Here is a 1,153,433-nt window from a genome sequence, read left to right as displayed (position 1 = left end):
GCTGGAGGCAGAAGGAGAGGAAGAGGGAGAGAAAGTAAGAGATAGATAGAGAGAGAGAGAGAGAGAGAGAGAGAGAGAGGTTGGAAAGAGTGATTGTATGAGAGTCAACTTTACATGGCAAGGGGTCTTACGATTACATGCTACATATATTAGCTGCCTAAAGATTGGGGTAATACATTGGTAATTGCTTTAAAATATGCAGATAGATATACAATTTCTGCCAGTAGTTGTACATATACACTCCTGGAAATTGAAATAAGAACACCGTGAATTCATTGTCCCAGGAAGGGGAAACTTTATTGACACATTCCTGGGGTCAGATACATCACATGATCACACTGACAGAACCACAGGCACATAGACACAGGCAACAGAGCATGCACAATGTCGGCACTAGTACAGTGTATATCCACCTTTCGCAGCAATTCAGGCTGCTATTCTCCCATGGAGACGATCGTACAGATGCTGGATGTAGTCCTGTGGAACGGCTTGCCATGCCATTTCCACCTGGCTCCTCAGTTGGACCAGCGTTCGTGCTGGACGTGCAGACCGCGTGAGACGACGCTTCATCCAGTCCCAAACATGCTCAATGGGGGACAGATCCGGAGATCTTGCTGGCCAGGGTAGTTGACTTACACCTTCTAGAGCACGTTGGGTGGCACGGGATACATGCGGACGTGCATTGTCCTGTTGGAACAGCAAGTTCCCTTGCCGGTCTAGGAATGGTAGAACGATGGGTTCGATGACGGTTTGGATGTACCGTGCACTATTCAGTGTCCCCTCGACGATCACCAGTGGTGTACGGCCAGTGTAGGAGATCGCTCCCCACACCATGATGCCGGGTGTTGGCCCTGTGTGCCTCGGTCATATGCAGTCCTGATTGTGGCGCTCACCTGCACGGCGCCAAACACGCATACGACCATCATTGGCACCAAGGCAGAAGCGACTCTCATCGCTGAAGACGACACGTCTCCATTCGTCCCTCCATTCACGCCTGTCGCGACACCACTGGAGGCGGGCTGCACGATGTTGGGGCGTGAGCGGAAGATGGCCTAACGGTGTGCGGGACCGTAGCCCAGCTTCATGGAGACGGTTGCGAATGGTCCTCGCCGATACCCCAGGAGCAACAGTGTCCCTAATTTGCTGGGAAGTGGCGGTGCGGTCCCCTACGGCACTGCGTAGGATCCTACGGTCTTGGCGTGCATCCGTGCGTCGCTGCGGTCCGGTCCCAGGTCGACGGGCACGTGCACCTTCCGCCGACCACTGGCGACAACATCGATGTACTGTGGAGACCTCACGCCCCACGTGTTGAGCAATTCGGCGGTACGTCCACCCGGCCTCCCACATGCCAACTATACGCCCTCACTCAAAGTCCGTCAACTGCACATACGGTTCACGTCCACGCTGTCGCGGCATGCTACCAGTGTTAAAGACTGCGATGGAGCTCCGTATGCCACGGCAAACTGGCTGACACTGACGGCGGCGGTGCACAAATGCTGCGCAGCTAGCGCCATTCGACGGCCAACACCGCGGTTCCTGGTGTGTCCGCTGTGCCGTGCGTGTGATCATTGCTTGTACAGCCCTCTCGCAGTGTCCGGAGCAAGTATGGTGGGTCTGACACACCGGTGTCAATGTGTTCTTTTTTCCATTTCCAGGAGTGTAGTTTCAAGCTGACAAGGGATACAAGCCGTTAGTGTGATGAATTATCTGCGAATGAGGTCAGTCTCTTGTACTCTTGGTGGCTGTCAATATCTATGGTAAATATTAAGGTAAAATATGGAGTTTCAGTCTTCGATCGCTATTCTTTATTTTCAATTACCGGTTTCGGGCTAGCTGCCCATCTTCAGATCTGTTAGACAATGTTAAAAATGTAATTAATAAGAGAGATACAGTTAGTGAAAAAATACCTTAGTTTACAAAAAGAAATTTTGGAATGTATAAAATGCCAACATACCATATGTTGTAGTTACAGGGTAACTTGTCCGTACAGAACACACAGTTCACTGTCATAAGTAAAGTAAATTTCAATCTGTTAAAACATTATATCGCAGTATTTAAGAGTAACCTGATTGGTAACAGTAAAAAGTGCCCTCTACCTATAACAATTGTGCATCTGTTATTATTTCGCCGTATATATTATTGGCGAATATTCTTTTTAATAAAACAATTTTTAAAGTAATAACAAATGAATAATCTTTTTGAGTGGACCATGAAACGAAAAATTTTTACATTAATTTAAAATTTCTTTATAAAGAAACATAAAATATAATTAAAATGTAGATATCCTTCCGAAAATGTGCGTTTACTCTTCTTTGATTTTGATTGGTGGTTGAGTGGATTTCCCTACGTCAGAACGTATACAACGCCACGCCGAGTTGTCTTGCGCCGCGCCCAATTCACCTCGCCGCCAGTACGCTGAGGGCCGTTCCGCTGTAGCTGTTTCTTACTGGGGCGTGCTGTTGCATTCAAGAGTAAGCCTAAAACAGGTCTTTAAAAATCTCATAATAATTCCTGTGCATAAAATCACTTTGCTCATTAAGTAGTAGGCCTGGGGTTTTTCTTTGATGTGCGTATATTTCAATCTCTTCGAGCACGTTGAGATAGAGACTTTTTGGAGCTTCATGTAGCACCTCCATTTGTTGATTTATATTACTAACTTCATGTCTACTCTCTTTTACATGTGTTCCAAATGCTGTTCGATTGCTATGACTGCAATGTCCCCTGTATCGAATTTCAAAATTCCGCCCTGTTTGTCCTATATAATAACTGTCACATTCAGCACATTTAATCTTATATACTCCGGAATTATTGTATTTCATTTGTTTCGTCGTTGCTGGTTTATGTCTTAATCTATGTGCCATTTGCCCTTCGTTCTGAAATGCCACTGCGATGTTTTTTGGAAAGCATTTAGCAATTCTTTCCGACACACGCCCTTTGTATGCCAGGGTGACAAACTTCTTCTTAACTTTAATTTTCCTAGAATCGCTACTGATGCCCGCAGATTTGTTTTTGATTTTGTTAAACATACGTGTAACATCTTGTGTCCTGTATCCGTTAGCTGCTGCTACTTGCTTAATAATTCCCAGTTCTTTCTGCAACTCATCTTCCTGTAGTGGCAATCTGAGGGCTCTGTTGCACATTGCATGAAAGTACGCTCTTTTATGCTGTGCCGGGTGGTGCGACGTCGCTACTATGATGTTGTCGGAGCACGTGTCTTTTCTATAGACGCCGAAAACGTGCCTGCCTCCCTCCTTTCTGACAGTCAAATCTAAATAGTTAATCGCCCCGTTGTTTTCCATTTCTAGTGTGAATTGAATTTTTGGATGCTGCTCATTTAAAACTTTAGTCATTTCCTCTACGTCTTCTTTTTCCACTTTGAATAATAAAATAGTGTCGTCAACATACCGTCTGTAATAAATTAACTTCTCCTTAATTTCTGGAAAAGAGCTAAAAACTTTGTTCTCAAAGTCATTCATAAAAATTTCAGCTAAAATGCCTGATAGACTGTTACCCATAACTAAACCTTCGTCTTGAATAAAAACTTTATCGTTAAAGATAAAACTATTAAAACTCAGTGTGAACTCTAGCATATCTACGAGTTCGACGATTTCACCCATGCTCATTGACTTATTTTTTATCAGGTTTTTCCTTATAATTTGCAAAGTTTCTGGTATTGGTATATTAGTGTAGAGGTTCACAACGTCTAATGAGGCTAGGACTGCACCCTCTGGGATTGCAATGTCCTTCACTTCGTTCGCGAAACACACACTATTTTTTACGTTGTAAACTTGCTCGTATTTATACGCATTTTAACTTACGGTACAAAGCCTTATTCAAGAGCTCATTAACGGCTTCCTTCCCATTGCAAATAACACGCATTGGTTTATTCTCCTTGTGCAATTTTATTTGCGCTCTTGCTTCTGGTGTTCTTGGATTCATCTTTACTAATCTAGCTTTTTCATTTGGAGTGAATAAAAATTGTATTGCTTCTATCCTTGCCTTTAAATCTGTCTGAAACTTCTTTGTTAAATCTTTTTTGACTTCTTTAATTCCATTTTCCTGAAAAAACCGCATTGTCTTATCTATATATTCCTTTTCGTAAATGACAACTGAGGTACTGCCCTTATCTGACTTAATCACGATTGCGTTGTTAGAATCCAGTTTTAAGTTAATTTCTTTCACTAACCTCATCTCGCTATATTTACCGTTATGTTAAGTTTTCTGGCATTCAATTGCCTCTTTGGCTTTGATGGCGATACATGTCTCCTGGTATTTAGTTAACTTAGCATCCCTACATGCTACCTTAACTTCTGCGATCATTCTCTTGATGTCTCGATCTTGCAAGTTCGTTCGCGGATTATGCTTAAGCCCCTTCTCCAAAAGCTTCTGCTCTTCTTTAGAAAAGACAATATCTGTTAGGTTAACGGTTCTGTCATAAAACTTATGTACATACTGTATTTTATCTGTTTCCCTCTCTGCCTTTGCTATTGCTCTACACAGATTAGTAATTTTGTTATTGTGTCTTTTTATGATTTCGTGCCTATGTACCTGGATTCTTGCTTCAATCTCATATTCAACTTGTCTAAACTGCAGTGGCGACAACAGTTAGACCTATGGCAGTTCCATCTAGCGGGCCAACCATAGCGCCATCTGATTTCCCCCTTAAAGCTAGACAAGTTTCGTTCTTTGTAGTTTTTTCGTTTGACGCTTATTTCGTGAGATATTTAGCCCGGTCACGTTCAATGGACCACCCTGTATACCCTCCGCCGCTAATGCTGCCACATGCCGTCTGTGAGTGAGTACTAGATGCTGACGTCGAATTAGGCGGTGGTCTCATTAACGTGACTGCATCGTGTAGTAAGTAAGGTCGGTATTACACTATCAAATTTCTTTGTCAAAAATCTTTGCCAAAGATATTTGATGGTGTAATAGGGAACTTTGTCAAATGTCGTCCAATATTTGATCAAATCTAGGGCCTCGCTGTAGATTTGATCAAATAAGTCGCTTGTCTTCTGTTGACTTCAATGTGACATGTTACCACATGGAGCGCTAGCATCGCTGCAGCGTTCTGTCGTCTGCAGTGTTTTTATAAACATTGCCGGTAAACACAATTGGTGTGTGCCGACCACTACAAAATTAATAGAGTTGATGAAGCTGATGAGGCGCTTTACAATGTGAGACACCTTCAATACAAAAATAGTTTAAAAAGATTGGAGACCAGAACCGACCTGACCTCACCTGACCTGATCTCACCTGGCCTAACCTAACCTAACCCTCTCCTGTAACAAGGAATCAGAGTTTTACAGTGAGCCTGTCTTCTGCAGATATAGCAGTTCTTAAGTGAATATTGTGCTTTGTGATATGAGGATACACTTCACTGAGCACATACAGAAATGTATGCTCATCCATTCTTAAGTAATTGATGTACGACTAGACGTCCTCCACTATAAGCTCACGTAACAAGTTTTGTTGAAAGCTTTTATCGTGCCGTCGTAAAACCCACGGCTTCACGCAGGTATGTTTCCTTTTTTCCCCCACTTCTCTTCCGCATGTGCACACAGTGCAATTGTGGTACATGCAACTGCTGCGATTAATAACAAGTTGTTGTTGTCAGCCATCTTGAACTTTGACGAAAAATATGATGACAGTGTAATACCCCTTCTAACGCTACGTCAAAGATCTTTGTCAAATATATTTGACGGAATATTTGATCACATCTTTGATCAAATCTTTGACAAAGAAATTTGATAGTGTAATACCGGCCTAACGGCAGTGGCGTGTGGTGCGCGCGCGCGCTTGTGTGTGTGTGTGTGTGTGTGTGTGTGTGTGTGTGTAAGATAGGTCGACGAGAAAAAATGACACGGCGGCGGAAACGAGCTATCATGTTTGAGTGTGCCCACGATCACACCGTGGCGTCGTTCAATTTGTTTGCGTAGAAACGGGCATTATTTAACATGTTTAACAGGAGATATATACCACACCTAGCCACATAGCACCGCATAAGAACAGTGACTTCAAACAGATGCTAACCGGCACGGTCTTGAGACGATTGCAATGCCTCGGCAATGAAATTCGGCTTTAACCTCTACAGGAATAGCTGCTGTTAAAGGGATGTACCTTCATCTCAACCATTTCATTGCAAAGTAAACAATATGCAACAGTCATTTGGAGACTGGTACGTGGCAGTAGGCCATTGCTCACGACGCCTCACCTACAGTGCGCCAAACAACACAAGTATTGTACAGTAGCTGATTGTAGCCGTGTAGTGCGGTCGGATCAGTAACGATTTCTCCTCTTTTCAAACGGTGTTAGATGTAGAACACCCTGCCAGCCCAGTGAGGCATGCACTCGTAGCCCGCAGAACGCAGTTCAGGCCAGTTCTGTGAAGTTTTGGGGATGTTTCTCATATCATGAGTTGGGTCACTCAGCCAGGTTACTGTGAACAGGTTAAATTCAATAAAATAGGCTCGACTGTCACATATGTTTATTTTGGCTGGCAACTGGTTTCGGTGTATAACTTAGACCAACTTCAGACCGTAAGCAATGCAGTACAATAGTAATACACGTTCAAAGGGATTTATATAAAAAGAGATGGTAACATGACTAAAGACTTCAAGAATAAAAGCCTCAATAATAACAAAATAAAACGTTTTCCCCTTGACAGCGGATGACAGAAGTGCACGGAGCAAGATCCCTATGAACACGGACGTCAACTGCTGAGAAATGCAGCGTAACTTGAGAATATACAGGCTGCGGTGCTTCGGACAAATTTCAATTTGAATTTTCTGCCATATCGTAGTTCCGTCGGGGGTCTCGACTGGCGCACTTGAAAGGCATAGGCATCTCGTAAACAGTCAGATCCTCAAAATGACCGAGATGTTACGGACAAGTGCGGAGTACAATCGAAGAGCTGCGATATCGAAAGTCTTCCCGCCGGGCGTTCGCCACTGAAGTAGTTCGATTCTTCGGGTAGCCAAAATCAACTAAAAAATGGTTCAAATGGCTCTAAGCACTATGGGACTTAACATCAGAGGTCATCAGTCCCCTAGACTTAGAACTACTTAAACCTAACTAACCTAAGGATCACACACATCCATGCCCGAGGCAGGATTCGAACCTGCGACCGTAGCAGCAGCGCGGTTCCGGACTGAAGCGCCTAGAACCGCTCGGCCACATAGGCTGGCCCAAAATCAACTGTTTACGATATTGTGGCCAAGTATAATGCTTCGGAGAAGTCTGGGGAAGGTTCCGCTAACCCAGCGAGGAAAACTCATTCGAGGAAATGCTTGTCACGAACTGCAGCAGCCATCGAAAAGGCATAGGCGCTGATTCCGGAGAAGCAGGGGCAATCGCTGTGGAAATTGGCGTCGGTATTGAACGTCAGCGAGCGAACAATGCGTCGGAGGGCAGAGGATGACCTCATACGAGCTATTTAGTCAAAACTGGCTCTCGGATAACGCTGACATATTCTGGTCAAAGGAGTTCTGGCCCCCAAATAGCCGGGATTTGAACCCCTCGACGACAATGTTTGTAGCGTAGTCGAAAGGTTTGCCAATGAGACGAAGCACCCTAATGTCGTATCTCTACACTCCGCTATAGAAGCAGCATTCGCGAATATGGACGGCGCTGATTCAAAGAGTGCGTGCGATTGCTTCAGGACAAGATTGCAGGAAGCTATAGTGGCCGAAGGGGTTACATCGAGTGATGTTTCTCTTGAAAGATACGACTAATTATATGTATTTTGCTTCAATGAATTTAGTTTTAAAAAAGTTACACCCTGCATGCTGTAAGTCCTGCCCATTGCATACGTCATTACATCATTGATAACTTATCATGTACTTATTACGTGAGCTATGTTACATTAAATGGTGTAGTGAAAATTTACAAGAAAAACAGACACAAAAATATATACAAAATTACGTACGTAATGGTTCACAACAAATCGTTTCATAATCTTTTTAAAATAAAGAAATGCAATGACAGACATGTTTTGATGGGTTTTTGTGTAGACTGGCCTCTATAGTCTTGTGAATGAACTCATTGACAGTAGTAGCAGAGATGGATGTATTGGTCAGCCTGGCAAGGGGTTGCCGATATCGATAATTGCGCTCCAGCGAGGCCCACAAAGACCTCGTGGAAGAGGACGGAACGCGTCAGCGGCGGCTATCCGACGGCTTTGAAGTGGTCAGAGGAAGCAGTTGAAGCGATCACTCGCAAGGACTGTACACTACTGTCAGAGAACCTGATGATAAAACTTTGCCAATTGCTGGTTTCAAAATCTCTACGTACCATTTAGCATTACACGAAATGTTTCCTATAATATATTAGTGCAGCGGCCCTATAAAAAAATCCTGTGTGAGATAACATGAAAGTAAAGTCCTCCAGGTGTTTAAGAAACAAACAAATGTGAAAAAGTCACCACTTTTACGGATGACAGAAGATGGAGAAGATGGTGTGACAAAGGAAGCTCATTGAGTATAATAAAATGTGCGTTACTTACAGCAGTAAAATATGAATCGCTATTATAGGGAAGACCTCGTCAACCATGTACAAAGAAGCCCATATAGTGTATGTAAATACACGCCGGCCGCGGTGGTCTAGCGGTTCTAGGCGCTCAGTCCGGAACCGCGGGACTGCTACGGTCGCAAGTTCGAATCCTGCCTCGGGCATGGATGTGTGTGATCTCCTTAGGTTAGTTAGGTTTAAGTAGTTCTAAGTTCTAGGGGACTGATGACCACAGATGTTAAGTCCCATAGTGCTCAGAGCCATTTGAACCATTTTTTGTAAATACACGTTAATTGCATTAGAAAAAAAATGAATCATAGTTGTGGAGAACAGTTTGTCAAGCATGTTCTATCTGTATTACAATTATTAAAGTCCTAAAATTTTTGATTAAGAGGTAGATACGTGAAGTGGACATCCACAGGTATAACTACGATATAATATTATCGTACTCCAGTTCTTACTGCCTAAGATTGTCTAATTTGTAGACCGAAACCGGTTGCCAGCCAAAACAAGCGTATGTTGTAGTCGAGATTGTTTTACTAAATTTTATTAAATTACACCAACCGCAGTTTACACTCCAACTGAAAGAATGTTTTCTAAGATATTTACTGTGAACATGAAGCATGACGCTTATTTCAACATTCTCGGTGGCCAACATTTTCCCTTTCTTTTACATTTATGTAAAGACTATCCTGTGTACACTCCCGTCTTCCAGTGTGACAACAGCCCTGTTCAAACCCTTGTTCGACTCGCATTCAGACAGCCTGTAGCATGAATTTTCACTCTGCAGTGGAGTGTGCGCTCGTCTGAAACTGTGCACCGGACCAAGACTCGAACCTGCGACCTCCGCCTTTCTCTTTCAAGTGAGCTGTCTCAGCACGACTCGCGGTCCACCTGCACAGTTTTATTTTTACAATGAACATCTTGAGAAGAGCAGTAATCAAACAAAACTGTCATTTTGCACAGATCAGCTGCGGTATTCAAATACGAATAGCAGTCGATGTTTCCAACGATGTGCCAACTGAAGATTTAAATATGTATCGCGCCAACTGAGTGTTGGAGAAAACCCGAAAGTCGTATTTCCATAAATAAAAATGCTTAAAAAATGTTACCGTATTTCGTAAAATAATAAGCCGCCTTTATTCTCCACAATAAATTGTGTAACAGCTGACGTCTCTAATTTACAGAACTGTTGCAGCAACAAAAAAAACTTTGATGTATTCTGTTGCCGTAGAGGTTAAGTAGAAAGTGTCGGCTACAGTAGAGCTTCCTCGCCTACAAAATATGGGATGTGAATGGATATACGATTGCAATCATTATATTGTTAAGTTGTCTCTTGTGGAGCTGATAGTTCTACCTGAACCAATTCGAGGCAGGACGAAAGATAATTAGAAGACTGAATCACGCAGACGCACGAAATCTCGGGGGAACTTTACCAGTACAGCTAAGTTCGAGAAAGCGAATTTTAGCGTGTGATGTTGACTGGCCTAGAGTTTCAGGCCAGTATCCGTCTGTTGCTGTTATCTGTAAAGGGCAGTCAAATGAAAACGAGACACGTGGGTAAAAGGTAATCGCCATAACTGTTAATACATTAATCCCACTGTGAGACAAGACGGTCAGTTCCTTCATGGGTAAACGTTTGTGGGTACCTATGGAACCATGATTGCACCAGGCATATAGCGCTTCGTCCGAAGCGGCACGAATTTCTTTCTTTGCGGCGCTAAGGAGTTCCTAGATAACAGGACGCAGCATGTCATTCTCAATGGAGAGAAGTCTTCCGAAGTAAGAGTGATTTCAGGTGTGCCGCAGGTGAGTGTCATAGGACCGTTGCTATTCACAATATACATAAATGACCTGGTGGATGACATCGGAAGTTCACTGAGGCTTTTTGCAGATGATGGTGTGGTGTATCGAGAGGTTGTAACAATGGAAAATTGTACTGAAATGCAGGAGGATCTGCAGCGAATTGACGCATGGTGCAGGGAATGGCAATTGAATCTCAATGTAGACAAGTGTAATGTGCTGCGAATACACAGAAAGATAGATCCTTTATCATTTAGCTACAAAACAGCGGTCAGCAACTGGAAGCAGTTAATACCATAAATTATCTGGGAGTACGCATTAGGAGTGATTTAAAATGGAATGATCATATAATGTTGATCGTCGGTAACGCAGATGCCAGACTGAGATTCATTGGAAGAATTCTAAGGAAATGCAATCCGAAAACAAAGGAAGTAGGTTACAGTACGCTTGTTCGCCCACTGCTTGAATACTGCTCACCAGTGTGGGATCCGTACCAGATAGGGTTGATAGAAGATATAGAGAAGACCCAACGGAGAGCAGCGCGCTTCGTTACAGGATCATTTAGTAATCGCGAAAGCGTTACGGAGATGATAGATAAACTCCAGTGGAAGACTCTGCAGGAGAGACACTCAGTAGCTCGGTACGGGCTTTTTTTGAAGTTTCGAGAACATACCTTCACCGAAGAGTCCCTCCTACGTATATCTCACGAAGAGACCATGAGGATAAAATCAGAGAGATTAGAGCCCACACAGAGGCATACCGACAATCCTTCTTTCCACGAACAATACGAGACTGGAATAGAAGGGAGAACCGATAGAGGTACTCAAGGTACCCTCCGCCACACACCGTCAGGTGGCTTGCGAAGTATGGATGTAGATGTAGATGCAGATGTAGAAAAAAGATATGGAATCGCACGGGGAGGGATCGGGTCTGTGAAGGACGTGCAAGGCCTTCCCAGCGAAACTTCTGCAGCGTAGTCGAGACAATCTTGGCAATATGTGGACCTATCCGCGGGGCCGTCGATTTCCTTCGGACGAAGACGTTCACTCCTGGGTACAATCTTGCTTCTGAAGGTAGTCACATACAGTCTTCCAGGAAAGCACTGACCATCTTATCCCACAGAGAGAGAAATGTATTAACAGTTATGTCGAGTTCTTCCGAAATAATAAAGAGTTTACTTACTTTTTTCCATCTGCCTCATTTCCATTTGACAGTCACTTTTACATTACTAATCGACTAACCCGGTTCGTGACTCATGGTTCATAGTTCACAGTCCCAGTTGCACATAGTCTATCTAATGGCTTCCAAAAATTTGATTTTAGATATTTCAGTAATTAAGGATCGAATTTAAAATGATGTCATGATCTACTCGTTAAGGGGTAGAATGTTACGTTAAAGGGTTAACACACAACTATGCATATCTACTGAGACATCGTAGCTCACTACGCTCAAATTACCATGACTGCATTCATCTAGAATTTGAGCGACTTGCAACAAATCTTAAACATAATTCAAATCTCTATAAAACTTTTACTCCCTTACATTTCTCCCCTTCTCAACCCGCCCCCCCCCCCCCTAAAAAAAAAAATACGTGAAACAACGAATCGCTCACCCTGTTAAAGCACTACTACTTCAAAATCAGGCACGACGTTTTAATTTTCTTTATTACTATTTTTATTCTCAACACACCTTGCAGACGGTATCCACATATAACACTGCACACTCTTGCAAACGTACACTTAAGAGCCAAAGAAACTGGTGCACCTGCCTAATATCGTGTATAAATCCTGCTAGCACGCCGAAGTGCCGCAACACGACGTGACATGGACTCGACTAATATTGGAAGTACTGCTGGAGGGAATTGACACCATGAATTCTGCATGACTGTCCATAAATCCGTAAGAGTACGAGGGGGTGGAGATCTCTTCTGAACAGCACGTTGCAGGACATCCCAGATATTCTCAATAATGTTCATGCCTGGGGAGTTTGGTGGCAGTGGAAGTGTTTAAACTCACAAGAGTGTCCCTGGAAGCACTCTGTAGCAATTCTGGACGTGTGGTGTGTCGCATTGTCCTGCTGGACTAGCCCAAGTCCGTCGGAATGCACAATCGACTTGAACGGATGCATGTGATCAGACAGGATGCTTACGTACATGTCACTTACCAGAGTCGTATCTAGATGTATCAGGAGTGCCATACTACTCCAACTGCGCACGCCCCATACAATTACAGAGCCTCCACCAGCCTGAACAGTCTCCTGCTGACATGCAGGGTCCATGCATTCATGAGGATGTCTCCATACCCGTACACGACCATCCGCTCGATACAATTTGAAACGAGCCTCGTCCGACCAAGCATCATGTTTCCAGTCATCAACAGTCCAACGTCGGTGTTAACGGGCCGAGGTGGGGTGTGAAGCTTCGTGCCGTGCAGTCATGAATGGTACATGAGTGGGCCTTTGGCTCCAAAAGCCCATATCGATGATGTTTCGTTGAATGGTTCACACGCTGACACTTGTTGATGCCCCAGCATCGAAATCAGCAGCAATCTGCGGTAGGGTTGCACTTCTGTCACGTTGAACGATTCTCTTCAGTCGTTGATGGTCTCGTTCTTACAGGATCTTTTTCCAGTCACAGCGGTGTTTTACCGGATTCCTGATACTCAAGGTACGCTCATAAAATGGAAAAATCCCCACTTCATCGCTACCTTGGAGATTCTGTGTCCCATCGCTCGTGCGCCGACTATAGCATTACTTTCAAACTCGCTTAAATCTTAAAAACCTGCCATTGTAGCAGCAGTAACCGATCTAACAACTGCACCAGACACTTGTTGCCGACAGCAGAGTCGTATTCTGCCTGTTTACATATCGGTGTATTTGAATACGCATGCCTATGCCAGTTTCTTTGGCGCTTCAGTTTTTATCATTCTACAACACAGAGTTTAGGAGACAAGACGTCATAACCATTTAGACGCGTGAAAAATTAGTTTTCGCTTCATAAAGTGCTCAAATTACCTACACTATAATCATCCACTGTTTGAAAATGAGAGCACCTAGAGAGCTACAACAAAGTACAAACATAATTTCAGACCTTTTCAAAACTTTTTCTCACTTGCATGCGTAATGTCAGATATTTAACAAGCTAACTTCTTTGTAATTTATTCATTTTACTGGTTGTTGAACTCAGTGGCTGTGGATCATATCATTTTAAGAAATAAGCAGCCAACCACTTTTTTATGTGTTTTCATTTATGCAATACTCGTTTCGGGCTTTCATCCATCTTCAACTGGCTAATCTTTAGTAAGTACATCGTTAAAACATCGAAAACAACTCGAATGCTGCAGCAGCCTTCTGCAAAATTAACGATTTTGTTTATTCACTACATTTCGCGTGTTGTATATCTACGATAAATTATTGATTAGGTGTACTTACTATCTATTCTGCTTGTTATTTCGATTTTGGCGTTTGTAGATGCGCCACAGACACTTTACCACCTGTATCTTACGCAAAACAGGGCATTTTCCACCGTGTTACCGTCTGAAACCTTTGTTTACATCGGAAAGTTACGTCTGTGTTCAAAGTTATATTTTACTTGCAGGTTCTGTAAATACTGTTTTTAGTTCAAGATTTTATATGATTAAGAAAACTATAATTTTTTAGCATAAATCTGCTGAATGTTCTATACAATTATTAAATAAGTCCAGTAGTTACTGTTTAATTAGACAAAACTGAATGTTATGAATATAATACACTGAACTTTATGTAAAAGAATTGATATTACATATTTTGTTGATGGAGTGACATTTACAAGCAATTAAGATACAGCAACAGATTTACAAGGTGTAGAACAACTGTGTATTTGGTTGTGCTCACAATGGATTACGTTTTTCATTGGCTGTTCTTAGTGTGTGGGTCTATGAGCAAATTACAGAAATTCCTTAAACAAATGTTGTTAGGTAGCTCTGTCACAAAGGATGTCATTTGTTGTTGTACGTTTGCCTGAATAAATTTTAGTTTCCTCAAACAAATTCATTCTATTTCCTTTGTTGCCCTGGTGGAATATTGTGAAGTTGTGAGCTATGTCTGTCACTCTGTCAGTTGATGCTGTACTTCAGCCACATGTAGGGCAACAGTGGATTTTAAAAAAAAAAAGTAAATAAAAAAAATATTAAGGTCATCTACGTGCTCCAGAAAACGTACCGTACATTGAAATTTCTTCCTGTTTAGCCAATGTACGAAAGCTATCCTGGATGTAAGAGAGTTTTGATCTATCGTGGTGGTGGGCGGCGCTACAGGCGCCGTAACGTTCCTACACTCAGCTCACGCCCAACGGTGGTAGCGTGAAGTCTGTGTCTCTGCTACTTGCTTTATGTGACGTGTTAAAATGCTCGCAACATTAGAAAACCCCATCAATTATGAGACGCATTATGTGATTAGGTTTTTTGGCAAGGAACTGCGAATCAGTTGACGTTTATCGCTCTCTTTGTGATGTGTACGGAAAAGAAATAACGAGTGAAAGCTGAGTGAGGCAATAGTGCATCGATTTAAAAAAATGACTGAATCAGCTTTCACCAAGAGGACCACCGTGGTTGTGACAGTCGAACTCATGATGAAAATCAAGGACAACATTCGTGAAAATCTTTTCACAATTACGAAACTTTAGCAATATTTTCCACAAATTTCGCGGAGTTCGGGCATGAAACTGTGGCAGAGAAGCTTAGTTGCCATAGATTTTTTGCTAGGTGGGATCCCAAAATCCTAACGGAAGACCACAAAACACAGAGACTGGCTGCGGCACATACCTTCCTTGAAGATTACCAACAAAATGGTAACAAAGTTATCGATCGTATTGTAACTGGGGACGAAACATGAAGCACGTAAGATATGAAACTAAAGGGCAGTGGATAGAATGGGGGACACACAAATTATCCCGAGAAACCAAAGTAGTGTTTGCAAACACTGTCAGCAAGAAAGATCGTGGTTGCTGTGTTTTAGGACTAAGGGAGTGATTCTCGTTGATTTCCTTACGACACTTACTCATAGTGGTATTGTTCAACACTGACAAAGTTTAGGCGGAATATATAGAACAGGCATGGAGAAAATGTAGCGGAAAATTTTTGTCTTTTCACGACAACTCATGTCCACACCTGGTCAATCATACCCGAGAGCACCCACGGGGTTTTGGATGGGAGTCCTTTGTAATCCGCCATGCAGCCCGCATTTGGCGTCGAACGACTGACACCTCCATCCAGCAATAAAGATATGGCTCGCTACTCAACTCTTTGATGCTGACGCCAAACTGCATGCTGGTATGAACCTGTGGTTGCAATCGCAAGGAGCAGGTGTCTACAGAGAGAGTATTGAAAGACTTTTGTCATAGTATGAAAAGTTGCTCAGTATGAACAGCGATTATGTAGAAAAATAGCTGAAGACTGCATCTTTAAAGTGTATATAACAACATTTTGTTTTTTCATATTGTTAATTTTTTTATTCCAAAACAGCTGTTATTTTCTGGATAACCCTTGTATATCTATACAACTGATCGATCATTTGGCTTTACTATGGATGCTTTTATCTTTTATTTTGTTATTTGTATAAAAGATAAGCCTGATATTTGTTCCTCAGACCAAAAAGAATTACAAAACAAATTTTTTTCAGAGTAATTGGCATAATTTGCTGATACAACCACACATTAACTTCAGACACGGAAAAAAAACCATAGTCCAATGTGAGCCCAATCATTGCACGTAAGTGGATCAACATCAATCAAGTCCACAGTTCTGCATTTATTGTTTGTAAACGTCACTCCAACTGCCAGTAAAATACGCAATTTTAATTCTTTTCTATAAATTCTACTATATTATTTTCATAATATTAGATACAGTTTCATTAAATGGTAGCTATTGCGCTTTTCCTGGTAAACAATTTCAGTTTTTCTTATTAGTCATACCGAAGGTTAAACTAAAAACAGTACTTTTACAAACTGTAGATAAAACCAAACTTTGACCATAGACGTAATTTTCCGGTGCAGACCAAGACACAAGTCGGCAACATGGCGGATACTGCGCTATTTTTGTGCGAGATACAGGTAGCAAAGTGTTGGTGCCACATCTATAAACGCGGAAATCGGCATAACAACAAACAGAGAAGAAAATGAGGACACCTGAACAATAATATATAGTAGATACACAACTTCGAAGTGCAGTACTTAAACAAAACTGTTAATTTTGCACAGGCCAGCTGTGGAACGCAAATTGCTGTCGATGTTTTAACGATATACTTAGTGAAGATTCAAATGTGTATTACGCCAACTGAAACGCTTATTGGCATAAACAAAAATACTTACCGAGCGAGGTGGCGCACTGGTTAGCGCACAGGACTTACATTCGGGAGGACGACGGTTCAAACCCGCGTCCAGTCATCCTGATTTAGATTCAAATGCTTCAAATGGCTCTGAGCACTATGGGACTTAACTTCTGAGATCATCAGTCCCCTAGAACTTAGAACTTCTTAAACATAACTAACCTAAGGACATGACACACATCCATGCCCGTGGCAGGATTCGAACCTGCGACCGTAGCGGTCGCGGGGTTCTCGATTGTAGCGCCTTGAGCTGCTCGGCCACTCCGGCCGGCCCTGATTTAGGTTTTCCGCGATTTCCCTACATCGCTTCAGGCAAATGCCGGGATGGTTCCTTTGAAATACTAATGTCAACGTTGGCTTCAATCGTCTCGTTCAAGCACAATGGCCGGGTTTTCTCTGTGTATATACCGATGGCTCCAAAATTCCGCAAGAAGAGTGTACAGGATGCGGTTTTTTCTGCCCTCACATCCAGATCCACAAAACCTTCAAACTGCCTACGAGCACTTCTATTTTTACGGCAGAGACAGTGGCAGTTTTGGAAGCACCTAAGTTTGTCTCTAGCACTTCCTTCCCCAAGATATTGATAGTATCTGACTCGCAAAGCGTTCTTAAAAACATTCAGTACAGTCGATGGAACAAAACAACCAACAGTTATATCTTGGATGTGATATCTGAATATATTCGCAGCACACGCATGGGCCGGACGATCCATTTGCCATGGGTACCTTCCCACTATGGTATCCTCTATAATGATGAAGTTGATGCATTAGCCAAACAAGCGGCAACCTTAGGCACCGTCCTGGATCTGCACCTTCCTTATACAGACTACTTACGTGAAGTCAAGGATCACGCAAGACAACAATGGCAGGAAATGTGGATCGTTTCTCAACAGACAAAAGGCGGTTATTACGCAGTGCTACAACCTCGGATTCCTTCACAGCCGTGGTTCATGAGGACACATCTGGACCGATCCACGATTTCTACCATCATAAGACTCCGCTTCAATCATGCCTCTTTCCCACAACATCTACATCGGATCAACGTTTACAGTTCACCTGCATGTGAGTGTGATCCTCAGTCGGAAGCTGATGTCAACCACATCTTATTTATGTGCCCCAAATTTGACCGTGACCGGTTGGTCTTTCTCAAGACATTGCTGAGTATAGGCTACCATCTTCCTCAATCAGCTTCTTCTCTTGTGTGTGCTAAAGACGTTCGTCTATATAAAGTGATAGTTAACTTCATCAAGAGTACTGGTTAACAATCTGTAGGTTTTAATGGTGGACGTAAATTATAAATATGTCTTGCTGATAAAGATATTTCAGAATTGGTGTGAATTGTAAGCCAAGACACTTTTAATTATTTTCCAATTCAATTCAATTTTTAAATCATTATGTACAAAACTGTAACAGTTAAGCTTTCTATTCTTGTAAATATGCATTTCTGTATTTGTTTATTCAATTATGTGTACATTGTCACTATGTGTTGCCGATGGCTAAATTGAGTACACACTCAAAGGCCAAATAAACAAAAAGAAAAAAAAAGGAACGGCCGACTTCCTTCCCCATCCTTCCCTAATCAGATGGGACCCATGACCTGGTTGTTGGATACCCTCCCCACAAATCAACCAACTAAACACACATAAAAAGTGGCTGGTTGCTGTGTTTCTTAAAATAACTTATTCGTAAATTAATCAGAAGTTTGAAGCTGTATTATGCCTCAAGAGTTAGATTCTTTAAAGAAATGGTGCTACCGGGAATGTTGCGGTCGTAGAGAGGACGGTTTCTCAGTGGGCGCCACTACACTAGCGCGATCAAGAGGCGCCAGCGCCGCCTAGGACAGGTGGCTACTCGCGCCCGGCCCTTCTTTCTGCTGCGGTCCAATTAGCCAGCTGGGTAATGGAACAGTCGCCGTGACGGCACTTTTCAATCGTCGCAGCCTACGTGGGAATGCCGGTGGCTCCGCTGCTTCTCGGAACCTTCCCTCGCCTTTCCGTCCCTTCCCTTCCCTTCCCAATCCTTTCCCTTCCTTCCCGCGGGACGTTTTTACCTGCACTACCGCCACTACCACCACCACCGCTGCCGGACACTTGCCCGCCACTGCGGCCGCGGCTTTTGTCCGAGAGTAATCGAAATTCGGCCCAGGGGGGCAGAGGGCGTCGTGCGTGTAGGCGCGTGACCACCAACGGCTACGCACCCGTCTGCCTTAATTGCGACCGCGTTGGAGCGGAAGTGCGAACAGTCCTAGCGACACGTGGCGAAGTGTGTCAAAGTATGAGTCTACGCTGCTAAGGCCAGTATTACACTATCAAATTTCTTTGTCAAATATCTTTATCAAAATCTTTGTCAAAGATATTTGATGGTGTAATAGGAACTTTGTCAAATGTCGTCCAATATTTGATCAAATCTAGGGCCTCGCTGTAGATTTGATCAAAGAAGTCGCTTGTCTTCTGTTCACTGCATTGTGACATGTTACCACATGGAGCGCTAGCATCGCTGCAGCGTTCTGTCGTCTGTAGTGTTTTTATAAACATTGCCGGTAAATACAAACGGTGTGTGCCGACAACTACAAAATTAATAGAGATGTATGAAGCTGATGAGGCGCTTTACAACGTGAGGCACCCTGAATACATAAATAGATTAAGAAGATTGGAGACCCGACCTGACCTGACCTAACCTAACCTAACCTAACATAACCCTCTCCTATAGCAAAGAATCGGGGTGTTACAGTGAGCCTGTCTTCTGAAGACGTAGCAGTTCTTAAGTGAATATTGTGCTTTGTGATATGAGGATACACTTCACTGAGCACATACAGAAATGTATGCTCATCCATTCTTAAGTAATTGATGTACGACTTGACGTCTTCCACTATAAGCTCACGTAACAAGTTTTGTTGAATGCTTTTATCGTGTCATCTTAAAACCCACGGCTTCACCCAGATTAGATTAGTTTTTCGTTCCATAGATCCGTGCTGAGGAGATCCTCGTGGATGTGGAAGACGTCAATTTTTTTTAAAGCTGAAATAACAATACTAATAGTGTGAATACACAGGGTGTTACAAAAAGGTACAGCCAAACTTTCAGGAAACATTCCTCACACACAAATAAAGAAAAGATCTTACGTGGACAGGTGTCCGGAAACGCTTAATTTCCATGTTAGAGCTCATTTTAGTTTCGTCAGTATGTGCTGTACTTCCTCGATTCACCGCCATGATTTCATACGGGATACTCATCCTGTGCTGCTAGAACATGTGCCTTTACAAGTACGACACAACATGTGGTTCATGCACGATGGAGCTCCTGCACATTTCAGTCGAAGTGTTCGTACGCTTCTCAACAACAGATTCGGTGACCGATGGATTGGTAGAGGCGGACCAATTCCATGGTCTCCACGCTCTCCTGACCTCAACCCTCTTGACTTTCATTTATGGGGGCATTTGAAAGCTCTTGTCTACGCAACCCCGGTACCAAATGTAGAGACTCTTCGTGCTCGTATTGTAGACGGCTGTGATACAATACGCCATTCTCCAGGGCTGCTTCAGCGCATCAGGGATTCCATGCGACGGGGGGTGGACATTTTGAACATTTCCTGTAACAAAGTGTTTGAAGTCACGCTGGTACGTTCTGTTGCTGTGTGTTTCCATTCCATGATTAATGTAATTTGAAGAGAAGTAATAAAATGAGCTCTAACACGGAAAGTAAGCGTTTCCGGACACATGTCCACATAACATATTTTCTTTCTTTGTGTGTGAGGAATGTATCCTGAAAGTTTGGCCGTACCTTTTTGTAACACCCTGTATATAATACATCATTTGTTTCTATTAAAAATTTCGTCAGTGGAGTAGAAGGAGTTGGCCACTAGTAAGTCTTTCAGGCTCCTTTTAAACTGATCTTTATTTGTAACTAAATTTTTTATATTTGCTGGCAAATTATTGAAGATGAGTGTTCCTGAATAGTGGACCCCATTCTGAACTACAGTAAGTGTTTTAAGTCCTTGTGCAGGTCATTTTTGTTCCTGGTAGTGTAGGCATGAACTGAGTTGTTTGTTGGAAAAAGAGATATATTATTTAGGACAAATGTCATTAAGGAATAAATATACTGAGAGGCAGTAGTAAGTATAACCAGTTCTTTGAAGAGGTTTCTGCAGGACGTCCGTGAATTTACTCCACAATTAGTACGTTTTACACGCTTTTGCACTCTGAAAACGTTTGACTTGAAGATTTACCCTCAAATATTATACCATATGACATTATGGAATGAAAGTAGGCAAAGTATGCAAGCTTTTTCATTTTTGTGTCACTTATGTCTGTTAACACTCGAATTGCAAATACAGATTTGTTAAGGCGTTTCCTCAGTTCTGTGGTGTGCTCCTCCCAACTGAATTTATTATCAAGTTGTAATCCCCGGAATTTAAGACTGTCAATCTCGTATGTATGGTTTTTTTTTTCCCCACTTCTCTTCTGCATGTGCACACAATGCAATTGCGGTACGTGCAACTGCTGCCGTTAATAACAAGTTGTTGTTGTCAGCCATCTCGAACTTTGACGAAAAATTTGATGACAGTGTAATACCCCTTCTAGCGCTAAGTGAAAGATCTTTGTCAAAAATATTTGACGGAATATTTGATCACATCTTTGATGAAATCTTTGACAAAGAAATTTGATAGTGTAATACCGGCCTAACCTCCACCAGAAGAGCGGTTACATCTCACAAGCCCTTCTAGGCCACACAGTGGAGGCAATAAAGCACAGCTTAAATAACAAAATATCTCTACATACAAACTTATTTACTGGATTTATTTATTTAACTTTATCTGATTAGGACTAGGGTTTCACTCATACAGTATACTTTTTTTACATCATAGCTACCTAAGAAATAATAATTTCAATATAAATGACCTGGGTGACAATCTGAGCAGTTCTCGTAGGTTGTTCGCAGATGATACTGTAATTTACCGTTTAGTAAGGTCATCGGAAGGCCAGTATCAGTTGCAAAACGATTTAGAAAAGATTGCTGTATGGTGTGGCAGGTGGCAGTTGACGCTAAATAACGAAAAGTGTGAGGTGATCTACATGAGTTCCAAAATAAAACCGTTGGAATTCGATTACTCGATAAATAGTACAATTCTCAAGGCAGCCAATTCAGCTAAGTACCTGGGTGTTAAAATTACGAACAACTTCAGTTGGAAAGACCACATAGATAATATTGTGGGGAAGGCGAGCCAAAGGTTGCGTTTCATTGGCAGGACACTTAGAAGATGCAACAAGTCCACTAAAGAGACAGCTTACACTACACTCGTTCGTCCTCTGTTAGAATATTGCTACGCGGTGTGGGATCCTCACCAGGTGGGACATCGAGGACATCGAAAGGGTGCAAAAAAGGGCAGCTCGTTTTGTATTATCACGTAATAGGGGAGAGAGTGTGGCAGATATGATACGCGAGTTGGTATGGAAGTCATTAAAGCAAAGACGTTTTTCGTCGCGGCGAGATCTATTTACGAAATTTCAGTCACCAAATTTCTCTTCCGAATGCGAAAATATTTTGTTGAGCCCAACCTACATAGGTAGGAATGATCATCAAAATAAAATAAGAGAAATCACAGCTCGAACAGAAAGGTTTAGGTGTTTGTTTTTCCCGCGCGCTGTTCAGGAGTGAAATGGTAGTGAGATCGTATGATTGTGGTTCGATGAACCCTCTGTCAAGCACTTAAATGTGAATTGCAGAGTAATCATGTAGATGTAGATGAAATAGTATTAAAATGATTTGAGTGTCTGAAGTGGCAATGTGAGTAAATAGTTAATTCTGACTGTCCACGTACTACTGCAGCTGCTATCACTAGCAATGATAATCATAATAGCAATGGTACTTATTATTCTCGTGTCAGAAACATACAGGGACATGTACATACATTTCACACAGTTATGATTAAATTACTTTTAACCAAAACTTGGCCACTTCCAGTGCATTTTCTTTTGCTTGTTGAAAGTCATCTTCTGTACAGGAGACTGGACAGAATCGACACCGAAGCATGTGCTGGACTGTCTGTTCTTCTCCACAGTCACACCGAATATAATTTGGATCAGTCTATCCCCATTTTGCCAGGTTAACTTTTGATCATCCAACAACGGATCTCAATCTATTCAGGGACTTCCAAGTTGTCCATTCCCTGTCATGGCCTGGAGGTAAAGCTTCAGCAACTCTTTTCCAGTTAGGGGTAAGGTAGGTCGTAGCCCTCCATAGTTGTAACCTAGCTGTTTAAGCAGTGGTTCGAAGTTGCTTTCATGTCCTAAGGAAACTCTTCCTTGACTTCAGTCGTTGTGGATGCGGTTCATGCCCACACAGAGTATGACTAATTTCCTGTTCCACTGCCTTTCTTTCCTTGTTCGCAGCTATCTCTCTTCTATCTCTCTTCGAACAGGTGGTGGTGCTATTCCTGCGAGGTGGTAAAGCCATTCGACTGTAGTGGGTTTCAAGCAACCTGTTGTAATTCTGCAGGTTTCGTTGAGAGCTACATCCACATGTTTGGTATGAGTTGAATTGTACAAAACAGGACAGGCATACTCTGCTGCAAAATAGCATAGTGCCATTGAAGATATTCGAGTTGTTACAGGTTGACTACGCCACTGTGATCAGCCAGTTTCCATAGGAAATTGTTCCTGGTGGAGACTTTCGACTTGAATTTCATGCAGTGCTTTTTGAAAGTGAGAGATCTGTCAAGTGTGACTCCTAGGAACTGATACTGGCAGATATAAATAGAATTTATAGAGTTACAAAACAAATGTTATCTGACAGACCGAGTTGTGGGGAAAGGAAATTTAAGGAGACTGTATCAGCTAAGAATACTGGGAAATGAGGAAGATGTGGTTGTAGAGAAGGATGTACAAGGGTAACGAGTGCGTACAGGGACAATCGTAATCCTTATTGTTGGTTTAGTAGATATGTCACTGTCTTCTGAACCTAGAGTTGTTCTTCAGTTCTCTAATATAATGCGGAAGATTATTCCAGAGTCGAGTTCCTGCTACTGAGAAGGACTTCGAGAAAGTGGTTGGTTCAAATGGGTCAAAGCACTATGGGACTTAACATGTGAGGTCATCAGTCCCCTAGACTTAGAACTACTTAAACCTAACTAACCTAAGGACATCACTCACATCCATGCCTGAGGCAGGATTCGAACCTGCGACCGTAGCAGCCGCGTGGTTCCAGACTGTAGCGCCTAGAACCACTCGGCCACACCGGCCGGCGGAACGAGTGTTTTTGCCATGTTGTTCAGACAAGAGCATTAAGGTCGAGGAGAGAGATGAGGGATCGTGTTCGTTGATAAGACAGTGGAGAAGACGGTATGGAAACCTCCGCGCTTCTGCGCTCAGCCTGGATGAGTACATATGACGGTGAAATACGGGGTGAAAATTAATCAAATACGACAGACTGCAAGGACGGATTACTGACAGGAAATGGAGGAAAAACGATCCTACGAACATGTGTCCGGAAATGCATCGTTGCCATTTTCTCTGACCATGTGCCGAGTGTTCATCGTTTGTTGCCGGCTGTGTGATTGACGTAGAGTACTGTAAGCATCAGAATGGTCCGGTAATCATGTCGGGAACAGGCCCATATGGTGTCTGTGTTCGGCCAAGCAGATGGGAACGGTCAAGAGGCAGCACGGCTGTACCAAAACAAGTAGCCTCACATACACAAATCACGTCACACAACATTTCAAGCCCTATTTGGGCGTTTTTGGGGTCCTTTTCGGACAGACAAGCGTGCAGGTAGGAGGTGGACCGTGTGTACACCAGATTTGGACGACTAGGTTGAACAGGATACTGAGATGAATCCTAGTAAACGTTCCAGGCAAGTGACCCGCCAACATGCTGTAACACGAAGTAGGATTACGTGCATCCTATATGACAACCGCTGCTATCCACCAGCAGTCCCACGGAGGCCAGTTTGAACATCCGTTGTGACGTGGATGCGATGCAGCCCTGTACAGTGTTCCAGGAGGATTTTTTTTCATTGCACGTACACCCCCCCCCCCCCCCCATTTCCGGACACATGTTCATAGGACCTTTCTTTCCTCCATTTGCAGTCAGGATCCGGCCCTGCACTTTGTCATTAATGTTCATCCTGTATGATCAAATAATCGACCATCACAGATATAGCGAACACAGGCATTTATAAGCAGTTCCAGGTGCCGCGAGCTTTCCTGAGAAAGGCCTTGCGGGATAACATCGCTTGTACAAATTTCTTTTTCAGGATATGGAGAAACGCTGATTCCCTCATACACATTACAGTTACGTACTTAGTCCAGTTCAAATTTTCATCTATTATTGTTCCTAGACTCTTTGCTGAAGGAGAGAAGATGATATCTGTCCCATTTAGGGTTAAAGATGGTAGGGATTCCCCGATATTTCAGTTTGATGAGCCGAGAACGACCAACCAGTGGCGCTTGGGTTTTGGATAGGTTGAGCTTTAACCCTACACGTCGCTCTAATTTTAACAGTGCACACAGGTCGGTATTGATATTCTTCAAGTTTATTCGTTTTTCACTTAGATACAACTGGAAGTCGTATCTTCGCTACACATTCCTAGACGTTAGAGCGCTGGCTTCCGATCGAAACCGTCTGGTGAGTTAGCGACGACGACTGGTGTGCCGGCCAGCATGGATGTAGTTTTTCGGCTGTTTCCCACATCCGACTATGTGAATACCGGACTGGCACCCGTGTCCCGATTTAGTTGCACGATTCGCTAACATTTAGTAAACATTCCCATACTTACACATCAGACAATACTAGTCGCAGCGAGATGGGGTACACAGTTCCTGTTCTGGGGGGAAATGGTGGCCTCAGGAAAGACATCCGACCACCAACTGCCGCTAACAATGCCAAAACCGAAAAGACAGCCGACCCATGGAGACAAGAGATAAGGTGAGTAAGAAAAAGGTCGTTTGCTTTCTTACAAATGAGGCCCTTTGTTTCACATCATTAAATTGGAATCCCATAGACAGAGTGATCTGTTCGAATCACGTGAACTAGTAAAGAGAGGTTTATAAAAGCACGACAGATGTTTACAGTTTATTACATGTGAACCTTGAGTTTCTCCCAGGCATAAAATATTCAAACACTTTACTGCAACATTCTGTAGGCGGCGCTACGCCAATCAACAACTATAACAGACCGTATATAGAAAGACAATACACACATCGTAAACAGCTACCGCCAGCAAACAACCAAGAAGAGAAGTTACCTACAGAGAATATTAAGTAGCCATTGACCTCTGTACACCAACAAGCCAGTTTGCAGTGGTGTCAGACACACTCGGCATGTAATCTCATTGACTGCACCGGCGGGGTCAGGGATTTTCACCTGCCTCGAGATGACTGGGTGTTTGTGTTGTCCTCATCATTTCATCATCATCCAGGAAAGTGGCGAAATTGGACTGAGCAAAGATTGGGTAATTGTACGGGCGCTGATAACCACGCAGTTGAGCGCCCCACAAACCAAACATCATCATCATCATTGACTGCAGTGGATCTTCAGTGATGAGCCCCAATGACCAGAGAAGACGTCCTGGACAGCGGCGAGGTAACACCAGGCTGTCTGTCGCCCGCCATGCGGCCCGACAACGAAGAGTGCTGGTATGGGGTGCAATTTCTTAGCAAGACGCTTTTGGGTGTCAACCGTAGCATCCTTGCAGAACAGCGGTACGTCGACAATATTCTACGCCCCGTTTTGTTGCCCTTCATGGCAAGCCATCCTGGACTTACATTTCAGCAAGATAATGCCCGCCCACACACGGCGAGAGCTGTGCTTGTCTCCGTGCTCACCAGACTCTACCTAGGACAGTAAGGTCACCGGATCTGTCCCCAGTCGAGAGCGTTTGGAGCATTATGGGCAGGGCCTTCCAACCATTTCGGAATTTTGACATCAGTCTCGCCATTGGACAGAATTTGGCACGATATCCGTCAGGAGAACATCCACAGCACTGTCAATCAACACCATGCCAAATAACTGCTTGCATAAAGGCCACAGGTGAAGCAACGACGGCCGAAGTGGCCGCGCGGTTCTGGCGCTGCAGTCTGGAACCGCGAGACCGCTACGGTCGCAGGTTCGAATCCTGCCTCGGGCATGGATATGTGTGATGTCCTTAGGTTAGTTAGGTTTAACTAGTTCTAAGTTCTAGGGTACTAATGACCTCAGCAGTTGAGTCCCATAGTGCTCAGAGCCATTTTGAAGCAACGAGTTACTGACTTGCTAATTTAGTGAAACTGTTTCTCTTGAATAAATCATGCAATTTTTCTGAAATTGGAATCATTTATTTGTCTAACATGTACTTCACATCTACCAGTTTCCATCGCGTGCGGATAATGCCCTCGTGGTATGTCTCTTTTTCCTTCTTTTCTGTTTTATTGTTTTTATTTGTTTCAGAGTGTACTTTGCTAGAGGCATTCGAAAGTTTGTGAAAAGACCAGTGCACTTGTAAGACGTTCGTTAATGTTGTCACGGAGATTTTCACAAAAGTACGTGAGAAATGTTGTAAAGATGACAAGAAAGGCTGCCGAAATCGGCTTTTGCGGCGTAAAAGCCGGTAAGTAGGGCTCTTATGTTAGGCTCTGACGTTACGTGCTGCAAGAAAATAGTCGTCCGCTACCTAGGCAAAATATGTTTTCTCTTGTCCCAACCTTATACGACATAGTTATAGGGTCAGAAACAGTTTTTGCAAATGGAACTATATGCCGGCCTCTAGCAGGTCAAAAGGCTTTTAGAAAAAGGACTTCCAGTGTGTGTAAATACTCCTGTTTAACTGAAGAGCTTTTCTGGAAACATGAGAACAGTCGAAAGCCTCGATACAGGGCGGACGGAGACTGTCATGAGAGCGCCCACCTGTCGACGTTTACACCTCGGCAGCCGATTCCGAATAATCTTGTGTAAAGTTTCAACACCAACATTAACGAGGGTCATGTCACTGTCCTCTTAGTTCCAATTTGAAGCCATCAAAAAGTATATCGTTTCATTTACAAAAACCGTATTTACATCCATCTGCTGAGAACTTTGTTTCAATAAATTAATCATTTACGATATAAAAGGGATTTCACATCCTACGCCACTCACGCTGTATATTAGCGGATCACGAAAACCAACAAAATGTTTGAGGTTGTTCAGGGATATTGTCTGAGTATTTTGATATACGACACCTCGATCTCCCTTGGCTCGTTACAGAGGAATACTGAAACTGAATTATTCTTGAATTTGAAGTCATTTTGACTATTTTTCGACCGTGACTGTCTCAAGAATCATGTAAAGGTTGTTTTAAATTCCGGCTACCAGTCACAAACTTAGTTAACTATAGTATTATTTATTTATGTTTCTACATTTTTCGAGGGAATACCTCATCTTCAGGATAAATGGCATTACAAAAACAATTTCGCGATAAGATTATATTGAGGTTACACAGTATTTTCATAAATGCTGTGAAAGAAAAGGAAACTTAGTGAGAGGCGATGTCACTTTGGAAGCTGGACTGATGTTTGCATGAAAATGTTTTGTAATGGTCACTCACTTTGTTCTTCTGGCGTGGCAGTCTCGTTGTGATAAGCTGAGGTGTTTCCAGAAATGGAAACATCACAACGAGGTATTCTTGGGACGCAGTGCAGACCACCTGTTCCGGCTTTGGCGTATTGTTTCATTGTTGCATTTGGTTTATTGGACGTCAGGTAGCCTCGGCAAGATTATCATTTCTCATTCGCTAGACTGCCACAAGTCTGAGTTACCATCTTGTGAAGTGAATGCAACTCTTGGCTGCCTATATCATCGCTCGCGAAAGTGTTTGTTGCCCGACCTTCTCAGAGGTCGATTCCTGGAGTTCCGTCTGTGGCCCCTTGGTTCTTGTAAGACATGAGTGTTTTAAAAGAAGATATGATGGCCAGCAGTTCAGTGTAAAGCTCCTTCAGTCAAAGCCTTCAGCGGGTATCATCTGCCTCAGTACCCTTTAAGGAACTTATGAACTGGTCCTTGTGTTTTATTATTGTTTTATTTATTACAATACCTTGTAATGCCTACATTAAAAGGTTATATATGTCTAGTTAATAGTTCTGGTCGCCTTCTGGAATAAATCTAGCTGTGTAGCGTTCAGTGGATGTTAAGGATTGTGTTACAAAGTTTACCATCATCTTATTTCTAGTCAAGCTCAGTTGTGCGACTGGATTCGTGATTTCCTGTCAGGAAGGTCGCAGTTCGTAGTAATAGACGGCAAATCATCGAGTAAAACTGAAGTGATATCAGGTGTTACCCAGGGAAGCGTCCTGGGACCTCTGCTGTTCCTGATCTATATAAATGACCTGGGTGACAATCTGAGCAGTTCTCTTAGGTTGTTCGCAGATGATGCTGCAATTTACCGTCTGGTAAGGTCATCCGAAGACCAGTATCAGTTGCAAAGCTATTTAGAAAAGATTGCTCTATGGTGTGGCAGATGGCAGTTGACGCTAAATAACGAAAAAAGTGAGGTGATCCACATGAGTTAAAAAAAAATCCGTTGGAATTCGATTACTCGATAAATAGTACAATTCTCAAGGCTGTCAATTCAACTAAGTACCTTGGTGTTAAAAATACGAACAACTTCAGTTGGAAAGACCACATAGATAATATTGTGGGGAAGGCGAGCCAAAGGTTGCGTTTCATTGGCAGGACACTTAGAAGATGCAACAAGTCCACTAAAGGAATACTGCTGCGCGGTGTGGGATCCTTACCAGGTGGGATTGACGGAGGACATCGAAAGGGTGCAAAAAATGGCAGCTCGTTTTGTATTATCACGTAATAGGGGAGAGAGTGTGGCAGATATGATACGCCAGTTGGGATGGAAGTCATTAAAGCAAAGACGTTTTTCGTCGCGGCGAGATCTATTTACGAAATTTCAGTCACCAACTTTCTCTTCCGAATGCGAAAATATTTTGTTGAGCCCAACCTACATAGGTAGGAATGATCATCAAAATAAAATAAGAGAAATCAGAGCTCGAACAGAAAAGGTTACGTGTTCGTTTTTCCCGCGCGCTGTTCGGGAGTGGAATGGTAGAAAGATAGTATGATTGTGGTTCGATGAACCCTCTGTCAAGCACTTAAATGTGAATTGCAGAGTAATCATGTAGATGTAGATGTAGATTTCACCTGTTTGGTGATCATTTGCTTGTTTTTCTTAATTAACCTTTGCTATTGTATTTGTTGTTTTACAGCAGGTTTCTAAATGTTTTATATTATTGCCGTTCTTGGCGAGTAAGGCCTTAAGCCGTGAGTGTGGTCATTTGCCTTAAAATTCTAATTTGTATTTTAGCATTAAGCCTTAAAACCTTGGCAACGGCCTTGCCGCGGTGGATACACCGGTTCCTGTGAGATCACCGAAGTTAAGCGCTGTCGGGCGTGGCTGTCACTTGGATGGGTGACCACCCAGCCGCAATGTGCTGTTGCCATTTTTCGGGGTGCACTCAGCCTCGTGATGCCAATTGAGGAGCTACTCGACAGAATAGTAGCAGCTGCGGTCAAAGAAAACCATCATATCGACCGGGAGAGTGGTGTGCTGACCACACGCCCCTCCTATCCGCATCCTCATCTGAGGATGACACGGCGGTCGGATGGTCCCGATGGGCCACTTGTGGCCTGAATACGGAGTGTTTAAAACCTTATTTACTGCCATTCGTAGCGACTAATGCTTTCTACTGTGTTTGTGGCGACTTACCTTTAATATTTCAATAAATGTAAGTTTTAAATTGCAGCGAGTTCTTAACAATTCTTAATTTATTGCCATTCTTGGCGTGTAAGGCCTTGCACATCACAGTGGCTTGCTTTTAAAACATTATCTGCTGTATCTGTATTTAATGGTGATTTGCTACATTGTAACTCACTGAAAACAATATTTTTTACACAGTTGTCTACTTCTTCATTAATAATGTGTGGTATTTTTTATTTATTGTTGAGTCTTGAATTACTGGTTTAAAATAAATTGTGTGTAAGTGTAAAAGGCCACCAGTAATAACTGATTTCGGCCCCGTCCACAATCGTAACCGAATCCTGCCTTCCCTTGACTACCAGGTTTCACTAACGGTTTGGCCGGCCGCGGTGCCCGAGCGGTTCTTGGCGTTTCAGTCCGGAACCACGCTGCTGCTACGGTCGCAGGTACGAATCCTGCCTGGGGCATGGATGTGTGTAATGTCCTTAGGTTAGTTAGGCTTAAGTAGTTCTAAGTCTAGGGTACTGATGACCTGATATGCTAAGTCCCATAGTGCTCAGAGCCATTTGAATCAACTAGCGGTTTGAGTGCCCTGCTATCGTAGATAAAATTGACTGAGAGAAAGAAAACGAAAATGCACATTTTCACAGCAAGAGTAACATTTTCCTTCTCGCAGTCAGCTTTAACAGGATACCTGTACATTGTTGTTTAAACAATGTTTCTGTCAGAATGGTTACTAGACCATTGTGGAAAAATTTGAAAAAAACAGCCAAAAAATTTTCGAGATTTTGCTAACAACATTTGCCATTATATATTATATTATATTACATATATTTTAAAAATTTAGCCTACGTCAGTCTGAGTGTTTATTGGAGTATTGTGTAAAAATTTGAAGTAAATCGATTATGAACTTTTCGAGGTTCCTGCGAACAACTTTACCCCTATATGTATGTATGAGGGACAACAACGCTTTTTCTGAAAAACAAGTTGGATTTATTTAGGATATCAATAAATCATATAGTTGCCGCCATTTTGCCTGCAAAACCCTATTACGCCAAAATTATTGGAAGCGTCTGTATGGTTGCATGGTGCCACACTACTGGTCGATGTCGGAGCCCACGCCTTGCTGCATCAATAACCTCCCTATCATCCACTTACTGATTCCTGCAGAGTGCATCCTTCATTGGGTCAAGCAGATGAAAAATCTGAAGTTTCGAGATCCGGGCTGTAGGATGAATGAGAAAGAACAGTCCAATGAAGTTTCATGGCGATGTTCGACAGGAAGTTCGTAACGCGTAAGCAGTTCCGCACAGATGAACCTTCGTTGCTCTTTATGATCTTCTATTACGCGATTAGGAAACCAGCGGTCACATGCCATTGAATACCCCAACTGGTGGACGAGGGTGTCAGCAATATCGACAGAGACGTCCAATTGTGCTGCGGGGTGTTTGACTTTGATCTATCGATCACCTTGAATGAGATCGTCGGCACGTTCCAACATTGCAGCAGTCACAGCTGTGTACAGCAGCCCGCCAAGCGGAAGATTGGGCAGGTTTACGCGACCTTGCTGCGATTATAACAGACGCCACGGCCAGCGACTCGCCGTGCTTTCGTTCACTGCCAGGTCTCTGTAGACATTGCGGGTACCTATGATATCGGCGACGCACTGGTAAAAAAAAAAAAAAAAAAAAAAAAAATCTACAGGGGCTACAGCGTGAATATTCCACGATATCCTAAAACAAATTTCGCATTTTTTCAACCGAAACTGACAGAGAAAGAAATGCGTTGTGATATTTATTGCACTCCCCTCGCTTTTACATAGTACATAATATTTCAAAATACGTTACCTTTGTCCATCCGAATATTTGACAGAGAATCACGTAAAAATTTCAAGTAAATAGGGCAAGAACTTTTCGAAATTTTTGGAATAACGTTTTATCCGTGTGTTTATTACAGAATCGTCTAAAATATGAACTTTTTGAGATTTTTGGTAACAACGTCTTGGCTCTATATGGCAGTGCAAATAAGCTCAGTTAAGTTACATAGCATCTACTTCAAGTCAGATTAGAGTCTAACTTTGAGTCATTCATTTAAATTCAGAAGTTCGTTCATAAAACACTCACTTCCTATGGAAGCAGAAACGTTTTCTCCAACTCACCATAGTACACTGACCATGTGAAACAAATAAGGACAGAACATACCGGCACACCACATGGAATTCTTTCTTCTGAAATATTCCAGATGCCGTTTCTGGGTCAAGTGGCACTCATTAGGTTCACCAGATTATGTGACTGGCGGATAGCAAGAGGTGGGCCAGTCCATGACCCCCACGTTCTCCCATCCAAAAGCGAGTGGACATTTATTTGTCCGGGCACTCGGAAGTTATTGTGAATCGAACCGCACCATACGATGCAGAGTATTTTCTTGGCTGTGTTGAGGAGCCTGCAACACCAAACGTAATAATGCCGAAAGACATCAGCGCATGTGCTATACAGTACAACGGCTGATGGAAGCGTGATCAGATGGCTGCGACCGTTGGGGTTGTATGGGAATGTGTATGAGGTGTGGATGACGAAATAAAATACAATCCTTCTCATTAACTCGCCGAAAATCAAAGTTATAACTGTTTACAAGTTCTACGGCAGATCGGAGCCCCCATGTGTTACTGCAGGAAAAGATTTACCCACACGTTACACAGCACAAACACTTCAATGGGCCCCTGTAGGCGCGGCTGCACTTACAAGTTTGGCTACGTTTCGCCTATGGGGTGCCAACTCACATTCGTCGCAATGTACCCAATGTTCCACAAAAATAATTGACATAAATGCAAGCAGGATTTGCTATGCAAAAATGACATTGCAACTGTACTCGGGCTCGTTCACTACCTATTTTTCACATAGCTCATCTGCAAAAGGGGTTGGTAGTAAACGGTTGCATTTGCGCCCCTATTATTAAGGCATATATTGGCTAGCTTTTGAACAGCAGTGAATTGAACTATACACGTTCAGATTGAAACTTATTTATTCAAAAGAAACACTTTAACTTTGTGGCCATGCATTTTTAAGTTCACAAATAAATCTGATCTGTACAAATAATAATCGGCGCAATTCGTACACTGTTTGTTTCAAACCCACACACTTTCAAGTTTTTCCTTCGCATACACTGGCGTCCATGCTTGCACTCGCGGCGCTTTACCGCTCCCAACTTGCCACCACAACGGACCACGTCCAAAGACGCGATTTTCCCGCTCATATCCACAGTCCTGAGTCGGGTCACGTGACACTACATTAGTCAAAATAATCCCTAAACATGGCCACAATTCATTTACAATTTTTTATAAGATTTAAATATTTAAATCTAAATACATTATATAATTTTACACATTTATCACAACACTTTTATAATTCGTTGCAATTAAAAGAAAACCAAAACACTATGCAACGGAACTACAACGCCCATCAGAACACAAAACAAGTATTTTCCGGTCTATTTTGCCCAGCATATTATCTCTGCTGCTGCGCTTTAAATTTAAATTATGAACTACTTGAAAGAGCTCCATATTATCCCCTGTTACGTTACAACATACGCACTCACATAATTATATTTTAAACTTTCACGTATTCGATTTATTTCCAATAAGAACATAGAAAATCCTAAAGTCACAGTTCACAATAAATTTGTTTCAGAACCTGGCCGAGTTCCTTAAGATCTTGGAGGCGGCTGGATAAAATGGCTCTGAGCACTATGGGACTTAACATCTATGGTCATCAGTCCCCTAGAACTTAGAACTACTTAAACCTAACTAACCTAAGGACAGCACACAACACCCAGCCATCACGAGGCAGAGAAAATCCCTGGCCCCGCCGGGAATCGAACCCGAGAACCCGGGCGTGGGAAGCGAGAACGCTACCGCACGACCACGAGATGCGGGCGCGGCTGGATAAACCGATTAATTGCGCAAGTTATCTTTAGAAAACCGTTAAAGTCGCACAGTGTCTCAAATTATAAACACCACAGTGGCTACGAACTGAAACTTTCTAAGAGTGCCTTGTATCACACGCGACCTGAAAAATAACAAGTCCATCAGATGCCGAAAAAATTACATGTCCAAAAGTAGGATTTCTGAATAATTCACACACGCGAGCAAGTGGTTATTTCACCACCCATCGGATGAAACTTTATCGAAACACAAACTAACATAGCGTGTAGCGCGAACGCCTCCAACGGTATCCGAATATAGACTCCTCTCGAAAATGCCGCTGTTCACCCAAGAAACCTCGGTCAAGCAGCACTGAAGTCAGATAACTAAAACTAAAAAATGTTCAAATGTGCGTGAAATCTTATGGGACTTAACTGCTAAGGTCATCAGTCCCTAAGCTTACACACTACTTAACCTAAATTATCCTAAGGGCAAACACACACGCACCCATGCCCGAGGGAGGACTCGAACCTCCGCCGGGACCAGCCGCACAGTCCATGATTGAAGCGCCTGAGACCGCTCAGCTAAAACCGCGCGGCAACTAAAATTAAAAACAGAACTCCTCCCGCACAGGCCATGAAGGCCGAAAGGTACCGACTGGCCGCCGTGTCATCCTCACCCCACAGGCGTCAGTGGATGCGGATATGGAGAGGTATGTGCTCAGCATACCGCTCTCCCGGCCGTTTGTCAGTTTCCGACACCAGAGCCGCTACTTCTCAGTCAAGTAGCTCCTCAGTTTGCCTCACAAGGGTTGAGTGCAACCCGCTTGCCAACGGCACTCGGCAGACCGGATGGTCACCCATCCAAGTGCTAGCCCAGTCCGACAGCACTTAACTTCGGTGATCTTACGGGAACCGGTGTCACCACTGCGGCAAGGCCGTTGGCAGTCAGATAAGTACTGAATCTGCAAATCGCTGCAATTCTTAATTTTAACCTTTTATACACATATGATACATCAAATTAATGGTAATTTTCCGTGAAATATTGTGCTGTTATCTGTTTTCTTTTATCCGCTATTGTTTATTTATAAACAATAATGTCTATGGTTTTTCTCTGTTTTTGCATTTGTAAGTGTAAATATTAACAAACATATTAAGCATTATGAAATTTACTATGTGTCTGAAGTTCACAATCCTGCCGGTACTTCTAATGTTTCTTTATTTATTTGGTAAGAAAAGCAATTTTTAACTGTGTGAAATCCACTTTTCGGCCTGTCGTTTAAATTTGTGAATAATTTCTGTAAACGTGTTATCACAGTCCGACGGAGTTTTACGGTATCTGTAGACACTTCGTTTGTTGCAATTGCCAAATTCATTGGCGAGATATTCACTTTGGCGCCTTCACGTGCGTTATCATCCATCTTTCCCATTTCAAATGAGCCTACTGGCTTTTTAGTGACACTTATGGTTCAGTACATATTACTTTTTGGGGTAGGGCAAGGCGAAACGCGAAAAGCAGCTGTGAGAAACGAGAAGCCATTGTGCTACCCAATGGACGGGTTTTCCCAGTCACGTGGTCGCCTTAGCCGTTTAGCGGTTGGTGGAAGGCCAGAGACAGTATCATTTTGTGGGGCACAATGTGAGGCTGGTTATCCACATCCTTCTGCCAAACTGATTTCAGCTGTCAACACTAACACGATCCGATCATAGCCGCCGCCTGTGCGTCCGCCGTCGCGTGTTTGTGACTGAATAAGCGTGTCTTTTCTTTACAATAGGAAGTCGCATCATATGGCGACGGTACGGTTCAAATGGCTCTGAGCACTATGGGACTTAACATCTGAGGTCATCAGTCCCCTAGCACTCAGAACTTCTTAAACCTAACTAACCTAAGGACATCACACACATCCGTGCCTGAGGTAGGATTCGAACCTGCAACCGTAGCAGTCGCGCTGTTCCGGACTGAAGCGCCTAGAACTGCTCGGTCACAGCGGCCGGTCGACGGTACGGAAAGCATAAGAAAGCGACTCCTGTGGTCGGTAGGTCCTAACCTTATGTCTCTTTTCTGCCCTCTAAACTCGTTTCTGTCGTAGTTGGTGTACATTGCTCGTTATATAACTGTTTGACGGAACTTAATTTTAATGGATTACTGCAAATGTGAATGGCTCAAAAATATTTGAGTAATAGGACCCAGTACGTCATAATGGACGACGAATGTTCCACAGAAACGACAATAACATCGACTGTGTCGCAAGGAGGCGTAATATACCTCTAACGTTTTCGATATACATAAAAAATTAATCAGAGAGGATCAGTACCACTACACAATTCTTCGCTTATCATACTGTTGTGAACAGCAGAGTATCGTAGCTTGACGGTCGTAAGGTATCGCAGAAAGATTTGGACAAAATTTCCAACTGGCGTAATGAATATCAGCTTTCTTTGAATGTGGAGAAATGTGAGTTAGCGTCTATTACACAACGACAGAACACGACATTATTTTTATTACAAGATTAGTTGTGAACACCGTACAGACATACACAAAGAAGCGATATGAAGGGAACGATCATGTAAAATCAGTGTTACGTCGCGCGAGTGAAAGATTTAGGTTTACTTGAAAGGTTCTTGGCAAGCCCAATTTATCTGTAAACGAAATCCCATACAACACCTCAGTGTGACCAACTGAAGAGTTTTGTTCCAGTGTTATTATTCCTTATCGAGTAGGCATGACAACAGACATCGAACAAGTCATTACAGCCCATGCGAAACTGTGACAGAAATGCGGGGGAGCTTAAATAGGAATCTTTAGATGAAACACAAAGCAGTTTTCGCGAAATCCTGTTGGTAAATTTAGAGATCCTGTACTCATAGAAAAATATGAGAACTATATCCTACCACTATCTTACGTCCTGTCTAAGCATCACTAGAATGCTATAAGAGAGGTTAGGGCGCTTACAGAGGCATACAGATAGTCATTATTCCGTCACTCAACACGCGCTTGGAATAGAAAAGAAATCGTTAATACTGGTACGACATAGCTTCTGCCATGCGTGGCACAATAACATGTGGAGCATATATACTGTAAGAAAAGAAAAAAAAGACGCATCACGAAGGAATTACCGAATGATACGCCAATCGTGGTAGATGTGATGTACACGTACAGTCAAACAACTGATTAACACTTCATCTACATCTACATGTCTACATCTGCATGAATACTCTGCAAATCACATTCAAGTTCCTGGCAGAGGCTTCATCGAACCATCTACACAGTTCTCTATTATTCCAATCTCGTATAGCGCGCGGAAATAATGAACACCTATATTTTTCAGTACGAGCTCTGATTTCCCTCATTTTATCGTGGTGATCGTTCCTCCCTATGTAGGTCGGTGTCAAAATATTTTCGATTTCGGAGGAGAAAGTTGGTGACTGGAATTTCGTGGGAAGATTCCGTCGCAACGAAAAACGCCCTTCTTTTAATGATTTCTAGCCCAAGTCCTGTAACATTTCTGTGACACTCTCTCTCATATTTCGCGATAATACTAAACGTGCTGTTTTTCCTTGAACTTTTTCGATGTACTCTGTCAGTCCTACCTGGTAAGGATCCCACACCGCGCAGCAGTATTCTAAAAGAGGACGGACAAGTGTAGTGTAGGCAGTCTCCTTAGTAGGTCTGTTACATTTTCTAAATGCCCTGCCAATAAAACGCAGTCTTTGGTTAGCCTTCTCCACAACATTTTCTATGTGTTCCTTCCAGTGTAAGTTGTTCGTAATTGTAATATCTAGGTATTTAGTTGAATTTACGGCTTTTAGATTAGACTGATTTAACGTGTAACCGAAGTTTAACGAGTTCCCTTTAGCACTCATGTGGATGACCTCACACTTTTCGTTATTTAGGGTCAACTGCCACTTTTCGCACCATTCAGATATCTTTTCTAGATCGTTTTGCAGTTTGTTTTGATTTTCTGATTTATTAGTCGATAAACGACAGCGTCATCTGCAAACAACCGAAGACGGCTGCTCAGGTTGTCTCCAGAATCGTTTATATAGATAAGGAACAGCAAAGGGACTATACCACTACCTTGGGGAACGCCAGAAATCACTTCTGTTTTACTCGACGACTTTCCGTCAATTACTATGAACTTTTGACCTCTCTGACAGGAAATCACAAATCCAGTCACATAACTGAGAAGATACTCCATAACCACGCAATTTCAGTACGAGCCGCTTGTGTGGTACAGTGTCAAAAGCCTTCCGGAAATCCAGAAATACGGAATCGATCTGAAATCCCTTGTCAATAGCACTGAACACTTTATGTGAATAAAGGGCTAGTTGTGTTTCACAGGACCGATGTTTTCTAAACCCATGCTGACGGTGTATGAATAGACCGTTTTCTTCGAGGTAATTCATAATGTTCGAACACAATATATATTCTAAAATCCTTCTGCATATCGACTTTTAACGATATGGGCCTGTAATTTAGTGGGTTACTCCTACTACCTTTCTTGAATATTGGTGTGACCTGTGCAACTTTCCAGTCTTTGGGTACGGATCTTTCGTCGAGCGTTCGTTTGTATATGACTGTTAAGTACGGAGATAAAGCATCGCCATACTCCGAAAGGAACCTAATTGGTATACAGTCTGGGCCAGAAGACTTGCTTTTATTGAGTGATTTAAGTTGCTTCACTACTCCGAGGATATTTACTTCTAAGTTACTCACGTTGTTCTCGATTCGAATTCTGGAATATTTACTTCGTCTTCTTTTGTGAAGGCATGTCGGAAGGCTCTTATCCATTATGGATGTGGAACACTGCCACTGGGAGGAACGAAGGATTCCAGAAACTACTGTAAACAGTTAAAGGCGGCTGATTGTAGTAATTTTGCGGAAAGCCATGAACAAATGATTACAGTTTCAGAAAAACTGGATGATTTATTCAAGACAAAGGGCTTCACAAGTTGAGGAAGTCAGTAACGCGTTGGCCCACCTCTAGCCCTTACAAAAGCATTTTTTCGGCTTCGCACTGGTTGGCAGAGTTGTTGGATGTCCTCCCGAGGGATATCGTGCCAAATTCTATCCAATGACGAGACTGATGTCAAAATTCCGAAATGGCTGGAGAGCCCTGTCCATAATGCTCCAAACGTTCTCAATTGGTTAGAAGTCGGGTGACCTTGTTGTCCGAAGAAGGGTCTGGCCCAGCATGAAGACAAACAGTAGGAACTTTCTCTGTGTGCGGGCGGGCATTATCTTGCTGAAATGTAAGTCGAGCATGGCTTGCCTAGAAGGGCAACAATACGGGTCCTAGAATATCGTCGACGTACTGCTGGGCTTTAAGGACACTGTGGACGACAAACCAAATGGGTGTTGCTATAAAAAGAAATGACACCCCAAACCATCACGTGTTGGGCCTTTGTCTTAGAATGTATGTAGATTTAGCGTTTTCTTTCCGACTCGTGTCGCAGACGCATTACATTTGAGTAAATCTGTTCATGTTAGGTCGATAGTAACAGAGGATGCCTTCTGATGCACATAAAGTGACACGTATATTTTTTTACAGAGCCGTTCTACCGAACACCTCTCTCTGATGTGCAAGGCTTGTCATCGTACCCACAGCGCGAACGAATTGCGCTCCCGAAAGCGCTGCTTGAGAAGGTGGCCCCTCGCGGCTGTTGACGGTGGGAAAATACGGCATTCCATTACAGTTCCACGTCTTCTTGTTGCTTCCGGATTAAACCTTTCACTCAAGCCAAGGCTGCTCAGGGTTTTCCATGAGCCTGCCGCTAGCTCCCATCGCTACTTTCACAGATTTTCCAAATAACGGAAGTAAAATTTAAACATTTTTTTCGCGATAAAGGACTATCCGTAATTATATTATGTTGTTGATGAAAATTCTGTTATCACTTTTTAATATGCATTCGTAGTATTATCGGCCCTTCCTGTCAATCAAGTAAGCAAAAACATTATCTAATTCCCTATAAACTGTTTTGTGAGAGATGCGACAGGTAAATGACACACAAATTTGGACTGTTTGTTCCGTCAGTCACAATTTATTTACATTTTTCGCCATCATCACAGGTCAACGTCTTCGAGTTTGCATTTGGAAGTGCATAGCAGAAAGGGATTTGACGGAAAGTTATTGTGTAAATGGTTAAAATGGTTCTGAGCACTATGGGACTTAACTTCTGAGATCCTCAGTCCCCTAGAACTTAGAACTACTTAAACGTAACTAACCTAAGGACATCACACACATCCAAGCCCTACGCAGGATTCGAACCTGCGACCGTAGCGGTCGTGAGGTTCCACACTGCAGTGCGTAGAACCTCTCAGCCGCCCCCGCCGGCTGTTAGCGTATAGTCCTGCGCTACTTGTAGAAGTCATGAGTATCGACATGCGTAGAACAAATAATAAAGTTTGCCTCGTCCAAAATGTAATTTTTATACGACGACAGAAGGCATGTATGCTATAAAATAAATTTTCTCTGCCACTATACTGGTTCTTCGGTTTTACACCCATCATTTTTACAGAACTTTTGATTTTTCAGTTTCATCATTTTGTGCTAAGTGTGAGGGCTCCAGTTTCTACGCGCCATCGGTGGTTACCAGCAACTACATGCGTAGAACAAATAATCAAGTTTGCCTCGCCCAAAACGTAATTGTTATATGACGACAGAAGGCATGTATGCTATAAAATAAATTTTCTCTGCCACTATACTGGTTCTTCGATTTTACACCCATCATTTTTACAGAACTTTTGATGTTTCAGTTTCATCATTTTGTGCTAAGTGTGAGGGCTCCAGTATCTATGCGCCATCGGTGGTTACCAGCAACTATATGCGTAGAACAAATAATAAAGTTTGCCTCGTCCAAAACGTAATTGTTATACGACGACAGAAGGCATGTATGCTATAAAATAAATTTACTTTGCCACTATACTGGTTCTTCGGTTTTACACCCATCATTTATACAGAACTTTTGATGTTTTAGTTTCATCATTTTGTGCTAAGTGTGAGGGCTCCAGTTTCTATGCGCCATCGGTGGTTACCAGCAACTACATGCGTAGAAAAAATAATAAAGTTTGCCTCGCCCAAAACGTAATTGTTATACGACGACAGAAGGCATGTATGCTATAAAATAGATTTTCTCTGCCACTATACTGGTTCTTCGGTTTCACACCCATCATTTTTACAGAACTTTTGATGTTTCAGTTTCATCATTTTGTGCTAAGTGTGAGGCCTCCAGTTTCTATGCGCCGTCGGTGGTTACCAGCAACTGTGACTACTCTGGCAACCAAAGATACTGGAGATAGTCGGTGTCCAAATCACGTATTAAACGTAGATATACACTGCCCCCCTCCTTCCCCTCCCCTCCCCCTCCCAAATGCCATACCAGCAGCTACAGTAAAAAGCAAAGTGTTCTAGATTAATCTAGTCTAAGACTGTTTAATTTTAAGTAACATTTCTCGATGTATGTATGTACAAACGCTTGAAGATGCACAAACCATGTTCGAAACGCGTTGCATTATGTGAGATTAAACATAAAATAAAAAGCGACTGGTAGCATAAACTTGAAATAAATAATAATCATTACTTTTTACACTAAAACACGAATGCAGTGATAACGATATAAGAGTGCTGTTAAGTGCCCTATACATTTTCCTTAAGCATACACCGCCCACGTTACCGCAGCATGGTTCAGAAAGAGTCGAAAAATAGCACACAAATTACGCAGCTCTGAGTATTAAAAGGAAGGAAAGCCTTCGAGGAGGAAGAAGAATTACAGAAATAATTAAACGTAATAGGGACTGACTTGCGCTCAATCCCTAGCCCTAACAACTTGCTTGATCAGTATCACAAATAAATGGATTGAGCACATCTCGCCGTAAACTAATACGAAATCCGTAAATATCTTTTATTTAATTACATGAGCGGGAAAGATTTTTATTCCCCCTCCCCACAAATGTGGTAATCACAGTAGGCAAATTATCCTTTTTCTCACTCGCACAACGGAGCAACTGTTGATGCTATCAGCGTTGGCAAAGCAATATTCTGCAGATGAAAACGGAAAACATTGCAGTTCACGCGAGGAGTATCATATGCGACTCGTGCGCATATTTGTCGACAGATAAGACAAAAGGCAAATGAAAGCCACCGCAAACCATTTCCAATTGCACCACGTGTAATCCACAAGTACAGTTTCCGATTAAAAGCATCCGGACAGCCCTGTGTAATACAGAAGTGGCCACTAAATGTCACGAGATGGTCAGTGTAAAAGCAGCTGGAGAGTATTGTGTTGTCAGTCGAGAAGCACTAACAGCAGAATCGGTCTGTCAGCAGAACTTAGTTACTTTTAACGTGGAGCAGTTGTTGGATGTCACCCGCGTAACAAATTCGTCAGGGACATTTCAGCCGCTATAAAGCTGCACTTGTCTACTGTTGGTGATGTGAAGTGGAGAGGCAAAGGAACAGCCACTGGTGAACCAATACCAAGCAGTCCTCATGTACTGGCGGACGGGGATCGTCGAGCACAGGGAAGGTTGCTTGTAAAAAATCCTATGAAATCACCGGATGGAATCATTCGTAACTTCAGAAGTGCTGCCAACAGCACAGCTAGCACAATGACAGTGCTTAGGGAGTTTAAAAGTACGAGGTACAATGGACGAGAGCTCATTTCTTTATTTCGCGTGACAGATGAATATCACCCAAGATGCCGTCTTTTTAACTTCTATAACCATCGGCGAACCTATTGACATCATTATGAGCAAGTACACCGTCTTACATGAAAATCAAGCACAAAATAAGACATGGACGATAGGTGAGATGTTACAATTGTCTCAGTTCAGTGTGACATTACGACCTTCACATCTTTCCATCGTTATCCCGAGCCAATTTTTTGCTGAAATTGTTAAGAACGTTGAAAGTAAACAATCGGATGTAGGCCATATCTCATCCGAATCTAATGGTTGGTTCTTGAAATTTATCTGAGTGCTACCGGAGGAGTACTACAAAAACGTAATTTGTTGCGTCATAGGTGTGACTTTAGACCTTGTCCCTCGGGTTAAAGAGAGGCTGGCAACCTTTATTAAAAAGTAATTCATCTACATAGCCACGGACAAATTAAAGGCACATAACTGAGTCAACTATCAACAATATGTGAACTCATTCCGTTAAGTTGCTGACAGCAGTACAAAGCGTTGACAGAAACAGTGTGAAAAGCTTGTAAGGGTGTTGCAGGGTAGGTTGTGCTGTGAAATAGTTCTTACGAAAAAAATTCAATACGTTACGCCATTTCCGATTTAACTAATATTGAAGTTATCCAATCACGCCGTCGTGCGAGATAATTCAAACGAGCTGACTGAGACGATGTCGCCAAATGTATGCTCCTTTTGGTTTTCTCATACCGAACAAAAGAGCGATATAAAAATTGGAAATGGGACTGTAATAAGAGTCGCACATGAGCCAAAGGCTGAGCGAACAATTGACACTAATGATACCTGGCGGACCGCTTGAATTTTCGCGTTCAACGGCGTGATTAGCTAACTTCAATGCTACTTAACTCGAAATGGCGGAACGAATCGATTTTTTTTCTTAAGAATTATTTGCCAGCGCAACCCACCCTGCAACACCTTTACAAGCTTTTCACGCTGTTTCTTACCATTTTGTACAGAAGAATAGCACATAAAATTGAGAATCTGTTATATGAAGATCAATTTGACTTTAGGACAGGTAAAGGTACGCAGGAGAAAGTTCTGACGTTTAGCTTCATAATGCATGTAAGACTTAACAAAAATAACATCTTCATAGGATCTGTCGACCACGAGAAAGCAATATGGTATTAGATATACAAAATTCACACAAAATTAGAGGAACTGTATAGTAACAGACAGGTGGTACATAATATGTATAAGAACCCAGAAGGAACAATAAGAATGTAATACGAAGAGAAAAGTACTAAGATCAAAAAGAGTGGAAGATTGGAACATTATTTATCCTGTTCATCGAAGAAGCAATGACGGAAATGAACATTATTTCTGTCCTGATAAATAGTTTGGTGTACCTAATTCCTTTTAAATTTTATCAAACGAAAACCGCTGCAGAATTCTGATGTTTGTCCTGAAGCTCTGCTTATCCCTCAAAAACGATGACGACCATTTTTCATCTTGAGGTTGGAGTTCATCTTTCTGTCTTTCTTCACTTATAAACAAATTTGTTTTTCGATAAGTTCGACTTCGAACAAACATATCTTTTTCTTCTTTTCAGCCAGACATGTTTCGCTGAAGTTATAAAATCAATAGTGAGTGTTTTATTTTCTGTTTATCACATAACAGGAAAACTGCTCCTCACTGTCTGAACATATAGAAATTTCAGTTCACAAGAAAACTTTTTACAGACTTGATACAGACAAGATTTCTTGTATATACCTTATTACCCCTATCCCCATGACCCACGGACCTAGCCGTTGGTGGGGAAGCTTGCGAGCCTGAGCGTTAGAGACAGCCGTACCATAGGCGCAGAGGGATATCTGTTGAGAGGCCAGACAAACGTGTGGTTCCTGAAGAGGGGCAGCAGCCTTTTCAGTAGTTGCAGGGGCAACAGTCTCACTCATTGACTGATCTGCCCATGTAACATCAACCAAACGGCCTTGCTGTGCTGGTACTGCGAACGGCTTAAAGCAAGGGGAAACTACAGCTGCAATTCTTCCCGAGGGCATGCAGCTCTACTGTATGGTTAAATGATGATGGCATCCCCTTGGGTAAAATATTCCGGAAGCAAAATAGTCCCCCATTAGGTTTTCCGGGCGGGGACTACTTAGGAGAATGCCGTTATCGGGGAACACAAAACTGGAGTTCTACGGATCGCAGTGTGGAATGTCAGATACCTTAATCGGGCAGGTAGGTTAGAAGATTTAAAAAGGGAAATGAATAGCTTAATCTTAGATATATTGGGTTTAGTGAAGCTCGGTGGCAGGAGGGAGAGGGCTTCTGGTCAGGTGAATATGGGGTTATAAATACAAAATAAAAGAGAAGTAATTCAGGTGTAGGTATAATAATGAAAAAGAAAATAGGAATGCCGATAAGCTACAATGAACAGCATAATGAACGCATTATTGTAACCAAGACAGACACGAAGCCCACAACCACCACAGTTGCACAAGTTTATATGCCAACTAGCTCCGCAGATGATGAAGAGATTGAAGAATTGTATGATGAGATAAAAGAAATTAGCCAGATAGTTAAGGGAGAAAATTTAATGGTGATAGAAGACGGTAATTCGACAGGATGAGGAAGGAGAAATAGTAGGTGAATATGGCCGGGGGGGGGGGCAATTGGGAGGGGGGAGGGGAAAGGGGGTTAATGAATGAAAGAGAAAGCTGCCGGAAAGAATTTTGCACAGAGCATAATTTAATCATAGCTAAGCGTCATGAAAGAAGGTTGTGTATATGTAAGAGACCTGGAGACACCAGAAGGTTTCAGATAAATTCTGTAATGGTAAGACAGAGATTTCAAATCCAGATTTTAAACTGTGAGACATTTCTAGGGGCGGGGTGGGCTCTGACCACAATTTATTGGTTATGAATTGTAGATTATAACTGAAGAAATTGCAATAAGATCGGATTTAGAAGCACCTTTGGAAGAAAAGAGAATCACCTGCATAAATATCAACAGCTCAGATGGAAAACCAGTCCTCAGCAAGGAAGGGAAAGCTGAAAGGTGGAAGGAGTACATAGAGAATCTATACAAGAGAGATGTACTTGATGGCAGTATTATAGAGATGGAAGAGAACGTAGACGAAGATGAGATGGGAGATATGCTACTGCGAGAAGAATTTGACAGAGCACTGAAATACTTAAGCCGAAACAAGCCCCCGGAATAGACGACATTCCGTTAGAAGTATCCATAGCCTTGGGAGAGCCAGCCATGACAAAAATCTTCCATCTGGTGAGCGAGAAGTGAGACAGGCGAAATACCCTAAGACTTCAAGAAGAATATAATAATTCCAATTCCAAGGAAAGCACGTGCTGGCAGGTGTGAGAATTACCGAACTATCAGTCTAACAAGTCACGGCTGAAAAATACTAACACGGATTCTTTAAAGACAAATGGAAAGACTGGTAGAAGCCGACCTAGAAGACTAGTTTTGATTCCGTAGAAATGTAGGAACACACGAGGCAATACTGACCCCTACAACTTATGTTAGAAGCTAGGTTAAGGAACGACAAACTTACGTTCATAGCATTTGTAGTGCAATGGCTGAGAAGGGATTGAGATAGGAATGTAAATTATCCCCAGTGTTATTCAATCTGTACTTTGAGCAAGCAGTAAAGGAAACCAAAATAATTTTTGGAGAAGAAATAATTACTCTGAGGTCTGCAGATGACGTAATTTTCTCAGAGACAGCAAAGGATGTGAAAGAGCAGTTGAACGAAATGGACAGAGTCTTGAAAGGAGGATATAAGATGCACCTCAGCTGAAATGAAATGGAATGGCTCTAAGTACTATGGGATTTTGCATCTGAGACCATCCGTCCCCTAGAATTAGAACTATTTAAACCTAACTAACCTAAGGACATCACACACATCCATGCTCGAGGCAGGATTCGAACCTGCGACCGTAGCAGCAGCGTGGTTCCGGACTGAAGCGTCTAGAACCGCTCGGCCACAGCGGCCGGCATGCACATAAGCAAAAGCAAAACAAAGATAACGGAATGTAGTCGAACTGTATAAGGTGATGTTGAGCGAATTAGATTAGGAAACGGTACACTTAAAATAGTAAATGAGTTTTGCAATTTGAGCAGAAAAATAACTGATGACGCCGATGTAAAGAGGATATAAAATACGGGCTGGCGATGGCAAGAAAAGCATTTCTGAAGAAGAGAAATTTATTAACATGAAGTGTAGATTTAAGTGGTCGGATGTATTTTCTGAAAGCACTTGTACAGAGTGTAGCCATGTACGGAAGCGAAACATGCACGATAATCAATTTAGACAAGAGGACAACAGGAACTTTTTGAAATGTGGTGCTACAGAAGAACGCTGAAAATTAGATGGATAGGTAATGTAACTAAAGAGGAGGTACTGAACAGAATTGGAGAGAAAAGAAATTTTTGGCACAACCTGACTAGAAGAAGGGATAGATTATTAGCACGTATTCTGAGACATCAAGGGATCATATCACGGATTTAGTACCGGGGGAAATTGAGTGTGTGCGAGTTGGGGGGGGGGGGGGGTGGTAAAATCCTAGCGGGAGACCAAAAGATAAACACAGCAAGTTGATTGAGAAAGATATAGGTTGTAATAGTTAAACGGAGATGAAGCGGCTTGCACAGGATGAAGTAGCAAATAGAGCTGCATCAAACCAATCTTCGGGCTGAAGACCACAACAACAATAAAAACAACAACCTTATTCCCACATGCTCTGCTTTTATTTCTTTGTTTTTGTTTCACAGTTTTTCATCTGCATCCATTGACAGGAAGATATTTACTTCGAAAACTTACGTCTGTGAAAGATGTAGTTAGAATTATTTTATTCTATGTGTAAGGTGGTGTGTTTGTGTCTGTGGATGCAGTATGTTTTCATTTGCTTTTTGAGCTTTCCACATTATCTGCACTGTGTAAAACCACATTTTTAAACTTGCCGCTGTTGTCAAAAGTAAGACGGTGGGCAGTTGAACATGTTCTGTAGGGAACTTTTGAATCTTTCTTTGATCCTACGCTTTGAGAGTTATATCTGATACTGTGTGTGTGTGTGTGTGTGTGTGTGTGTGCAGATGGGAGTATGGGTGAGAAGGTTTCATTCATCTGCAAGTTCGTTAACGGCATAAACAGAATTCCGTTGAAGAGGGCTCTGCATTCGATTCTTAGTACATGTTGCACAGACTTAATAAAACTCCACTTAGTGAAGACAACTACAAGAATGATCACATTCAATATAACAAATAAATGTGAAGAGCGGATACTCCACAAGCATTGTAGACAAATTGAATGACAAAATTAAAACAAAAATGAAGCAGACATCTATGTCACAAAAACAAACGGATCGTTACCAAAATACAAACACAGACACACACAACATAAACATACAGCAGACAAACCCATAGAACTCAGACACAAAAACAAATGAACAAGAAGCACCCGAAACAACTAGCAAATAGTTCCTCTCACTTACAATAACAAAGCAGCTCGCAGAATAGGCAACATAATCACAAAATAAGAATTAAAAATAGCCTACATGGCTGATAACTCGGTACGGAGAAAACTAAGGACAACCAATAGCAACACAGAAAAACACAGCACAACACATACGGTATTTATTAGCTGATACGTCATGACTACAGTTCAGTTTATACTGGATAGAAAAGCAGAAATTTCAGTATTAGTACACAGAATTCACAATATCACTAAAAGTAACAATTGTCATTCTACATTTGTAAAACACCTATGGATAAGGACAACAAGCAACACCCATTAGCACAGACTCAAAAATTCTCAAATGCAACGAGAACGCTCTATAGACGCTATTAATTAGAACACCTATGAAGTACCAAAAGATATAGCGGAAGCAAAAGAAATATCAAACAAATACAAAGCTCTCTGCAACGCAACTCTGTTCTCAGCCCTTAAAGCCGGTCCAAACACACACACACACACACACACACACACACACTTGAAAACAATGACACAGTCAAAGTTGAAATTCAGAAATTCACACTGCAGATAATGGTGAAACCAGAAAAAGTAAGTAGAAACATACAGCATGCATACACAGACACAAGCACACACAAGCACACAACCTTCGACATAGAATAAAACAATCTTAGCGACAACTTTCCCAGTCGTAAATTTTCGATGTAAATAACTTCCTACATTAACTTTTCCATGGTTGCCGATGACAAAGTGTGAAAGATAAATAACTGTAGTGAAAAGCACAGGAAGCCACAAAAACTACAGCATGTGGCAACAAGGTATATACAAAAGATATTGGATGTTATCAAATTTGAAAATATGTATTCTTAAAAATTGAAATTTCTATTTGTAGTAATAACGAAAAGTGATTTTCATGCATAACTCGAGCGTGCTGGGTATAGTGAGACAGCAAATCATTTTTAGATTGTGATGCAAAACGAGACAACCATAGTTACATCTAAATGGATGTTTATTTAGCCGGTGACCGATTTCGGCCTACACCCGTTCTCATGCCAAGTGAAATATCAGTCAAAATAGCAGTAAACTAAGTGCGTACATATGAATACGGCCCCAACTAAGGTTCCATTTTAGCTGCAACTCTGACTGTCCCTTTTCACATCAGAATAATTTTCCTGTTATTTAATAGAAGAACAATAACAAACCCAGTCGGCAGCGCCGGGTAGCCGAGTTGTTTGAGACGCCTTGTCACGGTGTAAGTAGGCTGTTTATGTTTTCTTATTGGCAACGTTACGTAGCGCTCTATATGAAAATCACTGGCTGTGCTGTGTGCAGGCTGTGGCTAGTTTGCATTGTTGTCTGCCATTGTAGTGTTGGGCAGCGGTAGCTGGATGTGAACAGCGCGTAGCGTTGCGCAGTTGGAGGTGAGCCGCCAGCAGTGGTGGATGTGGGGAGAGAGATGGCGGAGTTTTGAAATTTGTCATGAACTGCTATATATATTATGATTATTAAGGTAAATACATTGTTTGTTCTCTATTAAAATCTTTCATTTGCTAACTATGCCTATCAGTAGTTAGTGCCTTCCGTAGTTTGAATCTTTTATTTAGCTGGCAGTAGTGGCGCTCGCTGTATTGCAGTAGTTCGAGTAATGAAGATTTTTGTGAGGTAAGTGATTTCTGAAAGGTATAGTTTAATGTTACTCAGGGCCATTCTTTTGCAGGGATCTTTGATAGTCAGATTTCGTTGCGCTAAAAATATTGTGTGTCAGTTTAAGCACAGTCTTGTATAAATTTTTCAAAGGGGTCGTTTCAACGGTCCTCGCGGCTCCCCCCGTCAGAGGTTCGAGTCCTGACTCGGGCATTGGTGTGTGTGTTGTCCTTAGCGAAAGTTAGTTTAAGTTAGATTGAGTACTGTGTAAGCCTAGGGGCCGATGACCTCCGCAGTTTGGTCCCATAAGACCTTACCACAAATTTCCAATTTCCAAACCCAGTCTTGATGATGTAACTTTAGTGAAACACGTCTGGGTAAACAGAAGAAAAAATTCTGTTTACTCGGAACGGAACCGTCCAAAAACCGATGATTTGCGATTTAATATTTCTTACCATTTTCTGTTGCTGAGGGTTCGAGATGATCGGTTTAAATCTGCTTGCAACACAATCGGTTAGAGATCTCAACCGTAACGTGAACTACGAAATATATTTTTCTTTTCTTTGCTTTTTCTTTAAAAAAAGTATTTCGTTGTTCTTGAGGCAAAAATCGACCGGCTTCGCTGTTAACAAATGACAGCAACACGAACACTATTCTGTCGAGGAGTTCCTTGAAAATTAGGCTGATTCTTATTGCATTGTTGACTGCATTTACTTAAACTTATGGACAGACTTTTTCGGGTACGTAAACATTTATTTTTATTTGCTATTTCTTTTGCGTTGTAATTTCATGTACTGACACATTCCATGATCTTGGAGATCTGCTCCTCAATTTGGTCCTACGAAACTTGACGTGTAAATGAATAAAATAAAAATATGTCCTGGCAAAAGAGACTTTGCAAGACTTTTTACTTATTCACAAATGTCCGTCTTCGCCGCAAATTACACACAATTCACAGTCACCAGCTTCAGCTCACTGCCATCATCAGTGGTGTCACAATATAGAAAGAAACGCTACTGCACCGATAATAATTTCAATTAGTTGACGGCCAAGTCTACAGCAAAAATCTAAGAATAGATAAAAAACGATAAAAATCACCAACAGCCATAACTTACCGTAAGAGTATTCTGATACTAGTACCGACATCACATCATTTGTACATGCAGGTGAGGGGGTTGAGAAAACACCATAAGAAATGCATGCTGGAACATAAACGCTTGCCAAGCCTGTAGGTTGCGCTGTTGTATTTGATCACGAACTGCACCTGTGCAGTGTCCTCAATATGTTGCGAGTGTCAGTCGTCGTCAGCGCATTGTACTGTGTAGTCGTGAGTCCATAATGTCGGAGCTAAGTGAATTGGAACGTGGGTAAGTTATTGGTGCTCGTATGGTGGGCGCTTCCCCATAACCAAGGTAAACAAAGAGTTTGGTGTTTCAAGAGGCTCGGTCTCAGAGATCTATATACATGCAGGGAAAGCAGAGAAACATCATTAGCTGTTCCACAATGCGGACAGATGTGTTTGTTGAGTGATCGTCACGGACAGTCATTGACGAGTATTGTGACAAAAAAAAAAAAGAAAGAAGAGAAACGGGATGAGGGATGTAAAAGTCACTGAAGAACTGATTGCCGAACTCGCAAACTGTGTCAGCACTAAAACAACACTAATGGAGCTCTATAAGCAGAGAATTGCAGGGCGAGCCGGAATTTCAAAACCACACTTCAGTGACGCACAAATACCCATAACAAAAAACGTGGTGCTGAAGTCATAAAACCTGGTCTGTACAAGAATGGGAGGAAGTCAGTTGGTCGGGTGAATCACGTTGCACACTGTTTCCAGCGCCTGGCCGAGTTTTTGACCGAACAGTGAATCATGACGGGGGTTTGATGATGATTTAGGCAATCATGTCGTGGTATTGAATGGGACCCGTGGGTATTCCGCAAGGTCGTACTACTGGCACGTATTATGTGACAGTTTTGGCTGATCAGGTTCAAATCACGGGGCTATGTCTGTTCCGCAATGGCGATGCTGTGTTCCAAGATGGCATGGTCACTGTTCACGCATCTCGCATCGTCCGGGACTGGTTTGGCAAGCACGAGGGTGAATTGTCGCTTCTTCCCTGACTACCACCGTCGTCGGATCTCAAAGTTACTGAACCATTGGCCGTCAGATGTGGCCGAGCGGTTCTAGGCGCTTCAGTCCGGAACCGCGCGGCTGCTACGGTGGCAGGTTCGAATCCTGCTTCGGGCATGGATGTGTGTAATGTCCTTAGCTTGGTTAGGTTTAAGTAATTCAAAGTTGTAGTGGATTGATGACCTCAGAAGTTAAGTCCCATAGTGCTCCGAGCCATTTGAACCGTTGCGGTCTACATCAGAGAGAAAGTTTCGTGATCGCTATCCACCTCCACCACTGTTACCTGAACTTGCCAGAATTTTACAGGAAAAAAGGATTCCATTCAAAACTATACACCACTTCTCTTTATCGATGCAGAGAGGACTGAGAGCTGCTTCGAATGCCAACGGGTTTCCTACACTGCATTAGGTATCGTAATTTTTTTAATTTTTTTCAGTTGTTTCGACGTTTTTTCCTGTACAGAAGCGAGTGCAAGCGTTGGTCTAAGGGCATCCTACATTTATATCTATACGTGCACCTACATGAACTGCAGCCAGTAGTAGCCAGTATGCTAGTACTCAGATACATAAGAATGAGCATGACAGACTGAGAATATTGATTGTCATTAAAGAAAATACACTGACAGAAAAAGTCACAGCACCAAAAAGTAATTAATGTAGAGTAGTGAAATTACGAGAATACATTTGTCTTGGTAACATATTTAAATGACTAACATTTGCAAGATCATAGGCAAGTGCGCGATATGCCTTTGCGAGCATGAAATGCTGATGCACAGATAAGCGGTGTAACCGCAAGAAGCTTGCAAATGTCCATCAATTGCATTGTACAGGTGCCAGATGCCAGTTTGTGGGATGGAGTTCCGTACCTGTTGCCCTTGGTCGGGGACGGTCAATGCCTTTTGTGGATGACGCTGGAGTTGTCAGCTGGTGATGTCCCATATGTACTCCTTTGGAGACAGATCTGGTGATCGAGCAGGCCAAGGCAACATTTCGACGCACTGTAGAGCATGTTGAGTTGCAACAACGGTACGTGGGCGAGTGTTTTCGTGTTGGAAAATGCCACCTGGAATGCTGCTCCTGGCTGGCAGCACAACAGGTCGAATCACCAGACTGGCGAGCAGATTTGCAGTGAGGGTGCTTGGGATAACTAGGAGAGTGACCCTGCTGTCAGAAGAAATCGCACCCCAGACCATGAACGCATGTGTAGATCCAGCGTGTCTATGGTGCAGACGGGTTGGTTGCAGGCTCTCAAGTGGCCTGCTTCTAACCAACACGCGGCTATCTGCGGCACCGGGACAGAAAGAGCTTTCACCAGAAAACACAACAAACCTCCACCCTGCCCTCCGACTATCTCTCGCTTGACACAACTGAAGTCGAAAATGGCGATTGTTCGGGCTCAGTGGAATGCAAGCTACAGGGCGTATGATTCGGAGCTGTCTATAAGATAATCGATTGTAACAGTTCGTTGTGTCACAGTGGTGCCAACTGCTGCTCAAATTGCTGCTGCAGATGCAGTACGGTGCGCCAGAGCCGTACGCCGAACACGATGGTCTTCCCTCTTGGCAATGCCACGTGGCCATTGTGAGGCCAGTCTTCTTGTGACCGTACATCTCAGTGACCACCGCTGCCAGCAATCGTGTAGAGTGGCTACATTCCTGCCAAGTCTTTCTGTAGTACTGCAGGAGGAACATCGAGCTAAAGGTGAATAAATGAAACAATAATAAATTAATTAAATTTTTTAGTTGATAGCGAATCCGGAAGACTGCCCAGCTGGCGCGGCCTCTGTGGGTTGTTTGTTTCCCTTCCCTGTGGCGGAGCTTGCAGGAGGCGGCCCACACGTCGAACCACCGGGGGCCAGCGCTCGTGGCCCCGTGTCGAGCTGCTACGGCGGGCGACGCCGCTTCTGAAAACATCTTCATATCCTGCATTAGCTTCATTTATTGTCCTTTCAGTGCCCTTTGTAACACTTCTAATTATCCTGCATATCTCATGCCGCATATTTTTTCTTGTCCAAACGTGTAACAAATAAGCTTTTATTTTGGCTATACGTGTGTTCTCTGATGCGAATCGAAAAATTCCTCCCCGTCTGACCAGTATTGAAACGTTCACAGTTCTGGGAGTTGATCTTGTGGAGCCTGGCTTCCAAATATTTCTAGTTGTTGCCAACTTTGTGGCGCAGCCTAGAGTCAGTTGTACAGTGTGGCGCATGAAAAACTGGCCCCGAAGTACTAGACTGCTCATTGTCTCCCGCCAGTTGTCTTATGTTGTTTCGAAAACGTTGCGACTACATTTTGGATTGTCATTATGAAAGGCGTTGCGATTTCGTTAAGTATCAGTCTCACGAATTCATGAAAGTTTCACAGAAGAGAGAACTGTCAGCAAAGGATTGTGGCTGCGCCGTTCCCCGGGCATAATCCCTTGTGACTTTTATCAGTGCGGCAGTCGAAAAGGACAAGTTTGAGCAAATAACACAATAACGTTAGAAGACTTCTGAGAATTGATGCTAAGTGCACGAAGTATATATTAACATGTCAGGGGGCGCTCAAAAGTGCATTGAAGCACAAGGAGGTCATTTTCAGCAACTAATTTAATAAAGCGTAAAAGACAAGATCAGTTCAGTAAATACAGATCTTTGTATTAGCTTTTCGTTATTTCTTTATTATCTAACTTTCACACGTAGTAAATACAGATATTTGTTTTAGCTATTTGTTATTTCTATATTATCTGATTATTACACGTTTATCTATTTGTTGTTGTATCCGCTCGTGGCTGGCAACAACACTTGCGTAACTGGTGAGCAGTCCGTACGCGGGGCCGGTTTTGCTTGCACCATCCTGCAATTTTTGTCTGAAATCCATCTTTAATTTTAGTTTTTCCGACAGTTTGCGAGAATCTGTAGGAAAGTGCGCCATCGTATGACTTTGCAGCAAACACACGATGCAAGTTAGAGTCCGCGCAGCATACGGTGGCCGTTACGCAGAGTCCAATTTTCATTCGTTTGTGTGGAAGGGGAAACCGACAGTGGTTGCCGCCTTTCAGCCAGTCGGCGATGACGGAGTCCAGACACACGCCCTGCAATTTTTCTCAAACGATTTTACAGAAACTATTCTGTAAAAAATAAAAAATAAAAATTCCATTATTTGTAGCTTTATATGTGCCCATCATTTCGCTAATGGTCATAGATATTGTGAAATTTACATTTCAGTAATTCGAATAGTCTACAGTGAAAAATAGGGGACGCTATGTTTCTGCATTTGGTAAATATTACGTAATACTCTATGTTGTTACATATAAAACTTAGTTAACATCTTGAATTTCCTTCAAATTTGGGTATAGGTTTCTGTCACCAATCTCGAAAACACTGATCTGATGCCGCGCACTCATTTGCGTCCGCCCACCTGCAATAAGCCCAGAATTACATATCCGCGACATTCCTCATATTTCATAATCGGTTTGAGATATGGAAATGTAATTTTTGCAAATGACAGCACGCGAAAAAGGAGTATTTTGCCATAGATTTAAGACGCAAAACTTCATTATCTACCGTACTATTCCATTAACTACAGGTTTTCTCGATGAACGAATGTAATTTTTAAGGGCCGTCGATAGGTGATGAATTCATAAATGCTAAAACATTTCAAGAGAGACTTACAAGTTCATTTTGTACCGAGGATTTGCTTTTTCATAAGCTACTGATTTTACTTTTCCACAGTTCCTCACTTAGTAAATGTAATAAAGCACTCTTTCAGAGTTCTCTTGCAACTGCATCTACACAACATGTGAGTGACATGACACTGTGTAACCTTCTCTGTATTTTGGCAAAACAAGCAACATTTTAACATGGCAACGAGAGAAATATGTAGGTTTTACTCAGAATTCGCCGCTCATGACGCTTCTTTGAAAGTTACAAATGATTAACAAAACAGGCGAAAATAAATTGTTGGTTTTGTTGCATTTTCAGCGGAATTCTTTCTAACCGCTAACCAAAGCAGGAGTGACAAATTTTTTTAGTGATCACCATGTAAAAGTGGGCGTGGAGGGGCTCCACTTAATATCTAAGAGAATCTGAATGTAGGCTTCAATTTAGACGGCACATTTCCTCCAGTGCGCGGCATTTCTGCTACAGCGCCTGCCCCAACCTCTAACACTACTGCACTCTCAAACACCCAATGCGTGACCTGCCGACTGAGCATCTACCGGCCACGTTATTCTGCGTGGACTATATATATATATATATATATATATATATATATATATATATATATATATATATATATATATATATATGGTGGTCCATTGATCGTGACCGGGCCAAATATCTCACGATATAAGCGTCAAACGAAAATACTACAAAGATCGATACTCGTCTAGCTTGAAGGGGGAAACCAGATGGCGATATGGTTTGCCCGCTAGATGGCGCTGCCATAGGTCAAACGCATATCAACTGCGTTCTTTTAAAAATAGGAACCCCCATTTTCATTACATATTCGTGTCATACGTAAAGAAATACGAATGTTTTAGTTGGACCACTTTTTTCGGTTTGTGGTAGATGGTGTTTTAATAATCACAAACATAATTCTCACAATTTTAGACGAACAGTTGGTAACAGGTAGGTTTTTTAAATTAAAATACAGAACGTAGGTACGTTTGAACATTTTATTTTGATTGTTGCAATGTGATACATGTACCTTTGTGAACTTATCATTTCTGAGAACGCATGCTGTCAGAGCGTGATTACCTGTAAATACCACATTAATGCAATAAATGCTCAAAATGATGTCAGTCAACCTCAATGCATTTGGCAATACGTGTAACGACATTCCTCTCAACAGCGAGTAGTTCGCCTTCCGTAATGTTCGCACATGCGTTGACAATGTGCTGACGCATGTTGCCAGGCGTTGTCGGTGGATCACAATAGCAAATATCCTTCAACTTTCCCCGCAGAAAGAAATCCGGGGATTTCAGATCCGGTGAACGTGCGTGCCATGGTACGGTGCTCCGACGACCAATCCAACTATCATGATATATGCTATTCAATACCATTTCAACCGCACGCGAGCTATGTGCCGGACATCCATCATGTTGGAAGTACATCGCCATTCTGTCATGAAGTGAAACATCTTGTAGTAACATCGATAGAACATTACGTAGGAAACCAGCATACATTGCACAATTTAGATTGCCATCGAGAAAATGGGGGCCAATTATCCTTCCTCCCATAATGGCACACCATACATTAACCCGCCAAGGTCGCTGATGTTCCACTTGTCGCTGCCATCGTGGATTTTCCGTTGCCCAAGAGTGCATATTATGCCGGTTTACGTTACCGCTGTTGGTGAATACGCTGCGTCGCCAAATAGAACGCGTGCAAAAAATCTGTCATCGTCCCGTAATTTCTCTTGTGCCCAGTGGCAGAACTGTAGACGACGTTCAAAGTCGTCGTCATGCAATTCCCGGTGCACAGAAATATGGTACGGGTGCAATCGATGTTGATGTAGCATTCTCAACACCGAAGTTTTTGAGATTCCCGATTCTCGCGCAAGTTGTCTGCTACTGATGTGCGGATTAGCCGCGACAGCAGTTAAAACACCTATTTGGGCATCATCATTTATTGCAGGTCGTGGTTGACGTTTCACATGTGGTTGAACACTTCCCGTTTCCTTAAATAACGTAACTATCAGGCGAACGATCCGGACACTAGGATGACGTCATCCAGGATACCGAGCAGCATACATAACACACTCCAGTTGGGCATTTTGATCACAATAGCCATACATCAATACGATGTCAACCTTTTCCGCAATTGGTAAACGGTCCATTTTAACACGGGTGATGTATCACGAAACAAATACCGCCCGCACTGGCGGAATATTAAGTGATACCACGTACTTATACGTTTGTGACTATTACAGCGCCATCTATCACAAAGCGAAAAAAGTGGTCGAACTAAAACATTCATATTTCTTTACGTACTACACGAATATGTAATGAAAATGGGGGTTCCTATTTAAGAAAACGCTGTTAATATCCGTTTGACCTATGGCAGCGCCATCTAGCGGGCCAACCATAGCGCCATCTGGTTTCCCCCTTCAAGCTAGACGAGTTTCGTTCTTTGTATTATTTTCGTTTGACGCTTATTTCGTGAGATATTTGGCCCGGTCACTATCAATGGACCACCCTGTACATATACACTCCAGGAAATGGAGAAAAGAACACATTGACACCGGTGTGTCAGACCCGCCATACTTGCTCCGGACACTGCGAGAGGGCTGTACAAGCAATGATCACACGCACCGCACAGCGGACACACCAGGAACCGCGGTGTTGGCCGTCGAATGGCGCTAGCTGCGCAGCATTTGTGCACCGCCGCCGTCAGTGTCAGCCAGTTTGCCGTGGCATACGGAGCTCCATCGCAGTCTTTAACACTGGTAGCATGCCGCGACAGCGTGGACGTGAACCGTATGTGCAATTGACGGACTTTGAGCGAGGGCGTATAGTGGGCATGCGGGAGGCCGGGTGGACGTACCGCCGAATTGCTCAACATGTGGGGCGTGAGGTCTCCACAGTACATCGATGTTGTCGCCAGTGGTCGGCGGAAGGTGCACGTGCCCGTCGACCTGGGACCGGACCGCAGCGACACATGGATGCACGCCAAGACCGTAGGATCCTACGCAGTGCCGTAGGGGACCGCACCGCCACTTCCCAGCAAATTAGGGACACTGTTGCTCCTGGGGTATCGGCGAGGACCATTCGCAACCGTCTCCATGAAGCTGGGCTACGGTCCCGCACACCGTTAGGCCGTCTTCCGCTCACGCCCCAACATCGTGCAGCCCGCCTCCAGTGGTGTCGCGACAGGCGTGAATGGAGGGACGAATGGAGACGTGTCGTCTTCAGCGATGAGAGTCGCTTCTGCCTTGGTGCCAATGATGGTCGTATGCGTGTTTGGCGCCGTGCAGGTGAGCGCCACAATCAGGACTGCATACGACCGAGGCACACAGGGCCAACACCCGGCATCATGGTGTGGGGAGCGATCTCCTACACTGGCCGTACACCACTGGTGATCGTCGAGGGGACACTGAATAGTGCACGGTACACCCAAACTGTCATCGAACCCATCGTTCTACCAATCCTAGACCGGCAAGGGAACTTGCTGTTCCAACAGGACAATGCACGTCCGCATGTATCCCGTGCCACCCAACGTGCTCTAGAAGGTATAAGTCAACTACCCTGGCCAGCAAGATCTGCGGATCTGTCCCCCATTGAGCACGTTTGGGACTGGATGAAGCGTCGTCTCACGCGATCTGCACGTCCAGCACGAACGCTGGTCCAACTGAGGCGCCAGGTGGAAATGGCATGGCAAGCCGTTCCACAGGACTACATCCAGCATCTCTACGATCGTCTCCATGGGAGAATAGCAGCCTGCATTGCTGCGAAAGGTGGATATACACTGTACTAGTGCCGACATTGTGCATGCTCTGTTGCCTGTGTCTATGTGCCTGTGGTTCTGTCAGTGTGATCATGTGATGTATCTGACCCCAGGAATGTGTCAATAAAGTTTCCCCTTCCTGGGACAATGAATTCACGGTGTTCTTATTTCAATTTCCAGGAGTGTAGTCCACGCAGAATAACGTGGCCGGTAGTTGCGCAGTCGGCAGGTGACGCATGCGGAGTGCAGTAGTGTTAGAGGTTAGGGAAGGTGCTGTAGCGGAAATGCCGAGCGCTAGAGGAAAAGTACCGTCTAAATTGAAGCCTACATTCACATTTTTTAAATATTAAGTGGTGCCCCTCCAAGCCCACTTTTACATGGTGACCATTTAAAAAAATCTGTCACTTCTGCTTTGGTTAGTCGTTAGAAAGAAATCCGTTGAAAATGAAACAAAACCAGCAATTTATTATCGCCTGCCTTGTTAATCATTTGTAACTAAATAAAAATGGCTCTGAGCACTATGGGACTTAACATCTATGGTCATCAGTCCCCTAGAACTTAGAACTACTTAAACCTAACTAACCTAAGGACAGCACACAACACCCAGCCATCACGAGGCAGAGAAAATCCGTGACCCCGCCGGGAATCGAACCCGGGCGTGGGAAGCGAGAACGCTACCGCACGACCACGAGATGCGGGCTCATTTGTAACTCTCAAAAAATTACATAATACTGTATGTTGCTGCATACTGGGTTCGAGATGTTTAGTTTGAAGTTTGTAAGCTACCTCACCAGTATGTGAGATAGTTGAGCTTAATTCTATGGTAGAACCATGCTTTAATGGTAGATGCGCGAGCGGTAGCATTACGGACATCTGCGGGCAAGCTGCCCATACACTGAGGTGACAAAAGTCAAAAGTATTGAGCCACGCTGCCTCCATAGCTATGCGTAACTGCGAAAGTGTTGCTGGTGCAGGATTTTGTACACGAACTGATCTCTCGGTTATGTCTCATAAATGTTCGATAGGATTCATGTTGTGCGATCTGGGTAGTCAAATGATTACCCTCGAACTATCCAGCATGTTCTTCAGGCCAGTCGCACACAATATTGGCACGGTGAAATGGCGCATTGCCGTCTACAAAACAGCAGAGATTCATGAATGGGTGGAAATAGTCGCCAAGTAGCCGAACATAACCAGGACCCAGTTTATTCCATGCGAACACAGACCACCTCCGGCGGGGGTGGCCAATCGGTTCTATGCGCTACAGTATGGAACCACACGATCGCTACGGTCGCAGGTTCGAATCCTGCCTCAGTCATGGATGTGTGTGATGTCCTTAGGTTAGTTAGGTTTAAGTAGTTCTAAGTTCCAGGGGACTGATGACCTCAGAAGTTACGTCCCATAGTGCTCAGAGCCATTTGAACCATTTTAGCCACAAACTACCATTGTGGAGCCACCACCATCTTGCACAGTACTTTGTTGACAAATTGGATCCATGGCTGCGGGGTTCTCTGCGCCACCATCGAACAGTACCATCAGCTCTTACCAACTGAAATCGGAATTCATCTGATCAGGGCACTATTTTGCAGATACAGTCACGATTCCAAGGAGGCGCTGCACGTGATACGGTGCTGTTTTCTCTGTCAGCACTGACAATTCTTCGCAAACACCTCTGCTCTCGGTCGTTAAGTGAAGGCCGCCGGCCACTCCGTTGTCCGTGGTGAGAGAGAATGCCTGAAATGTGGTATTCTCCACACACTCTTGACACTGTGGATCTCGGAATATTGAATTCCCTAACGATTTCGGCAATCGAATGTACCATGCGTTTCGCTACAACTGCCATTCCGGGTTCAAAGTCTGTTAATTCCTATCATACGGCCTTATCACGTCGGACATCTTTTCATAAGAATCCGCTGAGTACAAATGACAGCTCCGCCAATGTACCGCCCTTTTATACCCTGTGTACGCGATACTACCGCCATCTGTATATGTGCGTATCACTGTCGATTATCTTTTTGTCACCTCAGTGTACTGCACCAACGCAGAGCCTCCGCGATTGCTTGCTGCTACAGAAATGAACAAGGAATTATGGTAGTGATGCCTGCGATACGATAAAGCGTGAAACGTAGGGCAATTATGTATTGTTCCCCTGTCTCCATCAGTTACGGAGATACTCGCCTTCACGCCCTAAAAGTTAGTAAAATAGGGGGGGGGGGAGGGAGAGTGGAGGTGGAGCGATGACGCAGTTAGCGCCGCGGAAGGTAGGCAGGGCGTGGTGCGGCCTCCGCGCCGGAAGCGTCGCATTGTCGCGCACACACAATGCGTCACGCGCCGCCGCTGCCGCTGTGTCCCCGCTGGTGCGAAACACTGCCCGACGTCAACACCTGCGGGACGAGCTCTGGTAAAATCGAAATATAGCAACATCTGTCTATAACGCTTCTGTCCTCAGAAGAAAAATTATTCTGCATACAGGGTGAAAAGTATTTAAACCGACAAACTCTGGGAGGTTTAGGGGACATCAAAACAAATATTTTCCCCTAATGTCATTTTTTCCTATGAGGATTATTTAAACCGGTGGAGCCCGTATTACGCTCTTCAGTTGTTAGAGGTCGTATTACGATCTTCAGTTGTTAGAGGGCGTATTACGCTCTTCAGTTGTAGGCAACTGCTGTCCACAGTGTAGTAGTGCATTGCCTCTGTTGACTAATCGAGCGATACACCTGGAGTGAGTACACCGATATGGTTGGTGCGTACTACGTAACCCACCACAACGGACGAGCTGCACAGCGGGTTTATCAACAATAATATCCTAATCGCCATATCCCGCATCATACGACCTTTGCTGCTGTGTACCAACGTCTGCGTGAGACCGGGTCATTTAGCAGATTACCTGGACAGGGACGCCGTCGCACGGTAAGGACGATGCAATTTGAGGAAGCTGTCTTGCAGCATGTGGAGCGGCATCCTTCAATCAGCACTCGTGCAATTGCACGTAACATGGCGACGAATCAGACGAATCTAAGAACAGTCCTTTGAGAGCAATTGTTACTTCCATTTCACTTAGAGCGTGTCCACAACCTGGAACCAGTTGATTATCCACCCAGAGCACAGTTTTCGCAGTGGTACCTGGAACAGTATGAAATGCATCCTACATTTCCATCCTCTGTGTTGTTTACCGATGAAGCAACGTTCGGGCGTGATGGAGTCTTCAACATGCACAATTCGCATGTTTGGAGTGAGAATAACCCCTATGCCACAGTTACTAGCGCTCACCAAGTGCGGTTCTTCGTTAATGTGTGGGTCGGTGTTGTTGGGCACTGTTTAATTGGGCCGTATCTGCTACCTAGGCCATTAAATGGCAGGCACTATTACAATTGTCTCGTCAAAGCATTGCCAGAATTGCTGGAAGACGTTCCGCTCTCTACAAGACAACGCATGTGGTTCCAACATGATGGGGTGCCGGCACATTTCAGTCGTCGTGTGCTTCGATTCCTGGACCGAGGGTTCCCAGAAACGTGGATTGGTAAAGGTGGTCCTATACCATGGCCTGCTCGATCCCCAGATATGTCCCCTCTGGACTTTTTTGTCTGGGGAGAGATGCGTAACCTTGTTTACGCAACTCCTGTTGCATCAGAAGAGGATCTAGTTGCCCGGATAGTAGCAGCAGCAGGAACGGGTTTTTGCCCGTGTCAGACAGAACATGATCCGACGGTATAACCTTTGTTTTCGTGTCAATGGAGGCATTTTTGAAAATCTACTGTGATTGAAATTGGGTTGTGTTAATGTGTTGTCTCTTGGTCATGAAAGAATTGAAAATTGTTTTTTGGTTTAATTAATTTGTCGCCAGAGAAATATTCCTCTACCGGTTTAAATACTCCTCATAGGAAATAATGACACTGGGGAAAAATATTTGTTTTGATATCCCCTACAACCTCCCAGAGTTTGTCGGTTTAAATAGTTTTCACCCTGTATATTGGGAACTCGAATAATTCAATTATTATTATTCTCGCTGTTGCAGCGTAACAGACAGCGACACGAGACCTATTTAATTGGGGACGTACGAGAAAATACAAGGGCACATATAAACTAATGTAACATTCTACTGTTTGAGACATAATTGAAGAAAATTTTGCACTTGGTGTCATTATGTTATTGGTTATAATCTGTATTTTGTTTTTCAATTTTTCTTGCCAAATAATTTAATCAGGGCGTTGCTGAATACTTTCAGAATACATTCTATCGCACGAGGGACATTTTCTCAAAAGTTATTGTACTTATCACTTCCAATATGTGGTAGGTTACTCTTACTAATTACATAAACGAAACTGTGTACCAGTTTTTTTTAACATCAGTCTTAGCACACTCGAAATTTTGAAATGTGTGTGTATGATACAAAGTAATTTTTATTTCACAAAATTTAAGTAAGTTCGACAGTAACGCACTCTGAAAAATTTTGTACCTCAGGAAGTTGTGTTATAGTATTTACAAAGTCTGTAGTAAATTCCACCTTGCTAACTGCAATTGTTCAGTACAAAATGTTCCGTACACACTAAAAAAGGAAAGGGGCAGTAGCCGGCCGCGGTGGTCGTGCGGTTCTAGGCGCTCCAGTCCGGAGCCGCGCTGCTGCTACGGTCGCAGGTTCGAATCCTGCCTTGGGCATGGATGTGTGTGATGTCCTTAGGTTAGTTAGGTTTAATTAGTTCTAAGTTCTAGGGGACTGATGACCACAGCAGTTGAGTCCCATAGTGCTCAGAGCCATTTGAACCATTTTTTGAAAGGGGCAGTAAATGCAGGAAAAGGAGTTTATTGGTATGGTTGCCCGCAACCATATATTTGGTCTTTTGGTCTTCCTATACTTCTTTTCTTCTAGTCTAATCTAGGGCTGTTGATGTAATAACGCTATCTTTTCCAAAATATCGATATATATCAGCAATATACTTTCCCGATATATCGGTATCGAAATGGCAATGTCGAGTGCCGATATTTTTATTTTATATTATTTTTTTTCGTAATTGTCGGTAAATATTTGAAAATATTCTTTTGAAATTGTAGTAGAACATAATTTTATTTGCACTGTGAGAAGAAGTCTTTCTATTTTTTAGCTTTCATTACGTTCTGTCTTTCTCTTTGAAGCAAGTGTAGGTGGCACAAACAAAAAGTCCTATTGCACTGGGCGGGGGAGGGGGGGGACTGTGTAAATGGAATAACAAGATTTCCAATGTGAAGAAACGGCGCACCAGTTGCGTTAAAAATCATTCGTTAAAAATTAATTTTTAATGCAAGTAGTGTGCTATTGTTTCATATCGGCATTCTACAAAAATAGTTGCTAAAAATTAATGACAAGACTAGGCTTTGCAGTGGGCGGAGACGTGTAAGGGGAAATGCTGACGTACTCGGCACTCGTCGCTACTAACAGTAACTGCAACGTTTAACTTCACCACGTAATTTTGACGCTACAACTGCCAGGTCGCTGGCGTTTGCAGAAATAAAAAAACAGGGATGTGGAAATGAAATGCTCCGAACAAATCCGCCACGCGACGAAACCGAACGTCGGACCAATCGGATGACTTTTATTGTGCCACTTACAAACGGATACCATTGTTAGCAAAGTGGTTATCGCCATGCGTGAACGTACATCGTTTTCCTTTCAATTCTTGCCCTAAGGTGGATAAGCAGGCTGACAGCTCTTGTATAAGCCGTTATGTCGATATTTTTTTCGTTTTATACCTTTCGCGACAATCCTGTGGCCGATCATGATATTTTTTTAAAAAATATCGGTATGCCGAGTACCATATACTTTTAAAAATATCGATATATCGGATTCCCGATATTTTTATAAATATCAATAGTCCTACTCTGATCCTTCTGGAGTGAACGTTTGGCAGTATCCTTCACTGACATTTCAGAATTAGCAACATTCTCATCATCAGTCTTCTTCAGTAGTTTTTCAGTGTAACAACCCGCATCAAATCCTAGTCTTATAGGAGTCCTGATTCCTCTAGTGAACACTAGACAAACACCACATGAAGAAATCTTGACAATAGTGGATGAGAAAAATGTTGTCTTTGGGCGATCCCTCTAAATGAAGATATTAAAACATTCATTCGGGTTTTATGTTCCACCATGTGTGCCTTTCTTTGATAAATCGAGATTAATCACATCGTAAGTGGACTCACAGCTTTCTACACTCCCCACGTCTTCTCTGATGGCAGGCAACAATAAAATACGACAAACAAGGGCAGAGTCGTGTATAAAAGGGAGCTTGGCACAGCGAAGTGGTTGAAATAAGATGGCTTTTAGATAATTTGTAGTACGAATTAAACTCTGAAAATTGCAGACAGTATTTCTAACTTGCTACAGAACAATGGTGGCAAAAGATCTCAACATTTTTGATCAGTTTTGTCTACACCCACTCTTAGCAGTAAAAACGTTAGGCTTTCAGATCTGTTTGAGATTTTCGAATGGAGTGAAAAAACGTGTCCATTTAGTGCCTTGAACGTTTCGCGTTTTGTACCTACAAAGCACTACTTGTTGCCAGTGTTATTCTTCTGCTTTCAGATCGCGAAATCTGCTGCGCTAAGTCATCGTTTGGTAGTGGAAGCCTGTGGAGAACACGCTCCGTCAGTATAGAGGTTGATTTCGACGATTCTAAGACAACGATTTTTAGGTGCGTAATAAAATGCGTCCATGTCGATGTGGTGTGCCATGAGCTTAGACGACGAATCCTGAACGTTCCGAATCACAGTTTCTCAGTTTAAATCGCGTAGCTAAAGACAAACTCTCGCTATATGCTCAGAAACATGAAAAAGTAATTTTACTTCATGACACCGCCAAATCACTTGTTGCAAACCGAATAAAGGAAATATAATTGCGTTGGCTTCGCGGCCAGAGTCAGTCGACATAAAAGTTTTCTGGGTGTCGTACAGCATCATAATGTATGGAACTACTGCTGCTGTACCACACCCAGAAAACTTTTATGTCGCGTAAAGAAAAGCTTGAAGGGACATCGATGGTATGTCTTACCCCACCCGAAATATTCCCCTTGCGATTACCATTTGTTTCGGTCCATACATTATGGCCGTTCTGAAAAACATATCTCTTGACGATCTCGAAAACCGAGTCCACGAGTGGATCACCTCAAAAGAACTTCAGTTCTTTTTATCGCGGAATCCATTTGTTACCAGAAAACTGTAAAAAGGTTGTAGCTGCCGAAGAACACTGATTTCAGTATCTCATCTTATACTATTCTAGTAATGTAAACTGGATTTTCTGTCCAACAAAGAAAGAGAATTAATTGAAGTACCCAAATAGATGTCTGCAAGGTGGGCAATAAGAGAGGGGGCACTTGACCCTCCTGTAGATTAGGTAGAGGCTTTGTATTTTTTCCACAATTCTCACGATTTTCTGCTAACGATTGTCTGCTACACTACTAAACTACTGACGTTACATTTCCGAGCGCAACGGGGAACTCTGTAGCTTCAGTAATCATTATTGAATTTTCTTGTTGTGCTGTTCACGAGAAATAATACAGTTTCCTTGGTACAGTGCGCTTGTGTCGCTTTCTTGCAGTCAAGGTGGGTGCGAAGTTTTGCAGGACCGTGCTGGAACAGCGTGTTCCGTCCTCTCCGTATCATTGCTTTGTTCAGCCCTAATCAACCTGAAAAAAGGAGCACGTCCAAAACACTGGCACGCGGATAACGTCTGCACAACAAAATCTCAGCAGTAGTCAATTTTACTCGACAGACATTTGTACTACACTGATAAGAACGCAGTCATGCTACTTTGTAAACGTCTGCCTCTATACTTAGTGTGCGGAGGCAAATATATGAGTCGAAAGAAGGAAGTACCGTATTCTACACTGGAGGAGACGTAGAAAAGAGTGAAATTTCAAGGTCGTAAAACCATCTTCTCCTGGAATGGGACCTACTCAATGTCTACACTAATTAACACAATTCAAGGATCTTTTTTTCGAAACGTCGTAATTGTCTCCCGTTACGACGCGTAAGTTTGAAAGATGGCCCAAGGGTGCCTACATCCTTCCTGCAACATGATACAAAAGCCTGGCACCCTACGACGTCACCCTCGGGTTCGGTGACGACTCAAAAGCAACGTCTCGACACCTGTGAGAAGGAAGGGCACAGCTCAGTAGTTCATGTGAGCTGTAAAATGGATTCATGATGTCACATTCGCACCTAATTTTACCAGAATTCTGCCTCACTGTACCGTGGACTTGTCATAGTACGGGAAGGTCATTGCACCCACTCTCTCCCACATTTCACCCACTACTTAGAGGCCTCTGCGATTGAGGTCAGAACCGCGACGCCCAGCGTTTAAATCACGCGGTTTTCTTCAGAATGGCCCAAGAAAAATTTTTTAGACACACCACTGCTCAAATCGATACAGAAAATCCTTAGGGGGTGGTACAAAATGCGTCTGTAATGGCCGAATTATGGAGAGATTGTCAACAAAAAGAATAATAAGTCATCTTGGTAAGAGTTTTAACAAGTAGAGCCTGAAAACCTAGATGGAGACGTACTGTGCTTGACGCTTTCGCCAGACCAATGTGAGGTCGCGAGCATTAAAAAACCGCTGATTTCAAGCTAGCTGATTGAGAATTTCAGGTAAAAATGCGACGCGGTCACGTTCCATTAATAAGCAAACAGCCCCAACACAGCATAAAGAGGCCACCGGTTGACAAGCAGGGCAAACAATTCGAGAGTTCCTGCGAGTAGAACGGCCTCGGGTGTCCATCAGACGACAGTAGATAATTATGTAAGTGAAAGAATCTGTTCAGTTAAGCTTGTACATAGGGACTTATTTTCTTGCCTGTACGTACCTCAGGACTGTGGGTAGTTAGTCCATCCTGACATAATTGCACCTACGACTGATTACAGTATGACGTGTAACGGAACCTGAGGGTTCGATTTGAGCAATAAGAAACTGGCTCTTATTCATGATTCGAGTCAAAGTGATAGGCCGGACAGGCTATTTGTTCTACTAACTTGATTATCTGGTAAGCCTCATATATGCTCTACGCTCATTTAAATTATGACACAGTGTCTGTTCTTATTTTTATTTATTTATATATTTATTGTTCCGTGGAACCAAATTAAGGAGAAATCTCTATGGTCATGGAACGACATGTTCATGTAAACTAGGGAAGAAGCGTTAAAATCAGAAAAAGATACCAATCTAGGAGCTCGTTTCTTCATTTCTACCTCCCGAGCCCGGTACCGAGTCTTTCTGTACTGCCCCCAACCACAGAGACCTGATAAACCTTAACTAGACCCTGTCGCCGACTTCTTCCCTCCCATGAAGCCGCTCGCGTGCCAAAGAGTGGGTAGAGCTCAAATAGCCCACATCGCTTCCTATTCGACTAACGAATTCACGTAAGTGTATTGCCAACCCCGTCATGTTGAGACACGTCAAAGAAACCACCCCTTTCTCATGGGCGTTGATTCCCACACACTTCGCGGTCGAAAACGACAGTTCGCAGTGCAATGAGCACATTCTTGGCAGAATTTCACACTGCTGACACACCCGGACGATTGAACCCTACTCTAAGGAGATTGTGAGCCAAAAACCTCATCGAACATGATCGCACCCCTTACGAGAGCAGTGCGACAGCAAGTTTGCTCTGGTGTACTGGATGAAGCCATTAGCGATCGTTCAAAACAGTTTGAACGCGATTCGAGACAGTAAGGAGTGCTTACGCATTTTCAGCCCTCCTGTTTCGCACTCTCCTGTTGTCTGAACCCAGGGACATTAACACATGCTGAATAAAACGGCCAACGGTCCTTTTAATACCACCCAGTTCGGTAACACCCACGGTGCCACCGGCTCCCATTTATTGAGCGACTTAAAAGTGTACCTGCGTCAGCACCTGTTGTTAATGACTGGGGTGTAACTGCTTCTCCACCAGTAAAGTACGCATTTAATCTTTCAATAAGTGCATTTCGTGGGAAAGCTGAGGGAGGATTATAGATAAATCTCGTCCCATGCCATCGACACTACCACGCCAAATTCTGTTTGGTGGACAATTCTTTGTAGAAAACATTCGTCAACTGGCTGTGGCTTGAATGACACAGTTTCTCGTAAGTTTTTACCCATGGCTATAAATTTAATTTTATTGAGAGACGCCTGCTGGGAATCTTTTTCCCTGTACACTCTATGTTCTCACCAGGCCCTAGATCCTGCTGCACCATAGATTACATTCATGTCTGGAGGTTCCTGCGGCGAGTACAGGACCGGCTTGCGAAAACAAGTCATGAAGTGTGAACAGTGGTGAACTACGACGTAACAGCCTACTAGATATTCTTTTTCAAGGCCGCGACACCGAAGTGTTACGCAGCAAAGTGAATGGTAAGTGAGGTCGTAGCGTCAACTGACTGGGTCACCTTCCTGGGTTATTCCACGGGCCAGCTCCGAGAAGTGCGCCTATTTACCTCGCAGTGCAAGCACGGGAACTGAACACCGAAAACACATTCGCGGGCGGGAGCGATGACGAGGGGAAACAGCGAATGCTGAAGAGAAAGGTGACGGAACGTACAAGAAAAATACGCTGAGGTGACAAAACTCATGGGGTACCTGCTGACACCGTGCCGGATCTCCGTTTCCCCAGTGTAGTGCAGGAGCTCGCTGTGGCTTGGACTAGGACAGAAATACTGCCTGTATAACCGTCCATACTTGCAAAAGCGTTCCCGGTGCAGGATTTTGCGCACGAGCCGACCTCTTGATTATCTCCCATAAATGTTGTATGGGATTCATGTTGGGCGATCTAAATGGCCAATCATCTAAACGCATTGTCCAGAATGTTCTTCAAACCAATCATGGACAATTGTGACGCCGTCACATGACGCATTGTCATCCATAAATATTCCATCTTTGTCTGGGAACATGAAGTCCATGAATGGCTGCAAATCGTCTCCAAGTAGCTGAACGTAACCATTTCCAGTTCATGATCTGTTCAGGTGGACCAGAGGACACTGTCTATTTCTTGTAAACATAGCTAGCACAGTTCTTCAGCCAACACCAGCTTGCACAATGTCTTGCTGACAGGTTGGGTCCACTGCTTCATGTGGTCTGCGCTCTTGTACTCGTCTGAACAGTCGTCTAGGGTCCAACGGATATGGCAATGAACGCAGGAGAGAAGATGCACGGGGTGTCGTGGTGCTAGCAAAGGCGCTCGCGACGGTCGTCTGCTGCCGTAGCCCATGAACTCCACATTTCACCGCACTGTCCTAACGGATACGTTCGTCGTATGTCTCAGATTGATTTTTGCTGTTATTTTACGCAGTGTAGCATGTCCGATAGCGCTCACAACTCTACGCAAACGCCGCTGCTGTCGGTCGTCATGTGAAGGCGATCGGCCATTGCGTTCATCGTGGTATTCTCGGCACACTATTGACAATGTGGATCTCGGAATATTGAATTTCCTAACGATTTCCGAAATGGAATGTCCCATTCATCTATCTGCAACAACCAATTCGCGTTCAAAGCCTGTTAATTGCCGTCGTGCGGCCATAATCACGTCGGGAACCTTTTCACAAGAATCAACTGAATACGGATGACAGCCCTGCCAAGGCGTTGCCCTTTTATACCTTGAGTATGCGATGTTACGGCCATCTATATACTTGTATGTGCATATCGCTCTCCCGTGGCTTTTGTCACCTCAGTGTATTTTAAGTTCAAGAAGTCAATGGTGTCCAAATCACAAGATGCTCAACGGAATGAAAGTCATATATCTTCTCCAAGGAAGAAGAAGAAGGAGTTAAATCCATATTACAAATATCCCACTGACGATGAGGATAAATACGGGATTAGACTGGGATTTATTCGATATTATGAACAATACAACGACCTACCATCTTTGTGAAAAAAATTGTTGTGTCTGTGAGATTTAATTTTAAATGTTGCCAGGAGAAACAAGTCGCTATGTCCCAATGACACAACCGTTTTAAAACAGGCATACTACATTAATTTTTTACAAAGACATGATCACTATGAAGACGGTTGACATGATTTGATACACATCGCATTGCGAATATACGTTGTCACAGTGACAGTATGCGAGAAGTGTTATGAGATAAAGTGGCGTCTCCGTTCACTTGCTGAATTATGCAGAGATTCGTACTTAGGCGTGTAGCGTGTGAGAACACTGGAGCGTACTGCGTTATTACCTCCCTCCTCCCCTCGCCCCCCAGACATGTCCAAATGTGTGTGAATTTCTAAAGGACCAAACTGCTGAGCTAACCGGTCCCTAGATTTATACACTATTTAATCTACATTAAACTTTTTTTACCCGTGGTCTAGGGGTAGCGTCTTAGATTCATAATCAAAACGTCTTCGGTCCTGGGTTCTATCCCCGCCACTGCCCAAATTTTGATAAACAATCAGCATTGGCGGCCGAAGACTTCCGGCATAAGAAGTCAGCCTCATTCTGCCAACGGCCTTGTCAAAGAGGGCGGAGGAGCGGATAGAGGTTCAGGGCACTCTCTTGTCCTAGGGGTGGGAAATTGCCCTTAAAGGCGGAAGAATCAGCAATGATCAACGACATGAGGATGAAGAAGGCAATGCAAACCACTGCATTAAAGACACGTAACGTGTATCCATAGCACATGTGGCCTGTAATTGAAGAAGTGTCATGATGATCTCTCCATTGGCAAAAGATTCCGGAATAGTCCCCCATTCGGATCTCCGGGAGGGGACTGCCAAGGGGGAGGTTACCATGACAAAAAAAATTGAATAATCAACGAAAGGATAACGTTCTACGAGTCGGGGCGTGGAATGTCAGAAGCTTGAACGTGGTAGGGAAACTAGAAAATCTGAAAAGGGAAATGCAAAGGCTCAATCTAGATATAGTAGGGGTCAGTGAAGTGAAGTGGAAGGAAGACAAGGATTTCTGGTCAGATGAGTATCGGGTAATATCAACAGCAGCAGAAAATGGTATAACAGGTGTAGGATTCGTTATGAATAGGAAGGTAGGGCACAGGGTGTGTTACTGTGAGCAGTTCAGTGACCGGGTGGTTCTAATCAGAATCGACAGCAGACCAACACCGACAACGATAGTTCAGGTATACATGCCGACGTCGCAAGCTGAAGATGAAAAGATAGAGAAAGTGTATGAGGGTATTGAAAGGGTAATTCAGTGTGTAAATGGGGACGAAAATCTAATAGTCATGGGCGACTGGAACGCAGTTGTAGGGGAAGGAGTAGAAGAAAAGGTTACAGGAGAATATGGGCTTGGGACAAGGAATGAAAGAGGAGAAAGAGTAAATGAGTTCTGTAACAAGTTTCAGCTAGTAACAGCGAATACCCTGTTCAAGAATCACAAGAGGAGGAGGTATACTTGGAAAAGGCCGGGAGATACGGGAAGATTTCAATTAGATTACATCATGGACAGACAGAGATTCCGAAATCAGATACTGGATTGTAAGGCGTACCCAGGAGCAGATATAGACTCAGATCACAATATAGTAGTGATGAAGTGTAGGCTGAAGTTCAAGACATTAGTCAGGAAGAATCAATACGCAAAGACGTGGGATACGGAAGTACTAAGGAATGACGAGATACGTTTGAAGTTCTCTAACGCTATAGATACAGCAGTAAGGAATAGCGCAGTAGGCAGTACAGTTGAAGAGGAATGGACATCTCTAAAAAGGGCCATCACAGAAGTTGGGAAGGAAAACATAGGTACAAAGACGGTAGCTGCGAAGAAACCATGGGTAACAGAAGAAATACTTCAGCTGATTGATGAAAGGAGGAAGTACAAACATGTTCCGGGAAAATCAGAAATACAGAAATACAAGTCGCTGAGGAATGAAATAAATAGGAAGTGCAGGGAAGCTAAGACGAAATGGCTGCAGGAAAAATGTGAAGACATCGAAAAAGATATGATTGTCGGAAGGACAGACTCAGCATACAGGAAAGTCAAAACAACCTTTGCTGACATTAAAAGCAACGGTGGTAACATTAAGAGTGCAACGGGAATTCCACTGTTAAATGCAGAGGAGAGAGCAGATAGGTGGAAAGAATACATTGAAAGCCTGTATGAGGGTGAAGATTTGTCTGATGTGATAGAAGAAGAAACAGGAGTCGATTTAGAAGAGATAGGGGATCCAGTATTAGAATCGGAATTTAAAAAAGCTTTGGAGGACTTACGGTCAAATAAGGCGGAAGGGATAGATAACACTCCATCAGAATTTCTAAAATCATTGGGGGAATTGGCAACAAAACGACTATTCACGTTGGTGTGTAGAATATATGAGTCTGGCGATATACCATCTGACTTTCGGAAAAGCATCATCCACACAATTCCGAAGACGGCAAGAGCTGACAAGTGCGAGAATTATCGCACAATCAGCTTAACAGCTCATGCATCGAAGCTGCTTACAAGAATAATATACAGAAGAATGGAAAAGAAAATTGAGAATACGCTAGGTGACGATCAGTTTGGCTTTAGGAAAAGTAAAGGGACGAGAGAGGCAATTCTGACGTAACGGCTAATAATGGAAGCAAGGCTAAAGAAAAATCAAGACACTTTCATAGGATTTGTCGACCTGGAAAAAGCGTTCGACAATATAAAATGGTCCAAGCTGTTCGAGATTCTGAAAAAAGTAGGGGTAAGCTATAGGGAGAGGCGGGTCATATACAATATGTACAACAACCAAAAGGGAATAATAGGAGTGGACGATCAAGAACGAAGTGCTCGTATTAAGAAGGGTGTAAGACAAGGCTGTAGCCTTTCGCCCCTACTCTTCAATCTATACATCGAGGAAGCAATGATGGAAATAAAAGAAAGGTTCAGGAGTGGAATTAAAATACAAGGTGAAAGGATATCAATGATACGATTCGCTGATGACATTGCTATCCTGAGTGAAAGTGAAGAAGAATTAAATGATCTGCTGAACTGAATGAACAGTCTAATGAGTACACAGTATGGTTTGAGAGTAAATCGGAGAAAGACGAAGGTAATGAGAAGTAATAGATATGAGAACAGCGAGAAACTTAACTTCAGGATCGATGGTCACGAAGTCAATGAAGTTAAGGAATTCTGCTACCTAGGCAGTAAAATAACCAATGACGGACGGAGCAAGTAGGACATCAAAAGCATACTCGCTATGGCAAAAAAAGGCATTTTTGGCCAAGAGAAGTCTACTAATATCAAATACCGGCCTTAATTTGAGGAAGAAATTTCTGAGGATGTACGTCTGGAGTACAGCATTGTATGGTAGTGAAACATGGACTGTGGGAAAACCGGAACAGAAGAGAATCGAAGCATTTGAGATGTGGTGCTATAGACGAATGTTGAAAATTAGGTGGACTGATAACGTAAGGAATGAGGAGGTTCTACGCAGAATCGGAGAGGAAAGGAATATGTGGAAAACACTGATAAGGAGAAGGGACAGGATGATAGGACATCTGCTAAGACATGAGGGAATGACTTCCATGGTACTAGAGGGAGCTGTAGAGGGCAAAAACTGTAGAGGAAGACAGAGATTGGAATACGTCAAGCAAATAATTGAGGACGTAGGTTGCAAGTGCTACTCTGAGATGAAGAGGTTAGCACACAGGAAAGGAATTCAGAGCGGGCCACAAAAAAAAAAAAAAAAAAAAAAAAAAAAAAAAAAAAAAAAAAAGAATCATTGATTATTTTGTGTATGGCAAGCCAATTCAAAAAATATTATAGCCCATAACATAGATTGCTTGTGGCATCAATAAGTGTATATGTCGCCTACATGACTGAAATCATGAAGCATTTCAAATGTAATTGGAACCATGGGGTACGCAAATGCTCGACATCCACACCTCATCACAGTATGTGAAGGTCAGAGGCTTGCCCACTCTGTAAAGTAGGAGTCGCAGCGATGTGCAGCAGATTGGTTGATTGGTTGGTTTGGGAACTAAATAGATCAAACTACAGAGTCATCAGTCCCTAGCAGATCTGACCACAGTGTGCAATGCTGGTTTAGGCATACGTAATTCCGAGCAGACAGCAATGTACTCAGATGTTGTCCCAACGACACAGTAAAATACTGTTGAAACGGGCACAGGATTGTCGAGACTGGTCCATGGGTCAATGGAAATGTGTCGTTTGGACGGATGAATCCTTCTGTTATGCCAGGTCTGTAGTCATGTCCTGATATGCTATCATGCAGGCAGATGGAAGTTCTAAACATGCACCACACCATGGACGCAGGCCGATAGGAACAGTATTGGGTTATGGAGGACACTCATCTGCATTTCTATGGTACCTGTGATAGTAAGAGAAGCACCATGACAGCGAGGACTATGTCAACATTAACTGTAGACCTCCTGTATCCATTCATGCTCGATGTTTACCACAATGGCGATGGCATATTCTGGCTGGATAATTGGATAATTGTCCATATCAAAAAGCCAGAGTCTAGCTACAACAGTTTGAGTTGTTTTAATAGTGAACCACCAACCACTTGTTTGTAACTGATAGGAATGGCATAACCAGTGTATAGATATCTGTTGCTACATGCCTCTGGAAAAAACTGTAGAGGAAGACAGAGATTGGAATACGTCAAGCAAATAATTGAGGACGTAGGTTGCAAGTGCTACTCTGAGATGAAGAGGTTAGCACAGGAAAGGAATTCGTGGCGGGCCGCATCAAACCAGTCAGTAGACTGATGAGCAAAGAAAAACTAACTTATACTAAGAACAACACACAAACCCATGCCCGAGGGAGGACTCGAACCTCCTGCGGGAGGGGCCGCGCAGTCAGTGACATGGCGCCTCAAACCGCGCGGCCACCCCGAGCAGCCCCCGCCCCCTCTTCTGCTTCTTGGGCGCAAATACGACGTCGCTTTGCTGGTTCGTGTGGCACGCAGTTGTTTGTTAAGAAGTACGTTGGTGTGCAAAACGTAAGGACGAAAGCAACTTTCGCCCCTATGTAGTCGCCGTGCCACTGCGGAGCGCGGGACTGGGTGCCTTGCAGACTTTCCAAATTTGATTCAACTGCACCCGCCGTTTGACGTGTGTTCCTCTTGCCTGTTGCGCAACGTAATGGTCATCTGCTACTATAGTTAACGGTAATCGACCGTCTCCTCTCCTTCGGGCAACAGTGCCGGTTCCCATGCACGTGAAACAATGCTGCGAACAGTCTACAGCTCCTCTACGCGCTTCGTTTCCAATTCCGGTTCCACAATGATTCTTCCTCGTAAGAAATCACACAAGTGTCGTCTACATAATGTTTTCCCGTTCCCCCTACGGCTTCGTGTTGCGAAGTCAGCCCCATTTGGCGCTATAGCCACTCTGGCCTCACGCGATATCACATCCAACTTTCTGAGCACGACTGGGAGACCTCTGCCAACATCCTCCCGCACTTTCATTAATTCCCACCGAGTAGTGTGTTACTTCATCTATCTCGTCTCTAAGTTCTGCAGTGAATTGTACACAAGTTTAGCAAAAAAGAAAAAATAATGGGTGCTGTTTCATAACTCTTCCTTTTCCTAGCTCCCTCGTGTCGCTACGGGGTGCGTGTTTTCCTTCCCCCCCCCCCCCCCCCCTCGTTGTGTGGCATCTGTACTTAGTACGAATGAAAATACTCGTCGGACACTTGGCCATTATCTAATACACGTTTTCCGAATCTGTCTTGCAGTTTCAGTTTCTATGACGAAATATCGCAATGTGCGATAAAATACGACGCGAACGTAAACATTAGGCCACGCTAAAAGTCTACTAACACTGCACAAATAGACAAAATACTCAAAATAGAGAGAAGAATCGTCAGAACGTGCATCCACAAATCGTACCAGAAAGATGGACACTGGAGAGTAGCTACAAATGAAACAGTCTACAAGCAAACAGAACCGGTAATGAGTACAATCAGGAAGAAACGCATTTCATTTTTCGGACATCTAATAAGAACACCAGAGAACAGGTTCATCAGCAGAATAATAGAAAAATTGAGGAATAGTAAGTACAACATTAAGTGGATGAGCCACAGATTACATTGGAAGATCTAAAAAACAAAACTGAAAAAACCAGGAAACTCACAGACAAACAAACCAGACTGCAAACGAGAATCACCGAACAGACAATAGGAAGGGTGATTTCCGATGAAGAAAGAAGGATAAGATCCGAGAGAATGAAGAAATACTGGGTTGACAGAAAACTGGAAAATTCTTTGTATAAAGTTGGCTAGAGTGGTCATAAAATGTAAAATGTAAATAAATAAACAAATAAAAAGTCGATATGTTACCACAACTGTTTTTGGTCTTCACATTCGTTTGCTTCGTCAGCTCATCACCAAACTAACACCTTTCAGCGTAATCCAGAATTTGTCAACAAAACCAAGATTTCGCAGCCGGACGAGTTGACGCGAGGAGTGGGTGAGAGGGGGCGGGGGGGGGGGGGGGGGCTGGAGCACAATACTGCACTATAGACCACCGCTTCCTCCCAGGACGAATTCGTGTACCCGTTTTGACCGCGTCTAGTGTTCACTAACGTTAAAGTGTGAGAACGTTTTGCCGGCCGCGGTGGCCGTGCATTTCTGGGGCTGCAGTCCGGAACCGAGGGTCTGCTACGGTCGCAGGTTCGAATCCTGCCTCGGGCATGGGTGTGTGTGATGTCCTTAGGTTAGTTAGGTTTAAGTAGTTCTGAGTTCTAGGGGACTTATGACCTAAGATGTTGAGTCCCATAGTGCTCAGAGCCATTTGATTTTTGAGAACGTTTTCTAGATATTTGCGTATTGTGTATACGAGGCGAGACGTGGGTACCAGCCAGGTATTCACCTAGGCGGATGTGGGAAACCGGCTAAAAACCACATCCAGGTTGTTCGGCACATCCAGTCCTCCTCATTAATCCGTCGGGCAAATTCGAATTCGATCCGCGGCCGGCGCGCCTCCCTGTGTTCCGGAAGCGAGCGCTTTAATGCTTCGTGATTAATCCGTTCTAAATATTTAACTCTGATCATTAATTTACAGTCTCAATAAACTGTTTAGATTTCTCTACCGTCTATATAATTTTGCTCTTAAAGGTGTAGGACAATCTATGGATTGCTTGTGATTCTTAAGTGTCTGTCGGCGATGTTTTTTTAAGGCTTATTGTCATTATATGTAGAATTAGTAGGTTGGTAAGTATGTCGCCACGTTAATTCCAGGAAGCGAAAGCGAAGTGTCTTCCCCGCAGAGTTAGACGCCTGTCATTCGTCATACAAAGCTCTATTGTCCCGATTTACAGTCCGTAAACGACGTCTCCGTTTCTGAGTCCATTCTTCCGAGTCTTTTTGGCAGCTGTTTTCCTAGAACTAGATTTCGAGTCCAGTGCTTTCCGGGACAAAGTTCTGTCCTCGAGCGTAAAGCAATTAGTCATCGTGGTAAAGGGCTGTTTTCTTTGACTCGGTGCGGCAGAAATGGCGGGAAAAACCGTTCGCAGCGGAGTTGGGCATACTTTCACTGCAGGCCGGCCCGCACTGTGCGACGCGGCGAGCAGGTGATCCTCTGTGGACAGACGTGTCGTCACAGGGCGCTTTTTTTTTTCTCCACCTGAGTCGCGAACGGTTCCTCTGTCGTCTCTTACCTTAGCTTGATTGTCCCCGTTTGTATAGAAATTTCCGTTCCACTCGTGTGACCCCCAGAGGTCAAAAAAATGGTTAAAATGGCTCTGAGCACTATGGGACTTAACAGCTGTGGTCATCAGTCCCCTAGAACTTAGAACTACTTAAACCTAAACAACCTAAGGACATCACACACATCCATGCCCGAGGCAGGATTCGAACCTGCGACCGTAGCAGTCGCGCGGTTCCGGACGGCGCGCCTAGAACCGCGAGACCACCGCGGCCGGCCCCAGAGGTCAGCTCAGTGCAAATTCATTTCGACCTAAAGATGAAACATATGTGTCATGTATGAGGAGTGTAAAATTCTACATTATTTTTACAGTGATATAGTAGGAAAAGAGCATTTCAACACATTTGTTGTGGAAACACATGTCGTAGTTGAGATAAGTTGTTACGTGGATGACTGGTTTCAATCTACTACGCAGATAATCATCATATCTATATTCCTTGGTGGTAGTAGGGATCCGTTGCGTGCAGCGGTCGCATCCGTGCTGGTGTTTGCTAAAAATTCGTAAATTTAGATCGATGTTTTCTGGAACATTGATCTAAAAAATTTTAGATTCCATCATAACTATTTACAGTGTTGTTGCTGTTGTAGTCTTCAGTCTGAAGACTGGTTTGATGCTGATCTATCCTGTACAAGCCTCTCCATCTCCGAATAACTACTACATTACACTATGTCATCAAAATGTGAAAATGACTTACAAGTTCGTGGCGCCCTCCATCGGTAATGCTGGAATTCGATATGATATTGGCCCATCATTAGCCTTGATGACAGCTTCCACAGACATAAGTTCAGTCTGGTGCTGGAAGGTTTCTTGGGGAATGGCAGCCCATTCTTCAAGCAGTGCTGCACTGAGCAGAGGTATCGATGTCGGTCGGAGAGGCCTGGCACGAAGTCGGCGTTCCGCAACATCCTGAAGGAGTCCTACAGGATTTAGAATAGGACTCTGTGCAGGCTAGTCCATTACACGAATGTTAAAGAGCTCCTGGTCTTTATACAGTAGTGTAGATACAAATGCATCTGCATATATTAGAAAAATTTACTTTCTATGTCCGTCCAAAAGTTTGTTAGGAAATTGTGTAAAAATCTAAAAATAACTTTTCGAGATTTTAACTAACAACATTTCCCCATATATATATATATATATATATATATATATATATATATATATATATATATATATATATATATATAGCCCTGCTGAAAAAGGAGGAGGGGGAGGAGTAACACCTCGTCAAAAAACCTTGGTTCACCTGGCCCTGGTGATAGTACTTTGTGAGGGCCCCTTGCCAGGGATACGGTGAAGACTTCAACGGCAGTGAGGGCGAAGATAAAGATCATCGGTACGGCGGAAGTGGCAGATGAGGCAGCCCAAATCCACTAGCGTCTCTTCTGGAATCCAGCGGGTAGTGGTCAGCGTCTGTTCACCTAGTTGGTGCGGCTGCTCGATGCTCTTCTTGATCTCAACAATCAAGTCGTAAAAAAAAAAAAAAAAAAAAAAAAAATGGTTCAAATGGCTCTGAGCACTATGCAACTTAACTTCTGAGGTCATCAGTCGCCTAGAACTTAGAACTAATTAAACCTAACTATCCTAAGGACGTCACACACATCCATGCCCGAGACAGGATTCGAACCTGCGACTGTAGCGGTCGCTCGGCTCCAGACTGTAGCGCAAAGAACCGCACGGCCACTCCGGCAGGCCAAGTCGTCAACATGTGACCTTCACAGAAGATCACCACAAAACAAGTTTCAACTCGAGTAAGCATGATGGAACAAAATGGAAGAAATCCACTACCCCAGGCATCAGATTCTCTAGATTGAATCTTCCTGGTCATCGGATTCTGGGGGACCAGGAACGTCACGCGCAGAAGAGTCGGAGCTTCTCAAAATCACTAAGACCAAAACAGAAAAACTTCATAGGAACTTTCATCACAAACACACTCTCCAAAGTAGATAAACTCAAACAACTCACAAATACTTTGGAAAAATTCCACATAAAAATCCTTGTGATTCAAGAAACACGATTTACTGATGAAAATCATTTTGATTCAGGGAACTTCAGAATCTCTAAAGGAAAACCTGCAGTCCAGCTGAACAATGGACCCAAACAATTTGGCATGGCTTTTGTTGTGCACAAATCAGTTATAGACTCCATAATAAACTTACATTCAACATCAGAAAGAATCTCGACAATCACAGAAAAATCTGGAAACAAGGCATAAACACTGATAAATGCACGTGCCCCCACAAATGACTGCAATAGAAAAGATCCCCAGGCAACAGGTGACTTCTGGAAACTACTGGAGGAAACCTCAAATAAAATCCCTACTCATCACGTGAAAATTATGTTAGGAGATTTCAATGGACAACTCGGCAAAGAGAAAAAAATCAGGAAAACAACAGGAATTCATACAGCTCACAAGAGAACAAATAAAAACGGCGAGAGACTGATAAACTTCTGCGAAAATTTTGATCTTAAAATCATGTCTACACAATTCCTTAAACCTGTAAACAAACTTACAAAATGGAAATCACCAAATTCAATTTTGGGTAAAATTCAGATAGACCATGTTGCCGTATCTAATAAGAATACCAAAGAAATACTCAACGTACGAACAAGAAAGGAATTTTTTGAGTCAGACCACCATCAGCTGCAAATAAAGATTAGATTTCAACCTAACAGAAAGAAACTACCAATGAACAACAGCTAGAATTGATCCAGAATACCTCAAACTTAACAAGAGGGAAATTCTCCAGGAAATTGGGCAATCAAACGCAACGAACTGGAATGGACTTGCAGAAGTACTGAAAAACACTATGAAATCTTGCAAACCCCTAAGAAAGAGAAAACACAGATTGTGGAACAGTGCATGTGATCAAGCAATAGAAGAAAGAATACAAGCTTGGAAAACTTTCAGTAGCAACAAAACTACAGAAAAATGGCAGGAATTTTTGAGAATCCAGAGGAATTCATCTAAGGCAATACGAAGAGAAAAACGTAGATATGATAAAAGCCGGTTTAAATGGTTTAAAGGGCTCTGAGCACTATGGGACTTAACATCTGTGGTCATCAGTCCTCTAGAACGTAGAACTACTTAAACCTAACCAACCTAAGGACATCACACACATCCATGCCCAAGGCAGGATTCGAACCTGCGACCTTAGCGGTCACTTGGTTCCAGACTGAAGCGCCTAGAACCGCACGGCCACACCGGCCGGCCGAATAAAGCCGGCTTACTGAAATTGAAGAATTTATCAAGAACAACACCAGAAAATTTTACAAAATTTTCAAAGAAAACCTAACAGGGTATCAACCACCTAATCTGTGCTTCCGCCGGTCCGATGGATCAATGGAAACCAACCCTAAAAAGAAGTATCAAATTTTAACTAAATGTTTTCACCCACTTCTCAACTGCGAGCCTCCAACAGAACAACTAGATTTTGAAAAACTCACATCCAATCCCGAGGTAAAGGAAATAATCAATTCTTTGAAGAACAACAAGTCTCCACGGGAAGACAGAATCATAGCAGAAGTATGGAAATTAAATGACAATCTCACACAAGCAACCCACAGAATTATACCAAATATTTGGGAAACTGGACTGCAGAGTGGAAATGTGCACTAATTCACCCTCTCCACAAAAAAGGTACAAAAACCGATCCAAATAATTACAGGGGAATTTCACTGCTCCCTGTAATATACAAAATTCTTTCAAAAGCCCTGTTGAACAGACTAGAGGAACAAGCGGACCAGTTATAGGGGAGTATCAGGCAGTGTTTCGCAAAGGTCGATCTTGCATCGAACAGATATTCGACTTAAAAATAATTTTTCAAATGAGAAGATGTAGAAATAATGTGGTAACTTTTGTCAATTTTAAAAAGGCTTACGATTCAATAGATACACAAACATTATTTCACACGTTACAGGAGTTCAGGATTGACTGGAAAACAAGGTCAGTTATTTAACAGGCATTAACAGATACAACCTCCAAAGTTAAATTCATGGGAGAAACATCAGAAGCATTTCATATCCATACTGGTGTTCGCCAGTGAGATGTAATGTCCCCCATTCTTTTTAACATGGTTCTGGGAAAAATTGTGAGGTCATGGGAAAATAAAATAAAAGGAATTCAGCTTGGGATTAAAGAAGAGCAGAGAATTAGGGTGAAGTGTCTGGCTTTTGCGGATGATCTTGCCATTCTAACCAATAATAGAGAGAAAGGCAAACTTGCATTGGAAAAAATACACGAAATCTCACAGAAAACGGGTCTAGAAATCTCGTAGGAGAAAACACAGTATATGGAAAACAAACCTGTAGACAATCTCCCCATTACTACTCAATACGGGAAAGTGGCACAAGTTGCCCACTTCAGATATCTGTGAGACATAATCCAACCATCAGGACTGAACTCAATAGCTAATAAAGACAGAATCTCCAGATTACAAAAAGCATATAAGCTCACTTGGAATCACTATAATAAGAAATCCGTTTCTGTCAATGCAAAACTAAGGCATTACAACATAGTAGTCCTACCAGAAGCACTTTATCTACAGAAATATAGTGATTCATTGTCATGATAAGATCAGAGAGATTGAAAAGCAGGATAGAAAAATTCTGAGGAAAATATATGGACCAGTGTTTCGGGAAGGAATTTGGATGAAGAGGCCAACGAGGGAGATTTACAAAGACATAGAAACAATAACAGACACCATTAGAAAGAGAAGGATGAAATTTCATGGACATATCAGCAGGATGAATAAAAGCAGGCTCACAAGACAAATCTTTGAGATAGTAAACAAGAGCAAAAACAAAACAGAGTGGATCAATGAAGCAGAAGAAGACATTAAAGAACTGGGGATCAGACAAGTCTACATAAACAATAGAGAACAGTTTAGAAACATCATACAGAAACCCACACTTAAACAAGAACATACGGAGATCAGAACGGGAAAAAGATGGTCGGGAAAACGCAAGAGAGAACACAGTGAACGTATGAAGAGAATTAGAAAAAAAATAAAAAACTGATAACCAGACGATGCGAGTATCGTGCGATTTATAGTACTTTTTTGTGTTTACTGAGAATACCGCCGTCAGAGTGCCGCCAGGGGCTTCCTGAGATGCACAAAACCGCGGGCTGCTCATTGATAGCGAGCTGAGAAAGTGGCGCATCTTTCCGGATTATCCGTAATGTCTCGCCGGGGGCGGCCGCGTCGCGAAAAGCAGACGAGCGCGTCCGGCGCGCGGTTTTTGTCTGTGGGGTCGGCCCTGCTGCGGGCCGTTCGGGCGACACACTCCGCTGGCGAGCTTAGAGCCACGCCGCCAAATTAAGCCCCGCCTGCGAAAAAGCTCATTACGTCTGCCGCTCGTTAACAGGGCACTGCTAGCCGAGCAGTCGTTTTAGCAGCGAAGCGTCTGTCAACAAATCCCTTGTAGCGCTATACACTACACCGAGATGACAAAAGTCATGGAATAGCATATGCACATACACAGACGGCCGTAGTATAGCCTACACACGGTATAAAGGGGCAGTGCATTGGCGGAGATGGCCCCAGCACCAGGTTGACTCCTTCATCCTTAATGAAACCTTCCTCCAACCCCACCATGTGGTCCGCATCTCCCCTTATCTCCTTCACCGCACTGACAATCCCCTTCCCCTAGCTCGAGGGGGGGTCGCTATAGGCCACCTCCAGGCATCTCCCTGTCCGGCCACAACCCCTCCTCAATGACCCAACCGAACACCTTCTCCTCAGCCTCTTTTTTCCCTCCCTCACCGTCACCTGTGCCACTATCTATATTCGCCCCGCAGCTCCTCTCCCCTTTGACTTCATTTCCCATGTTGACCGTACCTTCTCCACCTATGTGATCGCCGCTGACCTCAACATCCACCGCCGTGACCCTGCCACCCTTCGGCGGTGGCATCAGTTCCTTGCCACCCTCCATGGTGACCCTGTTCCTCTCCCACAGCACACCCGTCCTGAAAGTAACTCCACCCCCGATGTTATCCTCGCTTCCCCCAACCTCCTTGGTCGCATTGCCGTTGATGTCCTCGATCCCGTCGGTAGTGACCATCTCCCTGTCCTTCTCACCATCTCCTCTACCCGTCCCGCCACTGCAGCCACCTGCCCAACTGCCCCTCCAAAGTCTGACCATGACTACCACTGTGCCAATTGGGAGGCCTACCGGGAATCCATTGCCGTACAAGTCGAAAGCCACCCCCTCACTTTCCACCACCCTGGTGACATCACCCATGCCTCTTCCTTCCTTCAGAAGACCATCGCTGACGCTGTGGAGGCTCATGTCCCTACCAAACTCATCCACCCTCACTGCCCTACGCTTCCTCCACAGGCCGTCCTTCTTCTGCGTGAATCCCGCAGGCTCAACTGCTCCTTCCTCCGCACTCGTGACCAGGATACTCTCACCCGCCACCGGCAATTACAGCGACATATCCGGAACCTCCTTACAGCAAAGAAACGCCGGGACTGGCGTCAGACATGCACACGCCTCAACTCCACCCTCCCTGTCAACTCCTCCAAGTACTGGTCAGCCTTCCACCGCCTTACTGGTAGCCATCCCACCCCGCATTACCCCATCCTCCATGACGATCGACCCTTTCCTGACAACCTCAGTAAGGCTAACCATTTTGCTTCCCACCTATCCGAGGTCTTCTCCATTCCTGACGATCCCCATTTTGATTACTCCCTCTTCCCCACCGTCCTTGACTGCACTGACACCTCTGTACCCCCGCTCGCCCTTAGCTTCCAGTACTTGGATCGGTTACCCCCCTCCGACATCAACACTCCCATCACCACACAAGACATCACACTCGTCCTCCGCTCCAAACGCAACACTGCCCCTGGTCATGATGGCGTCACCTACCATCACCTCAAGGAATCCCCTCCATCCTTCCTGTCTATCCTTGCTACCCTGTACAATGTCCTCCTCTCCACTGGATTTTACCCTGACCTGTGGAAGACTTCCCATGTCCTGCTGTTCCCTAAGCCTAACAAACCCCCCTCTGCTACCTCTTCCTATCGTCCCATCTGCCTCACCTCCGTGTTCAGTAAGGTCTTTGAGGCTATCCTCTCTCGCCGTATCCACCGCCACCTTAACCAGCACTGCCTCCTTCCTCTTAACCAATGTGGCTTCCGGCCTTCCTTCTCTGCTGACGACCAGCTCCTTAACCTTACCCATCTTCTGTCCCTCCAACTTAACTCCCGTCGCTCTGCTATCTTTGTTTCCCTTGATCTCCAGAACGCTTATGACCATGTCTGGCATCCCGGGCTCCTTTTCAAACTCCAGACCTATGCTCTCCCCATCAACTTCGTCCGTCTCGTTGCTTCCTTCCTCTCCCATCGTCCCTCCTATGTGACTATCCACAATTCCAACTCCCGTACTTTCTACCCCTCTGCTGGCGTGCTCCAAGGTTCTGTCCTTTCCCCTCTCCTCTATCTCCTGTACACTGCTGATACGCCCAAACCTCCCCCTCCTGTTCATCTTCTCCAGTTTGCTGATGACACCGCCTTCCTAGCCCTTTATCCTACCCTTCAGCGGTCCCAACGTACCCTCCAAACCCACCTTGACCAATTCACCGCTTGGTGCAACCAGTGGTTCCTCTGTGTTAATCCCTCTAAGACCCAGGCGATCATCATAGGCCGCACCACCCGCTCCTTCCGCCTCAATAATTTCTACCTCACCATTTATGGCCGTCCTATCCATCTCACTCCTACCCTCAAATACCTTGGCCTCACACTCGACCGCCACCTCACCTAGACTCCCCATCTCCTTACCATCCAAAACAAAGCTCACAACCGCCTCCACCTCCTGAAACTCCTGTCCGGCCGGACGTGGGGTCTGCATCCTTCCACCATCCTTCACACCTACAAATCCATGATCCGCCCCATCCTTTGTTATGCCAGCATCGCTTGGATTTCCGCCCCTCCCCGGTTCTATAAAGCCCTCCAAATCCTCGAACGCCATGCACTCCGCCTCGCCTTCTGCATCCGACTTCTGTCCCCCACACGCATCCTCTATGACCTCACCCCTTCCCCCACCTTCTCCTGTTCCTTGAACACATCCGCACACTATATATTGTCCGCCACCTTGATCCCCCTCACGCCCTGGTGTCTCCCGTCCTCTCCACTCCCGACCAGTTGCTGCACCTTTACCGTTGTGTCCCTTCCTCTCTCCATCTCCACACCCTCCATCTCCTTTCCCAACACAACTTCCACCGTCTAACCCTCCCGGATGATGAGCTTCACCCTGACATCTACCCTTCCTACCAACTCTAACCCCCTCTTCCTGCCTCCTCCTCAGGGCTCCCTCTACTCCCCCTCCCTCCTTCTGAGTGGATTTCCCCTCCTACTCCCCCTCCATCTCTTGTGCCTTCTTTCAGTGTCTCTGCGCTCCCTCCTACCCTGTCTTCCCTTTTCCTCTCCCGCCCCATGTGTCTCCTGCCTCTTCGTGAATCCACGGTTGCCCCTCGTCTCTTCATCCCGCCGCTTCCCCAGCTGCCCCATGCTCTCCCCTCCTTTTCCATCCTCTCTGACATTTCCCTCGGCAGGTCCAAGTTTCATTCTTCGTCGTGTGTGCTCCAATTGGGTTTTAAGTGTGTTGTTTCGGAGTGTTTTTAATACTGTGGCCAACTTTTAACCTGTGCATGCGCATCCAGTGTCTTCTCTGTGTTTTAAGAATCGCCAACTGTGTTTTTTAACTTTCTGGTGACTTTTTTAACTGTCCCCAATGAACGTCTACATGTCAGTGTATTTTTACCTCCATTTTCTCCCCTTACTCTGTTTTATGTTAACCTTTTTTATCTCCTTATGTATGTATTATTTTATTTGTGTTTTAGTTGTCGTGTCACTCGGCTGAAGAGCGTCGGATTGTGCTGCTGACAGCCCTCCCCTGCCCATATGGGGCAGGGGAATGAAATCACAATAAAGAAAAAAAAAGCGGAGATGGCTTTTGTACTCACTTGATTCGTGCAAAAATGGTTTAGATGTGATTATGGCCGTACGATGGGAATTAACAGAGTTACAATGCAGTACTATGCTTGGAGATCGATCCATGGAACATACTACATCTACTCTACTTCTATATCTACATGGATACTCTGCAAATCACATTTAAGTGCCTGGCAGAGGGTTCACCGAACCACCTTCACAATTCTCTATTATTCCAATCTCGTGCAGTGCGCGGAAAGCATGAACACCTATATCTTTCCGTACGAGCTCTGATTTCCGTTATTTTATCGTGGTGATCATTCCTGCCTATGTACACTACTGGCCATTAAAACTGCTACACCACAAACATGACGTGCTACAGACGCGAAATTTAACCGACAGGAAGAAGATGCTGTGATATGCAAATCATTAGCTTTTCAGAGAATTCACACAAGGTTGGCGCCGGTGGCGACAACTACAACTTGCTGACATGAGGAAAGTTTCCAACCGATTTCTCATACACAAACAGCAGTTGACCGGGGTTGCCTGATGAAACATTGTTGTAATACCTCGTTTAAGGAGGAGAAATGCGTACCATCACGTTTCCGACTTTGATAAAGGTCGGATTGTAGCCTATCGCCATTGTGGTTTATCATATCGCGACATTGCTGTTCGCGTTGGTCGAGATCCAATGACTGTTAGCAGAATATGGGATCGGTAGTTTCAGGAGGGTAATACGGAACGCCGTGCTGGATCCCAAAGGCCTCGTATAACTAGCAGTCGAGATGACAGCCATCTTATCCGCATGGCTGTAACGGATCGTGCAGCCACGTCTCGATCCCTGAGTCAACAGATGGGGACGTCTGCATGACAACAACCATCTGCGCGAACAATTCGACGAAGTTTGCAGCAGCATGGACTATCAAGTCGGAGACTATGGCTGCGGTTACCCTTGACGCTGCATCACAGACAGGAGCGCCTGCGATGGTGTACTCAGCGACGAACCTGGGTGCACGAATGGCAAAACATCATTTTTCCGATCAATCCAGGTTCTGTTTACAGCATCATGATGGTCGCATCCGTGTTTGGCGGCATCGCGGTGAACGCACATTGGAAGCGTGTATTCGTCATTGCCATACTGGCGTATCGCCCTGCGCGATGGTATGGGGTGCCATTAGTTACACGTCTCGGTCACTACTTGTTCGCATTGACGGCACTTTGAACAGTGGAAGTTACATTTCAGATGTCTTACGATCCGTGGCTCTACCCGTCATTCGAACCCTGCGAAACCCTACATTTCAGCAGGATAATGTACGACCGCATGTTGCAGGTCCTGTACGGGCCTTTCCGGATACAGAAAATGTTCTACTGCTGCCCTGGCCAGCACATTCTCGAGATCTCTTACCAATTGAAAACGTCTGGTCAGTGGTTGCCGAGCAACTGGCTCGTCACAATACGCCAGTCACTACTCTTGATGAACTGTGGTATCGTGTTGAAGCTGCATTGGCAGCTGTACCTGTACACGCCCTCCAAGCTCTGTTTGACTCAATGACCAGGCGTATCAAGGCCGTTATTACGGCCAGAGATGGTTGTTATGGGTACTGATTTCTCAGGATCTATGCATCCAAATTGCGTGAAAATGTAATCACATATCAGTTGTAGAATAATAAATTTCTCCTATAAATACCCGTTTATCATCTGCACGTCTTCCTGGTGTAGCAATTTTAATGGCCAGTAGTGTAGGTCGGTGTCAACAAAATATTTTCGCATTCGGATGAGAATGTTGGTGATTGGAATTTCGTGAGAAGATTCCGTCGCAACCAAAAACGCCTTTCTTTCACGATTATAAAAAACGTGCTGCCTTTCTTTGAACTTTTTCGATGTACTCCGTCAGTCCTATCTAGTAAGGATCCCACACCGCGCAGCAGTATTCTAAAAGAGGACGGACAGCGTAGTGAAGACAGTCTCTTTTAGTAGGTCTGTTACGTTTTCTAAATGTCCTGCCAATAAAACGCTGTCTTTGGTTAAACTTCCTCACGACATTTTCTATGTGTTCCTCCCAATTTAAGTTGTTCGTAATTGTAATATCTAGGTATTTAGTTGAATTTACGGCTTTTAGATTAGACTGATTTAACGTGTAACCGATGTTTAACGAGTTCCCTTTAGCACTCATGTGGATGACCTCACACTTTTCGTTATTTAGGGTCAACCGCCACTTTTCGCACCATTCAGATATCTTTTCTAAATCGTTTTGCAGTTTGTTTTGATTTTCTGATTTATTAGTCGATAAACGACAGCGTCATCTGCAAACAACCGAAGACGTCTGCTCAGATTGTCTCCCAAATCGTCTATATAGATAAGGAGCAGCAAAGGGCATCTAACACTACCTAGTGGAACGCCAGAAATCACTTCTGTTTTACTCGATGACTTTCCGTCAGTTACTACGAACTGTGACCTCTCTGACAGGAAGTCAATAAATCCAGTCACATAACTGAGACGGTATTCCATAAGCACGCAATTTCACTACGAGCCTCTTGTGTGGTACCATGTCAAAAGCCTTCCGGAAATCCAGAAATACGGAATCAATCTGAAATCCCTTGTCAATATCACTCAACACTTCATGTGAATAAAGAGCTAGTTGTGTTTCACAGGATCGATGTTTTCTAAACCCATGTTGTCTGTGTGTCAATAGACCGTTTTCTTCGAGGTAATTCATAATGTTCGAACACAATATATGTTCCAGAATCCTGCTGCATATCGACGTTAACGATATGGGTCTGTAATTTAGTGGATTACTCCTACTACCTTTTTTGAATATTGGTGTGACCTGTGCAACTTTCCAATCTCTGGGTACGGATCTTTCGTCAAGCGGAACGGTTGTATATGATTGTTAAGTATGGAGCTAATGCATCAACACAGTGTCAAGACTGCGCCGATAATACCAAATTTCAGGCATCGCGTCCCATCACGGATAACGCGGTGACCGACGGCCTGCACTTAATGACCGATATTAACGTCGTTTTGTGTAAAGTCGTCAGTGCTAACAGACAAGCAACACTGCGTATAATAACCACACAAATCAATGTGGGACGTATGACGGACGTATCTGTTAGGACAGAGCGCTGAAATGTGGAGTTAATGGGATATGGAAGCAGACAACCGAGTGCCTTTGCTAACAGCCCGAAATCGCCTGCAGCGCCTCACCTGGGCTCGTGGCCATATCGGTTGGATCCCAGACTACTGGAAAATCGTGGCGTGGCCAGAAGCGTCCCGAAGGTGTTGAGGACACCCACGACAGCACTCTTCGAACACCTGGACAGTCTTGTAGTTTCAGAAATGCTAGTGTCGAGCCTCTGTGCTGTCATAATCTGCCCGCGGTCAAACTCAGATACATTGTGAGCCTTCCCCTTCCTTAAATGGGCAGAACGCTCACTGCCAGTACATGCACTGTTCATGTATGTGATTAGCAGTCATTCCTCGCCAGGTGACGTTGCTATCGCCTGGACGGGTTTATACGAGGGTTGTCCAGAAAGTAAGTTCCGATCGGTCGCTAAATGGAAACCACAGTGAAAATCAGCAACATTTTATTTGCAAGAGTTAGCTACACTTTCCAGATACTTCTCTACATAATCGCAGCTCTGACTTAGACATTTGACAGAGCGTTATACCAAATTTCCAACACCATCGTCATAGAAGGCAGCCACCTGTGCTTCCCGATAATTCTCTACCCTGGTCTATAGTGTGTAGCCTGCGACCAAGTGTTGTCTTCGTATCCAGCGTTTCATGTGAACAGAGATGATACTCAGGACGATCCAATTATGGCTGTGCTGCGAGTGATCGAACAGTTCCCATCGAAAAGGCTGCAGGAGCGTCTTCACTGCCCCTGCAGAGTGTGGCTGAGAATTGCCATGAAGAAGGAAGTGCATGGCAGTTGTGTTAGGTGGGCTGCATTCATTAAGGCGAAGCCAGCGTCTTGAATCTATCGACGGTCATACTAAAGACACTGCCCAACACATCTGTGCAAAGCTTCATCGGGTTTTCACTGTGGTGTCCATTTCGCGACCGATTGGAACTTACTTTCTGGACAACCCTCGTATTAATAGTAGGTCATGGTCATAATGTTTCGAAACTTGCCAGATTAGCTGAGAGCGCAAATGCGCTGCTTCCTGGACTCGGGTAGGCGCGCCAGCCCTGGATCGAATCCACCCGGCGCATTAACAACGTGGGCCGGTGTGTCGGCCAGCCAGGATGTGGTTTTTAGGCGGTTTTCCACATCCCGCTAGGTGAATAACGGACTGGTCCCCACACCCCGCCTCAGTTACACGACACACAGACATTTGTAATACTTCCGCACTATTTCATGGTTTACACTCGACGCAGACAGCTGGGGTACACTGATTCCATCCTGGGGGGTATGGGTGGCGGCAGGAAGGGCAGCCGGCCACCCCTTTAAATTAACTTTGCCAACTCCGTTGTAACCTCGCCGACCCTGCGAACACTGCGGGTCAAAGGCGCAAGTGAAAGAAAGAAAGTCAGTGTATAATACCTGCACCAGTTACTATAGTGCAGTACCACTTCCACCACTATCACAAGTATACCAACCGCGGCAGCACACTATACAGCACTAACACCAGCACCACCACCAGCTCCAGTGATAGTACCGCCGTCATTACCACGACAGCATCAACACTACCATCACCAGTTGAATGTTGGCTCTTTTGATGGTGTTTACAACAGGAAACGTTAATCACACTAACTTTCTAGTACTTCTTCAGCCTTCAGCAGACGAAATACTTGCTGAACCAAAGATACAATACTTCGATATTCCTGAAGTAGTAAACTCCTTAGCTACCAGAACACACACGTCCTTGTCAGGTAGGGCAGAGAGTGAAACGATAACTTATGGTGGCATGTAGACACAGGGATAAATAGACACGTCCTAAATAACTGCAGAGCGGACCTACTCCTGATGAACTGTTCTTCAAGCTTTAGATAACTAGTTTTTTATTACTCTTCTACATATTTTGTGAAAGTTTTTGGATAATTATCATTGCTTCCTTTATCTGTTGAAATTGAAGCCTCGCTCTGGACTTATTACAGTTGTACTACTTATTTTATTGGTTTTCGTAAATATTAGTGTGCTTAACGGCAAATCAGTAGTTCAACACTTGTTCTGGCAGACATAGGCGTTCTTGCATGCGCTCTTTGTTCTTTACATTCCCTTACACTCATACTCGATGTGCTTTTCAGTGTCTTTTTATAGTTGTAATCATTGTAAGAGTTCGTGAGGCTTGCAATTTCTGTAATACGTAGTCGCACACTGTGTGCGTTTAGTATTCGGCCACGTGTATGCTTACGTTGTCACTGGAGCCCCTATTGTGTTTATGTTCGTCTAAGTGCAGTATAACTTGTAGCTGTTGTTACAGATATCACACAGTCACAATTATTCCGTAATATTCAGTGTAAAATTTTCAATGACGACGATTTCGCCTTTTTGTAACAGAACATATATGTTTTCTCTTTCAGGGTATGGAGAAAGTTTAGCGCTGCATGAAATGTTAGACAGGCGCACATAGATTCCGTTGTGTAAAATATTACTGATTCGTGATTCATTTCAGGGCTGTGTTTTCAGAGCTATAAGAAGGGGAGTTAATGCATATAATAAATTATAGTCCTTATGCAGTGGTAAAAATAGTGTCCGTTCTCAATAAGCAAGTAAAAGTAAGACAGTTCCATTCAGCTACCAAGTGAAACAAAGTTTCACAGTATCATACGCCAATATCACTAGGACATAGCCATCACTGCAGGTTTCTGGTAACATATGTTCATGAACAAACTAATGATTTGTCACATACGACACTCCCATCCAGTCTGCAAAGCAAATGCAAGCCAACACATAGAGCAACCAATATATGGGCACAAGACCCAGTCTCCCCAGTTCAACCTAATCTATCTCATCCAACACACCTGCCCATTCTTCTCAGTCAACCTCCACCACCAAACACATTTACCTACTCTCTTAAACTGACCAAAGTTCTTAAATCCCAAAACCTTAATTCAAGAACGCCTAAAAATAAAGATATAACTTCCAAAGCCTTCAAATCATCCTGTGAAATGATTCACTCGGTATAAAATCCTCAGACCCCATCCTCCATATACAACTAATCCGCCAGCTCCTCACATTTGGAGCCCCTGATAATCTCATTCCCTTGCCTCCTCCTTATCCTAGACAACCACCCCTCCAGTGCCACTCACTAACACCTACTCCCCTTACTATTATGGTCGAGGGAGTTCATACAATACCTCTGCAGCCTCCAATAAAACGAGCACTAAAGACACACATGAAAAAACCCACCTGCCAGTCATTGCAAGTCACACCGTTTTGATAGAGAGTGCCTCAACTGCTACCCCCTCCCATACACGATACCTGTAATGAATCCCGTCTCACATATTTCCACAAGTGCAAACCCAAGCCCCCCCCCCCTCACCCCCAGACAAAACTGCACACGCTTTCTCTTTAGACCATTCGACAGTCCAGTCCACAAGAACACTTTCTACGAACACCTCCCACAGCTGAAGATATAGCCCACATCGTCACAATAGTCCTGCAAAGCACCCATCGCTACCAGTGTTCTCACAGTCTTCAGCAACTTCCTCCAAGTGCCCATCTATCTTCCATTTGTATGTAACAATCACATACTTCGTCTGCCAGGCACACTTCGTCTTCAACGACTTATTCTCCACAGCTTAAAATACCTCCCCCACATCCTACTCTTCCAGCCCCAACGTCGTGTGAACAGTCACCCCTCTCCGCAACCCATATGCCCTGTGGTTTTTCAACACTTTATAGAACATATAACGTCACTCACATCCTTCCCTCATACTTTCCATCCATTGAAGATTCCAGCTCTCGACTCTATTTAATCATAACTCCCATCCACAGGCTCAAACCAACATCTATTTTCAAAATTTTCCCAAACAAATACAAGTGCTTCACTCTACATCTCATTAATCGTATCCCAATCCTCATCAAAATTCATATCTCACAGTTGGCAAGAACCCTCACATTATCATCTGCATACGTTACAGAACAACCTACATCAGTTTATCTTACCAAACATTTGATTATCATCGTTTCCAATGTTTTTAAAGGAAAACTATAATCTGTGTCAGTCACTTTTATTTTCTCACTTGCGTTTCGAGGGCGTACGCTCCTCCTCTTGAGGTGAGTCAGCGGATTACTTTACACTTTTGTTTGGTCGCTATAGCGAGTTATTTGTTTTGAACGTCAGTTACTTTGCAACAATAATGTCTATAAGTCAGCTGTTTCGCTTTTGTCAGAGCGGTGAAGTAAGGTTACCGGGAGATAGTACCATCTCCTTATGGATGTCAGTGACATGGTAAGGAGGAGGAAACAATCTGAGAAAATTTGTTTAAAAATCTTATGCACGCCAACTAATGTGTGCCAGACTGTTTCATTGCAGGTACCAAGACCAAATGTTTTGTGGTAAAAGTGCAATGTGATCACCGTTGGAACATCATTGTGCTCCAACATTTTACTCGTTTGGAATGGATAAAATACTTCTGAAAGAGTAAAGACACTTTCGAATTTCTGTGGACAGATCTGACGAATGTTTTGTCACCGGCCAATGACTGTGTACGAGAGCCTTTCTCAAAGATAGAGACAGTTAAAAAATTATTTAGGTACGCAGTATCTTGCCAGGGTTTATAGTTTGCTAGTTCAGCAAACACATATACGCATTTGTGTATTTAAAATTCAGTAAAACAGTCTTGATCGCAACAGATATTTGTTGTACTTGATAGCCTGTGTCGGTCTATAACTTCGACCATCTTCAGGCCGTTAGCACCATGATGGCGTCAGGTGGCGGTGGACGCAGCAAAATACGCAAGAACACGGACGTGAGCTGCTGTATCCACCGTCACCAGACGTCATCATTGTGCTTACAACCTGAAGATAGTCTAAAATTACCGACCGCGGCCGACACCAATCGCTATTAAATCCCCAGTGAAAGAATGTTTTCTAAAATTTTAAATTTATGTATTTCCTTTTCAATTAAGATAAAACGGGCTTTCAGTTAAATGAAGCAAATGTATAACTTCCTAGTAAATCAAATACTTCTTATTTTCATTCACACCCTAATAAATCAGTTCGTCCCAATTGCCCTACGCCTTAAAAATGGAGAAGGGAATCTGTCAGCACAGTCACAAATAAATGAGATAGAGCGTTTATATGAAGCAAAATACGACTGTGTGAGCCTATGTCCGCCAAACAGACCCACACAGACAGACTCATTATTGCAGCCTGTATCAGGGGTAATCACTGACTTTAAATTATCACCACGAAAATGTCGAGCTGTGTCCATGAAATGTGCTTGTAGTCTTTCTCTAAAGACTCACACTTCGATGTCACACATTTTTCCCGACGACGTGTAACTCAGCGCAGACCTTGACTGTTGAAATTTGCTTTTTGTCTGTTCAAGAAACATACCAGATCCAAAATCACGTCATTGTCATTTTGGAAATGCGTGCCATACAGTGGTATCTTCAGATGGAGAAAGAATAATAAGAAGAAGTCACCGCACGTCGTGTCAGACAAATACGGGGTTAGGCAAAATCTGAATCCCAAAGAAGCAACGCGTGGTGTTGCAGAGGATAGCTTCATGTGGCACTTCGTCTTGGCACTCTTCTAGAAATTCATCAGGAGATTTCGCTAGTAATATGCTCCAGTTACGGTTTCCCTGCTACAAGCCTAATCTGTTAGCACCACACCAAGTTCTCGAAGTCATGATTAATATTCGTTGATTGCTTCTTACACATCAGCATTCAGGAAGGGGCTTAGGAAATCGACTTACAAGAAACGAAATTTGGAAGCCCAGATTAACCCAGTAACTCGAATGGTGGAGTCATGTGGAGCCCAAGGAATTTCGTTGTCTCTTTAGTTCGAATGTTTGTAAGATTGTGGTGCTGCAGGTCTCTGTACATTTTAGACAGTGCGCTCTGAGCTATTGAACTGAATGATTGCATTTACAGCAGGCAAGTTTGTGACCATAGAACAATTCTGCTTCCAGTTGAGGTCCAACTGACCCTATCATGCTCAGTATGGGATATTGTCTGTAAGTACAATATTTTCTGCTATCCGCGATTGAATGGCATTATTTTTTCGTAGTGAAATGAATGTAAGTGACCCTAAACTCGATGATGCCGCACTCAGTTCTTGTTCGAGGAGAGAGTGAGTTCAGCTGCAGCGATGGCTCAGATCTTGATTCAAGTTAGAAAAGTAAGCAAGGCAATTTGGTTTTGTTTACTTCCGGGTCAAGTAAATTAAAATTTAAATTTTTTGTTGTTGAGGTTCCTACTCTTTTAATCAGTTAATAATTTCTGAATTTCAATAACTTTGTGATGGTAAAACATACCAATTATTTGTACACAGTGTTTCCTTGAAACATTTATGTGACAAGAAAATGTATGTAGTTAATTGTAATACACTTTTTTATGGATGCTCGCCTTAAAACACTATTATCTGTTAAGATTAAATTATATATATATTCGGTATAGACCGAAGCAATAAATTAAAATTTGTACCAGCACCAGGACTCGAATTCATGTCTTTTACGCACTAGACAGATGCGCTCGCTGTTACGGCACACTGCCACAGCAGTTACCAGCACTGTACTGAATAAGCTACTACGTCTCTCTGCCCGAGACACTTCCCGTCTCATGCCTCAGTGCACTGCTATTCCCCTTCTAAACTCGCATCAGTATTTCTGAGGCTCTCTAATACTGGAACAGCACCTTAACAACGAGTGAGATGGGGTGAATCCTGTCTGCACCTCAAGCGTAGCTAATATATTAATAGTATGCAGTTGATGCTCCTAATAAGCAGGAAACCCGACTTCGAATCCCGGCTCTGGTAGAAATTTTAATCCGTTGCTACGGCCTACATCATCATCGTAGACAAAGATGTCTCAGGAACATCAGCTTCATATATTAAGATTAAATTAGTAATATGAGTTTGCGTTATTTTCATTCTCTTAATCTACATCTGTACTCCGCAAGCCACCTGACGGTGTAGGGCGGAGGGTACTTTGAATACCTTTATCGGTTCTCCCTTCTATTCCAGTCTCGTATTGTTCATGGAGAGAAAGATTGTCGGTATGCCTCTGTGTGGGCTCTAATCTCTCTGAGATTTTAACCTCATGGTCCCTTCGCGAGATATACGTAGGAGGGAGCAATATACTGCTTGACTCCTCGGTGAAGGTATGTTCTCTAAACTTCAAAAAAAGCCCGGACCACAGCTACTGAGCGTCTCTCCTGCAGAGTCTCCCACTGGAGTTTATCTATCATCTCCGTAACGCTTTCGCGATTACTAAATGATCCTGTAACGAAGCGCGCTGCTCTCCGTTGGATCTTCTCTATCTCTTCTATCAACCCTATCTGGTACGGATCCCACACGCGTGAGCAGTAATCAAGCAGTGGGAGAACAAGCGTACTGTAACCTACTTCCTTTGTTTTCGGACTGCATTTCCCTAGGATTCTTCCAATGAATCTCAGTCTGGCATCTGCTCTACCGACGATTAATTTTATATGGTCATTCCATTTTAAATCACTTCTAATGCCTACTCCCAGATAATTTATGGGATTAACTGCTTCCAGTTGCTGGCCTGCTACATTGTACCTAAGTGATAAAGGATCTTTCTTTCTATATATTCGCAGCACATTACACTTGTCTACATTGAGATTCAACTGCCATTTCCTGCACCATGCGTCAATTCGTTGCAGATCCTCCTACATTTCAGTACAATTTTCCATTGTTACAACCTCTCGATATACTACAGCATCATCCGCAAAAAGCCTCAGTGAACTTCCGATGTTATCCACAAGGTCATTTATGTATATCGTGAATAGCAACGGTCCTACGACACTCCCCTACGGCACACCTGAAATCACTCTTACTTCGGAAGACTTCTCTCCGTTGAGAATGACATGCTGCGTTCTGTTATCTAGGATATCTTCAATCCAGTCACACAGTTGGTCTGATAGTCATATGCTCTTACTTTGTTCATTAAACGACTGTGGGGAACTGTATCGAACTGTAATTTTGAAATAAAAAACGGGTCGTGATCACTTGATCATACTAGCAGTGAAACAAAAAGTTCATAACATTAAAAAAAGGTTGAGGTAGTGAGAGACCTGTTCCGAGTCTGTGTGTGTGGCCAGAGCGGCAGTGTGGCGACGAGAGTGCAGGTGGTTGCTTAGCTGTCGCAGCGGGTGGCTGAGCCCTGGACAACAGCCGCAGTGCAGCGACCCACTGGCCATTCGCATTCAAAGCTGGCCACCTACAGTACGACCCCGCGGCGTGCCCCCAAACTAGGCACGGCCGCAGCAGCCGCTTCCTCTCACTCATTTAACGGGCAGCTGTCCCAGTCATTTCTCGACGTCGTCGTTTATCTGTGTCTACGTGCATATGCTACGAGAGTTGGAACTTTAACAGTGGCAACTATTTATATACAGCTCCTACAAAACAGATACGTGTTTCAAAGTTTTACTGACCTTCAAAGTAGTCTCCAGCATTGTGTATAAATCGTTGCCAGCGATGTGGAAGTCGTAGGATACTCTTAGCAGCGCTAGTTGTGTTGACAGTTCGAGCGGTGCGGTCTATTGCCCGACGAATTTGTAGCAGTTCTGAAGCTAATTCCGTGAAGTGTTTCCATCAGTTCAGAAATCGATTTGAACATACGAGGGCTTAAGTCAGGGGAGTGCAGTACGTGGTATAGCACTCAGCAGCGCAATCAGTCAAACAAATCAGTAACAGCTTGCACCTCACGTACCTGAGCATTGTCCTGCAAAATGATGGTCAGGTCCTGCAGAAGGTGTCATCACTTCTGTCTCTATGGTGTTCATTTTTGGAACACAACCTACGACCAGCTTAGAGACAGAAATGTTGACACTTTCTGCAGGACATGACCATCATTATGCAGGACAATGCTCAAGCACATGCAGTGAAGGCTGTTACTCATTTGTTTGACTGATTGGGCTGCTAAGTGCTGTACCACCTACTGCACTCCCCTGACTTAAGCTCCCGTGAGTTCAATTCGATTTCTGAACTGAAGGAAACACTCCACTATACTTCAGGACTGCTAAAAATTCGTCGGGCAATAGACCGCGCCGCTCGAACCGTCAACACAACTGGCACTGCTAAGAGTATCCTACGACTTCCACATCGCTGGCAACGGGTTATACACAATGCTTCTGACTACTTTGAAGGTCAGTCAAACTTTGAAACTCGTATCTATTTTGTAGGAGCTGTAAATAAATGCCGGCCGCGGTGGCCGAGCGGTTCTAGGCACTCAGTCCGGAACCGGGCGAATGCTACGGTCGCAGGTTCGAATCCTGCCTCGGGCATGGATGTGTGTGATGTCCTTAGGTTAGTTAGGTTTAAGCAGCTCTAAGTTCTAGGGGACTGATGACCACAGAAGTTAAGTCCCATAGTGCTCAGAGCCATTTGACTTTTTTTGTAAATAAATAGTTGCTGCTATTAAAGTTCCAACCATCGCGTTTTATCAAAAGTATACGGAAACCCCCAAACAGTGCAGAATTAACCACTATACGCCACGAATGGCGGACTCGCCACTATTAAAGGAGGCAGGCCGCATTGTACTGTCAGTAGACAAACAGTAACAGTACAGTGGGTAGGAGAGGGCAGCACAGCGACTCGGAACGTGGTCTTGTCATTGGGTGTCACCTAATAGCAAATTAATCACGGGCATTTCAGTCCTTCTAATGCTGTCAGAGTCTAACGCTGGTCATGTGATTGTGAAGTGGAAACGCGTAGGGACTAAAACATGATCAGGCAGACCTCGAGTGCTGACGGACGAGGACCGATGACAGAAAACGCGTGATTTGAAGTGATGAATCACTCTGTACCCTGCGGCAATGCGAAGTAAATACACTCCTGGAAATGGAAAAAAGAACACATTGACACCGGTGTGTCAGACCAACCATACTTGCTCCGGACACTGCGAGAGGGCTGGACAAGCAATGATCACACGCACGGCACAGCGGACACACCAGGAACCGCGGTGTTGGCCGTCGAATGGCGCTAGCTGCGCAGCATTTGTGCACCTCCGCCGTCAGTGTCAGCCAGTTTGCCGTGGCATACGGAGCTCCATCGCAGTCTTTAACACTGGTAGCATGCCGCGACAGCGTGGACGTGAACCGTATGTGCAGTTGACGGACTTTGAGCGAGGGCGTATAGTGGGCATGCGGGAGGCCGGGTGGACGTACCGCCGACTTGCTCAACACGTGGGGCGTGAGGTTTCCACAGTACATCGATGTTGTCGCCAGTGGTCGGCGGAAGGTGCACGTGCCCGTCGACCTGGGACCGGACCGCAGCGACGCACGGATGCACGCCAAGACCGTAGGATCCTACGCAGTGCCGTAGGGGACCGCACCGCCACTTCCCAGCAAATCAGGGACACTGTTGCTCCTGGGGTATCGGCGAGGACCATTCGCAACCGTCTCCATGAAGCTGGGCTACGGTCCCGCACACCGTTAGGCCGTCTTCCGCTCACGCCCCAACATCGTGCAGCCCGCCTCCAGTGGTGTCGCGACAGGCGTGAATGGAGGGACGAATGGAGACATGTCGTCTTCAGCGATGAGAGTCGCTTCTGCCTTGGTGCCAATGATGGTCGTATGCGTGTTTGGCGCCGTGCAGGTGAGCGCTACAATCAGGACTGCATACGACCGAGGCACACAGGGCCAACACCCGGCATCATGGTATGGGGAGCGATCTCCTACACTGGCCGTACACTTCTGGTGATCGTCGAGGGGACACTGAATAGTGCACGGTACATCCAAACCGTCATCGAACCCATCGTTCTACCATTCCTAGACCGGCAAGGGAACTTGCTGTTCCAACAGGACAATGCACGTCCGCATGTATCCCGTGCCACCCAACGTGCTCTAGAAGGTGTAAGTCAACTACCCTGGCCAGCAAGATCTCCGGATCTGTCCCCCATTGAGCATGTTTGGGACTGGATGAAGCGTCGTCTCACGCGGTCTGCACGTCCAGCACGAACGCTGGTCCAACTGAGGCGCCAGGTGGAAATGGCATGGCAAGCCGTTCCACAGGACTACATCCAGCATCTCTAAGATCGTCTCCATGGGAGAATAGCAGCCTGCATTGCTGCGAAAGGTGGATATACACTGTACTAGTGCCGACATTGTACATGCTCTGTTGCCTGTGTCTATGTGCCTGTGGTTCTGTCAGTGTGATCATGTGATGTATCTGACCCCAGGAATGTGTCAATAAAGTTTCCCCTTCCTGGGACAATGAATTCACGGTGTTCTTATTTCAATTTCCAGGAGTGTATTTGGGTTTGGCGAATCCCTGGAGAGTTTTACCCGCCACCACGTGTAGCACAAACAATAAAGGACGAAAGAGGTGATGCCGTGTTAGGGTATTGTTGTCTTTTCTTCGTGACTGGAGTGTGAGCCTCTTATTGAGCTTAAGAAAATGCTGTAAGTGGAAGGATATTAACACATTTTCCAACACTGTATACTGCATATAGCAGAAGTACATTTCGAAGACGATGATAATTTGTATTACCGTTACAATGCCGCCTTTTGTAAAACAACGTTCACAAGGCAACGGCTTGTAAAGTGGCATACCCAGACTCCCGAGCTGAACTCAGTGCAGCATCTTTAAGGAGACACTGTATGTCCTACGCCGGCAATGTTAAATTATCGACTTTTGCGTCCCATTATCTTGGAACCTTTTTAAGACACCAACTTACAATTTTCTATAATTATTGAATGCACCTTTCTAGATACACTGAACTAGAATTATTACTAAAATAGTATTGTCAGGCAAGTTTTCTTTTTTTCCCAACACTCAGTTTTTTGACAGAATTCTGTAAATAAATGAACATAAAAACTAAACAACTCAGGATATTTTAATTAGTCGAGTTCCATATGTGTTGAATCTCACACTTGGCATACGCTGAAAATTTCATGTCTCATCCATCAATACTTCTTTAGAAAACGGGTCATTTATTGCAAAAAATGTAGTTCAGAGATACTGAGGTTTAAAACTTTTTTATTGCAAATTCTTATACAGACTTACATTTCTGCGTCTTTTATGCACTAGAATTGCGATAGTCTGTGTCTTCTTCAGTGTCACAACAGCGCAGTACTTGTCTCCTCCTTTTCTTTCTTTCTTCTTTTGTCATTTACTGAGCAGTTAACTCTGCTTCACGTACACGCAGCTCATCCAGTTCCCGCAGTCCTTTAGCTGTGTTCTGTCCAAATCTTACCCCTCACTTCTCCAGAACCTTAAGTCTTTCATAGTTCCCACCATTAAAATTTATTACAGCATCAGACACTGCTAGCTTTAGAGTCATAACGCCAACAAATACATTTTTAGTCACACGGCACCACACAACATTATTGAAGGACTTATTCGCATTCTGGGTCATCCCATGTAAATACTTCTTTAGTAGCTCAGGATTTGCCAAATCTCTGTAAATAGGTTTGATTGCCTCCATTATTGCCAAAAGAAGAGAATGTTTACGTGTCAATTCATGCAGAGTGCCAGGAAATTCAACTTGCCTATATTTACACATAGTGTCTGGTGGAGATGGACACAAAGCATGATATGGCTTTTCATTGGTTGTATTTTCTAGTACTTCAGAAGAAAATGCAGGTCTCACATATCTGTTACCCGTAAATTTGCATTTCTTGAAGTTACTTTTACGCTTAGTCATTTTATTTACGTATAAAAAGCAATAGAAGTTAGCTTACTACAAAATTAACCGATAATCACATTACTTTCAACGAAAACTAGTATCAGAAACAAAGGACTGATTTGTTCATTCGTAATGCCAACTTCAGAGACGTAGCAGCAGGCACAAAACAAAGCAATTCACAGCCATCAAGATTGTCTACTTCCCAAGATATGACTGTTCAACTGTGCCAGTATATGCGTAACCGCGAAATTTGACAGTCACACGTCAACATTCGAAATACTATTTGAAGGTCTCACAATTGTCTGATTTTACTGTATTATATACCAAAACGTTCAGGAAAGTCCAAAGGACATTATGGAGTAGAAAACAGAAAATGTGAAATTTCAACGAATTTCACGTACAATGTCCCCCGTAAGTTACAACATAGCCCTGGGCTCAAACATCACCGCTTCTTCTGATTTCGACTCCTAAGGAAGAATAGGATGCCATTCCTTTACAGTCATTCAGAGATCTCATTGAAAGTGTTCCCAGCAGAGTTCAAGCCGCCATAAGACGAAGAATGGACGCACACCATATTAATGTCTCGATACTTTCATTCAGATAGTGTCCTGTGAAATGCATGACCAAGGTACTTTCTATTGCGTCACGCATTAAGTGTTCTTCCCATTCCATTTAGAGTACGCACGCAGTAAGAATGACTGTTTAAGTGCCACTGCGCGTGCTGTAGTATGTATATTCTTGTCTTCACAGTCCCTATGGTAGCAATATGTAAGGAGGCTGTACTTTACTCCTAGATTCTACAATCAGTACCGTTCCTGAAAGTTTTGTAACCAGGCTTTTGTCAGATAACTGCCATCTATATTCAAATGTCTGCCAATTCAGGTTTCTCATCATTTCCGTGACCTTACGCCCCCTCCCCCCCCCCCCGCCCCCCCAGTTAGTCAAACAAACCTTTGAATATTAGTGCGGCCCTTCTTTCACTAGGCCTTTCTAGTGTAGTTCCTATACACTTGAACGTCAAATTCTCCCGTAACCCTTTCTTCTTATCATTCTCCTACAACTGCATTCCAATCCTCCATGACTATTAGAATTTAATCTCCATTTATGAACTGAAATACCCATTCAGTATCCTCATATTGTAGTGCAGTCGCTGCAATGAAAATCATCTATTCAATAATAAAGAAAATATTACTACAAGGAAGTTTCCCATGTTAGAAGAACAATGTGCACCCTTATGATGTCTTTCTTTACAAAATTAATTTTCAGTGGTAATTAAATTATGGAAGTTATGATAGTATTCATAATATGGAAGATGCAATTGTAGAATAATTATTGATGATATTTTATCGTAAATAAAATCAGCCATGTGGTATTCATTTATGACAGATGAGTCTACTGACATCACTGGAACAGAAACTCTAATTGAATATGTAAAAATAGTAGAGAAGAGGAAAATGTACATGCACTACTTAACACTGTGTCTGAGAGCAGTATGTACTTTGAGAGATATAGATTCACATGTTGTAGGAATTTTGGATAGGAATGGCATTGATAATAACAAATGCTCCTCATTTGCAGCTCATACAACTTCGATCTGGAGTAGCAACTCTTCTTAAAAACAGTTACCATTATACATTCGCTTTTCATTACGTGGGCCATTGGTTAGCTCTAGCACTCAGTCAAGAAGCTGAATACTGTTGAGAGCTTGCAAAGTTTCAAGACCTTCTAAACAAAATTTATAGCTACTTTGAGCAGTCATCCAGTAATTCCAAAGCATTAAAAGACATGCGAGATATACTTAATGAGCCAAGGAAAAAAACCTGTTAAAACTTTTGCCATTCACTGGTCCCACTGGGAGGGGCCATAAATTCACAATAAGTAAACTGCAGTTCTTTGATATCTGTGCTAGGAAAAGATAAAAGACCAGTAACTGCTGCCTCACTAAAAATGTAAAGTATCTAAAAATTTTGGCAGTGTTGTCTTTTATGACAGATGTCATGTTTCTTGTTACCAAATTGTGTCTGACTTTTCAAAAGTCAAATTTAGATTCCGAGTTTAGACAAATTTGCAAGAACTCATACTCACAAGTGCTCGAGGACAAGATGTTGAATAGTAGATGAAATGGGATGAATTTCAAAGAGCTTGTGGAGCATATTTATGTTGATAAAACAAGTGAAAATTCCATCAAATGGATTTAAGTATAGAGTATGCCACCAGTATTCTCCTGCACAAATTTGACTGTGAGTGAGAGTGTAGTTGCATGAACAATATAAAAACAGGAATCATCTTTCTCTGAAAACAGTTTGTAAACCTCTGATTATTAATACTGAAGGATATCCTGCAGGTGACTTTGATTTTGAAATGTTGTTCAGTGCATGGGGTATGCATAAAAACTGATGAATTGTAATACGATACAATATAATGTAACACAAAATATGCAAATTAAATCTGACAGTTTAGTGTAGTAAAGATATGATATGGAATGTGTGAATCTATATATGTAAAAGTTAATGTAAAAAAATAATGACATTTCATTTAGCAGATTATTTTTAGCTTCTATTGAATATACACATATTTGACTTGTAAACTCTCATTATATTATAATTTATAAAATTTCAGGTAGCAGAATTTTGCACAGAGTTTTCAAATTTTGTACTAATGTAAATTTTCATTTGTGCTCTTTTGCGAAATATTTTAATTTCCAGCTTAAACCAAGGTTTGAAGAGATGTTTGAAGTAAAGTTGTAGGGCCTTGTAATTGTATCGATCATTATTGCAATTATGTAGCTGATCCTCAGGCAGTTCCATTCCTATTGAGAGTGGTGACTCCTTTTCACTTCTGCTATTGTCAGTGTGTGTAATTTGAGTGCTAAAATAGAATTAATGGCATTTGTAGAGTGAAATGGATGTTGTAACAAATGGTTTCTGGAGAGTTTTAGATGTCATAGGACGGGTGAAACCCCACCGCTGACTTTTGCTTATTGGGGCCCTATTTGGAGGCATAAGTGTTTGGAACCGTAGGAAGCAAGGAACATCATCTTTAACTACTTGATAAATTTATTGCTTGATCTGAAGTGGGTGAATTTATACTGTGGCAATGATTGTGTGCATTGTTGACAAAAAATGAAAACAAATTTATATTATGGCATAAAAAAGCTCTTTACCCCAAAAATAGATTTTCTAGAAACCAACTGAAAAGACTAGAAAACCCATTCGTATTGTTAGTTTAAGTAACGAAAGAATTTGCAGGATTTAACTAAAAAAGAGTTCTAGGACGAATTGTTTCATTAAAGTACTATGAATAAATTTTAATGTGCAATCACATTTCTAGTAGAAATCATTACTTAAAAGAATTACATTTGCAACTGAAAGGAAATTATAAATTAACAAATGGGATTACTGAGCAGTATTTGATGTACAGAAAGTTATCCATGAAGTGACATCTGTAAGAAATTGCACCGCTGGTTTCTTCCCAAAATTTAAATGACAAAAGAATGATTATATGCAAGGAGAGGAATTTTCTCCTCTGTAACTGACAGAACAACAAAAATTTAAGTAGGCAGTTCATTAATTTGGTAATAACCAACAGAAGACATTTTCTATAGATTATGAACCTATGAATGGAAAAGTATTGCAGTTTTCACCTTTTTTAAAGTTATCAGTAAATACAAAACGCAATTAATAGCTTAAGTAATATATACATAAATTATATGTATATAGTCATCGATCTGAAACTTTTTACTTCATTAGATTATCTATAGGAATCATTGATTCTTTTGTGTATGGCAAGCCAATTAAAAAAATATTATAACCCATAACATAGCTTGCTTGTGGCATCAATAAGTGTATATGTCGCCTACATGACTGAACTCATGAAGCATTTCAAATGTAATTGAAAGATAGTGAAACCATGGGGTACGCAAATGCTGGACATCCACACCTCATCACAGAATGTGAAGGTCAGAGGCTTGCCCACTCTGTAAAGTAGGAGACGCAGCGATGTGCAGCAGATTGGTTGATTGGTTGGTTTGGGAAGTAAATAGATCAAACTACAGAGTCATCAGTCCCTAGCAGATCTGACCACAGTGTGCAATGCTGGTTTAGGCATACGTAATTCCAAGCAGACAGCAATGTACTCAGATGTTGTCCCAACGACACAGTAAAATACTATTGAAAGGGGCACAGGATTGTCGAGACTGGTCCATGGGTCAATGGAAATGTGTCGTTTGGACGGATGAATCCTTCTGTTATGCCAGGTCTGTAGTCATGTCCCGATATGCTATCTCGCAGGCAGATGGAAGTTCTAAACATGCACCACACCATGGACGCAGGCAGATAGGAACAGTATTAGGTTATGGAGGAGACTCATCTGCATTTCTATGGTACCTGTGATAGTAAGACCATGACAGCGAGGACTATGTCAACATTAACTGTAGACCTCCTGTATCCATTCATGCTCGATGTTTACCACAATGGCGATGGCATATTCTGGCTGGATAAGTGGATAATTGTCCATATCAAAAAGCCAGAGTCGAGCTACAACAGTTTGAGTTGTTTTAATAGTGAACCACGAACCACTTGTTTGTAACTGATAGGAATGGCATAACCAGTGTATAGATATCTGTAGCTACACGCCTCTGGAAAATTACCAAGGATTTCTGACATACAGGTGTTAGATGAAACGATCTGCCATACTTTTTATGTCGCAAGTTGAACCAGAGTGTTGCTTATAGCCGCACTAAGTATGAAATATAAGTGAATCTAAAACTGTCGTCAACTCTAACAGCAATTTGAAGACAATGGGGCGATATTTTTCATGCGACTTGTGGACATTAGGTATCCTTGCATTCCTTATAGATTAGGGCAACTACCATTTAACTAACGTCGAATTCATAACGTGAGGAGATAAAATTGTATCTGATACGTAACCACCGTTAAACTTATAGATCATAAATAGTTGTTTTACAAATAAAGCGGACGTGATTATGTTTTAAATGATTCAGTTTTTTGTTTTAAGCTTGTATATCAATATCTGCCATGCTCCCTCTCTACTGCCCCTGTACGCGCGTACTACCGTCTAGTTCATCAGCACTCTTACACATGCTTGTTCGTCGATTAAACTGGTGAAATTCATACTTGGCAGCTTTTCTATAATATGTTCGCACTTTAACGTACCGCTGTAGAAAGAATCAAACATTGAAACGCAGAAGCAAGCTAGACAGTTAAAACCGTAACCGAAAAGTTCGAGTTTGAGTCATTACTAAAAAAGGTAAATGGACATTTACTTGACAGCTGTGTGACAGGTGGCATCATCTTACTAAAACTATAAATCCTGGACACCCATTTTATTCCGCCACAAACTGATAAATCATGTCTCGTTAACGAGCTCCATTCCCGTACTTGTTCATGTACTGCTCCTACATCACAGTCTTCACGAAACTGTCACTCTCTGCCACGTCTTTCATTTTACGTGGATGACTCTACGTTTTTCTTATGCGTCACTCTGCAAACTCATCTACGTGGAAAGGTGCATCGTCATTGAATATTAGTTTGGTGCAGATGCCTAACTGCTCGTTACATCATAAACCGATCAACAAACTGCCTCTGCTTCCACTGTCACACTGAACGTTTACGTGTCCAAGTATATGTCATTATCATAATACGTCTCATGATGCCTAAGACGAACCAAACTGCTGAAAGGTTAAATTAATTGATATCCGTGCATCAAAGCTTCTAGCAACCAATTAATTCATTGTAATTCTACATACGTAGATACTCCAGAAGCCAGTGAAAATACCGAAGATTACTTTTCTGCGAATGGTCGGTTATAGCTAGTTTGTACCCAGCAAATGACAAATTGACCCTGTTCAGATGCATTAACATATGCCAAAATTTAATTTGCTAAGCATCTCAAGCATGTGGGAGCATTTGAGAAAAATAACGATAATGCATCTGCTAATACGTACGGTATTCTGTATTCTGAGCGCAAATGGGTGGTTACAAGAAGGAATAAAAAATACGAAGGAAAAGAGATTGAAATTGTTCCATTGGCTGTCTCTAAGCATCACAATCGTTCGAAAGTGTGAATCTGCTATTGCAGGAAGATGAAAACACGGATATTTATCACTTCTGTTACATAAGAAACCTATCGAGGCTAGCACGCAGTAGGATTACGCCTCATCAACGTTCAACCGAAATACGTGAACGCTGTTTGTGCTATTTGCTTTCTAGAGAGAAACTGGCTGGATATTTAATTGATTGTTCGCAGTTAAAACTGCTCAAAGCCCAACAGATGGAAACAGTAACAAAACCTGACAAGCCTAGAAATTAAAGCTACCATTTGTCACGTATGCAGATACCGAATGCTTGCTACAATCGAGTGTTACTGACGAAATTCATGTGCGTACGCCATTTGTATGTGCACGGTCGTTGCACTAAGAAATGTTTGGACTGTCAGCGGTACCAAAATGCTGAACGTATGGAATGCTTTAGCAAAGAGCTATATCTGATTGCTGGGCGCATAAAAAGTTACTCGTTGCAAAACAAGCAGATGAAATTAGGCTCAAAGACGAAGTAGTGTTTCGAGCAGCAGAAATTCGTCACTTCTGCGAGGAAGACAGAGATCATTGTCAATTTACTGACAGATTTCGAGGAACTCCACCTGCTAGCTGTAATTTCATTTATAGACCTAACTTCACAATGTCAGTTGTATTTCACAACTGAACTAATTACGATGGTTATTTTATAATTATGAATCTGTGAAAACAGACAGGAGATATTGAGCACAAACCGGTGAAAATAAATTCAGGTCACACTACCGTGATTGTGACGAACATAGAAAACTACAAGGCGTTTAATAAAACTCTTTGCAACATAAAACTTCGGTTTATACTAGATTACATGAAATTTTTGGATTTCTCTCATTAAAAATGTGCGTCGTATTTGAAAATGATGAGCTTAAAATAACAAGAAAGTGTTTCCCAGCATTGAACAGTTTAATTTGATTACTAAGACAGGTGCGTCTTCATATGAGTATGTAACTGACAAATCCATTTTGTATGATGAAAGTTGCTGTCAATTGAATCATTGAAAAACTTGCTGCCCAGAGAAACAACTATGAAAGAATCCGAAGATAGTGGAGCGTGTACGGTTTGTTGTTTATTTGAATACAAAATTACTGCCACTTGTATTTGGAAACCGATGACGTGCTATTGGCCAATGTCTGAAAATTAATGTGCACTCTGCCTCAAAATCGAGCCGAATATGTGACGTCACTTGCTTTAGCGTGAGAAGTTTTGCTGAAACTTCCTACTGTAAACTTGTAGCTTACAGTCGATATATTCTATTTAAAATTTGTTGAGCGTGGCTTCAGAGGTGGTATTGTTCACTTCTCACATAGACATACTGTTTCAAACAGTCGGTTCACTTGGAGCTTTCAAGAAAATTAACGATGAAAACATGGCTCTAAGCACTATGAAGCTTTCTGAGGTCATCGGTCCCCTAGACTTAGAACTACTTAAACCTAACTAACCTAAAGACATCACACACATTTATGCCCGCAGCAGAATTCGAACCTGCGATGGTAGCAGCAGCACGGTTCCGGACTAAAGCGCCTAGAACCGCTCGGCCAAAGCGGCCGGCATTGAAGTTAAAGGATATTGTCAGTATTACGATTCTCATATATGAGCATTACAAACTGTAGGTAATAAAATCTGTTAATGTTTTAAGTAGTCATTATTACCCGTTTGGGATGGAGTATCGCTGCATAGGCTTCAATGTACAGTGTCCTGCGAAGGGCAGATGCATTCCTGACGTCTACAAGTCCCCTCTTCGTGGTTTTTCGAACAGTTACACGTACTTCCTGTTTCTGTTGTACCAGCAGCTGCCTTACTTCTCACGGAAACCTGTGCTGTCACTTAGACAGTTACGACTACTAGAAGGCTCTCCCAAGTCGCGTTATACTTCGGAATTTTCGCTCTTGTTTGCTTATTTACAAGTCGAAAATAATGTTCAGTATCAAACCTGTAGCCGCGCGTATTGGCCGCGCGGTTTAAGGCGCCATGTCACGGATTGCGCGGCCCCTTGCGCCAGAGGTTCGAGTCCTCCCTCGGGCATGGGTCTGTGTTGTTCTTAGCGTTACTTAGTTTAAGTAGTGTGTACGTCTAGGGACAGATGACTTCTGCAGTTTGGTCTCTTACACACACACACACACACACACACACACACACACATCAAACCTATATAAGAGGGCTAATCGGAAAGTAAGGAACGGTAGGTCGCGAAATGGAAACCAAAGGAAAATCAAAACTCTTTTATTTGCAACAGTTAGCTACAACTTCAAGCTAATTATCTCCATAGTCGCCGATCCGACTTAGACGTTTCTCGTAGCGTTGTACCAACTTTCCAATACCCTCGTTATAGAAGGCAGCCGCCAGTGCTTTCCGCCAATTCTCTACGCTGGCCTACAGCTCGTTGTCTGTGCCAAAATGTTGTCTTCATAGCCAGCGGTTCATGTGAGCAGAGCTGAAACTCAGAGGGAGACAATTACGGGCTGTATTATGGGCAGTCTAACATTTCCAATTGAAAACGATGCAGGACCATCTTCATTGCCCATGCAGAATCCAGCTGAGAATTGTCTTGAAGAAGAAAACGCACGACTGTCATATAATGTTGGCTGCATACATCAGGCGAAATTTCTCATCCGGCCCTCGTACTTGGCAGGAGACACTATTGTCTTAGGTAACTTTATGTGCTCCCTGTGTGCTCAGAACTAAAATGAACGACGTAACGGGATCGACGAGCATACTAGAGACACTGCCCAACACACCTGTGCAAAACTTCATCGGATTTTCACTGTGGTTTCAATTTCGCCACCGATCGTTCCTTACTTTCCGAATAACCCTCGTTCTTCGCTGCTAAATATTTATTGCCTGACAAAAAAATAATAATAAAAAAAATGAAGCACCCAGAAATGAAACTTCTTGGATTGAGAGGCTATGTCATGATATTTCAGCGGTTACAAAGTCGAGTCACATTTCAAATACGGCTGGTCCTGGTGGAGGTTCGAGTCCTCCCTCGGGCATGGGTGTGTGTGTTTGTCCTTAGGATAATTTAGGTTAAGTAGTGTGTAAGCTTAGGGACTGATGACCTTAGCAGTTGAGTCCCATAAGATTTCACACACATTTTGAACACATTTCAAATAATTTAGTAATAGGAGCCCGTTCGTAAGTACGATGTTGTATCCCCTCTGGCCTAGGTGCATGCTCTAATTGGGCTGAGAAGGGTGCTTTAAAGCCGTTGTGTCCTCTCCTGACCCCAAAAATGTTCTTAACTGGTCACTGATGTACGGCACAATTGCACTGAGACGGAGTTGACGTCCCCGCTGGTCACACACATGTTCTGTTTGGGACAGATAAGGGGGATCTAGCTGACCACGGGACACTTCAGCATCACGCAGGCAGTTCATAGAGACACGTGATATGTGTTGACGAGCATTGTCATCTTGAGAAATACACCACGATACTGTCACATGAAAGGTAACACATGAGGACGCAGGATATCCGTGGCATGCCGTTGTGCCGTCAGATTTTCCCCAGTCGCTAACAGCCGTGACCTGAAGTCATACACAATGGCTCTAAACATCATGATACAAGAGTAACACCGCTGTACCTCTTCAAAACGTTGGAATAATGGGATATCACTCCAGGTCGCCTCCATATTCGCCGACGATGGCCATACTGTTCAAAATGTGTGTGAATTCCTAAGGGATAAAACTGCTGAGGTCGTTGGTCCCTAGTCTCACACACTACTTAAATTAACTTAAACTAACTTATGCTAAGAACAACACACACACCCATACCCGAGGGAGGACTCGAACCTCCGGCGGGAGTGGCCGAGCAATCCGTGACATAGCGCCTCAAACCGCGAGGCCATTCCGAGCGGCGATGGCCATCCGGGGTAGTGCATAAATGGTGTTCATTGCTGAACACAATGTGACGCCATTCAGCAGCAGGCCATTCTTCTCGGTGACGGGACCACTCCAAGCGCACCCGTTTCTTTTGTGGTATTACCGGCAGCCCACGCATAGGGCGGTAATTTCGCAGTCTAGCTGCTGCTTGTCTCCCACGAATGGTGCGGGATGACACAGGATGATCTAGAGAATACATTACGTGAGTGATACATGCAGATGCGAGGGGGTTACGATGTATCGGTGCACTATACGCCAACCCTCCCTCATCGCCGTCAGATGTGGTCAAGGTTCCCATGCAGTCCAACATGTGGCCCCTGTCACATCCAAATGGCCCACAAATCTTGATGTTGCAGGATTCGAACAGTCGGCCAAGTGGACCACCACGAGTATGAGTCAGATTCATGTGCTTCTCAATGATCACTCAATATTTGATACTTTTCACAGGCCTTATATACCTTACCACGCAACACTGAACACGAACACTAACGCACTCTGCTGACCTATCGAGCGATGTGGCGCTGTGGTTGGCACACTGGACTCGCATTCGGGATGACGGTGGTTCAAACCCGCGTCCTGATTTACAATTTCCGTGATTTCCCTAAATCACTCCAGGCAAATCCCGGATAGTTCCTTTGAAAAGGTACGGCCGACTTCCTTCCTGTAGTTGTTGTTGTGGTCTTCAGTCCAGAGACTGGTTTGATGTAGCTCTTCATGCTACTCTATCCTGTGTAAGCTTCTTCATCTCCCAGTTCCTACTGCAACCTATATCCTTCTCAATCTGTTTAGTGTATTCATCTTTTGGTCTCCCTCTACGATTTTTACACTCCACGCTACCCTCCAATACTAAATTGGTGATCCCTTGATGCCTCAGAATATGTCCTACCAGCTGATCCCTTCTTTTACTCAAGTTGTGTCACAAATTTCTCTTCTCTCAGTTCTATTCAATACCTCCTCATTAGTTATGTGATCTATCCATCTAACCTTCAGCATTCTTCTGTAGCACCACATTTCAAAAACTTCTATTCACTTTTTGTCCAAACCATTTATCGTCCACGTTTCACTTCCATACATGGCTACACTCCATACAAATACTTTCAGAAACGACTGCCTGACACTTAAATCTATACTCGATGTTACCAAATTTCTCTTCTTCAGAAACGCTTTCCTTGCCATTGCCAGTCTACCTTTTTTATCCTCTCTACTTCGACCATCATCAGTTATTTTGCTCCCCAAATAGCAAAACTCCTTTACTACTTTAAGTGTCTCATTTCCTAATCTAATACCCTCAACATCACCCGACCTAATTCGACTACATTCCATTATGCTTGTTTTGCTTTTGTTGATGTTCATCTTATATCCTCCTTTCAAGACACTGTCCATTCTGTTCAACTGCTCTTCCAGATCCTTTGCTGTCTCTGACAGAATTACAATGTCATCGGCAAACCTTAAAGTTTCTATTTCTTCTCCGTGGATTTTAATTCCTACTCCGAATTTTTCTTTTGTTTCCTTTACTGCTTGCTCAATACACAGACTGAATAACATCGGGTATAGGTTACAACCCTGTCTCACTCCCTTCCCAACCAATGCTTCCCTTTTAGGCCTCTCGACTCTTATAACTGCCATCTGGTTTCTGTACAAATTTTAAATAGCCTTTCGCTCCCTGTATTTCACCCCTGCCGCCTTCAGAATTTGAAAGAGAGTATTCCAGTCAACACTGTGAAAAGTTTTGTCTAAGTCTACAAATGCTATCCATCCCGATCGGACCATGGACCGCGCTGATCGGTCCCTTTCCCCAAATCAACCAACTCTGGTGACTCAGCCTGTCGCAGAGAATTGCAACTGTAATCATTTGCATACCCACCGATGGTGTGTGGGGTGTAAGAAGTTACATTTGACGTCCGACCATGTCTTCTGGTTGTTTCACTTGTGAGGCAGTGCATTTACAAGCTGACAGTTCCACTGTCAAGACACTGAGACGTGTACGAAGCTGACGTGATTAAACATTATGGTGAATTAACGTACAATTGGTGACCGAAAAACGTGACTAACTTTAATGTGCGAAGACAATGTTTAATATGACGTCATTTGAGTTTCCAATAATGCGCTAATGTATCGCAGAAAACTTCACAAAATCCGTTTCGTTGCTTGCACGAGATAGTTGCAATTTATGCAACATGTTAAAACTATGCCAAGTTGTGTGGTATCGACGTAAAGGCGTACCGAACGTGTTAATCTGATGTGACAGATGAAAGAGTCGCTGATGTGGATGCGGATATGGTACCTGCGGGTGCGGTGCGGATACGGATCACATTTCTCACAACCACGCGCGCCTCTACCGCCACTGAAGTAATCATATGAAACAATAGGTGCAATAATTACTGCTACATACTACACTGTAGCAGACTGTAAGTAATCTTACACGTAAGTAATCTTACACATGAAATTGCAACGAGAGAATTACAATGCATTTGGGTTTCCGTAATAAATTTGTACAGTCGTTTGAAATACTATAGCCACTTATTGCAAGAAGCATTTCAGAACTTGTAGTGAGTTATTCACTGTTCATCAAGTCTGTCAGCAGCACATCCGTTTTATCCCGGTACTCGCACAGTGCTGTCGGTGATAACTGTATGCTGTGCAGACGTTTCTTAAAACGTCCGCGGTAAAACCTCGGTCTATTTATTCAGATATAGAACATTTTGTCTTTATACCAGCGCCTTATTGAGATACTTGGGTGTATCTGGTCACAAAGCCCGCTCGTTTTTTGTGACGTTGATAGATTCTTCCTGTCAGTCGTTGGGTATGAGCTCTGATGCTGGTACCTTGTACTGGTTTGTTTCTTCCGTGTGTTTTGCCACCTCGGTGTTTACGTCCGTTAATCCATTTCCTCTCATTCTTTCGTCCATATAATGATGGCCTTACTGTTTTGTTGCCTTAAATCTTGTGTCACCTCCATCACTTGGTAAATAATGGGGTGATTATTTAATTACTGATGGTGATATATGGTGGCTGTTAGCACCAGACTATCGCATTCGATGATAATTTTATGCTCTTGTTTTCGTTATGCAGCATTTAATCTTCCCGTATGACTATGATTTCGGCTGTGATACTACGAGCCAGTTAACGCACTTTGAGCATTTTATAGACATTTGTAGCAGCGTCTAGGAATGCGTACCCTGCTCTCTCGGCTCTCTTTGACATTGCTGTCCACGAAAAGGTTCCTAGCACCATCATGATTCTGATGTATACAGAGAAGTTGCAACGCTAGGAAAATGTAGCAGAGAAATGACGCTTGATGCAGGGATCGGCAGTTGACCCTCCAGAAAAATCTGTTGACGCTTGATTACACCTTTGTCGAAATATCACTGTAGACAGACAATTCTACTAAACTTCTTGGAGTATGCGCACGGAGCGGTTTAAAGAGAAAAGACAGACGCCATAAGAACGGCACTGCCGACCAAGGCGTAATTTAATATTAAAATTACGTGAGCGTATCAGCATATAGCTTCCTTCTAAATTTTGTTGTAGTCTTCATTCGGAAGTCTGGTTTGGTGTATCTCTCCGCGCTTGTGTACCTGGTGCAACCTACGCCCAACTGCATCTGCTTACTACAGTCATGCTTTGGTCTCCCTCTATAATTTTTATTCTCCCCACTTCGTTGCGTTACCATGCTCTACGATTTCTTGTTGCTCATGACCTTTCATGCCTTCAGTTACTCAAGATTTGCAATGTCTTCCTTTTCTCCGGATATCGATTCAGCCCCTCTTCAATGATTATCCAATCTATCCACGTAGCCTTCAGTATCCTTCTGTAATGCCACAACGCAAAACCTTCTATTCACTAATCACCACTTTTCGTTTTTGTACAAGGCTGCACTACAAAAAAAATTATCCAGAAAAGACTTCCTAACTCTTAAATTTAATTAAGGCTGAACAACAAACAAACTACGAGTAAATTTATATTGATATTGCTAAATTTCTCTTTCTCGGAAATGCATTCCGTATTATTGTCAGTCCGCATTTCATGTCCTCTCTACTTAGGCCAGCGTCAGTTATTTTGCTGCCCAACTAGCAAAACTTAGCCATCGTTTAGTGTTTTGTTTCCTTAATTTATTCCCTCGGCTTCGCCTGATTCTAACAGAATAAATTCCATTACCCTTGTTTTAGCTCTGCTGATACTCTATAACTTCTTTTGAAGATACTATCCATTCTGTTCAAGTGATCTTCCAAGTCTTTTGCTATCTCTAACAGAATTATAATGTCACTGGTAAACCTCAAGGTTCTAATTTATGTTCCATGCTCTTTAATTTTCTTTTTCAAAATTTCTCCCTAGTTTCCTTTACTGATGGCTCAGTACTCAGACTGAATAGCGTTGGGGATGGGCATCAACATTTTCTAGCTTCTTTCTCGACTACTACTTTGGTTTCATGTCCTTCGACTCCATGCAGTCTGGTTCCTTAAAAGATGAGGATAAGCTTCTGCTCCTTGTATCTTATCATTTAGCTTACGAAAAGACTAGAAAGATAAAGTTAGAGAGATTCGTGCTTGGAAGCTTGCCAACAGTAATACTTCGCGAGAACCATTCGCGACTGGAACAGGAAAAGGGATGATAGTGGTACGAGAAGCTCTCACCACAACGCATAGTAAGATGACAGCGAGACATTCATGTCGGTATAGACGGTGGTTCGGTTTGTTACAAACGACATTTACTGCTGCCAGTTCTTTCCTTGCTTATTTGCCGCACAAGATGTTTCGGATGATAATCCCCGTTATCAACTGCGTCTTTCGTGTACTGTAATACAGAAAAGGAAATTGAGGATATGTTAGATGACGATTAATTTGGCTTTAGGAAAGGGAAAGGCAGCAGAGATGCAATTCTACGTTGCAGTTGATAGTGGCAGCAAGACTACAGAAAAATCAAGAACACGTTCATAGGATTTGTAGAACAGGAGAAAGCGTTCCCTATGTAAAGTGGTGCAAGATGTTCGAAATTCAGAGAAAAATTGGGGTAAGCTATAGGGACGTACGGCTAATATACAATATGTACATGAGCCAAGAGGGAATAATAAGAGTGGACGACCAAGAACGAAGTGCTCGGATTAAAAAGGAGGTACCATGGGGATTTAGTCGTTCGCCCCTACTATTCGGTCTGTACATCTAAGAAGCAATGATGGAATAAAAGAAGGGTTCAGGAATGGATTTAAAATTGAAGGTGAAAGGATATCAATGATACGATTCGCTGATGACATTGCTATCCACACTGAAAGTGAAGAAGATTTACATGATCTCCTGAATGAATCAACAGTCTAATGAGTAGAAAATATGGATGGAGAGTAAATTGAAGAAAGACGAAAATAATGAGAAGTAGCAGAAATTAGAACAGAGAGAAACTTACCATCGGGATGGATGGTAATGAAGTACATGAAGTTAAGGAATTGTACTACCTAGGCAGCAAAATAACCAATGACGGACGGAGCAAGGAGGACATCAAAAGCAGACTAGCACTGGCAAAAGGAGCATTCATGGATAATAGAAGTCTACTAATCAAACATAGGCCTCAACTTGAGGAAGACATTTCTGAAAATGTACATTGGAGGACAGCATTGTGTGTCAGTGAAATATGGACTGCGTGAAAACCGAAACAGAAGAGGATCGAAGGATTTGAGATGTGGTGTTTCAGACGAATGTTGAAAATTAAGTGGACTGATAAGGTAAGTAATGAGGAGGTTCTGCGTAGAATTGGAGTGGAAAGGAATGCGTGGAAAACACCGACTAGGAGGAAAGACAGGATGGTAGGACATGTGTTAAGACATCAGGGAATGACTTCCATCGTAGTAGAGGGAGCTGTAGACGGCAAAAACTGTAGAGGAATACAGAGATTGGAATACATCCAACTACTAAATGAGGACATAGGTTGCAAGTGCTGCTCTGAGATGAAGAGGTTGGCAAAGAATAGGAATTCGTAGCGGACCGCATCAAACCAGTCAGAAAACTGATGACTCAAAGAAAAATGATATTTTTAGTATTTTTAGTCATAATGTTTGCTATTTGTGAACTGTCGCATTATTTTGTTAACTTAACTATAATGTAAAAGCGTTCCATTTTAGAATTTCTTATGTATATTGCTCTATAGATAACGGAGAATTAATAATTAGCTTTTACTTACGGATTTTTTGTTGTCCTTTTACGTGGGAATTCGCACCAGTATAACGTACCAACTCACACGTCGCAAACATTAGGTCTACAACTAAAAATGTTTTAATACACGAAAAACAATTGCAAATGGAAATTATTTTACGAGACGCGTTGAACGCAAAATAAGTAAAAATATCTTGACGAGCAGCAGTGAATTTTATTTAAAATAAATAAGACCATTCTTTTTACAATCGCACGCTTTCAAAAGTCAAGACGAAATAAAATTAGACACAATCAATGAGCAGAGAAGAAATTCGTGTCCTCCCTTCATCAGTCCTTTCTGTTTTTGTATGACACGCCATGTATTGATCTACTGTGTCAACCTCTTCATCTCAGAGCATCACTTGCGCCCGACCTCCTCAGTTATTAGCTCGTTGTATTCCAATCTCTGCCTCCCCCTACAGTTTTTACTCTCTACAAATCCGTCAAGTACCATGGAGGTTATTCCCTCTCGTCTTTACACGCAAGTGGCATCATTCTGTTCCTTCTCCTTGTCAGTGTTCCCCGTATATTCCTTTCCTCGTCGATTCTTCGGAGAAATTTATCATCTCTTTTGTTATGAGTCCACCTCATTTTCAACACACTTCTTTGGCACCAGAACCTCAAATGCTTCGATTTTCGTTTCCACAGTCCATGAATCACTTTCAAACAACACTGTGGTCCAAACATGGATTCGTAAAAATTTCTTCCTCAACCGAATGTACGTGTTCGATTCTAGTACATTTCTTTCAGCTTGTAATTCCCTTTTTGGCTGTGAGAGTCAGCTCCTTATATCGTTCCCGTTTAGTCCGCCATTTATCTCTGCTTCCAATGCAGCAAAATTGCTTCACACCTTCTACTTCGTGGTCCCCAATTTTGACGTTGCTTTATCGCTAATCTTATTTCTGCTACTTCTCATTACTTTCATCGTTCTTTGGATTATGTGCTCATTAGACCATTCCATTCTGAAAGTTCTGTCATAATACAGATTGAAGTTGCTTGGCAAATCACTCGTGTATTGGATGTCGAAGCGAGGCATGCGATATCGCCTTTATGGGGTCGCACGCCTCGACATCCAATACGCGAGCGATTTGCCAAGCAATTTCAATCAGTATTATGAACGTGACAGCGTCGAGAAGTTCTGCTATGCAAAATAAACTGCTATATAAACTGCTATGTTTAGCAGCAGTTGTAGCTGATTTCCGTATCCCCACGATTACTTGGAAAATATAAATTTAAAATAAACGAGAAATATAACTTCTTAACCACGTTTTCAAGAGCTTAGCCTGGGAACTGTAGGTTACTTTACAGAACATATTACATTTTTTACTGACGCCAAATGGATTGTGCACATCTTTCCAGCAATTTGTTTCATGTTTATTAGTCCTCAATTCATTTTTATCCCTTAGTCTTATAATTTAACTGCAAGTATTTTCTCAGTTTACTCGGTGTGTCTATAGAGATGTTGTCAATAGCAGCACAACTGATTACCGTAACTCTTGCTATAAATTGTATGAAGGAGAATTAGATTATATGAAATGACAAGGGACTTGAGTATAACTGTATAATACATGGGTCCTGTAAACATCACAGTAAATACATTTACAAGTTAAAAACTTTAATAATGTGTATAATTATTTCATAAATAACTTAAAATCATAAGAGGGAGCCCATTGTCTCTCGATTACTACTATGAACTTCCATTAGTTTTACTGCTATAACACAAACTTCAAAACAATAGTCACTACAGTACTTAAAGATTAAAAACAGTCTTGATCGCAACGTATTTATTTTTATTGGAGTGACCGGTTTCGATTCTATTTAAGAACCATCTTCAGACTCCAGGACTGTGGGTGGACTCCGTGGGCAAGTTGCGCTGTTATTCCAGCGTCGAGGGTCGGCGCAACTTGCCCATGGAGTCTGAAGATGGTTCTTAAAAAAAATCAAAACCGGTCGCTCCAATAATAATAAATAAGTTGCGATCAAGACTGTTTTCAATCTTTAAATTTTAATTGTAAGATCGCTAATAATGTTTTCAGAAATTTTATTTCTACAGTATTTTGCAATACTTCTTTGTATAAATGGCATCTCCGGCTTTCACTTCGCTTCTCAGAGTAGTTCGAGGTCTCTAGGAAACAACAAATTCTAATGTAATTTTGTTACTCAACGTGGGCAATGCTAAACAAAACAAAATTGCGTAACCACGCTTAATAACGAAGAAACGAGTCGCAGCCACGAAGACACGCAGTACACACTGCTGCTAAGCGTGCGTACTGTGAACACGAGTCGCATGCGATCCATCAGATTCCCTGGGATTTCCACGCGACCAGTGATCAGCGAGAGAGCGATCGCTGCGATTTGCCCACACGCGTGCGATCTACAAAGCGATCGGTCGCCCTGAGATACATCGCTCGCGTTTGGGCCCCTTCTAATGAGCGGCAGTGGTATCCTTTCTGGTGCGAGCCGGCGAAACACTGACAAATGAAGAGCAGGCAGCGGCGGCGTTACGCCGCTACCCGGTATGCGCGCGCCCGCAGCGCCATTGTCCCGCGCCGCAGGCAAATGCCCCCGGGGGACTTGTCGGTCCGGTGGCTCCCACGCTCAGCAGCCGCCGCCCCCCGCCGCGCCCCCGTCCTCTGTCCTCTGTCCTCCCTGGCGACACGAGACACAGACAGGGATACAGCACCGTTACATAGCCAGACCCTCCCAGGCTGCCCCAAAAGCTCCTCTCCTCGCCGCTGCTGCTGCTGCTCATTTCGACAGCTTAAGACCTTACGGCACACTGCACGTTAATTAAACTTGACGTGTTCTCGTCCAGCATTTGGTGAAGCTCTTACAGGAGCCGCATTTGCAGACAAAATTGTTGGATTTCAGCTTCGCTCGTTATGCAAACATTTATAGTGAATACACGGTTTCCCACGATGAATGGTCAGTATTCAAAGATATGACAGGTACGATCATTCGAAGTAAAAAATCCAAGTAAACATGGGCTCTAAAATGTATACGTTAAGAGCTACGAGCACTTCGGTACTGTGATACAAGTCTCTTCTACTCTGCGTTCTTTACTCTCCGTATTTCGGGAGGGGATAGTGTAGATCAGGCCAACGGCCTGCCGCAGTGGTAACACCGGTTCCCGTTAGATCACCGAAGTTAAACGCTGTTGGGCTGGGCTAGCACTTGGATGGGTGAACATCCGGTCTGCCGAGCGGTGTTGGAAAGCGGGTGCACTCAGCCCTTGTGAAGCAAACGGATTGATTGAGAAGTAGCGACTCCAGTCTGGGAAAATGACATGCGGCAGGGAGGGCGGTGTGATGACCTCATGCCCCGCACATCCACATGCAGTGACGCCTGTGGGCTGAGGATGACACGGCGGCCGGTCTGTACCGTTGGGCCCTCCCAGGCCTTTTCGGACGGAGTTTAGTAAGGAAGGCGTTCGATACAGTTCCGCACTGTCGCCCGATAAACAAAGTAAGAGCCTACGGAATAGCAGACCAGCCGTGTGGCTGGATTGAAGAGTTTTTAGCAAACAGAACACAGCATGTTGTTATCAACGGAGAGACTTCTACAGACGTTAAAGTAACCTCTGGCGTGCCACAGGGGAGTGTTATGGGTCCATTGCTTTTCACAATATATATAAATGACCTAGTAGATAGTGTCGGAAGTTCCATGCGGCTTTTCGCGGATGATGCTGTAGTATACAGAGAAGTTGCAGCATTAGAAAATTGTAGCGAAATGCAGGAAGATCTGCAGCGGATAGGCACTTGGTGCAGGGAGTGGCAACTGACCCTTAACATAGACAAATGTAATGTATTGCGAATACATAGAAAGAAGGATCCTTTATTGTATGATTATATGATAGCGGAACAAACACTGGTAGCAGTTACTTCTGTAAAATATCTGGGAGTATGCGTGCGGAACGATTTGAAGTGGAATGATCATATAAAATTAATTGTTGGTAAGGCGGGTGCCAGGTTGAGATTCATTGGGAGAGTCCTTAGAAAATGTAGTCCATCAGCAAAGGAGGTGGCTTACAAAACACTCGTTCGACCTATACTTGAGTATTGCTCATCAGTGTGGGATCCGTACCAGATCGGGTTGACGGAGGAGATAGAGAAGATCCAAAGGAGAGCGGCGCGTTTCGTCACAGGGTTATTTGGTAACCGTGATAGCGTTACGGAGATGTTTAACAAACTCAAGTGGCAGACTCTGCAAGAGAGGCGCTCTGCATCGCGGTGTAGCTTGCTCGCCAGGTTTCGAGAGGGTGCGTTTCTGGATGAGGTATCGAATATATTGCTTCCCCCTACTTATACCTCCCGAGGAGACCACGAATGTAAAATTAGAGAGATTAGAGCGCGCACGGAGGCTTTCAGACAGTCGTTCTTCCCGCGAACCATACGCGACTGGAACAGGAAAGGGAGGTAATGACAGTGGCACGTAAAGTGCCCTCCGCCACACACCGTTGGGTGGCTTGCGGAGTATAAATGTAGATGTAGATGTAGCAGTAGATGTAGTATGGATCAAAACAAGAAAGAAATGTCCAGTGGGCTCTAAAATAAATACCCTGGGAGCTACGAACACTTGTTCAGTAGAAGAGATATGTTTCACAGTACCAAAGATGGACAAGGCTCGTTGCCCTTAAAGTTGCATTTGACAGCCCATTTTTATTCGACATTTTTTTGCTTCGAATGATCGCACCTGTCATGTCCCTAAATACTAACCATTCCTCTTGGGGCACCTTGTATACACCCATAGATGTTTCAGCACCTTTCTGCCATCGTCAGCGGATTCTGATTATTCACTTCTTAATTTTTACCTACTCTGTAGCAATTTGTAGGACCTTGTCTGCCTCGCAATATGTTGGTAGCTTGGCTTAGTTTCGTAATAGCCATTCTGATCTGTTGCTGAAAAGCACTCATAAAGATAAACCAGCCACAAAAAGCAACACAATAAACACTGTGTTTTGTAAAGTGATAACATGTTACTTGCGAGTGAAGTTCCGCAGAAATATGTATTGTGTTTGTACATTTCCATAACAGTTCAAAATGTAGATGAGATCGGATATTTCTAAACTAACTATGACAAGCTACCAACATACAGTCATGGAAATAAGTATTCATACAGTATAGCTTGGAAAAATAAACTGAATTTATTTACAATACGAAACCAAATACACTAATTGGATATGCACTATACACATTGGCCAGTCGCCAATGCAGCTATGCTGGTATATAGAACGAGAATGAACAAGCCTTTACAAAACAAAATACAAAAATGTCTGCCAAGTTCTCTACTGCGCTGGGAATTAAGTATTCATATACCAACAGAAAATGACACTTCTAACAAAGCCAGAACATGTTTAATACTTCGTATGCATACCCTTCCGATGTATTACTTCTCGCAACCTCCGTGGCATGGAATGGACCAATTTTCTGGCAGTTTCCGATGTGATACCTTCCAATTCTCGAAGGAGAGCTTCTTTCAAAGAGGCCTTACTACGGATGTCGTGTTTTCTCACTCGTGTTTACAGCTTACTCCACAAGTGTTCGATGGGATTCAGGTCCGGACTCTGAGCTGGTGTCTTAAGAGTGTGTGGAGTGTTGTAGAGCAACCACAGCCGGACAATTTGCGCCGTATGCTTGGGATCATTGTCCTGTTGGAAGTAATAATTTCTAGGAAGACCCAAGGCGTCAACACTCTGTTGTAAGTTCTGTTCGAGAATGTTCATATACACAAATCTGTCCATGGTACCTTCCACAAACACTAATTTCCCGACTGCCGCGCGGGATTAGCCGAGCTGTCTATGGCGCTGCAGTCATGGACTGTGCGGCTGATCCCGGCGGAGGTTCGAGTCCTCCCTCGGACAGGGGTGTGTGTGTTTGTCCTTAGGATAATTTAGGTTAAGTAGTTCAAAATGGTTCAAATGGCTCTGAGCACTATGGGACTTAACATCTGAGGACATCAGTCCCCTAGAACTTAGAACTACTTAAACCGATCTAACCTAAGGACATAACACACATCCATGCCCGAGGCAGGATTCGAACCTGCGACCATAGCAGCAGCGCGGTTCCGGACTGAAGCGCCTAGAACCGCTCGGCCACAGCGGCCGGCTGTGCTCCGTCGGTCACCTCGAATGAGAGTGTCCGCACGCTCCCACATTGCACGAGTCACAGCTGTGTGCGGCCGACTGGCTCGCGGGAGATGGATGAGATTTGCTCTATCTTGTTGTGATGACGCCTCAACATGCTTTTCTCATTGCTAGGTGCGCAAGCGTATATGGATATTTGTGATGCTCTGGTTTTCCACTAAAAGAAACCAGTGACAGCTCTCTGCTTGAAATGCAGCTCCGTTACAGACGCCATTTTGAAGGCTACGTGTAGCACCACCACCTATCAGTACTTCATGAAACTATAGGGTCTGAAGCGTAAATGTACGACGATGTCCCACAACAGCCAGCCTTGGGACCGAGCGGTTCTAGGCGCATCAGTCCGGAACCGCGCTGCTGCTATGGTCGCAGGTTCGAATGCTGCCTCGGGCATGGATGTGTGTTATGTCCTTAGGTTAGTTAGGTTTAAGTAGTTCTAACTCTAGGGGACTGATGACTTCAGACGTTTAAGTCCCATAGTGCTTAGGGCCATTTCAACCATTGTTTTGTCCCACAACAAATTCCGCATTTTTCAACTAAATCAGAGCGGTTAAAAATGTATTGCATTACTAACACCCCTCGTATTTCAGAATGTTTTTAACTTGTTATTGGTTTTTGACAAGACTTCTTAATTTGATTTCATTTGCTGATTACTGATGTGCAGTAGCGTAATAATGTAACAAGAGATTTCCTTTCTCGCTGAAGGACTTTAAAACATCAGTAGAATAATTGTTTCTAAGTACATGACCATGTTGGACCTTGGAACAGTTTTTCACATTTCGAAAACCCTTACTTTTCTAGAGCAGTTCTTCTAATTTCAGAAAAAGACTGCAGCACACATAAAGTGAATGCTGTCCTTCCAAAATGGTATCAGAAAATATATTATAGGGGCAAAAATCTGCTCCAAGGTACAACCCCCTCCCCTATACCACCGCCCTCTGGCATTGAAGCGTCCCACCTGCCGTGTGGATGTAAACGCGGCATTCTGTTACTACCGTATGGACTGAATGTAAGCCGCACCTTAATTTTGTGAAGGGTAAAAAGATACAAACGTTGTGGAGAAAAAATTATGTAACAACACCCACTCCTAGTGACTTTTTTAATGTAGATAAATTACACATAAATGGTAGCCTACTATTCACAGTTATTACCGCTGTGAATGTTACCTTCACTACAAGAACTTGTATCATCCTTGTAAGTCTTTACGTCTCTCTTCTAGCACACTCTCCTAAGTTGTCCTTGTGCCATCCAGCAAATTCGACGCGCAGCACTTCTTGAATTCTTTGATGATAGAGGCTGTTGATAATGTGAGCTACGAACAGAGAATCATTCACAAATAAGACTGACAGACGTCTGTTAAATCGAGTGTCCACATGATCCCTTCTGTTAGGATGGCGTGTAAGTTAGTAGCGTTTATGTTTTGCGTATTGTACTTCGATTCCTATGGGTTTATTTATCGGCTGTCGCTTTTTATTTGTTGCTCACTATTCCTATTTGAATTTACATCTTGTCATTTTGTCATTTGGAGACAGTGAGTGGCGCAACGGACGCTAGAAATTCGAGCGCCAAGTGTATGAGGATAAGGCCATTGGACAGAGCGCTGCAGGAAAATGGTTTTCTCGTTTGAGGATGATCGTTTTGAGATTAGTGACTCTCCATGTTAAAGGAAGACCTAGTTCAAACACCTTAATCCACAATGATCCAGTGTACTCGAGAATTCGCAAATGTGATAAACTGTGATCATTCCAATATCGCGCGATACTTGCATGCGTTGGGGAAATTTCAAAAGTAGGGTGTATGGGTACCACATGCTCTAAGCCAAAATCACAAATCTCAGCGGATGGCCATATGTGCATCTCTGCTATTTCGTCATCAACCGGCTCGTGAAAAACACCGATTATTTATATCCTGTATCATTATTGGTGACTACAAGTGGTGTATTTATGCTAACATCCACAAAAGATAATGTTATGTCTCTGGTGGAACAGCGACGGTGTGTTGTACTACGAACTGATTTCCCGAGGTGTAACCATCACTGCTAACCTTTATTGTCAACACGTCCAAGAACAACGATCGGGAAGACTGTGAAGTGATGCTATTCCACGATAGCATTCTGCTAGACTGACAAAAAACACTATACAGGAGCTGGGTTTGGAAGTCATTCCGCACCCACCTTATTCGCCTGACCTTCCACCCACAGATTTTTACCTTTTCCGCTCTCTATCGAACAACCTGCAACCTTCAGGGAACTTTCTTTCCGGATGAAAATGCGCCCAGAATATGGCTCGACGAGTTCTTCGCCTCAAAACCACGTGATTCTACAGTCGCGCAATTGAAAAGTTAACAAACGTTGGCAGAGTGTTGTAAATTGTGCAGGAGAATATTTTATTGATGACCAAAGTCTCTCTTATGTGTATCTGTTTTGCTTATCAAACTAATGGAAAAACGCTACGAACTTGTGCACCTACGCAGTAAATGCCAAAACGAATATTGTCTTCGGAAACTGGAATTAAATGACTTGTTTACGACCACATCTAGAAGATGCGGTTTTCAAGTCGGTCATCCACGTCTAACGCCTACGTCTGTCTTCAGCATAGCAACTAACGGCCAAACGCTGACGAGCACTGCAACTGAAGTTCGTATAATGTCAAAACATAGCAATGTCGCAACATAAGTTATCCTGGCCGAATTTCGGGGAAAAAGTGTTTTATACTTGGACCAGTACGGTAGTAGCAACTGCCGTCGGTTGCGAAATGTACTGCGCTCGTTAAAATTGCGGCATCCAGGAGCGATAGCAAGAAACAGAATTTTTCTTACTGTGCTTATCTATTATAATAGGGTGAATATAGAATTAATATTGCAGGTCACTTGGGGCTATATTCGGTGCGAAATTTACCACATTGGGTGGTTGCCTAATTTCTGGTAGCTGAATATCTCCCTTGCTCGGAGCTGCACTCCGTAGCTCCCCTCGGTAACCTGCAGCGAAGGTTATTCTGGTACATCATTGTGAGTTTAGCGCCGGTGTTAATAACGTTTCGTTCTTCACAGATATTTTTCCATTGTGATGTAGATAAACACTTTCTACAGAGTTCAGCTGAAGTCCTTCCGCAAGCCAGGTAAGACGTACTTTCAAAGTAATTCACAAGATAGAGTAGTTCGAAGCATGCTCTTTGTTATGGAATCGATAAAACGTGTCATCCACAGTTCACTTAAGAGTCCGAACAGGCCTTGGAATGCCCAGCGGTACCGCCCGGCCTCCGTGTCATCCTCTCAGCCCAGGGGCGTCACTGGATACGGATACGAAGGCGCGTGGGGACAGCACACCGCTCTCCCGGCCGTTACCAGTTATCGTGGCCGGAGCCGCTACTCCTCAGTCAAGTAGCTCCTCAGTTTGCCTCACAAGGGCTGAGTGCACCCCGCTTGCCAACACCGTTCGGCAGACCGGACGGTCACCCATCCAAGTGCTAGCCCAACCCGACAGCGCTTAACTGGGAACCAGTGTTACCACTGCGGCAAGGCCGTTGGCACTTAAGAGTTAGGTTGTCCCTAAATACACTCCTGGAAATGGAAAAAATAACACATTGACACCGGTGTGTCAGACCCACCATACTTGCTCCGGACACTGCGAGAGGGCTGTACAAGCAATGATGACACGCACGGCACAGCGGACACACCAGGAACCGCGGTGTTGGCCGTCGAATGGCGCTAGCTGCGCAGCATTTGTGCACCGCCGCCGTCAGTGTCAGCCAGTTTGTCGTGGCATACGGAGCTCCATCGCAATCTTTAATACTGGTAGCATGCCGCGACAGCGTGGACGTGAACCGTATGTGCAGTTGACGGACTTTGAGCGAGGGCGTATAGTGGGCATGCGGGAGGCCGGGTGGACGTACCGCCGAATTGCTCAACACGTGGGGCGTGAGGTCTCCACAGTACATCGATGTTGTCGCCAGTGGTCGGCGGAAGGTGCACGTGCCCGTCGACCTGGGACCGGACCGCAGCGACGCACGGATGCACGCCAAGACCGTAGGATCCTACGCAGTGCCGTAGGGGACCGCACCGCCACTTCCCAGCAAATTAGGGACACTGTTGCTCCTGGGGTATCGGCGAGGACCATTCGCAACCGTCTCCATGAAGCTGGGCTACGGTCCCGCACACCGTTAGGCCGTCTTCCGCTCACGCCCCAACATCGTGCAGCCCGCCTCCAGTGGTATCTGACAGGCGTGAATGGAGGGACGAATGGAGACGTGTCGTCTTCAGCGATGAGAGTCGCTTCTGCCTTGGTGCCAATGATGGTCGTATGCGTGTTTGGCGCCGTGCAGGTGAGCGCCACAATCAGGACTGCATACGACCGAGGCACACAGGGCCAACACCCGGCATCATGGTGTGGGGAGCGATCTCCTACACTGGCCGTACACCACTGGTGATCGTCGAGGGGACACTGAATAGTGCACGGTACATCCAAACCGTCATCGAACCCATCGTTCTACCATTCCTAGACCGGCAAGGGAACTTGCTGTTCCAACAGGACAATGCACGTCCGCATGTATCCCGTGCCACCCAACGTGCTCTAGAAGGTGTAAGTCAACTACCCTGGCCAGCAAGATCTCCGGATCTGTCCCCCATTGAGCATGTTTGGGACTGGACGAAGCGTCGTCTCACGCGGTCTGCACGTCCAGCACGAACGCTGGTCCAACTGAGGCGCCAGGTGGAAATGGCATGGCAAGCCGTTCCACAGGACTACATCCAGCATCTCTACGATCGTCTCCATGGGAGAATAGCAGCCTGCATTGCTGCGAAAGGTGGATATACACTGTACTAGTGCCGACATTGTGCATGCTCTGTTGCCTGTGTCTATGTGCCTGTGGTTCTGTCAGTGTGATCATGTGATGTATCTGACCCCAGGAATGTGTCAATAAAGTTTCCCCTTCCTGGGACAATGAATTCACGGTGTTCTTATTTCAATTTCCAGGAGTGTAGAAGTAAGCGATGGTCCCTAATAGCGAGTAGTAATAGGCTGCACTATTTCGGCGTCAGTTAATACAAACAGATGTTTCCAGTTTTTCTGCGAGATGCCACCTTTCCAGTGTTTGTGAGCCGAAGACGCTGGGCAATTGATGGGTTGAGCATACTGCAGAGCTGCAACAATGGAAGTGGCTGCAAATGGTTTCAAAAAATGTGAGATCTATCCTTGTGACCCCATCGTTTCTACAGCAATGGATTTTCCTCCTCAGCAATCTGCAGCAAATGCTGATAGGGGCTCAGAAACCACACCCGAGCCGTTGTCGACTGCAGTTCATGGAATTCAGGTAACAGTGGTTTCTTTTCTACTTTTGAAAGTACCCCACCTCCTGTAGGTCCAGCATCAGAGCCAACACCAAGAGCAGGTAAAGCAGTAGTGTTGACGAGATCGCTTTTTAAAAATGAGCCCGTGGCTAAAGGGAGAAAGAAAGCAAGTACCAAGACTACAGGGAAGACACCACCTTCAACAAAACCTACTCCAGGAGCCTCATTTGATGTATCTGACATATCTTCGACATTTGGTGCTACCTATAGGAAGTTCTTCGTAAGATAGAACAAGGAAGTTGTGAAGCAGCAGAATCATGCTGAGGAAAACTCCGATTCAAGTGCTGATGAAACCATGCTGAAAAACCCCATAGTTTACTGCGAACAACTGTGTCAACTGATACTTCTAAAGAGACTGGGATTAAGTTCGTCGGTTGCTTGAATTTTAGATTTTATTTACAAGCTGTAATTAGGAAAACCGTCCGCAGCTCGTGGTCGTGAGGTAGCGTTCTCGCTTCCCACGCCCGGGTTCCCGGGTTCGATTCCCGGCGGGGTCAGGGATTTTCTCTGCCTCGTGATGACTGGGTGTTGTGTGATGTCCTTAGGTTAGTTAGGTTTAAGTAGTTCTAAGTTCTAGGGGACTGATGACCGTAGATGTTAAGTCCCATAGTGCTCAGAGCCATTTTTAGGAAAACCGAAAATCGTAAATTGGTAACCATATTTTTCGGAGATAAAAATTACACATTTTAATTCTGTGTTCGGCTATTACAGAGTGAGAAATTATTAGGAAGTTTTTTTGCAAGAGTAGAAGGGGGGAGTTTCCGATGTTGGACCGTTGCCTAAGTTACGCCATCTTCGTATTCGACAGTGTACTAGTAACGTAAATTTTGAATTGGCTCTACTGGAGCGAAATATTGTCGAGGTATTGTGGCAAAGCGGGCAGCCAATGAAGCGAGAACAGTTGGCATTATTTTACACTGCTGGCCATTAAAATTGCTAAACCAAGAAGAAATGCAGATGATAAACGGGTATTCATTGGACAAATATATTATACTAGAACTGACTTGTGATTACATTTTCATGCAATTTGGTATCATAGATCCTGAGAAATCAGTACCCAGAACAACCACCTCTGGCCGTAATAACGGCCTTGATACGCCTGGGCATTGAGTCAAACAGAGCTTGGATGGGGTGTACAGGTACAGCTGCCCATGGAGCTTCAACACGATACCACAGTTCATCAAGAGTAGTGACTGGTGTATTGTGACGAGCCAGTTGCTCGGCCATCACTGACCAGGCGTTTTCAATTGGTGAGAGATCTGGAGAATGTGCTGGCCAGGGCAGCAGTCGAACATTTTCTGTATCCAGAAAGGCCCGTACAGGACCTGCAACATGTGGTCGTGCATTATCCTGCTGAAATGTAGGGTTTCGAAGGGATCAAATGGAGGGTAGAGCCACGGGTCGTAACACATCTGAAATGTAGCGTCCACTGTTCAAAGTGCCGTCAATGCGAACAAGAGGTGACCGAGACGTGTAACCAATGGCACCCCATACCATCACGCCAGATGATACGCCAGTATGGCGATGACGAATACACGCTTCCAATGTGCGTTCACCGCGATGTCGCCAATCACGGATGCGACCATTATGATGCTGTAAACAGAACCTGGATGCATCCGAAAAAATGACGTTTTGCCATTCGTGCACCCAGGTTCGTCGTTGAGTACACCATCGCAGACGCTCCTGTCTGTGACGCAGCATCAAGGGTAACCGCAGCCACGGTGTCCGAGCTGATAGTCCATGGTGCTGCAAACGTCGTCGAACTGTTCGTGCAGATGGTTGTTGTCTTGCAAACGTCCCAATCTGTTGACTCATGGATCCAGACGTGGCTGCACGATACGTTACAGCCATGCGGATAAGATGCCTGTCATTTCGACTGCTAGTGATACGAGGCCCTTGGGATCCAGCACAACGTTCCGTATAACCCTCCTGACCCCACAGATTCCATATTCTGCTAACAGTCATTGGATCTCGACTAACGAGAGCAGCAATGTCGCGATACGATAAACCGCAATCGCGATAGGCTACAATCCGACGTATATAAAAGTCAGAAACGTGATGGTACGCATTTCCCCTCCTTACACGAGGCATCGCAACAACGTTTGGCCGGCCGGTGTGGCCGTGCGGTTCTAGGCGCTTCAGAGTGGAACCGCGTGACCGCTACGGTCGCAGGTTCGAATCATGCCTCGGGCATAGATGTGTGTGATGTCCTTAGGTTAGTTAGGTTTAAGTAGTTCTAAGTCCTAGGGGACTGATGACCACAGATGTTAAGTCCCATAGTGCTCAGAGCCATTTTGAACCATTCTTGAACAACGTTTCACCAGGCAACGCCGGTCAACTGCAGTTTGTGAAGGAGAAATCGGTTCGAAACTTTCCTCATGTCATCACGTTGTAGGTGTCGCAACCGGCGCCAACCTTGTGTGAATGCTCTGAAAAGCTAATCATTTGCATATCACAGCATCTTCTTCCTGTCGGTTAAATTTCGAGTCTGTAGCGCGTCATCTTCGTGGTGTAGCAATTTTAATGGCCAGTAATGTATTTTCTTCGTTCTTGCTGCAAGTGTTATGTTACAAATGACTAGCTTTTATATACAGTACGAGTAGGTAAATAAATTATCTACAGTATAGTTGGTAAGTTCCATTCATTAGTTAATAATTAAACATCCCAAAACTAGAGTTCAATTTTTTTGTGTTTCTGTAGCGTTATTCGCTTTAATACGGCGTCCAGTTGCCGAAGTTGGACCATTGCCTGTTTCCTCATTTGGAGCGGTACAGTTTAGAAGAAACTCATAACAAACAATAGTAAGTGCATTTTTACAATAAGTAGTAGATACGGGTAATGTTTTTGCGTTTTCAAGATGGCTAAACTTTTGCAATAAGTAATAGGTACGGGTAAACGTCCCCGTAGAACAATTATACACGACTGTGCTTAAACTAACACACAATATTTTTTAGCGCAACGCAATCTGACTTTCAAAAATCCCTACAAGAGAATGGCCCTGACTAACACTAACCTATACCTTTCACAAATCACTTACCTCACAAAAATCTTCGTTACTCGAACTACTGCAATACGGCGAGCGCCACTACTGCCAGCTAAATAAAAGATTCAAACTACTGAAGGCACTAACTACTGATAGGCATAGTTAGCAAATGAAAGATTTTAAAAGAGAACAAACAATGTATTTACTTTAATAGTCATCAAAAGTCATAATATATACAGCAGCTCATGACATCCATTTTTACAAATTTCAAAACTGCGCCATTTCTCTCCCCACATCCACCACTGCTGGCGGCTCACCTCCAACTGCGCAACGCTACGCGCTGTTGACGTCCAGCTGCCCAACACTACAATGGCAGACAACAATGCAAACTAGCCTTAGACTGCACACAGCACAGCCAGAGATTTTCATACAGAGCGCTACGTAACGTTGCCAATAGGAAAACATAAACAGCCTACTTACAACCTTAACAGGTCTCCATGAGGGCAAAAAGAAGAATTTACGGCAAGTTAGCCGTGCCAGCATACAGAAATGGTGACCATGTACGAGTTTACTCGTGTATATGGAGTACCCAAAGCTACAAGAAAGAGACATGCTGGTAGAAAAAGCACGTTCTGAAATGAAGTTAATTTATTCGGAAGACACTCAACTTCTACGACTGTGATGAAAAAAGTTATCGCAGACCATCTCCATTTAGTTGAAGAGAGGTTTTTGGATTTACTATCAAAGATGTTCATAAACCTGTACTAGACACAGCAGAGAAATATGAACTACCTCATTCTTTCAACAGAGAAAAAAAAATTCGCGTAAAAAGTGGTTTTATTCATTTATGAGACGAAATACACAGCTTTACATCTGTCAGCCAAAAGGAATATCAGTGGCCACAGCAAATGGGTTTGATAGAAAGAATGTGAATTACTTCTTCAACCCCCTTGAGAAAACAGTCAATGAGAATAGAATTACAGCTAACAGTATGAATAACGTCGACGAATCTGGATTTGATACGGTTCAAAAAAAGGCAACAAAAAGTTACCGCGCAAAACGACAAGCACCAAGTGGGATCTATCACAAGCGCTGAGCGAGGAGTTAACACCACAGGTGTTTGTGCTGTCAGTGCTGCTGGGGACTTCATTCCATTAGTGATTGCATTCAAGCGTAAGAGGACGCAGCAAGAACTTGAAATCGGTGCCCCACCAGGGAGTGTAGTTAACATCTGAGACACTGGTTACATGAATTCTGCGTTGCTGGTGTTTTGGCTCAAACACGTCAAAAACCATGAGAACTGTAAGAAGGATTTGCCTGTACTCCTGCTACTTGATGATCACACAACACATAGCAGAAATCTAGAGGCTGTTGAGTACGCTCGTGATAATGGTATTATCATGTTGCAGTTACCTGGGCACATTACCCACAAGTTGCAACCACTTGATGTTTCGTTTTTTGCAACTCTTCTAACCTACTTCATTCAAGCCCGGGACAAGTGGTAACATGAAAACATAGGTAAAACTATAACGCAGTATCAGGTATTTTGAGTGATGAATGCAGCCTATTGCTGAGCACCAACGGTTTAAATAGCGCAGAGTGCCTTTCGCTCAGGAGGAATTTGGCCTGTGAATAGGAATGCGTTTCAGATCATCATTTTCCACCAGCTGATTGCTTGAAAACTGGTGATAATTTTCTAGAGAAACCCAATTACGAATGTTTAGATAAGAATCTTCTTCAGAAGACATTTCAAGTGATGGCGAGTGCAAGCCTACTACACCCATAAAGGAATTCCAGAAGACTGTGAACAAGGTGTCATCCCTTCCAAATTCGTGCAACAAGCTTGCAACTCGAGGAAGAGAAAAAGCACAGAATGCCACTGCAATCACTAGCAGCTCTTATGAGCACCAATTAGAGAAATCGAACGGTCAAGTAAAGAAACAAAAAGAAGCTAGGACAGTTTTATTTCCCAAAGAGCAGGAGACAAATATCACTGTTGGAAATTCTAGCTGGCTCAGTGTTTTGTGTAACAACCTTAAAGAAGATGATATGATACAGTATGTGGACTATAAATTATGGGCTCATGCATGATGTGCCAATGTGAAGTCCAGCATAAAGAAATTTTTCTCTTCAGATTGCAATTAGACTTCAATGTAACTTGCCATAATTAATCCCAGTTAATACAAATTATTAGTATATTTCAGTGTGTCAAATTTTCTTATGTTCTTCTGTGAAACAAGTTTCCTATATTTTTTTTTTTTTGAAGTGATTATAGCTATGAGTACGAAAATTATTTCAGTAATTTGCTAATATTATCATGTTAATGATGACGAATATTTCAAACTTTTTTTGTATAATACACCCTAAGTACCTAAATATATGTTTGTTTAATAAATATGTTGAATTGAAGCTTTATTTAAAATATTATAATTCTTATTTATTTTTTAATCGTTCTTTTACCATCTGGCTCAATTTCAGCAACTGAAACTCCAAATTAGGCAATCGGTTTCCTAATTTTGACCATTTACACATTTGTAATTTTTAAGTGATACCTACGTGTGCTATGTGTTTATTCAAAATATAATACCACTTGATGAAAGTGTGCAACATGTAACTTTTTCTACTGCACATTTTGTTTCAATTAGATACATAATAAAGGCTTGGAGTATCAAAATAAAGAATTTGTCCAGTGTAGCAACCTTTGCCTAATAGTGTAGCACGTTGTCAATAATTTAAAGACTTCAGATTTATAGGTAATTTTAAATATAAAAACAATACATGATAACAGGTCACTTTCCCCTAATATAGGGCTACTAAGCAGCAACAACATTAGTAACCCGACTGGACATCGGCTCCAACTGAGCGTGGATGACGGATACGGTTGAGACATTCCACGGTGTTTTGACTCTGCGCCACAGTTCGTCAGGCGTAGTGGCCGAAGAGTGGTGGAGTGCTGGTCTCTAACGTAGTCCAGGGCCAGATGTTTTCAACTCTTGGGAGGTCTGCAGACTGCCCTGGCCAGGGCAACAGTCTAGTACATTCCATGTCGAGGTAGGTCTGATGTGCGAAGCATGGAACAACTTCCATCTCATACCCTGGCGAAAGATCTTGGCGAGAACCTGAGAAAGTTCTCGTCCTCAGTAAAACCAGTAGTCTGGCCGAAGGCTTCTATGCAGTCATACGTCGGCATTTCTGCTGTGGCAGCAGAAGAAATGAAAGCTGAAGTTTTTAATTTCTCGTTTAAGAAATCATTCACCCAAGAGGATCGTACAGACATATCTTTTTTTGACCGTCGCACAGTCTCCCCTATGGAGGTCATGTAACAATAACTCCTGGCGTAAGAAACCAACTGAAAGAGTTGAAAACATTAAGCCGCCATTTCGGGATATCACTTCAGATTTACAGAGAGTAGCGACTCTCTCTCTCTCTCTCTCTCTATATATATATATATATATATATATATATATAAAATCAGGTGACTACTATATATAAGAAGGGTAAAGTCCGGACCCGCAAAATTACAGACCAATATCTTTAACATTGGTTTGCTCCAGGATTCTTAAGCCTATTCTAAGTTCGAATACAATAAATCTCCATGAGAGAGACTAGCTTTCGTCCACAAATCAGTATGGATTTATAAAGAAAACATCGAGCGTGGAATTTCAACTTGTCAGTTTCTCACATGACGTCCTGGGAACTGTGGATGAAGTGTGACAGGCAAATTCCATATTTCTGGATTTCTGGAAACGGTTTGACGCGGTACCTCACTGCAAACGGTTAATGAACATGTTCTGAGGTACGAGGGGTGACTCGAAAGCTTCTGAAGTAATAGAACCTAGTACGTTATTCTGGACGGAGAAAATCAATCAGAGGCAAGGACTTCGTCAGGAGTTACCCAGGAAAACTGAAATCTGAACCACTCTTGTTTTCTATACGTACAGATGAACTGATGGGTTGTGTGAGTACCAATTGGCGACTGTTTGCTGATGTCGCTGTTGTATATGAGAGGCCAGGAAAAGCGATCGTGTACTTCTAATAGGAACCATACCAGCATTTTTCTTAACCGTTTTAGGGGAATCACGAAAAATGAATGGAGTGTAGGATGAGGACAAGACAGCCATCGGAATCAGCAGCACATATAAACAGAGGTACGAAAACTGCACTCAGTATTCGCGGAAACTACCATCTCACTAACAAGAGGTCCGCGCTTATACGTCATCACCGATTGCGTCTAAATTTGTGGTTATGCAGGGCTTCGCCAGAAATAAAAGTGACGGAAGTGGGAGCTCCAAATGGCCAACCGTCTGAAACAAAAAAAAAAATCATTTTTGGAACGGGGCAGGAGGGGCTTCAGCCATTTATGTAAATGTAGTTTCCAGGAAGCGGTTGGCGCAGCGGAGAGAGCCCACAACGGTAACTCGAAGGTCATGGTATCGAGACTCCATGTACAAATATTTTTCCTCTTTTGCTTTAAATTTTCACGTCGCTAAAAATAATCCGAAATAATCCTCAATATGTTGTACTTATTAATATTTTCATAAATACATGAAAAGGGAAGCCAAAGGAAAATTTGGTATTGCAAATAAGTTTCCAGGAGGGGATTATAATGTGTACACGAGAACTCTGTATATAGAATTAGATACTTTTATTGTTTTACAAATATATTTGATTATTTACGCGTTCTGGCCTGATAGTCACCGTAAAACCGGGGGAAGCAGTAATTTCTTCGGTGTCTTGCACACGTCATAAACGTTGGCCGCATTTTTACAATTACGTGGTTGTTTTAAGGTTTCTGTCGAAAAACAGACTTAGTTTAAATTCATAAAAGATTGTCTTTCATGGCACAGTTTGGCAGCCAGTCACCTCGTCCATCGGAAAAACTCTCTACACGCCATGACCTATCTGTGCTTCAAACGTCTTGGTTTACCACAGTGGATGACCGCCTGCACAATCACCCTTACTAAGCCTCTAACTTTTGTAGCGTTCAGTTAGTGCACCTTGTGCGTTTATAACAGTGGTTCCCAGCCTGGGGGTGGTTACCCCCTGACCGACAAAATGGAATTTTGTGAGGGATAAAAACTAAACGATTCGTGTATGCTTCAGTCACGATACTTTTGAAAATATCATTACTACTATCACAATTTTGTAAGACTAATATTGATTATATAAGTTATCAATAATTACTTTTCCTCAATTAGTAGCATAAATGCGGTGGAGGTTACAGTTTCCTCTCATAGTTCACTACACACATATGTTGTGCTTTGTTCCGTACATCGCTGGCGATAAAAGTGAGACATATGGGTAACAAATGCTAAATATTTCAAGAAAATATCTTCTCCAAGTTGTAGAGAGTAACTGCAGTAGCACAGAAATTATTTCATTACTCGCTTCGACACACATAAATGAATTAATTGACAGCAGGACACAGCAGTAACTACATATGGGCTACAATAATGCTGTTCACAGTGTTATTATTATTATTATTATTACAGTGGTTAGACACAAAGCATTAATATCCTGAAGTCATCTAATTTCTCCCATTTCAGAAGTAAGGAGTGATTCACAAACAGTAAGTATAGTGAACACATCTGAACCTGTTTTATTTTAAATGGAGTTTCAGTGTGCAGGTCAAGCAAGTGCCGCAGTAAAGAGAAGTAATGAAGGGGAAGTACTTTTCGTAATAATTGTCTACCCTCGCCGTGGATAATTAGCTTTCATATCCGAGGAGGAGTTGTGGTTTGCACATGCGATGCACCACGAATTACTTCGTCATACATTCTAAAACCCCACCCCTCCCACAAACATACACACACAAACCAAATATCATTCATCTTTCATAATTTTAAAAATAAAAGTGTTCCAAGAAAAGTATTTCATTCTACAGTTTAGTTAGGTGCTGAAGTTGGCCATAATGTATGTGTGTGTTGGGGGAGGGGGACGATGCCTGGAGGGGGGGGGGGAGCACCAGCTATTGTCTGATTGCACTGAGGGGTAATGGTCTAACTAAGAAAGGTTGGCAACCACTGGTTTATAAGATTAGTGGTTCGACATGAAAGTGTCAACGAGCAAAGTGGCCACTCTAAAGTTTACCCGAATATCATGAAGAAAACGAAAATAGAGAGGACCGTGAGTTGGCATAGTTCAAAATAGAAATCAACATATTTCCGAGGAATACTTAGAACCAAAGATTGTAAGGTGCTTAGATAAACTAATCATCAATGCAGAGCTTTAGATGACGATCGCACAGAAGCAGGAAAAGAGGAGGGCAAGAGAAATTATAATAATGTTGGCGGTGATAAAGTATGATAACATGTAAGAGCGTCGGTTCTTGTGGAGTTCAACCCTTCCTCGGTCTTTTCTGTGCGCAAACTTCACCGAGTGCAACATTTGCTGGCCGCTGTTTACAGGAAACCCGTATAAACACGAGTTAAGGATTAACAAAACAAAAGCAAAAGTGACAAAGATTATTAAAGAGACGCGACATGCTGAAACTTGAAATTGGGGATGACGGAGAAGTAGTAGAAGTAAAACAATTTTGATGCTTGGAAAGCAATCTAATACAATATGTCGAACGACAGAAGGCAGACGTAACTTCTTTTAATGGAGGCGCTCTATGGGAATCTTCCCTTGACTCTAAACCGCAATTGAAATCTATGGATGTGTAACGTGGAGCGATAGAAAATCGGAGAGTAACATGTGAAAAGTCATCTTATGGTTCAAGTGCTCAGATATGGCCTAATAGAAATCGAAGAATAGTTAATAGTTAAACATTAACAAGAGAGAAAAGTATCTCACAGGCAAGGCCCGCAAAAGAAGAAACAAGTTAGTCAGACTTTGCTAGGGCGTACACACACAATTAAGTTAACGCAAGAAGGAGGGCCATAGGAAACACTGTAAGGGCTGATAAGGATTGAAATATTTAACCGATGGTATTGGATGTGATCGGCATGTCAGGACAAAAATATTGGATCAAAATGGAAACAAAAACTAGTAAAAGACTTATGGCTACATTTCTTCGCTTGTCATTTATACACCGACGTAAAGGCCTCCTGCCTTTTGGTCACTATCGGTTGATTATCAAATGGTTCCTAACGATGCTAACGTTTCTGAACGATTCAGACGCAGAGATTTTTAAATCAATCATTGTGTTATTGTTACATGGTTATCACAATAGATAATACATAGTCTGCGCTTGAATTGCGTGGGATAATATGTAAAATAGTTACACAACATATAATGTCTTAGAGAAGATACTGATAACAGCCAACAAAAACGATTTAGCATTAGAATTGGTTTAAAAGGAAACTCCGACTTGAAGTGCAAAGTAGTTCTTGAACCTGGATTTCGAATAGGCTTTTCCACTATGTTGCGTACGATTTTTTTTTTTTTTTTTTTTTGTCTTCATATAGACAGATGAGTGTGCAATACGTGCTATCTGAAAGATAGATAATGGAAACAAGACAACCTATGGTGCCAAAAGGTTATTTTTTTCCTTTCATTTATTGTAGACAAACTAAACAGCAGGTTTCCTCTCCTCTTGGCGGTACTTTGGTGGCTCACTTCTGTATTCTCGTAAGAAATGGTAAGTCGTCCTTTCACTAATATGACGTAGCATCGGTCATCGCTTCGTGAGCAATCAACAGAAAAGGTGAATCGCAAAAGACACTGCCAACATAAATCACAGGCTGCGAGTCCAGCCGGCATTTCAGTCTCTGTGAAACAAATATCCGTAGGCATTATGTGTTCTGTCGATTTGAATTTTCACTATCGGTGAATTATCTGCAATAGTTCATTACCGGTAATTATTTGTCCAAGAATCGTTTTTTAATGTTATGGGCTCAGTGAGTTAAAGACAATGAAAACATAAGCGATGTTATGCACACCGATGTCGGAAGACAGTTAAAACTACTGAAGGGAAAAGACATCATGACCTGAACGAAATTCAGTTGCATTTTACACATTGTATACACCACGAAATTAGCTCCTTTCCTAGCTCACATTTATCGAGTGAATAGTCCCCAGTGATGGAAAACAGCAGAGGCCACTCTTGTTTACAAAAAGGGTAATAGATCGGATGAGCATAACTGTAGACCAGTTAGCTGACAAAGCTGGCATTGTCCGGGTATTCATATTACCAATTTTCTATTAGAAACGAAAACAAAAACTGAACTTTTTCTGTAGTGTAGATCCGAAAAAATTTCATTTTCATTTATTCGTGAAATACCTTTCAAATTATGAAATAGTCGTACAAAGGAATACGCATAATATACAAATTTATAAATACAGTATCCAGATTAAGAAATATGATCCCGAACAGTTCCTGTACGATGGGCGCAGATGCTTCGCGAGTCTACAATGCGATTTTGTAAACGTCTCCATGGTAACGCCGCTCCACAGCTCTATAGACGGCTATTGTTTTCGCCTAAGCCGTTTGCGCATCGCAAATGAAAACTGTTAAGAAGGCTGAGAGTTGTCAGGCATTTACTTAAATTGGTTCTTAGTAGCAAAGAATGAATGTAATGCATTATGCAGCATTTTTTGACGCATCTCAGTGTTTATTACGTCCTGCTACCTGAACTACGTGTTGTAAAAAGATAAATTTGTATAGGCGCATTCAGAGGCAAAAGATAGATGCAGGTAAACAGGTCAACCAAGCGTTCCATGCTTGCAGATGGTTGTCTGGATGAGGTTGTTTCCACGTTCTCCGTGCAGTTCTTTTGAAAGCCAACCTACTGTCACGGTGTCAATTATTTCTTTCTTAGAGCTTATTGCCTATAGCTGAACAAGAGCATAAATTTCTAAGTATACTGTATCACCGTTAATTTATGCAATAGGTATTTGTACCACCTACAGTAGGCAGGACATTTAAATTGACACCTTCAATAAATGTGAATAAATTAAATACACGTGTCACTGTCCTATTACAGTTTCATATTACGTTCTCTTTATTTCCGTAGTGCTGTAGAATGCTCTGATCTTTGCCGTCCTTGTGGGCTGAAACATAATATTTGAGCAGTCTGACTTAATTGTGCGCACGATATTTGTTTGAATCACCTTTAAATACGTGCTGTATTTTAGTACTGTAAACCTCTCCCGTAACCGAAGGCTGATATGAACATCCTAGTGCTTTAGTACCCATAATACTACCTGTAGCTCCATGGGCATCCCACGAAATTTATGCAAGGTGTGTGTGTGTTTGTGGGTGGGTGGGTGGGGCGTAGGAGGGGGGGTGGGTGGGTGGAGGGAGTATAGGAGAGTAAGACACAAAAACTGTAATAGAATCTCACACAGTAACTGCTAAGGATATAGTATTGTCTCAGTATAATCAGCGACATAATGCTTGAACAGATACAACACGAGGTGGGGCCCCAAATTACGGTTAGTTATAGGTCGGGTAAAGATAAAATGTGTTACACATGCGATAGAAATCGGATACACTTTCGGTTAGTCAAATAGGAGAAACTACAGAATCTAGGTGACTTGAAAGACTAATGTTTAAAATTGTAGTGAACCAAGTGAAAATACATAAAATATACCTCATCTAGTGTGTATGGAAAGAACACAAAGAGTTTCTTTGTAAATGAACTTGATTCAACATTTCTCACTTTCAGGTTGAAGGCTACCAAACTAATTAAATACGATGAAATGTGACATAACCTCAGTGAACGACACAGCGATCTGATGTGTAGAACTTGTAGAATATAAAACAATGCGTGATCTCAAACCGATTTTTTTCAGTTTACCACTCACGTGTCTGTCATTCCAACTCTTAGTTGCAAAAGCATCATGCTGACGATTACGCCACGGGATAACTGTGTTTGTTTATTATAGTTTCATTACGTTTTTACATCATTTGATGGGAGATGTCCTGGCTACAAGCTTTTTTTTGTTTTAGTGTACTAGTTTATAATGACAAATGTATCTGATGATGATCGTATGGACCGAAACAGGTGATAAAATCAAACCAAAACGTTTTCTGATAAAACACTGTTTCATACTCTGCAAATAATGATATACGAGTGTAGATCCGCTCTTAGAGTAGTTTTCGAGGTGCTTCGGAGTCCAGTGGCGGAAGAAATGGCAGAAACAGTGCGTCACTGTTTGTGTTGAAATGTAAATTGCAATCCCAGTCGTAGTCAGCAAAGGGTCTTTTACGTTACACGTTTTTAAAATGGGCTATACGTCTCTATTTACACACTGCGAGACCTTACAAAGTGCGTGGAGGCGAATGTATTCTTCTGTACCGTACAATAGTCCTTTCCTCCATGCGTTGAAGAAATCTGGAGGATACCGTTATCGACCAATGGATGTCAAATATCCAATGACAATGGGCATTATTTTAGGGATGCGATGATATCAGCTTTTAGGAAATGTTGAAGAGCCATGATTGCACGCAGCTGCACTACTCAAAACTTTATTGCACAACCGTTTTCAGGTGTTAATAGCCATCATCTGGCGTCTCCATACAACAGAAAACGGAAATAAGTCTCAGTGCGTCATCACAAATGAAAATCGTAAGTGTAACTGACAACATAAGCAACTAGTTGAGCACTTATAGTTTGAAATCGTAAACAGATGTGATACAACTCATAACCATCGTAAATCATCATGACACCTTCCAAATTTTTCATTAAACCTAAAAATAAAACCAGATATAGCGTCTTGTAATTTAATGATCAATCAGATGACAAAACAGAATTAACAAGTGATTTTGAGGACAATGTGTTCTGTTCCAGTAGTAGTAACGTGACATTCTTGTTGATCTCCAACATCATTTTCGCAGTCATTCTGACTTCTTTTTCCTGTTTCAGGTTTTTAATTCTCAGTTCCAAACTAACGTTATGGGAGTGTGAATATTTCCTAGTTTTGATTCCTTAACTTCTTGGCTACCCTGAAGTTAATCAAATGAAGATCAGATCATTGAAACAGACATGTGGCATCCACGTTCATGTTCATAACATAAAGAGACGGCTTTGCATATGCTTTTGAAATATGCCTGCCGCTTTGGCTCCAAAGCAATCTAAAAATACTTTTACATGCAACCAGTTTCGTGTGCTTCTTGTCAAATTTTGTTCTTTGTGCACGACACATTTTCGGACTCATCAAATCAGTTATTATCAAAACTAGCAAGTTTCGAATCTTTCCTCCTCCGGAAAAATATCTGCAGACGCCCACGGTTATTGCTATAAATTTTCTTCCAATGCCATTTTCTCTTAAGAAATCACTAGTTCTATGAAACTGTAATTAATACTGTCAACTATGTTTTTAGTTTCTGAAGCATAGGCAAAAAGAAATATAACAGTTTGGTTTTATCCGTTTCTGTCACTACAAGGGTATCGACTTTCCAAAATGTCTGTGGGTACACATCAATGGCTGAAGCTCCCGTGCCCTTCAAGCCCATTCAATCAACAAACAAAACAGTAACAATCCAGATTCTATGTGAAAACAGTTTCATTGAAATCGTAACGCTGTTATATTAAAATAAATAAATAAATAACTGTTGATGTTCCGTGTATCTCAGATTATTTATTATTGCACAATATTGGCCAGCAGATATTTTAATTAACAATTGTTGACGAATGGAGTGGGCATATTGCAGCGTATCACTTCTAACGAAACATGTAAGCAAGCCGAACAGACGGGATTCCATTCACAGTATAGTGTAACTGTTATTCCGGGACTGCTACGGTCGCAGGTTCGAATCCTGCCTCGGGCATGGATGTGTGTGATGTCCTTAGGTTAGTTAGGTTTAAGTAGTTCTAAGTTGTAGGAGACTGATGACCTCAGAAGTTAAGTCCCATAGTGCTCAGAGCCATTTGAACCATTTTTTGTTATTCCGGGCAGTGCCTTTGACTTGGCCCAAGAAAGGCAAGCAACTTGGGAGTGTGTTGCTTGGCTGCCTTTGCAAGAAGACATCTGAAACAAACAGATTTGTTTTGGAGGTCAGAAATTTTAACTTCCATCTCAATGTTTTAATATTTCATTACTGTTACTATTACACAAAGGCAAGTGAGAAATATTTTTTTTTTTTACCAAACTAAAAATTTTGTGGGTGCAGTGCATCCGCAAGATTGTGTGTGTGGGTGCTCGAGCCCCGGCGCATCCACGTACTCGGCGCGCATGCATTTCAGTGTTTCTTCCGTGACTGTATTACTTTCGTAAATTAAAGAATAGCCGTCTTCAGTCACAAACGTGATTTTATTTCTATGCACGATGCATTTCGAGCCCTGGGGGATCATCTTCAGGTACTTTGACAGACTACATCGATTATTTTGCCAGATTTAGGTTAATTCTGGTCCTGGTAAGGTTACAATGGTATATTACAAAGCAGAAACATCGTGAATTCTGCTTCTGGTAAGATTACAATAGTATATTACGAAGTATATACAATATATACAATAGTATACTACGACTGGAAATGGCAAGGAAAGCTTTCCTGAAGAAGAGAAATTTGTTAACATCGAGTATAGATTTAAGTGTCAGCAAGTCGCTTTTGAAAGTATTTGTATGGAGTGTAGCCACGTATGGAAGTGAAAATTGGACGATAAATAGTTTGGACAAGAAGAGAATAGAAGCTTTCAAAATGTGGTGCTACAGAAGAATGCTGATGATTAGATGGGTAGATCACATAACTAATGAGGAGGTATTGAATAGAATTGGGGAGAAGAGAAATTTGTGACACAACTTGACTATAAGAAGGGATCGGTTGATTGGTCATGTTCTGGGGCATCAAGGTATCACCAATTTAGTATTGGAGGGAGACCAAGAGAAGAATATCCTAAACAGATTCAGAAGGATGTAGGTTGCAGTAGTTACTGGGAGATGATGAAGCTTGCACAGGATAGAGTAGCATGGAGAGCTCCATCAAACCAGTCTCTGCACGGAAGACCACAACAACAACATTACAAAGCCGGCATATCATGAATATAGGTTCACAAAACTAATAGAAATCGAAAAATAAAGTAATTTTTAGGTTTGTATTAGTTTTTTAAACTTACATTTACGATTTACCCGCTTTGTAATATACCATTGTAATCTTACTAGGACGAGAATTAACCTACATCTGGCAAAATAATCGATGTAGTCCATCACAGCACCTGAAGATGAGCCCCCAGGACTCGAATTGCTTCGTGCACTGAAATAACATCAGGATTGTGACTGAAGGCGGCTGTTCATTACTTTACGAAAAAAAAAACAGATGGTCGTTATTGATAGTAGTTCGACTGCGTATTCAGGTAAAATAAACAAAAAATTATTTCCATAAACTTTTAACGAAGAAACGAACATCTTAGTTGAAAGGCCGACCGCTGTGGGCGAGCGGTTCAAGGCGCTTCAGTCCCGCGCTGCTGCTACGGTCGCAGGTTCGAATCCCGCCTTGAGCATGGATGTGTGTGATGTTAGTTAGGTTTAAGTAGTTCTAAGTCTAGGGAACTGATGACCTCAGATGTTAAGTCCCTTAGTGCTTAGAGCCAATTGAAATTCGTAGTTGAACTTCAGCTACAAAAACACAGTAATTTGTGGTTGTTACGATTATTGTTGTTCCTGTTGTTGTCCTCAGTCCGACGAATGCCCCCACGCTAGTCTATCCTTCCCGAATTTCTACATCTCCGCGTAACTACTGCCACAGACATCCACTTGAACCTGCTTCGTCTGGCTCTGCAGTTCTTATCCCAGACACCTCCCTCCATTATCAAATGGATGGTTTTTTGATGCTTCAGTATGTGAGCTATCGTCCGTTCCCTTCCGGTAGTCAAAGTAGTCCTCTTACTAATATTAAGCAACAACAATAGATATTGCGCGCAGTGTGATTCGTCTTCCACATTTCACCACATATTTCTCCGTCTCTGAAAGAAATTTCACCGATTAATCGGGATGGTGACTTTACGGAAAAACTTTTGCCTTGAAGACTACCTACGGTGTTCAACAGTTCATTCCACTTGTTCGTCTGCGCCCCAAAATATACATGACCGGAACTCTCACAGTTTTCTTCCGCTCATCCACTAATTTTATGTATCTCCGTATGAAACCACTATTTAAAGACGCAACGAATCAGAAAATATACGGCCATTGACTCCACAACACGCGCTCTGAGCGTAAAAGAAACGTCATACATCAAATGCAAATACGCTTTTAATACCAGTCGGTGTGGAGTAGCTCCCCTTTGTGCGCGCGTAATAGCCGCCTGCGCTGCCGGAGTAGCGTGGAAATAGGCGCATCTCATATCGCGCGCCCCCGTCATTACGAGCTCGCTGCTCTAATTGCGGCCGGTAGCTCTTCAGATGTTTTCGAACACGCAATTAGGAAGCGGCTGGCGCGTTACTCCCACTCCCCCTCCGCGGGTCTCGGCCGGGAGTGGGGGTCGCCACGCCCAAACCTCCCGCGATTGGGCCGCCGCCGGAAGTGGGGCGGAGCTAGAGTGCAATTGGTCGGGTGTCGGCGGGACTGTAGGCGTGGTCGGAAGTCGCGGAGCGCGCCGGCGGGGCCCCGCGGTGGCTCGCCCCACTCCCCGCCGTAGAAAACGCGTGGGCGTCCCGCGCGGGAGTCAGTCAGTAGCGCGCCGTGCGGCCGTGACGTTGGAGCGTGCTGGCGTGGGAGCAGCCGAACTGTCGCCGGTGTGTGTCACGGGAGCGCGGACGACGTTGGCGGGCTGTGAGATGACTGTTACCAACTTCGGCACGATGCGCCCCTGCTTCGCTGGTTACCCGTTCCAAGGTGAGTCTCTGCGACCGAGTGCGTGCAGTGTCGGCGATTTCTGCGTCAACACAGCAGTGTTTTCGACCATGTGTGTCTTCAAGAATTTGTGCGCGAGGGTAACGTGTGCCGAGAACAACCGGATCCTCTGTTTCGAGCATCCTTAACGTTTGCAGGGCAGACTTAGACCTTAGGACAAAATTCTTCAGACTATTAGCGGAGCAACACACGAGAAACGGTAGTCTTGGACATAACCGTTATTGCCGCACCGTGTTTCCTGGTATCCAGTATAACTCGACGGGTATAAGCAGTCGCTCAAGATATTCGTAACTGAAGTCTTGCGTCCGTTAATTTATTTCTAGGATTCATTTGCATACGCAGTGCTTTCCTTGCTGAAGTATTTCAGTTTTGTCAAGACGCGTAAGTTGTCACGCGTTACCTTGTCTTTTATTGGTTTACGCCTGAGTTAACGAAAGGCCGATGTACGGATACGAGATTTACTCGTTCATCCCTATATATGGGAACACTGCACTGTGTATCGATAGAAGCATAAAAATTGCTGTGTCTTTAGGGTTAATAATTTAACACCAATAAACGTAAAAGAGTGAGCGAATCTTCACTATCTGTTGCCGGAGCTGAAACATGTAATGCGAAAATGCTTCTCCAACATGAGACAGTTTTTTTCTAGTTCAAAGTGCAAATGATGAGTAAATTTGAGGGGTGAAATCCTTTACAGATTCTTGTACAGCAAAGGATGTGTGTCCAAATTTCTAAGTGTACGTTCTGACAGAAAAACACGAGAATTCCTGGACGGCAGTGGTATAATCTTCGTGTGTAGGTTGCACAGTTATCAACCACAACATATCTGACAGACAAGTTTTTCATAATGATTGTTTTATCAATTTTTCAACGTCGGGTCAAGCAGATGGTAGATAGCGCAGATGGTAGGTAGCATAACCGCTTTCGACTTTTAAGCCAGTCACCATCAAATGTGATTTTTTTTTTTCTTCAAACTTGTAGAGTCATCTTTGAAAGCTGTGTGTGTGGAATAAGGGGGAGTTGCCTGATTTTGATGTCAGATGCAAAAGAAATCAACAAAGTTCACATATACACATTCTGCTGGAATAGCATCACAGTGAAGGTCCTTATATATCAAGAGAAGTGATGATGAAGGTGTGATTGCGAAATGTCTATTGCCACAATAAAAACTCCAGAAAAACACAGGACTTTTTAATTTTAAAGTTTTTTATGGTCATCTCTTTTCAGTGTGTTATGTAGTAACAAAGAAAACACTTTGAATTGATTACGGCACCGTTTGTGTGAACCCAAGTTAAAAAATGTAATTTATGTATTTCGCTTACGGTCACTGTATTCTCCTAAGGCTGTTGAAGCACGAGGAGGTGGCTACGATTACTATAACACAGTTTGCGTCTTCCGAGAGAATTACGTACACGTAAGATTTCGCGATCTGTGAATAACTGTAGCTGCACAATAGGCCTACTGACCGTATGTTCTAAAACTGGAAGCAGATCCTGTTGAAAACCGTGCGTTCGTGAAGAGCTCTTCCGCCGTAGCACGAACGGAAACAATGTGGTGTTTGGACGCTCAGCACTCGGTTACCGTTCAAAGAGAAGAGGCGCTCTTACTGGTGAATACTGCGACTGTGTGTGATACTTCAGTTTGTCCTGGCGTATTTGTTGATCTAACATTCCACGGGTGTACTGCAGGTTCAAAGTGTCCAACAGTCACATTATTTCGGTGATGAGACTTGTCGCCATTGTCAGCTACATCCGTGGAATGTTCGACCACTGCGAATGTGTGCTTAGCGAGTTACAGTACGACGTGTCATGTATTCGGAAACTTTACAGCTTTGAGAAGATCATCATGTGAACCCAATGGCAAATGATTTAGTCTACTCTCTTACATTTTCGGGTACCACTACGGGATATTCGCTGTAAGATTGTGCATGCGAACGATCTCATTAAATTAAGACCGCAGTATTCCCTACCTGCCACTGAATATGATTTGAGATACATTGTTGTGAAACTGAGACTTTTTTTCGTTAGCTTACCCGACTGAACCCGTAGATTACTATACTCTCAAGTGTGTAATACCGATTGCACTCCTTACAAGTATACCGGTATATGTACCACTCTACCTTTAGCAGCACTGTATGACCACGAATTGTTGTAGACATGTTGGGAATACGAACGTAAAACCATGTAAGCGCTGTTAGTAAATGGTGCTACATTACCTAAGCGTAGAGAACGTTCTCCGCTGTGTAGTCTTCGTCTTCTCACGGTTGGGCCATGTCGGCAGATACAGTGAACTTGTTGCAAGTCCCCACAATGTTAAGCACTGTTTCTTCTTCTTCTTCTGCCTATTTTATACCACCACCATCGGGGTTTTACTTGTTTTGTGCGTGTGTGCATTAACCGGTTTTGTGTTTCCAAATGATTTATAAATCAGTGGTGTTGCTTGATATTTTCTATTTATACCCATCAAATTCAGTTGCAGAGTCATTCATGTTCCATATACTTCAAAAGCTATGCGGTTTTCCAGTATAATTTTCTTGTTAAGTTTACGCTCCTGTGTATTTGGTGTCAGTTATAAAGTTTATGTCAGGGCGTAAGCATAATTCCAAATTATTCGCTGCGGTGCATTTTAGCCCTACATTAAAAAACGGGTATCGGAGCGCGGTTTCATGAACATACTGTAAGACTGCCTACGAAAATTCCTTAAAAATGACCTTACTTTTGTACGTGTTTGACTTTGCCGCCAACTTCCTGAACGCGGCAGTGCGCTTCTGTGGTCATCGTGAATGGTGTCGTCAGTACCATATTTTGCGTTTATTTTAATTCAAGTTATAAACGCAATGCAACATCCAAACACAATCTGCAACTGAAAAAATATTGACACATGTCCGTAGTCACCGATGGTGTGGCAGCGTGCCCAATCGCAAGGAAAACGTTCCCTTGTCAGTATCAGATATGGATAGAGCGTGTAAGCATCTGCCGTTACAACTGCACCATGGTTTAAGTTTTTGACAGTGTTGTTGTCGGGGGTGTGGATCCGTATCTGTGGTTAAATGTTAATACAACATATCCAAAGGCGCGTCTTTCAAACAAGAGTCAGTCGCCGATAGATTCTAGGATTTTTCCATCAGCCCTGACAATTATGAAAAAACTAAACAGCATCATAGATCGGAGTCCAGTCCCCCTACAACTGTCTGGATAACTCGGTCCAATAGTCGGAGGAAGAACGTCGTACCACAGCTAATAGGTGCGTTTCGGTGTTCCTCTTCATACGTGACAGGTTAAGAGAAACAGCATAACCCGAGTGTGAACGTGGTCGACGTTATCAAACAAGGTGGTACGAATAACTTACAAAGAATCGCTCTTTGAATTTAATGCTTCGTTGCAGGATCCTTCGAGATACGAAGAGTTGCGCTGTAGGCCTTGACTGGTGTATTTTTCACGAAGAAGTTAGTAGATACGGCCTCTTGTTTTCGACTTGGAGCAACAAAGCACCTAATTTGCTGCTTGGATGAGTATGAGGAGGAGCTTTTCAGCGTTTCTCGACACCGACTGTACGTAAACCATTAAAGCGCCGGCAGTCGTATTCCTGTTGGAATACAGTATACCGCCCAATCCAAGGTAGCAAATGCCTCGTGCCATCACAACTTCCCACTGAAGCACAGTGTAAGTTATTTAAACCGTAGAAGCACGAATACACGCGGGCTTATACCATCCACGACTGCCATTAAATTTACTAACCCTGAAACACCAAGGGGGGATAATTTTACATTGTTACTAAACCATCGTAAATTTTACTGATTTCATCAAAGGATTTCATATTTTATAGTTCATTCTCTAGTTAATTACAATTGTAAGGTCTCTAATGGTATGTCACAAACAAAATATGTACAAAATGCCTTACTTTACACCCTATACGACAATACCAGATTGGCGGCAACCGCGAATTGGTCGCAACTGCAGTCGTAAATTTTACGAGGATTTAGTAATCTTAGGTTAATTAGAACTGATCAACCTTGGTTCAGACATCTAAGGTTTCAACAAAGTAGTAGGAACATGTGGCACCAGGGGTTTAGTGTAAGTCACATCAATCGTACATCTTCCGATTCAACAAAAAATAATCGCGGAGACCCACTTGAAGTCTTTCTAATGTAATTCGTAATAAACAGTTATCTAAATCGTTGGCTGGTAGTCTAATCGGCTTTTAAACCAGGGAGTATGTATGCAAACACTTTTAAATTCCCCTTTACAAGGGAGTGAATGGAAGCGAACATACGTGAATGGGCATTCGCAAACAATTCGCCTGTATCTGCAAACAAGCGTTTACAGTACAGGAAACGGAAGAGATAACTAACATAGCCTACGATTGTTGCGTTGTTGCTTTTTGGTGCTAATAATCGACACATAGGGCACAACACTATATAGTAAGAGCTATAATATAAACGTTTGATATTCAGAAAGGGGTATTTTACATGGCGCGTGCATTCGTTTCGACGAAGTAGGCAAAGTGGCGTGGGAAAGAAGGAATTTAGATTTTTGGATTTGTACGTAAACGTGGTATGCGTGGCGGAAGTGCACTTAACATTGAATTTCAGCTGCTGCTTTCCTTAGCATCAGTCCAAAATCTTGGCACCTCATCACAATTGAGAAGGAAATTTAAAAGCAGAACACTAATTACTAGCGGGCAACATAACTAGGAAAAAGGATAGAATTTACTTTCTGGTTTTTGACAACCAGAGGCGTTTATGTTAGTGACTGTTCCGCATTTCAATAGCTACTTTATATCAGAAAGTTTCTAATTTTTGCAGTGACAAGTGCGAAGCACTTCAAGGATTTTATTTAAATAGCTACGTGTAAGGAAGTTAATGTCAAAAAATATGATTTAGGTACATACGACCTATTACATAGATAACTTAACGAAACAGGTCTTAGTTTGTTAGAGGGCAGATAACGTCATCTCGGATAAAAAAAATTTATTTATCATCAGAGATCTGTAATGGAACAGTGCTAAATCAGTCATGTAATTACAGATACCATGAACGTAACGAGAATGATCAGTTCTTTGGTATATTTTAATTTTAATCAGCATACGTTAATACATAGATGTTCGCACTTGTTTACTCTCAACAAATTAACTGCGCGTTTCCTTTTTAGTAAAAAGAATTACAGAGTTCGTGCTTATTCATTCCGTTCACCGTTATTGTCTTTCTCACGTTCCCTGTTGTATCTTCTAGTGTCTCGACAATTTTCTACTTGTCATATTCTTTTCCATCATCATGTGTCCTGTGAATATCTTTGATACCACAAGCAAGTATTATCTATATTCTTCCATCAGCAACACTACATTCTCTTCGGACCGCTCCATTGCCAGCGCAACTCATGTCAACAAGAATTTCCTTTGATGGGTCGTCAAAAGTCGGAGAAGCAGCAGAACAAGAACGAACAGAAGCGAATGTGCACCAGACATTAGCGGCCGTCGTTTGCTCACGTCTGCCTATCGTTTACACAAGGAGGAATTCTCATTCGCTCCCGCTCGTTCGCTGAAAGGCTGTCTACGCCGGCTTCTGGACAGTATACCCTGCGTCCAAACTGCTCAATAGGTGATCAGTCCTTTGAAAGGCTCTCGTTCACACTGAATGGCAATGGCCCGTCACGTAACGAAAAAGTACCGTCAACGAAAAAGTACCGTCAAATGGTCGTATATTCACACTAGACGGGAAGTCATCGTAATGTCACCTCTTTCACCAGCATACAGTACGGTGAAAGTAGCGTTATGGTAATGGAGGACAGTCACGTAACAAAAAATTAACCTAGTAACAGCATCAAGGAACTAGCAGTGTAGTAACTTTTGACCAAAGCAAAATTCATGTTTCTGACGTAGATCATACAGCAAGTTTGTTCAAACTGGAAGGAAGTACGAATAATCTTCTTTCACTTTGCTTTACCCCATTTTTCTAGGGGTTCGGCACCGTTGTACGGGTTTCGGCAGTGTTAGTGATAGTTGGTGGCCGTATGGCGTTGCTCACGTCACGACTCCCACTGGGACAGAATCTATGTACCCTATCTGCCTACGTCTGGAGTACATCTCATGTTTGAGTGTGAGGATATTTTATGTATGCTGGCGTTGCATGTATCTGTCGCTAGACGTGTGTACCAGACCGGTATTCACGCACTTCGACGTGAAAAACAGCCCAAAAGTCACATCCAAGCTGGAGGGTCGTTAATTCAAGAGGCTGGTCCGATTCGACACAGACCCGTCTCCCCCAATCCTGGAAGTAGTGCGTTAACGCCCTCGAATACCTGGGCATGTACAATTGAAGGAATAATACCCATTTTAAAATATCGACATATATTTTCTCGACAAAAATATTCACTCAAGCCCCTCAAAAAATGCCTAGAAGGAAAAACATGATGTCTGCGTAATGTTTTCCTTCTAATTGACAGTTAACGACAAGCATCTGTATTTTTATTCCTCAATAGAGCTGACTTTTTCACTGCTAAAACTATTTTCATCAGAAAGCCTTTTTATCTCTCTATGTTCTTATTCAGTCGCACTGAAGACTTTATTTATTCAGGTATTTTAAAACGTCAATCAATTTTTGCCTTCTGATATTTGATTCTTTTTTTTTTTTTTTTTTTTTGTGAGAACTTTGTAGTAGATTTGTCACGATCCCTTCACAGCGTGTCCCGAAAATGAAACAAGTAATAAAATAAAGATTAGGCTGACACAAAAACGTAAGTCATTGCAGTAAAGTGAGGAGTCCTAGCGAGAATAGGTAAACTTCAAGTATTTGCGAACGTCTACTCCAGAACTTTCTTCCTGAGAATCCTTGACAGTGACACCCACCTCCATTGACGGTCTGAATGAATACACCCATACGAAACGCAGCGTCGAACGTTTGACATTCCGTTCCGTTACGTGATGTCCATTGTGAAATAACCTTATAAAGCCCAAATTGCACTTCATGTATACTGCTGAATCCATTTCAGGCGGTATCTAGTTTGTAGTGTGACGCGGATTAACGGTCTATAGCTACTGATCATTTTACAAGCCACGTATGCTTTCTAGATGTTATGTTCAAAACGTTTACCATGCTGCATCTGTCAGAGGCTTAGCTCAGCTAATGTTTCACCGAGGGCGTCTCTGTCGTACAACTAAAGCAATTCTAAAGGTAGAATCTTGTACAGTGTAATTCAACATCAAACCACTATAAGGTCAGACAGTGTTGGTCTGTTTCTCTCAGTTCAATCAATCATGACAAGAATCAAGCTCTTCTTTGGGCCGTCCACATATAGTTTGAATACTTCAGGTTATCCCCGGACGACCTAATTTCCCTTTCTCTTGTCGTAACTCATTGCACAGCGTCTTTTGGGTTTCGGTTCCTTCTTTGTCTCTTGTAATATTCTTCAGTCTGCTGATCCATCGCATTATTTGTGGCACAAAAATAATGAAATTAGGTTCTGCATTTATGCAAAAACACTGTTTTTTTTCTTTTCACAAAAAACATGTTTCGGCACCTCTGTGCCATCATCAGCGGATTTTGTTTATTAAAAACGCAATTTTACATTACATGGTTTTGCAGGACCTCTAAATGGTGTCCTGCACTGATACCTTGTCATGTTTTATTCTGACTAATCCTTCTTCTTTTGCTTTCTGAGGCACCGCACACACATATTTTGAATTTTTATAAACGCCTTTTCACTTCGCAAAACTAGGTGAGCACTATATTGTTGTGTTTCCTAACCCCGTCGGCGTTCATTCGTTCTACAAACAGATGGTCCTGCAAATCCGTATAATTTAAAATCACGTTTTCAATAAAAAAAACCCACTGGTGATGATACAGAGATGCCGAAACCTGTTTGGGTAGAAAGAAAAAAACAGTGTTTTTGCATAAAGGCGGGACCTATAACCTAAATTTAATTGCAAACACGGAAAGAAAGACAAGAGCTGCCAATCCAAAAGATGAACATAATTAAATTCGTGAGATTTTCCTTTAACTGGTGTCATTATTTCGGTGAGTGTTACGTTGAAAAGCACGTATGAAACCTCGTAAATCTGCTTCAGGTTTCACTTTTAAAAGTTTCCTCCGCCACGATTTACTCACGTGTTCATATAGCCATTATTTTGCTTCTGCTGCGCACTTATTTACATTGTACCAAATGGTTATTAAGTACAATACCAGGAAACGAGAAAATAACAAAACATTAAAGCCACTTGACAGAGCATTTCATAGATTTTTCTTTTGCAAAAATTGTGATGTTATTTTAACAAAAAAACATGCTAGGGTAATCACAGATTCGCAGACTGGTTGCGCTTTAGCGATCCCAGAGCAGCCGTCGTCGTAATTCGGGTAGTTCTGCTGACTGGTACAAACATAAGATCGCGTGACTGATTGCTGACCGTCCTGTGGATAAAGAAAACCAGTGCACTTTTCATTTGGTGGAAAATCCCGAGTGTGGTGCCTATTACACTACTACAGTTAGCATCTGCAGACTAAACTGGATGTCTGACAAAAACATCCTTCGGGCCGTAACGCTTTCAATTATTAAAAATTATCATGTCAGTTACCGTGTGTCGTTCTATCTGCGTTTGTGAAACCGCTTCTAGCTGCTGGCGATAATTTATTGATTTTCTTCTGTGCCATTAGTTTTGATCATCCTATACTTTAGATAGTGAAAATCCCACGAACTGACTCATCAAGTGCCTACGTCAGTGAACGTCAACGAGGAAACTAGACCAAGCTTTACAAAAGAGATGGTAGACCGTCACCATTCAGAGGTGATAACACTAATTATTTATCATCTCCAGTTACTTAATAGTTTATTCATACCGATGCGTTCATGCTGTTGATTAATTTTATATCTCGAAACACGCACACCACGGTGAGTAAGTAAATTTTAAGTAATGGAGGGCCGGCCGGAGTGGCTGAGCCGTTCTAGGCGCTACAGTCTGGAACCGCGCTACCGCTACGGTCGCAGGTTCGAATCCTGCCTCGGGCATGGATGTGTGTGATGTTCTCAGGTTAGTTAGGTTTAAGTAGTCCTAAGTTCTAGGGGACTTATGACCTCAGCAGTTAAGCCCCATAGTGCTTAGAGCCATTTGAACCATTTTGAAGTAATGGAGGCGATGTGTCGTTATGGCGTCACGTTGACTACAAAAAAAGGAACCTGAGGTATTTTTGATTTGTACTTACTCGCACAGCCAGTAAGCTGTGCGTTAACTTGGATGGAGATTCCAGTGGGAGACAACAGGATCCAAGAAAAGTTATGTGGTCACTCGATAAATACAAACGTTTTAGTCAGGGGAGCTGTCAAGTTACTCACTGAGAAAGCTGTTGTCTAGAAGAAGGTACCCCAATACTCAAAGGTACGGAAACCGGGGGTAGTAAGTGCAACCCACTAAAATCTGCTCATGTGCGTGATAAAGAACGCGAATATCAGCCGCGTGGTCTCAGGCGCCTTGCCACGGTTCGGGCGGCTCCCCCCGTCGGTGGTTCGAGTCCTCCCTTGGGTATGGGCGTTGTCCTTAGCGTAAGTTAGTTTACGTTAGATTAAATAGTGTGTAAGCCTGGGGCCGATAATCTCAGCAGTTTGGTCCCATAGGAGCTTACCACCACCACCAACGTGAATATCGGAAACACTCCCGCAGCTTTCGATTACAGATTTCCTGGTTAGTTTCCTTAGTCAATGATGAGGACTGTGTGTTGCATGTGTGACGAATACAGCAGAGAGAGACCAATGTCAGAACACGCGAGTCTCTTTAATAGAACAGAAAGGTTAACCATGTGCAAGATAGTTCCCAACTGAACATTCAGCCTCAGATGCTATCCTTTTCTGTAGCTGGTATTTACCGCGGAAAGTGTACCCGCATAGTTACTTCCCACGCACCTGCCCAGGATAGCCTGGGAGAGTGCCACTTTGCCACTTTCCGCTTGCTCGTAGCGCTGACCCGTGACCCCAGAAGGAAAGGAATTAGTCTGTTGTAATACCACTAATAACGGCTGTGTGTGTGTTCGTTTGCCGGGCTGCGGGTCGGCGGAGGCTTTGACAGTTCCTGATCCCTCACCGTCCAGCTGTCCCTCTCATTTCCTTTAATTTCCGGTGCTCATTTGTGGCTACCGGTCGAGAACATGCTGCAAGTCTATTGGAAAACATGTTGCTATGTACGCACAACGCTACCATCATGCCCTTTCAGTCCATGCATTTGGATTACGAGTATACAGAAATTCATCAGCACAGAGGAACTGTTGCAAGATAATCAGTTTCTTATTAGATGCAGTAAAGGCACCATAAAGACAGTTCTGACATTACGCAGTGAGACTTAACAAATCAAAACACTGTCGTGGATTTTTTGTCGTAAAAAAGGCTTTCGTAAAGCCCAGTGGTTTAAGATATCTCAAATTGTCCGTTAAATATGTATACGCTTTAGAGAAAGGCAAGTAATTTTCATGATGTACAAGGGCCCAGGAGGAACAATAAGACTTCAGACTTCCTGGCAGATTGAAACTGTGTGCCGAACCGAGACTCGAACTCGGGACCTTTGCCTTTCGGAAGAGAGCTTCTGTAAAGTTTGGAAGGTAGGAACCGGCCGCGGTGGTCTCGCGGTTCTAGGCGCGCAGTCCGGAACCGCGCGACTGCTACGGTCGCAGGTTCGAATCCTGCCTCGGGCATGGATGTGTGTGACGTATTTAGGTTAGTTAGGTTTAAGTAGTTCTAAGTTCTAGGGGACTGATGACCACAGCTGTTAAGTCCCATAGTGCTCAGAGCCATTTGGAAGGTAGGAGACGAGGTACTGGCAGAAGTAAAGCTGTGAGGATGGGGCGTGAGTCGGGCTTGGTTAGCTCAGGTGGTAGAGCACTTGCCCGCGAAAGGCAAAGGTCCCGAGTTCGAGTCTCGGTCCGGCACACAGTTTTAATCTGCCAGGAAGTTTCATATCAGGGCACACTCCGCTGCAGAGTGGAAATCTCATTCTGGTAATAAGACTTGAGGATCAAAGAAAATTAGAGTCGAATGAGCTGCGGGTCAGGGATTTTCTCTGCCTCGTGATGACTGGGTGTTGTGTGATGTCCTTAGGTTAGTCAGGTTTAAGTAGTTTTAAGTTCTAGGGGACTGATGACCATAACTGTTATATCCCATAGTGCTCAGAGCCATTTGAACCTCTTTTTTTTTTTTTTTTTTTTTTTTTTTTAGGAAAAACAGTTACGTAACTCAGCAGCATTAGTACTGTCCTGCTTGACACAGTCACATCGATTAAATATCTGGACATAACATTTCAAAGTGAGATGAAATGGAACGAACAGGTAACATTGGTAGTAGGAAAGGTGAATGGTTGACTTCGTTTCATTGAGAGAATTTTGGGAAACTGCACCTCATCGACAAAGGAGACGGCGTATAGATCATTAGGGCGACCCATTCTTGAGTACTGCACGACTGTCTGGGATACCAACCATGTCGAATTAAAGGAACATACCGAAGCAATTCTGAGGCGTGCTGCTACATTTGTTCCGCTGGATTCGATAGGCACGCAGGTATTACGGAGATGGTTCGTGAACTGAAATGGGAATCCCTGGAGGGAAGTCGACATCCATTTTCGTGAGGCACTATTGAGGAAATGTACAGAACCGGCGTTTGAGGCAGACTGCAGAAAGATTCCACTGCCGGTGACGAACATGTCGCATAAGGATCACGAAGATAAGGTGAGAGAAATTAGGGGTCGTACGGGGCCTTGTAGACAGTCGTTTTTCATTCGCTCTATTTGCGACTGGAGCAAGAAAGGAAATGAAAAGAAGTGGGTCAGTGTACACACCTCCATGTTCCGTAAAGTGGCTTACGGAGTACGTTGTAAATCAAAAGAAGAATGTTCGGATGAAAAAGTGTGTATGACAGTGGTGTAGCCTTCCATTTCTCTTCCCAACACTGGGTCAAGCAAGGAAGGAATTAAAAAAACTTGTTCAGAAGTGGGATTAATATCAGACTCGAAAAAATATTATAAGAGTCGCTGATGTCATTGCTCTCCTCTGTGAAAGAGAGAAGGAGTTACAGGATCTGCCGAATGAAGCGAGCAGGCTAGTGAGCACAGAATGCGGGAAAAGACTAAATAGAAGAAAGAAAGAAAGACGCATTCAGAGGCAGATCAGAAATGAGATTATAGTACTAAACATTAAAATTGAGGGCCCCGTAGTAGAGAACGCGATGAAGAAATTCTGCTACCTTGGAAGCAAAATAGCCCATGACGGACAAAGCAAGAACGGTATGACAAGCGCATTAGAACAAATAAAAAGATCGTTCTTGGAATAGAACATAGGCCTAGTCCTCAAGTTGAGAGACATTCCTGAAAATCTTAATTTGGAGCACAGCGCTGTGTAGAAAATAAATCAATGATTCTGGGAAAACTGGAAAAGACGTCTGAGATTTGGGTATAGAAAAGGAGGTCGAAAATTAATTTGTGTGGTAAGCTAATACGTGAGGAGGTTTTTCCACAGAGTTGACGAAGAAAGAAATATGCGAAAAACGCTAATTGGAGGAGGGAAGAGGACGAGAGAACAAAGAACTCTGGGAATAATTTCCATGATACTGGAGGAAGCCATACAGAGCAGGGATTGTTCAGTAGGACAAAGATTGAAAGATACACAAGAAATAGTGACGACCTTGGGAGTTAGAGCTTCTCCGACATGAGGAGATTGGTACAAAAGAGGAAATCGTGCTGGGCCATATCATACCAGTCGAATGAGTGGTGACCGCGAAAGGAGGAAGTATTCTGGGCAGTTGTCGCTGAATCTCTCTCTGCTCTGAAATCGTTTTTCGATTTCACGTCCATAGCAGTCTATTGATTTAGAATTGAATACGACACGAATCCTACACCGAAGGATTTCCGCAGGAATGCAGAAAGGAAAACATGGAATTCTGAGACCAGGAAAATGCGTCCATGTAAACTTATTGTGGCAGTCAAGATGCTGGACGGCGGCACCTGTCATATTGCGAACACTGCGTCCACTCTCGATATCGCCTGCTCAACCGTTTCTCCTCATTCCAGCCGCTAGGAGTCACAGTCGCTATAATTCTGGGAAACAGTTAGTGTTACACGACAGTTTCTTTGCTCAATAACATCGTCGCCTGTAAATGGACAATTGTTCGTGTTCTTGCACAGCACTTCCCTTCTTCCCTTAATATTGACATTTTTTCGTTGCGGGTAAAAAGTTATAGGCCTATAGATTTGGCCACTATTGTTCAACCTGTCGGTCGACGAGTGAGCACATTTACAGTTATCATTAAGCGCATTTCTCCATAGTTTATTATGTAACGCGTCCGGCATCCACACGCTTGATCTTTGACCTTATCTGTGGAACGCTGGTTGACCGTCCAGTTGATTCTCGTGTTAAACTGTTCGGAAGGCAGTCATTATTGTGCAAGAGCGAGCCGCAAATATCACAACAGCCCCCGCTTGAAATTACCATCATTTTGTTATTGTCTGACTGCTACGGTCGCAGGTTCGAATCCTGCCTCGGGCATGGATGTGTGTGATGTCCTTAGGTTAGTTAGGTTTAAGTAGTTCTAAGTTCTAGGGGACAGATGACCTAAGATGTTAAGTCCTATAGTGCTCAGAGCCATTTGTTATTGTCTTTTCCCCTGTTCTATGTTCATCGTGGGCCACATAAATATCTCTAGCCACCTAGCTGTCCTGATTCGTGCGTTCTGCTCTAAAAGAAAACGTGTTCGAAGAATTCGTTTCCTTCTACCTTACAATACATCTTCATTCAAAAATGACCCGATCTTCAAATTTGTGGAATTCAGCGTATTTGTGCAATTAATACCCACTAAATAACTAATGATCCATGACAAACGGTAAATAATGTCCTAACGAAGAACTGCTGTAGTATATAAACACGCTATGAACTTAGGCATCAGCGCAATAAATTATAATAAATTATATGGACAATGGCAATTAAAACAAAGGTAAATTGCAATATCCTTGTTAAGCTACAGAAACACTTCGCTTTTGCTAAACATCAGTAATGAAAAACCCGCACTATGTTTTCACAACTTCTGAAAATTTGTTTGTATGTTTGGTTTCTCTTTATCTTTTTTGCAATGCCAGAAAGTTCAGTGATAAAAAATGCTCCAAATTGAAATAGTTACAATTTCACTATTAGCTGACGTGGAAGATGTTCATATTAACCTTATTCAGCGATTTTTTCAAAAATACTGCGAGCAAACCCGGGGCAGCGCAGAATCCAGGGCAGCGGAATGGTGAGCACAAAAATTAACACCATCAATGTTTTACAAAAATTCATTACTGTTCTTTCGAACGTGATCAAAATGATATCTCAAGAGAAAACGAATTACTAGCTATTCGAACTCAATGCGGGTACAGAATTTCCCGCGCTGACACAGGAAAAAAAAATCTCTAAAGCTATAGATTCGCCGTTAGCGGACCAAAAACACATTTCTAAATAATTTTTTACTAATACTTTTTGTATGCCGCTACAACAAAATTTGACGCTCGTTTCGAACTCTTAAATGAAAACTACGCAGCTTCCTAGAAAACATACATAACTGTAAATAAGTTCCACTGAAAAAAAGAAGCAGTCTGTTCAAATTTTCTTACTTTATTGTGCAGCGGCTACACTCTGACACTGTTCAAAAAACCTCTTTAATGAAATAGGTAATTTACCAATTTTCCTTCGAAGTTGTACCGTCCTGTTAGATAACCGTATTACTTATATTCAGACAATTTAATTTCCGTATTTACTAATTTATCGATAGTACTTAGAATTTTCCTAACATTATCAGTCACGGTAACACACAGGAAAAAACAATTTTGCTGATAAATAATAAGAGAAAAATTGCCTCAGGATGACGCTGTCGCAAAGTAGACCAACAAGCCTGAACCTGATAAGTAAGTAATCCGATATCCATAGGTAAAGCTGTTAACAACCCGAGTGTTGGCTTGAACCCGATTATAGTTCGCGTATTTTAACAATAAAATAATTTGAAGCATAAGTCTTTCGCTCTTTTATATCAAAGTCAAGTGTCAGTGAAAGATGATGTAATAGGGTGGCTGAGTATGACCATTTAATTTTTTAAAAATTGGCCAAAATAAAAAAAATGTCCAATTAATGCAGCAAGGGTGCTGAGGAGCTTGCCTTCAAGCGCCCGACACATACCAACATCACCGAGTGTTGCTTTGCACAGCTCAGTGCTTTACTAAGCTCGGTCCTATTGGAGGTGGTGTACCTTTGCCTTCCTCGGAACTCTGAACTCATTTACCCAGCCAGTTTCAGGGGGACCCACTGTTTAAACTGGAACTAATCGGAATTCTTCGCATTAAGAAACGTTAACAGAGGTGAGAGAATAGAAAAGTGGCAGATAAAAATACTATGGATAGAATCGGTAGTCCGGCACTTTACCACTGAGCCATATTGTAAAGGAAGGTACAGTACGCAATGTAAAATGGGTACGAGCTGCAGTAGTAATGCAGAAATGAAAGGACTGGCGCAGGACGGAATAACGTGGATAACTGTGTCAAACCCTTCTTCAGACTGAAGGCCACAACGATAACACGAACATCCAAATTGAAATTGTCTAATTGTGTGATTAAATGTTGGGCGTGTAACACTAAATAAAGTTTCTACAAAATGGTTTTGCGTAAAACCTGAAATAAAATTAGGCCTAATATACCAATGGATTTCTGAATATTTGGGCTGATTTAGATGGTCAGCCTAACTTCTACCTCCAACGTAGCGCTCGCACCTAGGTGACGGGTGAGGTAGCCCATCTACATCTACTTCTACATCCATACTCCGCAAGCCACCTGACGGCGTGTGGCGGAGGGTACTTTGAGTACCTGTATGGATTCTCCCTTCTATTCCAGTCTCGTATTGTTCGTGGAAAGAAAGATTGTCGGTATGCCTCTGTGTGGGCTCTAATCTCTCTGATTTTATCCTCATGGTCTCTTCGGGAGATATACGTAGGAGGGAGCAATATACTGCTTGATCTCTCGGTGAAGTTATGTTCTCGAAACTTCAACAAAAGCTCGTACCGAGCTACTGAGCGTCTCTCATGCCGAGTCTTCCACTGTAGTTCATCTATCATCTCCGTAACGCTTTCGCGATTACTAAATGATCCTTTAACGAAGCGCGCTGCTCTCCGTTGGATCTTCTCTATCTCTTCTATCAACCCTATCTGGTACGGATCCCACACTGCTGAGCAGTATTCAAGCAGTGGGCAAACAAGTGTATTGTAACCTACTTCCTTTGTTTTCGGATTGCATTTCCTTAGGATTCTTCCATTGAGTCCCAGTCTGGCATCTGCTTTACCGACGATTAATTTTATATGGCCATTCCATATTAAATCACTCCTAATGCCTACTCCCAGATAATTTATGGAATTAACTGCTTCCAGTTGCTGACTTGCTGTATTGTAGCTAAATGATAAAGGAACTTTTTTGCTATGTACTCGCAGCACATTACACTTGTCTACATTGAGATTCAATTGCCATTCCCTGCACCATGCGTCAATTCGTTGCAGATCCTTTCCATTGTTACAACCTCTCGATATACTACAGCATCATCCGCAAAAAGCCTCAGTGAACTTCCGATGTTATCCACAAGCCTCATCTATGCTGGGTGTGACGCAACAAACTGCCCATTTACCAAAGTGATTCATTACGCAACTTTCGATTTGCGTTTCATCATTGAAAGCACTTGTGGTCCGTACATTCCTATCTAATGTGCAGACGTGAACTGTAAGTTATATGGCAAAAGCGCCACGTAAGACTATGGACACGAGGTATCACATAGCTGTGTTAGAACGATCCAGCATCTGTCCGAAGGGGAGGCAAAGCAAGACGTAACTCACTATGCTGCAAGAGATCTTACGGTATGCAGCAAATTAGCATGACGTACCACAAGACTGCTCCGACACCGAGAAAATTACGGTACAGAAGCGGTTTGCAAATACACGTAATACCTCGCAATAACCAACAACCATCAGGAAGAGTATGTTGATCTTTTAAAAGTTAACATTTCGGAGACGCCAATAGACTCTGCCGGCTAATGGAGCATTGCTTGTCTTCTTTACAGATCGAAAAAGAGACTGCCGCTTTCAGTCACTGACGAAGCATGATCGTTGCTGAATAATACGGTCTCTACAAAGCAGTAGTATTTTGTTTATTTATTGGCCTCAGTCAGTCTAATTGTACATCCAGCGTTTAAACGACAGTAATGTAAGATGGCAGAGCAAACGGCCGATTTCTTGAGGCACTTTTAGCATTTTCGTACTTGGTAAGCATCTTCCTATGAGCTTTTGCAACGCGACGGTTCACCGACACTTCAACTTCTTCCCCGTGTGGCGGACCGCCTATAGGCGCAAACCGCTCCATGAAGCCCTCTGCATTCCGGTTAACACACTGGATGATAGAGCCGACGGAATGTTTCTAATCTGCTGCCACTAAAAGGGTATAAATCCGAAGTCTCTTGTTCCTCAAACAGAGGCAGGTACAATACTTTGCTCACACAACGACCAAGCGCGAGCACTTGTGCGATAAAACGGAAATCGCTTGTTTTGTTCAACCGAAAATTAGCAGTGCCATTATCTTGAAATTTAATTAGTCACCCTGGTATTGAAGAGAATACAGGCGTGTAGTACGTTTCGACCCGAGCCACATCTTTATGTGATCACTCATTACACATTATGATTCACACGAGTATCTGTCATTTATATTAACTTCTCATACTTTAGTTAGTGGTGATTAGTTACCGGTGGTCACCTTAAAATCATAGACAGTAAACGTAGTTCACAACACTAAAAAGTAAAATAGATGTCGCAACAGTTGAGTGTTGACAGTAAACTAGAGCGACTTATCAAACAGGCTGGAGCGATTTGGCTGAACGACAAATTGTAGTTGCTTTCAGCTTAATGTTAACTTACGTTTGGAAGTCATCGTCTTGCTGTACGCAATAAAATATTTATCGTAGTAGTTCAGTAAGGAAAACTTGATCTTGTATCCAGGTAACAGTTAGGCAAGACAAGACTCAAAATAAAAGCATTTTCTGAAATTAATGCTTTTGGGGCTACGCCGGGAAATTTCCACACACACACACACACACACACACACACAAAAGAAAAAACAATCCAAGATTTCTGATTCGCCAGATATACAGCAACAATCTATTTTCAGAACAGCGTTCTTCTTGGACGAACGTTAGTATGCTGATTTTTAGCGAGGGTGTGATCTCCGAAACTTGCTCACTATTGGTCTGAAGTTTCTACATAAGTCGTATCACCAAACTGCCGATTCTTTGACAACTCAGAACGTGTCTTCTTAACTGATTTCTTCTTTTAGTGAAGTTGTGCCATAACTGTATATTTTTCCCAATTCGATTCAGTAAATTTGCATTAGTTATCCTTTCTAACAACATGATCTTCAGCATTCACCTGTATCACTATATTTCAATAGCTTCTGTTGTCTTCCTGTCATAACTTCTTATGGAACCCGTTTTACTTCCGTACAAAGCTGCACTCCAGCCAAATACTTTCAAGATGGGCTTCCTAATATTTATTGATATTTCTATTAGCAAATTTCTCTTTTAGCGAAATGCTTTTCTGCTGTTGTCAGTCTACATTTTATATCCTCTCTACTTGGTCCATAGTCGGTTGTTTCTCTGGCCAAGTAGAAAATCTCATCTACTAGTTTTAATGTCTCATTTCTTAACGTAATTCCCTCGGAATCTTTTATGTGTTGATATTTATCTCACACCCTCTTTTCAAGACAGTATCGATTGCAGTCCCTTGGCAACTCTTGACAGAATTAAAATGTCATCGGTATTCTTCTTGGTTCTCTTTACCGCTTGCTCATTGTGCAGATTGAATAACATCAGGGACAGGCAACAAACCTGACTCATTCCCTCCCCAACCACTGATTCCCTTTCCTGTCCTTCGGCTCTTGTAACTGCAGTCTGGTTCTGCACAAGTAGTAAATAGCCTTCCGCTCCCTTTATTTTATTCCCGGTAGCTTTACAATTTCTAATAGTGCACAAAACTGCAGTTTCTGAATTCTCCCTTTCAGTGTGATACAGTGCGAACACACAGACGACACCTTTGGCTAGTCTGATAGCAAATCTGTACACAGCAACGCGAAGTGGACGTTCCTGTACTAGGTTGAAAGGTTAACATACTGCACGTTATAAAATGTCTCATCATTTTAAGGCGTGATGCGGTTTTTCAATCACCGTGAGTAAATTGTGTCACTGAGTCTAATATCTAGCAGCCAAAACAACAAACAACAGGAGTCCCAACAGATTGTCAAAATTCGACTACCTAGAATTGGCAGAAGAGTAGTAATGGTTTACTTCTACATTTGAGGTATTTGCAAGGCTGTAATTTCGACGATAATGTTATCTAAATTGCAAATGAACTCTGTGGCCATGAAATTCCATAGTACCAGTTCTTTCCAGAGCATAAATAATACCTTAAACGTCAAAAAGCAAACTAATTATTGATAAGACAGTCACTGCAAGTAATATATATCTGCATTTTAGAACGTCCTAGAACATGATTGGAAGGTCAGCATGAAGCTTATCTGGAAACAAAAGGCTCCCGACTCTGCAACATTGCGCACTTTTGCGTTATGTTGGGAAGTGAGTGCCTGAATAGCAAGCATTGTGTCTATCACTCAGTCAATTATGGGACTACACAGTTGCACAGCACACGATATATTAGAGCCATCACAGTTCATAGCTGCAAAATCTGACTTTTCTATTTCTACATCCATAGCATGTAAACCAATGTGAAGTGCGTGTCAGGGGTACTTCACAATGTACCACATGTTATGGTGTCTTCCCCTTCCAATCGTTTATGGGACGAGGGAAGAATCACTCCTCAAACGCTATTTCGCTTGCTGTCATTAGTTTACGTCTTCACAGTCCCTACAGGACCTATGCGTAAGGACTTGAAAAATATCTGTAGATTCTTTGTTTGACACTGGTTCTCGAAACTTTCTAAGTAGGCTTCCGGGGGATAGTTGCCATCTGTCTTCAACCGTCTGTCAATTCCGTGAGTCAAACAAACCTGTGACCATTTTTCCTGCCCTTTTTAGTGCACTTCCAATACATCCTGTTACTTATATGTGGGATGGGTCTCACATGCTTGAAAAATATTCTCTGTTTTGTAAGCAGTCTCTCTCGTAGAATGATTGTATTTTCCCAGTATCCTGTCAACTAACCTACGTCATCCACCTGCTTTAAGAAGCAAATGTTCCTAGTAGGTTCACAAAAAGTTTCATTCTCCTCCTGCAAAAAATAAAAAAATTAGAGACGACTGTGAAAAACTTTTCGAACGCCCTTTGTAGCTACAATTGAGTAGGGCCTATAAGTTATCATTCCATTTCATACCTTCACAAAATGTGACACATAGATACCTTCATGAGTTGACTGACTCCAGTTATCAATCATTAATACTATAGCCATAGAATACTACTTTTCTGCGTTTTGAGAAATACAGTTTTATATTTTTGTACGTTTCAAGCAAGTTGGCTATCTTTGTATCATTCTGAAGACGTATCGAGATCTGACTGGATATTTGTGCAGCTTTTTCAGGAAGTACTCCATTATATGTAACTGTATCATTTGTAGAGAGTTTGAGGTTACTGGAGTTGCGCTGTACCAAAACTACGGTTCGGTAGCTTTTATATACTACACAAATGACATAGTAAATGGTAGGATTCTGGGTATTATTGGTAGCATTGGTAGGGAAAGAAACATAAATGAATCTGTAACAGAGAAACAAGGAGCCGACAATTTCTCTTTGTTTCTTGTTTGTTCGGTTGTTTGTTTTGCATATAATTAGAGCCACACACCATTCAGTGTTAGTCCATTGTGTGATTTTTATCCTTACAAAATATAAACTAAATTTTATGAGTAAAAAATGTAAGTTGATCGTATAGTTTCTGCACTTGTATGTAACCAAAGCAATTACTTTTGATGCAAGTACAGTTCCATCATGATCAAAGGCAATAGTTTCCAGTTATTATTGCTAAACGCGAAAGTTGTTTATGAATAACAGAAACATGTTTTATATAAATTCGACGAAGTACTGAAGCGATATTTGATATATTTTTGTTTTGCTTTTTCTATTTTACCTTTTTGTTGAGAAAATGGCGTTTTCTAGCGCTATGTCATAAATATGTATTGTTTACTTTACTTTTACTACAACATCCCTCTGTTCTACGTTACAAATCAACAATTTTCGAACAAAACCTGAATTAAACGATGACAATTTCAGTTTTGCTACAAATACTGTTCATTGTTAAGTAACAGACAGGAGGATAACTATGTAGAACAGACATGCTCTGTACGTTATGCAGGCCTTTATATATCCTCACTCAGTTTCTAGGCTGTTTACCGCTTCCGGTTTTTAGGGGAATGTAGTAGGACACAGATCGCGTACGTAAAGAAAGCTATTCTTATGAGGTAACGCCTTATACATATGTAACACACGTAACGTACAGGTAACGTGTGTACAATATTTAACTCACGAAAGCTGTTAGGAAAAGTACCGTAGTGTACGCGTACTTATGATAATGTAGAGTAGCCTACAATTCTAGAGGTTACCATTACTACGCGCAGCCTGTTCATTAATACACAACAGGAACAGCAAAGGTCCAAACACAGTTCCGTGGAACATGCCTGGTATAACTCCTACGTCTGTCTATGATTCTTTTCGTAGAGATTGTGAAGATAAAAATAGACTAATAACAGGTCATTCTTTGCAGGCTTTATTTTTCTTTCGACTGGTCACAATTTTAATGATTAACAGAATGCAGTTGCCGATACAGATGACAACTTCTTTGTATTAAAGAAACTGCTTCTACCGATTAGCTGCACATGCTTACTGTACTGCTGTCACACAAATTCTGAGTACGACCACAGAACATTTTTGCAGTCGCGTTTTAGAGAACTGTTGCGGTCATAGTTTTCATTTACACACATAGAAATGGAACCCAATTTGACGGCACCGTAGATCCGGAGAGCATGGTCAGGGTCTGTAGCTACAGCAACGTAGCTGTAGAAGAAAAGAAAAGAGAAAAAAAAATTGTCAAGCAATAAAGGAAAGTCAGTGATGCATCAGTGTAGGTGAAGGTATCGAGTATTTGTAACCTCACACTTATTAGCAGGAAAAGGGCAGGAAGAGGGGCGAAGAACATTTTGGAATAACTTAAATCACTTCTCTAGACAGAAGAAATAAGGCTGAGAATTGGTTATCAAATGCTAAAAAAATGAGGGGAAGCAATTATAAAAGGAATGGCAGAAATTATTGAACATATATAGAAGCACTGCTTCATCTTTCATGATGTTGGTTCAGCTCTGTAACTGTCAATTATGTTACTTGAAAAAATAAAAATATACTGAAGAAATATATCAGTCCCAAGATTCACCAATGACGTAAGAGATATCATCTAAAGTAAGGAAGAGTCAAACCACAAAACGTAATGGACAGTCCGCTCGCGATAGAGTTTGGGCAAAGAATAAACAAAGTAATAACGAAAGTGATAAGGAGTAGCAGACAGACAGAACTGCGAATTAATTCACTTCGCGATGGAGAAAAGTACTGTAGGAAAAGTGAAAGAGTAGGAAGAAAGTTTACACACCTCAGGCAAATAGAAGGATCATTCAGAATGCAGTGTTATAGGAGAAAATTAAGTGAATAAGTAAAATAAAAAATGAATAGCTTCTAGAAAGCATAGGCGAGGAAAGAAATTCCACAATAAGTCTGCACCACCTATACAAACGAAGATTAAATTGTCTGAAATAAATCATTGAGGACAGTGGACGATTTCAGGTCCGAGGATATTAAATATGAAGATACGGAGGACAGCAACAAAATAGCCAAAGTCATGAGGACGAAAATAAATCTAGATCTCCTTTTATACAACTTTAGGGTACTAGCTTCTCTGAGTAAAAAATTACCGCAACGACGAAACAGTTGTTATGAGACTGCAACATTAGTAATAGGCAGCGAACAGCTGCCGTGATTCTTGCACAACCTTATTGATTCTTCTAAAATACATTCTGGTGTACTGCAGTTGCCTTCTTCTAGAAATGAATAAATGTTTGCTACATTCGTTTTCCTCCTACTTTCCTGTAATCAGTTTCGTACAACACATGTAATTATGTTATCTGGACAAAGTTTCATCATCACAAATAGAACAACGTTATTCCTCAGACAAGTATGTGGTTCCTGTTAATCATCCTTGTTCACGGATGCAATGGAAAAGTATCACAGCGATGCATTACTCAGCTGTACCCCCAGCGTCGGCAGCCACTTCCGCAGGTCTTTTACATCTAAGGGTTGTTCCATTACTTTGTGTTTGCCCTAGTACATTTTGCTGACTGCATATTACAGGTTTTTTTCACTGGTGTAAAATTACTGTCACTGAAACAAATTCAATAGTGGTAACAAACCGAAAATAATTCTGTAACGGGCCGCCAGGTCCCTTGAAGCAATGTATTCAGAAAATAGCCCTTCATAGCCTCTGAAATTTTGTTACTAAAGTCCGTATTCAGCTTGTAGAGGTAAATAACTTGAATACATGACCGTGATCTTCGTAGTGCCTTCTGTAGGATTGTGTAAGGCATATGACAAGCCCAAAAAGTAAATGACAATCTCTCAGTCCTGGATTTCGTGAGGATAATCTTAAGTCACTGATTATATTTAGTTACATATTTATTTATTTCTACAATTTCCACATGTCTTATATTCCTGAGCTACCAATGTATCGCTCATGCATATAATTATTCCGTTAAGTCTTTTGACAAAAAATGTGTGTGTGTGTGCGCGCTCATACTTTGATAGCGAAGTAGTAGGTGTTTTAAAATGAAGGAATTACGCTAGTCATCAAACCCTTCTCTCATTCAACACAGCAACGGGAGAATGAAAAACGTGAAAATCAAGCGAGGCTTTGAACGTGGTTACTTGTGAGGAAGAGTTCAGAATGTTTGCCCCAGAGCAGATTATTTCCATACGGCAGTGAGAGATAGCCTTCACGGTGACAACTCATGAGGGTCCAGTGTGGTCCCCTCCCAGTTGCGCATCCTCTGGAACGGCTGCCACACAATGGGCGGAGACTGAAGCCTTATCTGCGCCGGCTATCTGGCGGGGGTGGTTGCGGCTGACACCGATACGCCCCCGTGTTGACAGAACCGCCAGCTACCCTGATAACATCGCAACATGCCCCGCTGTTGGCGGCTACGCCATATCCTTTCTTTGTAACCCACGCCTTGGGGGAGACTCGACGTGGTATTACAGTGACAAATCACGAGGATGTGCAAAGCTGACTTCCAGGCAATTATTTACCTGTGCGGTATTCAGTTTCATCTTAAATATCGCATTTCTCACGTTGTTATGTAGCACTTATTATCATCATTATTATTATTATTATTATTATTATTATTATTATCACAAATCTTATAAATGACAACAAGAAAAGAAAATTCTCAGAAAAATCTTACGACCAAAATGTGATAAAGGAGTTTGGATGAAAAATAAATTTCAAGAAACCTAGTTACAGAATAAATCAATAATACCAAGAGGAAACGGCGATTATAGTTTTATAGTCACGTATATAAACGGACAGCAACAGGTTCACTACGAAAATTTCCAAACGTAGCCTTATCAATAAAAAAGTGCAATAACTGGCATTCATGATAAACAGTCACAAAACACAAACTTGCTGAAAGCCCTATCTGAAAAATGACCAGAAGAGCGAAAAAAAAGTGAACGGAGAAAGAGATACTGAGGGAAAAAAGAAAAAAGTGCTGTATTAGTTCGAACGTGCTCCTTAGTCGGGCACAACGAATCAATTTTTTTCCCGTTTTGTCACAGAACACGGCAGTTTCCGAATTACAAAAGTGGTTTTACTGATACTTCAACACAATAATGTGATTAAACACGTTAATTTCCGCTCAGGGCTGTCCATATTTCTTAATTTGTTTCTTGTCATTGCAACTTCGAGTTTCCCTCACTCTCAAGTAACAACCACAAATGCAAATAGGCACACAGATATGAACAAGGCAACTATTCCAAACTTCGAATTAGTGCGAATGGGGCCCAATGCAAAATATATATAGTTATCTTTAAAATTCTGAGGGTAGCGAAAGGTTATATATACAATTTGAACTAGAAACAGACTGCAGCTACAATAGTCGGACGACTTGAAAATGAGATAGTAGTTGAGAAGGGAATGAGACATCACTGTAGCCTATCCCCCTAGTATTAATCGGAACATTGAGCAAGCATTAACGGAAACCAACGATACATTTGGAAAGGGAGTTGAAGATCAGAAGAAAAAAAATAAAAACTTTGAAGTTTGCCATGACGTAAATTTGTCAGACACAGAAAAGGAGTTGGAAAATCAACTGAGCAGAATAAACAGCATCTTCAAAAGTGCTCACAAGGTCAGTAACCACTGGTGTAAATCAAGAGTAATGGAATGCAGTCGAATTACATCAAATGGAACTAACGGAGGTAGATTAGATGGGCAGCTGACCAGTTTGCTATCCGAGAAGCAAAATAACTGACGGTGACAATAAAACAGAGAATACAAAAAGCAGAATTTTAGACGGATGGATCAAATGGCACTGAATGACTAACGAAAGGAATCGTAATCGAATTAGGGAGAACTGATATTTATTTCATAAACATTATCAAAAGAAGAGGTCGGTTGATGGGACACATACTTAGACATCAAGGAATAGTCAATATGATTATGGAGGGAAGAGTGAAAGGTGAAAATTGTGGAGGGAGAAAAAGTCTTGACTACATTACGTAATTTCAAATGGACGTAGGTTACGATAGGTGTGCAAAGGTAAAGATTTTTGCACAAGACAAACTAACATCTGCTGAGTGAAACCAGTCTTTGGGCTGCTGGCCACGCAACAACAGTAAACATAAAATCACGCTATTTCCATCATCAAAACATTTATTTTTTTAGTTTCCGTACAGTCTTTATTGACAACGGAATGAGTTTCATTGACGGTGTCAACATACATTCCCAATTTTTAATTTATTCATTCACGTATTTATTATAAGACGAAATAAAAGACGCAAGGAAGGAAACTGTTAATGTCTCATAGTCACAGATATCCAAACTTTTGCCATATTTTACACTTATCGGTGAAAATTTCGATAAATTATTTGATATGCTACTGTAGAATACTATTGGATCTACTTCTCTCCCTCCTCCTCCCGCCCGTCTCTCTCTCTCTCTCTCTCTCTCTCTCTCTCTCTGTCTCTGTCTCTGTCTCTGTCTCTCTCTCTCTCTGTTTAGCTTCACATTTATCCACCAACAGACTCCAGACTAAATCTTTAATTTATCATATCCACAAGAATGTCTCGCGATTTACGTGATGCAAGCAGTTAATGTTTCATTGTCAAAAACATTCAATACCATACATCGTCTGGTTCCTACTATAGGCAAACATTTTATTCGTCAGATAAGTACGTCTTTCTGTTTCGAATGTTGATCCCCATGCGATCAGTTTGTTACCTATAGGACCTGAAAGAAGGCGTTATGGTTCTTCACGTATCAGCAATCGCGAGTGCAATTTTCTCCACTGTCAAACAGCAGCTTCGCAACAACAAAAATTTCTTTTTCTTAAATCCGCAGACCTGCTTCCCGAGGCTGAGGCACAGCTATTATATATTCTAAACTACTTGCTTTTTGTTCAGTACAATAAGTTACTAACTTCACTCTTAGCACAACCACGACGACAACAGCGAGTATGAGCTGAAAATCAACTAGACAGACTCTACCGATGTAAGTAAATTTTTTAGTGCACGATGAGTAAAAGCTGATACTGCAAAATTAACCACGTTTTCTACACATATTTTCGGATGATACGATTGTGAAACTTACTTCAGCCCGCTGTTGATTGCCTCTTTTCATTTTCCTTAATATTTATGAGTAATTCCCCACAGGAACAAATATCCCTCGGTTTTCCTATTCCAGCACAGAAAATTGTGTCTCCTGGCTAGGATTATTCACGTTTAAACCTCTTAAATTAAAATTAATTCATCCATGGTATCAACTGCGAAAGAAATGTGTTTCGTAGCCCATTGCATTTCTTCCTACTAATTTACCTCACGTTTGAGGAACACAGATTGCTAGGAAGTAGTGTGTAACATGTCCGACAAATTTGCAGGTCCTGATATAAGTCAAGCACGCTGTGGTTACCACCGAAGTACAATACATGCTCACTCATGACTATCTGACATTCGTCTTCCATGATGGTACTAATCAAGCACCTTGCGGGTAATTCACTGAAAAATCTGACTCAGAGCGCTCGGAAACTCTGCTTTTATTTTCGGCGAGCTACATCAAGATTCATACTACAAGTGTCAAGTTTGCCCCATAAAACGCCAAGAAATCTTTCGGGAAACTCAACGCTTAGCGAATTCCATTGGCGAGAATTATCCCGACATATTACTCTGAGTAACAAGTAATTCCATTTTTCTGTTGAGTAATCAAATACCTATCCCTAATAAGAACATCTGTTACTGCACGTATATGGAAATACTCGTACATACATCGCTCTTAGAAACAAATGAAAAGGGTAATGAAATACTAATAATAAATATTAAGAGTGGATATACAGTAGTTTTAGACAGACTCTGTAAGGAACAAACATATACCTTCACAGAATGAAATCGAAACGGGAAAATCTGGGAAAACAAGAAAAATGCATTTCAAGGAAGTGCTGTTTCAGTAAGCTTTAATGGAGTTAAATCTTTCCTTCAACACCATCAAAAAATAAATTGTTGATACACATTTCAGCAATTATAGCACTGAAAATGATGGGACGAATAACAAAACCAAATATTTTCTCTCTATAGTAAAACAGGAATGGTAATGTGACGTAGCAAGAAACTATGTATTGGCAAGCTAGATATTATATCAGTAATGCCTTGTAACATCATATAATTTATTTATTTCACACTGTAAGGTTTTGATGAATTCTTTTCTGGTTGTAGATTCCTTGTTTCTTAGTACAGTACCCCAGAAGACATGAATAACTTCATTCAGACAGTAACATTAGGAAATGGTCTTGGAACGCGAAAATGAGAAATTGTGAAACAGACAATAATGACTAGGTTCCAACAAGAAAACAAGAACCCAAAATCAAATCCATAAAAATAAAACTAGAAACACGTTCTTAATATTCTGAGCGATTTTTTTTTCTTAGGCCACTATAAGGTGACAGCTGTCGACGACCTAAAGACCTGAAAACGGATTCGTGAATGAATAGAAATTGCTGCGGAACTTCAGTAAAGTGTTTCTTGTTGCTACTATTGACAAGTTCTACAAAATTCTGAAGAAAATTCAGATATCGTCAGTTACGTGTTTTCCATTTTTTGCGGATTTGGAACTTGAGATTTTATCTGTGATCTGTGTTCGGCATCACACAAAGCAGCAGGTTTCGTGTAAAGCTTTATTCTCTCGAAAGCTCTGATTAATTCACAAGAGCATTTCACGTATCCGCACCTACGTTATGTAACCTCGAATCAACAAATCAGCAAAATCTTTGTGTAGGTGTCGCATCATAAACAGGAATCTTATTCCACGCCTCAGTTTTTTTATGCACAAGCCTAAAGGTAGGATCGTCCCTGTATTTCCATTTGGTACTTCCCTTTTTCAAACAGCATACTGATTCTTCAGAAATAAAGTATAATAATTACCCCCGCAAAAGTATTTGGATGCAGTTTAAATAATACTGTATGTATTTGCATCAGAACTGGGTACCATTTAGTAGACAAGGTGAAAGAATTCTGTTATCTCTGAAGCAAAGCAGTAAACGACAGACGAGGCAAGAAGACCTTATGAAGGTCACGAACACAGACAAAGAGATGTTCTCCTCAGAATCTGTAAGGGAAGGAATATGTGATAAACACTAATTGGAACAAGAAATAAGACGACTGAATACATTCTGAGTCATCGGAAATAACTTAACAGGCAACTAGAAACAGCAGCATCAGATAAAAATTGGAGAAGACGGTGACTGGAACTAGACTTTAAACGATTGAGGAAATCGCGTGTAGATGCTACTCCGAGATGAAGAGATTTGCACTGGAGAGGAGATCGTGGTGGATTACAACATAGCAGTCAAAAGGTTAATGAAAAATTGCGGTTGTTTCGACGAGTAGAATATGACCCTGAGACAATATGCAAAGAACGCGCTATTGTGTGGTCAGTTCTGCATGAGCAGTTGCTATATGTATCTCTACCAGTAATACGTGTGTAACCTCTCATGCAGCATAACCTCTATGCCGCATTACAGCTCTGTCAAAGGGTTGGCGTTCTAAGAGGTAGCGCTGAAGACCCGCTCATCAAGTTTTCTATTCTAATAACGGATTAGGCGAGTTTCACACAGAGTGCGAAAATACACCATTTGATCGCTATGGGATACCTATTAGTGGACATTAATATGTACACCCATCGCCCTTATGACGGCTTGATCTCTGCTAGGGATGCTGACGATGAGGTGCCTGAATGTCTGTGGACGAACTGCAGCCCTTTCTTTTTCAAGAGCTGAAACCAGAGAGGATAGTGATGTTGGACGGTGGAGTGTGAAGCGAAGCCGACGTTCTAACTCGTTCCAAAGGTGTTCCATTGGGTTCAGGTTGGGATCCTGTCCAGCCTAGTTAATTTCAGGAATGTTATCGTCCTCAAACCACTGCCTAGCAGACGCTGCTTCAGGACAGGGTGCATTTTCACGACTATAGAGTCATCGACTCCGAACTGTTCCTCTACTTTAAGCAGTACACAACGCTGTAAAATGTGTTCGTATCCTTTCGCATTTAGCGTTTTCTTAAGCCCAATAGGGGGACCGCAGCGTAATCATGAAAAATAACCCATACCGTAACCTCACCTCCTCCATACGGATACATTTACACAAATGTTGTGTAGGCCCTATTGAAGCAATGACCAAGTGTGTATGGATAAAAATCCTTTACGATCGTTTACACCAAGGTGTCAGGTTTGTCTTAGTATCTACGCATGGCCAGAAATTGTAGTACGGCCACGAAATTTACTGAGCGAATTAAGAGGTCCTGTTTAGCACAAATCCTTATGCGCTACTGGATAATACTAAGAGTGCAGAAAGACAACGAATGTGATTTATGCGCTACGAGTACCATCCCATTTTCTACACCTCGTATGACAGTGCCCAGCAAAATTGTTTAATGAGTAATGTTTTGGTCTACGAGGTATTATAGCATGGGATCTCCGTTCATCTGACTGTAACCCTATAAAGGGTTTGTAGGTTATCTTCGGCCATAAGAACACTTAAAGGCATTTGTGTATTCGCCGTCATCGACTAACTACATACTATTCGGGAGGCTACGCCCCATGCGTATGACAAGACTGTTTTCGTAATTCTTTGAGCAGTAAGGCTGAAGAATGCACATTCCTTATCGATAGTGTCAACCGCCGGATTGCTATCATTAGTATGTTATAGAATGTTTTTCTTGCTTTGACCAGTAGTATGTCCTGAAATAATATGTGATATATTCCTTCAGCTATTAGGCAGCCCTTCGCCATCGTATCTTTCAGTGATGATATTCACTTGGCGCTTGTCATAAAAAACCAGAAATCCATGGTCGAGTCATGTTGTGTTTCATGTATTATAATACATATTTCGTCACGTTATTAACAGACATTTTGTCAAGGGCTTCAACACCATTCTAAAGGCTTAGTTAGGTCTACATCAGCCTTTTTTGGACGTTACGTCTGGCTCAGTCTATCACTTAGCAATTTATGAACGGTACAGGATAGCAGTGCTGTATAAGATATACAGATGCGTAAGTTACTTAATTATCAACGACAGCAGCAAAATTCTGACTAGTAATTTGAGTCACATGGTACGGCGATGTACAAACCAAATCATGTATAGTTTATGCAAAATGTAGAAAAGAACCTTTAACTGCTAGTATCCTGAACAATTTTATTTTATTTCGTCTGTTATGTATACGATAGCAATATGATCTTTCCTGTAATACATCGTACAGCCACAGATTAAAATAGGTATGTCAGCTGAAAAATTTACTGCAGACATAAACGTATTGCATTATTTGAGGAGTGATGTGCAAATCTGAAAGTTTTTCACCTGCGTAGAAGATGACCATACCATGGCCAAATGAAGGTAGTGATTAATAATATATTATTTATTTCAGTTGACTTGTCCCAGATGTTTTTTCGCATAAAAATATAAACTACAGTGCGAATCGCCTAAAACTCGCACCGGATATATAACGGAAATGGAAAGTGCTACTGATGCAGTTTTCACAGAATGGATTGGTTGTCAGGGGCTCATATTGTTAGCCAATGAGTGGGAAGTATTAATACTTAGAAGGTGTATTTGTTGTGCAAAGATACACATTTTTAAATGGAACAATGCCTATTCACATTAACAGACTAAAAGTTGGGTAAATTGGAACGTCACTGGTGTGTGTTGCAGGATTCTAGTGCGAGCAATTTACGAGATGTTGTATTTTGAATAGTTCCCACACCGACACTTGTACAGTACCTGTGATAGCACACACTGAAGAACAACACAAGTGCATACACTAGTTATGTGCATTCTGACCAGGAACGAGACAATTGGCCATCACAGACTGAGCCCACCAGCAGCGGCAATAAACGCTTCCAGTCTAGTATGGAACGACTCCTGCACACGTGCTAGCATTTCAGCGGGAATGTCCGAGCAGGCTGCAGTAACACTTCTTTGCATATCACCAGGTGTAGTTGTTATGTCGTCATAGACAGAGTATTTCAGGTTACCCCTCAGAAAAACGTCTACTGGCATCAAACCCTGGGAATAGGTCGGCCAAGATACGTGTCTTCTGCGTCCAATCCAATGATTTGGAAACAATTCGTGAAAACATGCTGTAGTACTTCATGCTCTATGGGATTGACAGCCAATATGTTGTTACCACAGGTTTCTCCTAGACTGTAGAGGAACATCACCTACCTTCCTTGTTACGAGGCTGCGATACTCGTGCGCGTTCCCTGTCCCATCTATGAAAAACAGGTCTATGTGCTGGTGATTCACTATCCCGCACCACATTTTTACACTTCATGGATGCTGACGTTCCACCTGACGAAGCCAACGGTGTTGTTAACAGACCAACACTGCGATTTACCTGGCGATTTACCTGGCCATGTTTGGTAAATGTGGTTTCATCTTAATTCCTATATATAGAAGTTAGCACGATTCTCATAATCGTTTCCATGCAGCTCTTGATGAAGAGAGATGTGACAGGGATGGAACCTGTGTCGGTGGAGAATGCGTAGCACACTTAGCTGACACACCACTTCCTCTGGCGCTTGCGCGGGAGTTAACGTGCGGATCAAGTGCAACAGTAGCAAGAATATTAATTTCCCCCACCTCTGTCCTCACTTCTTTCCTTCTGTTATGTTGCCTAGGTGGTACACTACCACTTTCATGTAAGTGGTCGAAGAGGCTGATAACTAATTGACGAAATGGTTGAGGTCTGTTGGGCTTTAGAAAATCCCATCCTCCACTCACGACCTATTGCTTGGACTGTCACACACTAAGTGTGTGCAAGTCGCAATGCACTCAACGAACACACAGGCACGCTGTAAGCAAACATAAAATCATCTTACATAGCACCTATGCAGACTGGAAGGCACAAACTTTTAGAAATACAATGTCTCGCAAACGATTCGCACTAGAATCCTGCAACAAACACCAATGACATTCTAGTTTACCCCACTTTTATTTTGTTAATATTAATAGGCATCGTTCTCTTTAAATAAGTGTCAGTTTGCACAAGAATACACTTTCTAAGTATTATTACAATCTCTTTATTGGCTAACAGTACGGGTCCCTGGCCACCAATCCATTAAGTGAAAACCGCAAATCAATAGCACTTTCCATTTCTGCAATATCTGCGATGCAAAGTTAAGGTGATTCACCCTGTATATCGTCCACGTACTTCACAGGTGATAAAATGAAGCAGATGTAACGCCAGAAAGAGGCCAACAGCGTCCTTGATAACGCAGTTTTAGTTCCGGACGCTTTGGTCTAAAGGGGAAGAACAGAATACTGTGACTGAAAATTAGGAGAAATTCTCCTAATGTAAAGGTCGTTATTCGTACATTTTCCAGCGTCATATTCTGTAGCAGTTGATCAGCAGTATAATACACCTACAGTAACACACTGCTACTTCAAATGTCAGATCGCCGTGAAATGAAACGCTTGCGGTTGACGTCGCCTGTTAGTGTGATGTAGCTGCGCCGGCTACCAACCGGTGTTCGCCTACTGGCGTGTGCGTAAGCTGCCCGCATAGCACAGCTGCGGCATGAGTTGCTCAGTCATTCTTCAGAACGAATCATCCTACCCGGTTCTCCGTGTGAGAGCTAATGAAAACTTGTTTACGTGACACTCCGGTGACTACACATTCAGTCTCTATTCTATGTTTCTCGGCCTTCGCCCTTGCCACTGTTTCTGATACGGTGCGAGTACTACTGACATCTGCCGGCCGGTGTGGCCGAGCGGTTCTAGGCGCTTCAATCTGAAACCGCACGACCTCTACGGTCGCAGGTTCGAATCCTGCCTGGGGAATGGACGTGTGTAATGTCTTTAGGTTAGTTAGGTTTAAGTAGTTCTAAGTTCTAGGGGACTGATGACCTCAGATGTTAAGTGCTCAGAGTCATTTGAACCTACTGACATCTGTCTTGCCAGTATAACATATGAAGATATGCAGATCGAAGAGGTTGAGAGTATTAAATTTCTGGGATTACAACTCGATAGTAAATTCAATTCGGAACGACGTACCACAGAATTGCTGAAACGCCTAAACAAGTCTGTCTTTGCAGTGAGAATGATGTCAGATGTAGGAGAAATAAAATAAAAAAACGCTTACGTTGTTTACATCCATTCTGTTATGTCATAGGGGATCATATTCTGGGTAACTCATCCAACTGAGCAAAAGTTTTTCGAATGCAAAAGAGCGTAGTAAGACTCATTTGTGGCGGAAATTGAAGATCATGTAGAAATCCATTCAGGGAACTTTATCTTCTAACCACTGCTTCTCAGTATGCTTGTTCCTTAGTGAAATTTGTTGCAAGTAATATACCTCTATTTCCAACCATTAGTATCAATACTAGGAATAAGAACAATCTACAAGAAGACCTAAAATCACTTACCTTTGTCCAACAAGGGGTCCAATATTCAGAAAAACACATTTCCAATAAATTGCCAGCAACCATTAAAAACTTGCTTTCAGATAAAGCACAGTTTAAACAGAGTTTGAAAGACTGATAGGCAACTCCTTCTACTCCACAGATGAATATCTTAACGCGGACTGTTAGACAAGCTGAAATAAATTTGAAATTGTTAGATTTCAGTTTCGGCAGCACTTGGTCACAACAGTCAAGATTAGGTATTTTGTGTATGATAAATTTATTAAAAATGTAGAACTATGTTTCATTCTGGCAGTGCATTAATTCTGTTAAATATTAGCAGTTCCAGTTTACTGTAATGCATTCACCTATTTTTGACAATCTCCTGGCAAATGATCACGGTAGTGGGTATTGTATGCAACAGTTTTATGTTTTTTATGTTATACTTTGTGACTTGTTCCACACCCATGAGAATCATCTCATTTTTGGTTCTATAGAATGAAAAGTGAATCTAACCTAACCTATTGTGTGTGGCATCATTCGTTGCCATTGCTTTGATCTCATCGCGGAAAGTACTCTTTATACTTTAGATAGTCTGTCTGCTCCGTCACTGAGATCGGTCCACAAGATATCGTTTGTAGGTGATTGTGTTATTTCGTCGTGTGAGTGTGCTAGTCGTCTTTCATCTCTCATGCGAGCGACGGTCTCAGCATAGAAGTATGTGTTTTGGTTCCCTCTTTCTTCACAAGCAGGGTCCCTCTTTCTCCAAAAGCAAAGTCAGCTTTCTAACCGAGGATGACATGCTGCAGATGCTTGGGGTATGGCCCCCCACCTATTAAGAAATGAAGATTGGCTATCCTGGGATTTCATCCTCAATCGCTCGCTGACGTTTGGCATTTTTCGCGATCCACTCGCTCCCTTTGTGCTGATTATTTCTCCAGGTTCTGAGTTCTGTTAAGATTCGTACTTACATTTATTGGGTATACCCCGAGCGCCAAGCATAGCGCCTTCACTGACGTGGTACCGAAGGCCCCAGATAGTCGCATGACACGCAGTCCACGCCGCGGTGCAGAATCGAAGCGAACCCACTCTGCCAGCGACAGGGAATCCTAGGAGAAACTGCTCCCCAGCTAGTTCCCGACAGCAGTTTGCGTAAAACTCAGCGAGTCGTACTAAAGTGCAAAAACAATGTGCAGTGTCAGCGTGTCCCCATTGCCGCAGTGGCCGGTCTGAATGCGGCGGTTGCTCAATGTGTCTGTCGATAGAGCTGCCGAGAAAAAGCAGGCAGCGCGAGTCTAGGAGCGGCGGGCGCCGCGATTCAGGGCGCGCGGGGAGAGAAAGGCCGCGGCAGGTGGGTCGCGCTGTCTGCTGCCGCCGTCCGCCCCCGCCGGGTCTGCACACCGCCACTGAGTCAGCTCGTGTGCCGGCCTTGCCGAGACCTGCATCCAAACACGTACAACTAAACACGTCCTTCACAACACAGTGAAATCGCCTTGTGTCAAACTACACTACTGGCTATTAAAATTTTTACACCAAGAAGAAATGCAGATGATAGACGGGTATTCATTGGACACGTATATTATACTACAACTGACATGTGATTACATTTTCACGCAATTTGGGTGTATAGATCCTGAGGAATCAGTACCCATAACGACCACGTCTGGCCGTAATAACGGCCTTGATACGCCTGGGCATTGAGTCAAACAGAGCTTGGATGGCGTGTACAGGTACAGCTGCCCATGTAGATTCAACACGATACCACAGTTCATCAAGAGTAGTGACTGGCGTATTGTGACGAGCCAATTGCTCGAGCAACATTGATCAGACGTTTCCAATTGGTGAGAGATCTGGAGAACGTGCTGGCAGGGCAGCAGTCGAACATTTTCTGTATCCAGAAAGGCCCGTACAGGACCTGCAACATGTGGTCTTGCATTATCCTGCTGAAATGTAGGGTTTCGCAGGGATCGAATGAAGGGTAGAGCCACGGGTCGTAACACATCTGAAACGTAACGTCCACTGTTCAAAGTGCCGTCCATGCGAACAAGAGGTGACCGAGACGTGAAACCAATGGCACCCCATATCATCACGCCGGGTGATACGCCAGTATGGCGAAGACGAATACACGCTTCCAATGTGCGTTCTCCGCGATGTCGCCAAACACGGATGCGACCATTATGATGCTGTAAACAGAACCTGGATTCATCCGAAAAAATGACGTTTTGCCATTCGTGCACCCAGGTTCGTCGTTGAGTACACCATCGCAGGCGCTCCTGTCTGTGATGCAGCGTCAAGGGTAACTGCAGCCATGGTCTCCGAGCTGATAGTCCCTGCTGCTGCAAACGTCGTCGAACTGTTCGTGCAGATAGTTGTTGTCTTGCAAACGCCCCCGTCTGTTGGCTCAGGGATCGAGACGTGGCTGCACGATCCGTTACAGCCACGAGGATAAGATGCCTGTCATCTCGGCTGATAGTGATACGAGGCCGTTGGGATCCAGCCCGGCGTTCCGTATTACCCTCCTGAACCCACCCATTCCATATTCTGCTAACAGTCAGATCTCGACCAACGCGAGCAGCAGTGTCGCGATACGATAAACCGCAATCGCGATAGGCTACAATCCGACCTTTATCAAAGTCGGATACGTGATGGTACGCATTTCTCCTCCTTAAACGAGGCATCACAACAACGTTTCACCAGGCAACGCCGGTCAACTGCTGTTTGTGTATGAGAAATGTCAGCACGTTCTAGGTGTCGCCACCGGCACCAACCTTATGTGAATGCTCTGAAAAGCTAATAATTTCCATATCACAGCATCTTCTTCCTGTCGGTTAAATTTCGCGTCTGTAGCACGTCAACTTCGTGGTGTATCAATTTTAATGGCCAGTAGTGTACATTGTCTGATCGTTAACATGTAATGAGTCCATTCTTCGCCTTTACAGTGGCTTGAACTCTGCTTAATATCTCGGAGGAGTTGCAGCACATTCCTCTCCAAGAGCGGAAAACATTGAAGCTAGTGACATTGGTCGCAAACTCGACGTTCTGACTCATCCCAAAGATGTCTCACTGGGTTCAGGTCGGAAGTCTGGCCAGCCTAGTCCATTTCAGGAGTGTTATTGTCCACAAATCATTGCTTCACAGAATACCCAGAACAATTTTGTAAAATGACTTTATATCCTACCGCATTTAGCGCTTTCTTAAGAGCAATAAGTGGATCACACCTTAAACACGAAAACATGCCCATACTATAGCACGACACCTCGGCACTGCACTGCTGTCACTACACGCGACGGTAGGTGACGTTCCCCAGTTATTTACCAAATCCATACCCTTCCATCGGATTACCACAAGGTATAATGCTATTCGCCACTTAAGTTTAGAGGAAGATTGCCTATACTGGATAACTTTTTTATTACGCACCTATTTCAAACAAAATGTACTCTACAAAAAGCTACATGTTACACACTTTCATCACGTGGTATTATATTTTCAGTAAAACGTAGCATGAATTGGTATCATTTAAAATCAGAAATGTGTAAATGGTACGAATTAGGAAAGCAGTTGCTTAATTTGGACCTTCATTTGTTTAAATTGGACCAGATAATAAAACATGAGTAAAAAGTTAATAAGATCTGTAATATTTTAAATAAAGCTTCAGTTCAGTATATTTATTAAACAGACATATTATTTAGGTACTTAGGCTATACTATACAAAACAAAGAGTTTTGAAATATTCATCATCATTAAGATGATTAGCTACGAGGCTATTCGGAAAGTAAGGAACGATAGGTTGCGAAATGGAAACCACAGAGAAAATCAAAACCGTTTTATTTGCAACAGTTAGCTACAACTTCCAGCTACTTATCTCCAAAGTCGCCGATCCGACTTAGACATTTCTCGTAGCTTCCCACCAATTCTCTATGCTGGCCTACAGCTCGTTGTCTGTGCCAAAATGTTGTCGCCATAGCCAGCGGTTCATGTGAGCAGAGATGAAACTCAGAGGGAGACAATTACGGACCGTATTGTGGGCAATCAAACATTTCCAATTGAAAACGATGGAGGAGCATCTTCATTGCCCCTGCAGAATGTGGCTGAGAATTGCCTTGAAGAAAGCGCAATACAGTTATGTAATGTTGGCTCCATAGCTTCAGGCGAAATTTCTCTCCAGGCCCTCGTACTTGGGAGGAGACACTATTGTTCCAGGTATCTTTATGTGCTCCCTGTGTGCTCAGAACTAAAAAAGAACGACGTAACGCGATCGACGGGCATACTAGAGACACTGCCCAACACACCTGTGCAAAACTTCATCGGATTTTCGCTGTGGTTTCCATTTCGAGACCAATCGTTCCTTACTTTCCGAATAACGCTCGTATAATCGCTTTAAATAAAAACAAAGAATAAACTAGGCAATTTGTTGCACAACAAAATATAAAAGAGCTTGACGAAATAAATCTCGGGTGAACAGCCTGGTACGAGTGTGAAGAGGACACAATATTTCGGCAATCGACCACGTTGACATCATCAGGTGCGCTGATGTACATACGCCTGGAGAAACTGAAGAATCACATAAAAGAGCTTGACACACAGAACTACGCTTAATATTTCTATTAACTGGCATTAAGATTGGCAGGTCACATGCAAGTCTAATTGCAATCTGAACAGAAAAATTTCTTCTTGCTGGGCTTCACATTGGCACATCGTGCACGAACCCATACTTTACAGCCCATACACTGTATCAGATGATCTTCTTTAATCTTCTTACACAAAACACAGAACCAGCTTGATTTTCCAACAGTGCCGTTTGTCTTTTGTTCTTTGGGAAATAAAACACTCTTGCAGCTTTTTGTTTCTTTACTCGACACTTCGACTGCTCTGATTGTTGCTTATAAGGGCTAGTAGTGATTACAGTGGCAGTTTGTGCTTTTCCTCTACCTCGAACACCAGGTCTGTTGTTTGAATTTGGGAGTGGTGACATCTTATTCACAATCATCTGGTGTTTCTTTGTGGGCGTCACAGGCCTACACTCATCATCACTTGAAATGGCCTCTGAAGAAGTTTCCTCTCTAACATTCGTAGGACTGGATTTCTCTAGAAAATTATCATGACTTTTCGAGCAATCAGATGGTGAAAACTGATGATCTGAAAACATATTCGTATTCAAAGAACAAATTACTGCTGAGCTCTCTCCGCGGCACTCTCCGCTATTCGAAATGTTGTTGCTTCATTCAACAGTCGAGATACCTGAAACTGTGATATAGATTAACCTATGTTTTATCGTAACCATTTGTCCTGGGCTTTAGTGAAGTAGGTTTGAAGAGGTGCAAAAAACGAAACATCAAGTGTTTCAGCGTGTGGGTAGTGTGACCAGATAATTGCAACATGATAATACCATTGCCACGAGGGTACTCAACAGCCTCTAGATTTCTGCTGTATGTTGTGCACCATCAAGTAGCAGGAGCACAGACAAATCCGTGCTAAAATCACATGATTTCTGAAGTGTTTGAGCCACAATACGTACAACACAGAATTCACGTAGCCAGTTCTTGCTGCCTTCTCTTAGATTGGATATAATCATAGCTGGAATAAAGTATCCAGCAGCATGGACAGCACGAACAGCTGTGGTGATAACTCCTCGCTCCCCCATTGGGATAGATCCCCCTTGTTCCTTGCCTCTTTGCGCGATGACTTTTTGTTGCCTTTTTTGAACCGTTGTAAATCCAAATTGATCGACATATATTGTTAGCTATAATTAATTCTATTCTCATCGACTGTTTTCGCAAGGACGTCGAAGAATTGATTCACATTCTCTCTATTAAACCCAATAGCTCTGGCCATTGATGTTCCTTCTGGCTGACATAAGGAAAGCTGTGGATTTCGTCTCATAAATAAATAAAACCACTTTTTACCCGCCATTTTATTTTCTCTGTTAATGAGGTAGTTCGTATTTCTTTGCTATGTCGAATGCAAGTTTACGAACATCTTTGATAGCAAATTCAAAAAATGTCTCTTCAAGGAATAGGAGGTGACCTGCTATAACTTTTTCCATCTCTGTCGTAAAAGTTGATGGACTTCCCAATAACTTAACTTCGAGAACGTGTTTTTGCTCTCAGCATGTCTCTTTATTGTAGCTTTGGGTGCTACATGTACACGCGCACACTCGTTAAGTCCATGGTCAGCGTTTCTGTATACTGGCACGGCGAACTTCGGCTTATCTTCTCTCCATTTACCCGTACATTCCGCTTCTTGCCACCTTGGAAACCTTAAATTATCATCCGTACCTATTACTTACCGTAAAAGATTTGCCAGCCTGAAAACCTAAAAATGTTACCCATACCTATTACTAATTGTAAAAATGGACTTAAATATTATTTGTTACGAGAGTCCGCTAAATTGGACCGGTCCAAATTGGGAAATAGGCATTGGTTCAACTCCGGCAACCGGATGCCATATAAGTAAAGATTACAGGAATACACAAAAATAAACTCTAGTTTAGCGACGTTTACTTATTAGCTAATGAATGGCACTTACGAACTATACTGCAGACAATTTATTTACCTACTCGTACTGTAAACAAAAGCTTATGATTGCAGCACAATACTTGCAGCAAAGACGAAGAAAATACAATAATGGCAGCTATTCTCGCTTCAATGGCTATTGTCGACTGCCTGCCGTGCCACGTGACATCGACAACATTTCTCACCAGTATAGCAAGCTTAAAAGTTTTAAGTTACCAATACACGGCGAATTACGATGATAACCCAGCTTAGGCAACGGTTCAACCTCAGCAACTTTCGCCTACTCATTTCTAGTCATCCACTGTCCAGCGGCGTCACTCTTTGCGTCGCCAATTCCTGACAACGGAAATGTGCGACTTAAGAGCACTTGCTCCACCGTGGAACCTCATCCTTCTTAACTCCCTGCGTGCAGTCATTGTGTTACCTGTACTGCTAGTAACACTCTGGAACTCACGGAAGATTCATTCCGCGACTTTATGGATCGATAGCGTCTGTGATGTTATTTCAGTGATTACAAATTCGAGTCAAATTTGTAAAGAAATCCCTCTAGTCTGGATGCATGCACTGATTCGGTTGCAAAGCCATTGCATATTTCCTGACGAAAGCTGCCCCATAACTGTTTTAAATCGCCCTTGATATGAAACTTCCTGGCAAATTAAAGCTGTGTACTGGACCGGGACTCGAACTCGGGACCTTAGCCTTTTGCGGGCAACTGCTCTACCAAATGAGCTGCCCAAGCACGACTTACGACCGTCCTCGCAGCTCTAAACCGCCAGTTCCGAGTTCGACTTTTAATCTGTCAGGAAGCTTCATATCTTCGCACAGTCCGCTGTAGAGTGAAAATTTCATTTTCGTCCTCGATATCCTCTATATCGGCACGGGGCCGGAGTTGACGTTCAAGCTAGTCCCACAGATTTTCTATTGGGGACAGATTTGGGGATCTTGATGGCCACGGGAGTACCTCAGCATCGTGCAGACAATTCATAGAGACGTGCCCCACGTGGGGACCAGCGTAGTCCAGTTAAAAGAATTTCACCACGATACGTGAGAGGCAACATCTGACGACACAGGAGATGCGTGACGTACCACTGTTCCCTCAGTCACAGCCCGATGGCTTCTAACAACAACAATAATGCACTGTTGTGGCTGTTCTACCTGACACAGAGAGCTGAAACTAGCCGACGGTGTGTACGTGTACGAACATACATTGGCATGCGCGCGTGTATCCTAGGTGCTTCACTTTTTTTGACCGGCTGTGTACGAGCAAGGCTCCTTTGAGATGGACACTGCCGATTTATTTTCACACCTTCCCCAGTCACAGGACGTGCGCCTTTTCTAATTACCACGTCGTCGACGTGACGTTGAACACTGGCATTTCCTTCCTTTTACGTTGTGTAAACATGTACAGGCAGAACGTCAGTCACAGGACTGTTTCACTAACGAGATAATGTAGCAGTAGTGTCGAAAACTCTCGAGGAAGGACGCTCTCCATCTCGCTAGAACCTGCTCGAAACCTCAGTAACCGTCTTTCAGAATACAAACTGCAAATATTATTCAGTACGCTGGGTACCCATCACATATGAAGGCGGAAATGAAATTAGGATAATAACATGTCACGCAAGGGCGTTCAGGCTGACAATATTCCCACGCTTCACCGTCGAATAGAACGAAAAGAAACCCTTGTGTTGTTGTGTTCTGGTGTTCAGTCCGAACACTGGTTATATGCAGCTCTCCGTGCTCGTCTACCATATACAAGGCTCTTCAAATCTGCATAACTACTACAACCCACATCTATTTGGATTTGCTTGTCATGGCCAAGCATTGATCTCCCACTACAATTTTTATACCTCACACTTCGCTCCATTAACAGTGTGACAATCCTTGGTACCTCAGGATGTCTCCTATTAACCGGTCCCTTCTTTTATATAAACTGTGCCATAAGTTTCTTTTCTCTGCAGTTCGACTGAATATATCAATAATTATCCGAATTACCGATCTGATCTTCATCATTTCCCTGTAGCGCCACATTTCAGAAACTTCTAATCTCTTCTGGTCTGATCGTTCATGTTTCAGTTCCGTTCAAGGCTACGCTCCATACAAATAGCGTGAGAAAGACGGGGGGCGGGGGGGGGGGGGGTTAATATGGAAAGACCAAAAAGACACCACACTACCGCGCCTAATACGGCGTAAGAAATCCGTTGGCATTCAAAACAGTTTCCAGTCGTCTCGGAATGGATAAATACAGTCATTGGATGATTTTCAAGAGTATTTTATACCATACTTCTTGTAAAGTAGTGGTAAGTTCAGGTAATGATGGAGGAGGTGGATAGTGATCACACTCCCAACTCTCGAAAGAAGACCACAAAGGCTCAGTAATATTGGTACCTGGTGATTGTGTTGCCAGAGGAGGTGCGACACTTCATCTTCACACTCATTAAAACAATCTTGGACGATGTGAGCTGTGTGAATAGGGGCCCTGCCGTTTTGGAACACTGCATCAGCATTGGGGAGCGAACATTGTACGATGGGATGGACCCGATCAGCCAAGCCGGCCGGTGTGGCCGTGCGATTCTAGGCGCTTCAGTCTGGAACCGCGTGACCGCTACGGTCGCAGGTTCGAATCCTGCCTCGGGCATGGATGTGTGTGATGTCCTTAGGTTAGTTAGGTTTAAGTAGTTCTAAGTTCTAGGGGACCGATGACCACATATGTTAAGTCCCATAGTGCTCCGAGCCATTTGAACCGATCAGCCAAAATGTTCACATAACCTCGGTAGTCATGCGACCTTGCAGAACAATCATGGAGCCCACGGAATACCACGATATGGCTGCTCGGTCGTCACCGACCCCAGCCATGTATCACTCTTCGGATGGTAAACTGGATCACAAGTTGGAGATACTGTAAAACAAGAGTCCTCCAAGCAAACGACTTTCTTCCATTGCTCCGTAATGTATATTTCATGTGGTCGGTGCCACGTTTTTCTGTTACGGCCATTTGCATCACTGATGAGTGAATTTAGAATTGCAACTTGCCCTACAATTCCCTGCTTATGAAGCTCCATTCGTGTTGTTTTGGTGCTGGCAGGGTTCGCGATCGAGACATTCAGTCCTGCAGTGACTTCCGTAGCCGTCGTCCTTTTGTTTCTCGTCACGATGCTCCTCCAATGACAGTTTGTCGCAATCACTCAACATACACTTTCGTCTCCGTTTTGACTAAGCAGATCAAGTTTTCCTGTTTTCCCTGTATGTGGTATAAAACTTCAATGCGGTGCCTCTTGAAACACCGGGCACTTCGGCTACCTTTGTTACGGAAGCGCCCGCCCTACGAGTACCAACAATTTGCCCACTTTCGAAGTCAGTTAGCTCCGACATGATGCACTCACAACTACAGATAAACTGTTCTGGCCAGGGCTGGCATTTTCAACGTATTGAGGACAGTGCACAGGTACCATTCGTGGCCAAATACATCAGAACAAACTGAAGGCTTAGTTGTCATCTGCATCTATGTTCAAGCACGCATTGGCCACAGTGTTTCGCTGCTTTTGTCTAATCCCTGTATTTTCTAACCCTTAAATTTATATGCTGTATAAACAAATTCCTTTTTTCAGAAATGATTTCTTGCTGCTGTCTGTCTGCGTTTTATATCCTTTCTACTTTGGTGTCGTCAGTTAGTTTGCTCCACAAATCATAAAAGTTCTTTACTACTTTTAGTGTCTCGTTTGCTACAGTAATTACATCTGCATCGCCTAATTTATTTCAACTACATTGCATTCCCTTTGTTTTACTTTTCATGATCTCCACCTCATAGTCTCTTTTCGAGACACTATCCATTCCGTTCAGCTCATTTTATAACCGTCTGTGACAGAACTGCAATGTCATCGACAAACCTCGAAGCTATTCACTTCTCCCTGAACTTTAATTCCCTTTTCAAATTTCTCCTTCGTTCCCTGTTCTGCTTGCTAAGTGCACACATTTAATATCATCAGAGATAAGCGACAACCCTGTCTCACTCCCCTGTGGCCTATTACCTCTCTTTTACATCCTTCGATTCTTAGAACCTCAGTCTTGTAGATATATTTTCACTCTCTGAATTTGTCACTGCTGCATTCAGTATTTCACAGACCATATTTCTGTCAACATTGGCACAAGCTTTCTCTAAACCTACAAATGTCGCAAAAATAGGTTTGCATTTACTCAAGCTACCGTCCAACGTAAGTTGTACAGTCAGTACTGCCTGGCGTGCTCCTACATTTCTCTGGATCCCAAAATGATCTTCCCCGAGGTTGGCTTCCACCAGTTTTCTTCCACTCTTCTTTAAATAATTCGTTCCAATGTTCTGGAACCATGACTTATTAAACTGATGGTTCACTAATATTCAAACTTGTTAACATCGATCTTCTTTCGAACAAGAATCAGTACATTCTTCATGGAGTCTGAGGGTATTTTTCCTGTCTCATATGTCTTGGATACCAGCTGGAATACATATCCATGCTACTATAAAATTTACTCTCATCTAAACGCTTAATAGTCATTCACGGAGTATGGACGAGAATGCTGAATTCATTTCTCAGTGTCCTGTAAACATAGCGAGATATCTGAGAAGCTAATGACCACGCCTGCACAAAGTTAGATGAAAATCAACTGCGTGAAAGCCTGTCTGCAACCGTGACCGGAATTTCCCACTCGGAAAGGAACAGAAGGGAGCAGATCTGCGAGATTGACGGATGCGGTTTCTCTGGAAGAGGGCGGGGCAGTCACACACCCACTAGCAAGCTAGCCGCATCCACGACGAAGAAGTCAATTAGATTGGCTCCTGTGTCGTTCTAGCAAAACGTACATCCTATTCGATCTGCACCGCAAAGGAATGGCGGCGAAGGTGTCTTCACTAGCTGTTGGGTAATACGAGTTGCATATAAGAAATGAGCTGACGTTCGCTCAGTTACAGCGGAAAGTTAAAGTAAACTAAATATACTTCCACAGGCCTTATTGCTCGATAATGGTGCAAGAAAAGCGACAGGAACGGTATTCTGGAGATACAAATGGAAATGGTAACATTGAAACGGCGGTCGGCCTCAGAAGGAAGAAAGGACTTCGTAGCGTCCCGTTGACTCGAAGTCGCTAGACGACGGGCGTTAAAGACAGCTCCGACCTTCATTATTTTAGAATTCGAGATTTTATCAGTTGGCCAGAGACACCGTTGCAAGTTGTAATTGATGTTACCGTCTTCATCACCTTGCCCATATACGTTCCTTACCAAAGGTTCAACATCTCTTCATCGTGAGGAATGTGTATCTTCCATTATAGAGCATGAGAACAACTGCTTCGATGATGGCGGGCTCTGTGATGGGAGACAAGAATTAAACAATGCCGCCGGGAGGTACGCAGGAGATCGGACAGTTTTGCGCGATGTTGTTGCGATAGTGACAGACGCCTTACCCCAAGACTCGCCGTGGTTTTGTTCACTGCCAGGTCTCAATAAACATTCTGCAGGCGCCTACGAATGTCTGCGATGCTCTGGCTACCCCCCCTTCCCCCCCCCCCCCCAAAAAAAAGAGCAGTACTCCGCTTATAACGCCCCTCTGTTACAAACGCCAATTTGAAGGCTACGTATGTCAGCACCTATCGGAGCTTCATGAAGTTGTAGGGACGGACCCGAAATATTCCATGATATCCCCAACAAATTTTCAGCCGAAATTGGCCGAGAAAAGAAACGTGTTGCGTTACTTATTGAACGCCCGAGTCTGTCTGTAACAGGGAATTAAATGGAATAAAGCATGAAAATCGGAAAACGAAACGCACGCTGTCGTTTTCGATCTCAGTTCTTCGCCCCGGCAGGGGAGCGCGCCAGCTGCGGCGTGTTTTGGTAAAATACGAGAATCGGAGGAAGCGGCGGCGACTCGCGGCTTCCTGGGCGGCGTCTTTTGAGGCCGGGGCTGAAGGCGGCCACCTGTTGTTGCGGATCTCCCTGCCTCTGGCGCTGCAACAAGTCGCTCCGCAACAAGTCTGTCAGCTGCTGCTCGCGCAATGCTCGCGTCTCGCTCGGAGCAACTTTTGTTAGGTCTTGCTTCGTGAATTCGCTTCACCGATAGAAAATACGCGCTGTGGACAGCCTCTCTGTGCAGCATGTTACATTTAATCCCGACTGCAAAGCGTGTTGCACGACAGCTCAGTTTCTCCCCTCCGACAGTTACCTTTACGACCCTCTAACGCCTTGATAGATCGGTACCAAGATAGAGTAGCACCAAAAGACCGATTTAGTTTGTGTTATGTGCTGTCGCAGGGAGAGACACCTTCTCTTTAGAATTGCAGAGAAGGAGGACTCCATCCTAGGGCTTATCACAGATCCCGTGCCTGGACTTAAAACTCTTCAACTGTTCGCTGTAGCCATCCTATGCAACTGGGTTTTAGAACGATGGTATGCGTGAGATGCATATGTATGTATCACGACGAAGGGACCGCGAAGTCGTTTGTTTTGAGTTAGAGTTTTGCTTTTCGAAATTAATTTACACGGCCTGCTACTTGAATTCCACATGCACTTGGGCAAGTGAGCTGGTGTGTATATGCACTTTTCTGGTTTTTTTCTTTAATTTGCTGATTAATTCACTATATGAACATAGCTCATTGTATCATTTGATTTCCAATTCCAACCAATTGTGCCAAGGGACTATCACGTATCTTTTATAATTCATTTCAACCTTTGTGCGCTTTATAAGTATTTTTTTCCGTATGCAATGACAGAAATCAAGTTAAAACGTCTTAGTAATAGACAGGATTTCAATGCGAACGTTGGGTTCATTTTACATTTATGTGTGCTATGGTACCCATATTTCATGTTTAACTGAACTATCCCTGCTTAATTTCAGATGAATAATGTTTCCGTTGAGTGACTTTTTCATAATATACTCCAAGAAAAAAAAAACTGACGCACCACGAAGGAACAGGTCGGTAGATGTGACGTACATGTACAGGCAAACAATTGATTATAGTTTCAGTAAAATTGGATGATTTACTCGATAGAAAGAGTTTCACAAACGGAGCAAGTCAACAACTCGTTGGTCCATCTCTCACCCTTATTCAAGCAGTTACTCGGCTTGGCATTGATTGATAGAGTTGTTAGATGCCCTCCTGTAGGATATCGTGCCACATTCTGTCCAACTGGCGCGTCAGCTCGTCAAAATCCCGAGCTGACTGGAAGGCCCTGCCCATAACGCTCCAAACTGTCTCATTTGCGAGAGATCTACCTAGGTTGCTGGCCGATGCACGGTTTGTCAGTCACGAAGATAAGCACTGGAAATTCTCGCCGTGTATGGGCCAGCATTATCTTGCTGAAATGTAAGCCCACGATGGCTTGTCGTGAAGGGAAACAAAACGGAGCGCAGAATATTGTCAATGCACCACTGTGCCGTAAGGGAGCCGCGGATGAAAACCAAAGGGAACCTGCTATAAATAAAATGGCATCACTCCCGGCAGTCGGCCGGCATGGCGGGCGCCAGTCAGGTCACCGGGGCTCACTTAGGAGTGGAACTCACCGCTGAAGACACTTCTACTTCGTCAAAGAGATTCAAGGCCGAAGACGTGTCTTGAGACGCCATGGACAGCGGTGGGGTGCCAGCCTCACTGTCGCCCGCGACTATCATGAGCGATGCTGTTTCATTTCATAGCAAGACTAGTTTTGTTTTCATCCACGGCACCCTCACAGCACGGTGGTGCGTCGACAATATTCCGCGCCCCCTTTTGTTGCCCTTCACGACAGGCCGTCCCGAGCTTTCATTTCAGCACTTTCATGCCCGCCCGCACACAGCGAGAATATCTACTGCTTATCTTCCTGCTTACGAAACTCTATCTTGGCCTGCAAAGTCGCCGGATCTATCCTTAAATGAAAACGATTGAAGTAATACGGACAGGGGCCTCCATTCCGCTCGGGATTTTAACGATCCAACACGCCAGTTGGACATTATTTAGCACGATATCGCTTTACAGACGAATGGAAAAACTGGTGGCAGCAGATCTCGGGGAAGATCAGTTTGGATTCGTAGAAATGCTGGAACGTGCGAAGCTATACTGACCGTACGACTTATCTTAGACAATAGGTTAAGGAAAGGCAAACCGACGTTTCACTTTTAGACTTAGAGAAAGCTTTTGATAATGTTAACTGCCAAATTCTGAAGGTGACAGGGGTCAAATACAGGGAGCGAAAAGCTATTTACAGTTTGTACGTAACCAGATGGCAGTTATAAGAACTGAGGGGCACGAAAGGGAAGAAGTGGTTAGAAGAGAGTGAGGCAGGGTTGTAGCCTACCTCCAATGTTATTAAATCTGTATATTGAGCAGCGACGACATTGTAATTCTGTCAGACAGCAAAGCACCTGGAAGAGCAGCTGAACGGAATGGACAGTGTCTTGAAAGGAGGATATAAAATGAACATCAACAAAAGCAAAACAAGGATAATGGAATGTTGTCGAATTAAATCAGGTGATGCTGAGGCAATTAGACCAGGAAATGAGACACTTAAAGTAGTAAATGAGTTTTGCTCTTTGGGGAGCAACATAACTGATGATGGCCGAAGTAGAGGGGTATAAAATGTAGAGTGGCTATGGCAAGGAAAGCGTTTCTGAAGAAGTGAAATTTGTTGATATGGAGCATAGATTTGAGTGTCAGGACGTCTTTCCTGATATTATTTGTAAGGAATGTAGCCATGTATGGAAGTGACACATGGACGATAAATAGTTTAGACAACAAGAGAATAGAAGCTTCGAAATGTGATACTACAGAAGAATGCTGAAGATTAGATGGCAGATCACATAACTAATGAGGAGGTATTGAATAGAATTGGGGAGAAGAGAAATTTGTGGCACAACTTGACTAAAAGAAGGGATCGGTTGGTAGGACATGTTCCAAGGGATGAATACACTAAGCAGATTCAGAAGGATGTGGGTTGCAATAGTTACTCGGAGATGAGAAGCTTTCACAGGATAGAGTAGCATGGAGAGCTGCATCGAACCAGTCTCTGGACTGAGGACCAAAACAACAACATCCCTCGGACGATATCCAGCGACTCTATCAATAAATACCAAGCCGAGTAACTGCTTGCATGAGGGCCAGAGGTGGACCAGCGCGTTAGTAGCTTGCTCAGTTTGTGAAGCTCTTTCTGTTGAGTAAATCATCCAATTTTCTGAAAATATGTTCGTTCCATTCGGATAATTCCTTCGTGGTGCGCTGTTTCTTTTTTCCCCTTCTTCTTAGAGCGCATTTCATTTAGTCTTATGGGGAACGATCTGTTCACTGTATGTGTCGCCGGGTTCAGATCCCGTCAACATGTCAGAGGTGTACTAAATGCTCAACCCTGGTCACATAAAACCAGTTTTCGTGTAAACGATAGCCTTACTTCGCCTTTAGTTACCAGTGCTGCAGATTCTTGATGCTTTTGTTGTCGTCTGTGTCGACAGGCCAGGGTCGCGTGAACCAGCTGGGCGGCGTCTTCATCAACGGGCGGCCGCTGCCCAATCACATCCGGCTGAAGATCGTCGAGATGGCGGCGGCGGGCGTACGGCCGTGCGTCATCTCGCGGCAGCTGCGCGTGTCGCACGGCTGCGTCTCCAAGATCCTCAACCGCTACCAGGAGACCGGCTCCATCCGGCCCGGCGTCATCGGCGGCTCCAAGCCGCGCGTCGCCACCCCGGAGGTGGAGGCGCGCATCGAGCACTACCGCCGCGAGAACCCCGGCATCTTCAGCTGGGAGATCCGCGACAGGTGAGTCCACCTACTTGCCTTCCATATCCATTCATATCGTCTCTGATATGGTTCAAATGTGTCAATCAATCCCTCCCTCATATAGTTTTGCGGGTTTGCTTTATCAGATTCGGCAAAGAATCTTTTCTCTGCCTTCATTTGCCCATATTTTCCATGACAGGGTAGAAGACCACGTTGGATACTTAATTTGTACGAGAAGGTTCAATAAGTTATACAATAAATTTTTTTCTTGGCCAGTTTTGATTGAAAAACGACGGAATTTGTTGCGGGACATAGTGAAATATTCCCTCTTTAGCCATTATAGTTTCATAAAGTTCCGACAGGTGACGGAGCTATACGGAGCCTTCAAACAGGCGTCTATAAAGGACGTGCATTCAAAACAGGACAGTTATAGGACTGTCATTGATTTTCTGTTGGCGGAAAACTGTAGCATCGTAGATATTCATAGGCGCTTGAGGAATGTCTGTGGAGACCTGACTTCTAACAAAAGCACGGTGAATCATTGGGCGAGACGTCTGACATCATCAGAAGGCCGCGTAAACTTGTCCAATCTCCCACGTGCAAGCCGACCGCACATGGCTGTGACTCCTTCAATGTTGGAACGTGCGAAGGCTCTCATTCGAGGTGATCGAAAGACCAAACTCAGACACCTCGCTCCGCAACTAGACGTCTCTGTCGGAAGTACTGACAGAGACTCGCCCGGCACTTGGGGTACTCAGAGGTGTGTGTTCGCTGGGTTTCTCGCCGAATAACAGAAGATCATAAAGAGCAATGAAGGACCATGAAACATGAGCCCATCACTTCGAATCACGGCAATCCAAGGAGTGGCTCATCACCACTTTTCCTCTTAAGAAAAAACTCAGAGCCCTCAGCCGCTAAAATCACGGCGAAGGCCCACTAGGACTCTGAAGGGTTTATTCTGCTTATCATTATGTCTCTTGATGCAGCGACCAGCTCTGAAGTGTATTGTACTTCCCTCTGGCAATTGAAGAAACGTCTTCAGCGTGTTTGTCGCCACAAAAATGGAAACGAACTTCTGCTGTTCCATGATAATATAACTTCATTACACGGTTGTTCCTCATCGACCCTGCAGCGTACATCTCGAACCTCCTGTCTTCCATCTGTTTGACCCAATGAAGTATGCACTCCTTGGGAAACTGTACATGGATGATGGGGAGGCTATTGATGCAGCAGGACGGTGGTTACGACGGCGACCAGCAGAGTGGTCCTATGCAAGTATGCAGGCCCTCCCAGTAATGTGGCGTAAGGCCGTAAACACCGAACAGAGACTATGTTGAAAGATAGGGTTCAACAGCAAAAAGAATAGGGAATAACAATGTGTATTGGACTCCTAAATGAAACCACCTCTTTTCAGAAAAGAAATTGTTGCACTTCTCGTTGAACGCCCCCCCCCCCCCCATATTTGTTTATTATCACCTCAAATACAACCGATACTCAGCCCATGTACCTATAACCACCTGTTCCAACATGAATGATCGCTCATTCCGAATGAATTTGAGTGTAATTACGAAAGCACGCAGCTGTGCAAATTCGGGTGGAATTTCTTGGTATAGCTTTGCTGTAGCAGCCTTGAATGGCACTTGAATGTAATCTTCTGTGACGGCAGTCTGTCGGTGTACTTCGTCGCTTGGCTCGATTCCGCGTCCCTAGCCACGCAACAACGCGGTTCATCCTTTCGAATCGAAGCGTAGTGATGCAGCCTTCAAAATTTCAGCCGTTGAATGGAGTGGAAAATTTTAGGCCTAAAGAACCAGACGTCATCTCTCCTCTTACTAGTAAACTCATGTTAATGATTGATCTGTGCGCTGCCAACAAGACTCTTCACTCCCTGTGCGCAGTTAAGATTTTGCACGGAATTAACCAGGGCGCGGAGCAGTCAATCCGCAGTATCAGTGGCGGCTCCGTGACCAAGCAGGTATGGCGTGCTGTTTCTGTGTACACGTGAATTGGACGAGAGTTAGTCCGATTTCGATCTAGGATTATCTATAAAGAGCAAACTTAGTCGTTATGAGCAGTACAGAATTCTTGTAAGTGATGATTCTAGTGCTGATTTATGTAAATTCAGATGGAACCAAATTTGTTTCTAAATTGGTCACCATTACCTTCACTTACCTTGCGCCCAGTTAACTTTCATTATTCTTTTCAATCTGAAACAAGGGCCGTATTTGACAATTCAGTTTTTAAAGTAAACTGGCGAACCTCGCTTCTGCTTACTCTGTGAGTTCGAGTCTTCGTTTATGAGCAATTGCACGCCCATGTTGCGATCCTTTATGCACCCAGTCCGTGCTGAAAAAAGATCATTAGCACGTTATCACCGTTTGCTTGGGTGGAACCAAAGAATTAGTATTTTTATTTGTGTTCCAAGTAAGTGCAGTTTCGGCAGTACGCCCTACCTCTTAAATAAATGCTCATAATGCAGCTACTTAGTTTGTTAAACTTCGCCACAACGTGCAAACCAGCGCATCTTTCCTCCTCCTGTAACCTCCGACCTCTTGAACACTATGAGGGAAAATTACTTTAAATGTTCGGTGAAGTGTAAACCCTGATCGGCCGTTCTGTAGTTCATTACTCAAATTTGCACTGCACATGTTTCTCCTTGGGATAGAGACTAGGACTAATGCTCTATTAAGATTCATAGAAACGATTTGGCACTCACGCCCAGGTACATAATGTTAAATCACGGTATTTGTGCAACAGATAACTATCAGTTACAGAAAAGTCCTTTGTATAAGACGAAATGCATTCCTACCGCAAAACAGAAAGGGGGGGGGGTTACTAATTTAATGACTACCTGTCGCTGTCTTGTTATTTATTTATACCAACCCTGTATGAGGCAGCTACCGTCCTGTAGTTTTATGAAATCGCTGCAGCGCGTTGCGAATGAGTGACTTGGAAACAAACACCCGCTACTATGCTCTCTGTCCTGATCGGGCCTAAGGCACCTAATCCATTTATCTTACTATCGTCTGTGTTCGACGTTGTTCACACGATTAGAAGGGAGTAGATTCGAAGTGATAGTAGATGAAGGACAGAAGCGGGTACCACAACTCTACTGAAAATATAATTCGACTACAGACTATTTTAAACAGATACGATCTGAACATAAAGGACCACAATTACGTCAACAATAATCTCAAAGAAGGTGATGAGGCTCTGAAATCGATGGAAAAAGTGCCTGGTTTCAAGACAATGATTACAGATCCGGGAGCCAAAGCTCGGTCCGTCAAGAAAATGTACACCAACTTACGAAGGGCAGAAATAAAAGACTTAAATGAGGGCGACCGAGAGAGATGGATCCGGTCTAATGATGGCACACGATATTAGAACGAGACAGATTACCTTACGCCGGCATCGAATCGTCGGTGCAAAGAATATATCGCAAAACAGAAACATTATCTCCAGGTGCAAAGAATATATATCATAACAACATTACTATTCCGGAATAAATTTTAAAGGTTTGTGGATGTCTTTGTTTGAGCTACTGGAAACATACGTTGGAATAAGTATTTCAGTACGTTTATTCCAACGCATGTATTCAGCAACTCGAAGTTTTAAAGTATTAATCAAATTGGCGAAAAACCGGTTACCTGTTAAGTTGTTATGTCATTGATTACATTTTTGTTAGAGGAAAATTGCGACATAGCAGGTAGCCGGCAGGAGTGCGCTGGATGGTGAGCGTGTCGTGTGTTGCAGGCTGATCAAGGACGGGCTGTGCGACCGCAGCACGGCGCCCTCGGTGAGCGCCATCTCGCGGCTGCTCAGGGGCCGCGACGGACACGACGACGGCAAGCTGCCCGACGGTGAGTGCGTGCTGCCAGCAACCGCCGCTAGCTTCTATCTCTAGCCGAGGGGCAGGGTTGGCCTGTCTCGCCACAGCCGCCGTTCTGGAGCGCACAGGTCTCAGAACGCTACTTGTCGTTTTCTGGGCTACTTACTTATCAATCTTCCTTTGTATTAATTTGCAGGATCAATCATCTTCGTTTTATTGCTTACCTAAATGAAAGAAAAAAAAGGCCGATCTCATGAACAGGAGAAGGCACTAGGATCGTAGCACAGACTGCAAAGTATGCTGCTATATCCATAATACAATTATTTATTTTACTTTATTGTCGAAAGAATACGAAAATCCCTGTCTAGTGCAGAACTGACCACTACATGTCACGAGAAGAAGACTCGGCAGTATAAATGGAGGCATGGAGTCTTGTGTTGTCCCTTTATCTCCTCTACACTGCTGATTTGCTGAAACCACCTCCTCCAGTTCACCTCCTTCGGTTTCCTCGTCCTCTGCCCCACCCACAGAAATCCCAACGATCCCTCCAAATCCATCTCAATCAGTTCACGTCCTGGTGTAACCAATGTCCCCGTAAGTTCAATCCCTCCAAAACTCTGGCAATAATTATAGTACTAACACCCCGCACCCCTTCCTCCTGCGTGACTTCTACCTTACCATTTACGATTGTGCTATTCAGTTAACTGACACACTAAAATATCGTGGACTTACCATCAACCGGCAACTAACGTGGAAACCTAACCTAATAACCAGCCATCAAACCCCACAATAGACTAAAACTAATAACACTCCGAACTTCGGTATTACTCCCCTCAACTATTTTCCACACCTACGACGCCCTGGTCTGACCCATCCTCCGCAAACACCCTGGTCTGACCCATTTTTCGCTATGCACATATTGCGTGGGTCTCCGTCGCACCACAGTTATATACGTCCCTCCAAATCTTCCAACGTCACGCACTCTATCTCGCTTTCCCCATACGTTTAACTACCTCTACCATCTCACCAAATTCCCACTACAACTCATCCACATCGAATACCTCTGCATCTCCTATACTATCCGCAAACTAGTTTCCAATAAGCCTACTGTCTCCCCTCTGTTCACCTACCCTGGTGTGTTACCACGCCTTTACGAACACATCCCACGGTCCCTACACCATATCCTATCCCAACGCAACTTCAACCAACTCCCTCTGCCAGACAAATGCGATCCACCCCAGTATTTATCCCTTCTACCAACTTTAACTCTTCCCCCTCACCCAGTCCCACTCCACATCAGAGATCCTCTCTTCTTTACCCTCTCCATTCATTCCAACTCCTTTCCTCTTTACCTACTATCCTACCCACAAACCACACTACTCCTCATCGTCTGTCTCTCCCACAGTCTGTCTTCTCATTGTCCACCTCAACTCCTATCTTATTACTCACATCCTTCAACCCTATGGGATACATTCTCCCCTCCTACAATACTTCTCACCCAGTTCAGGTCCCCATTTGAAATGAAAGCGCAGCGCTTTTCCATAGAATATCACCACGTAGCAACTGTGTATTTAAATTGTATATATTATTCATATAATTAGCTGTTCGTCTTTAATTTTTTTAATATAAAAACGAGAAACAGGCCTCCTTATTTTTTCTCATCTTTGTTATGTTTTTTAAGAATGCTCTTGGCTGAAGTGCGGAGCGTTCTACGCTGACAGCCTCACTCCCCCCCCCCCCCCCGCACACATGGGGCGAGGGGGATGAAATAACAACAAAGAAAAAAACTTGTGTTGTCAGTAGAGAAGTAGTAACAGCACAGTGGGTCGGCCAGCAGAGATCACTGACTTCGAACGTGGATTAATCATTAGATATCACCTATGAAAACAAATCCACTAGGGACACTGCAATCCTGCTAAAGCTGCCCACTGCGATTTTTGTGATGTGATTGTAAAATGGAAACGCGGAGGAACAACAGCTAAACTAAGTTCAGGCAGACCTCATGTACTGACAAACTGGAAAAGACGAGTATTGCGGAGGATGGTTGTAAAATATTGCATGGCATCCGCGGAAGGGATCCCTTTGAGTTACAAAGTCCTACCAGCAGTCCAGGTAGCTCAGCGACTATGCATTGTTGTTGTTGTGGTCTTCAGTCCTGAGACTGGTTTGATGCAGCTCTCCGTGCTACTCTATCCTGTGCAAGCTTCTTCATCTCCCAGTACCTACTGCAACCTACATCCTTCTGAATCTGCTTAGTGAATACATCTCTTGGTCTCCCCCTACGATTTTTACCCTCCACGCTGCCCTCCAATACTAAATTGGTGATCCCTTGATGCCTCAGAACATGTCCTACCAACCGATCCCTTCTTCTTGTCAAGTTGTGCCACAAACTTCTCTTCTCCCCAATCCTATTCAATACTTCCTCATTAGTTATGTGATCTACCCATCTAATCTTCAGCATTCTTCTGTAGCACCACATTTCGAAAGCTTCTATTCTCTTCTTGTCCAAACTGTTTACCGTCCATGTTTCACTTCCATACATGGCTACACTCCATACAAATACTTTCAGAAATGACTTCCTGACACTTAAATCTATACTCGATGTTAACAAATTTCTCTTCTTCAGAAACGCTTTCCTTGCCATTGCCAGTCTACATTTTATATCCTCTCTACTTCGACCATCATCAGTTATTTTGCTCCCAAATAGCAAAACTCCTTTACTACTTTAAGCGTGTAATTTCCTAATCTAATTCCCTCAGCATCACCCGACTTAATTCGACTACATTCCATTATCCTCGTTTTGCTTTTGTTGATGTTCATCTTATATCCTCCTTTCAAGACACTATCCATTCCATTCAACTGCTCTTCCAAGTCCTTTGCTGTCTCTGACAGAATTACAATGTCATCGGCGAATCTCAAAGTTTTTATTTCTTCTCCATGGATTTTAATACCTACTCCGAATTTTTCTTTTGTTTCCTTTACTGCTTGCTCAATATAGAGATTGAATGACATCGGGGAGAGGCTACAACCCTGTCTTACTCCCTTCCCAACAACTGCTTCCCTTTCATGTACCTCGACTCTTATAACTGCCATCTGGTTTCTGTACACGACTATGCATAGGGAGTTAAAAAGCATAGGGTACAATGGTCGAGTGGCTCCTCATAGGTCATACATTGTGGCAGACTGTGTTGAGCGACACTTGAACAGGTGTAAAGAGCGACGACCCTGGGTACTGGATTACTGCAAACGGAGTGGTGAATCACGTAGTCCCATGTGACAATCCGATAGAAGGCTTTTGGATTTGGCGAATACCTGAGAACGTAACCGGTCATCATGTGTAGTGCCAATAGTGAAGTGTTATGATGTGGAGGTATTTTTCGTGGGTATGATGTAGCCCCTTTATTGCGCTTAAGAAAACGCTAAATATGAAAGAATATAAATATGTTTTACCGCAAACCGTACTGTGTACAGTAGTACCGTCATCTGCACTATAATTTGAGTGCATACATTTGCATTTTTCATTTGTTCAGAGCAGGAACTGCCACTCGAAATCCAGCCTGTTCTTTTCTTAATCAACAATCTGGCGTTTCTTGTTACCATTTTAGAAGAACGAGGCCAATACTTTGCGTACCACCGAGAGAAGATCAGTACCTCTCCAACTGTACATGCGGTCTGTTCCATTTCTTCAATAGAGTATCAATGATGTCACGCCACGAGTCTTCTGGAACTTGCCTTGTGTGCCATCTGGTACTGTATAGTTTATTAGGGTAATGAATTAAGTCTGGAGTTCCATATTTCAAACTTACATAATGGATATTTTCCGTATCCATGCTGGTTGTGCACCAATGCCTTAATGACTCTACATCACGCCAATTCGCGAGTCACATCCGTGTCATTCTCTTCTCTATTTCACTATAATACAAAACGAGGTGCTCTTCTTTGAACTTTTTCGATGTCCTGCGTTAACCCTAAAAGACGCGGAACCGACACCGCTCAGCAGTACTCTAGAAGAGGGCGATACGTGTAGTATAGGCAGTCTCTTTAATAGACCTGTTGCATTTTCTACGTGTTCTACCAATAAATCGTAGCCTTTGGTTTGCTTTACAAACAACTTAAGCCATTCGTAATTGTAATTCGTTAGTATTTAGTTGAGTTTGGAACCATTACGTTTGTGTGATTTACCGTGTAACCGAAATTTAGAGGATTCCCTTTAGTATTCACGTGGATGATGACTTCATGCTTCGTATTAATTAGAGTCAATTGCTACTTTTGCGCCATACACATGTTTTGCCAAAATTGTTTTGCAATTTGTTTTTATCGTCTGCTGACTTAATAAGACGGTAAATGACAGCATCATCTCCGAACAGTCGAAGAGCGCTACTCAGTTTGTGTCCGAAATCGTTTCTGCAGATCAGTAACACCAGAGAGCCTATAACAGTTTCTTGGGGAACGCCAGACATTACTTGTGTTTTACTCGATAACTTTCTGTCAAGTTACTACGAACTCTGACGTTTGTGACAGGAAATCGCGAATCCAATCGCACAACTGAGACGATACTCCACAGGCACGCAATTTGATTAGAAGTCGTTCGTGAGGTATTGTGTCAAAATCCTTCTGGAAATCTAAAAGTATGGAATCGACTTGACATCCCTTGTCGACAGAACTCATTGCTTCGTGAGAACAAAAAGCTCGTTGAGTTTCACAAGAAAGATATTTTCTTAACCCATATTGGCTGTCAGTTAATAAACCGTATCTTCGGAGATAAATCACAATCTTCTTGAGGTACGGATTTTTCATCGAGTAATCGGAGTATAAGACTACTAAATATGGAGCTATTGTATCAGCATACTCTGAGAGGAACCTGACTGGTATTCAGTCAAGACCGGAGGCTTTCTCTTTATTCAGTGGCTTAAGCTGCTTTGCAACACCGAGGAGAATTAGGTCTATACTGAAGAGCCAAAGAAAATGGTACACCTGCCTAATATCGTGTAGGGCCCCGCAAGCAGGCCGAAGTGCCGCAACACGACGTGGCACGGACTCGACTAAAGTCTGAAGTAGTGCTGGAGGGAACTGACACCATGAATCCTAAAGGGCTGTCCATAAATGCGTAAGAGTACGAAAGGGTGGAGATCTCTTCTGAACAGCACGTTGCAAGGCATCCCAGATATGCTCAATAATGTTCATGTTTGCGGAGTTTGGTGACCAGCGGAAGTGTTTAAACTCAGAAGAGTGTTCCTAGAACCACTCTGTAGTAATTCTGGACGTGTAGGGTGTGGCATTGTCCTGCTGTAATTGCCAAAGTCTGTCGGAATGCACGATGGATATGAATGAATGCAGGTGATCAAACAGGAAGATTACGTGTCACCTGTCAGAGTCGTATCTAGAGGTTTCAAGGGTCCCCTATCACTCGAACAGCACACGCCCACACCATTACAAAGCCTCCACCAGCTCCAACAGTCCGCTGCTGACATTCATGGTCCACGGATTCATGAGGTTCTCTCCATACCCTCTCAATATAATCTGAAACGAGACTCGTTCGACATGTTTCCAGCCATCAACAGCCCAAAGTCGGTGCTGACGAGCCCAGGCGACGCGTAAAGCTTCGTGTCGTGCAGACATCAAGGGTACACGAGTGGACGTTCGGCTCCAAAAGCCCATATCGTTGAATGGTTCACGCGCTGACACTTCTTTATAGCCCAGCACTGAAATCTGCAGCAGTTTGCGGAAGGGTTGCACTTCTGTCTCGTTGAACGATTCCCTTCAATCGTCGTTGGTCCCGTTCTTGCAGGATCTTTTCCCGGTTGGAGCGATGTCGGAGATTTGAGTTTTTACCGGTTTTCTGATATTCACGGTAGACTTGTGAAATGGTCGCACGGGAAAATCCCCACCTCAGACATGCTGTGTCCCATCGCTCGTGTGCCGACTATAACACCACGTTCAAATTCCCTTAAATCATGATAACCTGACATTGTAGCAGCAGTAACCGATCTAACAACTGCGCCAGACACTTGTTGTCTTATAGGCATTGCCGACCACGGCGCCGTATTCTGTCTGTTTATATATCTTTATATTTTAACACGTATGCCTATACCAGTTTCTTTGGCGCTTCGGTGTAACTTACTAACGTGGGCAGTTGTTCTTGTTTCGAATTCTGGAATATTTACTTCGACTTCTTCGTTTAGCTATAGGTGAGGCTTTGTTTTGTCAAAGAAACATTTTCTTTCGTAGAGGACGTGTTATCTACTTCTTCGAGCGACCTCGTATATCTTACTGGTTCCTGTTTTTCGGGTGCAGCGGTTAAGGTCGGGCTACACGAAATGTGTGTAAACATAGACGCGAGGCAGTTGTCGGCGGACGACAGCTGCGGAACAGTCCCGCCGTAATGGGGCGCGGCAGCGGGCTGTGCGCTCGGCTGCCAGCCTGCGCAGCCGTGACGGCGCCGGCGCCGGGACGCCCGGCGTCTCGCCGAGTCTCCCACCTGTCGAAACCGCCGGCCTGCATCAGGCTCCCTGCAGTCCTCGAACAGCGCTGCTTGGTACACTCGTGCGTCACCCGCCCAAAATACACCGTCAGTCGCATTAATGTGACCAGTAATGTGTTTGCCGTCAACGTGCAATAACCACTCGCAGACCTAAGGTGGCAGCACTAGCAGTGGAAAATATATAAAGCATGTCGAGGGGAGAGTGTCGCAGAAAGTACTGCAGGTACTGTAACTGAACGATTTATCTGACGTCCAATAGGGCACATCGTTGGCTTTCGGGCCAAGGGTGGAAGCATTTCCAAAACGGCTAAGTTTGTAAACAGTTCTCGTATCGCCGTGGTTGAAGTATACCGTGCTTGACAAAATGGCGCTATCCGAAACTGGCGCCGGTAGAACTGTGGTGTACTGTGGAGCATAGATGACACAAGTGAACGACGGCTGCGGGGATGTTTACGGGCGAATAGACGTGCAACTGTTGAGCAACAGACCAGATGAACCAAGGGGCTACCGACAGTGTGTCCTCAACGACCTTTCACTGAACGTTGCTGCGTGAGGACATCCACCGCAGGTTGCTGGTTCATACACTTAAGCTGACTGCTGTTCGTCGGCGACGAAGGCTGGAAACTGCACGCCTGTACGACACCTGGACGTCCACTGAGTGACAACAGGTATCCTTTTCAGATGAACCACGTTGCATCCCCTACCGGACAGGTGGCCTTTGACGTTTACGCAACAATCACTGGAGTGGTCCATGCCAGAGGGGGGAGCGTTATGGTCTGGGAATATCTTCATAGCATCCTCTGAGTGATCTCGTTAATGTGGAAGGCACGGTTGATCAACACAGTTATGCATCTATCCTTGGGCACCACAGACGACGGCATCTACCAGTACAATGCAGCGTGTGACACAGCTCGCAGTTTACGTGCGCTGCTTGAAGAACACCAGGAAGAGCTTACCCTCATCTCCTGGCCACCAACTTCCTTCCCCCCCCCCCCCCCCCCCCACTCGGATCCAATCTAGAATCTGTGGGACTACCTAAGGATCGGGCTGTTCACTCCTTGGATCCTCAGGCGTGTAACCTAGTGCAGCTGCTCACGGCGCTGGACTCGGCTTGGCTCCACATCCCTGTCAGTACCATCCAGAACCTGACTGACTCTCTCCTGCGAGTTTTTAGTACCTCATAGTGTGCGAAGTGCTTTTAGTATCTTTATGGTGATGCTATCCAGAAGTATGAAATTAAACGGAGAGATTGGTCGTCTTACCCTGCTCGCCAATTTCGTTCAAATGGCTCTGAGCACTATGGGACTTAACATCTGAGATCATCAGTCCCCTAGAACTTAGAAATACTTAAACCTAACTAACGTAAGGACATCACGCACATCCATGCCCGATGCAGGATTCGAACCTGCGAGCGTAGCGGTCGCGCGGTTCCAGACTGAAGCGCCTAGAACCGCACCTGCCACACCGGCCGGCTCGCCAATTTGCCCCAGTCTCCCGTACAATAGCCGTCTCTTGCCTGACACTGAAGATATAAATGGGCTCGTCATTGAAAAAGTTGATAGAGGCAAAGTAAGTTTTCCAACTATGGGTAGGGAAAGTGGTGCTCATATACACTCCTGGAAATGGAAAAAAGAACACATTGACACCGGTGTGTCAGACCCACCATACTTGTTCCAGACACTGCGAGAGGGCTGTACAAGCAATGATCACACGCACGGCACAGCGGACACACCAGGAACCGCGGTGTTGGCCGTCGAATGGCGCTAGCTGCGCAGCATTTGTGCACCGCCGCCGTCAGTGTCAGCCAGTTTGCCGTGGCATACGGAGCTCCATCGCAGTCTTTAACACTGGTAGCATGCCGCGACAGCGTGGACGTGAACCGTATGTGCAGTTGACGGACTTTGAGCGAGGGCGTATAGTGGGCATGCGGGAGGCCGCGTGGACGTACCGCCGAATTGCTCAACACGTGGGGCGTGAGGTCTCCACAGTACATCGATGTTGTCGCCAGTGGTCGGCGGAAGGTGCACGTGCCCGTCGACCTGGGACCGGACCGCAGCGACGCACGGATGCACGCCAAGACCGTAGGATCCTACCCAGTGCCGTAGGGGACCGCACCGCCACTTCCCAGCAAATTAGGGACACTGTTGCTCCTGGGGTATCGGCGAGGACCATTCGCAACCGTCTCCATGAAGCTGGGCTACGGTCCCGCACACCGTTAGGCCGTCTTCCGCTCACGCCCCAACATCGTGCAGCCCGCCTCCAGTGGTGTCGCGACAGGCGTGAATGGAGGGACGAATGGAGACGTGTCGTCTTCAGCGATGAGAGTCGCTTCTGCCTTGGTGCCAATGATGGTCGTATGCGTGTTTGGCGCCGTGCAGGTGAGCGCCACAATCAGGACTGCATACGACCGAGGCACACAGGGCCAACACCCGGCATCATGGTGTGGGGAGCGATCTGCTACACTGGCCGTACACCACTGGTGGTCGTCGAGGGGACACTGAATAGTGCACGGTACATCCAAACCGTCATCGAACCCATCGTTCTACCATTCCTAGACCGGCAAGGGAACTTGCTGTTCCAACAGGACAATGCACGTCCGCATGTATCCCGTGCCACCCAACGTGCTCTAGAAGGTGTAAGTCAACTACCCTGGCCAGCAAGATCTCCGGATCTGTCCCCCATTGAGCATGTTTGGGACTGGATGAAGCGTCGTCTCACGCGGTCTGCACGTCCAGCACGAACGCTGGTCCAACTGAGGCGCCAGGTGGAAATGGCATGGCAAGCCGTTCCACAGGACTACATCCAGCATCTCTACGATCGTCTCCATGGGAGAATAGCAGCCTACGTTGCTGCGAAAGGTGGATATACACTGTACTAGTGCCGACATTGTGCATGCTCTGTTGCCTGTGTCTATGTGCCTGTGGTTCTGTCAGTGTGATCATGTGATGTATCTGACCCCAGGAATGTGTCAATAAAGTTTCCCCTTCCTGGGACAATGAATTCACGGTGTTCTTATTTCAATTTCCAGGAGTTTATATATAATGCAGAGGCTTGTATGGGCAGTGGCTGAGAGATGCAAATGAAGAGAAAAGTTTAAAAAATTGGATGGTTCACTAAGCGGAGAGGCAATAGCAAGCAGTAAAAACACGACAGAAGAAACTTGACTGACAGCATTTAGAGACAAAACTTGAGTTTAAAGACAAAAGAATATTATGAAAAGCGATCTGTGTTAACACAAAAAGTTTTTGATGCTGTCGAGTTAAGATACAAGCCATAATAAAATAGAGTAAACAGCTCGAAGAGAAAAACAAGAGAGCAACAAGGCAACCACTGCCAGAGAAGAACAAAACTTGCTTATGTGTTGATGCTCGTGAATTTGACTGTAAAAACAACGATAACTGCCACACTGATGAGAATGCTATTGAGACATCATCGCTATATGATTCTCAAAACAGCTGCAGTCAGTTAAGTGACCTTGCACAATCTTTTCCAGAAGAAATATCAGGAAAGGACAGAAGAATAACATAGGTTCAATAACATTACTGAGTCAAAATAGCTAATGGGTGAGCAGTTTGATATCAGCGTCCAACGGGACGGTATTTCGGCAGGTGGCTACATTGCCATCTCATTTCCTGCGAGACAGCGTAAGGCTTACACCTTCTCCTCCCCCGCCTCGCTGACCTACTGTTCTGTACGCGGCCTGCGCCCAGTCGTGGGCGTTCGTCCGCTGTTCGCGCCCAGCCATCTCGCGAAGTCAGTTCGTTGTATCTGCTTCCTCTTCTTAATCATACTTAATGTGGGTTCCTAGGCGTTAGTAAGAATGCAACCACAATCACAATTAATCAGCGGTTCTCTTATTCGAATCTTCATAGATTCTTTAATGACGCAGTCCACGAAGTAGGACATTCTGTCAGTTCCTTAGTGTGATTGTAATTCATTCTGTGTAATTTCGACAGGCAAAGTTCCACTACTGCCGACGTGTTAAACAGCTACAGTCTGGTGTGCCGTTCGTTTCCTCGACAACGATTTCGGCAGCACGCACCGTTTGACTTACGTAGGTGAAACCACAGTGACAGGAGTTTCTCATAGACCCAGGAATCCCGTAGTCCGAAACCGTCCCTGAAGGTACCAAGCAGAGGCTATGTTTTAGCTGGTGGGCGGGAGACGGTCTTGGCTTGACGTTCCCGAAGAATTCGTCCGATCTTTCCGGATAATGCGCCACAGAATGGAATGCAACAGTCGCATTCTCTTGAGGTACATCTTCTGTTGCCATCAGCTGTACAGTCGGTGTAGGACGTAGAACGGCCAGAATTTGTGACTCTGTGTAGTCGTTTTTCCGGAACACCACCCTCAGATGTTCATGTTCTCGTCAGAGGCTTGGTTGTCGCAGAGGGTGCGAGTCCTATGTACCAATATTTTGAGAGCATCATACCTCTGTACTGTGTGATGGTAGCTGTCCGCATGTAAGTAAAACTCGGTACGGGTATTCTCACGATACAAGCTGTGGCCCAACTTTCTGTCTGCTTCTATTTTTACCAGTACGTAAAGAAAATGGAGCACTCCATCCATTCGGCTTCCACGGAAAACTTGATTTCCTGATGTATAGCTTTGAGATGCGTGAGAAAATCTTTCAGAAAGTAAGTTTTATCATTGTTTTTTGAAGAGAAGATGGCATACCAGGTGACATGAACTAACGCCGTATGGATCCAAACTCGGCGGTTTAACGACGGAAGGGGCGTCAGCAGAACAGGAATGACGCTTGCGCAGAGCGCTAGAGAAGAGAGAGTAGCAGGCGACCGGCGTGCCGGAGTTTATTAGATTACACATCACGTGTTCTGACAACGTGGTCGCCAATGGAAGGGAGTGCTGTAATGTGGTACGAATGGGTGTGTCAGTCATTCTTGAACGCCTACAGACCATGTATGGTGAAGAGGTCAAATGTTTGGACACTGGTGTTCCAGGATCAGGAAAGGAAGGCAGTGTGTGGAGGATGAAGGTAGAAGTGGGCGTCCCTCCCCATAGAAGAACGAAAATAACATTGCTAGTGTACAGGACATGATGTTAGCTGACAGACGCATAGCGGTGCAGACGTGTCCACACTGCGTATTGGCCATGCTCGGGCCCACCACACGCACAGTGTGTTTGGTTATCGAAAAGAGTCCGCAAGATGGGGGCCGAGAAACCTGACCACAGATCACAAGAGTGCAAGAATAGGAATCAGCCTCGATCACTTGATGTGGTACGCTGAGAGGGAAATGAGTTCCCGTGTAGGATCATCACAGTCGATGAGACATTGGTGCACCGCTCTACCCCAGAATCCAAGGCCGTTTCAATGACGTGGAGGCATCTCAGTTCATCTCAGCCGTGGGAGCAAATTCAAAATGTCACGTTCCGCAGGAAGGACTATCGTCAAAGTGTTCTGGGACGGGAAAGGCGTGATTCTCCTCGATTTCCTCCAGCAAGGAATCACCAGTGTGGCATGCTACTGTGACACAGATCACTTGTTCGGCTGAAGAGACCAGGGCTCTTGAGTGAAGGTGCTGTGCTCATGAATAACACAAAACCACGAACAGCAAGATCCACACAGGATCAGATTCGTCGCTTCGCGTGGAAGAGATTGCGTCATCCTGCCTACAGTCCCGCTCTTGCCCCATATGACTTCCACCTGTTTCTTGCATTGAAAGCCGCACTCTCGGGACGTTACCGCTAAACCAGTGCTGAGATGAAGCATCGTGTGCAACAGTTCCTCGCACCGCTGTGTACCTAGTTTTACCTGAGTGGTTTCTTCAATCTGATTGCATGTTATGACAAATGTCTCAATGTCAGTGGCGCCTATCTCGAAAAATAGTGCAAGATGTATATATAGTTCATGATGCCATGGTTGCTATATTTTACAAGAAAATTTCCGAATGAAAAACAATGACTGTACTTACTTTCGGAACGTCCGTTGTAGATATAAGCCCTCAGCCAGCTCCCTGGAGCCGGCCGTGGTGGCCAAGCGGTTAAAGGCGCTACAGTCTGGAACCGCGCGGCCGCTACGGTCGCAGGTTCGAATCCTGCCTCGGGCATGGATGTGTGTGATGTCCTTAGGTTAGTTAGGTTTAAGTAGTTCTAAGTTCTAGGGGACTGATGGCCTTAGAAGTTAAGTCCCATAGTGCTCAGAGCCATTCGAACCATTCGAACCAGCTCCCTGGCAATCGGTTCGTCAGCGCAACTCACGATGGCAAGCGGTACTTCTCTAAAATATTGTGCCCGTTTGACACAACATATTTCGTTGTGAATTATGCTGCTGGCAATTGAAGAATCACGTTATTGAGACAGTCTTCTTTTGAAGAGTTGCTGAAATGGCTGATAATGATAACATAACAAATATTTGTCTAACAAAGTAATGATTCTGTTTCGAAAATAGAATTATGAATAAACCTTAATCGAGCATCTTTTTTTTTTCCACCCACTCAAAAGATTTCAGTGGACGCCACGGTTGAGAACCACTGTGCTGGTGTACAGCGAACAGAGAACAGATGCGAGATGCGTGCTGGAAAGGTCTGGGAGACTCAGGAAAGCAAACAACTGTATCCCAGCCACGAGTGTACGTCTGTTCCGTGGCCCCCGACGCACGGCTTGGCCGTGCGCGCTGAGACAGACGCAGCGCCTCGAACGGAATAACGTGGCGCTAGCCGGCGCGCCTCGTTAGGGCTGTCAGCCAATTAGCGCGTCCAATCGCTGCGGCCGAGGGCGTGGCCAGCGGGTAGCCTCAGCTTTTGTTCCTCGCGGGCAGCGGGGCGGCGCAACGGGTTTTAATTGCACGCCAACCACTCCGCTCTCTTCCATCTTGCTTGACGAGCTTCTCTTTTCACATGTCTCACAAGTGTAGTAGCAGTTTCTTCCTTTCATTTTATCCATTATGTACGTTGAACAGGTAACTGTGGCTAAAATATCGAATGCTTTGCATTGATACTGCTACCAGTCGCTTTACAATGACAGATGTATAGGTAGAGGAGAACCAGTTCCGTGGTTTGCACGTTCCCCCTACATCAGTCCTTGTCTCTGCGGAGCACCTACCGTGCAGAAACTCTTCATCGACGTGTCATGGAAGCCTGCAAAACCATTCGAAACCGTCGGAGAGTTTTTGGAAGGGTGCGGCAGTCCATGATTCCATGAAAACACACGCGTTTAGAAACAAGAGAAGGACATTTCGACCATTTCTTCTGAATTTTGGTATTGATGAGTTCTAATCACCTACGTCTACACCCACATGATTACTCTGCAATTGCATTGCAGAGGATTCATCGAACCACTTTCAAGCTATTTCTCTACCGTTCCGCTAACCAACAGCTCGCAGGGAAAACGAACACTTAAATTGTTCTGTGTGAGCTCTGATTACTCCTATTTTATTATGATGAACGTTCCCCTCTGTATGAGTGGACGCCAACATAATATTTTCACACTCTAAGTACAAGGTTGGTGATTGAAATTTCGTGAGAAGATCCTGTCGCAACGAAAATTGCCTTTGCATTAATGACTGCCACCCCAATTCGCGTATCACATCCGTGACATTCTCTTCCCTATTTGCCACTTATGCAAAACGAGATGCCCTTCTTTGAACTTCTCCGATGTCCTCCAGTATTCCGTAAGAGGATGAACAAGCGTAATGTAAGCATTCTCTTTAGTAGACCTCTTACATTTTCTAAGAGTTCTGCCAATAAATCGCAGACTTTGGTTTGCTCTACCCACAACATTATCTATGTAATATCCCAGTTTAAGTTACTGGTAATTTTAAGCCGTAAGTATTTAGCTGAATTTACAGTCTTTAAAGTTCTGTGTTTTATCATGGAGCCGAAATTTAGCGGATTTCTTTTAGTGTTCATGCGGATAACTTCACACTTTAGAGTCAAGTGATCTTTTCGCACCATATAGATATCTTGTCAAAATGAATTTTCTTTGATCATCTGATGACTGTATAAAACGGTAAATGACAGCATCATCTGCACACAATCGAAGAGGGCTGCTCAGACAGTCTCCTAAGTCGTTTATGTAGATCAGGAGCACCAGTGAGCCTGTAACACTTCCTTGAGGAACATCACATATTACTTCCGTTTTACTCGATACTTTCTATCAGTTACTACGAACTGTGACCTTCTTGACAGGAAACAGTAACCTTTCATTAATACCTCGATAACGATGGATTTTAGGACATAAGTTTATTAGCTAAAAAAATTTTCATGTTTTCTACAATTAAAATGATCCATGACTGCAATGAATTTTGATACTTTTTAAGTGTAGATAAAACTTGAGAAATTGTTTTCCTAAAAATAAAGGACTAAATACAACTAAAGTGGTTTATTAGCACCCAAGATGATTACTCATAGTTGTGGTTGCTCTAACTACGAGGTTCTCTGCAGTAATTTCACTGAAAGGAAACGCCGTTTCAATTACATTGCGGTTGAGAATTTCAAAGTTTTACGTCACTGACATCATTCCATGTCATTTCATGGTCATGCGCTTCATCCTTATCATCTTTATTCATTTCATGTCACTGGAGTCAATACAGTTGCTAGATATTTTTTCCTTTGCGTAAGTAGGGTCGTTTTTTGTCTGTCGGGATCCTGCAGATACTCGCACTGTCCCATATCTCAAATGGAGGAGCGAGGAGGAGGACACTAGTGTTCGACGTCTCGTCGACAGTGCGGTCATCAGAGACGGAGATTAGGGAAGAATGGAAAAGGAAAGCGGCTGTGCCCTTTCGATTGATCTATACCGCTATTACCTTAAGCTATTTAGGGAAATAACCGAAAACCTAAATCAGAATAGCCGGACGCGAATTTTAACCGTCGTTCTCCCGAATCTCAAATGGAGCGAGCCGCATCTCATGACAGACTGTCACCCAGGCTAATCATAAAGCAGGAACAACTGTGGTCCGGTGACAATTCCATCGGTGTTTGGGAACATGACGTCCATCAATGGCTGCAGAAGGTTTCCAAGTAGCCGAACATAACCATTTCCAGTCAACGATCGGTTCAGTTGGTCGAGAGGAACCAATTCATTCCATGTAAGGCCTCTCCCGTCGGAGGTTCGAGTCCTCCCTCGGCCATGGGTGTGTTTGTTGTTCTTAGCATAAGTTAGTTTAAGTTGGGTTAAGTAGTGTGTAAGTCTAGGGACCGATACCTCAGCAGTTTGGTCCCTTAAGAATTCAGACACACATTCCATGTAAACAAAGCCTACAAGACTGTGGAACACCAGCTTGCACAGTGCCTTGTTGACTACCTTGATCCGCGACATCGTGGAGTCTGCACCACACTTGAACCCTACCACAGCTCTTAATGAGTGAATCGTGACTCATCTGACCAGGCGACGGTTTTACAATTGTCTGGGGTCCAATCGATATGGTCAGGAGCCCAGGAGATGCGCTGCAGGCGATGTCGTGCTGTTACGAAATGCACTGGCATCGGTCGAAGGCTGCCATAGTCCATTAATGTCACATTTCGCCGCACTGTGCTAACGGATGCGTTCGTCGTACGTCCCACGTTGATTTCTCCGGTTATTTAACGCAGGGTTGCTTGCCTGTTAGCAGTGACAACTCCACACAAACGCCGCTGCTCTCGGTCGTTAAATGAAGGCCGTCGACCAACCCCTTGTCCGTAGTGAGAGGTAATGGCTGAAGTTTGCCATTCCGACACTCGTGACATTGTGGATCTTGAATATTGAATTCTCTATCGATTTCCGAAACTGCATGTCTCCAACTACCATTCCACATTCGAAATCTGTCAATGCCCGTCGTACGGCAATAATGACTTCAGTATCCGTTTAACATGAATCACATGGGTAGAAATGACAGCTCCACCAATGGACCGCCCTTTTATACCTTTTGTACGTGATACTGCCGGCATCTGTACATGTGTATTCGCTGTCACATGACTTTTGCCTCCTCAGTGTACATCGCTGGTGTAGACAGACCCGCTCATAAGTATTAGTCAATTTGCACACGTGTTTCATAGGCATCTTATTAATTTGAATTCGATATGTGGAACGAACTTGGCTTAAATATTTGAAGAGATGAATGTAAAGGCATTTCGCTTGTTGGCGACAAGTACCACAACTCAGATATCGTCACCTTTTCGTTAATGGAAGAGGAGGGCTCTGTACTGCCCTTTTTAATATCCCTGCGCCTGTATTTATAAAAATAATGCTGTAGCGACATCGCGAAATGGCTTTATAACAGGCCAAAGTGAAAGCGTCCCGAAAAAATCGATTTCGATGTATGACGCACAGCAAATTAATGATTTATCGCACTTTTCTGGAATAGTTTCAGAGACGAAATTCTTACGCTTTTCCTTTCTATATGTTTTTATATGGTTAATGTTCCTTCTTACTTGGGAAAACTAAAATATTGACCATATATACTCATTTTTCATGTCTTCGGTACAAGCACAGTGATTTGGAGATCTGTATAACTCTGAGGTAATGCCTCAGATTGTCATATATAAAGTTCATCAGCAGCTAAAAATTGCTCGAAAGCGTATACATTCAATAGATTGACTGGTAATACACTCCCATGCTACATAATCTGTCTAGCACTTGTAATAAATACAAGAGTATACAGTCTCACAAATTAGTCCACCGGTTTTTACTTCTTTATAACACTGTAACTCGATATTAATCAACACACAAAGCACGTCTTACCAGTGCAATAACTATGACTAGACCTTCGTTGTAATTAGCTATAAAAACCAATTATTCCTTTTTTGACGAATTACGAAATGCAATCGTCGCAGCAACAGTCATCACCATTGCTGTTACAAATAAATAAATGTTTGGAACGGTGTAAATAACTGGAATACTGAATCGTAATTCTCTGGTGAAACGAAGGGTACCTAGCCTCTGGAAAAAAGCGCACGTCATTCCCGTTTTCAAGAAGGGTCGCGGGACTTATGCATATAATTATAGACCTACATCGTTGACGTCAATCTGTTGAATAATTATAGAACATGTTTTATGCTCAAGAATTATGACTTTTTTGGAGAACGAAAATCAAAATCAACATGGGTTCCACAAACGGAGATCTTGCGAAACTCAGCTCGTTCTGTTCCTCCATAAGAAACATAGCGCTGTACACAGCAGCGCTCAGGTTGATGCGGTGTTCCTTGATTACAGGAAGGCATTGGACACCGTCCTGCAATGCCGTTTAGTGAAAAAAATACGAGTGACGGACCAGATTTTCGACTGGATGCAAGAGTTCCTTCCAGATAGAACTCAACACCTCGCACTTAATGGAAGAAAATCGACATGTGTAAAGGTACTTTCCGGAGTACCACAAGGGAGTGTGATAGGACCGTTATTGTTTACAGTGTATATAAATGACCTATTAGAGAGCGTCGGAAGCTCTAGAAGAATGTTCGAAGATGATGTGGTTGTCTATAAGAAAGTAGCAATACCAGGAGTCAGTATCCAGTAGCAGAACGACCTACGGAGGACTGATGAATGGTGCAGGCTCTGGCAGCTGACCGTCAACCTAAATTAATGTAACATATTGCGCATGTATACAAAAAGAAATCCGCAAGTATACGAGTACACAATGGATGACAAATTGCTGGAAACAGTATGTACCGTAAAACATGTAACAGTAACTATCCAGAGCGATCTTTGTGGAATGACCACATAAAACAAATACAGGTAAATCGGCAGCCATACTGAGATACATTGCAAAAATCTTAATGGAATGTAACTCATCCACGCAAGTCACTTGTTCGGCCGATTCTTGAGCACTGTTCGTTAGTATGGAACACTTACCAGGTTGTACTAACATATCGAAGAATCAATGAAGAGTGGCGCGTTTTGTCACGGCATCGTTTGGTCGCCGCGAGAGTGTACAGAGATTCTCAACAAACTCCAGTAGCAGACGCTACAAAAGAGGTGTTGTGCATCACAGAGTGGTTTACTACTGAAATTTACAGAGATTACTTTCCGGGAAGCGTCGGACAATATATTACTTCCTCCCACAATTATCTCAGCGAAATGACCATGACGAGAAAAATCGAGAAATTAAAGCTGATACGGAGGTTCGCCGACAATCATTCTTGCACGTGACATTCGTTAGTGGAACAGTGTACTGATGCAGATGATGTAGATGAACTTCGTATCTTACTGCAGAATGTAAACGATAGTGTCACACTGACGTCATGTGACAATTTCCGTTTGGTACTGGCCACACGCACATCCTCACTCCATACATTGATTGTTTGCAGATGACACTGTAATTTACCGTCTAGTAAATTCATCAGACGATCAATTCCAATTACAAAATTATCTAGAGAGAATTTCTGTATGGTGCGAAAAGTGGCAATTGCCACCAAACGAAGAAAAGTGTGAGGTCATCCACATGGGTATTAAAAGAAATCCGATAAATTTTGGGTATACGATAAATCGCACAAATCTAAGGGCTGTCAATTCGACTAAATACTTAGGAATTACAATTACGAGCAACTTAAATTGGAATGACCACATAGATAATATTGTGGGGCAGGCGAAACAAAGACTGCACTTTGTTGGCAGAACACCTAGAAGATGCGACAAACCCACTAAAGAGACAGCCTACATTCCACTTATCAGTCCTCTGCTGGAATATTGCTGCGCGGTGTGGGATCCTTACCAGGTAGAATTGACGGAGGACATCGAAAAAGTGCAAAGAACGGCAGCTCGTTTCGTGTTATCGAGCAATAGGGGTGAGAGTGTCACTGATATGATACGCAAATTGGGGTGGCAGTCACTGAAACAAAGGCGGTCTTCTTTGCGGCGAGATCTATTTACGAAATTTCAATCACCAGCTTTCTTTTCCGAATGCGAAAATATTTTGTTGACACCCACCTACGTAGGGAGAAATGGTCATCATAACAAAATAAGAGAAATCAGAGCTCGAACGGAAAGATGTAGGTGTTCCTTTTTCCTACGCGCCAATCGGGAGTGGAATGGTAGAGAAGTAGTATGAAAATGGTTCAATGAACCCTCTGCCAGGCACTTCAGTGTGAATTGCAGAGTAACCATGTAGTTGTAGATGTAGATACATACTGACGGGAAAAAAAATCGCAAGACCAAGCAGGAGTTGTGTGACATAAAGCAAAGTTGGTAGGCGTGTTTCTACCTCTGAAAGATGATGTGTATCCAAAATTCGCGCCAATCGCATAAGAGTGGCACTAGTAGCGCCACTGTCATCATTCAAATCAGGTTTGCTTTAAATACACGCTGAAAAGCTCTTGACCGCCAGTTATCGTTGAGACTGGACGTGGTGGGTTGATGTTAGTCAAGAACGCCTTTAAGGGCGACAAAGACACCATTATCAACACGCCTTCTGACTTTGAACTGGTCGCATAATACGACTACGAGAAGCTGGACATTCCTTCTGCGATACTGCAGAAATACTTGGTGGGAATGTAGCCACTGTACATGATTGCTAGCAGCGGTGCTCACGAGAATGTACAGTCGCAAGAAGACCCGTCGCCAGATGGCCACGCTGCAGTAGCGTGAGGGACGGTCATCGTATTCGGCGTGTGGCTCTGGCGCATAGGATTGCATCTGCAGCTGCAATCTGAGCAGCGTTTGGCACCACAGTGAGACAACGAACTGTTACAAATCGTTTTCTTCTAGGACAATTTCGAGCCAGATGCCCTGTAGCGTGCGTTCCACTGACCTCTAACCACCGCCATGTGCTACTTCAGTGGTGTCAACCCACAGCTCATCAGAGGGCAGGGTAGAGATCTGTAGCGTTTCCTGATGAGATCTGCTTCTGCCTTGGTGCCAGTGACGGCCGCGTGTCGGTTACAAGGAGACCAGTTGAGGAACTGCAGCCAAGCTGTCTGCATGCACTTGCAGCTGGAGTTACGGTCTGGGGTGCGATTTCGTATGACAGCAGGAGCACTCTCATGGTTATCTCACGCACCCTGACTGCAAATTTGTGCGTCAGTCCTGTGATTCGACTCGTTGCCCTCCCTTTCATGAACAGCATTCGACGGAGTGTTTTCCAACACGATAACGCTCGCTCACATGTTACTGTTGAAACCCAACAAGCTCTACACAGTGTCAACATGTTGCCGTGGCCAGCTCAGTGACCAAATCTGTCTACAGACGAGCAAATGTGGGATGTTATCGGATTGCAGTTCCAGCGTTATCCTCAAACAGCAATAGCCGCCCATGTGAAGACCGACGCCGGCCGGTGTGGGCGTGCGGTTCTAGGCACTTCAGTCTGGAACCGCATGACCGCTTCGGTCGCAGGTTCGAATCCTGCCTCGGGCATGGATGTGTGTGATGTCCTTAGGTTAGTTTGGTTTAAGTTAAAAAAAATGGCTCTGAGCACTATGGGACTTAACTGCTGTGGTCATCAGTCCTCTAGAACTTAGAACTACTTAAACCTAACTAACCTAAGGACATCACACACATCCATGCCCGAGGCAGGATTCGAACCTGCGACCGTAGCGGTCGTGCGGTTCCAGACTGTAGCGCCTTTAACCTCTCGGCCACTTCGGCCGGCTAGGTTTAAGTAGTTCTAAGTTGTAGGGGACTGATGACCACAGATGTTAAGTCCCATAGTGCTCAGAGCCATTTTTTTTTTTAAGACCGACCAAGTGCAACAGGCATAGAACTCCATCCCACAAACTGTCATCCGGCACCTGTACAGAAGAATGCATGCTCGTTTGCACGCTTGCATTCAACATTTTAGCTACTTCACCCGGTATTAATGTACCGCATTTGCAATGAGTTATTTCGCGCTTATATCAACCTGTGATCTTGCATTGTTAACCACCTAAATATGGTACCTAGACAAACGTATTCCCGAAATTCCATTACTCTACATTAATTACTTTTTGGTGCTACGATTTTTTTTCTTTCATTGCATATACCTATTCTACGCAGCTAACTAGCCCGGTTGTTTCTCTGGTTCAAAATGGTTCAAATGGCTCTGAGCACTATGGGACTTAAAATCTATGGTCACCAGTCCCCTAGAACTTAGAACTACTTCAACCTAACTAACCTAAGGACATCACACACATCCATGCCCGAGGCAGGATTCGAACCTGCGACCGTAGCGGTCACGCGGTCCCAGACTGAAGCGCCTAGAACCGCACGGTCACACCGGCGGGCGGCTGTTTCTCTCTCTGTGACACTATGCGCATACATGGAAAAGTGTTCAAGTCTCGAAAACTAGTGGTAGCATTACAGTATCGTGATTAGTTATCACGGGCTGCGAGCAGCTGTACTACGCCTCCACGCACTTGTAAAGTGGATATCCGAGGGCAATGTTTTAGTACGGACATGGGCAGCCGCCAGCTGGGCTGCTGTGTGGACGCCGGCGTTGGCACCTGTTGCGAGGCGGGCAGTCGCCCTGCCGGATGAGGCCAGGGGCGGAGAAAGCCGCGCTCTAATCTGGCGGCTGCTTTGCATAATTGCTCTGCTGCCGATGGCCGCCGGCACGCCACGCGGCCGGGCTCTGTTTACAAACCTGGCCCCCGGGCGCTGCCGTATCATTACTGACCGATTTATTCCCTGCCCCGTGACACCGATCACACCGTCCGAGTCGTAATTTTGTACTTACACCACACAAAAACTGAGATAAAACGTCGATAGGGACTATAAAAGATACTATTGAAACCTTTTTGCGTGAAGACATCTGGATAGGTGTAGAAAGGCGGGTAGTTTATACACACAGGGAGTAACAAAATTCTCTTCACAGACGCTGAGGACTTGTAGTTCAAACGTCCCCGTAGAAAAATTTATGAATTACTGTGCTGATAAACCTCTTACATTATTTGCTTTTCAAACAGCTGAGCAAAACTGAACGTACTCAGACATTACTCTCTTTACTTATTCTGATCAACACTAAATTGACACACAATATTTTTAGCGCAACGCAATCTGACATTCAATAAACCGTACAAAAGAATGGTCATGACTAACAATAATAACAATTCATGAATCAGTTACCTCACAAAAATCTTCGTTACTCAAACTACTGCAATACAGCGAGCGCCACCACTGCCAGCTAAATAAGAGATTCAAACTACTGAAGGCACTAACTACTGATAGGCATAGTTAGCAAATGAAAGATTTTGATAGAGAACAAACAATGTATTTACCTTAATAGTGTTCAAGAGTCATAATATATGTAGCAGTTCATGACAACCAGTCTTACAAATTTACTGTCTCTGATGGACACACGTCCAGATCGTCCGCTCTCAAAACTCCGCCATTTCTCTCCCCACATCCACCACTGCTGGCGGCTCACCTCCAACTGCGCAACGCTACGCGCTGTTAAAAGCCAACTGCCCAACTACACTACAATAGCAACTTCCAACAATGCAAACCAGCCACAGACTGCACACAGCACAGCCAGCGATTTTCATACAGAGCGCTAGGTGGTGTTACCAATATAAAAACCTAAACACCCTACTAATATAGTGAACACCAAGACGGTTAAGTTTAGAGTAGTAACTCTTATCCGAAAACGTAGCATTTTCCCGCTACACGCAAAATACCAGAACATACGTTGCTCTCTCTCTCCTGCTACTTGTCCCCAGGACCACTTACTAGTAAAGCTCAATGTGACGACCATCGGCGTCAACACAGATATTGTACCTCCGCACTATGGTCTGGTACATACAAGCACCAATCCCTTGTTCTCCAGCATCCGCCGCTGCCAAAACCCGTGTTAGTTGGCAGGCCCGCTCACGGGATTATTATACTCGGGGGAGGGGGGGGGGGGAATCAGAAAGCTAATTCTACCTAGCGTGATTTTTTATATTGTAATGTAAAAAAAATGAAATGATTGTGTGGTATTTATTGGCCGGGATATCCCCTTCGGGGTTCGGCCGCCGTATTGCAAGTATTTTTAGCTGACACCACTGCGGCGACTTGCGTGTCAATGATGATGATGAAGGACACACAACACCCAGTCCCTGCCGGGAATCTAACCCGGGCCCCCTTGCGTGGTATGCGGTACCGTTACCGTTGCACTACGGAGACGGACTATATTGTAATAAAATACAGGTTCGATTAAACCATTTAATAGATCCGATAGGTGGACGAGAATTGATTTGCTGCTTTCATTCGTCTTAAATGATCCACAAACCTGCTAATAGCTCAAATTTCCGTGAAACTATTAGATAAATTTTGTTTAATTTAAATACTTCCAAAAAATTTAAAGAAACAACTGAAGGTTACAAAGTCGTCGAAAGGACCGATGAAAAATCCCTAGATAAATGACTCCGAACTAGTTTCTTCACTTTTTTGTGTGGTTAGAGGTCCTTACTTTGATGTGATTGGACAGAGGCTTGAAGACCACTGTCGCTTTGATAGGTTATTCCATTCCGCTTGACACTTCCTGCTAAAATTAGCTATTTTTTTCTACGTGAAAGGCATCTGTTTACTTTACACCAGTTTTCGAACAAAGATAACTAATCTTGAGCCTATTCTGTTCTGTTGCAAAATAGCCAAGACGCAGGCATGTTACACCTACATTTTTCGTTGTATCGCTAAATATCGCACTGCGAATGGAGACAAAGAAAGCTAATTAGCTCAGATCTTCCCTTCGGTGATCTGTTTTCAACTACACAGGTATCTTCACGCAAATACAGGTTTAGTAATATTATGAAACTATTCACCATCTACCCTGATTTACAAGAATTGAAGCCTCATATACACTCCTGGAAATTGAAATAAGAACACCGTGAATTCATTGTCCCAGGAAGGGGAAACTTTATTGACACATTCCTGGGGTCAGATACATCACATGATCACACTGACAGAACCACAGGCACATAGACACAGGCAACAGAGCATGCACAATGTCGGCACTAGTACAGTGTATATCCACCTTTCGCAGCAATGCAGGCTGCTATTCTCCCATGGAGACGATCGTAGAGATGCTGGATGTAGTCCTGTGGAACGGCTTGCCATGCCATTTCCACCTGGCGCCTCAGTTGGACCAGCGTTCGTGCTGGACGTGCAGACCGCGTGAGACGACGCTTCATCCAGTCCCAAACATGCTCAATGGGGGACAGATCCGGAGATCTTGCTGGCCAGGGTAGTTGACTTACACCTTCTAGAGCACGTTGGGTGGCACGGGATACATGCGGACGTGCATTGTCCTGTTGGAACAGCAAGTTCCCTTGCCGGTCTAGGAATGGTAGAACGATGGGTTCGATGACGGTTTGGATGTACCGTGCACTATTCAGTGTCCCCTCGACGATCACCAGTGGTGTACGGCCAGTGTAGGAGATCGCTCCCCACACCATGATGCCGGGTGTTGGCCCTGTGTGCCTCGGTCGTATGCAGTCCTGATTGTGGCGCTCACCTGCACGGCGCCAAACACGCATACGACCATAATTGGCACCAAGGCAGAAGCGACTCTCATCGCTGAAGACGACACGTCTCCATTCGTCCCTCCATTCACGCCTGTCGCGACAACACTGGAGGCGGGCTGCACGATGTTGGGGCGTGAGCGGAAGACGGCCTAACGGTGTGCGGGACCGTAGCCCAGCTTCATGGAGACGGTTGCGAATGGTCCTCCTCGCCGATACCCCAGGAGCAACAGTGTCCCTAATTTGCTGGGAAGTGGTGGTGCGGTCCCCTACGGCACTGCGTAGGATCCTACGGTCTTGGCGTGCATCCGTGCGTCGCTGCGGTCCGGTCCCAGGTCGACGGGCACGTGCACCTTCCGCCGACCACTGGCGACAACATCGATGTACTGTGGAGACCTCACGCCCCAATTCGGCGGTACGTCCACCCGGCCTCTTGCATGGCCACTATACGCCCTCGCTCAAAGTCCGTCAACTGCACATACGGTTCACGTCCACGCTGTCGCGGCATGCTACCAGTGTTAAAGACTGCGATGGAGCTCCGTACGCCACGGCAAACTGGCTGACACTGACGGCGGCGGTGCACAAATGCTGCGCAGCTAGCGCCATTCGACGGCCAACACCGCGGTTCCTGGTGTGTCCGCTGTGCCGTGCGTGTGATCATTGCTTGTACAGCCCTCTCGCAGTGTCCGGAGCAAGTATGGTGCGTCTGACACACCGGTGTCAATGTGTTCTTTTTTCCATTTCCAGGAGTGTAGTTTCGTAAATCTCCCACTGCTGTTTTTAATCAACTTCTCTACGCCGGAAACTCCTTTCACTTGACTTTCAGTCATAATCATGAATGAATAATACGTAGAAAGCATTCTGTAGTAGAAAATTTCCATTGTATCTAGTATAAGCCCAAACATTTCGAGAGGGGGGGGGGGGCGGATGCACGGGTTCCCTGGGCCTCCACTATGTGCGAGCCTGCCAGTCGGTCTTCCTGGAACACGACATGGATCTCGTGGATCAAGGACTTCATATGGCCCCACAGATAGTCGTCTAGCGAGCTCAAATCGGGAGAACGTGCAGGCCAAAATCGAGCCACACGACCTATCCACCGTTGCCCAAATCGTTAGTCCAGATCATCTCGGAGCGCACGTAGAAAATCAGGTGTTGGGGCATCGTGCTGCAACCACATGTTTTGACGAACATGCAGTGACAGGTCTTCCGTGAGCTCACGCAGGAGAGAGTCAGGGATCACAAGTACGTAGCTCTTGTGACATATGGTGGAAGAAGGGACGGCCCAGTAACATGTCCATCCAAGAACCGTATCTAAATGTTCAGACCGTATGGTTCCTGAAACCCAAGGAGGCGCGCAATACGCGGGTTTTCATCAGCTCACGCGTGGCTGTTGCGGGAATTGGGAACACCTTCGTTGGTGAACTTGACTTCATCGGTGAAAAGAGTAGGCAAGAACCACCTGCAGAAGTGGGTTCATGACGTAAAATCCTGGAATGAAATGCCTGTACCTTCTGGGGGTGGTACGGGTATAGTTGCTACTCATGCAGAATACGCCAAATAGTTTGGTGATTCACATTCAGTCTACATCCTACCTTTCTTGTACTCCTCGTGCTTCCTCTTCCAACGCAAGGAGTACAGCCTCTTGAAACTCGCGTGGCGACGGCGCAATGGAGCATCACAGTCGGCTCTGCTGTCATTAAATGAAACAACAAGTTGACTGTTACCAGTCACCGTTTTACTTATTTAAAACGGTGACTGGTAACAGTAAACTTGTTGTTTCATTTAATGTCAGTAATAGTCACGGTAGAGCCTAACCTAAAAATGTTCGCATTTAAAACGGCTCTGCTGTGGTAAATCCATCTGAGGTGCGCTGGTACACCGCAGCAAAGATATACTGCAAAGATGTATGGTGGTATGGAAAACGCTCCAAATATAATTAACAAGTAGCCCTCCCATTTCACCGAGCTTCGCCGTACACTGATATCATTTCGGCGTATTCTGCAAACGTGTATTTCGCCATGCTCAACAGCACCACATTAATACAGAAATCTACAGCTTGCATTCTGTACTGTAGTGAATGTTTACTACCGTACAGCAGTACAGTGTGAACAAAGACCGCAAGCAAAACAGTAGGTACCAACCTCTCGGTGCGTACAGTCTCTCTCTCTCTCTCTCTCTCTCTCTCTCTCTCTCTCTCTCTCCTCTCTCTCTCTCTCTCTCCCTCTCTTGTGGCAGTTTCACTGCCTCGCACAAGTCTTTTTGTGCGACGCCTTTCAGGCGACTTGCGCGTCGGCGATGATGAAATCAACACAACACTCAGTCCGCGAGCAGAGAAAATTCCAAATTCAGCTGTGAATCGAACCAGGGCCCCTTCTGTTGGCATCCAGCCACGTTATCTCCGCAGCTACCGAAGCGGACGGTGGGTACAGTAGTACAGTACGAACAAAGACCACAAGCACAACAGCAGTTCAGTGGCGCCGAAAATCCTGGACATTTGAACGTAGTCGAAATGAAAAATGTGGAGTTTCGATGAAGTGATTCAAACTCGTGAAAAGAGGTAGTTGTCCAGATCTGCTGCTCTCAGGACCCTACAGGACGCTAACTCCGACCTGCACGTCTCAGCAATCCCGCGATATCAAAGGTTTTACCCACAGCGGCCGGCATCACCGGCCACGCCGCAGTGGCTGAGTTTTTACCGCCCCGTCTGCAGCCCTGCACGTTACTCCGTGTCGGCGCTACTCTCACAGCAGGGCTGTCCTTCGGTCGGTCCATTTTATCTTGTGGGAACGCCCAGATCCCTGCGTCATTGCTTCATTGAGAGGATGCGGGCTCCGGCCGCAAGATCTCGCCGCCAGCTCTTCTTGGAAGGAAGCGCCCTTTATCCTTGACAGCCAGGGAGGTCCCGTCTCGAAAGAAATTCCGCGTCTACTACCGAATGCTCGCTGTACGTCCAGGGCTTGGTGATGGACCGACATTACTGCCGCTCGCGCGTTGTCGTTCTTGTGTTTGAGCAGAAACTGAAAACCTGAGCTCCATGCTCCTAATAATGTCTACGGAACTGCCGCGCGGGATTAGCCGAGCGGTCTAAGGCGCTGCAGTCATGGACTATGTGGCTGGTCCCGGCTGAGATTCGAGTCCTCCCTCGGGCATGGGTGTGTGTGTTTGTCCATCCTATTTAGGTTAAGTTGTGTGTAAGCTTAGGGACTGATGACCTTAGCAGTTTAGTCCCATAAGACTTCACACACATTTTCTACGGAACTACAGCGGTTTCTTTCGCTTGATCATAAAAATCGGTCTCAACTTCTTTCATTCACTACTAATGTTGATAACGCTTTCCGTCAGAAGACAATCGTCAGACAACATTTACAACATAAACAGAATTACAAAAGCGCTGTTATTATTATTATTATTATCATCATTAAATAAAAACGATACAGATAGCTTTTTTTTTGTCTTTCTGGGGTCCACGACATGCGGCGATCTGAGCACTTACATGGTAGTTCACAAATTCGCATTTTACGGCATTTGTACCTTAGTTTTACTTTCTCAAGCCAATGCCACATGTCGCGTCATTAGTATTTGGTTTGTAGGTTACATTAGTCTGGCAATGAGTGTTTATTTGTTGATTCATTGCTTGTTTCTTCGGTTGGGTCTCGTTTACCCGGTGGTGTACTGGAGGACTCAAAGAATCTTTTCATGCCTCACTCGCACTGGACCCCGCATACTATTTGATAAATCTGCTGGGTATTTTACATAAATGGTACGATTTTCTCGTACGCCATCAAGGTACGACCTGATGGTCATCTGTATGAACTCTTTTAATGGTTCAAAATGGCTCTGAGCACTATGGGACTTAACAGCTGAGGCCGTCAGTCCCCTAGAACTTAGAACTACTTAAACCTAACTAACCCCTAAGGACATCACAAACATTCATGCCCGAGGCAGGATTCGAACCTGCGACCGTAGCGGTCTCGCGGCTCCAGACTGTAGCGCCTAGAACCGCTAGGGCACCCCGGCCGGCAAACTCCTTTAATGTTTATTAATTTTACATAGTATCTCTCTTAATTTCCCTTGATTTTCTGTAGCGCCTGAGGATAGGATTTACACCCTGAAAGACAGGTAATTTGTAAGACTTTATACAAATAAAAGATATCTCAAGTTCAACTGGAGCGGATTTATTCATCATGAAAAAAAAAATCCAGCAACAGTTGTGGATGTTCCACAAGGAGCACATTAGAAATTAAATGTCTGTGACCCTAGCCTGACGCAAGTCTTCCCATTCGACCCCACTTCGGCGGACTGCATGTCAGCTTCACTGCTTATTTCACCAAACAGCTCCTCATTTGGTCTCACAAGGCTTAGTGCATCCCGTTCTAAGCTTTCCCATCACAGAAAAATCTGATGTGGTTACCGGGATTCGAACCCAGGACCTACATGTCACTAACCAATCGCTTTAGCGTAACATCCAAGAAATAGCAGTTCTGAGAAATACAGAATTTCAAAAGTATTCGTCCGTTAATTAGAGAAGAACGCACACGTAGTTAATTTAAAAACTATAGTAGTAAACTATTAGTAGCCCATTCAAGTGGGCAGGCCCCCCAAAAGAAACTGAAAAGTATCCTGTGTTACATATTGTTTGTAATACATAGAATTTCTTGTTCTTTTCTATACTCTCAGTTTTCCTGCTACTTTATTCTCTGAAAGATAGCTGTGAAGTTTAAAAACTGATACACGTTAAAATATAAGCGCTTCTACTGGTGCATGTATTGAGGGCGGTCGTGGCCCTTCGATACCTTCCCCCTCCCGTCCCCCGTCCGTGGGCCTTTTTCGTATTGTGCGGCAGTGAAACGGGCGATTATGAAACCTCCACCAGCGATACAAATTTATTCACAGCGATAGAAAAGAAATAAAACACAAATTTACAATGCTTGCAGTTTAAAATGTCCATCTCATAAAAATAACGTCACGTTATTTTCTTTCACACACATTTCAAGTCTTTAACGGAAGTTAGACACCATACCTTGAGGACTGGCACCGAAATTCTATTAACTTCCTCCCGAAATTCGATCCTTCATTTCCTGAATATTGTGTGGCGGGTCACATAGGAAGAGCTAAGATTTCAAATGACCCCTAAGAAAGATGGTTCAAATGACTCTGAGCACTATGGGACTTATCTTCTGAGGTCTCAGTCCCCTAGAACTTAGAACTACTTAAACCTAACTAACCTAAGGACATCACACACACCCATTCCCGAGGCAGGATTCGAACCTGCGACCGTAGCTGTCACGTGGTTCCAGACTGTAGCGCCTAGAACCGCTCGGCCACTCCGGCCGGCCCTAAGAAAGAAGTCACACTCTGGAAGATCAGGGGATCTTGGATATCAGAAATTTCTCCGTTGAAATGTCTCCATTCTTGTAGATGAGATTACCGGAAAAGATGTTCTGTATCGCGTTAAGTAATGCCGCGAAGTATGCATGTGGACCCGTCAGTTGGAAGAATGTGTTTGTAATTACAGGAAGGTAAGCAAGCTGTCACAGTAAGAAATGGTTCAACGTGTGAACATAACGTTCTGTATTCGCAGTAATAGCATTGCCGTGATCGTCTTCTAGAAAATTTGGCTCTCTGATTCCAGACGACGATACGTCGCACCACACTATCAGTTTCTGACTGCCAAGTAGCGTTTCGTGAAGCATTTCAGAGTTTTCACGTGACCAGTACCTAAAGTTTCGCTTGTTAACAAAGCATGACACATAATAATTGACCTCGTCGCTCATGATCAGATTATCGCCTAGCCGTGGGTTGTCGTTCAGAAGTTCCAAAAATTCCCCGCAAAAGCATAGTCTCTTTGGGAGGTTGTCCGCATTCAGTTTTTGCACTATCTGAATTTTATATGGATCGTGTTGCAGTTTCTTGTACAATATTCGCCATCACTGAGATCTGATATGTCAAGTTGCTACGCATGTTTGCGTGGAGAACGCCTGGGCCTTCTGCTGAAGGCTTCTTCCACTCTCGCAACATTCTCTGGTGTTCTCAAAAATTTTGCACTTCCTCCCCTCTTTCGCGTCGCATCACCCATTTCCTCAAACTTCTCTACCCACACTTCGATAGCATGTGCCAATGGGACTGGGGCATCACGTGAGAGATTGTAAAGAGCACGAAACTCACTCTGCACAGCCACGTGGCTGCTGTTGGTTTTGTAAAACGCCTTCACGGCAAGATTGTGTTGTTCACCGATCCACGACGCCACTCCCGTTTTCTAATTCCTAATGTAACCTACTATTTCCAGGGTTGCCAAATGGCCCGTTTAACTGCTGGACCTGTTAGCAGACAGTCATGAAGTGTTTACCCTGCTTGTGACTGGAAAATGTGGACACACATGAGTTTGTGACTGAAAATGTTGGGTCCCATCATCTACATTTTAACGTTCGGTAAATTGGAGACGATTCTCAAAAATTTTTTATCGTGATTTCAAGATAAATGAAAACTGTGGCTTTTTGAATCTCCATACTTAGCTAGTAAAGGGAACATTTCTGATGTTGACCTGACTACAGTCCACCATCGTCACCCAAAATTAGGCATCTTCAATATCTACATCAACATTTACATGATTCCTCTGCAATTCACACTTAGACTAGTTCTCCATCTTTCCACATTCGAATGGCACGCAGGAAAGTGTAGGCAGGTGTTTTGTAACAATCTCATGCCGCATTGCAATACTCTAGAAGAGGACGGACAAGCGTAGAGTGGCAGTCTCTTAAGTGCATTTGTTGCACCTTCTAAATGTTCCGCCAATAAAACGCAATTTCGGTACAACCTCCCCACATTTTTATGTAATGGATCCAGTTCACACTATTCATGATCCTTATTCATAGCTGTCTAGCTGTCTGATTCGACAGCCTTTAAATTTGTGTGAATTATCGTGTAAGCCAAATCGAAAGAACTTTATTAGTACTCACGTGGAGGAATTCACACTTTATGTTATTCAGGATCAACTGCCGCTTTTCTTACCATGCAGATATCTTCTCTAAATCATTTTGTAACTCATTTTGGTCTTCTGGTGACTTAACTATAAGGTAAACGACAGCATCATCCACTTACAACTTAAGAAGGCTGGTCAGATTGTCTTCTGAATCGTTTATAAAGATTAAGAAGAGCAGAGGGCCTAAAACCATTCTTTTCAGAAACCCAAATAATCCTCGATTTCATTAGATCGGTTGCTTTCAGTTATTCCATAAGCGCTATTTCGTATCATCTACATCACTTACTGGGCACCATATTTCGTCGACATGTGGTAAAATTGATCTCTCTTATTACCAATCTGACGGAGTGCAGCCTACCTTTCCAGCTTTTCAGCTTTTTTTTTTTTTTTAGGTCTTACTCTTACCACTCTCTTGTGCCACCTCTACATACGAGAGTAACAACTGCACCTAACATACTCACTTACTTGCTTTGTGTATTTTAATCTCAGGTCTTAAAACGTGATGTTACAGAAGAAAGCTGAAAACTAGTTGAAGGCTAAGGAATTATGAGATTCTTTATGAAACTGACGGGAAAATAAATACACGGAAAACACGAACTAGGATACGAGATAAGATAATGAAACAAAATGAATAACTTGCATGCTACGGGTACAGCAGGAAGCTGTAGAAGATAAAACCTGTACGGCGGTGCCGGCTGGGATGTTTCGAAGGAAGCATTTTAGGGCTTCTGCTGTTCTTAATCTCTATATACGATTTAGGAGACAATGTGAGTAGCCTTCTTACACTGTTATCGGACGATGCAGTCCTTTACCGTCTAGTTAAGCCATCAGAAGATCAAAATAATTACAAATAAGTATAAAGAAGATATAGGCAGGTTGATGCTGATAACATCGAGTAAACTTCCTTTTGCGAGAAATACCTACGCTTGTGTGCTCATGTACACGTTGCTTCATACGCCATGCATTATTTTCCTTCCAATGTATGAGAATTCCTTCACCTCTTCTACTTCGAAAGCTGACGTTAAGTTTGTCGCTAATTTGATTTCTGCCGCTCCTTAATCTCTTTCTCGTTTAGTCTCAGGCTAACTGTTATACATTTAAAGCCAGTTACTTCCCATAAAAGTGGCATACGCTCACACACCATTATGACCCCTCTTCCATCGTATTGTGAACTTTTATGTGGCAAACTTATATTAGTAAAGTTGACCGAACGCTTTCTCCATCTGCAACAATAATCAATTGAAATTAATATCTCAGGAAGACCGTATTTTGTGCTGTTTCACTGGTCAGGGAAAAAGCGTCTCATAGAAGCTGCACGTTCATACGTCGAGCGATCACTGCATCAGCTTGTGACCTATTGTGTCCTCCGCAAGCAAATCTACAGCGTGTGTTGGAGGGTTTGTAGTGATCATTGTTGTATTTTTTCTATTCAATTCGTTGGTGGTGAGTGGAAAGGAGACTGTCTACACGACTCCATATATAGTCCGTAATGTCTCTCATTGCAGTAACGAGGATGATAATTGGAGAAAGTAATGAGTTTGTAGTGACGTTTTGGAACGTATGTTTCTGGAATTTGAAAACGAACACTTCTATGTCCCTGGCGGATTAATACTGTCTGCCAGATCGAGATTCGAATCTTGCTTTTCTCACTTAATGCTTACCTATCCCCACAGCTTCACTTCCGCCAGTACCTCATCTCCTAGCTTCCAAACTACACAGTTCTCCTGCATACCTTGCTCGACTATAGCTCGTAGAAGTAAGGACATAGCGGAGAAATGGCCTATCCACAGCCTAGGATTGTTTCCAGAATGAACGCAGTGGAATGTACATATACCAGGAATTTCAACGGAACGCACACTCCGCTGCAGACAAATGATTCGTTCTGGAAAAACTCCCCGTGTTGCACAAACCTTTTCTTAAACATTGCTTTCCTGAAAAGGAGCAAAATTCCGCAGTGCCAACACGCACATTACACCGTAAAATATCTTTGACAAAAGATCTTTTTATAAAAGATTTCTTTTATCAAAAATATTTAATAGACGTTACACCATTAGCCTAGCTTATATAAATGTTCGCCATTGTATGCTTGTCGGTTCGCTTGCTTAAGCGCCTTTAGCCTATAAAGAGACTTCGAAGTAAATTTGGTGCAAGGCTAGGAGCACAGTAATCATCGAAAAGTATGGACAAAACGAATTTCTTCATAGCACAAAGTACGCTGTCAACAAACACCGCAGTAAGTAGTTAGAAACTTATTAAGAAATAGCTGCGGCGATCAGCTGCATTCGAAGTGACTGCACTGTCAGTGATGTGACAAAGAAATTAAATGGACCAAGGAGTCAGTAATTGGCGGAAAACTTGAAAGTGAGTACGTAGAACTGCAGTTAACTGTAAATACACTTATTTTATGAAGTGAAAACTGCATTGTTTGCATATATTCGTGTTTGCTTATCGACCGCAAGAAGTGTCGAGAGCAGCGAAAGCGCGTAGGATATTTATAAACTCAATATTTACTTTTATCCATTATTGGGTTTCCTTGAGGGAACGACAAATGTTGATGAGTGTTACAATAATCTCGATGGTGTGCGTTTTATCGCATATAGGATGTAGCAGAAGAGACTGAATGGAACTTCAACAGACTAAATACGGTGTCAGACGTTTCATGTGTGCCGAGGTGGAAGAGAAAGAAAAGTGTTAACTCTCGATGGTGAAGTGGAAATCCAAACATTGTTAATAAATCGTACATCCGTAAAATAAATGTACTTTTTTGTGATTCTAAATTGCTTCGTATGTTTCTGAAACAATACGCGAAATAGTACAGTGAGGAATGAGAGTACACACTGCAAGCTCGAATAGCTCTCGTCCGTATCCATGAGACGATCTCAGCACAAATGGAATATCTGAAATGAGTATCTTATTTGCAAACGTGAATCGCTGCTTCCGTAAAGAAAAGTTGAAAATGTTTGTTCGTCCACTCAGAAATAATTTTCGTCGCTCGTTATGTCCTCGCACTGTAGCTTTAGAACTGACAAGCGCTTCAGTTTCTATTTCTTTTCAACCAGTGTGTTCGCCGCCAACATGGCGTTAAAACCTAGTGTACGGACGATTAACTGTTCGGCATTTGTTCTCGAACAACTGTGACGAAAAAATTTATGATAGTGTAACAGATCCAGTGAGGTAGTTTGATGAAAGTAGTTTGACTAAGATGTTTTGTACTGTAATACACGCGTAAGAGCCGTAGTGTTAAGGGCCGCCATTACAACTGTGAAGCATCCGTCTCAGCTCACCGTAAGCCGGTACAATTTCCTGAGGGCTCGAGGCAGGTGGCATAACGGCAGAACCACGGGCAGATAATTCTAATATCGAGGTTTCCTCGGCCGTAACAGGCAGAGATCCGCTCTCGCGAGCAGTTTACTGGCTTTTTGCACGCCCCGGAGTCGGAAAGAAAGGACGGGGCGCCGTGGTCCGTGTGCGCTGCGCTCTCGCTGCAGTCCGCCCCCTACCCGCCACAAATTAAAGGCAGCTCCGCGGCGCGGTAATTCCGCTCCTAATATCCCGTAATTCGGAGCCATTTTAAGAACGGCCGCATACGAAGGAAAGAGCAACAAGGAAAAAGTCTAAAAAAACGGGAGAAGGGGTCAGGGAAAGGCGGACGCGCGCAAAAAGAGTAGCGGCGGCAGCACCAACAGCCGTCTCGCCCTTCTAATTAGACGTCCGCGTCGCATATTGATACGTCTTTCGCCGAGTCAACAGAGCGCCGGGCGGTGGTTAGGCGCGCCTAATGACTCGGGGATTAGCGGCGCAGGCTGAGGCCCGCCTAATCTATTAATCGGCGCTAAGCGATAATTTACAATTGGACGGCCGCACCGTGACGCGCTGACGGCAAAAACATACAGACCCGGGGCGCGGAGCCGCGCTGCCCTGCGCTCGCTCTCTGCCGTGTTGACAGCCAGCCTGCCGCCTGCCGGCGGACACCCGACCCGTGACGTCATCAAGCGGCGCGGGGGAACGGCCGCCGCCTAATGGCACACGGGCTAAACCCGAGACGCCGTTTCGGGAGATAACTCTGTAGCAGTTCTTGCCAACGCGCGTGATGCTCAGCTACTGAAAAGCCAGCGCAGCTTTTTTAGATCTGTCATTCCGGCGTTGGTTCGAGTGACAGCAATACCACAGTAAAGCAGTCGTCGGCAAGAAATATATCTTACATACTATCGTATTTCTTATTTGGAGACTCAAGTTTAAGCTAGCGAACCAATAAGCCTATCGCAAAATGAGTAATATCAGTATTTTTTTCTTTTATTCTGCGTTAGGCTATACGGAGTAATTTCGTTTTAAGGTACAATATTTTATTTATTTATTTTCGACTGTAATAAGGATTGGCTGGTTTTCGGCATCTTCGCTACGAACTGCTCACTTCAATATTATGTAGCGTGAAATGTATTTGTTCAAACATTTTCAACTTTTATAAAAAAAATGGCTCTGAGCACTATGGGACTTAACATCTGTGGTCATCAGTCCCCTGGAACTTAGAACTACTTAAACCTAACTAACCTAAGGACATCACACACATCCATGCCCGAGGCAGGATTCGAACCTGCAACCGTAGCAGGCGCGCGGTTCCGGGCTGCGCGCCTAGAACCGCTAGACAACCGCGGCCGGCTCAACATTTTATAGTACTGCCTTCCTCAGTATCGTGTAATATTACGGTATATTGATAGTTTTTACTTTTGGGCCGTCTAACTACAACTGAATGAAACACAACTTTCGTGCCATACGTGTTTCGCGCATATTCTCCGCAAGGCATCTTCAGGGCCCGGAATATGTAGATATTTTTATTATTTACTTTACATTTTGGGGGAATGTACCTACAGCTTGTAAACAGTTTTGGTGGTTGCTTTTTTTTCTCTGCGACGTAGTAATATTTTAAATTCTACTTACAGGTTGTGTGAACAATTTTCTACATATTTTTTTCTGTTCCATTTTTGGTGCTGTTCCTCTTCTTATAATTGCCACTTGAGGTTTTTGTTTCCCACATTTCATAGCTAGGAACTGAACACTTGTTTTGACGCAGTGTTTTGGTTTGTGTTGCCGACTGTCGAATGTTATTGCCTAAGACCGAATGTTGTTGCAAACTTTCGGGTGTAATGTTTTGAGATATCTGTGATTTGTTTCTGTATGCACGCATCCACCCGATGTATGTGACTTGATGAGTTTGATGTTGTGTTAGTGTTGATGATGTCGTCGGGAGACACCCAAGGGCGTGGGTAAAACTCGGTGCCAGCACATAGTCCGCCTCCGTCGAATAGCACCAATCGGACCGCTGAGTTCAACGCATTCATTTGATGGACAGGCCACCATCAACGGTGTCAAGTGTCATCACTGAAACACTGCTAACAGGGCTGGAGGAACATCACGCCACCCCTCCCCTGTCCTCCAAATACTGCCTATAAAAACGTCACCTACTCCTCTGGGTCGAGCGTCACCTTTCAATGCTTTGTTAGTGAAGTTGTTTTTCTTTTATTTCACTAGGCAATTGCTCTGACCACGTTTTTGTTTTTTATTTTTTATTTATTTTCGTTTTTATTTTGGCATTTTTTATTGCTTACTTTTTTAATTGAAAAATGTGAGGGAGGTTTTGTTTGCCCGGCGGCAAAAATGATTACTACATTTCTTCTACCTCTTACATGTGGACACGGAACAGCAAATTAAAAACAAATGCATCGCCCAGGAATCGAACCCGGGCTGCCTACAAAGTTTTTCTTTGAGTAGAACAATCAGCGGCAGTCTGGAGGAGGCAAGGCGGGCAGGGGTCGAATTCCGAGGCCTGCCTACGATGTCTCCCTCCTCCTAGCACCGAAGTGCATCATCACATTTTTTTTTAAATATAACAATCAAATACCAAAAATTATGTTGATAATGTGTCCGCTTGGATCACCTTATCGAAGCGGGCGGCCAGCAAAAGGTTGTCTTCATTGCAGTGGGCATCACCAGCCGTCAACCGTCGGAGTGTCCGGGGCCACGGCACACAGCGGAGACTGCTTCATTTACCGTAGGGGAATCGTGGAAACATCACGTCTGCAAGTCAACTTCTTCTCACACCCGCCACACCCCAGCTGGGCGGTCGATCCATGAATGACGATTCCAAATAATTAGCAAAAAGGTTCCGGTATTGACTTATGTTCGTTAAGACCACTAACTCGTCAATCTGGTATTGCCACAAATCGAGGACTTCCTTTCCGCCGTCGCGGTACATACAGTGTATTGCTTCTCCTTGTATCCAATTGACTGCATTCATTCGGGTCATCGGGATACAGACGGCGTCGGGATGAAATAGGTCCAGGGACACAATCGAAATAAAAGGGTGGCATAGAGGAAAGCCAGTATATGGCGGATCAGTTTCCAGCACTGGCGTGCGGGGCCGCAGTTCAATCTGTGTTCGTCTGTATCTACCGTCGAGCAACGTGGACACGTGGGATCGTCAGTTAGGTAATAATAATGGCGTGTGACGAGGGCCTCCCGTCGGGTAGACCGCTCGCCTGGTGCAAGTCTTTCGATTTGACGCCACTTCGGCGACTTGAGGATGAAATGATGATGATTAGGACAACACAACACCCAGTCCCTGAGCGGAGAAAATATCCGACCCAGCCGGGAATCGAACCCGGACCCTTATGATTGATAGTCTGTCGCGCTGACCACTTTTCTTTTTAATCTCATTTTGTTCGTTGTTTGTGCTCGGGGCGGACGTCGCAAGACACCCGTTTCATTTCGTCGTTGATCCATTAACTCAGTTTTTTTGTTACAGAGGGCAGCTAACCCTCTGACCGAACACGCTGAGCTACCGTGTCGGCACACTCAGCTAACGGGGGCGGACGTCAGTTAGGTGAATGGCATGGAGCCTTCGTCGGGCCGAAAGTTTGTCGTTACTGACCACATACCACGTTGACCGCACTAAAGTGGACAGGAAGGGCGCGTAGGAGGCTCGCCAAACCCACGTCCAGTCGTACAATGCCCTTAGCCGGATTCCAGCGCCGGAGAGCATTATAATAAATCTTTGCTGTCGGACTCTGTGTCTCCGGTATAACTCCCAACATCTACCAGTGTTCCACAAAAAACGTCCTATTATGTGATAGCGAGGGCGATAAATGTCCAACAGGTACCGGTGGGCACAGCGTGTGTCCGGCCACGTCTGCTATCAGGATGCCAAGAAGATTGTCTGTTGGTGAAAGCCAGAGTTGCCGCATTGAGCGAAGGTACAGCGCCAGCGCTCTGTGCCTGGCGTGAGTAAGTCCAACATCTCCTTTGTGAAAGGGTAAAGTAGGAGTAACAAAACGGATCTTAAAAACTGCACCAGCGATCACCACGTGTCCGAACACCGCCTGTATCCTGGAAGCCATCGTGTTTGTCATCGGTAATACGTGGGCGTAATGGTTAAGTTGAGAAGCCATGTACACATTGACGTACTGAGCTCGTTGCAAAATGTCCAACGATCTAAATTTGTCGAGGCGAGCCTCTGTGCGGAGTCGTCGCAAGTCCTTACTATACGAAAAGGCCGCCGCACGTTGTACTTGTCGATGGAGCGACGTCCCTAAACGAAGTCAGCTACACAGACGAGTGCTCAACCCTCCTAATGAGTCGTGACGTGACTAAAAGTTAAGTTCTCGTAATCCGGAAGTAATGATCCGTTGCGAGTCTGCCAGCTGTCCATAGTTGACGATCCGTGGCGCGGTTTGGGTGATAACTAAAAACAGTAGGACTGCACGTGTTGAAACTCAAAGGCAATGTTTTCCAGGTTTTTGTTTTAATATTTGCACGTTACTGCAACTTTCTTGTGTATCTTTGCCGTCAAGGATGCAATTACTCGGACAAGTCAACATCAGGTACCTAAGGTGTAAATTATAGTTTCGTTGCTCAACGACAACCGCTTATTACTGAAAACTGTTGGGTAAGACTAGACTTACTATATAAAGATACTGACTGCATACAGATGACTTTTCCATTCTCACACTTCATCACTCTTTCTGGAAAGCTCCACTGTACCGCCTGCTCTTGCTCTCATCCGTTTCCATTCGGCTGACGTATTGTAAATGGAGTTGGGCACGGTTTCTTCGCCTCGCGCGACTCTGCCAACATTGCTGATATGCGAAGAAGTATTATTTGAGATAATACTCAAGCAATATTATAGTTTTCACAAACAAGAGAGGGTCGTAAGAAAACTCGGTGCCAAAAACTTTAAAAATAATCCAGGGAAAAGTGTTCTTATGTAAAGCAAAATGCTTTGTGAAATATTTACAGGATACGAAATAAAAGATTAATTCAATACAAAGATCCAAATCAAATGTGCCCCGCTTCCTTCCACTATAGTTTGGAAAGGGACAGTCATCGTATTGCCGTAACTTCCGTTGTTATGTTGTTTTTGTACCTGAGAAAGTGTTTTTACTTTTGTTCTAGAAAGATACAATAACTTTAAGTAACTGTACAGATTGTTAATTGGCTTGCTTGGGTTTTTGGAGATATTACTGTGTATGGAAATCAGACAATCATATTATCGAATGCAGCTCGAAAGATTGCCTTCGTATTGTCGTAGACTATTACTCTGGTGGATAAAACAGTGATTGCGTTTTTTGGTAGTCTGGAAACAGAGCAGTTGATTCCACTGATTCAAATATTACTCTCGCTGTTTGCAAGAACAGTCGTAAACGTTTTATGAATTCTGTAACCTGTACGTTTACTTGTGACGGCGCTCGAAAACAGAAACACGACGATTGAAGGTTGCTTACAGACATTTGTTGCTCAGATGTGTCGGAAAGTTGAAGGAAAGCCAGAACTGCCACCAATCATCGCGGATCCCATACTGTCATCGTGTATAAATTTATATTATTAACGCATTGATATTGCCTTCTTCTGACCTGTGGTGTAGTGAATAGCATCTTTCTTGAAAAGTGTAAGGTAAAATCAACAAATCACACATATTGAGTTACAAGGAACGTGTTAAAAGTCATGGGCAATTATGCAAACACTGAAAATAAGTAGTACGAACACAGAACTGTTGGGAGGTTTCTGAGGAACTGTAATACGTCAGTTAAGAGAACCACGAAGAAGATGTCACATCTCTCTGCTTTAAACTGCCACTCCAGTTTCTGAATCATTATCAAGTATCCCCGTCATTAAATCTCAAAGAAACTTAGAGACGTGTAGCAAGTACGCTAACAAGTCAGTTTAGGCCATGCGGAATTGTGGCGGAGATGCTAGCATTCTTAAATGGTAATCACTGGAAGAAAGAAATTCTTTGGGAAAATTGCAGAACCTATAGCAGCCGTAGGATGTGCTTCCTGCCTCTGTAGCATATCTCGCGTAGGACTCGATAAATATGTCATGGAAGATTATAATGCGTAAGGACGCAAACAGCCTTGCTTTTCCTTGCTCACCGCGTGCATGGAATGGAACGGAACGGAATGGAGAGTGACTAGTATTAATCCCAAGTACTGCCCTCAACGGTATGTACAGTGCATATTCTGAAGTATACTAGTACATGTACATAGAGACTCTATAAAGTAAGTTAGTCTTGTCGTCCGTCATTAAGACCATTGCGTGACAACATTGGGACATTGTCAGAAGAGAGTACATATTCCAGGTTGCCTGCAGACATAGGTCTGCCACGGAAACGGTAACAGGTGCGCCGCAGTTTGAAAGTGAAATAGCGCGGAAACTGGCAACGTACTCCAACGTATTCTGGCGGTATATGGGCCCCATGCAACGTCGATTCCAGTTGTAGTGCAATGGTGGCACCAATTGGACAAGGCCTCACAGACGTCGTTGATACTCACCGGGAAAGAAAATGATTGACATCGACCACAGGCGGCAATGTTTAGGCAATCTTCTCAAAAGAAAAAAAAAAGCGTCCGGGTGGGATGGAAAGGTGCAACGTTACCAGCCGGCCGCCGTGTCGTCTCAGCCCTTAGGCGTTACCGGATGCGGATACATAGGGATATACGATCAGCCGCTGCTCTCGCGGCCGTTATCAGTTTTCGTGACCGCTGCCGCTACTTGTCAATAAAGTAACTCCTCAGTTGGTCTCACAAGCTCCACGTACACCCCGCTTGCCAACAGCATTCCGCAGATCCGGAAGGTGACATATCCTAGTGCTAGCCAAACCCGACAGTGCTTAACTTCAGTGATCTGACGGGAATCGGTGTTACCACTGCAGCAAGGCCGTTGAATAATAATTATGAACACCTAAGAATTACATTTTGCATATCCTTTATTGATTTACCCTCATTATTTCCGAACTTTTTGGCAACTTAAATAACATCTGTGAAGAGAGAGATTTTCCCACAATGAGCGTGTTCATACAGCAGTTCGCGACTGGCTTTGTGACCAATGAGCAGGTTTTTATCGTCGACGAATGGAATGATTGGCAAAACGTTCCGACCACTGTTTGGCGTGTATGTTGAAAATTAGTGTCATGTACTTGTGGCACTTTGAGGTATATTGCAGCATCCAATAGAAGTTAGTTGGCCTGCCATAGTAATGTGTAAATTACTGTTTAAAGTCGCCTAGTAGATGTAGATATGTGCGATGTGTCAGATGTGTAGCGCGATGTTTGTGTTAATACGAACGAGTATGGAAATCTGGAGTAAGACGAAAGTGACATCAGTGCTAGTTCCCTGTCGAATAGCACCAATGGGTAGGCCAGCTGAACTTAAGAAGGGTCACGCTGAACACCCTCACTCCACAAAACGCGGTAGAGGGGCACTGAATGAAGGTAGTGATGTAGGCACATGGTGTATCGGTCAGAAACCACGTCAACAGCTCAGTTACCTTTCTGGTCAAATTACCATGATATTTTTCTGCTTTCAGGATAAATATCATCACTGGGATGCATAATATCCCCCAACTGAAATCTCGTCAACTAGTATGGAGAACCACTAGGAGCCAGTGGCCTATGGCTGCTACATTTCCTTCTATTACAAATTTGTCGTATCAGCCGACCCCTTCTTTTGTTCAACTTGTGCCATAATTTCTTTTCTACCAGGGCCATACAGTACCTCAGCGTTAATCATTAGCTTTACCATTTTAATTTTCAAAATTCTTTTGTAGCAACGCATTTCGAAAGCTTTTGTCTTCTTCTTGTGCGAAATGCACACTCAAATTTATATTCGAGGATAACAAATTTCTCTTTTTCAGGAACGCTTTTCTTGCTATTGACAGTCTGTGTTTTATATCGTCTCTGCTTTGGCGATCGTAATTTATTTTGTTGCCCAGATGGAAGACTCAGCAATTACTTTTGGTGTCCTTTCTTAATCTAACCCTATCATCATCCTTAATTTAACTCTACAACTCTCATTTACCATTTTTTTTACTTTTCTTGATATACATTTTATAACATTTCAAGCTACTATCCATTCCTTTCAGCTTTGCTTGGAACTCCTTTGCCGTCTCAGACAGAACTGCAATGTCATCGGCAAACCGAAAAGTTTTTAAATCCTCTCCCTAAATTCTACCCACCCTTCCAAAAGTCTTCTTGATTTTCTTCTCTGCTTCTCCAATTACCAAATTGAATACTACCAAGGAAAGGCAACTCCTCTTGACTACTTAACACTGCATAATTAGTACCAAGAATATTGCGATATATTGCATTTATGGTGCGTGTCGTCATCTTCCGTAGTAATGTAGTACTAGTAATTCTCCAGAATATGTCTTCTGTGGTTATAGTGTGAGGTTGAACCACCGAGCCACAGATACAGTCCAGTCTTCTCCATCCTGTACACCAAAGTGTGACAAGGATGTGCTCCATAGTGGGAGGTGCTGGCCGCAATTCTAACGAAACTATTACGAGGCGAGCGGACTTCCCGCGAGTGCGGGCTAGTCGCTAGCAGATGGGAGCCTCTGGCAGCACACCTGCGGCCTTCCCCGAAGCCGGCGGCCCGCTTATTAATAGCTTCTGCTCGCTGCGTAATGGATACCTGCCGCCCATGCAGTCGGCGAACACTTGAGGCTGCCCGCACGCCGCACGGTAGCCCGGGTGAAAGTGAGTGGCCGTCGACTCCCAGGCACGCACTCCGCCACCCAGGCGGCGCGTACGCGCAGTTAGCTCGGGAATTCCAGGCTTAAAATTCTTTTGTCGATTCCAAACTTTCTGTAGAAAGAGCAATAGTAATTTAAATACTGTAGTATCAGCCAGGTACATGCAAAGATAACGAAGAACTCAGGAGATAATAGTGGCAGTTTCTGGCTATTATAATTTCTCAGCAAATCAAAGTACCTCTGCTGCCATCTTTCATATTCAACGGGAACTTATTCATAAATACAGGCGTCAATAGTGCACCTGTAGTTCGATGTAGTGTTTGTGCATCGCTAACATTGCCACCGCCTAATATCAGACTTTGGCTGGGTGCGACGAGGCAAACCCGTAGCGTTACGCTGCTTTCGTTTAACAGCCTCATTTTTCTAATATATAATAATAATTATGGATAAACTGTGTACCACCGCGCTGCTGCTACGGTCGCACGTTCGAATCCTGCCTCGGGCATGGATGTGTGTGATGTCCTTAGGTTAGTTAGGTTTAAGTAGTTCTAAGTCTAGGGGACTGATGACCTCAGATGTTAAGTCCCACACTGCTTAGAGCCGTTTGAACCATTTGAACCAAACTGTGTACTCGTGGCCTCAGCTGGTCCCCGAAGGAAACTTTTAGATGCCAAAACTTCACTTGCAAAGAGTGAACCACCTCAACATGTCTCCGTCTGAGTCGTACCGAATGTGACAAATTCATCGATCTCAAATGTTGCACCGGTACCATTCTGCTACGTTGGTCCTCCAAGCTTTCTTCTCTTACCATCACAATGCTGTCTATTGGTGACATACACATATTGATAGCTCTTACTGGGTACTGTGTCTCTTCTATCTGATGCGCTTATTATTTCAAAACACTGATATTTCGTCGTATCTGAGACAGATGCAGACTATTTTAGTATATGAGGATATTATCGTAACGTTTCACACAAAAGAAAACGCGAGAGAGTTGGAGATATCAGAATCGAATGAAATTTTTTGCTGGAGGTAAAAGACAAAATTCTTTATAAAAAAAATGAGCCCGTTGCAGCACAGAACGATATTTGAAGGGCAAATAGATAAGATAGAATTAGTTTGGTAATTCATACAAGAAGTTAATAAAATTATTAGTAAGACGAAATAAAACCAAATTAATAATAAGAACATTAACGAGAAAATGGTAACACTGTTTTCCAAAACTATAAATTGGACAGCGGTACATACTTCGTTTGCAGAAATGTGACAAAAAGAAATTAGTATTACAGCCACTTAGTCTATTTCCTCTCTTTTACGAAGTGATATTCTTTCCAGAGATGGAAATCAGTAATGGTTTCGGTTTAGTTACCGTTTGCTGTCTACCTACTAGCTAAGCGATCAAGCTCATGTAGCTCTTCTTAAATATATTAGGTCTACAACTTTGCTTCCGCCGTTTTGCAATAGACGGCAGTAGTGGAAAGTAGTGGTGCAAGTCGTTCGTCGTAAATGTCATACAGTAAGCTCAGGCATTTGAGAAGATAACGCCATCAAAATATCAGTCGACTTTTCATTGCATCATAAAGTTATGCTTGACTGAATACGTCAACTTATGAGTCCAATTCTCGTCATCTGCGGTAGGTTTTAATTTTCTGCTTTGATATGAAGAAATATGCGGCTGAGGCTCATAAAAAGCTGAGAAAGACCTACCACGAGACGCTTGTTAGTGACAGAACTTCGAAGAAAATGGTTTCCATGCTTCAAGAATCGTGATTTTGACGTTGAAGAACGGCATGGTTGTGAAAGAGAGAAAGCTTTCGATGCTACTGCAACCGACGGGAACAATCACAGGAGAGCGCTGAAAAACAAATGGCCACACTACAGCGATTGACATGAAAAAATGATTTTGTAGCATGACAGTGCACGACCCCATGTCGAAAATCCCGTAAAAACATACTTGGAAACGTTGAAATGGGAAGTTCTACCCCACCCGCTATATTCTCCAGATATTCCTCCCTCTGACTTCCACCTTTCTCGATCTATGGCACACGACCTAGCTGACTAGCACTTGCGGTCATACGAACAAGTGCAAAATTGGATCGATTCATGGATCCCCTCAAAAGATGTAGAGTTTATACACTGCGGGATTCGTATACTGCCCTAAAGCTAGGAGGAATCAGTGGCCAGCGATGACCAATACTTTGAATCGTAAATTTTTTGTAAGTTTTTCACAATAAAGTCTCAAACTTCTAGAAAACACGGCGGAAGCAAAGGTGTAGACCTAGTAAAACAATGAAAATAAATAAATTCTGTGTGCACTATTAAGAAACTTCCAACATTGTAATCCTGCTAGGACTGTGAATGCATTCACGTTTTATGGACACCGCAGGTTTCACATTTCGTGCTTTGTTTCAGCTGGCTTGGTATTAGTTTCTTAAATTAGGCATGTGACTGCACAGTGTGAGATAGGCGAAAGGAGTTTCAATCAGACGTCAGCGCCTTTTACCATTACATTAATTCGCAATTATTTATTGAGCCATTTCCCAACTAACAGAGCACGATACGCAGTATGCGCGCTCAATATTACTGGAGAGAGTTAAGGGATCCGTATCTCAATCGGGAAAAACGAAACGCTTTATAGGATCACTTTGTTGCCTGTCTGTCTGTCCGTCCAACTGTTCAGAACCCTTTTCCTCGGGAACGAATAGACGTGTCAAGTTGAAATTTGTGTCTCATGTTAAGGTCCACGGTACCTTGGATTTGTAAGAAAGTGAAGCTTCTAAGATAGTGCAATCAAAAGATACGGTCCCTTATATCACGTATTTTGATACTAGCAAATTCACTCATCCATACCTACAGGGTACTTCCCGTTCACCTAGAGCCATCAAATTTGACAAGAAGCAAAGATTCACACTACAACCAAACGAAAAAATCAGAAAATTGTTAATTTGTAATTATGTCACACGAAAAACATTTTGTATCAGACTGCTTTTTCTCAGGAAGGAGTAGGCATACCAAGTTGAAATTTAGGTCATATACTAAGGGCTATGGCTCCTTGGCGTTGTAATGAACTTTAACTTCTAAGTTAAAAGAGTCAAAAGCTACGGCTATTTACGTCACATATTTTGATACTCGCAAACTCAGCCGTCAAAACCCACAGGGTACTTTCCGTTGACCTAGGATCACCAGGTTTGGCAAGAAACAAGGTTTCACAAAAAACTAAGGGGAATAAATCGATAATTGATCGTTCGTAGTTACATCACATGAAAAAAATTTTGGTCATTTGTCATCAGACTGACTGTACGTCCGTCGGTCTGTTAAGGTCCCCTTTTCTCAGGAACGGGGAGATGTATCAAGCTGAAATTTATGTCACATACACTTGGCGGTATAATAAAAAGTTAGCTTCTTACTCAATGCAATCTAAAGATACGGTCATTTATGTCATATATTTTGATACTCGCAAACTCACTCATCAGAACCTACAGAGGACCTCCCCTTGACCTACAATCATGAAATTTACTAAGAAGCGAGGTTTAACAGTACAAAAAAGGAAAAAGATCTGAAAATTGGTAACTTGTGATTATGTCACCAAAAAAATATTTCTTTCGTCATTTGTAATCCGACTTCAAACTTGAAGTTACAACATTCTCGAAAGGATTGGAATCGGAATGGATGCAATGTCTATATACGTAACCAAGTTTGTAGAGAACCCTCAGACCACGAGTCCTATACGAACCTGACCAATTTTTTCTGTTCGACAAACTCATCTCTCTGGCTCTGTGTTGAACGCACAGACTTCCAAGTTGACTAAACTTAAAGTAGAGCCGTGCGTGAGAAAATAAAAAGAGTAGCAGAAACATCTATGTGTCAAAAAAGTAATAACTCAATAGGTACTGCAAATACCCGAAATTGAGAGAGAGAGAGTGAGATGTAAGTGCTATCCTCTACCACGTTCCATCCTGTTACGCCTCTCCCTCTACCCCTCTACTACAAATGGAAACATTGTTGGCCTACAATAATGCAGCCAGATCGTGTCCACATTCTTTGTGTATTTACATCTCAGATTGCGTTCGTCTCTGACGTATTGAACCCTTCTACTGGACTCCATCACACAACGAAAGCTTCCGCCTAGAACTTATCATCTTGTATACTGTAATACCGTAGCCTCACTTTTCTGCATGTGGCCCGCCATCTAGATGGTTGCTCAGCTCAAAGTCCATCTAAATTTTCAGATGCTGCAATTTCTGATGATCCAAAGGCGCCGCCCTGAACGACCAACCAGTAGCATAACGTCCCCGCGCAGAGTTCTTTCCCCGCTGTTGAGGTCTGTTGCTGCGAGGCTTGTGAATCTTTTTCTCCAGCTTACTATGTGTGCCACGTCAAGTTGCTGGAATCAGCTCCTTCCCGTGATTTCGCTATGCTCTACTTCTTTTTCCTTACATGTAGACCAGTTTGTACAATCGTCTGGACAAAAATCCTGTCTACAGATATTACTGCCTAGGATCAATTCTTTTAAAGAACATTAACGTGCGTTGTTTTGACATCGGTTTAAGTTTTCCAGGTCGCTGCCCACACCATACATTTGAAACGTTCTAAAGACATTTGGGACCGATACTAGGTGGGAGTTCTGCGCGAAACAGTCTGGAAAGCTACGAGTTCCCAGAGAGCAGCTTCCATCCCTAAACTGCGCCCTTGAAAGGGTAGTAGAATACTCATCTGCAACTGCCGTAGCCTCCTCAATCAACTCAAAACGTTCTTTATCCACAAATTTATTTAGAGGCGAGTATAAACGATAGGCACGCAGAGCCAAATCTGATAAACAGGCTCCATGTTTCAACAATTCGTATTTCACATTCCTCCACTTCTCCACTGCATGTTTCTGTGCAGATGCGGTATCCTAATGAAGGCTGACTGGTTTTCTTCTCACGTACTTCCGTTCACTTAACGTAACATTTATCTGATATTTTTAAGCTCCTACAAGGTAATTAATAAGAACAATATCTTTCTGCATACCATAAAGTATTGCCTCTTTTGAAACAAGGCACACTTTCGTCCCATTAATTTGGTTACAGTTTAGTTTCTTGCGCGGAGAATCCATACCTCACCCACAGTAAGAAATATAACTCCACGATGAGGCGCATGTCATCCTCTGACATGCGGCGTATTTCGAATGCGGTGTATAGCGGCATAGGGTCAGCGTTCCGATCTTACGGACTTTGTCGGCTTTCCAAACCTTGGAGCCGCTACTTTTCTTTCAAGTAAGCTTTTCATTCACGCCGAGTGTACCCCGTTCGAGATCTCCCACAAAGGAAAAATTCCGGCAGTACCGGGAATTGTAGACAGGGCCTCCGTACGGCAGCCAGTTTCGCTTACCATTCAGCTACGAAGGTGAACCACAGTAACGGAGCGAAACATTAAATCATTTCCTCAATGGTGAAATGGCTGGGCGCGTCAGCTACTAAGCTTTCCACGGCGGAAAATAAATACTATCAGTTTCCTTTTCATTTCTGTACCCTAACAGCTGAATTTATGGTTTCACGTTTGATTCGGAATAGATTTCCATGCGCCAGAGCATGCGCTTAATGCAATATGCCAGTAAATGCGAAGCACCTCATCCATTGCTAGGTATGAAAACATCTCAATTAAGTGTCGGCATATTGAGAAAGAGATTCCCAAGCAAGTGACGAGGGCCGGACAAAACGAATCTGAGTAATTTTTATGATAAATAAAAGTTTTCTGCATAAGTCATCTTTTTATCACAGCACTACGCGTCTCTGTAGTTTACACCGACCTTTTTAGGCGGAAAATTACGTAGTACCAACCTTGGTATTAGCGAGGGGCACAAACGCCTTTTTATAGCGGAAGAACAAATGAAAAACAGATTGTGTTCCATCTTTTGCTGCTGATAAAAAATATTTTCTATCCAAAACCATTACTACTGCTATGAAACTATGTTTTATGTTCATATCTAACATCAAGCATGTAACTGCATGATTCTCCTCCTGCCAGTCATGATGTGACTCGCTGAAATACGTAATGGTACAACAAATAAATGATTATCATTATCAAGTGCATAAGTTACAACAACAAAATTGTTTTACACATTTAACCAAAAAACATATATGTGCAACTGTTTACACTATATAAACATTGAACGGCCCACATTTCACACGAATGTCGGAAGACAGCCCAGTAGAGCGTCTTCTCATGTAGACTCTCGATACTACCAGGGAAACGTCCGTTAAGGCGCTCTTTTACAATGTGACTCATTGTCTGAATATCACCGCAGACACACATACTGTCAGTGCAAAAGCCTCGCTAGTGCATTTTCTATTTGCACAAACTTGATGTGTATCGGCTGAATAACAATAGAGTACGAAAAGAGCCTTGAGGTAAGCCAACAAAATAAATGACAGATGTAGAAAAACTATTTTTTAAATCATCAGTCAGAGGACTCATGATGATATCCTTCATGGACGAACTAATTATTAGTTTACACAGTGTAGCTGAAGGTACTGGATATTCTTTTTCTTTCTTTTTTTATGAATTTTCTTTGGCTGTGACGTACGAACCTTACAAATAAATGTACATATGCAGACTGAAGCGACGAATGAAAATTGCACCAAGGCGGGGATTTGAACCTGGGTCTCGCTGTCACTAGGCAGGCACACTAACCACTACGCCATCCTGGCACAGTGGCTTTGCGCAACTGCATGTACTACCCCAGCACGCCTGCCCCCTCAGTCTAATTTCCCATTCACGTTCCAGCTCACTTGGTATGCCCCATAAACTCGAACAGCATTGCAGAAGCTCTCCAACTGTATTGGAATAACTCCTAAGCAGTGAAAGAAATGGGGTATATGCCTGAGACCAGGCATAAATGAAACTATCTGGTTCTAGACACCTTTCCAAGTCCCAAACACCTATGATGTATATATGCAGACTGATGTGAGTAAGGAAAATTTGTATCAAGGATGGGATTCGAACACAGGTCTCCAGCTCTCTGGTCAGTTGCAGTAATCGCCACACCACCGTGACACAGTAGCTTTTCACAAATTCATAGACAACCTACCATGCATCCCTCCTGAAACCAAAATCCCACCCTTGGTACAAATTTTTATTCGTCGCTTCAGTCTTACTATACAGGGTGGTCCATTGATCGTCACCGGGTCAAATATCTCACGAAATAAGCATCAAACGAAAAAGCTACAAAGAACGAAACTTGTCTAGCTTGAAGGGGGAAACCAGACGGCGCTATGGTTGGCCCGCTAGATGGCGCTGCCATAGGTCAAACGGATATCAACTGCGTTTTTTTAAATAGGAACCCCCATTTTTTATTACATATTCATGTAGTACGTAATGAAATATGAATGTTTTAGTTGGACCACATCTTTCCTTTGTGATAGGTGGCGCTGTAGTAGTCACAAACATATGGCCCACAATTTTAGACGAAGAGTTGGTAACAGGTAGGTTTTTTAAATTAAAATACAGAACGTAGGTACCTTTGAACATTTTATTTCGGTAGTTCCAATGTGATATATGTACCTTTGTGAACTTATCATTTCTGAGAACGCATGCTGTTAGAGCGTGATTACCTGTAAATACCACATTAATGCCATAAATGCTCAAAATGATGTTCGTCAACCTCAATACATTTGGCATTGACAATGCATTGACAACGCGCTGACGCATGTTGTCAGGCGTTGTCGGTGGATCACGATAGGAAATACCCTTCAACTTTCCCCACAGAAAGAAATCGGGGGCGGTGAGATCCGGTGAACGTGCGGGCCATGTTATGGTGCCTCGACGACCAATCCACCTGTCATGAAATATGCTATTCAATACCGCTTCAACCGCACGCGAGCTATGTGCCGGACCATCGTGTTGGAGGTATATCGCCGTTCTGTTATGCAGTGAAACATCTTGTAGTAACATCGGTAGAACATTACGTAGGAAATCAGCATACATTGCACCATTTAGATTGCCATCGATAATGGGGGCTAATTATCCTTCCTTCCATAATGCCGCACGATACATTAACCCGCCAAGGTCGCTGATGTTCCACTTGTCGCGGCCATCGTGGATTTTCCGTTGCCCAGTAGTGCATATTATTCCGGTTTACGTTACCGCTGTTGGTGGATGACGCTTCATTCGCTAAATAGAACGCGTGCAAAAAATCTGTCATCGTCCCGTAATTTCTGTTGTTCCCAGTGGCAGAACTGTACACGGCGTTTAAAGTCGTCGCCATGCAATACCTGGTGCATAGAAATATGGTACGGGTGCAATCGATGTTGATGTAGCATTCTCAACACCGACGTCTTTGAGATTCCCGATTCTCGCGCAATTTGTCTGCTACTGATGTGCGGATTAGCCGCGACAGCAGCTAAAACACCTACTTGGACATCATCATTTGTTGCAGGTCGTGGTTGACGTTTCACATGTGGCTGAACACTTCCTGTTTCCTTAAGTAACGTAACTATCCAGCGATCGGTCGGGATACTTGGATCATGTCGTCCAGGATAACGAGCAGCATACATAGCACACGGCCGTTGGGCATTTTGATCACAATAGCCATACATCAACACCATATCGACCTTTTCCGCAATTGGTAAACGGTCCATTTTAACACGGGTAATGTATCACGAGGCGAATAAAGTCCGCACTGGCGGAATGTTACGTGGTACCACGTACTTACAAGTTTGTGACTGTTACAGCGCCATCTATCACAAAGCGAAAAAAGTGGTCGAACTAACACATTCATCTTTATTTACGTACTACACGAATATGTGATAAAATGGGGGTTCCTATTTTAAAAAAAAACGCAGTTGATATCCGTTTGACCTATGACAGCGCCATGTAGCGGGCCAACCATAGCGCCATCTGGTTTCTCCCTTCACGCTAGACGAGTTTCGTTCTTTGTAGTTTTTTCATTTGATGCTTATTTCGTGAGATATTTGGACCGGTCAGTATCAGTGGACCACCATGTATACATGATAGATGTATGAGACTTGAAAGGTTTCTGAAACGATGTAGTTCCATTTGCTTACAAAGATAATCTTACAATATGACGGTATTTCAGTAATCCATTTAAACAGATGGAACATAACATGACGAGTCATCTAATGCGCTGTATGAAGGAAACGGACACTTGGATTTTATTGTTACACCACAGAAACAAGGATTTAAAAAAAAAGCGAAATGTCACCAACATGCCGGGCAGAAACATTGCCTGCTCGGGGTAAAGCAGAGAGGGGCACGACAAACGAGTCGCTCTCAAGGTGTGACGTGTTGTTGCAGGCAAGACGAGCGACGGCAGCGACTGCGAGTCTGAGCCGGGCATCCCGCTGAAGCGCAAGCAGCGCCGCAGCCGCACCACGTTCACGGCGCAGCAGCTGGACGAGCTGGAGAAGGCGTTCGAGCGCACGCAGTACCCCGACATCTACACCAGGGAGGAGCTGGCGCAGCGCACCAAGCTCACCGAGGCCCGAATTCAGGTAACTGCCTTTTCACTTTACTACCACCACGAATAGATTAATACAAATACAGTCAGTTCCACAAGTATGTTTACGCCGTAATTTTAAATGTAACGTCCGCTGCGACATCTCTCGTAGTGGTCTCGAATCTGTAATCAATACGCTTTTGCACAGTGTGTGGATAAACAGTGTGAGAGTTGAATGTTTTGTTTTGTCGGCTGCAGTTTAAAATAAGGGCAAAATAACTGAAGCGACACGAGGCAGTGTTCCTTGTAAATCTACATCTACATCTATACTCCGCGAGCCACCTTACGGCGTGTGGCGGAGGGTACTTATTGTACCACTATCTGATCCCCCCTTCCCTGTTCCATTCACGAATTGTGCGTGGGAAGAACGACTGCTTGTAAGTCTCCGTATTTGCTCTACTTTCTCGGATCTTTTCGTTGTGATCATTACGCGAGATATATGTGGGCGGTAGTAATATGTTGCCCATCTCTTCTCGGAATGTGCTCTCTCGTAATTTCGATAATAAACCTCTCCGTATTGCGTAACGCCTTTCTTGAAGTGTCCGCCACTGGAGCTTGTTCAGCATCTCCGTAACGCTCTCGCGCTGACTAAATGTCCCCATGACGAATCGCGCTGCTTTTCGCTGGATCATGTCTATCTCTTCTATTAATCCAACCTGGTAGGGGTCCCATACTGAAAAGCAATACTCATGAATCGGACGAACAAGCGTTTTGTAAGCTACTTCTTTCGTCGATGAGTCACATTTTCTTAGAATTCTTCCTATGAATCTCAACCTGGCGCCTGCTTTTCCCACTATTTGTTTTATGTGATCATTCCACTTCAGATCGCTCCGGATAGTAACTCCTAAGTATTTTACGGTCGTTACCGCTTCCAATGATTTACCACCTATGGCATAATCGTACTGGAATGGATTTCTGCCCCTATGTATGCGCATTATATTACATTTATCTACGTTTAGGGAAAGCTGCCAGCTGTCGCACCATGCATTAATCCTCTGCAGGTCTTCCTGGAGTACGTACGAGTCTTCTGATGTTGCTACTTTCTTGTAGACAACCGTGTCATCTGCAAATAGCCTCACGGAGCTACCGATGTTGTCAACTAAGTCATTTATGTATATTGTAAACAATAAAGGTCCTATCACGCTTCCTTGCGGTACTCCCGAAATTACCTCTACATCTGCAGATTTTGAACCGTTAAGAATGACATGTTGTGTTCTTTCTTCTAGGAAATCCTGAATCCAATCACAAACCTGGTCCGATATTCCGTAAGCTCGTATTTTTTTCACTAAACGTAAGTGCGGAACCGTATCAAATGCCTTCCTGAAGTCCAGGAATACGGCGTCAATCTGCTCGCCAGTGTCTACGGCACTGTGAATTTCTTGGGCAAAGCGACGAAAGCTTTCATATTAATCTTCGTTGATCTATTATGGATCGTGGGAAAACGGCTGGCATGTGTTTCTTGATGCAATAATTTACCAACAGCCGTATTTACTGTAGAAATTTATTTTATAAACTTGTTATGTGCTATCAGTTTCGGCATTACATTGGTGCCATCTTCAGGCCCCACACGCCATAGTCGTAAAATCGCTATCGCGGAAGGACCCATATAAGTGGATCCGTGAATCAAATCGCCCTGCAACAGCTCTTGGTGGGCAGGCTTGGTGGCTGAGTCTGTGTCGCCTGGCCACCAAGAGCTGTTGCAGGGCGGTTTGATTCACGGATCCAGTTATATGGCTCCTTCCGAGATAGCGATTTTACGACTATGACGTGTGGGGCCTGAAGATGGCATCAATGTAATGCCGAAACTGGTAGCACATAACATGTTCATAAAATAAATTTCTACAATACGTACGGCTGTTAGTAAATTATTGCACAAAGAAAAGCTTTCATATGGTACTGCTGGGCCAAACGAAATTTAGAGGTTGTTAAAATGGTTTAAATGGCTCTGAGCACTTTGGGACTTAACATCTGAGGTCATCAGTCCCCTAGAACTTAGAAATACTTATACCCAACTAACCTAAGGACATCACACACATCCATGGAGGATGCGAACCTGCGACCGTAGCAGTCGCGCGGTTCCGGACTGAAGCATCTAGAACCACTCGGCCACATCGGCCGGCCTTTAGAGGCTGTAAACGTGGATGATTTACAGGAGAGAGGGCTAAGGTACCAAGCTATAATCGATAATGGCGGTGACTGGATTAACTATTAGATATCTGTGCAATTAGTAATAACATATATTTTCATGCAAACATATATTTAAAGTAGTGTCTTTTATTTCATACAGATAACGGCGTATACCTGCTTGTCGAACTGACTGTATGACAAGATTTCAGTTAAGCACTCGGGATTTGAGAGTAGTCAACTAACGGTTGACATCAAGCTTATTGTGTGTGACACCGGCGTTAGTAACCACGGTTAGGGCCTCACTTCGGTGAGGAAGAGCGTCCACAAGTTTTGTGAAGTACTTAAACTTGAGCGTGATTCCAGATCGAGGTGGCACTAAGCCCGCATTTAGACCAATCTGGTCACCTTATTCCGGACATCCGAAAGAAAATGCAGATACTTCATTTCATAGAAAGAGCAATACTCCTAACATTTTAGAAAAAGTAGAGATTTACCGTGCTGTAATAAGATATAATGGTTCTACCATGAATGCGCAAACAGATCTTCGACACAAGGATGTTTTATTAAATTTTCGCTGTTTAAACAGATAACCATTACTCCTATAGCTGTTTTATGATCACAGTTCTTTAGCTTCCTAGGCTAGCCTTTTGCGGATGTCCACTAATATGTTATAGTATTTGTGAAAGAGAGAATTTGCATTAGCAGTCGGGCTTTATTCATATTTTACGTTTGAACTATCCACTTCCAGTATTTTTACAAATCCTATTTGTGAAAGAGGGAAATTGTATTACAACCCAGGATTTATCAATATTTTACATTTTAATTGTCCACTTTCAAATTTCTTATAAACGTCACTCAATCTTTTTTATTAAGTGTTACAAATTTTTAAGTAGTTTAACACAGATAGAGTCGCGCCCCATCCTTCACGCCTTCTATAGCGATGGCTTTGCTTCCATAGCTACTGACGCCACCTGTATATAGGGTGTTACAATAAGGTACGGCCAAACTTTCAGGAAAGATTCCTCACACACAAAGAAAGAAAATATGTTATGTGGACATGTGTCCGGAAACGCTTACTTTCCATGTTAGAGCTCATTGTATTACTTCTCTTCAGATCACATTAATCATGGAATGGAAACACACAGCAACAGAACTTACCAGCCTGACTTCAAACACTTTATTACAGGAAATGTTCGAAATTTCCTCCGTTAGCGAGGATACATGCATCCACCCTCCGTCGCATGGAATCCCTGATGCGCTGATGCAGCCCTGGAGAATGGCGTATTGTATCACAGCCGTCCACAATACGAGCACGAAGAGTCTCTACAATTGGTACCGGGGTTGCGTAGACAAGAGCTTTCAAATGCGCCCATAAATAAAAGTCAAGAGGGTTGAGGTCAGGAGAACGTGGAGGCCATGGAATTGGTCCGCCTCTACCAATCCATCGGTCACCGAATCTGTTGTTGAGAAGCGTACGAAAACTTCGACTGAAATGTGCAGGGGCTCCATCGTGCATGAACCACATGTTGTGTCGTACTTGTAAAGGCACATGTTCTAGCAGCACAGGTAGAGTATCCCGTATGAAATCATGATAACGTGCTCCATTGAGCGTAGGTGGACGAAACTAAACTGAGCTCTGGAAATTATGCTTTTCCGGACACATGTCCACATAACATCTTTTCTTTATTTGTGTGTGAGGAATGTTTCCTGAAAGTCTGGCCGTACCTTTTTGTAACACCCTGTATATCTTCCGCATCGCAGAGCGGACGATACTGCTTTGGCTGCTGCCGCTCAACCATCGTCCTGCTCTTGACTCCGTATGGCTCTTCTCCTTTATTGTGTTCCTACATTGAAATTGTCTAGACGCGTTAGTAGTCTACAGCTTCGTTTGACCGGTTTGGTTTTTCTCTAGGTTTTATTTCCGTATATTCTGCTCTCTCTTTCATTACAGCTTTTTTCTTTTTTTTTTCCTTCTGAGTTTCTGAGTCGTTTGATGCAGCACACCACGAGTTCCACTCCTGTGCCTACCTCTTCATCTCAGAGAGTAGCACTTGCAACGTAAATACTCAAATATTTGTCGGATGTATTCCAATCGCTGCTTTCTTCTTCTACAGTTTTTACTCTAAAAAATGGTTCAAATGGCTCTGAGCACTATGGGACTTAACATCTGTGGTCATCAGTCCCCTAGAACTTACAACTACTTAAACCTAACTAACCTAAACACATCACACACATCCATGCCCGAGGCAGGATTCGAACCTGCGACCGTGGCAGTCGCGCGGTTCCGGACTGAGCACCTAGAACCGCTAGACCACCGCGGCCGGCAGTTTTTACTCTCTACAGCTCCTTATAGTACATGGAAGTTATTCTATGATTTCTTAAAAGATGTCCTATCATCCTGCCCCTTCTTCATGTCAATTTTTCAATATATTCCTTTCCTCACCGACTCACCAGAGAACCTCCTCATTCCCTACCTTATGTGTCCATCTTATTTTCAACATTCTTCTGTAGCACCATATCTCAAATGCTGCAATTCTCTTCTTTTCCGGTTTTCCCACAGTCTATGTTTCACTACCGTGCAATGCTGTGCTCCAAACCTAAATTCTCAGAAATTTCTTCCTCAAATGAAGGCCCATGTTTGGAACTAGCAGACTTCTCTTGGCCAGGAAGGCCCTTTTTGCCAGAGCTAGTCTGCTTTTTATGTCTTTCCTACTCCGTCCGTCATGGGTTATTTTGCTCCCTAGGTAGCAGAATTCCTTAACTTCATCCGCTTCCTGATGGCCAATCTTGATCTGAAATTTCTTGCCGTTCTCAGTTTTGCTACTTCTCATTACTTTCGTCTTTCTTCGATTTACTCTCAGTTCATCTCCTGTACTCAGTAGATTGTCGATTCCATTCAGCAGACCCTGTTAAGCTGTTGAGAAGATCCTGTTAAGCTGATTGTGTGATAATTCTCGCACTTGTCGGCTCTCCCAGTCTTCGGAATTGTGTGGATGATGTGTTTCCGAAAGTCTGATGCTATGTTGTCAGTCTCATACATTCTACACACGAACTTGAATAGTCTTTCTGTTTCCACTTCCCCCAAAGGTTTTAGAAATTCCGATGAATGTTACCATCCGTTCTGTCTTATTTGATCTTAAGTCTTTCAAAGCTCCTTTAAATTCTGATTCTAATACTAGATCCCCTGTCTCTTCTATATCGACTCCTGTTTCTTCCTCTGTCACGTCATTAGACAAGTCTTCCCCCACATAGAGGCCTTCAGTGTACTCTTTCTTCCTATCTTCTCTCTCCTCTGCAAACAGTGGAATCCGCGTTGCACTCTTAATGTTATTGCCATTGCTTCTGATTTCACCGAAGGTTGTTTTGAATTTCCTATTTGCTGAGTCGATCCTTCGATAATCATTTCTTTTTCTATTTCTTCATATTTTTCATACAACCATTTCACCTTAGCTTCCCTGCGCTTCCTATTAATTTCATTCCCAATGACTTGTCTTTCTGTATTCTGGAATTTCCTGAACATTTTTGTACTTCCTTCGTTCGACGATCAGCTGAAGTCTTTCTTCTGTATCCCGTGGCTTCTTTGCAGCTACTTTCCTTGTACCTACGGTTTTCTTTCCGACTCCTGTCATTGCCCTTGTTATAGATGTCCATTCCTCTTCAACTAACTGCCTACTGAGCTATTCCTTATTGCTGTATCTGAAGCCTTTGTACTTCCGCATTCCAGTTCTGTGCATATTGATTCTTTCTGACTGATCTCTTAAGCTTCAGCTTACTCATCATTACTACTAAATTGTGATCTGAGTTTATACCTGACCCTGGGTAAACCTTACAATCCAGTATCTGATTTCAGAATCTCTACGCTTTTATCGCATCATATTTTTATAACTTGATGTGAATGTTGGCGAGTGGCTCTAAGGCAGTTACCTTTCCGCTATGAGTGGTTAAATCCAGAAAGTGGCAGTATATGAAGTTTGTAAGGTAACCGATACGCAATATTGCGTAATAATCTGCCAAAATGGCAAGTGTGGTGGGAATGTGTAGCCGACTAGTTCTTAGTCGAGGGACTGCCCGCAGAGCAGGTCCATAGCGAAATTCGTCCCATAAGCCCTTAGAATTTTAATTAATAGAATGTTGTGTTCTGTGAGGTACAGGAATTGAACAAAGGACAAGAAAAAGTTACAAAGAAGAATCTTCCTGTTCGCACTGGTTAACCAGTGATTGATGACACAATTTTTCCCCGTCCAGGAGTATTTCGCTACCCCCAGGACACATTGGTCTTGTGGGTTGCGGCAGCTTAAGGAACCAAATAAAATCGTTCTATCCCGAGAGGTCATTCGTTAAAAGCGAACGCTGCCACAAGAATTATATGCTGCAGGTTTTCAGAACCTTGTAGAACGATGGGATAAGTGTTTAAGTTTACAGAGGGAAATGTTGGAAAAGAAAATAAATTTCAGGCTGGTATACGCGGGTCTGATGTCTCTACCCTAGTTTGCGACTTATTTGTTGACTCACCCTGACAGTAATTCCCGCTGATGATCGCCTCAGCAACACAACAGAAATATACTTAAAAGTAAATAGAAAGATTCACATAAAAATATCACTCTCCAATTTGCGCGGCAACTAATAAAATTTATTTCGTATCAGCTTCTCCCAAACACCACCTCCAACTGGCTAACGTATCCACGCACAGCTCTGTGGCCTCTTTTTAACGAACAAGTCCACGCTCATTAATCCATAATACCATCACGTAAAAACGACGAAAGTGCCTAAGCAAAATTCGATGACCACGCTGGAGAACACAGTTTCGATTTTCTCACTCATCCATGTAGTAATTTTCCTTCACGAAGGATCACTTACTCCTCACTTCAGAATTACACCGTGATAACAGTGTGTGTGTTGGGGTTTATGGGCGCTCAACATCGAGGTCATCAGCGCCGTGATAACACCACACGACCTCTACACCCCACAAGCATTGAAGCAGACCCTTCGCTTTCCCGGGCTCCAAACAGCTGCACGAAATTATTTATCACTCAGAGTATTTCATAGTCTTTGCATCAGTCGTCCAGTGGTGATAGATCACTGCATGGCGAACTTTTGCTAGGAACAGAATGTTCATTATGTTTTCCAGCGTCGCTAGGCGTCCTTCACTATTCGCCGGCCCTGGGACAACGAGATTTCACCGAACTAGTGTGGTCCATAGACCATGTCTGTTGCATGCTACCCAGCCCAGTAAATTGATACAGTGTTTTACAAGAAGACAACCTTAAGAATGAGTGTCACTAACCAGAGAAAGATATTTTAGAGGCAAATCAGGAACTTTAATTATGCTCGGCCTACCCAGTTTCATAGGAAGCGGAAGACTGGGTTATAAGTAACACAAAAGGCATATGTACGCTGCGGACTGCCTATGCCTTGCCGCTTCTTAAAGGCATAACCAATAAAAAAGACGCCTCGTGTAGCACGGAATCATGAGCGCACATTTTATCTCTAACAAAAATTGTTCTCCATAACGTGATCTATAAACCCCAGACGACTGAAATACTTTGAAACACCCTGTATAGGCCCGTCAGCCAATCGGAATTAGGAGCAGGATGTATTCTCATTGGCTATTATCTGCTCCTGTTTACAGCTCTTGTGTAAGGTGTTACCTCCTGGCAGAACTGTAAGAACTTCGTCTGCAACGGCAATCTTGGGAAATTACTCTACCTGTAACCCAGCCTTGTATGCTCCGGTAACAACCCATTTAGGAGTGTTAGTGAAAAACCCGCCCCATCAATTCCAGGCTGGAGAAAACCTCTTTACCTAACGTACAAAGTAACCACCGAAACAAGCAAACATAACGATATGTTATTGAACACGCCATATGCATCTCAAACCACTCATTGAAAATTAGAAAAATGTTCAAATGTGTGTGAAATCTTATGGGACTTAACTGCTAAGATCATCAGTCCCTAAGCTTACACACTACTTAACCTAAATTATCCTAAGGACAAACACACACACACACCCATGCCCGAGGGAGGACTCGAACCTCCGCCGGGACCAGCCGCACAGTCCATGACTACTGCGCTTTAGACCACTCGACTAATCCCGCGCGGCTTTGAAAATTAGATCCTGTACAGCTACCTAACCGCGGGTATGTTAATTGCTACATTTCACCTTCTATTCCAAACAGTCTCCGACGATTTTCTATGGGAGTAAGATCAGGTAATTGAGCAGGACCGTCTAGGTGCGGTCGCGGGCCTGAATATTTGTCGAACCAGGACCATATGCATGCAGCCCTGTTAACACTACTGTTGTCAGAATGAGATTTTCACTCTGCAGCGGAGTGTGCGCTGATATGAAACTTCCTGGCAGATTAAAACTGTGTGCCCGACTGAGACTCGAACTCAGGACCTTTGCCTTTCGCGGGCAAGTGCACTACCATCTGAGCTACCGAAGCACGACTCACGCCCCGTCCTCACAGCTTTACTTCTGCCAGTATCTCGTCTCCTACCCTCCAAACTTAACAGAAGCTGTGAGGACGGGGCGTGAGTCGTGCTTCGGTGGCTCAGTTGGTAGAGCACTTGCCCGCGAAAGGCAAAGGTCCTGAGTTCGAGTCTCAGTCGGGCACACAGTTTTAATCTGCCAGGAAGTTTCATATCAGCGCACACTCCGCTGCAGAGTGAAAATCTCATTTTGGAAACATCCCCCAGGCTGTGGCTAAGCCATGTCTCCGCAATATCCTTTCTTTCAGGAGTGCTAGCTCTGCAAGGTTCGCAGGAGAGCTTCTGTTAAGTCTGGAAGGTAGGAGACGAGGTACTGGCAGAAGTAAAGCTGTGAGGACGGGGCGTGAGTCGTGTTTGGGTTGCTCAGTTGGTAGAGCAGTTGTCCGCAAAAGGCAAAGGTCCCGTGTTCGAGTCTCGGTTCAGCACACAGTTTTAATCTGCCAGGAAGTTTCACTACTGTTATCATCTTTCAGGATGGAATTGTCCACAGCAGTGGCGGCCGGTTGTCATGTAATAATGTACCACAGCACACTGTAAATACGGCGCTACAATTAAGCCATTTCTCTTTGAATCCGAGCCGAAATCGGCCGAAAGTTACGCCGTATCTCTTCGTGCTTGTATGCAAATAAAACTAATGGAACAATGTTTGTAGTGCTCTCTCCGTGACTAGAAACCAGTGTCGAGTGCTGCAACCGTGGTCAGCAATGCTAAGATCAACTCGGCGAAGAGGTGGAGTTGTCTGTTTTCGACTGCGCATGCTCTGATGTGACGTCATCTGTTCATGCACTATGAGTGAGGACTCCCTCAAGTAGCAGAAGGACTTTAGCGCTAGTGGGTAGGTAGTGATGCCGGTGCCGTGTGTGTGTCGCAGGTGTGGTTCAGCAACCGGCGCGCGCGCCTGCGGAAGCAGCTGTCGAGCAGCGCGGCGGGGTACGCCCTGCCGGCCGGCTACCCCGCGCCGCAGTACCTGCTGCCGCCGGACTCCTTCGCCGCTTCCACCACCGCGCCGCCTCCAGGTACGTCCCTCGTCTGCTTGCCTCTAACGTACGCTTGTGCTGTGGTCCTCGACTTATAACTAGCCGCCTCTAATCCTGTTAGAACAACAAATTTTCGCCGCCAGTATTTGTTTGGCTATCGGAAGAGAGGTGGCGGTGTAACGTTTCTGATCAACAGGTTTTGCACCGATATTCTGGATTCAGTACTAAAAGCGTCTCGGAGAGTGAGGGCTTGTGACGCTTGTTTGTGGTTCGCCTTCGAATGGGGCTCAAAAGGTAAACATGCAGGAAGATCTGCAGCGGATAGGCACTTGGTGCAGGGAGTGGCAACTGACCCTTAACATAGACAAATGTAATGTATTGCGAATACATAGAAAGAAGGATCCTTTATTGTATGATTATATGTTAGCGGAAAAAACACTGGTAGCAGTTACTTCTGTAAAATATCTGGGAGTATGCGTGCGGAACGATTTGAAGTGGAATGATCATATAAAATTAATTGTTGGTAAGGCGGGTACCAGGTTGAGATTCATTGGGAGAGTCCTTAGAAAATGTAGTCCATCAACAAAGGAGGTGGCTTACAAAACACTCGTTCGACCTATACTTGCGTATTGCTCATCAGCGTGGGATCCGTGCCAGATCGGGTTCACGGAGGAGAGAGACAGAAGATCCAAAGAAGAGCGGCGCGTTTCGTCACAGGGTTATTGGGTAACCGTGATAGCGTTACGGAGATGTTTAACAAACTCAAGTGGCAGACTCTGCAAGAGAGGCGCTCTGCATCGCGGTGTAGGTTGCTCGCCAGGTTTCGAGAGGGTGCATTTCTGGATGAGGTATCGAATATATTGCTTCCCCCTACTTATACCTCCCGAGGAGATCACGAATGTAAAATTAGAGAGATTAGAGCGCGCACGGAGGCTTTCAGACAGTCGTTCTTCCCGCGAACCATACGCGACTGGAACAGGAAAGCGAGGTAATGACAGTGGCACGTAAAGTGCCCTCCGCCACACACTGTTGGGTGGCTTGCGGAGTATAAATGTAAATGTAGATGTAGATCGAGCATATTGACAGATGCCCACAGGAATGTGTGACAGAAGTGCTCGGGGAACTTAAATGAAAATCCTAGAAAGAAGTTCTCGCGAAACCCTGTAGGTTCAATTTAGAAAATCTTCTGTTGAAGAAGACTGCGACCATTCTACTCCCACGATTGTATATCTCAAAAAAAATTTGGTAAGTACCTATGGGACCAAACTGCTGAGGTCATAGGTGCCTAGGCTTACACACTACTTAATGTAAATTAAACTAACTTATGCTGAGGACAACACACACACGCCCGTGCCCGAGGAACGACTCGAACTTCCGACGGGGGGAGCCGCGCCAACCGTGGCTAGGAGCCTCAGACCGCGCGGCTGTAAACCTCATTTACGGATGATAAGAGTAAGGTCAGGTAGTTAACAGACGCAACAGACAGTCGTTTTCCACTCGCTGAATTCATGAATGGAATAAAATTGCTAATCTACTAAACTGGTATGATGTATCCTCTGGCATACATTGTACAGTGGCTTGTCTGGATGTTGAAATTCAGCGACTGTTCGATAAGAGCAGGCTGTCTGTCTACCTTCTCTCATCAATAACAAAAACGGGATATTAAAACTACACACGCACTGACCTAGCCAGGTACCCTCAACATTTACACCTATGACACAACACACAATTTGTAAAGGTAAGGCTCAAAGAGCGTAAACAGAGGAAATCTTTTCAATTATCCGGCTGACTCAATCCTTTGGGCCCCCAAAAGAACAGCGCCATACGACTTTACTCTCTCTTTTCTCAGAGTCACGAAATAACGTCCCCTGCCTATTTCCACGAGCTCGCTACGCATTGCACGAAGGTGAGGCAATAAATAAGTCAGAAACGTCAGACAGTGTAGCCGCATACCACACCCGCGTGCTTCTCAAACGTGACAGCATGTATCAGGTGGAAGATAACTGATATACAGTATTCCCAGACCAACAGTGCCACCAGCGCCAGATGGTAGATGACGCCACAGAAAGTGTACTAGATTGGAACAGCACGCAGATGTGCGAATTTTGTGGTTCAAGGAACTGTCAACAAAGGACGTTTATTGTGAAATGCGTCACGTATTTGAGAACATTGTTTTACGGTTAGCTGTTTTGAACTGGATACAGGAATTCAACAAACTACGAGAAAAATCACAAACAAGGTGTGTCCTAGACACTGCAGTGTGTATCAGTGATACTGCATAGCAACATGTACAAAATCTCAGAAAAATAAAATCATGAGATGAAAATGCAACATTTTCATCTGCTGTGTGAAATTCCCCGACAAGTCCGTACCATAAATCGATCCAAAATCGGCGAGTTTCGAAACATCTTTAATGCGAAGTTGCATCAAAACTACATAGGTTCGTAGCTTGCAGCTTTACAAAACGAAAGCCACGAAAAATGTGCCTTATCACCACTAAGATATCCAATGTGGTATCTGTTAAGTTAGCTTCTATTTAACAATGACGTCATAAAAACATTGGAGCTAAAATAAAACACTGAAAATGTACACTTTGCTTCGCGACGACTACTTCTCGTAGTGACGTTAGCTGTGACAGCCCAGTCAGTAGACAGCCCAAGGTCTAAGTTAGACTGATGGGTGGTGGTTTGCTTGTGAGTGGACGAAGCCAAGAAGTTTGATTTCATACGAAGAAGTACGCCTCCAGCAACTTCGACTCGTGCCATATGCCACGTAAGTGAAAGCATAAACAGCCTTGCACGATACTGCTATCTGATGAATTTTCATTCATACTAATCTCACAGCACGAATTAAATTCTGGCATCAATCAAGCGTGTGAAATAGTGACGTTTGCATGACAATTCGTGTACTACGATAGAAACAAACTAGTCAGACACCAAAATGGATCAAATCTTAGTGAAACTAAAAATATTATTTTAGTGGTTCTGCTATTTAAACTAATGTGCTACGAAATTGTTTTTTGTGATGCAATAAGGATATGTCATGTAACTTCGATATTGCACTATTTGTAGGAAGATAACTTCGCGTAATATCCGCCCCCGGTAGCTGAGTGGTCAACGCGACAGAATGTCAATCCTAAGGGCCCGGGTTCGATTCCTAGCTGGGTCGGAGATTTTCTACCACACACTGGGTTTTGTGTTGTCCTAATCATCATCATTTCACTCCCATAGACGAGCAAGTCGCCGAAGTGGCCTCAAATCGAAAGACGTGCACCCGCCGAACGGTCTACCCGGCGGCAGGCCCTAGTCACAGAACGACAACGACAACTTCGGGCAATGTGACAGCGGCACATAAAAGCGTTACCCGAAAGGTTTGAAACACTCACAGAAATTCGCAAGTTATAGTTTACACAAGTTACGTTTACATGCGACACATCTTGCAAAAAAAACGAAAACCTATTTTCGGAAGGCTTTTTACGCTCTCGTGTTTATATGTTAAGGACTGAAGCGGATTCCCTTGCCCAGTTAAATATGGCATCTGGAAAACAGCTGTCCCAGTTTCTGATTTAGTTATTACAATCGCTGTTTCTCTTCATTTAAATATTAGAGATAGACAGCTTCATGCTTAGTCTAATATTTCTGCTTCTCCTTTACAGCAAAGTAACTCTCTCCGTCCGTTAGGCGAATATTTTGAAAACAAGACGTGAGCTGACAACCCAAGCACGTTTCAAAATCGGTTGTGCGTTTATATGGGAGCGAAAATCGATTGTGGAAGTGGAAAACCGGCAGCTAGAGATGGATATCAGGAATCGATTTTAGAGTGGCTATATAACCAGCCAGAAACGATATTGTGTACATTTACGAAACCCGCTTTGGGAACTCGACGTAAACACAGTGACTGAAACAGTATGAATTATTTTCCGTGTAATAAGCCTCGCCAAATACGTTTCGCTGTGTAAAACCTCCTCCAGTCAGCTTTTAACTAAACAATCTAGCACGATACTGTCACTGAAGAACAGCACCCGATTGGGTTCTTTCAACTTCAAGCGCTTACAATTTTCTCAACACGATTTTTCAAGAACAACGGTACCTTTCTTCCAGAGACGATCTTTGAAATGGTCGTCATTGGAAGAAAGGTACCGTTGTTCTTGAAAAATGGTTCAAATGGCTCTGAGCACTATGGGACTTAACATCTATGGTCATCAGTCCCCTAGAACTTAGAACTACTTAAACCTAACTAACCTAAGGACAGCACACAACACCCAGCCATCACGAGGCAGGGAAAATCCCTGACCCCGCCGGGAATCGAACCCTGGACGTTGTTCTTGAAAAATGATGTTGACAAAATCCTTTATCAAGAACAATGGTACCTTTCTTCATTACTGGATGCACATTATGAGAATCCTACCAACAAAAATGAGTCATCTGCTCGCTATCTACCGATTTCACTTGTTCGCCCAATTTTGAATCACTTCGTAATGCACCCGCAAGGTATTTAAGCGAAGTTTTAGGTTTAACTTCGTTATGGATATCATCTTGCACTTATTTATTTTATAAACTCAGCTGCCATTCAGAAGGTCAACAGCTTCGTTCTAACTAATCAACGAGTTAAATGTTAGTATAACTGGCAGATATACACCTTGAAGCTACATCGACGTTTAACACATTGACAAAATTACGACTAGAGCGACACTAGTCTAAAACAAATATTTTTTCATACAGCAGCCATGGTGTTTCCACTGTGCAGAACCCTCTCTAGCCCCCGTGGCGTGGCGTTCGATTCGTAGCAGTTTGAATCTTCATGATGAAATAAATTTTCGTCTCATGAAGAGGAGGAACGGTGGCGTGCCGTTCATAATCACGAGACTTGACGCTGGTGTCTTCACCGTAGTGTCTTCTGAAATGAAACTAATGTGACGCCGTGGCCGCTGACCTCAGACTCTTCCTTGGTGCTATGATAGAAGCATACTGTACGCCGGTAACAGGTTTGATCCTTCCGTTATCTCTTAGTCACCAGCAAATGAAACTTACGACGAATATGTAGAGACCATTGAAAATGTATGCAGGTGGGGACTCGCACCCGCATTCCCTGCTTTTTGCGAGCAGTCACCTTAACCATTGCACTATTTGAGCGCTCCTCTGCGACTAACTAAAAAATTTAGTCTCGCTGACATTGGCATCTACGATTTCCGAACGCTGCTAGCAGAGGTTCTCACTCTGCTTCGGCATACCTGCACGATTTGTACTGACATCATTTCTTGTTATTTCGTATTACCGATCTATTCAATTCATATCAGTGCAGTTATAACTGCGTAGGTTTCCACGACCAGAGTGACTTCACGTACAAGTTTCCTAGGTATTGTACTGCATCATAACGTATAACACTATACTGGAGAAACCAACGTTTCGGCCGCGCTTACAGTGGCCTTCTTCCAGGTGTAGGCAACCCAGATGAAGGCCACTGTAATCGTGACCGAAACGTTGGTTTCTCCAGTCTATTTTTTTTTTTTTTACATTATGACGCGGTGCCACACTCAGAAGACCTTTATGTCAATTAATTTTGTTCAACACAAATATACTACTAAATTTTTAACGTACTCCTTGCCGTCATCAACGTATGATATACCTCTCAAACCTCGCGAAGGGGAGTTGGCATTGCGAGCGCTGAAGGAAAGCCTTTCCATTTAAGTTGTTGATAAACCTCTTGGGAGTCTTCCAGGCACTGCGGAGAGAGTTTGAAATTTACGTGACCATTACTGCTGCACTTGCAGGCCTTAATATTATCCACGAAAATTTTTTCCAGCACCAATAAAACGAACCGGGTATAGTCAAGTAGAGTGTCACCGAACAAGCGTGAGTTGGCGCCCTCGAGCTAAAGTTGTAGATTTAATCGAGGTGATCAAGGCAATTTTTCCGACTAAAATTGTAAGAGCTTCTTCTTCTTTCACTGTCAGGCGTAGCATCCTTTTACGGTATCAGTCCACCTTTTTACTGACCTTCCTACATCTCTTCTACCTCTGAGCCAGGCTCTATTGATAGAGGAGTAACACATCTCGAAAAAATCGCCTGGTAGTAGCTTACAGTAGCTTACAAGGATCTCGTGCGAGGGTTACAGGTGAAGACAGTCAAGGGTTTTGAAGGCGGAAGATGACTGTGCGTCTTAACCGTGATGAACTATCTTCTTCTGCTGCCTTGCAGTATCATAAGGAACTTAACAAAGGCTAAGGATGACAACCACGAGAGAAAATATAAGACTGGCCTGGAAGCGGAAATGTGGTAGCCCCACAGCCAGACTTGCGACCTTTTGGTTAGCAACCAGTTGCTATGAGTCCATGCTTTGCTTTCATGCCTCAAAGTAGGAAGTACAGGATGCATTTTCATAGTGACGATTATGGCAAGAAAAAGGATAAGAGCTGGAAAAGAAAAATGTTCAAATGTGTGTGACATATTATGGGACTTAAGTGCTAAGGTCATCAGTCCCTAAGTTTACACACTACTTAACCTAAATTATCCTAAGGACAGACACACACACCCATGCCCGAGGGAGGACTCGAACCTCCGCCGGGACCAGCCGCACAGTCCATGGCTGCAGTGCCTTAGACCGCTCGGCTAGCCGGAAAAGAATGGAATCCTGATTGGTACAGGGAATGTGGAAGCACTAAAACTGTAAGTATGGACGCTGTTATCACTCGTGTCCTGGAGAGGAATATTTTTAACGATTCTGTTAGAGACGTCAACCTGCGAATGTAGTGCTCATTGATGGACACTCATACGGAAAGGAATCCAGTTTCAAAGTCTAGTCAGATTAATTTGATTGTTTCTCAGACGTGTTTTAGTATCGTCTGTAGTGCCAGGGATCATATGGAAAGTTGCAGCTAGTTACCTGGTCACGGTTTTTAGGAGGGCAGTTCAGGGGGAGGGGTTCAGCAATTACTAACACCAAGCTCAGCCAGGCTTGCAGTTCGGCTCTCAGACACGAGTAGATGTGGCGTGACGTGGCTACGGGTTCCCCCGATATTTAATTAAGCGCCGGCAGTGGGAGTGCTGGTGATTTATCGCCTAGCAGGCCATCTGGCTCGGCGCCCGCCACCTGGTCCGATGGCCGCCGCCCGCCGTCCTCAGGAGCCACGCCGCGCTTACACAACTGGGGCATCGCCAGCTCGCGGCTCTCTGGGTAATGGCTCCGCAGGAAACACACTCCGGCGAAAGCGGCCGTACCACTAACTGGGATTTCATTGCAGACTGAAGTCCATTACGTGTAAACACATCCCACGCCATTATGGAGCCCTACCAGCTTGCAAAGTGCTTTGTTGACAATTTGGGTCCATGGCTTCTTGGGGTCTCCACCACATTCGAATCCTACCATCAGCTCTTACCAACTGAAATTGGAACTAATCTGATCAGACCACGGTTTTCCAGTAGTCTAGGGTCCAAAAGATACGATCACAAGGCCAGAAGAGGCGCTGCAGGCGATGTCGTGATGTTACCAAAGGTACTCTTGTCGGTCATCTGCTTTCATAGCCAATTAACGCTTAATTTCACCGCACTCTCGTAACGAATATGTTCGTCGTACGCCCCACGTTGATTTCTGCTGTTATTTCACGCAGTGTTGCTTGTCTGTTATCACTGACAATTCAATGCAAACGCCGCTGCTCTTGGACGTTAAGTGGAGGCCGTCGCCCACTACGATGTCCGCGGTGAGACGTAACGCCTGAAATTTGGTTTCTCGGCATACTCTTGACACTGGATCTCGTAATATTGAACTCCCTAACGATTTCCGATATCAAATGTCTCAAATGTTTTTTATTTCAGTCTTTGGTCACAAAATATGAATTCTTTAGACGATGACCGGTTTCAGTCTGTAATGACCATCCTCACATCTTTTTTTACCATGTCCTAAAGTGATAAGGCCATAATGGCATCGTCAAAATATATCACTTTAGGACATGGTGTAAAAAAGATCCGAGGATGGTCATTACAGACTGAAACCGGTCATCGTCTAAAGAATTCATATTATGTGATGAAAGACTGAAATAAAAAACATTTGACAGTATTGGATCACTGTTTGTATACGCGACCATGTCGCAGTTGGTCAAATGTCTCATTTGTCTAGCTCCAACTACCACTCCGCATTCAATTCTCTTAAATCACGTCGTGCGGCCATAATCGCGATGGGAATCTTTTCACGTGAATCTACAATTTATATTTTTCATTGATAAATATTAAATGGAGCGCGTCACAGTAACAGTAAAGTTTAGACTAATACCAAATACAGGGGTTGGACAAAAATATGGAAATACGGTGAGAAAAGCGTGCTTGAATGTACGTGCAGATTGTAGCGAAACCTGCAGGTTGTGCTGTTGTATTTCACTACGAACGGCACTTATTTAATATCCTCAATACGTTTAAACTGTCATTCGTGGTCAGAGCAGTGTCCTATACAGTTACGAGGGCATTATGTAGGAGCTAAGAGACTTCGAACGTGGGCAAGTAGTTGGTGCTCGTATGGTGGCTGCTTCCGTAACTAAGGTAGCTGAAGTGTTTGGTGATTCAACATGCACCGTATTGAAGACCACCCAGGACCCCCACAGTCACCAATTTTCCATAATATTGGGCGTTTGTGGTCTACTTTGGAGAGAAGGGTACATGATCGCTATCCATCTCCATCATCCTTACTTGAACTTGGCACTATTTTGCAGGGAGAGTGTTATAAGAGTTCCTTGGAAACAATACAGTACTTGTATTTATCCATTCCTAGACGAGAGGGAGCTGTTTTCAGTGCCAACGACTTTCTAACATCGTGTTAGACATGGTAATGTGCTCTGTTTTTTTGGCGTTTCCGTAATTTGTCCACCTTCTGTATGTACGGTACGATCAATTATAGCTCCTAACAATACCACCACTTGCAAAGTAGGTTAGAAATCAGATTAATAATGTTGCTCACGCAGCATATGTTCGCTTTATCGGGCAACAACGTAGTTATTGACTGTGGATGGTATCGTCAGAATGGAAATAAAGAAGTCACTGTAAAAAAAGTCATTAATTTTCGCACTTATCGTGAGTGGTTTCCCACGTAGATTTCGTCGAAGTTGTTATGGCTCATCTTGTTGATTCTAGGGTGATTCCACTTTGACTGCTAGAAGGACCAGATCTGTATTTTAGCAATATTTGAAAACCTAACAAATGCGTTTTTCAGGAAATTCTTAACGATCAAACAATCCCAGATCAGAACAATGGTATGGTAGAAATAATTTTTGACTTGGTGTTCACGACCGACATTTTTATTAAACTTCGTGTAAATTCACATATACTTCTTCTTAATTGTTACATCATCAAGAAAACAGTTTTGTATCAATCTTCATATATTTAATTTCCGCTTTTACCAAACACAAGACTTGACTGTTCTTTTACAAAGCGAAATAACAACTTAACGTTTGCAGAGTGAAACAAAGACTGCTCTGTGCACATTCGCGCCGAAACGGCTACAAGTAAGTCAAAGATTATGACAGTCTCACAGAAATGAATACACACAAGAACCACATCACTGTAATATATCGATACATCGGAGTACCTATACATTAATAAAACCAAATGTGAATATTGTCACAAAAATATGTCTGTTACTTCGCAGAAAAGTAGTATGATATTACTGGTATCGAGAACTGGGGTTGGAGTGTCGTAATGGACACGTAAATAAAGAACCATTACAAGCTACAGTTTGTTTTAACCAGTCATTTAATCAAAACTTTTCAAAACTGATTGTGAAGCATTTCAGGCTAATTTTTTGATGAGGCATACAAAGATTTACGTAGGATCCAATTTACTTACTGCGGCAGTGTAGGAAGCATTGATACTAAATTTTAACATATAGTTTCCTCCAGCGTTGCCTTCCAGTATCAGATCTAGGCACTAAGCACTATCACTTAGCTTTTATTTTTGTTTGTTCGCGTTTTTTCCTTTATTTCATTACAGGTTTGGATCCAGGAGATCATCCTCAAATGTGTCTGCTTTCCTTAACAAGTGAAAGATAAAAGCTTGTGCCCAAGATAGGTATCTTCCGAAGATTTAAAAAAAACATAACAGAACTGTGATAAAACATAACTGAACTGAAGTGTAAGATCAGCGTCAGCATACTGGATATTTTTATTGTTTTGCAAAGTTGTATCGCGAGAAACCCTTTAGCAACCAGCATGTGCTGTGCAGCTGAAGCGCAGATCTTCGACTAAAGATATAATACTTTTGCTTGGAAAAATAATCGCTGTGAGGGTAAAATATCGAAGTAACATTATTTTGACGAAGATCTGCAATTATTGCCTTACGTTAAATATAAGAGCAGAGTATTTTTCCTTATTGTGAGTGTATTACATAAGTAAGTGCTTAAATTTTTAGCACACTAATCTTCGTAAAGACCTACTGCATTATCATGAATATATTTTTACAGCTCCAGGCATAGAATAGCCGTATAATGTGTTGTTCGAACACTGGCTCAGGCTAGAAACGTGTCACTTACACATCTAAGGGTCTCGGACTTTTTTTTTGTCGTTTATGCTCTTCTTCCCTCTCTGACAACGATACAAGCCAGACCGTTATTCTGAGTCGACATTAAGCTGTTGATACCCTTGTACCTGACTGGGTAAGTCAGTTCAGAGTGCAGAGGAAGGCAAGAGCGTACATTGTCTAACAGAACATCTCGAATAAAGGACTTAAGGGTTTCAACTCAACCTTTAGGTTGAGGACTGCTTTGTTTAGAATGCTTAGCTGCACATGAATGACCGCCAACGTTAAATAAAAGTATGTAACGCACTCCATTTAATATTTATCAATGAAAAATATAAACTGTAGATGTTCTGTAGAGCATACGTAATTTTTGTTTTCATTCATAAACATGTAAATGTCCTGCCAAGCAGTGACGGAAGACAACTGCATATTTAAATTAAATCTTTTCGCTTCAGTGTCTGACCACGTCCGATATACTTCTTTTCCGCTTTAGCTCCAATATCGGACGACGTCCGACTCACTGTTTTCCTTATCTTTTTTTCGTCTGATCTGCTATTTCACGCAGTCCAACACGTTTCGTCACGTGATAGTAGCTTTGGGGCTAGGGGAGTTGTCTGCTTTGCGTAACAGTAGTTACATTCTTTATCGTTTACAGGTGGTCGTGTCTTTTCCCGCATGCATGGCGGGTAGAAGCCGTTAAAGTGGAAAAGATATAGCTAAACGTGTTTCGGAGGACACTGACAATCAAACAAAATTTCCTCATATGCGTGAGCCAGAAAAATCTTTTCCGCACAGCAGCGATATCATTCGCAACGAATCTGAAGTCAGCGACGAAGAAGAAAGTGACGATAATTATTTGCAGTCTGCTCCAGGTGAATGGAAGACGTATGGTGACGGTGAGCTTACCAAGATTCCGGTCTCTGTCCAACAACAGAGATTTATACTTCCTTCAAGTGCTTAGCCGACACTGAAATTCGAATATTCACATTTATTAATACGGACTTCCTCATTCGCGAAATTACGATCGTAACAAATATGTGGGAAGTAGGGAAAATAGAAAAACTAACCAATGCGTCTTTTGTAGAAAGACTTTTTATCACAGAAAATGAAGGAATGTTTTAGTGTAATGTTGTACATAACTCTGAATTCTTATGCGGAATTATGTTACCATTTTACCAAAGATTGTCTAGGACGACCGACATTCTTCAAGGAAATTTTCTCCTACCTTCGATTTTTTCTTGTGTTTGTAAACACTGTTTCCTACTCAAAATAAATAGCAGCTGGGGAAAACATGGTTGGAAAAAAATAGGACTCGAAAGAATTCAAGGCGAAGTCATTTCAGAGGCTACTGGCTAACAGGTTAAGAGAAATACACTTCAGTTTTTGTTATTTTACGTGCGTTTTTACAGTATGAGGGGAGGGAGATAGAAATTAAGAGAGAGAGGGAGAGTCAGTAGCAAAAGGAGGATTTAATAAGAAATGCAACACATTTTCTTTCAGAAAGCCGATTGATTTTATTCAGGAGTCAATATATCGTATTATTCCCCATTATTTGCCTACAAAACCCCATTTTTCAACACAATCTCCGTTCAATGCGACGGCCTAACACCTCCTTACTTGGAAGGCCTCTACTGGTCGACGTCGGATCAACGTCTTGCTGCATCAATAATCATGCACGTGCTGCTTCCTGCGGAGTGCATTCTCCACGGGACGAAACAGTTGCAAGTCGGAAAGTGCGAGATCCAGATTGTAGGTCTGATGACGAAGAACAGTCCAATGAAGTTTTGTGAGCTCCTCTATGGCGCGCAGTCTTGTGTGAGGCCCAGCTTTGTCATGTAGAAGGAGAAGTTCACTTGCATTTTTGTGGCAACGAACACACAAATCGTTTCTTCGATTTCTTGTGGAACGCGCAGCAGTATTTATGATGACAGGCGCCTCACCCAAAGACTCACCGTGCTTTTGTTCACTGCTAAGTCGCCGTAGACATTCTGCAAGGCCCATGAATATCTGCAATGCTCTTGTTTTCCTCCTAAACAAATTCAATGACAGTTCTCTGCTTGGAACGCAGCTCCGTTACAGACACCATTTTTAAGGCTACGTATACTGCCACGTCGTATCGGCACTTCATGAGATAATAGCAGCTGAAGCGGGAATATTTCACTATGTCGCACAATAATTTCCACATATTTTTAGTCGCAACTGGCAGAGAAAATAAATGTTGCATTACTTATTTCACGCCCCTCTTACTTGGAAGATCTGTAGTAGAACTTGTTTACCGTTTCGATCAGATCACTGAGATCATAATCTGATGCTATGAGTGCGATGATATTAAGGGGAGGTTTACTATCTTTGGCCCGAAAAAAGCACGTTCTTTGAGAATTTTTTTTCTAGGTATGTGTTACAGATATGAATGTCAGATTTGGTCAAAATGTTTATTGATATTTCCTCTACAAACTGGAATTTTTTCTACCGGAAATGTCGAAGAGCAAAGGCGGAAGTGCCGTCAGAACGAAACATAATTTCGATGTAGACTTCCACGAGCGGTATGTCACAGGTCAGCCGGCTCTTCTGAAATCAAAACTGAGTTGACGTCAGTGAAGTATAAGATTCTTTAGGAGTTGTACCTCGCTTAAGTTATCTGGACCATAGGAAACAAAATGGCGGCCATTTTTCATCGATTTGTCGACTCCTAGACAATTTAGTTTGCTTCGTCGGTAACAAAGAATCATGCCAATCGATTCAGTAGATCTGAAGTCTCCATACCGCGCGATAAAAAAAAAAAAAAAAAAAAAAAAAAAAACTCGTTTCGAGGAAAACACGTTTGAAGTTTTGACTACATATAAATGCAATATTATGCAACGTACGTTCAATCTGCTATTCCGGGTCCATAAACTAGTCCTTCCTCTTCCTCATAGAGGGCATTCTGCTCGATCTGGGCTATCCTGCGCTGCTCCAGAGCTGCTCGTACGGCCGGTGACAAGTGGTTTTCTGCCGCTTGCATCCGGTGGTCGTCCGAATGCTTGGCGAACTGCGTAGAATAGAGTCCCAGGGTGATGTCCATCGTTGTCATGGCCTTCAGAATTGCTGAATACCCTTCGTTGAAGCTGCTCACTGCCAGGAAAGTCGCAATCTCCACAGTCTTCGCGCCAGAATACAAATGCTTGGGGGCTAACTTCCAAACACACGCGCTGAAACTTTCATTTGAATTTTGTGTGTTTCCTCCCAAGCGCCGGTACAATAACTCGTCCTCCGAAAGAAAAAAAACTGGTGCGTGAAAAAGGCCGATTTCAGGCAGGTGCATTTTTTTGTTCAACCTCGAATAACAAACATTTCCGTTCTGTATTCGGGAAAACCGTTTCAGGAGTGTGTTCTAAACACTTTGATGGATCCAAAAATGTAATTTTTTAAAAATCGATTTTTTGAATCAGAAGTTAGTAAACCTCCCCTTCATTTCCATTTGTGAATGCAAAGTTGGTCAGAAGATGGTGATTATGAAAATATCCGTAATGGGTAACGTCAAAGCAAGGTATTTGCATACTCCTGTGTAGTACGCTCGAGCAGGAGCCCCGGGTGTCCTACGTGAGCAAGGTCGTGCCTGCCGGAATGAGCCGAGACCGCCTGCAGCACGTGAAAGTTGACAGGCGAGCACACTCTAATCTGCCGAAACGGTACCCTGCTGTTTAACCACAGGCTGGCAGGCTAGTGTGCCGCTTACGGGGAACAGAAAACCACGCAGCAGATGCCGGCCGTGCATTCCGCGCCCGGTAATTTGCCAATAGGTGACGCAAACCTCAGCCGGCACGGAGTGGGACGGTACGCTAAACGATTCCGCGTCGAGACCGCAGCCACAGTAGCTGTGCGACTGCCTGGTCCCACTGTACGTAGTTGTAGAGGAGGCGCCTCTGTACTCAGCCCGCCGTGCTATGAGTCAGCGACGCCGAGTAAATTCATCACCCCCACTCTAATAACACCAATTCCCCACTCCTATATAACGACACAGCAGCTCCCGAAAGAAATGTTCCTCGTCCCTTATAGACTGTAACTGCTTGCATTAACACTGAAAGTGAGTCTGCGACGCTCTAAACTGGCTAGAGAGCGTCAGTGTGCCTTCGAAAATGAACGATCTGTGTAGAACTGCTAGCAATTAAAATATCACCATGCAGCTACCAAAATCTTTATTTTGCATTCCTGCTTCGCAGTATTACAGCAGAATTTTCTATCAATACAATTAATTTTGTGTTGTACTGTTACTGTAAAAACACCATTTCTGAGATTTGTCCCATAGTGTATCATTAAAAAGAGCACATGCACATCGATAAAAGCCACATGATGATCGAGGTATGCAGAGTGATTTAGCTGCCACAAACAATATCGTTTTATGCACCCCGCAATTCCATATCTGCCCTTCAGAAACCAGGTGCGAGATTTTCATATTCTCTCGCTCGCTATGGAGAAACTGAGTTCTACAGAAAAATTGAACGGGATCTTTATCTAAGAAATTTAATGTAGTTAAATTTTGTACTGGGATACGTTTTCGCTGGAGGCCGTAATTTGAGTTACTCGAGAAAAACGACCAGGATTTCTAATATGTTGTTCCCTCCTACCACTACACAAAAATTTGCGAATGCACGAATCATTTCTCACATTTGCCCTTCTTGGTCTTTGTTGACTGGCCTTATTACGCCAACGGCTTAGTCGAGCACTGAAAAATTGTAAATCTGACGTCTGAGAAAATTTAACCTAACTATTTTGTGAATTTTAACATCATAAAATAAACAATTACATAATTATATTCGTCAGGCCTTCTGACTACGAAACTACTGTGCTAGTAAGGGTTAAGTCTGAATCGAATTGCCAACGTAATTAGTCTTTACGTAACGTTTACACAATTCGTTTTTCTTCCATTATCTCCATGAGCATTTTTAATCAACAATGTTAATGAGATAGCTGGCCAATGGCCTTACCACAGTGATAAAACCAGTTCCCGTCAGATCACCGAAGTTAAGCGCTGTTGGGCTGGGCTAGCAATTAGATAGGTGACCATCTGGTCTGCCGAGCACTGTTAGCAAACGGGGTGCACTCAACCCTTTTGAGGCAAGCTAAGGAGCTACTTGATTGAGAAGTAGCGGCTCCAGTCTCGTAAACTGACATACGGCCGGGAGAACGATGTGACTATGCAGGTGACGTAATAGCCCAATCAGTGGAGACGAAAAAGGATCGAATTAGGGAATGTTTGGGCAGCCGGAAATTTTTGTATAGTGGTGGGAGGGAGTCTCTCGAAAAACAAACTGGAAATCCTAACCGGTGAGAGATAAGTGTGGGGGTGGATGTGCGTTTGAAGATCACTTTTGTGCGTTTTCCTTAGATAACTCAAAAACCGAAGTTTCCAGCGAAAATACATCCTACTACAAAATTGAACTACATTAAATTTTTCAAAGTAAAAGCCATGTTCACTTCTTCTTTAGGAATAATAGTTTGCGCCCAGCAAGCGATAGAATAAGAAAATCTTGCGCTTGGTTTTTGAAGGCCAGATGCTGTATTGCGGGGTGCATAAAACGACATCGGTAGAGGGAGCTGAATCACACCATACACAAGAAAGGATGTAAAATGACCAAACACTGGTCCATAATAATTCTGAAGGTAGAACACAAATTAATGACGACGACATCTTGCCTTTGTGGTGGACAAAAGGTCCTTGAACTGTGCTCTGATATTTTTCAGCAAAATCAAAAGTTAATTGACAGTGGGTTATCAGTTACGTGTTCTTGCGCTCCACTGCTCAGCCGTAATCAAACGAACTGTAGAAGTAGTTTGAGCAGTGGAGGACAAAAATGGTACTGAATATACTTCTTAGGTACACAAATTTTCAACACCAATGTCGCTCCTTTTGCATCAGGCCTCCTAAATGACATTTTCCGACGGATAACAAACCAGGCCTGTAGTAAACTGATCGTTCGCTGCCACTTCTCCACAGTACAAAGTGAAAAAACAGCTGCGCGCTGATATACCATGAAAATAGCCTTAGTGATGCGAGCAGTCTAGTTTCTTCTGAGTCTGTGTAGTACATAAAAGGAAACTAGGATCCATTCATCTGTTAATGAAAGTCTTAAAGAAAACTGACCTCTTTAACTGGTGCGGCTTATCCAAAATTATACCGTGATACCTATTGTATGCAGATGAAGGGAGAGCAGACGATCGATCGATCTACACGTTCACCTACTACGACCTAAATGTGGTTGCAGGTTGATATTGTGCAACAAATTTTAACTATATTATTGGTGTTCTCACTTAAGGTGTCCGGAGGTCTGTTTAAGTTGTGCTTTGGCAAATATGTAACAAACACTCGATGACACAACGACGCTTACGAGGGCTGGACAACCTTCTCAACGTTAACAGAAGCCCAATTTCCACATAGTGCAAGTATGACACTGGCGGTGTTCCATATAGTGGTACTTGTCATGTGTTAGTGAAAGTGTGAACATCCCCTGAATGGCAGGATTGAGGGACAAACAAGCAGTAGCATAAATTCGTAAATGAAACACGAGGAAATCTTAGCGCTGATACAGCAAAAATGTCATCTGCCTCGAATTTTAAAATAATTTGCATAATATGTGTTAGTGTAGACAGCACAATGAACAGTCCACTTCCAAAAAAAGGAAGATTAGGGTTTTTCGACATAGACGGAGCAGAAGATGGAACTGGGGAAGGGAAGAATATTCACAGTGCATTTTCAAAGGAAACAACGCGGCATTTGCTGTAAGTGATTGAGGGAAACAACGGAAAATTGAAATCTGGTTGGACGAACATCCTCCCGAATGCGAGTCCTGAGTCTTAACCACTTCGCGACCTTGCTCTGTGCCTGAGCTTCTAACTGATGCATTAATTACGAACTACGGAACGAAGCCTTTTTTCCGATCATACATCCGACGCACAAAACCAACAATGTACTATTTAGTGTAAGTTGGCAACGGCCGGCAGCGGTTCCGCCTGGTCGCACCAATGATACAGCGTGACAGGGCGTTTGGACAAATTAAGTTAGTGTAAATACTACAGTAGTAGTATTTTCAACAATTACGCTAGCATAGACGAGGCCGGCGTACGGGACTGAATTCCTCGTGCTCAACAAACTGTTGCGCTCCGAAATATTTTAACCAGTCCTAGCATTTAATCGTTCACTTTGATTCTGGTCTTGGGTACAAAATTTTGGCATTTCATGAGTAGCACAGTAGTACACGAAAGGGTATATCTGGTTCTGTTTGAAATATTTCATATATGAACAATCTGGTTTTATAATTCCTGTTGATTTCAATGTGGGTATATCGTGAAACATTATTGTGTTAAAAACCTGACTTTTTTGCCATTTATTTCATTAATTAATTATTTTTCGATAGAGGTTTCGGCTTATAAGCGCACTGTATAGGCCAATGAAAGTTACGCTAGGTAATAGAGACCTAGGTCGCATATATAATTTATTAGTGAAACAAGTGCCAAAGAAGTGTTCTTTTCAGTGTCGTTTTAAAAGTATACTGATGCTTCCCTGCCTGTGTCGTCTTCAGGATGTTATCAATACTAAGTAATAGGAGTTTGGGAGTTTTCTTCTATGGATTGCGCTGGATTCATAACGTAGGAGGAAATCGGTTTAACGTGGAAGATTTCTATAGCTTCTGTAACCCACTCTATGTGACTAGTGCGATATTAGTTTTCTCAAGGAAATCCCTTCCATCTACCGAGATTTAGAGATATATAGAGGGAAAAAAGGACAGTCGGTATTCTCGCTGTGGATATCACATATTAGCGAAACTGGTAACATCAGTTCTAGCAAGTAATTTTTCTTATCCAACCGAAGACTGCGTCAAGCTGTTCCACTGTGCATTCATTTGTAGCCATGACGTTCTCTCTTTTGCTTAAGCCTTATTCTAAATTCGGCTTCCCGCTGTTGCTTTAGATGGCTTGATTCAAATGCCGATGTGGTTCCTTAAATGTGCCCAGAGTCAATTTCCGTCCCTACACTCGTAGCACCTAAACGGATGTCCCGTCCGCTCGTGATCTTGGCTTTGAGGTGATATTCAATTGATCCTGGCCCGGAAACATACACGACAATCCAAAAAGAAGATAAAATAATCTCTCGTTCCTGTATCCAATGTTCAAAATACTCTGGAGACATTCACGCTGCAATATAAGCTCAGATCACACGCAGAGACGTGAGAGCTTCGGTTGCCTGCCGCACCAATCGGCACGGGAGAAAGGAGCCCCAGCTTCGAAATTAATTCCGTCTAATTACGGGCAGCGGCCTCTGCAAGCCCGAGAAAGCGCGCCTTTTCCGCGTCTCTAGGCTGCTCTTTATTCTCAGCTCAGCAGCGGCAGACAGTCTCCTGTGAATAACGGAGAATCTCAAGAGAGGTCGTACTCGAAGAACAAAAAAGTGTAAATCAATCATATTGGTTGTCATCATCTTGCACGATATTATGAACATGACAAAAGAAGCCGCCGCTGGGTTTTCCTATTGTTCACGTCTATTAAAAGAGTCCGCCGAACCGAGACAGAACCGGAAATGTTGCAGCTGTGTCAGGCCAATCAGATGACGTCTTTAGCCTCCTGATCGCCACGAACGAGTGCTGGCGTATAACATGACCCCCAGACAAAGGAGCAAAGCAAGAAATGGAAACGTCGTAGTCGAACAATCAACTATCAGTGGACAAAGTGATACTAAATGTATTTTTAATTCAAAAATGGTTCAAATGACTCTGAGCACTATGGGACTTAACATCTATGGTCATCAGTCCCCTAGAACTTATAACTACTTAAACCCAACTAACCTAAGGACAGCACACAACACCCAGACATCACGAGGCTGAGAAAATCACTGACCCCGCCGGGAATCGAACCCGGGAACCCGGGCGTGGGAAGCGAGAACGCTACCGCACGACCACGAGATGCGGGCATTTTTAATTTGTGTGTGTGGGGGGGGGGGGGGGGGGGGGGAACTGACGTGGTGTGGTGGTGGTGGTGACACACCGACACAGCATCTCACTGTATATATGTTGACTGACCCTGAATAACGAAAAGTGTGAAGTTATTCACATGAGTACTAAAAGGATAAGTCACAAATATGAAGGCTGTAAATTCAACTAAATACTTAGGGATTACAGTTACAAATAACCTAAACTGGAACGATCACATAGATAATATTGTGGGTAGAGCAAACCAAAGACTGCGATTCATTGGCAGAACACTTAGAAGGTGCAACAGGTCTACTAAAGAGACTGCTTACACCGCGCTTGTCCGCCCTATTCTGGAGTATTGCTGTCTGGTGTGGGATCCGTATCAGGTGGGACTGACGGATGACATCGAAAAAGTACAAAGAAGGGCAGCTCGTTTTGTATTATCGCGAAGTAGAGGAGATACTGTCACAGACATGATACTTGGAGTGGCAATCATTAAAACAAAGGCGGTTTTCGTTGCGACGGGATCTTCTCACGGAATTTCAATCACCAGTTTTCTCCTCCGGTTGGGAAAACATTCTGTTAGCACCACCTACATAGGGAGAAATGATCATCACGATAAAATAAGAGAAATCAGGACTCGCACAGAAAAATTTAAGTGCTCGTTTTTCCCGAGAGAGACAGCTTAAAGGTGGTTCATTGAACCCTCTGCCTGGCACTTTATTGTGAATATCAGAGTAATCACGTAGATGTAGATGAATGAAAATTCGTACCAAGGTCGGGATTCGAAGCTGGGTCTCCTGGTCACTAGGCAGATACGTTAACCACTACGACACACTGGCACAGTGGTTTTATGCAAGTGCACGCACCGCCCTAGCGTTCTTTCCTCCTCAATCCGAATTCCCATTCACAAGTCATCCCACCTGGTATTCACACTAAACTCAAAAAGCATTGCAGAGGCTCTCATCTGTATTGGAATAGCGTCTCAGCATCGAACGAACCGGGGGATCCTACGTGAAACCCAGGCACAGGTGCTTTAATTAAATGAAATTATCTGGCTCCAGATATCTTTTCAAGTCTCAAACATCTGTGATACATACAACGTCAACATTAATAAAACCGGCAAATTTCAGAGACGAATTCCTGACTGGAATTGGAGGAGAAAACGTCTTATGAACATGTGTCGGGAAATGCTTTGTTACTACCGTAGACGGCGCTGGCAAATGAAAGTTCCTCTGACCACTTGCCATGTGTTCCTCGGGTGTTGCAGGCTGTGTGATTGACTCAGCGTACTGTACGCAGCAGAATGGTCCGGTGTTCATGTCGGGAACAAGCCGAGATGGTATTTCTGTAATGTCAGGAGGATGGAAACGGTCGAGAGGCAGCACAGCTATACCAAAATAAATACCCTAATCAGATAACATTTCAACCCCTTTTGGGCGTTTGTGTGATCATGGGTCCTTTCACACAGACGAACGTGCAAGGAGGCAATGGACAGTACGTACATGAGATTTGGAGGACCGGATTCTACAGATTATTGAGACAAACCCTAGTACAAGCCTCAGGAAAGTGGCCCGCCAACATGGTGTAAACCAAAGTACGATTATGTGTGTAGTATAGGGATAGTAAACCCGTGGAGTTTTACCTCTGGGGGCATCTCAAAAGCGTTGTGTCTGCCGAACCAGTGCTGATGTGCAGACCCTTTAATAGCGCGTTCACGACGCCTGTGACGCTGTTTAGAGAGAGACCGGAACGTGCGAAAGAGAGCGGCAGTTTATGATGCGACATGTGAAATCGTCCATTGCATCACATGGAGACCACTTTCAACGTCTCTTGTGACATGGATGCGATACAGCGCTGTACAGTATTCTGGGATAATTTTTTGTCGTTGCACGACACCGTCCATTTCCGGACACATGTTCATAGGACCCTTTCTCCCCCTTTACAGTTAGGAATCAGTCCCTACAATTTGTCGGTTTTATTAATGGTCACTCCATATTTGCAGGCAAGCCTGCTAGGGTAGTCAATACAGTTGTGCAAACCCACTGTGCCATTGTGACGTAGTTGTTGGCTCGTCCGCCTAATTAGCAGGAGACCGGGGTTCGAATCCCAGCCTTGATACGAAGTTTCATTCGTCGCTTCAGTCTGCATATATAGATTTTGGAAATGGAAATGAAGTCCCGTGCTTCTTGACAGAGCGTAGGGGAACGATGCGGGAGACCCGCACCGCCGTACTAGGCAAGGTCCTAATGCCTTCCTCCGTCCGTAGTGAGGATGAATGACGATGATGAAGACGACACAACAACAACCAGGTGAAAATCACTGACCCCGCCGGGAATCGAACCCGGGACCCCTTGCTCGGGAAGTGAGAACGCTACCGCGAGACCACAAGCTACCGTAATGGGGATGAATGATGATGATGAAGACCACACAACAACACCCAGGTGAAAATCCCTGACCCCGCCGGGAACCGAACCCGGTATCCCGTGCTCGGGAAGCGAGAACGCTACCGCGAGACCACGAGCTATTATAGATGTTTGAAACATTATAAGGTCTCTGAAATCATATAGTTTCATTTGATACAGTATCTCACTACCGAAATGCGGGACGAAGGCGATTTTCAAGACGAAGCACTGCAAGAAAATGACCAAGCGGACGCTTCTGGGTCAGGATAACGTCGCAGTTCATTCTGCATGGAGCACAGTCAGGCATGCAGCTTTATAGGCTATAAAATTTTGTCTCAGTCCCCTTATTCTGCTGACAAGTCAGCTGATGACTTCTTCCCCTTTCTTCCGATCAGCTGACTTTTCCACTTCCTCACGGGCCCGCCACAGCCGACATAGTTTCATTTTCATCGCGTCTGTGAACATGATCACATTCATACAATGCCTTCATATCGCAGTAGCATATGCGTAATCCCAAGAAATAAAATTCACTTCGACCTCACTTTCCTTTATTAAAGGCTACCGATTTCGTAATATTAATCTCCGACCTTCACGCATTTCATCTCGTAAAATTACAGCCACACGGCATAGGATAAGGCAATAGCCTGCAGTTTTATGGATCGTGGTAGCCAGAAGAGCATTATGAAACCATATACATTAACTGCATGATGTCAGTAGCTTCGTTGTCGGGAGAGGTTGGAGTTACAGTTTGTGAAGGCAATATGTCTGGTTATGATCTCGTATAGCTCTTCCTCGTGCCATGGTCCATGTAACTGGAAGCTAATCACTTACCCTACTCAGTTAGCTGAAAATTGAAGAACAATTTTCCGAAACTGGTAGCCTTCAATAAGAGGAAGTGGAGCAGATTAATAACTGCTACGGAAGGGTCAGGAATGGATGTCCTACATAATCAACTGTATGTATTTTTAATTGTCTTAGAGAACCATCGGTAATTTCTGCTTTTTTTCTGTTGCCACAGTGTCGAGTTTGAAAACCAAAATTATTATCTCACGTGCTGAGATTAAAAATGAATTTGCCTTAGACTGCTATTAAATGGAACTTTAATTTTGTTTTAACATGATCGATTTTGAGGCATCTAGTCTCTTCTTGGGATGTACCTGGTACGTATGCGTCAAATGGACGTGTGGTACGAAGTAATTGGTTTTTTTTTTTAAAAAAAACCTCCGATAGACCGCGAAATTAAAACCACAGTGGAAAGTCCAGTGAAACTTTGCGCAGATGTGTTGTGCGTTGTCTCTAGTATCCCCGTTTATCCAATCACGTAAAGTTTCCTAGAACAATAGTATCTCTCGTGAAGTGTGAAGTCCTGCTGAGGGGTTTCACCTGATTTCTTGCAGCCCACATAACGTAACTGTTATGCGTTTCCTTCTTCATGACAATTCTCGGCGGCACACTGCATGTGCAGCGAACGCACTCCTGCGACGTTTTCGAAGGGAAGTGTTTGATCACACACCATACAGCCAGAATATGGCTCCCTCGGACTTTCATCTCTTCGTTCACATGAACCTCTGGCTATTAGGACAGCGCCGGCCGGGGTGGCCTAGCGGTTCTAGGCGCTACAGTTTGTAACCGCGCGATCGCTACGGTCTCAGGTTCGAATCCTGCCTCGGGCATGAATGTGTGTGATCTCCTTAGGTTAGTTAGGTTTGAGTAGTTCTAAGTTCTAGGGGACTGATGACCTCAGAAGTTATGTCCCATAGTGCTGAGAGCCTTTTGAACCATTTCTTTAAAAATATGAATTAAAAAGGTTAACGAAAAATGTTACTCGCAGCATTGGAAATGAGTAAGAAATTTAATCACCCAAAAATGCAATACCTGCTTAACTATTCAGAGGACATTACACTGGGGGCCGCACGAGAAACCTGCTCTGAGTACTAGGCTGCTCATTGGCCCCCGCCAGTTGTCATGTGTTGTTTCGAAGCTACTGCGACTTTGTTTCGTATTGTCAGTACGAAAACCGTTGCGACTTCGTTAAAAACGGTGAAGTAAATATTTCAGCGATATGTATACTCCTCAAGAAAGAACCACAACAGTGGAGGCGTATGTGCCCATCGGTTTATTTAAGGAAACGAGGGGCATTTTTGCAAAAAAGTTTTCTGGCGTTTCCACACCAACAAAGAGCAGTATACAGGATTTGGTGACAAAGTGGCATCCTATGGGATGAGTTACAAACGCAGAAAGAATCGAGCCCCGTTCCTTCACCCACATGCTGCGATCGACGATATTCGAGCACGAATGGTCCAGAGTCCAAAGAAGTCGACAAGTAAATTGTCGCAACAAGTCAACGTTTAGCGTTGGTCTCGTCAACGTTTTTACACCTTATAGGGATGAAGCTCTACAAAATGGGATACGTCTAAAAACTGAAGGAAAATAAGTCAGAAAGTCGGATCGTGGATCCCATATGTTTTGAAACAACAGCCGCGCGGAGTGGCCGCTCCGTTAGAGGCACCATGTCACGAATCGTGCGGCCCTTCTCGCCGAAGGTTCGAGTCCTCCATTGGGCATGGGTGTGTGTGTTGTCCTTAGCGTAAGTTAGGTTAAGTTAATTTAAGTAGTGTGTAACTCTAGGGGCCGATGATCTCAGCAGTTTGGTCCCCTAGGAATTCACACACATTTGAACATTTTTTTGAAGCAACAGTAAACAGTGCTATGTATATGCAAATCTTTCAAAAATTCAAAGATTCACAGAAGAAAGGACTGCCAGCAAAGGACTTTGGCCGGCACGTTCGCCGGACCTAACCACTTGTGAGCTTTGTCTTTGGGGCAGTCTAAAGGGAAAACTATACGCAAAGAACCCAATAACATTAAAAGATATGAAGGGCAATATTCGTAATTAAATTTTGGGAATTGATTCGGCAGAGTTGCGCAAAGTGATATAATATATTATGGCTGTGCAGAAGTGTACTGAAGCACAAGGTGGTTATTTTCAGCACCTAATGTAATGTAAAAGACAAGATCAATTAAGTAAACGCAGATCTTTGGATTAGCTTATTTCTTATTTCTTTATTATCTAATTATTACAGGTTTATCTGACAGTTGTTGTATTTGCTCATGGCGGGCAACAAGTGGTGCATAACTAGCAGGCAGTCTGTATTCGGTGATGGTTTTTGGTGCTCCACCGTGTACAAAAACATGCATGGAAAATAAATAAGAAACACAATAGAAAATGAAAATGTTTGATTTTACGTATGAGTAAAAGCTAAGAAAAGAAAAAAATACAGCCATTAAAGGTGTCATTTTATTAGTTACGCAATGGGTCTATTATTTGACAGTGAATGTCACTGCAGGACAGTCGACGATAGCAAGACAGCGTCCTAAGATAAACATACCACACATCGATCTGCGTAATACGTTTCACGTACATCCGAAGATACGGCCAAAAATCCGGAAAATCATTTAATTGCAGTCTGAGGCAAATGCATTCTTGTATTCAATTTACCGTGTGATCTTGGTGATCAAATCATTTGCTCGAACTGTCCAGAATGTTCTTCAAACCAATCGCGAACAATTGTGGTCCTGTGACATGGTGCATTGTCATCCATAGAAATACCATCACTGATTGGGAACATGAAGCCCATGAATGGCTGCAGATGGCCTCCAAGTAGCCGAACATAACCATTTCCAGTCAGTGACCGCTTCAATTGGACCAGAGGGCGAAATCGATTCAATGTAAACACAGCCAACTTCATAATGGAGTCACCACTAGCTTGCACAGCGCCTTGTTGACAGCTTGAGTCCATGGCTTCGTGCGGTCTGCGCAACACTCGAACCCTGCCACGATCTCTTACCAGCTAAATCGGAACTCATCTGACAAAGCCACGATTTTTCAGTCGTCTGTGGTCGAACCGATAAGGTCCCAAGCCCAGGAGAGGTGCTGTAGACGACGCCGTGCCACCCTAGACCACACCAAATCCGAAAGAAACGGCTGATTTGCAGAATTTGTCTGGGCTGAAGGAAGTGTGCGATGTTTAAATTTCCACCCTTTAATGTAGAATAGCTGCAGTGTGCCCACTCTTCCGATAAGTATACAAATAGTCTCTAGGCTAAGGGCTATCCAAAAAGACTAGACCCTTATCTCTGTGATCAACAGAACCAGAGATATGACCCCAAAAAGTAGCATTTTCGCGCACAGATTTTTGCAACATGTGTGGCTGAAATTTAGTATTTTCGGCGCACTCTGGACGCTGTGGATCTCGGAATATTGAATTCTCTGCCGATTTCCGACATGGAATGTCCCATGTCTTCAGCTCCGACTATTATTTCACGTTCGATGTCTGTTAATTTCGGTCGTGTGGCCATAATGATGTCCGAAACCTTTTCACATCAATCACTTGTGTACAAATGACAGCTCCACCAACGCCCCGCCGTTTTGTACCTTGTTTATGTGATACTACCGCCATTTGTACATGTGCGTATCGCTATCGCCTGACTTCTGACAAGGGAACCTCCCCATCGCACCCCCCTCAGATTTAGTTATAAGTTGGCACAGTGGATAGGCCTTGAAAAACTGAACACAGATCAATCGAGAAAACAGGAAGAAGTTATGTGGAACTATGAAAAAAATAAGCAACATATACAAACTGAGTAGTCCATGTGCAAGACAGGCAACAATAAGGATAGTGTGAGCTCAGGAGCGCCGTGGTCCCGTGGTTAGCGTGAGCAGCTGCGGAACGAGAGGTCCTTAATTCAAGTCTTCCCTCGAGTGAAAAGTTTAATCTTTTATTTTCAGGCAATTATCAAAGCTCAGGCACTCACACATAATCAAATTCGCTCTCCAATATTCCAGGACATGTTCTGATTTCCTTGGACATATGCAGGAATTGATGGTCTACACACGGAAAAATTTGAAAACGTTAAAAACATATGTTTTGACAGAGCACAGGGAAAACTGTGAAACTGTTGCATTCATTTGTTGATGTGACAAACTCTTTATGTTTTCATCACTTTTTTGGGAGTGATTATTACATCCGCAAGAAAACCTTAACCGGGCAAGGTAGAAGAATCTTTTTACCCGTTCACCAAGTGTACAAGTTAGGTGGGTCGACAATATATTCCTGTCATGTGACGCACATGCCGTCACCAGTGTCGAATAGAATATATCAGACGTGTTTTTCTGTGGAGGAATCGGTTGACCTATGACCTTGCGATCAAATGTTTTCGGTTCCCATTGGACAGGCACGTCCTTTCGTCTACTAATCGCACGGTTTTGCGGTGCGGTCGCAAAACACAGACGCTAAACTTATTACAGTGAACAGAGACGTCAATGAACGAACGGACAGATCATAACTTAAGAAAAAAGTAAACTTTTCACTCGAGGGAAGACTTGAACCAAGGACCTCTCGTTCCGCAGCTGCTCACGCTAACCACGGGACCACGGCGCTCCTGTATTCACGCTAGCCATGGTATTGCCTATCTTGCGCATGGACTACTCAGTTTGTATATTTTGCTTATTTTTTCATAGTTCCACACAACTTCTTCCTGTTTTCTCGATTGATCTGTGTTCAGTTTTTCAAGGCCTATCCACTGTGCCAACTTATAACTAAATCTGAGGGGGGTGCGATGGGGAGGATCCCTTGTGAGTGTGTGCACACCTTTGGCTGAGCAGGGAGCGCTGGTGTGTTGCAGTGTCGGAGCACCACGGCGCGGCGGCGCTGTACTCGCCGCACCACCACGGCCACCACGCGCACGCTCACGCGCACGCGCACGCGCACGCGCACGGCCACCACGCGGCCATGCTGCCGGCCATGGGCGCCGCCGCCGGCGGATACTCGCAGGTCAGCGCCGCCACCGCCGCCGCCGCCGCCGCCGCTCTGCTTTCCGTTCCCACAGCCGACGCCTCCGCCGCAGCCGCTGCCGCTGCCGCGCTGTCTGACGACTCCGCCCTGCCGCGCGCCGAGGTTCGTATCTCGCGGGATACACTCCACTCTGGCAGTTCCTCTTGTCGTAGCTCTACTCCAAGCATCACAAGTCTAACTGATCCCTTAACATCTGTTTCCTGCAGAAGTCTTCATCCCAAGTACGAAAGCAATAAATTTATTTGAGATACAAAAACTTTATCTAATGGAATTACATTTTCCTGGAGACATCAGAGTCTCAGCTTCATCTTCGATAAGGACAAAAACTGAAGGAACGAATTAAAATTTGTGCTAAGGCCGGAAATTGAACCTAGGTCTCCTTCATACTATGCAGATGTGCTAACCACCACATCGCCGTGGCAGTGTGACTCACACAGCTGCAGTGACATTCGTAGTCCAATGCCCTTCCTAATTCAATACTGACGATCTAAGAGGGGGAAAAATGGGCCGAAGACGTGAATTAAGGGTTGTGTAAGGGAGAGCATTTGACTAGTGTAGTCCGTGCAGCTGTATGAGGCACACCGCCATGGCAGTTTGGTAATTAGCACATCTGCTTCCTAAGTACCAGGGCTGTCCAGAAAGTAAGTTACGATTGATCGCGAAATGAAAATCACAGTGAAAATCAGAAATGTTTCATTTGTAACAGTTAGCTACACCTTTCAGCTACTTCTCTACGTAGTCGACGTTCTGACTCAGACATTCGTCGTAGCGTTGTACCAACTTTCCAATACCCTCATCATAGAAGGCAGCCGCCAGTGCTTTCCGCCAATTTTCTACGCTGGCCTAAAGCTCGTTGTCTGTGCCAAAATGTTGTCTTCATAGCCAGCGGTTCGTTTGAGCAGAGATGAAACTCAGTGGGAGACAATTACGGGTTGTGTTGTGGGTAACCAAACATTTCCAATTGAAACGATGCAGGAATATCTTCATTACCCCTGCAGAATGAGGCTGAGAATTGTCTTGAAGAAGAAACCGCACGGCAGTTATGTAATGTTGGTTGCATAGCTTCAGGGGAAAATTCTCACCAGGCCCTCGTACTTGGCGGGAGACACTAATTTCTATACCATCTTTACACGCTCACTAAGAGCTCAAGAATGAAAAGAGCGACATAATTCTACCTACAGTCATACTAGAGACACTGCCCAACACACCTTTGCAAAGCTTTATCGGATTTTCATATTCGTTTCCATTTCGCGACCGATCGTAACTTACTTTCTGGACAGCCCTCGTAAATACCTGGGTTCAAGTCCCAGCCTTGGTACAAATTTTAATTCATTAGCCCAGTTTCTATCCTTATCGAACATAAAAATGGATTTACGAGGGGTGTTCAGTTAGTAATGCTAAGCCCGCCTGGTTGGTCTAACGCACGGCTTTCCGGGCGGGAAGGAGCGCCTGGTCCCCGGCACAAATTCGCCCGGCGGATTTGTGTCGAGGTCCGGTGAGCAGGCCAGTCTGTGGATGGCTTTTGAGCGGTTTTTCATCTGCCTCGGCGAATGCCGGCTGGTTCTCCTTATTCCGCCTCAGTTACACTATGTCGGCGATTGCTGCGCAAACAAGTTCTCGACGTACGCGTACACCACCATTACTCTACCACGCAAACATAAGGGTTACACTCGTCTGGTGTGAGACGTTCCCTGGGAGGTCCACCGGGGGCCGAACCGCACAATAACCCTGGATTCCGTGTGGGCCGGCGGAGGGGTGAAGTGGACTGCGGTAGTTGTCGTGGGGTTGTGGACTATTGCGGCTGCGACGGGGACGGAGCCTCTCCGTCGTTTCTAGGTCCCCGGTTAACATACAATACAATACATACAAGTAATGCTACACGTTTATCTCGACCAATTTTGGTTGAAAAAGTGTGGGGACATTGTGACATATTCCTGTCTCAGCCTCTATAGTTTAATGAAAATCCGATAGGTGGCGCCGCTAAATGTAGCTTTCGAAATGGTGTGTGTAACGGAGGTGCATTCCAAGCAGAGACCTATTATTGAGTCTCTTTTGTTGGAAAACCCGTGCATGGCAGATATTCGTAGGCCTTCCAGTAAGTATATGGAGTCCTAGAAGTGAACAAGAGCACGGTGAGTCGTTGGGCGAGGCGTCTGTCACCATCGCAGTAAGGTCGCGCAAGCTGTGACTCCTGTAATTATAGGACGTGCGTACACTCTTATTCGTCACACAAGTCTGCACATCTGAGAATAGCTCACAAAACTTTGTTGGACCGTTCATCTTGCAGCCTGGATCACGCATCTTACGACTTCAATTTGTTTCACCCAATGAACGATGCACTCCGTGGGAAGCAGTATGTAGATGATGGGGAGCTTGCATATGATAGACTAGCGTGGAGACCTTCATCAAGGCCACATCATCATCATAAGGCTACACTCCAGGAAAGACATTCTAGCACTTAAAGTTATATTCTGCCGTAACATATTTGTCTTTTCAGTCTACATTTTATATTCACTTTACTTGGCCGTCATTAGTTACTTCGCTGTTCAAATAATAAAACTTATCTACTACTTTAGTGTCTCATTATCTATTCTATTTCCTTCACCATCACCTCACTCCATTCTCCCACTTCAACTTTTATTTATGTTCGTGTTATAAACTCCTTTCAGAACATTATCCGTTTCATTCAACTGTTCTTCTACGAACTTTGCCGTTCATGACAGAATCACAATTTCAGTGTCAAACCTTGAAGTTTCTGTTCCACCTGCCTCATTTTTAATTCCCTTTTTGAAACTCTCCTTACTTTCATTTATTTATTGCTGGGAACACAGATTGATAACTCTTTCGTGCCCTTGGATTCTCACAAATCCAGACTTTTTTATATTCAAGTTGTAGGTAACTTTTCGCTTTCTGTATTTTATTCTTTGCAATTTCCCATTTCGGAGGAGCGTATTCCAATCAATATTGTCAACACATGCAAGTAGTAAACATTTGTGGGTTTGCGCTTATTCGGTCTTACCTTCTACAACAAGTCGTAGGGTCAGTAACGCTATACTTATGCCCATATTTTTCATGACACGAAACTGATCTCCTTGTATAAAGAGATGGTAATACGATAAGGTTTACACCACACCACAGGCGCGTAGGGGAAGTCAAGAGAAACAGTTTTATGCAAAGCTCTGCGGTCTATCAAGCAGGCAAATAACCTCAAATTTCCCTAGAAAAACCACCAAAGTAACAGCACATCCGAGCCTCTCGAGATTTTGAATGTTCTTCTGGCTCGGTTATGCCTTCAGCTGGTTTATACTATTTCGTTAACATTAATTTTCACTTTCACATGGGGGTAATGAAAAAAAAAACAGGATTCAGTAAACGTTATGCAAAAGCTAATTACTTTTACAATTCGATCTGAACTTCACCCTTACAAGAATTGTAGTTTCGCAGTAAGAAGACCAGGAAAACAAAACTATTTAAATGCTGTAAAACTGACAATATTTTGAGGTAAAATTTACACAAACATTAATTTTATGACTACGAAAGCTTGGGATGTTATCCAAATTTGACACGGAAAGTAAACCGAGAACTTTTTATGCATTAATTTTATGGTTCGAAATGGTTCAAATGGCTCTGAGCACTATGGGACTTAATATCAGAGGTCATCAGTCTCCTAGAACTTAGAACTACTTAAACCTAACTAACCTAAGGATATCACACACATCCATGCCCGAGGCACGATTCGAACCTGCGACCGTAGCGGTAGCACGGTTCCAGATCGAAGCGCCTAGAACCGCTCGGCCTCTCTGGCCGGTTCAATTTTATGTTCTGTAAGTGCAAGAACAGGGAGATTTAATATTCAAGGGTGATTAGCCAAAAATCTCGCGCAGTACGCATGCGCTGTAGATTAGGTGGCTTTTGTGGGACAGCTTGTGGTTGTTTCGCGGTTTGATAGGCTCGAAGTGTCCTATATCGATTTGTATGTCTCGACATCGCCTGCACCGCTCTGCTACGTTATAAATAGTTCTCGTTTACACCCCGTATAAGATTCCAGTGACTCCAACACCATCATAAACAAAAATTAAAAATCAAATTGCTGTACAGGTGAGTGGTGAAATAGCATTTCAAACGTATGACGCCCGATTACTTATCGCTACGGACAGGAATAAATTGTCTTATTTTATGAAAAATCCGGTGTTATTCTATGCCAAATTCGGTGTTATTTTATGCTAAATTCTGTGTCTTTTTTGCAACATTATTGCCAATTACAGATTTTTTTTTTGCCGAATTCAGTGGTTTGCCAAATTTGGTATTTTTTTTGCTAAAGTTGGTATTATTATCGCCAAATTCGATTATGCTTAATTCGGTGCTATTTTTTTGGCAAGTTCGGTCTTTTATCTCTTACCATATTCGGTGTTATTTTTTTGCCAAATTTCCTATTATGATCTGTCAAATTCTGTCTTGTTTTTTGCAAATTCGGTGTTTTTTCTGCAATACTAGCTCTCATTTTTGCCATATTTGATATTTTTGCCAAATCCGGTGTTTTGGGCACATTTGGTGTTTTTTTCCAAATTCGATGTTACTTATTTGTCAGTTTCGCCGTTACTTTTCTGCCAAGTTCGATGCTTTATTTTCCCCAAATTTTGGTTCATTGTTTTGCCCATTTTCGCGTTATTTTCCTTGTCACATTCGACCTTGTTTATTATCCCAAATGAGGTGCGTTTTGTCAAATGCGGTATTTTTCACCGTATCGAGGTTTTGTGCCTTATTCGTGTTTTTGTGCTAATTTAGATGCGATTTTCTTTGGCACATGAAAGTTCGTTAAGCTGAAAATGAACTGTCAATTTAAGATTATACACGAACCTCAGACTTGAGCAGAACAGAAGGCAAAACGCAGTTTTAACATTTAATAACCCTCAGAGCTATAACATTTTTATACAGTAAAATTACAAATTTGACGATATCTCGTTAAAGTTGTCGATTTCGAGTTATTTCGCTAAAAACTGCTATTTTCGCGTTATCGTTTTGGCGAAATTATCGTGTCCTTACTTATCGCTTATCTCACTTCTGTTAATGCTTTGTGTAAGTGAAAAATGTAAGTCGTTCCCGCGCGCTTGTTGCCGTGCGGTCCGGGGCGCCTTGCCACGGTTCGCGCGACTGCCCCCGCTGGACGTTCGAGTCATCTCTTGGGCATGGGTGTGTGTGTTGTCCTTAGCGTAAGTTAGTTTAAGTTAGGTTAAGTAGTGTGTAAGCCTAGGGACCGATGACTTCCGCAGTTTGGTCCCATAGAACTTACCACAAATTTCCAATTTTAAGTTGTGTCTTCCTTCTAACTGCACGTTAAACTGTATTTTCCTCTTACAGCTGACTGGGTGACGCAATTCGCAGGTCAGAAGATGTCAGACATTTCATCTTCAGGAGTATGATGTACAGCACTGTGGGGTTCTAAACAACTTTCAGATTGATAGCTGCCTTACTTTACTTGGTTCACAACGGAAACGAATTCCGTCTTCTTCCCTCGAGGCCTCGACAAATTACGCTGATAGCCTGGCCGGCCTGAGGTATTTCAGGCGACTCCACCGAACGCGAGCCTCGTAAGCGCTCTAGTCTGAGTCAGAAGCCAGAGAAGGAGACAACACGAGCTGAAGGGGAAAACGAGCACAAACGCTTGAAGGTCATCCGCGAAGGTCGCGCAAAAGGAAAATGTCGACGTGGCAGGCTGTCTCGTGAGTGTAGCGGCGGCGGCAGCAGCGCTGACGGGGCAGAGAGCTGCTAAATGAGCCGGGGACCTCTTGTCAGTGGCGGCTGCTGGGATTCGCTGGCGTCGCCACAACGTGCTGTGCGATGACAGCTCAGCGTCACAAGGGAGAACACACTGCCAACTGGGAAATGTGCCAAGTTCCGTTGGGTTTTCTACGAGGGCCGCAGAGCAGTTCAAAACAAATGGCTCTAAGCACTATGGGACTTAACATCTGAGGTCATCAGCCCCTAGACTTAGAACTTCTTAAACCTAAGGACATCACACACATCCATGCCCGAGGCAGGATTCGAACCTGCGACCGTAGCAGCAGCGCAGTTCCGGACTGAAGCGCCTAGAACCGTAAGGCCACAGCGGCCGGCCCGCAGAGCGGGAAATCGTAGTAGACCCCGAATCACAGGACTGCTGTAGTATGCCCAAAGTTTAGGAGCCTTCGGTATACACGTAGTGATGTGACGTCTCAGCTGTTGTGATTATTCATAGGCACTGAAAAGTTTGATGTCAACGAAAGAATTCTTTTGCTACATTCGGCTTGTCATCCAAAAGGATGACTTTCATTTAGATAGCACCTGCAACAGAAATACTACCAGCTACTTCAATGTGAACATTTCTTTCTGCTATCGGGAGATATACCCTGATCGATTGTGGTGCACTTTGATATGAAATACACCCCGTTCAACGTGTAAATGTCATCATTTGTTTAAGCTATGTGACAGTTTATAATCCTGAGAACCATCACTGTACTTAGATGCATAATTTTTCGTTTTTATTTCTTACTAAATCTCTGTTTCTTTCAGACAATTATTGTTTTCAACGTACCAAGTTGTCACAAATACACATTTCCCCCTTTTTTCCAGTGCCATGTTTATAAGTTCCTCTCTGTGTGCCGAGATTAAACGTAAATTAATCAAATTGTTCTGTTTGCATCTTTGGGTACTTCTGCATTTTCGCTCGACTAAGCAAACCTCCACACATTGTTAAGTAGTGAAAAATTGTGTCCAAGGTTCTCGGGTGTCCAGCCGGATCCGATCGTCGAAGTTCCACGATATTTCGGCTGATGGAAATCCATCAGCACTACCTGATGATGGCGGAACGGTTATTCGCCGAAATATCGTGCAACTTCGACGATCGGATCCGGCTGGACACCCGGGAACCTTGGACACAGCACATTCGCAGGGAAAGCCTCAGATCACATAATGAAAAATTGTGAGACAAAAAGACAAAATAAAAGAATGAAGTTTAGTTATGATCGCAAAATGCGATCCTACGATCTTCACAGATAATTCATGAGGTCGGCGAATTTTTGACTAACAAACCCCAGTGCATTATACTGGACAATGAACGTGCATCAGAAACGAGCCTAACAGCGGGCGGTCCCTTGAGGAAGAGTAACAGGAAACCTAATGTTCTCCACACTCACAAACGGTTATCAACTATACTCAAAAGCATTATGGCTCTTCGCCGACGATGCTGTTGTCCCCAGGAAAGTACTGTCGTGGATGATAATAAGTAAAAGCAGAAAGACTTGGACAGAAATAACACTTTGTGAATAGAAAGCATCTCTACTTGAATGTGGATCAATGCAGTAAAATGCCAATAACAAGCAGATGGTATGTGATACTACGAGTGGACTTCAAAAAGTAAGTCACACATTATATGGCTGTTTTTCAACATAGCCTCCAAGTCGCTTTAACGTTCTACCACTGTATCAACTCCTCTACGATAGTAATCCGCTCCTTGGTCACGTAGCCACTAGAGATCAGAAAGGAAGGAAGATTGGGTTTAACGTCCCGTCGACATCGAGATCATTGTAGACGAAGCACAAGCTGCTATCGTGGCAGGGATGGGAAAGGAAATCGACCGTGCCCTTCCAAGGAACCATCCCAGCATTTGCCTGAAGCAATTTAGGAAAATCACGGGAAACCTAAATGTGGATGATCGGACGGGGGTTTGAACCGCCGTCCTCCCGAATGCGAGTCCAGTGTGTCCCCGCTTGGTCGGAGCCATTCGGGAACGGTTATGTGAACATTCTCATAATTAGAAAGTATGCGGTTGCTGCGAATCAGTTCCTCGACTGCCGGGACGTTGCCTGTGGTCTATGTCGACGGCCTTCTTTCCTGATCAGCATAAACCACGTCTGAGCGAACTTGCTCAGATATAAAATTACCCAGCGGCGCCTGTGTTCGTAAGAAGTACGATGTAGCGTTCCTTCGGAAATGCATGCATGCATTTTCCCTGTCGTCATGCTAATATACAGCAGAAGATGGTTCACATTCGCAACTGCGAATACATTTCCTGCATCGAATATTATCGTCGGCGACATTTCAGTACGGCTGGACGCAAAGCTTTATTTGGTCTACATACCGCCAGAATTCCACGGTGAAACTGAAGGTAATTTAGAACTTTTGCCCACAAGAATCGTACTATCCTGCGTATTTCAAGTTTGGAGTAAGTTTTCAGTTGTCACCCCATTTCATTTCCACACTGTAATGCACCTGTTATCAGTATCGCAGCTGAATTGTGTCTGCAGGAAAGCAGGAACACGCACTCTCTTCTAACAATGCTTAACTCTTGTTGCGCAATGGTCTTAGCGTTGAACGACATGTGTAACTTACTAACTGCAAGATTAATCAAGATTAATGGTCAACCTCTTGAGAATGTCACATAGTATAAATATGTAGAGTCAGGCTATACTAGTAAAAAACAACGTGAGATGAGACGAATACGTAAATTCGGTAGCAGGGGACGTGACTGGAAGATACAGATTTGTTGGAAGGATACTGCGAAAGTACAGTACACCTGTAACACAATACGTTAATGCGATCGAGTCTGGAGCACTGTGCCAACGATCAGAGTCACTGTCTGGTAGGTTTGATAACAGAAATCGAAGTCAGTGACTCGCTTACATGATCGTATAAAGTCGGAATGGGGCAGGCGAAAGTGTAAGAGAAAGTATTCGAAAACTTGTACGGAATCTTTGGAAGAAAGGTGAAGCTGCTTATGGAGATTATGCTAGGTAAATTTAGAGAGCAATATTATGGGAAGAGTAAACGACGATTCTACTGCTATTATCGTATATCTCGCATTGGGACCATGAGAGTAACACATGAGAATTAGGGTGCATACAAAGGCTGATGTATAATCATTTTCCCTCGCTCAGTACACGAATACATTAGGATAAAAATTTGCTAATATTGGCACGAAGTACACCCGACCACACATTGTAAAGCCTCCTCTACCTTTTCTTGAACTGAACAGTTACATGAAATGGATTACATGAGTGAAGTGCCCTGAAAATGTGTCACTTTTTCACAAAATGTTGACCGAAGAATAATTACTAATGCTATATGAACGATTTAATTGAAATATCAAGGGTAGGAGATGCTTTCGTTACACAACAAGAAAGAAAGAAAGAAACGCTGACATGAACAAACGTTTGAATGAGTCTAGGACCACGATTACACATTCAAATGTTCTAGCATTATTCAGAAGGGTAGATTGACATTCTTTACAGGCATATCACGTGTACGAGAGTGTGCAGTCTCACAATGTAAGCCAAACGTCTATCCACGAGAAACATGAAATGTAACAGTCACGTCAAGCACAATCTTGAATAGCACGAACTATCGTAATCTAGGCAATGGTGACTTACCTTCCACGCTATAACAGCATTTAAAGAAATCGAAATATCCCTGCTGATAGCAGTTACTTTCACTTTGACTAATAATTCCGCTGAAGTCTGAATTCACTGTTAAGTACGCACTCAAAGCAATGAATTTAAGAGCATGTGTGCCATCCAGATGTTATGCCGATTTCATAAGCGAGTGGGAGGAAAATAATTCGAAGACGCTTCAGTGAAATTCCTAATTATTAATGACAAACAAAGAAATTACACTTGTCCCATGATGGACCACATGTTAGCGGAACTTGGTAGATGTTCTAATGTGTTAATGAGGAATCGATTACAGTGGGAAAAAATTAGTCGCAGTTATGGTCACCAGGTACAGATCTGGGGACGTGAATGCAGGAAAGACGTATAGAAATGTTTCAATATTGAATGGATTAGGAACGAGTCGTAGGCAGAAAACGTCAAACCAGTGAGAAAGTTATAATGTTAAACAAGATGCTGCGCAGAGCCAGATGTGCACCTGGTGGCAAAAATTTGAACTAATTTTTTTCAGCGTAAATGGGTTCTGGGTTAACACATTAGCGTGTCTACCAAGTTTCGCTGCTATGCAAAAATTACAACCCACACTGGACCTCCGTGAGTAGATGCAATTTAATTGTAACCATCCGGTAGAACTCCACGATATATGAAAATCAGAAAAAGGAAAATTCCATACATACCAGGACACTTTAAGCAACATTAAATCAGCGGGAGTACGCTCACCTCACAGAGGAACAAGTGAAATACCGATATTGTACCGCGAGCATGGAACGAGATCCGTCTCTGAAAAACGGAAGTTAAGTCTGAACACGATTGAAAGTACATCTCAGAACTGAAAGCGCTACAGCAAGTAGACCGTGCAGCGGTCTCACCGTATCCTCACAAATGGGATGCAAAGGCCATCGATTTGTAACCGCAACTAAGATACACATCGTCCACAAGCCAGCACCAACAAGAGCTGAGAAACGGGAAACACTAGTCGTAGTAAGGTGAAAACAGAAACAGAATGAACTTGAATATTTCAACTAAACAGTGGTCGGATGGCGTTAATAATTATTCTCGAATCAATATTTAGTACAGAAGAGACACGTTTTCAGGGCATTTTACTGAAGTGGCTTGTTTAATATACACAGTTCAGTTGAAGGTAGAGAGGAGGCTTTCATTTTATACTTCACTAATTTTAGCGGCACTCTAGCTGAAATATTTAAACACAGGCGCTGACAACTTCGATATCGAACATCTCAAATCCAACGACAACGAGTACAGCTAGATGCTATTTTTTTAAGTACCGACGCTGATGACTTTGACATGAAACACAACGAAAACAGCCTCAGCAGCAGGAAAAGCAGCAAGGGATTTTTCTACGCACGGACGCTGACGACTTCATCATCGATTACCTCGAAACCAACATCAACAAAAACAGCTAGAAGTGATCTTTTTTCTTGTTGACGATGCTGAGGCGCTGTTGACTAGCACGTGGGAAAGACAGGTTTACAATGAAACGGACGGGCAATGTTGTTATGAAAATATAAGCGTATGGAGGTAGCATCTGAAGACCGAATACAGACACCGGGAACCGCAAAAAGAAGCAAAGTCAGAAACCAACACTGCGGCAGGAGCGCGATCCGCGGGGCCGGGGCGCAGACAGTTTGCGGCCGAAGCAGACAGGACATGCATCAGGAGCTACAAACTGGGAAATAACCGCAGCCGTGACGGGGCATGCGAAATTGCAGCGTGTTGCACAAGAAGGCGCTCAGCCGCAACGCGAAGAAAACGACCTCAGCACTCCGCCGAGAGCTGCCGGCGTACGGTGTGGCGGCGGCGGCAGCAGCACCTGCTGGCGGGCCGCGTTCTTGGGTTCCGTTCACAACAAGGGCTGTTCAGTAGCACGATCCTCATTTGCAATGGTCTCGAATTCCAGATCTGATTCGGAACCGCAACACCCTATCAATGAAGGCTGAATGTGTTTTTTAGGCTGTTTTCTACACCCAAGTTGGCAAATGTTTGTCTGATTCCCCTCAGCAGCCTAAAAAAATATAAAGCGCTATATATTGAAACACGAAAGAAACCGCAACGTTTACGCGCTTCACGCTCAGTTTACACACACGATCCTTCCCTAATTTTAGAGCAAATGACAATCTGATGACTGGTATGAATCCGGTCGTATTAATAATACCAGGTAGTTGTAATTAAAGCGCAGCTACTCACAGAGTTTCAGCGTGGGTTGTAACTAACAAATGTCAGCGAAACATGGTGGATATTCCAAAGCGTTAATGCGGAACCGGTTAACACTGGAAAAGTTTAGTTACATTTTTGCCCACCAGGTGCAAATCCGGCGCTGTGATTGCAGGAGAGACGTATACAAACGTTCCCATACCTCATGGATTAGGAACAGGGCATGGGCATAAAAGGTCAAACAAGTCAGACAAGCATGATGTTTTGATTTTATTATTAACCACAGCTTACACAATTTGTTGAATATGAGCACCAGAGACGTCGACGATATTTGCATCCGTAAAACGACACGATCAGAGTTCCGGCGGAATCTAAGCTACGTCTTCCTGCTAAACGCGTCGTTTTAGAGATGACCGTGAAACGTCCCCTTAGAAAAATTTATGAATTATTGTGCTGATAAACTCCTTACGTTATTTGATTTTCAAACAGCTGAGCAAAACTGAACGTACTCAGACATTTCTCTCTTTACTCATTCTGATCATCACTAAACTGACACAATATTTTTTAGAGCAACGCAATCTGACTTTCAATAATCCCTACAAAAGAATGGCCCTGACTAACAATAACCTATACCTTTCATGAATCACTTACCTCACAAAAATCTTCGTTACTCTAACTACTGCAATACAGCGAGCGCCAATACTGCCAGCTAAATAGAAGATTCTAACTACTGAAGTCACTAACTACTGATAGGCTTAGTTAGCAAATGAAATATTATGATAGAGAACAAACAATGTATTTACCTTAATAGTGTTCAAAAGTCATAATATATATATATCAGTTCATGACATCCAGTCTTACAAATTTACTCTCCCTGATGGACACACGTCCAGATCATCCGCTCTCAAAACTCCGCCATGTCTGTCCCCACATCCACCACTGCTGGCGGCTCACCTCCAACTGCACAACGCTACGCGCTGTTAGCAGCCACTGCCCAACACTACAATAGCAAATTCCAACAATGCAAACCAGCCACAGACTGCACTCAGCACAGTCAGTGATTTTCATACAGAGCCCTACGTGACGTTACCAACATAAAAACCTAAACAGCCTACTTACAACCGGAGCCAAAAGTCACATAAAACCAGATCAGCTGATCTTGCAGGCCATGCATCTGGGAAACTTCTGGAGATAACACGTTCATGGAACGTTACATTAAGCAGATCATTCACTGGGCGAGCAACAAGAGGTGTTGTCCTTTCTTACATGCAAATAGTGGTTTCCACACAGCTGCGTTGTTCCAAATCAAGAATCACATTTATACAAGGAGGTCTCGATAACGTGCACACGTAACGGTACATCTGACAGACTCTCTGGGTCTTCAAAGAAGAACGGACCGAGAATAAAGGTTTTTGTGAATCCACACCACAGAGTCGCATGCGGCGAGTGCAATGGCTCTTCGTTCACAACACGCGGTTTAACAGTGCCCCAATTCGGTAGTTCACTGCATCCTGTAGTGTAAAGTGTGCCTCATCATTCCACAGAATATTTCCTAAAACTGAGAAGCAAATTCAGAACGTTGCTGCGGATGATGAGGTATCAGTTTGTTGCACCATCTGGATCTTATACAGATACCAGCCTAAAATAGACTGCCGTATTTCCCGTTCTCTTGACCATGGGATGGGGAATTCTCGAGACACTGTACTATAACTAGCACTGCCCGGGGCACGTGCTGCAAGGTCATTTAAGGCAACAGCAATCTCGTCAGTAACGTCCACCGGGATTCGACGCCTTCAACTTCCAGGTGCCACACCAAGCTCACCTGTCTTTTCAGATTTCATCATCATCTTATTTAAAACATTTAATGACGTTGGACCTCTCCTCAGACCTTTCAGTTAGCGATACTCTCTCAATGCAGCACTGTAAACTGTGGCCGTTCACGTAAAACAGTTTCACTAACAGCGCATGGTCACTCTTCTAGATATCCATACTGTTCACTCACGTTATGGCTTGTCAAATGACAGCGTGGATGCCATACCGTCGTACAAACAGTGCACAGCGCCAGATTTACACCTGGTGGCCCCAACAGGAACTAATTTGTTTTCCAACGTAAACGGTTCTGTATTAACACATCGCTGCCATACAGTAATTACAGTCCGCGCTCCACCTTCGTGAGTAGATGCACTTTAATTATAATCAGTCGGTATGATGCCATATCCGGAATGAGCTTGGTGTTCAGCACATGTGGACACCAAAGGAGAGAGAAAGACAAATAAGAATAACCTCAAATTTATTAAACAGTACGACAACAAACATTACGAACAATCGATGTTTCAGAACAACTCATATGACGAATCAGTCTCAACGTTACTTAAAGTGTACGACGAAAGTGCTCCAGAGATTTTACTTGTGGCATCTGTTCATAATGTAGCATATATTTCACAATTAGGTGTCACTCTCTTGTAGTTACACACGCAGTAACATCTGGCGGAAAACACGAAGCTTTCTGTCCAACAAAGCTGTAGCTTTCTAGTAGTTAGTTCTCTTGTTGCCTAAGAGATGGAGCTGATCGTCTCGTTAGTTTGTCGCAAGAAGAAAGTGGCTCCTGAGTTAGGTCTTCGTTGCGTCAGACGACTGATGTGGTTTGTTCACAGGAATATTACGAAACATTGTTAGCCTCACTGGAGTGTTTTTCAATCTTGGCTACCGTATTTTTTTCTAATACGCGCAATAACATACATTATAGAAAGAATAATGAGTGACTCGAAAAAGAAAAAAGAATTTAGCTCAGGGTCTGGCCATTTGTACAAACTCTCCGATGGAGAAGAAATGACTTCCAAGCAATCGCATTCTCGTCCTGACAAAGTTGAAATTTTTGATTCCTAGTGAATGAAAACGAAATGTAAGAAAATACCTATGACTGAAGGCACGACTTAAAGACCGAAAATGGAAAAGATACATTATTCCAAGTTAGTGGTCGTGATTGTGTTAAGTACTAAAGGTTTTGTAATATTACCGATCATAAAAAAGTATTCGTGATAGATTGTTTTAATAAATAGAATGTAAAGTGAGAACAAGACATTTATTAACGAAGTCTCATTAGGCCAACAAATAACGCAGAATTTTGGGCGTGGTCTCAATCCCACATTTTTGTTCGCATTCATGACAAAAAAGGCATTTGTGCCACTGCACGGTATAAAATGTGATTGCAGATTTTTTTTAAATGTTTCCTACCGGTAGAAAGGACATCAGTCTAGCGGAATGAAAGAGGTTGCCCCAATAAAGAGATACGTGCTACGAGACATAGAAGACATTTTTTAGTGAAAAATATCGTCGCAATACGTAAGACCCACAAAGGATCTATCATGCTATAAAATATAATCTGAAGCCATTTAGAAATAGTGAACCTGCAATATAATGAGCATTCCTTGATAAGTGAAAGTCGATTCATACATAGAGGTAGATTCAGGTGTACTAGGAAATATTTTAGGAGCTGGTAGTAGAGACCAATCCACATGGAGCATTTCATATGAGATGTGTCCAGATTTTATTGGCTATAGACATATAGCTATTACAAAGTGTAGTCAAGGGGATTGCTTTCAGTAATATCGGAAGTTCGTCTTTAAAAAAGCGAAATAGCAATGCCACGTGAGACGATGTGGTAATTACAGGCCCTATCAACAAACGTATCATACCGCACATCTATAGAGAGTCGTTCTGGAAAATTCGCATTCACAAAGCCATATGTGGTTTGAGAGGACCTCTGATGACAGTTAAGAGTTTTCTTGATACCATCGCTAGATAAAGCGGTTTCATAAGCAAGCAGTATTAATGGGATTGCTCGGTGACTTGCAGTTAGACAACGACAAAATTTAATTCCTCTAACTTTATCTCCGTCTCGAAATTGTTGAATCTATTGTAAATGATAAGGGCAGAGGCTGTGCAGACGTAATGTCCACTATATTCTTGTACATGGAACACCAATACGTGTAGCAATTCTGCTTGTATTTGTTCAAGGACTACGTTGCAGCAATTGAATAATGTATTCTCCTTCATTCACACTCTGTTAATTCGTACGTTCAGATGAAATATGCAGGCTAGGCACTTTACCAGTCTCACGCAGCGTTGTGAAAACGTGAGGAAAATCTTTTGAATCTGGTACTCGGCGGTACGGAAACTGTCTCTCGTATCCTCTACGAGAAGCAGCAGCTTTTCTATTACAAAATCCATGCACAACTACGGGATGCTTAAACGATATAGTAGAATCGATCAAGAAATCGCTTTAAGGTGGAAAAATTAAATTTTGTAAGTCAAGCACAACTTCACAACTTGAGATTTCAAAACAAAAGTGACAATCGGTAAAGAAACCCATAGCAGCTCGAGTACCAACATGCGGAATAAAAAAAATTACGTTTGTTATCAATTATACCTAGGTAATCAATAAAAGCTGGATACATGTCAGACGAATTATTTTATGCGAATTATTCTGTATTACTACCTTCTAAAATATTTACTACTAGCTAACAAACCCGACATTGCCCGGGTATTCATTTTGTCAGGTTTTTATTACAAACGAAAACAAAAAATTAACTGTGTTTGTAGTGTAATACCGAAAAAAATTCATTCCCGTTTATTCCTGAAGACACCTTTGAAATTGTGAAACTTGAATAAAGAAATGTGCATAATGTACAAATGTGTATGTACAGTATCCCGCAGAGTTTCTGTCCACTAGACGCATTTGCTTCACGTATCTACAACGCGATCTCATAAATCTTTCAGAGACAACGTCTCTTCACAGCTCTATACACGTTATAGTTTTCGCCTACAGCCGTTTGCGCTTCGCAATAGAAAGCTGTCAAAAGCGCTTCCAGGTGTCAGAGATTTCCTTAAGTGGACTTGAGTGTAGCAGTGTCATATTAGTAAAGAACAAATATATTAAAATATACTCATGATGCTGCAGTTTTTCACGCATCCCATTGTTTACGACGCCGTTGTTGTGGTGGTCTTCAGTCCTGAGACTGTCTGATGCAGCTCTCCATGCAACTTTATCCTGTACAAGCTGCTTCATCTCCCAGTACGTACTGCGGCCTACATCCTTCTGAATCTGCTTAATGTATTCATCTCTTGGTCTCCCTCTACGATTTTTACCCTCCCCGCTGCGCTCCAATGCTAAATTGGTGATCCCTTGATGCCTCAGAACATGTCCTACCAACCGATCTCTTCTTCTAGTCAAGTTGTGCCACAAACTCGTCTTCTCCCCAGTTCCATTCAGTACCTCCTGATTAGTTATGTGATCTACCCATCTAATATTCAGCATTCTTCTGTAGCACTACGTTTCGAAAGCTTCTATTCTCTTCTTGTTCAAACTGTTTATCGTCCATGTTTCACTTCCATACATGGCTACACTCCATACAAATACTTTCAGAAACGGCTTCCTGACACTTAAATCTATACTCGATGTTAATAAATTTACATCGTTATATCTCCTAAACTATCACAGGTAGGTCGTTCTTACCCTGCAACGATTGTTGCCTGACAGTAAGGGGTACGTGTACCAAGTTTAGATGAAAATATCAATGTATGTGTGTGTGTGTGTGTGTGTTTGTGTGTGTGTGTGTGTGTGTGTGCAATCCTCCTGAAAAGCCCTGTAGACAGGTTGTAAACAAGAGCTGGTTACAACATACCACAGTGGTATAAGAGGGTTAAATCAGGAGGGACAAACTGATACAGGACAAACCAGGAAACAGAATCAACTTGAGCTGTCCAAGTCTCCTAAGTTACAGCGTATGCGCGATGTGCGACGTTTTGGTTAAAGTCGTTCTCGAATACTACAGCTGCTTTGTTCTTGCACTTAAAAAAATGTAATGCTGACGATTGTGTATATTTCACCTCAAAATATTATGAATTACAATAGTGCAAAAAAACGAGTAAGACGTGTTTTTTCCACTGACCTTCTTACTAAGAAATCACTGTGCTTGTAAGGGCTAAGTTCAAATCGCACTTTAAACATAATTCGTTTTCACATAAAATTTACAAAAAATTCTTTTTCTTTCATTCCCCTCACGGGAAATCTTAAGACAATAATGTTCACGATATTGCCCACTAAGCCGGCGGTGTAAGAAAACCAGAGGATACTGCAAATCTCACGCGGCTAATCTATAGACGAAGTCGAGGTTATTTTCCGCTTTGACAAGACCAGAAGCGTCCTGTATCAAACGGTTCGTCTTGATTTCCTGCATCATGTGCAGTGTTGTAAACAGTTAATGTTTACATCCGGTGCATCCTCTGCGGCAGGGTAAGTCAAAGTATTCCAATGTGGAACAACAGTGACAATGAAAGTCAAGTCTGGAGACGTGCTCAGATGCCTAGTCTTTAAAGCGGCAACTCACGAAAAGCTGGAAATCCGGGGTCGAGCCGCAGCCTGATTCAAGTGATCCCTACGAAAACCTCTTACATAGTTTCTGCGTGTAGAGGCACCTCACGCCAACAGTGTTTGAGGTGGTGGGGGGGAGAGCGGGTCTGGGAATAAGCCGGTGAGGGCGGGGCCACGGTGACTCGCGCATGGGACAGGGATGTGGGGGTGGTGGCGCAAGCGGCATGTCGCAAGGCCACAAAACGGAGGGCTGGATGTACGCTAGAGCGCCGGCGGAACCCTGCAAGGCCAGCGCCGGGCTGAGTAACGCCGCGGCTCTGCTTTCGTAACGGATACTCACTCGCCCGGCGCGCCAGCCGCCGCAAAAAGCCACGCTATTAATGGCCCTCGAAGCGTTTTTCAGCTCCGCCAGAAAGAGGCCGCATCCCCAGGACGTGCCGGAACCGCGGAGGCGCGACCTTCGGCTGCGCGGTCCCACACCGGGATCCAAACGTGGACCTACCGAGAATCAAACTCCCATGTATAAAAGCAGCTCCAACCGTCTCATTACTTTGTAGTGGTCTCCAGTCCGAAGATGGTTTGATGCAACTCTCCACGCCCTCTAACCTACGCAAACCTCTTCATCTCCGAATAACTTCTGCAACAACATCCTGGTCTCGCTCTACAGTTTTTAACTCCACTCACTTCCCTCCAGTGCTAAATTGGCGATCGTTTGATGTCTCAAAAAATTTCCTGTCAACCAATCCCGTCTTCTAGTCAAGCTATGCTGCAAATTTCTCTTCCCCCCAATTCTGCTCGGTTTCTCCTCTTTAGTTACGCGATCTACCCGTCTAATCTTCAGCATTAGTTTGTAGCACCACATTTCAAAAGCTTCTATTCTCTTCTAGTCTAAACTGTTTATCGTCCATGTTTCACTTCCAGACATGACTATGCTCCAAACAAAGAACTTCAGAAAAGACTTCCTAACACTTAAATCTACAGCCGATTGCCCTTCGTCAGAAAGGCTTGTCTATGGCTAGTCTACATTATTTTATACCCTATCTAATTCGGCCATCATCATTTATTTTAATGCCAAAACAGCAAAACTCATCGACTACTTTTAGTGTCTCCTTTCCTAATTTAATTCCCTCAGCATCACCTGACTTCATTCCATTACATTCCATTACCCTTGTATTTTTTTCTTGATGTTAATCTTACATCCTCTTTCAAGACACTGTCCATTCCATTCAACTGCTCTTCCAAGTCCTTTGCCTTCTCTGACAGAATTGCACTGTCATCGGCAAGCCTCAGACTTTTTATTTCTTCTCCTTGAATTTAATTCCTTCTGCAAATTTTACTTTGGTTTCTTTTTCCCCTTGTTCAACGTACAAATTAAATAACATCTTGGATAGGCTACAACCCTGTCTCACTCCATTCTCAACCGCTGCTTCCCCTTCACGCCTTTTGACTCTTATAACTACCGTCTGGTTTCTGTGTAAGTTGTAAGTAATCTTCTACTCCCCGTAATTTATCCCTTCTACCTTTAAAAATTTCAAAATAGTGCATTGTCAAAAACTTTCTCCAAATCTGCAAAAACTATAGACGCAGGTATGTCTTATCTCAACCTATTTTCTAAGTTAAGTCGTAGAATCTGCACTGCCTCGCTTATTCATATATTTCTCCAAAATCCGAACTGATCTTCAACGAGGTCGCCTTCTATCAGTGTTTCCATTCTCCTGTAAATAATTCGCGTTAGTACCTCGAAACCATGACTCGCTAAACTGACAGTTCGGCAATATTGACTCCTTTCAGCGCCTGCTTCATATGGAACTAGAATTATTACATTCTTCTTGAAGTCTGAGGGTATTTCACCTGTATCATACATCTTGCACACCAGGTGGAATAGTTTTGTTATGACTGGCTCTCCCAAGGCTATCGGTACTTCGAACGGAATGTCGTCTTCTCCGGGAGCCTTGTTTCGACGTAGGTCTTTAAGTGTGCTGTCAAATTCTTCTCGCAGTATCATCTGTCCTACTCATCTTCATCTACGTCCTCTTCTCTTACAAGGTCAATCAGTCATCCACTCTGCCACCCTGCAACTAGTGGAAAGGTTGCGGCGTCACTTTAGGAAGCACACGTTTGTCTGGCCTCTTGACAGATACCCGTCCGTTGTGGTTGTACCTGCGGTACAGCTATTTACATCGTTGAGGCACAAAAGCCATCCCACCAAGGCAAGATCCATAGGTAAGAGAGGGGTGGCTTTACTTTCAGATGAGGTAAGATGTTAAATATTTGACGTTAAATATGCAAAACCCATAGGCTAAGGGCACAAAATCCTTATTATGTTGGTTTTATGAGTTTTGTATTTTTCACCCACAGACTAATGAAAACGTTTATAAAAGATTTGAAATTACTTTTAAAGTCGTTGGAAGTCGCTAACTGCTCTCATTGTGAACCACTGGATGAGTGTAGTCTGTGTAATTTTCACTCCGTTTTAAGCAAATGCTAGTTTCTCACCTATTTCAATCTTAATGACGTCGTATCTGCTGAATTGTGAGTCGTACAATGATATAATTTTGCAGGTACGTTGTGTGATATATGTGGATACCATCTGTAAAATGTGTTGCGAATAGAGTTAGTCATGAAGAAGCAATAAATTAAAACGTCAGGTCTGACGCTGAAATTTTACTGCATGAACAGCGTTTCGTTTCATCATTCTGTGGGAGACGGGCGCTTAGCGACAAAAAAATTCGAAAAGGTTTGAAACTATGTATAAAGTTTGTTGAAGGTCCCTAAGCGCTTTCATTCTCAAATGCTAGATGAATTTTGTTTGGGTTATTTGCGCATCATGATTTTCGCTATCTTAAAGCGTATACTCAGTTTCTAATTTTAATAACTGCCTTGTTAGCTCTAAGCACTATGGGACTTAACATCTGAGGTCATCAGTTCCCTAGACTTAGAACTACTTAAACCTAACTAACCTAAGGACATCACACACATCCATGCCGGAGGCAGGATTCGAAATGCCTTGTTGTGTTAAGCCTTTAACCTAGGATTATACCTCTTAAAGACTAAATTATGTCAGCATTTTAAATTTTTAAACACGGTCAGTAGTTATATGAGATACTGAAAATCAAATTTTTGTCGCCCCTGGAAGCTGTTAGATACCCGTTCAGCATTATAAACTGCACACATCACAGAGTGGCAAAGTTGGCCGAAAATCCCACCACTTGTGGGATTAGATCTGTAACTCGTTTTCTGAATGCGGAGGAAACTAAACCAGTCGGCATTCATCGACAAACATCGAAATTTACGAGAAATGCAATCAGTGATTCGGTGGCAATGGTATAATGGTAAGACAGTTCAATGAAGGACGTGATAAAGTGCCGTCCGTATTTCGTTAATGGAGAACTGGTACGTGCAGCTGAAGAGCCTTTAAGAACAACCGTAATGCTTAGGATCGGATATTTCTAAGGGCTTTCCGCAAATTTCAAGATCACTTCTTTATAAAATTGTCTCTGAAAAACCAACTTTTTCGAATACGTTATATATCACAACTTGTCTTCTTCCGAATTCAAGTCCATAGCCTGCCTACAAATCGATTTCTCCAAAAGGGCTGCAGTTCCATTTTACTTAACATTAGTCCACAGATTAAGTAAGCTCAAGTCGATGAGCTTTATTGGTTGCATTAAGCAAGCTTCTGCACCCGTGACTATATGTCAGACGTGGGTCCTACACAGTACAGTCACAATAATAACAGCGCCGCATATGTTCGATGTCAACATGCAATAACCACGCACAGACGGCAGTTGGCTGCGTTAGCAGTGGAGGGTATATAAAGCGTGTCGGGAGCAGGCGGGGACAATGCAGTGGTTCTCATAATGCGAAAACGGAGCGATTTCTCTGACGTCCAAACGGGCATGATCATTTGCTTTTGGGATCAGGGTGGAAGCTTTCCGAAACGGCTAAGTTTGTAAAATGTTCGCGTGCCGCCGTGGTAAAGTGTACCGTGTATGACAAAATGACGGCATCCAGAACAGGTACCGAGGTAACTGAAGTGCATCACGGGCCATAGATGGCAGGGGTGCAGGGGTGAACGACGGCTGCAGAGATGCGCACGGGCGAATAGGCGTGCAGCTGTTGAGCAGCTGAACCAATGGGCCGCCAACAGTGTCTCCTCAACGACCGTTGCTGCGTAGGGAACTCTGCAGCAGGTGCCTGGTTTATGCATCCATGCTGGTTGCTGTTCACCAACGACGAAGGTTGGAATTTGCACTCCAGTGCCGCTACTGGATGTCCACTCCCTATGAAGGTCGGCGTCAACAAAATATTTTCGCATTCTGAGGAGAAAGTAAGTGAGTCAAATTTCCCGCCGCAACGAGAAAATTCATTGTTTTACTGATTTCCACCCGAAATCCTGTACCTTGTCCGTGAAACTCTCTCCACTACTTCTTAATAATGCCAGACGTGATGCCTTTCTTTGAACTATATATAGGGAAAGTTCAATATATATATATATATATATACCCAAACATATTTCGACACCACTGTGCCATCATCAGTCGGTTTTCATTTTTATTTTTCTTTACATTTGGTGAGCATGAATTTTCTGGACCACTTTTGTGTTGATTATTAGAGGTAGCTTGTCATGTTTTCGTGTGGCAAGCACTTCCATTACTCACATCATGCTGAGATGTTGTGATGCATACGTAACTATAACAAGTATTTTCCACAAATAACGTAGTAAAATGCTTTTCACTACACCAGAACCTCTAATAATCAACACAAAAGTGGTCCAGAAAATTCATGCTCACCAAATGTAAAGAAAAATAAAAATGAAAACCCACTGATGATTGCACAGTGGTGCCGAAACTTGTTTGGGTACTGAGAAAAACGGTTTTTGCATAACTGTCGGACCTCAAAAAAAAAACTGCAAACACGGCCAATACAAGGAGCTGCAAATCAAAAAGATGGATATTTCTCTATATACTCCGTTAGTCCTATCTGTTAAGGATTCCGCACCACACAGCAGTACTCCAAATGACAGACAAGCGTAGTGTAGGCAGATTCTTTAGTACATTTTTCAACACAATCTCCGTTCAATGTGACGGCCTGGCGCCACCTTACTAGAGAGCCTGTATGCCCGCATGATACCTCTATTGGTCGACGTAGGAGCCGAAGTCTTATTGGATCAATAACCTCCCCATCATCCACGTACTGCTTCCCGCACAGTGCATCCTTCATTGATCTAAACAGAAGGGAGCCAGGTGGTACCGGCTGTAGGATGGATGAGGAAGAACAGTCCAAAGAAGTTCTGTGAGCTCCTCTCGGATGCGCAGGAGGCCTTGCGTTGACGTGGAGAAGAAATTTGTTTGCATTTCAGTGGCGACGAACACACCGAAGTCGTTGCTTCAATTTCCTGAGGGCAGCACAATATACTCCAGAGTTGATAGTTGCATCACGAGCAGGGACATCAAACAGAATGGCCCCTTCAGTGTCCCAGATAACCGTCGCCATGACTTTACCGACTGATAGTGCGGGTTTGAACTTTTTCTTCAGAGGCGAGGTGGTGTGGCGCCGCTCCGTGGATTGCCATTTTGTTTGAGATTCGAAGTAATCAACCCATGTTTCATCGCCTGTGACGATTTTTGACAAAATATTGTCACCCTAAGACTTGTAACGTGCAAGCTATTCCGCACAGGTGATCGTTCGTTTCTCTTCTGCTAGGCATGGACACCTTCGAGTATGCCAACAGGTGGGCGAGTGTGTCAGCACTACCAACAGAGACGTCCAGTAGTGTCCAGTGATATGTTTGACTGTGATCCACCGATCACCTCGTATGAGAGTGTCCACACGTTCCAACATTGCAGGAGTCACAGCTGTGAGCTGCCGGAGGGCAGATTTTGGCGACCTTGTTTCGACGATGACAGACGCCTCATGTAACGATTCACCGTGCTTTTGTTCACGACCAGGTGTCCGTAAACATTCTGCAAGAGCCTATAAATATCTGTGATGCTCTGGTTTTCCGCCAAAAGCAACTCAGTGAGAACTGTCTGCTTGGAACGTATCTCTATTACAGACGCCATGTAGAAGGCTACATATAGCGTCCCACCTATCCGAACTTCATGAAACTGTAGGGGCTGAAGCGGGAATATTCCACGATGTCCCGCAACGAATTCCACGAATTCAGTCTGGAACCGGCCGAGAAAATAGTGTTGAATTACTACTACCAGAAAGCATTTAGGGCGCCGTAGTGAGTAACAAAGGCCAATACTTACAGAAATCATCATGCCCAAGCCCAGGTGTATGGTAATACTTGCAGAAAGTTGTTTCATAGTAGCGGAAACGGGGCCACAGTTCTGTCTTGAAAGGAAGGCAATCAAATCTGACGGGCTAAGAAAGAGATCTGCTGCAATCTGACGGTCGACAGTCATTTGAGGAAAGCAGACTATTCAGTGTGGTGCGACCTAAATTAGAGAAGGAAAGGATTCCTTAAAAAAAGAAACTGTAGACCGCCGTGGAGAGGGGTGGTCGTTGAAGGCGGAAGGCGTTCTTCGATGGCTAATCTCGCTGAAACAGAAAAACTTGATGCAGTCGCTTCAGTATACGGCGAGAGATTCTGCAGAGTCCATGTGCAAAAACCATAGCGTAACAAACCGCGTCTCCGTTCATCATCACAGAGAAGTGAGACTTGCAGGATACGTTATTACTGCGATATTTATTCCGTTAACCCGTACATAAACACTCAGTGCAATTGTAATCTTGCACGCGAAAAGCGGAAGCCAAATGAGCGATGTTTAATTAGAGACTGCTGCTGAATTATTGTGGTGAGCTTTCTCCCGAACCGCTGTATCGCGGGACGTGCTCCACGCATCTGAGCGCTTCATTAGCCCTTCACCAGTGCGCTCTCTGCCCTCTTTCTATCGCTGGTCGTGACTGCACGCACAATATTCCACGCGCAGACTTCTTTGTCTCGCACGAGCACGAAAGCACTTTCATCCACGTTTCATATAATTGGCAGACCTACCATCTAATATAATGATGCAAATTGTGAAGGGACAGCTTTTCTCCGGTTGCAGTTTAATAGCCGGTCGGGGTGGCCGAGCGGTTCTAGGCGCTTCAGTTTGGAACCGCGCGACCGCTACGGTCGCAGGTTCGAATCCTGCCTCGCGCATGGATGTGTGTGATGCCCTTAGGATAGTTAGGTTTAAGTAGTTCTAAGTTCTAGGGGACTGATGGCCTCAGAAGTTAAGTCCCATAGTGCTCAGAACCATTTGAACCATTTTTTGCAGTTTTATTTTTGTTGCATGAACAACAAACATAATCTTCAACATTAGTTTTATCCATGACTATGCGAGAACGCTGCGGCTGTTTTCGTAAATATCACTGAAAGAAAAAACTGTAACTAGCCAACTTTCTGAGTGTATGATCAATTTCACAGTAACTATTTCTGATCCTGGGCCCATTGCCAGACGGCAGAGGGGCTCTGTTGTATAATTTTCACATTTTCGTCCGGTTATATAAAAATATATTTTTGATTTTCTGGTTTACAAAAGGTTTTACATTATATGTAAGGTTTGTACATTTTACTTGTTTAAGAAAAGGTTTGCCTTTTACATTACAGCGAAGTGCTTCTTTGATATGTAACATTCTGAACCATGACGCAGACTACATGCAAGATGGCGGACAAATCTGTTTACTCATGGACAGGGGACATCGGCTGGTTAAGTAATTGTCGACGTCAATGAAGTTCACCAACAGCCGCGTGATTTAAGATATTATTTTATTTATGCTATCTTTAGGCCTCATATGCGTCTCTCCAAATAAACAAAAATGTCATACAGAGCCATAAATCTCTGGATGTCGTGAATTCAATCGTTGCAGTAATGCTTCATTCGAAGACCTGATTGCAACTCTTATCAAATCTACCTACATACACAACGGGACTTCAAAGTAAGTTGTACGTTATCATCGCTGTCCAAGTAATTTCTACTGAATGCTGCACTGCAATAAATTCAAAGTGACACGGATACATGACACTATTTTTGAACATAGCCACGAAGTCCCTAGACAATGGTCGGAATGTTCGACCAGTTGCTAAGTTCTTCAAGACAGAAATCCGCTGTTTGGGAACGGAGCCATTCGAAAGCTGCAGTGTGAACGGCCTCATCGCTGAAAAATCTCTTTTCCTCGGATGTTCTTTCAACTTTTCGAAAATATGGAAATACCGCGGTGCAAGATCTGGATTCCTTGCGGATCGGCATCACCCATTTCTGTGCGGCTTTGCTTAAATTCTTGGCTGCGGCTGAACGCGCCGTTGCATTTGGTCCATATACAAGCAGAGTTTCAAAGTGAATCTGTGTGATTTAGACGTTTTGCCTTAGGCGTCGTACTGTAGTAATTTCTCAGTTGTTGCGCCATTTCACTCGCACGAGGTGGTGCACTTGTTGCACGCGACGTGGCAGAATTGTGTCTGCAAGAAACTCGGAATATGAACTCTCTTCTGACAAATGTGCCACTCTTTTTGCGTAATGGGCTTAAGTGTGAGAAGAAATGTCTAACCTACTTTTTGAAGTGTATATACGTGGTGGTGAGAAACAGTCTGAAAAGCTTGTAAGGGTGTTGTAAGGTAGGTTGTGTTTCGAAAAAAGAAAAAAAAACCTACCTTGATACGTTTCTTCGTTTTCGAGATAATTAGCATTGGACGTTAATCAATCAGGCCTAGAGGGCGCAAATTGAAAAGGCCTGCCGAATACAATTAGTGTCAATCCTTCTCATTGCGTAGATGATAGCGCACGAAACTGCTCAGCTTTTGGCTCGAGTTCGATTCTTACTACCGTCACAGGTCCAGTTTTTGTATCTCTCTCTTATTCGGTACGGTCCCACGTCCAGTTTTAGTATCGCCCTATTGTTCGGTTTTAGGAAACCAAACCAAGAATACGTTTGGCGACACTGTCTCTGGCGGACAGCTTCAATTTGCGCGCGAAATGGGCTGGTTGACTAACTTCAATGCTAGTTAACTTCGAAACGGCGCAACGTATCGAATTCTTCCTTAACAATTATTTCCCAGTACATCCAACACTGAAAACCCTTACAAGCTTTGCAGACTGTTCCTGACCACCCTGTACAGCCCCCAAGCTACTTCACGGCGTGTGGCGAAGGGTACAACTGGTGCCACTATCGTCTGCCTGGGGGCCTAGTAAGGGTAACGGAGGAGGTGCCTGAGGAGAAGCTATTATTTCGACATCTGGTATTAATAGCTAGAATAGCGGTGGAGTAGTCAAATGTCCATCCGTTGGCGCTGCACACTGGATTGATACTCTAGTTCAGTGGCAGGTGATTTATTATTTGTGCCAAGTGGGTGAGTGCGTGTTCAAACATGGTTAAGTAGATGATCAAGTGTCTGCTACTGCAACTCTTGGAGGAGAGATTAAAGTGAAAATAAAATAAAAAGGCCCAGGAAGGTTTTGGTCAAAGTTATTCCCAGTGTCGATTGGAAAATCTGAAGTGGCAGCAATAGCGTGCTTACAAAATTCCAACCAACAGTCTTACGTCGTAAATCAACAAATTCTTCGGGTCGCTATGTATAACTCCCGCAGGGACGCAAAGACGAGATTGATTACAGTGCGCAGAGAGCCGTTTAAGGTCGAACTTACAGGGATCCATGCGCTACTGAAATGGCAAAAAATCCTATCATGTGGTACTCTGCTTACACTGCACAGTGGGATGGAGAGTATACCTGTAGATGTAGACGTAGAGAGCCAAAGACATAGGGTTGTGTCGCCTTCAAATGAACCATCCCGGCGCTGGCCTTACTAGATTTATGGAAAACACAGAAAACACAAATCTGGATGGCCGGACAGCGATTTGAACCGTCGTCTTTCCGAATCTGAGTCCAGTGTCCGACCATGCGTCACCTTACGCTCGACACGTATTCTCAAGCGAATCTACATTCATACAGCACAGTGAACAGGGTAAGCGAGCGCGCCTGTTACGCTGTGCGCGCTTTGTATAGCAGTACTCCGATACGATATCGAAAGCGTAACTGGGTGACCTTCTCGATGTAACTTGTTTAGTTGCTCATTCACGAATTCCATGTAACGTTTACATCCACTGTCCCGCAAACCACCTTGCGCTGCGTGGCGGAGGGTATTTGTAAAACCACTATCATCCCTCCGCCCCAACCCCCCACCCCGAATCCGTAACCCATTCGCAAATGGTGCGTGGTAATAATGGCTGTCGATTAACCTCCGTATTTGCTCTAAATTCTCAGATTTTCTCGTAGTGATCACTTCACGAAGCATCTGTACGACGAAGCAACGCTTGTCCGACTCTTATTGGAACGTATGCTCTCGCAGTTCCAACAGAAAACCTTCCTGCGATACACAAAGTGTCTCCTGTAGCGTCTGCCAATGGAGTTTGATGAGTACCCCTGTAAACATCGCGGCAAAATGCTCTTGCACTTTGTGAACGAGCCTGTGGCGAAATGTCTCGCTCTTCGTTGGAACTTCCATATCTCATCTATTAATCTAAGCCGGTAAGTGTCCCAGATTGATGAGCAAAACTGAAGAACCGGGTTTACAAGTGTCTTTTGAAGCCACTTCTTTCGTGGATGAATTTCATTTCCTTATAATTCAGCGTGGCATATAGCTTCCTACAACCAGTTATTTCCACAGTCGTTCCGCTTTACGTCGGTCCGGAGGGTGCTCCTAGGTAGTGTACGGTTGTTACCATATGGTCACCTATAGCGTAATCGCCTAATGATGTATATTCACCTATTTGTGAGAAGTACTTTACATTCATTTATGTTCGGGTTCAACAGCCTACCACTATAATAATCAACGATCCTCCAGTGGTCTATCCTGCATTTTGCTTCAGTCTTCTGGCGTTGTAACCTTCCTATACACACCAGATTCGTCTGAGAAAAGCCTCACGAAGCCTCCGATGTAATCCACTAGGTCATCTTGTAAATAGTAGCAGCGCTTTAAGACTCCCTTGGGGTACTCCCGAAAATACTTTTACATCTGTAGATATAGTCCCTTCAAAAGCAGCGTGTCGAGTTCTGCTAGGAAGTCCTGAATCTAGCCACGAGTTTGGTCCGATACTCGGAAAGCTCGCGTTTTGTTCACTAAATGACTGTGCGGGACTTGCACCACATTCCATTAGATGATACATTTCTGAACACAGTTCTTTTTTTTTCACGCGGTAGTTCTGATGCTCTTCTACATATTTTTCCTCACTTTCAAGCGTAATGGGCACGATAAGGTACGGATTTCTGTTCGCTTCATATGGCGAATCGTTCGATTTGTTATCTGTATATAAATCGATATGACATTCAGATGTTCTCAGTATGTCATCAATTAGGACAACACTAAATAGCAGACCGCATCTCGTGGTCGTGCGGTAGCGTTCTCGCTTCCCACGCGTGGGTTCCCGGGTTCGATTCCCGGCGGGGTCAGGGATTTTCTCTGCCTCGTGATGGCTGGGTGTCGTGTGCTGTCCTTAGGTTAGTTAGGTTTAAGTAGTTCTAAGTTCTAGGGGACTGATGACCATAGATGTTAAGTCCCATAGTGCTCAGAGCCATTTGAACTAAATAGCAACATAATTCCTGGAAAATATCTGTGATGACTGCTGTTCTAGATGACTGCAAGTGATCCCTCTGATCCGCACGTGGAACACCTTAATAACAGTGAAGAGAAACATCACGAATACTTTAAAAGAGATGGAAAAATGTCATCGTGTAGCCCTATATTCCACCCTCCATGTGAAAAACGTCTGTAGATTTCAGGTCAAATCAGCAACAAAATCATTCAAGTACATACATCAGCGCCTTGTGACAAAGGCAACACACGAGAATTCGCGAAACATTGTCTGCGACATTGTTTGAAGATATTATGCTATTACACAAGCTTTTATTTACGCGAGACAAAATAGCTTTAGTATTACAAGTTTCCGCAGTTGCTACTTCCCAGCACACGATGTTATCGTGTTTAATTTCGCACACATGCTGCAAGGCTTGTACCGCCTTGTATCACTACACGATCTCTGTCGTCACCCAACGCCTGGGTTTCGGCACACGGTATAGTCATCTTCCTTATGTACGGGCAGAAAGTGGAAGTGACTCATTTTTGTGATAATGAACTGTTTTTACTGTACAGAGTAGCTATGAGAGCGTGAGAAGAGGACCTAAACACATGTAATTTTCAATGTGTTCTTTTGTATTTTTTGCTACTACTCTTTACTGTTTTTATAACTTTTTAACTGATAATGGCCACGACAATAATTTTTTAAAGAGAGTTTTTTAAGAGCTAAGTTTGAAACATAATTATCCGCAGTGTTATACACTTATTACTTAAAAACACGTTATTTGACAGCAAGTGATCCTGCTGTGCCGCTCTGATGATACGAAGCAGCCATCAGCTATCGTGCCGGCAAAACAAACCCTGAGATGTAAACAATATTTTCAAAACCAGCAGCAGCTAAAAACAAAATGAAACTCAACGCCAATTAAAGTGGGATATTAGCCTCTTGTGCTCATCACCGGAAGTCACTTACGAGCAAAGAAATGCACATATTATTGTTTTACTTCTAAAATAATTCATTTTAAACTGATATCAATTACGAGAAATTAACTACGAATAATAGCTTAGATTAACGTATTTGTCCCCATTATGCAGTAGCTGAATATATGTATTAATCGTATTAATAATTAAGGTCTGTCGGTTGACACATGTGACATTTTTCAGGTTTAAATAATAGCCATATTGTTTTACATATAAAACATCTTGTACGTCTGAATCGGTGCATAAAGGCTTGGTAAGATTGTGTTAGTAATGAAAAATGATGATTGGTAACTTTACATGAATGAAAGGACCTGTCGATCGTATGAAAGTAGTTGGCAGAGAGTTGCGTACAACAGTTGTAGTAAAAATTATAGATAAATTTACTTGGCTAGGGTAACCAATTTTCATGGAATAAAATAGAGATGCGACAAGATTTTTGAAAACCCGTCACTACGGGTCACCGGGGACTACTAGAGAGAACAGATATGTAACCTCAATCTCATCAAATTGTTCGAGGCAAGAGAAAGAACTTCAATACAAGAACAATAGTAATATACCAATAAACGCCGAACTCCCGTCTATAAAAGAACTTCAAACTCCCGATAACTTAAAAAACTGTGAATGTTTTTAATACTTGTCGCAAAGTGCGCAAACGATAAAAAGTTCATAAAAATTCTCAAATTACGTTAAAAGTTTGTTAGAAGTCGCTAAGTGCGCTCGTTATCAAACACTGGATAAGAATATTCGGGCAATTTGCGCTCCGCTTGAAGCAAAAGCTAGCTTTTCACACCTCTCGCTGTTTATGCCATCATCTCCTTATCTACATACTATGATACAGTTTTTCGCGTACATTCAGTGGTATATGCGGATAATACCAGCAAAATACGCTGCGAATAGGAAACATCATACCTGATGCTGAAGTTTCGCTTCATGAACGGCGAAAATGCAATAAGTGATAAAAAAAATTCCTTGCTTCTTTTTGTGGGGCAGAGCAGGGGAGCCAGCGACAAAAAGTTTCTTAAAGGTTTGAAATTATGTGCAAAGTTTGTTGGAAGTTGCTAAACGTTCCTGTTATCAAATGGTGGATGAATAATGTGTGGATATTTGCGCGCGGTGAGTTACGCTGCCTCTGTACATATACACAGTTCCTAAGTGTGATACTTGTCTTACTGCGTTAAACTATTAACATAAAAAATTATATCTCTTAATGAATAGATTATTACAACTTATTAATTTTTAATTGGCTTAGTAATTTTATGAAATACTGAAAATCACACTTTTGTTGCCCCTGGAAGCCGGCAGATTCGCAACGTGAAACTGGGAATGGGTGCCATGAACCGGGTTAGTTGTGTAGATTACTCAGAACAAGCAGTGAACACATGCAGTTTGCACGAATGCCAGCCTTTGATCTAACACGTAATTATTGAAGACGGGAGAACTTAAATACAAGAATAGCACTTGTGTTTTAGGCTATCCTAGATAATAGCTATCTAGGATCACGTCAAGATCGAGGCTACAATGAAACAACAAGAATAGTGAATGACACTATTTTAGGACTGGCAAAGCTGTTGTAGGACGAATTACAATTATCGGTTATCAGATTGATGGATTAAAGCCTGTGGTCTCGCACTTACTGTGCTGATATTGAAATGTGGTAAAGTAATTGTTTTGACTTACTTCGACAAAGAAATTTCATCGGTCAGCGCCGCGCATCGCTGTAGTGTCACTGTTGTCTCTTGTGACTTTTAGAAAAATATAAAACATTCACAAAATTATTCACAGAAAAACACTCGTAACTAAAATGGCAGTAAACATGGCTATGTAAACTCGTACTGCACGTATTTGCGTACATTTGCTCTTAAATGGCGCACAGTATACAGAAAATTGTCGAAAACTGCTGTAAATCTCTGTAGTAGTTTCACGAGGAAGTTAAACGCTATTTTTCTGAGCTTATTATAGAATATCTGTTACCTTTTCCTCTCGCATTTATTCGCTTCTTCAATAAAAGTTACCGTTTAGCAGCGGGAAAAGTCTCAAATCAAAGTTACGTCTAACAGCACTGAACACGAAATTCAACAAAAGAGATGAACAAAGATAATCTACGCCAAAGACAACACTAATCAAGGCTGCAAGCAAAGAGTAGGAATATCTATAGAGTGAGCATCAGACGCGCAGTACAGAATTTTTGTCACCAATATAACCGACACCAAAAATCTGACTTAACCGCAAGGTTTGTCCGTAAGTGCTCAGCAGATTATAAATATTATTAGGTCGCTAGAAAACACATATCTCGTTCCAGAGTAGTACCATGGATCTTGTACACGTGTATGATAGGCAAATTACGCATTTTTTGGTTCGAACTTAGCTTGACTTAGAAGAGATAAACGCAACGGCCGTTTGCTTGCTGGTAACAACTGTCACAGCTCGGATGTCACTATTCTTTTTTCGTTTTTGTTATAGAAAAAGAAAGGCGAGCTAACGCTATTTTTTAGTTTTGTACTGAACTTTATCTTATTACGGATCTCTGTTTTAATAAATTGATTACGTTGACATTGCCAAATGGCTCCCTAGTACATCTACATGAAAGTGTCCCGATAAACTTCCACTATGGAGTTGCGGGATGCTGTAAGTTAGCGATTTGTCTCACTCTGAAAGATCTAAATTGATCGGTTTTTACTTTTTGAAACAATTTTTTTAAAAATCTTTATTCATCCTTAGGATTCTGAAATGTTAATCCCATACAATCACTCACCATTTTGTAAAAACTTGACGATCATTGATTTGGAAAACCTAACAATACAAACAAAATAACTCAGATTGTCATATGTAAGTCCCATCTCCAGATGAACTTTTCTCGAAATGTGTATCCATTCATCCCATTGACTGGCAGCTCACTACCACACTATCAACTTTATCGAGTATTTATCTCATAAATATCGATATTAATCAACACATAACTTGGGTCTTACTAGTGTGGTAACTGTAATTTGATCACCGTTGTAATTAGGTACGAAAAGTAACTTTACCCCTTTGATTTTAGATTTGCATCCGTAGTGGCAACAATTCTACACCACTGCTGTTACTAATAACAGGAGAACACGGGACGAATATGTGTATTATTCAAGTTTCGATCTTAGCGTCAAACCCATCACGTGACTATTTCGCTTTCATATTAGCTACATGGGCAGTACGCTATACCCACTCCATATCTTTTCCTACTCTGTGGCTATTATGGCCAGCGATGTTTTTCAATCGCTGTTTATACTGGAAAACATTCTTTCTCAAATCAATGATGGGACTCCAAAATACTTAAGCGTTGGATAGACATGTGATTTTGCGTCAGTCACGAAGCAATTCTGAAGGTCTTTTCGTTTCGTATCCTGTTGTAAGAAACAGTGATTAAAAATGTGCGCCCGAACAACGTTCTTAGCTTATCGAATCATTTGATGTCTGTATTAATCATCTATTATCATGATATCTTGAGAGCAGAGAAAGAGTTATTGATTCTCCCAGCATTTTTTATGACTGTTTAAGTTGTTAGGAGCAGTCAAATGAGAACGAGACACATGGAAAACAGAATTACACTGTTAAAAGTAATTCACCATTACTCCTAACACATTCATCTCACTGTGAGCCAAGACGGTCAATGCCTTCATGGAAAAGGTTTAAAGTTGTCTACGGCAACATGATTGTACCCAGGCGTGCATCTCCTTGTCCGAAGCAAATCGACGGACACGAATTTCTTTCTTCAGGGCTCCAAAAGTGTGGAAATCGCATGGCGGGATATCGGGAGTGTGTGGAAGATGAGTAAGGGCTTCCCAGCGAAACCTCTGGAGCGTCCTCGAAACAGCCTTGGCAACATGTGGGCGGGCACACGTGAATGGGCGGGCCACGCCCATGCAATATTATGCCTCGCCACACCATAACACCTAGAACACCAAAACGATCATTTTCGACAGCGTTCCTGGGTGCGTTATGTACATTCATATGATGAGAGGAGGGAGCATTTAGCCTGCAGCCAGTGGAATTGTCGAACATGATCGGCTTGATGGTCCATGTGTATGGTCCAAGTTTCATTGAACTATGTTTCTTGGCAGTGACACATTATGCAAAAATTACTTATCTGAGTTTTGCATAACAATATAGATAGAGAGAGAGAATGAGAGAGAGGAAGAAAAAAGAGGAAGAGGGTGACCACAAGTGTAAATCACTATACAGGGTGGTCCATTGATAGTGACCGGGCCAAATATCTCACAAAATAGGCGTCAAACGAAAAAACTACAAAGAACGAAACTCGTCTATCTAGAAGGGGGAAACCACATGGCGCAAACGACCTGAGTGGCCGTGCGGTTCTAGGCGCTTCAGTCTGGAGCCGCGTGACCGCTACGGTCGCAGGTTCGAATCCTGCCTCGGGCATGGATGTGTGTGATGTCCTTAGGTTAGTTAGGTTTAAGTAGTTCTAAGTTCTAGGGGACTGATGACCACAGATGTTAAGTCCCATAGTGCTCAGAGCCAAATGAACCATTTTGAACCAGATGGCGCTATGGTTGGCCCGCTAGATGGCGCTGCCATAGGTCAAACGGATATCAACTGCGTTTTTAAAAATACGAGCCCCCATTTTTTTATTATACATTCACGTAGTACGTAAATAAATGACTGTTTTAGTTAGACCACTTTTTTCTCTTTATGATAAATGGCGCTGTAACAGTCACAAACGTATAAGTACGTGGTGTCACGTAACATTCCGCCAGTGCGGACGGTATTTACTTCGTGATACATTACACGTGTTAAAATGGACCGTTTACCAACTGCGGAAAAGGTCGACATCGTGTTGATGTAAGGCTATTGTGATCGAAATGCCCAACCGGCGTGTGCTGATTTCCTACGCAATGTTCTACCGATGTTACTACAAGATGTTTCACTGTATGACAGAATGGCGATGTACTTCCAACATGATGGATGTCCGGAACACAGCTCGCGTGCGGTTGAAGCGGTACTGAATAGCATATTTCATGACAGGTGGATTGATCGTCGAAGCAGCATACCATGGCCCACATGTTCACCGGATCCGACGTCCCCGGATTTCTTACTGTGGGGAAAGTTGAAGGTATTTGCTATCGTGATCCACCGACAACGCCTGACATTGTCAATGCATGTGCGAACATTACTACTCGCTGTTGAGAGGAATGTCGTTACACGTATTGCCAAATGCATTGAGGTTGACGGACATCATTTTGAGCATTTATTGCATTAATGTGGTATTTACAGGTAATCACTCTGTAACAGCATGCGTTCTCAGAAATGATAAGTTCACAAAGGTACATGTATCACATTGGAACTACCGAAATAAAATGTTCAAACGTACCTATGTTCTGTATTTTAATTTAAAAAACCTACCTGTTACCAACTCTTCGTCTAAAATTGTGAGCCATATGTTTTTGACTATTACAGCGCCATCTATCACAAAGCGAAAAAGGTGGTCCAACTAAAACATTCATATTTCTATACGTACTACACGAATATGTAATAAAAATGGGGATTCCTATTTTAAAAAACGCAGTTGATGTCCGTTTGACCTATGGCAGCGCCATCTAGCGGGCCAACCATAGCGCCATCCGGTTTCCCCCTTCAAGCTAGACGAGATTCGTTGTTTGTAGTTTTTCCGTTTTACGCATATTTCGTGAGATACTTGGCCTGGTCATGATCAATGGACCACCCTGTATATGGCTTTAAGTATTTAAACGGTTAGCATGTTGCCTTTCTTTCTGCAGAGTGTTTCCTTATTGTAAAATTTGTTTGTTTCTGACGATAGCGAGAGATCACAATTTTGATCCACAGAACAGGTAAATAAATAAACTAAATCGTACTGCGATGTAAGAGCCGACAGGCTGCCTGTGTACTGCGCTCTCCTTGTGGTGGTCGGCCTGTGCAGCGCCTGTCTCTTTGTTGCAGATGTCGTGCATGAGCTCGGTGCCCGGCCAGCAGCACGCGCATGCGCAGCCCACGTCTCCCGGCGTCGCCACCTACCCGCAGCACCAGCTGTCGCCCACCGTCATGGCTGCAGGTAAGATCCTTTCTCCACCTCACACCTCTCGTCCCACATCTGAACACAAATTTCTGACCTCTCTTAAAGCTTTTGAGTTAACTGTCCATCATACACTACTGGCCATTAAAATTGCTACACCAAGAAGAAATGCAGATGATAAACGAGTATTCACTGGACAAATATATTATACCAGAACTGACATGCGATTACATTTTCACGCAGTTTGGCTGCACTTATCGAGAGAAATCAGTGTCCAGAACAGCCACCTCTGGCCGTAATAACGGCCTTGATATGCCGGGCATTGAGTCAAACAGAGCTTGGATGGCGTGTGCAGGTACAGCTGCTCATGAAACTTCAACACGATACCACAGTTCATCAAGAGTAGCGACTGTCGTATTGTGACGAGCCAGTTGCTCGGCCACCATTGACCAGACGTTTTCAATTGGTGAGAGATCTGGAGAATGTGCTGGCCAGGACAGCAGTCGAACATTTTCTGTATGCAGAAAGTCCCGTACAGGACATGCAACATGCGGTCGTGCATTATCCTGCCGAAATGTAGGGTTTCGCAGGGATCGAATGAAGGGTAGAGCCACGGGTCGTAACACATCTGAAATGTGACGTCCACTGTTCAAAGTGCCGTCAATGCGAACAAGAGGTGACCGAGACGTGTAACCAATGGAACCCCAAACCATCACGTCGGGTGATACGCCAGTATGGCGATGACGAATACACGCTTCCAATGTGCGTTCACCGCGATGTCGCCAAACACGGATGCGACCATCATGATACTGTAAACAGAACCTGGATTCATCTGAAAAAATGACGTTTTGCCATTCGTGAACCCAGGTTCGTCGTTGACTACACCATCGTAGGCGCTCCTGTCTGTGATGCATCGTCAAGGGTAACCGCAGCCATGGTTAGCTGTTAGTCCCTGCTGCCGCAAACGTCGTCGAACTGTTCGTGCAGATGTTTGTTGTCTTGCAAACGTCCCCATCTGTTGACTCAGGGATCGAGACGTGGATGTGTATAAAATGCGTGTTACTTAATACTAGATATCAAAATGTATCGAGAGGAGTACACCACAGAGGGAAACAGTAAAAACTAAATTCGTTTGAGTGGCAGGGACTCAAGAGACGGCACTGACCGCTTTCTGAAAAAGAGGGAACATCTGTTATAATTAGGAACCCTTGTTATTGATTGCATATTCGTATTCTAAGCTGTAAAGGAAACAGGGGAGAAATTTGGAAAGAGAATAAAATCTCAGAAAGGAGAAATAAAAACATTGAGCTTTCAAAATGGTTCAAATGGCTCTGAGCACTATGGGACTTAACATCTACGGTCATCAGTCCCCTAGAACTTAGAACTACTTAAACCTAACTAACCTAAGGACAGCACACAACACCCAGTCATCACGAGGCAGAGAAAAATCCCTGACCCCGCCGGGAATCGAACCCGGGACCCCGTGCTCGGGAAAAGAGAACGCGACCGCGAGACCACGAGCTGTGGACTAATTTTGTGACGCAGAGAAACTGAGATTAGGATGTACGATACTAAACGTAATGGGTGACTTCCGTCAGTTTTGCAGCAAAATAGCTGATGATGATCTAGGTAGATAGGGTATAAGATTCAGACCGGAGAAAGTAAGACAAGCATTTATGAAAAGTAGGCATTTATCAAAATATACTTTACCAACTTTCTCATTTTCAGAAAAAACTTCCTAACATTTAAATTTACTCCATATCGTTTATTTTATTCGGGCACTCCGTGGCCCCATGAGCTAAAACTGTTGTGCTTCAGTTCTACATGTACATCTCTACTCCAGAGTTCGCATCCAAGAGCTTGGCAGAGGGCTGACAGAGCCTCTTTCAGAATATTTCTCGATCTTTATACTCTGGAATAACACGTAGGAAAAATGAACTCCTAAATCTTCCCGCTCGAGCTCTGATTTCTTTTATTTTATTACGATGGACATTTCCCCCTGTGTAAGTGGAAATCAAACAAATATTTTCACATACGTAGGAGAAAGTTGATGATTGGAATTTTGTGAAAGGCGCCGCAAAGAAAAACGCAAGTGTTTTAATGATTGCCACCCCAGCTCCCGTGTCGTATCCGTGGCTGCCACTCACCTGTTTCGCAATAACGCAAAACGTGCTGCCCCTGTTTGCATATTTTCGATGTTCTCCGTCAACCCTTTCTGACACCGATTCCAAACGCACAGCAATGCTCTAGCACATGACGTGCAAGCCTAGGTTAGGCAGTCTCTGTAGAGGATTTGTTGCGTTTTTGGTTCGCTTTTCCCACAATATTTTCTGCGTGAAGATTCTAATTTAAACTGTTCATAACTCCAATCCCTAGGTATTCAGATTAACCGACAGCCTTTAAATTTGTGTGATTTATCGTGTAAGCAAAATTTAATGGCCTCTTTTTAATAAACATGTAGAGGACTTCAAACTTTTTATAAATTCCACTTTTCGCATCATGCAGATATCTTGTCTACACCTTTTTGTTATTCGTATTGATCTTCTGATGACTTAACTGCACAGCAAACGACAGCGTCATCTGCTAACAATCTAACAGAGCCGATAACATTTCCTTAGGGAACGCCAGATATCATTGCTGTTTCACTCGGTGATATTTCCATCAATTACTACGAACAGTCTCGCTTGTGATAGAAAATAGGCTCACGGAGAATAGGAGACGATTAAACGACCTGAGAGAAAGAGGGATTGAAATGGAAGGAATTTTTTTCTGAAAGTAAGTAAATAGGCCTACTGAATCGAACTGGAGGGAAAAGAAATTTATAGAACAAACAACTTGACTAAATGATGGGATCGGTTGATTTAACACTCCCTGAGGTATCAAGGAATCGTGAAACTGTGGCAATGGATCGAAGAATGCGGCCGGGGGGGGGGGGGGAGGGGGGGAATTGTAAAAGGATACCAATGCTTGACTACAATAAGCACGATCTAAGGGATGTAGGATTCAATAATTATGTAGAGATGAAGCAGCCTGCACGGGATAGATTAGAGTGGAGAGTTGCATCACGAATAAATCATTTTCCATAGTGAAGACTATAAGAAGACGAAAATAAGTATAACTACATAACTGTACATTTTTTTTCTTCAAATGAGGCACGAAACTGAAGTTATAAAGACAAGTGCACACACAGAGTTTAAATGGAATGTGATAACATCTGCATAACCTCTACCAAGGAGGGAGGTGAATATGTGAATGTAAAAAGAGAGTTATTAAGCATTAAGCGTGCTGACTTTGTACTTTCTCTGTCCTGTGGAGCCGGCCACGGTGGTCTAGCGGTTCTAGGCGCTCAGTCCGGAACCGCGCGACTGCTACGGTCGCAGGTTCGAATCCTGCCTTGGGCATGGGTGTGTGTGATGTCCTTAGGTTAGTTAGGTTTAAGTAGTTCTAAGTTCTAGGGGACTGATGACCACAGATGTTTAGTCACATAGAGCTCAGAGCCATTTTTTTGTCCTGTGGAACAAGACGACCACTGTGGCCGAGCGGTTCTACGCGCTTCAGTCCTGAACCGTGCTGCTGCTACAGTCGCAAGCTCGAATCCTGCCTCGAGCGTGGATGTGTGTGATGTCCTTAGGTTAAGTAGTTCTAAATTCTAGGGGACTGATGACCTCAGATGTTAGGTCCCATAGTGCTCAGACACATTTGAACCATATTTTCCTGTGGAACAGCATCGTTTTGGACGTGGACGTCCATTGCAGGGCCTCCTGTTGCAAAAATCTATAAAAAAAGCGCAGCAATGTGGTATCCGTACCAGATAGGGTTGATAGAGGAGATAGAGAAGATCCAGCGGAGAGCAGCGCGAAAGCGTTACGGAGATGATAGATAAACTCCAGTGGAAGACTCTGCAGGAGAGATGCTCAGTAGCTCGGTACGGGCTTTTGTTGAAGTTTCGAGAACATACCTTCACCGAGGAGTCAAGCAGTATATTGCTCCCTCCTACGTATATCTCGCGAAGAGACGATGAGGATAAAATCAGAGAGATTAGAGCCCACACAGAGGCATACCGACAATCCTTCTTTCCACGAACAATGCGAGACTGGAATAGAAGGGAGAACCCATAGAGGTACTCAAGGTACCCTCCGCCACACACCGTCAGGTGCCTTGCGGAGTATGGATGTAGATGTAGATGGTCTGTGTTTATACTCTGCCTATATTCTAGAACGCCACAATAGACAGATTTTCATAATGTGCGAGTCGTTTTTAAGAGGTTAAGTAGGAGCAGAAACGAACATTCTGTTGAACAGATTAAAGTGATTGTAGTTAAAAGTGAAAGAAAAGTAACATTGCACATACTTTCGCTCTTTTCGTGCGAATATCGTCTCATGTTCCATTTTACCGCTCTCTTCAAGAGTTAACCACCAGCGGAAGCGTACTAACGAAGAAAAAAAAAGAGCTGTAAAGGAAAAAATGAGATTATTGTAAGTAATGCATAAGTTCTCCATCTGTTGCTGCTCGTAACTTCCTAATATAACAGCCTAGTGTCCTCAGAATTTTATTGAAACACTTCTTGTACCCTTATCTTATTTCTTTGCATAAAGAACTTCGTAGCATCGGTTATCATAATCGTCATCTGTTTTCTCAGTATTCTTGTGACAAAATAGAAATAAATACAGTTTTTTCATTGGTTCTTGTTGTGAGACAATTATTTCTCGAATCACGGTAAAGTCTACTGACACTACATTCAGCACAGAAACCCAGTATGCCTGGCATTGTCTGCGCAGAGAATATCCTCGAGTTTGGTCAGTTAACATGCAGTATGGAATAATCCGTAGCAAATTTGCTGCTTCTCGTTGTTTCTGATGCATCTAAAATGGAAAAACGGATTCACATTTTCTGGGGGACGAATTACCATTAATGGTAATCTTAGCCTTCTAGAATGTGGTAATACGTGGTTCCAAGTAAAAGGTTATTCAACACGTTAGTTACGAAAAACACGACAGCATGGGAGCTATGAGCTGGATCTGAAGAGAGACTACAACAAATTGGCCAGACATTACGCTTCTGAACGTAAAGAGAACGTGTGTCAACTTGTGTTAATATTACTGATGTATCAGAAATGACTGTAGAGGCGTTTGCGAGGAAATATTATTGCATTATCAGGAATCCTTTACGAGGAGAATCATTAGATGTTTTAAGGTTGAAAGTCATTACAAAGGGCAAATATTGGAGTAACTCCTTTTTGGATACTTATTCCAAATCTTGGTAAAAATGAAAACATTTCAGCATGACTTTATTCATTTTCTCCCAGTTCATAAATATATGTATAGAAGCAGAGATTTAGTTTTTAAAAAACGAGTTGCTCTCTGCTTCACCAACAAGATCATCATTTAGCAGAACGCAGATGGTGCCACTGTATAGACGCTTGTCATTCATGCGAATTTGGTCTTTACTATTTTCTCGAGGAAAGCAAAGTTCTGAAGATATTCCGGTATCACAGCTCACCTGTATACGAGCGAACTAGAGGATAACGCCAGAAACTTCGTGAGGAAGGACACAGATTATGCTGTTGCATATCGGTAACTAGCAACACCAGAAGATTGTACAGAAACGAACGATGATCTTGGAACTAGCAGCTTCTTCCTTTTGCCTTCCCTAGAACTGACGTCATCCGTTCGCCTTATTTCATAACACTTTTTACAACTAACCACCGGTATTTAAACGAAAAAACTAGGCTGCAAAAGTTTCCCAGAAGTCATGCAATCGCATGCCACCTGGACTTCTCATTTTGTTAAGAGCATTTATGCACATCCAACAAAAATTTGGTCTAAGTTGTTCCGGTAATCTTTTCACGATACTTTCCTGTAGGCGATAACAGTGGCAGCGAACAGTCTGAGAGTCCTGCTGATGTTATCTGAATGATTTTTTATTGCTTATCTCCAATATGAACGGTAGTTTATGTCTGAAAAAGGAAGCTTTCAATTGCTAGTTTTCATTTATTGCAGGGAGACATGAATTTTTTAATGAAAAACAACACTCAAAACACGATAATTTCTCCAAAATTCATGTTGGCATTTATTGGCAGAGACATCGCAGATCAAAAGGGTTTTGAAACAACATTTTAATGTCCGCTTTTCTTAATTGTGAATGGTAATCTTTTCCAGAGAAACTCATAGTAATTAATACAGGATTGTGCTGATACCGACATGTAAAGAATGTTCCAGAGATCTGAAGGAGTGTTTTGAAAGAAGGTAAAACAAAGGCTGTCGTTGATCCTGCACTTGGAGTATCTAGACAGCTGGTGTCTATTTGCATTAAAATTTGTAGGCTCATTGGTTATATGAGCAACAAACAATGACAAGGCCTAGCACCAAAAAACTGCCATCAAAGCTGGCAGAATTAGTAGAAGACAGCCTGTAGCGGACCCTAGGAAAACTATACGGCTTGATACGAACAAGTATTATGGAGTAGTTCATGTACGTGCAGTAAAAGGTCAACTTTTCAATCAGCGTTTGGCAGGCACCATCCTTACAAGGAACCTTTCGTCAGGTCAGCAGATAGGAAGAACAGAACTGTCTTTGCTAAAGAACACTGCAAGTGTACAGAAACAGATTAGTCCTAGATGTTATGGAGGGATAAAAGTAAATTTAATTTGATGTCTCTCTGTAGGGTTCAGTATATTCGTGTCCTACAGATGAAGGATCCAATCCACGCTATTAGGATCCATCCATGAATCACAGACGAGTAAACATTATGGTACGTGGATGCTTATAAGAACAAGTTGTGGGTCCTTCAGATAGCCTAGAAAGTATCACTAAAGGTTCTAACTATAGGGACATTTTGGAGAAACATGTTCTATCGTCTGACAGAAAAAAATCTTTCAAAACACAACGACCCAAAGCATCGTTCAGAGTGTGTCCAAGGGTATATTAAGAGAGAAAAAGACAGAAGTTTTTATTTCGTCAATTCAAAGTCTGGATTCAAATCCGATAGAACTTATTTGGGAGGTACTGAACAAACCTGGTAGGGGAAGAGAGTACCGAAATAATGCAGATTTCTATGACATTCTGCAGTCTAAATAGGACAAGATTCCTCAGACCGCTATCTGATTCTGTGACTAGAAGATGTGCCCAGGGCACAACACAGGTTGTACTGTATGTTGGGTTAGACGCTATCGAGCCTTCCTCGAGGCTCATCTACCTTCACAGTGCTTAATAGATACGTAACGTATTTTAAAACAATGGACGTACAGTATGCACGAAAAAAATCCGAGAATCTGTCTGATGCTGACTCACTGATGAAACTAATTGCGTAATAAGATATTTTAGCCACTTTATGATCGTTACACACAATAAAGTATGTCGTTTATATGTAAGCTACCTGCAGTCTGAATTTGCTGAAAGTTCTGTGGACACAGGTCATGGCGTGCTACATTAATAGTATACTTTATCCTCTTTCTGAACTCGACGTCTCATTCATTATGAGCAAGAGGGGGCAAGATTCTAAAATTGTCATTTTTATGTCAGAAAACAACGAGAAATTCCTGCTAATTATCAACAAAAATAACCAACAAAAATGCCACTGATTAATACTCCTCAAAGTGAAAAATCACGAAATAAACTTTAAAAACTCTTACTCAATTTATGCCGCAGCTGTCTGCTTACAAAGCTTCATATCTGATCGTGTTAATCGATTGTATTGCAGTTTTCATGCTTTCAATTTTATAGTTAACTGGCTTTAAATAAAGATTGATAAAATATATTTTGAAAGCTACACTTTCCAAGCTGTTCAGGTAAAGTGTAACCCAGGCCGAGAAATCTCCCAAGAATCACAAATTACCAGGTACAGTCGACTCTTATCGGCCTTGGATTGAAATTGGATGTCTCTTCCCTCCACACCCCGCACTTTGACAAATTATTGTGCAACCATGTCAACTGGAGAGCTGAATTCGTAGTTGTATGACCACATCTTATGGTGTGTTGCACCTCATGGAGCGTTTGCGAAGCTCCCATTTCAACTCCAAAAAATAGAGTGCATGAACATAATACAATAAAGTCCATTAACATGATCAGACAAGAAGTCTTATAAAAAACATTGTTGATACAAATTGAATAATTTTTTTTTTTAATTTTGAATGCAGTCTCAGCAAGCAGTGACGTATCTTCTTTGAATATAGATAAATGGTAAACTATTACTGGAGTTAAGTTGTGCTGGAGGAGGAGGTGCCTTGTGGGAGAGAGGTCACAGTTCGTAGTAATTGACGGAAAGTCATCGAGTAAAACAGAAGTGATTTCTGGCGTTCCCCAAGGTAGTGTTATAGACCCTTTGCTGTTCCTTATCCTTATAAACGATTTGGGAGACAATCTGAGCAGCCGTCTTCGGTTGTTTGCAGATGATGCTGTCGTTTATCGACTAATAAAGCCATCAGAAGATCAAAAGAAACTGCAAAACGATTTAGAAAAGATATCTGAATGGTGCAAAAATTGGCAGTTGACCCTAAATAACGAAAAGTGTGACGTCATCCACATGAGTACTGAAAGGAACTCGTTAAACTTCGGTTACACCTTAAATCACTCTAATCTAAAAGCCGTAAATTCAACTAAATATCTAGGTATTACAATTACGAACTACTTGAATTGGAAGGAACACATAGAAAATGTTGTGGGGAAGGCTAACCAAAGGCTGCGTTTTATTGGCAGGACACTTAGAAAATGTAACAGACCTACTAAGGAGACTGCCTACACTACGCTTGACCGTCCTCTTTTAGAATTCTGCTGCGCGGTGTGGGATCCTTACCAGATAGGACTGACGGAGTACATCGAAAAAGTTCAAAGAAAGGCAGCACGTTTTGTATTATCGCGAAATATGGGAGAGAGTGTCACAGAAATGATACAGGATTTGGGCTGGAAATCATTGAAAGAAAGGCGTTTTTCGTTGCGACGGAACCTTCTCACGAAATTCCAATCAGCAACTTTCTCCTCCGAATGTGAAAATATTTTATTGACCCCGACCTACATAGGGAGGAACGATCACCACGATAAAATAAGGGAAATCAGAGCTTGTACGGAAAGATATAGGTGTTCATTCTTTCCGCGCGCTATACGAGATTGGAATAATAGAGAATTGTGAAGGTGGTTCGATGAACCCTCTGCCAGGCACTTAAATGTGATTTTCTGAATATCCATGCAGATATAGATGTAGATCTGAAGGTACAATTCGCCCATTCGACCTGCACGTCTGCTCAAGTCACACTGATCCATTACCTTCGATTTACAGCGACAATGAGAGCCGCAGGTACATTTTACCGGTAGCTGGTGTTGCGCCGCGATATCGATGTTGACTCTGAGCTGCTGGCTGACATGGTTCAAATGCTAGGGTGTGCGTGTGTGTGTCTTTATACTTTTTACTCGTATATTTAGTTACCACGCTCCTAACAAAATACCAGGTGCACACAGCTAAAAATGTTGGAAAACGCTTTGCTATACATCTATTGCTTTGAGTGATCGTTCGTGTCAGATCCCTGACTCTTGGGCATTCCTGTTAAGACAGCCTGTATTGTGCTGTAATCGTGTAGTGCCTGTGCAGATGTGAGCGCGCGTGTTCCAGGAGAGGGCGCGGCTTCGCGTGCCGAGGCGCCGCCGGTGCCGGTGAGCAGCGTGTCGTCCCCGGTGGGCGTGGTGGCGACGACGCCGACGCCCGCGCCGGCCCCCAGCCACGCCCACGGCCACGCCCACGGCCACGGGCACGCCCACGGCCACGGGCACTCGTGGGCGCCGCTGCCCGTGTCGTCGCCCCCGCAGCCGCAGCCGCAGCCGCCGCCGCCGCGCGCCGCCAGCCCCGCCGCCGGCAGCCACGCGCTCGCCGCCTCCTCCATGTCTCCGTCGCTGCACTCTGCGGCCCCCGCCGCCACCGCCTTCGGCCACCACCACCACCAGCACCCGCACGCAGGCTTCGCCACGGCCGCGCCGCAGCCGCGCCAGCCGGCCTTTTACTCGTGGTACTAGGCGGACCAACTGCCACCGACCTCCCTTCTCTCCCAAATCAGCGGATTCCTTCGTGTCGCACTACTGCTCGCCTACAGAGCAGCTTTTCCTGTATCAGAAACTACATATACGCCGGCTTTCTGTACAGTGCAGGGAAAGCTGACGTACTTCTCTTAAGCAGTTGTCTTCTCCACGCGACCGAAGACATACTTCTTTGATTTCCTACAGTCCAAGACCATGTGTAACCCCTCCAACAATGTAGGACTGTTCCTTATTCCGCTGTTAACTGAATCAACAAATATTATTTCATCCCTCATTGTGAGGACAAGCAGTCAAATGGCTGCAGTTCTCCAAATAGATTTATTACTCATCCGAACGCGAATTCGATTTCAGGCTATCATCTTCAAGTGAGTAAATCATACTTACAAGGAAGATTAATATGCAGAACAACATAATTATTTGCACACAGAGTATTTCAGCTGCCCACACTGATGGGTATTAGTACTGGGACACCTTTTTGCTGGAGGCCACAGTTTTGGAGTTATTCAAGAAAAACGCGTTTGAAGGTCATTTTTGTACATTCTCCTTGAACCTCCAAAAAGGTACATTTAACTAAATTAAATTTCCTATAAAAATTTCATGATCATTTTTTCTGCAAAACTACTAGTTTGCGAGTAGCGATCGAGAGAATACGAAGATTTTGCGCTTGGTATTTGAAGGCGTTGCAGGTTGCATGAAACCCATGGGTAGCAGCAACTGAAACACACAAATTTTTTCCGATTGTATCAATACAGGATGACAAGTTCACTCTCAAAGAGAGCTGAGAGCTGCCTGCAATTTTTGCAATCTTTGTGTTACGTATTGTACTGTTGATTGCTCTTTCGTATTTGTAGTGCCTTTGAAAGCAGCTGCATATCGAAATATACCCGCTACCGATATGTCATCTTAGAATTATTTCTGATATATTAAATTATATTTCTACGGCAAGCATTTGACGGAATAAGAGGCTCCGCATTTACAAACGGCAGTATGATCGTTGAATGCAAGTGATAATAAACAAGTATGAAAATACCTTAACGATAGTATTAAGTAAAATAATAATGTACATAAACTGAGCACCGAGCTGATAAATTGTCAATGTACGTGTTATATATGCTTAAGATATTACCTCTATTGTGAATTTAAAGCGTTGCATAACAGATTTTTGACAGGAAGACAATATGGAACTGAAATTTTACCCTTCTTATGGATATTATGTGTGCAGCACAACTTAAGGTTAGCTTATTTCACTTATAATTATTAAGCCACACACATTGTAATTATTTTTTAAAAAAGGTATTGGCGTAGTTTATTTTAATTTCGGATAGGTTTTGGAATTAGATCGTAAGACTACTGTTTACTTTGCACATGAAACTGTTGATTTTATGTCATCTTACGGTATGTTTACAATATATTAAGTGCACAGACTTCACCAAAGATAACGAATTGTTTGCGTTCGTTCAACGAGAATCATTTGGAGCTATTCTTCTATGGATTTGGTCCCACAGCTGAGAGGAATAACTGATGCGAACTTCTAAGATGTATTCCATCTTTCCCTTCGATTTATTAAAGACTCCGGGAAGAAATTTAATGTCAGGAAACATGTCTGAATAAATCTATTTAAATTGGCTTGTACCGTCTCGATTTGACGATCGTTGATTGTTACCTGTGTGAAAATGTGACTGACTTGAAACCTCATACATTATGAACAAGGTGTTCCTGACACATTGTAATACTGAACAAGTGAAATTATTTAAAATGATGTCTCAATAACTAAAGAACTAAAGAGTATTCCCTAGAAAGAAATCAGTTGTTATACAAAACTCAGTATTTTCATCTCATCATATATAATGAACTGTTTCTCAAATTTTTGTATTGAATATACCCTTGGTTATGTCATGTGCATATACTTTATTTTTAGACGAAAAATATAAAATGCGAAAATGTGCTGATTTTATTTATATATTAGCTAGAAATTTCACCAAATAAAGTTGTTCAACAATGCAACAGTATTTTTATGTTCATGCTGTTTCCCAAAATGTCAGATATTTGTTGTTAAAAGTGAGTAACAGTAATTATGTACACGAAAAATTATTTTGGGGTTGAGGGATCAGAAATTTTAGACTGAAACACTGATTTACTTCCAGAATTTTAATTATACTCATAACTGCTGTCAAAAGGATATGCAGCTTGTACAGTGGCGGATGAATTCAAAATAAATACAAATTAGTATCTATGTGATAAGTGAAGAAAGTGATAGATAACGAGGTGAAACTCAGCGATGTCCTCAGGACACGTGAGAAGCAAACCGAGGACTTGATGTGAGTCGTTTAACTTGGTGTCAGCTTGAAGTGTCTGGAGTTTTTATCACTTGATCGTAGTGGAATGTGCAATGATCGTGGCGGACTTCCCATTAGGGGCGCCTGAGATTAAAAGAAGGATGGCCTAACACCATTCCCCTACGAAACTACAAGAGTGTCACTCACCAGCTGATCACGTGTCCCAGGACAATTGAAGACATCCGTTTTCTTCACCTACTTGTAAGGCTTTGTTACCAAGTCGGTAACACACTTAATAAAAATGGGACAGCAGAAAGCTATAGTGAGTGAAATGTTTTCAGTGAAGTTAAACATGAAAGTATATTGTGAACCTAAAAAACACCTAAGCCGAGGTAGCTCTGTAACACAATTACATTTGTTCACTCACAATTACAAACGATTTGGCGAGCAGCCTTCCTGCTGCAGGCAAGGTGTCCCACAAGAAGATATAATCGAAAAACAGTACGTAGAGGGGTAGATTAAGAGCTAACTGCGCGAGTTTAACATAGAAAGTGAGAAATACAAGCCACGAGAATCGAGATACATTAACAGAAACAGGGGCAGCACACGGAGTTTACTGCATTACTGCTGAGGGACTTACAGTGCTGAATGCGAGTGAAGCATTCAGTGTAACTGAACGAGAGCAATTGTTGTAGTTGCTGCGTGCGCCTGGCTGCTTACCATGTTATTCGACTGCTTTCTGTTCCGTACAGGTTGCTGCTTCCAAGGTGATGACGAGACAGCTACCACGTTGGGCCTACTTAACATCTGACGTCTTCAAGCGACTGCATACAATTGACAGCCGAAGATTGGTTCCCCGTGCTTTTGTTACCACACGCATCTCTCCTCAGTAAGCTTCTGCAGGAGGCGAAGAGGCACCTGTAGCCAAAATAACTGAGCGAAGGAGGTGCTAATTCTTGCCTCAGACCAGTGGCGCAGCTCTGTTGTTTGAAGTTCGGGTTACAGGCTCTACTTGGGCGCCAGTTCTTCGAATGCATTGGCAGTTGTTGTTCCCATATGCTAAAGTGCTCTCTGGCCAAGTTTGAAAATAACGCTTCCAACTTTAAGAAAAATTCGCCATCTGGAGCTATTTCATATTAATTGAACGTTGAACTGGAGAAATGCTTAGCACCGTTCAAACGATAGTTTGTCATGTAGGCACTACAACGGTGGTCCTTGTTGACTGGAGAAAATTCGTTTTGATACTAAATTTACTGACTCAATTAGTGAGCTTTAAAATAACGCAGCTGGTAGGTGCGTTCTTGGCAACATTAACCCTCGCAACGCCAAGGGGTGGGGGTACACCTTTCGAAAAAATTGTAATCTGATCAGTTACTTTACATTTCGACACTTTGAAAAAATATTGTTTTTAACGAGTTCTTCAACCAGATTTCAAATATGTTTTAAATTTTTCTGCTAAACTCAGCCCAAAATTCAAGGTTCAGTTCTTTACTTACACATTAATATCTCTTTAAAAATATGTTGAGAGTAAAACTCAACAATAGTGGACGAAAGTTGCATTTTTAAATTTTTTGTGGTGGGCATGAAGTCTGTATTGAAAGTGAGTGCTAAAAGGTATTTTCAAGTTCTATACCCTACTTACGCTTCAGTACTTCTTTAAGAATATAATTCAACAACAATTAATGAATTTGGTTTTGTTATATTATTTCGGGTGGGCATAAAGTCCCTCTCCACTGGTGATGAGCGTTATGGGAAATGCCTTGGTATTGGTAGGGTTAATCTCATCATCATTTCATTGGTATCATGAATCTGTAATCAGAATCTGTGGATTACTTCTTTCACTCTCTGTCTTTGTTTTATGGTACTAGCAAGGACAGTCTGGGTGGCTTCACTACGTACTGTTCACGAAAAGTCTATGGATTACTGCTGCCCCTCCAGTGTGCTGAATGGGCTAACAACTGCCCTTTCCGGGAATAAGAGGGCCTCGTTAACGAACGCATACGTCATTATTTACCAAAAATCAAATATGCACACTCGCGAACGAAAAATAAGAAAGACAAGAAAAAGTACTAATCTTTACACAATTAGAAGGAACGGTTACTCAGGACTACCATTCCACAATTAGCAATGTACATGACGAGACATTTATGTCTATTACAAAGTTGACATCACGTTGCACTGGCGTTCCTTACCCTTCAACAGAATTTTATCGACAAGTGAAATTTAATGTTAACAAAATATCTTTTTCGAAGCTTTACAGAGTTTGTGTGACATTGATGAATTGATGGTACCTTCATTTCATCATTCACTGAACACTTATACCTATCAGACACAGGAGACTTTTCGTCCTCCGGAATGTCTGCACAGCACCAGGCGAGTTCACTTCATTTCTGGTTTGGTGAAACTTAACTTTACCTTCCCCTTCCTAAATGGGCGCTGTTTACTAATTAAACTTGCCTCAGGTACATGAGGCAGGAGGCCACGGAAGGGTCAATGTACGGTGTTCACGGAGGCGGGGATGGTTTTCAGCGGGTATGCCCTGCCCATTCATTAGGCAGGCCGCAGCCACCGACCTTCCAGCAGCTGATGAGGAGGGTCGACGTAAGTGGCTCCTGCAGACGGCGACTATCTGTCATCACGCCGAAGGTTATTGTCACTACTGCGGTCACTGGAACCAAACCCTTCCGTGCCTCACTGGACTACTTGCGCATCCCCTGGAGCCGCGAGGCTACTGCTCGTGCCCAGCTGTTGTTTTTATCACTGCTCAGTCCTACAGATGGTTTTGATTGTTTGGGCCTCTCGGAAGGAAAGGTCTGTGCAAAACAGCTATGATAGCTGAGTAGCGGACCGACAAAGCTCAGGCTCTGGGTTCGTTTACATAGCAAAACATATTATCGGGTATTCGACACAGTAAATGTATTAAACATGCTTAGGAATTCCAGAATGAGATTTTTCACTCTGCAGCGGAGTGTGCGCTGATATGAAACTTCCTGGCAGATTAAAACTGTGTGCAGGACCGAGACTCGAACTTGGGACCTTTGCCTTTTGCTGGCAGTGCTCTATCGAAAGGCAAACGTCCCGAGTTCGAGTCTCGGTTCGGCACACAGTTTTAATCTGCCAGGAAGTTTCATACTTAAGAGATTACACTTGTTTCCCCTGTGACTGTCTTCTTCCTCTCCTAGGCGCTGATTCTAAAGCAAGCGGTGTTCACTCTCATGCCTTTTCTTCACACGATAAACATCTGCTAACATCTAGTACAATTTTTCTTACGACTTGTACTACTGAAAGGTATGTGCTTAGGTCTCTTCAGGGTAGCTCCAGAAAATAGTCGGTAGTTGCCAGCCGCAAAGTGGAACGAGTATAATATCTTTGAGTAGGAGGATCTTTGATGGTTAAGAGAGCAGCGCACGCGCAGTAAAAAACCGTGAGGTCGCAGGTAGGTGCCCGGAGGAAGCAGACGTGAGCAGACAGCTTTAAGAACTGGCGTTATTCAAGTCAAGATGTAATTTCATAAAGTAAACATCAGGACCAAAAGTTAATTTTTCAGTACCATCTTAATGCCATTGCATACACGGCATTATTCCCCTAAACGTGATTTCTGAGTCAAATACATGTTGCATTTCTGACAAAATGGAGGAGTTCAAGAAACGAGTTCACAGACGCAGTCAGATGCAGGTTGGTTGAATAATTAATTTAGAACAATCTTATCATGAATACTTTCACAGAATAAGAGGATACAATTTTATCAAAGATACTTTCACTATCATCTAATTAATTGTTATTCAAGTCATTAGTTTTTCTAATTGGTAATGATTACGCTCATTTGTTGATCTTCTATCCACATGGTAAGTCTGCACCTATAGTTTTGAACAAGAGTACTACGGACAGTGTTTAAAGGACCGTAAGGGTGCTTTCCGTTGTCATTTAACTTGTTTTTACCCTGTAATCCTCGTGAGTCGCTGGTCGAACAAGTGGTTGAAACTAAAACCGATGTTTTGTGCTTCCAGAGTACAAACTGTTTATTAGTTATAGATCCCGTTTTCAATACTTTCACTGCTGTTGAGTCACAGCAATGTCACACGAGATCTGTTGATTAACCCCTTCTTTATTCCTAAATGTTTCCTTCTCCCTGTTCCACTTAATGACTTTTTAGAGAGCTTCTTTATTGTCCCGTCAGGACGTTCAGAATTTCCGTTCTGATTGATGACCCTTCTGTTTCTTAGTATGGCCTCTGGTAATTTGTATTTCTGGTTTCGCCTCCCCTCCCTTGTTCTCGCTTCCGAACATGTCTAAATCATTTACCAAAAGTAATAGAAATCAATGTCACTTTTTTCACTGGTTGGCCATGGTGAGTATTAGTGTCTGGAAGTCTGAGCTAGAACGTGTGTCAACGGCCTACTGTTTCTGTGGTCAATTGGACTGGGTACCAAATTATGAGGACATCACGCTTACCGATCGACCCACGAGTCCAATATGTCTATGACAAGTAGAAGGGGCTTATCCTGCACCGGTCATACCAGACATGCATAGCAGACACTTCTTAAGGTTCTACTGCCTCAAATGGGAAAGGATTACACTGTTACCACTTGTGATCTCCCATCCCACTGCGGCACATGCACAAATTCTTCAATTTCCCTACTCTTCCCGAAATAGACCACTTCTCAACCACTTAACAAACCTGTCCTCAGCAGAGGCCTCACGCCCTTGTCCTCTTTATTTCCATCTAGTAACTTCCAGTGTCAGACAGCTCTTTACCGCATTACACGTTTCTACACAAATGACAAAAATAAATAAAAAACTATACCACATATAGATACATACATAAAGGAGAGAAATTAATAGTAATATCACTTATTTAAATCTTAACAAGATGAGGAAATCTGATTGCGCTCAAAGACAAAAACGATCCACCATGAAGGAACATCCGGACGGGACGGGAATCGGTGGATGTGATGTACGTGTACAGACAAACAGTTGATTATAATTTCAGAAAAATTGTGGTGCTCATTCCTCCCTATGTAGGTCGGGGCCAAGAAAATATTTTCACATTCGGAGGAGAAAGTTGCTGATTGGAATTTCGTGAGAAGATTCCGTCGCAATGAAAAACGCCTTTATTTTAATGATTTCCAGCCCAAATCCTGTATCATTTCTGTGACACTCTCTCACATATTTCGCGATAATACAAAACGTGCTGCCTTTATTTGAACTTTTTCGATGTACTCCGTCAGTCCTATCTGGTAAGGATCCCACACCGCGCAGCAGAATTCTAAAAGAGGACGGTCAAGCGTAGTGTAGGCAGTCTCCTTAGTAGGTGTGTTACATTTTGTAAGTGTCCTGCCAATAAAACGCAGCCTTTGGTTAGACTTCCTCACAACATTTTCTGTGTGTTCCTTCCAATTTGGGGCCGAGCGGTTCTAGGCGCTACAGTCTGGAACCGTGCGACCATTACGGTTGCAGGTTCGAATCGTGCCTCGGGTATGGATGTGTGTGATGTCCTTAGGTTGGTTAGGTTTAAGCAGTTCTAAGTTCTAGGGGACTGATGACGTCAGATGTTAAGTCCCATAGTGCTCAGAGCCATTGTAACACCTAGGTATTTAGTTGAATTTACGGCTTTTAGATTAGACTGATTTATCGTGTAACCTAAGTGGGATACCGACCTGACTGTTGCACGCCATACAGCTGATAACCAGGAATGATGGTCTGGTGTGCCATTTTTTTCATAGGAAGGCCCTTCCTTGTCATCTACGTCACCCGTAATGCGCAGCGTTAAGTCGGCGATATTCTACATCTCGTTCATTTGACCCTGATGGCAAGCCGTCCTACACTTGCATTTCAACAACATACCGTAATGCCAGCCACTACAAAGCGAGAGTTTCTACTGCTTGTCTCCAATTGAGAACGTTTGGAGGTTCATGGGTGGAGCCCTCCAACCAGCCAGTTGGCCAGATTTTGGCCCAATATCCCTTACGACGACATCCAAACACTCTCTCAATCAATGCCAAGCATAAGGGCCAGAGGTGAACCAAAGTGTTCCTTACTTGCTCAATTTGTAAAGCTCTTTTTCTTGAATAAATCATCCAATTTTATTGTTTGTACATGTACATCACATCTATAGATTTCCGTCTTACTTGGATAATACCTTCTTAGAATGTAACAGCAGTATCTAAAACAACAATAGGACATAAATCTAGAAGGGTGGAGGTTCTAGCTGATGAGCAGTTTAACTTTACCAATCGTCTGCATGCCTTTTCCTGCTATAGTACCTTAACACATTGTGTTACGAAGCCTCCCAAGAACGTCACACGCAGTGACGAGCGCGTGGGCGGCTGCGCAGGCTGGAAACAAAGAATGAGTCGAAAGTAATTGATGAATATGAAATCATGTGACAGATGCGGGACCTTTTCACGAGGAACAAGCCGCTGCTCTATCCATTACTTACATGTCAGTTTTATTTCGTAGTACCTAAAGAATCAACCGCAAATTAAAGCATCTAAATAATTACAGAAACAAAAGGAACCTTGCAATAACAGTTCCTTTCTTACAGAGTAACCGATATCTGTAAACAGGACTTGGATGTCGTCATTTTGAGAGGAATTACTAAATTGTTCAAAATGACCGCAGCCGTTTGAAAGATTTCAAGTTCAAAAAGAGCTCTTTCTTCGTCTAAAGGCGCGTACGAACACAGAACATCCGCCCCCCAATCCCAACAGACGAGGCTGCGCCAGGTTAGGAAACTTCTGAGGCAAAAAGGAATCAGCCAGGTCTATGGCCCAGCGGGAGACAGCTAGCCTCTCGGCCACCCAACAAGTTGGCACCGGAACTACTTTTTTCAGCAGTAGACACACTAGTGTGAGGTGCCGACAACTGACAAAAGCGCTGAGCATCGCCACTCCAGTCCATTCTGGAACGTCTTCTTGGAAGGTCTACCAGCTGCCGTGTCGCCGGCGACCGCCCATTGTCCGTGGGTACGCTCGACCATGCGACGGTAAAGCTTAACGGTTCGTGATATCGGGCACAGTCTAATAATGCTGCTCGCATTCGATCGCCGTTTCCGTCATTTGGCGATCGAAAGTTTTTCGCGATACTACGGGAGAGCAGCAGCGCCAGCCATGCGGTAAGTTTCACTGAATTCTGCGAACCACCACCCCCCCCACCTTTTCGTTGCCGAAACCTAGTTCTCGTCTGCCATTCTGTGACTGTGTCTGTCTCACTGAGGACTGCCCTCAGTTAAGAGTACTTTGTTCTGTGATAATTTCAGAATATATCTTTTTGTGCGAGTGTGTAAATCTTTTATCTGCGTTGAGATTTCTACCACCTCCCTCCAGCTTCCATTCGTCGGTGACTTCCTACGAGTAGGGTCGTAGTCCAGGCCTTCCCATGTTCTGAATCTAGGGAGTATAATAACATGAGATACTGATGGCCTTTCAGTATTTATCTCACCCGCTAACTGGACAAGCTCATTTCATTCAGACCGCCTGGGATACGAAAACTGGGCACTCCGTGGATGTGTGATAGTTCTAGTACCTGGGTTGGTGACCAAATGGGAGTTGTCACCGAGTACTTTCTGACTTTGTAGGGACCGTCGTACAATAAATAGAGTTTGGCGACTTTCTTTTCAACCAGGACCGTCCGATTTGTGGTGGTCCCTCGCCAGCATTGAACGTCCGTCCTTGATGGTAGTTTTCTTGGGAGTTCTATTATTTCTTGCCTTGCTCAAAGCTTCCTTTTGTTTAATATTTCTCAAAGCCATTACTAGTTTGCTTTGAAGATGTTCTCCTGGTGAAGGGCGTAGTCTCGTCACTACTCTGACTGACACAGCTTCTGACCTTCCTAAAATAAGTTCTGGCCGTTTCTAGTAAGTGAATTCATGAATTATACTGGTTATAATCTCGTCGAATTGATGGATGTATTTGAGCCAAAGAGATTGTTCAGGCCAGATTCTCAACTTCCCTAAAGCAACGTTCCAAAGGGTTTGCTGCTCCATCGTATACACTCGTTCCGTGTATTGTTACTCCTTGCTGTTTCATCTCAGTAATCCAAGTGGTAGGGTGACTAGTTTGCGCTGGTTAGTTTTTTGGGGTAATCTCTGTGATGGTCGAGGTAGTCACTGGTTGTGTACTTTCCTGCTGTTCTGCAGTGGTGCAAGCTGCCATTTATTAGCTTTGTACTTCCACCATCCATTACTCGAAAATTGTACTGACATGTTGTTTCCGTCATTATGGTTTGTCTGCTGGTGGTTGCTATTCTAATTCCGTTCTGACTGTTCGTTTCCTCAGCCAGAACAACTCTGGTTTTGACATTGCTCGTCTGCAAGAGACTATTTACTCTACTTACTCTCGTCTTGGTAAGTAACTGACAATTCCTTTATTCTTGAAAGTCATCCAATTACAAAAAAATTTAGAGGGACTGCCCGATGCTTATAAAGAGAACTGTAAACAGCTGTCGCTGCGCCCATCCCGGCGTCCTGTGGGAAATTCATGGAATCATCTCCTCGAGGTCTAAGGCAGGCTCAAGATGACACAATGTCGACACCTTGCACAGCAAAAATACCACAGAGGAGGAAAAAATGTTTAATGGCACTGACACAAATGCACGCCAAAGTCGACCTTCACACTTGCTAGTTACAGTGCATCAACTTTCCTCTGACGTTGTCGCCTGAAGCGGCCGCCCAGAAGGGGGTCATAACATAAAAACCTAGCAACAAAGGCTTTCCTGTGACATAAAGAGAATTCTACTAACAGCCATTTCGTGGTGTAACTTAACACTAATCTTATCTTCTAGCCTCATCTCTAGTTCGGCAAACTGCACCGCGACCCTTTCAGGAACCCCAGATCCAAATTGCTCTAATTTTCCCTCTGTTAATTCCACCCTTGTCTGTATAGCTGAGAACAGTTCATTGTGGCGAGAAAGGACAATGCTCGTTTCTCCCATTCTTTCTCTCAGCAACTCGAATATAGTTTTCTCTCCATCTATTTGATTAGAAATTTTGATCACCTGTTCAGTTTCCTGAAGTTTTTCATCTAAGGAATTTAATTTTATTTCCAAATTTTCCCATTCTTCTTTATTTTCTGCAAGGACATTGCCCAGGTTCTCTCCTGTCTAAGTGGCAATTAAATTCCCCGCTGTGCACCTGAATGCTTCAGTGGAGGAATTTTATACAGCTTCAAGACCTGTGACTGGCGAGAGAACTTTTTATTTAATTCCAAACTTAATTTATTACTCTTTGTTTCTAACGATGCCTGTAACTCGGCATTCTGTGAGTTATTTTCTTATCTAACTTTGGCTCTAACTTTCCATTCTAATTTCTCATCTAACTTTTTCACTAACTTTGCATTCCGGGAATCTAATTTCGCACTGTGTCCTACCATGACAGGCAGCAACTGCCCCAGTGTAGTTTGCATGTCATTATTGACCACAGCTGGTTGTGAAGCAGTACTTTTCTCGTAAGTAGGTGTCTTTGCAACCAGCGGTGCATCAGCCATGCATCGGTTCCCTTGATGTGTGCTTGTTGTCATGCAACAGCATTAGTGGCTGTGTCGTCGCTGTCGGCAGCGTCGGATGCAGCAGTAGCCGTGGAATCGAGCTCGGCGGTGCTTGGGTCGCCGTTGGCTGTGACTGGCTGTGGGGTGGGCAGGAGCAGTACCTTGACGGTGTTTGTCTACTCCTCCGCACAGAGAAAGCGGTACGAGCCTTTACAATAGACTCCGTTTCTGTGGGGCCCAAAGGTTGGGAGAACACACAACACGGGGTGTCCAGAAGGTCTCTTCTGTCACCAGCCAAGCTTCGTGTGCTGCTTTGTAGCCTCTCCAACATGGCTATTGTTTGCAGATAATAACGAAAGAAAATAAAACTCTCTCGAAAAGTATGATCACCAGCTACAGTACAGCTAGCAGCCGTCACTGCTACTGGCTCGGTTAATTATGGTCAACAACAAAATTGATTTCTGGTAAATGTGGCAGTCAGCGCATGAATAGGATAGCCTAGTAACTGGAGCTTTTATCGCTTTGTCGTATGTTACAGTGGTCGCAGATTAAAATAAACAAGGATGACCCAACCCATTTCCATTAAAAGGCAGGGAGAATGTCACTCAGCTGTTGATCTGTGCCTGGTTGTACAGGCTTTCGTCTTTTTCACGTTGTTGCAAGTTTGTTGCCAAGTCGACAATACAATTAATAAAAAAAGGGGCAGGTGAAAGATACGGTAAGTAAAAGGCCTTCAGTGATTTTAAGGTTGAATAACAAGTACACTGGTTTTGTTCTACTGGTTTTTGTTTATTTCAAACTAGTTTTCGGCTTATTGGGTCACTTTCAGGAAACATCTGTGTAAATTGTAATTTCAACGTTAAGAAACAAGTTTGATGCACAACACTCTATGCAAGTGGACTGTATCTTTGCTTATAATGTTTGGTTACCTAAGAATTAGATTCCTTTTCGGACGCTAGATGTTTCCTGAAGATGGCTCAATAAGCCGAAAACTAGTTTGAAATAAACAAAAATCTATAAAACAAAAACAGTTACTTGTTATTCAATACTAAATACAGAGTTGTTCTACCAAGAAGTAAAGGAACAATCCATAAACAAGCCTTCAGTGAAGTCAAACATGAAAACATATCGTAAGAAAAAATTTAAAATAAACTGAATTGAGATAGCCATATCCATTCACAATTACCAGCGATTTTCAAGCAGCCATCCTACTGTAGACCAGGTACTACACATGACAAAGACATCAAGAACTTCAATAAAGGCGATGGAATCGAGCCAACTGCCAGAGCTGAATCTCTAAAATGAGAAATTCAATCAACAGGAATGCATATACATTAGCAGAAACAGAGGCGGCACATTGAAACTTATTGCACTACTTCTGACGAACTGTAGCGGTGCTAAATGCGAGCAAAGCAGTCACCGTGATTTCACAAGAGCAGCTACCATATCGATTTCTATCTCCTCCATAAACTTCGCTGCTTCCAAGGTGACGTAGAGATAGGTGGCAGTAGCTTCCACGATGCGGTTACTCACGAAGTCATTCGTCTAACATCTTCGAGCAACTGCATACAGCTGAGGGTCGGCGGTAAGTTCTCCGTGCTTTCGTTACGTCGCGCGCTACCCCGAAGTACGCTTTCGCGGGAGGCGCCCGCATCCGGCGCTTCCGAAGGAGGAGGAGCTACTAATAGTTCCTGTGGCATCCGACTGGCTGTGTGGCTTGGATTATTGAAGTTTAGGTTACAGGGCGTGTTTGGGCTCCAGTTCTTCGAATTCGTGGACAGTTGGTGTCATGTCGCTCTGGTGTGCTCTCTGGTCAAGTTTGAAAGTAGCTATTCCACTTTAAGAAACCCACCATCTTGAACGATTTTGATACTGATTGAATAATGAACTGGAAAAAATATTTAATCCTCTCCAACGGACAGTCTACCACACAAGCATGATATGGTGGTGTTTGATACTTGCAGGGGCAGTGTCTGTCCACGGAAAGCCTACAGGTGACGCGTTGTTTGATCTTCTGTCAGGGATACGTCTATATTGGTATTTAGTTCGCTGCGCAACCAGTCTCATTCGGTATTCTCAGGTAGTAGTATTGGATCTGTCCTGCACAAATAGTATTGGTGTAATTTACGTCGTGCCTTTATGTAAACAGTAGGAAAAATTTGTATGTAAAGGTCTAAATAAAACTAGAATAGCGAGTGACTACATCATTTCAAAATGTGTTGACTTTTGAAGAAGCACTTATGGCAAGTAGAAAAAGTGAGAGAGTGGGAGTGAGAGATAGGGTGATATGTATGTGCGAATGAGAAACTCCTGCTTGAAAAATATTTCTCTTCTTCGTGCCTTTCTATTAGCACAGATGACGTACACTGATCTCATTTGTACTAAGATTGCAGTACACGGGATGTGCCTATTTGCTCCCACCGCCATGAGAGGAATGCGTAAGTAGTAATAAATGTCAGTCAACCTGTAGTCTCTTGTCGTCCCCTGCGCAGAAAACAGCACGTAGGTCGTGAATCCATTACCTTGAGGTTGTAAAAAAAACTCTTAGCGATGAACTGTTATTTCAGAAATAATTAGTCCGCAGCTCGTGGTCGTGCGGTAGCGTTCTCGCTTCCCACGCCCGGGTTCCCGGCTTCGATTCCCGGCGGGGTCAGGGATTTTCTCTGCCTCGTGATGACTGGGTGTTGTGTGATGTCCTTAGGTTAGTTAGGTGTAATAGTTCTAAGTTCTAGGGGACTGATGACCATAGATGTTAAGTCCCATAGTGCTCAGAGCCATTTGAACAGAAATAATTAAATGTTGTTTATATGGGGTGCCATTCGCTTTTTGTTAGCAGAACACGAGAAACTGCACAATTACATGTCACTTTAGGGTCACAACTAATTTATATTCTTCAACAAATTAATGAGCTGCGTATTTCCGTAATTACTGTCGCACTATTGTCAACCATATGTTCCAAATAACCATACAATGCTAATAAAGTCTTAAACTAATACCAACCAGCTCTGACCTTACACAAGAACCATTTCGCCCGCCATCCAAGTTAGGCGCGATCCGTAGAACACCGAAGTGCTTCGTCGCCTTTTCGTTTAGCGGATATCTATCATTCTGTTGCTTATTAATACTTGTGAAATAATGGTGTAATAGCACATTATTGAGAGATGCTTTAATTTGAAATGCAAATAAATACACTGTTTAGTTTTTCTAGTATTAATAACAGAAGATTTTCATTTTGGAGCGAAACTTACGAATGCAGTAGTCAATCGAGGTGAAGGACCACAATTTAAGCTGTCTTTTCACGGAACCTGTACCTAATAAACCCTCTGTCACCGGTAGCCCACACCACATTAGATTATCTTACCACTACTGTCTTCTCAACTGCTCTAAGAAGACCTTCCTGTACCTGAATATGATGGCTGCAAAGCCAGATGTGTTACACAACTACTTGTGTCCTGCCTTGTTCAAGGTAATATCTGTTTGTTTAGTACAGTGCCACCAGGGCGTATACATTCTGCTATATAACGCTCAGGCAGGAATTCTGAGTGTCGTAACTTAAATTAGCCAACAGGTATCCACTAGCTTGAGAAGTGTATAGTTTCTTGCATACCTGTGTCTGTTGGTTACGCAATGCTTTTCATGTTTCAAGGGTTTGTGCAACGCTCTCCATAGATATTTTGGTGTTGTACCGTTGTATACAGTAATTTACTCTTGCTTGCAGAGATGAAGGTAGCGGTAACACTGTGGGAAAAAGTTGAGTACCGAGTGAGCGATCACCTAATTCCTGGAATTCAAAGTCTGCCACGTACCCATGTTGCCGTTAAATGATCCCAGGCAAGCAAAATTATCTAAAATAAACTAAGAGGTATCCTTTTAAGATCGAATTTATTTCTGTATCTCAAACAACTGTAATAATGGTTGAATGCAAAGTGAACAAGCTAAAGTTTGTAATTTTTCTGTAGTAATTACAATGTCATTACAAGTCTATATGGGACATAAATTTGACGTTGGACTCGAGATACAAATTTAAGGAAATATTTTGTGATGAAAGTGAATGCGATCGATAAGGAGAGAATAAGTATTGTAGTTCTAAATTGTCATACCTGAGTTGCGAAAGAATCAGAGTTCCAAGCGATCATATCGTTACAGGCAACGAAAGCTGGCTAAAGTCAGAGATAAACTCGGTCAAGATTTTTGTAAAGGACTTAGGTGTGTTCAGGGAGGGTAGATTAAATACCTCTAGTGGTAGGGTGTTTGTTACTGCTAGAAGTAGTTTAACTTATACTGACATCGAAGAAGATAGTTCCCGTTTGTTACTTGGTTGAGTTTGTACTTTATAACCAGAATAAATTAATAATTTATTCCTTTTAAGGATCCCCCGCCTCAACTGATTGATTTGCTGAACAGTTCAAAGAAAACTTGAGAGTCTTTGAAATAGGTAACCCATTCACACAATTATAATGGCTGGTGACTTCAAGCGACCCTCGATGAGCTGGCGAAAATACATGTTTGAAGTCGGTAGTAGGCATAAAATATCGTTCAAAAGTTTACTAAATGTTCCCTTCGTAAATTATTTTGAACAATTAGTTCTGAAGCCCACTCGAAGCGTAAATGGTTCCGAAAGCATACTTGACCTGTTATCAAATATCATGAGCAAATAGGTGCATCCAGGCGGATACAGTGATTAGTGACGAAAAGGTCTTTGTAGCGAGCCTGAATACCGTAACATCCAAATCAACCAAAAATAAACACGAAATAGATCTATTTAAAAATGCGAATGAAAATACTCTTGGCGCGTTCCTAAGATACAGTCTCCACTCCATCTATACTCAACTATGTAAATCTACACCAGATGCGGTTTACATTCAAAGAAACAGTATTCGTAGCAGTTGAGTGATTTATGCCGAACAAAATTTACGAAAGATGCTACTGATGCACCATGGTACACAAAACAGATCAGAGCACTGTTACAGAATCAATGAAAGCAGCACGCTGAATTTAAAACAACGAAATACCTCCAGGATTGGCGACGTTGTAAAGAAACTCGACGTTTAACACGGACATCAGTGCGACGCGTTTTTAATAGTTTCCACAGCGAGACTCTATCTCGACATCCAGCAGAAAATCCAAAGAGAGAACACGCAATCAACAGGTACCGATGCAGTACCACTAAAGTGGAGTTACTAAACACAGTTTTCCAAAATTCCTTCACCAAAGAAGACGGAATAAATATTCGAGAATTTGAACCACCTACCAGCATTAGTAGCTTAGAAGGAGATACCTTCGATGCAGCGAAGTAGATTAAAACACTTAATAAAGACAAGACTTCCACTCAGAATTGTATAATAGTTAGGTTCCTTTCAGAGTATTCTGATACAGTAGCCCCATACTTAGCAACCAAACACAACTGTTCGTTCGATGCAATATCTGTACCTAAAGATTGAAAAGTTGCACAAGTCGCACCAAAATTCAAGAAAGGAAATAGGACTGATACGCTGTATTACAGACCCATAAGACTGACGTCGACTGCAGTAGAATTTTGGAACATATACAGTGTACAAACATTCTGAATCATCTCAAAGGAAACTGTCTATTGACACTTCGCAAGGATTCAGAAAATATCGTTCTTGCGAAACACAAGTAGCTCTTTTTTCGCACTCATTAATGAGTTCTATCGGCAGGGGCTGTCAAATTCATTTCGTATTTTAAGAGTTCCAGGAGGCTTTTGACACTTTTACTCACAAGGGACTTTTATGAAACATCCCCTTAGAAAAATTATACATGACTGTGCTTAAACTGACACACAATATTTTTAGCGCAACGCAATCTGACTTTCAAAAATACCTACAAAAGAATGGCCCTGGCTAACATTAACCTATACCTTTCATGAATCACTTACCTCACAAAAATCTTCGTTACTCGAACTACTGCAATACAGCGAGCGCCACTACCGCCAGCTAAATAAAAGATTCAAACTACGGAAGGCACTAACTACTGATAGGCATAGTTAGCAAATGAAAGATTTTGATAGAGAACAAACAATGTGTTTACCTTAATAGTCACAATATATATAGCAGTTCATGACATCCAGTCTTACAAATTTCAAAACTCCGCCATTTCTCTCCCAACATCCACCACTGCTGGTGGCTCACCTGCAACTGCGCAACGCTACGCGCTGTTAACAGCCAACTGCCCAACGCTACAATAGCCAACAACAATGCAAACCAGCCACATACTGCACACAGCACAGCCAGGGATTTTCATACAGAGCGCTACGTGGCGTTACCAATAAGAAAACCTAAACAGCCTACTTACAACTTCTAATCAAATTGCTTGCCAACTGAGTACCGGTATCGATTAAGTTGTGCGAACGGATTCGTGGTTTTCTGGCAGGAGCATCACAGTTCGTAGTAACTGATGGGAAGTCATCGAGTAAAACAGAAGTCATATCCGGCCTCCTCCAAAAAAGTGTTATGCCCTCTGCTGTTACTAAACTATATAAACGATTTAGGAGACAATCTGAGTAGCGTCCTTTGACTGCTTGCAGATGATGCTGTCATTTACCCTCTAGTAAAGTTACAAGGTGATCAAAAGCAATTGCAAAATTATTTTCACAAGCTATATCAAATAGGGATAATGCCGGAGTAGGTTTAATAATGAATAGGAAAATAGGAGTGCGGGTAAGCTACCACAAACAGCATAGTGAACGCATTATTGTGGCCAAGATAGACACGAAGCCCACGCCTACTACAGTAGTACAAGTTTATATGCCAACTAGCTCTGCAGATGATGAAGAAATTGATGAAATGTATGATGAGATAAAAGAAATTCTTCAGGTAGTGAAGGGAGACGAAAACTTAATAGTCATGGGTGACTGGAATTCGACAGTAGGAAAAGGAAGAGAAGGAAACGTAGTAGGTGAATATGGATTGGGGCTAAGAAATGAAAGAGGAAGCCGCCTGGTAGAATTTTGCACAGAGCATAACTTAATCATAGCTAACACTTGATTCAAGAACCGTGAAAGAAGGCTGTATACATGGAAGAACCCTGGAGATACTAGAAGCTTTCAGGTAGATTATATAATGGTAAGACAGAGATTTAGGAACCAGATTTTAAATTGTAAGACATTTCCAGGGGCAGATGTGGACTCTGACCACAATCTATTAGTTATGAACTGTAGATTAAAACTGAAGAAACTGCAAAAATCGTGGGAATTTAAGGAGATGGGACCTGGATAAACTGAAAGAACCAGAGGTTGTACAGAGTTTCAGGGAGAGCATAAGGGAACAATTGACAAGAATGGGGGCAAGAGATACAGTAGAAGAAGAATGGGTAGCTTTGAGGAATGAAATAGTGGAGGCAGCAGAGGATCAAGTAGGTAAAAAGACGAGGGCTGGTAGAAATCCTAGGGCAACGGAAGAGATACTGAATTTAATAGATGAAAGGAGAAAATACAAAAATGCAGTAAGTGAAGCAGGAAGCAGGCAAAAAGGAATACAAACGTCTCAAAAATGAGATCGACAGGAAGTGCAAAATGGCTAAGCAGGGATGGCTAGAGGACAAATGTAAGGATGTAGAGGCTTATCTCACGAGAGGTGAGATAGATACTGCCTACAGGAAAATTAAAGAGACCTTTGGAGAAAAGACAACCACTTGCAAGAATATCAAGAGCTCAGATGGAAACCCAGTTCTAAGCAAAGAAGGGAAAGCAGAAAGATGGAAGGAGTATATAGAGGTTCTATATAGGGGCGATGTTATTGAGGACAATATTATGGAAATGGAGGAGGAGGTAGATGAAGATGAAATGGGAGATACAATACTGCATGAAGAGTGTGACAGAGAACTGAAAGACCCCGGGAGTAGACAACATTCCATTAGAACTGTGATTTCCCTAAATCACTCCAGGCAAATGCCGGGATGGTTCCTCTGAAAGGGCACGGCCGACTTCCTTCCCCATCCTTCCCTAATCCGATGAGACCGATGACCACGCTGTCTGGTCTCCTTCCCCAAAACAACCAACCAACCAACCATTAGAACTATTGACAGCCTTGGGAGAGCCAGTCCTGACAAAACTCTACCATCTGGTGAGCAAGATGTATGAGGCTGGCATAATTACCTCAGACTTCAAGAAGAATATAATAATTCCAATCCCAAAGGAAGCAGGTGTTGACAGATGTGAAAATTACCAAACTATCAGTTTAATAAGTCACAGCTGCAAAATACTAACGCGAATTCTTTACAGACGGATGGAAAAACTGGTAGAAGCCAACCTCCGGGAAGATCAGTTTGGATTCCGTAGAAATGTAGGAACACGTGAGGCAATACTGACCCTACGACTTACTTGGAGGAAAGATTGAGGAAAGCCAAACCTACGTTTCTAGCATTTGTAGACTTAGAGAAAGCTTTTGACAATGTTGACTGGAATACTCTCTTTCAAATTCTGAAGGTGGCAGGGGTAAAATACGGGAAGCGAAGGCTATTTACAATTTGTACAGAAATTCTACGATTTTTACCCTCCACGCTGCCCTCCAATACTAAATTGGTGATCCCTTGATGCCTCAGAACATGTCCTACCAACCAATCCCTTCTTCTAGTCAAGTTATGCCACAAACTCCTCTTCTCCCCAATTCTATTCAATACCTCCTACTGCTGCAACAATGTCAGATTTCCAAGATTTCAGTGAGTTTGAACGTGATGTTATAGTAGGCGCGCGAACAATGGGATACAGCATCTCCGAGGTAGCGATGAAGTGTGAATTTTCCCGTACGACTGCATTTATTCCATACACAGGCGCACTCTCGGGGAAAATCGCCCGCATTCTGAAGAAACACCAGGTCGGAACTGAGTTTTGTCCTCCGAATAAAACTCGTGCACTGGTGGGGAGCGCCAAAGATGACCTCGGTTTGATGAAGGCCGGCGTGTACCAGATTCCGTGTCAATGTGGCAAGTCGTATATTGGTCAGACGATGTGTACCGTCGAGGATCGATACCGTGAACACCAGAGGCACGCTCGACTGATGTATCCGAGCAAGTCGGCGGTCGCCGAATATTGTTTGTCGGAAAATCACGCTATGGAGTATGAACGCACGAGGATTCTGGTACAGACGTGGAGATACTTGGACATCGTTGTTAGAGAGGCCATCGAAATTCGCACCAATGACGACCTCATAAACCGTGACTATGGCTATAATCTTAGCAAGGCTTGGGAACCAGCGATTGGGTTAATCAGGAGTAAATCGAGCAAACGTATAGTTGTGACGACCACGGCGGACAGAGCCATCACACCGACATCATCTCAGACGCCGTCGCAGTCTGTTCCACCGCGCGACCGCGGCGCGGGGCGCGGACGGCGGGGGGAGCGCGCCGCGGACGGAGGGTATTTAAATCGGCCGCCGCCGCGACCGAACCCAGTTCCCCCTGAGCAGCCATAGCGTACGGATCTCCGTACCGGCACGTTCACAGGAGCTCAGTCCGTCAGTTCACCTGATGATGGCGACATGTATGATCGCTGAAATATTGTGCCCGTTGGACACTGTAGACCGGCAGTACACCCGTGGATATTTTGATTTACGTGTTAAATTACCTAACTGAATTGTTGAGTTTCCAATTGGCTTCACTCTTGCCTCTTCACGCCAGCCTCTGCTCTCTACATCTACACCTACATAATTACTCAGCAATTCACAGTTAAGTGCCTTGCAGAGCGTTCTTCGGACACCTTCAAGCTGTTTCTCTACCGTTTCACTCTCGAACAGCGCGCAGGAAAAACGAACACTTTGACCTTTCCGTGCAGCCTCTGATTTCTCTTATTTTATTAAGATGATCATTTCTCCCTATTAAGGTAGTCGCCAACAACACATTTTTGCATTTCCCAGCAGAGGTCGGTGATTGAAATTTCAGAGGAGATCCTGCTGCAACGAAAAACGCTTTTCTTTTAATGATTGCCATCCCAATTCGCTTATCATATCCGTGATACTCTCTCCCCTATTTCGCGATAATAACTGCGAGCTACCCTTCTTTGAACTTTTCCGATGTCCTCCGTCAGTCATATCTGTTGCGGATCCCACACTGCACAGCAATACCCCATAACAGGGCGGACAAGGTGGTGTAAGCAGGTTCTTTATTAAACCTGTTGCATCTTCCAAATGTTCTGCCAATAAATTTCAGTCTTTCTTTCTCTTTTCCCTGAACATTATCTATGGCCTCGTTTCAGTTTAAATTACTTGTAATTTTTATTCCTAAGTATTTAGTTGGATTCACAGACTATGATTTATCGTGTAACGGAAATTTGTCGGATTCCTTTTAGTAATCATATGGATGACATCACATTTGTCATTTTTTACAGTCAATTGCCTCTTTTAGCACCATACAGGTATCTTGTCTAAATCATTTTGTAATTGATTTTGATCATCTGATAACTCAACAAAACAGCAAAAGACAGCATCACCTCCAAACAATCTAAAAGGGTTGCTCAGACTGCCTCCTAAACCGTTATATAAACCACGAACAATAAAGGGCTTGTAACAGTTTCTTGGGGGACGACAGATATTACTTCTGTTTTACTCGATGACTTCCCGTCAACTACCTCAAACTGCCTTTCTGACAGGAGATCACGAATCCAGTCACAAAATTGAGATGATACTCCGCAGACACCCAATTTCACCAGAAGTCTCTTGCGAGGAAAGGTGTCAAAAGCCTTCTGGAAATCTAATGGTATCAATTTGACATCCCCTGTTGATAGTACTCATTGCTTCATGAGAACAAAAACCTAGCTCTCTTTCATAAGAACGATATTTTCTGAACCCGTGTTGGCTATTTTTCAATAAATCGTCATTTCCGAAATAAATAATAATGTTCGAACACAGTATATGCTCCCAAATCCTGCTGCAAATCAAGATTAGTGGTATTATGCAATTCAACGGATAACTCATTTTTCCCTTGAGTATTGATGTGACCTGTACAACTTTCCATTCTTTAATTACGGATCTTTCGCAGTGAAATTATTGATTGCATCTTGCCGGTAGTGTACTTTACAGACGACGAGAATTTCTTTGAGCGTTCCGCCAGATTTCTAGACAGAATTTCGTTGTGGCAGCTGTTAAAAGTATCTCGCGTTGAAGATCGTGCTATATTTCGAGCTTCTGTAAAACTACCCCAATCTTGGGTTTTTGCGTTCTTTTAAATCTGGCATGTTTTTGACATTGTTTCTGCAACCTTGTTCTGACCTTTTTTACATACTATGAGGGATTTGTACCATTTCTTATAAATTTATGTGGTATACACTGAGGTGGCGATGCTCATGGCATTGCGATACGCACATATACGGATGGTGATAATATCGCGTACACAATGTATTAAAAAAGCATCACATTTGTGAGCTGTCGTTTGTAATCAGATGATTCATGTGAAAAGATTTCCAGTGTGATTATGGCCGAACAACGAGAGTGAACAGACTTTGAACGCGGAATGGTAGGTGGAGCTAGAAGCGTGGGACACTCCATTTCGGAAATCGTTAGGGAATTCAGTATTCAGAGATTCACAATGTCAAGAGTGTGCCGTGAATACCAAATTGCAGGCATTACTTCTCACCAAGGACAGCACAATGGCCGACGGCTTTCACTTAACGACCGAGAGCAGCGGCGTTTGCGTACAGTTGTCAGTGCTAACAAACAAGCAACACTGCGTGAAATCCCCGCACAAGTCAATGTGGGACGTACGACAAGCGTATCTGTTAGGACAGTTCGGTGAAATTTGGCGTTAATGGGCTACGGCAGCAGACGACCGATGCGTCTGCCTTTGTGAACAGCACGACATCGCCCGCAGCGCCTCTCCTGGACTCGTGACCACGCCAGTTGGGCCCTAGACGACCTGAAAACCGTGGCCCGGTCAGGTGACTCAAGATTTCAGTTGGAAAGATCTGATGATAGGGTTCGAGTGTGGCGCAGACGCCGTGAAGCCATGGCCCCAAGTTATCAACAAGGCACTGTACAAGACGTTGGTGGCTTCATAATAGTGTGGCTGTGTTTACATGGAGTGGACTCGGTCTTCTGATCCAGCTGAATCAACAGAAACCATCTGCAGCCATTCATGGTCTTCATATTCGCAAACCACGATGAAATTTTTATAGACGAAAATGTGACGTGTCACCAGGCCACAATTGTTCGCAGCTGGTTTGAAGAATATCCTGGATAGTACAAGTGTATGATTTGAACACCCAGACCGCCCAGCATGAATCCCATCGAAATTTATGGGGCATAATCGAGGGTTGAGTTCGTGCACAAAATCCTGCACCAGCAACACTTTCCGAGTTATGGACGACTACAGAGACAACATGCTCAATATTTCTGCAGGGGATTTCCAACGACGTATTGAGTCCATGCCTCGTCGAGTTCTGCACTATGCCAGGCGAAAGGAGATCTCACACGAATTTAGGAGGTGTCCCATGAGTTTTTTCACCTCAGTGTATGTCTCTCAACTGCCGTCGATACTATTTATTTGAATTTAAACCACATCTGCTCTACACTTACAAAGTGCTGTTGGAAGGAGTGGAAACTCTCCCTTAGGAAGACGTCAAGCGAGCATTTTGTATTATTTTTAGTGGATTTGGATGTTATGCTATTCAATCTTGCTACATCGTTATTGTGGTCACTAATCCCTATACCCATCATGACCCTCCTTATTTGCTCAGGGTTACTTGTTACTAAGAGGTCAAGTATCCTTTCGCATGACCTCAGATGTTAAGTCCCATAGTGCTGAGAGCCATTTGAGCCATTTTTTAGCCATACAAATAAACTCTCCCCTCCATTACCTATGTGTGTAATTCCTTTTATCTCCTCATTCAGTCTTTCAATCTATTCATCATCTGCGGAGCTAGTTGGCATATAATCTTGTACTACTGAGGTGGGTGTTGGCTCCGTGCCTACCTTGCCTACAATAATGCATTCACTCTTGTCTTCTTAATAGCTTACCGACATTCTTAATTTCTTATTCATTATTATGCCTAGTCCTGTATTTCCCCTATTTGATTTTGTGTTGGTAACCCTGCACTCACCCGACCAGAAGCATTGTTCTTCTTGCCACTGCACTTCCATAATTCCTGCTATATGTAACTTCAACATATACAACTAAAATTCTCTAACCTACCAACCCATTTACGGTCTCTGTATGTTGCCATTTTTGTCTTTGTTGATGACCGTACCCTCCTTGGTATTCATCGGTTGGAGATCCAAATCGAGTACTGTTTCACCTCTGGAATGTTTTGCCCAAGAGGATGCCATCATCATTGAGCCATACAGTGGTGCTGCATGTTCTCAGGAAAAACCAACGGTCGTAGGGTCCTTTTCCTTTCAGCCATTCGCAGTACCAGCACAGCATGGTCACGTTGGCTAATGTTACAAGGCCAAATCTGTCATTGCTCCTGCAACAACTGAAAAGTTGCTGCCTTTCTTCAGGGACCACAGACTAGTTTGTCCACTCCACAGAAGGCCCTCCATTATTGTTCCACCGGCGGTACGGCTATCTGTATCGTCGAAGCATGGATACCTCCCCATCTCGGCTAGGTCCAACGTTGACGTATGGAAGGTAATCAGTTATGGGTATTGAAACCAAAATATTAATTTTTTGTATCTGTATTGTACCAAACATGTCTATTCGTGAAACATCTAAATTCATGTGGTGATATTTTTAGACTCTCTTTTTTTTTTTAACTAACGGAGCGCATCAAGTGTGCTCTCCAGTTATTCCAGGAGATGTTGAAAGGTTTTTCTAACTACAAGCAAACGTTGCCTGACAGCAGATTTCCCCTCATTTTTGAGAACCTCTGCATGCTGCCACATATTGCAGTGGCATTCAAATGGTTATACGAAATTCACTAAATGTATTCGCAATTGCGAATATCGACAACCATCAGGTGTACAATAGAATGAGGAGAATAAAATTTTGTGCCGGACCGCGACTCGAACCTGGACTTCCCACTTATCGCGAGCAGTCGCCTTATAATTTAACTATCCGTACACGACACCTGGCCACACCCAAACTTCCATCTGTCGTCAACAATCTGTCTACAACCTGTACTCGTGCACCCATTATGTATATTCCCGTACAAATGAGACCTTTCACTTAAAATCTCTTGCCGGTGTCAGCGGATAACCACGATCCGATATTGCACTGCATGTGTTATTCTGAATTACGATGCAAAGTGGCTTTAGATATGCATGCATGTCCAAAGGAACTTTGCATTGTAATTCGGAATAACACAGGCACTACAATATCGTATCGTGGTTATACAAAATTTTCGTACATACTGAAGGAAGGAGATTTCTTAAAGAAAAACATAGCGACAAATTAATAATTATTTTTGTAGTTGCTGTTTCAGTTGCCTATAAAGTTTTTCATTGCTCTAGTTCATTTTATAACACGCTACATATTTTTATATCACTTACATAATTTTGTCAATATTTTCATGTCCTTTCAGTGCTAATTTTTCAGGTATTTTCGGTCATAAAAATCTGAGTCCTGCGTTAACATGTCCTTTTTCATATTCGTATTGGATTGGTGCAAAAGTTTGTAGCGTTTTTTTCTTTTTTTCTTTCTTTTTCTTCAAGAGTTTAATAAACATAACAGATACACATTACAGAGACTTTAGTCATCAATACTTTTTCCTTCACTATTTGCAACAGTCTCCAAGCGCTGGAGTAACTTTTAGATTCCACGTCTGTAGAAATCGCCACGCCATGTTTGGAACGCATTTTCATCCTAGGTTCTTATATTGGTAACGCCACCGCCACATAGCGCTCTGTATGAAAATCACTGGCTGTGCTGTGTGCAGTCTGTGGCTGGGTGGCATTGTTGGAATTTGCTATTGTAGTGTTGGGCTGTTGGCTGTTAACAGTGCGTAGCGTTGCGCAGTTGGAGGTGAGCCGCCAGCAATGGTGGATGTGGGGAGAGAAATGGCGGAGTTTTGAAATTTGTAAGACTGGATGTCATGAACTGCTATATACATTATGACTTTTGAACACTATTGAGGTAAATACATTGTTTGTTCTGTATCAAAATCTTTCATTTGCTAACTATGCCTATCAGTAGTTAGTGCCTTCAGTAATTTGAATCTTTTATTTAGCTAGCAGTAGTGGCGCTCGCTGTATTGCAGTAGTTCGAGTAACGAAGATTTTTGTGAGGTAAGTGATTTGTGAATGGTATAGGTTGATTTTAGTCAGGGCCATTCTTTGGTAGGGATTTTTGAAAGTCAGATTGCGTTGCGCTAAAAATATTGTGTGTCAGTTTAAGCACAGTCATGTATAATTTTTCTAAGGGGACGTTTCAGGAGTTTCTTGAAAGTTGTTCGACAGAGAGTGGAAAAGGTGGTAATTTGAGGGCGCAAGAACAGGTGAATACGATAGGCTAGGATTGACTTCTCAACCCAGCCACTGTACTGTGTTTCTTGTCAGTCTAGTAGAATGCGGTCAGGTGTTATCGTGCTGGTAGTAAGTTCTGTGGGACCAAACTGCTGAGGTCATCGGTCCCTAGCCTTACACACTACTTACTCTAACTTAAACTAACTTAACGCTAAGGACAACACACACACCCGTGCCCGAGGGAGGACTCGAACCTTCGACGGAAGGAGCCGCGCGAACCGTGGCAAGATGGCTGAGACCGCCAGATACCCCGCGTGGCAATGTTATCGTGGAGTAGCATCACTTCACGCGGTCATCCTGGTCGTTGTTCTTGGGCTGCGTACGCAAGACGTCTCAATCTTTGACAATAAATGTTGGCAGTCATGGTTACACCTCAGAGAAGCCATATGTAGTTCACCATAACATCGCTGTTCCACCAGATACATAACATTATCTTTTGTCGATGCGCGCCGATTATTGTACAGGGAGTTTATCCCTTGTTTGGGTTCAACCACTCCTTTATTTTCGTTATGTTAGCATAAAGACACCATTTCTCGTTACCAGTAACAACACAAGTTAGGAACGGTCGGTGTTGTCCACGAGCCAATCGACGACGAGCAAGCAGAGATGTACGTTTGGCCATCCGTAGACTGTAGACCGTATGCTGTAAGTCAAAATCAAAAAAGATTTTGACTTACAGCATATGGTACACATACACCCGATTTTTGAACTTTCCCTATTGCGTGCAAATGTAGCACGATCGGAATGATCACAATTCATCACATTTGCCAGTTCTCGAGTACCGTGACGTGATTAATTGTGGATTAATGCGTTTAAACGATCTTTATCAAACCACGAAGGTTTTCCTGAATGTGGAGAGTCACTAACGTCACAACGACCCTCCTTAAAACGAGAAAACCAGTTTTTTGCCCTGCTCTGTCAAATGACATTATCATCATACACGGCGCAGTTGTTTCTGGCTCCCTCCGCTGCTGCCACCCCTCTATTGTACTCAAACGGAAGAATATGTCAGAAACGTTCTGATTTCTCCATTTGACACTCCACTTTTAACGTCCTCAGCACCACTCACTATCTTCAAATAACACAGTGACAATATTTAAACTCAAACAGCAACTACAAACAAAAAATTGCAATCGATAAATAACCCCATAGCAACTGGAATACCAACATGAAAAAAAGCACAACGACCTTATGTACCAACTGATTAACCAGGGGCGGTGGCAAGGGGGAGCTATGGCGCTATGGCCCCTCCCCCCCCTCCCAATGGAGTATCATATTACACTGGGTAAAATGACTTCAGGAATCAGCGAATATGTTACACTAACAGATTCAATCTTTTTTTTTATAATTATGTAGCAGTGTGGGTTGCAGTGTATTTCAGACACAATTTCACAAAAGAATAAGAGCGGCAAATAGCTTACTATCTAAACCAAAAAATATCACTTAACTTAAATGGGCGTCTTGTTATTTATTAATACACATTTTTTACCCTGAAGTCCAAAACAGTTACCAAAAACTACTTTAAGCAACACCAAATTTTACCTGTTTGTCAGAGGAGGACTCCAACTCTCCTTTTGTTAAGCGATATTCAATTCCTCCAAACTCCCCACCCACCACACCCATCTTCCCCCCTTGACCAACTTCTAGAATTACCCCTACCAATAACATCAGTGAATTCTCGCTAGGGGCAACTGTCCACACTGACCCCTGCTTTTAATGTAGCCATGTAAGATCACCAAATGAAAAGAGTATCTCCTATGCGTCTGTCTCAGGCAGCTATTAAAATTCTTCCACTGAAATAGAACAGAAAAAGAGAACAAGGGTGGATCTACAAGAGTTAAAATTAATCCTTTTGAGTGAAAATGGACTAAAAATGTGCAAAAGGGTTAATGTTCTGAGTGGAGCATGCCAAGAGTAAGAGATGTGAATGAACTTCAAGAAAACCAAAAGTATTATCACTGGTATGAATAAAAGACAGATAAATCATAACATCAGGGCAGGGGATAATTGAACAAGTAAAAAATTTCAAGTACTTAGGGACCATAATAAAAGAGAGCATGAGATGTTCTAAAGAAATAAAAATAAGAATTTCAATGACTAAAGAAGTATTCAATAGGAAGAACCTACTATGCAGAAACAAAAACAGGAAATTGACAAAAAGACTGATTAAATGTGAAATGTGGTTTTACATGACACAGAAATGTGAACAATAGGGAAGGAAGATGAAAAAAATTGGTGGCCTTCGAGAGGTGGGCATGGAGGAGCATGGAAAGGATAACCTGGGGAGATGGGGAGAAATAGTTAAGAATGAAGAAGTATTAAGAAGAATTGGCAAAAAAAAGAAAAATATTAAAGAAAATTTTAAAGAGAAAAATTAACTTGTTAGAACACTGTCTAAGAAGACAATGGTCATTGGCAGAAAATCTGCTTAATGGACAAAACATCAGAAAAAAATGATTGGTACATGTATTTTTTACGTAATGAAGTATGACGACACTTATTGATGGAATGTAAATTATCAAATATGCCAAAAAAATAAGCTTTTTTTATTCTTTTTTGTACAAGCAGGGATTTGGTCTCTCATTATTTCATTTAAAAACTATGCAATGATTTCTATATATTGCAAAAAAAGATACAGATACAGGAAATTGCTACTGTGGTCTGTATTAACAACTAATTGCAATTAGTACAAAGCTTGTATCAATGGTGCTAATTGTTCATTTACATACAAAAATGATGGAAATTGGCATTTTACAAGAATATCAAGACAGCTTCTACTTGGAAGAAAGCTTCTGATTTACATGGCATTCAGATACATGCAATGCACCAGAACGAAAGGAAAACTGTACAGTATTTCTAAAGGCTTGATGTAGAAGCACCATGCATGTAGAACCAATATTTTGTAGTCCAGAACATGCAGTAATTCTAAGCGCTGTGAAGTAGGTGGAGTAGTAATCACATGCTGCGTATCACATAGTCTAGTGCATGGCAGTTTTGATGTTTCGAGCATCCCACTAGGTTAGTAACCGTGACATGAGAACACTCAAAAGCATGTATCATGTAATAAACTAAATTCCACTGAGTTTATTTTGTTTACTTATGAGAGCCCAAAAGGTCCTTGACAACAACACATCAGTGTGCAGGATGCAAAGACTCAAAAGTGCAATGTTACTGGTGTCGGCGAACCAAAGACAGGCCATGTGTTATCTTAGACACACGATTTTGTTGGATCAGATTCAGTCTCTATTAAATATGGCAAGGTTGTTTTATTTGGGATCCTTTTTACTCTACTTCGGTAGTCAAAAATTTGAAACTCTTTCAATGCCAGATTGAAAAAATTCTCCAATTTGTCATCAAAAATCAAAATTCATGTAATATACTAGACAAATAAAACTCAAAATAAGGAAAACAATATTTGTAACATTATTAAAAATGAAACAAACAAACTGACCCACTTGAAACTAAGATCCCAGAAAATAGCAGCAGCGGAAATTGTGACACTCTTCAATCATTGGCTACCAAACACAGCAGTTACATCCTCAAAATGGCAGAAAACATCACAATGCCTAATAAAGAACCCAATAAAGAGACATTATATGTACTTGTGCAGACACTCACAAACATCACCCACACACATTTGTTTCAAAATTACAACTTCTAACAATATTACAAATTTTATCATGTCATTAGAAACTAGTAATTCTGCATGCTGTGATGATGTTTCTAGAAGAATGTTAAATACCCTATGCTGACTTCATAGGATTACCCATAAGCTACCTCTATAATCAATCAGTGATTAAGGGCATATTTTCTGAGAGACTTAAATTTGCTGTAGTAACACCTAGCTACAAAATTGGAGACTGTATGAATCACAAAATCCTACTTGGAAAATTGAAGTGTCAGGGCATTAATTGCATCCTCCTTCTATGGTTGGGATTATACCTCTGTAACACAAAGCAGAGTGTCTCATCAACAGACTGATCCCAAGCACAAAACTAACTTCAAAATGAGGTATTAAACATTTGTAGTGCTACAATGATTTGTACTAGACACACTCTTATTTCTAACGTACATATTGATCTACAAATGACATTAAAGGGCGGTTTGAATTTTTTTGATTTCCATCAGTGGGGAAGTTTAAAATTTGTAATGGACTGGGATTTGAACCCCAGTCTCCTGCTCACTAAGCAGATGCTTTGACCTCCAAGCAATCCAGACACATTGCTCATCACAACTGCACAAACTACCCTAACACACCTCTTCTCAAGCCAAATTCACAACTTATCCACACACTACTGACATAGTTCCCCTGCCCATTATCCTCATTACTTGCAGCATTTTGCCAGTTCCCATAAAAGTTTGAGCATGGTATGCATCAGCACTGAAGGGATCATTGGATAACTCCACCTTCGTTACACATATGTGGTGTCTGGTCATCGGGATGTGTGTGAAAGAATAGACACCATTTTGATCCTGCAGCCATTATGAAAAAGGAATTAATTACATTTAGTTCCTGTATGTCCATCTTTTTAGAAATGGTTGTGGGACTCGGCTGTTCGATAGAGGAAGTAAAATTAAACACCTTTCAGCCATCAATTTTCAATCTTAGTCAGCAGGTGATAGTTGAAGTGATCCACTGTAGCAAATATCCACTATTACCAATACTGCTAACCCCTCTTTCGATCAAAACTGGGGTAGATTCATCCTACACATTGGTCAGGAGCCTGAAGATGGGGTAGTAAAATGCTGAAACTGACTGCTAAATAAAATAAGGTTGAAAATTGACTGCTGAAAGGCATTTAACTTGACTTCCCTTAGTTACATTTAGTTGCCAGTGAGCATTGATCTACAACAACAGGTAAGTTGCAAATTTGCATTGCACTGAGATTCAGACCTAGGTCTCCTGCTTGCTGGGCAGATGGTCTGACGACTAAGCCATCTGGACGCAGTGGTCATCACAGCTGCATACATCCAAGAGGACAGACACCACATATATATAATTAAGGTGAGGCTGGTCAATGATCCCTTCAGCACAGATGCACACCACACTCAAACTCTTATGGAAATTAGTGAAATGTCATGAATAATGAGAATAATGGGCAGGGGCACTATGTCAGTAATAAGTGAATAAGTTGAGAATTTGGGTCTGACACGAGGCATGCTAGGGTAGTCTGAGCAGTTGTGATGACCTACTGAGAAAGAGACTCAGGTTTAAATTCCAATCCGGCACACATTTTCAACTTCCCCATTGATGTAAATCAATGCCCACTAGCAACTAAATCTCCTTAATTCTTTGTGCCTTCATTATTGCTTGCTTGAAACTGCATAATGTTTATCTTCATGAGGTTAAGATTTAAATCGGCCGCCGCCACGACTGAACCCAGTTCCCTCTGAGCAGCCATAGCGTATGGATCTCTGTGCTGGCATGTTGACAGGAGCTCAGTCCATCAGTTCACCTGATGATGGCGACATGTATGGTCGCCGAAATATTGTGCCCATTGGACACTGTAGACCAGCAGTACACCCGTAGATATTTTAATTATCAAATACGCCGGGAGAAACTCAAGAATCACACTAACTCACATGTTTATATCTTTTTCTTTTTTTCTTTTTCTGGTAAATGATTAGCACATATTCATAGTTACAAAATAATTTGTGATGTGAATTTAAATGGCTTGTTCCATATCATTACTATGTGTCATACAAATGGTCCATGGAATATGAAACTAACTAACTAAATCAAAAAATTTATTGAAGTCTTTTCATACACAGTATGTTATCAAAATAAAAGAAATCATCATCTCCCAGAACACAGTAACTTTATTGTGTGGTAATCTTGCTTCCAAGATAATATGATTTTTTTCTGTCACAATATTATGTACTTATTACTTAAATAGTTCATATTTTGTTTATGTAAGTGAGACATTTTATGCTGGGGTGGAGAAACAAACTCAGCTAATGTTACAAGGCTAACATTTTTTCCAAAATTATGTTTTAAGAAAAATCACTATGACTTACAAAATGTATTTTGAATTTTATTGCATTTCAAAATTTCAGCCATTCACCTGGAGAATCAGCATAGAAGTTACATATATCAGAGTAACAAAATATAAAAACATCAGTAGCAGTGCTGAACTTCTGATGTATAGGCTACACCTACAACCAAAAATATAAATATACGGTACTGGTAAGGCACTGACAAATACCAACCACTTAAACACACTTTATATAAAATGATTGACATTATTGTACAAAAGTTTGCATTTATTTGACATTTAAGACTTATCTTGAGCAATAATACAAGTTTGAGAGTAATGTATATTCCATATTTTATACTGACATCTCATTTTGCTTCATTTGAAATCACAACAACAGTTTATGAGATACGAGTATGTTTTGATGACAAAATATAATTTATGATTTAAATTCTATAAAAAATGATGAAACCAAGCAGAAAATCACTTCTATGAGTGCTTGCATTTCTTGGAAGAATCTACTTGTATTTTTCACATCAATTTTCCTCATTTTCAGGTGGCAGAAAAATGTTTCCTGTTTCACTTTTCATATATTTTCAAATCAGATTAACTTCAATACAAAAGACATTTGTTAAAGCTCAAATCTAACTATTTGTACTTTGTTTCCTAGTTTATAATGTATGGCTTTTATTTTGTCAGTTTTTTGTATCACAATCTATCTATTTTCAGCTGATTTTTTTATGTGACTCACCCATAGCATTTTAATTTTAATAGTGCACATAATAAATGCTTGTTTCTACCTCTTTTGAAAGTTTTTCACAACTCTCAAATGAGGTTTATTTAGTATTGTCTGCATTTGTACTATGAGAATCAGCTCCTAAATCTTACAGACAGTTGATATTATGTTACATGCATATTGCAGCTGTAATCAGTACATCTGTCAATGAGGTGAATGGGTGGAAGAGATTATTGTAATCAGTCAATACTTGTTTCAAAAATATATTTTCTGCCATTGTAAATGAGTAATAAATTTAACTAATTACTTGAGACATTAACTTATTTTATCTGTAATATCAATTGAATATAAGGTCTTTGTAGTTATTAAGTAGGTAGTAATTGGAGATACGGCAGTTTGTGGTTGTGCGAACTACAGTAGTACGATCAGCACGTTCAAAGTTTGCTTTCACCACCTCATAGTATCTGCCATCGCTGAAATGTAGAAAAAAATGTGAACATAAATTACATAACTGAATGCAGTAAGAGCTAATGCTCTAATGCTTGCCATTTATATTAAAGGAGACTCTTCAAACAACGACATGCTAAAGGTTAAAAGAAGGAATTTCAGTCTGGATGAGACAAAACAAGGGAATTATTTTGAAGAGAGACCATGTTGCCACCTCAGCATCGCAGGAGCTGCCAGCGACAGCCAGATGGTGCTCACTTTTTTTTTTTTTTTTTTTTTTTTTTTTTAGTTTAAGATGACATCGACATGAACTTGAAACTAATCATTAATAAAATATTACTGCAGTCTAGACTGTTGTTTAAGCCCTATTTCATTACACCTTCAATAGTAAATGTTAGAAAAAATACAAGATGCAATGGCTGGATCCTAGGGGGGATTAGAATGACCTGCCATAAACAGAGAATACAGTATTGCATTAACCCTACAAGAAAAAGAATGCCCACTTTCAGGAAAACTTGCTAAAATCATTTAAAAATCAAAAAGGAAAGACAGTAACAAAAGCATGAAATAATATAGTGTTATAGCAAAAGCTATGTGAGAGTCCATAAAAAAGAGAATCTGGGAAGAATTTTTAAAAAATAAGTCCAGATACAAAAAACATCTTACATTGACATGAAATGAAAAAAATATTTGCTATTTTATTTACTAAAGCATCTGAAAAACCAAAAAAAATTACAGTGAGAAACAACAGTCAATAGGAAAAAGATCAATACATAAAATGTCATTGTTTGCTCAAATGTAAACAAGAAAGAAACAATGAAGGCTATCTTAAAGTTAAGTAATACATACATAGCAAATACTGATGGCATACATACATATCACAACGCAAGAGTTTCTTACTGTTCTGTTCACATATGGGATATGGAAACAATAATATCAGATGCTTCTGTGCATGCAGTAATCCATCTAATCTCATCTTCATGGACCACATGGTGCTGTAGTACATTCCTGGGTTTTTCACTTAATACTGACAATGGTTCAAATGGCACTGAGTACTATGGGGCTTAACATCTGACGTCATCAGTCCCCTAGAACTTAGAACTACTTAAACTTAACTAACCAAAGGACATCACACACATCCATGCCCGAGGCAGGATTTGAACCTGCGACCGTAGTGGTCGCGTGGTTCCAGACTGAAGCGCCTAGAACCACTTGACACCACTGGCCGGCAATACTGACAATGAGCAGGTCTCTCCCTGCAAATCTACTGATCTTATCAGCCAGATATGTAACTGCCCATAGTAGCTATCCATCTTCTAACTACTTGAAACATTAAATGTGATGTTATTCACAACTAGCTGGAGATTTCAAGTAATCAATTATTGTTCCAACATCATATTCTGCTGTATACAAAGCTCTGGAATATATTGTTTAAGATCATGTCATAAATATCAGTTTGGCTTTTGTAAACAACATAGCACAAACATTTCATTAAGTAATGTAGCTGATGGCCTGAAATATGTGATGGAAAACTGTGAGGTCATGATATTGATTTTACTAAATGTGATCAAAGCAATTGATATTGTCAACTTTGTCATACTGCTCAGAAAAATCTGACAGCAAAAATTTTCAGATAGTGCTCTGCAGTGGTTTAAAACATTCTTGAAAACCAGACAGCAATGTGTAGTCTGTAGCAATGAAAACGCACCCTGGAGATATTTTCTCCTAGTGGTGCCACAGGAGACAGTTCTGGGCACACTATTGTTCTTGTATGTCAATGACATCTTGTCAGTTCTGCTTCCTGTAACTACGATTTCTATGATAACAATTCCCAGCTGTACTTCAGTGCCAGACATGAAGGTATCAAAACTGTCATCTCCTGCATGTATGAAAATTTGTCTTCCATTGTCAGAAGGGTATAAAACCTAGGACTTGAACTCAATGTGAAAAAATTCCAAGTAATTTTACTATTCCATCAGAAATTGATTAATTCTGGATCCCATGAATAATTACTCACTATTCTTCTCAACAAAATCCCAATACAGTATCAGAAAACATTGAAGAACTTGGTGTAGCTTTTGATGCTCCTCAATTGGGTAGAAAATACTGTTCCACTTGCAAGAAGACTTCCATTTGTCTCTATCCCTTCCAGAAATTCCAGGAAATATATCCACATGATGTGAAATGTACACTTGTGAAGCCACTTATTCTTCCAAATCTTTACTATACCAATGTAATCAATAAGTATTGAAATTCTAGACAGTAAGAACCAACCATGAAATTTTGTAACCATTACATCTGCAACCTCCATCTATTTGAGCAAGTTACTGCTTCCTATATCTGGTTAGGATGATTGCAGCCAGAAAAATTACATGACTACCAACTTTACATCTCTCTCATTAGCTTATCAATGCACTTGCATCCCAGTACCTCATACCAGGAATTAAGTACCTTTCATCACACTGTATTTGAAACACAAGGTCCCACTCATGTAGTATCCATCTATAAAAAGAAAACATTGGCAACCTTCTTCTCTGATTTTGCTGTTCACCTTCGAAACAAGTTACCCTGCACTCTGCGCACATCAGTGCCATGACACATTTAAGAAAAATCAGAAACACTTCCATCTGTCAACCTAACAGCTTTTCCAATGCTTTCTTCTGTCAACCTCATATTAAAATATATGCCCAGTTTTTTCCTCTGTCAAACAGTACAGAAAATGCTCCTGTCTCTTCCGAGCTACACTTCTTTCTCTTTTTATTCCTCAATCTGTCTTGCTATTTCTTTTCCTCTAACTCTATTATCTGCGTTTTTGTTTTATCACATTCCTCTTTCTCTCACTCTCCCCCCCCCCCCCCCACACCACCACCACCACCACCACCTCCATAGCACTCTACCTGCCTGTAATTTGTCTTAAGGGCTGTACTTGTCAGGAATGAATATAAACTATGTCTTTTTTGCACTACCGTATTTACTCGAATCTAAGCCGCACTTTTTTTCCGGTTTTCGTAATCCAAAAAACCGCCTGCGGCTTAGAATCAAGTGCAAAGTAAGCGGAAGTTATGAAAAATGTTGGAACGTGCCGCCACAACTAACTTCTGCCGTCGAATATATGTAGCGCGACACAAGCATGCTTTGTAGGCACAAAGATAAATACTGGCGCCAAAACCTCTGCGTCAGTAAATAAATTAAAAAAAAAAAGTGGAAGACGAGCTTTTTTTCTCCGCCGCGAGTTTCGACCACTGCATTTTCATACATTATCCAACGAAGTAAATACAAATTCCGTATTGTTCATCTTCGAATGTAGCACAATTTCAGTGTACTACGAAAATCTGACTGGCAAGACTGTTTGGGATGTTTGTCAATATGGCCAACTCTACGTTCTGAATTTTTTCCTATCTGTGAGAAGAGATGGTTGCTAATAGGAACCTGATGAAATTTGAATCACATACAGTATTCTCTTCACCATAAGAATAATACGAATATAAACATTTTGCCACGTATTCTTTTGTGTTTGCTGCTATCTCATTTAAATCCTGTCTGCCTAATAAACTACGAAACTAGAGTGAGACAACAGCAAACGCGGAAGAATATACCTATCGTGTCATGTTTATATTCGTATTATTCTTATGCCTAATAATGATACAGTCTGAAATGAAGCACGGCAAGTGACTAGATTTTTAAATCTAAGATGACTAGTTTCTGTGCAGAATTTGATGTACTAAAGAAGCGGCCGCAAAGATTTTCAAACGGAGAAAAATTTTCGCCTAACTCTCGTTCAGAACATGTTCTATCATACGCAGTCTATTATTTGATTCTTGTTGATCATTATCAAAGAAAGCAGCAGTGTAAGTAACAACAAATAGCAGTCTATTGCCATTGTTTCGCTAATGAGACGATTCCTCTCTTTTTTTTTTTTTTTTTAATTGTACGCGGCGGTAGCGCGCACAAAAGCAAGCCATGCCGCGAGCCACGACAGGCCGTAAACACGCACTATCAGAATGCGACAAACAATGCATGACACAGTGCAGTAATGCATTTTCAGCTTAAGAGTGACGCAAATACCTATAACAAAGAAAACGGCACTTATCAGATCAAAGCAAAATAAGCAATCGATTGAAACCAGACGAAGCACGTGAAAAAGGAAGGATACCCGTATAAATACGGACGGAGCACCTGACGCATAGCAATGGCTACGTGGTAAAGCTTAACTGCTAAGCTTACGACTCGAACCAAACTACTGTAGCTGTATTGTCATTCGTTCGACCTAAATTGTGTCTCATATTACAATGGACCAACTTTGTTTCGATTTGGAGGTGTGGCCTAAAACTTTTCTCTCCCCTTGAATTTCGAGTCTCAAATTTCAGGTGCGGCTTAGATTCGGGAAATTTTTTTTCCCTTGATTTCGAGTCTCATTTTTCAGGTGCGGCTTAGATTCGAGTGCGGCTTAGATTCGAGTAAATACGGTATTTGTATTTATGTCATACTACTTTCTAAATACTGGATTACATATCAGACGTAACTTCAATGTGTTTGTCATACTTAATATAATATAACAAACATCCTGTATGTAAGTCTCCCTGACCCGCAGTTCTGGGTGATTTCCCCAAAATCTACCCCTTTTCCTAGACCTATCCAGTCCTTTTCCTTCACCCCTCTTCTTTCCCCTTCAACCCTTATGCCTGAAGAAGGAGCCACTGGCTCCAAAAGCTTGCCAATTACTACTATATTTTGCGTGTGTGTTCTACCACCACTTGGTGAGTAGATTTTTTATCTATACAATTAAATAATTTTGTCAAAAACTGATTGTTTTCATTGTTATAAAGTACACAGATTATTTGATTAAATGTCAGGATAAACAAATAAATAAAGTACTGAAACATATACTGTATAACACCCTAAAAAAATTCATGACAAATATGGACTATTAAGCAACTACCAATATTGTGTAGAAGACAAATGAGGTGACTATCTGTGATGGCATTAAATAATAATTTTCTAAGAATAATGGATGAGAAACAGTTAACATCTCAGACATTTTTGGATCTAATATAAGCTCTAATATAAGCTCAGAAGAGATACCAAATTTAATTGATGAAAGGAGAAAATACAAAAATGCAGTAAGTGAAGCAGGCAAAAAGGAATACAAATGTCTCAAAAATGAGATTGACAGGAAGTGCATAATGGCTAAGCAGGGATGGCTAGAGGACAAATGTAAGGATGTAGAGGCTTATCTCACAAGGGGTAAGATTGATACTGCCTACAGGAAAATTAAAGAGACCTTCGGAGAAAAGAGAACCACATGTATGAATATCAAGAGCTCAGATGGAAACCCAGTTCTAAGCAAAGAAGGGAAAGCAGAAAGATGCAAGGAGTATATAGAGGGTCTATACAGGGGCGATGTTCTTGAGGACAATATTATGGAAATGGAAGAGGAGGTAGATGAAGATGAAATGGGAGATATGGTACTGCGTGAAGAGTTTGACAGAGTACTGAAAGACCTAAGTCGAAACAAGGCCCCGGGAGTAGACAACATTCCATTAGAACTACTGACGGCCTTGGGAGAGCCAGTCCTGACAAAACTCTACCATCTGGTGAGCAAGATGTATGAGGCTGGCATAATTTCCTTAGACTTCAAGAAGAATATAATAATTCTAATCCCAAAGAAAGCAGGTGTTGACAGATGTGAAAATTACCAAACTATCAGTTTAATAAGTCACAGCTGCAAAAAACTAACGCAAATTCTTTACAGATGAATGGAAAATCTAGTAGAAGCTGACGTCGGGGAAGATCAGTTTGGATTCCGTAGAAATGTTGGAACACGAGAGGCAATACTGACCCTACGACTTATCTCAGAAGAAAGATTAAGGAAAGACAAACCTACATTTCTAGCATTTGTAGACTTAGAGAAAGCTTTTGACAATGTTGACTGGAATACTCTCTTTCAAATTCTGAAGGTGGCAGGTGTAAAATACAGGGAGCAAAAGGCTATTTACAATTTGTACATAAACCAGATGGCAGTTATAAGAGTCGAGGGACATGAAAGGGAAGCAGTGGTTGGGAAGGGAGTGAGACAGGGTTGTAGCCTCTCCCGATGCTATTCAATCTGTATATTGAGCAAGCAGTAAAGGAAACAAAGGAAAAGTTCAGAGTAGGTATTAAAATCCATGGAGAAGAAATAAAAACTTTGAGGTTCGCTGATGACATTGTAATTCTGTCAGAGACAGCAAAGGACTTGGAAGAGCAGTTGAACGGAATGGACAGTGTCTTTAAAGGAGGGTATAAGATGAACATCAACAAAAGCAAAACGAGGATAATGGAATGTAGGGTGATGCTGAGGGAATTAGATTAGGAAATGAGACACTTAAAGTAGTAAAGGAGTTTTGCTATTTGGGGAGCAAAATAACTGATGATGGTCGAAGTAGAGAGGATATAAAATGTAGACTGGCAGTGGGAAGAAAAGCGTTTCTGAAGAAGAGAAATTTGTTAAGATTGAGTATAGATTTAAGTGTCAGGAAGTCGTTTCTGAAAGTATTTGTATGGAGTGTAGCCATGTATGGAAGTGAAACATGGACGATAAATAGTTTAGACAAGAAGAGAATAGAAGTTTTCGAAATGTGGTGCTACAGAAGAATACTGAAGATTAGATGGATAGATCACGTAACTAATGAGGAGGTATTGAATGGAATTGGGGAGAAGAGGAGTTTGTGGCACAAATTGACCAGAAGAAGGGATCGGTTGGTAGGACATGTTCTGAGGCATCAAGGGATCACCAATTTAGTACTGAAGGGCAGCATGGAGGGTAAAAATCGTAGAGGGAGACCAAGAGATGAATACACTAAGCAGATTCAGAAGGATGTAGGCTGCAGTAGGTACTGGGAGGTGAAGAAGCTTGCACAGGATAGAGTAGCATGGAGAGCTGCATCAAACCAGTCTCAGGACTGAAGACCACAACAACAACAATAAGCTCTTGACATGGTCATCCAAATAATTTTTCTTCATAAATTTATATTTCAAATTCATAATTCTCCCCCAGGGGATTCAAATGTTTTGGTATGCAGATGGTCACCACAGGGTCCAAAGTTGTGTTTGGCATTGCTTTCATGTAATTGTGTCAGGCTTTTTCCAAGTCCTGTGCTATCACCCTTCCTTGGTCAACTCTTCTTCTTCCTTTTTATTACAGTGCTTGGCTTTCAAGGCATAAAGGCATTGTTCAGCTTCTAGTCAAACTTGATCACCTCAAGGTGTACAAATGGCTACTGACACACTATCAGACTGAAGCGGAGCATTTTCTGCACCATATTGTGACCTGAGCTGAGGCATGGGTGCATTGTTACAAACTGTAATTGAAAACAAAGAGTGTGGAATGTTGCAAACAGCATGGATCTTCGTTCAGCAAAGCTGAAAACTGTATCTCCTAAGGGAAGGCTCATATAACAGTCTTTTACAATTTTAAAGTAATTTTTCACATCAGTTTTCTCCACAAACATCGTGCTATGAATACCACATACCAATGTTCGGACCAAATACAATGCTCGTTTCATCAGAAAAGGTGGGAATCTGATATGTGATCATGCTTCATGACAATGTTCCAACCCACACAACTGCCACCCCCCACCCCCCAAAAAAAACTGCCTATCTACTGGGAAATATGTGTTTCCCATTCAGGAGACTATACAGAAAACTTAGTTCATGTGCATGAATTTTTCTGAAGCTTAAATAAACTGACTTAATAAATTCTGGTTTATATTTAATTCATCCTCATATTAAAGTGCTCACTCTCAGAAGCTAGAAAAATAACACCATGAAGATAGAAAAATTCTGGGCTCTACTGTAAGTGTCCTTTCATCAAATATTAACATTCTCTTTGGCAATTTAAATTTACAACTGGAATAAAAAAAGATACCCTGTCATCACTGAAAAGTGAGTAGCTCTTAAATGTCCATGAAAAATAGTCAAAGAATGACTGTAGTCGGCAGAAACCACAGTCTTCTCTCAAAGTCACCAGACTTTAAAATTAAGCTCCAGAAATTAAATACTTGGAAACATTTCAGTGTCAGAAAGAGTGAATGGCATCTGAATCACATCTCCACTGATAAATTCCATCAGTGGTAAATCCACAATATCAATATCCCATGGGGAGTAGATTCAGGATCTATGAACATAACAACCTGAAGGATGAAGAAAAGCTTTCCAAATTAAAACAGGAGAAAATCTGACCCAACAACTTTGGTAGCAAATATAGAGTAGTACAGAAAAATAGAAGAAGAATCTGTCAACACTAAAATTCTAAAATCACTGAGCACCAAATTAAAATTGTCAGCAGAACAATTAGCTCTAATAAATCCCACAAATAAACCTGAATGGTGGAATGAAGAAAGCAACTGGGTGGTACAGAGAAGGGATCAAACTTGAATAAAGTATCACACCCAAAGGGCAGAAGAATCAAAATTAAAACAAATAAAATTGACTCCTAAAATAATAAGACAAGGAAATCAAAATCACATCAAGGACACCATAGAGTGGATAGATGAAGATCTAGTCTGCACAGAAATCTGAAAAAGTTAAGGAAATCCTGTGATTATGAATCTCCACAAGCACCTAATTCAAATGAGGGTCACAGAGAAAATTCCAGAGCATTGGTCGTCAGGAATAGTAAGTCCAATATTTAAAAAAGGTTATAAACTAGTCTAGATAATTAGAGAGGATAACCCTTCTGGACTGCACATACAAAATTTTCTCACACACACATTATGTGATCAAAAGTATCCAGACACCTGGCTGAAAATGACTTAAAAGTTTTTGGCACCCTCCATTGGTAATGTTGAAATTCAATATGGTATTGGCTCACCCTTAGCCTTGATGACAGCTTCCATCCTTGCAGGCATATGTTCAATCAGGTGCTGGAAGGTTTTCTTGGGGAGTGGTAACTCATTCTTCATGGAATGCTGCAGTGAGGAGAGGTATCGACATTGGTCGGTGAGGCCTGGCATGAAGACGGCATTCCGAAACATCCCGAAGGAGTTCTATAGGATTCAGGTCAGAACTTTGTGCAGACCAGCCCATTACAGAGATTCTATTGTCATGTAACACTTTGCCACAGGCTGTGTATCATGAACAAGTGCCTGCTTGTGTTGAAAGATGCAATCGCCATCCCCGAATTGCTCTTCAATAGTGAGAAGCAAGAAAGTGTTTAAAACAACAATGTAGGCCTATGCTCTGATAGTGCCTTGCAAAACAACAAAGGGTGCAAGCCCCCTACATGATAAACACAACCACACCATAACACCAAAGCCTCCAAGTTTTACTGTTGGCACTACACACACTGGCAGATGATGCTCACCAGGCATTCGCCAAACCCACACCCTACCATTAGATTGCCACATTGTGTACCATGATTCATCACTCAACACAACATTTTCCCACTGTTCAGTTATCCAATGTTTATGCTCCTTACGCCAAGTGAGGCATTGTTTGGCATTTACCGGCATGATGCGTGGCTTATGAGCAGCCACTCGAGGACAAAATCCAAGTTTTCTCACCCCCCACCTAACTATCATAGAACTTGCAGTGGATCCTGATGCTGTCTGTAATTCCTGTGTGGTGGTCTGGACAGATGTCTGCCTATTATACATTATGGCCCTCTTGAACTGTCGTTGCTCTCTACCAGTCAACAGACAAGGTCGGCCTATATGCTTTTGTGTTGCAATTGTCCCTTCACATTTCCACTTCACTATCACATTGGAAACAATGGACCTAAGGATATTTAGGAATGTGGAAATCTCACATACAGACTGTGACACAAGTGACACCCAATCACCTGACCACGTTCGACATCCGTGAGTTTCGCGGAGTGCCCCATTCTGCTCTCTCACAAAGTCTAATGACTATTGAGGTTGCTGATATGCAGTACCTGGCATTAGGTGGCAGCACAATGCACCTAATATGAAGAATGTATGTTTTTGGGGGTGATCAGATACTTTTGATCCATAGTGTAATTTATAACAGCATCAAACACAGTCTGGAGCTGCAACTTGTAGAATACCAAAAAGAATGTTGCCCATACTGAAGTTGTCCAAGTAAATGTTTTGGCCCGGAACTGACAATGGAAAATTACAAGTACAGAAGTAAACAATTATTTATCTAATTCACAGGTTAAAGAAACTACAGTAGTATCCACAGACTGACGCTTTTAAAAATCCTCAGAACATAAAGTCTTTATTCAAAATAACTAAAAAACCTCACACTAACTTTAATCAGCACAAATTTCAATGTAAAGAGCAGAGGTGGAGTGTACAAGCTTTCATAATAAAGACTGGCCTCAGACAAGGTGATTGATTATTTTCCTGCTTACCCTTCACTACATCATGAAGATTTGGTAAAATAAAAAGCTACCTAAAATCAAAATTAGTGCAAATCTTTTACTAAGGCAAAACTATCTAAGATCAGGCCTTGATATAGTAGAAGTTCATGTCTAGATCACCAGTGAAGGGGGACAATAATTCAAAAACTTGGACTACATGTGACATTTAAGAAAACTGAGAATATGTTCATGAAATCCATGTTTATAAATAAAGTCTCAAAAATGATCTGAAAATTAACACAGTGTTGCCATATCCAGGAGAAATAATTATTCACAGTCTAAGCAAGAAAGTGACATGGACAGACAGAATCAACAAACTGAAAAAGCCTAATTTAAGACCTTGTCAACATATACTAAGAAATGCTTGCCAATTGATACTAAAATCCAACAATCTAAACTGTAACTCATCTGGAAGTCACTCACAAACTTAGTTTTACTTGTGAAACTATGTTTCATATAAAAACTGAAAGAAGTACTGCTCAACTCCTCAACACTGCAAGAAGAACCATCTGAATTTGAATGAACAAAAGTTATCAGGTGGAAAGAGTGTGGAGAGGCCTCTCCATTGAAATTGTCTATTGTGACACTAGTGCAATGAAGAACAAATATCTTTCACATCGTGCAGCAGCCAGAAACAGGATCTTAAGAATAGTAGCGATGATAAATTTGAGAAAGAAGATTGGAGAACAGTGGATCCAAGAAATGCAGCAAGATCTCAAAGCAGTTCAAGTCAAGAAATCAGCTGCAGAGAAAACAGACAAAATTAAGATTTACAAAATGAAGACACATATTTTTGTCACAATTGAAACATAGAAGGGCTATAGAGATTTTAGACAAGTTAAGTAAATCACAACCAAAATTGATGGAAATTGAACCACAAGAACCAAACTTCACAACCTTCAACCAAAAGGTGAATGTGGAACAACTCCAGTGGTCCAATGTAACTAATAAATATAATAATATTATTACAAAGCATTAAGAGGTTATCAAATGAATTAATTAATGTATTTCAGAGCAACCATAAATAAAAAAGTAAGCATAAAACAAATCATAAATATTCTCAGAATATTTGTCAGAAGAAGGACCAGTCACCTCAAAGGTCAGTTATAGAACTATTTCCATTTTCTTATATCAGTGATTTAAACTGAAATGTAGTTAATTAGTCAGTAAAACAATGTTATTGGTAAAACAGAGTTCTACAACACATTCTGTTATAAGTCAGCTAAGTAAATGATTAACAAATAACTATGTTTGTTATAAACAAGAAACAGCAAATTTTTTATCCCTTGTTCCAGCTTCAGTTTACTAGAAAAATGAAATTCAGTCTGAATCAGGTTGAGCTGGATACACATACATGTCTTACCTAAAGGCAAGGCAAAATGGACGATGAAAAATATGTCATTACCAACTACATGTCCCTTCCTTGTCATTTTAGACCTGTAAATCTGTAAATGTTTGTACTTGTGAATTACTTTCATTTTGTTGCTCTTAAAATGTGATACCAAGACATTTCCAATATCCTTGCAAGAGAGATCTAAGTATAAATAAAACTACTAGTATTACTGCTACTTATATATCATCACTGATTGTATTTATGTAGACAATTCTAAAAAGTCAAGTATGTTAACATACAGTGTGTGTTCCATCATAAATTCATATTCAAAAATTATAAAAATGTAAACTGGTAAATGACACCCTCAATGGCATATCACACCTGAGAAATGTTCGGTCAGATGTTCACATAACTATCAGACATGGTAACATTTGCAATAAGGACAAGTGTTTGCAATAGTTGTTATACAGTTTTCATGCTGGATATGGAAGAGTGAGAGTTGCAGCAAGTAGACAATAATCCTGTCAAGGTGTGCAAGAAATTGTGGTGTCTGAAGGCATACATCATGCTCCTCTGTGATAATTTCTGCCTGAGCAGTTACTTTATCCATCTCACTTATAATGTGCATAGTATAACACTACCATGCCAGATTGCAGTACTTTCAGTGAGTTCTAAGAGAAAATGCTGAAGGTTCACAGGTCACATTTTATTTTGCAGTTGAGGTGAGATGCACATGGAGTGGGATAAAAGATTACCACAGTAACCGTATGTAGACAGATGTAAACTCTCATGCATTTATGGGAAGAAATCATTGATGGTAGAATTATAGGCTCATACACTTTACTGGACACCAATTTATTCATGACAAATTATCCACATTATTGGAATTGTTACCTTTGTAGAAAGACAATGTATAAGGGGTAATAAAAAGTCTCTGTTTGAGGAAATTGCTGCAGCATATATACAACACAGTGTGACTCCAGTGCAGGTATATAAGCCCTGACATGTAGGCAAGCGATTAGTATGGCCTTTGAATGGAAACATTTTGATCACTCCTTATATACGGTTTCTGAATGATGGAGCACCACCCAATGCTCTACATCTGATACGACAGCACCTAATGTAAATGTTTAATGAGCAGTGTATTACTCAAGGAGGCCTAGTATCACGGCCTCTGCCTTCACCTGATGATAATCCATTAGATTTCTGGCTATGGGGCATTTAAAGTCTCTTATTTATTCCTCACCCACCAAAAATGTACACACATGACAGAGATGTGTGACCAAATCTGAGGGTAGCCAAATGTGTTCATAAGAGCTCATGATTCTTTGAGAACAAGGGCTTGGAGGACACATGAGAATGAGAGTTAAACAAATTGGGCACTTCCTGTATAGTGAGTAGACAGATAGTTATTGTAAGTAAAAATGGCTTGAATCTCAACAAGTATTTGTTACTGGACATATGTATGTAGAACCATTTTCTAGTTTTGACCAATATTATACCCTGTAAGAATGTGGAAAACCCTTATTCAAACACCCTGTGTATATTCAAGTATATAGTTGACATACCAATGATTCATCTAAAACCCGCAGCTACTGCGCTCACACACTAAATACAATTCAATAACATTTTACTGAAGTGACCAGCTGACTGCTGTTACCCAGTTCACTATTACATACAAGACATCAAACTATTAATTATTTACTCATCAGGGCCATACTGAGAGGATGGTGAGATAGGCCTCCACCAAGGGTGTAGGCACAAAAGGGGAGACATAGACCAGGAGAATTCAGATGTTACAACCAACCCCCCAACCAACAAGTCTGAGGTGCCGTCTTCCATTGAAAATGAAACTTAACTAGTGAAATTCACTTTCCCTTTGGGGAAATGTGCTGTGTTCCATGTCAAGGGGACGCTAATCCTAAAGGATAGGGGTCTATTAATCATCAGAAGTTTAGAAATATGGTGAATAATCCTACCCCTTAAGGAAATGGTAGGCAAGGGATGGGGAAAGCAGTTCAGAAATATGATGAATAATGCTAACCCTTAGGGAAATGGTAGACAAGGAATGGGGAAAGCACCATGTGCATTCGATGTATATGCCGGAGAGCTTCATTCAATAGATCGAAAAGGCTAGTGTAGCAGTCATTGAGGAAGCAGGGTGTGGAAAACTGCAGTTTGCAGCACATGTTGGGCCCAATGACACCCCTTGTCTGGCCTCCGAGATCATACTTGGATTATTCCAGTGACTGACAGAGAAGGTTTAGAGTACCTGCCTTGCTCAACAAATTTCAACAAAGCTTATGAACTACAGCATTGTTCCCAGAACAAATCATGGCCCCCTGGTTCTGAGTCAACTGGAATGCTTGAATCAGAGCTGTTAAAGTTCTGTGACAAGCCAGGATGTGACTTTGCCGACTTACAGCATAGGGTTGAGAACTGTATGGTCTACCTGAATGGGTCAGGGGTGCACTTTACATCAGAGACTGCTACCCAAGTAACTGATTGTGTGTTCTAACATTGTCCAAAAAAAAAAAATTAGAAATGAGATATTGGTATCATTGTTTGTTTCTCAGTCAGCTGTTTCATTGTGTTAAATAGTACAAAGGAAAACACAACACTGTTCAAGTTACAAATGTTTACAGAATTTTTATACAATGGAAAAAGCAGCAGAATCCACCTGAATAATGGTAATAAACAGCACAAACTGTTTAAGCAACAATCGGCACATGCGTGCTTTGTGTGCTGACTCATGATCTATTGTCACTGATCATAGCTTCTGATTTATATGATTCGCGTATTATGTGTATTGTGTTTCTTGGTTAATAGGTTTTCTTACATTACAGCTTGAATTTTTGTTGTAATAAGGCTGTACAGTAATTTCACTGGAATTTATTTGAAGGAAGTGACAAATATGTGTGTGCTAGTGAGGAAGAATCATTGAAAAAATGAAAAACATATGGTCACCTCAGTAATGTTCATTAACACCTATGAGCCACTTTATTTGAAACTGGAGTTGAATTAAAATGCAAATGATATGAATGTTTCCAGAATATTTCTACGAATAAATGGCATTATGTAATAACACAATTCAACAGTATTGGGTGTGATGGTGGTACTGTGCACAAAACAGTTATTTATCAGGCATTATCTCGGTGCATCCTGTAGCACACTGCAAATTATTCAACACTTTACACGTACAGGCTCAATTGGTTTCACTGGATATTTTCAAAACTAAAACCAAAGTGTGGATGAAGGAAAATACTTTCTGTAGTATAGAAGAATTTCAGAATAGTTGTAAAGATGTCCTAATTTATTGATAAATTAAGGCTTACTGTTATGTATAGATATGGGTGTAGGGGCAGTTATAAGCTAATAGGGTACAACACTGCTATATTTTTACCATATAATATTTTGTTGTGTAAAACTTAATGTACAAATAGCTGTAATTCTTCTGACATCAATTGCATGTTAATGCTGAAAGATGTATAAACAAATAAATAAATAAAAACCGAGGAAGAATGAAGAAGATGCTAAGTTAAATGACAGCTCCTATAGCTACAAAGCTAGGATGATAAGGGATTGTGAAGTAGTAGATGTACCAGTATGTTTTATAGCATCTCAGTCACTGTTTGGTATTAAACCTTTCTGTCTCCACACAATTAAAACATTTTTAAGAAAAACTGGTGAGTCACCATTGGATGAAAGAGGAAAGCACAATAATTGATCTCATAAGTTTGTTGAATGGACTCATGAAACAATAATCTTTTGTTTTGGTGCCTTCAGAGGAAGAAAAGCACATTGAGAAAACAAGAAGCAAACAACGTCCAGGCAGGCACTGAAAGCCCAGCAACGCCATCCAGCGGCCATGTCATCTTCAGCCCTAAGGCGTCACTGGATGCAGATAAGGAGGGGCATGTGGTCAGCACACTACTCTTCTAGCCATTGTCAATTTTCGTGACTAGTGCCACTACTTCTCAATCACGTACTTCATCAATTGGCCTCACAAGGGCCGAGAGCAACCCACTTGCCAATAACACTCGGCAGACACAGATGGTGACCCATCCAAGTGCTAGCCACACCCAACAGCACTTAACTTCAGCGATCTCACAGGAACCAGCATTACCACTGCAACAAAGCTGTTGGCAGAAAATGACATTACAGTATAAAAAAACTCACAAAATGTATGTTTCCAAAAGACTTAAATGTCAAGAAACTTCTTTCAAATTTTTTACTAAATATCCAGACTTTCAGTTTTCTTATGAAACATTCAGACACATTTTTGTCTCAGAAATTGACATCACTTTAAACTGCCCTCAAACCAATACATGCAGATGAACAGAAAGCCAAAGTAACTGATCTCAAGAGAAAAATCTATAATGCACCAAGAGAAGAAGATAGGAAAATGCTGCAGGGGGATAATAGGAAGCAGAAAATGAAAGATTATTGCACCTCAAGATAGTGGAGTGGTTCTACAGAGAGAACTACCAAAAAAGAGGCTAAACAATCACCAACTAGGGAGACCATTGGAATAGATTTTGTTGAAAACCTCCCTACAATGAATACAGCTTCAAGTGAGGTGTATTGAGAAGACTGTTTTCTTTCTACATTTTCAATAGCCATATTTTATTAACTGGCTCATCAGTTACATACACCTGTGACCAGACCAGGACAATGAGGGGATCAGATGATGTTGCATCAATGCTTCATCATTTTTTCTACAATTACCTGAACAGAGAGGACCAATTGATTCATGTCTTTGCAACTCATATGGGAAACAAAACGAAAACAACACCATCATTCAATTCCTACACTAACGTCACTGTTGAATTAATGTGATTTGAGAAGGGGACTTTTGCATCTCGAGTATGTGACCATTCTTTCACGGAGCCAGATAAAAGTATGGTATTGATCCTCAAGTATGTAAAAGCTGAAACTTCTGATAGCTAGATAGAAGTGATTGCCGAGGCCCGAGTCAACCTAAGTCCTTTTATTTATGTCTTGTTTGAACAGCAGATGTTTAAAAGCTGGAGTAAATACCTTTCTTCTAAGTCATAAAAGAAAAAGCTTTCTTTTGCTGTTAGGCCAGTGAAGCTGTTAAGATTCGTTCAAGCAAAATAAAAAAGCATAAAACACAGAGACACTTATAATGAACCAGCCTTCGTAGTACTGATAAAGGATCAGTGGAAGAAGCAGAGGCAACAACAATCCTACCAGATCTTCAGGAGCCTGAGCAGCTATACCATTCACCTATTCTTCTTTCCAAAGACAAGTGAAGTACTTGCAGATCCTGATGAAATTCTGTGAAGATGAGGATTGTGGGGAGTACTGAAACCAACCTGCTGTCCATCAGCTTGGACTGCCATCTGAACAACAAGATACCTCCACTGATGAAAGTGATTTTTAAAGGGAATGCCATTTTATTTCACACATTTCCTGAATTTGGATTATTTTTTGAACTTTGATAATAACAAGTCAAAATCTTTATAGACTTAAATAACATACATTGTCAACACAAGACCATGTGCTCCTAAGCAGTTTTATAAGCAGTTCTCATTTGCTTATTGTAAACTGCAGGAGAAAAACCAACACAAGCCAGCCATTGTATGTTAAATTAATTCTTATGTCAGGGGTAAACAAGCAAAAAATCAACTAAAGTTCAATAAGGTTGTTGAAAAAAAAGCTACAATAAATTGAAATATCTGAAAGTTTATTTTATTTCCCCTGAAAAATTTCAGCTTTTGGATTCTGCTGTGTTTCTCCTCTGTATCATTCTGCTGAAGTGGTTACAGTTTTGTTATTGGTGAGCATAACAACACATCCTGTGAAACATTACTAAATGCTTTCTCTGAAAACTATCTAAAACAGGTAAGCAGGAAGCCTACTCCTGATGGAAATATATTAGATCCAGTGGCAAAAACAGATGTGATGTCTTTGAGTATGTCCACATCAAAACTGGTATCAGTGACTATGATACAGTTGTAGTAACAATGATAACCAAATCTAAAACAAGAGGTAAGATTTGTATATTCAGTAAACTAAATAAAAAATCAGTAGTGTCATACCTCAATGAGGAACATGAAACTTTTAGCACAAGGTAGGAGCATGTAGAGATACTAAGGCTAAAGTTTAAAAGAATAATTGACCATTATCTGGACAGGTATGTGGCCAGTGAAACAGTTCACAATGGGAGGGAGCCTACATGGTATAAATTCACTCTAAAGAAACTTCTAAGGAAACAGATAAGTGATAACAAGTGTAAACAACGCATAGGGCTATAGATAGAAAGATTCTGAATTTTTCATTCAGCATCTTGGTTGACAAGAGCACAATGTGTGATGCCTTCATTGACTATCATAACAGAATATTGTCAAACGAAATTTCACAAAACTCAAACAAATTCTGGTCATATGGAAAATTTGTCAGTGATGACAAAGTTAATGTCCAGTCACGTAACGATGAGGCAAGAACTAAAACTGAGGATAGCAAAATAAAACCTTGATGAGTTAATGTCCCTTTACAAAGGAAAACCCAGGGGAATTGCCCTGTTTAATTCTTGTACCATGGAAAAGATGAGTGAAACAAATTTTAGAGTCACTGGCAGTGAAAAGTAGCAGAAATCATTAAAACTGAACAAAGCTCCAGGTGCTGATGGAATCCCTATCCAATTCTATACCGAGTTTGCAGCTGAGTTAGCTCCTCATTTAATTGTAATCTATTGTAGATCCTTGGAACAGAAATCTGTGTACAGGTGTTGGAAGAAAGCATGGGTAACACTCATCTACAAGAAGGGTAAAGGAAGTAAGCCACAAAACCAACATGTAATACCTTTGACAATGATTTGTTGCAGAATCTTAGAATATATTCTGAGCTCAAAAATAGTGATGTATCTCCAACAGAATGACCTCATCCATGCCAACGAGCATGGATTCTTACAACATCCATCATATGGAACCCAACTCGCACTTTTGTCACATGACATACTGTAAGCTTTGGGTCAAAGCAGTGAGACAGAACAGTACTTCCCAATTTACAGAAAGCATTTGATTCAGTACCACATCTATGCTTACTATCAAAAGTACAATCATATGGGATACAGAGCAAACTTTGTTACTGGCCTGAGGATATTTTGATAGTGATGACACAGTAAGTTATCTCAGTTGGAAAGTAATCGACAGATGTAGAATTACCATCTGCTGTGCTGCAGCTAAGTGTGTTGGGATCTTTGGTGTTCATGTTATATACTAATGACCTCACAGACAATAATAATAGTAACCTCAGACTTTTCACAGATGATGCAGCAATCTATAATGAATAACTGTCTAAAGAAGCTGCAAAAATATTTACTTGTTTCTTGATAGGATTTTAAATTGATGTAAAGGTTGGCAACTTGCTTTAAATGCTCAGAAATGTAAAATTGTGTACTCCATAAAATGAAAAAAATGTAGCATCCTATGACAATAATATCAATGTGTCATAGTTGAACTTAGTCAACTCATACAAATACCTAGATGTAACACTTCATAGGGATAGGAAATGGGATGCTCACAGAGGATCACTCATAGGTAAAGCAGATAGCAGACTTCAGTTTATTGGTAGAATATTAGGGAAATACAGTCAGCCTACAAAGGAGATCACTTACAAATGATTTGTGCAACCCATCCTAGAATATTGCTTAAGTGTGTGGGACCCATAAAAAGTAGGACAAACAAAGGATCTTGAATGTATACAGAGCAGGGCAACATAAATTGTCACATGTTTGTTTGACCCATGGGAGACTGTCACAGAGATACTGAAAAAACTGACCTGGCAAACTCTTGAAAGCAGATGTAAACTATCTCAAGAAAGCCTGTTTACAATGCTTCAAGAGCCAACTTTAACAATGATTCTAGGAATACATGTCACCCCACTACACATTATACCCACAGGGAGCCAAAGACAAGACTACATAATAAAAGTGTGCACAGAGGTATTTAAATAGTCATAAATCCTCTGCTCAACACATGGGTCAAACAGGCAAAAATCATAATAACTGATATAAATGCTTGTGCCCTCTCTCATGTACTTCACAGTGGTTTGCAGAGTACAAGGTCTGTTCAAAAACTTCCAGAACTTTGTCCACAAGGCACCACAACATGTTTCAACAGTACCATCGACTAAGAGAACAACTTGCTTAGACACTGGTCAACAGCATGTATGAATTTCACAAGATTTTTACAGGCAGCACAGTGTTATGATTTCGTAAAAAACATTGATTAACAGTTTGTCCCTGTGGCATGAATTCACAATGAACCAATCTTTAAAAGTCAAAGAAACCTATCAGCATTGGATTTGACATTTGACCTAGCCTAATGACCTTTTTTTGGTCTTGGAGAACATTTCCCGACCCATTGAGAAGACTGAACCTTGGTCTCAACATCACAACCATAGATTCACATCTCATCACCAGTTATTATTCTCTTAAGGAACATCTTGTTTTCATTTGTGTGATCCAGAACCCCTTCACAGATTGTGAGGCAAAGGTCTTTCTGGTCTTGACTCATAAGCCATGGGGCAAACATGGCAGCAACAAAATGCATTTCAAGATGCTGCATCAGTATTTCATGGCATGATCCAACTGAAACGTTATATTCTTCTGTAATCTATCAGACTGTCAGTCTTCAATTGGTATGCACAGTTTCATTTATGTTACTGACAAGATCGTCCTCAGTGGATGTTGAAGGGTGTCCTGAACATGCGTCATCTTTATTTCCTTCTGGTGATTTTTAAGCCATGTGAACCATTCGTAACACTGAGTAAGGCTTAAGCATTCATCACCATAGGCTTCCTGCAACATTTGGAGTGGCTCTGTAAATGTTTCCATCAGTTTCATGCAAAATTTAACGCGTTGCTCCTCTAACTCTGCCATCTTGAATTTTGCAAACTGTGTGATATAACTTCTTACTCAATACAGTACTGGACAATGGCTAACAGACATACAACAATGACACTTCCAGTAGTTACACATTAAACACTGTCATGTGCAGGGATGTCAACCGCATTTCACTCCAATATACAATTAGCGTAAAATTATGATTGTTCTGGAACTTTTTGAACAGACCTCATACAGCTGCAGATGTAGCTGTAGAAACGGCTCAAAAACTGATGAAAAAAGAAAGAAAGGTGGTTTAAGAATCAACTGGGAGAGGTATATAAGTTATAGAACCTCTGTGTTCCTATCTGCAGTCTATGAGAAGAAACTTTTCCCTGACAGCTCTAAAAGCATAATGTTGTCACAATGTCATTTTTGGAGTATCAGTTTATCCAAATAGTGCCATCAATAAATGACTGTCACTGAACATATGTGTGTTCATAATACAGTTTATGTGACAACAGTATCATTGGTTCTCATACCTCCTGCCTAAATTGCTCCTTTGTTATTGTACAGTGAACTTTCAAAGATCAGTTGCTGAAGCATATATGCTATTTGCCTAAAAGTTTCAGATTTATGCTGACTGTAGACTGGAGCAAGATGCAATAGTGGAGGAAGCAAGGAAGAAAGATGGTGAGGATATGTAATTTATGGTCTCTCCTGCCAGTACTTTTTCTGCTCCCAAGTTTCATTTTGTATGAACTTCTGTGTAAACTGAAAAAAATCTCCTATGATTGGTGAATAATATAACAAGAGTTGTTAGTTACGCTACACACAAGCAGTTAATCTCTGTCCATCTAAGTAGAAATCTCACATAAACAAATGTATGTCCTGCCTAATTGGTAATCGGCTGCACTGTTCAAGCATCTGCAGTCATAAGATCACTGAAATATACTATCAGGTATTTTATATCTAAAAACAAAGATGATGTGACTTACCAAAAGAAAGCACTGGCAGGTCGATAGACACACAAACAAACACAAACATACACACAAAATTCTAGCTTTTGCAACCAACGGCTGCTTCGTCAGGAAAGAGGAAAGGAGAGGGAAAGACGAAAGGATGTGGGTTTTAAGGGAGAGGGTAAGGAGTCATTCCAATCCCAGGAGCGGAAAGACTATATGTGTGGATGGATATGTGTGTGTGTGTGTGTGCGAGTGTATACCCGTCCTTTTTTCCCCCTAAGGTAAGTCTTTCCGCTCCCGGGATTGGAATGACTCCTTACCCTCTCCCTTAAAACCCACATCCTTTCGTCTTTCCCTCTCCTTCCCTCTTTCCTGACGAAGCAGCCATTGGTTGCGAAAGCTAGAATTTTGTGTGTATGTTTGTGTTTGTCTGTGTGTCTATCGACCTGCCAGCGCTTTCTTTTGGTAAGTCACATCATCTTTGTTTTTAGATATATTTTTCCAACGTGGAATGTTTCCCTCTATTATATTCCTATCATGTATTTTGTTATTCTGGTGTGAATGAAACTCTGACAAACACTGTGTCCCCTGTAGTAACACACCTGTGTACAGTAGCTGCCATGAACAATAAGATTTAGATATTGTTTTACTTTTATTTTTTATGAAGTTTATATGATTTGTAATTTACTTACTTTAGCGATATTTTTATTTGTTGTGTGTAATATTTTTCGTCAATGTATTTCATTTAAGTCACATTATAAATCATAGCTCATTTTTATTAAACAAATTTACAAAATTATACACATATCTCTGAATACATTGTCTGATACACAAATGTCACAGGATAATAAACAAAAGATGAAGTTGCAAATATTTTCCAAATTTCAATCTAAAAGAACTGGGTCATCTAGATTTGTGATGAATCTTGAAATTATTGGAATGTACCTTCATTTAGTTTAAGATATATAGATCACAAGGCAACCATGACATACCAGTTATTATTCTGTGAGATTAGTGTAACTATTGTGTAGAAACACCCTATTAAATATAATTCTGATCAACTACAAAAAAACAGTTATCAATTGATCACTCCATAACAAAATGTTCAGGTTGTTTTTTCATATCTGAATTAATATTACAACTTATATCTGTTTGAGCCTGCTAATGTGTTCATCCCTTGGTCTACCTTTACAATTCCCCCCCCCCCCCCCTACATAGTTCCTACCAAATTGATGATTCCTTGTGGTGTCAGGATGTGTGCAATTTACCCTTCTGCTAGTCAAGTTGTCTCACAAATTTCTTTTTTTCCCCAATTTGATCGGTACCTCCTCTTTAGGTATTCGATCCATGCATTTAATCCTCATGATTATTCTGTAGCACCATATCTCAAATGCTCCATTCTCTTCTTGTTTAAACTGCTGAACATCCATGTTTCACACCCACAAAAGTTTACACTCCAGGAAAATACCTTCAGAATAGTCTTCATAACACTTTAATTTATATTTGATATTAAAAGTTCCTCATTTTCGGAAGTTTTATTTGTTTATTTATTTATTGAGTCCTTTGATCATATGTAGTACAGTGTACAGGGTGATATTGCACTTATTACTAAGTTCAAAATGATACATATTTAAATAATCATTTTTCAACATGCTACCAATTTCAATAGTTGTAGTTCTTACAATGATACAATGTTACAAATTACAGTAGTTTTAGTTCTTAACAGTTATTCTGGTCCAAGTATTCCTTTACTGAGTAGAAACAGTGGTACTATAGATATTCTCTGACAGATCTTTCAAAAGCACTAATATTTTGTAAGGATTTTATACTATTTGATAGTCTATTATAGAGTTTAATACCCAGATAGCATGTACCTTTCTGATACAAACTGGTACTGGCTGGGGGTACATGCAAGTTATATTTTATTTGAGTATTATAACCATGTATATCTTTGTTTTTTAAAGTATTATCATAATTTCCAATCATATACTTTTTTACGTACATTAGTGTGTCAACAATAAACATACACGGTAGAGGTGCTTTAAACATTGGTTTGCAGGACTGTTGAGCACCACTCCCTGCCATAATCCTAATGGCTCTTTTTTGTATTCTGAAAGTCCCTTGAGCTGCTGGGGAATTTCCCCAGAATATGAGTCCACACTTGGGATGGGCATTGAAGTACGCATAATAGGCACACAATAGTGCCTGTTCATTTATGCATCATTTGAGAACCCTAAGAAGATAACAGCCCGTGCTCAGCTTGGCATTAATTTGTTCTATGTATTTGTCCCATTTTAAGTCTCTTTGTATCCAGATGCTGAGAAATTTTGTAGCCTCATCATTTGCAATAGGGTGTTGATTGATTTTTTTTTCTGGATATATCAATGTGGTGTTTTGGTGGTTATGGAAATTAAGGCTATTGTTTTGTTGTAGTTTATTATCAACTGATTCTCTGCTGTTCAATTACTTAGATGTTTTGTAACTATGTTTACTTCTTCTTGTATATTTTCATTTTTTGCTGCTTTTACCAGTATTGTTGTGTCATCAGCAAACAGTATTACTTTTTGGGAATCAATATGTATATCCAAATCATTGATATATAACAAGAAAAGTAGGGGTCCCATTACCGACCCTTGCGGTACCCCGTAAGTGATTGGGCTTTCTGATGATACATATTCTGTGATTATTCGTGCTTTATCATCTATATGTCTGATGGATACTTTTTGTTTACGGTCGCTACGAAATGAATGAATACAATCATTTGCCAACCCCCTAATTCCATAGTGCTCTAGCTTCTTCAATAGGGTTTTGTGGTTTACCAGATCAAAGGCTTTGGTTAGGTCCAAAAAAATACCTGTTGTTTGTTGTTTTTCATCTATTGTTTTTAATACAGTAGATATGCATTCATCGATTGCTGTCTCCATTGATTTCTTGCTTCTAAAGCCATGTTGAGTATTAGATAGCACACTATTTTTGTTTATAAACTTTAACAACTTACTACATATAATTTTTTCTATTACTTTTGAAAAACAGGATGTTAATGTAATGGGACGATAGTTTATTACTTCATCTTTGTCACCAGCTTTGAAAATAGGGATGGCTTTTGATGTTTTTAGTTGATCTGGAAAGATGCCTGACTCTAGGGAACAGTTGCATAAGTGAGTAAGGGGGTCAATTATATTTTGGATACAGAATTTTAGAATTCTGTTTGGTATACCATCAATTCCTGCTGAGTATGTTGTCTTTAGTTCTCTGACAGCTTTCAATGTCTCCTCCCTGCTTACTTGGTCCACAAACATTAAAAATTTATTACTGTTGCACTTTTTGACCACTTGATGCTGATTTGAACTAAAATTAGTTTTTATTAAATTTTCAGCTATCCCAGTGAAGTATTTGTTGCCAGTATGCATTTTATAACAGTTCTACTTCAACTAGCAACAGTTATTTTATAGTCCAAATAACAAAACTCATCTACTGCTTTTAGTGTCTCACTTTTTAAACTAAATCCCTCAGAATCACATGATTTAATCTGACTTCATTCCATTGTCTTTGTTTTACTTCAGCTGATGTTTACCTTATAACCTCTTTTCAATACACCATCCATTCTGTTCAATTGCTCTTCCAAGTCTTGAGCTGTCTCTGACAGGACTCCATTATGTCATTTGCAGATCTCATTTTTTTATTTCTTTTCCCTGAACTTTAATCCCTTTTCCAAATTTTTCCTTTGTTTCCTTTACTGCCTCCTCCATGTACAGATTGAATAACATTGAAGATATGCTAATACTCTGTCTCCCTTTCTTCTCAACTGCTGCTTACCACTCCACAGTCTAATTTCGATAAATGATGCAAATAACTATTCATTCCCTGTATCTTATTTCTACTGCCTTCAGAAGATCAAAGAGAATATTCCAGTCATCACTGTTTCTTTGAATATACAAATAATGTAAACATAGGTTTGTCTTTCTTCAACCTCGGTTGAGTCTCAGTGCCTAGAGACAGTGGTCATTTATGTGTGAATTTTCCTTGTGTGAATGTGTGTGTTTCTCACTTCCATTAGATGAAATATTTCTAGCTTTGTTTTTCATTGAGTCTGTCTGTGAGTCAGTGCCTCTTCTTTGTGGTGAGTAGCAATCTATCCTTTCCATACCACTGTAATTAACTTTCATCTATAAATACCTTTATTTGTGTTTGTCATCTGTTTACTGGACATTACACATGAATCTATGCTCACTTTTTAGATCACATAAATAGAGCAGTTTCTTTTCTTTAATTACAATCCTGTTGGTGGATATAAATATCTGTTTAAGGCACCCTCTGCAACACAAGGTAGCACTGGTAGGTTTCAAAGGAGCACTTAATGGTATCAAGTAGGTGTTTACTCTCATCCCCCTATTTTTGACCCCTGCTTAGAAGAGAATGATGATGAAGGGTCATAGAGAAAGGAAAATAAATAAATAGAAAATTTTTGTTTAGTTAAACTGAATGTCTCATCATATTTATTGTAGATTTTTATGTTGGGTTCATACATACTGTGCCCACACACCTTTATCATTGGGTAGATGAAATAAATACATGGTGCTAGTGACAACATGAACAGTCAACAAAATCCAAGTAAAGGTGCAACAAAGTTCCTTGGGAAATGGATACAAAGTGATTTAAAATGAAACATACTTATTAAATATATCAGTGCTAAGCAGAATAAAGGCTGTCATGTTTCAAGGAATCTAAAAATCAGCATAAATGAGTAACAGATATTGAACATTTATCATCTACCAAGTGGTTATAACAAAAGTGCACCTACTCACAGATGTCCAGTGTGGGCAATAATTATCATATGGCAGTGAAACTTGATAGTTATGCTAAAACATTAATGTGGGACCAATTTATACTGGAAAAGACTAGTTCTAATTCTGTTCACCAGTTGCAAATATCATCTGCATACTGTTTGTATGACAGTATGACATCCACACTGTCATTTGACAAGTCATAACATGAGTGAACAGTATGGCTATCAAGAAGAGAGAGTGTATGCTGACCATGAAAGCATTTTATGTGAACAACAGCAATTACAGTGCTGAATTGAGAGAGCATTGCTGACTGAAAGGTCTTAGGAGAGGCCCAACATTGTTAAGTGGTTTAAAGAAGATGATAATGAAACTGTAAGCACAGGTGAGCTTTGTGCGGAACCTGGAATGGGAAGACGTCCTATCCTGGTGGTAGTTACTGACAATGTCGCTGTTGCTGTCACTGATCATGCAGAATATGGCCCGGGTATTGTTAGTGCTTCTATGGTACCACAAGAATTGTCTGTCCCATGGTAAACAGCATGTAAAATTACATGGTCTACCATAGACCAGTACCTGTACAAGATCCAGATAGTGCAGCAAATGAAACCTCACAGTCCTCCACAATGTTCTGAATTTGCTCTTTGGTTTCCGGCTTGGATCAAAGTTGATGACATGCAGCTGGGAAATATTCTGTGGAGCACCAAGGAACATTTAACACTACAGGTTGCAGTGAATACACAGAACTGCTGCATTTTGGACATTGATAACCCTCATGTTGTGCATGAAGAGCCATTGCACTCACTGTATGTGACTTTGTGGTTTCGATTCATAAGCACCTTTATTCTAAATCTAATATTCTTTGAAGAAAATACACTTAGAGGGCCTGTTGGGCATACTATAACACCTGCACACTATCGAGACCTCCTTGTACAGCACATGACTTCAGCTTTGGAAGAGCACAACTGCGTGGAAACCACTGTTTTCATGCAAAATGATGCAACAACTCATATTGCTTGCTCAGTGAAAGCTCTGCTTAATGCAGCCTTCCATGACCTTGTTACCTACAGAGGTTTTACAGTTGCATGTCCTGCAGGATCACCTGATTGGAATCCATCTGACTTTTGACTCTGGGGATATCTATACCAGGTACACATTCAGTCTCTACCCACTCTGAAAGCCGGTCAGTATACAGGAACACATTGCTCAGATTACAGTGGAACTGCTGCATCACTTTATTGATGCAGTATCTTGCTGGTGTCTCCAGTGTTCATATTGAACAAACTGTGCAGGCGGCAGTTAATAATAAAATCAACATTATGCCTTTCTCACTTGTTTGACCTTTCCTACCCATGCCCCTTTCCTAATTAATTACATATGGAAACATTTCTACACATCTTTCTTGCATTTCTTCTGGCATAAATTGATTCCACATTAACACATTAGCATATCTACTAAGTTTCACTGCACTGATAATTACAGCCCACAACTTCCATGAGTAGCTGCACTTTAATTATAACCACATGTTATGTTTCAACCAGGGTGGCCATTTAATTTTTATTAACAAACAGGACTTTCTAAGAAGTTCAGAGAAAAATCTGTGATAATTAATGGGGAAAAATGCATTGACAAAATTTAACGGATGTACAAGTTTGCTCCTTTCTTCTCAGTAGGGCCTGCAGAATACGTTGAAAACATTGTACAAATTTTATGCAAAATTTGTAAAGGACATACTATTAACATTTTGGAAGAATTGGAGATACACACTCATATGAAAAATTTCCTGAATGACTTACTCAATGAACAAACTGACCTGAAACATAATTTCTGACCATGAGGAAGAACAAACGTGTGAGATCACAGATAATACATCCACAAAATTTTTTAACCATATAATATCATGCAATAAACATACCACCCTGGGCTCCCAAAGATAAAAAGTCTGTAAACATATAGCATCTAAGGATCCCAACTGTCAAACTGCTGTCAAACAACTATTATCATCAAAAATTCATATTATAACAACTGTGTGATTATAGTAACAATATTTCACAATCAGAAGCTCATAGTCAACCTACAGATGCCATATATTGTCAACTTCACCTAGACATAAATAGAAATGTCTATAAAACTATCACTTGACCATAAGTAAGATGTAAATTAGATTCATTATTAACAACATCCACAGGTGCACTTGAAAATGACACTGTAAGCCAAAACAGCCCAGCTTGATGTGCATAAATATCTAAATACAAGCAAAATATATTTAAAAAGAAAGATGATGAGACTTACCAAACAAAAGCGCTGGCAGGTCGATAGACACACAAACAAACACAAACATACACACAAAAATCTAGCTTTCGCAACCAACGGTTGCCTCGTCAGGAAAGAGGGAAGGAGAAGGAAAGACAAAAGGATATGGGTTTTAAGGGAGAGGGTAAGGAGTCATTCCAATCCCGGGAGCAGAAAGACTTACCTTACCCTCTCCCTTAAAACCCATATCCTTTTGTCTTTCCTTCTCCTTCCCTCTTTCCTGACGAGGCAACCGTTGGTTGCGAAAGCTAGATTTTTGTGTGTATGTTTGTGTTTGTTTGTGTGTCTATCAACCTGCCAGCACTTTTGTTTGGTAAGTCTCATCATCTTTCTTTTTAAATATATTTTTCCCACGTGGAATGTTTCCCTCTATTATATATAAATACAAGCAAATAAATATTACACAGCAGCTACTGAAATTGATTTCCCTAAAAATAGAAGTTTGCCTTTGTTTCATTCACTCAGATGATCCCAAATGATTTTTTACAATTGTTCTCCTGCCTTATCACCATACTTTTCACTTTTATGCTTTTTACCAAGAAGCACATTTTCGTAGGCTTTCAGGCTTTCCCAGCATGGTGCTATCATATTGGAAAATTGGGTTTTCTGTAGGTAATCTGCATCATACTTGCATTGTATTTTGATCACATAACTCACAGTCTTCATCAGGTGTTCTCTGAGCCCTCGAGGGGCACCAGATGCAGATCGTGGATTACATAATTGAAATAACATGCAAGTGTGATGTGGATTACTGGTAGAAAACCTGAATTTCCAAGATGACAAGTACATTTTTGTTTGAAAACTCAAATGGTGTTTCTTTGTCTTAATGTGATTCACAGTACCAGATCTTCCACCATCCAACACCAAAGTTTGATCTGCACAATGCACATTCTACAGTTTCTGCACTGCCTATGATAAATGTAAACTCACAGTTTCTACATTGATGTTGAAACTACACTTTCGTTTTGGCATGATGAAACAGTGAACATGGTTCAGTACTATCAGCAGTCGAAATGTAAACAATAAAAAAAATAAAGACTGTACAGCAACTCATACAAGTGGCACTTCCAGGCCCATATACTTGGAACAATGCACAGCAAATTGCAAGTCAAACATCTGGTAGTGTAATGTGCTTTAGCCAAGCAGAATCACGAACAAATAAAAAAAGAAAGGGACTGTTCTGGCAAATATGGGATGAATGGACACCCTAGTTTTAACAGTTGTGTAAAAACTATGTCTTATTGTCGAAAAAGCATGCAGCAGCTGAGTGCACTTTCAGAATTCATTGGGAATCTGTCAGGGAGTACACTTAAGACAGTCATCTAAACTACTAGTTAATAATGCACCTATATTATAGATACACTAATGTGCATTAACAGAAATGTAATTGTGACTTACTATTGCACCCATAAAAACCAAAGTCACTGTAGTCAGCCATAAAAATATTTTGACAGTGAGACAATGTTTTCTCAATTAAAGTACTTATACCAATATTAGTATGGTACCACCAAAAAGATGTAATTCATCTTTATACACCTTGCTGACTGAAAAGCCCCATTGTGCCATTTAATAACTTAACCAGCCCAGCCATGGTACTATAAATGACACTCAGTAAGCTGGCATACCTTATCTATCATCTACTTGAAAGCTTTATAATACTTCTTAATGAGCCTAATCCACAGCCAATTGCTAACTAAAAATGGATTGGTGTAATTCAACAATTCTGTCCATTTGGCCCACCTCCTCAGCCTATCATCATATGACACCGCAGACGCGTGAAGGAAATATTTTGCATATACAGTCACATTATAAGATTACAAGGAAACTAACATATGATCCTTGAAAGGCACATTCCGCATAACAATACCCAGATTTTAAAATACCCAAGTGGGTTTGTAGTGATTATTGACAAATGAACAAGAGAACTTATAATGCTGCCTGATATGATGGATCAGTGAAACTAAGAATATAATCTATCAGTAAAAGTCCAAAATATGAAAATACAAGATTGAAAATTTCTTCTGTTATGGTTTTATGTGATATTTTTAATATTTTATTTGGTGGGAGGTTTCCATCATTATGATTTCTTAGATCAGTCAGCATTGGCAAAATCATTCAGATCCATAGAATTTTCAGTCAAGGATGGCAGTGTCAAACAATGTGAAATATAATGAAACCAGAAGGCAAACAGTTTTGTAAAACCTATACTCTGGGACCAGCACCAGAGTACAGCTGATTAATAATTATGTCTGTTTGGTGCTCAATGAGTAAACCATTAAATTACATTCACTGGCCTACAATGAATATTAAGATCAGAATGAGGTAATAGTTGATTAACATGTGGACAGATTCATATATGCTCAGAATATACAAATTCATATCATGAAAAGGCTAATATATGCTATGCATTTATTTCTGCTACAAATTAATAACATTAATTAAAAATTACTGTCTTTTTACTTTCATCTTTCTCTCTCTCTCTCTCTCTCTCTCTCTCTCTCTCTCTCTCTCTGTCTCTCTCACACACACACACAAAGAGGTCTCGTTAAGCCAAAAGTTTTCTCAGGCTACAGATAATATAAAGGGTGCCCCATAAAGAATGCAACTTTTTAGTGCTTAATAACGTAAAAATTTATCGATGAAACTAAATAATTTACATGTTATTGCACTGCACGCCACCTGTGATCATACATGAAATATGATATTACTCAAATGCTATCCATGACTCTGCAGCCACAATGTCACTTTTTGATGAAATTTTCCATAACTTTCCAGCATACTTGCATCTCTAGTTCTGAAATCATATGCTAAAACTTGGCCTTGATTTCTGAGAGTGATTGTGAATTGCTGCTATACACATGAGATTTCAAATACTCATATAGAAAGAGACCACATACTTACTATCTTATCACTAAATGTGGTTGGCCTATTCAGTCAACATTGGAGGAATTGCCCAGCCTAGGAACCTCTCTCGAACAAGTCCATTGCAATTGATGCATGAAAGGTAGCAGTGTGTTGTTGAAAACCAAACCCCATCGTTATTCACATGATCCAGTTCTCGTCATAAAAACTCTGTTAAGATATTGTGGTAGTGTTTGCTGTCAATTATTAATGCATTTCTGGCACCATCTTAGAAGGAGAGAGTCCAATTAAACACTCAGCCCAAATGCTACATCTCACAGTCACTTGTTGATGTAAGGACTTCTCCATAATAACTTAAGGGTTTTCTGTGCTGCAAGTCCTACAATTTGGCTCGTTGATGAAGCCATTCAAGAGAAAGTGCATCAGTGAACACTATTTTCTTGATGAAATTGTTCTCCTTTCTTTGCTTTGCAAGCACCCATGAGCAAATGCTACAGCAATATTATCACTCATGATGGTAATGTTTTCTGCAGAATGACTAATGCAAGAATCCTTTGAGAGTTTAAAGTGTACAAACAAAAGTGGTTTTCTCAAATGCATCAATAAATCTCACCACAGTCCATATATTCGGTGCATTACAATACCCAAACATTCTGTGAAGTTCACAAACAGTCACAACATTCACCACATTTGTAATAAAGTTTCACTATGATAACATGCTGTTCCATCATGAGGCACTCCTCTGCTACCTCAAAGAAAACAGATGAAAATCATGCAACTTACAATGCTCTCAAGTTACCAGAACAGAAATGGTAGGCATCTCAAAAGTTACATTCTTTGTGGGTCACCATTCAGTACGATTTCTATATACAGGGTGTATCACCTAAAACTTGCACCACAAATATTACGGAAATCAAAAGTGCTATTGATGTGTGGTTTTCAGAGAGCAGATTGGTAGTCAGGGGCTCATGTTATTAGCCAATAAATAGATTGTAATAATACTTATAAAGTGTATCTTTTATGCAAACATACACTTTTTAAAAATAAAACAATGCCTATTGGCATTAATAAACTAAAAGTAGGTTAAATTAAAATGTCAGTGGTCTTTGTTAGAGCATCCTAGTGTGAGTCATTTATGAAATATCATATTTTGAAAAGTTTTCACAATGGCACTTGTATAGTACATTTGGTAGCACATGCTACATGTATTCTGATCAGTAACAAAACAATTGACCTGATCATCACTGCTTGTGTTCAAAATAACCACAGCAGTGGCAATACACCCTTCTAGTCTCGTACGGAGCAAATGCTGCACATGTGCTAAGATTTCATTGGAGGTGTCTGCACAGGCTGTAGTAATACATCACTGCATATAATTGAATGTAGTTGGTATGTCCTTACAGACAGCATCTTTCAGGTTCCCCCACAGAAAAAAGTCTACTGGCATCACATCCTGGGAATGGGCCAACCCAGGTACAGGTCCCCTGTGTCCAGTCCAATGATATGGAAACAATTTGTGAAGACATGATGTAGTACTTCACACACTATGGGCTGGACAGTCATCATGTTGGTGCCACAGGTTCCTCTAGTCTACAGAGGAATGTCTGTTAGGAGACTGTGATACTTGTGCACTTTTAGTGTTCCATTTATGAAATATCGGCCTATGAGCTGATAGTTCACTATCCCACACCACACATTTACACTACATGAATGTGGTGTTCCACCTGAAAAAGCCAGCTGGGATTGTCAACAGACCAACAGTGCATGTTTCAGTGGTTTGCCTGGCCACAGTTGGTAAATGTGACTTCATCACTAAACAAGATGCATGGTACATCTGGAGTATCCTGTTTTAGTACCCATGTACAGAAGTTAACATGATTCTCATAATTGTTTTCATGCTGCTCTAGATGGAGAGAGATGTGATATGGATGGAACCTATGTCAATGCAGAATGCATAGCACCCTTTCCTGACTCTGCCACTTCTGCTGCGATTCCTTCTGTTATGTTCTCTAGGTGTTACCTACCACTTTCATGTAACTGACTGAAGAGGTTGATAAATAACTGCCAAGATGGTTGACATCAATTGGACTATTTTGCTGCATACACTGTACGAGAATGAACTGCATTCCTTCTGCAATCTCCATACACCATGAGAATGTTATCTTTTTCTACATTTTTAAAACCCATTGTCCACTCATGACCTACTGCATGAACTGTCATGCATTAACTGACTAGCAAGTTGCAGTGCAATCAATGAACACACAAGCACAGTGTAAACAAACATAACAACATTGTACCTAGCAGCTACACAGGTTGAATGGCACAAACTAGTGTTGATGTGGAAACTTTTCAAAATGCATCTCATAAACAACTCACACTAGAATCCTGCAACCAACACCACTGACATTCTAATTTACCCTACTTTTAGTTTGTTAATGTCAATAGGCATTGTTACATTTAAAAAAGTGTGTGTTTGCACAAAAAATACACTTTCTAAGTATTATTACAATCTATTTTTTGGCTAACAATATGAGTCCCTGACTTCCAATCCATTCTATGGAAACTGCACATCAACAGCACTTCCCATTTCCTATATGTTTGTGGTGCAAGTTTTGCATAATTCACTCTGTGTAAAAAGGAGACTCAATTGAAATTTTACATACAAATGGCATATATTTGAGAGCTTAAGGTAAAGGGTTCATCAAAATGGATAAACATGTTCTTACATGCCTCCCCATTTCACAAATGGAAAATGGTGTCTGGTATATAACATACCCCACTGTGCTAGTATCCATGAACTTTATCTATGAAATTCATTATAACTCCCAGACAAGATCCCAGGTTCATTTCATCACCATCATGTCCAATTTCCTCCTTTAACTCATGGTGAATATTTTAGGGTTGAATGATATACACCAATCATTTAAGATAATCCCAAAGAAAAAACAATAAGGAGGCACATGAGCTTGGTGATCATTGTTGGTGACTATTATGTGAGATGAGGTGAACCAGAACTGCTCATTGAGCAACTCAATTGCTTTGCAGGAAGTGTATCCTGCTGAAAGCATAACTCATGAACATCCCTTCAATTGAAATGAGGCCGCAAAAAACCTCTTGTCATCACACAGTATCACTTATCATTAATTGTCAGCTTGTACCACCTCAACTTCAAAAAAGTAAGGACCGGTGATACCATCTGTCCAAAAGTCACAGCACACCATTTTCTGTGGATGCATCCACACTCTTAAATTATAAAAGCATTTTCTGACCCCTAGATACAGCAGTTCTCTTTATTCACAAATGCATTTAAGTGGAAGTGCACCTCATGATTAAAGAAGAGGTTCCTCATAAAACCATTTTCTTCCCATCATCTTCACCCAACCACTCAACAAAATATTGTTTTTTCTCACGATCGTCTTATTTCAGCTGCTGAGGTAACTGAATTCTGTAATATTGGCAATGGATATTACACCTGAGAATTTGCTGTACTGATGTATGTCCTGTGCCTAATGTGAAGAACTGACTTCACTAGACTAATAGCCACATTGTCATGAACCACCACAATTTTCTCCCCATATCAACTCTAATGAGGCCACCCACAACTCTTAACATTCACAGTTGAACCTGTTCCATTGAACTTTACAATAAGTCTGCAAACTGTGGATTCATTAGGTGCTTCACTGTGCGCTAGAATTGCATGGAGATACTTTACAGTTATTGTTTAACTGTCTCCATTCTGATAAAACGTTTGCACTATTAGCACATGCTGTGAAACAGTAAACAGCTCCACACAATAAACTGCTGCACGTAATGCAGAAATATGATAAATTCACACTGATGCAATAATTTGAATGTTTCTGGAAAACAAAATGGTGCACAACAGTATTGTTAAGTTACAAAAAAATATAACTTTTTGAAGGACACATTATAACTGATTTTTAAAGTATAGAAGTTGAAACAATAGACTATGAAGGTACTTAAATCCCTAATGCTATTATACGGAAGATGCACTGATAATCTGGTACAGTATTACGTATCTCACCTGAGCACAAGGCAACGGAGTTTGAGGCATTTGACACGCAAGATGTCTATGGCTTTTTGGCTCTTGTCAGAAAACCGCAAGTTCTCTGGATCCCAGCGTAGCTCCAGTCGTTCCAAGTTCGGACAGTTATTAGCTATACCATCCATTAACTGATCAACATGGATGTTTACTCCTAGGCGCTCAGGGGTGCCCATAACAATGATCCTGAAATAGTATTTTGCTAAAATAAACAGCGAATTTGAACACAAGAAAGTTTATGCATGTATGGGAAGCTGAAGCAGGGTAGATCTCTGGAATACTACAGACTTTCATTAGTGAATTTGAAAGAAAGAAATGGTTTCCCTTAGTAAAAGCAGTATGCTGATGAGGATGTTTCCATTATTTATGACAGCTGCCATTATTACACATCAAAATATTTATGGCTGTAAAAAATTAAAAAGCTAACACACATATATGTACATATTGAGAAGCTGATAACAAATTCAAGAGTCCTTTTCATTTAATTACTCTCTCCCCTGACAGTGCTTCAGAACTATACCACTGCCTGAGGCAAATGAAATACAATGCTAACATTAGTTTCGATATTTGTTCTTTGCACAAATTTGTTCAAAAAACTGGAACTTCAATTTGTGATTTGAATTTAAATGCTTTAGCTTTACTTATTAGATCCATTATATTCTTAAATGTTTATTGTTTCCATTATTTTTCCAAAGTAAGATATAAATCTGGCAATATAATATACTAAGTCAACAGAATAACATCTATGTTTGATTAAATAAAAATTAATTAAAGGTCATACACATGATGAATAACAATTTTGGTTATAATGAAGAAATTTAGTATTCTCAAGGAATGAGATATGCAAGATAATCACATATCACTGAATATTCTCATATTCATAAATGTGAAGGTTTTACTTGGTAAAAACTTTCTAAAGCCAAGTTTGCATAAATATGTCTCTGTTTCCAACAACTAATTTCAGCAGACTTTGCTGTCTTCTCCAGGTCTTCAAAATTCTTGTTACAAAATGTGTTTGAAATGTGTTACAAAACATGAGTTTGAACCCCATCTTAAGTTGTCATGCTAGTGAATAAAATGTAGCATTTTATACAAAGGCTTGTCAGAAATAAAATATTTACAATCAAAACCATCTTGTGCACATGACACTGTTCATATATGTAGCACTCATAGATGAATGTTACATCATAAAAATCATTATATATAATAAAATGCACAGCAGCACATCTGTTTACATTAGCTAGACATGTTCCAATCAATGACAATTCGACTTAGATAGTGCATATGGTACAACTCAATGAATAATGTGTACATTTTACCCACTAATATGACAACTTGGCATGAAGTTCCAACTTACAATGAACACATTTTGTAAGAAAAATTTTGAAGAACAGAGGTTGACAACGAAGTCTTTTGCAATCAGTTGTTGAAAACAAAAAAAGTATTTATATAATCTTGGCTTTAGAAAGCTTTTTATCAGTCATGTATTCAACTTTATCAGGAATACAGGGTAAAGCTGTGTTAACCAACAAACAAAAGCATACTATTTATAAGAAAAAATGCATTGTTCTGTGTCATCTTTGACATGACTTCCAGATAGAATCCCAACTACTGAAGTTTAGATGAGTACTGATACAAAAGTATCCCATATATGGGCTTAAACCATGATTCAGCTTCTTTTGTGCCTCTAAATCAAGAATAAAATAACAGTGAAATGGAAGATATGCATGAATATGAGAGACTCATACATTATTTTTCAGGCAATATATTAATGAGCACTGAAAATGTACCTACTTGGCATTTGTGAGAATGGGAAGTACTGACATCCACAGTTGATCAGTGATGTGTGGCATTCCAGAGAGTGCTATTCCCCACAGCTGATGTCCATGGCGAGAAAGGAATTTGTGGAGAGCATCATCAGTCAAATTATCTGAGCTGTCCAAGTCCAAGGCAATCAATGAGCGTGGATTTCCAAGTTCCATGTATGCCTTCAGAACCTGAAAAAAAAAGCTATTGTTAATGAGTATGTACACACACAAACACACACACAGACAAGAGCTGTTGTGGTCCCTTACACTTAGAAATAGTGTAGATATTTTCCAGATATATCAAAACTATGATTAGATCTCCAGAATCAGATTTTCACTCTGCAGTGGAGTGTACACTGATATGAAACTTCCTGGCAGATTAAAACTGTGTGTCGGGCCAAGACTCAAACTCAAGACCTTTGTCTTTTGCAGGCAAGTGCTCTACCAACTCAGGTACCCAAGCATGTCTCACGACCCATCCTCACAGCTTTAATTCCACTAGTACCTTGTCTCCTACCTTCCAAACTTCACAGAAGCTCTCCTGCATACCTTGCAGAACTAGCACTCATGGAAGAAAAGATATTGTGGAGACATGGCTTCTCTTTTTGCAGCCATCAGTGTTCTGATGCTTAACTCAATTACACCTCACTGGCCAATTTTTGCTCAGCTTTTTCCCTCCAAAGTGCACAGAGACTCTCCTGCGAAGTCTGCAGATCTAAAACTCATAGGGTATAAAATATGTCACCCAATGTGATCAGAGTCTTAAGAATGTTTCTCATACTAACTTACTCATATTGTTCTCTAGATCACAGTACAAGTGAAAATGTTTTGGGTTGTTGAATGCATGAAGGAAAACATTACTCTAGAAAAACATTTCTTCAGTATGGTGCACTAAATTTTACCTATCACTGATGACAATCTGCTTAGGAGATACTACATAAGGACATTTGTTTCACTCCGTTTAGTCTTTAACCTGTTCTTCATCTCACATTACTTAATTGTAGTTTATCAACTAGTAGGGGTATTAAAATGAAAATGAGACAGATGAAAAAAGTAAGTAAACTGTTTATTATATTCAAAAGTAGTCACCCTAATTGGTAATACATTTATGCCACTGTCAGACAAGATGGTCAGTGTCTTTATGGGAAAATGTTTGTGGTTGTCTCTAGAAACATGATTACACCCAGGCATGCACTTTCCTAATCATCTGAAGCAAATTGTTGGCCACAAATGTCTTTCTTCAGGGTTCCAAAAATATGGAAATTGCATGGGAAGATATGGAGACTGTATGGAGGATGTGTAAGGACTTCCAAGCAAAATGTCTGCACTGTAGTCAAAAAAACCTTGGAAATGTGTGCTCTGGCGCTATGAAACTTCTGCTGCTGTGTGGTCAAAACGACCTTGGCAGTATGTTAGTGGGCCCACACATACCCAAGGTAGTTTTGTCAAGGTTGTTTTGACTATGCTGCAGTAGTTTCATTGGGAAGCCCTTCATTTTTAGTAAATTGTCCATCATAGTCAAATAGTGCACTAGCATTGGGGTAAACATGAGTTATTTTCAGCCCAAATAATAACTAAAAAATATGTAATAATTGCTACACATCTGAAAAATTTACTAATCAAATCAAATTGTAAAAGCCAAATAATATGGCCAGAAGATCAACAAATATTGTATGGCTGTCAGGTTATTAATGCTTATTTGGTACCACTCAGAGGACACATAAAGGGCAATCTGAAGGTAACTCCTACATACATTACCAGCAATCATTCTTCTATTGTCCATAGCATTTGTTGATTTAATAGCAGCTTCTGATATTTTGTGGGGAAAGATAATCCTTCTGAAGTTTCTAACAACAATCCCCTGTAGAATTCAAGCTCAATTATTCAATAATATTATCTGTGACAGATATCTCCAAGTTATTCTACACAAGGCATTAGTAATCAAAAGTTCTGAAGAATGGACTGCTACAGGGCTCTCTACTTTCACCACTCTACTCACTCTAATTCTCTTAAGTTTATATACTGCAGATATTCTTCACACTGACAACAGGAAATTTACTTCTGCAGATGACCTAGCTACTGGTAACTGAAGAAAGTCCATAGAGGAAACAAAGGATATTGACAGAAAATTCTCAGTCTTGTGGAAGTGCACTGCTCTGAAAAACTTAAAGACAAGCTTGATAAAGTAATATAACATATTAACTACTCAGTGGAAATGAATGAAAGAGCAGGAGCATGTTGCCAGACACTTCTCAACTGTGCACAGAAAGTTGGACATCACATGGCATGAGGTCAGCATGACTATAATGCCAAATGGAGCTGGACCTGCAACATAAGGTAGTTGACAATGATTGACCACATCAAACAGTGCAGCTGGAGGAGCTTTTGAAATGAGAGGATATTCAGCGAACGCACTGGTCTGCCCCTTCCCCTAACTTAAATCCCATTGATCATGTGCGGGATGCATTGGCAAGACACACTGCAGTAAATTGGCATGCACCAATGACCATCCAGCAGTTGTCAACCATGCTGATGGAGGAATGGAATACCGTACCACAATAACTCCTTGCCAACCTTGCAGCCAGCATGTGATCATGTCACACAGCATAAATTGCTGTCCGTGCTCATCACAGGCCCCATTAAGAATGATCTCCCACCTTCTGTTAATGCCCAAAGGACAATCATCAATCATTGTGATTTCAGTGTAATGATTTTCTTTGAATGAAAGTGTCATTTCTGTTTATCTCATTGTGTATTTCTCTCATTTATCTTCTGCACTATATTGTAGCTGTTCTTCCTATCTACAGTCAAAGTTTCATTTTGCTATATTACTTGGCAGTGACACATCTTATGAAATTCACTTTCATACTTAAGTTTTTCTCACCTGTGTATAAATGGCTCCCAGTTCCACACAGTTCTAATGGAACAAACTAACTTTACCTACCTGACAACTGTATGTTACCTATCTGACAGCTGTATTTTACCTACCTGACCATTTGCTATTCCGATCTCTCTCAAGAATGCTTCTGTCCATAACTTAAAACTGTGTCCTGTGAATCTAGTAATTACAGAGAATCTCTTCAGAGAATCTCTTGTGTCCTAGAGCCCCCCCCCCCCCCCCCTGTTCTTTGCACATTGTGCAAGCAGTTCAGCTAATCTGTATTTCTTCCTTCCTGCTACTCAGGTGCAGGCCTTGGACATCTGGGCTTGGAGTATTGGCATTAGCACAAAATATGATGATTAGCATTTGCTCTGGTTCACCTACCACATCTGATGACATGAGTTTCTCATTAGTATTTGCATAAATATAGAGTTTAATATTCCGCTGCATAATATACCACATCTACTTTCACATATTACAATGTTAAATCAGCTGTTGATTCTAGTAAATCTACTAACAAGAATCTAACACATTTTACTCTTAACTATTCATATGGTGAAAAAACACGGTACCCATTGAGTGCAAAAGGGAAAATACAACACCAGTATTTAAAGAAGGGGATAAAAAGAAGTGTACCAACTATGGAGTGATCTTGGAAAAGAATCTGGGAAAGAGGTTGAGAGCTATCCTGTAACTTGAATAACAGCAGCCTGGATTTAGGATTAATGAAGAATAATTGACCTTGGTTTTTCACTTGAACAAATAATGGAAAAATACTGAGAGAAAGGAAAAGCCCTGATAATCGTGTTCGTAGATTTGGAGAACATGTAAGACAACATATCAAAATAAAAATTCTCTAACTACAAAAATTCAGACACTGCATGATAATTGTGAGAACAGTGTAAAAAAGTAGTTCAGAACAAAGAGAGATGTGCAACAGGTCAGTACCCTTTTCCCAACACTCTTCATCACACTTGTGAATGCTGTAATGAAGGACTCCAGGAGAGTGGAAAAAGAAGACCTAAATGTCCTTGAAGTTGTAGGTGGCAACACCATTTGGAGTGAAGTCAGCTTGGAGGTGCAGAGGAAATTGGATCTGTGGTGGTAAACACCAAGTTCAAAGAGTTTGCCCCATCGGAGGTTTGAGACCTCAGCAGTTTGGTCCCGTAGGAACGTATCACCGAATATCAACTCAAAGAGTTTGAATTAATTGTGAACGAAAGCAAGACAATGACAATGTGAATTAGAACAATACCCATGCCATGTAATGTATTTTTGGAAGGGAATAAGATCAAGATTGTGAATATCTTGGTTGTGTTGTGGCAAATAATGAGAGTATCATCTTGAAGGTCTGAATCAGGGTAACCAAACAGCCCAAGTTCTTCAGTTTAGTATGAAATCTTCTCTGGGATAACATTGTTCCTCTAGGAGCTAAAGCGACTATTTTCAGAGCTTTTCTTCTATCCGTCACATTCTACAATTTGGAGAGCCGAGTTGTAATCAGTGACAAGTAAGACAACTGCAAGTTTTTGAGAATATTTCTTCAGATCTGCTCAATAAAAGAAAAAGGGTGACCAGATGAGAAGTGAGCACATAAGGAGAAACCTGCCAGTAGAAGTGACAATGGACAAAGGGCTCAATGCAGCAAGACTGAACTGGTTTCAGCATGTGAGATGGATGCAGCCTAACAGAATTTCCCATGGGGAAGGAATTTGCCAAGATGAAGACCAATTGGGCAAAAGAGGTGGCTGGACCAAATTAAAGAAGACCTTAAAAGGAAAGGAGTGGCATGGGATGCTGTGGTGAGAGTGGAAATTTACCATGACAGAAACAGATTAAGGCAAACTGTTCAGAGAAATCCCAATTGGTTTGCTGGAAAGATTCCCAGATAATGATGATGTTTTTATTATTGAAGATATTCTACACCATAAATATTCAAAAATAAAAGGAATAATTTTAAAAAATAAACAAAAAAGAAAAGAAAAAGAAAATGCTGACTGGTTCCATATCTTATATCCAAGTAACTCTCCTCCTATCTGAATCAATGGAGTTCGTAATAACATGAAATACAATAAACAAATATAAATAAAGCAGAAACTCTTTGTACAGCCCAAACCATACTGATTATTTTGAATAATTAAACTTGTCAGCCACATTAGAAAAATGTTTAACTGGAAATAGGCAACATCTTATTTTGACTGATCATGGCAAAATTTTATTTCCTCTAAATTGTAAGTAATTTCTTACAGAAAGTACTGTTTATTGTGCATCAAACATGAAACATAGCCAGAAAATTGTCACCTAATATGTACAATTACTCACACTCTTCAATGGTAAAACAGGCGAAACTAGCAGAAAGATGCTATTGGTTGTTAGGTCATGTAATATATGGTACTTCTCTTTTATACTGTATGTCATTTGACCAACTATCCTTGTCACTGCATGCAGTGTTTCAGTCCAGATCATCAATTAAAGTGAATTTTTGACAGGAAATACCAGTGTCACAAAAGTTGCAGAAGAACTGTTGCAACAATTTGAAACTGTATGACAAATAAAAATGCAAACTAAAACTATTTGTGCCATCTGGGGGAAGATACACAGGTTTGTGGACAGAAAAGATATTGATTTTCATGGAAGAGTTCAGTTGGTGTTTCTATTACTGAATTAGCTTGACTCATATAAAATAACAGTTGTTTCATATCATACTAGACTCTGACTAAAAACTAGTCTGTCCAAACAGGCCATGGGTGGTTCAATGGTACTGACCAACCACTGTGTCATCCACAGCCGATAAGTGTCACTGGATGCAGATACAGAGAAGCACATAATCAGCACACTGCTCTTGCAGCCATTGTCAGTTTTCATGTCCAGAACTAGACTCTCACATACATTAATTATGTATTCTGGTGGTTAAAAATGTTTCATAACATTCTAATTACAACAATATGTGGATATCTCTTACTTACAGCAAAAAATCAAATTTCCATTTTAAATTTCTTTAAAAGTATACACAATTAATAGTTTGTAGGTTCCAAAAGATATAAAAAATTTGATCAGTAGCATTTCTGCAACCTAACAACTATTACAAATCATCAAGTTTAAATTTAGAGCCTGTAACACAATTAAAGCTTCATAAAATATTTGTACAAAATGAGGAAAGTCCCTATAGCTTGAAAATAATGGCTCTACCAATATTCTGTGTCAACTGAATTGAATAAATCTATACTAATTGTTTCAGTTGCAATGCACCTATTGTCATATATTTCAACAGTGGAACTTAATGATACAATGAATCTGTTTCATTGCCTTTAAGAGTAAAATTCTGCTCTGTGACCTCTGAAAAAGGAGTTTCTATATGTTGCAACAGGATCTGAATCCTTTTGAAGCACACAGTTTTAGTCCCCCAGCAAGAGTCATTGCAGTTAAAAATACAATGAAGAATAAAAGTTTACACTGGAGCACAGTAAAGTTTACATTATGCAGTATTGAAGCCTCAAATAAAATTTTATCCAGTAATAGCTAGAAAAATAACTGATAGTGCTTTACCGAATCATTGAATCCATTGATCTGGCCAGCAGACAGAAAACGTAGTCCGGGAATGCGTGTGAGCATATCAATGAGGCACTCAGTTGACAGATCTGTTGCTGTTATATCAAGTTCTTGAATGTTGGCCTTCTCCCACTCCACTTGCATCACATGTTCACTCTGCAAGCCTGTTTTCAGACAAATATTTTTCATGCTACTGATATCATCATTAACTTGTTTAAAATAAAACAAACTATGTCAAGCCAATAATTTTTCATTGTAACAGCTGTGTGTAAATAATATACTTTAATGGCAGTAAATTTTACAACAGAATACCATAGTAGTAACTTGGCATGGCCGTGTTATTAATTTGTGAACTGATCTGACTGGGAACAATTAACTGCTAATTCAGAGTGATAAAAAAGTTCAGTGGCTGAATAGATGTATCTGACTACATCTGCACTGAACTTGTGCATAATATTTACTTCTATTTACAACTTTTATGAAATATGGTTATGTATGTTGGGGACTGGCAGATAATGTATCATCACACTTACTGACTTGGCTGCACAGTCTGACATGAGGTGAAGATTTATTCTGTGTAGTCAATGTTTTGCTTTCCAGACTATTTGTCTTTGCTTTGAATGGAACTTATCTGTTAACTCATGCCCTAGAGCATACAAAAGTGCATACATAGCAGTGCATTATGCCCCCACCAAAGCTGCACTTCAGAAAAGGAAAATAACATGGCTGATGGCAATTAAAACACAAGGAAAACAAATAAATACAAAGTTCAGAAAAAACATAGTTAATGTAATGACATTATACAAATCAGTGATGTGATTGGATTTAGAAAAGGAGTCAATAAAAATCATGAATTCTGAAGAAGTCTACTATTATTTTAGTAACTATGGAGAGAGGAAAGAAGCTGAAAGAAATATCACAAATAGACTGAGAAATGAAGCAAAGTTGGAAGGTATTTTGAGAAATAAAGTACAGTCCAGTTTTGAAGTAATCAAACTGGAAATCCTCTACACACATTAATAGTAAGTCAACAAGCAAAATGCACCAGTTATACTGCTGGGGATATTTTGTGAAGTGCATTGGTTATAGTTGGTAGACACTGCTGCTAATGTTCATTGTCACACAAGATTTAACAGCAGCAATAAAGTGACTGTAAAATGTGATACCATGTGAAAATGTTAACTAACAAAATACATGATTCTCCTCACATGCAGTGAAATCTTTGGACATATCTGTATACTGAAAGTTCAGGTTATATTTAATGGGAAGTAACTAATTTGTAGTAGTAGATAGGAATCTAATATTTACTGAGATGTAAACTGAGGGTATGAGAAATAATCTGGAAAGAATTAATTATGAAAAGAAGCTTAAAACTGGTGGTTTTTTCATCTGTCAACCATCAGTCTCTTCCACAAATGCAACAGAAAATTTCAGTGCATTAGTTTAGTTTAGTTTAGTTTATTGAGCACCCGTTTTATCATGTACAATGATATGGGATTTGTCATATGTTACATGCAGAAAAAATATGAATAACAACATATTATGTAAAAACTATCAGTGAACAATCTGAATTAAATATAGGGCCTATGGGCAAAACAATTATAGCTTACATGATATAAATTTGTAACAATATAGGACACAAATAAGTTACATATATTTTGTGTATAATGGACAGCAAACAAGAAACAATGATTATAACATTCTATATTGACAGATTAATTAATTTTTGTGTGTACATAAAAGAGTTTACCCCACGACACAAGTTTGTATATGAGTAACTTATATGATAGGTGAAGGCACGCTATCTTTCTGAAGAATTCATATATTCACTAACACTGTAAAAACTATTACTGATTAACATTCTTTTGAGTTCACTTTTAAAACTGCTCAGCTGCTGAATCCTTTTTATTTTTAAGGGAAGAGCACTATAGAGAATTTTTGGGTGGTATATTGCACTCTTGTTGTATTGGGCTTTCTTATGCACTTCTCTGTGAAATTCATTACTCTGTCTTGTTGTATAGTCATGGAACTCACTGTTTAAAGAAGAAAACTGGGGGTGAGACTTCAGAAAGCATATACTTTCATAGATGTAAATGGATGGAAGAGTCATGATTTTATATTCCTTGAAAATTTCCCTACATGGATCTCTAGGTGCAGCTCCTTTTATGATTCTTATAGCTCGTTTTTGAATAATAAAGGAGCGTTTTGCCTGACTTGAATTGCCCCAAAATATGACACCATATCGCAAAAGACTATGCATAAATGCATAATATGTACACAATATTGTTTGATCACTGCAGCAATTTTTGAGCATTCTAAATACATAGCAACATTTACTTAACTTTTTATTGAGCACATCTATATGTTTGTCCCATTTTAGATGCTCATCTAACCAAATTCCTAAGAATTTTGTATTTGGCGTTTGTAGTATATTCTGTTGGCCTAGCTTCACAGTTTTATTGGGCTTCATATTATTTGAAACATGTCTGTAATTCATCCATAATGTTTTTTCCTCATTCACAAATAAACTGTTGTCCCTGAACCATTTATTTGCTTCAACTGTTGTTGTTTCAATTTTGCTGTTAAGGTCAGTCTCATTCTGAGCTTTAATAAAGAGACTTGTATCATCAGCAAAAAGTACACAATCAGCTTGTGTTAAATAGTTTGGCAAGTCATTTATAAAGATCAAGAACAACAGGGGTCCCAACACCGAACCTTGGGGCACCCCATAACTAACTTCCTTATAACCAGAAAAGTATGACTTTCCATCATGAACTATTTCTACTTTCTGGGATCTGCCAGATAAATATGACTTAAACCATGCATGAGCAGTACCACGGAGTCCATAGCAACTAGTATATTTGTTCCTGTAATGCCATAATAGACTGGGAAAATTAAAATTTCTCATGAGAGATGAAATGAACCTTCCTGTAAAGGTAACAACACACTGGGTACTAGAAGCAGTCAGTCGTCAGCAAACAACAAACAAGACTGAAAACTTTGCTAGCATTTGTACAAACAATTTTTTAGGTTAGAATACACATACACACACATTCATATACAATGTTGCAAAGCAGAATAGTAATTAAGTGAGAAATAATATTTTGTTGAAACCATTTGGGACTCTGCAGGAAATGGAGCATATCTGTCAAGTACCCAATGATAGTGAAACCAAAGGCAACATTTAGAAGAGCCGAAGTACAAACAAGCTGTGGGAGAGAGTATCAGAAACCCCTGATTCAGCACCTTGACACAGTGCAGAGCAGACATAACACTATTCTGTCAATGTGGACAAAACATAGGGACAATGCGAGAATGACTTTCACACTGCAAACTTTGCATTAAAGAAAGCTCAGAAGTTCCGAAAGTACACATTAGGCTAGCCAAGAATGCTCACAGGCCTGGAAAATGGGAGCACATGAATGAAGAATGGCTCTGCCTATCTGTGAATTGTTCAGCCTGGGAGTAGGGTGCCTGTGCCACCATACCTGTGCAGTAAAAATATTGCTTTGCTGGCTGTATGCTGAGACCACCTCTCAGGCTATCCTCCATGTTGCTGTTGGGTTTCTGCCCACATGCCACAACAAAGAAATGCAGATTTCTGGGGCCAAGTGTAGCTACACTCAAAAGAAAATTCAGGCTCTGACAGAAGTCCACAGCTGCACCAGACTACAGAGACGCACTGGCAGCCACACCAACTCATGATGGAGCCATGGCACTGACCTCAGATTACACCATGGACTGAACCAGTAGATTCCTTGCCTGGTGCAGATGTGCTACTCTGTGCCACCGTGCAATATGAGCACAGCATGACCACTGTTAGGCCACAGTGGTAAAGGACATAGTGATCACAGAACTCTCTGAAATAGATGACTGTTAATTGAATGTCTCACTAGCACCTTGGTGCACCACAGGACCACATCTCCACACCTTTGTTTGACTACCCCTCATCACCAGGGAGGCTGTATCCAGTGCACCCATGCAGCACATCATACACTGTACAGCTATCTTGTACTTGTTGATGCTGAATGTCAGGACTGCAGTTTGGCATGTGAGTTGAGGCGAGGGGTTGTTGACTGGAGTAGGTGAAGGGAAAAAAGAAGTGGAGAGTGGAAGAATGGCTGACGGCGCAGAGAAAGGCAGCTGGTACACAAGACAGGAATGCAGGAGGGGCAGGCAGTAGCAATGTAACTCACAGCTGCCAGAATCACATGTGATTATGATGTGGAGGAGTGGATTGGGAGAGATGACAGAACAGAGGAAAGAGGGACTGTGTGGAATAGGGTGTGGGTATAGGGGGTTAGCAGAGATTTGAGACCAGGCTGGTACGGGAATTTAGGATGTGTTGCTAGGATAGCACTCATGTATACAGTTCAGAGAAACTGGAGGTTGGAGGGGGTTGGGGGGAGGATCCAAATGTCAAGGATTATGAAGCAGTCATTGAAATCAAGAATGTTGGTCTGCTTGTTACACCATTGGCTGGTCAAGCCTGCTCTTAGATGCAGTTTAGTGGTGGCTATTCATTTGGGTGGACACTTGGTTGGTGGCCATGCCCACATAAAATGCTGTGCACATCCAAATTGGAGCAGAACTGGTATATGAGATGGCTACTTGCACAGTTGGCCCTGCCTCTGATGGGATAGGATATGTCTGTTAAGAGACTGGAGTAGGACGTGCATGGTGAGTGAATCGGACAGGCCTTGCACCTGGGTGTTCCAGAGCTATATGACTCATGTGGAATGAGACTGGGAGTGAATGTGACATAGGGATCAACCAGAATATCATATAAGTAGGGTTGGCAGTGGAATGCCATTGTAGGACGGGTGGGAAACATTGTGAGTAGAACATCTCTTCAATCCAAATCTAACTGCAAAAAATACTAAAAATTCTCTCAAAAAGAATCCGCAACAGGTAGTTCAGGAACCCATTCATTAATGAAGTACAAAATATATGTCAATGACAAACAGATCTGACCTATTTGACAGTAGCTACATAGAGAATAATATCAGTAATTATGATGTGTTTGTAGCAACAATGATCACCAAACTACAAAGAGTTATTAAAATTAGGAAAACACCTACAAAAAGAAGGATATAACATTTCTTAGGCATGTGCTGCAATCATTAAACTCAAGCAAAGAACAGAGAACTATGGCTCAAATTTAGATAACCAGTTGCCCTGACTGATAAAACTAAGTTCCCAGTCAGAACAGTTACAGCTAACAGAGGTACAAGTAATATGCAGGAACCTTATTTTTTACAAATGCTGCCTGCTACACAAGAGGGAGATAAAGCAAAGCATACAACCACAGATAGGCAGATATTAATTCTGAGCAGCAATATGCTAAGTCTTCAACAATAACAATAGTAAAATCCTTTTATGAGATATCTATCAAAGCTCTAAGATTTTTTGTGATAAACTAACAAGCAACAATATTCCAACCATTGTTGATATCAGTGGATCAAAATAGATAATGACAAAATGAAAACCACAATGACAAATCCTTTTTCAACTGTTTCTTCACATTTTCAAATCAAGGAATGTTGGCACAATTCAAATATTGTATCACTGCAAAGCAAATTGCTGGATCTATCAGCAATAATGTAGAAAAGCTGCTAAAGCTTAATGAAGCCTGAAGGTTCATGGAGTCCATGTCATATTGTACACAAAGACTGCAAGTGGATTAGCTACTCTTTTAACTAAATTTTACTACAGATATGATGAGTGCACAACTGTTCCCAGTAATTCAAAAAGAACACAGGACATAATCAATAGTAATAAAGCAAAAAGGTTACTGTTCTACAACACACCATTATCATCAATCTGTAACAAATAGCATATTTACTGAGTCTAAAGTTAACAAATCAAATAGAAACCAACATGAATCTAAAAACAGTAATAATGTGGAATCTAACACATGTAATATTAACATGAATTCCAAAGTCTTATTTACAATCACAGACACAAGAAAATTGCTCTAAGTGTAGATTATTTTTGTGTGTGTTATTGATAATATCACTTATTGACTATGAAATACTGCAGCCCAAACTTTTAGAGAATAAATCTTGAACAATCTCTTCTTTAATGGGCAGATGACCCATCAATAATGGACACTGTCATCACAGATTAAGACACAATATGTTAACAAAGTCTCTGTCTCTTAATCTGCAACATTTTAGGCTACTTTTTATATACCATTGCCTCCTCTTAGGTCAACATTAGACTGTGTAAACTTTAACACTGAAGTGTCCAGAAGATCATAGTTCTGTTGAAAAAAAGAAGGGAAGGTTAGAGTTTTACATCTTAACAATGGCAAGATTATTAAAGATGGATCACTATAGCTCAGTTGGGGAAGGATGAGACAAGAAGTTTGTCATAGCTTCCTCAAAAGCCATCCTAACATTTGCTCTATGTAATTTTTGGGAAATTACTGAAACCTAAATCTTGATGAATGGATAGGAATTAAAATTGGAAACCTTCAGAAAATTTGTCCACTGCCTTAACTATCAATTTAATAGCCATTAAACAGGAAACAACCATGCAGCAAGAAATCCACAAGTGACATTTGTAAAGATATTACATTTGTTTCCACAGGGTTTTTTGGCTAATGGATAAGTGTCAGCCTACAAATCCAGAGGACAAGGGTTCATGTCTTGATCAATCCTAGGTTTTCTTGTGTCACGTATCACTTCCTTCATCTCTGGCAATGATTTTTAAATGTGAAAAATGATAAGCTGCGCTATAGTTTGGAGTCCATATTAAACTGTAGGTCTCACTATAACTGGCTGTATGTCTGTTCAAAGGTCAGAGGAAGCAGTGGAACATCCCTCTAATATGATCATACCTAATACAGCATTGTGGTGTTCAAATCAATCTTTGGGATGACAATAGCCTTATTTTTTCATTTCTTAACAGACAAAATTTCAAATACAGGCATTTTCATCTGTTGATTGCCGATTTTGTTGTTTCAGACTGACCAGTTTTGGACAATGTCATTCATCTCCATATCATTTCTTGGAGTTACAGAGTAACCAGTTTTAATTTCCTTATTAGCTTCACTGTGATATATTTGAGTATATGACGGTGAAACTGATTGTGCAGTTAAGACTGGTTACTCTGTAACTACGAGAAATGATCTGAAGATGGGTGACACTGCCTAAAACCAGTCAGTTTGAAATAATAAAAAAATAAAAACAGTATCAAATATAATTTTTAGTATTTTGGTATGATATGTCACAATCAAAATTCGAGAGTAACATACATGAAAACATGAAAATATTGGCAATATTTTTCACCCAAGGTAGGTGGCCCAATGGTAAGGCAATGGGTTATCCATATTTAGGTTTCCAGTGTTTCCTTAAATAACTCAAAGTAGTTCCTATGAAAAGGATGTGGTTAATTTTCTTCCCTATCCTTTCCATATCTGAGCTTGTACTCCAGCTCCAGTTACCTTGATGTCAACAGGAAGTAAACTCTTCTTTTCCACCTTTTTGTTAAATATTTTAAGAACTTCATTCTTGTATTAATCAAATTCCAAAAAAATAAGATATGTATGCATGAGACAACAAAGCTAAAAGACATATTGGACAATACGGGGAGCACTTATGTATCAGAAATGCAAACAGAAGAAACTAAATATAGGACATGACCTGACATACAAACTTACTTAAGACATTAAAATCTCTGTCTGTATTGTGTGACTTTTCAGTGTTTCCTGCTTCATCTGTTGGAAAATGAAATGCTTTTTCTCAAAACATTATTACATTCAGTTACAGTTTCTTTTACAAACTAGTTTTAATCCTGAAGTATCATGTCACATGGTAGTATGGTATTTGCAAACTATTAGGCCAGGTATCATAAAGTAAACTTACTTGTTTGGTTCATAAGTAAACATCGAAGCCTGCGGCTACGTTGGAATAAAGTTTTCAAACATGACCCAGTCACCTTGGCACAGAAGTTCACCGCCAGACATTCAAGCTGTAAGGATTAGCAGAGCTGCTTAAGATGCTCACGCAAAGTAAGTGAAAGAAAATTCCAAGTATAACAACAATTCAGTATTACTAAAGTGCATTTATAATTATTAAACCACATTAATCCTATACAACAAATACACAAATGGCTACATGTTAGTGTGAAGTTACAAGCTGTGAGATGCATAAATCTTAATACTTCTAAAAGATTCATAACTTAACAGGTAAATGTACACAAACACACACACACATACACACGTGCACACTTGTGCCCCACATAGTGTTGGCTGGCTAGTTGGATGCACAACACCAGAAATGCACTTCAGGAAGTGGACAAGGATGGGTGAGTAGAGGAAAAGGGAGGCAGGAGGCAGGAAGAGGACTTGGGGTTTGGAAGCTAGTGGTTCAGAGGAAAGTAGTCAGTTTGCTGGCTCAATGTGAGAGGGAAGGTTGGCAGGTGAATGGACTAGGCCAGTTATGCATGGGTGTCAGAGCCAGGGGGAAGCAGCACACATTGAAGATGACAATGGAAAGTGAGCTGGGAGGGAGTGATAGGACAGAGGGAGGGAGAGCTGTTGGGCAGAGAGTGTGAGGACGCTCAGATAATGAAGATTGAGGCCAGGATTGTTCCAGGAATGAAGGATGTGTTGCAAGGGTAAATCCCATCCACGTAGTTCAGAAAAGCTGGTTGTGGACGGGAGGATCCAGATGGTCTCAGTTGTGAAGCAGCCATTGGGATTGAGCATGTTGAGTTCAATTGCATTTTGTGCCACAGGGTGGTCTTGTCCACAGTTTAACAGTGGCCATTCATTCTGGGGGACAGCTACTTGGATGTCATATTGACATAAAATACTGTGCAGTGATTGCAGCAGAGTTAGCATATAACATAGCTGCTGTCACAAGTGGCCCAGCTCTAAGGCAGTAAGGTCAGCATGATTATAGTAAGAAGTGGTGGAGTGTCTTCCACAGTGATATGATCCTTGTGGCAAGGAGTTGGGAATGGAAGTGGCATAGGGATGGAGTACAATGTTGTGCAGGTGTGATGGGTAATCGAACACCGGTTTAGAAAGCAGTGAGAAGGATCTTGGGTAGGATTTCACTCATTTCAGGGCATGATGATAGATAGTGAAAGCCCTGATGAGGGATGAGAATCTGTTGGTCCAGTCCAGGGTGGTACTGCGTGACAAAGCGGGTGCTCCTTTGTAGCTGATTCTTGGGAGGGGGGGGGGGGGGGGGGAGTGGCGACTGAGGGTGTGAGGGGATATGACATGAGAAATATGTTTTCAGAGTAAGTCTAGGGGATAGTGCCTGTCTGTAAAGGCCTTTGTGAGACCATCAGCATACTGGGCAAGGGAGTTATGGTCATTGCAGATATGCCATCCCCAGGTGGCCAGGCTCTATGGGAGGGATTTTTTTGTTGTTGAAGGGATGACAATGTCAAAATGCAGGTACTGTTGGTGGTTGGTGGGTTTAATGTGGACAAAAGTGTGGATGGAGCCATCAGAGAGGAGGAGGTCAATGTCCAGGATGTGACTTGTTGGGTTAAGGAGGACCAAGTGAAGCGGATGGGATAGAAAGCATTGCACTTGTGAAGGAATGAGGATAGTGTGTTTTGATTCTTGTGAAGGAATTAGGATAGTGTGTTTTGGTCCTTGTGAAGGAATGAGGATAGTGTGTCTTGATCCTTGTAAAAGTATGAGGATAGTGGCCTTGATTCTGAGTGCAGATCATGAAGAAATCGTCAGTGACCTGAACCAGACAAGGACTTTTGGGTAGTGGAAGGCTAGAAAGGTTTCTTCTAAATGGACCATAAAAGTACTTGCAAGGTGGGTGCAGTGCAAGTGCCCGTGGCTGTGCCACTGTTTTGTTTACATATTTTCCCTCAATGTAGAAGTAGTTGTGTGTCAGGATATAGTTCATAAGGCATATGAGAAATGAGTCAGTGGGTTTGGAGTTTGAAGAAACTGGGAGGGATGCCATTTGATAGTGGCAAGGCCATGAGTATGAGGGATTTGGTATATTGGGAGGTCGCATCAACAGTGACAAGAATGGATGCACGATGTAAATGATTGGGGATGGTTAAAACTTGGTGAAGAAAGTGATGTGAGTGGCAAGGTTTCAGTCAACTGGTTGGAGGTGTTGGTCAACAGGTGCAGAAATTATTTCAGTAGGAGCACAATAACTGAATTCAATGGGGCATCCAGGATTGTTGGGTTTATGGTTTTCTGTGGGTATGTAGAAGGTGAGTGTGCAGGGTGTCATTGCGTTGAGGCAGGAGACAGAGTTGGGGAGAGAGGTTCTGGGATGTGCCTACAGTTTCCAGTAGGAAATGGTGCTTACATTGGACTTCTGGGATACGGTGACTGACTCCTCCAAATACAATCTCTGCTATAGTTTGTTTTCTTTCCAGATAAAAACTGCAGTAAATAGCTAATCAAGTACATTAATAGATGTTTCCTAGCCAAGTCTTTGTCACTACATGTAGTTCAGAATGTGGAAGATGCTGCCTGCCAGTATATACCTGAAATCTGACAGTGTTTAATTCTTGGGATTACAGCTTGAAAATAAATTCAATGGGGAGGAGCATACAGCAGAAGTGCTGAAGCACCTAAACAACTCTCAATTTGCAATGCAAACATTGTCAGACCTAGGGGATATAAAGATAAAAAAGTTAGTACCTTACTTACTTTCATCCCATAATGTAACATGTGATTATTTCTCGGGATAATTGATCAAGCCAAGATAAAGTTTTCTTAGTCCAAAAACATGGATTAAGAATTGTCTGTGGTGTTAACTTGAGAATGTTTTGCAGAGGCCTGTTTAGGAAACAAGAGGTAGTAACTACTGCTTCCCAATATACTTATTCCTTAATGAAATATCTTTTTTTTTTTCCCAATCCGAGAGTCCACTTTATGGAATGAATACTAGAAATAAGAATAATCTTCACATGGATTTAAAGTCACTTACTTTGATCCGGAAAGGTATCTGTCATTCAGGAACAAATCCTTTCAACAACTTATCCATAAAAAGCTTAACTACTAATAAAGTTCAGTTTAAAAGAAACCAATAGGATTTGTTGGCAGACAATTCCTTTTACTCCACTGATGAACTTCTTAGTAGTGTGTATTTGTTGCTTACAAAGTCAAGTATTGTATTGTGGACAATCTGACTTCTGTACAAATTCAGTGAGATAATTGTTGTAAAATTATTTTTTTTTAATTTATGGTTCATGGCTACAATAGCCTAAGAGTTACCATATACATCTCGTTGTATTGAGCACTGACAAGTTTAGTGACCACAATCATGAGGACCATTTCTCTTGGGATGTATAGAAAGTACTTTAACATATCTGCTGTTTTTGTTTGTAAATATTTATTTTGTACTTCTGTTTGCAGACATGTGCTACATCCTGGAGGATCTCCTCAATATGGATCTATTGGAACACTAAGTACATTTCCCCAATCTAATGACATCCTGCAAATCCACTCCAACTTTCGCAGCATTTCTGGAATTTGTGCCTCCACTTATTTGATACAAATGATCCTTGTTGGAAGCTGATAACACATTTGCATTAAAGTCATTGTTCATTAGATTACTGTTGAACTGTACAAGGTCTCTAGAGAGAGCTTGATAATGGGATTATGATACTCAAAATATTCCATACTGCCTGATAGTTGCTACGGAATAGACTCATTGTTGGCTGGGAGTAAGCACAGTCAATGATGGACAACATGAAACACAGCACATACTTAACAGAGCTGGAATGGTTTATTTATAATGAAAAAGATAACAAAGATAAATAGTGTTCTCGTTTGACACAGGTCAGACTCCCAACATATCGGACTCCCAGTAAGAAGTATGCCCTCCTTAGGCACTAATGCATATTTTGCACCTATTTTCATGTTGGCTATAAAACCGGTTCTGAGTCCTTGACTGATATTGTCCCACTCCTATCTTGAGGCAGTTTCCAGTTCTTGCATGGTTCAGGGAGGGGTGTTCATTGAGAAATGTGTCTGCCAAGAGCATCCCAGGCTTGCTCAATAGAATTTGGGTCCAGGGAGTAAGCAGGCCATTCTGTACATTCAATATTTTCACTTTCTAGTGTGTCTGACAGCACAGCAGTCCTGTGTGGGCAGGCATTATCATCCATAAACAGGAAGGTGGGACCTGCTGCACCCCTAAACAGATGGACGTGACCTAGAGTGAGCTCCCTGCAGTACTGCTGTACTGTAACAGTACCTCATGCAAAGATATGCAGTCATATTTGGCCATCGGTCATACTGCCTGCCCACATCTACATCTACATTTATACTCCGCAAGCCAACCAACGGTGTGTGGCGGAGGGCACTTTACGTGCCACTGTCATTACCTCCCTTTCCTGTTCCACTCGTGTATGGTTTGCGGGAAGAACGACCACCAGAAAGCCTCCGTGCATGCTCAAATCTCTCTGATTTTACATTCGTGATCTCCTCGGAAGGTGTAAGGAGAGGGAAGCAATATATTCGATACCTCATCCAGAAACACACCGTCTCGAAACCTGGACAGCAAGCTACACCACAATGCAGAGCGCCTCTCTTGAAGAGTCTGCCACCTGAGTTTGCTAAACGTCTCCGTAACGCTATCACGCTTACCAAATAACTGCTCTTCTTTGGATCTTCTCTATCTCCTCTGTCAACCTGACCTGGTACAGATCCCATACTGATGAGCAATACTCAAGTATAGGCCAACGAGCGTTTTGTATGCCACCTCCTTTGTTGATGGACTACATTTTCTAGGGACTCTCCCAATGAATCTCAACCTGGCACCCGCCTTACCAACAATTAATTTTATATGATCATTCCACTTCAAATCGTTCCGTACACATACTCCCAGATATTTTACAGAAATAACTGCTGCCAGTGTTTGTTCCGCTATCATATAATCATACAACAAAGGATCCTTCTTTTGTATGTATTCGCAATACATTACATTTGTTTATGTTAAGGGTCAGTTGCCACTCCCTGCACCAAGTGCCTATCCGCTGCAGATCTTCCTGCATTTCGCTGCAATTTTCTAATGCTGCAGATTCTCTGTATACTACAGCATCATCCGCAAAAAGCCGCATGGAACTTCCGACACTATCTACTAGGTCATTTATATATATTGTGTAAAGCAATGGTCCCATAGCACTCCCCTGTGGCACGCCAGAGGTGACTTTAACGTCTGTAGAAGTCTCTCCAGAAGACAGTGCGGAACTGTATCGAACGCCTTCCGGAAGTCAAGGAAAATGGCATCTACCTGGGAGCCTGTATCTAATATTTTCTGGGTCTCGTGAACAAATAAAGCGAGTTGGGTCTCACACGATCGCTGTTTCCGGAATCCATGTTGATTCCTACGGAGTAGATTCTGGGTTTCCAGAAATGACATGATACGCGAGCAAAAAACATGTTCTAAAATTCTACAACAGATCGATGTCAGAGATATAGGTGTATAGTTTTGCGCATCTGCTCGACGACCCTTCTTGAAAACTGGGACTACCTGTGCTCTTTTCCAATCTTTTGGAACCTTCCGTTCCTCTAGAGACTTGTGGTACATGGCTGTTAGAAGGGGGGCAAGTTCTTTCGCGTACTCTGTGTAGAATCGAATTGGTATCCCGTCAGTTTTTTGAATTAGTCCACAATCATGAGGACCATTTCACTTGGGATCTATAGAAAGTACATTACCATATCTGCTGTTTTTGTTTGTAAATATTTATTTTGCACTTCTGTTTGCAGACATGTTCTACATCCTGGAGGATCTCCTCAATACGGATCTACTGGAACACTAAGTACATTTCCTCTAATCTAATCACATCCTACAAATCCACTCCATCTTTCACGGCATTTCTGGAATTTGTGCCTCCACTTATCTGATACAAATGATCCTTTCTTGGAAGCTGATATCACATTTGCATTAAAGTCATTGTTCATCAGATTACTTTCCTCTGCTGAGTGATTTCAGTTGCTTTTCTATTCCTTGGACACTTATTTCGATGTCAGCCCTTTTTTCGTTCGTGCGAGGATTTGGAGAAGGAACTGCAGTGCGGTCTTCCTCTGTGAAACAGCTTTGGAAAAAGGTGTTTAGTTTTTCTGCTTTATGCCTAGGCCATACTGATAACATACATGAACATTCTGTGGTATGTAACATGTTCCCCTCTCTCTCCACATTAACTGATGCCTAGAATCACTCACCACAGTGAAATGAGATTTGTCAGAGAACACCACGCTAGACAGCTGTTGCTGACCCCAGGCAACCTGCTCCCTACACCACCAACCTCTTTCTCGACAATGGCATGGATGGAGTGAGATGCATTAAACAGGCTTCCAAGCATAAAAACCAGTCTGAATTAATCACTATGAAATGGTTTTGTGGAGACACATGTACCGGTAGTGGCTGCAAGGTATGCAGCATCTGCCTAGAGTGAGATATATGTTCCTTGTCACCAATGGGGCTACAGATCGATCCCCTTGCAGTGTGGTAGTCTGTCTATGCTTTTACATAGCATGTCATCTCCTCCAGAGGCCTTTTTAAAATGCAAGATGACACTTTTGGATACGTTCATTACTATGGCCATAGTAGCGACACTCCAACCGCATTGAAGCCATCCAACTGCTTGTCCACGATTGTAAGCATTCAAATGATGTCTTGCACATATGTTGCCATACCAAACGAAATGTCACACTAACTGGTTCTACAGAAAGTGGTTAATACCACATTAAAGTGTACCACCGAGACCGTATGGTCTTCCTAAAGTGCATAAAGAAGGTCTGCCTTTATGGCCTATAGTGAGTAATAATTGACGCACCCACATATGATTTAGCCAAACATCCAGCCTCTTTGCTGAGACCATTTGTTGGCAAATGTTCACATCATATACGGAACTCTGCTGATTTTACAACAGAGTAGTTCGGATCTTCTAGTGAGTTTTGATGTAGTTTCCCTTTTCGCAAAAGTGCCTCTTGCGGATTCCTTGATTCTAATTGGTCAACAGTTTGAATCGGACATCACTGCTTTGTTTCGACATGGTCTTTCCTCAACTTATTTTATGTTTAACCAGGAATATTTTGAACAGTCTGACGGTGTCGCCATGGGCAGCCCTCTGTCTCCTCTGGTGGCTAACCATTTTATGGAGGATTTTGAGGAGAGAGCACTTGAATCAGCGGTCTGTAAACCAACTGTTTTTTGGAGATATGTGGATAATACTTTCATAGTGTGGCCCCAAGTTAATGGAGTTTTTTCATCATATTAACTCCATTCAAGAGAATATTCGATTTACTATGGAACTAGAGAATGATGGCTGCCTTCCATTCCTGGATGTTTTGGTTAAACGGAAGAGTGACGGCACCGTGGGTCGTTCTGTCTATCGTAAGCACACTCACACTGATTTGTATGTGCATTCTTCAAGTTACCATGACCCAACCCAGACCATGAGTGTACTTAAAACCCTTGTGCACAGGGCACATACGGTGTCGGATGCAGAGAATTTGCCTAAGGAACTTACACATTTGAGGACGGTGTTCAGAGACAATGGGTACTCGACCCGGCAAATTAACATGGCCTTCTCAACTAGAGCCAGGAACCGGAAAGTGGATAAAGAGGAGAACGCGCCCGCCAAGTCTCAAGCTTTTCTTCCCTTCGTTGGAAATATCTCCTTCAAGATAGCGAGGATTCTTAATAATTTTCATGTGAAAGTGATTTTTCGTCCGCCTTCTAAGATTACGGATTTGTTGGGATCGGTGAAGGGTGATATGTTACTGCGGAAGGTGGGAATTTACAAAATACCGTGTCAATGTGGTGTGGCTTATGTAGGACAGACAACACGTACAGTGGAAGAGCATTGTACAGAATATCAACGTTGCACTCGCCTACTGCAACCCAGTAAGTCTGCTGTTGCGGAACATCGTATTTCTAACGGACATTCAATGGAGTACGACAAAACTTCGATTTTGGCCACAGCAACAACTTTTTCGGACTCCATTATCAAAGAATCCGTTGAAATACGCATTGCGGGAAATCTAATGAACCGTGACAGTGGTTACCAATTGAATAACGCACGGAATCCCGTCATCTCCGAAATTTGCTCGAGACGAAGACGCGAGAAGACTTCGATAGCTGCGGCCAGCGACAATACCGACGGCAGCTGAGTACTGCAGTTCCATCAGGGAGGGCGCTGTCGCTGGGCGATGTGGCCCTTCTGTCTCCGCAACTGCAACGCATGCGCGGCAGTACTATCAGCGCACTATATAAGACGGAGCGGAGAACATCTTCGTCAAGGATACGGATCCTGTACACCTCCCGTAAACTTGATCCTCCTCACCCGCTCGTGTCCCCGTTCCTCTCCCACCCCCGCCCGCTGCCGCGCCTGTATTCCCACATCCCACCTGGTCTCCATCTCTCCACCCTCCTTATCCTCTCCCAAGGTGGCTTCCGCCAGCTCCCCCTCCCTGATGATGCCCTCCTCCCCTGCATCTACCCCTCCTATCAACTTTGATCCTCCCCCCCCCCACCTCCTGTGTCCTTTCCTTTAGGCACCCTCCCTCCCCCCCTTTCCCTTCCCTTCTCTTTCCTTTCCCCCCTCCCTCCTACCCTCTCCTCCGGGCTTCCCCTCCCCCTTCCTCCCTCCCCCTCTCTCCTTTGCCCATGGCATCTCTGCTCTCCCCTCTCCCATCTCCCCTTCCTCCTCCTCCACCTCCACTCTTGGCAGGTCCCCGGACTAGTACACGCTGAGTGAACATTCGCGCGCCGGAGGTCATCGCCATCAGTGTATCGTGTGTGCCGTCGTGTTTAGTGTTCAGTTTCGTCGTCACACTCCATTGTTCACCAGTGCCATTGTCTTCTTCAGTGTTTGTGCGTCGTGTCAACAGTTCGTAATGTGGATTGTCATCGAGTGTGAACAGCTTCTTGTGTTTTTATGTTCATGAGTCTACTGTTTTTTCCCGCCGTTTTTCTAAGTGATGTCTCTTCTCTGTTTATTTCCTTGTACTCTCTTCGGCTGAAGAGCAGCGTATTGTGCTGCTGCCAGCCTACCTGCTTGCTCAGGTGTCAAAATAACAATAAAGTAAAAAAAAAAAAAAAAAAAAACAACATCTTCGTCAGTCCTCGTTCGGCTCCCCTGAAGATGGCTGGCAGTTGTCCAGCCGAAATATCGTGCAATGAAGTTTAAGACGACCGGCTGCCAGCCCGAAATCTTTTTCAACCATCCAACGTGACTGTCTCCATGCAGCATCGCGCGCTGCTGGTAAAGCTCTTTTACGAGAACGGTGGCTGTGCACCAGTAACCCTACAGAAGTTCCTGACACTCAGGGGTATGAAAAAATGCATTGGTCCGGTGCCTGCTAAGGGTCTGGAGAAAATGATTACAAAATTGGAAAAGACAGGTTCTTTTGAAATGCAATGTGGCAGAGGGAGGAAAGCAGCTCATCCGACGTTTGTTGAAGATGTGATCACAGCATTGCAGAGAGTTTGTTGTGTGCAAACATGCATTACACAGGGAATTGCCCAAACATTGGACATGACTGTGAGCACGGTGCATAAAATCCTACGAAACATCCCGCATTGCTATCCATATAAAATCACCCATGTTCGGGAGTCGCTTTCTGCTGAACTAACTGCAAGACGATTTCTTGCTCGCATGGAAGTGGACTGTGAATAGCCATTGAAAACTCTGTGGACAGACGAATTTCGTTTCCATCTCCAAGGATATGTCAATATGCAGAATTGCCGAATATGGGCAATGGAAACCGCTGCCACTTGATTCTGCAAAGGTGGCTAAGTGGTGCGGGTTTGTGGCATCGTTTATCGTCGCGCCGTGTTTCTTCGAGGAGGTGAGTCGTGCGGGTTCTGTTACCTGCACCATCATTGGAAAACTCTTTTGCGCACCAACGTCACTCCAACTCTTTAACAGCGTGGATGTAACGGTAGGGTCAATTCTACGCAAGATGGCGCTCCTCCGCATAGTGCACAGCCAGTGAAACGGCTGCTACAGACGTGACTTCTGGCTGTGAGATTAACTGAAAGATGTTGTGTTTAGTGTTACAATGACGAAAGTAGCTGAACTGAAGACACGCATTGCTCAACGCATTCTGAACGCGACCCCAGAGACACTCCGATCTGTTGCGGAACGTGCTGTTACTCGATTTCAACATGTGGCAGGCAGTGGTGGACAGCATATTGAACATGTCTTGCGCCAGTCTCACGACAATCAGAAATCGATTTCATTTTGCTTTTTATGCCGTTTTTGGCCACAGGACTATTAAAAACAGATTTTTTTTTCCATCCGTTGTCTTACGACTTTGCCGTGGTGGATGGACCTACATAACTGAAAGTGCTACAACTGTTGACTGTTAAACTTGTGGAGTCATACACATTTAACAGTACGGATGGTGTAATGTGTAAATCAAACAATAGCCGTCGTATTGCAATTCATCTGTTATTCGTAGTCGACCTCATTTAAATTAAGACGTTTACAGCGCCATCTACTGATCAAATTTTCGTTAAATTTTTCTGTTCCGTCACGTTTCCCCTGCGTCAATAACACGCTTTTCAAATTAGACGTCATTCTGAGCAGTAGTTCTCTTTCTACAGCGTTTTGAAACTGGAACTTTAATTATGGACAGATTGTTTATTATAATAATGAAAGTTTATGAACTGGTTTTTTATGAAGTAGAAATACCAACAGCGTCTTCCCCACCTAATGACCAATCCTACAGCAAACAGTTGGATATGTCTTTCAAGACGATAATGAACGACCAGAGCAAGCTCACCTTGTGAACACCTACCTGCAGGTGGCAACAATCAACCGAACGGTCGGCCTACGGTATATGCAGACATTAACCCGCTCAGCATGCTTGACACATATTAAAACATGCAGTACGCCGTAATAGGAACCCCCCCCCCCCCCCCTGCTCCCTCGATGACCTCATGAGGACCACCGTCAAAGAATGGCTTAGTCTTGATTAGCAATGTATCAACTACCTTGACGACAGCGTGTCAAAGTGGACAGGGCAGAGCAACAACCCAGCAGTAGATGTTTATTTCACAGCTGTACAAGTCCTCATACTTTCGAAAAGATCGCCTTTAGTTTGGAATTTTATGTTTTGCTTTTATTTCACAGTAAAGGCTTTTTTTCTTTTCTTCTGCTCCGCTTGAATGTAAGTCCAGACACTAGACACTTTCGCAAGTATGCAGATGGTGCAGACCATTTTTTGACCTGTTCAGCTACGCAGTGGGTCTTTGCCTTCTGATCACACTGTTGCGTACATACTATCAATAACCAACATTTGCTCCCAAATGCAGCGTATCTCCAGCATAGTTGAAGTTATAGTAAGCACCGTGAGAGGGGGATCAGTGGTTTGACAACTGGACATGCGTTCGAGAGGAGTGCTTTTCGAATCCCCTTCCGAGCATCCAGATCTATATTTACCGCACTTTCTTCTAAATCCATTATGGCAGATGCCTGCAAAATTGCCAAGATAATGATCCTTCCTCTTTCCTTCTTCATCTTTGTCCTCTCCATGCTAGAGCTCCGTCACCAATGACCTCGTCGCCGGAACGATAACGCAGCTGTTCCGTCATTTTTTAAAAAATGCATTAATTTAGTTCGAGCACTTAATACTGTGCTGCACCTGAAGTAACGTATTGTTTATGTGCATGTGTGTGTGTGTGTGTGTGTGTGTGTGTGTGTGTGTGTGTGTGTGAGTGAAACGTACCAGCGTCATACAACAAACTGTCAGATGTGTTTCTCATTGTAAATTTCCCATGCATACAGCACACGCTGGCTTCTGCAGCAAATGCGCCCTCTTGTCTGTGTAGCCTACATACACTGAGATGACGAAAGTCATGAGATACCTCCTAATATAGTGTCGGACCTCGTTTTGCCTGGTGTAGTCCAACAAGTCGACACGGCATGTACAAAACAAGTCGTTGGAAATCCCCTGAAGAAATACTCAGCCATGCTGCATCTATAGCCGTCCACGACTGCGAAAGTGTTTCCGGTATAGGATTTTATACATGAACTGCCCTCTCGATTATAGCCCCATACATATTCGATTAGTTTCATGTTGGGCGATCTGCGAGGCCAGATCATTCGCTCGAATTATCCAGAATGTTCTCCAAACCAGTAGCGAACAATTGTGACCCGATGATATGGCGCAATGTCATCCATAAAAATTCAATCGTCATTTGGGAACATGAAGCCCATGAATGGCTGCAGATGGTCTCCAAAGAGCCGAACATAACCATTTCCAGTCAATGATCGGTTCAGTCGCACCAGAGGACCCAGTCCATTCCATGTAAACACGGCCCACACGATTATGGAACCATCACCTGTTTGCACAGTGCCTTGTTGACAACTGGCGTCCATGTCTTCATGGGATGTGGCCAACGCTCAAAACCTACCATCAGCTCTTACCAACGGAAATTGGGACTCACATGACCAGGCCACGGTGTTCCAGTCGTCTAGGGTCCAATCGATGTGGTCTGGCGCCCAGGAGAGGCGCTGCAGGCGATGTCGTGCTGTCAGCAAAAGCACTCGCGTCGCTCGTCTGCTGGCATAGCCCATTAACGCCAGATTTCGTCACACTGTCCTAACGAACTGAATTCTGTGGTTATTTCACGCTGTGTTGCTTGTCTGTTCGCATTGACTACTCTCCGCACACGCCGCTGCTCTCGGTCGTTAAGAGAAGGTCGTCGGTCACTGTGTTGTCCACGGTGAGAGGTAATGTTCGAAATATGGTATTTCTGGCAGACTCTTGTCACTGTGGATCTAGGAATATTGAATGCCCTAACGATTTCCGAAATGGAATGTTCCATGCCTCTAGCTCCAACTACCATTCCACTTTAGTGTCTGCTAATTCCCGTCGTGCGACCATAATCACCTCAGATACCTTTTCACGTGAGTCACCTAAAACAAATGACTGCCCTTTTATATTTTTATACCTTGTGTACATGACACTACTGGCATCTGTACACTCGTATGTACATAGTGCTATCCCAAGACTTTTGTCACCTCAGTGTAAGCAGTTTTCATTTCAAACCCACGGCGATATGGCAAATTCTCTGTGACAAAGCCTTAATTTCGATCATTTGCCTGTCATACCTTGCTTTAAATTTCCCGTTGAAAAATTGCAGTTGCCTCGTTCTACGAGGGGCGTCACGTCAGTCTCTCAGCAAACACAAACACAAACACACACACACAGCTATTTAGCATCACCTTGCTTGATGATTCGAGGGACATTCAATACGTAATGCAACACGTTTTTCCTGAAAGAGGTTGATTTTACTCAATATTCCAATACACCACATTATTCCCTACTCCATTGGCTACAAAACCCTACTTGTCAACATAATCTCCGTTCAAAGCGACGGCCTCACGCCACCTTACCGTGAGGACCTGTATGCCCACGTGGTATCTCTCTACTGGTCGACGTCGCAGCCGACACCTTGCTGCATTGATAACCGTCATCCACGTACTGCTTCCCGTGAGTGCATTCTTCATTGGGCCAAACAGACGGAAGCTGAGCTGTAGGGTGAATGAGGAAGAACGGTACAGCGAAGTTTTGTGAGCTCCTTTCGAATGTGCAGACTTGTGTGTGCCCTTGCGTTGTCATGAAGAAAGAGAAGCTCGTTTCACTTTTTGTGGTGATGAACATGGTAAGGTTGTTTCTTCAATTTCCTGAGGGTAGCACAACAGACTTCAGAGTTGATTGTTACACCATGAGAGAGGACATCAAACAGAATAAGCCCTTCAGGGTCCCAGAAGACCGTCGCCATGACTACAAGACCTTCGCTATGACTTTACCAGCTGAGAGGTGCGGCTTTGAACGTTTCAACATTGTAGGAGTCACAGGTGTGTGCGACCGGCCGGCACGTGGAAGATCCAACAGGTTTGCGCCTCCTTATCGCGATCATGACAGACGCCTCACGCAACGACCCACCTTGATTTTGTTTATTGCCAGGTATCTGCAGACATTTTGCAAGCGAATATGCTCTCGTTTTCCGCCAAAAGACGTCTATTGACAGATTTCTGCTTGGGACGCACATCCGTTTCAGACGCCATTTTGAAGGCTACGTATAGCGCCACCATCTGTTGGAACTTCATGAAACTATAGGGGCTGAAGCGAGAATATTCTACGATCTAACGTAACAAATTTCGCATTTTTTCGACTGAAACTGGCTGAGGAAAAATTTGTTGCATTACTTATTGAACCCCACTCGTACATTTCATATCTCACCTCTCTTGAGTGGGGGCTTTATAAGCACATGGGACAAGAAGTTAGTCACCTGCAGGAGATATGACTCTAATCTCGTGTAGCACTACCCTTAGACTTGGTAATGGCCTCAGTTCGGCGAAGAAGAGGCTACACGAGGTTATACAGGTACGCCATATCGAGCTGATTAGATCCCCAATTATAGGGAATTTAATAAAATGAAACAACTGCAACCGTCGTTTTGGTATTATTTCGTTATACTGTAACCAGTTTTGATGACTTAGTACACCGTCTTCAGGTCTTACTTAGCTGACGGTGAGGGGTTGAACTCCAATCGTGTACATGATCCCATCAGAGGCCAACATCTGTGAACCGGCTGACCTGAAAATAGTGTATTGAGATACGGAAACTGGTTGCAGTATAACGAAATAACATCACCACGACGGCTGCAGTTGTTCCATTCTATTACATACGTGAACGGCCGAGGCCCCGCAGACCATCAGGCTCAAGAGTGGACAAAGAAAAATTTGGGTGGATGGTGATTATTGTGATTCACCAGCAGTACCAGATAGTCCCAGTCATATTCTGCGAGATTAAGCCAGTGATCCAGCGAGATGAGATAGGATGCCTGAGTGTCTTCCAAACCAGGAACGTATGTGCGCAGCCCTGTGAACATGTTGTTGTTACCTTGGAAAATGGAAGAACGCACAGCAAACTCAACGTGATGATGTGGAAGAAACAGAACACCAAGACACCGAGAATCCTGAAGTTAACATCCTGCTTCACGATCACGCTAATCTTCAGAGTGGACCTAAAGCCTCATAGAAGCACCTCCAGCCTGAAACACACCTTCCAGAACTGCGGATAAAGGGGTCATTGGGCTGTCGGTGCGTCTTTCCAAAAAAGGCAATGTTATGTATGTCCGACGACGCTACACGCCTCTTGTCAGCTACAGTCCAGTTTCTGTGCTGTTTGGTCGACTGAAGACATGCAGCTTTACGTGCTGCAGCGATCAATGGCCTTTTGTGAAGTACCTGCCTCCGTATGTCCATTACAGGCATTTATCTTCGCAGTATTTACTCAGAAACTGGTTGAGATGGATCTGCATTCACTGACAGCACCAATTACCAGTGAGTTTGATACCGATTGTCATTGACATCATCTATGGTCCTTGTTGGTTAGGATCTTTTAAAGAACACTGGTCTTATGCCGTGATCAATGACTGCGTCTGAAACACGATTCATTGTAGACGCATTCAACAGACCGTGCTGGTACACCAAAAAATACTGCAACTTAATGCTCGGAGTTGTTATGGGGACGTCCTTCCTGCCACGTCTCCACACGGATCCGTTTTACTGCATCGATTCCGTATAACCGACTGGCACAAACACATAACTTCACTGTCGTGTCTTAAGTCAGTGGTAAAGCGTCACACGACCGACTGATATTGGTTCTACACCGTTTAGACTCTAGAGGACTCCAAAGCAACCAGTGTGCTTTATTAAGGGGAAAGGACTGGTACTTTGGCTGGTGAGCGTATTTCATCACAGTGCCGAATGGTAGTACATTACATAACTCATATGTATCGTTTCATATTGTTTTCCCTTGCAGACAGGAGACGAATAAATGAGTAATATTCAGACAGTACACATCAGTGGAGTGCTGACGTGGATAAAAAGAAATAAAATCCAGAGTGTCCGAGCCAGAGGTACACAAAAATATTTCTTTGTGTTTCAGTAGGTATTATGTTAAATAACCTTATTTGTCCAATATTGTACACAGCTTGGTAGAAAAGTTCAATGTAGCCACGTTTGTAGCTCGGCAGATATCGAAACTATACTACACTTTTCGCCACACGTTCGTAAGCATGACAGGTGTTATGGCTCTACTGCAGCGTAGATCCGTTGTCTCAAATCTACCAGATCTCTTACCTTTGTCCTGTAAATAATATCCTTGATAAACCACCATGCACTGAAATCCAGCGGAGTCAGAACAGGAGGCCGAGGGGGCCAGGCAATGGGACCTTTCCTTCCGATCCAACGCTCAGGGAACGTCTCATGGCGAAATGTGGTAACATCCCCATGATAGAGGTGTGGGGCCCATCCTACTGTAAAATGACATCAGAAGGCATCTGTAGAACTCGATAGTTCGCCAACATATCGAGACAGGCAGCCCTGTCACTGTAGATTCCATAAAAAGAAATGAACCACTCACAACATGTTTATTTAATCTTAGCCACACTTTAAATTTTAGTGTGTCCCTTTCGTACTCAATCACTTCTCCTGGATTCTCACTTCCCCATATTCGACAGTTCTCTCAGTTAACTTTACCACAGACGTGGAAGGTAGATTCATCACTGAACAACACTGCATTGAGGTAGTAGTTGTTTCTCTCTGTAGGATGCAACATTTCAACAGCAAAAGAACATCGTCTGCGGTGATCCTCGGGCGTAATGTAATGCAAAAGTTTACGTGTGCTTGTAGCGAACGCTTCACACACACGTCCGACGGTCTCTTCATTTACATGTTTTTCAAGATGTTTTCGGGCATCTGAAATCAAGCTTCACGTTTCTTGAAAAGTACTATCCCGCAGATAAATGGATTTACATGTGGGAGAATACACGTTCCATTCTGTTCTTGCATGCTGCTGAACACGTGTTACAGGCTTCAGCTCTACTAACCTTAGCACACACTGCACCTTACTCTGTGGCATCCACATGTTGACTGTCAGGAGTACGTCTGCCTGCTGCACAGTAAACATTTGTGCGCATGCGTCATGCGACTCAGCGCTCTTCATGAAATAGTGAAGGTCACAACAGGTAAAGTGTCTATCGAATGCGTATTTACCCAACAACATAAAATGTCGAGTTCCTTCGTTATAAGCATTTGTCTGTGTATACTTCTAACCTATACAGCTTGTAGCATGCTGTTGTTTTCGTTATTATTGTAAAGGACATTACAATAAAACTGTGGTCTTTGTCTCATTGCGAATTACTTTTTTTTAAGATCCTATGGGACCAAACTGCTGAGGTAATCGGCCCCTAAGCTTTCAAACTACTTAATCTAGCCGGCCGCTGTGGCCGTGCGGTTCTAGGCGCTTCAGTCTGGAACCGCGCTGCTGCTACGGTCGCAGGTTCAAATCCTGCCTCGGGCATGGCTGTGTATGATGTCCTTCCTTCTGGAAGGCGTTCGATACAGTTCTGCACTGTCGCCAGATAAACAAAGTAAGAGCCTACGGAATATCACACCAGCTGTGTGGCTGGATTGAAGAGTTTTTAGCAAACAGAACACAGCATGTTGTCCTCAATGGAGAGACGTCTACAGACGTTAAAGTAACCTCTGGCGTGCCACTGGGGAGTGTTATGGGACCATTGCTTTTCACAAGATATAAAAATGACCTAGTAGACAGTGTCGGAAGTTCCATGCTGCTTTTCGCGGATGATGTTGTAGTATACAGAGAAGTTGCAGCATTAGAAAATTGCAGCGAAATACAGGAAGATTTGTACCGGATAGTCACTTGATGCAGGGAGTGGCAACTGGCCCTTAACATAGACAAATGTAATGTATTGCGAATACGTAGAAAGAAGGATCCTTTATTGTATGATTATATGATAGCGGAACAAACACTGGTAGCAGTTACTTCTGTAAAATATCTGGGAGTATGCGTGCGGAACGATTTGAAGTGGAATGATCATATAAAATTAATTGTTGGTAAGGCGGGTACCAGGTTGAGATTCATTGGGAGAGTCCTTAGAAAATGTAGTCCACAAAGGAGGTGGCTTACAAAACACTCGTTCGACCTATACTTGGGTATTGCTCATCAGTGTGGGATCCGTACCAGATCGGGTTGACAGAGGAGATAGAGAAGATCCAAAGAAGAGCGGCGCGTTTCGTCACAGGGTTATTTGGTAAGCGTGATAGCGTTACGGAGATGTTTAGCAAACTCAAGTGGCAGACTCTGCAAGAGAGGCGCTCTGCATCGCGATGTAGCGTGCGGTCCAGGTTTCGAGAGGGTGCGTTTCTGGATGAGGTATCGAATATATTGCTTACCCCTACTTATACCTCCCGAGGAGATCACGAATGTAAAATGAGAGAGATTGGAGCACGCACGGAGGCTTTCCGGCAGTCGTTCTTCCCGCGAACCATACGCGACTGGAACAGGAAAGGGAGGTAATGACAGTGGCACGTAAAGTGCCCTCCGCCACACACCGTTGGGTGGCTTGCGGAGTATAAATGTAAATACAGATGTAGATGTAGTTCTAAGTTATAGGGGACTGATGACCTCAGGTGTTAAGTCCCATAGTGCTCAGAGCCATTTGAACCATTTTTTACTTAATCTAACTTATGCTAAGGACGACACAAAGACCCATGCCTGAGGGAGGACTCGAAACTCCGACGGCGCCGCCGCGCGAACCCTGACAAGGCGCCTTTGACCGCGCGGCTACCCCGCGCGGCGATTATTTAATGATTTAGGTATGCATCGTCCTATAAACTGCTCCAAAAAACTCTCAGTTTTCTGAATAGCAAGTTCTAATGAAAACAAAAAGCATTGTTACGCCGACTTACCTGTATGCAGTTTGAACTGAAAGCTTCTATGTGACTGTCATCTACGAAGTTAATGCCGTACAAGTTGATCACCCGCAGATTCGGGGTTGCTGATTTCAGTTTGTGCACATTTATTACTTCATAGATTTCCTCCTCTTCCTCCTCAACTTTCTCGTACGTGCCTATAATTTTAAACAGAAGAAAATTCGCTTTACTCATATTTACCTCTTACACAAAAAGTTAGTGAATAAACCAGCGCATTGGATTGAAATTCACATTAATTTCAAACATTAAACTAAAATATTATCATATTCTATATCAAAAGAAATGTTTAATCACAGAAAATATACTGTTAAGCAACAAGTTCTGTAGTCTAGTTTCTAATTATTCTACCATTCGGCTGACCTGAATTTGGAAACAGAGAGCTCACAAGCGTTTCTGTGTCTTAAATGTGTGCTAACGCCAATTTTGAGCGTCTCTTTATTATAAAACGACCGTAACCCTAACCAAGCACTTACTAGCGAAAACAGAGTGCCTTAACGTCGTACTCCATCAAAGAAAAACACAATGACGCTGATTTCGTGGTTCTGAGTATATATAGTATGAAGTAAAAGATTAATCTGAAGACAACGATGGAATTAATTACTCTACCCTGCAAAGAAAAGCCAACAACAACAACTTCTTGTGCCTAGAAGTGTTAACAGGTATGGCGACTGGCTCGTTGAAATTGCATTGCACTGTTAAGCCAAGAACGTATGATCAAACTTGTAGCAATCAGTTACAGATCCTGAGAGATTCTATGTTGTGGTGATTTTAGGCACTTACAGAATTTCTTAACTGACTAGGAACGTGAACTGACATTTGAATGAGCTGACAACACCTTAGAACTGCGTTAAAATTTTTTCTAACATTTTCCACAGATACTGAACAGTTTATTGAATATATAGCTTATCTAAAACTTTTAAGATATAAAAAAGGAGTTCGCAAAAAGAACAGAGATTCTGAGAAGTCGCGTAGACAGTTGGCGTTGGTCCCGTGTACACTTTTAATGGCTTCTGATTTTTAAGTTTATCGTGATTTCCTTAAACGAATTCGTGTTTGATTCTGTTCTCTAGCCTAGTCCTTGTTACTCCGTTTCCGATTGATTTACTTTTATTTATTATTAATTTCAGTTAATTAAAATTAATTTACACGCTCCTAATCTTTCATCCTTACCTTAAAAGGTCTCTCTACATCGGAGATATTAAAGTTAAACTCATACGGACAAGAATAAAGAGTCGCACACGATAGGCCTTGCTGACCACTCTTAAGAGATTTACACAGATCGCAGAACTCAGTGTAGCGGCGAGTTGAACACAGGTCTCATCGGAGCACAAATTAGCTCTGGTAAGCATATGTTTAGTAGGAGTGATTTTCTGTGGACTTGTGCTGATATTAAGCGCCTGCACACACTGCTCCAATTCTCGTCCTTCTCCGTTGCTTGGACTACCGAAATAGCTCTGGCACGGCTGGCTGTTGACAGATCAAAGAAAGAAAGTCTGGAAATGACAGCCACGTCGAGAAGCGTGAACTCTGTGACCTACTTGTGCAAATGTGCGTTCATAAAGATTTAGACAGTGGCCTCGGATTGTGAAAACGCGATTTTGAACTTGTCAGATCTGTGCTGTTGTTCTATAAGAGTAAAGCAAATGAGACAGGTGACAAATACTTTTTTAAACTTTTTTTGCTATACATGCACCCTTAACACGATCGTATTAGTAGGATAAGGTGCCATCACAGAGTATTAGCTATAATTTTAAGTTTATAGTCCGATCCTCATACAAATAATAGTTGTTATATATTTAATGGCACAAAAGAGCATAATATGTAAACCCATTAAATTATAATTCATTAGGTATTACGCAATATCAATAAAAATCTCAGGGCTGATATTACAGAAGCTTCCTTTCAGTTTTTACCTTCAGTCGTATCTGTGACAATAGTGAAACCCAGCGCCAGGAAATAGCCTACTATTCTTTAATAGCACTGGGGAGAGGGGGGAGGGAGGGGAGAGGGGGCGCACTGAGTTTAACTTCCCTCTACGACAGACGAATCACTGTCGACATTGCCACTTGCCGTCACTTCACGAGGCACTGCGAGGAGGTTCGGACTTTAAGCAATGACTTTGGCGCTAAGTCTGATCATTGGGAATTTTAGTCAGACGGAGTAATCCTTGAAGGGTTTTCTTCTGCGTTTCCAGATTGTGTTGAAGTCCGAAAACTTTCGATTTTTTAGCTCGTTTTTGGTGCATTGCATTTGGTTGTCTGTCATTATGATACCTTTTAATTCCTTCATTCTTACGTGATGATTATCTTGTCACTAGACAGGCTACGTCTATCTGCTATTGGCACTACTACGGATTTTGTGTTTAAGTGTATAAATATGACTGTTCTGGGAGTGTTAACCCGTGGCAAATGGTGTCCAGTCGCAAGGCATGGTCCTGGACACGTTTTATGTGCGAGTCCGCTACATTCCCGGACACTATGTCAGTGTACTCCAGCAACAGTCGAAGTAGCGACTTGTACAGGATGAGACAGTGTTCCTGATACTCTGATACAGGGCTCTGTAACTGGTAGACTTGCTTAAGACGAGCCAAGGCTTTTCCTCGCAGTTTCTGTACGTCTTGGTAGCATGTTGAATGAGTGTCTAATCGGACGCCGAAGTGAAGCACAATGATATTTTGTTCTCACTGAGTTCCCATAAATGTGGATTTTACGTTTCCCAGGAAGTTCCGACGACTGATAATAACGTCTAGACTTTTGTCTACGTTGAAAGCCAGGCTGCAATAGAGATTCAGATACTTGTGCGATCAATGGTGCCTTAGAGGCGTCGGAAAATGTAGCAGGCATTGACATTCCGCACGAAGACCCCCGTGCCGTCTGCATGCAGTGCGAAGTGCTGTGGTCTGCGATCGGCATGTCGTCTGTGTGTAGGGGTTCAGCTCTATTACCGACCCTCCTGATGCTGCTGTCCGAAGAGATCCTACACTCGACCTTTTCGTGGAATGTCCTTTCTTGAAGGTATGTCCAGAGAAGACACGCATGAGACACAGAGGTCAGTGATTAAAAAGTTTGAAGAGGAGGCCGTCGTACTACACATGGTACACAGTTAAGAAGACGGCTTCGCAGAATTCCTGACGTACCATTGCGTTCATCGCCACCTGTACCATTTGCCGAAACTGAAGGATTTTCTAGTCCCTGGACTGAAATCTGAACTTCTCTAGGGGCCAATATGTTCAGCATACACGTTCTGCAGCAGTCTCTGCAAATACAGCCTTTCGAAAAGGTTTGATATCGGCAGAAGTTGACTTATTAGTCAGTATCTCCTTGAGAGGAGTAGACCTTTGCCCAACTTTGGTTCAAATGGCTCTGAGCACTATGGGACTCAACTGCTGAGGTCATTAGTCCCCTAGAACTTAGAACTAGTTGAACCTAACTAACCTAAGGACATCACAAACATCCATGCCCGAGGCAGGATTCGAACCTGCGACCGTAGCGGTCCTGCGGTTCCAGACTACAGCGCCTTTAACCGCACGGCCACTTCGGCCGGCTTGCCCAACTTTGGTAGGGTCACTACCGTGTCTTGCTTACAGTCTTCTGCATAGTTTCTAATTGAGAGCATGTTACTGAAGATGGCTGCTATGTAGTGGGTCTAGACAAGAGTAGCTGCTTCAAACGTTGGCTCGTCAGCGTCAGGGCCTGAGCCTTTCAACTATTAACCTGGCAAAGCTGCCCAAGCTGGTGATCCACCTCTTCTGGAGCACTGTACAGCTCTGAAAACGCCTCCATCAGACATAGGGGATCGGGATGAAATTCCGTACAAAGACAGCAGTCAGAGCGTTAGCCTTGGCATCTCGCTCACAGATGAAATCTCGCGAAGGTAACTACGGATCTTCAGTGAGACTGGAGCAACGTAGATGAAGCCGGCGCAAAACTACAGCATGCTTAAGGAAGCAGTAGCAAGGGGCAGTGTGTCCTGTGACACTCCAGTCAATAGCGTCATTCTTCTGCATTTTTGCGTAGAGAGGGAGACTGGAAATTTGCAAGTGATTTCCGCGGTATCACCCATATGACGCCAGTCGTTTTGCCTCTGCAGTTTTTACTAAAGCTAAAATAAAGTAAAAATAGCAAATACATTCAAGACAAGAAAAACGGCGTTCTACGAAGGAATTATCCGAATCGAGCGGAAATCGATAGATGTGATATAAATGTACAGACAAACGAATGGTTACAATTTCAGAAAAAATGGATGATCTCGTCAAGGAAATGAGCTTCACAAATTGAGCATGTCAATAACGCGATTGTGCCGGCCGGAGTGGCCGTGCGGTTCTAGGCGCTAAAGTCTGGAGCCGAGCGACCGCTACGGTCGCAGGTTCGATTCCTGCCTCGGGCATGGATGTGTGTGATGTCCTTAGGTTAGTTAGGTTTAATTAGTTCTAAGTTCTAGGCGACTGATGACCTCAGAAATTAAGTCGCATAGTGCGCAGAGCCATTTGAACCAATAACGCGATTGTCCACCTCTAGCCCTTGTGCGAGCAGGTAATCGCCTTCGCATTGGTTGACAGAGTTGTTGGGTGTCCTCCTGAGGGATATCGTGCCAGATTCTGTCCAATCGGCGCGTTATATCGTCAAAATCCCGAGATGGTTGGAGGGCCCTGCAGAAAATGCTCCAGACGTTATCAACTGGGGAGAGATCTCGCCGCCTTGATCTGGCCGCCTTGTTGGTCAAGGTACGGCTTGGCAAGCACGAAGACAAGCGGTAGAAACTCTCACAGAGAGCAGGCACGTATTATCTTGCTGAAGAGTAAGCTCAGGATGGCTTGCCATGACGGGCAACAGAACGGGACGTAGGATATCGTCGATGTACCGATGGACGTGGACGACAGTCAAAGGGGTCCTGTTATGAAAAGAAATAGCACCTCAGACCATCACTCCTGGATGTCAGGTCGTATGGGGCGCAACACTCAGGTTGGTATGCCACAGCAATGTGGGGAGTCTCCAGTAACGTCTTTGCTGGTCATCGGGGCTCGGTTCGAAGCAGGAATCGTCAGTGAAGACAATTCTACTCCTGTCAGTGAGATTCCACACCGAAGCAGGACAGCGGTACGTCGATGATATTCTACGCCCGGTTTTGTTCCACTTCATGACAAGTTATCCTGGACTTACATTTAAGCAAGATAATGCCCGCCCACAAATACGACAGTTTCTACTGCTTGTCTTCGTGTTTGCGAAACCGTATCCTTGGCCGGCAAAGTCATCGGATCTCTCCCTAATTGAGAAAGTCTCGAGCATTATGGGCAGGGCCCTCGAGCCAGATTGGAATTTTGATGATCTAACGCGCCAGTTGGACAGAATTTGGCACAGTATCTCTAAGGAGGGCATTTAGAAATTCTAGCAATCAGTGTCTAATCGAATAACTTCCTGCCTAAGGGCCAGAGGTTGACCAACGTGTTACGTTGTGCTCTATCTAGGAAGCTCGTTCTCTTGAATAAATCGTCCAATTTTTTTGAAATTTTAATCATTTTCTTGTCTGTACATGTACATCACTTCTACCGATTTCTGTCCCATTCAGACAATTCCTTCGTGGTGCATCTATTTTTTTTTGTCTTAGTGTATATTACATTTACAAGAACTAACGATAGTGTTCCGTACATAAATCATTCGGAAGTGAGTTGAAAACAGAAATAGTGTACCCCTGTGGCGCATACCCAACGTCGCCAGCTGTCAGGGGACAACAGCTACTGCATGTACTGTGGGACAGAGACAGAGAACACACGTCACAAAATATTCTCCGTCTCTTTTTGCGTAGAACTCAAGACACAGCCGACTTCTAACTTGCACACCACATGTAGTAGCTGATGTACCAGTGTGTCCTGTCATAGATATTAAAACTGGTAAAGTTCTTGTTTGTGTTTAGCAATAAATTTTTATTTCATCTTTATATAACTCTTGAGGTTTCTGCAGTAGTTTCTTTGTGCAGGGAAAAATCAGGGGTAAAATGATGATGCTTCTTGCCAAAATATTTTATTGTTAATCGTGAGCACCAGTATGTCCACAATGGCCAATCTCAAAATCCCATGGCGCAATGATCCCAAGTTGTATGAGCTATTTTGCAAATATTTTAGGTAATGAAGTGTCCTTCCCCGTTAGCTGAATGGTCAGCGTGGCGGAATGCCACGCGAAGGGGCCCGGGTTCGATTCCCGGCTGGGGCAGGAGATTTTCTCCGCTCAGGGACTGGGTGTTGTGTTGTCCTCATCATCATCTCATCCCCATTTCCGACGCGCAAGTTTCCCAATGTGGAGTCGAATGCAATAAGTACTTGCCCTCGGCGGCCGAACTTCCCCGAACGGGGGACTCCTGGCCCACAATGTCGTATGTTCATTTCTATTTCCAGGTAATAAAGTGCAGCTACAGTCAATAACAGTCGACGGTGAATACTGACCATATATATTATTGTTTCTGTTTCCAAAGTTTTGGAGATGTAACAAAATGTAATGTATCGATCCTCTATTTCCCCCCCCCCCCCCTTGCCGGTGTGTTATCTCATTTTCTTTTGGATTTCTGTCCATGTTGTGTGTAATGAGTTTTGTTGTGAGGTGATGTATCGTTCTTTGAGGAAACAATTAGTTTCTGCTGCATTATCAGTGAGCGCATTACCGACCTCTTTATGAGACTTTTTTGGCCTACCACCAGTTGCGAATTACGCCCTGGGATATTTGCCGAGCTGTTTTGACGATTTGTCAGACGCCGGCTTTTGCCAATAGAGTGCTGAGCGATCGAGACCATACTTATGTTAGAAAGTCTGTCTTCCTCTGTGTCATTTTTGTGCGTTCACCAGCCTGTATTGCTAGAACTTCCTGTCTAATTATAAGCACGACATTCTCTCTGAACTTACTATGGATGGCACAGGTCTCACAGGTCTCTATCACACAGACTGATTTAAGGTAGAGCACCAGTAGTTTGTTAAACTTACGAATTCTGTGGGCAGAAAAATTTGAGTAAAGAGATTGACTATGTCAAGATTTGCACTTAACTTTTGCAGCGGAAACCATGTTTTGATTTGCTTTGATTTGTGATAGACAAACTGAATCGAGACATCAAGGTAAAGAACTTTAATACTAAATTTTCTTTAGTTACACTGTCGCATTCATTCTAACTTTTAAACATTGAGATACATCAAGGCAAGATTATCGTGTGCCGGATAGTGTTGTGCACAATTGCAAAACTTGCTAACTGAGTCGTACGACTGTTTCTGGACCTGACGAGCTGTGGAGAGACGTGAGGAGAGTCCCAAGCAGCGGCTATAGAGGAGGTCAGCGGCCGGCCCGGGTGTTAACCCACAAAGGAACCGCCGGCATGCGCCTCTTGTCAACACCGCGTCGGCCGACACAAAACAGGTGCCGACGTAAACTGGCCATCAGGGAACTCTAAGCTGCAGAACTGCCCATGCTTTTAAACGAGTCTGGCCTTACACAGTCTGAGCTGTATCTCAAAAAAAGAAACTTTTTAAGAATACCCTGTAAATCAAGCCCATGTGAGAACACTCCATTTTGTGGAGAACCAGTTGGTGTACAAAAACAATTAATTTATTTTAAAAATGATTTTTCACGACTACTCAGTATTCAGTACAAACGAGCGATAGATGCTGCCATTTAGCTGTGCAGCTCAGGCCCGCATTTACTACTCTCGCTGTCAAGTTTTCTAAGTAATAATTACGCCAGGTCCATTGAGGTGCCACAAGATTCTATTTTTAATTATGAGATCACTTCATTTACTTTGTGTCTTTTTGCTCACAGTTAAATGCATTATATAACTTGTTAGTAGTAAAGACAAAAAAGTAGACTTTCTGTACCATAGGGGATATTAGCTGTTATATTAAATGTTATAGGTTGTTGAGTTCTTATGAGCCGTCACGTCCACAAGGCGTCCTTTTGACGGAAAACTTGCTAGATATTAGTCTTCCTTGTTACACATTCGTACAAACAAATTATTTTATTACTGTAATCATGGCATCTTAGTCTGGGAGACTATGACATCTAATTATCCTTGTTTTATAGAAATCATGTGTCGTACGTTGAAACTGGTGGACAGAACTCCACGAAATATGCGTGTTACACACAGATCTTTCATTATGTAACACACAAAAAAATTTGATTAATCATGTCAGTTAAGCTCCAAGAATATGTTGTGTACCCAGGGCGAACGCTGATTATATGAATATCAGATTTACATTATATGTAATAGAGTTTCCGATGTAATATTTTGATTTTGCTGAGACATTTTACTCATGTAAAAATTTGAGGTACCATATTTATTCTCAGATGATAATACTATTACAAATAAAACAGTTAATAACACGACTTGCTTTTTTTTCAATAGCCTTGACATTTAGGGAAATTTTCTGACTACGGTGATTCTTTAACTTAATCAATTTCAAGGATAGTTTAACCAGGTGACGAACAAGGATTACTATTCGGGGAGTTTTTATTCTTTTTTTTTTTTTTAAAGAGGGATGAAGAACGTTTCTGTCACATATCGCTGCACAAATATTGATTCATTATTGCCATTATTTTGTAGTTAATTTTATTCAGAGTGTGCAGGACATATTTGCTAGGAGGAAAGATTTGGAGTAATCTCAGTGGGAAGATATTCTCTCGGTGTGGTCTCTGGCTCCTTTTTGTCAGCAGGAGGCGGTCAATGAACTTCATTAAGAGGGGTGAAGGTCTCCTTCGAGTTAGGCAGTTTTCACGGAAGTAACGCTGCGACCTGCTTCATGGTTTTATCGGTGGAGCCAGTGTCTCTCCCAGGCATAAGTGGAAGGCACCGAGCCGCCACTGACATCCCCAGAGAATAAATGAGCACAACATTTTTTGCCTATTCTGTTCCGACATCAAAAGGAGAGACACCGAGACAACACCCGACCAGCGTCTGAAGGTACATTGCTTTCCCTCCAAAATTTGATCTACCCGTTTAAATTGAGTCGTCCGGCTGCTGTGCGTGGCGAGAGGTAGCCGACCTATCGATGGGACATGCTCCATTCCTGTACCAACCTCTTTTTTTTTGTGAAGATACGTTTTGAACGGGGAGCGAAAGGCTATTTACAATTTGTACAGAAACCAAGTGGCAGTTATAAGAGTCGAGGGGCATGAAAGGGAAGCAGTGGTTGGGAAGGGAGTGAGACAGGGTTGTAGCCTCTCCCCGATGTTATTCAATCTGTATATTGAGCAAGCAGTGAAGGAAACAAAAGAAAAATTTGGAGTGGGTATTAAAAGCCATGGAGAAGATATAAAAACTTTAAGGTTCGCCGATGAGATTGTAATTCTGTCAGAGACAACAAAGGATTTGGAAGAGCAGTTGAACGGAATGGACAGTGTCTTGAAAGGAGGATATAAGATGAACATCAACAAAAGCAAACCGAGGATAATGGAATGTAGTAGATGCTGAGGGAATTAGATTAGGAAATGAGACACTTAAAGTAGTAAAGGAGTTTTGCTATTTGGGGAGCAAAATAACTGATGATGGTCGAAGTAGAGAGGATACAAAATGTAGACTGGCAATGGCAAGGAAAGCGTTTCTGACGAAGAGGATTTTGTTAACGTCGAGTATAGATTTAAGTGTCAGGAAGTCGTTTCTGAAAGTATTTGTATGGAGTGTAGCCATGTATGGAAGTGAAACGTGGACGATAAATAGTTTGGACAAGAAGAGAATAGAAGCTTTTGAAATATGGTGCTACAGAAGAATGCTGAAGATTAGATGGGTAGATCACATAACTAATGGGGAGGTACTGAATAGAACTGGGGAGAAGAGGAGTTTGTGGCACAATTTGACTAGAAGAAGAAATCGGTTGGTAGGACATGTTCTGAGGCATCAAGGGATCACCAATTTAGTATTGGAGGGCAGCGTGGAGGGTAAAAATCGTAGAGGGAGACCAAGAGATGAATACACTAAGCAGGTTAAGAAGGATGTAGGCTGCAGTAGGTACTGGGAGATGAAGCAGCTTGCGCAGGATAGAGTACCATGGAGAGCTGCATCAAACCAGTCTCAGGACAGAAGACCACAACAACAACAACGTTTTGAACGCCAAGAGTGTGAAGTTTACGCAGAGTTCCACCATTTTTTTCGTGAAATAAGCGATATTCTCTTCTATCACATTGACAACAGCACTGAGTGGTCCGTCTTTTCTTTTTTTTTCTTTTTTTCTAAGTAGAGAGTTTTGGAGGGAGGTCTATGTTTCGTGGTCATTCTGTCTCCACCTGCAATGAGCATTACTCATCTACTGGTTGGGTTTGCTGCTGATGGGTGCACGGTTTTCTGATTTTGGGGAAGTGTTAAGTGTCACAGTTGCGGTACTGCGATCCATATACTGCGCACCTCGTCGCTTGCTTACTTTGGTGAGCAACTTGTGTAGATGAATTTGGTTATAATTTGTGGCATCTCGATGTACAGTTAACTCTCATTTCACAAGTTTTCCACACAAGTAGATTTTGTTACGCTTTCTCCATACAGTTTTCCACACTTTTGATACCGCATCACACTGTTAGCGTCATTTTGTTCTCTGTCCATATTTATTGGCGATTTTCGTCAGTGATTACAGCAAATAAATGCATGTTAATCTCAGTCTTGACATAGAACCGGAGATCCTTTACATTGTCCTACAACTTTTCCATGGCCAGGTGACCCACTAGTAATAAAATATAAGCTGGTGCCGGCTTTATCTCTTGTCCTCACTCTAGCGGCGTTAGCGCTGCGCACAGTAGCCATCTCAACGATAAATTATACGGTGTCCCAGGAGGAAGAGTCAATGGTCAATGTCAAGGGATATGGCAAGAACAATCATACGAAGAAACAAATCCAGTAAGCATGGTCTCTAAAAGGCATACCTTAAGAGCTATGAGCACTTCTTTATCTTCGATACTGTGAAACGAATCTGTTCTGCTGCAAGCTCTTTGCTGTACATATTTTCTGAAGTGGTAGTATGGACCAAAACAAAAATTCAACAGGGACTCTAAAGTGCCTACCTTAACAGTTACGTGCACTTATTTATCTTCTTTACAGTGAAAGGCACCTAATTATCGAACAAGTGCTTACAGCTCTTGCGGTATGCATTTTAGAGCCCATGTTTACTAGAATTTTTTGCTTCGATTGGCCGTTCCTGTCATACCCCTGAATACTGACCATTCCTCTTGGAACACCATGAATTAAGAATTCAGAGAAAAGAGCGAGCACTGCAGTCCCTTGTTTTTATGATCAAAGATTTCTTTTATAATGAGCATTGCACTCATGCGCCTTGACTCTGATCCAGAACTAAGACGCAACTTTCGTGACCTATGGAATACGTATCTAACTGACTGACTGTGTGTGTCAGAGTGGGAAAAGTGTAGTATGCCTGTTAGTTCGACAGTTACATCAGCTTTTTTGCATTCTATAGGTAGAGCAGCCAAACCTCAGGCAAACTGGCAGTGGGGCATGAGGCTTCCCTATCGGGAATATTTCAGAGGGGATTTTAAGTCAAGCATCAGTGTCTGAAAGGTCGATTGCAGTCCACCTGTCGTGATGTAACTACGGTTTTCGGTACGCGAAACTAGCAGAACATTGCATGACATACATTTGCAAGATCATTTTCTCGCGGTTAATTACAATGTGAATCTTGCATTTGAAGCTTTTAGCCTTTGACATCAGTACTTCATTCGCCATTGCACATTTATTCGACGAATTTTATCTTTTCCCTTGTTATATCCTAGCCAGTAATGCCAACCGAGCCCGCTGCCAAAAGGTTGGCAGCATCAAAGTCCGGACGCCATCCGCATAAGCAGCGCCAGCGATACAAGAAATCGCCGCAAGTCTGCGCGCGCCCAGGTGGCTTCTGGCTTCTTAAGCGCTGGAGTCGCGAGCGCTAGGACAGTTCTGTATTCGCCGCTCAGTTGTATACTCGCCACCGATTTGTGTACTTGCTAGTCAGTTGTGTGTTCATCGCAGCAGAGTTGTTGTTTGTCGTCAGCCGACGCTGACCTAGCCGCTCCGACTCGAACTAGACAGATTTCTGTAGACATGGAGTTCACTACTGTGTTTCTGTATCTTCGTTAATAAAGATAAGTACCGACTTTTATTTAATCAGAGTGTTTGAGGTTTCATCTTTCTGTTCACTGTTCCAGCGGACCGGTCGGCCCGCTATTAAAAGTGTGGCGGTGACTTCGTAAGCCGTTTCTACAGCGAAGTGTTTGTCGCTACGAACGCCGCCACAAAATTCCTATAAATTCACACGACCCAAAAAACTGACGTAGCAAATGTAATAACTGACTCTGCTAGTGCGTGTCCCATTCATCTTCTGATGGAGAGTAAGGCAAGGTACACTAAGATATCTCTGCTAGTGATGACTCCAGGAAAAAAGTTGTAATCATTGATCCACAAGTCGGTAGTTTGGAGAGGAATTTTAACTTGAAGCAAAACACGTTAGCACAACACAACGAATACGCAGATCTAAAATGTGGAATATTCATGTTACATGTTCATTCTGTTGTCATCTGTTTATGATACATATGAAGAGATCTGAGGAAATTGGAAGATTTCTGATTTATTATACAGGGTTGTGGCATTTGTGCCACATTCCGCTCCGCTTTGATTCCTACATTACGTTACAGGCTGCAATGTCTAAAGTGATGCTGCATCACTAGCCGGTAGTTGGTAGCTTGAGAGAGGACAAGTTACCCTCTCATCTATTTTTCGTATACAAAAAATTACACTACAGGTCATTAAAATTGCTACACCAAGAAGAAATGCAGATGATATACGGGTATTCATTGGACAAATATATTATACTAGAACTGACATGTGATTACGTATTCACGTAGTTTGGGTACTTAGATCCTGAGAAATCAGTACCCAGAACAACCACCTCTGGCCGTAATAACGGCCTTGATACGCCTGGGTATTGAGTCAAACAGAGTTTCCACGGCGTGTACAGGTACAGCTGCCCATGCAGATTCAACACGATACCACAGTTCATCAAGAGTAGTGACTGGCGTATTGTAACGAGCCAGTTGCTCGACCACCATTGACCAGACGTTTTCAGTTGGTGAGAGATCTGGAGAATGCGCTGGCCAGTGCAGCAGTCGAACATTTTCTGTATCCAGAAAGGCCCGTACAGGACCTGCAACATGCGGTCGTGCATTATCCTGCTGAAATGTAGGGTCTCGCAGGGATCGAATGAAGGGTAGAGCCACTGGTCGTAACACATCTGAAATGTAACGTCCATTGTTCAGAGTGCCGTCAATGCGAACAAGAGGTGACCGAGACGTGTAACCAATGGCACTCCATACCATCACGCCGGGTGATACGCCAGTATGGCGATGACGAATACACGCTTCCAATGTGCGTTCACCGCGATGTCGCCAAACACGGATGCGACCAACATGATGCTGTAAACAGAGCCTGGATTCATCCGAAAAAATGACTTTTGCCTTTCGTGCACTCAGGTTCGTCGTTGAGTATACCATCGCAGGCGCTCCTGTCTGTGATGCAACGTCAAGGGTAACCGCAGTCATGGTCTCCGAGCTGATAGTCCATGCTGCTGCAAACGTCGTCGAACTGTTCGTGCAGATGGTTGTTGTCTTGCAAACGTCCCCATCTGTTGACTCAGGGACCGAGACGTAGCTGCACTATCCCTTACAGCCATGCGGATAAGATGCCTGTCATCTCGACAGCTAGCGTTACGAGGCCGTTGGGATCCAGCACGGCGTTCCGTATTACCCTCTTGAACCCACCGATTCCATATTCTGCTAACATTCATCGGATCTCGACCAACGCGAGCAGCAATGTCGCGATACGATAAACCGCAATCGCGATAGGCTACAATTCGACTTTTATCAAAGTCGGAAACGTGATGGTACGCATTTCTCCTCCTTCAACGAGGCATCACAACAACGTTTCACCAGGCAACGCCGGTCAACTGCTGTTTGTGTATGAGAAATCGGTTGGAAACTTTCCTCATGTCAGCACGTTGTAGGTGTTGCCAGCGGCGCCAACCTTGTGTGAATGCTCTGAAAAGCTAATCATTTGCATATCACAGCATGTTCTTCCTGTCGGTTAAATTTCGCGTCTGTAGCACGTCATCGTCGTGGTATAGCAATTTTAATGGTCAGTAGTGCATTAAAGATTTTGTTACAACCAGACGCACCTTAAGTGAGACTCTAGAAAGTTAACAGCCTGAACAGACGTTGATGGAGCCTCGCAGGACGCTAAAAGCATGAGGTGTTTTTATGGTTATTAGCTCGTAGAAACGGCATGTTGGGGATTGAAAGCAATTGGCGGCGAGCCCATCCCTCAGTAAATCTTGCCGGACAGGCCCACAACCATACAGGGCCTTTCAAGCTGACCTCACACCACGCGTCACCAGAGGGTCACGTAGGTTGGGAACACGGAACGTTCGAGAGGCTTCCTATACGGGAGCATTGGGGAGTAAGCTTTCGGACAGGACGCCAAGCCCCATATTACACACAATTTGCTTTTACAGATTACTATTAAATTTTAGCTTTCAACCATACCGGTGGCCTTGCTTGTACTGAGAGCAATCATTGAATGTTTTCAACAACTTTAATAATTTTTATGAGAAAAGTTAGATGTTTTAATTAATGCGAACTTTTATTACACGGTTGATTGGTTGATTTGAGAGGAGGGGGCAAAACAACGAGGACATCGATCCCATCGGATTATAGAATAATGGGGAAGGAAGTCGGCCGTGCCCTTTCAAAGGAACCACCCCGGCATTTGCCTAAAGCGATTTAGGGAAATCACGGGAAACCTATATCAGGATGGCCGGACGCGGGTTTCAAATGTCGTCCTCCTGAATGAGAGTCCAGTGTGCCACCAGCGTCACCTCGCTCGGTTTTGTTAGATGTTGAGATAGACCAGCCAGAAGCGAGCAGGAGGAGATAGGCGTGAAACTGTGGTCAAGTCTGCAGGAGTCGCGATCGGTGTAAGACGTGTGTTGTAAATGATAGGGCACTGAGTGACACTGAAATGTTCCGTGTGATATTTCTGGAAGATATACAGGCTAAATGTTAAATAATACTGCATGCAATGAGACTGTTATTCACGGTGTTTCAAAATTTTCTTTTACTGGTTCTGTGCGTCTGCAGGCAGTTCACGGCAAAGTTTGAATAAATTTGGAGAGGTATTCGTGGCATTGTAAGTCAGTGTCCGTTCATTTATTTCAGCCGAGTCATAATCAGGAATTTTATTTTGCACCACTCTTCGTCCTTGCACCATTCAATATAGGGGCAACGAACTCGCGACTTGCTAAGGAGAATCCAATGGGGACATCAGTATCTACAAAAGGCATCCACGAGATATACAGAAAACCACTAGTGAACTAAACCACCTCCAGAGAATCAGTGAATACACAGGGAGCAAATGCAGAACAGTGTTAGGGACTTTCATTTGATAGCGTCCGTGTTGTCTTCGTACAACCAAAACGGCGAAATTCTGTACCGGCTGGTGTAATGTTTGGAAGCCGGCCGGTGTGGCCGAGCGGTTCTAGGCGCTTCAGTCTGGAACCGCGCGACCGTTACTGTCGTAGGTTCGAATCCTGCCTCGGGCATGGATGTGTATGATGTCCTTAGGTTAGTTAGGTTTAAGTAGTTCTAAGTTCTAGGGATCTGATGACCTCAGATGTTAAGTCGCATAGTGCTCAGAGCCATTTGAACAAATGTTTGGAAGCTTAACTTTGGATACAAATTTTCGGTAGTATCTAGCAGGCACTAAGAATATGCTTGCAGACCACCGTTTAGATTATAAAAAGGGTTAATAATCTGACGACCAATCCACCGGTTCGGTAGAGTTTCATTCAGACATTCACGCACTTGGCGACTCCAGTGACGGCTGCCCGTCTTATTGTGAAATGAAGTTGTCCTTATTCAGCCTTGGAAACAACCAGTTTTGTAACATTACAAGATATTGCTACCAGTTAACAGTGTTTCCATAAAAGAAAAATGGGCTGTGAACAGATGTTTGGGATAATACTCAAAAGACATTGCCTTTGGGTGAATCTCATACATTTTCAGTGTGTGCATGTGGGTTCTGTAGAGCCCAAATTCAAACTCTTTACTTCCCCGCTAAGGTGGAAAGTCGTTTCGTCACTGAACACGATGAGTTGTGCGAAAGTCTTATCACTGTCAATAGTACTCTGAAGCTCGTCAGAAAATGCCACACGTTTGCGTTTGTCGTCATGTCGAAGAGCTTGTAACAGCTGTAGCTTGTATGGTTTCATAACCAACTGACGTCTCAAAACACGCCAAACTGTTTTTGTAAACATTTGTAACTCCCGGTTGCACGACGAGTTGATGTTGTAGTACTGCGGTGGAAAGCGGTTTGAATTCGTGCGACAGTTTCGTCGGAAACACGAGGTTGGCAAGGACTCTTTCCTTTACATACACATCCTGTGTCTACAAACTGTTGATACCATCTGCGAATGTTCCATCCGTATCAGTTTGGTACCTCAACCCGAAACGTCTTTCCACTGTAATCACGGAATTACAATTCAAAAACTGCAGAACACAAAATGATTTCCGCACCGGAGTAGCCATTTTGCAACAAGTGGCGCTAAGCAAGCAAACAGAAGATAATTGACATATAGGGGCAATGAATATAAACTAGACAACGTATTTGTTGCTCCAATAACCGAGCTGTAGTTTTGACAATATAATGCTTTGTAATGCGTATATTCCTTTTTAAAACACCTTGTATAATGGTAAGACACAGATTTAGAAACCATATTTTAAACTTTAAGACATTCTCAGATACAGATGTCGACTCTGACGATAATTAATTGGTTATGAACTGTAGACTAAAACTAAAGAAACTGCATGGGAAGTAGGCAGCTGAGGAGATAGGACTTGAGTAATTGAAGGAAACAGAGGTTGTTGAGAATTTCAGAGGGAGCATTAGACAACGTTGGACTGAAAAAGAGGAAAGGAACACAACACAAGACGAATGGGTAGCTTTGCGAGATGAAATAGGGAAGGAAGCAGAGAATCACATTTTTAAAACCACAAAGCATAAGTAGTATTATCCAGGGATAGCTCAGGAGATATTGAATTTAACTGATGAAAGAAGAAAATATAAAAATGGTGTAAATGAAGCAGGCGAAATGGAATGCAGACGTATAAAAAATGAGATTGACAGGACGGGCAAAATGAGTAATCAGGAATGGCTAGATGACAAATTCAAGGCTGTAGAAGCTAACATTATTAGTGGAAAGATAGATGCAGCCAATAGCAAAATTAAAGGGACCTTTTGAGGAAAGAGAAACTGCTGTATGAAAATCACGAGCTAAGATGGCAAGTCAGTACTAAGCAAAAAAGTTATAGGTGAAAGGGGGGAGGAATACATAGAGGATCTATATAATGGGAACAAAGTTGAGGCCAATATTACGGAAAGAGAGTAAGTGAAGCTGAGAATGGATATATGATACTGTGAGAAGGAATTTGACAGAGTACCGGAAGACCTCAGTGGAAACGCGGCCCCTGGAGTCCACAACATTCCCTCAGAATTACTGAGATCCTTGAGAGAGTCAGCCATGACAAAACTATTCCTCATGGCGTGCAAGATATCTTAGGCAGCGGTAATGCCCTCAGACTATATGAAAAAAGTAATAATTCCAGTTCCAAGGGAGGCAGGTGGTGAAAGGTGTGAATATTAGCGAACCACAAGTCGCAGTTGCAAAATATTGACAAAAATTATTTGTGCAGGGTGATTCAGGTACCCCTACCAACGTCGTTTCATGCAGTTCGCGATGTTATGCCTGGTCTTCATAAACAACGTTCGAGATTTTTACATTTTCTCGGTCGCTATGCGCGAACTATGAGTCATACAGAAAAAAATAAACAGGACCTTTTTATAGGAAATTTAATGTAGCTGTAGTCTGTACAGGGGTATGTTTTCTATGGAGACCATGATTTTCCAGTTATTCAAGAAAAACAAACAAATGTGACCTTCAAACCTACCTCTACCCCCACTCTCATACCTCACCAGTCAGGACTTCTAGTATGCTGTTCGTGGTTCTCCCTCCCATCACTGCACAAAAATTTCCTACTACTCGAAGTATTCCCGATATTCGACCTTTTTTGGACTCACTTTCTGAAAACAACAGGTATTTTCCTTTCACTCACTATTTTAATTTAAAATTATAATCTATTTTGGTCTGGGTCTTAGAAATTCTGACTGTATATGCAGCTACGCGTTTCATTGATGACTCAGGAGATATTGAATTTAACTGACGAAAGGAGAAAATATAAAAATGGTGTAAATAAAGCGGGCGAAAGGGAATACAGGCGCATAAAAAATAAAATTGACAGGAAGTGCAAAATGAGTAAGCAGGAATGCGATATATTTTTACGTGACACGAGGAACATCAGACAGGCTAAAAACTGTGATTTTCTTTGGTTTACGTACCTATTAGGTGTAGGATTTCCAAGCCATTGATGAAGTTGTATATTTTCCTCATGAAACCCTCCATGAAGATCACTTCCGAAAGGCAGATGCACATGTACCTGAGTTTTGTAGGGAATGCCTAAAAAAGAGAAAACAATTTTTAAAACAGTTTTCAGTTTCAGACAAATTTCCAACTATATTGTTTCCGATCTTTCAAACATCTGAATCCGTTTCTCAGAATTTGTATTTTTTTTTAAATATTAAGTAGGCCCTATAACGACGGCAACATAAAAGGGCTATATCTTTTCACAAAGTGCTATTAATAATTACTGAAATGAAATTGCCACCCCCATAATAGCTCTCAGTAAAAGAAGCACTACACTAGACTAAAATATTGACAAATAATACAGTATTAATTATAGCGCAGTAGACTTATCGTAGCAGCAAGGATGATGTATGTCATTTAACCGAATCAGTTTTAATTTTCCTCCACCACCATATTCCACGGACAATACATTTCGATTGAGAGTAGAACAGGAGCCACTTTTCGATCTGATCGGTCGGGGACCTGAACCGCTACCCTCCCGAATATGAGTCTAATGTCTTGGCATTAAGCCAAGTGGCTGGACTGATCGGACAGAGTGGCCAGAATTCACAGTATCACTGTTTACGAAATTTATGTTGATTGCTACAGACATCAAAAAATGTTTTCATCACTCCGGTTCCCGGAACTCCTGAAGATAGACGTTGACTGTGGATTTTGTATCACAGACACAGTCCCTTTGACTGTTCAGGTATGTCACTAAACCCACCCAAAGATGTAAACAACCATGCATGAAGAGTGCCTATTAGACGGAGAGGGTCCGACAGTCGATCAGTTCCAGTCATTCCACCAGGAAAGAGGTAAATGGTTCGTGTTTCTGTAGTTCAACCATACCTGGAGGGTCAATACCGTGGTTCGATCGCGTCCACATTGTTACTTTGTGCCAGGAAGGGCTCTCAACAGGGGAACTGTCCAGGCGTCTAGAAATGAACCAAAGTGATGTTGTTCGGCATGGAGGAGATACAGAGACAGGAACTGTCGATGACATGCCTTACTCAGGCCGCCCAAGGGCTACTACTGCAGTGAATGACCGCTACCTACGGATTATGGCTCGGAGAAACCAGGAACTCCACCATGTTGAATAATGCTATTCGTGCAGCCATAGGACGTGTTACGACTCAAACTGTGCACAATAGGCTGCATGATGCGCATCTTCACTCCCGACATCCATGGCGAGGTCCATCTTTGCAACCACGACACCATGCAGCGCGGTGCAGATGGGCCCAACAACATGTCGAATGGACCGCTCAGGATTGACATCAAGTTCTGTTCACCGATGAGTATCGCATATGCCTTAAACCAGACAATCGTCGGAGACTTGTTTGGAGGCAACCCGGTCAGGCCGAACGCCTTAGACACACTGTCCAGCCAGTGCAGTAAGGTGGAGGTTCCCTTCTGTTTCGGGACTGCATTATGTGGGGCCGACGTACGCCGCTGGTGGTCATGGAAGGCGCCATAATGGCTGTACGATACGTGAATGTCATCCTCCGACCGATAGTGCAACCATATTGGCAGCATATTGGCGAGGCATTCGTCTTCACGGACGACAATTCGCACCTCCATCGTGCACATCTCGTGAATGACTTCCTTCAGGATAACGACATCGCTCGACTAGAGTGGCCAGCATGATCTCCAGACATGAAACCTGTCGCACATGCCTGGGATAGATTGAAAAGGGCTGTTTATGGACGACGTGATCTACCAACCATTCAGAGAGATCTACGCCGAATCACAGTTGAGGAGTAGGACAATCTGAACCAACAGTGCCTTGATGAACTTGTGGATAGTAAGCCCCAACGAATACAGGCATGCATCAATGGAAGAGGACGTGCTAATGGGTATTAGAGGTACCGGTGTGCACAGCAAACTGGACCACCACCTCTGAAGGCCTCGTTGTAAGGTGGTACAACATGCAATTCATGAGCAATAAAAAGGACGGGAATGATGTTAATGTTGATCTCTATTCCAATTTTCTGTACAGGTTCCGGATCTCTCGGAACGGAGGTGACGCAAAACTTTTTTTTATGTGTGTATATGACAGACTTTTGGTCTCCAAAATTGTCCTAATAAGAGAGCTTAAAATGTGGTCGATAATTTTTAAAGAACAATTTGGCTTCAACGGTGTCGGTCTCTAGTGCGATCAACGACCCTTGCTGGAAGCGGCATTTTTCAGCCACTTGGAGTGCTTACTGGTTGCAGCGACCTACGAAATACCATTACTGAAACGGGAGCGAAATGTTTGGCGTAATAAGTATAGAATCACACAGGTGTCGCATCGGCCCTGATTTAAAAATATACAGATCTTCGATAAAACGGTATTTTCAAAGATAGCAAAGAACGTATTTTTACTCTGTTGCCAAGCAATCAATATAGGGTTACATGCTTCCCAAGTAACTCTTTCGGTACGAAAGATAACCTTCCGAGTCATATGCGCTGTTCTGTGCATTGTCCTTTCTACAAGAGACCTAGCTTGGAAGTAAATTTAAAGGTCCTCTGTTGAGTCTGGAACTGTATGAGGGATGAACTGAACTCCATGCAGTTATTTCATCTGTGAAGCCTGTTTGGGAGGTTCAGTTGATGGATTCGTGTCTCGACCCAGAATTTCTTTTGCACATGTGCCGATCTCTTCATCTCAGGGTAGTACTTGAACTAACGCCCTCAATCATTTATTGGATATATTCGAATCTCTGCCTCCCCCTATTGTTTTTGCCACCTACGGCTTTCTTTAGTACCGTGGAAGTATTTTTAATTATGTTTAGACACAGTCCTCTCATTCTGTCCCGTCCTCTAGCCAGTATTTTCAAATACGAGGGCTATTCGGAAAGTAAGATCCAATCGGAAGCGGTATTGAAGTTTTGCACAAATGTGTTGGGTAGTGTCCCAAGTGTGCCCGTCGATCGCGTCAAGTCACCCTTTCCAGTTTTGAGCAAACACAGAACACGTAAAGGTGCCTAGAATATATTGTCTCCCAGTAAGTATGAGGGCCTGGTGAGAGGTTTCGCCAGATGTCATGGAGCCCACATAACATAACTCTCATGCGTTTCCTTCTTCATGACAATTCTAGGCCGCACTCTGCAGGGGCAATGAAGAGACAGCGTTTTCGATGGAAAGTGTTGGATCGCCCACAACACAGTCCGTAATTGGCTCCTTCTGAGAGTTATCTCTGCTTACATGAATCGCTGGCTATGAAGACAACATTTTGGCACAGACAACGAGCTGTAGACCAGTGTACAGAATTAGCGGAAAGCACAGGGGACTGTCTTCTATGACGAAGGTATTGGAAAGTTGATACAACGCTACGACAAATGCCTAAGTCGGAGCAGTAACTATGTAGAGATATAGCTGGAAGGTGTAGCTACTTGTAAATAAAACATATTTCAATTTTCACAGTGGCTTCCATTTCGCGAGTCATCGGACATTACCTTCCGAATAGCGCTCATGTTTCTTTCCTAGCCTATTCTGTGGAGAATAAAGTCATTATTAGTTCACTCATTTTGAGCATTCTTCTGTAACACCACATCGCAAAGGCTTCGGCTCTCTTCTTTTCCCGGCGGAGGTTCGAGTCCTCCCTCGGGCATGGGTGTGTGTGTTTGTCCTTAGGATAATTTAGGTTAAGTAATGTGTAAGCTTAGGGACTGATGACCTTAGCAGTTAAGTCCCATAAGATTTCACACACATTTGAACATTTTTTTCTTCTTTTCCGGTGTCCCCACAGTCCGTGGTTCACTGCTATGCCATTCCATGGTACGCATGTACATTCTCAGAAACTTCCTCCTCAACCTAAGGCCTGTGTCGGACACTAGTAAATTTCTTTTAGTGATAAATGTCTTCTTTTTCCGTGGTAGTCTGCTTCTGATAACCTTCTCTCTCCGTTGGCCATTATGTGTTATTTTACTTGCAAATTAGCACAATTCCTTCAGTTCACTTATTACGTAACTGCCAGTTTTGACGCTAGGTTTATAGTCAATCTCATATTTGCCATTCTAATTATTTTCATATTTATTTGGTTTAATCTTACTCTACAGTATGCGCTCAACAGGCTGTTCATTCGATTCAGCAACTCCTACACTGAAGAGCAAAAGAAACTGGTACACCTGCCTAATATCGTGTAAAGCCCCGAGCGAGCAGGCAGAAGTGCCGCAACACGACGTGCCATAGACTCGACTAAGGTCTGAAGTAGTGCTGGAGGGAATTGACACCGTGAATCCTGCGAGGGTGTCCATAAATCTGTAAGAGTACGAGGAGGTCGAGATCTCTTCTGAACAGCAAGTTGCAAGGCCTCCCAGATATGCTCAATAATGTTCATTTCTGGGGAGTCTGGTGGCCAGCGGAGGTGTTTAAATTCAGAAGAGTGTTCTTGGAGCCACTCTGTAGCAATTCTGGACATGTGAGGTATCGCACTGGACTGCAGGAATTGCCCAAGTGCGTCGGAATGCACAATGGATATGAATGTATGCAGGTGATCATACAGGATGCTTACGTATGTGTCACCTGTCAGAGTCGTATCTAGACGTATCAGGAGTTCCATATAACTCCAACTGCACATGCCCCACACCACTGCAGAGCCTCCACCAGCTTGAACAGTCTCCGGCTGACATGTAGAGTCCATGAATTCTTGAGGTTGTCTCCATACCCGTACACGTCCATCCGCTCGAAATAATTGGAAACGAGACTCGTCCGACCTGGCAATATGTTTCCAATCATCATCAGTCCAATGTTGGTGTTGATGGGCGAAGGTGAGGCATAAACATTTTTGTCATGCAGTCAGCAAGGGTACACGAGTGGGCCTTCGGCTCCGAAAGTCCATTTCGATGATATTTCGTTGAATGGTTCGCACGCTGACACTTGTTGATGGCCCAGCATTGAAATCTACAGCAATTTGCTGAAGGGTTGCACTTCTGTCACGCTAAACGATTCTCTTCTGTCGTCGATGATCCCGTTCTTGCAGGATCTTTTACCGGCCACAGCGATGTCGGAGATTTGATGTTTTACCGGATTCGTGATATCCACGGTACGCTCGTGAAATGGTCGTATGGGAAAATCACCACTTCATCGCTACCTCAGATTAGTGTGTCCCATCACTCGTGCTCCAACTACAACACCACGTTCAAACTCCCTTAAATCTTGATAACCTGCCATTGTAGCAGAAGCAACCGATCTGACAACTGCTCCATACACTTGTTCTCTTACATAGGCGTTGCCGACCGCAGTGCCGTATTCTGCCTGTTTACATATCTCTATATTTGAATACGCGTGCCTGTACCAATTTCTTCGGAGCTTCAGTGTATAATTCTTGCTCACTTTCACCGGGGATGGTAACGTCTTCACAAATATTTTTATTGACATCATTCCACTCTGAGTTTTAATCTCACTCCTAATTCTTTTTTCTTAGAGCCGTCATTGCTTCTTTGATGTAGAACTTCAACAGTGAAGGAGAAACACTGCGCCCCTTCCCTTCGCCCTCCCAGCACTTCTCTGTTGGTGCTCCATCCCCATTGTTTCCTCGTGGCTCTTCTGCAAACTGTATACTAGGTGAGAAAACCGACGTTTCCAGGGTATTTATTTATTCGAATCTTCTATTAGTCCATCTCGTCTTCCCTCCTCCCTCTGTCCATCTCCTCCTTTCCCCTCTCTCTGCCCATTTCTTACTCCCTTAGGTCTGTCTATGTCCTCCTCCTACTGTCTGTTCTATCTTCTCCTTCCCCTTCGCTGTCTGTCAATCTCCTCATCCTCTGTTCTCTCTCCACCCTACCACACTCACCCCAATAGTAGGCTGGTGGCTCTTACCCCTACAGTATTTATTTCCAGATTGTAATTAACATAAATATGTACCAAATTTGTTTGAAATCGTTCCAGGGGTTTAGGATGAACTTTTTACCCGTGGTTCAAATGGCTGTAAGCACTATGGGACTTAACATCTGAGGTCATCAGAGCTCTAGGCTCAGAACTACTTAAACCTAAATAACCTAAGGACATCACACACATCCATACCCGAGGCAGGATTCGAACCTGCGACTGTAGCAGCAGTGCGGTTCCGGACTGAAGTGCCTAGAACCACTCAGCCACAGCGGCCGGCTTTACCCGCGGCTTTGCTCACATACGCACATGTTAAACATATTTCACGCATGTTTAACATATTCCACTCGTATTTGCATGAAAGTTGGAGGTCTATGATTCTTCTGGGTGCATGCACAAACTCTGAGTCAGAGATCTTATTATCGCGAGTAGTAGCGAGCGAGCAGTTGTCGAGGGCAGACGGAAGTGGTCGGACGCAGGGTGCGGTGGAGAGAAACCGCGCTGCATGAGAGATCGCAGACTGCCGTGATAGTGCTAGTAGCGCCGGAGGTGACTCTGGTATTAATTGAGGATTTTCTGGTAATTTGCCTTTTCGCTGAACGTACTTGTTGGCTGCTCGCGCACTGAAGGAATTTTCTCAGATTTATACAGGGTGTTACAAAAAGGTACGGTCAAACTTTCAGGAAACATTCCTGACACACAAAGAAAGAAAATATGTTATGTCGACATGTGTCCGGAAACGCTTACTTCCCATGTTAGAGCTCATTTTATTACTTCTCTTCAAATCACATTAATCATGGAATGGAAACACACAGCAACAGAACGTACCAGCGTGACTTCAAACACTTTGTTACAGGAAATGTTCAAAATGTCCTCCGTTAGCGAGGATACATGCATCCACCCTCCGTCGCATGGAATCCCTGATGTGCTGATGCAGGCCTGGAGACTGGCGTATTGTATCACAGCCGTCCACAATACGAGCACGAAGAGCCTCTACATTTGGTACCGGGTTTGCGTAGACAAGAGCTTTCAAATGCCCCCATAAATGAAAGTCAAGAGGGTTGAGGTCAGAAGAGCGTCGAGGCCATGGAATTGGTCCGCCTCTACCAATCCATCGGTCACCGAATCTGTTGTTGAGAAGCGTACGAACACTTCGACTGAAATGTGCAGGAGCTCCATCGTGCATGAACCACATGTTGTGTAGTACTTGTAAAGGCACATGTTCTACCAGCACAGGTAGAGTATTCCGTATGAAATCATGATAACGTGCTCCATTGAGCGTAGGTGGAAGAACATGGGGCCCAATCAAGACATCACTAACAATGCCTGCCCAAACGTTCACAGAAAATCTGTGTTGATGACGTAATTGCACAATTGCGTTCGGATTCTCGTCAGCCCACTCATGTTGATTGTGAAAATGTACAATTTGATCACGTTGCAATGAAGCCTCATCCGTAAAGAGAACATTTGCACTGAAATGAGGATTGACACATTGTTGGATGAACCATTCGCAAAAGTGTACCCGTGGAGGCCAATCAGCTGCTGATAGTGCCTGCACACGCTGTACGTTGTACGGAAACAACCGGTTCTACCGTAGCACTCCCCATACAGTGACGTGGTCAACGTTACCTTGTACAGCAGCAGCTTCTCTGACGTTGACATTAGGGTTATCGTCAACTGCACGAAGAATTGCCTCGTCCATTGCAGGTGTCCTCGTCGTTCTAGGTCTTCCCCAGTCGCGAGTCATTGGCTGGAATGCTCCGTGCTCCGTAAGACGCCGATCAATTGCTTCGACCGTCTTCCTGTCGGGACACCTTCGTTCTGGAAATCTGTCTCGATACAAACGTACCGCGCCACGGCTATTTCCCCGTGCTAATCCATACATCAAATGGGCATCTGCCAACTCCGCATTTGTAAACATTGCACTGACTGCAAAACCTCGTTCGTGATGAACTCTAACCTGTTGATGCTACGTACTGATGTGCTTGATGCTAGTACTGTAAAGCAATGAGTCGCATGTCAACACAGGCACCGAAGTCAACATTACCTTCCTTTAATTGGGCCAACTGGCGGTGAATCGAGGAAGTACAGTACATACTGACGAAACTGAAATGAGCTCTAACATGGAAAGTAAGCGTTTCCGGACACATGTCCACATAACATCTTTTCTTTATTTGTGTGCGAGGAATGTTTCCTGAAAGTTTGGCCGTACCTTTTTGTAACACCCTGTATAATAATGCACTCAGAGTCATATTCGTACCTTTGTTGAGGCCAGAAACGTGTATTGAATATAGACATATTGGAATAATTAAAAGTCTCTACAACGTTTGTAAGCATTTAAATCATCAATTTTCTGAATAAAGTAAATTAAAAGCCTTTATTGGTTTCTTTCATATTTCTTTACATCGTTTGTTAATTGACCAAACCCCTCCTGATCATTCAGTTTCTATATATAAAAGTAGGGCAGTAATTGTTGCAATTAATCCATGCATTGCAGTCTCCACGGATCGCAGTATTGTTTTTTGAAATATTTTAGCATGTTGCTGATTACGCAGTTGCAGCAGCAAGACGACGTAAGTTGCCTGTTGCGTTCATCAGCATTGCAGAACAGCTGTTAGGAGACGTTAGAGAATATTTTAACACTCGCAGTCAGATGGTTGAGAACTGATTTCTTTTATAATTCGTGAAAAAATTAATTAATTTTCTGTTCCTATTCCATTTTTTTATGATCAGAATTACTTTATTGTCAGAGTCGGAATGTTACACCCATATTTCCGTACACCTTTAAAGTAATATGCCCGACTGGTTTCATGCACACATGTTTCACCTGTATGTCCAGTGAATTTCGCCCTGCTGTTTGATTTCCACCTAGCTTAATGTTTATGACGTCGTATCTCCTGAACTATGTACACAGTGATATATTTTTCTAGGTACATTCAATGTAATATGTGTGTACTGTCTACGAAATGTATTGCGAACAGAGTTAACAGTAAATAAGTAATAAATTTTAAAAAAGACGTCATGCATGATGCGGCACTTTCTCACGCATATCAGTGTTCATGACGTGTTATACACTGAACTATATGTCTATCAGCGGCATATGCGGATACTGTCTGCGAAATGTGTTGCGAATAGAATCAGTAGAAAAGAAGTAATAAATTAAAACGTAATGCATGATGCCGCAGTTTTTTTTCGCATCTTAGTATTTGATGTCATGTCTCCTGAACAAAGAGTCATTCAGTGATATACACTCCTGGAAATTGAAATAAGAACACCGTGAATTCATTGTCCCAGGAAGGGGAAACTTTATTGACACATTCCTGGGGTCAGATACATCACATGATCACACTGACAGAACCACAGGCACATAGACACAGGCAACAGAGCATGCACAATGTCGGCACTAGTACAGTGTATATCCACCTTTCGCAGCAATGCAGGCTGCTATTCTCCCATGGAGACGATCGTAGAGATGCTGGATGTAGTCCTGTGGAACGGCTTGCCATGCCATTTCCACCTGGCGCCTCAGTTGGACCAGCGTTCGTGCTGGACGTGCATACCGCGTGAGACGACGCTTCATCCAGTCCCAAACATGCTCAATGGGGGACAGATCCGGAGATCTTGCTGGCCAGGGTAGTTGACTTACACCTTCTAGAGCACGTAGGGTGGCACGGAATACATGCGGACGTGCATTGTCCTGTTGGAACAGCAAGTTCCCTTGCCGGTCTAGGAATGGTAGAACGATGGGTTCGATGACGGTTTGGATGTACCGTGCACTATTCAGTGTCCCCTCGACGATCACCTGTGGTGTACGGCCAGTGTAGGAGATCGCTCCCCACACCATGATGCCGGGTGTTGGCCCTGTGTGCCTCGGTCGTATGCAGTCCTGATTGTGGCGCTCACCTGCACGGCGCCAAACACGCATACGACCATCATTGGCACCAAGGCAGAAGCGACTCTCATCGCTGAAGACGACACGTCTCCATTCGTCCCTCCATTCACGCTTGTCGCGACACCACTGGAGGCGGGCTGCACGATGTTGGGGCGTGAGCGGAAGACGGCCTAACGGTGTGCGGGACCGTAGCCCAGCTTCATGGAGACGGTTGCGAATGGTCCTCGCCGATACCCCAGGAGCAACAGGGTCCCTAATTTGCTGGGAAGTGGCGGTGTGGTCCCCTACGGCACTGCGTAGGATCCTACGGTCTTGGCGTGCATCCGTGCGTCGCTGCGGTCCGGTCCCAGGTCGACGGGCACGTGCACCTTCCGCCAACCACTGGCGACAACATCGATGTACTGTGGAGACCTCACGCCCCACGTGTTGAACAATTCGGCGGTACGTCCACCCGGCCTCCCGCATGCCCACTATACGCCCTCGCTCAAAGTCCGTCAACTGCACATACGGTTCACGTCCACGCTGTCGCGGCATGCTACCAGTGTTAAAGACTGCGATGGGGCTCCGTATGCCACGGCAAACTGGCTGACACTGACGGCGGCAGTGCACAAATGCTGCGCAGCTAGCGCCATTCGACGGCCAACACCGCGGTTCCTGGTGTGTCCGCTGTGCCGTGCGTGTGATCATTGCTTGTACAGCCCTCTCGCAGTGTCCGGAGCAAGTATGGTGGGTCTGACACACCGGTGTCAATGTGTTCTTTTTTCCATTTCCAGGAGTGTATTTTTGTAGATACATTCGGCGGCAAATGTGGATTTTGTCTGCTAAATGTGTTGCGAACATAGTAGGTGGCGACGTGGTAATAAATTTAAAAGTCCCGCATGATGTGGTAGTTTTTCCACGCGTTCAGTGTTTATGATGTCGTACCTCCTGAACTAATTTCGTACAAGGATGCAATTTTTCCGGTACATTCAGTGATATATGTGAATACTGTCTGCAAAACGTATCGCGAGTAGAGTTGGTAATAAAGAAAAAAATGGTTCAAATGGCTCTAAGCACTATGGGACTTAACATCTGTGGTCATCAGTCCCCTAGAACTTAGAACTACTTAAACCAAACTAACCTAAGGACATCACACACATCCATGCCCGAGGCAGGATTCGAACCTGCGACAGTAGCAGTCGCGCGGTTCCGCACTGAAGCGCCTAGAACCGCTCGGCCACCGCGGCCGGCGGTAATAAAGAAGTAATAAACTAAAACGTCATGCTTCATGTGGCACTTTTGCTGCAAGAGCAGCGAATATTTAGTAATCGACAATCTTTCTCTTTTTAGGGGGGTCATCAGCGAGAAAAAGTTTAATAAAAGTTTGAAATTATGTGTAAAGTTTGTTTCGAGTCTCTAAGTGCTATCATTCTCAAATACTGAATAACTAAAGTATGGGTATTCTCGCGTCTTGGGGGTACACTGTTTTTTCATCCCACTCCCACCCTTTTGATAGGTGGAGGTTATTACCCACACAGTGATTCTTTCCATACAGTAAATGATGTGTGTACCACGTTTGGTTGAAATTGGTCCAATGATTTAGCAGGAAAGATGGAATATGCATACATACATACTGTGTGATCGAAAAGTCAGTATAAATTTGAAAACAGAATAAATGGTTCAAATGGCTCTGAGCACTATGGGACTCAACTGTTGAGGTCATTAGTCCCATAGAACTTAGAACTAGTTAAACCTAACTAACCTAAGGACATCACACACATCCATGCCCGAGGCAGGATTCGAACCTGCGACAACTGAATAAATCACGGAATAATGTAGAGAGAGAGGTACAAATTGACACACATGCTTGGAATGACATGGCGTTTTATTATAACCAAAAAAATACAAAAGTTCAAAAAATGTCCAACAGATGGCGCTTCATCTGATCAGAATAGCAATAATTAGCATAACAAAGTAAGACAAATCACAGATGATGTTCTTTACAGGAAATGCTCAATATGTCCTCCATCATTCCTCAACAATAGCTGTAGTCGAGGAATAATGTTGTGAACAGCACTGTAAAGCATGTCCGGAGTTATGGTGAGGCATTGGCGTCGGATGTTGTCTTTCAGCATCCCTAGAGATGTCTGTCGATCACGATACACTTGCGACTTTAGGTAACCCCAAAGCCAATAATCGCACGGACTGAGGTCTGGGGACCTGGGAAGCCAAGCTTGACGAAAGTGGCGGCTGTGCACACGATCATCACCAAATGACGCGCGCAAGAGGTCTTTCACGCGTCTAGCAATATGGGGTGGAGCGCCATCCTGCATAAACATCGTACGTTCCAGCAGGTGTTTAGCAGTCAGGCTGCGGATCTACATCTACATCTACATGTTTACTCTGCAATTCACATTTAAGTGCTTGGCAGAGGGTTCATCGAACCACAATCATACTATCTCTCTACCATTCCACTCCCGAACAGCGCGCGGGAAAAACGAACACCTAAACCTCTCTGTTCGAGCCCTGATCTCTCTTATTTTATTTTGATGATCATTCCTACCTATGTAGGATTGGCTCAACAAAATATTTTCGCATTCGGAAGAGAAAGTTGGTGACTGAAATTTCGTAAATAGGTCTCGCCGCGACGAAAAATGTCTTTGCTTTAATGACTTCCATCCCAACTCGCGTATCATATCTGACGCACTCTCTCCCCTATTACGTGTTAATACAAAACGAACTGCCCTTTTTTGCACCCTTTCGATGTCCTCCGTCAATCCCACCTGGTAAGGATCCCACACCGCGCAGCAATATTCTAACAGGGGACGAACGAGTGGAGTGTAAGCTGTCTCTATAGTGGACTTGTTGCATCTTCTAAGTGTCCTGCCAATGAAACGCAACCTTTGGCTCGCCTTCCCCACAATATTATCTATGTGGTCTTTCCAACTGAAGTTTTTCGTAATTTTAACACCCAGGTACTTAGTTGAATTAAAAGCCTTGAGAATTGTACTATTTATCGAGTAATCGAATTCCAGCGGATTTCTTTTGGAACTCATGTGGATCACCTCACACTTTTCGTTATTTAGCGTCAACTGCCACCTGCCACACCATTCAGCAATCTTTTCTAAATCGCTTTGCAACTGATACTGGTCTTCGGATGACCTCAATAGAAGGTAAATTACAGCATCATCTGCGAACAACCTAAGACAACTGCTCAGATTGTCACCCAGGTCATTTATATAGATCAGGAACAGCAGAGGTCCCAGGACGCTTCCCTGGGGAACACCTAATATCACTTCAGTTTTACTCGATGATTTTCCGTCTATTACTACGAACTGCGACCTTCCTGACAGGAAATCACGAATCCAGTCGCACAACTGAGACGATACCCCGTAGGCCCGCAGCTTGATTAGAAGTCGCTTGTGAGGAACGGTGTCAAAAGCTTTCCGGAAATCTAGATTCTGTAACATATCGGTGTACCTCTCACCCGTCATGGTAGCACTGACGTTTTGCTGTCCAGCGCCACCTGTCGGACATTTTGTGAACATAGTTTTTTTTTGTTGTTCTAATAAAACCCTATGTCATTCCAAGCATGTGTGTCAATTTTTACCGCTCTATCTACATTATTCCGTGGTTTATTAAATTTTCAAATTTATGCTGACTTTTTGATCACCCGGTAAATCCGTTTTTATCGTTTGTGTTGCTTACCCGTCTTCCCTAAAACTAATAGTACAAAATGGAAGTAGTGTGTACCCCATATGAGAATAGAGCAATATTTGAGAATGAAGGCACCAAGTTCACGTCTCTCTCTTGTTAGCAAAGCCTCCAAACTTCCGGGCGGCGTGGGCGCTGCGCTCGGGCGACGTACCTGCATCTCGCTGAAGTCGTGCAGCTGCATGGCGGTGGAGAAGTCGAGCAGCATGTGCGTCAGGTTGGGGCACTTGTTGGCCAGCTCGTGCAGCACCGTGTGCGTGATCAGCTCGATGGGCAGCTCGATGTAGCGCAGCGACGGCCCGAACCTCACGCTGCCAACACCACACAGCAGCACCTCAGAACCCGCTCCGTGTGAGCGTAGCATCGCTACTCACAGTGCATTGTGGCTAAACTCATGTATGTGAAAGTACTGCTTAGCATCGTAATGGAGACTACCGTAATTTTCAAAAGTATTTACTGTAATCTAGGATGCTTAGAATTTTCAGTGTAGCTATCGATATTTTGTACCTATAAGTTGTTATTGCTGAGTCTGAGAATAGCTTACGCTTTCGTATATGCAGTTAACATTTTTGATCAATGATCTGATTATTTTTCTCTTGTCCTCAGTTAATGTGTAATTTACAATTAATAGTAATAATACATGGGTGAGGGGTACTTCACTGTTTTACATCATGTGAAGGTTCTTTTTGTTATGCAAACGTATGTTAATTACACTCATGCTCATAAATTAAGGATAATGCTGATATTTGGTGAAACAACGCTCTGGTGGGCGGTTTGCGGGTTTAAATCACCTCGTGGTATGACCATGCGGTGCATTTGACCTGCGGTCGTCGCACGGTGGCGCTGGCAGCAGTCCACATACGCAGAGGTGTGTTGGTGCATGTCAGAGTACGGTGCAGCGAGTAAGTGTGCAGACGTTTTCAGACATGACTGTGTGTTGAAAATGGCTCAAAGAACACATACTGATGACGTTATGAGGGGTAGAATACTAGGGCGACTGGAGGCTGGTCAAACACAGCAGCCCGCATCTCGTGGTCGTGCGGTAGCATTCTCGCTTCTCGCGCCCGGGCTCCCGGGTTCGATTCCCGGCGGGGTCAGGGATTTTCTCTGCCTCGTGATGGCTGGGTGTTGTGTGTTGTCATTAGGTTAGTTAGGTTTAAGTAGTTCTAAGTTCTAGAGGACTGTCCCATAGTGCTCAGAGCCATTTGAACCCTTTTGAAACAAGCAGGTCGTAGCACGAGACCTCCGTGTGCCACAAAGTGTGATCTCAAGATTATGGCAACCATTCCAGCAGACAGGAAACGTGTCCAGGCGCTACAGTACGGGACGTCCACAGTGTGCAACACCACAAGAAGACTGATATCTCACCATCAGTGTCCGCAGACGGCCACGGAGTACTGCAGGCAGCCTTGCTTGGGACCTTACCGCACCCACTGGAACACTTGTCTCCAGACACACAGCCTACAGACGACTGAACAGACAGGGTTTATTCGCCCAGAGACCTGCAAGGAGCATTCCACTGACCCCTGGTCACAGGAGAGCCTGTAAAGCCTGGTGTCAAGAACACACTACATGGTCATTGGTACAGTCGTCCCAGGTTATGTTCACAGACGAGTCCAGGTGTAGTCTGAACAGTGATTCTCGCCAGGTTTTCATCTGGCGTGAATCAGGAACCAGATACCAACCCCTTAATGTCCTTGAAAGGGACCTACATGGAGGTCATGGTTTGATGGTGTGGGATGGGATTATGATTGGTGCACGTACACCTCTGCATGTCTTTGACAGAGGAACTGTAACAGGTCAGGTGTATCGGAACGTCATTTTGCACCAGTATGTCCACCTTTCCAGGGCTGCAGTTGGACCCAACTTCCTCCTAATGGATGATAACGCACGGCCCGAGCGAGCTGCCATCGTGGAGGAGTACCTTGAAACAGAAGATATCAGGCGAATGGAGTGGCCTGCCTGTTCTCCAGACCTAAACCCCATCGAGCACGTCTGCGATGCTCTCGGTCGACGTATCGCTGCACGTCATCAAATCTCTAGGACACTGCAGGAGCTCCGACAGGCACAGGTGCAAGAATGGGAGACTATAACCCAGCAGCTGCTAGACCACCTGATCCAGAGTATGCGAACCCGTTGTGCGGCCTGAGTACGTGTGCATGGTGATCATATCCCATATTGAAGTCGGGGTACATGCGCAAGAAGCAGTGGCGTTTTGTAGCACATGTGTTACAGGACGGTTCTCAATGTATCACCAATACCGTGGACTTACAGATCAGTGTCGCGTGTGTTTCCTATGCGCCTATGCTATTAGCGCCAGTTTTGTGTAGTGCCACGTTGTATGGCACCATATTCTGCAGTTATCCTTAATTTATGAGCATGAGTGTAATGTTGTTGTTGTTGTGTTCTTCAGTCCTGAGACTGGTTTGATGCAGCTCTCCATGCTACTCTATCCTGTGCAAGCTTCTTCATCTCCCAGTACCTACTGCAACCTACATCCTTCTGAATCTGCTTAGTGTATTCATCTCTTGGTCTCGCCCTACGATTTTTACCCTCCACGCTGCCCTCCAATACTAAATTGGTGATCCCTTGATGTCTCAGAACATGTCCTACCAACCGATCCCTTCTTCTGGTCAAGTTGTGCCACAAACTTCTCTTCTCCCCAATCCTATTCAATACTTCCTCAGTAGTTATGTGATCTACCCATCTAATCTTCTGCATTCTTCTGTAGCACCACATTTCGAAAGCTTCTATTCTCTTCTTGTCCAAACTATTTACCGTCCATGTTTCACTTCCATACATGGCTACACTCCATACAAATACTTTCAGAAATGACTTCCTGACACTTAAATCTATACTCGATGTTAACAGATTTCTCTTCTTCAGAAACGCTTTCCTTGCCATTGCCAGTCTACATTTTATATCCTCTCTACTTCGACCATCATCAGTTATTTTGCTCCCCAAATAGCAAAACTCCTTTACTACTTTAAGTGTCTCATTTCCTAATCTAATACCCTCAACATCACCCGACTTAATTCGACTACATTCCATTATCCTTGTTTAGCTTTTGTTGATGTTCATCTTATATCCTCCCTTCAAGACACCATCCATTCCGTTCAACTGCTCTTCCAAGTCCTTTGCTGTCTCTGACAGAATTACAATGTCATCGGCGAACCTCAAAGTTTTTATTTCTTCTCCATGGATTTTAATACCTACTCCGAATTTTTCTTTTGTTTCCTTTACTGCTTGCTCAATATACAGATTGAATAACACTGGGGAGAGACTACAACCCTGTCTCACTCCCTTCCCAACCACTGCTTCCCTTTCATGTCCCTCGACTCTTATAACTGCCATCTGGTTTCTGTACAAATTGTAAATAGCCTTTCGCTCCCTGTATTTTACCCCTGCCACCTTTAGAATTTGAAAGAGAGTATTCCAGTCAACATTGTCAAAAGCTTTCTCTAAGTCTACAAATGCTAGAAACGTAGGTTTTCCTTTCCTTAATCTTTCTTCTAAGATAAGTCGTAAGGTCAGTATTGCCTCACGTGTTGCAGTATTTCTAAGGAATCCAAACTGATCTTCCCCGAGGTCGGCTTCTACTAGTTTTTCCATTCGTCTGTAAAGAATATGTGTTAGTATTTTGCAGCTGTGGCTTATTAAACTGATTTTTCGGTAATTTTCACATCTGTCAACACCTGCCTTCTTTGGGATTGGAATTATTATATTCTTCTTGAAGTCTGAGGGTATTTCGCCTGTTTTATACATCTTGCTCACCAGATGGTAGAGTTTTGTCAGGACTGGCTCTCCCAAGGCCGTCAGTAGTTCCAATGGAATGTTGTCTACTCCGGGGGCCTTGTTTCGACTCAGGTCTTTCAGTGCTCTGTCAAACTCTTCACGCAGTATCGTATCTCCCATTTCATCTTCATCTACATCCTCTTCCATTTCCATAATATTGTCCTCAAGTACATCGCCCTTGTATAGACCCTCTATATACTCCTTCCACCTTTCTGCTTTCCCTTCTTTGCTTAGAACTGGGTTTCCATCTGAGCTCTTGATGTTCATACAAGTGGTTCTCTTATCTCCAAAGGTCTCTTTAATTCTCCTGTAGGCGGTACCTTCATCAATTAAATTCAATATTTCTTCTGTTACCCAAGGATTTCTACTAGCCCTCATCTTTTTACCTACTTGATCCTCTGCTGCCTTCACTACTTCATCTCTCAAAGCTACCCATTCTTCTTCTACTGTATTTCTTTCCCCCATTCCTGTCAATTGTTCCCTTATGCTCTCCCTGAAACTCTGTACAACCTCTGGTTCTTTCAGTTTATCCAGGTCCCATCTCCTTACATTCCCACCTTTTTGCAGTTTCTTCAGTTTTAATCTACAGGTCATAACCAATAGATTGTGGTCAGAGTCCACATCTGCCCCTGGAAATGTCTTACAATTTAAAACCTGGTTCCTAAATCTATGTCTTACCATTATATAATCTATCTGATACCTTTTAGTATCTCCAGGGTTCTTCCATGTATACAACCGTCTATCATGATTCTTAAACCAAGTGTTGGCTATGATTAAGTGGTGCTCTGTGCAAAATTCTACCAGGCGGCTTCCTCTTTCATTTCTTAGCCCCAATCCATATTCACCTACTACGTTTCCTTCTCTCCCTTTTCCTACACTCGAATTCCAGTCACCCATGACTATTAAATTTTCATCTCCCTTCACTATCTGAATAATTTCTTTTATTTCATCATACATTTCTTCAATTTCTGCGTCATCTGCAGAGCTAGTTGGCATATAAACTTGTACTACTGTAGTACGTGTGGGCTTCGTATCTATCTTGGCCACAATAATGTGTTCACTATGCTGTTTGTAGTAGGTTACCCGCATTCCTATTTTCCTATTCATTATTAAACCTACTCCTGCATTCCCCCTATTTGACTTTGTGTTTATAACCCTGTAGTCACCTGACCAGAAGTCTTGTTCCTCCTGCCACCGAACTTCACTAATTCCCACTATATCTAACTTTAACCTATCCATTTCCCTTTTTAAATTTTCTAACCTACCTGCCCGATTAAGGGATCTGACATTCCACGCTCCGATCCGTAGAACGCCAGTTTTCTTTCTCCTGATAACGACATCCTCTTGAGTAGTCCCCGCCCGGAGATCCGAATGGGGGACTATTTTACCTCCGGAATATTTTACCCAAGAGGACGCCATCATCATTTAATCATACAGTAAAGCTGCATGCCCTCGGGAAAAATTACGGCCGTAGTTTCCCCTTGCTTTCAGCCGTTCGCAGTACCAGCACAGCAAGGCCGTTTTGGTTATTGTTACAAGGCCAGATCAGTCAATCATCCAGACTGTTGCCCTTGCAACTTCTGAAAAGGCTGCTGCCCCTCTTCAGGAACCACACGTTTGTCTGGCCTCTCAACAGATACCCCTCCGTTGTGGTTGTACCTACGGTACGGCTATCTGTATCGCTGAGTCACAGAAGCCTCCCCACCAACGGCAAGGTCCATGGTTCATGGGGGGATGAGTGTAATACAAAAGAGAATTAAAATAATTTTATCTAACTAATAAAAAAAAACGAACCACGTAGGAGTTACGCAAATTGCTCATGAATTGACGTTCGTGCAGGTATCGACGGAAAATCCAAAATTGTAGGCATCGGCGGCCGATCGATGAATATGTGACGCTGCAGCGCAATTTCATCGCACAGCTGGCAAGAACAGTAAATAGGGGACATGTCGATACCAAGCCGTGTTTCATTCCGTGTACTCAGCTGGGCGTAACTATGCCTCGCAGACAGGCGCGTGAACAATTTTCGTAGATCCATAATGAGATTTTCACTCTGCAGCGGAGTGTGCGCTGTAAAGGTTTGGAAGGTAGGAGACGAGGTACTGGCAGAATTGAAGCTGTGAGGGCGGGGCGTGAGTCGAGCTTGGGTAGCTCAGATGGTAGAGCACTTGCCCGCGAAAGGCAAAGGTCCCGAGTTCGAGTCTCGGTCCGGCACACAATTTTAATCTGCCAGGAAGTTTCATAATTTTCGTAGATGTCACCATTTGAGGGAGGACATTTACTTGGGCCCCAAGAATGCGGTTGGAGTAATCGGTGGACCTCTCGATATTTGAATAGGAGCGATGCCAGTATTCGACGATGTCACAAATGGGTGAACCGTGGAGGCACACAGCGTCAAGAAGACAGCAGTCGATCTAGAGAGGACAGAACGTGAGGATCGAGCAATCGTGAGAGAAGCACTCAGAGACCCGGATTCATTATTATCATCGATCCGGGGTGCAGTTTGCTCTGCAGTGACAAAAGGATCATTAATAGGCGGCTCATAGAAAGGGAGCTGAGCTCGTGGTGCCCCTTGCACCGACTACCATTGATTTGTGTGCAACAGTAAGCCCGTTTGCAGTAGCGCCGGGTACATTCTACGTGGAATGTCACTGACTGGAGTAGAATCGCCTTCAATAATGAGTCCCGCTTCAAACTGAACTCCGATGACGAGGGAAGACGTTTCTGGAAACGCTCCGGGAAGCGGTGAGGTACCAATCTGACTGTCGCTCGCCATACCGACTGACAAGTGGCGGCACAGAAAATGGCCCAGAGATCACCAGTGTGTGTGTGTGTATGTGTGTGTGTGTGTGTGTGTGTAGTGAGTGAAGTTTCATAAAACAATGTGTGTATAGTGCATGCAGTGACTGATAGTGAGATATGAGTGAACAATATGGCAATACATTATTTAATAAGTTATTTGTATAAAAAGTATTGTATACCAGGAGTAAATCTAATGATTGTCTCTAACTAGAAGTCTGTAAATATATGTGTATACGAATTAGCTTATTTTAAATTGATATAAATTTGTAAATACTTTGACATGTCCTATATCCTTGTAAAAAGAGATCTACGGATGAATAAAGCTGCTACTACTACTACTACTGCTACTACTACTACTACTACCAGGAGTGACGGTCTGGGGTGACATTTGATTTCGTAGCACCACCCGTTTGGTTGTCATTCGCGGCACCCTTAGAGCATAACAGTACGCGACGATATTCTACTCCTCGTTTTGTTGGCCTTCATGGGAAGCCATGTTGGGCTTACATATCAGCAAGGTAATGCCCGCCCGCACACGTCCAGTTCCTACTGCTTATTTTCGCTCTACCCTACATTGGCCAACAAGGTCAGTTGAGAACATTTGGGATATTACGGACAGAGACCTCCTACCAGATCGAGATTCTGACGATCTAACTCGCCAATTGGACAGAATTTCGCACGATATCCCCCAGGAGGACATCGAACAACATCAATCAACGCTAAGACGAATAAATGTTTATATAAGGGCCAGATGTGGACAAACGCGTTATTGACTTGCTCAATTTGTGAAGCTCTTGCTCTTGAATAAATCACCCAATTTTTCTGACATTGTAATCATTTGTTTGTCCGTATATGTACGATACGTCTAACAATTTTCGTCGCATTTGGATAATTCCTTCGTGGTACGTCGTTTACTTATTCATATAATTATTTGTTTATTTTGTCTTAAAGTGTAATCTAATAATCAGAGAGACAAATTTGAAAAAAAGTGAAAGAAGAATAGGTGGCCAGCCAATTGCACGAAAATCCAAATGCTTAATTTAGAGAAAAACTGTGTAAAATAGTTTGCTGTCATCCACTTTAACACAACAGTGGACTCCGTTGTCATGCTTTACCTGGTGAAAAATTGTTTATTGATAATAAATATTACTGAAAAATAGGAGATTAGCAAAGCACTAATGCATTGTTAAAGGATTGTTAATATGATGGCGACACGCCAACAATACCGTTCATTATTATTGTAGACACAGTTTTGGCTAAGCTGTAATTCAATCGAACCTCACAATTGTCCAGTCACAGGTATGGTTTATTACTATCGTGAACTTAATACAGTCACATTCTCAGTCCATGTTCAGTGAGCTGAAGAGGTTGAAGCGCCGGCCGCAGTGGCTGAGCGGTTCCAGGCGATTCAGTCTGGAACCGCGCTGCTGCTCCGGTCGCAGGTTCGAATCCTGCCTCTGGCATGGATGTGTGTGATGTATTTAAGCTAGTTAGGTTTAAGTAGTTCTAAGTTCTAGGGGACTGATGACCTCAGATGTTCAATCCCATAGTGCTCAGAGCAATTTTTTAGAGGTTGAAGCGAAGAATAAACGTTTTTATTTGCGTCTGTATTTGTGCACTAAGATATCATGGCCGGAGATCGTCTCCTAACGAGTTAAGCACAATGTAACTTTTTACAACGTGCTACTCTCCAAACATTATTAATGCACCATATTAGCAGTGTAGTTTGAAAAAGACTGTTGGGGGTTGTTTTGGGGAAGGAGACCAGACAGCAAGGTCATCGGTCTCATCGGACTAGGGAAGGAAGACGGCCGTGCCCTTTCAAAGGAACCATCCCGGCATTTGCCTGGAGTGATTTAGGGAAATCACGGAAAACCTAAATCAGGATGGCCGGACGCGGGATTGAACCGTCGTCCTCCCGAATGCGAGTCCAGTGTCTAACCGCTGCGCCACCTCGCTCGGTGAAAAAGACTGCTTAGGCTTAATACTAGTATTGTGGTTGGCACAGAACATATGCAGCATGTTATGTTACACACTCTCTAAATATGAATGCTTTCCCGAAAATTGCCTCCGCTTTCGCGTTCCACCTGTAGTAACTGAGCCGGCCGTTGTGGCCAAGCGGTTCTACGCACTTCAGTCCAGAACCGCGTTGCTGCTACGGTCACAGGTTCGAATCCTGCCTTGGGCATGGATGTGTGTGATGTCCTTAGGTTAGTTAGGTTTAAGTAGCTCTAAGTTCTAGGGGACAGATGAACTCAGATGTTAAGTCACATAGTGCTCAGAGTCATTTTGTAGTAACTGAAGGCGATGAAGTACGGGGAGGGGGACCGAGTCACTACATAGACTCACGCAGTAGATCAGTGCGTTTATTGTTATGCCATATCTTCAGAGAGTATTAATATTTGGTAAACACTTGGAATTAAGCAAAGAAAGTGATCAAAGATAAACATTATTTCAGTATTCTTATCAGTTATAAAACTGCAAAAATTTGAAAATGAATTTAATGTATGATCCGAGGCGACCGAGAGGTGATAATAACATTATAGGGTTTCTTAGATACAGAAATATGTTTAACCAACTTTTGTGGTTCAGTAGGTATTCTACATCTACATATATATTCCGCAGACCGGTGAATGGCGGACGGTACCCTGAGCAGCTACTAGTCATTTCCTTTCCTGTTCCACTAGCAAAAGGAGCAAGGAAAAACTTACTGCCTACTTGCTCCGTATGAGCCCTAATATCTCATATCCTATATTCGTGGTTCTTACGCGAAATGTCTGTTGGCAGCATTAAAATCGTTCTGCAGGCTGCTTTAAATGATGAATCAACTGTTTTTCTCTGTGTTTCTGTTACCTATTACTATCGTGAACTTAATACAGTCACATTCTCAGTCCATGTTCAGTGAGCTGACGAATTATTTTGTTATAGAGGTTGAAGCGCCGGCCGCAGTGGTCGAGCGGTTCCAGGCGCTTCAGTCTGGAACCGTCGGTAAAGCAGATGCCAGACTGAGATTCATTGGAAGAATCCTAAGGAAATGCAATCCCAAAACAAAGGAAGTAGGTTGCAGTACGCTTGTTCGCCCACTGCTTGAATACTGCTCAGCAGTGTGGGATCCATACCAGATAGAGTTGATAGAAGAGATAGAGAAGATCCAACGGAGAGCAGCGCGCTTCGTTACAGGATCATTTAGTAATCGCGAAAGCGTTACGGAGATGATAGATAAACTCCAGTGGAAGACTCTGCAGGAGAGACGCTCAGTAGTCGGTACGCGCTTTTGTTAAAGTTTCGAGAACATACCTTCACCGAAGAGTTAAGCAGTACATCCTCATGGTCTCACGAAGAGACCATGAGGATAAAATCAGAGAGATTAGAGCCCACACAGAAGCATACCAACAATCCTTCTTTCCACGAACAATACGAGACTGGAATAGAAGGGAGAACCGATAGAGGTACTCAAGGTACCCTCCGCCACACACCGTTAGGTGCCTTGCGGAGTATGGATGTAGATGTAGATGTAGATACCTTGTTTGCTAGTCCGAGCTCCGATTGCTGAAGCACATCCCGTGTAAGTCTCTCCAACTCTGCATAACTACTGCAACAGGCATCAGTCTGAACCTGTTAACTATGCTTAAACCATGGTCTACCTCTTCAATCCCCCCAAATTCTCTCCATCACCAGACTGACTATTCCGTGATATCCCAGGATGTGCCTTATCAATGGATGCCTTCACTTAGTGAACTTTTGCTGTTCTCCCCACTTCAATTCAGTGCCTCTTCATTCGTTATTCGATCCACCCCATCCTCAACATTCTTCTGTAGCACCACATTTGAAACGCTTCAATTCTCTTCTTATCTGAACTTTATGTCGTTGACGTTACAATTCCGTACAAGCTTGCACTCCAGACAAATACCTTCAGAAAAGTCGTCCAGGCATTTAACTTCATGACCTATTTTAACAAATTCTTCCATCTTTTAGAAATTCTTTTCTTGCTGTTGCAAGTCGGAATTTTATATCCTTTCTCTTCTAACTATAGCCTAGCTTCTGTTCTAGTTGTGTGTGTGTGTGTGTGTGTGTGTGTGTGTGTGTGTGTGTGTGTGTGTGTGTGTGTGTTTGGGTTAGGGGTGCTCAATGATGAGGTTTTCAGCGTCCTTACGAAATTAGTGGCAACGAATGTGGAGAAAATGCGAAAATAGAGATAAAAATCAGTCTAAGCTAAAATTGAATTCACTTTCATCCAATCTGCCCATGATCATCCGCACAACCACACTAGCTCCCATAATGGAAGATAGCGTTAAAACAGTTCAGATGTTGTAAAACTGTCAAGTAAAACTAAGTAAGACAAAAGGAAAACTAAAACAGATTCACAGAAATATGTGGCTGGCTGATCACTTAAACTTAACCAAAAACGCGGATGAGGCAGCCATCCTGATAACATATTAGAAACGTCGTACTGAAATTTTAGGGAACAAGTCGGACAAGACACTAAATTTTAAAGGTCGTACCACCTTGTGTGATTGTCAGTTAAAATACAAGGCAAATCTGTAGGCTAATGAGCTTCCGCCCTTTGGTCCTAAAATAAATCACAGTCTTCTGAAATGTGACTCTCTGCGATCTGTACGTCACAAATACCACACATTGGAGGGTCCTCTAACCGGAGCAGGAAGCCATGCGTCATAGGGCTGTAGCCTATGCGAAGATGCGTAAGGACGACTTCATCCCACCTGCGTGGGTGAAAGGAGATACACCACGGGCGCGTTGTGGACTTTACTAGGCGCATCTTATTGTCTGTCACTTCCAGCCACTCTTCGTCCCATCGATGCATGACTCTGCCTCAACAGAGAGGCGGCTGCATGCAGAGTACAGCACCCTGAATTAATTGAGATTGCGACGCTCTTCCTTGGCTGATTCATCCATCTTTCGCTACACGCAATACCCGTGTGCTCCGCCACCAACCAGAGAGACATTCCCTTCTCCAGCCTTCATAGCTGGAAGTGGGCGTCCTGGATATTTTCGACTACTTTATCTGCTGGATACAATCATTGTAGGGAATGAAGGACACTCAGGGAATCGACATAGATAAGACATTAGCACTCGAAAGGTCTCATCCGCTCCAATGTCCGCAAGATTGCCTACACTTTCGCATCAAGGATGGTAAGATCTTGAGGCATTCTGACCTTGCGGAAACCATACGGGAATACTCCAGAGCAACCAGCTGGGTTCAAATGGCTCTGAGCACTATGGGACTTAACTTCTGAGGTCATCAGTCCCCTAGAACTGAGAACTACTTAAACCTAACTAACCTAAGGACATCACACACATCCATGCCCGAGGCAGGATTCGAACCTGCGACCGTAGCGGTCACGCGGTTCCAAACTGAAGCGCCTAGAACAGCTCGGCCACGCCGGCCGGCGATGCTCGATTGATCTGGCCTTCTAAAATTAGCCATTTTTTTCTCGAGGGCATATAGCTCTAACGTATTCCTTGTCTAAAATATTTCGGAGATAAAACAGTCCACCGTTCGGATTTCGACGGGAGAATATCTCCAGAGGATGTCGTCATGAGGAAAAACAAAACTGGTATTGTACGGGTCGAAGTGTGGAATGTTGCATCCCTTAATCTGGTTGGTACGTTAGAGAATATAAAGACGGAAATGGGTAGGTTGGAAGTTAGATGTAGTGGGAACTACTGAAGTGAGGTGGCAACCAACATCCACCACAATAGCACAAGTTCATATGCCTGCTAGTTCTGCAAATGATGAAGAGATTGAAGAAATGTATGATGAGATGAAAAAAATTATTCAGACAATTAAGGGAGACGAAAATTTAATTGTGATGGGGAAGTTTAATACGTCAGTAGGAAACTGAAGGCAAGAAAATATATTAGGAGAACACTGACTGAGAGGGGGGGATGGGTAGGGGGTGGAATGAAACATGAAGCTACCTGGTAGAATTTTACACCGAGCATTATTTCATCATCGCTAACACTTTCTTTAAGAATTACGTAAAAAGGTTCAGTGCGTGGAAGAGTCCTGGAGTCAACGGAAGATTTCAAAGTGCTTGTATAGTGGTATGACTAGAGATTTTGATATGAGGTTTTAAACTGTTGGAGACTTACAGAGACAAATTGACCCTGACCCTAATTTATTATCAGTTGCAGTATAACACCGAAAAAATGCAAAAAGGTAGAAAGTTAAGGAGAGTGGGCCTGGATAAACTGAAGGAACCAGAGGATGTTAAGAGTTTCCGATGGAGCGTTAGGCAACGGAAACAAGGAAAGGAAATACAACAGAAGACGAATGGATATCTTTGAGAGATGAAACACGAGAGGAGCAAGTAGGTAAAAGACAAGGCCTAGTAGAAACTCTTGGAGATATTGAATTTAACTGAGGAAATGAGAAAACCTAAAACCTCAGAAAATGAAGTAGTCAAAGCTAGTGCAGAACCTAAAAAAGATAAATTAACAGAAAATGTAAAATGGCTGATAAAGAATGCTACTAGAAGAAAAAAAGTTTTCGCTGTGCGAAAATCAAAGAGAGCTTTGGAGAAAAGAGAAACAGCGATATGAATATCAACAGCTTATATGACAAGTCAGTAGCAAGGAATGAAGAGCAAAAAAAAAAAGTGTCGTGGTGTAGTTGTACGGTATTGGTCTAACAAGCGGATGAGCCGGGTTTTTTGTTTTAATTTTTTTTCATAGTATTATAAATTGTCCGTCCGATCATTGAAATGTTTGTTCTCTTCTTAAATCTTGGCAGTTGTCATTCTATACATTGGTTATAGAACATGAGTGATATGATAAGAATACATTACTGTCCCAAGTAAATGCGATGAATAGTAAGAGCAGGCGAGGTACCACACAGATGTCTTACAGAAATGAAAATAAAAAATAAACGGACGTCACAATAAAGGAATTCAAGAGTCAAAACACCAAAACGGAACGCAGCTTCACAGACATTGAAAACATAGTTTTGACAGAGGACAGAGAAACTGTGTGATTTTGAAACTTTTGCGTTCATTTGTTACAGCTTATGTGGCAAACTATTATGTTTTCATCATTTCCTTGGGAGTGATCACATTCACATTCATACGAACACCTAAATCGGGCAAGGAGGCATATCTCACACACTCACCAGACTTACAAATTAGGTGTGTCGATAAGTGATTCCTATCATATGACACATGCTCTGTCACTAGCGCCGTGTATGACACACCAGGTGTGTTTTCCGGTGGAGAATTCGGTTGACTTGTCGCCTTGTCATTAAAGGTTTGCTGTTCCCATTCGAAAGTCACTTCCTTGCAGTTGCTAATTAGACCAACTGTGCAGAATCGACTTTCATTATAGTCCCTTCGTTACTCTACGCTGTTGCAAACGGACGTTACACCACGACACAAACACAAATTTGAATACATCGAACAGCGTAAAAAAAAAAAAAAAGTCTAAGGATTGCTTTGAACCCAGCTCGCCCGCTTCGCCGTTGAACAACGTGACCACTTTTTTTCTGTTAATCTCATTTTGTTCGTAACTGATCGCTGTATTTGTTCGTGGTGGATGTCATATGACATTTGTTCAAGTTCATGGTTGATTTATTAACTCAGTTTTTATATTACAGAGGGCAGCTAACCCTCTGACCGAACACGCTGAGCTACCGTACCGGCTGATAACAACGCCGCTGGTGTTCTACTACACTCAATATTGCACTCGATAAGCTTTGACCGTTCACTGTTTCTATTTTACTTTTTTTTCATAGTTCAGTACACCATCTTCCTACTTTCATGCTTGATCTCTGTTCAGTTTTTGAAGGGCTTTCCGCTGGGCCCTCTTGTCATTAAATCTGAGAGGGGTGCGGTGGGGAGTTTCTCTTGTGAGTGGTGTAGCCACAGAAACAAACGGAAAGCAAAAACTACAACAAACAATAGTTCCGACTGTTTTGTTGCGCATGGGTCGAGATGCCTTGGTTGGTTAATTAACCGAAGATAGTGCGAAACACGATCGCAATAGAGCCTCGACATTAATCATGCTACCACTCATGTATCGTAAAAACGCTCGACTGCCTTCTAATCCAATTACCTGAGTAATGTCTTCCAGAGACATTCTTATATTCTTCTTTGTTAATTTAATAAGTGTTGCACGTTTCCAGTGCAATTAATATTAATGAATCCGTGAGTGTCAGATACTCTATTGCCGGCCACGGTGGCCGAGCGTTTCTAGGCGCTTCAGTCAGGAACCGCGCGACTGCTACGGTCGCAGGTTCGAATCCTGCCTCGGGCATGGATGTGTGTGATGTCCTTAGGTTAGTTAGGTTTAAGTAGTTCTAAGTTCTAGGGGACTAATGACCTCAGATGTTAAGTCCCATAGTGCTCAGAGCCATTTGAACCATTTGAACCAAGATACTCTATTTTCGAGGACCGCAACATATCTGCTTTATTCATGTAAATACGACTGCCACCTGCCTTTGCTTAGTGTTTATGAGGCTCCTGTCCCACAGTTTATACGTAGCTTTAATCATGTCAAATCAGACTGAGTAGAAAGAGAATTTGGTCCTTACGTATCATGGGCTGTACTGGAAATTTTCGGACGGGTTTCCACTTTTCGCAGAATCGAGCCAAGCCATGTGAATCTACAGACGGAATCCCACCAAGAGTACAGGTGGCACCTTTACAAGATCTGCGATAGCGAGAAAGCCACTTTTCTGTCATTCGCCTACAGTAGTCGCTCAAAATGAGCGTTGCGTTTGAAAAACCCTCCAATGCTTGGACACATATTGTAATTCGGTTTTTAGTGGGAAAAACTCTTTAACGTGTTGACATTCGTCGCGAAATTTGTGCTGCATACGAACAAACTGTGATGCGTCAAGGTATTGCGCTGCAGTGACGACTTTAAAAAATGGAAGGATGAATTTTTATGATGATTACAGAAGTAGCTATCTTTCTGAAGTCAATTTCCAGCTAATGCACAAACTGACGAAGAAACTCGTGGAAACTGGCGCGGCGTTTCACGGTGGCTCAACAGTCGGACTGTTTACTGCAGATTTTTTGCAGTGTTTTGCATGAGATTACGATTAAATTATTAGGGTGTGACAATTCTGTGCACGTCTGTTTCCGAAATTCCTCTTTTATAACCACAAAACTCAATGTATGTGTGCTTGCCTGTAGTTTCGTTTTCAGTATCCACCCTTCAGCCCAGGCCTGACTCCAAGTGACTGCCATTTAAATGGTTCAAATGGCTCTGAGCACTATGCGACTTAACTTCTGAGGTCATCAGTCCCCTAGAACTTAGAACTACTTAAACCTAACTGACCTAAGGACATCACACACATCCATGCCCGAGGCAGGATTAGAACATGCGACCGTAGCAGTCGTTCGGCTCCAGACTGTAGCGCCTAGAACCGCACGGCCACTCCGGCCGACTGCCATCTCTTCAGCCACATGCTGGTACTGCAAACGGCTGAAAGCAAAGGACAACTGCAGCCGTAATTTTTCCCGAAGGTGCAGATGATGTTGGCATCCTCTTAGATGAAACTGTCCTCTCCGGACGGGGCTACCCAGGAGGATGTCGTCATCAGGAGAAACAGAACTGGTGTTCTACGGATCGGAACGTGGAATGTTAGATACCCTTAATCGGGGAGGCATGTTAGAAACTTTAAAAAGGAAAATGGATGGGTTAAAGTTAGGTGTAGTAAGAATTAGTGAAGGTTGGTTTCGGGAAGAGCAGGACTTCCGGTCGGGTGAATGTAGCGTTATAAATACTGAATCAAATAATGGTAATGCAGGAGTAGGTTTAATAACGAGCAAATAGCTGGGAATGCGGATACGCTACTATGAACACCATAGTGAAAGAAAGCATTATCGTAGCCAACATAGACACGAAACCCATACCCACCACAGTAGTACAAGTTTATTGCCAACTAGCTCCGCTGATGAAGAAGTTATTGAGGAAATGTATGGTGAGATACAGGAAATTATTCAGATAGTTAATGGAGACGAAAATTTAGTAGTGATGGGAGAAGAAGAGAGAAGAGAAAGTACTAGAAGAATATTGAAGGGCGAAAGAAATGAAAAAGGAAGCCGCCTGGTAGAATTTTGCACGGAGCATAGTTTAATCATCGCAAACACTTGGTATACAAATTATGACTGAAGACTGTGTACGTAGAAGAGATCTAGAGACATCGGAAGGTTTCAGATTGATTGTATAATGGTAAAACAGAGATTTCGGAACCAGTTTTTAAATTTAAGACATTTCCAGGTGCAGACGTGGACTCTGCCCCCAATGTATTGGTAATGAACTGTAGATTAAAACGGGAGAAATTGCAAAAAAAAAGAAAAAAAAAAAAAGGAGATGGGGAGCTGGATAAATTGAAAGAACCAGAGGTTGTTGAGTTTCGGAGGGAGCATTCGGGAACGTTTGACAAGAACAAGGGAAAGGAATGCAGTAGAAGACGAATGGGTAGATTTGAGAGATGAAATATTGATGGCAGCACAGGATCAAATAGGCAATAGGAAAAGGCCTGGTAGATATACTTGGGTACACAGGAAATGTTCAACTTAAATGATGAAATGAGAAGATCTAAAAGTGCATTAAATGAAACAAGCGAAAGTGAATACAAAAGTCTAAAAAATGTGAGTGACAGGAAGTGCAAAATGGCTAAGCAGGAATGGCTAGAGAACAAATGTAAGGGTTTAGAGGCATATATCACTACTGAAAAGATAGATACCGCCTACAAGAAGATTAACGAAGTCCTTGGAGAAAAGAGAAGCAGCTGTATGAATATTAAGAGCTCACAGGGAAAACCAGTCCTAAGCAAAGAAGAGAAAGCTGAAGGATGGGAGGAGTACATACATGGTTTTTACAAGGGAGATGTACTTGAAGGCCAGGCGAGATACCCTCAGTGTTCAAGAGGAATATAATAATTTCAGTTTCAAATAAAGAAGGTGCTAACAGGTGTGAATATTACCAAATTCTCACTTTGATAGAGCATGGTTGCTAAATGCTAACACGAATTCGTTACATAAGAGTGGAAAAACTGGTAGAAGCAGACCTCGGGAAAGATCAGTTTGGATTCCAGAGAAATGTAAGAAAACGTGTGGCCATACTGACCGTACGACTTCTGATAGAAAATAGGTTAAGAAAAGGTAAACCTGAGTTTATAGCATTTGTAAACTTAGAGAAAGATTTTGACAATGTTGACTGGAATATTTTCTTCGAAATTTTGAAGGTAGGAGGGGTGAACTACAAGGGGCGAAAGGCTGTTTACAACTTGTACAGAAACCAGATGGCAGTTATGAGGGTCGAGGGGCATGAAAGGGAAGCAGTGGTTGAAAAGGGAGTGACCATGATTTGTAGCCTAATCCCGATGTTATTTAAACTATACAATGAGCAAGCAGTAAAGGAAACAAAAGAAAAATTTGAAGTAGGAATTAAAGTCCATGGAGAAGAAATAAACACTTTGAGGTGTGTATAAAATGGACATTAACAAAAACAAACCAAGGATAATGGAATGTAGTCGAATTAAATTAGGCAATGCTGATGGAATTAGATTCGTAAACGAGATACTGGAAAAATGGAAATGATCATATGGCGTCAGTGGCTGGGAGTTCCCAGAAGGGAAGTTCGGCCGCCAAGTGCAAGTCTTATTGAGTGCGACGCCACACTGAGCAACTTGCGCGTCGACAGTGGGGATGGAATGATGGTGAGGGCAGCACAACACCCAGTCCCTGAGGAGAGAGAATCTCCCACCCCAGCCGGGAATCGACGCCGGGCGCCCGCGCGTTGCATTCCAACGCGATGACCGTTCAGCTGTTGGCGCGGACAACGAGATGCTGAAAGTTGTAGATGAGTTTTGCTATTTGGGCAGCAAAATAACTGTTGACAGCTGGAATAGAGGGGATATAAAATATAGATTGACAATGGCAAGAAAAAGTTTCCGTAGAACGGAAACTTGATTAAATCGAATATAGATTTAAATGTTAGGAAGTTTTTTCTAAAAGTATTAGTATGAAATGAAGCCATGTATGGAATTGAAGCAAGGACAATAAACCGTTTCGAGAAGAAGAGAACAGAGGCTTTTGAAATATGGTGCAACAGAAGAATGCTGAAGACTAGATGGATAGACCATGTAAATAATGAGGAGGTACTGAATAGAACTGCGGAGAAAAGAAATTTGTGGCCCTACGTGACTAGAAAAAGGGATCGGTTGACGGTACACATTCTCAGACATCTAGGGACTAGGGACCATCAGTTTAGTTTTGAAAGGAAGTTGTGAGGGCGGGGGGACGTAGAAGGAGCCTAAGAGATTATACAGCAAACAGATTCAAAAGGACATAGGCTGCAGTAGTAATTTAAAGATGAAGAGGCTTGCATAGGGTAGAGTAGCATGGAGAGATGCATTAAACCAGTCTTCGGACTTGAGACAAAGTGGTTTTGCTCGCAACGTCTTGACACAGAGTCTACAAATTCATCTAAATACAGTGATGAAGTTTTCCCCTGTACGGGAATATACTTAATGGCTGTACGAGCGCAGGTTGTAAACATGAGATTGACAACATATGGAAGTCTGGGTCTGACCGTGGGTCGTGCCCGATTAGCTAAATGGTAAGGTGACGGCTCGCGATATCCGGGAAATCCGGATTCTAGTCTTGGTCCTGCACGAGTTTTCACTGTCGGCATTTCATTCTACAGCTGATGGTTGTCCATATTTGCAACTGCTGATATATATATCATGTATTTATTCAGTCTGTCTTCTAAGGTAAGTCGTAGGGTCAGTATTGCCTTGTGTGTTCCAAATTTCCCCGAAACCTACCTGACCTTTCCTGAGATTGGCTTCTAACACTTTTCCATTTCTCTGTAAATAATCCGTGTCAACATTTTACAACTATGACTCAGTAAACAGACGGTTCGGCAGTGTTTCACACCTGTCGGAATCAGCGATCTCTGGAATTGGAATTATTACATTCTTGCTGAAATCTGCTCATATTTAGGTATCATACCTTACACGTCAAATGGAATATTTTTGGCACGACTGGTCCTCTCCAGGATCTCAATAATTCCGGGCGAATGTGATCTATGAGGCCACGCTGAAAAGTAATGCCTCCAAACTTTTTTATGAAAACTCTTAAAACAAACATTATAACATTTTACATCTTTGTTCTCCATGTTAAATATTTTCAGCGCCCTGCCGCAAGAGGGATCCGAATTGTTGCGTGTAACACGGCGGCGTGTAAAGTACAATAGATGAACTTTTAGATACGAAATGGTATTTATATTACTACGTCATATCAAAAAGTTCATCTATTGAGTAGAAGGCGTTGCAATTTAGAAATTCTTTCTTTGTTTTTAAATATTAGTTGGCTATGGAAAAATGGTTCAAATGGCTCTGCAGTCATGGACTGTGCGGCTGGACCCGCGGAGATTCGACTCCTCCCTCGGGCATAGGAGTGTGTGTTTGTCCTTTGGATAATTTAGGTTAAGTAGTGTGTAAGCTTAGGGACTGATGACCTTAGCAGTTAAGTCCCATCAGATTTCACACACATTTGACAATTTTTTCAAATGGCTCTGAGCACTATGGGACTTAACATCGGAAATCATCAGTCGCCTAGAACTTAGAACTACTTAAACCTAACTAACCTAAGGACATCACACACATCCATGCCCGAGGCAGGATTCGAACCCGCGACGATAGCAGTCGCGCGGTTCCGGACTGAAGCGAGTTGGCTATCCGTCAGACTTCTAATACTATTTGGCAAATGACAATTGTGTAATGGAAAGCTATATTACACTACTGGCCATTAAAATTGCTACACCAAGAAGAAATGCAAATGATAAACGAGTATTCATTGGACAAACATATTATACTAGAAATGACATGTGATTACATTTTCACGCAATTTGGGTGCATAGATCCTGAGAAATCAGTACCCAGAACAACCACCTCTGGCCGTAATAACGTCCTTGATACGCCTGGGCATTGAGTCAAACAGAGCCTGGATGGCGTGTACAGGTACAGCTGCCCATGCAGTTTCAACACGATAACACAGTTCATCAAGAGTATTGACTGGCGTATTGTGACGAGCCAGTTGCTCGGCCACCATTGACCAGAAGTTTTCAATTGCTGAGAGATCTGGAGAATGTGCTGGCCAGGGCAGCAGTCGAACATTTTCTCTATCCAAAATGGCCTGTACAGGACCTGCAACATGCGGTCGTGAATTATCCTGCTGAAATGTAGGGTTTCGCAGGGATCGAATCAAGGGCAGAGCCACGGGTCGTAACACATCTGAAATGTAACGTCCACTGTTCAAAGTGCCGTCAATGCGAACAAGAGGTGACCGAGACGTGTAACCAATGGCACCCCATACCATCACGCCGGGTGATACGCCAGTATGGCGATGACGAATACACGCTTCCTATGTGAGTTCACGGCGATGTCGCCAAACACGGATGCGACCATCATGATGCTATAAACAGAGCCTCGATTCATCCGAAAAAATGAGTTTTGCCATTAGTGCACCCAGGCTCGTCGTTGAGTACACCATCGCAGACGCTCCTGTCTGTGATGCAGCGTCAAGGGTAACCGCAGCCATGGTCTCCGAGCTGAGAGTCCATGCTGCTGCAAACGTCGTCGAACTGTTCGTACGTATGGTTGTTGTCTTGCAAACGTCCCCACCTGTTGACTCAGGGATCGAGACGTGGCTGCACGTTCCGTCACAGCCATGCACCGATCCCATATTCTGCTAACAGTCATTGGATCTCGACCAACGCGAGCAGCAATGTCGCGATACGATAAACCGCAATAGCGATATGCTACAATCCGACATTTATTAAAGTCGGAAACGTGATGGTACGCATTTCTCCTCTTTACACGAGGCATCACAACAACGTTTCACCAGGCAACGCCGGTCAACTGCTGTTTGTGTATGAGAAATCGGTTGGAAACTTTCCTCATGTCAGCACGTTGTAGGTGTCGCCACCGGCGCCAACCTTGTGTGAATGTTCAGATGTGTGTGAAATCTTATGGGACTTAACTGCTAAGGTCATCAGTCCCTAAGCTTACACACTACTTAACCTAAATTACCCTAAGGACAAAAACACACACCCATGCCCGAGGGAGGACTCGAACCTCCACCGGGACCCCTTGTGTAAATACTCTGAAAAACTAATCATTTGCATATCACAGCATCTTCTTCCTGACGGTTAAATTTCGCGTTATTAGCACGTCATCCTCGTGGTGTAGCAATTTTAATGGCCAGTAGTGTAAATTGAAGCGTTCCACATCATTACAAAATGTCGTATTCATGGGACAAATATTAATGTAATATTATGTAATATGTCATCATGACAGGCGCGACTGAATATTGTTGCGGTATTAGCTTTACCTAATGTCCTAAGTTCAAGTATGTTGTTGATATTTTTATGATTTCCGCTATATTTTTTTATTAATGTATTAATATGTCCTAGATCTTTCACTCCCTTTGTGTCTCATAAATGACTGTTCCCGTATAACACACATGGAAGGCAAAAAAAGTGTATAGCAAACATCATACCTGCAGATCCAACTCTTTTCATACAATTTATTACAAAATTTCCTCATATACTCCCTTTTTTTACTACCATCTACAGACTTTTACTTACAAATGTAGTAATCGTAACTAAACTGAATACATTAATTTTACGTATATAAGCTGAACTGTTTAAATATGTTTAAATTTTATAATTTATAGTTTAACATTGCGATGAAGAAAATAAAATGTGGAATCGCATCCAAGCCGACAAACTGCTTGTCAATCCAATTGACCACAGGGCCACGACACCGTTAATGAACTCCTTCTCAAAAATCTCTCATATCCTACGCTTGCACAATATTTCATATACAATTTAAAAGAAAAACATTACGTGGTGTTGTGAGCAACGTAGCACTCATAGTGAAGGAAGAGATGAAATTTCATCAGAACATGCGCAGTCTATAACATACAGCTGGGTCCCTTCCCTGGGCTGGTCATAGCGCGGCTGACGATCATTTCAGCATTCGAGACTGTGGTTTCCAGTTATCGTGGAGACGGCGCTACAAAACATGTTTCCGTCCGTTTTATTTGCATAAGAGCACACATTTGAAGAAAAATGGCTTACTTTTAATGCTATTTCCGTGTTGTATTCGAAAAGAAATGGCACAATTTAAGTGCGACATCTACAGTGTGCTGTAGCACATTAGCTCATGATTACTCGCCACCATTGGTGGCTCCGTCAACAATGTCAGACACTGTACAGTGAACGTGTCAATAAACTAGTATTTCATTGGCAGAAATGTGCTCATAGTCAGGATGAGTGTGCTGTGTAATAAGTGTGCGGACATGAAGAATAAGGCAGTAGAATGTTAATAAAGTTTGTTTCGTATAAAAAGCTTTAACCAGATAAAAAAATTCGAAGGTGTTACTTTTCAGTACGCCCTCGTAATTCCTCTCCCGTTTCTATAATATTGTCTTCATTTCCCTTGTGTACTACCTCTGTTTTTCCCTTCTCTGCTTAGTACTGGTTGCCATTTGAGCTCTTGAAATATTCATCTCGAGATTGAAGCTTACTCTTCTGACCGTCTTTGGTTATAAGTAATACTGATTTTGTATAGTTTATGCATGCGAAAACACAGTTTTGACTTTCTTACTGTAAATGCTTCGCTAAGGTTACGACATCATTAATGGCTATTTTTATTTTCTTTCTTTTAAACAACAGAAAAATCGTTCTTTACTCTCTGTACCTGTGATATTTCAGTTTTTAATGAAAGTGTTCGCAAATTTGAAAATAGAGAAAAATTTTTGTTGTATGTACCTTGCTAATATATGCTTTTGTTTTTGTGGCTTTCGGTATTTTGCGTTATAATTTGTTTGTGTTCACACTCTTTCATCTGCAGCTGTAGATCACATTATATAGAAAAATCATTTACATCGAAAATTTGCGACTGGGAATGTTAGACTGTTGTGGTCAACATTATTTTGTTCTGTGTGGAAAATTGTGTGTGTGTGTGTGTGTGTGTGTGTGTGTGTGTGTGTGTGTGTGTGTGTGTGTGATTTACTTTTTCGAGTTTTCCCATTATCTTCAGTGTGAAACTTTTAAACTTGCACTGTGTCACTGTGTACAAGATAGGAAAACAAGATGGCGAACAGTTGAATGTGTTCTGGACAGGGGTTTTGAATCTCGTTTTGGTCTTAGGCTTGAGAGATGGATCTGACTCTGTGTGTGTATGTGTGTGTGTGTGTGTGTGTGTGTGTGTGTGAAGTACTTTGAGGCTGAATAGTAACACGGTAGAGTACTAAGAAGTAATATTTTATATTCGCAGAACACGTTATAGATAAGGACCACAGACCAACAGACGTCAAGACCTACCTAAAAATTCTCAAATTATGCAACAGTCCCCTACAGTAATTAATAACTGACGAAAGCTACCAAATACTACAAGCCATAGAAGAAGAAAAAGAAGTAATAAACGAAAACACAGCTCTCTGCAATGGAACTCTATTATCTGCCCTCAAAGTACTGTCAGACGACGCAAACCCATAAAAAACATGAAAATTAGATAAGAAATCTCCACACAGTCACTGTCACACACTCACTTACACCCCCCCCCCACACACACACACACACACTTTCACACATAAAATAATATAATGTTAACCACAATAGTCTAACGTGCCCGTTCAGTAAATTATCGATGTAAGTAATTTTTCTACATAAACTTTTCTGTGATTGCAGATGTCAGACTAAGAAAGAAAAACAGCTCTGACGCAAAATACAAAAGCCAAAAACACCACAGCATATATTAACAAGGTGTATATAAAGAGCTTTTCTCCATTTTGAAATTCGTGAAAATTTTCTCAAAAACTGAAATTTCATATGTACAAATGGTAAGGAAAAATTTTTCTCTTATTAAAAAGAAAGTGAAAGAAGAGCCACTGATGATTTTGTAACTTCAGCGAAACATGTCTGAGTAAAAAAGAAGAATAAATTATGTTTTCTTAAACCGAAACCTATCCAAAAGATAATTTATAGCCTCCTGATATCCATATCTCTGTTGCTCTTTTCTCCAAAGCTGTTTTGGTTTTAGTATAGGCGAAAACTATTTTCCCTAGTCGTACATGTTCTTACAGCTTAGCATGTTTCCTCTTAACCATTCTTGTTTAGATATTTCACGTTTCGTGTCAATCAGATTTTTTTAGATCTCTTTATTTGCGGTTACCTGCTTCATTTTCTGTAATTTTATATTTTCTTCTTTCCTCAATTATATTAAGGACGACCTATGTTATATTATAAACGACTAACGCGGTTCATAGTTTATGGCACACAGTTCTAATTGCAGGTTGCCTATCGGACAGCTCCCAGGTTGCCTATCTGATAGCTTCCAGGAGGGTTTTCAATATTTCATATGATTATTGTCTGAATTTAAAAATTTAAAAATCGTAATAAGCTCATTAAGACGCATAATGTTATATGGAAGACTTAACATAGTAAGATAAGTGAAACTATGTATGTCTGGAGGCGGCATAAGTCGCGGCGCGCAAATTATCCGAACTATACTCATCCAGTGACAGAGCATTTGCCCAGTCATTGTGATAGAGCATTTGGCCGTGAAAGGCAAAGGTCCCGAGTTCGAGTCTCGGTCGGGCACACAGTTTTAATCTGCCAGGAAGTTTCATTTAAGCGCACACTTTGCTGCAGAGTGAACATCTCATTCTGGAAACATCCCCAAGGCTGTGGCTAAGCCATGTCTCCGCAATATCCTTTCTTCGAGGAGTGCTAGTTCTGCAAGGTTCGCAGGAGAGCTTCTGTGAAGTTTGGAAGGTAGGAGACGAGGTACTGGCGGAATTAAAGCTGTGAGGACGGGCCGTGAGTCGTGCTTGGGTAACTCAGTTGGTAGAGCATTTGCACGCGAAAGGCAAAGGTCCCGAGTTCGAGTCTCGGTCCGGCACACAGGTTTAATCTGTCAGGAAGTTTTATACTCATTTAGTGTTTGATAATGATAACACTTAGCGACTCAAAACAAACTTTAAACTTAGTTTCAAACTTTTTGTAAACTTTTTCTCCCTTGCACGCTTAACAACAAATGCTGAACACAAAAACTCATTTGTAAAGTTATCAGACTTATGAAGCTGTTTTACATATAGGAGCTCCGTTCTTTAAATAATCGAGGACTCATTGGTTTCCGCTAGGCTTTGTCTTTTTATTGCAGGGGCCTTTTTTCCCCTACATCTGTTGGGGGTCTGCCAGATTCGTCTCACAGTTTAATATCTCCCATCTCATCTTCCTCCTGTAAGGTTTTTGTAATTATATGAAATATAAATCTTGAAAAATCAAAACAGATCTTCATAGAACAGTATTTATTTCGTAACAGCTCAGAGAAGTCACTCACGACTGAATCGGATATGAATAAGCCATATTGCCTTTAACCTATAATTGTCTCTCATTTGCAAAAATTAAAGTTTCCCAAGTCTAAGTGACCTACCGCAACATTAACACATGTCCAGTCACGCTCGGCATCTACCCAAAACGTATTAAAAGACACCCCTCTTCCCACCAGTTTAAGGGATCTACATCCACATCTACATGATTACTCTCCAAATCACAATTAAGTGCCTCGCTGAAGATTCATAGCACCACCTTTAATGTGTTCTGACATTCATTGCGTGTAACACGGGCACTGCTGGAGAGCGCACCACCGGCAACGGTCGATTTATAGATCAGTAAATACAAGGGAGATCCGCGCCGGTTTCCAGTGAATACCAAAACTCACTCCGGTGTCCGGTGGCTTCTATTGATAATATTGTTACGGTCTGAACGCTACTATTAGTCTCCGTTCTCGCTTATAGTTGATCTGCTAATGTTCAAAGGTAGTAAGTTTATTACTTACACTTTTTTCTTTAATTCTGTTTTTAGTGAACTGAAAAATATTTCCTTAAACCAAGAAAACAATCAATGCTTGCTGAGGGAAGGAGTGTTGTACATTGTTGCGCAATTAGTGGGTACGTAGGTTAGCCAACGAAAGTGCCAAAAGTGGGGTTTATTTCTTTTTGGGGTAGATGAAATGTAGTTGGTTGTAGTGACAAGTCGTCCTCGAGATGTTTACTTCATTTTTGTGGATGTATAGAAGCCAAGTCAAATGGACAGTAATGCTCAGTAAAACATCTTGACTCGTATGCTGTTGACAAATGTAAATTAAAAGCAATTCTTTATTGTCTTCAAAAGAATTGTTCCATTCCTTACCGAAACATGTCATTTTGGTTTCCCTTCCGTTAAACTCATTGTTACCTGGAGTTTAGTATGACTTACTTCTTTCGTCAGTCGTTCGTCCCCTAACCTCTTCGCATGTCCTTACCATTTCAGATGCCGTTTTCCCATTTCTTCGGTGATAATCATTGGGCTTTCAATTCGCTTCCTAGTTTCCTTATTTGGAATCTTCTTTCGTCTTGAAACCCTATAGCTTCTTCTCAGGAAATCTACTTGCACAGCTTCAACTCCCTTCTATCGTGATCTGCCAGTTTCCGGGATTCTGCACCATATAAACAAACGCGTTGTATTATTGTTTCATATTGCCTTTTTGTGTTTTTCTAAATTTTATCTGACCAAAGGATGAAATTCAACTTATTCATTGCTTGCTTGGCTTCTGTTTTCCTCTGCCTTATTATTTGTTTACTAGAAACCTGAATATAACTCCCAGATATTTATACTTTTTTATGCCTCTGTAGTATTTCCAGCTATGATGATGTACTGTTGTTAACTTCCTATTTTATTTTAGAAACATTTATTATTAGTCCGGATTTATTGTATGTTTCTACAACTTTCTTCATCACGTAATCCATATCATAGTTATCTGCAGCCAATATAATTTGATCTTCAGTGAATAGTAAAATCGACAGGTAATACCCATCTATGCCTAGGCCCTTTTCTTCACTCTTTCTCAGCCATTCTTTAAGAATTTGCTCATATACAGAACAAAATTACTTTCAATTGGCTTTATTTTTCGTTGAGCTTTGAGCTTCATCAGAAAATATTAATTAATTACATTATTACAAAGAAAAGGCAATGAAAAAAAGAGACTGAATCTGACGTTGTATCATGCCAGCAGTTATATATTTTTAAACTAACTAATCAAAAACAAACAATAAAAATCTATGCTAAATAACTTGCATTCATGACTCACAACGAATTATGTATCTTATTTAGCCTAGTATTTAGAGTAGCGCAACGTTAAGACAGCATAACTGTCTTGCTTTTATATCTAGTGTTGTGAGGTTCAAGAAATGTATTACAAATAGCAACAGTTTTATTAGCAACTGACTGTCTGTACCGAGCCCTAATACCTCTGACCTCTTTTTCGGAGTCAAAATGGGTGTGAATTTCTAAGGAACCAGACTGCTCAGGTCATCGGTCCCTAGACGTACATACTACACACACACCCATGCCCGAGGGATGACTCGAACCTCCGGCGGGAGGAGCCATGCAGTCCGTTATATGATGCCTTAAACCACGCGGTCATTCCGCGGCTTTTCGCAGTACTTACGGGAGATATACATTGGCGGCAGTAGAGTCATTCTGCAGTCACCTGGAAAAGCCCGTTCTCTAAATTTTCTCAACAGCGTTTCGCGGAAAGAATGTCGTCTTCCGTCCAGGGATTCCCATTCGAGTTCACGGAACATTTCCGTAATAGTCGCGTGGTGATCGAACCTACTGCTAACAAATCTAGCAGTACGCCTCTGAATTGCTTCAATATCTTCCTTTAATGCGACCTGGTTGGATCCCAAGTATTCGAGCAGTACTCAAGAATAGGTCGCACTAGTGTTCTTTACTCGTTCTCCTTTTCGCAGTCCTTACGGGAGATATACATTGGCGGCAGCAGAGACTACCATTCGCTTCCCATATTACCAACCTTACATGTTCATTCCATTTCATATCGCTTTGTAACGTTACACCTACATATCTAATTGACGCAGCTGTGTCTAGCAGCACACAACTAATAGTGTAATCGAACATTACAGGATTGTTTTCCTTATTCATTTGCATTAGCTTACGTTTTTCTACTTTCAGAGTTAGCTGATATTCATCACGCGAAATAGAAATCCTGTTCAGGTCATTGCGTATCATCCTACAATCACTCAATAACGACACTTTCCCGTAAACTAGTCGCAGATTGCTACTCACTCTATCTGCCAGATAGGCTATGGGTGTAGACAAAAAGGACGGTTGTATCACATTTCCCCGAGACACTCCTCACGATGCCCTTTTGTGAAATCTCGTTTTATTTCGTGTGTAAACTTATAACACGTGTAATTAACGCTCTACTGAGGAACGATCTGTCGGCGCAAAGTAGTGTATTTCGTGCTCTTGTCTAACGCCCGCCACAGTTGAACGGCGTAGCCGCAAGCGCCAGAGACGACATACGCAGGCGCCGTTTGCTGCAATACTATCGCTGACTCCTTTCGTATTCCTATAGTCCGTTCATCGCAAGAATAAACCTTCTGTGAACTAACATAAACGCAATGATTGGTCAGAAGCCGTAGCACACGTACACTGGTGTCGTTACGCTCTTGGAAGTAGGTCCTACTTATGTACTAGAGATCTTATTACTAAGTTACGTTAAATGAAACTTTAAGATATTCAAATGTATTTACAGCCATCGACGTTTTTCTTAATCACGCTTTAGTTACGTAGTTTTTATTTCAAAAATCGTGTACAGTCACAGCCTCTGCAGCGTTGCGCTGTCATTGCAGTATGCAGTATGAAAATGGCTGAGGCTGCTTTCTGTTCCGTAGTGAAACACGCGCGTGGAACGCGGTTAAAAAGTGCCGAGAAATAGGCTCTTCTTAATTTTTTCATAAATTTACCGAGATGATGGGCTTTGAAGTTTTCCCAGCGTTGTATATACTGCAATTGATAAACAAATTCACACTGAACGTCTAGTCAGTCGCTAGTGTAAAGGAATACGCGGATCCAAAGGCGTATGTTCTTGCGTTGGTTCAAATCTCCCCAGTATCATTTCTTTTTCTCGTTCAAACTGAAATACCTACATCTCGTAATTATAAACCTCATTTTTTTATTAATAATGCAAGTCTTCTTGTTTCTAATTACATATTAGACGCAAATTTCTGTTTCCATTTCAAATACTAATTCTTAATTATGGATGTTTTATGAAAGACTGTTCATAAAAGTTGCTTAATTTAAGAAAACGTAATTTAATTATTAAAGCAAAAATGAAAAACCAAATCCTCTTTTTGGACTATGTCCTTTGTTTTGCACCACAGAGATAGATAAGTATCGCAGGAACATGAAAAACAATCGCTTTCACAGCATCGAGTACATCATACAAATGCTGCATTTTTACATTTGCTACTGTACGTTACAATATGAACGCAACAGAACTGATCTGGAGCCAAGCTGCGGGATTTGGCCCGAGAAGTGACAAGACTGTTAAGCTGCCAGACGTACTGGAACTAACGCGCGCAGCTTTTTCACACGTCACCGCCAAACGCTGGCTGGATATGGAACGGCTCGTCATAAAAGTAGAGAAAATGCTGCGCCTGGTTGGCTTCGTGGATTCTGTTGTTGATATGTTCCTTATCAACGTAGCAGGTGACACTTCCAGAACTGAAATGTAATACCTTCCGTGGCTTCAGTATTTAATTATACGATGAAATCTTTCAGTACTCTCTTACGTTACACACAGCTCACGCAGAAAAATTACCCTACGGTTAAGTCAGGAACTTTCATCATTCTTGTTTTTAATTACAATAGTACGTTAGCTAAAAACGATAACGTGTGCGGTTTTTGTCTAGTCGTCTAAAGAGCGTATTATGGGAGATTTGCAGTGAATTATTTCATTCTGCTTAAAAAATAAATGACATTCGAAGCTGTATTGCTCCTCTGCTCATCTCTTTTTACGAGTGAGCTGCAGCTGGCCACGTCACTGCAGGCTAACTGTACCAGCTGACCGGCCAGTGCTGTCCAAATTCAATGCGCCGGTAAAGCTGTTGTCCTGTATTGTCGCCAAGTCGATGTGCATGTAACGCACAGCACGATACGTACCCTTATTAGCGTACTTGACAGTACTCGAGACAGCTTGGCTGCAGTCCCATGCGAAACTGAAATCCAATGAGGTTCCAGCAAACGTGGAAGAATACATAGTGCAATGTTTACATCAGGTTTACTCTTATGATGAACGGATTATCGTTTTTATGTAACTGCTAAGTGTAATAAGACTTAGAAGGAGCGTGTCTGGCTTTAATCGTACATGGCGGTAGACGTGTCCTACACTAGAGCATTTCTTGTTAATTCTCGTGCGCTATCTTAGGCGCATAAGAGGAATTTCATGTTAAATGGAAATAAAAGTATAGTGTCAAATGTGTGGAGAGCGCTTCGAGAAGATTACTCAACACGTCTATGAAATTAAGGTGCGTACTCAAAACTGATTTTTGACTTCCCAAGAACCGCTTTCTTTGAGTTACTGCTACGTCACAGACTGGGGTTGCACATAATTCGATTACGTGGAAGAATCTTCAATTTCTACCACAGTTGTTATATTCCTCTTGTGATCATTGGACAATTTAACTTGCAAATCGCATTCACTCCGCTTCATGAAATCTGAATTAATATGTGATAATTCACCATTGCACCCAGGTGAGCCAGTGCTGTATCTGCTCGGCGGAAAAATTATTTCTGTGTATGCCGTACTGAAGAATTCCAGGGGGTGTAGCAGCTTCCTGAAATCACCGTAAAAGGTGACTGAACTTCATCAAGTAGACTAAAATTGCGTGTGTGGTGTGAGTGATGAAGAGTTAAAGCTATATCGGCGGATTATGCAATTAAATAAATATTTCACACAGAATCAAAGTTCGATAATTGCATCTTTATATCAGTTCAGAATTTTGTCTTTGGACATTCGATGTAATTATTCGTGATACATGGCAATGACTGCTATCGCTTAAAAGTCAAGTTCATGCACAGAAGGTCAGCTCTAATAGTTGGCAGTACCAGGCAGTGAGTTTAACAGTTGAAATATTCAGCTATTTCGAATTTTAATTTTCTCAGCGTTAAATGGTGTTGTCTGTGTAAGTGTGTGCTGCGTAGTCCAAACTCACTAGATTACACCAATTGCTACCCAAAACGCTTGGCCTTATGCGTCATATGTACCTCGTTATAGATACATACAGTTCAGTCGTCAAACGACAAACCAACAAACAGACATATACATCCACACGAATTTCGGTAAAGAGAGAGAGATAATGTAGGTGGCGACACAGAACAAGACGAATGTGGTGAGTGAATGTGTGTAAAAAATTAAGACACTTTTTAATAAACTATTGTTATTCTGTTGATTGTTGTACATTGTAAAAGATACTTGGCGTATAAAGTTAATCTTGTAAATTTTTTTGTTGCATGTCCTTGAAACTGTTGGTGACAATGACTGCTGAAGCAGCCGGGAGACATGCAGACGTGTCGCAGCCTATTTCTCGCAGCCATAAAGTTGCTTAAAGGCAGGGCTTGAATTTGCTATTACCGCTTTCAACTGTGTCAGTTTGTGAATACTTTATCAAAATTACTTCTATGTCGTGGCTAAGTTCACTGGCACAGATCCGATTGAATAATTGATGTTACTGTAATTAGATGTATCCTATTTTCAATAATCTCTTCCTGATTTGTAGATAGAACTACACTCTTCTTCAGTGCTGCAACATACTGAGTGTCCATTTTTGTATTATTTTATGGAAATTTTCTTCAGAGCTTCGTGAAATAGTTGATTAGTGCAGAGCGGAAACTTCATGGTACTAACTCGCTAGCAATTCAAAATGAATACCCAGGAAATGTCAAACGTGCAATCGTTAGATAATATGGAGGCCAGTGCTATGTCTGAAAATGAAATGAGATCCAATTCCAGGATGACATTGTCAGCACTGAGTCTTTAACAAAGCCACCGAGGGATGAAATGCAGGAAATTCCAAGCACAAGCGATGATGAATTAGATCATAACAGTAGGTCCCAATTGATGGGTACACTGGCAAATATAACTACCAAACTTGGTAAAATTTATTGCATAGCCGCTCAGCAACCCAGTAAGTCTGCACAAATCAGTAAAATAGATGCCATCAAGCTGAAATATTAGAACAAGTCGAAGACTTAGCAACTACACGAGGCTCAAACAAGATAAAAGATGAGGTACAAGAGATTCAGGGCTCCAAAGATGTACTTTCCTCAAAATTTTCAAAACTTTCCAAGGATGTATCAAATATAGAAACGCATCAGGGAGAGATTGATCAAACTGTAGAAGAATTAGCATATAACATAGCTCAAATAAACTTTGGCCATGAAGAATTAATGAAGGGAAAACTCGGAACAGCATACAAGAATTACCTCGATCACGTTCATGAATGGGTTGAGGTCAAAAACAAACAGGATTCTCCTCATATTCTGCAAAGCATAAAACCTATTGTTCAAAAACTTCCTAGAATTATCTCATCCTCTGATAATGATATAAAACAAGATATAGAACAGATGAAACAGCAAATTGGTCCGAATTTTTTAAGTGGAAGGAGAATCTGGAAGAGACAGTCGAAAATGTGTCCACGGAGGTCGTAAAAAATAGGGGGGCTGGTGCAGATGAAATTTCTACGACTGTGCCAGTAAGCAGAAAACAAACCTCGAGCAACGGATCAGATTGCGACAGCAAAAATTGCTGGCCGATGTCACTGACTATGAATTATCATGAGCATGCTTCATTATCTCCACAAAATATTTATACCTCAACGCTAGTGAAGGGGAAGTTATTATGATATAGATAATATCAGCCCTTTATCCCAGAAAGATAAAGTATGAACCCCACTGTCTTTATACGAGTAAGAGGATTTCGAAATACATTGCCAGATACATCCAGGTCGAAGACTCATTATGAGCAATTGATGCCATGAAGTCTTCTGCAAGTTATGAGGAGTTAAAAAAACTTTCTTCGTCAAGTACTGGTCTAAATGGATTCAGGAGCGGCTACACAAAGAAGTTTAGAACTAGGTGTCCTCTTCATTCCGTAGTGGGACGCTACGAAGACACTTCGAGAAATATCTCAACAAGGCAAAATAATTCGATGCTCCGATGGCACATTTGGATATTATTAGAAACCTTAACGCAAAATTGTCACTTGACATACAAGAAAAACTGCTCCAAGTGTCTGAAGTGAATTTAGAAACGTTTTGTCTGCTCTTGATTCTATAGATCTTCTCTTGGAAGAGGCTAGGTTAAGAAATAATGGCTTATATTTACAAAAAGGAGGTGCTAGAAGAACCAGCACGAACGGAGTTAATGAGTCGGTCCATCTTCAGAATCTGAATTGGCTGTTCTCGAATCTTAACGATGATGCACTGGGCGCTATGAACAATTTTAAAGCAAATGGTGGTCCGCATGTATTCCGTAACATCCGTGGTAGGCCGAATCGTGCTAAAAGGAGACTGCACACCTTGTCTCTGAACACGCGCCGTCTAGGACAGCGTATTGGGTTCTACTGTATTACTTAAGTCTTCGAGCCACTCACATATCCGAGAATTTATGCCGTATACTCGGAACTTCGCATTGCTTTCTAAATCTGTGCCGATTTGTGGACAGAAGTTTTTCTGTCTTAGGTCTGACAAAATTTCGAGGTCCTTCGAAGATTGCTCGCTAATAGATGTATATGAATGAAATCAGCTCGCCAAAAATGTACAGAGATTGACAAAATCTGCAGTCTAATAGTTAGTGCCCGAAGCGTTTGTAACAACGTCGCAGAATCATGACTTTCCAAAAGAGCTCTTCCACCCAAATTATACTTGTGACTGAGAGCTGGAGAGGAATTTATGGCGAGTCGCTAGAAACCAGTCAGAAGGTTGATGGAAAAAAAGTAATTGGGGAAGAGTCAGTGGAAACAATTGTAAAGCATATTTTTTTGGGGCTTTCGCAAAGTACTATAGTTGGAGTCACGAACGATGGCGGTCGAGTTCAAACTTGTTCTGCGCACTTCCGCACGCATTCTCCGACAGCCAATGAGCGTTTAGCATGTTCTGAGTGCCCTGCTGCGAATGCCGTAGCTAATGCGAGCATTAAACGAGATCGTAGCAAGTTTCTTAGTGAATTACGATTCCATTTGTTGCGCGTTGCCATCGCTGTTTGTGATGGTAAGTGATACATACTGCATAAGCAAACAAGAGACGTAATTTGCTTTCTTGAAGCGGAAAGTACGCGCATGCGCGTACCACAACTGTCGCTTGGAATCGTCAACTATGCAAACCGCGTCCGTGCCTCGACATGCGCGAACCGCCATCGTTCGTGGATCGGATAATAACTGCTGGTGTTCCCACAGCACTATCTGACGTAACGTCTGGGAGCCATAAAGCATCTAGGATTATGTATATGGAGTGGTCTAATATGGATGACTACTGAAAACTGAGTAGCTAATAATGTAGATTACATAGAGGCAGTGCATACCTACCGCTTATTCTAAATTTTTTCCTCTTGCTCCAGTTTGTGGCCTACATCCGTCATCTATCATCTATTAAATCTAGATCTACTTCGACATTTGCACTCCGCAAATTATCTTAAGAAGTGTGGCAGAAGATACTTCTGATATCATTATCGTTTTGTCCTGTTACATTTGCAACTGGTGAGCGGGAGAAAGGCTGTCGGTAAGCCTCCGTAAGCGCTCGAATTAACCCGACTTGCCCTTCGTGGTCACTTCGCGAGATGTGCTTTGAAGAATTGAAACGTGTTGTCTTTGTCTTTGTGGAACATATGATATTAATAGTAAATCTCTTCGTGGTGCACAACGCCTCTGTTGAGGTTTCTGGTACTGGAATTTCTCGAACATGTCCTTTATGATCTCGCGCTTGCAAAACTATGCTGTGATGAAATGCGCAGCTCTTGCTTGCATCTTCTCTATCTCTAGCATTAATCCTACCTGACAAAGAGCCTTGATCTGAGCAATACTCAAGAATCGAACTAATTGAAAGCTAACTCTCTCATTAGGATTCATCTAACGACTCCCAACGTAACAACTGCATTTTCTACAACTAGCACCATGTGATCGTTCGGCTTCAGGTCACACGAAGCGGATATTTTCAGATGTTTTGCGGTTTTTACTCTTTTCCACTGACTGATCACTATCTGCGTAATGGAGCAATGGAGGCTCTTATCCATATTTACGTGCGACTGCCTTTTTTCTGGGGAGGCAGGATGTTAGACTTCTGACAGGTTTGGTGCGCTCGCCATGTCTTCCTCTCCTGTCCCAATCTCTTCATCTCTGAGTAGCACTTACCGCTGTTATCTATCGTACGTATTCTATTCTGTGTTTTCTCTACACTTTTTTCCCTGCAGTGCTACGTCTAATACATCGAAAGTTATTCCTTGACGTCCTGTCATCGTGGGCCTAGTTAGCGCTTTCCACATATTCGTTTCTTCCCCTAATCTGTGGAGAACATCCTTATTTATTATGTTATCAGCCCATTTAATTTTCAACATCCTTCTGTTGCAATATATCTACAAACGTACTCCGCAAGCCATTGTACGGTGCATAGTATCTTTCCCGTCCCACTCGCAAACAGAACCCCTCCGTACGAGTCCTTCGAGGTACTTACGCGAAATATACGTTAGCTATAGAAGAATGGTTCTGTAATCAGCTTGAAATGCAGGTTCTGTATATTTTCTCAACAGTTTTCCTTGATAAGAACGTCGCCTACCCTCCAGGGATTCCCATTTGAGGTTCCGAAGCATCTCCGTAATATTTGCGTGTTGATCGAACGTACCGGTAACAGATCCATCAGCCCGCTTTTGAATTCCTTGATGTCTTCCTTTAATCCGAGCTGGCAGAGATCCCAAACACTCTAACAGAACTCAATAATGAATCGCACTAGTACTCTATGCTCCGTCTGCTTCACAGATGAACAACGTTTTTCTAAAATTCTCCCAATAAATTGAAGTCGACTATCATTACATGCTCGTTCCGTTTCATATCGCTTTGCAGCTTTACTCACAGATATTTATTCGACGTGACTGTGTGATAATAATAATGCTATATTGCAACATTACGAGCCGGCCGCGGTGGCCCAGCAGTTCTTGGCGCTTCAGTCCGGAACCGCGCAACTGCTGCGGTCGCAGGTTCGAATCCTGCCTCGGGCATGGATGTGTGTAATGTTCTTAGGTTAGTTAGGTTTAAGTAGTTCTAAGTTCTAGGGGACTGATGACCTCAGATGTTAAAGTCCGATAGTGCTCAGAGCCATTTGAACCATTTTTTGCAACATTACGAGCTTGTTTTTCCTACTCACCTATGTTATATCACATTTCTGTATACGATTATTTAGAGCTAACTGCCATTCCTCACACAAACTAGAAATTTTCTCTAACTCATCTTGTATCATACTAAATCCCAACACTTCGATTCTTTTCTTTGCCGTATTTCTGGAGTCCATGAGCACTTCCGTATGTACATTCTCAGAAATTTTTTCCTAAAATTAAAGCGTGTGTTTAATACTAGTAGCTGTCTTTTAGCGAGGAATGCCATCTTTGCCTTTGCTGGCCTACTTGGTTCTTCCGTCATGTGTTATTTTGCTTGAATCGCTGGAGAATTGCTTCACTTCGCCTCCTTTATGGGCCGCAATTTTGATGTAACTTTATCGCTGATCTGATTTCTGCGACTCCTCATTACTTTCGTGTTGTTTTGGTTTGCTCTTTATTCGCAGTGTGTACTAATTATGCTGGTCGCTCCGTTCCAAAAGTACTGTAATAGTTCCTTCTTTTCACTGAACACAACAATGCCATCAATAAATCTTATCATTGATACCTTTTAATCCCGAATTTTAATCGCGCTTCTGAATCTTTCTTTTAATTCCGGCATTTTTTCTTCGATATTCCGATTAACGGTAGAGGAAAAATGAGATCATCGTAAGGCCTTATTGGCGTTGTTCGGCCACCTGGTGGAACTCTTTGTATTTGACACCATCTGAGCGACTTGTGCTTGTTTGTGATGAAGACGTGATGAAAGGGGATTGTTTACTACTTGACCGAGCTGTCGTCATTCCATGTCAGTCAGGTACAGCTAGTGCTCTGGCGGGGTGCGCTGAAACATTGCTTCCTTACGGCCTGTATAGTTAGTGGTACTAGCCGTCCGAAAATGAAGAAGTCCTGCTAGTAGACTTGGGCGTCAAACTCGCTGTGTAGGGTAGCGTTTGTAGTCAGCTGTTACATGAATAAAAGAGTAGAGCATATTGCACACTGACTGATATGAATATTATTAATAACTATGTAAACAACAACTAAAAATGCGTATTTTAAATGCATATTTTTGCCACAGTACACATCGTACCTTATACAGATTAAACTTATCAGTGTAGGCATTATATCTTACGTTCCTCGTTTACGAGGGGATGTGTTGCCTGCTTGCACATTTCATACGATTTATGTACTTTGGCGTTGGTTTTGTTTCTTTTTTCTCTTCTTCTTCTTCTTCTTCTTCTTCTTCTGGTGAAATCAGTATCAGAGATAAAATTATTGTGACAAGTGCATGCGGGCATCAAATACACACTGTAAGTAGAAAAGACATGGGATCTCGCTGTAGTCGCTTGCACTTCCCACCGTCACGATCTATTAAACACTTCAGACCAAACGTTATTGTTGCTTTTGCTGTCGTCTTCAGTGCGAAGCCAGATTTGACGCATCTCTCCACATTGGATTATCCTGTGCAAGGCTCTTCATCTACGAATAATATCTGCGCCCTACAACCATTTGAATGGCTCTGAGCACTATGGAACTTAACGTCTGTGGTCACCAGTCCCCTAGAACTTAGAACTACTTAAACCTAACTAACATAAGGACATCACACACATCCATGCCCTAGGCAGGATTCGAACCTGCGACCGTAGCGGTCACGCGTTTCCAGACTGAAGCGCCTAGAACCACACGGCCACACCGGCCGGCACAACCATTTCAACCGGCTTACTGTATTCACCCCTAGATTTCCCTCTACAATTTTTTTCTCCCCATACTTCCCTCCAACACCAAATTGACAGTAACTTGATGCTTCAGAATGTGTCATGTCCTATGATACGATCCCTTTTATTAGTCAAGTTGGGCCAAGAATTTCTTCTCTCCCCAATTATTTTCAGTACCTCGTCATTAGTAATGCGGCCATCCATCTAATCTTCAGCTTTGTTCTAGACCACCACATTTCAAAAGCTTCTATTCCCTTCCTGTCTGAACGGTTTACCGTCCACGTTCCGATTCCATAAAAACCCACACTGTAGACAAATACCTTAAAAAAAGACTTTGTAACACCTTAATTTTAACTGAAGTTAGCAAATTGCTCTTTTCAGACATTCTTTCGTTGCTATGGTCAGTCTGCATTTCATAACCTCTCTACTTCGGCAATCATCAGTTATTTTTCTACGGAAATAGCAAAACTCATCTACTCTCAGTTTCTCGTTTCATAATCTAATATCACCGCCCGATTTTTTTCATTAGGTTCCGTTATGCTTGTTTTGATTTTGTTGATCCTCCTCTTATAACCTCTTTGGAAGACACTATCCACTCTTTTCAACTGCACTTCCAAATCGTTGCTGTCTACAACAGAATTACAATGCCATTGGCAAACCTCAGTTTTTATTTCTTCTCTCTGAACTTGTACTGCTTTTCCAAATTTCACCTTAGTTTCCTTTATGCAATAAGACAAAACGTGCGTCATGATGAGAAATAGTTCAACAGTTGTACACTGAGTTGACAAGTCATGGGATAGCGATATGCAGATACACATATAGCAGTAGTGTCGCATGCACAAGGCATGAGAGGGCAGTGCATTGGTGAAGCTGTCATTTGTAATAATTCGTGTGAAAAGGTACCCGACGGTATTATGGCCGCTCGACGGGTACTAGGACTTTGAACGCGGAATGGCACTTGGAGCTAGACACATGGGACATTCCATTTCGGAAATCGTTAGGGAATTCAATATTCCGAGATCCCCAGAGCCAAGTGTGTGTGGAGAATACCACATTTCAGGTATTCCCTCTCACCACGGACAACGCAGTGGCCGGCGGCCTCCATTTAATGACCGAGAGCAGCTGCGTTTGTGCAGAGTCGTCAGTGCCAACAGACAAGCAACACTGCGTGAATAACCGCAGAAATCAATATGGGACGTACGACGAACGTATACGTTAGGAAAGTGCGGTGAAATTTGGCGTTAAGGTCTATGGCAGCAGACGACTGACGCGAATGCTTTGATTAACAGCACGACATCTCCTGCATTGCCTCTCTTGGGGTCGTGACCATATCCGTTGAACCATAGACGACTAAAAAACGTGGCCTGGTCAGATGAGTCCCGATTTCAGTTGGTAAGAGCTGATAGGGTTCCAGTGTGGCGCAGACCCCACGAAGCCATGGACACCAGTTGTCAACAAGTCACTGTGCAAGCTGATGGTGACACCGTAAGGCTGATGGTCTGTGTTTATATGGCATGGACTGGTAGCTCTGGTCGAAGCGAACCGATCATTGACTCGAAATGATTATGTTCGGCTATTTGGAGACAATTTGCAGCCATTCATGGACTTCATTTTCCCAAGCAAAGATGGAATTTTTATGGATGACAATGCGCCATATCACTAGACCACAATTTTTCGCGACTGATTTGAAGAATACTCTGGACAATTCGAGCGAATGATTTGGCTACCCAGATAGCCCCACATGAATCCCATCGAACATGTATGGGACATAATCAAGACATCAGTTCGTGCACAAAATCCTGCACCGGCAACCCTTTCCAGTTTATGGACGGTAAGCGAATTCCAAGGACTTGAGTCCATGCCTCTACGCCAAGCAAAAGGATGTCCGACACAATATTAGGAGGTATCCCATGACTGTTGTCACTTCAGTGTATACGCAGCTCCATAATTAACGAACAGTTTATTCAGCTACCACTGATTCCTGGCGCCGAAAGTTCAGAATCTATTAACATCCCAGAAGTATCTTGTAGCAGTACGGTAAAAAGATTGATGACTTAAGTATTGATGTCGCTTGCATGTACGGTACACTGATCAGCTAAACAATGTTGATGCACCTGATTTATCTATATTGTTTTTAGAGTGAAGCCCTAGACTACGCGTCAATGCACAGTTGACCGGCTGCCGCTTGTGGCGCGCGCCGTGGGCCTGCGGCAGCAGTGGGGGACTGACCTGATGAGGGCCAGCAGGGACTCCAGCGAGCTGACGTGCAGGCCGGAGATCTCTGGCCGCAGCGAGACGCTCTTCCAGAGCCGCGTGTCGTAGGCGATGACGCGCCACTTGCGGCAGACGCGCGCCATGCGGCATATCTCGCGGTGCGACAGGTACGAGAAAATGTGCAGCAGCACCTTGTCCGGCAGCTTCTCGATCGTCTGGAACACACACACATATGCCCACTATAAGGCTGCATTCCCAACCTATTATCAGTTTTATACCTACGTAAACATTTATTGCCCGAGCGACTCCACAATAAGACCGCTTATGATACCACGTTTCTTGTAGCCACATATATTTTGTGAAAACGTTCAGTTGTGTACACAGCAAAACATCGGTTTCCATAAATGTAAGACAAGTAAAAAGTGAAACGATTGTAATGAAACATAGTCTAGAACACAGGACACTGCCTAAACATGTAAAACGTCGTTGATGTAGCAAATTGTCGAAACGAGACAATTCGACGCCATGACTCGGCTGATAACTTCAAAACGTTTCATTAATGAAATTCACCGCGAATGCCTGTATTCCCATCCGGAAGGACGACGGTTCAATACCGCGTTCGGCCATCCTGATTTAGGTCGTCCGTGATTCCCCTAAATCGCTCAAGGCAAATGCCGGGATGGTTCCTTTGAAAGGGCACGGTCAACTCACCTCCTCGTCCTTCCCTAATCCGATGAGAGCGATGACCTCGCTGTCTGGTCTCCTTCCCCAAACAACCCAACCCAACCCAACGGAGGATAAACTCAGACGAGGGATTTATGAGGAATGAAATCGGCCATTATACATTTTTTCCGGGTAAAACACACTTCCACCGTGTTTAAGTGACAGTAAATTTTCCCTCGGAACTGTAAAACTTATCAATCCATTGAATGGTTAAGGTTTTATACACCGGCGTAAAACTTCCAGGCACTTTAGGAAATGAATAACCCTCTCCCCCACCGCCCCCACCCCCCACCCCCTAAAAAAAAATCTTCGATGTGCAGGAATATATACGCTGCGTATTTTCGTACCAAACACAGCACGTTAGTTTCCGAAGCAATGAAATCGAGATTGCGGTGCGCTTTTATAAGCTAGTCATAGCTCATGTCACGTGATCTCGCCAGGCGATGATGGCAGATCTTCAGAGTGTAGGACACGTGATGTAGTCAACCAATAGCAACATTACTGTTAAGAAGCGTGAACACACAAATAGAAAAAGTTAATGGTTTAAATTAATATACATGGTGTAGCTACAAGGAAAGCTAAGCTTTCACATATAATATTCGTCTTTCTGCGTGCGTTGCACTTAATGATATATCACGCAAATGTGCCAGTAAGCCGGCCGGGGTGGCCGAGCGGTTCTAGGCGCTACAGTCTGGCACCGCGTGACCGCTACGGTTGCAGGTTCGAATCCTGCCTCGGGCATGGATATGTGTGATGTCCTTAGGTTAGTTAGGTTTAACTAGTTCTAAGTTCTAGGGGACTGATGACCTCAGAAGTTAAGTCCCATAGTGCTCAAAGCCATTTGAACCATTTGTGCCAGTAAAATTTTTAAATAATGACGGAAATGTCTGGCTCGAGATTTTTCTAAGTGGCTGGCCTTCAAAGCATTAAGCTTTAAATGGGAGTCAAACGCTCTTTGTTTGAAGAAGTTCAAAGGACATTCTTGCACATAACATAATTCATCTTGCGTAAAGTGAAATTTGCTTTGAAAGTAACGCTTTTCACACCACATTCACAATATTTTCCCGCGACATGTTAGAATTCATTTCATCAACTGTCAGAGAGCACCAGAAAACAGGTGGTACTGCACGACCACAACTACGATGACATAGGGAGCCCCTATGTTTGTACTTTTACAGAATTAGGAGATCTTACATAGCATTAAGAGATCTTACATTACGTCATAAACGAAACAGGACATCAGATGATACTCAGAGAACATTGGAATTTCCTGAATCATACAGAAACACATAATTCGGCTTAAAGTGCGCATTTGTATGTCCAGATTCACAAAGATGAAGGCCCCAACCTAATATTAAGTTTTTCAGTGTCGTTTTCTGGATGTAAATTTTCTTGGAGTACCAGTACTGTATTAACTCGTGTTTGGTTCTTTGGGGGGGGATGAAAGGGACCAGACTGCTACGGTCATCGGTCGTTTGGTTCTTTATTATGGCATGATGTCACACGTGCCGGAAGATGAAAACATGCATTTGAAATTCAATAAACTGTTGAAACTACACAATGGCGTGGAATGAAACACTTCGTTTCAAATAAATTAACTGCCTCCGCGGAAAAGACTAACAAAAGGCAAATTTCTTTAGCAAATCGACAGAAATAACTTCATAGTTCTGCAAGGCGATTAATGCTTGACTGCCAAAACATGAAAGTAAAATGAAATCAGAAAACTGAAATTAATAACATACTTTAGCCTTCTTTAATTATGTGAATGTATTTTAATTCACTTGATAGCTCCCGGCCACAGAATTCTATTTTGTTTTCATTTGACGTGAGAGTTGTAAACGAAGAAGAAACAGCAAAACCACTAAAAGTAAAAACTGGTCACTTGGAAACTACTCCCCCGCCCCACTACAACTTAGGACAGCTTTGCGCATGTGCGAATCTGGCAGCTTGGGTGCGGCAGAAAAACTTTACCCGGTAGCATCTGGCAGCTTGTTGTTACTGCTGATACAGCTAACAGACACATTTAAAGTAGCCAGAAACGGGAGAAGAAACAGCTCATACACGACTCAACTGTACATGTGCAGGAGCCCGTTGGCAGCTGTTGAAACGAACCTAATGTGAACAGTTGTGACGTCACGCTCATTGGAAACAGTTTATTGTTATGAAGAATTGCTTGGTCTTCGTCCTAAAGCCTATGACCCGTTTTGCTGTTGGAAGACACTTTTGTGTGCACTGTGTTTCGTTGTTGCAAAAGGCGGATTTCCTTTGCAACTCAAGTTTTATTTTGGTTTTTTCTCTCGTTTCAGTTTTTTTTCTCGTTTATGTTTTATGGCCGCGATATTTTTCTGCGGTGTGGCAGGATACAGTAACATTCTTTGTCAGAGTATCAGTTCTTACCAGTCAAAGTTACAAAAATTTAAATGAAAACTAAAACAATGAAAAATTACCGGAATTCTAAAAAATTCCCACGTTTTTCCCAGTTTTCCCCGTTATCCCGGGGCCTATACACACCGCTCTTCCGAGGTTTTAGGGAGTAATTCATTCTTTCTTCTGGCTGTTTTGGACCTATCCCTAGGTGTATAATGCGATATCGTGTTCCTTTCTTCGTTTTGGCCTCAGTTCCGTTTTTCTAAGTCCTTACTGTTGATCACCTCTCTTTATGTACACAGGACTTATCTTTTTTTGGTTTAAAAGAGCTATACTAGCAGAATATCCGCCTCCATAGCTGAGTGGTCAACGCGGGTGACAGCCAAGCGGAGGACCCGGTTTCGATTCTCGGTACTGCCAGGGACTCTTCCTTGGTGGGAGGACTGGAACGGGGTGTATCTAGCCCCGTGATGGCAGCTGAGAATCTATTTGACCGAGTAGTAGCGGCTTCAGGTCACGAAAACTGACAGCGGACACGACAGCGGTCTGCTGACCTCAAGCCTCTCCATGCCGCATCCAATGACGCCACTGGCGAAGGGTGACATGGCGGTCGGTCGGTACCGATTGACCGGCCAGGGCCTGTGGACGGAGTTGAGATCATGCATTTGTCGATATAGAGTAGGTATCTGTTGTCCTCAGTGGTACCCTGTTGTGATCTTGTGATTGCTTAAACTGATCTAAACATTAATTTCCGTAGAACTGATCAGATTTATACAGGGCAGACTAGCTTGGGAGACCAGCATCAAGTCAGTCTTCGGACTGAAGAGCTTAACAACAAGTATGCTTAGAAACACATGAACGACGTGTGACAATAAAGTAGTGAGACTGATTTTCTTTGCAGACTTGCGTAGGCACAATATCTTTGATCTTGATCTTCAAGCTTCTTCTAGTCCAAGCGGCACCATGATGCAACTACTCAGTCGTGAGTTCAGCTGTAATAAGTTAACACATGTTTGGGTCCCTCGTCACAGAAATGGAACCACATAATATTGCACAAGGGTATGCCATTTCTTTTTGCATTAAATTGGGTGAAAACGCCACAACAACTTATGGTCAGCTTCAGAAGGCTTTTGCAGAGGAGGTTATGTCAAGAGCTCAAGTTTTTCGTTGGCATAAAATGTTTAGTGAAGGCAGAACGAATGTTGAAGATGAAGACCGCAATGGACGACCATCAGCCTCACGGACGGATTTGATTCCGAGGGAATTGTTCATAAAGAGTGGGTGCCTCCTCGACAAACAGTTAACCAATATTACTACAAAGAAATTTTAGAAAGACTTCATAAAAGAGTGATTCGTGTCCGTGCCAAAATTGCTGGTAATTAGATTGTGCATCACGATAATGCGCCATCCCATACTGCTCTGTCAGTACAGCAATTTTTAACCTCAAAGCAAATTTCAGTACTAGTACCATAGCCACCTTATCCACCAGATATCGCTCCATGCGACTTTTTTCTATTTCCAAGAGTCAAAACGGTGGTCAAGGGACACCATTTTCAAACAACACAAGATGTCCAAAGAGCTGTGAAGAGGGTCTTGGAGGATATTACTGAAGATGAGTACCAGAAATGGTACCATCAATGGCAGAACCGCTGGAAAAAGTGTGTGCAATCAGAAGGGAACTACTTTGAAGCCAGACAACACTGAACACTGAACTTGACTAAAACGGTAAGCAACATTTCACATCGGTCTCATTACGTTCTTGTCGCACCTCGTAAATGGCTGTTCTGTATTAGCACACAGCAATAGAATTAAAAAAAAAAAGTGGACGAAATGAAGCGGGAAAATTCATTCCTGCAAAGCGGGGTAAATTCGTTTCTGCAGATATTGCTCAAAGTCTCATCGCTTTCTGTTTCTTCCTGCCTCTTGGCCTCCCGCCCCTCTGCTCTCCTTCTTTCCAACACCCCCCCCCCCGCTCCACCACCCCACCCCACCCCACCCCCCCACACACACACAGTGAGACCGCGGCCAGCTAGCTCTCTCCCGGCAGCGTCAGCAGAGCAGGCGGCGCGGGACCTGGCCGTGTTCCAAGGCGGCCGCTTTTAGAGGCTTTGGCCAGCTCCGCACGTGCGGAATCCGCCGGGACGCGAGCATAGCCGACCTCGCGCACCACGCGATCACCTGCAGCCTGTGAGGCCGCATGCCCAGCACACTGCAAGCGCGACAGCGCCAGGTAACACTTCCCTAACCGCACTCCATAGTTGAAGTAAGATCAAATGGTTCAAATGGCTCTCAGCACTATGGGACTTAACATCGGAGGTCATCAGTCCCCTAGAACTTAGAACTACTTAAACCTAACTAACCTAAGTACATCACACACATCCATGCCCGAGGCAGGATTCGAACCTGCGACCGTAGCGGTCACGCGGTTCCAGACTGTAGCGCCTAGAACCGCCGGGGTGGCCGGCAAGTAAGATCAGCAACAGGGAGTATCTTACTGAGGCGGGCTATTTAATCTTCATTTTAAACGCCCTTTAATGAATCTTTCACTTCACAGTGAAACGTGCATTTTTTTGAAAAGTCCTAATAGTTAAAACTGTGTGCCGGGTCAGGACTCCGATTCCCCTCCCGGGTAATGCTCTTAACGACCCGGCCATGACTCACGACCCGTCCTCACAACTTCAGCTCTCTCTCCTACCTCTAAAACATCTCTGAAGGTCTCCCGCACGCCTATCTGGTCTAACACTCTTGACAGGAAGGTTGTCTTCTTCTGGGCACAATTGCAACTTCCCTTCGTCAATGTCGTAAATGTACTGTCAGTCATTTCGGGTAACTTTATACCACCTTTACCATTTTTTTAAAATACTAACACAAAATAAACTACACATCACAACAGACATTGTAACTTTTTGCATCTATAGTTACCGAGTGCGTGGAAAAGTGAAAATCTACACTAACTACGCCCTATTAGCGCAAAATTTCAGTTTTAATGCTGGTACAAAGTTACACTGACATTCAGTGTAACTTTCGACCAGTCTTAAAAAACGAAGAATGTTTTCTATATCTAATGCCGAAAGGGAATCACGTGTAAAAACAAACAGTGTTAATTCAGTACTGCAGGTTTACTTAGATATACACTACTGGCCATTAAAATTGCTACACAACGAATATGACATGCTACAGACTCGAAATTTAACCGACAGGAAGAAGATGATGTGATATGCAAATGATTAGCTTTTCAGAGCATTCACACAAGGTTGGCGCCGGTGGCGACACCTACAACGTACTGACATGAGGAAAGTTTCCGACCGATTTCTCATACACAAACAGCAGTTGACCGGCGTTGCCTGGTGAAACGTTGTTGTGATGCCTCGTGTAAGGAGGAGAAATGCGTACCATCACGTTTCCCACTTTGATAAAGGTCGGATTGTAGCTTATCGCGACTGCGGTTTATCGTATCGCGACATTGCTGCTTGCGTTGGTCGACATCCGATCACTGTTAGTAGAACATGGAATCGGTGGGTTCAGGATGGTAATACGGAACGCCGCGCTGGATCCCAACGGTCTCGTATCACTAGCAGTCGAGATGACAGGCATCCTATCCGCATGGCTGTAACGGATCGTGCAGCCACGTCTCGATCCCTGAGTCAACAGATGGGGACGTTTGCAAGACAACAACCATCTTCACGAACAGTTCGACGACGTTTACAGCAGCATGGACTATCAGCTCGGAGACCATGACTGCGGTTACCCTTGACGCTGCATCACAGACAGGAGCGCCTGCGATGCTATACTCAACGACGAACCTGAGTGCACGAAAGGCAAAAGTCATTTTTTCAGATGAATCCAGGTTCTGCTTACAGCATCATGATGGTCGCATCCGTGTTTGGTGACATCGCGGTGAACGCACATTGGAAGCGCGTATTCGTTATCGCCATACTGACGTATCACCCGGCGTGATGGTACGGGGTGTTACACATCTCGGTCACCTCTTGTTGCCATTGACGGCACTTTTAACAGTGGACGTTACATTTTAGATGTGTTACGACCCGTGGCTCTACCCTTCATTCGATCCCTGCGAAACCCTACATTTCAGCAGGATAATGCACGACCGCATGTTGCAGGTCCTGTACGGGCCTTCCTGGATACAGAAAATGTTCGAATGCTGCCCTGGCCAGCACATTCTCCAGATCTCTCACCAATTGAAAACGTCTGGTCAATGGCGACCGAGCAACTGGCTCGACACAATACGCCAGTCACTACTCTTGATGAACTGTGGTATAGTGTTGAAGCTGCATGGGCAGCTGTATCTGTACACGCCATCCAAGCTCTGTTTGACTCAATGCCCAGGCTTATCAAGGTCGTTATTACGGCCAGTGGTGGTTGTCTGGGTACTGATTTCTCAGGATCTATGCACCCAAATTGCGTGAAAATGTAATCACATGTCAGTTCTAGCATAATATATTTTTCCAATGAATACCCGTTTATCATCTGCATTTCTTCTTGGTGTAGCAATTTTAATGGCCAGTAGTGTAAATTACACATCACAACAGACATTGTAACTTTTTGCATCTGTAGTTACCGAGTGCGTGGAAAAGTGAAAATCTCTACTAACTACACCCTATTAGGGCAAAATTTCTGTTTTAATGCTAGTACAAAGTTACACTGTCACTCTGGATAACTTTCGACCAGTCTTAATAAACAATGAATTCTTCCTATACGTAATGCTCTGGGTAGATTTAGATCTTGCCGGAAGGAAATCAGATGTTAGTAAGAAGTAAAAAGAAACAGCGTTAATTCAGTACTGCAGGTTTACTTAGATATGTAAAGGTTTTTGTGTCGACCTGGCATTCTTCAACTTAAATCACTGTCGCCATCAGCTGTTTTTCCATCCAACGCAATTAAGTGATAAGCACAGGACTAAGAGCTTGTAGGAAATTCAAAACACAATTGAAATATTTACCAGGAATCACAGTGGTATTAAAACTTTCACTTTTAGTACAATTTAATGCAAGTAGGTGCAGCATCGGCCATTTGGAACGAAAGTGGTAAGCTGTACAAAGAAACCCTGACTGCTAAGAAATTACCCTGACTGACTGTATCTCTTTAGTGTAGGTGATTGTGACAAAGATTTTTGGTACATACTGTCTTGTAGCTCTCAAATACCGAAGAAAAGGCATTCTTAATTGTTTGAATCACACCTGCCACTTATTTATCGGTTGACTAGTTTCGGGCTTTGCCAGTTTCCACAAGACAATTATTACAATGAACAAAATTTTATGAGTGGTTTCATCGAATGTGGGTAATAAAGGTGTACGTAATAATAAGGCCCTGATAGTAAGTACTTACGAATTTTTTATCTGGGATGTACTTGTTATATTTATGTCAACACACTCCAGATGTAGCTCACATCTGCGTTACAACATCTCACAATTGTAGTTATGTGTTATTTGGTATGTCAGTGAATGAGCATAAAGTATTGGAGTTTACTGTGTCACGCTGGATTATTTTTGCAGGCGCTATCGGAAATTTGATTGACGTTGATGCAAAGAATTTTATTGTATGGTGATATGTTTCGTAACGTCAGGGCAATGCCAGGAATCTTTGAAAGAGTTCGGCACAACACCGTTCGATGTTACTAAGCTTGTGTCGCGTCAGAGGGTCGCAGTTCGGTCACCTGCTTTAAGGAAACAATGTTCTAGCTTCAAAAAAGTCGCTTTTCAGGGCCCATACAATTGTAAAAGACTTTCTGTGCGCGAATTAACAGCTGTTGACGGTTTGTTCCCGCTACGTCTTATCGTGAACCTACAGTGGTCGTGTCGGGACCCCGTCGGATTCGCCCCCAGGCCCCCCTCCACCCCTCCTCTCCCCCCCCCCCCACCGCCACCCACCGAGTTGAAAGCCGGCGCGCTACTACCGAGCGTGCGAACCACCACCTTGGATACACCGCGATCTCCAGCAGGCAAAGCATTCGCGGTCATGCGTTGCCCAGAGCATCCGACCAATCGGAGCACGTGGAGCCAAGTTTCAAATGGTTCAAATGGCTCTAAGCACTATGGGACTTAACATCTGAGGTCATCAGTCCCCTAGAACATAGAACTACTTAAACCTAACTAACCTAAGGACATCACACACACCAATGCCCGAGGCAGATTTCGAACCTGCGACCGTAGCAGCAGCGCGGTTCCGGACTGAAGCACCTAGAACCGCTCGGTCACAGCGGCCGGCGGCGGCAAGTTTCCGTAGTTTAAAAAATGGTACGTTGCCGTCCTACACAATATTAGTAAATTTGGTTCCTACTGGCATCAACTACCCAGGGTTAAAATTTCGTGACACAATTTTTTTCCAGCCTTTATTTTGGTTTTCTCAGGTGTTCCATCACAATGTATCGACACAAAAAATTTTGTTCTCTGTAACAGGTGGTTTGTGAAAATGTGCGAAGTCCGCAACTAGTCAGTCAATAAATTATTAGCAGTTTTGGTGAAATGGTATCAATGGATGAATTGCAGTGCCCGCTAGGCGTGCTATTTCTGTACGACCACTGCCGTCTTGCGGCTAATTTGAAATGCAAGTGCTAAAACATCATTATCATTGTTTATTTTTTAAATTATATCTGAGTTTCTTATTATGCATACTTCCTTTTTTAAGAACTGCTGTACGCCCAATGCCACTGCCAATTTTCTTCAGTGGTTGTGATAAGCGCGTGCGACGTTTTAGAGCCATATTTTTGTTGTTTCTGCAGAGTGCGTGATATAAGGGTGCCAACACATACCCTTTTTCTCTCTATTAGCACCATGGTTTTTACCGCGCTTAACGTTGTCCAGTATTTTGGTAGCAACAGCGTCCTCCTCCACCACAAACTACCTGGAAGATAACATTTTATCACACTGGCTGCCACTGGATGGATTACAACAGCCCTTTATTTCGTTTCCATTCCGGCGATGTTTCGCTTGTGTAACTATTTTCAAATCCAGAATAATATTTTCACTCTGCAGTGAAGTGCGCGCTGATATGAAACTTCCTGGCAGATTAAAGCTGTGTGCCGGACCGAGACTTGAACTCGGGAACTTTGCCTTTCACGGGCAAGTGCTCTAGCATCTGAGCTACCCAAGCACGCCTCATGACCCATCCTCACAGCTACAATTCTGCCAATACCTCGTCTCCTACCTTCCAAACTTCTCAGAAGCTCTTCTGCGATCCTAACAGAACTAACACTCCTGGAAGAAAGGATATTGCGGAGACATGGCTTAGCCACAGCCTGGGGGATGTTTCCAGAATGAGATTTTCACTCTGAAGCGAAGCGTGAAGTTTGGAAGGTAGGAGACGAGGTAATGGCTGAATTGAAGCTGTGAGGACGGGTTGTGAGTCGTGCTTGGGTAGCTCAGATGGTAGAGCCCTTGCCCGCGAAAGGCAAAGGTCCCGAGTTCGAGTCTCGGTCCGGTACACAGTTTTAATCTGCCATGAAGTTTCTAATTTTCAAATGTTTGCATTAAGTACAGCCCATCGAATGAACATACTTGAATCCAAGACTCATCAAACCACATAATGTTTTAAGCGTATGGTGTTGGCCACACTACCGGAATTCACAACTAAAACTGGACTCTTAACACCTGGATACAATCCTACGTGGTACGCTAGATTACTAGTGTTATAGATAACCGTGTTGTCATGCTTTTAATTAAATCTGGCAGCGTGGCCAACCTGTTACGTTTACGCCACGTGTGATGAATTCGTAGACTCAAGCCCAAGTGCGGCTTCACAGCTTAAATTATGCAGCATTAGCACCTGTTTTCCTGATTTTGATAGTATAAGCAAGTTTTAATCTATTCAGTGGCAGCTAGTGTGGTGAAACATCGTGATTCAGACTCTGTCTTCATTCGGTGGACAAATCAGTGTGAACACTGCCACATGCTACCGCTCTGTAAAAGAATGCGGGAAGTTCTGAAATTTATCCCGGAAGTTGTATCTGGTGACCGGGAATACAGGTATAGATTAGCACAATAGTCATTAAATAGAGGATATCAGCAGAATAGACAATCACTTAGAAGAAATAAGTACAGTCTTCGGTAGTTAGACTTCGTCAACTGTCTGTACAAAAGTCTGCGCTATTGATAGAGAATTAGCACAGTCTCTCAAAATAGTTTCCAATTTTGAAATGACAGAGGAGGGTCGTCGAAATTCGGCTCCAACCACATAAAACTGAAGTGCAGTGCCAGCTAGGCGTGCTATTTCTGTTCGACCAGTGCCGACTTTCAGGTAATCTGAAATGCAACCTATTACACAGACAGCTCGCAAGTGCTAAAACATCATTATCACTGTTTATTTTTTAAATTACGTCTGAGTTTCCTTTTATGCATACTTCCATCTTAAGAACTGCTCTACGACCATGAGAATACAAATGAAACTTAAAGAAATAAAATCCGTGGCGGGATCTCCGTCTAGCGGTTCTAGACGCTCAGTCCGGAACCGCGCAACTGCTACGGTCGCAGGTTCGAATCCTGCCTCGGGCATGGATGTGTGTGATGTCCTTAGGTTAGTTAGGTTTAAATAGTTCTAAGTTCTAGGGGACTGATGACCACAGATGTTAAGTCCCATAGTGCTCAGAGCCATTTGAACCATTTTTTTGATCTCCGAATTTCAAAAATAATGATATCGAATAAATGGTACGCTATTTAGAACTAACAGTGATTGTACCGATCGAGACGAAAGCTGCCGCGCGGGATTAGCCGAGCGGTCGTAGGTTGTGTTTCAAAAATGAACAGCATAGAGACAGAAGTGATGAAACTTTCTGCGACCTGACCATCATTTTGCAGGACAGTGCTCAAACACGTACAGTGCAAGATGTTACTGATTTGTTTGACTAATGGAGCTGCCAAGTGCTATACCACCTACTGCACACCCCTGACTTAAGCCCTCGTGAGTTCAATTCGATTTCTAAACTGAAGGAAACACTTCACGGCATTCGCTTCAGAACTGCTACAAATCATTCGCTTCTGAACTGCTACAAATTCGTCGGCCAATAGACCGCGCCGCTCAAACTGTCAACACAACTGGCACTGCTAAGAGTATCCTGCGACTTCCACATCGCTGGCGACGGGTTATACGCAATGCTGGTGACTACTTTGAAGGCCAATAAAACTTTGAAACACGTATCTATTTTGTACGAGCTGTAAATAAATAGTTTCCAGTATTAAAGTTCCAACCCTCGTATATTTAATCGTTCACCGAGTCCAGTGTGCTCTAAAACTCTCAACTCTTTAGTGGCAGTAGAAATCTCATACCACTAGCCATGTACATTTATGACGCAGTGGAAATTATAATGAAAAAAAGAAGAAATACAGTCATTCATCTAATGCGGTTTAATGGGCACTCAGATATTCGGCACAGCTATGTAGTAAATGGCCACATAAGAGATAGCACTGAGGGAGGAAAAGCATTACTTACACAGCGTCCGTATTCTGACTTACTACACGTTTCAAGAAAAGAAGCATTCCAGCAAACATCGCAGCAGGAAAACGGAGTTAAGTACCCTCAGTGCAACGCTCCATTCGAACAAAATCGTGCTACAGCTAGAGGAATCCTCGTAGGAGTCGCATTACATCATTAATCGATTAAGGTTGGGTCACTCATGGTTCCCGACGTACTTCTGGTGTACTGCAGTGAAAGAATCACCTACATGTGGTGAAAATCCAGATGATGGCGGAGGATTAAACGATGTCATATTGAGATATAACACCACAATACATGTGAGGAAACTACAAGAAAATGCGACAACGAACATTGAAACCACAATGAGGCAGAACTACCTCGAAATGAACGGCATAAGAGCACTTGGCCTGCAAGAATCGGACATAAACTTCTGACTCACCAAATACTCAAGTTTCTGAATTTACACTCGAGTTTAACATAAATGTATATGTAATATTTAACAGTGTTAGCCATCCGTCAACAGTAGAATGGAACGACTGATAGGAGCCGACCTGGAGGAAGATCAGTTTGGGCTCCGGAGAATGCGGACCACGCGAGGCAATACGCTCTCTATGAATGTTCTAAGAAGATTGGAGGAAGACAAAGCTACTTTTAAAACATTTGTAGGTTTAGAAAATTATTGACTGGAATACACTCTTTCAAACTTTTGAGTTGTCAGAGATAAGATACAAGGACGGTACGTTACCTACAACCTATACAGAAACCACAGTACAGTATTAAGAGCTGTATAGAGTGAAATAGAGCCAGGAACTGAGAAAGGGCTGGGACAAAATGGCAGCCTGTCCACCATGTTGTTCAGTCTTTACACAGAACAAGCGATAAAGGAAACAAAGGAGAAATTTGGAAAAGAAATTAACGTTCAAAGAGAAGATATAAAAGCTTTCAGGTCTGTCGATCATGTTTTTATTTTTTCAGAGACAGCAAAGGACTGGGGAGGGCAAATGAACCGACCACGTTGTGTTTTGAAGGAAGGTTATAAGATGAATATCCAGAGAGGCAAGTCAGTAGAAATTTAACACAGTCTAATTGAACCAGGCGATTCCGAGGGAACTATATTAGGAAATGAACACCAAAATTAATACATGGGTTTCGCTATCTTGGGAGGATAATGAACGAGGAAAGCCGAAGAAGAAATGACGCAAAATTCAGACTGGCAATAAAAAGAAATCCATCTATGAAAGAGAGAAATTTGTTAATATCTAATATAAATATATAAATTTAAGTAATACGAGGCCTTTTCTGAAGGTATTTGTCTGTAGTGTAGTCTTGTACAGAAGCGAAACTTGTACTATAGACAGTTCAGACAAGAAGAGAACAGAAGTTATTGTAATATGGTGCAGGAGAAGAACGCTAGAAGTTGGATGGGATTACTAATGAAGAGGACTGAATCGAATCGGGGAAGGAGGAAATTTATGGTATAATTTGATTAAAATACTAGATTGTTTGACAGTACACAACCCGAGGCATCAAGGAATCGCTAATTTATTAATGGAAGGAAGTGTGCGGCTGGGTGAGAGTACGAAAGTTGTAGAAGGAGATTAAAGCTTGACTACAGTGCGCAGACTCAAATGGATGTAGGTTGCAGTAGTTATGGAGGCATGAAGAGGCGCGCACAGGAGAGACTAGCGTGGAGGTCTTGGGAATCAAGACCGTAACAACAAACAATCAACTGTTATTTGCTCCTATGCGCAAGGACAGTTCTTAGTGTAATTGGTATTAAGCGCGCTAGTACAATTTTCATTCTGTTTACATCCGTCCATTGTACACAACAGTCACACGACACATGGTACGCCACAATCATCTAGGCTGTCTCAAATTTGATAACATCATATTTTCGTTTGTCACAGTAAAAGTGCAAGGAACGCTTTATTTTATTTTTTTTATTTTTTTTATTTACACACCAAGTTCCGTAGGACCAAACTGAGGAGCAAATCTCCAAGGTCATGGAACGTGTCAGTACATGAAATTAGAAAGAAAAGGAATAACAGATAAAAATAAATGTTTATGAACCCGAAAAAAGTCAGTCCATAAGTTTAAGTAAACGAAGTCAATAATACAATGGAAATCAACTTAATTTTTCAAGGAACTCCTCGACAGAATAGAAGGAGTGACCTATGAGGAAACTCTTCAGTTTCGATTTGAAGGCGCTTGGATTAGTGCTAAGATTTTTGAATTCGAGTGGTAGCTTATTGAAAATGGATGCAGCAGTATACTGCACACAAGAGTTAAGGAGGTCCAATCCAAATGCAGGTTTGATTTCTGCCGACTATTAACCGAGTGAAAACTGCTTATTCTTGGGAATAAGCTAATATTGTTAGCAAGAAATGACAGTAAGGAATATAAAATGAATGGTACAGTTCATAACAGTTCTTGTGTTTTAGACATACGTGGGGCGCTCAGCAAGCAACGCAACACATTTTTTTCTCGGCCATTTTCGGTTGAAAAAGTGCGAAATTTTTTGTGGGACATCGTGGAAAATACCCGCTTCAGCCTTTATAGTTTCATGAAGTGCCGATAGATGGAGGCGCTACGTGTAGCCTTCACAATGGCATCTGCAACGGAGGTTCGTTCCATACAGAGAGCTGTCACTAAGTTTCTATTGGCGGGAAACCAGACGCCAGAGCATCGCAGACATTCATAGGTGCTTGCAGAATGTGTACAGGGACCTGGCAGTGAATAATACCACCATGAGTCGCTGGGCGAGACGTCTGTCATCATCGACCCAAGGTCGCGCAAAGTTGTCCGACCACTCGCGTCCCGGTCGGCCGCATACAGCTGTGACTCCGAGTTGTGGACTCTTGTGAGAAGAGACACTTGTGAGAAACTCGAATGTGGCGACACTTGTGAGAAATCCGGGATACTGAGAGACCGGCAAAGGGTGTGTCGAAAATGCTGCGCCACTACCTGCTCGGCCACTACCTGCTGCCGCTTGGTGTGGCTGAGCGCTCGGCTTGTGCCGGCCCGGGCAACTGCCGAGGGACATTCACACTCCTCCAGTGCATCCGGGCTACATTATTTCAGAATTTTTTTGGGCAAGGAAGAGTGGCCTTAGTCAGATTAGAAATCGGAGCTGATTTTGCTCCCACGATATCATGTCAATCATTAGTTGCAGCACCGTTATGCGTTATTGGAATTTTTGTTCTGATTAATCTTACATAGGGCATAATTTTCGCTCAACCTCATACTTAACGATGCATTTTACAGAAACTATAGAACGGAAAATGTTTTCCAGCTTTCAACCCCTCACCCAAAATTTGGTATGATAGGAGTGGCAACCTTTTACCATATATTAAGAGGAGCCAACTAAAGAATTTGGTTCTCAGTAGAAACTTTTTTCTTTAATTATTTCGAAATAAACCTCAATTATCCCGTACCATGCAGGGAAGTGTACTGAGGTCTAATGTGAGTCCTGCTAGCAATTAGCGTTAAGGAATGCAATTTATGTATTGAAACAAGCTGTATTCATCGTCCACTCAAAGAGACATTGTTTCTAAAATTCTCTACACAAAAATGCTGATTGTGACTGTTAGATAAGCTATGACTTTTCATACTTCATTAGTGAATCTTTTACAATTTGCAAAACACATTTAGATGACTTAGTGTCGTGTCCAGGGAACACCACGAGGAGGTAGTCTCTCTTCGGCCCTCATTATATTTATTTACAATATTTACAGGATGATTATTTATTTACAATTTTTACAATAGGGTGATCGGCGTGAACTGAACCCCTTTTCAATATTTACAAGTATTGCTGTAGCTTCAGCCATTTCCTTTTCATTGTAATTTCTGTGCATAGGCCACGCAAGTAAGAAATGATTTTACATTGCCGTCAACTTGGAGTCTTGTAAGGGCCTTAGAAACATCTCATCTGTCTTACTTGCGGACTTCTTTCTTCTTTTCCCAACTAGATTTAAAACTAGTCGGTCAAATTGGTACCCATGATAGTCTATTCTGTGTCCTCTCTGAGACTTTTTACTAAGGAGTAAAATTTTGGATCAACAATTAATGTATTTATCCTCCGATTCCATCCTGAAACATTGTTGGTGCGGTGACGCCTTCCTGCGCAGTTCCATATATCCCTTGGCATGTCGTCATTATCCATCCATTGTTCAACAAAATAGTCGTAAGAATCCTGCAGTTTTTCATTATCTGGCGTGCTCTCCTGAATCCATAGCCATCCATCATCTAACATGTCCAGCGGAATGTGAGCCAGAGTGGAGCACAATCTTATGTGAAAACGAATTTCTTCGTGTTCCTTGTAGGCAGCAACAAGGCCGCAATTCTGCACTAGCCTCCGCAAGCACTGGTTGAAATGGTAGATGCAGCCATTAATATTTGCATCACGAAACAAATGTGTTACTGTTTGGATGACTGCAGCTTCACAATCCATCATGATAGCTGTATGATTCCATCCAGGTACGTTGCTCTTAACAGCTGTGAAAAAGCGATCTTACGTTTCTCGCTTTTTATTGGGTAGCAAGGCGTACACGGTTGGAACTGTGTTTGTTTCCTCCTCAGAACTAGAAATATCGGCATGAACAATAAATAACTGTCCAACCTGCTGGCTGGAGCTTTTTAACGTTCCATCGACAAAGAACGAATTTCAGTCTGTTAAACAGGATTTTCCCCTTTCGCTGGCGAACACCAATATCCTATCATTTGGTACTCTGTTGTCATCTGTAAGTAAAACTTTGCTCCCATCATTCATTAGCAAATGATGTTGTTGCAGAAATATTCCTGCAGCATCGGTCGGATCTTGCACTCCTGTGTGACGGCGGTGATGTGACGATGTCGTATCCTTGATTGAACAGCCGCCCTACTTCTTCGTCGTAGTCCGCAGCTCGTCGTCGTGCGGTAGCGTTCTCGCTTCCCACGCCCGGGTTCCCGGGTTCGATTCCCGCCGGGGTCAGGGATTTTCTCTGCCTCGTGACGACTGGGTGTTGTGTGCTGTCCTTAGGTTAGTTAGGTTTAAGTAGTTCTAAGTTCTAGGGGACTGATGACCATAGATGTTAAGTCACATAGTGCTCAGAGCCATTTGAACCTACTTCTTCGTCGTAAACAGAAGAAACTAAAGTCTTCGTTTCTTTTGCACGCCTTTTGGCGTTTGCCACGTGTTTTCGCACTTCATTAACCGCGACGTCCGAAATACATGTATGGCTACCTTCACCTAAAAGTAAGTTGTTTATTGTAGTTAGTCTTTCTTTACACTTCTTGTTTACGTTTACGCACCGCCAATAACTTACACCTTCATTGTTGGTATATTCCGCTAAATCCACAGCAGTACTGAACTGCGGCGCGCAACCTGTTTGGTGCACCTGTAGACCGCCCGCTACCTGTTCGGCCGGGTCTCCTCACAACTGTCGCTCCTCACAACTGTCCCAGCCCCGTGACTCCTGCAATGTTGGAACGTGCGGACACTCTCATTCGAGCTGATCGACGGGTCACAATCAAACACTCGATCCACAACCGGACGTCTCCCTTGGTAGTGCTGACACATTCGTCCACCAGCTGGGGTACTGAGAGGCGTGTGGTCACTGGGTTCCTCGCCACCTAACAGAAGATCATAATGAGCAATGAAGGAGCAATGAGGAATTGCTTGTGCTTTACGAGGCTGATCGTGACAATTTTTGTTGAAGATCGTCACAGGCGATGAACCATGAGTGTAGCATTTCGAACCGGAAACAAAACCGCAGTCCATGGAGTGGCGCCAGACCATCTTTCCTATGTTCGCCCCAATAGCTGAGTAGCGGTCAGTGGGCTGCTCGCCCTCTGTAATAAAAAACTGAGTAAAGGAATCAACGATCAACTTGAACGGATGTCTTGTGAGGTCCGCCCAGACCAAACGCAACGAACAATACAGAAGAAAATGGAAAAAAAAGTGGTCAGCGTGACGGATTGCCGTCCTATGGGCCAAGGTTCGATCCCCGGCTGGGTCGGGGACTGGGTGTTGAGTTGACCTGCACCAAGGCGGCCGGACTTGCCTCGCAAGGGGCCTCCCGCCCAATGTAGCAAACGCTCATTTCCATTTTTACTTCTACTATGAAGAAAAAATTCAAAGCTGCGCCATCTGCCAGTCAGACCATGGGGTCGGTCTTTTGGGACTCTGAAGGGGTTATTCTGTTTGATGTCCTCCCTTATGGTGCAACGATCCACTCTGAAGAGTACTGTGCTCTACTAAGGAAAATGAAGAAAAAACTTCGGCGTGTTCGTCGCCACAAAAATTCAAACGAACTTACCCATGACAACACAAGGCCTCACACAAGTCTGCGTACCTGAAAGGAGCTTACAAAACGTCACTGGATTGTTCTTCCTCATCCACACCACAGCCTTGTTCCCGCACCTTCCGACTGCAATGTGTTTGGCCCAATGAAGGATGCACTTCGCGGGAAGCAGCACGTGGGTCATGGTGAGTTTGATTCAGCAAGACGTTGGCTCCGACGCCAACCAGTAGAGCGGTACCATGCGGGCATACAGGTTCTCCTAGTAAGGTAATATAACACGGCTTTCCGGACTGGGAAGGAGCGCCTGGTCCCTGGCACGAATCCGACCGGCGGACTCGTGTAGAGGTCCGGTGAGCCGCCAGTCTCCGCATGGTTTTTAGGCGGTTTTCTATCTGCCTCGGCGAATGCGGGCTGGCTCCCCTTATTCCGCCTCAGCTAGACTATGTCTGCGATTGCTGCGCAAACAAGTTCTGCACGTACGCGTACATCACCATTACTCTACCACGCGAACATAGGGGCTACACTCGTCTGGTGTGAGACGTTCCCTGGGGGGGGGGAGGGGGGAGGGGGCGGAGGGGGGGCCCATTGGGGGCCGAACCGCACCATAACCCTGAGTCCGGTGTGGGTCGGCGATGGGGTGGACTGCTGTGGTCTGTTGTGGGGTTGTGAACCATGAGGGCTAGAGCAGGACGAAGCCTTTCCGTCGTTTCTAGATCCCCGGTTCAATACACACAGGCTTTTGACAGGTGGTCGCATTACTGTGGCTGGACAGTGTAGTGCTTAATGAGTAATTACCACAACATTTTTATTGAAAATCATCTGAAAGAGTGGTTCGTTGTGGGGTGGCGGAGGGGTGAAGTGGACTGCGGTAGTCATCGTGGGGTTGTGAACCACTGCGGCTGCGACGGGGACGGAGCCTCTCCGTCGTTTCTAGGCCCAAGGTTAACATACAATACAATATATTACAAGGTAACATAAGGCCGTCGTATTGAACGGAGATGATGTGGAAAAGTAGCGGATGATGTTGAAAAGTAGCGTTTTGTAGCTAAAAGAGTGGGGAATAATATGGTGTATTGGAACCTGAATAAAACAAACCCGCTTTCAGAAAAAAATGTGTTGCATTACTTTTTAAACGCCCCTCGTGCATAATGACATGTACACCAACGCATTCGTCGAGCTCTGTTGTTTCTCGAGACACTGCCGACTAACAGTCGCGCTTCTGTGACTATATTCAGCCCAACACGTTCCATTCTGATACGTTTAAAAAGAATGCAGTAAGTTTGGAGATGCTAACAGGGCAGTGTGGGAATCGGATTAAACAAGGCTGTCCGGGAAGGAGAAAGTGAACGGGCTGGTTGTAGCAGTATGTGCCGGTGGTGTTGAGGTGAACTAAGGATTGGGCAGACACTGTAATTTGTTGGAAGTTATCAAGTACATCGAAAGGGTTGGATGTTTTGGATGACGGTTGTGACCCCATGGATTATATCTTTAGTGGTGGGGGCAGGAGTGTGGAGTGTTGTATCGACAGAGAAGGTGATGCCGGTGACCACTTTTCAACATCAGCGTCTTCCACGCGCAAGAACGCTGTGATAACGTTCTTACCAAATTCATATTTATTCAGATATGACGTAGACGACCAAAACCTGAATCTGGCGGTAGAGCTCCGGCTGCCTAGTGGCGTAGTAGTTTGTATTGTATTATACTGTATGTTAACCTGGTGCCTAGAAACAACGGAGAGGCTCCGTCCCCGTCGCAGCCGCAGTGGTCCACAACCCCGCGACGACTACCGCAGTCCACTTCACCCCTCCGCCGCCCCACACCCTACCACTCTTTCAGAGTTACTGTGCGGTTCGGCCCCCGGCGGACACCCCCCCCGCCCCCCCCCCCCCCCCGCCCCCAGGGAACGTCCCACAACAGACGAGTGTAGCCCCTATGTTTGCGTGGTAGAGTAATGGTGGTGTACCGGTTCGTGGAGAACTTGTTTGAGCAGCAATTGCCGACATAGTGTAGCTGAGGCGGAATAAGGGGAACCAGCCCGCATTCGCCGAGGCAGATGGAAAACCGCCTAAAAACCATGCAGAGACTGGCCTGCTCACCGGACCTCGACACAAGTCCGCCGGGCGGATTTGTGCCGGGGACCAGTCGCACCTTTCCAGTCCGGAAAGCCGTGGCGTAGTAGTTTACTCACCGTGTTATGGAAGTGGCTGCGTACTGTGGCCCCGGACCCCTCGGTGATGTAGACCTGCGCGCCCTCCAGGGCGATCTGACCCCACACCTGCACAGCGCAGCGGTCAGTGCGTGGCTGTGGGGGCGCAGCGCCGCCCTTGTCTCCTCGCCTCGCCTCACCTCACGAATGCGAGCAAAGCGGACAAAACTACGAGCACACAGGCAGCGTATCAGATGAGCTACAACGAAACTTACGTTCTGACGTGCGGTTTCCAGTTGCAGAGACACTTCGCAATCGCGCCTCTCTCCTTTTATAACATTTCTCATTTTGCAGAGAAGATCTACTTCTTTGATGTATTAATACCTTTTTTTCCCAGTGCGTAATTATTCGAGAGATGTGTGTTAGGAACAAACTCACTCGCATAGCCAAGCGCGTTACTACGCTGCTTCCGTACTGACGGGTGGAAAGTAGGGGGAGGGGGAGGGGGGGGGGCACTCTTCGGCAGCGGATTGAATTCCCGCGGCGGATTAACGGCCTGGATACGTTTTCTCTTTTTTTTTCCACATTAGACTAGATGACTACCGGACTGGTATCCACGCCCTTCCTCAGTTACACGCTCGATTCGCAAACATTTCGAACGTGGGACAACACTATCCGTAGCTCGTGCTGTTGTAGTTAGCGCCGCTGTCGACAGACAGTGGGGTCCCTGTTTCAATTACCAGTCGCTGAGAAGTTTCGCTGGAAAGCCCTTACACATCCTCCATACAGCAGCAATATTTCCCCATGCGATTTCCGTATTTTTGGCTCCCCGAACAAAGCCATTCGTGGTCGTAGATTTGCTTCGGACGAAGAGATGCACGCCTGACTACAACGATCGTTCCTTAGACAACCGCCACGCACCGTAAGCTGGCTTGAAGAGTATCTACACTATTGGCCATTAAAATTGCTATACCAAGAAGAAATGCAAATGATAAACGGGTATTCATTGGACAAATATATTCTTCCAAAACTGACATGTGATTACATTTTCACGAGTTTGGGTGCATAGATCCTGAGAAATCAGTACCCAGAACAACCACCATTGGCCGTAATAACGGCCTTGATACGCCTGGGCATTGAGTCAAACAGAGCTTGGATCGCGTGTACAGGTACAGCTGCTCATGCAGCTTCAACACGATACCACAGTTCGTCAAGAGCAGTGACTGGCGTATTGTAACGAGCCAGTTGCTCGGCCACCATTGACCAGACGTTTTCAGTTGGTGAGACATCTGGAGAATGTGCTGGCCAGGGCAGCAGTCGAATATTTTCTGTATCCAGAAAGCCCCGTACAGGACCTGCAACATGCGGTCGTCCATTATCCTGCTGAAATGTAGGGTTCCGCAGGGATCGAATGAAGGGTAGAGCCATGGGTCGTAACACATCTGAAATGTAACGTCCACTGTTCAAAGTGCCGTCAATGCGAACAAGAGGTGACGGAGACGAGAAACCAACGGCACCCCATACCATCACGCCGGGTGATACGCCAGTATGGCGGTAACGAATGCATGCTTCCAATGTTCGTTCACCGTGATGTCGCCAATCACAGATGCCACCATCATGATGCTGTAAACAGAACCTCGATTCATCCGAAAAAATTACGTTTTGCCATTCGTGCACCCAGGTTCGTCGTTGAGTACACCATCGCAGGCGCTCCTGTCTGTGATGCAGCGTCAATGGTAGCCGCAGCCATGGTCTCTGAGCTGATAGTCCATGCTGCTGCAAACGTCGTCGAACAGTTCCTGCAGATGGTTATTGTCTTGCAAACGTCCCCATCTGTTGACTCAGGGATCGAGACGTGGGTGCACGATCCGTTACAGCCATGCGGATAAGATGCCTGTCATCTCGTCTGCGGTGATACGAGGCCGTTTGGATCCAGCACGGCGTTCCATATTACCTTCCTGAACCCACCGATGTCATATTCTGCTAACAGTCATTGGATCTCGACCAACGCGAGCAGCAATGTCGCGATACGATAAACCGCAATCGCGACAGGGTACAATCCGACCTTTATCAAAGTCGGAAACGTGATGGTACGCATTTCTCCTACTTACACGAGGCATCACAACAACGTTTCACCAGGCAACGCCGGTAAACTGCTGTTTGTGTATGATAAATCGGTTGGAAACTTTCCTCATGTGAGCACGTTGCTGGTGTCGCCACCGGCGCCAACCCTGTGTGAATGCTCTGAAAAGCTAATCATTTGCATATCACAGCATCTTCTTCCTGTCGGTTAAATTTCGCGTCTGTAGCACGTCATCTTCGTGGTGTCAATTTTAATGGGCAGTAGTGTATGTTGATGTAGACGAACCCCAAACATTTCCCCTTGAAGACAGTGGCCGTCTTGCTTCTCAGTGGAATAAATGTTTTTTAACAGTTATGGCGATTTCTTTTGAAATAATACACAGTTTACTTGCTTTTTACCATGTGTTTTGTTCTCGTTTGACCGTACCTTTTAGACTACTGTTCAAGTGTGTGTGTCTGACCCATATCAGAATTAATGTGGGGTATAGAATGTATGCAAAGAAGAGCGTCACGAATGACCACAGGTTTGTTTGATTCACCAGAGAGCGACAAGGAAATGATGAAAAATCTCAAATTGGCAGACTATGGGAGATTAATGGAAGAATCGACATATTCTTCATCCCCATATGTATAGCTCAGGTAGGGACCGTGAAGACAAAGTGGACTGACTGCACCACGCAGAGAAGTATTTAAGCAGTCTTTCTTGGCCCGCTCAATACGCGGTTAAAAGGGTAGGAAACCCCTAAATGTTATACCTTGAATAGTATCCTGTGCCATGTAAGTCACAGTTAGCAAATACAATTTTGCTTATTGTGCGTATACGGTATAATACGAAGTCTACATGATTGAATTGTGGGTGGTTTCGAGGTATACAGAGCCGTCACCTCTGGCAAAAATAATGGCACATATACGTAATGTTTATAACCCATTTCCAAAACATAAAATTAAGAACGCGATTGTATAAAAACGCATTGTCTAGCGATGCAAACAGTCAGAACACGAGTTGCGAATTCTCTCTTTTCCATGTAGAGTATGTGTGATTCAGATTATATGTGATTCAGTGACATAAGATGTTTATAGATCGTATTTTAAAGATAATCTTTCCCAGTTTTATCTATATTTGCAAATGTAATGCGAAGCAGCCTATTTTCCACTTACTATTCTTTTAATATCTTCACGACCTAAATATTGATTTGTTTCAGACTTCCAGCCAAATTCTTGTGACGGGAAAAAATTCAAAATCCGATGTGCCTATCGCCACAAACACCATTTTCGATGTTACAGTCACTAATCGGCGTCTTGAGCTGTCAGGAATTGTAGTGCATGTACGTAAACACTGTAATTTTGAAATCTCTGAATTATTATATGATTACACGAACCCCGAACAACCACGGTTGCCGGCCGGTGTGGCTGAGCGGTTCTAGGCGCTTCAGTCTGGAACCGCGCGACCGCTACGGTCGCAGGTTCGAATCCTGCCTCGGGCATGGATATGTGTGATGTCCTTAGGTTAGTTAGGTTTAAGTAGTTCTAAGTTCTAGGGGCTGATGACCTCAGATGTTAAGTCCCATAGTGCTCAGAGCCATTTTTTTGAACAACCACGGTCATTAAAAATCTGTGAGGATGCGTATGTAGTGTTTTAAATTGAAGCGAGCACATTAAAACTGACTTTAGGAAACTCAGGTGCCAGACTGAGATTCATTGGAGGAATCCTCAAGAAATGTAGTCCGCCGAGAAGGAGGAAGCTTACAAGACTCTTGTTCTTTTGTGACCTTGGACCCTTGCCACATAGAACTTGATAGAAGATGCTTATCCAATTCAGTGCAGACGCTACATGAAGCGTTACGCACCACCGTATAAATTACTGTTAAAATTACGAGAAGATAGGTCTACATTCATTGAAGTCATCCAGTAGATTGCCTTCCTCCTACGTATACCTCGCGAAATGCCTGTGAAAATAAAATTAGAGAAATTTGAGCTTACAGCAGTCGTTCTCCACGCGCACCTTTCGCAACTGGAACACGAAAGGGGGGGAAATGACGCCGGTACACCAAGCACCCTCGGTTAGGGAGGAATGTAGATGTAGATTTGATAAACATGAAGACGTAGCCTGTAGAACAACGGATGTTTTGCATACATGGGACGGTCAAATGGTGATCTGACATTGCTTTCCAACGTTCGTTTAGAAGAAACTGTGGTGGTGAACGTGCGAGGACGCACTTCCTCTCCCAAAGCAGTAATCTGAGAAGTAGGACAATACCGATATACTGGCTCAGCTGAGCAACAGTCTGAGACACTAAAACGTGAGAACGCCTGAGAATGTTGAATTTACGCACTTTGTAGGACAGCTGAGATAGCCTCGGTCATAGCATCCTCGTCCAAACCTTACACGGCAACTTAAAACTTCCATTCGCACAATCATTCAAACTTAAGGGACAAAGAGATCACTTTACGGTCTTCAAGGGTCACTTCAAAAATTTCATAGTAATCCTGTCTCTGCTAACTTCTCCTCAAGAATAATGGGACCAACCGTTTCTTGAATGTGCTATGGTGACAAACTAAAATGTTTATTCTGAGCTGGCAATAATCGTCAACAGATGCATGGAAGGTAGTGTACTGCGAGAAACTCGTTATATGGTGTGAACGATCGGACACAATGTTTTGAAAGCTACTGTGGTCAACCCCCTTCAGTGCGGTACACAGAAAATCTGCAGTATCTCATAATCTCAGAGCTTCTTTCTCGAAAGAGTGCGTTGCAAAACTCGTAGGTTTCAACACTATAGTGTCATGTTACATACGGCTCGTCAGGTCATGGATACGTTCCGCGTATTTTTTTCGTAAATGAATAATGTCCGGGGAATTTAAAATTAATTGTAAAAAGTCCCAAAACTGTGATAGTAAACAAATGAAAGATAAGTACTGTTATAGAGCAATTTTAATTAGATAGGGTAACAAATGCAGGAAGAAATCGATAATAATAAAATCTGCAATAGCAAAACGCGCTCTCAAGGAAAGTAGATAACTATTAGTCGACTAGTCAAGACGTTTATAAGGTGTATGCTCCATAGTTTCTATAAAAGATGGACATTGTTGGAGACAGACGGAAAGCGCTTAGGAGCAATGTAAATATGGCTTTGGAGAGAGGTAATTTGGGATAGCCGCAGAGAAAGAAAAATCAATGAGGATTTTCTATAAGAATTCCATGAGCAGAAAAATATCATAACCATCCAAAAAAGGAAAACTTTTTCGACATTTGTTGAGACAAAATAATTTTTTAAGACGCATATTGAAAATCACCCGCAGAATTGGCGAGGAAACGAATATATGGGAAACACTAACAAGAAGAAGGGACAGGATATTTATTTAGACATCAGGAAATAGCTTGCATGGTACTAGAGGAAGCTGTAAAAGGTAAAAACAGTAGGGAAAGACAGAGATTGGAATACGTCCAATAAATAATTGAGGACGCAGGTTGCAGCTGCTACTCTGAGATGAAAAGGTAGGGACTAGAACTCGTAGAAGGCGGCATCAGAACAGTCAGCAGACATAGCTCAAAAAATAAATAAATAAATAATGCGGGCCAGCGGCTTGCTATAAGTCGAGCTGCTGTACATAACACAGATACAGAATCATACGAGACGCAACGACAACTCGTCGAATCCCTAGAGAGAGTAATAATCGAACAAAAAACGTGTTAATCTCGGGAATTGAGAATCACGAACGAATGCAGTTAGACACGAAGACAAAACAAAAACAAAATGGCTCTGAGCACTATGGGACTTAACAGCTGAGGTCATCAGTCCCCTAGAACTTAGAACTACTTAAACCTAACTAACCTAAGGACATCACACACATCCATGCCCGAGGCAGGATTCGAACCTGCGACCGTAGCGGTCGCGCGGTTCCAGAGGCACGAAGAGCAGAGCACACAGGTAACGGCAGCCCGACCTAGCTTACCGGTCTCACATCGGTAGAGCCTAGTTGGTTGCTTGCCGTTCAAATCGTATATCTGCATCTTCCTCACAGACGAAGTTGTCACGAGCAGTCTACCGCGAAACGTCTTCGCAAAAACTGGCGGAATCTATACATGGTTGCTTCCAAGATCATGGAAGCGAACACTTCTATCGCATAATCGAGGCTACTCCCCATTACTGCTAGTCGCAAAATGAAGCAAACCGAACTATAACGAAATGGGGCTGTGAGGGGCGTGCCTTCTCCGGTAGAAAAATGACCCCGCCATCAACTTGACTGAGAGAGACAATTCAAACTGTTCCTACTGCTTTCAATAGAGGAGGGCCACTCAGGCCAGTGGCGGCATCCTTCTTCGCCAAAGCCACGGAAATTCAAACAAACACAGTCTGCCGGTAAAGTCATGACAACCGTTTTTTGGGATCGGAAACGGGTATTGTTGGTCGACTTTATGCCCGCTGGGACCACAATTAACGCTGACAGCTACTGTGAGACTGAAAAAACTCAAACGTGCAATTCAGAACCGGAGAAGAGGAATGTTGAGCAAGGGCGTACACATTCTCCATGAAAACGCTCGTCCACATATCGCTCGGCAAACCGTTGCTCTCCTGCAACAGTTTCAGTGGAACATAACCACCCACCCACCCTATACTCCTGACTTGGCGCACAGTGACTATCACCTGTTCCCTTGGTTAAAAGAACAGTTGGTCGGAAAGCGATTCAGCTCCGACGACGAGGTGAAAGAAGAGGTTCACAACTTTCTGAACAGCATGGCGGCGAGCTGGAATGACATGGGCATACAAAAACTTCCGCAGCGTCTACAAAAATGAATCGACAGAAATGGTGATTATGTCGAAAAATAGCTAAATGTTCAAGCTGTAAACTGATGTAAGCCATTGTAGAAATAAACAGGTCTGTGTACTTATAAAACAATAGGAGACTTTACTTTTGGGATTACCCTCGTAGAATAATTTTAAGACAGAAGGATAATTATAAATTTGGAATAGTTATTTGACGAAAAAGACTGAGGCTGACGACAACTGACGACAACACGCAAGTAGAATCTTTGGAAACGAGAAATTAGGTGACCAATGGAACAGGGATATCACTGCGCCTATACGGTAATGCCTGGAACATGTCGGTTCACAACTACTCTCGTACACCTGGAGAAGCGTCAAACTGACACTCCTGGAGCTCACAGCTGGTCAAAAGAAAGCATGCTCGGTGCGTGGTGCTGTGTGAGACGGGACGACTACGGTCAGAAGTCGACCATGTTAATGTAGCACCGGGACCCAGAGCCCAACCTGTTCTTACTCTGTTTTATTTTATGAACGCCGCTAATGTGTTGGTAGACGTTTTAATGTTTTAACCTCATGAGCTGAGTTTGACAGCTTGTTGTTGACAGCGTGGTCTCTCGAAAAGCGTTGACTAAAATTTCCCAGTAACAATGTCGAGCCTCATATTTAATCAGACGAGGTTCCGCTAAGACCTATATGGACTTACTATGGCTCCCATCTCTCTGTTGTGAATGCAACTCCGAAGATGACACCAACTATATTATTTCGGCTGCCCCGGAAAGATGAGTTACACGAATAGCAAATATCGAGAATGTTCTCGCACTTTCACATGGGATAACACTAGACACAGACTGGATACACAAAATCCGTCCTGCGGGTTAGGAACAACGACAGGAAGGGAATACGGTCACCGTCTACCTCTAACATTGCCAAATACAGATAAGGTGCTGACACCGCGAAAACACGGGATTAGCCCAGGAGAAGAGGTCCGCTCTGATGTGCTAACGTTTAGCATGTCGTCCATTTACAGCACTGATCCTCTATGTCGTATAAGATACGACCAAGAGTAAACAAGGTTTATCTCAGTATCGTAGGCCTATGTTCTTCCGGCATGTAACTTCGGAGTCTGATCACGGCCACCTTACGTTTCAACTTCAGCACATTTCTTGTATACTTCCCCGAAAACTTTCAACGCCAACACGGAGGTCATATCACTCTTCTCATCTTTTCAAGAGTTTTCCAAATCCATTAAAAATTTGATTTAAAAAACCATAAAGTTATTAAATATAAATACAGAATACTGCACACAGTGCCGACCGAAGTGGCCGAGCGGTTCTAGGCGCTACAGTCTGGAACCGCGCGACCGCTACGGTCGCAGATTCGAATCCTGCCTCGGGCATGGATATGTGTGTGATGTCCGTAGGTTAGTTAGGTTTAAGTAGTTCTAAGTTCTAGGGGACTGATGACCTCAGAAGTTAAGTCCCATAGTGCTCAGAGCCATTTGAACCAGTTTTGTACTGCACCCAGTCACAAAACTATTTATACGGAATAAACAGTGAGGGGTTCCTTAAATAACCTTAGTGAATAACCTTAATACACTCCTGGAAATGGAAAAAAGAACACATTGACACCGGTGTGTCAGACCCACCATACTTGCTCCGGACACTGCGAGAGGGCTGTACAAGCAATGATCACACGCACGGCACAGCGGACACACCGGGAACCGCGGTGTTGGCCGTCGAATGGCGCTAGCTGCGCAGTATTTGTGCACCGCCGCCGTCAGTGTCAGCCAGTTTGCCGTGGCATACGGAGCTCCATCGCAGTCTTTAACACTGGTAGCATGCCGCGACAGCGTGGACGTGAACCGTATGTGCAGTTGACGGACTTTGAGCGAGGGCGTATAGTGGGCATGCGGGAGGCCGGGTGGACGTACCGCCGAATTGCTCAACACGTGGGGCGTGAGGTCTCCACAGTACATCGATGTTGTCGCCAGTGGTCGGCGGAAGGTGCACGTGCCCGTCGACCTGGGACCGGACCGCAGCGACGCACGGATGCACGCCAAGACCGTAGGATCCTACGCAGTGCCGTAGGGGACCGCACCGCCACTTCCCAGCAAATTAGGGACACTGTTGCTCCTGGGGTATCGGCGAGGACCATTCGCAACCGTCTCCATGAAGCTGGGCTACGGTCCCGCACACCGTTAGGCCATCTTCCGCTCACGCCCCAACATCGTGCAGCCCGCCTCCAGTGGTGTCGCGACAGGCGTGAGTGGAGGGACGAATGGACACGTGTCGTCTTCAGCGATGAGAGTCGCTTCTGCCTTGGTGTCAATGATGGTCGTATGCGTGTTTGGCGCCGTGCAGGTGAGCGCCACAATCAGGACTGCATACGACCGAGGCACACAGGGCCAACACCCGGCATCATGGTGTAGGGAGCTATCTCCTACACTGGCCGTACACCACTGGTGATCGTCGAGGGGACACTGAATAGTGCACGGTACATCCAAACCGTCATCGAACCCATCGTTCTACCATTCCTAGACCGGCAAGGGAACTTGCTGTTCCAACAGGACAATGCACGTCCGCATGTATCCCGTGCCACCCAACGTGCTCTAGAAGGTGTAAGTTAACTACCCTGGCCAGCAAGATCTCCGGATCTGTCCCCCATTGAGCATGTTTGGGACTGGATGAAGCGTCGTCTCACGCGGTCTGCACGTCCAGCACGAACGCTGGTCCAACTGAGGCGCCAGGTTGAAATGGCATGGCAAGCCGTTCCACAGGACTACATCCAGCATCTCTACGATCGTCTCCATGGGAGAATAGCAGCCTGCATTGCTGCTAAAGGTGGATATACACTGTACTAGTGCCGACATTGTGCATGCTCTGTTGCCTGTGTCTATGTGCCTGTGATTCTGTCAGTGTGATCATGTGATGTATCTGACCCCAGGAATGTGTCAATAAAGTTTCCCCTTCCTGGGACAATGAATTCACGGTGTTCTTATTTCAATTTCCAGGAGTGTATAAAGTTACTTGTGAGCGTTGCAGCTTTCCCCAACGTTACAGGGGCTGCTGCCTTTCGTCTTTGAAAAGTACTGAGCGTGCTTCACAGGGGAGGTGCTTAGAATTGTTTTTACATAGAGAAGCTTCTTACTCGCAGTGAACTTGGTATTATGCTGCAACGGTAGTATATTATACTCCGGAGATTTGCACAGCATTACACTCAAGAAAGCGTGGCTCTGTTCCTCAGTATTTGACTACGCATTCCAACGTATCAAGTTCGATCCTCGTCCTGTCGTAGGTATTTTAATCTGTGATTTATCATTCTGTGTTAATTTAAGTAGAAAAACTACCAGAGAAACAGAGCGTTGCCCAGGTATTATTTACAGCTGTGCGTCCACGCCTGTACCACGCATTGCCTGGCCACACGCCTGATGTTTATGACGTCATATCGCCTGAACTATGTGTCATACGATGATATACTTGTGCGCTTACATTCTGTGGTATATGTGCAAACTGCCTGTAAAATGTGTCGCGAATACAGTTAATAATAAAGAAGATATAGACTGTAACGTCATGCCTCATGCGGTACTTTTACTGCATGAATAGCGGAAAAGTACTAAGCGATAAACAGTTTTGGTTTCATCATTTTTGTAGGGGTTGTAAGCGAGACAAATTTTGTAAGCGTTTTAAATTATGTGGAAAACTTGTTGCAGACCGCTAAGTGCTATCGTCTTCAAATACTGGATAAATAATGTCTGCAAATTCACTCGCTATCTACGCTTCTTTTTTCGCTCCCACCCCCGTCCATCTGATAGGTAGGTCATTCTTATCCCTACAGCGATTTTCGTCTGACAGTAAGGTACACTACTGGCCATTAAAATTGCTACACCACAAAGATGACGTGCTACAGACGCGAAATTTAACCGACAGGAAGACGATGCTGTGATATGCAAATGATTAGCTTTTCAGAGCATTTACACAAGGTTGGCGCCGGTGGCGACAACTGCAACGTGGTCACATGAGGAAAGTTTCCAACCTATTTCTATACACAAACAGCAGTTGACCGGCGTTGCCTGTAAAACGTTGTTGTGATGCCTCGTGCAAGGAGGAGAAATGCGTACCATCACGTTTCCGACTTTGATGAAGGTCGGATTGCAGCCTATCGCGATTGCGGTTTATCGTATCGCGACACTGCTGCCCGCGTTGGTCGAGATCCAATGACTGTTAGCAGAATATGGAATCGGTGGGTTCAGGAGGGTAATACGGAACGCTGCGCTGGATCCCAACGGCCTCGTATCACTAGCAGTCGAGATGACAGGCATTTTATCCGCAAGGCTGTAACGGATCGTGCAGCCACCTCTCGATCCCTGAGTCAGCAGATGGGGACGTTTGAAAGACAACAACCATCTGCACGAACTGTTCGACGACGTTTGCAGCAGCATGGACTATCAGCTCAGAGACCATGGCTGCGTCACAGACAGGAGCGCCTGCGGTGGTGTACTCAACGACGAACCTGGGTGCACGAATGGCAAAACGTCATTTTTTCGGATGAATCGAGGTTCTGTTTACAGCATCATGATGGTCGCATTCGTGTTTGTCGACATCGCTGTGAACTCACGTTGGAAGCGTGTATTCGTTCGCATTGACGGCACTTTGAACAGTGGACGTTACATTTCAGATGTGTTACGACCCATGGCTCTACCCTTCATTCGATCCCTACGAAACCCTACATTTCAGCAGGATAATGCAGGACCGCATATTGCAGGTCCTGTGCGGGCCTGGGTACAGAAAATGTTCGACTGCTGCCCTGGCGAGCACATTCTCCAGATCTCTCACCAATTGAAAACGTCTGGTCAATGGTGGCCGAGCAACTCGCTCGTTACAATACGCCAGTCACTACTCTTGATGAACCGTGGTATCGTGTTGAAGCTGCATGGGCAGCTGTACCTGTATACGCCATCCAAGCTCTATTTGACTCAATGCCCATGCGTATCAAGGCCGTTATTACGGCCAGAGGTGATTGTTCTGGGTACTGATTTCTCAGGATCTATGCACCCAAACTGCGTGAAAATGTAATCACATGTCAGTTCTAGTATAATATATTTGTCCAATGAATACCCGTTTATCATCTGCAATTCTTCTTGGAGAAGCAATTTTAACGGCCAGTAGTGTAAATGTGTATTAAATTTGGGTGAAATCGACCCAGTGGTTTAAGAGGAGATGTGGCACACGCCCGCACAGACACGCACACACAGATATATATATATATATATATATATATATATATATATATATATATATATATATATATATATATATATATATATATGCCGAACTGTAGTTCGGTTTGGAGTCCATATTAAGCTGTAGGTCAGCATACAACTGTCCGGGTAAGTAATTTCAATGTTCCGATGAAGGCAACGGTGGACCATTATTGAACGGTACCGTGCGTACTAAGTACAATATTTTCCGAATTACGGCGCAGTGCTCCTTTGGACATATTCGCATGCCCAAAGGAACGGGTTCTGCGGCGACTACAGCCGTTGTGAAGTACATGAAATATATTCGCTATTGCGATGCACAACCATCAGTTGTGTAATGGAATGACGATAGTGAAAATTTGTGCCTGGTGAGGACTCGAACCTGGATTTCCCGCTTACCACGAGCGCTCGCCTTACCATTAGGCTATCTGAGCAAAACCTACGGCCAGACTAACTTCCACATGTCGTCAATCGTATGTCCACATCCTGTATTCTTACATCCATTACAGTTGCGCAATGGTTAGCAGACTGCGTCCGGCCATCCTGATTTAGGTTTCCCGTGATTTGCTTAAATCGCTTCAGGCAAATGCTGGTATGGTTCCCTCGAAGGGCATGGTCGACTTCCTTCCCCATCCTTCCCTAATACGATGGGACCGATGACCTCGCCCCCAAATCAACCAACCAACCTTACATCCATTATGTATGTTCCCGTACAGCCGAAACATTTTACTCGAAAGTCGCTTGCCCGGTGTCGGCGGATAAATACTATACAGCTGTGCTTGTGTTATTCCGAAACACGATGCAATAGTCCTCAGGACAACCATGCGTGTCCGAAGTAACAGGCGCTGCGGCACAGGTAGTGGATACATGGCTGACGACATATGGAAGTCTGGATCTGGCTGAGAGTCGTGCACAGATAGCCTAATGGTACGACGACCGCTCGCGATAAGCGGGAACTCTGACGTCGGGTCCCAGTCCCGCACAAATTTTCACTGTCAAAAATAAATGGTTCAAATGGCTCTGAGCACTATGGGACTCAACATGTTAGGTCATAAGTCCCCTAGAACTTAGAACTACTTAAACCTAACTAACCTAAGGACATCACACACACCCATGCCCGAGGCAGGATTCGAACCTGCGACCGTAGCAGTCCCGCGGTTCCGGACTGCAGCGCCAGAACCGCTAGACCACCGCGGCCGGTTTTTCACTGTCGTCATTCCATTATAAAGTTAGTGGTTGTCCATATTCGCTATTTCGAATACCTTTCATGTATGCATAGCAGGGGACTGTGGTATGAAAACCAATGTTGAGACTGATGACACCTTTATCTCACACACAAGAAGACCGGTCACTAGCGTAGTCATGAAGTCGTTGTGAGGATGCAAAGAGCGGCAGTGTGTCAGAGGAGGCGACAGAGTGTGGGCTGGGCGTCCAGGATTAGCGCCCAGTTAATGAGTGTGGTATATTTAGCGGCGGCTGACAGTTCGCGTCCCGCGGGGGTCACCACGGCGGCGGTCGGCATCTCAGCCAGCCAGCCAGCCGGCGGCAAGTGACAGGTGTCCGCCGTGCGCGACGCGGTCATCAGCTGGCACATGCCCCTGTATCTACAGCTACGCCTGTACCCCGCTGGGGTACCAGGGGTACCATGGAGGTAGAAATAAGGGGAGTTGTCATGACATCACTAACTTGAAGCCGACCCAACTGAAGGTCCGCCATGTTAGCTACCCCAAAATATTCGCTTCTGGTCGTTTGATTCCGTGTAGTCGTGAAGTGTTTTGATGAAAAAAATGCCGGCTTGAGTCGCTTACGGGTGTACTGATCATTCTGATTGTAGTCTAAAGTGTAAACAAAACACATTTCAATCGTAATTGGACTTATTTAAGCGCTATTATATATACTTGAAAATATGATGCACTATAAAGTTTTACTGTATGGTTTTATTTCTGTGATTTGACTTTAGATTTCCTATCAATCCAACGCGAAGAGCTCTCTGAGTGAACGCCTGTTACAGTTATTGAATTACAAGTACTTAAAATTTTACAAATTTGTTAAACCAAAATTCCCTATCTAAGTCCAGGCTATTTAGATTATTACATTAATCACTGTGCTGTCGTGTCACCCTGTAAATTGCTGTTATCTGCCGCACTGGATGTCAATTGGTAGGTACAATTTAAAAACAAAGCAGATGTGTAAACTACAATGGACCTGCCAATCTTAAATTCAGTTCTTTTTCTTCGTAACTAAACGAATTTTTCACTTTGTTCACATGACAGCTGGTTTGTTTATATCATCCCTGCATATATCTACGGGACACCGAAGGAAATAAGGTAAGTTTCTTGCACACTTGAACATTTAAACTTTGCATTCGACTTGAAAAAGCAACGAAAACAAATCGGTGCCTCTAAACTATCAATCACTGCTTTTGGAGTTCTGGCTTTATGAATTATCGACACAAACACGATGAAAGTGATTAGAAATGGATTGCGAAAGCACGCTTTTCATAGCACATACTTCTCTTCTAGGTTATTCGAAGTATATAAACAAAAAGGAATTAAAGTACTGAGGCCAGAAGCGTCAAATTTTCGTGTCGTATTACTGTATCGAATACGCATTTAAGACCAGAAAAACGTTTGACGTTGCGTTCCTTAAGCTGTGTTGTTCACTAAACCAGTGTAACATTTACTATATAAAATAAAATATTGTGTGCACACGACAGAAATAACGAACAAGAAGCAATTGTAAACACGCGTCTGCTAATGTTTTGGGGCATCCAAGATGGCGGGAGATCCCGCCCACTGGTTTCAAAACAACGTACAGCGTATGTCTGTAGCGCCACCTCCCCTTATTCTACCTCCATGAGGGATACCCTCAGGGGGGCACCATTAATTACGTGAGACATTTTTTAAAAATTTATCTCCCTCCCCACCCCCCCTTCGTGAGATTTGATGAGATATGGTGGAACCCCCTCCCACTCAAGTGAGGTTTACCTTATAATTTTTAAATAATTAAATTTATTTGACTTGTTCATGATTTTATTTCACACCACTAAGTATACCTATTACGTTGCTCGAAGTTAATTTTGTAAAACAAAGTGCCATCTGTTATAACATTGGATATTCCCAGCCATTTGAAAGTTTTCAAGCCAAATAATTTAATTAAACTCGTTACAGAGTAGCTTAAACGTAGTTATCGTTTTCACCTCTAATTTCACAGGACGATGTAGCACATACACTGAAGAGCCAAAAAAACTGGTACACCTGCCTAATATAGTTTAGAGCCCCCACAGGCACGCAACAGTGTCGCAAAACGACGTGGCATGGACTCGACTAATCTCTGAAGTAGTGCTGCAGGGAAATGATACTGTGAATCCTGCAGGGCTGTCCATAAATCCGTAAGAGTACGAGGTGGTGGAGATCTCATCTAAACAGAATGATGCAAAGCGTCCCAGATACGTTCAATAATGTTCATGTGTGGGGAGTGTGGGAGCCAGCGGAAGTGTTTAAACCAAAAGAGTGTTCTTGGAGTCACTCTGTAGCAATTCAGGACGTTCGGGGCGTCGCATTGTCCTGCAGCAGTTGCCCAACTCCGTCGGAATGTACAATGGACATAAGTGGATGCAGGTGATCTGCTGACATGCAGAGTCCATGGATTCATGAGGTTGCCTCCATACCGGTGCACGTCGATCTGCTCGATATAATTTGAAACGAGACTCGTCCGACCAGGCAACATGTTCCCAGTCATCAACAGTACAATGTCGGTGTTGACGAGCACAGGCGAGCAGTAAAGCTTTGTGTCGTGGAGGCCTCAAGCTGATGATGTTTCGTTGAATAGTTCGCACGCTGACACTTGCTGATGGCCCAGCATTGAAATCTGCAACGATTTGCGGAAGGGTTGCACTTCTGCCACGTACAACGATTCTCTTCAGTCGTCGTTGGTCCTGTTCTTGGAGGATCTTTTTCTGGCCGCGGCGATGTCGGAGATTTGATACTCCCATTTTACCGGATTCCTGATATTTACGATACACTCGTGAAACGGTCGTAAGGGAAAATTCCCATTTCGTCGCTATCTTGGAGATGTTGTGTCCCATCGCTCGAGCGCCAACTATAACACCACGTTCAAACTCACTTAAACCTTGATGACCTGCCATTCTAGCAGAAGTAACCGAACTAACAAATGCGTTGTCGACCGCAGCGTCGTATTTTGCCTGTTTACATATACTACGTGATCAAAAGTGTGCGGACACCCCAAAAAACATACGTTTTTCATATTAGGTGCTGCCACCCACTGCCATATATCCCATACCAGCGACTGAAGTAGTCATTAGACATCGAGAGAGAGCAGAATGGGGCAACAGCGGAACTAACGGACTTCGAACGTGGTCAGGTGATTGGGATTCACTTGTGTCATACGCATGTACGCGAGATTTCCGCTTTCCTAAACATCCCTAGGTCCGCGCTTTCCGATGTAATAATGAAGTGGAAACGAGAAGAGACACGTACAGCACAAAAGCGTACAGGCCGACCTCGACTGTTGACAGACAGAGACTGCCGACAGTTGCAGAGGATCGTAATGTGTAATAGGCAGACATCTATCCAGATCATACACAGGAATTCCAAGCTGCATCAGGATCCACTGCAAGTACTATGACAGTTAGGCGGGAGGTGAGAAAACTTGGATTTCATGGTCGAGCGGCTGCTCATAAACCACACATCACCCCGGTAAATGCCAAATGACGCCTCGCTTGGTGTAGGAGCTTAACATTGGACGATTGAACAGTGGAAAAACGTTGTGTGGAGTGACGAATCGCGGAAAACAATGTGGCGATGCGATGGCAGGGTGTGGGTATGGCGAATGCCCGGTTAACGTCATCTGCCAGCGTGTATAGTACCAAAAGTAAAATTAGGAGGCGGTAGTGTTATGGTGTGATCGTGTTTTTCATGGAGAGGGCTTGCACCCCTTGTGGTGTTGAATGGAAATATCACAGCACAGACCTACATTGACGTTTTAAGCACCTTCTTGCTTCCCACTGTTGAAGAACAATTCGGGGATGGCGATTCCATCTTTCAACACGATCGAGCACCTGTTCATAATGCACGGTCTGTAGCGGAGTGGCTACACGACAATAACATACCTTTAATGGACTGTCCTGCACAGAGTCCTGACCTGAACACTATAGAACACCTTTGGGATGTTGTATTAACGCCGACTTCGTGCCAGGCCTCACCGACCGACATCGATACCTCTCCCCAGCGCAGCACTCCGTGAAGAATGGGCCTGCCATTCCCCAAAAAACCTTCCTCATTGATTGATACACCAGATTGAACGTATGCCTGCGAGACTGGAAGCTATTCTCAAGCCTAAGGGTGGGCCAACACCATACTGAATTCCAGCATTACCGATGGAGCGCGTCACGAACTTGAAAGTCATTTTCAGTCAGGTGTCCCGATACTTTTGATCACATAGTGTATCTTTATATTTGAACACGCCTGCCTATATCAATTTCTTGGCGCTTCAGTGTAGATTCTGAAAGTGTTTGAAACAGTGTTTCTAAAACGTAATTTTAAAAAATCTTTATTTTGAACACGTCAACTTTGAGTAGTGGTCGGATGGACATACAGACAGAGACAGTTGATACAAACTCTCCGCGAAAATAAAATAAACACTTTGATCTGTCCCTAAAAATCTGAGCATTTATGGATATATGCATTATACGTCCCACCATGAACCATGGACCTTGGCGTTGGTGGGGAGGCTTGCGTGCCTCAGCGATACAGATAGCCGAACCGTAGGTGCAACCACAACGGAGGGGTATCTGTTGAGAGGCCAGACAAACGTGTCGTTCCTGAAGAGGGGCAGCAGCGTTTTCAGTAGTTGAAGGGGCAACAGTCTGGATGATTGACTGATCTGGCCGTGTAGCATTAAACAAAACGGTCTTGCTGTGCTGGTACTGCGAACGGCTGAAAGCAAGGGAAACTACAGCTATAATTTTTCTCAAGGGCATGCAGCTTTACTGTATGGTTAAATGATGATGGCGTCCTCTTGTGTAAAATATTCCGGAGGTAAAATAATCCGCTATTCGATCTCCGGGTGGGGACTACTCAGGAGGACGTCATTATCAGGAGAAACAAAACTGGTGTTCTACGGATCGGAGCTTGGAACTTCAGACCCCTTAATCGGACAGTTAGGTTAGAAAATTTAAAAAAGGAAAATGGATAGGTTAAAGTTAGATATAGTGGGAATTAGTGAACTTCAGCGGCAGGAGGAACAAGATTTCCCGTCAGGTGAATACAGGGCTATAAATACAAAATCAAATAGGGGTAATGCAGGAGTACGTTTAATAATGAATAAAAAAATAGGAGCGCGGGTGAGCTGCTACGAACAGCATAGGCAATGCATTATTGTAGCCTAGATCGACACGATGCCCACGCCTACCACAGTAGTACAAGTTTATATGCCCACTAGCTTCGCAGATGACATAGATATTGAAGAAATGTATGACGAAACAAAAAATATTATTCAGATAGTGAAGGGAGACGAAAATTTAATGGTCATGATGGATTGGAACGATAGTAGGAATAGGAAGAGGAGGAAAAGTAGTAGATGAATTTGGAATAATGGGAGTAAGGAATGAAAGAGGAAGCCGCCTGGCAGAATTTTGCACAGAGCATAACTTAATCATAGCTAGCACTTGGTTTAAGAGTCATAAAAGAAGGTTGTATACGTGGAAGAGGCCTGGTGACACTGGAAGGTTTCAGATAGATCATATAATGGTAAGACAGATTTAGTAACCAGGTTTTCAGTTTTAAGACATTTCCAGGGGCAGATGTGGATTCTGACCACAATCTATTGATTATGAACTGTAGATTAAAACTGAAGGAACTGCAAAAAGGTGGGAGATGGAACCTGGGTAAACTGAAAGAACCAGGGGTTGTAGAGAGTTTCAGAGAGAGTATTAGGGCACGACTGACACGAACGAGGGAAAGAAATACAGTAGAAGAAGAATGGGTAGCTTTGAGAGATGAAATAGGAAGGCAGCAGAGGATCAAGTAGTTAAAAAGACGAGTGCAAGTAGAAATCGTTGGGTAACAGAAGATATATTGACTTTAATTGATGAAAGCAGAAAATATAAAAATGCAGTAAATAAAGCAAGCAAAAAGGAATACAAACGTCTCAAAAATGAGATCGACAGGAAGCGCAAAATGGCTAAGCAGGGATGGCTAGAGGACAAATGTAAGGATGTAGAGGCATATATAACTATTGGTAAGATAGATACTGCCTACAGGAAAATTAAAGAGACCTTTGGAGAAAAGAGAACAACTTGTATGAATATCAAGAGCTCATATGGAAACCAGTTCTAAGCAAAGAAGGGAAAGCAGAAAGATGGAAGGAGTATTTAGATGGTCTATACAAGGGCGATGTATTTGAGGACAATATTATGGAAATGGAAGTGGACGTACATGAAGATGAAATGGAAGATATGACACTGCGTGGAGAGTTTGACGGAGCACTGAAAGATTTAAGTCCAAACAAGGCCCTGGCAGTAGATAACATTCCATTAAAACTACTGATTGCCTTGAGAGAGCCAGCCCTGACAAAACTCCACCATCTGGTGAGCAAGATGTATGAGACAGGCGAAATTCCCTCAAACTTCAAGAAGAATATAATAATTCCAATCCCAAAGAAAGTAGGTGTTGCAGGTGCGAAAATTACCGAACTAACAGCTTAATAAGTCACGGCTGCAAAATACTAACACGAATTCTTTACAGACGAATGGAAAAACTGATAGAAGCCGACCTTGGGGAAGATCAGTTTGGATTCCGTAGAAATGTCGAACACGTGAGGCAATACTGACCCTACGACTTATCTTAAAAGGTACACTCCTGGAAATGGAAAAAAGAACACATTAACACCGGTGTGTCATACCCACCATACTTGCTCCGGACACTGCGAGAGGGCTGTACAAGCAATGATCACACGCACGGCACAGCGGACACACCAGGAACCGCGGTGTTGGCCGTCGAATGGCGCTAGCTGCGCAGCATTTGTGCACCGTCGCCGTCAGTGTCAGCCAGTTTGCCGTGGCATACGCAGCTCCATCGCAGTCTTTAACACTGGTAGCATGCCGCGACAGCGTGGACGTGAACCGTATGTGCAGTTGACGGACTTTGAGCGAGGGCGTATAGTGGGCATGCGGGAGGCCGGGTGGACGTACCGCCGAATTGCTCAACACGTGGGGCGTGAGGTCTCCACAGTACATCGATGTTGTCGCCAGTGGTCGGCGGAAGGTGCACGTGCCCGTTGACCTGGGACCGGACCGCAGCGACGCACGGATGCACGCCAAGACCGTAGGATCCTACGCAGTGCCGTAGGGGACCGCACCGCCACTTCCCAGCAAATTAGGGACACAGTTGCTCCTGGGGTATCGGCGAGGACCATTCGCAACCGTCTCCATGAAGCTGGGATACGGTCCCACACACCGTTCGGCCGTCTTCCGCTCACGCCCCAACATCGTGCAGCCCGCCTCCAGTGGTGTCGCGACAGGCGTGAATGGAGGGACGAATGGAGACGTGTCGTCTTCAGCGATGAGAGTCGCTTCTGCCTTGGTGCCAATGATGGTCGTATGCGTGTTTGGCGCCGTGCAGGTGAGCGCCACAATCAGGATTGCATACGACCGAGGCACACAGGGCCAACACCTGGCATCATGGTGTGGGGAGCGATCTCCTACACTGGCCGTACACCACAGGTGATCGTCGAGGGGACACTGAATAGTGCACGGTACATCCAAACCGTCATCGAACCCATCGTTCTACCATTCCTAGACCGGCAAGGGAACTTGCTGTTCCAACAGGACAATGCACGTCCGCATGTATCCCGTGCCACCCAACGTGCTCTAGAAGGTGTAAGTCAACTACCCTGGCCAGCAAGATCTCCGGATCTGTCCCCCATTGAGCATGTTTGGGATTGGATGAAGCGTCGTCTCACGCGGTCTGCATGTCCAGCACGAACGCTGGTCCAACTGAGGCGCCAGGTGGAAATGGCATGGCAAGCCGTTCCACAGGACTACATCCAGCATCTCTACGAACGTCTCCATGGGAGAATAGCAGCCTGCATTGCTGCGAAAGGTGGATATACACTGTACTAGTGCCGACATTGTGCATGCTCTGTTGCCTGTGTCTATGTGGCTGTGGTTCTGTCAGTGTGATCATGTGATGTATCTGACCCCAGGAATGTGTCAATAAAGTTTCCCCTTCCTGGGACAATGAATTCACGGTGTTCTTATTTCAATTTCCAGGAGTGTAGATTAAGAATAGGCAAACCTACGTTTCTAGCATTTGTAGTTTTAGAGAAAGCTTTTGACAATGTTGACTGGAATACTCTCTTTCAAATTCTGAAGGTGGCAGGGAGCGAAAGGCTGTTTACAATTTGTACAGAAACCAGATGGCAGTTATAAGGGAAGTAGCGGTTGGGAAGGGAATGTGACAGGGTTGTAGCCTCTCCCCGATGTTATTCAGTCTGTATATTGGGCAAGCAGTAAAGGAAACTGAAAAAAAATTTAGAGTAAGAATTAAAATCCATGGAGAAGAAACAAAAACTTTCAGGTTTGCTGATGACATTGTAATTCTGTCAGAGACAGCAAAGGACTTCGAAGAGCAGTTGAACGGAATGGACAGTGTCTGTGAAGGAGGATATAAGATCAACATCAGCAAAAGCAAAACGAGGATAATCGAATGTAGTCGAATTAAATCAGGTGATGCTGAGGGAATTAGATTAGGAACTGAGACACTTAAAGTAGTAAATGAGTTTTGGTATTTGGGGAGCGAAATAACTGATGGTGGTCGAAGTAGAGAGGATATAAAATGTAGACTGGCAATGGCAAGGAAAGCGTTTCTGAAGAAAAGAAATTTGTTAACATCGAGTATAGATTTCGGTGTCAGGAAGTCTTTTCTTAAAGTATTTGTGTGGAACGTAGCCATGTATGGAAGTGAAACAAGGACGATAAATAGTTTGGACAAGAAGAGAATAGAAGCTTTCAATATGTGGTGCTGCAGAAGTATGCTGAAAATTAGATGTGTAGATCATGTAAGTAATGAGGAGGTACTGAATAGAATTGGGGAGCAGAGGAATTTGTGGCACAACTTGACCAGAAGAAGGAATTGGTTGGTAGTGCATGTTCTGAGGTATCAAGGGCTCACCAATTTAGTATTGGAGGGCAGCGTGGAGGGTAAAATTCGTGGAGGGAGAGCAAGAGATGAATACACTAAACGGATTCAGAAGGATGTAGGTTGCAGTAGGAACTTAGGGATGAAAAAGCTTGCACAGCATAGAGTAGCATGGAGAGCTGCATCAAACCAGCCTCAGGATTGAAGACCACAACGACAACAACATTATACGTCATTCAACCTTTACTTACGTTGCAAATGGACAGCATTGTTTGAACCTTCCTTATACAAGAAAGTAAGACGTGCAGCTTGCAGACAACCAGTCAGCAGGAAGGATGTCCAGAGTGACAATGGTGTTTGCATGCCGCAGTCAGCAGGTAACGCAGACCACGCAACAAGTAGGCATAGTCACGCTTACGAATCAGGGAAACGCCAGGTATTCTGGATTTAGTATATAACGTCATCGTATATACTAAAATACATATTCAGGGAGAACTCGTTATAATTGAAAATCTAGTCTGGATTGTTTCTTTTCGCGAAATATATTTCAACCTCTTCCGACACGTCTAGATACCGCCCCTTGTTGGCTTTGTGGAGGATCTCCATGTATATGAACATGTCTGAGATTGTATGAGTGTATGTTGACATATGTGCATCCAGTACGGTTATACAAGCATCACGTGCTCTCTGTGGTAAGAGATATTTAGTACTCATAGTTGCAAACACTGTCAGCGGCTAACGTCAGGGTTTTTGCATGATTGTCTGTGTATGTAGTACCACATGTTTGTGAAGGTATTTTTTTAATTCTGTGCGTCTTTTGCTTCACAATAATCCCTGCATTTATGTAGAAGTAGAATTTGTAAAGCTGAGCTGTAATGCTAAATATATCGCGCTGTACAGTCTGAAGTACATAAAATTTGTTACAAAAATAGTGTTACTTGTAGGCAACATTGCAAATCCATGGTCAATTTTTATTGGCTTTGGTCATACTAAGCATGTTGCTTGTAGACAAAATTGACAATCTTTGCTCAATTTTGTGGAAGTAAATGGATTCCCCGTCCTTATATTTCAGAAGGAAACAGCTGTATGTTTTAATGTTTTTTGAAACTTCGCATCTGTCACACGGTGATTCAAAAGGAGATTCTGAGACTGAAATCCAAGCGTATGACAGGAACGATAATCCTGACATCTAGAGCCTATTCCTTCTAGGAAATCTGCTATGGTGATAGGAAAATCAAATACGGGATCAAAAAATTAACAGTGTTGATTCTAAAGAATCGAAAAATGACAAAATTTGGAGCCAGGGGAAAAAAAATTCATCCATATGTACAAGCGGATACAAGAAGACGTTTCTTCAGACACAACAATAGGTTTCTGTGTTAGAGTGTTCTTCAGATTCAACAATAGATTTCTATGTTAAGACTGTTAGCGACGCACTACTGCAGTACTTCAAGTCGTTCTTTGACTCTACAATAATGGATGCAGTACTAAGGAAGGCAAATCTCTCTTCAGTTTAGAAGATAACATCGACTGCTAATATGATTAGAAATGAAGTACATCATCAGAATTTGTGTATTTCGATGAGAAAGAAGACTGGAATACTACTTTGTGTTTCTGTGGCCGTGTGGTTAGAACATGTACCTCAAATTGTCTATGTTCCTTACAAGACATAGTTTGTATTTTCGGAACATAAAAATAAAAATTAGAAAAAAGCCACATAACATTGTTCATGTGACTGTATATGATGAAGAAAATGAGCGAAATTATTTTTCCTGTATATACTTCTCGGTTTTCTAAGCGAAGGGCTAAAGGTTCTACGTGTCTGCTCAATATATTGTTGGTGACTGCCACGCTCGACGCTCAACATGTTGCAACTGGTGCCCTCTTTCGACTGGCTTCATTTGGTCGTCTGTAACCTTGTACGTTTTAAATGTTTTAAAGTTTTCGTTCAATAACTAATATGTATGACTCTTAATATTTTACGTATCTGTTCGGATAACAAGTCCATGACAATGCGTGGATGACATGGCGCGGCAACTGCAAACGTACTCGTAAATTAAAGAACGTGGGATAGTACAATTCTGGTGACAGAAACAACTGAACTGATCGCGAAATTCTGGCGATTTGTGAACCAAATGCAGTGTCCAATCCAGGCGTAGTGGAATGGTGCCAACAGTTTGATCAATGCCGCACAGATGTGGGTAATTGTGATCAACGATATAGTCCAGACCTTACACCGAACAATTTGTATTTTTCCGGTAGGCTGAAAGTCCGGAGGGGGGGGGATTTCCCAACGACGAGGAGGATTACACAGCAGTTTTCCAGTGGCTCTGTGAACAAAGTACAGTCAAGGAACTGAACAACTGCTAGAAGGTTCCGACCGTCGTTCACAGAAACTTGGTGGCCATGTTGAGAAAAGTGTCAGGTATCTGTGTCACTTCGAAGCGTAGTCCACTTTTCAGTACGAGTTACTTGGCCAGCTAGTGGTGGACACGTATAGCAGTCGTAATAACAAAGCAACAGAGATTTTTAGGGGTTTGTAGATATTTTGCAATTTTTCATTGTTTTGTAGTATGTTCCCATTAGTAAGTGTATACTGCTTTGTAAGCAGCCCAGTGCGGACTGGTGGGCTGGTGTGCCACTGAGAGGCCGTGCTGCTGGATCTCGCGTCGCGCTCAGCCCGGGCCAGCGGCGAGCGGGCGGCGCTCCAAAACAAATCCGCAGATACAGGCGGGCGCCGGGGCAGCGGAGAGCGCCGTGCCAAGCACACGCGGCTCTCACTCGCCGCACGCTGCTTCTCCAGCTCACGGCATCATGTCGCACCACACGACGAAGCAAAATGAACTACAGGCAGCCTTGGTATCTCACCCGTATTTCTAAATGATATCGACGAAAATATTGGAATTACGAATCGGTGTAACAGCTGTTTTGACAACATAGTTACTAACGACCAGTCTTGACAGAAAGCACAACGGAAAAGAAATCTAGTTCTGTAATGAGCACGATTGATCTGAATCACCACATACAAGGTGTTACAAAAAGGTACGGCCAAACTTTCAGGAAACATTCCTCACACACAAAGAAAGAAAAGCTGTTATGTTGACATGTGTCCGGAAACGCTTAATTTCCATGTTAGAGCTCATTTTAGTTTCGTCAGTATGTACTGTACTTCCTCTATTCACCGCCAGTTGGCCCAATTGAAGGAAGGTAATGCTGACTTCGGTGCTTGTGTTGACATGCGCCTCATTGTTCTACAGTACTAGCATCAAGCACATCAGTACGTAGCATCAACAGGTTAGTGTTCATCACGAACGTGGTTCTGCAGTCAGTGCAATGTTTACAAATGCGGAGTTGGCAGATGCCCCTTTGATGTATGGATTAGCACGGGGCAATAGCCGTGGCGCGGTACGTTTGTATCGAGACAGATTTCCAGAACGAAGGTGTTCCGACAGGAAGACGTTCGAAGCAATTGATCGGCGTCTCAGGGAGCACGGAACATTCCAGCCTATGACTCGCGACTGGGGAAGACCTAGAACGACGAGGGCACCTGCAATGGACGAGGCAATTCTTCGTGCAGTTGACGATAACCCTAATGTCAGCGTCAGAGAAGTTGCTGCTGTACAAGGTAACGTTGACCACGTCACTGTATGGAGAGTGCTACGGGAGAACCAGTTGTTTCCGTACCATGCGAAGCGTGTGCAAGCACTATCAGCAGCTAATTGGCCTCCACGGCTACACTTCTGCGAATGGTTCGTCCAACAATGTGTCAATCCTCATTTCAGTGCAAATGTTCTCTTTACGGATGAGGCTTCATTGCAACGTGATCAAATTGTACATTTTCACAATCAACATGTGTGGGCTGACGAGAATCCGCACGCAATTGTGCAATCACTTCATCAACACAGATTTCCTGTGAACGTTTGGGCAGGCATTGTTGGTGATGTCTTGATTGGGCCCCATGTTCTTCCACCTACGCTCAATGGAGCACGTAATCATGATTTCATACGGGATACTCTACCTGTGCTGGTAGAACATGTGCCTTTACAAGTACGATACAACATGTGGTTCATGCACGATGGAGCTCCTGCACATTTCAGTCGAAGTGTTCGTAAGCTTCTCAACAACACATTCGGTGACCGATGGATTGGTAGAGGCGGACCAGTGCCATGGCCTCCATGCTCTCCTGATCTCAACCCTCTTGACTTTCATTTATAGGGGCATTTTAAAGCTCTCGTCTGCGCAACCCCGGTACCAAATGTAGAGACTCTTCGTGCTCGTATTGTGGACGGCTGTGATAAATGCGCCATTCTCCAGGGCTGCATCAGCGCATCAGGGATTCCATGCGACGGAGGGTGGATGCATGTATCCTCGCTAACGGAGGACATTTTGAACATTTCCTGTAAAAAACTGCTTGAAGTCACGCTGGTACGTTCTGTTGCTGTGTGTTTCCATTCCATGATTAATGTGATTTGAAGAGAAGTAATAAAATGAGCTATAACATGGCAAGTAAGCGTTTCCAGACACATATCCACATAACATATATTCTTTCTTTGTGTGTGAGGAATGTTTCCTGAAAGTTTGGCCGTAACTTTTTGTAACACCCTGTATTCTATTAGAATAAGCTCTACCTTCTTTTTCTTTTCCTTTATTGGATTTCGATTCCCCCCGAAGGGGGCCGGCTGGCTGCAGCTTAGGATGCCGCTCTTCAGCCTATAGAATTTTTAAAACATAAGAAGATAAGAATCAATAAAAGCAGGCGATAAAATGGTGACGTAAAATGTAAAACGGCGGAAAATTGTGAAAAGTTAAAACATAAAAACATATGGTGGGCGATGATAATAAGATACACAGGAAGCAAACAGGGAAAATAGTAGACAGACAATTTAAAAACACGGCGACAGTCTGGATTCTGTTCGCAAGAGATATAAAAATCACACCCTGCGACAGTATGATGTCCATTCGCAACACTTCGGGAAAGACGCACAACACTTAACAATCACTGGAAACACTGCACTAAAAAGTCGGCACGAAGATGACACACCGCAGGCAAGATCTGATGGGGGGAGGGGTGACCTGGACAGATGAGGGGGGGAAAGGGGGAGGAAAGGAAGAACGAGAGATGGATGTGGGGGGGGGGACTGGCGAAGGGAGAGGACTCAGAAGGGGGGAGCAGGGCAGACACGAGAGGGGATGAGGAAAGGCAGAGGAAGGAAACGCAAAAGGACTCGGGGGAGAGAAGGGAGGCAGAGAGAGGGTAGGTGGGGAAAAAACAGGATGGAAGGGGGAGGGGGGAAGGGAAGAGGGGGCCCAGGGAAAAGGACAAAGGAAAGGAGTGGTGGTGAGGATCAGAGTTGATAGGAGGGAGAAATGGAGGGAGACAGAGTATCATCTGGGAGGGGGAGTTGATGGAAGCCACCTTGGGAAAGGAGATGAAGGGTGCAGAGATGGAGGGTAGGGGGGACACAACAGTGAAGGCGGGGCAGAGGGCAGGGGTACGAGAGAAGAGGAGCAACCGGCGGATGAGGGGGGTCAAGGCGGTGGGAGGTGTAGAGTATGTGGATATGTTCAAGGAAAAGGAGCAGCTGGGGAAAAGGAATCAGGTCATAGAGGAACTGTGTAGGGGACAGGAGGCGTATACAGAAAGCGAGGCAGAGTGCGTGTCACTCAAGGGAATCAGGTCATAGAGGAACTGTGTGGGGGACAGGAGGCATATACAGAAAGTGAGGCAGAGTGCATGTCACTCAAGGATCTGGAGGGACTGATAGAATTTAGGAGGGGGGGGGGGGCGGATATCCAGGTCGGACTGGCATAACAGAGGATGGAACAGATTTAGGATTTGCAGGTGTGGAGGATGGTAGAGAGGTTTAACCCCCATGTCCGGCCAGAGATGAGTTTGAGGAGTTTGAGGCAGTTGTGGGCTTTGCATTGCATGGAGCAGAGATGAGGGATCCACGTGAGGTCAATGGTGAGGCCAAGGTAGGTAAGAGTGGGGATTGGCGGACAGGATGGGCGCAGATGGTAAGGGAGAAATCCAAGAGCCTGAAGGAGCAAGTGGTACGACCTACGATGATTGCCTGGGTCTTGGAAGGATTGATTTTCAGGAGCCACTGGTTACACCATGTGGCAAAAAGGTCAAGGTGATTCTGGAGAAGGCGTTGGGACCATTGGGGGGTAGGAGCGAGGGAAAGGAATGTGGTGTCATCGGCATACTGCAGGAGATGTACTGGAGAGGGGGGGGGGGAGGTTGGGGCATATCTGCCATGTACAGGTGGTAGAGGAGAGGGGAGAGGACAGAGCCCTGTAGCACACCTGCAGAAGGGTAGAAGGTACGGGAATCGGCATTATGGATGGTAACGTAGGAGGGGCGGCGGGAGAGGAAGGGGGTCATCAGAGGGATGTAGTTGACAGGAAGGATGTAGGTTTGGAATTTAAACAGGAGACTAGGATGCCAGACACGGTCGTAGGCCTTTTCGAGGTCGACGGAGACAAAAATGGCGGAGCGACGGGAATTAAGCTGGAGGGAGAGGAGATGAGTGAGGAGTTGGTCATCGGCGGAGAAAGAAGGTCGAAAGCCACATTGGGTGTGGGGGAGGAGGTGGTTTCGGTGGTGGTGGTGGTGGTGGTGGATGCGCCGGGTAAGGATGGATTCCAAGAGCTTGCTCTACTTTCACGTATCGTTTTTCAGCAGCAAATCAAACAACTATTATGTATTGAGATTTTGACAGCTCGTCGATTAATCTTAGATATATATCGCTGGTCGCTGAGATTAAAACGTAATGAAGGCGATTAGCAACTAATGTTAAGCTGACATGAAGTTCACTAAATGCTTGACTATTCAAATATCCATCATTTCAGTGGAACCGTACAACATATGCACGAGTAACGCCATCTACATTCTCTGTATAAGGAATGATCACGCAGCGCATTTCTCATTCTAAAATCGCACCTGAATATTGATTGGTTGTGAGAAGCCCGTGTTAGATTTCATCTAAAAGAAGGAATTTTTACCAGCACGTGTCAGAGGAACATCACAAATGTCATGTGGATATGGAATCCATGGGTCCTGGAGGGCCGTACTACCAAGGGGACCGCACCTACTCGTCACCACCGATTTTGTCCATATTTATGCTACGTGCATGGTTTGGCCACAAATGAAACTGACAGAATGGGAGCTCCAGATGGTCAAGCGTGTAGGGAAAATAGTGATCTTCGCGCGGGTCGAGTGCTGCACGAGCCGTTTTTGTTGTCTTAGACAGACAGTGGTTGTTGCAGCACAAACAGTGCAGAACGATAATCCGAGGATCGTTGTATCGAGTGTCTGTCAGGAAACTTTTTATTGCAGTGAACACATAGTGGGTAGTGAGGCGATCACTCTGTTGTAGAAATAATTCAAAAGCCAAGATCGCTTAAATACTGTTTATTGGATAACCGGTTTCAACATACTAAAGGTGTCATCATCGGATCTGAATGTAGATTAACATTTATATCCAAATGGTTTATAAATGTTAATCTACATTCAGATCCGATGATGACACCTTTAGTGTGTTGAAACCAGTTATCCAGTAAACAGTATTTAAGCGATCTTGGCTTTTCAATTACTTCTAAAACTTTTTATTTTCAATTTTTACACATTTTAAATAAACACAGAAAATGCTCAATATATCGTATTTTAGCCAACGAAACCGAATGTGAAAGAGAATAAATTTCTTCTGTTATTTGATTCCTGAGGAGGACAAACAAATCGTCAACTGTACGACGAGAATTTTTCAAGGTGAAGAAGGACTGTTACAGTACAGTATTAAAGTGATTCTCACTCCACTCCCAGTTACACACCACCCTGCGATGTGCAATAGTATCGTCGGCTAAAGAATTTCTTCAGATTGTTAGGTCGGCCCAGGGGTGGGTGCCAAGGAATAGGTGGGTGCTGAGACGAGTGAAAAGTAATGAAAAGCACACGTAATATGTACGTAATTCTGGTTCACTTAACTACAGTTTAGCAAGTCCAATTACACGCCGAAACAATTCCGGGAGACAGAAAGGTTCAAAAAATGGCTCTAAGCACTATGGAACATGACATCGGAGGTCATCACTCCGCTAGACTTAGAACTACTTAAACCTAACTAACCTAAGAACATCACACACATCCATGCCCGAGGCAGGATTCGAACCTGTGACCGTAGCAGCAGCGCGGTTCCGGACTGAAGCGTCTAGAACCGCTCGGCCACAGCGGCCGGCATCACCAGCTATTATTGCCAATATTTGTCGCAATGATGCGTTACGTGTGGTTTGCTGCGAAACTGTGAGGTGAGAGAGAACCTTTTATGAACGTAAAACAAGTTGATTTTTGCACAGAAAATTTAAAACGACTATGTAATTGTAAAAATGTGGCGTTTCTAACGTGCGCAAGATACCGAGGAAATTAGGGCTTGCGCCGGCCGGAGTAGCCGCGCGGTTCTAGGGGCTACAGTCTGGGACCGCGCGACCGCTACGGTCGCAGGTTCGAATCCAGCCTCGGGCATGGATGTGTATGATGTCCTTAGGGTAGTTAGGTTTAAGTAGTTTTAAGTTCTAGGGGACTTATGACCTCAGCAGTTGAGTCCCATAGTGCTCAGAGCCATTTGAACCATTTTTTGTAATTAGTGCTTCCGCTGTTTTTAAGATAAATATACCCCCAGCATGTGCAAATCATGAACCGTAAAATAATAAAGTTATCTACTTTTATATACGAAGTTTTGTGTACACCAAAGAACCCTTTCCTGGAAATGAATTTGCAATCATGGATTATCCTTTGCCTTTCCTTTAATGAAAATATTAATTAATACGGTATCTTGAGCATTAATAAGCGTAAATATGATCCTAGTAGACTATAACGTGATTTTTATTTAATCATGCGATTAGCTAACTTCGACTACTTGTCATTCTCAAGCACTTGTAAAACCAACATGGAATATCAATACATTGTCTGCATGCATCGCATGTATAACTAACTTAATTATAACTAACTTAGTTATATATGTAATGCATGCAGTCAATGTAGTGCTTTTCCATGTTGGTTTTACAGGTGCTTGACAATGACAAGTAGTCGAAATTGGCTAATCGCACAATTAAATAAAAATCACGTTATAGCCTACTACGGACCATGTTTGCGTTTATTAAGTATCTGAAGCCTGTGGATCCCCACAAATACAAAATTTTAATCTTGAGCATTATTTCGGTAAATCTGTAGTGAAAAATAACGTAAACACTGAAAATAAAGAAGTGGCAGCTTAGAGATTCGAACCCACGATCGACGGATTACTGTTCTGGACGCTTTTCGATGCGCCTACCGCTGCCTTATATCTACGCTACATAAACGACTCATGCCCCGTCCGACCCACGCCAAAAACGTTATTTCTTCCCAAACGCTTCGCCATATGGAGGATTCACTTCTCTCACTTCATTTCTTGCGAAGCCCTGATATAGTATAAATCTGGACAAAATCGGTGATGACGAGTATGTGCAGTCCCTTTGTAAGCGTCTCAACGGTCCCAAGCGACTAGCGCCCGAGGGGACAGATATTGTTTGGTCAGCTATGTAGAAATACAAAGTCGTTTACGTCAGGAAATGGACACGTTTGTAGCAAGACAGGTACTCACACGGAAAGTGCAACGACGTCTGCAGTATCGCGAACTGCCAACAGCGCTTCCGGCAGCAGAGTGGGGCGGTCACAATGGTGTGCCTAACAGCACTGGACGCACTAGTGGCAATAATTCATTTTTTGTGACAAGTCCCCATTTTGTGTATAGTATCGAGATGGACTTATACGCGTGTGGACGCCCTAGGAGAACGAATGTTGCCAGATTGCATTCGCCATTGTCATAAGGGCTCGGCAACTGACATGACAGTATGGTGCGCAAGTGGGTACCAACGCGATCACCTTCGGTTCGCGTTGCCGGTAATTTGGACAGCAGCCGCTAAACTTCTGACGAGTTAAGGCGGTAACTGTGTCCTATCTTTCAAGTCTATGTGACATCCTACTGCAATAAGTTGACACAAGACCGTATGATGCCCGTGTTGCACTCACCTACCTCGATACAGAGGGTGTTCAACTGTCGCCCTGGCCAGCACATTCTCCAGGTCGCACACTCATTTAAAACAACCGAGAGCTCCAGAGAGGCTGCCAATTTGCCACTCGCCGCCGTCTACGATTGATGAGCTGTGGTATAGAGCTGAAGCAGCAAGGAATGATAAACCCGTGTGTGTCATCCAAGCTCAGCTGGACTCGATACCCAGCTGAGTTAGAATCACTGTTGCCACATTTCGTACCATGTGTAGCTCAAATCACCCAGAAATGTAATTATGTATTTCTACTACGCTATATACATACAGCTTAGTTATTGCTCTCCTCCTTGGTGTTGCAATTTTAATGGTCGGCACTGTGTGTATCGGACCCATTTCAGAAGTATTACTGATTTTTTTATCATATAGATAATAGTAACTATTACCCGCGTTGTGGAATTGAATTTCTGTTACTCTTTTTAATCAGTGATGTTTTACTTTACTTTTTAGGTACCTACAGAAGTCTGCAAAGAACTACGAATACTTTATCTTGACGTATTTAATGTTTCACAACAGTTACGTAACACAATGTTTACCTTATTTACAAAAGAAGGATGTGAATATCAAGTTAAACCATGTGAATATTATATTAACGTAAAATTTCTGCTATGAAACACTTTGTTTCTCGCAGTAAAGCTAACAATTTTATCTTTTAGTTCTTCGTATTTCACGGAAGATGCCTAAGACAGTGAGGTGTAACGCGTTAGATTAAAGAATAAAAATTAAAAAATAGTTGTTAGAAGGGAGTAATTGTTAAAGTCGAGTAATTTATTCCTACTTACAAGATAAACGGCGTTGAAGTAGTAGCTAAGGAGGAATTGCTGCAGACATTAACTTCTTTCTTCGCTCCATGGTAGAACAACGTAATAATACGTGAGAAGCACAGTACTGCGTATGTTCTACAGGATTAGTTTATTTAGTTAGCCGGTTTTCGTCTTACGAGGCCGTCATCAGACTTTAACTGACATCGTCGTCAAAGAAGTTACAATATTTCTAAACAACATTGAAAATGTTGTTACTCATCTAGACTGAGACACAAACATAGTAAACGTCATCTTTGACAATGCAGTGGTAATTCAATTGAAAAGGTAAAAAAACTGAACAATAAATAAATACACTCCCGGAAATTGAAATAAGAACACCGTGAATTCATGTCCCAGGAAGGGGAAACTTTATTGACACATTCCTGGGGTCAGATACATCACATGATCACACTGACAGAACCACAGGCACATAGACACAGGCAACAGAGCATGCACAATGTCGGCACTAGTACACTGTATATCCACCTTTCGCAGCAATGCAGGCTGCTATTCTCCCATGGAGACGATCGTAGAGATGCTGGATGTAGTCCTGTGGAACGGCTTGCCATGCCATTTCCACCTGGCGCCTCAGTTGGACCAGCGTTCGTGCTGGACGTGCAGACCGCGTGAGACGACGCTTCATCCAGTCCCAAACATGCTCAATGGGGGACAGATCCGGAGATCTTGCTGGCCAGGGTAGCTGACTTACACCTTCTAGAGCACGTTGGGTGGCATGGGATACATGCGGACGTGCATTGTCCTGTTGGAACAGCAAGTTCCCTTGCCGGTCTAGGAATGGTAGAACGATGGTTTCGATGACGGTTTGGATGTACCGTGCACTATTCAGTGTCCCCTCACGATCACCGGTGGTGTACGGCCAGTGTAGGAGATCGCTCCCCACACAATGATGCCGGGTGTTGGCACTGTGTGCCTCGGTCGTATGCAGTCCTGATTGTGGCGCTCACCTGCACGGCGCCAAACACGCATACGACCATCATTGGCACCAAGGCAGAAGCGACTCTCATCGCTGAAGACGACACGTCTCCATTCGTCCCTCCATTCACGCCTGTCGCGACACCACTGGAGGCGGGCTGCACGATGTTGGGGCGTGAGCGGAAGACGGCCTAACGGTGTGCGGGACCGTAGCCCAGCTTCATGGAGACGGTTGCGAATGGTCCTCGCCGATACCCCAGGAGCAACAGTGTCCCTAATTTGCTGGGAAGTGGCGGTGCGGTCCCCTACGGCACTGCGTAGGATCCTACGGTCTTGGCGTGCATCCGTGCGTCGCTGCGGTCCGGTCCCAGGTCGACGGGCACGTGCACCTTCCGCCGACCACTGGCGACAACATCGATGTACTGTGGAGACCTCACGCCCCACGTGTTGAGCAATTCGGCGGTACGTCCACCCGGCCTCCCGCGTGCCCACTATACGCCCTCGCTCAAAGTCCGTCAACTGCACATACGGTTCACGTCCAGGCTGTCGCGGCATGCTACCAGTGTTAAAGACTGCGATGGAGCTCCGTATGCCACGGCAAACTGGCTGACACTGACGGCGGCGGTGCACAAATGCTGCGCAGCTAGCGCCATTCGACGGCCAACACCGCGGTTCCTGGTGTGTCCGCTGTGCCGTGCGTGTGATCATTGCTTGTACAGCCCTCTCGCAGTGTCCGGAGCAAGTATGGTGGGTCTGACACACCGGTGTCAATGTGTTCTTTTTTCCATTTCCAGGAGTGTATAAAGGGAGTAAACCAGGAAAAATAGCTCTAAAAACAGTGCGTACATAACAGTTTACACTAAATTACTAATCCCAATAAAACAAAATTAGTATTTGACAAGACTACTCACGAATAGCTTCAAGAGATATTACATGTGATAAGTGATACAGGAAATGAGTAAAAGATGGAACCGACATTTGTAACAACATAGCCGGCCGGTGTGGCCGTGCCGTTCTAGGCGCTTCAGTCTGGAACCGCGTGACCGCTACAGTCGCAGGTTCGAATCCTGCCTCGGGCATGGATGTGTGTGATGTCCTTAGGTTAGTTAGGTTTAAGTAGTTCTAAGTTCTAGGGGACTGGTGACCATAGATTTTAAGTCCCATAGTGCTCAGAGTCATTTTTTTTGTAACAACATATCATTGCGCGAATGTGTTGATATTCTTACAGAGTTGATGTACAGGTCTAGTGTCAGCCTTGTGGACTGGAATTACTTGAGACTGGCCACACAGACACGCTTAGCATAGAACGATATGAACTTCAAAGCGATTTTTGTATAAACAGATGGCTTAGCTACAGTCTCTTAGTCCGCTTTTGGCTTATTATTCATGCACCATTTCGAACAACATATTTTTAATAAAGAACCTGTGATTGTAAATATTAAATACTTGGCCAGATATGCAGGTGGTGTAATACGTACGTAGACAGGAACTACAAGAGAGCTCGACACATTTTTTCATTGCTTAAAAGAGTCAGCATAAAAATATTCAGTTCACAGATGAGACTGGCAATAAATCCATAAACTTCCTAGAACTACCCATTGACATCAGTACACAAACACATTGTTTTAAAATGTACAGAAGAACTACAACCGCCGGCACAGTAACACCTTCCTCCTCACAACAGTCAGAAACACAACAACATGCAGCTTTCCACTCAGTGGTGCACCGCGTCATATCCGTTCCCACGTCCAAAGATGATTTCAAAGCGAGTTAGATACAATAAAATTCAATGCCTCAACCAATGGCTAAAATCCTGTCCTGATTGATCATATCTTCCATAGGACACGGAAATTGAAAATTATACTCCTCTTCCATACTCCTCCTGCTGCCCCTTTCACTGTCTGCAGTAAGTGGTGTACAGCACCATACCTGGGACGGGTATCACACAGTCCAGCCAAAACACTGAAACCCTGCAACGACAGGATTCCCTGATACGTGAAAAATACCAGAGCTCTGTGTACCTCCAACAGCAAAGACAACTAGCGAACACTGGAATATACAATATTACTTGATTCGATTGTGAGAAGTTTTATAGTGTCAAACAGAGAGAGAGAGAGAGAGAAAGCAAGTAGGCTGTCTGAACATGAGCGCAGCTGCAGGTTACAGAATAATGACTTCACATATGCCGAGCATGTACTGAGTGAGGGCCACAACTACCACCCACAGTCCTATGTCCATTTAGGAAACGAAGATAAAAAGCTCAGTGTCTTGGGAGCATCTGGAAATGAATAAACATCTGATCCACAGATCGCATTTAAGGTTAAACGACCAAACGCAGCTCAATACTTCTCTTCTAGACTTCACTTAACCCTCTGTTTCGCATTACTTCCCACACTGTTTCTTTCTATTCCTCCATTTTTCTGTATTTATTTAATTTGTTTTATTGTGATTGCCTGTGTTTTCGATTATTCTGTACTTAAAATTTCCTATTCCATGTTTTACTCAATTTATCATTTTCCATATATAATACCTCTTCAAGCTATTCTTTAGTAATCTTGTCAAGTACTAATTTTATTTTATTGCGATTGTTAATTTAATGTATTACCCGGCAAGGCTAAGTGGTAATGCGGCAATAGCAGGAACTAACTTGGTCACGTGACTAGGTACAATCACACTGCGATTAAAGTAGAGCTGTGTCGCAGTGCAAGCATGGACGTTGAGCGCGGAAAATGTCTTCACGGGCAAGCGCGACGGTTTGTGGTTGACGTGATTAAATATGTTAACAATGAGAAAGAGGAAGGATCTACCGTGCAAGCGGAGAAGGCGACGGAACGTGCAACCACATTGATAAAGGTTTTTTTTTTTTCCAGGATGGTCTGCAAATTACGGGGGAAGGGACACGAAGCCGAACAGAGAAGAATTCACGTTTCTGCGCCAAAGAAGGACAAGAAGGATGCTCACAATAAGAATTCCAGTGACGATATAGATAAATGTATTATTAGCAAACAGTTTCAACGCTATTACGAACAATATAAAAGAAACCCTAACTTCTGGAAAACTGCACAGCTTTTTTTTAACAGAACAGAACTTACAGTCTAGCAAGGAAAATCTTAGTAATTTTTTTCTGTGTATGAGATTTAGTTTTAGAAGGTACCAAAACAAACATGTTATGTCGAACGAGAGGATACATTTGTAAAAAGGGCATAGCACATTACATTTTACAGAAGAATGAGGTTTCATAAAAACGGCCGGTGGTTTACTTAGATGAAACATGGACCCAAACACATTACACTGTAAATAAATGTTGGCAAAGTGACTGTTCAGGGAGTATTGTCGAATGAACGTGCCCGTCAGCGCTTATCTGTCGTGCACGCAGGTGGTGGTTTTGGATGATTGTTAAGTATTCACTGCTCATATAAGAGCCAAAAACCAAAACGGCGGTCTGTCACAAATGGACTATGAAGTCTTTTCTTTATTTATCTGAGGAGAATCACATTTTATCTATCTTTGACGAAACAAGATCTACAGATGACGAATTAATTTCCAAATTAATAAAACAAAACCAATTGGTTGTAACCATGCTGCCCTTCGTACCAGGCTAATTTGTAAATTATTATGCCCACCGTCTCTTGCTAGCAAACACTCTCGTCCACAATCATTTGCTGGTAACAAAACGTTCGATAACTCACAGTGGGATGGGTGGGATCGAGTTTTTGAAACAGTCTGTAAGATGGTGGACAATTACAAAACTTAATATAACGATTAAAATGACGTGGCAAAAAATTAGAAATAAAATAAATAGAAGTTACTGAATAAAAATAATGATTAAAGTTATTTCAATAAATATTCAAATATTTCAAAGCACCCGGAGAGATTCGAACTCACGACCTTGCTTGTCGGGTATATGTTTCTTACCCATACGCTATGCGACTGCCCAAACCTGTACCATTGGTTTAAATGTTCTAGAGTCTAGAGCATCATGCAAATTCTTTTTGTTGATTACTCGTAATGTTTTTACCCATTTGTAGCCATTGATTAAGATTATGTTCAATCAGTGATCAATTCGAAATTAGTTTTCATAATGCGCGTGATTTGGCGGGAGTAATGAAACGGTCCCGTACGGATAAGATTTGAAGCATCTCTTCTTAAACAACCTCCTCTGTCTGTTAAATAAAAAAACTACGTAGGCGCTGGTAATGTCACTTCACAAAGTTGACTTAATCCGAACAGCACATTTACATGATCCATTTGTGATAGACAAATGACGCTCGGACTCCGATATTTGATCGGATTAGCAAAATAGATGCAGGCCTAAAATGTAAACACGATAGCGAACATAGTATTCGGATTTCAGAGGTAGATTTTCGTCTTCCGTTAAATGTGTCGCTTGTAAACATGGTGACAGGTGGGAGAGTGTGACATCGCTCCACTTGCAAGATAGCTGGAGTGTACCACAGTCCACAGTATTACTTCCCCCCTCCCTGTTTCACGGGTGTAAACGCAACACTGCTGCCATCGTAGTGAGATTATCACTCCGCTTTGCTGAGTAGCAAATTGTTACATAGGCACTATTTCACGAGTTTAAAGTTAATGTTTCTCCTAGTTTGATGCCTATATGTTTATTTATTGTTCATTCTTTTATCTTCTTAATGACATTACCACCACACTGCCAAAGATGACATTTCCTGTGTCTGTGCTTTAGTCTCTATGAGTAACATCTTCCCCAATGTTGTTTTCAAACACTGTAACTTCTTTGACGACTATAGTCAGTTCAAGTCTGATGATGTCCGAAAACTGCAAAACATACACAGTACTAAGCAAACTCTACTGTGAGGCCGAATCCCTCATCCGTTATTCTAAGCTCACTGCTATAACCTTAAATTTACAATTAGGCATCCACAGGTCCGAACATAGTGTGAACGAACCCATAAATTTTTGCATTGTTCTTCTAATAAGGCAATCTTCTCTTGTTTTACGGAACTTTTCCGTTAATCGCCTGAATTTCTGAAGCGAATTTCTTTGCGTGGTTGAAAGGAGAAGCTCTGTTTGTTGGAGTGTTCGTTTGTTATTTCATTTCACTTCGATATTGAGTGCATCATGCACCTTAACACACCCATAATTAAGAGTAGTGGTTTTTACAGATTGTGTTTGGTGGATTTGTGTTAAATTTCTCACGTCATTCCCCAACCCCCCTCCCCCTTCCCCCACCCCCCGACTTTCTTAAATGTGATGCATATCTTTCATTTTCAAATACATTAAAAATGATAAATGATAGACTACAAGCAGATTCTCCCTTTTACGAACATGTTTTCCATTACCCCCGTTTTCACAGAAAGTTTGTTGTATGGTCTCAGTGAGTACTTCATTCTGTTCTACGTAAGATTAGCATATGTATATCAACAAAAAGTACTGATCCATTTTGTTACAAATCTTGAGTAAAAATTGACTTAAATTCTCATACCATTCCTCAGAGTTATTTTCCGCCATAACATTTAAGTTTCGGAACGCGTAAGTTAACATCTTTTATGAAGCGTCTGAGTAGAAGTAAACAGATACGTTTACAACCAGAAGTCAGAAATCGTGCTTTTTCGCCGTTATTTATCAAACTGTAGTTGCTGTGTTACCTCCGCCAACTTACGTATAAAAAATAGTTAGTATGTTACTCACAGGAGTGACTACGGCGTTGAGGTGAATACAAAAGTTGTAGATATCTGTTTGTATTACATAAGATATTACAGTACAAAAGTAATTGAAGGTATATAGACTGTAAAAACGTATGGTAAAATTTTAAGAGCTCTGTAAAAGCACATTTCCTCAATTCCCTTCTTATCTATTAAGATTTTTGAAAAAATTTCACCTACATAAAGAGAAGTAAACTGCGTATATTACGGATTAATGCAACCATTTTGTTTCATGACTGTTCATAGTGGAATAATTTCACAGCAAGTACCAGAGTTGTACAGTAGAGATTTAGTATCCGATATGCATTCTCGCTAGACTTTTTTTTCTTTCTGGAAGTTAGCATGATATCCACCTCTAACATTGTTTTCCGGGAGTGTAACGTTCTAATCTTTAACGTGATTCAGATTCCACGTTAGTTTCACTGCTTTCGTGGAAGAAATCAAAAAATTGGTTCAAATGGCTCTGAGCACTATGGGACTTAACATCTGAGGTCATCAGTCCCCTAGAACTTAGAACTACTTAAACCTAACTAACCTAAGGACATCACACACATTCATGCCCGAGGCAGGATTCGAACCTGCGACCGTAGCAGTCGCGCGGTTCCGGACTGAGCGCCTAGAACCGCTAGACCACCGCGGCCGGCTCCAACACGATCAAATCTAGTAAAGGGCTATGGGAGTGAACTGAACGTTCGTGTTGATTACTTTCTTGCTTTTCTAGATCTGTGACTCTCATTTTAAAGATAATCGTTTCTCGTATGATGGAAATCTTTGAACTCCATCATGCCAGTATGATTCCATGACGTTTTCAACAGCCACTTGTTAGTTGCTGCATTCTCACTTTGTGTTATTGAATACGGACAATAGTGTATCCTGAGCAGATTAGTCGACTCGCTTACCATTTAAAGCTAGGAGACTAGAGTCCTTCATACAGTATGAACCCAAACTGCACAGACAAGATTTATGAGGTTGTTCTGGGATATTTTCTGAGTATTTTGGCGTAAGGAACCGACAGTTGCTGCGGGCTTGTTAGAGAGTAATAATGTACTCGTTATTATGATTTATTTGCCTTTTGCCGTAGTTACATTTATTTCTTTAAACCTGCACAACTCAGGAAAATTCTGCAATGTGCAATCAGTGAAACGTACAAGACAAAGCAATGGAACAACCTCAGACGAAACAAGTACAGTTTTACCACAGCTCAGGACACCATTTTTATACTGGTCTTCCACTACATTCAGTAAACCGATACAGGGCCATCATCATTACACCTCTCCATAGTGCTGTGTGTCAGTGTTAAAGTACAACTATTACCGCAGGAAAAAACAAACTCTGAGACAGAACAGGACAGTACTGAATACAAGCTTGAGGTCTAAGAACAAAGCGACGGCTACCGTTGTCAACAGAAAGTATCGTGAGTGAATTGAACCAGTTTGTTTCCAAACAAAACACACAGTGCAAACCGTCGACATTCGCACTGTTGTGCAGATCTTTTCAGTGCAATGCAGATGGATAGATAAATGACGGTAAGGAATCAAAAGAAATACTGTTACTTTGTAACGATCCAACAGTGACTAAAGGTTTTTTTATAGCAAAATACTTATAAAATACCAGTGAATAGAATCTGAAATTTTGTCGGTGCTGTTGTGGTTCGCCGTATGTACCGATTAGTATTTGTATCGGTTGAAAGACAGAATAACGTTTGAACAATAATTTCTGTCGAGTAAACCGTGTAGCACAGAGCATTAGCACTGAGAAGTTGCTGGATGTAAAGGGCTCCTAATCTTCTGGAATGTGTCCGACGTCTCCCCTTCCCCTACTGCAGTAACGCTGATCGGGCGAGCTATATTCTACCTGTTAGTAAACCAAACAATAACAGAGGTCACCTCTTTGGTTTCGGTGTAGTGGCTTAGCGGAGCTGTTGCCGAAGTTCGTCGTTCCTAGTTTCTCTATTGGCTAGTAGTATTAAGAGGTGTAGCTGTGCTCGACACTACGGAGGAGGAGGACCGAGACGGCGGCGGCAGGTGGCGCCCGCTGCAGATTGACCGGCTGGTCCGCGGTGTGTGGCGGCAGTGCGCGAATGTCTGGCTGCCCGACACACTGCCTAGGCTGGAGGCGACGCGTGGCGAGGCGAGGAGACGGCGGGCTGCGGCGGCGGGCTGTGCGTGGCGGCAGCGCATACTGACGTCGCTGGCCTCCATGTCCGGCTCGCGGCTCTCCTGCGGCTGCACTGGCCGCCCGCTGCCCGCTGCACAGAAATAGGGCCACTCCCACGCTGACGCCACGCCGCGGCACGCCCGCTGACAGGCCGCCGCCGCAACTGCCGCCCCCGCCTCCACCAGGTGGCCCGGCCCGTCCTCTGCAGGATCTCCCATGGCAGCCACGTGCTCGATCGGGCGTCAGATTCACGGCCGTTGTAACGACGGCCACGAATTTCGGACGCTTCAACTACTAGCGTCTATCGAGGCTTTCGCGGGAGTTATAATGCAGTATAAAGTTGAAAACTTAATAAACCACGGAATAATGTAGATAGAGAGGTAAAAATGGACACACAGAGATAATTCAGGCAATCATCGTAGGTCGTACCACTCGCTCCTTCCGGCTCCTGGGTTTCTCCCTTACTGTCTGCGCCCGCCCTGTCCACCTCACCCCCACCCTCGTCTACCTTGTCCTCACCATTTACCGTCACTTCTCCCGGATCCCTCATCTCCGCTCCATCCAATCCAAAGCCCACAACCTCCTCCGACTCCTCAAACTCCTCTCTGGCCGGACATGGGGGTTGCACCCCTCTACCATCCTCCACACCTACTAATCCTTAATCCGTCCCATCCTCTTGTTATGCCAGTCCCGCCTGGATATCTGCCCCCCCCCCCCCAATTCTATAAGTCCCTTGAGCATCACGCACTCCGCCTCGCCTTCTGTATACGCCTCCCGTCCCCCACGCGGACCCTCTATGACCTTATTCCTTTCCCCCATCTGCTCCTGTTCCTCGAACATATCCGCATACTCTACACCTCCCGCCGCCTTGATCCCCCTCACCCCCTGGTTGCTCCTCTCCTCTCCCGTCCCCGCCCCCTGCCACACCTTCACTGTTGTGTCCCCCCTACCCTCAATCTCTACACCCTTCATCTCCTTTCCCAAGGTGGCTTCCATCAACTCCCCCTCCCGGATGATGCTCTCTCTCCCTCCATATATCCCTCCTATCAACTCTGATCCCCACTCCCCCTCCTTTCCTCCGTCCTTTCCCTGGGCTCCCTCTTCCCCCCCCCCTTCCATCCTGTTTTCTCCCCACCAAACCTCTCCCTACCTCCCTTCTCCCCCCCCTCGAGTCCTTTTGTATTCCACTCCTCTGCCTTCCCCACTCCCTGTCGCATCTGCACCCCCCACCCCTCTTATGGGTCCTTATCCTCCATCGTCTCCTTTCCCGCCTCCTCCGCCCCCCTTCGCTTTTCCTCTCCTTCCCCCCTTTTTTTATTTTTCTATCATCTGTCCAGTTTCCCCCCCGCCCCCCCCCCCCCCACCTGATCTCGGCAGTGGTATGTCACATTTGCCAACTTTTTAGGGCAGTGTTTCAGTGACAGTTCAGTGTTGTTCGTCTTTCTCGTGTTGCGAACAGAAACCATGCTGTCGCTAGGTGTGAATTTTATATCTTTTGCGAACAGAAACCAGACTGTCTCCGTGTTTTTTTAATTGTCTGTCTACTGTTGTACCTGTCTGCTTCGTATGTATTTTATCATCCCTCTGTTCTTTGTTTTCAGTTCCACGATTTTTTTTTCGCCATGTTACTCTTTAAGTCTCCGATTTTATCGCCTGTTTTTATTATTTATTCTCTTCATATTTTTAACAAAGTCTGTAGGCTGAAGAGCGGCATACTAAGCTGCTGCCAGCCCGCCCCTTTCATGGGGAATTCAAAGGCGTAATGCTGCTGAGACAGTTCAGGAAGAAATGGAGACTGTAGCGGGTTTGTCTATGCACGGGGAACTCACCGCTCGTTCAGTCGCACGTCGCACCGGCATTCCATACACTACTGTTTGGTTGGCACTTAGGCGTACCCTCCGATGCTATCTGTACAAAATCCATCGGCATCGTGAAATGTTACCTGGCGATTTAGTGAAGCGGAGGGCATTTGCGGTGTTGGCGTTTCAAAAGATGGCGGAAGATGACGATTGGTTGAGTAACGTGTTGAGGACCGACGAAGCTCATTTCACGCTACGAGGGTCTGTCAACGCCCACAACTGCAAAATGTGGGCTACCGAAAATCCTAGAACTGTCGTGGAAACTTCATTGCGCGATGAGAAAGTCACGGTATGGGTTGGATTTACCACATCTACCGTTATCGGGCCTTTTTTTCTTCGAGTAAATGCGTGATTCTGGTTTTGTAACTGCTACCGTGACGGGTGAGAGGTACGCCGATATGTTATAGAATCGCATCATCCCCAGCCTGGCTGACGAACACCTGTTGGAACGTACGATGTTTATGCAGGATGGTGCTGCACCCCATATTGCTGACGCGTGAAAGATCTCTTACGCGCGTCGTTTGGTGATGATCGTGTGCTCAGCCGCCACTTTCGTCATGCTTGGCCTCCCAGATCACCAGACCTCAGTCCGTGCGATTATTGGCTTTGGGGTTACCTGAAGTAGCAAGTGTATCGTGATCGACCGTCATCTCTAGGGATGCTGAAAGACAACCTCCGACGCCAATGCGTCACCGTAACTCTGAACATGCTTTACAGTGCTGTTCACAACATTATTCCTCGACTACAGCTATTGTTGAGAGATGATGGTGGACATATTGAGCATTTCCTGTAAAGAATATCATCTTTGCTTTGTCTGACTCTGTTATGCTAATTATTGCTATTCTGATCAGATGAAGCGCCATCTGTCGGACATTTTTTGAACTTATGTATTTTTTGGTTCTAATAAAACCGCATGTCATTCCAAGCATGTGTGTCAATTTGTACCTCTCTATCTACATTATTCCGTGATTTATTGAGTTTTCAAATTTATACTGACTTTTTGATCACCCGGTATTTCATAGTGCTGACTTGTGCACTTGTGATATTTACGTGGCTTGTGCAGTGAAGACGTAGTATGTGTTTAGAAGTGAATATCTCGCGAGCTATTTTGTTGCTTATAACTAATTACGTGAAGCAGGACTCTATTGTTACCCTGTTATTCAACTTACATTTTATTTAATTGCTGGACCATCGACACCAATACGTGTTTTACAGTTATAAAGGCCATTCTTAAAGGTACTTCTGCTATCGTACTCATCATTCAAAGTCGTTAAAATAGTACCTGCATAATTTATTTAATTGCAATCTTTCATTTATAAATGTCTATGTACGTTCAAAATTCGCAATTGCCGAATGATAGGAACCTTCGACCATTCGATTCATGTGTCTATTCATATTGCACACACAACGAAACCAGCCAAAACTTTTAATATTTCAACTCTGTGTCGGAAGGTACGTTTTGAAAGCCCGCAACCCACAACATTATCTGTGTGGCCGTTCCAATTTAGGGTATTTGCAATTGTAATCCCTAAGTGTTTTGTTGAATTTACAGCCTTCAGATTTGTGTGACTTATCGCGTAATCAAAATTTAGCGGATTTCTGCTAACACTCATGTGAATAGCTTCACACTTTTCTTTGTTCATGGTCAATTGCCACTTTTTGCACCATACAGATATCTTATCTAAATCATTTTGCAAATTCGTTTTAGTCATCTGATGACTTTACAAGACGGTAAATGACAGCATCATCTGCAAACAATCTAAGACGGCTACTGTTATTGTCTCCTATGTCGTTAACCCTTTCAGACCCTCACGCTACAATTGTGTACATTAAATTTTCTGTGTCTTCGTTGCAACAGAAATATTTTTTCCCAATGGTAACCTCAGGTACACATTTGTGAATGTACAACATTTTTGTCAGCGCAAGTGCTGCCAACTGCTGGGCATCTCAATAAATATATTAGAAAGTCATGTAGCAGTGAGCTGCACCTCGTGACCACCAGAATATATGGATGTGATCCGTTCACTGTATTTCACTGTATAACTGAAATCTGTTATGGTCATTTCTGATCGAAATTACTGAATGGTCATTTTAATATCTATTACAAAAGAGAATATTTTGTAATTCGTTATTTTAATTCATAAAATGAAGCCAAATGTACAAGATATGTTGCGAAAATGAGTACATATTTTTGTATACGTCTTCCATCTAAATTCATTAAAAAATCACCTAAGAGTATTACTACACAGTGAAAAATTTTTCTTCCTCCAGAAAAAAATTCAGGTATGAAAGGGTTAATATAGATCAGGAAGAATAGAGGGCCTATAACACCTCCTTGGGGAACGCCGGATATTATTTCTGTTTTACTCGATGACTTTCCGTCTATTACTACGAACTGTGACCTTTCTGACAGGAAATCACGAATCCAGTCGCACAAGTGAGGCGATACTCCTTAAGCATGCAGTTTGGTTAGAAGACGCTTGTTAAGAACGCTGTCGAAAGTCTTCTGGAAATCTAAAAATATGCAATCAATTTGACATCCCCTGTCGATAGCACTCATTACTTCATGAGTATAAAGAGCTAGTTGTGTTTCACAAGAACAACATTTTCTGAATCCGTTCGGACAACGTGTCAATAAATCGTTTTCTTCGAGGTACTTCATAATGTTCGAATACAGTATATGCTTCAAGACCCTCTGCAAATCGACGTTAGTGATATGGGCCTGTAATTCAACGGATTACTCCTACTTCCATTTTTGGGTGTTGGTGTGACTTGAGCAATTTTCCGCTCTTTAGGTGCGGATCTTTCTGTGAGCGAGTGGTTGCATATAATTGCTAAATATGGAACTATTGTATCAGCATACTCTGAGATGAACCTGACTGACATACAATCTGGACCGGAAGCCTTGTTTTTATTAAGTGATTTAAGCTGCTTTGCGACACCGAGGATATCTATTTCTACGTTTCCTATCTTGGCAGTTGTTCTTGATTGGAATTCAGGAATATTTACTTCGTCTTCTTTGTTGAAGGAGTTTCGGAAAATCGTGTTTAATAACTCTGTTTTAGTGTCACTATCATTCCTCCATGTGCATTCCTCCATGTGCACTTCACGCCTTTGCACGAATGTTTTCTAGCTACCCGGCGTGTTACCTCCCACCGCATTAACATGGCCAGCCACGAGTCGGGGAAACCAGCGAGGGTGGTGGCTGTATCGGCCATGAAGGCCACTTAAAGGTAGAATGCTTGGGTCCCTCCACTGTCTTTGTCTGCTAGCCTGCTGTGCCGAATAAGCGCATTAATACAGCTTCTCACAGGCCGAAGTGAACAGCTAATTCAGTTTCTAACTAACCGTAGGCAGTATGTGAAATTACATATGCATTCTGTAAGTACTAATAGGAATTATGAAAGAAAGATGTCAGTTAGCCATTCATTATGTCGTCGCTGCCTTGCCTCGCGTCCGTAGTCGGATCGAATCCTACCTTGACCACTGCTGTCAACTCAGCTCCCGGCGCGCCGACTAAAGAGGGAAAGAGAGTCAGTGCGATGCCACCTGAGTAGCACGTATTAAGGGAACGCTTGACTACCTTATCTGCTGCTACAAGTGGGGACATTATGGGCCGATGTAAAAACGCACCAGAGACGAGGGCGTGTCTTAATGACTCTTAAACTATAATGGAGAAATAAAGAACTGTTTATCTTCACCCCTTGTTTCTCTAGAGCTTCCCACAATGTCACTCCCGTCTCCGAAGCCATCTACAAACCCGTAGTGCTCAGGTGGCAAAGTTATCGCCGTCCTGGCACCAGAAGAACGGCTATTCAACCCCCCCCCCCCCCCGTAGCGGTCATTGAACCCCGACTCATTACATTACTTTTATATTTACCTTTTGGTCAGTATGGATGTGGTTGGCAGATAATGTTGCTCTCTCACATGTTGATTTTGTTTTTCCATATCCTGGGGAGCGAAAAGTTATTTAATGCGTGTACGGAAAGAGATTGCAAGAAAAGGCATAGTTGAGAAGGGAATGAGATAGAGTTCTAACCTACCCATGATATTATTCGATCCCTTCATTGAACTAGCAGTGAAGGAAAGCAAGGAGAGATATGGAAATAAAAACTTTGACAGAATTACAAAGTCGCTGGCAAGCTGCAGCAATGGTAAAGGGCTTGGAAGAGAACTTGAACAGGACAGTGTCATTAAAAGAGGATACAAAAGAAACGCTAAGAAAAGTAAAACTTGAGTAATGGAATGTAATTGAATAAAATCAGGGGACATTGAAGGATTTACACTTTAAGGTGGCAGATTTTAGCACCTTGCACGATATTTATTCAGAAAATAATATATGACATATACCACGCGGATAGAGATACCGGTATCCATTTGACAGAACGATACTAGTATAAACATATCAAGGTTAATATTGGTACGCAAGATTTTAGAACCTTGCATATTATCATTGGGAAGGTGGTCTGGACGGACACAGGAAAGAGTTGTTTGAGATGTCGGACAAGCGAGGTGGCCGGCAGCTGGCCGGTGCTTCACACGACGGCTGCTTTGTCGGTTGAGTGGCACTTGTGACCTCACACGTGGAAGAAGAGAGAGAGGGCGTACGTGCGAGACAGAGACTGTTTCCCGCCGTTGCGGCTAACGGGGCGCAAATACGGCGCGTCCATGAAAGGCGGAACGTCCGCTCGAAAATTTAGAGTCCTGATTGGCCAAAAAAACGCGTATGGATACATGTGCGAAGAACGGCACAGTTTGGCGGCAACAAGATCGGGACTCTGGTGTCGGCGGTGGTGCTAGGCGGACGCTGAGGTCTGCTTCGCAAGAGCTCTCACAGGGGAATGGCGACATCAGGCTGGTGCCTGGGACGACTGTCCTAATCTACGTGCTGAATTATGGCGATATTGGAGCAAACAGCTGGCAAAGTAGGCCACTGTAACTGAAATTGGGGACGCCTTCCTCTAGTCCACTAGCTATTGCTTGAGCTCACTGATTCTGTGTCCGTCTAGGTGGAACTTCAGTGAAACCACTTGCGTGGCCAGTATTAACCTACGTAAGTTAAGGAAAGGGACGTTTAGGAATAGAGTCTCCATTGTGCCAATGGTAGGATAGTTAGTTTAGGGAATTAATTTGATAGTAATGTTTTAGGTTAGGAATATTGCTCATTCTGTTTTTAATGAATAAATGTAAAATTTAATAACAGACCATAATCACAGCATTATCATTTCTGTAGGTAGCAAACTACTGATAGAATAAGAGTTTTATTAATAAAATATATTATCATATTAATTCGATGTAAACGACATTGGGGGTACATTAGCGCATTGAAACAGAGCCGAGGTCAGGTAGCAGTAATGAAACAAGAAGTTTCATATTCATTATTCTCCGTACGTTGCAACACTGAGGTGACAAAAGTCACGGGGCAGCGATATGCGCATGTACACATGTACGATAGCATCGCGTACACAACGAATTTTTATACGTTGCAGTGCATAGCAGTGTATTCCATTGGAGCTGTCGTTTGTACTCAGGTGATTCACGTGAAACGTTTCCCACGTTATTATGGCCGCACGACGGGAATTAACAGACTTTGATGCGAAATGGCAATTGGAGCTAGAACCAGGAGACATTCCATTTCGGAAATCTTTAGGAGATTCAATATTCCGACGTCCATAGTATCAAGAGTGTGCCGAGAATACCACATTTCAGGCATTACCTCTCACCACTGACAGCGCAGTAGCCAACGGCCTCCACTTAACGACTTAGAGCAGAGGTGCTTACGTAGAGTTGCCAGTGCAAACACACAAACAACACTGCGTGAAATAACCGCAGAAATCAATGTATGCCGTATGACGAACGTATCCTTTACGATAGTGCGTCTATATTTGGCGTAGATGATGGTCTGTGGCAGCAGAAGACCGACCTGAAAGACTTTGCTTACAGCACGGCATCGCCTGCAGCGCCTCTCCAGGGTTCGTGACCATACCAGTTGGACTCTAGACGACTGGAAAGCGGTAGCCTGGTCAGATGAGTCCCGATTTCAGTTGGTAAGAGTTTCTGGTAGGTTTCGGGTGTGTCGCAGACTCCACGAAGCCATGGAACCCAGTTTCCTACAAGGCACTGTGCAAGCTGGTGGTGGCTTCATAATGGTTTGGGCTGTGTTTACATGGAATGAACTGGGTCCTCTGGTCCAACTGAACTGATCATTGACTGGAAATGGTTATGTTCGTCTACTTGGAGACCATTTGCATCCGTCCATGGACTTCGTGTTCCCAAACAACAATGGAATTTTTATGGCTGACAATGGGCCATTTCACTTGGCCACAACTGTTAGCGATTTGTTGGAAGAGCATTCTGGACAATTCGGGCGAATGATTTGGCCACTCAAATCACCCGACATGAATCCCATCGAACATGTATGGGACATAATCGAGAGATCAGCCCGTGTAAAAAATCCTGCACCGGTAATACTTTCGCAATTATGGACGACTATAGAGGCAGCATGGTTTAATATCTCTGCAGGGACTTCCAACGACTTGTTGATTCCATGCCACGTCGAGCTGGTGCACTTCGCCGGGCAAAAGGAGGTCCGACAAAATATTAGGAGCTATCCCATGCCTTTTGTCACCACAGTGTAGATTAGGTAATTAGAAACTATTAGTATTCGGCGAGTTTTCAATTAGGGCAGCAAAATAAATGAATTTGTTCGAAGTACGGAGGATGTAAGAAAAAGGGGAATTTGTTAACATCTAATAAGAACTTGACAGTTACGTCTTTTCTGGAGATATTTGCCTGGTGTGTAGCCTTGTACTGAAGTGAAACGTGAACGATAAGCAATTCTGACAAGAAGACAATAGAAGATTTCGAAACGTGGTGCTACAGAAGATTGCTGAAGATTATGCAGCCAGATATACACTCCTGGAAATTGAAATAAGAACACCGTGAATTCATTGTCCCAGGAAGGGGAAACTTTATTGACACATTCCTGGGGTCAGATACATCACATGATCACACTGACAGAATCACAGGCACATAGACACAGGCAACAGAGCATGCACAATGTCGGCACTAGTACAGTGTATATCCACCTTTCGCAGCAATGCAGGCTGCTATTCTCCCATGGAGACGATCGTAGAGATGCTGGATGTAGTCCTGTGGAACGGCTTGCCATGCCATTTCCACCTGGCGCCTCAGTTGGACCAGCGTTCGTGCTGGACGTGCAGACCGCGTGAGACGACGCTTCATCCAGTCCCAAACATGCTCAATGGGGGACAGATCCGGAGATCTTACTGGCCAGGGTAGTTGACTTACACCTTCTAGAGCACGTTGGGTGGCACGGGATACATGCGGGCGTGCATTGTCCTGTTGGAACAGCAAGTTCCCTTGCCGGTCTAGGAATGGTAGAACGATGGGTTCGATGACGGTTTCGATGTACCGTGCACTATTCAGTGTCCCCTCGACGATCACCAGTGGTGTACGGCCAGTGTAGGAGATCGCTCCCCACACCATGATGCCGGGTGTTGGCCCTGTGTGCCTCGGTCGTATGCAGTCCTGATTGTGGCGCTCACCTGCACGGCGCCAAACACGCATTGGCACCAAGGCAGAAGCGACTCTCATCGCTGAAGACGACACGTCTCCATTCGTCCCTCCATTCACGCCTGTCGCGACACCACTGGAGGCGGGCTGCACGATGTTGGGGCGTGAGCGGAAGACGGCCTAACGGTGTGCGGGACCGTAGCCCAGCTTCATGGAGACGGTTGCGAATGGTCCTCGCCGATACCCCAGGAGCAACAGTGTCCCTAATTTGCTGGGAAGTGGCGGTGCGGTCCCCTACGGCACTGCGTAGGATCCTACGGTCTTGGCGTGCATCCGTGCGTCGCTGCGGTCCGGTCCCAGGTCGACGGGCACGTGCACCTTCCGCCGACCACTGGCGACAACATCGATGTACTGTGGAGACCTCACGCCCCACGTGTTGAGCAATTCGGCGGTACGTCCACCCGGCCTCCCGCATGCCCACTATACGCCCTCGCTCAAAGTCCGTCAACTGCACATACGGTTCACGTCCACGCTGTCGCGGCATGCTACCAGTGTTAAAGACTGCGATGGAGCTCCGTATGCCACGGCAAACTGGCTGACACTGACGGCGGCGGTGCACAAATGCTGCGCAGCTAGCGCCATTCGACGGCCAACACCGCGGTTCCTGGTGTGTCCGCTGTGCCGTGCGTGTGATCATTGCTTGTACAGCCCTCTCGCAGTGTCCGGAGCAAGTATGGTGGATCTGACACACCGGTGTCAATGTGTTCTTTTTTCCATTTCCAGGAGTGTAGTAACTAATGTGGAAGTAGTGAATCAAACTGCGGAAAAATGAAACTTATGAAACAACTGAACTAAAATAAAGGATTGGTTGATAGAACACAGCCTGAAGCCCAAGGAAGAGTTAATTTGGGAATGTGAGGAAGTTCGAAATCGTTCAAATGGCTCTAAGCACTATGCGACTTAACATCTGAGGTCATCAGTCCCTAGACTTAGAGCTACTTACACCTAAACAACCTAAAGACATCACACACATCAATGCCCGAGGCAGGATTCGAACCTGCGACTGTAGCAGCCATGTGATTCCGGACTGAAGCGCCTAGAACCGCTCGCCCACTGCGGCCGGCTGTTAGGAAGTGTGGAGGGGTAAAATTGTAGGGGCAGACCAAGACTCAGCTACGGCAAGCAGGTTCAAACTGATATAGGCAGCTGTAGCTACGCAGAGGTAACGTGACTTGTAGGGGATAGACTAGCGCCGGCCGGGGTGGCCGAGCGGTTCTAGGCGCTTCAGTCTAGAACTACGCGACCGCTACGGTCGCAGGTTCGAATCCTGCCTCGGGCATGGATGTGTGTGATGTCCTTAGGTTAGTTAGGTTTAAGTAGTTCTAAGTTCTAGGGGACTGATGACCTTAGAAGTTAAGTCCCATAGTGCTCAGAGCCATTTGAACCATTTTTGATAGACTAGCATGGAGAGCTGCATCAAACCATTACGTTGATTTCTGTAGTTATTTCATTCATTGTTGATCGTCTGTTAGCACTGACAACTCTACGCAAACGCCGCTGCTCTCGGTCGGTAAGTAAAGGCCGTCGGCCAATGCGTTGTCCTTGGTGAGAGGTAATGCCTGAAATGTGGTATTCCCGGGACACTCTCGATACTGTAGATGTCCGAATATTGAATTTCCTAACGATTTCGGAAATGGAATGTCTCATGCGTCTAGCTCTGACGACAATTTAGCGTTCAGAATCTGTTAGCTTCCGTCGTGCGGCCATAATCACGTCCGAATTCTTTTCATATGAGTCATCTGAGTACAAACGACAGCTCCGCCAATGCAGTGTATTGCAACGATGAAAATACGTAGCGTACGCGATAACCACAACAACGACATCCTAAATAAGCGATGATCGAACCAACACGTGGTCTCCTAACAGGGACTCAGAATTTGCTTATTATCTCATCGACACTGGGCCTAAAATCTCGGTTATCCAGAACCGTTTTGTCTAAAATTTAAAGGTATTTATTGAGAGATTTTTTCGTGGTTAGTAATACAGATTAAACCGTGCTCGGTTCTTGTACTGTACAGCTATTTCCGTAATTTGGACTAGCTCTTTTGAAAGCTCCCCTTTTTTATAACCAGTTTACACCTATTTTCCATCCCGCCTACACTATGTTGCGAGCACATAGATCCATCACGTATTATATACACCAGAAATTGTAATAAAGTACGCTTACTGTTCATTAAAAGTTACTCTTTATGACTCTCTTCAATTCTAGCATCTCTTCATGAGATTGTTGTTCATTAAGATAAGATAAAGGCTATGAGAAATGACAGACAGGCACGCTTAAACCGATCCCCTTACAACGCCGTAACGGAGAAGTGTGGCAACTGTTCTCGAATTGAAGTCGTCATGTGCAAGATATGAGAGTCAAGGGAAGGAAATCCAAGTGCTAAATAAAAGAATGTTTACTTCGCAACTCCTACAGAGTAATCGAGTCTGTCTTAAATGAATATAGTTTCCAGGTTTTCTGTATTAGGCCTACATCAAAAGGCGGAAAGTTTTTCGCATCTATTCAAGAAAGGAGTTTGCTTTCCTTATAAGTAGTAGTGAAACTGCGGCAAGCTATTGATTCAAGATAGTTGTATTAAAATTATTAAGCAACAAATAATGAGATTATTTTAGTATTAACTAAGTTTTTCAGTTTCGAATCTTGTTTAATATTTCCTGGCACATTATCAGCATATTTTTGTGCTTATTTTTTACCCTGCTAACCTTTCCTTCACCTAACTTGAATTTGAATAATTTTAACCTCCAGGACAATTTGAATTAGCCATTTATTTTTCGCAGTTCTTTCTGACAGGGCTACAGAGTCATTATGACCGTTATCTGCGTCTCTTCGGGCACTGTATACGCAACGTTTTATCAGATATTTCACATCATTTACTAAGTGCAAATACAATGTTGCCCTGCAAATGGGGGACCTAATATGAGAACGCTACACTAGTGCAACTTAGCGGTCTACATGTTTTTGCACTGAAGAGACAAAGAAACTGGTACAACTGCGTCATACTGGGTAGGGCCCCCGTGAGCACGCAGAAGTGCCGCAACACGACGTGGGATGGACTCGACCAATGTCTGAAGTAGTGCTGGAGGGAACTGACACCATGAATCCTGCAAGGCTGTCAATAAATCCGTAATTGTACGAGAGAGTGGAGATCTTTTCTCAACAACACGTTGCAAGGCATCACAAATGTGCTCGATAATGTTCATATGTGGGGAGCGAATGGCCAGCAGAAGTGTTTAAACTCAGAAGAGTGGTCTTGGAACCACTCCGTAGCAATTCTGGACGTTTGGGGTGTCGCATTGTCCTGCTGGAATTGCCCAAGTGCGTCGCAATGCACAACGGACATGAATGGATATTTACGTACGTGTCACCCGTCAGTCGTATCTAGACGTACCAGGAGACCCATGTCATTACATGTGCACACACTCCACACAATTACGGAGCCTCCACCAGCTTGAACAGTCCCCTGTTGATACGCAGGATCCATGGATGTCCATGGATATCCTGGATGTCCTGAAACGTGACTCGTCCGACAAGGTGACATGTTTCCAATCATCAACAGTCCAGTCGGTGTTGACGGGCCCAGGCAAGGCGTAAAGCTTTGTGTCATGCAGTCATCAAGCGTACACGAGTGGGCCTTCGGCTCCGAAAGTCCATATTGAAGATGTTCCGTTGAATGGTTCGCACGCCGACACTTGTTGATGGCCCAGCACTGAAATCTGCAGTAGTTTGAGGAAGGGTTGCACTTCTGTCACGATGAACGATTCTCTTCAGTCGTCGTCGGTCCCGTTCTTTGCAGGACCTGTTTCCGGCCGCAGCGATGTCGGAGATTTGCTGTTTTACCAGATTCCTGATATTCATGGTACACTCGTGAAATGGTCGTACAGGAAAATCCCCACTTCATCGCTACCTCGGAGATGCGGTGTCCGATTGCTCGTGCGCTGACTATAACACCACGTTCAAACTCGTTTAAATCTTGATTGTAGCAGTAGTAACCGATCTAACAGCTGCGCCAGACACTTGTCTTATATAGGTGTTGCCGACTGCAGCGCCGCATTCTGCCTGTTACATATCTCTGATTTGGCGCTGCAGTGTAGTAAGGCTATGGGATAAACGCGCACTGGTTTGACTGGCGGCGCTGAGCTGGCGTGTCCCGAGACAGGCGAACGCTCAACGCATGATGGCGTAGACGTTGCCCGTGGTGCACTCCACTAGAACAGCAGACGACACTTCAGCCCCTGGAATTGACGGAATAAGTGTCCACGATGTACGCTGACTAACAGAATGGCAGCAGTTAGCCTGGAGAGTTACTGCCAGTGGTTTGTCCTGGGTGCTTATGGTGTCATGCGCCAGCATGACGCGGAGTCAGAGACCGAAGAATCATCTTACGACCACAAAAAATCTAAATCCAAACTAATAAAGTACCAAAACAGGCCTTAGGGATAAAACTGAGACGATAAACTGCGTGTAAAAGCCCAATTGGGAGTACGCAACACAATTAAATGACAACTTTTTCGAAACCCCGTCCTTGTCTCCCACTGACCCGCAGAAGTTTGAAATATGGCTCAAAGATTGCTACAAATTTCTCTGTAACGGTGCAGAGGTGTGGTGCCTTGTGACGTCTCCCTCAGGCTCGACGACGCTGCCAATAGCGTGGTGTCGACACAAGCGAAGAAAAGGCCAGACCTCAGAAGTTCACGTGAGCTGTAAGGCGCGTTCATAATGTCACATTGGCACTAAATTTCACCACAATTCTGCCCAACGCCACCATGGACTTGTCACATGATGGGTGGATCGTCAGACCATTCTTACCCACATTTCACCCCTCTTATCGTCAACTCTGCGATGGAGATCGGAACCACGATGCCCAGTGTCGAAATCACGCGGTTTTTCTTATGAGCGGCCATAGAAAACATGTCAGAGACACCACTGCGACGCGAACAGGCCATAGGGGTGTCATAAAGAGCCCAAGTGAAACCACCTCTTCCCTTGAAGACGTTAATTCCCACACATTTCGCGTTTAAAAAAGACAGTGCGACGTTTTTGATAACCTCTGACTCTGCTCACAGTCCTGCACGCTTCAGTCCTTTGCTAAGAACATGGTGGGGCTCCACCCCCACTGAACATGTTCGTACCCTTTTGGATCACCGCGCGACCACAATTTTTGGTATCGTGTAGAGGTTGGAACCAATACACAGCGTTCACAAATATTTGGCGAAATCTGAACGTGATCCGAAGCAGCAAAGGGTGCCTATGCCTTTTCAGCCCTCCTCTTCGGCGGCCTCCTATGGCCTGGTCATGGAGGTAGCGACATTGACTTAGCCGTGAATGAAATGGCAAAGAGTCCCCCAGTTCGACAGCATCCTCGGTGGTACCCGCCCGCCTTTACTGACAGTTTTAAAAATGTGCCTAGACTAAGACAAACTGTGAAGTAAAAATGGTTCAAATGTCTCTGAGCACTATGGGACTTAACATCTGAGGTCATCAGTCCCCTAGACTTACAACTACTTAAACCTAACTAACCTAAGGACATCGCACACATCCATGCCCGAGGCAGTATTCGAATCTGCGACCGTAGCAGCAGCGCGGTTCCGGACTGAAGCGCCTAGAAACGCTCGGTCACAGCGGCCGGCAAAACTGTGAAGTAGTCCCAGGTGCCTGCTAGCATGCATCTGGAATAGGACGGGTGTCGAGGGGCAATATTATTACTACGAAGACTATGGCAGTCATCATAATAGCAGAATTACCTTACGTAAGGGCTAGCCATGGCTTTCGTGCGAGTGAGTTAGAAACCGCCACTAAGTAGATGGGTCTGGAAAAAGTTTTGTATATTTCGGTCTAGCCTCTTCGGCAATCAAGCACTTCTCGCTTCCGTCGAACTGTATGAATTTTGCATAAATTTCTTCCAGAGCGCCATAAGCGTGAAGAACACACTGTACAAACAATGACAGCTCACGACTTTGTCCACCTTCCTCCCATAAACATGCTTGTCCGCTTCCTTTATTGGTACTACAACATTGCGCTAGTTCCATATCCCCCACCTAACGTGCCTGGCAGCTAGTGTGTAGTCTAAGTGAAACATGTACAGCCATCTGGCGGCGTTTCAGGAAGACTGTTTAATAGAACGAAACGAAACTTTGTGTGGGCGCTCAGCCAACTGTTCCCTCTGTCCTTCTCGTGCCTAAAATTACCTGAACCCATCGATGGGTAGCCATTTCCGTCAACTTTTTAATAACAAGACATTGAAATGAAACAGTCAGCGCAGACAATGTTAGGATGAGACGATAGCTGTCCGTTAAACATTTGAAGTATGAAGAGGCTGACTGCGTAAAAGCTAGGCTTGTAAGGCTGTTTATGATTATTGCTAGGAACCGAAATTTTAATGAATTTATTTTAACTAAACATTGAACCCAACGGAGCGTACGTTACCCCCCCCCCCTCTCCCCCTCCGCCCACCCTAATGGACAGATTAAAAAAAAATCAACAACTGTGTGCAAACGAACAAAAAAGTTAACCAAGAAGGTAGTAAAACAGGCTTCAGTTGTCTCAGCAACTGTCACAATAATTTATTTTGCTTCCATCAGCAGTTGAGAACAGCGTTAAAATAGTTTTGCATCTTTGAGTACGTCCTGAGATAAAATTTTAGTCGTCTGGTTTAGTTACGTCGGTGGTTTCAAATTGTTGTAACAGTCTGAAACGTTTTTTGCTAATCCCAAAATAATTTCTGCTCACCTTGTCTTGAAACTTTTTAAAGTGAAGAGTTAAAATCGAATACTAAATTTTCTATGACGAAATTTTTTAGATCACAGATAATTGGATAATTGCCACCTTTCATCCTAACACAAGTAAATATGCTGAAATACTAGTTATTAAACCTTTTTCGTGAATTAACCACATATCTTCTTTGTTAACATAACATTAACGACCTCGCCAATGTATTTAAGAAAAAGCCGCCTCCATAGCTCAGTGATCTGTGTGTCTGGCTGCTATGAGGAAGAGCCGCGTTCGCCGGCTTTTGTGGCCGAGCAGTTCTAGGCGCTTCAGTCTGGAACTGCGCTGCTGCTACGGTCGCAGGTTCGAATCCTGCCTCGGGCATGGATGTGTGTGATGTCCTTAGGTTAGTTAGGTTTAAGTAGTTCTAAGTTCTAGGGGACTTATGACCTCAGATGTTAAGTCCCATAGTGCTCAGAGCTATTTTTCGACCCGCGTTCGATTCCCGATACTGCCAGAGATTTTTCCTTGGTGGGAGGCCTGTAACGGGATGCATTCAGCCGCGTATAGGCCAATTGAGCTGCCTAAATGAAAAGTAGCGGCTCCACGGTCTAGAGAGCCGACTAGGCCCGGGAGAGTGGTGTGTTGATCCCGTGCCCCTCCATACAGCACCTGAATAACGCCACTCTTAGAGAAATACATGGCGGTCGGTCGGTCCCAATTGGCCTGTCCGTGCCAGATCGCCGAGAAAAGCATTTTTTTTAAAAAAAAGGAAATAAGCTGACCGAACTATTTAAATCAGCGGTTGTCAAACTGTTCTCCACAGACCGCATCAGCTGTTGGTGTGGCCCGTGGTTCTCAGCCGTATAAGAACCAGTACACCACCGATTTTGCAAGGAATGGAACTCCCACGTGAAAAACAGCGCCAAACTTTTCATTACTTTATAAACGATTTAATGTTCAAAATGGTTCAAATGGCTCTGAGCACTATGGGACTCAACTTCTGAGGTTATTAGTCCCCTAGAACTTAGAACTAGTTAAACCTAACTAACCTAAGGACAACACACACATACATGCCCGAGGCAGGATTCGAACCTGCGACCGTAGTGGTCTCGCGGTTCCAGACTGCAGCGCCTAGAACCGCACGGCCAATTCGGCCGGCGCGATTTAATCTGTTAAGTATTTGACGTTAAGTATGTAAGCGAGAGAAAGATTAGAAAAGATTTGGAATTATCTATGAAACTTGTTGAAGTTACTAAGTGCTCTCATTAACAAACACTGTATGAGTGTAGTATGTGCAGTTTGCACTCCATTTTACGCAAAAGCTAGTTTCCACGCATCTCAACGTTTATGACTTTATATCCCCTGAAGTATGCGTCGTGCGATGATATAATCTTGCTGGTATCTTCAGTGGTATATGTGGATACTGTCTATAAAATGCGTTTTGGATAGTTAGCTGTAACGAAGTAATAAATTAAAACGTCATGTGTGACAGTGAGATTTTACTATATGAATAGCGAAAATGTAGTAATCGATAAACTTTTTCCTTCCGTCATTTTGTGGAGGTGTCAGTGAGAAAAAGTTTCGTAAAGTTTTGAAAGCATACGTAAGCTTGTTGGAAGTCGCTATGTGCCTTCATTCTCAAATACTGGATGAATATAGTCTGGGTAATTTGCGCGCCATGAGTTACATTGCCTTATAACATTACACAGTTTCTAATTTTAATATTTGTCTTATTTTATTAAACTGTTAACATAATTTTATACACCTTAATGTTTAAATTGTAATAGCAGTTTAGATTTTTAAATTTCATACTGAAAATCAATTTTTTTCCCCCTGGAAGTTCTGGAATAGGTAACCCGGAACTAAGACCGGGTCACTGAGCACATGGACAGTCATTTTAAGACGATTTTAATTTTAATTGAAGTTAGTGAATTCCGCAGTGAGTTAAATAAACTTGGCCACATGCCTCGGGGGCAGAGACGTAAGTGGCACAACTACTGCAGGGTTAGAGGATGTGAGAGAGGGGAATGTTCCATTGTTTGTCTTCCAGTACTGAGAACTCACGGGCGTCGCGTCTCGTAGAGACAAGCTGCTATAGAAAACATTTCTAAGTAACGATCATCTTCAAATGCGGCACATACTTGTAGTAACAAATATGAAATTAAATTAAACTTTTGCAATACAGTGCAATGAGTAGAAGAAAAATTACATTCACCACATTTAGTAAACATCTATGACCGTGTTCCATATGGCGTAACACATTTAAACACAAGTACTGTTATTAATCGAGTAATAATTCAACTCGCGCAGACAACTCACCATTACCTTGTAAGACAATTACGGTGTCACAACTTTTGGGTCGCCAGCTATCTGAAACGAAGAATAGTCGACACGAAGCTTTCCGAATGGTGTCGACTTCCAACGATTACTTAGATGCCGGCAGCACACTTATCGTATCCTTAGTACAGTTAGTCTACTGGGACTCACAACACATTTATTTCTTTAGGTAAACAACTAATAATTAAATCGGGAGATATGTGGCCTACGGCGCCGCTCCACAATGGAAATCTTGGCTCTCGAACAAAAAAGTTTGACGACCGCTGATTTAAATAGTTCCTTGCGACAGTCAAAAATTATTGAACAATACATTTATTATTTCCAAAAAGAAATATGTCCGTAAACTACGTCCTCAGCTCCAACTGCAAAATTCAGATATTCTGAGCTTACATATGGCTCACAAAAAATATGCTCAACAATTCAACAATTCAACATTATCTATTTCTGCTTCATATATTTAACACGTAAATAAGTTACTTGCTTACCATATTGCAAACGAACAGCTTATCCCAGCTCAGCTAACCGCTAAGAAAAACAAAACAAAACAAAAATAGGAATTACGCGCTAGCTGTACACCAACTTGCTCTGACACCACTCTCAAAAGGAAGAGGTAGTCTTACAAAATGTTGAGCCTTAAATATTACTTTCTATAAAAATGATTTAATATCTTACAATAACTTTTATCACGGAGTAAAATGACTTAGTGAATTAATTCTCTGCCTTTCATTTCGAGTGTTATTTTTAAAATGTGCAGCTTTTGTGTCTCTAGTTACAAACTCTGACATTTGGCGTCACTACACTTCGAATAGTTCTTCCAAGTGCTACTAGAGTGCGGCCTTATTAGCACCGAGTTCCTCGAAACAAGCTGTATGAATATAAGGTACAAATGTAATACGGTGAAGTGCCAAAGAAACTGGTATAGGCATGCGTATTCAAATACAGATATACACTATGTGACCAAAAGCATCCGGACACCTCCCAAAACATATGTTTTTCATATTAGATGCATTGTGCTGCCACCTACTGCCAGGTACTCCATATCAGCGACCTCAGTAGTAATTAGATATCGTAAGGGAGCAGAATGGGGCGTCCGCGGAACTCACGGACTTCGAACGTGGTCACGTGACTGGGTGTCACTTGTGTCATACGTCTGTACGCGAGATTTACACACTCCTAAACATCTCTAGGTCCACTGCTCCCGATGCGATCGTGAAGTAGAAACGTGAAGGGACACGTACAGCACTAAAGGGTTTCATGGTCGAGCGTCTGCTCATAAGCCACACATCACGTCGGTAAATGCCAAACGACGCCTCGTTTGGTGTAAGGACCGTAAACATTGGGCGATTGAACAGTGGGAAAACGTTGTGTGGAGTGACGAACCGCGGTACACAATGTGGCGATCCGATGGCAGGGTGTGGTTATGGCGAATGCCAGGTGAACGTCATCTGCCAGCGTGTGTATTTCCAACAGTAAAATTTGGAGGCATTGGTGTTATGGTGTTGTCGTGTTTTTCATGGAGGGGACTTGCATCCCTTGATGTTTTACGTGGCACTAGCACAGCACAGGTCTACATTAATGTTTTAAGCACCTTCTTGCTTCCCACTGTTGAAGAGCAATTCGGGGATGGCGACTGCATCTTTCAACACAATCGAGCACCTGTTCATAATGCACGGCCTGTGGTGGAGGGTTGGTTGGTTGGTTGGTTTGGGGAAGGATACCAGACAGCGTGGTCATCGGTCTCATCGGATTAGGGAAGGATTGGGAAGGAAGTCGGCCGTGCCCTTTCAGAGGGACCATCCCGGCATTTGCCTGGAGTGATTTAGGGAAATCACGGAAAACCTAAATCAGGATGGCCGGACGCGGTATTGAACCGTCGTCCTCCCGAATGCGAGTCCAGTGTTTAACTGTGGTGGAGGGTTACACAACGATAACATCCCTGTAATGGTCTGGTCTGCACAGGGTCCTGACCTGCATCCTGTAGAATACCTTTCTGTTGTTTTGGAACGCCGACTTCGTGCCAGGTCTCACCAACCGACATCGATACCTCTCCTCAGTGTAGCACTCCGTGAAGAATGGGCTGCCATTCCACAAAAAACCTTCCAGAACCTGATTGAATATATGCCTGCAAGAATGAAAGGTGTCATGAAGGCTAAGGGTGGGCTAACATCATACTGAATGCCAACATTACCCATGGAGGGCGCCACGAACTTTTGTAAGTCATTTTCAGTCAGGTGTCCAGATACTTTTGATCACATACTGTATGTAAACAGGCAGAATACAGAGCTGCAGCGGGCAACGCCTATATAAGACAACAAGTGTCTGGAGGAGTTGTTAGGTCAGTTATTATTGCTACAATGGCACGTTATCAAGAGTTTCAACGTTGTGTTATAGTCAGCGCACGAGGGATGGGGCACATCATCTCGGAGGTAGCGATGAACTGGGAATTTTCCCGCACGACCATCTCATGAGTGTACCGTGAATATCAGGAATCCGGTAAAATATCATATCTCTAACATCGCCGCAGCCGGAAAAAGATCATGCAAGAACGAGGCAACAACGACTGAAGAGAATCGTTCAACGTTACAGAAGTGCAACTCATCGGAAAATTACCGCAGATTTCAATCCTGGGCCATCAACAAGTGTCAGTGTGAGAACCATTCAACGAAACATCATCAATATTGGCTTTCGGAGCCGAAGGCCCACTGGTGTACGCTTGATGATTGCACGTTACAAAACTTTACGCCTCGCTTGTGCTCGTCAACACCGACATTGGACTTTTATGATAGAAACACGTTGTCCGCTCCGATTTTCGGCCGGGTCGGGGATTTTCTCCACTCAGGGACTGGGTGTTTTATTGTCTTCATCATCATTTCATCCCCATACGGCGTGCAATTCGCCCAATGTGGCGTCGAATGTAGTAAGACCTGCTCCCAGGCGGCCGGACCTGCCCCGTAAGGGGCCTCCCGGCCAACGACGCCAAACGCTGGTCGGACGAGTCTCGTATCAAATTGTACCGAGCGGATGGACGTGTACGGGATGGAGACAACCTCATGAATCCATAGACCCTGTGTGTCACCAGCGGACTGTTGAAGATGGTGGAGGCTCAGTAACGGCGTAGGACGTGTGCAGTTAGAGTGATTTGGGACTCATGATACCTCTAGATACGACTCTGACACGTGACACGAATGTAAGCATCCTGTCTGATCACCTGCATCCATTCATGCCCGTTATGAATCCGACGGACTAGGGCAATTCCAGCAGGACGATACGACATCCTACACGTCCAGAATTGCTACAGAGTGGCTCCAGGAACACTCTTCTGAGTTTAAACACTTCCGATGGCCACCAGACTCCCCAGACATGAACATTATTGAGCATATCTGTGATGCTTTGCAAAGTGCGTTCAGAAGAAATCTCCACATCCTCGTACTCTTACGGATTTATGGACAGCCCTGCAGAATTCATGGTGTCACTTCCCTACAGCACTACTTCAGACGTTAGTCGAGTCCATGTCACGTCGTGTTGGGGCACTTCTGCCTGCACGCGAGGGCTCTAGATGATATTAGGCAGGTGTACCAGTTTCTTTGGCTCTTCAGTGTAGTATTTGCCTTATTTGCCACTCCACCACATTTAGAGTTCTTATGCCTAAGTAAGAAGTAATTATATTTCCTATACACATTAATTCTAAGGCTGGGTGCAAACGAGCACAGCATGCAATGACGCAGGATATCCCCCTCCTTCCTCACCCTCTCCCCCATTCCCTCTCCACCTCTGTTTTAGGCCAATTGCGTGAGATAAAAATGGTGAGAAATAGAAAAATGGAGATTCCTGTTGGTTCTGGATATGAGGACAGCCTGCATGATTGCCAGATTTGTCCCCAATTAATGTATGTTACTTTCAGCTATATTGCCTCTGTAATTTATTGCCCTGTTACTATGCATCATGTCCCCACTATAATTTATTACCCAATTATTACATGTCACTTCCAGCTATACCCCCTCTATGATTTATGACTCACAAACGAGTGTCAAGGATTATTCCCCCACCACCAGCAGGAAATTAAGAAATTGGAGTTGGAGTTTTATCCTATGGGTCAGGAAAACTGATGCAGCCTACTTAGTTGTCATATTTATTCCTGTAAAACTGGTGCAGCAAGCATGGTTGTCAGATTCATCTCCAGTAAATAAAGTCACTTTCAGCAGTGCCCATCCATGATTTATTTCCCAAATTGGCTCCCTTTTCCCCAAAATAGTTGTTTCATTTTATTTTGTGAACTGAGTCACATTTCCTTTCTTTTCACTCATGCCCTATATACAAAAATGACGCAGTTATCTATATAGCAGCCATTTATGATACAATACAGCTGTCAAATTTTTTCCTTGGTATTATCTTAATTAAAATAATTTATGACTAATTATCAAACATCGCTGCCCAAGATACTACCAACACTATGACATTAAAGCTGATATGTAAAAACGGCGGTAAATCCACTTACTCTAAGGTTAAAGTGAAGGGAAGCCCGCTGATGCAACTGACATAGTCCGTTTATGAAAGACATGTACATATCAGTATCACGTTAATTACGTGCTATAAATCACACACAATACATCGTCAAATTACTCTGTGCAGATGCTTAAACAAATTTACACTGATATCCCATGAATACATACAAACATCAAAAAAGTTTTGCATCACCCAGATACCAGAACTCCTGAAGATAGACGATGACTGTGGATACTATATCACAGTCACAGTCAGTCACAGACTGTTCAGAGATGTTACTAATCACGCCCAAAGATGTAAGAAACCGTCCACGAGCAGCGCCTATCAGACGGAGGGGGTCCGGCAGCCGATCACTTCCAGTCAATCCACCAGTCCGCGGTTCGATTGCGTACGCATTGTTACTCTATACCAGGAAGGGCTCTCAATAAGGGAAGTGTCCAGGCGTCTCGGAGAGAACCAAAACGATGTTGTTCGGACATGGAGGAGATACAGACAGACAGAAACTGTCGATGACATGCCTCGCTCAGGCCGCCCAAGGGCTATTAACGCAGTGGATGACCCCTACCTACGGATTATAGCTCGGAGGAACCCTGTTAGCAACGCCACCATGTTGAATAATACTATTCGTGCAGTCACAGAACGTCGTCTTACTGCTCAAACTGTGCGCAACAGGCTGCATTATGCGCAAATTGACTCCCGACGTCCATGGCGAAGACCATCTTTGCAACCACGACACCATACAGCGCGGTACAGATGGGCCCGACAACACGCCGAATGGACCGCTCAGAATTGGCATCACGTTCTCTTCACCGATGAGTGTCGCATATGCCTTCAACCAAAAAATCGTCGTGGACGTGTTTGGAGGCAACCCTGTCAGGCTGAACGCCTCAGACACACTGTCCAGCGAGTGAAGCAAGGTGGAGATTCGCTGCTGTTTTGGGATGGCACTATGTGAGGCCGACGTATGCCGCTGGTAGTCACGGAAGGCGCCGTAACGGCTGTATGATACATGAATGACACCCTCAGACCAATATTCAACCATATCGGCAGCATATTGGCGAGACATTCGTCTTCATGGAAGGCAATTCGCGCCCCCATCGCGAACATCTTGTGAATGACTTCCTTCAGGATAATGACATCGCTCGACTAGAGTGGCCAGCATGTTCTCCAGACATGAACCCTATCGAACATGCCTGGTATAGATTGAAAAGGTCTGTTTATGGACGACGTGACCCAACAACCACTCTGAGGATCTAAGCCGAATCGCCGTTGAGGAGTGGGACAATCTGGACCAACAGTGACTTGCTGAACTTGTGGGTAGTACGCCACGACGAATACAGGCACGCATCAATGCAAGAGGACGTCCTACTGGGTATTAGAGGTATCGGTGTGTACAGCAATCTGGACCACCATCTCTGAAGGTCTCGCTGTATGGTGGCACAACATGCAATGTGTGGTTTTCATGAGCAATAAAAGGACGGAAGTGATTTTTTTGTTTATTTCTATTCCAATTTTCTATACAGGTTCCGGAACTCTTGGATCCGAGGTGATGGAAAACTTTTTTTTATATGTATGTTTAATAATTACCACAGTTGCTTATTTATGAGGTCATGCTGTACCATCTTGTGTGCGAAGAAGGAATGGGGCAATTACGAAACCTTTATCAGAAACAGTCACAGCTATCAATGAGCACAGACCACCAGCAGAATTTCTGTGTGCCAACTCGCAACATTCCCAATGCCTCTGCTGTGCTCGAGACAGACTCTGTGGCTCTGACCGCAACAGTCGAGAGTGCACTAACCTCAACGCATCCCAGGCGCACTGTGCTAGACGGAGGGCTGGTGAATTGCTACCTCTACCCCGTGTCACCCAGCACTGTGTTAGCACCTTCTTGTGACCGTGGGATGTCAGCGATCCCACCACTTCCGTGTACACAGGGTGGATACTGAACTGTCATCTGTGATAGTGAATGAATGTTATAAACCAGCACTTCACTACAGTTCATGTGTGCTGCCATCAGCCACTAGCTATATTGAACGAACACACATGCTTCTAAAACGCTGTATAAAGCTTAAGAAAAAAAAACATGTCTAATAACAAAATTTACTCTAACAGACGCTTGCATGAAGACAACATAGTTCTTGCAAAACCATGTTAGATAAATTTCGAGAACTCTATACAAATACGATGGTGTGTATCACTGTCACCACCAATCTGTTGAAATGCAGACAGCATTTCAAAAGGAAAATCATGACTGGCAGTAGAAAGTAATTACTTTATAAATAATTCCATTATTACACATACATAAACCCATAGTTTTAATGTGTTAATAATACAGACGGTGATGGGCAACTAATCAATAAAATGGACTTCTGTCCACTTTAAGTGTTTTGCTTTGTATAAGTGCAGTATAATATTCTTTGTATCTTTCCATCACTGTATCATCGGGAAATAGTGGAAAGAATGGCAAGGATATGCTGCGCATCTTCGGATGACAATCTTTTTCCCCACGCAGACATACATACCTACTCTGGACTGTTAAGCGAACAAAAAAAACGAGCTTTAGAACTTCAGTATGGGGACGAAATTGGCAGATGTAGTCATAATTTCGAGTCAGAGGCTTGTTCTGGGATTCGATACTGTTTACGATATATGAGATCGGATGCTCCTTATGATGTGTGGTGTAGAATATCACTGTCATTTAACCCCTCGTCCCTGCTCCATTTACAAATGGTGTATTGAAAGAATGACTATCTGTAAACCTATGTGCTAGCTCCGATTTCTCGGATTTTCTCGTTGCGATCATTTTGCGATACATATGCAAGGGGGAAATTAAATTTTGTCTAGAACATAATCACCCAGATTTTTATTCAACGACAAATCTCCCCACGATATGCAATGAGCCTCTGGTAGCGTGTGTCGCTGGATTTCGTTTATTACCTCCATAATGCATGCCGATACATGTTGGCTTCTTGTTGCATGCCAACCCTACACAAGGCAGCAAACGGCTAAAAGTCCCAGAAAGAAGCTACCTCGCTTCTAATTCAGCGCTGTCGACGAGAGGCGGCAGCGAAGAAAGACATTTCACCACCATGAGTGGGTCAGGGGAAAAAAACGTAGGCGCCTCTGGCGAGCCAAACAGTGGACCTCAGCAGAAGTGTATTGGGGCAGGGCATTGGTCAGGGCCATGTCACCTTCGTTATGTAGTGAAATGAAAGAAACGCTATTGCCAATGCAACAAAACATACCAAAAGGTTTTATGAACCAGTCCTATGCTATAACAAACTAGTTGGGCAAGCTTGATGGAGGAGAATAGATGATATCTTCATAATACCAAGACCTATGTGGTCATGACAGTTGACGCCAGGTAAAAACTAGTCACTACTTGGGTCCATAGATACCCCACCATTTCAGCTTGTAAGACAGCCGATCAGACAAATTGATGGCATACGTAACGTTCGCACTCGATTCCCTGATGGTAGTAAAGAAACGTCTGGCACAAGTCTGCTGACGATTTACTGCACACTACTGAACAAAAACAGCTGTTTCTGCGAGAAATGGCTACCTAGAAACGCCTTAACAAATCTGTATTTGCAATTCGAGTGTTAGCTGACACAGGCGACATAAAAATGAAAAAGCTTGCATACTTTGCCTACTTTCATTCCATAATGTCATATGGTATAATACTCTTCAAGTAAAACAAAAGTTTTCAGAGTCCAAAAGCGTGTAATACGTATTATTTGTGGAGTAAATTCACGGACGTCTTGTAGAAACCTCTTCAAAGAACTGGGTATACTAACTACTCCCTCTCAGTATATTTACTGCTTAAAGAAATTTATCCTAAATAATATATCTCTTTTTCCAACAAATAGCTCAGTTCATACATGCAATACCAGGAACAAAAATGATCTGCACAAGGACTTAAAAGCACTTACTTTAGTTCAAAAAGGGGTCCACTACTCAGGAACACTCATCTTCAATAATTTGCCAGCAAACATAAAAAATTTAGTTACAAATAAAGATGAGTTTAAAAGGAGCCTGAAAGACTTAGTAGTGGCCAACTCCTTCTACTCCATTGAAGAATTTTTTAATAGAAACAAATGATGTATTGTATATATTTATACTATTAGTATTGTTATTTCAGTTCATCATCATCATCATCATCATCATTTAAGACTGATTATGCCTTTCAGCGTTCAGTCTGGAGCATAGTCCCCCTTATAAAATTCCTCCATGATCCCCTATTCAGTGCTAACATTGGTGCCTCTTCTGATGTTACGCCTATTACTTCATAATCATTCTTAACCGAATCCAGGTACCTTCTCCTTGGTCTACCCCGATTCCTCCTACCCTCTACTGCTGAACCCATGAGTCTCTTGGGTAACCTTGCTTCTCCCATGCTTGTAACATGACCCCACAATCTAAGCCTGTTCGCCCTGACTGCAACATCTATAAAGTTCATTCCCAGTTTTTCTTTGATTTCCTCATTGTGGACACCCTCCTGCCATTGTTCCCATCTACTAGTACCTGCAATCATCCTAGCTACTTTCATATCCGTAATCTCAACCTTGTTGATAAGGTAACCTGAATCCACCCAGCTTTCGTTCCCATACAACAAAGTTGGTCGAAAGATTGAACTTAGTCTTGGTACTGACTTCCTTCTTGCAGAAGAGAGTAGATCGTAGCTGAGCGCTCACTGCATTAGCTTTGCTACACCTCTCTTCCAGTTCTTTCACTATGTTGCCATCCTGTGAGAATATGCATCCTAAGTACTTGAAACCGTCCACCTGTTCTAACTTTGTTCCTCCTGTTTGGCACTCAGTCCGTTTATATCTCTTTCCCACTGACATTACTTTCGTTTTGGAGATGCTAATCTTCATATCACAGTCCTTACATTTCTGATCTAGCACTGAAATATTACTTTGCAAACTTTCAATCGAATCTACCATCACAACTAAGTCATCCGCATATGCGAGACTGCTTGTGTTCACATAACTTAATCTCACCCAGCCAGTCTATTGTTTTCAACATATGATCCATAAATAATATGAACAACAGTGGAGGCAGGTTGCAGCCTTGTCTTACCCCTGAAACTACTCTGAACCATGAACTCAATTTACCATCAACTCCAACTGATGCCTGACTATCTATGTAAAAACCTTTAATTGCTTGCAAAAGTTTGCCTCCTATTCCATAATCTCGTAGAACAGACAATAACTTCCTGCTAGGAAACCGGTCATATGCCTTTTCTAGATCTATAAAGATACAATTCCCTGTTCCACTCGTAACACTTCTCCATTATTTGCTGTAAGCTTAAGATCTGGTCCTGACAACCTCTAAGAGGCCTAAACCCACACTGATTTTCATCCATGAACAGCAGACCAAGATAGTCGTGCTACATGGCTACGCAGCAACCGTCATTACAGTTCACAAATGAAGAAGAACGACAGTGTGTGGGAGGGGTCAGAGCACTTCCCAGATTGGCGTGTGTAAGTGCAACACACACGCCGCGTTCACCCACTGCCGCGGGATCGCGGTACAGTCAGTCCTGGAGCCACCGCGGGCTGCGAACCGCCCTAGTAGAAGCCATCCAGGGACGATGAGTGCGGCATCAGCTACCTTGCTTGAGTGGGCTGTATACCACTTAAGACAAGAATCCTCAATGGGAATCGACAGCCAATGTCAACATCTAGTCAAAACACTGGTTGCAAGTTACGGAAATAAATAACTGATTCTGTATCTTCTCTCATTGCACCTACCAGTGTCAACAAAAAATGGCTCTGAGCACTATGGGACTTATCATCTGCGGTCATAAGTCCCCTAGAACTTAGAACTACTTAAACCTAACTAACCTAAGGACATCACACACATCCATGCCCGAGGCAGGATTCGAACCTGCGACCGTAGCAGCAGCGCGGTTCCGGACTGAAGCGCCTAGAACCGCTCGGCCACCACGGCCGGCCCAGTGACAACAGGTGACCACCATCCTTCTGAGGAAAACTTTCAAGAAGTGAACTGGCAGAGTGCCTCGTGACAGAGAACCATCTCTACTTCTGCCCTCCAACAGTCGCCTCTTGCACTCCTGTATGCCTTTTCTATTAATGTGACACCTGCTGAGAGTCAAAGCCTGATAAGCAGTTTTCAAAATCGGTCTTATAACTGTTTTCTAAGGCACTTCATTCATGGATATTTCCTTACGGTTGTAGTGCCTCGAGAATTTCGGTGTAAATTCTAGAGACACTCGGCCTTCCACCGTCTCTAACACCCGATGTTTTAAGTATGAGTGTAGGCGAGGGGAAGCGTATCTACTGCGCCACCCGTTTCTGTGTGCAGGTCGGAAGTTTGTTATGAGAAGACTGTAAAAAAAAATGGTTCAAATGGCTCTGAGCACTATGGGACTTAACATCTATGGTCATCAGTCCCCTAGAACTTAGAACTACTTAAACCTAACTAACCTAAGGACAGCACACAACACCCAGTCATCACGAGGCAGAGAAAATCCCTGACCCCACCGGGAATCGAACCCGGGAACCCGGGCGTGGGAAGCGAAAACGCTACCGCACGACCACGAGCTGCGAACAAGACTGTAAGCGTGGCGGTTCAATGACGCCGACAAGTGTTTGGATGAAAAGCACAATGAATAATTATGTAGCTAGTATTCTTTGATTTGTTAGTGGAAGTGATTATTGTAGAAAAAAAGAAGCGAACAATTGACTATACAGTTTTAACTTACTTCATGTCTTAGCTCTGAACTAGGCAAGACGCATGTGACGCCTATATACAGTGTTTGGTTGTTAAAACCAGGCAATTGTGATTATATTTAATAGAATCTAATGGTTAACGACGCAGTTGACTTGCAAAAGTTTGAATGTTTGTATGTAACTCGTGGAAATGAAAATATACCAGAACTGAACCCAAAGTATTATGGGAGTACCAAATTATTTCAAGAGCAGAGAGAGAGATGGAGAGTTTTTTTAATACCTCTAACCAGCATTATTTCTTCGAAGAAGAAGTTGTGGAGATCGACACAGCCGCGTATCCAGAGAAGAGGATCGGCTAAACGCTTCAAGCAAGCCATCTGAAGTGAGAGAGGTGCGAAGTTCGCATTCCAGTTTTGCGCCGCTTCTCCTGGGGAGGTGGGTGGGTGTGAGTCGGAACTCCCCCACCCATTAGAAGATACAGATGCTTCAGTAGCTGATAAGTGTTTCTTGGCTTTAAAAAAAAAATCTCACGAGATAGAATAAACTGATCCTACTTACGAATAGGTGGAAATACACGTACGTTACATTTGCAACCTGTTTCATTTTATATGTTTTGATTGTTTATTTAACCTTTGTGTTTCACTTGTCTTTTGCTGTTATGTTTTAGTTTGGTTTTTTATTGATTGCTTAATAAAGTAGGATCAGTTTATTCTATCTCGTGAGATTTTTTTTTTAAAGCCAAAAAACACTTATCAGCTACTGAATCATCTGTATCTTAGGATCAGTTTATTCTATCTCATGAGATTTTTTTTAAAAAAAGCCAAAAAACACTTATCAGCTACTGAAGCATCTGTATCTAATATCAAGCGATCGCTTTTAGATTCACATTCAATTATTTTAATGATAGCGCTTATTAGAACACAGAACTGCTTTATTATCTATGCCTCGAAGTGAAGACATTACTATCTATGACTAAGGAATGACGTCATTGTTCAAAGCCGACGGGTTGTATCCCCTGCTTCACTAGACCCGTGGTTTCTTCATTCACCTCTGCCTTTCTTGTGTTGTGATATGATATTTGTGAGTGTTTCGTATCGAGCAACTTAACCTCTTGCCTGTGTTTACATTCCGCGCTGACCAGTTGCAGCTGTAGCGGCGCATCGAAAGCTAAGTACTAATAAATTGTTTGTGTATAGTGGTTTATTTAGGAACTTTAGTAGTCTTCAACCGGTGTTCTTGGTGTTTTCTGGTGAAATAATTTCAGAAGAACCTTTTGGGTACTGTTTACAGCTTCGTTACTGTGTCATTAGACGTTTGATTCTCTTTCTGTATTAGTCTTTTGTTATATTCACATTTGTTCTTTATTAATACTGTTAATAATAGTAGTTACTTCCCTTGTAGAGTAAGTTTGTGATTATTGTAGTCAGGTTTTTAACATCTTCTTATGGTAGTAGCGAAAATTAGAAAAAATAAAATTTTACCATGAGTGAGGAGTGTGGGCTTTGCCGTAGGTTCGTGAGTAGTGGATTGCGGTGTGAGACTTGTTCGAAGTATTTTTACTGGGGGGAATGCAGTGGGGAAGCCAGTGGGCATTCTGGTGAGATCCTCTCCTAGAACTGCAGGTTATGTAGCAAGAGTAAGTTGATAGAGGAGCAGGAGCGTAAGATCTGTGCCCTTCAGGTGCAGTTGAAAAACGCACAGGAGGAGCTACATAGGATGAGGAGGGAGAAGGGGGTTGGGGAATAGGAGCTGGCTGTTGGCAAGAGATCTGCTAGGAGAAGAAGATTTTCAGATAGTTTTACTATTGGTGTTTACAATAGATATGACCAACTGTCAGAGTCTAGTGCAGAGGAATCTCTAGTAGCTGTAGATGTAGGAGGTATGCAGCAGACCTCAGTAGTTACTGTGCCTAGAACAGTTGCAAAGTCGAAGAGGAAGAAGAAGTTTCTGCTGTTAGGTAGTTCCCATGGCAGAGGTGTAGGCCAGCAGTTGCAGGAAGTGCTGGGGAGTGAGTAGCAGGTCACCAGCATTGTGAAGCCTAATGCAGGGTTGGCTCAGGTGACTGTTAACATAGGGGGGTTATGTAGGGATTTTACTAAAGAGGATCAGGTAGTGATTGTGGGTGGGGCTGGTAACAGTATTGATAGGGATGGGGAGTATAACATAGATGGTGATCTGGAAAAGATAGCCACTCAGACTGGCAACACGAATGTGCATTTCGTGGAACTGTTTCAGCGTCACGATCGGCCTCATCTTAATACAGCCGTCAGGCGTAATAACATGAGACTTGGGGGTGCGCTGATGACAGAAAGCAAAGGTCACATTTCAGTGGTGTCGCTGGAGTCTATCAACAGGACGGGTTTCACTAGACACGGCCTGCACCTCAACAGGTATGGGAAGGGGAGGTTGGCAAAGCTTATAGGTGACAGCATAGGTGGGGTTGGTGGGATCACTCATGGGAAAATTCCTGCAGTAGTGGGTGTTAGAGCTGCATCTTTTTTAGATTGAAGTCAGCTGATAGGTATTCCTGCTTAAGGGAAGTCTCTCTAACAAGGGAATCACTTTTGACAAAGCTTAGGTATCCGAGTAATGAGGGAATTAATATATTTCATCAAAATATACAAGGTATTAGAGATAAAGTTAGTGAACTGCTTATAGATGTTGACTCTGAAATTATTGGTATATCTGAACACTTCTTAAATAAGGAGATAATTCAGAGGCTTCCTTTACCAGGATACAGGTTGGCTGGCTGCTTTTCGAGGAGCTCTTTGCTGTGTGGGGGAGTAGCCATGTATGTGAAAAACGGCATCGCATTTGAGTCAATTGATGTTTCAAAGTACTGCACTGAAAAGGTGTTTGAATGTTGTGCAGGTGTGGTTAAATTTAACGGAGCTAAACTTGTAACTGTTGTTATTTATAGATCCCCAGACTCCGATTTCACAACATTTTTGCTAAAGCTAGAGGAGGTTGTTGGTTCACTTTACAGGAAATACAAAAAGTTAGTTATATGTGGTGACTTCAATATTAATTGTATAAGTGATTGTGCAAGGAAGAGGATGCTGGTAGACCTCTTTAATTCATATAATCTTATGCAAACCGTATTCTTTCCAACGAGAGTGCAAGGGAACAGTAGAACAACCATAGACAACATCTTTGTTCATTCCTCATTACTAGAAGGGCATTCTGTTAGCAAAAAGGTGAATGGCCTTTCAGATCATGATGCGCAAATTTTAACTTTAAAAGATTTTTATGCTGCAACACGTGTTAAATATAGTCATCAGCTGTTCAGGAAAGCTGATCCAGTTGCTGTAGAGACCTTTGTAAACCTTATAAAGGAACAAGAGTGGCAAGATGTTTATAGCGCTGAGACAGTAGACGATAAATATAATGCTTTTCTCAAGACTTTCTCATGCTCTTTTAAAGTTGCTTTCCTTTAGAACGTTTAAAACAGGGTACTAGCACAAACAGGCAGCCTGGGTGGCTGACTAGAGGGATAAGAATATCTTGTAGAACAAAGTGGCAATTATATCAAAACGTTAGAAACAGTCAAAATCTAAATGCAGCAGCCCATTACAAACAGTACTGTAAGGTGCTTAAAAATGTTATTAGGAAGGCAAAAGGTATGTGGTATGCAGATAGAATAGCTAAGTCTCAGGATAAAATTAAAACCATATGGTCAGTCGTAAAGGAAGTTGCTGGTCTGCAGAGACAGGTCGAGGATATAGAATCAGTGCATAGTGGGAATGTCCTTGTTACTGATAAGTCGCATATATGTACAGTATTTAATAATCACTCTCTGAATATAGCAGGTGAACTAAATAGAAACCTAGTCCCAACAGGTAATCATATAGCGCTCTTAGAAAAAAGTGTTCCGAGACTGTTACCTGAAATGCTCCTCCATGATACTGACAAGAGGGAGATTGAGTTAATAATTAAATCACTAAAGACCAAGAACTCTCATGGATATGACGGGGTATCTAGCAGAATACTGAAGTATTGTTCTATGTATGTTAGCCCAGTTCTCAGCCATATCTGTAACTTTTCCTTTAGGAGTGGTCGGTTTCCTGACCGATTAAAGTACTCGGTAGTGAAGCCACTTTATAAAAAGGGAGACATTGATAATGTTGACAATTTTAGACCTATTTCTATGCCATCGGTGTTTGCTAAAGTTATCGAGAAGGTTGTATATACAAGGTTACTGGAGCATTTAAATTCACATAATTTGCTGTCAAATGTTCAGTTTGGTTTTAGAAATGGTTTAACAACTGAAAATGCTATATTCTCTTTTCTCTGTGAGGTTTTGGACGGATTAAATAAAAGGTTGCGAACGCTAGGTGTTTTCTTTGATTTAACGAAGGCTTTTGGCTGTGTTGACCACAAAATATTACTGCAGAAGTTGGACCATTATGGAGTAAGGGGAGTAGCTTACAATTGGTTCGCCTCTTACTTTAAGAACAGAAAGCAGAGGGTAATTCTCCGCAATATTGAGAGTGGTAGTGATGTTCAGTCCCAATGGGGCACTGTTAAGTGGGGCGTTCCCCAAGGGTCGGTGCTGGGGCCACTGCTGTTTCTTATTTATATAAATGATATGCCTTCTAGTATTACAGGTGATTCAAAAATATTTCTGTTTGCTGATGACACCAGCTTGATAGTGAAGGATCTTGTGTGTAATACTGAAACAGTATCAAATAATGTAGTTCATGAAATAATTTCGTGGCTTGTGGAAAATAATTTCATGCTAAATCACAGTAAGACTCAGTTTTTACAGTTTCTAACTCACAATTCAACAAGAACCGATATTTTGATCAGACAGAATGGGCATATTATAAATGAGACGGAACAGTTCAAATTCCTAGGCGTTCGGATAGATAGTAAGCTGTTGTGGAAAGCCCATGTCCGGGATCTTGTTCAGAAGCTAAATGCTGCTTTATTTACCATTAGAACAGTATCTGAAATAAGTGACACTTCAACACGAAAAGTAGTCTACTTCGCATATTTTCATACGCTTATGTCGTATGGTGTCCGCCCCTCGTGGTCTCGCGGTAGCGTTCTCGCTTCCCGAGCATGGGGTCCCGGGTTCGATTCCCGGCGGGGTCAGGGATTTTTCCTGTCTCGAGATGACTGGGTGTTGTTGTGTCGTCTTCATCATCATCATTCATCCCCATTACGGTCAGAGGAAGGCAACGGCAAACCACCTCCATTAGGACCTTGCCTAGTAAGGCGGTGCGGGTCTCCCGCATCGTTCCCCTACGCTCTGTAGAGAAGTATGGGACTTCATTTCCATTTTTTTTCATGTCGTATGGTATTATTTTTTGGGGTAATTCTTCTGATTCAAAAAGGGTATTTTTGGCTCAAAATATATATGTGGTGTAAGTTCGAGAACCTCTTGTCGACCCCTATTCAAAAATCTGGGAAGTCTGACATTGCCCTGACAGTATATATTTTCTTTAATGTCGGTTGTTATTAGCAATATTAGCCTATTCCCAAGAGTTAGCAGCTTTCACTCAGTTAATACTAGGCAGAAATCAAATCTGCATGTAGAATGCACTTCCTTGACTCTTGTGCAGAAAGGAGTGCAGTATTCTGCTGCATCCATTTTCAATAAGCTACCACAAGAACTCAAAAATCTTAGCAGTAGCCCAAACTCTTTTTAAGTCTAAACTGAAGAGTTTCCTCATGGCTCACTCCTTCTATTCTGTCGAGGAGCTCTTGGAAGAGCTAAAAAATTAAGCAAATTCCAGTGTTACATTGTTGATTTTCTTCATTTAAACTTACGACTTGCCACTGAATATGTTTTTTTTTATATTTCATTTTATCTGTTTCTAATATCGTGTTATAATTTCATGTATTGACTCGTTCCATGACCATGGAGACTTCTCCTTAATTTGGTCCCATGGAACAATAAATAAATAAGTAAATAAAAAACAACTTCAACAATGAATCAAAGGAACCAGAAAAGCGTTGCCCTCTGGGGTTGCTCATAATTTGGAGCGAACAAACTAACCATGGAACAGACTTATTTTTCTCCTGCAATCTCACAGGGTATAACGCAAGAAACAGGCACAATATAACGCACCAAAACATCCCGTCTGGTATTTTGCCCACACTCCACGGTCTAGATGTCCCTGTCTCAAAAAGAGCAGACAATTTTTCCTCATCGACATCTGAATCAGAAATCTGCAGCAGTGAAATAGACGATACTTCAAGTATCTCCAGACATTTGACTCGAAGTTGAATGAATTAGTTCGTGATCTTGGACACTCAAAAACGTCTGCACGAATACTGGGTTACAGACTTAATCAAGAAAACTAGTTGAGTACCGAGACGTAAGACAGTCGGCACAGAAAAGGAGAACTAGAAGTTCCCCATATAATTCAGAAGAAGAAGAAACAGTATTTTGTATCAACATCCAGCAAGTAATGCTTTGGATGGGACTACCTAATTATGACCCTACTGAATGGAGATTTTTTATTGATGCTTCAAAAAGCAGATTGATGAGTGACTTCCCACGTAATGGGAATTTATATGCTTCTCTTTCTGTGGGAGTTTCAGTGATTCACAAAGAGTCTTGTGAAAATCTGCCGTTGACTAAGACTAAATATGAAGAACATAAACAGCAAGTGTGTAGAGATTTCAAAGTTACCTCATTCTTGTTGAGTCAACAATTAGGTTATACAAAATATGTGCTTCATTTGCGAGTGGGACAGTCGGGAAAAGGCACAGCATTGTATTAAGAAGAAATGGCCCCGAAGACAATGGAATGTTGGTTCAAAAAACATTAAGAAGAAGAGTCTTATTGAGACTTATCATGTTTTCTTACTTCTTCATGTTCGGTTAGGGCTCATGAAACATTACGTATTTACAGGTTCAGGTATCAGGAAGCTGTTTCGTGATGATACTTTTGAAAGTAAAATTAATTTGAAAGAGTTGTTAACATGGCAACCATTCCGAGTCTTAGTAACAAAGTTTCCAGGTAATACAAAGGACCCAGAGTACGGAAACTTGGTAAACGAAATGTTGAATGTATTCAAGGAACTTGGACGTAACATGAGTCTCAAGGTCCGTATGCTACACCCACACTCGGACTACTTTCCCGAGTATTTTCGAAACTACAGTGAGGAACATGGGGAGAAGTTCCGTCAGGGTCTCCACAAATTAGAAGATACCAAGGCAGGTGGAGCAACACAGTACTCGCCGAGTACTGTTGGATAATGAAAAGGGACACACCTGTAAGTGTTTACAAAAGAAGGCCAAATAGAAGAAGAAACAAAAAATAAGATCACGTTAAGTAGTAATATTTTATGTCTTTGCTTATTTAATATGTTTGTTTTATGACAAATAAATTGTTTCTAAACCCTCAGTTTACGTACTGTGACGAGTATCTTACGATGGTTTAGTCCACAAGTTTCTAATTTGCAACATGTCTATTTTTGCGTATAAACATGTGGCTTATAAGAGATACCTAAAATTCACAATACTGAAATATTTAGTCATTTATAACAGTGAATGCATTATTACTTTACTTGAAAATCATAAAATAAGTTTGTCTTAAAACCATTGCATTTGTGTATTGTTACACTAATCTCGAGTCTGGAAAAAATCCTGACGTAATGCAAGGAAACCGTTTGCAGATCATATTCGACTTCAAAACACGTGAAATATATTAAGGCACATCTCAGAGATTCCGTAATGCTCTGAAAGTGAAAATTTGATGCCCAGTGTTGTCAGTGCAGTGTGATGCGTCAGATTTTGTCACGATTTCGTTCTCATTCATCATACAGTCATATGTCACTTTAGCTGCAGTTGCGATACAGTCTTCATCTGACGACGGCCTGAGAGTCTTAAAGCGGAATAATAATCAAATAAAGAACATGACGCAGAAAATCAGGTAGGTGGTTCGTTTAAATATTACTTGCAGGTAATAAGACTGCCACACAGGAGTGGTCGACACAACCAATGCTCTGTGTGAGAAAGAAGCCTAGGCTGCATGCGGAAGTCTGTTCCCCCCCCCCCTCACCCCACCCACGGCTGCAGGTGTACACAATGGGGAGGGAACTTGCGTCAGCAGGGCCCGGTCTTGACGACGAGAATAGCCGAGGAGGGCATCGCCGCCGCCCACCGGCAGAGCACGTGGGTTCGACTCCCTGCTAGCAGTGAATCCCAAAATGGATTAGAAGCACATCGACGTACAAAGAGTGCAAACAGCAGGTTTGCAGCCGAATGGTGTCTATTTCTTGCCTCGATATTTCGGCCAACAACCCACCCTCCAGTTCACTTGAACATGGCTGCCCAGTTGCCACCCGAAATATCGACGTAATAAGTAGGCGTCATCCGTTTCCTCATGGAATACTCGTTACGCTGAGAACCAGCTTGTATAGCTTAACACTTACACTACTGGCCATTAAAATTGCTACACCACAAAGATGACGTGCTACAGACGCGAAAGTTAACCGACAGGAAGAAGATGCTGTGATATGCAAATGATTAGTTTTTCAGAGCATTCACACAAGGTTCGCGAGGGTGCCGACACCTACAACGTACTGATATGAGGAAAGTTTCCAACCGACTTCTCATACACAAACAGCAGTTGACCAGCGTTGCCTGGTGAAACATTGTTCTCATACCTCGTGTACGGAGGAGGAATGCGTACCTTCACGTTTCCGACTTTGATAAAGGTTGGATTGCAGACTATCGCGATTGCGGTTTATCGTATCGCGACATTGCTGCTCGCGTTGGTCGACATCCAATGACTGTTAGCAGAATATGGAATCGGTGTGTTTAGGAGGGTAATACGGAACGCGGTGCTGGATCCCAACGGCCTCGTATCACTAGCAGTCGAGAACACAGGCATCTTATCCGCATTGCTTTAACGGATCGAGCAGCCACGTCTCGAACCCTGAGTCAACAGATGGGGACGTTTGCAAGGCAAGGCAACAACCAACTACACCAACAGATCGACGACGTTTGCAGCAGCATGGACTATCATGCCTGCGGTTACCCTTGACGCTGCATCACAGACAGGAGCGCCTGCGATGGTGTACTCAACGACGAACCTGGGTGCACGAATGGCAAAACGTCATCTTGGTGAACGCACATTGGAAGCGTGTATTCGTCATCGCCATACTGGCGTATCACCCGGCGTGATGGTATGGGGTGCCATTGGTTACACGTCTCGGTCACCTCTTGTTCGCATTGACGGCACTTTGAACAGTGGACGTTACATTTCAGATGTGTTACGACCCGTGGCTCTACCCTCCATTCGATCCCTGCGAAACCCTTCATTTCAGCAGGATAATGCACGACAACATGTTGCAGGTCCTGTACGGGCGTTTTTGGATACAGAAAATGTTCGACTGCTGCCCTGGCCAGCACATTCTCCAGATCTCTCACCAAATGAAAACGTCTGGTCAATGGTGGCCGAGCAACTGGCTCGTCACAATACGCCAGTCACTACCCTTGATGAACTGTGCTATCGTGTTGAAGCTGCATGGATAGCTGTACCTGTACACACCATCCAAGCTCTGTTTGACTCAATGCCCAGGCGTATCAATGCCTTTATTACGGCCAGAGGTGGTTGTTCTGGGTACTGATTTCTCAGGATCTATGCACCCAAATTGCGTGAAAATCTAATCACATGTCAGTTCTAGTATAATATATTTGTCCAATGAATACCTGTTTATCATCTGCATTTCTTCTTGGTGTAACAATTTTAATGGCCAGTATTGTAATACACGACAGCTCAACGAACAAGGTTCACGCGATTCACAAACAGGTGGCGCATATGACTTGCCAACCGTAAGTTAACAGACGACTGTGGCGTCAGAAAGAGCATCCAGTCAAATATGAATATAAAATAAATTGCAAACTGCCAGCTAATGAAGCTGACGGACTCCATAGGACGGGATAAACAGCGCAGAAGAAAGACAGACACATCTCTTGCATGCACTAGTGTCTTGAGAACGTGGAATATCACCATTACATTGTTACACTTTCCATAATCAGCACTCATTCTTTCCACTCAGCGCTGCATTATTTTTCGTGTATCCTGCAACGCCAGAGTAGAACATGTTGGATTTTCAAAACTTGATTCAGATCGCAAAAACATGTGGATACGAGAATACAGCGCGGTGAGATGGTGAGTGCCGGCCGTGTATTGCTATTGCTGTGCCCTTGGAGCAAGTTACACTTTTGAGTGCTATGTTTTCTCCTAGTCAGCACGCTTCAAATGGTTCGAATGGCTCTGAGTACTATGAGACTTAACATCTGAGGTCATCAGTCCCCTAGACTTACAACTACTTAAACCTAACTAACCTAAGGACATCACACACATCTACGCCCGAGGCAGGATTCGAGCCTGCGACCGTAGCAGCAGCGCGCTTCCGGACTGAAGCGCCTAGAACCGCTCAGCCACAGCGGCCAGCCAGCACGCTACTACAGTATGCAACGACAGCCTGCTAACTTGAAGTGGGAGTGTCGAGTCCTGTCATGTCTATGTTGACGTATGACCAAGCAGTAAAAGACGTTCGCGTTTTCGACAGTTCCTACAGTGAATCTGATCGTAAATACCGAAATGGGTCTATGTGCTGATTCTAACTACTTAAAGAAAGCTATACTGAACAACCAAAGAATTTGGTATAGGCATGTGTATTCAAATACAGAGATATTTAAACAGGCAGAATACGGCGCTGCGGTCGCCAACGCCTATATAACAAAATAAGTGCCTGGCGCAGTTGTTAGATCAGTTAATGCTGCTGCAATGGCAGGTTATCAAGATTAAAGTGAGTTTAACGTGCTGTTATAGTCGGTACACGAGCGATGGGTCACAGCATCTCCGAGGTATCGGTGAGCCGGGGATTTTCCCGTACGACCATTTCGCGAGCGTACCGTGAATAGCAGGAAATCGGTAAAACATCAAATCTCAGATATCGCTGCGGCCGGAGAAAGATGCTGCAAGAACGCGACTAACGACGACGGAAGAGAATCGTTCAACGTGACAGAAGTGCAACCCTTCCATAAATTTCTGCAGATTCCAGCACTGGGCTATCAACAAGTACCTTCGTGTGAACCATTCAACGAAAAATCATCGATACGGACTTTCGGAGCCGAAGGCCCACTCGTGTACCCTTGATGACTTCACGACACAAACCTTTACGCCTCGCCTGGGTCCGTCAACACCGACGCTGGACTCTTGGTAATTGGCAACATGTTGTCTCGTTTCAAATTGTATCGAGCTATGGACGTGTAATGGTATGGAGACTATCTCATGAATCCATGGACCCTACATGTCAGCAGGGGACTCTTACGGCTGATGGAGGCTCTTTAATGGTGTGGGGCGTGTGTAGGTGGAGTGATATGGGACCCCTGATACGTCTAGGTACGACTCTGACACGTCACACGTACGTAAGCATCCTGTCTAATCACCTGCATCCACTCATGTCCATTGTGCATTCCGACCGACTTGTGCAATTACAGCACGACAATACGACATCTCACACGTCCGGAATTGCTACAAAGTGGCCCCAGGAACACTCCTTTGTGTTTAAACACTTCCGCCGGCCATCCTAGACATGATTATTATTGAGAATATCTGGGATGCCTATCAACGTTCTGTTCAGAAGGGATCTCCATCCCCTCGTACTCTTACGGATTTATGGACAGCCCTATAGGGCTGATGCTGTCAATTCCCCCCAGTACTACTTCAGACATCAGTCGATTTCATGCCATGTCGTGTTGCGGCACATCTGCGTTCTCGCGGGGGCACTAAAAGGTTTTAGGCAGGTGTACCAATTTCTTTGGCTCTTCAATGTATAAGGCCATTATACATTACATTATTCAATATTTCTCGTAAGTATCACAATAGCAGTGAAGATTCTACAAGTTATTTACATCTCAAAGGGACATCTGAATTAACATGTGCAAAGAACATAGTAGATGGACATGTAACATTGTTGGCTGGGCCGCAAGGCAAACTAGCAAAATTGATCGAAAGATGTCACCTGGAATGAGTGCGGCCAAAACTATGCGACCTGAAGGGACAAAACGACTGCATTGGCTCAAATGGCTCTGAGCACTATGGGACTTAACTTCTGAGGTCATCTGTCCCCTAGAACTTAGAACCACTTAAACCTAACTAACCTAAGGACATCACACACATCCATGCCCGAGGCAGGATTCGAACCTGCGACCGTAGCGGTCGCGCGGTTCCAGACTGAAGCGCCTAGAACCGCTCGGCCACACTGGCCGGCACGACTGTGTTGATCATATTGTTCTACACAATGTTATTTAAGCATGCATGAAATTACATCTGCTCATAAATGGTAAACGATCTTTATTCTGTTCTCTACTCATGAGTTAATGAGAAGCGGGGAACTGCATTAATGGAAACAAGCTAAGTAAAACCCGCGCTTTCATGAGTTCCATGAGAAACTCGTTTCGGGTCTATCACGGTAGTTAGCAATGCTGCCCTTACCAGATAAACTCCCGCAATCGTAGACTGGAGACAGCGTCAGTACCCGTTTGAAACTGTTCTCAGGGGCCCAAAGTCGCGCCCTGTGGAATGCGCCGCCATTAGTGAATAATCACCTGTTCCACTCAGAGTTTCGCACCACATTGTTTTTCATACTTCCCACCGCAGTTTCACCTCAAGCATATATTGCTTCGTCCAGTCGAAATCTTCCAACCACCGGTCCGCCAGAGAGGCGAGGGAAACGAAATGTTGGATCCGTTCCACATTAAGTTTACTGATTGGACAACTACATTTCACCACTCTTTAAGGGGAAATGATCGGTGTTTACCAAAATTTGTGGCGCCAATCTGTCGTAACAATAAATGCTCTTCTGGTAAAAAATTGCAACAACATAAAGAGTTGTGCGACATAAACGAAAGTTTGCAGGCGTGTTTCTGCATAGGAAAGATTATGTCTATTAAATTTTCGCGCTGGTCGCATAAGAGTGGCGCTTGTAACGCCATAATGAGGGTGCAAATCAGGTTTACTTTAAATACACGCTTTAACGGTCATAAGCATTAGTTACCTTTGAGATTGGACGTGGTGAGTTGATTCTAGTCAAGAATGTCTTTAAGACGACGAAAACAACATTATCAACACCTCACTGAGTTTGACCGTGGTCGTGTAATAGGGCTACAAGAAGCTGGATGCTCCTTCAATGATGTTGCACAAAGACTTTGCAGGAACGTAGCCAATGTACATATTGCTAGCAGAGGTGGTCACAAGAATGTACGGTCGTAAGAAGACCGGTCTCCGGACGGCCACGTGGCACTACCTTGAGCGACCATCCCGTTCGGCGTATGGCTCTGGCACGTCGGAGTGCATATGCAGCAGCAATTTGAGCAGCAGTCGGCACCACATTGACACCACGAATTTATTCAAAACGGTTACTTCAGGGACAGCTCCGAGCCGGACGCTCTCCACCGTGCACCCCACTTATCCCAAACCACCGCCATTTGGTATTTCAGTGCCGTCAAGCGAGAGCTCACTGGAAGGCAAGGTGGACTTCTGTTGTAACTTCTGATGAAAGCTGGTCCGCATCTGTGCCAGTGATGGCCGTGTGTTGATAAGGAGGGGGCCAGGTGAGCGCTTGCAACCAACCTGTCTGCGTGCTACACACACTGCACATACACCTAGAGTTATGATCTGGGCTGCGATATCGGGCGACAGTAGGAGCTGTCTCGTAGTTATCCCATGCGACCTGGCTGCAAATTTATACATCAGCCTGGTGATTCGACCCGTTGGGCTACCATTCACGAACAGCATTCCAGGGGGTGTTTTCCAATAGCGTAACGCTCGCCCACATACCGCTGTTGCAAGCCAACATGCTCTACAGAGCGTTGACATATTGCCTTGGCCTGCTCGATCACGATATCTGTCTCCAATCATGCACACACGAGAAATCATCGGAAGACAGCTCTAGCGTCATCCACAAACAGTATAAATCGGCCCTGCATTGACCAACCAAGCGCAACAGGCATGGAACTCCATTCCACAAACTGACGTCCAGCACCTGTACAACATAATGCATGTAGGTTTGCATGCTTGCATTCAACATTCTGGCGGTTACACCTGTTGTTACTGTACCAACATTTCATATTTGCAATGGCGTATCTCGCGCTTACACTGACCTGTTAACTTGCAATGTTAATCACTTAAATATGTTTCCTAGACAAATGTACTCCCAAATTTCCATTACTGTACATCACTTTTATTTTGGTATTTAGTTTTTTCCCCGTCAGTTTATTTTGTCAGCACAGGAAAGTGACTGCTAATGTCGTCTTGCCACACGGTCGTTGCGTGTGTAGAGATAGCTACGTTCTGGTCGGCCCCAGGGAACTCTTTGAGGGTCTGTTCGTGAAGAACAAGAGGCTCGTTCTCACTCTGCTTGTGAAAGCGTCTCCAGGCTGCTACAAAACGCGAGATGCCTCATGGGTGAATTATTGCACCAGCGCCGGTCTGTCAACCCCCTAAGCTCCGCACAAAACGCCCCACTATTCGTGACTCCACCACCGGCAGATGAATGAGGGGTACTGTTTCGTCATACCGTGTTACGCTGTCGTGGCGCCGACTTGCCCGACACGCAGTGGAAGTCGCTATGTTTCTAACGGGTCAGCACGCTTCAGCATTCCAGGAGTAACCAACTATTTGGAACAGGGGACAAAAGGGGTCCCCGACTGTTTTCGGCCGGAATGAAAAGAAACAAAGTGACTCCATGCAGTCGGGATTTGTCCATTCGAAATTCTTAGAAGACAGCGAGAAACTATTTAATTTATGAACGATTACAATTGCTCAAATTGCTTCACATAAGAGATGTATCTAAACTACACGGTAAATGGGCTCTTGTAGGGGTTATTCATCGACCTCGTGCAATTGTTTGTCATTTCTGATTACCATTATCGCCCTTTGGTTCAAATGGCTCTGAGCACTATGGGACTTAACATCTGAGGTCATCAGTCCCCTAGAACGTAGAACTGCTTAACCCTAACTAACCTAAGGACATCACACACATCCATGCCCGAGGCAGGATTCGAACCTGCGACCGTAGCGGCCTCGCGGTTCCGAACTAACGCGCCTAGAACCGCTTGGCCACACAGGCTGGCTCTTATCGCCCTTTCTCTACCAGATTGGTGTACGAGGCATAATATGAAACCAGTAAAACCAAAACACCTCCTGAACAGGATATGAAGGCCCAACGGTACTGACCGGCCACAGTGTCATCCTCAGCTCATAGGCTTCACCGCATGGGGATAGGGAGGGGCATGTGGTCAGCACACCGCTCTCCCGGCCGTATGTCAGTTTCCGAGACGGGAGCCGTTACTTCTCAATCAAGTAGCTCCTCAGTTTGCCTCACAAAGGTTAAGTAAACTTCGCTTGCCAACAGAGCTCAGCAGACCGGATGGTCACGCTTCCAAGTGGTAGCCCAGCCCGACATCGCTTAACTTCGGTGATCTGACGGGAACCGGTGTTACCACTGCGGCAAGGCAGTTGGCAATATGAAAGCAGTCGGTCACTTAACTGACAGACACTAACTGATCGACTTGTTTCAGTGGATACGGCACCGTTCCATATTTCCCCTGAACTGTACGTTAACAGTGGCACTCTACAGTACGGATAGATTTACTGAAGATGCAGGAGTATTGCGATGCGACTGTAGGAACAGCCCAGCATACCGTCGCTGTGCCAATCTTTCACTGCGATCTGTGAACCTTTCACATGGTGCCGATCAGTAAATCCATCCATGCCGCTGTGTATAACTGTTAACGTACAGCTAGTACTGCCGGAATAACATATCCGATACAAGAACGAGCACTGCTAGGTAGAAGCTTGGGGGCGGAGATAAAGTGGGCGCTATCGTTGTCGACAGCAGGTACCGTGACTGAATAGAACATGTTTGTTTGCAAACAAGCTTCAAAAATGGCTCTGAGCACTATGGGACTTTACATCTGAGGTCATCAGTCGCCTAGAACTTAGAACTACCTAAAACTAACTAACCTAAGGACATCACACACATCCATGCCCGAGGCAGGATTCGAACCTGCGACCGTAGCGGTCGCGCGGTTCCAGACTGTAGCGCCTAGAACGACTCGGCCACCACGGCCGGCTCCAAACAAGGTACACACAACATAAGTCGACATTTGCGCTGTTGTGCAGATACACTGAGGTAACAAAATTCATTGGATACCTCCTAAGGTCATGTCGGACCTCGTTTTACCCGGAGTAGTGCAGCAACTCGACGGGGCATGGATTCAACAAGTCGTTGGAAATTCCCTGCGGACGTATTGAGCCATGTTGCCTCTATGGCCGCTCATAATTGCAAAAGTGTTGCCAGTGCACGATTTTATGCACGAACTGGCCTCTTGATTATGTCCCACAAATGTTCGATGGGATTCATGTTGGGTAATGTGTCCACAATGTTCTTCAAACCAATCGCTAACAGTTGCGTCCCGGTGACATGGTACATTGCCATCCATAAAGATTCCATCGTCGTTAGTGAACATAAAGTCAACGAATGGCTCAAAATGGTCACCAAATAGTCGAACATAATCATTTCCATTCAATGTTCTATGCTAGACTCGAACCCTACCGCCAGCTCTTACCAACTGAAATCGGGACTCGTCTGACCAGACCACGGTTTCCGAGTCGTCTGGGGTCAAACCGATGCGGTCACGAGCCCAGGAGAGACGCTGGAACCGATGTCGTGTTGTTAGCAAAGGCACTCGCATCGGTCGTCTGCAGCCACAGCCCATTAACGCCAGATTTCGCCGCACTGTCCTAGCAGATGCGTTCGTCGTACGTTCCACGTTGATTTTTGCTGTTATTTCACGCAGTATTGCTTGGACGTTCCACATTGATTTTTGCTGTTATTTCACGCAACATTGCTTGTCTGCTAGCACTGGAAACTCCACGCAAACGTTAAGTGAAGGCCGTCAGCCGGGTCTCGGAATACGTAATTCCCCAACGATTTACAAAATGGAATATCCCGTGCGTCTAGCTCTAACTATCATTCCGCGTTAAAAGTCTGATAATTCCCGTCGTGTGGCCACAATCACCACGCAAACCTTTTCACATGAATCACTTGAGCCGGCCGAAGTGGCCGCGCGGTTCTGGCGCTGCAGTCTCGAACCGCGAGACCGCTACGGTCGCAGGTTCGAATCCTGCCTCGGGCATGGATGTTTGTGATGTCCTTATGTTAGTTAGGTTTAACTAGTTCTAAGTTCTAGGGGACTAATGACCTCAGCAGTTGAGTCCCATAGTGCTCAGAGCCATTTGAACCATTTGAATCACTTGAGTACAAAAGATAGCTCCGCCATCGCATTGCTCTTTTCTACCTTGTGTATGCAATACTACCGCCATCTGTATGTGTGCATATCGCCATCCCATGACTATTGCACCCCAGTGTATTGTCAGTGTCATACAGGCGCAAAGATAAATGCGGTTAAGAAATCAAACTAAAAGCAGCTACTATGTAATGAGCCACCGGAAACCATGGATCCCTCGCACTAAAATACAAAATATCCTCGAAGAACTTCCGGAATTCCTTAAGTGGAGTTGGGATTCACCTTGAAGAACGCACCACTTCATCGATTTTACATATCTGTGTTTTCCTTGTTTGAGACTGACAGGGATGTAACACTGGAACACTTTTGAATGACGTGGACAATCGCGAAAAATTTTGTTAGGCCAGCTTATGTATTAAAGAAAAGTAGTATATGATTTCATCATTGCGAAACCGAGCGCAGCACACTTTCCAGTTGCACAGGATCGTTCCGCAGTGAGAATAGTGGTTGATGGAGAAGGCAATTGTATAAGTTTGGGGTAGGGAGCCCTTTACTGGAAACAATCGTTATTAGTGAAAATCACATTTAAAATTGACTGTTGTTCTTCTGACAATGATATTAACCTAAATAGAGGCATTTTTATTAAAACATTTGTTTACCTGCACAACTTGCCCCAAGTGGTACATTCATAACACTTAGTCAAAACACAGTTCCCCAGTGTCATCGTGACACAAAGTTACGTCGTGCACGTTCAAACAATACCAGTAATGTGCGACCAAAGTCTCAGGCGGTCAGGAGTTTCTTTTCAGTATCGTCAGTTGTCTCGTGCAATTTTTGACGACACCCCTAAGGAAGGAATTAAATGATATCATATGCGGTGAACGTGCTAGCAGATCATCACGAAAGGCGACTGTTTGGAGTCAGTTATTAAAACCTTTACATGTATAATGAAACAAATTTTTACCTCGTACAAACAATGAATCGTCGCGTCTCGTATTCAGGTGAAAAAATGAGTTAGTAACTTGCTTCTCAACTGTTACCGGATCAAGTTGTTTTAGTGAAGTTACAATCTCCTGGGGTATTATGTTTCTTCTAAAATCTTCGACGTTTCGACCCATCTGCTAGGTTCCTCCTCAGGATCTTTTCGTGTCCACTACCGCTAGAACTCTGTCAGAGACGAGTGTCGCGTCCACTTATAAAGGAGGAGTTTTCTGGTGTTCGTGCTGGAGAAGTGATAGTATTGGTTAAAATTCATATGGCTACCATTGGCAGGCCACAGTCACAGGCTAATATTACCGCTCTGATGCAGAAGAAGGGGCGTTGATAGCTCATCTCCTGCGGATACCATTGGCGATCCATCGTCATTGGATAGAAAGGCACTATTTCACACTTATGGTGGAGAAGGGTTTTGGTTGAAATGCCTGCTACTGCTATTGGTTGGTCGTCATCAGTGGCTAGATTCGAAACGGACAGAGCAAGAGAGGAGGAATGCAGACTTACATAAGTTGTTTTATCTCACACTTATATATCTGAGTTTCTCCGTCACCCCTGAAAACTGTATCAGGAAAGACATACCCTATTTTAAGTATGCAACCTATATGACCCGTCTTGCTTGTCCATAAATGATGAAGAAACTTAAAGGAAAAAAAATCTAGAGCATGTCGGCTACAGGAAATTAAAATTAAGGCTCCGGCTACTGTTCTAAAAACGTCGAACGACGGACAGCGGCGGTGGGCGCCAAGAACGCAGAAGGTCGTGCCAGCTGCACGTCGAGACGAAAAATTAATTGCGTGCAGAGCGGCGTGGCTTTGTGTTGGGCGCGTGCAGCCAGAGAGCCAATAACCAACCAGCCACTCGCTGCACCTGAGAACACAAGACGCGCGATGGGCGCGGGAACTACCTTCTTCGTTGCCTCTAGGGGATGACCACAAAGAAATGATTCAAAAATTCCCTCATATTTCCGGGTTTTCCAGTAACGTTTGTAAATTTTTTCCGTGTTTATGAAATTTTATTCGTATTAAAAAGACAATTAAAGTTTTAATTGCTTTCTGTCAATAATTAAATCTGGTACAAAACTCGCAAAAATTAAGAAGACACTTTTAAACACAAATAGTTTATTTTTATTTTATTCTTTTGTAGTAGATTGCCGTAATCGGTAGTTCATGAGCAATTTAAGAATCTTATAAAATGTATAGAACCTAAAATGACTAACATAAAAAAGCTAATGACTTGTAATACGTACTAGTCCAAATTTGCATTCTAACAGTTGATAGTTCAAAATTATTTAAGGTTTTTACATTGCTCGTCAATAGCTTAAATCTTAGGTAAAAGTTTAGCTTTTTTGACGCCAAATATTTTTTTTTCTTCATTTGCTACACTTTTTTTCTTTTTTCAAACCTTCTTATTTATTTATTTTAGCTCTTTTTTCCGACGTTCTGTATCTTCTGACAAGTTTGAACGCGATTTCTGGTAAATAAGAATTAAAAATTTTGAAACATCAAGAGTCACAACCTCTCCATTTGTTTCATTTAGCACACAGTAATATATTAATACTTTAGCAATTAATTTTTCATATTCGCTACTAAGCATTTAGAATTGACTGAGAAACCGCTTTGAATACTAGCATTGCCATGAGATCCGTGAGATAAAATCATAACTATCTTTAACAATTTTACTAATGATTGTGGATCAGTGTGTGTAAGAATTAATTCGTTCCAAAAATGATCCAGGCGTTGGTTAGTCCGTGAATAGAATCACGAGTACTTCACCATCATCAGTACGATTGATTCAATTGCTTACATTCAAAATAGTGGGTATATTTTTGATTCTCCCACTTCTGACTTTAGGAAAATGTACAAGACTTGGATCAAAGCAAGAGACTCCTTTAGTAAGCTTCTGTAATTAAGGTGATCGCGTTAACAGTTTTTCTGTAAAAGCTATGAAAGCAATTGCAACATCTCTTCTAAATTGTAAAATCAATGTGACTCAGCTGCTAATGGCCGAAAGAATTCCGACTTCGCTGGCAGAAAATGACCTAAAAGAGCCCCATTTACAATTCTGTAGCAAGTTGTAGTCGGTTCTTTTTTGTCACGCTGCAAACTCTCCACCATTTTTTTAAGATTCCGAATAATTTCAACAGCGCAAGGAGCAGTTCCTTCATCTGAGTGCACAATATGTTTTAGGCTGACTATTTCATCCTGCATCCTTTGTTATCTCAGCAGGATGAGATGGTAGTCTTTAAACAGATACTAAATTTGCCTTAAAATTGAACAATAAGCAAGACGGGTCATATAGGTTGCATACTTAAAATAGGGTATGTCTTTCCTGATACAGTTTTCAGGGGTGATGGAGAAACTCAGATATATAAGTGTGAGATAAAACAACTTATGTAAGTCTGCATTCCCCCTCTCTTGCTCTGTCCGTTTCGAATCTAGCCACTGATGACGACCAACCAATAGCAGTAGCAGGCATTTCAACCAAAACCCTTCTCCACCATAAGTGTGAAATAGTGCCTTTCTATCCAATGACGATGGATCGCCAATGGTATCCGCAGGAGATGAGCTACCAACGCCCCTTCTTCTGCATCAGAGCGGTAATATTAGCCTATGACTATGGCCCGCCAATGGTAGCCATATGAATTTTAACCAATACTATCACTTCTCCAGCACGAACACCAAAAGACTCCCCCTTTATAAGTGGACGCGACACTCGTCTCTGACAGAGTTCTAGCGGTAGTGGACACGAAAAGATCCTGAGGAGGAACCTAGCAGATGGGTCGAAACGTCGAAGATTTCAGAAGAGACATAATACCCCAGGAGATTTTAACTTCACTAAAACAACTTGATCCGTAAACAGTTGAGAAGAAAGTTACTAACTCATTTTTTCACCTGAATACGAGACGCGACGATTCGTCGTTAGTGGCTTCGATTCCACGTTTAAATGCGCTATGCATAATACCAAGACTGCAACTGCCGATATCAAGTATCACTGTTCCATTGCTTTCTTTAATAGACTGCAGCTCAGATTTCAGATTTCTGAAAAATTCGTGATTAGCAGTTGGTCCATCCACCCAGATTTGTAAAACTTTATTAAGGCGTATAAGAGGCAGAAACGTTTCCTTGAACGACAAAAGAAGATCAGAAGCTCTTGAACGATGAAGGAAAATAGATGTTAAATCTCGTGTAAAAACATCGCTTTTTTCATTGGTCCAAAATATGAGATTTATTTCCATTTAAGATTCTTGACAAACTTTATTGAGAGACTCACCAAATCCTGTAACGAAATGATTGCAAGAAGTAATAGATACCCTCAATCTATCTTTGTAATAAGGAGCAATCCCATAAAGAATTGAGTACGCAAGTTTAGTTCACTGCAGTTCCATTCTTCTGGCTATTTCACTGACCTTGAGCTTTTTTTTTATTAATTGTATGTCACTTCCAGCTGAGCGAATTGGCTTGCGAGTTATCAATATATGAGTACACCAAAGTATTTCTGCACGGCTAATTTTTTCTTTGAGAAGAAAGCAGCGACAGTACTTCGTGATACCTCAGTTTGTGGTTCATTTTGTTGATTTATGGCTAGACGAGAAATGGTTAATTTTTCCAACGAATCATGTTTAACTGTCTCAATACAAGTACGTTGTAGACAAGTCAAAATAGCTCAAAAGGATTGTACTTTTATAGATTTTAACTCTGCTAATACGTTCTAATCATTTAGCGTGGCAGCTGTTATACCGATATTACGTAAAGAAACTGTGACATCACAAAGCTCGTATTTTGCGCTCTTAGAATCATTTTTAACTTCTTTCATCAAAAACTTCAAATCTGGGTCTGTCAACCAATAGCTTTGAAAGCGTACTTTCATGCTCAATGCAGTAGCAAAAAATTAAAAAATTAATGATTTGACATTTTTACTGTTACGGTGTTTACCCGACGGTATAAATGACACACGGAAGTAACAAGGATTTTCGAGAGCGCATTATAGAGACGGTTCTTCTCAGAAACTGTACTTATTTGTAACACAAAACATGAAATTAAAGTAGTGGGTCTATACAGTAAAGATGCCGCACGGCAATTCGTAAGTGCACAGCGTATATTAAGATTTCGAAGGCTGAACCAATGCAGCGTAGATAAAAAAAAAGTACGGAATCTGTATTAGTTGGAGAACAATACCAGTACACCACACGACTCAGTTTCCGCAATTTATACCACAGAACAAAAACTACAATATTATCTCAAACAATAATGCACAATGAACTTCCAGCTGCAGTCCATAGATGGCATGATACGTCGTAAAGATAGTGTTGACACAAAGTAACCCCTGTCTGCGGTAATATAAAAAAATATTGGGAGGTCGCAAAAAAATTGCCTGATGCTTTATGAAATTCCATGATATTCCCTAACAATTCCCGATATTTCTTATTTTATCGGTTTTTGACCACCCTGCTCTAGTACACTGTTAATCCTTCTTTATTTTCGAATGAAATTCTGGGAGTAGTTCTCATCACGCAGTAAATTTAGAAACTGTGTACAGTAGTGAAAAACGAAACTCTCAATAAGATGTTTCCAATTTCGGTTAGACATCAGCGACACATGAACCGACTTTCTATTTCGACGGTGTGGCTTTATTTGAATCTGCTCCTAATTTATTCTTTGCAGAGGCAAGCGTCGAGCAACTCGTTGCAGGCATTAATCTTGCATATCTGCTAGGTGTAAAAGAAAGACTGTTTAGTGTTTAACGTGTCGTCAACGACGCGATCATTAGATACGGAATTAACGCTTGGAGCGAGAAATAAAGAGAGAGTAAAGCGGCACTGTCTCTTTCTAAGGAACCATTCCGGCATTCATGCTAACATAATTACGGAAACAACAGAAAGCTTAAATTTGATGTCCGGAGGTGGAATGAAGGCCACTGCTGTATGTGAATCCCGCTCCTTAACCACTGCACCACCTCACTCCATACGTACAACGCACAATCGTTTAGCATTTTTTGTGTGTCGTTGTTACACATCAACGATAATAATCAAAATAAAACTAAGTCCGCGATCAGGCCCAGATGACAGCACGACGGTATACCGGCCACCGGCTTCATTCATATTCCGTCGTAATTTATTGAACAGCAAAATGTACAAGAAAATACGTTACAGCGTTTGTCTTCGTTCTGATTTGTAGCTGTAAGTAATGCAGTAAAAGTATTTCCTTAGAATTTCTGAATACAACTTTACCATGTTGAACAGTTTTACTTCACTGTGAATAAAATAACAACTAACAATGTGTAATGTTTACTCCTTGGGAACTCTAGAATTTCTGAGAGTTTTGGAACTTTAGTTTTAGTATGCAGGGAAGAAATTTGACCAATGTAGTTGGATCATTTTGCTAAAGGCCGTCAATCTAATAAACCACTGCACTTTTGAGGGAATTTTAATATTAGGCCCATATTGTAAGTCATTTCACCTGGACCATAATTTGATATTCTTACAGCATCTAGGATTGGGTGAGCATGAGTAGTAGGGTGATGGTGCTCTGAGGACACTTTTGATATCAAATTGATACGCAAATTAAACTGACCAATTAATTACCTCCACTCTGGGATGACAACATGTGTTTTTCCCAGTCAACACGTGGGACCCCACCACCTCCCCCTCCCCACCCCGCCCACTCCCTCTGCCCCCACCAACCGTATTGGTGGGAATTTCGAAATGATGGGAATTTGAAAAATGATGGGAATTTCTGTGTCACAAGGCTTTGCTGATGTCCCACTCCACTCCTCGCACCACCCACCAGGAATCAGCTGGATATTCAAAATGGTGGTGCCCTTTCTGGGACTTGAACTCTGATCTTTCTGGATGGAAATCCCAAGTGCGCCCTCCCCCCCCCCCCCACCACCGCAAAAAAAAAACACACACACACACACACACACAAAGTGTCCAGATGAAGCAGAGGAAGGTTAGGTTAGTGTACTTTATTTATTTTGGTTGAGAAACTGAAGTAAAGATCGGTCCTAATTATGTAATCAATTATAAAGAACGGTCCTAATCACACATCTATATGCATAGCGGTATACAAGGATCGTCTAAAATCGCAATATAGCTCAAAAATTGACGATGTCAAGCAACTGGTATTATCCAGCTGGGAAAAATTTCACAATACAACTCAAAAATAGTAGCACACATACTCAAACTCTACATAGAATGATCCATTTCCCTACAAGCTGGCGAGAAAAACCCTGGAGTGGAAGGTACAATCTTTATTTTCGGTGGGAATTGAGTTCAACTGACGAGATGCTGGAATTGGACACAGAAGAGTTTAATAAGTGTATTACCTGTAAGCATAGAGCTGAGGAGTGTGTCTATCGCTGTTTGACATGGAAGTTCGCTACAGACGCCTTCCGCTGATTTGCTCAACAATCACCCTGCAGCCCAGGTGATCGAAATTCAGGAATGGCAATACACGCTACCAGAAGATTGAAATTGCTTCACTGTTCTAATGACACGCCGAAATTGTCTTGAAAACACCAGCACTTGTAAACAACAGGTCATAATGCAACACATTTAGTAGGGATTGGAAAAACTCACCATAGTAACACAATTACTACAAAAGCTGACCCCCAAAGGACTGCACCAGGAGAGAGGGGTGACAGTTGCAAGTGTGTTTTTCTCGATGTGTGGTCACAAGCTAACACTGTTACTTCCCCCCTACCACCCTTTATCCATTCCTCTCCCCAACAAAGGTAGGGATACAGGCCTGTTCTGTCATGTCGCTGATGGCCCACAAAGAGATCCATCTGGTGGTATTGATATGCTGTCTCAGTCTGTGGAAATCAGTTTCAGCTGGAGGTTTCCTACACGCTGTTAAACATGTACAGAAAATAGGTCAAATGCACTGCATCTGTGGAATGTGTGGTTGTAAGTGACTGGTTGTATTTGAGTACAGCGCTATACTATAATGTCCAACTAATCTGCTGTTCTATCTTGCACATAAGAATAATACTCATGGAGGACTGTCTCCCACCATCCAATGGACATCTAGCACACAAAACAGCGGAATTGGGATGATCATGTGCCAGAGAGTAAAAAGAGTGATACGCGCAGCAGGATGCCTTGGTTTGTTGTTATTACTGGAGAATATAGACAAACTTGTTACAAAATATTGGTAACGAAACTTGCATCGAAGATGATATGCTCTTTAGTAGGTGGAATTTAAATGAGCTTACATCCCCTACAGAACCCTTTTGCAAAGAGTATTTCGCTGTTTGCAGGGCTGTAGCCCTGTCGAAAACAACGTAAAACTGATCGAAATTGAGACTTCGTGACTGGAAAAATGCATGCATAGTCTCTATATGTAGGTGTGTAGAGCTGTCAGTGGCAGAAGGTTGCGGTTCAAATGGATAACTTGCTAACTGTTCGTCTATAAAGTGCCCTGCTGTGGAGGTGCCCTCTGGAGGTAGGGAAAAGGCGAGCTCTTACGGCCCAGGATGCTAAGTGTAGTTGACCAAATGTCAAGTAACAAATAACTTATTACTAGGATCAAAATACCCAAAACCTACAGTTTGTAAATGTCCTGACAGGGTTGTGGGAAAGTAAAAAACAAAAGTAGCGAAGCTCATTTGCTAAGCAATAAGAGCATATACTTTTGGGGAAAATATCAGAGTAGCAGCAGAAATAAAGTCTGTCCACATGTCAACTCTCTGTTGCAGATACCTACATGGTAGAGTGGAAGTCAAATGAGCATGTAGAACTGTGCCAGACTTTGAGTTTCTATCAACTGCATCGCAGAGAAGGTCTATGATGTGTCGTAGCAGTACACGAAACTGTTTCTGGACTTCGAATTTCCAGTCTGTACCATTAATTGAGCCTCATCTAGGTACGAAGCAAAGCTTTTCATGATCGTCCTATCCAAAATACATACATGTAGATCAATGGGAAGAGGGGAATTCTTGGGATTTTTTAGTACGCATAAGGCACGAAAATTTCCTTGTATAAAATCAAGCATAGCACGGGTATGCCAGCAATATGATCATATACATACGGAAAACTATCGAAAAAATATGAAAAATAGCATAAATTCTGTAGAAATCGAGAAAAACCTAGTATAATTACAACAAATTCATGTAAAATACGTAAAATTGAGGGAAATATAACGAAATATGTAAAATCGCAAAATTACGTAAATTGACCAAGAATTATAAAATCAGAGAAAAAGTACTATGTAGTGCGGGGAAATGAGGTGAGTTGGGGGTACCCAAACACTCAAGACTGAAAAAAGCTTAACAATTATACTCTGTCTCCATTCAGTTTTAACCCTTCCTCTCCCCTGAAAACTACTTGCGTTTTCGTAACACATACTTCAACAAAGTCGGTATCAGTATTACAAAGAAGCACTATATTAAAGAAGGCGAAACCTATTTATCCCAATCCAGGATTGTGTTCTCACAGACGCGGTCGAATGTAGATATTAACGAATTACGGTTCGTTCTCACAGCAAAATTCCATAAGTTTAAAGAAAAGAATCAATGTGTTAATTACACTACTGGCCATTAAAATTGCTACACCATGGCGATGACGTGCTATAGACTCGAAATTTAACCGACAGGAAAAAGATGCTGTGATATGCAACTGGTTAGCTTTTCAGAGCATTCACACAAGGTTGGCGCCGGTGGCGACACCTACAACGAGCTGACATGAGGAAAGTTTCCAACCGATTTCTCATACACAAACAGCAGTTGTCCGGCGTTGCCAGATGAAACGTTGTTGTGATGCCTCGTTTAAGGAGGAGAAATGCGTACCATCACGTTTCCGACTTTGATGAAGGTCGGATTGTAGCCTATCGCGATTGCGGTTTATCGTATCGCCACATTGCTGCTCACGTTGGTCGAGATCCAATGACTGTTAGCTGAATATGAAATTGGTGGGTTCAGGAGGGTAATACGGAACGCCGTGCTGGATCCCAACGGCCTCGTTTCACTAGCAGTCGAGATGACAGGCATCTTATCCGCATGGCTTTAACGGATCGTGCAGCCACGTCTCGATCCCTGAGTCAAAAGATGGGGACGTTTGCAAGACAACAACCATCTGCACGAACAGTTCGACGACGTTTGCAGCAGCATGGACTATCAGCTCGGAGACCATGGCTGCGGTTACCCTTGACGCTGCATCACAGACAGGAGCGCCTGCGGTGGTGTACTCAACGACGAACCTGGGTGCAATAATGGCAAAGTCATTTTTTCGGATGAATCCAGGTTCTGTTTACAGCATCATGATAGTCGCATCCGTGTTTGGCGACATCGCGGTGAACGCACTTTGGAAGCGTGTATTCGTCATGGTCATACTGGCGTATCACCCGGCGTGATGGTATGGGGTGCCATTGGTTACACGTCTCGGTCACCTCTTGTTCGCATTGACGGCACTTTGAACAGTGGACGTTACATTTCAGATGTGTTACGACCCGTGGTTCTACCCTTGATTCGATCCCTGCGAAACCCTACATTTCAGCAGGATAATGCACGACCGCATGTTGCAGGTCCTGTACGGGCCTTTCTGGATACAGAAAATGTTCGACTGCTGCCCTGGCCAGCACATTCTCCAGATCTCTCACCAATTGAAAACGTCTGGTCAATGGTGGCCGAGCAACTGGCTCGTCACAATACGCCAGTCACTACTCTTAATGAACTGTGGTATCGCGTTGAAGCTGCATGGGCAGCTGTACCTGTACACGCCATCCAAGCTCTGTTTGACTCAATGCCCAGGCGTATCAAGGCCGTTATTACGGCCAGAGGTGGTTGTTCTGGGTACTGATTTCTCAGGATCTATGCACCCAAATTGCGTGAAAATGCAATCATATCTCAGTTCTAGTATAATATATTTTTCCAATGAATACCCGTTTATCATCTGCATTTCTTCTTGGTGTAGCAATTTTAAGGGCCAGTAGTGTAGATTTAAGCCATTCCCTAGCGTGTTCTGTAAGAGAGTGGACTTAGGCCATTCCTTAGCATGTTCTATAGGAAAATGGAATGATGCCTTAATAGTGTGAGGAGAGTTTACTCTAGGGATGTGGTGTTAGGACGAAATTGCTAAATTATCCTACACATGAGTAAAACTGTCTAACATCAGAGCATGACTTCTGTGTCGAAGAGGAATGCTATCAGGGCTGTGGCGATGTAACTGTAAATAGCAATAAGACTGTTACATCTCCTTTGGCTACTGATCGTGGCGCTTACTCCCTTGTAAGGAGTCACTGTTTCTTCGTGTGCATTTTCATGCAGCCGGCCGTGGATGGTAACTCAATGTATCAACTATCGAAAACATTTATGTCACTCTCTCCTCGTTATGTTTCCTAGTGAGGCATAGCCACATCCATAAAAACTGCTATCACTACTGATAAGCATGACGCTTTCAAAACGTGGTTGAGGGTACATACATTTCTGACTTAAAAATACATATAAAATCCGTCAATTTCCTAAGAGACAGAACATAACTTCATTCTAGTTGATTTATAAGTAGCTAGTGTGGTGGATCTACACTGACGATACCTTTGGAGTGAGGGACAGATCAGTCACTTCCAAGGGCACCAGAATAGTTTGGAATGACTTAGTTTTACCATTTTAAAGTTTGTCACCATAGTGATTGGGACAGAAAACTTGGTAGGTGGTTGTATGTTAGATGTTGGACACACATGTCCTGCATTAGAGTATCAAAAGCGTTGCATTCTGCATGACTAATACATCAGAAACCATATGCTTTAACAACATAGCTGTTTTAAGTGTAGAACAATGTGTCCTTAAGAGTGTGTGTGTTTACTCTCAAGGATAATTTCTCTCGCGCCAGTACCTTCTTAGTACTGACTCCAGACCCTGGAATAATACTGCAGAATTTATAGAACTGTTGATTTAAATAAAATGTTTCAACCTCCATCCATCTGGAGCTCCATCTTGCATAAACCACACATTTCTTCTTAATCGTCTGTTATATAACCACAACACTCTCATGTCTACTATACACGGGTAAGCGGTGCTAACCTCCTTGACACGCTCGCATCTGGAGAGATCTTGTGCAATTGGAAGTGTGCCATGAGTAAGACTGGTCTGGAACAATCTCCACAGAACAGCAGTTGTGAACACAGCTCGCTCTGTTCCATCACGAAACGTGGAATGTTGTGAGTATAGTACCCTCTTACTTTTGGTCAGTTGCCGATTAAATCGGAAACTGTGTCGCATGGTGTGTTGGTTTAGGAAATGCAGGGGGATCTTTCAGTTTCCAACTTTACCCTATGAATTGGAGAATACTCTGACTCCCATTCACGTAGACAAAGATGGTCAATCATAACCATAATTTCCAAACTATGATCAAAGTGCCAAAAATATGTAGATAACCAAACTGCATCAGTATAGGACACTGCCTAGTATACTTTGGTATGCACGACCCAATGGACATACTGTACAGTCATTTATCTGCATCTGGAGTCTAGTATATGGAACTCTCAAATTAGTGGAGCGGTGTTTTAGCAATGATACAGAAATTAGGAAGCATTCTGCTGTGTAATTACCTGGTCCCGGAATTATGGAAGAGCTGATAAAATTGCTAAAATTGATCACATTATCAACTGTGGTGCTTATTACAGTACATCATTACATATCAATGGTCTTTTCCATTTATCCATTGTTTACCACATAATGACTGACTGACACGAGATGGAGAGAGCTTTGATGGAACACTGCAAATAAACTATTTGTCACTGTGGAACCTGGGATTAAATGAAGAGGTCATCACCTTCAGACAGTTGTTTGGAGACTTTCCTCAATACTCCAGACCCATCCAGTTTCCATATGCTGCAATCACATCCACAAATTTGTTTTCTCACCAATAAGATAACAATAACTGTTTTAATTTCTACTACGCCACACATGTTGTGAACAGCACTTTCCAGCGATGGTCAACACTGGAATAGTGACCATGTACACGAATGCAAAATAAGGAAACAATGCTCTTGGTGTCTTTGAAACAGAACGCCAAGACATCTGCTAACCCATCACTGTAGAAGATTAATTGCTTAGGTCATCACCTTCGGACAGCTTCTTGGCAGTGCTCCACAATGTTTCAAATTTTTTCAATAAGAAACATCGGCTCTGTGTTTCATTTCTACCATCCTGTGTGTGTGGGAGCTGCACAGTTTACACCATGCAATGTCCAGCTTTTTGTGAGAGCAAATGGCTTAACACGCGTTAATGCCAGTTTAGGTCCTGACACAGACCTCGATGTCATGGTAGAAAAATGTATGGCTGCGTACAAAGTAGTCATACACTACTTGGATGTGTTACAGCTGAAAAACATTGTATCAGATTACTTATGGAAGAAAATCACTAGAAACCTCTCCAGTGATTGTCAGTCTGTGGGATATGGTCTGCCTCTTGTTGAGGCGACAAAACTGTACACAGGTCTGTGCAGGAGACTTCGATCACTGGCCACCTGCTACAGTGGGGCCATACATGTATATGTAATATGCTCAATGTCAACACACAGATGGTATTTGTTTTTTGATATATCGGAATAGAGAGATATGGTAAAATCTTATAGGATGATGTTAGGAGGTTCTGTTACAAGGAGTGTTATGACTGGTTAAAGTTTGGATGGATATAGGTCATAGCCTTTTTTTACCTCCTCTGGATTTTACAAAATAACGATGAGGAGTGCCCTTGAATGTAATAAATGACTGTAGAGTTGCTGATCTGTATCGGTATTACATATGTCTGAAATAAATGTAATGCCCTAGTGCCTGACAGTTTGTAATTTGAACACATGGAATGCTCACAAACTACACCACTTTCGCTCATAAAACTACTAGAAACCGATTGCATGTATTCTCATGGAATTGTGACTGTTCTTATTATCATCATAACGACTGTATGTTTAAAAATATGTATTACCACATGTCCTGTGTTATTTCATACTTCATAACCTCTAATTATAAAGCAGCAACCACTTGAAATATAGCTTCTTGTGGAACCTGGAAATGATAGTGTTTTTCCTGACATGTATGAAACAGGCTCTTCTGTGATGACCAAGTTGCCTATGAAACTACAACACGGGAATCTGCTGCTGTTGTGAACGGTGGTCTGCTGGATAACAGAAGCTTTACACAGAGATCGTTGGAGGCACGTTATGGAGCAAAAAGTCAGATGTCAGCATACATACAGTATTTGTTTTCATGTATCAGTGGAATCTTATATAGAGTTCTCTACTAGGTGACATTAGAAGGTCCTATTACAAGGCATGCTCTCACTATTTGTTTTTTACATTTCGAAAATTCCAGTGTGATATAGTATCACACTGGTAAAATGCGACCTGCTGTACTAAACAAAACAATAACATCTTCTTGAATTATAGCTTGTTGTTGCTGAATGTAAAATGAATGTGTATTTTCTGACATGTGAGAAAATGGAGTGAAAGACTGAATTCTGTAATGTTATTTAATGTGCCTACAATGTTTTTGATACACATGTGCATGGCAATGTATTTACAGACACTGATTTTAAAGCCAGGGACCCTCTCAAAACAAGTAATTTTGTCCATCAAACTGAAATAAATCATGTAACATATGTGTTTTTTCTTCAGAGTTAAAATTCTCGCTTTTTCTTTACTCTGATAAAGTTTCCAAATAACGATGACATTTTTGCAGTGATCGATAATTTCTGCAGCAAAATAGTGAAAGATTTTTCTATTTTACACAGGGAAATAAGTACTGAAATAAGCACTGACCTCTGCAGTTTAGTCATCTATAAGCGGCTGATTGATGTAAGTTTTTTGTCTTCACGCCGCTGGATGTCGCAAAATAATGGGAGGTGGGTGGAGAGATGCGAGTTGTGTCCTGCAGTTGAACGTAAAAGAATGACTTGACAAATATCGTTCTACATTTACAATTCAATCGTCTGAAATGAATGTAATGCACTCGTACATGACAATTTGTGATTTGAACATGAGGAATGCTCTCAAAGTGTACCGATTTTGCTAATAAAACCAAAAGAAAATGGAATGCGCTTATACTTGTGGGAAAAGGACATTTATTATCGTCGCGATTGTTTTCTTTTTTCTTTTTTTTTTTTTTTTTTTCAAAGGCGTTCGCTTATAAGAGACGTGTTGACATTAAATATTATAATTGTTACAGTGAATGTTTTCCCTCGCAGAATGGCGGAAGCTTGTAGGAGTGAAACGCTGGAGCGTGGGGGTCGTGCTGCCGCAGATGCAGTTTTAGACAAACAAGTCGTGATTAGTGTAGCCGTCATCTGCCTCGCATTGTTCTGTGGCCATTGTAGCCTACTGTGTATGTCGGCATCGTTAGTGCTGACCAACTGCCTGGACCTCCAGCTATGGTCGGACATGTCTGCTGGGGACAGGGGCTGCAGTCCCATAGGTGGTAGCAGCGGTCTGCTTCCCAACCAGCGGACGTTTGAAAAGTGATCTCGAAAGTTCTCCGGAATTTTGTTCCGAGGGGGCGGGGGATCAGTCTTTCTGAGAAATACGTTTAACGGCGTGCAGGAAACGCCCATCTGTGTCTGATTTCCACAGACCGAAGACAGTATATCACTGCCCCCAGATGGATGTCTTTGTGGACCATCAGTGACAAGATAGAATAGGCCTGCATCCCCCCCCCCCTCCCGCCCATAGGACGGGAAAAGAAATGGATGAGGGGTGGCAGGGGAAGGTAAAACAGACTCTAAGTCGGTAAGTTCGTGACCACACATCGAGCAGAACACATATGGAACTGTGCCCCTCTGTCCTGGTGCAGTCTTTTGGAATCGGTTTTTGCAGTAGTTGTGTTATTAGGACGATGTTTCCCAGTCACCAGCAAATTTTTGTAGTACGACCTGTTGTTTATAAGTCAATTTCGGTGTGAAATTAGAACAGTGAAGCAGTTTCCATCAGTTCTGGTAGCATGTATTGGCATTCCTGAATTTCGATCACCTGGGCTGCAGGGTGATTGTTGAGCAAAGCAACGGGAGGTGTCTGTAGCAAACTTCGACGTCAAACAGTGATAGATAGAGTCCTCACTTAGATAGAGTCCTCACTTATTAATCTACTCTCTGTCCAACGCCAGCATCTTGTCCATTGAAGACCATTCCCGCCAAAATTAGAGATTGTACCTTTCACTCCAGAATTTTTCCCGCAACTTTGTAGGTGAAGGGATCATTCTTTGTAGAGTTTGTGTGTGTCTGCTATAATTTCCAGTGGTATTGTGAAATTTTTCCCCAGCAGAATAAGACCAGTTGTATGACATCGTCAACTTTTGAGCTCTATTGCGCTATGCATATAGAGCCGGCCGTAGTGACCGAACAGTTCTAGGCGCTTCAGTCCGGAACCGCGCTGCTGCTATGGTCGCAGGTTCGAATCCTGCCTCGGGCATGGATGTGTGTGATGCCCTTAGGTTAGTTAGGTTTAAGTAGTTCTAAGTCTAGGGGACTGATGACCTCAGATGTTAAGTCCCATAGTGCAAAGAGCCATTTGAATCATTTGAATCATGCATATAGATGTGTGATTAGGAACGATGTTTATCATTAACTGCGGAGTTAGGACCGATCCTTACCTTAGTTTCTCAACGAAAATAAATAAAATACGCTAACCCAACCTTCCTCTCCTACATCTGAAACGTTTCGGTGTGTTTCGGACGTGCACTTGGACTTTCTGTCCAGAAGGACCAGTGTTCGAGTCCCGAAAAGTGTCATTTTGAATTTTCAGCCAAATACCAGGTGGGCAGGGCGTGGAGGGAGGTCAGCAAAGCCTTGCGACAAATAAATTCCCATCATTTTTTAATTCCCAGAATTTTTTGATTTTCCCGCCAAAATTTGAAATTTCCGCCAATAGGGTAGGTGGGGGAGAGGAGATACGCGGGGTGAGGAGGGGGAGGGTAATGGAGACCCATTTGCCAGCTGGGGAAAACAAATGATGCGGGAGGGGCTGGGGGGTGTAATGAATTGTTCAGTTAATTAATTTGCCTATCAATTTGATATTAAAAATGTCCTCAGAGCCCCATCACCCTAGTACTGGCGTGTGCAAATTAAAAGTTTCAAACTACGTTATGACCACTTCACGACAGGTAGAACGCCACTCTGGCGACTTTATACACCTCACAACTGGAGAAACTCCACATGGTCTCAAGTAGAGATGGATAATCTAGAGCAGAAAACAAGAAAACTCGTGAAAATTTATCGTGCACTACCCTCTCGCTTGGACATCGACATGCTATGCGTGCCAAGAAAAGTGGTCACTACAGCCCTCTTCCAAGTGAGTCGGCAAATGGAAGAAGAGAAGCAAGCTTTGGCAAACTATTTGAAAGATAGTGTAGTGACCCCTAAAGCTATAGATTTAATACTAATATTCTTATGTCATGTCTCCTCACCGCCATACCCTTACAATGAGGTGGTTGGGAAGTATTACCCCTGTATTATTCCTGTGCAAATATTGAGTCATGATAAGGGACAGTCAAATGGAAACCAGACATCATGGAAAATAGTATGTAACCTATTTATTATTTCAAAAGTAATCGCCATAACTGTTAACACATTTATCCCACTGTGAGGCGGGATGGTCAATGCCTTTATGTAAAAATGTTTGTAGTTGCCTACGGAACCATGATTGTATCCAGGTGTGCGTCTCTTCCGCCAAAGCAAATCGACGGGCGCAAATGTCTCTCTTCACTACTTCAAAAATATGGAAATCGCATGGAGAGCGATCGGCACTATGGAGGATGTGTAAGTGGTTCCCAGCGAAAGTTCTGCAACGAAGTCGAAACAACGTTGGCAGACTGTGGCACGACCATTGTCCTTAAATAAAATGATGCTGTATGTCAACAACGGACTTGGCGCGCTTTAGTCTTTGCAAGTTGTCTATGCATAACTGTGGGGCCGTGTTCCGGTAAGTCAATGTGCAACGGCCTTCGCAGTCAAAGAAAAAGGTCAGCATGTCTTTCCCGGGGATAGGGGCACAGCTTTGGATTTTTTCCGTGGGGGTGAATCGATATGCTTCCACTGATGTCACAGACGCTTGCTCTCCAGCTCAAAAAATGACACTATGTTTCATCTCCCGCAACAATAACTGACAGGAAACGATCATGTTCATCGCGATACCGTTCCGGGTGCTGCAATAATGTCGATATTCTGTTCAACGTCTGCTCCTCCGCCAGGCTGCGGAGAACCCACTACGCACAGATTTTTCGGACCCTCACATGCAATGTCACGATGACATGAGCAGTACTGTGACATGCCCACCACGAGCCGAATGTCTTACACCGTCCTCCGAAGGTCATTTCTGACGGCAGCATCCACCACAGTAATGACTGAAGTAATGATACGATGAGCTTGTAATATCAGTCTGCTATCTTTCATTGACGTTCGTCCTCGAGATCGTTTATTCCACGCAGACACACGCGCAAAACATAACATACAGCGTTCTCCACACAGAACACACATTCTGGCACGAATTTCACTTCATAACACTCCTAGCACGGTCAAAAACCGCACTTCATCCCGCTGTTCCTCTTTCCGGCCTCCATAATAAAGTCGGACGCACTAACGACTCGCTGACCTCACGCCGTAGCCGAGCGGTCTTAGGCGCTGCAGTCATAGACTATGCGGCTGATCCCGGCGCAGGTTCGAGTCCTCCCTCGGGCATGGGTGTGTGGCTTTGTCCTTAGGATAATTTAGGTTAAGTAGTGTGTACGCTTAGGAACTGATGACCTTAGTAGTTAAGTCCCATAAGATTTCACACACATTTGAACATTTTGAACCTCACTCCGAGTACGTCTAACAAACAAACTGCACAGCGGTGAACGACCACGCTGCTCCTTCCTGATTCCCAGTACACACACCTACCTGCATTACCAACGTCCTCGCAATGTTCCTTACATAGTCTGCCATTTTTTTATTTTTTTTATTTGACTGTTTCTTATAAGGACAAAATTTGAATGGGAAATTAATGGTATAGGAATGCGTAGACGACCAGCAAACAAATATTTTTATATACTGCATTAGATAAATAATGAAAAAGCTGCAGTATCTACTGCCAGCCTGAGAATTTCAAAGAACAAAATGATTCAAATGGCTCTGAGCGCTATGGGACTGAACTTCTGAGGTCATCAGTCCCCTAGACCTTAGAACTACTTAACGACATCACACACATCCATGCCCGAGGCAGGATTCGAACCTGCGACCGTAGCGGTTGCGCGGTTCCAGACTCTACCGCCTAGAACCGCTCGTTCAAAGAACAACTTTGATAAAGCTGCTTATTGTTTGGTTCGATCTCTTTCCTTGCAAACACATTTTGGAAAGTACATTGAGATAATTCATGGGATAGCGATACGCACTTGTACAGATAGCGGTACTATCACATACACAAGGTAGAAAATGGCAGTGCATTGGCGAAGCTGTCATTTGTACTCAGGTGATTCATGTGAAAAGTTTCCCACGTGTTTGTCGCCGCACGAAGCAAATTAACAGATTTTGAAAGTCGAATGGTAGGGAGTTGGAGCTAGACGCATGGGGACACTCCATTTTGGAAATCGTTAGAGAATTCCATACTCCGAGCTCCACAGTGTCAAGAATGTGCCGAGAAGATCAATTTTCAGACATCACCTTTCATCCCGGACAACGCAGTGGCCGACGGTCTTCACTTAAGAACCGAGAGAAGTGGCGTTTGTGTAGAGTTGTCAGTGTTAACAGACAAGCAATACTGCGTGAAATAACCGCGGAAATCAATGTGGAACGTACGACGAACGTATCCATTAGGACAGTGCGGCGAAATCTGGCATTAACGGGCTATTGCAGCAGACGACTCACGCTAGTGCCTTTGCTACCAGCACGACAGCGTCTGCGGCGCCTGCCCTGGGTTCGTGACCATATCGGTTGGACCCTAGACCACTGGACAGCCGTGGCCTGGTAGATCAGTCCCAATTTCAGTTGATAAGGGCTGATGGTAGGGTTCGAGTGTGGCGCAGACCCCACGAAGCCATGGACCCAAATTGTCAACAGGTCACTGTCCTAAGTGGTGGCTTCATAATGGTGTGAGCTGTGTTTACATGAAATGGATTGGGACCTCTGGTCCAACTGAACCGATCATTGACTCGAAATGGTTATATTCGGCTACTTGGAGACCATTTGCAGCCATTCATGGAGTTCATGTTCCCAAACGGCGATGGAACGTTTTTGGATGACAATGCGCCGTGTCACCGAGCCACAATTGTTCCCGACTGGTTCGAAGAACATTCTGGACAATTCGAGCGAATGATTTGATCCCCCCCCCCCCCCCCAGATCGCCCGACATGGATCCCACGAACATTTATGGGACATAATCAAGTGGTCAGTTCGTGCACCAAATCCTGCACCGGCAACACTTTCGCAGTTACGGACGGCTATAGCGGCAGTATTGCTCAGTATTTCTGCAGAGGACTTCCAACGACTTATTTAGTCTAGGCCATGTCTAGCTGTTACACTAAGACGGGCAAAATGAGGTTCGAACCGATATTAGGAGGCATCTCATGACTTTTGTCACGGTAGTGTATATGAACCATAACCTTGCAATCTCGTCCCAGCCCACCCTCCAAAAATAATCCCTGGCGGTCTGTAGAATGAATCTGGTCTTCCACATGGCAGTCAGATGCGCTGATCACTCCCAGGGGAGGCAGACTTCTTTACTGCGAAACGTCTTATTTTCTCTGACTTGGGAATGTATTGATTTGCGTGTGCTGACATGAATGGAGTGCGTGAGTTTTTGTTTATCACTGAGATGTAAAATCTTGAACTGGTTTGTGTAAACTGACTATTTCAAATCGGTACGTAACGGAAGTAAAACTAATGCAGCTTTCTCAGCCCAGATCATAGAGCGCACTGTGATTCCTATGGCGAACGGTGCGATGCGGCTTGTGTAAACTGTGATTGTTGCCTATTAAACGGGACTTTCCATTTTGCAACAAATATTAATTTGTGTAACCGTCTTTGCTAATAGTTTGCAAATATTTTCTGTAAGTAATACGAATACCACAAGAAAAATCCTCCTATTGTAGCACAAAAAAATGTGAATATGTCCTGGACAGAGTTGTGGATGTTAAAGAAGGGAACTAGCTGGGCAGCTTCAAAGACATTTCAGTCGAAACATCTTGACATACTCCCGAATTTTTACGTGTTAGTATTAGTACCCATGTCATGAAGTATAAAGCATCGTGTCAAGTAAAGCAAAATGATACATGTTGTCATGTCATATAACATGATACATGCCACCATTCATCTAACGTGGCATTTATCATGTCATGCACCCGTATGACACAACATGTCATTACACTTTAGGAAGCATGCATCCCCCACTGCGCAGTGCTTCCTATTACAGATGAGCCCCCGCTCTGGGTACTTCCTATTGTAGCTGCATCCCACTCCCCAGAAGCATAACAATTTGTATCTATTTATTCTTATACACCTCACCGTATGTATGACAGGGGGTGGGTTTTAGAGAGAAATGGTCCCCTCGAGGAAAAAATCCCTCCCCCCCCGCCAACCCAGAAATCAAAAAAAAGTTTTGTCGCCCCTCCCCCCTACTCCTCAGAAAAACATTTTTAGCTGTTACTCAAACGTTCTTCAGCCATATGATATTATTATATCATTTACTGTGGCTGACGAATCTTCTGGGTTTTGAGCACGGGATCAAGGACTTTAGCCCGTAAATTGCAAGATGCAGGTGTGCCAACGCATTGCTTCTAAGACAGCTTACTGTACTGGAAAAATAGGGTTAACTCGTAAAAAAGCGCGAATGTGTCAAGATTTTTCATTTAAATGTTTTTGAAGCTGCCAGATAAGTTGAAAAGCTAGTTCCCTTCTTTTACATCTCTAACTCTGCCCGTAAGATGGTCGCCTTGTTTTGTGCCGTGATAGTAGCATTTTTCATTCCGGTTCCCAGTTACCATAATTTTGGTATTAGACCGTCGTAGCTTGGCAATCAATGTAGATTTTTGTTGGCTCGAGCGACGACTGATCCGGTATAGGTTCCTTTATTGTCTTCTGACCACGTTGTTTGAGTAGGCCATTGTTCGCCTTGTTCCTCTACGGTTACCTACCTGGTATCGTTGGAACCGTCCAGTATAGCTCACTGTCTCCTCAGAGCACACAAGCCTCACCACCTATCAAGGCCACATGCCCACGGGAGAGTTTTTGTTTTATTTTTGAAATTTTTCACATATTTTGCAAGATGAACGATTAGTGCAAGAAACAATAAACTCTGAAAACCTTATATCTTGTTATTACCTCTTATTGTAACATTCTTGTCATTGTTTATTTAAAGTACGCAATAATAACAATTGAAAATTAAGAAACCATCGCTAGAAAAACTCACGTGCATAATTCTGGCGCGAAACGTTGCTACAGCCAGTTCGAATGAATTATGAATGTGATTCGCTGAAATAAGCAGAGGAGTTGCGAAACAATGTATACACTTTTCAACCCTGTACGGAAATTGACTAACTTCAGCTCGTTTTGTTCGAAAATAAATTTTCTGGAAGATTGCATAGTAATTGTTGAAGAAAACGCAGCGAAACATTTTGTGCAGGTTAGAAGTAAGGTAACCGTTTTCTGACAGCTATCCTTATAGCAAATTTCAGGTTAGTTTAATTTTATGCGTGCTATTCGGTAAAGCTTTAAATACGGATCAAACAGTGTATCATTTTGCACAGGGCTGGTCATAATTTTTGTTTCCCATATGCATTGTTTTGCACGTACAAAGATTTTTCGATGATTTTAAGCCACTGCTGAATAAAATCTTTAACCTATAAATAACTAAACTATAATCAACTGTAATAACCTGTTTTTTTAATTATATCCAAATGCAGTGCTTAAAATACAACGCATTTCTAAGATACATAGTTTCATGTGCAAACGCGTAATTTTTTTGCACGTAAAACCCGAACGATTAAAACTTTTCGCAAACGCTTCTTATAATTACCGTAAGAATTATTACCATAAGTATCACTTTAAACCGTCTCAGCACAAGCGATTTGCGTAAAACCAGATTATACGTTCAATTTACGAGCAACTTTAGACCGCTATGTCGTGGGAATGGATAAAGCTTCACAAAACAGGACGACCATTAATTACATGTGTCTGCTTTCTTACAAAATTTGAACCTATACGCACATTTTTGAAACATAGAAGTGGCGCGCGTTAAAAACTCACAAAAAACGTCTCTTTTGTAAGTAAAATCTGAATGAACCTGGATTTTTGAAAGCGAGTTTTCAGTTTTATCGTAAGAATTCATTTTTTATTTATCAGATTCGCCTTAAACCGTTTACGTGCATTCATTTCACCTAAGAATTTAAACCATCGTATTTCGAGAACGGATAAAGATTATTGGATGAAAAATTTCGTTTCGACATTATCCATTTATTTACCTCCGGAAAAGTTTGAACCGATTCGTACAAGTTTTAAGTATAGAAGTGGTGCGATTCAAAAACTTCTAAGAAAGAAGTGGTTTTTTGGACGTAAGTTCTAAACGAAGCAACATTTTTTCAAACGGTTATAATTTTTCTTAGTCCAAGGTCCAGTACACCGGGAGACCAAATTTGAACCAATAGTCTCGCCCCGCTTCGGAATTGTTTAAGGGTGACTGATTTTGCATATCATATCCGAACGAGGGTGACTGTTTTTGCTATTAAAATCCGAACACTGCACTTACAAATGTTGCCGTTAGCTGCGCATTAATCAAACAACTTTTTACGCTATGTTTATTGTTCAAACAGGACCGAGCACCAAGACCCCACAAACTACGATTCTACGTGCTGTCTTTACGTAAATATTCCTTATAGCGCTTCCTTGGTATAACGATATTCTTGGTAGATTCTTCGGGTTGTCGCTCTGAGGTGTTGTGATGAAAGAATGGTGACCTTTGATCACTTCCTTGCGCTTTCAACCAATCAGTGGGAGCATGCTTACCGATGACTTCCAAAGCACCCTTGTTCAGAGGGTGACTTGTCATGTGCGGTAGGAAGACAGATGCTGAGCGCCGTATTTGCAGTTATTAATTATAACGTTTCATTTATTGGAAGTGATTGTTCATAGGCAATTTATTCCAGTGGTGTTGGTATACCACGGCTTATTTTCAGTAATTTTGTATCTTTAAGCTGCGATGAATAGCGAAGATGAGCTGAGATTCGAGTATCCGTTACACATTTAGGAGTCTTTGTGCTTTCTGTTAGCTTCAAGCTGGTTACGGCATAGTGCTCTAGTGATTCAGTTAGAAACATTACGCAGTCAATTTCTTCACCCTCCTGCTGAATTTAAGTTATTCTATATTTTTATTAGAGTCGTGTACATATGTCTAAAATTTTATGATTAGTGGAGTTTTCGACTTAGGTTACACCTGTATTTTGAATGCCAAGTGGCTTGTGTCCTCTATTTGGTTGGTCTGAAGTCAGTATATCGCTATATTACACTTGACGTTCGTCATTTCCATTATCCTATGTCACTTTTTGATATTATGAATATTTCTGGTGTGTGCTAGGTCTGACGCCATTTCCTATTGACGACACCCCACCCCATTTCTCTACTTGACTGTGGTGCTTGGTAAAGATACGAAGTAATTCAGTTCTCAGATAGTTTCCCCTTATTTTTAGTAATAAATATCCCATTCTTTCCACGCAGATTTTGAATTGGGAAAGTAAGTTTTTCGTCGGCTGCTGAGTGAACGATTGCTATGGCGGATTGTCTACAGTGGTACTGAAGGTATTTTAATTCCGTGTATGCAACTACAAGAAAATGCATGGTTTTTTATCAACGTGTTTCGTTTCATTGAAATGCGGCCATACAAATGAAGAATTTCTCCAGTGTGTATTCGTGTTCCACGAAATAAAGTGCACAGAGCATTGTATTGATGTCTTCAGATTGACATAATACTTCGTGCTTGTTCAATTCTTTGATCTGCATCATCATGCAAATGACTTGGATAAGCATTATCAGCAGTTGGTCAACTTTCAAATTTCAGTATTGTTATTACAAAAAAAAGTGGCCACGATCCCCATTGCACAGCGTTCGGCTGTAAGTGGTGCACTACTACACTCTTGTAATTTTGATGGTAGGATCTTAATAGTGACTTTACTTTCTCTCGTTTTCAACTATCCATGTTATGTCTGCTTTCGCCATTTATTGTAGGTGTGAGCTACTTGCTTAACTTCCTTTCTTCATTTTCGAAGCTGGATAGTGTTACAACACTATTAGGTCATGATTTAGTTTATTACGAGGTTGAATTTATTAACTTAGGATTTAGTGTTATTATGTGCATTCGTTGTCCAGTTACAAAAACATTATTTCGTTTACAACTGTTCAGTCAGTCAAGATACTCGGAATAGCCGTTTCAAGCTTAGACCGCACGAGCCGTTTCACTTTACAACAGGAAGTGTTGTCACAGAGGAAAATTGCCACCGAATTGACCTACATGACAACAACATAATACAAACATACAGCCGCTATCATGACTCATAAAACAATGAAGATCTTGATTCGGACGAGACTCGAACTCGGGACCTTTGCGTTTCGCGGGCAAGTGTCTACCAGTTTTAATCTGCCAGGAAGTTTCATATCAGCGCACACTCCGCTGCAGAGTGAAAATCTCATTCTGGAAACATCCCCCAGGCTGTGGCTAATCCATGTCTTCGCAATATCGTTTCTTTCAGGAGTGCTAGTCCTGCAAGGTTCGCAGGAGAGCTTCTGTAAAGTTTGGAAGGTAGGAGACGAGGTACTGGAGGAGGTAAAGCTGTGAGGACGGTTCGTGAGACGTGCTTGGGTAGCTCAATTGGTAGAGCACTTGCCCGCGAAAGGCAAAGGTCCCGAGTTCGAGTCTCGGTCCGGCACACAGTTTTAATCCGCCAGGAAGTTTCATATCAGAGCACACTTCACTGCAGAGTGAAAATCTCATTCTGGAAAGGATCTTCCTTGGAAGTGGACCAGGGATCAGTAATATCATCCGGCGAATGCTGTGTACAAGTTATACCTCTTAGGCATCTACAGGAATACGCAGCAGAACAGAAATAAGCGTTACATTTTTGGAAAGAACTGGGAGGGCTGTGTCGACTGACGGTGCACAACAGCGGCGTAAAGCGTCCAGCTCGACGGTGCGTCAGACTAATGAGCAAGGGGACACTTGGAATGGAATATGGATCAATGGTGTCGTGTTGTCTTCGCTGACGAGCACAGGATTTGACTGACGTCAGGTTCTCGTCATGGAAGAGCGTGGAGGCTGCCAGGTACCAACGCGTGACTCAGACGCGCAGCTCCACGGAATCGACAGGTCCGGGTCAGTGATACTCTGGGCCAGTATCATCCACAGATTTCGGGCGCCTCTCGTCACTATCAATGGACTGTGCATTGTCGGAACATGATCCTCAAATCTATTTTCCAGCCCTACAGTCGGCATAACGAAGATGGTTTTGTCTTTCCAAACGATAATGTGCGAACACAGTGCATCCACCTCATGAACATTTTACTCTAAAAGGCTGGAACTAACCGGACAGAATGGCCAGCGCTATCTGCTAACGTGAATCATACTGAGCACCCTGGCACTAATAGAAACTTGCAGTGCGTCGTATCTGTAACCTTCACCAGACACTGAGTCATCTCAGGAGGTCCGCCGTTGAGGAGTGGGAGACGTTTGAGCAGTCCCGTCTCGACTGTGTTGTGGTCAGCAGACCAAGAAGGATCCAAACGTGTTACAATGCACAGGGTGATTTAGCAGACACGCACTATCCAACAGACTGCCTTTACTTCGGTTATCTTTTCTTTTTTATTTCGCTGCAAAGTTATTTCCTGAGTTTCACAAGTAGTATGCTTTCATTCTATGCTCTCTTTGAATCTTGTCTGCACAAATTTGCAGATAAGCAGTTTGTGCAAAACGTTTTGTGAATAGACGTCTTGAACAATAAGCGCTTCGCTGCTATTGCAAATAATTTATTTAGCGACCGGTTTCATAGCCTAGAAGCGACATCATCAGGTTAAATCTGTAAAATTACAAAAAGCGCTCGCTATAACTGTGGTCGAATTGTAGTTACAGTCAATAGTGAGAAACAGAGGAAATTACTTACATGGTGAGTCATGACATTAAAGATGCAAAACGGGCTTGACCGAAAATTCCTTGTCGGTGAATAAATGATGCTATTAGCAACTCGGCAGGTAAGCGGAAAGTGTGAGTCCACTGTTTCTCAAGCATGTCTAAAAATTATTTAAAAACTATAAAAACCATCAAGAAATATCCTCCCAGCCTAATGCGATAAATGACCGATAACGGGCTAGAACACCGGTCAATAATTAAAAACACGTACCATGAATCCAAACGGACGACAGTATGCCGAACATAACCGGTTGACCATTAGGTAAGGAGACGCAACCGATCGGGAGCGCCTAAAATTAATGAAAATGTGGAAAGTATGAACAAGAAGCCACCTAGTAATAAAAACAGTACAAAGACGATAATTAATGGAGAAATTTGTGTGAAAATGACATACCATAAATACAGCAGACCGCAATGCATGGAGAGGCAGGAATCATTTATTCATAGACAAGCAATGTTCGATCTCGTCCACATTGTAACTTTAATGTCATGAGTCGCCATGTAAGTAATTTTTTCTGTTTCTCACTATTGACTGTAACTACAATTCGACCACACTTATAACGAGCGCTTTTTGTGATTAAATATATCTAACCTGATGATGTTCCTTCGAGGCTACGAAACAGGCCGATAAATAAATTATTCACAGACCAGCCAAGCTGTTATTATTCAAGATGTCTACTTACGGCTGCCGTTGTCCCTCATACAAGATAGTTTTGTGAGCAGTTTATTTGTCTAAGTTAGTCGACGGGGCGTTATCTAAACGCAACACACGAACTTGTCCCATCACCAATGCTTTACAATTTTTGAATGTAGCTGCCATTCAAGTGAATATTTTTTAAATAATATCTGTTCGATTACACAAGTACAGTATCATATCACTGGTTTCTAACGTTCATTCTAGCACGGTATATGATGAAACGTAGTAATTAGACCAACAATTACGGCGAAATTAAATAGTCGTACATCGTGGTTCTGGTCAACGTCGTGTGATGAATGTAGTCCCGTTAGAACAACGAGATGTACACACAAAGTGAAGATCGCATTCGTAATTAAACAATATTCAGTATAGAAAGAAGTCGTCCAGTTCAAAGTTAACTGCCCAAACGCGTGCCTAATGAGATATTCTGAGAACAATGACTTGGTTGAAACATCACACACGTACATCTTGCAAGCATCTCCACAAGCAATTCGTAGTATTAACAACAGTCTCGCAGTATATTTGCTGTCAAAAATCCATTGCAGTTAGCGATATTCGAAAGTACAATGACAAAATGCACATGGAAATAAAATCTCTGATAGACAACAGAAATGTTTCCAAATGTAAATGAACGGGTCTTAAATATTCTTCCCATGAGATGTAGGGGTTCTTGAACAGAAATAAAATTTTTAAAAAAATGTTCAAGGCCAATACGAAGCCACTTGAATATTGATATTTTCTTCGATTATCCATGCAATATTTTTTTAACATCATAACGTTTATGATGAATATAATCCAAGGAACTAACTACCTTCTGTCTTTCAATGAGGCCGTTCAGTATTTTCTCATATAGGAACTGTACGATTAAATTGCCGAATGCAGAAGAGTACCGCAACTCCTCACGACGGCAGGAGCATCTGCGCCTTTTGCCTTGCTGTTTTCCGTGGCATAGTGCGCAGAGTGGTAGAGCTATGGAAGTGTGGAAGGATTCAGGTGACAGTGAACTGCCTTAAGAGGAAATGGTCATATCGTCTGTTCTACGTATCGACCCTTTAGGAGTTAAAGATGACCTGCTGAGATATAAAATCTTCACTGTGGAATCTAGATGAAGATTAAATTATCTGTTAGAGTGGATGACTTTAGTGACAACTGTGATAACAAGGTACTTGTTCAGCAACTGCACTTCGATTGTTACTGCGTTGCATTACTGCTTACTGTGGTGTCACCGCCAGACACCACACTTGCTAGGTGGTAGCTTTAAATCGGCCGCGCTCCATTAGTACATGTCGGACCCGCGTGTCGCCACTGTCAGTAACTGCAGACCGAGCGCCACCACACGGCAGGTCTAGAGAGGCGTACTAGCAGTCGCCCCCAGTTGTACGACGACTTTGCTAGCGACTACACTGACGAAGCCTTTCTCTCATTTGCCGAGAGACAGTTAGAATAGCCTTCAGCTCAGTCCATGGCTACGACCTAGCAAGGCGCCATTAGCCTTACAGTGCTTGTAATTAAAGTCTCATTTGTATCGTCAAGAGCGATGTACCACAATGATGGATTAAAGATAAGTATTAGACAAGCTACGTACTTTTCTCTATAGCATTCACAAAGTATTCTGTTCCAGAACTCACGCCAGCCGGCGTGTGTGTACGCGTGCCTTTCGGTTACCCGTCACTGTGGACTGGCTGTCTTGTCAGCCCACTACACTTACTATTGAGATTAGGAGGCACGCCATTTCTGCTGATTCGGTTTGGGAAAATGGAGAGGCACAGAAGTTTTTAAGGGCACCAGCTTTCAAAAATATTGGCTGTAGAATAGAAAGAATTGTACGCTTTGTGTTATTGGCAAAACGATCAAAAAATTTTGATCTATATTCAACTCCTTTCTGAGCCACAGACAGCTTAAACAAAGGGTAATAATATGTTTACTTCTTTCTTCTAGTGTTGTAGCTGTGAACATATCTACCCTTCATAAACTGTGATGGATTATTTGTGATGAATTTTAAGGTGAATCACCTAAAACCAGCACCGCGAACATTGCGGAAATGGAAAGTGTTATTGATGTGCCGTTGTCACAGAATGGGGTGGTAATCAGGGACTCTTATTGTTAGCCAATACGCAGACTGTAATAATATTTAGGAGGAATATATTTTTGTGCAAAAGTACACTCTTCAAATGGAAGCCGCCGAAACACGCGCTATTGGTCTGTTGACAAACCCCGTTGGCTTCGTCAGGTGGAACGTTAGCGACGATGGTGTGTAAACGTGTGGTGTGGGATTGTGAACCATCAGCTCATAGGACCGTGTTCCATAGATGGAACACTGAACGCGCTCAAGTATCGCAGCTCTTAACAGACAATCTTCTACAGATACTAGAATAGAAAGAACCTGTGGTACCAATATGATGGCTGTTCAGCCCATAGTGCACGAAGCATGTCTTCACCAATTGCTTCCACATCGTTAGACTGGACGCAGAGGACCTATACCTTGGCAGACTCGTTCCCCGGATTTGATTGCCTGTCGACTTTTTTCTGCGGGGAAAGCTGAAAGCTGCCATCTTCAAGGATACACCAACTGCACCCGATGATATGCAACGACGTTGTACTGCAACATGCTCGGACATCGCTGAAATGCTAACACGTGTGCAGCAGTCGTTCCATACCAGACTGAAAGCGTGTATTGCCGCTGTCGGTGGTCACTTTGAACACAACCTGTGATGGTCACTTGTCTCGTTTCTGCGCAGAAGCCACACAACTAGTGTATGCACTTGTGTTGTTCTTTATTGTGTGCTACCAAGATATTGTACAAGTATCGGTGTAGGAACTTTTCAAAATACGATATCTCGTAAACCACTCGCACTAGAATTCTGGAACAAATAACACTAACTTTCTTATTTACCCTACCTTTATTCTGTTGATGTCAATAGGCATTGTTCCATTTAATAAAGTCTATTTTTGGACAAAAAATACACATTCTAAGTATTAATACAATCTGTTGACTGGCTAACAATACGAGCTCCTGAGTACCAATCCATGCTGTGAAAACCTCACATCAATAGTACTTTCCATTTCCGCAATATTTGCAGTGCAAGTTTTAGCTGATTCACTCTGTATGTATACGTATCGTCAAATTCAGTTAAAATACCTGGAAGATGTACTTTCAGTATGACTGAAGGTGAACAGCACATATTGTTCTTATTCTTCCTGCTCGCTTTTGTGCAGTTAATACTTTGTTTGTGGGTGTTCAGCTACCGCATCAAATTATTCCATAAGAGATTATTGAGTGCAAATATGATTAGTTTATTTCCAAGATCTGCAGCTATTAGCAAGAGTAAAAGTAGCTGAACTTCATTGTTTGAGAAGCTCACTAAGTATGTTTTGTTCAGTTCAAATTTTCATCAGCATGTACACCCAAAAATTAGGAATATTCTTTGCGGTTTATAGACTTCTGTCCATGTGCAGCCTCAACCGTTGGTATGACTGTATTTATTGTAGAGAAGTGAAAATTAAGGAAAAATTAATAATTGTTTGAAAAACGAGAATCAACAATTTCTTCTGTTGCTTTCTTACCATTTGGATTTCGTATTATAACAGTAGTATCGTCTGCTAAAAGGATTGGCAAGAAACTTTGAGACAGTATGAAGAAGTGCTGTATGAATAGTGGCTGGCTTGTTTGAGGAGCAGGGGAGGGTTAAACAAATGAAGAAAGACATATAACATCTGCACATCTACACGAACATATGGACATGCACTCCGCCAACCACTGTACAGTGCATCGTGGAGGGCACTTCGTATCCATGCTATCGATATTACACTCGCGTGCTCACAGTAATAACAGTCTATGTGCCTCTTTATTCCAAAGATTACACTTTAGTTTGGAAAACAGTGACCTGACTTGATGCTAGCAGCGCTTAACTGAATTTGTTTGATGTCTTATGTTGTAGTTACTGATGTGGCTCTAGCGTCTTGTATGTGGTTTTTTTTGCGGGTGCATTCGACATTTCCAGCAGCCTCGCAACAAATCATCGTTTTTCATTGGTCTTCACTACTACCGATTTTACGCGTTCGTCGTCCCATTTCATATCGCTTTGTAGTATTACACTTACAGATTTAAACGCTATGACACTATCTAAAACGCAACCACTTTAATCACATTGTACTGGATTCTTTCTTCGTTTTGCGGTGTATTATTTTCCACTTAAACATATTTCATAAGACCTATCATTAATTACAACATGTCGAAATTACGTCCAAGTCGCTCTGCGTTTCCTTAAAGCATTCCGTCATCAGGCCACAAGTGGCCCATCGGTACTATCCGACCGCCGGGTCATTCTCAGCTGAGGATGCGGATAGGAGGGGCGTGTGGTCAGCACACCACTCTCCCAGTCGGTTTTCTTTGACCGGAGCCGCTTCTATTCGGCCGAGTACCTCCTCAATTGGCATCACGAGGCTGAGTGCATCCAGAAGAATGGCAACAGCGCATGGCGGCCCCGATGGTCACCCATCCAAGTGCTGGCCACGCCCAACAGAGCTTAACTTCGGTGATCTGACGGGAAGCGGTGTATCCACTGCGGCAAGGCCATTGCCCTCGTTTCCTTAGAATACAAACATTTCTGGCTTATTACATTGTCGTCAGTAAATAAGATCGTAATGCTGCTGTGAATAAATCGTCTATGTGTAAGAGGCAATCAAATAAAAACTAGACAGATGGGAAAAAGTAAGAAAACTGTTTATTATTTCAAAAGTAATCACAATAGCTCTTAATACATTTCTGACAAGATGGTCAGTGCCTTCATGTAAAAATGATTGCGGCTGCATACGGACCCATGATTCTACCCAAGCGTGCACCTCTTCTTCCAAAGCAAATCGACAGATCCTAACATCTATCTTCATGGGTCCAAAAATATGGAAATCACACTGGGAGAAATCGAGATTGGACGGAGGATGTGAAAGGCGTTCACAGCAAAACTTGTGCACCGTACTCGAAACAACCTTGATAACATGTGGGCGAGCATTTTGTTGGTAGCTTGTTCCTGAAGAAGTTTTTTCGAGAACTCTGTAGAAGCTGTTCCAAGTACGACGCAGAAGTTTCGTTGGGAGGCCCTTCCACACCCTTCTATATGGTCCTGATCTCTCCCGATGCGATTTCCATATTTTTGTACCTTGAAGAAAAACATTCGTGGCCATCGATTTACTTAGGACGAAGAGATGAACGCCTGGGTACGATCAAGGTCCCTTAAGCAACTGTAAACCTTTTTTTGTGGAGGAACTGATTATCTTGTCTCACAGTAGGATAAACCTGTTAACATTGATGGCGATTACTTTTGAAATAATAAACAGTTTACTTAATTTTTTCCAATCTGTCTCATTCTCATTTGACTGTCCCTTATACATTGACAATATTAGAGTTCCAATTGCGCTTCCTGTGCGCCGTGGTGGTCTAGAGGGCAACACTGTATTGAAGCCTTTGTTTGGCAGCACAGTAGCTTAGCTTCTTTGGTCAGAGGATTAGCTCCGCCGGCCGCGGTGGCCGTGCGGTTCTAGGAGCTCCTGTCCGGAGCCGTGCTGCTGCTACGGTCGCAGGTTCGAATCCTGCCTCGGGCATGGATGTGTGTGATGTCCTTAGGTTAGGTAGGTTTAAGTAGTTCTAAGTTCTAGGGGACTGATGACCACAGCAGTTGAGTCCCATAGTGCTCAGAGCCATTAGATTAGCTCCCATCAGTAATAATAACAAAAAAATGAGTGAATGTGAGAGATGGCATGAGCCCCCTCTCATATTTCTATCTTAGTCTGAGTAATTCGATCTTTCTCTCTAATTGCATGCAGTGAAAAGTCGTTATTCCTTCACACGCGGACTTCCCACGCAGCGTCTCTCGTCACCCGGGTGGCCCGGTGACAGGCGGGCTCTACTGATCTTGAAATGGTTAAGCCGACAGGTGTGAGGGAGTCGAGTGAATGCTTTCCAGACGCTGACATTGTGATAAGAGGGACAGAGACACGCCCGCAGGGCCCTGAAGGAGCGGCTGCGCTAGAGATTCTGTTACTTCACAGAAACTTAGTGAAAACACTTTCTGGCGGGCTACCAGCGAGGCGTGGGAATGACTTGTGTTCCCAGGCAGTCTTGGCGGGCAAATTCCCGCGTTTTCTGCAAAGTCGTAACTGTGATTGGCTTGCTCAGGGCATAGCTCCATGATGCAGCAAAATCAGCGCATAAATTGGCGCCAAGAATCTCCATTGGCAGACTGATAGTGCTTTGGCAATAGAGTGGAATTTTCCGCCGGTTTTCGAGTTGCTGATTGGAACGCTTAACCACGGCCACTGTCGTGGGGGCGGGAATGTTCTGTGTTTGGCTTGTACGGGTGCTCTTGAGAGGGGCCGGCTCTCGCCTTTCGGTCGGAATAGGTTACAAGACTGAGCTCTCGCTGCTCTGGACAGCCTGCCTTCTGTTGGCTGTCTAATATACTTTCATTTAATTGTAACTGTTTGACGAAGTTGCTGAAGTTTCGACTTCAACGTAACTTTCCCAGTACAGTTGGCAATTGAGCGTTCTGCATACAAGCGACCTATGTTGTCCGTCTTGAGCAGTTTTGACTAAAGTTGACTGTATCGGAGTTACTGTGTGACTTCGCTTGTTAAAGTCACTCACTGTACCGTCAGTGATTGTGTAGCGAGCCTTCTTCGTCTCCCTCAGAGGTGCATTTGTGTTGCTAGGAAGTCTTTAGCCTGGAACAACCAGACCAGGATAATTTTTTTCGGGATATACTCGCGACATTATCTTCACCACGACGGGACATCGAAGCAACCAGCCATCGCCTCCAGTGTGCCAAATAGTGTCCTTGCAGTTAAGAAGGCAGCTTTGTAATGTATGTCCGCAGCACCGGCAGATTAGCGCATTTTACTATGTGATAATCAGAGCTCAGCAGAGCGCGCCTGTTCGTCTTTTCTAACTTTGTTCTGTCTTGGGTGTTCATTGTCTGATTCTCCTTACTGTACCCAGCAATTAAAGTTGGGTTGGCTGGGTGTTTCTCTTAAGATATGAATTTCAAGGAATTGGCTCCACATACCACTTGGTCATAAATGTCACAATCTAGTATACGGACAACTTCACCTTCACAGCATTTATTTGAGTATACAATTTGATGTATTGTAAATGTTTCATGTGTTTTGTTTATTATTTTGAGTTTAGTCATAATAAATCAAATTGTTATTTTAGACAGAACTTTCATTCTGTTAATAGGTAGAGGAACCCTTTCATTTCAAACTATGTTAATGAAACTTTCCTTTACCTAAGTAATTTCTATCCAATTAGATTATTGCAAGTGCCAAACTCTTTTCTACTCCACTTACAGGGTCGATTACAGTCAGTTCGCGTTTCTTCTTAATCCATGTGCAACAGCAAAAGTCGGAGTTAGAAAAGGGGGGGGGGGCTTAGAGCATCATTTCCATATGAAGATTCGAGAAGAATTTAGTGTTAAATACACTGCTAGCCCCGGCACCTCGCAAATGGATCAACGAAGAAGCTGAACAGATGCCGTGGGACGTCCGCCCCGAACAAATGCAACGAACAATAACGACAAAATGAGATTTTAGAAAAAGGGGGTAGAGCAGTAGACTACGGACTTGGATGTCTTGGGGTCAATTCCGGATACGGGCGGGGTTTTTTGCTAGTTCCAGTCCCTCCAGGACGAGCAGAGGTCCAGTCAGCATGCTGTAGAACGAGTACCACGGTTCTTTCCTGCGAGTAAAAGGCGGACAGGAGGAATGGGCCCACCACCCTGCCCCTCCAGGTGCTGAAGTGAGTAGAAAGGCTGCAGTCACTTGGTCATATCAATAGTCTGGACAAAGGCTTGCACCACAAGTATTAACTTTTTTATCACGCTTGCTGTGGGCGGACGCGATGTTACTTTCGTTCCTATTTATCGTGCGGTACAGCGTACTGTCTTCTGTTAGTCAAATACTCGTAGAACCAGTCACGTATCAGTCAAGGTACTCCAAACGATCGGTTATTGGTTACTGGTTGGCAATATTGTCAAAAGTGTCAAAACCGCTTAGGAAGTGTAGGAAGACGAAATTACTTATTGGAACAAAGTGAGCTGCCTTTCGTGTAAGCGTGTAAGTCTGAAACGTTGTACTGAAAGCACCAAGACTCAGTTTTCAAGGATTTCACCCCTGCAGATATCGCTCCATTGATGGTTGTCATAGAGACACTAATAATAGCGGGCACAGCGTTATGCAGTCCTTCATCCCACGATTCATATGAGAGTGGAAAGAATGAAATCCCTAATATAGGCTACGACTAAAAACAAAACAGAAAATCCCTCTGTCACAAAGCCTGCAGCAGCCTGTAGATGCAGAAGCGTAATAAAATTTTAAACAGTCACTTTCAAGGTGCGTGCAGCCGCGCGCCGCTGGGTCAGGTGGGCACGTTCCGAGGTGAGGAGCTGGTGGCCGGCCCCTGTATTACGCGTGTCGTCTCGTCCCGAAATAAGCGGACAGGGTAGCGGCGCGCCAGGCCGCGACGCCGCCGCCAGGGGCGCTGGCTGCCCACAACAACGCAGGTGACCGCCGCTCACGGTACACACTGCGGGCGGGATTCGGGCACGTCGCGTCAAGGTCTTACCAACACGTAACACTACAAGGGGCAGTCATTAACTTGTAATTAATGTAAAAAGAGGTAAAGCTCTCTTCCAGCTTGTGATATAATTTCACAATTGATTATCGATAACTGAAGAGAAGTCGATCTTGACATCTAGTAGCAGACTCTGACGCTAACCTAAGAGCATATTACGTAAATTCTATTTTTTGTACTGCAAGACATGCTTATAACAACAGCACAACATTGTTGATTGCTTGCTGATTCCACAAATACCATGCAGTCCTTCTCAAGTTGTTTTTGATGACTCTTGTAAGAATTACACATTTCGAAAGTTGAAACTAATTAAATTCATCACTCTGTATTTGCTGCTACGAATTGAGGGCCATAACAATTAAAGAACGTAAGAGGAAAATAGGTTTCATGATGGACCAGCTCGCTTGGGTAATTCGAAACTGTGTCATGTGTTAACTAGAGAAGACTCATGTGTGTGTGTGTGTGTGTGTGTGTGTGTGTGTGTGTGAGAGAGAGAGAGAGAGAGAGAGAGAGAGAGAGAGAACAGGATGTCAGGGACATACACTATGTGATCAAAAGTATCCGAACACCTGGCCGAAAATGACATACCAGTTCGTGGCGTCCTCCATCGGTAATGCTGGAATAAAGTATGGTGTTGGCCCACCCTTAGCCTTGATGACAGCTTCCACTCCCCCAGGCATACGTTCAATCAGGTGCTGGAAGGTTTCTTGCAGAATGGCAGCCCATTCTCCATGGAGTGCTGCACTGAGGAGAGGTATCGACGTTGGTCGGTGAGGCCTGGCACAAAGTCGCCGTTCCAAAACAATTCTACAGGATTCAGGTTAGGACTCTGTGCAGGCCAGTCCATTCCAGGGATGTTACTGTCGTGTGACCACTCCGCTACAGGCCGTGCATTATGAACAAGTGCTAGATCGTGTTGAAAGATGCAATCGACACCCCCGAATTGCTCTTCAGCAGTGGGATGCAAGAAGGTGCTTAAAACATCAATGCAGACCTGTGCTGTGATAGTGCCACACAAAATAACTAGGGGTGCAAACTTCCTACATGGAAAACCCGACCACACCGTAACACCATAGCCTCCGAAATTTAATTTTGGCACTACACACGCTGGCAGATGACGTTCACTGGGTATTCGCCATACCGACACCCTATCATCTGCTCGGCACATTGTGTATCGTCACTCCACACAACGTTTCCCACTGTTCAATCGTCCTATGTTTCCGCTCCTTACACCATGCGAGGCATCGTTTGGCATTTACCGGCGTGGTATGTTGCTTATGAGCTGCCGCTCGACCATAAAATCCAAGTTTTCTCACCTCCTGCCTAACTGTCATAGTACTTGCAGTTTGGAATTCCTGTGTCATTGTCTGGATAAATGTCTGCCTATTACACATTACGACCCTCTTTAGCCGTCGGCGGTCTCTGTCAGTCAACAGACAAGGTCGACCTGTACGCTTTTGTGCTGTCCGTGTCCCTTTACGTTTCCACTTCATTAACACATAGGAAACAGAGGACCTTGGGATGTTTAGGAGTGTGGAAATCTCGCATGTAGACGAATGACACAAGTGACATCCAACCACCTGACCATGTTCGAAGTCCGAGAGTTTCGCGGAGCTCCCCATTCTTCTCTCTCATGATGTCTAATGACTACTGAGGTTGCTGATGTTGAGTACCTGGCAGAAGGTTGCAGCACAATGCATCTAATATGTTATATAAAACGTATGTTTTTGGGAGTGTCCGGATACTTTTGATCACATAGTGTAGCTACTAGCTACAAATATTGTGGTGATTGGTACCTTAATATATATGTACTTCAGTGTGTTAGTTGATTTTTCTCTGCGTCTTACATTCTTCCCGCAAACACATCCCATAATTTACTAACTGACGTTTTCTGCACAGCCGCAACTACTCCATCAACTGGACTACACTTGTCAGCATAAACTATCCGTTTTGTGTCCACACTTCAATAACTGACCTGCTGCCCAGGGGAAAAGAAACGTTAGTGACTTACTTGTGCCACACGTACTTGCGGGTACTAACCAACCTAAAAATTACTACTCGTAATAGCATAAATATTAGTATGCAAATGAAGTAAATACTGATGTAATGTTGTTCAGAACACCGTCCTCAGTGAACAGAAATATCTGCACTCGTACACCTAACATACTGTACATACAGGCTGTCTCTCTTAAGAGTAGTCAGGTGCATTTCCGCTGTTGTTTCGGCAGATGTTTGCACGTTCGTCTTTGCAATGTGTAGCTGGAATCAGCCAAAACAAGAGCTGCCCATCATCACTTTGCAGCGACGTCTAATGTCTTCGGAAACTGTCTGTTTCCCGTTGTAAATAAAATTATTTTTAAAGTGGTATTTAACGAGCCCATTCGACAGAGAAGACCCTGTTAGTCTAGTGAGGTAACCGGTTTATCGATATATATTAACTGAGGCTGTGAAATGCGAAGAATAACCAGTACCCCAGCAGCGGCCGAATAGTGCTGCTGCATGGCATTACTCTAGACAGGGCAAGGTGACAAGGAAGACGTAGCGAGCAAATGTTTACCGGTAGAAGTGCTGTTAGAATCTGGAATTAATAGTAGACACATGTAAATTTTCTTTTCGCTACATCTTGCGGTGTGTATCTTGTACTGTACTAAGAGCCAGTGACAGTTTCCAACTGTATCGACAATGGAACTGCATATCATCTCAGTCATATTGTGTGTCACAAGGATGAACTTATTCGTCATGAGTCATCCGTCTGATGTTTGACAATTCCAGTATGCACCATTGTGCTGTGAGTCACATTGGTTTGGTCAGACCAGCGAATTGGTGCACCTCATACTGAAATCCACCGGGATTTCAGGGCTCTGATAGGGAAGTTTCCCACGTTCTGATAGTCAAAATACCAGTCCATGTAGTTTGCAATTTTTCGTGGACGCGTCAGAACATTACAGCTGCCGCAGCGGGCCGTTCCTCGCCCACAATCCACAGCTCGCCGCTTTCTGCTGCCGCCGGACTCAAGGTGAAAGGTTAAAAACTGTTGCACCGGCGTAGGGTTGTTAAATGATATTCATAGCTCCCTATCCTCCAGTGAACCTTAGTTTGAGGTATACTTGGTCGTAGCTGATTCCATTTCAATAGAGTTGGGCCTCACAGTGGATTCGTGTAAACAAGGTCAGATTGCGTTGTAAAAGGGGTTAATTCAGGGGAGAATTCATGTAGCTTCCACCCCAATGAATGCTTTGTCAATCAAGTACCATCCCTTTTCTGATTTATTTTGTCATTTTTTTGTGTAGCTAAGATTTATCATCCCGTTGTAGTTATAAAAGGATTAATAAAAGTTGTCATTATTTTTGTTAACTTAAATACGTCACTGTTCTCATTCATACTGCCTCAAATACTCACTGTTTTTATTTTATTGTGATCGTACATGAGTACACCAGCAATTCAAGGTTCAGTCTTTTTAAGTAATTAATTTGATTACTAGTTTGAATTCTGAAAATAACCATACGCATAGGCAACAGAAGTGCCATGAGTAATTTCACTAATTCATAAATAAAAATTAAGAGTGTGACTCACAATTTCAAGATTACTGAGAAGGTAATACTTTTCTTTATGTACAGATAACAACATTTAGCAATACTCAGACATATTTATGATTAAACCAAGCGACAGCTTGCAAAGTAACAGACATTATTTTGATAATGGGTAAGTGCTCATAAGATTTTATTCCATAAAAAGTACCAAGATATGATAAGAATAAGAAAGAAGGTAGTGTACAAAGATTTTATTGTGCAAGCTTTTCCGTTGATATCAGACGTTGCAAAAAAGTTAAGTTGTGACGGGCAGCATTTGTTTGCACTGACGCCAGCTACAAACAAGAACTTTCCCACAGAATACCGTAATACCAATTTTATTTGTTTGGGCATGTGTAATTAAGTTGCGAGAGAGGTCTACGTTGAAAGATATCCGGATCAAGAAGGGAAAGATCGTTGTGTGGACACGTATCGGGCTGTAGCACAACGAGATCGATACATAAGGATTTCTGCCCGGCGAAACGACAGTGAAAGCAGGCCTGTGCGAAATAAAAAAAACAACGTCATTGCTTTGGATATGGTACACACTGATCTACACAGCAGTACCAGAATGCTCGCTAGAGAATTACAAATCTCACGCAGCACAGTGCATCGCATATTGAAAGACTCAAAAATGCTCCCATACCGTCGGCACGTACACCAAAGGCCTTCAGTGGATGACAAGGCCAACCGGTTTATATTTAGTGAGTGGGCATTACGCCATCCTCTATCCTTTAGTAAAGATACTTTGTTCACAAACGAGTCAACGTTTTGCAGTACATATGTGTCAAATCGTACTGTCAAACACTACTGGGTTCCGTGAACCCCGACTGGTTGCGCGAGGCAGATCATCAACACTGTTGGACTGCCAATTTCTGGGGTGACATGATCGATAAGCGTGTCATTGGTCCCCATTTTTAAAGCAGATGGAACTGGAAGGATGTACACCAGTTTCCTTCGGGGCGAACTGCCTGCTCTGCTCGACGATATTAATTTAACAGCGAAGCAAGTGATGTGGGTGCAACAGGATGGTGCACCCACACACTGCACCGCATCTGTGCGCGAAGCTGTTCGGGATCATCTCTCTAGTAAAACAATAGCCAGATATATAAGTGTTGAAGGGTTAGCTAGGCCGCCAGATCTGCCTGTCGTCACTTCTATTTCTGAGCTACAATGAAGGATAATATGTACAAAGAACAAAGTCAAAACAGCGACGAGATGAAAAATCGCATCAGGCAGGCCTTCTCTGCACTTGATGGGTCATATGATGTGCTGCGCATTACACCTAGCCTTCGTTCTGGATTGGAACGGAGTTGAGAACAAAACGCCAGCTTCTTTGGACACCTACAGTAAGCGACTGACCCGATGAAATAGTTATGAATGTTCGTTCCCTCTTTTCCGTTTCTTTTTCTTTTTTTACTTTTACTCTAAGGACTTGTTGGCTACTTACTTTGAGAAGATTTTAGGATATTTTTTTAATGTTGCGTGGAATGTTAATGGATCACGTGTCCACAACGAAGAACCAATAATAAAGTAGCAAAATAAGCTCACTGTTGATTATGGAACAAAATCAGTTACAGAAAATTGCTTTGATAGCGATACCGGTATCCGGTGTCAGGATAATATATGCTGAAGAGCGAAAGAAAATGGTACACCTGCCTAATATCGTGTAGGGTCCCGCGAGCATGCAGAAGCGCCGCACAACTACGTGACATGGACTCGACTAATGTCTGAAGTAGTGCTGCAGGGAAATGACACCAAATCCTGCAGGGCATCAGAGATATTTTCAATAATGTTCATGTTTTGGGAGATTGGTAGCCAACGGAAGTGTTTAAACCCAGAAAAGTGTTCCTGGAGCCACTCTGTAGCGATTCTGGACGTGTGGTCTGTCGCATTGTCCTGCTAGAATTGCACAAATCCGTCGAAATGCACAATGTACATGAATGGACGCAGGTGATCAGATAGAACATTTACGTACGTGTCACCTGTCAGAGTCGTATCTAGACGTGTCAGAGATCCCATACCATTTCAACTGCACATGCCCCACACAATTACAGAGCCTCCACCAGCTTGAAGAGTCCCCTGCTGACATGCAGAGTCTGGATTCCTGAAGTTGTCTCCATACCCGTATATGTCCATACAATTTGAAACGGGACTGTTCCGACCAAGCAACATGTTCCCAGTCATCAATAGTCCAATGACAGTGTTGACGGTCCCAGGCGAGGCGTTAAGCTTCGTGTCGTGCAGTTAGCAGGGGTACACGAGTGGGCCTTCGGTTCCGAAAGCCCATAATGATGATGTTTCGTTGAATGGTCCGCACGCTGACACTTGTTGATGGTCCAGCACTGAAATCTGCAGCAGTTTCCGGAAGGGTTGCACTTCTGTCAGGTTGAACGATTCTCTTCAGTCCTTGGTCCTGTACTTCCAGGATCTTTTTCCGGCCGCAGCGATGTCGGATATTTGATGTTTTACCGGATTCGTGATATTCACAGTACACTCGTGAAATGGTCGTACAGGATAATCCCCGCTTCATCGCTACCACGGAGATGCTGTGTCTCATAACTTGTGTGCCCACTATAACACCACGTTCAAACTCACTTAAATCTTGATAACCTGCCACTATGCCAGCACTAACAGATCTCGCAACGTCGCAAGACACTTGTGTCTTATACGCATTGCTGACCGCAGCGCCGTATTCTGCTGATTATATACCTCTGTATTCTGGTCGTATGTAAAGTACACAAGCGGCAAGACGCAGTCAATACCTTCGCTGCGCAGTGCCGATGGTACTGTTACCGACGACTGTGCCGCTAAAGCGGAGTTATTGAACGCAGTTTTCCGAAATTCCTTCACCAGGGAAGACGAATGGAATATTCCAGAATTTGAAACACGAACAGCTGCTAGCATGAGTTTCTTAGAAGTAGATACCTTAGGGGTTGCGAAGCAACTCAAATCGCTTGATACGGGCAAGTCTTCAGGTCCAGACTGTATACCGATTAGGTTCCTTTCAGATTACGTTGATACAATAGCTCCCTACTTAGCTATTATATACAACCGCTCGCTCACCGATAGATCTGTACCTACAGATTGGAAAATTGCGTAGGTCGCACCAGTGTTTGAGAAGGGTAGTAGGAGTAATCCATCGAACTACAGACCTATATCATTGACGTCGGTTTGCAGTAGGGTTTTGGAGCATATACTGTATTCAAACATTATGAATCACCTCGAAGGGAACGATCTATTGATACGTAATCAGCATGGTTTCAGAAAACATCGTTCTTGTGCAACGCAGCTAGCTCTTTATTCGCACGAAGTAATGGCCGCTATCGACAGGGGATCTCAGGTTGATTCCGTATTTCTGGATGTCCGGAAAGCTTTTGACACCGTTCCTCACAAGCGACTTCTAATCAAGCTGCGGGCCTGTGGGGTATCGTCTCAGTTGTGCGACTGGATTCGTGATTTCCTGTCAGGAAGGTCGCAGTTCGTAGTAATAGACGGCAAATCATCGAGTAAAACTGAAGTGATATCAGGTGTTCCCCAGGGAAGCGTCCTGGGACCTCTGCTGTTCCTGATCTATATAAATGACCTGAGTGACAATCTGAGCAGTTCTCTTAGATTGTTCGCAGATGATGTTGTAATTTACCGTCTAGTAAGGTCAACCGAAGACCAGTATCAGTTGCAAAGCGATTTAGAAAAGATTGCTGTATGGTGTGGCAGGTGGCAGTGGACGCTAAATAACGAAAAGTGTGAGGTGATCCACATGATTTCCAAAAGAAATCCGTTGGAATTCGATTACTTGATAAATAGTACAATTCTCAAGGCTGTCAATTCAACTAAGTACCTGGGTGTTAAAATTACGAACAACTTCAGTTGGAAAGACCACATAGATAATATTGTGGGGAAGGCGAGCCAAAGGTTGCGTTTCATTGGCAGGACACTTAGAAGATGCAACAAGTCAACTAAAGAGACAGCTTGCACTACACTCGTTCGTCCTCTGTTAGAATATTGCTGCGCGGTGTGGGATCCTCACCAGGTGGGATTGACGGAGGACATCGAAAGGGTGCAAAAAAGGGCAGCTCGTTTTGTATTATCACGTGATAGGGGAGAGAATGTGGCAGATATGATATGCGAGTTGGGATGGAAGTCATTAAAGCAAAGTCGTTTTTCGTCGCGGCGAGATGTATTTACGAAATTTCAGTCACCAACTTTCTCTTCCGAATGCGAAAATATTTTGTTGAGCGCAACCTACATAGGTATGAATGTTCATCAAAATAAAATAAGAGAAATCAGAGCTCGACCAGAAAGGTTTAGGTGTTCGTTTTTCCCGCGATCTGTTCGGGAGTGGAATGGTAGAGAGATAGTATGATTGTGTGTAGCACTTTTAAGTGCTACAGGGTTTAGGTTAGCATCTCACTTTTGTAGATCAGAAATGGAGAAAGGAGGAGTTGCCACATTCATCAGGAACTGTCATAAATTTAAGAACATAGACATTCATAAATTTTGCCTAGAACAGCATATGGAAGCATGTGCAACAGAATTAGATTTTCACAAAAAATCTTTCATAATATTAAGTGTATATCGAGCACCTGCAGGTAACTTTAATCTGTTTGTAAACCACCTTGAAGCTGTACTGGCCCATTTAACAACCAAAAACAAAGGAATAGTGGTTGCTGGTGATTTCAATGTAGATTTCCTTAAAGACTCTCCCAATAAGAACCTATTTGAGTTAGTAACACTATCATTCAACTTAATTCCCACAGTAAAGTTCCCCACTAGGATAGCCACTTGCTCACAAACAGCCATTGATAATATCTTTATAGAAAAGTCAAATGAACAAAATTATATTACAAAACCAATAGTCAATGGCCTCTCAGACCATGACATGCAGTTCCTTCTGTTAAATGTTAATACTGAACAGGATATAAAATCTGTTAAATCTGAGCTCAAAAGGGTAATCAGTAAGCCAAAAATTGATTATTTTAGGACACTCCTCAGAGACATTCACTGGACTGATGTTTACAGTGCTCATGGCATGAATGAAAAATATAACATTTTTGCTAATAAAGTGCTTACCTTATTCGAACACTGCTTTCCCTCAAAACTTACCAAGGTTAGAGCAAAGTCTACAAAGAAGCCATTGATTACTCGAGGAATAGGGGTATCTTGTAAAACCAAAAGAAAACTGTATCTGTCAATCCGAAACATTTCCAATGTTGATGCTATAGCACATTATAAGAAATACTGCAAAATATTAAAGACTGTAATATGGATGTCAAAGCAAATATATTACAAGGAAAAGATAGTCATATCAGATAACAAAATAAAGACAATATGGGATATAGTGAAGGAGGAGACCGGTAGAACCAGACATGAAGAGGAACAAATAGCATTAAGAGTAAATGATGCATTGGTGACAGATGTGTATAGTGTTGCAGAACTTTTTAACAAACATTTTATAACTGTTACTGAAAAGATGGGGTTGTCAGGTTCGGTAGATGCTGCTATGGATTACCTTAGACCAGACATTTCAAGTAACTTCCATAATATGAATTTGACCCTCACTACCCCAACAGAAATAATGTCCATCATAAAATCTTTAAAATCAAAAACATCTAGTGGGTATGATGAAATATCAACAAAGTTAATTAAAGAATGTGATTCTGAGCTAAGTAACATATTAAGCTATCTGTGTAACCAGTCGTTTATCAGTGGAATATTTCCTGAATCGCTGAAATATGCTGAAGTTAAGCCACTGTTTAAGAAGGGAGATAAAGAAATAGCATCAAATTTCCGTCCAATTTCACTGTTGCCAGCATTCTCAAAAATTTTCGAAAAAGTAATGTACAGTCGTCTTTATAACCATCTTATCTCAAATAACATACTGTCAAAGTCACAGTTTGGATTTCTAAAAGGTTCTGATATTGAGAAGGCTATCTACACTTACAGTGAAAATGTACTTAATTCATTAGACAAAAAATTGCAGGCAACTGGTATATTTTGTGATCTGTCAAAGGCATTTGACTGTGTAAATCACAATATCCTTTTAAGTAAACTAGAATATTATAGTGTAACAGGAAATGCTGCAAAATGGTTCAAATCTTATATCTCTGGCAGGAAACAAAGGGTGTTATTAGGAAAGAGACATGTATCAAGCTATCAGGCATCATCCAACTGGGAGCTAATTACATGTGGGGTCCCACAAGGTTCCATTTTGGGGCCCTTACTTTTCCTTGTGTATATCAATGACCTTTCATCAGTAACATTACCAGATGCCAAGTTTGTTTTGTTTGCCGATGATACAAACATTGCAATAAATAGCAAATCAAGTGTAGTCTTAGAAAGATCAGCCAATAAAATATTTGTGGACATTAATCACTGGTTCCTAGCCAATTCTTTGTCACTAAACTTTGAAAAAACACACTACATGCAGTTCAGAACTTGTAAGGGGTGTCCCAAGAGTATATGTCTAACATACAATGACAAGAAGATAGAAGAAGTGGACAGTGTTAAATTCTTGGGATTACAGCTTGATAATAAATTCAACTGGGAGGAGCACACCACAGAACTGCTGAAGCGTCTTAACAAATCTCTGTTTGCAATGCGAATTTTGTCAGACATAGGGGATACAAAAATGAAAAAGCTGGCATACTATGCTTACTTTCATTCCATAATGTCATATGGGATTATTTTTTGGGGTAATTCATCAAGCCAAGCTAAAGTTTTCCGGGCACAAAAATGTGCAGTGAGAATTATATGTGGTGTGAACTCAAGAACATCCTGCAGAAGCCTGTTTAGGGAACTAGGGATACTAACTACAGCTTCCCAATATATTTATTCCTTAATGAAATTTGTCATTAAAAATATATCACTTTTTCAAACCAACAGCTCAATTCATGGAATCAATACTAGAAATAAGAATAATCTTCACAAGGATTTAAAGTCACTTAGTCTTGTACAAAAAGGTGTGCATTATTCAGGAACACACATTTTCAATAACTTGCCAGCAGCCATAAAAAGCTTAACAACCAATGAAATTCAGTTTAAGAGAAGCCTAAAGGATTTATTGGTGGCCAACTCCTTCTACTCCATTGATGAATTTCTTAGTAAAACCAACTGATTTGTATATAAGTACAACATAACTTCTGCACAATTTCAGTGCAGTAATGTGTTCACTGAAAATTTGTGTGTCTGTGTGTGTGTGTGTGTGTGTGGTTGTGTGTAAGTATGATCTAACTTCTGCACCATTTCAGTGCAGTAATGTGTTCATTGTAAATTAGTATTTCAGTAGTTGTATTACATGTTTATTACCTTATAAATAAATAAAAAACTCTTTTATTTTAAATTCAGTGCATTAGTATTTGTAAAATGACTCTTAGTGTTCATTAAAATATGACGATCATTCCACTTGGGACCTGTGGAATGGTACATTAGCTTATTTGTTTGAGTTGTAAATATTTGTCATGTATTGTTGTTTTTCTGACATGTTCCACATCCTGGAGGACCTCCTCACTACGGATCAATTGGAATGAAAGTAAATCTAATCTAATCTAATCTGCCAAGCACTTAAATGTGAATTGCAGAGTAGTCATGTAGATGTGGATGTAGATGAATACGCATGCCTATACCAGCTTATTTGGCGCTTCAGTGTATTTCACACATGTCTGTGCACATATTTGACCCGCATCTCTAGCGAATTTCGCCCTGAAGTTTAATCTGAATTCTGAGGAAACTTGTAATCCATCCACTGTCGGTTCGAGAAGTAGTACAGTCGTTGACAACTGTCAGATTCTCTGTTGCACGCTGGTTTAACATCCGACTACAGGGAGGACGTTAAATGTACCTGTGGTATTGTACCATCCCGCGTGGCATTTGGCTCCGAAACGCACTGGCAAAATTATTGGCTAGCTGTAGTGCGTATTCTCAGGATGAGGCTGAAGCACTGGACAACGCTAATAAGATACAGATCGCGGTTCATAATATTAAAGCATTCCAAGTCAACTAAGTAGTTGACTTCTGCAGGACAGAAATGCCAACAGGCTGTTCTCGAACTTTCTACATGTCATCTGTTCGAATCCTCACTCCCTCAGCCGGCGGTAGTAAGCGTATCCCACAGGATTTTCGTACACATAGTAAGTAATGTATATTTAAAATTCCGTTAAATTGCACCTGCCGTTCATGAGTTCAGTTCCTATGTCACTCCCTTTTCATCCCCATCTCTATTGGTGGTAGGTGGTTCTTGATGTTACAGAAACTTTGGCGAGCGTGCAACCAGTAATTCACCAAAATTTCAGTGCAAAAATGGTTCAAATGGCTCTGAGCACTACGGGACTCAACTGCTGAGGTCATTAGTCCCCTAGAACTTAGAACTAGTTAAACCTAACTAACCTAAGGACATCACAAACATCCATGCCCGAGGCAGGATTCGAACCTGCGACCGTAGCGGTCTTGCGGTTCCAGACTGCAGCGCCTTTAACCGCACGGCCACTTCGGCCGGCTTCAGTGCAATCGGATCATTGGTATAGACACACACAGAAGACGAAGAAACAAATGTTCAATTTTATGTATTAGGTGTAAGACGCTGGTTTAACATCCGACTACAGGGAGGACGTTAAATGTACCTGTGGTATTGTGCCATCCCGCGTGGCATTTGGCTCCGAAACGCACTGGCAAAATTATTGGCTAGCTGTAGTGCGTATTCTCAGGATGAGGCTGAAGCACTGGACAACGCTGATAAGATACAGATCGCGGTTCATAATATTAAAGCATTCCAAGTCAACTAAGTGTGCTTCCGCACACAAACTTAAAATCGCTCTGAATGGTCAAGTACTTATCCCTCATTAGTTAGATAATTTGCCTCTAGACTGCTTTCGAAATAAAAACCAACCACATATCTATAAATAAGAATACTTTTGTAAGTGTTTTAATGCTATTTGGGAGCCATGGATTGACGTTTATTCATAATTATTTTATTTGAAGCATTGCGTGATATGTTTCATAACATTTTTACTTCAAATAAAGTACTCCGTCTGCAGGCCACAAGTGGCCCATCGGGACCATCCAACCGCTGTCATCCTCAGCTGAGGATGCGGATAGGAGGGGCGTGTGGTCAGCACACCGCTCTCCCGGTCGTTACGATGGTTTTCTTTGACCGGAGCCGCTACTATTCGGTCGAGTAGCTCCTCAATTGGCATCACGAGGCTGAGTGCACCCCGAAAAATGGCAACAGCGCATGGCGGCGCGGATGGTCACCCATCCAACTGCCGGCCACGCCCGACAGCGCTTAACTTCGGTGATCTGACGGGAACCGGTGTATCCACTGCGTCAAGGCCGTTGCCTTTACTTCAAATAAGATGTGAATAATTAAATTGAGACAAATTTTTAGGCCCGCCAGAGATTTAAGAGACTTAAGACAGAAATTAAACAAAGAATGAGTGACTGAATTGCTTACAAACATCGTGAGACGTAGGCGAACCAAATGGGCTAACGATGTGACGACGACGCCTAAAACGGCCACGCCAGGATCCTTGACTGAGTGAGTAGCGTAGAAAACGAGTCCCTTCTGCAGACAAAGATTGTGTGCACATGGTGTTCCAAGAGACTGGAAAAATTAGACAGAGCCAACGTAATACAGCGCGTCGTCTCGTGGGCGTGTCATCCCTCGTTCTTGTTGTTACTGTTGTTGTTGACGATGAAGATGATGATGATATGGTGATGGTGGTCGTGATGACGACTACGCTTCTTACTAAACTTCTGTACATTCTGCTGTCCACACTGCCTCCTTCATTTTTTTAGTTTTTATGTATCTCCTAATCCCTTTTTCCTTTCCTTCTGTCTTTTTCGGACCTCAAAACCAGCATGTAAACTCAAATACATTATTTATTCTTTAGTCCACCATGTGAACACTTTAAAATTATATTTTAAATTCTATTCAATCCATACTCGAAGATTTCTGCTTTCTTTGGGCTCCACTGATATTGAAATCATCGTTGCTATTATCTTTTAATGTGCTGCCAAACTTCGTTTCTTATACTAATCTCTATTGTCGTACTACATGGCGTTGATTGTTAACATTGTGATAACATTTAATATCAGATTGATATTGGCAACCAACGGCTCCTACAGCCGAGTCGGCGTAAACTGATCCCTGCCAGCTGGCAGCCCTGTTGCCGGGACGAAGCGTAGTCGGCTGCAGGCGAAAACAATAGCCGTCTAAGGAGCTCCGATAACACTGACGCTTCGCTATAGAGACATTTGCAGAATCTCGCAGCACGACTGGTTGCACTAGGTGTGCCAGGAATCTTCTTACAGCGACTCGACTATAGTCCAGACAAATAACTATATTTGGATTCAATGCTACATGCTTAATCATTTTGTCGTAGGTAATTGATATGTCTTGTAAAACTTCCTGGCAGATTAAAACTGTGTGCCGGACAGAGACTCGAACTCGGGACCTTTACCTTTCGCGGGCAAGTGCTCTACCATCTTCATATCAGCGCACACTGCACTGCAAGGTGAAAATCTCATTGTGGATATGTCTTGTGGTTGCGCTATGTCATTCCAGTGAATCTGAGGTTGCCTCTTTGATAAGAACATGACTGACACTTTTCCAAATCACCACTAGATGGAGCTAGGTGGGCGACTGACAATCGGGCCACTAATTCGAAGTATAATTCCAGCAAGAGATTCTGGTAGATGGTGTCTCCTGTGACGAAAAGCCTTATCAGATATGGACATAACTCAAAAGTCGTTCTGTAGTACTCTTCCCACTCCATTTCCCTCCTTAAAACGTAGGTGATCAGAACAAATTCAGCAAGTCTGGAAATCTGTCACCACGTGTTAAGAAAGTGAGTGCAACATCGGCCGCTATCCGATCGGTCGCACTTTCAAATACGCACCGCCAGTTATGTTGCTGCGTCTCTTTCAACCACCACCGCGGCACAAGGGCACTGCCACGAACGATTACGCCGCTGCCAATGAGATGCAAACATCCCCTCTCCGGAACTCTAGCGGGGGTGTACTCACGTTCAAACATTCATGCAGTGAGCCCATTTTTGTGCGTTTGCCAGATGAATAATATTTACAGACTTTCATCGTGGCCTGGGCTCATAGTTTGCTGAAATAGTTACTGTATTGAACATTGGCTGATTTGTAATCTGAGTATCTGTATATGTTTCAACATTCAAAGCTACTGTTAGGAACTGATGCTGCAACTACAGAAACAAAGGTATGTATTATTTTTACTATTTGATACTAGATGTAGTATAAATCAAAGTCTGAATTCTTTGTTCTTGAACAGCATCTGTTCCTCGTTCCTGAATCCACTAAAGAACCACACAGCATGTAAGGAAGTTATAACAGTGAGAACATTTTCGATCTTAAAACCAAACAGTTATTGGTAAACTGCTTCAGTCACTTTTGTTTTTATTCTAAATCCACTATGCGTTTCGATAATTATGTCATAACCTTCAGGTGTTACAGGGTACTTTTACACTGTAGAATTTGTTTGTGACACACATATGTGTTGGGTATTTGCAGGCAGCGCTGTGGCAGGAAGGCCATTTTTGCACTGTTGGAGAAACGTTAGTGTTATTTAAAGCACTAAAAGGAGTTATACAATTTTCTCTAAGTATGTGGAAGCTGCATTCACTGCATACCGCAGTCAGTATATTTAATTTATGCCGCCTAGAAATACTGCATAAATTGCAGAAAGGCCATAAGATGGACTTGACATGACAGTTTCATACACAACAAGCAGATAGGACAACAAATATAAAATGAAAAACCTGATCCCAGTTCGATCAATTTTCTAAAAGTTTTTCAAACAACACTTATGTAGCCCACCTCTATTTGTAATTTTCAAGAAATAATAGAGGATTAAGTACTTGATGCAGTAGGTAATTTTGCCAAAGTCAGCAAATCCAGCTTACAGATTTTCAGCACTCTTTCATTCTCTAAATTAGAATAATTATCTTCACAATACTGTACTATTATGTAGAAGTAACACTTCGTAACATTAATTTATCTTCCTATCCTTGATGCATCTTTTGCCATATTACCAGACTCCTTGTGGAAGCAAACTTCAAACAGCTGTAAGACCTGTAAATATTGTAGCATCGAGAAGTGTAGTGACAAACACGTGATTTTCTCTATGTCAGCATACAGCAAATGCATTCGCCCAGATATGCAGTAAGTACAGAAAAGTGTGTACATTATTTTGTACTTTAAATAACGATAATGTTTCTATACCAGTGGAAGCCAACACATAACCCCCCTGTTACAGTGTCTGCAGACTAGACAACACATGTGTATATCACAAACAAATTCTACTGTGTAAAATACTGCAATCCACCTGGAGATTATGGCATAACCACCGAAACGCGTACTGGTATTAGAATAAAAATAAGTAACTGAACCAGTCCACCAACAATTGTTAGTATCTAAACAGTAGCAGCCCTTAACAAGCAGTCCATAATGGGACGACATATTAGTATTGTGAAAGTAAAGTTTGTATAAAACGTTCAGATAACTTACAGGAATGCAGCCTCGGTATGTGGGGCATATGCCGAAATACAACATGTCGTTCACACTAGCGCCACCACACAACCAAAGATGACAAATGCCAGGAGTTATCGACAGTGAATACTTATTACCAACAGGTGACGTAGCGTTAACTCTACCCCTCTGTTGTCTGAACTGCTCTCTCCCTGGTCACACAACAGAGGAATCAAAGTTAATGCTATGTTACCTGTTCATAATTAATATTCGCTATCGGTAAATTCTGGCATTAGTCATTTTCCGTTGTGTTGACGGTGTGTTGTCTTACGGCATATTCCCCACATACCGAGGTTTGAGATTTACTTGCCAGCCCTCTCTCGTTGCATTTGGCCTGGAAAATGACAGGGTATGCACCAGTCGAAATATTGCGGGTTATCGAAGACGTCACTGGCCTGCATTCCTGTAAGTTATCTGAACATTTTATACGTTAAGAGAAACTCAAATTTCACGAAAGTAATATTCAGAAGATCCTACGAAAGACAGCTGGGGTAGTGGTGGTGGAAGCATGCCCACAGCAGTATACTGCTCTAGTACCACCACGGTCAGGGAAGTTTGGGATGGAGAGTGCGGTTTTATGTACATGCATATCTAAACGTATCAGGGGTCCCACATCACTCAGACTGCGCACCCCCCACACGATTACAGAGCGTCCATCAGCTTGAAGGGTCACCTGCTGACATGCAGGGTCCATGGATTCATGAGATCGTCTCCATACACGTACACATCCATCCGCTCAATACAATCTGAAAAGAGACTCGTCCGACCAGGCAACATGTTTGCACTCATCAACAGTCCAATGTCTGTGTTGACGGGCCCAGGCGAGGCATAAAACTTTGTCGTGCAGTCATCAAGGATACACGAGTGGGAACTCGGTTCCGAAAGCCCATATCGATGATGTTTCGTTGACATTTGTTGATGACCCAGCATTGAAATCTGCAGCAATTTGCGAAAGGGTTGCATTTTTGTCACATTGAACGATTCTCTTCAGTCGTCGTTGGTCCTATTCTTGAAGGACCTTTTTCCAGCCGCAGTGATGTCTGAGATTTGATGTTTTACCGGATTCCTGATATTCGCGGTACATTTGTGAAACGGTCGTACGGGAAAATCCCCACTTCATCGCTACCTCGGAGATACTGTGTCCCAACGCTCATGCGCCGACTGTAACACAAAGTTCAAACTCACTTACCTCTTGGTAACCTGCCATTGTAGCAGCAGTAACCAATCTAACTACTGCGCTAGACTCTTGTCTTATATAGGCGTTGCCGGCCGCAGCGCCGTATTCTGCCTGTTTACATCTCTCTGTGTTTGAACACGCATGCCGGCCGCTGTGGTCGAGCCGTTCTAGGCACTTTAGTCTGGAACCGCGCTGCTGCTGCGGTCGCAGGTTCGAATCCTGCCTTGGGCATGGATGTGTGTGATATCCTTAGATTAGTTAGGTTTACGTAGTTCTAAGTGTAGGGGACTGATGACATCAGATGTTAAGTCCCATAGTGATTAGAGCCATTTGAACCATTTTTTTGAATACACATGCCTATACCAATTTCCTCATCGCTTCAGTGTATTTTTGGACATCTGGGTAATATTGGCAATTTTATTGACCAGCTACGGATTGCTTTAACACAACACAAGTGGCTGTCATTGGGGAAAGTTGAAAATTTGTGCCAGATCGGAATTCGATATCGGTCTTCTGCTTACCAGGCATATGGGCAGGGCCTCTACATTAGCAGTGTTGATGTAAGTTGAGAATTTGGTCTGACAGGAGGCGTGCTAGGGTAGTGCATGTGATTGTGGTGAACACTGTGTCCGGATAGCATAGTGGTAAACGCAGCTGCCTAGTAAACAGGAGACTCTGGTTCAAATCACGGTCCGGCACAAATTTTCACTTGCCCCCTTGATACAAATCAATGCCCACTGGCAGCTAATGTCTTCAGTGACTTTGTGCCTTAATTCATACTGAGTGCAGGATCAAAATGGTGACCATTCTTTCGGACTCCTCTGAAAGACCAGACACCACATATACACAAGTGGCTGTGTCTGGAGTTGTACTGTGACTGGGAAACTTGAACTACTGAATGAATGGTGCCGAATTGTATTCAGCAATGAATTATGGTTCTGCATAACATGGATGACCATCATGAGTGTGTATGGCAGCAACCTGTAGACAGGTGCCACTCTTCACGTGTCTTAAAGAGGTACAGCAGTTTCACTCCCAGCATCTTGGGGAGCCATCGGGTATGGCTTGTAGGTAGCGACTGGTAGCCTGTAATGGTGAAAGATTGGAGGGCACTCTCACTTCTGATTTGGTTTAGGGAATATGATCTATGGCGATTTGACTTCATACATTGTGATGAAATGGTGGGCAGCAGTTTATGGTCTTGTTTGCATGCTCTAGGGAAAGAAATACGGTAAGCTTTATCTGTGTTCAAAGAAACAGGGTGCCGACTTAAATGACTGCAGTAAAAGTACGGTGTTGGTTGGACGACACAGGGCGTTTTTTCTGGAGCATGGTGAGGAGACATTTCCAGATGGGCCATGCCACGGTCGCATTGTGCAGAAACACATTAAGCTTTGGCGCCAGACGTCCAGGTATACGGACTAGCGCCGAGAAGTCGCCGATAGCGCATTGTAGGCCTTGTTAGCGAGCAAGCCGCCAAAAGAAATATAAACGTTCTGCAATCCATGGGACAGGAAAACTGGCGCCCAGACGTGCAGACCCTGTTTCAAAACATGTTTTGTCAGAGAGTTTATGGCCGTTCTTTGCAAACTTTGAAATGGACACAACAGGGGAGATAACAAGCTGTTTATGGAAGGCTGTGTTTCCACCCTGTATTGTGTTAGCAAAAGACATGGCAAACGTGTGGAAAGAGGCCGTGAAGCTGGATTTTTTTCCATTTCCTGCCAATTAACTTTAAAGTCTCTGATTGGTCAAATCGGTTTGCAGTGCAAAGACCATTCACTGAGCTTAGAATGCCGGGCTCCAGCTTGTGATAGGCTTGTGTGAAAATGGGGGAAGTCAAAAAAGAGAAATGTGCTTTTGGAACCGAGCTGACGAGGAAACGGGGAGAAAGGGTGATTGGCACTCTTGTACAAGTCTCTTGTACTGGCACTTCGCTAGTAAAGAACTGCAGATCTCTACCTAAACAGTGAGACTTGTGTCCTTTGCTAGGGTGCGACTTAGAGCCTGTGCCAGTCACCTTCTGAACCATCAGAGGTACTGCTTATATCATCACGGTCACAACGAGTGACGTGTGGGTGTACTTATTTGTCTTGAGTCGGCCGTCCAAACATTTGACATGCTCCGACACACACAGTCGTGGCACGGAGTCAAATTGGTTTGCCAGACCAGCAAACGGGTCCACCTGCACACTGGAATAGGTTGGGGTTTCAGAGGCTCTTACGGAAGTACCTGCATTCTGAATTAACCGAACGCGAGACCGTGTACTTGCATTTTTCGGGAACGCGCATTTAATAACAGATTTCCGCCATCCATGACTTCAGTCGATGAACGCATCGTAGTGTGCCGCCTTGACCAGTAGGATGGTAAAGTATTCGCTGCTGAGACGTAGGGCTATAATATCTATTTCTCAGCACCCTGTTCTTTCGAACCATATTTTTACTTTTTTTTTTTTGTATGGTAGAATATAGATGCTTGGTAGTGGCGTAGTTTGATGTCATAACCTGCATTCACATGTTTGAAGTGAGATAAAGCCAGTAGTGTTCTGGTTAGTGTCGTTTGTCGATCCCCAGCAGATCACTTTGTCCACCATAGAACCCATTTTAGTAAGGCTTTTGTTAAATAAATATTTTTTTGTATGATGATTCTTTAATAATTTTGTTGTCTTGTCTTGTTTAAGATCAATAAATCGATTTTGAATTAGACTACAACTTCTCCCTGAGTTCTGATTAACAGTTCCTTCGCATTTTTATGGCAGTCTAGATCAGAAACATAAGGAGTAGCTTTTTCATTTGGTGTCCACTGTGTGGATCTTTTACTTCATTAACAATAATCTTCCTTTAATGGAACTCAGACGCCGGAACGTTACAACACAGACAGCTTGTGTCCTCATGTGTTACGTCTCATGTGATAGTATCACGTTGCCATGTTTCAACAGGAAAATGTCGCCCACACTTGGCACGTGTCTCTGTGAATTATCTGCATGATACTGAGGTACTCCTGCAGTCAGAAAGCGTTTGTGGGACCAGTTCGGACATCATCTCTGTCCCAGTACCAGTATCCACAATATCGAGGACCGATTACAAGAGTTGCTGGTCGGCTTGCCTCGACAGAGGATACAACGGCTTTTTCAAAACATTCAAACGTGTGTGAATTTCTATGGGACCAAATTGCTCAGGTCATCGGTCTCTTAGTCTTACACACTATTTAAATTAACTTATGCTAATAACAACACACACACCCGTGCCCGAGGGAGGACCCGAACCTCCGCGGGAGGAGCCGCGCAATCCGTCACATAGCGCCTCAAGCCGCGCGGCAACGGCGTTTTGATCCCATTGCCAACCGAAGCAGTGCATGGATTCAAGCCAAAGAGGATACAACGTCATACAGATACGTGGGCTCATATTGCCAAGTTCTTCGTAAACCGGACTCGATGTTTTAATCACTGATATATCACGATATACTCCCTCAATCTGTGAAGTTTCATTATCAGTTCGGGAAATCTTAATATGCGAATCATTTACCCCAGTCAAAGATAAATCTGACCCAGGATTAGAACATAAATTAATTGAATGTATAAAACGAAAGGGCGTAGATACGAGCAAGGATTACGACTTATGCTGTGGCGGAAAATCCGTCTTGAGTGGAGGAAAAAAAAGCAAGTCACCAAATTTAGTCGTTAAAAGCGCAGTAGAGGCTAATCAAGGAAAGTTTCCGTATTTCTAAACAGCGGACTACATCCACAAAATTTTTGTCTACATTATGTTACGATGATCGGATTTAAAAACTTCCATGAGTACTTTCAATATAATGCAAACGACACAAAACGCAACGACCTCTACTAATTCAGATCTAAAGGAGACAAGAACGCATGTACATATGACAGCACGGTACTAGGATTGAGAATACGAACTGCACTGGCACAAAGACGATAAAGAGTGTCCACTTTTTTTAATGTAGGCCTACATCAGAAGAAACAATAGTTTCAAACCGCTTTTGATTCCTTTATTCCGTTAACTCTCAAATTTTTTAAGACTTCCATGATTTAAAGGCTAATTTTGCTTCCTGACAGGCAGAACTTAATACACGAAGAAATCTTATAAAACGTATTATCACTGTTATATAAAAGCCAATGTCCCGAATGAGTGACTCACTAACTCATCACCACCCAGCCCAAATCGACAAAGATAGAAACTTGAAATTTGGAGAGGATGTTTATCTTATATTGTGGGCATCGTTTCAGAAGAGATATTTCGAAATTCCATTCTTAAGAGGATGAAATACGAGATGAAACGTTTTTTGAAAATATGCTGCTATTAAGGCAATTTTGAAGCAAGAACAACGAAAACTGATATTTGGTTTCGCAGTGAGAAGACCAAAAATTGTGTTTAAGCATTCTTGGAAGTTCACTGAGGGAGTAAAATAATTGGTGATAGTTTTTCTTGAAGATAAATCATTATTAAACAAACTATTAAAACATTTTTAAAGTTACATATATAAAAACTGGTATTTGACTTCTCGATTAGAAATTAAAAAATCGTGTTTAAATGTTTTTGGAAATTCAACCCTATGAAACATTTTACGAAATTATTTCATTATCAAAGCACTTTCAAAGGTAAATATATGAACATTTGTATTTGGCTTCTCTCTTAGAAATAAAAAAATATGTGTTTCACTGCTTTTGGAAATTCAGTCCCTAAGGGAGTGAAATAGGTAATGAAACGTGTATTTCAAGACGCCATGATAATACACTCGACTTGGATATTGCGTATACGAGCTAATGCTGAAACGTACTTGGCACGGAAATTTCTTAGAAGGATGAATAATTTGTAGCATTACCAGTTCCTGTGTAATTGCAATATTTAAAAAATTTAGGTTTCTCCAGCACAAACTGCTTCAGATAAGCTGTAATAAACAGTCTGCATAACTGGTTTCACAAAATAGAGCTATTTTGCATACAACTGCCGTGTCGAAGATCTCCATATTTATTACACATGTATGTCTTTGTGAATGTACTTTGTGCTTTCGCGAAAAGGTGCAATCGATCTAACGCCTACGTTTTGGGTGCTACGAACTGGCAGAACGTACACGTCTGTTGATGACTTACCTTCTGACCTCTATCGTTGCTGCGTGCTGTTGCTGCATTTCACTATTTTCTTAAGAGTTTTGTGGCGGACATATTCGTGTTGCTCGCTGATCGTCTCCTATCAAACTGTTGCTAAGTAACGGCGTCGGCCGCTACAGGGGCATATTGTTGAGAAATTCGTCCCGTCGCGATTTGTGTACTCTTATCTTAGAGGATGTGAGGAAAATGATCAGCCGATAATTAACGAAACTATGTAGCGGTAACAGTACGGCAGGTGGAATAATGCCGCAGGCTCCCTGAGGACAAGAGGGCCACGGGGCACGAAGAAAAGAAAGGCAAAACCAAAGAAACAGGAAAATAGGAAAATCATCCGCCAAATGAAATCTTTACCTATGTTAAAGTAATGAAAGATTATTCTGGGAATCCTTGAGAGATAAAGATCTGTGACTTAATTTCCTGCTTTATACAGGCCCAGGAGTGAGACTGGACTCTGGTAGCTGGGCCACGTGCTCTGGGCATCGATCCCGTGAGGGCGTAGTTCTGTGACGGGCGAAAACAATGAAGAAGGATGAAGCAAAATGAGAAGCGAAAAGGCGAAGTAAGAGAATGAAGAACAGGAAATGGTGATAGCAGTAGCAGTAGCAGTGGTAGTGTAAGAAGAAGGGGCCGAAGTGGAAGGCTATAACGTGGGAAGGGGAAACAGATTTATGAAGGGAATCAAGAGGAGATTCTCATTGGGCTGTGTAGAACAATAGTTCCATAAGACCGTCCTTTCACTGATATGGACACACTTATTTCTCGTTCTCAGTAACTAGATGGAGCCATTCTCGTTATGCTAGGAGCTCCAACGCAACGAAAGTATAAAGACCTTATTTTGTGTTGTTCTTTTGTTTGTTATGGCTTAGAACACATCATCAACGAAAAAAGTATGCCGATATTGTTGCAAACAATGCGAATTTTGACTTTCTGCCATACCTATTTTGCACTGTCATACAGACGAAATATGTGACTGGATTGAGAATCCTTTGTAGGAGGAAGTAGCATGTTATCTTGGATGGAGAGTTATCCATAGATGTAGAAGTAACTTCGGGTGTACTCCTGGAAAACGTGTTAGGTGTCTTGCTGTTCTTGCTGTATCTTGCGAACAATATTAATAGTAACCTCAGACTTATCGCAGATGATGCAGTTATCTACTATAACGACGTTACACAAATATTCAGTCAGATCTTGATAAGGTTTTAAAGTGGTTTAATGATTGGCAGCTTGCTTTAAATGTTCAAAAATGTAAAGTTGTGCACTTCACAAAAAAAGACGTAGTACCCTATTAATATAATATCACTACATGACAGGTGGAATCTGCAAAATATAAATACTTGGGTGTAACATTTAGTAGGTACATGATGTGGAACGATCACTCAGGCTCTGTCGTGGGCAAAGCAGGCAGCAGACTTCCGTTTTTAGGTAGAATGTTAGGGAAATGCAATCAGTGTACAAAAGAGACTGATAACATATTACTCGTAAGACCCATCGTAGAATATTGCTCAAGTCTGTGGCACCCATATCAAATGGAACTGGGAGGGATATTGAACGTATACAGAGAAGGGCAGCACGAATGGTCATAGTTTTGTTTGACTCGCGGGAGAATGTCACTGAGATGTTGAAAGAACTAAATTTGCGCACTCTCGAAGATAGACAGAAAGTACCCCGAGAAAGTCTACGAAAACAGTTTCAAGAACCGCCTTTAAATGGTTACTCTAGGAATATACTCCAACCCCCTACGTATAGGGATCATGAGGATAAGATTAGATTAATTACAGCATGCACAGAGGCATTTAAACAATCATTTTTCCCGCGCCTCGTACGTAAATGGAAAGGGAAAAAGCTCCAATAGCCCATACAGCAGGACGTGCCCTCCGCCAGGCACTTCACGGTGGTTCGCAGAGTATAGATGCAGATCCAGATGTAGATAAAAAATACAGTCATTCAAATTTGTGCCTCTGACTTCCTTGTAAAGTCACGTTGATTTCAATAAACGAACACTCGGTCTAAATGGTTATGAGGATTTATCAGAAATAGGAAGTGAATCGTTGGCAGTATGACATAGGTGGTGGGTGACAGTCAAAGTTTGCCCTGGGCCTCAGTCACCCTAGTTACGTCTCTGTTGCAACCCTGAATAATTCGTAAATTTCGAGTGTTTCTGCAGCTGCTCCTGAGCTTTGTGTTATTGGTTGGTTTTTGCCATCGTCCATTTCCCGCGGCAGGAATCAAGGCCGAGTGCCGCAGCCGCTCTTAATTTACCCATCTTTGTTCGCGAATAAAACCGCCGCGGATGCCGCGGCTATGTGTGTGTGCCAAGTGTGTCCCTCTTTCCCGCCTGGCACCCAGCAGCGCCACCTGCGCCGCCAATCCACTGCTCGCGCTCTTCAGCGTCACGTATCTCAAGGAATGTGCACGTGCTCTGCACTCGACTCGCATCCTGTACTCCGTTGATCATCAGTCCGGCCTTTCCAAATATTGCTGAGTGGCTAACGCTCTCCATCACGCTAGAGGGCTACTGCGAGAGCCGGCCGTTGTGGCCGAGCGGTTCTAAGCGCTTCAGTCCGGAACAACGTTGCTGCTACGGTCGCAGGTTCGAATCCTGCCTCGGGCCTGGATGTGTGTGCTGTCCTTAGGTTAGTTAGGTTTAAGTAGTTCTAAGTTCTAGGGGACGGATGACCTCAAATGTTAAGTCCCATAGTTCTCAGAGCCATTTGAACCATTTGAGCTACCGCGAACAAAATCACACAATGTAATAAACGCCTTTTGGAAAAAGATAATAAATTAAATTTTTAATGAAACATTAATGTACAACATGAACATGAATTGGAGTGACAAAATTTAGGAAGTTGTTCTTTTTGCTATTTTTCGAATATTTTGAGGTAATGGACAGCGAGGTGAAGCAAAGCTAATGCAGTGAGCGCTCAGCTACGATCTACTCTCTTCTGCAAGAAGGAAGTCAGTACCAAGACTAAGTTATCTGTGCACCGTTAAATCTTTCGACCAACTTCATTGTATGGGAGCGAAAGCTGAGTGGATTCAGGTTACCTTATCGATAAGGTTGAGGTTACGGATATGAAAGTAGCTATGATGAGTGCAGGTACTAGTAGATGGGAACAATGGCAGGAGGATGTCCACAATGAGGAAATCAAAGAAAAACTCGGAATGAACTCTATAGATATAGCAGTCAGGGCGAACAGGCTTAGATGGTGGGGTCATGTTACACGCATGGGAGAAGCAAGGTTACCCAAGAGACTCATGGGTTCAGCAGTAGAGGGTAGGAGGAGTCGGGGTAGACCAAGGAGAAGATACCTGGATTCGGTTAAGAATGATTTTGAAGTAATAGGCTTAACATCAGAAGAGGCACCAATGTTAGCACTGAATAGGGGATCATGGAGGCATTTTATAAGGGGGACTCCAGACTGAACGCTGAAAGGCATAATCAGTCTTAAATGACGATGATGATGATGATGATGAATGGACAGTGGCTCGCTGCAGACTAATTGCATTTTTTGGTTTCTTACCTCTTCATCTTTGTATTTATTCTCCACTGAAAATATCTGCACGACAATAAATATCGACGGTATGCGCCGTATCTCTTATTTGGAAACAAACTTTTCCTATTCGGTCACGCTATTAGCTGAACCACCCAGATAGCCGCAAGCATTGGCACATTGTTCTGGGATTCGGAGAGGCGCGCCGGCCGCGAATCGAATCCGTCCAACAGAGAGTTATAAAACTACTGTAGGCTACCGTAGACTATCGTACGTAAGCGTAGATTATGGTAGTTTTTCTAGTAGCCTTGGTCAGTTAAGTTAGGAACCGCGTTACTTGTACATACGGTGTGTTGCATACCTATCGGGCGTTACCTCATTTCGATCTCTTTGTTTGCATGTGCAATCAGTGTCTTACTAGATTCCCCTTGCTGCGAGAAGCGGTGGACCGTCTGGAAACTGAGTGAGGGTAAATAAAGGGCTGCAAATCCCGTGGAACATTTTTGTTCTACGTTGTTGTCTTCCTGTCTCATACTTAAAAATAAACACTGTTAATAGGAAAGCCAACGAGCTTCCCATAGTAACTACTTGACTGAGAAATAGCGGCACCGTTGGCGAAAACTGACAACGGCTGAGAGAGCGGTGTACTGACGACATGCCCGTACGTATCAACATTTGGTGATGCCTAAGGTCTGAGGATGTCACGGCGGCCGGTCGGTACCATTGAGCCTTCAAGGCCTGTTCGGATGGTGTTTGTTTATTATTAACAGCAAAACTGAAACTGTTAATGTTAAATGGAGGTTTTATTCGGAAATTGTTGATTTTTTATGTGAAATAGAGCGACGTTTTAGTAGAAATGAAAAAAAACAATACAGATTTATTACACAGCGCTAGGAAACGCAATTTCCTCAAAAAATAAAAAAGTAAAAAAGATAAAACTGAGAGAACACCACAAAACAGAAGCACATCAAACATCGCTTCTATACTCTATGGAACAACTTTTGTTCTTATCAGTAATAACAGGAAACTCTTGCCTTTGATTATGATGAAGAGTGCTCTATTAAGCACAAAATAACAATGATAGTTATATACATTTTTTATGTCTGCGCATGCAAACTATACTTGCAACGAAATCAATTGCTTCGGTTACATAAAAGCACAGAGTTTAGGCGAGCAATTAATTTTTATTACTTATAAAATGCAATAAATATTCTGTACGGATATAACATACGTAATGGACTAACACTGAACGACGTGCGGTTCTAATTACGTGCAAAACAAACAAACAAAAAAAAAACAAAGTTGATTCGTTGGCTCCCAGTTGCTCTCACACATTCGTTTATTTCTTTGCATACCAATGCTATCAATACTTCACATAATCCTAAAATTTCTAGGACATTTATGCAGCATACCAAAACTACAGAACCGTAGTTTGGGTAGAGCGTTACTCTGATCCAACGGATCAAAGACGAGGGCCGGTGTGCCGGAGTGCCAGTCAGCCTGCATAGGGTTTTAGGCAGTTCCCCACATCCGACAAAGTGAATACTGGGCTGGTATCCACGTCCCGTTTCAGTTACACGATTCGCAAAAATTTCGAAAACATTCTCGTACGTCCACACGGATAACATTAGACGCAGACAGATGAAGTACACAGATTCTGTCCCTGGGGGTAGAGGGGTGGTGACAGAAAGGGCATCTGGCTACCCTCTATGACTAACAGCAGATTAATATGTCGACACCGTGAAGACACGGGATAAGGCTGGGAGTAAGAAAGAAACTGCTGCCAACAGAAAGGCCCAGTCTACTCTTCTCCCACAAACCGCAGTGAGGATTTCTCGGTTCTTTCCCGGCAGTGTTAGTTTCACGATACCATTGATACATAAGCCTTATGGAACGGTTTAATGGCACTGAGTTTACCGATTCGTATCTCGTGTACCAGTTCACTGCATGCAACGGAAGACCGGCATAAAAACTCTATGGTGATTTGTTCCTGCAGGGACGACAACAGCATCGCAGTGCCTTTGCATCTGTCCATATGCACCTACTCACTGTTTAGTGCTGCACGTTTTCATGATTGCATAATTTATTACAAGCTGCTTCACAGAAAGAAAGGTAACTGAGGTAACAAATAGAATAAAAAATCATCACATTACTTCTCTGAAACGAACCATTGAAGACCAAGGGACTCTTGTACCAAAACACTCACGTCTGAAAATATACCTGACCAACCTCTGAAATTTTGTCGTTGGAAGTCCAGTTCACCCAGTATTTTCCTACATGTTTACATCTGGAGCTACTAATCTAGATTAATTTCAAAATTTAAAACGATGTTCTTTCTGCCAATAAGACAAGTAACGCGTTGTTTCCCATATTGTCAAGTTGTAGGTAATTAATAAATTAATTGTGACTCCCAAGATGTCATGAAACAGATTTTAAAATAGTGTAAGGTTGTAGAATGAAGGTCTTCACGACCGGATGACATAGCTGTTGGTAAACTTTTCGGGATATAAGCATCAGGATAATTTTAATAGGAAAGAGGAGGCGATGAAACTTAGCGGCATATGGACAGTAGCTCTGCAGAATCGCTAGACAATTTTATCTTTGACAAGACGACAATCGATAGTTAATCTTTGACAAGGATTATCCCCGCTCATCACGTGTTCCTTCGACCACGCCCCCTTTCCTATATATATATATATATATATATATATATATATATATATATATATATCGCTCTCGGGCGTCCGACTGGTCAGTCGGCAATACTCAGCGGAGGAGCGCCTCTGAGGATGTCCAGCGCAGTCCTGGACGAAACGTCAGGCACAGAAGAGTTTCTTAGACCGCGACCTCACATCCCAAAAGGTTTACCAGCAACTACTGTAAGGTTTCTCATGAACATTCACTTTTTTTTTTAATTTTTGTGAAGTTCCTTATTGTTTTTTGTCATGACGTGTTTCGGGATTATCCCATCATTTGATGACAATAGAGTACATTTTTAGAACACGACTTTGACATACCAGCCGTGTATCGTCAACTGAAGCTTAAGCTTCATCAGTTAAAAACATAATACCGACAAGGAACCTAACGGGCTTAACGCTAGATTTCATTGCGCCTAGCTGGGCAAAATAGGCCACTAGTTCAAATAGTGCAGACCTATTCTTAAACTTGTTAGATTGGTATTAAGTTTTTAACTTGTCGAGTTTAAGGTTCAACTGAAGATGTGCGACCGGTATGTCAAAGTCGTGTTACACTCGTACCTGTGTACTCTATGGTTATCAGATGATGGGATGATCCCGAAAAGCGTATTGATACGAAACAATACGGGAAAAACAAGTGAATATTCATGAGCAACCTTGGAGCATTTTTGAAATCTATTCCATAGTTACTGTGACAGTGGTTGCATTTCTCTTAAAGGACTTTGAGTCCAATTTAGATCTCATGATGTCTACACTGAGAGAGCCACCTGGTTATTCTAATGCTGCTCATAATCAAAAGCTTCCCGTCGCCATGAAAGTTATAGGAGACGGCACATCGGTTGAAACTGGACCAACCTGTGGCGAGAAACGACATTTTTGAAGAAACTGTCCTAAAGAAAAACATAAATTACGAAGTCCTTGAGAGCCTTCCCAATAGAAGTCCAGAGTTGTGGAAACAGTAAAAACAATTATTTTATGGCGTGAAATCAGCCAACTCTTGGAACGAGAAGCCAACACACTGGTGCTTCATCGACGGTGTTGTTGTCTACATCATTTCTTGGAAAAGAAACCGCGTACAACTAATGTATACAACAACAAATATAATGTAAACATGAATAAAATAGTTCAAATGGCTCTGAGCACTATGGGACTTAACATCTGAAGTCATCAGTCCCCTAGAACTTAGAACTACTTAAACATAACTAACCTAAAGGACATCACACACATCCATGCCCGAGGCAGGATTCGAACCTGCGACCATAGCAGTCGCGGGGTTCCGGACTGAAGCGCCTAGAACCGCTTGGACACCGCGGTCGGCTAAACATGAATAGCCGCTGAAGATGAACGTATCGGTTCAAAACCGCTAACGACGGCATTTGTGCAAGTAAATAGCATTTTAACAGTGGGTGATTGTCGTTTTCTTCCCTGCAAGAATCAGCTTGTAGAAACTTTCTTCTTGGTACTTAGAACCAGGTAGCTTCCTTGCTGTGGAACTTAGAATTTCCTCATAAACTATTTATTTCCTAATTTGCTTAATCATTTTTTCCGGTGTTGCAGTAAACGGCATAATTTTGTGGTATCAGAATACATTCTTCAATTTTTTGGACACAAATCAATTATGTACAGTGGCACAAGAGAAGACAATAACAAATACAAATGTATTTGTTGTTGCCATCTCAGATGAATAGGATGATTGCTGCACTTGTAATTGCTACAAATAAGTTTTTATTGCGTGTTTCATGTGGATTAAAATGTTCAATGCTTTGTGTTTCAATATTCGTGGCAAATAAAATGTTTTAAGTGATTTTCGTAGCATATGATGGCTTACAACCGAAATCCGTACACTAATAAAAACCAGTTAATGCAGTTCAGTGAGATGAGTTTTTTGAAACATATATCGATTGCTGAAAATTTCCTGAGAAAAACTATAAAGTTTCATGTTAGTTATAGCTTTAGGATACTTATTGTGGTCATAGATAGGTACATAACTCAAGTTTGCGATATATGAAAAGGATTTTTCAGTAAAATAATTTTCATTAAAATGTTATAAAGAGAAAATAATTGTTGCAGAGGTAAATACCTTAATTGTTTATCCATTTTTTCGAGTGCCTATGGAAGGAATATTTAACTGTTCATTTTCAACGAAGAACTATAATAACTATGTCAAAAATATAATAAAATTTTCTTTGTTAATATCAGTGTTTATTGTATTTTTCATTAAAAGATTCCAAAAAGGCTACAATAGTTTGCTTAAACATAAAAAGGGCTATTCCAAGAAAGTAAAGGACTAAAATCTATTTTATTAAGCTTAAAAAAAGTGATCCCTAATAATAAACTATCCAAGTCCGAGGACGACACATGAACCACGTCCCTCAGCAGCTACATGTAAACAGTAAATTCTAGCGTGTAGCGTGCTAAAGAAGTATACAGGTTGAGTGCAAAAGAAATTTTCACTTTCAGAAATTTGAAGAAATGAAACGGTACAACTTATTCGCTTCAAACGTTGAGCTGTTAATAGGATATCTCTGGAATTTATTTTCTTACGTATGGGCACAATTCGTTTGTTGGAAGTTGCCGCAGCCAGAGAGTGCTAACGCAGAAAGCGGCAAGTACACCACGACAGAAGCGCTGGTGTGTCCTTCAGGATCTCGGGAATGGGTGTTTGTTGTACCTGACGCTCACGACTTGATCAGCTTACTGATCTCTGTGGGCTTTACTGGGATGCTGCTATAACGTGATCAAGCTTTTGTTTACGAATGCACCCGTTCGCCTCAGATTATTCGTACGAGCCATACAGGTAGACTCTGCTGTGTGGCTCCTTGTGAACGTGTGTGCAAAATACTACACTGTTTCGATTCTCTGAATTTTTAAAAGTGTTAAGTTCTTTTGTGCTCACCCACTATCTTGTTAACGAAGGGTGCGAGTGAAATTTGAACTCATTTAGAAGGGGACTTTATCGAAAACTCTATTTCTCAAATATGTCTTCTAACTAGGATAATATTTCAAACTGGAAACCATTGTGGTTCACACAGATGCGCAATTAGCTTGTAAACGGCTGGTGGACCCATTTTTACAGAAACAACAAAATTACCGCTTGTTTCTAAGGAATTTGTTCATCACTTTTTTACTCAGCAGCAGACGACTATTGACACCTCGCGATAGTCGCCACACAACTATCTTTGAGACAATAGCAGTAATACGTATGCTGACTGTGACAAAATATCTCTGTCAAGGCTCACTAAGGCTTTAGGCCCCTAAAAGAAATGTGCTCCAGAGGTCGATAGTATCTTTGGTTTGATGTAAGGGGTGGATGAAGTCAGACTGCAGATAACAGACGGATTCAAGTATCTTTGTCGCTCCTGCGTGATGGATGACAGACGGATGACCGATGACAGCGCCGCTAAAGAGGAGTTGTTAAACAGTTCTGTGAAATTGTTTCACCAAAGTAGTCGAAGTAGGTATTCCTGAATTCGAATCGAGAACAACTGCCAACAGGAGTGTCTTAGAAGTATATATCCTCGGTGTAGCGCAGCAGATTAAAGCACTTAATAAAGGCAAGTAGGTCGGCGACGATAAAATATTTTCACCTTCAGAGAGAAAGTTAGTGATTGAGATTTCGTGAAAAGATCTCGGCGCAACGAAAAATCGACTTTGTCTTAATCCTGTCAGATTATGCTGATACGATAGCCTCGTACTTGCAATCATATACAACCGCTCGCTTGAAAAAAGATCCGTACCTAAAGACTGGAAAGCTGCAAAGGTCAGGCCAATATTCAAGAAAGGAAATAGGAGTAATCTGCTGAATTATAGACTCGTATCACTAATGTAGATTTGAAGTAGCAATTTGGAACATATACTGTGTACGAACATTATAAATTACCTCGGTGGTAACAGATCTATTGACACACAGTCAGCATGGATTCAGAAAATATAATTCTTGTCAAAATGTTAAAATGTGTGTAAAATCTTATGGGACTTAACTGCTAAGGTCATCCGTCCCTAAGCTTACACACTACGTAACCTAAATTATCCTAAGAACAAAACACACACCCATGCCCGAGGGAGCACTCGAACCTCCGCCGGGACCAGCCGCACAGTCCATGACTGCAGCGCCCTAGACCGCTCGGCTAATCCCGCGCGGCTCATTCTTGTCAAACAAGTAGCTCTTTATCCGCGTGAAGTAATAAGTGCTACCGACAGGGGGATTGATTCCATACATCTAGATTTCCAGAAGGCTTTTGACACCGTACTGCTTTAGTTGCGTGACTGGATCCGAGATTTCCTCTCAGAAAGGCCACAGTACGTAGTAATTGGACGGAAAATCATCGAGTAAAACAGAAGTGGTATCCGGCATTCCCTCTGCTCTTTCTACATTACATGAACGATTTAGGAGATAATCTCACCAGCGCCCTTAGATTCTTTGCAGATGGTGCTGTCATTTACCGTATAGTAAAGTCATCAGAAGGTCAAAACCAATAGGAAAATGACTTAGACTCGATATCTGAATGGTGCGAAAAGTGGCAGTTGCGTCTCAGTAAGGAAGAATGTGAGGTCATCCAGATGAGAACGAGAAGAAATCCGTTAAATTTCGAATACGCGGCAAAGCACACAAATTTAAAGGCTGTGAATTCGACTAAATAGCTAGGAATTACATTGCGAGCAACTTAAGTTGGAACAATCACATAGCTAATGCTGCGGGGAAGGTGAACCTAAGAGTGTGTTTTATTAGCAGAACAGTTAGAAGGTGCAACAAATCCACTAAAGAGACTGCCTACACTGTGTTTAGCTATCCTCTGCTAGAGTTATGGCGCGCTCTATAGGATCCTTACCAGAAACGATTGACATAAGATATCGGAAAAGTTCAAAGAAGAGCAGCTGGTTTTGTATTATCGCGAAATAGGGGAGTGTCAAGGGACTTCAGATGGCAATGATTAGGACAAAGGCGTTTTTCGTTGCGGCGAGATCTTTTCGCGAAATTTCAATCACTAATATTTTATCGCCGCCAATTTACATGTGAAGAAGTGATTATCACGATATAATAAGAGAAAGTTCGTACAGAAAGATTTAAGAGTCCCTTTTTGCCACGCTCTGTTAGAGAGTGGGACGGTTGGGAAATAATCTGAAGGTGGTTCGAGGAATCCTTTGCCTTGTCCCTCAAGTGTGAATTGTAGAGTAGTCATGTAGATGTAGAGGTTGTTCCAGGAATGTCACTTGATATTACACAGATGCTATAAAGCACAGCTTCGTGATAGCAACTTGAGTGTTTGAGTCGAGTGATCCAGTCACGATGGTAGTGGTGGCTCCAGCCAGCCACGGAGGCTCCAGCTGGCATCAGGTCGTGAGTAATGGCAGTCGCAGCCCCGTACGGGTTTGTGCGTGGCTTCCGCCGCGACGCGTCCAATGCGCCGTTCAGGGAGGGAGGCTTTTCCCGGGGTCATGCGGGGCCGTGATGAGGCGAGGTGTGGGGTGCAGCAGGGGGCAGCGGCGAGCCGTACCGTCTTGGCGGCCCGGCGCACGCTGCCGCCGTCGTCGCGCGCCAGGCTGTCGGCGGTGGCGCCGATGTTGACGGAGAGCGTCCCCCACGAGTCCATGCTGGCAGGCGGGCGGCGCGCGGGCTACTGGCCGCCGGCTGAGGCTATTGTCGGAGGGTTCGCCTCGCTCCGCCCGGCTCGAGTCCCCTCCCTGGCCGCGACGCCTGCCCGACGCCGCCGCGACGCCATTATGTTGTGTCCCCCAGTGGCCAGCCCCCTACCTGCCCCCTCCACAAGGAAGTAGCGACGTGTCAGTCATCCTACACTGGGGGCCATGGGACGGAGGACATCAAATAACGGAATATTACTTACCATTAAACCGCAACCCCCATTTTTTACAGAATCGAACTCCCACGTGTAAAGCATCATATCTCACAAAATATGCCTCATGAAGTGATATAATTTCACAGGTACATTCAGTGATATCCGAAGTAATTGTCTGCAAAATGTGTCACGAATAGAGTTAGTAGTAAAAACAGTAATATACACTACTGGCCATTAAAAAGCCGGCCGTGGTGGCCGAGCGGTTCTAGGCGTTACAGCCTGGAACCGCGCCAGCGCGACAGTCGCAGGTTCGAATTCTGCCTCGGGCATGGATGTGTGTGACGTCCTTAGGTTAGTTAGGTTTAAGTAGTTCTAAGTTCTAGGGGACTGATGACCTCAGATGTTAAGTCCCATAGTGCTCAGAGCCATTTGAACCATTTTGCAGCCATTAAAATTGCTACACCAAGAAGAAATGCAGATGATAAACGGGTATTCACTGGACAAATATATTATACTAGAACTCACATGTGATTACGTTTTCACGCAATTTGAGTGCATAGATCCTGAGAAATCTGTACCCAGAACAACCACCTCTGGCCGTAATAACGGCCTTGATACGCCTGGGCATTCACTCAGACAGAGCTTGGATGGGGTGGACAGGTAGAGCTCCCCATGCAGCTTCAACACGATACCACAGTTCGTCAAGAGTAGTGACTGGCGTATTGTGACAAGCCAGTTGCTCGGCCACCGTTGAGCAGACGTTTTCAATTGGTGAGAGACCTGGAGAATGTGCTGGCCAGGGCAGCAGTCGAACATTTTCTGTATTCCAGAAAGGCCCTGCAACAGGCGTTCGTGCGTTATCCTGCTGAAATGTAAGGTTTCGCAGGGATCGAATGAAGGGTAGAGCCACGGGTCGTGACACATCTGAAATGTAACGTCCACTGTTCAAAGTGCTGTCAATGCGACCAAGAGGTGACCAAGACGTCTAACCAATGGCACCTGTAACGGAACTGAAATGATGGTGGGCTGACAGTAATTTGGAGCCCGCGCGTCGGAAACGGGCGCGCTTGTGTGAGACTGCCAGGGAGTGCACCCTGATGCCATCTATTGGCGAAACTGGGAATTAGCGCTGTCAGACAATGCACTAAGCCCTCAGAGTCAAATGTATTCTTTTTCTTGGTAATTATAAGTTATTACTGTATAATTTAATGTTGTAAAACGCTAGTAGTAAATTATTATGACTGGTATGGACTCCAGGGTAGTAAATATAAATATTCTTAAATACTAAATGATTTCGGTAAAAAGGTGGTAGGGGAACGCCCCCACTCTTGGTGATACGAGCGTAGCTAGGGGTAGCTGGAGACACAGGGACTGAACAATGAAATGGCCTGGGGAGTGTTGACGTGATCGGACGTGCGTAACTGTGCTCACGCAAAAGTGATTGTGCAACAGCGAAGAGGCGAATATCGTCGCCGTTTTTGGAGTAAAACGCGACGAATGGTTGTTGAAGCCGCCTTTATGCCACTGGGGCTGATTGTAAGAGTTCCTGTGCCCAGATTTTATGGCGGACGTGCAGTAGCTTATACGAGTGCTACAGCTCATAGTTCCAGCCGCCATTAAGGGCATGAGGCGTGAAGAGCTGCGTTAGCCACCGGCATCTCACCACCAGCACCAACACGTCTAGCCAAGGCAAGACTGCTTGCAATTGTTAAGTCGAACTTTGTATACATGTAAAAGGAGAATACCAGTTTTCTTTCATGCAAGTGCAGAGGACAGAATATAGTAATGAGTAAAATTACGACGCATGTTGTTCATTGTAAAGTGTAGTAACCTCAAACATAGTATAGTGAAATCAGACTGAGGCCACCATCGCCTCTTTCATTTACAATTCTTTTGGTTGTAGAATACTTTAGCGTATAAGAATGTTGAAAAGAGCAATGGTCACACCAGAATGAGTCGCCTATTTACAGTTACTTAAATTTTTCTGAGCAACCTTTCAAGTAAAGTCACTTAACACTTAACTAATTCTGTATCAATGGTCCAAAGAGTAATATCCAAAATCATTAAATAAGTTGAAGGATAGAATTTTGTTAACCGAAGTTGCATAACCTGTCTTGGTAGTAATTACCAAGCCAACTCACAGAAATTGAGAGAGTATTTGCTTTGTAGAATCATCTAGAATGATCAGAAATAGTAATATTCAGAATTAAGTTTAAATTCAACTCAAGCCATTTCACTTTGAAACAAGCCCAAAAATTGATTTATTCTTTTGCTCCTTCAGAGCTGGCGACCGTAGTTATAAGTATTTTCAGGAGGATTCGACGGTAAGTCTGCTGCTCTCGTCGTGCTGATAGGATTATCCACTGCTGCTAGCAGTGGTGATTGGATACATAAGCTCACTACCAAGTTAAGTGGGTCAGGTAGGCAGTGTTACCGTGTGAACTGTAGGGCACTGTAGGCCCTGGATCAAACCCGTTCAATCATCACAGCTCTTAGGGAAATAGTCCGATTAGGAGTGTACTATTCATTAGGTAAATACTGGCGAGTAACGATCAAAAATGTATACGCAAGTGAATTTAGCAAGGTCCACGTAGCACCTAGTTAATGTGGTGCAACGGCGAGGGTAGGAGTGGAGTAAAAGTGAGCTGAGCTTGTGGCAGCTGTGCTGGATTCAAATATTAACTACGTGAATTCACTACTGCCTCTTACCATTGGGACTGAGCTATTTACAGTTAAAATACGTAGCAGTAAGCGCAAAGGCGTGACAGCTACAAGTCCGTATTGGTTTTATACATACGGAATCGGGAAGTGGGTCATTCCGTCAGTGGAGGGGGTTAAAACAACCGAGTCAGTGGAGAACATACCCCATTTACTGATGGAAAGATTCAGCGGTTCGGTCGCATGTGGCGACCGTGACAGGACTAACCAAGTTTGTAGAATAATGGCTGCAATAAAAGTGTTTTATATAAACTTGTAGTTTCAAGAAAATTTAAAATTTAAAATTCTGTTTTAGACAAATATACCACAATTGGTAAGTTCAAGACGACAACCTGCAAAGCAGCAAAAGAAAGTGCAATACTAGGAGTTAAACAAGTAATACTTGGTTTAATAAACATTTCTATTAGGCACGGAATACAGCAGCATAAGATGGAGTCGAATAGTAACAAGCAAGACGAAAACATTACAAGGTCAGACCCAGAATTAGGGACCATATATACTGTTGTAGGGTTGGAAAATCTTACAGATGAATCCACACCCATAAGACAGGAGGAACGGGAAGTGAAACCAAAGGTAGTGAAAAGTGAACCCAATGTATCTGTGGATGCAAGTCACAAGGGAGAGGATATGGAATTAACAAGTTTGTTAAATAGGATGATGGCGCAAATTCAAGAAGGGAATGCTAGTTTGAAAGCAGAAATGGCTAGTCATATATCCCAATTGGATGAAAACCTATCTGGTAAAATAAAAGCCAATTTAGATATTTTGAATACGCAAAGCCAACGTATCACAGAGGTAAACAAATCAGTAAATAGCATTAGGGCTGAAATAACAAATGTTCAGAGAAAAGTTACAGAAATAGAGAAAAGATTTGATACCGAAATTCAGAGAATAGAGAAATCAGTGGAACCTTTGGTTAGTGAAAAATTAGAACCGATAATTGAAAGTAAATTACAGGTGATAGTACCAGTTCTAAAGAAAGAGATTGTTAAAGAAACGGCAGCTGATATTGAAACACTGCGCAATACCATGTTGAGTTTTGATGCATGTGTGCAGGAGCAGGAAAATACACTGCATAATGAGATAAAATTATTAAGTCAGCAAGTTCAGAATCAGACGTTTCTTAACTGTAGTGGTATCCCATTGGTAATGCAAAAATCGGAAATACTGAGTAGGGAGGAAAAATACGATCCTCAAAAGAAACAAGGTGGATGGCATCCAATGGATTTTATAAAAAATTGTGAACGTGTCTTACCAACAGACATGTCGGATAAAGAAAAAATTAATTTAGTAATAGACGCTTTAGCAGGTCATGCTAAACGTTGGGGATTGAATTTGGATATCGACAATTTGAAGTTTACAGACTTCAAAGAAAAGTTCCTTGAGGAATTCTCGAGCACACAACAGAGAGATAGGTTGTGGAGAGAATTCGTTGTCGCCAGAATGCCAGAACATGGGCGTGGGCTCATGAAAGAATACTGTGAAGGATGGTTCAAGCGTTTGGAGTATCTTAAAGATCGTAGATCAGAATCGGAGATAGTGTGGGAGTTGTGGAAAAAGCTACCTGACGATTCAAAGCGTTATGTAGGAGGCACTCATTGAACATTCGATGAATTTTTAGAAAAAATCGAGAATGAAGATAGGTGGCGTGAAACTAGAGAGTTTCGAGGTTTCAGAAATCAGAATGGAATAGTAAAAGGTGGTAGGAATGAACCGCAAATTAACATGATGAGAGGAAGAGGTCAAGAAGGTAACTCTCAGCGAGGGAGAGGACACTATCAGGGAAACAGGATGCATTATCAAAATCAGGAAAACTAAATACCGCGCAGGTCAAGGGCCTAACGCGCGCGGAAAGAAAGAAATGGCCCAAATATAGGGAAGATCGGAGTAGGCAGTACTATAGTAGGATAGTGCGTCGTTCGCCTGAAGAGCAGTTACATAAACGAAACTTTGCGAAGTATAATGCAGGGATACAAACAGAGGAGAGAGAGCAGGGAGGAATTAAGGGAAATGAAGTAGGAAAAGAATATCGGTCGGATGTGAAGGCTCACGTGAATGAAAGAAGTACAATTCGCGGTCAGAGTGACGAATTGATGAAGGAAGAGTCAGAGAAGGCGTTGTTTGTCGGTAGGGATGGCAACTGTGCAGAGAGGCAGGGGCAAGGGAGGAGTGATGTGACTTATGCTAAAAGGTTCGTACGAATAGTCGACGAATCGCATCGAGAAGTAATTAAAGAGGAAAGGGTGGATAAGAAAAAGGGGCATAGTGCAGAGACGCATGCCGATTCAGAAATTGCCTCGTATGCAGAATATATACATCAGCTCAAAAGCCAGCCAGCACAATTAAAAAGATCTTCCACTCAAGTGATTAATTTGGACCCGAATATGACAGTGTTAGAGAGCCATACCGATTATGATGTGTACCTAGTGACAGCAAGAGTACATGACTGTGATGAAGATTCTTTTAAAGAAATTAGAGAAAGTGTATCTAACCAAGAGAAAGAGTGTTGTCATCCCTGTAGTACTGAAGCAAATGAGTTGAGTGAGACTGGAATTCCATTAGTAGGGGAAAATAATGAAAGTAAGAGTGGCGAATGCACTATCCAACAAAGGGAAAGTATTGAAATGGATTGTAATTTGCGAGAATTATTTGAACCCGAAGGAGGTCATATTTCTAAGGAGGAGGAATTATCGTCAGAATCATCAGAAAGCATCCAGGGAGAAAAAGAAATAGAGGAAGTTTCCGATTCCGCAACCGAGAGTTCAGGCATGACAGATTCGAATGATAACGCGATGGCATTAAAGAGCCTAGACGAAGGACTATTGGAAAAAGTGGTGAAAGAATTTAGGATGAAAAGGAGAAAGAAACCTCCGGATGGAATGGTCAGTATAAAAACCGGAAAATTAATATGGCAAGACTTGGCGGTGGAAAAGGATTTATTATGGGAAGATAAAGAAAGTATGAAAGAGGACAATAGGATGCAAACAATCCTACCTATTAATGTATGTGGGTACGATTTATATGTATTGTTGGATACGGGTGCTCAAATAAGTGCTATTTCGCACGCATTTTTTGAGATGATCAAAGAGCAACGAGGAGTAGTCATGATGCCAGTAACAGGTGTTAAAGTGATAGGAGCGACAGGGAAATGTAGTAAACCTGTTAAACATCAAGTGATGATGGAATTTAAGATAAAAAACAAGCTATTTTCTAATGCATTTTTAGTAGTTCCAGAGCTCAGTGCCGAGATCATTTTAGGCATTGACTGGTTAATAAAACAAAAAGTAATTATAGATTGTGACAAAGGGATAATAGTTTGTACAGTTGATAGTGCGGTATTAGAAATACCATTTGAATCATCTAGAGTAATGGAAGAGAACCAGCTCAGATGGGTAGAATTTAGAGATGATCATGATTCAGGAATAGGTCAAAAATTCGATTGGTTTCTGGTGAGGCAGATAGTTGAAGATGGAAATAAGGAGACACTCCTTCGAAATGTAGTGGATAAAACGGAAGGACTATCTGATGCCCAAAGGGAGGATCTATGGCAAACTCTGAAAGAAAATCAGGAGGTATTTTCGGACAAACCGGGACGAGTGATAAATTATGAGTACTGCATGGAGGTAGAGGAACATGAACCTTTCTTTAAACCACCATATAATGTACCCTTGTCTAAGAAAGAAGCAGTTCAAAAAGAAATAGATAAAATGGTTTCATGTGGGGTCATTGAACGGAGTTCTAGCCCATATAATAACCCATTGGTGATAGTAGGTAAGAAGGATGGAAGTGTACGAATAGTGATAGATGCTCGTACTCTGAATAAAGTAGCGAAGAGGGAGTTGGATCGTCCAGAGAACATAGATAATTTATTGCAGAAGTTTAATGGTGTAAAGTACATGACTAGTTTAGACCTAACGGCAGGATACTGGCAAATCCCATTAAGTGAGGAGTCTAGGAAGTACACGGCATTTTTATTCAATGGCAAATGCTACCATTACACAGTGGTACCATTTGGCCTAAATACTTCCGTTTCAGTGTTCATTCGGGCTTTAGACAAAATTTTAGGGAGTGAACTTAGTTCGCTAATCACGATTTATGTAGATGATCTGTTAATTGCTACAAGGACATGGGAAGAGCACATGGAGTTATGCGACAGGGTGTTCAAAGCTTTAATTAAAAGAGGAATGACCCTGAACCTGAAAAAATGCGAGTTTGTGAAGAAAGAAATAAAGTTTTTAGGTCACATAGTAACACCAGAGGGAATTGAAAAGGATCCCAACAAAGTCAAAGCAATAAGAAATTGTCCGGCTCCCAAGAATAAAAAAACAACTAAAGTCGTTTATAGGACTTTGTTCCTTTTATCGTAAGTATGTGGATGATCAAGTGTTCAATAGCCCACATCTGAACAACCTACTTAAGAAGAACAGTGTGTATATATGGACTGAGGAATGTGAAACAGCATTCAACCGGCTAAAAGACAATTTGGCTAAAAACATAAAGTTATGACACCCTGACCTGTGTGAACCATTCCACATGGCAACAGATAGTTCAGATTATGGATTGGGAGTATCCATATTTCAGGAGGTAATGATAGATGGGGAAAAAACTCATAGACAAATAGCATTTGCGAGTAGAACCATGTCTAAGTACGAAAGAAACTACACAGTTTCAGAGAAGGAGGCTTTAGCTATAGTATGGGGTTTTAGGAAATTTCAACTTTTCTTATGGGGACATAAGACTGTGGTCCATACAGACCACAAAGCTTTAATATTTTTGAAGGACTGCAGATTGTTACATAACAGGTTGACCAGATGGGCGCTGTTTTTACAACAATTTGACATAGAGATCAAGTATGTTAAAGGGAAAGAACATGCAGTACCGGATGCTTTGTCGAGATTACCGGAAGGATGTGAGACACTAGAAAGTGTAAAGAATAGGGAAGATGTTTTTGAGGTGAATTACTTCAAAAAAGCGGAAGGAAGAGAAAAAATTAGGGAAATATGTCGGAATATGCGAAGATATCAAAGTGATGATGATGCACTCAAGTCGGTAAAGGTCAAGTTTGACAATCCGGACGCAACTAACATAAGGGCTTCATATAAAATACATAAAGGTGTACTGTATCTTCAAAGATTAAATAATCCAGGGAAGTGGAGAGTATGTTGGCCGGAACAACACACTGAAGTGCTGATAGATTATGTTCACTTGGCATGTGGCCATTGTGGTGCACAGAAGTGTACCGATAAGTTAGATGAATGCATTACCTTTAACAACATGGCACGAAGGGTAGCACAGAGGATAAGATCTTGTGATCTATGCCAAAAGGCGAAAGTAACAAATGCAACTAACCAAGGGCCCATGCAATCAATAAAACCTGATGAAGTATTAGAAATAGTAGCAGTAGATATCTTTGGACCATTACCGAAAACCATGGGGGGTTTTGTGTACATATTTGTAGCAGTTGAACTTTTCTCAAAGTATATAAAGCTTTATCCCTTGAGAAAAGCTACTGCCAGAGCTGTGTATGATAAAATGGTGTGTGATTATTTTGTGAAAGTAGGGAAGCCAAAGAGAATACTATCAGATAATGGTGTTCAGTTTTGCTCAAAAATGTGGAAGGATGGGGTAACTGAGAAACAGGTAGAAGTGGTACATATCTCAGCTTATCACCCATCAAGCAATCCGGCAGAAAGATATATGCGTGAGATAGGTCGGTTATTTAGGACGTACTGCCATAGTAACCACAAGAAGTGGGGCACGTATGTGAGTGAATTCGAAGAAATCATGAATTCATTAACAAACGAGAGCACTGGATTTACTCCAGAAGAAATCCTGAAAAAGACAAGGAGTAAAAGTCTAGTAGAAGACCTACTAGAATTTCCAAATAGAGTTGAATTAGATTATGATAGTAAAAAGAACTTAGTAAAAGACAAGATGAGAAAACAAGCAGATGCGAGAATTCGTCGTCACGACGAAAAAGTAAGGAATCCCAAATTCAAAATAGGTGATCTCGTTCTTGTAAAAACACATGAAAAGTCAAGTGAAATTAATAACGAGATCAGCAAATTTAAATATATATATAATGGACCATTTAAAATAGTGTCCATACCCAATGTGAATGCTTATTATTTAGAGTACCCATTAACAGGCAAACGCCTGGGAGTAAGAAACATAGTGGATCTCAAAAGGTATGAACCACGAATTCTACCAGATTGAAAATAAATATATAAATAAATATTAAAGTAAACCAATATGTAAATAGTTGTGTTTCTTTTGTTCTATGTGAAAGGTAAATGCTCACTAAAATATATTGCAGTATTCTAATGAAACTTCTAATTTAAGTAGAGACTAAACAGACTGGAAAAGACTGAGCTTCTAAGAAAGCCTTAATAGATGTGTAAATAAGTGTTGTGGAAGAGGTAGAAAAGTGAGGAGGTAAAGTGAAAAGGACGGGCTACAAAGTAATAGGCGCATAACGTGTATTTTACTTGCCTGAGATAAAAGAAGTGTATTTAAAACTTTGTAAAAAAAAAAAAAAGATGTTTAAAGTGTACTGTGTTTAGAAGTAAGAAAATTGGAAAGAATATATGTAAATCATTTATGTAATGTTTAGCAGGAAAGAGAGAAAGAATTGGTGTTTAATTTTAAATATGTAATATAAGTATCGAGGTGTATCAGTAAGAAAGGGAAAACCCTTGGTAAAAAGCTTATCGAACATTTCAGATTCATTATAGGAGAGACTTCTTATTGAATTATCACTGTAAGATACTTCAATAAGAAGTGGGGCATGTGTAACGGAACTGAAATGATGGTGGGCTGACAGTAATTTGGAGCCCGCGCGTCGGAAACGGGCGCGCTTGTGTGAGACTGCCAGGGAGTGCACCCTGATGCCATCTATTGGCGAAACTGGGAATTAGCGCTGTCAGACAATGCACTAAGCTCTCAGAGTCAAATGTATTCTTTTTCTTGGTAATTATAAGTTATTACTGTATAATTTAATGTTGTAAAACGCTAGTAGTAAATTATTATGACTGGTATGGACTCCAGGGTAGTAAATATAAATATTCTTAAATACTAAATGATTTCGGTAAAAAGGTGGTAGGGGAACGCCCCCACTCTTGGTGATACGAGCGTAGCTAGGGGTAGCTGGAGACACAGGGACTGAACAATGAAATGGCCTGGGGAGTGTTGACGTGATCGGACGTGCGTAACTGTGCTCACGCAAAAGTGATTGTGCAACAGCGAAGAGGCGAATATCGTCGCCGTTTTTGGAGTAAAACGCGACGAATGGTTGTTGAAGCCGCCTTTATGCCACTGGGGCTGATTGTAAGAGTTCCTGTGCCCAGATTTTATGGCGGACGTGCAGTAGCTTATACGAGTGCTACAGCTCATAGTTCCAGCCGCCATTAAGGGCATGAGGCGTGAAGAGCTGCGTTAGCCACCGGCATCTCACCACCAGCACCAACACGTCTAGCCAAGGCAAGACTGCTTGCAATTGTTAAGTCGAACTTTGTATACATGTAAAAGGAGAATACCAGTTTTCTTTCATGCAAGTGCAGAGGACAGAATATAGTAATGAGTAAAATTACGACGCATGTTGTTCATTGTAAAGTGTAGTAACCTCAAACATAGTATAGTGAAATCAGACTGAGGCCACCATCGCCTCTTTCATTTACAATTCTTTTGGTTGTAGAATACTTTAGCGTATAAGAATGTTGAAAAGAGCAATGGTCACACCAGAATGAGTCGCCTATTTACAGTTACTTAAATTTTTCTGAGCAACCTTTCAAGTAAAGTCACTTAACACTTAACTAATTCTGTATCAATGGTCCAAAGAGTAATATCCAAAATCATTAAATAAGTTGAAGGATAGAATTTTGTTAACCGAAGTTGCATAACCTGTCTTGGTAGTAATTACCAAGCCAACTCACAGAAATTGAGAGAGTATTTGCTTTGTAGAATCATCTAGAATGATCAGAAATAGTAATATTCAGAATTAAGTTTAAATTCAACTCAAGCCATTTCACTTTGAAACAAGCCCAAAAATTGATTTATTCTTTTGCTCCTTCAGAGCTGGCGACCGTAGTTATAAGTATTTTCAGGAGGATTCGACGGTAAGTCTGCTGCTCTCGTCGTGCTGATAGGATTATCCACTGCTGCTAGCAGTGGTGATTGGATACATAAGCTCACTACCAAGTTAAGTGGGTCAGGTAGGCAGTGTTACCGTGTGAACTGTAGGGCACTGTAGGCCCTGGATCGAACCCGTTCAATCATCACAGCTCTTAGGGAAATAGTCCGGTTAGGAGTGTACTATTCATTAGGTAAATACTGGCGAGTAACGGTCAAAAATGTATACGCAAGTGAATTTAGCAAGGTCCACGTAGCACCTAGTTAATGTGGTGCAACGGCGAGGGTAGGAGTGGAGTAAAAGTGAGCTGAGCTTGTGGCAGCTGTGCTGGATTCAAATATTAACTACGTGAATTCACTACTGCCTCTTACCATTGGGACTGAGCTATTTACAGTTAAAATACGTAGCAGTAAGCGCAAAGGCGTGACAGCTACAAGTCCGTATTGGTTTTATACATACGGAATTGGGAAGTGGGTCATTCCGTCAGTGGAGGGGGTTAAAACAACCGAGTCAGTGGAGAACATACCCCATTTACTGATGGAAAGATTCAGCGGTTCGGTCGCACACCCCATACCATCACGCCGGGTGATACGCCAGTATGGCGATGACGAATACACGCTTCCAATATGCGTTCACCGCGATGTCGCCAAACACGGATGCGACCATCATGATGCTGTAAACAGAACCTGGATTCATCCGAAAAAAATGACGTTTTGCCATTCGTGCACCCAGGTTCGTCCGAGTACACCATCGCAGGCGCTCCTGTCTCTGATGCAGTGTCAAGGGTAATCGCAGCCGTGGTCTCCGAGCTGATAGTCCATGCTGCTGCAAACGTCGTCGAACTGTTCGTGCAGATGGTTCTTGTCTTGCAAACGTCCCCATCTGTTGACTCGGGGATCGAGACGTGGCTGCACGATCCGTTACAGCCATGCGGATAAGATGCCTGTCATCTCGACTGCTAGTGATACGAGGCCGTTGGAATACAGCACGGCGTTACCCTCCTGAACCCACCGATTCCATATTTAGCTAACAGTCACTGGATCTCGACCAACGCGAGAAGCCATGTCGCGATTCGATAAACAGCAATCGCGATAGGCTGCAATCCGACCTTTATCAAAGTCGGAAAAGTGATGGTACGCATTTCTCAAAAAATGGTTCAAATGACTCTGAGCACTATGGGACTTAACTGCTGTGGTCATCAGTCCCCTAGAACTTGGAACTACTTAAACCTAACTAACCTAAGGACATCACACACATCCATGCCCGAGACAAGATTCGAACCTGCGACCGTAGCAGTCGTGCGGTTCCGGACTGCGCGCCTAGAACCGCTAGACCACCGCGACCGACACGCATTTCTCCTCCTTACACGAGGCATCACACAACGTTTCACCAGACAACGCCGGTCAACTGCTGTTTGTGTATGAGAAATCGGTTGGAAACTTTCCTCATGTCAACACGTTGTAGGTGTCGCCACCGGCGTCAACCTTGTGTGAATGCTATGAAAAGCTAATAATTTGCATATTACAGCATCTTCTTCCTGTCCGTTAAATTTCGCGTCTGTAGCACGTCATCTTCGTGGTGTAACAGTTTTAATGGCAAGTAGTGTATTAAAATGTACTGCACGATGCTGTAGGTTTACTGTATGAACAGTGAAAATGTGGTAGCAGATAATTTCCGCGCCGTCAGTTACGCTGTCTCAAAAATGGTTCAAATGGCTCTGAGCACTATGAAGCTTAACATCTGAGGTCGTGAGTCTCCTAGAACTCAGAACTACTTAAACCTAAGTAACCTAAGGACAACACACACATCCATGCACGAGGCAGGATTCGAACCTGCGACCGTAGTAGTTACGCGGTTCCGGACTGAAGCGCATAGAACCGCTCGGCCACCGCGGCCGGCCTACGCTGTCTCAAGACATATACAACGTTTCTCACTTTATTACTTGACATATTGTGTTTAACCTTTAAAGTAAGATTAAACTGAGGTGACTAAAGTCATGAGAGACTTCCTAATATCGCATCGGATCACCTTTTGCTTGCCGTGGTGCAGCAACACGACGTGGCATGACTCAACAAGCCGTTGGAAGTCACCTGCACAAACACTGAGCCATGCTCCATAGATAGCCGTCCATAATTGCGAACGTGTTGCCGTTGGAAGCCTTTGTGCACGAACTGACCTCCCGATTATGCCCAATAGATGTTCGATGGGACCCATATCGAGCGATCTAGGTGACCAAATTACTCGCTCGAATTGTCCAGAATGCTCTTCAACCAAATCACTAACAATTCTGGCCTGATGACATGGGGCACTGTCATCCACAATAATTCCATCGTCGCTTGACAACATAAAGTCCATGAATGGCTGCAAATAGTCTTCAAGTAGCCGAGCATAACCACTTCCAGTTAATGATTGGTTCAGTCGGACCAGAGAGCCGAGTCCATTCCATGTACTTGCACAGTGCCTTGTTGTCCGTTCCCAGTAGCTGAATGGTCAGCGCGACAGAATGTCAATCCTAAGGGCCAGGGTTCGATTCCCGGCTGGGTTGGATATTTTCTCCGCTCAGGGACTGGGTGTTGTGTTGTCCTAATCATTTCAGCCGCATCGACGCGCAAGTCGCCGAAGTGGTGTCACATCGAAAGACGTGCACCCGGCGAACGGTCTACCCGACGGGAGGTCCTAGTCACACGACATTTATTGTAGGGCCTTGTTGACGATTTGGGTCCATGGCTTCGTGAGGTCCGCACCGCACTTGAGCACTACCCTCATCTCTTTCCAACTCAAACAGGGACTCATATGACCAGGCCTCGGCTTTCCGATAGACTAACGTCCAATCGATATAGTCACGAGCTCAGGACGGACGCTGCAGGCGATGTCGCTCTGTTAGCAGAGATTTTCGCGTCGGTTGTCTGTTGTCATAGCCCATTAAACGAAATATCGCTGCGCTGTCCTAACGGATACGTTCCTCGTTCGTCCCGCATCGATTTGGAAATTGGAACTTTGTAGTAAGTTCCCATGGGACCAAACTGCTGAGGTCATCGAACCCTAAGCTTACACATTGCATAATCTAACTTATTACGGTAAGGCCAACAGACACACCCATGCCCGAGGGAGGACTCGAACGTCCGACGGGGGGAGCCGCATTGAATTCTGCGGTTATTTCATACAGTGTTGCAAGTCTGTTAGCAATGACAACCCAAACGCCGCTGCCATCGGTTGTTAAAGTGAAGGCCGTCGGCCACTGCGTTGCCCGTGGTGAGAGGCAGACCTGAAATTTGGTAGTCTCGGCACACTCCTGACACTGTGCATCTCGGAATATTCAACTCCCTAACAACTTCCGAAATGGAATGTTCGTGGCTTCTAGCTTCAACTACCATCCTGGGTTGAAAGTCCGTTAATTCCTGTCGTGCGGCCAAAATCACGTCGAAAACCTTTTCACGTGAATCACCTGAGTACAAATGACAGCTCCGACAATGCACTGCCATTTTACATCTTGTGTACGTGATACTGCCGCCATCTGTATATGTGCATATCGCTATCGCATGAATTTTGTCCCCTCAGTTTATACCTCTTAATCACTATACTGCAACAGCATTTTAAATTTCTATATGGAGTCAGAAACGTAATGAAATACTGAATGTCAATATTCCCTTACTGGAAAGCGTTAGATAGGCGACCTGCAACTCGTACTGTGGACTGAGTTGGCCGTTGAGTAATACAGTTTGCGCATAAGCAGTATAGTAGGAAGAATACAGGGGTAAATTCGTAGTTCATTGACGGGTGTACAGGATGTGATATTAAGTACACACAGCTGCCAACTCTGGAAGCAGCAGTGGCTCTGCTCGGCTCAGCAATGAGTCGAACTGAATTTCACTGACTAATCCAGATACGCTGTTTATCCAATTTCAACTCCTGCAGTCGCTTCAGCAATACTTGCGACTGCCACTATCCCAGTTAAGACTGGCAGAGAAAATGAGAATGCCCACAGAAGAGCAGCACGATTCGTTATCGATTTATTCAGTAAGAGCAAAAGTGTCACGTAGATACTCTGCCAATTCCACTGGTAAACGCTAAAAGGGAGGCGTTCTGCATCACTGTGTGGTTTACTCTTAAAATTTCGAGAGTGTAAACTCCTAGAAGAGCCAACCAATATATTGCTTCCCTTATCTATATCCCACGAAAACATCACCAAGTTGAAATGAGAGAGATTCGAGCTCACGCGGAGGCTTACTAGCAATCGTTCTTCCCCCGGACCATTCACCATTCGAAGAAGAAAGGGGGGAATTGACACAAACTACCCTCTGCCACTCACCGTCAGGTGAGAGACCCGGAGTATATGAATCTGAATGAAGATGTAGGTGCAGAACTCATCAATTATAGTGTCTGGAGAATGATGGCGCGTCCGCAGCTCGTGGTCGTGCGGTAGCGTTCTCGCTTCCCGCGCCCGGGTTCCCGGGTTCGATTCCCGGCGGGGTCAGGGATTTTCTCTGCCTCGTGATGACTGGGTGTTGTGTGATGTCCTTAGGTTAGTTAGGTTTAAGTAGTTCTAAGTTCTAGGGGACTGATGACCATAGCTGTTAAGTCCCATAGTGCTCAGAGCCATTTTTGAATGATGGTGCGCCTGCCTCTCAGTAACCCACGACCAGATATTTTCAGTAAGTGAAAGATCAGGAGAACGTGCTGGCTAGGCCAACATTCGAACACCCTCTTGATCGAGGTTGGTCAGGACAGCACCGGCAACAAGCGGTCTACCGTCGTTGTGTTGAAAGGCAGCGACACGGACACCTCGAAGATAAGACACAGTCACCAGCCCTAACGTTTCAGAAATGTGACAGCTGCAGTCTAAATGCTCGGGTATGAGAACCAGACGTGATCGTGTTGCATATGCAGTTGTACCCTTCGAAGCGCTGGACCCATATGAAGATGACGGATTGAGTCTGGCAAAGTTCGTTCTCCTCGGAGGCTCCAGAAACGGGTACGACCATCTTGATTCTACATCCATGCTCATAAATTAAGAATAATGCTGATACATTGTGAAACAACGCTCTGGTGGGCGATTTGCGAGTTTAAATCACCTCGGGCTATGACCATGCGGTGCATCTGACCTGCGGTCGTCGCACGGTGGCGCTCGCAGCAGTCCACATACGCAGAGATATGTTGGTGCGTGTCAGAGTACGGTGCACCGAGTAAGTGTGCAGACGTTTTCAGACATGCTAATGGTGACTGTGTGTTGAAAATGGGTCAAAGAACACATATTGATGACGTTATGAGAGGTAGAATACTAGGGCGACTGGAGGCTGTGCAAACGCAGCAAGTCGTAGCACGGGCCCTCCGTGTGTCACAAAGTGTTATCTCAAGACTATGGCAACGATTCTAGCAGACAGGAAACGTGTCCAGGCGCTACAGTAGGGGACGTAAACAGTGTACAACGCCACAAGAAGACCCATATCTCACCATCAGCGCCTGCAGACGGCCACGGAATACTGCAGGTAGCTTTGCTTGGGACCTTGCCACAGCCTCTGAAATAGTTGTCTCCAGACACACAGTCTACAGATGACTGAACAGACATGGTTTATTTGCCCGGAGACTTGTAAGGTGCATTCCACTGACCCCTGGTCACAGGAGAGCCCGTAAAGCCTGGTGTCAAGAACACAGTACATGATCATTGGGACAGTGGTCTTAGGTTATGTTCACGGACGAGTCCAGGTATAGTCTGAACAGTGATTCTCGCCGGGTTTTCATCTGGCGTGAACCAGGAACCACATACCAACCCCTCAATGTCCTTGAAAAGGAGCTGTATGGAGATCGTGGTTTGATAGTGGAGGGTGAGATTATGACTGGTGCGCGTACACCCCTGCATGTCTTTGACAGAGGAACTGTAACAGGTCAGGTATATCGGGACCTCATTTTGCACCAGTATGTCAGCCTTTTCAGGGGTGCAGTGGGTCCCACCTTCCTCCTGATGAGTGATAACGCACGGCCCCACAGAGCTGCCATCGTGGAGGCAGAAGATATCAGGCGAATGGAGTGGCCTGCCTGTTCTCCACACCTAAATCCCATCGAGCACTTCTGGGATGCTCTCGGTCGACGTATCGCTGCACGTCTTCAAACCCCTAGGACACTTCAGGAGCTCCGACAGGCACTGGTGTAAGAATGGGAGGCTATACCCCAGCAGCCGCACGACCACCTGATCCAGAGTATGCCAACCCGTTGTGCGGCCTGTGTACGTGTGCATGGTGATCATATCCCATATTGATATCGGGGTACATGCGTAGGAACCAGTGGCGTTTTGTAGCACATGTGTTTCGGGACGGTTTTCTCTACTTATCACCAATACTGTGGACTTACAGATGTGTGTCATGTGTGTGTTTCCTATGTGCCTATGCTATTAGCGCCAGTTTTGTGTAGAGCCACTTTGTGTGGCACCACATTCTGCAGTTATCCTTAATTTATGAGCATGAGTGTATATGCAAAGCCGGGACTCGTTTGAAAAGGCAACGTAGTCTCACTCATGTGTCCTGTTTTGTCCTGTTGTCGTGGGATCCACCAAAGCAGGTGCGCCTCCCTCTATTGATGGGTCGAGGGATGCCATAACAACGGTCACAGTCCGTAGTGATCCAGACATCGCAGCACTCCGAATATGGACATTTGTCTCGCTGCAAAAACAAGCCCAATGCCTGACTCTATGTACTTGACGCGCATATAAGGTCTTGTACTTTCCAGCAAACAATATGTCTGTCCCCCAGAGCGCTACTACTGTAAGGCCGTTCCATCTTGTATGGCGTTCTGTATGACTCTCCTTAACCCTTCGATTCAGTATTTGCATGACAGTAGTAGGGTCTCCACTCACAAGAGCAGCAATATCTCGTAACGATACAACAGTCTTGATAGACCATGGTCCTGCAGCCGTCGTATTTAGACACGTCTTCGTAGGAGGCTCTCTGTCTTACACGAGGCGTAAAATGACCTTCTTACAAACAAACAAAATTCAAATTCTATATCAGAATGCATAGAACATAGATGGCGTTACTTTTTATGGAATTGAGCTGAAGTATCAATCATTTTCACATCCATGTATTTACTATAGTTTGCCAATATGAAGTCTGTTGCAATCCGCATTATGGTGTCTCAATTTTCATAACCAGCAATGTAAATGTGGCGCTTTATTTTCAGGGCGATACCCTAAGATTCGAAGAATATGAAGTGGAAGCAGCACTTGAACAACGGGTGATATAGGGTTGTACCGTACACTCTATCTTATTCGATTGGCACATTCGACAAGAGCTAAAGGAAACCATGCAGAAATCTGGAAAGAGGATTAAAATTCAGGGAGAAGAAATAAAAATTCTAAGGACTGCCGATAATATTGCAATTCTTTCTGAAATGGTAAACGGCCTGGAACAGCAGTTCAAACGGAAAGTGTCTTGTTAAGATGTTATAAGATGAACATCGACTAAACTGGGGTAATGTACTGTAGTATAATTGACTGAGGTGACTTTCAAAGATTTACGTAAGACACTAAAACTGGCGCTGTTTACGCAGCAAAGTATCTGATAATCTAAGTAGAGAGGATATAAAATGGAGACCGACAACAGCAAGAAAAGCGTTTCTGAAAAATAGAAATCTGTTAATAGGTAGTGCAAATTTAAGTGTTAGCAAGTCTTTCCTGAAAATATTTGTCATGGGTACAGCCTTGTACGGAAGTGAAACTTGTACGAAAATGGTTCAAACGACTCTGAGCACTATGGGACTTAACTTCTCAGGTCATCAGTCCCCTAGAACGTAGAACTACTTAAACCTAACTAACCTAAGGATATCACACACATCCATACCCGAGGCAGGATTCGAACCTGCGACCGTAGCGGTCGCGCGGTTCCAAGCTGTAGCACATAGAACCGCTCGGCCACCTCGGCCTGCAAAACGTGTATGATAAACAGTCTAGGCAAGAAGAGAACAGAATCTTTTGAAATGTGGTGCTACACAAGAATGCTGAAGAGTAGATGAGTAAATCGGATAACTAATGAGGACGTACAATCCAATTAGTGATAAAAGAAATTTATTATACAACTTGAATCAGGGAAGGGATCGATTGATTGGACGCCTCCTGAGGTATCAAGGGTTAGTCAATTTGGGTGGAGAGTGTAGCAAGTAAAACTGCTGAGGGAGATCAAGGCTAGCAGAAGCAAGTTCAAATGAATGCAGGTTACATCTGTGATGCAGAGATGAAGAAAACTTCACATAATAGAAAGTTGTCGAGAGCTGCGTCAAACCAATCTTCAGATGGAGGTCTACACCAATATCTATAGGGTAAATACGAAAATCTTACAGAACACTTTTAGACTTACGTGTCCTTCTGAGAGCATAGGCTTCTGCGTCCATTGTCAACTTAAAACTTTTCCATGTTTCTGACCACGTCCTCATTTTGTTTTAACAGTAACGGTTTGGCTGCTGTTGCAAGTGGTCTCCATCAGAATGGTCTATTTTCTACTGGGTCTGTCTTGCACAGTGCAATGTCAGTTTCTCCAGAACGTGGGACGAAGCAAGTCGGGATAATTTTACTTCGCCTCTTGTTCTGCCATCTGCCTCCTTAAATTCAATTATTTTCATTTTGAACTAATCATCATTAACATACGTGAATATAATCTGCATTTCCATAAAAGAGAAAGGTTGGCCCTCAGTTGTAAAGAATATGACACCAGATCTAATTTTGTGCTTAGTTTTAGGTATGTAACTGATTTTCTAATTTATCTTGACTATTCCTTGTTTGTATATTTCATTATAGACCGTAATCAGTAATTGTTTCGTAGCTTAAATTCTATTGTTGACGTATAAACAAATATAAATTCTGTACTAACTAAAACATTTGGAGGAACAACTAATAGCGTTCTTAAACATGTTAGCAAACCAGCCCTTAATTAATCCCAAAGTAATTAACAGTTTTGTCAAAAGTATTGTTTATGTAATCATATACGTTAATTTCATGATTAAAACAAATACTGTGAACTCTGTGGTTAGGTTTTTACTGCTCATAGATGTTCAATAGTAAACTATTGTAGAAGTATGTGGAGATTTTCCTACAAACTATTAATGAGTCTTATCGTAAGATAAGCAGTAGTGCACTGGCCAAATAACTGTGTGTTATTGGAGGGTTGTGAACAGTGAAACTGAAGTACTGTGAAACGCAACTGTGCACCAGTCGGCTACATTATTTACAGTAGTCATTGGCGGAATTACAAACCTCATTTTTCATCGATCATAGCAACGCAGGACGTCGACGCCGAGAACAATCAACGAAGAAATAAAGTAGGCGAACCGCTACAAACGTCAGTGAATTCTTCACTTCAAGCTTATCCAACGCTGCCCAACGGGGCAAGAACGCCCCTGCCCGCGCCTCATCATATTCGTGGGCAAGCACAGGTGGTGTAGGGTACCTGCCAGGCGGTCCTGATGGCCCGCGTTTTGCCCTAGCGCCAATTCCTTGGTTCTCCCATCCCGCATGTATTCAGCCAGTGGAGCACAAGCGCATACGCTACCACCCGGATGCAACACTGCCTGCCCGTCAGCCCGTTTGCCCGCCCATGCTCACCTGTGCCCATGACATACAGGCATGTGAGTTGGGTTTATTTAGATGGATGGCAGGACTTTAGATTCAGGTACTACACACTGAGTGACAAAAGTTATGGGATACCTCCTAGTATCGTGTCGGCCTCCTTTTGCCGAGTGTAGTGCAGCACCCCGACGTGGCATGGACACAAGAAGTCGTTGGAAGTCCCCTGCAGAAATACCATATTCAGCCACGCTCCCTCTATAGCCATCCATAACTGCGATTTTGTGCACGAACTGACCTCTCGATTACGTCCCACATTTGTTTGACGGCACTCATGTCGGGCTGTCTGGGTGATCTGGGCGATATTCACTAGAATTGTCCAGAATTTTCTTCAAACGAAATGCGAACAATTGTGGTCTAGTGACGTGGTACACTGTAATCCATAAAAATTCCATCGTTGTTCGGGAACATAAAGTCCATGAATGTCTACAAATGCTCTCCAAGGTGCCAAACGTAACACTCCATGTAAACACAGTCCATACCATTGCACAGGCACGACCACCTTGCACAGTGCCTAGTTGACAACTTGGGTCCATGGCTCTCATGGGATGTGCGCCACACTCGAATCCTATCATCAGCTATTACCAAGTGAAATCGGGACTCACCTGACCAGGCCATGGTTTTCCAGTCGTCCACAGTCCAACTGATGTCACGAACCCAGGAGAGGCGCTGCAAGCGATACCGTCGTCTTAGCAAAGGTACTCGCGTCGGTCGTCTGCTGCCATAGCCATTAACGCCAAGGGCACTGTTCTAACGGATACGTCCGTCGTATGTCCCACATTGATTTCTGTGGCTATTTCACGCAGTGTTGCTCCTCTATTACCGTTGACGACTGTAAGTAGACGCCGTTGGCCACTGAGTTGTCCGTGGTGAGAGGTAACATCTGAAATTTGGTATTCTCAGCACGCTCTTCCGAAATGGAATATCCTATGCGTCTAGTTCCAATTACCATTCCATGTTCATACTCTGTTAGTTCCCGTCGTGCGGCCATAATCACGTCGGAAACCTTTCCACGTGGATCGCCTGAGAAGAAATGACAGCTCCGCCAAGGCATTGCCCTTTTACACCTTCTGTAGTTGATGCTGCCGCCATCCACATGTGCATATCGCTATCCCATGACTTTATCACCTCATTGTAATGTTTCATTGACAGTATCTTTGAAATATGTCGTGACAAATGAATATTGTATGAAACCAGGGCTTCGGCTAGTAATTTTCCTGCTTGTAGTGAGATGTCCATCATAACCATTACGCTATGTGATCATGCTTCCTGACCTGATTGAAACGCACTGTCACGCATGTTTTCACCCTTTGATCTCTGAACACTACTACTAGACGTTCTCGCCTGATACATTCGTTATGCCGCAGATTCGGCAAAGCTGGGCGGTTGCACTGATATCATTTCCTCATTGCATCTAAACTGATTTTCTGTCTATCCAGTGACTTCACTTCAGTGGTTTTAATTCATTTCAAAACAGTAATTTTTATTATGTACTGGCTTGTCCCTCATTAGGCGATTCCAGCCATGGTATCACCTAATGAGGGGCAAGCCAATACAGGAACCTAGTATTTTTCTCCTGCAGTGGCTTGTGGCAGTCAATAGAGCGCAGCAGGGACGTGGTTGATCCGTGTGGTGTTCACTCGGCTGTGGTGTGCGCGCGCGAGAGAGTGAATAAACTTCGCAGTCACGTGCTCGGCATGTGTGGCTACACAGATTTCAAGCATTTGTGCTTGCTTGTGTATGGGATTCAGACTGTAGAGGCGCGTAACGCTTTCTTTGCCCACTGCTACGCCTGCCCAGTTAGCCGTGCCGTCTAATGCACGGCTTTCCGGATTGGGAAGGAGTGCCTGGTCCCCGGCACGAATCCACTCGACGGACTTGTGTCGAGGTCAGGTGAGCTGGCCAGGCTGTGGGTGGTTTTTAGGTGGTTTTCCATCTGCCTCGGCGAATGCGGGCTGGTTTCCCTTAATCAGCCTCAGCTACACTATGTCGGCGATTGCTGCGCAAACAAGTTCTACACGTACGCGTACACCACCATTACTCTACCAAGCAAACATAGGGGTTACACTCGTCTGGTGTGAGACGTTCCCTAGGAAGGGGGGGAGGGGGCGAAGCGCAAAATAACCCTGAAAGAGTGTTTCTGTGTGGGGTGCAGTGGACTGCGGTAATCGTCGTGGGGTTGTGGACCACTGCGGCTGCGGCGGGGACGTAGCCTCTCCGTCGTTTCTAGGCCCCCGGTTAACATACAGTACAAAACAACACAATACCCACAGCTACACCTCGCGCAGCGTTTTGAGGTGGCTATCGCGCCTAAGGGTTGCTGCTGCCGAGGGCTCGCCCCTATTACAGCGCGTGAAAGAGCCGCCACTCGAGTGAAGCTGAAAATCGTGTAATGACAGATCAGAACTCCTCACGCGATCTCGCTACAGAGATACAGTGTTCTACAGGTCTAGACAACGCTGTGTACAAGTAACGCTTATCTACTGTTTACCGCAGGTACGTAGTGGGCGGCTTAGAAGGCGCTGCCGTTCCGTATGTCGCTCCGGTAGCCAAGAGAAAGGGAAACTGCTACCGTAGATACGATTCATTTTTACAGGCTACTTCACAATTTCAATCCACTATTCCACACTTCTTCTGAAATAACGTAACTTTCTCTTGAAAGTAAATAAAGGTAACCGCGTGATTACACGAGCCTCCTAGAACTGTATAGTTTTTCTCAACTCATTGTGATCTTCCAGTACTGCTGTGTGATGTATTGTCCAAACATTTTTCCTTTTTGGGATTCCGTTAGACGTTTCTAATAGAAATGTCCATCTCACAAGTCTATAGTGTTCTGCACTCGTAGCTAACTTCATGGGTTTCGGATGTGTGTAGTTTGTTGATTGCAACCTTCGTAAATCCTAGCACAGATCGTTGCTTTATTATATTAGGTTGACCCCCCTCATTAGAGAACTTTCCCAGTAGATGCCATCTTATGGTCCAACAGCACAAAGCTGCCTTAACGCCCGTGTCTCTAAACATAGTGGCGAAAGGCACGTAACAAAGTGTCTTGTTGCTGCTCCTAATGGTGATTTTGCTCGTTACTGTCTCCAATTGCTCCTTATTCGCCTATAGCACAATACAACTATTTAAGAAAGCACATAAAAATTCCGTTGACGCTTTCCTAAGAGACAGTGTCCACTCCTTCCAGACTATATAAGTGTAGACCAGACGTGGGTTGCCTTCTAAGAAATAGTATCAGCGCTAATTGAGAGATTGAAACCAAATTAACTAATGAAATATGGTACTGATCACTCCGTGGTACACAAAACAGATCGGATTACTGTTGCAGAAGCAACAAAAAAAGCATGCCAAATTCAAAAGAATGCAAAATCTCAGAGATGGGCGATGTTTTAGATTCTCTTAGCAGCTTCCGCAGCGAAACCATACCTCTAACAATGGCAGAAAATACAAAGAGATGCTCGTCATACGTAAAATACACCAGCGGCAGACAGAATCAGTGTCTTCACTTCGTGATATAATGCTAATATTACCGACGACAGTGCCACTAAAGCAGAGTTACTAAACATCATTTTCCGCAATTCTTTCACCAAAGACGACGAAGTAAATATTCCAGAACTCCAATGAGGAACAGCTGCCGAGACGAGTAACTTACAAGTAGATATCCTAGGTGTAGCGAACCAGTTCACATCACTTAATAAAGGCATTGTATGGCATTTAAGTTTCTTTCAGAATATACTGATCAGTAGCTCCATACTTAGCAATCATGTACAAGCCCCTCCTTTCCCCCCCCCCCTCCCCCCTCGACCACAGATGCCTACCTAAAGATTGAAAACTTGCACAAGTCACACCAGTACCCAAAAAGGGACGGACGGTGTGACCGAGCGGTTCTAAGCGCTTCAGTCTCGAACCGCGCGACCGCTACTGTCGCAGGTTCGAGTCCTGCCTCGGGCATGGATGTATGTGATGTCCTTAGGTTAGTTAGGTTTAAGTAATTCTAAGTCTAGGGGACTGATGACCTAAGATGTTAAGTCCCATAGTGCTCAGACCCATTTGAACCATCTGAACCCAAAAAAGGAAATAGTAGTAGTCTGATTACTTATAGACCCATATAGCTAACATCGATTTCCAGTAGGTTTTTCGAACGTACACTATGTTCGAACATTATGAATTACCTCGAAGGAACGGTCTATTGACACGTAGTCAGTACGGATTCAGAAAAAATTGTTCTTTTAAAAGTCAACTAGTGATTTATTCGCACGAGGTAATGACTGCTACCGGCAGGAGATTCTGTATTCTATATTTCCAGATTTCCAGAAGGATTTGGCATCGATCCTCAAAGAGACTTCTAATCAAATTGCGTGCCTGTGGAATATCGTCTCAGTTGTGCGACTGGATTCGTGATTTTCTGTCATAGAGGTTATAGTTCATAGTAGTTAACGGAAAGTCATCGAGTAAAAAATCTGACGTCCCCCATGGTAGTGTTACAGGCCTTCTGCTGTCCTACTCTTCATAAACGATTAAGGAGATTATCTGAGCAGCCGTCTTAGATTGTTTACAGATGATGTTGTATTTACCGTCTAGCAAAGTCATTAGAAGATCAATACCAATTGCAAAATGACTTACTCACGATATTTGTATGATACGAAAAATGGCAGTTGGCTTTAAGCAAAGAAAATTATGTTGTCATCCACATGAATACTAAAAGAAATCCGTTAAATTTCGGTTACATGATACTCACACAAATCCAAAAACCGACAATTCATCTAAATCCTACGAGTCGCAATTACGAACAAGTTAAACTGGAACGATCACATAGATAACGTTGTAGAAAGGCAAACCAAAGACTGCGTTCTACTGGTAGAACACTTGGTTGATGCATCATCTCTAGTAAAGAGACTACCTACTATACGTGTATCCGTCCTCTGCTGGAGTCAACTGTGCGTTATGCAATCCTTACCAGTTGGGATTAACGGACGACATCGAAAAATTCCAAAGAAGGACAGATCGTTTTGTATTATCGCGAAATAGGATAGAGAGTGTAAAGGATGTGATAAGCGAGTTGGAGTGTCAATCATTAAAACAAATGCGTTTTTCGTTCCGGCGAGATCTTTTCAAGAAATTTCATTCACTCTCTCCTCTGAACGCGAAAACATTTTCTTGGTGCCGACATACACAGGAACAAACGATCATCATAATAAAATAAGAGAAATCAAAGCTCGCATGGAAATATTTAAGTGAATATTTTTCCCATGGGCTGTTGGAGAGTGGAACGGTAGAGAAATAGTCTAAAAGTGGTTCGATGAAGCCTCTGCTAGCCAGTTGTGCGTGAATTGTAGTGCAGTCACGTGGGTATAGATGTCGTAGCAGCCAACAGGAATTAAAATAAACACTTCTATCTAAAAAAGGATTTCTGTCCTCGCCTCCCTCCTCCTGCCATCTAGTCGGATGTAAGGACAATGATGTTCCTAATAAACTCACTCAATGAACAGGATGAAATTGCACTATACACTTCCTGATTAAAAGTATCCGTGCAGTTATAAGTGGATATCAACATGTGGCGTGTCTAGCCTTCGGCCTTATGACTGCTTGAACTCTGCTGGGAACACTTTCAGCGAGGTGTCTGTCTGTCTTTGGTGGAATGGCAGCTCATTCTCCCTCAAGGACCAATACCTGCGAAGGCAGTGATGTAGGATGCTGAGGTCAAGAGCGACTTCGACGTTCTGACTCCTCCCAGAGATGTCCTGTAGGGTATAGGTCGTGACTCTGGGCAAGCCAGTCCAAATCAGGGACGTTATTGTCCACAAACGATTGCCTCAAAGAAGCTGATTTACGACAAGTTGCATTTTCGTGCTGATACAATCATCGTCTCCGAACTGCTCCTGTACTGTACACCGTACACAGTGTTGTAAAATGTGTTCATTTCCTTCCACATTTCATGTTCTCTGAAGCGCTACAAGGGAACCACATCATAATCACTAAAAATACACTCATGCTCATAAATTAAGGATAATGCTGATACATGGTGAAAGAACGCTCCGGCGTACGGTTTGCGGGTTTAAATCACCTCGGGGTATGACCATGCGGTGCATTTGACCTGCGGTCGTCGGATGGTGGCGCTGGCAGCAGTCCACATACGGAGAGGTCTGATGGGGCATGTAAGAGTACGGTGCAGCGAGTAAGTGTGTAGACGGTTTCAGGCGTGCTAATGGTGACTGTGTATTGAAAATGGCTCAAAGAACACATATTGATGACGTTATGACGGGTAGAATACTAGGGCGACTGAAGGCTGGTCAAACACAGCAGGTCGTAGCACGGGCCCTCCACGTGCCACAATGTGTGATCTCAAGATTATGGCAACGATTCCAGTAGATAGGAAACGTGTCCAGGCGCTACAGTAGGGGACGTTCACAGTGTACAACACCACAAGAAGACCGATATCTCACCATCAGTGCCGGCAGACGGCCACAGAGTACTGCAAGTAGCCCTGCTCGGGACCTTACTGCAGCCACTGGAACAGTTGTCTCCGGATACACAGTCTACAGACGACTTAACAGACATGCTTTATTCGTCCGGAGACCTGTAAGGTGCATTCCACTGACCTCTGGTCACAGGAGATCCAGTAAAGCCAGGTGTCAAGAACACACTACATCGTCACTGGAACAGAGGTCCCAGGTTATGTTAATGGACGAGTACAGGTATAGTCTGAACAGTGATTCTCGCCGGGTTTTCATCTTACGTGAACCAGGAACAGGCCCAACCTCTTAATGTCCTTGAAAGGGACCTGTATGGAGGTCGTGGTTTGATGGTGTTGGGTGGGATTATGATTGGTGCATGTACACGCCTGCATGTCTTTGACAGAGGAGCTGTAGCAGGTCAGATGTATTGGGATGTCATTTTGCACCAGTATGTCCGCCTTCTCAGGGGTGCAGTGGGTCCCACCTTCCTCCTTATGGATGATAACGCACGGCCCCACCGAGCTGCCATCATGGAGCAATACCTTGAAACAGAAGATATCAGGCGAATGGAGTGGCCTGCTAGTTCTCCAGACCTAAACCCCATCGAGCACGTCTGGGATGCTCTCGGTCAACGTATCGCTGTACGTCTTCAAACCCCTACGACACTTCAGGAGCTCCGATAGGCACTGGTGCAAGAATGGGGGGCTATAACCCAGCAGCTGCTCGACCACCTGATCCAGAGTATACCAACCCGTTGTGCGGCCTCAGTACGTGTGCATGGTGATCATATCCCATATTGATGTGTGGGTACATGCGCAGGAAACAGCGCGTTTTGTTGCACATGTGTTTCGGGACAGTTTTCTCAACTTAGCACCAATACCGTGGACTTACAGATCTGTGTCGTGTGTGTTCACTATGTGCCCATGCTATTAGCGCCAGTTTTGTGTAGTGCCAAATTGTGCGGCACCACATTCTGCAATTATCCTTAATTTATGAGCATGAGTGTACCTCTCATACAGTAACATCACCTCTCCGTATTTCACTGTTGGTACTACTCATAATAGCAGGTAACATTCTCCATGCATTCGCCAAAACGCAAATCCTTCTATCAGACTGCCATAAGGTATAGCGTGGTTCGTCACTCCAGATCAATCGTGTCCAGTCATCCACTGTGCAGTGGGGTCGCTCTTGACATCACCTCGAGCATCGCTTAGCTTTGACTACAGGAATGTGTGTCTGATGAAGAGCTGCTCCACCATTGTACCCCATTATTTCTTAACTCTCAACACACAGTCATAGTGCTAGCTGGATTGCTGGTAGTGCATTGCAAATCACAAGTGATTCCTTCTGTTCATTCAATACTACTTTTTATTGCTATCCTCCGCAATGTTCGACGGTCCTTGTCCGTCAGAACATGGGATCTGCCTGGTCTTGGTTTAGTTGTGGTTGTTGCTTCGCGTTTCCACTTCACAGTAACATCACCAGTAGTCGACTTCGGCAGTTTTAGAAGGGTTTAAATGTTCCTGTTACTCGGATGATATCCAATGGCTAATCCACGTGTGAAGTCACGGAGCATTCCTGACCGATCCATTCTACTGTTACTGCTTCTCTGCTGACAACACAGTTTTTTTTCTTTTCTTTATAGTTATTTCAATTCCCCACAAAGGGGCCGAGCTGGCATCGGATAAAAACTGCTCTCAGCCAAACGTTACACATACTGTGTTTAAAAGATGGTTAAAATTCATAAATTTAAAAGATGGTTAAATACATAAAAACGACAGTAATACACGATTTTCTAAAATGCGATTTTTACATAAAAACGAATTACAATAAACGAGAGTTTCGTAAAAAACAATGGAAAATGTTGGTGATTAAGACTTGTTGGACGATTTTATATTATAGTTAAAATATAGTCACTGATTAATATGAATGAGTGTGATAGTGAGGCTAGTGAGAGATGAAAATAATTGTCATTATGAGAACGCAATGATGAGTATGACTGTGGGGCCTTGTGGAGCCGCAGGTAGCCACTAAAAGTCAGCAAGTTGGATTAAAGATGAAGGAGAAACTGGAAGGAGGTGGAGCGTTGTGATTATGATTGGAAAGAGGGGTATATTGCGAGCCGGATTTCATTGTTGGGGTGGGAAATGGATAAGGCATGAAGGTGCATGGAAGGAGGACTATGGATGAACTGGGGCAGCAGGATGGCTGCACTGATGATTAGTGGTTGGAAAACTAGGTGTTGGGCCTGGGTTTAGAAATTAATGTATCGGATCCTAAGTTTTTCTAGGAAGAGAAGAAGGCATCGGAAGCGGATGCGTTGGGGAGAAGCGGGGAGAGTACGTGGATGCGGAGGGCGAGGACGACTGCACGTCCTTCAAGGATTTCAAGTGACGTATAGAATTTAGGGCAGACAGAGATCCAGGCAACGCAGGCACAGGTGAGCACGGGGCGGATGAGGGATTTATAGGTGAGGATATTGGTAGAAGTATGTAGACCCCAGATGCGGCGTGTTAGTAATTTTAGTAGTTTTAGTCGGTTTCAGGCTATGTGCTCGATGGTAAGGAGATGTGCGTTTGTTACTTTTCTGTCAAGAGTTAGTCCTAATTACTTAACTGTGGTAGTCAGAGGGATGAGCTGGTTGTAGATGGAGAGATGGCAAGCTGGTAGACAGAAACGTTGGGTGGTGCGACCAAGGATGGTGGCTTCGCTAATCTGTGGATTTACTTGAAGTTTCCACGTTTTACCCCACTCGAACAGCAGTTTCAAGTGTTGTTACTGGGAGGCATGGGAGAGTTGAAGGCCATGGTGACCGGCTAGGTAGGCAGCGTCATCGGCATATTGGCTCAAATGGCTCTGAGCACTATGGGACTCAACTGCTGTGGTCATAAGTCCCCTAGAACTTAGAACTACTTAAACCTAACTAACCTAAGGACAACACACAACACCCAGCCATCACGAGGCAGAGAAAATCCCTGACCCCGCCGGGAATCGAACCCGGGAACCCGGGAACCCGGGCGTGGGAAGCGAGAACGCTACCGCACGACCACGAGATGCGGGCCATCGGCATATTGCAGGAGGTCGGTAGGGAGTGGTTCTTTGGGAATGTCTGCAGTGTACAGGATGTGAAGGAGGGGTGAAACGACAGAGCTTGAGGCACACCTGCAGCAGGGCTAAATTTGCGTGAGCAGGCGTATTTCATTGTGACATACGTAGGACAGCGGTCAAAGAAGCATGCTGTAAGTCGTACATAGATGATTCGGAATTCATAGGTTTGTAGCTTGATTACGAGTGCATAGGTTTGTAGCTTCATTCAGAATGCATAGATTTATAGCTTGAAGAGTAGTCAGGAATGCCACACCCTGTCAAAAGCTTTTGGATATCAAGAGAGGCAAATAAGGTGGACTTCCATTTACTCAGATGATAGGAGACTAGGTGGGGAAGATAAGGAAGTTGGTCGTCGATGGAATAGTTGGGACAACAGCCGCATCAGGTACTGGGAGTGGGTAGGTGGGTTGCAAGATGCTGATGGATCCGTCGGTAACAATAATTTCAAAGATTTTACTGAAAACTGACCTGTGGCTGATAGGTCGATGGGATGAGGTCTGCGATGTTGGTTTACCAGGTTTCAGGAAAAGGAGGACTTCGGACTTCCCCCACTGCCCTGGGTAAGAATGAACATGGTATTGTAAAGGATGTCGAGGGTTCCGTGAAAGGCTGTGGGATGTTCCTTGTGGTTGCGACAGGTAACAGTGTCGTGAGCAAATGAAGTATTTCGCTTTTTAGCGAGAGTTTTTGTAATGTTGTCAGCTGTGTTAAAGGCGTGTTTAGTCCTGTTCATGGAGTGCTGTGTAAATACAGGAAGTCTGGTGCGAAAGGTGGAATAGTTGTGCTAGTACATTCATGCATATAGGCGTCCATCGAGTAATCAAAGTTGAGATCTTGTGGAAAGGTGAATATGCTTTCTAGGTAGGGTGCGAAGTGGTTGGCTTTGGTGAGGTTGTCTGGAAACGGTCTTTTGTTATGTAAGATGGGAAATTTGGGAGTGGAGTCTAATGAATGCTTTCCAATACTTCAGAGAGTTTATAGATGTTTCGTTTAGTTTACTGCATGTCATGTGCCAGGCCCGACGTCGTGTGGCTTGTAAAGCTACGGCAAAAATGTCGCTGCAGCTGTCGGTGGCGTGTGAGCGCGTCCTGGTCAACAGTGCGAAGGATTTCTCTATATGTACGACGAGATTCTTGGAGCAGGGCAAGAGCACGTGGGTGGAGAGTATGACAATCATAGTAGAGAGTTCAGGGTGTGACATGGTCAGAAATTGCATCCGAGATGGTGTGTTGTAGGAAGTCAACCTCATTTTGGATGTCATCACGTTATAAAGACTGGAATCATGGCTTTCTATTAGGGTATGGATATGGGCATTGTATGCATTCCAATCAGCACTGGAATAATCCTGGGTTTGTCAGTTTGCACAATCAGGAGTAGGGCAGATTGTATTTGGTACATGGTATGAGATCTGGAGAAGAACAGGTAGGTGATCACTCCAGTTGGATCTAGGGCTTCTACTGTGGGGCGACTCAAGTGGTTGGGGGAGGCAGCAATGGCACTGGCGGTGGTGTTTCTGTCAGGATGGAAGATTAAGCTCAGCTGTGATTATGTAAGCTGTAAAGGATTGGTGTACATGGATTGGGAAATAGTACTGAATAGGACAGTTAGAACAGATGTAAATAGGGGCAATGGTTAATGTGAGCTATGGGAGAAGGATGGTGAGGATGTGTTGCGGTTTGGGAGTAAACGAGATATTTCAGAGATGGGCCGTAGTTACTCCTCTGTAGGCAATAGGATGGGGATTATCAGTGCAAGGTAGGAGGTAAGGAGACATGTGTATGGAATGATGGGGTTGGACAAAGATTTGTTTGAGGAGGAGGTCATGGATTTCGTGTTTCTGGCAGTAAAATAAGGAGGTGTTTGAGGGGTTGATTTAGACTATTGTTTCGAGACTGTCAAAAATGAAATGGGCTTGATTTTGGTAATATGTGGTGTAGGTATTAAGATTGAAGGTGGTACAGGTGGCGAGAATTATTTGCTGTACGATGTAGGATTTTTCAAAAGGATGTATGTTTTGCAAGATTAAGGTTATGAAATGGACTATATCTTCAGAAATGGCCAGAGGACGGAGGGAATAGTTTTTGTGAAATGGTGTATCAATTATGCGTATATGGGACGGTGAGTTGATGTTCTTGGGGAGAGAGTTTGGATTTGCATTTGTGGGAGTAGCTGGGGTAAGTTTGGTCGCAACTTTTGCAGGTAGGTGGGGAGTTTGGGTTCGTGCATTGTTTGTGAAGGTAGTTTTGCCTTATGAGAGAACAGGTGAGTTCCTGCAATTTTCTATCAGATGATCATTGTCTTGGAGGCATCACTGACATCTCTACGCAAGATAGCGAGTCGAGATGCTTCTACAGGATGCTTCTTGTGGTAAATCAAGGCCCCATGTTTGAAAAGTGTGTCAGTGGTGTCATGTTATTCTGAAAGTGCTTAGATCCATTATCACTTTGAATGTGGTATGCTCTGCACACATTGATCCTTGGTTGCGAGTTGAGTTCACTTTCAATCTCTTCGTCTGTGCATTCTAAGTTAACCAGTTTTGGTCCCTGCCATGAACGTTTAGGGTCGGTGAGGACGCTGAGGCTGTTTAAGTGGGGGGTTTGTAAGGGTCATTTCCTCCAAAAGAGAGGATAATTCTAAGGGAAGATAAATGTGAATGAACATCATTAGCTTTAATGATGATGGAATCTCTCCTAGGGATGAGATGCTGAGTTTGCATTGCTGGTATGTATCACTGAATGTGACTGAGGAGCGTCTTTGGGTTTAGAAATTTGGGGTCACGTCTACTGAGCGAAAAGGAAGAGGTATGTACTTGATTTTGCGGTTCTCCGATGATTTCGTCCTGCAAGTCATCAGTATCAGGAAGAGTTACCTGGGTACTTTTAGTTTCACCGAGAAACTCGCTGGTACCTGGCCTATTGTCAGTTTTAGTGATAAGTTCTGGCTGGGTGCGGAAGGGAGGATGTGGGATGACTGTGAGTACAGAATGTTTACCCGCTGGTATCGGTGTATGCATCGTAGCTTCAGAAGCACCCTCTGCTACATATTTCTAACATGTTGTTCACACATGACATTTTAACAAAGTAAACCAGTGAGCAGGCTAATGCAATTTCTGTTACGTCGCTCTATAGGTACGACGTCCATGGTTCTAAGTGTAGAATCCATGACGTCTTTGATGATGTCAGAAACCAAGATGGCTGTTGACCTGTGTATATAAGTGCAGTACAAAATAGTTGTTCCATTTCCCGTGGCGCTGCTGTCGTCTACCACCCACCACTCATCCTCAGCGTCCAAGCTTAGAAGCCATCAAACGGACCCACCACTTGTTCCCTGTACACCATAGTAAAAGGTTCATCATCACGAAGCGTCATCAGAGATCTACCACCTCCAAGCAAAAGAAACTGACACAGGCACTGTATGGTAAGTATTAATTCATTCCTCTCTTCCTCTCGCTCTCTCAGTGTCTCTCAGTATTTATGTTTTTCACCGTTTTCTTTTATTACTTTTCCAGTTCAACAGCTCAGTTACGCAGACGATGCAATGCCTAATACATATGAGCAGTAGCAGCAAATATGAAGCCAGCAAGCAGACACAATCCCTGATGCAGCTCCCAGCACGGTGAAGTCGAAATCAAGTATATTTGAGCAGCAGGGAAAAATGGTAGCCAAATGTCACAAATGTACTAGAGACATATAGAGACACAGTATTAATGCTACGGCAACGTACATAGTTCCTGAGGCTCGTAATATAGAAAAATAACTACAAATTTGAAATCAACACGGCAAATGCAGCGCCAGTTATATTGGAGCAGGACGCAGAACTGGTTCCAAAAAAACTCTGACACACTGGAGCAGTACACACAGACTTGTTTCAAGGGTTTTCTTCGAGGAAGCATGTTATTTATAGGCTACATTCCCCTATATCGTTACCCTATAGGTAGTAATCAGCATGGGCATGTCTAAACCAGAAGTACATATCATCAACTGTTTATAGCTGTCCTACTCCCACCTCAATTCCATTTCTAGTGTACAAACACGTTTGTCACCCAGCTGGAATATAACGCACTAAACCACGTAACAAGTTAGTGGTATTTCTATGACGTCACTCTACACATGCTAACCTCCAACGGACCTGTGTAATAGAATTATCTTGTGATTCCCACTAAAATGAGAGCATAAGTGAATCGTCGACAAGAGCACTTCGCCTTCTAAATTAGATCACCAGTACTCCCATGTGTGCCTTCTAATGCTGTGCAACAAATCTTTAAGTATTTTGACAAATAATACCCGAAACCGTCACAGTACATGCATTCTCATGAAACGAAAGTTCTAAGAATTAAATTTTCTCATACAGTTCTCGCAGTTTCTTCCAACACATGACCATTACTAGGTATCTCCCGACCATGTTTCTGCAGTGATGGGAAGAGTCTGCAATACATTCGACTGTCGAGAAGGTAGATTTCCGACGAGGCAGCGAAAAGTTGTTAGAAATCCTAAGAAAAATAAACATCTAGTTTATAGGGAAAGTATTGTACAGCATGTAGGAAAAAATATTTGGAACGTAAGTACAAGAGCGAGATGGTTAGATTGATAAGGAGTAAGGAGCAAGTTCTACTAACCTACAGTTAATCATGTACATCGTAGAATTACTGAGAACTGCTGCGATATTCTCGACTGTTGTTCTACGAGGAGAGCAATTTCAGCGTCAGTCAACTCTAATTTATATGGTATGATGGCAGGTCTTTTAAATACTTTCTTGCTAGTTTTCGTCAGTGTTCCTCCTACTGTTACATTCTCACCCCCCATGTAGCAGAAATGGTTTGACGCTCTCTCATGGCGACTCACATTCATGTATAGCTGGGACTACATGTACCGAACAGATCGTGATCATCAAAGTATGAACAGCTGAGCCACACAATGTTTTTGTGGCAGGGGGGGGGGGTTTGGAGCCTAGAATAAACTTGAAAGATTTACCTATGGGCGGGAGCAAGTGGGAGAACTGTAGCTCGAGTTTAAGCGAATAGTCGTCCATATAAAACGTGTGTGGAATATGGCTGTTCAGAAATTAAACCACGCCACCTTACGGACGAGGTACACAATATGACGCGGTGCTGTACGTGGACGCAATGCCCGTCGTAGTACGATGCACTACACACGGATTATGAGAAGTCTGGTGCGGGTCTGCGGATGCAATACGCGGACTGTACAGCGTGAGGAGTGAAAAGCTGGATACAATACCCGAATGCGGCGACGAGCACGTGGCAGTCCGGCACGGCTCGGATTACCCGTACTATGCAACGCGCAACCCACAGAGCATAGAAGTAAGACCGATCTTTCCCTTGGCGAAGGACCGGAGGGCGTGTGCCCGGAACCCAAACACCTTGGGTACCTACCGCGCCTAGCTCAGCACCACCTAGAGACAAGGCCGCGGCGCGAAATTCATAGCAGGTCGTGACGTCACTCCAAGCGGGCCACCATGTTGTGTTTCGAAGCGTTTGTTTATCTACTCGTTTGTTGGATCGAGTGCTATATTCGTGCTTAAAACTAGCGATTACAGTATTTACGTGTAGTGAAGCTACTGTGAACATGGTTTACAAGTGTTGTGTGCCAAGGTGTCGTGGGAGTTACGGAACTCGACCGAAAGTAATGTTGTTTTCCTTTCCGAAAGATGCGAATCTGCGTTGGAAATGTCTTTCAGCGATTCATCGGGTCAATTTCCAACCCACTGAGCACACGAAGGTATGTAAAAACTATATACCTAGTACAATTATTTTTTTCTGGTGGAATATCTTGCATTTTGGATACATTTGAATAAAATTGTGAGCAAAAGTTCGCAGTAAATAGGCCTAGTATTCGTTATCAAGTGGCTTTATTTTGATTTTGAAAACGAAATATAAATTTGTGGCTCGTGTTACTTTTTATTCGTGTTTAAATTTCTCTGCAGTTCGTATTCTGTTACGCATTACCGATACGTTTTATTCTCTATTTGTGAGTGGGTGTTGTTTTTCACTCTCGCATTAGTTAGCATGAGTGCTAACGAATGTTGAAACTGCTGTTTTCATGTTTAAAAAGCGATCTCTCTGTATGAAGCATATCTGTTTTATTTGTCGATGTGACAAACGATGGAACAAATTAATCTAGAAATAGGTTAAATTTATTATTGACGTTTTTAGATTGACACATTGTCTCATTCCAACTGCTGCAAATGTCTGCTGAAGGTTTGTAGATTTTCACTGTTCACTTATGCTCAAAATCTGCCATATTTTTACAGGAAAGAAAATTTACATTACAATAACAATGCATAATTGTTTTTGTGAGGAGTTAAAAGTGATTGTTTGCTTGGGGAATGTACTCAGCTTTCCTGAGGGAGCTCTATAAACAGCTACACAATATTTATTTAGGATACTAAAGGCAGAGGAATTTAATATTATACACTGTATTAGTGCAGAATTTTTCAAGTGAGTGTAAATAATAGTTGTCTGGTCCAGAAAGAATGTACTTTATCACAGTGTATTTTTGACAAATGTACCTTGTTTTATCATGTATATCGCAATATTATTTACATCCCGCACTCGTACGTTTTCACTGGCTATTGATAAGTCTTATGCAATTACATTACCGGTAAAAATGAATTATAAACTATAGTTTCTGCTATATCGTGATTGATAAAGTTACTTATTTTAACCATTCGGCAAAGTACTCTCCTCTTTGCGTGGTATCATTTGCCAAGATCTCGTTTCGTTATCTCCAGCGGTTTACGAGATATGACAGGCGTTATGAATATTTCATTCCCGCGCGTTGCGATCGGAAGTGAAGTTGCTGCAGATGCTCAATTTTTTTGAGATTGGAAGCAGATATTGATCCAAAGTTTTACGAAAATTTCAAAACCTCATCTGTATTTCATACTCAGCAATAGAATGTGTAATATGCATCAAACACAAATTCATAACGACCCCTATTTTTGATGGCAACGTTCTCAACTTTGATACTCATCTGTGAAATACCACAATAGTTATGACCATTACCGAAATGATTGGCACTTCATCATGAAGCTGCCATATAAAGCTAAAAGTATTTCAGAAATTAATTATTTTTTACGGAATAGGTTCTGTAAAACCGTTGACAAAGATTTGCAGACCGTGCGTCTCGATTCTTTAAGCGCAGCGCCAAGCCAACCCTGGCCCGCTTTGCGTGACGTCATAAGAGCGCGCCGCGGCCTTCTCTTTAGGTGGTGGTGGCCTAGCGCAGCACCAATCACGCTGCTGTTTTCCTTGTGTCTGCTTGTTCACTCACTTCCTCATCTCGCCTTTCGATTGGGTTTGCTTGGGTTTGTTAGTTTCCAAGTTATTGCCGACGGCAGAACGCGAACTAAACTTTGTTTACCTACAGACGGGACCAAAGGCGTCCGACAACACTCGACAGTACACTACTGACACACGTGCCTCGGAATTTTACAGTCACGTTACAGTCACAGTGCGTTACTACTTCTACGAATTCTTAGCATCTGCTAAAATATTTAGTCATCACGCAAGTATACATTATCGTGGCGTATTATCATATGGAAAAGTGCTGATAAATAACGTAGTTCAGTTCTGTCCAGAAGAAAAACTTAAAGGTTTACTTCTTTTCAAAAAACGTAAAAATTCCTGTCGACAGTCCATTAAGAAATAAATATTACAGAAAGATTGACTTTCCGAACATAGATAGAAACAACTGAAAGATATAGCATTCCATTCATTTAGAAACCTCACCTAGTCACAGTCTGCTGATACGTGTCGTACTTAGTGAGACAGATAATGGTGAGTGCACACTTCGATTTCATATAGTGTAAATTATGACGTCGTCAAATGTGGTAATTTATTGCTAGCATGTGTGTGGACTTCAGAAAGTAGTAGTAGCAGTAGTGGGGTAGGTGGGGGTAAACCCAAGCACTTTTCTGTTTTTTTACATTTTGATCAGTTAGGGGTAGATTTTCCCACTATTTCAAATCGAAGTTGTAGGCTAGATTGTTACCTATTACTCAACGAAATTCCAGGTCTGTCTGATTATTAATTACAGAGAGATTTACAATTTAGCTAAAACAAAACTTGTGGGGTTTTATCACACAAAATGGGGTAAGGCCCTGCATTGCCGGGCTTTGACCCATTTGTGATAAACAAGGATAAAAAAGGATGACTGCATAATTAAAACGTTTGAAACAAACATTTGTGACATCGTTGTACTGTAGCCTCGTTACCCAACACAATACTGAAATGAAATGTCTCGTAGTTTTGAACATAATGGTTAAAATCACTTGTACAAAAATAATATTTCCTTCCCCACGAAACGAGGATTAGTAGGGTAACCTGAAAGTTGCGGTGCTGAGCTCAAGAAAAAGATAAGTTGTTAGTATTATACGTTGCACAGAAATAGGAGGAAGTTTTTCCAGAAAAGGAGAAAGAAGGAGAAAATACAGAGGGAAAGTGTGATGTAGAAATTTAGATGTTTCACTAAATCCCTACTCTGTATTATCTAAGTAATCATTCAATGTATATAATGTTTGAGTTAACTGGTAATTTTTAATTACATTTTAACAATTTCTTCAATTCTCTTTTGTAATTTTTGTATAGTTTTATTCCTTAGTAGAAAACATTGTTTTCAGTTTTATGTTTATTCTTTCTTGGTAAATGTAAGTTCAGTCTAGATCCTGTATGATGGTCGTGGATAGAGCTGTTTATGCAGTAATTACGACTGTTGTATTTTATATCTACAACTGGTAAATGTATTCTAAAAGTGCAGTTAAAATCCCCAGCGTTTTTAACAGATCTTTACATTGAGTTCCTCTACTATTTTTGGTTAATATTCTTTTAGCCCTTTTCTGCAGTTTGAAAACTGTGTTGATGTACTGTGCATTTGATCCCAGAAAAGAATTCCACAGCTAAGAACTGAATGTATGTATGAACAGTGTATAACTAAAAGACACTCTCTTTTACACACTGATGACAGGACTCTAAAGGTGAGTATACTACATACATATGTCATTCCACTCTAAGACCACTGCACAAGAGTGCAGCATTGCCAGAAGAGAGTATATGTTTCGGATTTCCTGCAGACAGAGATATGCTGCAGTAAGGACTTTACAAAAGAGGACCATGTAGTAGTAGTAGTAGTAGCAGCAGCAGCAGCAGCAGCAGCAGCTTTATTCATCCATAGATCTCCTTTTACATGGATATAGGACATGTAAAAGTATTTACAATTTTAGATCAATTTAAAATAAGCTAATTCGTATACACATATATTTACAGACTTATCGTTACAGACGATCATTAGATTTACTCCTGGTATACAATACTTTTTTTAAAAATAACTTATTAAATAATGTAATACCACATTGTTCACTCATATCTCAGTATCAATCACAGCACACACTATACACACATTGTTTCATAACACTTCATTCACTACACACACACACACACACACACACACACACACACACACACACACACACATACACACACACTGGTGATCTCCGGGCCATTTTCTGTACCGCAACTTCCCATTTGCTATCCTGAAAACCTGAGTCAGCATCCCTCCATAATGAGTGAGATTTTGAGCTCAGAAAGAGGAAGAGGTGTTAGTATTGTGCCATGCATAGCTTGGGGGTAAGTATTTCTAAAAAGGAAAAAAAGACATAAAGTGAAGGTGCTATGTGGAAATCTGGACACTTTATAATCATTATTATTATTATTTATTTGTATAACATTTTTTATCAAACCTTTACTCTGTTTTAGCTAAGCAGTCCTTCAATGTATGAAATGTATTGCATAACAGGTATTTTTACCTGCCTTTTCAAATAAATGTATTTTGTCAATTTCTTTAATCTCTTTTGGTAATTTATTGTACAGTTTTATTCCTTGGTAGAAAATGCTGTTTTGAGTTTTATGTTTATTTTGTATTGGTAAATGTAAGTTGAGTCTCTCTCTCTTGTTGCATGGTCATGGACAGAGCTGTTTGTGCTGTAATTACCAATGTTATTTTTGATGTGTACAACTGACTGGTAAATGTATTCACATGGAGTAGTTAAAATCCCATGTTCTGAACAGATCTTTACAATGAGCTCGACTAGTATTTTTGGTTATTATTATTATGGCTCTTTTCTGGAGTTTCAAAATTGTGTTCATATTTTGTGTATCTGTCCCCCAAAAACGAATTCCATAGCTAAGAATTGAGTATACATATGAATAATATATAACTAAAAGACACTGCATGTTGCACACTGATGATAGGATTCTAAGGACTTAACATGCTGATGACATTCTGTTTGCAAGTACCTTTGTGTGTTCACACTACTTCAACTGAGAATCAATATTCATTCCTACAAATTTTGCATATGTGATAGGGGGTGGGGCAGGAAACAGTTTGGACAGGGATGGTGGTGGTGACCTGGACAAGATAGCTTCCCTGACTCATTGCACCAACGTACACTGTGTTGAGCTGTTCCAGTTTCATGATCGACCACACCTTGATGGAGCTGTGAGGCGAATCAGTGTGGGGTTAGGGTTAGGGATGGCTCTGAGGACAGCCAACTTTGCTCATGTTTCTCTGGTGCCCGTTGAGGCTATCAACAGATGGGGTTTCACTAGGCAAGGCCAACACCTAAACAGGACTGGGAAGGGAAGACTGGTACAGCTGATTCATGAGAGTATAGGGGGTGGATCTTGTGCCACACATGATCAAATACCTGTTCTCATAGGTACTAAAAATAGGCTTTCTTAGGATAAACCCAGACAACAGATTCCCCTGCCTAAAGAGTATCTCCAGCAATTTAAAAAAATACTGAAACAATCACTCACAAGACAGATTTTAACACCTCAAGTATCACATATACCAGATGTCACAAAGAAAAACAAACCACTGGAAAGAGTAACATGGGGCATTTCACAGACTTAACAATCCTCCTTTGATGGGGGATAATAAATCAATAAAAAATAAAATACAACTATTAGAAGTTGATCTCCAATCTTTGAACTCCACAGTAGTTTGCATTACTGAGCACTGGTGTAGAGACACAGAAATCCAACCTGTAGTATTATCATTGTACGAAAAGGCAAACTCTTACTGCAGAACTAATTCAAAGGGTGGAGGATCATGCATTTATATCAGAAAAGGAACACAGTTCAAATCAAGACATGACCTCAGTACTGGAAGTGAAGAGAAACACTTTGAAATACCAGCTATTGCATTAAAAGGGATTGATATCATCAAGAAATTAATCATTTTGTGTTTGTATAGATCTCCCAGTGGTAGTGTGGACACTTTTTTCAATAAGTTAACAGAAGTTCTAGATAAAGTCTGAAGTACAAAGGTCAACATAATTCTGTGTGGTGACGTTAACATCAACTCTAACATCATAAATGAACCCAGCAGCACCTTCATAAACATCCTTCGAAGTTTTGGCATGTCCCTATTGGTCAATAGTACAACAAAGGTTACCACAACGTCTTCATCAGTAATTGAGCATGTGGCCACAAATATGGACAGGGAAAAATGTGATGTAGCTGTGAAAGATCTTGGACTATCAGACCATCTCTATCACATAACAACAGTAAAGTCAGGCACCGAATCATTCCCTAAACTACAAGCCTACAAACGACATCTATCAGAAATCAAAATAAAAGATTTTTCAAAATAACTAGAAAAACAAAGCTGGGACAAAGTGTATAAAGAAACCATTGTGAATATGAAATTCTCTAAATTCTCCACTTTGTTTAAATTGGCATTTCCAAAAGTATGCATGTTTGTTATTAACATGTCACAAGAAACAGATGGATAACAGCAGGTATTAAGAAGAACTCCCAAACATTTAAACACCTCAGTTCCATGAAAAAGATTCGCAATGATGCAGAATTCTTAAATTTCTATCACAGATACAAATAGACCTATAGGAAGGTGCTGATTGCTGTAAAAAAGTCATTTAATGACAAAATAATATATAATGCAGAGAATAAATGCAAAGCAGTCTGGAATGCTATAAAAAAGGAAACAGGGAGAGGCAAATAAATGCAGAATAATATACTGCTAAGGGATGGGAATAAAGTAATAAATGATCCACAGCACTTAGCAAACTATGTAAACGAGCATTTTTCAAGTATTGCAGAGAAGTTACAGCAGAAATACCCCCAGACAAATATAACACCTATAAATAATGTTGCACTAAATACAATGATGTTACTTCCAACCACAGAGAATGAAGTCAGTAAAACAATTCAAAAACTAAAAAATAAAAAGTCAGTTAGACTTAGATGAAGTAACAATGTGTGTACTGAAAAAATGCATAGAGATTATACAAGGGCCCTTAACAAATATAATAAATGAATCCTTCACATCAGGTACATTTCCAGAACACTTAAAACAGGCAAGAGTTGTACCTTTCCTTAAGAAAGGTAATGCAGAAGACATAGAAAATTACAAGTCCGTTTCCCTGCTGTCAGCATTCTCAAAAATAATAGACGCAATTATGAAAGACAGATTAATGAATTACCTGAATAAATACCATCTTTTTTAGCGAATCACAGTTTGGTTTCCGAAGTGGCACAAATACAGAGTCAGCCATAGTAGAATTCACAAAAGTTGTACTTTATGTTCTTCATAAAGACGAGTGTGTCACAGGCATATTTTAGGATCTTTCTAAGGAGTCTGATACAGACAACCACAAGATTCTATTAAATAAATTAGCAGCATTAGGAATAAGAGGGTAGCTAATGACTGGTTTCGATCATACCTAACAGATAGGGCACAAAGAATAGAGATAACACATACTTCAAATAGATCTAAACACTAAGTAAAACTCTTATCATAACCAAAATACATTAATATAGGGGTTCCACAAGGTACCATATTGGGGCCAATACTGTTCCTGATATGCATCAATGATTTTCCCAGTAGTGTTACTCATGGTGAAATAATCCTCTTCGATGACGACAGCAATATTATAGTCACTGAGAAAACAAGAGAACTCCTTGCACAGAAAGCAAATGAAACTGTCAAGGAAGTTTATGATTGTCAATAAGTAATATAGTGACACTGAACATAAAGAAAACTAAGAGAAAAATGACAATGTTAAATTAAATGTAGATGGCACCTCTATAGACTGTGTAACAAATGCAAAATTTCTAGGAATGAATATTGATTCTCAGTTGAAGTGGTGTGAACACACAAAGGTACTTGCAAACAGAATGTCATCAGCATGTTAAGTCCTTAGAATCCTGTCATCAGTGTGCAACATACAGTGTCTTTTAGTTATATATTATTCATATGTATACTCAATTCTTAGCTATGGAATTCGTTTTTGGGGGACAGATACACAAAATATGAACACAATTTTGAAACTCCAGAAAAGAGCCATAATAATAATAACCAAAAATACTAGTCGAGCTCATTGTAAAGATCTGTTCAGAACATGGGATTTTAACTACTCCATGTGAATACATTTACCAGTCAGTTGTACACATCAAAAATAACATTGGTAATTACAGCACAAACAGCTCTGTCCATGACCATGCAACAAGAGATAGACTCAACTTACATTTACCAATACAAAATAAACATAAAACTCAAAACAGCATTTTCTACCAAGGAATAAAACTGTACAATAAATTACCAAAAGAGATTAAAGAAATTGACAAAATACATTTATTTGAAAAGGCAGGTAAAAAGTACCTGTTATGCAATACATTTTATATATTGAAGGATTGCTTAGCTAAAACAGAGTAGAGGTTTGATAAAAAAATGTTATACAAATAAATAATAATAATAATGATTATAAGGTATCCAAAATTTCACATAACAGCATCACTGTATGTTTTATTTCCTTCTTTTTTCCTTTCTAGAAATTATGGAGAGGTGCTGACTCTGTTTTTCAGGATAGCAAATGGGAAGCTGCAGTACAGGAAATGGCCCAGAGGTCACCAGTGTGTGTGTGTGTGTGTGTGTGTGTGTGTGTGTGTGTGTGTGTGTGGTGAGTGAAGTGCTATGAAACAATGTGTGCATAGTGAGTGCAGTGACTGATAGTGAGATATGAGTGAACAATGTGGCATTACGTTATTTAATAAGTTATTTTTAAAAAAAGTATTGTATACCAGGAGTAAATCTAATGATTGTCTGTAACTAGAAGTCTGTAAATATATGTGTATGGGAACTCGGGGCAGAACGGGATACTTAATGTTTAACAATTTGTACAAAATAAGGGAACACAAGGAAACACTTTTTAAAGTTATAAAAATACACCTTGTAGTGTAACATAATGTACCTTATTTTAAAATCACTTAAAACAATAGATTTTGCATTTTTTTACAATTTTTCAAGAAAGTCTTGCATATTTCCCGTTCCGTTGAATTTTAATTATGAATATTTTATTAAACTATGAAAACATGTTGTATAAAAGTCAATTCAGACTAAGGAATGTGTAATTTAAACAATTAAAAAGTCATTCTTCAAAATAAGAAAATATTTTAATGTCGTTCTGAAAAATGTGCAATGCTTAATAACCACCAAACCACTACTAGTCCTTTCGACAATAATCACAAATCAGTATTTCCTCTTCATCTTCACTGTCTATGCCAGTACAATTGTGTGCCAACTTGAAACACATCTGGCATGCGACCCAGCCCTCATTAGAAACGGAGTAGAAGTCCCCACAGTAGAAACACTCAGCATCCCCCCCCCCTCTCTTCTCCATCACCTTCTTCCTTTTGTTTTCTTAAGGTCTTTGATATCCACTCTTTTGGTTTTTTTGGATGTACAGTTTGATTTTGCTTAAGTTGCATTGTACTTGATGTCTCTGTCCTGACGTTCATATTTGTGCAACCTCCTCCTTTCTGTAGGCGTACTTTACGTGCAACAGCATTCTGCAGTTCCTTCTTAAAGGGAGAATCTGTTAATACGACAGTTTTTCCTTTTCGTCTTGTAGTCCGCCGAGTATTTTGACTGATTAGTGGGATTGGAATGACAGCCTCGGGCGATATCTCGAAAACTGAGTTGTTCGGCGAACATAGCTGGTTGGGAGAGTCTGGCATCCATGAACATCCAGGCTGGGGGTCAATGATTGAGCCTTGGTCAGTCTTAGTCTAGGCCTATTAGTGGTAGGTTCAGTAGGCACTGGGGAGCCTATAACCAGTGTGTTAGATTGTCCATCAGTAGAGTTTGTAGTCGGACTTTCGCAGTTTTCGAACTGAAGATCTGTTGGCGCTGATGGGAGGTAGTCTGCGTCTGAAAACACATTCAGGTCAGACGGCCATATTCCAGTTCTCTTAAAGTCATTTATAGCCGTCGGCATCGTTGCAGCACGTAAAAAATGGTTCAAATGGCTCTGAGCACTATGGGACTTAACATCTGAGGTCATCAGTCCCCTAGCACTTAGAACTACTTAAACCTAACTAACCTAAGGACATCACACACATCCGTGCCCGAGGCAGGATTTGAACCTGCGACCGTAGCAGTCGCTCGGCTGCCGCGGCCGGCGCAGCACGTAAAAACGCGGCCCCAAATATCGATGTTATTTGGAAAAGAGTGACAACTTTTTCTGGATGGCTCCGTAGCCATTTTTTTATCTCTTCACTGTAATAACAACTCAGGGGCTTCAAAAACGTTTCGTCCAGGGGTTGTAATTTATGTGAATTGTGTGGCGGTAAACAAAGGAGGACTACACCATTGTCTCTAGCCATATCTAGCAGTTCCAGGTTTTTAATGTGAGTTGAATGTCCATCAACAATTAGAAGCACAGGTGATTCTTTCGTGGCCTTAGAAAATCCCACAAACTTTCTAAACCATACTAGAAATAATTCGCTAGTGATCCACCTCGAGGAGTGAACTTCAGACCAGCCTCCTGGAGGCAATCCAAGCTCAAATTCATGTTTCTTCTTTTTCCTTGGAAAGATAAGCATGGGTGACATGTATAACCCAATGCAGACTTGCAGATGATTGCTGTAATGGTTTCTCCACGTTCTGAAGATGTTACCGCTCCTACTTGCCTTTTTCCCTTAGGTGCTATTATTTTCGACTGACTTTTAGGACTAACTGTCAAGCCACTTTAATCACAGTTGAATATTTTGTCAGCAGTCAGCTTGTACTTATCATTAACATTATTGAGAAGAGAGTTAAACTGTGAAACTGCTACTTTGTTGAATCTCATTGCTCGAACACCAGAAGTATTTTCTGGCTTGCGAATAGACAGTGTAGGATGCCTCGTAATAAATCCTTTAACCCAGTCTTGTCCAGATAGACAAGTTTGTCTGTCAGATCTGTGTGGTAAGCCATTTCTTTCGGCTAGTTAATAGGCTACTGATCTGGGATCTTTCATTGTTAGACCAAAAAGTCTGCTTTCCGTTGACTTAAAATATGTTACCAGCTCATGTTCTTGTTCTACAGTGAACACTTTTTTAAATTTCCCATCTGACTTGTCAATTATGTAGTCAGGATCATTTGTAGCTTTACGCACATATCTTCCCAATGTTGATTTCGGTACGTTGAACTGCTTAGATGCTTTTAAAAATCCCATTTGGGAAGATGAAACGGCTGAAACTGACATTTCCATCGCTTTTACGTCCCATTGCTGTCTATCAGTCTTTTTCATGTACGTTCTACCATCTGGAACAGCAAGGGGGAAAGAAAAAAGAATATAGTTTGCTTTCTACTGCCCCGTCCCGTTCCGCCCCAAGAGCACTTTTGAGGTTAACAACTTTTATGGAGTGTAATAACTGACGTATTTAAACGCATTAAATAACTAAAGTATAACAAATTCCAGGCACTTTATGGGACTATGTCATTTTAGGGTATACAATTAACAATTAACAGCTTACCTGATGTTGAAATTCACCAAACGTTAGAACAACGCAAGCAGTAACGTGACGGACAACAATTCACTTAAATCTCGCACTTGAAATTAAATCATAATGGCTGCCCTAACTTCCCTTCTATTCGGAGAAATAGTTACATGCCCATACAACAAGTTGCAGCATTGTCCAGTCTAGAAAAGAGCAATTTCCCATTGTGCCCCGCTATCCCGTGCTGCCGCGAGTTCCCCTATACGAACTAGCTTATTTTAAATTGACCTAAACTTGTAAATACTTTGGCATGTTCTATATCCTTGTAAAAATATATCTACGGATGAATAGATCTACAGATGAATAAAACTGCTACTACTACTACTACTACTACTACTACTAAGACAGTTGATATTTTCGAAAATATTGGTAAACCGATATATCGATACCAAAAAGGTCTCATTACCGGCTCTCGATATCTCGGTTAAAAGCATCGATAAATCAATATATCGGTGGAAGTAATAACGACGTATCGGCCTATAAAAATATCGGTTGCACATTGTAAATATACTACTTCAGAGCTGTATTTTTACGTATTGATTTATTATTAGTTATTCTGCACATCAACAAACTAGCAGCCTGATTGTTCCCCTTTAAAGCAAGAATTGAAAGTAAAACGATGCATGTTCACGTTTTGCGATAACCAGTTTGCTCACAATGGCAACAGTGTATGAGTGGCTCAATAAAATGTGTCCGACGGGTCCAGAGTTCGGTTTCGTCACATATTGGCTTTGGCAAGAACACTTCATGTCGACTTACTGTTTTTTTCATTTCTGAAAATGTCAGCGAATTAGTAGTTATAGTGTCAAAATTGAGAGGTGAAGTTAAACGTTGCAGTCTCGATCTTACACCACGCGATTTTCAACTGCTTTTCAAATGCTATAGATCACTGATTTGCAGTATTTTGGAGGTTATGCTAAAGCGATTTCTTTATTGATGCAAACAAATTATCATTATTATTACAATAGTGCATTGAATGTACTGAATTATTATTATTATTACTATTACTACTAAAACCGTAAACATCTGTGGCAGGCTGAAAACTGGGATGACGGCATTTGGCGGAGAAGCAGAAACTGTAAGGGAGTGTGAGCCCCATCTTCAGAACCGAAACCAGGTTCTGCCTGCGATACTTGGGCTTCGAGGGGAGGAAGAGCATGCAACACTGAGTTTTCACAAACCTTCATTCGTGTATAAGCAACTGGCGGTCATCAACTAGTCGTTAGAACACTGGGAAAGTATAGTTTTTCCGTGAGGACGAATAACGATCAGCGCTTTCGATCTGTACTACAAACGTGTTACAAAATGCTTATCGAATGTACAGAGATAGTGGTCTCAGTTTTGCTATTTACGGGAGATTATTACTGTGATACTAAAAACAAGTTTAGCATAATGTAAAGCTTAGTATTATGTGACGCGTGGTATACTTCCACTTTAAATATTAATACTTAACGACAGATTGCTGTCCTTTCTGTATAACTGAAATGACTGAAGTCATTCAGTATGTTTTCCTTTTCCGTCCCAGAAGAAAAGATAATTGTTTATTTTGTTTAATGGCGAACTTCTTCTTTACTATGACAAAATTATCTTGAGAAGACGATAAAAATTAAAAAGACTGAGCACTTAGTTGCTGTCCTAATTGCCAAATTAAACTGTTTATCGATATTTTTTAGTTAAGTTTATTTGAGATTGATCTGGTAAAAAACGGACTGTAATTGATTATTAATAAACTACTGAAAATACTCAACCGATTCTACTTCTGTTTCAAATAGGTAGTCCGGCATTTAGGACAAAATGTCCGACTCAAAGTCGGTTTCTCTACTTTTGGACGTTGTGACCCTAATCGGGTGTGACCACATTACTTCCTTTTACTCACGTACTCTTGAAATGAACCTTCGACTGCAACTGAGACAAAGCAAAATTATTTTTTATCTCTCGTGGTAAGTCTACGATGAAAATATGATTGTCGAATGGGAAAAATGTTGAGCTGCACCGTGGTTGGAGTCCAATTTAAGCTGCAGGTCCCCTTATAACTGGCTCATTTATTTATTTTATTTTAATTATTTATTTTATTTATTCCTTACTCCATCGACCCAACTGTGATAAACTCACAAGGATATAGAGTGTCTCAGTAAACAATCAATACAAAGGTAGTAGTAAAGCAGTCAATCAGGCAAAAGTAACCCTACATGTTTGCTATACATTTATGTGGTAAGAGCGACAGAGTACATAAAAAAAATTACACATAGAACGTGAAAACAAATTAAAAACCAGTGAAAATGACTATGAAATGTTCCTGGGTAGGGTACCTACATCATTGCTCAAACTTAAATTATGGTACATCACAGTCAAAATACCTGGTCCACAGACCTAGGTGGTTTTCCCATTGTGGCTAAAAAACTCTTCAAAACTGTAAAATGCTTCAGATGCTCTGTAAAAGAGGAATGGTTATCAAATTTGTTTTTAATATCTGGAGGGAGAGCATTAAAAACTTATGCACTAGAGAACTGTACGCCCTTTTGCACCATGATTGTCGAATGGGAAAAATGTTGAGCTGCACCGTGGTTGGAGTCCAATTTAAGCTGCAGGTCCCCTTATAACTGGCTCATTTATTTATTTTATTTTAATTATTTATTTTATTTATTCCTTACTCCATCGACCCAACTGTGATAAACTCACAATCAGAGAGATTCGAGCGCGCACGGAGGCTTTCAGACAGTCGTTCTTCCCGCGAATCATACGCGACTGGAACAGAAAAGGGAGGTAATGACAGTGGCACGTAAAGTGCCCTCCGCCACACACCGTTGGGTGGCTTGCGGAGTATAAATGTAGATGTAGATAGTCAGGTTTTTACATTCATTGTGGAAATCGTGCTTTCTCCTAGTATCATATCCATGGTATTCACTATTTCTTTTATGAAACTCAGTATTTTTGCTGATGAAACCCAAAAGAGAAAATATGTACTGGGAAGTGATAGTAAGTCAATTCAATAAGATAACAGCATACCATCTCCAAAACGGCAATGACTAGTAAAGCATTGTGGTGTTCAAACAGATCTTCGGGTTGATGAAAGCTTTACAGACTTTTCTGGCGGTAATCGTAGTGTTGCGTAATGTCCGTCGTGCTTGGTAGCAGTGTTGCTAGGATCCCTGAAGAGCGCGCTGTGTGTCGCGGCAACAGCAGAACGGGCTCCGAAGTGAAATCTATTTTAGTTGTTCGTCGGAGCGGCAGAGCGCGCGCAAGATCAGACATGTGCTGCAGCCTGGGAGTCACGGATCTAACTTTATGTAAGCTTCTAGTTCTCGTTGCTGCCACAGTCACCAGATATCGCGCTGTAAGATGTAGGACGTGATGAGTAAACGCCACTCCGTAGTTCCGAGAAATGTACTCATAAGCGTCTAAATGTAATCGCTACTGTCTCGTAGGAAAGCTCGTAACAACTGTTTCTGGTTTATTCTGTAAAATATTTAAAATTAAAACGAGGGGAAGAAGAAGTAGATTGAGGAACGATGTCGGTGCTCGCTTGTTACTTCAAATGGTGCTTCAGTGATAGACAATTGAAATATCTGTATTAACAATTCGGAATATTCGCCCTATCCACCAGATTCAGCACATTCTACCTTCCACCTATTTACACATTTAACGTAATTTGTGCCGGGAAACGATTGAGCCGGATGGACTGGTTATGGCAGGGGTTGATAGATTTTTTTTCCAGATCTCCCAGAATCGAGCTTCTGCACAGCAATATTCCGTAACATCAACAGTAGCAGAGAATGGCAAAAGGAGACTAGAATATATTATAAATAGGAAGGTAAGTCAGAGAGAAAGTTACTTTCAACAGTTCAGTGAGATGAATATTCTCATTACAATCAATTGCAAACCTGCACCAACAACAATAGTTCACATACGTCACAAGCAGAAGACGACGAGGTAGAGTATGTGAGGGCACTGAACGGATAACTCGGTGTGTAAAGGGAAGTGCTAATGTAACAATCACGGGGAATTGGAGCGCGGTGGTATAGGGAGGAGTAGAATATAGCGGGAGGATATGGGCCTGGTAGCAGGAATGAGAGAGGAAAAAGGCTAATGCAGTTCTGCAGCAAATTTCAGTTGAGGATAGCGAATACACAGTTCAAACTTCTCATGAGGGGAAGGTATACTTGGAAAAGGCCTGCAGACGCAAAAACAATGCAAGTGGATTACATCATGGACAGACAGATATTCCGAAATCAAATATTATATTTGAAGTTGTATCCAGGAGCGGGTATAGTCTCAGACCAATAGGTTACCTGTGATGATATTTACTAATTATGAAGAGTACGCTGAAGTTTAAGAGAATCGTGAGGAATAATCAATGTGGAGGCAGTGATAATGTATATTATAGTATGAAATTCAGTTGAAGAGGAACAAACATCTCTAAAAATGGCAACAACAGAATTTGAAATGACAAAATATTGATGCAAAGAGTGTAACTGGGAAGAAAACTGGTCTAACAGAAGAAATACTCAATTTATCGACGAAACAAGTAAGTAAAAAACTATAAGGATTACAAAAGAGTACAGCGATGTATGAAACTGAGACCAGAATGTAATAAATAGTGAAGCTAACGCGAAATGGCTGCAAGAAAAATATGGAAAATTCGAAGTACAGATTCATCATATAGAAAAGTCAAAACAACCTTTGGTGAAATTAAAAGTAAAGATTTCAACATATACAGAACAGAACCTAACTTCGCTGTTACACGTAGAGTGCGGATATGTGGATGTAACTGTCTGTTGACGTGATAAAAGAATAAATGGAAGTCGATGTGGAAGGCACAAAGGATCCAGTATTAGAGTCAGAGTTTGATAGAGCTTTGGAAGAACTGAGATCAAATAAGGCAGATGGATACATAACATTCCGTCGCAATTTCTAAAATCACTGGGGGAAGTGGCAACCAAATGACTATTCAAGATGGTGAGTAGAATATATGGTACTGGCGACGTCCCATCAGACTTTCGGAATAATAGCATCCACGCAATTCGATAAATAACAAGGGAACTTAAATGCAAGAATTATCGCACGGTCAGCTTAACAGCTCATGCCTTCTAGTTACAGACAAGAAAAATATACAGAAGAATAGAAAAGAAAATAGAGGACCTGTTAGTCGATGACCAGTTTAGCTTTAGGACAGGCGAAGGCACCAGAGAGGCTCTATTGACATTGCGTCAAAATGGAAGCAAGAATGAAGAAAAATCAAGGCACCTTTAATAGGATTTATCGTCCTAGATAAAGCGCTCGACAATGCAAAATAGCGCAATATGTTCGAAATTTTCCGAAAAACAAGTGAAAACTATAGAGAAAGGCGGGTAATACGTAAGTGTTTCCTTCAGTTTAGAAACAGAGTTGAACTCATTTCTGGAACACAAACTACGACCAGCTTAGAGAGAGAAATGATGACACTTTCTGCAGGACATGACCATCATTTTGCAGGACAATGCTCAGGCACGTACAGTGCAAGCTGTTACTGATTTGTTTGACTGATGGGGCTGCTAAATGCTATACCACCTACTTTACGCCCCTGACTTACGCCCTCGTGAGTTCAACTCTATTTCTAAACTGAAGGAAACACTTCACGGCATCCGCTTCAGAACTGCTTCAAATTCGTCGGTCAACAGACCGCGCCGCTCGAACTGTCAACACAACTGGCACTGCTAAGAGTATCCTACGACTTCCTCATCGCTGGCAACGGGCTATACACAATGTTGGTGACTACTTTGATGGTCAGTAAAACTTTGAAACACGTATTTATTTCGTACGAGCTGTAAATGAATAGTTGCCACCATTAAAGTTCCAACCCTCGTATAAGAACCAAGAAGAAACAACAAGAATGGAGGACCAAGAATGAAGTGTTCGGGGTTAGAAGGGTGTAAGACAGAGATGCAGTCTTTCTCCCCCACTGTTCAACCTGTACATCGAAAAAAACAATTACTGAAATAAAAAGCAGGTCAGGAGTGGGATTAAAGTTCAGGGTGAAGGATATCAATGACAAGATTCGCTGATAACATTACTGTCCTCGATGAAAGCGAAGAATGGTTACAGGACCTGCCGAATAGAGTGAACAGCATATTCATAAAAGCATTACCTGTATGTTAGAAGTATTGACCCTGGCTGTTGATACACTTGTCCCACTGTGACACAAGGCGGTGAAATGGCTGTCTCATAAAATTCCCGGAGCTGCAAAGTTAATCAGTTGCGCACGTACAGCTCGACGTCTTCGTCCACACGAGTGCAGGAAAGGTTATGCTGACGTTCTTCTTTGACCAAGATGGCCCCCTTTCTGATACACTTCCTGCAGCACGGGGCCGGCCGCGGTGGTCTAGCGGTTCTAGGCGCTAAGTCCGGAGCCGCGCGACTGCTACGGTCGCAGGTTCGAATCCTGCATCGGGCATGGATGTGTGTGATGTCCTTAGGATAGTTAGGTTTAAGTAGTTCTAAGTTCTAGGGGAATGATGACCTCAGATGTTGAGTCCCATAGTGCTCAGAGCCATTTGAACCATTTGAACCTGCAGCACGGGACAACAGTGAATGTCTAGCGTTACTCGTAAACCTTTGACCACCCTTCGCCAAGCGATCAAATCCAAACGACCAGGCAATCTCACCTGTGGGGTCACTTTGCTCCACGACAAAGCAAAGCCTCATACTGCCAACACAGTCGCGGCACTCCTGCAAAATTCAAATGTGTCGGCCGCCCTCTATACAGTCCGGACCTCTCTCCCTGTTATTACGCCATTTTTGGTCCCTTTAAAAAGGCTATGATGGGCAAATGATTCCCCACGGACGACGACGTTCAGCTGTACGTGCAGAAATGGTTAACATTGCAGCCCCGGGAATTTTATGAGACAGCCATTCACCGCCTTGTGTCACAGTGGGACGAGTGTCAACAACAGGTTCAGTACTTCTAACATACAGGTACTGGTTTCTGTAATTATGCCTCCTGCTCGTTTCTTTATGAACGCCCTTCATAGTAGTGAGCTTGGAATGGGTGTAAACCGAAGAAAGACAGAACTAATAAGGAGTAGCAGAAATGAGATTGCCGATGAACTTAAAATTAAAATTGGGGACCACGAAACAGGCGAATTAACGAATTCTGCTTCGCTGGAAGCAAAATAACACATTATTGGACAAAGCAAGGACGACATAAAAAGCAGACTAGCACACGCAAAGAGGGTATTTGTGGTGAAAAGAAGTCTGTAAGTACTAAACATAGGCTTTATGTTGAGGAAGTAATTTTTCGGAATGTAAGTACGTATGCCGCACAGTATTGTATGGTAGTGAATCAAGGACTTTGGAGAAACCAAGAAAGAAGAGAATAGAAGTATTTGGACTGTGGTGCTACAGAAAGATGTTGAAAATCAGGTGGACTGATAAGGTGAGAAATGAGGTTCTCCGCAGCGTCTCCATGGACAAAATGGTTCAAATGGCTCTGAGCACTATGCGACTTAACTCCTGAGGTCGTCAGTCGCCTAGAATTTAGAACTAATTAAACCTAACTAACCTAAGGATATCACACACATCCATGCCCGAGGCAGGATTCGAACCTGCGACCGTAGCGGTCGCTCGGTTCCAGACTGTAGGGCCTATAACCGCACGGCCACGCCAGGGACAGAACATGTGGAAAATATCGACACGAGGAAGGGACAGGATTATAGGACATGCGTTGAGACATCAAGGAATAGCTTCCAGGTTACTAAAGGGAAGGGCAGACGGTAAAACTGTAAGGGAAGACAGAGACTGGAATATAACCAACAAATAACTGAAAACGTAGGGTTATACTGTGACGTCCGTTGTGTTGTTGTATTGTAAGGCGCCACGTATACCGTTTGTATATGTATAAGTGTATGTCGTCGTTGTCGTCTCTTATTTCCCTCGTCGATATCAGAGCATGAGAAATCTTTATATTAGTGTTTACCTATTCGTTGTCTAAGGTGCTGCAGTCAGGGACTGTGCGGCTAGTCCCGGCGGAGGTTCGAGTCCTCCCTCGGCCATGGGTGTGTGTGTTTGTCCTTAGGTTAATTTAGGTTAAGTAGTGTGTAAGCTTAGGGACTGACGACCTTAGCAGTTAAGTCCCATAAGATTTCACATGCATTTGAACATTTTATTTGTTATCGACTACACACAACTACACGGCTACGGTATCATCTGATTCCGGAATAGCTAGCTTAATATAGTATAAAGATAGTGAGTTCCGATGCTGCGTTATTTAAGTGTGATATTATTCTTCAATTGACCTTCGAGACTTTAAGAACCAGCTACTCTTAATCAGGCCCAAAACTCGACTTGTAACGAGAGCACTTGAGATCAGTCTGTCACAATATTACACTCCTGGAAATTGAAATAAGAACACCGTGAATTAATTGTCCCAGGAAGGGGAAACTTTATTGACACATTCCTGGGGTCAGATACATCACATGATCACACTGACAGAACCACAGGCACATAGACACAGGCAACAGAGCATGCACAATGTCGGCACTAGTACAGTGTATATCCACCTTTCGCAGCAATGCAGGCTGCTATTCTCCCATGGAGACGATCGTAGAGATGCTGGATGTAGTCCTGTGGAACGGCTTGCCATGCCATTTCCACCTGGCGCCTCAGTTGGACCAGCGTTCGTGCTGGACGTGCAGACCGCGTGAGACGACGCTTCATCCTGTTGGAACAGCAAGTTCCCTTGCCGGTCTAGGAATGGTAGAACGATGGGTTCGATGACGGCTTGGATGTACCGTGCACTATTCAGTGTCCCCTCGACGATCACCAGTGGTGTACGGCCAGTGTAGGAGATCGCTCCCCACACCATGATGCCGGGTGTTGGCCCTGTGTGCCTCGGTCGTATGCAGTCCTGATTGTGGCGCTCACCTGCACGGCGCCAAACACGCATACGACCATCATTGGCACCAAGGCAGAAGCGACTCTCATCGCTGAAGACGACACGTCTCCATTCGTCCCTCCATTCACGCCTGTCGCGACACCACTGGAGGCGGGCTGCACGATGTCGGGGCGTGAGCGGAAGACGGCCTAACGGTGTGAGGGACCGTAGCCCAGCTTCATGGGGACGGTTACGAATGGTCCTCGCCGATACCCCAGGAGCAACAGTGTCCCTAATTTGCTGGGAAGTGGCGGTGCGGTCCCCTACGGCACTGCGTAGGATCCTACGGTATTGGCGTGCATCCGTGCGTCGCTGCGGTCCGGTCCCAGGTCGACGGGCACGTGCACCTTCCGCCGACCACTGGCGACAACATCTATGTACTGTGGAGACCTCACGCCCCACGTGTTGAGCAATTCGGCGGTACGTCCACCCGGCCTCCCGCATGCCCACTATACGCCCTCGCTCAAAGTCCGTCAACTGCACATACGGTTCACGTCCACGCTGTCGCGGCATGCTACCAGTGTTAAAGACTGCGATGGAGCTCCGTATACCACGGCAAACTGGCTGACACTGACGGCGGCGATGCACAAATGCTGCGCAGCTAGCGCCATTCGACGGCCAACACCGCCACCGCTGTTCCTGGTGTGTCCGCTGTGCCGTGCGTGTGATCATTGCTTGTACAGCCCTCTCGCAGTGTCCGGAGCAAGTATGGTGGGTCTGACACACCGGTGTCAATGTGTTCTTTTTCCATTTCCAGGAGTGTAATAATACGTGAGGCTCTACACCACTATAAGAATATATCACTGTTCATGAAATAACAAAACATACGAATAAAGTTCTTTATATTTGTCCTTTTTATTTAATCAAATGCTTTCAAGTGTTTATTTTGCGCCGCAAATCATCCACACCTCGATGTAGAGTGTAAACGTGTGCATGAAAAATAGTACACTGTTTCTGCTGATAACCACGTATGTTCTTTTGGGTTGCTAGGCTACTTCGATCAACAGAATTTATATTGGATTTTGAAAATGATCTTTCTATCCAAACTTACGTCCTCCACAATGGCTCATCAAATATTCTACCCTTTCGCGATAATTAAGAATTCGCGTAAATTGTATTTTCGCGAGTTTAAAGCAAACAATCGGCGGCGCGAAAGCAGACTTGATACCGCGACACATTCGCGACGCTTACTAGCCTATCACGAAATTGACCTGCATACATCTACAACCAATTTCAAGGTCATAATTTGCCCTACACGATTGTGTGCAATTGAATCTCGTCCAATCAATTATTTCTGGCATCGTAATCACTGATCCCGAAACTGACCGTCCATAAACGCGCAATTAACACTTTTTTCTTTCTAACGTCACGTCATCTACATAGTTATTAAAATATTTTTCCAAATGATCTCGTTTTAACGGTAATCAGAAAAAAATATGATTTATTATCGGAAAGTAACACGTAACAGATCGCAAATCGCACGTAACTAAATGACAGCTTTGCATAGCGTCAGGACTTAATCACGCAAAACTATATAAAGAAATCCCCCAAATCTCAGTTTCTCCGTACCAACTGAAAGATACAAATAAGATATTCAAGACCTTATAGATCAGTCTCGACCTCTATTATGATATAGGGCGCAAGTGTTACAAGAGAGCAAGTCGTGGCAAACTGCATCATACCACTTAGATGTTGAATCTCGTGTCGGATTTACTGAGTGTTTTTATCATAAAACATTCCATGACAGTCTACCCAGTCATCTGCCAAATGTTCGAGAGTGTAACGGTTAACTTCCGCTAAGGAAAACGCAGGAGCAGAGGTAGACTCGGATCAAAACTAAACAACAATGAAAAGAAGCCTTAGAGAATTGACAGGAAAAATAAACGTACGAGGAAGTGCGATACAGAAGTATTGAAGGATGGTATCGTTCATTCGAAGTTTTCTGAATGAATAGGTACTGCGATATTCAACACTACATCAGGTAGTTCAGTTGGGAACGAATGGACGTCTCTAAAAAGGGGCAATCACAGAACGTAGACAAATAAATATTGATATAAGAAGAGTAACTACGAATAATTTCTAAGTTAACACAAAAATTTTCAGAAAAAAATCGGAACGGTTCAAAAGTCTCACAGAAGCAAAATCAAGAGGATTTACAAGGAAGCTAAAGTGAAACCACTGCATGGAAAATGTGAAGACATCAAGAAAGAAAGAAATATCGGAAGGGTAGATTCAACACGCAGAAGAGTCAAATAACTTTCGGAGTATTTACAGGTGTACGCGTCACCATTAAGAATTCAAAAGCAATTCACTTGCTAACCGCAAAGGACAGAGCGGGACGGTGGAAAGACAACATGAAGCACCTCTATGAAGGGAAGTAGCGTGATAAACCTGAAAAAGAAAGAAATGGGTGTGAATTTGGCGGACATAGAGGACCAAATATCGGAGTGGAGTCTGACAGAACTTTGGAAATCTTGCTGTCAATCAAGGCAAACATTCCTTCTGAGGCAGTACATCCTGTAAATTGTTACGAGAAACTTTAAAAACAGATTCGGCCGTGCGCACGCATCTTATTGTGACACTAGTAGCTAGCGCGGCCAAGTCAGGCGAATGTTTTTGACAGCCAAGAGGGCGTGGATACCGGGATGTGCCGCCCAAGTTTCACGCTGTCATCGATGGATCGCGGCACCCTTTGTGGCGCAGATTGGTAGGCGCTCTAAATATAAGAATTTTAACTTAACGTTAGGGACAACGAGGTCCGACACAAGAAAAACCAGTAACACTTCAGCGTAGCGAGAGCCTATAGGACTATTTCGGAAGTACCACGGCGTGCGTCTGGCATTCGGGTCAATAACGTCCCTTGATCGCTACGTATGAGATGACATAGTATTTGGGGGGGGGGGGTACAATTTCGTGCTATGACAGTATGCCGTTTCGAGGCAACTGCGCAGTAAAGTTCAAATGGTTCAAATGGCTCTGAGCACTATGGGACTCAACTGCTGTGGTCATCAGTCCCCTAGAACTTAGAACTACTTAAACCTAACTAACCTAAGGACTTCACACACACCCATGCCCGAGGCAGGATTCGAACCTGCGACCGTAGCAGCAGCGCGGCTCCGGACTGGAGCGCCTGTAACCGCACGGCCACCACGACCGGCGCGCAGTAAAGATTTCGCACAAACGTTTCATGCTACGTCGGTTTGTTATAATTAAAAGTCGGTTAATATCAGTTGGCTGTGAAAGTCCTATGGACAATCGCTATGGTCATGTGGCTAGAGACGTGCAGTTGTACAAATTAGGGATGCAGGTTCGCATCCTAGAACGTGCTATTTTATTTTATTTACTATTTTTAACCTCATTTGTGACACATTCTGGGATCTTCTTGTTAATGTAACACAGGTATATTCTACAGAATTCGATGTTATTTATAAAGGGTGAACATTAACGGAACAGACATACTGCAAGGACGGATAACTGGCTGGAAATGGAGGTCCTTTAAACATGTGTCCGGAAACGTAGAGTTGCAACGGTGGATGGCGCCGACGAATGAAAGTTCATCTGACCACGCGCTGTGTGTTTCTTGTGTGCTGCTGGTTGTGTGATTGATGCAGCGTACTGTAAGCAGCAGAATGGTCCTTTATTCATCTCAGGAACAAGCCGAGATGGTCTTTGTGTACGGTCAAGCAGATGGAGACAGTCGAGAGAGAGCACGATTGTGCCAAAACAAGTACAATCACACAACATTTCAAGCCCCTTTTTGACGTTTGTGTGATCATAGACGAACGTGCAGGGAGGCGGCGGACTGAGCGTATACCAGATTTGGAGGACCGGGTTCTATAGGATACTGAGGCGAACCCTGTTACAGTCTCCAGGCAAGTGGCCCGCCAGCATTGTGTAAACCAAAGTCCGATTATGTGTATCCTGCATGACAAATACAACTATCCCTGTCACCTGCAATCTCCTAGAGGCCATTTTTAACATCTGTTGTGACTTGGATACAATGCAGCTCTGTAGTGGGTTCCTGGACAATTTGTTGTCTTTGCACGCACACTGTCAAATTCCGGGCACATATTCATAGGACCTTTTTTCCTCCATTTGCAGTCAGTAACCTGTCCCTGCAGTTTTCCGGTTGTAGACGCGCGGTGTAGCCGTGCGGTCTGTGGCACCTTACCACGGTCCGCGCAGCTCCCCCCCCCCCCCCCACTCCCCCCACCCCGGTCAAAGGTTCGAATCCTCAGTTGGGTGTGGGTGTATGTGTTGTCCATAGCGTAAGTTAGTTTAAGTTAGATTAAGTATTGTGTACGGCTAGGTACCGATGACCATAGTTGTTTGGTCCCATAGAACTTACCAGAAATTTCCAAATTTTTTTCCGTTTTATTAATGTCCACCTTGAATATAAGGGCGTGCCCTCTCTGTAACGAGTTTCTTTAACTTCGTGACTTTAGTCTGGTTAGAAAACCAAAGATAATATTGCTGCGAGTGAAACAACCAGCAATAACGTATTTATATGCCTTCCTGTCACAAATGTCTCACCGTTTTCTTCCAAGAATGTCACGATTTTCGAGGGCGTAGTTAGCCAGAAATCTAAGAGCACAGCTTAACTGACATTTATATTCTTGCCTGTCACAAATATTTAGCTGTCGATTTCCTAATATGTCATGATTTCCGACGGTGTGGATAGGCAGGAACTTCAAAGCACAACTTAAATTGTTGCGAATGAAAGAAGCAGCAGTGAGATTTATAGTCTTGCTTGTTAGCACTCACCGAATCCTTAACTACGCTTTCGTAAATCTGGTGGTCAAGACAAAAATTGCACATCACAGCGAGCGAGGGGCGTCATGTGACCGATTTCCGATTTCATTCGAATGGAGGGACGTCACGCGACCGCTTTCCGATATCAACTATTAGTTATTCTTGTTTTGGACTGAGTCGTCCTAGCGATAACTGAATTTTAGACTGCAGGTCAGGTAAACCTAGGCTCTGACAACGTGGTCGGAAAAAAACCGGTCAGCCGCCAAAGCCGAATTGAATGTCCAGAGCGAACATCAAATAAGACAAAAATCCAATAAAAACTAAAGTCAAGCATGATTACAAATACAAAATGAAGATAAATGCTTGGTTGAAAAGGCGTCCTCGATACAAAGGGATGTTTTTATTTCATCTTAAACGTTTTATGAATGTAGTGCACTTTGAAGAGGAATATTTCGATAATGCCTTAAGCGAGTTTTACAAACGGATAGGCCTCAGTGTACACTATCAAAACATCACACTGCATTTATTAAACATTACCTATTTTGCAATAAAGGCCGGAATGTGCGTTCTAACGTAAAAACACGAATTTTCACACAAATAAGATATAAAAAATAGAAAGTAGTGGCAGCATTGCTAGATAGATATAATCATGGATGTATGATTATACTTACTTTTAATTGTTTGTATTTATTACTGTCAGAACAACGCAAAGTACTATTTACCTGGACAAAATCATTATTTATGAACAAACTACTTAAGTTAACAGAAAAACTCAGAACAGCACCAAAAAGCTGAGAAAAGTTACATGCAAATTCACAAATGATTGATGTACACAACATTAAACTTACAGTTTTATTGTATGTTTCAGAAATTGGAAGTGTCTGCGCTTGTCTAACGTCAATGCAAGGGTTGAAACAGCGGTGGCCATTTCTATGTAAGGCTTTTTGGCTCGGGGATACTACGCGTGGTTCGTGGAGCAGTCGGGACTGACATAAGCAACAGACAGTACGTATGAGCGGCAGTAGGTCGCGTTTCGAGTGAGCCGTAATATTTCTAGGTATTCAGTGATGTTCGCATGTGTCAATAGTGCGCAGACTGAAATATTTTCAACGTGTGGACTTCGAATATTTCGCTTTAGGCGATGTAGTCTGAGCTTTAAAACTATACTGTATTTATCTGAGATAGTGATCTTCAGTCAGAACTTAGTTAGTTTGTAATTGTGGAACGTTAACTTTAAACTTGCACTAATGGATGTTTGATTATTTTCCGTAATTTTTCAAGAAGATGTGAGATACTCTTCCGCTTCTTTTAAGCCTTCGTTCAGATGATGCTTGTTTCAGTGATGAACGATTATTAACAGTGAAAATTGTTACTTAATAGAAATAAACTCAGTTTTGTTAAAATTTAACATTCTGTGAATAATGAACATTATTTTCATCGCAAATTCCTACCTTCATTTATTTGAACTTGTGACTCACCTTTTTTAGGATTAATGCGACACATGTGTTAGTTTTTCCATAGACTGTAGCGCAGTCATCACTTAAAAATCCAACAACGCATTTCGTAGGCCCAAAAAACAATGACTTATTGATTGACAATTTATTATTCGTACGTTTGCACGTGAGGAGGCTCACGAGCTATAAATTGAACAATTATTTTGCGTAAGCAAGAAGTTTTAGCGTCTCCTTCGTTAAATATTTATGAGTCTAGTCGCACTTTGCATGTTCTAAAATCATTGGGAAAAGTGCAAAAAAAAAAAAACGGTTATTGAAGTTACAGTGTAGAGCTGTGACACTCTAGACAGACCATTAGACTTTCGGAAGAATGTTTTCCACACAATGTCGAAGATAGCAAGGGAAGTCAAAAGCCAGTACCATTGTACAACCAACTCGACAACTTATGCATCCAACTTAAAGTCAGTACCGCCATTAGACTGTAGTTTATTTACAGTGTTACATTTACACTAAAAACAATCATGATTTCGGCTTCAAAGTGCCATTATCAAGTGTTTTAAGTGTTATAAATCGCCTAAGATGGCATTCTGTCGTATTAAAATACACTATTAGACACATTTTCTAAGAGTCGATATTTCTAGCAGAGCCTACTGCTTTGTTTCATTACTGAGTATACCGTCAAGATGGCAGCATTCCAGGGGGTGTTTTCCAACAGCATAACGCTCGACCACGTACCGCTGTTGAAACCGAACATGCTCTACAGAACGTCGATGTGTTGCCTTGGCCTACTCGATCGCCAGGTCTGTCTGCAGTCGAGCACACATGGGACATTATCGGACGACAACTCCAACGTCTTTCACAAGCTGCGTTAACCGTCCCTGTATTGACCGACTCAGTGCTACAGGCATGGAACTCCATCACACAAACTGACATCAGGCAGCTGTATAACACAATGCATGCACGTTCGCATGCTTGCATTCAACATTCTGGCGGCTAGACCAGTTATTAGTGTGCCAGCATTTCACGTTTGCAATGGCTTATCTCGCGCTTTCATTAACCTGTGACCTTCCAATGTTAATCACGTGAATATGTTACCTAGACAAATGCATTCCCGAAATTTGATTACAATACGTTTGTTATTTTTAGATATTGCGATTTTTTTCCGTCAATGTATTTTTTGTCTGAGAACATAGTTATAATTCTCCGTACATACTGTGTTGGTTTTGATGAATCTGGATGGCACCACCACATGGTCCTCTGTCTGCATTCCAGTCGCCGACGTAAGACATATACACCGATGAAGCGAAAAGCTATGGTCTCAACGCACCTTGAGGCTGCTAGTTACCAGGTGGCGTTGCGGGCACTTTAAGTGGTAAGGGATGTACGTACAACGGCGAGCCCTCTGAATTTTTATGTGAAAGCTCTTAAGGCTATTTTTAAATCCTTATTAACATTTTAATCGTTATTCTTCATGTTTATTTTTCAACACAGCCGCCCTGGTGACGAACACATTTTTCCAAACGAGAGGCCAGTTTGTTGATACCGTCACTGTAGTATTTTTGACTCTTTTGATGGAGCCACAACCACACCTCTGCTTGCATCGCTCCTTCACTATGAGAGTGAAGTCCTTGACGGTGTCCTTTAGGTTTTGGAAACATGAAAATGGGACGGGACCAAGCCGGTACTGGGTGGAGGATGATCGATGACAGTGGATCCAAGAATTTGGAATGTTGCAGATGTTGCAGCGCTCGTATGTGATCTGACATTGTCATGGTGAAGGAGAGGTTTCTCCATGTGTGGATGAACTCTTCGAATCCGTGCTTTCAGTTTCCTGGTGGTCTCTCACGCAGCGACGCAGTTACGTTAACCTCATCACGTTACTCGCTACAATTCGGAGCCCTCTAGCGGCAGAGGGTTGCAACTTGCGTCAGCGAAGCGGTAAAGTCAACTAAGTGATATGGATCTCAGGTAATAATTCAACCAATATTGAGAACAGAATAAAAAATCGGAGGCATTACTTTTCAGCACACCCTCGTATTAAACACAACAGAAACGAATGGGAGGGGGGGGGAGGGGGTGCAAAGAAGCGTTGATCCAGAGTCTCGGAGTAAAGATTTCAAAAACGGCGAAGCTGGTCGGCTGCTCGTATGCTACCGCAGTGAGTATCTTTTGAAAGTGGTTGAATGACGATGAAACAAGGAGTTGGCGGCAAAGTGTTGGACTTCCAAGCCGCATCACAGAACGTGGGGGTTCAAAGCTTCTTCGCTCCGTAAATCAGGCCACGAAGTGATCTGTGGCATATCTGACGATAGAGCAATACGCTGATGCGGGCACAGGTGTATCGAAGTATACCGATCAGTTCGCAATGTTCAACATCGGGCGCACCAATTGCACCCCTAGGTGTTCCCATGTTGAACAAAAGATATCGTCAGATACGATTGTAGGGATTATGGAATCATCGCGCCAGGACTATAAATCAATGGAAACGTGTCGCCTAGTCGGATGAATCACGTTTGTTACACCAAGTCGACGGTCGAGTCCAAGATATGCCTTCATCCAGGCGAACGGATGCTCGAAACATGCATCGCAATAGTGAGGTATGGTGGGGGGGGGGGGGGGGGGAAGGCGGTGTCAGTATAACACCATAGGGGACGTGTAACTGGGCTTCCATGGGTTCTGTGGCACTATTCGAAGCTACCATGACAGACGCGGACTATGTAAACCTTATTCTGGACCATCTGTATCCCTTCATACTCTGCCAGCCGCTGTGGCCGAGCGGTTCTAGGGGCTTCAGTCGGAACCGCACGACCGCTACGATCGCAGGTTCGAATCCTGCCTCGGGCATGGATGTGTGTGGTGTCCTTAGGTTAGTTAGGTGTAAGTGGTTCTAAGTCTAGGGGACTGATGACCTCTGATGTTATGTCCCACAGTGCTCAGAGCCATTTGAACCCTTCATACTTGACGTTTTCGCCAATGGCAATGATGTGTTCCAACATGATAGCTGTCCGTGTTACAAGGTCAGAATAGTACTATAGTGATTTGAGCAGCGTGACAATGAACTCACGTCGATGTCTTGATGGCCAAACTTGCCAGACATGAACGCGGTGGCATCACGTGTGGGTCGCTTTCGGGCCCCAGCCACGCGCCCACAAATCATCGGCCCGTAATTTACGGGCATTTCGTGACCCGTGCATAGACATCTGGTGCCACAGACCTCCGTAAATCTACCAAAGGACTTGTCGAATCCATGCCACGCACAATCGCTGCTATAGTGCTTTCCAAAGGTTGACAAATACACTACTAAGTAAGTGGTCATAACACTGTATGTGTGCCATAAAGTGCGTGAAGACGGAATTAGAATATTTGAGAAGAATTTTATTTACAGGCAGTGGTCGCAACACAAACTACTTATAACAAATACACCTTTCAGATTTGTAAAAAATGGAAAGGAAATCTAATGTTAATACAGTGGAGGACAATTAAAAATTTCTTTCTATTAGGATGCGAGTTTTACATTACAACGTAATAAACCAAATAAGCTTCTCCGCAAACTTTTTCTTCACTGAAAGAATGGAAAAAGGTGGACAGAAGGGGGAGATGTTATTCGCAAAAGTCAGAAGTTCCGTTGTGGAGGAATGGGACGATTTGGGTCTGATACACCTCCTATATTAAAAGCTAATGGTAAGCAATAACAAAATGTTAAAATTTACTGGCATGCACTACAACAAGTACACTAGTGTACCTCATTACATTCAGCAAAATTGCATTGTATTACGTTGGTGCACAAACTCGTAGCGTTTTTGTTTTGCATGTTGGTATGGCTTTATTTATCGATCTCCATTTTCATTTATCGTTCACTGTTGCTGAGTTTACATATAGTCGTTTTGTCATTTGGAGACAGTGAGCGGAGCTTGGACACTAGAAAATGGAGTGCCAACTGGAGAGCGGAGCGTTTCCGACACATTCTTCTGTTTGAGTTCTATGGAGGGCTGACAGCAGCGGAGGCAGCCAGATATATTTTCTCTGTGTATGTGGATAATGCTATTGGACAGAGCACGGTAAGAAAATGGTTTTCTTGTTTTAATGAGCGTCCTTTTGACAACAGTAACTCTCCACATTCAGGAAGACCTTAGGGTCTTTGATGAATATTGTTTAAATGCGTTGATCTTCAACTGTCCATATCAGTGTACTCCAGAACTGGCAGATGCGATGAACGGCGGTCACTCCACAATCGTGCTATAATGCATGCAATGGGGAAGGTTCAAAAATCGAGTGTATGGGTACAACATACTCTAAGCTAAAATCACAAAAATCAGTGGGTGGGCATAAGTGCATGTCTGCTTGCTCGTCATCAATTGGCTCATCAACAGCACCGACCATTCGTAACGTGTGTCGTTACTTGTGACGAGAAATGGTGTCTTTACGAAAAAGAAAGAATGGTTGAACCCAAACAAAAGAGCAACTCCCAGTACAAAGACGTGTGCACATCCACAAAAGATAATGTTAGGCATCTGGTGACCAGCGACGGTATGGTGTCCTATGTATTCTAACCCTCACTGCTGACATTTATTGCCAACAGCTGAGACGTCTTGCAGCCACAATTCAAGAACAACGTTCAGGAATATGCGTGAAGTGACGCTACTCCACGATAACGTCCGCCCTCATTCTGGTAGACGCAAAAAACACTATCCACCTCATTCAACTGATCTTGCGCTCTCAGGCTTTCACCTTTTCCGCTCTCCACGAAACAACTTTCAAGGAAGTTCCTTTCTGGATGAAAATGCACTCCGAAAACACGAACCACGTGGTTTCTTCAGTCACGGAATCAAAAAATTACCCCAGCGTCGGCAGACTGTTATAAGGAGTGAAGGAGAATATTTTATTTATGATTAAAGTCCCTGTTGTGTGTATCTGCTGATGGGGAAACGCTACGAATTAATGCACCAGTCTAATATTATCTCACCGCGCGGAATTAGCCGAGTGGTTTAAGGCGCTGCAGTCATGGACTGTGCGGCTGGTCCCGGCGGAGGTTCGAGTCCTCCCTCGGGCATGGGTGTGTGTGTGTTTGTCCTTAGGATAATTTAGGTTTAGTAGTGTGTAAGCTTAGGGATTGATGACCTTAGCAGTTAAGTCCCATAAGATTTCACACACATTTGAACAGTTTTTGAATATTATCTCCACAGCAAAATAGTCGATATAAACATACGTTAGAAAATCTTTGGTTTTTTAGTTATTAATCAAAGTTTATGTACAATGAATTTCACAGAGAAATACAACGAAAAGCTTTGTAAACTGATACATCAGATTCATTCTGTTAGGAAATTTATTGCTATGGAGACACTGTTAAGTTAGGCATTTATGTACAGGGCTATTACAAATGATTGAAGTGATTTCATAAATTTACTGTAGCTCGATTCATTGACATATGGTCACGACACACTACAGATACGTAGAAAAACTCATAAAGTTTTGTTCGGCTGAAGCCGCACTTCATGTTTCTGCCGCCAGAGCGCTCGAGAGCGTAGTGAGACAAAATGGCGACAGGAACCGAAAAAGCGTATGTCGTGCTTGAAATGCACTCACATCAGTCAGTCATAACAGTGCAACGACACTTCAGGACGAAGTTCAACAAAGATCCACCAACTGCTAACTCCATTCGGCGATGATATGCGCAGTTTAAAGCATCAACGATGCTTTCGAACTCATTGATGGGGACATGCTGCGCCGAGTGTGAGAGAAACTTGATTATTGGCTTGATGTCTGCCGAATCACTAAAGGGGCACATATAGAACATTTGTGAACGCCTAAAAAAACTTTTTGAGTTTTTGTATGTGTATGCAAAGCATTGTGAAAATATCTCAAATAATAAAGTTATTGTAGAGCTGTGAAATCGCTTCAATCATTTGTAATAACCCTGTACATTTCTGAAGTTAGTGCGTCTTCAACTTTTCAGTGAGGTATCTGGAAACTATATCGTTCAACCGTGGCACGATATTCATTTCGTGAACGGACAGTATGGTTTACAGATAGCAGTCAGTGAAATGCAAACAGTTGGATAAGGTAGACTAAGATTTGCTCGTATGCCGGATATGAAAGAATACATTTTGCCGGTTGGTGTAGAATATCCACGTATCAGCACACAACACACCACAGTAGGGTACCTTAGAGCAGTTTAGGTAACCGTATCGCCTTTAATGTGCACAGGGTGTTACACCAGCCGATCACCGCGCTTGGGAGAACCTTTCCCCATGGCTCATTGGAAAAATTTTCTGTTCAGTCTTGTTTACAAACGAGACAACAGTTGAAAAAAGATGGAACTGAAAATTTTCACAGTCAACATTTGTGGACTGGTGCAGAGGCTCATGGTGCTATGTAAGTCTTCAGGCTTTCGTCGCCGTGTCATTGATGGTAAAATCTTCTGAGTCGTTAGGTCACATCACATTGTTCTTCAAACTTCTTCATTGCTCGACGTTTCGATCTTTCTGCTGGGTTCTTCTTCAGTTTTTCACTGGTGACTGTGAACGGCTGAACGTTCTCGAAAGAGTGTCGCGTTCACTTATAAAAGATTATTTTTCCGCGCTTTTCCGGAGAAGTGGGGTTACTGGATAAAAATCTTCAGGTTGCTATTGGTGGACCATCGTCATTGGACCAATACAGGAAGCAGGCACGGGAAGGAGGGGGAATCTTAAGTACTGTTGTAGCTTTTCATGCTCCTCTCGCCGTCGCCGGGTTTTTTCTTCAGTGATAGCGAGTAGCCGGCCGGTGTGGCCGTGCGGTTAAAGGCGCTTCAGTCTGGAACCGCGTGACCACTACGGTCGCAGGTTCGAATCCTGCCTCGGGCATGGATGTGTGTGATGTCCTTAGGTTAGTTAGGTTTAAGTAGTTCTAAGTTCTAGGGGACTTATGACCACAGCAGTTGAGTCCCATAGTGCTCAGAGCCATTTGAACCATTTTTGATAGCGCGTAGCCACGAATAGGGAATCCTGTAGCCACCGCCTCTATTGAAATTTTGCCTTTTAATGATATTGCATCTGCTCCATGGACTTTTCTTCTATAAATATCACTTTATCCATTTGGCACTCATATGTTCTTAAAATCCATAATCTTGTCAAATTCTTCTTGGTGCTTCGTTACCGCTGACTACATTTTATCTTCAACGTGTCTGACATTCGTGCTCTTTAACAATTTCTTTTATTGTCAGTCTAATTTTCTCGATATATACTTTGCCACAACCGCACGTCACTTGAAGCAGCTTTGAAGAAGTTTGAAGAAGAATATGACATGGCTAATGCTACAGAAAATCTCACCATCCTCATGGTACTATTCAGGTTAGGTATCAGAAAGATGTTAACGTATGGGCAAGCATATAGTTTATGCAAGACGGGGTAAGAGGCAGCATCATATTTCATTCGCATTGTTCTACATACAATGGACGATGTCGCCCCTAACGGCTTCATATCTTTGGATTATTTTCTGAGAGGTCACGCAAAACAATACGCAGGACGCTTTGCTAATGCACAGGCGCTTCATCTAGTGTTACGGTAATTGCGAAATTGTTCTAAAGTGTCCGGGGGGGGGGGTCTGAAAGTGTACGCTGTCCATAATCCGACGAGCAAATGTGGTGTTCAAGTGAGTGGACGGCACTTTTAATATTGTTACGAGCTTATGTCTGGAGAATTTAGTGAAATATGAGTTTATTACGTATATGTATACACATATAAAACCATGAGCAATTTCAACTAAACCTGGTGCAAATATTACTGTTGTATAGTAATAGGAGACAATTAAGAATTGGGTTCCATGTCACCAGCATATTTGTTTGTGCCGGCAGGTCTGGGTAAAGTGGTTACATGTTAGTATCATGCTATAAGGATTGGAACATTTCAACCAAACTTAGTACAAATATAAGCTTATCAATGTTAGGTTTTGCACGACACAAGACTGTATATTAAATGAATACAAATACAGATAACAGTGACTACTCACTCCTGAAGAGTTTGTTTATTTCCTTCTCTGTATTAAAAATGTTCAAATGTGTGTGAAATCTTATGGAACTTAACTGCTAATGTTATCAGTCCCTAAGCTTACACACTACTTAACCTAAATTATCCTAAGAACAAACACACACACCCATGCCCGAAGGAGGACTCGAACCTCCGCCGGGACCAGCCGCACAGTCCATGACTGCAGCGCCTAAGACCGCTCGGCTTTCTCTGTATTATACACCGGTTGTACATCATACGCTGGATCGTGGGGAATTTGTTTTGTTAATTAGTGTTTACAGTGAAACCTTATTAATTGTATGGCCAATAGGTATTGGTAATGGAAGCTGTCAGGTGGATATTACCACCAATATCATTCATACTGTCACATGCCAGCACATCACACTTCGAAAATAAATATGCAACTTTTGCAGGCCTCATATGAAGATGAATCTGAGAAGTTTCAAAAACTAATTTATGAAAATAAACAAATATCTAGAAGTGACTGGTTGCAGATGTCATATCTGCATTCAAATGGTAAAAACTCGACTTACCATCTGGGAAAGTATACTGCTGTATTGGGACAGACAGCATCCTTTGGCGTGATGTGAGGGTGTGAACTGGTGATATTCAAACATAATCGAAAGCGTACTAGCTGTGTCGAACCCACAGGTTTTGGGATTTCTGAGAGAGACGGTTAGTGACAGTCCCAACGACACTGAAGTGTTGTGCTCGGGTATGAACGTGGTAGGAGGTGACATAAATCTAGAATGAATGAAACAGTTCCGGTTATGACTTCCTCCTGAAAAGATACCAGCACTCCTATAGGGTATAGGCGAGGGCAAGGGTGGAAGGAAGTGACATGAAAACAAAACTCTGGAATACATGCAGAAATTTCAAAAAAAGTTGACTCGTACATTATTATCTGGAAAGAAAAACTTCTCGGGTAAGGCACACCTGGCACCGTTAAGTGTGGTATGCGAAGGGTGGACACGTAAAAATAACCAAAAACGATCAAGGTTAGTGTCGAATCTATAACTGCTCGGGGCTACTGACTAATTGTCGTTTAACAGCAAGACTGAGTTAGATGTAGAGACTGACTATATAATATCAATGTTTATACTGTTAAGATTATAGATGTGTTACATAGTTCATCAGTGTTTCGTTGTGGCTGTAATCATTTTGCGTTGACTGATGTTGAATTTCAAACTGATGATGTTTGGCTTAGTGGTGCTATTGCTCGTGTTGACTCTGCATTACTTTTGTTGGCTACTAGTTTAGAAAATTTCCGTCCTCCTGATTTAATTTCATATCAAACATTTATGTTTATGAAAGCTGAAGTTTCTACAAGGACAGATATTCCAGAATTTCTTTTTTAGTTTGTAAACCTATGCGTGTGCGTACTCGTCGTATGTTTAAATTATCTAAAGATTACATTCCAGAATGAGATTTTCACTCTGCAGCGGAGTGTGCGCTGATATGAAACTTCCTGGCAGATTAAAACTGTGTGCCCGACCGAGACTCGAACTCGGGACCTTTGCCTTTCGCGGGCAAGTGCTCTACGGTCTGAGCTACCGAAGCACGACTCACGCCCGGTACTCACATCTTTACTTCTGCCAGTATCTCGTCTCCTCCCGAACAGGCTACAAAGGTCCAAGGGTACCGACCGGCCACCGTGTCATCCTCACCCACAGGCGCATCGGATGCGGATATGGAGGGGCATGTGGTTAGCACACCGCTCTCCCGCCGTATGTCAGTTTCCGAAACCGGAGCCGCTACTTCTCAATCAAGTAGCTCATCAGTTTGCCTCACAAGGACTCCGTTTCATTACCCTTGCTTATTTTAGCTGATGTTTCTCCTGTAGCCTCTTTTCAAGACACTATCCATTCCGTTCATAGTTTCATGGATTGCTGACGGCCCCGATGTCAGGTCACCCTGGAGATGTAACCAGTATAAATGGTGTGACAATTATTGTATATAATCATGTTTTGTCTTCAGTTTAAAATACAATGAGTCTTAAAAGTTCTTTCTCTATAATTTGTATATTGTATTTACCGCTTTAAAACCAAGTATATATTCTAGCTTTGTGTTTACACTATAGCTACATTACGTTCTATTTGGAAGGTAGGAGACGAGATACTGGCAGAAGTAAAGCTGTGAGTACCGGGCGTGAGTCGTGCTTCGGTAGCTCAGATGGTAGAGCACTTGCCCGCGAAAGGCAAAGGTCCCGAGTTCGAGTCTCGGTCGGGCACACAGTTTTAATCTGCCAGGAAGTTAAAGATTACATTGTTTCCGCTTTCATCAGGGGTCGTAGAACCTCTACCAAAATTGTTTGTTGATGATATGACTGTGTATAACGGAATTTAAGATCTGTAGCTGTTGGTAGGAGAGCATGGCGTGTAAGGAGAACTCTTAAACGCTTAGAGCAATTTCCAACAAACTCGGTTGTGGCGACAGCGCACTCTACGGAATAGGAGAATACTGAGAGGGGCCGGAGAGGAGGTCGCATGTAAAGCTAGTCGGAAACGACCGATATTAGCATCGAATTCATAGTTTCATGGATTGCTGACGGCCCCGATGTCAGGTCACCCTGGAGATGTAACCAGTATAAATGGTGTGACAATTATTGTATATAATCATGTTTTGTCTTCAGTTTAAAATACAATGAGTCTTAAAAGTTCTTTCTCTATAATTTGTATATTGTATTTACCGCTTTAAAACCAAGTATATATTCTAGCTTTGTGTTTACACTATAGCTACATTACGTTCTATTTCGCAATACGACATTAAAATAAAAAGTAACCGGGTGACCTACAGAATTTAGCTTATAACTAAAGAACGAATTCAGACGAAGGTTCATAAGCGTGGCTTTTCTCCTTGTTGTGGAGCGGAGGAGCTGCCCCAGAGCCTGTAGCGCTATTCTGCATTTTATACCCCCTCTATTCTGCCCATCGTCAATTATTCTGGAGCCCAAGTAGCAAAAATAGTCGTTAATTATAGTGCCTCAATTCCTAACCTAATTCTCTCACCATCTTGTGATTTCATTTGACTCCGTTTCATTACAAAACTAAACTAAACTCCTCCCGAACAGGCTACAAAGGTCCAAGGGTACCGACCGGCCGCCGTGTCATCCTCACCCACAGGCGCATCGGATGCGGATATGGAGGGGCATGTGGTTAGCACACCGCTCTCCCGCCGTATGTCAGTTTCCGAAACCGGAGCCGCTACTTCTCAATCAAGTAGCTCATCAGTTTGCCTCACAAGGACTCCGTTTCATTACCCTTGCTTATTTTAGCTGATGTTTCTCCTGTAGCCTCTTTTCAAGACACTATCCATTCCGTTCATCTAATCTGTCATCTGATAGAATTACAATGTAATTGGCAGACCTCAAAGTTGTTATTTCTAGTCCCTGAACTTTAATTTGGTTTCCAAATTTCTTTGTGGTTTCCTTCACAGCTTGCACAATATAAAGCTAAATATGGTAACGGTGGGCGTGCACCGTGGTCTAGCGCGCCGACACGCTAGCTCAGCGTGTACGTTCAGAGGCTTAGCTATCCTCTGCAATAAAAAAAAACTGAGTGAAGGCTCAACGATGGTGTCAGGGGACGTCCGCCTCGAACAAATGCGACGAACAATAACGAAAAAAATGAGATCAACAAAAAAGATTGCAGTGTATTTGATTAGTAATCATAAACGTTCCAGGTTCTAACCTAGACATTGCTTAAATTTTTAAAAAAATCCTCAGCAATAGCGTCCGAAGATTTCCGACATAAGAAGTCACTCTCATTCTGCTAACGGCCTTGTCAAAGAGGGTGGAGGAGCGGACAGAGGTTCAGGGCACTCTCTTCCCCTTGGTGTTGGAAACTGCCCTTAAAGAGCGAAAGAATCAGCAAGGATCAACGGCATGAGGATCCGGAAGGCAATAGAAACCACTACATTAAGACAAATAACCTGTATCCACAGCATATGTGGCCTGTAATTGAGAAAGCATCTTGATGATCTCTCCATTGGCAAAAGGTTTCGGATTAGTCCCCCTATCCGGATTTCCGGGAGCGGACTGCCAAAGTGGAGGTGACCATGGAGTGAAAGATTGAAAAACCAACGAAGAAATGAAGTTCTACAAGTCAGCACGTGGAATGGCAATAGTTTGAACATGGTAGCGGAGCTAGAAAATCTGAAACGGGAAATGCTAAGGCTCAATCCACGTATAGTGGGCGTCAGTGAATTCAAATGGAAAGAAGAGATGGATTTCTTGTCTGATTAGTACAGGGTAATATCAGCAGCAGCAGTAACCTGGAGTAGGTTGGTTGGTTGGTTTGGGGAAGGAGACCAGACAGCGTGGTCATCGGTCTCATCAGATTAGGGAAGGATGGGGAAGGAAGTCGGCCGTGCCCTTTCAGAGGAACCATCCCGGCATTTGCCTGGAGTGATTTAGGGAAATCACGAAAAACCTAAATCAGGATGGCCGGACGCGGGATTGAACCGTCGTCCTTCCGAATGCGAGTCCAGTGTCTAACCACTGCGCCACCTCGCTCGGTGGAGTAGGATTCGTTATGAATAGGAAGGTAGGACAGAGAGTCAGTTATTGTGAATAGTTCAGTGACAGGGTTGTTCTCGTCAGAACCGGCAGTAAGCCAACACCGACAACAATAGTTCAGGTACATATGCCGACGTCGCAAGCAAAAGATGAAGAGATAGAGAAAGTATAACGAGTAATTCATTACGTAAAGGGACATGAAACTCTTTAATCATGGTGGATTGGAATGCCATTGTAGGGAAGGAGTAGAAAAAAGGGTTACGGGAGAATATGCACAAGGTACTGGGATTGAGAGAGGAGAAATAATAAGTTCTGTAGTAATTTTCAGACAGTAACCGCGAGTACTCTCTTCAAAAATCACAAGAGGAGGAGATATACTTGGAAAAGACCGGGAGATACAGAAAGATTTCGCTGAGATTACATCATGGTCAGGCAGAGATTCCGAAATCAGACATTAGACTGTAAGGTGTAGCCAGTGGCAGAGACTCAGATCACAATATGGTAATGAAGAAGAGTAGGGTGCAGTTTGAGAGACTAGACAGGAAGAATCAATGAGCAAGGAAGTGAGATACGAAAGTAATAAGGTATGAAGAGATGCTCTTGAATTTCTCTGATGTTATAGATACTGTGTTAATGAATAACTCGGTAGGCAGCTCAGTGGAAGAGGAATGGATGTCTCTGAAGAGGGCAGTCACAGAACCCAGAGAGAAGAAGATAGGTAACAGAAGAAATACTTCAGCTGATCGACGAAAGAAGGAAGTACAAAAATGTTCAGGTAAATTCGGCAATACAGAAATACAAGTCACTATGGAGTCTGAACTTGGTGTTATAGTCAGCGCACGAGCGATGGAACACAACATCTCGGAAGTAGCAATGAAGTTGGGATTTTCCTGTACGACCATTTCACGAGTGTACAGTGAATATCAAGAATTCGGTAAAGACACCGCTGTGGCCGGAAAAAGATCCTGCAAGAACGCGACCAACGACGACTGAAGAGAATTGTTCAACGTGACAGACGTGCAACCCTTCAACAAATTGCTGCAGAGTTCAGTGCTGGCCCACCAACAACTATCAGCGTGCGAAACATTCAACTAAACATGATCGATATTGGCTTTCGGAGCCGAAGGCTCGTGTACCCTTAATGGCTGCACGACACAAAGCTTTACGCCTCGCCTGGGCCCGTCAGCACCGACGTTGGACTGGTGATGATAAGGAACACGTTGCCTGGTCGGACGAGTCTCGTTTCAAATTGTATCGAGCGGATGTACTTGTATGGGTATGGAGACAACTTGATGAATCCTTGGACTCTGCATGTCAGCAGGAGACTGTTCAAACTTCTTGATGCAATAATTTACCAACAGCCGTATGTATTGCAGAAATTTATTTTATCTTATGAACTTCTATGTGCAATAATATAAATAAATTTCTCCAATACATACGGCTGTTGGTCAATTATTGCATCAAGAAGTTCATGCCAGCCGTCGTCCCACGATCCATAATGGATCAACGAAGAAGATTGTTCAAGCTTGTGGCGGCTTTACAATGGCGTGGGGCTTGTGCAGTTGGAGTGATATGGGACCCCTGATACGTCTAGATACGAATCTGGCAGGTAGCATGTACGTAAGCATCCTGTCTGTTAAGCTTCATCCATTCATGTGCATTGCACATTCCGACGGACGGGGGCAATTCCAACAGGCATTGCTACAGTGTGGCTTCAGAAACACTCTTCTGAGTTTAAACACTTCCGCTGCCCACCAAACTCTCCTGACATGAACAACTTTGAACATATCTAGGATGCCTCGCAACGTGTTGTTCAAATAAGATCTCCTCCGCCTCGTACTCTTACGGATTTATAGACAGCCCACAGGATTCGTGGTGTCAGTTCCCTCTGGAACTACTTTAGACATTAGTAGAGACCATGCCATGTCGTGCTGCGGCACTTCTGCGTGCTCGCGGGGATCCTACACGATATTAGGCTACTGTATCAGTTTCTTTGGCTCTTCTGTGTAATAATGTGTGGTGATATGCATCATAGGCCAGCTACGTAGTCGCTTTGCGCCGTGTGTTCCATTTGCTTTTCGATGCTGCCATAGCTCTCACATTCACTAGACACCCGACATTTTACGCTTTTGGATTCCTTTCAACGCGAGTTTCCACGCTACATCGATTATGGCTCTAGACGTAGGTAATTCGTAACAATTTTGCGCATGCGTCTATACTGGTACGATGACGTATCAGGCAAAACAAATACTGCGGGACAAACACGTGCAGACATGATCTACCCAATGTGAATTCAACCATTCTTTAAGTATTATTTGTCTCATAGGTACACTATTGGCCATTAAAGTTGCTACACCACGGAGATGACGTACTACAGACGTAAAATTTAACAGACAGGAAAAAGATGCGGTGATATGCAAATGATTAGCTTTTCAGAACATTCACACAAGGTTTGCGCCGGTGGCGACACCTACAACGTGCCGATATGAGAAAAGGTTCCAACCGATTTCTCATACAGAAACAGCAGTTGACCGGCGTTGCCTGGTGAAACGTTGTTGTGATGCCTGGTGTAAGGAGGAGAAATGCGTACCATCACGTTTCCGACTTTGATAAAGGTCGGATTGTAGCCTATCGCGATTGCGGTTTATCATATCGCGACATTTCTGCTCGCGTTGGTCGAGATACAATGACTGTTAGCAGAATATCGAATCGGTGGGTTCAGGAGGATAATACGTAACGCCATGCTGGATCCCAACGGCCTCGTATCACTAGCAGTCGAGATGACAGGCATCTTATCCGCATGGCTGTAACGGATCGTGCAGCCACGTCTCGATTTCTGAGTCAACACATGGGGACGTTTGCAAGACAACAACCATCTGCACGAACAGTTCGACAACGTTTGCAGCAGCATGGACTATCACCTTGGAGACCATGGCTGCGGTTACCCTTGACGCTGCATCACAGACAGAAGCGCTTGCGATGGTGTACTCAACCACGAACCTGGGTGCACGGATGGCAAAACGTCATTTTTTCGGATGAACGCATACCGGCGTATCACCCGGCGCGATGGTATGGGGTGCCATTGGTTACACGTCTCGGTCACCTCTTGTTCGCATTGACGTCAATTTGAACAGTGGTCGTTACATTTCAGATGTGTTGCGACCCGTGGCTCTACCCTTCTTTCGATCCCTGCGAAACCCTACATTTCAGCAGGATAATGCACGACCACATGTTGCAGGTCCTGTACGGGCATTTCTGGATACAGAAAATGTTCGACTGCTGCCCTGACCAGCACATTCTCCAGATCTCTCACCAATTGAAAACGTCAGGTCAATGGTGGCCGAGCAAGTGGCTCGTCACAATATGCCAGTCACTACTCTTGATGAACTGTGGTATCGTGTTGAAGCTGCATGGGCAGCTGTACCTGTAAACGCCATCCAAGCTCTGTTTGACTCAATGCCCAGGCGTATCAAGGCCGTTATTACGGCCAGAGGTAGTTGTTCTGGGTACTGATTTCTCAAGATCTATGCACCCACATTGCGCAAAAATGTAATCACATGTCAGTTCTAGTATAATATATTTGTCTAATGAATACCCGTTTATCATCTGCAATTCTTCTTGGTGTAGCAATTTTAATGGCCAGTAGTGTATTAGCGGTTCAACGTCTGACCGTATTTCGTCACACAAGAAACTTCGACCGACGAGTGAATAAACGTCCCTGAGTCAATAAATCGGACCGATGGATTGTCTCCTGGTTGAAGAACGAAAGATCCGGTCGCAAAGCTTCCAGAAGTAGGCTGCGTGTAATGTACGCATGCAGGCCCGCAGGCCTACAAACGACGGTGGGGTGGCTCGCACCAGGAGGCCCTCGAGAGCCACTCGACCGGCCGGTATTTGGGGCCTTGATGTGAGGCGCCGCCGGCGATATTTTTAGCAGCGGGCGCCACGGACTGGAGCCTCCATGGCGCCAGCCGCATCCACTGGCTCTGACGATGCTCTGCCGCCCTGCACAGGTCGCTCCTGGCGGCACTCCAATTAAAGTGCGACAGTGAGCCACACTGCAGCACTTGTAGTTACCTGCACATCCAGAAAGGTGTGAACCCTCAAGTTGCTGCATGCCAGTCTGTAGCAGGCCTAGTTCTGCTTGTCAATCTCCAGGCGCAGATTCCCCCCTCTCTCACCCCCCAAACATCCCCCAAAAAATACACATTTCAGAAGAAGAAATCTTGATGACAACCTCATTTAGTGGAGAATATTTTATAACAGTTATACTGGATATGGTTCAAAATGGCTCTAAGCACTATGGGACTTAACATCTGAGGTAATCAGTCCCCTAGACTTAGAACTACCTAAACCTAACTAATCTAAGGACATCACACACACCCATGTTCGAGGCAGGATTCGAACCTGCGACCGTAGCAGCAGCGCGGTTCCGGACTGAAGCGCCTAGAACCGCACGGCCACAACGGCCGGCTGTACTGGGTATCCCAGGGAGTATGGTCAATACAATGTGAGTCAAAAAGAACTTTACAACTTTGGAGTGATATATAAATTTATTGAGATAAGTTACTGAATCGGTAGGTGTGTCATTTTATAGCAGACAATATCAAGTTTCACATAAAACAGTCAAGTGTCTTTTTGCTTCGATGTGACTACCATTTGTAATGCGTGCAAACATCCCACCGGTAACCAGTTTCTTCCCACACTCATTGCAGCAAATCGGGCGCAACTTGTGCAGCGCAGATTCGATTTTTCAGTTCGGCTACATTGTTTGGTTGAAGAACACACACACGGCCCTTAAAGAAACCTCAGAGAAGGAAATACATTTGTGTCATATCTGAGGAGCGAGGTGGCCATGCGATTGGCCCTTCACGGCCAATCCACCGAACTAGCAAACAATTATCGAGGGAACCTCAAAATTCCGTGAGGAAATGAGGTAGTGCACCGTCTTGTTGGCAGTAAACCATTCCATCTCGGTCGTCTTCATCGATCTGTGGAATTAAAAAGTTTTCGATCATATCCGGATACACAATACCAGTGACAGTTTTCTCCATGAAGAAGAAAGGACCGTACACTTTCCATTTGCTAAGGGCACAAAGCAGATTAACAATGGCGCTGTGTCGAACGTGTTCCAGGGTTGCATGTGGATTTTCGCTGTCTCATATTCTGCAATTGTGGGTGTTCACCACGCCACTGATATGAAATGTTGACTCATCGCTGAAGATTACTGGGTTCAAGAATACGTCGTCGTCGACTATCCTATGCAACACTTCCGCGCAGGATTCCCCACGAACAACCTTACCTGCATCACTAATGTACCGTGCCATTGCGAATCTTTATGGTTTCCAGTGTTACCATCTACGCAGTACTCGCCAAACAGTCTCTTATGGAATGCCAGTCTCGAGAAGCGCACGTCACATTGATTTTTGTGGATTAAGGGAAAACATCTCCCTAACATTTTCGACATATCATCAACACGTGGGCGACCTGGTGATTTAACATGTCACAGTGAACAACCCATCTCAACAAAGTTCTTATCCCAAAAGTAATTGCAGGCCTACTTGGAGGTTATTTAGAGTGTTCGATGCAAAATTTACACCGAACAGTTGTTGCAGAGCTCGTTTTATGAAACCAAAACTTACAGCGAACACGCTCCGCACCGGAGAAAGTAGCCATTTTACTGTATACTACATTGGCGCTCCTGGTGGCGGAATAGGGTACTGATGCGCTACGTGAACCAAACTTGAGGTTGTTTGCAACAAAATGACACATCTAACAATTCTCTAAATTGTCTCAATAAATTTCTGTATCATTCCAAAGTTGTTAAAGTCCATTTGACTCACCTTGTATTTTACTAATCAGTTTCTAAATTTCACAGCGAACTTTCGGAGGATAATGTAACATGAGAAATAAAGAGTCTCGTGGGTGGCAAGGAACATTACACACTGCGAGCTTCATTCGACATAGGATAGTCTTCAGGTGCTTGTTTTAGACTCAACGCACTTGGATGAACTTATGACCTGACCAGTAACATTCTAGCTGGTTAAAGGCGAACGTTCCTAGGCTGGACGTACCTGCTGTCAACAACAGATCCGACACGCTTCTTAGGTCTACAGGCAGAGCCGGCAAACCATAGAAAGTTGAGTAACACAGGGCAGAAAGCGATAGTCTCTCCAGTAAACCTAAACAAACAAAAAATAGAAACAATGACTCTTCATCCAGACGCTCGTTTAGTCACAGTGTGCTGACTGCTAAGTGAAACGCTGATAATTAGTACACACGTCGATTTATTACTCTGTAAATTTGGACGTCAAATTTATGGGTGTCTATCACTATTACAGTTCTTAAATTGATTGCATCGCTCATCTTCTTCATAAATTTTCGGACAACTGCTATATTTCACTGATCTGCTGTTTCTTAGGTGTTATATTTAAGCGATGTGCGAACATAATTACTGATGTAAATCAATAACTGAAGACACGCCCGGACTAACGGGCTAACCCTAAAATGTAAAAACTTAGATATAAGTGCTGCCACCTGTTGCTGGGTACAGGAACTATCAGAACTGACATTCATCTCATCCCAAAATGTAACATTAGGGTGTAATACATCTCAGAAAATGTCTTGCGTTTCGCTAGATATGGTTTCTGTAACGTCAAAAACGGGCTAACCCTCCGCTACACTCCGGCTTCTCTCCAGCGAAAAGAAGTTAAACACTGAGTAGGCAGTACTGTGCCATATGATAAACAGACAACAAATATTAACTGTAATTTGAAAAGGTTTGGGGACTGAGCTAGAATATATTGGACTTAATAAAAGTATAAACAGGAAATATAATCCTTGTTTAATATGTAATATTAATAATTTTATGAACCTAGTTTAGAGTGTTTGAAGTGTTCAGTTGGCCCATTCAGTACAGAATACAAATAATGGTAGTGAACATGACGGTTTTAGAAATGGGAAACGTTGATGATAGTGTGAAAAATCAGTGGAAATTATCGAAAGAGGAAACGTAATCCACAGAAAAGGCGCAACGAAGTTGACAAGAACAAGCGAACAGTGGTAAAGACGACAGTGATTATAAGGATGTAATGGAAAAGGCAAAATCACAAGGTTCAGATTGAGCCTATGCAAGAAAATGCTTTGATATTGTACCTGCAGGTACACGGGAGAAGTTGTTTCGTGATTTCAGAAATATAAGTAACGATGATCTTCAAAATTCTAATATATTTGGATGTGTGAATATGAGTACTGTCAAGTGAAGGTAACTGATTATCGAGAGTGGAGCAGTCGGTAGACAACCAACATCTATAAAGCTACTGTAGGTGAAGTAGACGTTCATATTGGTATCAAAGCCTGTGTAGCAGTCCTCGGTATAAGCAATGGACGCCTATCCCATGTTATTCAACAAAAGAAAACATATGAAACTCATGAAGTTAGTTTCTGTGCTTCATTAGGCAACAAAACACTAGACGTACATTGACAATGATAGATTTATGTGTAACATGGCATTAAAAGCTAAATATTTTATTTAAGATGGATAAGCGGGAGAGACGTGAGAATCACCCAAATAAATGCAGAAAGGAGGACCAGGAATTTGCAGAGGATCATGTACGAGTAAGTAGTTCTCCTATGTAGTCAATTCACTACTCCAGGGAAAAGAATCCCAACATGACGTATCCGTCTGCAGATCGAAACAATAGCAAGATGTACAGTCTTTTTTTAAGGTAAGTGCAAAGACAGCAACAAGGAACCTCTTAACGTTGGCATGTATTGTTAATTATTTTATCAGTTTATCAATGTTGCAAAACCACATAGTGGCACCTGTCAAGCTTTTTATCACCTTAAGATGCAGATTTCGTGTGAGAAATACGGTAAGAAAAAGAGATAGCCAGAAGACAAACTGAACTTTCATGTCAAACAGGCTCGTACTGCTTATTAAACTCTGAAAACGGATTCAGAATATTCAAAAACTTGTAATTCCGTTATGGTCATTGCTTTCATCAACGGATGCCTTTTTTTTTTTTTTTTTTTTTTTGCGACATCAGACTATGATAGTGGTCACTGGCTCGATATGCTTGAGCCATACGTGATGTGTTATCACCAATTTTCCCTTTTACGGGACTTTTCACTACAATTAATGGTAATTTGTGGCTGTGGATGTTTGATAATGTACAAAACAAATCTTCCCATATTATTGTTCTTCTTTATTAATTATTATTTTTCATATTACGTTCCAATGTAAATAACATGACAGATCAGAAACAATATCGTGTCCATCTGTATGGATTTCCGTTAAAAAAGTAAGAATAAAATAGTTTCATATATTTTTTCCAACTTCATTAACACAACTCAATTTTTCTCAATTTCTAAATACTGTATGTTAGCTCGTTTTTCCGCCCATGTCTTTAATCGATATTATTATGTTAAAACATTTTAATATTATATTGTTATTATTATTATTAAAATCTCAGACGTCTGTGGCCCGTTAAAAGTGTGGCTAATGGCAACTAATATTATCGGGGGAGGAAGGGGGGGGGGGTAGGAGGCATTAGCAAAAACTTCCCCACCCCCCTGCTCCTCTCGTCCACGACCCACCCCTAGATCCGAGACTGAAATGTGTTAAGGAACTGATATGCTTGGGCAGCACAGAGTACAGATTGAGAATAAACCAAAGAAAGATGAAAGTATTGAGGAATATAGCAAGTGAGAATTGAACTCTCTGCTCATGAAGGGAGTTCCCCAGAATTTCAACCACTGGGTCCAAGCGTACAGAAGAAAGAGGTAAGAAAGGTAACGAGTATCAGAAGTCTATAAAGTGGTATTCCGTGAATGTAGTATCTCAGATAAATTACGAACTGTAAGTTAATTAGAAATAGTAAATATATCTGAAGAAATTGTAATGCCTTAGTGCATCATTGAAACGTGAATTTTTGGCTGATTCGCTTCATGTAGATCAATCTCTGCATCCGTCTCTCCGCTAACTGTTTCGATGAAAGAGCAAACGTATATCAGTTGTAGCAGAAATAATTATGATCTAACAAGTAGGTAGTACCCTGGTTCATACTTTTCTGTGTGGGTTGGTTGGTTGACTTGGGGGGAGGGGACCAAACAGCGAGGTCATCGGTCTCATCGGCTTACGGAAGGATAGGGAAGGAAGTTGGTCGTGTCCTTTTAAAGGAACCATCCCAGCATGTGCCTGAAACGATTTAGGGAAGTCACGGAAAACGTAAATCAGGATGGACGGACGCGGGTTTTGAACCGTCGTCCTCCCGAATGCGAGTCCACTGTGCTAGCCACTGCGCCACCTCGCTCGGTGAGTAGTTTGGTGCACCTCTTAATATATCGAGGTAGGAGCAATTTAGATTTTCACTGAAGTAATAGGAATTCCGCCGTGTAGCCAACGACTCAAATGGCCTGGAGATGACCACACCTTCCCTCACAGCATTGGCGCCTTTCCCGCCCCGCAGCTATTACTTCAGTTATTTTTAAAAAATCAGATTTGTAAGTTATATTTTCAAATTCTGTGGGATGAGGTGATACAGACGACAACTCCGTGTTTCGTCCGGGTTGGCCATAACGAGCGCAAGGCTGGCAACTGACACTCAAAGGCATGATTCTTCTCGTGTTTGTGTGGCCGAGATATTGGTTAAATTTTTGAATTGTTTGAACATAGGCCAGCCGCGACTGGGCTGCGCTTAGTGTGTCGGTCACTTCAAATTCTCTCATAGGGAAGGGAATTAATTGTTGCATCTGTCTACTAACCTCAGTGGCTTACAACAGATCACCAGCTTTTGATCGGCCGATTGTAGTTTAAGTGTGATTTTCCCACGAAGACGCCAGGAACCTTGAGAAGCAAAGTTTTTCGTCACTTTGAGTTTGACACTGCCGTTCTACACACCCGTCTCCTGGCCCAGCTCTGGTGTTTGACTATAGCTACGACTGGAGAATATCTACTCCATCAGGCAACGTCTGATTTCTAGGAACGTCTTGGTAATGTTTGGTTTTTCTTAGCACCGTTTTTCATGATTTTCTTATTTACTTATTTCATTTCTTTCACGATTCTTGAATGGATTCTTGTTACAGTGACTCTTGTTCTTCGATATTTCTGATCATTGCCATGCCTAGTGCATGTATTAATTCGCCTGCAAGTCTGAGTAGCACAAGGGTAACGTGATTATTTCTGCTACACCGATGATAATATGTTCACGGGCACGATCTTTGGAGGTAACAATATCAAATGGCTCTGAGAACTATGGGACTAAACATCTGAGGTCAACAGTCCCCTAGAACTTAGAACTACTTAAACCTAACTAACCTAAGGACATCACCTAAAAACGCTCGGCCACTGCGGCCGGCTGGAGGTAACAATTTTCATGTTCTCCAGTAGCGTGCGGGCCAGAAACGTGTACATCAATTGTGTCTTGTATAGTTTAATGCTTCCAGTGTGTGTTGATAGTTTTTAAACGTAAGTTTTTCTTTGTGTTGGTTTTCACAAGTGGATACATATTACCGTAAAAAAACCAAAAAAAAAAAAACAGTGCGGTGACTGAACCTCCTTTTGCTATTATTTCCGCAGATAGGTAACCTATGCCACTGTTTGAATTGTGATTCTACTAGGGTCATCATCTGTCTCTCATAAACAGGGATCATTTCCTAATTCCCTTTTGCAAATCGTAATTCACGTACACGAGTAATGGGGAGCGTTCTGTCTGCCAGAATGTACAATTAGCATAGGACAGTAAGCACCTTTTTTCTGGGATATGTTTTTACTATCACTAGTAATCATGTTCGTATCTTTCTCCCCTTCCCAGATATGTTATTATTATCATTAGTAGGAATCATTTATATACCAACCATCGCCAACATCATACAATACATATACAAGACAGTAATCATAATTTATCATGTATAGTTCGCAGTACTTAACTGAAGACCTACAAAGATGGGTCATTAATACACACGCTATTATCCTGTCATGAGACATGAAGAAAATTACGCATACATATACCATCCTGTTTGACCGAACCTATGGACTACTATCTTTCTTCCTAATTCGAGACAGCCACAACGAATGGTGGAAAGAACAGTTACTATGTTGATTCATAGCAATGTGTGATGGGCCTCAAATATGTAGGGAAACAGGGGCAAGCTGACGATGTTACAGTTAACTATTGCCGGCCGCGGTGGCCGAGCGGTTCTAGGCGCTTCATTCCGGAACCGCGCGACTGCTACGGTCGCAGGTTCGAATCCTGCCTCGGGCATGGATGTGTGCAAATTAGGCTTAAGTAGTTCTAAGTTCTAGGGGACTGATGACCTCAGATGTTAAGTCCCATAGTGCTCACAGCCTTTTGATTTGAAATTAACTATTTTTATCAACTTCCTTTTGAAATAGTTGTATTTTCTTTGCGTTTATTAATGGAATGGATTTTTTTATTCTACCTAGTTACATAACTGTTTTGGTATACTCACCATTACATTTCCAATTCTACAAAATAAAACAACAGCGTCCTCTTGTCACAGTACTGGGGACAAGACAACAGTACTGACAAAAATTGAATACATTTTTATTCGTAAAAAACTAATGAAACGTTGCTATATATTCTCCTTAAATAGTACGTAATGGAAGGATTACTGTGTTGAAAATTAATACTACTAAATATCAGTGTGTTCCATTCTCAAACATCACACACAAATTTTCCTACTCAAGCGTTCGGGCAATTCTCACGCCTCTGCGTGTGACATTTGCAACACACTATCGGAGTGTCAACGAAAGTCACATCACGTGCAGAACACCACATTCTATTTTCTTCGGAGTCTTTCCTCTGTTACTTTATACGTTTTTGTCCAAAAATGTGTGCATTGTTACAGTCAATGTCTCATTCATATGTGAGCTTGTAAAGGCACTTGCACTTTGCATACTGTGGTTTTTTTCGTAAATGATTTGTTTTGGACAGTGGTTTGAAATCAAAAATACTTGGGCGCTGTTTTGGCGCGATAGGAGCACCTCTTGTTGAAGATTCTGATTCTTGATTCTCTCATTTTGTTATGGTACACTAGATTCAGTCGATAGAACGGTAGCACTTTGAATTCCCACTTAAAAAAGGTCACATTTACGAAGTCACCCAGCATCTTCAATGACAGGAAGAAACAATGACTTGCTCTAAGAATGGCAGCTGTCGGTCAAAGTAGACGACTGTGTTTGCCTGAGAAAGAGGCGAACTGTCAGCTTGTGTATGTGGTTGTCTACATTTCTTCGACTATTTATTTTCTTCTTTACATTTTTCTTGTTCATGTGGACGATTTAAAAATGTTCGTGATGTTGCCGGACAGGCTCGTGTGTTATACAGAGAGGTACGAGAAACTGTAGAGCTGACGAAACACATCAATATTTTTAATGCAAGCTACGACTCCAGCTTACTGGTGGGTTGGCTACCGGCCATAAGGAAGTTGTACGACGAGAACTGATGTGCTCTTCTGAAACGAGCGTAAACATCAACATAAACAAGAAAATCTAAACACTGGCGCGGTATGAGTATCCAATTTTTTATGCTAAACGTCACGGTAGTGTGAGGCAGTGTGTGGACAAACAGTAAGGCAGACTAGCCGGCTAGGGTGTTATAGTACCGACCTAAACGCAGCCATATTGTAATTCATATATATATATTAACGTTCGTTAGACCATCTGCACAGAGGCCAGAGTTTCGGGTAGAAAAAGTGCTTAATTTTACACGCACCTATATACACTAAAGCGCCAAAGAAACTGGTATACGCATGCGTATTCAAATACAGACCTGTAAACAGCCAGAATACGGCGCTGCGGTCGGTAACGCCTATATAAGGCAACTGTCTGACGCAGTTGTTAGATCGGTTATTGCTGCTATAATGGCAGCTTATCAAGATTTCAGTGAGTTTGAACGTGTTGTTACAGTCGGCGCACTAGCAATGGGACACAGCATCTCCGAGGTTGCGATGATGTGGGCATTTTCCCGCACGAACATTTCACGAGTGCACCGCGAATATCAGCAAACAGGTAAAACATCAAATCTCCGACGTCGCTGCGGCCGGAAAAAGATCCTGCAAGAACGAGACCAACGACGACTGAAGAGACTCGTTCAACGTGACAGGAGTGCAACCCTTCCGCAAATTGATGCAGATTTCAATGCTAGGCCATCAACAAGTGTCAGCGTGCGAACTATTCAACGAAACATCATCGCTATGAGCTTACGGAACCGAACCTTGATGACTGCATGACACAAAGCTTTACGCCTCGCCAGGGTCCGTCAACACCGATATTGGACTGTTGATGATTGGAAACATGTTGCCTGATCGGACGAGTCTCGTTTCAACGTGTACGGGTATGGAGACAACCTCATGAATCCGTGGATCCAACATGTCAGCAAGTGTCTGTTCAGGCTGGTGAAGGCTCTGTAATGTTGTGAGGAGTGTGCAGTTGGAGTGATATGGGACTCCTGATACGTCTAAATGCGATTCTGACAGGTTCAAAAATGGTTCAAATGGTTCTGAGCACTATGGGACTTAAGAGCTGAGGTCATCAGTCCCCTAGAACTTAGAACTACTTAAACCTAACTAACCTAAGGACATCACACACATCCATGCCCGAGGCAGGATTCGAACCTGCGACCGTAGTAGCCACGCGGTTCCGGACTGAAGCGCCCTAACCGCACGGCCACCGCGGCCGGCTCTGACAGGTAACACGGACGTAATCATCCTGTCTGATCGCCTACATCCATTCATGTCCATTGTGATTCCGAAGGACTTGTGCAATTCCGGCAGGACAATGGGAAACCCCACACGTTCAGAATTGCTAAAGAGTGTCTCCAGGAACACTTTTCTGAGTTTAAACATTTCCGCTCGCCACCATACCCCCAAGACATGAACATTATTGAGCGTATCTGGGATGCCTTGCAATGTGCTGTTCAGAAGAGACCTCCAACCCCTCGTACTGTTACGGATTTATGGATAGCCCTGCAGCATTCATGGTGTCAGTTCCCTCCAGCACTACTTCAGACATTAGTCGAGCCCATGCCACCTCGTGCTGTGGCACTTCTGCGTGCCCGCGGGTACCCTACACGATATTAGGTAGGTGTGCCAATTTCTTTGGCTCTTCAGTGTATTTGGTAGGCTGTTTCTGTGACCGTCTAAATATAAATAAAAAACTAGACTTCAAATTTTTTACGATGCGCTTCAAGAGGTTTGCTCCATCATAAGGCGGCAAATTAGATGTTAAGCTTAGATGCCATGCTCCCAATGTAACCCTTACCTGTAACTGTTGATCTACAGTGTGTTTCAAAGTTTTCACACCAAACGTCTAAGGATTACAGATCACGTAAAGAGGAACAACTTCCATTAGACACACTATCTTCTCCGGCGCTTTCGAGTGAAGGAGACCTTAGAACGACCCAGGACGACTAGATTTAATGGAATTACCGTGATCTGCTACCCAGGTGCGCGGCCTCTGCGTACTACCTGCTCCATAAATAGAATGAATTTCAATAAGAAAACCTTGAGAGTGAGTGTCTTTAAGCGAAGAAAGACATTTTGGAAGCGAATCAGGAACTGTCATTTTGCCCGGCCCCTTTCACGTCGACTAGATGACTAACTATGGGCAACACACACTGCATGCGCACGTCGCAGAGTGCCTCGTCTCAGGGGCATAACCAACAATAAAAGACACCTAGCGTCGCCGGGAAGCGTCAGCGAATATTTTGTCTCTAACAAAAGTTGTCATCCATAACGTGAAAAATCACACCTAGCCGGTTGATGCGAAAACTTTGAAATATCCTGTATATTCTGTAGCTAAGCTAATAAGAAGAACTAAATAAAAACTAAAGGATTAGGGGAAAGAAACCGTCCCACCTACTATGCACTAGGCGATTCACTATCACAAACCATTTAAGTTGGCACAATGTACTGAATCCAGAAAAACGAAATAAAAGCATTTTAAGACAGGCCCATACTCCACAATGCTAAATCAGTACCTTGCCTGGAGGCGATGAATGGAAGTGCTGGGTCGTCATATCTCGCACATATATCCAAGACCTAAACGACTTACAGACGCCTCTTCTCAGTACTTACTGTATGTCACTGAACTTACGTTTCGTTTTCCATCTTTCAGGAAAAAGGTGATTACATGAGTCCCATTCCACAGCTATAATAATCTCGCTCTGCTAAGAGGTACCTGCAACTTGTCGGTTGGTGTACGACTCCTCGAAAGTACTTAATGGGTGCACACTCCTGACACGCGCGTTCCCGTTTTTCCTAGGTACTACGGAGGGACTACCCCCCGTCTTTTCCCTAGCAATTTTAACAATTCCGCTTAACGGTTCCTACACATGGGCCAAGAACTCCCCAATTTGTAATATATCGTTTCGCAATACGTGTATATAAATTCAAGTCCTTGGAACCCCGTAATTGTCTGCAGTTGCGGCACAGAATATTCAAATTTGACTCAAAGCTGCCTAAAACCTTTCTCTGTAATGGTGCCTCGGGCATGGATGTGTGTGATGTCCTTAGGTTACTTAGGTTTAATTAGTTCTAAGTCTAGCAGACTGATGACCTCAGATGTTAAGTCCCATAGTGCTTAGAGCCATTTGAACGATTTTTTGAAATTTGAACGTTAATAAAAATGTTGAAATGTGTGTGAATACCTAAGGGACCAAACTGCTCACTTCATCGGTCCCTAGTCTTACACACTACTTAAACTAGCTTATGCTAAGAACAACACACACACCCATGCCCGAGGGAGGACTCGAACCTCCAGCGGGAGGGGCGGCGCAGTCCGTCACATGGCGCCCTAATCCGCGCGGCCACTCCGCGCGGCCCTGAACGTTAACAGAAAAATGTGTTTATCCTTCTTCAGGCCCCCTATTTTGCGATGTCCTGTGGTGTGTGCACAGAGGGGTGCGACCTCGAAACACAAGTGAATAAAGCGGCGAAGGGCGTGTCTAAGACACCCAGTTCAACAACACCACAAGTGCTACCAGCGCACCTTTGAGGGGCACTTTAAAAATGTCTCTGTACAGCGGTGCCTACGCGGTGACATGAAAAAAGACGTAAATTAGTTGCAAACTACGGCGTCCACACTCTTTATTCAACATATAAACGTCACTACAGATATTTGGATTTAGGTTATGACGCATCCGATATGCCTGCTATCATTGGCGACGATCTGGTGCAGACAAATAGCGAAATTCTGCATGAGCCGCTGAAGTGTAGGAACATCGATGCTGTCAAATAGAAAATGGTTCAAATGGCTCTGAGCACTATGGGACTTAACTTCTGAGGTCATCAGTCCCCTAGAACTTAGAACTACTTAAACCAAACTAACTTAAGTGTAGTAACCACAACCAACAGCGGGAACGCCTTGGGCTGCGGATCGGAGCCGCCAGGCGGGGAAGTCGCCGGCGGTGGAGCACGCACCACCAGGTAAACACAGGACGAGTCGGACGACCGACTATGAGCGACACAACAAGGAAGAGATAAACAACGGAGGCTTGTGGAAACCACAACACCAAACACCAAACGTAAATCCACTCAAAACCAGAGCCAGGCAAATGTCAACAACGAGTAACGACCAGCACGCAGTACCGCCGAGATAGAAGCGAAATCCAGAGCGAGTACCAGACTGGCTGGACTAGGTTTTTTTTTTCTTTATTGTTATTTTCAAACCCGTACAAACAGGCAGGCTGTCATCAGCATGTTGCGCCACTCTTCAGCCATAGAATAGATCAACAAACAACAGAAAGAATACACATAAGTGACATAACGGTGGGTGATAAAACAGTAGACACATAAAGACAAACACGGAGTCGTTCACACTCGACGATAAACCACACTACAAACTGTTGACACGACGCACAAACACTGAAGATGGCGATGGCACAGGTGAACGATGGAGTGCGACAGTGAACACTGAACACTAAACACGACGGCACACACGAGACACTGATGCGATGATCTCCGGCGCGCGAATGTCCACTTAGCGTGTGCGAGTCCGGGGACCTGCCAAGAGGGGAAGAAGGGTGAGATGGGGGAGAGGGGAGAACAAAGATGCCAATGGCTGAGAAGATGGGGGGAGGAGTAGAGGGACAGGGGAGGGGAAACCCGGGGGAGGAATGGGGAGAAATGGAGGAGGGAGGGAAGAGGGAGAGAAGGGAGGGAGGGTGCCCAAAGGAGCAAACGCAGGAAGAGGGAGGGAGAATCAAAGTTGGTAAGAGGGGTAGATGGAGGGGAGGAGGGCATTATCAGGGAGAGGGAGCTGGCGGAAGCCACCTTGGGAGAGGGTAAGGAGGGTGGAGAGATGGAGACCAGGTGGGACGTGGGAATACAGGCACGGCAGCAGGCGGGGGTGGGAGAGGATGGGCTAGACAAGCAGGTGAGGAGGATCGAGTTTGCGGGAGGTGTACAGGATCCATATCCGTTCAAGGAAAAGGAGGAGGTGGGGGAACAGAATGAGGTCGTACAGGATCCGTGTGGGGGAGGGGAGACGGGCGCGATAGGCGAGGCAGAGAGCATGGCGTTCAAGGATCTGAAGGGATTGGTAAAAGGTAGGGGGGCGGAGATCCAGGCAGGATGGGCATAACAGAGGATAGGGCGGATGAGGGATTTATAGGTATGGAGGATGGTGGAGGGGTCCATACCCCACGTACGGCCGGAAAGGAGCTTGAGGAGACAGAGTCGGGAGCGTGCCTTGGCTTGGATTGTCCGAAGTTGGGGGGGTCCAGGAGAGGCGATGGTCGAGGGTGACGCCAAGGTACTTAAGGGTGGGGGTGAGTGCGATAGGACAGCCATAGATGGTGAGATAGAAGCACAAAGCGGTAAACCAGTCAATATGGGATTGGAGTAGGTGTTGGGAACGCTGCAGGGTGGGGGTGAGGGCAAGGAAGGCGGTGTCATCGGCAAACTGGAGAAGGTGGACGGGGGGTGACGGCGGCGGCATGTCCGCCGTATACAAAAGGTACAGAAGAGGGGAGAGGACGGAGCCTTGGGGCACATCGGCGGAGGGAAAAAAGGTGTAGGAATCCGTGTTATGGATGGTGACGTAGGAAGGACGGTGGGAGACAAAGGAGCCGATCAGACGGACGTAGTTAATGGGAAGGGCGAAGGTTTGGAGCTTGAAGAGGAGACCGGAATGCCACACGCGGTCATAGGCACGTTGGAGGCCCAGGGAGAGGAAGATTGCGGAGCGACGGGAAATTAGCTGTTCGGAAAGGAGATGAGTGAGGTGGAGGAGAAGGTCATCGGAAGAGCAGCACGGTCGAAAGCCACACTGGGTAACGGGAAGGAGGCGGTGCTGGCGGAGATGCTGCTGGACTAGGGCAGAGGGGTCCCTATATACGAAACCGGAGGGAGCGGCTATTGGCCGCTGTCTGCACGTGGCTTAGCGGTGGCGCCCTCGCTGTGCGAGAGCCGCTGGGCGGAATAGCCGCCGCGGAGGTTGAGCCCTCTATGGGCTGACCACGTCCATTTGTTCTGCCGCGTGTTCGACTTCCGCGACGGAAGGTACTAGACTAAGGACACCACATACATCCATGCCGAGGCAGGATGCGAACCTGCGACCGTAGCGGTCGCGCGGTTCCAGACTGTAGCGCCTAGAACCGCTCGGCCACTCCGGCCGGCCCAGAGCCAGAATGCGGTCCCCAAAGCGCTCCTCCTGGACATCAAAAAATGGCTCTGAACACTATGGGACTCAACTACTGAGGTCATTAGTCCCCTAGAACTTAGAACTAGTTAAACCTAACTAACCTAAGGACATCACACACATCCATGCCTGAGGCAGGATTCGAACCTGCGACCGTAGCGGTCTCGCGGTTCCAGACTGCAGCGCCTAGAACCGCACGGCCACTTCGGCCGGCCTCCTGGACATCAAACACTCTCCTGCTTCAATGGGGTCGAGCTCCGTCTTGCATGAACCACATCTTGTCGAAATCATGGTCACTTAGGATAATGGGTGTAAGACGTGTATATTTCTATTGTCTATTGTCAATCCACAATTTATGAAAGATGTTTATATTTTATTAATACGATTAAGTAGGAATAATTAATATTTGTCATGCTGGAAATAATTGTGGTAGCAGGGAATATCTGCACCAAAGTATTGTTGATATAATTTAAAAAGGGCGGGAGAATCCGCGTATGGATACATTTTAAGAAAAGAGCGGGAAAGACCGCGCATTGATACATTTTGTAATGGTAGCAGGGATTGTCTGCACCAGAAAGCATTGTTGGCAGGAGAGACCGCACTTTAGCGTTCGTAGGAAGTCAGTAGTAAGCGAGATGTGAAGCGAGTTGGTAGCAGGTCTGAAGCGAGAGGTTGAGAGGAGTAGTGTGCCTGCCAGCCACCAGCTATGATTTATAAGAGATTATAAACGGATGTACAGATACATCAGCTAACTATTATAATAAGAGGAACTAATATTATTGAATTAATTTTTTGAGAAACTCAAGATTACTGAAGGTATGTTTGCGCATTGCTAGTTGTAAGATTATTGTAAAAAGTAAGTCCCATTTGAACGTTTGCAAAATCATTTCATTCAGAATATAATTAACTTTTGCCAGCAATATTGCATTTCTAATTATAATTCATCCCAAAAACCATCAAAGTAAAACTTTGCAAAATTTTATTGTTGTCAAGAAAAAGTTTAACTGTGAATTACGTAATTTCAGTCAAATTATTTAAAGAATAACGTCAGCTTTGCTATTAAAGAATAACGTCAGCTTTGGTAATAAATACAGCCACTTATTATGAAAGCCCACCACCAGCTAATAGAGTATAGTAAAACAGAGTAAGTATATTCATGTCGCAGTTCGATGTAGCAGTCAGATGGCGATCCAGTAACAGTAAAAAAGGTAAGGAACAGTTTTGGGTTATTGCAGATAACGACTGAGGGCCACGACGACGACACATTCTACGTTTCGTCGAAATAATCAGAAAATCACTTTTAATAAGCAGCAATTAAATTCGTATGCGAAGATAGAGAAAGAGAATAAATTTCAAAGGGAAGATTTCATTTGTTATTATTAAGCAAGAGATATAAATCCTAATGAAAGGTTTCATAGTTTATTGTAGAAGAGAACAAAAGAGATATAGAGGAGACGGGAAGGTTTCATGGGGATGAAACCATCTTCCAAAACCTTCACGTACCGTTGGGTAGTCACCGTGCCATCAAGGAATATCGCAACGATTATTCGGTGACTGGACATTGCACACCACACAGTCACCCGTTGAGGATAAAGAGACTTCTCGATCACGAAATTCGGACTCTCAGTCCCCCAGATGAGCAAGTTTTGCTCATTAACGAACCCATCCACATGAAAGTGAGCTTCGTCACCAAACCAAACCATTCAACGCATACTAATTCCCATCATGCCCCGCGACCAACCGTGCAGTTTGACCGTCCTAACGCAAACTGCTCAGAAGTTATCACGACTTTATTTCATATAGTTCAATAGTAGTCACCCTCTATCTACCACTCCCTAACTGCCAGCCGTATAAGCAACCCTTTCGACAGCCCTCTGGTTTGGCAAGCGGCCTTCAGGTGCTAGCGTGGAGCAGGATGTCTCGCCCGTCAGCGGGTAGAAATCTGTGAGTTGGTATCTCTGTACAGGGACATTTTTACGGTGTCCAAGAAAGGCGCTCAAGGGCGTTGCCGATCTGGGAGGTCTGAGAGCGACCTTTTGCCTTTTAATTCGCACTCGTGTCCACGTCAGACTCCCCTGTGCAGACGCCTCAGAAGGGCTCGAAAAAGGAGGAATGAAGAAACATAAACACGCTTTTCTGCTTCAGATAATGTTCAAATTTCCTCGAATGATTTTGAAACATCCCTGGTGGTTCCACTCGGTATACCACAGTCAAACAAGCGGTGGCATATACTCTAAAGAAGTGAGGTCATATTCAATGGGGCTGAGAAGGGTTGACTCGTCCAGGGGGCCTCAGCAGCGTCAAAGGTTGTCAAGAATGTCGTCCTTTCGGTCATCGCACTGCAAACCGCTGTTTTCGAGCACGAGATTTGTGGAAACCTACCTTCCAAGGGAAGGAAGGTTTTATTGACGCCCTATATACAATCTCCTGAGGCGTTTTCGAAAGGCGGTGTGTCTGAAATGTTTTCCACGGCCACCCATAAGAATATCGCTTGATTTCAACGCTGGGCGTCGCAGAGAGAGGTCATGTGGAGGGGTGAGATGTAGGTGACGAGGTGGGTGACCTCCCCATCGCGCAACACATTCACGGTAGAGTTGGGCAAAATTTTGGTGAAATTCCGTGCTCATGTGACATCATTAACGAGCCTTACAGCTTATATGAACCTTAGAGCTCTGGGCTTTTTTTCGCATATGTCGGCAGCTTACTGTTTGAAGCGTCGCCAAACTTGAGAGTGACGTCGCAGGATGCCACTCGCCTGGGCTATTGCAGAGGAAGGTTCTAGCCACCTTTGAGACAAATTTCTAACTTGCGCTTCGCAGTGGGACACGATTACGGGGTTCCAAAACCGTGTCCCTACAACTGCGCATTGTACAATATACCATAATTTATTTACAGAAGTCATCAACATGAAAAAATTAATCGTATTATTACGCACATGTGGATAAAAAGTTTAGTTACGCGCTAGTCTACGTAACATTTGACGTACTGTTTTAGGGTTACGCAGGAAAACCAACGATATAGAAACACCTGCAGTCTCGCGCATCTTAGTTGTGTACGTTTATCGAGATCATTGAATTTAAGTTTTACACATTCACTATTTACAGACTTTACTAGAGATGATGCGTGTAGCATCTCTGGAACGATTTGTAACCACGAGACTAGTATGTCTCCACCACCGCAGCACCTCTCGCGATCCCTCTAGGATTTTCCTAGGAGGAAATCCTAGAGGGGCCACTCCGCTGCTTTGATATACGTATGTCAAGTTACATGATAATCGAGTATTACAATGGCGACGGCGGTTATCTGTGATCGGTATCATGCACACTCCAGCATCTGCCGAATAAATCATCGACTGCACTGTTGCAGACATACTGAAAGACACGAACATATCTCGCCTATATACTTTAACTTCTCAGTAAAGCAGTGCTTAGGCTCCGATCGAGATTTTCAGGATGTTTCCCTTTAGTGTAAAACAAATTTCGGGACTGGAACGGAACGAGTGGTTAGCATATGGACTCGCGTTCGAAAGGTGACGGTTGAAATTCTCATTCGGCCATCCAAATCTAGGTCTTCCGTGATTTCTCTAAATCGCTTAAGACAAATGCCAGGAAAGAACATGGACGATTTCCCTCTGCAATACGAGCTTGTGCTCCGTCTCTGATGATGTCGTTGTCGACGGAACGTTAACCTCTAATCTTCCTTCCTTCCCTCGGGACTGGAGATGCTCTAAATTGGGGATTCTCAGTTCTGAGTTCGGAAACCTCTAGTCTCGCTTACAATTTTCTGGTATACGATTCAAGTTACCCTCCTCTCCGTCATTTGCGGGCAATACGTCACATTTATTCTTATTTATCGTCAAATGCCGGTCCTCACACGTATCTCGTATCCTCTGTAGGTCTTCTTGCATTTCGATGCATTCTTCGGACGTTACAGCCTTCCTGTAGGCCGTAGCATCATCTGTGGGCAGCCTCATGGATATACTGACGTCATCTACTACCTCATTTACCTACGGGGTGTCCTTAATGAAAGTTTCACTTTCAGAACGCTGTAGAAACAGAACCTCTGTTCCAAATGGCATCAAATTTTACCAGCAAGCTATTAAAGCAGGGAAAACGTCATTCAACAAAAAAGAAAGAATTAACAAACATTTTACAAATAGCGTCGTAACGTTGAAAGGTGGCTACACTGAGCCACAGCGCCAGAAATCGCGCCAGAGAGTAATGTTCCGCCGCCTCCACTGCCAGTGATTATTGAGACGTAGCGGCAAGCAGTGCTTGCCGAGAAGTTGTGGTGGACACTGCTTGTAGCTGAAGTCAGAGTGAGATGCGGTAGTGGAGAGTGTTGTTCCATGTTTATGCAGTTATTTGATGGGAGAGATAGCAGATGTTGTTCCAATGGAGATATTGTAATGATCTGAGTGCTTTTCGTCAATATAAATTAAGGTAACTAACTACTGTTCTTTATTTTCTTATTATTTGTGTGTCCTGAATAATGCTTCATTACAGGTTCAGTCAACAAAGCATCTGGCGTGTGTTCTTGTATTAGAGTGTAATTCTGGGTTTCTTGCGCAATTATAGTATTTCTAATTTTCTTTTATCACGTCAGTATAAATGATATTTAAAAATTCTTGTTTTGTTGAAGAAGAACCGTGCCAGATGTGCGTTGAGTAATACTACCACATACAGAACAGCTACACTTGTGCTTGTTGTTTCGTAGGTTTTATAGTTGCTGGGGGCTTAATTAATTAACTGTGTTAACGAAAATTTTCTTACATTCTTTGTTGTCATTCTAAGCAGTCAGATTGCGTACTAAAACTAGTAAGGGCCAGCCGTTTACGAGACTTGCGTAATCGGACAGACAGCTACTAAAAATATTTGCATTATTTTTATTTAACTAAGCCCCCATGCAACGTAAATGGGGTGGGCTACAAGTGACGTATCGTAATACGACGGCTATGGTCTGAGTTGTACATTACACCATCCGTACCGTTCAATGTCCATGATTGCCCAAGTTTGGCAGTCAACAGTTGTGGTACTGTTAGACAGGTAAGCCCATCCACAACGGCCACATCGCATGGGAAAAATAGGTTTTTAACTGTCCTGAGACCATAAAACGCATAAAAAGCAAAATGACATCGGTTTTTAATTGTCCTGGGGGGAAAAAAACCTGTAAAAAGCAAAACAACATCTATTTCTAATTCTCGTCAGACTGGCGCAAGACATGTTCAATACGCTGTCCACGATTTTCTGTTACAAGTTGAAATCGAGAAACAGTAAGTTCCACAACAGATCAGAGTATCTGGGGGTCACTTTCAGAATGCCTTGAGAAATGTGTGCCTTCAATTCAGCTACATTCGCAATATGAACACTCAACGCAGCGTCTTTCAGATAACCCCACAGCCATAAGTCACACGGATTAAGATCAGATGATGTGGTCGGCCAGGCTGTAGGGAAATGGTCTTATCCACACATCCACTCTGTTGAAGGATTGGAACGGCGTTGGTGCTGAAAACACTCTTATAGCGTTTACTAGCGGCGGTAAAGATAACAGGTCCCGCAGGACTCAGGTCGTCGAAAAAACACGCCCCTACGGTAGATGATGCCGTCAACCCGCACCACACAGCCACCTTTTGAGAATGAAGTGGTCCCAGTTGAAGAGTGCGCTGATTTTCCGTTGCCAGTATTCTGCAATTCTGCTTATTAACGTACCCTTGGAGATGTAAATGGGCATCGTCTGTCCACAGAATGTTTCATGGTCGTTCATTGTCCACTTCCACGCGAGCAAGAAATTCCAGAGCGAACGTTTATCTTACTAGCAGGTCTGCAGGAAGCGACAGCTGAACACTGGTGATTTTCTATGGATAGCACTGTAGGGGTTGCGTAGGATTTTATGCATCGTGCTCGCAGGCATGACCAACGTTCGAGCAATTCCTCGTGCACTGCATGTTTGCACACCACCACGCGGTTCTTCTGCAGTACCGTGGCCACATCTTCGATAGACGTCGGATCAAATGCTTTCCTCCCTCAGCCCTACATCCCTTTGAAAGAACCGTCTGTTCTAATTGTGTAATCATTTCCTCCAGACGCTTAGCAGACGTCGGGCCAGTGCCTATTTTCATATCCCTGACCGTCCGGAACTTCTGCTGGGCTACTGGTGCACAGTTACCGTTTTTGTAAAATGGCTTTACTACCAGCGCGCAACCCTTCGTGAATACAGTCATGATGGACTTCTCGGACGCAAACTGAGGGACACCCGTGAGCCGCGCTTGCATTGGTGTGCATATTCCGGCGCTTACAGCGCCATCTATTTGTCAAATATTTGTAGTTTTCTTTTTTTTTCTCCATGATGTTTTACCCAGCGTCAATAATATTCCATTCAACTTTGATGTCATTCTGAGTAGTGGTTCTCATATTATAGCGTTTGGAAAATGGAACTTTAGTTATGGACACCCTGTATATTATAAACAGTAATCGTCCTATGACATCTCCTCCGGATATTACCGAAATTACCTTTGTATCTGTCGATATTCGCCCTGATAAGAAAAATATGTTCAAGTCGATATGTTAGGAAGACCTAAAATACACTCCTGGAAATGGAAAAAAGAACACATTGACACCGGTGTGTCAGACCCACCATACTTGCTCCGGACACTGCGAGAGGGCTGTACAAGCAATGATCACACGCACGGCACAGCGGACACACCAGGAACCGCGGTGTTGGCCGTCGAATGGCGCTAGCTGCGCAGCATTTGTGCACCGCCGCCGTCAGTGTCAGCCAGTTTGCCGTGGCATACGGAGCTCCATCGCAGTCTTTAACACTGGTAGCATGCCGCGACAGCGTGGACGTGAACCGTATGTGCAGTTGACGGACTTTGAGCGAGGGCGTATAGTGGGCATGCGGGAGGCCGGGTGGACGTACCGCCGAATTGCTCAACACGTGGGGCGTGAGGTCTCCACAGTACATCGATGTTGTCGCCAGTGGTCGGCGGAAGGTGCACGTGCCCGTCGACCTGGGACCGGACCGCAGCGACGCACGGATACACGCCAAGACCGTAAGATCCTACGCAGTGCCGTAGGGGACCGCACCGCCACTTCCCAGCTAATTAGGGACACTGTTGCTGCTGGGGTATCGGCGAGGACCATTCGCAACCGTCTCCATGAAGCTGGGCTGCGGTCCCGCACACCGTTAGGCCGTCTTCCGCTCACGCCCCAACATCGTGCAGCCCGCCTCCAGTGGTGTCGCGACAGGCGTGAATGGAGGGACGAATGGAGACGTGTCGTCTTCAGCGATGAGAGTCGCTTCTGCCTTGGTGCCAATGATGGTCGTATGCGTGTTTGGCACCGTGCAGGTGAGCGCCACAATCAGGACTGCATACGACCGAGGCACACAGGGCCAACACCCGGCATCACTGGCCGTACACCACTGGTGATCGGACACTGAATAGTGCACGGTACATCCAAACCGTCATCGAACCCATCGTTCTACCATTCCTAGACCGGCAAGGGAACTTGCTGTTCCAACAGGACAATGCACGTCCGCATGTATCCCGTGCCACCCAACGTGCTCTAGAAGGTGTAAGTCAACTACCCTGGCCAGCAAGATCTCCGGATCTGTCCCCCATTGAGCATGTTTGGGACTGGATGAAGCGTCGTCTCACGCGGTCTGCACGTCCAGCACGAACGCTGGTCCAACTGAGGCGCCAGGTGGAAATGGCATGGCAAGCCGTTCCACAGGACTACATCCAGCATCTCTACGATCGTCTCCTTGGGAGAATAGCAGCCTGCATTGCTGCGAAAGGTGGATATACACTGTACTAGTGCCGACATTGTGCATGCTCTGTTGCCTGTGTCTATGTGCCTGTGGTTCTGTCAGTGTGATCATGTGATGTATCTGACCCCAGGAATGTGTCAATAAAGTTTCCCCTTCCTGGGACAATGAATTCACGGTGTTCTTATTTCAATTTCCAGGAGTGTAAGTCACAAATCGAGTTAGGTTCTCAGTAAACTCGCATTTCTTCACTAAACAACGACGTGGAACTGTATCGCATGGAAGTCAAGAAACTCCTCATCAAATTGGGCGAATTTGTCTGTTGTGTTCTGGTTTTCCTGAACCTGCACGGTGAGCTGCGTTTACTTGTACGAGTTGCGGATACTTTGTTCTTCCGATGCTCAGCTGTTCTGATAGCGTTGTATTAACAATATTTCATACTGATATGACATTACATGATACGTAAATAATATATCAACATTTACATTGACATTATAGTTATTAACCAAAACAGGTAGTGATAATTCAGTAGATGTAGACAGAAGCTTGTCACGTGTCTCGTAAAATCTCTTATTAGTCTCCTTACGTCCATTTTGGTTTTCTTCAGCTTCTGCTTCTGCCAAGTACTATGTTACAAAAGTCGTAGACTTTTAGAAATGATGCACAAATCTTGTGTCTAGCGTAACTGTTTGTCTCCTGTCACACGCTATTTGGACGTAACTGAACAACCTTACGCAACAGTAAGCCGCGGCAAGCCCTGTGAGGTAGAATTAAATTAGAAACTGGTATGAGGACTTGTGAAGGTCAGGAAGGGAATAATTCGAGTACCTGTATGTTCTGCACAGCAACAGTATTATGAGATAAGAAATTCAGTATCAGTCAAGAAAACAATCTCAAGTGGCGGAGAAGTAAAGTTGAGAGGTTTATGGAATGGCCGAGCCACGTACGTTAACAGGGGTCACAACGCTCAAAGCAGTACGAGTATATGACTTGTCACGTGTCATACTCTTGCAAAATCTTTGCCTTGCAGTTTAATCGATTCCTATGAGATAGTATGAAGTGGAATCGTGTTTGAAACTAGACTCCTTGACAACTGACAACGGACAGAGTAATTGTTGGACAGGAATAATCAAAGGCAATGGTGGACAAAATGAAACGCTGTACATAAGTAATGGAGGGGGAGTGCTATATTTATAACGAAAAATAGTAGAGATTTCAGGGGACACAAATAACGTTCATATTTGACACAGGCCATACTCCCAACATAAAGGTCAATACCGGATTCTCAGTAAGTAATATGTGCCCGCCCGGCTAGCTGCACGTTCTACCGCGCTGCTTCCCGAGCTGGAAGGCGTGCCGGTCCCTGGCACGAATCCGGCCGGCAGATTGCTGTCGAAGTCCGGTGTGCCGGCCAGCCTGTGGTAAGTTTTTGAGGCCGTTTTCCATCTGCCTCGGCGAATGTGGGCTGGTTCCCGTTATTCCGCCTCAGTAACACTGTGTCGGCGATTGCTGCGCAAACACTGTCTCCACGTACGCGTACACCATAATCACTCTACCACGCAAACATTTGGCGTTACACTCGTCTGGTATGAGATGTTCCCTGTGAGGTCCACTGGGGGCCGAACCGCACAATAACCCTGGGTTCGGTGTGAGGTGGCGGTGGGGTGAGTGGACAGCTGTAGCTTGCTGTGGGTTTGTGAACCACTGAAGGCTACGGCGGGGACGAAGCCCCTCGGTCGTTTCTAGGTCCCTGGTTCGATACACATACCCACATACAAGTAATATGTTGTCCTCGGGCACTAACATACCGGGTGATCAAAAATCAGTATAAATTTGAAAACTGAATAAATCATGGAATAATGTAGATAGAGAGGTACAAATTGACACACATGCTTAGAATGACATGGGATTTTATTAGAACCAAAAAAGTACAAACGTTCAAAAAATGTCCGACAGATGGCGCTTCATCTGATCAGAATAGCAATAATTAGCGTAACAAAGTAAGAGAAAGCAAAGATGATGTTCTTTACAGGAAATGCTCAATATGTCCACCATCATTCCTCAACAATAGCTGTAGTCGAGGAATAATGTTGTGAACAGCATTGTAAAGCATGTCCGGAGTTATGGTGAGGCATTGGCGTCGGATGTTGTCTTTCAGCATCCCCAGAGATGTCGGTCGACACTATACACTTGCAACTTCAGGTAACCCCAAGTCAATAATCGCACGGATTGAGGTCTGGGGCACTGGGAGGATAAGCGTGACGAAAGTGGCGGCTGAGCACACGATCATCACCAAACGACGCGCACAAGAGATCTTTCACGCTTCTAGCAATATGGGGTGGAGCGCCATCCTGCATAAACATCGTACGTTCCAGCAGGTGTTTATCAGCCAGGCTGGGGATGATGCGATTCTGTAACATATCGGCGTACCTCTCACCCGTCACGGTAGCAGTTACAAAACCAGAATCACCTATTTCCTCGAAGAAAAAAGGTCCGATAACGGTAGATGTGGTAAATCCAACCCATATCGTGACTTTCTCGTTGTGCAGTGGAGTTTCCACGACAGCTCTAGGATTTTCGGTAGCCCAAATTCTGCAGTTGTGGGCGTTGACAGACACTCGTAGCGTGAAATGAGCTTCGTCGGTCCACAACAGGTTACTCAACCAATCGTCATCTTCCGCCATCTTTTGAAATGTCCACACCGCAAATGCCCTCCGCTTCACTAAATCGCCAGGTAACAGTTCATGATGCCGATGGATCTTGTACGGATAGCATCGGAGGGTACGCCTAAGTGCCAGTCAAACAGTAGTGTATTGAATGCCGGAGCGACGTGCGACTGCAGGAGCGCTGACTTCCCCGTGCATAGACGAACCCGCTACAGTCTCCATTTCTTCCTGAACTGTCTCAGCAGCATTACGCCTTGTGCTCGGTCACTACGTGGTCTATCATCTAAACAACCCGTGGCTTCGAACTTCGAAATCATTCTCACCACAGGTGCATTTGTCAACGGACCTTTATCCGTTCGAATCCCCTTCCTATGGCGATAGGATCGTAACGCTGAACTAGCACATTCCCCATTCTGATAATACAGCTTCACTAAAAGCGCCTTTTCAGGTAACGTCAACATGCTGCGACTGCTGGCGCATCTGATTCTCTCTCTTTTTTTTTTTTTTTCTTTATTGTGATTTCACAATCCGCCGCTCTTCAGCCGAGTGACATGGCAACTAAAATAAGAATAAAATGTTACATACATAAGGCAATAAGGGAAACATAAAACAGAGTAAAGGGAGAAAATGGAAGTAAAAACAGACTGACATGGAGACGTTCATGGGGGACAGTTAAAAAAGTCACCAGAAAGTTAAAAAACACAGTTGTCGATTCTTAAAACACAGAGAAGACACTGAATGCACACGCACAGGTTAAAAGTCGGCCACAGTATTAAAAACACTCCAGAACAACACACTTTAAAACCCACTTGTAGCACTACGACGAAGAATAAAACTGCCAGGTGGGACCTGCCGAGGGAAAGGTCAGAGAGGATGGAAAGGAGGGGAGAGCAAGGAGCCACAGGGGAAGCGGCGGAATGAAGCGAGGAGGGGCGTCAGCAGGTACACGTGGGGCGGGAGATGAAGAGGGAAGACAGGGCAGGAGGGAGGGCAGAGACACTGAAAGGGGGCACAAGAGAGGGAGGGGGAGTAGGATGGGGAAGCCACTCAGGAGGAGAGAGGGGGAGGAGAGGGAGCCCTGAGGAGGAGGCAGGAAGATGGGGTTAGAGTTGGTAGGAAGGGTAGATGTCAGGGCGAAGCTCATCACCCCGGAGGGGTAGATGGTGGAAATTGCATTGGGAAAGGAGATGGAGGGTGTGGAGATGGAGAGAGAGTGGGACACAATGGTAAAGCCGCGGCAACTGGATAGGGGTGGAGAGGAAGGGAGACACCAGGGGGTGAGGGGGATCAAGGCGGCGGACAATGTATAGTGTGCGGATGCGGATGTGTGCAGGGAAAAGGAGAAGGTGGGGGAAGGGAATGAGGTCATACAGGAGGCGTGTGGGGGACGGAAGGCGGATGTGGAACGCAAGGCGGAGTGCATGGCGTTCGAGGATTTGGAGGGCATTATAGAACCGGGGAGGGGCGGAAATCCAAGCTATGCTGGCATAACAGAGGATGGGGCAGATCAAGGTGTGAAGGATGGTGGAAGGATGCAGACCCCACATCTGGCCGGACAGGAGTTTCATGAGGCGGAGGCAGTTGTGAGCTTTGTTTTGGATGGTAAGGAGATGGGGAGTCCAGGTGAGGTGGCGGTCGAGTGTGAGGCCAAGGTATTTGAGGGTAGGAGTGAGGTGGATAGGATGGCCTTAAATGGTGAGGTAGAAATCATGGAAGCGGAAGGAGGGGGTGGTGCGGCCTATGATGATCGCCTGAGTCTTGGAGGGATTGATGCGGAGGAACCACTGGTTGTACCAAGCGGTGACTTGGTCAAGATGGGTTTGGAGGGTACGTTGGGACGGTTGAAGGGTAGGATAAAGGGCGAGGAAGGCGGTGTCATTAGCAAACTGGAGAAGATGAACAGGTGGGGGAGGTTTGGGCATATCGGCAGTGTACAGGAGATAGAGGAGAGGGGAAAGGACAGAACCATGGGGCACGCCAGCAGAGGGATAGAAAGTACGGGAATTGGAATTGTGGATAGTCACATAGGAGGGACGATGGGAGAGGAAGGGAGCAACGAGGTGGACGAAGTTGATGGGGAGAGCATAGGTCTGGAGTTTGAAGAGGAGCCCGCGATACCAAACACGGTCATAGGCGTTCTGGAGATCAAGGGAAACAAAGATAGCGGAGCGATGGGAGTTAAGTTGGGCGGAAAGAAGATTGGTAAGGTTAAGGAGCTGGTCGTCGGCGGAGAAGGAAGACCGGAAGCCACATTGGGTAAGGGGAAGGAGGTGGTACTGGTTAAGGTGGCGGTGAATACGGTGAGAGAGGATGGCCTCAAAGACCTTACTGAACACGGAGGTGAGGCATATGGGATGATAGGAAGAGGTATCTGAGGGGGGTTTGTGAGGTTTAGGGAACAGCAGGACACGGGAAGTCTTCTGCAGGCCAGGGTAAAATCCAGTGGAGAGAAGGACATTGTACAGGGTAGCAAGGACAGACAGGAAGGATGGGGGGGATTCCTTGAGATTCTCTCTCTCATTACAGCTCCTTTTATACACGATTGTAATGCGCAGTCACTAACGTTTTGCTGTCCAGCGCCATATGTCGGACATTTTTTGAACTTGGTTTTTTTTTCGGTTCTAATAAAACCCCGTGTCATTCCAAGCATGTGCGTCAATTTTTACCTCTCTATCTACATTATTCCGTGGTTTATTAAGTTCTCAAATTTATACTGACTTTTTGATCACCCGGCACATTTTGCACCTGTCATTCTTGCTGCCTACCAAACTGTTAAGGAGGAAGTAAAGCTGTGAGGACGGGTCGTGAGTCGTGCTTGGGTAGCTCAGATGGTAGAGCACTTGCCAGCGAAAGGCAAAGGTCACGCGTTCGAGTCTCGGTCCAGCACACAGTTTTAATCTGCCAGGAAGTTTAATATCAGAGCACACTCCGCTGCAGAGTGAAAATATCATTCTGTTAAGGAGTCCTTGGGGGATATTGTCACACCAAAGCGGTTTTCAGTTCTTGCATGTTTCGGGGAGGCTGTGTTTGTTGAGAAACACGTCTGCCAAGAACATCCCAGGCATGCTCTATAGGTTTTAGGTCCGTGGAGTACGCATCCCGTTCCGCAAGTTCAATATCGTCACTTTCCAAGAGTCCGACATCTTAGCGGTCCTGTATCGGCGAGCATTGTCATCCATAGAAGGAAAGTCGCAACCTACCACACCCCTATCAGACGGACATGATCCAGAATAATATCCTTGCAACACCGCTGTAACGGCACCACGTGTAAATATATGCAGCGGTGTTCGGCCATTGTGCATAATGTCTGCCCACGCCATAACGCCTAGGCCATACCGACGATGTTCGCGGACATTCTGTGTTGTGTAACGTGTTACTCCCTCGCTTCACACTAGCTGGTGGCCAGTATCACTCGACACAGTGAAGCGGGATTCGTCGGAGAACATCACACTGGATCACTGTTTCTGACCCCAGTCAACATGCTCCCGACACCAGCGAACTCTTTCTTGACGACGGCATGATTGAAGTGGGATGTATTTAACAGGCTTTTGAACATACAAACCACCACGATTTATTTGCCGCGAAATCGTTCTGGCAAAGACACGTACACCAGTAGCCGTTGCAAGATCTGCAGCGATCTGCCTAGGAGTGAGATATCTGTTCCTTTTCGCGACTAGGGCTACGCGCTGATACTCTTGAGGTGTGCGTCTGCGACCATCGGAATGCTTTCGCGTAGCACTTACACCTTCAGCGGCCTTTTGTAACCGCGAGATGATACTTTTGGACACGCCGTTACTGTGGCTAGAGCAGCGACACTCTGACCGTCTCTGAGCTGTTCAACTGCTCAATCACAATCGTAAGCACTTAAATTATGTCTTGTAGACATGTTGACGTACCACATGGAATCGTCGTACTAATCTGTTCCACAACAACCATCGTCATGCAACGTAGTGTATGAACTGTCGAAAGCATACGGAGCATTCGTGCACAGGCTTCGCTGCAATTAACATGTATCATTCTCTACATTTCCTTTTACTATCACAGGTCGGATGTTCAGTAGCAATTGACGGTTGTTCCGCAGCAATTGGCAGTTGTTCCTTAGGGAGAGGCAGTTGTTCTTTAGCAATTGTCAACCAATGTATGACGTATCTGAATACGTCGACCAAGGGAACTCCGAAACGTCCTGAAACAATTTATGAGGCTGTGACTACGGCACGAATGGTTACGTTCTTTCCTATTCTTCCAAGAAATAGTTGCACGCTTGTAACCGTAAGACAATAAGATTTATGGAGCGTAACATTAGTAGAAACTATAGAAAAACGCGTCATAATGCTGGGTGAAGCAACAAAATATAAGCCGTCTACCGGGCCCCTTTCCTTGAGCTTCTAAGACGATAGCTACAAATTTTCATCTTAGGTAAAAAACTAAACATTTGCGTTATAGGGATAGTTTCAAAAATACTTTAATTACGGTATGGTTGGAAAAGAAGCGAAACTTCTTAGCATTTTAGAGAGTAGGTACCTATCTGATAATATCAAATAAATTCGTGTATCAGTTAATAAATGTAACAGAATACCAGAAAATATATTACAAAGAAAGAATAACAAAATTACTTAAATTTAAAAGAAATTAAATCCGCTTCAAGTCTTCATTTCTGGATTTATGCAACTCTGGCGAAGTTATGAAATAGGCTACATGAGATCTAAAACGGAATGCTGCAGACATTTGCTGCACGAGGTTAATAAAGACGCAGAACAGCGGTACTTCTGAGAATTGTTAAAATATCTTGGGGTGGACTTGGTAAGTACTTATATTGAGTCCCTGAAATCCTAAAGTGTTTGCGCTTTCTTAATAAGATAATCATGGAGTGGCCTCACTATCGATAGCAGTGTGACGTCATTCTTCCTACCCGACGATAACTACGACGACAGGCTGGCAGCTTCTTTTCAGCAATGGCAGTTTACAAGCACATTTCTAGACTTTTGACTTCCCAACTGTTGTCCGACGCTACAGAAGGTCTTGATCCAGACATGACATCTTCCAAAACCCACTCAGTAGGTTTGAAAGATACTTTGTTCAGATATTGTAAAAGTTAAACTGGCTACTAGTACTGTAATTGATTCAAAGAATTTGCCAAACATGCTAGTACAGTCTTCTGAGGCTTTATTATCTTCATGCATCTCTGAAACATTGAAGCTAATTGAAAGAACACAATGGACAGTTCTATAGACATGACGCAGAAAGATTTTGAAGATGATTATTATGGTTTAAGGTCGCTAAAATGTTCAATCGTAGCGCCTACGTAGAAAGACCACATTCCTCAGGAACATTTGTCGATGACGGTAAATTCTATTATTCAAAAAGCTCTGGTGTGGCCTTGGTAGTAACCACAGACTGAACAACGAATATCTAAGTCTACGGAGAGATGTATACATTCAAGGTGTTGTGGCGATCCATACCCCTTCAAAGGAGCGATGTGCATGCATATGTCTTCTTCTCGCCGAATCATACTCGCGAATGAAAAACTAGAAAACAAGATGTCGTAGGTAAAAGCACAGATATTGTATGGAGTAGTTATACTTTTATTTGCATGTGAACAGTCTCGTCAAGGGACGACGCTAGCCTTCAACATGAGACGGCCATCGCGGCAACTTCAAAAAGGAAATAACTTCTCTGTCGCGAAAATATAAGTTCTAGGGCTCGCCAGCCTGCTTTCAAGATGCGTAGAATTCCTAACATTATATGTACGCTCAGATGATATAAGTCATGGGTTACCTCCTAATACCGTGTAGGACCTCGTTCTGCTCAGCGTAGTGCAGCAACTCGATGTGGCATGAACTCAACAAATCGTTGGAAGTCCCCTGCAAAAATATTGAGCCGTCCATAATTGCGAGAGTGTTGGTGCAAAATTTTGTGCACGAACTGACTTCTAGATTATGTCCCACAAATGTTCGATAGGATCATTGTCGAGCGACCTGGGTGGCCAAATCATTCGCTCGAACTGCCCAGAACGCTCTTCAAGCCAATCGCGAACAATTGTGGCCCAGTAACATGGAGCATTGCTATCTATAAAAATTCCATCGTCGTTTGGGAACATGAAGCCTCTGAACGGTTGCAAATGGTTTCCAACAAACCGAACATAATCATTTCCAGTCAATGATCGGTTCAGTTGGACCGGAGGATCCAGTCTGTTCCAAGTAAACACAGCCCACACCATTATGGAGCCACCACCAGGTTCCATAGTGCCTCGTTGACAACTTGGGTCCATGGCTTCGTGTGACCTGCACCACACCCGAACCCTACCATCAGCTCTCACCAACTATCGGGACTCATATGGCCAGGCCACTGTTTTTCAAGGGTCAAGCCGATATGATCTCGAGCCCAGGAGACTCGCTGCGAGCGATGTCGTCTGCTTCCATAGCTCATTAACGCCAGATTTCGCCGCACTGTCCTACCGGATACTTTCGTCGTACATCCCACATTGATTTCTGAGTTTATTTCACTCGGTGTTGCTTGTCTGTTAGCATTGACAACTCTACGCAAACGCTGCTGGTCTAGGTCGTTAAATGAAGACCGTCAGCCACTGCGTTGCCTGTGGTGAGAAGTAAAGCCAGAAGCTTGGTATTTTCGCCACACTCTTGAGACTGTGAATCTTGGAACACTGAATTTCCCAGAAATTTCCGAAATGGAATGCCCCATGCTTCTAGCTCCATCTCGAACTCCACGTTCAAATTCTGTTAATTCCCGTCGTGCAGTCCACGTCGGAAAACTGAGTAGAAACGACAGCTCCGCCAGTACACTCCCCTTTTATACAATGTGTACGTAGTACCGCTGCTATCTCCGTATGTGCATATCGCTATCCCAAGACTTTTATCATTTCTTTAGTTATTAATTCATATTGGATTTCTTACGGTATTTGGCGGGAGTTTAAACATGTGCTATAGCTTTCCTTAAAAGCAACAGAAGTACAGAAGTGCATGAATCGAGAAGAACCAAAGGCTAGGATGATCGAGAACAGAAAGTAAGATGAACTAGATTAGCCGGCCGCTGTGACCGAGCGGTTCTAAGCGCTTCAGTCCGGAACCGCGCTGCTGCTACGGTTGCAGGTTCGAATCCTGCCTCGGGCATGGATGTGTGTGATGTCCTTAGATTAGTTAGGTTTAAGTAGTTCTAAGTTCTAGGGGACTGATGACCTCAGATGTTAAGTCGCATAGTACTTAGAGCCATTTGAACCATTTCTGAACTAGATTAATACGTGCAACGTCTACACATACCACAATGCGTGTAACAACATGTTTTATTTGGTATTTAATTTTCATATTAATAGACGTCAATAATTCCTGTTGTGATTGAATTCGATTGTCACTGACAAGGTGTGACACTCGTCTCCATTCTGCGGCTGTTAGAATCTTCTTACGACCCCTGTTCTTAAGACGTGTTACATGGTTGCCTGAGGTACCCCGTTCCTTGAAGACACGTTTGACATCTTGTGTAGATCCAAAAATAGGGCAGCTTGATTCAGGGTGTGTTCACGGGCACGTCAACCTGTGACAGCTCCTTCCTCCCATTGCATTATGTCTTAACGTTGACCTATCTTACTGTACTACTCCCCAGAACCGACTGACATATACACACCATTGCCATGACTTACTTCAGTGGTTGAGGGTCACATAACCGGCTGAACCCTTTCTATACCTGCACCCTAATAATTGTTTATAAAAGAACTACCACAGCTACAACAAACCGGAGAACGAGATTGGTCGTTCTCTTTGTTTCGTTCGTCGTTGCCATAAAGGGTACCGCTCTGCGGACTTCCGTTACGGCCAGTAACGTTATTATCGCCATTCGTTTTCATCAAAAGCTTTGTTTCTTTCTTTGTGCGGATTCTTCTTCTACAGTGCTCATTTTTGTTATACACAGCGACAGCAGCGCACCAAGTGGACAGTAAGCTACACTTTTGAATATCATCACCTGTAAGTAGGCTGTTTAGGTTTTTATGTTGGTAACTCCACGTAGCGCTCTGTATGAAAATCACTGACTGTGCTGTGTGCAGTCTGTGGCTGGTTGGACTCTAACAGTTGGAATATTCGCTTGTGTACTGTTGGGCTGTTGGGTGTGAACAGCTCGTAGCGTTGTGCAGTTGGAGGTGAGCCGCCAGCAGTGGTGGATGTGGGGAGAGACATGCCAGAGTTTAGAGAGCGGACTATCTGGACGTGTGTCCGTCAGAAAAAGAAAATTTGTAAGACTGGATGTCATGAACTGATATATATGACTTCTGAATACTATTAAGGTAAATACATTGTTTGTTCTCTATCAAAATCTTTCATTTGCTAACTCTGCCTATCAGTAGTTAGTGCCTTCAGTAGTTAGAATCTTTTATTTAGCTGGCAGTATTGGCGCTCGCTGTATTGCAGTAGTTAGAGTAACGAAGATTTTTGTGAGGTAAGTGATTCATGAAAGGTAAAGCTTATTGTTATTCAGGGCCATTCTTTTGTAGCGATTATTGAAAGTCAGATTGCGTTGCGCTAAAATATTGTGTGTCAGTTTAGTGATCAGAATAAATAAAGAGAAAACTGTCTGAGTACGTTGAGTTTTGCTCAGCTGTTTGTAAATCAAATAACGTAAGAGGTTTACCAGCACAGTAATTCATAATTTTTCAAAGGGGACACTTCAATCCGATGAATAATAATAGCATTGTTTGTTTCAATTTGTAACATGGTTTGTACAAAAGAGAGCGTGCTTAGCGCGTTAAATTGCAGCAATGACAAGAAGAAGACATTGGATTTGTTATTCTATGCGTTTCTAAGTAACACTAGAGATGCGGAACAGGACTGTTTGGTTACGATTTCTTTTTTGTAATTTACAGCCATTTACTAACGAATAACTTTTCTTTTTTAAGGGCAGAGAATAGATAGAAGATGTGATCATTAGCTAAAAGATTCGTAAATTTCCGCAATAACTTTAAGTTTTGTTCACTACACTTTTAAACGAGCCAGTTTATGAATATGAAAAAAAAAAGTGTAGACTAATATGTGTTGCAGTACCTACATTATTTAACGTGTCTGAGGAGCCACCGTATCTGCAGCTAAAGAGAAAGTTACAACACAGGACTGATAATTGAGCGACAAAAAACAATAAAACTGTTCCCTGACTCAAAAGAAACCAATTCTACAATTGTTGCTACATCAGAGTCAGAAACGTCAAAATTTTTCAACATAGTTGTCTTTTGAAGAAGAAGTGATTATATTAAACAAATATTAGTGAATCGGAAAGTCGAGTTAAGTGCAGTAATGAGAAGATCTTTAGACTTCGTACCAAACAGAAGTACATGTTTTTATGGATGAAATGCTGTCTTCATACAAGGGGCGTTCCATAAGTAAAAGAACACCTTTTTCTTCTGAAAGCAGTTTGGTTTTATTCAGGATTTCAATGCACCCTATTATTATTCCCGACTTTCTTGGCTACAAATTCCTATTTTTCAACATAATCCCCGTTCAATGCGACGGCCTTACGCTACCTTGCCAGCCGGTGTGGCCGTGCGGTTCTAGGCGCTACAGTCTGGAGCCAAGCGACCGCTACGGTCGCAGGTTCGAATCCTGCCTCGGACATGGATGTGTGTGATGTCCTTAGGTTAGTTAGGTGTAATTAGTTCTACGTTCTAGGCGACTGATGACCTCAGAAGTTAAGTCGCATAGTGCTCAGAGCCATTTGAACCTTACGCTACCTTACTGGGAGGGCTTACATGCCCGCTTGGACCACTCTATTGGTCGACGTCGGACCCAACGTCTTGCTGAATCAATAACGTTCCCATAATCCACGTACTGCTTCCCGCGGAGAGCATCCTTAATTGGGCCAAACAGATGGAAGTCGGAAGATACGAGATCCGATGTGGATGAGGAAGAAAAGTCTAGCGAAATTCTGTGAGCTACTCTCGGGTGCGGAGACTCATATGAGGCCTAGCGCTGACATGGAGGAGACGTTCGTTTGAATTTTTGTGGCGACGAACACGTTGAAGTCGTATCTTAATTTTCCAGCGTTGCAGGAGTCACAGCTGTGTGCGGTCAACCATCACGCGGGAGATCGGACAGATTTGCAAGACCTTGTTGCGATGACGCCAGACTCCTCGCGCGACGATTGGCCGTGCTTTTCACTGCCAGGTCTCCGTAGGCACTCTCCAAGCGCTATGATATCTCAGACGATCTGGTATTCCGACAAAAAAAAAAAAAAAAAAAAAAAAAAACTCAGTGACATCTCTCTGCTTGGTACGCACTTCCATTACAGACGCCATTTTGAAGGCTACATATAGCACGTGCCCGTAACAGAACTTTATGAAACTATAGACAAATGTAAATGTCGTGTGACTAGGGCCTCGCGTCGGGTAGAACTTTTGCCAGGTGCAAGTCTTTCGATTTGACACCAGTTTGACGACTTGCGCGGCGATTGGGAAGAAATGATGATAATTAAGACAACAGAACACCCAGTCCCTGAGTAGAGAAAATCTCCGGCCCTTATGATTGACATTCTGTCGCGCTGACCACTTCACTTTTTTTTTAAATTCATTTTGTTCCATATTGTTCGTTATGTTTGGTCTGGGGGGACGTCACAAGACATCCGTTCAACTTGATCGTTGATTCTTTGACTCAGTTTTTTTTTATTACAGAGAGCACGCAGCCCTCTGACCACTTAGCTACCGGGGGCAGATAAACTATGGGTACTGAAGCGGGAGTATTCCACGATGTCCTACAACAAATTCCTCATTTTTTAACCGAAATTGGCCGGTAAAAAAATGTATTGCATTATTTACTGAACTCCTCGTCCAGTGACTATTAGTTTTATCTATTTTTCTGTCGAATTTCAGCCCTTCAGCCCCACGCCTCGCCTCAGATGACGTAAAATTCGTCAGAGGGTACCAAATTTAGACAGAGGGCAGTCATGCAACAAAGACCTAAGCGCACGCATCATCGCGCAGATTTTTGCTATAAATCTAGCGATGCCGACTATAGTCCGATCCACAAACGATTGCGGTTCGCGCATGTCTAGGCACGGGCGAGGATTGCGTTGTTAACGGTTCCAAGCGACAGTTACGGTACGCGCATGCGCGCGTTTCCGCTAGAAGAAAACCTGTGTCCCGCGAATTATCTCTCTCCCTTGCTTATGCGGAATGTATCACGTACTACCACCATCAGTGATGACAACTCGCAACTAATGTAATAAAAATTTACTAAACAATTCATTACGATCACGTTTAATGCTCACAGTAGCTACGGCATTCAGAGCAGAGCGTTCAGAAAGTTGGATGCTCATTCTTGTCGGAGAATGCGTGACGTAGGTGCGCAGAACAAGCCTAAACTCGATCACCGTCATTGGTGACTCCAACTATAGTAACGTCCAGTCGCAACATTCACCTGAAAATCGACGTCAGTCCTCCGAAACATCGAATCAGAAGCAAGAACGTCTGGCAGCAATCCCTAAAACTCGTGGAGCACTTCGCTGCTGTCGAATTTACTTGCTGTGGGTGCTCAACGTCTCGCCGGAAGTGCTGACACATCAGCCCGGTCACGTAGGTCGGGCGCTGCCAAGGCTGCGAGGGACGTAGCACACAGCGGCTCGATGGCGCGCTTTTGTGTGCTGATTGGTACAACTGCCTGGCAGTCACAGGCTTCCTCGCCGCTGATTCTGTCATCTCGTGCGAAAAAAATATCATTCAAGATCCGCTCACGCAGCTAACACAGGGCAGATCGTCAGGTGAAGGTGGTACAGGTGCGCATCTAAGGAGGGGGCGGGGGAGGGGGGTTAAAAGGGTCTTGACCTCCCTCCCAAACAACATTATTGATTTCCAGCTCTCGGAGAGGTGCAGCCCCGAATCCTCCCGCTGTCAGAAAAATGGTACAGAGTCATCCCAAACCTGCGAGGGTCTGAAAAATGATGGGGCCGGCCGCGGTGACCGAGCGGTTCTAGTCGCTACAGTCTGGAACCGCGCGACCGCTACGGTTGCAGGTTAGGTTTAAGTAGTTCTAAGTTCTAGGGGACTGATGACCTCAGTAGTTAAGTCCCATAGTGCTCAGAGCCATTTGAACCACCAAAAACGTTGGGACCGAATTTACTCTTTGTAGCAGGTAGCAGTTCTACACGTTTTGAATACTCCAAGCAGGCAAAGGAAAGCATATGAAGCTACAGTAGAAGATGTAAAAATTTTTCGCGTGTATTGTATGTTTGAAAGTTTTATCTTTTATCATATTAAGATATTTATTTTTGGAAACTGGAATCATTTATAGTTTGAGTTCTTCATAATTAATTTATTAAAATAGCAAATCATGCTTTCGCAACACATATTCCATCTTAGTTGTCGATGTCTGAATATAGGAGATGGCTAAGAAAACTTAATTTGAATATTCTATAGAAGCGCAGTAGACGGCAAAAAATATTTTTATAATTTCTTCTGCGTGGGTCTGTTTGTACTCGCATTATGCAAAAAGTAATGCACGAAGTTGGATACTGTTTTGACACTTATATTGTTGCGGGTCTAATGTAAAATCTTGTACATATTTCTTCTTTATAAGCAGCCTAGAAGCAGAGTTATAACAGTTTTACAATAAGACCGTGCGCGGACGCCAGTGTCGTAGCTAGGGGTTGACCATTGTTGATGGCGAAAAGTTCAAGCCTATATCACCACATTTATCAACAAAGCTCTGAAATACATACTGATACGACGAAGTTTTCTTGTCGTTCGATAAAGAGAAGACCAATGGAATGGAATGCCCATTAACTAACCCAAGTATTGTAAACAGCAGACAAAACTTTGGACAGCACTTGAACGTATCATCAACATATATAGATTCACACTGCGTTAATAGTTTGGACAAGAAGAGAATAGAAGCTTTCGAAATGTGGTGCTACAGAAGAATGCTGAAGATTAGATGGGTAGATCACAAGTAGGTCATGAATAGAGTTGGGGAAAAGAGTAATTTGTGGCACAACTTGACTAGAAGAAGGGATTGGTTGGTAGGACATGTTCTAAGGCATTGAGGGATCACCAATTTAGTACTGGAGGGCAGTGTGGAGGGTAAAAATCTTAGAGGGAGACCAAGAGATGAATACACTAAGAAGATTCAGAAAGATGTAGTTTGCAGTAGGTACTGAGAAATGAAGAAGCTTGCACAGGATAGAGTAGAATGAAGAGCTGCATCAAACCAGTCTCAGGACTGAAGACCACAACAACAACAAAATTTAGTAAGAATTGCACCGTCAGCAATATTTGCTGGTTTTATTCATACACACCAGTTTCAATGTTACAGTGCTACTGTACAAGATACAAAATCTGAATATCTATAGTTCTTTTTTAATCATAAAACTACATTAGACTGAACCAATTCCAACTACATATGTAGATATAATAACCATAGCAGTGAAACCTTCATAAAACACGTAAACTATGGATGATGTCTACACTGTGTCATATTTGTAAGTATTGTGATAAAATCAAACGGCTTACAAGATAGTGTATTACTAGGTACCTTAAAACATATTAGGCATGTCAACCAGAAGAGGTTTGCAGATTCACAAAATATGATCACTTTTTTCTCGGTGTTATTTTCTAATAAACACTTTGTCCCGTCTGTGGTTTCCGCATTCAGCGTGTTGATAACATCATGAATATCTGCAGCATTCGTGGGCAGTTTTGGCAGAATTTTGCACCTAGCTTTGTAAATAGATTTACGAAAATTGTTGATGTCTCTCGTAGTTATATCATGCGTATCTCCTCATTTTAACTTCTGGTAAATTATTTTGACGGTCTCTCACAAATATCTTCTATGGATTTTCCCTTTAGGTCAGAAATGATTTCTTGCCTCTGAATTTTGTTATGAGGCATTTCCTCATGATTGTGCTCTTCTTGACACTCCAGGACATCCAGCTCCTCAACAGAAAGAGTTTTAACAAAACTTCTGCAGCCATTAATGTTGCACGTCCATCGCGCTGACCACCTTTCAGCAGTTTTTGAAAACCGAAGGTGCTACCTTTCGGAACCAACATTTTCCTCCCCTTCCTGCTTACTGAAACTGTAAGCTCGTCTGAGGACATGTCCACTCTACAACGATCTGCCGCGAACTGCGAAGTGGCCGCAGGCAGCTGTGGTCTTTAGCGCACACAACGCTCTGTCGCAGTGTGTCAGTTTGGGAGGATTCGGTCCTGTTACCAGCTTTCGGGACGATTCGGGGCAGCGCCTCGCGGAGAATACAGTATAAAGAGTTTTGTGTTAGCAGAAGAGCCAACACCGTGTTACGAGTGGAGGCCGAAATGCACGCGTTTTAGCTCACGTAGGCTGGCGTGAGGAGGGAGGAACTATTCTGACGTGAGGTCTGGAACATGACAAGGAATGAGAATTCAGAAAACGGATATAATTAGTTTGATGCTTGACTTTAATCCATTAATGACGAACGTCGCTCTTGACGGTACATGAGTCACAATATTATCTGTTCAGAAGACATTCTTGAAGATAGTACTTATAGTAACTGAATATGGCGCCTTGCTAGGTCGTAGCAATGACGTAGCTGGAGGATATGCTATTGCATACTAGGTGGTGGTGGTTGTTGGGATGTTTAAGGGGGACTAAACAGCTAAGGTCATCAGTCCCCCATTCCAAAAACAGGCGTATTGCATACTAAACTCATTAGATACAAATATTACCAAGCCACGGTGTTTAATAACCATTCCAGGTTTATTTTTAACATTAACAGTAACTGGTCGTCCTTCGACAATACGCTTCAATATAGACGCATATTGCCGCCACCTCGACCACTCAAATTCTTCAAAAACAATAACTTTATGAACACGTGCATCATACCTACCAAATCCGAATTCGGAACAAAAAGGCAAATACACATGCTGCTTTCTAGACAAAACCTTTTCAATCAATGAAGACTTGCCGATATTTGTATCGCCAAATAAGTACAACTGTTTTTTACGAACCTCCGTGGACCGAAAGGCCTTGGTATACCACCGTACCACGCGGCCCGCCCAGCCAGCCAGCCAGCTATAACATTCTATGGCAACAGGATTAATTATTCAGCAGCTGTTATTGTTTTAGAAGAATTGTGGTATTATAAGCCTAATTTGGACGATTTAATTCGTCAATTTAGGGACGCATACAGAGAATATGTATTTATGCCGAATGGTATAAGGTGTGCTAATAGGTATTTTGATTTTAGGCAAGGTCGTTACAGGCCATTGTGGTACAATTATTAGAACCTCAATAAATTAACCTCACAAATCATACCTCAGACGCACAGCCGAAGGCCATCCTAGAAAATGGCCTCACGGGTAGTGAGGTCTCCTGATCAGGGTATAAATAAATATAGGCTTGTATACAAGTTAGCCAAAGAGAAATTGCATTGGCAGTGTAAATGTTCATATGAATTTTGTTTACATCTTAAGTTACGTTGTGCAAGACGCGGCAGTTGGCTGCGACTGCGACGCTGCCCCCTCCTCTTTTCCCACCCTGGCAGACGGCGGCACGGCCGCAAGACGACTGGAGTCGTCGCCGTTTCCCAAGCTGCGGCCGGCGGCGGCGGATTCAAATACATAAGAAAAATAAGAATTCCGATTTTCTTGCTGTAAAAAATACTGTATGTTAATGCAACAAAGTTACATCGGCTCCCAGAGTTAGTTTTTCGATACAGATTCTCCTTTTACTTTAAAAAATTGAAAAGTATCTCTTCCGGTTTTGCGTGTTTTTTTCGCTGTATATTACTTCTCTATCAATTGTGAGGAAAGTAAAAGGCACAAAAAATTGATGTTTGCGTATCTTACAGTTCCACATCACAGCTTGATAATGAGGTGTCTATTTTTCCGATATTCGTCACAGTTATCCCGATACTTAATTTACAAGTAACCTACTGCATAAAATTTGAATTGTGTACAGTGAAAAATGTGGTCGCTGGCTACTTTACGTATGGTTTACGCTAGGTCATACATCGTTGCCGATGAAAAGAAACTAACATATTGAAATTATTTTTAAAGTTGAGATCAGAATGATATCGAACTTCGTTACCGAGATTTGGGCTCATATATCTCCGGGAGCGTCGCGACTAGCCGCCAGTTCTATCGACGCGCAACGAGAATCGTGTGGTCATCACACGATAGAGAATGCATTTGTTTTGTTTCGCTGACACATTTGGACCTAATGAAACCATTTTATGTCATATTTCTCCGGTATGAGTTACTAATATTTCTCCATATGCTCTTGACAATTTCATTTAAAATGCCACGAAATGTAGGTTTCTTAAACCCAAGTGATCAAGCAGAACCCATTTTCGTGGTTTTGCTGAGGCATCTGAACCTGTTCCAAGCTTTCTTTCTCGTTTATTTCTCTGATACGAGTCCCGAATATTCCTCCATCTGTTTTTGCACATTTCACCTAAAATTCCAATGAAAGATAAGTTTATTAACAATAACCGCACGCTTGCGTCATTGCATTGTTTCAAGTTCCTGACAACAAGATAGGGTTACACCTTAAACATCTCTAGAATTTTCATTCTGAACGTCTACAGTATACACTGGCAGAAATGTGGAAGAAATAATGTCCGTGCTTGTTCACAAAATTTCCCCAAATTATACTTGTCAGTTTCTCCCATGCAGAAACTTTTGGAACAAGCTAAGGCAACTTTCATAGCCGACTGAGTCTTTATTCCCATCCAAATGAACTTCCATATTCTTATATTCTGACAGCATACATCGTTATGGATGACATGAACATTTAATCTTGCCAAGCTGCACTCAAAAGATGACTCCAGGATTTACAAAAGACGAATTTCAATTGTGAACTGTGTCAGACCAGAAGGGCCTTGTAAAACAGTAGTGCACTTTTGGCACAATTTTTTTGAGCACCATCTTCTACCAATGAATTGAAGCGAATGTGACAAATTACTTATTGCAGCATACTGTTTGCGCAATCTGTTGAGAAACGCCTTCCTCAAAAACGAGCATCTATTGATTACAGAAAGCTGTACAACAATCTGGTGGTGGTTTTTCACAACTAGAAGGTATCATCAAGATACCAATCTACCGTTTACTTTCAAAGTGAAGGTATTGTAAAATGTAACTTTCTCGTTGTTCTTTAGATTGTTCATTTTATAATGTACTTGACGTTTTCAATTTTTATCGTCACAAAAAAGAGTAATGCGAAAATTGACCTTCAAGTTCATTTTCATCATTCTAATTCTACATCTGCATGGATTATACTGATTTTCATAACAGGCCTGAAAAATTTGCATTAATGGGAAAATATTATATATTTCACTCACCTGCCAGTTTCAACTGTGCACCAATTTCTTCGCAAATTCTGTCTCTGAACATAGTGTCTCTATATTTAGGGTTCTTCAAATCGTAAAGGCAAGGATGTCGCGAGACCAGCTCACAGAGCATCACATCCTGTGAGTGGCTCATTTCAGTTTTCCTTGACTGGCTCGACATCTTTCTGGCAGCCGTACGTCTTTGTGTCGTGCGACTTCCGTCGCAACACTGCTCACTGGTGCAGTGCTGCGGCAGCTGTCACAAGAGCCGCGCGTCGCATCCCAAACTCGAACTGCGCATGCGCCAGCAAGTAACTTCTGACGTCACGTAGCGACCCGTCGCAGTCGCTAGTGTGCGTCGCGTCTTGGACAACGTACCTTTAGGTGGCAATTGTTGCGACGTTTGTATTATTTGTTGGATATTGCAGGATTGCGTACAACCTGCGTTCCGCTGTGGGATTCAGAAGAGCTGACTATGAAAGCCTTACCAATAATCACCAACAAACCCAAAGTGATGAACATAACACAGTTAATTCTCCACCGCAGCACGGGACAAGTGAAGACTCTACACAATCTGAATTTAACGACGGATGGGAAGTGTCGCTGTCGCGCATGCCAGCGTACCTACTCGGATACTAAATTGAGAGCGTCTGTAGACAGTGAACCATCGCTAGCAAAGACGGCTGTACAACTGGGGCGAGTGCTAGGGAGTCTCTCTAGACTAGACCTGCCGTGTGGCGGCGCTCGGTCTGCAATCACTGATAGTGGCGACACTCGGGTCCGACATATACTATCGGACCGCGACCGATTTAAAGGCCACCACCTAGCAAGTGTGGTGTCTGGAGGTGACACCACAAAGAGAGCTAACAATCCCAAAAAGATAGGAAGTTCCTAAAAGAAAAACTAACAAGATAGTTTCCAGTTGCGTTCCTGAAAATTATTCCATGTCGGCTGGTTTGCGGCCTGACTGCAGAAAACATTCCAATCAGGTAAAGGCACCCACTCACAAGTCGACCGTATTCGCTGGTAACAACAAACATGACACGGGTCCTGAGTCCACAATTGGAACTAGCAGACCACCAGCAGCTGAGGGAAGGCAAAGCAGAAGGAGAAAGATGCTCCACTATGAAAATTGGCCAGGTGCTGGTAGGACTAGGCACCGAGAGTTCCGTAAAAACTTGATTACGTATATAGACAGCTAATTCGTTCCGGGAATATAGCATACTGACGACTTTCGCCTGTTATCGCCATTGATACTGGCAATATGTGAGTCCCAGGGATTCTAAGGCATTCGAGAATCTTTTAATTTCAAGTTTGGAGTTGGATAGCAAATGACATAAGAAATATTTTTTGTGTGTGATATAATTACAAATTCACAATTGCATGATTCTCTTCCTTTGGTTGTACTGTGAAACCTTTCCTCATGCCAAATTTCATGATTCTGCGTCAATAGCAAGTACCTCGTAGGTTTTGATGAGTGAATTTGCGACTGTCAAAATATATGTCGCAAATGACCGTATGTTTCGATTGCATTGACTTAGAAGCACCAATGGATCGTAGACCTTAACATGTGACACAAATTTCAACTTGACACGTCTACCCGTTCTTGAGAAATAGAGGTTTCGACAGTCGGGCAGACAGACAGACAGACGGACAACAAATCTATCCCATAAGGGTTCCCTTTTTAGCGATCGAGATACGGAATCCTAAAAATTGCAGGAAAATTGACTTTCCCGAACTATTGGGATCTGACAGAAATATACAGTATTCCCTCTCATTTACACGTTCGCGAAGCCGTAGTCTGTAGACCTGTCTTCACAATCTAACAGCTAAGTGAAATACTGATAATGGTGAGTGCACATTCCGATTTTATACAGTGTAAATTGTATTGTTGTGAAAATTGTGAAAGTTTGTTGCAGTTATAGTTCTCAAAATAATTTCACGAAAAAGGTGCTTCTAAAATTATTGGACAAATTATTTTCAGGACATGTAACTTATTTATAAAAATAGCAGTTCCTTTTAAATGTACATCTACATCTAAATCCCGCAAGCCACCTGACGTTGTGTAGCAGAGGGTGCTTCTGGTACCACCATTCACTGTAACATTCTCGAATGGCACGTGGGAGGGATGACTGTCGGTAAACCTTCGTATTAGCTCTAATTCTCGAATTTTGCCGTCGTGGTCATTTCGACAGACATACGTGGGAGGTTGCAATATGTTGACCGACACTTTCTGAATTTATTCGGCGCGCGGGATTAGCCGAGCGGTCTGACGCGCTGCAGTCATGGACAGCGCGGCTGGTCCCGGCGGAGGTTCGAGTCCTCCCTCGGGTATGGGTGTGTGTGTTTGTCCTTAGAATAATTTAGGTTAAGTAGTGTGTAAGCTTAGGGACTGATGACCTTAGCAGTTAAGTCCCATAGGATTTCCCACACATTTGATTTTTTTGAACTTACTCTCTCGGAATTGAAATAGTAAACCTCTCCGTGAGACACAACGCCTCTCTTGTAGCGCTTGCCTCTGGACTTTGTTCAGCATCTCCATAACGCTCTCGCGCCAGCTAAACCATACCGCGACGAAACGTGCTGCTCTTCGTCAGATCGTGTCTATCTCTCTTGCTGAAGAATCGGTGGCACAAGAGACCAGTAATCCACTTCTTTCGTGGCTGAATTACATTTTCTTACGAATTACCCTGTGAATCTCAGTCTTGCATCCGCTTTCCCGACAGTTAATTTTATGTTGTCATTCCAGTTAAGGCCGCTCCGGATGATCACTAATAGATATTTTACGTTGATTACCGATTGCAGCAGTTTGTTACCAATTGTGTAATTCTAAAGTAGTTGATTATGTTATGTTAACCCTAGAAACGACGGAGAGACTCCGTCCCCGTCGCAGCCGCAGTGGTCCGCAACCCCACGACGACTACCGCAGTCCACTTCACCCCTCTGCCGCCCCACACCGAAACCAGGGTTATTGTGCGGTTCCGTCCCCGGTGGACCCCCCAGGAAACGTCTCACACCAGACGAGTGTAACCACTATGTTTGCAAGGTAGAGTAATGGTGGTGTACGCGTACGTGGAGAACTTCTTTGCGCAGCAATCGCCAACATAGTGTAGCTGAGGCGGAATAAGGGGAACCAGCCCGCATTTGCCGAGGCAGATGGAAAACAGCCTAAAAACCATCTACAGACTGGCCGGCTCACCGGACCTCGACACAAGTCCGCCGGGCGGATTCGTGCCGGGGACCGGCGCTCCTTCCCTCCCGGAAAGCCGTGCGTTAGACTGCACGGCCAACAGGAAGGGCAAGTAGTCGATTACTTCTTCTCTGTATGCACAATATGTTGCAACTTACGTTGAAGCGACGTATTAAGCACTCATGTAAACAAATTTTATAATTTTTTTAATACTACATTAATAATAATACATTGTTATTATTTTTAATATCTTAGTCATCCGTGGACATTAAAAGTGAGCGTGAGGTCTAGTTATTTTTGGGTGGGCAATGGGCAGGAGGAGGCGGACATAAAAAAACCACGAAACTCCCCTCCCCCCCCAAAAAAAAACAACTGAACCTTAGATCTACGCCACAGGTGGTAAATGTGACAGGTCATCAGTCAAGAGCCAAAGTGCCTACTTTGTCATTAAAACAGCGCTTTACTGGTATCCAAAAAACACAAAAAAAACACGAAGTTGTTTCGTACAATGTCGATACACGAGTCATCGGCCATACTCGCCTTACCTGAAAAAATAAATAAACCAAAGACCGAACAATACATGCGAGTGCAGCTATGAAGAAATCCCAGACCATATGGTATGGTAGCGTAACAGTCAGTAGTAATCAGTATTTACAGGTAATGGCTGTCTGGCTCTGAGCACTATGGGACTCAACTGCTGTGGTCATAAGTCCCCTAGAACTTAGAACTACTTAAACCTAACTAACCTAAGGACACCACACACATCCAAACCCGAGGCAGGATTCGAACCTGCGACCGTAGCGGTCTCGCGGTTCCAGACTGTAGTGCCTAGAAGCGCTCGGCCACACCGGCCGGCACTTACAAGGGAACATTTACCAAAAGTAAATAATCGATCTTGATGAAATTTCGCGAATGTGTAGGGAGGTCAAAATAATGCATTACGTATTTTTTGTTTATGCCCAATTTCACTTTTAAGGGGGAAAACACAATGTAAAACGTAACTGGACACGTTGCGTTCAAAGGGAACATCTTGGAAACTATAATCTATAAAAATGTTTCTCATATAAAATTTGATATTAATTAACGTTCTTGGAAACTGTATACTCAGCTTTTGTAATAATTTGAAATTTTGCAAAATAACCCACGCCCATTAATTAATTTCGAAAAATGAAACCTTTGTTACAACATAAATTTAAGAAATATCGAAGCCACATACATTCATGTATAATAAAACTGTTTTCTTAAATACCAATTTTCGGAAATGAGCTACACACAGTTTGCTCTCGGAATTTTTTTAACATACCTATATAAATATCTAAACATTCATTATTATTCTAATTATTTATTTTCCTTATATTTGTTATATGTTTTAAACTGTTATTTTACGTTTTACGCCCAACGGAGAACAAAATCCAGCAGGATTTGAAACTGTCGCTGGGGATCCTCTAAATATCCTGATTTGTGACCGGTATATTTCAGTGCATCTGTAAAACTTGGTGCCGGCCGCGGTGGCCGAGCGGTTCTAGGCGCTGCACTCCGGAACCGCGCGATAGCTACGGTCGCAGGTTCGAATCCTGCCTCGGGCATGGATGTGTGTGATGTCCGTAGGTTAGTTAGGTTTAAGTAGTTCTAAGTTCTAGGGGACTGATTACCTCAGATGTTAAGTCCCTTAATGCTCAGAGTCATTTGAACCATTTTTTTGTAAACCTTGGCAATGAGAATTTATTGTATACTAGTGACAGCAACTTGATTATATTGTATCTCAAGTGGAGACTGACGGGATAATCATTCAACAGAATTACATCTGAAAATTTTCTCAGAAAGTCCTTCCAACATTGAAAGCCGCATACTTCCCGTGGCTGTACCTGTACCCTCCAGCCCTTTGAAATCACCAGTTGAAAAATTTCCATGGCCTCGATTACGACGCTCAATACTGTTTTTTCACACTGGCCACGCGCCTTTCCATAGTTTTAAAAGAAATTAATGGTGAGTTTGAACCAAGAATTCGAGTATCTCTTTTTGCTGCCCCAAATATACTTGTGACAGTGTCTAAATCTGGTAAAGTATTTTTTCCAGTCAGGGAGAAAAATCTGTATTATTGTTAGATTCTTGCGGTGGTCAGTGTGAAAGAACTGCTTAGAGCATCGTAGCTGAGGATAAGGAACTTCGTCGCGTGGTGATCCTAAAGAGCTCGACGGCACAGGTACAGCCGTAGAACGCTTACGGCTTCCGATATTGGAAGAAGTTTGTGAGAGGACTTTCGCATCTAATTCTGTTGAATGATTGTGCTATTAACCTGCACTAGACGAACAATATAATCAATTTGCAGCCATTAGTACATAATCAATTGTCTCCGCGAAGGCTTACCATTGTATTGAAATTCGCCTGATACAAACCAGGATATTTAGACGATAACCCGCGACGCTTTGAAGTACTGGTGAATTTTGTTTTATATTGTCTTCTCCGTCTTGTGTATTATGTGAAGAAATTTCGTTCATTTTAACTTGCTTGACGTAAAAAAACTATATGTGTTAAGCATTTCTTTACAGATTATCATTATTGTAATGATTTTGTATCATAATAAGGAGTTACTTACTACTTTCGATTAACAAAACACACATATGTTAAACAGTAAACTAAAAAAATTAATGTCTAACGTTAAAAACGTTTAAAACATACAGCAAATAATTAAAATAAATAATTAGAATAATAAAGAATGTTGAGATATTTTAATGAGGTATGTTGAAGACATTCCGACCGCACACTGTGTACAGCTTATTTTCCAAAATGCGGTATTCCAGAAAACAGCTTTATTACATGTGAATGTATGTAGCTTGGAAGTTTCTTTAATTTATGTTGTGACAAAAGTTTTCATTTTTCAAAATTAATTAATGGTGGTGGGATAATTTGCAGAATTTCAAATTATTGGAAAATGTAAGTGAAGTCCCTTGCTTCTTGACGGAGCGTACGGAATCGATGCGGGAGACCCGCACCGCCGTACTAGACAAGGCCCTAAAGGAGGTGGTTTGCCGTTGCCTCCCTCCGACCGCAATGGGGCTGAATGCTGATGATGACTACACAACACCCAGTCATCTTGGGGCAGGTGAAAAACCCTAACCCCATTGGGAATCGAACCTGAGACCCTGAGCTCGGGAAGCGTGAACACTACCGCGAGATCACGAGCGGCGGACTTTAAATTTTTACAGTGGATAATTATACAGTATCCAAGAACGTTCATTACAATTTAATTTTTATGTGAGAAACATTTTTTATTTATCGTTGTTTCGAAGATATTCTCATTGAATCTAATTTGTCAAACTATGTTTCGCGGTGTCTTTTACCCCGTAAAAGTGAAACTGGGGACAAAAAAAATACATATTGCATTATTTTGGCTCCTCTTCACACGCGCCAAGTTTCATTAAGACCAGTCATTTACACTGCGGAATGTTTCCTTGTTAGTTTAAATTCGCTGTCGCGGCCGGACACCAAGCGATCCATGTACGGCGCCTGAGACAAAACACGAGACGTACTGCCCGTATACATTCTCGAGAATGTTTGTTGGCGGTCAATACATTTATCAGTGTTTCATGTTTTCAAAGGGCTCAAACTGTGAGACCCCACTACGTCTTCGAGTTATCCCTGGCATCTGGTGCTTTACGGAGAAACATTTTTTTATTTTTTTATTTATTCTTCTTAATTACACGCTATTATCTGAAAAGCTAAAATAGGTCACACAAATCACATTTTATTGAACAGTAACAAATTTATACACTAAGTATTTTTTCAGGTACTTAATGTTTCCGACAACGACTTCTACCACAACGAAATTAAAATTAAACCGTTAACCAGTTACCCAACTATTAATACTACTACAAGCTCTACAAAATCTGTTCTCCGTTTGTTCAATTAGTTTGGTGCATTTGCTTGTAGATGGTTGTTTCCGCTACTGGCTCCACCCTCATACTAACCTCCTCAACAGCCATTGTCTGCTGGATTGTGGCTGCATTCGTTGGACGTCGGGCAGCAAGTCAGCAACGTTTCCACTACAGCAAACAATTCCATCCATCGCTGTCACGTCCTAAAGTCCATTCTTCCATGATCATTTGCACCAAAGCAATGTAGATTCTTGGAACACTATCTCATTCTGTGGTCGCACTCCCAGGTTGTAAACTTTTTTCGCCTGGTATCTTCGCCATGGGAGATCCTACCTGTGTTCGTTCAGAACAAAGCTGGATATCCCAACGCGGCACTACAAAAGCATTCCCGGTGGCTGGTGAGCAACTGAGCCTCGCCTCTCCCTTGGTAGACCTTCTGCGAAGTGGCTCTAGGATGACTGCCGACTCTACTGTGCCTGGTGATTCGCGTGCTTTTGCGGCCTGATGGAATTCTGAATTCTGTTGTATACCAGCAAGACGGGGCTCCTCCAGAATTTGTTCTCAATGTTCGAAATTATCTCCACAACTCCAATGGACGGTGGTTGGTTGGTTGGTTCATTTGGGGATGGGGACCAAATAGCGACATCGTCGGTCCCATCGGACTAGGGACAGAAGTCAACAATGCCCTTTCAAAGGAACCATCCTGGCATTTGCCTGAAGTGACTTAGGGAAATCACGGAAAATCTAAATCAGAATGTCCGGGGTTTGAACCGTCGTCCTACTGAAAGTGAGTCCCGTGTCCTAACCACTGCGCCACCTCGCTCGGTGATGGATAGTTTTTTTTTTCTTTTGTGGTTTTAGGGGGCACAACTACAGTGGTCATTAGTGCCCAGACTAAATTATGAATGCACTGCGAGGCACAATGTTAAAACAGCAACTAAAAAGGACAACACTATAAAAGGAACATTAACAGGCAAGGGATTAAAAGAAAACAGCAAAATCAATGTCCTTAGACCGGTTTGTCAAGTGGATAAAACGAAGAACGCGAGCAGCTGCTCCTGGGTCATCCGCTAAAATTTCATCCGGAGTACACGGCAGGCCAAATCAATGCCCAATGTATTAAAATTCGGACAGGACATTAAAATGTCGCCTACCGTCAGCAATTGCCCACATGGGCAGAACGGCGCCGGCGCAGCCGTCAGCAGATGGCGGTGGCTGAACCGGCAGTGTCCAATCCGTAACCGGGCCAAAACGACCTCCTCCCGCCGATAAGGGCGTGAAGAGGTCGTCCAAGCCGTGGGGAGAGGTTTCAAGGCCCGAAGCTTGTTTTCAGTAAGTGTAGACCAATCGGCATGCCACAGCGATAAAATGCGCTGACAAATGTCCCTGCTAAAGTCAGATGAAGGCACACAACAAGAAGCTGTCCTAGGCTGGAGGAACGCAGCCTTGGCCGCGGCATCTGCAGCTTCGTTCCCAGGGATACCGTCATGGCTAGGAACCCACATAAAGTTAACCGGAGAACCGTCGTCCGCCAGCTGCTGAAGAGAGCGTTGGATCCGGTGCACGAAAGGGTGAACCGGATACGGATCACTGAGGCTCTGGATGGCGCTCAGGGAATCAGAGCAGATGGCATAAGCACAATGTCGGTGGCGGCGGATGTAAAGAACAGGCTGATAGAGAGCAAATAGCTCAGCTGTGAAGACCGAAAATGGCCATGGAGCCGGTATTTGAAACTGTGTGCCCCGACAATAAAAGAACGCCCAACACCGTCATTGGTCTTAGAGCCATCTGTATAAATGAAGATCGTATTAATGAACTTCGAACGAAGTTCGACAAACCGCGAGCGGTATACCGAAACGGGGGAAACCTCCTTTGGGAGCGAGCTGAGGTCAAGGTGAACGCGAACCTGAGCCTGGAGCCAAGGTGGCGTTTGGCTCTCGCCCAATCTAAAGGTTGCAGGGAGTGGAAAAACAAGTTGCTGAAGGAGGCGACGAAAGCGAACTCTAAGGGGTAGCAGGGCAGATACATACAACCCGTATTGACGGTCGAGAGAATCGTCAAAAAAGAAACGATAAGACGGGTGGTCGGGCATTGATAATAGCCGACAGGCATACCGACAAAGCAGTATATCGCGCCGGTAGGTTAGTGGCAATTCACCGGCTTCAGCATGAAGACTCTCGACGGGACTAGTATAGAATGCGCCGATCGCAAGACGTAACCCCCGATGTTGTATAGAGTTGAGGCGGCGTAAGATGAACGGCCGTGCAGAGGAGTATACAAAGCTCCCATAGTCCAGCTTTGAGCGGACGATCGATCGATATAGGCGAAGTAGGACAGTTCGATCTGCTCCCCACGACGTACCGCTGAGAACACGGAGGACATTTAGGGAACGGGTACAACGGGCAGCCAAATATGACACATGTGGAGACCAGCTAAGTTTCCTGTCAAATGTAAGACCTAAAAATTTTGTTGTCTCCACGAATGGGAGAGCAACGGGACCGAGATGTCAGGACGGTGGATGAAACTCTTTATAGCGCCAGAAGTTAATACAGACCGTCTTCTCGGCAGAAAAACGGAAGCCATTGACGGCACTCCAGAAGTAAAGACGGTCAAGACAACGCTGAAGACAGCGCTCCAGGAAACATGTACGCTGCGCGCTGCAGTAGATGGTAAAATCGTCTACAAAAAGGGAGCCTGATACATCAGCTGGGAGCAATCCATTATTGGATTGATCGCTACGGCGAAGAGAGCGACGCTCAAAATTGAGCCCTGTGGCACCCCATTCTCCTGGCGAAAGGCGTCGGACAGGACAGAACCCACACATACCCTGAACTTTCGATCCATTAAAAATGCACGAATAAAAAGAGGGAGGCTACCGCGAAGGCCCCATGTATGCATGGTGCGGAGAATGCCCACCCTCCAACAGGTGTCGTAAGCCTTCTCCAAATCAAAGAACACAGCCACTGTCTGGCGCTTTCGCAAGAAGTTATTCATAATGAAGGTCGACAAGGTAACCAGATGGTCAACAGCAGAGCGGCGCCTACGAAATCCACATTGTACATTGGTAAGTAGGCGTCGAGATTCGAGCAGCCAAACCAAATGAGAGGTAACCATTCGTTCCATCACCTTACAGACACAGCTGGTAAGGGAAATGGGTCTATAACTGGACTGCAAGGGCTTGTCCTTCCTCGGCTTAGGAATCAGGACAACAATAGATTCGCGCCAGCACTTGGGAACATGACCCTCAATCTAGATGCGGTTATAAGTACGAAGAAGAAAACCTTTACCCGCAGGAGAAAGGTTCTTCAGCATCTGAATATGAACAGAATCAGGACCCGGAGCGGAGGAGCGTGACTGGGCAAGTGCACTTTCGAGTTGGCAGGGTGGTAATGAGCGGAGCTCGCAACCTCTGCGAAAAATCGGCCGAAGGCATTGGAGACATCGAACCATCAGAACTTGTCCCCATATCACCTGACTTTACCCCGTTAGACTTCTTCACGTGGGGCCACACAAAGTGCCATGTGTACAAGGTTAAAATAAGCACCCTGCGTCAGCTGCAAGATCGGATTGTGGAGGTGGTTAACAGCGTCGCACCTGATCAACTGTGGAACGTGTTCCGGGCTACTGCACAAAGCTGGTCTCTTCGTGTTGACATGTAGGGTGGCAACATTGAGCTTTATAATGATCTCTAATGACTACTATGTGCCTTTAAAACACGTGTTTCACGAAGATGAGTCGTTACTTTTGGGACACCGTAGCGCTCTTCAGTAAAGAGCTGCTTCATGCCATGGCTTCTAAAACTTTATGTCTAATAGGTGCTGGAAAACACGGGCCGTCCTGGAGAAAACACTAGCCCTTAAAATAGGTACTCAGCCCAGACCACCACCAAATTAGACGAATTATGTAACGACTGGCCTTTTCTCTCCAGGTAGGAAAAAGCTTTTTCCCCAAATACTGGAAACCGGTTCCGACGTACGCAGTAGCCGCAGAAAGCGCACAAAGGTTTGTCTGTATAGAAAGTGATATACTACAGTGTAACAGCAAAAAGAAGAAATGGAAGAAGAATGGAACAGCTGCGGAAGAAACCGAGGTACCCACCTCGCGGAAGCTGGTTTGTTGGTTTCAATGCTGTTTGGAACTGACGTAGAAGTAGCAGCAGACCACCAGCAAGATGGCGACGCTTCGTGAGGACTCCCATGGCATGCTGATTCTGGTCGCAGTGAAGCCCCCTGACGATACGTAATAAAGATGTGGTCTTAGGAAAACTGAGTGACCTCGTCGGCTCGTACTGCCTGTCATTGGTTTCTACATGCAGAACCGCAAGAAAGTGGAGCCCGCATCAACGACCAAAGTGCAAAGATGAAGGGCACTGCAGAAAACAAACTGTTAGAGACACGAAAGCTTTTCCGCCCTCGTACACAATAAAGTTTATTTCATTTGAAATAACAATATATAATTTCGATATAGCTATCATTTTCTTGCGAAAGAGTGAAGTCTACTGCGAAATGTGCGATTCGGAACCACATGTACAGAAAGTGACCGTGATCTGGGGGCAGGTTTTACATCGTTTCTCACCACCATACCGTCCGCCCCCAGTAGCTGAAAATAAAATGGTCAGCGCGACAGAATGTCAATCCCAAGGGCCCGGGTTCGAATCCCGCCTGGGTTGGTGATTTTTCTCCGCTCAGGGATTGGATATTGTGTTGTCCTAACCATAACAATTTCATCCCCATCGACGCGCAAGTCGCCTAAGTGTCGTCAAATCGAAAGACTTGCACCCGGCGAACGGTCTACCCGATGGGAGGCCCTCGTCACACGACATTTATTATTACGAGGGTAATCCAAAAAGTAAGGTCTCCTATTTTCTGTAAGTACATAGACCTGTTTATTTCTACAATGGTTTACATCAGTTTACAGTTTGAACATTTAGCTATTTTTCGACATAATCATCATTCTGTCCATGCAGTTTTGTAGACACTGTGGCAGTTTTTGTCTGCCCATGTCCTGCCAGCTCGCCGCCATGCTGTTCATAGAGTAATGGACCTCTTCTTTCACCTCTTCGTCGGAGCTATCTTAGGAAACGGGTGATAGTTACTGGGCGACAAGTCAGAATTATAGGATGGGTGGGTGATTATGTTCCACTGAAACTGTTGCAGGAGAGCAACTGTTTGCCGAGCGATGTGTGGGCGAGCGATGTCATGGAGAATGTGTACGCCCTTGCTCAACATTCCTCTTCTCCGGTTCTGAATTGCCCGTTTGAGATTTTTCAGAGTCTCACAGTACCTGTCAGCGTTAATTGTGGTCCCAGTGGGCACAAAGTCGACCAACAACATTCCTTACCGATCCCAAAAAACGGTTGTCATGACTTTACCGGCAGACTGTGTTTGTTTGAATTTCTTCGGCTTTGGCGAAGAAGGATGCCGCCACTGGCGTGATTGTTGCTTGGTCTCAGGTGTAAGGTGGTACGCCCAGGTTTCGTCACCCACGACAATTGAGTCCAGAAAGTTGCCCTGTTCGGCTGCAAGGCGGTGAAGAAATGTGCGGGAAGCATCAACTCGTTGCCGCATGTGGTCCTCAGTCAGCATGCGTGGCACCCATCTTGCGCACACCTTCCGGTAGTTCAATGTTTCCGTTAAAATTCTGTGAGCGGTGCTTCGGAAAAATCTCAGCAACCAATGTGCAGAGATCATCCAGGGTGACCCGCCGATCTTCACGCATGCTTTGCTCAACCTTCAACAATGCGTCCTCAGAAACTGACGGTCTCCGCTCCTTTGTTCGTCGTGAATTTCGGTCCGACAAGCTGCAAACTCTCTACACCACTTACGAACATTTTTGACAGCCATACACGACTCACCACACACTTCTGTCAATTGGCGATGGATTTCAATCGGCACAATGCCCTTTGCGTTCAAAAACCAAATAACTGCGCGCTATTCGCACTTGACGGTAACATTCAACGGGAGCTCCATTCTCAACGGCTGCCAAACCAAGACTGAGCGCCTCAGCGCGGCGTGCGCATGTTTACACACAGCGCGTGGAGCACTCTTCATAACAGTGTGACCAACTGCCACACAAACTGAGTTCCGTACTTATAAAAAAATAGGAGACCATACTTTTAGGATTACCCTCGTACCACCGTACCAGAGACCTAATGTCTCTTACCACAATTATTAATTTTTGTTTTAATACTGAATATGGAAATACTGAGCCATTACTACTTTAACAATGCGTCAGCAATGAAAAGTACTCAAAGTGTATTACCTAGACTTACTATTTTAGTCTCTTCTCCCAATTATATATGTAGATACCTAGAAGAAAATTAGTGTTCGACTCGTAGTTTATGATCTAAAGCAGTTAGTTCTCATGTACTTCATCAACCTTTCAAGTTTGTGGAAGTCATATTTCTGTAACCCGGACTCTAGGAGTCAACGAGGTTTCCAAACCATATTATAGGAATACCGGAAGATGTGCAAACTTAAGCACTCGATAAAACAGTTTTTGGAGTAGTACATCGATATGTCAGTACAAAATGCGGTTGACAGCATACGGGTCCCAAAATAGAACAAATGTAGGCTAAGCTTGATACGCTATCATATATTTAGCTGCGATTTCTCACCTGAACTGGTGTTAATAATGCATGCTGTTTCATTATTTGGAATAAATTTAGAAAAAAATAAACAGCAGTGTTAATTCGGTAACACAACTTCCTGAAACTAAAATCTAAAATGAGCGCTACACCCTGTATTTCGAAACTAAATGACTACTCGCCCTTAGTGATGTCGCTGTATCTCGAATGCAAAAACCTCAACAGTCATTTGTAACGTGTACATACATAAAAGCTCGGCGCATGGAGGAGCAGTTTCTAACTGTGGCTATAAACTGTAATAACCATCCGTCTCATTAACATTTATATACCTCTACTGCTGCTTCCATTGGAAAATCAATTATTCCCAAACGTTTTTATTAAATCATTCTCTAAGTTGAAACTTCTTCTAACAAGGGCTTTCGGTAGACTTCTTTCCGCTACTATTGCTTCTAGTTTCTCTTCATTTCGTACCTTAACCGTCCATTTAATTCTTTTCATCTCTCTATATCTCAACACTTAAAATGTTTGCAGTTACTTCATCTCGGAATGTACCACGATCGTATTTTCATCTCCATCGAATGTGGTGCTCCCAATGCAGTTCGAAAAACTTCCACGAAACGTTTGATAGCAACCGATGTCTTTTCCTCCTCCACATCGCTTCCGAAATGTCTGGTTCGTCCACAAAAATGTTGTCTTCGTGTTTTTAGTTATCCTCCTGTGCTTTCAGAAATAGCTCTGGAGTGTTGCTTCTGTGCTTCGTCTGCCTTGTTCATTAATAACTGGCTAAGCAGAGCGTGCCTGCAAAGATCCGAGTGTTTACGCACATCTGCGGCTGTTTATAAATCATAAACGGTGAGTGAGCATATAAGAGACATCAATAAGAACTACAGCCCATTCCCTGCTCAATTTCCGGTAGTTGTTATATTTCCAAGAACACGAAGCAAGTAAGTTGTGGGCAGCAGAAATATCTTAAGGTAAGAAGCAGTCAGGCGCATTGCTCCAAACGGTAAACATCTTCTTTCGGAGAAGCAGTTAGTCGCTGCCGTATCCTGTAGCTGTTTACACATATCGCTACAGCATCTTGCCTGTGAAGAAGAAATAATAAATATCGTTAGATCCCTTTTGAAGTTTTAAAAACCAATGTCGAGTATATTTCCATCGAACTTACTCATGTTACATCGCAGTGGTAAATAGAACGAATTATTATTTGGATGGAGACTGCCGGAAGCGGTGTAAAACGGTATTAAAACGTCTGAAAATTATCTCGCTGACTAAATCGAGCACCAAGCAGTTACACTACCGGCCTTTAAAATTGCTACACCACGAAGATGACGTGCTACAACGCGAAATTTAACCGACAGGAAGAAGATGCGGTGATATGCAAATGATTAGCTTTTCAGAGCATTCACATGAGATTGGCGCCTGTGGCGACAGCTTCAACGTGCTAACACCAGGAAAGTTTCCAACCGATTTCTCACACACAAACAGCAGTTGACCAGCGTTGCCTGGTGAAACGTTGTTTTGATGCCTTGTGTAAGGAGGACAAATGCGTACCATCACGTTTCCGACTTTGATAAAGGTCGGATTGTAGCCTGTCGCGATTGCGGTTTATCGTATCGCGACGTTGCTGCTCGCGTTGGTCGAGATCCAATGACTGTTAGCAGATTATGGAATCGGTGGGTTCAGGAGGGTAATACGGAACGCCGTGCTAGGGTCCCAAAGGCCTCGTATAACTAGCAGTCGAGATGACAGGCATCTTATCCGCTTGGCTGTAACGGATCGTGCAGCCACGTCTGGATCCCTGAGTCAACAGATGGGGATGTTTGCAATACAGCAACCATCTGCACGAATAGTTCGATGACGTTTGCAGCAGCATGGACTATCAGCTCGGAGACCATGGCTGCGGTTACCCTTGATGCTGCATCACAGACAGGAGCGCCTGCGATGGTGTACTCAACGACGAACCTGGGTACACGAATGGCAAAACGTCATTTTTGCGGATGAATCCAGGTTCTGTTTACAGCATCATGATGGTCGCACCCGTGTTTGGCGGCATCGCGGTAAACGCACATTGCAAGCGTGTATTCATCATCGCTTTACTGGCGTATCACCCGGCATGATGGCATGGGGTGCCATTGGTTACACGTCTCGGTCACCTCTTGTTCGCACTGACGGCACTTTGAACAGTGGACGTTACATTTCAGATGTCTTACGACCCGTGGCTCTACCCTTCATTCGATCCCTACGAAATCCTACATTTCAGCAGGATAATGCACGACCGCATGTTGCTGGTCCTGTACGGGCCTTTCTGGATACAGAAAATGTTGGACTGCTGCCCTGGCCAGCACATTCTCCAGATCTCTCACCAATTGAAAACGTCTGGTCTATGGTGGCCGAGCAACTGGCTCATCACAATACGCCAGTCACTACTCTTGACGAACTGTGGTATCGTCTTGAAGCTGCATGGGCAGCTGTACCTGTACACGCCATCCAAGCTCTCTTTGACTCAATGCCCAGGTGTATCAAGGCCGTTATTACGGCCAGAGGTGATTGTTCTGGGTACTGATTTCTCAGGATCTATGAACCCAAATTGCGTGACAATGTAATCACATGTCAGTTCTAGTATAATATATTTGTCCAATGAATAGCCGTTTATCATCTGCATTTCTTCTTGTTGTGGCAATTTTAATGGCGACTAGTGTACTTATTATGACCTATTCAGAAACATTGTTATTGGACCGTTAATATTTCTTCTTAAGGTAGCAAGAACGAAGATGTTCTATCAGCAGTTAAGCAAAGTGTGGTTAAGCGAGCCTGAAATTCGTAACAGGGTGAACCGCGAATTAGTTCAAGAAAAAACTTCACCAAAAATATAACTCTAACGGAAACACAATATAAATAGCTAACAACTCGTCTATCGTGGTTCAAAGTAAGTTCACGACAATGGCAATGGATACTGCATTTACACTTCCTTACAACTGCTATGAAACAACTGACACTTGCTAAGGAACAACTGCCGCTTGCTACAGAACAACGGACAACTGCTATGGAACACCCGACCAATGATATTAAACGGGAATGTACAGGGCTGGACGTGTTAACTGCAGCGACGTCTGTGCACGAAGGCTCTCTACGCTTCCAACATTTCATGTAATACGGCGTGTGGCGAAGATTGTTGTGGAACTGATTAGTGCCATATTCCATGTCGTACGGCAACATGTCTACAAGACATCATTTCAGCGATTGCGAATGAGCAGTTGCACGTCTCAGAGCCGGTCAACGTGCTGCAACGGTAAACACAGCAATGTGTGTGCAAAAGTGTCATCTCGCCATTAAGAAAGTCGGCTGAAGGTGGAAATCATATGCGAAAGCATAGACTGACCATCACACCGCAAGAGGATCGACGAGTAGCCCTACTGGCGAAAACGAACAGCCATCTCACTCCTAGGCAGATCGCTGCAGTCCTTGCAGCCACCACCAATACACGTGTCACTGACAGAACCATTTCGCGGCAATTGAATCAGGCTGATTTGTATGCTCGAAAGCTTTACTTCTTTACACGTAAAGTTCCGTAGGGCCAAATCGATGATGATGATGATGATGATGATGATGGTGATGATGGTGATGATGGTGTTTGGACTGTGGGGCGCTCAACTGCACGGTTAACAGCGTCCATACAAATTCCCAACCTTTGCTCAGTCCAGTCTGGCTACTTTCATGAATGATGATGAAATAATAAGGATAACACAAACACCCAGTCATCTCGAGGACCAAATTGAGGAGCAAATCTCCAAGGTCATGGAACGTGTCAGTACATGACATTACAACATAAAAGTAATAACAGATAAAAATAAAATGTTTATGAACCCAATAAAAAGGTCAAGCCATAAGTCGACAGAATAGGAGGAGCGACCCATGAGGGCCGCGCGGGATTAGCCGAGCGCTCTGAGGCGCTGCAGTCATGGACTGTGTGGCTGGTCCCGGCGGAGGTTCGAGTCCTCCCTCGGGCATGGGTGGGCGTGTTTGTCCTTAGGATAATTTCGGTTTAGTAGTGTGTAAGCTTAGGGACTGGTGACCTTAGCCGTTAAGTCCCATAAGATTTCACACATTTGATCATTTGACCCATGAGGAAACTCTTCAGTTTCGATTTGAAAGTGCGTGTATTACTGCGAAGATTTTTGAATTCTTGTGGTAGCTTATTGAAACTGGGTGCAGCAGTATACTGCACACCTTTCTGCACAAGAGTTAAGGAAGTCCAATCCAAATGCACGCTTGATTTCTGCCGAGTATTAACTGAGTGAAAGCTGCTAATTCTTGGGAATAAGCTAACATTGTTAACAAGAAATGACATTAAGGAATATACATATTGAGAGGCCAGTGGCAAAATATCCAGACTCGTAAACAGGGGTCGACAAGAGGTTCGTGAACTTGCACCACTTTTGCCCGAACCGCCCGTTTCTGAGTCAAAAATATCCTTTTAGAATGGGAAGAGTTACCCCAAAATACAATACCATACGACATCCCATTTTAAACTTGCCATCGTCGACAAAGAGTTGGTGGGTGTTGGGAGTATGTTAGTTGGGGTCAGATACAGTGGTCCAGAGTCATCTACTCCGACAAATCACGTTTCAGTGTGGCAAGTGATTCTGGCCATCAGTTACTGTGGAGAGAGAGAGGAACATGTTACACACTACAGAATTTCATGAACGTCGTCGGTATGGCCTAGGCGATATGGTGGGTGGAGGTACTACGCAGAGTGGTCCAACACCGCTGCATATCTTTGCGCAAGGTACCGTTACAGCACAGCGAGGTTGCAGGGAGATTTTTCTGGATCACGTCTGTTTGTTTAAGGGTGTGGTAGGTCCCAACTTTCTGTTTATGGACGACAGTCCCAGCCGACACAGAACCGCTGAGGCATCTAACACACTGGAAAGTGAAGGTATTGAACGTACGCAATGGCCTACGTGCTCCACTGACCTAAAGTCTGTGGAGTATGCGCGAGATGCTCTTGGCAAATGTGTTTCTCAACAAACACCCCTTTCCCGTACCACGCAGGAGTTGAAAACAACCCTGAGATAGGAAAATGGTTCAAATGGCTCTGAGCACTATGGGACTGAACATCTGAGGTCATCAGTCCCCTAGAACATAAAACTACTTAAACCTAACTAACCTAAGGACATCACACACATCCATGCCCGAGGCAGGATTCGAACCTGCGACCGTAGCGGTCGCGCTATTCCAGATTGAAGCGCCTATAACGGCTCGGCCACCGCGGCCGGCCCTGGGATAGGAGTCGGACAATATTCACTATAGTTTGGTAGGCAGCATGAATAAATGGTGCAAAATGTGCGTTAGAGCCCGAGAAGGGCTGAGAATCTGACCTACGTCCAACATGAAAGCTGATTATGTTTGCTATACTCATTTCCCGCGTGGTGAAATTCGTACCGTCTTTCGTTGTAAATCTAGCACTCCACTGTGTTTCATGTCGTCCATCATTGACTGTGATTATTCCTGTCCAAGAAACTCTCCTCTTCTTAACAGTTGTCAAGCAGTGTAGTACAGACCGGTGGTAGGAATGGTTCGACTGTCTTAGGAAACACAAATTCTAACAAAGAAGAAACTGCGAAAGATAGTATAAATGTAGTGAAATATATTAGGGTAAAAACTAACAAAGAATTATGATAACGTGGACAGAATTTATATTTGGTATGATGAATGCCTCCTTGTTCTAAATTTGAAAAAAAAATGAACATCAGTACAGATGAGCAGGAAAAACAGTTCTGCAATATTCACATGAAATATTAGTGGTGTGATGCTTGACATAGTCTTGTGGATTAAATATCTAGGCATAACTTTGTACAGCGACATGAAGAAGAAATTAGTGTTTGCCGTCCCGTCGACAACGAGGTCATCAGAGATGGAACACAAGCTCGGATTAGGGAAGGACGAATAAGGAAATCCGCCGTGGCCTTTCAAAGGAACCATCCCGGCATTTTCATTAAGCGATTTAGGGAAACCACGGAAAACACAAATCTGGATGGTCGGATGGAGGTTTGAACCGTCGTCCTTCCGAATGCGAGTCCAGTGTGCTAACCACCGCGTCACGTCGCCCGGTTAAAGCGACATGAAGTAGAACGAGCACATAATGTCGGTTACAGGGGAGGCGAAAGGTCGACTTCTTTTACTGGAAGAATTTAGGAAGGTGCAACTCATCTGTAACAGAGATCCACGCACAAATAACTTGTATACCTCATTCTAGTACTGCTCGAGGATTTAAGGAAGACATCGAAACAATTCAGAGGTGTGCTGCTAAATTTGTCACCGGTAGGTTTGATCAACAAGCGAATATTACTGGAAAGCTGCGTGGACTCAAATGGAAATCCATGGAGAGAAGTTCTTCTCGTGAAACCCTACTGAGAAAGTTTAGGGAGCCAACAATTGCGACAGCCTGTAGAACGGTCCTGCTGCCACCAAAATACATCTCGCGTAACGACCACGAAGACAGGATAAGGGAAATCAGAGCTCGTACCAAACCGTACGCACGATCGTTTTTCCCTCGTTACATTTGCGAGTGGAATGGGAACGGGAATAATAACAATAATAATGGCGTGTGACGAGGGCCACCCGTCGGGTAGACCGCTCGCCTGGTGCACGTCTTTCGATTTGACGCCACTTCGGCGACTTGCGCGTCGACGGGGACGGAATGATGATTAGGACAACACAACACCCAGTCCCTGAGCGGAGAAAATCTCCGACCCAGCCGGGAATGAACAGCAATGATACAAGATACCCTCCGCCATGCACCGTATGAAAGTTAGCGCAATATACAGGGTGGTCAGAAAAAGGCTCTGATGCCTGTAAGGGTGTTGCAGGGTAGGCTGCGCTGAGAAATAATTGTTAACAAAAAAATTCGATAGGTTGCGCCGTTTCCGAATTACAATAATTAGCATTGAAGTTAGCTAAACACAGGCAACGGCCTTGCTGCAGTGGATACACCGGTTCCCGTACGATCACCGAAGTTAAGCGCTGTCGGGCGTGGCCGGCACTTGGATGGGTGACCATCCAGCCGTCATGTGCTGTTGCCATTTTTCGGGGTGCACTCAGCCTCGTGATGCCAATTGAGGAGCTACTCGACCGAATAGTAGCGACTCCGGTCAAAGAAAACCATCATAACGACTGGGAGAGCGGTGTGCTGACCACACGCCCCTCCTATCCGCACCCTCATCTGAGGATGACACGGCGGTCGGATGGTCCCGACGGGCCACTTGTGGCCTGAAGACGGAGTGCTTGCTAGCTAAGCACACCGTTTCACACGCAAAATCAAGCGCCCCGCCAGATACAAATCATGTCATTTGTTCTCACAGCGTAGAGACTCCTCAGCCTTTGGCTCAGGTTCAATCCTTTCTACAGTTCCATGTCCATTTTCGTATCGCTCTCTTGTTCGATTTTAGGAAACAAAACGAAGGACATATTTGCCGTCATCGTCTCTGACGGGCCGCTTGAATTTCTTCGCGTAACGACGTGACTCTTGAATTTCTTCGCGTAACGACGTGACTGGATAATTTCAATGCTTATGAATTTAGAAACGGCGCAACGTATCGAATTTTTTTCTTAGCAATTATTTCTCAGAATACCTACCCTGCGTTACAAGCTTTCAGGCTGTGTCTGGTCACCATGTATACGCTGACGTAGACAGACAACAGTTCTATTAGATGCCATAGCTATAAGACATACCAGTACATGACTTTAGCTTTAGTCTTCCGGGAACTACTACTCGTTAAAGAACAATCGCACACTGTTGGTTTCTCAGACCATAACACTCAGCAGGCAACATGTGACAGATTTCGCTTGTTTGGAGGTAATGGGGACGAAATCAATAAATCTGCGGTGATATGAAATGATATCACTGAAGTAATGCTCAAAAATATCGAATTTCAATGTAATGAATTTGTCATTCACTCCGTACGCAGTCATCTCGATCAACAGAATCCCGAAGGCGTGGCAAGATAGCCTGATGGTTAAGCAGACTACTCGCGAAAATTAGGAGACCCAGGTTCGCCTTTCAGTCTGGCATTGCTCACGAAACATTCCAGCTCACACGAAATCGGCTACTTTTACCTGCTGAACACCGAATTCCGCAACTTTTCGAAAGCTGCCCTGACCGGCAGTACCCGAACTCCGCAACTAGAGGCACCCTTAAGATCGTCTCCTGATCACTCTCCGTAACGCATCAATATGCGATACTGAAGGAGTGCAGCAATGGTAAGCTAAGTGGTACTGTGAAGTTTTCATTGTAAAATTGATAAAAAGGGATGTAAGAGTACGTGTGCAACAGACAAATGATTACCATTTCAGAAAAACTGAATGATTTATTCAAGAGAATGAGCTTCACAAATTGAGCAAGTCACTAAAGCGTGACCTTCCTTATGCAAGTAGTTATTCGTTTTGGCACTGATTGATAGAGTTGTTGAATGTCGTGAGGAATATCGTGTCAAATTCTGTCCAATTAGCGAGCTAGATCGTCAAAATCCCGAGATGCTCATAATGCTCCAAACGTTCTCAATTGGGGAGAGATCCGGCGACCTTGTAGGCCAAGGAAGGGTTCGGAAAGCACGAAGACGCAGTACAAACTCTCGTCCTGTGTGGGCGGGCATTAATTTGCCCAGGATGGCTTTAAATGCAACAAAGTGGGGAACAGAACATCGTCGACATAGCGTTGTGCTGTAAGGTTGCTGCAGATGACAGCCAAAGGGGTCCTGCTATGTAAAGAAGGGCACCCCATACCATTACTCCTGGTTGTCGCGCCGTATGACAAGCGACAGTCAAGTTGATATTCCACCACTGTCCGGGGCGTCTCCAGACACTTCTTCCGCCTTCAGTGACGAGTTCCGCTTTGAATTGAGCCCCAATGACCAGCGAAGAGGAATTTGGAGGGGCCCCGGACAATGGTGGCATACCAACCTCACTGCCACCCGCCATACAGCCCCCCCCAACTGTGAGTGATGATCCGGGGTGCCAATTCTCTTCATAGCAGGACACCTTTGGTTGTAGTCCGCGGCACCCTTATAGCACAGCAGTACGTCGACGCTATTCTACAGCCCGTTTTGTTGTCCTTAATGGGAAACCATCCTGGGCTTACATTTCAGCAAGATAATAATGCCTGCCCGCATACGGCGAGAGTGTCTACTGTTTGTTTTCGTGCTCGTCAAACACTTCCTTAGCCTGCAAGGTCGCCGGATCTCTTCTCAGTTGAGAATATTTTTGGCATTGTGGCAGGACCGTCCAACCAGCTAGGGGTTTTGACGATCTCACGTACCAACTGGACACAATTTGTTAGGACATTCAACAACCCTATCAATCAACGCCAAGCCGAATAACAGTTTACATAAGGGCCAGAGGTGGACCAACGCGTCACTGGCTTGCTCAATCTGTCAATCTCTTTCTCTTGAACAAATGATCCAATTTTTCTAAAATTGTAATCATTCGTGTGTCTGTAATTGTTCATCACATCACAGAATTCTGCACCAGTCGGATAATTCCTTCGGGTACATGGTCTCTTCTTTTGTCTTTGAGTGTTTAAAGGAAAGAAATTATACAACAACTAGCTTCAGTGCAAGTACCTTTTTCAGCCCGCCCGGCTAGCCAAGCGGTCTAACGCACGGTTTTCCGGAGTGGGAAGGTGCGCCTGATCGCCGGCACGAATCCGCCCGGCGGACTTGTGTCGAGGCCGAGTGAACCAGCCAGTCTGTGGATGGTTTTTAGGCGGTTTTCCACCTGCCTCGACGAATGGGGACTGGTTCCCCTTATTCCGCCTCAGCTACACTATGTAGGAGATTGCTGCACAAACAAGTTCTCCACGTATGCGTACATCACCATTACTCTACCACGCAAACATAGGGGCTACACTCGTCTGCTGTGAGACGTTCCCAGGGGTGGGGGGGGGGGGGGGGGGGGGTGAGGTCCACCGGGGGCCGAACCGCACAATAACCCTGAAATAGTGGTTTGGTGTGGGGCGGCGGAGGAGTGAAATGGACTGCAGTAGTCGTCGAGGGGTTCTGGACCACTGCGGCGGCAGCGGGGGCAGAGCCTCTCCGTCGTTTCTAGGTCCCTGTTAACACACATACATACATACCTTTATTCAGAGGATGATTTAAAAATAACGATAATATCTACGCCTCGTACGAAACACAATTCAGAACAAGCATCTGTCGATTCCACCGACGGGACTTTGCATAATTTTGTTTTGAATGTTCACTACTTGGCTATTTTGGTTTTCTTGCCGGTTTTTGATACAGAACCAAAGCCAATATCATTTAGCTCGTTCTGTTTGTACTATTCTCAAGTTACTCACAATAATGTAAATTGCAGAGTAATCCCATTCAAACAAAGAGTGACAACGCAGATGAACTCTCCTCGCACGCATTTGTCATTTTTCAAAACGCAGGGGACGCCAGGGGTGTAACTACGTTGAGCAACCGTAGTATTGCCCCGGGGTCACAAGGTTGGGTGGCCCCTGGCGCCAGAAAAAAAGAAACGAAAAAAAGTAAAATTAAAATTAAAACAAAAAATGAAAAAGTCAGTTGACCTGATCATTTATGTGAACTGTTTCCCTACATTAAAATATCTACATTGGTTTTGGAAAGCATTCTAACATAAAGAAGTTATTCATTAATCATTAATTCAACATTAGCTAACAGTCGACGATGTCTTCAGTGCATCTCTGTATACGCAAACGAGAGCGGATGAAACACGTGGTGTTATACGTCACGAAAATGTTATATGTAATTGAATTTGAAATGGTTAAATTTTCGATACTTTCAATAAGATAATCTTCGTACACAGTATTAAGACATAAGATTGGTAGAGTTAACGATTAATACATGTTATGCCAGATAAGGGGGTACACAACTGCGCAAGACATCATGTACAAATGGTACTCACAGTTACAAACTACTTATCGCCAAAATGAGACACAACATTCATCAGTAGTGACTTTAGCGTCAAGCCTATTGCGCAGAGTATAATTTGATCGCCAAAAATGGCAGCGAGAAGAATCAACATATTAACAGTTCGAATTCGAATTCCTATTCACTACTAGTGGGAGAAGCCAAGAAAATGTGGCTGCACTGCACTGTGATTGAGGGTACCAATTGCATTGCACGAAGACGAAAGCTGGTCCACCTCATTTAATCATACGTAAGCCGAAACAAAAATTTCGGATATAGAGTATGAACCCATTCCACCAGTCTACTTTGACACATGACGTCACATTTCGAGAAAAGAGCATAGTTTCCACGGAACAATAGCAGATAACATTTAATAACAACGCGATTATATTCTTCAAGATGGCGACCACAAGATGCACCATTACGGTCAAAAACATAAAAAACATGCAGAATATTTCAGTCAGCTAATAAAGTGAAATTAACGAGACAGCCGCGAGTATGGAGAGGTTTTGGGCGGGAACAAACTAACAAAAAATTAATAAAGCTAAGAACACTCAAAACCAACAAAAAATTAAAATATCACGCATGCGAATTCCTCTAGAATAAACCGAACGAAAAAATACAAAAAACACAAAACTGGAATAGAATAATTCGATTCACCTATATAGGTCAAACGAAGATAGCGATATCAGACAACCCCCACCAAAATAAGTTAATCGAAAAATGACACAAACGAATTTCTTCAGGATAGACCGAAAAAAATGAAAAATCGCACAATTAGAATTGAATTTTTCGCTTGATGTATACAGCTCAAATGAAAATAGTCACAACAAATACACACCCACGAAACAACGACATAATCGAAAAATAACACAGAGCGACTGCATAATAAATGCAAGAAAAATGTTGAAAACATACACTCACAAGTGGAATCGCAGTGTACGCTGGACCTATATAGCTCAAACGAAGACAACAATCGCAAATCACCCGCCCCCCCTTCCACGAACACACACACACACACACACACACACACACAAACACACACACACACACGCACGCACGCACGCACACACGGAAAGCAACCACATTACGGAAAAATGAAGCACGCGAATTCCTCCATAATAACAACAAAAAATGCAAGAAACCCAGAATTGGAATTGAATATTTCGTTTGACTTGTGAAGATCAAACGAAGGCATCGATACCATACACACCATCACAAAACAACGAAATAATCGAAAAATAGCACGCAAAAATCCCTCCAGAATAAAGAGAAAGAAAATATAACAGAATACACAAGTGGGATTGCAGCGTACGCTAAATCTATTACAGCTCAGACACCCACCCAAAAATCTACCACGTAATCGAGAAATGACATAGACTAATTCCTCTAAAATAAACCTAAAATAAAGACAAAAAATCCAAAAGCACACAACTGCAATTGACTATTTCGCCTGACCTATATGACTAAAAACAGGGATACCACACACACTCTCACACAACGACGGCTTATCGCAAGATAACACACATAAATTCCGCCAGAAAAAGGAAGAAAATATAAAAAAAGCTAGAGTCGCACTACAAAAGAAAATTAATAGGTCAGAAACCAAATACAAATAAAGAACCAATGAATAACAAAGACTCGATTCCATTCAACTGAACCTTTACTAAAAAAACAACATCACAAACACAACCATCCACCACAGGAGTGGGCCAAAGGCAATAACAAAGCGACCCCTATTAAAAACAGTCTATTTCATATATGCAGTGCCTCCGCGACATCACATACCCAAAAAAAAGTCAAATATTTGTAAAAACCAAAATTATAAGAACAAACTATTCGTTTCACTCACCACCGTTTCAGCTATGCACTTAAGATTCCTGCCTGATCTCACCCTAAACAAACTTGCCAATTTATAAAATAAAAATTAACTGTAAAAAACAACTTGATAATTATAATCACTAATCGTTTCATTCGGAACAGTTTAACCTGTGCCTAATGTTACCCCCGAACACTGTGCCAAATACAGAACGAAACATTCAAATATTTGTGCGAAGAAAAAATAAAAATTTAATCGTTACTCGTTTCTCTATCAACAGTTTAAGCTTTGCCCTTCAAGTTCCACTCAAACTGCACTGTCATACATCACGACATATTTGGAATACTCAGAATTGTTTGCAAATGTCATAAATTGCATTAGTAACTAAGACAACCACGGGGAACATTTAATAACACGCCGTAACGTAAACTCATAACGTCACATAATGCGTCATGGTTCAAAGCCGACGGCTGGAATCGGATCGTACACTTGATCTAAAAATTTAAATGGTATTTCTTTCTTTTTATAAGACACCTATGATTTAAAAGGTATATAAGTTTCCTGACAAAAATACAGCTTAGTGTCTGAAATTTGTCTACAATCGACAGAAATATTATAAAAATATATTAATACGTTTCAAATGCTCATGGTAACTGTGTGTTTCAAGATATCACGGTGACACACTCGACTTGTCGAACAATGTCTATACGAGCGATTACAGTCATCTCCTCGGCCTACCAACACAAATTGCCTCAGACAAACTTTGATAAACAGTGTGGATGGCTGATTTGCAAAATCAGATTACACTGACTACAACTGCTGCGTCGAAGGTCTCCAAAGTCTATAAGTATAAATGCTAGCGAGAATTTGTTATGCGTTCGCAGAAAGATGCAATCAGCTTACTGCTTGTGTTTCGGGTGTCACGGATTGGCGGAACTCAGATGTTTGTTAATGGCTTACCTTCTGACTGATACCGTTGTTGTACACTGCCACTGCATTTCACTCACTGGTTTCTTAAGATTTTGCTGACTCCAGAAAGATCTATTCATGTTGCTCACCGACAGTCTCATCTCAAACTGATGCTAAGCAACGGTGCGGGGCGCTACAGAGATCTCTGCATTGTTGAGAACTGCGTCATGTCGCGATGTGTGTTGAGGATATGCCGAAAATAATTACAACACAATTTAGGAAATTATCCAACGATAATAGCAAAAGTGTAACGAGGATGAGGCGACTGGGGCAATGCCCAATTTATTCCGTGAGTACTTACCCTTTAACGAAGAGTACACCAAATCCAACGCAGTGGGCCGGCAGGAAAGAAACGATCTGCATGTACACTTAAAGAGATACGCAATGACGTTCTTTACGTTCTGGCAAAACATATAGTTAGAATAAGAAATGTAATGAACAAAAGTAGCAATACGTTTAAAAAAAAAGCCTACTCTCTTTCAGTTATACCGAATCCGAGAAGAATAAAATAATTAACACTGCACCTCAGGCCTTGCAGTCTGAAAGTACGTACGTTACAGCTGCATATAACTTTTCAGAATTGTGCTAATTTGAAAGTATTTAGGCGTTTGAGTCCGGAACCGCACTGCTGCTACGGCCGCAGGCTCGAATCCTGCCTCGGGCATGGATGTATGTGATGTCCTTAGGTTAGTTAGGTTTAAGTAGTTCTAAGTTCTAGGGGACTGATGACCTCAGATGTTAAGTCCCATAGTGCTCAGAGCCATTTGAACCATTAAAAAGTATTTACTTGCAGCTGCATATGACGGCTGAGGAAAGGCGCTAATTTGAAAGTATGTACTTACAGCTGCATGTGACTGCTTAGGAAAAGCGCTATCAGAAAAAAATATGGAAAATTAGGGTTTAACGTTCCGTTGACGATGAGGTCATTAGCGTCAGAGTACAAATTCGGATAAGGGAAGCATACGATAGGAAATCGGCCGTATCTTTCTTGAAGAAAGCATCCTGACATTTGCCTCAAGCGATCTGGGATGGAAGCACAGAAAACCTCAGTGTCGATGGGCGGACGGGTATTTGAATCGCCCTCCCTCCAAACGTGGGTCCAGTGTTTTTCATATCGCTAGGTTGTTTGCCGGGCGCGGTGGTCTAGCGGTTCTAGGCGCTCAGTCCGGAACCGCGCGACTGCTACGGTCGCAGGTTCGAATCCTGCCTCGGGCATGGATGTGTGTGATGTCCTTAGGTTAGTTAGGTTTAAGTAGTTCTAAGTTCTGGGGGACTGATGACCACAGATGTTTAGTCCCATAGTGCTCAGAGCCATTTGAACCATTTGATAGGTTGTTCTCAGAAACAACTATCACCAAAGGACCATGCGACAAACTACTGACGAAACTTTCAAAACGTCTGGAAAGATGGACTGAGTGTAAACGCATAACTAAGTACGAGTAATCAAAGCAGTACAGAGGCACTTTGATGAGGTGCTGAAAGAACTCGTAACTGGACTTATATCTTTTTTATCCAATAATCGACAGCATTTATTCGCAAATAAATACCTGGTTCTAAGCATCGTGTTCTCTGAAGTTGCTTAAAGCTTTTTAAATAAAACAAACTGTATTAACATTCTACATGTTTATTGTTGATCCCTACATATTTATTCTTCAACATGGTATTCGTGTGGAACATATTTTTCCCAAAGAAAGACCAGTTTCTTGACGCTGTCACTGTAGACGGAGCCAGAAATCTCATATCCATTTGCACCGCTTCGTCACTATCAAAGTGAAGTTCTCCAATGTGTTCTTTAAGTTTTGGAAACAGATGAAAATAGGAGAGTGTCAGGTCCGGACTGTATGGATTGTTTCCTTCATTACCAGTACGAACAACCCAACGTCTCACGTTACTGACGCCGATACAGTTATCACTGTACACAACTGTCGTTCTTCCATGGATTTCAATTAGAGGCTCGTTTTCTGCGGCTAGGAACACGATTGCAGCACACTGTTCCTCACGAACCGACATGGTTACTTCACACACTGCCATGTTACACGCTACAATTCTGAGTCCTCTTGCGGCAGAGTTTTCCAACATGCGTCAGAGAAATGAGAAAGTCGAGCGATTAAATGCCTGACATACAGAGTCATTTTTCCCACCGTGCACAAACTCTAAGGGTTGATCGAGGAGAAAATACTAACAATAAAAGTCTTACGTCCGGAAATGCATGATTTCCGTGCTAGAGACCATTTATACAATCATACATTGTTACCGAGACTGAGGTCTAATACGCGCTGTACCATGCAGCCATAGTTACAGTATATGTTGAAAATAGTTTCCCTGTGTCATGACTCATACCTGCACGCGCCATCTTGCACGTTCACATCGGCCAGGCTGCATCCGAACAGTGTCAAAGGCATCATGAATACACTGCTCTACTGTCTCCACATCTGGAATAAGTTCAGAATACAGAATACTTTTGAGATGGCCCCATAACCAGAAATCGCACAGGTTGAGGTCCGGTGAACGAGCAGGCCACGCAACTGGACCCACACGTCCAGTCCACCAACCAGGGAAGACATGATTGAGATGCGCCTGGACGTTAACGGCGGAGTGGGCTAGAACATCATCATAACCCTTCGAATCATCAATGGCATTTCTGCCAGCGGGGGAGGCAAAGTCACACGCAAGAAACGCCGATAGTTCCGACCTGTTGGGCGACATGGAAGGAAGACTGGTCCCAAAATACGATCGCTAATTATCGCGACCCACATATTCCGGCTGCACCGATGCTGATGATTCGCCATCACCCTGCCACGGGGGTTCTGTATACTATACCACAGATGACTGTTATGAAAGTTGAAGATACCACTCCACGTAAAGGCCTCATCCGTAAATAGGATGGATGACACAAATCCCCTAGTGAAGAAACGAGTGACAAAACTGCTCCCATTTGGAAAGTCTGTCGCTATTAAGCCCTGCACACGCTGTAAGTGATAAGGGTAGTAACAAATCTCATGGAGAATGTTCCACACGGTCTTCTGGCTTACCCTGTACCGGCGCACCAACTGCCTGGTACTGGCACGACGGTCGCCTCCTGCAGCGTTAATCACATGTTCCTCCAAGTCTAGTGTCCGAACATTTCGTGTACATCTTTCATGACTTCCTGCTTCCTGAAATGATCCTGTCTCAGGCAAACGCCGAAACGCTGTTGCAAACAGTGAATGCTGTGATTGTTGTCGGTGGGGATTGGTCTCCTGATACAACCTTGCTGCCCGCCGCCCGTTGCCATTTGTCTTTCCGTAAGTAAACACAATGTCGGTAAGCTCTCCATTCGAATACGGAACCATTGTGTACAACGCTGTGGCACATCCACTACAAGGTGAATCAGCAAGAGAAGTGAATCGGACACATTACCAATAACTATGGCAGGAGAGGGCGCTAGGGCATGACGTATAAGGAACAATACCACCCTCTAGGAGGAAACCATGCATACTGCAACTGTTGGGTCCCGGCGGAGGTTCGAGTCCTCCCTCGGGCATGGGTGTGTTTGTTTGTCCTTAGGATAATTTAAGTTAAGTAGTGTGTAAGCTTAGGGACTGATGGACTGATGACCTTAGCAGTTACGTCCCATAAGATTTTACACACATTTTTTTTTGCAACTGTTGCTGCATGATACATCGTATATTGGTCTCTAGCATGAAAACGATGCAATTCCGGACATAAGTTCGGTAGACCTTTCTTGTTCCATATCCTCTCATCGATCGGACCCTGGAGTTTGTACACGATGGAAAAAGTCACCCTGTATAATACCTCAACCGATGTGGAGGAGAGGGTAAAAAATTTGGAGGCATTACTTTTCAGCACACCCTCGGATGTTGTAGACGCATACGTAGCAACACGAACAGTTTTCATACCTATCGCCTGTAACGACGAAGCACCTTAGTTTTTCAATGTCATTTTCCCATTACATTGCACTTCTGTTTCCAACGCAGCTTATGTTAACAACAGTATTATTTACAGAACACATATAAAAGTGTCTGCTCTACAAGACTTAGCAGAGCTGGTGCCGAGTTGCATTGACGTATGCACAGCCGTCGGGGTGTATCTAACAAAAGCTACAGTTGTTGCAAAAACAGAGCGTTCTTTCCCAAACTAAAAATATGTTTTAAGAATGCTTACGTTCTACAATGACTCAGGCAATGCAGTCGGTTTGGCAGTACTATCAATAGGTAAAGGGTGCTGTGAACGGTCACAGGCTTGTTTGGCAACAGAGTGAGGCCGAAATGTTGAAAAATCTTAAGTGGAAGAACTCGAAGCTATGCGCCGTACATGTCTCAAAAACGTGCTTGGAAAACGCCGAGACCCATCTTTCAGGGCAGAAACCGCAAATGTTCAGCTCCCTACGTTGCCGTCTCGTACAGATCGTGCAAGCAAAATTAGACTCGCGCAGAGGCTTAGAAGCAACTATTTTCTCATCTCCATCCCCATGTCGTACAGAACAGACTCTAATACACCGTTCTATAAAAAGTGTCCTCTGCCGTGCAGTAGCCTATACAGGGATTCGCAGAGTAAAGTAGTAGATGTAAACATATAAATTTATGTAGAAAATGAAAGAACACTAAATGCTGGTTTTTCTAAACTAATTGACTGTTTTACAAATACAAGAAGGAGGAAACACTAATTTAAGTATTTTTTGTTCCACCGATGAGCCATCATATTATGACCATTGCCCACAGCGAGGCTGAATGCCTCTTACAAGGGAACCTCCCCATCGCACCCCCCTCAGATTTAGTTATAAGTTGGCACAGTGGATAGGCCTTGAGAAACTGAACACAGATCAATCGAGAAAACAGGAAGAAGTTGTGTGGAACTATGAAAAAAATAAGCAAAATATACAAACTGAGTAGTCCATGCGCAATATAGGCAACATCAAGGACATTGTCGGCTCAGTAGCGCCGTGGTCCCGTGGTTGGCGTGAGCAGCTGTGGAAAGAAAGGTCCTTGGTTCAAATCTTCCCTCGAGTGAAAAGTTTAATTTTTTATTTTGAGACAATTATCAAAGTTCAGGTACTCACACATAATCGACTTCGCTCTCCAAAATTCCAGGACATGTTCAGATTTGCTTGGACATATGCAGGATTTGACAGTCTACACACGGAAAAATTTGAAAACGTTAAAAACATTTGTTTTGACAGAGCGCAGGGAAAACTGTCCGACTGTGAAACTGTTGCATTTATTTGTTGCAGTTTATGTGACAAACTCTTATGCTTTCATCACTTTTTTGGGATTGATTATGACATCCACAAGAAAACCTAAATCGGGCAAGGTAGAAGAATCTTTTCACCCATTCGCCAAGTGTACAAGTTAGGTGGGTCGACAACATATTCCTGTCATGTGACGCACATGCCGTCACCAGTGTCGTATATAATATACCAGAGGTCTTTTCCTGTGGAGGAATCGGTTGACATATGACCTTGCGATCAAATGTTTTCGGTTCCCATTGGAGAGGCACGTCCTTTCGTCTACTAATCGCACGGTTTTGCGGTGCGGTCGCAAAACACGGACACTAAACTTATTACAGTGAACAGAGACGTCAATGAACGAACGGACAGATCATAACTTTGCGAAAATAAAGAAAGTAAAAATGTTCACTCGAGAGAAGACTTGAACCAAGGACCTTTCGTTCCGCAGCTGCTCACGCTAACCACTTTTTTTTTATATTTCATTTTGTTCGTTTTCGTTCGTTGTATATGATCGGGGCGGACGTCGTAAGACACCCTTTTAAGTTCGTTGTTGATCCATTAACTCAGTTTTTTTATTACAGAAGGCGGATAACCCTCTGACCGAGCACGCTGAGCTACCGTGCAGGCTCACTGGACCACGGCGCTACTGAGTCTACAATAACCTTGATGTTGCCTATCTTGCACATGGACTACTCAGTTTGTATATTTTGCTTCTTTTTTTCATAGTTCCACAGAACTTCTTCCTGTTTTCTCGATTGATCTGTGTTCAGTTTCTCAAGGCCTATCCACTGTGCCAACTTATAGCTAAATCTGAGGGGGGTGCGATGGGGAGGTTCCCTTGTGAGTAGTGTTGCGCACACTTGAAGCAGTAAGGAAAGAATGTAAACAGAAGAGACAGGAATGGGCTGTCATTATAGCGAAGATACGGGACGTAAATGCGGAAATCCACTGATAGAAGCCGTTTTGACAAAGGGCCAATTATTGTGGCCCTGAGGTGGAAACGAGAATCACTGAAACGGCGAGGTTGATTGCCTGTTGGTGTACTACTGTCGTGAGCACCTATGGAGAGTGGTTGAAGAATGGTGAAATAGCGAGTACCATATGGTACTGGACGACCACCTCTCATGACAATACGCATAGGTCAGAGGATCCGCCACTGTGTAATGCAGGGTAGGCAGCGCTCTGTGGCAGATCTGGCGACAGATTATAATGCTGGTACAGGCACAAGTGTTTCGGAGAACGTAGTTCAGAGTGCGTTGTTGAACACAGGATTCCACATCACACGACCCCTGCGTGTTCTTCTGTTGACCCAACGACATCGCCAGTTACGATTTCAGTGCAGACAGTATTACTTACTTTTCACAGTGGATCGACAGAAACGTATCCCCTTGTCGAATGAATCGTATTTCTTGTTACACCAGGTCGATGGGTCCTTACACGCCGTCACTCAGGCGAATGTCTGAACGAAATATTTATAGCGCCACATATGCAGGCCGGTGAGAGCAGAATTATGCTAGTGGGTCTGTTGAGTTGGGCTTCCATGGGATCTGTTGTGGTAATCGATGGATTCGTGACAGCAGTCAACTACGTGAACCTTGTTGCGGACCACCTTCATCTCTTCGTGCTTGAAGCCTCCCTTACGGCGATGACACCTTCCAGCAGGAGAGCTGTCCGTGTTGCAAGGTCAGAATTGTGCTACAGTGGTTTGAGGGGTATTACAGTGAACTCACATTGATGTCTTTGTCAGCAAATGTGCCTAATCTGTGACCATTGGAATATATCGGGAGCCAGGTGCGGGTCCGTAAACCACCATCCCGTAATTTATGGGAATTACTTGACCTGTACGTAGTCATCTAGTGTCACATACTCTTCAAATCCTGTCAAGGACTTGTAGAATCCATACCAAGCAGGATCTCTGTTGTACTGTGTTTGAAAAGTGGAACAGCACGCTGTTAAACAGGTGGTCATAATGTTTTGGTTCATCGGTGTAGGCCGTAGTCCAAGGGATATTTATGTCCCTAAAGTTTCGTCTCTTAACGCTGGTTACATCATTGGAGACTATAAAGAATCTGATAGGAGTTTCAGACTTCGGGAAGCAGAAACTGTTTAAAACTCGTGGAGTCGAGCGGCGTGATACGGAGCCGTAGTGCGAGAGAGTTGGCTCTATTGAGGACTGAGGCCCATATCTTGCCTAAGTCAATACTTCAAAAGTGAAACAATGATTTTAACAGAAAATAAGGACTGAAACGAGACAAGCTGTGGACTTTAGCTCTAAATAAAGCAAACAGCGCTAACTCTTCCCCACTACAAACTGCAAGAACGTAAACAGTTCGGCTCGCTCAGCTTGTTTATTTTTAAAATTGCTATCTGAGTCTTTTACAGCCTCTTACGATGCCTCCAGCGTTGGGAAAACTAAGCGTCACGCAGCACAGAAATTTGCTTCTCACGACGGCGTAATGACAGTAAAACGAAGATCAACAAAGACTCAATTATCGGTCGTGAAAGCCTAGGTTGTATAAACTTTTAAGTAAAACTGGAATTTTTATCAATAAACACATATATTTCATTAGCGGTTTGCATTTGACATAAATATTCAGAATTATATACATCACCGAAATTATCCATTCGTTCTTGTTTCATCTGGTTGTACAGTATTAAATGTTATTTCACTTTTTTAACCTTACTCGATGGTCTAATTAATTATTTTTTAATTTTTATTCTTAACATAAAAATTGTCTTACTAGTTAAATAAAGATTCTCATAAGAAACAGCAGTTCAGATACGTTTTTAATTAAAAAGTACTTAATGAAAAATAATCTTGGGTACTGCACAGCATTTCTTATGAGCAATATTCCGGGGCGAATGGTTGTTTCAGGTATGGATGCATCACAGAAAATTGGTTAAGATCAAAGTTCGCTTCATCAAAGTATTTAAAACAAAATAGATAGTTTTTAGGGTTCCGCACCCCACTCAGTAAAAACGGAACCTGTCCGCAGCTCGTGGTCGTGCGGTAGTGTTCTCGCTTCCCGCGCCCGGGTTCCCGGGTCGATTCCCGGCGGGGTCGGGGATTTTCTCTGCCTCGTGATGACTGGGTGTTGTGTGATGTCCTTAGGTTAGTTAGGTTTAAGTAGTTCTAAGTTCTAGGGGACTGATGACCATAGATGTTAAGTCCCATAGTGCTCAGAGCCATTTGAACCGTTTCAAAAACGGAACCATTATACGATCACTTTGTTGTCCGCCTGTCTGTCCAACTGTTAAAAACCCTTTCCCTCAAGAACGGGTAGACGATCATGTTGAAATCTGTGTCGCATACTAAGATCTACGATCCTTTCACGGTGTAAAAAATTGAAGCTTTTAAGTGAATCCAATCAAAGGTACAGCCACTTATGTCATATATTTTGATACTCGCAAACTCACTGACCGAAAACTGTAGGGTAGTTCCTGTTGACCTTGAATCATGAAATCTGGCACGAAGCAAGGTTTTACAAAATAAGTAAAGGAAATTTTTAAATATGCAATTATATCGTGAAACATGGACAATAAACAGTTTAGACAAAAGAGAATAGAAGCTTTTGAAATGTGATGCTACAGAATAATGCTGAAGATGGGTAGATCGCGTAACTAATGAGGTGGTACTGAATAGAATTGGGGAGAAGAGAAATTTGTGGTACAACCTGACTAAAAGAAGGGATCGGTTGGTAGTACATATTCTGAAGCATCGAGGGCTCACCAATTTAGTACTGGAGGAAAGCGTGGGGGATGAAAATCGTAGAGGGAGACCAAAAGATGAATACAGTAAGCATATTCAGAAGGATGTAGGTTGCAGTAGTTACTCGGAGATGAAGAGACTTGCACAGGATGGAGTAGTATGAAGAGCTGCATCAAAACAGTCTTTGGACTGAAGGCAACAACAACAACAACAATCATATCACACGAAAAAATAGTTCTTTTGTCGTTTGTTAACCGACTTCAGACCTGAAATGAAAACTTTCTCGAAAGTCTTGGAATTTCTACGACCGACGTATTTCCAGTAACATTGTAGATAACAGGAAAAAATCGTGTGGATTCTACATTCCCGGGATGGATGAAATGCCTATATACATACATAATTAAGTTTATATGGAATCCTCCATCTGCTCAAATACAAGGTCAGAAAGATGTTTTTTCCTCATACATATAAATTTGTTTTACATAATCAGCGGACTGTGCGAGTAATGGATCTTCTGGTATGGTGCTCATTGAGTCACAAAAGACGTCTCCTACTCTTTCACTGTTTGAAGTAAGTTAGAGAGAAACAGTGACGAAGCCACTTCCCTTTTCAACAGTCCGTTTTCTTTCTTTTGTATTGCACTTATTACCGATATGCTAGAACGCGATCACTTCCTATTGTAAAAATTTTGGCCTTATAATTCTTCCTGTTCGAGCATCTGCAACCCTGTTCACCAGCAGATTTCACTTTCTTGTAATGCCTGAATATGTGGTTTTTATAGAGTCGTAGTAACTTATTAGATTCAACACTACTACGCCTTCCACTGCCGCCAGCTACAAGCTACCTGGCCCTAAGGCAGGGTTTCCCAAACCGTGTTCGGTGGAACACTGCTGTTCCGTGGAAAGTGAATAACAGCTCCGCGAACAACTGGTAATATGAGGGCGTTTTTCCGATATTTTGACGGTATTAACTATCTTTTTAAAATTTTTACTCCAATTTCTGTTTACCAGTTACGATTTAAAATTGAAGTAATCAAGGAATGAAACAAATTTTTTCTTCATTTTTAAAACTTTATTGACTTTCAAAATAAACAAGATGTTCTATCAGAGTGCCTGCCGCTGTGGCCGAGCTGTTCTAGGCGTATCAGTCCGGAACCGCGCTGCTGCTACGGTCGCAGGTTCGAATCCTGCCTCGAGCATGGATGTGTGTGATGTCCTTAGGTTACTTAGGTTTAAGCAGTAGGAGACTGATGACCTCAGTCCCATAGTGCTTACAGCCATTTGAACTATTTTTTGGAGCGGCGATTATGTAGAGAAGTAGCTGGGAGGTGTAGCTAACTGTTGCAAATAAAAGATTTTTTATTTTGACATTGGTTTTCATTTTGCGACCGATCGGACCTTACTTTCCGAGTAGCCCTCGTATTAGAGCTGGAACTCCCTATGGTACGTAGAGTGACTACCAGAATGCATTAGTGTTGTTCGTACGTAGTGTCGTTACCGGGCCTGGCATGGTACATGAGCGTAAACAGCATCAGACGTTGAGCGATCACTGCGAAAGATACGGAGGTGACGTGCACTCGAGTGAAACAGCGCTATCACCATCTGATAGAATTCATTGCTTTCCTCCATTTGGCCGGCTGGTCGAATCGTGCTATCCAGATTTGGGAGGCATTCTAAAGAGACCGTGGCACGGTGGTGGATTGCATGGGAACGTGAGGGCAGGCATACTCATCTTCAACATTCTCGTCGACCACGTCTGAGCACCACAAGGGAGAATCGCCGTATTGTACACTTAGCAAACTGTAATCCTCATACGTCTGCTATCCGAGAGGAAGTAACGGGCTCCCTACAATATCCTGCGTCATCCTGCACCACTGGTCGGAGAACACCAGCAGCCGGACTTGGGTATTTACAGCCCAATGCGTAGGCTGCCTGCAATACCATAACACAAAGTACGGATACTCTGACCGAGAAACATGGACTGTTGATGAATGACTTCGCATTCTGTAAGCCATGAATTGCGGTTCTGCACTACCTCGGATGACCATCATCAGCGAGCATGGCGGCGACCGTGAGAAAGGTCTCCTTCTTACAATGTTTTGGCGAGGCATAGCGGTGTTACACCTGACGTCATAGTATGCGGAGCCATCGAGTATGACTTCAGGTCATAACCATTAAGGACTGAGAGAACACTGGACGTTATCGTGGTGCCATTTTGCGACATGGCATGTGTCTTCAAGTGTCTTCATGAACTGTCTGCTTGATGTTGAGGTACTCCCATGACCAGCAAGATCTCCAGAGCTACCCCCGATTGAGCATGTGAGCGATCAGCTCGGTCACAATCTCCGTCCCAGAGCCAGTATGCTGGACATCAAGGATCTGTTACAACAGTCCACCTTGCCTCAGGAGAGGATACAGCTCCATCATGACGGCCTTCCCAACCGAATCAGTGCATACGTCCAGGCCAGAGACAGAGCGAGGTGGCGCAGAGGTTAGCACTCTGGACTCGCATTCGGGAGGGCGATGGTTCAAACCCGAGTACGGCCATCCTGATTTAGGTTTTTCGTGATTTCCCTCAATCGCTGCATGTAAATGCGGGGATGGTTCCCACGAAAGGCCGACTTCCTGCCCCATCCTTCCCTAATCAGACGGTACCGATGACCTCACTGTTTGGTCCCCTTACCCAAATCAACCAACCAACCAGGCCAGTTAGGCTGCAACGTGATACTGATAAGCGGGCCAATACTGCCAAGTTTTTTGTAAATTTGACTCGTTTCTGCAATTACCACAATAACATCACATCCTCTTTGAATTCGCTAAGTTTCATATCGTTTCCTCTTCACCTTCACTTCATTGTGAGTCACTCTTTTGTTTCCACAGCAGTTTGTTATTCCTATGTAAAGAGATATTTCTAAGTTTGTAATACAGTAAAACATCGGTTGACATTAAAAATTAAATTACTTTTCATCCCAATTACATCCATTTTGCTGATGCTCTGTTCCCAAATAGGTTTCAGTGGACAGAACCAAAATTTCAAAGCTGTGGACTGTTCATCTTTTCGCTGTCTCCTAATTCAGGATACAACTGTTTACCTGTTGTGTATAGTTTTGTCACTCAGAAGCTACACACGCCTTTCTACAGGGTGGCAATTGTTGAACTGTCTGAAAAAAAAATGTAAATTAGTTACAAACTACGGCGTGCACACACTTTATTCAACATATAAACGTCGCTACAGATATTCGGATTTGTGTTATGACATGTTCCATATGCCTGTCGTCATTGGCGATGATGTGGCGCTGACAGATAGTGAAATTCTGCATGACCCGCTAGTGTCGGAACATCGATGCTGTCGATGATCTCCTGAATGGCTGTTTTCAGCTCAGCAATGGTTTTGGGGTTATTGTTGTACACCTTGTCTTTAATATAGCCCACAAAAAGGAGTCGCACGTGTTCAGATCCGGAGACTATGGCGGTCAGTGCAGGCCTATGCCTGTGGCCTCTGGGTACCCCACAGTGAAAGCGGTCCCCAAAGTGTTCCTCCAGCACTTCAAACATTCTCCTTCTTCGATGAGATAGAGCTCCTTCTTGCACGAACCACATTTTGTCGAAATCAGGGTTACTTTGGATAATGGGGATGAAATCGTCTTCCATAACATTCACGGGCCGTTCGATAATCACTGTGTCATCAAGGAATATCGCACCGATTATTCCGTGACTGGACGTAGCACACCATACTATCACCCGCTGAGGGTGAAGCGACTTCTCGATCGCGAAATGCGGATTTTCAGTCCCCCGAATGTGCCAGTTTTGCTTGTTAAAGAACTCATCCAAATCAAAGAAGGCTTTGTCGCTGAACCAAATGCGCATGCGCATACTAGTTCCCATCATGCACCTCGGCCAACTGTGCAGTTTCAGCGTCCTAACGCAAACTGTTCAGAAGTTATGGCGATTTTATTTCATATCGTTCAATAATAATCACCCTGCATTTTTGCATCTTCTGCCAGAGTGGCAACGCGCTGCTTGCAGCAGCGCTAGGAAGGAAGAGCAGAGCAGCGTCCTATCGACTTGTAGGACACCTGAGACGGAGTACGGCCTCAGTTTCCCAACATCGTGGAGAGTGAGCACTCAAGACGCTCAGTGAAACCATAATCAGTGCAATGTTTGCAGCTGCCGCTGCTCATACCTCGTACTTCAAATGCGGTTACGTAATTGGGAAGATCAGTTCCAAAGCAACCATAAACGAGAGCGGTGAACCGTCAAGTGTTCCACTCAAGAGGCGCTGAGAAGAAGTGAACGCCAGTTCTGCGTTAGCGGACGTTTAATAACTCGGCTGCCTTTGGACGGTAGTGTAGGGGGTCTTCAATGGTGTGGTTGTGTACATGCAGCAGGTAGAACGTCACTCAAGGTAACCCTACTAGACTAGCAGTAATGCTCGGTTCACCTCGAAGAGACTGTGGCTTCAGTCTGAATCGCCACGTAGAAATTGCAGCCACTACACTATTTGGGCAACGAAGAAAAATATACAAGCGAAAAAACGTTCTTGGAGTTACGCTACATTAGTGACTCCTCGGTTGTTCACGTAGGAGAAGAACACCGCCGAGCGTACATCTAACTGCATTATGGCAATTATTTTACAGTTTTCTTTATTTCATCTGTTCTCTTTTGGTGTTGTTATATGACAATCGCTTAGCGAACAACGAGTACTATTAGCTTTCAAGACGGAAAAGGATTTGGAACTGTGAAAACCAGGTGGCATAGGAAATTCATTTCCTTTTGTTTTTCGTAATCCTGGAATGCGAAATACTTCAAACTTTGGCATGAAACGTGTGTTTTCTTTATACTGCAGAGGCGGCAAATAAAAGGCGAAATTCCTGTCTGTCGTTTTGTCGGTAGACTTGTTTAGGAGAATAAGTGCTCAGTCTCCAAAAAGATAGTTGGTTGTACTGCATAGAAGGTGATGTGACGTGATTAGTGTTATATGGCACTAAACGGGGACGCCACCAGCACCCTTACACAGAGGGATTACGTTATTTTCGCACACGCACACACACACATACATACATACAGACACATGCGCGCGCACACACACACACACACACACACACACACACACACACACACACACACAAGATTTATTTTGTTAATAACGGACATATGTAAAATAGTTATTTTAATAATAAATTGCCTAGAGGTTACACACGGGACCACAGATAGCATTATTTCTCTCCACTTTTGAACAAAATTCACTTCTTATAATAAATGATTCTACATTTTCTGAAAAAAAACTTATAAGTACTGATCAAAAATTTTCCGTTCGAAGGCCGTACAGTCCAGAATCGGTAGGCCGCTCAGGCAGAACCCCCGTGAGAATTGGGACAATAATCCCACGGACGCACCCGTTTGGGAAAACAATGTGTACTGCTGCGCGAAGAATTTCGTAACTCCCTGCTACACATCCTCGCCCGACAGCAATCGTCGGTTCTTCAAGACTATCTTTAAGGGACCGAAGGTGTGAAATCGCATGGGGAGAGATCAAAACTATAGGACGGGTGCTTTTCGACAGACATCCTGCTCCATACACAATCTTCATCCGATGCATGTGTACTGGCAGCGAAGACAAGAATAACAGCATATTTGTTCTATCTGGACGCATTTGATAGTAACATCGCCGTAGTTCACTTTCCCGCATTTGCTGCACGCGCGTCGGAAAGACACGAATGCCACAGTAATCCCTTGCGTGGTTGTACACCGATTAAGAGTTGCGCAACGTTGCATATACGCTGCAGCAACGCCCTCAGCCGAAAACATTTTGATCGCCCCTTATAAAATCAGGATAGTTCAGTGAAAGAACTTTACTGCATAATATCAAAGGAAATAATTAGGGGCGAACAGTTCACTATTAATAAAGTTATGACAAAAATAAAAACAATTGTTAATTCCCAGCAAAAGAACAAAATTCAAGTATGTGAAGCATGAGAAAAGCAGCCAGGATTGTCGATCATTTGGAAAAGCCTAACATAAAGTCTCAAAGAACCAACATAAGAATAGTTCTGAGACTAGCGTGATAAAACATCAGGAAACGCAGTCACAACACAGAGGAAAAAATAAGAAATGTGTGGACGCAGAGATGTAATACGACATCGAGAAGTAATAGTGGTAAGGCAGGATGTCTAAGTGGAGTACCATCACTAAGTAGAGAAGACACAATACATAGATTGCAAGAATACATCTAATGCCGGTTCGGAAGGCAAGAACTCTGCATAAGTGTTATGCAAGAAGAGAAAAAAAAATGGGTCTGAGCACTATGGGACTTAACTGCTGAGGTCATCAGTCTCCTAGAACTTAGAACTACTTAAATCTAACTAACCTAAGGACATCACACACACCCATTCCCGAGGCAGCATTCGAACCTGCGACCGTAGCGGTCGCGCGGTTCCAGACTGTAGCGCCTAGAACCGCTCGTCCACACCGGCCGGCCAAGAAGAGAAAGACTGATGAGGAAGGAATACATATATGTCCCAATTCAGCAGGATGACAGAAAAACATTTAAACTAAAATAATGTAACTGGTGTTGGTGAAATGCCTTTTTCCTTTACTGAAATCAGTATGACACTCAGGGTTTGAAAATCTGTTGTTCGAGATGTGAGATAGAGAAGACATTAGCAAAAACCTTATTCTATAACAGCCAAAGTAATCAAGTGGAGACTAGTGAGAGAAAGCCTGCAACATCAGTTTTAGGTTTTACACTACTAAGTCATTTACTGAAATAATATAAGAGTGAAAAGAGAATGCTGGTAAGGGTCACGAGAAACGCCTGAAATCGGATTATTCATTGTATGGACAATGGGGAGGGGGAAGGGAGGGGGTCAGCTAACTGATATGATTTTCAAAACTGTGTAAAACAAAGTGTTAGATATGTACCTACATTACTAAAAAAACTCAGTCGTAAAACTGGTTTTATGACGATTTGAAATCAGGCAGTTATGTTGTCGAACCCTTTATTTATATTTTACTTTAATCTTGGTCATCTTATGGGCAAATTTTCTGTTGGTTTTATGCCAGTTAAGACTGTAGCCTTTCTGAGTAGTTGTACGTGGTATTAGTAGAAATATCTTGGTCTTTATAGAGTCTAACTATGTCTCTGTAACGTTATTTTGATAGTAATATTGCCTTTCTCAAAAGAGCCTATCCTATTCGCAGTAAATTCATTTAAAACTGATGCTAATTATCTCTGCTAAGTAAGAACAAATTTCGCTACTCCCTGCCACAACAACTGTTCCCTCTGCTACGCCAGTGACCCAAAGTGGAAACGATAATGTGGAAACAACACAACATGTTTTATAGATGCACAAAAAGACGCAAACAATGTCAATTGCGAGAACATGTTTGGAATTATAAAAATAAAAGTTACTAAGTATAATTGTGGCACTAAATTTAAAAAAACTGCAAAAACCAAGAGAGGAATAGCAACTCCAAATCCTTGGAAGTGATTTAATAAAACATTGGAGTTTATCCCTCCTGACATTTACATTTTATGCTTAAGAAAGAATCAAATATGTAAAAAATAAAAAATGCTATAAAATCCTAAGGACAGCGAGCAGTAGTGTTACAGTTTATGTATAATACTGCCTAAACACAACGACATGTTAGAGAATTGGCAGGTGGCATGCACAGACCGACAGGATAAGACGTTTGGTTACAAAGCAACAACACAAGAGAAAGTGATGAAGTGTCTTAGATACACGAAAACAACCACCTACACAAGAACAGTGAATGAATTCAGGTAATTACTAACAAGTTGAGTAAAAAAGGAAATGCACAAGCAGCATATTATAACAGTCGAAGAAATAATTCGTCAATAAAAGAAATGTTTTGAGTCAAAACTTGATCTAGATTTTCTGAAGATTCTGATACAAGATTTCTGGAGCACAGCACTGTATCGAAGTGAAATCTGGTCAGTAAAAAACGAAAAATATGAAACGGTAAGATTGTCAAAAATTAGACGATAAATTGCGAAATGATTAGATGTTTTGCATCGTAGAAGGGAAAGGAAATTGCAACTTCTTTTAAGGATTACACTAATTGGAGGTTCGCCTATAGCATATAATACTGAGGACGTTATACGTATGAGGTGCGGAGATATACAGTGATTAGTGCAGTAGAAGACGAAATGGAAGGCAGTATTAACTCGGACAAAACAAGTAATGTCAACGACTACGCGTTGTTATTTAATCAATTGCTGCACAATATTCGTCATGAGGCTCAGTGCACTTTGCCTCGTCCTTCCTTCATTTTTTAAAATATTGAGTGAATCTAGATAACTGACCAATGATTTTTAAGTGAGCGGGAAACGTAACCAGTGTTAAGACAACCACTAGTTAGATAATAAACGTGAATGAGCGTTATGAAAATGATGGCACACTCCAACAAAATTCACTGGTTGATGAATCATTCATGCACTCATTGCCCAATTCGAGCAGTAGCAATTGAATACAACTATAACATGACCATAGAGTGACAGAAATTCAAACAATACTAATTTTTCATTATTATTTCAATATTATTATCGTTTCGCTTAATCAACTAATCTCTCACCTCAGCCCAGTGGTTCATAACCTTTCTGAGACCATTGCCCTTGGGTGTAATCAGATATTAGCTAGATATCCTCTACCCCCTATCCCTTCTACCCCCCAATACATGGCTACCAGAAACATCATCGCCTAACTAACACTTGGAATGAAAAAGATTTTTCCTTGAACAATTTTATTTTTAAAACGACGAAAGACAAATATTTAATTTTCGAAGGCGTTTTATTTAATCGCGAGTTAATTAGTCAATTAGTTGGTACTTATTACTTCCAAAAAATTTTTTTATAGGACGATAAACTAATTCTTAGTGCAACGCGAGTGGTACCTACAACTCCTTGTCAGAAAAGGAGGTAATTATCCGCATAGAGGCTAGACACTTGATACAAAACGTGTTTCCTCTGCACCAATCCTCTCCTTAGTGACACTTGCTTCACCATCACCCTGCACCCATATTTTAAAATCAACCAAATTAAAATGAGTGTACTATACTTAGACCTACCGAGAGTAAATCACTTGTTTGCCCGACACCTTACTTCTCAACACAAAGAACATGGAAGACATTAGGCTGCCAATGCTTTGTGTCTGACCACTGTCAGTATTTTATTTTATTTGTTTTTTAATTTACACGTCTAGTTTCACTGGACCAAATTGAGAAACAGATGTCCAAGGTCATGGAACGTGCCAGTACATGAAATTACAACTTAAAAGTTATATCAGATAAAATACAATATTTATGAACCCAAAAATGATAACCCATAAGTTTATGAAATCGAAATCAACAATGTTGTTGTTGTGGTCTTCAGTCCAGAGACTGATTTAATGCAGCTCTCCATGCTACTCTATCCTGTGCAGCTTCTTCATCTCCCAGTACCTACTGCAACCAACATCCTTCTGAATCTGCTTAGTGTATTCATCTCTTGTTCTCCCTCTACAATTTTTACCCTCCACGCTGTCCTCCAATACTAAATTGGTGATCCCTTGATGCCTCAGAATATGTCCTAACAAATGATCCCTTCTTCTAGGCAAGTTGTGCCACAAATTCCTCTTCTCCACACTTCTATTCAATACCTCCTCATTAGTTATGTGATCTACCCGTCTAATATTCAGCATTCTTTTGTAGCACCACATTTCGAAAGCTTCTATTCTCTTTTTTTCAAAACTATTTATTGTCAATATAATCAACAATATAACACAGGAATCAGCTTAATTGTTCAAGGAACTCCTCAACAGATTAGAACGAGTAAGCCATGGGGAAACTCTTCAGTGTTAATTTGAAAGCGCGTGGATTACTGTTAAGATTTTAGAATTCTTGCAGTAGTATATTGAAAATGGATGCAGCATGTACTGCGTACCTTTCTGCACAAGAGTCAAGGAAGTGCGATCCAGAGTCAAGAAAGTGCGATCCAAATGCAGATTGGATTTCAGCCTAGTATTAACTGAGTGAAAGCTGCTAATTCTTGGGAATTAGCTAATACTGTTAACAAGAAACGAGAGAAAGCAATATATATATATATATATATATATATATATATATATATATATATATATATACAGAGAGAGGGGGGGGGGTCAATGTCAGAATATCCAGACTAATGAAAAGGGGTCGACAAACGGTTCGCGAACTTACACCACATATTGCCCGAACCGCCCGTTTCTGAGCTAAAAATATCCTTTGAGAATGGAAGAAAATATAATACTACACGTCATAAGCGAATGAAAGCAAGTAAAGTAGACTACAATTGTTGGATGTAAGGTCACCGGTTTTTGCATAACTGGCGGACCTTACATCCAACAATTTTAACTGCAAACACGAAAAACAGTAGGAGCTGCAAATCCAAATGATGAAAATAGACTACTTTCGTGTCGAATTATCACTTGCTTCAGATACCGTTCGAATAGAAAAAATGGCAGCATTAACCTTTTCCACGACAGTTTCCTATCTACATCAACACCTACGAACTTTAACTGTCCAGTTCTACTAATCGTATGCGCCTCCCTCCTCCCCCATGAACCATGGACCTTGCGGTGATGGGGAGGCTTGCGTGCCTCAGTGATACAGATAGTTGTACCGTAGGTGCAGCCACAACGGAGGGGTATCTGTTGAGAGGCCAGACAAACGTGTGGTTCCTGAAGAGGGGCAGCAGCCTTTTCAGCAGTTGCAGGGGCAACAGTCTGGATGATTGACTGATCTGGCCTTGTAACACTAACCAAAACGGCCTTGCTGTGCTGGTACTGCGGACGGCTGAAAGCAAGGGGAAACTACTGCCGTAATTTTTCCCGAGGGCATGCAACTTTACTGTATGGTTAAATTATGATGGCGTCCCTTTGGGTAAAATATTCCGGAGGTAAAATAGTCCCCCATTCGGATCTTCGGGTGGGGGCTACTCAGGAGGACGTCGTTACCAGGAGAAAGAAAACTGGCGTTCTACGGATCGGAGCGTGGAATGTCAGATCCCTTAATCGGGCAGGTAGGTTAGAAAATTTAAAAAGGGAAATGGATAGGTTAAAGTTAGATATACTGGGAACTAGTGAAGTTCGGTGGCAGGAGGAACAAGACTTCTGGTCAGGTGAATACACGGTTATAAATACAAAATCAAATAGGGGTAATGCAGGAGTAGGTTTAATAATGAATAAAAAGAAATAGGAGTGTGGGTAAGCTACTACAAATAGCATAGTGAACGCATTATTGTGGCCAAGATAGTTACGAAGCCCACGCCTACCACAGTAGTACAAGTTTATATGCCAACTATCTCCGCAGATGACGAAGAGATTGATTAAATGTATGATGAGATAAAATAAATTATTCAGATATTGACGGGAGACAAAAATTTAATAGTCATGGTTGTCTGGAATTTGATGGTAGGAAAAGAAAGAGAAGGAAACGTAGTAGGTGAATATGGAATAGGCGTAAGAAATGAAAGAGGAAGACGCCTGGTAGAATTTCGCACAGAGCATAACTTCATCTAACTTAATCACAGCTAACACTTGGTTCAAGAATCATGAAAGAAGGTTGTATACATCGAAGAGGCCTGGAGATACTGGAAGGTTTCAGACAGAATATATAAATCGTAAGGCAGATATTTAGGAACCAGGTTTTAAACTGTAAGACATTTCCAGGGGCAGATGTGGGCTCTGACCACAATCTGTTGGTTATGAACTGTAGATTAAAACTGAAGAAACTGCAAAAAGGTGGGAATTTAAGGAGGTGGGACCTGGATAAACTGACTAAATCAGAGTTTGTACAGAGTTTCAGGGAGAGCATAAGGGAACGACTGACAGGAGTGGGGGAAAGAAATACAGAAGATGAAGAATGGGTAGCTTTGAGGGATCAAATAGTGAAGGCAGCAGAGGATCAAGTAGGTAAAAAGACGAGGGCCAGAGAAATCCTTGGGTAACAGAAGAAATACTGATTCAATTGATGAAAGAAGAAAATATAAAAATGCAGTAAATGAAGCAGGCAAAAAGGAATACAAACGTCTCAAAAATGAGATCGAAAGGAAGTGCAAAATGGCTAAGCAGGGATGACTAGAGGACAAAGATAAAGCTGCAGAACCATATCTCACTAGGGGTAAGATAGATACTGCCTACAATAAAATTAAAGAGACCTTTGGAGAAAGACAACCACTTGTATGAATATCAAATGCTCAGATGGAAATCCAGTTCTAAGCAAAGAATGGAAAGCAGAAAAGTGGAAGGAGTATATAGAGGGTCTATACAAGGGCGATGTACTTGAAGACAATATTATGGAAACGGAAGAGGATGTAGAGGAAGATGAAATGGGAGATATGATACTGCGCGAAGAGTTCGACACAGCACTGAAAGAAGTCGAAACAAGGCCCCGGGAGTAGACAACATTCCATTAGAACTACTGATAGCCCTGACAAAACTCTACCATCTGGTGAGCAAGATGTATGAGACGGGAGAAATAACCTCAGACTTAAAGAAGAATATAATAATTCCGATCCCAAAGAAAGCAGGTGTTGACAGATCTGAAAATTACCGAACTATCAGTTTAATAAGTCACGGCTGCAAAATAATAACAAGAATTCTTTACAGACGATGGAAAAACTGGTAGAAGCCGACCTCGGGGAAGATCAGTTTGGATTCTGTAGAAATATTGGAACACGTGAGGCAATACTGACCCTACGCCTTACCTTAGAAGAAAGATTAAGGAAAGGCAAACATACGTTTCTAGGATTTGTAGACTTAGAGAAAGCTTTTGACAATGTTGACTGGAATACTCTCTTTCAAATTCTGAAGGTGGCAGGGGTAAAATACGGGGAGCGAAAGGCTATTCACAATTTGTTCAGAAACCATGTGGCAGTTATAAGAGTCGAGGGGCATGAAAATGAAGCAGTGGTTGGGAAGGGAGTGAGACAGGATTGTAGCCTATCCCAGATGTTATTCAATCTGTATACTGAACAAGCAGTAAAGGAAACAAAAGAAAAACTCGGAGTAGGTATTAAATCCATGGAGAAGAAATAAAAACTTTGAGGGCCGCCGATGACATTGTAATTTTGTCAGAGACAGTAAAGGACTTGGAAGGCAGTTGAACGTAATGGATAGTGTCTTGAAAGGAGGATATAAGATGAACATCAACAAAAGCAAAACGAGGATAATGGAACGTAGACGAACTAAATCGGATGATGCTGAGTGAATTACATTAGGAAATGAGACACCTGAAGTAGTAAATGAGTTGTACTATTTGGGGAGCAAACTAGCTGATGATGGTAGAAGTAGAGAGGATATAAAATGTAGACTGGCAATGGTAAATAAAACGTTTCTGTAGAAGAGAAATTTGTTAACATCGAGTATAGATTTAAGTGTCAGGAAGTCGTTTCTGAAAGTATTTGTATGGAGTATAGCCATGTATGGAAGTGAAATATGGACGATAAATAGTTTAGACAAGAAGAGAATAGAAGATTTCGAAATGTGGTGCTACAGAAGAATGCTGAAGATTATATTGGTAGATCACATAACTAATGAAGAGGCATTGAATAGAACTGGGGAGAAGAGAAATTTGTGGCACAACTTGACTGGAAGAATTGATCAGTTGGTAGGACATGTTCTGAGGCATCAAGGGATCACCAATTTAGTATTGGAGGGCAGGGTGGAGGGTAAAAATCGTAGAGGGAGACCAAGAGATGAATACACTAAACAGATTCAGAAGGATTTAGGTTGCAGTAGGTACTGGGAGATGAAGAAGCTTGCACAGGATAGAGTAACATGGAGAGCTGCATCAAATCAGTCTCTGGACTGAAGACCACAACAACAACATGCCCCTTCTGTGAAATTATAACGTCGGGTTTTGTTGAACTGCGTGTTATAAACTGGAAAAATGGAATCTTACTGTGATTTAGCGTCTGTTTATTTTCTACAACTCATGAACTTACGACTTGAACTGATCCGGCACTGATCCCTGGGACTCCGACCCCCCCCCCCCCCCTCGACCCCTCATTTAACCATGCCCCACTCAGACCTCACATCATAGCCATACTCAACGCTGTGTTATTAAAGTAAGAGGTGAACCAACTGATAATAATAGTAATAACTTATCCATCATTATAGTAGCTATTATGTTGTTAGCGTTGTGTTGTGGTGTTCATTTGTTCTTTTGTGTGTTGGAATGAAAGCAATGACTCAATTCCTGATTTATTGCGAGAATTACCTACCACTCCGAGAGGACATTTTAAAGACATTTATATGTCTCGCTTTTACTGTCATAGAAGCGTGGTACAAAGTACAAAATATGTGTGTAGTGACTAGCAAATATGAGGAACATGTAGCTCATGCTTTCGTTTCGCAATCTGTAACCTACACTACATTGAATCGAAAATTCCTGTTAGCATTTGAAAAATAAATGTATTGTTGGTAACTTATTTAAACAGTATTGCAGTATTTTGGAATAGTGATATTTTAAAAATAATTTACTTCGTGACCAAAACGAAATCAGACCTTTCTACTTCTACCCCTCAAAAAATTTCACTTTACGTCTCACGGGGTAACTACCCCCAGTTTGGAAACCACTGCCTGAGACAAACGACGAACCACCGAAAACGTCGAATTTAAAACTAAAACTTGAATTAGCAATATTGATTTTACGTACGTTTCTTTCATAGGAACCTCAGTTGATAACCTTCGTATGAAAACCGACAGTTGTTCTGTCAGATCCCCTTACATTATACTTGAAAGAAAATGATTATTTCGTTCTTCTCCTGGTCGCCTCACACTAAATTTACGCTGTGCACTGCATACATCGTAATTATTTAGATAACTAGGGTCGTGGAATTTTATGTGATAGGCCCCAATTTGCAACAGAAACTTTAGTGACATTCGTTTCTTTCAAAAGTATGATAACGTTTTTTTTTAAAAAAAAATACTGTTGCCTGTACGACATTGCTGAATAATGCGTTGTCAATAGTTACACAATACGTCAGCTTCCCACACGTAGAGCTCCTGAAGAAAAATTTTGCGCAGATGCGTAGGTGAAATACAACCACTGGATTTTAAAGAAACCAGTTTCCTCTTTACAGAAAGATCGAGGTGATTCAATCTATCATCCAGATTTAAGTTTCCCGCGATTATGGTAAACTGTTTGAGGAGGATGCCGGGATGGTTTCTTTGAAAACCTACGACAAATTTTCTTGTCCTTCCTTCCCCAATCCGACCTCGTGCTCCATCTCTAATGACCTGTCGTCGACGGTACGTTAAACCCTAACCATCCTTTCCTCATCACCGTCAGCGGTCATTATTCCTTATACTGCACAATGCCGTAACAAGTATTATTATGGGACATATTCGAAATATTGGACTAAATGATGAATAATGAATGCCACAAACAGCTGAACAACGTGTTAGGACCATTCTAAGGGGAAACTGGCATCCTCTTACGTCGTTAATGTCAAATATATTCAAAATACTCAAGTAAGTTTTATATCCCCTGTATGTCAGTGATTCTTTGTTAACGATTTAACACGTTTCTTGTACGTTTCACCTCTGCTTCCTGTACAATGTTTACAGGTTCATAAATTATTCTCTTACGGCTGTTTCGCGTACACGTCTTATGTGCATGATACGGGAAAGTATAGTAAATATTTCTGCTGACAGCGAAGCATCGTGCGCCGAATAGTCATATCGAATCTCCTTTCAATTTGTAGGTTTACATTTTATCCTTAAAAAGCAGAATTTACTCTTTAAACCCTTTCGTGGGAAACATGAGCCCCGTTCGAGTTCTAAACTACAAACAGCTATACGTGTAACCGTATCACCCATTTCATCCGAAATACGTACATTACTTGTCAGTATGGAAAATGAGATCTGAAACGATATTTCAAAATGTGGTCGACAAAGCAAGACCGACACTCTGCGCATCTTTCAGTCAAGTCACTATCTGTTTGCATGCAATGCGATCAATCCTAGACAGTCCCTATTTTTATAGGAGTAGATTATCAAGCAAACATGAAAACCGTATGAACCATCTACAACTGAATGTAAGATCCCGGCACCTAAGTGGGTGCTTCTTTCTGCGTCAGAACCGAGAAGGCAACGAGACCTTCAGAACAGTTCTAAGTCCATCGAGGAAGGGTCGATGTCAGACACTTTCGCACTTGTTTGCCTTCTTTAAAGTGTGGAAAGAATCTTGAAATGGCGTCTGAAGTAGGTAGATAACTTTTATCTATAAAATTACGAGATTTCCAGAGAATTGCCACAGCAAGTGGAATTGCGAATTCCGTAAGCTTGACACAAAGGGAGAAGATACGTAATGTGATTTAAATAAAACTTTGTTACATGTAGTAATGGTTTAACAACTAAATAAAAGTGTACCCCTGTAAAAGTGTGTGAGAAATGACAAGTTTTCAGTAACTAAATAGAATTCACATAACTGGTTAAAAAACTGTAGCTGTTTATCAATAAATCACATTTGAAGGCTTGTAAAGCACTAGTGAAACTCATATCAAACCAGAAATGTGTGAAACTCAAGGTAAAGCACATTTTACCGCCTCGAAAGGCCATAAAAGTTTCGGTAGTCTGGTTGCAACAGAAAACATAATCTAATCGTTAACTACTACCCCACTTCACTTTTCTTCGCTTAACACACTTGAAGTTGCAAATAAATATAAGAAACACTGAGGACATGAATTAGGGAATAAATAAAAGTAGCCACAATGTATGTGAAGGACAGGAAAAATTGAAACAAGACAAAATTTCATAAATGTATACAACATTGCCCATTGAGTGCAGCGAAATAGTGTTATACATTGGTTAAAACAGGAGTCGAGATCGCAGTAACATTTGTTTATTGTGATCGATTTTGGCTTATGATAAAGCCATCTGCAGATGTTTTGGCTCCCTATGGCTGGTACTAGTGACTCCACGGTAGCAAGTGAAAAACCGAGGATCCTCCAGCAATAGCCAGAGGGGGCCCAAAAAACCTGACGATGGCTTCAACATAAGCCAAAACAAATGTTATCGCGATCTGGATTTTGTTTCAGCCAAACACTGAAATTTGGCTAACAATGTTGTATAGCTACAAAAAGATATTGGCCAGGTGCGAGTAGGAATCGTGCACAAAGGGTTCCGGTCAAACTTAATTACCGTATATGGACAGTTTATACATTCAGGGAATCAAGGATTTCGACAATTTTTCTCTGTTATCGACATTGATACTAGCAAGATATAGGCCGTAGCGGTTTCAAAACTTTCGAGAATGTTTTAAGTCTAATAAGTGAAGAGAGAAATATTTTTTTGGGTAACATAATTATACGCTAACAATTTTTGGAGTTTTTCCAGTACTTGTACTGTGAAACCTTGCTTCTTGCCAAGCTTTATGATTCTGATGAACGTGAAGTGCCATGAACCCTCTGCCAGACACTTAACTCTGAAATGTAGAGTAACCATGTAAATGTAGATGCAGATAGCTTTTGATGACAGTTTGCCTACCCGTTCCAGAAAAAATGGATCGTAACAGACGGACGGACAGACAGATAACAAACGACAATTTTTTTCGTATGATATAATTAGAAATTCACAATTTTCTAATGTTTCCTTTACTTTCACAGTGAAACCACGCATCTTGCCAAATTTCACGATTCTAGGCGAATGGGAAGTACCCGATAATTGTGATGAGCGAGTTTGCGGATACCGAAATATGTGATATAAATGGCCGTAACTTTTGATTGCATTGATTTACAAGCTTCAATGTTTTACACCGCCAAGAAATCGCTGATCTTAGTAAGTGACATAAATTTCAACTTGATACGTTTATCAGTTTCTGGGAAAAAAGGGGTCTTAACAATCGGACAGACACACACGCAGACGGACAACAAAGTAATCCTATAAGGGTTCCGTTTTTACCGATTTAGACACAGAACCCTACAAAAAGCAGTGCGAAATAAAGATAAGGCATTTTCCAACTATAAATCTTAGCAGCACCAGCCCAAATGTGTTCCAGGCGAAGAGGACAGCGTTGTGCCTGTTGTGCTACAGAAAGAAACCGACTGAGCTGTTTGAGCGTTCAAAGCAAATGAAACTGCACTGCTCAATATTATTTTCTATCGTAGTCGTTGGTCTCTTCTCCCACACTGACGAAAAAAAACAAATGCAGCATGTGTATAGAGCATCTCAGAAAGTTCCAAATGCATTTTTTGCTCTTCTAGGCACAAAGATCGCTTACTAATGCTATGCGTTTTCCATCAGCCATGAATTACACTTTGCAATGTGATCGCCAAAACAGATTTAATCATATGTGGCCTGCCATGGCTGTCTCTCCTTTAACAGTCTCTCCATCTTAACGTAGCGCCTATACCCAACGTCAGCAGTTATTTGTCGGTTATATTCCAGTCTCTGCCTTCCCCTACAGTTTTCGCTCTCTACGGCTCCTTGTGCAACCGTGAAAGGTATTCCTAATACATCTCTTACTCTTCCTGCCCCTGCCAGTTAGTGCTTTCCGCATATTCCTCTCCTCACTGGTTCTGCGGAGAACCTCCTCATGTCTTATCTTATCAGTCTAATTTAATGTTCATTTCGAAATTAACATTCACCTTGAACTAAATGTTTTCCATATTGACCCATATAAAATCATTAATCGTTTGAAAATCAGCTCCCGTTTATCAGGTATCACGTCCTAAGAGCTATACAAAGAGCCAAGTACGTGCTTTCGAAATTGATTGACCGCTTCCATGACTACGAAAGAAAATCAGCGTGAGTGGAATACCTTGCTAGGATTCCTACCTAGCAGAAAACTTCTCGAGATGCAGAACACAGTATGTTGTTCAGCAGCACGGAGCTCAGCGAAAGACACATAAGTAATTTCAGGTCTCCCAGGGAAGTGTGATAGGAACATTACGGTAAAAATGTATCTTAATGACTTTCTGGACAGTATTAGCTGCAATCGCACACTCTCACAAATGATGTGTTTAACTATGAGGAATTTTATCCATTAGATATTGTAGTTATATTTTGTCAGATCTGTAAATAACAAAAATTTGATAAAAAAATCTAGTCAGAGGAGCATATTAAGATGAAGAGCAAAACGTTAAAGCACTCTTTCACTAAATAAAGATAATAAAATTGGTCTGGCGGAAGAACTGGAAGCCGGCCGGGGTGGCGGAGCGGTTCTAGGCGCTTCAGTCTGGAACCGCGCGACCGCTACGGCTGCAGGTTCAGATCCTGCCTCGGGCATGGACGTGTGTGATGTCGTTAGGTTAGTAAGGTTTAAGTAGTTCTAAGTTCTAGGGGACTGACGACCTCAGATGTTAAGTCCCATAGTGCTCAGAGCCAATTGAACCGTCTTTGATTTGAAGAACTGGAGACACATTCACGCCACACAAGATTTGAAGTGCCTCATAGAATTATCTCAGATACTTCGACAGTATGCTTAAATAAGTAAATGAAATAGTGATGGGAGCAACTAATGATTTCTACTATATACGAAAAGCAGCCTCTGCACTACAGAATAGTTAGCATACTATGTCAACGATCTGGACCATCATATCCCTGTTGACAGTTACTTTGTTACTGCTTGTCATTATAAGTTTCTGTGTTTTACGTGTACTGTGAAATGTGCAAATGAATTATAACGTGTGTGAGTTCTAAATAGGAGCACAAGAGGAAATCCGTAAATAAAAGTTATTTCCATATTCGCTATTTCTGTAGAGGAAGATGCAACAATAATTAAAAAATTGCACCGGTATATATTACAATAACGGCACCAGAAAACACCAGCAGCTCACAAATCGTGAACATTAGTTACAAAAGTCATACAACAAGAAAAAGTTATTGAAGATGTTGCGCGAAACGCGTCACGCAGAAAATGATTAAAGAGAAATCGTGACTGGCAGCAGCAAATATTAGTTTATTATAAATAAAACCAAAGTTAAAATATATATTCCGATTCAGAAACAAATTCCTTACGTGTTTTGACTGTTAAACCAACATCGTCAGGTGGGAGGCATATATTACAAAGCTGATCTTAGTGTAATGCTTGGGAGAGTTTTTGTAGCACCATGTCATGCAGGTGCAAAACTAAAAGCATGTCAGCTCCAATCTCAAGTGGAAAATCGCATATGTTTTAAATAGATGAATCACACAATGTTGTGGTTGTGTTGAAGACACAGAATTATATACGTTTTTATTTTAAATAGCAATCACAGTCGGCACTGCATAGTGCACAATGGATGTAACTGTAATAAAGTTCGAAATTTTGTGGTAACTAGAATATTGTAACAATATTCCGTCGGAATCACAAAAGTAGGAAATTATTGCTTTAATTTCAATCTACTAAAAATCTTACGTGTTTGAAAGACTGAAATTGAACGTCATTGAAGAGGTCGTGAGTCTCTAATCGTTTCTGATATCTCCCTCAAAATTTAAATACTGGAAATTATTACAACATTCAAAAATATCACTGGCTTCCAAAACGAAATACTCGTAGGTGTTACCTCCAAAATACTGATCAGCCTAACTGGCAGAGAACATTTCCTTACAACTTGCTGTAATACTAAATGGGCAACTTATGACAGCTGAGAAAAATTGTTGCTCAGGAATGCACTAAATCTTCGAATTGGAGGAAGGTACATAGTTCCAGTTCCAAAAATGAATTGCTGTACATATCCAGACAAAATTTGCCAAAAATATTTAAGAGAAAGATACCATTTACGACAAAGGAAGAAGCTGTACATTGAGGTGGATCAGCCACATAAAACACGCTCTATTAAAGGATGGTGAGGGACAGAGGCAACGAAAGTATTTTAAAAAAATGTGCGAGGACTGTTCAGAAAGTAAGATCTGATCGTTTGCAAAATGGAGGCAACTGTGAAAATCAAAATTGTTTTATTTGCAGTAGTAAGCTACACCTTCCAGCTACTTCTCTACTCAGTTGCTGCTCCGACTTAGGCTGTACTAAGCTTCCAATACCGTCGGCATAGATGGCCGACTAAGCTGGTTTACAACTCGTTGTCTGTGCCAAAATGTTGCCTTCATAGGCAGCAGTTCATGTGAGCAGAGATGAAACTTAGGAGGAGGCAATTACTGGCTGTATGGTGCGTGGTCATACACTTCTCCATCGAAAACGCTGCAGGAGCATCTTCATTGCCCTGCAGAGTGCTGCTAATAACAGTAGTGAAGAAGGAAACGCATGACAGTTACGTTATGGGGGCTGCGTGACATCAGGCGACATCTCTCACTAAGCTCTCATACTTTGTGGCAGACATTATTTTCTAGGTGTGCTCGCTGTGCACTCAGAACTGAAAAGAGCGACGTGACGCGATCGAAGAGCATACTACAGACACTTCCCAACACATCTGCTCAAAGCTTCATTGGATTCCATTGGATTCTTACTGTAGTTTCCATTTTGCACATACATCAGGAACCATTACAAGACAGCACTAAAAGAGAAGATTAAACGTTGACCTTAAAGTTACATCACAGGTGCGTTTAAGCAGCACGAGGAAAGAAGCAACAAGAGAATTGTTAAGTTTCATGGAAATCTTTAAGACTACAATTCCAATAATGAAAGTTACACGTAGGAAGATGAGGGGGGAAATGATCGTAATACTCGAGATACCATCCACTAAAATGTAACGTAGGTCGCAGACTATGATTTACATAGCGAAGCCAGATAAACTAAGACAAAAAAAAAGAAACGCCGACTACGAAGGAATTACACGAATAGGTCGAAAATAGGTAGATGTGATGTACATGTACTGACACAAAAAGATTACAGTTTCAGAAAAATGGATGATTTACTCAAGTCATAAATTGAGCAAGTCAGTATCGTGTTGGTCCATCTCTGACCCTTATTGCAAGCAGTTATTTGGCTTGGCATTGATTGATAGAGTTGTTGAAGGTCCTCCTGAGAGATACTGTCCCACGTTCTGTCCAATTGTCGAGTTAGATCAACAAAATCCCTAACTCCTTTGAGTCTAGGGATCAAATTCCGCGATAAGAGTGGTGTATGTCGATATAACTGCTTCTGAACTGGGAATGCAACTCAGACCGCCCTTAACGCAGAATTTGATCCCTTCGTGACGATAGAGCTCGACTACTATTTGTTGTTTGTTCAAAACTGCAGATTCCTCAAAATCTCCACATATTACCCGTGGATGGGTTCGAATCCTGGCCTGGCACTAAAGTTTTCATTAGGTATTTTCAAGCTCTAGCATGAGAACACCTATCTGCTGGTGGATAATAATTTTGATTTTTAATGTATTTTCATTCATTGTCAACACTAACGATATCTGACGTTTTTGACTCCCAGTGAAACACAGAACTATTTGAGAGATCACTGTAAGTTCAAGGATGTTATTCCGAGCTGCCGGTGGAGAAAAATTCGGTAGCTGACGTCTCTTTGTGTGTAGTCAACAACGATATGTGTGGGGTTCGATTACCACCAGTCAGCACTGAACTCTTCGTTATATTATTTCTAGTTCAAACAAGCTGACATGTCGCTGCTTGTGTAACAAATACACATTTAACGTTCGCTTTCTCTAGAATATAACAGCGATAGGTGCCGGGTTGGAGTCCTGGAAAGGAAAACATTAATGTTTCATTTCGTCATTTCACTTAAAACATCTTGCTACTGCCGAGAAAATCCGCTATGTCACAGTTGATTGTGCTTCGATAACAATCCGATTAGGTTCTGGGTTCGAACCCCTGTCCAACACAAGCCGACCGGAGTGGCCGAGCGGTTCTAGGCGCTACAGTCTGGAACCGCGCGACCGCTACGGTCGCAGGTTCGAATCCTGCCTCGGGCATGGATGTGTGTGATGTCCTTAGGTTAGTTAGGTTTAAGTAGTTCTAAGTTCAAGGGACTGATGACCTCAGCAGTTATGTCCGATAGTGCTCAGAGCCATTTTGAACCTGTCCAACATAAAGCTTTACCTCACGGCATTTCAAGTAAGTTACTTGTGAAGAAGAAATATTTAACATCTCTCGTAGTTCGTTTACAGGGAGAATAGATGCTGGGTAGGAATTCGCGTCCGTTAAAAATGTTTACGTTATGTAATTTAAAGTTGATATTTGCTAATTGATACTGTCTAAAATCGAGGTATATCACTCTCTGTATGCCTAGTCAGGAATGACTGTTAGTTTCCGTCAGTCACGAAATCTTTGCTTAGGCTGCATGACTTGGGTTTGAATCCATATGCAGAACGAGACGGTTCGTCGTGTCATTTGAAGTTCATACATATTCTCAACTAGCAGGTCGTGAAAAACTTAAATTTTTAATGTCATTTTGTGTTGAATAATAAGTACGGTATGTTACTTTGAAGCGGTGGTCGTGCGGTTCTAGGCGCTCCAGTCCGGAGCCGCGCTGCTGCTACGGTCGCAGGTTCGAATCCTGCCTAGGGCATGGATGTGTGTGATGTCCTTAGGTTAGTTAGGTTTAATTAGTTCTAAGTTCTAGGGGACTGATGACCAGAGCAGTTGAGTCCCATAGTGCTCAGAGCCATTTGAACCATTTGTTACTTTGAAGAGGAAATTCATGAATACGACGAACTTACTACATGCATTACCTATCTGACGTAATAATGAGAGTGGTAACATTTCAGGTATGTCATTTATTGTAATAAATGTGAGTTTACAAGCCTTAAGAACAGTCTCATCTGTGATAAGGTGTTCCCTGGTATTTGTAGTATCGTGGTATTACTTTACATTTTGAGTTATTGCGATACAGAGCAGCGTTTTCTAGTGGTGATTTGTTGGAACCATTGTCAACAGTCAAACGACTGTACCGAGGAGCGATTAGAGGACCTGCTAGACAGTTGCGTTATGAGGGTTGTATGCGAATCAGGTGAAATGCAATTCAGGTCGTTCGGATATTTTTGAGCACGACTGTACGTGTGGATAATAGACTGTCGCGAGCATGACGTAGTTAGTGGACCTTGCAAGAAGACGTTCCAGAATGGGCTGGAGCAGCGAGGCAAGGGCTTTTGTCGGCTGGTTCACACTTCACTCTAGTTTGTCTACGGCTGGAGAAAGTAGTTCCGGTGCCAGCTTGCTGGGTGATCAAGCGGCTAGCTGTCGTCTGTTGGGCCACAGACCTGCAGCTTCCTCTTTGCCTCAGAAGTTTCCTAACCTGGCGCAGCCTCGGCAGCTGGGACGGCCGGATGTTCCGTGTTCGTAAGCGGCTCAAGACCAAGAAGACGCTCCGTTTAAAGCTGAATCTTTTTAACGGGCGCCGCCATTTTTGAACAGTTTATTGACTCCTCTCAACATGACGCAAGCCGAGATCCGTTTACAGATTTCGATTTCTCTATACACCATGATTTATTATTACAAGGTTTCTTTCGTTTCTGTAATTATTTACATGCTTTAATTCGTGGTTGAATCTTTACATACTTCGAAACCAAATTTCATGATATTTATGGATGGAGCAGAAGTTTGTTTCTCGTCAGAAGGTCCCGAATCTGTCACCCAATTTCAAATTCATTGATTACTCTCGACACATGTTTCCAACCTTGCGCGGGCACCCACGCGCTTGTTACTGCCAGTGGCGTTCTTGCGTGGGTTCGTAACACGATGTGTTACGTTATAATCCCGAGTGGCTAGTCTCCTCTGGCTAAGATGTCCAGCGGTCTCCGACCCACTCGTGGCTGTACAATGACGAGCTCCTGAGTTATCCATCCAACAACACTAAAGTTTGACCAGGAATAAATGGAGGATTGTGGTCTTGACAGACGAATGCCGCTTCAAATTTGCTGAATGTTCATTGTTGTAAAATCTTCTCGTAAGCAACTGCTATCGTGTATAATACCTAGTGCTCGTATTTTAAGGTGCTAAAGATCAGGAAATTATTTATTTTTATTTTTTTTTAAATACGTGAAATGTCTGACAAACAAGTAAAAATATTTAGTTGTAATTCATTTTATTTATGTGAATACGAACAGTTCGCAGTATTAACGAATGGAGTTTATTCTATGCCCCACTGATTGCTGAAGAATTACAATGAGATTCATCCTCAAGTTGACCATCACAGATGGCTGACGATTACGCCGACACATTGTCTTCCACTGGGATGAGAAGCGCTCCGCGTCACGAGATGCCAGTCTGGCAAATTTATAGCAGGGCACGTCGTTGAAACGCACATCGATAGTCTCTTCTCGATGGCAAATCTGACACGTCTCAGATTTTGCACATAGTTGTTGTTGTTGTTTTTGGGGAAGGAAACCAGACATCGAGGTCATCGGTCTCATCGGATTAGGGAAGGAAGCCGGTCGTGCCCTTTGAAAGGAACCATCCCGGCATTTGCCTGGAGCGATTTAGGGAAATCACGGAAAACCTAAATCAGGATGGCCGGAGGCGGGATTGAACCGTCGTCCTCCCGAATGCGAGTCCAGTGTCTAACCACTGCGCCACCTCACTCGGTGCACATAGTTGAAACCTACTATTGTTCTCAAACACATGTCTGAATTTATTTTGTAATATTTGTTTTGTAGATCCACGAGGACTGTTAACTTTTCTTTCGACGTCATTAATGTGCTGAACTTTTTCTGACAGAAGGATTCCTATCTTTTCATGTTTGTCAATTTTGCTGCTAAGAAAACACAATTTAGCAGTTATATACGAGGGTCATTCCATAAGTCATGGCAACTACTGTGTATGTTGCCATCTGGAATTCTTATTCGGCAACATAAGAATTCCACGATGTGCACTGAACCGGTAGGGCAGTGTGTATATGAATCCCAACATAAAACAGGGTTCCAGTAGAGGAGATCCTGGTAAAGGCCGAAATGAAACACACGCGTTGAAACGCTGCGTAAATTTATTGCACACAAGTACAAATGAAACAAAAATGAATCAAAATCAACTACTGTGCATCAAAATAGTCCCCCAGTGCATACAGGCACCATTGTCAACGATGGGGAAGGTGATGAATGCCATTAGCATCGCCACCAACGCGTGCCACCTATCGCCGAAATGCCGCGAGGACATCCGTCCTGTTTGCAAAGTACCTCCAACGTATTGATTTCGTGTGTAATGGAGTCGAAGTCGCATGGACTGAGGTCTGGTGAGCAGGGTTGGTGGGGGGGATCCATCCTGTAGCACGGCCACCTCGCACTTAATGTTTCATCCGCTGGTGCCGAGCCATCCTGCCATGCGGTCGCAACCTGTCGGTTGATTTCGGTAGTGTTTGTTGTGGGCTTTCGAATGTATTTACTGCGATTATGGTGACGGCACATGTTCGCACGATATACTATAGTTGCCATGACTAATGGAATGATCCTCTTACGCCAAATCATTTTTAACACTGTCGCTTAACATCTCCTGAAGTTTCCCAATTGAAGCTGCATCATCTAACTTAACTACTGAGACAAAACAATCGAAGTTTCCGACGTAATACTCGACAGCAGCAAGCCGAGTTCCCCACCACATTATTACTGGGGTACCAAATGGGACGTGGTGATTTTTTGTCTTGAATATGCGATTTCTTCTCGCTGACTAAAAAGTACCCACTTTCCCATTAGAAATCAGTTTATCCTCATTGGAATATGCTGCTCTAATTTCTTCATGTAGCCTGTGTAAACAATGCGCATTGCATGTAACATGGATCATTTTTGGATAACTAACAAGACCAGCCGCTGCCATCCTCATACATGCTGCAGCATCTGTTGTTAACAGTAAAACATTGTCACACTTCACACCATCTCGCCACAAAATTTGCATTGCTTCGTTATATAATGTTGCAACCGTCACATGGTTCATAGTAATCATTTCTTGCCTCGTTAGCAGAAAACTTCTTCGAAATCACTTCATCGTTTTTTAATACCTCAACAATAATGTACCCAACTTTCTACACAGGGAACGAATTTGTTGTAGATTTTGTTGGTAACATTTTTTCTTATCGTTGATTCTTCAGGAGTGTCAAGATTTGAATCTTTAGAGAGAAAATTTCCTCACACTGGTTTATTTACCTTTGAAAGAGGTATGTCGGCTGAATCAAACGCTCTACATACGTCCTCACAATAGGTTGAAGATGTATTAGGTACTACGGAGGTACCAGGAACTGCATCACTACTTAGAGGATGTTTTTTGATCAGGCGCGAAATTGCAGCAGTATGTTCCTTGCCTTCTAGGTGTGTAACTTGAGATCGTCGTTGAGCTTCTATCGCTTTCCCATGTGGTTGGTAGAATATGACGTGTCTATCTGAACCAACATAATCGTTAAATCCTAATATTTTTTCCTTTAGCCATTGTAGTCTTTACAGCACCAGAATTGAACTACTTGTGATTAAGTTGGGAAGAAGGTTATACACGTGGTGCAATATGGCTATAGACAGGAAAACCACCGGCTTCTATGGAGAGCGCGACCGATAAGATGATAAACACACAGCTGCTAGCTGATATGAAGAGACAGAGTAATGTACTCTCTCCACTTAGTACAGGGGACGCTTATTTTAAGATTAAATAGTTCAAAAGCTTCTTCTTCATTTAAGAAACACAAAACAGAAATAAATTGAAAGATCAAACCTATTGATAAAAAACTTAAGTACGAGGGTCACTCCAAAAGAAATGCACGCCATTTTTGTAAAAATACAGTTTTCATTTTGCATGTGTGAAAGTTTTACAGTGTGTAGATACATCCTTCCTGTTCCCGTTAGGGGCGCCGTCACATCACGTCTTCAAGATGGCTGCTACACTTGACGTTCGTCAGAAGCAACGTGCTGTCATAGAATTCCTGTGCTGTGAAAACGAGACAGTGGGAAACATCCACAAGAGGTTGAAAAAGGTGTATTGAGATGCTGCTGTCGATCGCAGTACACTTAGTCGGTGAGCAAGCAGGTCACGTGATGAAAGCGGGCACGGTAATAGACAGGATTGTCCTCTCAGCGGCAGGCCTCGTACTGTACACACTCCAGACAATGTGCAGAGAGTTAACGAATTGGTGACTGCTGACAGACGCGTCACAGTGAACGAATTGTAACACTACGTTGGGATAGGGGAAGGAAGCGTTTGCAGAATACTGAAAGTGTTGGCGTTAAAAAAGGTTTGTGCCAGGTGGGTTCCCAGGATACAGACAGTGCCTCACAAAGAAACAAGAAAAACGGTATGCAGCGAACTTTTGGAACAGTACGAGAATGGTGGAGATGAATTTCTTGGAAGAATTATGACAGGTGATGGAATTTGTCTCCATCATTTTCCACCAGAGAAGAAGAGGCAATCAATGGAGTGGCATCACGCAAATTCACCCAAGAAAAAAAATTCAAAACCACACCTTCTGCTGGGGAAGGACTCTTGCTTGTGGACATCATGCCAAGTGGAACCACCATAAATTCTGATGCATATGTGACGACACTGAAGAAACTTCAAGCTCGACTGAGTCGTGTTCGACCACAACGGCAAAAGCAGGATGTTTTGCTGTTGCACGACAATGCACAGCCACATGTCAGTCAAAAAACCATGGAAGCGATCACAAAACTCGGATGGACAACACTGAAACAAACGCCTTACAGTCCTGACCTGGCTCCATGTGACTATCATCTCTTTGGAAAGCTGAAAGACTCTCTTCGTGGAACAAGGTTTGAAGATGATGACTCCCTTGTGCACGCTGCCAAACAGTGGCTCCAACAGGTTGGTCCAGAATTTTACCGTGCAGGTATACAGGCGCTGGTTCCAAGATGGCGTAATGCAGTTGAGAGGGATGAAAATTATGTGGAGAAATGAAAACATTGTTCTTAAAGGATGTATCTACACGCTATAAAACTTTCAAACATGTGGAATAAAAAATTGATTTTAAAAAAATAGTGTGCGTTTCTTTTGGAGAGACCCTCGTATCTTGAGCTAATAACTGGCACCGAATATCATCGATATTGAATCTGGGATAGAGTCGGAGTAGGGCATGGTCCAACAACTGTTCTGTAGGGGAAACAACTGGAGATCTTAATGGACACTGAAGTACCTCAGCATTATGCACTCAGTCAGTTCATCCACCTGGGAATACCAGAAGACTAATGAAGCAGGTCCCAAAAGATGTGTCGAAAAGTCGAAGTTTGTTGAAGTTTCAAGAGGGGAATTTGACGCCGCTTAACAACTCAAAGGATTTTTGACTTTACTGGGACACAACACAACACACACACACACACACACACACACACATACACACACACACACACACTTCATATACACATATAAAATATGTGTGTGCGTGGATGGGTGGGTAGGTAACTTTGTGTGCCCTACCGTGCAGATTTCATGTCCTGTGAGAGAAAATTCTTTCAGTTTCTGCCAGAGCCCTACTTTATTGTGTTATCCTGACTATATTGTTGTTGTTGTGGTCTTCAGTACTGAGACTGGTTTGATGCAGCTCTCCATGCTACTCTATCCTGTGCAAGCTTCTTCATCTCCCAGTACCTACTGCAACCTACATCCTTCTGAATCTGCTTAGTGTATTCATCTCTTGGTCTCCCTCTACGATTTTTACCCTCCACCCTGCCCTCCAATACTAAATTGGTGATCCCTTGATGCCTCAGAACATGTCCTACCAACCGATCCCTTCTTCTAGTCAAGTTGTGCCACAAAATTCTCTTCTCCCCAATCCTATTCAATACCTCCTCATTAGTTATGTGATCTACCCATCTAATCTTCAACATTCTTCAGTAGCACCACATTTCGAAAGCTTCTATTCTCTTCTTGTCCAAACTATTTATCGTCCATGTTTCACTTCCATACATGGCTACACTCCACACAAATACTTTCAGAAATGACTTACTGACACTTAAATCTATACTCGATGTTAACCAATTTCTCTTATTGCCATTGCCAGTCTACATTTTATATCCTCTCTACTTCGACCATCATCAGTTAGTTTGTTCCCCAAATAGCTTAACTCCTTTACTACTTTAAGTGTCTCATTTCCTAATTTAATTCCCTCAGCATCACCCGACTTAATTCGACTACATTCCATTATTCTCGTTTTGCTTTTGTTGATGTTCATCTTATATCCTCCTTTCAAGACATTGTAATCTTGACTATATTAAGGTATTTAAAATACAATCATCTTTCCATAAGGCTGAAAATAGATGTCACTGCCACTAAGTAACTGAAGTAAATGCAGTCATAAAAGACATGCAAGAAAGGAGACAAAACTGTAAATGTACAGATGGGTTATTTTCCAGCTATTTAATACGTCGGCATAGCCATCGATAACTCGAAGATCTTGTGAAGAAAACTTCACCTTTGATCACCTATCAGTCGTCCGTATCACATCACCAGTGCATGAAGATAGACTTTCCCAGGGAAGATGAAAGCCATCAGAAATAAAATGCGTTTTTGACTCGGTTAAAGTGTGCGTAAATAGCTGCATTAAAACAACCAGCACTTCAAAATACTTCCCATTTCTCACATTTCTCTGATCGTGAATGAGTCGTATATTTGTAGAGCCACCTCAATCGCTGTGTGTACCCCTCTAGTTATGGAAAATGCTTCGGACAACTATACTTCAGGTACAAATGAAAATGTATCCGGTCCTTAATGACACATTTCGCCTACTTTGCGAGCTGAATACATCGGTAACTCAGGATACTTGCATGTGGCAATAAAACATGACACAGCAGTTGTTACTATGTCTCTGATGGGCTGCTTTTGCCATCTAAAGTTCATTAAAAATGTGGACAGAAGATGCAAAGACATAGCCTTGACATTGCATAGGCCTCTAATTTCTTTGTAAGAAATGTGCCGTTACATCCAACGCTCTTCAGAAATCTGAGTGTGTTGGTACTAACACTGAAAAATACCCCAGGGCCTCATGGAATTCCTGTCAAATACTTTACATGAGGTGCAGCTGAGTTATCCCCTGTCCTAACGACGATATACCGTGACAACAATACACCGTACAACCCTCGAACAGAATGCTGCGTCCAGTGGTTGGAAGAAAGCACTGGTCACAAGCGCAAAGGGTATCAGAAATGGCTCCAAAAGAACAACCACTAAATATCATTAACATCTATCTGTCGTAGATTCATATAACATAATCCGAGCTCAAACAAAATAATGTAACTAGAACAAAATAATCTCCTTCGTGTCAACCGTCATGGATTCAGAAAACACTAGTCATGCAAAATTTAACCAGCGCTCTTCTCAAAAGACATAGTGAATGCCACGGATGAAGAAAAACATGTGTAAGCAGTATTTCTGAAGTTTTGGAAAGTTTTCAACGAAATATCACACTAAAACTTACCAACGAAAATACAGTCCTATGGGATATCAAACGAATTTCTGACGAATTTCTTGGCAGGGTGGACGCATCATTTTAATTTCGGATACAGAGTGTTTGACAGATAAAGAAGTCACCTCAGGAGCGTCACAGGGCACTGTGTTAGAAGCCTTACTGATCCTACTGTACAGTAGTGATCTGGAAAACAACATAAATATGAATCTCAGACTTTTTCGAAAATGAAACAATTATCTACAATGAAGTATAATATGAAAAGCTGTGCAGAAATGTCCAGATGTTGAGGGAATTTCAAAGTGGTACAGAGACTGGCAACTTAATTTAAATGTTCAAATATGTGAATCTAAATATTTCACAAAACACAAAAATATTGTATCTCTCTCGCTCTTCTTATTGTTCTTCTTTAGTGTTCATCCCTGAGGTTGGTTTGTAGCAGTACGCCATTCCACTCTTCTGTCCGGTTTCCTTTTCATTCCATGCAGCGGGGCCGGCTCGATTCCCGGCCGGATTGAAGATTTTCTCCGCTGGTGGACTGGCTGCTGTGCTGTCCTCATCATCTTCTCATCATCACCGACACGCACGTCGCCCAACGTGGCGTCACCTGCAATAAGACTCGCACATCTGCGGCCGAACTCCCGCGGAAGGGGGATCATTTCATTTCTTCCTTTTCATTTCCGCATACATAACTCACCGACTTCTGATGCATGTGCTTCATCCCCGGCGAATCCTCTCAACAGCTCTTTCTGTCATTGCTCCAATGATTTTATCGTGTCTTACATTGCGTCCTACGACTTCGTCTCTTCTTGTTTAGATGTGCCTCCAGAGAGATCTGGTTTTCTGTACTCTTCTCAGCACCTCTTCATTTGCAACTCAGCTTCTCCAGCTGATTTTCATCATCCTTCTATAGCTCAGATTCTCTCCATGGCTTCTAGCCGTCTCCTCTCCTGTTTTCCTATTGTTCAGACACTACACACCATCACTTGAGTCGTTCTCTTGTTTATTTTCATACCATACTGATTATAGAAAATCCTTTCCATTGTACCGTGGACCTCCTCAAGAATTTCTTTTGTCTTCGTGACTGCAGCAATATCATCTGCGTAAAACAACATGTCTGTCTTCCGCCCAATAATTTTGATACCTACCTGAGTTGATTCGCGAACGTGGTCGATAGCTTCTTGGACATAAGCATCGAATATAAATGGAGAGAGAGTACATCTTTTTCTCACGTATTTTCTAATTTTTACATCATGTTCCTTAAGGAAACTCTTAATGAGAGTCACTTCGTTCATATAGAAGCTGAGCAACACCCAATGTCTTTATATTTTAGACCTGCTTTCTTTAGCACTTTGAACATCTCTTTCCAGATAACATTATCAAAGGCGTTCTCCAGATCTCATTCATCAGCATCCGTCCATCCTCGAAGGATGATGGTGTAGCAAAGTTGTTTCAGACTCTGCAACATCTGCTGTGGCTGAAAAGTCTCACTCGAGAGTGGCCGTCTCTACCGCAGTTTGGGCACTTGAAATGTGAAGGACCTCACCAGAGGCCGCTCTCTCCTTCCGTCTTACCCCCTTCCTCATGTATTCTTGCATGCGTTCGTTTTCTGCAAGCTCAACCCCATTTCGCACAGCTTATCGCCACTTGACACGGTCACCATCTGTATTTTCCCACTGACTTGGATCGCTGCTGGCCTTGGTCAGATCTCTCTTGCAGACTTCCTTGAAGCGAATGTGCAGTCTTCCTACTGGCGTCACACCATCCCCAAGTTCTCCGCGTAGCACTCTCTTCGGTATTCGCTCAGGATCCGTGTGCCTGGCATGTCCCAGCCACCTTAGACGTCGGTGGCTCAGGAGTGCATGAATGCTGGTTGTGCTTGCGAGCCGTAATACTTCGGTGTTGGGTACTCTATCCTTGCAAGAGATCTGAAGAATCCTCCGGAGACAACGGAGATGGAAGCAGTTCAGACGGGGTTCATGTTTAGCAAGAGTTATCCATGTCTCACAGCTCTATCGAATGGGCGCTTAATATTCCGGTTTGAAACTCATTTTCTTTGTAACTGGAAACAAACCGACGGCTTGTGTTGCCATTATGCGTCGCATGAAACCTGAGATGAGCATTGTTTACTTAGGCCGATTCCATCTGCGAACTGCAAAAACGAAATTACGAATATCTGCCGAAACACCACACGAAATGAGCCTGACGAGCTTTAGAAGAGAGACCGTTCAAGGTGTGTTGCAGATGTAATTAGTAATAAGGAAATAAACTGAAACGTAATGCCCGATGTTGATGTTTTACTGCGCGCCTTTTTAAGCAGAAGCTAACTTTTCACGTATCTAAATGTCTGTGCCGTCGTACTTCCTAAGCTATGTTTTGCAGGTATATATATATCACTGAATGTACCTGCAAAATTATATATATATATATATATATATATATATATATATATATATATATATATATATGAATACTAGCTCCAAAATGTGTCGCGAATAGGCGTATTAGTGAAGAAGCAACAATCTGAAACGTCAAGCTCGATGCGGTTATTTTACAGCATGAACTGAGAAAAAGTAGTTAGGCATAAACTTTTTTCCTTTCATAGTTTTGTTGGGGATTTAAAGCTTCGACATTGTGCGTAGTTTTTTGTTAGTCACAAAGCTCTCTCATTCCCAAATATTGGATAAATAAAGTCAGTAATGCTGCCTGAAGATAAACACACTGTCTCATTGTGTTAACCTATTAACTTAAGAGTATACGTCTTAATGCGTAGATTGTGACGACATTTTAAATCTTTAAATTCGTTCAATAATTAGGCGAAATATTGAAAATCAATTTTTTGTCTCTGGAATCCGTCAGATAGGCAAACTGCAATTGGCAAGGTTTTACGGGTTACGGGATAATCGGTTAATCGTTAAAATAAAGACAACTTGCGCTATCTGATAGGAAAGGACGGTACAACTGTTTGCGACAGCACACAAGGCTAAAAGAAGAACGAAAATACACTCCTGGAAATTGAAATAAGAACACCGTGAATTCATTGTCCCAGGAAGGGGAAACTTTATTGACACATTCCTGGGGTCAGATACATCACATGATCACACTGACAGAACCACAGGCACATAGACACAGGCAACAGAGCATGCACAATGTCGGCACTAGTACAGTGTATATCCACCTTTCGCAGCAATGCAGGCTGCTATTCTCCCATGGAGACGATCGTACAGATGCTGGATGTAGTCCTGTGGAACGGCTTGCCATGCCATTTCCACCTGGCGCCTCAGTTGGACCATCGTTCGTGCTGGACGTGCAGACGTGCAGACCGCGTGAGACGACGCTTCATCCAGTCCCAAACATGCTCAATGTGGGACAGATCCTGAGATCTTGCTGGCCAGGGTAGTTCACTTACACCTTCTAGAGCACGTTGGGTGGCACGGGATACATGCGGACGTGCATTGTCCTGTTGGAACAGCAAGTCCCCTTGCCGGTCTAGAAATGGTAGAACGATGGGTTCGATGACGGTTTGGATGTACCGTGCACTATTCAGTGTCCCCTCGACGATCACCAGTGGTGTACGGCCAGTGTAGGAGATCGCTCCCCACACCATGATGCCTGGTGTTGGCCCTGTGTGCCTCGGTCGTATGCAGTCCTGATTGTGGCGCTCACCTGCACGGCGCCAAACACGCATACGACCATCATTGGCACCAAGGCAGAAGCGACTCTCATCGCTGAAGACGACACGTCTCCATTCGTCCCTCCATTCACGCCTGTCGCGACACCACTGGAGGCGGGCTGCACGATGTTGGGGCGTGAGCGGAAGACGGCCTAACGGTGTGCGGGACCGTAGCCCGGCTTCATGGAGACGGTTGCGAATGGTCCTCGCCTATACCCCAGGAGCAACAGTGTCCCTAATTTGCTGGGATGTGGCGGTGCGGTCCCCTACGGCACTGCGTAGGATCCTACGGTCTTGGCGCGCATCCGTGCGTCGCTGCGGTCCGGTCCCAGGTCGACGGGCACGTGCACCTTCCGCCGACCACTGGCGACAACATCGATGTACTGTGGAGACCTCACGCCCCACGTGTTGAGCAATTCGGCGGTACGTCCACCCGGCCTCCCGCATGCCCACTATATGCCCTCGCTCAAAGTCCGTCAACTGCACATACGGTTCACGTCCACGCTGTCGCGGCATGCTACCAGTGTTAAAGACTGCGATGGAGCTCCGTACGCCACGGCAAACTGGCTGACACTGACGGCGGCGGTGCACAAATGCTGCGCAGCTAGCGCCATTCGACGGCCAACACCGCGGTTCCTGTTGTGTCCGCTGTGCCGTGCGTGTGATAATTGCTTGTACAGCCCTCTCGCAGTGTCCGGAGCAAGTATGGTGGGTCTGACACACCGGTGTCAATGTGTTCTTTTTTCCATTTCCAGGAGTGTAGTTTGACTTCGCCCGACATTGGAGCTAAAACGGACATTCATTGTGTAGTAAGAATTACGACTCTGCAGTGGTGTTGATCCCACCCTGTAAGAGAAAATCATTAGAGAAACGTAACTAGATCGTTCTGGATAAAAAAACAATAATTCCGCGAGCGATCAGTGTGACGTCGCGGCGAGGGATCAACGTGTTCAAAAAATGGTTCAAATGGCTCTGAGCAGTACGGGACTTAATGTCTGAGGTCATCAGTCCCCTAGAACTTAGAACTACTTAAACCTGACATGACATCACACACATCCATGCCCGAGGCAGGATTCGAACCTGCGACCGTAGGGGTCGCGCGGTTCCAGACTGTAGCGCCTAGAACCGCTCGGTCAATCCGGCCGTCGATCAACGTGTTCGTCCGTCACGTTAGCGGAGGTTATTTTGGCAGAGGAAGTTGTGACGCGCCAATCACCGGCCTCAGGTCTCGGTGTTTACCAAACAGTGCGCCCTGCAGCAGGGAAGCCGGCGTCTGCTGAGTGAGCTACTGTTCTCCAACGTCAGAGCGCTCCTTGCGGCGACATGCTGCCGCGTGTTTCTCCTCTGTCAGAAGAGTGCCCCATGTCTACTGCGCCGCCTGTAACAGCGCCTCGCGTCTCGCACACTTCCGTTCACCTGCTGGTACACCTCTCTATGCTTTTCACCTATTTGGAAATGTTTGACTGACGGGGCGGGATGTTGATTCGTACACTTTGGGAGATGAAAAGCGTTACGCCGTCAAGCGTAAGTTCGATATTTGTCAAACTTTGTGATGTTCAACACGTAACGGATATTAGATTAAACTCTCATCCCATTCGTAACTGCTGTGCATCATTAGCAGTAATATGGCATCAGTAGACAACACAGCAGGTCAGCGCGTTCAGTCAGAGGGCTGTCTACCCTCTGTAATACACTGAAGCGCCAAATAAACTTGCGTATTCAAAAACAGTCACAAGTAAACAGGCAGAATACCGCGCTGCGGTCGGAAACGCGTATGGTCTGGCGCAGTTGTTAGATCGGTTGCTGCCGGCCGGTGTGGCCGAGCGGTTCTATGCGCTTCAGTCTGGAATCGCGCGACCGCTACGGTCGCAGGTTCGAATCCTGCCTCGTGCATGGATGTGTGTGATGTCCTTAGGTTAGTTAGGTTTAAGTAGTTCTAAGTTCTAGGGGACTGATGAAAATGGTTCAAATGGCTCTGAGCACTATGGGACTTAACTGCTGTGGTCATCAGTCCCCTAGAACTTAGAACTACTTAAACCTAACTAACCTAAGGACATCACACACATCCATGCCCGAGGCAGGATTCGAACCCGCGACCGTAGCGGTCGCGCGGTTCCAGACTGTAGCGCCTAGAACCGCTCGGCCACCCCGGCCGGCGGGCCTGATGACCTCAGAAGTTAAGTCCCATAGGGCTCAGAGCCATTTAAACGATTTTAGATCGGTTACTGCTGCTACAATGGCAGATTATCACGATTTAAGTGAGTTTTAACGTGGTGATACAGTCGGCGTACCAGCGGTGGACGCAGCATCTCCGAGATAGCGATGAAGTGGGGATTTTCCCGTACGACCATTTCACGAGTGTACCGCGAATATAAGGAATCCGGTAATACATCAGATCTTCGACATCGTTGCGGCCGGAAAAAGATCATACAAGAACGGGACCAACGACGACTGAAGAGAATCGTTCACCGTGACAGAAATGTAATCGTTCCGCAAATTGCTGCAGATTTCAATACTGGGCCATAATCGATATGGGCTTTAGGAGCCGAAGGCCCACTCGTGTAACCTTGATGACTGCACGACACACAGCCTTACGCCTCGCCTGGGCCCGTGAACACTGACATTGGACTGATGATGACTGGAAACATGTTGCCTGGTCGGAGTAGTATCGTTTCAAATTCTATCGAGCGGATGGACGTGTACGGGCATGGAGACAATTCTCATGAAGCCGTGGACACTGCATGTTAGCAGGGGACTGTTGAAGCTGATGGAGGCTCGGTAGTGATGTGGGGCGTATGCAGCAAGAGTGATATGGGACCCCTGATACGTCTAGATACGACTCTGACAGGTGACACGTAAGCATCCTGTCTGATCACCTGCTTCCATTCATGTTCATTGCCCATTCTGACTGACCTGGGCAATTCCAGTAGGAAAATGCGACACCCCATATGTCCAGAATTGCTGCAGGCTCCAGGAACACTCTTCTGGGTTTAAACACTTCCACTGGCCGCCAAACTCCCCAGACATGAACATTATTGAGCATATCTGGCATGCCTTGCAACCTGCTGTTCGGAAGAGATCTCCACCCCGTCGTACTCTTACGGATTTATGGACAGCCCTGCAGGATTCATGGTGTCAGTTCCCTCCAGCACTACTTCAGACATTAGTCGAAGCCACGTCACGTCGTGTCGCGGCACTTCTGCGTGCTCACGGGGGCCTACATGATACTAGACAGGTGTACCAGTTGCTTTTACTCTTCAGTGTAAAGAAACGGATTGAAGCATTCAGCTTGAAGGGGTGTCAAGTGACGTCCGCATAGATCAAATGCCGAAAATAACAACGAACAACATGAAGAAGAAAGGGGATAGAGTCTGTGACTGCTAATAAAAAAACATCCTGGGTCTCGGGTTCGAACTCAGTCACTGCTTACATTTTGAATAAATCTCATGAGCAATGTCAGCCGAAGACTTCCAGCGTACGAAGCCATGCCAATGTCGCAAGCAGCAGATGAAGAGAGATAGAAGGTATATGAGGAAGTAGAACAGGTAATTCTGTATGTAAATGGAGATGAAAATGTATCAATCAATGTGGATTACAATGCGCTTGTGGGCGAAGGAATAGAAGACAAGGTTACAGGAGAATATGGGTTTGGCAGCAGGAATGAGAGAGGAGAAGGACTGAATGAGTTCTGCAATAAAGTTCGGGAGGTAATAACAAATACTCAATTCAAACTTAACTTAAGGAAGGACGATTTGGTTTAACGTTCCGTCGACATCGAGGTCACTAGAGACGGAGCACGAGATCGTATTGTGTCAAGGATGGTGAAGGAAACCGGCCGTGCCCTTTCAAAGGATCCATCCCGGAATTCGCTTGCAGCGATTTAGGGAAATCACGGAAAACCTAAATATGAATGGCCGGACGGTGGTGTGATCCGCCGTCCTCCCAACAGCGAGCCCAGCGTGCTAACCAATGCGCCACCTCGCTCTGTGGGGGAGGTATGCTTCGTAAAGACGCAGAGCCACTGGAAGGTTCCCGCTGGACTGCATCATTGCCAGACAGAGACTCCGATATGAGATATTAGATTGTAAGGCGTACCCTGGTGAAGGTGCAGACTCAGATCACAATTTAGAAATTATGAAGACTAGATTGAAGTTTAAGGAAATCGTCCGAAAGAGTCAGTGTGGAAGGAAGTGGGATATTGAAGTACTGAGGAATGACGAGACGCGTTTAAAGTTCGCCATGGATGTGGATACTGCGACAAGGGACACCGGAATAGGCAGTTCAGTTGAAGAGGGGTGCACATCTCTAAAAAATGCAATTACAGAACTTGGAGAGACAAACTGCGAAGATACCTTGGGTAACAGATGAAAGAAGGGAGCACAAAAATGTTCAGTGAAAGACAGGAATACAACAATATAAATCACTTAGGAATTAAATAGACAGCGTGTGCCGGGCAGCCAAGGCTGCAGGGAACACGTGAAGAAATCGAAACAGAAATGATTATCGGATGAACTGACTCAGAACACAGAGAACTCAAAATAATCTTCGTTAAAATTAAAAGCAAGGGCGGAAGCGTTAAGAGTGCAATGGGAATTCCACTGTTAAACGAAGAAGGCAGAGCGGATAGGTGGTAAGAGTACATTGGAAGCCTCCATGTTGGAGAAGACATGTCTGACGACGTGACACAAGAAGAAATTAGAGTAGATATGGATCATCATTATCATCATCATTTAAGACTGATTATGCCTTTCAGCGTTCAGTCTGGAGCATAGCCCCCCTTATACAGTGCCTCCATGATTCCCTATTCAGTGCTAACTTTGGTGCCTCTTCTGATGTTAAACCTATTACTTCAAAATCATTCTTAACCGAATCCAGGTACCTTCTCCTCGGTCTGCCCCGACTCCTCCTACCCTCTACTGCTGAATCCATGAGTCTCTTGGGTAACCTTGCTTCTCCCATGCGTGTAACATGACCCCACCATCTAAGCCTGTTCGCCCTGACTGCTACATCTATAGAGTTCATTCCCAGTTTTTCTTTGATTTCCTCATTGTGGACACCCTCCTGCCACTGTTCCCATCTACTAGTACCTGCAATCACCCTAGCTACTTTCATATCCGTAACCTCAACCTTGTTGATAAGGTAACCTGAATCCACCCAGCTTTCGCTCCCATACAACAAAGTTGGTCGAAAGATTGAACGGTGCACAGATAACTTAGTCTTGGTACTGACTTCCTTCTTGCAGAAGAGAGTACATCGTAGCTGAGCGCTCACTGCATTAGCTTTGCTACACCTCGCTTCCAGTTCTTTCACTATGTTGCCATCCTGTGAGAATATGCATCCTAAGTACTTGAAACCGTCCACCTGTTCTAACTTTGTTCCTCCTATTTGGCACTCAATCCGTTTATATTTCTTTCCCACTGACATTACTTTCGTTTTGGAGATGCTAATCTTCATACCATAGTCCTTACATTTGTGATCCAGCTCTGAAATATTACTTTGCAAACTTTCAATCGAATCTGCCATCACAACTAAGTCATCCGCATATGCAAGACTGCTTATTTTGTGTTCACATATCTTAATCTCACCCAGCCAGTCTATTGTTTTCAACATATGATCCATAAATAATATGAACAACAGTGGATACAGGTTGCAGCCTTGTCTTACCCCTGAAACTACTCTGAACCATGAACTCAATTTACCGTCAACTCTAACTGCTGCCTGACTATCCATGTAAAGACCTTTAATTGCTTGCAAAAGTTTGCCTCCTATTCCATAATCTTGTAGAACAGACAATAACTTCCTCCTAGGAACCCGGTCATATGCCTTTTCTAGATGTATAAAGCATAGATACAATTCCCTGTTCCACTCATAACACTTCTCCATTATTTGCCGTAAGCTAAAGATCTGGTCCTGACAACCTCTAAGAGGCCTAAACCCACACTGATTTGGATATGGATGACACGGAAATTTCAAAGAGCTCTGGACGACTTGAGGTCAACTAAGGCATAATGGATAGATAACATTCCAATGGAATTTCTGAAGTCATTGTGGAAAGTGGCAACCAAACGGCTATTCAAGTTGGTTCAGAAATGGTTCAAATGGCTCTAAGCACTATGGGACTTAACATCGGAGGTCATCAATCCGCTAGAATTAGAACTCCTTAAACCTAACTAACCTAAGGACATCACACATATCCATGCCCGAGGCAGGATTCGAACCTGCGACCATAGCAGCAGCGCGGTTCCAGACTGAAGCGCCTAGAACCTCTTGGCCACAGCGGCCGGCTTCATGTTGGTGGGTAGAATCTATGAGACTAGTGATGTACCACCAGTCTTTCGAAAAAATATCATCCACACTATTATGAAGATAGCAAGAGCAGAAAAATGCGAAAAGTATAGCACAGTGAGCCTAATAGATTAAGCACCCAATATACAGTACAACATATAGGCCTACAACAACCGCGAGGGAACATAAGATTGGGAAACCTAAAACAAAGTGCTCGGTTTAGAAAGGTTGTAAGAGAGGGATGCAGTCTTTCGTCCTTACTACACCCTGAGACAAAAAAAGAAAAAAACAAAAACAAAAAAGATCCACCACGAAGCAATTATCTGAACGGGACGGAAACAGATGAGATATACATGTAGAGACAAACAAATGACTAGAAATTCAGAAAAACTGAATCATTTGTTTAAGAGAAAGAGCTTCAAAAATTAAGCAAGGCAATAACATGTCGGTGCATCTGTAGTCCTTAAGCAAGCTGTTATTCGACTTGGCACTGATTGATAGAGTTGTTGGGTACCCTTCTGAGGAATATCGTGCCGAATTCTGTACAACGGGAGAGTTAGATTGCTAGTTGGAGGGCTCTGCTCATAATGTTCCAAACGTTCTCAATTGCGGAGAGATCCGGCGATCTTCCTGGCCAGAGTAGGGTTTGGCAAAGCACGAAGACAAGCAGCCATGTGTGGGCGGGCATTACCTTGCTGAGTTGTACGTCCAGATTACCTTTCCATGAAGGTCAACAAAACGGCGCGTAGAACATCGTCGACGTACCGCTGTGTTGTAAAAGTGCCGCGGATGACCACCAGAGATATCCTGCAATGAACAGGAATGCCACCCCTGGCCGTTACTCCTGGTTGTTCGGCCGTTTGACCAAAGACAGTTTGGTATCCCACTATTGACTCGGTCGTCTCCAGACACATCACCGGCCTGGAATCTCATTGACTGGAGTATAATTGTCTTCAGTGATATTAGTCTCACTTCGAACTGAGCTCCGATGATCAGGTGTGCCATTTCTTTTCATAGCAGGAAGCAATATTTTGACGTTGATGCAGAATATCGTATTCATATGTGCATCAAGGGAAGAAAGAATGGTATCCTGCGACTCTGATCTGCAAATTGGGAAACGCAACGTACGTCATACTGAGTACAGAGCGGATATCCCTCATGAACACACAGGCCAGATCCAGCCACAGTGTGGTGCCTTTTCTCATTTAAGAAACTACAAACCATTAACAGTCTCAGGCGAAGTCTCACTTCTACCTTGGAAGGGGAACTGTGAGCCACAGAACTGTAGCAGTCTCCCAGTGCTAATAATGAAACTAGTCAGCGACACATATTTTTCTTTAATTTATGTCTCGATAAACAACCCAGTGACTACTTTACGGATCGCAAAGTTTTGCTTTTCTGTCTATAATTAAACTAAAAATAAAGGATTGCTTTACCTGCGTTCAATAATAAAAACATGCAATAAGTAGTTATTTCAAACTAAAAATGAATAACACTGAAAAGTTGTGATAAACAGAGTTATCCAAATCTTGAGAATACGTTCGAAAATTATTATTATTGTTATTTCCGTGACTTTCTTGGACGACAGTTTGAAAATATTCAAAACGGTTAAAATGGCTCTAAGCACTATGGGACTTAACATCTGAGGTCATCAGTCCCCTAGACTTAGACCTAAGTAAACCTAACTAATCTAAGGACATCACACACATCCATGCCCGGGGCAGGATTCGAACTTGCGACCGTAGCAGCAGCACGGTTCCGGACTGAAGCGCTGAGAACCGCTCGGCCACAGCGGCCGGAAAAAATATACCTAAAGTAAATATGAATTGCACGAATCACATACTACTTTCTTTGAATGTATACAGTGCATCCCAGGACGAATGGTCAATATTAAGACAGGAATGATTATTCGAAGCAAATAAGCCTAGTAAACATTGACTCTAAAATGCATACCTGAAAAGCTATGAGCACTTCCTCATCTTCGATATTGTGAAACAAATCTCTTCTAGTGCTACATATTTGCTTTCCATACTCTGAGGGGTGGTAGTGTGGACCAAAACCAGGAAAAACGGCCAGTAACCATGGGGTCTAAAGTGCATGTCTTAAGAGCTACAAGCACTTGTTCAGCTTGGCAACCGTGAAACACATCTCTTCTATTGAACAAATGCTCGTAGCACTTAAGATATGCGTCTTATGCCCATCTTTAATAGACTTATTTGCTTCGAATGACCGTTCCTGTCACAGCCCTGAATAATGATGATTACTCCTGGGACACCCTGTAATCGACACATTGAAATATCTTCGTGCTGCGAGCTTTGCATCGCAGGTCGCTTTGCTGTTGACCGCCAAAGTGTGAGAAAGCAGTCGTTTAGGTGACGTAGTTTTCAACTCTTTTTATTTCTGATGTTCTGTGGTATTCTGAGGCAATAAGTAACGAAGATTAAAAAATCTCCACAACGTAGGATTTCTAAACTTAATGCAAGGTTTGAAAAAACCCCTTAATTTTCCGAATTAAGTAAGAAACAAGCAAATAGACAGTGCGCAGCCAATTAAAAGAAACTTAGAGAAGACTGCCGGCCGGAGTGGCCGAGCGGTTCTAGGCGCTAAGTCTGGAACCGCGCGACCTCTACGGTCGCAGGTTAGAATCCTGCCTCGGGCATGGCTGTTTGTGATGTCCTTAGGTTAGTTAGGTTTAAGTAGTTCTAAGTTCTAGGGGACTGATGACCTCAGAAGTTAAGTCACATAGTGCTCAGAGCCTTTTTTTTTTCTTTTTTCGACAAGACTACCCTGAAAAGAAAAGCGAAGTAACTTATTCCTTTTCGAGTAGTGCTTTTTCGCAACATTGTAATCATTGGCCTCGCCTTTGTATTTCATCATACGCAGTACGCATCAATGTATTCCACTAATCATTTTAACGAGTCCCAATAAAACGAAAGAGATTTGATACTGACGTTCTACCATAACCCAACTGGGAAAGCATGGAGGTCAGCATGCAGTGGGCCGTGGGCCTCGTCCGCCCATAGCAGTAGCTGTAGAAGAAGCTGCTTCACTCTTCCTGGGTTTGATGGTGGGGGGGGGGGGGGGGGGAGGGATGCTGTACCTTTGTGACATAAGTCATAGCCCCTATTGCATAGTCTACCTATCAGCCGGAAATAATAACCGGGGCTGCATATGCAGCAGGCGTCACTAGGACGACAATAAAACTTTCATCCGTTATGAACGTGGAACACCGCGACTGTGATGATAAAGGTTTCGACAAATTACTGCAACCAATAGTCAACAAATTACTGCAACCAGTAGCCTTTTGTTTTATTACTCAGTTTTATTTTCCATTGCCGGTTTCGTATCGCCTAGCGGTTCATCATCAGATAGTACATATTTATCGCATGTGTTCAGGATTGTGGAGGTCGTGTAGCTGTGGCAAATGTATGGACGGAACATATAATCACTGATTGTAGGGGGAGCTATTCACATTAAGGGATCGAGTTAGTTGCATTACTTACAGTTATTAGTATCTGTTCGTTTGTTCTCACTGTACACATTGTTTTGGAAAACATAAGGAATGTTTTACAGTCACATTAATTTCACAGCACTTCACAAATTTAGCCACAGGGAACAACTTCCATGTTCTTTACAAAATGTAAATGAACCACAGAGCATGATCAAAGCTATGTTCTCAGAGCCTGTGTAGGAACAGAGAGTTTTTTGTTCAACGCTTGGACTTTGAATTGGTGACAGTGACTATGGACGTATTTATACTACATAAATTATTGCAAAAATAACATGTTACACTACAAACCTGACCTGTGTTATTTACAAAATCTATTAAACGATGATTTTGTATGATATCTCAACCACAGTGTTAGTGCTGAAATTATGTTTGACATTAATCTTTATATTTAATAAAGGTTGATCATTATTTATGAAATAAATATTAGAACACTGTATGAAGGTTTTCTACATGTGTGTGTGTGTGTGTGTGTGTGTGTGTGTGTGTGCGCGCGCGTCCGCGCACTAGAAGAACAGAGAAAGAGATGAACAGGATTGCCAATGTGGAAAGGTGTGAGTTTTCTTTTGGCCTGGATTGTTTAATTTTTCAAATTGAAAGATTCCTTGAAATTTTGAAAAAATGGGTTGTTAGTTAAGTCAGTTTGCTCATTTAAGATGATGTGGGCTTTTTTATTGTTATATTTGCTACCTCACAATTAGTTTCCCTTCAATAACAAAATCTATATTCAGGATCATGGTTATCACAAGTCAAGAGTGTAGTGCAATTACATATTGTTTTTGCAATAATGTATGTAGTATAAATACATACATAGTCACTGTCGCCAATGCGCAATCCAAACACTGAACAAAAAACTCTCTGTTCCTACACAAAATCTTAGAACATAACTTTGATCATGCTCTTTGGTTTATTTACATGGAAATTGTTGCCTCTGGGTAAAGTTGTGAAGTGCTGTAAAATTAAGGTCACATGCCTTATGTTTTCCAGAACAAAATGTACGCCGAAAACAAACCAAACGATACTAATAACATTAAGTAATGCAACTAAATCGATCCCATATTGTGAATAATACTCACCACATTCAGTGCTTATATGTTTCGTCCACACATTTTCCACAGCTACACGACCCCCACAATGCTGAACACATGCGATAAATATGTACTATCTGATGATGAACCACTAGGCGATTCGCAAACGGTAATGGAAAATAAAAATTGCAGACTAAAGCAAAAGGTGGCTGACTGTAGTACCCCATCGACGCCTTTAGGATGACAGTATTATGGTGGCCTGCACGGAGATTGCCAATTGCCAGGGACTACGTTGCACGTCATTCGTCACGTGCAGCCAATCGTGCAAAAATCTGGTATCACTCCGTGCTAGCAGCTGATAGTACGGACACATGGTATCCCTCTGCACCAGTAAACAATAATGTGGAGCCATTGTATCACTCTGTGACTTAGCTGACTGTCAGTTCTGAAGGGCAGTTCCTATGTACAGTTCTGGAGCCAGAAGCCGCGAGTTCGCCGAGATGTATTCCAGCGCAGTCTTCGAGTCGGACCACAGACGACTGCGCCAACGCCAGCCGCACCAAAGTGGGATACTGTTCGATGGCGTTTAAAACAGGATAGAGAATGAAACTTCCTGGCAGATTAAAACTGTGTGCCCGACCGAGACTCGAACTCGGGACCTTTGCCTTTCGCGGGCAAGTGCTCTACCAACTGAGCTACCGAAGCACGACTCACGCCCGGTACTCACAGCTTTACTTCTGCCAGTACCTCGTCTCCTACCTTCCAAACTTTACAGAAGATCTCCTGCAAACCTTGCAGAACTAGCACTCCTGAAAGAAAGGATATTGCGGAGACATGGCTAAGCCACAGCCTGGGGGATGTTTCCAGAATGAGATTTTCACTCTGCAGCGGAGTGTGCGCTGATATGAAACTTCCTGGCAGATTAAAACTGTGTGCCCGACCGAGACTCGAACTCGGGACCTTTGCCTTTCGCGGGCAAGTGCTCTACCAACTGACTACCGAAGCACGACTCACGCCCGGTACTCACAGCTTTACTTCTGCCAGTACCTCGTCTCCTACCTTCCAAACTTTACAGAAGATCTCCTGCAAACCTTGCAGAACTAGCACTCCTGAAAGAAAGGATATTGCGGAGACATGGCTAAGCCACAGCCTGGGGGATGTTTCCAGAATGAGATTTTCACTCTGCAGCGGAGTGTGCGCTGATATGAAACTTCCTGGCAGATTAAAACTGTGTGCCCGACCGAGACTCGAACTCGGGACCTTTGCCTTTCGCGGGCAAGTGCTCTACCAACTGAGCTACCGAAGCACGACTCACGCCCGGTACTCACAGCTTTACTTCTGCCAGTACCTCGTCTCCTACCTTCCAAACTTTACAGAAGATCTCCTGCAAACCTTGCAGAACTAGCACTCCTGAAAGAAAGGATATTGCGGAGACATGGCTAAGCCACAGCCTGGGGGATGTTTCCAGAATGAGATTTTCACTCTGCAGCGGAGTGTGCGCTGATATGAAACTTCCTGGCAGATTAAAACTGTGTGCCCGACCGAGACTAAGCCATGTCTCCGCAATATCCTTTCTTTCAGGAGTGCTAGTTCTGCAAGGTTTGCAGGAGATCTTCTGTAAAGTTTGGAAGGTAGGAGACGAGGTACTGGCAGAAGTAAAGCTGTGAGTACCGGGCGTGAGTCGTGCTTCGGTAGCTCAGTTGGTAGAGCACTTGCCCGCGAAAGGCAAAGGTCCCGAGTTCGAGTCTCGGTCGGGCACACAGTTTTAATCTGCCAGGAAGTTTCATATCAGCGCACACTCCGCTGCAGAGTGAAAATCTCATTCTGGAGGATAGAGAATGCATTGTGAAATTGGATTTAGTCGTGGACAGGACTGTTATGGACTTTCATTGTACACATTATTTGTAGTGAGTGTCTGTGTTCTTCACTAAATTATGTCTCTGGAATATTTGTGCTATTACCATTTCAGTAGTTATGTTTTTAGAATGTGCGTGTGATGTGCAGTTGGGACTAGCGCCCCCGTAACACTGACATCAGCGGCACCTTGATGAAGCAGGCACATCAGAAGGGATATTTCACTATCTTAATGCCAGAAAGAAAGTGGGTTATCAGATTTTTCTTATCAGTCATTGTGGAAATTGATACAATGGTAATCAAGATTTCGTTACCGAAATAGCAGGGGACCAAGCTGTTGGCTCCTAATAAATTATTTGCTTCCGCAAAGCCGACCATACGAAAGAATACAATTGCCACAAATGGGGGGAACTGGGATCTGGGAGGGGAAGGGGGAATAGGAGGAATCACATCTCGAAAATCAAATGACGAGTTTGGTTATAGAATATGATTGTTTTATAACTGCCTGGGTTACATGGGACAGAAAATACAGGTCAGTCAGTTACTACCTCTAATTTAAACTAGAGAGGGAATTTAGGAAATACCAAGCATATTTAACAGTTATACTACTGTATTACAGTACACATTATTACTGAATTGGAACTATATTTGATGGTAGTTACATACACTATGTGATAAAAAGTATCCATACACCCCCAAAAATATACGTTTTTCATATTAGTTGCATTGTGCTGCCACCTACTGCCAGGTACCCCATATCAGTGACCTCAGTAGTCATTAGACATTGTGAGAGAGGATAATGGGGCGCTCCGTGGAACTCACGGACTTCGAACTATTGTGTATCTAGCGTAGTGCAGTCGTATGAGTACGAGTCCTGACACTTGGCAAGTCGGCGGACGGACTGCAGTTGCTATTATTCTGTGTTAAAGAGTTAACAAGAGAGACCGCCTCAGCTGCCTAGAAAGCGAGTGGAAACAGAGAGCGTAGGATAAAGTAAAGTCTGTACTGCAATACTTGTGAATGAGCTATTGGCCTGGCTGCAGACAGATTGTGGCACTAGGAAGTCAGAGTGGTGGGTCATCGCACCAGTCGCCTTTTAGCCCCCAGGAGAGACAGCCGCTACTCACTGGACAGGAGGCTGAGCGGATCTGGGGCCTTCCTGGAGGAAATGGATCGAGGAAAGAACCCCATCCCTTCCCGGATTTAACCCAGGAGCTCCAGAGACAAAAGATACTGGTCTGCCTGCTAGACCATGTAATGGTTCTTTGTTTACGTGACCATTACGGCACTCTAACCCCAAATCTCGATACCAGTAATATCGTACTACTTTTCTATGAAGTAACAGACATATTTTTGTGACAATATTCACATTTGATTTTATTAATGTATAGGAACTCCGATGTATCGATATATTACAGCGATATGGTTCTTGTGTGTATTCATTTCTGTGAGACTGTCATAGTCTTTGACTTACTTGTAACCGTTTTGGCGCGAATGCGCACAGAGCAGTCTTTATTTCACTTTGCAGAAGTTAAGTTGTTATTCCGCTTTGCAAAAGAACAGTCAAGTCTTGTGTTTGGTTAAAGTGGAAATTAAATATATGAAGATTGATACAAAACTGTTTTCTTGCCGATGTGACAATTAAGAAGAAGTATATGTGAATTTACAAGAAGTTTAATAAAAATGTGGATCGTGAACAAGTCAAAAACTATTTCTACCATACCATTGTTCTGATCTGGGATTGTTTGATCATTAAGAATATCCTGAAAAACGCATTTGTTAGGTCTCCAAATACTGCTAAAATACAGATCTAGACCTTCTAGCAGTCAAAGTGGAATCACCCTAGAATCAACAAGATGAGTCATAACAACTTCGACGAAATCTACTTGGGAATCCATTCAAGATAAGTGCCAAAATTAATGACTTTTTTACAGTGACTTCATTATTTCCGTTCTGACGATACCATCCACAGTCAATAACTTTGTTGTTGCCCGATAAAGCGAACATATGCTGCGTGAGCAACATTATTAATCTGATTTATAACCTACTTTGCAAGTGGTGGTATTGTTAGAACCACCATGGCCACAAGAACAGGGAAGAGCCACTCTTTATAATTGTTGTTTTTCATTCCCACTCCGTTGTCCGCGTTTTTCAAAGAAATGAGGCTTCACAATCCTTGAGGAGTGGAGTCGTCAGACGTAATGGTGATCAACCCATTGCATGGATATGTTACGCTCTGCGGATTTTGTCAGTATCGGTAGGCTGCAGGCCAGTACCAGGTTTCGAGTTATCCTTCCCATCACTGTTAATCTATGCACCTCAGCAGCGCATATTGGCAAGTCTAGAGGCACAGCGGCGAGCAGACACGTAGAAGTGGTGTGGATACGCACCGCGGAGGGCCGCCTGCTGCGGCGGCTGGTCCTGGAGTCGTGGCCGGCCATGTGCAGCAGCGCCGCCTCCACGGCCAGCTGGTCCCACGTCGACATGCGCCGGTCGCCCATGGCGGCCCCACCTGCGGCACAGCCCACACCTGCAGCACGGCCACACACGCAACGCAGCGCGCTAGTCGCACCGCCGCCACCCTCTCAGCTCTCGTGCGCTCTTGTGTTTAGTGACGCGAGATGTACAACTTAACAACGCAACACGGGAAGCGTTCACCCAACAGATCGCCGATTTTGCTCATCTTTGGTATCGTGCAGAAATCGAGGCGCCACATAACAGTCGGGAACGCTCATCGATAGCACAGACATCACCGACGTCTCACTGCAGTCCACAACGACGAATGGGAGGCGTACCTAAAGATATGCCCTCTCCCTCAGCACAGCAGCGCGCTCCCACGGAGGTAAATATGGAGCCATGCATGGAAGCGCTCTCCCTCAGTTCGGGACCTCAGCTGAAGCAGTTAACATCGTCGAGTAGGATTAAAGTGTTATTCAAGTCTCAGACGGAAAAGTACTTTTGTACACTACTGGCCATTAAAATTGCTACACCACGAAAATGACGTGCTACAGACGCGAAATTTAACCGACAGGAAGAAGATGCTGTGATATGCAAATGATTAGCTTTTCAGAGCATTCACAGAAGGTTGGCGCCGGTGGCGACACCTTCAACGTGCTGACATGAGGAATGTTTCTAACCGATTGCTCATACACAAACAGCAGTTGACCGGCGTTGCCTGGTGAAACGTTCTTGTGATGCCTCTTCTAAGGAGGTGAAATGCTTACCATCACGTTTTCGACTTTGATAAAGGTCGGATTGTAGCCTGTCGCGATTGCGGTTTATCGTATCGCGACGTTGCTGCTCGCGTTGGTCGAGATCTAATGACTGTTAGCAGAATATGGAATCGGTGGGTTCAGGAGGGTAATACAGAACGCCGTGCTGTATTCCAACGGCCTCGCATTACTAGCAGTCGAGATGACAGGCATCTTATACGCATGGCTGTAACGGATCGTGCAGCCACGTCAGGATCGCTGAGTCCACAGATGGGGACGTTTGCAAGACAACAACCATCTGCACCAACAGTTCGACGACGTTTGCAGCAGCATGGACTATCAGCTCGGAGACCATGGCTGTGGTTACACTTGACGCTGCATCACAGACAGGAGCGCCTGCGACGGTGTACTCAACGACGAACCTGGGTGCACGAATGGCAAAACGTCGTTTTTTCGGATGAATCCAGGTTCTGTTTACAGCATCATGATGGTCGCATCCGTGTTTGGCGACATCGCGGTGAACGCACGTTGGAAGCGTGTATTCGTCATCGCCATACTGGCGTATCACCCGGCGTGATGGTATGGGGTGCCATTGGTTACACGTCTCGGTCACCTCTTGTTCGCATTGACGGCAGTTTGAACAGTGGGCGTTACATTTCAGATGTGTTACGACCCGTGGCTCTACCCTTCATTCGATCCCTGCGAAACCCTACGTTTCAGCAGGACAATGCAAGACCGCATGTTGGAGGTCCTGTACGGGCCTTTCTGGATACAGAAAATATTCGACTGCTGCCCTGGCCAGCACATTCTCCAGATCTCTCGGCAACTGAAAACGTCTGGTCAATGGTGGCCGAGCAACTGGCTCGTCACAATACGCCAGTCTGTACTCTTGATGAACTGTGGTATCGTGTTGAAGCTGCATGGGCAGCTGTACCTGTACACGCCATCCAAGCTCTGTTTGAGTCAATGCCCAGTCGTATCAAGGCCGTTATTACGGCTAGAGGTGGTTGTTCTGGGCACTGACTTCTCAGGATCTATGCACCCAAATTGCGTGAAAATGTAATCGCATGTCAGTTCTAGTATAATATATTTGTCCAATGAATACCCGTTTATCATCTGCATTTCTTCTTGGTGTAGCAATTTTAATGGCCAGTAGTGTAAATGTGGAGCTTCGTACTTAGAGAGAACAGTTTGTTAATAGTGCATCATTGCTTTAATAGGCAATGATAATTGTAAACCATCAAGCATTCCTACGGCAATGGATCGTATCAAGTTAAGTAAATCTATTTATCATTCATGTAATAAAGTGAACTAATATTTCATATCTTGTACTTACGATAAGGCATCTCCCAAAGCAAAACTAAAAATCCACTGTTATCGCCGGATGATTGCAGTCTCCTCTGATCATGACATGTGGCATAATTGTAGCGAATACAGGCTCTTTGTTTATTGGAAGCGACTATGAGAACAAGCGGTTACGAGTGCAGTCACACGACCAATCCCATTACGGTAGGAACAGAGATGGAAAAGCGTCCGCTACAAGCTGATAAGCGCCATTCCATTGTTGGACTGACACGTCTCACGTTTTATTCACGGCTGATTTAAATTCATTGCAACCTGAGTTTAATTCCTGTCGATTAATACATGTTTAACGCTGATAATAAATACGAGGATAATCCCAAAAGTAAGATTTATTGGCTCTGAGCACCATGGGACTTAACTTCTAAGGTCATCAGTCCCCTAGAACTTAGAACTACTTAAACCTAACTAACCTAAGGACATCACACACATCCATGCCCGAGACAGGATTCGAACCTGCGACCGTAGCGGTCACGCGGTTCCAGACTGAAGCGCCTAGAACCGCACGGCCACATCGGCCGGCTAAGATTTATTTTTTGTAAGTACATAAACCTGTTTATTTCCACAATGGTTTACATCAGTTTACAGATTGAACATTTAGCTATTTTTCGACATAATCACCATTTCTGTCGATGCATTTTTGTAGACGCTGTGGCAGTTATTGTATGCCCATGTCATACCAGCTCGCCGCCATGCTGTTCAGAAAGTTATGAATCTCTTCTTTCACCTCGTCGTCGGAGCTGAATCTCTGGGACCACAATTAACGCTGACAGACACTGTGAAACTTTGAAAAAACTCAAACGGGCAATTCAGAACCAGAGAAGAAGAATGTTGAACAAGGGCGTACACATTCTCCATGACAACGCTCGCCCACTCATCGCTCGGCAAACCGTTGCTCTCCTGCAACAGTTTCAGTGGAACATAATCACCCACCCACCCTATACTCCTGACTTGGCGCCAAGTGACTATCACCTGTTCCCTTGGTTAAAAGAACAGTTGGTCGGAAAGCGATTCAGCACCGACGACGAGGTGAAAGAAGAGGTTCACAACTTTCTGAACAGCATGGCGGCGAGCTGGTATGACATGGTCATAGACAGCGTCTACTAAATGCATCGACAGAAACGGTGATTATATCGAAAAATAGCTAAATGTTCAAGCTGTAAACTTATGTAAACCATTGTAGAAATAAGCAGGTCTATGTATTTATAAAAAAAATAGGAAACCTTACTTTTTGGATTACCCTCGTTAACTTCAGAAACTGCCTGGATTAAGCCATCTATTGTTATACACTGAAGCGCAAAGAAACTGGTAAGGCATCCGTATTCAAATACAGTGATATGTAAACAGGCAGAATACGAAGCTGCGGTCAGCAACACCTTTATAAGACAACTACCTGGCGCAGTTGTTAGATCGGTTACTGCTGGTACAATGGCAGGTTAACAAGATTTAAGTGAATATGAACGTGGTGTTATAGCGATGGGTCACAGCACAACGAGGTAGCGATGAAGCGGGGATTTTCCCGTACGACCTTTTAACGAGTGTACCGTGAATATCAGGAATCCGGTAAAACATCAAATCTGCGACATCGCTGCGGCCGGAAAAATATCGTGCAAGAATGGGACCAACGACGACTGAAGAGAATCGTTCAACGTGATAGAAGTGCAACCCTTCCGCAAATTGCTGCAGCTTTCAATACTGGGCCATCAACGAGAGTCAGCGTACGAACCATTCAACGAAACATCATCGATATGGGCTTTCGGAGCCGAAGGTCTACTCGTGTACCATTGATGACTGCACAGCACAAAGATTTAAGCCTCAACTGGGCCCGTCAACAGAGACATTGGGCTTTTGGCGACTGCAAACACGTTGCCTGGTCAGACGAGTCTCGTTTCAAATTGTACCCAGCGGATGGATGTGTACGGGTATGGGAACAATCTCGTGAATCTATGAACCCTTCATGTTAGCAGGTGGCTGTTCAAACTGTTGGAGGCTCTGTAATAGTGTGGGGCGCGTGCATTTGGAGTGATACGGAACTCCTGATACGTCTAGATACGACTCTAAAAATGGTTCAAATGGCTCTGAGCACTATGGGACTTAACATCTATGGTCATCAGTCCCCTAGAACTTAGAACTACTTAAACCTAACTAACCTAAGGACATCACACAACACCCAGTCATCACGAGGCAGAGAAAATCCCTGACCCCGCCGGGAATCGAACCCGGGAACCCGGGAACCCGGGCGTGGGAAGCGAGAACGCTACCACACGACCACGAGCTGCGGACGATACGACTCTGACAGGTGAAAAGAACGTAAGCATTCTGTCTGATCACCTGCATCCATTCATGTACATTGTACATTCCGAAGGACTCGGGAAATTCCAGGAGGACAGTGCGTCACCCCACACGTCCAGAATTACTACAGAGTGGCTCCAGGAACACTCTTCTTAGTTTACACTTTCGCTGGCCACCAAACTCCCCAGACATGGACATTAGTGAGCATATCTGGGATGACTTGCAACGTGCTGTTAAGAAAAGATATCCACCCACTCGCATTTGTGGACAGCCCTGCAGGATTTATGGTGTCAATTCTCTCCAGCACTACTTCAGACATTAGTCGAGTCCATGCCACGTCATGTTGCTCCACTTCTGCGTAGTCGCGGGGGCCCTACACGATATTAGGCAGGTGTAGCAGTTTCTTTGGTTCTTGAGTTGGCATCTTTCAGAGATGAAAACGAAAGGACGGGAAGAACTGTCCACTCGCGCAGGTACAATGCTGCATCCTAACATTGTTTAGTTTCGAAGTTGCATTCCGTCAGTTCATCTTACAATGCGCCCCGCGCAACATGTCGTCCAGGCCTCTATCCAAAGAACTCATATAATGTGCCGTGACAAGTAGCTGCGCCTGTGGACAATCGTAATTTTTTTACAAGCTGTGCCATCCACTCAAAACACATTTCAAAAGAAGCTTAGTTTTCGCCGACGGGTCGCCTTCCTAGGGAGGCTGTTGAGAGAGAAGCAGTTGCAGATGCAGATCTCAGTGTCCCTTGAGAAATGACGCAATTGCATTTTATTCAGAAATTATTTTCTGCCTTTGTAAAAGCGACAGGCCTGCATTCTAGCGCTGGTTAACCCGGGGTGAACACCCTCTTTCCTATTAAAATAAAAAAAAGGCTGAACCGAGCAAGGTGGCGCAGTGGTTAGCAGTGGACTTGCATTCGGGAGAACGACGGTTCACTCCCGCGTGCGGCATCCTGATTTATGTTTTCCGTGATTTCCTTATATCGCTCCAGGCAACTGCCGAGATGGTTCCTTTGAAAGGGCACGCCCGACTTCCTTCATCGTCCTTCCCTAACCCTATGAGGCCGATGACCTCGCAGTTTGGTCTCTTCCCCCAAAACAACCCAAAAAGCTGTAAGAGCGCAGCTCAGTGGTTGAACTTAAAAAGTAGCTGAGAAGACAAAGTCAGGATGTCAGTTTCCGAGAAATTCTGACTTGGAGACAAGGGTATTGGGTAAAGTGAAAAAACTTAGCTGAAGAGTGAAGTGATTAAGAACTGTGAACGTGAGTGTCGGATAAAATTGGTTAACATTGTAAAATTTTTGTCAGATGCGGAGTTAACCATTTTGCTAATAAAAATATCATTGACCAGCTTTGTGCAGATCCTTTTTCCATTGTGGCACGGGGACTGTGCAGACTGGTAGTGAGGAGAGAGAATTCTGTATTGGTAAGGAACACTTGGACTAGTAGTTCTGAAGAGAACACTTCGCCTATGGATTCTTAGAACACATTATCTGGAAATCTTGAGGGAAGCACTTCGTTCTCAGAGGCTGAAAAGATATACTTCGCCTGGAGATGCAGAGAAGGGATGTTCCTGCAAGTAACAACTGATGTGTTGCAGACTGCAGCAGATGACGGTGCTCGCAACTTTCTACACTTCTGTATGCAAAATATGATGAGAAATTGCAGTCTACGCGAGAAGGGTAAGAGAATTACCGAGCGCTTGCAGGCACACAAACAGGTTCTACGAATCGTACACTTTATGTCGACTGACTCGGAGCTCATTCACGGCTCGATCTGTGATGTTGTTTGCAAGTCGTAGGTTTTCACCTTTCAGGCCCAATCACACAATCCCTGCGTGTCCATAGCGAATTTGTCTTTACATATCTTATTTGTAAGACGCCGGTTTTGCCCCATTCACATAACCTGTCCGGTAGTTGCCGGGTCATTTAGGTGTTAGACTATAACTTTCCATGTTAAGGTCAATTTTCGTGTTCAGTGCAGTTTCCAAGATCGAACAGATCCGGTAACTTATTCTTGTTCGTCTATGTTTTAGTAGAGAACTTTATAATAAATACGGTTTAATTTGGAATAGTGTTTCATTCCATAGTTAGATGACTTCCTTTTATCATGCTTTGTGAGGTGCAACCCCCATGTCTCATCTTTCCTAGGGCCACCCCTGTCCTATTATTTATCTGTTGTGCTACAGTTTTATTAAAATATATGAGCGCATGGGTAGTGATCTGACTATCGGTAAGTACAACCGATGTGGATCATTCAAACTTCCAAAGGAGTGTGTCAAAAGCTCACTGACATCTCACAAAGCGACTATTTTATTAAAATTATTAGTGGATTTTGGACATCATCAAACACAGGTAGCCTCAGAATGATGAGTTTACTTTTAAATGTATGAGGGGCATTAAATGAAAACCTAAAATCCACCACAAAGAGACCATGGAATGTTCCCATTCAAAAGTAATCACCACACGCGTTACGACATTTATCCCACTGGGAGACGAGACGATCGGTTCCTGTTATGTATAACGTGGTCGGTCGCTGACGGATCCACAAGACCATTCACGTTTCCTCGACCGACTGAAACCGACGTCGACGTATGCCTCTTTCAGGTCGCCAAAGACGTGACAATCACACTGTCAAAGATTAGGGCTGTGCGGATGCTGTTACAGTGTTTCCCAACAAATCGTTGAAGCGTAGACTTAGTCTGATTGGCAGCGTGGGGACAGGCGTTATCGGGCATTTTGACTTCATGGTGCGTTGCCGTTTCTGCAAAATGTCTTCATAGCGCTCGAGGAACTCGACGAGCAGAGGGCCTCTGAAGCAGAAGACGATCGTCGTGACCCTACCGGAACTAGTGTGAACAGATTTGCATTTCTTTGGCGGGAGAAATGTGGGATGTTTCGACTGTTTGCTTTGACGTTTGCCCTTCGGCTGTGGGGATGCTGTCGGACGGAATGACCCTGTTGCACGATAACGGCCGCTTCCACACTCCAGTCGGACGAAGGCTACTCCTTGGCAGTTTGGCCGGGAAACATTTCAGTATCCTCCGTTTAGCTCGGATCTTGCACGGTATGATTTTCAGAGCTTTGGCGATCTAAAGAAAGACTTACTTGGGGTCGGTTTCAGTTGGAAAAGGAAGTGCAAGAGAGGGTGTGGTTGTTGATGCTTCAGCGGCCGACAGTTTTACGAAACAAGAATTGATCGATTCGTCTCCCTGTAGGAGAAATGTCTCAACGCGTGTGATGATTTCTTTTGAATGAAATCGTTTCATAGTCCCGTTGTGGCGGGTGTTAGGTTTTCATTTAACTGCTCTTCATATAACTTCTAACCGTTAAAAGAAGAAAATTATCCGTTATTTCTTTTAAACTGAAACTAAGTTAATGATCCAAGCAAATTAAAATACATTAATTAATATGAAAGAAGGATTGACAACATAAATATTCTTATTTCACCCTGTGCTTTAAAATCGTGTAGGAGCCTATTCTTTTGTTGTTAAAAGCGTCTGAATATTTGCTGGTAAAGCATTGTCGGAGGGCATCAGCCGCTACATTAATTTTGTTTTTTTGTACCTTCTATTGCAGGCGAGGAAAATGCAGCTTACATCTTCCTCACTGCCACATTCACATAAAGATGATGTGCCATGTTGGGGCAGTAGAGGTGTTGCTAGAATCTCCCGTGACTGAATGGTAGTCTTGCCATAGTCGCTATAAAGTTGCCACTGTATCTGCAATTCTGGTATCAAGGACGCGGTTGGAGATTGGGCACCAATGCGACATAATGTCTCCCCTTAATTTCGTAAGGCTGATGGAGGTTTTCGGTGAATTGCGCCCGGATTCTAGTCCTTATGACATGAAGAAGATCGTATTTCAATGAAGCATTTTAGTTTCCTTATCCAGAGTATGTACTTCATTTCTCTTTATTCCGCTGTGCACCCTCAAACAAAACATAATGATCGTCTTATTTCGGCGGGAAAGCACCTGATAAGCTTATCTAATACAATATACTAGATAAGTTTTGGTTTGTTGACATCGTAGCATTTTAACATCATCAGTGCTGAGGCTGAATCTGATAAAATAATGATTGTTTCTTCTTGAACTTCTTTCTGGTAATTAAGTCCTCCTAAAATCGCTATCAGTTCTGCAGTGAGTATGGACGCTAGTTCAGGGAGCTTGTGCTCTCGATTAGTCTTGCCAGTTACGAAAGCACTTCCGGCACAGTCCTTTTGTTTAAACCCATCTTTCTAAATATTTCTCGAGGATGGCCAGGCTGTAAATCTATCATTTGAATTTTTTTTCATTCACTGTGTCTGGTGTGTTGAGCTTCACTAACGTGTGAGCGCAGGGCGTGCTGAAGAGCTCAAATTTGGGAGAGTAGTGACGTACTCACGAAAACGCAAACCATCGAATAAAGTCTGCTAAGCGCGATAATCTCTTGTTCGACCAATAAGTGTTTGCATAGAACTTAGAGAGTGTTCCCTAATATTTGTTAATAAAATGTCGTGTAAGAAGTGGACCTATTACACATCACTACAGACAATTGGCAAGTAACTACTGTTCCGCCTGGAGCGGGATTAGTCACTTATAGCAGTTCGTCTCTAGTGTCCACGCTGCTGCAGTCGCAATCGTTATAGACGTAAATTGTGAAAAGTGGATTAGTGTAGTTTGCGCAAAATAACCTTCATGGGACATGAAAGACAGTCGGTGTGATTCCCGTGCTGTTCAAGGAAAACTTTAGGTGAAAGTGGCAGAGGAAGTACGTGTCAGCACTGGTAAGCGTGTAGTCAGTTTTTTAGTGTTCACACTTGATTTTTATAATAGAGATGGTTTGAGAGCTATTGATGATTTATTTATTTATTTATCGTAAGGCTTTTAGAAACATTGAAAAAATACATATAATGTGTACTATAATTTATGCAATATAAAAACCTTACAAACAAACATCCAAGAGCCGGCCGGTGTGGCCGAGCGGTTTTAGGCGCTTCAGTCCGGAACCGCGTGACCGCTACGGTCGCAGGTTCGAATCCTGCCTCGAGCATGGATGTGTGTTATGTCCTTAGGTTAGTTAGGTTTAAGTAGTTGTAAGTTCTATGGGACTGATGACCTCAGATGTTAAGTCCCATAGTGCTCAGAGCCATTTTAGCCAAACATCCAAGATGTTTATGTAACCTGTAGGTTTTGGGGTCGGCAACAGGAAGTCTTTTGGTCTATCATCGTGTGATCTAGTGGAGCGTTCTTCCTTTAAGTGTCCGATTATTTATGGTCTCCGCAATCACGGAGATGGTTGCTTTCGACCCGTTTATGCAAAATATGCACATCTACCAGATTGGGTTCTACTTTTGTTTAACGTTCACTACGTTTTGGGTCGCAAGTCAAATCCTGGTCATTTATGAGTCATACACGACATATTATTATTTTGTTGTCCACTCCTTTCTTGCGTCCATGCGTTGATCAGGTTCATCTCATTATCCACAGCGACCCTTGCTGTTTTTGTTAATGGCCCTCTAGAATGGAGTCGGTTATGGTTTGCATCACTGATATCTTGATGAATTGGTGGTTTTTTTTATTACACCTGAGCCTTTTGTACTCGTTCGTGAGAGCACATATTGGTCGTATTTGCGGGAGTGGAATGTGGCTTAGTACTGGTTGCCAATCCTTGGGACAGGATTTCCCAAACTGTGTTTCGCATAACAATGGCGTTCCGCGGCAAATGGATAAGTCCTCTGCGAAAGACTATCAATAACATTGCGTCTTTTTTCGACATTTTGACGATACTAACTACTTTGTAAAATTTTATTATGTTTCTATATCACACTTATGATTTAAAAATGAAGTAAATACCGAGTAAAACAAGTTTTCTTCATTTTTAAAATTTTGTTAACCTTCAAAATGAACAAGGCGTCCCGTCAGGGCAAAGGTTTGGGAACCTTTGCCATAGTGATTGATTTGATAACACTAGCAGTCATTCTCATGGTGTTGCTTCGGCGAACGTCTATTATCTGGACATTGTGGGCTGTTTAGCCAGACTGGGGCATAATAATTAGCGACTGAGAACACCCAGAACAGAAGAAATCAACGTAGATGCTGGTGCTCCTCCGCATGAATTAGTAGCGTTTGGATGAGTGCAGGCTGTCTCCTATCAGTCATGTGCGCATACACTAAGCAGCAGATTTGTATACAAGAATTTTTAACATTGTGCAACCCTGTCAGCAACTCTGGTAGCTGAACATGTAACACGTCAGCCTCAGTTGCAAATAGAAACCAATCTCTACCCAGGTTTCAGCCAAAATAATCTGGCCTTCTTCAGAAGCCAGTGACACTAAACTATTGCATGCCAAAGTTCGTCCATGTCAGGTATAAAACTGTAGCATCGTAGTAACCAGTCATAAATCTACATTACCTGGGCTGAAGAGAAACACCAGGCCCCACTACGCCGACTTTGCTGACACTTCCCTATGTGAAACGATTTCTTTTATCCGACTTGTTAGATTATAATTATCTGTCACTTGTAGCCAGTCTGGATACTTGTATCCAATCTGGAATATGACTGTGTGATACATAACCATTCATCATGCCATTAGACGTTAAGTAATCTTAATGAGACAATATTCTTCATGTGTTAATAGGCAGAAATGAATACCTAAGTTTGCAAATGTAACCTTGACTTTTTGTTATGACTGTGGCGTTACACCCCCAATCACACTGACATTAAATGTTATTCGTAAGCAGAAACTCGTGTTTAAATGCCTAAATGCAAATTTGTTCTAATGTAAGTCAAAAAATTTTTATATATTTGAGGACTGTGGCGTTGCACGCCCAGTCTTTCTGATACTGATGGTTAACTTCTGTTCTTTCATTAATCAGTGTTAGGCAATGTCGATTTAACACACCTGGACACTAACTTATTATTTAAGTGCAAAATATTTAGGCACTGCTGCCTCTCTTTCTCTCAGCCATTATGTTTTAGTACGAATATGTAATTTGACACAATATACGTGCATGCACATTATTCCATTACATTTATGGTGTTATACGCCAAATTTATAAAAAGGTCCCCGGAAACCTAACACTTAGCTTTATAGTTTTTAGCATCACGATTAACGTGTTACATCATGTTAAATTACTACTTGTATGTTCTGCCAGACTTACGCAGTTTCTAACTACCCTTCGCAGTTTTTGTTAATGCTGTCTTCCTTACTGCTACTAATGCTGTGCTAATTCAAATTCAGCTACTTTTAAGTTTTTTAGGAATTGTTGCCTTTATGATGCTTAGTCACACTGATGTACTCTCCGCGCTATTACAGATCATTCCTGTAAATAGCCACACATACGTTTATTAATTAACCAGATAAAGTTTGAGCAATGTATTCAAAACTGAGAAATAAATTTGCCGAGTAACAGCTAGTCTTTCTTACGGGCTCCGAATCTGTTACAGGGGTATCATTCTCCTCAGAAGTAAGTTCTTTTACATATTACGCCATTAAAGGTTTTAATGGTTATATTAATCCAATTCCTAATGTAAAGGTAGCTACTGTTATGTCTCTATATTTCCACGCGCGCATGCGCATGACCATCAGCGATGCTCGGTAGACAGCTATTCATCGCGTTTAGTTCCGGCGCAGCTCTCGCGGCCTACCGACCTCGTCCGCGCAATGGGGCCTGGTGTTTCTCTTCAAAAATCGTTCAAATGGCTCTGAGCACTATGCGACTTAACTTCTGAGGTCATCAGTCGCCTAGAACTTAGAACTAATTAAACCTAACTAACCTAAGGACATCACACACATCCATGCCCGAGGCAGGATGCGAACCTGCGACCGTAGCGGTCGCTCGTCTCCAGACTGTAGCGTCTAGAACCGCACGGCCACTCCGGCCGGCTGTTTCTCTTCAGCCCAGGTAATGTAGATTTGTGACAGGTTAGTACGGTACTGCAGTTTTATACTCGACATGACCAAACTTTAGCTTGCAATAATTTAGTGTCACTGGCTTCTGAAGAAGGCCAGATTATTTTGGCTGAAACCTGGGTAGAGATTGGTTTCTATTTGCAACTGAGGCTGACGTGTTACATGCTCAGCTATCACAGTTGCTGACAGGGCTGCACAATGTAAAAAATTCTTGTATACAAATCTGCTGCTTAGTGTATGCGCACATGACTGATAGGAGACAGCCTGCACTCATCCAAACGCTACTAATTCATGCGGAGGAGCACCGGCATCTACGCTGATTTCTTCTGTTCTGGGTGTTCTCAGCCGCTGATTATTATGTCTCAGTCCCATGTATTAAATGAAGCTTGTAATGATTTCTATAGAGGTGGCTAATTTTTTTTGTTCGGTGATCTCCATAAACAATAGAAGACTTCCTTGGTAAATTTCAAGGTGCCGCATGTCATTGTCGTTTATTAGGAGAGACAACACAGGACTTGAGTGCGCGCAGCATTGTACGAGAGCCGGCAGCCGGTCCGTTTCTGGAGCTGGCATCGGGAAGCTGCAGCGTGGCGGCGGAGGGCCCCCTGGCGAGCCGTGCATTCAGACCGGAGCACCGCTGAGCGGTATGACTGCGGGCCGGGCCGACCTTTGAGGGGGGGATGCCGCGGCCCGCTGCCAGCTGCCAGCTCAGGCGTCAGTCCCGAGGTGCGGGGCGCGGCTGCTCGCCTTACCGCTCCCTACTTGCACTGCCCACTGCGACAGGTGAGTCACCGCCCTACACAGCACGCGCGCCGGAAGTGTGTCAAAGCCGTGGGCGATAAATAACACCGATAAAACTAGCAGCACCTTCTTCTTCATACGCACAGGTATACACAGCAGGAAAAAAAATAGTAGATCAGGAAAGACGACGTCGATTTTGATCCGATAGTGGCATATGCGGATGTACTGATGCCCGAACAACAGCGACTTACATGCATAGTGCATTTAGAATGGCTAGCCCCGAGCGGTCTAGGGCGCTACAGTCATGGACTGTGCGGCTGCTCCCGGCGGAGGTTCGAGTCCTCCCTCGGGCATGGGTGAGTGTGTTTGTCCTCAGAATAATTTAGGTTAAGTTGTTGTTGTTGTGGTCTTCAGTCCTGAGACTGGTTTGATGCAGCTCTCCATGCTACTCTATCCTGTGCAAGCTTCTTCATCTCCCAGTACCTACTGCAACCTACATCCTTCTGAATCTGCTTAGTGTATTCATCTCTTGGTCTCCCCCTACGATTTTTACCCTCCACACTGCCCTCCAATATTAAATTGGTGATCCCTTGATGCCTCAGAACATGTCCTACCAACCGATCCCTTCTTCTGGTCAAGTTGTGCCACAAACGTCTCTTCTCCCCAATCCTATTCAATACTTCCTCATTAGTTATGTGATCTACCCATCTAATCTTCAGCATTCTTCTGTAGCACCACATTTCGAAAGCTTCTATTCTCTTCTTTTCCAAACTATTCACCGTCCATGTTTCACTTCCATACATGGCTACACTCCATACAAATACTTTCAGAAATGACTTCCTGACACTTAAATCTATACTCGATGTTAACAAATTTCTCTTCTTCAGAAACGCTTTCCTTGCCATTGCCAGTCTACATTTTATATCCTCTCTACTTCGACCATCATCAGTTATTTTGCTCCCCAAATAGCAAAACTCCTTTACTACTTTAAGTGTCTCATTTCCTAATCTAATTCCCTCAGCATCACCCGACTTAATTCGACTACATTCCATTATCCTCGTTTTGCTTTTGTTGATGTTCATCTTATATCCTCCTTTCAAGACACTGTCCATTGCGTTCAACTGCTCTTCCAGGTCCTTTGCTGTCTCTGACAGAATTACAATGTCATCGGCAAACCTCAAGGTTTTTATTTCTTCTCCATGGATTTTAATACCTACTCCGAATTTTTCTTTTGTTTCCTTTACTGCTTGCTCAATATACAGATTGAATAACATCGGGGAGAGGCTACAACCCTGTCTTACTCCCTTCCCAACCACTGCTTCCCTTTCATGTCCCTCGACTCTTATAACTGCCATCTGGTTTCTGTACAAATTGTAAATAGCCTTTCGCTCCCTGTATTTTACCCCTGCCACCTTTAGAATTTGAAAGAGAGTATTCCAGTCAACATTAGTGTGTAAGATTAGGGACTGATGACCTTAGCAGTTAATTCCCAAAAGATTTCACACACAAGAATGGCGAGCCACTGCCCGAAATCTGGATTTGCGTAATAAAATCTAAAAAAGGACTACTGATTGCTGCACTCTATAAGTACTGATGATGTTTACAACGTCGTCCGACTGCAGATAGCGCAGTGGCACAACTACCAGAACACCGTCTGTGTCTACCGTTTAATAGGGAATGCTCACAGCCAGAAGGTTCATTGTGGTACAGACGTGTGAAACCAGCAGGGAACCATGCCACAAAGATGCACTCGTGCTTCCTACGGCCAACAGAGTGAGTTTGAAAGGGGTCAAATTGTGGCCTTCCGAGTGACGGGATGGTCCTTTCGGAGAATTGCCACACTCGTTGGACCTGCTGCGTGAGTTGTGCGATGATGCTGGTGTCAGTGGTCGCGTGAACACACTCACACATGTGGACGAGCTTCTGGACGTCCACGCAGCAGAGGATCGTCGTGTTGTAGGAGCAGCTGTGGCAGATTGTACAGCCACCACACGACAGATAAGAGGGCTTGTGAGCCCATATGTGTCAACACGAGCCGGTTATTAGCAGTGGGACTACGGGCACACTCACCTCTAGCCCGCCTTCTTCCCCTCATGCCGAAGGATCGACGTACATGGTTCGACTGGTGCCGACAGAGAATCACTTGGAAGATGGAAAGCCGCGCTGTTGTCTTCAACGATGGAAACATATTCTGCACATGATAGTCGTTCGCGTGTATGACGTAGACGTGGTGTGGTGAGCGCTGCCTCATGGAGTGCATTCCTCCAAGAGGCAATGGCCCCGCCCCAGGCCTTATGGTCTGGGGTGTCTCGTTCACCTTTCCAGTTTCTGTAGGGGATGCTAACTAGCGCTCGGTATGTGCAGAATGTTGTTAGACCTGTTCGTTTGCCGTTATTGTAAAAGTAAGGTGATGTGTTGTTCCAAGAGAATAATGCTCGCTCACACACTGCCTGTCAAACTCATCGTGCGGTGGAAGACCAGCAGCAACTTCCCTGGCCAGCGTTATCTCCAGACTTGTCCCCTTTCGAGCACAATTGGGATACGATCGGATTAGAAGTGACTCGTCAACCAATTCTTACAGAACTATGCGAATGGTCGAGCAGGCGTGGCGTAACGTATCCCACGACAGTATTCGCCATTTGTACGATCGACTGGATGCCAGAGACAGCGTCTACACTGCCGCCCTTGGAGGCTACATCATGTATAAATAGGGTTGTTCCTGCATGGGTCGATGCCTGGTCCTCAGAATCGATTCGGCTGTTGATCTGCAAATGTAATCATTTCATGTCTCCATATGAATTGTTGCAACAATAAATCTTGAGTGAACAGGAAACCACTAAAAGGGTGCATTAACTTTTTTCTGGCAGTGTAATTGAGGGGCAGTCAAATGAAATGAGACAGATGGAAAAAATAAGTAAACTGATAATTATTTCAAAAGTAATCGCCATAACCGTTGATACAATCATCCCACAGTGAGATAAGATGGCCAGTGCCTTCCTGGAGAAAGGTTTGTGGTTGCTTATGGAAATATGATTGTGCCCAGTCGTCCACCTCTTCGTTTGAAGGAAATCGACAGCTACAAATGTCTTTCTTCAGGGCTTCAAAAATATGAAAATCACATTTGGGAGGGGGATGGAGGGGGAGAATAGAGAGAGCTGAAGCTTCGCTGAAAAGCCCCTATGTATTGAGAGAGGACAAATTACTCTCTCACCTTTTTTTCGTATACGGAAAATTAAAGATTTTGTTACAACCTGATGCACCTTGAGCAAGACTCTAGAAGGTTAATGGCCTGGGCAGATGTTGTTGGAGCCTGGTAGGGCGCTACAAGCATGAGGTAGTTTTATGGTTCTTAGCTTGTAGAAACGGCATGCTGGGAGTTGAAAGCAATTGGTGACGAGACCCCATCCCTCAGTAAATCTTGCCGGATAGGTCCACAGCTTTACAGGGCAGACAGAGTAGCCCCTCATCGAGACAGGTCTCCAGCAGAACAATGTCACGATACCTGCATTAGCGCCAGTCGAAGCCTGGGCTGGGGGGCAATGGACCAAAGGAACACATCTGTACAGTTGAGTCATAAACTGGACATTGTGTGCAGAGCCACAGGTAATAAAAATTCACAAGTTTTTGTGTTTGCCAATACTACAAATAGCCCTGTGACGCACTTCAATTGGCCACCTTGGTTGTATAAGAAACTCTGGCGTCTGAGAAACTTTTAGAGACAGAATCTTTAATACACCTGGTAGCTAGGACTAACAAGCTCCAAGGCACAGGCGGTTTAGGTGAAGATCTTTAATATTACATCTGTTCATTGTTGCCATGGGAAGCAACACGACACTGGAGAAAATCATCATCCCCCTCCGTGAAAATTTAACAAAGCCAGTAATTGGCGGTTTCTTTTTTTCGAGAGATGCAGGTTTCTTAACTCTTGCCCTGGTTTGACAAGAGTTTGTGTTGTCGTGTGGGAGGGGAGATTTAGCGCCTGTGGAGCCCTGTGATTGGCTCAAGACAGCGTGAAGGCGGTGTCATTCGTGCACTTTGTTGGAAAACGGATTTTTTTTTTCTGTAGAGATGCGAAGCACTCAGGTGCTAGACTTTGGTCTGATAGGGGACTTCTGGTTGAAGCTCTGACATGTGTAGTTGCTGCTTGGGGCTTGTCCTGAGACTGACTTCACTTGCGAGTAGTTAGACTGGATAGTTTGTGGTGAGGTTCTTACTGTATCGACAGCGTGACTTCAAATGTCTCGGACTACTCGTTTGCCAAGGACACATTTCTTCGTTTTTGGTTTACCAGTCTTGACGTTTGGTATGCTTGTGCGCTCTGTCGTGTAAGTGAGCCAAATTGGTTCCTGGTACGACCAGTGAACGGATGTGTCACACACTGAAATCTACCATGATTTCAGGGCTCTGGTGGAGAGTAAATTGCGATCCATCGGTCTGATCGCTAGACCGTGAGATTTTTGCATTTCTTTCGTGGCCGCGATCTATTCACAGGTGCCGCCTCACATCTCACCTCCGCTGCACCCATCTCGCCAGCTGCAAGTTACATCGCCACATGAAGCGTACAGGGTAACGTACTGATGCTCCGGCCTTCTCAGAGTGTACAGACCTCAATCACCACTTGCTCTCACCTGCACCTATATACAGAAGCTTCTGTAGATTTGAACAATCAAAGTCTGCTCAGCGTCAGATCAATTCAGATTGCGTTATCCACATTTTTAGGGCCAGAGTACCTGACTCACTTCTACCACCCAGGATCCTTGTCCATTGTTGTCTTAAACAAACTGTTAGTTGTTTATGGTATTCAATCAATATCTTGTTTAGAGTAATTTATGTCTGGTTTTTTTTTATTTTGAAAAATAGATGTTGTTAGAATTCTAGTAAATTTTGCTTCATTCCCAAACATTTATATAGTCCCCAAACAGGGAACCTTTCAGTATCTCCATACGTTCTTGATCTCTCTCCAATCCATGCGCTTTCTGTATTTCTGGATTCACGAAGGAAGACATTTGTGGCCGTCAGTTTGCTTCAGCTGAGGAGATGCAAGTCAGAGTAAAATCATCTTTCTCTAGGCAACCACAAACGTTGAAACTGCTTTGTCTCACAGTGACTTAAATATATTAACAGCTATGGCAGTTATTGTTGAAATAATAAACGATTTATTTACTTCTCTTCCGTGCGTCTCGTTTTCATTTGACTGCCCCTTGTACGAGGTTGTGCTAAAGAGTAATGCATTGTAATTTATTATGTGAAAACTCTTCAAGCTATTCAAATAAAACTAACATTATTATTATTTTACATCTTTATTCTTCATTTCTATCTTTTTTCAGTCTCCTACCGCCAGAGGTCTCCGAATTTTAGGGTGTAAGGAAGCGGTGTGTAACCTAACTACGTCAATGCGTGAGAAACAGCGTGCCGTAACCGGGTTTCGATCTGGACGAGTTCGACCACACATGGAGCACCCTCTCTTCAGTATGACAGTGCCAACCACGAACACTGCGACATGTGCAAAAATCCGACGACTTGGATTCACTGTCCGCGATCATCATCCATACAGAACTGGCTTGGCCCTATCTGATCTTCATCCATTTCCAAAACTTAAAGAATACCTTCGAAGATTTCACTTGGGCAGAGATAAAGTGGTGCAAGCAGAAGGGAGGTTGTGGCTCTGCCAAAAAAGTCAAACATTCTGCAGTGACGTTATGAACAGACCATTCTCTCTTTTGGAGAAATGTATTCGTCGCCAGGGTGACTAGGTTGAGAAATAAAAACACTCCTGGAAATGGAAAAAAGAACACATTGATACCGGTGTGTCAGACCCACCATACTTGCTCCGGACACTGCGACAGGGCTCTACATGCAATGATCACACGCACGGCACAGCGGACACACCAGGAACCACGGTGTTGGCCGTCGAATGGCGCTAGCTGCGCAGCATTTGTGCACCGCCGCCGTCAGTGTCAGCCAGTTTGCCGTGGCATACGGAGCTCCATCGCAGTCTTTAACACTGGTAGCATGCCGCGACAGCGTGGACGTGAACCGTATGTGCAGTTGACGGACTTTGAGCGAGGGCGTATAGTGGGCATGCGGGAGGCCGGGTGGACGTACCGCCGAATTGCTCAACACGTGGGGCGTGAGGTCTCCACAGTACATCGATGTTGTCGCCAGTGGTCGGCGGAAGGTGCACGTGCCCGTCGACCTGTGACCGGACCGCAGCGACGCACGGATGCACGCCAAGACCGTAGGATCCTACGCAGTGCCGTAGGGGACCGCACCGCCACTTCCCAGCAAATTAGGGACACTGTTGCTCCTGGGGTATCAGCGAGGACCATTCGCAACCGTCTCCATGAAGCTGGGCTACGGTCCCGCACACCGTTAGGCCGTCTTCCGCTCACGCCCCAACATCGTGCAGCCCGCCTCCAGTGGTGTCGCGACAGGCGTGAATGGAGGGACGAATGGAGACGTGTCGTCTTCAGCGATGAGAGTCGCTTCTGCCTTGGTGCCAATGATGCTCGTATGCGTGTTTGGCGCCGTGCAGGTGAGCGCCACAATCAGGACTGCATACGACCGAGGCACACAGGGCCAACACCCGGCATCATGGTGTGGGGAGCGATCTCCTACACTGGCCGTATTCCACTGGTGATCGTCGAGGGGACACTGAATAGTGCACGGTACATCCAAACCGTCATCGAACTCATCGTTCTACCATTCCTAGACCGGCAAGGGAACTTGCTGTTCCAACAGGACAATGCACGTCCGCATGTATCCCGTGCCACCCAACGTGCTCTAGAAGGTGTAAGTCAACTACCCTGGCCAGCAAGATCTCCGGATCTGTCCCCCATTGAGCATGTTTGGGACTGGATGAAGCGTCGTCTCACGCGGTCTGCACGTCCAGCACGAACGCTGGTCCAACTGAGGCGCCAGGTGGAAATGGCATGGCAAGCCGTTCCACAGGACTACATCCAGCATCTCTACGATCGTCTCCATGGGAGAATAGCAGTGCCGACATTGTGCATGCTCTGTTGCCTGTGTCTATGTGCCTGTGGTTCTGTCAGTGTGATCATGTGATGTATCTGACCCCAGGAATGTGTCAATAAAGTTTCCCCTTCCTGGGACAATGAATTCACGGTGTTCTTATTTCAATTTCCAGGAGTGTATATAGACATGAATAATAAAGATGTAGAACGTGAAAACGTCTTTAAGTGTTTTCACATTAAATATTGGGAACCATTACTTTTCAGCACACTGTGGTATATAGTGCCTGAAATAAAAATGAGGTACTCAGAAGACATAGTCAGATGTCAGTGTAGTTTCGTACACGTACACACCGTCAGCAGGTATGAAAATGATCAGGGCTGCAGTTACATGTGGCAGGTAGAATGGCCAGAAGGGTGCATTAGTGTTTTTCGTGTTTAGCGTTGTATCCACGCCTGGAAATTGGAAATTTGTGGTAAGTTCTGATGGGACCAAACTGCTGAAATCATCGGTCCCTAGGCTTACACACTACTTAATCTTACTTAAACTAACTTAAGCTAAGGAGAAGACACACACCCATGCCCGAGGGAGGATTCGAATCTCGGCCGCACGAACCAGAGCACGCGCCTACCCCGTGTGGCTACCAGGCCTGGTATGGTACATAAGAAGCGTCGATAGCATCAGATGTTAAGTGATCTTTGTGCATGTGATGGCGTGATGATGATGATTTTTAGTTTGTGGGGCGCTAAACTGCGCGGTCATCAGCACCTGCACAAAGTCCCAATTTTTACACAGTCCAATTTTGATACAATCCAATCTAGCCACTGTCATGAATGATGATGATGAAATAATGAGGACAACATGAACACCCAGTCTGTGGGCAGAGAAAATCCCCAACCCAGCCGGGATACGAACCCAGGACCCTGTGATCGAAATGCAGCAGCAATAGCCATTAGAGTATGAGCTGCAGACATGTGCTGGCGTACGCCTTCCCAAGTCTCCCCCCTCTCCCCGTCGGCACTAGGAAATATTGATTAGCAGGCACTGAACTAAGCGCGCCTATGACAAGAGAAGATCAAGACACGCCCCCAGGTTCGCACCGATAGCGCCGACTGGGCAGAGTGCATATAGGCCGCCTCAATCTCAGTACCTCAGTATATCACATTGGGACACAGTTCGCATTGCACCTCAATACGTCGCACTGTGCTCTAGTCTTTCACAGTGGTAATAGTCGCCTCGCACTTTAGGTAGCTGTGACCGAATGTTAGTCATTGTATACATATTTGTGATGTGTACACGGACAAGCTTCAAGGATTAGTACATGTTATTTGATTGCTATTAACCACAGAACTTAAGATTGGACATCACTGAAATTAAGTATTCAATTGGTTCCTGTAAATAAAGTGTACTTTAACCACATGTGCATTTTGTGTTGTAGTGAGAGGAAACAGGCCGCCTGCCTATCATAACACCCTCTCCTCATCCAGCCAGGAACGACAAAACATTATTATAGGGCACAGACACAACAGTTCAGAACACGGATGCCGCGTACTCGTGTGAGACAGCGTTATCAGCATCTGATAAAGTTTGAAAGAAGCGTCAGTGTGGGTCTCCAGTTGGGCAGCTGGTCGCATCGTTCAGTATCAACATTTGTGAGACATTCGGCTGTGCCACTGGCCCACTGATGGACTGCACGGGGACGTGAGGGCAGGCATACTCATCGTCAGTGTTCTGGCTGATCACGTTTGACCACAACAAGACAGGATCGCCGTACTGTACGCCAAGCACACACCGTACTCCCATCACATCTGCACCAGCCATCTGAAAACAAGCAATGGGCTCCCTGCAACATTCTGTGTCCTCTCTCGCAGCTGGTCGGACACTGGCGGCAACCGGCCTAGGGAATTACCGTCCCATGCGTAGACTGCCGTAAGCAGCATAGGGCAAATGGCTGTGTTTGTATTGGTTCCATGACCAGGAAGCATAGCCAGTCGTTGTGGCCGAGCGGTTCTAGGCGCTTCAGTCCAGAAACGCGCTGCTGCTACGGTTGCAGGTTCGAATCCTGCTTCAGGCATGGATGTGTGTGATGTCCTTAGGTTAATTAGGTTTCAGTAGTTCTAAGTCTAAGGGACTGATGACCTCGGATGTTAAGTCCCATAGTGCTCAGAGCCATTTGAACCATTTTGAACCAGGAAGCAAGAGCTGCTGATGAATGGCATCGCATTGGGTTCAGCGATAAATCGCGATTCTTTACTACCACGGATAACCAACATCAGCGAGTTTGCCGGCGGCCTGGGAAGAGGTCCCATTCTTTCAATGTGGTATAGTGGTGTTATTCTTAACATCATGCTGTGGACAGCCATCGAGGATGACTTCAAGTCACAGCTAGAAAAGTGATTGCATAACGGTATATTACAGACATCCTACATGCTCATTTGTTACCTCTCATGCGACTGTGTCATGGTGCCATCTTTCTTCGACAGGACACGTGTGGGGCGCCCGTGGTAGCCGGGCGGTCTCGGACGCCTTGTCACGGTCCGTGCGGCTCGCCCCGTCGGAGGTTCGCGTCTTCCCTCGGGCATGGGTGTGTGTGTGTTGTCCTTAACGTATGTTAGTTTAAGTCAGATTAAGTAGTATGTAAGCCTAGGGATGGATGACCCAGCAGTTTGATCCCATAGGAACAAATTTCCAATTTCCAGGACATGTGTATCTATGAACTCCAGTGTTCGGCAAGGTCTCTAGAACAGTCCCAAATAGGGATGAAGTACGTGTGGGACCAGCTCCGACGTAAACATCATCCCAGTGCCGAAAAGAGGATTTCAGTGATCAATTACAACAGTTGTTGGTCAGTTTGTCTCAGAAGTGGACACAACGGAGATTTGGGATTCTGAAATTTTGTGCCGGATCAGGATTAGAACCCGGGTCTCCTACTTACTCGGCAGATGCTCTGACCACAGCCTATTAACCAGGAGACCCTGGTTCGAATATCGGTCCGGCACAAATTTTCAGCATCCCACATCGATGTAAATCAGTGCCCACTAGCAGCTACATGTCGTAATTCCTTTGTGTCTTGATTGAGAATGGCACTAGGTTCATGTGGTGTCTGTTCTTTCGGGTATTAGTTCCAAAAAATTAATGTCTTTTTCAGACTTACTTCTTTAAGAAAAATGCAAAAGCAACTGGAGAATTATATGCACAAAGGTATCCGGACAGACAGCGTCCGACAAGGTTGGCTATTCAACGAAAGTGTGAAAAATTGTTGTTGGAACGGTACTGGAACACTACGCACATGGGAAGGAGTGAGCCTGCAAATAGCGGAGCGAACGAAATAGATCTGGCAGCTGCTGCTCATAATCCACATGTTACCGCCAGAGAAATTTCGGGTGCCTCTGGAATAAGTAAGCCCGGCGTAGTTCTAGTTTTGCGGGAAACAGCTTCTGCCCTCGTCACATGTCACTTCACCAGCAGACTAATCAGAGGGATTACAGACAGCGCACGGAGTTTTGTCGCACAATGTGCAATATCAGGACAATAGGATTTTTTCTTCAAAGCATTCTCTTTATCGATGAATCTACTTTCACAAATCACGGAAAGCTCAGAATCCGCGCTGATGCCGGCCGGGGTGGCCGAGCGGTTCTAGGCGCTACTGTCTGGAACCGCGCGACAGCTACGGTCGCAGGTTCGAATACTGCCTCGGGCATGGAAGTGTGTGATGTCCTTAGGTTAGTTAGTTTTAAGTAGTTCTAAGTTCTAGGGGACTGATGACCTCAGATGTTAAGTACCGTAGTGCCCAGAGCCATTTTTTTCCGCGCTGATGAACATCAGAGACGGAAGAGTGTGAACAGTTGGTGTGGGATTATGGGAGAATACGTGATTGGTCCTAGCTTCACTGAAGAAATCCTAACCGGTAAAAAATATCACAACTTCTAAAAAAGTGATGCCGGCTCCCCTAGAGGAAGTACTACTAGAAGTACATCCATGTGTATGCGTGGTGTCGGCACGAGGGTTGCCCGGCTTACTTCTAGCTTATGGCTACCAAAGTGCCCACCCGGCTCTTTTATGGCCGCTGGATAAAATATGCAGGCTTTGCCATTTGGCCTGCTCGTTCGCCTGATTGGACGGCACTGGACTTTTTTGTTGTGGTAAGCTCAAAGATGGAGCCTGTACACAAGATTCGACGACCCAAGGAGATTTCAAACATCCATTGTTGCAGCGTTTGGAATGATATCAGTCCGTCTAGTAATCATTACACCAACGACTGCAAATGTGTTTGCAGTCGACGGTGCTCATCTCGAACAATTTATGACAAATGATATTTTAAGCATCTATCTATGACAATTCTTTTGTATGCAATCTCCTCTTTTTTGCCGTTATTGATACAATTTTACAATTAAGTACAAATATATACACACACACACACACACACACACACACACACACACACACATATATATATATATATATATATATATATATATATATATATATATATATATATATATACTGAAGCGCCAAAGGAACTGGTAAAGGCAAGCGTATTCAAATATAGATATGTGTAAACAGGCAGAATACTGGGCTGCGGTCGGCAACGCCTATATATAAGACAACAAGTGTTTGGCGCAGTTGTTAGATCTATTACTGCTCCTACAACGGCAGGTTATCAAAATTTATGTGAGTTTGAACGTGGTGTTACAGTCGGCGCATGAGCCATAGAACACAGCATCTCCGACGTAACGATGAAGTAGGGACTTTCTCGTACGACCATTTCACATGTGTACCGTGAATATCGCGAATCCGGCAAAACGTCAAATCTCCGTCATTGCTGTGGCCGGAAAAAGATCATACAAGAACGGGACTAACGACGACAGAACCGTTCAACGTGATAGAAGTGCAACCCTTCCGCAAAGTAGTGCACATTTTAATGCTGGGACATCAACAAGTGTCACTGTGCGAACGATTCAACGAAACATCATCGATATGGGCTTAAAGAGCCGAAGGCCCACTCGTGTACCCTTTATGACTGCACGACACAAAGCTTTACGTCCCGCTCGGGCCCGTCAACACTGACATTGGACTTTTGATGACTGGAAACATGTTGCCTTGTCGGACGAGCCTCGTTTCCAATTCCACCGAGCGGATGGACGTGTATGGGTGTGGAGACACTTCATGAATCTATGGACTCTGCATTTCAGCAGGATACTGTTCAAACTGGTGGAAGCTCTGTAATGGTATGTGGCGTGTACAGTTGGCGTGATACGGGACCCGTGATACGTCTACATGCGACTGACAGGTGACACGTACGTAAGCATTCTGTCTGGTCACCTGCTTCCATTCATGTCCATGCGCATTCCGACGGACTTGAGCAATTCCAGTAGGACAATGCCACACCCCACACGACCAGAATTGCTACAGAGTGGCTTCAGGAACACCCTTTAGAGTTTAAACGCTTCTGATGGCCACCAAACTCCCCAGAAATGAACATTATTGAGCATATCTGGGATGCCTTGCAACGTGCTGTTCAGAAGATATTCAAATGATTGAAATGGCTCTTAGCGCTATGGGACTTAACATCTTAGGTCATCAGTCGACTAGAACTTAGAACTACTTAAACCTAACTAACCTAAGGACATCACACACATCCGTGCCCGAGGCAGGATTCGAACCTGCGACCGTAACAGTCCCGCGGTTCCGGACTGCAGCGCCAGAACCGCACGGCCACCGCGGCCGGGTCAGAAGATATCTCCAACCCCTCGTACTCTTATAGATTTATGGATAGCCCTGCAGGATTGAGATATATATATATTAAATATATAATTAAATTTGTGGTGTGAAGTTATAATTTAACAGTCTTCATATCTTGTTTTCTTTTCCTTTACCATGTATACAATTCTTGTAAGAAACTTCGATTAATGAGCTGTTAAGCTGACTGTGATATTTCTCGTACTTACCACTCTTTATAATAATATGGAAATTACATACGAGTAGCTTAGCGCATGTTCCTTCACTCGCCTTTGGATAGTAGTTACAACAAAATTAATTTTATAAACACATGCACTAACGGAGAAAGCGTAGCAACACCGCAACATAATTAATGTGGACTAAACAAATTTTGGGAATACGATTTCTCTAGTTAACAAACGTAAGTGTTCGCAGGCATGTGAACGTGCATGCATTGTGTTGTACAGGTGCCGGATGTCAGTCTGTGGGCGGGAGTTCCATGTTTATTGCAACTGGTTAGTCAATGCAGGGACGTTTAATGCTGTTTGAATGTCAGTGAGCGTTATCCTATTGGAAAACACCCCCTGGAATGCTGTTCATGAGTGCCAGCACAACAGACTGAGGTACAGATTTGCAGTCAAGGTGCGTGGGATAGCCACGAGAGTGCTCCTGATGTCATACGAAATCGCATCCCAGACCACAACTCCAAGTGTAGCTCCAGTGAGTCTAGAGTGCAGACAGATTGCAGACGCTCAACTTCCTTCCTTCTAATCAACAAATGGCCATCGTTGGCACCGAGACAGAGACAGCTTTCATCAGAAAACGCAACAGACCTCCAACCTGCCCTCCTACGAGCTCCCGCTTGACACCACTCAAGTGGCAACTGGCAGTGCTTAGGGGTGTGTGGAATACACTGTACAGGGCGTCCGGCTCGGAGTTGTCCTTGAAGTAACCGATTTGTAACAGTTCGCTGAGTCACTGTGGTGCCAACTGCTGCTCAAATCGTTGCTGCAGATGAAGTACAATCGCCACAGCCCTACGCCGAACACCATAGTCTTCCCTCTCGATAGTGCGACGCGGCCGTCCGGAGTCCGGTCTTCTTGCGACCGTACTTTCTCGTGATTAATGCTGCCTGCAGTCACGTATAGAGGCCACATTCCTGCCAAGTCTTTCTGCAGTATTGCAGAAGGGATATCCAGATTCTCATAGCCTTATTGCACAACCTCGTTCAAACCAGTGAGGTCTTGATAGGACAATGTTGACTAGCATCAACTTACCACTCCAATCTCAAAGGCAACTAACGGTCACGACCATTACAGCGTATATTTAAAGCAAAATCTGATCTGCATCCTCACTGGCGCTACTATCGCCACTCTTGTTCGAAATTTGAGTAGTAATCATCTCTCAGACATAGAAACATGCTTACCACCTTTCATTTATGTCGCACAACTTCTTGTTGGTGTTTCGTTTTTTTCCGTCACTGTATTAGGTCTGCTGAAAAATTAATGTATGTATTAAAAATCCGTTTCTTTTTGTATGCAGTTCTGACAAAGCCAATTTGTCATTGTCACTGTTAAATAGGTTTAGGTCACAAATTGCAACACCTTCTAAACTTTTCACGCTAATTAAGGCCATACAAGCATGACCCTTTCCGAATGTACTTCTGGTCATAGAACGATTCTGGTAGCTGTAGTCGGGGATTTTTGTTAATCCTGCTTTTTGAGTGCTTGTAGTGGTGCTTCGGTAGAAAGTTTCATCTTCCAACACGTATTTCTAACCGAGAAGTTAAATATCAATTCTCATAGATTTAGCTTCAAAATGTTTCAGTGTAACGAAATATTTAATAACAGTTTTCATCCTCTATTTCACTCCATTATGGGTAGAATTCCCAAAAATACGAAACACGCATTTTTTTTCTCTGACCGAGAAGCGAAATACAAAGTGTCATAGATTTAGCTTCATAAAACTTTTCATCGCCTATTTCCGTCCCTTTGGGATTTAATTTCCACAAACACTGAAAAACGTATTTTTTATTTCTAGCCGAGAAGTCAAACACCAATTTTCATAGATGTAGCTTTAAAGATGCTTTAGTAGCTCCTTAATTACGATTTATTTTCAAAAAGCTTTCATCTACTAATTTCACCCCCTTAGAGATCGAATTTCCAAAATTGCTCAAACAAGTTTTTGATATTTATGACCGAAAAACCAAATACCAATTTTCATAGTTTTTGCTTCAAAACTGCCTTAATAGTGACATATTTTCAAGAAACCTTTCATCCATTATTCCACCTCCTTGGGGTGGAATTTGAAAAACTCATTCTTAAACGATGCCTACTGTATAAGATCAACATCCTCTCCAATTTTCAAGTTTCTGTCTCTAGCGGTTTGGGCCTGGGCGATGATGACTCATTAGTCAGGTCATACCTTTCATACAGCGTGTAACAGGTACAGGTGGAGACATTTCTATTCGTGTCTGACGACGGTGTACTGAACAACACTACATCAGTATGTACGTCGTTTTGCGTGCTAATAATTATTACTATATTAGGAATAGTATGTTTTTATGTTGGTTAGTTCAAAAAAATGGTTCAAATGGCTCTGAGCACTATGGGACTTAACATCTGTGGTCATCAGTCCCCTAGAACTTAGAACTACTTAAGCCTAACTAACCTAAGGACATCACACACATCCATGCCCGAGGCAGGATTCGAACCTGCGACCGTAGCAGTCCCGCGGTGCCGGACTGAGCACCTAGAACCGCTAGACCACCGCGGCCGGCTGTTGGTTAGTACCTGTGGCACATCCATCTGTATACATGTTAAGATACTTGTACCTTTTACACCCTGTATATAGAAGAAGCTGTGATAGCTGCCGGCCGCGGTGGTCTAGCGGTTCTGGCGCTGCAGTCCGGAACCGCGGGACTGCTACGGTCGCAGGTTCGAATCCTGCCTCAGGCATGGGTGTGTGTGATGTCCTTAGGTTAGTTAGATTTAAGTAGTTCTAAGTTCTAGGGGAGTTCTGACCTAAGATGTTGAGTCCCATAGTGCTCAGAGCCATTTGAACCATTTTTTGAACTGTGATAGCTAAACTATACTAGAAAACTGCTCCACTAATGCGTTGACAAGACTTCAGCGACCGTAGATGAATCGGCCGCTGAAGTGACTACATTTAATTTGAGCCAGCAGCGAATTATCAACGTTGACACCACAGGTTCTCAAGTCCGACATTCGTCCGATGCTGGATAGTGTCTCCGAAACCTGGCGTGCACATCCGTAGTCTCAGGCGTATTTGGATACCACTATAGAGGTAAATGAAGCGAGATTCGTCGGAAACTGCTATTACTAAACAGGACGCCACCGCCGTTCTTATTCTGGAGCCTGTCGTAGATGTAGGCGTCCTCGGTTAGACGTATGGTCCTGCTGATAGCGTGTGTACTGTTCCGTTACGAAGAGACTAGCGTATAGGATGTGTAGTGTGTTCAATGACTGGAAGTGAGAAATGAGTGAACAGTATAGCACTAGCCTTTTGCTATACAGAATAACTTCTTTGTAAAACAATATTCTACACTAAGGATAAATCTAATGAGATAGCACTGTTTTAAACAGACTCGCATGGTATGGTAGCTCCAATCTTCATGCGGCCATTCTGATTTAGATTTTCCAGAGTTTCCATAAATTACTTCAGGGAATGCTGGGATGGTTCCTACTATAAGGCCACGGCCGACTATTTGTCCCATCCTTGTCGAAGTATGCCTTTTAGATGCCTGTATACATAATTTTTTTTATTTCTATTGATCTTAAATTTTATTACCATAGCATCTCCAATATCCTTGTAAAAGTGATTACAGAAGAATAAAACTACTGTTACTACTACGCAAATGGCTGTGTGGATAAATCTCTCAACTACAGACACAGACGAAGTATCCCTCCAGCTGCGATATACATAACGTTTATTGGCAAGTGACACTTGGTGGACACCAGTACCTCCAAATATTCAAACAAGGACACCAATCATGCTAGGCTCTTTGTTTTAGTTTTTTTAAGTACTTTATTTAGCACAACTGGTCATCAGCGAGCCAGGAACCACGCACACACAAATGCTTACAGCCTAGCCACATTTCTGCATATGTGTGCTTTAAAATGATGCTACCACTAGTCTTAAATGAAGTACTTATTTTAACCATACAACGGGATGAAAGTTATATCGTTCTGTGAATTTATTGATAATTACGAGAGTCATTCAATAATTAAAGAGACAAATTGGTCTGGGGAAAAAAAACTGTCACTAGGGCTAGTTTGACACTTTTAAGTTGGCATCACTGGGATGAGCCTTGATCAGCTGATGTATCAACATTGTTTTGTTTATAACCTCAAAAATACATTTCAAAATGGCGAGTCGGCTTGACAGGTCCACATTAGTTGAATAAAGTTCTGTTACTCGTTTTTTATTTGCTGATGGCGAGAAACCAGTGAATATATACTGTAGAATTTCTAAAGTCTATGGTGAAGGTCATATGAATCGTGCAAATTTTTACAAGTGGGCAGAGCAGTTCAAAAATGGTCGCGACTCAGTGATTGATGAACAATGTTCTGGCCGACGAATTGCAGTTTCAACTCTCACTTGAAAGTCGAATTGATGACATTATTCGTGCCGACCGCTGTGTGACTGTGGAAATGATAGTTGATAAGGTTCAAGTTAGTACTGTAACAGTTCATAACATTATCTGTAACACGCTGAAGTACCGCAAAACATGTGCGAGATGGGTCCCCAAGGAATTGACGCGGCTACACAAGGAAACGAGGTTGAGAGTGTGCACAGAGCTAAAGTAACGTTATGAAAGAGAAGGTGAGCACTTCCTCAACAAAATTTTAGCTTGTGATTTGGGTTTACTATTATGAGCAATGATCAAAAAGACAAAGCATGGAGTGGAAGCACACCAACTCACCTATCAAGGAAAAAATCAAAACCCAAGCATCAGCAGGAAAAGTTATGTTGACGGTGTTTTGGGATGCTGAAGTCCAGTTTTTTTGTGATTTATCTCGAAGAGCAGCGTACACTGAACAGCCAATATTACTCGGATTTGCTTTTAAACAAGGTGAAGCCAGCCATGAGAGAGAGACGACGTGGATCTCAGAGGAGAGGTGTGATTCTCCAGCATTTTGCTTAACTAACCCGTGAAACAATCGACAAAATGGGCTAGGAGGTGGTGCCTCATTCCTCTTACAGTCCTGATTTAGCACCTAGTAATTTCCATTTGTTTGGCGCACTGAAGGAGGCATTACATGGGAAGAGGTTCCAGGACAACGAGGACGTGAAATATTTTCTGGGAAATTGGTTCAAACATCAAGATAAAGAGTCCTTTGAGCCGGAATAAAAACGCTTGTAGCCCGTTGGAACAAGTGTATGAATGTTCAAGGGGATAATGTTGCAAAGTAGAAAAAGTATTGTTTTGTAAAACAAACGGTTTTTTCTCCAGGCCAATTTGTCTCTTTAAGGAGGGTAGGACGTCAAATGGGCCGACTTGGAGCAGGAGAGGCACCACAGGACATTTTAATTTCCACTGTCTATACTTTTATAAGTAAATTCATAAAATTTTGTCAGCATGAGCAGGAAGGATTCAGGATTCACACTCGTAGCAGCGGAAGTTTAAAAACAAAACAAATTTTTTTTTACATGTGAAATTTCATCATTTTTTCACTTACTATTGGCTGCATTTGTTGCTATAGGTACACTTTTCTTCATAAGTAAGAGAGACTGTTCGATAAATTTTGCACAGCATACAAACCATACTTACAGGCGTCTGAAACTCTAGAATCTATTTAATTTATGAAAAAATGAATGAGCTGTTACGTTTTAAACTTTATGATTTAAAAAAATCAAATTTTGTAGTTAATTATCTCAATTTTTACCACAGTTTTTAATAGATTTGGAAAATTCTAGAGTTTCATACACCTGTAAGTATCGTTTGTATGCTGTGCAAAATTCATCAAAGAATCTCTCTTACTTGTGAAGAAAAATGTACCTATAGCAACAAATGCAGCCAACAGTAAGTGAAAAAACTGATGAAATTTCATATCTAAAAAACAATTTATTTTGTTATTTTTTTACACTTCCACTGCTATTAGTATGAATCCTGAATCCTTCCTGGTCATGCTGACAAAGTTTTATGAATTTATTTGTAAAAGTATAGACAGTAGAAAATAAAATGTCCTCTGGTGCCTCTCCTGCTCCAAGTCGGCCCGTTTGACGCCCTACTCCCCTTAATTATTGAATGACCCTCGTATTTCGAGTCTCCGTGAATATGCATAAGCAGATCGACAAATCCACAGCTTCTATGCAAATAGTTACCCCTTCAATATTTCGGCACGTTGACTTTTTTAAACCTGCATGTCCACACATTTCGTTAATAGTATTGAACAGTGTGCAGAGATTTACGTAGAATCTGTCCATATCCAGTTCTTATGTTAGCATTATCAATAACTCATATATGTATGTAGTGTTAACACACTTTGTGCAAAATATTCCTCCCCCCCCCCCCTAACAGGCATGTCTGCATACTGACGGAGGGAACTAGATGATCACAATCTGACGGGCTGCCTTCCGTCACGCTTCTACCCTCCACCCTCTTGCACGACCAGAACAAATTTATCCCTTAATACGACTCTACTTAGATATAGTACACACTTTCATATGTTTTCTTGACCCACTTCGTTTAACAAGAACTTTTCTACCACTAAAACACTATTTTTAATAATCTGTGATTTTTCAATTCCTTTCAAAGTGGAAACTCTTAGTTATAGAGGAAAAAATCAAGGACCTTTTGTGTAGGAAAATTAAAGTAGTTCAGTTTTGTACTTGTTTTCGAGTTAGTCAAGAAACACAAGGAAAAGTGACCTTCAAGGCCCCAAATGATCACACCGCACCCGTCATGATTTTTAGTATGTTGTTTCTGACACTCCCTCATACCACTGAACAAAAATGTGCGACTACACTATCCTGTCTGTTCAAAATGAACACTTGAGCCGTTGCGTTCAAACTCGCTTCGCAGACACGCGTCCTTGGAAGGAGACGTAATTTTTCGCTAGGCCTGGCGCCACTGCAGAATGACCAACAATAACGCAACGGGTCTGGCCCGCCACACCACCTGAAACGATACAGGAATATCTTAGAGGTCTCCCTGGTCATGTCGGCAGTGTGGAGCTACTTTTTCCCAGAGTAACCACTCTAATGGGCCACCGCAGAGGTAGTGAAACGGAGAGCCTGCTCTTCTGAGCCCACTCCGAAGTAGCATCTAGTCGCGGTCACTTGATTTCGGTACATCGGGAAGAGCAGCGTGGGTGTGAGCCGCTATGTCACTTGCTAGTTGCAACACGTTCTCGTCATTACTTTGAAGCCAGATGTTTATAGTAAACTCACGATAGGAGTCCGGTCACATCTTAAGAAGATGCACTCTGTGTTCGCGAAATGCGGTAACAACATGCACTCGCATCCGGTTCTACAAATAGTCTACCGACTAGCCGTCAGTGCATCTGCGGTAAGCAATTTCGCTCACGCGACGGCATCCCCGTTTCTCATCTCTATTGCGCCTATGGTGCATTAAATGCTTGTCTACACTACCGGCCATTAAAAATGCTACACCACTAAGATGACGTGCTACAGACGCGAAATTTAACCGACAGGAAGAAGATGTTGTGATATACAAATGATTAGCTTTTCAGAGCATTCACTCAAGGTTGGCGCCGGTGGCGACGCCTATCGCGATTGCGGTTTATCGTATCGCGACATTACTGCTCGCGTTGGTCGAGATCCAATGACTGTTAGCAGAATATGGAATCGGTGGTTTCAGGAGGTTAATATGGAACGCCGTGCTGGATCCCAACGGCCTCGTATCAATGGCAGTCGAGATGACAAGCATCTTATCAACATGGCTGTAAATGCTCATGCAGCTACATCTCGATCCCTGAGTCAACAGATGGGGACGTTTGCAAGACAACAACCATCTGCACGAACATTTCGACTATGTTTGCAGCAGCATGGACTATCAGCTCGGAGACCATGGCTGCGGTTACCCTTAACGCTGCATCACAGACAGGAGCGCCTGCGTCGGTGTACTCAAAAACGAACCTGGGTTTACGAATCGCAAAACGTCATTTTTTCGGATGAATCCAGGTTCTATCTACAGCATCATGATGGTCGCATCCGTGTTTGGCGACATCGCGGTGAACGCCATACTGGCGTATCACCCGGCGTGATGGTATGGGGTGCCATTGGTTACACGTCTCGGTCACCTCTTGTTCGCATTGACGGCACTTTGAACAGTGGACGTTACATTTCAGATGTGTTACGACCCGTAGCTCTACCCTTCATTCGATCCCTGCGAAACCCTACATTTCAGCAGGATAATGCACGACCGCATGTTGCAGGTCCTGAACGGGCCTTTCTGAATACAGAAAATATTCGACTGCTGCCGTGGCTAGGACATTCTCCAGATCTCTCACCAATTGAAAACGTCTGGTCAATAGTGGCCGAGCAACTGGCTCGTCACAATATGCCAGTCACTACTTTTATGAACTGTGGTATTGTGTTGAAGCTGTACACGCCATCCAAGCTCTGTTTGACTCAATGCCCAGGCGCATCAAGGCCGTTATTACGGCCAGAGGTGGTTGTTCTGGGTACTGATTTCTCAGGATCTATGCACCCAAATTGCGGGAAAATGTAACACATATAATATATTTGTCCAATGAATACCCGTTTGTCATCTGCATTTCTTCCTGGTGTAGCAGTTTTAATGGCGAGTAGTGTACGTTGTGTACTCGTTAATACCGCCATCCGAACATGTGTGAATCGCTATCCCATGGCTTTGGTCATCTCAGGTAATTCCATCTAGGGCTTCACAGTCGTGGGTCATCAATATTATTCAAGTACGAGGGTATTCTGAAACGTAATGTCTCCAAAATTTTTACTATAGAATCCGTGAAGATATTTCAATAAAACAAGCGTTATTAACATTCTACATATTTATTCTTGATGTCTACATATTTGCAGACCTCTGCCGCTTGAGGACTCCGCTGTGTCACGTGTAACATGATGGTTTGTAACCTATGTAGCTGGGTGAGAACAGCATGCGTAATAGAGTTTCGAACTCCTAACAGTTCATACACACATGGGGCACCCTCTCCTACAACTTGGCAATGCCAGATCACACACGAGCCCTGAGGCATCTGCAACTATCCTAGGTCGTTTGTCCACTGTCATTGGTCATCGTCCATACAGTCCCGACTTGGCCCCATCCGATTTTCATCCGCTCCCAGAACTTAAAGAACACCTACAGGGACTTCACTTTGGAAGTGATAAAGTGGTGTAAGCATAGTTGAGCTTGTAGCTCCTTCAACAATGTCAAACATTCTGCTGTGACGGAATCACCAAACGGGTCTCTCATTAGGAGAAATGTGTTCATCATCAGGGTGACTATGTTGTGAAATAAAGATGTAGAATGTTAATAAAGTTTCTACTATACAAAATGTTTTACTAGTTTTCGCATAAAAATTCCGAGGCATTATTTTTCAGCACGCTCTCGTATACACGGGTTACACTGTGCGGTGGTTTATGTATGTGGAATCTTTGTATCTGCAATAACTAATACCCACTATAGACACTGTTGGTGACGGAAATTCGAGTTCTTGTATAATACCCAATATTCACTATTACCGAGATATTCGTCACCAGAGATACAGCAGTTGTTTTGATATTTATAATTTATTGTTATTTCTACCGTCTCACTGCACCTTTATTTTTGTGGTACTCGATCAAAGTTGATACTCTTCAGATGTACGTACTTGCATACGCAAACCGTCGTACTCATTTGGAACAACATATCAGAATCTGATATGTAGCTCCATATGGACACTCCGGTTTTTTTACTCAACTACACTGTTAAGAAGATTATCTAATTTTAAATACCTGGCCCATGCATCAAGCACCGATTATGATTCCACATTCCAATCTGGTTAACTTGCGACTTGCTGCCATGCTTTCAAGAGACGTGCATCTAACAGACCGCTCAGACATCGTCTCTACACTCGTGTCATAAAAAATTCTGGGATTATCGGCCGTCTGCTGCTAATCTTTCTTTTGTATGATTCCATTTCGGCGACGTGCGCGTCGATGTTGGTGACAACACGCAGCAGAGCCCCGAGCGGTAAAAAAGTCCCTCACCCAGCCAGGAATCGAACCAGGGGCCCGAGCGAGGTGAACCCAACTTCTGAACGGTTTGCATTAAGACGTTGAAACTGTACCGTTGACCGCGGGCGTGATGGGAATCAGTACGGTTTGGTTTAGCGAGGAAGCCCACTTTTATTTGGGTCGGTTCGTCAATAAGCAAAATTGGCGCATTTGAGGGTCTGAGAATCAGTATTTCGCAATCGAGAAGTCTCTTCACCCTCAACTGGTGACTGTATGGCGTGCAATGTCCAGTCACGGAATAATTGGTGCGATATTTCTTGATGGCACAGTGACTACCGAACGGTACAATTGCTGGAAGATGCTTTCATCCCCATTATCCAAAGTGACCCTGACTTCGACACGATGGGTTCATCCAAGACGGAGCTCGATTCCATCGAAGCAAGAGAGTGTTAGATGTCCTGGAGGAGCACTTTGGGGATCGCATTCTGGCTCTGAGGTACCCAAAGGCCTCTGGCATGGTCTCCATTGGCCCCGTTATTCCCCGGATCTGAACACATGGGACTCCTTTTTGTGAGCCTGTACTAAAGATAGGGTGTACAGCAATAACCCCAAAACAATTGCTGAGCTCAAAACAGCCATTCAAGAGGTCATCGGCAGCAACTATGTTGCGACACTTCAGCGGGTCATGCAGAATTTCGCTATGTTTCTGCGCCACATTATCGACAATTTTGGCAGGCACGTCGAACATGTCAAACGTACATCCAAATATCTGCAATGACGTCTACATGTTGAATAAAGCGTGTGCACGCCGTAATTTGTAACTATTTTTGTTTTTTTCGTATAGTTCAATAATTGTCACCCTGTACCAGACAATAGTCAGTCTTTATTCCTTTTTATGCATCATACGTTGCATTTGCCTTGAGAGCCAACTGCAACAGCCTGCATAAAGTATCAATTCTCTATGTGTCTTCCTGTACTTGCTTACGATTCTCCCCCATTGAGACTTCCCTACTAAAACAAATCTCATCTGTGAACACCCTTTACAGTGAGCAACCGTTAAACGGTTGAGCCGGCCGCGGTGGTCTCGCGGTTCTAGGCGCGCAGTCCGGAACCGCGCGACTGCTACGGTCGCAGGTTCGAATCCTGCCTCGGGCATGGATGTGTGTGATGTCCTTAGGTTAGTTAGGTTTAAGTAGTTCTAAGTTCTGGGGGACTGATGACCACAGCTGTTAAGTCCCATAGTGCTCAGAGCCATTTGAACCATTTTTTGTTAAACGGCTGAATGAGCGCAAAAGATGAAAAACATTTAAAAAAAGAGCTGCGCGATGATTCTACATGATTGCTTAATGCAGAAGAACGTACAAAGACCGCATGCATCATGGAACGGCATAATTTGAAAATTTGCAGTATGGCTGTTTCCAAAATTAGTTAAAAACATAGTCTTAAGTCATACAACTCGCTGTATGACTGATAACGACAAGTAATAGAAATTATAGCTTATTCAAAGGCGTATCGACAGAAACTCTTCCCACGCACCACCCAGGAATGCTAGATGTGACTCTGAAAACAAATATTTGAGCACAATTCGTGAAACACTCGTTTCTCTGTAATCAAATGGTTCAAATGGCTCTGAGCACTATGGGACTTAACTTCTAAGGTCATCAGTCCCCTAGAACTTAGAACTACTTAAACCTAACTAACCTAAGAACATCACACACATCCATGCCCGAGGCAGAATTTGAACCTGCAACCGTAGCGGCCGCGCGGTTCTAGACTGTAGCGCCTTTAACCGCTTGGCCACCACGGCCGGCTCTCTGTGATCCATTCTGCGGAAGTCATTACTGTGATTTTCTCCTTCACCTACGAAAGGATCGTGAACGCGACTACCGAAACCCGTCACGTAACGGTCTTTCGTAAACTGGTTGAAATATCTGACAAAACATTTCTGAAGAGACCCATCTGCTCAGCGGTTTCTCCGTTGTAATGCAAACCTCGTGTTGCGTCTGTCAGTTCATCTTGCTCGGCGTTTGTGTCATGCTCATACACTATGTAATCAAGAGTATTGCCGGCTGAAGTGACCGAGCGGTTCTAGACGCTTCAGTCCCGAACCACGCTGCCGGCCGGGGTGACCGTGCGGTTCTAAGCGCTGCAGTCCGGAACCGTGGGGCTGCTACGGTCGCAGGTTCGAATCCTGCCTCGGGTATGGATGTGTGTGATGTCCTTAGACTTAGAACTACTTAAACCTAACTGACCTAAGGACATCACACACATCCATGCCCCAGGCAGGATTCGAACCTGCGACCGTAGCAGTCGCGCGGTTCCGGACTGAGCGCCTAGAACCGCTAGACCACCGCGGCCGGCAATTAATAGTGGATGAGATTATTTGTAACCGGAAGAACAAGAACCCCTCAGAAAATTTGCACTCTTTATTTCCTATTAGCTAATAACTTGCTGTTCTGTGTGACATAAAACGAAATACAGGATACACAAAACCAGGTAAGAGCCATTTCCAAAAGTATACGGACACTCCCAAAAATATACGTTCTCCCTATTAGGTGCATTGTGCTGGCACCTCCTGCCAGATTCACCATATCAGCGACCTCAGTACTAATTATCGTGAGAGAGCAGAATGAGACGCTCTGCGGAACTCACGGACTTCGAACGTGGTCAGGTGATTGGGTGTCACTTGTGTCATACGTGTGCACGCGAGATTTCCACACCCCTAAACTTCCCTAGGTCCACTGTTTCCGATGTGATTGGGAAGTGGAAACGTGAAGGTGCGCGTACAGCACGAAAGCTAACAGGTCGACCTCGTCTGTTGACTGACAGAGACGGCCGACAGTTGAAGAGGGTCGTAATGTATAATATGCAGACATCTATCCAGATCATCACACAGGAATTCCAAACTGCATCAGGATCCACTGCAAGTACTGTGACAGTTAGGCGGGAGGTGAGGAAACTTGGATTTCATGGTCGAGCGGCTGCTCATAAGCCACGCACCACGCCGTTAAATGCCAAACGACGCCTCGCTTGGTGTAAGGAGCGTAAACATTGGACGATTGAACAGTGGAGAAACGTTTTGTGGAGTGACGAATCACGGTACACAATGTGGTGCTGCGATGGCAGGGTGTGGGTATGGCGAATGCCCGGTTAACGTCATCTGCCAGCGTGTGTAGTGCCAACAGCAAAATTCGGAGGCGGTGGTGTTATGTTGTGGGAATGTTTTTCATGGAGGGAGCTTGCACCCCTTGTTTTGCGTGGCACTATCACACAACGGGCCTACATAGATATTTTAAGCACCTTCTTGCTTCCCACTGTTAAAGAGCAATTCGCGGATGGCGATTGCATCTTTCACGACGATCGAGCACCTGTTCAAAATGCACGGCCTGTGGCAGAGTGGTTCCACGACAATAACATCCCTGTAATGGACTGGCCTGCGCAGAGCCCTGACGTGAATCCTATGGAACACCTTTGGGATGTTTTGGTACGCCAACTTGGTGCCAGGCGTTACCGACCGACATCGATACCTCTCCTCAGTGCAGCACTCCGTAAAGAATGGGCAGCCATTCCCCAAAAAACCTTCTAGCACCTGATTGAACGTATGCCTGCGAGAGTGGAAGCTGTCATCAGGCTAAGGGTGGGCCACCACCATACTGAATTCCAGCATTACCGATGGAGGGTGCCACGAACTTGTAAGTCACATTCAGCCAGGTGTCCGGATACTTTTGATCACATTGTGTAAGTGAGCTCTTCAGATCGTCATAGGCAGCTCCGAAGTATAAGTAGGCAGTGACGAAACAACGTCTGAAGAAAGTGTAATGAGACCTATCCTGGCACAGAAAGCCAAGTACAACGCGTCGTTTCTATTTTGTCCGTAAAAATCCTATCATAGTTAGCCAAGCATAGCGTGATTGTCCTTGTGTTTCTACTGTTTTATGAAGTTTCAAGTGTTAATTTTTAAATGATTTTTGCGCAAAGGATTTTTACATCTGCTAATATGATGTAATCTGATTGCATGTTAGTGAGAGAATCTAGGACATGCAAACATTAATCTCACTGAAATTCGCTAATCTCTGTCTTGTCCGCCCCGATAGCTGAATGGTCGCCGGCACGGTAGCTCAACGTGTTAGGTCAGAGGGTTATCTACCCTCTGTAACAAAAAACTGAGTGAACAGATCAATGGAGAACCTAAATGGGTGTCATCGGACGTCCGCCCCGAACAAATTCAACGAAGAATATAGAGCAAAATGAGAGCAAAAAACAAAACAAAAAATGGTCAGCGTGACGGATTGCCGTCCTAAGGGGCCGGGATCGATTCCCGGCTGGGTCGGGGATTTTCGCCGCTCAGGGACTGGGTGTTGTGTTGTCTTCATCATCATCTCCATCCGGCGCGCAGGTCCCCCAATGTGGCGTCGAATGTAGTAAGACCTGCACCAAGGCGGACGGACCTTCCCGGCCAATGACGCCTAACGCTCATTTCCATTTCCATCTCCATCTCTGTTTTGAAACGGTGTTCTGATGTATCTTCTCATTTGAAGAAGTGTTCTGCTATACATGTGTATAATGTGCTCTGCGTTCCCTCAAGGTGATGGTGAGCTCCGCTTCAGTGTGTCGATTTTTTGTTTCCGTTAATTTGTTCGTAAACGATGAAATGAAAAAAAACATACCTAGAATTATTCCTTCTGAATTATAATTTATCGTTTCCTATATGTTGCTCTACACCAACTGTTATCATGCAACATTACCATTGATTCCACCACATTATGCATCACTTTATTGAAAGAAAACTCGCTTGATAATTTTCTCCTTCTCCTTCAGTATTCTGTCTAAAACTGTCAATTATATCAATATTTCTAGAGGAATCTAATATCATTCGCCATCATTCACTCTTACGTCCTCAACCTAAGCCTTTCTCCTTTTTGTTGCGTCGCTACTTTGGCGTCCCTTGCCGCTGTTCAATAGCCTACATCGCACGGTACGCTTTTTACTGCTTGCACCACGTCACTTCACACGATTTACAGATAGGTGTAACATTCTTCCAGACAATTTCCATTCTTTTCTGGTGTTTTTTCTTACCAAAAGCACCACATGACTGTCCATGATTTGCCAACAGGTATAATATTCTTCCAAACAATTTTCTTTCCTTACTGGTGCTTCTTCTTACCGGACTTCTAGAGAAATTTGAGTCTGAGTTTGAGATAAGTTTAACAATTCATTTACCTACACACAAGATTTAACTACTTTTTAACTAACAAAATGCTAGGAGCAATCGAAGTTTCCCGAAGATACGGTCACCTTACAAAAAGCTTCCATGAATGGTTGATTTGTTCAGCTGAATGCAATCAGTCCCAAGCATTTGCTTCCAGAGAAAAAGAAGAAGAAAACCATGTTGGTTTGGACTCTTACAAACTCTCTCGTAAATTAAATACTTACTGCCATACTTTATTGACGTGCCTTAATATAGTGCATTCTACTGCAATTTTCTTCTTCTTCAGGATTATTTGTAACGGCAGCTCATCACTCAAACGCCTCTACTATCCGGTATGCAATGTGTGTGCGTATCCGTGTTTGCTTGTTGACCATATATCAGCAGATAAAGGGAGACAGGTAGACTCAGCATTTCTTGACTTCTGAAAAGCATTTTACTCAGGATCAAACCAACGCTTAACAAAAGCACAACCATATGGGGTAACAAATTACCAGATTGAGAACTTCTTGATAGAGAGAATTCAGAACGAAAAATTGGAGAGTCATCAACAGACACAAAATTAACTTCAGGTGTGCTCCAGAAAAATTTGTTGGGAACATTACTGATTTATGATGATGACCTGACCGACAATATTAGCTGTAACCAAGAAATTTGTCTGTAATCAAAGAACTGTCTAAAAATGTGTACACTCTACAGCCAGATGCAGAAAAGATTTCAAAGCTCGCAAAGACTGTGAACTTGCTAACGTTCAGAAGTGTCAAATTTTGCGCTTAAGAAAATCCCAAATTTCGTATCCTATGAGATCAATATCAATGAGTGACGATTGAAATCAGTCAACCGATACAACAGCCAGGAGATCGGTGTGCTGCATATCAGCACACAGTGACGCCTGTGGGCTGAGCATAACACGGTGGTCGGTCGGTACTGCGAGCTAACATCCCAAAGATGTTCGGGCTCACATGAGGTTCCCCTTCATCGAAATGTTTAGGCTCAGACTCATCTAGCGGTTGAACTGCACACGACGCATTACACGCCCTAAATTAGACATTTTTGATCCTTTGGTTAAACTGTCTGGCTGATGGTAAGTTTGCGAAATACAAAGTTAATATAACATATAATAACAGTAATCAATAATATCGGGAACAAAATTAACGACCCATAAATGATGTAGGCCACACAGTTGCGACTTGGTTAGAATGCCCGCATCTCGTGGTCGTGCGGTAGCGTTCTCGCTTCCCACGCCCGGGTTCCCGGGTTCGATTCCCGGCGGGGTCAGGGATTTTCTCTGCCTCGTGATGGCTGGGTGTTGTGTGCTGTCCTTAGGTTAGTTAGGTTTAAGTAGTTCTAAGTTCTAGGGAACTGATGACCACAGATGTTAAGTCCCATAGTGCTCAGAGCCATTTTTTTTTGGTTAGAATAATGTTTATTCAGAAAGCAAACTAATAGCGAAAGTGGTCGTATTTAGAGTTACTGTTACACTCGAACGTATATCCATTTGACACAGTTCGACGATTCACAATCTCATCGCGAGATACCTCGTTAACTACGCAAAAAGTTAAGAGTTCACACCAGGCGCGCGGCTGCTCACCGCTCAGGGACTATGTCCCGCGATACCACACATCGCGAAATTATCTAAGTCGTTTCACTTCATAGCTGCCTAAAGACCGACCGTCATCTTTGGTGTCTCCAGCCGAACTGTCCGTTTTCGCGTCTCCATCCGAACTGTCGCCTTTGGTGTCTCGACCAGAACAGTCCCTCTGCCCGTCCCCGGCCGCTTTCCGCGCGCGCCGAATATCCTCACTCAACTGACCAGGGCTGTTCCCTTTCCTGAAGCAGTCCATCTCATTGCCTACAGTTTATTCTACATTATTTTACATTTTAACATATTTAAATAATCAAAGCTTGACCACTTTCACGTTCTAAATAAAGTAACAATAATATCCATTACAAAATAAACGTCAAATTTTTTTTACATAAAACCAATACAATTTTCTTCTTAACTATGAATGTCACGGCCAGTAGCCTTGCACCAATGTGCTTTCTGATAAATAAATACAGAACAAAAGTAACTATTATGCACTAAATTTTACAGCAAAAAATTCTATTACCTAATGATTCAATAAGGTGTTCTGCTGTCATCGTTCAACGTGTTTCGTGTGGAGGAAATGATGATCTGATGCTTAACTGATAATACTGATAAATTAAATTTACTATATTTTTAAACAAATAAAGTTACAGAGTTGATGTTTACAACGTTTGTCATTTTCATGATGCGCTTCTATATGAAATGTCGATCGTTAAGATCGACCAAACCGTTCAGATTATAGCATTCAGGTCTTTGTTACAAAACTTGTTAATTTCACTTTAACACTAAATTCTAAACTATTATAGATATGATCAATATTCAAGTTTTATTGGGATCATCATGAAAATTTATGGAGGATGGTAGATTAAAATTACTGTGGCTTGATTCTGTGCTCTACTGCAGAATTAAATAGTTTTCATAAATGTTACCCTTTATGACCGATCTTGGATCCGCCATATTTAACATTGCTATGTCTCCTCGGCCACAAAAGCCTTCTACTGGGTTTCCCTATGACGTAGGTTCTCGTCCCTCTGACTCGCACACTACAGCACTTAGGCCTCAATAGACAATATATGCCTGTGAGTTTCACCATCTCGTGGTGAATCTGCCCCATTTGTGGTACGCGACCCTGGACGACAGGGTTCGTCTGACAATTCCTGTAGGCTGACTGTTGACTGTTTCCACCATATTCTTAAATGAGAAGGCATAATAGCGAGCATGCCGAAGGGTGGTCACACCCCTTATCCACTAAGAGATGGCCTGATTCTTTTGATGAGATAGTATACATGATACAGTGGAAAGTGCCCTATGTCATGCACTTGACGTGGTTTGCAGAGTGTACAGGGTGGTCCATTGATCGTGGCCGGGCTAAATATCTCACGAAATAAGCGTCAAACGAAAAGATTACAAAGAACGAAACTTGTCTCGCTTGAAGGGCGAAACCAGATGGCGCTGTGGTTGGCCCGCTAGATGGCGCTGCCATAGGTCAAACGGATACCAACTGCGTTTTTTAAGTAGGAACCCCCATTTTTATTACATATTCGTGTAGTACGTAAAAATATGAATGTTTTAGTTGGACCACGTTCTTCGCTTTGTCATAGATGGCGCTGTAACAGTCACAAACATATGGCTCACAATTTTAGACGAACAGTTCGTAACAAGTAGGTTTTTTTAAATTAAAATACAGAACGTAGGTACGTTTGAACATTTTATTTCCGTTGTTCCAATGTGCTACATGTACCTTTGTGAACTTATCATTTCTCAGAACGCATGCTGTTACAGCGTGATTACCTGTAAATACCACATTAATGCAATAAATCCTCAAAATTATGTCCGTCAACTGCAATGCATTTGGCAATACCTGTAACGACATTCCTCCGAACAGCGAGTAGTTCGCCTTCCGTAATGTTCGCACATGCATTGAGAATGCGCTGACGCATGTTGTCAGGCGCTGTCGGTTGATCACGATAGCAAAAATCCTTCAACTTTCCCCACAGAGAGAAATCCGAGGACGTCAGATCCGGTGAACGAGCGGGCCATGGTATGGTGCTTCGACGACCAATCCACCTGTCATGAAATACGCTATTCAATACCGCTTCAACCGCACGCGAGCTATGTGTCGGACATCCATCATGTTGGAACTACATCGCTATTCTGTGATGCAGTGAAACATCTAGTATTAACATCGGTAGAACATTACGTAGGAAAATTAGCATACATTGCACCATTTAGATTGCCATTGATAAAATGGGGGCAAATTATCCTTCCTCCTATAATGCCGCACCATACATTAACCCGCAAAGGTCGCTGATGTTCCACTTGTCGCAGCCATAGTGGATTTTCCGTTTCCCAGTAGTGCATATTATGCCGGTTTACGTTACCGCTGTTGGTGAATGACGCTTCGTCGCTAAATAGAACGCGTGCAAAAGATCTGTCATCGTCCCGTAATTTCTCTTGTGCCCAGTGGCAGATCTGTACATGTCGTCGCCATGCAATTCCTGGTGCATAGAAATATGATACGGCTGCAATCGACGTTGATGTAGCATTCTCAACACTGACGTTCTTGAGATTCCCGATTCTCGCACAATTTGTCTGCTACAGCAGCTAAAACACCTACTTGGGCATCATCATTTGTTGCAGGTCGTGGTTGACGTTTCACATGTGGCTGAACACTTCCTGTTTCCTTAAATAACGTAGCTATCCGGCGAACGGTCCGGACACTTGGATGATGTCCAAGCATACATAGCACACGCGTGTTGGGCATTTTGATCACAATAGCCATACATCAACACGATATTGACCTTTTCCGCAATTGGTAAACGGTCCGTTTTAACACGGGTAATGTATCACGAAGCAAATACCGTCCCCACTGGCGGAATGTTACGTGATACCACATACTTATACGTTTGTGACTATTACAGCGCCATCTATCACAAAGCGAAAAAAGTGGTCCAACTAAAACATTCATATTTCTTTACGTACTACACGGAAATGTAACAAAAAATCGGGGTTCCTATTTTAAAAAACGCAGTTGATATCCGTTTGACCTATGGCTAGAGGTCTGCGCGGATGCGGATATCCGCGGATATATCCGCGGATATCCGCGGAATTTGTTACTTGGCGGATAAAATCGCGACCGGCGCGGATATCTACGGGTCATCAGCGGATAATAAACAATGCATCTGCCCAGTACGTATGTTGCAATTTTAGTTGAAAACTTCAAGTCTGTTGACATTTTTGGAATCTTGCAGGGCCCGGGTAGAGCGGATGTCTGTTGTCCTCAGCCCCTGGCTACGACCGATGTAGCTGTACCCAAGAGACCTGCGCCTAATCCGTTTGCGTGACCGTGTCTTTTGTGTGTCCTGTGAAGTGCTCTCTGGATGGCAAAACCTGCCCACTGTCTACCAAACAGATGCCCGTTGCAATTTTCCGCAGCCTTCAGTTAGCGCTTTGTAATGACCGAGTGACAACGTGCATCGTAGCAAATATCAGTGAGAGTTCTTTTTTCAAATGAACATATCGGTGGATACCATTTCGTGTAAGGTGAAAAAAGGTGATTTTACATTAGTGAAGGAAAAAAATTTAAATCGCCAATTTGGAAAAAATTCTGATACGTATTTGATGGCAACGAAAAGATAAAAGATACAGTGGCTTGTTTTGCATGTAAAAAAGTATATTCCTACACTGGACACAAAAGTGGAACTTTAAATTTGCTAAAAGATTCGTGTGAGGCTGGAAAAAGTAGCATAATTACTTATTTAAATACGAAGAGAGACGTGAAAGTTCCTGAAATTCCGCCAAATTTGAAGACAGCCGCGACAGAAAAACTTATCAATCTTGTCAGCAAAGACATTTTACCATTCGAAGTTGCGTGTGGATCTGGGTTTCTCGAGACGGCACAGTTTCTGATTGATGTGGGGGCCAAGTACGGTCCAGTGAGTGCTAAGGAACTGCTACCTCATCCAACCACCATATCCAGAAATTTGAAAGAAACGGCCGATCGTCTGCGTGAAACTGTCTCTGCAGAAGTGAAGAATATATTCAGAGATATAGGTGGAGCACTAACTGTCGATTTATGGACCGATTCGTACCGTAAAATAAACTATATGGGAGTGACTGCACATTATGTTAATTATGAAGAAGTGAAAGTTGAGGATCGAGTGTTGTGCACCAAAAATTTTGAGAGTGAGATTAAATAACAGGAGAAAACATTAAATTTGAATTAAGATACTACGGTCGTTCGATTTATTCAGTGCTCTGAATAACATCGTGTTCGTTACGGATAGAGGTCCAAATATTGTGGCAGCACTTATACAAGAGGCTCTCGTGCTCAGCACACATTCTTAACACTGTGCTGGAGCACACGACTCGACGAGACGCGAATAATGAGAAGAGTGACGTGCAGCGACTAATAAATTCCTGTCGAGCAGTCACAACTTTCTTTAAAAGATCTGGTCTTCAGAATCGCCTTCAGAAGTCATTGAAAGGAGATATAGACACACGATGGAACAGTAAATTGGATATGTTTGAGTCTATTAATTCACAATGGTTTGAAGTTCTGTCAATTTTGTCAGAGAAAAATCAAGACAATTTGATTGATTCTATAGACAAGAGGATGTTGGAAGATATAATAACCTTTCTGACACCATTTGAAATAGCTTCTTGTGATCTCGAAGCCTCCAAAACCCCTACGGTCCGCAGCTCGTGGTCATGCGGTAGCGTTCTCGCTTCCCACGCCCGGGTTCCCGGTTTCGATTCCCGACGGGGTCAGGGATTTTCTCTGCCTCGTGATGACTGGGTGTTGTGTGATGTCCTTAGATTAGTTAGGTTTAAGTAGTTCTAAATTCTAGGGGACTGATGACCATAGATGTTAAGTACAATAGTGCTCAGAGCCATTTTTGAAAACCCCTACGCTTTATTTATGTGTGTTGTGGAATTTAAACTTCTCTCCTTCCTTGAAAAAAATGATGGCGACAGCCCATTTCTGATAGATTTAAAGAGTACAGCCAAATCTATTTTAATCAGCAAATGGGACATAACAGAAACCCACAAACTTGCAACGTTTTTGAATCCAAAATATAAAAACCTAAAATTTCTTAGCAGTGCCGAAAAAGATGAAGTTGTAAAGGAAGCGAAAAATTATGTTGCGAGAAATTGTCCACAGTTAAAAGATAAGGAGGAAACGACATCTGGAATTCCTGGAAAAACACAGAAGTCTGACGTACTTTTTAATGAATTTGAAGATTCCTCAGAAGATGAATCGACGAGAGACTTTGACTTTGCGTCAGATGAAATTCTCCGATATACGAATGATAAAGTCCAATTTTCGGAAGGCATCGACCTGATAGCTTGGTGGCATGGACGTGAAAACGTCTATCCGCGTCTTTCCAAACTCGCATACTTCGTGCACTGCATTCCAGCCTCCAGTGCGCCATCTGAGAGAAGCTTCTCTACTGCGGGACAAATGGCTCTGAGCACTATGGGACTCAACTACTGTGGTCATAAGTCCCCTAGAACTTAGAACTACTTAAACCTAACTAACCTAAGGACATCACACACATCCATGCCCGAGGCAGGATTCGAACCTGCAACCGTAGCGGTCGTGCGGTTCCAGACTGTAGCGCCTTTAACCGCTCGGCCACTCCGGCCGGCTTGCGGGACAAATAATGCAGGACCGACGAACGTCTTTGAAGCCACAGACGATTGAAGACATCATGTTCCTGTATAGTAATCTTCCAAAGTAAAAAGGTACTTGTACAACTTCTCTTACTTCACTGTATTTTTTTGGCTCATCTGAATTAGTTACAATTTTTCATCTGATTCTTTCTTTTACAGAATTTGAATCAGAAGTAAGATGAAAATGTTTAATCTGAAGCCTGTGAGTGTTTGTAAATAAGTTATACACAACTGCAAGTTGAGTTTTTATGTAATATTTATAGTAAAGAATTTCCTCGACATATTTTTAGTATTTTTACTATTCCCAACAAGAACATTTAAGTAGCATTAGGTAAAAGAAGGAAATATTAACAAGCAATTTGTTTTGTTGTAATTTTCACATTAAAGAATTCAATTTTAAGTTTTTACTCTTCGTAACAAGAACATTAAACAGCTAACACGTCAATATTATTAAACTAGGTAATGATGATCTCATAAGTGCCTACCTAAATTTTAGCGTGCACTACAGTAACACTTGCAGCCGCAGAGCATTGTCGCTCTTTGTGAACAGTGAAACAGCCCGACCGGAGCGGTGGCACGGCGGGCCTTGTAATTAATTGCAAGTGGGACTTCAAACTACGGCTCACGACCACCAACAAGCTGTGACTGCGATAGTCCGTGAAAGATTATTCTGATCACATTGAAAACTTACAAAATATTCAAATCAAGCAAAATAATAATGTGTCTTTTAATTTACCAGCCAATTAGTAAAGATAAGGGCTGAAATTCGTAACAAAATTGAACATTTTAACTGTAACTCGGTATTGCTTAACAGGGAACAGTGCCTAACATTTGAAGTTATGGGGCAGTGGTTTTTATATAGACATCTTGAAATCGTTTGCAGTCCCATTAAACTCTGAAAAAAATATTTTTTAACGTTGAAAGTATTAACTGCGAATTTTGTCTTAGTAATTTAGACCAATGTTAAGGATGTTTTAAAGTGTGAAAAACTTTGTTTAGTTGAGAATGAAATAGGTCTTAATTCGATAAATCAGCCAAAAGATGAGGTTCGAGATTTCAATCGTATTTTTAGCTAAAGCTAAATGGACTCCTAATTTCTATAACCACTGATTTTGTTGTCACTCTTTGGAAGACGAGTTATTTCTTCCAGACAACGTCAATTATTGCTGGCAGTTTAACTTTTTCACAGGTGCGCCAGCGTTTTGCAGTGTAGGCCTAATACTGTAAATATTTTCACCTGGAAATGAGGACTGAACGCGTAAGCTATAATATAATCATCAGCTGACATGAATGGCTTCAAAATTTGACACATCGAATCAGTGAGTCCAAAAAAACTGTCGGTAAGTGATGGAATGTGCTAGTAACAGTTTAAAACCATCGTCATTTTCAGCTGCCTTGGCACGAGAGCAGCGAAATATAATTGTTTCTATACAGGTATTTTCATCATTTAATACTATTACATTGAATTATATTTTTTTTAATAGCGTTTCCAATCTCACGAGATCCGAGCCGCTACTGTGTGTGTTCCGAAGCGCCAGTTCTTTCCTGTTTGGAATGGTCTGCTTTAGAGTAGGTATAGAGCATTTCCTGTGATTTAAGAAGTCAAAAGTAGTTAAGTTGTCGCAGAAATGGCACCCTAAAAATAACTATGTCATTACATACCATAATTCTAAGTACTACTGTCTATTACTATTAATTGCTCATTCAAAACTTAAATACACTCCTGGAAATTGAAATAAGAACATCGTGAATTCATTGTCCCAGGAAGGGGAAACTTTATTGACACATTCCTGGGGTCAGATACATCACATGATCACACTGACAGAACCACAGGCACATAGACACAGGCAACAGAGCATGCACAATGTCGGCACTAGTACAGTGTATATCCACCTTTCGCAGCAATGCAGGCTGCTATTCTCCCATGGAGACGATCGTAGAGATGCTGGATGTAGTCCTGTGGAACGGCTTGCCATGCCATTTCCACCTGGCGCCTCAGTTGGACCAGCGTTCGTGCTGGACGTGCAGACCGCGTGAGACGACGCTTCATCCAGTCCCAAACATGCTCAATGGGGGACAGATCCGGAGATCTTGCTGGCCAGGGTAGTTGACTTACACCTTCTAGAGCACGTTGGGTGGCACGGGATACATGCGGACGTGCATTGTCCTGTTGGAACAGCAAGTTCCCTTGTTGGTCTAGGAATGGTAGAACGATGGGTTCGATGACGGTTTGGATGTACCGTGCACTATTCAGTGTCCCCTCGACGATCACCAGTGGTGTACGGCCAGTGTAGGAGATCGCTCCCCACACCATGATGCCGGGTGTTGGCCCTGTGTGCCTCGGTCGTATGCAGTCCTGATTGTGGCGCTCACCTGCACGGCGCCAAACACGCATACGACCATCATTGGCTCCAAGGCAGAAGCGACTCTCATCGCTGAAGACGACAAGTCTCCATTCGTCCCTCCATTCACGCCTGTCGCGACACCACTGGAGGCGGGCTGCACGATGTTGGGGCGTGAGCGGAAGACGGCCTAACGGTGTGCGGGACCGTAGCCCAGCTTCATGGAGACGGTTGCGAATGGTCCTCGCCGATACCCCAGGAGCAATAGTGTCCCTAATTTGCTGGGAAGTGGCGGTGCGGTCCCCTGCGGCACTGCGTAGGATCCTACGGTCTTGGCTTGCATCCGTGCGTCGCTGCGGTCCGGTCCCAGGTCGACGGGCACGTGCACCTTCCGCCGACCACTGGCGACAACATCGATGTACTGTGGAGACCTCACGCCCCACGTGTTGAGCAATTCGGCGGTACGTCCACCCGGCCTCCCGCATGCCCACTATACGCCCTCGCTCAAAGTCCGTCAACTGCACATACGGTTCACGTCCACGCTGTCGCGGCATGCTACCAGTGTTAAAGACTGCGATGGAGCTCCGTATGCCACGGCAAACTGGCTGACACTGACGGCGGCGGTGCACAAATGCTGCGCAGCTAGCGCCATTCGACGGCCAACACCGCGGTTCCTGGTGTGTCCGCTGTGCCGTGCGTGTGATCATTGCTTGTACAGCCCTCTCGCAGTGTCCGGAGCAAGTATGGTGGGTCTGACACACCGGTGTCAATGTGTTCTTTTTTCCATTTCCAGGAGTGTATATGCGGATGCGGATAAGGAACTTGCGGATGCGGATTAATTGCTGCGGATGCGGATGCGGTTGCGGATTAAGACCTTGCGGATGCGGTACGGATGCGGATTGCACTTTTCTTATCCGCGCAGACCTCTACCTATTGCAGAGCCATCTAGCGGGCCAACCATAGCGCCATCTGGTTTCCCCCTTCAAGCTAGACGAGTTTCGTTCTTTGTAAGTTTTTTCTTTTGATGCTTATTTCGTGACACATTTGGCCCGGTCACTATCAATGGACCACCCTGTATATCTTGATGTAGAACCTGTTGTGTTCAGCATTCTCGCAACTTAGGCCTACTCACTTATTTTCTGCGCGCGATGCGTGTCTTTCAGCACATGGAACGTGTCGTTCAGCTCTGAAGAAAAGGTAAGCAACGTTACTGCGTCTTAGTGACGCACTTGCTGCGGACGTGTTTCAGGCGTCGCTGTGTCTGCCCGGACTTCGAGCTCTTACCGAGGAAGACTGTGCAGAAGGAGACTTTCTTGGCAGCTGCCGCTGTTTGATGTTGCAGCAATATCGGCCCACCCACAGGTGGCGTGCTACAAGTGCGTGGCATTAGGCAATAACTCTTTCACCTTCAATCACAAGGCAAATTTTATTGTGGAAGTGCTTACGACAAAGACCAAGCGGCGATGTGTGTCTAAACCTGAGCCGCCTTTTCGCATCTAATATTCTGGCCACCCGCAGTAAGTTAAATTCTTACACGTAAGATGATGTCTCAGGCGCAATATCTTTAAATTTAGAGGAAAGGAATGTTAGAATTTAATGCTCCCCCGGCAGTACAATCATTAGAGACAGAGCAGTAGGGGTTGGGAGTGGGGAAGATGGTGACAGGAAACGGAGAAACGACCATGGCCGTAACACAGAATTGGTTCCAGAGAGCACCTGAAGTGAGATACGAAAGGAAAGACGTCTACTACGTACAACTACACAATTGATGACAAATTGTTAGATGCAGTATCTATCGTAAAATATCAAGGAGTAACTATCCAGAGCGACCTTAACCGGAATGACCACATAACACAAATACACCACTGGCCATTAAAATTGCTACACCACGAAGATGACGTGCTACAGACGCGAAATTTAACCGACAGGAAGAAGTTTCTGTGATATGCAAATGATTAGCTATTCAGAGCATTCACACAAGGTTGGCGCCGGTGGCGACACCTACAACGTGCTGACATGAGGAAAGTTTCCAACCGATTTCTCATACAGTAACAGCAGTTGACCGGCGTTGCCTGGTGAAACGTTGTTCTGATGCCTAGTGTAACGAGGAGAAATGCGTACCATCACGTTTCCGACTTTTATAAAGGTCGGATTGTAGCCTATTGCGATTGCGGTTTATCGTATCGAGACATTGCTGCTCGCGTTGGTCGAGATCCAATGACTGTTAGCAGAATATGGAATCGGTGGATTTAGGAGGGTAATACGAAACACCGTGCTGGATCCCAACGGCCTCGCATCACTAGCAGTCGAGATGACAGTCATCTTATCCTCATGGCTGTAACGGATCGTGCAGCCACGTCTCGATCCCTGAGTCAACAGAAGGGGATGTTTGCAAGACAACAACCATCTGCACGAACAGTTCGACAACGTTTGCAGCAGCATGGACTATAAGCTCGGAGACCATGGCTGCGGTTACCCTTGACGCTGCATCACAGACAGGAGCGCCTGCGATGGTGTACTCAACGACGAACCTGGGTGCACGGATACCAAGTCGTAATCAAAAAGGCTAGGAAGTTCTAATTATTATGTACGCAAGAGATATGTTGACAAACACGTTTTTAAACCACGAGTCTTTAAAACTAAGAAATATTATTACTGTGTTCCAAAGTCTACACCGTATTACCACCGTCACTTCTATTTGAATATGTTGCCGAACAATCTGATTGTAAATTTACGATGATAGGTTCAAGGCTTATATCCATCATCACTTCCTTGTCAAATTATTCTTTCTGAAGCTTTTAAGCATCCCGCTCAGACTGTGCCCACGCTACAGGTGGGGTGTTGTCTATTGCCTCATGCACAAGCGATTCAGTGAGTGTTATGATGAATGTTTGTTTTTTCTCCCACGTAGTCTTATCCGTTGCCCAAATTAATTCAGTACGGCTAAACAGACGTTGACACGTGGGTAAACGCAAAACTATGTGACCCCATCCACGTGCAAGGAAGTCAAGTTTGTACTTTTTATCACGTGACTTGTATAAATTAACGAACTACAGGAGATCGGCACGAGTCTGGTTTATACTGCGGTTAATATTTTTATTTTGTAGCTAGGGAAAAATATCCACTTTTCTGGTGTGTATACTTGGTGTTTTCTCATTACTGGCAATGACCGACTTCGAAGCAATGTATGACAAGAATTGTGAATCACGTCACGAAACTGACAGCGTTCATTTCCGAATGGTAGTCACTGCCGTTTTTCTTACACGTAAATGCAAGTTTACTCTCAGAAACAAAACCAGACGATGAGCCAGCATAATGAATAATTATCCGAAAATCTAATCCTATGAAAACTTTAAAACCGCTACTACCCTCACTCAGTTTCCAGCAGATCTGCCTGGAATGATTCTAATTGACCCATGTTTCATCAAGGTAATACACTGTTAAACTACCTCCTTCTCTTGTATCGTGAATCTCTATATGGGATGTAGTTCGTTCTGCTCCTACGTCACTTCTTTGAACCAAAAACTCTCTTCTTAACATATCAGGAACCATCGTCTTTTCTTTACATTAACGAAGCGCTCGCCGCGCGGGATTAGCCGAGCGGTTTGGGGCGCTGCAGTCATGGACTGTGCGGCTGGTCCCGGCGGAGGTTCGAGTCCTCCCTCGGGCATGGGTGTGTGTGTTTGTCCTAATTTATGTTAAGTAGTGTGTAAGATTAGGGACTGATGACCTTAGCAGTTAAGTCCCATAAGATTTCACACACATTTGAATTTTTTTGACGAAGCGCTTACCATTGAAGCTAATTTCCTCCTGCATAACTGTAACACGTCTTTGTGATGTGAGGCATACATCATTCACATGGAGTATTTTAAAACATCGTTGTTAAAACTATCCATTTGGCTGGGGTGGCCAAGCGGTTAAAGGCGCTACAGTCTGGAAGTGCGAGACCGCTACGGTCGAAGGTTCGAATCCTGCCTCAGGCATGGATGTGTGTGATGTCCTTAGTGTGGTGTCACCGCCAGACACCACACTTGCTAGGTGGTAGCTTTTAAATCGGCCGCGGGTCGCTAGTATACGACGGACCCGCGTGTCGCCACTGTCAGTGATGGCAGACCGAGCGCCGCCACACGGCAGGTCTAGAGAGACGTACTAGTACTCGCCCCAGTCGTACAGCCGACTTTGCTAGCGATGCTACCCTGACAAATACGTTCTCATTTGCCGAGACGATAGTTAGCATAGCCTTCAGCTACGTCATTTGCTACGACCTAGCAAGGCGCCATTATCCTTTGCTATGTATCTAATGAAGCATGTACAGTAACGAGAGATGTACAACAATAATGGATTAAAGTTAAGTAATCTACCAGTTACTCTTGTTTTGCTAGTCTTATTTCTCTGACCTGTTCCAGACCTCACGCCAGCCTGCGTGAGCTTAATCGCGTGCTTTTCGGCTTCCTCCAAACTCCGTGAATTGGCTGCTGCCAATTCACAACATTGGCGACGAGCTAAATCGCGTTTGTACCAAATATTGCGCTAATTTACTTGTGTCATGGCTTCGCCACAATCTCCAGATGTACTGTCCGAATTTTATCGCTTGCAGAATCAGCAGACGCAGGCCTTATTGGATGCCCTTGGACAGCTCGTCCAGGGTCAACATGCAATGCAAAACGATGCGGCCGCCGCCACTCCACCGCTACAGCAGCCACAACACGCTGTTGCACCACCTTTTCGTCATTTTGATGCGGAAATGGAAAGCTGGACGGAGTGGTCACGCCAATTTGGATTTCATCTCGCCGCCTACAGAATTCAAGGTAACGAGCGGCAGCCTCATCTCCTTTCTTGTGTAGGTGTGTCCACCTACCGTGTGATAGTGAAATTGTTTCCCCGACGCGACGTAGCAACTCTTTCCTACGACGAAATTTTGTCTGCTTTAGATGCCTATTTCAAAGAATCAGTCAATGTGGTTGCAAAAAGGTATACGTTCTTTCGTACAAAACGTACGGCCTGTCAGACTAATCGGCAGTGGTTTGCAACTTTGCAAGGCCTTACAAGGGATTGTGCGTTTGAGTGTGAATGTGGACTCCCATATTCAGATACTATGGTGCGTGATGCAATTGCACAGAACGTTTCTGATGTTCGTATACGGGAACAGATTTTGAAACTAGTCAATCCCTCCCTTCAACAAGTGATGGACATATTGGATCGGCAGGACACACTTGACTTTGCTCAGGAATCATTTGCAACTTCGCCAGCCGTGTGTCACGTTAACCGGCCCGCCGGGCGAGCCGCACGGACCTGTAAACAGCCCTCGCGCCCTTCCACGCAGCCACGTGTGCCGCGTAAGCAAGCAAATGCAGTGATGAAATCATGCCCGCGGTGTGCTACTAGACATTCGCGTGAGAATTGCCCGTCACGCCAGGCTATTTGTTTTTTCTGTAATAAGAAAGGTCATGTTCAAAGTGTTTGCCAGAAAAAGCTTAGATCGGACACTCACAACCAATCCAGGCCCTTTGCTTCGCGCCGGAATCGCACCAAGAATACTCGGGCTCGTGAACCTTCGCCCATGGAAATTCATGTCGTTAATGCCACTCCGCCCAGTGCTCATCTCTCTAACGGTGACTGTGTTTGTCCCACAAAAAGTGTGCGTCGACGTCGACGGAAATCCCGTCAAGTCGCAAGTGCTTCTGTCCTAGAAACAGTTCACATTGCACGAGACAGTCGCTCTTGCCATCAGCAAGACAATAAACTTTTTGTAGATTTGGACTTTCACGGCAAAGTGATCCCATTCCAGCTCGATACCGGAGCTGCAGTTTCACTACTCAATCACGACACGTACAAACAGCTGGGCAAACCGCTGTTGCGTGCCGCAAATGTTAAGCTAACTACATATTCAGGTCACAAGATCCCTGTGTTAGGACAGTGCAGCCTCCTTGCAACATACAAGGGACAAACAAAACTTGTGTCTTTTTACATCCTTCGTTCTTCTTCTGCGGTGAACTTGTTTGGTTTAGATTTATTTCAGTTGTTTAACTTGTCTATAGCCAATCAGGTCCTATCAGTGAACCAGACTGTGCCTTCAGTCAGTGCTTCTCGTCTATGTGAAGAATTTGCAGACATTTTTGCACCGGGCCTCGGTTGCGCTACGAACTATAAAGCACACTTGGAACTGAAAGTCAACGCGCAACCGAAATTCTTCAGAGTGCGCAATATTCCCCACGCATTGCATGACGAGGTTACAAGTACATTAAACGATTTGGAATCTCAAGGTGTAATTGAACGTGTGCAGGCTTGTCTCTGGGCTTCACCCTTAGTAATTTTGCAAAAAACCTTCGGGAAAATTAAGACTTTGCGTGGACTTCAAGGCAACAGTGAATCCACAACTTGTGACTGCTACTTTTCCTTTACCCCACCCGGAAGATCTTTTTGACAACCTGTGCCCGGGTAAATATTTTTCGAAGTTGGACCTCGCAGATGCGTACTTGCAAATACCAGTGGACGAAGAATCCCAGCGCGTATTGGTGGTTAACACGCATCTTGGTTTGTACTGATTCAAAAGGCTGCCATTCGGGTGTGCATCCGCCCCTGCATTGTTTCAGCAATATTTACAAACTGTTTGTGCGTCGGTCCCTACTGCAGCGAACTATCTGGACGATATTGTGATCTCCGGAAAGACGGAAGAAGAACATTTAGCCAATCTCCGAACACTATTTCAGGTCTTGCGACAAAATGGTCTTCGCTTGCGGAAGGACAAATGTGTGTTTTTTGCTCGTGAATTGCCATATCTGGGACATGTACTCAGTGCCCAAGGCATACATCCCAGTCCCGAGCACCTCTGTGCCATACACGACTTGCCATCGCCGCAGAATTTTAAGCAGCTACAGAGTGTGCTGGGAAAAATTAATTATTACCATAAATATATCCCCCATGCCTCTTCCATTTCAGCTCCGCTTCACCGAGCGAGGTGGCGCAGTGGTTAGACACTGGACTCGCATTCGGGAGGACGACGGTTCAATCCCGCGTCCGGCCATCCTGATTTAGGTTTTCCGTGATTTCCCTAAATCACTCCAGGCAAATGCCGGGATGGTTCCTCTCAAAGGGCACGGCCGACTTCCTTCCCCATCCTTCCCTAATCCGATGAGACCGATGACCACGCTGTCTGGTCTCCTTCCCCAAAAACAACCAACCAATCAGCTCCGCTTCATCGCTTACGCCGTAAAGGTGTTCCGTTCGTCTGGACGACGGACTGCGAATGCGCCTTTCGCCAGCTGAAATCGGCGTTGCTTTCTAATACTTGCCTTACGCCATTCGATCCCCAGAAACCCCTTATGTTGATGGTAGATGCATCAGATTTCGGGATCGGTGCTGTGCTTGCGCACAAAGATGGTTCGCACGATCGCCCTATTGCCTTTGCGTCCAAATTGCTGTCGTCTGCGCAAAGAAATTATTCACAGATCGAGAAAGAAGCTTTGGCTCTCGTATTTGGTGTTACCAAGTTTCATCATTTCTTGTATGGTGGTCACTTTACCATCATCACAGACCACAAAACTTTGACGTCGCTTTTTCATCCGAACAAGCCTGTACCTCCACGTACAGCGCAAAAATTCATTCGCTGGTCTATTTTCCTCTCGCAGTACCGCTACGATATCTTGTATCGGTCCACTGCTAAGCAAGGAAACGCCAATGCGTTGTCCCGTTTGCCTGTTGCTGAGGATAGAGCATTTGATTCTTCCGAACTTGCTTGCATGTTCATTGATTCGGAAACCGCTGATGTGGTTGAATCGTTTCCGATTGATTTTCGTCGTGTAGCTACAGCCACAGCCGCTGACCCTGTCCTTGCTACCGTTTTGCGTTTTGTTGCCACGCAATGGCCTTTGTCAAAGTCACGGATCGAGGATCCGTTGGTTCGCCGATTTTTTGCTCACAAGGAGAGACTTTTTGAACGACGTGGTGTTTTGTTGTTGCGTTCTGATAATGATCAGTCCCGGGTCGTGGTTCCACGTTCGTTACAGTCCTCTGTCTTAAAGCTTCTCCACCAAGGACATTGGGGTATAGTGAGAACGAAACAACTTGCTCGTCAGCACTGTACTTGGTTCGGAATCGATGCTGCGATTACGCATATGTGCTCTTCTTGCATGGCGTGTGCCGAACAACAATCCGCACCACCGCGGAAATTCTTTGCATGGCCAAAAGCCACTTCCCCTTGGCAACGCTTACACATCGATTTTGCTGGTCCATTCTGCAATGCTCGATGGTTGGTTGTTGTCGATTCATTCAGTAATTTTCCTTTTGTTGTCCGGATGTCTTTCACGACGTCTTCTGCCACAATCCAAGCGTTGTCCGCTATCTTTTGCATTGAAGGTCTACCACAGACTATTGTTTCCGACAATGGCCCACAATTCATGTCTGCAGAATTTCAGTCATTCTGCAAGGCCAATGGTATTCAACATCTGACGTCCGCGCCGTTTTCGCCACAGTCAGACGGTGCCGCTGAACGTTTGGTCCGGACTTTCAAGTCACAGATGTTGAAGTTGACAGAGTCGCATTCTCGGGAGGACGCGTTGTTGCTCTTTTTGTCCTCGTATCGCTCTCAGCCCCGAGATGGTCGCTCGCCGGCTGAGCTGCTTCAAGGTCGCCCTCATCGAACCTTGATGTCTTTGCTGCATTCGCCGCATCAGGTTCCTGTGCAGCGGCAGACACTTGCTTTTGCTCCTGGCGACGTTGTATACTATCGCAACTATCGCGGTTCACGGCGTTGGCTCGCAGGGCGCATTCTTCGCTGCCTCGGCCGCGCGATGTATTTGGTGATGATGATGATGTTTGGTTTGTGGGGCGCTCAACTGCGTGGTTATCAGCGCCCGTACAATTATCCAATCTGTGCTCAGTCCAATTTCGCCACTTTCCTGGATGATGATGAAATGATGAGGACAACACAAACACCCAGTCATCTCGAGGCAGGTGAAAATCCCTGACCCCGCCGGGAATCGAACCCGGGACCCCGTGCTCGGGAAGCGAGAACGCTACCGCGAGACCACGAGCGGCGGACACGATGTATTTGGTTTTGGGGGCCTCTGGTGAGGTGCGTCGGCATCTCAATCAGCTGCGCCTCTGTCGTCGCCCGGGATCTGCCGCTCCCCGTCTGCTTTCAGCGACGGTGCCGTCCGGTCAGCGCCCTGGGGACCCATCTACTGGCTCGCCTCAGCCCCAGGTGTTACCGACGCTGCCTTCCATTTTGCCCCATGGCGACGCGCCGCCGCCGCCGCCTGTTCTCCCGCCGGCGACGCCCGCAGTGGACGCGCCGCTGCAACCGCCGGGCGCCTCCCTGGGTCACGCGCCGCCGATGGCTTCCCGTGACCAGTTGTCCTCCGACATGGAACTCTTGCCCGCTCCGGACCATCTGTCGTCTTCGCCTGTCGGGTGCTCCGACTCGATGGAGGTCGACCCTTCGGCCCCTCCTGACTATCTTAGGGCGCATACACCGCATGTTGGCGAGCACCCTGTACTAGGTTTCCAGGCGTTTCCTAGCTCCCCTCGGACCGAATGGCCGGGTGCAAGTGGCACAGCCTCGCCTGTTGTTAGGCTCTCCGCCTCGTCGCATACGTCGACATGGGGTCCTCCCCACGGCGGGCGGAAGCCTTATACCACAACCGTTCGCCGATTTGCGGGGGAGGAAGGTGGTGTCACCGCCAGACACCACACTTGCTAGGTGGTAGCTTTTTATTCGGCCGCGGTCCGCTAGTATACGACGGACCCGCGTGTCGCCATTGTCAGTGATGGCAGACCGAGCGCCGCCACACGGCAGGTCTAGAGAGACGTACTAGCACTCGCCCCAGTTGTACAGCCGACTTTGCTAGCGATGCTACCCTGACAAATACGCTCTCATTTACCGAGACGATAGTTAGCACAGCCGGCCGTGGTGGCCAAGCGGTTAAAGGCGCTACAGTCTGAAACCGCGCGACCGCTACGGTCGCAGGTTCGAATCCTGCCTCGGGCATGGATGTGTGTGATGTCCTTAGGTTAGTTAGGTTTAAGTAGTTCTAAGTTCTAGGGGACTGATGACCTTAGAAGTTAAGTCCCATAGTGCTCAGAGCCATTTGAACCATTTGAACCTTGCGATTTCGATGCTTTCCAGGCGACACGAGACCAACTTTTTCTTCTGTTGCTACAGCTCTGACACTTCCGTTTACAATTCTCTTTACAGTTCTCTTGCCGACACTAGAGGGTTCTGGATTCCGTTCTTGTGTCTTCAAATGTCAACAGTAGACCTGCTTTCAAATTCACGTTTGAAAAAGTTATAAATGCGGTAAACAATCCCCCTCGCCTGCTTGTGAAGCACTTCACATCTATTGCCGTCACCTGGCCTTTTACTTTTTTTTAATCCCACTTAAACATTTACAAATACACATTCACTCCTACACAGCTACAAGGGAAAAAATACAAAAAAAACCTGAGGGTTGAATGAATAATTCGGTTGTCGCGAAGTACGGCAACAGAGTAGCATGTAGGAGCGAGATCTCGCTGTCTAGCTGTAACTCGCTGCTAGCCACTCGGAAAGAGAATGAATATTATGGACTGCCAGTGGCTAGTGGAGGGGGATGCGCAGAACTGCTGAAAACTGGACCGCCTTCGCCTTCAAACATTACTGAAGCCGTTTCAACTGACGTTACAAGAGAGGTCGGTGCGCAAAGTGCACCGATGTTCTGAGGGGTAGCCCTAAACGGCGAAGTCTCGTCGGGTATGGATATATGGATATGTGAAACTGTTGATGGGCATCCGTACGTGGGACCGGGAAACTCAACTATGTGATCTCATCAGTGTTATTCGACAAGTGTGTGTGCTGACACGGGGATCGGTCAACACCAACACGCTATGTTTCTGATTCATCTGCAGGACACAGAGACACGGACACAGATACACAGTCCATATTCGGTATATCGTTCCGAGAAGCTCCTCCGAACAAGTAATCGGTGTTCAACAATACTTACGGAGGAGGAAAGGCGAGAGTCTTTGTGACAAGCTAATGAACGTTTACCCCTCGTCGTCGATAATTGTAGCGAATCACAATGTGTTATGCAACCACACCATTTCTCATATTTGTTTCGGTCTCCTGAAATTGCTCCTTACTATACCTGATAGCCCTATTACATCAGCTTCAGTCTGGAACCGCGCGACCGCTACGGTCGCAGGTTCGAATCCTGCCTCGAGCATGGGTGTGTGTGATGTTCTTAGGTTAGTTAGGTTTAAGTAGTTCTAAATTCTAAGGGACTGATGACCTCCGAAGTTACGTCCCATAGTACTCATAGCAGCCGGCGGGGGTGGACGAGCGGTTCTAGGCGCTACAGTCTGGAACCGTGTGACCGCTACGGTCGCATGTTCGAATCCTGCCTCGGGCAGGGATGTGTGTCATGTCCTTAGATTAGTTAGGTTTAAGTAGTTCTAAGTTCTAGGGGACAGATGACCTCAGAAGTTAAGTCCCATAGCGCTCAGAGCCATTTGAACCATTTTACCCAGAGCCATTTGAACCATTTGAACCCTATTACATCATTTCAAAAAAACTCAAAGGGCACTTCCACACATTTATTGCGTAGATAATGTTTAGTCTTATGCTAACTGACGTTTGCCAGTCGACGTATATTATAATGTGATTACGGTACTGCAGCGCTTGTGTTTTTAAGAACAACCATGCAGTGTTCCTTCGGAAATGTATGTATCGTATTTATCCGCCGATACCAGGCAGCGACTTTCAATTAAGATGACGTCCTCTGTACGGGAATTTCATAATGTATGTACCAGCACAGGTTGTGACGCAGGAACGACAACATATGGAAGGCTGGATCTGGCCATGAGTCTCGCACGGATAGGGAAAGTGGTTAAGGCGACACCTCGCGTAAAGAGAAAATCCGGTTTGAGTCCTGAACGGCCACAAATTTTTGCTGTCGCTATTCCCTTATACAATTGATAGTTGTTCGTATTCGCAGCTCCGAATACATTTCATGTACAATGTGACTAATAGAACCATAGTCCTCAGTGACTTCAGTACTGTCACTGAAAGTTCGGCAACTATATCGTTCCCCACGACAGTGTTAAGTAAGGAATATTCCGCTGTTGAGACTGACCTCCTACTTCTCTTTACCATGCAGTCAAAGAGTCACTTCTTAGGTTGGTTATTATTAGCAACACGGCTTGTAACGTGATTACGTCGTACCTCGTTGTGAAATTGTAGAGAAGAGGCGCCGTTCTTCCGTTTCTTTTTAAGAGTGAACGTTAGGCGTCATTAATGCAAAAGGGTTGTCGTTCGGAAAGTTTTAACTCTCAAATTAAGTATAATAAAGCTAATGAATCGTTGTAAGAGATGTTTACAATCTCTGCGAGAGGTGGCTGAATCCCGTCTCCAAGACACGTGCTCACCGCGAATCTCCGCTTAATGAGGACCTCGGACTCAGCGCTCATTATTTCCCAACAGTCTGGACACCAAGACAGCTAATTAAGCCTGGGAAACGAAGCTGTGTAACAGCGCAGTGCCACTACTCATGCCTTGAAGAGAAGTTCCAGTCCAACCCCACATCTTCTGAGGAACATTCTTTCCTTCGTGAAGTCCGTTTGGACTTGTTCAAAACACAAACAATCTAAGACAGAGAACTAATTTAAAGTACTGAAACCTGCCACTCTGCTTTCCTACGTTCAGTGATATTCAAAAGATTCTACAGAAAATGTACAAGCAGATCATTATTTATCACCGTACTTAGTCATCTGACTTACACTGCTGGATAAAAGCCTCTTCTAAATATGTTATACGCATTATGATCGACGAATAAACCGGCCCAAGTCGCTCCTGCTCGTTTCATGGTCATGTGTCGCGATATTTTCTTACATATCTCCTAAAATCCAGCATGTGGGAATTCGCTTCTTTAAAGAATAGAGGATTAACAAAACTTTTTTACTTATCCACAAAAATATACACTTATAAACACACCAAAACCCTGTGAAAATTTAATTACAAACTTTTTGCTGTGAGGGAAGTTAGACAACGGAATATTTGTTTACTATAATTGTTCCTTTTGTCACCCTCGCCGTTCACTGCAGGTAGGGAATTCCAGCATGTGCATCCTTACATTATGATGGACAATCGTTTGGCGGGCTATCAAGTGTCAATCGTGACACCTAGACTGGTTGAAAATTGAAATAGGTACATATTATGACAATTGTAAATTTTAACGTATTATCCAAGAGCATAAGCGATGTATGGAATACAAAGATGTACGTGTGAAAGGACGCTGTGAGGTAGCCATCGCTGAGCAGAGTATATGTAACAAAGAACTTCTGTTATGTCGCGCAGTAGTAGGCAGTTGTTGCACAGGAGCGACAGGAGTAGCGCGTCAGAGGCTGACAGTGTCTGTTGCGATGCTCCGGAATGGGCAGTCGCTTAGTATCAAATAATCATTGCAATAATTTCACTGTTGTATATTAATGATTTATGGAAGAAATAAGATCCGAAGTAAAATTAATTAAGAAAATGCAACAAATATTACACTACTGGCCATTAAAATTGCTACACCAAGAACAAATGCAGATGACAAACGGGTCTTCATTGGACAAATATATTATACTAGAACTGACATGTGATTACATTTTCACGCAATTTGGGTGCATAGATTCTGAGAAATCAGTACCCAGAACAACCACCTCTGGGCCGTAATAACGGCCTTGAGACCCCTGGGCTTTGACTCAAACAGAGCTTGGATGGCGTGTACAGGTACAGCTGCCCATACAGCTTCAACACGATACCACAGTTCATCAAGAGTAGTGACTGGCGTATTGTTACGAGCCAGTTGCTCGGCCACCATTGACCAGACGTTTTCAATTGGCGAGATATCTGGAGAATGTGCTGGCCAGGGCAGCAGTCGAACATTTTCTGTATCCAAAAAGGCTCGTACAGGACCTGCAACATGCGGTCGTGCATTATCCTGCTGAAATGTAGGGTTTCGCAGGGATCGAATGGAGGGTAGAGCCACGGGTCGTAACACATCTGAAATGTAACGTCCCCTGTTCAAAGTGCTGTCAATGCGAACAAGAGGTGATCGAGACGTGTAACCAATGGCACCCCATACCATCACGCCGGGTGGTACGCCAGTATGGGTATAACGAATACACACTTCCAATGTGCGTTCACCGTGATGTCGCCAAACACGGATCCGACTATCATGATGCTGTAAACAGAACCTGGATTCATCCGAAAAAACGACGTTTTGCCACTCGTGCACCCAGGTTCGTCGTTGAGTACACCGTCGCAGGCGCTCCTGTCTGTGATGCAGCGTCAAGGGTAACCGCAGCAATGGCCTCCGAGCTGACAGTCCATGCTGCTGCAAACATCGTCGAACTGTTCGTGCAGATGGTTGTTGTCTTGCAAACGTCCCCACCTGTTGACTCAGGGATCGAGACGTAGCTGCATGATCAGTTGCAGCAATGCGGATAAGATGCCTGTCATCTCGACTGCCATTTATACGAGGCCGTTGGGATCCAGTACGGCGTTCCGTATTACCCTCCTGAACCCACCGATTCCATGTTCTGCTAACAGTCATTGGGTCTCTACCAAAGCGAGCAGCAACGTCGCGATACGATAAACCGCAATCGCGATAGGCTACAATCCGACCTTTATCAAAGTCGGAAACGTGATGGTACGCATTCTCCTCCTTACACGAGGCATCACAACAACGTTTCACCAGGCAACGCCGGTCAACTGCTGTTAGTGTATGAGAAATCGGTTGGAAACTTTCCTCATGTCAGCACGCTGTAGGTGTCGCCACCGGCGCCAACCTTGTATGAATGCTCTGAAAAGCTAATCATTTTTATATCTCAGCATCCTCTTCCTGTCGGTTAAGTTTTGCGTCTGTAGCACGTCATCTTCGTGCTGTAGCAATTTTAATGATCAGTAGTGTAAGATCCGAAGTAAAATTAATTAAGAAAATGTTACAAATATGATAATGAAACTTTGATGAAGAACTTTCTACATATTGTTAAATCGATCAACAACAAGGCAATCAGTACTGATGTATTTATGCGCTTTTTCCTTAGAACGAATTTGAATGAGGCAAGCTTTGTATGTAACCCCAAGTTTTTTATTGTTCATGTTTCGCCTCCGCTACGGTCGCAGGTGCGAATCCTGCCTCGGGCATGGATGTGTATGATGTCCTTAGGTTAGTTAGGTTTAATTAGTTCTAAGTTCTAGGCGACTAATGGCCTCAGAAGTTAAGTCGCATAGTGCTCAGATCCATTTGTTCCGCCTCCCAATTCCAAGCCGTTTGTATTTAAGCAAATTCTAAATGTGTCTCAGTCAAATAGCTCACATTTTGGTTTTTGTAACTGTAATTAGTTAAGTAGTGCAGAGAGCAGAACAACGCGTTATCCAAGGCGACACCAACACGAGGTAAAAAAATTTATTTCACCGAGTTTCTGGATTTTCGCACAGGGATCACTTTTGTACTTATTCGGTTTTCAGGGCCATAGTAAGATCGAGTACATCTGAATGTACTTACCGCTAATTTGTCATTATCACGCACAGGTTTTAATTAGTTTTGGTTTATTGTTATTGCTTTCATGCTAATAGACAGATTGTTTAAAGCAGGGTCAGGTAAATATACAGATACACGTAATCAGAGACGCAGTCGGACATAACACCTTACTTTAGACATAAACGTTACAAAGTTCTGTACTTAAACTCCACTGTCTATTGCTTCAATTTCTGCGCCTCTTTTGAATCGTAATGTTTAGACAATGATGGACTCTCTTTACGAGTTGCACACTTATTGTTCCACTACTATTCATAAATACTTTCCCGATGTACAATGCTTGACAAAAAGTGTGAAGTACGCAGAAGGGAAAGAGGAAATGAAATTTAACGTCACAGTTTGAGAGCGTATTTGGCGATATTTCAGTGATTACGGAGAACTTGGCAACATGAGCCCTCTTATCAGAATGGTGCACACGCTCTGAACTGAATGCGTGCGTCGACTCCGTCGGGAAGGGTGTCATAAGGCTGCCGTGCTCCATCCTGACGCAAGCGGACCCACAGCTGTTGTAGCTGGTCTTTGCTATCGTGGATTTCGGCTCTGGAATGGAGGTGACGTCAGAGCTGGTCCCACACCTGTGTCGGGGACAGATCTAGGGGTCTTGCCGGACACGGGAGTACCTCAACATCACGTAGACAGTTCATAGACACACGTGCCCAATCTGGACGAGTATTGTCCTGTTGAAAAATGACACCACGATACTGTCGCATGAGAGGTTACACATGATGACTCAGGATTTCTGAGATGTACCGTTGTGGTGGCACAGTTCCTTCAGTCACTAACGGTCATACCTGACGGGTTCCCACACAATAACACCACGAGTAACATCGCTGTACCTCTCCAAAACACTGGAAAAATGGAACCCCTCTCCGTATCACCACTACACTCGCCGATGACGGCCGTCCGAGGTAGTGCAGAACCGAGAGTCATCGGTGGAGACAGTGCGACACCATTCATGTGCAGACCTTTCTTCCCAGTCACTGCGCCAGTCTAAACGCAGTCTTTTGGGTTTGGCGTTAAAGCCAGCCTGCGGATGGGACTGTAATTCCCTAGTCCAGTTGTTGCTAGTCTCCAACCAATGGTGCGGGCTGACACAGAATATTGCAAGGAGAACGTTATTTTTTCCTGGACGGCAGACACTTGTGTGAAGGGGTAACGATGTGCTTGGTGCACAACACTGCTATCCTCCGTTGTGGTGAACCAGAACTTTGAAGACGAATTTGCTTGCCTTCACATTCCCATGCATTCGACCATGGCGCCGCTGTCACATCCGAATGCCCCACAAATCTGGATACTGCGCGATCCGCCCAACGGGCCAAATGGAGACCTACTGTGTGACCCCTTTCAAACTCTGTCAAGTGCTGATAACGCTACCTCACACGAAACTGCATCTGTGTTTCCTTCTCAATGATCACTCAACTTCTCAGGCTGTTCACGTCGCTTAGGTGCCCTACCAGGACTCGTATAACACTAAACACGAAAGGGGATTTGACTGGTTTCTGGAAAATGTCTTAAATGAATAATTATACCATTATAAGCTCCTAACATACTTTTTTATCGTCTTTAAATTCAGTATTCTTTTATAAAAACGGAAATTAAATTAAAATAATTTAAGAGCTCGTAAAACGCGCCATTCGAGTCATGAGATGCCTGTGACGTCACTGGCTACCTCGCTGCCTCTATTGTCATAATGCTAAATCACAGTGATGACTTGGTTTGGAATTTTCGTTTCGGAAACTGGGTTGCAAATGGTGTGTAGTACCATGCTACAAGTGCATCTATAAAAATTCCTGAGAAGTTATTTTTGAGTATCCCACGGAACGAGAAGGTGCGTAAAATGTGGTTGCACTGTACCAGTAAATTGCCGCAACGTCGACGCACAAGTTCACTACCTTAATGAAAATATGTGTTGCACTGTGAAGTTAATGTTAACTTACCGCCGAGATATGCTCTCCCACTGTTACAACGAAGGATAGCGTCAGTCAACGAAATTAAACTCCAAGTGAAAATTGCCGCTTTACCAAACCACACCTCAATTATTCGTTGCTCAATTGTTACAGCGGTAGACCGTCGAATTTATAAGATGATGTCCATAGATCGCCGGTTCTAATCTAACCCGAAAGAACATTTTAACTTATTTGTGAAACGACTCGACAATCCTCTCATATGAGAACCAAATCACAACTACAAAACTCCGCCACATCGATCAGAAACTACTGTGTTTTCCTAGCTGTTTACACGCGCTTACATTTGCGATCACTGTTCACACACGTCACATTCAAAAGGATATTTCCTAGTTAATGTGACTAGGTACTTCTTATGTTATTGGAAATAATGTTTCTTTATCTTCTTGCTGTCCAGCTAGGATCCTTGTTGCTTAAACTTTTGCAGTTTTATCATCTTACATAACGATGAAGTAAATCTGCCTCAGACGTTAACGTTAGTTTACACTCACAAACACCACAGCCATTACATTTGTGTCACCCACATGTTTTACATGCTTTATATTTTTTCTTATAACCTCATCATTCTTCACCTCGTTTTACTGTGGGCGTATGGCGATATCTTCACTACTAGCAATTCTTTCCAAAAAAAGTTAATTGTTTGTTCGCAAAGTAAATGCATTTATCCTCTGTTGTCCATTTCTCAGACTAAGAATAATGTGAAGCTACAGTATATACAATACATCCCACAGTCGAGACAGCTACTACAACCAGTTCTTGCTAATACTATTTTCGTATTTCGTGTAAAGCCTTTTAGAAATATGACCCTTCCAGGATTCGAACATGTGACTTAGCCATACTATTCGTCGAGCCACCGAGCGGCTGCTGGATGCAGGGTCTCTGCTGAGTGTCTTCTATAGAGGAAATCAGCATTGCGTTTTGCCAAAAATAATTCTATTATGCTTTGGGTAGTTGCTTATGACTGATAGTCGACAATCTTATTATGATATAACGGACCCATTTGCAAAAGTTCTACAATTCCTTAGTTTTCATCGGACCATATCTTCTGGGTGCTTCATTTCTTTTTTTTTCTTCTTTTCTATTTTTTGTAATGCTGTATATTTGTACAGTTTAGTCTGTTTGAACATTCTCTTTTGAAGTCTTAGACAGTACACCATTTTCATTTCACTGAGCCAAACCAAGTATTCCCACAAGTTCGGATAAACTGAACTGGAGACATAATTTTCATGACAATCTAGCTAGAATGTCCCAGAGAGAAACTGCAACTGACGGTATACCGAGACTTCTAAGGCATTAATTCACTTGAACTTGTAACGGAGGCGCAAGAAATAGTTCGTGGGACGTCGTCTGTTCCAGTCTCGTACATAAACGAAATACTTCACAGCTATACTAAGAAACTTACTCAACTGTATGACAAATACGCGCCCTTAAAGTTCGGAAAAGTAAGAAGGAAGAATTTAAATGGTTCTAAGCACTTTCGGACTTTAACATCTGAGGTCATCAGTCCCCTAGACTTAGAACTACTTAAACCTAACTAACCTAAGGACATCACACACAGCCATGCCCGAGGCAGGATTCGAACCTGCGACCAGTTCCGGACTGAAGCGCATAGAACCACTCGGCCACAGCGGCCGGCGAAGAACTTAAACAGCTCATGAATCGCATTGGAGTACAAACTATGGGCCACGCCTTATTACTTACAAGCAGAGGCTGCGAGAAATGAAAAAACTAAGACATGCCCACACACTAACTGACAACAGAAATAGACCAGCTGTCTGCGTGGTCTTGATACAGGCAAAGTAAAAGCTGTAGTTTTTCCCACTGTCCCAATCAATAAACTGAAGCAATACTTCATGTTACCTACAACCACAAACGAAATTGACTCATTGATTACTTCATTGGGGAAAACGACTGTAGCCACGAAAAATTCTGTCTAAAGCATTTTACTTTGCAACACCGTCAAAAAGGCCATCATGCGTATCAGATCAGCATCTACTGGACACTTTGGCATCACATCCAAATGCTGAAGCTTATTGTTGATCCACTAGTGTCCACTGTAACAGATATCTTCAAACACTCCATAATCACAAGTGTTGCCCCTGAGGTCCGGAAACAGGGACTAGTTAAAACCACTAACTAAAGAGGACGTTGCCACAATACCTTCTGATTACCGACTTATTTGTATTATTCCTGCACCGTCCATGGCCTTAGAATATATCATGCATGACCGGTTAACAAAGCACCTAACTACAAACAACCTACTAGACAAATACCAATCAGGTTTCTATGTTCGCAGCGCAACATCTGCCGTAATGAAAGTAACAGATAACCTATAGCTTGCCATGGATGCACAACAGGAGACTATCATGAGCTTCCTACCCTTCACAAAAACCTTTGACAATGTCGACTTCGACATTTTACTTGTCAAACCTAGTAGCCAAAATTTCTCGCCAAGTGCACCGCAATGTTAGCTCATACTTGACATCTCGCCAGCACTGCGTCATGTTTGGCACCATAAAGTCACACTGAAGGCAGATAGTATAAGACGTCCCCCAGGTTTCAGGTTTAGGTCCTATACTCTTTTCACTGTTAAGTAGCAGATGTGTCATCAGTTTTGTTCTACTGAAAATATCACATGTACACTGATGACTCCAGTTGTATCTAAGTCAAAAACCAATAAATCTCAGACAGCTATCGATAATCTAAATACCAACCTATGTGCACTGTAAAAATAGGTACAGGAAGTAGGGTTAAAAATCAGCCCATATAGCGGTATTGGTTAGTCCTTATAGCCTCATTGGCTCGAAGTTTCGTGTGTCCCCACAATCTTTAACCTTAAATGAGACAAATATCAACGTCTCTCCTTCAGCAAAGAGTTTAGGAGTAATGATAGCTGAAAATCTACGTTTGACGGAGCACGTAACTGCGGCGTGCAAGGCATCAGCATCTCTTTATGCTTAACAAAAATACAAAAAACTCTTCCCTCTTGACGTAGAAAAGAAACTTGTACGAACACATATACTTCCAATTATCGATTGCAGCGATGTTATCTTGCAAGGCATTTCTTAGGAAATCTCACGATGCCTGGAACTGGCTTTAAATGCGTGTGTTTGTCGTATCTGTGATGTTAGATTCTTTGATCGCCTTTCACCATCATACGTACAGCTATCCTGGCTGCGTGCTGACAAGAACACTGATTTCCATATCCTCTGTCTTCTCTACTGTCTTATCAATGAACACTGTCCTTCATATCTCTCCTCGATCCTTCCACAGAACTCGCTACATCAGAATACATCTATTTTGTAAACCTATGAGTCTTCTTATATTTGCCACTATCATTATTCATATTATTGTCTGTATTACTATTATTATTATTTCTTTCTTTTCTCAGACGGTATGTCTGGTCAAGAATGGAAAGTGACGCGGACCTTGATCAAGCGTGACTTCCTTTTAACTGTACGGTATATGTTACATTGTATTTAGGAACTTTCGGGTAATTGAACATATATCAATAATTACGGATTTCTGTAGTTGTATATATAAGTTTGGATGTAGCTGTATTGCATTGATGTACTGCTGGATATTGTGTGGTATGACTCCTGTAGTTGATAGTATAATTGGTATAATGTCAACTTTATGCTGATGCCACATGTCCTTGACTTCCTCAGCCAGTTGGATGTATTTCTCAATTTTTTCTCCTGTTTTCTTTTGTATATTTGTTGTATTGGGTATGGATATTTCGATTAGTTGTGTTAATTTCTTCTTTTTATTGGTGAGTATGATGTCAGGTTTGTTATGTGGTGTTGTTTTATCTGTTATAATGGTTCTGTTCCAGTATAATTTGTATTCATCATTCTCCAGTACATTTTGTGGCGCATACTTGTACGTGGGAACGTGTGGTTTTATAAGTTTATGTTGTAAGGCAAGCTGTTGATGTATTATTTTTGCTACACTGTCATGTCTTCTGGGGTATTCTGTATTTGCTAGTATTGTACATCCGCATGTGATGTGATTTACTGTTTCTATTTGTTGTTTGCAAAGTCTGCATTTATCTGTTGTGGTATTGGGATCTTTAATAATATGCTTGCTGTAATATCTGGTGTTTATTGTTTGATCCTGTATTGCAATCATGAATCCTTCCGTCTCACTGTATATATTGCCTTTTTTTAGCCATGTGTTGGATGCGTCTTGATCGATGTGTGGCTGTGTTAGATGATACGGGTGCTTGCCATGTAGTGTTTTCTTTTTCCAATTTACTTTATTTGTATCTGTTGATGTTATGTGATCTAAAGGGTTGTAGAAGTGGTTATGAAATTGCAGTGGTGTAGCCGATGTATTTATATGAGTGATTGCTTTGTGTATTTTGCTAGTTTCTGCTTGTTCTAGAAAGAATTTTCTTAAATTGTCTACCTGTCCATAATGTAGGTTTTTTATATCGATAAATCCCCTTCCACCTTCCTTTCTGCTTAATGTGAATCTTTCTGTTGCTGAATGTATGTGATGTATTCTATATTTGTGGTAGTGTGATCGTGTAAGTGTATTGAGTGCTTCTAGGTCTGTGTTACTCCATTTCACTACTCCAAATGAGTAGGTCAATATTGGTATAGCATAAGTATTTATAGCTTTTGTCTTGTTTCTTGCTGTCAATTCTGTTTTCAGTATTTTTGTTAGTCTTTGTCTATATTTTTCTTTTAGTTCTTCTTTAATATTTGTATTATCTATTCCTATTTTTTGTCTGTATCCTAGATATTTATAGGCATCTGTTTTTTTCATCGCTTCTATGCAGTCGCTGTGGTTATCCAATACGTAATCTTCTCGTTTAGTGTGTTTTCCCTTGACAGTGCTATTTTTCTTACATTTGTCTGTTCCAAAAGCCATATTTATATCATTGCTGAATACTTCTGTTATCTTTAGTAATTGGTTGAGTTGTTGATTTGTTGCTGCCAGTAGTTTTAGATCATCCATGTATAGCAAATGTGTGATTTTGTGTGGGTATGTTCCAGTAATGTTGTATCCATAATTTGTATTATTTAGCATGTTGGATAGTGGGTTCAGAGCAAGGCAGAACCAGAAAGGACTTAATGAGTCTCCTTGGTATATTCCACGCTTAATCTGTATTGGCTGTGATGTGATATTATTTGAATTTGTTTGGATATTAAGTGTGGTTTTCCAATTTTTCGTTACTATGTTTAGGAACTGTATCAATTTAGGATCTACTTTGTATATTTCCAATATTTGTAGTAACCATGAGTGGGGTACACTATCAAAAGCTTTTTGGTAATCAATGTATGTGTAGTGTAGCGACCTTTGTTTATGTTTAGCTTGATATGCCACCTCTGCATCTATTATCAGTTGCTCTTTACATCCTCATGCTCCTTTGCAACAGCCTTTTTGTTCTACATTTATAATTTTGTTCTGTGTTGTATGTGTCATTAATTTCTCTGTAATGACTGAAGTTAATATTTTGTATATTGTTGGTAGGCATGTTATGGGGCGATATTTAGCTTGGTTTGCTGTGTCTGCTTGATCTTTAGGTTTCAGATAAGTTATTCCATGTGTAAGTGTATCAGGGAATGTGTATGGGTCTGCACTGTAACTGTTAAATAATTTAGTTAGATGTGAATGTGCTGAGGTGAACTTCTTTAGCCAGAAATTTGCTATTTTATCTTTTCCAGGGGCTTTCCAATTGTGAGTAGAATTAATTGCTTGGGTGACTTCATGTTGCAAAATTATCACTTCAGGCATTTGTGGTATCATCTTATATGTGTCTGTTTCTGCTTGTATCCACTGCGCATGCCTGTTATGTTGTACCGGGTTTGACCATATGTTGCTCCAGAAGTGTTCCATGTCTGTTATGTTGGGTGGATTGCCTATTTTAATGTGTGTTTTATCTATTGTCTGGTAAAATTTCTTTTGGTTTGTGTTGAATGTTTGGTTTTGTTTCCTTCTGTTTTCACTTTTTTTGTATCTTCTAAGTCGTTTGGCCAATGCTTGTAATTTCTGCTTCTTTTCATCTAATTGCTCTATCGCTTCTTGTTGTGAGATTTTACCTAACCTTTTTCGTTTTTTTTTCTGACATTTCATTTCTTATAAATTGTGTTAGCTGTCTGATGTCTTTTCTCAGTTTTTCTATTCTGATCTGTAGCGTGTGTTGCCATGCTGGTTTTGTGGGTTTCTTCTGTGTGTTGGTTGGTTCTGATCTCTGCCTAGTGTGTATATTGAGTGTAGTGAGTGCTCCTATATAAACCAGTAGTTGTAATTCTTCCATAGTTGTGTTTTCATTTATTTTGTTGTGTATGATTGTGTTGATAGTTTTTATTGTTGTTTCGACTCGTGGGTTATTTGGCGGTCTATGCAAGAATGGTCTAATGTCTGTATTTGTGTCTTTGAATTCTATATATGTCAGCTGAAATTTTTCTTCTATATCTAACATGTGTGTCACTTCGTGTTCTATTTGTGCTTGTTCTGGTGGCTGTCTTAAGATTTCGTTTTCCTCTGATTGTTTAATTGATGCGTGTTGTCCTTTGTTTGTTTGCTCTGGGATTTTTGAGTCCATTATTGTATTTTCTTCTTCTTCTGATTGCACATTATTTTGTTCCAGTATTTGTTGTACTTGTTGTTTGATGTTTTCTAATTCTGACTGGGGTATCCTGTTATTTTTTATTATTACACGGATCTGATCAGCTAGTCGTTGTTCTGTTAAAAATTTTAATTCTGGGTATCTGATAATAAATATTGTGTATAGTTGTGATCTGTATCCAGTTGTGTTGGTTCCTAGGTTTGTTGCTTGGTAATAACAGAACATGAGGTGTCGATTAACTTCATCTGACCATCTCATCCTCTGTCTTTGTTTTCCTTCTAGGGTGGTTGCAGGGAGCATATCCTGCAAAACACCTCTATTTGGATTTAAATCATTTTCCAGTTGGCTAGCAGTGTCATTACCATTGTGGGCGGGCATAGGGTTCAAGCGTCATCCCCGACCATGATGGCGCTTGTCCGAGGCTTCTTTAGTTCTGTCCTGAACCAACTAATCACACTAAAAGGGGGGTTAGCCCTATTAGTGGTTTGTTCTTTTCGTCGCCTTTTACGACTGGCAGAACATACCGGAGGCCTATTCTTTTCCCGGGCCTCCACAGGAATTATTATTATTATAATTATTATTATCACTATTAGTGGGAATAGCTCCGATAGTACAAGTACTGCCTGTATTAACTTCAATAGTTCATTATTTGTATAATTTTCTCATGCCACCACTTCAGGACACTCAAATGATTTTAGTACTAGCTCTCAGATTATAATTGTTGTTTCCTAGGCAACTATGATGTAAAAAATGTACTGTATACGTGAAACTCTAGTCTGATGTAATCAGACCAAGTTAAATAAATAAATATCGATAAGAGTACCTCTGCAATGTGTGGTCTTGGGAAAGACGTTCATAAATTAATTAATAATGCACTTTTGGGCAAAACTATGGAAAATGTTGGAGACTGCCGCGAAACTGACTTGGCTTCTCGTTGGGGCGACGTTATGATGTGACAGAATATATTTCCATGTCAAATTTTAAACATGTCACAATCTTAAATAAAGAATTCATTGTACCGCAAATGGCGAAGGTTTCGACAGAGTTCACAGAACCTGTTTTGTATGTATGTGTGTATTACACCTATTTAGACTCAATATGTACCGGTTTCATTATGAGATTGCAAATACACGTTTTGCTGACCCAAAGTTGCTTTATGTGGACATGGGCAGCTTAATCTGTTGAATTCGGGGTTGCGATCCATATGAAGTTGTAAGATGGCAAGCACTATGCCCCTTACATGAAGTCATTACAGATCAACTAACTCACATTGAGCGAACAGTAGGGCTGAACAAAAATGACTGACAAGGAGGAGGAGGAGGAGGAGGAGCTTAGTGTTTAACGTCCCGTCGACAACGAGGTCATTAGAGACGGAGCGGAAGCTCGGGTGAGGGAAAGATGGGGAAGGAAATCGGCCGTGCCCTTTCAAAGGAACCATCCCGGCATTTGCCTGAAGCGATTTAGGGAAATCACGGAAAACCTAAATCAGGATGGCCGGAGACGGGATTGAACCATCGTCCTCCCGAATGCGAGTCCAGTGTGCTAACCACTGCGGCACCTCGCTCGGTACTGACAAGGCACAATGCATCTTGTAGAGGGTATAGTATGGACGTATTGGAATAATTAAGGGAAGTATTCGAGTTGACCACCGTGGCCGGTGGGGGAGCAGCGAAGGGAAGCGACAATAGGCAGCTTAGGGTGGCTCAAACTCTTGAGAAAGCGGTAACGGTATACGGCCTCCAGCCGCCTTAAGATGAGTGACAGTGAGGGGGTGGTTGACCTCGACTCCATGCTGGTGTACCGGGAAACAGACGGAGAACTTGTACGCCTGTTGATAAATGTCCGTCGTCCCGTTTCCTGTGAAACATGTGAGAAAGCCGCGTAAAGCTACAGTGGAGCGGTCAACAACAATGTGTGTTCGTGACTATAGCAACTTCATGCTGAATTCACGGTCCACAGAGTCTGAAGTAAATCAGGTGAAGAGCGACAGAATTAAATACGCCAGCTTCCGATGGGAACGCAGGACCAAGGAATTTGAAGTACTCTCCTGGGAGTCAGAATTCCGGAAAATTTGGTGTTTGTGCAGACGCTAAGCTTGATGGGTGGCCTGGGGGGAGCTAAATAGAAGAAGTTGAGAGGAAGGGAAATTTTCTGGGAATTTTTTCACTTCTCAGAGCAGGCATTGGTCGGCGCTGGGAAGCGACGCATAATTAACACGACTAGCGCTGCAATTGGCGTAAGTGATTTTGCTGGAGGGGAAACTGAGGCAAAGAGCAGACTGGCAGAAGTCTCGGTAGAGGTCTACCGTTCCCAGCTTGCCTAGAGTGCGGACGTGGCGTTCTTTACTCAGCTTGCCTGAGAAAGAGTGAGCATCTCTGCAGTTTAGGACTTAGCAAATGGAACGATTGAGCTTGGAGATAGAAAGTTTTGGTTCAGCTATCTACTGAGCAAGATAGCTAGGAGTGAATAGACGAGCGCAATACTTGCAGCGCCACGAAGTCGGTCGACGTCCACACAACGACGCCGATCCGCCACACTGTATTTGGTGATATTGCGCCCGCTCCGGCCACTGATTAATTTGTTGGATCACGTCGGCAAAGTTTCCACGAGGGTTTCATGGGCCGTGTACTGTAGAATTCTTCTCGCACTTCACATTACGCCTGGGTCAGTCGATAGGAGTTACTTTTGAGTTATCGAGCTTTACTCCACGCAAACGCAATTTATTACCACTGCCTGTTAGGAGAGTCATGTAATGTGATGATTGAAGGTCGTGAGTTAAAATAAATCTGTGCTAATCGACTGCATCTGTTTTCAATCAAATAGTTGAAATCCCAAGTCACTTTCTTAATTAATTTTATGTTCACATTTGCATCTGGTGTTCAGTAGCTGAATATAACATCAATGTGCACTCCTTTTTAATTAAAAAGGGATCAATTCTGAACCAGTTAATGTCAACACTGCCACCACAGTTCAATCAGGAGTCACAGGGCCATATTACTTTTTTGCGTTATCCGATATTGCGGCAGTTTTGCACTCTCTGTTGATCTGTTAGTCAATTAGTTGGGGTGAACACACGCCAAAACCAGCTAAGTGATGGGTGGGGTGTTACAAAGTAATAAGGTCACCCTGATGCATTCGACATATTTGTATATGCAGCCGACAATCATTACAAACTGGAGCCGGCTAACAATACGTTTATCAGCTTCATGCAATATTAGGGCAATGGGTTGCAGATTATGGACTTTGTAGGTCTCTGCCTCAAAATGTACACATATTATACAGAGACAGGTGCCACAGTGACACAGGCTACAGGTGTGCGCACTCACTCTCAATGACTCTCGAGGTTGACAGTTACTTTAAGTGTGGTGTCGGCAGTTCTCCATCTCATCCTGCACATATGGTGCACCAAGTGAATATTCAGTCAAGAACACATGTGGAGCATACTGCACCACAGCTGAAAATCGGCCTGTCATGTCATGACGATTACCAGGTCATTTCTGCTGACAAGATTAGGACCTTCCTGTAAGCAAATTATTAACTTGAGTGATAAGAGTGGATGTATGTGTTTATGCACAGTGAAAATGTGTGTGTGTGTTTATTTGGAATAGTATGACTTACTTATCACAGTGCGTATACACAGCGTGAGTCTCGTAAGTCGTAACACTCCTTTCATTCCGTGAACTGTTACACATATCGGAACGTGGTCTTCGGCAAATGTTAGAGCGTCGAGGGACACGTATATTTTTGTTTGGTTAATACTTTTAGCGCTGGTATCAACTGAGATACTGAAGTAAGCAGATCTTTTTTAAAGATACGCGGTTCGTATACTTTTTATAACTGCATTCGATAACTCTTGAGAAGACAATTACAGTATATAGCGTTTGTTAATGTTGATGTTAACACCTGTCGTAAAAATGCGAGGAATGTCCTAGAATGTGATAGCGCAGTGGGCGGAAATGGCATTTGTGGTGCAAACACTGCCAAGCAGGCGCCTCGGAGCAGGCTGCGTAGTTCTATACCGTAAGGTAAGCCTGCGCTACGAGAATAAAACTGTATTTCCCCTTGAACCAACTTACGACCTAGATACAGGTTAACCTACGAATGATGTATATGGAAGTACGACATAGGCTACAATGTAGCGTATCACAAAGGGCTTGTTGTTGTTGTTGTCTTCAGTCCTGAGACTGGTTTGATGCAGCTCTCCATGCTACTCTATCCTGCGCAAGCTCCTTCATCTCCCAGTACTTACTGAAACCTACATCCTTCTGAATCTGCTTAGTGTATTCATCTCTTGGTCTCCCTCTACGATTTTTACCCACCACGCTGCCCTCCAATGCTAAATTTGTGATCCCTTGATGCCTCAGAACATGTCCTACCAACCGGTCCCTTCTTCTTGTCAAGTTGTGCCACAAACTTCTCTTCTCCTCAATTCTGTTCAATACCTCCTCATTAGTTATGTGATCTACCCATCTAATCTTCAGCATTCTTCTGTAGCACCACATTTCGAAAGCTTCTATTCTCTTCTTGTCTAAACTATTTATCGTCCATGCTTCACTTCCATACATGGCTGCACTCCATACAAATACTTTCAGAAACGACTTCCTGAAACTTACATCCATACTCGATGTTAACAAATTTCTCTTCTTCAGAAACGCTTTCCTTGCCATTGCCAGTCTACAATTTATATCCTCTCTACTTCGACCATCATCAGTTATTTTGCTCCCCATATAGCAAAACTCCTTTACTAGTTTAAGTGTCTCATTTCCTAATCTAATTCTCTCTGCATCACCCGATTTTATTCGACTACATTCCATTATCCTCGTTTTGCTTTTGTTGATGTTCATCTTATATCCTCCTTTCAAGACACTGTCCATTCCGTTCAACTGCTCTTCCAAGTCCTTTGCTGTCTCTGACAGAATTACAATGTCATCGGCGAACCTCAACATTTTTATTTCTTCTCCATGGATTTAAATACCTACTCCGAATTTTTCTTTTGTTTCCTTTACTACTTGCTCAATATACAGATTGAATAACATCAGGGACAGTCTACAACGCTGTCTCACACCCTTCCCAACCGCAGCTTCGCTTTCATGCCCCTCGACACTTATAACTGCCATCTGGTTTCTGTACAAATTGTAAGTAGCCTTTCGCTCCCAGTATTTTAGCCCTGCCATCTTTAGAATTTGAAAGAGAGTATTCCAGTCAACATTGTCGAAAGCTTTCTCTAAATCTACAAATGCTAGAAACGTAGGTTTGCCTTTCCTTAATCTATTTTCTAAGATAAGTCGTAGGGTCAGTATTGCCTCACGTGTTCCAACATTTCTGCGGAATCCAAACTGATCTACCCCGAGGTCGGCTTCTATCAGTTTTTCCATTCGTCTGTAAAGAATTCGCGTTAGTGTATCCTCCTAGATTTACGTGAGCTGAAAAACAAGAATCAACTGTTCTTTATTCAGAAATAGAGAGGTCTTATACGCTGCGTAACTGCAGCTACTGAATTAAATATTTAAATGTTAGAAGGAAGATTTGTCCTCCCTTTTCCTGTACGTGACTGTATGCTTCTTGAGGTAAAATACATGCTATCAGACAACTGTCTCAGCCTGCACTGCTCTATATGATATCCCAAGGGACACATTCGTTGAACTCAACATTTTATTAAAAATACTTTGGTGACCACCTGTACACCGCAAAATAAATATTATTTTTCACGAAACGTCGTTTCATGCTGAATTTAAACGCGTAATGACAGTGTTACCAGCTACGTGCAAGACACATTGTTGACTTATTAGACACTGGAATGCAATTTCGTAGACACGTAAATGAATTCAACAGTTCAGTAACAATGATTTAGTAACCACCGAAATCACGTAACACAAATATCGTCTTCCGAAAAAATAACTTTATCCTTTATTTAAGCATGTGTTGACCATGGACTGAATGGCACATTTGCAGTCACCGTTCGAAAGAACGATGAACCAATGTAAGTACAGTGCTTGATACAGTATAGCATGCACTGGTGATTCGACGATAGATATTGTCTGGTGCAGTTGGGGGTAGTAGTAAAGTAGTGGGGTTACGACTACAATTTTGATCCCAAATTGATATGCAAATTAATTAAATTGATAAATTAACCACCCACGCCCCCGCCCACTCCCCACCCCAGACCACACCCACCCCCACCCCCAGATGATATTACGTGTTTTCTCAGTTGCATGTGTGCCCAGGCCCCCCTCCACCTCCCCCCTACCCCCCCCCCCCCCCAACCTACACTATTGGCAGAAATTCGAATTTTCGTAGGTATTTCTTGGTACCAGGGTTGTGCTGACATCCCAACCAGCAACTGACGGAAATTAAAATTGGCGATATCCTTTCCGGGACTGGAACACTGGTCCTTCTGGGCGGAAAGCCCAAGTGTACCCCCTAACACAATTAAACCAGCAGAGGCTCTTCCAATCGACGGGAAACTGACTCAAACATCGATCCTAATTACGTAATTAATCACAAAGATTGGGCCTAATTACACCACCATGCGCAAAGTACTACACAAGGACGCCATAAAAGCGCAATGCACCATAAATCTCTATAAAGATAAAACAGATTTCAGCTGTTTGTAACTGACAGACTATAAAAGATAGAAACACATTGCGCATGTCACTGAATACAGGGAGGTTCAAAGTTTTGACACATCTGCGATGTTGTTTGTTTGTAGTAACATGGGATTACACCACAAGAAAGATCATTTTGTGTGTTGGAAATTTCATGAAGTCAATCCATTGTTCAAGCGCAACGTGCATTCCGGCAATGATTCAGCAAGAAGCCTCCTCTGCACAAGCAGACTTTTATGACTGATATACAAAATTCTTGGGAGTTGGTTGTGTATCCAAAACGGCAGAGAACTCGTTAGCTCCACAGTCTGATAAAAATGTGGAGCATAACCGAGTTAAGTTCACATGGCGAGCAAGCTAGAACCTTTATCTTCCTCAAACAATGGTGTGGCATGTTTCGAAACCACACTTGCACATAAATCCTTACAAGTTGCAGCTACTGCAGCAGTTGCTTCCTGGTGACCATAACAGATGGTACGAATTTTGCATTTCAGTTCTGCGGGATATTGTTCAAATGTTCAAATTTGTGTGAAATCTTATGGGACTTAACTGCTAAGGTCATCAGTCCCTAAGCTTACACACTACTTAACCTAAATTATCCTAAGGACAGACACACGCACCTATGCCCGAGGGAGGACTCGAACCTCCACCGGGACCAGCCGCACAGTCCACGACTGCAGCGCCAAAGACCGCACCGCTCGGCTAATCCCGCGCGGCTTCCGGATATTGAAAAGGACACTTATTCTGAACAACTCATCTTTTCAGACGAATCGAAATTTTATCTACTGGGTGAAGTAAGCCACTATAGATCAATGGGGATCACAAAATCCTGGGGTTGTCGTCAAATATGAAAGAGACTCACTGAAACTGAATTTGTTCTGTATCGTTTCTGTTCGCAAAGTTTATGAACTTTTCTTTTTTGTGGAGGAAACTGTGACAGGAGTGCCGCAGCTGGACATGCAGCAAAATTGGTTTTTTCTCAGCTTCACAAATATTCCAGTGATTTCATTTTATGCACGATGACACCCCACCTCACATTCACGTTGAGATGCGGCGTGATCTTAACAACAGTATCTGACAAAGCTGGATTGGAAGAGATGGACAACAAGACCTTGCTAATTGTTTTCGGCTTCCCAGGTCACCAGACCTCACATCTTGCCATTTTTTCTGTGTGGGTACGTAAAACACAGAGTCTATGGCTGCTACTATTCAAGAGCTGAGAAATGAATTGTTGAAGTTCTCAATTCGACAAACAAGGACCTGTTGATTTATGTGTGGAATGAAATGAGCTACCAATTCGATGTTTCTAGAGCAATGAATGGTGCTAAAGTTGAGTGTATGGTACAGTGTCTGTGCGGATATGAAACTTTGAACCTTCCTCTAACCAGTGACATGCCCAGTATGTTTCTATCTCCCATAGTTTGTAATAAACAACTGAAATCTTGTCTTTCTTTCTGAATCACCCTGTACATGATGCAGTTGGCGTATTACATCATAAGGATGAGTGAAGAAACGAAAAACTGGCAATGTTGCACAATGGGGTCATCGATGACATAATCGGAAATCTTGCGACAGTGCATACTGCACCAGTACCAGTACAGCTACACTATTCACGTGGTGTTGCAAAGACAGCTGGAAGTATGTAAAAGACCGTGGCGGGATTTACAAAAATCAATTTTGAAGCTTTCGAAATGTGGTGCTACAGAAGAATGCTGAAGATTAGATGGGTAGATCACATAAATAATGAGGAGGTATTGAATAGAATTGGGGAGAAGAGGAGTTTGTGGCGCAACTTGACTAGAAGAAGGGATCGGTTGGTAAGACATGTTCTGAGGCATCAAGGAATCAGCAATTTAGTACTGGAGGGCAGCGTGGAGGGTAAAAATCGTAGAGGGAGACCAAGAGATGAATACAATAAGCAGATTCAGAAGGATGTAGGCTGCAGTAGGTACTGGGAGATGAAGAAGCTTGCACAGGATAGAATAGCACGGAGAGCTGCATCGAACCAGTCTCAGGACTGAAGACCACAACAACAACAACAATTTTGAACTTAACCATGTATCATTTCTCAACGTCCTCTGTGAGTATTCTTTAGGATTACATTCTAAGATTCTGTGTCTGTAAACACTAAAAATTGGACGCATATTATATGGAACGTTTTATTCAGATTAGAGTACAGTACCATCTCCTGAAACATCGGTTGGTTATAGTTAAACATTCCCTATCTAACACGTTATAACACGGAAACTAATTACAGTACGAGGATCAAACTTGGTAGCATTAGTGCCACAGATATGGGGAAGTGAAAAATGCAGAATCAATTCACTTTAAACACTTCTAATGTGCCGCCACGGTACATAATACCATTATATACCAATACAATTACTGCTACAAAAGGGGGTCAGTATGGCGCCGGCCGGTGTAGCCGTGCGGTTCTAGGCGCTTCAGTCTGGAACCGCGTGACCGATACGGTCGCAGGTTCGAATCCTGCCTCGGGCATGGATGTGTGTGATGTCCTTAGGTTAGTTAGGTTTAAGTAGTTCTAAGTTCTAGGGGACTGATGACCTCAGATGTTAAGTCCCACAGTGCTCAGAGCCATTTTTTTATTTTTCCAGTATGGCGTCCAAAAGTGTCCAGAAAAGTCTGAAGCGCAGGGTTGCATTCTGCACAGCAGAACGAAGCATGTCTGTACACATGCTGGCTACCTCTCTTGATATGCTGGGCTTCAGATCAGCGCATGTGTGAATGTTCCGTTGGTAAACCCTGTCGTTCGAGTAGCCCCACAACCAGAAACCACAGGGAGTGAGATCAGGTGATCGCACCGGCCAGGCATTTGGAAACGATGAGCTGATAATTCGATCGTTTCCAAATGTGTTTCGGAGAAGCAGGTGAACCTCACAAGCGATGTGCGGTGGGGCCCCATCTTGCATGAAAACTGTTGAGTTCAATGGTTCAAATGGCTGTGAGCACTATGGGACTTAACTTCTGAGGTCATCGGTCCCCTAGAACTTAGAACTACTTAAACCTAACTAACCTAAGGACATCACATACATCCATGCCCGAGGCAGGATTCGAACCTGCGACCGTAGCGGTCGCGCGGTTCCAGACTGTAGCGCCTAGAACCGCTCGGCCAAATCGGCCGGCTTGAGTTCAATGCGTTCCTCTCCTGTAGGGCGGGTATGACATGCTAGCGAAGCATATCGCAGTAACGCTGGCCATTCACACTGCACGTCCTTGGTCCTTGAGCGCCAACCTGTTCAGAAAAGAATGGGTTAATGATGAACGTAGCCTTGAAGCCACGTCATACGGTGACACGTTCACCATACATAGGAAATCATGCACAGTGACTGGAGGTGAAGATTCCCTGTGCTGTGTTCACCTCACCCGTCAGAGAAAAATGAGCTTAGTCTGTCCATAGGATAGTCCAGGTCCAGCCCTCCTCAACTTCAGTCTTTGCGAGAAAAAAGAGAGCAAAGTCAACCGGTCGTTGTGTCTCCTCTGATGCAAGCTGCTGTACCGATGTGGATCTTGTACAGATACCATTTGAGAATGGTTCGAAGCACCTTCCGTACAGTCGACCACAGGATGTTCAACTGTCGTGACACAGCAGTCGCACTGCCTGACGATTGAGAATTGCTCGCAGCGTTGTCTGCCATAGCGACAGCGATTTCATCAACCACCTGTGGTGCAACCGGTCATCGGCCTTATGCCAGAGAGATGCCCATTTCTCCAGCTGATTCTAACTTCTTTATCATACTCCACACAGCAGGTGGAGAAAGAGAACTCTTCCGTAATCCTTTCAGCCGGCGATATTCTCGAAGTGCAGCTACAGCATAGCTCATGTTCATACGTTAACAAGTGCACTGCGACTGGTCAAGTGTGTGGGGCTGTAAACCACGATGACTGATCACGGCATCCGGTGACAGTAATTGGTTTCTGTGTTATAAAGTGTTAAATGGGGAAAGTTTAATTATAACCAGCCGGTATCTACTATACTACATTCCAAAGACTTGCTGAATCAATGCCACTCGGAGTCGCTGCTATTTTATGTTCCAGAGGTGGACCAGCTCACTATTTAGCGGGCGATCATAATGTTTTAGTTGATCAGTGTAGTTGTAAACATTTCGCTATTAGTACTATATGCTGTGTCGTGGGACACAGAACATTAGTCCACTACACTCAGCAGGCGGCTACACGGGTAGCAGGGGTTGTGTAGCGAGGACTGGGCGGTTTTTTAGGTTAGATGGCCTCGGGCAAGTACAGAAAGGGCAACAGCCTCAAAGGGTGCGGGGCAAAGTCAGGACATGCGGAGACCAAGCAGCAATCGGTATTGTAATTGTAAACTGTCGAAGCTGCGTTGGTGAAGTACCGGAATTTCAAGCGCTGATAGAAAGCACCGAAGCTGAAATCGTTATAGGTACGGAAAGCTGGCTGAAGCCAGAGATAAATTCTGCCGAAATTTTTACAAAGGCACAGATAGTGTTTAGAAAGGACAGATTGCATGCAACCAGCGGTGGCGTATTTGTCGCTGTTAGTCGTAGTTTACCCTGTAGTGAAATAGCAGTGGATAGTTCCTGTGAATTATTATGGGTGGAGGTTATACTCAACAACCGAGCTAGGTTAATAATTGGCTCCTTTTACCGACCTCGCGACTCAGCAGCATTAGTGGCAGAACAACTGAGAGAAAATCTGGAATACATTTCACATAAATTTCCTCAGCATGATATAGTCTTAGGTGGAGATTTCAATTTACCAGATATAGACTGGGACACTCAGATGTTTAGGACTGGTGGTAGGGACAGAGCATCGAGTGACATTATACTGAGTGCACTATCCGAAAATTAGCTCGAGCAATTAAACAGAGAACCTGCTCATGGAGATAACATCTTGGACCTACTGATAACAAACAGACCCGAACTTTTCGACTCTATAAGCGCAGAACAGGGAATCAAAACAGACCCCAACTTTTCGACTCTGTCAGCGCAGAACAGGGAATCGGAGATCAAAAGGCCGTTGGAGCATCCCTCAATATGGAAGTAAATAGGAATATAAAAAAGGGAGGAAGTTTTTTCTGTTTAGCAAGAGTAATAGGAGGCAGATTTCAGACTACCTAACAGAGCAAAACGCAAATTTAAACGAAGCCAAAACTTATCAAACAGAAGCTAAACGATGTCAAAGTTAGCGTAAGGAGGGCTATGCGTGAAGCGTTCAGTGAATTCGAAAGTAAAATTCTATGTACCGATTTGACAGAAAATCCTAGGAAGTTCTGGTCTTACGTTAAATCAGTAATTGGACCCTTCTCTAAATCCTCGCACGAACGACATCGAGATAAGTGTCCAAGGAATAGAAAAGCAACTGAAATCACTCAACAGAGGATAGTCCACTGGACCTGACGGGATACCATTTCGATTCTACACAGAGTACGCGAAAGAACTTGCCCCCCTTCTAACAGCCGTGTACCGCAAGTCTCTAGAGGAACGTAAGGTTCCAAATCATTGGAAAAGAACACAGGTAGTTCCAGTTTTCTAGAAGGGTCGTCGAACAGATGCGCAAAACCATAGGTCTATATCTTTGACATCGATCTGTTGTAGAATTTTAGAACATGTTTTTTGCTCGCGTATCATGTCATTTCTGGAAACCCAGAATCTACCCTGTAGAAATCAACAAGGATTCCGGAAACAGCGATCGTGTGAGACTCAACTCGCTTTTATTTGTTCATGAGATCGAGAAAATATTAGATACACGCTCCCAGGTAGATGCCATTTTCCTTGACTTCCGGAAGGCGTTCGATACAGTTCCGCACTATCGCCTGATAAACAAAGTAAGAGCCTACGGAATATCAGACCAGCTGTGTGGCTGGATTGAAGAGTTTTTAGCAAACAGAACACAGTATGTTGTTCTCAATAGAGAGACGTCTACAGACGTTAAAGTAACCTCTGGCGTTCCCAGGGGAGTGTTATAGGACCATTGCTTTTCACAATGTATATAAATGACGTAGTAGATAGTGTTGGAAGTTCCGTGCGGCTTTTCGCGGATGATGCGTTAGTATACAGAGAAGTTGCAGCATTAGAAAATTGCAGCGAAATGCAGGAAGATCTGCACCGGATAGGCACTTGATGCAGGGAGTGGCAACTGCCCCTTAACATGGACAAATGTAATGTATTGCGAATACATAGAAAGAAGGATCCTTAATTGTATGATTATATGATATCGGAACAAACACTGGTAGCAGTTACTTCTGTAAAATATCTGGGAGTATGCGTACGGGACGATTTGAAATGGAATGATCATATAAAATTAATTGTTGGTAAGGCGGGTGCCAGGTTGAGATTCATTGGGAGAGTCCTTAGAAAATGTAGTCCATCAACAAAGGAGGTGGCTTACAAAAAACTAGTTCGACCTATACTTGAGTATTGCTCATCATTGTGGGATCCGTACCAGGTCGGGTTGACAGAGGAGATAGAGAAGATCCAAAGAAGAGCGGCGCGTTTCGTCACAGGGTTATTTGGTAACCGTGATAGCGTTACGGAGATGTTTAGCAAACTCAAATGGCAGACTCTGCAAGACAGGCGCTCTGCATCGCGGTGTAGCTGGCTGTCCAGGTTTCGAGAGGGTGCGTTTCTGGATGAGGTATAGAATATATTGCTTCCCCCTACTTATACCTCCCGAGGAGATCACGAATGTAAAATTAGAGAGATTCGAGCGCGCACAGAGGCTTTCCGACAGTCGTTCTTCCCGCGAACCGTAAGCGACTGGAACGGGAAAGGGAGGTAATGACAATGGCAAGTAAAGTGCCCTCCGCCACACACCGTTGGGTGGCTTTCGGAGTATAAATGTACATGTAGATGTAGATGTAGGGAGACCCTTACGTGCAGCCACGTGAGTGGAAGCAGGAGCGAAATACACTCCTGGAAATGGAAAAAAGAACACATTGACACCGGTGTGTCAGACCCACCATACTTGCTCCGGACACTGCGAGAGGGCTGTACAAGCAATGATCACACGCACGGCACAGCGGACACACCAGGAACCGCGGTGTTGGCCGTCGAATGGCGCTAGCTGCGCAGCATTTGTGCACCGCCGCCGTCAGTGTCAGCCAGTTTGCCGTGGCATACGGAGCTCCATCGCAGTCTTTAACACTGGTAGCATGCCGCGACAGCGTGGACGTGAACCGTATGTGCAGTTGACGGACTTTGAGCGAGGGCGTATAGTGGGCATGCGGGAGGCCGGGTGGACGTACCGCCGAATAGCTCAACACGTGGGGCGTGAGGTCTCCACAGTACATCGATGTTGTCGCCAGTGGTCGGCGGAAGGTGCACGTGCCCGTCGACCTGGGACCGGACCGCAGCGACGCACGGATGCACGCCAAGACCGTAGGATCCTACGCAGTGCCGTAGGGGACCGCACCGCCACTTCCCAGCAAATTAGGGACACTGTTGCTCCTGGGGTATCGGCGAGGACCATTCGCAACCGTCTCCATGAAGCTGGGCTACGGTCCCGCACACCGTTAGGCCGTCTTCCGCTCACGCCCCAACATCGTGCAGCCCGCCTCCAGTGGTGTCGCGACAGGCGTGAATGGAGGGACGAATGGAGAAGTGTCGTCTTCAGCGATGAGAGTCGCTTCTGCCTTGATGCCAATGATGGTCGTATGCGTGTTTGGCGCCGTGCAGGTGAGCGCCACAATCAGGACTGCATACGACCGAGGCACACAGGGCCAACACCCGGCATCATGGTGTGGGGAGCGATCTACTACACTGGCCGTACACCACTGGTGATCGTCGAGGGGACAGTGAATAGTGCACGGTACATCCAAACCTTCATCGAACCCATCGTTCTACCATTCCTAGACCGGCAAGGGAACTTGCTGTTCCAACAGGACAATGCACGTCCGCATGTATCCCGTGCCACCCAACGTGCTCTAGAAGGTGTAAGTCAACTACCCTGGCCAGCAAGATCTCCGGATCTGTCCCCCATTGAGCATGTTTGGGACTGGATGAAGCGTCGTCTCACGCGGTCTGCACGTCCAGCACGAACGCTGGTCCAACTGAGGCGCCAGGTGGAAATGGCATGGCAAGCCGTTCCACAGGACTACATCCAGCATCTCTACGATCGTCTCCATGGGAGAATAGCAGCCTGCATTGCTGCGAAAGGTGGATATACACTGTACTAGTGCCGACATTGTGCATGCTCTGTTGCCTGTGTCTATGTGCCTGTGGTTCTGTCAGTGTGATCATGTGATGTATCTGACCCCAGGAATGTGTCAATAAAGTTTCCCCTTCCTGGGACAATGAATTCACGGTGTTCTTATTTCAATTTCCAGGAGTGTAGAATTGGGTGAGGCCGGCAGCTGGGTCAAGCGCTGCGCATCTGGGAGCGAGGCTGGCTGGCTAGGTATGCGATGTTCCTGTCAGCGCGGCAGCGCTCGGGTTGTGTATTTGCGCGGACAGGAACGCTCGTCGTAACTCATTTGCTGCCCGCTCAAAGAGGAATTCTCGGCCACTGTTTGACTGCGCACGCAGTCCGTGGTTCGAAAGGCTGCCGCAGAGGTAAACCCGTGTAGCGATTACTGGCGGCAGCCGTGGCGTTTCGGGTAGGGCACAAACAAGCTTTCACTCCCTGTTTGCTCCTCGTTAGCGTTGGCTTACTCAAGAACTTCCATTCCTCAAACAGGAACAGATCACACAAAATAATAATGGCGGTGAGATGTGTGATTAGTCCCATGTGGAGTCCGTGTTACGCACAGTCGCAATTCGCAAGTACCTCGCTATATTTTATTTATAGATTTTCGTAACAATAACTTCCTAAGATGACAGTGCTGTGTCAGGCAACATATAAGAAACATAGAAGAAGAGATACAGAAGCAAAGTAAACAAAGCAGCCGGAGTGAAGGGAAATGCTGTGGTGGAACTTGAGAGTATACTGCATCTAAATCATCCCTTATACATCTTGACTGTATAGGTAAAGGTATGCTAAAAAGAAAAACACTTAATTTATCGAAACTAATTGTCCCACAACTTTCCACTGTTGTTTGACTGTGGTTGGATGAAAAGAAAATGTAATTCCACAGTTGCAATTTTACTCTGCTACACTATGTGGTCAAAAGTACCCAGACACCCTCAAAAACATACGTTTTTCACATTAGGTGCATTATGCTGCCACCTACTGCCAAATACTCCGTATCAGCGAGCTTAGTAGTCATTAGACATCGTGAGAGAGCAGAGTGGGGCGCTCCGCGGAACTCACGGACTTCGAGCGTAGTCAGGTGATTGGATGTCACTTGTGTCATACATCTGTACGAGAGATTTCCACACTCCTAAACATCTCTAGGTCCACTGTTTCCGATGTGATAGTGAAGCGAAAACGTGAAGGGACACGTACAGCACAAAAGCGTACAGCCGACAGTTGAAGAGGGTCGTAATGTGTAATAGACAGACATCTACCCAGGCCATCACACAGTAATTTTAAACTGCATCAGGATCCGCTACAAATACTATGATAGTTAGTCGGAAGGTGAGAAAACTTGTATTTCATAGACGAGCGGCTGCTCATAAGCCACACATCACGCCGGTACATGCTAAACAATGCCTCGCTGGGTGTAAGGAGCGTAAACACTGGACAACTGAACAGAATGGTACAGAATGTGACGATCCGATGGCAGGGTGTGGGTATGGCGAATGCCCGGTGAACGTCATCTGCCAGAGTGCGTAGTGCCAACAGTAAAATTCGGAGGCGGTGGTGTTATGGGGTGTTCATGTTTTTCATGGAGGGCGATTGCACCCCTTGTTGTTTTACGTCGCACTATCACAGCACAGATCTACATTGATGTTTTAAGCACCTCCTTGCTTCCCACTGTTGAGAAGAAATTCGGGGATGGCGATTGCATCTTTCAAAACAGTCGAGCACCTGTTCATAATGCACGGCTTGTGGCGGAGTGGTTACACGACAGTAGCATCCCTTTAATGGTCTGACCTGCACAGAGTCCTGACCTGAATCCTACTGAACACCTTTGGGATGTTTTAGAACGCCGACTTTTTGCCAAGCCTTACCGAGCGACATCGGTATCTCTCCTCAGTACACCACTCCGTGAAGAATGGGTTGCCATTCCCCAAGAAACCTTCCAGCACCTGATTAAACGTATGCCTGAGAGCCTGGAAGCTGTCATCGAAGCTAAGGGTGGGCCAATACCATATTGAATTCCAGCATTACCGATGGAGGGTGTCACGAACTTGTAAGTCATTTTCAGCCACAGCGGTTTGAAAGTTTAAGTTTAGTTATAATGACCCTGTATAAGGCGAATTAAACAGCTCTTCATGATAGAATTAACTTAATATTGGAGCATCTAACGGACGCCTTCTGTTAATCACATTAATATTCATGCTCTTAGAATTAGAATCATATAGTCCTTGTAACACGTTGGTACATTATGTCTGCAGTTTTTCACTATAGGTCCATAATTAGCCCGGAAAATATGGTAATTCGATACGTTTTTCGTCTACTCTTCCTAAGCAACGACAAAACCGATGAGCTGTAGTAGTCTTCCACTATTTTGCATCTTACAAAACGATCGAGCACCTGTTAATAATGCACGGCCTGTGGCGGAGTGGTTCCACAACAATAACATCCCTGTAATGGATTGTCCTGCACAGTCCTAACCTGAATCCTACAGCACACTTTGGGATGTTTTGGAACGCCGACTTCGTGCCAGGCCTCACCGACCGATATCAATACCTCTCCTCAGTGCAGCAGTCCGTGAAGAATGGGTTGCCATTCCCCAAGAAACCTTACGGCACCTAACTGAACGTATGCCTGCGAGAGTGGAAGCTGTCATCAAAGCTAAGGTTGGGCCAACACCATATCGAATTCCAGCATTACCGATGGAGGGCGCCACGAACTTGTAAGTCATTTTCAGCCAGGTGTCCGGATACTTTTGATCACATAGTGTAGCTCCGTACGTGATGAAGATATCGAAAGAATGTGTGGTAAAATATAAGCAGATTTTCAGAGAGTTGAGAGAGAAGAAAATTTAATTGTGACGAGGTGATGAGACACTAGAATCCGATAGTAGGAAATGGAAGAGAAGAAACAATAGTAAGAGAACACGGTGAGAAACGGTTGAAAGGGGAAATCATCTGGTAGAATTTTGTACAGAGCATAATTTATTTTTTTTCATAATCATTTAAGAAGGTGGGAGAGATCTAGAGATACTGAAAGGTTTTAACAGCGAAGATTTTGAGGCTTGCTGATGACAATGTAATTCTCTCAAAAGACAGCAAAGTTCACAGAAAATCAACTAAATGGAATGGATAATGTCCTCAAAGGAAGTTATAAGATGAACATCAACAAAAGCAAAACAAGGATAATGGAATGTTGTCGAATTAAATCGGGTAATGCTGAAGAAACTAGATTAGAAAACGAGACATTAAAATTAGATGTTTCTTATCCTCGTGTACGATGCCCAAAACGGTTTTTTTCGCATTGACCATGGCCACACAAATGGTGAGTGTGGCCCGATAATTCGAGAATCTCTTTTTGAAGCTCCAAATGTTCTTGTGACAGCATCTAAATATGGTAAACAAACGTCTGGTCAGGTCGAAAGATATTTGAAAGATGTTTCCTTTCCCAGTGAGGGAGAAGTACCGTTATTATTTTTAGAATCTTGCATGGTTGGTGTGAAAGAATCGTTTAGAGCATCGTATCTGAGGACAAGGAACTTTTTCATCTGATGATCCGAAAACGATCGATGACACAGGTACAACCGTAGAACGTGTACAGCTTCTTGAGAAGACTTACAGATCTAATTCTACTGAACTATTATGATGTCAGACTCCACCTGGGAAACGATACACTCAGTCTGCGGTCACTACTACATAATCAGTTGTCTTCGACGATGCTTACCAACGTACTGAAATATACTTGATACAAATCAGCATATTTAGACAGTCCCCTGTGACAATTCGTAATCCCGCTGAATTTTGCTTTATACTACACTACTTGCCATTAAAATTGCTACACCACGAAGATGACGTGCTATAGACGCGAAATTTAACCGACAGGAAGAAGATGCTGTGATACGCAAAATATTAGCTTTTCAAAGCATTCACACAAGATTGGCGCCGGTGGCGACACCTACAACGTGCTGACATGAGGAAAGTTTCCAACCGATTTCTCATACACTAACAGCAGTTGACCGGCGTTGCCTGGTGAAACGTTGTTGTGATGCCTCGTGCATGGAGAAATGCGTACCATCACGTTTCCGACTGTGATAAAGCTCGGATTGTAGCCTATCGCGATTGCGGTTTATCGTATCGCGACATTGCTGCTCGCATTGGTCTAGATCTAATAACTGTTAGCAGAATATGGAATCGGTGGGTTCAGGAGGGTAATACGGAACGCCGTGCTGGATCCCAACGGCCTCGTATCACTAGCAGTCGAGATGACAGGCATCTTATCCTAATGGCTGTAACGGATCGTGAGGCCACGTCTCGATCCCTGACTCAAAAGATGGGGACGTTTGCAAGACAACAATCATTTGCACGAACAGTTCGACGACGTTTGCAGCAGCTTGGACTATCAGCTCGGAGAACATGGCTGCGGTTACCCTTGACACTGCATCACAGACAGGAGCGCCTGCGACGGTGTACTCATCAACGAACCTGGGTGCACGAATGGCAAAACGTCATTTTTTCGGATGAATCCAGATTCTGTTTACAGAATCATGATGGTCGCATCCGTGTTTGGCGACATCGCGGTGAACGCACATTGGAAGCGTGTATTCGTCATCGCCATACTGGCGTATCACCCGGCGTGATGGTGTGGGGTGCCATTGGTTACACGTCTCGGTCACCTTTTGTTCGCATTGACGGCACTTTGAACAGTGGACGGTACATTTCAGATGTATTACGACCCGTGGCTCTACTCTTCATTCGATCCCTGCGAAACCCTACATTTCAGGAGGATAATGCACGACCGCATGTTGCAGGTCCTGTACAGGCCTTTCTGGATACAGAAAATGTTCGACTGCTACCCTGGCCAACACGTTCTCCAGATTTCTCACCAATCGAAAACGTCTGGTCAATGGTGGTCGAGCAACTGGCTCGTCACAATACGCCAGTCGCTACTCTTGATTAACTGTGGTATCGTGTTGAAGCTGCATGGGCAGCTGTACCTGTACACGCCATCCAAGCTCTATTTGACTAAATGCCCAGGCGTATCAAGACCGTTATTACGGCCAGAAGTGGTTGTTCTGGGTACTGATTTCTCAGGATCTATGCACCCAAATTGCGTGAAAATGTAATCACATGTCACTTCTAGTATAATATACTTGTCCAATGAATACCCATTTATCATTTGCATTTCTTCTTGGTGTAGCAATTTTAATGGCCAGTAGTGTAGTTCCTCCGTCATTGTATATTACATGAAGAAATTTCGTTCATTTTATGGGCGTGGTGTAAAAATAATATTATGTTTTAAGTACTTACTTACAGATTATCATTATTATAATCATTATTATAACTATTTTCTGCCATAATAACGAGTTACTTACTATTTTCAATTAACAAAATACATATACGTGGAATGGTAAACTAAAAACCAAAAAAATCCATGAACGTAAAATTTAAAATAACAGTTTACAAATAAAACAAATGTAAGTATAATAAATAATGGCCCGCCTGGCTAGCCGCGCAGTCTAACGCGCTGCTTCCCGAGTTGGAAGGAGTGTCGGTCGCAGCACGAATCCGCCCAACGGATTAGTGTCAAGGTCCGGTGTGCCGGCCAGCCCGTGGATGGTTTTTAAGGCGGTTATCCATCTACCTCGGCGAAGGCAGGCTGGTTCCCCTTATTCCGCCTCAGTTACACTATGTCGGCGATAGCTGCACAAACACTGTCTCCACGTACGCGTACATCATCATTACTCTACCACACAAACATTTGGGGTTACACTCGTCTGGTTGAGACGTTCCGGAGTGGCCGTGCGGTTCTAGGCGCTACAGTCTGGAACCGAGCGACCGCTACGGTCGCAGGTTCGAATCCTGCCTCGGGAATGGATGTGTGCGATGTCCCTAGGTTAGTTAGGTTTAATTAGTTCTAAGTTCTAGGCGACTGATGACCTCAGAAGTTAAGTCACATAGTGCTCAGAGCCATTTGAACCATTTTCTTAACGTAAGATTTCAATTTAACTTTCTGGGTGCACTTCACCTCTTAAAAGCAAATCAGGCAGAAACAGAAGAATAAATATTGTACTATTTTGCTCCCTCTTCACACCCGCCAAGTTTCATCAAGATACACTGAAGAGGCAAAGAAACTGGTAATATCGTGTAGGCCCTCCGTCAGCACGCAGACATGTTGCAACACCAAATGACATGCAATCGACTAATGTCTGAAGTAGTACTGGATGGAATTGACACCATAAATCTTGCAGGGCTGTCCATAAACCAGTAAGAGTACGAGGAGGTTGAGATCTTTTCTGAACAGCACATTGAAAGGCATGCCAGATATGCTGAATAATGTTTATGTCTTGGGAGTTTGGTGGCCAACGGAAATGTTTAAATTCAGAAGAGTGTTTCTGAAGCCACTCTGTAGCAATTCTGAACGTGTAGGGTGTCGCATTGTCCTATTGGAATTGCCCAAGTCCGTCGGAACGCACAATAGACATGACTGGGTGCAGGTGATCGACACGATGCTTACGTAAGTGTCAACCGTCAGAGTGGTATCTAGACATATCATGGGTCCCATATCAATCCAACTGCACACGCCCCATATAATTACACAGCCTCGACCAGCTTGAACAGCCCCCTGCTAATAAGCAGGGTCCATGGTATCATGAGGTTGTCTCCATACCCGAACATGTCCACGGCTCAGTACAATTTGGAAAGACACTCGTCCGACCAAGCAACATGTTTCTAGTCATCAACAGTCCAATGTTGGGGCCCAGGCGAGGCGTAAAACTTCATGTCGTGCAGTCATCAAGGGCACACGAGTGGGCCTTCGGCTCCAAAAGTCCGTATCGATGATTTTTCATTGAATGGTTCGCACGCTGACACTTGTTGATGGCCTAGCATTGAAATCTGGAGCAATTTTTAGAATGTTTGCACTTCTGCCACGTTGAACGATTCTCTTCAGTTGTCATTGCAAGACCCATTTCCGGCCGCAGCGATGTCGGAGCTTTACTGTTTTACCGGATTCCTGTTAATCACGGTACTCTCGTGAAATGGTCGTACGGGAAAACCACCACTTCATCGCTACCTCGGAGATGCTATGTCCCATCGTTCGTGCGCCGACTATAGCACCACTTTCAGGCTCACTTAAATGTTGATAACCTGCCATTGTAGCAGCAGTAACCGATATAACAACGGCACCAGATACTTATTGTCTTATATAGGCATTGCCGACCGCAGCGCCGTATTCTGCCTACTTACATATCTCGGTATTCGAATACTCATGTCTATACCAGTTTCTTTGGCACTTCGGTGTAGTTTCTTGACACTTGGAAATGTTTCCTTGTTAGATAGCTTTAGAATAATATCTACAAGTTTTTTTGTTTTTTTTTGTGTCACTTGCAAACAATCTCTCATTTGAGGAAGGAAAGGAGGACAAAGTCCGTCTACACCCTACTGTGTCACACGTTGCGGCAGTCGGTTGAGCCGATGAGTCATACCGCGCCCCCGCCAGATATGCGAATACGTTTGCTTTTAGTGTGTCAGCGGCTTTTGATTTATTGCAATGAAACCCAATTTTAAAGTAACGTCGCAATAAAACTCCGCTGACGTCATGGGGTAAAGCGTCACGACAGAGCTTCTGATTTTAGGTTCGTCACTAAATTTTGTTATCGACGTAAGTATCACGCGTCGGTCTTCTCGGATTACCTCAATAATCAATCGAAATCACGCATTTTGCACCAAAACAAAGTGAAGCTAATGGCCACCAGCAGCAGCCAGAGTTACATTCCTCCGTTTCGATCAAATTACGTGTCACCGTCTCTGGCAAACTATGAATCTCTATCCTTTACACGAAAAGTGTGAGGTCATTCACATGAGTGCTAAAAGGAATCCGTTAAACTTCGCTTACACGATAAATTAATCAGATATAAAGGCCGTAATTTCAACTGAATATCCAGGAATTACAAATTACGAACAATTTAAATTGGAAGGAACACACAGGAAATTTTGTGGAAAAGGCTAACAAAAGACTGCGTTTTATTGGCAGGACACTTAGAAAATGTAAAAGATCTACTAGAGAGACTGCGTACGCTACGCTTGTCCATTCTCTTTTAGAATAATGCTGCGCGGTGTGGGGTCCTTACAGACAGGATTGACGGAGTACTTCGAGAAAGTTCAAAGAAGGCAGCGCGTTTAGTATTAAGGTAAAATAGGGGACAGAGTGTCACTGAAATGATTCAGGATTTAGGGTGGGCGTCATTAAAACAGAGGCGTTTTTCGTTGCGTCGGAATCTTCTGACGAAATTTCAATCTCCAAATTTCTCCTCCGAATACGATAATATTTTTATTAATGCCGACCTACGTAGGGAGAAACGATCATCATAATAAAATAAGGGAAACCAGATCTCGCACGGAAAGATATAGGTGTTCGTTCTTTACGCGCGCTGTACGAGGTTGGAATAATTGAGAATTTTTGTGAAAGTGGTTCGACGAACCATCTGCCACGCACTTAAATGTGATTTGCAGAGTATCCATGTAGATGCAGATGTAGATGTACTAAGGACTAAGTGAGCAGTAATGAATTATTCTCTGCTTTTCTTAGACAGATCAAAGTGAACAAAACAAAAATGTAACTGAGCACTTATTAATGTAATGAATTTTAACAACTGCAACAAAACATTAATTCGTCATGTGATCGTGATATTTTAATGAGAAGCCAAGTAGTGTCAACATACTCCGTCCGTCTGAGCTTTTCTCCCTCTGCTGCTTTTTTATTTCCTAATGATTTTTTTTATAGACCAGTAAGCGGTCTAGTTGTGTGTGTGTGTGTGTGGTTGCTGCCACAGTTACAACGAATGTATTGTATTATCTCTACTTTGAGGGTCGCTAATTTCAAAAAGAACTCTAATAATAATGAGAATTCCTTCTACAGCATTTTATTAATCAATTCCGGCATGAACACTCGACGCTGATGGCCCTACCTTAAACCAAGCGCCACAGACGACATATTGGCAGATGAGAGCTCGCTCGCAGAAGGAGGGAAGACTGGGGCTTAACGCCCCGCCGTGGACGATGGAGAAGTTAGGGGTGGAGGAATCGGCCATGTGCTTTTTTCATGGGAACCATCCCAGCGTTTGTCTTACGCGATTTACCGCAACGACGGTAATTCTAAATCTAGATTTGGACCGCAGTCCTGTCGTGCAGTCCAGTATTTTAGCAGTGCGCCACCTCTGTCAGTTCCGGTCTTAGCCATTGCGACGTGGAGCAGGAAATGAATGTAGTCGATAGAGTTACTCTGTAGCTGTAAAGATATTGCTGAAAGAAGAGAACATTCTACACCACACAAGCGAGGTACCGCTCACACCGTATTCCTGTCCATAAACAGTATACGCAGCACCTATTGTGGTATACTTCATTGAAGTGTCATCACTCGTAAATAATGAACATTTAAATTTATTGGTTCCAGTTTACGTCATCTAGGAGAACACGTATCGAACTTAGTGCAGACCTGTATTTCTCGCCGGCCGCTGTGGCCGTGCGGTTCTAGGCGTTTCAGTCCGGAACCACGCGGCTGCTACGGTCGCAGGTTCGAATCCTGCCTCGGGCATGCATGTGCGTGATGGCCTTAGGTTAGTTAGGTTTAAGTAGTTCTAAGTCTAGGGGACTGACGACCTCAGATCTTAAGTCCCATAGTGCTTAGAGCCATTTTTTTCTGGATTCCTCAGTGTAACATATTGTACGCGTCAGTTGTCTTCTTTAAACATAATTGATATTAAGTTGGCACCTTGATATTATTTGACAGTTGTTCAATTTCCAATATTTAGACAGACGTGGATCATTTAGTGTGATATATTTCCACTTTTATTTATTGATGAAACCATCAGAAAAATGTGTGTGAAATCTTATGGGACTTAACTGCTAAGGTCATCAGTCCCTATGCTTACACACTACTTAACACACACACCCATGCGCGAGGGAGGACTCGAACCTCCGCCGGGACCAGCCGCACAGTCCATGACTGCAGCGCTTGAGACCGCTCGGCTAATCCCGCGCGGCGATGAAACCATCAGAGTAAATATGGTTGTCCATCAACGTATACAACAAAAACGCCTCTTCATGCAACAAAAAGGAACTGTCAAACTACTGTGAAACCTCCAAAGTACTTCAAAGTTAGTGGTGCCTATAGCGGGACATCCTCCTCTAGCATTACTTTTCCTCAACAGTAGTTGACGATACCAGTACTATTTTTCGAATTTTGGACAGGACCATACTATCTCAGCTGCTTTTCTGAAAACTTTCATATAATTCATACACAGTATGTTATATTTCAAGCTAAAATTTATGAAAAGGAATTACTTTATTTTGGATGTTTTAACCTATATTAGCTCTGAATGTACAGTTAAAATTATTTTTTTAGAAACATTTGAAATTACGAATTATTTGGCACACTTAAAATTCCTATTATTAATTACGCAATCTAGTACTGTTTACTATGTTTATTTCTCGAATCATTTTTGAAATAATAATCGAAACTAACAGAAATTCATTTGTCAAGAAAACTTGAAAACCTTTTGGAATATTATTATTTCCACAGAATTAGACAGTAGTAAGCATGCCTCTCTTGTGATCGGACGTATTTTTGTATTGTGTGCGAACAATGTAATTTCGGCTTTGTTAATGTGAAAATACCAAAAGACTGTATGATATACTAAAATGTGACAAAATATATTAACGTAACAACAAAAATTCTGCAACGACAATCTTCAAATTTATTTAGATCAATTCAACCATGTGGATCTAAAATGTGGGAATTTCAGATTCTGGAGCCAATTCTACGTGAAAAGATAAGTAAACTAGAAAGTTTATTGTAATCATCGCTCCTTTCAAATCTTCATAAAAGACTAACGTGGGCAACAGCTGCAAGTAGGGAGAATGCATGCCCCAATCGAGCCTGCGAAGCTTGGCAATGGACCTCCTGCAATCAAAACACTACAGATGGATGTATAGATCAATCGACAGCAAGCCATACAATTACGAAGGAGTTCAATAAGTAATGCAACACATTTTTTTCTGGGCCAGTTTCGATTGAAAAATTGCGGAATTTGTCGCGGGACGTCTTGGAATATCCCTCCTTCAGCTCCTGTAGTTTTATGATGTTCCGATTGGTGATGGCGCTATACAAAATGGTTCAAATGGCTCTGAGCACTATGGGACTTAACATCTGTGGTCATCAGTCCCCTAGAACTTAGAACTACTTAAACCTAACTAACATAAGGACATCACACACATCCATGCCCGAGGCAGGATTCGAACCTGCGACCGGAGCGGTCACGCGGTTCCAGACTGAAGCGCCTTTAACCGCACGGCCACACCGGCCGGCGATGGCGCTATACGTAGCCTTCAAAATGGCGTCTGTAACGGAAGTGCACTCCAAGCAGAGAGCTGTCATTGAGTTTCTTTAGGCGGCAAAACACAGCATCGTAGATATCAGTAGGCGCTTGCAGAATATCAACGGAGACCTGGCAGTGAACAAAAGCACGGTGAGTCACTGGGCGAGGTGTCTGTCAACATCGCAAAAACACTGTCCAAACCGTTCCATCACCCGCTTGCCGACCAGCTGCACACAGCTGTGACTCCTGCAATGTTAGAACGTGAGGACACATTCACTGTAGGTGAATAATGGATCGCAATCGAGCACCTCGCTGCTCAACTGGACGTCTCTGTTGGTGAAGCTGACACTCGTCGACCAGATGGGGCACTCAAAGGTGTGTGTCCAAGGTGCTCCTCGCCACCTTTAGACGACAATAAATAACGACGAAGGACCATCTGTACGGGTGCACTCCGCCAAGAGCAGTGGCGAGGTTATTCATGCAGCGAGACGTTGGCTCCAAAGTCGACCAGTACATCTACATCTACATCTACATGGATACTCTGAAAATTACATTTAAGTGCCTGACAGAGGGTTCATCGAACCACCTTCACAATTCTCTATTATTGCAATCTCGTATAGCGCACGGAAAGAACGAACTCCTATATCTTTCCGTACGGGCTCTGATTTCCCTTATTTTATCGTGATGATCGTTTCTCACTAGGTGGGTCGGTGTCAATAAAATATTTTCGCATTCTGAGGAGGAAGTTGGTGATTGGAATTCCGTGAGAAGATTCCGTCGCAACGAAAAACGCCTTTCTTTTAATGATGTCCAGCCCAAATCCTGTTTCATTTCTGTAACACTCTCTCCCATATTTCGCGGTAATACAAAACGTGCTGCCCTTCTTTGAACTTTTTCGATGTTATCCTACAGTACTATCTGGTAAGGATCTCACACCGCACAGCAGTATTCTAAAAAAGGACGGACAAGCGTAGTGTAGGCAGTCTCCTTAGAGGGTCTGTTACATTTTCTAATTGTCCTGCCAATAAAACGCAGTCTTTGGTTAGCCTTCCCCACAACATTTTCTGTGTGTTCCTTCCAATTTAAGTTGTTTGTAATTGTAATACCTAGGTATTTAGTTGAATTTACGGCTTTTAGATTAGACTGATTTATCGTGTAACCGAAGTTTAACGAATTCCTTTTAGCACTCATGTGGATGACCTCACACTTTTCATTATTTAGTGTCAACTGCCAATTTTCGCACCGTTCAGATATTTTTTTCTAAATCGTTTTGCTATTTGTTTTGGTCTTCTGATGACTTTATTAGTTGATAAACGACAGCGTCGTCTGCAAACAACCTAAGACGGCTGCTTAGATTGTCTCCCAAATCATTTATTTAGATAAGGAACAGCAAAGGGCCTAGAACACTACCTTGGGGAACGCCAGAAATCACTTCTGTTTTACTTGATGACTTTCCGTCAATTACTGCAAGCTCTCTGACGAGAAATCACAAATCCAGTCACATAACTGAGACGATATTCCATAAGCAAGCGATTTCACTACAAGCCGCTTGTGTGGTACAGTGTCAAAAGCCTTGCGAAAATCCAGAATTACGGAATCGTTCTGAAATCCCTTGTCAATAGCACTCAACACTTTTGAATAAAGAGATAGTTGTGTTTCTCCGCAGCTCATGGTCGTGTGGTAGCGTTCTCGCTTCCCGCGCCCGGGTTCCTGGGTTCGATTCCCGGCGGGGTCAGGGATTTTCTCTGCCTCGTGATGACTGAGTGTTGAGTGATGTCCTTAGGTTAGTTAGGTTTAAGTAGTTCTAAGTTCTAGGGGACTGATGACCATAGATGTTAAGTCCCATAGTGCTCAGAGCCATTTAGTTGTGTTTCACAGGAACGATGTTTTCTAAACCAATGTTGACTGTGTGTCAATAGGCAGTTTTATTCGAGGTAATTCACAATCTTCGAACACAATATACGTTCCAAAATCCTGCTGCATATCGACGTTAACGATATGGGCCTGTAGTTTAGTGATACAATGCTGACATACAGGTCCTCCCAGTAAGGGTGCGTAAGGCTGTAGCAGTGAACGGAGACTGTGTTGAAAAATAGTGTTTTGTAGTCAAACGAGAGGGAAATAATATGGTGTATTGCAGTCCTGAATAAAATCAGCGTTCTTGGAAAAAAAAAAAAGAAAAGAAACGCCCCTCGTACATCACAAGGTCAACCATATATGAAAACACAGCAGTGGGATTGCTGTCCCCCGATAAGTTCGCTGCCGACCGGGGTGGCCGAGCGGTTCTAGGCGCTACAGTCTGGAACCGCGCGACTGCTACGGTCGCAGGTTCGAATCCTGCCTCGGGCATGGATGTATGTGATGTCATTAGGTTAGTTAGGTTTAAGTAGTTCTAAGTTCTAGGGGACTGATGACCTCAGAAGTTAAGTCCCATAGTGCTCAGAGCCATTTGAACCATTTGATAAGTTGCCGAAGATGTCTAACAAGCAGCACGGTATGCCCTGTCTGGGAACATTTGGGCAGCCTCTGGATCACACACCTCCCGCGAACTGTGTATCACCCGCTTAGGGAGTTCGTTCTGTATGCTCGGCAATCAACCGGACACATTCCGCTCGCACGCAGGCAGACTGTAGACGGGCGTATCACAAAGCTTACCGGCTAAAAATGGACTTAAGAACAGAAGTGTAGGAGACAGATTAGCAGCTCATTGGCACTGTTGTAAAAATCTGTCCGCTAGCTCACTTCTCACAAACCATCAGCTCTTATTCTAAATCAATCACGGTGACGTCAAGCTGTATCTCTGTAGAGATTTAGAGCCATCTACCCTCAGTCACGTACGAAGGACCTATCCCACAACCATCGGCAGCTCCTTCGCGAAATAAAAATGGGCCAACAAAGTCATCACCTCTTGCAGGCTGTTACCATACGTCACAGTTGCGTATAGGGAGGTGGAATTGTCAGGAAATCATTACGTAATGCTGATAGACTTCAATACAATCAGGAACTACTGAAAAGATTGGCAGTTGACCATCAACAGAAATAATTGTAGCCACCCGGTCTTAGGCGTCTTGTCAGGAGTCGCGCGGCTACCCGCTTCGGAGGTCGAGTCCTCCCTCAGGCATGGGTGTGTGTGTGTGTGTGTGTGTGTGTTGTCCTTAGCGTAAGTTAGTTTAAGTTGGATTAAGTAGTGGTTAAGCTTAGGGACCGATGACCTCAGCAGTTTGGTCCCATAAGATCTTACCACAAATTTCCAAAATAATTGTAACGTATGTACACTAAAATGACCCTATACCATTTAAATAAAGGATCGGCAATGAGTCGCTGGAAACACAGTCACAACAGTGAAGTATTTACGTCTGTCTGTCCACAACGATTTAAGGTGAAACGACTTTGTACATGTAGCCCGTCAATCCAAAAATTTCGAGACTGGATTAATAAAAAGTAGGGTGAAGTAAAGACGGTGCTCCTAATGCCTCATGTGTTCTACATAGTCTCCCTCCACTTGAGTACAACACACAGAAATTCGTACATACATGTGATACGTTAGAATATGACGGTACAGAATCTTAACGGGCAACCCGTGAGATCCGATGTCCTTTCTTCTACCGACCGACATGATTTGATTTCATTTCATGCCATTTCTTCACCTGTACAACGATCGAAAGTCGGAACAGCATTGTGATCTTCCGTGAAGTAATTTCAGAAAACATAATTGAATATTTCGGCCATCATTTTACCTTCCCTTTCGGTTTCGTCGTGAGCAACGAGCAACTAAAAGTGCAAGTTTGGTCCTGGGACAGAACTTAGGTAGATCAAGTACAACACACAGAAATTCGTACATACATGTGATACGTTAGAATATGACTTGGACTCATTATTAAAAGGTAATTCTCCATTGCGATTTGTAACACAATACCGTGACAATCTACGGCCTCACGTTCACTATTTTAACAGTGCCTGCTCACAACTGACTGGTTTACAAAAACGGTTCAAATGGCTCTAAGCACTGTGGGACTTCACATCTGAGGTCATCAGTCCCCTACACTTAGAACTCCTTAGGCCTAACTAACCTAAGGATATCACACACATCCATGCCCTTGGCAGGATTCGAACCTGCGACCTAAGCAGCAGCGCGGTTCCGGACTGAAGCGCCTAGAACCCGTCGGCCACATCGACCGGCACTGGTTTACAGTTGTTAGTTCAAGCTGCCGCCGTAATTACTGCCTTGACGCCCGCTTATACGCCAGGAATAATGTCAGACTTTTTGGACGGACGGTACAGAATCTTAACGGGCAACCCGTGAGATCCGATGTCCTTTCTTCTACCGACCGACATGATTTGATTTCATTTCATGCCATTTCTTCACCTGTACAACGATCGAAAGTCGGAACAGCATTGTGATCTTCCGTGAAGTAATTTCAGAAAACATAATTGAATATTTCGGCCATCATTTTACCTTCCCTTTCGGTTTCGTCGTGAGCAACGAGCAACTAAAAGTGCAAGTTTGGTCCTGGGACAGAACTTAGGTAGATCAAAAGATTTTAGTGTTTTTGACATTCGCAACGTAAGATTTTGCTTACTGATTCTTTATAATCTTCGGGGGGGGGGGGGGGGGAGGGGAGGTTCTGAAAATCCAGACAAAAAGGTGCAAAAGAGGTGCTGATGAAATTAATGCACTTAGGTTTAAACCAGTTACATTAACTTCCCTTGTCCCATTTACTGGGTTCTGTTATACTGGATTACACACACCATTTAAATGTTTTTGACACTAGGTTGCTGGCACTTTGAACTCAATAGCTCCTTATTTACACATGCAGAAACTCCGCTCGACATTTAATGAAACCAATGGAGCATATCTTGTCAGTATGCAAAAGGAAGTTCGGTCAAAGTTACAAAGGTTTCCACATCTGAATTGTTATTATACTTAATTGAAATCTGTCTTTAGTAAATCCGTCAAGGGTGCCCCTAACACTCATCAAATTCTTCCAGTGTTCCTCCTTCACACTTTCATCTTCCAAAATCTGAACCATCTCAGGCAAGTACTTATAGCCATATGCTAGAAAAAGTTTCAACTTTAGGTCTTTGTCAGTGACTAATTTTTGAGCCTGCTTAATAGCTGTTACGTCCATTGATCCTAAGGCACGTATAAAGTTCTTGCACAAAAAAACTGCGTGTCTCATCCTAGTACCCCACCTTGTGATGACAGGAAATTGTGAAAGGTGGTGCCCTGTCATTTCTTGATACAAAAACTTGACGACTGGGAGCCTTTACCAGAATCTTCCTCAGAGCAGCATAAAGCATGTAGGTTGATTGATCGGTCTCCATACGCCTGACTTTTTCGTATTGTGTGCCCCCTGGCCACTGGGTTCATACATGAATCGTTGAATGATTTCATTATCGTTGATTTCAAGGTCGTCTTCTCGAGTTCGTATAATATAAAAATCATAGGTTTTACCCGTTCACCAAGTAATGGAAAAACCAGCACATTCAAAATATATCTATGAAGCAGATTACACATCGCAGAGTGATGCCGTCAGTTTCGATAAACTGAGTGTTGAATTCTTCTGAAAGTGGACATAACTTCTAACACGGCCAACAAGACAGTACACAGTCGATAGATAGGAACCGTTAAATTCATGCCAGCACTAATTGAATTCAGGTTTAAACTGTTGCAGCATCATTGTTTGAATTTTATTTGAATTCACAGCTGCAGGTTGAACATTGTTACTGAGGTTGATAATTACTGCTGAGGTTGGCCATTGTTGCTGGGAGGTATGAATAATTACTGGTGCTTTCCATAAACTATATTTTAAAATTTATTAACCATTGTCGACTACTGATTAAACAAAATCTTAAAATCTTGTTCAAGAAGACAAAAAATATTTCGTCCAGTTTACTCAAAACGCAGATCAAAATGGGGATAAAGGTGCTTAAGCATGGAACAGAAGGGAAAAGGTGCAAAATGTAGTAATCTCACAAAAAGATGCATCAAACTGTCTTTATTTTGCTTAATTTCAAGTTCTAGAATGCATATACTGATATGTCTGCGTGAAAATAGCGATGTTGTTGGAAAGGTGCTGCACATTAAAATCCAGTCTTTAGTCGTTACCTCTCCATACTCCACAGCTTGAGGAATCCAAAGGCCACTCCACCTGTTGGCGAGCTGCCACGCGTGCTGTGCCTGATGCCGCAGCCGCTAGCCGGAGTACACTCCAGTTACGTCACGCATCGGGCGCGCTGCTAATGACGTCTTGGAACAGGCGGCGTTTGGGTTGGCGAGCGCCGGGAGGAACTGTCCGAGCCGTCTCGAAGGTAAACCAGCTGCAGCTGGCTCGCGGCAAACCTTTCCGCTATCCCGCCAGCTCGAAGGCATGGCTCATAGACTGGTGATGGCTCCAGCGGGAGCTCAGAGACTGCGCCGTGCAAGTAGAAACTCTTCCAGAGCGGTTTGTGTGAAGATCATCATCCTTTCCATTTCCTTCTTCTACTCTTCTGTCTCCCTCGCTCCTTCTCCCCCCCTCCCCTTTTTTTTTTATTTTTGAGTTATCAGTCTTCTGGCTGGTTTGATGTGGCCCGCCACAAAACCAAAAACTCCTTTCCTGTGCCAACCTTTCATCTCAGAGTAGCAGATGCAATCTATGTCCTCAGTTATTTTCTGCATGCATCCCAATCTCTTTTCTCTACAGCTATTATCCTCTACAGCTCCCTGTAGTACCACGGAAGTTATTCCCTGATGTCTTAACAGATGTCGTATCATACTGTCCCTTCTTCTTGTCAGTGTTTTCCATATACTCATTTCCTAGGCGAGTCTGCGGAGAAACTCTTCATTCCTTATCTAAACATCCACCTAATTTTTAACGTTCTTCTGTAGCACCACATCTCAATTGTTTCTAGTCTCTCCAGTTCCGCGGGGGCCGAGAGGTTCTAAGCGCTTCAGTGCGGAACTGCGCGACTGCTACAGTCGCAGGTGCGAATCCTGTCTCGGGCATGGATGTGTGTGATGTCCTTAGGTTAGTTAGGTTTAAGTAGTTCTAAGTTCTAGGGGACTGATGACCTCAGATGTTAAGTCCCATAGCGCTCAGAGCCATTTTTTTCTTCAGTTCCGGTTTTCCCACAATCCATGTTTCACTACCATACAACGTTGTTCACCAAACGTACAGGCTCAGAAATTTTTTCCTCATATTAAGACCTATGTGTGATTATAGTAGTATCTTCTTGGCCAGGAAAGCCCTTTTTTGCCAGTGCTAAGCTGCTTTTTATGTCCTCCTTGCTCCATCCGTCATGGGTTATTTTGTTATCTAAGTAGCAAGGTTCCCTACCTGTATCTATTTTGAAATCACCTTTTGTGATTTTAAGTTTCTCACTCTTCTCATTTCTGCTACTTCTCATTACCGCCGGTCGCTGTGGCCGAGCGGTTCTAGGCGCTTCAGTCCGGAACCGCGCTGCTGCTACGGTAGCAGGTTCGAATCCTGCCTCGGGTATGGATGTGTGTGATGTCGTTAGGTTAGTTAGGTTTAAGAAGTTCTAAGTCTAGGGGGCTGATGACCTCAGACGTTAAGTCCCATAGTGCTTAGAGCCATTTGAACCATTTTTTCATTATTTTCGTCTTTCTTCTATTTACTCTCAATCCAAAATCTGTACTCATTTGACCGTTCTTTCCATTCAACTCACCCTGTAATTGTTTTTCACTTTCAATGAGGAATAGCAATAGCATCAGCGAATCTTATCACTGATATCCTTTCAGCTCGAATTTTAATCCCTTTGTTGAACCTTTAATTTATTAGCGTCGTCGCTTCCTCGACGTATAGGTTGCTTACACCATTTTTTATCCGTGCACTTCGTTCTAGGTCTTCCACTCTCATATTTTAATAATAAGCGCACCAGGCACGAAATTGGTCACTCGCTGGAGTAATCAGGCTAATACCATGTTACACTCTCTCTACCATCTCTAGCGAGGAAGAGACTCCTCAAGTTTCTTTAGAAATGCCATATCCGTATGCGGATATGATGACTGTTACGTTTCACAGTTGTTGCAAATACACCCAGGCAGTTTCTCTTGGATTAAGGTCGGGTGGTTCACATCGCCAGTGGATGTCTGATGTGGTGTCTAGTGGCTTCTCAATACTAGAACGTATCTGTGCAGCCCTGTTAACGCAACTGTTGTCTTGTGTCATCACGAGAATGCAGAAGAAACAAAGCACTTGGTCACCGAGAATGTTGAAGTAACATACTGGTTAATCTTCAATAAGGATAGAAGCTGAAGTAATGAATTTGGCAGATGTGGTATCCTCTGCATCATCCTGGCACACTAACACAGCTGCGTGGACTACTCTAGTCCAATGCCCTCCCTAAAACAAACTTCAATTCATACCTCACCCCATTTTTATTATCCCCTTCTTAAATCATACCGGCCTTGGCATAAATTTTAATTCACTACTTCAGCTTCTATCCGTATCGAAGACAAAGTAAAGACTCATAATGTGTCCAGGAAATCGTAGTTCCATCAGATATTGAATCACAGGCGCAGTCCCTTTGACTGTTCAAGATGCCACTAAACCCTTCCAGAGACGTAAACAACCATGCATGAGCAGCGCCAATTACACGGAGGGCGTCCGACAGCCGATCAGTTCCAGTCATTCCACGGGAACGAGGTACATGGCTCATGTTGTCCGTAGTTCAACCAGCCTAGACGGTCAATATCGCGGTTCGATCGCGTCCGCATTGTTACTTTATGCCAGGAAGGGCTCTCAACAAGGGAAGTGTCCAGGCGTCTCGGAGTGAACCAAAGCTATGTTGTTCGGACATGGAAGAGATACAGAGAGACAGGAACTGTCGATGACATGCCTCGCTCAGGCTGCCCAAGGGGTACTACTGCAGTGGATGATCGCTACCTAAGGATTATGGCTCGGAGAACCCTGACGGCAACGCCACCATGTTGAATAATGCCTTTCGTGCAGCCACAGGATGTCGTGTTACGACTCAAATTGTGCGCAATAGGCTACATGATGCGCAAATTCACTCTCGACATCCATGGCGAGGTCCACGACACCATGCATCACGGTACAGATGGGCCCAGCAACATGCCGAATGGACCGCTCAGGATTGGCATCACGTTCTCTTCACCGATGAGTGTCGCATATGCCTTCGACAGGCAACCTGGTCAGGCTGAACGCCTTAGAAACACTGTCCATGGAGTGCAGCAAAGTGGAGGTTCAAAAAATGGTTCAAATGGCTCTGAGCACTATGGGACTTAACATCTGAGGTCATCAGTCCCCTAGAACTTAGAACCACTTAAAGCTAACTAACCTAAGGACATCACACACATCCATTCCCGAGGCAAGATTCGAACCTGCGACCGTAGCAGTCGCGCGGTTCCGAGCTGAAGCGCCTAGAACCGCTCGGCCACCGCGGCCGGCAAAGTCGAGGTTCCCCGCTGTTTTGGGGTGGCATTATGTGGGGCCGACGTGCGCCGCTGGCGGTCATGGAAGGCTCCGTAACGGCTGTACGATACGTGAATGCTATCCTCCGACCGATAGTGCAATCATATCGGCAGCATATTGGCAAGGCATTCGTCTTCATGGAAGATAATTCACGCCCCCATCGTGCACATCTTGCGAATGACTTCCTTCAGGATAACGACATGTTCGACTAGAGTGACTAGCATGTTCTTCGGACATGAACCCTATCGAACATGCATGGGATAGACTGAAAAGGGCTGTTTGTGGACGACGTGACCCACCAACCACTGTGAGGGATCTACGCCGAATCGCTATTGAGGAGTGGAACAATCTGGATCAACAGTGCCTTGATGAACTAGTGGATAGTAGACCACGACGAATACAGGCATGCATCAATGCAAGAGTACGTGCTACTGGGTATTAGAAGTACTGCTGTGTACAGCAATCTGGACCACCACCTCTGAAGGTCTCGCTGTATGGTGGTACTACATGCAATGTGTGGTTTTCATGAGCAATAAAAAGGGCGGAAATGATGTTTATGTTGATCTCTATTCCAATTTTCTGTACAGGTTCCGGAACTCTCGCAATGGAATGGTGAGCTATCAGTCGGCGTCAGACGATGACGAAGTAGAGAACCTCTGCTACTCTCCTGGAAGAGCACTTGTTCTAACTTAATGGTACTGCTGTCCGGGCTGCTTGATTTATAGCCAGCGCCGTGGAAGCGAGGAGATCGGGCCAAGCCGTCAGCATGTGGCGCGGCCGGATCGCGGGGGAGTGTGATGGTGTGTAGCGTAGTGGAGAGGATACGACAGCGGAGCAGAGGAGTGACAAAGCCCGCGGCGGAACGCAGGGCCAGGGCCGCTATTCTGGGCGGCCCGCTCCCTAGACGTGCCGCGCCGCGCCGCCGCGTCTCCGGCCTGTTTTACGGCTGGGGCGACAGCCGACACGCTGGAATGCGCTGCACTACCGGCGAACGCACAGTACAGCTGCAGCCTCTCCAGCACGCCGTCAGGAGAGGGCACGTATGTCGTACACACTAACTGATCAAAAGCATCCGAACACCTGTAAGTGGACATTAATATGAGGAGTGACCATCCTACGCGTTTATGATGGCTTGAACTCTGCTGCGGACGCTGAATGTTATCGAGGAATGGCAGCCCATTCATCCTCAAGAGCTGAAACCAGAGTAGCGTTATTGGGCGCTAGGGTCTGGACGAAAACAGACGTTCTCATTCATGCCAAAGATGTCCTGTTGTGTTCAAAGCAGGACTCTGGACTAGCCAGAGCATTTCAGAAACGTTACCGTCCGCAAAGCATTGCCTCACAGATGCTGCTTTATGACAGGGTGCACTGTCATGCCAATACAATCACCGTCTCAGAACTGTTCCTCTACTGTACACAGTTCACAGTGCTGTAAAATGCATTCATATCCCTCCGCATTCACCGTTTGCTTAAGCGCAATAAGGGGACTATACCCAAACACCACCATACTGTAACACCAATTCCTCCGCACTTCACTATTGGCATCATACATTGTGGCAGGTAATGTTCTCCAGCCTTTCGCCAGACCCAACCTCTTCCATCGGATTGCCACAGTATATGGCGTGATTAATCATTCCAGATCATTGGTTTCCAGTCATCCACTTATAACATCCGAGTGAAATATGAACGTGTGGATAATATTCATTCAATTATGTAATTATTTCTTAAAAATATGATAATTACGTAAAACAGAGACAATATTTGTTTCACACTCTTTGTTAATCTACGTCATTCTTTTCTTTTGTTTTGTACCCCTCTGTCGTCTTCTGCTGATGTACGTCGCCGAAGCAAGACGCGAATCGATTTGAGATCTGTTGAATGAAAAACATTTAATGTAAAATTATTCTACTTTTATGTTCATTTGCTGGTAAAAACAAATAGAGCCAAATGCGTTGAATCTTTTGTTGGCCGCCATCTTAACTTTTATCACAGCGGCAAATTTAAATTGCTTGAAACTGCAAACAATATTCCGATTTGTAAGAAATACATGTGCACCGGTGGTACTGAACTCTATTTATAAAAGAAAAAATTAATCTAATCAGACTGCATTTTCTAAGAACAGTGCTGATGGTATTTATTGTTGAACAAGATTTCATTGCTGATATATGTGGCCAAAATTAAACTACGCACGTATCACGGAGAAAAATATTTCTGGTAGCATACGTCAGTGTTGTGTGCGGGTGGTATTCTGTGGTTCCTTTTCATGATCCATTTGCTAAGAATAATTAAATCCATCGAAGACAAAAATTATAAAAGCTTTGATGTACGATCTGTAATTTTAGTGATATGAACACAGCTTACAGTCAACATTATTACTCTACATCAGGTGGAATTCTTGTGCAATTTGAACAAAATAATTATCCGGGAGAAGTTGTAGTACGAATAATGCATTATACATGTGTATAATATTGTCAGTGCCATTTAAAAAATCAAATCAATGCAACTGATAAAAAAAAACAGTGTGAATTCAAACCGCAGAATACCATAGAGCAGGGCTCAGGGCTTCCCAACCTTTTGAGCTGTCGGACCCCTTCTTCAGTCGAAAATCCATGGCAGACCCCTCGTCAGTCAAGAGCACAGTAACTTTAAATTTCAGAGCGAAGCCCATGGGAACTGAAAGCTTCTTAATGCATGTGCCATGTTCCCAATTCGTCTAGCATGCAAGAACATGGTACAAATGGCTCTGAGCACTATGGGACTTAACATCTGAGGTCATCAGTCCCATTGAACTTAGAACTACTTAAACCTAACTAACCTAAGGACATCACACACATCCATGCCCGAGGCAGGATTCGCAGTATTCGAACCTGCGACGGTAGCGGTCGCGCGTTTCCGGACTGAAGGGTAGCATGCAAGAAACAATATGATTAACACAAGACTTTATGAGATTTTATGCAATGGTATGAGCTTTGCCTGTTTTTGCCGCTCGATAACTAACCAAGAAAGAAGCTTTCAATGAATTTTTATTAATTGTTTTTGCATGAGTTTTCATGCAGTGCTGAGAAGCAGCTAGTTCAGCACTCTTCCTTTTGAAAAAATCGATGTCTTTAGCCTGGAAATCCGTGTGAGTACCTTCAAAATGACGGTGCAATTTAACTGGAACCACTGAACTGTTCGGAAGGACTCGCGCACAAATTACACACTGAGCTTTACCCTTCTTTGTCTCCATAAAGCTCATTTCTAAATAGCTTTCGTTGTACTTGGTTATTCCACTTCCACAGGATATTACAACCAATGGAGTACTTGCAGCGTTTTCACATAATAAATCCGACTGTGGAGCTTCTTCGACAAAGCTCGCTCCGCGCATGCGTAAAAGGTTTCAGCGCATCTAGCGCCGTGAGGCGGCTCACAAACGACCCCCGTATTGTTGCGAAACAGTCGATCAGAGAAGCCGCATTCTCCGGCACTAAACTGTGTATTCGTTCTCACTTAGGAACCGCAAAGCCTCCTTGGGAATAAGACCTGAAGTAAAAGTACGCATGTTTTTCACACGAAAAAAAATGATGAATTTCATTTTCACATTTTTATTCAATAATTTTACTCATTATTTTACACGATTTGGTGAAACGTGGCCGCGGACCCCCTAGAAAGGGGTCCGCGGACCACACGTTGGGAAGCCCTGCCATAGAGTATCGTATCATCCATATTCATTGCATTTGTCCATGTTGATGATACACAAAAGTGGCTTAACACTACAGAAATATGAAGAATATGAGTAGTTGACCAACCACTATATCCCATTCTTTTTAACTCATAAAACGCAGTCACTGTGCTAGCTGGATTGCTGCTAGTACTTTGAATATCACGAGTCATTGCTTCTGCTGAACTGATTTTTTACAACCGCACTCTGCAGTATAGCATACCAGCGCACACTCCGCTACAGAGTGAAAATCTCATTCTGGAAACATCCCCCAGGCTGTGGCTAAGCCATGTCTCCGCAATATCCTTTCTTTCAGGAGTACTAGTTCTGCAAGGTTCGCAGTATAGCTTCTGTAAAGTCTGGAAGGTGGGAGACGAGGTACTGGCAGAAGTAAAGCTGTGAGGACGGGGCGTGAGTCGTGATTGGTTAGCTCAGATGGTAGAGCACTTGCCCGCGAAAGGCAAAGGTCCCGAGTTCGAGTCTCGGTCCGGCACACAGTTGTCATCTGCCAGGAAGTTTCACCATTAGCCTACAAAACGCTATGAATAAACATCCTGGAAGATTAAAACTGTGTGCAGTGCTCGAAGGTCCTTGTCCATCAATACACGAGGTCTGTGCCATGGCGTACTAGAAGTCAGGCGCCAACGGCATCACACATTCCTTATTCATAGTGCAGGTTGCTCAGCCCCTACAGTGCAAACGACACAGAACTTCGCAACCCCAGAATTCTGTGGCGAGACCAGTAGAGGCCGTCAACAGTACTGCGGCCAGGTCACCACACGGCGACGATAGTGGTCGTTGAGAAATCTCATTTCTTTATACATGCACCATGTCACGTGCCGAAAAAAGGCCCACAATTATCCATCCACGAGGTGGCTATTTAAGCCAGTTCGTGAGATCTTGACAGCAGTTCCATCAAAGCATATAATGAAAATCTTCGCTGCACCACGCCAAAGACTGGGCCATCGATTTCTGGACAGTATACAACCTCCTCAACTGGCACTCTGAGTGATTAGCAAAATGCTCCTTGAGACTTGGTATAGTTGTACTACTGTTCTTCTAGCTGACAAGACAGTGTAAGACTGAAAGTTTCTGTCCTTACCGAACTTATATTTGTCATTAGTGCCTCTCAATACTACTTCAGCGAAGTACACCATAAGAGTTGTTAAGTGTTTATTCTTCTTTACTGAAGCTTGGGTCTGGACTTTCGTTTTAAACCTGAAGTGACACACTCTTCAAGAGTGGCTCTGAGCACTATGGGACTTAACATCTGAGGTCATCAGTCCCCTAGAACTTACAACTACTTAAACCTAACTAACCCAAGGACATCACACAGATCCACGCCCGAGGCAGGATTCCGTAGCATCAGCGCGGGTCCAGACTGAAGCGCCTAGAACCGCTCGGCCACAACGGCCGTCTGACACACTCTGTTTTAACTAAAAGTTGTTAAGACTTCATGCTCATTAAAGAGTGTTGACTGCAGAAAAAATACTGCTCTATTTTTAAAGTAAAGCTCTTAAGGCTATAATACTGCGTTCACTTAACCGTGTGTAACTTTTTCAGTTACCACAGAACTTATTTACTCGTATTTACTTTGTGATTCTGGAACGTTAGTGTCTCCGTTATTTATGAACCATAATTTATTTTGTTTCACTTGCTTAAGTAATAGCATCTATTTTGTTCCACTTATTAGGAAACCACCCTTTCTTTCGTTTCATTGAGAAGAATATTTTTGTAGAAATTGTGTTAAAGAAACTTTTCTAAAATGAAGAACAAACCGCCTTCAGTCACAAGATGCGTTTATTTACTGCGCTATGCATTTCGAGCCCTGGAGGCTCATATTCAGGTGCTTTTTAGTGATTTACATCAGGTTTTTTAGTTGTTTGCCTGTTGATATTACATTTTTGTGTTACAACATGGTATATTGTAGATATAAGTTTAACAGCGTTAATGATATGAAACTAACTTACGGTTTAACATTTTATGATGTCTGCTTCTGTTGTGCAGTTGGTATACACAATACACATCTTTAATTTTGCAGTACATACTAGGATACAAACATAGTCACACACTACTTCGCACAGTGTAGGAGCAGAACGTAAACATGCCAAAGATTCTCGTTCATGCAGATGTTCTATTTCTAAATATAATCGATTTTCTTGTTTCACAGAAGATAATATAATATAGTATTACTAATACACAGGTATTATTAAAATAATTATTTGTCAACATGTTGTAGGTTCTCAGATGTTTGTACTATTATACACTCCTGGAAATTGAAATAAGAACACCGTGAATTTATTGTCCCAGGAAGGGGAAACTTTATTGCCACATTCCTGGGGTCAGATACATCACATGATCACACTGGCAGAACCACAGGCACATAGACACAGGCAACAGAGCATGCACAATGTCGGCACTAGTACAGTGTATATCCACCTTTCGCAGCAATGCAGGCTGCTATTCTCCCATGGAGACGATCGTAGAGATGCTGGATGTAGTCCTGTGGAACGGCTTGCCATGCCATTTCCACCTGGCGCCTCAGTTGGACCAGCGTTCGTGCTGGACGTGCAGACCGCGTGAGACGACGCTTCATCCAGTCCCAAACATGCTCAATGGGGGACAGATCCGGAGATCTTGCTGGCCAGGGTAGTTGACTTACACATTCTAGAGCACGTCGGGTGGCACGGGATACATGCGGACGTGCATTGTCCTGTTGGAACAGCAAGTTCCCTTGCCGGTCTAGGAATGGTAGAACGATGGGTTCGATGACGGTTTGGATGTACCGTGCACTATTCAGTGTCCCCTCGACGATCACCAGTGGTGTACGGCCAGTGTAGGAGATCGCTCCCCACACCATGATGCCGGGTGTTGGCCTTGTGTGCCTCGGTCGTATGCAGTCCTGATTGTGGCGCTCACCTGCACGGCGCCAAACACGCATACGACCATCATTGGCACCAAGGCAGAAGCGACTCTCATCGCTGAAGACGACACGTCTCCATTCGTCCCTCCATTCACGCCTGTCGCGACGCCACTGGAGGCGGGCTACACGATGTTGGGGCGTGAGCGGAAGACGGCCTAACGGTGTGCGGGACCGTAGCCCAGCTTCATGGAGACGGTTGCGAATGGTCCTCGCCGATACCCCAGGAGCAACAGTGTCCCTAATTTGCTGGGAAGTGGCGGTGCGGTCCCCTACGGCACTGCGTAGGATCCTACGGTCTTGGCGTGCATCCGTGCGTCGCTGCGGTCCGGTCCCAGGTCGACGGGCACGTGCACCTTCCGCCGACCACTGGCGACAACATCGATGTACTGTGGAGACCTCACGCCCCACGTGTTGAGCAATTCGGCGGTACGTCCACCCGGCCTCCCGCATGCCCACTATACGCCCTCGCTCAAAGTCCGTCAACTGCACATACGGTTCACGTCCACGCTGTCGCGGCATGCTACCAGTGTTAAAGACTGCGATGGAGCTCCGTATGCCACGGCAAACTGGCTGACACTGACGGCGGCGGTGCACAAATGCTGCGCAGCTAGCACCATTCGACGGCCAACACCGCGGTTCCTGGTGTGTCCGCTGTGCCGTGCGTGTGATCATTGCTTGTACAGCCCTCTCGCAGTGTCCGGAGCAAGTATGGTGGGTCTGACACACCGGTGTCAATGTGTTCTTTTTTCCATTTCCAGGAGTGTATTTCTTAGTTTTAAAGACGCGTGGTTTAAAAACGTGTTTGTCAACATATCTCTTGCGTACATAATAATTAGAACTTCCTAGCCTTTTTGATTACGACTTGGTATCCTTTGAATTATGCAGACAATAATGTTCAACATATTTACCAAGGAGAAATTAAGCTTCTCCCACCGTGTTGTATGCTCTAATACCACACGAGAAAGAAGCTGGGTAAATTCGTCAAAGTCATATATTTCCACATGTCAATCCCTGTCATTTTCAAGGCACGACCTGGATAAGGCCCTATAATGACTGCAACTTACTTGTCGAGATAACGGTGGTTTTCGATGTTATCGGTCATCATTCCCTGGAGTTATTCGCAGATGATGGTTAATTGTTTGCTTGTTCAATGGTTTATAAATGCAGCCTCTGACTGTAATGTCGAGCGAGTTAGTTTCGATCATAATGCCCGCTAACAGTTCAAAATATAATAATTTACTGACAATTTTGACGATAGTCTTTTCATTAGTCTTTTCTACCACTAGTCCTTTTTTTAGCTACAGTGATTACACTTAACTACTGTCGAACAGATCAACACACACACCTTATACACATTTTTAAAAATCATATTGAGTAGTTGTTAAACAAATATGATTTCGGGTTGTGCTTGAAGTTAATTTTGTTGTGTATTAAATTTTTACTTATAATACAGTTCAAATAGCAATGAATGACAATTATTGCAAGCAGTTTCAATGATCGTGTCTTTAGACAATTGTCATTTTGAGAAAAATTGTACTGCACGTCTTCAAAAAGCTGTGTTATAAGTGATTTTGCTGTTTCAGTAGGAAAACTCATCTACAACTTGTAGTGTCTCGTTTTCTAATACCATTCCTTCAGCATCGCCTAATTTAATTCAACTACATTCCATTACCGCTGTTTCAACTTTCTCGGTGTTAATGTTATACTCTCTTTACAAAGAACTACTCATTCAGTTCAAACTTCTGTTCCAAGTATTTTGCTGTCCCTGACAAAATTACAGCATCATAGGAAAACCACGAAGTGTAGATTTGATTCCTCAGGAAAAACTTTTAAAGGTGTAGAAAAAATTGTGACTGTTAAACTCTGTTTGTTCATTCAACAAGTTTTCGGACTATTTTTCTTTGTGTAGCATTATTTCTAACTGTTCTAGTAGATTAAGTTTTTTACTGTTGGGTTCTGTGTAAAGTACAGTTAGGCTGTTGTGGATGTCGTCAAGTCTGTGTTTATTAATAAACATGTGGTTAGCTATTGTAGATTTTTCAAAATGGTTAGTCGAAAGGCGTCGGTGTGTTCTTTATACCGTGTGTGGAAGGTTCTTCCAGTTTTTCCTATGTAAAATGGAGAGTAACTGTTACATTGTAATTTATATATTCCACTGTGTTGTGTTATTGGCTTGTTTGTGTTCACTGTGTGAGGTAAGTGGTATTCAAGTTTGCTGTTTGTGAAGGAAGATATTTTAATATTGGTTTTTTTAATAAGTTAGCTATTTTTTGTACTGTGCCTAAGTATGGGCCGGCCGGAGTGGCCGAGCGGTTTTAGGCGCTTCAGTCTGGAACGGCGCGACCGCTACGGTCGCAGGTTCGAATCCTGCCTCGGGCATGCATGTGTGTGATGTCCTTAGGTTAGTTAGGTTTAAGTAGTTCTAGGGGACTGATGACCTCAGATGTTAAGTCCCATAGTTCTCAGAGCCATTTGCACCATTTTTGCACCTAAGTATGGAATGCTTGTGAAGACTTGTTTTGTGTTGGTAGTTTTCTTTTCAGTGTTTTTGTGAGTGATGTTGCTCTGAATTTTTCTAGATAGTTTATCAATTGATTTTACAGAGTAACCATTATTTACTGCAATTGTTTTGATAGTAACTATTTCTTGGGTTAGTGCTTTGGGTTTTAAAGCTAATGTATGTGCCCTGTTCAACATTGATCTAAATGCAGCATACTTATGTGTGTCTGGGTGGTGTGAAGATTCATGTATTGTGATGTCAGTGTAGGTTGATTTTCGGTAAATGTACAAGTTATGTTCTTGTTATTCATTCACAATTGTGAGGTCTAAGAAATTTATGGATTGATTTGTTTCATGTTCTATTGTGAACTTTATTTTATTGTGGAGTGAGTTGAATGATGTGAGGAGTTCTTCAAGTTCATCTTTAGTGGCATCAAATAAGAGTAGTGTGAGTAGTGTGTCATCTACATATCTCTTGTAATAAACAATTTTTTGAACAAGTTTATTTTCTCCTTTGAAGAACTTATTCTCTAAGTGGTTGATGAAAATCTTTGGCATGTTTACGTTCTGGTACTACAATGTGCGAAAAATTGTGTGACTATGTTTATATCCCAGTATGTACTGCAAAATTAAAGATGTGTATTGTGTATACCAACTGCACAACAGAAGCAGACATCATACAATGTTAAACTGTAAGTTAGTTTCGTATTATTAACACTGTTAAACTTATATCTGCAATATACCATGTTGTAACACAAAAATGTAATATCAACAGGCAAACAACTAAAAACCCTGATGTAAATCACTAAAAATTACCTGAAGATGAGCCTCCAGGGCTCGAAATGCATAGTGCAGTAAATAAACGCAACTTGTGACTGAAGGCGGTTTGTTCTTCATTTTACGAAAGTAAAACAGTCGCGGACGAAACACTGAAAAACAATGGATAACATTAAAAATAAAAAATTAAAAAAAAGAAACTTTTGTTTGTTCCCTATACGTGGGCTGTTTACTTGTGCCCGCCAGTGGTGGACACATGAGGCTGCCAGGTCTTGATTTAGCCGTGGTCGTTACTTTGCGTTTCCACTTCACTATCACATCAGTCGACTCTGACAGCTTTAGAGGGGTGGAAATGAGTCTCATGAATTTGTTACTCAGGTGACATCCAATTGCTAGTCTATGTTTGAAGTCGCTGAGCATTCTGGACCGACCCATTCTGCTTTTACTGCTTCTCTGCTAACGATACAATACTTCCCTGCTCCTTTTATATTGGCTGGTCCGCCTCTCGTGCCGTCTTGTGGTCAGTTCCGCATAACGTAGGGCTGTCCGGCTGCTTTCAATCAGATAGTGTAGCTAGGGACAATATTCTTCCAGTATCCTTCTGGAGTTACTAACAAAGAAATGCAGGGGCCAAAAATTTCTGTACAACTCATATAGAAAGGGAACTTGCCGTTCTATGAATCAAAGAACATGAAAGGAAGACGGTAGCTGTGAAGTTAGTAAGGCAGAGTGGCGACTATCTCCCATGTTATTCAACCTGTTCATTGAACAAGCACTAATTTGAAGTAAAGACCTACTTGGAAACGGAACTTAGGGACAGGGGGAAATAATTGGAAACGTTAAAGGCAAGCCAATGACAACGTCATTATGTCGACTATAACACCACGTTCAAACTCCCTTAAATCTTGATAACCTGCCATTGTAGCAGCAGTAACTGATCTAACAAGTACACCAGACACTTGTCATATATGGGCGCTGCCGTCAAAAAAAAAAAAAAAAAAAAAAAAAAAAAAAAAAAAAAAAAAAAAAAAAAAAAAAAAAAAAAAATCAAATGTGTGTGAAATCTTGTGGGACTTAACTCCCTAAGGTCAACAGTCCCTAAGCTTACACACTACTTAACCTAAATTATCCTAAGGACAAACACACACATCCATGCCCGAGGGAGGACTCGAACCTCCGCCGGGACCAGTCTTACAGTCCATAACTGCAGCGCCTCAGACCTCTCGGCTAATCCCGCGCGGCGTTAAGCTGAGAGAAGCGCTCCAAGTACTAAATGTGTACACAAGATGTATCTTGATTAATAGCGAAAACAACCCATTTTCATACCCATCAGATCTAGATTTATTATGAAAAGTTAGGCCAAGAGCCCGAGGAAAGGAAACCAGGTCAACTAATATATGACGGATGGAGGCAAAGGAACGAGGGCGTCAAATGATATGGCGCTTGTGTGGAAAAATGGCGTTGGGAAGGGAGCAAATAATATGTCACTTGCGTGAAAAATGTTCTAGAATCTGTCCTGACATGAATAATAGGCACAGTGCGAGGTTCCACCAGCCAGTAACGTACTACACTGAAGCACCAAAGAAACTGGTATAGTCAAGCGTATCCAAATACATTGATTTGTGAACATGCAGAATACGGCGCTGCGGTCGGCGATACCTATATAAGACAACAAGTGTGTGGCGCATCTCTTAGATCGGTTACTGCTGCTACAATTGGATGTTATCAAGATTTAAGTGAGTTACAACGTGGTATTATAGTAGGCGCACGAGCGATAGGACATAGCATATCCGAGGCAGACCATTTCACGAGTGTACCATGAATGTCAGGAATCCGGTAAAACATCAAATCTCCGACATCCCTACGCCCAGAAAAAGATCCTGCAAGAACGTGATCAACGACGACTGAAGAGAATCGTTCATGGTGAAAAAAGTGCAACCCTTCCACAAACTGCTGCAGATTTCAATGCTGGGCCATCAACAGGTGTCAGAGTGCGAACCATTCAACAAAATATCTTCGCTCTGGGCTTACGGAGTCGAAGGTTCACTCGTGTACCCTCGATGACTGCACGACACAAAGCTTTACGCCTCACCTGGGACTGTCAGTACCGACATTGGGCTGTTGATGACTGGAAACATATTGTCTCGTCGCACGAGTCTCGTTCCAGCCGGGACCAGCCGCACAGTCCATGACTTCTTACATGTCTCTGTATTTGAATACACATGCCTATATCAGTTTCTTTGTGTACTTACATCATATATAAATTTAAATGCCTTATATGGAAATGAAATGCGGACAGTGAACAGCACACACAAGAAGAGGATATAAGTTTTCCCGTGGTGCTATGGATAAAATTTAAATTTGCGTGTGGCCAGGGCCTCTTGTCTGATGGACCTGTCGCCTGGTGCAAATGCCGGCCGTGGTGTCCGTGCGGTTCTAGGCGCTGCAGTCCGGAACCGCGGGACTGCTACGGTCGCAGGTTCGAATCCTGCCTCGGGCATGGATGTGTGTGGTGTCCTTAGGTTAGTTAGGTTTAAGTAGTTCTAAGTTCTAGGGGACTGATGACCTCAGAAGTTAAGTCCCATAGTGCTCAGAGCCATTTGAGCCATTTTTAACCTGGTGCAAGTCTTTTTAGTTGACGTCACTCCGGTGTCTTGCGTGCCGATGAGGGTGATACGATGATGAAGACAACACACCAAGTCCCTGAGCGGAGAAAATCCGCGACCCGGCCGGGAATTGATGTCGGGCCCCTCGCATAGCATTCTGGCGCACTGACCACTTTCTTTTTTTCTCCACTCAGCTATGGTGGCAGGCGAACTGCTACAAAAAAAATGCTGAAGATTAGATGGGTGGATTGACTAATGAAGATTCAAAAATGGTTCAAATGGCTGTAAGCACTATGGAACTTAACATTTGAGGTCATCAGTCCCCTAGAACTTAGAACTACTTAAACCTAACTAACCTAAGGACATCACACACATCCATGCCTGAGGCAGGATTCGAACCTATGCAGCCTCCTGGTTGCGGTCTGAAGTGCCTAGAACCGCTCGACCCCAGCGGCTGGCACTAATGAAGAGGCACTGAACGAAACCGGAGAGAAAATAGTTTTACGGCAAAACGTGACTACACGAAGAAACAGGTTCATGAACATATCAAGCTCTGCATCAAGGAGTAGTTATTTGGGTAATAGAAGGAAGTGTGGGTGGTAAAAAAAAACTAAGGAGACCAATGCTTGAAAACAGTAAACAGATTCAAATTTCTGTGAGCTGCAGTAGTTACGCAGATATGAAAAGACTCACGGGACAGCAGCATGGAAAGCTGTATCAAAACAGTCTTTGAACTCAAGACTACTACAACAACAGCATCCGCGTGTGACTAATGCCTCTGCTTTGCTTCAGTGTTGTCTTCCGAGGACCGTTTCCCTTTCATAACAACGCTACCGCTAGACTGTAGTAACACAGCATGTGCATACACTGCGTGAGACGTGTTATATGCTGCAGTTTTTAACATCTTTTTATTAGATCGCTTTCATGTCTGTTTGTCTCTTCGGTAAAATTATGCAGTTGATTTCAAACTGACTTCCTGATGAGCTAGAGACCTGAAACTTTCAACAGATAACTGGATGACAGCGCAATACCATCTCGCTTCCTTGTCTGGTGATGTGTGTGGCAGAGGGTGCTTTGTTTTTCTGTCTCTCTGTCTGAGGGTACAAATTTTGCAATTGATTATAAACTAGCTTTCTAATGAGCTGGAGACTTGAAACTTTCAACACGGCTCAGAACTGGATGATAATGCAATGTTAACTCGCTTCCCTCCCTGGTGTGTGCTGCGTGGTAATTTGTTTTTTGTCTTTCAGTTCGGTCCATATTTTGCAATTGATTTCAAACTGACTTCCCGATGAGCTAGAGAACTGAAATTTTCAACATATCTCAGAATTGGATGATAGTGCAATATTACCTCACTTTCTCGTCTGGTGTGTGGCGGAGGGTTCTTTGTGTACCACATGTATTTCCTCCTAATGTGGCTCCAGTTGGAAAAGTTTCGTGCATACAACGATTGCTGGTAAGCCTCCACGTAAGTTCGATTTTCTCTCACTTTTACCTCCACGGTCTTTTCGCAAGATACACGAAGTAGGAAGCAATGTTTTGTTTGATTCAGGTGATACCGAAAAAAGGTGAAATTTACAACGTGCCTCTGTCTTAATCTTATCAAAACCTCTGAAATCGCTTGAAAAATTTCACACATAGAAGACTAAAGAACAGAAAAGAAGTATGTATATAAAAAAAATTTTAATAGAACTCGCTTTTGAAAGGGACTAAAAAGTATAAAATAATTTCACCTAACTCCTTACAGTTCCCTGATCCCATGCTGATAGTCTTGAAAATTTGTCCTTGTGAATTTTTTAATGGCTCTGACAATCCTATAAAATTTAAAACGAAAAACTGGGGCGCTTGCAATAGATAATAGTAAGGATTGCTATAGATAGTATCATAAGTTTCACCAAACATACATATATGTCATATTAACGAATGTAAATTCACCTGATGATAAGGATTTAAATCTTTGAAGCGTGTCGTGGAAATAAATAAACAGTGAGTGGTAATAGTAAACATGTTGCTTCATTTGACGGACCACTCTATTATGGAGCCATTACCATATTACACATTACCTTTTGACGTCTTGGGTACTTGTCTTAGTGGGGTCTGCACCACACCCGAACGCTGCCAACAGCTCTTACTAACTTAAATACACTACTGGCCATTAAAATTTCTTTACCACGAAGATGACGTGCTACAGACGCGAAATTTAACCGACAGGAAGAAGATGCTGTGATATGCAAATGATTAGCTTTTCAGAGCATTCACACAAGGTTGGCGCCGGTGGCGACACCTACAACGCGCTGAGATAAGCAAAGTTTCCAACCGATTTCTCATACACAAACAGCAGTTGACCGGCGTTGCCTGGTGAAACGTTGTTGTGATGCCTCGTGTAAGGAGGAGAAATGCGTACCATCACGTTTCCGACGTTCATAAAGGTCGGATTGTAGCCTATCGCTATTGCGCTTTATCGTCTCGCTACATTGCTGCTCGCGTTGGTCGAGATCCAATGACTGTTAGCAGAATATGGAATCGGTGGGTTCAGGAGGGTAATACAGAACGCCCTGCTGGATCCCAACGGCCTCGTATCATTAGCAGTCGAGATGACAGGCATTTTATCCGCATGGCTGTAACGAACCGTGCAGCCACGTCTCGATCGCTGAGTCAACAGATTCCGACGTTTGCAAGACAACAACCATCTGCACGAACTGTTCGACGTTTGCAGCAACATGGACTATCAGCTCGGAGACCATGGCTCCGGTTATCCTTGACGCTGCATCACAGACAGGAGCGCCTGCGATGGTGTACTCAACGACGTACCTGGGTGCACGAATGGCAAAACGTCATCCAGGTTCTGTTTACAGCATCATGATGGTCGCATCCGTGTTTGGCGACATCGCGGTGAACGCACATTGGAAGCGTGTATTCGCCATCGCCATACTGGCGTATCACCCGGCGTGATGGTATGGGGTGCCATCTGTTACACGTCTCGGTCACCTGTTGTTCGCATTGACGGCACTTTGAACAGTGGACGTTACATTTCAGATATGTTACGACCCGTGGCTCTACCCTTCATTCGATCCCTGCGAAGCCCTACATTTCAGCAGGATAATGCACGACCGCATGTTGCAGGCCCTGTCCGGGCGTTTCTGGATAAAGAAAATGTTCGACTGCTGCCCTGGCCAGCACATTCTCCAGATCTCTCACCAATGAAAACGTCTGGTGAATGGTGGCCGAGCAACTGGCTCGTCACAATACGACAGTCACTACTCTCGATGAACTGTGGTATCGTGTTGAAGCTGCATGGGCAGCTGTAGCTGTACACGCCATCCAAGTTGTGTTTGACCCAATGCCCGGGCGTATCAAGGCCTTTATTACGGCCAGAGGAGGTTGTTCTGGGTACTGATTTCTCAGGATCTACGCACCCAAATTGCGTGAAAATGTAATCTCATGTCAGTTCTAGTATAATATATTTGTCCAATGAATACCCGTTTATTATCAGCATTTCTTCTTGGTGTAGCAATTTTAATGGCCAGTAGTGTAGGTACTTACGTCACCAGGCCACGGTTTTCCAGTCGTCTATGGTAGAACCGATGTGGTCACGAGCCCAGGAGAGGCACTGTAGGCGACGTCGTGCTGTTGAGACAGGCACTCGCGTCTGTTGAGACAGCCCATTAATGCCAAATTTCGCCGCACTGTCCTAACGGATACGTTCGTCGTCCGTCCCACATTGATTTCTGCGGCTATTTCACGCAGTGCTGCTTGTCTGTTAGCGCTGACAACTCTACGCAAACGCCGCTGCTCTCGGTCGTTAAGTGAAGGTCGTGAAGCAAATGCCAATGTGTCGTCCATGGTAAGAGGTAATGCTTGAAATTTGTAACTATCGGCAAAGTCTTGACACTGTGGATCTCGAATTATTACATTCCCTAACGATTTCCGAAACGGAATATCCCGTGCGTCTAGTTCCAATTACCGTTCCGGGTCCAGAGTCTGTTAATTCCCTTCGTGCGACCACACTCACGTTTGAAACCTTTTCACATGAATCACCTGAGTACCAACGACAGCTCGGCCAATGCACTGCCCTTTTACATCATGTTTACAACGATACTGCGGCCATCTGTTTAAGTGCGTATCGCTATCCTATGACTTTTATGATTTCACTGTATGAGCAGCAGTTCATAGGCATTATCCGCGTTTTGAAGGAAGTCCAGAAAGCAGTGCTTCGACACAGCATCTCGCGAAGCGTTACTGGACTCAGGCAGCGGCCGCTAGTGGAGCTTCATGATCACGAAACGCTACAGAAGCTCCCACACGACGGACAAGGAGGACGTTTCTCAGGTTCACTCAGATTAAAATTAGATGGGAGACTGAAGATAATAGATTACGAACCAAACCGAACAGAGCGCCATAAAGTGAAGTGATTTATTCTCACGCCTGGCCCATAAATCAATCCTCCTCTGGAAAAGTGCCACAGAGGTCGAGGCGGAGAGTGCCGCTGCTCCCGCACAGTATCGCACTTCCTACGCATGTTCTCTTCAACAGGTTGCGGGTGAGTGGAGCGTTTCCACGACTTACACCGACTCCATAATGTAAACATTGTAATGGGAAAAAAAGGAAGCAGATTACTACGAGTAAAAAAGGTGTAGGATATTAACCTAAAATGCAGATTGCCAAATATCTTGAAATAACTGAAAATCTGTTATCCAGTGCATAGTTGATTTTTAATTTACTGCACGAGGTCGGTACTCGAGTAACGCTCAGTCACCGAATAATCTCTGACAAAAGGATGCTGCACACTGGCTCAGTCCAGTATTTTATCTCGGTGACGACTAGTGCAAATACGAATCAGCCATCCTGTAGTTGGATTTTGCAAAGGGACGAAGGAGATTTTGGCAGTATAAGCACCGTCACTCAAGCAACAACCATCCCCTTCTTCTTAATATAGGACTTAATAATAACAGGCGCCATCAATCTAGTTTTCTACGATATCTGGCCGCTGAAAAATCAATGAAAGATTCCACTACGTTGTTTCTTATGAGACTGCTAGTACGTTTACTGTTTTATTTATTCCTACTAAGATGTAATTACTAAGTTGGGGATGGATGCACGGTGTATATACCAGGTGATCAAAAAGTCAGTATACATTTCAGAAGCCGGCCGCGGTGGCCTCGCGGTTCTAGGCGCTTCAGTCCGGAACCGCGCGACTGCTACGGTCGCGGGTTCGAATCCTGCCTCGGGCATGGATGTGTGTGATGTCTGTAGGTTAGTTAGGTTTAAGTAGTTCTAAGTTCTGGAGGACTGATGGTCTCAGATGTTAAGTCCCAGAGTGCTCTGAGCCATTTGAACCATTTTGAACCATAAATTTCAAAATTTAATAAACCACGGAATAATGTAGATAGAGAGGTAAAAATTGACACACATGCTTGGAATGACATGGGGTTTTATTAGAACCAAAAAAAAAACACCCCATATTTCTAGACGCGTGAAAGATGTCTTACGCGTGTCCTTTGGTGATGATCGTGTGCTCAGCCGCTACTTTCGTCATGTTTGGCCTCCCAGGTCCCTAGACCTCAGTCCGTGCGAATATTGGCTTTGGGGTTACCTGAAGTCGCAAGTGTATCGTGATCGACCGACATCTCTAGGGATGCTGAAAGACAACATCCGACGCCAATGCCTCACCATAACTCCGGACATGCTTTACAGTGCTGTTCACAACATTATCCCTCGACTATAGCTATTATTGAGGAATGATGGTGGACATATTGAGCATTTTCTGTAAAAAAAACATTATCTTTGGTTTGTCTTACTTTGTTATGCTAATTATTGCTATTCTGATCAGATGAAGCGCCATCTGTCGGACGTTTTTTGAACGTTTGTATTTTTTTGGTTCTAATAAAACTCCATGTCATTCCAAGCATGTGTGTCAATTTGTACCTCTCTATTATTCCGTGGTTTATTCAGTTTCAAATTTATACTGACTTTTTGATCACCTGGTACACTGAAGTGCCAAGGAAATGGCAAAGGCATACGTATTCAAATTCAGAGATATGTAAACAGGCAGAATATGCCGTTGGGGTCGGCAACGCCTATACAAGACGTGTCTGGCGCACTTGTTAGATCGGTTACTGCTGCTGCAATGGCAGATTATCAAGATGTGAGTTTGAACGTGCTATTACAGTCGGCACATGAACGATGGGACACAGCATCTCCGAAGTAGGGATTTCCTGTTCGACCATTTCACGAGTGTACCGTGAATATCAGAAACCCGGTAAAACAGCAAATCTCCGACATCGGTGCGACCGGAAAAAGATCCTGCAAGGACGGGACCTGCTACGACTGAAGAGAACCGTTCAACGTGACAGAGCTGCAACCCTTCCGCAAATTGGTGCTGATTTCAATGCTGGGTCATCAACAAATGTCAGCGTGCGAACCATTCAACGAGACGTATTCGATTTGGGCTTTTAGGGCCGAAGGCCCACTAGTGTACCCTCGATGCCCGCACGACACAAAGCTTTACGCATCGCCTGGGCCCCTCAACAGTGACATGACTGGAAACATTTTGCCTGGTCGGACGAGTCTCGTTTCAAATTGCATTGAACGGGTGGACGTGTACGGGTATGGAGAGAGCCTCATGAATCCATCGATCCTGCATGTCAGCAAGGACTGCTCAAGCTGGTGGAGGCTCTGTAATGATGTGGGGCGTGTGCAAGTGGAGTGATATGGGACCCTGGATACGTCTAGATGCGAATATGGCAGGGGACTCGTACGTAAGGATCCTGTGTGATTATCAGCACACATTCACATCTACTGTTCATTACGACAGAATTGGGCAATTCCACCAGGACAATGCGATAACCGACACATCCAGAATTACTACAGAGTGGCTCCACAAACACTCTTCTGAGTTTAAACATTTCCGCTCGCCCCCAAACTCCCCAGATATGAACATAAATGAGCATATCCGGGATGTCTTGCAACGTGCTGTTCAGAAGAGATCTCCACCCCTCCTTACGGATTTATGGACAGCCCTGCAGGATTCATGGTGTTAGTTTCGTCCAACACTACTTCAGACATTAATCAAGTCCACGCCACGTCATGTTGCGGTACTTCTGCGTGCTCGCGGGGGCCCCTTCACGATATCAGACAGGTGTACCAGTTTCTTTGGCTCTTCAGTGTATATATTCCTGCGACATATGTTATCTGCAACTCCACTTAACGGCAGTGCACCATATAAACATAAACTTCAACATTAGAATGATGCGTCTACGACTTTCTTAGTAAATCTACGTTCGTCTATTCAGGCAAGTTGTTTCCGTACGTTAATAACGACTTGTAATATCACCTTAAGCGTAACTACCACGCCCTTGCTACGTCAAAAACTTGAGTGCTCTCTTATAGTTTATTTATAGGGTTTTACCTAATATCGATAGCTTTACTTTTCATTTGTACGCTAAAACCAAGGAAATATCAACTCCATGTATAAAATTGAATAACTTAACGGTAATGGATTTTCCAAAGTGTTTTGCATCAGCTTTTAGACTTACGTTTTCTCGTAAACAGCAAATTAACTCCCCTTCTTTTTCGCGTAAGATACCTCTTATAAAGTGGTAACAAAACTGTCAAAACCACTTTTAATCTCCCAGTACAAAATTAATATCATACAACTCTACTTATTTATTTCTGATTACAAGTCCCGCTGTCTTTTATTCTGCGAAATTTTCATCACAGTAGAAAGATCTACGAATTGTAAATTCAATGATGTAGCATTCGCGTTTGTTTAAGAGCGCGTGTCATGACAAATAAATTTCTTTTTTTTCTCCAGTTATAAGTAGAACAATTCTTTTATACTTCTCTTTTAATAGGATATGTTCCACCCAATCCTAATGATAAGTTTCTGTTTTGATTACTATTTCTCTACCACTACGCAAGATAACGTTATTTGTCTCACTGAAATTAGTTTATTACGAAAGCCACTCTTTAAGTAGAATAATATTGTCTTTTGTTCCAATAATTTCTCCTTAACAACGCTTCTGAAAATTTACTTTCAATCATTATAATTATCCTTTTTAATTTACTTTTTAATTTGTTATTTTTTACGGATAGAAAATATTGGGACTATATCAACATGGGCAAAAAATGGTTCAGATACCAAAATTAACCTTTTAAACAATCATTCTCTTTTCAATTATCACATGAGAATACAGTGGTACGCCACTGTGTACGAGAGCCATTGTGCACACAATGCTAACAGAGATCCGTCCGACAACAACAACAAAACTATTGCCACTGCCGCTTTGGCCATATCTTTAACGGAGACAACAAAAGCTCTTCCTCTTCAAGGGTTGGCGTCCAACCTAGCACTTTTCTCAGATGTGTTACAGAAGAACTGGTCACTCTCCACAGATTTTCCTTCGGTGCGAAATAACACTGAACGTGATTCAAAGTAATGGTTCCATCATGTACACAATAAATGGACAAATCGTTTGTCTATCTTGTCAGCTTAAGGACTATTACTGCTGTATTCTAAATTGTGAGTTCAGCAATTAATCATCTAGTGCCTGTAAAAGAATGTCCGCACTTGAGTTGATCCATGAACTCAATACTAAACCATACAGCCGACGAGCATAACCAGAAACAACTCTTCTTCACAAAAGCGTTCTGTACAGGACCACTAGAACCACTAACTGAAACAAAATCTCAGCCACTAATGTTTCCGAATAACATACACCCCAACTATCCTCGACCAACAATAGATCCGAGAAATCACAGCCAACCCTTACGGGTTATAACAGCCTTTTATGGCCCAGAACTGAACAAGATCCCAAATTATGTTCGATAATTGAGCGTAATTGAACACCAACTCATAAAATATCCCATGGAACCTGAACTGATTCCGAAATGCCAATGACTGAACCACGATGTTCATTTGTAGTCAAACATTTACGCTCACTTACCCAACCTCGTGCCGTCGAACCTGACAACGTCTGGAATGATAAAGACTCGTGGTCATATAACCATTCTCTACTCTGACCAAAAGGCCAACATTTTGGTGCCATTAAAATGAGCAAACGAACCGTGCTAACACTACTTTTAAAAACTAATTCATTGTATTCAATTGCCGTGAGGGTGCTGTTGGGCAGCCAGTTGCGGCACTACGTTCGAAGGACTTTCAGTAAATAAGCCACCGCATTTTTTTTCTAGGACAATTTTGTTGCAAAAACTGAAGAATTTGTTGTGAGACATCCTGGAATATTCCCATATCAGCTCCTATATTTTCATTAAGTTCACGTTTTTGGTGTCGCTATACATAGCCTTCCAAATAGCGTCTGTAAGGCAGGTGCGTTTCAAGCAGAGAGCGGTCAATTGAGGTTTTTGTGTCGAAAGAGAGCCAATTGAACCATTTAAACCAGTCAAGGATCTGTGGGACCACCTCGATTGGGATATTCGTGCCACAAATCATCAACCGAAAAATCCAGCAATGGTGCCCACGGCAGTAGTGGGACAAAGTTCATACAACCCCACATTGCATAGTTGCCAAATTTATTCAGATGGCGGATCCAAGATAGCGGCGATAGATATGCCAACGTCACAATAACGTCATGGTGGGAAGTTCAAATTTTGGTGGGAAAACAGGTCACTTGGGCTACCCCCAGTAACCAAAGAAAATGGCGAGAAAATAGGTCACTTGGGCTACCTCCACTAACCTAAGTTGTCCGACCGCTACCTCCTCCATGGAATTGGCAGGAAATGGACTCAACCTGTGTTGGACTGCTGGACAGGATGGACGTAAGTCTTTATTTTGCATGCAGTGTTCATTTAAACAGTTTGAGGCAGTAGGTCCATCCAGTGTGTCCACCATAAGGTCAGAAGTTCAACTGACATAGTACACAGTACTGCCACCAGAGGGCGCTTTCATCCCACGGCGGTCTGAGGGAAAAATGGCGGGAAAATGACTGAGCCTGCACTAGGCTGCTGGAGAGAAGAAGGAGTGTACTTTATTTTTTCAGAACAATTTAGTTAGGGAAGTGTTACATGTACTTAATTTATTACACTGACACAAAACACTCCCTATGACATGCTTGGGGTCACAATACACAACCTACAGATCTGCAAACTACTCGCAACTTACCGAAATAATGCAGTACACTGTTGAACAGACATGCAAACAATTCGTAAATTACCGACATAATGCTGTTCACTGATGTACAGACACGCAAACTATTCGTAAATTGCCCAAATAATCCAATGCACAGCATACAGACCTGCAAACTACGCTTAAATCACCGAAATAATGCAGTACACAGCTACAGACCTCCAAACTACTCGTATATCACCGAAATAATGCAGTACACAAATGTGCAGGCACACAAACAACTCGTAAATTATCAAAATAATACTTGTAAAACGCTCTGCAGACACACTCACTAATTTTAAACTGTCCAGATAATGCAGAACACAACATACAGACCTGCAAACTACTCGAAAATTACCGAAAAATGGTGTACAATGCTCTGCCATCACACTCACAACGCTTAGAAATCCGAAAATAATGCAGTGCACAAACACTCATTGCACTTAAAAAACCGCTTTCGAACTATCGTCAGCTGTGACATAACGGCAAACTGTCTCCAACACAGGCTACAACACGCATACGCGCTGACGCTGCCAGAGAGACAAACGCAGGGGTGTGAGCCATTGTTCTCAGGCTGCTGCAACCTACAGTCAGGTGGTGAAAGTTGCATTTATTTTCGCGTATACAGCTAGAATTCTTTGAGTGTTATACTGACATCACATATCCTTGTAAATAAGAGCCAAGTGACCCTCTAGATGCACACGTGTTCACCTAACCACCGTGGCTGAGGCATAACTGCCAGTCCAGAGCTGAAAGAGATGTTTGCATAGCGGCTCACCCTCGCATATGCAGCTAAAAGATTCTCATTGACATACTGATATCACAGATTGCGCTATAGAAATCTGTTCCAGTGCTTCTCAGAACAGTACAGGGTGCATTGTTCCTAGCGATCCTTCTGGGACATGCAAGCTGCATCTAGCTGTGCATGCGTTCTCGTGCCCAGTGTCTCTGACTCATCGACACAAAATGTTCACAGAGTGACTCACCATCGTAGGCACATCTAAAAAGGCTCACAATGTTGTACTGACATCACATGACTATGTAAATAAGAGCCAAGTCTTCTTCTCGAAAATTGTAAAGTATCACAGAAATAGTTAACAGTCGCTTTTGTAGGAGCTTTCATGACATCTCAGCTTGTCTGCATGGAAATTCTTGTCCTAACATAACCTGTTTACGAAAATAGCCAGAATAACGCCGAATGTATTCCTCCTGATGGTCCTAACGTGACAAGCCATCCATCGCGTGTTACCCTTCCTAGAATTTGTTAAGTCCTGCTTTCAACAAACATCCCCGAAACATAAACTTCTTCACTGCTATGTAGAGGCCCCTATGTCCTGGCACAAAGGATATCTTGTGAATGAATGGAGCATTTTGATTAGCTCTTACTGAATTTGCCTGCCAAATTAATGGTGCCACCAGTGTGGAAGCACTGTCAGCCTTTTTCTTTCTGCAAATGAGACATTCGGCGGGAAAACTGTTCTGTACAGATGGCCATATTACACTGCCCATTAAACCATGCAAAAGTGGCCTACAGATCATCAAATAAAGAAAGACTCTTACTCAGTTACACTGTTCTGGCTCTGAGGACGAAAGCTTGAATATTATAATGTGAAACTGATCTCCAAACTAGCAATACGATGGTTGGAACTTAAATAGTGGCAACTATTATTCTCAACCGATACAAAAGAGTTACATGTTTGCACCTGTTACTGTCCTTCAAAGCAGTCACCAGTGTTGTGTAGAACCCATTGCCAGCAATGCAGAAGGTGTAGTATACCGTTAGCAGAGCCTGTTCTGTTGATGGTTCGAATGCAGCAGTCTAGTGCCTGTCGAATCTCTGGAACAGTTCTGAAGCGAATTCCCCGAAGTGGTTCCTTCATCTTTGGAATCAAATCAAAGTCACAAGGATTTACGTCCGGAGAGTATGGTGGATGGTACACTACTTCCCAGTCCCATCGACTGAACAGAGCAGCCACAACTTGCGCTGTATGCGTCCGTGATTGTGGTGATGGGTGGATTGCGAAGAAGGTGTCGCCGCTTCTTTTGCAAAGCTGGTGGAATGTGATGCTCCAGAAACGACCAGTTTAGCGAAAGAAGCAGCGACATTTTTTGCACATACCACCCATCTTTTGCACGACAATGCATGGCTGCTCTGTTCGGTCGATGGGACTGGGAAGTACTGTACCATCCATGCGGCATTCGTTTCACAACTGTTCCAGAGATTTGACAGGCAGTAGACCGCTCCATTTGCACCATCAACAGAACAGGCTCTGATAACGGTATACTATGCCTTCCACATCACTGGTAATTGGTTCTACACAACGCTGGTGACTACTTTTAAGGACAGTAACAGGTGCAAATATGTAATTCTTTTGTATCAGTTGTGAATAAATAGTTGCCACTATTTAAATTCCAACGCATGTATTTCACTGCATACCATGTTGATGTAGTAAGCATACAATTCATATCCTATGGCATACAAAATCACCCTTTTTGCATCATGCGTATAGCTATCGACCGCCAGGCACATGCACACATACCACGAAGACAGACAGCATAAGCACATGCACCATAGGTATACTCCTCACAGCACTAGATATCTCCCATGAGGTCGGGCGGTCATCCACTGCAGCCGACCTCACAAGTCATCTGCTCCCAATGCATGACCAGAGTGCACACAGCGGACCAAAGTCACTCTCAGAACTGAACTGTTGTACAAAGTCGGGCTCATTTCCCCTCGGCACAAAGGCATTACTGTTTCTGGCCCTGACCTGCTTACATGCTTGCTTGCTTTCTACACCTCTCTCCAGATTCTGGGATTACAAGAACACATGTATTTTCACATATTGGTAAATATTGCCAGAATATTATACCATTTATGCGATACTTCTCGATATTAAGCAGATAGCAATATCGCCTGCATAGCAGTAGTTTCGCTCGCACAGTATAATTACGAAGATATAGACCGGAAATTATTTCTCTAGAAACCCGAAACTTTAGCGAGGTGGAGTGTGCTGTAAACCACCGAGTAACAATAACCTTATCCCTTCTGCGAAGACTTTTATGTGAGAACTCGAAAAATAAAGGAAATTGATATTTTCACTCACAAATACGGATGTCGGTTTTGTAACAGGTTGCAAATCAAATCATCCTTATAATTTAAAAAGTCAACTAACGTGTTTCTCATGTCTAGAGAACCAGCAAACGTGTCTTCCTCCTGTCTTTCACCTGCTAGGTGCACACACCACAATCGATGTTGGGTTGGGTTGGGTTGTTTGAGAGAAGAGACCAAAGGGCAAGGTCATCGGTCTCATCGGATTAGGGAAGAATGGAGAAGGAAGTCGGCCGTACCAAGGAACCATCCCGGCATTTGCCTGGAGCGATTTAGCGAAATCACTGAAAACTTAAATCAGGATGGCCGGACGCGGGATTGAACCGTCGTCCTCCCGAAAGTGAGTCCAGTGTGCTAACCACTGCGCCACCTCGCTCAGTGTCCACAATCGATGTCCTCTCACCTAAATAGAGATGGGAAATGTACATAAGCAGTCATCCGGACAGTTTACATGGGAGAGAATAATGGTCCAGTGCAAACACACATCCATATTGAATCTTCTCAAATTTCCGCATGATCACGAAAGTTATCCAACACATTCTAAGTATTAGTTCGCTATTTGGCCGTCTAGAGGATAACACGGTTAAGTCAGCTACATTCCTGCATCTCAAAAGACCTATCCATTCGGACAGTTCCTACCATTAGCCGGGAATGTGACTCATTCCCCGTCACTGGCCACCGGCGCAGACAAAAACATCCTAGGAAACCGGCAACACATATATTTTATCACTGTACTTACGATTAAATATTATTATTGCAGTCTCATTGGACGACATTCGAAAATGAGCATAATATTGGAAATATACCCTGCAGACGGCTGTGGCCCTGGAAATAGAAATATCTGTACCATTCTTAGGACTTGACATACTTTCCGCATCAAATGCATATTTTCCTTATGACTGGTCATAGTCATTCCCTTTCACATGTTAGAACACACTTGATGCTCAAGGCGAATCTATCATACATCCCCTACTACTAAATATAATACTCTGCCAGTAACTGATGGTGCCTATACAAAATAATACTGACCGAAAATCAGCGATGGGTGGACGTATCTCATAAGTTTTTCTTGTGAGTGGTACCACTGTGTCTTAGAAAGAGAGGCGTAATCGTCTTACAAACTGCCAGATGTTAAAAAATACGATCGCAACGACCATATTACTATCACAATCGGTCTTGGTTCTACAGGTGCATACAAATATCCATGTTAAAAGCTGTACTGGCTTCATAAATCGGAGGTATGGCATTACCTACGAATGAATTGGTTTTTTCAGACAAATACTGCGACACTGAATATTGAGAGTGATCGAAGGAGTGTATATTATCAGACCAACAGTACTGTTACACGTAGCTGACAACGCAACCTCGTGATAAAATCACTGAATTCAGAAAGTGATTCGACTAAGGAACATGGTATGAAACTGGTATTTGCAACTCCCTCACGCCACTGCCGCTACATATTTCTCCAGTATTTCTAACGCATTCTGTCTCGATGCCATGTCAGAGGTTCTATGATATAGCCACTGGGTTATAGGCGAAGGCTGATTGAGAAGGATCAAAAACAGTAGTTGGTGTGCTGACTGATGTCCTAAGAAATGTACACTAGCTTTTCAGATCTCTAGTACTACGCTTTCCAGAAGAAATTATGTCTGTGATTTGGAATCAAATCTTTCCATTTAACCATATACTTGCACAATGGAGAAGTCCTTTAATGATTACAACAACTAGTGAATAATATTTCTGGTACTCTCATATCTCGAAACGAGTCACCTTTTTCGAAAATATCTGCAACAGTAAAATTTTAGATAGTCCCTATGCGTCTTGTAACTGCTGCCATTTCTGCAACTTTGCGCATGTGATCGTTCCAATTTAAGTAGGAACTGAGCAGAAGTCAGAGAGAACTGTATCTATCACCTTCTGCAACCCTTGTAGAAACAGAGTGACCTGAGTTAGTGTAACAGGACTGTGTTTTGCCCATTTGGTAAATGGGAACAAGTTGTCATAGCTCTGCCAACAATGTACGATGTGTAAGATCAGCGCCAAAATAAGCCTGCTCCTGCAACACAAGGTAGTGTAAAAGACAGTACGGGAACTGGGAGAAGGACGAGGATTTTGCCACTGCATAATGCTGCGCCCCCAAACCGCATACAGATACTGCAGTCCAAAGCAGATTCGCATCCCTCAGGCTCCATTCACGTCTATCAGCCCAACATGCTACCATCATTATTCTGTGGCATCCAACATCGATTAATTACGAACTATAAAACTCCACTAACTTCATCTGATAGAGAACTCATAAGATTTTTACTGCATCTCTCTCCTCCCATATATCGAAAACAAATACCTCCTGCATGCCGGCATCGAGCACCTGTGACGATCCTGTTAAATATGCAGGCATTGATCCACTGCACAGACCAGAGTAAAGTTGCTTCGCCTGTACTGTAGGAGGATCACCGAATCCCACAAACTATACTATAAGTCACAAGAGATGCTCCCTGTGACCCTGTGTCGTTGTTTGAAACATTCTTTTTTCTGCTGTAACACACTTTGTATACTGCCATACATTTTTTTTTCCACCACGACTTCGAGGTCTGTGTCAGGTTCTAAACTGACATTAACACGTTCTGATCCATTGCTTCTCACGGAAAACTAGACATCGCACAGTGTAAATCATGTTGGTACTGCTGATAACATAACACAACACACATACTGGATGATTTTAAATAAAAAGACAGTTACAACATAAGGAAAATGGAAAAGTTTGGCGGCATTGTGGAGCGTTTCCAACTGCTGTCCGAAGGAGACCGACGACCTCTTCATTTAAACTCATCTGTCACAGTGATGAAACTGCTGATGGCTCTGTGTTCCATTTCGACTGATTCCTCATATCGCAGTCATTTACGTGATCACTGTTTCAGTGCTAGCCATCCCCAGAAGGTGTTCCCCTCCATCAAAACTCTTTCTCCATCTCAAATAAACGATGTCGGTCAATCATTATGCCGTAACCAACAGTGTACCAGTGGACAGATGGAATGGAAAAGACACTGTCGATGTACTGTAATAGTAATCATCACAGTTGATAGCGCGAACAATTTTAGCAATTTTACAGTAATTTCAACACCGACCAATGATGCGACAGCATGTTTCACAATTTCAGTATCATCACTAAACCGGGTTTTTTAACATCTGGCGGTTTGTAAGACGATTAGGCCCCTCTTTCTAAGACACAGTGGTACCACTCAGAAGAAAAACGTATGAGACACGTCCACACATCGTTGATTTTCGGTCAGTATTATTTCATATCGCCAGCAATCAGATACTGGCAGAGTACTATACTTAGTTGTAGGGGTGCGTGATTGGTTCGCCTTCAGCATCAGGCTTATAAAGTATGTGTGTATGTTCCGACATGTTCAAAGGGAATGACTATATCCAGTTGTAAGGAAGGTATGAATTTGACATGGAAAGTATATCAAGTCCTAAGAATGGTACAGATATTACAGATATTTCTATTTCCAGGGCCACAGCCATCAGCAGGGTGTATTTTCGATACTACGCTCACTGTCGAATGTCGTCCCATTGAGACCGCAATTGTAATATTTAATTGTAAGTACAGTGAGAAAATACATATATTGCCGGTTTGCTAGGATGATTTAGTCTGCGCCGGAGGCCAGAGGCGGGGAATGAGTCACGTTCCTGGCTAACGGTAGGAGCTGTCCGAAAGGAGAAGACTTTTATGATGCAGGAATGTAGCTGACTTAACCGAATCGTCCTCTAGACGGCCGAATAGCGAACTAATACTTAGAATGTTTTGGATAACTTTCGTGATCGTGCAGAAATTTGAGAATATACAATATGGATGTGTGTTTTGCGCTGGAACATATTCCCTCACATGTAAATTGTCCAGTTGACTGCCTATGAACATTTCCTGTCTTTATTTAGGTGAGAGGACATCGATTGTGGTGTGCGCATCTAGCAAGTAAAAGATCTGTAGAATACACTTTTGCTGGTTCTCTAGACATGAGAAACACGTTAGTTGACTTTGTTACATCGCCGACATCAGTAATCGCAAGTGCAAATATCAGTTTCCTCTTTTTCTTTTTCGAGTTCACACATAAAGGTCTTCAAATTACTCAGTGGTTTACAGCACGTTCCACGTCGCTAAAAGTTTCAGGTTTCTAGAGAAATAATTCCCAGATTATATATTTGGAATTATACTGTGCGAGCGATACTACCGCTATGCAAGCAATATTACTAAGTGCTTAATATCGAGAAGTATCGCATAAATGGTATAATATTCAGGCAATATTTACCCATATGTGAAAATACATGTGTTACTGTGTTCCCAGAGTCTGGAGAGAGGTGTAGAAAGCAAGCATACAAGCAGTTCGGGGCCAGAAACAGTAATGCCTTTGTCCGAGGGGAAACGAGTCCAACTTTGTAAAACAGTTCTGAGAGTGACTTTGGTCCACTGTGTGCGCTCTGGTCATGCATCGTGAGCGGATGAGTTGTGACCCTCAGCTGTGGTGGATGACCGCCTGATCTCATGGGAAATATCTAGTGCTGCAAGGAGTATACCTATGGTGCGTGTGCTTATGCTATATGTCTTTGAGGTATATGCCCAAGTGTCTGATGGTCGACAGCTATATGCATGATGCAAAAGGGGCAATTTTGTATGGCGCAGGAAACGAATTGTATGTTTCCTATATTGACACGGTACACGGTGATGCGCCGGGTTGGTGATCGGTTTCCCACTCTAATATTCAAACTTTCGTTCCTAGAGCCAGAGCAGTGTAATTGAGCAAGAGTCTTCCTTTATTTGATTATATGTAGGCCACTTTTGCAGGGTTTAACGGTCAGTGTAATATGGCGATCTGTACAAAACAGTTTTGCCACTGAAAGTCTCGTTTGCAGAAAGAAAAATGCTGACAATGATTCCACACCAGTGACACCAGTAATCTGGCAGGTAAATTCAGTAAGAGCCAATCATAATGCTCCATTCATTCAAAAGACATCCTTTGTGTCACGACATAGGGGCCTCTACATAGCAGTGAGAATGTTTGCGCTTCGGAGATGTTTGTTGAAAGCAGGACTTAATGATTTCCAGGAAGGGTAACACATGATTTACGGGGTGAGACGTTAGTACCGTCAGGAGGAATGCATTAAGCGTTATTCTGGCTATTTTCTTAAACAGGTTCTGTTAGGACAAGAATTTCCAAGCAGACAAGCTGAGACGTCCCTAAAACTCCTACAAAAGTGACCGTTAACTATTTCTGCAACACTTAACAATTTCCGAGCAGAAGACTTGGCTCTTATTTACATAGCCATGTGATGTCAGTACAACATTGCGAACCTTTTAGATGTCCCTACGATGGTGAGTCACTCTGTGAACATTTTGTGGCGATGTGTCAGCCACATTTGGCACAAAAACGCATGCATAGCTAGACACAGCGCGCATGTCCCATTAGGATCGCTAGTAACAATGCACCCTGTACTATTCTGGGAAGCACTGGAACAGATTTCTATAGCGCAACCTGTGATGTCAGTATGACATTGAGAATCTTTTAGTTGCATCTGCGAGGGTGAGCCGCTATGAAAACATTTCTCTCAGCTGTGGACTGGCAGGTACACCTCAGCCACAGTGGTTAGGTGAATACATGCATATCTAGATGGTGACTTGGCTCTTATTTACAAGGATATGTGACGTCAGTATAACACTCGAAGAATGCTAATATACCCGAAAATAAACGCGACTTTCACCTCCTGACTGTAGGCAGCAACGGCCTAAGAGCAATGGCTTGTGCCCCTGTGTTCATCTCTCCGGCGGTGTCGGCAAGTGTGCATGTTGGAATCTTAGTTGGGGATATTTCGCTGATATGTCGCGGTTGACAATAGTTTGAAAGCAGTTTTTACGTGCAATGAGTGTTTGTGCACTGCATTATTTGGGGCTGTTTAAGCACTGTGAGTGTGTTGGCAGAGCGTTATACGCCATTAGTTCGGTAATTTACGAGTAGTTTGTAGGTCTGTAGGCTGTGTATTGTGACCCCAAGCATGTCAGAGCGAGTTTTTTGTATCAGTGTAGTAAATAAAGTACGTGTAACTCGTCCCTAAATAAATTGTTCCGAAAAAATAAAGTACACTCCTTCTTCTCTCCAGCAGTCTAGTGCAGGCTCATCCATTTTCCCGACATTTTTCCCCCAGACCGCCATGGAATGAAAGCGCCCTCTGGTGGCATCAGTTGAAATCCAGACCTTATGGTGGACACACTGGATGGACCTACTGCCTCAAACTGTTTAAATGAACACTGCATGCAAAATAAAAACTTACGTCCATCCTATCCAGAAACCCAGCACAGGCAGAGTCATTTTCCCACCAATTCCAAGGAAGTGGTGGCACTTGGACTACTTAGGTTAGTGAAGATACCGCAATTGACCTAGTTTCCCACCAAAATTTGAACTTCCTGCCATGACATCAGTGCGATGTTGCCATATCTATCGCCGCCATCCTGGATCCTCCATTTTGAATAAATTTGGCAACAATGGAATGTGGGGTGGTATGAACTTTGTCCCACTACTCATGGCACTGGAGTCAGCATGTCACCACATCCCAGTTGGTACCTTCCAAAATCTCATTGACTCATTTCTTGCAGATCCATGCTACAAAAGGTGGTTATTCAGGTTTTCGACAGGTTCTCACATTAACGTGGCTTGTCAGTGTATTTTAGCCTTATCACCAGCTCCAGATTACATTTTACATGTGTTTACATGGGCTGCAGTAGTACTGTGAAATGGACGAAAACGAACTAGTCGAAGTAAGTGTGATTTTCCTACTCTTACATTCTACAAGCGATAAAGTTAGCAAGAAAAAGATAAATGGGGCCTTATGAATGTCTTCTTTGTTAAGTAAGCGAACTGGTTCTGAAACTTAAACTTGTGGAGTGATGCTGGACAATTTCACTGTGACGTCTAAAGACGATTTTGAATATTTCATAAAAGCAATTGCTTCGAGACTTAATAACAGCAATACCAAGACGAGAGACTACATCAGATACACCCAGATTCGTGATCACTGGTGATTCATACGGATGTCTGATATACAGTACCTTTCAAAATGTTCTTCTCATCGATATTTTTCTGAGTACCAAAATTTCACGTTTTACTGAAGGGCAGAGGAAAATCATTAAGGAGAGTTTGAAATAATAATCAAGGGTTTGTTTGACTACTTTACTGTCATTTGCTGGTGCGGGGGAGGACTATGAATTCTATAAATGTGTTACATCTACGACCAAAGTTATGAGATGTAGACAGCGACGTATACAAAGAGCGTAATCATTCTGCATGGATCGAAGACTTCGAACTTCGCGCATGATTCTGTGCTCATTGGCAGCAGTTAGCAGTTCTTTTTCAGACTGCGATCTTTGCACAGGGGATGGACTGAAGTGTAGAAACATCAAAAACACAACACACTGTCATGCCTGATATGGTGTAGGAAAACAGTTCGCATTCGAAACAGCTTCCAGTCGTCTCTAAATTGATAAATACAGTTCCTGTATGCTTTTCAAGGGAACCTTATACCATTATTTCTGGAAAAGAGTAGCAGCTTCAGGGAACGATGATAGATAATTAATTGACACCCTCAGCTGCTGACAGGTGTTGTTGATATACCTCGATGCGGACAGTTGAAAATGTGTGCCCCGACTGGGACTCGAACCCGGGATCTCCTGCTTACATGGCAGACGCTCTATCTGAGCCACCGAGGACACAGATGAATAGCGTGACTTGCACGCTTCCCGCGAGATCCACATTCCCAACTGTCCACAATCTACATACGTAAATGTACTTAATAGATATTAGCCCATCCACTCATTATTCGCGCACACTAAGGTGACGATTCCCGGAAGAGTTCGGGCAACCTTTGCGCATTCGCACAGACGAAGGTCAATGGCTGGGTAGCCTTTAACTATGGTATATGAAGATAGTAACTGTTCTCGAAAGAACAGATACCACCGATGACCGTGCAGCTTCTCAAGAATAAATGATAATTAATTGAAACCCTCAGCTGCCAACTATCTTCATATATATAGTTAAAGGCTACCCAGCCATTGACCTTCGTCTGTGTGAATGTGCACAGGTTGCCCGAAATCTTACGGGAATCGTCGCCTTAGTGTGCACGAGTAATGGGCAAATATCTAGTAGAAACATTACGTATGTAGATTGTGGCCAGTTGGGAATCTGGGTCTCACGGGAAGCGTGCAAGGGATAGGTCCCTGCATTCGCGCTATTCATGTGTGTCCTCGGTGGCCCAGATGTATAGATCGTCTGCCATGTAAGCAGGAGATCCCGGGTTCGAGTCCCAGTCGGGGCACACATTTTCAGCTCTCCCCATCGAAGTATATCAACAACACCTGTCGGCAGCTGAGGGTTTCAATTAATTATCATTTATTCTAGAGAAGCTGCACGGTCATCAGTGGTATCTGTTCTTTCGAGAACACTTACTATCTTCATATATAACGATGATAGAGATGATTAGCGATCACGCACCCTTCCCTCCAAAGGCTCAATAATATTAATCTCTGGTGATTGTGGTGGTCAGGAAAGATACGACAATTCATCCTCGTGCTCACAAAACCAGTCCTACGCGATGCGAGATATGTGAACAGGCGCCCTGTCGTCTTGAAACACACCATCACTACTGGGGAACAAAAATGATACCACGAGGTGGACCTGATCAGCCTAAGTAGTTGCGTAATCCTTCGCAGTAACGCTACCTTGCAGAGTAACCATGGGGCCCATGGAATAACGCGATATGAACGCCCAAATTGTCACCGAACCAACGCCATGTTTCTCTCTTGGAATGTAAACTCGGTGAGAAGTTGGGAACAGTGTGAAACATGACTCATCCAACCATATTACTTTTTTCCATTGCTCCATGGTCCGAGTTTCATGGCTTCAGTAACGCGATCTTGCATAGTAACCATGGGGCCCATGGAATAACGCGATATGAACGCCCAAATTGTCACCGAACCAACGCCATGTTTCACTCTTGGGATGTAAACCCGGTGAGAAGTTGGAAACAGTGTGAAACATGACTCACCCAACCAAATTACTTTTTTCCATTGCTCCATGGTCCAAGTTTCATGGCTTCAGTAACGCGATCTTGCATAGTAACCATGGGGCCCATGGAATAACGCCATATGAACGTCCAAATTGTCACCGAACCAACGCCATGTTTCACTCTTGGGATGTAAACCCGGTGAGAAGCTGGAAACAGTGTGAAACATGATTCACCCAACCAAATTACTTTTTTCCATTGCTCCATGGCCCAAGTTTTATGGCCTCAGTAACGCGATGTTGCATAGTAACCATGGGGCCCATTGAATAACGCGATATGAACGCCTAAATTGTCACCAAACCAACGCCATTTTTCACTCTTGGGATGTAAACCCGATGAGAAGTTGGAAACAGTGTGAAACATTACTCACCCAACCAAATTACTTTTTTCCATTGCTCCATGGTCTAAGTTTCATGGCTTCAGTAACACGATCTGCATAGTAACCATGGGGCCCATGGAATAACGCGATATGAACGCCCAATTTTCACTGAATCAACGCCATGTTTCACTCTTGGGATGTAAACTCAGTGAGAAGTTGGGAACAGTGTGAAACATTACTCACCTAACCAAATTAATTTTTTCCATTGCTCCACGGTCCAAGTTTCATGGCTTCAGTAACACGATCTTGCATAGTAACCATGGGGCCCATGTAATAACGCGATATGAACGCCCAATTGTCACTGAATCAACGCCATGTTTCACTCTTGGGATGTAAACTCAGTGAGAAGTTGGAAACAGTGTGAAACATTACTCACCCAACCAAATTAATTTTTTCCATTGCTCCACGGTCCAAGTTTCATGGCTTCAGTAACACGATCTTGCATAGCAACCATGGGGCCCATGGAATAACGCGATATGAACGCCAAAATTGTCACCGAACCAACGCCATGTTTCACTCTTGGGATGTAAACTCGGTGAGAAGTTGGGAACAGTGTGAAACATGACTCATCCAACCAAATTACTTTTTTCCATTGCTCCATGGTCCAAGTTTTATGGCTACAGCACCAAGTTTTCGTATTACGGGCAACTGCATTATTGATTAGTGGTTTTGGAACTCCAGTTGTGGTTTCCATTTGTTTGGACAGCTTAAACAAGCTCTAGCAGGGCTCCGATTTGAAGATGACGAGGGCGTGGAGGAGTTCGTGCGCAACTGGCTCCTGACACAACCAGTTTAATTCTGCGATCCTGAGATAAGAAACCTTCCTTCTCGATGGGAAAAACTTATTTCTAAAGCGGGAAACTAAGTGGAAAAATAAAATTTAAACTTTTGTTTTTCAATAAAAGAATTTTTAGAAGTAAAACCCTCTTTATATTTGATTCACTCCCGTATTAACACTAGTGTTGCGCGTGCACGTAACAGTTTCCGGTGGTTGCTAGGCAACGATTCAGCTGTTTCCGTTGGCGCCCGCTTGCAGTGCGCACTGCGCGTGCCTCGCACGTTGGCTGGCTGCAGCCGCCTGCAGTTTTACGCGGCAGATCACGACCGCACCAAGGGCTCTTGTGCCGCTGTTTATTTCCCATGGGCCGGCCCGCCTAATGACGGTGTCTGCTCGCTGCGGAGCAGACCTCCGCATTCTGCCACAGCAAAGCCTCCGTACCCGTCCCGTTGATGCGCTGCGCGCGAAATAGCTTTCCAGGAACAAGTGCTGGCAGCGTCTTCATCATGGATCAGACAGAAAGTGAGCAGTGATGGAAGATAGCTGCAAAACAGAAATAAATAACGAGACCGTGAGCGATGAAACTGGAGTGTGAAGAACCTACGACAAACAACGGTATAATCTCCAAGATTCGTCTGTTTACCATATGAGTGCCCCCACTCGGCTTTTTTCTGTTTTGTTTGTTTATGGCTGAGCCGGCCGGAGTGGCCAAGCGGTTCTAGGCGCTACAGTCTGGAACCGTGCGACCACTACGGTCGCAGGTTCGAATCCTGCCTCGGGCATGGATGTTTGTGATGTCCTTAGGTTAGTTAGGTTTAAGTAGTTTTAAGTTCTAGGGGACTGTTGACCTCAGAAGTTACGTCCCATAATGCTCAGAGCCATTTTTTTGTTTATGGCTGAGACAGTGTTTATGTAATGAAGGGTTCAGGTGACACGTAAAACTGACGTTCGCATCGTTGTTTTAATATATTCTTATCAGCTAAATACAGTTGAGAGAATAAAGATAAAGCAGAGCTTTCGATCTACACGTCGACTTTGGCCTATGACGTCTTAACAGGACCCGAAATACGTCGAAAACATGATTTCAAAATGGCGACCGTGACATAAGAATCATTCGTCCGTCTTCCCTATATGCAAAAATACAGGGTGGTCCATTGATCGTGACCGGGCCAAATATCTCACGAAATAAGCGTCAAACGAAAAAACTACAAAGAACGAAACTTGTCTAGCTTGAAGGGGGAAACGAGATGGCGCTATGGTTGACCCGCTAGATGGCGTTGCCATAGGTCAAACGGATATAACCTGCGTTTTTTAAATAGGAACCCTCATTTTTATTACATATTCGTGTAGTACGTACAGAAATACGAATGTTTTAGTTGGACCACTTTTTTCGCTTTGTGATAGATGGCGCTGTAATAGTCACAAACATGTGGCTCACAATTTCAGACGAACAGTTGGTAACAGGTAGGTTTCTTAAATTAAAATACAGAACGTAGGTAGGTTTGAACTTTTTATTTCGGTTGTTCCAATGTGATACATGTACCTTTGTGAACTTACCATTTCTGAGAACGCATGCTGTTACAGCGTGATTACCTGTAAATACCGCATTAATGCAATAAATGCTCAAAATGATGTCCGTCAACCGTAATGCATTTGGCAATACCTGTAACGACATTCCTCTCAACAGCGAGTAGTTCGCCTTCCGTAATGTTCGCACATGCATTGACAATGCGCTGACGCATGTTGTCAGGCGTTGTCGGTGGATCACGGTAGCAAATATCCTTCAACTTTCCCCACAGAAAGAAATCCGGTGACGTCAGATCCGGTGAACGTGCGGGCCATGGTGTGGCGCTTCGACCACCAATCCACGTGTCATGAAATATGCTATTCAATACCGCTTCAACCACACGCAAGCTATGTGCCAGACATCCATCATGTTCGAAGTACATCGCCATTTTGTAATGCAGTGAAACATCTTGTATTAATATCGGTAGAACATTACGTAGGAAATCAGCATACAGTGCACCATTTAAAATGCCATCGATAAAATGGGGGCCAATTATCCTTCCTCTCATAATGCCGTGCCATACATTAACCCGCCAAGGTCGCTGATGTTCCACTTGTCGCAGCCATTGTGGATTTTCCGTTGCCTAATAGTTCAAATTATGCCGGTTTACGTTACCGCTGTTGGTGAATGACGCTTCGTCACTAAATAGAACGCGTGCAAAAAATCTGTCATCGTGCCGTAATTTCTCGCGTGCCCAGCGGCAGAACTGTACACGATGTTCAATGTCGTCGCCATGCAGTTCCTGGTGCATAGAAATATGGTACGGGTGCAATCTATGTTGGTGTAGCATTCTCAACACCGACGTTTTTGAGATTCCCGATTCTCGCGCAAAAGACCTACTTGGGTATCATCATTTGTTGTAGGTCGTGGTTGACGTTTCACATGTGGCTGAACACTTCCTGTTTCCTTAAATAACGTAGCTATCCGGCGAACGGTCCGGACACTTGGATGATGTCGTCCAGGATACCGAGCAGCATACATAGCACACGCCCGTTGGGCATTTTTATCACAATAGCCATACATCAACATGATATCGACCTTTTTCGCAATTGGTAAACGGTCCATTTTAACACGGGTAATGTATCACGAAGCAAATACCGTCCGCACTGGCGGAATGTTTCGTCATACCACGTACTTATACGTTTGTGACTGTTACCGCGCCATCTACCACAAAGCGAAAAAAGTGGTCCAACTAAAACATTCATATTTCTTTACGTACTACACGAATATGTAACAAAAAATGGGGGTTCCTATTTTTAAAAAACGTAGTTGGTATCCGTTTGACCTATGGCTGCGCCATCTAGCGGGCCAACTATAGCGCCATCTCGTTTCCCCCTTCAAGCTAGACGAGTTTCGTTCTTTGCAGTTTTTTCGTTTGATGCTTATTTCGTGAGATATTTGGCCCGGTCACTATCAATGGACCACCCTGTATAAACATCAACTATAGAATCGTTCAAATTCATGGGAATAAATATTGAATCTAGAGGAACTAACACGTGAAATTTGGGGTTTTGGGCAGTGATAAACTAAAATCTTAAACAACAACCACTAAATCACAAAACCCTGAAATGTACAAACCACAACAACTAAAAAACGCAGTACAAAGGATGACATCAAAGAAGCGAAAAACAAAGAAGTTAAAAAGTTGCGCTGACCAACAAATGGCATCGGAACTTCACTTTATCTTCAAGCTCGACTGGAAAGCGCAGAACCTATCTCCTTAAGGTACCGAGGTTGGCGGTCCACGTAGCCAGCCCGCTCTGGGCGTGACATTGCACCAGGGACGGCATCTTCTGACGAGCAATTGTACCATGTCCGACGTCCTTCAGCCACGGTTTACTTCGTCTTGCAACAGGTCTTTTCCTTTGTATTTTCCTTTCAATGATCAGTTATAATAGATGACATCTTTCATTTCTTATCATGTGTGTTATATATTGAGTTTTCCTTTATTTTATAGCGAGCAATAGTTCTTTTTAATTTTTGATCCCTTTAAGGATTTTCTCGTTTGAAATTTTGTACACTCAAGGTGTGCATTAAAGATGGTGGTACAAATACAGTTCAAAAGCCTCAATTCTTTTCTCTAGCTACTGATCAGTGGTCCACCTTTCGCATCCATAGCGAGAAATGGAGGACACGTAGCAACGAATCATTCGCTTTCACACTTGCATACTTAGATCTTATAAAATCTTATAAAAAAGATTTTCACGCTAATAAATTTTTTCCTAGCCTGTTCTATTCTTGCAGTCACACTGCTCATTCATCACAGTATCAAACTACTTTGAGGAGGATACTTGTTCAGTATTCCGGAGGTAAAATAGTCCCCTTTCGGATCTCCGGGTGTGGACTACTCAGGGGGACATCGTTATCAGGAGCTTAGGTTCGCCGATGACATTGTAATTCTGTCAGAGGCAGCAAAGGACTTGGAAGAGCTGTTGAACGGAATGGACAGTGTCTTGAAAGGAGGATATAAGATGAACATCAACAAAAGCAAAACGAGGATAAAGGAATGTAGTCGAATTAAGTCGGGTGATGCTGAGGAAATTAGATTAGGAAATGAGACAAAGTAGTAGATGAGTTTTGTTATTTGGGGAGCAAAATAACTGATGATGGTCGAAGTAGAAAGGATATAAAAAGTAGAATGGCAATGGTAAGGAAAGCGTTTCTGAAGAAGAGAAATTTATTAACATCGAGTATAGATTTAAGTGTCAGGAAGTCGTTTCTGAAAGTATTTGTATGGAGTGTTGCCATGTATGGAAGTGAAACATGGACGATAAATAGTTTCGAGCCGGCCGAGGTGGCCGAGCGGTTCTACGCGCTATAGTCTGGAACCGCGCGAAGCTACGGTCGCAGGTTCGAATCCTGCCTCGGGCATGGATGTGTGTGATGCCCTTAGGTTACTTAGGTTTAAGTAGTTCTAACTTCTAGGGAACTGATGACCTCAGAAGTTAAGTTCCATAGTGCTCAGAGCCATTTGAACCATTTTTGAATAGTTTCGACAAGAAGAGAATTTAAGCTTTCGAAATGTAGTGCTACAGAAGAATGCTGAAGATCAGATGGGTAGATCACATAACTAATGAGGAGGTATTGAATATATTTGGGGAGGAGTTTGTGGCACAACTAGACTAGAAGAAGGGATCGGTTGGTAGGACATATTCTGAAGCATCAAGGGATCATCAATTTAGTATTGGAGGGCAGCGTGGAGGGTAAAATCGTAGAGGGAGACCAAGAGATGAATACACTACGCAGATTGAGAAGGATGTAGGTTGCAGTAGGTACTGGGAGATGAAGAAGCTTCACAGGATAGAGTGGCATGGAGAGCTGCATCAAATTAGTCTCTGGACTGAAGACCACAACAACAACAACTTGTTCAGTCTAATCTTCTTTCACTGATAAGACTGCTTGGATTCTTCTCTTAGAAAAGACTACAACTTTGGTCTTGGAACAACCAACGCATAAAGCCAAAAACTACTACCAATACAAAAAATCCATAAACCGATACCAGTATAGAAGGTAAAAAAAGCAATACCAATACAGATACACAAAAATCTCAGCAATTAACCAATGTAGCTCAACCGAAAAGCCCTATATCAAAACAGAAAGCCAGAAACTGATACTAACACAGAAAACCAAAATCGCAGCATCTAAATGCAGTTGATACCACTTAGATTTGAGATGCTACACAGTAAGGCGTATCTGTGGATGATAACTGACTTTATTCTGTCGCTCTGGATCGTGTTGTCCGCGCCCGCCTCAGTTAATTCTGGTACAGCTTCATACATTATTATCAGTTGTTAATATTGCTTTCTTTACATTTTATGTTAAAGAATTCAGTCTCCAATTGTAGTTAAGCTTCTGTAAACTAACGTATTTCGTGTTCGCTGAACTATCTGCTGTTCTTATTTAAGTGATATAAATGTTTTTATTCGCTGAATGGTATAAATGTCATTATGTTGTGGTTTCGCACACTTTCAAAAATAAATGTCGAAAGGAAGATATACTCTTAATAAATTACAAGCGCACGTAAATTGTAATCACCTAGAGCAACCAAACACGTCCAGTGTTGCGCAGTAACACTGACTGCGATCGACATTGACTGTATGCGCAATGTACTGAAGAAAACTAATAGCCGGCCGAAGTGGCCGTGCGGTTAAAGGCGCTGCAGTCTGGAACCGCAAGACCGCTACGGTCGCAGGTTCGAATCCTGCCTCGGGCATGGATGTTTGTGATGTACTTAGGTTAGCTAGGTTTAACTAGTTCTAAGTTCTAGTGGACTAATGACCTCATAAGTTGAGTCCCATAGTGCTCAGAACCATTTGAACCATTTTTTTTTTAAACTAATAACATTGACGCTCGTTCAACATATTGTGTAATATTTCGCGCCATGTAAGGATGGTTTTTCGCAATACACGTCTCTTCCTGACGAGACCGAGAGAAATTAAACTCGCTTCGAACCAATTGCCGCAAAGATGAAAAAGTTATGACAAAACACCGGGAAATGGGCTGGAAGAGGTATATGAAAGCACCATGTGGTACTTTGAAGAAATGAATTTCGTGACTGATCAGGAAACGCCAGATACATCGTTGTCAGCGCCAGCAGAGGAAACTGAAGATCATGGTATTATGACAGTAAACATAAATATATATTTTGCTTGTAGTTGATGTTAGAATTGGCAAGTAAGATAAGCTCAGCTGTCCAATAAGTAATCATGTTTATTTTTCTTGCAACGGTTGTCATAGCACAAACATAAGGCTATTATGCTTTCAGTCAGCACAAATGTTTATTTCGTTTGCAACAGTTCTTGCATTATAAAAACGGATAGAATTTTAATTGTTACATGTGATCAATGAATCTATGCTGGCACGAAAGAGTCCATTGTCCAGTGAAATTTTCACACAAAGCTGCTCGGACTTCCTGATTATCCATCGAAGTGGATGATGAGAACGCAACCGTATATGATTAGCTAATCTTAACTGAAAAAGCCTCTGGCTAGAGTATGGTTATGTAACTTTTTTAATACATCACTGATTTCACAGATTTCATTCCCATCTTCAGATGCACCCGTGCCCTGACAAATGAGTCGTGGGTGCAGTTCTTGCCAAAATTAATAAAAATGAATGGATTGTGGGGTTCACCTAACAACTGAAGTCAAGGATGGGTCCACCTTGACTAACATTTATTACTACAAAATGTAAAAGGAAACAAAAGACATTGTTCATGAACGAAAGAATAACTTCTCCAAACCAAAAGATAAGAGGAATTTAGACAACAGAGTCCGTACAATACATTCAATTAACATAAGACAGCACTGAGCACCAAAGTTCTTGGAAAATGGAGGGGGTAAGCATCAGGTAACAAACCCGCGTTCCACCGGAATCAGTTAAACACACGCTTCCGAATCGGGCTTGGTGATTGCAACACCACAGGACCCCAACTACTTGAGTCATGAGCGGGCCATCGTACATAACGTAATTCGAAACAAGATCCCCTCAATTTAAGAACAACGCGCATAGCATTGACTCAACAGTACCAACCTGCGGTCACACTGGCAGTGGAAATGGTTCAAATGGCTCTATGCACTATGGGACTTAACATCGAGGTCATCAGTCCCCTGGAACTCAGAACTACTTAAACCTATCTAACCTAAGGACATCACACACATCCATACCCGAGGCAGGATTCAGGAATCGAATCTGCGACCGTAGCAGCAGTGCGGTTCCGGACTGAAGCGCCTAGAACTGCTCGGCCACAACGGCCGGCATCGCGTTCAAAACTGCTTCTTATTGACCGGTTTCTATAGGTAAGACTGTCATCTGCATATCTTTAAAAACTTTTTTGGTTGTACGTCATGTTGCATTGTGTGTTCGTTACTCATGCCATGTTAAAATTTTAGTGAAGAATGTGTGTAATGTGCAATAGACTCTACACTGAAATGTTAACGTGGCATGAGTACTGGAGGCACGATGGTACATGACGTACAGCCAAAACGGTTTTTAAGGATCTGTCGAAAATGGCCAATAAAAACAATTTTGAACGCGATCCTGACTATAAAAAGTTTCTTCGAATTTGAAATAATCTGCAGTCGAAGTGCCTCACAACAGAAGTGCTGCCAGAACAGCCAGTCGAGCAGTCTCCGAGGAGAGCCTGTCCAGGCGTCCCCACGAAGAGCCTGACCAAGCTCTAATAAATAAGAATAACGTCCCTCAGAGTTCTAGGTGGAGAAGCCGCCAAAAACTATTTCCCAATCTGCAAAGTTCTTAGACGAGCGTCCAACGGGCTGTTGCTTGACAAACCATACCCTTTCTCCTCCAAAACGTTTATTTATCAATATACACTCCTGGAAATTGAAATAAGAACACCGTGAATTCATTGTCCCAGGAAGGGGAAACTTTATTGACACATTCCTGGGGTCAGATACATCACATGATCACACTGACAGAACCACAGGCACATAGACACAGGCAACAGAGCATGCACAATGTCGGCACTAGTACAGTGTATATCCACCTTTCGCAGCAATGCAGGCTGCTATTCTCCCATGGAGACGATCGTAGAGATGCTGGATGTAGTCCTGTGGAACGGCTTGCCATACCATTTCCACCTGGCGCCTCAGTTGGACCAGCGTTCGTGCTGGACGTGCAGACCGCGTGAGACGACGCTTCATCCAGTCCCAAACATGCTCAATGGGGGACAGATCCGGAGATCTTGCTGGCCAGGGTAGTTGACTTACACCTTCTAGAGCACGTTGGGTGGCACGGGATACATGCGGAAGTGCATTGTCCTGTTGGAACAGCAAGTTCCCTTGTCGGTCTAGGAATGGTAGAACGATGGGTTCGATGACGGTTTGGATGTACCGTGCACTATTCAGTGTCCCCTCGACGATCACCAGTGGTGTACGGCCAGTGTAGGAGATCGCTCCCCACACCATGATGCCGGGTGTTGGCCCTGTGTGCCTCGGTCGTATGCAGTCCTGATTGTGGCGCTCACCTGCACGGCGCCAAACACGCATACGACCATCATTGGCACCAAGGCAGAAGCGACTCTCATCGCTGAAGACGACACGTCTCCATTCGTCCCTCCATTCACGCCTGTCGCGACACCACTGGAGGCGGGCTGCACGATGTTGGGGCGTGAGCGGAAGACGGCCTAACGGTGTGCGGGACCGTAGCCCAGCTTCATGGAGACGGTTGCGAATGGTCCTCGCCGATACCCCAGGAGCAACAGTGTCCCTAATTTGCTGGGAAGTGGCGGTGCGATCCCCTACGGCACTGCGTAGGATCCTACGGCCTTGGCGTGCATCCGTGCGTCGCTGCGGTCCGGTCCCAGGTCGACGGGCACGTGCACCTTCCGCCGACCACTGGCGACAACATCGATGTACTGTGGAGACCTCACGCCCCACGTGTTGAGCAATTCGGCGGTACGTCCACCCGGCCTCCCGCATGCCCACTATACGCCCTCGCTCAAAGTCCGTCAACTGCACATACGGTTCACGTCCACGCTGTCGCGGCATGCTACCAGTGTTAAAGACTGCGATGGAGCTCCGTATGCCACGGCAAACTGGCTGACACTGACGGCGGCGGTGCACAAATGCTGCGCAGCTAGCGCCATTCGGCGGCCAACACCGCGGTTCCTGGTGTGTCCGCTGTGCCGTGCGTGTGATCATTGCTTGTACAGCCCTCTCGCAGTGTCCGGAGCAAGTGTGGTGGGTCTGACACACCGGTGTCAATGTGTTCTTTTTTCCATTTCCAGGAGTGTATTTTCAGGAGGTGGTGTCCCACAGCTTGCAAATATTTGAAAAATTTCGTGTTACCGCCTTGAGCAGCAGATAAAATCTTTATTTACGCAACCAATTTTGATCGACTGACCATCATCAGGTTTCCGATATCAAATAAAATAATACGTAACACCACAGGCTTAAACTGTCACGAATCTGCTAATTGGCGGTAAACAGTAACACACACATAATAAAATGTCACGTAATCACTTAAAAGTATTCGCAGCATCGTGTTAGGTCTAACATGGTGCTGTGAACACTTTTACGTAAGTACGCGATATTTACTACGTATTTGTCGTTGCTAACATTTGCATCAGCTAACAGATTCGTGACAGTTTAAGCCTGTAGTGGCACTTACATATTATTTTAATTGGTATACAGGAATCTGGTGATGGTCAGTCGATCAAAACTGGGTGTCTAAATAAAGAATTTTATCAGCACCTCAGGCAGTAACATGACTTTCTTCAAGTTTATTTATGCGCTAGCCAATCGCTTAATTTTGCAAGTTAAAATAAGACGATTACAGTTTGGTGAAAACTCCCAATCTCGAAAACTTTCTGAGCTAAGACCAATGCGAATAGATCCACGTTTCGTTAATTGGAAAGAAGGCGCCCTGACAACCATTTTTAAGCACCAACCAATCATAATGTCTCCCGCTCTTTACGACATGAGACGTTGCAACAACCTCCGAGTCCTGGAGACAGAAATTCGCTGAGGTAATTCTTCAAATAAGGGCCGAACATTCCGCAAGTTTAACACCTCGACAAAACTAGCGATGTTATCTCAAGAGTCGGCCTACATGTTGCCAAGATTGTTTCGACTACGTTGCAGAAGTTTCGTTGTAAAGCACTGACATATCCTCCATAAAGTCCCGATCAGTCTTGCCAACAGTTAAAATAAGCTCCCCACTTGTTTCAAGTGCAAAAACTACCAGAAAACCACTAACAAAAATGCCCCTACTCTCATAATCGCTAAAATTTCCAACTAAATTTTTAAAAATTATTATGAAAGAAAACAATAAGTATATTAGTAATTAGTTTCCTTTATTATTTACTAACAAAATATTCACAGTCATTATATGAACATACAGTAAATTAAGCAGCAAGTCAAGGTCAGAAACATACAAAAAGTTCTATAACAACAGCTAATTATTTAAATGAATTCGTCTTCTTCAGATGAATCATTAAAAGATTTAACTTCATTCTATTCCTCTGCTTGTTTTTTTTATTGCATTCATACTGCTAAATAGTCCTCAACATTGACATTGGAATGAGGCAGTATTAGGAGAGTAATCGTAAATCTGGATTCCCACTGAGCATCTTTGAAATGCAATACTTCATTCCTAAAATGTTTTTGTGTCTTTGGTCTCGTTCTAGTTCAACAAGCGAATTTGTCGGCACTGATGTGTGTGTATGTGAAATCTTATGGGACCTAACTGCTAAGGTCATCACACTTACACACTACTTAACATAAATTATGCTAAGTACAAACAGACACACCCACGCTCGAGGGAGGACTCGAACCTCCGCCGGGACCAGCCGCACAGTCCATCACTGATGACTGCACTGTCGCCACTGATCATCCACTCTATACTTTTATTGAACTGAGCCATTAAATCACTTAGATTTTCTTTGTTGTGATAAAGTACTTGTTCACCGCTTACTATAGATTTTTTTTTTTCGTCTGACGCCAGATGACCGTCAAGGAACAGTGCTGAGACACATGTATTCAACAGCCACGTAAGACTTTGACTTCGATTTCCCGAAAACGCTGGTTCAGCATGTCGCACTAGAGCAGCATTTGTTACACCTGAGTGTGTACCACAAGGTGAAAGAGGTCGGTGAGCATCTGGCTGCTTGCTTCCCTTTCCAGAGCGGCCGCTGTGTTCACGGCCGTACCTGATTGGGAACCTCTCGAGCGCTATCGGCCGCAGGCCGACTGCTGTTGGCGGCCATCACGATGTCAGAGCCTGCACATCCATCGTCGCGACGTGTTCACATATCTTAAAACATTTTGCCGAAGATTTCTCTGTTTTTAAGCTTTCCTTTTATTAAAATTCCTAGCGAACCCGGTAATGTTTCGCAGCTGCTAAATGTGTTTGGAAACTGGATATACGTCCTGATCTCCGTTTACGGTCTCTCTTTGTCCCTGTCCTCCTCCTCCCCCCTTTCTCTGCCCATCATCCTCTCTTCCGTCTCTCTGTCATTCTCATCCTGCCCGTGTCCCTCTCGATCCATTTCCTCCTTCACCCTCTCTATGTTAATTTCATCACCCTTCCCTGTTCACCTACTCTTCCTCCTTCCCTCTGACATTGAGCCTTGTTGATTGGTATTGCAAAGCAACCCTAGATTGGAAACTGAAGTCGCTTAAAATGAATGGGTAAAAGAGGGTTGCGATCGTTGCTATAAGGGGTATGAGATAGACTTCTCCAGCTACTGGTTCTGTGATGATAGTAGCTTCAACGACAGTATTTCGTATGGTTTTAAACTGCGAGCGGTTCCGATTACATACATTACTGGCCATTAAAATTGCTACACCACGAAGATGACGCGCTACAGACTCGAAATTTAACCGACAGGAAGAAGATGCTGTGATATGCAAATGATTAGCTTTTCAGAGCATTCACACAAGGTTGGCGCCAGTGCCGACACCTATAACGTGCTGACATGAGGAAAGTTTCCAACCGATTTCTCATACATAAACAGCAGTTGACCGGCGTTGCCTGGTGAAACGTTGTTGTGATACCTCGTGCAAGAAGGAGAAATGCGTACCATCACGTTTCCGACGTTCATAAAGGTCGGATTGTAGCCTATCGCTATTGCGGTTTATCGTATCGCGACAGTGCTGCTCGCGTTGGTCGAGACTGTTAGCAGAATATGGAATCGGTGGGTTCAGGAGGGCAATACGGAACGCCCTGCTGGATCCCAACGGCCTCGTATCACTAGCAGTCGAGATGACAGGCATCTTATCCGCATGGCTGTAACGGATCGTGCAGTCACGTCTCGATCCCTGAGTCAACAGATGGGGACGTTTGCAAGTCAAAAACCATCTGCACGAACAGTTCGACAACGTTTGCCGTAGCATGGACTATCAGCTCGGAGACCATGGCTGCGGTTACCCTTGACGCTGCATCACAGACAGGAGCGACCGAGTGCACAAATCGCAAAATGTAATTTTTTCGGATGAATCCTGGTTCTGTTTACAGCATCATGATGGTCGCATCCGTGTTTGGCGACATCGCGGTGAACGCACATTGGAAGCGTGTATTCGGCATCGCCATACTGGCGTGTCACCCGGGGTGATGGTATGGGGTCCCATTGGTTACACGTCTCCGTCACCTCTTGTTCGCATTGACGGCACTTTGAACAGTGGACGTTACATTTCAGATGTGTTACGAACCGTACCTCTACCCTTCATTCGATCCCTGCGAAACCCTACATTTCAGCAGGATAATGCACGACCGCATGTTGCAGGTCCGGTACGGGCCTTTCTGGATACAGAAAATGTTTGACTGCTGCCCTGTCCAGCACATTCTCCAGATCTCTCACTAACTGAAAGCGTCTGGTCAATGGTGGCCAAGCAACTGGCACGTCACAATACGCCAGTCACTACTCTTGATGAACTGTGGTATCGTGTTGAAGCTGCATGGGCAGCTGTACCTGTACACGCCATCCAAGCTCTGTTTGACTCAATGCCCAAGCATATCAAGGCTGTTATTACGGACAGAGGTGGTTGTTCTGGGTACTGATTTCTCAGGAACTATGCACCCAAATTACGTGAAAAAGTAATCACATGTCAGTTCTAGTATAATATATTTGTCCAATGAATACCCTTTTATCATCTGCATTTCTTCTTGGTGTAGCAATTTTAATGGCCAGTAGTGTATTTCGGAACGTTTCTATTCTGTAGTAGTATTTAGCCATAAGCCGATTAGCTATAAATACATGTTCCCTATTTTCTGTTAAAACAGACTGAAGGAATAAAACGAAGAAGCACATTGTTGTATACGCAAACTTTGTTTAAAACTGTGTATAAATTGGAAGAATATATGGGGCGTGTCAGAAAAGTAATGAGACTGACAACACTGCGCAAGAGCTGCCAACGCTGTGTTGCTCTAATTGTGTAGACCGATGTGTTCATCCCTTCCAGATACTCAGTTCGAGTTTCAGCTCTGTACAGCCAACACGTGATTTTTGAGAGCGCCATCGGTGAACCTGTGTTTTTGTTGTGCATCACGAAAATGGAACAGCAGAATTAAGAGCAACGTTTTGCCATCAGGTTTTGTGTGAAACTTGGCGAACCCGCGAGGGTCACCTTTGGCTTATAGGAACATTCCTTATCAAGAGGACAAGTTTTTCACTGGCACAGATCATTGTTAGAAAGCCGAGAACATTTTGAAGCCGGCCGGAGTGGCAGAGCGGTTCTAGGCGCTACAGTCTGGAACCGCGCGACCGCTACGGTCGCAGGTTCGAATCCTGCCTCGGGCATGGATGTGTGTGCTGTCCTTAGGTTAGTTAGGTTTAAGTAGTACTAAGTTCTAGGGGACTGATGACCTCAGAAGTTAAGTCCCATAGTGCTCAGATCCATTTGAACCATTTGAACACGTTGGATATGAACCTCGCTCAAGGATACCTATTAGTGGACATCGATATGGCGTATGTCCACCCTTCACCTTTATGGCAACTTGAATTATTCTCAGAAAAATTTCAACAACATGCTTGTATGAATGACTGTGGACGAATGGCAGCCCACTGTTCCTCAAGAGCCGAAGGTGGTGATTAATACATAATTGTTATTTATTTATTCTTCACAATTACACCCTATTATATGGAAAGCTAAACTAGGCCACAAAAATCACATTTCCCTAGATAGTAATAAATTTATACAGGGTGTTACAAAAAGGTACGACCAAACTCTCAGGAAACATTCCTCACACACAAATAAAGAAAAGATGTTATGTGTACATGTGTCCGGAAACGCTTAATTTCCGTGTTAGCTCATTTTAGTTTCGTCAGTATGTACTGTACTTCCCCGATTCACCGCCAGTTGCCCCAATTGAAGGAAGGTAATGTTGACTTCGGTGCTTGTGTTGACATGCGACTCATTGCCCTACAGTACTAGCATCAAGCACATCAGTACGTAGCATCAACAGGTTAGTGTTCATCACGAACGTGGTTTTGTAGTCAGTGCAATGTTTACAAATGCGGAGTTGGCAGATGCCCCTTTGATGTATGGATTAGCACGGGGCAATAGCCGTGGCGCGGTACGTTTGTATCAAGACAGATTTCCAGAACGAAGGTGTCCCGACAGGAAGACGTTCGAAGCAATTGATCGGCGTCGTAGGGAGCACGGAACATTCCAGCCTATGACTCGCGACTGGGGAAGACCTAGAACGACGAGGACACCTGCAATGGACGAGGCAATTCTTCGTGAAGTTGACGATAACCCTAATGTCAGCGTCAGAGAAGTTGCTGCTGTACAAGGTTGACCACGTCACTGTATGGAGAGTGCTACAGGAGAACCAGTTGTTTCCGTACTATGTACAGCCTGTGCAGGCACTATCAGCAGCTGATTGGCCTCCACGGGTACACTACTGTGAATGGTTCATCCAACAATGTGTCAATCCTCATTTCAGTGCAAATGTTCTCTTTACGGAAGAGGCTTCATTCCAACGTGATCAAATTGTAAATTTTCACAATCACCATGTGTGGGCTGACGAGAATCCGCACGCAATTGTGCAATCACGTCATCAGCACAGATTTTCTGTGAACGTTTGGGCAGGCATTGTTGGTGATGTCTTGATTGGGCCCCATGTTCTTCCACCTACGCTCAATGGAGCACGTTATCATGATTTCATACGGGATACTCTACCTGTGCTGCTAGAACATGTGCCTTTACAAGTACGACACAAAATGTGGTTCATGCACGATGGAGCTCCTGCACATTTCAGTCAAAGTGTTCGTACGCTTCTCAGCAACAGATTCGGCGACCGATGGTTGGTAGAGGTGGACCAATTCCATGGCCTCCACGCTCTCCTGACCTCAACCCTCTTGACTTTCATTTATGGGGGCATTTGAAAGCTCTTGTCTACGCAACCCCGGTACCAAATGTAGAGACTCTTCGTGCTCGTATTGTGGACGGCTGTGATACAATACGCCATTCTCCAGGGCTGCATCAGCGCGTCAGGGATTCCATGTGGCGGAGGGTGGATGCATGTATCCTCGCTAACGGAGGACATTTTGAACATTTCCTGTAACAAAGTGTTTGAAGTCACGCTGGTACGTTCTGTTGCTGTGTGTTTCGATTCCATGATTAATGTGATTTGAAGAGAACTAATAAAATGAGCTCTAACATGGAAAGTAAGCGTTTCCGGACACATGTCCACATAACATCTTTTCTTTCTTTGTATGTGAGGAATGTTTCCTGAAAGTTTGGCCGTACCTTTTTGTAACACCCTGTATATTAACTGTTTATTTCTGATAATTAACTTTTTAATGCTGCAACTACTTCTACTACTACAAAACTACAATAAAACCCTTAACCAGTTACCCAAATACTAATACTAATATAAGTTCCACAGAATCTGTTCTCTGTTTGTTCATTTTTTTTTGTGCATTTAGCTTGTAGATGGTTGTTTCTGCTATTGGATCCGCCCTCATACTACCATGGTCAGAAGCCATTGTCTACTGGATTCATTGGGTATCAGACACACAACAGCAGGGTTTCCCCTATAGCAAGCAATTCCACCCATCACCATTACGTCTTAAGGTCCACACTTCCGTGATCACTTTCACCAATGCAACTTGGGAAACTCTTTCATTCGGTGATCGCCGACCTTAGTTATCTTCTCTCCATCTGCAAAATCTGTTGTCTAGTCTGGACGGCACCAAGCTCACTTATGGCTGAATGCCTCGTAAAGTTTTCCTTGACCTTCCTGGATGCGCTGGTCGACTTGGTCCTTCGTGCTGCTTTGGGATCCAACATTCTTAATACCAGACGCCCATTTCCTGCCGCGTCTTCATAGAGCTCGCAGACCCACAATTTGTGTTCTGGTGTGTTCACACTGCCGCGGGCGCAGCTATCATTTTTGTGTCTTTTGATTTTGTATACATACGTAGCATACTTGCCATGGCCAGCCAGGTAATGTATCAGTTCACTCACCGGGTTAAGAAATCTCATTTTTAATCTGTCCCTGATGTTATGTAGAATTTCGTATGTTCATCTGCCTGTGCCTGAAGTGTCCCATTCATTTTGACACAGTTGAAAATTGCAATCTTTTATTGCCTTTTTCGGATTGGCCTCATTTCCAAGTAATCCTTTGGTTTAAAAACTCCTGCACTTCCAGGGCACCGCCATCCTGTTGGTAAATGAAGCTGTTCGAATCATTCTCCAACTGTGGGCAAAGAAAGTTCTCAAGAATATCGAGATATGTGGTTCCTGTAACAGTGTTCTCGGCAAAGAAAAATGGACCGTACACCTTTTCCCATGAAACTGTACAAAACATATTAAATTTTGGAGAGTCCCTCTCATGTTGTACAACTTCATGTGGTTGTTCTGTACCCCATATTCTCACATTATGACGGTTCACCTTTCCATTCAAATGGAATGTTGCCTCGTCACTAAACACTAAGCGTGGAAGAAAGCTGTCATCGTCCATATTGCCAAGGACGAAACTATAGAACCCCGCACGTTGTTGTTTGTCACCTTCACGAAGAGCTTGCAGTAGCTGAACTTTGTATGGTTTCGTGTGTAAACGTCGACGAATCACACGCCAGACGGATGTTGGGGGCATGTTGAGCTGTCGAGCTGCACGGCGAACGGATTTCTGCGGACTCCTCATGAAACTATGGCGGATGCGTTCGACGTCTGTGTCAGACACTCGGGGACGGCGCGGCGATTTGCCTTTACATAAACAACATGTTTCTCGAAATTGTTCATGCCATCGTCTATTGCTCTGTGCGGTAGGAGGATCCACACCATACCTAGAACGAAAGTCACACTGAACAGTTATTACTGACCTGAACTGCGCGAAACGTAGAACACAAAACGCTTTCTGTTGTCCCGACACCATTTTTACTAGAAATGAAGTTGGTGCACACTGCTGCTACCTAGCGGGAGCCATGTAAAACTCTTTTCAACAGTACGTTGTTCACGTACGTATCTCAAATAGCATAAAACTTATGATTTTTTTTTAAATCCGATGATTCATTCTGATACATCCTGTATATGAAATAGAAGTTGGCGAAGAAAGGGAAGGTATCGGTGGGAATTCGTAACTTCCTGCCGCACTGGGAATTGTGGTAATGCAATGGCGAAAGTTGAAAATTTGTGCAGACTCGAAGCCATATTTACCGCTTCTCATGAGCGGTTGCCTGAACCGCCTCGGCCATCCGGACTCAAATTTCCAGCTTATCGCACGCTGCAATGCAGCATCCTTCGTCCATTAACCCCCTACTCGCAAATTATTGATTCCCATAGACGATATTAGCGCATCCGCACTGGAGCAAACGCCACGGGTCCATCGCGCATTTACAGAAAAGTACTTGTTTAGGAGGTATCTGTTCTGTCGAACATAATTTGCGACTAAGGGGTTAATGGACGAAAGACGCTGCATTGCAGCGTGAGATAAGTTAGAAATTTGAGTCGACCAGCAGCCACGTTCGGATGACCGAAGCGGTTAAGGCAACCACTCATGAGAAGCGGTAAATCCGGCTTCGCGTCGGGCACAGATTTTCAACTGTCATCATTGCATTGCCACAACACATAGCGCGGCTACAAATTACGAATTCCCACTCGTCCTTTCCCTTTCTTTCTCTGTCTCTATTTCATATGCAGGGTGGTCCATTGATCGTGACCGGGCCAAATATCTCGCGAAATAAGCGTCAAACGAAAAAACTACAAAGAACGAACCTCGTCTAGCTTGAAGGGGGAGACCAGATGGCGCTATGGATGGCCCGCTAGATCTCGCTACCATAGGTCAAAAGGATATCATCTGCGTTTTTTTTTAATAGGAACCCCCATTTTTATTACATATTCGTGTAGTACGTAAAGAAATACACTCCTGGAAATGGAAAAAAGAACACATTGACACCGGTGTTTCAGACCCACCATACTTGCTCCGGACACTGCGAGAGGGCTGTACAAGCAATGATCACACGCACGGCACAGCGGACACACCAGGAACCGCGGTGTTGGCCGTCGAATGGCGCTAGCTGCGCAGCATTTGTGCACCGCCGCCGTCAGTGTCAGCCAGTTTGCCGTGGCATACGGAGCTCCATCGCAGTCTTTAACACTGGTAGCATGCCGCGACAGCGTGGACGTGAACCGTATGTGCAGTTGACGGACTTTGAGCGAGGGCGTATAGTGGGCATGCGGGAGGCCGGGTGGACGTACCGCCGAATTGCTCAACACGTGGGGCGTGAGGTCTCCACAGTACATCGATGTTGTCGCCAGTGGTCGGCGGAAGGTGCACGTGTCCGTCGACCTGGGACCGGACCGCAGCGACGCACGGATGCACGCCAAGACCGTAGGATCCTACGCAGTGCCGTAGGGGACCGCACCGCCACTTCCCAGCAAATTAGGGACACTGTTGCTCCTAGGGTATCGGCGAGGACCATTCGCAACCGTCTCCATGAAGCTGGGCTACGGTCCCGCACACCGTTAGGCCGTCTTCCGCTCACGCCCCAACATCGTGCAGCCCGCCTCCAGTGGTGTCGCGACAGGCGTGAATGGAGGGACGAATGGAGACGTGTCGTCTTCAGCGATGAGAGTCGCTTCTGCCTTGGTGCCAATGATGGTCGTATGCGTGTTTGGCGCCGTGCAGGTGAGCGCCACAATCAGGACTGCATACGACCGAGGCACACAGGGCCAACACCCGGCATCATGGTGTGGGGAGCGATCTCCTACACTGGCCGTACACCACTGGTGATCGTCGAGGGGACACTGAATAGTGCACGGTACATCCAAACCGTCATCGAACCCATCGTTCTACCATTCCTAGACCGGCAAGGGAACTTGCTGTTCCAACAGGACAATGCACGTCCGCATGTATCCCGTGCCACCCAACGTGCTCTAGAAGGTGTAAGTCAACTACCCTGGCCAGCAAGATCTCCGGATCTGTCCCCCATTGAGCATGTTTGGGACTGGATGAAGCGTCGTCTCACGCGGTCTGCACGTCCAGCACGAACGCTGGTCCAACTGAGGCGCCAGGTGGAAATGGCATGGCAAGCCGTTCCACAGGACTACATCCAGCATCTCTACGATCGTCTCCATGGGAGAATAGCAGCCTGAATTGCTGCGAAAGGTGGATATACACTGTACTAGTGCCGACATTGTGCATGCTCTGTTGCCTGTGTCTATGTGCCTGTGGTTCTGTCAGTGTGATCATGTGATGTATCTGACCCCAGGAATGTATCAATCAAGTTTCCCCTTCCTGGGACAATGAATTCACGGTGTTCTTATTTCAATTTCCAGGAGTGTATGAATGTTTTAGTGGGACCACTTTTTTCGCTTTGTGATAGATGGCGCCGTAATAGTCACAAACATATGGCTCACAATTTTAGACGAACAGTTGGTAACAGGTTTCTTAAATTAAAATATTGAACATAGGTACGTTTGAACATTTTATTTCGGTTGTTCCAATGTGATAAATATACCTTTGTGAACTTATCATCTCTGAGACCGCATGCTGTTACAGCGTGATTACCTGAAAATACCACATTAATGGAATAAATGCTCAAAATGATGTGCGTCAACCTCAGGGCATTTGGCAATACGTGTAACGACATTCCTCTCAACAGCGAGTAGTTCGCCTTCCGTAATGTTCGCACATGCATTGACAACGCGCTGACGCATGTTGTCAGGCGTTGTCGGTGGATCACGATAGCAAATGCACCACCCTGTATACCTTGGCACTGCCTGTAGAAACGTGTGGCTTATGTGGAGCTGCTCGACGATTCTACCCCATTCTCTGTAAATTCCTAAGCATAGTCATTGTGCTGGCTGGACTGATGGCAACAATTCGAAACTCGCGAGTGGTTTCTTCCACTGATTTCATCCGATTTTTTACAACCACTCTGCGCAGTTATCGTCGGTCCCTGTCCGTCAGTACGGAAGGTCTGCCTGGTTTTGGTGTAGATGTTGAAGTTCCTTCGCGTTTTCATTTCACAATAGCTCATATTCTCACAGGATGGTAACATAGTGAAAGAACTGGAAGCGAGGTGTAGCAAAGCTAATGCAGTGTTCGCTCAACTACGATCTACTCTCTTCTGCAAGAAGGAAGTCAGTACCAAGACTAAGTTATCTGTGCACCGTTCAATCTTTCGACCAACTTTGTTGTATGGGAGCGAAAGCTGGGTGGATTCAGGTTACCTTATCAACAAGGTTGAGGTTACGGATATGAAAGTAGCTAGGATGATTGCAGGTACTAGTAGATGGGAACAATGGCAGGAGGGTGTCCACAATGAGGAAATCAAAGAAAAACTGGGAATGAACTCTATAGATGTAGCAGTCAGGGCGAACAGGCTTAGATGGTGGGGTCATGTTACACGCATGGGAGAAGCAAGGTTACTCAAGAGACTCATGGATTCAGCAGTAGAGGGTAGGAGGAGTCGGGGCAGACCGAGGAGAAGGTACCTGGATTCGGTTAAGAATGATTTTGAAGTAATAGGCTTAACATCAGAAGAGGCACCAATGTTAGCACTGAATAGGGGATCATGGAGGAACTGTATAAGGGGGGCTATGCTCCAGACTGAACGCTGAAAGGCATAATCAGTCTTAAATGATGATGATGATGATGATGATGATAGCTTCAGAAGGGTTTTTAGCCAGGTGACATCCAATGACTGGCGCCAGTTTGAAGTCGCTGACCTCTCCTGAGCGACAAACTCTGCTGTTACTGCATCTCTGCTGACAACACTAGTTCTACACTCAGGTGGCAAACACGATGGGATATCTCCTAATATCGTGTCGGACCTCCTGTCGTCTGGAGTAGTCCAGCAACTCGACATTGCATGGGCTCAACAAGTCGCTGGAAGTACTCTGCAGATGCGCTGAGCCATGCTGCTGTAGTCCATAACAGCGAAAGTGTTGTCGGTGGTGGATGATGGGCATGAACTGACCTCTCGATTATGCCCCATAAATGTTCGATTGGATTATGTCGGACAATATAGGTGGTCAAATCATTCGCTCAAATTGTACAGAATCTATTTCAAAACAACTGCGAACAGTTGTGACATCCATTAACATGCTCTCGTTGTTTGGGAACATGAACACCATGAATGGTTACAAATGGTGTCCAGATAGCCGAACATAACCACTTACAGCCAATTATCGGTTCAGCTGAAGCAGAGGACCCGGTCCATTCCGTGTAAACACAGTCCACACCACAACGGTATCACCATCAACTTGTACAGCGCCTTGTTGACAATTTGGCTCCATGGCTTCGTGGGGTCGGCGCCACACTCTAGCCCTACTCTCAGCTCTTACCAATTGAAATCGGGAGTCATCTGACCAGACCGCTAACGGTCCAACCGATATAGTCACGGACCCAGGAGAGGCGCTTCAGGCGATGTCGTGCTGTTAGCAGAGATACACACGTCGATTGTCTGCTGCCGTAGCTCAGTAAACCAAATTTCACTACACTGTCCTAATGGATACGTTCGTCGTACGTCCCACATTGATTTCTGCGATTATTTCGTCCGTTGATGCTAGTCTCTTGGCACTGACAACTTTACGCAAACGCTGCTGCTCTCGGTCATTAAGTGAAGGCCGTCAGCCACTGCATCGTCCGTCATGAGAGGTAAGTCTGAAATTTGTTACTGTCGCCACACTCCTGACACTGTGGATTTCGGAATACTGAATTCCCTAACGATTTTCGAAATTGAATGTCCCGTGCGTCTAGCTCGGTCAACCATTCTGCGTTCAAGGTTTGTTAATTTCCGTTGTGGGCCCAGAATCACGTCGGAAACTGTTTCACATGAATCGCCTGAGTACAAATGGCAGCTCCGCCAATGCACTGCCCTTTTATACCTTGTATACACGACACTACCGCTATATTTTTATGTGAATATTGCCATCCAAATGCATTTGTCACCTCGGTGTACACTGGCGGGTCCGGCTCCCGTGATATCTAGTGGTTACTCCCGCATTACGTATGGGTGTCCGGATACTTTTGATCATGTTCTGTATATCTGCGCCACTCATCTGCTAAAAACTTCGTTCATAGATGAGTCTGCTGGATCACTCTTGGAATTTTTCGTCATCTAGGACTTCAAAATAAGAAATTTGTATTGTAAATCTCCGAGGCAGGATTCGAACCTGCGACCGTAGCGGTCGCGCGGTTCCAGACTGAAGCGCCAACAACCGCTCGGCCACTTCGGCCGGCTGTGTGTGTGTGTGTGTGTGTGTGTGTGTGTGTGTGTGTGTGTGTGTGTGTGTGCGTGCGTGCGTGCGCGCGCGTGTGTGCAATATCTGCAAACCAATGATGTATCCCACAATCTTAAAACATTTTTGGATGAATACTTGAACTTAATATTAGCAACAACAAAAAATGGTTCAAATGACAAATGGCTCTGAGCACTATGGGACTCAACTTCTGAGGTGATCAGCCCCCTAGAACTTAGAACTACTTAAACCTAACCAACCTAAGGACATCACACACAACCATGCCCGAGGCAGGATTCGAACCTGCGACCGCAGCGGTCGCTCGGTTCCAGACTGTAGCGCCCAGAACCGCACGGCCACTCCGAATAATGTTAATAATGTGTGTGAAATCTTATGGAACTTAACTGCTAAGGTCATCAGTCCCTAAGCTTACACACTACTTAACGTAAATTATCCTAAGGACAAACACACACACCCATGCCCGAGGGAGGACTCGAACCTCCGCCGGGACCAGCCGCACAGTCCATGACTGTAACGCCTTAGACCGCTCGGCAGTGTTGTGTATGGTATTGTGACCGAGCACTTGAATTACCGAAAATTGTGCGCACGTTGGGTACCGAAAATGTTGACGAATGTGCACAAAACCAAACTTTTAGACAGTGCATTGACTTTCCTTGAGCGGTACCACAACGACGGTGATAATTTCTTAAGCCAAATTGTTACAGGCGATGAAACATGTGTGGCCTACGTCACACCAGAATCAAAGCAACAGTCCATGGAAGTTGAGCAAGGGCATCGTTTTGCTGCAAGACAATGCCTGCCCGCATGTGGCGATTCAGACCGAAGATCTCACCACATCTTTTCGATGAGAAACTCTAGATCATCCTCCGTATAGCCCCGATCTTGCGCCCAGTGACTACTATCTGTTCCTGCACTTAAAGAAACACCTGGGCGGTCAGCGTGCTCAAGATGATGACGAAGTCAATACAGTGGTGATGCAGTGGTTAACAAGTCAGGCGACAGACTTCTATGAGGAGGGTATTCAAAATCTGGTACAACGTTATGTCAAGTGCCTCAATATTGACGGAAATTATGTAGAAAAGTAGATTAAGGTACAGGCTTTCATGTTGAAACGCGTACGTTTCATATGTATTCATTACCAGCGATGGCGAGGCATGACAGAATCTCTGACCAGAGAGTTATTTACCGTTGCTAGTCTGCGCTTGACCGCGCGAGACGACAGTAGTAGCGCGCGCGAGACGACAGTAGTAGCGTGTTGCGAGTCGGCAAGAGCAGTTGCAAGTCGCACTCTGTCGGCAGTAGTTGTAGCGAGTGGACGGCTGTACTGAGCGGGCGTCGACATGGGTCGGCGGCGTGCTCTCCCTCCAACTCTGGTCACGATTCAGGACGAGGTATATTGTTATCGAAGGTAATGAAGCAGCATTGCGCTCAGCTAATAACATATGTTAATTGTAATTAATTTGTTCAAGAAATGCCCCAATAATAATTTTTCTATAAAGTAACCCTTTTAAGAAAAAGATTCATTTCAATTCAAAGAATATTTCCTATGCATTTCCTCCAAGAATCAGAATTAAATATACGCCAGCATTGCACGAAGCTGTGCCAAAAATAAGAGCAGATAGGCATACAGTTTTACTGAGGTAAGAATTTATCAGGTTTGATTATTTCACAGGGTCGTAGGTCAGCGCTGCTGTGCCTATAAAATTTATCGGGTTTAATTATTGCTGTTCAGATGTTACATACGGTTCATGGTTCATTATTTAATTAATATTGTTGTTGGTTTGTGATCAATCTTCATTTCTTAACGTTAATTTTGTGGGGAGTTAACATACTGGCTCATTTGTTATTCAGTTAATATTGACATATTTTTGCGGGGAGGTTACAATGTAATAATAAAATTATTGAGATATATTAGCACGTATTTTTTTAATCTCAAAACGGTGCTTACTTAAAAAAACACGCCTCGTATTTAACTCCTGTCACCGTTCTAAGCCATAATTGGACTATAACATTCATTCCTGCGCGTATGATTTCTGTGGTGTCACCGCCAGACACAAACAACACTTGCTAGGTGGTAGCCTTTAAATCGGCCGCGGTCCGTTAGTATACGTCGGACCCGCGTGTCGCCACTATCAGTGATTGCAGACCGAGCGCCGTCACACGGCAGGTCTAGCCTAGAGAGACTCCCTAGCACCAACACTGACTCAAAGGAAGGCCTCGTCGCTTGTTGGTGACGTCACGTCAGCTAGGCACGGCGAACGCCAGGTCTGTTGCAGGCAGAAACACCTGGGCGTGCTTATCACTATAAATCTCTTATTTTTGGAGAAAATGTTTGGTATTGTTTTGGTTTCTGCAGTTTTATTTAGATGAAAGATTTTCTTACTATCGTAAAGCTGCAAATGAAGTTCATAGGTCTGTATTACTGAATCCTGTAGAAACAAACGTAGATCCATATGAGAAGATGCTTTGCCCCATTGCAAGCTTCGGAAATTTTACATTCAAGTAACTATATTTACTTGATCCATTTTGTTATCGAAGCTTACCCCAACCCCCTTAAAATGCACTTGTTTCTTTTATTTATTTATTTATTTTCGTTTGACATCGTCACTGGAAATGTGAACTAATTTACTTGTGTAAATGTCCAACTGTTGCCAGTCATTAGATTACAGTCGTTTTCAACGAAAGGAATTCTAAACAGGAAACAAAATAGCTTCATACATCGAAAATACTGCTGATCTTAAACTTTTTTAAACATGCGCATTAGAAAAGATAAATATTCCCCTCTTGCAACTGAAAGGAGAAACTTTATAAGATAAAAAAATTTTATTTGATAAAACAAGTATCTCTCTTTTGCCTCTTCTTCTGTCCCCCACCCCCTCCATCAACGTGTACAATCGCAAGATATTTCATTAACATTCAGTGCTCCTCACCCCATAGTCAACCAAGATACCTAAAGAAGAGCAACAATATGTTCACAGTTTCTTGTAAAAGCAACCCAGTACAAACGTAACTTCCTCAGATTTACAAATAAGGTAAAGAAGCACGAATTCCATTGCTGCTGGACCATGAAGTTGTTTTTGTATGTGAATCCTTAAAACAGGTGGCAATTTAAGTTCAGGAGTACATTATTTGTTAAGAAGTGTAATGAACTGCACAATTAATTGATAGCAGAAATCTCTCAGAACAATGTGTGTTCGTCAACTACCGCCTATTGTTCACATTTTCCTGTGTCAGAGAGGGAGACACCACTATTATGAGTATGCCTGCAACAGACCTGGCGTTCGCCGTGCCTAGCAGATGTGACGTCACGAACAAGGGCCGAGGCCTTCCTTTAAGTCGGTGTTGGTGAAACCCAGCTCGCGCTATTCGTCCACGAGACTCAGAGGGCCATAGACACGGGTTCCCAGGTGGATGCCGTGTTTCTTGACTTCCGCAAGGCGTTCGATACGGTTCCCCACAGTCGTTTAATGAACAAAGTAAGAACATATGGACTATCAGACCAATTGTGTGATTGGATTGAAGAGTTCCTAGATAACAGAACGCAGCATGTCATTCTCAATGGAGAGAAGTAAGAGTGATTTCAGGTCCGCCGCAGGGGAGTGTCATAAGACCGTTGCTATTCACAATATACATAAATGACCTTGTGGATGACATCGGAAGTTCACTGAGGCTTTTTGCGGATGATGCTGTGGTATATCGAGAGGTTGTAACAATTGAAAATTGTACTGAAATGCAGGAGGATCTGCAGCGAATTGACGCATAGTGCAGGGAATGGCAATTGAATCTCAATGTAGACAAGTGTAATGTGCTGCGAATACATAGAAAGAAAGATCCCTTATCATTTAGCTACAATATAGCAGGTCAGCAATTGGAAGCAGTTAATTCCATAAATTATCTGGGAGTACGCATTAGGAGTGATTTAAAATGGAATGATCATATAAAGTTGATCGTCGGTAAAGCAGATGCCAGACTGCGATTCATTGAAAGAATCCTAAGGAAATGCAATCCGAAAACAAAGGAAGTAGGTTACAGTACGCTTGTTCGCCCCCACTGCTTGAATACTGCTCAGCAGTGTGGGATCCGTACCAGATAGGGTTGACAGAAGATATACAGAAGATCCAACGGAGAGCAGCGCGCTTCGTTACAGGATCATTTAGTAATCGCGAAAGCGTTACGGGGATGATAAATAAACTCCAGTGGAAGACTCTGCAGGAGAGACGCTCAGTAGCTCGGTACGGGCTTTTGTTGAAGTTTCGAGGAGTCAAGCAGTATATTGCTCCCTCCTACGTATATTTCGCGAAGAGACCATGAGGATAAAATCAGAGAGATTAGAGCCCACACAGAGGCATAGCGACAATCCTTCTTTCCACGAACAATACGAGACTGGAATAGAAGGGAGAACCGATAGAGGTACTCAATGTACCCTCCGCCACACACCGTCAGGTGGCTTGCGGAGTATGGATGTAGATGTACAGGGTGTTTCAAAAATGACCGGTATATTTGAAACGGCAATAAAAACTAAACGAGCAGCGATAGAAATACACTGTTTGTTGCAATATGCTTGGGACAACAGTACATTTTCAGGCAGACAAACTTTCGAAATTACAGTAGTTACAATTTTCAACAACAGATGGCGCTGCGGTCTGGGAAACTCTATAGTACGATATTTTCCACATATCCACCATGCGTAGCAATAATATGGCGTAGGCTCTGAATGACATTACCCGAAACCTTTAACAACGTGTCTGGCGGAATGGCTTCACATGCAGATGAGATGTACTGCTTCAGCTGTTCAATTGTTTCTGGATTCTGGCGGTACACCTGGTCTTTCAAGTGTCCCCACAGAAAGAAGTCACAGGGGTTCATGTCTGGCGAATAGGGAGGCCAATCCACGCCGCCTCCTGTATGTTTCGGATAGCTCAAAGCAATCACACGATCATCGAAATATTCATTCAGGAAATTAAAGACGTCGGCCGTGCGATGTGGCCGGGCACCATCTTGCATAAACCACGAGGTGTTCGCAGTGTCGTCTAAGGCAGTTTGTACCGCCACAAATTCACGAAGAATGTCCAGATAGCGTGATGCAGTAATCGTTCCGGATCTGAAAAATGGGCCAATGATTCCTTTGGAAGAAATGGCGGCCCAGACCAGTACTTTTTGAGGATGCAGGGACGATGGGACTGCAACATGGGGCTTTTCGGTTCCCCATATGCGCCAGTTCTGTTTATTGACGAAGCCGTCCAGGTAAAAATAAGCTTCGTCAGTAAACCAAATGCTGCCCACATGCATATCGCCGTCATCAATCCTGTGCACTATATCGTTAGCGAATGTCTCTCGTGCAGCAATGGTAGCGGCGCTGAGGGGTTGCCGCGTTTTAATTTTGTATGGGTAGAGGTGTAAACTCTGGCGCATGAGACGATACGTGGACGTTGGCGTAATTTGGACCGCAGCTGCAACACGGCGAATGGGAACCCGAGGCCGCTGTTGGATCACCTGCTGCACTAGCTGCGCGTTGCCCTCTGTGGTTGCCGTACGCGGTCGCCCTACCTTTCCAGCACGTTCATCCGTCACGTTCCCAGTCCGTTGAAATTTTTCAAACAGATCCTTTATTGTATCGCTTTTCGGTCCTTTGGTTACATTAAACCTCCGTTGAAAACTTCGTCTTGTTGCAACAACACTGTTCCAGGCGGTGGAATTCCAACACCAGAAAAATCCTCTGTTCTAAGGAATAAACCATGTTGTCTACAGCACACTTGCACGTTGTGAACAGCACACGCTTACAGCAGAAAGACGACGTACAGAATGGCGCATCCACAGACTGCGTTGTCTTCTATATCTTTCACATCACTTGCAGCGCCATCTGTTGTTGAAAATTGTAACTACCGTAATTTCGAAAGTTTGTCCGCCTGAAAATGTACTGTTGTCCCACGCATATTGCAACAAACGGTGTATTTCTATCGCTGCTCGTTTAGTTTTTATTGCCGTTTCAAATATACCGGTCATTTTTGAAACACCCTGTATAATCTGAGGGGGGTGCGATGGGGAGGTTTTCTTGTTAGCACGTCTTTTTTTAAATTTCAAAACGGTACTTACTTAAAAAAACACGCCTCGTATTTAATTCCTGTCACCGTTCTAAGCCATAATTGCACTATAACATTCATTCCTGCGCGTATGATTTCAATTAACACCATACTGAAAGCTGTGCAACTACGTAGCATTTGTGGCGTCCTGTGTGAAGTGTAGCTCACGATGCCACTTTAGAAAGCTGCGTAAGTTGCACGTGTGAACTGCGTGTACCGCATGTCGAGACGGGCGAGGGGGTGGCTGCGTCGGTGCGACTCGGTTCCAATGGCGAGCGCGCTACCCACCTGTGGACGGGCGCGGAGAGTGAGCCTAGCAGCCGAGCGCGCTGCCGCCTGTGGTAGGAGAGTCGGCGGCGCGGAAGGCGTGCCAGCCGGGGTCTGTGGCGTCGGAGGCGAGGCGAAGCGAACCGCGGCGTGCAGCAGAGGGCGGGCGCTGCCGCGGCACTGCACGCGGGGGCCGCCGCGGCGCCGTGCCGGCCGCCTTGGGCTGCTGCGGCTCCACTCCACTCCGACACGCCAGGAATAGCGGGCCGCCCCCACTCACTGTTTACAGCGCCGCTCCCACCGACCACTGTGCAGTGCGCCCTGCTGAATGACGGCTCCCGAGTGTCGCAGCCGGGACTTCGGTCTGCCCTGCCCGTAGGCGCATCTACATCAGGGCCGGCCAAACGCTGCACAGTGTGCAGACGAGCGGAAGTGCTGCACATGTGCACACGTGTGCGACAGCGAGCGACAGCGACATCTGTTATTAGACATGTGTCCTAAATGAACGGCGACGGCTCCATTTCCTTGTTTATGTGGTACAAGCAAGAGCGCAACATACCCAGTCTCGTTTACCCCTGGTAACCGTAACCTTAACAGAGAAGTACTGAGAAATGGCAGGTACTGTGAAAAAGCAAAGGTCGGGAGATCTATGTTCTCAGTCGTTTAAAAATGACTGGGAACAGCAATTCTTTTTTGTAGCCGTTGGTGAAAACTCAGTGTTTGCTATGCCGCCGAATAATGGGCGGCCAGCGTAAGTTTTCAATTGAAAGACACTACAATACATATCACAAAGACGAGTGTTGTGTACTCGAGAGTGAAGAACGGCAAGAAAAATTAAATGTCCTTAAGAAAATGAATGAGACACATCAACTCGATTATCATTTCTCATGACCAGTGATAAACGTGTTTGGATTTATTCCTTTCATAATTAAAAATTATTGTTTACTAATTGTGCATTAGTGCCTCATTCTGCTCCATGTTACATTATTATCCGTAAAGTTGGTCATTAAACCGATTGTTCCAATGTATACTTACATTTAAAGTTTTTTTTTTTTTAATGTGTGAAGGGCTACGCTCAGCTGAAGTCGATAAAACGTAACATTCATCTAATTTTCGGTTATTATGCAGATTTCAGACGGAGCTGATGAAAGATATAGCAATAATGGTATTGAAATAACAGGTGATCATCGAGAGGTCTGCGGTTATCATTCTGTTCAGAAGTCAGTGAGACAGAAATTATGTGGGTGTAACTGAGGGCACCGAGAATCAGTTATAGGAAACCTTGCATTAGTTTAATGTTATTTGAAATCATGAATAAGGTTCGTTGGAAGTCGCTAAGTGCTCTCTTTCTTAAATACTAGATCAAAAACATTACTCGTATTTACGTGCCGTCAGTCAAGCTGCCTGTTGTTAACTGTATTACTTGTCTTACTGGGTTAAAGTGTTAACATAAAAGTAGACGTCTCAATGAGTAGACTGTGACAGTATTTTAAATGTTTAATACGCGATATACCTTCCCATGGTTGGCTTGCAAGCTGTGGAAAGAGCACAAGAATACGCCGGTACAGAGTACCCCAGCAAGTGGATAAAGCGACATCTGTGGGTAGAAACATGCACTACATGAACGCTGACGGCTGCGGCGTGCACGCTGTGACCCGGAAGTTGCACATGTGCAGAAGCACCGCACGCGTACACAATTTCTGGCCGGCCCTGCTCTACATCTACATCTACATCCATACTCCGCGAGACACCTGACGGTGTGTGGCGGAGGGTACCTTGAGTACTTCTTCTATTTCTTCTTCTTCTTCTTCTTCTTCTTGCGTTACGGCCCCTGTAGGACCATGGGTAGCCCCTTCGTGGACTGCATTTTCCTCTTCTTCTCCCAGAACCTCTTCATTCACTCTCTCCTCCTCTCCCGCTCTTCTTCCGAGATCTTCAGTTTCCGTTTCTCCTGGCGGCTCCACTGGTGGCATTCTAATCTTTTCCTGTATTCTTCTCTGTCACTGATCTCCGGCATATTTGTCGGTGTATATTTGTTCCTCCAATTTTCCTTTCCTTCGACCTTGATCCCCAATTCCAACCAGTCCTTCCGAAGTTCAACAATCGACTTGGTTCCTGTCTTTCCCCTTGTCCTCCCTGTTGTTTCCCACACTCTCTTCGTCATTCTGTCCATACTCATCCTAACTACATGCCCAGCAAACCTTGCCCTTTTGAGTCTGATTTCCCCGGATATTGTTCCCATGTTCCGGTACAATTCTTCCCTAGGTCTTCGCATCCACCTCTCTCCACCTCTTTTGGGACCTAGTATTTTTCTCAGTATTTTCCTCTCTTCTTTCTCTAGTTGCTCTGCCCCATTTCTGCCTAGTGTCATCGCCTCAGCAGCATATAATACTGCATTCCTCACTGTTGCCTTTTAGTGGCTTATCCTTGCCTCTGTGGATACATTCTCTTTATTGTATACCTCTCTCGTCATGCAGAAGGCTGACCTTATCTTCTTTATCCTCTCTGTTACTCCCTCCTTGCTCCTGTTCCTTCCTGTTATAAATTCTCCCAGGTATTTAAATTTGTCCACCATTTGCACAGTGCCTTCCGGTGTTTCCCAGTCTGCAGTGGTGTTTAATGTCTTTGTCTTGTTATAGGCGATCCTCAGTCCCACCTTTCCGGCTACCTCACTTAAGTTGATGATGATGATGTTTGGTTTGTGGGGCGCTCAACTGCGTGGTTATCAGCGCCCGTACAATTTCTCAACCTTTGCTCAGTCCAATTTCGCCACTTTCCTGGATGATGATGAAATGAGGAGGACAACACAAACACCCAGTCATCTCGGGGCAGGTGAAAATCCCTGACCCCGCCGGGAATCGAACCCGGGACCCCGTGCTCGGGAAGCTAGAACGCTACCGCGAGACCACGAGCGGCGGACCCCTCACTTACTTAAGTTGCCGAGTTGTGTCTTTGCGTCTTCTTCCGTCTCACTTACTATTGCTATGTCATCTGCAAAGGCTAGGCAGTCCACTTGAGCCCTGTTGTCCTTTTTGTCCCCCACATGGGTCTTTGGTATTCCCATTTCCTCGTTTATTGCTCTCCACTGCCTGATCACTTCGTCCAGTGCTATATTGAACAACAATGGTGACAATCCATCTCCCTGTTTAACACCAGTCTAGATCTCAAATTCTTCTGACAGTGCTCCTCTGAATCTCACCCTTGCTTTTGTGTCTGTCAGAATTTCTTTCATGAGTTCTTGTGTAGTTCCATCAAGTCCTCTGTTCTTCAGGATCCTAACAAGAGTCTGTCTGTACCTCGAGTACCTCTATCGGTTCTCCCTTCTATTCCAGTCTCGTATTGTTCGTGAAAAGAAGGATTGTCGGTATGCCTCTGTGTGGGCTCTAATCTCTCTGATTTTATCCTCATGGTCTCTTCGCGAGATATATGTAGGAGGGAGCAATATAGGCCTACTGCGTGACTCCTCAGTGAAGGTATGTTCTCAAAACTTCAACAAAAGACCGTACAGAGCTACTGAGCGTCTCTCCTGCAGAGTCTTCCACTGGAGATTATCTATATCTCCGTAACGCTTTCGCGATTACTAAATGATCATGTAACGAAGCGCGCTGCTCTCCGTTGGATCTTCTCTATCACTTCTATCAACCCTATCTGGTACGGAACCCACACTGCTGAACAGTATTCAAGCAGTGGACCAACAAGCGTACTGTAACCTACTTCCCTTATTTTCGGATTGCATTTCCTTAAGATTCTTCCAATGAATCTCAGTCTGGCATCTGCTTTACCGACGATCAACTTTATATGATCATTCCATTTTAAATCACTCCTAATGCGTACTCCCAGATAATTTATGGAATTAACTGCTTACAGTTGCTGACCTGCTATATTGTAGCTAAATGATATGGGATCTTTCTTTCTATGTATTCGCAGCACATTACACTTGTCTACACTGAGATTCAATTGCCATCCCCTGCACCATACGTCAATTCGCTGCAGATCCTCCTGCATTTCAGTACAATTTTCCGTTGTTACAACCTCTCGATATACCACAGCATCATCCGCAAAAAGCCTCAGTGAACTTCCAATGTCATCCACAAGGCCATTTATGTACACTCCTGGAAATTGAAATAAGAACACCGTGAATTCATTGTCCCAGGAAGTGGAAACTTTATTGACACATTCCTGGGGTCAGATACATCACATGATCACACTGACAGAACCACAGGCACATAGACACAGGCAACAGAGCATGCACAATGTCGGCACTAGTACAGTGTATATCCACCTTTCGCAGCAATGCAGGCTGCTATTCTCCCATGGAGACGATCGTAGAGATGCTGGATGTAGTTCTGTGGAACGGCTTGCCATGCCATTTCCACCTGGCGCCTCAGTTGGACCAGCGTTCGTGCTGGACGTGCAGACCGCGTGAGACGACGCTTCATCCAGTCCCAAACATGCTCAATGGGGGACAGATCCGGAGATCTTGCTGGCCAGGGTAGTTGACTTACACCTTCTAGAGCACGTTGGGTGGCACGGGATACATGCGGACGTGCATTGTCCTGTTGGAACAGCAAGTTCCCTTGCCGGTCTAGGAATGGTAGAACGATGGGTTCGATGACGGTTTGGATGTACCGTGCACTATTCAGTGTCCCCTCGACGATCACCAGTGGTGTACGGCCAGTGTAGGAGATCGCTCCCCACACCATGATGCCGGGTGTTGGCCCTGTGTGCCTCGGTCGTATGCAGTCCTGATTGTGGCGCTCACCTGCACGGCGCCAAACACGCATACGACCATCATTGGCACCAAGGCAGAAGCGACTCTCATCGCTGAAGACGACACGTCTCCATTCGTCCCTCCATTCACGCCTGTCGCGACACCACTGGAGGCGGGCTGCACGATGTTGGGGCGTGAGCGGAAGACGGCCTAACGGTGTGCGGGACCGTAGCCCAGCTTCATGGAGACGGTTGCAAATGCTCCTCGCCGATACCCCAGGAGCAACAGTGTCCCTAATTTGCTGGGAAGTGGCGGTGCGGTCCCCTACGGCACTGCGTAGGATCCTACGGTCTTGGCGTGCATCCGTGCGTCGCTACGGTCCGGTCCCAGGTCGACGGGCACGTGCACCTTCCGCCGACCACTGGCGACAACATCGATGTACTGTGGAGACCTCACGCCCCACGTGTTGAGCAATTCGGCGGTACGTCCACCCGGCCTCCCGCATGCCCACTATACGCCCTCGCTCAAAGTCCGTCAACTGCACATACGGTTCACGTCCACGCTGTCGCGGCATGCTACCAGTGTTAAAGACTGCGATGGAGCTCCGTATGCCACGGCAAACTGGCTGACACTGACGGCGGCGGTGCACAAATGCTGCGCAGCTAGCGCCATTCGACGGCCAACACCGCGGTTCCTGGTGTGTCCGCTGTGCCGTGCGTGTGATCATTGCTTGTACAGCCCTCTCGCAGTGTCCGGAGCAAGTATGGTGGGTCTGACACACCGGTGTCAATGTGTTCTTTTTTCCATTTCCAGGAGTGTATATTGTCAATAGCAACGGTCCTATGACACTTCCATGCGGCACACCTGAAATCACTCTTACTTCTCTCCATTGAGAATGACATGCTGCGTTCTGTTATCTAGGAACTCTTCAATCCAATCACACAATTGGTCTGATAGTCCATATGCTCTTACTTTGTTCTTTAAACGACTGTGGGGAACCGTATCGAACGCCTTGCGAAAGTCAAGAAACACGGCATCCACCTGGGAACCCGTGTCTATGGCCCGCGCACTCCTTACCTCTTACCACGTACAGAAGTGTCAGTTTTTACTTATTCTCCATTCTGTACGACGGGAACTCAAAAAGTTTTAATCGTCACCTCCAAAAGACCAAGTTGCGACCATGAAATTCACTACACTCTTACAAGGGGAGGCCACGACGTTTGGAACGCGTATTTATTCAAATTTCTTACACTCGTAGTACTCCATGAGGACAACAAAATGTGTAAGCAATAGCGCGTACTTATCAAGCGTTATTGAGAAAATCGCAAGATAATTTCGCTCGTCAAATATATACCTGTGCGTGGCCATTTTTACCATGAAGCGGCGGCAGGTGAGTGGTATGCCGGCACGGTAGCTCAGCGTTTTCGGTCAGAGGGCTGGTTAGCCTCTGTAATAAAAAAAAAAACTGAGTGGAAGGATAACAAACGAATTTGACCGGATGTCATGTGACGTCCGCAACGACAAAACACAACGATCAACAACGAACAAAACGGCAAAAAGTAGTTATGCCGGCACGGTAACTCAGCGTGTTTGGTCAGAGGGTTAGCTGTACTAAAAAAAAACTGAGTTGCTGTATCAACGACGAACTGAAACGGGTGTCTTGCGATATCCGCCCCGAACAGATACTACGAACGGAAACGAACAAAATGAGATAAAAAAAAGCGTGTTCGGTCAGCGGGCTGCATGCTTTCTGAAATAAAAAAACTGAGTCAAGGAATTAACGGTCAACGTGAACGAATGTCTTGTGACGTCCGCCCAGGCCAAACGCAACGAAGTATAGTGCACAAAAAAAAAAAAAAATGGTTAGCGTTCAAGCCTCGTAATCGATGGATCGAGTCGCGTTCGTTAGTTTTATTTATTTTTAATTTTTTTCATTTCTAACACAGTCATTTTCTTTACTATTTGTATCACAATTGATACAATGAGGAAAATACGTGTAATCGGCTAACTTTGATTAAATTTACAATGTTATTTGGCAGTCTACAAATTTTTGCTGTCACAAATAAAATAATATTCACAACTATCGACTAGTAAACGACCAAACGCATAAAGTGATACTGAAAATGTATGCTTGTCCGTGATTTGAGATATCCCTTATACCTGAAAAGAGCCCGAAAATACTTGTTACCTCCAAATTTTGACCGGCAAAAACTGCTTTCGAAAGATGTACAGTTAATCGTCTCTTTAGGCATTACGAGTACAAGTTGCAGGATGGTATTTTTCTTAAAAACATGGAAAACATATAGTTACGCCTCTGAGCACTATGCGACTTAACGTCTGAGGTTATCAGTCGCCTAGAACTTAGAACTAATTGAAGCTAACTAACCTAAAGACATCATACACATCCATGCCCGAGGCAGGATTCGAACCTACGACCGTAGCGGTCGCTCGGTTCCAGACTGTAGCGCCTAGAACCGCACGGCCACTCTGGCCGGCTAAAACATATAGTTAAGCGGCACCAGCTGCATTGAATAAATGCTATGTTTCCGCATACGCAAGGTGTTTGGAGGTTTTCCGTGGAAAAACAAACCTCCTTGACATTTTAAAAAACTCTCTTTCAGCCGATAATTTGGAAGCAAACCATGCATAACGCAGCATTTCCTTAAATATCGGCGCTGATAATTGGTCATGCAGTATCGAGTGTATTTCAATAGCGTCTTCACGTCAAGCAACTTCTCGTTCTCTTTCGATTAAATACGGACAATTTTGAAGACACGGACAAGCATACATTTTTAGTATCACTTTATGCGTTTGGTCGCTTACTAGTCGATAGTTATGAATATTATATTATTTGTGATAGTAAAAAGTTGTAGACTGCTAAATATCATTGTAAATTTAGTAAAAGTTCAACCGATTACACGTATTTTTCCCATTATATCAGTTGTAATATAAACAGTAAAGAAAATGACTGTGCTGAAAAAAAAAAGTTTACGAACGGGACTCGATCCAGCGATTACGAGGCTTGAACGCTAACAACTTTTTTTTTCCATTTTGTTCGTTGTTGATCGTTGTGTTTGGTCGTTGCCGACGTCACATGACATCCGGTCAAGTTCGTTTGTTATCCTTCCACTCAGTTTTTTTTTTATTACAGAGGCTAACCAGCCCTCTGACCGAACACGCTGAGCTACCGTGCCGGCTCCACTCGGCTGCCGCCGCTTCGTGGTAAAATGGCCACGCGCAGGTATTTATTTAACCACCGAAATTATAGTGCGATTATCTCAATAATGCTTGAGAAGGACGCGCTACTGCTTACACATTATGTTGTCCTCATGGAGTGCTACGAGTGTACGAAGTTTGAAGTAGATCTGCGTTCCAAACGTCGTGGCCTCCCCTTGTAAGACAAAAATACGACTCACCACGAAGGAATCCTCCGAATTGGACGGGAATCACTAGATGTGAAGTACATTTGCAGATAAACAAGTGATTACAATTTAAAAAAAAAAGTGGATGATTTATTCGAGAGAGAGAGCTTCACGAACTGAGCAAGTCAATACAGCTTTGGTTCCCTCTGGCCTTTATGCAAGCAGTTATCCGGCATGACACAGATTGACAGAATTGATGGATGTCCTCCTGAGGACATTGCGCCCAGTTCTGTCCAATTGGCGATCGTCACAATCCCGAGCTGGTTGTAAGGTCGTGCTCATAACACTTCAAACGTTCTCAATTGGTGAGAGATACGCGAACTTGCTGACCAAGGAAGGGTTTGGCAAGCACGAAGACGATTGTTTCACTTAAAACTTCCGGGCTGATAGGCCGTAGTCGAAGTATAAAACTCTCCCCTGACGTTTCGTCTAAGACTGCGGGAGAAATTCTCGTAGGTACAGCGGCGAACTGCGAAGAGAACTCGAGGAAGCGTTGATTATATAGGCAGTACAGAGGGCGCCATTGTCGAGCACGTGGCGTCGGTTATGAGATCGCCTCCGACGTTAAGAAACTGCTTTGTAAAACAGAAGCGTACCCACCTAGACTTTATGGCTTACCAAAAGTGCATAAACCCGAGATTCCGTTGAGGCCAATTGTCAGCGCTATAGGCGGACCAACACACGTTTAGCTAGACACATTGCCTCATTACTGCAACCTTATGTTGGTAGGACGGACAGTCATATTAAAAATTCAGCTCATTTCACTGACAAGTTAAAGGAAACGAGCGCGGGCCCGGATGATATCCTCGTCAGTTTTGATATTGTGTCGTTATTTACCATGATTCCGGTAAAAGAAGCTATCTTATGCATAGCGGATATTTTTCCTACCGATATTGTGGCATTATTCCGACACTGCCTCACCACAACCTATTTCAATACAATAATAATTTTTATGAACAGATTGACGGGGTGGCTATGGGCAGTCCTCTTAGTCCTGCTGTGGCTAACTTATTTATGGAGACTTTTGAACAACGGGCGGTGCAGACTGCCAGTAGGAGACCAGCCAGATGGTATCGCTATGTCGACGACACGTTCGTAGTATGGACACACGGAGCAGAGGAGTTGGATGCCTTCCTGGCACATTTAAACAGCATTAATCCGAAAATCCAATTTACTATGGAGACGGAAAGGAATGGGCAATAGAATTTCCTGAATGTGTCTGTGATTAAACGACGGGACGGAACGTTGGGCCATAAGTTGTATAAAAAGGCCGCACACACTGATCGTTATCTACATAAAGATTCAAACCACCACCCTAGACAAAAAAGAGGTGTAATAAAAACCTTGGTAGACAGAGCGTACAAAATATGTGAACCTGTTTATTTAAGAGATGAGATTGAACATTTACGGTCAACTTTCGTGAAGAATGGCTATTCTAGCAAGGATATAGATCGAGCACTTCGCTCTAGGCAGAGAATCAGGAGCAACGACAAACAACAGTCACCCAAGGGCAAAGTTTTTATTCCGTTCATTAGTAAGATCACAGATCGCATCCGCAAAGTTTTAAGCAACTATCGGGTGGAAACTATTTTCAGACGCACCCGGAAAATAAAAGAATATTTAAGATCGGCAAAGGATGCTCGACATTCTTTGGCTACACCGGGGGTATAAAATGGCTCTGAGCACTATGGGACTTAACTACTGAGGTCATCAGTCCCCTAGAACTTAGAACTACTTAAACCTAACTAACCTAAAGACATCACACACATCCATGCCCGAGGCAGGATTCGAACCCGCGACCGTAGCGGTCACGCGGTTCCAAACTGAAGCGCTTAGAACCGCACGGCCACATCGGCCGGCTCCGGGGGTATATAAAATTCCTTGTAGTTGTGGACAAGTTTATATCGGTACCACAAAGCGAAGTGTGAACACCCCTCTTGTTGAACATAAGAGGAATTGCCGCCTGGGTCACACAGATAAATCGGCCGTAGTGGGACATGTTTACCAGAAAGGTGATCATTAAATAAAATTCAGCGAGACAACCATCATATCAGAAACCTCGCATTATTATGCACGCATATATAGAGAGGCTATCGATATTGTTAAACACTGTAATAATTTTAACAAGAAAGACGAAGGTGTTAAACTGGATAAAATTTGGATGTCAGCGTTGCACCGCAAGCGTGACGATCGATTACTTTCAATCGATAATGTTGGCATTACCAGAGACAATCTCACAGCCGACGCCACGTGATCGTCAGCGCCCTCTGTACTGCCTATATAATCAGCGCTTCCTCGAGTTCTCTTCGCAGTTCGCCGCTGTACCTCCGAGGATGTCTCCCGCAGTTGGAGACGAAACGTCAGGGGAGTTTTATACTTCGACCACGGCCTATCAGCCTGGAAGTTTTAAGTGACGACAATACCATCCGTGAAAGCTTACATTGTATGAACGAACACGATTGGTTGCTTGGTTGATTTGGGGGAGGGGACCAAGCAGCGAGGTCATCGGTCCCATCGGATTAGGGAAGAACAAGGAAGGAAATCGGCCGTGACCTTTCAAAGGAACCATCCCGGCATCAACTGCGCCACCTCGCTCGGTCTCACGAAGACGATGTAAGACGTCGTAGTCTCCTGACCTTCATTGCTCACATATTCCGCCCTCACAATCATATTCCGCACATCAAGACGCTTCATTCGAACCCAAACTCGATAAGATGAAGTCAATGTTGTATGAATTCATGTAAACGATATGCAAATAACTAATAAATCGCTAGTGCGCACCGTGGTTGAAATACTCGAGGCTGGCGTACACACGTACATTCCAAACACGACGGTCACAGGAGCTTTTAGTTCGAGAGAGGCAACCGCACGCCAAGTGGCCAGTCCCAACCCATCTACGTCGGCCGGTGTCCGCCTGTAGAGCAGACAGCGTTTGCCCGAGTGAAAGGACGACCGCGTGTTCGGCTTAAAAGCAAATTCCGCTGCATTGTGTGGGAGCGCCCAGCCTACGCATTCTTTACACATAGCACGCAGTTTCAGAGATTTTCACAGGGAGACAGCAAACGCCAAACGCCGATACTACAGATTTCCGGATTGGTCGCCTTAAACGAAACATCATTCTCCCGTTTTAGAAGAGCAATGCTGATTGGCACACGATATTTCTGACACCATGAGCTGAAGGAGTAATGGAAGAGACCGAAAGATATACCCCTTCACGTCTGGCGTGGAGAGGGGCCGTTCCATTGTCGCTCTTATAGCGAGAACACGTAACGAGAGCGTACGCGCTCGTATGTGCACTCAAACAGCGAGGAACAAGTCTCTCCTCAGTACTTCACTGGGAGAGCACCTCTGTCGAGAGCGAATTGAAGTGCGACTCTATATTGAGTCCTTGCGATTAAGCGTTGTTCACTGTGTTGGCCGCCACACTTATTGTGCGGTGTGAATGGACAGAGTTACAGTTAAACGCCTGCAAGCGAATTTTGAGTGGCATCGCAGTGGACTGGTTATCTGACCGGTGTACCACGCCAATAGTTAGACTAGGGGCGAATAGGAGTCCTTGACATCATCAAGGCGAAGGGAGAGTTTGATTAGCGAAGGTCAGTCCAGATAGAACGAGAGTTATCTTATTTGTCAGCAGCGAGCGGCGCAGACAGCAGTCATCGCAGCTTACGGTATTGTGCGCTACAGCTGTTGCGAGCCCCATATTTCCTCCACAACAGTACCCTTCACTGCATTTCACACGCGACAGCCTCGACCGTACCTAGCAACATTCTAACGGATAATTATTCAAGTGGAGTAGGCGCGGCTGTCAGCCATTCTGCCATGTCAATAACAATCTTAAACTTTGTATAGAAATTTCATTAGCGACCCTATTCTTGAGAGGTAACTTCACATTCCTAAAAGAACCAGAATATAACTTGGTCAATTCATAACTAAAAGTGCCATTGTGATTTCTCAGAATTTTAGCAAAATAAATAATAATTTTCGTTAGTTTCATTTTTTTCTTATACTAACTAGCACTACTCCAGTACCCAAGTATCCCACTAGTTACGTAAGAAATTTTGTGAATGTTTATGTCATTTGCTTACAGCGGATGACTCCAGAAGATGTTTATTGCTAAAAGTTTTTCAGGCATTTCTCTTTAGAACGTTAGGAGCGTCTGTCAGACTTCTGTAGTAGTGTGAGGGTGGAAATTGCATCTTGCAGGAGCCACAGGGTAAAGGGTACATCTCAGATTAATCCGTTGCGCAGAATGACAGAATAGCAACCCCACACGCTCACAACAAGCAGTAGAAATTCTCGCCGTGTGCGAGCGGGCATTATCTTGGTGAAATGTAAGCCGAGAGTGGGTTGTTATGAAGGACATCAAAAAGGGACGTAGAATATCGGCGCCGTGTCGCTTTGCTGCAAGGGTGGCCCTGATGACAACCAAAGCGGTCCTGCTACGAAAAGAAATGATACCCAGGCCGTCACTCTGGTTGTCGGGCGGTATGTCAAGAGTCAGCCAACTTGGTATCCCACCATTGTCTGGGACGTCCCTGACACGTCTTCGCTGGTCGTCGGGATTCAACTCGAAGCGGCACTCATCACTGAAGACAATTCTACACCTTACAGTGAGATTCCAGGCCAAAGACGTGACTGGAGTCGTCCGAGACAGCGGTGGGATACCACCCTTACTAATGTCCGCCATATGGCCCAACAACCAGGAGTTATGGTCTGGGGTGCCATTTCTAGCAGGTCCCCTTTGATTTCATAGAAACATATTAAGTAATAGTGGAAAGGGTAACTACCATAGATTTGGCCATGATCCAAAATGGACAATACATGTGGAAAAAAAAGCAATGATGGCCCACTTTAATTGCCTTCCTGCAACTAACGCATCTAATAATTTAATATTATAGATTGTAAATGTCGCTCTCAAGAACGTTCCTCTGATTAGCCTACATGACTGCAGTCTGTCGTACTTAGATGCATTGTTTGTAAGTAACAAAAGTGACGTAACTGAGCTCCACTTAATGGATGAGGTAACAAAAAAAAAATGTTCAAATGGCTCTGGACACTATGGGACTTGACATCTGAGGCCATCAGTCCCCTAGAACTTAGAACTACTTGAACCTAACTAACCTAAGGACATCACACACATCCATGCCCGAAGCAGGATTCGAACCTGCGACCGTAGCAGTCGCGCGGTTCCGGACTGAAGGGCCTAGAACCACTCGGCCACCGCGACCGGCGAGGTAACACAACTGTCATTTCATAAATGGCTTGACATTGTCTCCTAATAAATTACACTACAAGCTCATTCCCGGCAATCACGTCTCCAAGTGGCGGACTAATGCGATTTCCAGAGAGGCATTATGTCTCCTAAATCCCTGAGAACTAGAACAGGTGTACCGGAAACATTACGAAGATGAAAAAAGAACAGTGTCAACCGCCATATCTGATCCACAAAAGACAAATGAAAAGCGCCAAATGTGTGTAGAAAACACTTGACGGTGGCCCATCAGTTGGTGCAACGCTACGGTGTCATTTTCTTTTGGTTAGAGCGCATGAGGGGACGGGGTGGTGGTCGGAGTACCTACGTGCAATTAAAGGAATCAAAGAGCTGTCCCTAACTCCACACTTGCTAAATGCTGCAATATGCCTTGGGCCGCTAGCCTCACAAGTAACAAAGGATCGTTGGCGCATTTGGGCTGAGAAGCGTCTTCTTTTAGTATAAAAATTTATTTTTGTAGTCTTTTTATTCAAAGATCATTACAGCCAACTACACAAAACACTTGATATAATTAACAATTTTCATGGAGGTTTGGAATAAGAGTACATATAGTTCTTGCAACATATAAATAAATATAGACTACTATTCTCAAACCAAAATATTCTAGGCAGAGCTAAGTTTGCCACTGTCGCAACTTTTTTATTGACTAAAGGTTTTAAACTCTAAAAGTAGCAGGAATAAAATGTAGAAAGAGGAGGGTATCTACATTGAAAGCTTTCAAAGGAACAGGCTGCAGTTATGAGTCGAAGTACATTAAAAGGTGGTAGTGGTTAAGAAACGTGTGAGAAAGGGTGTGGTCCATCTCCACGTTACGATGGCATATCGTAATGTCTGTATTGTATAGAAGAACTATGCAATGTTCCTTCAGATGTGCATGTGTGTCCAAATGAACAGGCTCTCCGGCGACTGCAGTCGTCATGAATACATGATAATGAAAATTTCTGCCGGACCCGGACTTGAACCCGACTTTCCGGCTTTACGCAAGCGGTTACCAAAACCTCTTCGGTTATCCGTGCACGACTCACGGCCAGATCCAAACTTACACATGTCGTCTTTCCTGCGTCACAACCAGGGGCGATTCTACAAGTCGGTCTAGGGGGTGGGGGGGGTGGGGGGGGTTAATGGGGGCGAGGGGGTTTGGGGGAATGGAACATCGCTTAACAAAAGGAGAGTTTGGGTCCTATACCGACAAATTGGTAAAATTTAGTGTTGCTTAAAGTAGTTTTTGGTAACTGTTTTGGAGGTCAGTGTAAAAAATGTATTTAATAACTAATAATACGCCTATTTTAAGTTAAATGATATTTATTGGTTTAGATAGTAAGGTACGTTCCACTCTTATTCTTTTGTAACACGTGTTTGAAATACATTGTAACATATAGTGCTACATAATTATTAAAAAAAAAAGATTGAATCTATTGGAGTCATATATTCGCTGATTTCTGAAGTCATTTTATCCAGTGTAATATAATGGGGGGGGGCGGATCTATAGCCCCCAAGCCCCCCCTTGCCACCGCCCCTGTTCACAAACTGTACTCGTACATATATTATGTAATTCCCGTACAGGGGAGGACGTTTTAATTGAAAGTCTCTGCCGTTATCTGCGGATAATACGATATTGCAGTGTCTGTGTTGTTAAGAAGAATGATGTAATGTTTCTTCGGACATGCATGCATGACGCAGGAAGGACGAAATATGGGTCTTTCGCTCTAGCCGTGAGTCGTGTACGAACTGCCAAAGCCGCTGTGGCGGCAGCTCGCGTAGAGCGGGAAATCTGAGTTCGAGTTCCTGTCTGGTACAAATTTACACTGTCGTCATTCCATTACACAGCTTTTGGTTGCCCGTATTCGCAACTGTGAATACATTTCATGAACCTCCATGTTATTCAATTTGCACAACGAGCAAGCAATAAGGAAAATCAAAGAGAAATTTGGAATGGAAGTTACTGTCTTATAAGAATAAACATAAACCAGAATGGATAGTTTCTTGAAAAAAGGGTATATGGCGAACATCAACAAGAACAAAAAACAACAGAATAGGATTTAATCGAATTAAATTAGGTGATTTGGAACTTAGGTTATGAAATGAGACACTGAAAGTAATAGACGAGTTTTGCTTTTTTAGGAGGAAAATAACTAACGACAGCGGAAGCAGAGAGATATAAAATGCGAACTTACAGTGTTGTTGTTGTGGTCTTCAGTCCTGAGACTGGTTTGATGCAGCTCTCCATGCTACTCTATCCTGTGCAAGCTTCTTCATCTTGATGCCTCAGAACATGTCCTACTGTAAGTAAGCTGTTTAGGTTTTTATGTTAGTAACGCCATGTAGCGCTCTATATGAAAATCACTGACTGTGCTGTGTGAAGGCTGTGGTTGGTTTGCATTGTTGGAGTATATGCTATTGTAGTGTCGGGCAGTTGGCTGTTAACAGCGCGTAGCGTTGCGCAGTTGGAGGTGAGCCGCCAGCAGTGGTGGATGTGGGGAGAGAAATGGCGGAGTTTTGAGAGCGGATGATCTGGACGTGTGTCCATCAGTGACAGTAAATTTGTAAGACTGGATGTCATGAAGTGCTATATATATTATGAGTTTTGAACACTATTAAGGTAAATACATTGTTTGTTCTCTATCAAAATCTTTCATTTGATAACTATGCCTATCAGCAGTTAGTGCCTTCAGTAGTTTCAATCTTTTATTTAGCTGGCAATAGTGGCGCTCGCTGTATTGCAGTAATTCGAGTAACGAAGATTTTTGTGAGGTAAGTGATTTGTGAAAGGTATAGGTTAATGTTAGTCAGGGCCATTCTTTTGTAGGGATTATTGAAAGTCAGACTGCGTTGCGCTAAAAATATTGTGTGTCAGTTTAGTGTTGATCAGAATAGGTAAAGAGCGAAATGTCTGAGTACTTTCAGTTTTGCTCAGCTGTTTGAAAATCAAATAGCGTAAGAGTTTTATCAGCACAGTAATTCATAATTTTTTCTAAGGGAACGTTTCACTATCAACCGATCGCTTCTTCTAGTCACGTTTTGCCACAAACTCCTCCCCAATTCTGTTCAATACCTCCTCATTGGTTATGTGATCTACCCATCTAATCTTCAGCGTTCTTCTGTAGCACCACATTTCAAAAGATTCTGTTCTCTTCTTGTCTAAACTATTTATCGTCCATGTTTCACTTCCATACATGGCTACACTCCTTACAAATACTTTGAGAAACGACTTCCTGACACTTAAATCAATACTCAATGAGTAGCAAACAAAAATTCTGAAAAAGAGAAATATTTTAGCAACTAATATAAATATAAACTGTATGTAGTCTTTCCTGGAAGTGTCTGCAGGATCTGGAACGTTGGCGTTGAGCAGACAAGAAGAGAGTGGGAGCTTCTGAAATGTGGTGTTACAGAAGAATGCTGACGATTAGGCGAGTAGATCGGCTAATTAATGGAGAGCTGTTCCATCAAATCAGGGGCAAAAAAATTATAACACAGCTTTGCGTGGGGGGGGGGGGAGGGAATGATGGGTGGATTGGGGGGGGGGGGGTGTGTGGAAGAGTTGAATTGTAGAGAGAGACACAGGCAGGCGTGAGTACAATAAGCAGGTCTGTTGCAGTGCAAGACGTATTCACTTTCACTTGATATCTTGCGAACCATGGATGAAGGGTATCAGACGGATGCCATAGTCCTTGATTTCCGGAAAGTGTTTGACTCGATGCCCCACTGCAGACTCCTAACTAAGGTACGAGCAAATGGGGCTGGTTCCCAAGTTTGTGAGTGGCTCGAAGTAATAGAACCCAGTACGTTGTCCTCGATGGTGAGTGTTCATCGGAGGTGATGGTATCATCTGGAGTGCCCCAGGGAAGTGTGGTAGGTCCGCTGTTGTTTTATATCTACATAAATGATCTTTTGGATAGTGTGGGTAGCAATGTGCGGCTGTTTGCTGATGATGCTGTGGTGTACGGGAAGGTGTCGTCTTGAGTGACTGTAGGAGGATACAAGATGACTTGGACAGGATTTGTGATTGGTGTAAAGAATGGCAGCTAACTCTAAATATAGATAAATGTAAATTAATGCAGATGAATAGGAAAAAGAATCCCGTAATGTTTGAATACTCCATTAGTAGTGTAGCGCTTGACACAGTCACGTCGATTAAATATTTGGGCGTAACATTGCAGAGCGATATGAAGTGGGACAAGCATGTAATGGCAATTGTGGGGAAGGCGGATAGTCATCTTCGGTTCATTGGTAGAATTGTGGGAAGATGTGGTTCATCTGTAAAGGAGACCGCTTATAAAATACTAATACAACCTATTCTTGAGTACTGCTCGAGCGTTTGGCATCCCTATCAGGTCGGATTGAGGGAGGACATAGAAGCAGTTCAGAGGCGGGCTGCTAGATTTGTTACTGGTAGGTTTGATCATCACACGAGTGTTACGGAAATGCTTCAGGAACTCGGGTGGGAGTCTCTAGAGGAAAGGAGGCGTTCTTTTCGTGAATCGCTACTGAGGAAATGTAGAGAACCAGCATTTGAGGCTGACTGCAGTACAATTTTACTGCCGCCAACTTACATTTCGCAGAAAGACCACAAAGTTAAGATAAGAGAGATTAGGGCTCGTACAGAGGCATATAGGCAGTCATTTTTCCCTCGTTCTGTTTGGGAGTGGAACAGGGAGAGAAGATGCTAGTTGTGGTACGAGGTACCCTCCGCCACGCACCGTATGGTGGATTACGGAGTATGTATGTAGGTGTAGATGTGGGTTGCCATAGATACGCAAAGACGGAGAAACTTGCAGAGGACAGGCTAGGGCGGAGAGCTGCATCGAAGCAGTCTTCCGACTGAGGACTTCAACAGCAGCAACGAAGTCAACAGATCGCCCTCAGTAGTAGGGAAACATGTCTCACACAGTCATACAGACGACCCAGGTTCAAATTCCAGCACTGATAAAGGCACTTCATTGGCAAAAAGTTTGAAAGGGTGATCAAAACTCGTGAAAACAGTTAAGGAGACGACTGAATTACTACGAAAAATCGACGATAGAGAGGCCGATTTTGTAACCATTCTGCCTTCCAAACAACGCATTAAATGGTGATCCCATAATCAGACAGATGCGTGGCCTCTTAGGCTTGATTGCGAATGCAAGTGGAGTGCAAGACGTATTCACTTTCAAGTTATCTTTTGAATCGCTATTTCACGAACATCATCATAAGTTTTTTGCACCTTCCATGTAATCATCTCTTTAAATATACGGATCTGTTACGCTTTTGCGAGGTTTCTAATGTCATCTACCATAAATAGACGTCATGGTCGTCTAGAAATCCGGCAAAGAACCTCCTTTGGCCATCTGACACTCGTTCACTTAGATGCACGCCCGCTCAGTTTCAGTTTCTTTTTAATCCCAACTAGCTGACAAACCCAGCAATGACTGGTTGTTCATTTTGCCACTTTTCTATAACAAACGAAAACAAAAAAATGAACTGTGTTTGTAGAGCAATATCCAGAAAACCTCGTTTCCATGTACTCGTGAGAACACTCGTACGAAGAAAAATGCGTAATGAACAAATGTATAAAAACAGTATCCCGGGAATTTCTGTGCACTGGATGCAGCTACTTAGTATGTCTACAACGCGAATTTGTAAACATCTCTACGGCAACGCTTCTTCATGGCTCTGTAGACGGCTGTTGACTTCTCCTACAGTCGTTTCCGCTACACGCCTGAAATCTGTTAAAAGCGCAGCCAAGTTAAATCGGCTGTAGAAGCTATGTAAGTAGGCTGTTTATGTTTTCTTATTGGCAACGTTACGTACAGCTCTGTATGAAAATCACTGGCTGTGCTGTGTGCAGTCTGTGGCCAGTTTGCATTGTTGTCAGCCATTGTAGTGTTGGGCAGCTGGATGTTAACAGCGCGTAGCGTTGCGCAGTTGGAGGTGAGCCGCCAGCAGTGGTGGATGTGGGGAGAGAAATGGCGCAGATTTGAAATTTGTAAGACTGGATGGCATGAACTGCTATATATATTATGATTATTAAGGTAAATACATTGTTTGTTCTCTATTAAAATCTTTCATTTGCTAACTATGCCTATCAGTAGTTAGTGCCTTCAGTAGTTTGAATCTTTTATTTAGCTGGCAGTAGTGGCGCTCGCTGTATTGCAGTAGTTCGAGTAACGAAGATTTTTGGTGAGGTAATTGATTTGTGAAAGGTATAGGTTAATGTTAGTCAGGGCCATTCTTTTGTAGGGATTTTTGAAAGTCAGATTGCGTTGCGCTAAAAATATTGTGTGTCAGTTTAAGCATAGTCTTGTATAATTTTTCTAAGGGGACGTTTCAAAGCGTCTTAATAGTAAAGAACAAATTGATTAAAACTTCATGCATGATGAAGCAATGAAGCATTTTTCCACGCATCTCAGTGTTTACGACGTCTTATCTCTCGAACTATGTGTCATACAATGATGTATTTCTGTAGGTACATTCTGCGGCTATGTGGATATTCCAGAATGAGATTTTCACTCTGCAGCGGAGTGTGCGCTGATATGAATCTTTCTGGCCGATTAATACTGTGTGCCCGACCGAGATTCGAACTCGGGACCTTTGCCTTTCGCGGGCAAGTGCTCTACCATCTGAGCTACCGAAGCACGACTCACGTCCTCTCCTCACAGCTTTACTTCTGCCAGTATCTCGTCTCCTACCTTCCAAACTTTACAGAAGCTCTCCTGCGAACCTTGCAGAACTAGCTCAGATGGTAGAGCACTTGCCCGCGAAAGGCAAAGGTCCCGAGTTCAAGTCTCGGTCGGGCACACAGTTTTAATCTGCCAGGAAGTTTCTTTTTATGTGGATATTGTATGCGAAATATGTTGCGAATAGTTAGTAAAGAAATAATAAATTTAAACATCATACATAATGTGGCAGTTTTTCATGCATCTCATTTTATATGACGTCATATCTCCTGAACTATGATAGGTAAGTTACTCTTACCTCCCACAGAGATTGTTGCCTGACAGTAAGGGATATGTGTACCAAGTTTGGTTGAAATCGGTCCAGTGGTTTAGGAAGAGATGTGGAACCTACATAAGTACATACATACACCCATACATACATCCATTTTTGCAATATGTGTGGATTACATATTCTATTTCAGTCTGTTTCCGGACTCTCCGAATGATTCACAGCATGCACATCTCCATCATACGCTGAGCAACCCTCAGTTTTTGTATGGTTTTCGCTTTAAAGACCATGTCTCAGCGACTAAGTCAAATTGGCAACACACACTTATTGAAGACTTGCTGCTTCAGAAATATCAGCAGCTTGGTTTTGAAAGCTCTGTTTAATTTAGCAGAAGCAGTTCAGACCATTTTTACTCTCGGTTTATTTCTTCTGCTATGCATCTAGTGCTATTTTCAGCAACTCGAAATGTAGCAACTCACCAATTAGTTATGCCATTTTATTGTTAATTGGCACTATACGCTTTTCGATGTGTTCATTATGCAGTCTCATTGTCATTGATTTTGAGGACTAATTTCAAACTTCCTACTGTTCTTCCATTTGGTGTTGATGTATTTGTACACTTGCGGTTAAAAAAATTTTAAAAAAAGAGCAGTGCGGTATCATCAGACGAAGGTGGTTCAGACATGTCCTAAGGCAGCAGTGGACGTCAAACGGCTGATATGATGACGACATCATTTCTTTAACATCGGAATTGACATAATCCGAAATATTGCATGCTGAGTGCACCATTTCACGCACATCCTCTATAGGTAATTTACTAGTACGTCCATATTTGCTATTATGATTGTACAAGTTTTCGCGATGAAAATGTGGTTTCAGTTGTCATATTGCAATCAATGGGAAGTATTTCTTGAACTTGCATGCAGTTGTTGATGTCAATGAAAGTGATACAAGGAAGCGTGTTTTCATTACGAGTAAAATGAATGAGGATTTACAGGACTTACAGCTTAAAAACTGTAGTGGCTGACTACCGCCAGGAAGCGTTAAGAAGTGCGGACTCATTTTCATAATGACTCCCTGCGCTTTGGTTCAGGTTCTCATTCAAAATTACGCTGTGTTAACAAGTTCCCATTCAAAACACTCGGGGCTTGCGTCGTCGTCATGGTAGCCACGCCAACAAACGACGTGTTACCATCGAACGTCCGCTTCATATATGACAGCAGTCGATATATAAGCGCGAATTCTTATTGAAGTGGGTGCAAATAAAGGAAGATATGTCTTTAGCGAGTACCTTACTCGAGAAGTTAGTGGACGCTTGCTTCACCTCGAAACAATGGCTGAATAGCAGTTATAACATCACAATAACACCTTTGAATCATAGCAGAGGGCACTGCTAGAGATTCGTAGATATCTAGATGTTACTTGCGCATGTCAGTTGTCTTCAACGTAAGTTCCGAGCTCTTACGCATTGTGAACGCATGGTAGCTATGACACCACCCACTGTGGAAATTTTCCCATATGAGTAGAATATAATAACTGTATTTCATTTAGCAGAATTGTTATTATACTAAAATGTAAACTTTCACGGCCGGAAATATCATGTCCATTATAATTATCCGGGCTGTTATGCCGTGGTCGGTTGATGAATGCTGTGGTGATTCCCAACGTTTCGTCTCCGACTGCGGGAGACATCTTCAAGGGGGTCCGTAGCTTGATGGAAGGTCCAACACACACACTGGCTCGCTACTGACTGCCGCTAAATTCCGTGTCCGCGCGCCCCCGCGCCGCGGCGTGACGTCACGTGTTTTGAAAACGTCAGTGCAATTGGCCGCTGTCCGTCGCCGTCGATCGCCGTTGCCATCACCCAGTAGTGGACGAGTAGTACACATCTTCTTTAACACCGGCATCCATATACCGTTTAATTTGACGCCCTCCTCCTTTCTGTTGAAATTATTTGGGTGTTTAGCGATTTCGATCGCCTCCCTGTAGAGCCTTTCGTAATATCCGCTCGTGGCCGCTAGTACTTGCGTCTCCTCGAAACGAATATTGTGGTTCCCTGGCTGGAAAGCATGCTCCGCAACAGCTGATCGTTCCGTTTCTCCTCTTCTACAATTTCCCTTGTGCTCTTCCAAACGTTTAGAAACAGTTCTTTTAGTGGTACCCACATAAACATCACCACAGCTGCATGGGATCCTATACACTCCAGATTTTTCCAATGGTTCGCGAGCGTCCTTGGCAGGCCTAAGATATTCCTGTATCTTCCTGGTGGGCTTGTAAATTACGGTAATATTCCGCTTCGTCAAGATCCTCCCTATTCTTTCCGTTACATTTTTAACAAACGGCAGGAAAACCTTAGATTTTGCAGTAGCCTGTACGTCAGTATGATTTCTGCGTGGCTGCCTCAACGCACGTTTTATTTCGGCGGACGAATATCCGTTCTTCGTTAGTGCATTGTGGAGATCCATCTCAGCGTCGAGCAACTCAGGTTCACAAATACTTCTAGCTCTGTCCGCTAACGTCTTGATAACACCCCGCTTCTGTTGTGGGTGGTGGTTCGAATCCCGGTGCAAATAACGGTCCGTGTGCGTGGGTTTGCGGTACACTGAGTGGCCCAAACTACCATTTTCGTTTCTAAACACAAGCACATCGAGGAAATGTAGTTTGCCGTCTACCTCCTCCTCCATTGTAAACTGAATTCTTGAGTTTATACTGTTCAGATGTTCGTGGAACCGGCTTAGTTCCTCCCTACCATGTCTCCACAACACAAATGTCCACATATCGGAACCATACATTTGGTTTCTTGCTGGCACTACCTAAGGCCTGTTCTTCGAATTTCTCCATAAAGAAGTTTGCAATTACGGGACTTAGGGGGCTTCCCATAGCCACGCCATCCGTTTGCTCATAAAACTGTTCATTCCACTTGAGGTATGTGGTCGTCAAACAACACTTAAACAGCTCTAACATATCGGCAGGAAAAATTCGATCCAGCTGTTCCAATACATCATTAAGTGGAACCATGGTAAACAGCGATACCACATCGAAGCTGACCAATATGTCCTCCGGCTGGACCACTATGCCATTCAATCTGCTGATGAAATGTGTCGAATTCTTTATATAAGAGTCCGAACGGCCCACATGTGGTTTTAACAGCGTAGTCAAAAACTTGGCTAACGAGTAGGTGGGCGAACCAATGGCACTTAGTATCGGTCTTAACGGAACATTTTCTTTATGAATTTTGGGCAATCCATAAAGCCTCGGTGGTAGCGCAACCGAATTGCAGAGACCTTTCTGTACACTCACTTCAATGGAGGACTTTTTTATTAACCGCGACACAGTTCTGAGAACAGAACTGACAGACTCCACTTGTTGCGGTTGGTCTCACCGACCCTGGGAGCAGCAACATGCAAACAACAGCGAGATCTCAAACAGTGGAGGTTTCAGTACTGAACACGGTTCACTCAACTTCAAACGCCCTGGGTTCGGTCGTCGGCTACAGCTCCTCAATCTGACAGTCCCTGCACCCCGCCAGCGGTCCCGGCCTGCCCCTGCCTCCTTGCCCCCCCCCCCCCCCCCCCGCCCGCCCACCACCACTGCGGACCTCCTCACTGCTACGTCCGAAGCCGAACTGCCTGACACACGCGACGACCCGGAATATTAGTCATGGCACCAAAGATAGTACCACAGTACTGGCTATCGATAACCGCTGCTGCTGCCACTCGCGGACAAACAATACTAGCAACTCAGTGGCACCATTAACACAAGAAGGAATCGAGACGCCATACAGCTATTACACAACGTCAAGTTATGAACTACAAGAACGCGAGCTGCACATGGCTCAGTAATTTTTAAGGGCAATCGATATCTGGTGAAAGAAGAAATGCTGCGAGTTTTGGAACAACATAAATGAAGACATTACACCTTTATTTTTGTACCAAAGATGTGCGTTTTGATAAACTATTGATCTTACTTGTAGCAGTTCTTCACTTAATAAACAAGTGTTTCTAAATCCTCTCACAGTTGCATCTGCACGACATGTTAGTGAGGTGGCATCGTTTAAACTACACATTGTTTTGGCAAAATAAGCAAATTTTTAGATGGAAAGAAGAGAAACGCGCGCTTTACTCAAAAATCGCCACTCATGATGCGTCTCTGAAAGTTGAAAATCGTTAACAGGCCGGGAGAAAAGAAATCGTTGTTTTTGTTTCATTTTCGGCAGAAGTGCTTTTACACTACTGGCCATTAAAATTGCTACACCACGCTACACCATTGCTACACAGACGCGAAATTAAACCGACAGGAAGAAGATGCTGTGATATGCAAATCATTAGCTTTTCAGAGCATTCACACAAGGTTGGCGCCGGTGGCGACAACTACAACTTGCTGACATGAGGAAAGTTTCCAACCGATTTCTCATACACAAACAGCAGTTGACCGGGGTTGCCTGATGAAACATTGTTGTAATACCTCGTTTAAGCAGGAGAAATGCGTACCATCACGTTTCCGACTTTGATAAAGGTCGGGTTGTAGCCTATCGCGATTGCGGTTTATCGTATCGCGACAGTCCTGCTCGCGTTGGTCGAGATCCAACGACTGTTAGCAGAATATGGAATCGGTGGGTTCAGGATGGTAATACGGAACGCCGTGCTGGATGCCAACGGCCTCGTATCACTAGTAGTCGAGATGACGCATCTTATCCGCTTGGCTGTAACGGATCGTGCAGCCACGTCTCGATCCCTGAGTCAACAGATGGGGACGTTTGCAAGACAACAACCATCTGCAGGAACAGTTCGACAACGTTTGCAGCAGCGTGGACTATCAGCTTGGAGACCATGGCAGCGGTTACCGTCGACGCTGCAATTCACAGACAGGAGCGCCTGCGATGGTGTACTCAACGACGAACCTGGGTGTACAAATCGCAAAATGTCATTTTTTCGGATGAATCCTGGTTCTATTTACAGCATCATGATGGTCGCATCCGTGTTTGGCGACATCGCTGTTAACGCACATTGGAAGCTTGTATTCGTCATCGCCATACTGGCGTATTACCCGGCGTGGTGGTATGGGGTGTCATTGGTTACACGTCTCTGTCACCTCTAGTTCGCATTGACGGCACTTTGAACAGTGGACGTTACACTTCAGGTGTGTTACGACCCGTGGCTCTACTCTTCATTCGATCCCTGCGAAACCCTACATTTCAGCAGTATAATGCACGATCGCATGTTGCAGGTCCTGTACGGGCCTTTCTGGAAACAGAAAATGTTCGACTGCTGCCCTGGCCAGCACATTCTCCAGATCTCTCACCAATTGAAAACGTCTGGTCAATGGTGGCCGAGCAAATGGCTCGTCACAATACGCCAGTCACTACTCTTGATGAACTGTGGTATCGTGTTGAAGCTGGATGGGCAGCTGTACCTGTACACGCCATCCAAGCTCTGACTCAATGCCCAGGCGTATCAAGGCCGTTATTAGGGCCAGAGGTGGTTGTTCTGGGTACTGATTTCTCAGGATCTATGCACCCAAATTGCGTGAAAATGTAATCACATGTCAGTTCTAGTATAATATATCTGTCCAATGAATACCCGTTTATCATCTGCATTTCTTCTTGGTGTAGCAGTTTTAATGGCCAGTAGTGTAGATACTAACCAAAACAGAGGTGACAGAAGATCTTTTTGAATACTCATCATGCAAATGTGGGCATCGAGGTGCTCCACTTAATACACATTTACAATAAATGCGAGCGTAGTCGTCAGCTTAGAACGACACCTCCCCTCCAGCGCTCGATATTTCCCCAGCAGACCCTGCCCACAATCCCCACCTCTCTTCCTAAGCATACCCTGCCGACTGCGCATCTACCGGCCACGTTGTTCTATGCGCACTCTACTTTTGTCATTCCTGCTACCAGTGGAGAATTTTTGATAGACCTCTGAACACATTTCCAGTACTTGCTGAAAATGTTATAGAAGCAAGCTGTGTGTTACGGCTGGCTTCTGTGGCCGAGCGGTTCTAGGCGCTCTAGTCCGGAACCGCGCTGCTGCTACGGTCGCAGGTTCGAATCCTGCCTCGGGCATGGATGTGTGTGATGTCCTTAGGTTTAAGTAGTCTAGGGGACTGATGAGCTCAGATGTTGAGTCCCATAGTGCTCAGAGCCATTTGAACCATTTTTTTTTTGGTGTGTTACGCATGTTTGTACGTGATCGAGATGGGTACACATTTATGAGTCCAGAGGCAGTTTGCAAAAAAATATAAAGTCACCTTGTTAAAAATCTCATTTATACCAATAACACTTTGTATGCTCAATAGTTTAATACAAATGAAAAGTGGAATATCCAAGTTGTTAATTATTTTGTTCTTCTGACACTAATTGTCATCTTCTCTGCAGCACTTCTGCTTCCAGTGAAAACATGGAAATGCCTGCCTCCCATGCTGTAATCTCCTCCATGTTATTTGAATAGCCTTCAGACTCCACGTTACATATCGATGGACTTTTTCAACTTACGTGAAATCCTCTGTATTCACTTCCATCTCTAGCCAACGGTATGGCCTACACGACTGTGATACCAAATAACGGTCAGCAGCATTCCACCACGTCACGAGCAGACGCTTTAGCATGCTGCGTTACCCTCTTCTTCGCCGGTTAGCAGTGCCACAGAGCGGGGCGGGGTCATGTGAAGGACGCTACATCGGACCACTGTGCTTGGGAGATGACTTTTTCTCCTGTTTGATCTAGGCCGCTATTACGGTTGACACAGCACTAACGCTCACACATATATGGGTAGCAGCTCTCGTTAAAGCCGCAACCACGCCGCACAAAACCAAGGAAAGACGTTCGTTCGGCGCTGCGCGGCGCGTCGTGTGGACATCAAAACCGCCTCGCTCTGCGCAACAACGGACAAGTTCCGCGCAGCGGCGGTGCATCAAAGGAAATGATTCATTCCTTTCTTGTTTTCCATTTTTATTGACACACGTCCGCACACGCTCGAACATTGCTGGGCGCTTACGAACACTCTTCTCCATTGCAGCGGCGCGGTGCGTCCGTTGTGGACACGGCAAGATGGGTACAAAGAATCACACCTCTTTTGAAAACAGAGATAAGCGATGATAAAGCTTGAACACCGAAACATATTTTGCATGCGACCGGTAGTTATCGACCGATATAGATTCATTCCCGCCAGCTAGGTGGCATGCATCAATACTAGAGGCAGGTGTATTCGATAGGTTTTTTTGAGCACAATTATTACACAGAAATTCATATTATTACATCCCACTTTTGTAGGTAAGTGTTATTAACTGTAGGGTACAGGTCAATCAGTCACTAATTATATTTAGAGTCTGAAGCGCTACACTACTCGGCCCTCGCCCTTTCTTGCGCCATCTTTTTCTTTTCTTATTGGCATTTGAAGCAGGAACGAAGGAAGATTAGGATGTAACATACCGCCGAGTGTGAGGTCCTTTGAGATGGAGCTCTCAGGAACCATTCCGGCATTCACCCGAAGTCTTTTTGAGAGAGCGCTGAAAACTAACGTCTCCATGGCCAGACGGGGTTTTGAACCACCATCCTCCGGAATTCGAGTCCACCATCGCAAGCCACCCTGCCCCCCCCCCCCCCCCCCCGCTTCATACACTGGCATTTGAAGAGATCTCATACAGCCAGCTTTCTTATGTTCATAACACGTGGTACAAGGCCTATTAAATAATCATTTAACAATTTGTTATTAATTTTACACCACCCATCTGAAAAGTTTCTAGACATATTTTATTAGCGACGTCAGGGTAGTAACTATGATGGCAACTTGAACTACTGTAAACCGAGCGGTCTAAGGCGCTGCAGTCATGGATTGTGCAGCTGGTCCCGGCGGAGGTTCGAGTACTCCCTCGGGCATGGGTATGTGTGTTTGTCCTTAGGATAATTTAGGTTACGTAGTGTGTAAGCTTAGGGACTGATGACCTTAGCAGTAAGGTCCCATAAGATTTCACACACATTTGAACATTTTTTGAACAGCTGTAAATAACATTTGTGCAGTCGACCTCTCAGTTGTGAGCAGAGTTAACTAAAGGACACGCGAGCGTACTGCGTCAACGTTGCTGTGTCACAAATTGCACTGGAGCACATCTCCAAATCAGCTATTCGAGACATTCTCCAGCATGTTTTCAATAAGAGAAAAGTGTGAGCAAAGTTTGCCACCCACATCTCGACTCCCAAACGAAAACAGTGACGCGTGAACACCTTTCACGACTTGACTGAAATGCAAAACGGGAACAATTCTTTTACGGAAAAAATCATCACGGGTGATGAGACTTCGTGTCATCGACACGGACCTTGCACAAAGTGCAGTAATTTAAATGTAGGGCCAATGCTTGGATGACATAACAGACATTCAACGAAAGTGACGCGTGAATTGTACTACATCCCACTGAAGGACTTTTCTGACAGAATGAGATTTTCACTCTGCAGCGGAATGTGCGCTGATATGAATCTTCCTGGTAGATTAAAACTGTGTGTCGTACCGAGATTCGAACTCGGGACCTTGGCCTTTCGCGGGCAAGTGCTCTACTGACTGAGATACCCAAGCACGATTGGCCCCCCCGTCCTCACACCTTCAAATCAAATCCGCCAGTATCTCGTCTCCTACCTTCCAAACTTTACAGAAGCTCTTCTGCGAACCTTGCAGAACTATCACTCCTGAAAGAAAGGATATTGCGCGGACATGGCTTAGCCACAGGCTGGGGGATGTTTCCAGAATGAGATTTTCACTCTGCAGCCGAGTGTGCAAGGTTCGCAGAAGACCTTCAGTGAAGTTTGGAAGGTAAGAGACGAGGTACTGGCAGATTTGAAGCTGTCTGGACGGGGCGCCAGTCGTGCTTGGGTAGCTCAGTCGGTGCCGGCACGGTAGCTCATCGTGTTCCCTCGGAGGGTTGGCCACCCTCTGTAAAAAAATAAAAAAAAAATAAATAAATAAAAACTGAGTTAATGGATCAAGGACGAAGTGAAACGGGTGTCTTGCGGCGTCCGCCCCGAGCAGATGCAACGAACAAAATGAGATATTAAAAAAAAAAAAAAAAAAAAAAAACGGAAAGGTCGTTAGAGCACTTGCCCGGGAGAGGCAAAGGTCCCGAGTTCGAGTCTCGGTGCAGCACACAGTGTTTTAATCGGCCATGAAGTTTCATATTAGCGCACACTCCGCTGCAGAGTGAAAATCTCATTCTTGAAACATCCTCCAGGTTGTGGCTAAGCCATGTCTCCGGAATATCTTTTCTTCCAGGAGTGTTAGTTCTGCAAGGTTCGCAGAAGAGCTTCTGTGAAGTTTGGAAGGTAGGAGATGAGGTACTTGCAGATCTGAAGCTGTGAGGAGGGTAACTCAGTCGGTAGAGCAATTGCCCGCGAAAGGCAAAGGTCCCGAGTTCGAGTTGCGGTCCGGCACACAGTTTTAATCTGCCAGAAAGTTTCACTTTTCTGACAGTTTCGCGTGGTTGTATGAACGTTATGACCGTTACAGTCAAGTGAGGGGAAACTATTTAGCACACCTGAAGCATAAAAATCGACATTTTAAGTTTTCTCTCCTGTTTATTAATTCAGTCTCGGAACTTTATGGAATGATGGGGGACGCACAACACTGTTCGCTTCACTATTAAAGCCGGATTTCGAAGTTGACCAGAAATATGTATGACAGCGTTATCTTCTCCGATAAGAAGTACGTTACTGAAGCAGATGCCAATTAATGTGAGCAAAGAAGATTTGATCGGAATCCTCCTCTTCGTAATATCATTAACCGTGGATGATGTAAGACCGATGCGGTACAGAAGTTCCATGAAGCAGTCGCGATTGAAAGTCAGAGTTGCAACGATCGTTCTGAAGCTCTCTGAAGTTCGGCAGTTGTCACGCCGATCCATGTATTTATCATTGAGTCACAAACATACAAACATACGTTCTGACAGTCACATCAGGAAATATAAGGTTGGTGCATAAGGTCATAGCGTTCTTGTTTTACCGGCCGCGGTGGTCTAGCGGTTCTAGGCGCTCAGTCCGGAACCGCGCGAATGCTACGGTCGCAGGTTCGAATCCTGCCTCGGGCATGGATGTGTGTGATGTCCTTAGGTTAGTTAGGTTTAAGTAGTTCTAAGTTCTAGGGGACTGATGACCACAGATGTTTAGTCCCATAGTGCTCAGAGCCATTTGAACCATTCGTTCTTGTTTTGCAAGTTAGTATTCGAGTTGTTATAGGTTTATTTATCGACTGTCGTTATTTATGTGTGTTCGCTGTTGTTATATGAGTTTACAAATTGTTGTCATATGGAGATAGTGAGAGGGGCTGTGGACGATAGAGGCTAGAAAATAGAGTGCCAAATGGACAAATCGGAACATTTCCGACGTTCTCTTGTGTCTGAGTTCAATACAGGAGTGACAGCAGCAGAGGCAGCCAGAAACATTCGCGCAGTGTATGGGGATAATGCCACTGGACAGAGCACGGAGCGAGGTGGCGCAGTGGTCAGCACGCTGGACTCGCACTCGGGAGGACGACGGTTCAGTCCCGCGTCTGGCCATCCTGATTTAAGTTTTCTGTGATTTCCCTAAATCACTTCAAGCAAATGGTTCCTTTGAAAGGGCACGGCCGACTTTGACTTCCTTCCCCATCGTTCCCTAATCCGATGGGACCGATCACCTCGCTGTTTGGTCCCTTCCCCCAAATCAACCAACCAACCAACTGGACAGAACACGAAAAGTAAATGGTTTTGTGGTTATAAGGAGGTTCGTTTTGACATTGGTGACTCTCTATGTTCAGTCTGGAACCGCGCGATCGCTACGGTCACAGGTTCGAATCCTGTCTCGGGAATGGATGTCTGCGATGTCTTTAGGTTAGTTAGGTTTATGTAGTTCTAAGTTCTAGGGGACTGATGACCTCAGAAGTTTATTCCCTTAGTGCTCAGAGCCATCTGAACCAACTCTCTAAGTTCAGGAAGACCGACTGGGTTTGGTTAAGATCATTTAAAGCATTAACCAACAATGGTCCACGTCAGTATCGAGAACTGGCAGATGTGGTGAAATGTGATCATTCCACCATATGCTACATTTTCGCGCAATGGGAACGTTCAGAAATAGAGTGTATGGGTACCGCACGCTCAAGTCAAAATCACAAAAATCAGTGGGTGGTCATTTGTGCATCTCTGTTTGCTCATCATCAACTGACTCGTGAACAACAACGACCATTCCTATCCTGTATCGTTATTGGTGACTGGAAATGATATCTCTATGGTAACATAAGGAAAAGAATGGTTGAGCCCAAACAAAGCAGCGAATCACCGTACAAAGACCTGAGCGCATCCACAAAAGATAATGTTATGCTTCTGATGGAACAGCGACAGTGTGGTGTCCTAGGAATTGCTTCCCCGAGGTGTAACCACCACTGCTAACATTTATTGTCAGCAACTGCGAAATATTGCAGATGCATTCCAAGAACAACGACCAGGGAGACTGCGTGAAGTGATGCTGCGCCGCGATAACGTCCACCCATATTGTGCTAAACTGACAAAGAACACTACATAGGAATTGGGATGGGAAGTCATTCCGCGTCCACCTTATTCACCTTTTCCGATCTCTATCGAACAAGGAACTTCCTTTCCGGGCTAAAATGCGCTCAGAACATGACGAGTTCTTCGCCTCAAAAAGATGTGGTTTATTCAGTAACGGAAGCGAAAAGTTACCTGTTGTGCTTATTAAATTATTTGAAAAACGCTACGAACTTACACAACAACCCAATAGATGCTGCACACGCGCATCACGACAATACAACTCACCACATACGCCCAGAACGTCTGAACCCGCAAAACAGTAGGAGTGGCATGAATACTATCCTCTTGTGTGTAGGACATTGGGACCAGAAGACACTGAAATATTCCTGCTTCTGGTTTGATCCTCTCTGCATTCATAGTACATTTTATCAATATTGAAGCCCCATTTATTCATACTGTCCTTGGATCTTTCCACTCTGGATCGTAAGGCTGCTGTTATCCATCTGCGTAGTTGAGGTGTTCCCTCTTTCCACGGGTTAGCATCGCCTTCTCCGAAGGCACGGTAAGGTTGTTAGACGATTGCAGGAAGCTCTTCTTGGACCACAGCTGCTGAAGAGGAGGAGTATGTATCTACGCGCTGTTCTGCTCCACTTCAAACCTCACCATATCAGCTGCCACTTCTCTCTGCAGATGGCGGCGCCTTTGCAGCTACACTACCGGTCAAAAGTTTTCGATCAACTCTCTACCATCTTGTGAGCAAGATGTATGAGACAGGCGAAATATCCTCAGACGTCAAGAAGAATATAATAATTCCAATCCCAAAGAAAGCAGGTGTTGACAGATGTGAAAATTATCGAACTATCAGTTTAATAAGTCACAGCGATCTCGGGGAAGATCAGTTTGGATTCCGTAGAAATGTTGGAACACTTGAGGCAATACTAACCTTACGACTTGTCTTAGAAGAAAGATTGAGGAAAGACAAACCTACGTTTCTATCATTTGTAGACTTAGAGAAAGCTTTTGACAATGTTAACTGGAATACTCTCTTTCAAATTCTGAAGGTGGCAGGGGTAAAATACAGGGAGCGAAAAGCTATTTACAATTTGTACAGAAAGCAGATGGCAGTTATAAGAGTCGAGGGGCATGAAAGGGAAGCAGTGGTTGGGAAGGGAGTGAGACAGGGTTGTAGCCTCTCCCCGATGTTATCCAATCTGTATATTGAGCAAGCAGTAAAGGAAACAAAAGAAAAATTTCAATTTCCAGGAGTGTATTTCAAAACCATGACTACAATGTAGAATGGGTTTGAGTGACGACACTGGTTTCACCAGTATACAAATTGGCGAAATCTTTGATTACAAACCCAGTTATGGCGTCGTGTTCTCGCAATGATGTCACGACTCGGCTGATAACCAGAAAAGATCTCATCAGTGATAGTCGTCGATGAAGTCTGCTTTCCCAATGTAGTATACAAAAGACAAAGTCCCGACTGACTCTCGCATTCGGGAGGACGACGGTTCAATCCCGCGTTCGGCCATCCTGATTTAGGTTTTCCGTAATTTCCCTAAATCGCTCCAGGCAAATGCCGGGATGGTTCCTTTCAAAGGGCACGGCCGACTTCCTTTCCCGTCCTTCCCTAACCCGATGAGACCGATGACCTCGCTGTCTGCTCTTCTCTCCCCAAAAACAACCCAACCCCAAACCGATTGATTTACTGGCTCACTCACTGGCTCACTGAAACATTATCGCCCAGCCCAAACCACTAAGGATAGAAACTCAAAATTTACAGAGGTTGTTGATAGTGGGTGAATCGCTTAAAAATAAAAATATTCAGTTTCAGTGTTTTTGGAAATTCAACTACCTAAGGGAGTGAAAGGGGAGGTGAATGTTTTTAAAAAAATATTTCGTTATGTTAAAAAATTTTTGAAGCTAAACTATGAAAATTGGTATCCCACTTTTCTGTTACATATAAAGAAATGTGTCTTAAGAGATGAAAGCTTTATGGAAAAATCACCGCAGGAACGCAGACAGCATGATTAACAAAAACATTGGACTCCAGCTACCAGAATCGCGTTTTGTCTAGAAGCACGTTTGGAAAATATCGTGTTTCTATGGCCTTAATAAGCGTGGAAAGTTTAAAAGGTATTGCAATTTCTGAACAATATAAAAATTCTATTAAAGAAAAACAAAAAATTCTGTGGAGACCATAAAATCTAAGCGAGCGGAGCAGCGGGAGATAAGCTACTACAGTGCAAACTGGTAGCAACAACTGGATAATGTCATCAGTTCAGACGAATCGTCGTTTTTATGTCTTGAGGATGCCAGCAGAAGACTACTTTGTTGACTGTCTCCGTCTTACAACACGGTCAATATTATTGCGCAGTATTTCTGAATGTGCAACAATATTTAATGTGTAGGGGTGAGACTGAGAGGTTGCGCACTAATACTGAGCACATCAAAAAGTTTTGAAATATATTGCACTGTACAGTAATATTGTGTCGTCTGTGGGCAGTATCGTCAACATCCTAGCCAGTCTCTCGCATGCTGCAAACTTTGGATAACTTTGTGTTCGTTGTTCATTGTTGTTGTGTTCAAAATGAGTTCAAACGTTATCATTACAGTGCATCGAAATGTATAAGTTACTAGCATTGTGGGACATTGGGGAAAATGAGTCCAAAGACGGGAATGTTAAGAATGAATCGTACTATTTGTTGCTCAGAAAATACAAGGAACGGCCACGGAGGATGATCTTTAAAAACTTAATTAAATCAAGATAATGGATAAATATATAGTATATAAATAGTTTTTGTGTGTGTGTGTGTGTGTGTGTGTGTGTGTGTGTGTGTGTGTGTGTATGTACATTACCCGTGCGAAGTAATCCTTTAGTGCATGTATAATAGAATGACGCCTTTCCGTAACTATGTCTCAAATACTTTCATGTGAAGCTGCACTAGTACATTTCAAGTATTCGAAAGAATTACCAGTGGCTAGGTGTCGTAGCGTAATGGATAAGTGCAGACTTGGTGGAATTGTGTCTCTCATTGTAGTACTTTGTCATCTGATCACGGGGGTATGGCAGTCCGCAGAAACTCATCCAGGGGGCGCAAGATTTTGAAAGTGAAATATTTGACATAAGTGAGTTGGTTAGCTTTGAGGCACCTCGTAAAAAATATAGGTGACGCAAAACGACTTGTAACACAGAGAATTGACGGTGACCCACTCAGTATTTGTTGTGCATATATTACTTTGACTTTTAAAAACAACCAACAATTATACAGGATTGTCTCACTGCGAACAGCTACATAGTGCTACATTTGGCTAAACGAGAGATTTAGCGAAATCGAGGTTTACGATAATTTTGTACTGAATAAACACTCCGTACTCCAGATAACAAGACGTGGGAGGGGGGCAAATGCCTATATATGGAGATGCCTATATGTGGGAACAACTGTTTCCAGTAACGTATCAAATCATCAATAAACAAAAAGTTATGATATTCTTTTTTTTTTTTTTTTTTGGTCAAGCTTAATTTTATCAACAGGTTCTCGTGACTCCCTGAACCAATTTTTCATCCGCTTTTTTTTCTTTTTGCTTCCAAGAAACTAGAACAATTATCACATCACATCGTCCAACGTTCCAAACCACAGTGTTATTGACAATATTATTAATCGACATAGGAAGAACTTCAATTTTATGAAAAGGATGGGTTGCTACTCACCATATAGTGCTGCAACGGCTTATAGTCTGATTAAAATTTCTTGACAGTTAACACTTCACTCGTTGGGGCTGTCTTTCCCCAAACAGAGTGAGCAACATCATGCCCGAACTGTTCGCCATTGCCAAACTACCACAACAAACGCTCAGTTCACTTCCATTTCCTTGTTTGGCCTTTGTACCAGATATGTTTGGAGCCCGAGTCCTGTGTCTGGCTCTTTTATGTCACGGTTCATCAGACATGATAACCACCCAAAAAATAAGACACACAAAACAAAATACGTTTCTTTCGTACACAGCGTTAGCCAAACACTACTGGATCCTATGACTATAATGTCAATATATCACTGCCGTGAGTGGTAACAAATTGTAGGGATATGAAATGGAATGAACACATAGGTTCGGTCGTGGGTAAAGCGGGTGGTAGCCTTCGATTTATTGGTAGAATACCGAGGAAGTACAATCTGTCTACAAAGGAGGTTGCTTACAAATCACTAGTGCGACCGATTCTACAGTATTGCTCAGACGTGTGGGACCAGTACCGAACAGGACTAACAGGGAATATTGAACGTATACAGAGAAGGGCAGCACGAATGGTTCAAATGGCTCTGAGCACTATGGGACTTAACATTTATGGTCATCAGTCGCCTAGAACTTAGAACTTTTTAAACTTAACTAACCTAAGGACATCACACAACAACCAGTCATCACGAGGCAGAGAAAATCCCTGACCCCGCCGGCAATCGAACCCGGGAACCCGGGCGCGGGAAGCGAGAACGCTACCGCACGACCACGAGATGCGTACAGCAGGAATGGTCACAGGTCAGAGTGTCACTGAGATGTTGAAAGAACTGAACTAGAATACGCTTGAAGATAGACGTATACTAGCCCCAGAAAGTCTGTTAACAAAGTTTCGAGAACCAGCTTTAAATGATGACACTAGGAATGTACTACAATCCCGTACATATCGCTCACATTGGGATCTCTAGGATAAGATTAGAATAATTACTGCAAGCACAGAGGCATTCAAACAATCATTCTTCCCGTGCTCCACACGTGAATGGAACGAGAAGAAACCTTATTAACAAGTACAATGGGAGGTGCCCTTTGGCATGCACTTCGCGGTGTTTTGAGGAACATAGATGTAGATGTACTGTAGGTGTAGACCTAGACCTTTCGTACAAGACGCGATCCGGAGACACGTATTCAGTTAATATGATCACAGAAATTGGTCTACAGTAGATAAGCTTCATACCATTGCATCTGATTGTGTACGGGAATTAGTAAACGCGTTAACTGTAACTGGTGCCTTAGCGTAATGGACCAAAATGGCTCTGAGCACTATGGGACTTAACATCTGAGGTCATCAGTCCCCTAGAACTTAGAACTACTTAAACCTAACTAACCTAAGGACATCACACACATCCATGCCCGAGGCAGGATTCGAACCTGCGACCGTAACGGTCGCGCGGTTCCAGACTGAAGCGCCTAGAAGCGTAATGGATCAGTTATTAACTTAACATGCAGAACGTCGTGGGTTTGAATCTAGTCTGGTCGTTCTTTTTTTTTATTTGTAAATCTCTATCAGACAGACTCGTTATTATTTTCAATCAGTTCGTTTAGACGTAATTACACTCCTGGAAATTGAAATACGAACACCGTGAATTCATTGTCCCAGGAAGGGGAAACTTTATTGACACATTCCTGGGGTCAGATACATCACATGATCACATTGACAGAACCACAGGCACATAGACACAGGCAACAGAGCATGCACAATGTCGGCACTAGTACAGTGTATATCCACCTTTCGCAGCAATGCAGGCTGCTATTCTCCCATGGAGACGATCGTAGAGATGCTGGATGTAGTCCTGTGGAACGGCTTGCCATGCCATTTCCACCTGGCGCCTCAGTTGGACCAGCGTTCGTGCTGGACGTGCAGACCGCGTGAGACGACGCTTCATCCAGTCCCAAACATGCTCAATGGGGGACAGATCCGGAGATCTTGCTGGCCAGGGTAGTTGACTTACACCTTCTAGAGCACGTTGGGTGGCACGGGATACATGCGGACGTGCATTGTCCTGTTGGAACAGCAAGTTTCCTTGCCGGTCTAGGAATGGTAGAACGATGGGTTCGATGACGGTTTGGATGTACCGTGCACTATTCAGTGTCCCCTCGACGATCACCAGTGGTGTACGGTCAGTGTAGGAGATCGCTCCCCACACCATGATGCCGGGTGTTGGCCCTGTGTGCCTCGGTCGTATGCAGTCCTGATTGTAGCGCTCACCTGCACGGCGCCAAACACGCATACGACCATCACTGGCACCAAGGCAGAAGCGACTCTCATCGCTGAAGACGACACGTCTCCATTCGTCCCTCCATTCACGCCTGTCGCGACACCACTGGAGGCGGGCTGCACGATGTTGGGGCGTGAGCGGAAGACGGCCTAACGGTGTGCGGGACCGTAGCCCAGCTTCATGGAGACGGTTGCGAATGGTCCTCGCCGATACCCCAGGAGCAACAGTGTCCCTAATTTGCTGGGAAGTGGCGGTGCGGTCCCCTACGGCACTGCGTAGGATCCTACGGTCTTGGCGTGCATCCGTGCGTCGCTGCGGTCCGGTCCCAGGTCGACGGGCACGTGCACCTTCCGCCGACCACTGGCGACAACATCGATGTACTGTGGAGACCTCACGCCCCACGTGTTGAGCAATTCGGCGGTACGTCCACCCGGCCTCCCGCATGCCCACTATACGCCCTCGCTCAAAGTCCGTCAACTGCACATACGGTTCACGTCCACGCTGTCGCGGCATGCTACCAGTGTTAAAGACTGCGATGGAGCTCCGTATGCCACGGCAAACTGGCTGACACTGACGGCGGCGGTGCACAAATGCTGCGCAGCTAGCGCCATTCGACGGCCAACACCGCGGTTCCTGGAGTGTCCGCTGTGCCGTGCGTGTGATCATTGCTTGTACAGCCCTCTCGCAGTGTCCGGAGCAAGTATGGTGGGTCTGACACCCCGGTGTCAATGTGTTCTTTTTTCCATTTCCAGGAGTGTACAATACTTTTAATCTTTTTTCGCACTATTTTCATCATGCATTGATTTCTTTATTTGCTGTTTCTTCTTTACTCCTATCATTCTGTTTTCGTTTGGAATCTGCCAGCGTCGCGTATAACCTGTAGCAGAGTACGAACAAGGACTGCTCATCGGTTGGTATCGCAACTCGTATAGCCAGTCTGTGGGTAGTTTCTGGTAACCGACGAAACGGAAAAATTACAGTTTAGTGGTGAAACAGCAATTGGCGTTAAAAAAAAGCAAGCGTGATTACTAGTTCTGCCTCAGGTTGTTGACAGCTGTTTTCTCGGATGCACTGCACATTACGAGGTTGTGGTTAGGTTAGGACGTGAGTGTGAATTCGGGGATAGAAAACGCGTCGTCCGCCGCAGTTGAGTCGTTGGTCACATAAAATTAACTGTGGGCAAGGTTTATGGATTTCCCGCTATATCTGACGGCAGACGCTTCCAACGTCGCTCCGCGTTAAATTAAGGGTCATTCCACACGGGAGGCCGCGCATTCAGCTGCAGAGGGCTGAAGTGATTCGCGTTACGTTGGACCTAATGTGCCCTTTCACACGAGAGTCTCACAGCTTCGATTTCAGCTCAATGAGCGGCCATGTAGTTAGTCAAGTGAATCGCTTGCTAGTCGCTTTACTCAGAGATTTAGGGTAAGAACAACAGTTTTGCATAAATATGAAGCGGGAAAGTGTGGATATCGCCGCTTACATGTCAGTCGTGCAGTGAGCTGACTTTACAACAGCACCTACCCACTTTGTTCAGGATGTAGGCTATCGTGACGGTGTGGTAACGGGAACTGCAGAAAATGAATTTATCCTGCTAAATGAGTAAATGAACAAGTCAAAATGAAATCAGATCACAGTGTCCATTAACCGTCGATCACGATAACTGTGTTTGCATAATAGCTGCACCCAAACACCGATCACAGATGGTGTACAGTCCTCGGTGACGAGCGCGTCGCCCAATCGCGTGAACGAAGTAGACAAATGGACGCGAGTCCCGAACGAAACGAACCTGTTTTTCGCCATCGCGTAGCGTAGTGTATTTCGGGGACGCGACGAAGCGAAGGCGGAAACGAACGGAGAGCGCCTAACAAACTTCCGTAAGCGTTAAGCTCGACCACCGTCGTCCGCGGATTGGGGTTACAGACTACCGACATAAGCGCCTGTACTACACGGCGGCTCAGTTCGCACTCCGCTGCTTTTTTACTGACCCACGTCCGTGCACGCCACACGTTGCCACAATTTTGCCTATCGGCAGGAACGCACGCCGACGGATATCTGACGCAGCTAACTTGGACCGGCCATAAGCGGCTCTGGTCCGTTAACGCATTTTTGCGGCACGGTTGCCAGAAATATATTAATAACAGCTATCATGTTTTTAGATCGTAATACACTCAACAGCCAAAGAAACTGGTATAGGCAAGCAGGGCATGGAAACAGGCCGAATACAGCGTTGTGATCGGCAACGCGTACATAAGACAACAAGTGTCTGGCGCAGTTGTTAGGTACCTTACTGCTGCTACAATGGCAGGTTATCCAGATCTAAGTGAACTTGAACGTGATGTTATGGTCGGGCCACAAGCGATGGGACACGCATCTCCGAGATACCGATGAAGAGTGATCATTTCACGAGTGTGACGTGAATATTAGGAATTCGGTAAAATATCAAATCTCCAACATCGCTGCGCCGGGAAAAGATCCTGCAAGAACGGGACCAACGACAACTGAACAGAATAGTTCAACGTGACAGGAGTGCAACCCTTCCGCAAATTGCTGCAGACTCCAATGCTGGGCCATCAACAAGTGTCAGCGTTCGGACTATTCAACGAAAAATCATCGATATGGGCTTTCGGAGCCGAAGGCCCACTCGTGTACCATTGATGACTCCACGGCACAAAATCCGGCCGGTGTAGCCGAGCGGTTCTAGGCGCTGCAGTCTGGAACCGCGCGACCACTACGGTCGCAGGTTCGAATCCTACCTCGCGCATGGATGTGTGTGATGTCCTTAGGTTAGTTAGGTTTAAATAGTTCTAAGTTTTAGGGGACTGATGACCTCAGATGTTAAGTCCCATAGTGCTCACAGCCATTTGAACCATTTTTCCACGACACAAAGCATTACGTCTCGCATGGGCCCGTCAACACCGACGCTGGACTGTTGATGACTGGAAACGTGTTGCCTCGTCGGACGAGTATCGCTTCAGATTTTATCGAGCGGATGGACATGTACAGGTATGGAGACAACCTCATGAATCCATGGACCCTGCATATCAGCAGCGGACTGTTCAAGCTGATGGAGGCTCTGTATTGGTGTGGGACGTGTGCAGCTGGAGTGATATGGGACCTCTGATACGCCTACATACGACTCTGACAGGTGACACGTCCGTAAGCACCCAGTCAGATCACCTGCATCCGTTCATGTCCATTGTGCATTCCGAGGGACTTGAGCAATTCCAGCAGGACAATGTGACTTCTCAAACGTCCAGTATTCCTACAGATTGCCTCCACAAACACTCTTCTGAGTTTAAAAACTTCCGCTAGCCACGAAACTCCCCAGACATGAACACTACTGAGCAAATCTGGGATGCCTTGCAAAGTGCTGTTCATAAGAGATCTCCACCGCCCCGTAATCTTACGTATTTATGGACAGCCCTGCAGGATTCGTTGTGTCAATTGCGTCCAGCACTACTACAGACTTTGTCGAGTCCATGCCATGTCGTGTTGCCGCACTTCTGCGTTCTCACGATATTAACCAGGTGTGTACCAGGTTCTTTGGCTCTCCAGTGTATAAAAAGATGTGGAAGGGTGAGTTTATCATACGTGAGGGATGTTAAAATATCTAGAGAAGTAAAGAGTGGTTATTTAGCAACTGAGAAAACTATATTTATTCTAACCTCCTGCCATTTTTATCACCTGCTCTTCAACACACAATGTAAGTAAGCAAAATATACGTTACTGGTGTATTATCTTATTCTGTATAAATGACGCATTCAAATTCCTTTCCTTTTTATTGCTGTCACATACACGATTCTTCTCAGAACATACTCTTAACTTCTGTGAAGAAGATGACACGATTAGAAACGATGGAACAGAAGGGGATGGCGATGAATTGCAAGCTATTATTAGTGACACAGAACAGATCGGTTCAAAAACAAGGCGATTTACAGAGCAAGGACCAGAATCAGACAAAGACAAATTGTGTAACGTGTTAAACAAGAGAATCGTAAATAGAGAAGAGTGCAGGACAGCATCATTTGATGAGGATAAACTTTACTATCTTTGCTAAAACACTTGGCAGCCATTCCAGAACACAGCAAGGTTGAGGCAAAATGTGAAATAATTCAAATAGTTGCTAAATATAAGATACAGACTTCTACGACTATGCATCAGCTAGGTTATGCAAACTTTGCAGCACACATGGCACAACAATGTGATGTTCGTCCAGCTGCTTTTAACCCACCCCAGCAGTTTCCCACGAAAGTGTGGATTAATCGCCCAGCTCCCTCTCCCCCTACCCCTCCCCCCAACCATCCATCGTCAGTCATGCTAAAAAGCGCTTACACGCAACGTTACTCTGAGCCCACTCCAGAATCCAGAATCGAAAATCTGTCTGATAATTCGTCAGTTCTGACCGTTTGAAAATACTTCTTTCTTCGTTAATACATACAGTACTTCCGTTGCCTTACAATTTGGCTCACCGGCCATTTGGCCATCTTCTTCTGTGCGGATGCACAAACAGTGCCCGAACTCTTAAGGGAATCGGCAGTAAAGCTGCGAGTAATGAGTATGATGGGCAGGGGCACTATGAATATAGTGCGGGACAATAAGTTGCGAATGTGGGTCTCACGGGAGGCGTGCCAGAGACAAGTCCCTGCAGTCGCACTATCCTCTGTGTCTTCGGTGGCTCAGATGGAGCCGGCACGGTAGCTCAGCGTGTTCGGTGAGAGAGCTGGTTGGTCTCTGTAATAAAAAAACACTGAGTGCAAGGATCAACAACGAAGTTGAACAGATGTCATGTGACGTCCGCAATGACCAAACATAACGATCAACAACGATCAAAATAAAAAAAAAAATGGATAGAGCGTCTGCCATGTATGCAGGAGATCCCGGGTTCGAGTCCCGGTCAGGGCACACGTTTTCAACTGTGCCCATTGACTTATATCAACGCCTGTATGCAGCTAAAGGTATTCATTTCATTGTAAAATGTTCCATGTTTTTGCAACAAATAAGTTTCTTTTGCACCCACCTTAGAGTCATAGCCACCCTCGCTTCGACTGTTATATGCTTCCCCATTTTGATATTCACCAACCGAAAAATGGTTTCAGTATTGAACGCAGTTCATCCAGTGAAGTTAATGACATAAATAGAAACCGAAAAATTTCTCAGGGTCTGTTCGCAGTGCCCCGTGAGTCGTGTAAGCAATGAGAATACTCATTTTGCTAAGGTTTGAAGCTTCTCTTGATGTTCTTCCATGTTTGCGATTTAAAAATTGGATTGTTTTACAAATCCGCCTTATGCAAACACAATTGAATCAGTTATTATGAAAAGGTCATGAGTCCAATTTTTCACAAATTCAGATTTCAGTATTTTTGCAATCTCCATCTGTAAACGCATGCATCTGTTTAGAACGTTATGAGTTTCTGCCTTTAAAGCCAAGAAAATCGTTGCCATAATATTTAGTTGGTACGAAAATGTCATGAGTCCAGGACTCGTGACGTTTTCATACTACATCTTCTCAATAGTTTTATGATACATGTTTTAAATCACCGGAAGTAGCCTACGGTTTATGTCCCTATATTAACAACAATCAGATTTTATCAGTAACGATTTCATGATCTATTATTGGTACCACATTGTAATACAAATCTTGTGTGGTTGTTGTCTAATCTTTCATTAGTAGTGGCAATTTAATCAGAAAGAGAGCATGGACTCAAACGAAGAAGGTAATAGCCATAACAAGAGGAAAGGCAATATGATAAATACTAACACATCATAATAAAGAAGGCTAGATTACGAGGAGAAGCGTACATTAACTACAAAGAACAAAACATTCCTGCAACTGCAACGGGGAAAAATTGCAAGTAAGTATGAATTTAAAAACTAAACGTTGAATACATGTTTTGTATATGTATAGTAAAATATAAAGCCTATGTTTCCCTTATTTATTCTAAGCATTGCTTTCTTCTACTGCAGTTGTAAGCTTCGCTGTTTTGATGCCATTGATGATATCAACACAGCCCAGATCCTGGAAATGTTCAAGGAATTCGGGAGCAACGATGCACAAGATGGATATCTGCAAGGTCTTATGGAAGTTACGGAAATTACCCGCAGACGCCCAAGGAAGGATAATCCAAAAAGTAGGGAGAAGAACTTCAAATATCATGTTCAAGTTCAGGATACTGATATGTAAAACTGCACTTATTAGTATTCATGGCCTGAAGAGTAACAGGAGGATTCGACGAATAGGAGGCCTGCCGGTTTTAGGAAAATCTCCTGTAGATAACAGGGGTAAGAGCATGGGAAGCAGAGTCAGAGCTATACAAGGTAATGTTATTGATAAAATTAGGGAACACATTGAATCGTTCAAGGTAAAAGTTACTCACTATGCAAGCAGAGATATTAAGTATTTGAAGGCCTTCCCTGATTTGGATGTAAAATATGGATTTTATTTAAAGTTTTTCCACGAAAATTATAAGTACAGGTTTCAGCTAAACGAGTCATTGTTTCTAAGCAATTCGTATACTCGAAGGACCAAAAAGTTTTATAAAAAGATAAAAGCTGGACTCGAAAAGTGCAAGCAAAACGACGATGTCGAAGGCATATGTATGGATTTTATGTAGAACGTACCACTTTCCTGCATTCCAGTGCAGGAAATGTTTTATTTATGTCAGCTCTGGGTCTTTACTTTCTGTATTTACGACCCCAAGTTGGCAAACCTCATATTTTTGTATTCCATGAAGGAATAGCCAAAAAGGGAGCTAATGAGGTTTGTAGTTTCTTGCTTGCTTTCTTCGAAGAACATTACTTTGGTAAAAATATTAAGGAGATACACATTTTCTCTGATGGTTGCCCTGGACAAAACCGTAACAATACAGCAGTCCGATTCCTAGTGGCGTTAATAGGGCTTGGGATATTTGAAAAAAATTTCTTTACTTTCCTATCCGGGGGCACTCTTTCCTGCCTTGTGATAGGGTGTTTGGGGGTATAAGAAGAAAGTTACGTAAACTGATAGAGTTTACACTGTGAAAGAATATATTGAACTTATTCTTCATTCTGCCAATAAAAAGAACGCATTATTTGTCAACTGCCTGGAGGATAACAACATTGTTAAGAACTATAAGGACTAGTGGTCAGATCTTTTTAAACGCAGTTCCTAGAGTTTAGAAACAATAGGAAAAGACAGTTCAATGAAAGTCAACTTCAATGCTTCACAGTACAATATGTTTGAGTATGACAGCCACAACCCAGGGGTATTGGTAGCCCGATTATTAATTGATGGACTGACTCAAAACTCTTTCAGACTTTTAAAAACCCAAGCACTTATCAGACTCTCAACAACCTTGGCACATGGAGAGAAATGTCCTATAAACAACGTTAAGATAAACGATATAAAAAAAACTGGAACAGTACATCCCAGAGGAGCACAAAAACATTTATATTTATTTATTCACTTGGCCTACAACAGCTGAAGTAGATGAAAATGTATGAAACCTACAGAAAATGTTGCAACAATGCTTATCTGTAATGACGATTATGTTAAAATACTATTTGTAATTTGTGTTTATTAATAAATTTTCTCAAAATTCTATATTTTTACTACTATTTATTTTAATTTGGTTCAAAAAGGTCGTGAGACAAAGATAAAATTAATTTGAAAAATATGAAAATAAAAACTGATGATTTGAAGATGTAGATTTAATGGTTTCCAGGTACACCAGAGTATAAAATTCTAAGTATTTCATGTCTTCTACCATTGAAGCATAAAACAGTTTTCTTTGAATATCTCAAAATCATGGTTTGTGGACTTATGACCTTTAGTTTATATATACATTTATATATACCTCTCTAAATGAACTGCATTATTATACATCGATTTTTTGTCAACAGAGAAAGTACACTGAATAGAAGGGTGTCGAAGTCCATATACATGACACTGATTAGACCTCTGATGACGTACGCAGCTCCCGTCTGAGGATACGCAGCTCCTACACGACTGCGCCGCCTGCAGATCATACAGAACAAAGTGCTACGAATCATTAGCAACGCTCCACGCTACGCACGCACCGTGGATCTTCACAATAAATACCGTCTTGAAACCCTCAAGAAAGTATCCAAAAAACACGCCACACGACTATACAGGAACTCGAGACATTCGAACAATCCTTTCGTCCTTTATGAGCTATAGTAAGCGAAGCAGAGCGCCTCAAGCAGCTGCGCGACCAGCGCCATCCTCTCTTCGGACAAAACCGTCCACACACACGTCTAAAATCAAGACGGAGTTTCCTCACCTCAGTTCAACCGCTCGAAACCTCAAAACAAAAGGCCAGATTGTCAAAATGGCAAGAAACACTGCCTACGGGAGACCAGGCACCTCTAATCTCACCCAACGAACAATTGGCCTCTGGAAATGAACTAAAATGGCCATTATGGAGGACTCTCAACCGCCTACGAACTGGGGTGGGCAGATGCAACGTAAACATGTGTAAATGGGGATACCGAGACGGGACGGACACGTGCCAGTGCGGACAGACCCAAACAATGGACCACCTCCTGGAATGCAGCAACATGGGGGAAGTGTGCAGGAAAGAAGATCTGGTAAACGCTACTGCAGTGGCAGTTAAATGCACTGAATTTTGGCGGGACGTGATATGATATATATATATACTACGTTTGTCTTTATATTGTAATGAGACTCCCCATTTTGGGTTTGTTTTATTTATACATATGTGTATTGTATTTGTATTTGTGTGTAAATGTGTGGGTTGTCTATGGCTTGGACACGATTAAATAAAACAAATAATCCTTACTCTGGGAAACTATGATCACAACCATAGGTGAGCATAAGCGGCCAAAGACACTACTAGCTAGGGCACAACCATCTACGGCAAGCTAACAAACACCGGCAAACGACAAACGTCAGCAAGCCCCTGCATATCAGTAACGTTGGCTGGATATGCCAGCTGCTATTAAAGCCGACCAACAGGCTACAGCAAAACGATGATGAACCTAACTGTTACAGGTATGATGACGCTGGCCGAGAGATCAACACCGGCTCCCAGTGGCAGCCGCCGAGTAACAGCACCACACGTCAAAGGTATCGACCTGCATGATACCCACTGCTAACAAAGCCTACCCTTGCATGACCTGTCGCAGGCAGCAAAACGTCTGCTACTGCTCCTACTACTCGACCTAATTATCGCAGAGGTTTTTTCTTTCCTTTGGCTCTTGCCTTGGCACTCCCCTCCCCCCTCTTTGCCCTTTTACGCTACCCTTCATTCAAATTTCGACCCAATCTGTCTCCAGATAAGCGCGTATTAATGGTTAACCTTAACCAGACGTACGCAAACATCGCAGTACCCACATCCTGCGAGACCTCACTCTAGTGAAAACTAAACCTTTTGCAGAGATGGCAGTAGACCTTTTGTGATGGCCATCATCCCGGTGTGGGCGTGAAGAGGCTCAATCTCTTTTAAGGGGTGCGGTTTTTTGTGCTCTTTTTCGTAATTTTTTTTTGACAGCATGTCATCTGCAAGAAACGACGAAAAAGAACACAAAAAACTGGGGTGCAGTGATGCTGTTCATTTAACGATGTAATTTTAAGAAATAAAAAAAAATTGACCCACAGAAAATGACGCATAGGTGTCGAAACATGTCTAGGTAAATATTAAAAAATAAATAAACCAATTGTGTTTGCATAAGGCGGAGTTTCAAAACAACCCAATTTTTAGGCAATGAAAAGCTCCTAAGCTTAGTCGAGTACTAGTTATTGAGTGGCACCAGTGGCTTCTTTTCTGTACTTTGCGTTTTTAATAACACTTACAGTAGCAACAACAACTGCTTCCTCTACAGCAAACATTTTGTTACTAACTGGCTCTAGAAACAACACGCTAACAGGCAGCAATTCTTTTTGGGTACCACCTGACATCTGCAGTGGACGGGGTTTGGGCTCTGAAAGCCCAAGACTGGCTGCACGAACGGGATTGGCGGCAGAAAGCGGATCACTGTATCCAGATGCACATCCTCCCGTGCGAAAAGGCCCTAACATAGGGTGCCCAAATTATTTTCATTGAAAACCGGGACACATTCACCTGGGTGCCACTGGACACCTCATTCCACATGTACCCAGGTTTCTTAATTTTAAATATTAATGTTTTTTTGATACATTTTGTTATCCCGATTATTATAACTAATAAGAGGATACAAAAGATTGATATAATCTACAGTAGATTATCTGTATAATTAATGACATTTAATAAACGTATACAGTAATAAAGAAATGTATTGCGATTTTACAAAATTTTACAGCCATTCAACTTTTAATCAATTAATATTAACATGAGTTTTAATATTACTGAGCGCTTGTAAATGGAATTGACTGTCCTTGGAGGAAAGGGTATTTTTCACTGCTTCCAGCCTTCTTGATCATGTCTTTGTTCTTTGAGACACAGTGATAAAACTCGGCGCAATCCATTTTGTAGTTGTACAGGATCTGCAGGATTGCTTCAAGAGAGTCCACCTCCATTCTGTTTCTTTCATCAGTCCACTGGATATTCATGAACGAAAATATTCTTTCCACATTGGTATTATGGGCTGGGATTGCAAATAAATACCTTGCAATTATTACCAACTCAGAGTAATGCTGAAGACAGCCACAGCTTTTAAAAAAACTTACTCACTTCTCATGACATGCCAATGGTGTTTTTTTTTTCATCATTCCACTTGTGAAGACTTTCTTCAACAAAATTTGTCAGTATGCCGAACTGATCAAAGAGAATGGAATCATCGATTTCAATCTCTTTACTCTTCAAATAAGAAACTGTCTCTTCAACACTTTCCCATTTTGGCACTCTCTTCAGTAACATCCAATCAAACACCGGCGATGAGGGTAAATATGAGGCGCTCCACTTGCTGAGATATTTTACACAAGTGTCATAAAACTTGTTAACTTCTTCTCTAAAACTCCTTTCCGCTGCTTCTGATACTTCTGCTCTTTTAAGGACAGATTTAACATTAAAAGAAATGAACTGCTGTTCTCTCCTCTTAGTAACAGTTTCCAGAGTATTTTTCAAAACATCATTTGCCTCTATTACACTTTTCGTGCTTCCCTCAATTTCCTTTATCCCATGCTGCAAAGTGCTAAGCTGACTGTGAATGAACCATAAGTAGGCTTCACTTAAAGGGTTTCTGAAAAACTGAACCAATATTTTGGGGGCTTTGTCTTCATTTAGGAAAAAATCTTTTAACGGTTCAAACAGGCGGATTACTCTTTCAACTGCTGGAAACAGTGATAACCAGCGAGTTCTCAAGTGACACATTACATTTATATATTCAGTTCCCACATAATCACAGAACTCCTTAAGCCTCTCTGTTCTAACAGTATATATGTAAAAGTGTGAGTATACCTTCATGGCCATAGTTTCAACATCACAGCTGAAACTGTCAGCAGATGTCTGCCCGCTATTGTGTAAAACATGTGCAGGGCACCCTATGCCTTCAATGTTTTCATGCAATGTTGCCTTTAATTTGGTAAATACGTTGCATTTGCCTTGTCTTTTTAAACCACCAAAGTTTGTGTTGGTGTTGTCACCACAAAATGCCACACATTTATTTTTCTCAAGATCAAACATTTCGATAGTATTCATACAAAATCTTGAAATTATGTCAGATGTTTCATTAGGTAGGGAACTCACCTTCAAAAGTTTGGTCTGAATTCCCTGATTAATATCGAAAAACTGAACAACAAACGGAAATATTTTAGTGGCCTTATGATTGCTGGCATCAGTGGATATCCCGTAGAAAGATGACTTTTTGATGTATTCAAGGCTTTCCTTTACACTCTGGGGAGCAATAACTCCTTTCACTAAGGCTGACACTTTAGTTCTTGCTGAACTAAACTTTTTTGCAATGGAAGAATCATCAAACATAATGCTGTTAAGCTTATTAGTACAATCACTAGATCTATAAGTTTGGCGATGTTTTACCGTGTGGTAGGCTAGTGTAAGCTCGGCTACTCGAACTTTCGTCTCTTCACTTGACTGATGTTTCACAAAATAATTTTGTAGAGTTTTACTGCACTGTATCTGTTAATGTGTTTCTTTGACCTGATGTGATCAACTATGTCGGAACGTCCACCATGACTTATACTAATAAAACAGTTACATACGGAACACTCTGCTTCGTAATCAAAACGACCTTTCTTAATTAAATTCCATTCCTTGGAATAACAGTCACTGAACTTGCAGGCACGTTTCGGCATTGCGTTTCACAGTACTGCAGCAATAATACCACTAATATGAGAAAAACTATTGCAGTTCGTCTGACGAAACATTAACTACTACACTGTTCCGACAATGAGTGTGTGAGTAAGTGGCGCGACAATCGGACGGTTTCATAGCTCTGTTACAATAATACAACTTACTACTTGTTGGCCAAAGTACCGCTCAAAGTAAATTATTGCCTGAGTGTATCAATACTGATACTGTGATTACTATTATGGGACAATGGAGGTTTTAGGCAAATAAGCTAAAATATATTAATTTCTTGTGTTGTATTTCCTTTAATATAGCGAAATCTCAAAAATTTGAGAAAGTTTCACGAAATGTATTTTAAAACTGAATTCCAGGACTTTTGAGTGTCCCGAAACAAATTTTCGGGACACCGGAACACAGGGTTGAAAACCTAACAGCACTTGTAAAGTGACCCGCCTGCCGCCTTTTAACCGAGCCGCAGCCGATGCGGCAACACTGTAACGGTAACTGACAGACGTCAACTGTCAAGTTATTTTAATCGGGCTATAGACAGCCTGGTTGCGGCAGCTAATGAAACAATGCACGGTTCATTGTAGCCTGCGCATTACAGGCAGCCAGAATTTCCTGGCTGCAGCAGTCATTCAGAAGAGGTCGGACTGCGCGGTAGCCAGCTGGCTATGTGCAGCCAGTTGTGAGCAGGGTGTCTCTTGCAGAACGTACAATGTCTTAACTTTCATACTGCTAAACATTACACTATATATTCTTCCACGTTTGCTTGAACTACATTGGATTTCGTTTCACGTGGCGCGGAAGCCAACCTGTTTCGAGTACAGTCAGCTACGACAATAAGCGTATGTTTTATGCTACGCGATAATATGGAACAACAGCTTTATCTCCGCATTTAACTTGGACAGCATTAGCCAGCCAAGTGATCCAAACAACCTTCATTGATGTGAACAGTTGCAGTTAAGATGTAAAGAGAGACTAGCAGAGAAACAATATAGCATCGAATGTCGTTTAATTTTGAAACAGAATGAAGTATACGGCAAAACTCGGCAATATGCTTCGTAGTTGACCAGATGGAAAACATAGTATGCCTCGATCTTAGCAAACATACTATTGTCATTAAAAACAAGAGTGATGAAAAGTCCTACATTAAACCCAGAGTAATTTTTCTGCCTGAGCTATGTGTGACATAAAAGGATATTGCAGGGATTTCGAAATTAGATTAATATTGTAGTCACTGAAAGTATAACAGTCAGTCTTCCGGTAATGTCTGAAATACTTCCGTGTCGGAGTCCGACGAATACATTTCAGTGCTGCAATTGTCATCTACAATATCGATAACGAGGCGATCAACAACATAATTCCCGAAGCCACTAAAATCAAAATTCACGTCTTCTTTTATGATGTGTTGTTCTGCATTTACGTAGTGACGTGTGACAAAGCTTTGTGCAGTAGTTCCAATACGTCTGGCAGCTGAAATGTCTTGTTATTTCTCTCGATCAATCCCCTAACTTGGCTCCATATCAATTATATTGGGTTCAGATTGCAGTGGTGCGTTGGCAACTGTAGAAAGTGCAGCATTTGTAGCGTGCTGGATGCCGTGAAAATTCATTTTTCTCCAAAAATTTTACCGTGTAATTTCTGAACTTAAACAATGTCTAACAATATTTTATAAAATATCGACGATTGAGAATTAATATTAGCAAGGAAAATGGAATTTTGCGTGCGTTATGCAATTGGAAAGAAGAAAACGCACATTTCTCACAAAAATGATGGTTAAGTATATGACAATCAGCATATATTTAATGAATTTCATATCTAAATGATGTAGACATTCAAACTGAATAAAAAAATGGCCACAGAGAGATTACAACCGGCGCCCCACCGAACACTCGCTTTTCAGACTTAAACGCAACCGATTGCGTCACATATTTCATAACAAATAAAGCCTTATATTTAGTGAATACTGTTTCTCGAAAACTTCAAAACCGATTTTGTCTGTAATCTTGGACGACACGAAGAACTTGTTTCTTGTCAATTTTTAACGGTGTTCCGCGCGCTCATTAAACTAAGAAGCAGGAAACAGTGCCGAGGGGTTCTAGGCGCTACAGTCTGGAACTGCGTGACCGCTGCGGTCGCAGGTTCGAATCCTGCTTCGGGCATGGATGTGTGTGATGTCCTTAGGTTAGTTATGTTTAAGTAGTTCTAAGTTCTAGGGGACTGATGACCTCAGAAGTTAAGTCCCGTAGTGCTCAGAGCCATTTGAACCATTTGAAACATTGTCCGGCATTTTCACAGTACATATTAACAGTGCCACAATTAAAGCGCAAGTAGCATTCACAGAGACTGCAACTGTACACGATTTCTAAAATGAAAATTACGTGGCTAAGGTATGATTAAGAAAAAAATTGATGACTGGTAACACCCAATAGTCCCGAATCGATAGAAGTCGGTAAAAGTCGAAAGACTTCGACCTAAAGTCATTCGTTTTTGGCTGTGGCCAGTATTAGATAGATGACAGTACTGTGTGAGATACCACTGTTGTCTGTTCTGTACTTTGTTGCGCTTTACTATGTTTAGTACTGTTCAATTTCTTTGCCTTCAGTTTCTGCTCATTTGTCGAAGCAGCCAGACCTTGTCTGCATCCCAAAAAATTTCGCATTGACCTTCGACACGTTATTATTTATTCGTGAAAGCGAAAATCAAAAAGCAAAGTGGGATGTGTCTTGCGAAGAATACAGTGATCGAGATGTGAATAGAAGATGGGAGAAAATCACTATTACGATGTGTGAGGGGAATATGACTGAAAATGGAAATAATGTATTCTGTAAGTCATTTTTTATTTATTATACATAATAACAACTTTTATAGGTACAATAGCGGAGAAGACTGTTTCATTGTTCGCTAAACAATGATATAAACTAATTCAGATGGAAGGGACAACAATTATATTATCTAATTGACATTTACAGAGTGATTATAATTAAAGTTAAACTTTCAAACCACTGTAGAAATAACACCACTGCCAGAATGACGTCAAATTGCAATGGAACACTATCGTAGAAGGGGAAAACGTATGGCAGAGCATCATAATTTAATATTGGTCGACTACAAATGACAAATGAATCATACAACAATGTCTAAGGTGCATATTTGACGTTAAACAAACTGTACTAATCAGTGTGCCTGGCAAGCTCATATCACATCGGATGAAAAAATATCGGTTTTTAAATGTGCGCATAAAAAAGCATCATTCACATCTTTTTTTAACTGTCCTGAGGACAAAAACCGCATAAGAGCATCACTCACATCGGTCAAAAACCTCATAAAAAGCATCAATCAAAATCAAATCGGTTTATTAACACCCGTGTGACTGGCGCAAAACCGTTTTCTGCAACAAGTAGAAATCGAGAAACAGCATGTTCCACAACTGATCTGTTTCCGGGGTCACGTTCAGAATGTGCTGTGCGATGCGTGCCTCCAGTGCAGCTAAGTTTGCAATCGGAACACAACACAACGTCTTTCAGATAGCCCCACAGCCAGAAGTAACACGGATTACGATCAGGTGATCGGGACGGCCAGGCTACAGGGAGATGGTGGCTGATAATTCTAGCATTTCCGAAATGGCGCTTCAGCAGCTGCTTAACTGGATCTGCAATGTGCGGAGGTGCCTCATCTTGCACAAAAATAATCCCATCCACGCCGTTGGAGACCTGGAATGACGTGGTTGCGCAAAAGATACTCATAGCTTTTACCAGTGACGGTACAAGTAACAGGACCGGAAGCACCTGTCTCTTCGAAAAAATATGGCCCTACGATAAATGACGACGTAAACCCGCACCACACTGTGACCTTTTCAGGATGAAGTGGTACTGGTTGATTTGCTTGTGGATTTTCCGTTACCCATATTCAACAATTCTGTGTACTGACATACCCTGTCAGATGGAAGTGGGCTTCGTCTGACCACAACATCTTCCATGGCCAATCATTGTCCACTTCCCTGCGAGCAAGAAATTCTTAAGCAAAGTGGATCAGGTACTTTGCGTAAAGGACCTTATGTATTACAGTTTCTTAAGGGAACTGTAGTAAACAACTCAACTCAAATGGTTCAAATGGCTCTGAGCACTATGGGACTTAACATCTGAGGTCATCAGTCCCCTAGAACTTAGAACTACTTAAACCTAACTAATCTAAGGACATCACACACATCCATGTCCGAGGCAGGATTCGAACCTGCGACCGTAGCAGTCGCGCGGTTCCGGACTGCGCGCCTAGAACCGCTAGACCACCGCGGCCGGCCAACTCAACTCAGGCTAGCCAGGTTGAAACAGATGTTACTGAAAGTAACGATGAGGGATGTACAAATTCTTTCATCTGTAACCAAAAAATAAGCAGAAAAATTTCGAATTTCCGTTGGTATTTTGAATTTTGGCGGGAATTTGGAATTTTGGTAGGAATTTCTTTGTCCCAGGGCTGTGCTCACGTCCCACCCCACACGTACTCTCCCAGCTCGCAGCAGCTGCCAGTCGTTTGACGGTAGGCAGGCTTACGAATGTCAACCAACTCATTCTGTGTTCGTGAAAAGATCCCCTGTGGAGCTGCATTTTAGTTGGAGCAATGTATTACACGACAGTGAACAAAGAACTTTAAATGAAGCGTGCTGATTATTTTTTAAACTTTCAAGCTACAAAGCTGCTAATTCCCTATATGAATTGAAGCAAATACATAAAACCAGATTCCTATTAAGGCAACAGAAAAACCTGTGGAAAAATTACTAATTTCCTAAAATTATTGAGGTTAATTTTTGTTATTAGCAAACTCGAAAACAGAGTTAATTTACGATAAATGTATATAATATATACTCCAATTTAAATAAAATCTAGCTGTAACACAATAAGTTAGTTGGAATAGCTGCAGAAGTAACTAAATCACAGATTTGCTACAGATTGCTCTTAGATTATGCAAAGGAGAGTGATAGCTTCCGAAAATTCTCAAAACTGCACGTTTATTTGTGTGGATTTACAATAAAATTCAGGAGTAATCTACCCTTTGGCAGTAACTGTGAACCACAAACGCTGATTTACTACGAAGTCGGTTATGTACCCAAAACAGTCATACCGGCAAATCGGGGAAATATATAGTTTATAAGCGTACAAAAATTCCTGAAAATACCCATTTCTCACGTAATTATACAGGGAAGCAAGAGTACGATTATTTTGAACGAGGATAGGCCTACTGTTCTCAAAAATTTTAAACTTACACAAATAAGTTTAAGCCTACAATTGACGGTAGCAGTACTAGTTCATCGCGGCACTCGAGAATGTTTGAAATTTCGAAATTTATCACAATTTATCACAATACAAACAGATATTGATACAGTGAATGAAAGATTATGCAGAAGCAACGCAAGTCGCATTTTTTTATGCTGGTTGGTTGGTTGGTTTTGGGGGGAGGAGACCAGACAGCGAGGTCATCGGTCTCATCGGATTAGGGGCGGATGGGGAAGGAAGTCGGCCGTGCCCTTTGAAAGGAACCATCCCGGCATTTGCCTGGAGCGATTTAGGGAAATCACGGAAAACCTAAATGAGGATGGCCGGACGCGGGATTGAACCGTCGTCCTCCCGAATGCGAGTCCAGTGTGCTAACCACTGCGCCACCTCGCTCGGTTTTTTTTTTTTTTTTTAATGCTCTTGGAGTTTGCTCTCTCATAGAGTTGGTTCGTCTGACTGACGTATTGGTTTTCGGTCAAAAACTCGCAACAAAGTGCAGTGCAATGGCAGTCAACTTGAAAAAGAGGCTCTCGGCATTATGTACGGTATTACTAAGTTCGTAGAGGGAGACCAAGAGATGAATACACTAAGCAGATTCAAAAGGATGTAGGTTGCAGTAGATACTGGGAGATGAAGAAACTTGCACAGGATAGAGTAGCATGGAGAGCTGCATCAAACCAGTCTCAGGACTGAAGACCACAACAACAACTAAGTTCAGCCAATAATTGTACAGTGAGAAGTTCTGTTTGATTACAGATCATTGGTCTTTAATGGCTTTATTCAATCATTCCAAGCCTGTCCCACCACGGAAAAATTGCGATGTTGAGCTCTGTTATTTACTAATTATCATTAAGAGTTGTACAGGTCCGCCGCTCGAAGTGACCGCGCGGTTTTAGGGCGTCATGTCGCGGACAGCGCGGTCCCTCCCGCCGGAGGTTCGAGTCCTCCCTCGGGCATGTGTGTGTGTGTGTGTGTGTGTGTGTGTGTGTGTGTGTGTCTTGTTTTAGCATAAGTTAGTTTAAGTAGTGTGTAAGTCTAGGGACCGATGACCTAAGCAGTTTGGTGCTTTAGGATTTCACACACATTTGAACATTTGAACTGGTCCACTGCGCAACAGTCGAATGATGACCTCTTGTCTTGGTTACTGGTCGGTACCTGCTCAGCGTTTGATTCGTTGAGAAATTATGTTATCACATTGACACTCAAGATTTTGAAATTCTTAAAAATTTTCCTCTTGACTTCGGGTGTACTGCTGGAGCAACTGCTTCTGACCCAGATGTTAAATAGATTTTTGTTACCTAAAATACCTGCAAAATTGTCACTAGTTTAGCCAGAACATATCGATGAACTGACGTAAAAAGGATGTAAAACATATTTAAAGACTTACAAAATGAACTACAGTAATGAAAACGTTTGTAGGAGGTTGGGACTCAAATAACAAACAGGATAATTAATTTAATACCACAAAATCTTTCTTCACGAAATCTCGGTTTTTGAGGATGTGCGAAAATTGTTGTGTAAGCAACTTTCAGTATATTAACAGTCAGCATGTACAGGTTCTCTAAAGGTACATGCTTGTAATTACAAAATCTATCAACATTTGCTGAAACAACTGACGTTAGTAGTAATTCAGTATTTTCCTTTAGTTTCAAGAACGAAACTACCATATCGACATATTGGTACAATACTGATACAAAGTAGCGATATTTTTGTTTCGATGAACACACCTGGTACACGTTAACAACAATCACTGATGTATTTATTTTCAACGTTTACGAATAAATTCTTGAGCAACATTGTTGCGAATCCTAGAACAGAGGTTGTCAAACTTTTTCTCCGGTACTTCAATGGTACATCTTGTTTATTTGGAAGCTTAATAAAATTTTTAAAAATAAGAAAAGTTTCTTTTATTCAGCGATTGCTTCAGTTTTATATCATAACTAATAACAGAAATATGTAAGTCTGCGGGCTTTATGTAAGTCTTCAGTAACTTCAGTAATAACACAAATCATAATAACATTTTAAAAAACTGTCTACTATCGTCAAATTGTTGAAGAAAACGCCATGTTATTAATCGTTTTTCGCGGAGCACATATACACTTCCTACGAAACTACAGTGTTCCGCGGAACACAGCTTGGGAAACCCGTTCTTTTGAATTTCTAAAGGTATTTTTGTTCCGTTGTTACAAGAAAATGTGTGTTTTTCTCACCTAAAGAATTAAAATAATGAATTGTTGTATCGTAAGTGGACGTTAAGAGCAACATGTAAAAAATGAATTAAAATCTTAAAAATGATGTCATTCTCGAATAATCATGTACAGTGCCTACATAACGAAATATGCTAAATTAATTTTACATTTCTATGGGCAGAATGTTTGGCATGTTAGTTTTGTGAACAATGCGTAGCTCATAAGGAAAGAAAGATTACATGACGACAAACTGGGCATTGTATTGTATGGTAACCGGGGGACTAGAAACGACGGAGAGGCTCCGTCCCCGCTGTAGCCACAATCCCACGACGGCTACCGCAGTCCACTTCACCCCTCCGCCGCCCCACACCGAATCACTGTTTCAGTGTTATTGTACGGTTCGGCCCCCGGTGGACCCCCCAGGGAACGTCTCACACCAAACGAGTGTAACCTCTATGTTTGCGTGGTAGAGTAATAATGGTGGTGTACGCGAACGTGGAGAACTTGTTTGCGCAGCAATCGCCGACATAGCGTAGATGAGGCAGAATAAGGGGAACCAGCCCACATTCACTGAGGCAGATTGAAAACCACCTAAGAACCATCCACAGACTGGCCGGCTCTCCGGACCTCGACACAAGTACGCCGGGCGGATTCGTGCCGGGGACCAGGCGGTCCTTCCCGGACGGAAAGCCGTGTGTTAGACCGCACGGCTACCCGGGCGGGCTAACTGGGCATTACTAATAAGCTATAAGAGGTGGTAATGAAGCTGCTGACAGACATTAAGAAGAATATGTATGGTGAGAGTTGTGTCTCGGAAATGTTGCCTTCCTAGGGAACGAAAACGTGATGTCCCCGTTCTCACGTCACTAGGCACTAGGCGTGCACAACCTCGTAAACCTCAAATGGCGGTACGTGCAACAAAGAAGTTGCAGCACAATACACGTTCGACAGGAGCTTATACACTGTATGATCAAAAGTATTGAGACATCTACAGTGAAGAAACTGAAATCTATATTCAAATACAGGTATATGTAAACAGGCAGAATACGGCGCTGCGGTCGGCAACGCCTATATAAGACAAGTGTCTGACGCAGTTGTTAGATCGGTTATTGCTGATACTGTGGTAGGTTATCAAGATTTAAGTGAGTATGATCGTGGTGTTGTAGTTGGTGCACGAGCGATGGGACACAGCACCTTCAAAGTAGCTATAAAATCGGGATTTTCCCATACGACCATTTCACGAGTGTACTGTGAATATTAGGAATTCCGTAAAACATGAAATCTCCGACATCGCTGCTGCGGGGAAAAGATCCTACAAGAACGGGACCAACGACGATTGAAGGGAATCGTTCAACGTGACAGAAGTGCAACCCTTCCGCAAACTGCTGCAGATTCCAATCCTGGTCCATCAACAAGTGTCAGCGTACCAACTATTCAATGAAACATCTTCGATATGGACTTTCAGAGCCGAAGGCCCACCCGTGTAACCTTGATGACTGTACGACACAGAGCTTTACGCCTCACCTGGGACCATCAACACTGACATTGGACTGTTGATGACTGGAAACATGTTGCCTGGTCGGACGAGTCCCATTTCAAATTATATCGAGCGGATGGGCGTATACGGCTATGGAGACAACCTCATGAATCCACGGACCCTGCATGTCAGCAGGGTACTGTTCAAGCTGGTGGAGGCTATGTAATGGTGTGCGGCCTGTGCCCCTGGAGTGATATGTGGCCCCTGATACGTCTAGATACGACTCTGACAGGTGACACATACGTAAGCAGCCTGTCTGATCAGCTGCATCCCTTCATGTCCATTGTCCATTCCGAGACACTTGCACAATTCCAGCAGGACAATGTGATACCACAGATGCCCAGAATTGCTACAGAGTGGCTCCAGGAACGCTCTTCTGAGCTTAAATACTTCCGCTCGCCACCAAACTCCCCAGACATGAACATTAGTGAGCATAGCTGGGATGCCTTGCAACGTGCTGTTCAGAAGAGATCTCCACCCTCTCGTACTCTTATGGATTTATGGACAGCCCTGCAGGATTCATGGTGCCAGTTCCCTCCAGCACTACTTCAGACATTAGTCAAGTCCATGCCACGTCGTGTTGTGCCACTTCTACGTGCTCGCGGGGACCCTACACGATATTAGGCAGGGGTACCTGTTTCCTTGGCCCTTCAGCGTATTAGTGAAAATTAATATGGGGTGCGTGCACCCTTCGTCTGTATGACGGCTTAAAAATTGATGGGGACACCTTCAAAGGGTGTTAGAAGGTTTGTGAACCCCATTTTTCCTAGAAAGCCGAAAGCAGTAAAAGTTGAATGCTGGAGTCTGGAAAGAAGTCGACGTTCTAACTCACTCCAAACGTGTTCCATTGGGTTCAGCTCGGGACTGTGCAGGCCGGTCCATTCCAGAAATGTTATTGTACACAAACAACTGCCTCGCAGCTGTTGCATTATGACAGGCAACATTGTCATGGTGACACAAAGAATCATCATCTCACAACTGTTCCCCTACTGTACGAAGCACACTATGTTGTAAAATGTGTTCATATCCTTCCGCGCTTAGCATTTTTATAAGCACAATAACGGGAACGCCCTCTAATCTAGGGAAACACCGCCATGCCGTAACACGACCTGCTCCGTACTGCACTGTTGGCATTTCACACGATGGCAGGTAACATACTCCAGCCATTCGACAAACCCAAACCATTCCATCGGATTGCCATACGGTATAGTGTGGTTCATCATTTCATACCACTCGTTTCCCTTCATCTGCTCTCCAGTGGCGCGTAAAGCGTCGCTAAGTATTGACTGTACAAATGTCTGGCTTATGAGGAGGTGCTCGACCAATATACCACATTCTTTTTTTAACTCCCCAAGTACAGTCATTGTGCTAATTGGACTGCTAGTAGCACTCTGGAACTCTTCACCTTAATTTCGTGCAACTTTTTACAAACACCCTCCACAACGCTCGACGGTCCGTGTCCGTCAGTACATGAGATCTGCCTGGTCTTGATTTTGCTCTGATTGTTTCCTCCGTGTTTCCACTTCACAATCACATCAACAACAGTCGACCTCGGCATCTTTATTAGGGTCGATATATCCCTGATAGATTTTGTCACACAGGAGACATCGAATGAGTAGTCCACGATCGAAGTCACCTGCTCTCCTGATCAACCAGTTGTGCTGTTTCTGCTTCGCTGGTGGCAACTGGCAACGCACAACACAATCAGTGTTGGCAAATCTACAAAACGGAATAAGCTAAATACGTCTACAAAAAAGCTTAAATACAGCAAGGCGTATTGTTGTGCAGTTTTGGTTTTGCAATAATTATACCGTGTAAGGTATTTAACGGGGAGGGGTGAGGGTGCGCATATACGAAAATGCAGGAAGGTAGATATTATTAGAGAACTTGTCGGTATAAAGAACAACTTAATCAAATTTTAAACGCAAACAAGTCAAAATGGACTCAATGCTGATATTCTTTTAATGGGATTAAAATAGAACCAAGTTCTTGACAAATACACTCCTGGAAATTGAAATAAGAACACCGTGAATTCATTGTCCCAGGAAGGGGAAACTTTATTGACACATTCCTGGGGTCAGATACATCACATGATCACACTGACAGAACCACAGGCACATAGACACAGGCAACAGAGCATGCACAATGTCGGCACTAGTACAGTGTATATCCACCTTTCGCAGCAATGCAGGCTGCTATTCTCCCATGGAGACGATCGTAGAGATGCTTGATGTAGTCCTGTGGAACGGTTTGCCAGGCCATTTCCACCTGGCGCCTCAGTTGGACCAGCGTTCGTGCTGGACGTGCAGACCGCGTGAGACGACGCTTCATCCAGTCCCAAACATGCTCAATGGGGGACAGATCCGGAGATCTTGCTGGCCAGGGTAGTTGACTTACACCTTCTAGAGCACGTTGGGTGGCACGGGATACATGCGGACGTGCAATGTCCTGTTGGAACAGCAAGTTCCCTTGCCGGTCTAGGAATGGTAGAACGATGGGTACGATTACGGTTTGGATGTACTGTGCACTATTCAGTGTCCCCTCGACGATCACCAGTGGTGTACGGCCAGTGTAGGAGATCGCTCCCCACACCATGATGCCGGGTGTTGGCCCTGTGTGCCTCGGTCGTATGCAGTCCTGATTGTGGCGCTCACCTGCACGGCGCCAAGCACGCATACGACCATCATTGGCACCAAGGCAGAAGCGACTCTCATCGCTGAAGACGACACGTCTCCATTCGTCCCTCCATTCACGCCTGTCGCGACACCACTGGAGGCGGGCTGCACGATGTTGGGGCGTGAGCGGAAGACGGCCTAACGGTGTGCGGGACCGTAGCCCAGCTTCATGGAGACGGTTGCGAATGGTCCTCGCCGATACCCCAGGAGCAACAGTGTCCCTAATTTGCTGGGAAGTGGCGGTGCGGTTCCCTACGGCACTGCGTAGGATCCTACGGTCTTGGCGTGCATCCGTGCGTCGCTGCGGTCCGGTCCCAGGTCGACGGGCACGTGCACCTTCCGCCGACCACTGGCGACAACATCGATGAACTGTGGAGACCTCACGCCCCACGTGTTGAGCAATTCGGCGGTACGTCCACCCGGCCTCCCGCATGCCCACTATACGCCCTCGCTCAAAGTCCGTCAGCTGCACATACGGTTCACGTCCACGCTGTCGCGGCATGCTACCAGTGTTAAAGACTGCGATGGAGCTCCGTATGCCACGGCAAACTGGCTGACACTGACGGCGGCGGTGCACAAATGCTGCGCAGCTAGCGCCATTCGACGGCCAACACCGCGGTTCCTGGTGTGTCCGCTGTGCCGTGCGTGTGATCATTGCTTGTACAGCCCTCTCGCAGTGTCCGGAGCAAGTATGGTGGGTCTGACACACCGGTGTCAATGTGTTCTTTTTTCCATTTCCAGGAGTGTAATTTACTCAGGTTTGACTCATATCAGGTATGCAATTCAGTTTAAAAAAAGCTTCACGAAATAATTGTTCCACAGAATTTTGCTTCATATCTTAAATTCGTGTACGACTTTTCATTTAGAAAATGTATAAATGTTCGAATATGTAGAGCTTCCGGAAAGTACAAAAGACTAAAAGTTCAGAGGCGTATCTCGTGCACTTCGTTAGAGAATTGATTTCTCGATGCACTTGTGCTTGGAATGCATTGTTTCTACGATGTGCATACAAAATATCAAATATCAGCCCACAACGGCGTATCAACAGATAGGGGGGGGGGTTAAGAGTGGCAGTCACCCCCCCCCCCCCCCACATTACTTGGTGTTTTATTTGATCTATAGGCAGAGCCAGTGAGTAAACTACGCTACCGTCAAGAAATATGGGACCAGTACTTTTGTTGGCACCGATTTTTGCTTTTGACTGAAGCGTCTTACACTAAAGCGCCACAGAAACTGGTATAGGCAACCGTATTCAAATACAGAGATATGTAAACAGACAGCTGCGGTCGGCAACGCCTATATAGGACAAGTGTCTGGCGCAATTGTTAGTTCGGTTACTGCTGCTACTTTGGCACGTTATCAAGATTGAAGGGAGTTTGGTGTTATAGTCGGCGCGCGAACAATGGGACACAGCATTTTCCAGGTAGCGATGAAGTGGGGATTTTCCCGTACGATCATTTCACGAGTGTACCGTGAATATCGTGAATCCGGCAAAACATCAAATCTCTGACATCACTGCGTCCGGAAAAATATCCTGCAAGAACGGGACCAACGACGACAGAAGAGAATCGTTCAGCGTGACAAAAGTGCAACCTTTCAGCAAATTTCTGCAGATTTCAATGCTGGGCCATCAACAAGTGTCGGCGTACGAACCATTCAACAAAGCATCGTCGATATGGGCTTTCGGAGCCGAAAGTCCACTCGTGTACCCTTGATGACTGCACGACAGAAACCTTTTCGCCTCGCCTGGGCCTGTCAACACAGACAATGGATTGCTGATGACTGGAAACATGTTGCCTGGTCGGTCGAGTCCCGTTTCAGTTGTATGGAGCAGATGGACGTGTACTGGCATAGGGAAAACCTCACGATCCATGGACCCTGAATGTCACCAAGGGCCTGTTCAAGATGGTGTATACTCTGTAAAGGTGTGGGGCGTGTGCAGTTGAGAGTGATATGGGACCCCTGATACGTCTAGATACGATTCTGACAGGTGACACATACATAAGTATCCTGTCTGATCACCTGCATCCATTCATGTCCATTGTCCATTCCGACGGATTTGAGCAATTTCAGTCGCCGGAAGGGAAAGAAAACCAATGTGCACTCCGTGTGCATACTCGGTGGAGTCATTCCAGATGTGGAGAGGGTCCTCCTGGATGCCATGAAGAGCACAGAGTGCAGCCAACTGCAGGTGGTTGCTCACGTCGGTACGAATGATGTGTGTCACTTTGGATCAGAAGAGATTCTCTCTGGTTTCGAGCGGCTAACAGAAGTGGTAAAGGCTGCCCGTCTTGCTTGCAAGATGAAAGCAGAGCTCACCATTTGCAGCATAGTCGACAGGACCGATTGCAGACCTCTGGTGCCGGCCGATGTGACCGAGCGGTTCTAGGCGCTTCAGTCTGGAACCGCGCGATCGCTACGGATCCAGGTTCGAATCCTGCCTCAGGCATGGATGTGTGTGATGTCCTTAGGGTAGTTAGGTTTAAGTAGTTATAAGTTCTAGGGGACTGATGACGTCAGATGTTAAGTCCCATAGTGCTCAGAGCCATTTTGAGCAATTTCAGCAGGACAATGTGACACCCTACACGTCCAGAACTGCTACAGAGTGGCTCCAGGATCACTCTTCTGAGTTTAAAAACTTCTGCTGTCCACCGAACTCCCCAGACATGAACGTTTTTGAGCATATCTGGGACGCCTTGCAACATGCCGTTCCGAAATCTCCACCCTGCAGGATTCATTGTGCCAATTCCCTCCAACACTACCTCAGACATTAGTCAACTCCATGCTTCGTCGTCTTGCGGCACAACACCTAATATATTCTACCCTCTCCCTTCGTCCCATTTTTCAGGCAGTGATTCCCAATGGAGGACAGCCTCTGTATGCATTTATGCATATGTAACAAATTCTGCATAGCACTTTCTAACAGTAGTTGAGAGTGATCGGGCCGGCTATGTCGTATAGTCGAGCTACAGAGTGGCCAGTGCACCGAATTTGGGGGAGGAGCGCCCGACTTAAGTCAGAAACCTTGACTGTAAAATACTGTTTTTGCTGTCTCTTTATGTTGTTAACTATTATCCTCTCATTACTTCTTGTCCGATTCCCAATTAGTACAAGTCCACACACGTTTGCAGATCTGCAGGTGGTGTAAAACTTGTTTTGTTCAATTTAGTCTCGCGGTCACGCAGGCACAATCCACGTGCGATCCTATCGAAAATGACGAACACCGGCCAACAATGCCCAAACAGCAGTCGGTACGCCTAACCTGGCTCGTCAATACGACAATGTTGGCCGCATTCTAAGAGAAATACAATATTTAAGAAAATACTAACAACGTGATGACCTAAATGTGAGGAGAGGCAGTATTGTAACACTTTCTCCTTTTCCCTCCCTTTACGACCGCCGTGCCTTCATGTCGTAGCTGCATAGCTATGCATTGCTACCCTGATGACGAACGTGAAACAAGTACAGTATAGCTAGTGATTTTCCTCCAGTTTTCTATACAGAGACAAAAGACACACATTTAATCTGCAATTTCGAGGTGATATGAGTGAGCCTTTCTGGTGAAAGGTATGTAATTATTTTGTGTCATTTATTTGTCATAAATCTCGTAGCTCATTATTGACTGTCCTCCGTAGTTCACTGAAGAACGTAAATGTAATTATATTCCCACACTTCTCAGTGAGACTTTTATGGGAAGGGGGGAGCTATGGCGTACCCGAAGGTATTTGTGAAAAGGCGTCAGTTATTTCCAACACAGAGGGAATGCTTTTGAGTTAAAGGGGGCACCAAATCTCAATGCCAAAGCGACAGAACAGTGCCTGGATCTACACTGGAATACTCAGAACTCGCTTGACTGTCAGCACCAAGGATTCAAGCAGAAAAAAGCGAAATGTTCCGGAAATTAACAATGGTCGGTGACTAAGCATTCCCTACCGCTACTACAAAGTAAGTAGACGTTCAATCAACAAAGATGTCGACAAACACTATATAACAATATAAGTTACACTTGTTCAGAAAGGCTCAACTACGTATTAGAACATCGTATCGGGAACTAAGATGAAATAATTCTTGTAAGTTGCAAGAAAACCAGTATTTGGACGCATGTGTTTGACCTATTTAGGTGTAGTATTGCAAGTTAATCCCCCCATAACCCATTGCAGCTTGTCCTGAAATTAGGCATCATGACTGTGTACTTACATCATCCTTTTATTCCACGGGAAGAGGAAGTCCACTGCTATTGGAGGATCAGAAAAGTGAGACATATGTTCCGAAACATTACTATATAGCAAGCTGTTATGAAGTTCATAGTTCTACATTCACATTTCAGTATGAAAATTTTAATTAATTTCACTAGTTACAAATATCTTCCATTTATTTCTCATAGGAATATATAACACATTAATGATTTCACACACGTTGCTTTGTTTAGGAGCCACATTTCACATAGTCAACCCTGCGATAGTAGTTAAGCAATGCAATTAATCAATCGTGGCAATTATTCTTAGATAATGTCTTTCATATTAAAAACAGCCCTCAGTTTACTAAGGCCTTATAGATAATTTTATCCTTAAGTCTAGTACGCACTGATTTATTATCTAGACTCATTATCGCAATTCGTTATCCCACGCCCATAGACACGGTATTATTGTTGGCGAATTGTTTGTGGAAAACTCTTTCTCGCCCCGCAACAGAAAAGAACAGAAGCGGAAACCGAATTTCAGTCATATGGATCAGTGTTTTATATAAGTGAGGCAACGCTACACCCCTTTCTGAAATTAGTTTGTTCGGAAAACATTTTCCTATTTGCACACAAAAATTAAGAAAATGCGTTTTTGGATTTGCGTGGGGTTTTTCTTTTCGCTGTGATTTCATAAAAAGATTGATATATTATGGACGAACATTCGTGCTTGGCAGTGAAGTGGCTATCTTTTCGTTATTTAAAAAATCTGTTAGCGTCACCCATGACAGTGACCAGTCTCAATCTGATAGCAGTAACACTAGTCGAAGATACTTACAAGAAAAACGCAAGTATTGATACTAGCAAGCTAAATATTTTATGGTCAGCTATTAGTGTTTCTTTCTACGCTTGTACTATTATGTGCTCACCATTAACATACTTTGCTTTTTGAAAGCTATTTTTAGGTTAGTGTGATGTATGGTAGGTACATCATGTTGCACGTTTTTATCCGTAACAATTTCAGGTAGAGGTGATGGACATAAAAGTTGTGGCATAGGACTGTCAAAGCGTGGAGGCACATGTTTTTGAAACAAACTTTCAACCCATCACAGAAGCATAAGTTACCTCGAAGGAATGGAAGCTCTTGTAAATAGGAATGGTTTGTGGTTTATCCGTGGCTACATTACGTAGAAAAGAGTGGCAGTGTTTTCTGCTATGACTTCATTCGGTCCACATCTGCTGACCCTTCAGGAGAAAGCTAGAACTACTTTACTAGTAGTATCAGATTACTCAAGTCGCGCAACATCTGCTGACCCTTCAGGAGAAAGCTAGAGCTGCTTTACTAGTAGTATCAGTTCACTCAGGTTCCAGGGTCGAACAGGAAACCCACTGAGAGGTCATGAAACGGTCTCTAACAACCTTGTGACACTTTTCGGATTGATGTTCCAGAACTGATGATATGGCTGAAACGCCGTGACACTTTGTTGGGTCCAGCAATATAAAACGAAGTACTGGAAATTATGGCTCACATGATCCAGCGAGAAATTGTGCACCAAATAAATAATTCCTCGTTTTATGGAATTATGGCAGATTCAACGACGGACGTTGCTGGCCAGAAGTAGTTCACTCTTAGTGTACGTTGTGTTGACCCTGAGACGCTCGAAATAAAAGAACTTGTTCTGGGTTTATATCCAAGACGCAAACGCTGGCAACTACCATTAAAGACATCCTTCTAAGACTGTCACTAGAAACTGAGTTTCTATTCGCCCACTGTTTAGATGGTGCAGCTAATATATCTGAGCGGAACAAAGACGTGAAGGAAATCCTTCAATACCAGCCACAGAGTTGTTACACCCGCTGCAGCGATCATTGTTTGGATCTGGCGCCACAGGAAGTTTCAAGAAGCTGTGATCCAATGTGCGATGTACTGGTAACTGTGAAAGACGTCGCAAATATAATTATAGAATCCGCAAAAAGGGAAAACGTGTATGCAGATGTTGTGCTACCACTGGTGTCGATGAAACGAATCCAAACCCAAAAGCTCAACAACTGATTCCAATGTGTTCCACCCGATGGGCTATAAGAGTAAAATCTTTGACACGATTAATGGGAAACTATGAGCGAATCCAGAAAACAGTGACCGAAATATTGAATGTACCGAACGCAGATAGAGACGAAAGAAGGTCAGTGCTGCGGTACTATTTGAAGGAGCTCGAAAAATTTGAAACTATTTTTTATATTACAGTAGCAGCTGAAGTGTTTGGACTCTGTGAGGTACTGTTCAGATCCCTATAGAAAACAAATTTTAATGCAGACGGAGTTAAACATCTGTAGAGGTTCTGAAATTAGCACTTGCAAATCTTAGAGCTACGGAAGCATTTGATATACTGTTAGCGAAATCTAAAGATTATTCTAAAAACTTAAATATGAAAGAACCAAGTATCTCACGGCCAGGAAAAATACCTGCGAATTTGCAACGCACAGAAACACCGTCTGTTCCCAAAGATTTGTCTCAAGAACAAAAATTCAGGAAAGATTTGTTTGAAATTCTTGATCTCCTTCTGAATGAGACTGATCGAAGGTTCAACCAAGAGTCTAAAGCGACTATCCCATCTTGAAGAGATATTTATTACGGCTTCCCAAACACATTTTCCTTCTACACGACGTTTGAAAGAATGCTTAGAGTACATATAATAATAGGCTTTAAGGGGAGTACGCAAGGTGAAATTGGTCAAAAAGTGACATTTCCTGATTATTATCTCTTAATAATATTTGATCTCTCCTGAATAATTTGATGCTTCATATGTCGATTAATTCCAATTGGAAGTGTACTTTTTATCATTTCAAAGTTAATAGTGCAAGTGTAAAAGAAAACTCCGGTCTTTCAGCATTGACTTGCTATCTCTGGAACTATTCAGTCTACAAGGCTGCTGTTTTCAGCTACACTCCTGGAAATTGAAATAAGAACACCGTGAATTCATTGTCCCAGGAAGGGGAAACTTTATTGACACATTCCTGGGGTCAGATACATCACATGATCACACTGACAGAACCACAGGCACATAGACACAGGCAACAGAGCATGCACAATGTCGGCACTAGTACAGTGTATATCCACCTTTCGCAGCAATGCAGGCTGCTATTCTCCCATGGAGACGATCGTAGAGATGCTGGATGTAGTCCTGTGGAACGGCTTGCCATGCCATTTCCACCTGGCGCCTCAGTTGGACCAGCGTTCGTGCTGGACGTGCAGACCGCGTGAGACGACGCTTCATCCAGTCCCAAACATGCTCAATGGGGGACAGATCCGGAGATCTTGCTGGCCAGGGTAGTTGACTTACACCTTCTAGAGCACGTTGGGTGGCACGGGATACATGCGGACGTGCATTGTCCTGTTGGAACAGCAAGTTCCCTTGCCGGTCTAGGAATGGTAGAACGATGGGTTCGATGACGGTTTGGATGTACCGCGCACTATTCAGTGTCCCCTCGACGATTACCTGTGGTGTACGGCCAGTGTAGGAGATCGCTCCCCACACCATGATGCCGGGTGTTGGCCCTGTGTGCCTCGGTGGTATGCAGTCCTGATTGTGGCGCTCACCTGCACGGCGCCAAACACGCATACGACCATTATTGGCACCAAGGCAGAAGCGACTCTCATCGCTGAAGACGACACGTCTCCATTCGTCCCTCCATTCACGCCTGTCGCGACACCACTGGAGGCGAGCTGCACGATGTTGGGGCGTGAGCGGAAGACGGCCTAACGGTGTACGGGACCGTAGCCCAGCTTCATGGAGACGGTTGCGAATGGTCCTCGCCGATACCCCAGGAGCAACAGTGTCCCTAATTTGCTGGGAAGTGGCGGTGCGGTCCCCTACGGCACTGCGTAGGATCCTACGGTCTTGGCGTGCATCCGTGCGTCGCTGCGGTCCGGTCCCAGGTCGACGGGCACGTGCACCTTCCGCCGACCACTGGCGACAACATCGATGAACTGTGGAGACCTCACGCCCCACGTGTTGAGCAATTCGGCGGTACGTCCACCCGGCCTCCCGCATGCCCACTATACGCCCTCGCTCAAAGTCCGTCAGCTGCACATACGGTTCACGTCCACGCTGTCGCGGCATGCTACCAGTGTTAAAGACTGCGATGGAGCTCCGTATGCCACGGCAAACTGGCTGACACTGACGGCGGCGGTGCACAAATGCTGCGCAGCTAGCGCCATTCGACGGCCAACACCGCGGTTCCTGGTGTGTCCGCTGTGCCGTGCGTGTGATCATTGCTTGTACAGCCCTCTCGCAGTGTCCGGAGCAAGTATGGTGGGTCTGACACACCGGTGTCAATGTGTTCTTTTTTCCATTTCCAGGAGTGTATTTATTCCTTCAATTCATGTTAAGAGGTCAGATGTACTGTGTAAACAGAAATGGCAGTCTTGCACATGCATCTTGTGGATTCACTTTGTGGGTGGAGAGTTTTATAGGCGTTGAACTGTAAACATAGTGGCTTGGTGTACTATTGCACGTTCTTCTACCGCTTTTCAACGTGACAAAAAATAGTTCTTTTAAGAAGCGACGTTTTTATGGAAATCAGTATACGACTGGATGTGAATCCAGTGCTGATCATAGGCACACGAAAGGGACACGTCTACTAGTGCTTCGAGGAGGAAACTTGGAAACCATGAGGATTTATTTATTGAGAAAGGAGATCATGTAAACAGTTCACGTTATGTTTTATTAGATATCAGTGTGTTAGGACAATTTTTACAAGAAGCTGTATCATGTAAGGTTTGTGGTGGGCAAATTAGCATTTTTAGGACACGTCTGCAGGAACTTGTTGTTCAGTGCAAAGTTTGCAGGCTCTCTACGTCATTTTGGACTTCTCAAAAGTGCAAGTATAACTCGTTTGAGAGCAATGTTAGATTCTTCTGTGGAATGAGGTACCGAGGTAAAGGATTGACTGCAGCTCAAGTATTATGTGTGACGCTGAACTTGTCATGCCCACCAAACAGATCAAGTAAGTACACAGAAGTAATTGGTGAATGTGTCAGATCTTTTGCTATTGCTTCTACGAAAGCCGCTGCTAAAGAAACAGTAGAATTAAATAACACGACGAACTTATCTGCGGCAGTTGATGGTACATGGCAGAAGAGAGGCCACACATCTAAAAATGCAGTTACTGTCACTAGTGTAGACAGAGGTAAAATTTTAGACTTCTAAGTGCTAACAAATTACTGCCATCAATGTACGAGGTGCATTCAAGTTCTAAGGCCTCTGATTTTTTTTCTCCGGACTGGAAAGAGATAGAAACATGCGCATTGTTTTAAAATGTGGCCGCGTTCATTGTCAATACGTCCCAGAGATGGCAGCACGGTACAGCAGATGGAATTTTACCGCCAGCGGCGAGAATGAGAACTGTTTTAAATACTTAAAATGGCGACGTTTTCCTTACTTGAACAGCGTGCAATCATTCGTTTTCTGAATTTGCGTGGTGTGAAACCAATTGAAATTCATCGACAGTTGAAGGAGGCATTTGGTGATGGAGTTATGGATGTGTCGAAAGTGCGTTCGTGGGTGCGACAGTTTAATGAAGGCAGAACATCGTGTGACAACAAACCGAAACAACCTCGGGCTCGCACAAGCCGGTCTGACGACATGTTCGAGAAAGTGGAGAGAATTGTTTTGGGGGATCGCCGAATGACTGTTGAACAGATCGCCTCCAGAGTTAGCATTTCTGTGGGTTCTGTGCACACAATCTTGCATGACGACATGAAAATGCGA

The 1,153,433-nt window shown here is 43.3% G+C and overlaps 2 protein-coding genes, 1 long non-coding RNA gene and 5 pseudogenes across 5 annotated transcripts; 4 read left to right on the top strand and 4 right to left on the bottom strand.

Moving 5' to 3' along the window:
- Nucleotides 1–35,122: 35,122 nt before the first annotated feature.
- Nucleotides 35,123–35,240, bottom strand: LOC126177385 (5S ribosomal RNA; annotated as a pseudogene).
- Nucleotides 35,241–149,088: 113,848 nt separating this feature from the next.
- LOC126176457 (protein gooseberry-neuro-like) lies at nucleotides 149,089–294,041 on the top strand (the record flags this gene model as incomplete). The annotated part of the gene is made up of 6 exons (XM_049923613.1): nucleotides 149,089–149,244; nucleotides 199,412–199,715; nucleotides 203,430–203,536; nucleotides 256,625–256,821; nucleotides 266,313–266,457; nucleotides 293,947–294,041. Coding segments are annotated over exons 1-6 (906 nt in total), but the record flags the coding sequence as incomplete, so codon positions are not given.
- On the top strand, nucleotides 281,865–281,982 carry LOC126177823 (5S ribosomal RNA; annotated as a pseudogene).
- A 133-nt stretch (nucleotides 294,042–294,174) lies between the features above and the next one.
- LOC126176853 (uncharacterized) lies at nucleotides 294,175–340,312 on the top strand. Its single transcript, XR_007535679.1, has 3 exons — nucleotides 294,175–294,218; nucleotides 330,578–330,689; nucleotides 340,251–340,312. It is a non-coding gene; the product is annotated as an uncharacterized LOC126176853 (long non-coding RNA).
- Nucleotides 340,313–373,638: 33,326 nt separating this feature from the next.
- Nucleotides 373,639–1,081,864, bottom strand: LOC126175491 (F-box/LRR-repeat protein 2). 3 transcript variants are annotated; one of them, XM_049922311.1, is made up of 11 exons: nucleotides 1,081,743–1,081,864; nucleotides 906,134–906,255; nucleotides 518,237–518,436; nucleotides 477,604–477,760; nucleotides 463,987–464,104; nucleotides 445,522–445,682; nucleotides 426,633–426,738; nucleotides 418,759–418,925; nucleotides 412,318–412,520; nucleotides 410,506–410,709; nucleotides 373,639–375,018 (listed from the first exon to the last, which is right to left on the bottom strand). In XM_049922311.1, the coding sequence occupies exons 2-11, from the start codon at nucleotides 906,242–906,244 to the stop codon at nucleotides 374,883–374,885; spliced, it is 1,563 nt and encodes a 520-aa protein (XP_049778268.1). In that variant the 5' UTR covers nucleotides 906,245–906,255; nucleotides 1,081,743–1,081,864; the 3' UTR covers nucleotides 373,639–374,882. The 3 variants fall into 3 exon arrangements, with proteins under 3 accessions (XP_049778268.1, XP_049778269.1, XP_049778270.1); XM_049922312.1 differs by lacking the exons at nucleotides 906,134–906,255; nucleotides 1,081,743–1,081,864 and adding exons at nucleotides 539,207–539,293; nucleotides 581,131–581,252; XM_049922313.1 differs by lacking the exons at nucleotides 906,134–906,255; nucleotides 1,081,743–1,081,864 and adding an exon at nucleotides 698,636–698,777.
- On the bottom strand, nucleotides 660,371–660,488 carry LOC126177553 (5S ribosomal RNA; annotated as a pseudogene).
- Nucleotides 677,317–677,434, bottom strand: LOC126177806 (5S ribosomal RNA; annotated as a pseudogene).
- LOC126177754 (5S ribosomal RNA) lies at nucleotides 840,447–840,563 on the top strand (annotated as a pseudogene).
- Nucleotides 1,081,865–1,153,433: the final 71,569 nt, after the last annotated feature.

The sequence above is a fragment of the Schistocerca cancellata genome, chromosome 3 (assembly GCF_023864275.1).
Source record: "Schistocerca cancellata isolate TAMUIC-IGC-003103 chromosome 3, iqSchCanc2.1, whole genome shotgun sequence".
Lineage (NCBI taxonomy): Eukaryota > Metazoa > Arthropoda > Insecta > Orthoptera > Acrididae > Schistocerca > Schistocerca cancellata.
The sequence above is the reverse complement of the archived record's forward strand: the minus strand, read 5'-3'. Positions and strand labels throughout refer to the sequence as shown.

Excerpts from the sequence above, each read along its gene's own strand:
- LOC126175491 (XM_049922311.1), bottom strand. The coding sequence starts at position 906,244 with ATGGGCGACCGGCGCATGTCGACGTGGGACCAGCTGGCCGTGGAGGCG. Across the intron at positions 426,739-445,521 it reads TCAGTTCAAACTGCATACAG|CTTGAATGTCTGGCGGTGAA; the intron begins GTAAGTCGGCGT and ends TAATCCTTACAG. Across the intron at positions 418,926-426,632 it reads TTTACTTATGAACCAAACAA|GCTTGCAGAGTGAACATGTG; the intron begins GTAAGTTTACTT and ends GTCTGAAAACAG.